General features: G+C 49.9%; 2 protein-coding genes, 2 long non-coding RNA genes and 1 pseudogene across 5 annotated transcripts in view; 3 read left to right on the top strand and 2 right to left on the bottom strand.

The window, feature by feature from the left end:
• The first annotated feature begins 368,509 nt into the window (after positions 1-368,509).
• On the top strand, positions 368,510-369,532 carry LOC146783067 (uncharacterized). Its single transcript, XR_014972331.1, has 3 exons — positions 368,510-368,641; positions 368,843-368,921; positions 369,219-369,532. It is a non-coding gene; the product is annotated as an uncharacterized LOC146783067 (long non-coding RNA).
• Positions 369,533-584,661: 215,129 nt separating this feature from the next.
• LOC146783064 (uncharacterized) lies at positions 584,662-1,071,095 on the bottom strand. The gene is made up of 3 exons (XR_014972388.1): positions 1,070,579-1,071,095; positions 669,307-669,428; positions 584,662-584,970 (listed from the first exon to the last, which is right to left on the bottom strand). It is a non-coding gene; the product is annotated as an uncharacterized LOC146783064 (long non-coding RNA).
• On the top strand, positions 822,331-1,044,710 carry CLDN15 (claudin 15). Of its 2 annotated transcripts, XM_085639813.1 has the most exons (6): positions 822,331-823,189; positions 823,265-823,512; positions 1,006,840-1,007,004; positions 1,014,446-1,014,527; positions 1,041,206-1,041,316; positions 1,043,500-1,044,710. In XM_085639813.1, exons 2-6 carry the CDS (start codon positions 823,296-823,298, stop codon positions 1,043,621-1,043,623), a joined length of 699 nt encoding a protein of 232 aa, XP_085495939.1. In that variant the 5' UTR covers positions 822,331-823,189; positions 823,265-823,295; the 3' UTR covers positions 1,043,624-1,044,710. The 2 variants fall into 2 exon arrangements, with proteins under 2 accessions (XP_085495939.1, XP_085495938.1); XM_085639812.1 differs by having other exon boundaries at positions 822,331-823,512.
• Positions 977,472-978,983, bottom strand: LOC146783066 (uncharacterized; annotated as a pseudogene).
• A 68,458-nt stretch (positions 1,071,096-1,139,553) lies between the features above and the next one.
• LOC146783063 (dnaJ homolog subfamily C member 3-like) overlaps positions 1,139,554-1,153,433 on the top strand; it is a 206,076-nt gene continuing 192,196 nt past the window's right edge. Inside the window, exon 1 of the mRNA XM_085639056.1 lies at positions 1,139,554-1,139,726. Within this exon, the coding sequence (XP_085495182.1) occupies positions 1,139,558-1,139,726 (169 nt within the window). The 5' untranslated portion in view covers positions 1,139,554-1,139,557. The remainder of the gene's footprint in view (positions 1,139,727-1,153,433) is intronic.

Genomic DNA, 1,153,433 nt, shown 5'->3' with positions numbered 1-1,153,433 from the left:
AGAGAGTGTCATAGCATACGCACTAGCTGGTGGAATACAACACAGAGGTGTGAGGCAATCAGCGGGCACTGGTGGGTGTAACACAGCATTGGGCTCAGCCAGGAGCACGCTGTGACTCTCAAGTGAGGTTTGTCTCCTTTCCAGAGAGTAAAAAAAAAGTATTACACATCCGGCGGTGGATGTGTTTTTTATTAACCGTGAGGGGGGTTTCTTGCATAGTTTGGTCGAATTTTTGTCGAATCCCCTTTGAATGGCTTGGTGTGCGTGTATATTAAATGTGCCCGTCAATAGCTACCCATGTTTGTATAAATAAACGACAAGGGTGTCTACTTGGAGAGTACCCACCGGCGGGGGCGCCGGGTTAGGCACGGTAGGGCGTCAGACACGTCAGAGCTTCACTAGCGGTGTGAATACATTCCATGTGGATTCATTCTATGCATAGTCGCCTTTTAATGAATATCACGCAAATCGTCATGGTGATAGGTACATACGGTTTGTCCAGCATGTCCTAGGTGTTTCTATAAATATATATATTTTTAAAATAATAAAAAACAAAGGCCGGCCCCGGGGGATGGGGTCCCCGGAGCCATAAGTGGCCTGAGGAGGGGGGCAACGCAGCCCCCTCCTAAAGAATTTAAATAAAAAAAAGGCCATGACCCAGGGGTTGGGGTCCCCGGGGCCGATTAAGGCCTTGGGAGGGCCAAATGTATTTTTTTCAACAAAAAAAATGAGGGTGCAGGCCCTGGGGGATGGGGTCCCCAGGGCCAGTAAATTAGAAAAAGAAGGGGGGGCACACAGCCCTCCTTCTTAAAAAAATAAAATAAATAAAAGACCGGCATCGCGCTGGAGGCCACACCCCCTCCTTGCAGCACTCTGCAAATGCGCCCCCTGGCCAGTTGTAAGTTGGGGAATTAATTCCCCTTCAATACTGAGGGTCCCTGAGGGCCAACTAGCCCAACAGGTATCTCCAGTGTGCGCCAGGAAGCTGCGTTGCAGACAGGTGTTCTGAGGCCACGCCCCTTTTTACACCTCTATGCAACGCAGCTCTGTGGCACTTACTGGAGGTACCTAGTGGGCTAGTTTGACCCTAGGGACCCTTAGGATTCAAGGGGACTTAATCTCTCAACCTAGAACGGCCACAGGGCGCGTTTACACAGTGGTGAAGGGAGGGGACGGGGCCTGAGGTGACGTGTGCAAACACGCCCTGTGGCGCATTTTAAGTTGGGGAAATAATTCCCTTTCAATCCTGAGGGACCCTGGGGGCCAACTAGCCCACCAGGTGCTTCCAGTAAGTGCCACTGCTCTGCGTTGCAGAGAGGGGGTGCAGGCCGTGCCCCTTTTTACACCTCTCTGCAATGGCGCTTACTGGACGTACCTAGTGGGCTATTTTGCCCCTAGGGATCCTCAGGATTCAAGGGGACTTAATCTCCCAACTTAAAAAACGGCCACAGGGCATGTTTACACAGTGGGGAAGGAAGGGGACGGGGCCTGAGGTGACGTGTGCAAACACGCCCTATGGCGCGTTTTAAGTTGGGGAAATAATTCCCCTTCAATCCTGAGGGCCTCTGGGGGCTAACTAGCCCATCAGGTGCTTCCAGTAAGCGCCACTGAGCTGCGTTGCAGAGAGGTGGTCCAGGCCGTGCCACTTTTTACACCTCTCTGCAACGCAGCTCTGTGGCGCATACTGGAGGTACCTAGTGGGCTAGTTGGACCCTAGGGACCCTCAGGATTCAAATTAACTTAATCTGCCAACTAAAAACGGCCACAGGGCGTGTTTACACAGTGGCGAAGGGAGGGGACGGGGTCTGAGTTAACGTGTGCAAACAAGCCCTGTGGCGCATTTTAAGTTGGGGAAATAATTCCCCTTCAATCCTGAGGGCCCCTTGGGGCTAACTAGCCCACCAGGTGCTTCCAGTAAGCGCCACTGAGCTGCGTTGCAGAGAGGTGGTCCAGGCCGTGCCACTTTTTACACCTCTCTGCAACGCAGCTCTGTGGCGCATACTGGAGGTACCTAGTGGGCTAGTTGGACCCTAGGGACCCTCAGGATTCAAATGAACTTAATCTCCCAACTAAAAACGGCCACAGTGCGTGTTTACACAGTGGTGAAGGGAGGGGACGGGGCCCGAGATAACGTGTGCAAACAAGCCCTGTGGCGCGTTTTATGTTGGGGAAATAATTCCCCTTCAATCCTGAGGGACCCTGGGGGCCAACTAGCCCACCAGGTGCTTCCAGTAAGCACCACTCCGCTGCGTTGCAGAGAGGTGGTCTAGGCCGTGCCCCTTTTTACATCTCTCTGCAACGCAGCTCTGTGGCGCTTACTGGAGGTACCTAGTGATCTAGTTGGACCCTAGGGACCCTCAGGATTCAAGGGGACTTAATCTCCCAACTTAAAACGGCCACAGGGCGTGTTTACACAGTGGGGAAGTGAGGGGACGGGGCCTGAGGTGACGTGTGCAAACACGCCCTGTGGCACGTTTTAAGAGGTAGTTTTAATCCCCTGCCCTATTATACACTAGGGGCTTACAGAGGAGGTCATGCTGATCACATGGAGGACCCCAACGCATAGTGTTACCTAGTGTATGTAGGTGTTTTCACTGTATTCTGAGTGTCTTTTAACATAGCACTGGCTCTAGGACTGGTTAGTCAGACTCAGTTACCACCAGTATCCGTCTGAAAAAGTTGAGGGTACAGGATGATTTTGCAACAAGGCTTCTTTCTGCTCTTCTGTTTGTTCTTTCTGCACGTTATCCTTCTTCCTGCACTTTTCTTCGTCTTTGAGGACTTCTGTTGCTTCTTTCTGCATTTCTTTTTTTTTTTTCTGTGCGGTTTTTCTTCTTTCTTCACATGTCCTATCTCTGTAGGCATAGTTAGAAATTAGCATTTAAAAAACCTTTGAAATTCACTGAAAAAACCATAGGTTTCAGGCACGTTATAGTTAGGAATTAGCATTTAAAAAACCTTAGAAATTCACTGAAAAAACCATAGGTTTCAGGGGCGTTATAGTTAGCTGGACTTTTCACTCGTACAAAACCAATGAAATTCCCCCGTTATAGTTAGTTCAGCTAACTATAACTCGCGCGCCCGCAATGCACTGCTGATGACGTCACATATTACATCACTCATGACATGGTCAGTGACATCACTCATGACATCACTGTGCTGGATGCGTGTGCGGTGAGTGTAAACCAGCCCTCAGGGAATGGTTGCTGCTAGCATCAACTACAACAGTAATCATTGGATCACACACAGAGATTCAATAATAAAAGGGTCAATAGTTTGTGCTGCAGTAAGGTAGGGACAGTAGATGTCAAATAATACAGAAAATATTCTATTGTAAAAAAACCATAACTTGTGGTATACCGAGATACAGGCAGTAGATCTGAAATAATACACAAAAAGATTGTATCGTAAAGGGTCCAGCAGTTCTAGTGCACTCAGAAAGCCACATCAAAAGCATTCAGCATGTGCACAGCCAGCGATGAAGCGTGCTGCGAGCGGGCCGTACTAGCAGCAATGTCTGTTGCCATCAAGACTGCATCATCTGCAATAGCGACTCGATCTCAATTGTGAACACTGCTCTCTGCAGTGTAGGCCAGACAGAGCGGTCAACAAAGACCCACAGCTACGTAAGGTGGACTTGAGCTACACAGTTTGTCGTACGCGAAGCAACAAAAAGCACGTGCGGAGCCTGCGATAATGCGTATGCATGGTGCGGACAGAGCGCACTGCAGCAATGTCTTTTCTTACAGGACTGCGTCATCTAAAATACCGACTTGATATGAATTGTGAACACTGCTGTCTGCAGTGTAAATTGAAGGCATTCATCACACAGACATCCATTAATACTTTTTCTCACTTCCTCTTCCCAAAATTCAACAACATAAATTACAGAAAACTCTGCAATAAATAAATCAAAACAATTCGAATTGCGATTTCTACTATCCACAGTGTAAATATTCAGTGTTCCTTTGAACTTGCAAGATGAATTTCACCATTGTACTAAACATATAACTCTTCAATCAAATATACTAAAAGAATATTCTGTATATTTCAAAACGTTGTAGTTAGTTGCCTACTGAATTCTGTAATTAAACAATCACAACTCGATCTGAATTGTGAGCCATGCTGACCGCAGTGTAAGCCAGAGGCAGTGGTCATTAACGTCTCACAGCCACGTGCCGTTGGATTCGGATGCACCTGGTCGGAGGGGGTACACAGAAATCATCAATCATATAATCAAGACCCCGTTTCACTGTTCGGACCTTCTGTACTGCGGTGTAGTCCTCCGACTACAGTCAACATTGCCTATCCCAAATGTCGCCTCACTACGTTTTGGGCCCTTGCCTGCCGCGGGTACTTGGGCCTCCCACACAAGTGAGGCACCATTTTTACCGGGAGACCTGGGGGAACGCTGGGTGGTGGTAAATTTGTGTGAGCCCGGTGATGCCACAACTTTCCCACCCCAAAATATGTGTAAAAAAGTGATTTTTTTCAGCTAAAATTGAGGTTTGCAGGGGATTCTGGGTAAGGAAACGTTGGGGGAACCACGCAAGCCATACCTCCCTGGAAGCCGCCGGGTGTCTAGTTTTCAGAAATGTGTGGGTTTGGTAGGTTTCCCTAGATGGCCGCCGAGCACCGGGTCAAAAACCAAAGTGACCCCCCTTGCAAAACCAGGTGGTTTTGCGATAGGCCATTTTGATGTCACCTCACTACGTTTTGGGCCCATGCCTGCCGCGGGTACTTGGGCCTCCCACACAATTGAGGCACCATTTTTACCGGGAGACCTGGGGGAACGCTGGGTGGTGGTAAATTTGTGTGAGCCCGGTGATGCCACAACTTTCCCACCCCAAAATGTGTGAAAAAAGTGATTTTTTCAGCTAAAATTGAGGTTTGCAGGGGATTTTGGGTAAGGAAACGTTGGGGGATCCACGCAAGCCATACCTCCCTGGAAGCCGCCGGGTGTCTGGTTTTCAGAAATGTGTGGGTTTGGTAGGTTTCCCTAGATGGCCGCCGAGCACCGGGTCAAAAACCAAAGTGACCCCCCCTTGCAAAACCAGGTGGTTTTGCGATAGGCCATTTTGATGTCACCTCACTACGTTTTGGGCCCTTGCCTGCCGCGGGTACTTGGGCCTCCCACCCAAGTGAGGCACCATTTTTACCGGGAGACCTGGGGGAACGCTGGGTGGTGGTAAATTTGTGTGAGCCCGGTGATGCCACAACTTTCCCACCCCAAAATGTGTGAAAAAAGTGATTTTTTCAGCTAAAATTGAGGTTTGCAGGGGATTTTGGGTAAGGAAACGTTGGGGGATCCACGCAAGCCATACCTCCCTGGAAGCCGCCGGGTGTCTAGTTTTCAGAAATGTGTGGGTTTGGTAGGTTTCCCTAGATGGCCGCCGAGCACCGGGTCAAAAACCAAAGTGACCCCCTTGCAAAACCAGATTAACTATTGTTCCTACAGCGTGAGAATTTTGGAGTAAAATTGCAAAGAAAATGTGGCAGACATTTTGGGGTTTGCAGGACATTGGGGATAAAAAATTTTTTTGAATTCACAAGAGAGACATCACCATGAACTCCCATGGGTTTTCAACAATATCTACAGTTGGTGGGTTATTCTTGCATGGAAAGTGTACCTTGGCAGAGAAACTAAAGACAAACATTGCTGCACAACCATCTATTCCTCAAACACACACACATACTGGTTGGATTTGGCACGAGGGCGAGTCATGGTTCAGTGTATTAAATTTTATTAACTAGAGATTTCACAAAAATGAAATGCACTGTCAATAATTAAATTCACAAAAAACCAAACCAATGACTCGCAGCTCGTGAGCTGTAAAGCCACGTCAAGGCACCAACCACTTTACAGGCCATTCACACACCTTTCATACGTGATACAAACAAGACCATTCGCACCACCAGGTACAAAAGCAACACAGTACAAAATTCACCAAAAAGGGACAAGGTACACCCTGCTTCAGAAAGACAAATATTACTGCACTGCCATCTAATCCGCAAGCACACACACATACTGGTTGGATTTGGCACGAGGGTGAGTGATGGTTCAGTAGATAGAATTGTATTAGCAAGTGATTTCACAAAACATGAAATGCACTGGTAATAATTGAAAGGGCGAGAAACTGAACCATTGACTCACAGCTCGTGAGCTGTAAAGCCACGACAAGGCACCAACCTCTTTACAGGCCATTCATACACCTTTCATACGTGTGAGACATACAAAACCATTCACACCGCCAGCCGCGGGCCCATCACATAACAAAACTCACACCAGCACACAGCGCCATTCAAGGGCCCATCACTTTCACACGCCCACAATCCAGACACAGCAACTACACATGCTGATGGATTGCGTGGAGTGGCACTCAGCTAGAAGTGTGTGTAGTGACCAGCAGAAAGTCACTACTCACACACAGCCAGCCGAGCTCCAGTCCACACACACCGCTAGCAGAGCGCCAGTCCACACACACCGCTAGCAGAGCGCCAGTCCACGCACACCGCTAGCCAAGCGCCAGTCCAGGCACACCGCCAGCCAAGCGCCAGTCCAGGCACACCGCCAGCCAATCGCCAGTCCACGCACACCGCCTGCCAAGCTCCAGTCCACGCACACCACCAGCCAAGCTCCAGTCCAAGGACACCACCAGCCAAGCACCAGTCCGCACACACCACCAGCCAAGCACCAGTCCGCACACACCACCAGTCCACGCACACCACCAGCCAAGTACCAGTCCACGCACACCGCCAGCCAAGCACCATTCCACGCACACCGCCAGCCAAGCTCCAGTCCACGCACACCACCAGCCACGCACCAGTCCACGCACACCGCCAATCCATGCACACCGCCAGTCCACGCTCACCGCCAGCCAAGCACCATTCCACGCACACCACCAACCAAGTGCCAGTCCACACACACCAACAGCCAAGCGCAAGCCTACACACACCGCCATCACATTTAGGATTTTTTTAGAAAAAAATAAAAACACAAACAAATCGCAAATAGATACAAATCTTCTAACAGAAAATCAGCAACTAAATACATTGCACTAACGCCAACCTTGAAACAGAATCAAATTATCCAAAGAATACAGACCAGGCAGTTCCCTTTACCACTCATGAATGCTCCCAATAATTCTTTCGCGTGTGGTACGCTCTAAAACAAGCAGGAAGACACAGTGCAGGATGAGAAGGACAGTCGGGGCAGTACATACGACTCTCCTTCCGCGTACCTCTTCGCCAACAGACTCTACATCTCCTACTGGGAAAATCTTTTGAGGGTGTGGGAGGAATGTGATCTGGAAAGTGGCGATCTTTCAATCTAGCAACATCCTCCACCACTCCAACTCTAGGAACACTTGCCTATTCCACTACAACAAGGCTGCCTATTACAGACTCCTGAAACTTAGCAAAAGTCATCTTTGACTCAGGGCAAGAATCCTGGAACACAACAAAAGCATTAAACATTGCCAAGTGGAAAAGATGGATAGCCAACTTCTTGTACCAAATGTAAGCCTTACGAAGAGCAGTGTAAGGTTCCAACCTCTGATCTACCAGGGCCAGTAAATTAGAAAAAGAAGGGGGGGGCACACAGCCCTCCTTCTTAAAAAAATAAAATAAATAAAAGACCGGCATCGCGCTGGAGGCCACACCCCCTCCTTGCAGCACTCTGCAAACGCGCCCCCTGGCCAGTTGTAAGTTGGGGAATTAATTCCCCTTCAATACTGAGGGTCCCTGAGGGCCAACTAGCCCAACAGGTATCTCCAGTGTGCGCCAGGAAGCTGCGTTGCAGACAGGTGTTCTGAGGCCACGCCCCTTTTTACACCTCTATGCAACGCAGCTCTGTGGCGCTTACTGGAGGTACCTAGTGGGCTAGTTTGACCCTAGGGACCCTTAGGATTCAAGGGGACTTAATCTCTCAACCTAGAACGGCCACAGGGCGCGTTTACACAGTGGTGAAGGGAGGGGACGGGGCCTGAGGTGACGTGTGCAAACACGCCCTGTGGCGCATTTTAAGTTGGGGAAATAATTCCCTTTCAATCCTGAGGGACCCTGGGGGCCAACTAGCCCACCAGGTGCTTCCAGTAAGTGCCACTGCTCTGCGTTGCAGAGAGGGGGTGCAGGCCGTGCCCCTTTTTACACCTCTCTGCAATGGCGCTTACTGGACGTACCTAGTGGGCTATTTTGCCCCTAGGGATCCTCAGGATTCAAGGGGACTTAATCTCCCAACTTAAAAAACGGCCACAGGGCATGTTTACACAGTGGGGAAGGAAGGGGACGGGGCCTGAGGTGACGTGTGCAAACACGCCCTATGGCGCGTTTTAAGTTGGGGAAATAATTCCCCTTCAATCCTGAGGGCCTCTGGGGGCTAACTAGCCCATCAGGTGCTTCCAGTAAGCGCCACTGAGCTGCGTTGCAGAGAGGTGGTCCAGGCCGTGCCACTTTTTACACCTCTCTGCAACGCAGCTCTGTGGCGCATACTGGAGGTACCTAGTGGGCTAGTTGGACCCTAGGGACCCTCAGGATTCAAATGAACTTAATCTCCCAACTAAAAACGGCCACAGTGCGTGTTTACACAGTGGTGAAGGGAGGGGACGGGGCCCGAGATAACGTGTGCAAACAAGCCCTGTGGCGCGTTTTATGTTGGGGAAATAATTCCCCTTCAATCCTGAGGGACCCTGGGGGCCAACTAGCCCACCAGGTGCTTCCAGTAAGCACCACTCCGCTGCGTTGCAGAGAGGTGGTCTAGGCCGTGCCCCTTTTTACATCTCTCTGCAACGCAGCTCTGTGGCGCTTACTGGAGGTACCTAGTGGTCTAGTTGGACCCTAGGGACCCTCAGGATTCAAGGGGACTTAATCTCCCAACTTAAAACGGCCACAGGGCGTGTTTACACAGTGGGGAAGTGAGGGGACGGGGCCTGAGGTGACGTGTGCAAACACGCCATGTGGCACGTTTTAAGAGGTAGTTTTAATCCCCTGCCCTATTATACACTAGGGGCTTACAGAGGAGGTCATGCTGATCACATGGAGGACCCCAACGCATAGTGTTACCTAGTGTATGTAGGTGTTTTCACTGTATTCTGAGTGTCTTTTAACATAGCACTGGCTCTAGGACTGGTTAGTCAGACTCAGTTACCACCAGTATCCGTCTGAAAAAGTTGAGGGTACAGGATGATTTTGCAACAAGGCTTCTTTCTGCTCTTCTGTTTGTTCTTTCTGCACGTTATCCTTCTTCCTGCACTTTTCTTCGTCTTTGAGGACTTCTGTTGCTTCTTTCTGCATTTCTTTTTTTTTTTTCTGTGCGTTTTTTCTTCTTTCTTCACATGTCCTATCTCTGTAGGCATAGTTAGAAATTAGCATTTAAAAAACCTTTGAAATTCACTGAAAAAACCATAGGTTTCAGGCACGTTATAGTTAGGAATTAGCATTTAAAAAACCTTAGAAATTCACTGAAAAAACCATAGGTTTCAGGGGCGTTATAGTTAGCTGGACTTTTCACTCGTACAAAACCAATGAAATTCCCCCGTTATAGTTAGTTCAGCTAACTATAACTCGCGCGCCCGCAATGCACTGCTGATGACGTCACATATTACATCACTCATGACATGGTCAGTGACATCACTCATGACATCACTGTGCTGGATGCGTGTGCGGTGAGTGTAAACCAGCCCTCAGGGAATGGTTGCTGCTAGCATCAACTACAACAGTAATCATTGGATCACACACAGAGATTCAATAATAAAAGGGTCAATAGTTTGTGCTGCAGTAAGGTAGGGACAGTAGATGTCAAATAATACAGAAAATATTCTATTGTAAAAAAACCATAACTTGTGGTATACCGAGATACAGGCAGTAGATCTGAAATAATACACAAAAAGATTGTATCGTAAAGGGTCCAGCAGTTCTAGTGCACTCAGAAAGCCACATCAAAAGCATTCAGCATGTGCACAGCCAGCGATGAAGCGTGCTGCGAGCGGGCCGTACTAGCAGCAATGTCTGTTGCCATCAAGACTGCATCATCTGCAATAGCGACTCGATCTCAATTGTGAACACTGCTCTCTGCAGTGTAGGCCAGACAGAGCGGTCAACAAAGACCCACAGCTACGTAAGGTGGACTTGAGCTACACAGTTTGTCGTACGCGAAGCAACAAAAAGCACGTGCGGAGCCTGCGATAATGCGTATGCATGGTGCGGACAGAGCGCACTGCAGCAATGTCTTTTCTTACAGGACTGCGTCATCTAAAATACCGACTTGATATGAATTGTGAACACTGCTGTCTGCAGTGTAAATTGAAGGCATTCATCACACAGACATCCATTAATACTTTTTCTCACTTCCTCTTCCCAAAATTCAACAACATAAATTACAGAAAACTCTGCAATAAATAAATCAAAACAATTCGAATTGCGATTTCTACTATCCACAGTGTAAATATTCAGTGTTCCTTTGAACTTGCAAGATGAATTTCACCATTGTACTAAACATATAACTCTTCAATCAAATATACTAAAAGAATATTCTGTATATTTCAAAACGTTGTAGTTAGTTGCCTACTGAATTCTGTAATTAAACAATCACAACTCGATCTGAATTGTGAACCATGCTGACCGCAGTGTAAGCCAGAGGCAGTGGTCATTAACGTCTCACAGCCACGTGCCGTTGGATTCGGATGCACCTGGTCGGAGGGGGTACACAGAAATCATCAATCATATAATCAAGACCCCGTTTCACTGTTCGGACCTTCTGTACTGCGGTGTAGTCCTCCGACTACAGTCAACATTGCCTATCCCAAATGTCGCCTCACTACGTTTTGGGCCCTTGCCTGCCGCGGGTACTTGGGCCTCCCACACAAGTGAGGCACCATTTTTACCGGGAGACCTGGGGGAATGCTGGGTGGTGGTAAATTTGTGTGAGCCCGGTGATGCCACAACTTTCCCACCCCAAAATGTGTGAAAAAAGTGATTTTTTCAGGTAAAATTGAGGTTTGCAGGGGATTCTGGGTAAGGAAACGTTGGGGGATCCATGCAAGCCATACCTCCCTGGAAGCCGCCGGGTGTCTAGTTTTCAGAAATGTGTGGGTTTGGTAGGTTTCCCTAGATGGCCGCCGAGCACCGGGTCAAAAACCAAAGTGACCCCCCTTGCAAAAACCAGGTGGTTTTGCGATAGGCCATTTTGATGTCACCTCACTACGTTTTGGGCCCTTGCCTGCCGCGGGTACTTGGGCCTCCCACACAATTGAGGCACCATTTTTACCGGGAGACCTGGGGGAACGCTGGGTGGTGGTAAATTTGTGTGAGCCCGTTGATGCCACAACGTTCCCACCCCAAAATGTGTGAAAAAAGTGATTTTTTCAGCTAAAATTGAGGTTTGCAGGGGATTCTGGGTAAGGAAACGTTGGGGGATCCACGCAAGTCATACCTCCCTGGAAGCCGCCGGGTGTCTAGTTTTCAGAAATGTGTGGGTTTGGTAGTTTTCCCTAGATGGCCGCCGAGCACCGGGTCAAAAACCAAAGTGACCCCCCTTGCAAAACCAGGTGGTTTTGCGATAGGCCATTTTGATGTCACCTCACTACGTTTTGAGCCCTTGCCTGCCGCGGGTACTTGGGCCTCCCACACAATTGAGGCACCATTTTTACCGGGAGACCTGGGGGAACGCTGGGTGGTGGTAAATTTGTGTGAGCCCGTTGATGCCACAACGTTCCCACCCTAAAATGTGTGAAAAAAGTGATTTTTTCAGCTAAAATTGAGGTTTGCAGGGGATTCTGGGTAAGGAAACGTTGGGTGATCCACGCAAGTCATACCTCCCTGGAAGCCGCCGGGTGTCTAGTTTTCAGAAATGTGTGGGTTTGGTAGGTTTCCCTAGATGGCCGCCGAGCACCGGGTCAAAAACCAAAGTGACCCCCCCTTGCAAAACCAGGTGGTTTTGCGATAGGCCATTTTGATGTCACCTCACTACGTTTTGGGCCCTTGCCTGCCGCGGGTACTTGGGCCTCCCACACAATTGAGGCACCATTTTTACCGGGAGACCTGGGGGAACGCTGGGTGGTGGTAAATTTGTGGGAGCCCGGTGATGCCACAACTTTCCCACCCCAAAATGTGTGAAAAAAGTGATTTTTTCAGCTAAAATTGAGGTTTGCAGGGGATTCTGGGTAAGGAAACGTTGGGGGATCCACGCAAGCCATACCTCCCTGGAAGCCGCCGGGTGTCTAGTTATCAGAAATGTGTGGGTTTGGTAGGTTTCCCTAGATGGCCGCCGAGCACCGGGTCAAAAACCAAAGTGACCCCCCCTTGCAAAACCAGGTGGTTTTGCGATAGGCCATTTTGATGTCACCTCACTACGTTTTGGGCCCTTGCCTGCCGCGGGTACTTGGGCCTCCCACACAAGTGAGGCACCATTTTTACCGGGAGACCTGGGGGAACGCTGGGTGGTGGTAAATTTGTGTGAGCCCGGTGATGCCACAACTTTCCCACCCCAAAATGTGTGAAAAAAGTGATTTTTTCAGCTAAAATTGAGGTTTGCAGGGGATTTTGGGTAAGGAAACGTTGGGGGATCCACGCAAGCCATACCTCCCTGGAAGCCGCCGGGTGTCTAGTTTTCAGAAATGTGTGGGTTTGGTAGGTTTCCCTAGATGGCCGCCGAGCACCGGGTCAAAAACCAAAGTGACCCCCCTTGCAAAACCAGATTAACTATTGTTCCTACAGCGTGAGAATTTTGGAGTAAAATTGCAAAGAAAATGTGGCAGACATTTTGGGGTTTGCAGGACATTGGGGATAAAAAAAATGTTTTGAAATCACAAGAGAGACATCACCATGAACTCCCATGGGTTTTCAACAATATCTACAGTTGGTGGGTTATTCTTACATGGAAAGTGTACCTTGGCAGAGAAACTAAAGACAAACATTGCTGCACAACCATCTATTCCTCAAACACACACACATACTGGTTGGATTTGGCACGAGGGCGAGTCATGGTTCAGTGTATTAAATTTTATTAACTAGAGATTTCACAAAAATGAAATGCACTGTCAATAATTAAATTCACAAAAAACCAAACCAATGACTCGCAGCTCGTGAGCTGTAAAGCCACGTCAAGGCACCAACCACTTTACAGGCCATTCACACACCTTTCATACGTGATACAAACAAGACCATTCGCACCACCAGGTACAAAAGCAACACAGTACAAAATTCACCAAAATGGGACAAGGTACACCCTGCTTCAGAAAGACAAATATTACTGCACAGCCATCTAATCCGCAAGCACACACACATACTGGTTGGATTTGGCACGAGGGTGAGTGATGGTTCAGTAGATACAATTGTATTAGCAAGTGATTTCACAAAACATGAAATGCACTGGTAATAATTGAAAGGGCGAGAAACTGAACCATTGACTCACAGCTCGTGAGCTGTAAAGCCACGACAAGGCACCAACCTCTTTACAGGCCATTCATACACCTTTCATATGTGTGAGACATACAAAACCATTCACACCGCCAGCCGCGTGCCCATCACATAACAAAACTCACACCAGCACACAGCGCCATTCAAGGACCCATCACTTTCACACGCCCACAATCCAGACACAGCAACTACACATGCTGATGGATTGCGTGGAGTGGCACTCAGCTAGCAGTGTGTGTAGTGACCAGCAGAAAGTCACTACTCACACACAGCCAGCCGAGCTCCAGTCCACACACACCGCTAGCAGAGCGCCAGTCCACGCACACCGCTAGCCAAGCGCCAGTCCAGGCACACCGCCAGCCAAGCGCCAGTCCAGGCACACCGCCAGCCAATCGCCAGTCCACGCACACCGCCTGCCAAGCTCCAGTCCACGCACACCACCAGCCAAGCTCCAGTCCAAGGACACCACCAGCCAAGCACCAGTCCGCACACACCACCAGCCAAGCACCAGTCCGCACACACCACCAGTCCAGGCACACCGCCAGCTAATCGCCAGTCCACGCACACCGCCAGCCAAGCACCATTCCACGCACACCGCCAGCCACGCTCCAGTCCACGCACACCACCAGCCACGAACCAGTCCACGCACACCGCCAGTCCATGCACACCGCCAGTCTACGCTCACCGCCAGCCAAGCACCATTCCACGCACACCACCAACCAAGTGCCAGTCCACACACACCAACAGCCAAGCGCAAGCCTACACACACCGCCATCACATTTAGTTTTTTTAGAAAAAAATAAAAACACTAACAAATCGCAAATAGATACAAATCTTCTAACAGAAAATCAGGAACTAAATATATTGCACTAACGCCAACCTTGAAACAGAATCAAATTATCCAAAGAATACAGACCAGGCAGTTCACTTTACCACTCATGAATGCTCCCAATAATTCTTTCGCGTGTGGTACGCTCTAAAACAAGCAGGAAGACACAGTGCAGGATGAGAAGGACAGTCGGGGCAGTACATACGACTCTCCTTCCACGTACCTCTTCGCCAACAGACTCTACATCTCCTACTGGGAAAATCTTTTGAGGGTGTGGGAGGAATGTGATCTGGAAAGTGGCGATCTTTCAATCTAGCAACATCCTCCACCACTCCAACTCTAGGAACACTTGCCTGTTCCACTACAACAAGGCTGCCTATTACAGACTCCTGAAACTTAGCAAAAGTCATCTTTGACTCAGGGCAAGAATCCTGGAACACAACAAAAGCATTAAACATTGCCAAGTGGAAAAGATGGATAGCCAACTTCTTGTACCAAATGTAAGGCTTACGAAGAGCAGTGTAAGGTTCCAACCTCTGATCTACTCTGTCAACACCACCCATGTGCCTATTATAGTCTAAAATGCACACAGGTTTGCACGCTTCAGCGACCTGACCCCAAACAGTCACAGGTGCAGTGCTTTCATCATGGATGGTAGTCAGCATGTAGACATCTCTCCTGTCTGAAAACTTCACAGCAAGAAGCTCCTGGCAACGCAACGCACTGCAATGTCCCCGCACAAGCTTTTGACAAACAAGTTCTTTCAGGAAACCTTTACGGTTAGAGCGGATTGTGCCACAAGCAAAAGTGTCCACTTTGGCCAATTCCCTGAACAACCGCACACCAGTGTAGAAGTTATCTACATATAAATGGTGGCCTTTGTTGAAAAATCCTCTACCAAGTTCCCAAACAAGTTTCTCAGTCACTCCAAAAGTGGACGGACAACCAGGGAGGTTAATCCTAGATTCCTTACCGGTGTACACCCTGAAATTAGACACATATCCAGTCCTACTGTCACACAGCATATACAGCTTTATTCCATAGTGTTAGAAATGGCGATTTCTGGTTGGCTAAGGATTGCGCCAAAGTCAGGCAGAAACCACCACTCTAGTCAGGGCAAGGAAGTTACACGCCAAAGATAACCCCTGCTCACCCCCTTGGTAGCTTGGCACGAGCAGTCAGGCTTATCTCTGAGGCGATGTGTAAAGCGTTTGCGCACGCACCCAGCAACAACACCCAAGGCCCACCACAAAGGAAACTCCACACAAGGTATTCTATAAAAAATAACCTTTGTATTACCAAAACACATTAGATAAAAACACACACTTTACAATGTGCCAACAGGCACGGGCAGAATTTACAAGGGATTATATGTACAGGGGACAGGGCCACATGGACCACTGTCAGGAATTAGCACTTTTTAGAAATAGCACTTAGAAGGTAGGAATAATACTGTAGTACATAGCACATGTAGCACACAACCAGTAACTACTGGTATCTGGTAAGTACCACCTACGCAACCCTAACCACCTTAGGAAAATCTCGCGCAGGGAACTAGGACCTCACTAGCACCACCTGTACTAGGAGAAAACAAACAACCACCTAAGTATCACAATAGCTGTAGGGGTCTAAGCACATAAACACATGATGCATAACATTCAGAGGTGTAGGGAAGGAAAACACATGATGCATAAAATACATTCAGCGGTGTAAAACAAAGCACATGACGCATAAAAACACATTCAGCGGTGCAGGTTAGGAAGAATAGCGCCCAACTCACATTAGCCACCACCTGTGGCAGTCCCTAGGCCAACTGGCCTTGTAGGGGCAAGGACGCCCTATGTCCAGCAGAGTCAGGGCGCGCCTGCGCAGGCTGCGCAAACCAGGGCGCACAAAGCACAACCTACACGTAGCAGTTGCCCACTAAGTGCTGGGCAACTGGAGAACTGCTGGGGCACCACTGTGCCTTCTTAAACAAATATGGCAGGGGTTGGAGCCTCTCCTGGACTCTAAATACGCAACACTTGTGGCCCCCTGAGCCCCTCTGGGCTCCACAACACGAAATGCCCCCTAGAGCCTGTCAGGGCTCTATGCAAGTATTGCCCCCGTGGTTGGAGCGCGCAATGCGCTCTAAACCAATATGCGCTCCTTCGTTGGAGCCTCACGGGGCTCGTGGAATAAATAATGCCCCCGAGCACGTTGCAGAGCCGAGCGCGGCTCTGAACTAACCAAGGCACCCCGTCGTTGGAGCCTCGTGGGCTCTGTTAAACATGGCCCCCAAGGTTGGAGTCCTTCTCATGGACTAAAAAAGAATAATGCCCCCAGACGTCGGAGTCCCACACGGGGGACACTTTCACACTGCTGCCCCCGTCCAACGAGGCGCCCCGTACTTGGAGCGTCAGGCGCTCTGTCCCCACTCGGCCCCCACTCACCGGGACTGCTGCTCCGGTCTCGGCGGCGCTGCTCTCATTCGCTTTGTCTGCATGCGGGGCTTCCCTGTCCTCACGGGAGCCCCGCACTGCCAACGGCGGCCTCGGCCGCAGCAACTCTTCACCCAGGGACTTTGGTTTTCTCGGCGGCCACCGCGGGGCTCTCCCCTGCACCTGGGAGCCCCGCGTCGCCATCGCTGCCGGCATTTCGCGGGGCTTGCCTTCACTCTTGGAAGCCCCGCCCACAGGGACGCCGTCTCTCCTGCCTTCCGGGTCGCGCTGGGCAGCGGCCCAGAAGAGATTTCATTGCGGCTCCAGCCGCGGCGGTGACTTTGACAACGGGCACATCGCGGGGTGGGCACCCGCAACGTAAAAGAAATAAATGTGGTGGGCACCCGCAATAATCCAGAAGGCAAACACCAGCGGGGTGGGCACCCGCGCATATAACAGATGCGGCGATGCCGGGTGGGCTCCGGCCTCGCAAAACAGCATCGATGCGGTGGCCATTGCGGGGTGGGCACCCGCCAGAACCCCACAACAAGGGGGAATCCCCACGCCAGGGATTCCCTCCACACGGGACAGAAGCGCTCCTCCTCAGCTGCAGGGAGCACCGCGCCATGAAAAGCGCTCCCAGAGAAAAAGTAGAACGCTCACAGGCGCCCAAGGCAGAACACAAAGTTCTCAGGGACAAAGAAGATAAGCACAAGGTCCCAATGGTTCCCCAGGCATCCAGGGGCAATGCAGGGCCCAGGGGCCAGCACACAGGGCCCTCCAGCAGGGAGGTAGCCCCCATGGCGGTCCCTCCTGGGCCCCACCAGCAGCAAGCCCCCCTCAGGCAGGATCCAAAGCAGAACATTTTGTAAGGGGACACAGCCCCTTTTTATACACATAATACCTTTGTCTCAAGGTGCAGGGAAGGGGCGAACCAGATGCAACTGGTTCTTGAGCACTTTGTTTTGCTCAGCCCCTCTCCCTATTCAGAGTGCAGGCCAGGGTCATCAGTCGCACCACAGGGGGCGGAGCCAGCATTGTGTGGGGGAAAACCCAGCCCTATTCAGGACCAAGGTGTACTCCTCCCCCCATCTAGCTGCTGATCTCCCCATTCACCACTGGGTGACTCCTCCTGACTCTGGGGACTCCCTAGCCCGTCACATGACCTCAGCCAGCAAATCACGCGACAAGGCACTCATTTCACACTGCACACAGAAGTGCCCACTTCTAGAAGTGGCACTTCCACACTAGATACATGCACGCCGCACACATCATCGCGCAGCATTTTATCACACGGGTCCGTACATACCAAACTCGCACCTGCACTCCCCACGCATCAGGAACTACCAGGGACACATACATTCCTCCATGCATTCTTATGGGAGGGCAGGCCAACCTCACTACACGCACGCACTTTACCCTGGGACACAGTGGTAAAGTGCGCAGAAACCAAAAATCACTAACACAAGTCACAGTTAAAAAGCAAAAAAGTTTCAGGGGTGAACCTGCCAGAAGGGCCAAGTCCAACACATAGCGTGCCCTCTTACTAGGAATGTATTGCCTAAAAACCAAGCGGCCCTTGAACAACACCAAAGACTCATCCACTGCAATTTCTTTCCCAGGGGCATAAATCTCAGAAAATCGATCCACAAAGTGATCAAGGACAGGCCTAATCTTAAAAAGACGGTCACAATCAGGGTGATCTCGTGGCAACGCTAAACCATTATCAACAAAATGCATCATCCGAAGCAGAAGCAAATACCTGTCACGACTCATGACTGCCGGAAAAATAGACGTTGCCATCAAGAGACTGCTAGACCAATATGAAGACATTGATGGCTTCCTTAGCAAGCCCATCAAAAAAGTTAAACCCAAGAACTTCTTCATCTCTTCAACATTTGTGGGAGTCCACCGGGTAGCTCTAGAGTAGGGCCTAAGTCTGGCACTGTTGTCCCTCAAAAACTGTTCGGCATACAAATTAGTCTGCTCAACAATCTCTGCCAAAAACACATCGTCCATAAACAACTGAAAAAAATTTACCGGCAAAAAGTTTTCAGTATTCACTCTAGACCCTGGAACACCAGTAAACTCTGGCAATGCCGGCTGCACCATGCCAAGGGCAACCCAGAGGTCATCACTTTCAAAGGGAAGCCTTGCAGCCCCAGCCTGCAGCCCAGATGCCTCTTGCCGCACTACACCAACGGGAAGCCTTGCAGCCCCAGGCTGCAGCCCAGATGCCTCTTGCCGCACTATCGGCACATCAGTCTCCTCCTCTAACACAGGCACTTCATCCGCACTAAGAGTATCTTCATCATCAGATGACCCCATACGGAGAGAAAACTCACTGCCAGAATCGTCCCCTGCCTCCTCTCCCTCAGATGCAGAGTCAGTCTCTGAACCAATATCAGAGGAAGACTCAAACAGCAAACCAACAACCTGCTGAGCAGTAATCCTGCGGCTAGCCATTATACTTACTAAGATTGAAGACTGCACAAACAAGTCAACAACAACCAACAATGTGCAAACCAAGTAAGTAAAGAAATGTGTACCTTTATCACAATGATCAATATACTCAAAAACAATAGAATTCAATTACAAGAGACAGCTACACTCACCAGAACCTACTCTGCAGTGACACAGCAAAAACCAACGATATCAAACTAGAAAGAAGAAAAAAAAAAAAAATTACTCACAATACAACAAAATACACATCGAGCACCAATGCAAACAGTTTTTGCCAAGGGGTCACTTCCTCATGCAGAAAAATACATCCCTGGTGTCTAGTGGGCTTTTCTGCCCCCCCTGGGAGCAGAAACGGACAGAAAGACGACCGATATGCCCCCAGGGGGGACAGAAAAGTCTTCCCATTATTTATGCCCCAAAGGAAGCGACCCTTGCCCAAGGGGTCGCTTCCTAAATTAGGAAAAAGACATCCCTGGTGTCTAGTGGGCTTTTCTGCCACCCTGGGGCAGAAAGACGACCGATCTGCCCCCAGGGGGGGCAGAAAAGTCTTCAAATTAATTTGGCAGCCAAGGAAGCGACCCTTGCCCAAGGGGTCGCTTCCTAAATTAGGAAAAAGACATCCCTGGTGTCTAGTGGGCTTTTCTGCCCCCCCTGGGGGCAGAAACATGCAGAAAAACGACCGATCTGCCCCCAGGGGGGGCAGAAAAGTCTTCGAAATAATTTGGCAGCCAAGGAAGCGACCCTTGCCCAAGGGGTCGCTTCCTAAATTATGAAAAAGACATCCCTGGTGTCTAGTGGGCTTTTCTGCCCCCCCTGGGGGCAGAAACGGGCAGAAAGACGACCGATCTGCCTCCAGGGGGGGCAGACAAGTCATCGAAATATTTTGCCAGCCAAGGAAGCGACCCTTGCCCAAGGGGTCGCTTCCTAAATTGTGAAAAACACATCCCTGGTGTCTAGTGGGCTTTTCTGCCCCCCCCCCTGGGGGCAGAAACAGGTAGAAAGACGACCGATCTGCCCCCAGGGGGGGCAGACAAGTCTTTGAAATATTTTGCCAGCCAAGGAAGCGACCCTTGCCCAAGGGGTCGCTTCCTAAATTATGAAAAACACATCCCGGGTGTCTAGTGGGCTTTTCTGCCCCCCCTGGGGGCAGAAACGGGCAGAAAGACGACCGATCTGCCCCCAGGGGGGGCAGACAAGTCTTCGAAATAGTTTGCCACCCAAGGAAGCGACCCTTGCCCAAGGGGTCGCTTCCTAAATTATGAAAAACACATCCCTGGTGTCTAGTGGGCTTTTCTGCCCCCCCTGGGGGCAGAAACGGGCAGAAAGACGACCGATCTGCCCCCAGGGGGGGCAGAAAAGTCTTCAAAAAAATGTGGCCGCCTAGGAAGCAACCCTTGCCCAAGGGGTCGCTTCCCAAATAAAGAAAAGAACATCCCTGGTGTCTAGGGGGGCATCCCTGCTCTACGATCGCGACGCTGTGCGCGATCGTGGAGCAGGAATGCCCAGCATTGAGACATCAGGGGAGAGGAAATACTCTTTCCTCTCCCCCGATGCCTCAAGGTCTCGCAATTCCGCCCCCCGCCAAACACCTACCTGATCCGTTGGACGCGCTGGAAGAAATGAATTCCAGCGCGTCCAACACTTCCTGATTACGTCGGCGCGCGCTGTGCGCGCTGACGTCATCAGGAAGCGTGGGGGGGGCTCGGGGGTGGCAGCGGAAGCTCTTCCGCTGCCACCCCCCTCTGTAGGGGCACGATCGATGTCCCAGGGGGGAGCGCCAGCGCTTCCCCCGGGGCTGTGCTCATGACGGAACCGTTCCGTCATGAGCACAGCCCAACCGATGCTCATGACGGAACCGTTCCGTCATAAGCATCGAAGGGGTTAAAGAAATGCCTTTGTTGTGTGTGCCTGGTGTGTTGGTGTGCACCCTGCAGACCTTGTTTTGCCCTGTGGATTTTCGTTTTTGCATTTTATTGCATTAAAAAGGCAATGCAGTGTGGTTTAGCATGCATCTTTTGCCTGGCTTCTTTTATAGGCCTTTTGTCAGTTCATTGTTTCCCAGGCCTCCTGCTTATTGCTTGTGATTTGTGAGTGTCCATGTGGCTGTTGGCCTTTTCTGCTGGGAGTTATTAGTGTGCTGCTTTTGCCATATATAGGCCTGCATGGTATTCCTTTGTGGCCTAGGCTTCTTGTTGTGGGCCTGGCCATGAGGCTGGCGGCCATTTTGAAGGCAGGCAGTGTGCTTTTTGCAATAGGCCTGCATTGTTTGTCTTCTGTTTCTTGTAGTTGGGTGGGCCTGGCCATGTGGCTGGTGGCCATTTTGAAGCCTAGGCCTGCAAGCTTGTGTGGCGTTGTCTGCTCACGGGCCTTCTTTCATCCAGTAGGCTCAAAGCAGGTAGCCACAGGTGTATTAAACAAGTGTTTCTGTGTGTTCTGTTGAATTTAGACATCATTTAGGGCATGGATGGCATTGGATTGAGTTGGAAAATGTGGATTTTTGGGGTTATTTCTGTTTTTGGGTGTGTGTTAAATAAATGCCTTTGTTGTGTGTGGTGTGTTGTTGTGTACCTCGCAGACCTTGTTTAGCCCTGTGGATTTTCGTTTTTGCATTTTATTGCATTAAAAAGGCAAAGCAGTGTGGTTTAGCATGCATCTTTTGCCTGGCTTCTTTTATAGGCCTTTTCTCAGTACATTGTTTTCCATGCCTCCTGCTTGTTGCTTGTGATTTGTGAGTGTCCATGTGGCTGTGGGCCTTTTCTGGTGGGAGTTATTAGTGTGCTGCTTTTGCCATATGGGTCTGCATGGTTTTCCTAGTGGCTTACTGCTTCCATCCATCCCCTTTGTCAGCAGCAGCTCCCTTCCATTACATTTGTATTTTGGTTGTTGTTCTTATTCTTTTCTATCCTTCCTGAGAGTGTAGTGTGTGTACACTGTACACAGTAAGTAGTGTACCATAGCCCTTGTTGCCAAAGTCTCACAAATGGCTACACTATATCTTTTATTTGTTTGTTTGTACAAGTAGTAATTGAACCACAACAACAAATGCAACATTTCACTGATGTTCTTCTCCTGGCTTATTTGCTTTTAGGTGCAATAAAAGACAGAGGAGGAGGTAACTATCAACATCATCCGTTGAACTGCCAGACAGAAGTCCTGCTGCGCACCACATCATGTCCACGTGTGACCATAGACATCTCTGCAACTTGTGCACCTTGTGCACTTGTCTGACATCTGAAGAAGATGCCCCCAAAGAAAGGTACCAGGTCCTCCAGTACCAAGAAAGTTGCCGGTGAGAAGAAGAAGGAACAGAAAAAGGAAGAAGTACTAACCACGACTGGTGTGCCAGCAAATGTGTTTTTGGGACCAAAAACATTACACCTGCAGCAGCGTTGTCTGGGGACCAAGCTGGGAGCAGCACCTCTGCACCAGCGGGCCAACCCCACCATCCTAGGCCCAAGCCCATGAGTGTCGCAGAGGTAGCCAGTCTACTAACGAGCAGCAATGTTGAAATGTCATAATCACAAAGTAGTACACAATCAACGCAGGCGGAAACTCAGCAGATACGTGTGCAGTAGCAGGCGCAGCCACATGAACAGCAGCAGCCGCAAGAACAGCAGCAGCTGCAAGAACAGCAGCCACCACAAGAACAGCAGCAGCCACAACAACAGCCCACAATATTAGTTGTTCCTCCTGAAGTAGGGGCATTTCAGGAAATCGAGCTTCCTGCAGAGAAAGTGGAGCAAACCACTGTTTCAGAAGATCCATTGTCTTCCACACCCCCAGCAAGGAAAAGGAGGGTTAGTCCATCATCTTCATCTTCAAGCCCCGCTTCTGATGATCTTGATGCCACTTGGAGGCCACCAGCTCAGTCTGAGAGTGATGCACGCCACAAGACAAGGCTAGTGAAAAGGAAGGTTCCAGAAAGCCTTAGAGTTATGGAGGTAGATGTACAAGAGGGGGATGATGATGAGGACGAGCCAGTCATCACGGACATCACTTGTGGCCCGAAGGAGATGGTGACCAACATTATTAACCTATCCATAATGGCTGCAAGGGATGTAGCACAGATACCACCAACACAGGTAACACCACCACGACCTTCAGCTTCCATATTTTCATTTGCAAAGGAAAGGCAGGGACCTACATCCAGCTCAACCACCACCTCAGTAGGTAGTGGTAGAAGTTGCAGTGTAGCTGCTCAGAGTCACATTCCAAGCACACCCTCCAGTTCATCTGGTATTGAAAGTGGCACATCCAGCAGCACCAGAAAGTTCTCCTCCCCAGTTTGGGACTTCTTTTCGGTTAGCAATAAGGAGGAAAACATAGCTATATGCTCAGTTTGTCGACATGCTGTTAAGCGGGGTAAGCTTGGTCCAAACTATGGTACCGGAGGCCAAACAAGTCATCTCAAAATACACCACACTATCGTGTGGGAGGCTCACCTACTTCGCTTAGAACAAAGTAAGACTCAACCCATTGTTGTTGGGCATGAAGAATCAGGGGACGATATTATCCCGGTGGAAGGTGAACAAGAGGGAGACATTTCTAGCCCTGTCCCCAGTAGTGTAGTAGTACCGCCCACATCCTCAGCAACATCTCAGTGGCACTGCAGTAAGAGTCAGAGTCAGGCTGAGACATCAAGACGACTGAGTAGTACTGCAATGAAACAAAGTGCGTCGTTGAGCCTAACTGGGTTAAAGAAAACAACTGCACCACAAAGGAAAATAATCAGGCCTACCATTGACAGCATGCTTAGGTTGGAGGGGCAGTACCAACGCAACCACCCAACGGCACGGTTGTACAATGCGAAGCTGGCTAAAACGTTAGCGCTGGACCTTCTCCTTTTTTCATTTGTGGAAGGGGTGGGTTTCCTTGAATTTGTGTCAACCATCTGCCCTAAATGGAAGGTTCCCAGCTGGTCCTATTTCGCAAGAGTTGCTGTTCCAGCACTACATCATGATGTGCTGGAATTGGTTGGACAAGCTTTGCAGCAGAGTGCTGTTCACAATATCCACCTGACAACAGATATGTGGACCAGTTGCCAAGCCACTGATTACATGTGCATCACTGCACACTGGGTCTCTTTTGTGGGGGTTAGAGATAAGCTATCTGACGTAGGTGCTGTTGACACAGCTGAGATTTTTAAAGCTACTCGGAAACATGCAACTGTATCCATGTTTGCCCTGGAGAAATCTCATACTGCTGTAAACATTTTGGAAGAGTTTCACAGCAAGGTTTTTGAATGGCTGCGCCCAAGAGGGTTTAAGATTAGTTTTGTTTCCACAGATAATGGCAGTAATGTACTTAAGGCCATGGAGCTTGGTTCCTATTTCAGGGTTCCGTGTTTGGCGCACTGCATTAACATTATAGTTCAAGACTTTCTGAAAAAAGAAGCCATAGTCAGCAACTTACTGACCACCTGCCGAAGAATATGCACTAATTTCAGCCATTCTTTTAAAGCTCGGAAGCAGCTGAGGATCATTCAACGTGACTATAGAATGCCAGTCAAAGCACTCATCCAGGAGGTGGCAACACGTTAGAACTCAACTTAAATACATGCTTGACTGTCTGTTTGAGCAGTACAGGCCAATCAATGAATATGTCATGCGAAGAGGGGATGCTACTGTGAAAGGCATGACCCTTCAGATGGACCAATGGTGCCTAGTTAAATGCCTGTCTGAGATGCTGCTTCCGTTCGAGGTCTTCACACATGAAGTCAGCAAGGAGGACTGTACTATGGGCCAAGCTATCCCATTGTTGCAAATGCTAGAGCATCAGCTGAAAGAGGTGTCTGAAGCATACAAAGATTTAGAGGGAAAAAAAGAAGCCTATGAGTTGGTGGAGAGCTGAGCCCGTCGCTTAGCTGACAATACAAGGGTGCAAAATAAGATTTTGTCACAAAAACATTACATTTGTGCCACAATTCTGGATCCACGGACAAAATGGGCATTGAAGACATTAATTCCTTTTTCAGAAATGGATGTTGCCCGGTACAAAACTTGGTTAGCTGAGTCAGCGAGTAAGTTGGAAAATGAACGGCTGCTAATTAAAAGCCCGCTAGATAAACCCACAACAAGTACTGCAGCAGGGCATCCGGCGTCAAGTTCAACTTCGGAGCCTGAGGGCAGTGCGTTTGGCTCAGAACACTCACCAACACTATCGACAACAGCAAGTACTGGATCATTAGGCCAAGTAAAATCGTTAAACGATTGGTATTTACAGCAAGGCATTGGTAAGTCCAGTGCTGATGCAATGAGAAAAGAGCCCGAAAAAAGTTTAGCACCCCTGAACATTGAGCGGATGGTCCAGGCCTATCTGGACGACCCAACAGAGGTGTACATTGATCAAAACCCATTGCGGTATTGGTATGGGAAAAGGGGCCAATGGCCACGCTCAGCAGGCTGGTGATAAACTATCTGGCTTGCCCTGTTGCAGGTGTCTCTTCTAAATGTGTTTTCAGTGCTGCTGGTTCCATTGTAACAGTGAGAAGGACCAGTCTCTCACCCAAAAACGTGGAGAGGTTAACAATTATCAAAATGAATCAGCACTTTATACCACCAAATTACACAATACATGAATCAAGGGAGGAAGATGAGGACAGCGGCTCAGGTGACGGAAGTGGTGTGTTAGATGATGATTAACTACTTCTGGTTGAACCCCCAGAGTTTGAGGACGAGCTATACTTCCCTGACAATTAGGCTTGCACTTCTTACTGTCTTCCTCTCTTATTTTCTTTTATTTGTGTGTCTGTCTTTCTGGTTAGAAACTTTGAATCACAACAAATCCATCACTACCGTCTTCTACTCGTTTTATTGCCATATACAAGTTTCAGCTGTCTGCATTTCACAGTACACTCCTCCGAATCCTGCTCCTCCATCCTCCTGAATCTCCATAAATCCATTGCCCTCAAGAAGACAGATGATGATTGGATGATGCAAAATAGAAGAAAAAAGAAAATCTTTCCTAGTCCCTCCAAAAGAAGTGGAACATGATTGATGATGACTACTATAGCTATCCTCCTTTGTGATCCGAGAGAGACTGCCCATTAACTGAAGATGAGAAGGAACAGGTAATGAATGATGCCATGCATTGGACGCTGACTGGGTTATTTTGTTGTTGTTTGTTGTGCATGAAGTTACTTCATTGTGTACTATCTGTAATAATCTACACACTAAAAGTAACTCAAGGCATTTTTTCCTTTCTTGTATTTTTAATAACAAATTTGTACTTCTACTGCAGGCCGATACATTACATTTTGAATATAGGAAGAGGAATCAATCTGTACACTGCACACTGAGTAGGACAACACCATCATGATGATGGCGAGAGAGATGGCCCCTTCACTTAAGATGAGAAGGAACAGGTAATGAATGGCATGCATTGGACACCGACTCTGAGTGATTGGTGTTTGTGTTTTTGTTGTTTGTTGTGCATGAAGTGAAGTCAAAGTGTACTAGTATTTACTCCACACACTAACAGTGACTCAAGTCAATATTTCCACTCTTGTTGTTTAATAACAAAATTGTAATTCTACTGCAGGCCGATCCAATGCATTTTTGAATATGGAATCTGGACTCACTCGGTACACTGCAGACTGAGTTGGACAACACCATCATGATGACCACAGTGACATTGTATCTTCACAGTCACTCAGTACAAGGATCGGAGATAATTGATGGAATAAGTCAGGGCATTTCATGAGTGGCATAAAAGGTAAACAAGTAAACAACAACCACAGCAGACCTAAATGTCTGTGTAGCGGTGGAGTCGAGTGTAGCGGTGGAATGACTGCGGTGCATTGATTTAGTCACTTAAATTGTAAAATGCTATGTTGCTGGATATGTGCTTTGTCCAACTCTTTCAAAAAATGTACACTAAATGGAGGATGTGCAAAGGGTGCCATCACCGTGGGCCTGCTCTGTCCTGTTGGTGTTGTAGGTTAATGCTGGAAACAGACTAGAGTAGAGATGATGCATCCATGCCGCCTCGGAATGTGTTCTTGTTGCACTACACCATAACTTGTGCATTTTTTTCAACTTGGTTTCTCAATATCCCTTTTGATTTTCCATCTACAATTACAGGCCGGGCCTTACCCTGTGCTATACTTGGGAAAACAATGCACACTTACCTTTACAATGAATCTACATCTGCCAGGCAGGCAGTGGCATCACCCAAGATTGATGGGCGGAGCATCCATGGAAGGAAGGACCAAGAGGAATGCCGAGATTCAACTCCCCATTTGACCAGGATATCACAGGAGCAATATCAACTTTCATCATCTTTTAAATAATTCGATTCATTTTTTTGTCTACAATCATTACAACGGTGTGTTCATGTTGTTATTATTATCATTAGGTTCGCTACCTGTTTATAATTCATCCCTACAGATATTTAAAAAATGTCATTGCTATCTGTAAAAGTAAGCCCAGTAACACTGAACACAAACTGTAATCCAGGTCTCCTGATCATCATCGTGCATGCATTTCATTTTTCATGATATGGATATGGTAGTCTACAAAGATTCTGTTGTTTGCTGTTGGTCCATGCGTACTGTTTTTCTTTCTCAAACCTTTCCCCAAACCCCCCTTCCCAACCATTCAACAAACCCTAGCTGTGTGACTTATTGAGGTGTGACTAAATTAAATGTACACCAATAATTTATCACACGCTTGCTGGGGCGGATGTGGTAAAAGCAACAGTACTTCTGCTTGCCCACCCATGAGCAGTTTATTTGTGAGGTAATTTTTTTCCCAAAGGAACCTAATAGTATACATCAGCATAATTAATAATGGACATGTTTTTATTAATTCAATTTCACACACCCCTTTGAGTCCAGTTGCAGAATGCATAGAGTAGAAGAGACTGACAGTACTAGTAGGACAAGTCACTCAGTGAGGGGTGCCGCATCTATCTGTTTGTGTCTTACAAAGTCAGCCAATTATTTAAATCAAACACTGGCTGTGGCGGCCCTGCACCAGCAAGGAAACAGTGTGATGTAAAACAGTAACTCCACCCAGAAAACATTAACAACATCGTAAATATATTATTTAATCCCCTAACAAAAATAAACTATGTAAAAAAATCCCACATCACCTGACCCACCTTTCTCCCTAACCCCAGCCAATGTCCGTAAAGAAAAAGTCCAACATAATGTCCAATTGTCCAATGAAAAGAGAAAACCCAACGCCCGATTCCCACCCACCAAAAGAATAAATAAAAATGGGGCAATGAACAGGGTCTTATGTTCGGCGGGCTCGACTCTGGAGGACACGTACTTGCTCCTCTAGGCGGGCAACACGAAGCTTCAATGCCCAGCAGTTGCATCAATAGGGGGGGGCAGCAGTGATGTTAAAGGAGTGGCGGTGGCGGGCGGCTGCCAGCCGGTGGTGCTGTACCACTGGAGGGCGGTGGCTGGGGCCCGGGGCATTGGAGGAGGCTACAGCTGCTGCCGCCTCCTCCTCCTCCTCTTCCAGAACCACCAGCCGACGGTATTCATGCCTTATGGCCTCCAGCTTCCGGCGCCGGGCCTTGGCTGCCAACTCCTTCCTGTCAGGTTTCCCCTTGGAAGGAGTAGCTATATATCAAGAAGAAAAAACAAGACTATTGTAAAATATACTCTTAGGTAAGCAGTAAGACAAATTAATTCTACACATAGTGGCACGGTAGCACTAGCAAGCACAGTACATAACATTTGTGGTATGTATCTATCCTCCCACTTTCTTGGACTTTAACATTTGTGGGAGTTTCAGGCATTCAATCAACCATGCATCTGATTCCTATCAGCCACCTATGCATGCATGCATCCCACGTATCCTTCTCTGCCAGTCATAAATATTAAATTTCGCCCGTCCTTCTTCCTTCCACTCTTCTTTCCCTTTTCGTTCAACCCATCCATCAAGGTCATCTGATCTGACTTTTAGTCTTCTCCATAAAACTTTCACAGCTGAGTTGAAATCAGATAGAAGAGGCCATTGGTTACTCAACACTCCCGCTGCTAATGCTTTTACTAAAGCTAGGTAAAGGGTGTCTTCAACCGTTCACAACAACTTCTTACTTAGTAAGTCCCAACTGTACAGTATACAGTACACCCTTGCAGTGAGTGTAATGTCAATAAGTAAGGATTAGGAATCTAACTTACCACCGCCCGCCACTGCTGCTGGCTCACCCCCTGCAGCTCTTCCTGCAACTGCTGCATCCTCTCCTCCATCAGCAGCCGCGTCGCCTTCGCCGCTGGCCCCGGCACTGGAGGTTGGTAGTACGCCTAGAAAAAACATTACACATTATTTAGTCGTCATATACACCTCCCCCTATTTTTCACTAGCAAGATTGAAAAATGAGTTAATAGTAATACATACATATACAACATACATCACTAGTACAAATCAGGTAGTAGTAGCGTAGACACTAGTAGTTATATGGTCCCTAGGGTCATTCTAGTCTTTGCTTAGTTAGCCCGAGCCATGCAACCATTTTACCTTTGTGTCTTTTATTTTTGCACACGCGTCGTTACCTCGCAGCTTGTTGTATAAAGACGCCTTTGAGCCCACATGAGCTCATACTGCTACTGTCTAAGCGCTGCGTACAAGGTCAATCAAAACAAGCCACTTTGTTATGGAGTTCTGGTGTTAGTCCATATTGCTTATCCATAAAAATGCTACACTTTTTGGCACGACTGAGAAATGCTTGCAATATACTAGCGCGCACCATTTTTCTCATAACAGACGGAAGATTCCCTTCTACGAACCAGAGCTTTGCGGAGCTTATGATGTAACCAGTACTAGGTTCTTCTAAGGTGTGGGGTCCACAGAATTCGCTCAGAGATCTTCATTTATAATTTTATATGAACTATATTCCTACCAAGGGGATGGTGGTGCTTCCACCACTGTTCAGTTATCATGATTTCCCCCCAAAAATTCTTGGTTCTATGGACTTGTAGTTGTTGTAAGTGTAACTAGGTGTAGCAATGTTTATAATTTTAATCTTATGCATTTTGCTGTTGGTGCTGCATTATAGAACAATGTACAGAGCTTGTCAGTTGCAAATAAAACTTTTGAGCTTACATAGACTCATGGTATTTGGTGTGGATGGACTTACACGAGTGAGCGAGTGAAAGGAAGGGTGTGCATGTACATTGCTTCCATGACTGAGAGGTTGGGAGTGTTATGTTCTGGGTTGTCTCCTCATTGGGTATCTTGGGAGGGTGGTTTGGAGAGATAATAGTAATGAAACACTACTATAACTAGTCGGGCAGGGGATTGTGGTGGGTTCTGTTCTGATTGAGGTGTAAGGAAGGTCCAACCTCCCATCACCAACATCCTATTTTCTTGTGCAAAGTTCTGTATGTGCAAAATCCCTACAGCAGTAGTAGTATGTCCTAGTAAAATCTGGTTGGCTATTTTGTTGATGGGAATTGTCGAAAAACATCAAGATTAATAAAGCCTCAAGATTAAGAAGACTAGAAGGAGTACAAGAGGACAACCCAAAGGACTGGACTCAATGGCTAGAGCTACTGGTGAATCTGAGTTTTATTTAAAACCTTTTAAATAAAGAGTGGCCAACTGGGCAAGCATAGCTACAGACAGACTAATAGTAGTAGTACAGAGAGTCATAGCAGAGGCAGTTAGAGGCAGGGATAACAAGAATTTAGAAACAGATAGTCTAGATCAAAGGATAATTGTTGGTAGAAAATAGCATTAGGAAACGGAAACAATAGTTCGGAAAACATACGGTGCAGTAAAAGATAGTGAATAAGAATTATTAATGTTAAAAACAGGAAGACTTACTGGGGCCAGCAGAAGAGCCCTCGTTCTGGTCCTCCTGTCCTTGGTGTTGAACTGCTTCTGTCGACTCTGACCCCGTCTTCTTGCCCCTGGGTGCTGATCATGAAAGATATAAGAAAGAAAGAGACAAACATTGATGATTGGTGTGAAACAAATAAAATATTTTTAAAACACGGTCAAAAAACATTAATGTAATCAACAATTGCAATAAAATTGACCTATCTAATCTGGTCGACAAGTAGTATCGGGGGATTCACGGACCGACTAGTTATTATTTATCAACACTAATCCAGTGTTCCATTCTGATTCCAGAATACTAACTAAGCCTAAGTAGTACGTACCACCTGACCTAGCCCACCTATTCCAGGCGTGCCAATTGTACATTAAGTAAGCATTTACACTTCTTTTAGTCCTCAAAAATGCATAAATGGAGGACACATGCCTACATTTTTGTATACACAAAATTGTTGGTTGGTTGATGCTGATGTTCTGCTAGTGCTAGGCCTATTACCACTCACTGAACAAACTACAAAAGGTTCTACTAAGGACTGGGGTAAGCACTAGCAGCACGTGACGTAACAGAGGGGGTGTCACGCAGACCACTAAAAAATTACAAACTCATAATAAGTAACTAAACCTATGTATCAATCCACCCCTATCTCTTAGTGACAAGACAAAGGAAGGACTAGAGTCACTCTAGCATTACCTAACTTAAGTTCTCTGAAATAAACTCTCACATAATCACGCAAAACGAGCGCAAATGCAAAGTTGCAAATAACAAGATTAGTAGCGCAGAGCACCAGTGTCATAACAAGCACAGAAGACTTTTAAACGCAATTTACCTGTAATGTAAGCAGCAGCATTCTAGCTGGTCAGAAAAAAAATAGATTCGCAATATATAACACAGAGCAGAAGAACAGACACAAAGTAGTAATAATTAAATAGCTACTCACCAAGACCCGGTACCTCCACTCCAAGCAGGTCCAGCAGGTCCTGCTCATCGGTCCAGGATATTGGACCACCAGTGCGTAAACTGGTTCTGGCGGCGCCGGACACCAGAGCAGCGGAACACTGCCCGGCGCACCTTTCCACACCGCTGCCGACGCTCCCGGAGCCCGTACCCAGACCCAGGCCTGCCGCCTGCTGCCAGGGTTAAGGGGAGGTGGCGCTGTACAAAAAAAACCAGTGCGCTGAACTCCACCTCCCCAAATAAGGCCCGTGCCTGCACCCCTTGTGGACGCCGCCTTCCGCAAGGAAGACGGTCGCGGCTCTGGTTGCGATGATGAGCCCTGCTGTGGCCCTTTGCCATGGTTCTGGGGGGCGGAAAAGAAAAGGTAAAAATTAAAAAAGTAAGTAAAAGAAATGAAAAAAGCACGTAATAAAAAAAGAGTGAAAAAGTAGTTGAAAAACACACAAAAAGTAGACAAAAACAAAAAATATAGAATCAGGAAAATAGAGAGAGGGATAATAAATAAAAAAGATCCCAAAAAAGTTTTCAGAAATAAAGGATTGAAAAGATAGAGGGAGGATTGAAAAGCAGGCCCCAGAACTATAGCAATAGAGTGAAAAACAAGATGGCCGCGCCCATTGCGACCGCATGGGCAAGTTGGCGACACATTTCCAACGCGATCACGCAAAAAACATCGCGGTCAGGAGGGAAAAGCGCTGCCGTGCCTTCGTGATATTTCCGCGCGTTTGCGGAGATTTTTGACGTTTTTGCGAAGATTTGCGTAACGCGATTTCGCAAATTCCGCCCACCCCTAATCAATACCCCGTTTCACTGTTCGGACCTGCTGTTCCGCGGTGTACGCCAGCCAGTACAGTCAGCCAAGCCAAATAATCATGTGCAGCAATTGGTGAAAAGTTCTAAGTGACCCAACTTCTCTAAAGTAACAATAACATATTTAAACCAGGGTATCTTCATGCATTTCTCTCTTCCTAGACAGTCGCTCAATATTAGTCTGCTTAACTTAGCTTCTGTGTTTAACCAAATATTGAGCCACGCCAGGATCGGTCTGAGCGTGTCAAGCTCAGACCGATCCTGGCGTGGCTCAATATTTGGTTAAACACAGAAGCTAAGTTAAGCAGACTAATAGTGAGCGACTGTCTAGGAAGAGAGAAATGCATGAAGATACCCTGATTTAAATATGTTATGGTTACTTTAGAGAAGTTGGGTCACTTAGAACTTTTCACCAATCCATCAGTGATTAGAGCCCAGGACAAATTAATGGTAAAAAGTCTGTTTGCGGCCCAAAGGAACACAACCAGAATGATGGAAGAAGGGTCCAAGAGGTCAGTGAATTTGCACAGTCAGATCAAGAGCACAGTGGGAATGGAACCCTATCTCTGTTTATTGTATAATGCACAGGATAGATTTTTAATATCCCGTTTTAGGCTCAATCTTTTACCTTATTTATTGGCGGACCCACAAGGGTACACGGTACCGATTGAGCAGAAGGGTGCCTGCGGCTGTGACAATCGGTCTCCGCAGGACACCCTTCATTTTGTACTTTTCTGTTCTTATTACTCCACACCCAGGCGAAGTTTTTAGGTCTCGGGACCATCCGGTCGGCAGACCGGAAGTCCGGAGATTTAATGTCATTGAGAAGAGGGGCTTGCACCCGCCCCTCTTCGCTCCTGTTCTTCATTGGCTGGCCTCTTAAATGCTGGCCAGCCACTGGAGAAGAGGTCCAGTCACTCCGTTGAAGCCCCGTCTTTTTCGGATCGGGGGGCGTGTTTTTTGCGAGAAGTCTCAGGGAGGAGACAACAGCAAAACACGCCCCCAGATCCGAAAATGAGGCTCCCTTTCTCCGAGGCATTTTCGCTGTGCCTTGGCGAAAGGCGGTGGTGTGCATTTTGCTCTGCCTTGGTTTTTGAAGGTCTCTGGAGCAATGGTGCACCGTTAGTAGGCTCAGACTCGGGCTCGGGTGTAGATGTGTTTTGTCTGGCGGGCAGCTTGTGTTGTAGGCTCGCACTTTTGGGGTTGACCTGGAGATGGGAACTGGACAGCTGGACTACTCTCGTTGGTTTCGAGGTACACAAACCTCTAGGGCGCGGATTGATCAGCATTTTCTGCGACAGGGCTGCCTCATTTCCCCACGTCCTGCAGCAGACCACTGCCAGAACCAGCTAACACACAGCTGCCAGTAACATTAAAGGAATCAAGTACGTTGGTGAGCAGAAGCAGACCCGTCAGCCACAGGACAGACACACAAGACGTGATACTGGTCCAGAGGCACTCTACAACAGAGACCCGCTGCTGCAGCCGGCGCACTGCTTACGGCGTGGCTGGCTCTGGGCGACGGGAGAAACACAGGGGAAATACAGAGGTGCTGGTGGTGTCCCTGTTGGTTGTTCGTTGGCGGGGCTGAGCCGGGTGGGCTCCGGAATGCGCAAGAAGATCTGAAGTCAAGCGGGCACCATTACTCGACCTCCAACGCTCCCTCGGATTTTGGAATGGACTCGGGAGGTTTCCCTCATCCCTTCGATGTGAGTTTTGATACCACCGTTCAGTTTAGGATAATTTGGGCCTTTTTTTTATTTATTGTTTTCGATCGAAGCTGCCATTTGTGACATAGCACAGTGCCCCTCCCCCAGCAGAGCTGTTTAGCCTTTCCGCTCCAACCTACATCCCTGTTGCTGTTACCAGGAGGTCCAGAGAGACTACATCGCCCAGCCTGCCTTGCCCGGACACGGTGTCATCCGAAAGCGCTAGGAGGCGCTATAAATCCAGCAGTGGGCTCCCGCAGCGCGGGTCCCGCTTCAATCTACATCCCTGCTGCTGTTACCGGGGGGTCCAGGGGGACTACATTGCCCAGCCTGCTTTGCCCGGCCACCGTGTCACCCGAAATCCAGCACGGGTCCCGCTTCAACCTACACCCCTACTGTTGTTGCTGTTACCGGGAGGTCCAGGGGGACTACATCGCCCAGCCTGCCTTGTCCGGCCACCACGACATCCATGTCATCCGAAAGCACCAGGAGGCGCTTTAAATTTGGCTGCGGGTCGTGCGCGGGCCCGTCTGCGCCTGTCTGAGACAGGGCAGGGCGACCCCTCTGTGACTCGCTTTTCATTTGCAGTTCCGGACCACGACCCCAAATGTACTTTTTCTCCTTGCCATGGGCAACGGAACCATATCCTCAATCATTGTATATGTTAGTTTATGCATTCCTTTGGCTGGTGGTCAATGCTTTAAGTAGTCTTAACCCTATTGCGAGGCAAGTTCTGGTTTACAACTTACTGTCTTTGTCTTTGCCACTGCATTTTACTTAATTTCTTCCTTCTAACAATACAGTGTTGCCTGTCTCTAATTAACAATTCTGGAATAACCTAATGGGGAAGAGGAAAGCTCTGGATAGTGTGGGGGGGGGGGTGCTTGTGAAGAAAGGCAAAAAAGCAAAAAAAACATCGAAACAATCGTTCTGTAAAACCCATGCTGTCATGGATTGCATTGTTAACCTCGTTGGTGATTGTGAGGAGATTTTACTTGCCCCATCCGGACCGTGCAGTTTTTCCAACGTGGCCAGTGCACCCCCCTTTCTTTAGCCACAATCTCCAAAAAAGCTACTCCGGCAATTTCTGATATGTTTAAAAAATCCTCTTCAAAGGGCCAACAAGCCTCTATTCACGAACATACTTTGCTTGAAGAGAGTAATAACTCCTCTCTGCCAAGCTCATACACTCCCTTAACATGCACCACTGAGTCTGACATTATATGTTCAAATAGATTTTTACCCCTACTGGAAATCCCCGAGGAACACAGAGTTCCAAGAGGCCAGAAGGTGAAAGTATCAGTTGTGATGATACAACTAATAGGGTTTTGTGTTCTTGTACAGCTATGTTTAGAAACCAGATAACTGATTTAAAGGCCCAGACTAAGCAACTTATGGAGGAAGTTAATGAACTAAACGGTATGATCAACACACTCTCCATAGCACTAAAAACATGAGCTAGTAAAGATTATTCAGCCGTGGAAGCTCTGCCCCAGATTCAAGTTTGTAGAACATCTAACATCACCAAAGGAAAATCATGCAGTCCAATTATCAAAAACAAAGCCAACGGACAACTAGCAAAGTTCAACAAACAACCGACTTATGGCCCAAATATCATGCAGAATCCTGCCACCCTCGTAGAGCCAGTGAATAGATCCTACAGTTTGCCCAATGCACAAACTAGAAGAACAAGCATTTACAATGCAATGGTCTCGGCATTGGTAAAGTTAGAGCTATTGGCATTGCTCATGACATTATTTTTGTTTATGTTTTTGTTTTTAAAACATTTAAAGAAACGGCATTGTCATGAGCATTGCCAATAGCTCTAACTTTAACAATGCCGAGACCGTTGCATTGTAAATGCTTGTTTAATTGATATTCTGAAAAAGGGCTAAAATGACTCAGGCATACTCAGCATTATTGTTTTTACAAAGGGCAGCTGACCCACTGACTCTGTGTTGTATACTGAACTTTATCAAAGTAGCACTGAGACTAAGATTAACTAAAGATCAGGTTTAAACTGCGTCCGTTTAGAAGTGGTGTATCTGCTAGGTGATATGACTTTTTTATTCTGTTTTATCTTCATCAAATGTTCTTCTTGATTGATTTAATTGCTTTTTAAAAAAAAAAAAAAATGAATGAGATTCTGTATTGTGTACATGTGCTTTTATGGTGTTTTTAACATCCGAATAAAGAACTATTGATTGATTGATTGATGTGCAGCAATAGCTACGGAAGCACAGAGTTTGATGCACTTCAACGGAGGGAGTTCTCTGAAAACCCAGCAGCAGGTAATATCGGACATTGTCCATTCTGGGATCAAGACACCGTTCCACTGTTGGGACCTAGAGTTGCTTGCACCTTGTCGAAGGGAGTACCCTCATCTCCACTCTCAGATCCAGTTCTAACATCGTCCATTGTGGGATCAAGACACCGTTCCACTGTTGGGACCTAGAGTTGGTAACACCTGGTCAAAGGGAGGACCTTCATCTGCACTCTGAGATGCAGTTCTAACATCGTCCATTGTGGGATCAAGACACCGTTCCACCGTTGGGACCTAGAGTTGGTAGCACCTGCTCGAAGGGAGTACCTTCTTCTCCACTCTCAGATCCAGTTCTAACATCGTCCATTGTGGGATCAAGACACCGTTCCACTGTTGGGACCTAGAGTTGGTTGCACCTGGTGGAAGGGAGTACCTTTATCTGCACTCTGAGATGCAGTTCTAACATAGTCCATTGTGGGATCAAGACACCGTTCCACTGTTGGGACCTAGAGTTGATAGCACCTGCTCGAAGGGAGTACCTTTATCTCCACTCTCAGATGCAGTTCTAACATCGTCCATTGTGGGATCAAGACCCCGTTTCACTGTTCGGACCTGCTATAGTGCGGTGTACTCCAGCCACTGCAGTCAGCCAATCCCAATAATCATGTGCAGCAATTACCTACGGAAGCACAGAGTCTGATGCACGCGAACAGAAGGAGTTCTGTGAAAACCCACTAGCAAGTAATATCGGACATCGTCCATTCTGGAATCAATACACCGTTCCACTATTATGACCTGGAGTTGGTTGCACCTGCTCCAAGAGAGTACCTTCATCTCCACTCTCAGATGCAGTTCTAACATCGCCCATTGTGGGATCAAGACACCGTTCCACTATTGGTACCTGTTCAACTACTGTGTTAGTAGTATACAGAGCACTCCACGCTGCTGGGCCTCAAACTGAATGCTGTGTGCCTGTGTTGCGGTAGCCAGCGTTGATCTGAGGACCCTTCCGACCTCGCAGACCTCGCCCCAGGAGCTTCCGCCGGCACGTGGTGGGCCCCCTTTCACATAATGCGGTAGCGAAAGATGAACTGTGGGGCATATGTGCATCGCAGCGGCCACGACGGTTTCTGACTACCAGCAGGCTGAGAGCATCATTCACGCAGCCACCTTCACTCACAACGTCAACCTTGTGGCGGTGTAAGCTGCGCAGACCTGGCAGACACGTTCGCCATTCCGGAAGAGAACCACACCCAGAGAAACGTGCCTTTTATTCACACCCCTACACTAGCCTTGCGTACGCCGAGCCAGCCCACTACACTAAAGATTTGGGGGGGGGGGGGGGAATGGGCACGTACGCACTATGTTTTCGAAATCTTCCCTACTGACTGTACTATTATGGTTCTGCCCACTATCTACTTCACTCAATAGACTATAAGTGTATGTTCACATGTACATGTGTGTGCTCTGCATACTCAAGTCTGTCCGGCACATCCCCTCAACACTTTGCATTGTATACTTTTATAATCGAGAATCACTTGCCACCTTCACACATACTTTGCTCCCATCTCTCCCCATTTTCTGCATTATGTAGCAGAGGTGCCATGCCATGTTTGGTTTGTGTACATGGCTATCCACGGTTCCCACAGTATGTAGTGTCGTTGTGTCTGCTAGGTGTACATACATATTGTTTGTCATGTTGTATGCGATTATATAAGGTAGCGCGTTTATTCACGAGCAGTGGTTTCTCCCATTTACATATCGCTGTCTTAAAAAGCATACAGAAGTTTTTCTCACAGGTGCAAACTGTGACCACAATGGCAGTCATTCATTACTATGCAAGAATTTCCAACTGCACAACACTTCTAAGCTTACAGCCCCCAATCTTGCCTGCTTTCTTGAAAGCACACCAACTCTCACAATCACATCAACATTCACACAGCTTTCTAACGGCAGTTATCTGCTTCTCAATAACATGCACTCCTACGGAATGTGAGGTGGCATACCGTATGTCCTTACTGTTTCAAACCGAGTAACTTCCTGTAGCAATGTCTATTCCCACCCACACAAACTAACTCCCAAACTTCAACTTGGCCTTGAATCCCTACTTTGCAAACAGATTTCATTAAACTAACGAAACTAAAGCGCTTTTCTTCACAGCCGAAGTGTCCCTCACTTCTGCAAAAGAAATTTATCGTCTGCAGATAGCACGAACTTCCAGTAAAATACAGTCCCTTTTAAATTCGAACCTCCCATTACACTTTGTGAATTGTTACTCAATTTTCAACACATCTCACACTCAAGATCTGACACACTTTTTTAATATGGTCTCCTCCGGGCTTCTCACAGCCTTTCAAACTGTGTTTGTATAATACCGCACTTCATTCATTCGATCATCTCTGGAATAACAGGAACAGTGCCCAAAATTCTCGCTCTCTTTGCGGCCATCCTACTACTATTTTTGCTTGTAAAAAATGACTGCTCTCCCTTTGGCAACAAGCATCTCCAACAGAATACGCCTCTACGCGAAGCTACATCAATACCGTGAAAAAATGGAACAACTTTTCGGCTGCCTGCCTCTATCTATTATCATGACCAGCTACAACATGACATTTATTTACACATATACAATCTGCGTGCAACCATCTTTCTATTGCAAAACTTGCCCATTCGACTGGCAAATGGATGTATGCTTTGCCAACATCCCAACAATCGCTCCCGATATTCAGCAGGTAATGGAGTATCTTGAAATCCATGAACTCGATTGTTCAGGCAGTAGAGCAATGGCGGATGCAACGCAAAAAAGTATCGTGGCGGAATGGGATTTCTGCGCAGTCGCGAAGGATCTACTGCAATGTACGACCTTTGACAACATCGCAGATTGCATGCCAATTCAAATTGCCGCTCCAACATTAGAGGAACATTACTGTCCCTTCAAAGATATGAATTGGATCGCTTCCCTTTTCTCACACGATGGCAACAATGACCTCTTGGAACATTACGCATCTCAAGCTGCCGAAGAACTTCCGTACTGCAATCTCCAAGACTTGTAAGAAATTCACGTTCTTCTTAGATTGATTTTTACCAACTTTTTTGAGTTTTTACTTTCAATTTTTTTAATACACTTCAATTGAACTATTTTCATATAATAACTTTCTAAGTATGCTCAGGCATTTGAACTCTGTTTTCATTATTGCCCCTTACGTCTCCAGTCTAACCAGGGATGGGTGATGCATGGCCTATCCAAATACGCTATTTACTTCCTAAATTAGCCTAAGCCCGACATCCATTTTGAAACCATATCTATTCTTTGTACACACGTCTCTCTGCCTGCCTGTTATCCACAAAGCCCTTTCACACAAATTAGCTCATCCTCAGCCTCTGCTCACGAACTGGCGATCAAGATAAAAAAACACGGCATTGTTTAGGAACTGGTTGGCACAGTGTGGTAATCGTATCCTACCTTTATTTTCATTCTACAATTTACAGTCATTCATGTCTTATAGGTATTGTTTATGTCACATGGAACTGTTACATGTAATGTGGAATTCACTGATGCAGCAGCTTAGGTTTGAATACAGCAGAATCGGTTGGAGATTGCCTCAGCTCGGTGCCTTAGCTCTTTGCACAAGAATTTTTTTTTGAAAGAGCTGAAGACAATAATGTATGGTTTGACGAGAAGGGTACCTAATGTGCTTCTCAGAAGCACAATTTTGTGTTCCTCCTCAAAGTTCCGATGTGACTAGAACTATTACCAATTCTGACACGCACCAGATTGAATCCACCATACAATAGATGCTGACTGTTCTACTGTTGATAATTTTGTGTTACAACAAAGGAGTACCAGGGTACCGAAGAAGTTTGATGATTACACTTTGCAATGTTTTTTTTTGTTTCTTTTCTTAAAGGATACATGTGCTAATCGTATCCTACCTTTATTTTCATTATAGAATTTACAGTCATTCATGTCTTATAGGTATTGTTTATGTCACACGGAACTGTAACATGTAATGTGGAATTCACTAATGCAGGAGCTTACGTTTGAATACAGCAGAAGCGGTTGGAATTTGCCTCAACTGAATGCCTTACCTCTTGAACCAGTGGATCCATTTATGGCACTTAAATAAAGACACTCTTTATATGACTTTCAAACTCCATCGCTTTCTTACACACAGCCACTTTCTTAGACACACCTGATTTCACCATTTCTCTTCTGCGGCATTGCAACATTCTGCATTATATTCTTCACGATTATTTATTTATTCCTCCATCCTATTACACACACCCACTTTCTTAGACACACTTGATTACACCATTGCTCTTCAGTGGCATTGCAACATTCTGCGTTATATTCTTCATGATTATTTCTTTATTCCTGCTTCCTAAAATACTGCATTCGAGTCTTCAGAAAGTAGAGGTGAGTAGTTTGCTTCCCACTCCCTGTATCGTATAAACGTATACTAACACTACTTACACAGATATGCTAAAGCGGCCAGTATCCTACAACGCCCACACACATCACTTTACAGCAATCAGCTCATGGCTTACACTCACGGTTTCATCCTGAGTCTTCAGACCAGAACCAGTGAGTAAAAATCCGATTGGCCGCACTCTGCTCGTCCTACCAGCATGTTGCCCCAAGGAACTGTGGTCCATGTCGTAGCGACGGCGATTACGCCTGTGCCAAAGTGTTCGATGAAAGTATGTGTCGCATTAGCCATCCCTGGACACGTGTTTCGAGGTAGTTGCCTCTCGTCAGCAGGGAGTAGGTGAGTGTGTGGGGTTGCCGCGTAGACTGCCAAAAAAGTATTATCAGGTAAAGTACCACTCATGGCGCGCAGGTGCTGGTCCAGGGCTCGTCAGCCCAACGGCTCAAGGGAGCCTTAATACCAAAAATCCGATTGGCTGCACTCTGCTCATCCTACCAGCATGTTGCCCCAAGGAACTGTGGTCCATGTAGTAGCGACGGCGATTACGCCTGTGTCAAAGTGTTCGATGAAAGTATGTGTCGCATTAGCCATCCCTGGACACGTGTTTCGAGGTAGTTGCCTCTCGTCAGCAGGGAGTAGGTGAGTGTGTGGGGTTGCCGCGTAGACTGCCAAAAAAGTATTATCAGGTAAAGTACCACTCATGGCGCGCAGGTGCTGGTCCAGGGCTCGTCAGCCCAATGGCTCAAGGGAGCCTTAATACCAAAAATCCGATTGGCCGCACTCTGCTCGTCCTACCAGCATGTTGCCCCAAAGAACTGTGGTCCATGTAGTAGCGACGGCGATTACGTCTGTGCCAAAGTGTTCGATGAACGTATGTGTCGCATTAGCCATCCCTGGACGCGTGTTTCGAGGTAGTTGCCTCTCGTCAGCAGGGAGTAGGTGAGTGTGTGGGGTTGCCGCGTAGAGTGCCAAAAAAGTATTATCAGGTAAAGTACCACTCATGGCGCGCAGGTGCTGGTCCAGGGCTCGTCAGCCCAACGGCTCAAGGGAGCCTTAATACCAAAAATCCGATTGGCCGCACTCTGCTCGTCCTACCAGCATGTTGCCCCAAGGAACTGTGGTCCATGTAGTAGCGATGGCTATTACGCCTGTGCCAAAGTGTTCGATTAAAGTATGTGTCGCATTAGCCATCCCTGGAAAAGTGTTTCGAGGTAGTTGCCTCTCGTCAGCAGGGAGTAGGTGAGTGTGTGGGGTTGCCGCGTAGACTGCCAAAAAAGTATTATCAGGTAAAGTACCACTCATGGCGCGCAGGTGCTGGTCCAGGGCTCGTCAGCCTAATGGCTCAAGGGAGCCTTAACCTCTTCAGTGCCCCGCCCTTTCCACGCCCTGTGCCGGGCGTTTCATTAGCGGGCGGGGTTCATGACGAGATAGTCTCGTCATGGGCACAGCGCAACCGCGCTCCATGACGAGACTATCTCGTCATGGGCACTGAAGGGGTTAATACCAAAAATCCGATTGGCCGCACTCTGCTCGTCCTACCAGCATGTTGCCCCAAGGAACTGTGGTCCATGTAGTAGCGACGGCAATTACGCCTGTGCCAAAGTGTTCAATGAAAGTATGTGTCGCATTAGCCATCCCTGGACACGTGTTTCGAGGTAGTTGCCTCTCGTCAGCAGGGAGTAGGTGAGTGTGTGGGATTGCCGCATAGACTGCCAAAACAGTATTATCAGGTAAAGTACCACTCATGGCGCGCAGGTGCTGGTCCAGGGCTCGTCAGCCCAACGGCTCAAGGGAGCCTTAATACCAAAAATCCGATTGGCCGCACTCTGCTCGTCCTACCAGCATGTTGCCCCAAGGAACTGTGGTCCATGTAGTAGCTACGGCGATTACGCCTGTGCCAAAGTGTTCGATGAAAGTATGTGTCGCATTAGCCATCCCTGGACGCGTGTTTCGAGGTAGTTGCCTCTCGTCAGCAGGGAGTAGGTGAGTGTGTGAGGTTGCCGCGTAGACTGCCAAAAAAGTATTACCAGGTAAAGTACCACTCATGGCGCCCAGGTGCTGGTCCAGGGCTCGTCAGCCCAACGGCTCAAGGGAGCCTTAATACCAAAGATCCGATTGGCCGCACTCTGCTCGTCCTACCAGCATGTTGCCCCAAGGAACTAAGGTCCATGTAGTAGCGACGGCGATTACGCCTGTGCCAAAGTGTTCGATGAAAGTATGTGTCGCATTAGCCATCCCTGGACACGTGTTTCGAGGTAGTTGCCTCTCGTCAGCAGGGAGTAGGTGAGTGTGTGGGGTTGCCGCGTAGACTGCCAAAAAAGTATTATCAGGTAAAGTACCACTCATGGCGCGCAGGTGCTGGTCCAGGGCTCGTCAGCCCAACGGCTCAAGGGAGCCTTATTACCAAAAATCCGATTGACCGCACTCTGCTCGTCCTACCAGCATGTTGCCCCAAGGAACTGTGGTCCATGTAGTAGCGACGGCGATTACGCCTGTGCCAAAGTGTTCTATGAAAGTATGTGTCGCATTAGCCATCCCTGGACACGTGTTTCGAGGTAGTTGCCTCTCGTCAGCAGGGAGTAGGTGAGTGTGAGGGATTGCCGTGTAGACTGCCAAAAAAGTATTATCAGGTAAAGTACCACTCATGGCGCGCAGGTGCTGGTCCAGGGCTCGTCAGCCCAACGGCTCAAGGGAGCCTTAATACCAAAAATCCGATTGGCCGCACTCTGCTCGTCCTACCAGCATGTTGCCCCAAGGAACTGTGGTCCATGTAGTAGCGACGGCGATTATGCCTGTGCCAAAGTGTTCGATGAAAGTATGTGTCGCATTAGCCATCCCTGGACACGTGTTTTGAGGTAGTTGCCTCTCGTCAGCAGGGAGTATGTGAGTGTGTGGGGTTGCCGCATAGACTGCCAAAAAAGTATTATAAGGTAAAGTACCACTCATGGTGCGCAGGTGCTGGTCCATTAGCCATCCCTGGACACGTGTTTCGAGGTAGTTGCCTCTCGTCAGCAGGGAGTAGGTAAGTGTGTGGTCCATTTAGTAGCTTACACTTACTTTCACTTAAAACTTTGGCACAGGCGTATTCGCCGTCGCTACTTCATGGACCACAATTCCTTGGGGTAACACGCTGGTAGGACGAGCAGAGTGCGGCCATTCGGACTTTTGTTTGTATTCAGGCTCCCTTGAGCCGGTTGGGCTGACGAGCCCATGGATCAGCACCTGCGTGCCATGAGTGGTACTTTACCTGAGAATACTTTTTTGGCAGTCTATGCGGCAACCCCACACATATACCTACTCCCTGCTGACGAGAGGCAACTACCTCGAAACACGTGTCCAGGGATGGCTAACGCGACACTTACTTTCACTTAAAACTTTGGCACAGGCGTATTCGCCGTCGCTACTTCATGGACCACAATTCCTTGGGGTAACACGCTGGTAGGACGAGCAGAGTGCGGCCATTCAGACTTTTGTTTGTAGTCAGGCTCCCTTGAGCCGGTGGGGCTGACGAGCCCATGGACCAGCACCTGCGCGCCATGAGTGGTACTTTACCTGAGAATACTTTTTTGGCAGTCTACGCGGCAACCCCACACATATACCTACTCCCTGCTGACGAGAGGCAACTACCTCGAAAACGTGTCCAGGGATGGCTAACGCGACACTTACATTCACTTAAAACTTTGGCACAGGCGTATTCGCCGTTGCTACTTCATGGACCACAATTCCTTGGGGTAACACGCTGGTAGGACGAGCAGAGTGCGGCCAATCGGACTTTTGTTTGTATTCAGGCTCCCTTGAGCCGGTGGGGCTGACGAGCCCATGGATCAGCACCTGCGCACGATGAGTGGTACTTTACCTGAGAATACTTTTTTGGCAGTCTACGCGGCAACCCCACACATATACCTACTCCCTGCTGACGAGAGGCAACTACCTCGAAACACGTGTCCAGGGATGGCTAACGCGACACTTACTTTCACTTAAAACTTTGGCACAGGCGTATTCGCCGTCGCTACTTCATCTCAGCACCATCTCACTGCGTAAAACAGCACTTTCACACCAGTAGGGATAAATACTTCAGCACATCAGTTTACAGCACTCAGCTCACGGTTTAGGTGAACGCTTTCATCCCTGAGTGTACCGGCACCTCGCCTCAGCACCCTCTCACTCTCAGCAAAACAGCACTTTCACACCGGTAGAACTAAATACTTCGCTTCACACTCGCTGTATAGCACACCCTAAACACCCCACAGACGTTACAGTGCTCCTACCCTCCTCTTTCCTACTTTTTTTGCCCTTTTTCCCCCTTACTCGCTTCAACAGAATCAGAATGGCGGTCAACACTTCCTAGTTGCAACCGCTCGCACCGCTCACAGCCAATAAGCAGCAAGCTCGTGCTCGTAACGCCTCAGCCAATCAGATGGCAAAATTCCCAAATATCAATATCTGTAAAAAAAAAAATGTAATAACAAAATGTATTTGGTCATATTCCGATACACAGGGCAACGGCCCCTCAATCGTACAGTGAAGCAGTTGAATAATGTGCGCATCGATAACCATTTCTATGAAAAAAACAAAACCTTGCAGAACGTGCAGGGAAAATAAAAATCTAAACATTGTGCAGACAATGAACCAGTGTCTAAATAAAAATACATGATTCAGCAGATTCACAGCAGACAACCCAGTAAAATATTAAAGCAGGCCATCGTTACCACCCTAAGGGACGCATGACGAAGAGCGGGGAGAGCAAATCAGGGGTCGTCCTCAGGGACAGGGGGCAAATCAATTCCGCGGTAAGCTGCCCATCGCGCCTATACTTTGCGATGTTTCCATGGGCAGCCCCTAGCCTCAAATACAGCCATCTCAGCACCCATACACTTATCCAATTCAGACTTCCATTTGCCTATAGTCGGGGGAGAGGATGCCTTCCATCCCTGCGCTATGTCCCGCTTGGCTATATTAAGGGCGAGGAACAGCAGGTGCTGTTTGTATCTGTTCCCCCCTATATCGTCAGTGGAATGTAACAAGAACAGCCGTGGGTCCAGTGGAAGCATCCACCCCAGCACCTCATTAAGACACATCCTGACTCTGTTCCAGAAGGGCTGTAGGGCTGTGCAAGTCCAAACCGTATGGAAGATGGATCCCTCCTCTCTGCCACACCGCAGGCACTCAGGGGACTGAATGACCCCCATTCGCCACAATCGCACCCTCGTGTAGTAGACTCTGTGTAAGTATTTGAATTGGATGAGTCTGAACCGGGTGGAAACGGCTGTGCCCCGCGGACTTGCGATCGCCTCCGCCCAATCGTCATCCGCCAATTCGGGAATGTCTGCAGTCCAGGCTAGCCGGGTATTGGCTAGGGTGGTGGGGGTGTGTGTCGTCAACGTTTGGTATATTTGCCTGATTTTGTGCAATCCGAGGTCCCCCATCAACAGGCGACCCTCAAGGGGTGAAAACTCAGGGAGGGCCTCCATATTGCGGATCTGGGGTGTGAGTGTGTGTCGGAGCAGTAAAAATTAATAAAATTGCAACTTGTGGAGGCTAAAGTCGGTCTGTAGTTGCTGGAATGATTTTAAGGTCGAGCCCTTCATAACATAGCCCAGGGTAGAGATCCCCACCAGGTCCCAACCCCGGAACCCTCTCAACGTGTCAGCAGATCTCAGGTACGTACCCTGCCACAAGGAAGTCTGTCTAGTAAGACGCCCCCTCCAACCCATTTGTCTGGTCTTGGCCCTCCATAGCTGGACGGCTTGTTTACTAGCAGGCGGTAAATGATCTAGCCTTCTGTAGCTGTAGAGCAAATGGAGCAGGGGGACCCGCTCCATTGCGGCCTGCCCGATACCATAGGCCGGATCAGTGGGAGAATTATACCAAAGTTCGTTGATTACAAGGATGTGAGATGCGACGTAGTATGAGTAAATGTCTGCAGCCGCAATCCCCCCGCAATACGTAGACTGAACGCAAGTGCGAAGTAGGATCCGAGGCAGAGAGACCATTTTAAAAATGGCTGAGCACCCATATAGGGATAATGGAAGAGCGGACCATACTCTCGTTTCATTTTTAAGGCTAACCAACAGAGGGGTGATGTTATGAGCCCATGAAATCTTGGGGCACGGGGAGATAAAAATCCCTAAGTATTTAAAACCCTCTGAGGCCCGGGATAATTGTACTGCCCACGATTCGCAGCCTTGGTGTCCACATACTGGGAACAGGATAGATTTAGCTGGATTGGCGTGGAGGCCGGTGGTGCCACCAAATACCCTGAGGATCTCCAATATACGAGGGCCCAAAAACCACGGTTCCGTCATGAAGAAAAGAACGTCGTCAGCATACAACGCAATCCGATCTGATCGTGAGCGGGACCACTCGAATCTCCTGAGCACTGGGTCACTCCTGACCCATGCCGCCAGGGGCTCGACTTCCAGAGCGAACAGCAGAGGAGACAGTGGGCATCCCTGACGTGTACCCCTCTGTATGGGGAATGGGCGAGAGCGGTGTCCCGCGATTCGATCCGATGCCGTCAGGTCAGTGTATAGTAGGTGTACATATGACAGGAACCGAGGTCCAAAGTTGATAGCTTTGAGCAGCTGGAAAAGGTAAACCCAGCTCAGTGAATCGAATGCTTTATCAATATCGGCTAGCAATAGGGCAGCTGGACGGCCTAATGTGGGGGCAGCCGCGATAGCATTATGAACTCTTCTGATGTTATGCCTAGTGGCTCTCCGCGGCATGGAGCCCGACTGGTCGGGGTGTATCAAATCGGTAATACACCCCGAAGGCGGTCTGCCAAAACTTTCCCTAGCAGTTTAGGTTCGAAATTGATCAGCGATATGGGCCGATATGAAGAAGGGTCTTCGGGGGGCGGCCTGGTTTGAGAAAAAGCCCGATTTCCGTGTGACGCCAGTCTCTAGGAAGCCTTGCCCGACGCGTCACCAATGGTCGCCAGCAGATGCCGTCCCAAGAGAGGCATATGGGATCTAAGAAATTCCATGGGGAACCCGTTGGGACCCGTGGCTCGGCCTGGATGGATCGCGCTAAGGGCGCCAGTTAATTCCTCTAATGTAATAGGAAGCTCCAGGCGCTCCCGGACAGAGTCCGAGAGCTTACGAGGGGGGATACCCACATGGAACTCCGCTATGAGTTCCGCAGAAATCTGCTCCTTCCGGGCGTAGAGTGATGTAAAGTGATTTGAAAATTCTTCTGCTACACCCACCGGCGATGTATGCAGGGACCCGTCCAGGCCTCGGATAACCGGCGTGACGGCCGGGGCACTGTTCGCCCGGCACAATCTTGGCAGCATTGTACTGGACTTATCCCCCCACTGGTATATCTGATGTTGCGAAGCCTCACATATCTCTTTGGCTTCGCTAAGCAAATACTGGCGAGTACTAAATTGCGTCGAATAATGGGGCAGGGATTGGCACTGAGTTGGGAAGCCAAGTCCGCCTGGCGCATTTCAAGGGCGTCGAGCTGCACACGACGTGTACGTTTCTCCTGCGTGCAATAGCTAATTTCGTATCCACGGACAGTGGGCTTGAGCGCCTCCCAGAGGTCAATATTCGAGGGAGCTGAGGGGCTGTTTTCTGCTAAGTAAGTAGTAATCGCTGTATGGAGCATATCACGATAAGCCGGAGTGCAGAGGTGCCTCGGGGACATCCTCCAGCAGAACGGGGGCCTGCGGGAGGCCGTGTGGAATTGCATTGTGACCGGAGAATGATCGGACAGACCCCGGGGTTGATGCCGTACCTGAGAGAATCTACGAAGATAAAGCCGGGGGACGAAAAAATAATCCAAATGGGACAGGGACCCATGGACCGTCGACAAATATGTGTATTCACGCTCCGAAGGGTGGAATTCGCGCCATATGTGCCCAGTTCATTGTGGATGTCAGGGTATATAGTTTGGTCGGACCCGATGATTTAGGGGCGTCACCGACCCGCTTGCGGTCCAGCGGCCCCATTGTATCGTTCCAATCCCTATCCAGCAGTGTCAACCCAGTCGGAAGGGAGCCCCATACCCCAAGTAACTTTTCGATAAAGGTGGCTCCTAGTGGGGGAGGGGCATAAACGCTACCAATCGTAATCTGTTCGCCACAGAACGTGCCCGTGACAAAGAGAAATCTGCCTCCAGGGTCCACCCTATGTGCCAGGTACGCAAATGGAACTCTACGATGTACGAGCATCGCCACCCCCCTAGAGCCTCATGTGAACCCTGCGTGGTAAACGTGACAAAACCCAAAGCGAGCTAGGCACGGGGCCTTCGTACCCATTAAATGAGTTTCTTGTAAAAGCAGGACATCTGCCCCATACCTCTTCGCCTGTCGCAGTATGGCTCCTCGTTTCACCTTGTTCAATAGCCCCCGGACGTTCCATGATACCACCATAAGGTCCCCGAGGAAGCTGTCAGCACCGGGTGTCATGGGAGTTGCAATATCAGCTGAGTAGAGCTAGCAGAGCTGCTGAAAAGACACACCATCGCCTGCATATAGAACAAACCAAAAGAAACAAAAAACACCAACAACACATCATCACGGATATCCCCCCACCTGCCACTACCAGAAACAAGGAGCATCTGTCGAGGTGTAAACAGTGGCAGACCCCCAACGGGTAGCCCACAGAATTTACACCAAGGGATCCCCCCCACCCCATGAACCTATGAGAACAAGAACTGTACGGCGTCCGTGGCCTGACAGCCCGTGGTCAAACCCCACGCCCGCCCTGAGAACGGCATTACCAATATAACATTTGCCCAATGCAGTGTCATTTAAATCGCCTCATGAGGTACGAAGCAGTCCGGAGACTTCACGGCTGTCGCTCGGGGCTCGGTAACACTCTATCCGAGCCAGGACCCCGACGCTTCTGGGACTTGTTGCGACGTGGCCTCTGAGTGCGAGAGCTGCGGGAGGAGTCCGAGTCTACAACTGGTGGACAGTCTGCACGGAGCTGAGGGCGCTCGTCTGACCATGCGAAGACCGCCTCGGGGGTATCGAAAAACTATGACTTGGAGTTATAAATTACTCGCATCCGAGCTGGATATAGTAACATGTATTTAACATTTAGTTCCCTAAATCTGCGCTTCGCGGCCATGAAGGATTGTTGTTGTTGCTGGACCAGGTGTGTGTAGACCAGAAATATTAAAATGGAGCGGGAATCGTGTATATAGCAGTCTTTGTGCGTCCTGGCGAATCGCAAAAGAGCATCTCGGTCAGCATAATTCATGATCTTGGCGATGACAGGCTTTGGGGCCTCACCTGGGGGGGGCGCCTCCACGTCAGGGCCCTCTGTGCCCTTTCAACAACAAAGGCGGAGGATAAGAGATCTTTAGGCAGGATGTCTTTGAGCCACGTGGTGATAAAGTTTGTCATAGACGCCCCTTCACAACCCTCGGCCAGGCCCACGAAGCGCAGGTTGTTCCGTTGTGCGCGCCCCTCTGCATCCTCCACCCTAGAAGCCAGTTCCTGCGTGACTACGGATAGCTTGTTTACTTTCTTTTGAAGGGAGGTCACCGAATTTTCAACTGTGGACACTCTTGTTTCGGCCTCAGTTATCCGGTCCACTGCTTTGCGGAGGTCCTGTCGCAGAAAAGAGACTTCCGAACCCACCGCACCAATCTTGGCGTCCAAAATGTCCCGGGCACTGTTGATCTCTGCCAAGAGGGCTGCATTGTCAGGGGCCGTGCTGCTCACACTACCGCCGGGCGCACCACCCGGCGCCGTGGCGTACTGGTACATGGTGCCCTGTTTGGGGCCGGCCCCACTCGGCCCACCCTTGCCCATGAGGATGAAAGTCAGTCTTAACAGTGAGGGAGTAAGGGGGGGGCGATGGTCCTCACCCCCCGGGCAAGCGATCGTCTCACCAGGTGGACCACAGATGGCGGAGGCCTGGATGATAAAGTCACAGCGGGAGCACCAGGCGTGCAGGAAGGATCCGGCCGCACCACCTAATCACCCCGTAGATTTTGTGAGCCCAGGGACGATCACCCAGAGGGGCACCGGAAAGGGGGCGGCGGCAACGGCTGCTCTCGGCACCCCGTCGCTCTGACATGTCCCCCGCCGCCTCCCCAGGGCAGCGCGCCAGCGACCCCAGGCGGCGTAGGCCAAGAGTAAAGGCCCAGGTGGACCCGCCCCCAGCTGCACGAGAATATCTGTAAATTTTGATACTTCTTCAAAACTACTGAACGGATTTACACCAAATAGACAAAAGTGGGCTTTCTAGACCAAGACCCTTCTTCCTGCCAAATTTGGGGCAATTCCGTTCACCCGTTCGACCTGTATCCTTGTCTAAAGGTTCCTATGGAAATTAACATGGAGAAAACACGTTTTGGGACCCCACTTTTTTCTCGGCCCCCCCCTTGACGAATCACCCCCAAACTTCTCACATAGGAGCTGATATGAACAAAGAATTAGTTTGGAAAAGTTCATGAAGATTCATCAAACGACGCCAAAGTTATAAGCAAAACAAAAAATGCTCTTCCTATGGAAACTTGGTCCTAACTATAACTACCTACTGGCGATATATATATCCAAAACAATTGTTATCCAAACATCCAAGAAACGATGTCACGTCCACAAACAATCCTTCACAGCGTGATTTTGAATCTTCAAGCCAAGTCACTCTAGTGACTTGGCTTAAATAATAAAAATCACGCTGTTAAGGATTGTTTGTGGCCGTGACATCGTTTCTTGGATGTTTGGATAACAATTGTTTTGGATGTTCAGGGTTTGCTACCTCGTCATGGCCCGCCATTAAAAGTGGCTCGGGTTTCTGCCCAAACTAATTGAAGTGGATATATATATATATATATTCACTGAAAAAACAAAGGTTACAGAGACGTTGTAGTTAGTATCACATTTCACTTGTACAACACCAATGAAATTCAGACATTATAGTTACCTGAACTAACTATAGCTTACGCCCCAGCAATGCAATGCTTATGACCACACATATTGCATCACTCATGTCAGTTACATCACTGATGATATCACTAATGGCATCATCCAATGAGTGTGTGTTTTCTCAAAGTTTATGAGTGTTAAACATATATCCCAAGGTACTACATGTGAGGTCATAAGCAGTGCATTACGGGGGTGTAATTTATAGTTACCTCAAGTAACTATAACTGCTGAATTTCACTGGCTTCACCGGGGCCTGGCCATAATTAAATGGCGAGGGGGCTGTTCAGTCCCCCGCCCTGGACTGATTTCGACCCCGGGGACCCCATCCCACAGTACCCAGGCACAATAGAATGGGGAGAGGGGCCGCCCAGTCTTCCACCCCGGGCCAATTTCAGCCCCAGCGAGTCCATCCCCCGGGGCCTGGATATTATACCATGGGGGGGGGGGCAGGGCTGATTTCAGCCATGGGATCGCATCCCCCAGGGACCGGCATTTTATTATATTAATAGGGGATGGGAGCCGCGTGGCCAACCGCCCCAGCCAGTTTTGTCCCCGGTGACCCCTTACCTGGGGCTTGCCAATTAATAAATGAGGAAGTAGGGCTGCACAGCCCCCCTCGCTGGGATGATTTCGGCCCCAGGGACCCCATTCCCCAGGGCCTGGCCTTATATTTATTAATTTTTTTATTAGAGGAAAAGGACTGTGAGGCACCACTATCCCGGCTGATTTTGGCCCCCGAGATGCAATATGAAATGGGGCAGGGGACCGCATGGCCTCCTTCCCCGTGGTATGCAAACAGAATATCGAGTTTAAAATATCGAGTTGCACAAATGTCGAATCAGAAATATCGTGGTTCAGAAATATCGACAGCAAGAATATCGTGGTCAAGAATATCGACTTAAGGTAAGTAGTTTAGATTTTAAAAATATTGAAGTGTTTAATATTATTTGCAAAACTATAGTTGTTAAAAATATCGACTTTTGAATTCGTATTATGTATTTTAGTGCGTTTTAAGTGTATTTGATGTATATTTTTTGTTTAAGAATTGGTTTGTTTTTTTAATATATGTGCTAAATTTTTAGTAGTTATAAAATTTTTGTTTTATTTGAATGTTGCGTTTTTAGTTCCGTAGTGGGTTGTGGGTTTATAGGGGAATAGGATGGGAAGTGACTTAATTATATTAAATGTATTGATTATTTTTTATTTATTAGTATTTGTTTAATGTAGATGTTATAGTGTTAAATCTGTAAAGTAATTTATTATTAATTCATTAATAATTTGTTGATCGTCAATAATAATTATTTAATTTGTAATTGATTATGGTAATTGTGTAATTAATGTTAGGTGTGTGTTTTGGTGTTTATAGGTGTAAAGGGTGGGAAGTAATTTATTTTTAATTGATGAATTAATAATTTGTTGGTAATTAAGTTAATTAATAAATTGGTAATTAATTATAGTAGTTGTGTAATAAATTTTAGGTGTGTGTTTTGGTGTTAATAGGTGTCAAGTTTGGGATGTAATTTCTTTTTAATTGATTAATTTTCAGTCAGTCAGTCAGTAAATGCTTTATTCGACTTTAAAAATAATAAAATCATAAAAGCACAAAATAGAATAACAACAAATCCTTTGAGATTTACAATAAAAATACCTTAGTAAATACAGCTAATCCAATTATACATAATTTTACGGCACGAGAGTTAACAGGTTAAACTTCTTCATTTCCTCAAGATACTTTTCAAGAGCCCCGTCATTTCTCCAATACCGTACACATTATCCAATAGTTTAAAAAAAAGAAATGCCGGGCGACATTGCTGCCAACCTCCCTGCTTTAAAATAGGCTTAATCCATCTAGCTCTTTCTTTAACATAAAATTTGCAAAAAAGAACAACGTGCATTGTAGTTTGTGATGCAACGTTGTCACAAGGACAGTGGCAGAGATTCCTGGACCATTCATTTATAGCAGGAAAAGAAACCAAGCGATGGAAACAATCAAATCTAAGCCTTGGCAGTATATATCTATCAAATTCCTGTAAGCAGCACACTAAATAGAGCTGAATAGAATTACTAGACAGACTCAGTTGATGCTGAATCACAGAATTTTTACTTATCTCTGCCTCTAATCTAAGGGATTCAAAATGATTTAAGCATAAGGATTTAAGCTCCTTTCTCGATAAAGTGCTCATAGTGTCTGGATTAGAGTAAAAATCAGGTCTACATAAATCATGCGATAAATTACTTATATAGTTTAAACAGGGGATTTTTTTTGGGCCTGATCTAATCCCATAGAATCTTTTATAATCTCACGATTAAGGCCTAAACTAGGAGAGGTCCAAACTCTGTGCCAAAGTAAAATTGGTTGGATTCTAATCAAATCTGAGATATGGGAAATTCCCAGTTCGTTATGACAATTAAAAATGGAAGAACTCCGGGGAACGGCTAAAATGAACCTTAAAAAAGCGTTTTCAACCACTTGGATTGACGAAACGTAGTGAAAACCCCAGATCCCCGCCCCATATATGGCAATGCTAATGCATTTTGCTTGGTAAATTTTCATTAATATTCCCGGGGGCCTTTTCCCCATTTTTCTTGAAAAAAGCATCAATGCCCCGGTTGACCTTTTAAACAAAAACGTCCTTCTCTTAACCGCTGATCCCCAGGAACCCAAATCCTCCAGTAAAATTCCAAGATAAGAAAACTTTTAGTTGATTCAATTCTGCCGTCCCCCGTAGCTAGGCTTCTACACTAATTCTTCCCCTTCCCACAGGACATCACAAAAGTCTTTGTAACATTTATTTTTAGACCCCTGTTATCCATAAAATCAATATAAGTTAACAGGGCCCTCTGAAGGCCAAGCTGGGTTCTGGCCATTATTTGTTAATTGATTAATTATTAGTTGGTTGTTAATTATTATAATTAATTAATTGTCAATTAATTATGGTAATTGTGTACTTAATATTAGGTGTGTGTTTTGGGGTTTATATGGGTAAAGGGTGTTAAGTAGTTTATTTATTTTTTATCAATAAGTATTTGTTAATTAATAATAATTAAATTAATGATAAATGTATTATGGCAATTGTGAAATTAATTTTAGGTGTGTGTTGTGGTGTTTATAAGGGTTATGGATGGGAAGTAATTTGAGTTTAATTAATTAATATATAGCTGTTAATTAATGTTAATTATTTGATATTTATTTTGGGTAATTGTTTTTAAAGGGTGGGTATTAAATACATATTCTTACTTTATAATTAGTTGTTAATAGTAATAGTTTTTATTTTAAATATACATTTGAATTGTGTTTTAATATTTTATAGTTAAATTTAGGTGTGTGCTGTAGACATTATAGTGTTGAAGTGTGTGTAGTAAACTAATGTTTATTCGTTTTTTTAAATAAATTTTTTTTATTGATTAATAATTATGTTAATTATGGAAGTACATTTAATTGAAAAAGTTGAAGTCTGTTGTTGGTGTGGTCTTATAGGGTAGGAAATAAAATAAATACATGTATGTATTTATTAATGTTTTTACAAAGACTTGCGGAGGGGGGAGAAGGTGTTGGACTTAAAATCCAACACCTTCCCTACTGTCCGCACAGACTGGAGTTGGAATAGTAAATTTTACTATTCAAACATCCAGTGCCCCCCTCCGCAAATCGTTGTAACGACTTGCGGGGTAATGGTATGCGTTGTCACAACGCGGTCGTTGTTACGACCGCGTTGTGACAGCATGCGGGATAATGGTATGCGGAGTGAAGAGGCATATTCTAGTACAGTGGTTCCCAAACTTTTGACTCCTGAGAACCCCAATTGAGTCACCACTGGAAGCCGGGGACCCCCAAGCAATTTGTCGAATTTAAATTTCAAACATTAAAACAGTAATTCGAAAAAAATAAACACATGGGTGCACACAAAACAAATACTCGAATTACTAAGGATTTTAGGGGCATATTTACAAGTCCCTATCGCCATGGGAATGTTACTTTTTGCGATGTTCCTGTGGCGACAGGGGCTTCGCCTTATTTACAAGGCAGCGTTAAGCCACTTATTGTGGCTAAACGCTGCCTTGTAAATAAGGCCCCCTTTCACGAAATGCTTAGCGTGAAAGAGGTGGGCAGTGGGAGTTGCAGTGGGCACCCCAACACCCATTGATTTTGATGCTGCCCCATATTTACAAGGGCAGCTTAAATAGGAGACAGCACCTAACTTAAGACCATGAAAAACCTGGTCTTAACTTGGCGAAACGAGGGGAAATGCCTTATTTCTCCTCGTTTTTGCTTTTTCCCACGGAAAAAGCAAGACACTTTGGATTGTTTATGTTCAGGAAGCTGACCCTTCCTGCACATAAATAATCTTTAATAAAAATTACGGTTTGTAAATTCCATGTGTGCTGCATTAGGCAGCACACATAGAGGTGACAAAACGGCATTTCAAAACTGTTCATGTGCAGGAAGTGGGAACTTCCTGCACATAAACAATCTTCCCCTGCACGCAGACACTCTTGCACTATGGTGCAAGGGTGCCTGCGTTGGCGCTACACTGCTAAGTGTAGTGCCAGCGCAGGGGGAAACACAAGGCTGCACCATATTCTTGTAAATATGGTGCAGCCCTGCATTTCTGAAGTGGCGGAGTGTGTTGTTAAGCCAAGGAGACTAATGACACGCTCCGCCAATTCTGTTGTAAATATCCCCCTTCGTATTTTATATTGAAAGAATTTGCAAAGAAACGGAAACTTTCAATGGGACGGTTGGTGCTGCATCTCCGTGACTAACTTTTAAATGTTTGGTTTTATTTCGCAGTACGAGGCTCCTGCTCCTGCCAGGGCCTGACTGGAAACCCAAAGCAGCCCTGACAAATGTTTTCAGACCAGTCCCTATACGGTGCACACAAAGTGCAGTGAATGAGCCTCACCACTACAAAGAGGGCTTTGCGAGGCTCTCCCCCCAAAACAATTTAGGAAACAATGGTGCTGTCTACAACACAATAATCATTATATAATGAATTGTATTAGCTTTTAAAGAATTGTAAATAAAGACCTTACTATGCACCACGATACGACAATCTTTGTTGGGGTTCTTCAATGATTCTCTTATTATCACCCTCCAATGGTGCCTCTCATCTCTCCATATCCCCGCTGTCACATGTATTTAATTTATTTTAGCATCTCTCATACCATTGTAGGATGTCAGAGCACTTTACATCACACACATATAGAGATAAAGAATCATACGTGTAAATCAGTGTATAGAAAATGTTACATAAGGCAAAGGGGACTACAAGGTGTAGGATTCACATGTCATTCATACTGGTAGGCATTTTTAAAGAGTGCTTGGTCTGGAGAAGCACAAACTCAGGATTCAGAACATAACACAGTGGTTAGCATTGACTTTAACAAGAAAAATGTATTTCCACCCTAATAAACCTTTTTAGCAGCATCAGGATAATGATAGACTGGGAATAAACATATGTTACTAATTTTTACCATGCAGTTTGCAAGCAGCTCTTTGATGACAGTTTAAAGGTCACTGTGCTAGATTACGATTGTCACTTATGAACTTCATAGTAACAAAAGAATCTCTCTGACAAAATCAGTAACCCACTGACCTATGCACATAAAATCTGTTTTTTAAAATGCATTGTACACATTCTGTGCAGTAGGTATATTAACCCTCTGTGTCACATTAGATAAGTCAAAGCTGCCACTGGACAAAACTCTCATCTCTCTCCAGCAGGTACATTAATCACTGGCATTTTCTTGACACTTTTATAGTTGCTGGAAAACTGTTAATTTTACAATGAACTTTGCAGTGCTTTTAAAACTGCTGCCTGCGGACCCCCTGAGAATGTGCCACGGACCCCTGGGGGTCCTCGGACCCCAGTTTGGGAAACACTGTTCTAGTACTTTGCATAAAAAAACAGAAATTCACTGAAAAAGTCAAAGTTTAAAGTAACATTATAGGTAGGTGGGATAAAAAGATATGTTTGTTTTTTAAAAATCTTTGGAATTTACTGAAAAAAACAAAGGTTAAAGTAACATTTTAGTTACATGAATATGTCAGTGACAACAGAAGGAAAACCCCGGCACTCCTAAAGTTTCACGTAAAGGCTCGTGTCTTCCTTCCTATTCAATTCCGAGATAATAAATTCGTCCTCCAGACGAGTTTTAGAGACATGTTCACAGTAACTTCAAAGATTCCTTGTCGCGTAGTCAAACAGTATTCATTTCGAAATAGTAGTCAGTAGTTAAAACATAAAGGTTCATTCCTTCCTTTCCTATTCCATTCTCAATCAAGAGATTCATCCTCCAAGGAAAAAGTTCTAAAGATGTATAGACTGTAACATCACTGATCCCTTGTAGCGTGGTCAGACACTATTCAAATGATTAGGGCACTGTGATAAGACCCTTAAAAAGCATCTCTGAGACTGTGCACGTGTCTCTAGAACTCGTCTGGAGGACGAATTTCTTATCTCGGAATTGAATAGGAAGGAGGACACAAGCCTTCAATTTTGAACTACTGAGGATCCGTCTTTGTGACTATCGAGCCGCTGACATTTCCAGCATCTATTCGACCAACTAAGAAGCCTTGAGAAAGTTACGGTGGTGACAAAACGCGCGTTGGCTGTGATCGGTTTCCTTCACGACAAAGACTGGACCATTATGCATTCCACACAAAATTCTGTTGTATAATGTATTGTTTAATATCCATGTGCCAGTCCCTTGTTTCCCTTCTATGTTATCGTAAATAAATCTATTAATGAATGATCTATGGAATAATTTTCGTGGTTTCCTGAAATAGTAGGAATCTTTCTTCATCCTGGTGTTTTTTGGTGTAAAACAATGTACTACATTTGAATTTACGTGAAACTTTAGGAGTGACCGGGTTTTCCCTCTGTTAATTACGCTATACAAGTCACTTTTGTTTCTTGTATCACTGATACCTTGGGTAGTGGGGTATCTTACCCTGAGAGGCACCAAATGTACACTTTGATATAAAGATAAATCGTGCATACTAGCCCAGTTTTCTGTGAGGCTTTGCAGTGCATCCACCACTACCTCGTTTTCTCCTTTCGCATATTATGTCAGTGACAACATTAATGTTTTGAACACAGAAATTCACCAGTTATAGTTAGCAGAGCTAAGTATAACTTGCGCCCCCGCCATGCACTGCTCATGACTTCACATATTATATCACTCATGACATGTTCTATGCCATCGTTTATGGCATCACTGATGACATCTCAAACGACAACATTCACAACAGTCTGTAGATTCCGATTTCATGCTACAGGGAAGATCATAGGTTGAAAGGTGTGTATTGTTTGGCCCTGTGAGGTTGCAGCTTGTGTGGAGTGGCCTGACAGGCTTCCCACAGTCCTCCAGAAGTCTGGAAGTCAAAATACAAGTCCTGGCTTCACGTGGTTGGTAGGAGAAGTCCAGGTTGACACATTGATGGGTACCAGGACCCCACAAGTAGTAGTGTGAATCAGGGAGCAATCGAGCAGAGCCCTCCAGCAGTGAAAACATCCTGGCCACTTGTTAGTGTGGTAAAAGTGCCCTTGTAGCTTCTTCTATGGTTTGGACACAGAGGAGGCCACACAACTGACTCTTCACATCCACTCCCGTTGCCTGCTTACAACACTCCTAAAATGGATCCGTTCATGTGTCCGCTGTGGTCAAAGAGGGCTGGTTCTGAATTGTGCATTTCTTCCTCAGGTTCCACAAGCAGGGAAGTTGCTGCTGATTAAACATTCATGCCTGCCACTAGTGAATGTGTGGCTGCTTTTCCTGGGCCGAACATAAATCAGGTGACAAAACTTCCCAGACTATTCCCTGAACACTTTTGCTGCAGGTCCTGTGTGTTATAAAACAAACAATCTCTCGGCTGCTTTCGACTGTGTCTCCCACTCGAAGTTAGGGTCACTCATGGAAGACATGGGTATAGATAAATCCATTATTGTTTTATTCGACAGATGTATTCTCAGGCCACTGCCTGTGACCGATATGGGAAGAATGGAGAGTGGGTCAGTCCCTTCGAGGTTTGCCGAGGAGTTACACAGGGCCGCGTCCTGGCCCCCTTTCTATTCTCATTATATACCAAGGGGGTGGAGGCAGCGCTTACAAGGGTACCTGAAGATGTGCCATGCCTCAGCTCTGTTCCACTACCTATAATTCTCTATGCGAAAGCAGCGCTTATAGCTAGAACCCAGGGGGCACTGCAGGCGCTGATAGAGAAGTACACCAGATGTATGCTTAGCTTGGACCTACGGGTCAATGAGTAAAAATCCTATGTCATGGAGGAAGGGAACTACCCAAAGAAGCTTCCAAACTTTCGGATACACTTCAGTAGCATGAAGGTTGTGGACTCATTCTCCTACTTGGGGATCCCATTTGATAGTAAACCTGCTTGGAAAAATATGGTAATCAATAGAGCTCTCCATTGAGAGAACAGTATGGCGGCCATTTCCACTTTGGCTTAGAAGCTTGGTTCTAAACCTATCCCTGAATTATTGAAAGTGTGCATGGCCAAAGCACTTTCGGTAGCCACATACGGCACTTTGTAGAGACTGGTTCCTTGCAGTGCAAGGAAGATGGATTCTTCAAAAAGCTGTTATTCTTGCCGCCCATATGTTCAATTTACAAATGCCTTTAGAGTTCGATGCACCTGGCCATATATATGGATGCAGGGCGCCCTGCAGCCATCTTATTGTGGCACTCAGCACACAGAGCTGCGGACTTTTGTTGTGTTCCTCTCGCATCAGAGCTGCGGACTCTTTTTGTGTTCCTCTCACATCAGAGCTGCGGACTCTTGTTGTGTTCCTCTCACATTAGAGCTGCGCACTCTTTTTGTGTTCCTCTCACATTAGAGCTGCAGACTCTTTTTGTGTTCCTCTCACATCAGAGCTGCGGACTCTTGTTGTGTTCCTCTCGCATCAGAGCTGCAGACTCTTTTTGTGTTCCTCTCACATCAGAGCTGCGGACTCTTGTTGTGTTCCTCTCACATTAGAGCTGCGGACTCTTTTTGTGTACCTCTCACATCTGAGCTGCGGACTCTTTTTGTGTTCCTCTCACATCAGAGCTGCGGACTCTTTTTGTGTTCCTCTCACATCAGAGCTGCGGACTCTTTTTGTGTTGCTCTCACATTAGAGCTGCAGACTCTTTTTGTGTTCCTTTCGCATCAGAGCTGCGGGCTCTTTTTGTGTTCCTCTCGCATCAGAGCTGCGGAGTCTTCTTGCGTTCCTTTCGCATTAGAGCTGCGGAGTCTTCTTGTGTTCCTTTCACATCAAAGCTGCGGACTCTTTTTGTGTTCCTCTCACATTAGAGCTGCGGACTCTTTTTGTGTTCCTTTCACATCAGAGCTGCGGAGTCTTTTTGTGTTCCTCTCACATCAGAGCTGCGGAGTCTTTTTGTGTTCCTCTCACATTAGAGCTGAGGGCTCTTTTGTGTTCCTTTCACATCAGAGCTGCGGAGTCTTTTTGTGTTCCTCTCACATCAGAGCTGCGGACTCTTTTTGTGTTCCTCTCACATTAGAGCTGCGGACTCTTTTTGTGTTCCTCTTACATCAGAGCTGCAGACTCTTGTTGTGTTCCTCTCGCATCCGAGCTGCGGACTCTTTTTGTGTTCCTCTTGCATCAGAGCTGCGGACTCTTTTTGTGTTCCTCTCGCATCAGAGCTGCAGACTCTTTTTGTGTTCCTCTCGCATCAGAGCTGCGGGCTCTTTTTGTGTTCCTCTCGCATCAGAGCTGCGGACTCTTGTTGTGTTCCTCTCGCATCAGAGCTGCAGACTCTTTTTGTGTTCCTTTCGCATCAGAGCTGCGTGCTCTTTTTGTGTTCCTTTCGCATCAGAGCTGCGGGCTCTTTTTGTGTTCCTCTCGCATCAGAGCTGCGAAGTCTTCTTGTGTTCCTTTCGCATTAGAGCTGCAGAGTCTTCTTGTGTTCCTTTCACATCAGAGCTGCAGACTCTTTTTGTGTTCCTCTCACATCAGAGCTGCGGACTCTTTTTGTGTTCCTCTCACATTAGATCTGCGGACTCTTTTTGTGTTCCTCTCACATCAGAGCTGCAGACTCTTCTTGTGTTCCTTTCACATTAGAGCTGCAGAGTCTTCTTGTGTTCCTTTCACATCAGAGCTGCAGACTCTTTTTGTGTTCCTCTCACATCAGAGCTGCGGACTCTTTTTGTGTTCCTCTCACATTAGATCTGCGGACTCTTTTTGTGTTCCTCTCACATCAGAGCTGCGGACTCTTGTTGTGTTCCTCTCACATTAGAGATGCGCACTCTTTTTGTGTTCCTCTCACATTAGAGCTGCAGACTCTTTTTGTGTTCCTCTCACATCAGAGCTGCGGACTCTTGTTGTGTTCCTCTCGCATCAGAGCTGCAGACTCTTTTTGTGTTCCTCTCACATCAGAGCTGCGGACTCTTGTTGTGTTCCTCTCACATTAGAGCTGCGGACTCTTTTTGTGTTCCTCTCACATCTGAGCTGCGGACTCTTTTTGTGTTCCTCTCACATCAGAGCTGCGGACTCTTTTTGTGTTCCTCTCACATCAGAGCTGCGGACTCTTTTTGTGTTGCTCTCACATTAGAGCTGCGGACTCTTTTTGTGTTCCTTTCGCATCAGAGCTGCGGGCTCTTTTTGTGTTCCTCTCGCATCAGAGCTGCGGAGCCTTCTTGGGTTCCTTTCGCATTAGAGCTGCGGAGTCTTCTTGTGTTCCTTTCACATCAAAGCTGCGGACTCTTTTTGTGTTCCTCTCACATTAGAGCTGCGGACTCTTTTTGTGTTCCTTTCACATCAGAGCTGCGGAGTCTTTTTGTGTTCCTCTCACATCAGAGCTGCGGAGTCTTTTTGTGTTCCTCTCACATTAGAGCTGAGGGCTCTTTTGTGTTCCTTTCACATCAGAGCTGCGGAGTCTTTTTGTGTTCCTCTCACATCAGAGCTGCGGACTCTTTTTGTGTTCCTCTCACATTAGAGCTGCGGACTCTTTTTGTGTTCCTCTTACATCAGAGCTGCAGACTCTTGTTGTGTTCCTCTCGCATCCGAGCTGCGGACTCTTTTTGTGTTCCTCTTGCATCAGAGCTGCGGACTCTTTTTGTGTTCCTCTCGCATCAGAGCTGCGGACTCTTTTTGTGTTCCTTTCGCATCAGAGCTGCGGGCTCTTTTTGTGTTCCTCTCGCATCAGAGCTGCGGACTCTTGTTGTGTTCCTCTCGCATCAGAGCTGCAGACTCTTTTTGTGTTCCTTTCGCATCAGAGCTGCGGGCTCTTTTTGTGTTCCTTTCGCATCAGAGCTGCGGGCTCTTTTTGTGTTCCTCTCGCATCAGAGCTGCGAAGTCTTCTTGTGTTCCTTTCGCATTAGAGCTGCAGAGTCTTCTTGTGTTCCTTTCACATCAGAGCTGCAGACTCTTTTTGTGTTCCTCTCACATCAGAGCTGCGGACTCTTTTTGTGTTCCTCTCACATTAGATCTGCAGACTCTTTTTGTGTTCCTCTCACATCAGAGCTGCGGACTCTTGTTGTGTGTTAGACCTGGCATCATTGGCATGAGTCTCTCCTCCATTTTTTTCTGTTGGCCTCCTCTGTTTACGATGTTTTGCTGGAATATTGCTTTGGGCACTGTGCCACTGCTGATCAGTGCCACAGTGCAAGTGCTCCATATGTTCAATTGATACATTGATTGGTGTTACCATGATTGGCTTGGTTGACTTACTGTTCAGACCCTAGTCTAGTGCACTGCGTGTGCCAAGGGCATGTAAGTTAACTGCTGCTGGTGGGCTTGCAGCACCGGTTGTGCCACCCACAGAAGCAGCTTGTAAAATGTGTCCCAGGCCTGCTTTCGCAGAGCCTGTGTGCAGTCCCTGACTGCCATGTCGACACGGCAAGGAAACCTACTAGCCAGTCTCTAAAACCCTCACTTTGCCACATTTCAGACACCTCTATGGTAGGCCCTAGGGCTGGGTGCATTGTTGGTAAAAGGTAGGTCATGCCCTGATGTGTGTGGCATGACCTAATAGTGAATTACAGCCATTTTCGTGTTTCACTATTGAAGGGCTACCTGCCTTCCATAGGCCAGAATGGGCAGACTGATTATTACCTCCATTATAATCTTATCAGACTCAGGGAGCATGGTAGCGGTTCGAGTTTAGTATCCCTGAACTCAGAATTTAATAACACATGCTTTAGGATGGATGGTTTTTAAATTCTGTGTTTGAAAATAGCCCTTTTAGAAAGTGGCTATTTTCTTGTCCAACTATCCACCGGTCTCTGCTGGTTTGGTGTGTGTGTCAGGGGCTGGGTGGCTCCAGAGGTCTGAATGAGTCAGTGTGGGGTGAATGAGGCATTTAACTTTAGAGTGGGGGAAGAGTAGTCCCTGGTAGCCTGCCCTGCCTGACACAATGCTGGCTCCACCTTCTGCCGGGCGATTGATGGCTCTGCCCCTGCCAGTGACAATACTGGCTCCGCCTCCTGCTGGGCGGCTGATGACCCTGCCCTGATCAGTGAATAGGCCAGGTGCCTCGGCCTGGCAACACCCACAACAAACCTGGGATGGGGGGAATTTCCCTGCTTGGGCAAAGGGAACAAAGCAGAAAAGGGGTATAAAAGAAGGACCCCTGAACCAAAGAACTTAGATCACTTCTGACAAGGAAACCTCTACCAAGGACAAGAAGCCTGCTGATCCTAGGACTTGCCTCCCCCTTCTGCCAGTGTGCTGTTTGCTGGGGGGAACCCGAAGCTGCTCCTTTATTTTTGCCAAGCGACAAGGAGAGAGGAACTTAGTGTGTACTCTCAAGCTTGCAAGAAAATCTCCAAGGGCTGGAAGAGTGCCAGCCTCCTGTTGAAGTCCCAGGGCTAAAGGACTTCACCCTCTGCTGAATTGCTTGTTGCTGGAACGTGGTGTTTCCAGTGCACAGGGGAAATCTGCAATCTCGACGTCGCCGGACGACGCCGAATCCAGTCCGACATCGTGAGTACGGCTCCAGTGTTCCGAGCCTTCGACGCCGGCCGCCGGGCCCGATCGACGCCAGTGAGTAGTGAGTTCGGCTCCAACTCCAAGTGGCCCCGTCTCGACGCCGCTGCTGATCGCATTGACGCGACGCCGTGAGCGCTGCTCCGGCCCGACACCTCTCGACGCCGCTGCGGATCGCCCCGACTCCGAGGCACGATCGACGCTGACCTCTCGACGCCGACCTCTCGACGCCGACCTCTCGACGCCATGGATCATTGTGTTGCTTCATTCTAAAGGTACTGTGTTTGTGGGGTCTGTTGCGACTCCAGGCTCGACGTAGCGCTCCTCGCGGTCGACGCCGAACCTTGGGAATATCGTAACCTCGACGTCGTGTGACTCCTGTGGGGGTCACATTGTTGCCAAGAACTGTGTTTTAAGAAGAATACTTACTTTTGTTGCTAAAGGACTATTACCTAAAAAGAAACTTTACCTGAACTATTATTTTTCCTTCCAAAGAGTATTTATTAAGATTGTGGTATATTTTTATCTTTATTTGGTCTTGTGCTAAGCCTTATATAAAAATACTTATTTTTTATAATAACTCCTGTGTTGTGTCCGTTTGTAGTGTATTCACTTTATTACTGTATCTGGTCATAAATGCTTAACACACTGCCTCTGAGATAAGCCAGTCTGCTCTGCCAAGCTACCAAGGGGGTGAGCAGGGGTTATCTGAGTGTTTAATCCCCTTGCCCTGACTAGAGGAGGTGGGTCCCTATTTGTCAGAAGTGTATACCTCTGCCAACTAGAGACCGCCGGTTCTAACATTGTGTTCCTCTCGCATCAGAGCTGCGGACTCTTTTTGTGTTCCTCTCGCATCAGAGTTGTGGACTCTTTTTGTGTTCCTCTCACATTAGAGCTGCGGACTCTTTTAGTGTTCCTCTCACAACAGAGCTGCGGACTCTTTTTGTGTTCCTCTCACATTAGAGCTGCGGACTCTTTTTGTGTTCCTCTCGCATCAGAGCTGCGGACTCTTGTTGTGTTCCTCTCGCATCAGAGCTGCGGACTCTTTTTGTGTTCCTCTCGCATCACAGCTGTGGACTCTTTTTGTGTTTCTTTCACATCAGAGCTGCGGGCTCTTTTTGTGTTCCTCTCGCATCAGAGCTGCGGACTCTTTTTGTGTTCCTTTTGCATCAGAGTTGCGGACTCTTTTTGTGTTCCTTTCACATCAGAGCTGCGGACTCTTTTTGTGTTCCTCTCGCACCAGTGCTGCGGACTCTTTTTGTGTTCCTTTCGCATCAGAGCTGTGGGCTCTTTTTGTGTTCCTCTGGCATCAGAGCTGCGGAGTCTTCTTGTGTTCCTTTCACATCAGAGCTGCGGGCTCTTTTTGTGTTCCTTTCACATCAGAGCTGCGGACTCTTTTGTGTTCCTCTCACATTAGAGCTGCGGACTCTTTTTGTGTTCCTTTCACATCAGAGCTGCAGAGTCTTTTTGTGTTCCTCTCACATCAGAGCTGCGGAGTCTTTTTGCGTTCCTCTCACATTAGAGCTGAGGGCTCTTTTGTGTTCCTTTCACATCAAGGCTGCGGACTCTTTTTGTGTTCCTCTCACATCAGAGCTGCGGACTCTTTTTGTGTTCCTCTCACATTAGAGCTGCGGACTCTTTTTGTGTTCCTTTCACATCAGAGCTGCGGACTCTTGTTGTGTTCCTCTCGCATCAGAGCTGCGGACTCTTTTTGTGTTCCTCTCGCATCAGAGCTGTGGACTCTTTTTGTGTTCCTTTCGCATCAGAGCTGCAGGCTCTTTTTGTGTTCCTCTCGCATCAGAGCTGCAGACTCTTTTTGTGTTCCTTTCGCATCAGAGTTGCGGACTCTTTTTGTGTTCCTTTCACATCAGAGCTGCGGACTCTTTTTGTGTTCCTCTCGCACCAGAGCTGCGGACACTTTTTGTGTTCCTTTCGCATCAGAGCTGCGGGCTCTTTTTTTGTTCCTCTCGCATCAGAGCTGCGGAGTCTTCTTGTGTTCCTTTCGCATTAGAGCTGCGGAGTCTTCTTGTGTTCCTTTCACATCAGAGCTGCGGACTCTTTTTGTGTTCCTTTCACATCAAAGCTGCGGACTCTTTTTGTGTTCCTCTCACATTAGAGCTGCGGACTCTTTTTGTGTTCCTTTCACATCAGAGCTGCGGACTCTTTTTGTGTTCCTCTCACATCAGAGCTGCGGACTCTTTTTGTGTTCCTCTCACATTAGAGCTGCGGACTCTTTTTGTGTTCCTCTTACATCAGAGCTTCGGACTCTTGTTGTGTTCCTCTCGCATCCGAGCTGCGGACTCTTTTTGTGTTCCTCTTGCATCAGAGCTGCGGACTCTTTTTGTGTTCCTCTCGCATCAGAGCTGCGGACTCTTTTTGTGTTCCTTTCGCATCAGAGCTGCGGGCTCTTTTTGTGTTCCTCTCGCATCAGAGCTGCGGACTCTTGTTGTGTTCCTCTCGCATCAGAGCTGCAGACTCTTTTTGTGTTCCTTTCGCATCAGAGCTGCGGGCTCTTTTTGTGTTCCTTTTGCATCAGAGCTGCGGGCTCTTTTTGTGTTCCTCTCGCATCAGAGCTGCGAAGTCTTCTTGTGTTCCTTTCGCATTAGAGCTGCAGAGTCTTCTTGTGTTCCTTTCACAGCAGAGCTGCAGACTCTTTTTGTGTTCCTCTCACATCAGAGCTGCGGAGTCTTTTTGTGTTCCTCTCAAATTAGAGCTGAGGGCTCTTTTGTGTTCCTTTCACATCAGAGCTGCGGACTCTTTTTGTGTTCCTCTCACATTAGAGCTGCGGACTCTTTTTGTGTTCCTCTTGCATCAGAGCTGCGGACTCTTGTTGTGTTCCTCTCACAACAGAGCTGCGGACTCTTTTTGTGTTCCTCCCGCATCAGAGCTGCGGACTCTTTTTGTGTTCCTTTCGCATCGACGCTGCGGGCTCTTTTTGTGTTCCTCTCGCATCCGAGCTGCGGACTCTTTTTGTGTTCCTTTCGCATCAGAGTTGCGGACTCTTTTTGTGTTCCTTTCACATCAGAGCTGCGGACTCTTTTTGTGTTCCTCTCGCATCAGAGCTGCGGACTCTTTTTGTGTTCCTTTCGCATCAGAGCTGCGGGCTCTCTTTGTGTTCCTCTCGCATCAGAGCTGCAGAGTCTTCTTGTGTTCCTTTCGCATTAGAGCTGCAGAGTCTTCTTGTGTTCCTTTCACATCGGAGCTGCGGACTCTTTTTGTGTTCCTCTCACATCAGAGCTGCGGACTCTTTTTGTGTTCCTCTCACATTAGAGCTGCGGACACTTTTTGTGTTCCTTTCACATCAGAGCTGCGGAGTCTTTTTGTGTTCCTCTCACATCAGAGCTGCGGAGTCTTTTTGTGTTCCTCTACATTAGAGCTGCGGACTCTTTTTGTGTTCCTCTCACATTAGAGCTGCGGAGTCTTTTTGTGATCCTCACATTAGAGCTGAGGGCTCTTTTGTGTTCCTCTCACATCAGAGCTGCGGAGTCTTTTTGTGTTCCTCTCACATTAGAGCTGCAGACTCGTTTTGTGTTCCTTTCACATTAGAGCTGCGGAGTCTTTTTGTGATCCTCTCACATTAGAGCTGAGGGCTCTTTTGTGTTCCTCTCACATCAGAGCTGCGGACTCTTTTTGTGTTCCTCTCACATCAGAGCTGCGGACTCTTCTTGTGTTCCTTTCACATCAGAGCTGCGGACTCTTTTTGTGTTCCTTTTGCATCGCTCAAAGGGAAGTCTTATAATTCACATTTGAAAAAATATAATTTCAGTCGCTGTGCACCAGCCCTTCATTCGTTCCAAAGGCTGGCCGACCCCTTTGGGATGTTTCTCATGCCATAAAGAATAGACGATTAGTTACTTCATGACATTGATCACAAAGGCTGCCTCGCGCTCCCAAGAGCCGATGTTTACATGATTTTAATGATATGGTAATCTGTAATGTTATAACTTTTTAACTTATATAAAACGTTTTATGAATTCCCAATAGCTCCATTTATGAACTGTGTTGTGTAATATTGTTTTAAATACTTTTGTCAATTTACAATATAATCTTTGTATTTGCACTTTATATGCTACGAAATATAGCGAAGTAAAGACTATTGACTGACTGACCCTTCACATCCACTCCCTTTGCCTGCTCGCAACACTCCTAGAATTGATTCTTTCATGTGTCCTCTGTGGTCCAAGAGAGCTGCTCCTGACTTGAATGTTTTTTCTTCAGGTGTCTTAAGTGCCGGAGGGGAGTTGCTGCTGATCAAACAGTCATGCCTGCCACTAGTCAATGTGTGGCTACTTCCCCTGGATTAAATGTAAAGCAGGTGACAAAACTTCCCAGACTATTCCCTAAACACTTTTGCTGCAGGTCTTGTGTGTCATAAAACAAACAACCATACATTTCCCTCACTCTCAAAACCGACCATGGGAAAAGCATTTTCCACTTGCGATAAGCCTGTGCAGCCTCTTTGCAAAGGTACGCGTGGAGTTGAGACTAAGCCGCCCTTCCGGTGTGTTCAGTAGACACCAGTTCTAGGGACAGATATTCTGACAATGGAATTGTTGTCTGCATCACTGTGCACACACAATGGCCAGGTTCAAATATCATCTGACGTGCTTGAGACATGGGAGGTCCCTTTTTAAGAGAGGGGGGGCCATCTTCATGGCAGGGTAGTTAGTCTGGTCACCCATGTCTAGTGTTCAGAGGGGGTCCCTCCCCACTCGGGGCATTTACCTCCATAAACTACCGCCCCAGCTTTCTTTGGGGACCTGGTGCACCTTCACAGCACTTCATAGGCCACTAGCAGCTCATGATCGTCATCTCCCACCTGGTAATCTTGGACCATGTCCTTTGGGATTTGACCTCGATCCTCGCTGTTAGACACTGCGGGGCGTTGCCACCATTACTGTGGTTGGACCACCTTGCAGGGCTATAAGGTCCAACTCTCTGAGGCTCAGCTCTTGGGGCATCGTTTTCTCTTCCAAGGCTAGCCTTTCCTCAGCCGAAGATTGCCCTTTGTCTGGTTTGCCAAGGGCTAGTTCCTGCTTCTTGTCCTGCCTGGCAAGTTCTTACTTCAATTTCCTTTCTTCTCTCCTGTCCTCTAGCTCCTTGGAGAACAAGCTCCAAGGGGACATGCTGTGCCGGTTCTAGAGCAGTTCCCCAGGTCTGGGATAAGAGTGTACTCCGCCTCTATAAGTTGTACATCAGGACCAGGCACTAACTCTTCCTCACCCTCCACTGGTCACCTCTCCCTCGGGGTGGGCCCCTGCCCAGGAGTTCCAGACCTCCTGCAACCCTGCCTTCCTGGCTTTACCCTTGCAGGCTACCCCCCTTGCCTGGTAGGCCTCCTTGAGCTATCCCACCTTACAGGTTTCCAACTCAGCCCCTGAAACTCTACCTAAGGTCGGCTCTCAGGCTCAGACATGTTGGTGAGATCAACAACGACATAGGTGCTCACCATCGGCAACTCCTCTGTCCCATCTAGGGACTCCTTCGGAAACAAAGGAACACTTTTTCCCTGGTGAAGTCATGGTGTGCAGTCAGTCAGTCAGTCAGTCAGTCAACAATAGCTTTATTCGGTTAATAATTAAAACCATCAAAGCATACACAAAATTTCATTTGCAAATAGTTACACTTGAGAATAATTTACAAAGTAATTTAAAAAAATACACAATTTACAATTATACATAAAACATGTTTGGCGAACATTGACATTAAAAAGTAAGACAAGCCAGAAATTATAAAACTATTTTATAGTTTCAAAAAAGAAAGAAAAAAAGGCCCAGTCTCAGACTATCAAACGTACTAAAAATGGGGGTAAGATATATTAAACTACATTCGGTTTCTACTTCTAATAGCCCCAGTAAGGTAGCTGGCAACTCCAAAACAGACAAAAGGAGAACCCAGCATTTGCAAGTATACCAACGCAGGCCTCACTTGCTCAAAGTGACAGTTCTTAAAAATGGGGCAAATACATTTTTTACGTTGCAAAATATAAAATTTACAGAAAAAAATCATATGCAGCGTATTTTGTTCAGAGGCATTATCACAAGGACAAAGGCCCAAGGTGCCCTCTTTAAAAAAGCCCTTCGGGTGTGCTAGGAGCCAAGGTAACATGCCATGTTTAAACCTAATCAATAAAAACAAGTGAAATGGATTATTTATATAGGTCAAGTATGGCTGAATCACATTGCCCATACTTAACATGACAAATCTCCTAACAGATGGTTTGCACACTTCCTCGCCTTCTCTCAACAACTTTGCCCTGCACATGTACTGAGACTTAAAATCTTTTATTTCTGATTTAGACAACTCGCATGGTCTATCAAATAATTCTAAATAGCCAAGAGTCTCCAGTTTAGATTTAATATAACGCAGCCAAGGAATACACAAGGTTTTGTCAAGAACCAGACAATCTTGTATAATGAGCTGGTTTAGGCTTGGAGGGTGCTGCGCCCAAACCCTTAACCAACCCATTAATGGGGCAACAGAAATCTGATCCATTAAGTACTTAGCCCCCAAGTCTTCATGGATATTAAAGGTTGAAGTAGAAACGGGTAATGACAATAGTTTCCGATAAAAGGCATTCTCAATTAATTGAATCTGAACTGGCGACGTATAGCCCCAGACCTCACTGCCATACAGGGCCATAGGCACGCACTTAGCATTATATATCTTCAAAATCGCAGGCAAGGGTTTGCAGCCCAACCGTTTTGCAAAACCCAACAAGGCTCCGGTTGCCCTAGCGAGAATGTTCTGTTTCTGAGCACGTTGCGTGACCCATGATCCTCTGTCATCAAAGGTGACCCCCAAATATGGAAAGGTCTGCACTTTGGTAAGCTCCTGCGCGTTGCAGAAGAATTTGACCTTTTTTGCAGCTCCATCTCCTATTGTCATTGAATGTGATTTTTTAAAATTTATTACTAAGTCCAAGGAGACCATAAAATCGTTAAAACCATTTAAAAGGGCTTGAAGGCCTCTCGCAGTTCTTGCCAATAAGACCGTGTCATCCGCATACAACAAAGCGGGAATCAACTTAGTACCTGCTCTTGGTATGTCTTTACTAGATGAGGACAAAACTTCCCCCAGGTTGTTAATATAAAGCGAGAAAAGCAGGGGCGCAAGAATGCACCCCTGTCTTACCCCACGCTTCACCTGCCAGGCTTCAGATAGATTCCCGTCCTTATTATAACGGACCGCCGCAGTAGTATCTTCGTGTATGAGTGCTAAAAAGGAAATCAGCACAGGGTCAAGACCCATAAGTGCCAGGGAAGCCCATAATTTTTGTCGATTAACCAAATCAAAAGCAGTAGACAGGTCCATAAATGCTAAGTGTAAGACCCCCTGCTTCGCAATCGTGTACTTCCCAATAATAAGATGCAAATTAAGGCATTGACCCACCGTGCTCCTTCCCTTTCTGAACCCATATTGGAGGTCCGAAATAATGGAGTTGTCCTCCAACCAAGTTGTTAACCTTGCTAGGACAACTTTGCCCATTATTTTCATGGCAGAATCTAGAAGAGAAATAGGCCGATAGCAAACCGGATCCTCTCTAGCACCCTTTTTAAATATTGGTACTATCACGGCCTTACCCCAAGAACGGGGAACACCCTCCTTTGCTGCCGCATTAAAAACTGAGGTTAAAAGTTTCGCCCAGTACTTTGAATCTGCCTTGTACAAATCTGCGGGAACGCCATCGGGGCCAGGTGCTTTGCCCTTTGCCATTGACTCGATGGCGTCCCGAACTTCAGCCTCATTGAAATTAATTTTCGATGACTGATTAATATCCCCAAAATTTACTGTATTCTGTTCTGGAATTTCAGAATAAAGCCCACTAAAATGAGACACCCATTTGTCTGGGGAAATAAGACAATCATTAATAGTATTTTCCAATTCATTAAAAAGTGGGCTATTAATTACTTTCCAGAATTGGGAACTACTTTTTAAGACACTAGCGTCTGACAATTCTTCCCACGCCATTGTTTTTAGACAAATTTTCCTTGCCTTTAGTGTTTTTTTGAAGGATCTTCTTGCCTCCGCAATCCTGCTGGTATCTTTCGCACCATCTTTTAAGGCCAGTAAAAGAGCGGAGTGCGCACTACTACATGCCTGATCAAACCAATTTTTATGCTTCTTAGGTCTTGGTTTCCCGATGAGGGTTAGATTATCCATAATATGGCTGGTTATTCTCTCAAAGGCACCAAGAATATCCCCTGGTTTAGATTCTGTTGCTATGCAGATATTAAAATCCTCCAAATTACTGTGATATAATTTATCTAGAAAATCAATCGGAGTGATAACATCCCATCTCAGGCGTGTTCCCTGTTTAATAGGGACTATGTTTGAATTAGAAATTATAGTCCTATAATTAGGCCTAATCACCACATTAATATTTAATTCCAAAGATAGGGGATTGTGATCACTTAGGGCATTTGGAATGACACAAAAAGGACCTATCCGATCCTTCAAAGTACAGGAAATTAATATATGATCAATAATACTGTTGTGGCCCTGACCAGTAAATGTGGGAACAGGAAATAATAAATTCTGCATTGGCACAAGTAAATTGAAGGCAGATACAATACTGTCTAGAAACGTCCCCCCCTTTGAATGATCAAAATGGGCTTCCTCCTGCGGGCAATAGACCTGATTAAAATTTCCAGTACAATTAGATTGGCTTATGTGAATATTAAAATCGCCAAACAATAACAAATAATAAGGTGTAACATTGTTTGCATCAAAATCATCCAAAAAGGAGGATAAGGCCTTTAAATGCTCCAATTCATCCGTCCTCGTATATGAGTTATAAAAATTCACAACCAATATTGACGGAAGATTATCACCTGCAACTTTAACCGCCAATATATTGGGTGAACTAGTCTCTACAAGTTCAGTGCTATACATCAACTTAAGACTGAATAACAACAAGAGACCACCCCTAGGTCTCCCCGAGGATGAGGACACAGCATATTTAATAAATGACTCAAACCCGTCCAAATAAAAAGAATCTCTAGCCTCCCACGTCTCTTGCAGTGAAATTATGTGAAAGGTAGAGAGAAATGACTTCCAACATATATCCTCTCTTTTTGCTCTCAACCCAGCTATATTCCATGACAAAGTTGTGACCTTATTTACTGATAAGTTTGCCCCCTCAAGACCATTAACTTGTACCACACTATTTCCCAAGGACAATGGTTGGGAAAAGGGGTCCACTACCTCCTCGCTGACAAGGGGCCCAACAGGCACATGATTGAATATGCCAGCGGGAACCTTGGCCTGATCATCTTGAGTGAACTTAATTATCGGCCGGATAGTACCGTTATCCCGATAAGTTTTTCGGGTAGCGGGACAATCACCAGAACCGTAAAGAACGGTATTATAATTAACCGGCATCACGTTTCCCTCTTCTTCCATACACGACCAACTGGATTCAATATCCAGAGACTGGGTATGAACTACATAGAGTCAGTCATTTATATCCAGAGAGCTAAGGGCCTTGTATCTGTTACTAAGGGCCAAAGTCGCAGGTTGAACAATAGAACCACTATTCCCACTCCATCTCTGTGCGCGGTGGTGATGGGAGCGGACTTCCGCCTCCAAGGCTTCTGGGTAGTGTAGTCCTGCACACAGCGGCCGCGGGAGAACGTGGCTGCGGCGGCGGCAGGAAACGTGGAGGACTAATCTCAGCACCGGGGTCAGGTAGAGAAAAACACACTGTCCGTGACACTCAGCCCAGGGTTGTTAGACTCGCCCGCTCTGCCGGGACTCTGTTCGAATTTATGCGCGTCCGTGCGCGGTGGTGATGGGAGCGGACTTCCGCCTCCAAGGCTTCTGGGTAGTGTAGTTCTGCACACAGCGGCCGCGGTTGAACGTGGCTGCGGCGGCGGCAGGAAACGTGGAGGACTAATCTCAGCACTGGGGTCAGGTAGAGAAAAACACACTGTCCGTGACACTCAGCCCAGGGTTGTTAGACTCGCCCGCTCTGCCGGGACTCTGTTTGAATTTATGCGCGTCCGTGCGCGGTGGTGATGGGAGCGGACTTCCGCCTCCAAGGCTTCTGGGTAGTGTAGTCCTGCACACAGCGGCTGCGGGAGAACGTGGCTGCAGCGGCGGCAGGAAACGTGGAGGACTAATCTCAGCACCGAGGTCAGGTAGAGAAAAACACACTGTCCGTGACACTCAGCCCAGGGTTGTTAGACTCGCCCGCTCTGCCGGGACTCTGTTTGAATTTATGCGCGTCCGTGCGCGGTGGTGATGGGAGCGGACTTCCGCCTCCAAGGCTTCTGGGTAGTGTAGTCCTGCACACAGCGGCCGCGGGAGAACGTGGCTGCAGCGGCGGCAGGAAACGTGGAGGACTAATCTCAGCACCGAGGTCAGGTAGAGAAAAACACACTGTCCGTGACACTCAGCCCAGGGTTGTTAGACTCGCCCATTCACTGCGTACTGCTGTGAAAATGCAAGTCCTATCCCACCACTTGACCACCAAATGTTGGAACCAACACTTCCTGGTTGGCTGAAGGGAGGCCCCCGGCCAGGCAGAACCTACCACTCCCATCAAGGGCAGGTGATTACACTCGCTGTATAACCTGTGCTCACCCTTGGGTAGCTTGGCACTGAGCAGTCAGGCTTATATCAGAGGCAATGTGTAAAGCAAAGGCACAGCAGTCACTCACGATAAATCCACTGAGCGTCACAAGCGAGACTTCACACAGGACGTATGTAAATAACGTCTGTATTCAGCACACATATTCAATCATTATAACATGAACATCATATAATTTTGGGCATAAAAACATTTGGAAATATTACTAGCAGTTCTAGGCCCACTCATATTGTTATGATATCAAAAGTATGTACAATGTGGAGGATTCCTAATCTAACCCTCCCACCCCATATGGAGAGAGAGAGAGAGAGAGAGAGAGAGAGAGAGAGAGAGAGCACCCTAATGTGGGACGACACGCTGTCCACTCCAGGCCCACCCTCATAATCCTGATAATACAGTCCCACGCAGTTAAAGGGTACACCCAGGGTCGCAATGATATCAAAAATATGTACATACAAGTAACTAGAACACTTTTCAGCAGCACCGTGGGCTGGAGTCACGTGGGCAAACCCAATGTCAAATGTATTGTGTTTTTGGCATGAAATCAATGCATAAAGCAGCACTGCTGGCCAGTGTCGTGAATCACAGGCGGTTCGACAAGTTTCAACCCAGTCCGTACGGAGTGCTCTTGCACACATACGCACTCAGCACCTACTGTTTCCCAGCAGGTCAATGGATAACACTCTGCAGGATCCGTTGCCCCAGACTTCGTTCACTCTCTAGTTCACCCCGATGGCCCTACATCTCCTGGATGGAAGATAACTACCTCCTCCTTCTGGGTACTAGGCTGCACAAGGTCAAAGTCACATTTAGTCTGGGTCCTCAGGATGCAGGTGGGAATATGTAGCAAGTTTTTATTAGGAGGTATACTGTCTGGGACACCGTAACCCTGACTATGCTGAGGAGGATGCCGGAATACCTTACAGCCCCATGCCTTTGTTTTCCTTTCAGCCCTCGAGCCCTTCTTCCTCTTCCGTTTTGTATGCCGGGGATGACTGACAGAAACCTCTCTACGGGACCTTTAAGACTTGGAGGCCAGGCGAATCCGAAGAGACTGGAACCACCCCCTGGTGGGAGGAGCTGGCGGACCCAGAATGCGAAAGCGACGCGGAGGAAGGAGAGAGGCGTTCGGCTTCAGCGTGGAGGACCAAAGATGGCACTCGGAGGACCGCGGAAACCAGAAACTCCAATGTGGCGGAGACTGAGGACCGGGACGAGAGACCCAAGGAGATGAACTCCCCGGAGGAGTCGGCGAGGGAGCCAGGAGGCCAACGAACCCACAAGGTGCCGTGAACGCTCCCAGGGGACCGTGGCTCGCCCAGGTGCATGCTCTATTCCGGGTGCAACGGTGGTGGGTAGGAGAATATACTACCTGCTACCTCACACGACCTACCTAGGCCCCATGCCCTATCTACTCACTGGTGGCAGTGCTTTCTACACCACCCTGCATGACGGGTGAAACCAGCCAAAAAGACCAAGGAGGAGATTATGGATTTAATCTACCTAGAACAGTATCTTGAAGCCTTGCCCTACTCCACCTAGAGATGGCTTAGGCAGCATTCCCGTCTCACCGTAGAGCAAGCGGTTGAGATGGCCACTTCTTTCTCTCGGGCTCCCCCGAATGTTCCCCTGGGAGCAAGAGAAGATGAAAAACAGTCCGACTCCCAAGAAAAGCCTACGTCCTCCCCCTCCCTACGGAAACACAAAAAACCCGCGTACATAAAACCAAGCTCCCCCCTATTGGAGCCCGCAATGCTTCGACTGTGACGAGTGGGGCCACATTGCCCGGGCCTGTCCCCACAAAAAGACAGGAGAAGAACCCATGGATGTGAGCTGCATTCCTCGACCCCTTCTGTACACTGAGGAACTGGGAACATGCTTTTATGGGAGTGTTTTTGTTAATGGGACCCAAGTGACCACTCTGTTAGATTCGGGCTGCCGTCAATCGGTGGTTCAGACAGACCTAGTGGGGACAAAGCAGGTACTCCAGGGGAGGAGGTTACGAATCCGCTGCACGGGGATGTAAAAACCTACCCAGTAGCACGTATACCCATACAAACACCGGATGGGCCTCAAACCACGGTAACCGTCGGGCTTCTCCCATCCCGTCCAGAAGATCTCATCATAGGGACTGACAACCCTGTTTTTTAGCTTTGGTATGGAAAACCATGCTAGGACTGTTCCCCAACAGACCCCCACACCTAGAGTGCCTAATACCCTTATGACTCAAGAACCCTGGCAAAGCGATAATAATTTTTGGCTAGCACAAGTGGTCTTTCCTTCCAACATGCCTGGCAGGAGCCCAGGAAGAGAGACCCGACAAACACCCATCTATATCCGTATTTCTTTGAGAAGAATGGACTTTTAAACTGAAAAGGAGGGACCAGTGATCCTCCCCAGCTTCGTGTACCAAGGGTCTTCCAGGACCAAATCATGTTTTTCGCCCACTCTCATTTGCTAGCAGGCCATTCAGGGGCCCTTAAAACCACTCAAAAAATCCTTTGGCACTTTTATTGGTCAGGCATTTATGCCCAAATAAAGAAATACTGCTGAGAATGTCCCATTTGCCAACGGAAAAACCCATACAGGCCAATACCAGTACCACTCGAAAGGGTTGGTATGGATTTGATAGGACCCCTCCATAAAGCATCAAAAGGGTACCAGCATGTATTAGTGTGGGTCGACTATAGCACGAGATTTCCCGAAGCCTTTCCTTTACGGACCCCGAATACGACCAACATTGCTGATAAGCTGGTCAAGTACTTCTCCCGGGTGGGCTTCCCTCGTCAGATGTTGACGGACCAAGGTACACCTTTTGCTTATAAGCTCATGTCACAAGCATGTAAAACACTCGACCTAACTCATATAAGAAGTTCAGTATATTACCCCCAAACCGATGGGTTGGTTGAAAGATATAACGGAACATTTGACTGAAAAAATGTTAACAGGTGAAGGGAGAAACTGGGATGAACTCCTTCCCCTCGCTTTGTTCATCATCAGAGGACAGGTCTGGAACAGCCTAGGTTGCTCCTCATTCGAGTTATTATACGGAAGACAACCCCGTTCATTGCTTGAGATGACGAAGGAGGTGTGGGAAAAGGGGGAGGACGACACCAGTGAACTCCGAGATTACACAAAAAAACTAAAGACCAGAATCGGGAATTTAAGGGAACTAGCCCACTCCAATTTAAAAAACAAATCAAATGAGGCAACAGCTTTTCTATAATTGTGTACGCACAAGACTTACAACGTAGTTTTTTTGTATGAAGGACGTCGTCCAGGACATGAGAGGAGCAGGAAGGAGAGCGGCCTAGCAGGAGAGGCGGCAGAAATACAAGTAAGTGCCTTCTTTATATATTTTTAAGGCAATAGGGAGGGGGGAGGGAGTTTGTAACTCCGCCCCGCCACTGAGGCGGAGTTTTTGCCTACTCCGCCTTCGCCACGGAGCACGGAGTAGGCAAATCTCCGCAAACTCCACTGGCGGAGCGTAGTTACGCGCTCAGGGTCAGTTTAAAGACTATTGGAGTGAAACGGCTAATAAAAAGAAAAGAACAAAACGTTTAACATCAGCCCCGCCTCACTGTATCTGTTTGCCCCGCGACAGAGACGTAAACTAAGGAAGTTTAGCACCCACTCTGAAGCTCATCCACAGGTCTCAAAACACAATAGAGTCACGCAGTCTCTTGACCTGCTTCCGACTTTCTCAGAAGCACTCCTTCAACCCAGTCAATCTCTCACTCACTGCTAGCTGGTGCCAAGATGTCTTCAGGCGGGGCCATGAGTGGAGAGGGCTGTTGGTCTGCCGCGATGAGGGTCAAAGGGAAACAACCAATGAATGGGGAATAACACAGGGGAATAACACAGGGGAGCCTCTCGATTTGACGAGGCACCCCGACGGATACACGTCGATCAGGGTCATGCCCAGGAAATCCAGGCATAGCGTCTGGTGTGTGTTGGTATGGGTCACCTCAGACACTTCTGGTCTCAAACACAAAGGGGCAGATTTATGTTGCACTTGCGTCACTTTTGCGCCACCGTTGCGTCACTTTTGTGACGCAGCAGCGGCGCAAATCCTGTGCCATGGTGCGGGGCATTTACAAACGTGACGCATCTCCCAGATGCGTCACGTTGTAAAGCCCTGCGCCACATGTAGGCGTTCCAGGGCAGGTGGGGGCCTACAAGATTTCACTCAGTCACTTTTAGGCCCATGCTGCGTCAAAACCCTGCGCCTGCTTGAAGCAGGCGTAAGGATTGACGCAGCATTGTACAGATAGGGCCCCCCAGATCATTGCTGGAGCTGCGTCGCGCTTGCGACGAAACTCCAGCAATGCGCCACTTTTCGGCACAGATGCGTCACGCATCTGTGCCGTTTTTGCCCCATGGTGCGCCTCATTATAAATGCGGCGCATCCATGGTGGCGCAGCTGTGGCGCATAATAACTGGCGCATCCCTGCTGGTATGCAGGGATGCGCCAGTCGTCATAAATCTGCCCCATAGAGTTGCAAATTCCATACCTCCATGGAAATGAGTCACAATTACTGGTGCACATTGAGATGGGTTGCACCAGACAATCCCTTTCACACACAGTAAAGAGTTACAAACTCTGTACCTCCCTGGAAATGAAGCACAATGTCCAGTGCACAATGATACAGGCTGCACCAGACCAGTCTGGTTAGACACACAGGCACAAGATCAGCAGAGCCACATAAGGTAGAAGGAGGTGCTAACACAGGTACAGCCCCACCTCCAAGGGTTGCATCCCTGAATCGGACACCGCAAGCAATGAGCATGCAGTCGGCATGTCGCACAAGAGAGATACAGCAGGATCAATGAAATGGGCCACGCGGTGTCCTGCAACTGGTGAATCCACTCACCACCAACAAGACGCTTATGAATGTCAGGGTCCTTGCGGTACAGGAACCACACACTTGAGATGCAGGCAAGATTCCTGGGGCTCTGCACTAGACAATCCGTTCTCCAGCCACAAGTCTTATTTCCACGCTCATACCTTGCAACTAGTTGGGTATCAGTTGCCGATGTGGGCACCTAAGAGGGCATACAGGCAGATGGTGTAGCTTCCTCACTGGATATCCTTGATGTCCCTAAGATCTCCGGGAGAACAGGAGGCCTGCCGACGGGCCATTGGAGAGCACACTTAAGGTCCCCACACTTCAGCAGGCCTTCAGCCCACCCCAGCCACTATTGAGAAAGGGCAGTTATCCTTCACGTGCACATCCAAGGCCTCTGGCAATGTGCACCACGCAGTACAGGTTCTCTGGTCCCACGTCCCTACAAGCGTATCTCATCCCTTACTGAAGTATGGCACCACTAGTTATACTGTTGTGTCTTTGAAGTTAAGGGTGGTTTAGAGGTTCAACTTAACCACAGATGTCACCCCTAAATTGTAGGCCTGTCTGTCATGGGGCCATAGAATGTAGATCTTAATCTTTAGTGGGGCCATGATCCGGCCCATTGAGGCTAAGTGACAACTTAATTCTCTCCAATCCATCCCATCCGTCCCTCAAATGGTAGAGGTCTGTCGTTCTAGTGGTATGCCCATGGTTTATGCCTGCCGCTGGGGAATGCACAGATGTGCTCTCCCGACCCCTGGTGTTCACCAAAGCCAGGCATCACGGCACACAAGACTTTTAGAGCACAGAAATGACCATATTCTTTAAGTGACATTTCTACGCGAGTTATGGTAAAACCCCCTTTAACACTGGAAAGGGTGTGGCATGGCGAATTCATTGATAAGAAACATCATGAGGCTGGTCCACTGCAATCCACTATTGCAGCCCGAAGTAATGTCAGCCATGTCCCCCTGTTAACCTATGGGAAAAGCAAGCCTCATAGGTAGTGAAGACACACACAGGTATTTCTCACTACCTGCGGGACGTGTGCTACTGCGCACACAGACCTGCGATGGCAGGTTGGACACATAGTACCCAGCACCAGGGGTGCAAGTGCACCTGCTAGAGTCTGCAATGGCAGACTGGACACTGGTTTAACTAAACAGGTGTCAGGGTGCATACACCCGCTTGTGATGGCAGGCTGCATACGCAATCACAGGCACCATAGGTGTGGATGCGCACATACACGGCCTGCTATGGCAGGCTGTCCATGAGCTTACTCATGATAGATGCCAGTGTGCACACAGCAGTCTGCGATGGCAAGTTTCAGAACATTGAGTCACTGCTACTTCCCAACATGGGTAGGAAGGGCACGCACGCTTTCACACTGTATTTATAGTGGGAAAGTGCCCAGAGCCAGGAGGCCACACAAGAGAATCAGCAAAACCCATGTGGAAAAAGGCCTAGGTCCAGATTACATTTCTGGGCTGCTTCTTTGAAGTTAGTTCTGTCAAGGGGGTGACAGTGGTGTCATATCCCTTTATGAAACTTCCGTAGTACCCGGCGAGGCCCAAAAAGGTTCTGATGCCCGTTTGGGTTGTGGGGGCTCTCAGATCAGGATGACTTCCACCTTGGCCTGGAGGGGTTCCAACTTGCCCCGACTCACCCGGTGTCCCAAGTACACTATTGATCCTTGCCCTGGCACTAACTGGCCTTTATAGTCAGGCCTCCTTGTTACAGGGCCTGAAGTAGTGACTGGAGGTGAAAGGGATAATCCTCCCAACTGTTACTGAAGACTGCGCTGTTGTCCAAATATGCAGCTCAGAAGGTCTCCATCCCAGCAAGGATCTAGTTCCTCAGCCTCTGGAAGGTGGCAGGAGCATTTTGGAGCACAAAGAGCATGACTTGGAATTGGTAATGCCCTTTCGGAGTGTAGAAGGCAGTTTTTTCCTTGGCTCCCTTGATGAGGGCAATCTGCCAGTACCTGGAGGTGATGTTGAAGGTACTTAGATACCTGGCCGCGCCCAACCTATCAGTCAACTCATCAGCCCACGGGATTGGATGGGCATCCATCCAGGTCACAGATTTCAGCCCCCTATAGATCTCACAGAACCTTAATTCCGGTGGGGTGCCCACCGGAGCAGCCTTTGGGACCAGAATCACCGGACTGGGCCAAGGGCTGCTCGAGGGCTCCATGACCCCCAATTCTAGCATCTTCGCCTTGATGCCAGCCCTCACCTTATCTGACAACCTATAAGATATGCTCTTGACAGGGAGGTTGTCGGCTGTGTCCACGTGATGGGTGCACCGGTCGGTTGTCCCCGGGATACTGGAGATCAGAGTGGGAAACTGTGACAGTCTCTCTGCTGGTCAGGAATTAGGGTGGTGGATAGAATTACTCCTTCCACTGCCCATCCATCTCCTTGGAGTCCAGGAGGTTGGGGAGAGGCTCACTCTCCTCCTCCTTCTTCCCACTCATCAGCATTAGCATGGTGACCTCAAACCTCTCAAAGTGTGGCTGGAGGCAATTGATGTGCAGTACCCGAAGGGGCTGCCTTTCGGTCTGGAGATCCACAAGGTAGGTGGTCTCACCCTTCCTCATCACCCCATAGGGTCCTGCCCATTCGTCCTGAAGAGCTCCCGGCTCTACAGCCTCCATCACCCACACATGTTATCCCTGTGTCAATTTCACAGGTGTGGTGTTCTTGTTGTACCACTCCTTCATGTCATCCTGGCTGGCTCCTAAGTTGTGCTTCCGCAACCAGGCCATTTGGCTCCCGAAGGCATGTAGCTTAATACATACTGGGGAGTTCGCTTGGAAGACTGCTCCCAGCTCTCCTTGACCAAACTTAAAGGTCTCCTGATCGGGTGCCCAAACAGGAGATCAAAGGGGCTGAGCCCCACTCCCTTCTGAAGGTCCTCCCGGTAGGCGATCAACGTGCATGGCTAGAGGACATCCCACTTTTTCCTCAGAGCCGTTGGTAGACCTGGATCATGCATTTAGAGTCTTGTTGGATCTTTCCTCAAGTCTGTTAGTTTGAGGATGGCACAGGGTGCAGAACTTATATGTCACTCCACACTCCCTCCTCATAGCTTGCATGTAAGCAGACATGAAGTGTGTGTCCCTGTCAGACAGCTCTTCCTTGTGGAAACCAACTCATGTAAAAATCTCCATCGGGGCCTTTGCCCCCGCACATGTGGTTGTGATCCTCAGGGAGATTGCTTTTGGGTACCGTGTGGCATGATCCATCAGCACCAGGATGTAATTGTACCCTGCTGCTGTTGATGGGTCCATAGGCTCTATTATGTCAATGCCCACCCGTTCAAATGGTGTGTCAATGATGGGCAACGGGTTAAAGGGAGCTTTAAGTTTCTGCCCCGTCTTGCCACTGGCCTGGCATGTCATGTAGGTCCTGCAGAATGCATCAAAAGATGCCCTGAGTCTGGGCCCAAAAAATTAGGAGAAAGCTGGGCAAATGTCTTGGCTCAAATGTCCTGCCAGGGGGATGTCATGGGCCAATTTCAATAGGAAGAGCTGATAATACTAGGAGACAACCTAGGCCCTGCGAGACTCCTGGTCGGGAGCCTTAGACTCAGTGTACAGAAGGCTGTTCTCCCACTACAGGTGATGAGTCATGGATTCATCACCGGCTGCTTGGGCCTTAGCTTGTTGCCGTAGGCCCTCGAGGGTGGTGCACTCTCCATGTGCCCTACAAAACTCCTCCCTGGTGGGGCCTCCTCCCAATTGCCAACCAGCTTGCTTGGCTAGGGCACCAAGGAAAGTAATGCTCTCTTCAGTGGACTCCGGGGTGTCTCAGCCAGTTCCCCATTCATCTCACTGCAGGTACATTCCGAGGCAGGCCTCCTCTGTCCCTGTCTGGGCCTTTGTTCCAGACTGCAGCCCCTTCTGGCTCTCCGTCTCGGGATGCAATGGACCGTAGCACAGATCTAGTCAGGTAACCCCAACATCTCCACATGAGCCCAGAGCTCCACTTCCTTCCAGATACTGCGCTCCAGGTCATTACCCAACAGACAAGACAGTGGCATGGCGGGGCTTAAGGGGACCTTCAACAGGCCCAACAGCCTCCCATCAAAAAGGCACCTGGTCCACTGGGAAACAGCACTCTCTGTTGTCAGCCACCACCACCTGGTGGGTGGCCTGGGGGATCACCTGCTCTGAGAAGACCAGTGGACTCCTTACCATAGTCATACTGGCCCTGTATCCATCAAAGCATCTACCCCCTGCCTATTGATGGTGATCTGCTACCTATTCAGCCTAAGTTGGCAGGGCATGCCCAGAATTGGGTCCCTTGCTCACTTTGCCACTGGATTCAAGCTAGCCTGGCTGATGAGGGGTGTTACCCTGAAACTAGTCCCAGTATGATTTTTCCAGCTGATTTTACTGTGCGGAACAAATACCCGGCGCTAAAAATCAGTGCGAATGGCGCGAGGTAACCCTCTCTGCCACTCGCGGAGCTCCTTGTAGCTTGGCGGACTTTTTCGTTACCCGGACTTACTAAAATGCAGTATCTCTGCCAAAATTAGAAGACAAATGCATGGCAAAAATACTGTTAGCGTGGGTAATAAACTGCATACCATAAAAAGTTATGTCATGTTGTAGAACAGAGTAGCCTAAACTGCCTGCCCCTTCTACTGAAGCTAAATAATTATATATTAAAGATCTCTGGGACTAGTGGCGGATCATGTACCTTAGCATACAGAGATGGACGTTCTACATCTCAGCTGACATAGCAATCTTGTCTCAGAACCCTCGCTCAGTGTGTTTGTGTTAAAATGAAGACAAAGAGCAGGTAAGCATGGAATTCTTCTTTATTAGTCTTCTCACCACCACAGTTTCCAGTCAGCTGGAGTGCGCTGTGGAATGTTGGCACACAGAGGACAGGACTGTACCAACTGGGACAGCGAGGCGAAGGGGGTCCGGAATGTACCATGAAGAAGAGATTCCAACACACCTCCTTGCATAGGGAGAAAAGGAAAGACGAGCAGGAGGGGAAAGGTGGAGGAGAGAGAGAGACAGTAAAATGGTAGGGAGAGAACCAGAAAGTACAGAGATATTCATACATTTTCACTTTACACTATAATCCTTGACCCACACAGGAGCAGACTTGGTTCTCAAGGATCTCCTGGGTATGGGCGAAACTGATACTCTCCCCGGGTCAGTGCTGAGGTCAGCGTCACCCCCTTGATTGTGGTGAATGATTCTGTCCATGCTCCAGATTTGTCCATTTTCCAGTTGGACCACATTTTTCCCTACTTTGGATATTCTGTAAGGCTCTGAGAGTTTGCTTTAACTCTTGTGCTCAGTTATAGACAAGACATGCTGGATCATAAACAGCAGCTGCATTCTCGTGTTGTGTCGAGGTGCTAGTTTCTGACCAAAGAGAATAACAAGGGGAATTGTTGTTTGACATTGTCTGTGGTATTCATACTAAATCCCAGGAAAAGAACAGAACACAAAAACATATGCAGGTTCCGTGTGAAAGTACAATGTGGCACAAAACCAAGCGTGTTTATATAGTAACGTGCAAAATAAAATGCGACCCAACAATGTACAATTAGGCTAACACAGGGAAAGCTACAATGGGCCATGCAAGAAACACACAACACCTTCTACGGAGACCTTAGGAAACAAAGGAATACTTGCCTTTGTGAAGTCATCAATTCAGTGTGCGCAGCTGTGCAAATGCAAGTCTTCTCCCACAGTTTGACTGCCAAATGCTGGAAATGACACTTTCCGGCTGGCTGAAGAGATGCCCCCGGCAAGGCAGAAGCTACAACTCCCAACAAGGGCGGGTTATTACACCTGTGGTATAACCTGTGATCACCCTTGTGTAGCTTGGCACTGAGCAGTCAGGCTTATCTCAGAGGCATTGTGAAAAGCAAACGCGCAGCTTTCACTCATGATAAATGCACTGATAGTCACAAAAGGGACGTCACACAGTATGTATATAAATAATGTTTGTATTAAACACACATATTCAATCATTATAACATGAACATTAACTACTTTTGGGCATAAAACACATTTGGAAATATTACAAGCAGTACTGGGCCCACTCATATTGTCATGATATCAACAGTAATCAATAGTATGCACACTGTGGACAGTTCCTAATCTAACCCCCCCCCACAGAAAGAGTGCACCCTAATGCGGTGCGAAACACTGTCTACCCCAGGCCCACCTTTGCAATCCTGATAATACAGTCCCACACAGTTATTGGGTACACCCAGGGTCATGAGGATATCATAAGTAAGTACATATAAGAAACTAGAACACTTTTAGCAGCACCGCAGGCCGAAACCATGCGGGTAAACCGAATGTCAAATGTACTGTGCTGTTGGCATGATATCAACGCATAAAGCGGCACCACTGACCAGTGTCGTGAATCACAGGCGGTCCACTGACTATCATTCCCTCCTACACACTCACTCTGCACCACTACATGGTGCTACAGATTTCAGAAAAAAACCAAACAGGGGAGTGTAGAGGTTCTGCTTACAGGAGCAACAGAGGTGGATACGTCCTCCTCAAGTTAATAGATACAAAACATAGAGATCCGCCCTCAGATATATGTAGAGCGACAAATGCGCATGCGCGGGTGCCCGCGCTTGTGCATTTGTGAGGAAGAAGTCGGCGAGAGAAAAGGAAGAGGGAGCCCCGGGACGCCGCAGTTCAGGTAGGTTATTTAAATTACTTTAAACTTGTTTTTTTTAAGTTTTGGAACATTCTCACTGCATTTTAAAAGCGGGTGGGAGGGAGGCGGGTGGTGCATAGTGGGGCTACGCGGAGTGTGCGGGTGTGCGTAGATTTGCCCCCACTCCGTGATGCTCCGCGTAGCCCCACTACGTCCAGGGTTACTCCTGACCCTTCCTCTCACAGTCCTACACAACACATAGTCTTGTTTTTCCAAAAACAGTGCTCCCACGTAGTCGTAGGTCACAGCACGCCCCGTCCCGCAGCGGGGCGGGAAGACCCCTATTATGAAGCATGACACCAAGGGCCCTTTTCGTGTGTGAGGGGTATTTAAACAAAACTGTGTGTTTTCCACCACTGTAGGAAACACGCATAGTCTGGGAGGACACGGCTCTACATCTATCTGCGGGTTGATCTCTATGTTTTGTAGCTACAGGTTTCAGCCCAGTCTGTACGGATACTTTTGCACACATACGCACTCAGCACCCTAATGCGGTGTTACTGGTACCCGGCAGAGTATTGGAAAACACTCTTCCGACTCAGTGGCCCTGGCCTCGCTCCATCCTCTACCCCTCTACCCCTGGATGGAAGATAACCAGCCCCCCTCCCGGATACTGGGCCGAATGCGGCCAAAGTCACCCTTAGTCTGGGTCCTCAGGAGGCAGGTGGGGAAATGTACCAAGTTTTTATTAGGAGGTAGACGTAAACAAGGGAAGTTTAGCAACCACTTGGGAAGTTCACCCACAGGTCTCAAAACACAAAGGAGTCACGCAGTCTCTAGACCCGCTTCCAACTGTCTCTGAGGCATTCCTGCAACCCCGTCAATCTCTCTTTTGCTTCTACCCCCGTCAATCTCTCTTTTGCTTCTACCTGGGGCCAGGTGTGAAGAGAGCAGTTGCTCCGCCATGCTGTGGGTCAAAGGGGAACAACCGATGAATGGGGAGTAACACAGCAGAGCCCCTCGATGGGAGGAGGCACCCCAACAAGTACATGTTGATCAGGGTCAAGCCCAGGCAATCTGGGCAAAGCGTCTGGTGTGCGTTGGTATGGGTTGCTCCAGATACTTCAGGTCTCAAACCCGAAGAGTTGCAAATCCTTTACCTCACTGGAGATGAGGCACAATGACTGGTGCACATTTAGATGGGTTGCACCAGGCAATTCTGGTCACACACAGTGAAGAGTTGCAAATTCTGTACCTCCCTGGAAATGAGGCACAACATCCAGTGCACAATGATACAGGCTGCCCCAGGCCAGTCTGGTCAACACACGGGTGCACATTCAGCAGAGCCACATAAGGTAGAATGAGACACTACTACGGGTGCATCGGCACCTCCGAGGGTCGCACCCCGTGAATCGGACACGGCATGCAATGAGCATGCAGTTGGCGTATCGCACAAGAGAGATGCAGCATGATCAACTAAATAAGCCACGCGGGGCCACGTACCCAGTGAATCTGTTCACCACCAACATGATGCTTATGAGTGTCAGAGTCCCTGTGGTGCAGGAACCATACACTAGAGATACAAACAAGAATCTGGGGCTCCACACTAGACAATCTGGTGTCCAGGCACAAGTCTTATTTCCATGCTCACACCGCGCTACCATTTGGGATTCAGTAGCCGATGTGGACACTCAAGAGGGCACCGCTCTCCAGATGACACAGGTAGATTGTGTAGGTCCCTCGCAGGAGATCATTAATGTCCCTGAGATCTCGGGAAAACAGGAGGCCCGCAGTAGGGCCCTTGAAGAGCACACTACAGGGTGCCATACTTCAGCAGGTCTTTGGCCGAGACCAGCCACTATTCAGAAGGGGCACACAGTCTACATAACAGCCAGTAATCCTGCAAGTGCACAACAGATTCCACTGGCAGTATGCACCACGCAGTCCGGGCTCTCCTCCCCACAGTCGTATCTCACCCTTTGCTGCAGGATAGCACCAGTAGTCATACTGTTGTGTCTCTTTGAAGGTAGGGGTCGTTTAAGGTGCTTCCCTTTGAACAACAGATGTCTCTCTTAAATTGCAGGCCTATATGCCATAGGGCTGTGGAATGTAGATCTTAATCTTTAGTGGGGCCATGATCCAGCCCCTAGAGTCTAAGTGTCAAAACATCTCTCTCCAATCTATCCCATGTGTCCCTCAAATGGCAGAGGTCCATCATTCTAGTGGTATGCCCATGGTTTATAACCGTCACTGGAGAATGCAAAGATGTGCTCCCCCAACCCTTGGTGTCCACCCGAGACAGGCACCATGGCACACAAAATTCTTAGAACATAGAAATGTCCATTTTCTGTAAGTGGCATTTCCAGGTGAGCTATGCCAACACCCCCTTTACCACTTGAAATGGTTTGGCATGGTGAACTAATTTATAGGAAACATCACAAGACTGCTCCACTGCAATCCACTATTGCAGCCAGAAGTAATGTCAACCACTTCCCCCTGTTAACCTATGTGAGTAGGAGTGGGTGTATGAGAGGGTCTATGGGTGTATGAGTGGCTGTGTGAGTGGTTCTGTGGATGATGTCATCAGTGATGTAATTAGAGATGTTATCAGTGATATCATCAGTAATTTCACTGACCATGTCATGAGTGATGTAATATGTGAGGTCATCACCCGTGCATTGCAGGGGGCATAAATTATAGTTAGCTCAGGTCCATATAACTACTGAAATTCTATGGTTTTGTATAAGTGAAATCTGAGCCTAACTATAACATACCTGTAATCTTTGATTTTTTCAGTGAATATCTAAGGTTTTTAAAATTGTATTTCCTAACTGTAACCAGTATCCTTTCACAGTGAGTGTGTGAGTGAGTTCATGAGTGTCTCAGTAAGTCTAAGAATGGATGTGAGAGTGTCTGAGTGGGTCTGTCAGTGGGTGTGTGAGTGTCTGAGTGGGCCTGGGAGAGGATGCATAAGTGTCTCACTGGGTGTGTGAGGGGATGCATGAGTGTCTGAGTGGGTCTGTGAGTGGGTGTATGAGTAGGTGCATGAGTGTCTGAGTGGGTTTTTGAGTGGGTATCAGAGTGTCTGAGTGGGTGTGCGAGTGCCTCTAAAAGTATGTGCATCAGTCTGTGAGTGAGTACAGGAGTGGGTCTGTAAATGGGTGTGGGAGTCTTTGAGTGAGTCTGTGATTGGGTGTGTGAGGCTGTGGGTGGGTCTGTGAGTGAATACATGAGTCTCTGAGTGGGTCTGTGAGTGAGTGCATCAGTCTCTGAGTCGGTCTGTGAGCAAGTGTATGAGTCTCTGAGTGGGTCTGTGAGTGAGTGTGTGAGTCTCTGACTGGGTTTGCGAGTGGGTGTCTGAGTGGATCTGTGTTGGAAAGTGGATTATTAGTAGTGGTAAATATTGATCTACCACTGTAAATAAGACCACTAACACAGCCTAGGTCTGAAAATAGGTCTCAGAAAATCATTCCCATTCTCAACCCTTGGTAGCTTGGCTGCGAGCAGGTAGGTTAGACTTTAGAGGCAGGTATGTATTTAAAAAGCCCAATTCAGTAAATAATTAAGACACAACACATAATAAAAATCCATCACGAATTTATAAAAATAGGAAATATATTTATCTTTAAAATGACAACAAAACAAATCCAATGTAAGGAACCTGACATATGCTTTTTTAAAGAATAAACACTTTCTAACACTTATGGAGTTCTTTTCCCAAAGTTGCTCAAACTTTCTGAACTTCTTCCTGAATTTCCTCTTGAGGGTCCAAATGGTCCAAAACACAACCCAAGGGTCTGGAAGTTCCAAGATGGTCCTGGAAAGTTTGGGACCAGAATTCCCACAACACACCTGGCCAAAACCCTTAACCCGTTGAGTGCTCATGACGAGCTCAGCTTGTCATGAATCACAGTGGAGCTGTGCTCATGACGAGCTGAGCTCGTCAAAACTGCCACGGCCCGCCCACGCGCGATTAATTCCCCGCCTGTGTGGGAGAATCAATCAGTGGGCGGGGTCGTGACGAGCTGAGCTCGTCATGAGCACAGCTCCACTGTGAGTCATGACGAGCTGAGCTCGTCACAAGCACAGCGGCGCCGCCCCCCCCCCCCCCACACCGCGGGGGAATTACCCCCATAGGGAAGGGGTTAAAAGTCCCCTGGACGCACTCCAGTCAGGGGACTCTTGGTGGAGTTGATGCAGGTCAGCTCTGTTAACCTATAGCTTGCAGGGAGCCCATTCTTTATTCCTCTTGGAGCAAGGTATATCCAAAGGGCTGTAGTTCCAGATAATGCAGCAGGCACAGTCAGTCAGAATGCAGTGCCATATGGCGCAAATCAAGTTTCCAGATTGGCAAATTTTCTTCTAAGTTTCAAGCATCAGAGCTGAGAGGCTCTGCCCCTCTCAGATACTTATTCAGTGTTCTCTGCAGGCAAGCAGGAGGGCAATCATATCCAATGAGGTGCAGGGCAACACCCCATAATATGACCATTTCCTCCAAAGTGTGGCACTATGGTCTACCAGAAAGCACTATTCTTCCAAAATTCAATATGGCTGAAGTCGTCTCAGCAGAGAGGCAAGAACTAGCTAAACCAACCTCCAGGATGGCCCATCTCCAATTTCTCCCTCCCCCTGGTATCGTATCTGCACATTCCTTTCTCAAGCCTGCCACTGTCTGGGTTCAAAGACTACAGGTGTAAATGAAACTTGCTTCTTCTGCCTGTCCTCCTCTTACTTTGAAGGTCATGGTTTAATACCCCTCCCCCTTGCTCTGCAATTCCTGGGCAGCAGGACTCTCTCCTCCAAGGATGGTTCCTTGGACAGGGTGCCCTCTATCACTTATCATAGCAGCCTGGCTAGTCCACTTAACTCTGACCAATCGGAGCAGACCAATAGAAGGTTACATTTTGCCTTACAGACTAGAAAGTCTCAAAACTTATTTTCTGTATATTTTATGATAAATTTAACAATGCCATGTTGTTGAATTTATCAATACATACTACTCAGTCTTTGAATGATATTTTGCTGCAGTCCCTGGTATTAGTTATTGATTAATAACATATTGCCATGTTAACCTATGTGACTGGGGATTTGCAATGGGGAAAGTGTACTAGGCAGTTTCTCCAACACCAGGGCTTATAAAATGTCTTTTATGAGGACCCTGCGTATATCTACTGGACTCCCCACCCCGGGAACACCTAGGGGAGACTTTAAGGGTACTGAATATGAAAAGATATTGTAGATCCTCACTTCACAGTGCTCCTAGCACAAACGTCGATTTTGGGAAGCACTTTACTAAAATGTGGGAAGTGAAATGTGCAATTTCTCTATCCAGAAGGAATATAAAACTTCTTTAATAAGGGTCCTCCTTATACATACCTGACCCCCCCCCCCCCCATCCCACCCCAGGGACACATAGGGGAGACCCTGGAGGTCTCTAATATACCAAACTATTGTAGTTTATCAATTCTTAAGCACCAAAAACACTAAAGTAGAGTTGGGCACAATTTACATTTTAAAATCAGTCCTGCAACACAGGGCTGCTTTTAAACTGGCCTGGGGCTTTCAGATTACACACATGCAAGTGCAAAAAGGCTGCTGCCCTCTAAACTGCATTGCCTTATTATATACTATGGACCTAAAGGTAGTTTTATACCCTCTGCCCTATTATCTACTAGGGCCTTATAGTCGAAGCCATGGCAATCATATGGGTACCCTAACCCATAGTGTACCCTAGTGTATGTACGTGTTTTCACTATATTATAAGTGTGTTTTCAGCATAGCACTTGCCCTGGGTCTGGTTAGGCAGAGCCCAGGGACAGTCAGAGTCAGTTACCACCAGTACCAGTCGGTAAAAAATGGGGTGCCCAGGGCACTGAATGACTTTGTGACAGTCTGGGAGTGAGCGCGTGAATGTTAAGAGGGTCAGGGAGTGGGTGCGTGAGTGTCTGAGTGGGTCTGTGAGTGAGTGCATTAGTCTCAGGTTGGTTTGTGAGTGGGTGCATGAGTTTCTCAGTGGATCGGTGAGTGGGTGCAGGAGTTTGAGTGGGTCTGTGAGCGGGTGTGTTAATGTCTGAGGGTTCTCTGTTTTGTCCTATTCTGCTCGGTTTTGCCTTTTCTGCTTGTTTTTCTGTACTCTGTTTTGTCTTTCCTACGCGTCTTTCCCCGAGACATAGTAGAATCTGGCCTTGTGGCTTGGCAGTCCATAGGGCCATTAATGACTGCAAGAGGGGGCTTGTGCGGTCCCCCTCCTGTTTCCACGGGCAAGCCCCCGGGAAGTGTTGGTACCCGGGGCTGTATGTGGCCTGGGAGGAGGGCCACAAGACCCCCTCCCACATATTATCATAGCTGGCGATGGGAAGGGGTGGTCCCTAGGGTGTGGGGGGTATGCCCAGCCCTCATTAAGTAATACACTAAAGCCCTGGCATGTGATGTTCCCTGAGACTCAAAAGAGCCCATAAAGAGGGGGGTCAGCACACACCCTCCTTTTTGTAAATAAAACCCTAGGAACATGATGGTCCCCAGGGCTCAAAGAACCTCAGGAGAGAGGCCTAGTGATCCCCCTTCCTTTTTTGTTTTTAATGCCCTCATGTTCCCAGGACCTGACCCACCCGGGGGCTATAATGTAAACATGCACCGGAGACCGTGCTTGTTTTTTATAGTTTTTGCCACAGATTTGTGAATCCTTTGCAATTTTGCCACAATAGTTTTTTTTAAGGAGAGTACTTTTTTTGCCCTGGCGGCGTCCCTTTGGGACACCAGGAATAGAGCTAAGGGGTCAGGGTATTCCTACTTTGCCCCCTTTTCTACTTTTTTGGTGCACTCGGAATGGCTGCCAACACTTCCTGGTTGAAGTGTTGGCAGCCAATCAGATATCAGCATGAAGTCTGTCGGATCCGCTGAGGATCTGTAGATCAAGACATCCAAATTTGGATTTCCTTTAATTTTTCCAAAACTACTGAATGAATTTACACCAAATAATCAAAAGCCTGATCTGGGGAACAAAATAGACCTTTCTGCCAAACTTGGTGTAATTCTGTTTAGCAGTTTGGGCTGTAGTTGTGTTCAAAACTCCTATGGGAATTAACATGGGACCCACATTTTTTTTTGACCCCCCCTCCCCCTTTTTCTCAGCTCCCACTTGATGGATCACCCCAAAATTGTCCATTCACAAATAGAATCACAGGCACAGTTTATATGGGAAAATGTAAGGATGATTCGTCAAACAACCCCAAAGATATAGGCAAGTCAAAAAACGCTTTTTCTATGGAAACATGGTACTAACTATAACTACCTACTTGCGACTGCCAGTAGATAATATGATGTAGTGACCCCCACTGTGTGAGATATATACATCATATTACCCACTGGCGGTTGCAAGTAGGTAGTTATAGATAGGACCCAGTGGTGACCCCCACTGTGTGAGACAGATATATATATCTATCTCACACAGGGGTAGTTATAGTTAGGTGAGGGTTTTTTGGGTGATGTTAATAAGTTTGGCCCGTTTGATGAATTTCCAAGAAACTTTCCTAAAATGTGCTACTTTTTCTCTTAGAAAACCTGCAAGCGGTGCTTAAACATGGACTTTGTACTTAAAGTCCTTGCTTACGTGAAGCAAGACTGGCAGTAAAAGAGGTGCAGTTACTGCCAGCCTTGCTTCTTGTAAGCAACAACTATCAGTACTAAGTGCATGTTTTTGCACCGCTTGCAGGTTTTCAAAACACATAAGTAAAAGGAATTGTCATTTGTAATGTCCATAGTTCAAACTTTCGTAAATGCAAGAACTATTGCATTGCAAATGCTTGTTAATTTAAGTGCATCCCTGAGCAAATAAAAAATGTTCTTCCTGTCACAGATAACAACCCGCTTCTACACACCCACCCCTTTGTTGTGGCTGCAGAAGGAGTTTTCCTCAGGCCATTAAGTTAGTCCCTTCACAGGTATTTTGCATGAATGGTAATTAAAATTAGCCTCAAGAGACTTCAAACACAACACGTAGAAAGTGGTAATGGGGTTACAACATATATTTTTTATTGTAAGGAACAGTTTAAAGGAAACAAGCACTGCCTTATCTTAACCGCAAAGCATTCCACTGTGATGCAAGGCTGCTTTATTGGGCACACGACCGACAAAGGTATGGCAGCTCAGGGTGAGATGAATAATGGCCCATATCTTATTCATTGATTCATTTCAAAGTTCACACTTTTACATAAGATCGTGAAACAACCTTTGTGAAGCGTTGCCTTGCAGAAAAAAAATGTTGAATATGTGCACAAATATCACCGTGCCCACAACATCACAATGATTACAGTTAGCTTTTCATAGTAGTATCTAACTCCTTTCTATACACAGTGGCGACCCAGATCCTGAACTATTGGAACAATAAGCTAAAGCTCTGACTGCAATGGTGATGCACCCAAGTAGCATGGAACTGGAAATACGCCTGTTGGGGAGTCTTAGGGAGGACCCTGTTGGGACAATGTAGCTGGCAGCAATGAGGTGGTGGCAGAGGCATGTACCCACGAAATGCCTGAGAGACCTAGCTTACTGAAACAAACAGCTAGCGGTGTATACACAAGTCCTTCCTCCCACATCCTTCCCTTAGTATAGTGACAGAGTGGAAAGTTGTATAGTTAGGAGATTAAAGATGAGGTGCCTTACTAACAGTGGCAGCTCCTCTGCTAAGGCGGAGGAGCGTCGTCCCACTGCTTTATGCAGTGTAAAAAAAGGAATCATAAAATGATAATAACTTAAGGTTATTATCATTGAATTTTTTCCCATTGCGGAGTCTTTGTGGGGCAGGGATGCTCTCAGACCAGGGGCAGGAGTGGTTTGCACTCCCTATGTGAGCATGAGTAATTGGCCGGCCAAACAGTCATGCACACATACCATGTTCTTCATGCAGGCTGCATTACAGCCTGCATGAAGAATATGCCCAGTCCTCCAGCCCTGGCTGAGTGCTGTGTCATGGCACTCAAACCAGTCACAACGCTGTATTGCAACGTTGTGATTGGCTGCAGGGAGCATGGGAGCCCTGGTGCTTCCTGCTTCCCCCAAGAAGCCAGGAAGAGGGCGCAGGAGAGGCGGTGCCAGCCAGCCAGCCGACCAGTAAGTGATTATTTTTCTTTAACCCGTACCCCCGCCCCTTCAACCCCACCCTGCCCCACTGCTGCTTCTAGGCAGCAGCCGCCACTGCTTACTAATGCGATGATGTTTGTGTTTTAGCCCCTGCCTTACATGACTACGAAGTGGCAAAATATACTTCTCTTGTTTTGTTACCTCAGAAATCAAAATCTCATACACCATCCTGTTTCTGCTACCCTCCAGAACAGCGCCTCCTTCTTGGAAAAGACCCACCCCGGTTTTAGATTTTCCCGACCTTGCCATGGTGAAAGTGCAGAACTGTTGCATGATATTTGCATCCTTTTTAAAGGCAACAGTGATGCAAATGCCTCTTGAGCGATGAACACTGCCTTGCAGCAATCAAGTCTGATTTACGGCACGTAAGAATGAGTTGCATTACGGTAAGCTGCAACATGTAGGTTTGAGTCATAGTGCGGCATTTTGAAAACACTCTGCATCCATGAGGCAAAAATGTTATGTAACACAGCGTAACTTTTTCTGATGCAACGCAACATTGCATGAGTTTTAGTAAATCCGGGCCCTGGTCTCTGACCCAAGTCATGTCTGGTTAGCATCGGAGCCTCCCTTTCATACAGTCGAAGGTGTGGTTCAGGCATGTTGTGATGTTATCCTGGTTTGCTGGACAGTTCTTTTAATAGGCATTAGATTTGAATGTCATTGGCATTGTCAGAACCCCTTTCAGAGGGCCGGGGCGCGCGCTGGGGCAAATGGGTCCATCTGTGGTATTTGAGGCCTTTTACTCCCGATGTCCCGGGGCCCGACCTACTATGGATCTTGAGCAAGTGGGTCAAGAACCACTTCTGCACTGGACTCTCAGTGATCAAGTGGGTCAAGCTCTCCAAGGCAACCTTGGAGGGAGGTCATTACGGGGTGAACACTGGCTCACATCTCAAACTACGCACAGCAGCAGCAATAAATGATTGTCCAGTCAAATATTTGCTTTTATGAAAAAATAAGTATTCATTTTACTGCTATACAAAGTAAAATTAGACATTCGCAAAGAACTTGCACAGTTCCCGGGGGGCAGGGCTCCGGTGTTTCTTAGGCAGTTCCCTGAGTTTAACTCCCTCCTCGTTCTAGTGGTAGTGGGTTTTCCCAATTCACTAGAAGCAACATTCAGGTGAAGCCCCAAAAGTACTCCTGAGCCCCACTCCAACTCTGCATTTAAGTCAAAGTGTTACCGAGCTGAAGCAAGTTCCTCCGAGTACGACTGGCCTGAAATCCATACTATCCACACCTGCAGGATCAGATCAACTGTGGTTCCTGAGCACGCCCATCCACTGGTGCTAGAGTTGCAGCAGCTGTCTCCTGTAACTTTGTTGCACGCAGCCCAGGCAGGCTGCGCTTGGCGGGCCTCAAGTTCTCACACATGCTCGTGCAGTCACAAAGACCAGAGGTTCTTCGTGGTGACTCCAAGGTGAGTACTTTCTTTGGTCCTTCCCTCGGTGGTTGGGGAGAGGATGTGAAAGTCCTGATGCTAATCGTCAGTTATGTTGCAGGCCCTTAGGGGTCACCACGGCGGCCTCTCTCCTCCATTGTTCATCCTGATGAGGACACACTTATTTCTTGGTCCCAACTGGCCCTCCTTGGCATACCTATAACCCCGGACAGAGCTGGCGTAGTGCCACTACACGGAGTTCCACGAAGTTGGGAAAAAACTCTGTGGAACTCCGCTCTGCTCCCCAACTCCACCCCCTAAAAAAATATTTAAAATTATTTTAAAAGAAATAAACACACTTACCTGTACTGCAGCGACCCCAGGCTGCCCTCCTCCTTGCCGTTTCTCTCCTGCATGCAGAGAGCCTATTTTAGCAGTGGGGGCTGGCTAACTCAGCTCCACTGCAGAGTCGGAGTTTTGCTTAAACTCCACGTTCTCAGCGGAGCACGGAGTAGGCAAATTCACACACACTCCGCTGGCGGAGCAGAGTTCTCTGCCCGCCCTTTCATACGTAGTCCCCACCTCCCTACTGCACATGGGCTCTAACCCGGTCAGCAAAGCAGGTTTCTTCACTGCAGCTTCTTCGGGCATACAGGGTCACTGGATCTCCACCCCACCTGGGCTATGGCCCATGCCATGAAGCAATCTCCTCACGGAGGCCCTTTCTAGCATAAAGCATAGCTGGTTTCTCACTACACATAGACGATGACCGTTCAGCATCTCAACAATGATGGCTCACTTCACTGCGGCCCTCCTCTGGCAATCGAGGGTCACCAACTTTCCCTGCACACGGGCAACAACCTGATTGGCACCTTGCTAAATGTGTCCATTACTAGGATTCCCCACTGAACCTCGCTTCCTCCAATGCTCTCCTGTTCCTCACAGGGCACACTGATCTTGGCAAGCAGGCAGGTGCTGGTGCTCCAGGGTCTAGGGCAAGTAGTCTTGGATTCCCTTAGTTATGTCACCTTACACAGCTGGGCGGCTAGCAGGCCTCAGCCCCCAGTCCTGATCACAGGCAGAAGTCTTACAGAGCTTCTCCTCCTCCTCACAGACCCGGACTGTCTGCTTGACAGTGGGGTTTCAAGCCTCTTCTCATAATACGTTTCAGGCGTTTATGTTTAGGATCTGGGTTTTTTTCAGTGCCTTCTCATCTACCCTGCCCTTCTTCCAGACAGCAGTTTGTCACAGCAGGGGCGATTCCAAAGCTGATGTCATGGGAGTGACTAGAGGTTCACACCTGGATGTCAGCCACAGTGATATGTGTATGAAAAGGTTAATCCTGTCTCCAGGCTCTACTCATTATGATTCTCTCATCAGCCCATCACCTCCTGAGATGTGTCCAGGCTCCTTCTGAGTGACCTCTCTCTGAATCAAAGAGCACCCTTTGAAGTGCAGTTGGGGAGCCTGGCTCTCTCTTCAGTGTGTCCCACTCAGCGTGCAAGAATGCAGCAACACACAAATCTGTCTGGTGAATGTAGGAGAGTAGGATCTGCTTCACATGTTCACCCCCACTTTTTGCTGGTGTGTCACTGTTTTTCGACTTTAGTCTGGCTGGGACCCTGCTATTCAGGACCCCAGCCTAGCTGCGTTCTCTCTAAATTGATTCCAAGTACTTTAAGTACATTACAGATTGGATCTGAGGTGCCCTTATAAGTCCCTAGTATATGGTATACTATGTACCCAGGGCATAGGTACCCAGAGGCTTACCAGGGGCTAAAGCATGTATTATCCCACCCCTGGAAAACCACCCAAAATTACACCACAGGTCTGCTACTGCAGCCTAGGTAAGGTGGTGCATGCACCCCTTACTGTGATATAGGTTACCTATATTACTATATATATATATATATATATATATATATATATATATATATATATATATATATATTATCTACTGGCGGTCGCCAGTAGATAGTTATAGTTAGGACCGTGTTTCCATAGGAAATCCGCAACATTCTATTTGTAATAACTTTGGCGCCGGTTGACGAATCCTCGCGAATTTTTCAAAACTAATGGGGCGCTATGCTCCGCTCCTACCCTGAAAGTCTCGGGGGGATTCGTCAAGCGGGGGCTGAGAAAAAAGGGGGGTCCCAAAACACGTTTTCCCCATGCATTTTTCCATAGGACCTTTAGTCCGAGCTACAGCCCGAACGGCTGAACAGAATTACTTGTAATTTGGCAGAGAGGTAGTCCGCAGGTCAAGGATGTGCCTTTTGTAGGTCTGGTGTAAATCTGTTCAGTAGTTCCTGAGAAAATAGCATTTAAATCAATATATATCTGTAAGCGCGCTCCGTGCGCTTACGGTAAGCTTACCGTACGCGTACGGTGCAGTGCGTGAGCTCAAATCTGATTGGTTGTCACATGACTGTAAACATTCGAATCGGACGAAATCAGGAAGTGTCAGCCGCCATTTCGTGTGTTTCACACAGAAAAAAAAAGGGAGATAACGTGAAAAGGGGGCAAGGAAGAGAGTTACAGACCCCCTAACATTTGAAAGGGGGTCAAAGAAGGACACAAAAGTACAAAAAATAAATTTTTTAATTTAAAAAAAAAATCGCGGAGTACGCGTACGGTAAGCTTACCGTACGCGTACGGTAAAAAAAAAATAAAAAAAGAAATAAAATTCAGATTTAAGTGTTTAGATATTAGGGGGCTCTAAAAAGAGCCGTTGTGTTTATGAAGTGATTTTTTAGTGGTACCTACAAGTAAGTACCAATGCAGAGTCTAAGGTTCAAGAGGAAGACTCTGTTCCCTTCATCAGTGAAGTGCACACCATCTCCTCTATAAATGTCTTGCATGTTGTAACGCAAGTTGTTGTGGTAAATGGAACCCATACCATAGTCTCGGAGGAAAGCAGAAACAGATTTGTTGACGTGCTTTCTTGCTTTGTCAATCTGTGGACAAAATTGATTGGACCAGTTCCATTTTTGCCTTTGGCATATGTTAGAATATACAAAGGCAGATTGAGGAAAAAGCGACATCAATTGCACAAAGGTGTCCTTCATAAGCATTTCCAGACCTACCCCAGTCAAAGTGCCTAGGTCATTGCCACCACAGTGCACAATTATGAGGTCAGGGTGTTGGATTTGCATGAAGGATTTCACCAATGGCATCAATTGGTGCCACTTTAACCCTCTCTGACCAATCCATTTAATGTCTACATTTGGCAAAGCAAGGTCTCTCACCATACCTGTTTTCTCTGCATACTTTTCACTCCAGAAGACATAGCTGTGCCCTACAATCCACACTGTGAACATCTTTCAAGGAGATCTGGATGCACTCAGGAGGTGTATTTCAGTAGAATGGGAAAAAGAAATGAAAGACAGTTTGGAAATGGAGGCATACATATTTTTTTAAATTAAAAAGAACTCATTGGCTGTTTCATACCATTCTACACTAAAAACTAGGCTGTATGTGTAAATTTATAGAAGCATGTTTTGTATTGGTACAGAAAAATGTGTTACCAAAGAACATTACTATGGATTTGCTGTTAGGTTAGAAAAGTCAAGCACTCTTGCTGTTTGGAAATGAAACATTGTGTGGTGAACTTCTGACCTGACTCCACACAGCAGTGTTCCATGAGCTGTTGCTATGGTAGCAGGCAGAAGTCAAGTTGGGGGAAGGGTACTTTTGGAAAAGTGTTGGGAAAAAGAAATGAAAGACAGTTTGGAAATGGAGGAATACATATTTTTTTAAATTAAAAAGAACACATTGGCTGTTTCATACCATTCTACACTAAAAACTAGGCTGTATGTGTAAATTTATAGAAGCATGTTTTGTATTGGTACAGAAAAATGTGTTACCAAAGAACATTACTATGGATTTGTTGTTAGGCTAGAAAAGTGAAGCACTCTTGCTGTTTGGAAATGAAACATTGTGTGGTGAACTTCTGACCTGACTCCACACAGCAGTGTTCCATGAGCTGTTGCTATGGTAGCAGGCAGAAGTCAAGTTGGGGGAAGGGTACTTTTGGAAAAGGGTTGGTTTTCAACCAATAGAAATGTGTGATTACATTTGAAAAAAAGGGGGAAGCACTGAGATTTGAAATTAACATGTATATGTGTGGAAAAAGAGAGGGAAACATTGCCATTATCTGGTTCTGCTGAGAGGAGAGAGGTGTACAGCTCTGAGATCCTGGCTCTGCTAATCTGCTGTTTGAGTGCCACATTTCTTTCACAACTAACTAATTTTAAAAGTGAGTTATGAGTTTGAGAGGGGGTGTTTGTGGTTAATTTAGATATAAAAAAAAGAATTGTGATTATTTGTTTAAAGTTGTGATTTACATTTTCTGTTTTGGGAGATATTTAACTGTTTTGAATATGTAAAATATTATGGTGTATGTTTTCACCATAAGTTAATGTGTACTGGTAACAATGAGGAATACTGTTTTGTGCCTACCATCAAACCATGAGTCTGTGTGCAGAGAAGAATTGTTGACAGAGATTTAATTTGTGTTGCTATTGAAAAGTAAGACTTGCAGTTGAAAGAAAAGGACAGCTTCTTATTAATTGTGATGGTTAGCATTTAGCAGAAATCACTTTGAAAGAAAAGAGAGGAAAATGGCAGCACATTTGAAAAAAGCATTAGTTCTGTAAGAATTGATAACCCAGGAAAGGGGCAGCCTGTGTTTTGTGCCTACCAACACATGAGTCTGTGTGCACACAGGAATTGTGGGCAGAGATTTAATTTGTGAAGATGTTGTTCAGTAAGAAATGCAGTCCCAGGAAAGGGGCAGCCTGTGTTATGTGCCTAAAATGATGGCAGGACCTTGTAATGTGGTAATTGTTTTTTAGTGTTTTTTTTTCAACAAAAAAAAAAATACGCTTACCGTACGCGTACGGTAAAAAAAAAAAAAAGTTTTAAAGAAAAAATTAAAAAAAGTTGAAAGGTAAGGTTGGCTCTTAAAAGAGCCGTTGTGTTCATGCAGGGACAGAGGAAAGAAAGAATGGGTATATTAGCTGGTAGGACAAATGTGCTGGTCTATTCTGTTGTTAATTAGGGGAACACTGGTCTCCCCTCGAACAATTAGACCATGGCAATTTGAGCACCGCATTGTAACCCTCGCAAATCGATGGTTAGTTTCCAGAGGACCAGAAAAAGGTGAATCTCCCCCCACAGATGAAGGGCTCAGCTGAGCTGCCGAAGATGGACTCGGCTGAGCTGCTGTGGATGTGCTCGGTCGACTTACTGAAGGGTTTCCTCTAGTATGTCGAGCATTTGTCCTAGGGTGTACATCCTCAAGGTGTCTTAACATAGTGTGATTCCCGAAGGAATACTTCTTGTTAGGATTACCTCTAGAAAGTACACGCTGGCAAAGCTTGCAAGTCACTAAAGCAGCATTTACTTTTTTCTGGCCCTCAGGAAATGTAAAATACTCCCATATAAAAGAGCTCTTCTGTTTCCTCCTTCTCTGCCTGATGGTGGTGCTGCTAGCCTCACTCTCAGGAGAGGAGTGCTGGTCTGCCATCGTATCCCAAAGACAACTCAGCTCCTTCTCCTAAGGGATCACAAGCAGAAATGAGGGGAATGGGTGTGGTGTAGGAGAGTTCTAGAACTGAAAGTACTTTAAACCAATCAAAAGTGTTGTTTCTTGATCACATGACCCACCGTGCGCGTACATTACGCTTACGGAGCGCTTATGGAGCGCTTACGGTAAAAGTACTCATGCGCGTATAAAAGACACGCGCACGCGCGCATGCGCATAACAGGCACGCCCCAACACTTCCGCGTAACGTGCGCGCGTAACGTATGCGATTACGCGCCGTGTACGCAGTACGCACGTCTACATAAATTGCGTAACCATACGCAAAAAGAGTAGAAATATTACGTACATTATGCAAAACGTACGCTTACCGTAAGCTTACCGTACGCGCACGTAAAAAAAAAAAAAAAAAAAAAAATAATAATAATTTGGAAAAAAAGAATCACTATGTTATACTAATATATCTTACCTGTTTGGTAAAAAAAAAATGTGAAAAAATAATATATTGCAGAATTTTTTAAATTTAAGCATAGTGTTTAAATAGAATATAAAGTAAAAATAAAAAGATGTTAAAAACCTTGCAAAAAAAAAAAAATTACACGTTTAATATAAGAATTTGTATTTAAAAAACCATACAAAATCACTGAAAAAACCATGGGTTTCACACACGTTATAGGTAAGAATTAGCATTTAAAAAACCATACAAATTCACTGAAAAAACCATGGGTTTCACACACGTTATAGTTAGGAATTAGCATTTAAAAAACCTTGCAAATTCAGTGAAAAAACCATGGGTTTCACACACGTTATAGTTAGGAATTAGCATTTAAAAAACCTTGCAAATTCAGTGAAAAAAACATGGGTTTCACACACATTATAGTTAGGAATTAGCATTTAAAAAACCTTGCAAATTCAGTGAAAAAACCATGGGTTTCACACACGTTATAGTTAGGAATTAGCATTTAAAAAACCTTGCAAATTCAGTGAAAAAACCATAGGTTTCACACACGTTATAGTTAGCTGGATATTTCACTCGTAAAAAAACCAATGAAATTCCCCCGTTATAGTTAGTTAAGCTAACTATAACTCGCGCACCCGCAATCCACTGCTGATGACGTCACATATTACATCACTCATGACATGGTCAGTGACATCACTCATGACATCACTGATGACATCTCAAATGACATCACTGATGACATCATCCTTGTGACAGAGTGGCAGACCTCCTCTCACCCTAATATAACCTTTGATACACACATTCAAAAATAGAGACTAAAATTTTCAAAACAATGGACATACCAATATCAGTTACAACAACCTATTCAGTAATTCTAAGATCCACATACAGATCCACTCATTCACCAACAGTCCTATACAGTCACTCATACATGTACTCACTCATCATATGTACTCAAACACCTATACATCCTGCTACACAATGCCACTCATCCACAGAGTTACTGACACACATACTCACTCATGAAAATAAAGAAAGAAACATACATTTACTTGCATATACATTAATACACACACCACCACACTTACTTCTACGAAAACTTACACATACTTAGTCTTTTAAACAATCACTTATAGAAACACATACTTATTCATACAGGAACTCTTTCAAACTCTCACTCTCACATATACTCAGTTATATACACCAATAGTCACATATACTAGTTTAAAACATATGTAGTTACTCATAGAGACACTATTGAGACAGTCATTCACTCACTAACACACCCATGCACACACTCATCCACCCATACAGTCCTGCACACATGCTGTCTTCAACACATAAAAAAAGTGAGTCACTCATTCATGTACCTATGCAGTACGTAATACCCCCCACCGAACCATGCAGACACTCACACTGATACTAAAAAACCACCTAATAACCTATATAAACACCCATGTAGCTACTCACCAACCCATGCAGCCACTTATACACAAAGTGAGAGACTGATACAGATATTTACATATTTAAACATTACTCACTAAGCCATGTATTCACTAAGATACACTTAATCAGTCAGTTATACAATCAATTTTTCAAAAACAAATCATCCATTTAGACACTTATATACCCATTTATTCTTCCATCGTCCGTGAGATATACATATATAAAACATATTTAATTTTCAGAAAAATACACATTCACTGGATGATGTCATCAGTGATGTCATTTGAGATGTCATCAGTGATGTCATGAGTGATGTCACTGACCATGTCATGAGTGATGTAATATGTGACGTCATCAGCAGTGGATTGCGGGTGCGCGAGTTATAGTTAGCTTAACTAACTATAACGGGGGAATTTCATTGGTTTTTTACGAGTGAAATATCCAGCTAACTATAACGTGTGTGAAACCTATGGTTTTTTCACTGAATTTGCAAGGTTTTTTAAATGCTAATTCCTAACTATAACGTGTGTGAAACCCATGGTTTTTTCACTGAATATATATATATATATATATATATACACACACACATATAAACCTATAAGTCACTCTTATGGCAGGCTTTATCAATCTTGAAGGCAGAGTGCTTGGTTCTTATGTGAGAGGGTGCCCCTGCATGAGCAGAGCCCCTCTGCAGCGTTCAGAGATCCTTCTCTGATGCTGTTTGTAGTGCAGCCTGACCATATACTCTTAAGTGCATTATAACCAAACGGTAAATGCTAACTTTGGACTGACTGCATGGAAACATGTTGTGTTTGGTGTCAAACACCTTGGAATCATACCCCCACACCAGTAACTGGTGTGGTGTGGGAGTATGATCCCACCCTTCTAGAGGGAGAGACATGGCAGCACTGGTATACCCAGTAGAAACTTAATAGAGCCCTGGCATCACAAAATGGATGCTGCAGACACAGACACAAGTCTGGCCTCCTACTGCTGACCGAAACTCCGGCAGGGGAGGCCTGGACAATAGGTTTCCTGTCACAGGGAGGTGTAACCACCTCCCAGACAGAATTATGTGTATTGGGGCTGGGTGGGAGCACTCTCTGAGTGCTTCGATGTCCTGTACTGGGGGGCACATTTGGTGTCCCTGTGCATAGTTCAGCTCAAACTGGTTCAGGGGCTACCAGCCCCTGCTCTGGCGTGAAACTGGACAAAGGAAATGGGTGTAGCTACCCCTCTTTCCAAACACTCCCATAGGTGGGTCCCCAGAGCTAGTCCAACCCCTTCCTTAGGTATAAGTAAGGAACCGCTGTAAACAGAACTTTAGATTACCCTGGACGAAACTCTGAAGCTGAATCCTGGACCTTCGACGCTCTGCTAAAGACCAGAGGACTGAAGAAATCTCCCTTGGGGTAAAGGAGTGACTCCCCTGCTTGGCAGGCACCAACAAAGCAATTTGCCGATCTGCATTTCCGAAGCTCCCGCCGGACTCCGATGTATTTGCAGCCTAGGAAGAGGATTTCCAGACATCTCAGAGGCCAACCCGAGTCCCCAGCAAAGCTGAGACCCACAGCCCTCGTGAGTAGTGTGGAACTGGAACTCCTGCTCACTGTGCACTTTTGCAAGTGCATTGACTTCTCGGCGTTTCCTCAAGTCGTTCTTGGACTGACTTATAGCCCCCACCTTGAGCACTGAATCCACCGAAGATTGTTGGCCTGGTCATTCCGAGTGACCCGTGGTCCACCATTTTGTGCTTCATCTCAAGATCCCTTCGCGATCCCTGGTCCGTTGACTGATGGGTCCCTGAGGGGGTAACTTTGAATTTCCTTGGGCTTCCCTGCTCCAGATGTGCCCTGACTCCCTACCAAGTGGTGAGTCCCACAGACCTTGCTGGTCTGCACCAAAGCATCTTTCTTGTTTCTGCATGGGTTGCTGTTGCCAAGGCTTGTTGTGTCCAATCTGGGCACCGATGCTGCAGCACTCGACATCCTTCATGAGACAGCTCGAATCCAGCTACTGGTTGTCTTCGATGCCTCCTGGTCCTTGTGGCTGAAGAGTCAAGCTTCACCTCTTCCACCTGATATCACCCAACATCGGTGGGCATCTGTCCATCGCCTTCCTGGTCACTGGCTAGTGATCCAGACCCTGTCCCCTCTGCTTTCAGGTACTTCTCATCTTCGTTCGAGGCTTGGATCTCTTCGGACACTTCGCATCTTCACGGCAGCAGCAGTTCTTCGCCAGTTCCCATTGAAATCGACGACACGACCCGACACCAAAAGACACCGATGCACCTGGCTTCCCTGGGTGAGGTAACACAAGTACTCTGGTGCTCCCGTGGGTGTTAGCCCTAGAACTTCCTAAGCCCAAAATGGTTTGATCCTGACTCATTTCTAATTGTCCCTAATCTTTAAAAATCTGACCTCGACTTTCCCCATAGAAGCTAACGGGAGCTTGCGGCTGTGTTCTCACACTGCACACGGCCCCCGTGGGTCCCCTGTGTCACTACCTTGGGTTGTTCCTTGTGGTCCCAGTGATTCTACGGGCTCTAGGCCTTGTGTCTAGTTAAGTCGTGGTTCTTATACCACTATTTTAGTATATGGTTTGGCTCGCCCCTAGGGCCTGACGTGTATTTGTGCTATTTTACTGTGATTATTGAAGTGTAACTTATGTGTTTTGACCTCTAGTCTCATAAAGAGACTAGGACGGTGCGTTTAGTAAAAAAAACATATTTTATATATATATATATATATATATTCACTGAAAAAACCATAGGTTTCACACATGTTATAGTTAGCTGTACATTTCACTCGTAAAAAACCAATGAAATTCCCCCGTTATAGTTAGTGCAGGCAACTATAACTCACGCGACCGCAATCTTCTGCTGATGCTAATACTGTATTTAGACACTTATTTGCCCATGTCTTCTTCCATTAAATTTTAGCTATACATATATTACAAATATTTTTTTTTCATAAAGACACATATGTCATCAGCAGAAGATTGCGGTCGCGTGAGTTATAGTTGCCTGCACTAACTATAACGGGGGAATTTCATTGGTTTTTTACGAGTGAAATGTACAGCTAACTATAACATGTGTGAAACCTATGGTTTTTTCAGTGAATTTGCAAGGTTTTTTAAATGCTAATTCCTAACTATAACGTGTGTGAAACCTATGGTTTTTTCAGTGAATTTGTACGTTTTTTTAAATGCTAAGTTACTTTACGCCATTCGTGGTGTGCGCGCCCAGTTAACGCAGTTCGTTCCGTGCGTTTTGGGACCCCCCCTTTTATCTCAGCCCCCGCTTGACGAATCCCCCCGAGACTTTCAGGGTAGGAGCAGAGCGTAGCGCCCCACCTATTTTGAAAAATTCGCGAGGATTCGTCGACTGGCGCCAAAGTTATTCAAAGTAGAATGTTGCGGATTTCCTATGGAAACTTGGTCCTAACTATAACTACCTACTGGCGACCGCCAGTAGGTAATATATATATATATATATATATATATATATATATATATATATATATTTTTTTTTTTTATACCAAGGACCCAGGAGGTTTGAAGGCGCACTCGCCAGTACTTGCGAAGCCGTGAGGCTTGTAAACATGGAAAGTCGGCATTTTCAGGCAAGGTTAAAAGTTCTTGTCCGACGCGTTTCAAGGCAGCAGCCTCTTCCTCATGGACAGGTAGAAGTTCTGCACAGATGACTCCAATCGCTTTTAAAGATGCATGCTAAGATCCGCAGTGGATCGTGGTAAGTGCATTAGTTTAGTACATTGCATGCTGGGATCGGAGGGAATTAATGACCTTAGTAGGTTCCGTGTAGTCTTCATTAAAAACCATTTATTTGCATTTCAGTATGCCCCCATCTGTCATGCTGGCTGATTAACTTGCAAATTCTGTGCTGGTCACGGTAGCGGCATAGTTCCTATCCCGCGCAGCCTTTCCTGACATTGACGGAAATGGTGCAGCCTTCCACGGCCGGGCAGCCGTGTTGTCATATTTTATACCAAGGACCCAGGAGGTTTGAAGGCGCACTCGACAGTACTTGCGAAGCCGTGAGGCTTGTAAACATGGAAAGTCGGCATTTTCAGGCGAGGTTAAAAGTTCTTGTCCGACGCGTTTCAAGGCAGCAGCCTCTTCCTCATGGACAGGTAGAAGTTCTGCACAGATGACTCCAATCGCTTTTAAAGATGCATGCTAAGATCCGCAGTGGATCGTGGTAAGTGCATTAGTTTAGTACAGTGCAATGCTGGGATCGGAGGGAATTAATGACCTTAGTAGGTTCCGTGTAGTCTTCATTAAAAACCATTTATTTGCATTTCAGTATGCCCCCATCTGTCATGCTGGCTGATTAATTTGCAAATTCTGTGCTGGTCGCGGTAGCGGCATAGTTCCTATCCCGCGCAGCCTTTCCTGACATTGACGGAAATGGTGCAGCCTTCCACGGCCGGGCAGCCGTGTTGTCATATTTTATACCAAGGACCCAGGAGGTTTGAAGGCGCACTCGACAGTACTTGCGAAGCCGTGAGGCTTGTAAACATGGAAAGTCGGCATTTTCAGGTGAGGTTAAAAGTTCTTGTCCGACGCGTTTCAAGGCAGCAGCCTCTTCCTCATGGACAGGTAGAAGTTCTGCACAGATGACTCCAATCGCATTTAAAGATGCATGCTAAGATCCGGAGTGGATCGTGGTAAGTGCATTAGTTTAGTACAGTGCATGCTGGGATCGGAGGGAATTAATGACCTTAGTAGGTTCCGTGTAGTCTTCATTAAAAAACATTTATTTGCATTTCAGTATGCCCCCATCTGTCATGCTGGCTGATTAACTTGCAAATTCTGTGCTGGTCGCAGTAGCAATGCAGCGGCCCATGTAGGGCTATATATGACACATAGAGACTGGTGATTGGTTGCGTCTGCCAGCCGATTTTGCCCGTGATCAAGGAGCATTGAGGCTCCGAAACGCGTTGGGCCAGTACTCATGAAATACGAGGATTGTGTAGCAGCCTGCCTAATAAAGAATTCTCTCCTGCTGGAGGGGTTTGCCAGCCCTTGTGTGCCGCTTCGTCTGTGGACGGATTTGAATGAATTTTTACCGGCCGGTCCAGGTCGGGAAGCGAGCACCACCACTGGGATTAGTTATGTGGACTGTAGGTCTTGGATTCTTGAGACCGCTATGCAGGAAGGCTGGTTTGTGCATTAATGAGGCCGTTCACGATTCCAGAGGTTCTATGGAGAACCGTGAAAATAATGAAGGCGAAGGCGGAACACGTTCAGTGTAATATTTTGGCATCCAACCACAAGTCCCAGAAGGCAATGCAGTGGCCCATGTAGGGCTATAAATGACGCATAGAGACTGGTGATTGGTTGCGTCTGCCAGCCGATTTTGCCCGTGATCAAGGAGCATTGAGGCTCCGAAACGCGTTGGGCCAGTACTCATGAAATACGAGGATTGTGTAGCAGCCTGCCTAATAAAGAATTCTCTCCTGCTGGAGGGGTTTGCCAGCCCTTGTGTGCCGCTTCGTCTGTGGACGGATTTGAATGAATTTTTACCGGCCGGTCCAGGTCGGGAAGCGAGCACCACCACTGGGATTAGTTATGTGGACTGTAGGTCTTGGATTCTTGAGACCGCTATGCAGGAAGGCTGGTTTGTGCATTAATGAGGCCGTTCACGATTTCCGAGGTTCTATGGAGAACCGTGAAAATAATGAAGGCGAAGGCGGAACACATTCAGTGTAATATTTTGGCATCCAACCACAAGTCCCAGAAGGCAATGCAGCGGCCCATGTAGGGCTATAAATGACGCATAGAGACTGGTGATTGGTTGCGTCTGCCAGCCGATTTTGCCCGTGATCAAGGAGCATTGAGGCTTCGAAACGCGTTGGGCCAGTACTCATGAAATACGAGGATTGTGTAGCAGCCTGCCTAATAAAGAATTCTCTCCTGCTGGAGGGGTTTGCCAGCGTGAAATAAGAGAGAGGGGCTCTATGCCACAAAAAGGGGGTAGAGAACCAAATGACAGTAGTCAAAAGAAATATGCCCCTTTTCGGCACACGTACAAATAACCTCACAAACACATACAAGTATCAGACTGAATCAATCACCGAACAAGACACTAAATTCTGAACCTTAGTCACACATTGTTGTATGTACAAAATACTCTATTTTATTAAAAACATCACATAATAAAAATTGTAAGACAGTTACAAACCAATAAAATCAGTGTTTGACATTGAGCTTGTTGTGCAATAAGCAGACAGTACAAATTACAGTAAAAAACAATTGAAAACAAAGGGAGAACACAGGTAAGAAAAAAATATTTTCTAATCCCAAATATAAAGGAAGACAAAAGACCCAAATCAACTATTCTCCACAGTATAGATACTGTTAATTATTTTTATCGAGAACAGATGTCACTCCAGTCTACAGTCTGCCTTTTGAACTTGCGTCGACGCGTTTCGGTGGAGGGCTAGAGATATAGGACCACCTTCTTCAGGACAATGTTATTCTAATCTCCCACGGTACAGACAATATACGTAAATAATAAAACATTATTTAACATTAGAGCCATTTAAAATGCACGCATTCTATATACATGTAATGACTTTGAGTATCATTATTTACAACTGCTCACAGTAATCTTAGGTAAAAGAACAAATGTTATCTAAGGCAATTGGTTCAACCCGAGAAATAGTCGAATTCCCCCAAAGAGCCACTTAGACAAATAAACAGTGTAGTTCTTCTGGTGATTGAGCATTCATAACATCCCAGCGCAGCCATTCTTTAAAACACAACGTCGAATCATACCCTCCTCACATACTTCTTCTCTCAGATATCTTTAGAGGATAAAGGTTATTATTACCTTATAAGTTGGCTAATACATCCAAGAGGTAGGTATTAGTTGACTTCTTTCTTTATAATTATCAATCGGAATGCGCTGAATGTAGCGGAGGCATGAGGACTTTTATTCTGAGGGGATAAAAGTATTTGTAGAATTTAGAGCCTTTCCTTACCTGCTATAGTTTATATCATGTATAGATCTCTATGTTTTCATTTACCTGCCTTACTGCCTTCTACTGTATGATATCATTTGGGTTCCGAAGGTATATAGGCAGGTTTATATACTATAAGGGAAAGTATACACATGAGTTGCATGTAGACATACTCATAATCGAGTCAAAAGAAAATGTGTTTTAACACTTACTTTAAGCTAAGTGTCGTTACCTATATTGCTCATCTGTAGGATATGACTGATGCTGTACTTGTTAAAAAAAAACCTTCATGAGGAGCCGTTACATAGATCCCCGATGAATTAGGAAGCTCTCGATCACGCTTCGATTTTAGAGATTCTACGATTTCTATAGAAAATGAAAAGACAAGACTAAATAAAGTTAGGAGAGGGAATCGGTTACCCTCTACCCGTACCCAAGGTTGTTCTTCTTTCCAACACTGTTATGTAACTCATGGTTCCCGGATACCCACTGACTGTCATAAAAATAGAACACGAAAACAAAACCTCCCTTAGCGGAAAACCATAACACTCTTAGTCAAAATCTAACACCGCATCGCCCCTAAAATGTAGCCACGTAATGTGTGTGTTGGAAAAGAGACATCAACATACACAGTCAGTCCGCTGGTCAGTAAACAATTCTAAAGACCAGGACCCCACGAATTAACGCCCGAGACTCGACCAACTGATATAGAGGGATACTCTTACCTGGTTCCAAGAACGTGGATACCTTTACCTCATCTTGGGAGCGACGTATGTCAACTAAAGATGCCAAACTCCTTGCCTTATATCTGCTCCTAAACGCGGGAGAGGCACCAAACGGGCCACAGCTGTGGAGAATCTGAAAACAGGTCAAATGGATGAGCCAAAGAGGCGGCCATCTTAACCTTCCCAAAGGACAGTAAAGACACTAGGGACTCTGTCACATAAAAGGTTAACACAGCTTCATACCCTGCCCGGGCCAAGAAATAGGGAGTATGTTACAACTAGTGTCCTGTTGAACACTAAAATATACAGCCAAGCCGGCACCGCTGTCATCCCGGCCCTCAAAGAAACCATCAGGGGAATGGCAGCGTAAGGCACACGCGGCGGCCATATTAGAATGGGGCATCTAAGACCAAATCGTGAAGGAGCAAAAAAGAGGTGGCCATCTTACACTTCCCACAAAGAGGAGCCGAAGGTACCTAAGCATACAAAGCTTGTAAACCTTAAGGATGTACCTAAACCAACACAATGGGGGTGTCAGAGAACTAATACACTCTTGATCATCCGAGGACTGGCAGAGTGAGGCACACACGGCGGTCATATTGGAATGGGGCAACTGAGATCAAGTCGTAAGGGAGCAAGAAAGAGGCGGCCATCTTGAACTACCCAAAAAGAGGCCGAAGGTTCTTAGGCGCACAGACCTAATAAAACTTAAATCTACCCCAACACAACAGAATGAGAGTGTAGTACAACTAATACACTCCTGACCCCAAAAATGTGGGCCACAGCAGGCACCGGTAACACTGTCATCAAAAATCTCGAAGATTCCCACCGAGAAGAGGCAAAGTGGATTAACCGCAACGGCCATTTTTGAACGACCATACGGTATGATACACATAGCTGTGGGGCAAAGGGTTGTTGAACCACATCTCACTAATGTTGAATGACTATGATGAAAAGAAATCATGTTATTTGATCATACGGTCCCATTCCTCCCTGGAGTTGAGCCCATTTCTAACTGTATTAAAGAGCGAGATGTACCATTGCTCTCTAAGTTTCCTTTTTTATTCCATGTTTCCACCACGGGGCCCTATCCAAACCTTTTCTAATATAAACCACTCTATGTCTGACTCATTGTGGCCCATTTCACTGTAGTGGGTTACTAGGGGGGCATTGGCTTTCCTAGTTCTGATGGCAGACCGATGTTCTTGGAGTCTTATTCTGAGCTCGCTGCCGGTTTCACCAACATAGCCCTTCCCACATGGGCAACGGAGAAAGTATACCACGTTTTTGCTCCTACAGTTGTTCAAAGATCTAGAGGAGATCTTGTGTCCATTGTGTTCCAGCATGTCTGATTCAACACAAAAAGAACAGACATTACACGTACCACATTTCACATTTCCCAACGTGGGTGTTCTGTCTAGATGTGTTGTACTTTGCCCCCACTGACTCTATAAGTATGGACTAGCTCGTTTCTCAGACTCTTATTTCTTTTGAAAGCAAAGATAGGTCTCTCAAGTTTTCTTTCTTCCTCATTGTTAATGATATGCCAGTTACTATTAATTACATTTTTAATACGATTACTAATGTGTGAGAAGTTACTGACAAAGACCACTTTCTCAGACGCCTTGTTCTTTTTAGCTGTCTTGTGGAGCATAGCTTCTCTGTTGTAGAATCTAGCACGTTTAAAGGAGTGGGTAATGAGTTTTTTAGGGTAACCTCTTTCCTTAAATTTCGTTTTCATGGTCTCCGCATGTCTATAGAAGTCATTAAGATCAGAACAATTTCTCCGCAAACGGAGAAACTGACTAAAAGGTATATTGCCACGCTGCGATTTAGGGTGGAAGCTGGAATAATGTAAAAGAGTATTTTTGGCCATTGGTTTTGTGAAAAGTTCAACCGCCAGAAAACCGTCAACATCCTTAATAGAAATGTCTAGAAAATCGACCCTAGATCTACTGGATTGAGATGTGAATTTCAGATTAGGATCCCCCAGATTGATCCAAAGCAAAAAGGCATCCAAGAGATCAAGTGCCCCATCCCAGATAAAAAAGATATTGTCTATATAGCGGTACCAACCCACCACATTTTCAAAGAACGGAGCCAGTTCGTTAAAAATGTGTTTGTTCTCGAATTCACCGACATAAAGACAGGCCAGGCTCGGCGCACAGGTAGCCCCCATGCTCGTACCTTTCTTTTGTTTAAAAAGCTGGTCTTTAAATAGAAAGATGTTATTCATAAGTACCATCCTGACACAATCAACCACAAAATTCTTCTCTACTCCTTCCAGGTCAATCCCCTCAATCGCTCTGCGAACCACCTCGACGGTTTCATGTTGAGGGATGTTTGTGTACAAAGACTCAATGTCCAGGGTGACTAGACATTGAGTCTCCCCACAGAAGGGCTTTCCCTCTAAGAGGGAAATCATATGTGAAGAATCCCTCACATATGATTGAAGATTAGTCACAATTGGTCGCAGAAAATGATCTACGTACTTGCTGAGAGGCTCTGTTATAGAGTTAATGCTGCTGACAATAGGCCTCATAGGAGGATTTGCCCGATGTTTGTGAATCTTGGGGAGACCATACAAGGCGGGAATTACAGGTTCTTCATTATTTAGGAATTTAAACTCTTCTTCGCAGGTCCATTGGTTTTCCTTAGCTTCCATCAAAAGTTGACGACAGTCACTAGTCAGCTTCGCTAGTTTGTTTCTAGAGATAGGTTCATAGTGTTGTGTCACAGCTAGCATTTCTAGCATCTTCTGTTCATAATCGGTGGTGTTAAACACCACAACACCACCCCCTTTGTCTGCAGGTTTTATTGTGAGCCTAAGATCATCTTTCAAAGATTTCAACGATAGTTTTTCCTCTCTGGTCATGTTAAAGTCCAATTGTCTTGGGTTCTGAGCTAAAATCACTTGTATGCCACTTTCAACAGCTTTTTCGAAAATCTCATGATTCTTGCTCACCATGGCTAATGTGGGCGTGAAAGACGACCTAGGTTTAAGGCCAGACACATTACTACTAGCCCTAGCTGGACGATCCTCAAAGAATCTTTTAAGTCTAATTTTCCTAAAGAAAGCTCTTAAGTCTCTCTCCAGTTGATATTTATTGATACCTGTAGTTGGAACAAAACTGAACCCTTTACTCAACACCTTCATCTCTATTTCAGTGAGGATTCTGTTAGACAAATTTATTACTGGTGTTCCGTCTGACGCCAGTAGCGTTGGTTTCTCGTTCTCAAATATTCTTGTTGAGGAGGAGGAGGGCCTCGAAATTGTTGACCCCTCCCCTGATTTGGATTGAATCTCTGTCCCCGCCTTGGTCATTGATCTAAAAAAGACGGTGGACCTGATTCCACAAAGTTATTCCTATTGCTGTTGTCTTCTTTGTGGGTGGTCTCATCCTCGCTACTGGACCCAGAGGTATCGGAAAAGGTCACCTGTTTTCTACCTTCTCTCCTGTATATGGGTCTATTGTAAGGTCTATCCCATCCTTGCTCCTGTTTCTGTTGGTAATATTTCTCATTAAGGAATGGGTAGACTCCCTCTGCACTGAATCTTTCTATATCTTTTTTAAGTTTGTTGTTTTTTTTATTAATAAGGTAGTCTCTATAGCCTTCAATATCTCTATTAATCTCTTCCAGTTTCCGTTTAGCATCTTCTACTCCTGTGCTATCTCTCAACTCCAACTCCAACTTTTCTATGGATTCTTTGTCAATAATAATGAGCTCCTGCGCTGTCTCTATAATGAGGAGCATCCAGTCCCTACTACATCTATTGGAGATCTGTGTCCATACTTCTAAGAATCTCTTATTCTCTATAAATAGACCAGGTTCATTCCTCACCTGTAGGCCAATAGGGATTGTCCCAGACTTCACATATTCTATTATGAAATCAGCATGTGCTTCTGTGCGAATCAGTTTCTTTTTTAGACTAACCAATTTGCCCCAATTTTCCCCTTTCCCGGACATAACTGTGATTTTATTGCCGTTCTTAGTATTAATAATCTTATTAAATTGGTCGTCACTAAAACCAAATGTCTTAAAATGGTCCATGGCCTTTAAGCTCCGGACAAGCACACCTCCAAAAGGAGACTCTCCGGCCAAAGGCCGTGCTGTGGTAGCGTGAAATAAGAGAGAGGGGCTCTATGCCACAAAAAGGGGGTAGAGAACCAAATGACAGTAGTCAAAAGAAATATGCCCCTTTTCGGCACACGTACAAATAACCTCACAAACACATACAAGTATCAGACCGAATCAATCACCAGAACAAGACACTAAATTCTGAACCTTAGTCACACATTGTTGTATGTACAAAATACTCTATTTTATTAAAAACATCACATAATAAAAATTGTAAGACAGTTACAAACCAATAAAATCAGTGTTTGACATTGAGCTTGTTGTGCAATAAGCAGACAGTACAAATTACAGTAAAAAACAATTGAAAACAAAGGGAGAACACAGGTAAGAAAAAAATATTTTCTAATCCCAAATATAAAGGAAGACAAAAGACCCAAATCAACTATTCTCCACAGTATAGATACTGTTAATTATTTTTAGCGAGAACAGATGTCACTCCAGTCTACAGTCTGCCTTTTGAACTTGCGTCGACGCGTTTCGGTGGAGGGCTAGAGATATAGGACCACCTTCTTCAGGACAATGTTATTCTAATCTCCCACGGTACAGACAATCTACGTAAATAATAAAACATTATTTAACATTAGAGCCATTTAAAATGCACGCATTCTATATACATGTAATGACTTTGAGTATCATTATTTACAACTGCTCACAGTAATCTTAGGTAAAAGAACAAATGTTATCTAAGGCAATTGGTTCAACCCGAGAAATAGTCGAATTCCCCCAAAGAGCCACTTAGACAAATAAACAGTGTAGTTCTTCTGGTGATTGAGCATTCATAACATCCCTGCGCAGCCATTCTTTAAAACACAACGTCGAATCATACCCTCCTCACATACTTCTTCTCTCAGATATCTTTAGAGGATAAAGGTTATTATTACCTTATAAGTTGACTAATACATCCAAGAGGTAGGTATTAGTTGACTTCTTTCTTTATAATTATCAAGCGGAATGCGCTGAATGTAGCGGAGGCATGAGGACTTTTATTCTGAGGGGATAAAAGTATTTGTAGAATTTAGAGCCTTTCCTTACCTGCTATAGTTTATATTGTGTATAGATCTCTATGTTTTCATTTACCTGCCTTACTGCCTTCTACTGTATGATATCATTTGGGTTCCGAGGGTATATAGGCAGGTTTATATACTATAAGGAAAAGTATACACATGAGTTGCATGTAGACATACTCATAATCGAGTCAAAAGAAAATGTGTTTTAACACTTACTTTAAGCTAAATGTCGTTACCTATATTGCTCATCTGTAGGATACGACTGATGCTCTACTTGTTAAAAAAAAACCTTCATGAGGAGCCGTTACATAGATCCCCGATGAATTTGGAAGCTCTCGATGACGCTTCGATTTTAGAGATTCTACGATTTCTATAGAAAATGAAAAGACAAGACTAAATAAAGTTAGGAGAGGGAATCGGTTACCCTCTATCCGTACCCAAGGTTGTTCTTCTTTCCAACACTGTTATGTAACTCATGGTTTCCGGATACCCACTGACTGTCATAAAAATAGAACACGAAAATAAAACCTCCCTTAGCGGAAAACCATAACACTCTTAGTCAAAATCTAACACCGCATCGCCCCTAAAATGTAGCCACGTAATGTGTGTGTTGGAAAAGAGACATCAACATACACAGTCAGTCCGCTGGTCAGTAAACAATTCTAAAGACCAGGACCCCACGAATTAACGCCTGAGACTCGACCAACCGATATAGAGGGATACTCTTACCTGGTTCCAAGAACGTGGATACCTTTACCTCATCTTGGGAGCGACGTATGTCAACTAAAGATGCCAAACTCCTTGCCTTATATCTGCTCCTAAACGCGGGAGAGGCACCAAACGGGCCACAGCTGTGGAGAATCTGAAAACAGGTCAAATGGATGAGCCAAAGAGGCGGCCATCTTAACCTTCCCAAAGGACAGTAAAGACACTAGGGACTCTGTCACATAAAAGGATAACACAGCTTCATACCCTGCCCGGGCCAGGAAATAGGGAGTATGTTACAACTAGTGTCCTGTTGAACACTAAAATATATAGCCAAGCCGGCACCGCTGTAATCTCGGCCCTCAAAGAAACCATCATGGGGAATGTGGTTGGATGCCAAAATATTACACTGAATGTGTTCCGCGGAATTGTGTAGCAGCCTGCCTAATAAAGAATTCTCTCCTGCTGGAGGGGTTTGCCAGCCCTTGTGTGCCGCTTCGTCTGTGGACGGATTTGAATGAATTTTTACCGGCCGGTCCAGGTCGGGAAGCGAGCACCACCACTGGGATTAGTTATGTGGACTGTAGGTCTTGGATTCTTGAGACCACTATGCAGGAAGGTTGGTTTGTGCATTAATGAGGCCGTTCACGATTCCCGAGGTTCTATGGAGAACCGTGAAAATAATGAAGGCAAAGGCGGAACACATTCAGTGTAATATTTTGGCATCCAACCACAAGTCCCAGAAGGCAATGCAGCGGCCCATGTAGGGCTATATATGACGCATAGAGACTGGTGATTGGTTGCGTCTGCCAGCCGATTTTGCCCGTGATCAAGGAGCATTGAGGCTCCGAAACGCGTTGGGCCAGTACTCATGAAATACGAGGATTGTGTAGCAGCCTGCCTAATAAAGAATTCTCTCCTGCTGGAGGGGTTTGCCAGCCCTTGTGTGCCGCTTCGTCTGTGAATGGATTTGAATGAATTTTTACCGGCCGGTCCAGGTCGGGAAGCGAGCACCACCACTGGGATTAGTTATGTGGACTGTAGGTCTTGGATTCTTGAGACCGCTATGCAGGAAGGCTGGTTTGTGCATTAATGAGGCCGTTCACGATTCCCGAGGTTCTATGGAGAACCGTGAAAATAATGAAGGTGAAGGCGGAACACATTCAGTGTAATATTTTGGCATCCAACCACAAGTCCCAGAAGGCAATGCAGCGGCCCATGTAGGGCTATATATGACGCATAGAGACTGGTGATTGGCTGCGTCTGCCAGCCGATTTTGCCCGTGATCAAGGAGCATTGAGGCTCCGAAACGCGTTGGGCCAGTACTCATGAAATACGAGGATTGTGTAGCAGCCTGCCTAATAAAGAATTCTCTCCTGCTGGAGGGGTTTGCCAGCCCTTGTGTGCCGCTTCGCCTGTGGACGGATTTGAATGAAAATATATATATCAATGCTCAGGCTTGGGTCCAAAAGGCTTGAGGTGCACTCGAACATCAACTCGGGGCTCCAAGCACTAGCCCCCTTTATCGGTGCAGATGGCGCCAACCAGCTCCCTTTCACAGTCAAACACCACTCTCGCCGACGCGTTTCGAAAATATCTTTTCTTCTTCCAGGGCTCGTGGTGAGGGAATAGGCACGTGCCAGCAGCTGTCTCTCTTTATGCAAAATAAGCGCGCCCTCTGATGGGCTGCTCTGAATGAGTCCGCGCTAGGCATCCTGGAGGTTGCAGTGCCAGATGCATTTCAATCCGTGCGTGCATTATATGTGGGTAAAAAAGAACGCTGAATGAGTTCTCAGCTGGCAAGCATCACCTCAATCCAACATTGATGCTCCACATGCAGAGGCTGTAGTATACTGGCCCCCGTGGCCCCCATGGGTTACTGAGGTGGTGCACACTCGGCGGTTATGGCCACCGCCAAATATCAATGCTCAGGCTTGGGTCCAAAAGGCTTGAGGTGCACTCGAACATCAACTCGGGGCTCCAAGCACTAGCCCCCTTTATCGGTGCAGATGGCGCCAACCAGCTCCCTTTCACAGTCAAACACCACTCTCGCCGACGCGTTTCGAAAATATCTTTTCTTCTTCCAGGGCTCGTGGTGAGGGAATAGGCACGTACCAGCAGCTGTCTCTCTTTATGCAAAATAAGCGCGCCCTCTGATGGGCTGCTCTGAATGAGTCCGCGCTAGGCATCCTGGAGGTTGCAGTGCCAGATGCATTTCAATCCGTGCGTGCATTATCTGTGGGTAAAAAAGAACGCTGAATGAGTTCTCAGCTGGCAAGCGTCACCTCAATCCAACATTGATGCTCCACATGCAGAGGCTGTAGTATACTGGCCCCCGTGGCCCCCATGGGTTACTGAGGTGGTGCACACTCGGCAGTTATGGCCACCGCCAAATATCAATGCTCAGGCTTGGGTCCAAAAGGCTTGAGATGCACTCGAACATCAACTCGGGGCTCCAAGCACTAGCCCCCTTTATCGGTGCAGATGGCGCCAACCAGCTCCCTTTCACAGTCAAACACCACTCTCGCCGACGCGTTTCGAAAATATCTTTTCTTCTTCCAGGGCTCGTGGTGAGGGAATAGGCACGTACCAGCAGCTGTCTCTCTTTATGCAAAATAAGCGCGCCCTCTGATGGGCTGCTCTGAATGAGTCCGCGCTAGGCATCCTGGAGGTTGCAGTGCCAGATGCATTTCAATCCGTGCGTGCATTATCTGTGGGTAAAAAAGAACGCTGAATGAGTTCTCAGCTGGCAAGCGTCACCTCAATGCAACATTGATGCTCCACATGCAGAGGCTGTAGTAAACTGGCCCCCGTGGCCCCCATGGGTTACTGAGGTGGTGCACACTCGGCGGTTATGGCCACCGCCAAATATCAATGCTCAGGCTTGGGTCCAAAAGGCTTGAGGTGCACTCGAACATCAACTCGGGGCTCCAAGCACTAGCCCCCTTTATCGGTGCAGATGGCGCCAACCAGCTCCCTTTCACAGTCAAACACCACTCTCGCCGACGCGTTTCGAAAATATCTTTTCTTCTTCCAGGGCTCGTGGTGAGGGAATAGGCACGTACCAGCAGCTGTCTCTCTTTATGCAAAATAAGCACGCCCTCTGATGGGCTGCTCTGAATGAGTCCGCGCTAGGCATCCTGGAGGTTGCAGTGCCAGATGCATTTCAATCCGTGCGTGCATTATCTGTGGGTAAAAAAGAACGCTGAATGAGTTCTCAGCTGTCAAGCGTCACCTCAATCCAACATTGATGCTCCACATGCAGAGGCTGTAGTATACTGGCCCCCGTGGCCCCCATGGGTTACTGAGGTGGTGCACACTTGGCGGTTATGGCCACCGCCAAATATCAATGCTCAGGCTTGGGTCCAAAAGGCTTGAGGTGCACTCGAACATCAATTCGGGGCTCCAAGCACTAGCCCCCTTTATCGGTGCAGATGGCGCCAACCAGCTCCCTTTCACAGTCAAACACCACTCTCGTCGACGCGTTTCGAAAATATATTTTCTTCTTCCAGGGCTCGTGGTGAGGGAATAGGCACGTACCAGCAGCTGTCTCTCTTTATGCAAAATAAGCTCGCCATCTGATGGGCTGCTCTGAATGAGTCCGCGCTAGGCATCCTGGAGGTTGCAGTGCCAGATGCATTTCAATCCGTGCGTGCATTATCTGTGGGTAAAAAAGAACGCTCAATGAGTTCTCAGCTGGCAAGCGTCACCTCAATCCAACATTGATGCTCCACATGCAGAGGCTGTAGTATACTGGCCCCTGTAGCCCCCATGGGTTACTGAGGTGGTGCACACTCGGCGGTTATGGCCACCGCCAAATATCAATGCTCAGGCTTGGGTCCAAAAGGCTTGAGGTGCACTCGAACATCAACTCGGGGCTCCAAGCACTAGCCCCCTTTATCGGTGCAGATGGCGCCAACCAGCTCCCTTTCACAGTCAAACACCACTCTCGCCGACGCGTTTCGAAAATATCTTTTCTTCTTCCAGGGCTCGTGGTGAGGGAATAGGCACGTACCAGCAGCTGTCTCTCTTTATGCAAAATAAGCGCGCCCTCTGATGGGCTGCTCTGAATGAGTCCGCGCTAGGCATCCTGGAGGTTGCAGTGCCAGATGCATTTCAATCCGTGCGTGCATTATCTGTGGGTAAAAAAGAACGCTGAATGAGTTCTCAGCTGGCAAGCGTCACCTCAATGCAACATTGATGCTCCACATGCAGAGGCTGTAGTATACTGGCCCCCGTGGCCCCCATGGGTTACTGAGGTGGTGCACACTCGGCGGTTATGGCCACCGCCAAATATCAATGCTCAGGCTTGGGTCCAAAAGGCTTGAGGTGCACTCGAACATCAACTCGGGGCTCCAAGCACTAGCCCCCTTTATCGGTGCAGATGGCGCCAACCAGCTCCCTTTCACAGTCAAACACCACTCTCTCCGACGCGTTTCGAAAATATCTTTTCTTCTTCCAGGGCTCGTGGTGAGGGAATAGGCACGTACCAGCAGCTGTCTCTCTTTATGCAAAATAAGCGCGCCCTCTGATGGGCTGCTCTGAATGAGTCCGCGCTAGGCATCCTGGAGGTTGCAGTGCCAGATGCATTTCAATCCGTGCGTGCATTATCTGTGGGTAAAAAAGAACGCTGAATGAGTTCTCAGCTGGCAAGCGTCACCTCAATCCAACATTGATGCTCCACATGCAGAGGCTGTAGTATACTTGCCCCCGTTGCCCCCATGGGTTACTGAGGTGGTGCACACTCGGCGGTTATGGCCACCGCCAAATATCAATGCTCAGGCTTGGGTCCAAAAGGCTTGAGGTGCACTCGAACATCAACTCGGGGCTCCAAGCACTAGCCCCCTTTATCGGTGCAGATGGCGCCAAATTTACAAATGTATAATGTGCTGTATCTATAGAAATTGAATCTGATGTGCACCCGTAAAGAGGAGTATTTGAATCTTACAATTTGTGTCTGTCTCCACATTATGCTGGTCATAATTGTGCTACATAGTTTTATGTGATTGAAATTGAACTGTTATGTATTTTATGAGGTTTTTAACAATTTGATGTACTATGAAATGTTAAATGAATTTGTATGATCTATAATGATAAATATGTTTTTTTAAATAAAGAAAAATTTCCCATAGAGAACTCCCTTTCTGACATAATATGTTATGCTCTCTTAATCGTTGGATCAAGGGAACATTCTCTTCTATCCATTTTGTGATGCCAGGGCTCAGGAAAGTCCTACCGGGTTTAGCCAGTGTGAACATGTCTCTCCCTCTAGAAGGGTGGAATGCTACCCCCGCCGCCGGAACTCGCGGGGGGGGGGGTAGTATTCCAAAGTGTTTGACACCAAACACGACATGTTTTGATGCAGCCATCCAAAAGTTAGCATTTTACCGCGAGGTTATAATGCACTTAGGAGTATATGGCATGGTTGTATCACAGAACAGCCATAAGGAAGTATTTCTGAAAGCTGCAGAGGGGCTCAGGTCATGCTTGGACACACTCTCACACAAAACCAAGCACTCTGCCTTCAGGATTTTCAAGGCGTGCCATAGGAGTGGCTTATAGGTTTATATGTGTCTGTATATATGTGTGGATATAGGTAGCCTATACCACTTTAAGGGGTGCAAGCACACCCTTACCCAGGCTGCAGTAGCAGACCTGTGGTGCCATTTTGGAGTGCTTCCCAGGGGTGGCATAATACATGTTGCAGCCCCTGGTAGGCCTCTGAGGTACCTATGCCCTAGGTACATAGTATACCATATACTAGGGGCTTATAAGGCACTCCAGAATCCAATTAGATATGTACCTAATGTACATGCAAACCATTTTAGAGAGGAAGAAGATAGGCTGTGGTCCTGATTAGCAGGGCCACAGCCAGACTAAGGTCGAAAAACAGTGAAACACCAGCAAAAAGTGGGGGTACCCATGTGAAGCAGATCCTACTCTCCTACAGTGGTTTCATGCTGGTACACATGCGTTTGTGGGATCATGCTGGTACACATTCAGTTGTGGCTTTATGTTGGTACACATATGGTTGTGAGTTCATGTTGGTACTCATGACATTGTGAGTTCATGTTGGTACACATGTGGTTGAGGGTTCATGCTGGTATACATGAGGTTGTGTGTTCATGCTTGTACACATGTGGTTGTGGGTTCATGCTGGCAAACATGCAGTTGTGGGTTCATGTTGGTGCTCATGACGTTGTGGGTTCATGCTGGTACAGACGTGGTTGTGGGTTCATGCTTGTACATATGGCGTTGTGGGTTCATGCTGGAACACATGATGTTGTATGTTCATGCTGGTACACATGCAGTTGTGGGTTCATGCTGGTACTCATGAAGTTGTGGGTTATGCTGGTACACATGTGGTTGAGTGTTCACGCTGGTACACATGCAGTTGTGTGTTCATGCTGGTACACATGACGTTGTGGGTTCATGCTGGTACACATGCGGTTGTGGGTTCATGCTGGTACACATGACGTTGTGGGTTCCTGCTGGTGCACATTCGTTTGTGAGATCATGCTGGTACACATGAAGTTGTGGGTTCATGTTGGTACTCATGACATTGTGAGTCCATGTTGGTACACATGTGGTTGAGAGTTCATGCTGTTACACTTGCCATTGTGGGTTCATGCTGGTACACATGACATTGTGGGTTCCTGCTGGTACACACATACTTGTGGGTTAATGCTTGTACACATATGGTTGTGGGTTCATGCTCGTACACATGTGGTTGAGGGTTCATGGTGGTACACTTGAGGTTGTGAGTGCACACTGGTGCACATTGTGTTGAGGGTTGATGCTGGTGTATACATGGTTGTGGGTTCATGCTGGTACAAATGACATTGTGGGTTCCTGCTGGTACACATGAGGTTGTGGGTTCATGCTGGTACACATGTGGTTGTGGGTTCATTCATGCTGGTACACATGTGGTTGTGGGTTCATGCTGGTACACATGACGTTGTAGGTTCCTGCTGGTACACATGAGGTTGTGGGTTCATGCTGGTACACATGTGGTTGTGGGTTCATTCATGCTGGTACACATGTGGTTGTGGGTTCATGCTGGTACACATGAGGTTGTAGGTTCCTGCTGGTACACATGAGGTTGTGAGTTCATGCTGGTACACATGACGTTGTGGGTTCACGCTGGTACACATGTGGTTGTGGGTTCATACTGGTACACATGTGGTTGTGAGTTCATGCTGGTACACATGATGTTGTGGGTTCGCGCTGGTACAAATGCGGTTGTGGGTTCATGCTGGTACACATGTGGTTGTGAGTTCATGCTGGTACACATGACGTTGTGGGTTCACGCTGGTACACATGCGGTTGTGGGTTCATGCTGGTACACATGTGGTTGTGAGTTCATGCTGGTACACATGACGTTGTGGGTTCACGCTGGTACACATGCGGTTGTGGGTTCATGCTGGTACACATGTGGTTGTGAGTTCATGCTGGTACACATGACGTTGTGGGTTCACGCTGGTACACATGTGGTTGTGGGTTCATGCTGGTACACATGTGGTTGTGAGTTCATGCTGGTACACATGACGTTGTGGGTTCATGCTGGTGCACATGTGGTTGTGGGTTCATGCTGGTGCACATGTGGTTGTGGGTTCATGCTGGTGGACATGTGGTTGTGGGTTCATGCTGGTACACATGTGGTTGTGGGTTCATGCTGGTACACATGTGGTTGTGAGTTCATGCTGGCACACATTACGTTGTGGGTTCATGCTGGTACACATGTGGTTGTGGGTTCATGCTGGTACACATTGTCTGTCGAACACTTGCTCCCAGAATCTTCTTGACCATTTCTTTCACTACATTATTCTTGCAATATTTGCTAAGCTATATATCTGTGTCTCTGCTTCAGGGAGGTGTATGTAGTTCTTGGGGAATTGTGTAATGTGTGGAGTGTATATGTTTAAGTGTATACGTTTCAGCTACTTCTGAGCACCTGATGAAGGTTCCAAAAGTCCACAATAAGCAGAATAGAGCAGCAAAGGGGGGAAGCGTCTGATCAGAATTATGTTCTGAGATAACGGTCCTGGCACTCCACAAGGCCCTTTACACAATAAGCTTGTATAAGTCCTTCTTCAGGAGTGTCCTCAAATGAATAAAATAACATGTGTGAGTAAAGAGCAATATTCACCCCTTGCGAGGTCTCTTGGAGCTATAGACAGATAACAGCTTTTCTTGCTTCAAGTACTTCAACAAACTTTGCTGAATCAGATTTTCTGTGGAGGTTTACCCAGTGAGACGTAAGTGCTTAAAGGGCACGCTCGGTGTGACATCACTGCTTTAAGGATAACTCAAATGGTGATTTCACTGCTGTGAGGACAGCTCCTCCGAGTGTGACATCCCTGCTTGAATGAAATGCTCCCAGAGTGACATCACTGTTGAATGAACAGCAGTCAGTGTGACATTACTGCTGTTGGTACAGCTCCCACTGTGACGTCACATTACTGGTGTATGGACAGCTCCCAGTGAAGTCATTGCTGTATGGACAGCTGCAAGTGTGACATCACTGCTGAATGCCCATCTCTCAGTGTGACATCACTGCTGAATGCCCATCTCTCAGTGTGACATCACTGCTGAATGCTCATCTCTCAGTGTGACATCACTGCTGAATACACATCTCTCAGCACCACTTGTACCGCCTTAACACGAGAAATCTGTAGGAGGCGCAGCTTTCTCAGTACAAGCCGCCAAGCTCTGGCGCTCACTGCCAGCCAGCACTGGAAGCATCCAGAAGCATCTACACTTCCAAAGACAGCTTATAACATGGTTGTTCCTTGGATAACTGCACCGTCTACTCCCTGGTAACAGAGCCCAGCACACAGTCGCATCCGCTTGGAAGCCACAGATGGGAAATAACCCAACCAGCAAACTACTTTGATATGCAAGATAGCCGAGAAGAGCTGACCTCTACATAGATATACATTTGCATAGATAAGAGTCATGGCTGACAATAATACTAAAACCATAATATGCAGCGGTTAGCAGCAAACTCTCACTTGCACCTCTTACATTCACGAAAGACATACCTGCTACAAGGGTTGTCAATCCCCAGCATTGTGCAGCCAAAAATCAAACATTCCCAAACTGAGATCTATCGCACATCACTGGACAATTTGGAGGACTTTACAATAGTCCATTCACTGCAGCTACACTCTGATCGCTTCTTTACATCTCACAATGACACTCAGAAATGGCATGATAATAAAATGTATAAGAGATCTTGTGAGACCGGCCTCACGGCGTATGCCCTCCCGAACATCCAGCCCACCTGCAACCACCACCAAGACACGGCATCTCCGACTCCGGCCGCCCCAGCCACACAGACCCGAGGGCCGGCCAGAGTCCCCGACAGACTCGACACCCTACCACGCATGTCCAACCGAGGGAGCGGGAACCCCCGAGCCAGACCAAGAGGCGCCAGCCCAGTCACACCTCGGATCGCCTTCCCCCGGGAGGACTCGATCGGCCACCAGGCCCCTGGGGAGCAGGCGCCTCGCCTGCCGAGCGTCTGGGGACCCTCCCAGACCCACCTGAAAAGACTAAGGAAACGAGCGGCAGGAAATCCCGCCGAACCCCCTCAGTCACCAAAGGCCCCTCTCTGCGAGGACTCCGGACTTCAAAGGGCAGGGGGAGTATAATAGGGGGTGCCGGAGGAACGAATGGCAGAGAAGACCTGGAACCATCGAAGCCTGCTGACGCTGTTGCGGTTCCCGAATACCGAACCACCTGGGCCTGCTGAGTGACTCGCGGCCCCCAGCCATTGAACCATCTGAGCCCTGCTGACGAGATCGCGGCTCCCAAACTCTGAACCACCTGGGCCTGCTGAGTGACTCGCGGCCCCCAGCCATTGAACCATCTGAGCCCTGCTGACGAGATCGCGGCTCCCGAATTCCGACTACCTGTGCCTGCTGAGTGACTCACGGCGCTCCCCTCGAGGATGAATTGGCAAGAGATCGCCCAGAGAAACAACACCCTCCAGCTCGAGGATTGTGAGCTATCCGCAGGGTACTTTGCAGAGACACTACCTTCAAAGACTGTCCCGCTACCCCCATTCCCTTACCACCGATTTGTAGTATCTTGTGCCGCTGATGTACTACTTGCACCTTGGATCATAAAGATCCCTTGAAACCTTCGATAAAAGAACCTATCGTCCTACAAAGAATACGTGTGGTGTCACTCTGTTCGTAGTGTAAGCTCAGGGTGTGCGCGCCTGGTTCGGCCTACTTGGGAGAGGTGGGTGAAAGGGGTGGGCAAGACGTGTATCGAACCCCCCTCCGGCGAACGCCTTTCCAACATTTGGTGGCAGACGACGGGATCCGAGCCGACACCGAAAGAGAGCGTGCAGTGAACGACTGACGCACTACCAAACAGAGATGGAAGGAGAAACCTCCCTGGGTGCCGCAGGTACCGAAATGAGCTCACCGTTCCGAGAGGATCAATTGGACTATTATACGCATAGAGAATTAAAACAATTTTGCAAAGACCTTGGAATCGCTACCACCGGATTAAGCACAAAGGAAGACTTCCAGAAAGTATTGAAGACCTGGGTCGAGACGGGGGCGCCCCCGACCCAAACGGAAGGAGACTCCGCCCATGAACCACAAAGCATCCCGGTGAGAAACAACGGGCCAGAGGGGAACCTGTCCCCCGAGGAACTAGCAGACCGAGAGAGAAGCCGCAACCACGAACTTGAACTGGCCAAGCTGAAAATCGAGGGAGAAATAAAACTGGCCGAGAAAAAGTTAGCCGTCGAGCAGTTACGGCTACAAGGGGAACTCGAGGAAAAGAGACGCCAAAGAGAGCACGACGAAAAGAAACTCCAGCTGGAACATGAACGCAGCCTGAAAGAGATCGAATTGAGGGCTAAAAGCGAAAAGTCACAACCTTCCGGGAATCTATCATCCGCTCCCACCGTGGAAGCCAAAGTCCACATCCCCAAGGATGTGGTAAAGGAGTATTACAAAAACGACGATATCCAGCAGTGGTTTAAGGCCTACGATGTCGCCATGACCTCTCACCGAGTCCCGCAGAAGGACTGGGGGGCTGGCCTATGGGGCCGGTTCTTAAGCGAAGGAAGAGATACCCTGCTGGATCTGCCCTCCACGGTCATGAACTCCTACAGCCACATGAAAGAAGCCCTTGTGGGCCGGTATGGACTCACCCCCGAGATGTACCGGCAACGGTTCCGAGATTGCAAAAAGATACCGGGCACCACATGGGTAGAATACGTGAACTTTTACAGCCGGGCCTTGGACGGGTGGATCAAGGGCAGCAAGGTCTCCACCTTCGAAGAGCTGTTTGATCTGATCGCCTGGGAACATTTAGCGGCCAATTGCTTTGTAGAACTGCGCCAACATCTCTTGGACAGTAAACTCACCGACCCTCGAAAGCTGGCCGCCGAGGCTGACCATTGGGTGAACACCCGGGACGCCCGAGGCCCCGTGGGAGACTACGGTTGCCACAGTCAAGGACCCCCCCGCCAGAGGGGCGGAGGAAACCACAGCCGACCGAGAGACTTCCCAGGGGGGCCCCCGCACAGCCCTCCCAGCAGCCCACCAGCGGCAGGTCCAGCCCCGTCCCCGGCCAGCACCGGAGCCCCGGGGCGGCTAGGGCCTCGAACCAGGATCACCTGCTTCCGCTGCCAACAGCCCGGACACTACGCCAATGACCCCCAGTGTCCCCAGTATCAACGAACCGCAACGACCAACCCCCCGGCCCGGCAGATGGCCTCCGTGGCCCTAGGGGAAGAGATAGAAGACTCCGAAGAGTGGGAACCAGCTGCCATGGCCCTGGTCTCCCTTGGTGATCGAGAAATGGTCCCTGGGACACCCTTGCCCGCCAACACAAAGAAGTACCGACAGCAGGTGACCATCAACGGCCACCGAGTCGAGGGCCTCCGCGATACCGGGGCAAGTGTCACCGCGGTCCACCGCAACCTAATCTCTGAAGACCAGATCCTACCCGGTGCCCTCTGTCCGGTCATATCTTCCGACAATTCCGAGAGCCTCTGCCAGATGGCTCTGGTGCCTTTCGAGTGGGGAGGAGTCTCCGGAGAATTGAAGGTAGCCGTCCGAACATCACAGCCCGTAGACTGCCTCCTGGGCAACGACCTTGAGAGTTCCCCGTGGGGGCAAGTGGAACGAAGAGCCCATCTCGGGATGATGGTCCTACCCGAATGGGTCTGCGCCACCACGCGCTCCATGACCGCGCGATTGCCTCTCTCCGAGGGCGGTGAGGCCCTCCCACCGAACACTGTCCCCGAGAACCGGGACACCCTACCAGAAACGGACAACCCTCCTTCGGAGGGAGAAGAAGACACTAACCCGGGAGAAGGGCCGGAACCTTCCGCCCCTGAGGCACTGACTGAGCTCGGAGAACTGCCCGAGATGGCCCAGTGGCGCTGTGAGGGAGGGTCCTCCCGTGAAGAGTTCTGCCAGGAACAGGCCACCTGCCCTTCCCTCATGGGACTCCGACAACAAGCCGAAGCCCAGACCGCCGGTGACCGGACCGGAACCCACTGGGTCTATTGGGACAATGGCCTCCTATACAGCGAACAAAAGTCAGCCGAGCTAGGCGCAGCCCGAGTACTGGTGGTACTCCTGCGCTTCCGAAGCCTCCTCCTGGGCCTGGCCCACGATGTACCCTTGGCAGGACACTTAGGCCAAGACAAGACATATCAGCGATTAGTTACCCACTTCTATTGGCCCAAGATGCGAGCGAATGTAGAAGTCCACTGTAAATCCTGCCTCACGTGCCAGGGCAGTGGGAAAAGTGGCGGAAAGCGCAAGGCCCCATTACAACCCTTTCCCGTTGTGAGTACCCCGTTTGAGCGGGTCGGCATCGACATCGTGGGACCCCTGGATCCGAAGACCGCCCAGGGCCACAGATTCATCCTCGTCCTGGTGGACCATGCCACCCGCTACCCCGAGGCTGTTCCCCTCCGCACCGTGATGGCTCCCGTGGTGGGCCGGGCTCTCATGGGGATCTTCTCCCGTGTCGGATTCCCTCGCGAGGTTGTGAGTGATCGCGGCACTAACTTCATATCCCGCTACATGAAGTCCCTGTGGCAGCAGTGCGGAGTAACATATAAGTTCACGACCCCCTACCACCCCCAGGGCAACGGCCTGGTGGAACGCTTCAACCGAACCCTGAAGGGGATGATCCTGGGCCTCGAGGAGCCCCTGCGCCGAAGATGGGACGTCCTCCTCCCTTGCCTCCTGTTCGCGTACCGGGAAGTTCCCCAAAAGTCCCTGGGGTTCAGCCCATTCGAACTACTATACGGACACCCCGTCCGGGGGCCCCTGAGCCTGGTCAAAGAGGGCTGGGAGACAAGCCCCCGGGGGACCCCCCCTGATGTGTTCCGCTACATCCTGGCGCTCCGCAACCAGACCCGGAAGTTCAGAGAACTCGCGGAGGCTAACCTCGAGGCCAGCCAAGAAGAAATGAAGCGTTGGTATGACCAGAACGCAACTCTGGTCGAGTTCCAGCCGGGCCAGCAGGTTTGGGTCATGGCCCCGGTGAAACCCTGCGCCCTACAGGACAAATGGACTGGCCCCTTCAAGGTGATCGAGAGGAAGAGTCAGGTCACGTACCTGATCGATGTACAGTCCCCACGGAACCCCCTCCGGGTTCTCCACGTGAACCGTCTCAAGCCCCACTTTGTGAGAACGGAGTTGAGTTTGCTACTGGCCACCGATGATGGGGCGGAAGAAGACACTGAACACCTGCCCGACCCCCTGTGCGCTAAAGACCTGGATGGTTCCGTGGAGGGAGTGAAACTGTCGACCACCCTCACTCCCCAACAGTCCGACGACTGTCGCCAGCTGCTCAGACAATTCGCAGACCTCTTCTCCCTCATCCCAAGGGTCACCGACTGGTGTGTCCACGACGTGGACACCGGCGACAGCCCACCTGTGAGACACCGAGCCTACCGGGTGCCTGACCGGGTCCGCACCTGCATCAAGACCGAGGTACAGAAGATGTTAACCCTTGGAGTGATCGAACCCTCCGATAGCCCCTGGGCCTTCCTGGGCCTCACAGGATACTACCGGTGGTTCATTAAAAACTATGGTAGCCTCGCAGGGCCTCTCACGGAGTTGACCTCCAAAAAGCTCCCGAAGAAGGTGCAGTGGACCCCCCCGTGCCAACAGGCGTTCGACGCCTTGAAAACCGCCATGTGCACCGCCCCAGTACTCAAGGCCCCCGACTACTCCCAAGAGTTTGTGGTCCAGACCGACGCATCCGAACACGGCATCGGAGCCGTCCTCTCGCAGTTCAACGACAAGGGCATAGATCAGCCCATAGCCTTCATCAGCCGAAGGCTGCTGCCTCGAGAACAGCGTTGGAGTACCATAGAACGAGAGACCTTCGCCGTAGTCTGGGCCCTCAAGAAACTACGGGCCTACTTGTTCGGAACCCACTTCCGAGTACAGACGGACCACCGGCCCTTGCGGTGGCTGATGCAGATGAGGGGAGAGAACCCCAAGCTATTACGATGGTCAATCTCCCTCCAAGGGATGGACTTCACTGTCGAGCATCGCCCCGGGGCGGATCATGCCAACGCCGACGGCCTGTCCCGGTTCTTCCGCTTCAGCGAGGAGAACCCCCCAGTGGATGGGTAGTTCTCCACGCCTTTCAGCTGGGGGGGACGCGTGTGAGACCGGCCTCACGGCGTATGCCCTCCCGAACATCCAGCCCACCTGCAACCACCACCAAGACACGGCATCTCCGACTCCGGCCGCCCCAGCCACACAGACCCGAGGGCCGGCCAGAGTCCCCGACAGACTCGACACCCTACCACGCATGTCCAACCGAGGGAGCGGGAACCCCCGAGCCAGACCAAGAGGCGCCAGCCCAGTCACACCTCGGATCGCCTTCCCCCGGGAGGACTCGATCGGCCACCAGGCCCCTGGGGAGCAGGCGCCTCGCCTGCCGAGCGTCTGGGGACCCTCCCAGACCCACCTGAAAAGACTAAGGAAACGAGCGGCAGGAAATCCCGCCGAACCCCCTCAGTCACCAAAGGCCCCTCTCTGCGAGGACTCCGGACTTCAAAGGGCAGGGGGAGTATAATAGGGGGTGCCGGAGGAACGAATGGCAGAGAAGACCTGGAACCATCGAAGCCTGCTGACGCTGTCGCGGCTCCCGAATACCGAACCACCTGGGCCTGCTGAGTGACTCGCGGCCCCCAGCCATTGAACCATCTGAGCCCTGCTGACGAGATCGCGGCTCCCGAACTCTGAACCACCTGGGCCTGCTGAGTGACTCGCGGCCCCCAGCCATTGAACCATCTGAGCCCTGCTGACGAGATCGCGGCTCCCGAACTCCGACTACCTGTGCCTGCTGAGTGACTCGCGGCGCTCCCCTCGAGGACGAATTGGCAAGAGATCGCCCAGAGAAACAACACCCTCCAGCTCGAGGATTGTGAGCTATCCGCAGGGTACTTTGCAGAGACACTACCTTCAAAGACTGTCCCGCTACCCCCATTCCCTTACCACCGATTTGTAGTATCTTATGCCGCTGATGTACTACTTGCACCTTGGATCATAAAGATCCCTTGAAACCTTCGATAAAAGAACCTATCGTCCTACAAAGAATACGTATGGTGTCACTCTGTTCGTAGTGTAAGCTCAGGGTGTGCGCGCCTGGTTCGGCCTACTTGGGAGAGGTGGGTGAAAGGGGTGGGCAAGACGTGTATCGAACCCCCCTCCGGCGAACGCCTTTCCAACAGATCTCTCTACTCCTCTCCCTCCGACAAGCCAGCTCAGGACCACACCTGCACACAAAATCTCAGATGAGACAGCCTGGTGCTTGAATCAGCTAAGCAGACTATAATCATAACAAATGCCACAAAGCGGCCGCAGATCTGTTCACAGCTACCAGGGCTGAAAACCACAAAAACTCATGTTTGTCTCGCACACTTCATCCTCCAGCACCCCGCTAAGTGCTGCCCCCATCACACGATAACTGCACCTCAGTGGTAATCAGAGCACCACATGGAAACACTTCCCACATAGGATCAAAACAAAGACAACAACCGTCCATCCACACACCCTACAAGGTGTGGCGTGCTATTCATGTAGGCAAGCGCTTCAACACACCACATGGAGATAGTAAGCACTTTAAAAATGCTGCCCTACAGTATAATACAATACAATAAAAAGCCTGCAGCCAGCTAAATATTGTTACCAGGCATTGCCTGTTCTGTGAGATATCAGTGAATGGTCTTTGAATGTGAGAGCGTCAGATGAGATGTGATTCTCTCAGGTGGATGGTGCAAACCTTTCTGGTGAGCTGGTGCCTGGAGCTGTGATTCTCTCAGGTGGAAGGTGCAAGCGCTTCAGGTGAGCTGGAGCTCTGAGCAGAGATTCTCTCAGGTGGGTGGTTCCAGCGCTTCTGGTGAGCTGGTGCGTGGAGCTGTGATTCTCTCAGGTGGATGGTGCAAGCGCTTCTGGTGAGCTGGTGCACGGAGCTGTGATTCTCTCAGGTGGGTGGTACAAGCGCTTCTGGTGAGCTGGTGCCTGGAGCTGTGATTCTCTCAGGTGGATGGTGCAAGCGCTTCTGGTGAGCTGGTGCCTGGAGCCGTGATTCTCTCAGGGGGATGGTGCAAGTGCTTCTGGTGAGCTGGTGCGTGGAGCTGTGATTCTCTCAGGTGGATGGTGCAAGCGCTTCTGGTGAGCTGGTGCGTGGAGCTATGATTCTCTCAGGGGGATGGTGCAAGCGCTTCTGGTGAGCTGGTGCCTGGAGCTGTGATTCTCTCAGGGGGATGGTGCAAGCGCTTCTGGTGAGCTGGGGCCTGGAACTGTGATTCTTTCAGGTGGATGGTGCAAGCGCTTCTGGTGAGCTGGTGCCTGGAGCTGTGATTCTCTCAGGTGGATGGTGCAAGCGCTTCTGGTGAGCTGGTGCCTGGAGCTGTGATTCTCTCAGGTGGGTGGTGCAAGCGCTTCTGGTGAGCTGGTGCCTGGAGCTGTGATTCTCTCAGGTGGATGGTGCAAGTGCTTCTGGTGAGCTGGTGCCTGGAGCTGTGATTCTCTCAGGTGGATGGTGCAAGCGCTTCTGGTGAGCTGGTGCCTGGAGCTGGGATTCTCTCAGGTGGGTGGTGCAAGTGCTTCTGGTGAGCTGGTGCCTGGAGCTGTGATTCTCTCAGGTGGATGGTGTAGGTGCTTCTGGTGAGCTGGTGCCTGGAGCTGTGATTCTCTCAGGTGGATGGTGCAAACGCTTCTGGTGAGCTGATGCCTGAAGCTGTGATTCTCTCAGGTGGATGGTACAAGCGCTTCTGGTGAGCTGGTGCGTGGAGCTGTGATTCTCTCAGGTGGGTGGTGCAAGCGCTTCTGGTGAGCTGGAGCTCTGAGCAGAGATTCTCTCAGGTGGATGGTGCAAGCGCTTCTGGTGAGCTGGTGCGTGGAGCTGTGATTCTCTCAGGTGGATGGTGCAAGCGCTTCTGGTGAACTGGTGCCTGGAGCTGTGATTCTCTCAGGTGGATGGTGCAAGCGCTTCTGGTGAGCTGGAGTTCTGAGTAGAGATTCTCTCAGGTGGGTGGTTCCAGCGCTTCTGGTGAGCTGGTGCATGGAACTGTGATTTTCTCAGGTGGATGGTGCAAACCTTTCTGGTGAGCTGCTGCCTGGAGCTGTGATTCTCTCAGGTGGAAGGTGCAAGCGCTTCAGGTGAGCTGGTGCCTGGAGCTGTGATTCTCTCAGGTGGATGATGCAAGCCAACGCTTCTGGTGAACATGTGTGTTGAGCTGTGATTCTCTCAGATGCATGGTGCAAGCGCTACTGGTGAGCTGGTGCCTTGAGCTGTGATTCTCTCAGCTGGATGGTGCAAGCGCTTCTGGTGAACATGTGTGTTGAGCTGTGATTCTCTCAGATGCATGGTGTAAGCACTACTGGTGAGCTGGTGCCCTGAGCAGAGATTCTCTCAGGTGAATGGTGCAAGCGCTTCTGGTGAACATGTGTGTTGAGCTGTGATTCTATCAGGTGGATGGTGCAAGCGCTTCTGGTGAGCTGGTGCCTGGAGCTGTGATTCTCTCAGGTGGATGGTGCAAGCGCTTCTGGTGAGCTGGTGCCTGGAGCTGTGATTCTCTCAGGTGGATGGTGCAAGCGCTTCTGGTGAGCTGGTGCCTGGAGCTGTGATTCTCTCAGGTGGGTGGTACAAGCGCTTCTGGTGAGCTGGTGCCTGGAGCTGTGATTCTCTCAGGTGGATGGTGCAAGCGCTTCTGGTGACCTGGTGCCTGGAGCCATGATTCTCTCAGGGGGATGGTGCAAGCGCTTCTGGTGAGCTGGTGCGTGGAGCTTTGATTCTCTCAGGTGGATGGTGCAAGCGCTTCTGGTGAGCTGGTGCGTGGAGCTGTGATTCTCTCAGGGGGATGGTGCAAGCGCTTCGGGTGAGCTGGTGCGTGGAGGTAGGATTCTCTCAGGGGGATGGTGCAAGCGCTTCTGGTGAGCTGGTGCCTGGAGCTGTGATTCTCTCAGGGGGATGGTGCAAGCGCTTCTGGGGAGCTGGGGCCTGGAACTGTGATTCTTTCAGGTGGATGGTGCAAGCGCTTCTGGTGAGCTGGTGCCTGGAGCTGTGATTCTCTCAGGTGGATGGTGCAAGCGCTTCTTGTGAGCTGGTGCCTGGAGCTGTGATTCTCTCAGGTGGGTGGTGCAAGCGCTTCTGGTGAGCTGGTGCCTGGAGCTGTGATTCTCTCAGGTGGATGGTGCAAGCGCTTCTGGTGAGCTGGTGCCTGAAGCTGTGATTCTCTCAGGTGGATGGTGCAAGCACTTCTGGTGATCTGGTGCCTGGAGCTGTGATTCTCTCAGGTGTATGGTACAAGCACTTCTGGTGAGCTGGTGCCTGGAGCTGTGATTCTCTCAGGTGGATGGTGCAAGCGCTTCTGGTGAGCTGGTGCCTTGAGCTGTGATTCTCTCAGGTGGATGGTGCAAGCGCTTCTGGTGAGCTGGTGCGTGGAGCTGTGATTCTCTCAGGGGGATGGTGCAAGCGCTTCTGTTGAGCTGGTGCCTGGAGCTGTGATTCTCTCAGGTGGGTGGTTCAAGTGCTTCTGGTGAGCTGGTGCCTGGAGCTGTGATTCTCTCAGGTGGATGGTGTAGGTGCTTCTGGTGAGCTGGTGCGTGGAGCTGTGATTCTCTCAGGTGGATGGTGCAAGCGCTTCTGGTGAGCTGATGCCTGAAGCTGTGATTCTCTCAGGTGGATGGTACAAGTGCTTCTGGTGAGCTGGTGCGTGGAGCTGTGATTCTCTCAGGTGGGTAGTGCAAGCGCTTCTGGTGAGCTGGAGCTCTGAGCGGAGATTCTCTCAGGTGGATGGTGCAAGCACTTCTGGTGAGCTGGTGCGTGGAGCTGTGATTCTCTCAGGTGGATGGTGCAAGCGCTTCTGGTGAACTGGTGCCTGGAGCTGTGATTCTCTCAGGTGGATGGTGCAAGCGCTTCTGGTGAGCTGGAGCTCTGAGCAGAGATTCTCTCAGGTGGGTGGTTCCAGCGCTTCTGGTGAGCTGGTGCATGGAACTGTGATTCTCTCAGGTGGATGGTGCAAACCTTTCTGGTGAGCTGGTGCCTGGAGCTGTGATTCTCTCAGGTGGAAGGTGCAAGCGCATCAGGTGAGCTGGTGCCTGGAGCTGTGATTCTCTCAGGTGGATGATGCAAGCCAGCGCTTCTGGTGAACATGTGTGTTGAGCTGTGATTCTCTCAGATGCACGGTGCAAGCGCTACTGGTGAGCTGGTGCCTTGAGCTGTGATTCTCTCAGCTGGATGGTGCAAGCGCTTCTGGTGAACATGTGTGATGAGCTGTGATTCTCTCAGATGCATGGTGTAAGCCCTACTGGTGAGCTGGTGCCCTGAGCAGAGATTCTCTCGGGTGAATGGTGCAAGCGCTTCTGGTGAGCTGGTGCCTTGAGCTGTGATTCTCTCAGGTGGGTGGTGCAAGCACTTCAGGTGAGATGGTGCCTGGAGTTGTGATTCTCCCAGGTGGATGGTGCAAGCGCTTCTGGTGAGTTGGTGCCCTGAGCAGAGATTCTCTCAGGTGAATGGTGCAAGCGCTTCTGGTGAACATGTGTGTTGAGCTGTGATTCTCTCAGGTGGATGGTGCAAGCGCTTCTGGTGAGCTGGTGCCTTGAGCTGTGATTCTCTCAGGTGGATGGTGCAAGCGCTTCTGGTGAGCTGGTGCCTGGAGCTGTGATTCTCTCAGGTGGATGGTGCAAGCGCTTCTGGTGAGCTGGTGCCTTCAGCTGTGATTCTCTCAGGTGGATGGTGCAAGCGCTTCAGGTGAGCTGGTGCCCTGAGAAGAGATTCTCAGGAGGATGGTGCAAGCGCTTCTGGTGAGCTGGTGCCTGGAGCTGTGATTCTCTCAGGTGGATGGTACAAGCGCTTCTGGTGAGCTGATGCCTGAAGCTGTGATTCTCTCAGGTGGATGTTACAAGCGCTTCTGGTGAGCTGGTGCGTGGAGCTGTGATTCTCTCAGGTGGGTGGTGCAAGCGCTTCTGGTGAGCTGGAGCTCTGAGCAGAGATTCTCTCAGGTGGATGGTGCAAGCGCTTCTGGTGAGTTGGTGCGTGGAGCTGTGATTCTCCCAGGTGGATGGTGCAAGCGCTTCTGGTGAGCTGGTGCCCTGAGCAGAGATTCTCAGGTGGATGATGCAAGCGCTTCTGGTGAGCTGGTGCCTGGAGCTGTGATTCTCTCAGGTGGATGGTGTAGGTGCTTCTGGTGAGCTGGTGCCTGGAGCTGTGATTATCTCAGGTGGATGGTGCATGCGCTTCTGGTGAGCTGATGCCTGAAGCTGTGATTCTCCCAGGTGGATGGTGCAAGCGCTTCTGGTGAGCTGGTGCCTTGAGCTGTGATTCTCTCAGGTGGATGGAGCAAGCGCTTCTGGTGAGCTGGTGCCTGGAGCTGTGATTCTCTCAGGTGGATGTTGCAAGCTCCTCTGGTGAGCTGGTGCCTGGAGCTGTGATTCTCTCAGGTGGATGGTGCAAGCGCTTCTGGTGAGCTGGTGCCTGGAGCTGTGATTCTCTCAGGTGGATGGTGCAAGCGCTTCTGGTGAGCTGGTGCGTGGAGCTGTGATTCTCTCAGGTGGATGGTGCAAGCGCTTCTGGTGAGCTGGTGCCTGGAGCTGTGATTCTCTCAGGTGGATGGTGTAGGTGTTTCTGGTGAGCTGGTGCGTGGAGCTGTGATTCTCTCAGGTGGATGGTGCAAGCGCTTCTGGTGAGCTGATGCCTGAAGCTGTGATTCTCTCAGGTGGATGGTACAAGCACTTCTGGTGAGCTGGTGCGTGGAGCTGTGATTCTCTCAGGTGGGTGGTGCAAGCGCTTCTGGTGAGCTGGAGCTCTGAGCGGAGATTCTCTCAGGTGGATGGTGCAAGCGCTTCTGGTGAGCTGGTGCGTGGAGCTGTGATTCTCTCAGGTGGATGGTGCAAGCGCTTCTGGTGAGCTGGTGCCTGGAGCTGTGATTCTCTCGGGTGGATGTTGCAAGCTCCTCTGGTGAGCTGGTGCCTGGAGCTGTGATTCTCTCAGGTGGATGGTGCAAGCGCTTCTGGTGAGCTGGTGCCTGGAGTTGTGATTCTCTCAGGTGGATGGTGCAAGCGCTTCTGGTGAGCTGGTGCCCTGAGCAGAGATTCTCTCAGGGGAATGGTGCAAGCGCTTCTGGTGAACATGTGTGTTGAGCTGTGATTCTCTCAGGTGGATGGTGCAAGCGCTTCTGGTGAGCTGGTGCCTGGAGCTGTGATTCTCTCAGGTGGGTGGTGCAAGCGCTTCTGGTGAGCTGGTGCCTGGAGCTGTGATTCTCTCAGGTGGATGGTGCAAGTGCTTCTGGTGAGCTGGTGCGTGGAACTGTGATTCTCTCAGGTGGATGGTGCAAGCGCTTCTGGTGAGCTGATGCCTGAAGCTGTGATTCTATCAGGTGGATGGTACAAGCGCTTCTGGTGAGCTGGTGCGTGGAGCTGTGATTCTCTCAGGTGGGTGGTGCAAGCGCTTCTGGTGAGCTGGAGCTCTGAGCAGAGATTCTCTCAGGTGGATGGTGCAAGCGCTTCTGGTGAGCTGGTGCGTGGAGCTGTGATTCTCTCAGGTGGATGGTGCAAGCGCTTCTGGTGAACTGGTGCCTGGAGCTGTGATTCTCTCAGGTGGATGGTGCAAGCGCTTCTGGTGAGCTGGAGTTCTGAGCAGAGATTCTCTCAGGTGGGTGGTTCCAGCGCTTCTGGTGAGCTGGTGCATGGAACTGTGATTTTCTCAGGTGGATGGCGCAAACCTTTCTGGTGAGCTGGTGCCTGGAGCTGTGATTCTCTCAGGTGGAAGGTGCAAGCGCTTCAGGTGAGCTGGTGCCTGGAGCTGTGATTCTCTCAGGTGGATGATGCAAGCCAGCGCTTCTGGTGAACATGTGTGTTGAGCTGTGATTCTCTCAGATGCATGGTGCAAGCGCTACTGGTGAGCTGGTGCCTTGAGCTGTGATTCTCTCAGCTGGATGGTGCAAGCGCTTCTGGTGAACATGTGTGTTGAGCTGTGATTCTCTCAGATGCATGGTGTAAGCACTACTGGTGAGCTGGTGCCCTGAGCAGATATTCTCTCAGGTGAATGGTGCAAGCGCTTCTGGTGAACATGTGTGTTGAGCTGTGATTCTCTCAGGTGGATGGTGCAAGCGCTTCTGGTGAGCTGGTGCCTGGAGCTGTGATTCTATCAGGTGGATGGTGCAAGCACTTCTGGTGAGCTGGTGCCTGGAGCTGTGATTCTCTCAGGTGGATGGTGCAAGCGCTTCTGGTGAGCTGGTGCCTGGAGCTGTGATTCTCTCAGGTGGGTGGTACAAGCGCTTCTGGTGAGCTGGTGCCTGGAGCTGTGATTCTCTCAGGTGGATGGTGCAAGCGCTTCTGGTGAGCTGGTGCCTGGAGCCATGATTCTCTCAGGGGGATGGTGCAAGCGCTTCTGGTGAGCTGGTGCGTGGAGCTGTGATTCTCTCAGGTGGATGGTGCAAGCGCTTCTGGTGAGCTGGTGCGTGGAGCTGTGATTCTCTCAGGGGGATGGTGCAAGCGCTTCTGGGGAGCTGGGGCCTGGAACTGTGATTCTTTCAGGTGGATGGTGCAAGCGCTTCTGGTGAGCTGGTGCCTGGAGCTGTGATTCTCTCAGGTGGATGGTGCAAGCGCTTCTTGTGAGCTGGTGCCTGGAGCTGTGATTCTCTCAGGTGGGTGGTGCAAGCGCTTCTGGTGAGCTGGTGCCTGGAGCTGTGATTCTCTCAGGTGGATGGTGCAAGCGCTTCTGGTGAGCTGGGCCCTGAAGCTGTGATTCTCTCAGGTGAATGGTGCAAGCACTTCTGGTGAGCTGGTGCCTGGAGCTGTGATTCTCTCAGGTGTATGGTACAAGCACTTCTGGTGAGCTGGTGCCTGGAGCTGTGATTCTCTCAGGTGGATGGTGCAAGCGCTTCTGGTGAGCTGGTGCCTTGAGCTGTGATTCTCTCAGGTGGATGGTGCAAGCGCTTCTGGTGAGCTGGTGCGTGGAGCTGTGATTATCTCAGGGGGATGGTGCAAGCGCTTCTGGTGAGCTGGTGCCTGGAGCTGTGATTCTCTCAGGTGGGTGGTGCAAGTGCTTCTGGTGAGCTGGTGCCTGGAGCTGTGATTCTCTCAGGTGGATGGTGTAGGTGCTTCTGGTGAGCTGGTGCGTGGAGCTGTGATTCTCTCAGGTGGATGGTGCAAGCGCTTTTGGTGAGCTGGTGCCTGCAGCTGTGATTCTCTCAGGTGGATGGTACAAGCGCTTCTGGTGAGCTGGTGCGTGGAGCTGTGATTCTCTCAGGTGGGTGGTGCAAGCGCTTCTGGTGAGATGGTGCCTGGAGCTGTGATTCTCCCAGGTGGATGGTACAAGCACTTCTGGTGAGCTGGTGCGTGGAGCTGTGATTCTCTCAGGTGGATGGTGCAAGCGCTTCTGGTGAGCTGGTGCGTGGAACTGTGATTCTCTCAGGTGGATGGTGCAAGTGCTTCTGGTGAGCTGGAGCTCTGAGCAGAGATTCTCTCAGGTGGATGGTGCAAGCGCTTCTGGTGAGTTGGTGCGTGGAGCTGTGATTCTCCCAGGTGGATGGTGCAAGCGCTTCTGGTGAGCTGGTGCCCTGAGCAGATATTCTCAGGTGGATGATGCAAGCGCTTCTGGTGAGCTGGTGCCTGGAGCTGTGATTCTCTCAGGTGGATGGTGTAGGTGCTTCTGGTGAGCTGGTGCCTGGAGCTGTGATTCTCTCAGGTGGATGGTGCATGCGCTTCTGGTGAGCTGATGCCTGAAGCTGTGATTCTCCCAGGTGGATGGTGCAAGCGCTTCTGGTGAGCTGGTGCCTGGAGCTGTGATTCTCTCAGGTGGATGGAGCAAGCGCTGCTGGTGAGCTGGTGCCTGGAGCTGTGATTCTCTCGGGTGGATGTTGCAAGCTCCTCTGGTGAGCTGGTGCCTGGAGCTGTGATTCTCTCAGGTGGATGGTGCAAGCGCTTCTGGTGAGCTGGTGCCTGGAGCTGTGATTCTCTCAGGTGGATGGTGCAAGCGCTTCTGGTGAGCTGGTGCCTGGAGCTGTGATTCTCTCAGGTGGATGGTGCAAGCGCTTCTGGTGAGCTGGTGCCTGGAGCTGTGATTCTCTCAGGTGGATGGTGCAAGCGCTTCTGGTGAGCTGGTGCGTGGAGCTGTGATTCTCTCAGGTGGATGGTGCAAGCGCTTCTGGTGAGCTGGTGCCTGGAGCTGTGATTCTCTCAGGTGGATGGTGTAGGTGTTTCTGGTGAGCTGGTGCGTGGAGCTGTGATTCTCTCAGGTGGATGGTGCAAGCGCTTCTGGTGAGCTGATGCCTGAAGCTGTGATTCTCTCAGGTGGATGGTACAAGCGCTTCTGGTGAGCTGGTGCGTGGAGCTGTGATTCTCTCAGGTGGGTGGTGCAAGCGCTTCTGGTGAGCTGGAGCTCTGAGCGGAGATTCTCTCAGGTGGATGGTGCAAGCGCTTCTGGTGAGCTGGTGCGTGGAGCTGTGATTCTCTCAGGTGGATGGTGCAAGCGCTTCTGGTGAGCTGGTGCCTGGAGCTGTGATTCTCTCGGGTGGATGTTGCAAGCTCCTCTGGTGAGCTGGTGCCTGGAGCTGTGATTCTCTCAGGTGGATGGTGCAAGCGCTTCTGGTGAGCTGGTGCCTGGAGTTGTGATTCTCTCAGGTGGATGGTGCAAGCGCTTCTGGTGAGCTGGTGCCCTGAGCAGAGATTCTCTCAGGGGAATGGTGCAAGCGCTTCTGGTGAACATGTGTGTTGAGCTGTGATTCTCTCAGGTGGATGGTGCAAGCGCTTCTGGTGAGCTGGTGCCTGGAGCTGTGATTCTCTCAGGTGGGTGGTGCAAGCGCTTCTGGTGAGCTGGTGCCTGGAGCTGTGATTCTCTCAGGTGGATGGTGCAAGCGCTTCTGGTGAGCTGGTGCGTGGAACTGTGATTCTCTCAGGTGGATGGTGCAAGCGCTTCTGGTGAGCTGATGCCTGAAGCTGTGATTCTATCAGGTGGATGGTACAAGCGCTTCTGGTGAGCTGGTGCGTGGAGCTGTGATTCTCTCAGGTGGGTGGTGCAAGCGCTTCTGGTGAGCTGGAGCTCTGAGCAGAGATTCTCTCAGGTGGATGGTGCAAGCGCTTCTGGTGAGCTGGAGATCTGAGCAGAGATTCTCTCAGGTGGGTGGTTCCAGCGCTTCTGGTGAGCTGGTGCATGGAACTGTGATTTTCTCAGGTGGATGGCGCAAACCTTTCTGGTGAGCTGGTGCCTGGAGCTGTGATTCTCTCAGGGGGATGGTGCAAGCGCTTCTGCTGAGCTGGTGCGTGGAGCTGTGATTCTCTCAGGTGGATGGTGCAAGCGCTTCTGGTGAGCTGGTGCGAGGAGCTGTGATTCTCTCAGGGGGATGGTGCAAGCGCTTCTGGGGAGCTGGGGCCTGGAACTGTGATTCTTTCAGGTGGATGGTGCAAGCGCTTCTGGTGAGCTGGTGCCTGGAGCTGTGATTCTCTCAGGTGGATGGTGCAAGCGCTTCTTGTGAGCTGGTGCCTGGAGCTGTGATTCTCTCAGGTGGGTGGTGCAAGCGCTTCTGGTGAGCTGGTGCCTGGAGCTGTGATTCTCTCAGGTGGATGGTGCAAGCGCTTCTGGAGAGCTGGGCCCTGAAGCTGTGATTCTCTCAGGTGAATGGTGCAAGCACTTCTGGTGAGCTGGTGCCTGGAGCTGTGATTCTCTCAGGTGTATGGTACAAGCACTTCTGGTGAGCTGGTGCCTGGAGCTGTGATTCTCTCAGGTGGATGGTGCAAGCGCTTCTGGTGAGCTGGTGCCTTGAGCTGTGATTCTCTCAGGTGGATGGTGCAAGCGCTTCTGGTGAGCTGGTGCGTGGAGCTGTGATTCTCTCAGGGGGATGGTGCAAGCGCTTCTGGTGAGCTGGTGCCTGGAGCTGTGATTCTCTCAGGTGGGTGGTGCAAGTGCTTCTGGTGAGCTGGTCGTGGAGCTGTGATTCTCTCAGGTGGATGGTGTAGGTGCTTCTGGTGAGCTGGTGCGTGGAGCTGTGATTCTCTCAGGTGGATGGTGCAAGCGCTTTTGGTGAGCTGATGCCTGCAGCTGTGATTCTCTCAGGTGGATGGTACAAGCGCTTCTGGTGAGCTGGTGCGTGGAGCTGTGATTCTCTCAGGTGGGTGGTGCAAGCGCTTCTGGTGAGCTGGAGCTCTGAGCGGAGATTCTCTCAGGTGGATGGTGCAAGCACTTCTGGTGAGCTGGTGCGTGGAGCTGTGATTCTCTCAGGTGGATGGTGCAAGCGCTTCTGGTGAACTGGTGCCTGGAGCTGTGATTCTCTCAGGTGGATGGTGCAAGCGCTTCTGGTGAGCTGGAGCTCTGAGCAGAGATTCTCTCAGGTGGGTGGTTCCAGCGCTTCTGGTGAGCTGGTGCATGGAACTGTGATTCTCTCAGGTGGATGGTGCAAACCTTTCTGGTGAGCTGGTGCCTGGAGCTGTGATTCTCTCAGGTGGAAGGTGCAAGTGCTTCAGGTGAGCTGGTGCCTGGAGCTGTGATTCTCTCAGGTGGATGATGCAAGCCAGCGCTTCTGGTGAACATGTGTGTTGAGCTGTGATTCTCTCAGATGCACGGTGCAAGCGCTACTGGTGAGCTGGTGCCTTGAGCTGTGATTCTCTCAGCTGGATGGTGCAAGCGCTTCTGGTGAACATGTGTGATGAGCTGTGATTCTCTCAGATGCATGGTGTAAGCCCTACTGGTGAGCTAGTGCCCTGAGCAGAGATTCTCTCAGGTGAATGGTGCAAGCGCTTCTGGTGAGCTGGTGCCTTGAGCTGTGATTCTCTCAGGTGGATGGTGCAAGCACTTCAGGTGAGATGGTGCCTGGAGTTGTGATTCTCTCAGGTGGATGGTGCAAGCGCTTCTGGTGAGCTGGTGCCCTGAGCAGAGATTCTCTCAGGTGAATGGTGCAAGCGCTTCTGGTGAGCTGGTGCCTTGAGCTGTGATTCTCTCAGGTGGATGGTGCAAGCGCTTCTGGTGAGCTGGTGCCTGGAGCTGTGATTCTCTCAGGTGGATGGTGCAAGCGCTTCTGGTGAGCTGGTGCCTGGAGCCATGATTCTCTCAGGGGGATGGTGCAAGCGCTTCTGGTGAGCTGGTGCGTGGAGCTGTGATTCTCTCAGGGGGATGGTGCAAGCGCTTCTGGGGAGCAGGGGCCTGGAACTGTGATTCTTTCAGGTGGATGGTGCAAGCGCTTCTGGTGAGCTGGTTCCTGGAGCTGTGATTCTCTCAGGTGGATGGTGGAAGCGCTTCTTGTGAGCTGGTGCCTGGAGCTGTGATTCTCTCAGGTGGGTGGTGCAAGCGCTTCTGGTGAGCTGGTGCCTGGAGCTGTGATTCTCTCAGGTGGATGGTGCAAGCGCTTCTGGTGAGCTGGGCCCTGAAGCTGTGATTCTCTCAGGTGAATGGTGCAAGCACTTCTGGTGAGCTGGTGCCTGGAGCTGTGATTCTCTCAGGTGTATGGTACAAGCACTTCTGGTGAGCTGGTGCCTGGAGCTGTGATTCTCTCAGGTGGATGGTGCAAGCGCTTCTGGTGAGCTGGTGTCAAGACTTTGGCCACTACTACAGCCAAAGCGAGAGGCAACTCATGGACAAAACAAATTAAGCATCCATGTAGGAAACGAAAGTGTGTGACGCCCAAAATCCTGTTGAGACAATGCTTAACTATGATAAGAAACTCAGGTGAGGAAAATGGCCGCGCAAATGGGTACAGATCCAAAGCAGGTCAGCGGTCTAGTGTTTCCCCTCATGCGACAATTAGGGAGCTCAAGGTGCGCGTGCCACAGAAGAACTGCGCACTTCAACTGTAGTTTTCTGGAAGAGAGTAGCGTCACTGTGAGGCGCAGAACTTGTTTGGTATTTACCTCAGGAAATAACGTAAACACAATTCTTTGGTTCTACAACGTGGGATTCGACTATCCTGACAAGAATTTATCGAAGGAAGAGAATTTCAAGCAACGCTTCAGCCTACATGTTCCAGTTGCGGTATTTGTTCCAACCTTCCTAGCATTTCTAAGGTAACACCTTTGTAACGCTTATGTTCCCGAGGACAGAGTGGTAATTTCAACCTAAAAGAACTAAAGTGCTTATTTGACATTATAAAAGCTTTCTTGCCTGAAGCACATGAAACCGAGACTTTAAAAAGACTTGGGGTTTCCAGTTACTGGTGTATTAGAGGGAACCTCAGGGAGTTATAACTTCTTCCAGAATTAATTACGGACAGATAAACTAAAGAGCTACTACTCGTAGCTAAGGTGAATAGTAGACTAAGAGTACACATTCAGAGTGTTTAGTTCTTTGGGAAAACAAAAACGATTTACAAGTGCTGTCTTCTTCCTTTACATTCAGATGCAGAAAATTAACCCAATTATAAAACATCACAGAGAGAAGCAATAGCCTGGGGTCGACAGGGTAAAATTAGTGTTGTAGTGTTACATCTAGCATTAAACATGTTTAGGCAGTTTTTACATGTATGTCTTTAAATCCAGGTGCAGTAAGAAGATCCACCCAGATGACCGAGTGAAGTACCACCAACTTACCAGGCAGTCTCTCTTGTTTCTCATCCACTTCCCCTTTCCCCCCTGCTTTAGTCGCTACCTCGAGTTAATCTTGGGTGGTGCCTGAGGTGGCGGGGCGTTGGGACCATCATCGGCTCCTGTGGAGATTTGGTACTTTGACAGATTGAAGTGCCCGCTAATCCACCTGAGTCGATATGGCTGAGGGTTTCGATTTAAAGGCTTTGGCTGGAGTGCTTGAAGGTTTACAAAACCAATTGACTCAATCAGCTGATGAAAATCGAAATCTTAGGGATGAGATTAGGAGGTCTCAACAGGAGACTCATCAAATTAAATTGAAAATGGAAGAGTTCCTTGCTGGAACCACTCCATTGGAGACAACCCGTGGGTCAGCGGCAGAGGTAGCTACACAAGTTATTCATTCAGTTGCCCCAATAGTACCTTTAGCTAATCCTGAAAGATTCAATGGGGATCCTCACAAGGCACAGATATTTCTAACACAGTGTTCCTTACACTTTTTGTGTAGATCAGTAGTGTTTAAGGAAGAGCAGGTTAAGGTTGCATTCGTGCTGTCCTACTTGAGTGGTGATGCTGCCGCCTGGTCAATGCCTTTGATCTCTCGGAATGACCCAGCCCTGTACGACTATGAGCTTTTTAAGAAGGAATTTCTGAGAATTTTTGATCGGAGAACCGCCAACCAAGCCACAGACAATGAACTGCTGGATCTGAAACAAGGGAGTCGTGATTTGGTAGCGTATATCGCACAGTTTAACAAACTGATTGTGGAGACCAACTGGCCAGAGGATAAACGTTCAGCCTTATTCTATCGAGGTCTAAAGGACGACTTAAAAGACGCTCTAGCCCAAATTCCCAAGAGACCTCAAGAAATTTCAGAGTTGATTGACCTAGTCCTTCAAATCGATCATCGATTATATGAAAGACGTTCGGAGAAGAAGAAAGAGTTCCGGTCTTTTGTTCCCCGTTGGGACCGTGTCAAGACAGACAGTAGCAAAACAGATGCAGTTAGTGGAGAAGAACCTATGCAGATAGGATCCATTAGAGGGCCTCTTACCAAAGAAGAGCGAGAGAAAAGACGAACAAAAAATCTATGCATGTATTGTGGAGATTCTGGACATTTTGTCAAAGACTGTCTCAAAAAACCCAAGACCAACTCGGGGTTAAAAGACAGATCCCATCAGTAGAGGGAGTTGCCCTGGTGGGAAACAAGGATCAGTCGACTCCAGAACACCAACAATTGGTTAATACACTACAATCGTCAGCTCCGCATTTGATTGTGTCATTTACAATTAAGTTTGGGCACAAGGAGGTTGCAGGGGTGTCAGTCATGATCGATTCTGGAGCCACAGGGAATTTTTGTGACCTGAGCTACGCAAAAGAAATAGGAGTAAGAGCAATCAGAAAGAAGAATCTAGAAGTGGTCAAGTCAGTAGATGGCTCAAACCTCACGTCAGGGCCCATTACAGATGAAACTGAGACTTTAGAGCTAGTTGGATTACAGAGTCACCGAGAGTACATAAGATTCAATCTCATTGATGCTCCACAGTTTCAACTGATTCTTGGTTTACCCTGGTTGACGGAGCACAACCCCACAATTGACTGGGAAAGAAGAACAGTCAAAATGAACTCTGCGCATTGTATCCAGAATTGTTTCGCAGGAACAAAAACCAGGTCAGAAGGAACTCCAGCTACAGAATTGGCTCAACTCACCAATTGCATATGTACTTTAAGAACACAAGAAATTCCAGTGGAATATCAAGATTTGGCAAGCGTATTCGACAAAAGAAATGCGGAGAGACTTCCGCCACATCGAGAATACGACTGCAAGATCGAGTTAGAACCCGGAGCCACCTTGCCGTGTAGTCGTATCTACGCCTTGACTGAAGCTGAAAATGTCTATCTCAAGGAATACATAGATGAATACTTGAAGATTGGCTTCATTCGACCTTCCCAATCGCCAGTGTCATCGCCGCTATTTTTTCGACCCAAAAAGGACAGAACTCTTCGCACCTGTATTGATTACAGAGCATTGAATCAGGTAACTGTGAAGAACCGATACCCGTTACCTCTTATTTCACCTCTATTGGATCAGGTCAAAAGAGCTAAAGTTTTTACTAAACTTGATTTACGTGGCGCTTATCATTTGGTGAGAGTGGCTGAAGGTGATGAGTGGAAAACAGCCTTCAGGACAAAATATGGCCTTTTCGAGTATCAGGTGATGCCATATGGATTAAGCAATGCTCCTGCGGCATTCCAGCATCTTGTAAATGATGTTCTTCGGGAATATCTGGATCGAGTAGCCGTGGTTTATATCGATGACATTCTAATTTTTTCGAACAGCCTGGAAGACCATGTGAAACATGTGAGAGCAATCTTACAAACATTATTAAAAAACCATCTATTCGTCAAATTGGAAAAGTGCTCTTTTCATGTGGAGCGTGTGGAGTTCCTCGGTTTCATAATTTCCGCTGAAGGAGTTGCTATGGATCCCGCAAAAGTGCAAGTCATTCAAGACTGGTCTTCACCGAAAAATGTGAAGGAAATACAAAGTTTTCTTGGCTTTGCCAATTTTTATCGAAGATTTATTCCAGATTTTTCGGCCAAGGTGTCCCCTATTACCCAACTCCTGAAGAAAGGGAAAAAATTTGAGTGGTCCAACGAAGCTGAAGAAGCATTTCAATTCCTTAAGAAAACCTTCATTACAGCCCCAATCTTGATGCACCCAGACCCAGAGCAGGCCTTCTTTGTGGAAACCGATGCGTCAGACTTCGCTACAGGAGGGATTCTGTCACAAAGGGACAAACTGACGGGGCAGCTTCATCCAGTGGCATTTAGATCAAGAAAATTATCAGAACCGGAAATTAACTATTCAATTGCAGACAAAGAACTGTTGGCGGTAAAAGAAGCCTTCCAGGATTGGCGACACTATTTATTGGGAGCCAAGCATTGCGTGACAGTATTCACAGATCATCGTAACTTGCAGTTTCTGAAATCAGCTAAAACACTCACTCCACGGCAATTAAGATGGTCTTTGTACTTTTCAGACTTTAACTTCGTGATCACCTATAAACCTGGAATAAAAAACGGAAAAGCGGATGCCCTGTCCAGAATGAATGCACCAGAAGAATTGAGAGTCCCTAAGGTGGAACCAATCATTCCGTTGGATAAAATTGTAGGAGCTGTCCATCTGGAAGAACTTACTCAGGAAATCCGAGAAAACTGCTCAGACCGAGTTTGGGAAGAATGGGTCGGAGAGGACAACAAGAAAACTATATCAGAAGGTCTTCCATACTATGATGGGAAATTGTATCTACCCACTGAAGACTTGCAGATCAAGGCTCTGAAAGGTTGTCATGATGATCGTTTGGCGGGCCACAAAGGCGTAAAGAAAACTTTGGAGTTGATTGAAAGGAATTTTTGGTGGCCGGGCATGGCAGCTCAGGTGGGACAGTACGTTTCAACGTGTGAGACTTGCATAAAAGGAAAGCCCAGTAGACAGGCTCCACAGGGGCTATTGCAGCCCCTGCCTAATGCACCATACCCATGGCACACTGTGTCTTTAGACTTGATAGTAGATCTACCAGATAGTCAGGGTCATACAGTCATAGTGGTGTTAGTGGATTCATTTTCCAAAATGAGCCATTTCATTCCGTTAAAGAGATTACCAACTGCCCCCCAACTAGTTCAGATATTCAATCAACACATAGTTCGAGCACATGGAATTCCACAAATAATCATTTCTGACAGAGGAACTCAATTCATTTCCAGATTTTGGAAAACTTTCATGCACAGTTTAGGGATTGACACACGATATTCTACCAGTTATCATCCTGAAACCGATGGTCAGACTGAGAGAGTCAATCAGGAGCTGGAGCAATATCTGAGACTTTATTTGTTGGAGCAGGATGGAAACTGGTCGGATCTTTTGTGGACTGCGGAGTTTGCTTACAACAACGCAGTGCATAGTTCAACTGGGTATTCCCCGTTCTATCTGAACTCTGGAAGACACCCAGATTTAATGATGGGAAAATTAAACGAAACAGTGCCAGCAGTCACAGTAATGGTGAGGGAGTTGAAGAACTCATACAAAAGGGCACAAGCAAACTTACTCAAGGCAAAAGAGTCCTACAAAAGACAGGCTGATAAGAAGAGACGGGTGGGCACCCAGTTCGTGGTGGGAGATCAAGTCTGGTTGTCCACCAAACATCTGCGACTAAAAGGGAATAGGAAGTTTCAGCCGAGATTCCTCGGTCCTTTCAAGGTCCTTAAGATCATTAATCCAGTAGTAGTGAGGTTACAACTGCCTAAACAGTTAAAGATCCATCCAGCTTTTCACATATCACTGCTAAAAAAGAGTCCTCCTAATGCAAGGCTGAAACCAGACCCCCCCGCAGTTAGAGTGGAGTCCGGAGATGAATTCGAAGTGAGCAGAATTTTAGACTCAAAAATCTCCAGAAATACATTGCATTACTTGGTTGATTGGAAAGGGTTTGGGCCTGAGGAAAGATCGTGGGAGCCTCATTCTAATGTGCATGCACCCAAGTTAATTAGAGAATTCCATAAGATCAATCCCATGAAACCAAAATTGGGGGAGCCCCTTTTGGAGGGAGGTACTGTCAAGACTTTGGCCACTACTACAGCCAAAGCGAGAGGCAACTCATGGACAAAACAAATTAAGCATCCATGTAGGAAACGAAAGTGTGTGACGCCCAAAATCCTGTTGAGACAATGCTTAACTATGATAAGAAACTCAGGTGAGGAAAATGGCCGCGCAAATGGGTACAGATCCAAAGCAGGTCAGCGGTCTAGTGTTTCCCCTCACGCGACAATTAGGGAGCTCAAGGTGCGCGTTCCACAGAAGAACTGCGCACTTCAACTGTAGTTTTCTGGAAGAGAGTAGCGTCACTGTGAGGCGCAGAACTTGTTTGGTATTTACCTCAGGAAATAACGTAAACACAATTCTTTGGTTCTATAACGCATGCGCAACGTGGGATTCGACTATCCTGACAAGAATTTATCGAAGGAAGAGAAGTTCAAGCAACGCTTCAGCCTACATGTTCCAGTTGCGGTATTTGTTCCAACCTTCCTAGCATTTCTAAGGTAACACCTTTGTAACGCTTATGTTCCCGAGGACAGAGTGGTAATTTCAACCTAAAAGAACTAAAGTGCTTATTTGACATTATAAAAGCTTTCTTGCCTGAAGCACATGAAACCGAGACTTTAAAAAGACTTGGGGTTTCCAGTTACTGGTGTATTAGAGGGAACCTCAGGGAGTTATAACTTCTTCCAGAATTAATTACGGACAGATAAACTAAAGAGCTACTACTCGTAGCTAAGGTGAATAGTAGACTAAGAGTACACATTCAGAGTGTTTAGTTCTTTGGGAAAACAAAAACGATTTACAAGTGCTGTCTTCTTCCTTTACATTCAGATGCAGAAAATTAACCCAATTATAAAATATCACAGAGAGAAGCAATAGCCTGGGGTCGACAGGGTAAAATTAGTGTTGTAGTGTTACATCTAGCATTAAACATGTTTAGGCAGTTTTTACATGTATGTCTTTAAATCCAGGTGCAGTAAGAAGATCCACCCAGATGACCGAGTGAAGTACCACCAACTTACCAGGCAGTCTCTCTTGTTTCTCATCCACTTCCCCTTTCCCCCCTGCTTTAGTCGCTACCTCGAGTTAATCTTGGGTGGTGCCTGAGGTGGCGGGGCGTTGGGACCATCATCGGCTCCTGTGGAGATTTGGTACTTTGACAGCTGGTGCCTTGAGCTGTGATTCTCTCAGGTGGATGGTGCAAGCGCTTCTGGTGAGCTGGTGCGTGGAGCTGTGATTCTCTCAGGGGGATGGTGCAAGCGCTTCTGGTGAGCTGGTGCCTGGAGCTGTGATTCTCTCAGGTGGGTGGTGCAAGTGCTTCTGGTGAGCTAGTGCCTGGAGCTGTGATTCTCTCAGGTGGATGGTGTAGGTGCTTCTGGTGAGCTGGTGCGTGGAGCTGTGATTCTCTCAGGTGGATGGTGCAAGCGCTTTTGGTGAGCTGATGCCTGCAGCTGTGATTCTCTCAGGTGGATGGTACAAGCGCTTCTGGTGAGCTGGTGCGTGGAGCTGTGATTCTCTCAGGTGGGTGGTGCAAGCGCTTCTGGTGAGCTGGAGCTCTGAGCGGAGATTCTCTCAGGTGGATGGTGCAAGCACTTCTGGTGAGCTGGTGCGTGGAGCTGTGATTCTCTCAGGTGGATGGTGCAAGCGCTTCTGGTGAACTGGTGCCTGGAGCTGTGATTCTCTCAGGTGGATGGTGCAAGCGCTTCTGGTGAGCTGGAGCTCTGAGCAGAGATTCTCTCAGGTGGGTGGTTCCAGCGCTTCTGGTGAGCTGGTGCATGGAACTGTGATTCTCTCAGGTGGATGGTGCAAACCTTTCTGGTGAGCTGGTGCCTGGAGCTGTGATTCTCTCAGGTGGAAGGTGCAAGCGCTTCAGGTGAGCTGGTGCCTGGAGCTGTGATTCTCTCAGGTGGATGATGCAAGCCAGCGCTTCTGGTGAACATGTGTGTTGAGCTGTGATTCTCTCAGATGCACGGTGCAAGCGCTACTGGTGAGCTGGTGCCTTGAGCTGTGATTCTCTCAGCTGGATGGTGCAAGCGCTTCTGGTGAACATGTGTGATGAGCTGTGATTCTCTCAGATGCATGGTGTAAGCCCTACTGGTGAGCTGGTGCCCTGAGCGGAGATTCTCTCAGGTGAATGATGCAAGCGCTTCTGGTGAGCTGGTGCCTTGAGCTGTGATTCTCTCAGGTGGATGGTGCAAGCACTTCAGGTGAGATGGTGCCTGGAGTTGTGATTCTCTCAGGTGGATGGTGCAAGCGCTTCTGGTGAGCTGGTGCCCTGAGCAGAGATTCTCTCAGGTGAATGGTGCAAGAGCTTCTGGTGAACATGTGTGTTGAGCTGTGATTCTCTCAGGTGCATGGTGCAAGCGCTTCTGGTGAGCTGGTGCCTTGAGCTGTGATTCTCTCAGGTGGATGGTGCAAGCGCTTCTGGTGAGCTGGTGCCTGGAGCTGTGATTCTCTCAGGTGGATGGTGCAAGCGCTTCTGGTGAGCTGGTGCCTGGAGCTGTGATTATCTCAGGTGGATGGTGCAAGCCCTTCAGGTGAGCTGGTGCCCTGGGAAGAGATTCTCAGGAGGATGGTGCAAGCGCTTCTGGTGAGCTGGTGCCTGGAGCTGTGATTCTCTCAGGTGGATGGTACAAGCGCTTCTGGTGAGCTGATGCCTGAAGCTGTGATTCTCTCAGGTGGATGGTACAAGCGCTTCTGGTGAGCTGGTGCGTGGAGCTGTGATTCTCTCAGGTGGGTGGTGCAAGCGCTTCTGGTGAGCTGGAGCTCTGAGCAGAGATTCTCTCAGGTGGATGGTGCAAGCGCTTCTGGTGAGCTGGTGCCCTGAGAAGAGATTCTCAGGAGGATGGTGCAAGCGCTTCTGGTGAGCTGGTGCCTGGAGCTGTGATTCTCTCAGGTGGATGGTACAAGCGCTTCTGGTGAGCTGATGCCTGAAGCTGTGATTCTCTCAGGTGGATGGTACAAGCGCTTCTGGTGAGCTGGTGCGTGGAGCTGTGATTCTCTCAGGTGGGTGGTGCAAGCGCTTCTGGTGAGCTGGAGCTCTGAGCAGAGATTCTCTCAGGTGGATGGTGCAAGCGTTTCTGGTGAGTTGGTGCGTGGAGCTGTGATTCTCCCAGGTGGATGGTGGAAGCGCTTCTGGTGAGCTGGTGCCCTGAGCAGAGATTCTCAGGTGGATGAAGCAAGCGCTTCTGGTGAGCTGGTGCCTGGAGCTGTGATTCTCTCAGGTGGATGGTGTAGGTGCTTCTGGTGAGCTGGTACCTGGAGCTGTGATTCTGTCAGGTGGATGGTGCATGCGCTTCTGGTGAGCTGATGCCTGAAGCTGTGATTCTCCCAGGTGGATGGTGCAAGCGCTTCTGGTGAGCTGGTGCCTTGAGCTGTGATTCTCTCAGGTGGATGGAGCAAGCGCTTCTGGTGAGCTGGTGCCTGGAGCTGTGATTCTCTCGGGTGGATGTTGCAAGCTCCTCTGGTAAGCTGGTGCCTGGAGCTGTGATTCTCTCAGGTGGATGGTGCAAGCGCTTCTGGTGAGCTGGTGCCTGGAGCTGTGATTCTCTCAGGTGGATGGTGCAAGCGCTTCTGGTGAGCTAGTGCCTGGAGCTGTGATTCTCTCAGGTGGATGATGCAAGCGCTTCTGGTGAGCTGGTGCCTGGAGCTGTGATTCTCTCAGGTGGATGGTGCAAGTGCTTCTGGTGAGCTGGTGCGTGGAGCTGTGATTCTCTCAGGTGGATGGTGCAAGCGCTTCTGGTGAGCTGGTGCCTGGAGCTGTCTTTCTCTCAGGTGGATGGTGTAGGTGCTTCTGGTGAGCTGGTGCGTGGAGCTGTGATTCTCTCAGGTGGATGGTGCAAGCGCTTCTGGTGAGCTGAAGCCTGAAGCTGTGATTCTCTCAGGTGGATGGTACAAGCGCTTCTGGTGAGCTGGTGCGTGGAGCTGTGATTCTCTCAGGTGGGTGGTGCAAGCGCTTCTGGTGAGCTTGAGCTCTGAGCGGAGATTCTCTCAGGTGGATGGTGCAAGCGCTTCTGGTGAGCTGGTGCGTGGAGCTGTGATTTTCTCAGGTGGATGGTGCAAGCGCTTCTGGTGAACTGGTGCCTGGAGCTGTGATTCTCTCAGGTGGATGGTGCAAGCGCTTCTGGTGAGCTGGAGCTCTGAGCAGAGATTCTCTCAGGTGGGTGGTTCCAGCGCTTCTGATGAGCTGGTGCATGGAACTGTGATTCTCTCAGGTGGATGGTGCAAACCTTTCTGGTGAGCTGGTGCCTGGAGCTGTGATTCTCTCAGGTGGAAGGTGCAAGCGCTTCAGGTGAGCTGGTGCGTGGAGCTGTGATTCTCTCAGGTGGATGATGCAAGCCAGCACTTCTGGTGAACATGTGTGTTGAGCTGTGATTCTCTCAGATGCATGGTGCAAGCGCTACTGGTGAGTTGGTGCCTTGAGCTGTGATTCTCTCAGCTGGATGGTGCAAGCGCTTCTGATGAACATGTGTGTTGTGCTGTGATTCTCTCAGATGCATGGTGTAAGCCCTACTGGTGAGCTGGTGCCCTGAGCAGAGATTCTCTCAGGTGAATGGTGCAAGCGCTTCTGGTGAACATGTGTGTTGAGCCTTGATTCTCTCAGGTGGATGGTGCAAGCGCTTCTGGTGAGCTGGTGCCTTGAGCTGTGATTCTCTCAGGTGGATGGTGCAAGCACTTCAGGTGAGATGGTGCTTGGAGTTGTGATTCTCTCAGGTGGATGGTGCAAGCGCTTCTGGTGAGCTGGTGCCCTGAGCAGAGATTCTCTCAGGTGAATGGTGCAAGCGCTTCTGGTGGACATGTGTGTTGAGCTGTGATTCTCTCACGTGGATGGTGCAAGCGCTTCTGGTGAGCTGGTGCGTTGAGCTGTGATTCTCTCAGGTGGATGGTGCAAGCGCTTCTGGTGAGCTGGTGCCTGGAGCTGTGATTCTCTCAGGTGGATGGTGCAAGCGCTTCTGGTGAGCTAGTGCCTGGAGCTGTGATTCTCTCAGGTGGATGGTGCAAGCGCTTCTGGTGAGCTGGTGCCTGGAGCTGTGATTCTCTCAGGTGGATGGTGCAAGCGCTTCTGGTGAGCTGGTGCGTGGAGCTGTGATTCTCTCAGGTGGATGGTGCAAGCGCTTCTGGTGAGCTGGTGCCTGGAGCTGTCTTTCTCTCAGGTGGATGGTGTAGGTGCTTCTGGTGAGCTGGTGCGTGGAGCTGTGATTCTCTCAGGTGGATGGTGCAAGCGCTTCTGGTGAGCTGATGCCTGAAGCTGTGATTCTCTCAGGTGGATGGTACAAGCGCTTCTGGTGAGCTGGTGCGTGGAGCTGTGATTCTCTCAGGTGGGTTGTGCAAGCGCTTCTGGTGAGCTTGAGCTCTGAGCGGAGATTCTCTCAGGTGGATGGTGCAAGCGCTTCTGGTGAGCTGGTGCGTGGAGCTGTGATTTTCTCAGGTGGATGGTGCAAGCGCTTCTGGTGAACTGGTGCCTGGAGCTGTGATTCTCTCAGGTGGATGGTGCAAGCACTTCTGGTGAGCTGGAGCTCTGAGCAGAGATTCTCTCAGGTGGGTGGTTCCAGCGCTTCTGGTGAGCTGGTGCATGGAACTGTGATTCTCTCAGGTGGATGGTGCAAACCTTTCTGGTGAGCTGGTGCCTGGAGCTGTGATTCTCTCAGGTGGAAGGTGCAATCGCTTCAGGTGAGCTGGTGCGTGGAGCTGTGATTCTCTCAGGTGGATGATGCAAGCCAGCGCTTCTGGTGAACATGTGTGTTGAGCTGTGATTCTCTCAGATGCATGGTGCAAGCGCTACTGGTGAGTTGGTGCCTTGAGCTGTGATTCTCTCAGCTGGATGGTGCAAGCGCTTCTGATGAACATGTGTGTTGAGCTGTGATTCTCTCAGATGCATGGTGTAAGCCCTACTGGTGAGCTGGTGCCCTGAGCAGAGATTCTCTCAGGTGAATGGTGCAAGCGCTTCTGGTGAACATGTGTGTTGAGCCTTGATTCTCTCAGGTGGATGGTGCAAGCGCTTCTGGTGAGCTGGTGCCTTGAGCTGTGATTCTCTCAGGTGGATGGTGCAAGCACTTCAGGTGAGATGGTGCTTGGAGTTGTGATTCTCTCAGGTGGATGGTGCAAGCGCTTCTGGTGAGCTGGTGCCCTGAGCAGAGATTCTCTCAGGTGAATGGTGCAAGCGCTTCTGGTGGACATGTGTGTTGAGCTGTGATTCTCTCACGTGGATGGTGCAAGCGCTTCTGGTGAGCTGGTGCGTTGAGCTGTGATTCTCTCAGGTGGATGGTGCAAGCGCTTCTGGTGAGCTGGTGCCTGGAGCTGTGATTCTCTCAGGTGGATGGTGCAAGCGCTTCTGGTGAGCTGGTGCCTGGAGCTGTGATTCTCTCAGGTGGATGGTACAAGCGCTTCTGGTGAGCTGATGTCTGAAGCTGTGATTCTCCCAGGTGGATGGTGCAAGCGCTTCTGGTGAGCTGGTGCCTTGAGCTGTGATTCTCTCAGGTGGATGGAGCAAGCGCTTCTGGTGAGCTGGTGCCTGGAGCTGTGATTCTCTCGGGTGGATGTTACAAGCTCCTCTGGTGAGCTGGTGCCTGGAGCTGTGATTCTCGCAGGTGGATGGTGCAAGCGCTTCTGGTGAGCTGGTGCCTGGAGCTGTGATTCTCTCAGGTGGATGGTGCAAGCGCTTCTGGTGAGCTAGTGCCTGGAGCTGTGATTCTCTCAGGTGGATGGTGCAAGCGCTTCTGGTGAGCTGGTGCCTGGAGCTGTGATTCTCTCAGGTGGATGGTGCAAGCGCTTCTGGTGAGCTGGTGCGTGGAGCTGTGATTCTCTCAGGTGGATGGTGCAAGCGCTTCTGGTGAGCTGGTGCCTGGAGCTGTGGTTCTCTCAGGTGGATGGTGTAGGTGCTTCTGGTGAGCTGGTGCGTGGAGCTGTGATTCTCTCAGGTGGATGGTGCAAGCGCTTCTGGTGAGCTGATGCCTGAAGCTGTGATTCTCTCAGGTGGATGGTACAAGCGCTTCTGGTGAGCTGGTGCGTGGAGCTGTGATTCTCTCAGGTGGGTGGTGCAAGCGCTTCTGGTGAGCTGGAGCTCTGAGCGGAGATTCTCTCAGGTGGATGGTGCAAGCGCTTCTGGTGAGCTGGTGCGTGGAGCTGTGATTTTCTCAGGTGGATGGTGCAAGCGCTTCTGGTGAACTGGTGCCTGGAGCTGTGATTCTCTCAGGTGGATGGTGCAAGCGCTTCTGGTGAGCTGGAGCTCTGAGCAGAGATTCTCTCAGGTGGGTGGTTCCAGCGCTTCTGGTGAGCTGGTGCATGGAACTGTGATTCTCTCAGGTGGATGGTGCAAACCTTTCTGGTGAGCTGGTGCCTGGAGCTGTGATTCTCTCAGGTGGAAGGTGCAAGCGCTTCAGGTGAGCTGGTGCGTGGAGCTGTGATTCTCTCAGGTGGATGATGCAAGCCAGCGCTTTTGGTGAACATGTGTGTGTTGGACAGGCCACACAGAGGGCTTGCTCCCTCCCCGCACGACAGGGCCCGAGCTCCGGCCCACCAGGCATACCCCCGCGACAAGCACCTGTACCCCGTCTCCCGACGGATCTCCTGCCCTCGGACCACTACTCATCACGGGGTCCAGCCCCACCGGCTTCCCCGGCCGGGTCAAGCCTCCATCTTGGGCCCTGCACCACGCGGCCGCGTGGCCTCACCCCGACCCCAACCCCGGGCCTGGCCGGCCCCGACATCCCGGCACCACCATCCACCCAGGAGGTGAGCGGACCACTTGGCAGGTCAATGGGAGGACGAGGTGTCAAAGGCTCTCCCCCGCCAGGTGCCGATCGCCCCCAGCTCCCCCAGGCACTGGCTCCACCCCCTGCTGGGTGTCTGGACACCTTCATCCCGGACCCTCCGACCTCCAAGTGCGAGGGTCCGGACATCAAAGGGCACCAGCCCTATAACTGGGGCAGCTCCGGAGCAGGAAGGCAGTTGTATCCTGGAGTCGAGAGACACCGAGTGAACTCAGCCTTGACGGTCTACTGGCGCTGCCGTAGCCCGTTCTTGTGACCCATCGTTCTGCCTGCTGGCGCTGCCGCGGCCTTCTGCAATCTCCAGCCTCACCGGGACCTGCTGGCGCTGCCGCGGACCGTACATCGACCATCTTCCTGGGACCTGCTGGCGCTGCCCCGGCCCGTTGTACCAACCATCTTCACCGGGACCTGCTGGCGCTGCCGCGGACCGTACATCGACCATCTTCCTGGGACCTGCTGGCGCTGCCGCGGCCCGTTGTACCAACCATCTTCACCGGGACCTGCTGGCGCTGCCGCGGACCGTACATCGACCATCTTCCTGGGACCTGCTGGCGCTGCCGCGGCCCGTTGTAACGACCATCATCACCGGGACCTGCTGGCGCTGCCGCGGCCCGTACCACCTAACCACCAAGCTCGAGGATTGTGAGCTCATCATCTCATCCGAACTACCTGACTGGTAAACAGACTGTCCCGCTACCCCCTTTCCTACCTTGCGAGACTCGAATCGAGGGGACCCCTGAGTCCAGACCTCCTTGTACCATTCAACCGTACCTTAAGAAGTGCTTATAAAGAACACTGAACCTTATCCGTGTGTGGTATCTGTCTGTGGGGGGGAAGTTACTTGTCTGTACGATCGCTGGAGACGGTTCTCCCCGGAGACCTCTCCTCCTGACCCCGGCCGACCCTCCCGGTCCGTCTACCTTTTCTAACATTGGTGGCCAGCGGCGCGATCCGAATCAACGCGTAATCGTACAGAGAGTAGCTCACCCCACGACAAAAACACGATGTCGACCAAAGATAGCAGCCCCACCGAGAAATTCCAAATGGAGAAATTAGAAGAATACAACCACCGCGAACTAAGACAATTTTGCATAGAACTTGGCATTGCTACCACCGGCCTAAGTACCAAGGATGATCTAAAGCGCGCCCTTGAGTCATGGACAGAAACTGGGGTCGCAGGACCCTCCGACCAAAGCAGCGTCACACCAGACCAAAACAGCATCACACCAGAGGGGAACGCCACGGCTCCCGAGGAGCGGGGAACGGGCCTCTCACAAGAGGAGATCCGAGAAAGAGACAGAATCAGATTACACGAGTTGGAGATGGCACGACTCAAGATGGATGGGGAACTCAAGTTAGCTGAACAGAAACTCAACCTCGAGCACATGCGGCTCCGAGATGAACGAGAAGAGAAGCAGAGACAGAGAGAGCTGGAGGAGAAAAAAATAACGCTCGAGCACGAGCGCCGACTAGCGGAGATAGAACTGCGAAAACAGAATAAGGAACTGGGGGTGCCTGAGCGACCACACACCCCGGGGCCAATTGAGAAAAAAGTCCATATCCCCAAGGATGTTGTCCGCGAGTATGTCCGAGAAGACGACATACAGCAATGGTTTAAAGCCTATGAGATCGCCATGACCTCCCACCGGATCGACCGGAGTGATTGGGGAGCCGGACTTTGGGGGAGGTTTATCAACGAGGGTCGCGATGCCCTACTGCAGCTCCCAGATCACCAAATGTCGTCCTACGACCACATGAAGGCTGCCCTCCTCACCCGCTACGGCCTCACACCCGAGATGTACCGCCAGAGGTTCAGAGATTGCACCCGGATCCCAGGTACAACTTGGGTAGAATACGTGAACTATTTCAGCCGTGCCTTCGAGGGTTGGATCAAGGGGAGTCAGGTCACCACCTACGAACAACTCTTCAACCTTATGGTATGGGAGCACCTGTCAAACAACTGTTTCGTCGAGCTCAGGCAGCACCTCCTCGACAGTAAGCTGACTGACCCCCGGCAGCTCGCCGCCGAAGCTGACCGATGGGAAAGCACCCGAGTGGGCCGGAAGGGGCCACACGACCAGAACAGAAGCAGCCAAGGCCAGCACCGTCCTCGGGGAGGAGGAGGGGGCCAGGGTCGAGGGAGAGACGCCTTGCCAGCAACCCCCGTGGCCAGCACCCCGCCTCCGGCCGGCCGGGGCAACCCCCCGTTGCGGCCCGGGTTTCGAGCCAACGTCACGTGCCACCGGTGCCAGCGACTAGGCCACTACGCCAATGACCCGAGCTGCCCGCTAAACCAAACACCCAAGCCCCGCCAGGTAGCGGCCGCCGCCCTGGGGGAAGAGCGATTATCGGAGGAACCCGAAGAGTATGAGCCGGCCCAGCAAGGGTGGGAACCGGCCGCCATGGTCCTGGCGTGCTTAGGGGGAAGAGACATGGTCCCGCGGGCTCCCCTACCCGCCAACACCAGGAAATACGGTCAGTGGGTGACCATTAATGGACAGAGGGCCGAGGCCCTGCGTGACACCGGCGCCAGTGTGACGGCCGTCCGCTGTCACCTGGTGAAGCCCGAGCAGATCCTGCCGAACATTCTCTGCCCCGTCCGCTCGGCAGATAACTCTGAGAGTATGTGTAAAATGGCCTGCGTCCCATTCGAATGGGGAGGGGTCTCCGGCCTGCTGAAAGTGACGGTCCGGGACGATGCCCCCGTGGACTGCCTCCTGGGGAATGATCTCGAGAGTTCCCCGTGGGCCACCGTCGAGAGAAGAGAGCACCTGGGGATGCTGGGCCTCCCGGACTGGGCCTGCATAACCACCCGGTCCATGGCCGCCCGTGCCGCCCCTCGATCAGAAGAACCCGAATGGCCAGCACCTCCGCCCCCGGTCGCCCCAGTAGAGGGCAACGGCGAGGCCGGCCTCCCGGACCCGACGACCGAAGAGGACGCGCAACCCCAGGACCTTCCGGATCTGGCTCAGTGGCGTCAAGAAGGGGGGCCCACCCAAGAACAGTTCCGCCAGGAACAAAAGACCTGTCCCTCCCTCGAGGGACTCCGCCAACAAGCCAGCGCCCAAAACGCAGGGGACGCCACCGGAACTCACTGGGTCTACTGGGATAACGACCTGCTCTACAGCGAGCAAAGAATCGCCGAGCTGGGGGCCGGTCGAGTTCTGGTGGTACCTCTCCGCTTCAGAGACTTTCTGCTCAACTTAGCCCACGATGTCCCCCTGGCTGGACACCTGGGCCAGGACAAAACGTACAGTCGCCTAGTGACCCACTTTTTCTGGCCAAAAATGAGGAATGACGTCCTGAACCACTGCCGATCTTGCCCCACATGCCAAGCCAGCGGGAAGAGTGGTCGGAAGCTGAAAGCCCCTCTGCAACCCTTCCCTGTGGTCACCACCCCGTTCGAGAGGGTGGGGATAGACATTGTGGGGCCTCTGGACCCCCGCACGGCACAAGGACACAGGTTCATCTTAGTGCTAGTGGACCATGCCACCCGCTATCCCGAGGCGGTGCCCCTACGGACCGTGACAGCTCCGGTGGTTGGCCGGGCCCTAATGGGGATCTTCTCCCGGGTAGGCTTCCCCCGAGAAGTCGTCAGCGACCGAGGCACAAATTTCATATCCAAATACATGAAGTCCCTCTGGCAACAATGCGGGGTCACCTACAGATTCACGACCCCCTATCACCCCCAAGGGAACGGACTAGTGGAGCGTTTTAACCGCACTCTCAAGGGGATGATTGGGGGATTGGAAGAGCCCCTCCGTCGCCAGTGGGATGTACTACTCCCGTGCCTCCTCTTCGCCTACCGGGAAGTTCCCCAGAAGTCCCTCGGTTTTAGCCCTTTCGAACTCCTGTACGGGCACCCTGTGCGAGGGCCCCTCAGCCTAGTCAAGGAAGGTTGGGAGATGGCCCCCCTAACAACCCCTCCAGACGTCTTCAAATACATCCTGGCCCTACGAAACCAGACCCGGCACTTCAGGGAGATGGCCAAGGCGAACCTCGAGGCCAGCCAGGAGGACATGAAGAGGTGGTATGATCACAATGCCTCCTCCGTTGAATTCGAGCCTGGTCAGCAGGTATGGGTGATGTCCCCCACCGAACCATGTGCCTTGCAAGATAAGTGGACGGGGCCCTTCAAAGTGGTCGAGCGCAAAAGCCCCGTCACTTACCTCATCGACATGGGGACCTCCCAGAACCCCCTTCGGGTCCTCCACACCAACCGACTCAAACCACACTTTGTGCGCTCAGAACTCAGCCTCCTGATGGCTACGGACAGTGGGGCAGAGGAAGACTCCGAACCCCTCCCGGATCTTCTGAAGACTCAGGAGAATGACGGCTCCGTGGACGGGGTCCGGCTCTCTGACGCCCTCACTTCGGAGCAACGCCAGGACTGCCGGAACCTCCTGCTGCAGTTCGCTGCCCTGTTCTCCCTCACCCCCGGGGTCACCCCTTGGTGTTTGCACGACGTAGACACCGGGGACAGTCCCCCTGTCCGACACCGGGCCTACCGCGTACCAGATCGGGTACGGGCCTGCATACAAGAGGAAGTGGCCAAGATGCTCACGATCGGGGTCATCGAGCCCTCGGACAGTCCCTGGGCCAGTCCGGTTGTATTGGTTCCCAAAGCCGCTGCCCCCGGCACCGCACCTGAACTGAGATTCTGCGTCGACTACCGGGGCTTGAACGCTGTCACCCGGACCGACGCTCATCCCATCCCCCGAGCAGACGAGCTGATCGACCGGCTGGGGGCTGCCCGCTACCTTAGTATCTTCGACCTAACAGCGGGCTACTGGCAGATCGGCCTCACACCCAGGGCTCAGGAACGGTCAGCCTTCTCTACCCCCGATGGCCACTATCAATTCAAGGTCATGCCCTTTGGCATGAAGAATGCCCCCGCCACGTTTCAACGCCTTGTGAACCAGGTCTTGGCGGGGCTCGAAGAGTTCAGCGCTGCCTACCTGGACGATATCGCTGTATACAGCCGCCACTGGTCCGACCACCTCCGTCACCTCCAAGAGGTCCTACAAGCCCTCCAGCGGGCCGGCCTCACCATTAAGGCCGGCAAGTGCCAAATTGGCCAAGGGTCTGTGACCTACCTTGGGCACCAAGTGGGGAGCGGGCTGGTGGCCCCCCTACAACTTAAGATTGCGGCCATCCAGTCCTGGCAGCCCCCCGTCACCCAGACCGAGGTCCGAGCCTTCTTGGGGCTCACCGGCTACTACCGGCGGTTCGTGAAGGACTACGGCAGCATCGTGGGGCCCCTCACGGGTCTCACGTCCAAGAACCAACCGAAGCGGATTAACTGGACTCCTGATTGTCAAGCGGCCTTCGAGAAGCTGAAGGCCGCCCTGTGCACCGCCCCTGTGCTCCAGGCCCCCGATTACAGTCGGGAATTTGTGGTGCAGACCGACGCCTCCGACCACGGCATCGGGGCCGTCCTCTCTCAGTTGAACCCCGAAGGTCATGACCAGCCGGTGGCCTTCATCAGTCGACGTCTCCTGGCCCGAGAACAGTGTTGGAGCACCATCGAGAGGGAGGCATTTGCAGTAGTGTGGGCCCTCAAAAAGCTCCGACCCTATCTCTTCGGTACCCACTTCCGGGTACAAACCGACCATCGACCCCTGCAATGGCTGATGCAGATGCGGGGGGAGAACCCAAAACTCTTGCGCTGGTCCATTTCCCTGCAGGGAATGGACTTCACCGTGGAGCACCGACCAGGCCAAGACCACGCCAACGCGGATGGCCTGTCCCGCTTTTTCCGCCTCGACGAAGAGAGTCCCCAAGGAGATGGGTGACTCTCCCCGCCTTCAGCTGGGGGGGACGCATGTTGGACAGGCCACACAGAGGGCTTGCTCCCTCCCCGCACGACAGGGCCCGAGCTCCGGCCCACCAGGCATACCCCCGCGACACGCACCTGTACCCCGTCTCCCGACGGATCTCCTGCCCTCGGACCACTACTCATCACGGGGTCCAGCCCCACCGGCTTCCCCGGCCGGGTCAAGCCTCCATCTTGGGCCCTGCACCACGCGGCCGCGTGGCCTCACCCCGACCCCAACCCCGGGCCTGGCCGGCCCCGACATCCCGGCACCACCATCCACCCAGGAGGTGAGCGGACCACTTGGCAGGTCAATGGGAGGACGAGGTGTCAAAGGCTCTCCCCCGCCAGGTGCCGATCGCCCCCAGCTCCCCCAGGCACTGGCTCCACCCCCTGCTGGGTGTCTGGACACCTTCATCCCGGACCCTCCGACCTCCAAGTGCGAGGGTCCGGACATCAAAGGGCACCAGCCCTATAACTGGGGCAGCTCCGGAGCAGGAAGGCAGTTGTATCCTGGAGTCGAGAGACACCGAGTGAACTCAGCCTTGACGGTCTACTGGCGCTGCCGTAGCCCGTTCTTGTGACCCATCGTTCTGCCTGCTGGCGCTGCCGCGGCCTTCTGCAATCTCCATCCTCACCGGGACCTGCTGGCGCTGCCGCGGACCGTACATCGACCATCTTCCTGGGACCTGCTGGCGCTGCCGCGGCCCGTTGTACCAACCATCTTCACCGGGACCTGCTGGCGCTGCCGCGGACCGTACATCGACCATCTTCCTGGGACCTGCTGGCGCTGCCGCGGCCCGTTGTACCAACCATCTTCACCGGGACCTGCTGGCGCTGCCGCGGACCGTACATCGACCATCTTCCTGGGACCTGCTGGCGCTGCCGCGGCCCGTTGTAACGACCATCATCACCGGGACCTGCTGGCGCTGCCGCGGCCCGTACCACCTAACCACCAAGCTCGAGGATTGTGAGCTCATCATCTCATCCGAACTACCTGACTGGTAAACAGACTGTCCCGCTACCCCCTTTCCTACCTTGCGAGACTCGAATCGAGGGGACCCCTGAGTCCAGACCTCCTTGTACCATTCAACCGTACCTTAAGAAGTGCTTATAAAGAACACTGAACCTTATCCGTGTGTGGTATCTGTCTGTGGGGGGGAAGTTACTTGTCTGTACGATCGCTGGAGACGCTTCTCCCCGGAGACCTCTCCTCCTGACCCCGGCCGACCCTCCCGGTCCGTCTACCTTTTCTAACAGTGTGTTGAGCTGTGATTCTCTCAGATGCATGGTGCAAGCGCTACTGGTGAGTTGGTGCCTTGAGCTGTGATTCTCTCAGCTGGATGGTGCAAGCGCTTCTGGTGAACATGTGTGTTGAGGTGTGATTCTCTCAGATGCATGGTGTAAGCCCTACTGGTGAGCTGGTGCCCTGAGCAGAGATTCTCTCAGGTGAATGGTGCAAGCGCTTCTGGTGAACATGTGTGTTGAGCCTTGATTCTCTCAGGTGGATGGTGCAAGCACTTCTGGTGAGCTGGTGCCTTGAGCTGTGATTCTCTCAGGTGGATGGTGCAAGCACTTCAGGTGAGATGGTGCCTGGAGTTGTGATTCTCTCAGGTGGATGGTGCAAGCGCTTTTGGTGAGCTGGTGCCCTGAGCAGAGATTCTCTCAGGTGAATGGTCCAAGCGCTTCTGGTGGACATGTGTGTTGAGCTGTGATTCTCTCAGGTGGATGGTGCAAGCGCTTCTGGTGAGCTGGTGCGTTGAGCTGTGATTCTGTCAGGTGGATGGTGCAAGCGCTTCTGGTGAGCTGGTGCCTGGAGCTGTGATTGTCTCAGGTGGATGGTGCAAGCGCTTCTGGTGAGCTGGTGCCTGGAGCTGTGATTCTCTCAGGTGGATGGTACAAGCGCTTCTGGTGAGCTGATGCCTGAAGCTGTGATTCTCTCAGGTGGATGGTACAAGCGCTTCTGGTGAGCTGGTGCGTGGAGCTGTGATTTTCTCAGGTGGGTGGTGCAAGCGCTTCTGGTGAGCTGGAGATCTGAGCAGAGATTCTCTCAGGTGGATGGTGCAAGCGCTTCTGGTGAGCTGGTGCGTGGAGCTGTGATTCTCTCAGGTGGATGGTGCAAGCGCTTCTGGTGAGCTGGTGCCCTGAGCAGAGATTCTCAGGTGGATGATGCAAGCGCTTCTGGTGAGCTGGTGCCTGGAGCTGTGATTCTCTCAGGTGGATGGTGTAGGTGCTTCTGGTGAGCTGGTGCCTGGAGCTGTGATTCTCTCAGGTGGATGGTGCAAGCGCTTCTGGTGAGCTGGTGCCTGGAGCTGTGATTCTCTCAGGTGGATGGTGCAAGCGCTTCTGGTGAGCTGGTGCCTGGAGCTGTGATTCTCTCAGGTGGATGGTGCAAGCGCTTCTGGTGAGCTGGTGCCTGGAGCTGTGATTCTCTCAGGTGTATGGTGCAAGCGCTTCTGGTGAGCTGGTGCGTGGAGCTGTGATTCTCTCAGGTGGATGGTGCAAGCGCTTCTGGTGAGCTGGTGCCTGGAGCTGTGATTCTCTCAGGTGGATGGTGCAAGCGCTTCTGTAGAGCTGATGCCTGAAGCTGTGATTCTCTCAGGTGGATGGTACAAGCGCTTCTGGTGAGCTGGTGCGTGGAGCTGTGATTCTCTCAGGTGGGTGGTGCAAGCGCTTCTGGTGAGCTGAAGCTCTGAGTGGAGATTCTCTCAGGTGGATGGTGTAGGTGCTTCTGGTGAGCTGGTGCGTGGAGCTGTGATTCTCTCAGGTGGATGGTGCAAGCGCTTCTGGTGAGCTGATGCCTGAAGCTGTGATTCTCTCAGGTGGATGGTACAAGCGCTTCTGGTGAGCTGGTGCGTGGAGCTGTGATTCTCTCAGGTGGGTGGTGCAAGCGCTTCTGGTGAGCTGGAGCTCTGAGCGGAGATTCTCTCAGGTGGATGGTGCAAGCGCTTCTGGTGAGCTGGTGCCTGGAGCTGTGATTCTCTCAGGTGGATGGTGTAGGTGCTTCTGGTGAGCTGGTGCGTGGAGCTGTGATTCTCTCAGGTGGATGGTGCAAGCGCTTCTGGTGAGCTGATGCCTGAAGCTGTGATTCTCTCAGGTGGATGGTACAAGCGCTTCTGGTGAGCTGGTGCGTGGAGCTGTGATTCTCTCAGGTGGGTGGTGCAAGCGCTTCTGGTGAGCTGGAGCTCTGAGCGGAGATTCTCTCAGGTGGATGGTGCAAGCGCTTCTGGTGAGCTGGTGCGTGGAGCTGTGATTCTCTCAGGTGGATTGTGCAAGCGCTTCTGGTGAACTGGTGCCTGGAGCTGTGATTCTCTCAGGTGGATGGTGCAAGCGCTTCTGGTGAGCTGGAGCTCTGAGCAGAGATTTTCTCAGGTGGGTGGTTCCAGCGCTTCTGGTGAGCTGGTGCATGGAACTGTGATTCTCTCAGGTGGATGGTGCAAACCTTTCTGGTGAGCTGGTGCCTGGAGCTGTGATTCTCTCAGGTGGAAGGTGCAAGCGCTTCAGGTGAGCTGGTGCGTGGAGCTGTGATTCTCTCAGGTGGATGATGCAAGCCAGCGCTTCTGGTGAACATGTGTGTTGAGCTGTGATTCTCTCAGATGCATGGTGCAAGCGCTACTGGTGAGCTGGTGCCTTGAGCTGTGATTCTCTCAGCTGGATGGTGCAAGCGCTTCTGGTGAACATGTGTGTTGAGCTGTGATTCTCTCAGATGCATGGTGTAAGCCCTACTGGTGAGCTGGTGCCCTGAGCAGAGATTCTCTCAGGTGAATGGTGCAAGCGCTTCTGGTGAACATGTGTGTTGAGCCTTGATTCTCTCAGGTGGATGGTGCAAGCGCTTCTGGTGAGCTGGTGCCTTGAGCTGTGATTCTCTCAGGTGGATGGTGCAAGCACTTCAGGTGAGATGGTGCCTGGAGTTGTGATTCTCTCAGGTGGATGGTGCAAGCGCTTCTGGTGAGCTGGTGCCCTGAGCAGAGATTCTCTCAGGTGAATGGTGCAAGCGCTTCTGGTGGACATGTGTGTTGAGCTGTGATTCTCTCAGCTGGATGGTGCAAGCGCTTCTGGTGAGCTGGTGCCTGGAGCAGTGATTCTCTCAGGTGGATGGTACAAGCGCTTCTGGTGAGCTGATGCCTGAAGCTGTGATTCTCTCAGGTGGATGGTACAAGCGCTTCTGGTGAGCTGATGCGTGGAGCTGTGATTTTCTCAGGTGGGTGGTGCAAGCGCTTCTGGTGAGCTGGAGCTCTGAGCAGAGATTCTCTCAGGTGGATGGTGCAAGCGCTTCTGGTGAACTGGTGCGTGGAGCTGTGATTCTCTCAGGTGGATGATGCAAGCGCTTCTGGTGAGCTGGTGCCCTGAGCAGAGATTCTCAGGTGGATGATGCAAGCGCTTCTGGTGAGCTGGTGCCTGGAGCTGTGATTCTCTCAGGTGGATGGTGTAGGTGCTTCTGGTGAGCTGGTGCCTGAAGCTGTGATTCTCCCAGGTGGATGGTGCAAGCGCTTCTGGTGAGCTGGTGCCTTGAGCTGTGATTCTCTCAGGTGGATGGAGCAAGCGCTTCTGGTGAGCTGGTGCCTGGAGCTGTGATTCTCTCGGGTGTATGTTGCAAGCTCCTCTGGTGAGCTGGTGCCTGGAGCTGTGATTCTCTCAGGTGGATGGTGCAAGCGCTTCTGGTGAGCTGGTGCCTGGAGCTGTGATTCTCTCAGGTGGATGGTGCAAGCGCTTCTGGTGAGCTGGTGCGTGGAACTGTGATTCTCTCAGGTGGATGGTGCAAGCGCTTCTGGTGAGCTGGTGCCTGGAGCTGTGATTCTCTGAGGTGGATGGTGCAAGCGCTTCTGGTGAGCTGGTGCGTCGAGCTGTGATTCTCTCAGGTGGATGGTGCAAGCGCTTCTGGTGAGCTGGAGCTCTGAGCAGAGATTCTCTCAGGTGGATGGTGCAAGCACTTCTGGTGAGCTGGTGCCTGGAGTTGTGATTCTCTCAGGTGGATGGTGCAAGCGCTTCTGGTGAGCTGGTGCCTGAAGCTGTGATTCTCTCAGGTGGATGGTGCAAGCGCTTCTGGTGAGCTGGTGCCTGGAGCTGTGATTCTCCCAGGTGGATGGTGCAAGCGATTCTGGTGAGCTGGTGCGTGGAGCTGTGATTTTCTCAGGTGGATGGTGCAAGCGCTTCTGGTGAGCTGGTGCCTGGAGCTGTGATTCTCTCAGGTGGATGGTGCAAGCGCTTCTGGTGAGCTGGTGCGTGGAGCTGTTATTCTCTCAGGTGGGTGGTGCAAGCGCTTCTGGTGAGCTGGTGCCTGGAGCTGTGATTCTCTCAGGTGGATGGTGCAAGCGATTCTGGTGAGCTGGTGTGTGGAGCTGTGATTCTCTCAGGTGGATGGTGCAAGCGCTTCTGGTGAGCTGGTGCCTTGAGCTGTGATTCTCTCAGGTGGATGGTGCAAGCGCTTCTGGTGAGTTGGTGCCTTGAGCTGTGATTCTCAGGTGGATGGTGCAAGTGATTCTGTTGAGCTGATACCTGGAGCCATGATTCTCTCATGGGGATGGTGCAAGCGCTTCTGGTGAGCTGATGCCTGAAGCTGTGATTCTCTCAGGTGGATGGTGCAAGCGCCTCTGGCGAGCTTGTGCCCTGAGTAGAGATTCTCAGGTGGATGATGCAAACCAGCGCTTCTGGTGAGCTGGTGCCTGGAGTTGTGATTCTCTCAGGTGGATGGTGCAAGCGCTTCTGGTGAACATGTGTGTTGAGCTGTGATTTTCTCAGATGCATGGTGTAAGCGCTTCTGGTGAGCTGGTGCCTGGAGCTGTGATTCTCTCAGGTGGATGGTGCAAGCGCTTCTGGTGAGCTGGTGCCTTGAGCTGTGATTCTCAGCTGGATGATGCAAGCGCTTCTGGTGAGCTGGTGCCTGGAGCTGTGATTCTCTCAGGTGGATGGTGCAAGCGCTTCTGGTGAGCTGGTGCCTTGAGCTGTGATTCTCAGGTGGATGATGCAAGCGCTTCTGGTGAGCTGGTGCCTTGAGCTCTGATTCTCAGGTGGATGATGCAAGCGCTTCTGGTGAGCTGGTGCCTGGAGCTGTGATTCTCTCAGGTGGATGGTACAAGCGCTTCTGGTGAGCTGGTGCGTGGAGCTGTGATTCTCTCAGGTGGGTGGTGCAAGCGCTTCTGGTGAGCTGGAGCTCTGAGCGGAGATTCTCTCAGGTGGATGGTGCAAGCGCTTCTGGTGAGCTGGTGCGTGGAGCTGTGATTTTCTCAGGTGGATGGTGCAAGCGCTTCTGGTGAACTGGTGCCTGGAGCTGTGATTCTCTCAGGTGGATGGTGCAAGTGCTTCTGGTGAGCTGGAGCTCTGAGCAGAGATTCTCTCAGGTGGGTGGTTCCAGCGCTTCTGGTGAGCTGGTGCATGGAACTGTGATTCTCTCAGGTGGATGGTGCAAACCTTTCTGGTGAGCTGGTGCCTGGAGCTGTGATTCTCTCAGGTGGAAGGTGCAAGCGCTTCAGGTGAGCTGGTGCGTGGAGCTGTGATTCTCTCAGGTGGATGATGCAAGCCAGCGCTTCTGGTGAACATGTGTGTTGAGCTGTGATTCTCTCAGATGCATGGTGCAAGCGCTACTGGTGAGTTGGTGCCTTGAGCTGTGATTCTCTCAGCTGGATGGTGCAAGCGCTTCTGGTGAACATGTGTGTTGAGCTGTGATTCTCTCAGATGCATGGTGTAAGCCCTACTGGTGAGCTGGTGCCCTGAGCAGAGATTCTCTCAGGTGAATGGTGCAAGCGCTTCTGGTGAACATGTGTGTTGAGCCTTGATTCTCTCAGGTGAATGGTGCAAGCGCTTCTGGTGAGCTGGTGCCTTGAGCTGTGATTCTCTCAGGTGGATGGTGCAAGCACTTCAGGTAAGATGGTGCCTGGAGTTGTGATTCTCTCAGGTGGATGGTGCAAGCGCTTCTGGTGAGCTGGTGCCCTGAGCAGAGATTCTCTCAGGTGAATGGTGCAAGCGCTTCTGGTGGACATGTGTGTTGAGCTGTGATTCTCTCAGGTGGATGGTGCAAGCGCTTCTGGTGAGCTGGTGCGTTGAGCTGTGATTCTCTCAGGTGGATGGTGCAAGCGCTTCTGGTGAGCTGGTGCCTGGAGCTGTGATTCTCTCAGGTGGATGGTGCAAGCGCTTCTGGTGAGCTGGTGCCTGGAGCTGTGATTCTCTCAGGTGGATGGTACAAGCGCTTCTGGTGAGCTGATGCCTGAAGCTGTGATTCTCTCAGGTGGATGGTACAAGCGCTTCTGGTGAGCTGGTGCGTGGAGCTGTGATTTTCTCAGGTGGGTGGTGCAAGCGCTTCTGGTGAGCTGGAAGTCTGAGCAGAGATTCTCTCAGGTGGATGGTGCAAGCGCTTCTGGTGAGCTGGTGCGTGGAGCTGTGATTCTCTCAGGTGGATGGTGCAAGCGCTTCTGGTGAGCTGGTGCCCTGAGCAGAGATTCTCAGGTGGATGATGCAAGCGCTTCTGGTGAGCTGGTGCCTGGAGCTGTGATTCTCTCAGGTGGATGGTGTAGGTGCTTCTGGTGAGCTGGTGCCTGGAGCTGTGATTCTCTCAGGTGGATGGTGCAAGCGCTTCTGGTGAGCTGGTGCCTGGAGCTGTGATTCTCTCAGGTGGATGGTGCAAGCGCTTCTGGTGAGCTGGTGCGTGGAACTGTGATTCTCTCAGGTGGATGGTGCAAGCGCTTCTGGTGAGCTGGTGCCTGGAGCTGTGATTCTCTCAGGTGGATGGTGTAGGTGTTTCTGGTGAGCTGGTGCGTGGAGCTGTGATTCTCTCAGGTGGATGGTGCAAGCGCTTCTGGTGAGCTGATGCCTGAAGCTGTGATTCTCTCAGGTGGATGGTGCAAGCGCTTCTGGTGAACTGGTGCCTGGAGCTGTGATTCTCTCAGGTGGATGGTGCAAGCGCTTCTGGTGAGCTGGAGCTCTGAGCAGAGATTTTCTCAGGTGGGTGGTTCCAGCGCTTCTGGTGAGCTGGTGCATGGAACTGTGATTCTCTCAGGTGGATGGTGCAAACCTTTCTGGTGAGCTGGTGCCTGGAGCTGTGATTCTCTCAGGTGGAAGGTGCAAGCGCTTCAGGTGAGCTGGTGCGTGGAGCTGTGATTCTCTCAGGTGGATGATGCAAGCCAGCGCTTCTGGTGAACATGTGTGTTGAGCTGTGATTCTCTCAGATGCATGGTGCAAGCGCTACTGGTGAGCTGGTGCCTTGAGCTGTGATTCTCTCAGCTGGATGGTGCAAGCGCTTCTGGTGAACATGTGTGTTGAGCTGTGATTCTCTCAGATGCATGGTGTAAGCCCTACTGGTGAGCTGGTGCCCTGAGCAGAGATTCTCTCAGGTGAATGGTGCAAGCGCTTCTGGTGAACATGTGTGTTGAGCCTTGATTCTCTCAGGTGGATGGTGCAAGCGCTTCTGGTGAGCTGGTGCGTGGAGCTGTGATTCTCTCAGGTGGATGGTGCAAGCGCTTCTGGTGAGCTGGAGCTCTGAGCAGAGCTTCTCTCAGGTGGATGGTGCAAGCACTTCTGGTGAGCTGGTGCCTGGAGCTGTGATTCTCTCAGGTGGGCGGTGCAAGCTCTTCTGGTGAGCTGGTGCCTGGAGTTGTGATTCTCTCAGGTGGATGGTGCAAGCGCTTCTGGTGAGCTGGTGCCTGAAGCTGTGATTCTCTCAGGTGGATGGTGCAAGCGCTTCTGGTGAGCTGGTGCCTGGAGCTGTGATTCTCCCAGGTGGATGGTGCAAGCGCTTCTGGTGAGCTGGTGCGTGGAGCTGTGATTCTCTCAGGTGGATGGTGCAAGCGCTTCTGGTGAGCTGGTGCCTGGAGCTGTGATTCTCTCAGGTGGATGGTGCAATCGCTTCTGGTGAGCTGGTGCGTGGAGCTGTTATTCTCTCAGGTGGGTGGTGCAAGCGCTTCTGGTGAGCTGGTGCCTGGAGCTGTGATTCTCTCAGGTGGATGGTGCAAGCGATTCTGGTGAGCTGGTGTGTGGAGCTGTGATTCTCTCAGGTGGATGGTGCAAGCGCTTCTGGTGAGCTGGTGCCTTGAGCTGTGATTCTCTCAGGTGGATGGTGCAAGCGCTTCTGGTGAGTTGGTGCCTTGAGCTGTGATTCTCAGGTGGATGGTGCAAGTGATTCTGTTGAGCTGATACCTGGAGCCATGATTCTCTCATGGGGATGGTGCAAGCGCTTCTGGTGAGCTGATGCCTGAAGCTGTGATTCTCTCAGGTGGATGGTGCAAGCGCGTCTGGCGAGCTTGTGCCCTGAGTAGAGATTCTCAGGTGGATGATGCAAACCAGCGCTTCTGGTGAGCTGGTGCCTGGAGTTGTGATTCTCTCAGGTGGATGGTGCAAGCGCTTCTGGTGAACATGTGTGTTGAGCTGTGATTTTCTCAGATGCATGGTGTAAGCGCTTCTGGTGAGCTGGTGCCTGGAGCTGTGATTCTCTCAGGTGGATGGTGCAAGCGCTTCTGGTGAGCTGGTGCCTTGAGCTGTGATTCTCAGGTGGATGATGCAAGCGCTTCTGGTGAGCTGGTGCCTTGAGCTCTGATTCTCAGGTGGATGATGCAAGCGCTTCTGGGGAGCTGGTGCCTGGAGCTGTGATTCTCTCAGGTGGATGGTACAAGCGCTTCTGGTGAGCTGGTGCGTGGAGCTGTGATTCTCTCAGGTGGATGGTGCAAACCTTTCTGGTGAGCTGGTGCCTGGAGCTGTGATTCTCTCAGGTGGAAGGTGCAAGCGCTTCAGGTGAGCTGGTGCGTGGAGCTGTGATTCTCTCAGGTGGATGATGCAAGCCAGCGCTTCTGGTGAACATGTGTGTTGAGCTGTGATTCTCTCAGATGCATGGTGCAAGCGCTACTGGTGAGTTGGTGCCTTGAGCTGTGATTCTCTCAGCTGGATGGTGCAAGCGCTTCTGGTGAACATGTGTGTTGAGCTGTGATTCTCTCAGATGCATGGTGTAAGCCCTACTGGTGAGCTGGTGCCCTGAGCAGAGATTCTCTCAGGTGAATGGTGCAAGCGCTTCTGGTGAACATGTGTGTTGAGCCTTGATTCTCTCAGGTGAATGGTGCAAGCGCTTCTGGTGAGCTGGTGCCTTGAGCTGTGATTCTCTCAGGTGGATGGTGCAAGCACTTCAGGTAAGATGGTGCCTGGAGTTGTGATTCTCTCAGGTGGATGGTGCAAGCGCTTCTGGTGAGCTGGTGCCCTGAGCAGAGATTCTCTCAGGTGAATGGTGCAAGCGCTTCTGGTGGACATGTGTGTTGAGCTGTGATTCTCTCAGGTGGATGGTGCAAGCGCTTCTGGTGAGCTGGTGCGTTGAGCTGTGATTCTCTCAGGTGGATGGTGCAAGCGCTTCTGGTGAGCTGGTGCCTGGAGCTGTGATTCTCTCAGGTGGATGGTGCAAGCGCTTCTGGTGAGCTGGTGCCTGGAGCTGTGATTCTCTCAGGTGGATGGTACAAGCGCTTCTGGTGAGCTGATGCCTGAAGCTGTGATTCTCTCAGGTGGATGGTACAAGCGCTTCTGGTGAGCTGGTGCGTGGAGCTGTGATTTTCTCAGGTGGGTGGTGCAAGCGCTTCTGGTGAGCTGGAAGTCTGAGCAGAGATTCTCTCAGGTGGATGGTGCAAGCGCTTCTGGTGAGCTGGTGCGTGGAGCTGTGATTCTCTCAGGTGGATGGTGCAAGCGCTTCTGGTGAGCTGGTGCCCTGAGCAGAGATTCTCAGGTGGATGATGCAAGCGCTTCTGGTGAGCTGGTGCCTGGAGCTGTGATTCTCTCAGGTGGATGGTGTAGGTGCTTCTGGTGAGCTGGTGCCTGGAGCTGTGATTCTCTCAGGTGGATGGTGCAAGCGCTTCTGGTGAGCTGGTGCCTGGAGCTGTGATTCTCTCAGGTGGATGGTGCAAGCGCTTCTGGTGAGCTGGTGCGTGGAACTGTGATTCTCTCAGGTGGATGGTGCAAGCGCTTCTGGTGAGCTGGTGCCTGGAGCTGTGATTCTCTCAGGTGGATGGTGTAGGTGTTTCTGGTGAGCTGGTGCGTGGAGCTGTGATTCTCTCAGGTGGATGGTGCAAGCGCTTCTGGTGAGCTGATGCCTGAAGCTGTGATTCTCTCAGGTGGATGGTGCAAGCGCTTCTGGTGAACTGGTGCCTGGAGCTGTGATTCTCTCAGGTGGATGGTGCAAGCGCTTCTGGTGAGCTGGAGCTCTGAGCAGAGATTTTCTCAGGTGGGTGGTTCCAGCGCTTCTGGTGAGCTGGTGCATGGAACTGTGATTCTCTCAGGTGGATGGTGCAAACCTTTCTGGTGAGCTGGTGCCTGGAGCTGTGATTCTCTCAGGTGGAAGGTGCAAGCGCTTCAGGTGAGCTGGTGCGTGGAGCTGTGATTCTCTCAGGTGGATGATGCAAGCCAGCGCTTCTGGTGAACATGTGTGTTGAGCTGTGATTCTCTCAGATGCATGGTGCAAGCGCTACTGGTGAGCTGGTGCCTTGAGCTGTGATTCTCTCAGCTGGATGGTGCAAGCGCTTCTGGTGAACATGTGTGTTGAGCTGTGATTCTCTCAGATGCATGGTGTAAGCCCTACTGGTGAGCTGGTGCCCTGAGCAGAGATTCTCTCAGGTGAATGGTGCAAGCGCTTCTGGTGAACATGTGTGTTGAGCCTTGATTCTCTCAGGTGGATGGTGCAAGCGCTTCTGGTGAGCTGGTGCGTGGAGCTGTGATTCTCTCAGGTGGATGGTGCAAGCGCTTCTGGTGAGCTGGAGCTCTGAGCAGAGCTTCTCTCAGGTGGATGGTGCAAGCACTTCTGGTGAGCTGGTGCCTGGAGCTGTGATTCTCTCAGGTGGGCGGTGCAAGCTCTTCTGGTGAGCTGGTGCCTGGAGTTGTGATTCTCTCAGGTGGATGGTGCAAGCGCTTCTGGTGAGCTGGTGCCTGAAGCTGTGATTCTCTCAGGTGGATGGTGCAAGCGCTTCTGGTGAGCTGGTGCCTGGAGCTGTGATTCTCCCAGGTGGATGGTGCAAGCGCTTCTGGTGAGCTGGTGCGTGGAGCTGTGATTCTCTCAGGTGGATGGTGCAAGCGCTTCTGGTGAGCTGGTGCCTGGAGCTGTGATTCTCTCAGGTGGATGGTGCAATCGCTTCTGGTGAGCTGGTGCGTGGAGCTGTTATTCTCTCAGGTGGGTGGTGCAAGCGCTTCTGGTGAGCTGGTGCCTGGAGCTGTGATTCTCTCAGGTGGATGGTGCAAGCGATTCTGGTGAGCTGGTGTGTGGAGCTGTGATTCTCTCAGGTGGATGGTGCAAGCGCTTCTGGTGAGCTGGTGCCTTGAGCTGTGATTCTCTCAGGTGGATGGTGCAAGCGCTTCTGGTGAGTTGGTGCCTTGAGCTGTGATTCTCAGGTGGATGGTGCAAGTGATTCTGTTGAGCTGATACCTGGAGCCATGATTCTCTCATGGGGATGGTGCAAGCGCTTCTGGTGAGCTGATGCCTGAAGCTGTGATTCTCTCAGGTGGATGGTGCAAGCGCGTCTGGCGAGCTTGTGCCCTGAGTAGAGATTCTCAGGTGGATGATGCAAACCAGCGCTTCTGGTGAGCTGGTGCCTGGAGTTGTGATTCTCTCAGGTGGATGGTGCAAGCGCTTCTGGTGAACATGTGTGTTGAGCTGTGATTTTCTCAGATGCATGGTGTAAGCGCTTCTGGTGAGCTGGTGCCTGGAGCTGTGATTCTCTCAGGTGGATGGTGCAAGCGCTTCTGGTGAGCTGGTGCCTTGAGCTGTGATTCTCAGGTGGATGATGCAAGCGCTTCTGGTGAGCTGGTGCCTTGAGCTCTGATTCTCAGGTGGATGATGCAAGCGCTTCTGGGGAGCTGGTGCCTGGAGCTGTGATTCTCTCAGGTGGATGGTACAAGCGCTTCTGGTGAGCTGGTGCGTGGAGCTGTGATTCTCTCAGGTGGGTGGTGCAAGCGCTTCTGGTGAGCTGGAGCTCTGAGCGGAGATTCTCTCAGGTGGATGGTGCAAGTGCTTCTGGTGAGCTGGTGCGTGGAGCTGTGATTTTCTCAGGTGGATGGTGCAAGCGCTTCTGGTGAACTGGTGCCTGGAGCTGTGATTCTCTCAGGTGGATGGTGCAAGCGCTTCTGGTGAGCTGGAGCTCTGAGCAGAGATTCTCTCAGGTGGGTGGTTCCAGCGCTTCTGGTGAGCTGGTGCATGGAACTGTGATTCTCTCAGGTGGATGGTGCAAACCTTTCTGGTGAGCTGGTGCCTGGAGCTGTGATTCTCTCAGGTGGAAGGTGCAAGCGCTTCTGGTGAGCTGGTGCCCTGAGCAGAGATTCTCAGGTGGATGATGCAAGCGCTTCTGGTGAGCTGGTGCCTGGAGCTATGATTCTCTCAGGTGGATGGTGTAGGTGCTTCTGGTGAGCTGGTGCCTGGAGCTGTGATTCTCTCAGGTGGATGGTGCAAGCGCTTCTGGTGAGCTGGTGCCTGGAGCTGTGATTCTCTCAGGTGGATGGTGCAAGCGCTTCTGGTGAGCTGGTGCCTGGAGCTGTGATTCTCTCAGGTGGATGGTGCAAGCGCTTCTGGTGAGCTGGTGCCTGGAGCTGTGATTCTCTCAGGTGTATGGTGCAAGCGCTTCTGGTGAGCTGGTGCGTGGAGCTGTGATTCTCTCAGGTGGATGGTGCAAGCGCTTCTGGTGAGCTGGTGCCTGGAGCTGTGATTCTCTCAGGTGGATGGTGTAGGTGCTTCTGGTGAGCTGGTGCGTGGAGCTGTGATTCTCTCAGGTGGATGGTGCAAGCGCTTCTGGTGAGCTGATGCCTGAAGCTGTGATTCTCTCAGGTGGATGGTACAAGCGCTTCTGGTGAGCTGGTGCGTGGAGCTGTGATTCTCTCAGGTGGGTGGTGCAAGCGCTTCTGGTGAGCTGGAGCTCTGAGCGGAGATTCTCTCAGGTGGATGGTGCAAGCGCTTCTGGTGAGCTGGTGCGTGGAGCTGTGATTCTCTCAGGTGGATTGTGCAAGCGCTTCTGGTGAACTGGTGCCTGGAGCTGTGATTCTCTCAGGTGGATGGTGCAAGCGCTTCTGGTGAGCTGGAGCTCTGAGCAGAGATTTTCTCAGGTGGGTGGTTCCAGCGCTTCTGGTGAGCTGGTGCATGGAACTGTGATTCTCTCAGGTGGATGGTGCAAACCTTTCTGGTGAGCTGGTGCCTGGAGCTGTGATTCTCTCAGGTGGAAGGTGCAAGCGCTTCAGGTGAGCTGGTGCGTGGAGCTGTGATTCTCTCAGGTGGATGATGCAAGCCAGCGCTTCTGGTGAACATGTGTGTTGAGCTGTGATTCTCTCAGATGCATGGTGCAAGCGCTACTGGTGAGCTGGTGCCTTGAGCTGTGATTCTCTCAGCTGGATGGTGCAAGCGCTTCTGGTGAACATGTGTGTTGAGCTGTGATTCTCTCAGATGCATGGTGTAAGCCCTACTGGTGAGCTGGTGCCCTGAGCAGAGATTCTCTCAGGTGAATGGTGCAAGCGCTTCTGGTGAACATGTGTGTTGAGCCTTGATTCTCTCAGGTGGATGGTGCAAGCGCTTCTGGTGAGCTGGTGCCTTGAGCTGTGATTCTCTCAGGTGGATGGTGCAAGCACTTCAGGTGAGATGGTGCCTGGAGTTGTGATTCTCTCAGGTGGATGGTGCAAGCGCTTCTGGTGAGCTGGTGCCCTGAGCAGAGATTCTCTCAGGTGAATGGTGCAAGCGCTTCTGGTGGACATGTGTGTTGAGCTGTGATTCTCTCAGGTGGATGGTGCAAGCGCTTCTGGTGAGCTGGTGCCTGGAGCTGTGATTCTCTCAGGTGGATGGTACAAGCGCTTCTGGTGAGCTGATGCCTGAAGCTGTGATTCTCTCAGGTGGATGGTACAAGCGCTTCTGGTGAGCTGGTGCGTGGAGCTGTGATTTTCTCAGGTGGGTGGTGCAAGCGGTTCTGGTGAGCTGGAGCTCTGAGCAGAGATTCTCTCAGGTGGATGGTGCAAGCGCTTCTGGTGAGCTGGTGCCTGAAGCTGTGATTCTCTCAGGTGGATGGTGTAGGTGCTTCTGGTGAGCTGGTGCCTGGAGCTGTGATTCTCTCAGGTGGATGGTGCATGCGCTTCTGGTGAGCTGATGCCTGAAGCTGTGATTCTCCCAGGTGGATGGTGCAAGCGCTTCTGGTGAGCTGGTGCCTTGAGCTGTGATTCTCTCAGGTGGATGGAGCAAGCGCTTCTGGTGAGCTGGTGCCTGGAGCTGTGATTCTCTCGGGTGTATGTTGCAAGCTCCTCTGGTGAGCTGGTGCCTGGAGCTGTGATTCTCTCAGGTGGATGGTGCAAACCTTTCTGGTGAGCTGGTGCCTGGAGCTGTGATTCTCTCAGGTGGAAGGTGCAAGCGCTTCAGGTGAGCTGGTGCGTGGAGCTGTGATTCTCTCAGGTGGATGATGCAAGCCAGCGCTTCTGGTGAACATGTGTGTTGAGCTGTGATTCTCTCAGATGCATGGTGCAAGCGCTACTGGTGAGTTGGTGCCTTGAGCTGTGATTTTCTCAGCTGGATGGTGCAAGCGCTTCTGGTGAACATGTGTGTTGAGCTGTGATTCTCTCAGATGCATGGTGTAAGCCCTACTCGTGAGCTGGTGCCCTGAGCAGAGATTCTCTCAGGTGAATGGTGCAAGCGCTTCTGGTGAACATGTGTGTTGAGCCTTGATTCTCTCAGGTGGATGGTGCAAGCGCTTCTGGTGAGCTGGTGCCTTGAGCTGTGATTCTCTCAGGTGGATGGTGCAAGCACTTCAGGTGAGATGGTGCCTGGAGTTGTGATTCTCTTAGGTGGATGGTGCAAGCGCTTCTGGTGAGCTGGTGCCCTGAGCAGAGATTCTCTCAGGTGAATGGTGCAAGCGCTTCTGGTGGACATGTGTGTTGAGCTGTGATTCTCTCAGGTGGATGGTGCAAGCGCTTCTGGTGAGCTGGTGCGTTGAGCTGTGATTCTCTCAGGTGGATGGTGCAAGTGCTTCTGGTGAGCTGGTGCCTGGAGCTGTGATTCTCTCAGGTGGATGGTGCAAGCGCTTCTGGTGAGCTGGTGCCTGGAGCTGTGATTCTCTCAGGTGGATGGTACAAGCGCTTCTGGTGAGCTGATGCCTGAAGCTGTGATTCTCTCAGGTGGATGGTACAAGCGCTTCTGGTGAGCTGGTGCGTGGAGCTGTGATTTTCTCAGGTGGGTGGTGCAAGCGCTTCTGGTGAGCTGGAGCTCTGAGCAGAGATTCTCTCAGGTGGATGGTGCAAGCGCTTCTGGTGAGCTGGTGCGTGGAGCTGTGATTCTCTCAGGTGGATGGTGCAAGCGCTTCTGGTGAGCTGGTGCCCTGAGCAGAGATTCTCAGGTGGATGATGCAAGCGCTTCTGGTGAGCTGGTGCCTGGAGCTATGATTCTCTCAGGTGGATGGTGTAGGTGCTTCTGGTGAGCTGGTGCCTGGAGCTGTGATTCTCTCAGGTGGATGGTGCAAGCGCTTCTGGTGAGCTGGTGCCTGGAGCTGTGATTCTCTCAGGTGGATGGTGCAAGCGCTTCTGGTGAGCTGGTGCCTGGAGCTGTGATTCTCTCAGGTGGATGGTGCAAGCGCTTCTGGTGAGCTGGTGCCTGGAGCTGTGATTCTCTCAGGTGTATGGTGCAAGCGCTTCTGGTGAGCTGGTGCGTGGAGCTGTGATTCTCTCAGGTGGATGGTGCAAGCGCTTCTGGTGAGCTGGTGCCTGGAGCTGTGATTCTCTCAGGTGGATGGTGTAGGTGCTTCTGGTGAGCTGGTGCGTGGAGCTGTGATTCTCTCAGGTGGATGGTGCAAGCGCTTCTGGTGAGCTGATGCCTGAAGCTGTGATTCTCTCAGGTGGATGGTACAAGCGCTTCTGGTGAGCTGGTGCGTGGAGCTGTGATTCTCTCAGGTGGGTGGTGCAAGCGCTTCTGGTGAGCTGGAGCTCTGAGCGGAGAATCTCTCAGGTGGATGGTGCAAGCGCTTCTGGTGAGCTGGTGCGTGGAGCTGTGATTCTCTCAGGTGGATTGTGCAAGCGCTTCTGGTGAACTGGTGCCTGGAGCTGTGATTCTCTCAGGTGGATGGTGCAAGCGCTTCTGGTGAGCTGGAGCTCTGAGCAGAGATTTTCTCAGGTGGGTGGTTCCAGCGCTTCTGGTGAGCTGGTGCATGGAACTGTGATTCTCTCAGGTGGATGGTGCAAACCTTTCTGGTGAGCTGGTGCCTGGAGCTGTGATTCTCTCAGGTGGAAGGTGCAAGCGCTTCAGGTGAGCTGGTGCGTGGAGCTGTGATTCTCTCAGGTGGATGATGCAAGCCAGCGCTTCTGGTGAACATGTGTGTTGAGCTGTGATTCTCTCAGATGCATGGTGCAAGCGCTACTGGTGAGCTGGTGCCTTGAGCTGTGATTCTCTCAGCTGGATGGTGCAAGCGCTTCTGGTGAACATGTGTGTTGAGCTGTGATTCTCTCAGATGCATGGTGTAAGCCCTACTGGTGAGCTGGTGCCCTGAGCAGAGATTCTCTCAGGTGAATGGTGCAAGCGCTTCTGGTGAACATGTGTGTTGAGCCTTGATTCTCTCAGGTGGATGGTGCAAGCGCTTCTGGTGAGCTGGTGCCTTGAGCTGTGATTCTCTCAGGTGGATGGTGCAAGCACTTCAGGTGAGATGGTGCCTGGAGTTGTGATTCTCTCAGGTGGATGGTGCAAGCGCTTCTGGTGAGCTGGTGCCCTGAGCAGAGATTCTCTCAGGTGAATGGTGCAAGCGCTTCTGGTGGACATGTGTGTTGAGCTGTGATTCTCTCAGGTGGATGGTGCAAGCGCTTCTGGTGAGCTGGTGCCTGGAGCTGTGATTCTCTCAGGTGGATGGTACAAGCGCTTCTGGTGAGCTGATGCCTGAAGCTGTGATTCTCTCAGGTGGATGGTACAAGCGCTTCTGGTGAGCTGGTGCATGGAGCTGTGATTTTCTCAGGTGGGTGGTGCAAGCGCTTCTGGTGAGCTGGAGCTCTGAGCAGAGATTCTCTCAGGTGGATGGTGCAAGCGCTTCTGGTGAGCTGGTGCCTGGAGCTGTGATTCTCTCAGGTGGATGGTGTAGGTGCTTCTGGTGAGCTGGTGCCTGGAGCTGTGATTCTCTCAGGTGGATGGTGCATGCGCTTCTGGTGAGCTGATGCCTGAAGCTGTGATTCTCCCAGGTGGATGGTGCAAGCGCTTCTGGTGAGCTGGTGCCTTGAGCTGTGATTCTCTCAGGTGGATGGAGCAAGCGCTTCTGGTGAGCTGGTGCCTGGAGCTGTGATTCTCTCGGGTGTATGTTGCAAGCTCCTCTGGTGAGCTGGTGCCTGGAGCTGTGATTCTCTCAGGTGGATGGTGCAAGCGCTTCTGGTGAGCTGGTGCCTGGAGCTGTGATTCTCTCAGGTGGATGGTGCAAGCGCTTCTGGTGAGCTGGTGCGTGGAACTGTGATTCTCTCAGGTGGATGGTGCAAGCGCTTCTGGTGAGCTGGTGCCTGGAGCTGTGATTCTCTCAGGTGGATGGTGCAAGCGCTTCCGGTGAGCTGGTGCGTGGAGCTGTGATTCTCTCAGGTGGATGGTGCAAGCGCTTCTGGTGAGCTGGTGCGTGGAACTGTGATTCTCTCAGGTGGATGGTGCAAGCGCTTCTGGTGAGCTGGTGCCTGGAGCTGTGATTCTCTCAGGTGGATGGTGCAAGCGCTTCCGGTGAGCTGGTGCCTGGAGCTGTGATTCTCTCAGGTGGATGGTGCAAGCACTTCTGGTGAGCTGGTGCCTGGAGCTGTGATTCTCTCAGGTGGGCGGTGCAAGCTCTTCTGGTGAGCTGGTGCCTGGAGTTGTGATTCTCTCAGGTGGATGGTGCAAGCGCTTCTGGTGAGCTGTTGCCTGAAGCTGTGATTCTCTCAGGTGGATGGTGCAAGCGCTTCTGGTGAGCTGGTGCCTGGAGCTGTGATTCTCCCAGGTGGATGGTGCAAGCGCTTCTGGTGAGCTGGTGCGTGGAGCTGTGATTCTCTCAGGTGGATGGTGCAAGCGCTTCTGGTGAGCTGGTGCCTGGAGCTGTGATTCTCTCAGGTGCATGGTGCAAGCGCTTCTGGTGAGCTGGTGCGTGGAGCTGTTATTCTCTCAGGTGGGTGGTGCAAGCGCTTCTGGTGAGCTGGTGCCTGGAGCTGTGATTCTCTCAGGTGGATGGTGCAAGCGATTCTGGTGAGCTGGTGTGTGGAGCTGTGATTCTCTCAGGTGGATGGTGCAAGCGCTTCTGGTGAGCTGGTGCCTTGAGCTGTGATTCTCTCAGGTGGATGGTGCAAGCGCTTCTGGTGAGTTGGTGCCTTGAGCTGTGATTCTCAGGTGGATGGTGCAAGTGATTCTGTTGAGCTGATACCTGGAGCCATGATTCTCTTATGGGGATGGTGCAAGCGCTTCTGGTGAGCTGATGCCTGAAGCTGTGATTCTCTCAGGTGGATGGTGCAAGCGCTTCTGGTGAACATGTGTGTTGAGGTGTGATTTTCTCAGATGCATGGTGTAAGCGCTTCTGGTGAGCTGGTGCCTGGAGCTGTGATTCTCTCAGGTGGATGGTGCAAGCGCTTCTGGTGAGCTGGTGCCTTGAGCTTTGATTCTCAGGTGGATGATGCAAGCGCTTCTGGTGAGCTGGTGCCTGGAGCTGTGATTCTCTCAGGTGGATGGTGCAAGCGCTTCTGGTGAGCTGGTGCCTTGAGCTGTGATTCTCAGGTGGATGATGCAAGCGCTTCTGGTGAGCTGGTGCCTTGAGCTCCGATTCTCAGGTGGATGATGCAAGCGCTTCTGGTGAGCTGGTGCCTGGAGCTGTGATTCTCTCAGGTGGATGGTGCAAGCGCTTCTGGTGAGCTGGTGCCTGGAGCTGTCATTCTCTCAGGTGGATGGTGCAAGCGCTTCTGGTGAGCTGGTGCATGGAGCTGTGATTCTCTCAGGTGGATGGTGCAAGCGCTTCTGGTGAGCTGGTGCATGGAGCTGTGATTCTCTCAGTTGGATGGTGCAAGCGCTTCTGGTGAGCTGGTGCCTGGAGCTGTGATTCTCTCAGGTGGATGGTGCAAGCACTTCTGGTGAGCTGGTGCGTGGAGCTGTGATTCTCTCAGATGCAAGGTGTAAGCGCTAATGGTGAGCTGATGCCTGAAGCTGTGATTCTCTGAGGTGGATGGTGCAAGCGCTTCTGGTGAGCTGGTGCGTGGAGGTGTGATTCTCTCAGGTGGATGGTGCAAGCGCTTCTGGTGAGCTGGTGCCTGGAACTGTGATTCTCTCAGGTGGGTGGTTCCAGCACTTTTGGTGAGCTGGTGCCAGGAGCTGTGATTCTCTCAGGTGGATGGTGCAAGCGCTTCTGGTGAGCTGGAGCTCTGAGCAGAGATTCTCTCAGGTGGATGGTGCAAGCACTTCTGGTGAGCTGGTGCCAGGAGCTGTGATTCTCTCAGGTGGATGGTGCAAGCGCTTCTTGTGAGCTGGAGCTCTGAGCAGAGATTCTCTCAGGTGGATGGTGGAAACGCTTCTGGTGAGCTGGTGCCTTGAGCTGTGATTCTCCCAGGTGGATAGTGTAGGTGCTTCTGGTGAGCTGGGCCTGGAGCTGTGATTCTCTCAGGTGGATGGTGTGTTAGAGACGGGGATCTCCGGTTGGCGCAAGGTTGCCCTTCTGTCAAGCAGGAACCCTCTCCTCTACGTCAGGGCGCAGGATAACCCCTTGTGAATGACCCTTGCTCACCCTCTAGGTGCGTGGTGTGAGCAGCCAAGGCGATTCCTCAGGCGTTGTTGGTTAAGCACTTACAATCACACACACAGTAAATACATCAATCCCCCCAGAAACGGACACCAGCCTTGGATATGTAGAAAAATACGCTTCTTTATGTAAAAATAGGTATATATATCTCAGCAGACTTATCACAAGACCAATAACGTTTTCGCTATGCCACCAGGTTATAAAGCAGGCAAATGTTCTTTGTTCGTAGCTTCAAATGGATACTGTGTAGTCTCTTGCAAATGTTACTTGTGGTTCCAGTACTTACAGAGATCGACTCCGGCGAACGGGGAAATAAGGCGTTGCGGGCCCCGAGCCCGATACTGGAACTTCTTCAGTGATGGGGAGAGTCGGCACAGGTCGGTGCGATTCTCAGCTTGGGAAGTGGTCTTGGGTCCTCGATCAGCGGGTGTGGGCAGGTAGGCAGGCGTGGCCAGCGACCCTCAGCACGGCGGTGCAGGGGGGGTCTCCACAGCGGGGGCGGCGCGGCCTGAGATGTCCGGGGATAGCGAAGCGGGGTCACAGGGCACGGTCAGTGCAGCTGGATGACCCGGCGTAGATCACAGTCGTCGGACGATTTCGGCGGGAGGGGTGATAGTGCGTTCAGCGCGCTCCAGTGGCAGGCGGTGACAGGGGCGCAGGCGGCCTAGCCCGGGGACAGAGAGCGGCTCCGGACGGAGCGGGGCTCTCACGGGGTTGCGGCAGGCGAGCTCCTGAGTGTCACGGCCCTAGGAGGGGCGTTGAGGGGCGCAGTCTCTTTCCAGCGGGATGCACACACGGCTCGAATCGGAGGACGAGCAAAAGCACAGAGAACCCACTGGTCCTGGGGTTCAGTTCAGGGGGCAAGCTCAGATCAAGCCCTTGGAGAATGTTTCAAGCACAAAGCAGCAAAGTCTTCTCAGTAGTCTCTTCCTCTCCTTTCTCAGCAAGGCAAGCAGCAGGCCAGCTCCTCCAGCGTCTCCTTCTCCTTCTAGTCGGGCAGAGGTTCTTTGTGGTAAAACAGGATTCTGATTTCTTAGGAGCCAGGCTCCTACTTTTATACCATGATTCTTTTGTTCTTTAGCGCCAGGGGGCCTGGGCCTGGCTCAGTCCAGTTCTGGAGCACTTTGTTATGGTGACTCTGCTCTTTCCTTTCAGCAGCAGGGCAGAGACATCAGCCGCTCCACAGGGGGCGGCGCCGGCTTTGTGGTGGCAGAGCACAGGTCTATTCAAGAGTCAAGGTGTACTCCTCCCAGCCATCCTGGTGCCATCTCTCTACCCACCACCTGGCAGCCAACCTGTCTCTGGGGATTCCCCAACCCTGCTCCTTACTGTTGCTAGGCAGAACACACACACACAGCAGAGGCGGACTGAAATGGCCAGGTCAGTAAATACTAACTTTCTAAAAGTAGTATTTACAAACCCAGGATATTAAAATAAACTTGACTACAAGAAGTATTTTATTATTCTGAGTTCAGGCATACTAAACTTGACATTCTACCATGCTCTCTGAGTCCACTGGGGTCACAACGTGTAGTGACTCCAGCAGCCCATTCTGGCCTATGGAGAGCAGGTAGCCTTCAATAGTGAAAAACGAAAATGGCTGTAATTCACTACTAAGACATGCCACACACATCAGGGCATGTCCTACCTTATGCCTACAATGCACCCTGCCCTTGGGCCTACCAGAGGGGTGGCTAATATGTAGGTAAGGGAAGGTTTAGGGACTGGCAAGTGGGGGCACTTGCGCAGTCAGCGCGACGGTCCCAGACTGCACGCAGGGTCTGCAGTGGCAGACCCTAGACACATTTTACAAGGCCGCTTCTGTGGATGGCGCAACCAGCGCTGCAGGCCCACCAGCAGCATTCGCATTTGCAAGCCCTGGCACTCCTGGTGCACTTTACTAGGGGCTGATAGTAAACCGAATAAGCCAAACATGGACACCAATCAATGTATACATTTTACCATAGGGAGAGCATATGCACCTTAGCACTGGTCAACAGTGGTAAGGTGCCCAGAGTCATAAAACAGCCAACAACAGGTCAGAACAAATACAGGAGGAAGGCAAAAAGTTTAGGGAGGACCCTGCAAAAAGGGCCAAGTCCAACACGGTGCAAGCGATTCTGGTGAGCTGATGCCTGAAGCTGTGATTCTCTCAGGTGGATGGTGCAATCGCTTCTGGCGAGCTTGTGCCCTGAGTAGAGATTCTCAGGTGGATGATGCAAGCCAGCGCTTCTGGTGAGCTGGTGCCTGGAGTTGTGATTCTCTCAGGTGGATAGTGCAAGCGCTTCTGGTGAGCTGATGCCTGAAGTTGTGATTCTCTCAGGTGGATGGTGCAAGCGCTTCTGGTGAGCTGGTGCCTGGAGCTGTGATTCTCTCAGGTGGATGGCGCAAGCGCTTCTGGTGAGCTGGTGCGTGGAGCTGTGATTCTCTCAGGTGGATGGTGCAAGCGCTTCTGGTGAGCTGGAGCTCTGAGCAGAGATTCTCTCAGGTGGATGGTGCAAGCACTTCTGGTGAGCTGGTGCCTGGAGCTGTGATTCTCTCAGGTGGGCGGTGCAAGCTCTTCTGGTGAGCTGGTGCCTGGAGTTGTGATTCTCTCAGGTGGATGGTGCAAGCACTTCTGGTGAGCTGGTGCCTGAAGCTGTGATTCTCTCAGGTGGATGGTGCAAGCGCTTCTGGTGAGCTGGTGCGTGGAGCTGTTATTCTCTCAGGTGGATGGTGCAAGCGCTTCTGGTGAGCTGGTGCCTGGAGCTGTGATTCTCTCAGGTGGATGGTGCAAGCGATTCTGGTGAGCTGGTGTGTGGAGCTGTGATTCTCTCAGGTGGATGGTGCAAGCGCTTCTGGTGAGCTGGTGCCTTGAGCTGTGATTCTCTCAGGTGGATGGTGCAAGCGCTTCTGGTGAGTTGGTGCCTTGAGCTGTGATTCTCAGGTGGATGGTGCAAGTGATTCTGTTGAGCTGATACCTGGAGCCATGATTCTCTCATGGGGATGGTGCAAGCGCTTCTGGTGAGCTGATGCCTGAAGCTGTGATTCTCTCAGGTGGATGGTGCAAGCGCGTCTGGCGAGCTTGTGCCCTGAGTAGAGATTCTCAGGTGGATGATGCAAACCAGCGCTTCTGGTGAGCTGGTGCCTGGAGTTGTGATTCTCTCAGGTGGATGGTACAAGCGCTTCTGGTGAACATGTGTGTTGAGCTGTGATTTTCTCAGATGCATGGTGTAAGCGCTTCTGGTGAGCTGGTGCCTGGAGCTGTGATTCTCTCAGGTGGATGGTGCAAGCGCTTCTGGTGAGCTGGTGCCTTGAGCTGTGATTCTCAGGTGGATGATGCAAGCGCTTCTGGTGAGCTGGTGCCTGGAGCTGTGATTCTCTCAGGTGGATGGTGCAAGCGCTTCTGGTGAGCTGGTGCCTTGAGCTGTGATTCTCAGGTGGATGATGCAAGCGCTTCTGGTGAGCTGGTGCCTTGAGCTCTGATTCTCAGGTGGATGATGCAAGCGCTTCTGGTGAGCTGGTGCCTGGAGCTGTGATTCTCTCAGGTGGATGGTACAAGCGCTTCTGGTGAGCTGGTGCGTGGAGCTGTGATTCTCTCAGGTGGATGGTGCAAGCGCTTCTGGTGAGCTGGAGCTCTGAGCAGAGATTCTCTCAGGTGGGTGGTTCCAGCGCTTCTGGTGAGCTGGTGCATGGAACTGTGATTCTCTCAGGTGGATGGTGCAAACCTTTCTGGTGAGCTGGTGCCTGGAGCTGTGATTCTCTCAGGTGGAAGGTGCAAGCGCTTCAGGTGAGCTGGTGCGTGGAGCTGTGATTCTGTCAGGTGGATGATGCAAGCCAGCGCTTCTGGTGAACATGTGTGTTGAGCTGTGATTCTCTCAGATGCATGGTGCAAGCGCTACTGGTGAGTTGGTGCCTTGAGCTGTGATTCTCTCAGCTGGATGGTGCAAGCGCTTCTGGTGAACATGTGTGTTGAGCTGTGATTCTCTCAGATGCATGGTGTAAGCCCTACTGGTGAGCTGGTGCCCTGAGCAGAGATTCTCTCAGGTGAATGGTGCAAGCGCTTCTGGTGAACATGTGTGTTGAGCCTTGATTCTCTCAGGTGGATGGTGCAAGCGCTTCTGGTGAGCTGGTGCCTTGAGCTGTGATTCTCTCAGGTGGATGGTGCAAGCACTTCAGGTAAGATGGTGCCTGGAGTTGTGATTCTCTCAGGTGGATGGTGCAAGAGCTTCTGGTGAGCTGGTGCCCTGAGCAGAGATTCTCTCAGGTGAATGGTGCAAGCGCTTCTGGTGGACATGTGTGTTGAGCTGTGATTCTCTCAGGTGGATGGTGCAAGCGCTTCTGGTGAGCTGGTGCGTTGAGCTGTGATTCTCTCAGGTGGATGGTGCAAGCGCTTCTGGTGAGCTGGTGCCTGGAGCTGTGATTCTCTCAGGTGGATGGTGCAAGCGCTTCTGGTGAGCTGGTGCCTGGAGCTGTGATTCTCTCAGGTGGATGGTACAAGCGCTTCTGGTGAGCTGATGCCTGAAACTGTGATTCTCTCAGGTGGATGGTAAAAGCGCTTCTGGTGAGCTGGTGCGTGGAGCTGTGATTTTCTCAGGTGGGTGGTGCAAGCGCTTCTGGTGAGCTGGAAGTCTGAGCAGAGATTCTCTCAGGTGGATGGTGCAAGCGCTTCTGGTGAGCTGGTGCGTGGAGCTGTGATTCTCTCAGGTGGATGGTGCAAGCGCTTCTGGTGAGCTGGTGCCCTGAGCAGAGATTCTCAGGTGGATGATGCAAGCGCTTCTGGTGAGCTGGTGCCTGGAGCTGTGATTCTCTCAGGTGGATGGTGTAGGTGCTTCTGGTGAGCTGGTGCCTGGAGCTGTGAATCTCTCAGGTGGATGGTGCAAGCGCTTCTGGTGAGCTGGTGCCTGGAGCTGTGATTCTCTCAGGTGGATGGTGCAAGCGCTTCTGGTGAGCTGGTGCGTGGAACTGTGATTCTCTCAGATGGATGGTGCAAGCGCTTCTGGTGAGCTGGTGCCTGGAGCTGTGATTCTCTCAGGTGGATGGTGCAAGCGCTTCTGGTGAGCTGGTGCGTGGAGCTGTGATTCTCTCAGGTGGATGGTGCAAGCGCTTCTGGTGAGCTGGAGCTCTGAGCAGAGATTCTCTCAGGTGGATGGTGCAAGCACTTCTGGTGAGCTGGTGCCTGGAGCTGTGATTCTCTCAGGTGGGCGGTGCAAGCTCTTCTGGTGAGCTGGTGCCTGGAGTTGTGATTCTCTCAGGTGGATGGTGCAAGCGCTTCTGGTGAGCTGGTGCCTGAAGCTGTGATTCTCTCAGGTGGATGGTGCAAGCGCTTCTGGTGAGCTGGTGCCTGGAGCTGTGATTCTCCCAGGTGGATGGTGCAAGCGCTTCTGGTGAGCTGGTGCGTGGAGCTGTGATTCTCTCAGGTGGATGGTGCAAGCGCTTCTGGTGAGCTGGTGCCTGGAGCTGTGATTCTCTCAGGTGGATGGTGCAAACGCTTCTGGTGAGCTGGTGCGTGGAGCTGTTATTCTCTCAGGTGGGTGGTGCAAGCGCTTCTGGTGAGCTGGTGCCTGGAGCTGTGATTCTCTCAGGTGGATGGTGCAAGCGATTCTGGTGAGCTGGTGTGTGGAGCTGTGATTCTCTCAGGTGGATGGTGCAAGCGCTTCTGGTGAGCTGGTGCCTTGAGCTGTGATTCTCTCAGGTGGATGGTGCAAGCGCTTCTGGTGAGTTGGTGCCTTGAGCTGTGATTCTCAGGTGGATGGTGCAAGTGATTCTGTTGAGCTGATACCTGGAGCCATGATTCTCTCATGGGGATGGTGCAAGCACTTCTGGTGAGCTGATGCCTGAAGCTGTGATTCTCTCAGGTGGATGGTGCAAGCGCGTCTGGCGAGCTTGTGCCCTGAGTAGAGATTCTCAGGTGGATGATGCAAACCAGCGCTTCTGGTGAGCTGGTGCCTGGAGTTGTGATTCTCTCAGGTGGATGGTGCAAGCGCTTCTGGTGAACATGTGTGTTGAGCTGTGATTTTCTCAGATGCATGGTGTAAGCGCTTCTGGTGAGCTGGTGCCTGGAGCTGTGATTCTCTCAGGTGGATGGTGCAAGCGCTTCTGGTGAGCTGGTGCCTTGAGCTGTGATTCTCAGGTGGATGATGCAAGCGCTTCTGGTGAGCTGGTGCCTTGAGCTCTGATTCTCAGGTGGATGATGCAAGCGCTTCTGGTGAGCTGGTGCCTGGAGCTGTGATTCTCTCAGGTGGATGGTACAAGCGCTTCTGGTGAGCTGGTGCGTGGAGCTGTGATTCTCTCAGGTGGGTGGTGCAAGCGCTTCTGGTGAGCTGGAGCTCTGAGCGGAGATTCTCTCAGGTGGATGGTGCAAGTGCTTCTGGTGAGCTGGTGCGTGGAGCTGTGATTTTCTCAGGTGGATGGTGCAAGCGCTTCTGGTGAACTGGTGCCTGGAGCTGTGATTCTCTCAGGTGGATTGTGCAAGCGCTTCTGGTGAGCTGGAGCTCTGAGCAGAGATTCTCTCAGGTGGGTGGTTCCAGCGCTTCTGGTGAGCTGGTGCATGGAACTGTGATTCTCTCAGGTGGATGGTGCAAACCTTTCTGGTGAGCTGGTGCCTGGAGCTGTGATTCTCTCAGGTGGAAGGTGCAAGCGCTTCAGGTGAGCTGGTGCGTGGAGCTGTGATTCTCTCAGGTGGATGATGCAAGCCAGCGCTTCTGGTGAACATGTGTGTTGAGCTGTGATTCTCTCAGATGCATGGTGCAAGCGCTACTGGTGAGTTGGTGCCTTGAGCTGTGATTCTCTCAGCTGGATGGTGCAAGCGCTTCTGGTGAACATGTGTGTTGAGCTGTGATTCTCTCAGATGCATGTTGTAAGCCCTACTGGTGAGCTGGTGCCCTGAGCAGAGATTCTCTCAGGTGAATGGTGCAAGCGCTTCTGGTGAACATGTGTGTTGAGCCTTGATTCTCTCAGGTGGATGGTGCAAGCGCTTCTGGTGAGCTGGTGCCTTGAGCTGTGATTCTCTCAGGTGGATGGTGCAAGCACTTCAGGTGAGATGGTGCCTGGAGTTGTGATTCTCTCAGGTGGATGGTGCAAGCGCTTCTGGTGAGCTGGTGCCCTGAGCAGAGATTCTCTCAGGTGAATGGTGCAAGCGCTTCTGGTGGACATGTGTGTTGAGCTGTGATTCTCTCAGGTGGATGGTGCAAGCGCTTCTGGTGAGCTGGTGCGTTGAGCTGTGATTCTCTCAGGTGGATGGTGCAAGCGCTTCTGGTGAGCTGGTGCCTGGAGCTGTGATTCTCTCAGGTGGATGGTGCAAGCGCTTCTGGTGAGCTGGTGCCTGGAGCTGTGATTCTCTCAGGTGGATGGTACAAGCGCTTCTGGTGAGCTGATGCCTGAAGCTGTGATTCTCTCAGGTGGATGCTACAAGCGCTTCTGGTGAGCTGGTGCGTGGAGCTGTGATTTTCTCAGGTGGGTGGTGCAAGCGCTTCTGGTGAGCTGGAGCTCTGAGCAGAGATTCTCTCAGGTGGATGGTGCAAGCGCTTCTGGTGAGCTGGTGCGTGGAGCTGTGATTCTCTCAGGTGGATGGTGCAAGCGCTTCTGGTGAGCTGGTGCCCTGAGCAGAGATTCTCAGGTGGATGATGCAAGCGCTTCCGGTGAGCTGGTGCCTGGAGCTGTGATTCTCTCAGGTGGATGGTGTAGGTGCTTCTGGTGAGCTGGTGCCTGGAGCTGTGATTCTCTCAGGTGGATGGTGCAAGCGCTTCTGGTGAGCTGGTGCCTGGAGCTGTGATTCTCTCAGGTGGATGGTGCAAGCGCTTCTGGTGAGCTGGTGCCTGGAGCTGTGATTCTCTCAGGTGGATGGTGCAAGCGCTTCTGGTGAGCTGGTGCCTGGAGCTGTGATTCTCTCAGGTGTATGGTGCAAGCGCTTCTGGTGAGCTGGTGCGTGGAGCTGTGATTCTCTCAGGTGGATGGTGCAAGCGCTTCTGGTGAGCTGGTGCCTGGAGCTGTGATTCTCTCAGGTGGATGGTGTAGGTGCTTCTGGTGAGCTGGTGCGTGGAGCTGTGATTCTCTCAGGTGGATGGTGCAAGCGCTTCTGGTGAGCTGATGCCTGAAGCTGTGATTCTCTCAGGTGGATGGTACAAGCGCTTCTGGTGAGCTGGTGCGTGGAGCTGTGATTCTCTCAGGTGGGTGGTGCAAGCGCTTCTGGTGAGCTGGAGCTCTGAGCGGAGATTCTCTCAGGTGGATGGTGCAAGCGCTTCTGGTGAGCTGGTGCGTGGAGCTGTGATTCTCTCAGGTGGATTGTGCAAGCGCTTCTGGTGAACTGGTGCCTGGAGCTGTGATTCTCTCAGGTGGATGGTGCAAGCGCTTCTGGTGAGCTGGAGCTCTGAGCAGAGATTTTCTCAGGTGGGTGGTTCCAGCGCTTCTGGTGAGCTGGTGCATGGAACTGTGATTCTCTCAGGTGGATGGTGCAAACCTTTCTGGTGAGCTGGTGCCTGGAGCTGTGATTCTCTCAGGTGGAAGGTGCAAGCGCTTCAGGTGAGCTGGTGCGTGGAGCTGTGATTCTCTCAGGTGGATGATGCAAGCCAGCGCTTCTGGTGAACATGTGTGTTGAGCTGTGATTCTCTCAGATGCATGGTGCAAGCGCTACTGGTGAGCTGGTGCCTTGAGCTGTGATTCTCTCAGCTGGATGGTGCAAGCGCTTCTGGTGAACATGTGTGTTGAGCTGTGATTCTCTCAGATGCATGGTGTAAGCCCTACTGGTGAGCTGGTGCCCTGAGCAGAGATTCTCTCAGGTGAATGGTGCAAGCGCTTCTGGTGAACATGTGTGTTGAGCCTTGATTCTCTCAGGTAGATGGTGCAAGCGCTTCTGGTGAGCTGGTGCCTTGAGCTGTGATTCTCTCAGGTGGATGGTGCAAGCACTTCAGGTGAGATGGTGCCTGGAGTTGTGATTCTCTCAGGTGGATGGTGCAAGCGCTTCTGGTGAGCTGGTGCCCTGAGCAGAGATTCTCTCAGGTGAATGGTGCAAGCGCTTCTGGTGGACATGTGTGTTGAGCTGTGATTCTCTCAGGTGGATGGTGCAAGCGCTTCTGGTGAGCTGGTGCCTGGAGCTGTGATTCTCTCAGGTGGATGGTACAAGCGCTTCTGGTGAGCTGATGCCTGAAGCTGTGATTCTCTCAGGTGGATGGTACAAGCGCTTCTGGTGAGCTGGTGCGTGGAGCTGTGATTTTCTCAGGTGGGTGGTGCAAGCGCTTCTGGTGAGCTGGAGCTCTGAGCAGAGATTCTCTCAGGTGGATGGTGCAAGCGCTTCTGGTGAGCTGGTGCCTGGAGCTGTGATTCTCTCAGGTGGATGGTGTAGGTGCTTCTGGTGAGCTGGTGCCTGGAGCTGTGATTCTCTCAGGTGGATGGTGCATGCGCTTCTGGTGAGCTGATGCCTGAAGCTGTGATTCTCCCAGGTGGATGGTGCAAGCGCTTCTGGTGAGCTGGTGCCTTGAGCTGTGATTCTCTCAGGTGGATGGAGCAAGCGCTTCTGGTGAGCTGGTGCCTGGAGCTGTGATTCTCTCGGGTGTATGTTGCAAGCTCCTCTGGTGAGCTGGTGCCTGGAGCTGTGATTCTCTCAGGTGGATGGTGCAAGCGCTTCTGGTGAGCTGGTGCCTGGAGCTGTGATTCTCTCAGGTGGATGGTGCAAGCGCTTCTGGTGAGCTGGTGCGTGGAACTGTGATTCTCTCAGGTGGATGGTGCAAGCGCTTCTGGTGAGCTGGTGCCTGGAGCTGTGATTCTCTCAGGTGGATGGTGCAAGCGCTTCCGGTGAGCTGGTGCGTGGAGCTGTGATTCTCTCAGGTGGATGGTGCAAGCGCTTCTGGTGAGCTGGTGCGTGGAACTGTGATTCTCTCAGGTGGATGGTGCAAGCGCTTCTGGTGAGCTGGTGCCTGGAGCTGTGATTCTCTCAGGTGGATGGTGCAAGCGCTTCCGGTGAGCTGGTGCCTGGAGCTGTGATTCTCTCAGGTGGATGGTGCAAGCACTTCTGGTGAGCTGGTGCCTGGAGCTGTGATTCTCTCAGGTGGGCGGTGCAAGCTCTTCTGGTGAGCTGGTGCCTGGAGTTGTGATTCTCTCAGGTGGATGGTGCAAGCGCTTCTGGTGAGCTGGTGCCTTGAGCTGTGATTCTCTCAGGTGGATGGTGCAAGCGCTTCTGGTGAGTTGGTGCCTTGAGCTGTGATTCTCAGGTGGATGGTGCAAGTGATTCTGTTGAGCTGATACCTGGAGCCATGATTCTCTCATGGGGATGGTGCAAGCGCTTCTGGTGAGCTGATGCCTGAAGCTGTGATTCTCTCAGGTGGATGGTGCAAGCGCGTCTGGCGAGCTTGTGCCCTGAGTAGAGATTCTCAGGTGGATGATGCAAACCAGCGCTTCTGGTGAGCTGGTGCCTGGAGTTGTGATTCTCTCAGGTGGATGGTACAAGCGCTTCTGGTGAACATGTGTGTTGAGCTGTGATTTTCTCAGATGCATGGTGTAAGCGCTTCTGGTGAGCTGGTGCCTGGAGCTGTGATTCTCTCAGGTGGATGGTGCAAGCGCTTCTGGTGAGCTGGTGCCTTGAGCTGTGATTCTCAGGTGGATGATGCAAGCGCTTCTGGTGAGCTGGTGCCTGGAGCTGTGATTCTCTCAGGTGGATGGTGCAAGCGCTTCTGGTGAGCTGGTGCCTTGAGCTGTGATTCTCAGGTGGATGATGCAAGCGCTTCTGGTGAGCTGGTGCCTTGAGCTCTGATTCTCAGGTGGATGATGCAAGCGCTTCTGGTGAGCTGGTGCCTGGAGCTGTGATTCTCTCAGGTGGATGGTACAAGCGCTTCTGGTGAGCTGGTGCGTGGAGCTGTGATTCTCTCAGGTGGATGGTGCAAGCGCTTCTGGTGAGCTGGAGCTCTGAGCAGAGATTCTCTCAGGTGGGTGGTTCCAGCGCTTCTGGTGAGCTGGTGCATGGAACTGTGATTCTCTCAGGTGGATGGTGCAAACCTTTCTGGTGAGCTGGTGCCTGGAGCTGTGATTCTCTCAGGTGGAAGGTGCAAGCGCTTCAGGTGAGCTGGTGCGTGGAGCTGTGATTCTGTCAGGTGGATGATGCAAGCCAGCGCTTCTGGTGAACATGTGTGTTGAGCTGTGATTCTCTCAGATGCATGGTGCAAGCGCTACTGGTGAGTTGGTGCCTTGAGCTGTGATTCTCTCAGCTGGATGGTGCAAGCGCTTCTGGTGAACATGTGTGTTGAGCTGTGATTCTCTCAGATGCATGGTGTAAGCCCTACTGGTGAGCTGGTGCCCTGAGCAGAGATTCTCTCAGGTGAATGGTGCAAGCGCTTCTGGTGAACATGTGTGTTGAGCCTTGATTCTCTCAGGTGGATGGTGCAAGCGCTTCTGGTGAGCTGGTGCCTTGAGCTGTGATTCTCTCAGGTGGATGGTGCAAGCACTTCAGGTAAGATGGTGCCTGGAGTTGTGATTCTCTCAGGTGGATGGTGCAAGAGCTTCTGGTGAGCTGGTGCCCTGAGCAGAGATTCTCTCAGGTGAATGGTGCAAGCGCTTCTGGTGGACATGTGTGTTGAGCTGTGATTCTCTCAGGTGGATGGTGCAAGCGCTTCTGGTGAGCTGGTGCGTTGAGCTGTGATTCTCTCAGGTGGATGGTGCAAGCGCTTCTGGTGAGCTGGTGCCTGGAGCTGTGATTCTCTCAGGTGGATGGTGCAAGCGCTTCTGGTGAGCTGGTGCCTGGAGCTGTGATTCTCTCAGGTGGATGGTACAAGCGCTTCTGGTGAGCTGATGCCTGAAACTGTGATTCTCTCAGGTGGATGGTAAAAGCGCTTCTGGTGAGCTGGTGCGTGGAGCTGTGATTTTCTCAGGTGGGTGGTGCAAGCGCTTCTGGTGAGCTGGAAGTCTGAGCAGAGATTCTCTCAGGTGGATGGTGCAAGCGCTTCTGGTGAGCTGGTGCGTGGAGCTGTGATTCTCTCAGGTGGATGGTGCAAGCGCTTCTGGTGAGCTGGTGCCCTGAGCAGAGATTCTCAGGTGGATGATGCAAGCGCTTCTGGTGAGCTGGTGCCTGGAGCTGTGATTCTCTCAGGTGGATGGTGTAGGTGCTTCTGGTGAGCTGGTGCCTGGAGCTGTGATTCTCTCAGGTGGATGGTGCAAGCGCTTCTGGTGAGCTGGTGCCTGGAGCTGTGATTCTCTCAGGTGGATGGTGCAAGCGCTTCTGGTGAGCTGGTGCGTGGAACTGTGATTCTCTCAGGTGGATGGTGCAAGCGCTTCTGGTGAGCTGGTGCCTGGAGCTGTGATTCTCTCAGGTGGATGGTGCAAGCGCTTCTGGTGAGCTGGTGCGTGGAGCTGTGATTCTCTCAGGTGGATGGTGCAAGCGCTTCTGGTGAGCTGGAGCTCTGAGCAGAGATTCTCTCAGGTGGATGGTGCAAGCACTTCTGGTGAGCTGGTGCCTGGAGCTGTGATTCTCTCAGGTGGGCGGTGCAAGCTCTTCTGGTGAGCTGGTGCCTGGAGTTGTGATTCTCTCAGGTGGATGGTGCAAGCGCTTCTGGTGAGCTGGTGCCTGAAGCTGTGATTCTCTCAGGTGGATGGTGCAAGCGCTTCTGGTGAGCTGGTGCCTGGAGCTGTGATTCTCCCAGGTGGATGGTGCAAGCGCTTCTGGTGAGCTGGTGCGTGGAGCTGTGATTCTCTCAGGTGGATGGTGCAAGCGCTTCTGGTGAGCTGGTGCCTGGAGCTGTGATTCTCTCAGGTGGATGGTGCAAACGCTTCTGGTGAGCTGGTGCGTGGAGCTGTTATTCTCTCAGGTGGGTGGTGCAAGCGCTTCTGGTGAGCTGGTGCCTGGAGCTGTGATTCTCTCAGGTGGATGGTGCAAGCGATTCTGGTGAGCTGGTGTGTGGAGCTGTGATTCTCTCAGGTGGATGGTGCAAGCGCTTCTGGTGAGCTGGTGCCTTGAGCTGTGATTCTCTCAGGTGGATGGTGCAAGCGCTTCTGGTGAGTTGGTGCCTTGAGCTGTGATTCTCAGGTGGATGGTGCAAGTGATTCTGTTGAGCTGATACCTGGAGCCATGATTCTCTCATGGGGATGGTGCAAGCACTTCTGGTGAGCTGATGCCTGAAGCTGTGATTCTCTCAGGTGGATGGTGCAAGCGCGTCTGGCGAGCTTGTGCCCTGAGTAGAGATTCTCAGGTGGATGATGCAAACCAGCGCTTCTGGTGAGCTGGTGCCTGGAGTTGTGATTCTCTCAGGTGGATGGTGCAAGCGCTTCTGGTGAACATGTGTGTTGAGCTGTGATTTTCTCAGATGCATGGTGTAAGCGCTTCTGGTGAGCTGGTGCCTGGAGCTGTGATTCTCTCAGGTGGATGGTGCAAGCGCTTCTGGTGAGCTGGTGCCTTGAGCTGTGATTCTCAGGTGGATGATGCAAGCGCTTCTGGTGAGCTGGTGCCTTGAGCTCTGATTCTCAGGTGGATGATGCAAGCGCTTCTGGTGAGCTGGTGCCTGGAGCTGTGATTCTCTCAGGTGGATGGTACAAGCGCTTCTGGTGAGCTGGTGCGTGGAGCTGTGATTCTCTCAGGTGGGTGGTGCAAGCGCTTCTGGTGAGCTGGAGCTCTGAGCGGAGATTCTCTCAGGTGGATGGTGCAAGTGCTTCTGGTGAGCTGGTGCGTGGAGCTGTGATTTTCTCAGGTGGATGGTGCAAGCGCTTCTGGTGAACTGGTGCCTGGAGCTGTGATTCTCTCAGGTGGATTGTGCAAGCGCTTCTGGTGAGCTGGAGCTCTGAGCAGAGATTCTCTCAGGTGGGTGGTTCCAGCGCTTCTGGTGAGCTGGTGCATGGAACTGTGATTCTCTCAGGTGGATGGTGCAAACCTTTCTGGTGAGCTGGTGCCTGGAGCTGTGATTCTCTCAGGTGGAAGGTGCAAGCGCTTCAGGTGAGCTGGTGCGTGGAGCTGTGATTCTCTCAGGTGGATGATGCAAGCCAGCGCTTCTGGTGAACATGTGTGTTGAGCTGTGATTCTCTCAGATGCATGGTGCAAGCGCTACTGGTGAGTTGGTGCCTTGAGCTGTGATTCTCTCAGCTGGATGGTGCAAGCGCTTCTGGTGAACATGTGTGTTGAGCTGTGATTCTCTCAGATGCATGTTGTAAGCCCTACTGGTGAGCTGGTGCCCTGAGCAGAGATTCTCTCAGGTGAATGGTGCAAGCGCTTCTGGTGAACATGTGTGTTGAGCCTTGATTCTCTCAGGTGGATGGTGCAAGCGCTTCTGGTGAGCTGGTGCCTTGAGCTGTGATTCTCTCAGGTGGATGGTGCAAGCACTTCAGGTGAGATGGTGCCTGGAGTTGTGATTCTCTCAGGTGGATGGTGCAAGCGCTTCTGGTGAGCTGGTGCCCTGAGCAGAGATTCTCTCAGGTGAATGGTGCAAGCGCTTCTGGTGGACATGTGTGTTGAGCTGTGATTCTCTCAGGTGGATGGTGCAAGCGCTTCTGGTGAGCTGGTGCGTTGAGCTGTGATTCTCTCAGGTGGATGGTGCAAGCGCTTCTGGTGAGCTGGTGCCTGGAGCTGTGATTCTCTCAGGTGGATGGTGCAAGCGCTTCTGGTGAGCTGGTGCCTGGAGCTGTGATTCTCTCAGGTGGATGGTACAAGCGCTTCTGGTGAGCTGATGCCTGAAGCTGTGATTCTCTCAGGTGGATGCTACAAGCGCTTCTGGTGAGCTGGTGCGTGGAGCTGTGATTTTCTCAGGTGGGTGGTGCAAGCGCTTCTGGTGAGCTGGAGCTCTGAGCAGAGATTCTCTCAGGTGGATGGTGCAAGCGCTTCTGGTGAGCTGGTGCGTGGAGCTGTGATTCTCTCAGGTGGATGGTGCAAGCGCTTCTGGTGAGCTGGTGCCCTGAGCAGAGATTCTCAGGTGGATGATGCAAGCGCTTCCGGTGAGCTGGTGCCTGGAGCTGTGATTCTCTCAGGTGGATGGTGTAGGTGCTTCTGGTGAGCTGGTGCCTGGAGCTGTGATTCTCTCAGGTGGATGGTGCAAGCGCTTCTGGTGAGCTGGTGCCTGGAGCTGTGATTCTCTCAGGTGGATGGTGCAAGCGCTTCTGGTGAGCTGGTGCCTGGAGCTGTGATTCTCTCAGGTGGATGGTGCAAGCGCTTCTGGTGAGCTGGTGCCTGGAGCTGTGATTCTCTCAGGTGTATGGTGCAAGCGCTTCTGGTGAGCTGGTGCGTGGAGCTGTGATTCTCTCAGGTGGATGGTGCAAGCGCTTCTGGTGAGCTGGTGCCTGGAGCTGTGATTCTCTCAGGTGGATGGTGTAGGTGCTTCTGGTGAGCTGGTGCGTGGAGCTGTGATTCTCTCAGGTGGATGGTGCAAGCGCTTCTGGTGAGCTGATGCCTGAAGCTGTGATTCTCTCAGGTGGATGGTACAAGCGCTTCTGGTGAGCTGGTGCGTGGAGCTGTGATTCTCTCAGGTGGGTGGTGCAAGCGCTTCTGGTGAGCTGGAGCTCTGAGCGGAGATTCTCTCAGGTGGATGGTGCAAGCGCTTCTGGTGAGCTGGTGCGTGGAGCTGTGATTCTCTCAGGTGGATTGTGCAAGCGCTTCTGGTGAACTGGTGCCTGGAGCTGTGATTCTCTCAGGTGGATGGTGCAAGCGCTTCTGGTGAGCTGGAGCTCTGAGCAGAGATTTTCTCAGGTGGGTGGTTCCAGCGCTTCTGGTGAGCTGGTGCATGGAACTGTGATTCTCTCAGGTGGATGGTGCAAACCTTTCTGGTGAGCTGGTGCCTGGAGCTGTGATTCTCTCAGGTGGAAGGTGCAAGCGCTTCAGGTGAGCTGGTGCGTGGAGCTGTGATTCTCTCAGGTGGATGATGCAAGCCAGCGCTTCTGGTGAACATGTGTGTTGAGCTGTGATTCTCTCAGATGCATGGTGCAAGCGCTACTGGTGAGCTGGTGCCTTGAGCTGTGATTCTCTCAGCTGGATGGTGCAAGCGCTTCTGGTGAACATGTGTGTTGAGCTGTGATTCTCTCAGATGCATGGTGTAAGCCCTACTGGTGAGCTGGTGCCCTGAGCAGAGATTCTCTCAGGTGAATGGTGCAAGCGCTTCTGGTGAACATGTGTGTTGAGCCTTGATTCTCTCAGGTAGATGGTGCAAGCGCTTCTGGTGAGCTGGTGCCTTGAGCTGTGATTCTCTCAGGTGGATGGTGCAAGCACTTCAGGTGAGATGGTGCCTGGAGTTGTGATTCTCTCAGGTGGATGGTGCAAGCGCTTCTGGTGAGCTGGTGCCCTGAGCAGAGATTCTCTCAGGTGAATGGTGCAAGCGCTTCTGGTGGACATGTGTGTTGAGCTGTGATTCTCTCAGGTGGATGGTGCAAGCGCTTCTGGTGAGCTGGTGCCTGGAGCTGTGATTCTCTCAGGTGGATGGTACAAGCGCTTCTGGTGAGCTGATGCCTGAAGCTGTGATTCTCTCAGGTGGATGGTACAAGCGCTTCTGGTGAGCTGGTGCGTGGAGCTGTGATTTTCTCAGGTGGGTGGTGCAAGCGCTTCTGGTGAGCTGGAGCTCTGAGCAGAGATTCTCTCAGGTGGATGGTGCAAGCGCTTCTGGTGAGCTGGTGCCTGGAGCTGTGATTCTCTCAGGTGGATGGTGTAGGTGCTTCTGGTGAGCTGGTGCCTGGAGCTGTGATTCTCTCAGGTGGATGGTGCATGCGCTTCTGGTGAGCTGATGCCTGAAGCTGTGATTCTCCCAGGTGGATGGTGCAAGCGCTTCTGGTGAGCTGGTGCCTTGAGCTGTGATTCTCTCAGGTGGATGGAGCAAGCGCTTCTGGTGAGCTGGTGCCTGGAGCTGTGATTCTCTCGGGTGTATGTTGCAAGCTCCTCTGGTGAGCTGGTGCCTGGAGCTGTGATTCTCTCAGGTGGATGGTGCAAGCGCTTCTGGTGAGCTGGTGCCTGGAGCTGTGATTCTCTCAGGTGGATGGTGCAAGCGCTTCTGGTGAGCTGGTGCGTGGAACTGTGATTCTCTCAGGTGGATGGTGCAAGCGCTTCTGGTGAGCTGGTGCCTGGAGCTGTGATTCTCTCAGGTGGATGGTGCAAGCGCTTCCGGTGAGCTGGTGCGTGGAGCTGTGATTCTCTCAGGTGGATGGTGCAAGCGCTTCTGGTGAGCTGGTGCGTGGAACTGTGATTCTCTCAGGTGGATGGTGCAAGCGCTTCTGGTGAGCTGGTGCCTGGAGCTGTGATTCTCTCAGGTGGATGGTGCAAGCGCTTCCGGTGAGCTGGTGCCTGGAGCTGTGATTCTCTCAGGTGGATGGTGCAAGCACTTCTGGTGAGCTGGTGCCTGGAGCTGTGATTCTCTCAGGTGGGCGGTGCAAGCTCTTCTGGTGAGCTGGTGCCTGGAGTTGTGATTCTCTCAGGTGGATGGTGCAAGCGCTTCTGGTGAGCTGGTGCCTGAAGCTGTGATTCTCTCAGGTGGATGGTGCAAGCGCTTCTGGTGAGCTGGTGCCTGGAGCTGTGATTCTCCCAGGTGGATGGTGCAAGCGCTTCTGGTGAGCTGGTGCGTGGAGCTGTGATTCTCTCAGGTGGATGGTGCAAGCGCTTCTGGTGAGCTGGTGCCTGGAGCTGTGATTCTCTCAGGTGGATGGTGCAAGCGCTTCTGGTGAGCTGGTGCGTGGAGCTGTTATTCTCTCAGGTGGGTGGTGCAAGCGCTTCTGGTGAGCTGGTGCCTGGAGCTGTGATTCTCTCAGGTGGATGGTGCAAGCGATTCTGGTGAGCTGGTGTGTGGAGCTGTGATTCTCTCAGGTGGATGGTGCAAGCGCTTCTGGTGAGCTGGTGCCTTGAGCTGTGATTCTCTCAGGTGGATGGTGCAAGCGCTTCTGGTGAGTTGGTGCCTTGAGCTGTGATTCTAAAGTGGATGGTGCAAGTGATTCTGTTGAGCTGATACCTGGAGCCATGATTCTCTTATGGGGATGGTGCAAGCGCTTCTGGTGAGCTGATGCCTGAAGCTGTGATTCTCTCAGGTGGATGGTGCAAGCGCTTCTGGTGAACATGTGTGTTGAGCTGTGATTTTCTCAGATGCATGGTGTAAGCGCTTCTGGTGAGCTGGTGCCTGGAGCTGTGATTCTCTCAGGTGGATGGTGCAAGCGCTTCTGGTGAGCTGGTGCCTTGAGCTTTGATTCTCAGGTGGATGATGCAAGCGCTTCTGGTGAGCTGGTGCCTGGAGCTGTGATTCTCTCAGGTGGATGGTGCAAGCGCTTCTGGTGAGCTGGTGCCTTGAGCTGTGATTCTCAGGTGGATGATGCAAGCGCTTCTGGTGAGCTGGTGCCTGGAGCTGTGATTCTCTCAGGTGGATGGTGCAAGCGCTTCTGGTGAGCTGGTGCCTGGAGCTGTCATTCTCTCAGGTGGATGGTGCAAGCGCTTCTGGTGAGCTGGTGCATGGAGCTGTGATTCTCTCAGGTGGATGGTGCAAGCGCTTCTGGTGAGCTGGTGCATGGAGCTGTGATTCTCTCAGTTGGATGGTGCAAGCGCTTCTGGTGAGCTGGTGCCTGGAGCTGTGATTCTCTCAGGTGGATGGTGCAAGCACTTCTGGTGAGCTGGTGCGTGGAGCTGTGATTCTCTCAGATGCAAGGTGTAAGCGCTAATGGTGAGCTGATGCCTGAAGCTGTGATTCTCTGAGGTGGATGCTGCAAGCGCTTCTGGTGAGCTGGTGCGTGGAGGTGTGATTCTCTCAGGTGGATGGTGCAAGCGCTTCTGGTGAGCTGGTGCCTGGAACTGTGATTCTCTCAGGTGGGTGGTTCCAGCACTTTTGGTGAGCTGGTGCCAGGGGCTGTGATTCTCTCAGGTGGATGGTGCAAGCGCTTCTGGTGAGCTGGAGCTCTGAGCAGAGATTCTCTCAGGTGGATGGTGCAAGCACTTCTGGTGAGCTGGTGCCAGGAGCTGTGATTCTCTCAGGTGGATGGTGCAAGCGCTTCTTGTGAGCTGGAGCTCTGAGCAGAGATTCTCTCAGGTGGATGGTGGAAACGCTTCTGGTGAGCTGGTGCCTTGAGCTGTGATTCTCCCAGGTGGATAGTGTAGGTGCTTCTGGTGAGCTGGTGCCTGGAGCTGTGATTCTCTCAGGTGGATGGTGTGTTAGAGACGGGGATCTCCGGTTGGCGCAAGGTTGCCCTTGTGTCAAGCAGGAACCCTCTCCTCTACGTCAGGGCGCAGGATAACCCCTTGTGAATGACCCTTGCTCACCCTCTAGGTGCGTGGTGTGAGCAGCCAAGGCGATTCCTCAGGCGTTGTTGGTTAAGCACTTACAATCACACACACAGTAAATACATCAATCCCCCCAGAAACGGACACCAGCCTTGGATATGTAGAAAAATACGCTTCTTTATGTAAAAATAGGTATATATATCTCAGCAGACTTATCACAAGACCAATAACGTTTTCGCTATGCCACCAGGTTATAAAGCAGGCAAATGTTCTTTGTTCGTAGCTTCAAATGGATACTGTGTAGTCTCTTGCAAATGTTACTTGTGGTTCCAGTACTTACAGAGATCGACTCCGGCGAACGGGGAAATAAGGCGTTGCGGGCCCCGAGCCCGATACTGGAACTTCTTCAGTGATGGGGAGAGTCGGCACAGGTCGGTGCGACTCTCAGCTTGGGAAGTGGTCTTGGGTCCTCGATCAGCGGGTGTGGGCAGGTAGGCAGGCGTGGCCAGCGACCCTCAGCACGGCGGTGCAGGGGGGGTCTCCACAGCGGGGGCGGCGCGGCCTGAGATGTCCGGGGATAGCGAAGGGGGGTCACAGGGCACGGTCAGTGCAGCTGGATGACCCGGCGTAGATCACAGTCGTCGGACGATTTCGGCGGGAGGGGTGATAGCGCGTTCAGCGCGCTCCAGTGGCAGGCGGTGACAGGGGCGCAGGCGGCCTAGCCCGGGGACAGAGAGCGGCTCCGGACGGAGCGGGGCTCTCACGGGGTTGCGGCAGGCGAGCTCCTGAGTGTCACGGCCCTAGGAGGGGCGTTGAGGGGCGCAGTCTCTTTCCAGCGGGATGCACACACGGCTCGAATCGGAGGACGAGCAAAAGCACAGAGAACCCACTGGTCCTGGGGTTCAGTTCAGGGGGCAAGCTCAGATCAAGCCCTTGGAGAATGTTTCAAGCACAAAGCAGCAAAGTCTTCTCAGTAGTCTCTTCCTCTCCTTTCTCAGCAAGGCAAGCAGCAGGCCAGCTCCTCCAGCGTCTCCTTCTCCTTCTAGTCGGGCAGAGGTTCTTTGTGGTAAAACAGGATTCTGATTTCTTAGGAGCCAGGCTCCTACTTTTATACCATGATTCTTTTGTTCTTTAGCGCCAGGGGGCCTGGGCCTGGCTCAGTCCAGTTCTGGAGCACTTTGTTATGGTGACTCTGCTCTTTCCTTTCAGCAGCAGGGCAGAGACATCAGCCGCTCCACAGGGGGCGGCGCCGGCTTTGTGGTGGCAGAGCACAGGTCTATTCAAGAGTCAAGGTGTACTCCTCCCAGCCATCCTGGTGCCATCTCTCTACCCACCACCAGGCAGCCAACCTGTCTCTGGGGATTCCCCAACCCTGCTCCTTACTGTTGCTGGGCAGAACGCACACACACAGCAGAGGCGGACTGAAATGGCCAGGTCAGTAAATACTAACTTTCTTAAAGTAGTATTTACAAACCCAGGATATTAAAATAAACTTGACTACAAGAAGTATTTTATTATTCTGAGTTCAGGCATACTAAACTTGACATTCTACCATGCTCTCTGAGTCCACTGGGGTCACAACGTGTAGTGACTCCAGCAGCCCATTCTGGCCTATGGAGAGCAGGTAGCCTTCAATAGTGAAAAACGAAAATGGCTGTAATTCACTACTAAGACATGCCACACACATCAGGGCATGTCCTACCTTATGCCTACAATGCACCCTGCCCTTGGGCCTACCAGAGGGGTGGCTAATATGTAGGTAAGGGAAGGTTTAGGGACTGGCAAGTGGGGGCACTTGCGCAGTCAGCGCGACGGTCCCAGACTGCACGCAGGGTCTGCAGTGGCAGACCCTAGACACATTTTACAAGGCCGCTTCTGTGGATGGCGCAACCAGCGCTGCAGGCCCACCAGCAGCATTCGCATTTGCAAGCCCTGGCACTCCTGGTGCACTTTACTAGGGGCTGATAGTAAACCGAATAAGCCAAACATGGACACCAATCAATGTATACATTTTACCATAGGGAGAGCATATGCACCTTAGCACTGGTCAGCAGTGGTAAGGTGCCCAGAGTCATAAAACAGCCAACAACAGGTCAGAACAAATACAGGAGGAAGGCAAAAAGTTTAGGGAGGACCCTGCAAAAAGGGCCAAGTCCAACACGGTGCAAGCGATTCTGGTGAGCTGATGCCTGAAGCTGTGATTCTCTCAGGTGGATGGTGCAATCGCTTCTGGCGAGCTTGTGCCCTGAGTAGAGATTCTCAGGTGGATGATGCAAGCCAGCGCTTCTGGTGAGCTGGTGCCTGGAGTTGTGATTCTCTCAGGTGGATAGTGCAAGCGCTTCTGGTGAGCTGATGCCTGAAGCTGTGATTCTCTCAGGTGGATGGTGCAAGCGCTTCTGGTGAGCTGGTGCCTGGAGCTGTGATTCTCTCAGGTGGATGGCGCAAGCGCTTCTGGTGAGCTGGTGCGTGGAGCTGTGATTCTCTCAGGTGGATGGTGCAAGCGCTTCTGGTGAGCTGGAGCTCTGAGCAGAGATTCTCTCAGGTGGATGGTGCAAGCACTTCTGGTGAGCTGGTGCCTGGAGCTGTGATTCTCTCAGGTGGGCGGTGCAAGCTCTTCTGGTGAGCTGGTGCCTGGAGTTGTGATTCTCTCAGGTGGATGGTGCAAGCACTTCTGGTGAGCTGGTGCCTGAAGCTGTGATTCTCTCAGGTGGATGGTGCAAGCGCTTCTGGTGAGCTGGTGCCTGGAGCTGTGATTCTCCCAGGTGGATGGTGCAAGCGCTTCTGGTGAGCTGGTGCGTGGAGCTGTGGATCTCTCAGGTGGGTGGTGCAAGCACTTCTGGTGAGCTGGTGCCTGGAGCTGTTATTTTCTCAGGTGGATGGTGCAAGCGCTTCTGGTGAGCTGGTGCGTGGAGCTGTTATTCTCTCAGGTGGGTGGTGCAAGCGCTTCTGGTGAGCTGGTGCCTGGAGCTGTGATTCTCTCAGGTGGATGGTGCAAGCGCTTCTGGTGAGCTGGTGTGTGGAGCTGTGATTCTCTCAGGTGGATGGTGCAAGCGCTTCTGGTGAGCTGGTGCCTTGAGCTGTGATTCTCTCAGGTGGATGGTGCAAGCGCTTCTGGTGAGCTGGTGCCTTGAGCTGTGATTCTCAGGTGGATGGTGCAAGTGATTCTGTTGAGCTGATACCTGGAGCCATGATTCTCGCAGGGGGATGGTGCAAGCGCTTCTGGTGAGCTGATGCCTGAAGCTGTGATTCTCTCAGGTGGATGGTGCAAGCGCTTCTGGCGAGCTTGTGCCCTGAGTAGAGATTCTCAGGTGGATGATGCAAGCCAGGGCTTCTGGTGAGCTGGTGCCTGGAGTTGTGATTCTCTCAGGTGGATGGTGCAAGCGCTTCTGGTGAACATGTGTGTTGAGCTGTGATTTTCTCAGATGCATGGTGTAAGCGCTTCTGGTGAGCTGGTGCCTGGAGCTGTGATTCTCTCAGGTGGATGGTGCAAGCGCTTCTGGTGAGCTGGTGCCTTGAGCTGTGATTCTCAGGTGGATGATGCAAGCGCTTCTGGTGAGCTGGTGCCTTGAGCTCTGATTCTCAGGTGGATGATGCAAGCGCTTCTGGTGAGCTGGTGCGTGGAGCTGTGATTCTCTCAGATGCAAGGTGTAAGCGCTAATGGTGAGCTGATGCCTGAAGCTGTGATTCTCTGAGGTGGGTGGTGCAAGCGCTTCTGGTGAGCTGGTGCGTGGAGGTGTGATTCGCTCAGGTGGATGGTGCAAGCGCTTCTGGTGAGCTGTTGCCTGGAACTGTGATTCTCTCAGGTGGGTGGGTCCAGCACTTTTGGTGAGCTGGTGCCAGGAGCTGTGATTCTCTCAGGTGGATGGTGCAAGCGCTTCTGGTGAGCTGGAGCTCTGAGCAGAGATTCTCTCAGGTGGATGGTGGAAACGCTTCTGGTGAGCTGGTGCCTTGAGCTGTGATTCTCCCAGGTGGATGGTGTAGGTGCTTCTGGTGAGCTGGTGCCTGGAGCTGTGATTCTCTCAGGTGGATGGTGCAAGCGCTTCTGGTGAGCTGATGCCTGAAGCTGTTATTCTCTCAGGTGGATTGTGCAAGCGCTTCTGGCGAGCTTGTGCCCTGAGTAGAGATTCTCAGGTGGATGATGCAAGCCAGCGCTTCTGGTGAGCTGGTGCCTGGAGTTGTGATTCTCTCAGGTGGAAGGTGCAAGCGCATCAGGTGAGCTGGTGCCTGGAGCTGTGATTCTCTCAGGTGGATGATGCAAGCCAGCGCTTCTGGTGAACATGTGTGTTGAGCTGTGATTCTCTCAGATGCATGGTGCAAGCGCTTCTGGTGAGCTGATGCCTGAAGCTGTGATTCTCTCAGGTGGATGGTGCAAGCGCTTCTGGTGAGCTGGTGCCTTGAGCTGTGATTCTCTCAGGTGGATGGTGCAGGCACTTCTGGTGAGCTGGTGCCTGGAGCTGTGATTCTCTCAGGTGGGTGGTACAAGCGCTTCTGGTGAGCTGGTGCCTGGAGCTGTGATTCTCTCAGGTGGATGGTGCAAGCTCTTCTGGTGAGCTGGTGCCTGGAGCTGTGATTCTCTCAGGTGGATGGTGCAAGCGCTTCTGGTGAGCCGGTGCCTTGAGCTGTGATTCTCAGGTGGGTGATGCAAGCGCTTCTGGTGAGCTGGTGCCTGGAGCTGTGATTCTCTCAGGTGGAGGGTGCAAGCGCTTCTGGTGAGCTGGTGCCTTGAGCTGTGATTCTCAGGTGGATGATGCAAGCGCTTCTGGTGAGCTGCTGCCTGGAGTTGTGATTCTCTCAGGTGGATGGTGCAAGCGCTTCTGGTGAGCTAGTGCCTGGAGCTGTGATTCTCTCAGGTGGATGGTGGAAGCGCTTCTGGTGAGCTGGTGCCTGGAGCTGTGATTCTCTCAGGTGGATGGTGCAAGCGCTTCTGGTGAGCTGATGCCTGAAGCTGTGATTCTCTGAGGTGGATGGTGCAAGCGCTTCTGGTGAGCTGGTGCGTGGAGGTGTGATTCTCTCAGGTGGATGGTGCAAGCGCTTCTGGTGAGCTGGTGCGTGGAGGTGTGATTCTCAGGTGGATGGTGTAGGTGCTTCTGGTGAGCTGGTGCCTGGAGCTGTGATTCTCTCAGGTGGATGGTGCAAGCGTTTCTGGTGAGCTGGTGCTGGGAGCTGTGATTCTCTCAGGTGGATTGTGCAAGCGCTTCTGGTGAGGTGGTGCCTGGAGGTGTGATTCTCTCAGGTGGATGGTGCAAGCGCTTCTGGTGAGCTGGTGCCTGGAGCCGTGATTCTCTCAGGTGGATGGTGTAGGTGCTTCTGGTGAGCTGGTGCTGGGAGCTGTGATTCTCTCAGGTGGATGGTGCAAGCGCTTCTGGTGAGCTGGTACGTGGAGGTGTGATTCTCTCAGGTGGATGGTGCAAGCGCTTCTGGTGAGCTGGTGCCTGGAGCCGTGATTCTCTCAGGTGGATGGTGTAGGTGCTTCTGGTGAGCTGGTGCTGGGAGCTGTGATTCTCTCAGGTGGATGGTGCAAGCGCTTCTGGTGAGCTGGTGCCTGGAGCTGTGATTCTCTCAGGGGGATGGTGCAAGCGTTTCTGGTGAGCTGGTGCCGCCTGGAGCTGTGATTCTCTCAGGTGGATGGTGCAAGCGCTTCTGGTGAGCTGGTGCCTGGAGCTGTGATTCTCTCAGGGGGATGGTGCAAGCGTTTCTGGTGAGCTGGTGCCGCCTGGAGCTGTGATTCTCTCAGGTGGATGGTGCAAGCGCTTCTGGTGAGCTGGTGCATGGAGCTGTGATTCTCTCAGGTGGATGATGCAAGCGCTTCTGGTGAGCTGGTGCCTGGAGCTGTGATTCTCTCAGGTGGGTGGTGCAAGCGCTTCTGGTGAGCTGGTGCCTGAAGCTGTGATTCTCTCAGGTGGGTGGTGCAAGCGCTTCTGGTGAGCTGGAGCTCTGAGCGGAGATTCTCTCAGGTGGGTGGTGCAAGCGCTTCTGGTGAGGTGGTGCCTGGAGCTGTGATTCTCTCAGGTGGGTGGTGCAAGCGCTTCTGGTGAGCTGGTGCGTGGAGCTGTGATTCTCTCAGGTGGGTGGTGCAAGCGCTTCTGGTGAGCTGGTGCGTGGAGCTGTGATTCTCTCAGGTGGATGGTGCAAGCGCTTCTGGTGAGCTGGTGCATGGAGCTGTGATTCTCTCAGGTGGGTGGTGCAAGCGCTTCTGGTGAGCTGGTGCATGGAGCTGTGATTCTCTCAGGTGGGTGGTGCAAGCGCTTCTGGTGAGCTGGTGCATGGAGCTGTGATTCTCTCAGGTGGGTGGTGCAAGCGCTTCTGGTGAGCTGGTGCCTGGAGCTGTGATTCTCTCAGGTGGGTGGTTCCAGCGCTTCTGGTGAGCTGGAAAACTGAGCAGAGATTCTCAGGTGGGTGGTGCAAGCGCTTCTGGTGAGCTGGTGCCTGGAGCTGTGATTCTCTCAGGTGGGTGGTTCCAGCGCTTCTGGTGAGCTGGAGCTCTGAGCAGAGATTCTCAGGTGGATGGTGCAAGCGCTTCTGGTGAGCTGGAGCTCTGAGCAGAGATTCTCAGGTGGATGGTGCAAGCGCTTCTGGTGAGCTGGAGCTCTGAGCAGAGATTCTCAGGTGGATGGTGCAAGCGCTTCTGGTGAGCTGGAGCTCTGAGCAGAGATTCTCAGGTGGATGGTGGAATCGCTTCTGGTGAGCTGGTGCCTTGAGCTGTGATTCTCTCAGGTGGATGGTGCAAGCGCTTATGGTGAGCTGGTGCCTGGAGCTGTGATTCTCTCAGGAGGATGGTGCAAGCGCTTCTGGTGAGCTGGTGCCTGGAGCTGTGATTCTCTCAGGTGGGTGGTGCAAGTGCTTCTGGTGAGCTGGTGCCTGGAGCTGTGATTCTCTCAGGAGGATGGTGCAAGCACTTCTGGTGAGCTGGAGCCTGGAGCTGTGATTCTCTCAGGGGGATGGTGGAAGCACTTCTGGTGAGCTGGTGCGTGGAGCTGTGATTCTCTCAGGTGGATGGTTCCAGCGCTTCTGGTGAGCTGGTTCCTGGAGCTGTGATTCTCTCAGGTGGATGGTGCAAGCGCTTCTGGTGAGCTGGTGTCGTGGAGCTGTGATTCTCTCAGGTGGATGGTGCAAGCGCTTCTGGTGAGCTGGTGTCGTGGAGCTGTGATTCTCTCAGGGGGATGGTGCAAGCGCTTCTGGTGAGCTGGTGCCCTGAGTAGAGATTCTCAGGTGGACGATGCAAGCCTGCGCTTCTGGTGAGCTGGTGCCCTGAGTAGAGATTCTCAGGTGGATGATGCAAGCCCGCGCTTCTGGTGAGCTCGAGTGTGGAGCTGGAGAAGGCTTGCTTTTGGGGAGCAGTCAAAGGTAGCTCCTTGAGAGCTTTCATTTGTGAGCGCCTTAGTCTTAGAAGCCCTGTCTCGAGGAGGTCCTGGCTGTGATACACCTCCGGAGGTGTGTCTGCTCTTGTCCGATGACGTCTGGAGCTCTTGTGATCACTGGGGGGCCGCGGATGGGAGTCCGAGCAGGCACCACGTTGACCTGTAGACACTAGCCATCTTCCTCAACACGCTCTTCGGTCCATGGCGTAGTTCTGTGGCCCTTCTTTGGCTCTTGAGATGTTCTTGGGTCAGTACCTGGTGCCCACGGTGCCCTCTGTGAGGATGCGCATGGTAAACCCTGCCTCTAGTCACTCTGAATGACCCCGGCCAGCAGGCGCGCAACACCCATTGGGCTCACCGGGCATCAGGCCCCCCCCCCCCCCCCCCCTCAAGTGTGTCAGCCCGGCTGAGACAGCCTTGCGGGCTGGCGTCCGTTTAATTGCAGCCGCATCCGAGTACTTCACAGGTCTTTAAAAGACCATTTATTCGTTAATGAGGCTTTTGTTGTGTTTTTACCCCTTTTTACCGGCACTCTGCCTATGGCTAGAAGACTTAGCCCCCCCGAAATCTTTTTCAGCCCCCCCCCCCCCCCCCCCCCCGAAATTTGGCTCTAGTTGCCCGCCTGCCGGCCAGTTTACTAGAGATGCGGAGGACACGGCATGATGAGGGTTAGCGATCATACGTCTGGGTCTAGCCCATCATTCACCTCTATCAGTGGGGTGCTTCTCACCAGGCGCGCAACACCCGTTGGACTCAAAGGGCTTCAGCCCCCCCCCCCCCCCCCCTCGTGTGTGGCAGCCCGGCTGAGACAGCTTCCCGGCGCACAGACAGCCGCACCCGAGCACTTCACAGCTCTTTAAAAGACCATTTGCATGTTAATGATGCCTCGCTGTTGTTTCACCCCTTCTAAGAGCCCCTGCAGCTCCACTCTGCCTATTGCTTTGAGATTCAGCCGATTTTTTTTCTTAGCCCCCCCCCCCCTCCCCCCGAAATTTGCCTCTAGTTGCGCCTCTGCTTCTCACCCAGGAGGGTATCCAGGCGCTAGATAGGAGGTGACTGTGCTGTCGGGTGTGTTCCCGAGATAAAGGTCTTTACCTTGTGGAAGTCAAGGAGGGAGGAGGGGGCTCTGATGTGGGGGGTCGGGGGGCTGTTCCAGCCTCTGGGAGCAGGTACAGGGGGGGGGGGGGGGGGGCCTTCCATGCTCACAGTGAGGCTGTTGCTCCTGGGGCGCATTAACACTACAGAAGGAAGCTTCTTTCATAAGAAGAAAAACCTGTTCGTCCCGCGCCGCGCGTCGCTCCTCAGCTGCGCTCAGCGGATTAAAATGTAAGGCCAGAGCTCAGGAGCGCCGATTGCCCAATCCGACCCGAAGTATTTAATTAACAGAAGAAGAAAGGGCCATGGAATATGTGGAGACCTCAGGGTGTCTCCATATATTGACGTCACGGACTGATGCCCCATGCCCCATGCCCATGGTGTCCTGGAGCGGAGCCATTGGCTGCCCTTGGTTGGCGCTGTGAGGGAGGCGGACCCAGCACGAGGCGCTGCGGGGCCCCTGGCTGTCAGGGAAATCAGGGCGCTTTACGGAGGGAAGCTGGCGGGAGAACAAAGGCGCTTTTCAGTCTGTCCTTTGCCTCAGGTGCAGAGCAGCGGATGTATTTCATTTAGAAACACAAACAAGTGTTCAATTAAGAGCTGAGTGCAGGGAGGCCCAGGGTTCAGGGAGGTGGTCATTGCATGGGCTGGCTCTGTGTGTCCAGCAGGGGGTCCTTGTGGTCAGACCCTGGCCTAGGCTGGCTCTTTGTGTCCAGCGTGGGGTCCTTGTGGTCAGCCCATGGCCTGGGCTGGCTCTGTGTGTCCAGCGTGGGGTCCTTGTGATCGGACTATGCTCTATGTTGGCTCTGTGTGTCCAGCGTGGGGTCCTTGTGGTCAGACCATGGCCTGGGCTCGCTCTGTGTGTCCAGCGTGGGGTCCTTGTGGTCAGACCATGGCCTGGGCTCTGTGTGTGGCCAGCGTGGGGTCCTTGTGATCGGACTATGCCCTATGTTGGCTCTGTGTGTCCAGTGTGGGGTCCTTGTGGTCAGACCATGGCCTTGGCTCTGTGTGTGGCCAGCGTGGGGTCCTTGTGAATGGATTATGCCCTATGTTGGCTCTGTGTGGCCAGCGTGGGGTCCTTGTGATCGGACTATGCCCTATGTTGGCTTTGTGTGTCCAGCGTGGGGTCCTTGTGATCGGACTATGCCCTATGTGGGCTCTGTGTGTGGCCAGCATGGGGTCCTTGTGATCGGACTATGCCCTATGTGGGCTCTGTGTGTCCACCACGGGGTCCTTGTGAACGGACTATGCCCTATGTTGGCTCTGTGTGTCCAGCGTGGGGTCCTTGTGGTCAGACCATGGCCTGGGCTCTGTGTGTGTCCAGCGTGGGGTCCTTGTGATCGGACTATGCCCTATGTGGGCTCTGTGTGTCCAGCGTGGGGTCCTTGTGATCGGACTATGCCCTATGTTGGCTTTGTGTGTCCAGCGTGGGGTCCTTGTGATTGGACTATGCCCTATGTTGGCTCTGTGTGTCCAGCGTGGGGTCCTTGTGATCGGACTATGCCCTATGTTGGCTCTGTGTGTCCAGCGTGGGGTCCTTGTGATTGGACTATGCCCTATGTTGGCTCTGTGTGTCCAGCGTGGGGTCCTTGTGATCGGACTATGCCCTATGTGGGTTCTGTGTGTCCAGTGTGGGGTCCTTGTGATTGGACTATGCCCTATGTTGGCTCTGTGTGTCCAGCGTGGGGTTCTTGTGATCGGACTATGCCCTATGTTGGCTCTGTGTGTCCAGCGTGGGGTCCTTGTGATCGGACTATGCCCTATGTTGGCTCTGTGTGTCCAGCGTGGGGTCCTTGTGATCGGACTATGCCCTATGTTGGCTCTGTGTGTCCAGTGTGGGGTCCTTGTGGTCAGACCATGGCCTGGGCTCTCTGTGTGTCCAGCGTGGGGTCCTTGTGATCGGACTATGCCTATGTGGGCTCTGTGTGTCCAGCGTGGGGTCCTTGTGATCGGACTATGCCCTATGTTGGCTCTGTGTGTCCAGCGTGGGGTCCTTGTGATCGGACTATGCCCTATGTTGGCTCTGTGTGTCCAGCGTGGGGTCCTTGTGATCAGGCCATGGTCAAAGCTGGCTCTTTGTGTCCAGCACGGGGTCCTTGTGGTCAGACCATGGCCTGGGCTCGCACTGTGTGTCCAGCGTGGGGTCCTTGTGGTCAGCCCATGGCCTGGGCTGGCTCTGTGGGTCCAGCATGGAGTCATTGTGGTCAGACCATGGCCTGGGCTGGCACTGTGTGTCCAGCGTGGGGTCCTTGTGGTCAGACCATGGCCTGGGCTCGCTCTGTGTGTCCAGCGTGGGGTCCTTGTGGTCAGACCATGGATCTGTCATGTTTGTGATGGAGTGACCTGTCCGCATCCTTCATGTTTGTGATGGAGTTACCTGTTTGTATCCATCATGTTTGTGATGGAGTGACCTGTCCGCATCCTTCATGTTTGTGATGGAGTGACCTGTCTGTAACCGTCATGTTTGTGATGGAGTGACCTGTCCATATCCGTCATGTGTGTGATGGAGTGACCTGTCCATATCCGTCATGTGTGTGATGGAGTGACCTGTCTGTAACCGTCATGTTTGTGATGGAGTGACCTGTCCATATCCGTCATGTGTGTGATGGAGTGACCTGTCCATCAGACCCCAAGTCTCTTCACACTCTCCTCGTGTGCCTCCAGACTGCCTGTGCCTCTTTCATACAGTGATCAACACCTCTGTAGTCCGTCATATCTTCCTTACATGGATGAAACGTGGATGACGCTTGTAGGCGCTGTGAGAGCTCTTCTGAAAGAGTCCTCTGCAGCTGGGTCCCCCTTCCTACCACAGTATCCCGGAACCCCATTTCCACCCTCATGGTGTGGTGACCGCACACATTTCAGTCACTGAGCCCGACATGCTGGTCATGGTGACACAGAAGCGGCCTCCATAGAGTCAGGGCACAGCTATCATTAGTGCAGCAGGTGCAGTGGCACCGGAGCCCAGGGGCAGGAAGGACCCACCAGAGGTATTTTCCCAGCTTGCAGCGTGGCCCAGGGCACCCTTGCTACGCACTCCTTATTGTGTGTTATTGTGTAACCACAAGGCAGGCGGTGCAGGAAGCTGACTGAATGAAAGCCGGGCTTTCTCCTGGCACGAGTCTTTGCCCACCACACCCGGACTCTGCCAGTTGTGAAACCCCTGTCTAATGCCACTTCCGGAATTCTTGCTCTTTGTGGTGACAGCACTTTCCCTCGCCCCCGGGGCGTGGACTGTTGTGGAGTTGTGATCCCATTCAGGTGTCCTCTGGGCGGCCCCACTTCCTCGTTGCCTCACTCCCTCAAAGGGGGTGCTTTGTGCTGGAGCTGCCACGCGCCCCTCCCTCAGCAGCCCCCACCAGGAAGCCACGGACTGGGTGGTGCCTGGCCCTCCCCATGAGGGGCCAGTGACGCAGGAGGACGCCCTTGTGGGGTGGGGGAGACACGGGGCAGCACCCTCTGCCCAGGTTCACACGGCTCAGACGTCAGAGCCGACACCTTGGCTGCAGTACTCAGCCATGTGTCATCATTAAGGTGAGCATGGCGACTCCCTCCCCATTACAGCGGATGAAGTGTCTCCAGTGACTGACGCACGTGAGGGGCCCACCCTACAAGGAAACCTTTACAATCCCTGTTTAATGTATGCAGAGCACACAGGCCAACATTTGACAGCAGGCAACGGAGATTAAAAAAAATAATAAAGAGAATGGATTTTCCCCATTGACTTATAATGAAATAGAAGGCAGTCGCCTGCAGTGGGTCTATTGGCATTTCAACTCTCGTCATCACACTAGAATCAGCTATAAACCTATCCTGCATCCATCACAGGGGCATAAACACATTATGCAATTTCTCATAAATCTACCGCGTTAGACCTACCTCCTAAGTATAATTACACTAGGGGCGTACATCGCACAGGGAAGTATTATCTCCCTAACATCAACCTAAACAGGTAAAACAACCTCCTAGGCAGAAAGCCTATCTAGAGGTACAAAACACAGGGTGCGCAAAACATGCTATACACAGTACATTTCCTAATACCCAACGCCTTAGTTTATAAAGCTCGATAACACCTAAATCACATTAGGGTCCAGGTTGCGCCAGAACCTAAACGTAGCAGGTGCCCACTACTTGCTGGGCAGCTGGGGACAAGAACAGGGCCTAAACGCTGCAGCTGGCACTAAGTGCTGCGCAGCTGGGGAAGTAAAATGAGGCTTGGGCTCTCAATGGCCCCTGAAACACTATCCAAAACGTTGGAGCCACCTAGGCTCTACACACACCATGTCCCCCAGTACTGTGGAGCGCACTGGCGCTTTTAGAAGGAAAAGATGCCCCCAAAATGTTGCAGCTGACCCCTGCGAAGTGGGGCAGCTGGAGAACACTGGCCAGTATGGGGCAACGCGGGCCCTTGGGACCCCCCCCCGGGGCCCTTTAAACCAAGATGGCCCACGTTGGAGCGCAGTAGCGCTCAAAACAAACATGCCCTCATAGCGTTGGAGCCATCTGTGGCTCGAGAAACAATAATGCCCGTTGTTGGAGCGGCCCACTGCACACACGGGGCCACTCTGACTCGGTGCCTCGCGCCGAACACCAAACCTGCTCCCTCGGTGGAGCGTGAGGGATGTGCAGCCCTGTCCCCTGCCCAGCCCTTACTCACCAGGCTCCGGCGCAGGGGACTCCTCTTCTGGAGGTGGCAGCGGGTGGGGCTCTCTCTCCAACACAGGAGCCCTGCCCAGGCATCGGCGGCCATTGCCGCCACTTCTTACTTCACCCGGGCCCCCTCCTGGGACCCGGGGCTTAGTCACGGAGCCGCCGAGGCTCCGGGCCGCACTCCCTCTCCTTTGCGTTCTCTGGTGGGCGGGACTTCCGCGTCGCCTTCTTCCGGCCGGGAAAGGCGGAAATAACATCGGCGAGGTCCCGCCCAGAGTCAGGCGGACGCGCCGGACTTCCTTCCGCGATCGGGCCAGCGGCGGTGATAATTTCTTCGTAAGAGGGGAAGGCTCCCTCTAAATTCAAGATATAAGGCGGGGTGGGCACCCGCCGAACACGGCAAATCGCGGGGTGGGCACCCGCTCTTTTTTAAAGGATGCATAACGCGGGGTAGGCTCCCGCGCCGGACAGGCTAAATGCGGGGTGGGCACCCGCCATTAAAAATAGCGATATAACGGGGTGGGCACCCGCAAAAGCTCACAAGGAGGGGGGAATCCCTACGAGGGGGATTCCGTCAGCCAGGGCTGCAGCGCAGCGCTGCTCGGCCCCCAGCTCTCCCTCTCCTAGGAAAATGCTCCAGACAAAGCGCTCCCAGGGCGCTGGAAGGCTGTATCAAGCCTTGGCAAAGTCCAAGAACACGTAAAGGGTCCAAGAAGTCCCTGGAGGCATCAGGGGGGCAAGGTAGGGCCCAGGGGCCAGCACACAGTGCCCTCCAGCAGGGAGGTAGCCCCCATGGCGGTCCCTCCTGGGTCCCACCAGCAGCAAGCCCCCCTCTGTCAGGATCCAAAAGAGAACATTTTACATGGGGTCACAGCCCCTTTTTATACACAGGTTACCTTTGTTTCAAGGTGCAGGGAAGGGGCGAACCAGATGCAACTGGTTCTTGAGCACTTTGTTTCGCTCAGCCCCTCTCCCTATTCACAGGACAGGCCAGGGTCATCAGACGCACCACAGGGGGTGGAGCCAGCATTGTGTGGGGAAAGCCCAGCCCTATTCAGGTCCCAGGTGTACTCCTCCCTGCCATCAACATGCAGATCCCTCCACCCACCACCGGGGCAGACCCATCCTGACTCTTGGAGACAGACACACCAGCCAATCACAAGCCAGATAGTCACTGCACATTTATGCCAGCGTCTAGAAGTGGCACTTCTACACTAGCCCTAGTAACGCCGCACACATCATCGCGCAGCATTCACTCTCACGAGTTCGCACATACCAAACTCGGCCCTGCACTCCCCACGCATCAGGAACTAACATGGTCACTCAGATCCCCCATGCATTCCTATGGGAGGGCAGGTCAGTCTCACTCAATGTAACACAGAGCGCACACACTTTACACTGGGACACAGTGTTAAAGCGCCTAGAGGCCTAAATCCACTAATACACCATAGGGAAAAGGCTAGGATAAATGCAAAAAGTTCTAGGGGTGAACTTGCCAGAAGGGCCAAGTCCAACAGTTGGCATGTGTGATAGAGTTGGCATGTGTGACAGAGAGCATTGGCATGTTTGACAGACAGCGTTGGCATGTGTGACAGACAGTGCAAACTCAGCTCTTGTAACAGTGCAGCAGCAGTGTTGGCCTCCACCCCCCACTCCCCAGGGGGCGGTCAGATGTAATTGCCAGGGCTGGTTTGTGATCCCAGTCCGGCCCTGCAGACTCGTACTTTCCCTTTTCCAGCGTTCCTAGCCCCGCATCTTCACCTCGGCCTAGCACAGGCTTAAGTGAAATCCAGTTCCAGCAGTGACGTACCGAAACTTGAGGGGCCCCCTGCAAGGCACATGGAGGGGGCCCCCTGCAAGGCACACCCCTGCAAGGCACATGGAGGGGGCTCCTGCAAGGCAAATGGCGAGGGGCCCCTGCAAGGCACATGGAGGGTGGCCCCTCCAGACTCAATCAGGAACTCTCAGGCCGGGGTACTGTGCCGAGGGGCCCCCTGGAGCTTGCCACCCCCCCGCACTGCAGGTGTAGCAGGGACCTATGTTACACCATAGGATTCCAGGGCAGTGAGGGAAAGGGGTCCTTGCCAAGTTTGGGGGTGTGCAGGGGAAGGGGTTTCCTCATGAGAAAATGTACTTTCAAAAAGAAATAAAACCCCCCTCCACAGGACTTTCCACAGAGGAGACCCTCCCTTGCTGCACGCGGATTGGCTGAGACAAGAGCCTCCATGGCGCGAATCCCTCCACCGCCCTCACTTGTTTTCACCTTCATTAGAGCTCCGCCTTCTTTCATAGACTGAATGACAGAGACTGAGGGACATATTATCAAGGGCAGTATCGCCGCTTCAGCGGCACTTTTTGCCACTAAAGCGGCGATATTCTCATCGCCCTATTAACAAGGCGGCGCTAACATGCATCAGCGCATGTTAGAAGCAGATTTTCGAACGCTACGCATCTTAGCGATATACATTGCTAATGAGATGCAAAGTAGGCGTTCCTTACAATAACTTCATTGAAAAACGTTGCAAACACAACTTCACTGTATTATCAACGCTGCCCCGGACCCGCGGAGCGATCTGAAAAGGCACGCTAAGCCCCCATTATCGCATGATCCTAATGCCTGATTAAAACCTGACTTAGCATTGTTGCCTATGGGAGGTGGATTGTAGGGTTAAGTACACACTGCCCTATTACCAAGCTGTTCATTAGCGCTGTGAAAAATCATCGCTGGATTTCACACGCTAATGAGGAGTATCGCAGTCTATCGCTGGATTGTACTTCGCCTGTTAGCAATGTGTTGCTAATACGCTGCTAACATTCAGCAATAGAGGGTAATACTGAAAAACGCGCTAAACACGTTTTGTGATATTTTGCAGTTTGTAGATAATATGCCCCTGAGATCTTTGCAGGTGAGCGGCAGCAGGTGCTGCTGTTGTGAGTGGGTGAGAGCTGCGTCTTGTACTTGGGCTGGTTGTGAAAGAGGAGAATGCACTGATCGTGGAAAGGCTTTGTGGGGTCCTGTAAATCTACACAAGAGATAAGTGTACTTAACCTCCTCATCCGTCTTCCTCGCCACAGTAATTACCGGTGAGCATTTTGCTCCTGCAGAAACTCCAAGTAAAAAGTTACATACTAGTCTCCTTATCCCTCCAATATGGCCCCCAGTGGCAACAACCAATCACATAAAAGAACACAAAAGTCAGAGCACTACCTGTTTTTTGTTTCTGCACTGCTCCGAGTGCTGTTCCAGTTCCTGTTTGACCAGGTAAGTTGGGGGCAGCGGTCCCACTATAGTGGACTCATGGGCCCTGTTAAGGGGGGGTGGGGGTTGATGTTCGGTGTCTCCCCCTTCATTTGGCACTTCTGAGCCTTCCTCTCAGTCCTGCTCTAGCGGACGCTGTGAGTTGCCGTGCCTATGTCTTATTCATTGAGCTGCCAAGTCCTGCCTCACGGTGGGGTTGGAGGAACACCTAAGTCTTGACATGGCTCCCTCCTCCCCTGTGGCTTACCGGCTTCCGCGGGACATTGGCTTGGTTCTCTGGATGCCGGACATTGGCCTGGAAGGGGGCTTTGCTTCATGCCAAGATCGGCAGGGGCATTGCATGTGTGTTCCTCAGGTGTGGATACCCACATGTGTGTTGAACTGTGCATACTGTAGTTCTAGATGCCTGTGTGTGGGTGTGTGTGGTGTGTGTGCATGGACAGCTATGCATTTGTTTTTCTCTGGTGTGGATGCCCACGTGTGTGTTGAACTGTGCATACTATATTCCTAGATGTTTGTGTGTGTGTATGCATGTGTTTTACTCAGGTGAGGATACCCACATGTGTGTTGACCTGTGCATACTGTAATGCTAGACGTCTGTATGTGTGCTGCTGTCACATGCCCAATAGGGACATTGTCGACATCACTAAGTTAGCATGAGCCCAGCAATCATGATGCAGCTTTTGCGCACGTTACTACATGGCTTTGTTTTTGCAATACTCTGTTTATGCCTTTCACATGTGAACCGCCTGCTGTGTTCATACTCTGCCTTTTCCTGGAGTTTAGTCTGAACACGATGTGCAAGGTCGATAAACAATGCACCTTGTTATTCTCTTCTGGTCAGTCCCTAGCAGCTAGACAAAGCATACTAACACAGCTGCTGCTGGAGACTCGTATTTCAATATTATGGGGATGCATGCTTCGGTAAAACACACTTGGAGAGGGGTCTTTCCAGGGAGTAGACCATGCGGTTCCTACGATTTAGATATACCATTTAGGCACTAAGGAATGGGGTCTGCTCACAAAGCCCGGATGTTAGAAATGGGGGTCTCTAGTTGGAAATGGCTGGCCACTGTCCAAGTAGGGACCCTTCTTCCTAAGTCAGAGTAAGGGGGCTACACCCTTTGATAACCCCTGCTCAACCCTTTGGTAACGTAGCATGAGCAGCTAGGCTTATCTCAGAGGCAGTGTGTGAAGCATTTATGACCATACACAGTAACACAGTGAGGAACACTACAAAGGGACACCACACAAGTAGTTATAAAAAATAAGTATCTTTATATATAGACTTAACACAAGACCAATAATGGTAAAAAGTCACAATACTGGAAAATAGGGTTATTCTTGAAATGCTGCAAAAATAGTTCAAAGTGTGCAAAGAGGAGTTCAGTTCAAAGCAGTGGTCTCTGCGACCCTTTTACTTACAAAGTACCTGGATTTCATAGCAAAACCAACAAAATGTCGCAAAGAAGCTTTAGCGATGATTTTCTGCACATGAGACCTGCGATGCGATGAATCCTTGCCGTGAGGGAGGAGACGATGCACCGATCTGCTGATGCGTGCAGGGACCAGGCGACAAACTTCTGCACGCTAGGCCGTTGATGCGATGGCGACGATCCTGTTGCGTGTGCGATCGGGTTGCGATGCATAGAAATGGCGCTCCACGAGGGAGCGACGATCCTGATGCGATGCGATGAAAATGGCGGACGCCCGGCATCTGCACTGCGATGTCATGATGCGATGATCTCGATGCAATGATCTTTGGTTAGCGAGCACTTGGCAGCCTGCAAACGTGCGATGCGATGATCTTTAGGTTTAGCGAGCACTTGGCAGCCCGCAAACGTGCAATGCGATGATCTTCCATAGCAAGCATTTTCCATGCGCTTTCAGCTGCGGCGACTCGCAAACGGCTGTTAACGACGATTTCAGCACTCTCTTCTCTGTAGTAGAACTAGGGGCCCTGGAACTCACAGGAGCCTCACCTGCAGATCGAAATCCTCGCTGGGAGGAAACAGGAGGCTGGTGGTGAAGTCTGATGTGCCTGAGACTTCAGCAGGAGGCTAGCTGTCTCCTAGCCCTTTGGTGATTGCTTTAGCAAGATTAATAAAAGTTCTCTCAAAGTCCTTTTCCCTCTTCTTCCAAGTCCAGTAGTAACCACTGCAGGCCAATGCAAGAAACAGCACACAAGCACAAGGACAGTCCTCTCCTGCAGATTCCTACAGTTACACGGACAGAGGTTCTTCTTGTTGTCCAGGAGCAATAGAAATTGTAGGGGTTTCAGCACAGATATTTATACCCCAAAAGTTTTTGTTCTCAGAAGCTACAAGTCACTGAACCCAGCCAGAACCAGTTCTGCCCAGCCCTGGAGCACTTTGTTTACCAGGCTGCATCCTTCCTTTCAGAAAGAGGGGGTCTGTCATCAGACGCACAGTGGGAGGTGGAGCCAGCATTCACCTTGCCAGGCACAGCTCTATTCAGGTCCAGGAGCTACCCCTCCCCATACTCCAATGCAGATCTCTCTATTCAACCCAGGTCTGACTCAGCCTGCCCTGTCCCTCCAAAACCAGACAGCCAATACACATAACAGCAGAGCACACTGGAAGGCTTAGGCAAGAAAATACCTACTTTCTAAAAGTGGTATTTTCAAACACAGAATATAAAAATAAACTTCACTAAAATATGTATTTTAATATTCTGAGCTCAGGCATACTAAATTCGTTTTTCTACCATGTTCTTTGGGTCAGTTAGGACTATAGAATGTAATAGTCAAACTGCCCATTCTGGCCTATGGAGAACAGGTAGCCTTACAGTAGTGAAAAACGAAATTGGATGTAATTTACTACCAGGTCATGCTACACACAGCAAGGCATGTCCTACCTTACACATACAATGCACCCTACAATAGGGGTGACTCACATGATGCCAAGGGAAGGTTCAGGGGCTGGGAAGTGGGTGCACTTCACAGCCAAGATGTCAGTCCTGGACTGCACACAGACTCTGCAGTGGCAGGTCTGCAACATGCTTTACAAGCTGCTTCTGTGGGTGGCGCAAACTAGTGCTGCAGGCCCACCAGCAGCATTTGGTTTACCAACCCTGGGCACACACAGGCCACGCTACTAGGGACTAAGAGGTAAACCAAATAAGCCAATGATGGATATACCAATTCACATGTCATGTTTACACAGGGAGCATTCGCGCTGTGGCACTGGACTGCAGTGGCACAGCACCCAGAGCATCTAATACCAGCAAGAGGAGACAACAGCAAAAAATGGAAGGGAGACCCACGCCAATGGTGCCAGGTCTAACACCGGAGATCTTCTATTATGTAATAATACTTCTTCTTGCGAAAGGGAGGGTGGTTTGGCTTTATAGTCCTTTCTTCACTGTCTTTATACGACATCTCCCTTTATGATATACAGCCTAGCTGCAGTGCCAACTGTGTTGATTTTATGCATTCTTCTGCTGGTTGTGGCTTGTATACTGCGTTTTATAGCACAATAGTTAAAATAAACATTTTAAACTATATTTGTGTATCGGTCAGCTCTTATTGTGGAGAGGTACAAGAGTGTGAGCGAAAAGGTGTGTCTTGTTACAGTGATTCCTGAGAGATTCCGGAGGGTTGTGTTCTGGGGTGTCTAATCATTAGCTTCTTCATGGGCATGTAGGAGAGCGAGTGAGACACTATAGCTAGTCGGTCCTGGGTTCATGGGCACTAAGGTGGTGGGAAGGCTTAGCCCCTATACACCGAGGTTCTGTGTATGTTCAGAATCCCCGCAATTATCGCCTTTTGACAGAACCTCTGCTCCTAGTAACGATTCAGTGGAATCTTGCAACTTGATAGCAGATTATTTTGCTGATAAGTTAGAGAAGATTTACTCAACCTTCCCGGAGGAGGCGCGTAACAGGCGGTCAGATAAGACGGGAGTGCGTAACCTGTAGGAGGCTCTCTGCCTCTCCAGCTTTAACCTTCCCTCCTTGGACGACCTCAAAACCACAGCTTTGAACATTAAGTCAGGCTCTCCGAGAGACCCTATGAAACCTAGAAATAGAGCTTTGTGCTTTGATTTTAGCTCTCGAATTCGCCGATCCTAATGTGAACACTCTTGTGTGCGATTCATGCTACTGTGTGCAAGCTTTCAATGACAATTTGTTCATCTGGTTTCAGAATGATTATCGGGACTCTAAAGGTAGTGCAATAAAGCATAAAATGCTTTGGGTCTGAGTGGCAGAACTTAAGGAACGTCTGCGGCTCACACAGTTTATTCATACTCTTGGCCATCAGCATGTGGGAACACATGATGTTGGTAATTCTTTGGCTGATGAGGCAGCCAAATCTGCAGTAGCCACATGTTTAGTAACAGCAGTTACTAGGTACATGACTAAGATTGATAGTGATATTCTTGTGGCGATGGCTGCTGCGAAGGTTGAAGCAGGCTTGCCACAATTTTCCCCTTCTAAGTATTCTTATCATTTATCGCCTGAGCAAGTCCCATTTGCTACGATACCGTCTGTTGGGCATTAGCTGATTCCCAATGAGGACCACAGACTTCCTTTGATCATAGCTGCACATGAAGGCATGGCATCTGCACATGCCAGAGCTTCTGCAACTGTTTCTATTTTACAGCAATGTTATTGGTGGCGTGGTAACAAACCCATAATTTTGTACTATCTTGTGATATTTGTCAACAGATTTAAACCATATACAGTTGCAAGTCCACCACATACACAGCTATACATTTCAAATCAATTGTTTGGTTGAATTTATCTTGATCACTGCAGTTCTTTGACTTCTGACACTGCATATAAACATATTTTAGTTGCAGTTGATTCGTGCACTCGATTCCTTTGGGTTTGGCCACAATGCAGTGCTGATGCTCGAAATGTCATTAAAGATTTGCGTGTCTTTGTCGGGACTTTTGCCTGTGGCACCTTCCATTATGACCCAGGTCCTGCGCTTGCCTCTAAGGCATAGAAGGATGCAATGAGGTCTTTGGGGATGTTGGTGCAGTTTTCTTCTCCATACAGGCCTGATCGCAATTCTATAGTGAAGCAAATTAACCGCGGTTTAAAGCAATCTTTCACAGCTAGAGTCTTAGGCACTGGCAGGGGTTGGCTGACTCATTTGTATGGGGTTCAACGTGCACTTAATAATCTCCCAAGTAGATCTGTGGGTGGGAAGACCCCATACAAAATGCTCTTTGGCATTACAATGTTTGTGGCAGACCTTGATGTTCTAGACGTTGTGGGGGTTGCCGCAAGATTTGATGTAGATAACCATCCTATTATGTTGCAGGAACTACAAAATACCCGTGACAGACTGGCTAATGATCATTTACCCTCGTCCACTGCAGCGTTGGTGCTGATTCCTGTAACTGTCTGGCTTCCTAAAGTTGGTGATCTGGTACGAGTAAAGCAGGAGAACAAAAAATAATTTGGTCCCTCTTATCGTGCACCTGTCCCAGTTACTCGTAAAGTAATTTTACCTCCGTTGCGTGGATGCAAGGATAACAGATTTATTTCAATTGACAATGTCAAGCTACACCATATGGCCATTACTGAATAGTATGATTCCCAGTATTCCAAGCCAAGCTGTTTCACTGAATCCAATGGCTTCAGCTTCTTCGACTACTCTCCGCGTTATGGAAGGGGAGTTGAAAACTTCTATTGATTTCTTGCCTGTTGTACCTTCATCTTCCCCTAAAGCAGACGTTGAGTATGATTCTCCTCCTGTTGAGGTCCTCATTGACGTTCCAGTTAGTACAATACATCATCTATCTGATGCTGTACAGCCTCCATTGTTGCGTTTGGGAGCAAGCGGTTATTACATGGATCGCACATGTTTCTCCTAGATTCATCTTCTTCGTCCATATCAGTGACAACTCCATCCACACTTACCAGTCTTTTCATTACCTGGTTCAAAAAGACTTACCTGGTCCCACCCTGGACATACATCTGGATGGTGCTCACACTTATCTTCCTTTTCATGTGGATTGGGTTTGTGACTGTATTCTTCTTGCTAATCAATGGTCATTTTTTGCCGGGAAGCTCTGCTGTGAAATTGGTTGCTGGAGTTCTAGCTCCCCATGATCCCCATATCATGAAACATGATCAAGCCCTCGGGAACAATTCAGCCTTCCCTATTGCAGATGGCTTCGTTTGGGATGAAGTCGCATTCGATATCCGTGATCCGACGGAGGTCCAGAACATCCCATACGCTGTTCCACGTTTCACTAGGAGATTATTATTTATTTATTTTTGATATTTCTAAAGGGCAGCAGTTACCCAGAGGTGTCCTGGGGCTAGCTACTGTCCTCTGAGCGATAAGCGTTTGTAGACAAATTACATATCAAAGAGCCGGGTCTTTAATCCCTTCCTGAATGCCAGGAGGTCAGGGGCATTCCTCAGATGGAAAGGAAGGTCATTCCAGGCCTTTGCAGCACAAACAATAAAAGCTTCTCCCTCTGTACGTTGCTTTTTTAGTGGGTGGAACTGTCACCAATTTGGCTACAAGAGACCAGAGAGTTCTTTTGCGCAGATACCATTAAAACTGTCACTTCAGATGGTATGGTCCTGTTCCTTGAAGGGCCTTGTTAACGGTGCAGAGGGATTTAAAAATGCACCTGATTCCTGACAGGTAACCAGTGCAGACTTTTAATTTCCATGGAAATTGATGCAAATTTAGAGGTGCCGGTAATAAGTCTAGCGGCCGCATTTTGCAACATTTGGAGTTTGTTCAGAAAACGTTCTTCAATATTCAAATAAATACTGTTGCAGAAGTCCAGCCTTGACAGGATAAGTTCTGTGATCACTGTCCGCCGACTGTTGGCTGGCAAAAAGGGCAATAATTTCTTGATTGTTCTAAGAACGTACGAGGTGGCAGATGTCACTGCATTAACTTGGTCACCAAAGTTGAGCTTGTCCACTATAATTCCCAAAATTTTATTTTCCTGGTGGGAGTAGGAAGAGTGCCTAGTGTATCTGGCCACCAATTTGGGGTCCAGAAACTGGGATCGTTTCCTTATAGGTTGACCTCACATTAAAAAGTGTAGGGCTCAGGGATGACCCCTGCGGAACTCCACAGGGCAGGGCGAACGGTTTGGAGTAGAATTCGCCCAATGACACAATTTGTAGTCTGTGAGTTAGGAAGGACTTTGAGAGCTTCCAAGCTTTATCCTGGACCCCTCATGCCATCAAACGATCCATCAACATGTCATGGTGGACTATGTCAAAGGCCGCGGAAAGGTCCAGCATAATCAGAGCGGACTTGCCTCCCCGATCCAAGGCTACCCTAATGTTTGCGGTACATTTTATGAGAGCGGACTCTGTGCTGTGTCCCTCCCTGAAACCGTATCGAGTGGGGTCCAGTGCCTGAGTTTCACGTAGAAAGGCAGTGAGTTGCACATTCATTGTTTTCTCCACAAGTGTTGCTGGGAGCAGAAGGCATGAGATTGGTCGAAAATTGTTAGGATCCTTGGGATCCAAGCTGGGCTTCTTTAGCAATGGCAATATCTAGGCTCTCTTCCAAAGTTTAGGGAAGTGCCCTGCTTCAAACATTGCATTGTATAGGGAGGTGAGAGGGCAACAGGTCCTGGGGCCAGCTTGACCAGAGAGACTGGACAGGGATCGTAGGGAGAGCTTGATCTTGCTGACATGAGGAGCCTCTGAGTGTCTATAATGGATAACGGAGCAAACTTGTCAAAAATAGGGAGAGAGTTGGATTCTGGCTTGTACATCTCCGTTGGGACAGCCGTCCCTACTGTATTTGGACAGTTAAGCGCCGAGAAGATGACCTCTACTTTATTCAGAAAGAAACTGGCGATTTTCTCACATAAATCCTGGCTCGTCTGAATTTTAGCTGAGCAGGGGGATGCCAAGCTAGATACAGTTTTGAAGAGCTCTTTAGCAGAATTTTTTGCTCAGTTAATTCGATTTGCAAAGAACACTTGCTTTGCACTGAATAAGAGTGTTTATAGATCACGAAGTTCTGTTTGTATATTTGCTTCTCTGCTTCCTTGTATTCTTTCCTCCAATTCCGCTCTAAACGTTTGCATATGAGGAGATGTGGTATCGCAGGACAGGCATTCAGACAACTGGGATGTTCAGGCAGTTCATTCATTGTTTTCTGATTTAAAATATTATGCTGCGTTTGATGCTGAGGATTTGTATTTGAATTCAGCCAATTATGCAGATTTATTCTGTTACCAACATTATGGCCATCATTTCTTGCATTAAAAAAACACATTAAGACCGATTTTTAATTTTACCCAGTCGGAACATTGTCTGCCTCCTTTACAGGGGAGTTCTAATATTCTCCGGAGTAAGTTCACACTCTTTATAGATTACAATCCAGTCCAGAGTCCTATTTCTGTAAGTTAAAATTGCCATTTCAATCTAAATTCATGTTGACTCACACAACATTGATTTATTCTAATTCATTTAGAACTGATTTGGCTTTACTTGGTTACGAACGCTGGAAAGATACCATTGATTTGAAATCCATTTGGGGCACTAAAGATTGGCATAGCCAAGGTGTTGAGGCTCTGCATCGTGTGTGCTGATTCCAACTCTAACCTTGTTTTTAAATGACACGGTGCAGCAGACTACTTCTTCTGGTTTGGCCACAGCCAAAAATGTGAATATTCCTTCCATTCCTTCATTGGCTGAGTACGATACATGGCGTAAACTCACCAATCATACGATTGATATACTGCTTGCCCTGTTCAGAATTGGTAGTATAAATATTTCTGACGTCGACACTTTGGGATGGTTGTTGGGGCCAACAAGTTCCAATGCATGTCAACTGTGCCTTCTTAATGCAACAAAAGGTTTCACACAAACTAGACCTGATCCACATTTACAACATTCTCATTCAGTCACCACGTATTCAGTGGGGAAATTGTGTCAGCATTGGTTGGAACACTCCACGTTGTCATCTGTGAAACACCATCTGTCCCTTTTGTCGAGTAACATCAATTTGGCTGATTTTATTTTAGGACTAAAATCACCTAGATCAAAACGATTTATTTTTAAGCATATAACGAATTGTGGAAACTATCGCAGATGGAAGCTGCGGTACGTCCAAATTGACCAAGCTAATTTGGAAAACGTTCTGGCAGTGATCGATAACAGCATTAATACATTATCTTCCTGTATTTATACCTTGGATAATATTGTTTCCTCTGTTATTGATATTGTACAGAATGATGTATATGTGTTATATCATGGTCAAAATCAATTGCGCTCTGTAATGCAATTTGCATGGATGTTACAAAAACTCAAAATGGGAAAGGTTCTGTGGGATTATTTGAATGCTTCTGCACTGTTTTTGCCATTTAATTTGACTGATAAACAGAAATTTATGTCCATGAAAGATGCAAACTTACACACTGTTACATATTGAAAAATTAGAACAGCTATCTTTTTCTGTGGCTGAGACAGATTCAGTCTGCGGTTACTACATGGGGCTATTTCACTGCCCATCTCACTATTTCAGTTCACATTGTGCACGGAACACTTCCTGGTTGGCCGCTTTGAGCCCCCAGGAAGTGCTTATATCCATGAATTGTGGTCCTTGCCTTTCACCTACAGATGTCAGTGCGCGGATAAGGAAGTTTTCCTAACAGGGGAGGATTGGGATTCCACAGTAGGTCATTCCCTAGTTTGTAAACAAGTTAAATTGCTCGGCGCCTGTAACGTATCCATTAAAGATAATGGGGTAACCCAGTAACCCTCAGAACCTGGGCATTTGTGATAAAGGCAAAAATGGTTCTGTTGGGAATTGGTAAGCTTAGTTAAATATGCAATAAATGCTAATTCTCATTAAGTAAATTTTCATTCACAGAGCGAGAAAAGTGTACACACATGAACAAAAGGATTCAGAAATTAATTTTTACTCTATATTTAGTGTCCGGAAATTTTTCTCTCAAAAAGGTGTGTATTTACAGGTCTGACCAACCCAAATACAAATACAACATAGAACATTCAGTGCTTACATAAACGCATTGACATAAAATCACATTTACCATATATACAAATAACAAGAATAACAAAAATAAAGTAATACAGACAAAGTCCAAAAATCAAGAGCATTAACCACAATTGGACATGATTTCCTAATTCTGATTGTGGAAGTGCGTGGACAATTTGGACAAAGCACGTCGACGTTTCGACCCTATATAGTAGTGCTGGGTTGTGTGCATCTAGAGCGGGTCTTCCTCAGGACAAAAGGTAGGGCTGGCTGCCTGGAGTCAGATTAGTATAGGATTTTAATTTCCTTATCTCTCATTAGAGATGTCAGCCGACATCTGAATTAATCAGGAGTTCCTTACAGTGAATTATTCAACTGGATAATAGTGGTGCCGTCAAAACGATCGCCACTTAATAGTTTTCTCCGCACAGACGTCTGTGTCCGTCTCACGCTCTGCAGCTAATGGCCTGTAACGTATCAGCACCTAATCTGGCTTGTTTTTTTAAAGGAACGCCAGCCCAGTTATTATTCCCACGCTCACGTTGCTTTCAAATGGCAGTTATCTTATTTTAAATAACCACAACTGCTGTGGTTTACGGGCTGGTATTCCGTTTGTAGTAATGGTTTCGCAATGTTTTACTTGTTGCAGCAATGTCCTTTTTCCACGCCGCATGGGATTGTAGCTAGTTCGCTTTGGCCTTCCATTCCAACTCTGAAAACAGATTTCAATAAACTAAGCAGACTCAAAGCGCTATTGTTTCAAGAAGAAGTGGCTGTCACAACTGCGCGAGAGAACTTCGTATTGCAGGTGGCAAGACCCGCAAGTGAGAGACACTCACTACTAAACACCCATCTCCCACTCCATTTTGGAGACTTAATACACCTAATATGTAATGCGTCTGATACTGAAGGCTTTGCTCATTTTTTTAAACTGTGGGATCCGGCCTTGTTTCCTCTTGTCAGGCGATTTTTGGAGTAACACCAGCCTTTATTCATTCTATTTTTTCCAGCGCGTTTGGAGGGATTCCATTGATCCTCTTGCTGGCGTGTGGCGTGCTGGTACTTCTGCTCCTGTTACACAGTGGCTGCCCATCTTGTGGTACTGCACAGATCCGACCAATTGCAACTGTACTGTGACTGAATGCAACAACTGTTTGGATGTTTGCCTTAGGCGACGCTTGAAGTGAGTTATGTAGTTACTTTTAGCTTTGCCTACTTCACTTGTGTGCAACCTGTGTTCTATTGCTGATGGTGCCCTTCCTATTGGGCCTCGAATATATGCCGCTCCAATGCGTCCGGCACTGGCCTAGATTATGATCTGTTGATGGGTCCATTACTGGCCCATGACCAGGCCTGTTCTGGGGACGGCTGCTTGATGCATGAGGCTGGAATACCTGTGAGGCTGCACAACGCCTCTTACAACGAGATTTCATCGAGTATCACGCAAGTTGCCCAGATATGCTTCTGGAAGCTGAGGAAATATGAATTTTGTGATCAGTTATGTCCCCTATCGTAGACCCCAACGGCTCCATGTGCATGCTATAAGTACATGTATGTTCCCTCCTGCTCCAGTTTTGAAGACGCAAATATATGTGCGTCCACCGTCAACCTGTCCTTTTTCAGATCCGCCATGAATGGGTCAGATATTCCATTCCTAAGTATGAAAGGCCACCGACTTTATGTGGTTCACTTTCCACATTTTACAGATTCAGGCGAGTAGGCCCGAATTCTGTCATCAAGCCTTTTCCTGCCTTCTGCCTCTGAAAGCTCCAGTCTGAGCCTGCATCTGTATCCATGAACTTTGTCCTACTCCCTGCGCGGCTAACGGTGCCTGATCCAGCCTGTCGCCTGCCAAAAACTGTATTTCACCTTCAAGATTATCTACTCCGCTCCTTATCCGATGCATTCCTGTCTAGTAGTTTAGGTAAACATTCCTCCAGCTACCGTGCAAAGGGCCAGGCCTCGCTGTCCTCATGCAAGTAATTCATAGCCCCGTTACCATGGAATATTCCTACCCCCTCGCATCTAGTGTAGACACTTAGACGCTTGTACACGCACTAACAGTCAGTATAGAATAGATTCTATCCTAGAGACCTCTCCTTTTGGATAACACAGTTCTTTAAACATAGGATATTAGATATGATTTGGGATTAGGTTGACATAACCCCAGACTTCTGTCTCCACATGTAGAGCTAAATGTCAAGTCCCCTTCACCCTCTAGTTGCACGTCAATCACACGTCATGCGGCTGCGCGCGCATCTTTGCCAAATATTTCTGCTGACATTGCAGGATTCTCTTATGGATCCACCCACTTGTGACATCATGTATGATGACGTTTATTAAATTACGCCCCTATGACCGCCTCTATTAGTTACGTATGCACCTTTTATCTATACTATCAGCTGTTACGCCTCTTGCATCTGTTTCACTGTAATGTATTTTCTATAAAACTGCCTATCTGTCAATAATGTATGCCCTTCCTTCCTGAACTTTCGTGGTGATGGAATAGAATGCCTACAATTCGAATTGTATTCCTTTGTATAGGAATAAAGCCTTTTAAACCCTCTAATACCACGGATTCTGCCTCTTATATTTACTGAGTTATTCTTAATAGACTTTACCGCATAAAAAATAGTACCGGTAATGAAATATTTACCACATAAATTGGCGCCCGAATAGGGACACTTTCTCATCTCACGCGCCGGCGGTGCGTTGCAGGCCCGGTCTCCTGCCACAGCTGAACGGACAAAAACGCGTACCTGCAGGATTTCCTGTATCTCCCTCCGGCCAAGCGGGGACGACTGAGGCTGCGATCAACACCCAGACGAGGCGGTGAGAAGTGCGAAGTATCCCGACCAGAGCCTAGCTGAGAGAGCAAGATCCGAGGTATACAGAGGCCCACCAGGTTCCGAAGTTCCGAGTCTAGTCGAGTCGAGTCCAGTCCGGTCCAGTTTCAGTTCCGTTCCGAGGCCTTCCGTTCCGAGCTACCCGGTGAGTACCATTACCGGGGAGGCATTTAACGTGCACATAGTCTGTGCCGGTCAAGACGGGTTTGGGTACACAAATCCGGTCTGCACTGTTTTAGCGGTGTATCTGTACTGTTTAGCAGTATATATAGTATGTCTTGCATATAAATAAGTACTATCTAGTGTCAGTATTATGTCAGTAACTAGTTTTCTATTAGTTATCATTGTTCGTAAAACTGTTAAGTGTTAAATGTTTTAAAATACGTTCTATATACTGTGGTGCGAATGACTGTTCATTATTGTGTTTTCTTGTATAAAGTGTGTTCTAGTAATAAGGTCTAAAAATGCCGCTCTTTTCGAAACTAAGACAGATCAAAACTAGAAAAGGTGTACTCGAAGAAGCTGTTCCCATCCCACCTAGGGACACTCCAGGGTACTTTATGTATCATAAGCATGGCCTAGATGCCGTATTATTCCTTGATTTATGGGTGGACTACACCAAAGAATTACCAGAGAGTCAGAGATGGCCCGCAGCGGGGACCTGGGATGCAGATTGCATCATGAGAGTAGAAGAAGAATTATGGAAAAAGAAAGCCAGACAGTCACAGAAAGATGCCATTGAATTATGGCGTAAAGAATCATATAGACGTACAGAAAAAGCACTCAGACAGGAGGAGAAAGGTAGAGAGAATTCAAATAAAACGCGAGAAAATCTACTACTTGAGGAAGGTACCCGAGTAAAATCAGAACAAGTAGATAGACAAAGAAACACTCTTATGAATGGTATGTATCCTCTTCTGGCCGAAGGGTTACCTAAGGCTACCCCGGAAATACCAAAAGACTTAACTCCTCCATTGCTCCCGATAAAAGCACATCCCAAAACACATCCCAAAACAGCAAAGGACGTTTTCCTTTCTTCCTATTTAGATGACGTAGCTCCCGAGTATGCTAATGCCATACCACCCACGCCGCTTGCCGATGGTGTTCTGTTCAACACCAAGAGCATTCGTCTGTATCCCCGCAACTACAAACTCCTACGCAAGTTCCAACAGGCCCGTCCGTTTCTACAGTTTTTCCCGCATCTACAATCTCTATCCTACGCCCAACGAATCCTTTCGTGCCTAGCACCTCAGATGGTGCTACAGGAGGTACGACAGGCATGTTTGCCACCCCGCCGCGAAATAAACAGACCCTTAGAGATTTAGCACTCCAACGTACACCCCAACTAGCGACATCCGACATGTTTAAAGAACAGCTTGTGGATTGTAGATACGACCCAGTACCGGGTAGACAGGATAAATTGCTCATATCATCACTACGTATAAGACGAGCTACATTATATTTAATGACGATACCAGGAATGGGTGAAGACCTAGACGAAATATATCGCTTTGTCCACACAGGGCGAGGTCCAGAAAGTATTAACGAAGCTATGGAATACCAGAAAGTGGATGTCCAAAGACAACTACTACGTTTTTTCATAAATTGTGTAATTAGGAATCAAGACAGGCCTGGGGCAGATCACGATACCATGCAAAGACTTGCCAAATGGGGTCAGAACATATCAGAAGAGAAACATGATAGACAGGCGTGTATAATCGCCATGTGTCGAAAGATCCGCAAGGAAGTAGAACGAATACATAAAGAAAGACGAGAAACAGACAGAGTAGAATCAGAAGAAGAGGAGGAGCAAGAATCAGAGCAATTAGAAACGATAGCTTATGTAGGTAGAGGAAGACCCCATAATAATACCAGAGGTTTTAACGACCCGATACGTCCAATATGTCCAGAATATAATAGACATTTTCCAAACCCTATGTTAAATACAAAATCCCCTGAACACCTATTCCAAGCCGCTGATAAATTACTCCGAGATCGAAGGGGGTACCACATGCTTGATTCCATGGACGAACAAGAATTAGCCAGGTCAGCAGTACAATGGGCTGACAGTCCCGGCGAATACAATGATGATGTACTTGCACACACGTTTCTGAATCTTGACCCATACGAACAGCGTTTAGCTAGTATATACATGATTCAACACCTCCTTATATTATATAAAAGCCAACACTCCGATCCAGGACCCTTACCTGACATATTGACAGAACTACTCACGAATATATGGAGAGGGTCAGGTACTGATTTGATTAAAGAAATTCTAGAATCCCGAAACCAATATTTAAATTTCGTATGCCCAGAACACGTTCCAGTTCCCATAATGGGAAGAAGAATGTATCACATAGATAGACAGAACCCGTTACGCGAAGTGCACCCAATAAGAGGTGACGGTGATAATTTTACACGCGTATTTGTGTACACGCCTATAACTAAATTGGAATTATTAGAAATGAAGAAAGTAGTACCCAGCCATGACAAGGACCCAGCAGGTTTCCACCGTGAAATAAAGGACATGTTACTCATGGGAGAGTATACCTACCCCGGCATTATGAAAATATTAAAAGTCCTATTACCAGCCGGTGTTTATGAGAAACTCAAAGAAAAGGAATAGGAGGTGGGAGACCAAAAGATAGATTGGACAGCATTAGAAGACGAAGAAAAGGCCCGAGCTGCAGGAGCAGGGCTTGGGGAAAAGACTACAGCACTAGCAGGATTACTAATACAGGTACTGCCACGTTTATTAACTACGAAAAAGGAAGACTGGGGTGCAATCTCAGCCTGTAAACAAAAGCCAGATGAAGACACTAGTGATTTCTATTCCCGATTTGAAAAATGTTTTGGTATAAATAGTGGCATAAAAGCCAGTAGTGAGTCATATCCACATCTGTTTGTGACACAATTAGTTGAGAATTCTCTGCTGCAAGTCAAGAATAGAGTATTGAAGTTCGAAAGTACCTGGCAAGGTAATACCCCATCACAGATGTTACAGATGTTACAATATCACCACAATAGAATTAGAGAAGAACAAGAACACGAACAAAGACGTATGAAAGATACAAAAATGAAAATGCTTGTTGCACAGTCAGTTCCAGCCGATAGTCATCAAAAGGGTGATTCCGCAGGTCCTGCGAAAGGGACATGCAACTATTGTAAACAGCAAGGTCATTATATACACGATTGTCCAGTCCTGAAACATAATATTGCCACAGGTAGAACGCAGGAAAGACCACGTCCACCTAGACAGGATCAGAATCAACAACAAATCCCTCAGCATGCACAACCTAGGTTAGCTCCGCAACAACTAGCTCCACAACAGGCAGCTCCACAACAGATCGTAGCACCACCACAAGCGCAGCCTATTGCTGCAACACAAGCAACGACACAACAGATGTATCAGTATGCACAAACAGATTATCCCGATTATCAGCGATACTCATGAGATAGCCTAGAGAGGGAAGTTGGCTTACCCCTTATTGAGGTTCCTGTAGACCAAGAGGGACCTTATGTACATAGTGAACTATTAGGGGAAGACAGAAAGTGTTTACTTGATACAGGGGCAAGCAGAACAACTATAAGACGCAGTGAAGTTCCAGGGGCACCCCTCTCAGGCTCACAGAATATTTCCCTTGGATTCTCAGGAAAACCTGTAATAAATGACGTAACACAACCTCTTCCACTTACGGTCGGTCCATTGACACGTACTACAGATTTATTGCTTACTAAATCATGTCCAGAAAACTTGTTAGGTATAAAAACATTGAAAGCTCTAGGAGCCATAATATGTTGTTCTCCGGAAGGAGTACGACTATTTTTACGTGACTTTAAAGGTCACTACGTGTCCAGAGACATGGATCACCGACTGCAGAACTTACCTACACATTTATGGGCACAAGGCCCCACTGATGTTGGTTGCATGAACATTACACCATATCGAGTTACACTGAAAACAGGAATAGTACTACCACGAATGCGACAATACAAGTTACCACCAGATGCTGTAGTGGCTTTACTGCAAATCATTGACGAGCTCATTACACAAGGAGTGGTTGTCGAAACCGACTCCAATGTATGCAATTCCCCGATAATTCCGATTCTTAAAAGAACGGATCCAAAAGCACCACCAGTATATCGATTAGTTATTGATCTGCGCGAATTAAACAAATGTATTGTACCACAATACCCTGTGGTCCCAGATATCTCTTCATTACTCACAGCTATTGATTCAGAAGCAACGTTCTTCACTGTAATTGATCTCAAGAATGCTTTCTTTAGTGTCCCAATCGATCCGGAAAGTCAATATCTGTTCGGATTTAGTTTAAATGGACGAAGTTTTAAATTCACACGCGCACCTCAAGGGTTTACAGAAAGCCCCAGCATCTATAGCCAAGCACTGAAACGAGAACTTGACAGTATCCACATGCCAGTTAACACTGCCTTGCTTCAATATGTCGATGATCTGCTGATCACCGCCCGAAGCGAACTTGAATGTGAAAAAGCGTCACTGACGGTTTTGAAATTTCTGGCCGACAAGGGGCACAAGGTGTCCCCTTCTAAGCTGCAATTCTGTGTCCAGCGAGTTGTTTACCTTGGGCACTCACTGTCCAAGGAGGGAAGGCAGCTTACACCCGACCGCATCCAGTTAATTGCTAACATGCCACCACCCAAGACACAAAAGGAGGTGCGGGCTTTTATAGGCCTCACTTCATACTGTAGGCAGTGGATCCCTCAATATGCATTTCTAGCAAAACCACTCATCCAGTTGACAACACAGGAGGCAGCCACGTCGACTGTCCTCCCTTGGACTCAAGAACATACACATGCCTTTGAAAGCTTAAAGAAAGCTTTATGCCAAGCACCTGTCCTAGCAACACCATGTTACAGTAAACAGTTTACACTCTTTGTTACAGAACGCGAAGGTACTGCCTTGTCAGTACTCACTCAGGAACAAGCAGGATCACACAAACCATGTGCTTATTTCTCTAGTACATTAGATCCAGTAGCTCAGGCTCTTCCTGCGTGCCTGAAATCGGTGGCAGCAACAGCTTTAGCAATCAGACAAAGCGATGCCATAGTGTTAGGACACCAATTGACAGTACAAGTACCACACGCAGTAGAGGTTCTCTTGAACCGCACACAAACACAACACTTGACTATAGCGAGACTCACCGGTTACGAATTAACATTGTTTCAGCCACATATAGAAATCAGACGTTGTAATACGTTAAATCCTGCCACACTGTTACCAGTAGGCGGAACAGATCCATTGGCACATGATTGTGTCGAAGTCATTACTATCACGACGAAACCCAGACAACACTTGACAGATATCCCTTTGTCAGATCCAGACTTGACATTATATGTAGATGGGTCATGTATGAGAACAAGTACAGGAGAGTTAGTGGCCGCTTACGCAGTCACAACAGACACTGAAGTCATTGAAACAAATTGTATTAACACTTTGTCAGCTCAAGCAGCAGAGCTCATCGCTCTAACACAAGCCTGTATTCAAGCCAAAAATAAGAAAGTCAATATATACACAGATTCACGTTATGCATTCGGAGTCGTCCATGACTTCGGCGTACTGTGGCGAGAGAGAGGTTACTTAACTTCTCACGGTGCCCACATCCAACACGGACCCCTCATTCAAGCCCTATTAGACGCGATTCATCTACCTACTGCAATATCGATTATGAAATGCAAAGCGCACACAAAGGTTACCGATATCATTTCTCAGGGTAATGACCTAGCTGACAGAACAGCTAAACAGACTGCTCAGAATCAGACTCACACAAATGACATGACAAAGACAATAGTTCCGACACCAACACATTGCATGACAGTTAAGGATCCCGCCCTTGATGTAATTGACATACAGACACATGCTACACCAGAAGAAATAAAGAAATGGACTGAATTAGGAGGGATCCAAACGGATCAAGGATGGATGACGAAGGAAAAATCTATATGGTTTCTTCCCGACTCAATGGTTCAAGTCATCATTAACACTATACATAGTCCAGCGCACCTAGGAGAAAAAGCTATGCTAGACAGCATTCAGCACATTTGGTTCAACAAACATTTACGAGCCGCAGCTAAACAAAAAGTTCGTACCTGTATGATATGTTGTCAGTTTAATCCAGGTAAAAGCATCTCCGTAGAGCAGGGTGGATTCCAAACTCCCGATCATGCTTTTGAAGTCCTCCAGATGGATTATATCCAGATGGAACGATGTCGAGGATTCAAATATGTTCTCGTAGTTGTCTGTGCTCTTTCCCGTTGGACAGAAGCCTACCCGGTTTCAGATTACACTGCCCCGACTACTGCCAAACAGTTAGTTCGAGAATTCTTCCCACGGTACGGTTTACCACGTGTTGTCTATTCAGATAACGGCCAGCCGTTCTCATCCGAACTAATGAAACACGTTTCCCTTCTGTTAGGCTGCCAATGGAAATTCCACTGTGTCCGACATCCCGAGGCAGCAGGTCTCGTGGAACGCCATAATCAAACTCTGAAAATTAGATTGTCCAAAATATGTAGAGAAAAAGGAGTCGATTGGATAGTAGCCTTACCAGTTGCGCTCTTTTACATGAGAATGGTAGCACATTCTCGAACAGGGCTATCCCCGTACGAGGTGATCTTCGGTAGACCACCAAATATGTGGGGGACGCCTATACCTCGCAAAATCACTGATGTTGACTGTAATATGCTGACAGATTACCTGGCTTCCTTGATGTCTGCACTACAATCTTGTCGTTCACAGGTAACCGCAGCTTTTCCCGATAATACTGAGGTGAAGCCCCATGACATGGTCCCTGGTGACCTGGTTCTGGTCAGGAATTTTGACCGGAAGACCCAACTGGATCCTAGGTGGAAGTCACCGAAGTTGGTTCTACTGACTACAAGGACAGCCGTGAAGATCGAGGGACGGAAAGGGTGGTTGCACTCGAGTCATATCAAGAAATTTTATGGACTACCATCCAGTGTGAATACTCAACCCTGTATTCCCTCACAGACAGACTCAAAGCTCCCCTTGGTTGAGCCGTCAAAACCAGAACTTTACAAACTAAAATTAAGGTCTAGTAAGTCAGACAATTTGATTGTTTAAGTCCTCTCCAAGGTGAATCGGTTGAATTTGTCTCTGACATGTATCCTCTAGACCGGAATAGAGAAAGAAATCATCAGATGCAGCTTAAGAAGCATGCGTATTGTAAATCATTTCGTAGTCACTGCACAGTAACATTATTAATTTTGTTTTTTCTAAGTCTTCTGATCATCATTGTCAGCATACTATTGCACATGTATTACCCTATTCTTAAGCGTGCTTACAATGTAACTGCAGAACATTCTTGTAGCGAATTACCTCCGCATGAGTTGTCCTATAGATTTGCGCTGCGCAACAACACATTCATTAGTATGCTACATCATTCCCATCAAACCAGCAATGCCACGAATTGTTGGATATGTGGCCGACTCCCTCCCTATCAGAACTATAAGGGAGTTTTGCCCCTCTTTCCCTATCCGTTCACACACAATGGCTCCTGTGGAGCATGGTTTAGTTTGATTAATTCCCTAGATTCAAATTCCGCAGTTTATCAAGACAACTGGGTATAGGGAAACCTGAACTTAGTTTTGCTTAAAGTCTGCTACCCTAACAAGGAGGGACTTCCCAGAAGAACAGGAACTGATCTAGAAAATGAAGTATATGGATTAGGTAATTTTACACTTAACCTTATGATCCTGAACGTTGAATCTGAAGCTACACCAATCTTGCCCGCCATGTCAGTATTCCCAGTAAAAGGGGAATTATGTGTAAGAAAGAATGGTTCCATACACATGGGCCATAGTAAATGCACCACTGTAATAAAATTCAGTGATCAAGGCAAGTCTACATTTAGAGCTTCTCGCCATTCCTACTTTATATGTGGCCAGACCGCATATATACGTCTACCTCTAGATTGGGATGGTACCTGTTACATAGCATTCCTTCTGCCACCTGTTTTCCTAGCTCCTCCTGATTATCATAGAAATACCCATTTAGTACACAATAGACAGCAGAGAGATCTCCCAATTGTCGATTACACTGAAACTGCATGGGAAAAATACACAGATTTCAATAAAGGTTTCTTTCCCTATATAGGTACAGTCACTAATAGTAAGCTGATACGTAGATTAACCAGAACCCTTGAAGCAGTAGTGAACGAAACTATTTCCGCCTTAGGCAATTTAACAGAAGAGCAGTCTGCTATGCGGATTGTTGTGCTTCAAAATCGTCTTGTCCTTGACGTCATTCTGGCCGATAGGGGCGGAGCTTGTAGGGTCATCGGATCAAGTTGTTGCATTTTCATACCAGAAAATTCGCCGTCAGTATATAAAGCCATAACTCGCCTTCATAAGATTGTAAGCCAGATACACCAGAGTCCAGGCACCTGGACTTGGTCCGGTTGGTTCTGGGGCGTGTTGTCAGCCTGGGGATGGAGAATCCTATCCTTCCTAGGTATTGGCTTTCTCATACTATTCAGTTGCTGCTTATGTCTACAATGTGGGCCAGCGATTTGTGGTCTGTGTGCCACATCGTGTATCCCACATCCAAGTTTTCGTTCGAGATCCCGGAAGAAGAAAGAAGAACAAATGATGCTATATGAACAGATCGATGGATTGATGAAGATCGATATCTCCTGAGGGTCCGTAGGGGACAAGGAGGGAATGAGGAAATATGAATTTTGTGATCAGTTATGTCCCCTATCGTAGACCCCAACGGCTCCATGTGCATGCTATAAGTACATGTATGTTCCCTCCTGCTCCAGTTTTGAAGACGCAAATATATGTGCGTCCACCGTCAACCTTTCCTCTTTCAGATCCGCCATGAATGGGTCAGATATTCCATTCCTAAGTATGAAAGGCCACCGACTTTATGTGGTTCACTTTCCACATTTTACAGATTCAGGCGAGTAGGCCTGAATTCTGTCATCAAGCCTTTTCCTGCCTTCTGCCTCTGAAAGCTCCAGTCTGAGCCTGCATCTGTATCCATGAACTTTGTCCTACTCCCTGCGCGGCTAACGGTGCCTGATCCAGCCTGTCGCCTGCCAAAAACTGTATTTCACCTTCAAGATTATCTACTCCGCTCCTTATCCGATGCATTCCTGTCTAGTAGTTTAGGTAAACATTCCTCCAGCTACCGTGCAAAGGGCCAGGCCTCGCTGTCCTCATGCAAGTAATTCATAGCCCCGTTACCATGGAATATTCCTACCCCCTCGCATCTAGTGTAGACACTTAGACGCTTGTACACGCACTAACAGTCAGTATAGAATAGATTCTATCCTAGAGACCTCTCCTTTTGGATAACACAGTTCTTTAAACATAGGATATTAGATATGATTTGGGATTAGGTTGACATAACCCCAGACTTCTGTCTCCACATGTAGAGCTAAATGTCAAGTCCCCTTCACCCTCTAGTTGCACGTCAATCACACGTCATGCGGCTGCGCGCGCATCTTTGCCAAATATTTCTGCTGACATTGCAGGATTCTCTTATGGATCCACCCACTTGTGACATCATGTATGATGACGTTTATTAAATTACGCCCCTATGACCGCCTCTATTAGTTACGTATGCACCTTTTATCTATACTATCAGCTGTTACGCCTCTTGCATCTGTTTCACTGTAATGTATTTTCTATAAAACTGCCTATCTGTCAATAATGTATGCCCTTCCTTCCTGAACTTTCGTGGTGATGGAATAGAATGCCTACAATTCGAATTGTATTCCTTTGTATAGGAATAAAGCCTTTTAAACCCTCTAATACCACGGATTCTGCCTCTTATATTTACTGAGTTATTCTTAATAGACTTTACCGCATAAAAAATAGTACCGGTAATGAAATATTTACCACAAAGCCTGCGATTATGAGGAGCATGAGTGTTCGTTCGAACTGCTCAACTGGATGGCATCCCTCTTTGCTATAAACGACAGGGATGACCTTTTGGAAGAGCTTGCATTCCTCAGTTCATGTAATTTGATGTCTTTTGCAGACTCGCCTTAAAAACATTTTATTATAGAATTTTGCCATTTTCCAATTTGGCCTTTTTCCTCACATTTTTTATTCTGCCTACAGTTGCATTCAGTTTTTTCTATGGGCTAAGACCTGGCCAAGAAGAGGGTGTCACATGGCCGATAGGGACACTGTCGACATCGCTAAGTTAGCATGAGCCCAGCAATCATGCTGCTGCTTTTGCGCATGTTACTACATGGCTTTGTTTTTGCAGGATGCTGTTTATGCCGTTCACATGAGAAGCGTCTGCTTTGTTTGTTCTCTGCCTGGAGTTTAGTCTGAACACCGTGAGCAGGGTCGATAAACAATGCCCCTTGTTATTCTGTTCTGGTCGGTCCCTAGCACCTACACAAAGCATGCTAACACAGCTGCTGCTGGAGACTCGTCTTTCAATATTATGGGGATGCATGCTTAGGTAAAACACACTTGGAGAGGGATCTTTCCAGGGAGAAGAGTCATGCGGGTCCTACGATTTAGATATACCATCTAGGCACTAAGGTATGGGGTCTGCCGACAAAGCCCAGAGATCTTCTATTATATAATAATAATTCTTCTTGCCAAGGCGAGTGTGGATAGGCCTTATAGTCCTTTCTCCACTGTCTTTATATGACGACATCTCCCTTTATGATATATGGCCGAGCTGCAATGCTACCTGTGTTGATTGTATGCATTTTTCTGCCGGTTGTGGCTTGTATTCTGCGTTTAGAGCACAATGGTTATAATAAACATTTTAAACAATATTCATGTATTGGTCAGTTCTTATTGCGGAGAGGAACAAAAGTGTCAACGAAAAGGTATGTCTTGTTACCGTGATTCCTGAGAGATCGGGAGCGTTGTGTTCTGGGGTGTCTATTCATTTGCTTCTTTATGGGTGTTTAGATGAGCAAGTGAGACACTATAGCTATTCGGTGCTGGGTTTGTGGGCACTAAGGTGGTGGGATGTCTTAGACCCTATACACCGAGGACCCATTTTCCTGCACATAGTTCTGTGTATGTGCAGAATCCCTGCAACACTGCGTGTGCATGGGTAGCTGTGCATGTGTTCTCCTCAGGCAACAGGCAGTTGCTAGTCAAGTGGGGCTACTGCCACTTCAAGTTTTCCTGCTTTCTGTTCCGGTTTTACTATTTTCATATTGAGTCTTAATGTGATATTTTTTAATATTTGAGAACAGCTGCCTCTTCCTAGCCTAGAGATTCCCCTCATACACTGTTCTTACCTGTGCCTTCTTTGCCTCATCTGTGTGCTTGTGTGTTTTTTTTAGCTCCCTGGTCCGCTGCGGCTTCCCATTGAGCGGAGGGAGCTGAAACGTCAATTTTGATTTGTTAGCTGGATCGTTACGGCCGCCATTTTGCACGGCTGCGCTCCAGCTGATTTCCATTAGCGTTGGCCCCCTATTTATTTGGAATATGACTCGTTACTACGCGAGTCATTACATCGCGTGGCATTATAACGCAGTCATTACAACGACCGCGTTGTTACCACGCAGTGCCATTACTACGCAAGTCATTACATTGACTTGCAGTAGATGGCGCGCTGACATTAGAAATGTATAATTTACTATTCCAACTCCAGCCTACGCAGCAGTAGGGAAGGGGTTGAAATAGTAAACTATACTATTCATAATGTTAGCGCGCCATCTACTGCAAGTCCATGTAATGACTTGCGTAGTAATGGCATTGCATGGTAACAACACGATCGTGGTAATGACTGCGTTGTAATGGCATCGCGGTGTAATCACCACAATGTAAAGATCGTTTCCCATTTAGTTGCAGTCTGGTGCCGCCGCGCAGCGTATGCGCACAGTGGCTGCGCCTTCTGCACCTTGACGGCGCCAGGGGCACAGTTGCAAGTCCCCTCACAATTGACCTAGAAACCCCAAGGCGGCATGTTCAGTTAAACTTAATTTGTTGGATAGTGCATTAGGGCATTGTCAGATATGCATGTTTTATCCTAATTGTATGTCCTAGTCTACGTGAGGCTTTTAGCTGCACCCTCAATCCTGTGGCCAAGAGGAGGACAGGTGAACCCTCTGGAGGCAGCCCTATTCAGGCTCAAACTCTCAGCCACATACACTTTTTCAGGTCTCCTGGTATACCTTCTGCCTGGCCCATGAGGCAACTTCACCGAGGCTTGGTGCCAGACCTTGGAACCACATTTGATGCCCTCTCCATTCACCATTCCAGGGGATTTCAATTTCCGTTTCGATGACTCTCCTTGTAAAGACTCTGCCCCTTGAGCTTTATGTCCAATTTTGGATTTGAACAGATGGTGCTATCTCCTACTCACACAGCGGGCCATACCTCAAACGGGGATATTCACTAACCGCAATAATTTGGTTATTGAGGAAGTCCAACCCCTTAGCTGGGCACATCACCGGGTGATCCAGTTTAAATTCTTTCTCCCGCGCCTTACAATCGGAATGGTCTTTACCGTTTCTAAGCAAATACTTTGTAGGAACCTAAATAAGATTACTGTTGACTGTTGGGAACAGGCCCTTGAACCCTCGCCAGCAGCCAAGGACGGCTCTTGTCTACGGAAGGCTTCCAAGATCGGGTAAACACAGCTCTGGATATTGTTGCTCCCTTTAAACCTAAGGTTGCAGCTAGAAGCAAGCCTTCGACACCTTGGTTTTCAACAGAACTTATGGCCCTCAGGCAGGAATGCCGCAGACAAGAGCGGAAATGAAGGGCAAGAACATGTCTTAGTGAGAAAAAGAAACATAAAGTACTTCTCCTGGACTTTGTACAGGCCATAGTACCGGCTAACGCATCCTTCTTTACAGAGAAAATCAGGTCCTCGAATAATACTTCTCAGCAGCTGTTTGAGGCAGTGAAGGAGCTTTCGGAAACTCCTACTCAGCCAGCGCTTAATCCTTCTCAAGAGTTTTGCGACAAAGTATAAGCATATTTTCAAGGTAAAGTTATTAACATCTTCTTGAGTTTTAATTTGCCTGTTGCAGATGAAACATTCTTTAATCAATCTGCATTTTGCCCTTCTGACAATCTTTACTCCGCTATCTCAGTCCAGCAAACCAAGGACTTATTGTTGAGTCTAATGTCAGGGTCGTCGTGTGATCCTTGCATGCCCAAAACATTACAACATGCACGGGATCCTATTGCTTACAGTTTTCAGAAGGTTTTTAATTGCAAGCTTCAATCGGGTATTTTTCCTGCTATCTGGAAGGAAGCTGTTGTCACTCCGCTCCTTAAGAAAGCCAGTGCTGAACCTGAAGATATGAAAAATCTTCGTCCCATCTCGTTGTTGCCAGCTCCTGCTAAGATCCTAGAAAAATGTATCAATCAGGAGCTGATGAAATTCATTTATACCAAGGGGATCTTTGAACCTTCTCAAAATGGGTTTTCGTGCCGGCCATAGTATAGCATCAGTGGCTAGGTCGATCAGGGCGGGCGGATATCTTGGTAATGCTTGGCCTGCCGGTAGCTTTCGATACTGTCTCGCCTGCACGGGTGGTTCAGGGCCTGCTGCAAGCTGGGGTTAGTGGGTCCGCCTTGCAGCTTTTCTGCTCTTTTTTATCGAACAGGGTGCATATTGTCAGCTGTGGGGGGGTTTAGCCTCTCCTGTGGGTTGCCTCAGAGCTCCTCCTTGAGCCCAACACTCTGTATCCTCTGTGGGGGCCCTCTGGATGACCTGCTGCGCTCATTTGGGTTTCAAGAGCTGTCGTATGCAGATCATACTCAAATTATTGTATCCATTTCCTGCGACCTGTCTTTGGTGGAGAGGAGGTTCAATCAGTGTCTGTTCAGCATTATCTGCTGGATGGACGACAACTCCCGAAGATGAATGCAGGCTCAAGTGCTTGTGTTTGGCTCTCAAAACTCCAGTTGGGCAAACACCTGGCGTCCAGATGCCCGAGGACCTCTCCGCACCCCTGTCAAGTCAGTTAAAACCCTCAGAGTCATTTTCGATAATACTCTGTGAGTTTTGATGCACAGGTTAAACGCATTATCAGAACTTGTTTTACATCATTAGGACCCTGAGAAAGATCATTCCTTACATTTCCTCGGAATTGCAGCAGACAGTCACTGTGGCCATTGCCACCTCACAGCTGGACTCCTGTAATGCACTTTACCTTAACATCGATAGTTCCTCCCTGAACAAACGTCAGGTTGTACAGACAGCTGCTGCCCGCCTTATTCTGAACATACCCAAACAGCAGCCGGTTAGAGACAGGGGGGCATATCAGCAACAACCGGCGATAATTATCGCTAAGCGCACTTAGCGCTAGGATAATTATCGCCAAATTTTATCGCTGAGATAGCGTGCTATTAGCAATGCTTATCTGAAAAGCGATAAAATTCCAGGCACACGCTGCCAATTGTGCTATTATCGCTGGAAATACAGCGATAATCGCACAACGTTTGGCGATAGCTTGCTGATAGGGCAGGGCAGACTCAGCCATGATATCCACCTTCCATTGGATATCATGGCTAAGTCAAACTAAAAGCAGGTGTAAGGTAAGTAGCGATAACCAGGTTTAGCGCTACTTTTCTTTTCGCTATGCTTGTTAGCGTGCCCATTGATAATTGGAGAAATGTCGGTTAGCGACATTTCTCACGTTATTTTGGGAAGGAATGCCCACTTTGCATCTCATTAGAGATGCAAAAGTGGGCATTACGGGAAAGGGCGCTAAGGCAAGGATTCACACGATAGCGTGTCTTTGCTGATATAGCGATAAAATTATCGCCGCTTTTTGGTGATACCCGTGTGTGTGTTAATATGCCCCAGGATTCGTTCCCTTCATTGGCTCCCTGTCAGGAGGCGCGTTTCCTTCAAGGCTTTGTGCTTAGGGTATAAGGCTCTTCATCGGAGGGGGCCCAGCCGCATGACTGCTCCTTCCCATTGGTGCACTCCTGGCGGACCACTTCGATCCTCCGGCTGTGAAAAACTCCGGGTCCCCAGACTCAGGAAGACTGGAAGGGGCGGGAGCTCCTTCTCGGTGGCCGCCGCCACACTCCGGAACACTCTGACGGCCACATCTCAGGAGCAGATTCCTTCATGTCCTTTCAACGTCATCTGAAAGCCTGGCTGGCTCTTTTCGAGTCCTCGATTCTCGGCTGCGCTCCTCTTCCTGATTCATCTGTCCTGCTATAGCGCTTGCCACCTTCAGGTTTCAGTGCGCTCTATACATGTTATCCTATCCTATCCCAGGTGTGGATACCCGTGTGTGTGTTGAAATGTGCATACTGTAATCCTACATATGTGTGTGTGTGCGTGTGTGTGGTTGTGCATGTGTGTGTGCGTATGTGTGCGTACAGCTGGGCATGTGTTTTCCTCATGTGTGGATACCCACATATGTGTTGAGCTGTGCATACTATAATCTTGGGTGTCTGTGAGTGTGTGTTGTCTATGCATGTGTGGATACCCACATGCGTGTTGAGCTGTGCATACTGTAATCCTAGATATGTGTGTGTGTGTGTGCGTGTGGGTGTACATATGTGTGTGTGTGTAGCTGGACATGTGTTTTCCTCATGTGTGGATACCCACATGTGTGTTGAGCTGTGCATACTGTAATCCTAGATATTTGCATGTGTGCTGTGTGTGCATGGGCATCTGTGTGCGTGTTTTCTGAGGGTGTGAACACCCACTGTGTCTTGAACTGGGTATACTCGAATCCTGCAGATGTGTTCTCTGTGTCCACATATGTGTGCATGTGCATTTCTACTGCATACCTCAGTACACACACTATACAAAAGCCAGCCTTTCCCCTGTGCCCTCCTCTGCCCATCTGATCAGTGGTTCTCTCTGCACCAAGGGCACATTTCCAGCTCTGAGAGGCAGACACATCAATCTGTGGCATGTGTTGTGGTGGGAAGGGTTCATTCCTCGAAACGCACCTGGAATTTGGGAATTCAGCTGCCCCTCTCAGAGTGCGGGGCAGGGCAGACAGATGTTTTCAGTGAGTGATTGGAAGCACACAACCCCACACACCAGGAGCAGGGTGGCTCAGGCCTCCTCATTAGCGGGTTTATCTGGGGGCACCCTTGTGCAAGAGGTATTCGCAGGTCACCCCAAGCGCCCTCAGGCGGCTGCCAGGGCTGAAGGAGAAGGAACGGAATTTCCACTGTAATTGGCACTCTCAGGCCAAGATGCCTGGTGCATTTTCGCCTCCATTAGATCCCAGTTGTCCTGGCAGCTCCACTTCCCACCCTTGGCATAGCAGAAAGGACTGAAAAGGGGGCATTTAAAACAAGCATTGGCAGTGCTAACAGGTCAGGTTTCCATATGCTCCACTCTGCACTCACTTGGGCTCCCTTCTCATGGGGAGTCCTCCCACCCGGCAATCACACAGGTTCACCTCTCACGGGGTGTCATCGCACCCTGTACTCACACAAGTTCCTCTCTCATGGGGTGTCCTCGCACCCTGTACTCACACAAGCTCCTCTCTCACGGGGTGTCATCGCACGCTGTACTCACACAAGCTCCTCTCTCACGGGGTGTCCTCTCACCCGGCAATCACACAGGTTCACCTCTCACAGGTGTCATTGCATGCTGCATTCACATGGGCTCCCCCCTTACACTGTGTCCTCCCACCCTGCACTCTCATGGGTTCACCTCTCATGGGGTGTCATCGCACTCTGCACTCGCTCAAGCTCCTCTCTCACACGAAGTCATCGCAGCCTGCACTCACATGGGCTCCACTCATCCTGCACTCACATTGACTCCCCCCTTACACTGCGTCCTCCCACCCTGCACTCGCATGTGTTTACCTCTCATGGGGTGTCATCGCACCCTGCACTCACATGGGCTCTACTCTCACCCTGCACTCACATGGGCTCCACTCACCCTGCACTCACATTGGCCCCCCCCTTACACTGTGTCCTCCCACCCTGCACTCGCATGTGTTTACCTCTCATGGGGTGTCATCGCACCCTGCACTCACATGGGCTCTACTCTCACCCTACACTCACATAGGCTCTACTCTCACCCTGCACTCACATTGGCTCCCCCCTTACACTGTGTCCTCCCACCCTGCACTCGCTTGTGTTTACCTCTCACGGGGTGTCATCGCACCCTGAACTCACATGGGCTCCTCTCTCACGGGTTGTCCGTTCACCCTACTGTCACATGGGCTCCCCTCTCAAGGGGTGTCATCGCACCCTGAACTCACAAGGGCTCCTATCTCACGGGTTGTCCGTTCACCCTACTGTCACATGGGCTCCCCTCTCAAGGGGTGTCATCACACCCTGCACTCACATGGGGTCCACTCTCACCCTACACTCACATGGGCTCCCCTCTCACGGGGTGTCATCACACCCTACACTCACACGAGCTCAACTCTCACGCGTGTCTGTTCACCCTGCACTCACATAGGCTCCCCTCTCACAGGGTGTCCGTTCGCCCTGGACTCACATAGGCTCCCCTCTCACAGGGTGTCCCTTCACCCTGCACTCACATGGCTCCACTTTCATAGGGTGTCCGTTCACCCTGCACTCACATGGGCTCCCCTCTCACAGGGTGTCCATTCATCCTGCACTCACATGGGCTCCCATCTCACAGGGTGTACTCTCACCCTACACTCACATGCGCTCCACTCTTACCCTGCACTCACATGGGCTCCCCTCTCACGGGGTGTCCTCTCACCCTACACTCACATGCGCTCCACTCACCCTGCACTCACGTGGACTTCCCTATCACAGGATGTCCTTTCACACTGCACTCACAGGGGCTCCCCGCTCACCCTGCACTCATGTGGGCTCCCCTCTCACGGGGTGTCCTTTCATCCTGCACTCACATGCACTCCACTCTCACCCTGCACTCACTGGGGCTCCCATCTCATGGGGTGTCATTGCACGCTGCATTCACATGGGCTCCCCCTTACACTGTGTCCTCCCACCCTGCACTCGCATGGGTTCACTTCTCACGGGGTGTCATCGCACTCTGCACCCACTCTACCTCCTCTTTTACGGGGTTTCATTGCACGCTGCATTAACATGGGCAACTTTCACCCTGCACTCATATGGGCTCCACTCTCACGGCGTGTCCGTTCACCCTACACTCACAGGTTGTCCTCTCACCCTGCACTCACATGGGCTCCACTCTCATGGGGTGTCCTCTCACCATGCACTCATACAAGCTCCCCTCTCACAGGGTGTACTCTCACCCTGCACTCATACAAGCTCCCCTCTCACAGGGTGTGCTTGCTGGAGCAGGGTTTTCTGTTGAAAATTTATCGGGTTTTAAGCTCCAGTTTTGTCTATAAGTAGAGACTAAAATTACTAATCTGTAATCGATAATTATTGGTTTTGTGTGAAAACATTTACTAACCAACATAGTTAACTGGAGAAACTACACGTGGGAATGCATATATGTTGCTTAATAATAATGTGCGGGCTTAATTAAATGAATGTTGCAAAGTGCTGTTTGTTTAAAAGTACAAAATGCTTCTGAAATAACGTGTACTAATGCATTATTGTGTTGCAAAAGGCTAGATAATTACATACACATAAGGGTATTAGTGGGGTTAACACTGTTCAATCACTATGCTGTGGTAACGTTGTTTTTGTCTCTTTTAATTAAGATGGTCCGTTTTGGCCTGTAACAAAATGGCTGACTTTTACAGCCTGCACTCGAGTGACCGAATTTTGATGAGAGGGCCTTGCTGAACATGGTTGACAGTCACCTGACCATGGCTTCTGCTGGAAGTTTTGAAAGTTTCCGTGATGACAGCGACTCCAGGCAAGCGTCCAAATAACCTTGCTAGCATGGCAGAAGGATTATATCCTATGAGGGCGATTGAAGAGAAGGAAGAAAGAAAGGAAAAAAGAGGGGTACCTGAAGCAGAAGTGAAAAGGTATAGAGTTAATGATTATGAGGATGAGGTCTTGGATGACATGATTTACAAGAGACCCCCTCCATATAGACCAGAACCAGAAGAGAGCACACCGGTTGCTACTCCAATAAGAGATGGATGTATGACGTTACAACGCACACTTTTACAACGCATGCACTTACAACGCATTTTTTACAACGCATAATCCATTACAACGCATGACATTACAACGCATGACACTACAACGCATTTTTAAAAACTACCTTTACAACGCATTTCCATTACAACGCATACTACCTTTACAACGCATACCATTACAACGCATAATGTTAAATTGCATTTAAGGTAAGTATTAGATAGTATAGGGGTAAAAGTTACTTTTCTAACTCCAGGGGGTGCAACAGTAGGGTAAGTGTTGGATAGTATAGGGGTAAAAATTACTATTCTAACTCCAGGGGGTGCAACAGTGGGGTAAGTGTTGGATAGTATAGGGGTAAAAATTACTATTCTAACTCCAGGGGGTGCATCAGTAGGGTAAGTGTTGGATAGTATAGGGGTAAAAATTACTATTCTAACTCCAGGGGGTGCAACAGTAGGGTAAGTGTTGGATAGTATAGGGGTAAAAATTACTATTCTAACTCCAGGGGGTGCAACAGTAGGGTAAGTGTTGGATAGTATAGGGGTAAAAATTACTATTCTAACTCCAGGGGGTGCAACAGTAGGGTAAGTGTTGGATAGAATAGGGGTAAAAATTACTATTCTAACTCCAGGGGGTGCAACAGTAGGGTAAGTGTTGGATAGTGTAGTGTAATATTATGCGTTGTAATGGTATGCGTTGTAATGGTAGTATGCGTTGTAATGGAATGCGTTGTAAAGGTAGTTTTTAAAAATGCGTTGTAGTGTCATGCGTTGTAATGTCATGCGTTGTAATGGATTATGCGTTGTAAAAAATGCGTTGTAAAGGTAGTGCGTTGTAAAAGTTGCGTTGTAAAGGTTGTTCCCCATAAGAGATACTTTGCGTATCATTGAGACAGAAGTTGTGACACCTGATTTAAAAAGTGGTAGCTCTTTCAGAGAAAAAGCGAGAGAGAGTCAATGTGGTGATGAGAATACGAGAGAATTAGCCAGAACTACATCTGAACTGACTGAAAAGATTAGAGAGCTGACGAAGAATTTGGAAGCTGTTACGGTGCCTGTAACCATAGGTCCGGTTATGCCTATTTTTGATAAGCAGAGGACGGGTGAGAAGGGTTTGATGGTTCCATATGTTGGGAATAAATTAACAAATTTGGCTGGTCCTTCAGGAGAGTCAGGAATAAGGATAGAAAATAATGATTTGAGACAATCAAGACGTGACACATGTAGTGGAGGAATAGAGGTGCAGTCTAATTCGAGAATGGATACTAGTGATACTAGTAGTTCAGGGATGCCGATTTTGGAACCGCAAAGGATGCCAGAGAAAGTGGGTACAGTGAAAAAGTCTACAGAAATAACAGCTGAGGATTTGAATGATTGGATGAGAGTTCTTCAAAAGAGAGATAAAGATTCACAGGCAATTGATGTGGCCAGGTTGCGCATTGAATTGGAGGAGCTTGTTGCAGGGACAATTTCTACAGACATACTCAAAAACCATCATGATGGAGAACTGTTAATCATGTGCAAAAGCATCACTTGGAGGGTTAAAGAATACACATGAAAGGTTAAGAACAATAGCGAGTGAACAGGGAGTTGACATGGATAAGGTGAAAGTTTTGCAGAAACCTTACAGGGTGGATTACACGGATAAGGATATTGAAAATCTAAATGGTGCTGGCAGAACAGGACAGATTAAAGAGATGATTGCACTGTTGCGAAAATGGGGTGATGTAGAAAGATGGAAGGATAGGTGGTACAAGAAAAGGGAAGAATCAGTGGATAGGACTTATTCAGCATTTCCTGTGAGAGAAAAAGAGAAAACAGTGGATGCTTATCCAATGAGAGAAATACCTGGAGGAGGATATGTACATGTTCCATGGACCAGACAGGATATTTTATCATTTACAAATGATTTCCCTCGACTGAGAGAAAAGCCCGTCGAGTGGTATAGGCAGGTAGATAGATTTGTGAAATTGTCAAAAGTGCTGTGGATTGATCTGAATAGTCTGTTTGATATAATTGTTCACGCAGACTTGTGGGCTGAGTGTAAAATAGTTGTGAGTTGGCCTACTGAGGAATATCCAAGAGATCAGAAAACAGGAGCACCAGATCCAGAAGTAATGAAAAAATACGATCAGGTAATTGTATTCCTGAAAAATAAAGTACCTCCAAAAGAGACAGACTGGGTTAAGATAGATCGAACACATCAGGAAGCAAAAGAATCAGTTCATGCTTTTTATGAGAGGCTGATACTGGCTTTCAAACAATTCAGTGGGGATGAACACCTGGGTGACAAGGATTTGAGTCATTTTGTATACAGATTTGTATATGGTCTGAGACCTGAGATTAGTGAGAGAATTCGTGAGCATACAGTGGACTGGCAGAGTAAGAAAATAGATGAGATCCTGAGACATGCGAAATACTTCAGTGATGAAATTGAAGCAAAGCAAAGAAAGCTGAAAGAAAAGGCAATGTGGGCACAGGTGAAAGTTGCGGAAAGACAAGAAGCACAGTTGGTGGAACAGGCAAATAATCCAGGGAATAGGCCCAGATATGTGGGGAAAGGAAAGGGAAATTTAGATGAGGCAAAGAAAAAGTTTCCTTGCCACAACTGTGGTCAGCTGGGACATTGGAGATCCGAGTGTACCAATCCATCATTAGTGAATAATGAAAGTAAACCCTTAAATCAACAGGTGCAGACTGAGGGGTGTAATCAACAGCAGCAACAGCAGAAGGTTGTTAAACAGCAGAGTCAGGAGCCAAGACCGCCCTTGCCGCAGAATAGAGGGTCACAAAAGTACAATCAGGATTCGGGATTCTACAATGATGAGCAGGTAAACAAAGCAAGGCGTTCTAACCCGGTACAACAGTATTTGTTAAAGAATGAAGGGAGTGAGTCCGAAGGTGAATATTGACGGTGCCGAAGAGAGGAGGAAGAGTGCATACTTGGTGCAACTCTAGAAATAGACCAGGCAGGACCATTTGTAGATGGGAAAGTAAATGAAGAAGGTGTTACTTTTTTAGTAGACACAGGAGCGACGAGATCAACTGTCAGGTCAGCAGATATTAGAAATCTTCCTCTCTCGGATGAAGCAATCCAAGTAGTTGGTGTAGCAAATACACAAATCAAGACACGTCTTACCGAACCAGTAAGGGTACAAATAGGGAAATTTTCAGACATGCACAGATTTGTGGTCTGTGACACTAGTCCAGTGAACTTGTTAGGCAGGGACCTGCTGTGCAAGATGAATTGTACAATTTTCTGTACACCGGATGGAATAGCTTTTGAAACACCAGATGAGGATGTTTTGTACCGAATGACTCTAGATAATAGAGAGAGTGAGATGGTTGGTACATATGCTGTGTTTAATCCGGAGGATTTGCCTCAAGAGCTGAGAGACACAGTGAAAAGAGCAGTTTGGGATTTTACAGGAGAAGACGTGGGATTGATGAATAATGTAGATCCTGTGAAAATATCAGTGAAAAAGGGAATTACTTATCCTAATATCCCTCAGTACAAAATGACACCAGAAATAATTGAGGGAATAACTCCTATTATTGAGAAAATGATTCAGCAGGGAGTTTTGAGAGAACTATTGAGTAGCCCGTGTAACTCACCGATCATGGGGCTAAAGAAGCCGAATGGGAAGTTCAGGATTGTACAAGATTTGAGAAAGATTAACAAAATTGTGGTGGCATGTTGTCCCATTGTGCCAAATCCGTCAGTGATTTTGTATCAGATTCCACATGATGCTGAGTGGTACACAGTGATTGATTTGTGTCATGCTTTCTTTTCAATTCCATTGCATCATGACAGCCAGCCGATTTTTGCATTCCGGTTTGGCCAGCGTATTTTAGCATGGTGTCGTATCTCACAGGGGTATACGGAGAGTCCTTCGATATTCAATCAGTTGTTGAAAAAGTCGTTGGAGAGTTTGATCATGCCTGAGAGCTCAGTGCTAGTGCAGTATATTGATGACTTACTTGTGGCATCAAAGACACGTGAAGCTTGTGAAGTAGATACCATAGCTTTACTGAATCATCTGGCAGATGGAGGGTTAAAGGTATCTCCAGCCAAACTGCAATTTTGCAAGAAAGAGGTGCATTATCTTGGACACAATATGGAAAAAGGTCTGAGGAAAGTGACAGATGACAGGATCAAAATTATCAGGGGAATGAGAGCCCCAAGGACCCAGCGAGAAGTGAGAATGTTTCTGGGGATGGTGGGTTATTGTCGTCAGTGGATTAGTAACTTCTCCCTGATAGCAAAGCCATTGATTAAGCTGACAAAAAGTGAGGTGAAAGATCCATTAGAACTGGATGGAGAACAAAGGGCAGCATTTGAGGAGTCGAAGAGCAGAATGTGTGAAGCCCCTGCTTTGGGAATGCCAGACTATGAAAAAGAGTTTGAGTTGTACTGTAGTGAGAGAAATGGATGTGCACTTTCGGTGTTAATCCAGAAGCACGGACAACTGAGGAGGCCTATTGCGTACTTCTCATCGACACTTGACCCTGTAGCTGTGGGTTTGCCAGGTTGTCTGAAATCAGTAGCTGCTACATGCAGAAGCTTGGAACAGAGTGAGGGTATAATAATGGGATATCCTGTAAGGGTATTTGTACCTCACAATGTGGCAATCCTTTTGACGAGAAGCAGAACTCAATATATGTCACATAGTCGACTGACTAAATATGAGAAAGTCATTCTGAGAGCATCAAATGTGACTCTTGAGAGATGTGTGAATGTGAATCCAGCAACATTGTTGCCAGATACTGAAAACGAGGGTGTAAAGAACGAAGATGATCATAATTGTTTGGATGTGCTTGATTTCTGTACAAAGCCGAGACCAGACATAAGAGATCTTCCATTGCCTGAAAGTGACCATGTGCTGTTTGTGGATGGATCATGTCTGAGAAATGATGATGGTGTACTGTGTGCAGCATATGCAGTGTGTAAGGTTTCAGAAGTTATGGAAGCTTCGTCTTTGAAAGGAGTGAAGTCTGCTCAAGTTGCTGAATTGGTGGCATTGACGAAAGCTTGCAAGATTGGAAAGAATCTGAGAGTGACTGTAATGACTGATAGTCAGTACGGATTTGGAGTTGTGCATGATTTTGGCCAGCTTTGGCTACAGAGAGGTTTCTTGACGTCGAGTGGGACTCCAATAAAGAATGCTGAAGTGATTGGGAAATTACTTGAGGCGATACAGCTGCCTAAAGAATTAGCAGTTGTAAAATGTGCTGCTCATGGACAAGGAGATGATTTTGTTACACTTGGAAATCGTTTCGCAAACGACATTGCACAGTATTGTGCTAAAAATAATCACTCGATTAACAGGGAACGAGAAAGGGAAATGTCTTTGTGTTCTGTGATGTTTACTAATGTCCTAGAGACGTGGGATGAAGTGAAACAGTTGCAGGATGAGGCAGGAAAAGAAGAAAAGAAAGATTGGATCAAGGCAGGTTGTGCCCCAAAAGAAGCAGATCATGTCTGGATCTATAAAGATGGTAGACCAGTCATGCCCAACTCTATGCTGTCGACAATGGCAAGAATGTATCATGGCCAGGGACACTTGGGAAGGGATGCGATGATCAGGTCTTTTAAGCAGACTTGGTATAATGCAAAGTTCAGGATGATTGCAGAAAGCACCTGCCAAAGATGTTTGATTTGCCAGCAATTTAACACTGGGAAAAAGACAGTGGTGAGTCTGGGAACGATAGGCAGAGAAGGTGGTCCTTTTACGAGAATGCAGATTGATTTCATTGAAATGCCCCAAGTGAACAGACTGAGGTATGTTCTAGTGGTAGTCTGTTTGTTCTCGAGATGGGTGGAGGCCTATCCAACTAGGAGAAATGATGGAATAACAGTTGCAAAGTTACTGTTAAGAGAGTTGATTCCTAGGTACGGGTTTCCAGTAACGATTGAGTCTGATAGAGGTGGACACTTCTATAATGAGCTCATGAGTTTAATTTGTGAAGCATTGAGCATACAGCAGAAGCTACATTGTGCATACAGACCAGAGGCTTCTGGCGTGGTGGAGCAGATGAATGGCACAATCAAAAACAGGATTGGTAAGATGTGTTTAGCCACTGGAATGAAATGGCCTGATGTCTTGCCTCTAGTGCTAATGACTATTAGATCTACTCCAGATAGAACTACTGGTTTGAGTCCACATGAGATTTTGATGGGACGCGCAATGCGACATGCATTTGTGCCTGTCAATAAGTTGATGACAATAACTGATGACATGATTTTGGATTACTGTAAAGGCCTGGCTGACGCAGTTCATTCTGTGTTTCACCAGGTTGGAGAAGACGCTACCACACTTGAGAAGAAGCAAGCCCATGATCTGAGTCCAGGAGACTGGGTGAGGATTAAGGTACACAGAAGAAGAAATTGCTTGGTGCCAAGGTGGGGAAGACCAAGACAAGTCATTCTAACTACGACGACTGCAGTAAAGTGTGCCGGTGTGAAAAACTGGGTGCATGCAAGTCATACTCTGAGAGTTCCTAATCCAAAGGATGGGACTGGTAAGGAGTATTTTGAAGAGTCAGATTCCAGCGATGATGAGGAAGCTGAGTCGGTGAGAAGAAATCGAAATTCAGGAAGAGAATCAGAGGAGGCTTCAAGAGAACAATTGAGAGTCTCAGAAGGGAGATCAGATTCTGTAAGAGTGCCTGAAGTTCCAACGAGCAGTGGAGAAAACAGAAGAGAAAAGAACAACTCCACAGAGACTACTCCTGAATCAGATGAAGAAGTTGAGAATCCACTTGAGATTACACCTGAAGAAGCAGGGTCAGTAGAAGTTAGAGAGGGACAATTTGCGGAAGACCCCCGAGGAGGTGTAGGGAACATTCCTGATAAGTTAGGTGAAGGGACAAGTAGGCAGCAGGAAGATTGCGTGTCGGAGACCCGAGGAGGGAAAGAGTTAGGGAAATCTCAATCGGTGGTGGGAAAAACTGTGGTGCTAAGGAAAACTGCTGAAGAACAAGAGGCAAATGAGACAGAATCAGATGAAAGTGAGAATGAGAAATCAGAGGGTCGAGTTCTGAGAAAGAGAACTTGGATTGGAGAGAGGAATAATAAAGAAGTAAGACCGAAAAAGGTTGTGAGAGGAGATCTTTGGCCTAACAACAGGATAAAGAGGCTGAGATACAGACTGACACGAGCAAATACATCAAAAGCTGAACAAGTGAACGAGGTGTCGAGTCAGAATCAAGCAAAAGGTGAAAAACAAAAGGTTTCAAAAGAACTAGAGGAGATCAAAAGAATCAGAAAACCTAACCAGAAGTATAGGTCGCCGGAATGGACGTACGTGGCACTGTCTGAAGGTGAAGAGGCAGATAGTCGAGGAAATCCAGAGGAGACCGTACAAGAAGTGGTTGAGGAAGATACAGGTGAAATCCTGAAAGTAATCTTGACTGACATTGAAGAAAAGTCAGATACTGAGGATGTTGTTGATGATCTAATACAATTTGATGTCGAAGAAGTTGAAGTGAAGAGTGATGAATATCCAAATTGAGTGAACCTAAGGAGTCACTTGGAGCAAAGTGAAGAAAGGAAAGTCTGAAATTAAGCTGTTTTGAAGTAATCCAAAGTTCTAGAAGTGCAAGTAGTGTAATAATAGAGGCTAAGTCAAAAGACACGGTCAAAGTAGTAAAATGGCTAACATGGAGAATAAGCAAAGTAGATGTGCCTTCTTAAAAAGATGGTGTAGAATGTGCTGCTGCTGTACTGGATTATTAATGCTGTTATGGGGTGTTTTAGCTTTATTAGTTACCTTTAGGGTTACATTAGACGCTTTAGGAATACACACTGAGAATGTGACTAATGCAGAGAAGAGTTCGCATAAAGTAATTCCAACTAGAATTAGTAATACTTACATACATAAAGATAGGTCGATTAATGATTTTTCTAGTAATGTTTTTTCAAAGTTGTTGTATGAATATGTGAAGACGATGGAAGTTAGGGATTGCTACGTATGTATGCAATTACCTGCATCCGTTTCAGAGGGTGTTACTTATCACCATTTACCAGCTACGTATGGAATTTCTTGTAGTGTGCTGAGTAGTGTTTTTTATTTGCTAGGGAAAATAGATTATGAGATGTCTAACAAAGATAACATTTTTGGGCAATTGCCTATGAACAAAAGGCTGAATCCAGCTAAAGATGCTAACATTTTTGGTGAGATTTTTGTTGAAAAAGAAGAATTAACATTAGATTACATTTTTAAGAACAATTTAACTTGCAGTTTGAAAGAAGAGGAGAAGGCTTTCCTAAATATGGTGGAGGAAAGGAGAATGAGCATGCATGAAAAGGCAGGGAAATATAGAGTAAGTGAGACAATTTGGGACATTGAGATGGGAAAGGAGTTGAAGAATGGGGCCAGTCCGACTTTGGCTCTGGATGCACCACAGAAAGGTAAACTATGCATTACTAGAAAGAAATCCCAATATGATACATATTTTGTTGGGACTAGTGAATGTCATGATACATACTTCATTGCAACAGGATGGGGTTTCAAGGGAGGAGAGGATCCAGTTTTCCCAGGAGTGTATTATGTTTGTGGGAACAAGGCTTATTACAGGTTGCCTGACCATTGGTATGGCACGTGTTATGTGGGCCTGGTCTTTCCAAAGATCTTTCATATAGATAAGATAGAAGATGTAGAACATATTAATTTACTAACACGTTTTAAGAGAGAAACTTGGTCAGAAATTGTAGGTGATATTTTTGGAGCTTTAATTCCAGCAGTGGGAATTTCTTTAAATGCATATGGGATTCGGAAACTGTCAACAGTGGTGGATCGCTTATCGACAAGTACTGCTGGAGGGTTTCTTTTGGTGAATACGGAGATGATTGCCGTACGTGCCATGTCTATGCAAAATCGACTTGCCCTTGATATTCTATTGGCCAAGGAGGGTGGGGTCTGTGGAATGCTGAAAGTTCAACATTGTTGCACTTACATTCCCGACGAAAGCAAAGACCTGAGGGTCTATATCAAAAATATTACTGATTTGCATGAAGAATTAGTACCACTGGAAGCTGAAAGTATCTGGACTAAATTAGCTAAAAAAGTGATAGCTGTTAAGAGTTTTATTGCTAAGAAAGGTAGTACTATTATAGGTAAGATATTGTTTCCTTTGACATGTGTAATTGTTGCTTTGTTGATACTAAGATTGGTGTGTTTGTGTTGTAAAAACAGGGGAGGGAAAAAGAGAATAATTAGAAGTAATGCTGAAAAGAAACAAAAGAGGTCAAGGAGAGATCCACAAGAGATAGAATTAGAAGAATTGAGGGAGAGTGTGTACTTGGAGACGAAGAGGGATGATGAAAGGGAGTCTGGTGTGTAGTGTTGTGGAGAAGAAAAAAGACATTTCCAATTTCTCCTAAAATGGGACTAAATTTTTTTTTTGGGTTGTTTATTTGGTGATGATATCACCAAAGGGGGGATTGCTGGAGCAGGGTTTTCTGTTGAAAATTTATCGGGTTTTAAGCTCCAGTTTTGTCTATAAATCGAGACTAAAATTACTAATCTGTAATCGATAATTATTGGTTTTGTGTGAAAACATTTACTAACCAACATAGTTAACTGGAGAAACTACACGTGGGAATGCATATATGTTGCTTAATAATAATGTGCGGGTTTAATTAAATGAATGTTGCAAAGTGCTGTTTGTTTAAAAGTACAAAATGCTTCTGAAATAACGTGTACTAATGCATTATTGTGTTGCAAAAGGCTAGATAATTACATACACATAAGGGTATTAGTGGGGTTAACACTGTTCAATCACTATGCTGTGGTAACGTTGTTTTTGTCTCTTTTAATTAAGATGGTCCGTTTTGGCCTGTAACAAAATGGCTGATTTTTACAGCCTGCACTCGAGTGACCGAATTTTGATGAGAGAGCCTTGCTGAACATGGTTGACAGTCACCTGACCATGGCTTCTGCTGGAAGTTTTGAAAGTTTCCGTGATGACAGCGACTCCAGGCAAGCGTCCAAATAACCTTGGAGGAAAGAAAGCCACAATGAACTTTGTGATTACAGCGGTGGTTTCGCTATGGTTCCGAGGAAATGCGTTGGCGAAAGTATCTTTTGCAAAACTCGAGTTTCCTTCTTCCGTCTTTTTATTTTTGTGATTTTTCTGAGCGGAGATTTTCCAAATGTAGCGATGCTACATCCTTTCCTGCTCGCTCTGCTCAGTGGTTTAACGGATATTCAGAACATTTTATGTTGCTCTATTTTGTAAGTTTTGTTATAAATATTGTTAGACTAGGGAGGGTCTAAGGCCACTTCTTCCCAAACCTGCGTTGGTGAGGATCGATGCAGTGAGGACGGCGACTCGGGAGACTTTACTGAGAGACCTGTCCTGACCCTTTATGACATTTAGCTAGACTAGGTAACTATGAGAATAATGATTTTGCTAATGATTGACTTTCATTTGAACTAATTTTAGATAAAATATCATTTATGAATTACAGTGTTGGTGGTTATTTCTTGTCGATTATTGAGAACTCAAATGTGATTATTGTTGTTTAAATCATGACTCAGGACGGTATCAAACTGATCACATTGACCTTACTGTAGATACAGGGTGTTTAGGAGTTTTCTCTTTCCAGGTTCAGAGCTGATAGAGTAATCGAGCGTATGTTAGTGAAATGGGCCCAAGCGTGTGATGAGTGTGTGTGCGTGTGACTGTGAAATTACTCTATCCGTGGAAGTAGGGAGAATTTGTATGCCCTGATCTGCAGCATGCTCTCACCCTGCACTCACATGGGCTGCACTCTCACTCTACACTCACATGGGCTGCACTCTACACTCACACGTGCCCCCTTCTCACCGCGTGTCGGCTCACCCTGCACTCACATGGGCTCCACTCTCACCCTGCACTCACATGGGCTCCTGTTGGACTTGGCCCTTCTGGCCAGTTCACCCCTAGAACTTTTTGCATTAGCCTAGCCTTTGTCCTGTGTTGTACTAGTGGTTTTAGGCCTCTAGGCGCTTTTACACTGTGTCCCAGTGGAAAGCGCGTGCGCTCTGTGTATGTTTTAGTGAGACTGACCTGCCCTCCCATAGGAATGCATGGGGGATCTGAGTGACCGTGTTAAGTCCTGATGTGAAAGGAGTGCAGGGTCGAGTTTGGTATGTGCGAACTTGTGAGAGTGAATGCTGCGTATTGATGCGTGCTGTGTTACGGTGTCTCCTGTAGAAGTGCCACTTCTAGAAGCTGGCCTGTCTGTATAATAAATGTACAGTGACTGTCTGGCTTGCGATTGGCTGGTGTGTCTGGCTCCAGGAGTCAGGATGGGTCTGCCCGGTGGTGAATGGAGAGAGCTGCATGTTGATGGCAGGGAGGAGTACACCTGGGACCTGAATAGGGCTGGGCTTTCCCCACACAATGCTGGCTCCACCTCCTGTGGTGCGTCTAATGTCCCTGGCCTGTGAATAGGGAGAGGGGCTGAGCAAAACAAAGTGCTCAGGAACCAGTTGCATCTGGTTCGCACCTTCCCTGCATCTTTGGAGACAAAGGATTCTGTGTATAAAAGAGGGGCTGTGACCCCATGAAAAGGTTCTTGTTCTTGGACTCGAATCTGCCAGGGGCGTGCTGCTGCTGGGGCCCAGGGGAAGGCTTGCCTCCCTGGGCCCTGCCCAGCCCCTGGATGCCTGATGGACGTTTGGGACCTTTTTTCCTTGATCTATGAAGGACTTTGTGCTGTACTTCTAGCGCCTGGTGAGCGCTTTCTTGCTCCTTCTTGCTTCTGCACACTGGGAGCGCTCGACATGGATTCCCCTGGGGCGCTGAAGCTCCGCTGCCCCGGGGGAATCCCCAGCGTAGAGATTACCCCATTGTGCCTTTAATAGTGGGTGCCCACCCCACATGGCCGCCTAGTTTTATATTTTCATAGCAGGAGCCCACCCTGCTTTTATATCGTAATTCGGAGGAAGCCTACCCCTCATTGCCGCATTTGTGATTTCTAATTGAAGCGGGAGCCCACCCCGCGTTTCACCGCCATGGCCCGATCGCTGGGAGGAAGTCAGGCAACGTGGTGCCTGATGGCGGGCGCGACTTCCGGTTTGACGGAGAAGCCACGCGCACGCCCATGCTGCAGGAGGAAGCGGCCGGAGCAAGCAGCGCCTGTACCCGTTTTCCCCTGCGGGGCTCCCGTCATGAAGAGGGAGCCCCGCGTACCACCACAGATTTCCATATTCCTAGCGGGGCTCTCCTTGATGGAGAGAGCCCCGCGTGTGCAGCCTTGGTGAAGTCCCGGTCCCAGAAGAGGGACCGGGTGAAGAGGAGACCGATTTCCCCCCCCCCGACGAAGAGAGGAGCAGCCGGAGAAGCCAGGAATCCCCAAGGCAGCCTGTGAGTGGGGGCTCGCTTTGGACACCGTGTGGGGGGCAAGAGAGGTCCCGCCGTTGCGGGCCGCTCCCATGTGGGCACGATTGTTTCTCGAGCCCCAGCTGGCTCCAACGGGGGCATGTTTATTTTAAGAGCCCCAGCTGGCTCCAACGGGGGCATGTTTATTTTAAGAGCCCCGTGGCTCCAACGGGGGCGTTGCTGCATTTCTGAGCCTGCATGGCTCCAAAGGGGCATTCCTGTATTTCTGAGCCTGCGTGGCTCCAAAGGGGCATTCCTGCATTTCTGAGCCAGCGTGGCTCCAAAGTGGCATTATTATTCTAGAGCCCCAGTTGGCTCCAACGCTGGGGGCAAGTTCTCTTTCTGTTTGGCCCAATGATTTCAGGAGCCAGTGCGCTCCACAGTACTGGGGGACATATCGTTTTTAGAGCCTAGGTGGCTCCAACGTTTTGGACATTATTTCAAGGGCCATTGAGAGCCCATGCCTCATTTGACTTCCCCAGCTGCGCAGCACTTAGTGCCAGCTGCAGCGTTTAGGCCCTGTTCTTGTCCCCAGCTGCCCAGCAAGTAGTGGGCAGCTGCTACGTTTAGGTTCTGGCGCAACCTGGACCCTAATGTGATTGAAGTACTATTGGGTTTTAATGCTTATGGTGTTAGGAAATGAACTGTGTGTAGTATGTTTTGCGCACCCTGTGTTGATGCTTATGGTGTTAGGGAATGTACCGTGTGTAGTATGTTTTGCGCACCCTGGGTTAATGCTTATGGTGTTAGGAAATGTACTGTGTTGGACTTGGCCCTTTTTCCCTGAATTTTGTCGTTTTTGTAGTGTTAAGGTGCAGGTGCTCCCTTCACCCAAGATGGCTGCCACAGGCCCCTGCTACTGCAGAGTGGCCTGTTCTAGTAGCACCCTAGCTGCCAGGAGCTGGCTGGAACCCCACAACAATGTTGCGACTCCAGCCTGCCTTTTTGTCCCATAGGTAGAGTGGGGAAGCTCCTGGAATGTGCTGGAACCTTCTAGAAGGGAGGTGTGGTTTTTCTTTTGCCACCTTGGCTAGAGGTCACCTGACCTAGGGCTACTTAAGAGAGGGAGGGAAACTTTTGTGGTGAGTTGGCCATTGGGGTGAAGCAGAGCTGGAAGAATCCACCAGGAGTGTAGGCGGTAGGGCCTAGCCAGGGACTTATGCCTCTGAGAGTCACAGGATCTAGGTGCTGCCTCTTAAGTGAGTGAGGGACCCTGTGAAACACACTGATCTTGCCCAGTAGTAGGAGGACCCAGAGAACCTCTGCCCAGCCTGACTAGGAAGGACCTAGTCGCCTTCTCCATCCCTACCCCCCTGCAACAGAACCCCTAAGGGCGCCAGATACATCTGCGCCAACAAGACCTTATCTGACATCTAAGAACCGAAACTTACAAGCCAAGCACTGAGACTGCGTGTCCAGACTGAACTTCAACCTTACAAGCCAAGTACTGAGACTGCGTGTCCAGACTGAACTTTAAACTTACAAGCCAAAGCACTGAGACTGCGTGTCCAGACTGACCCCTGAACTCTGATGTGAAGCTGATTGGAGAACCACCGGGGATCGACCAGGTATTAGCGCTGTGACCCGTGCGCTCCCTGCCCTGGTCTGGGACCCCCGGCAGCGGGCTCCGCTGAACACAGTACCCCATCCTTAACTTTAGCACCCCCCGTGTTGTGCAAGCCAGCGCACTCACCGCCGCGACCATGAGGCCGGAAGAAGTACCCTGCCGTGTCGTGAGGCCCGTGGAGAAGCCCAGGGCCCCGTCGCTGCCGTCGCAGCTGTGAGGAGAAGTGCACGAGGTCGAGAACGAGTGCCCCCATCATCGCGGGAACGGACGCCTTCCAGCGCGGAGATGGAGGTAAGCCCGAAGGCTGGGATCGCCCCTGGTGCGCCCCCTGCTGGTTGGGAGCCACACCGCACCCTGGGCCCGGGTTCCCTCTCCGTGGGAGTTCCCCCTGTCATCGCGACGGAGAGACCCCGCCGAGGGATCCCTTCCTGGTACCCCCCGTGTCTGCCCTGAAGCGCGGTGCCCACGAACTGCACCGGAGCAAGAGACTCGCTCCGCAAGTCCCGTGTGCTCCCTGTGGACAGCCCCGTGTTAAACACTGACTGCACCCGAGCCCGAGTAGCGCTCTGTGATTCATATGCCATATTGAAGTGTTAGGTGCTATTGATTCCGAGTAGCGCTCTGTGATTCAAATGCCCTATTGAAGTGTTAGGTGCTATTGATTCCGAGTAGCGCTCCGTGATTCATATGCCATATTGAAGTGTTACGTGATATTGATTCCGAGTAGCGCTCCGTGATTCATATGCCATATTGAAGTGTTACGTGATATTGATTCCGAGTAGCGCTCTGTGATTCATATGCCATATTGAAGTGTTAGGTGCTATTGATTCCGAGTAGCGCTCTGTGATTCAAATGCCCTATTGAAGTGAAAGGTGCTATTGATTCCGAGTAGCGCTCCGTGATTCATATGCCATATTGAAGTGTTACGTACTACTGATTCCGAGTAGCGCTCCGTGATTCATATGCCATATTGAAGTGTTAGGTGCTATTGATTCCGAGTAGCGCTTTGTGATTCTTATGCCATATTGAAATGTTAAGTGCTATTGATTCCGAGTAGCGCTCTGTTGTTCATATGCCATATTGAAGTGTTACGTGATATTGATTCCGAGTAGCGCTCTGTTGTTCATCTGCCATATTGAAGTGTTACGTGATATTGATTCCGAATAGCGCTCTGTTGTTCATCTGCCATATTGAAGTGTTACGTGATATTGATTCCGAGTAGCGCTCTGTGATTCATATGCCATATTGAAGTGTTACGTGATATTGATTCCGAGTAGCGCTCTGTTGTTCATATGCCATATTGAAGTGTTAGGTGCTATTGAGTACGAGTAGCGCTCTATTATCCATATGCCCTACTGAAATGTTACGCGCTATTGATTACGAGTAGCGCTCTGTTATTCATGTTTCCTACTGCAGTGCTAAGTGCCAGAAGTTACGAGTAGCGCTCTGCTGCTCCTGGTCTACCTTGAAGTGCTAAATATCCTTAGTTGCGAGTAGCTCTCCATGCTAGATGCCCCGTTCTGAGGTCGTCACCAGTTAGCGCGCACAACGCAACAGGAAGGTGAAGAGCACGTGTACAGCTACGTGTTTGGTAGTTGTGCCCCAGGCAGTACTGTTATCTCATGAAATGCATAGGTAGTATGAACAGCCTTTATAGCTCCTGATTGATGTGTACATCGCTAGCTATTGCATTATCAGCATATGAAATGTACTGCTACCTCATGAACTGCATCTAACGTGATCTACTTTGATAAACTTGAGTATTTACATAACTCCAACAGTGTGGCGTCACTTATTGTGGGTGTTCCTCGTCGCATGTGAGGTGCGTGTTGTATGGTTGCTTTACACACAGACCTTTGGTGGCCCGACCGCTCGTGTCACGTTACCGCCCCATAGGGCCTGGAGACCCCAGGTCCTACATTGGTGGCGAGCGGTGGGATCCTTAGGACCTGTGACCATACAGCACCCTTCCGTGAGGCGGAGGGCGCCACAATTAAACGCCTATTTGTTCCAGAGCTTGAAAACCATTGATTGCTGCATTATTATTTCCACTGTCCAGGTTGAGAGTGCAAGGAGCCTGGTTAGCTGATAACTGTTGTCTATACCCTAGGAATTTTTCTCCTTAGTGTCTAGGTCCCCACCTGCCAGAATGGAATTCCGGTTAGCTGACCTCGAGGGGTACTCAGTGAAGCAACTAAGGGAGTTCGGGCAGGGGATGGGGGTGCCTGGGGTACGGAGGGCCAAAGGACCGGAACTCCGCACCGCCATTAGGGCATGGGTAGAAGCCCACCCAGACGGGAGAGGGGATGAGGGACAGGAGGCGCCAGATGCACCTCAGGAGGAGAGCGCCCAGGAAGTGATCGACATACTAAATGTAGATGTATCTGAAAATGTGCCCCCAGGGAGACGTTCTGGGGCCAGTAGTAGGACAGGGTCGAGGAGGAGCGCGTCTCCAGAGGAGTACGAGGACAGGAGGGAAGAGAGGCAGTTAAGGTGGGAGCTGGCCAAGTTAGAACAAGAGAAAGAAAGGGAATTGGCCCGATTGGAACAAGAAAGGGAAAACAGGAGATGGGCAATGGAGGAAATGAAGATGGCGCACGAGCTTCGGCTAAAAGAGCTGGAGTTGCGTGCCCTCCAGATGAATGTGTCCAGTGAGGACACTGGTGGCAGCATACCGAAAGCTCCACAGGAGCTGGAATTTTATTTACCCCAGGATGACATCACCAGGGTGTCGGAGGAGGCATTGGTGGGTGACCCTGAAGGGGGTGGTGCAGGGCTCTTCCAACCCAGCGAGGTGGGAGAGGTGGCAGATAGCCCAGCTAGCTCCCAGGGAGAGAGGGTTGTAGGGCCTCACGACCTATCCATAGGAAGGAGTGAGACGGGGAGGTGTCCCGAGGTGCCCCAACCGCAGTCTCAGGGCCTGGAGAGTTCCGCAAGGGAGCCCCAGGTTGGGAGCCTAGGCTGTCCCGATGTGCCGCCCGAGGAAAGGGAGCCCCTAGTGTCAGGAGGACCCAGGGCGACTGTAACCAGCGCGCCTGAGGTTCTGGGGTTGGCCCAGTCGCAGGGTTTAGATCCTGTGCTGGGATGCCAGGCTCAGGGGTTGCCTGACCTGGCGGGTGGGGCCTCTGTTAACAGGGTCCCCCTGAAATTTACTTCCAGGGGTACTTTTCCCGTTAGGAGGGTGCTGAAATCTGGAAGGGGGTGCAGAGGGAGGAAGGTCTCGCCTCGGGCACCGGCTCAGCCTAAGGGTTTAGACCCTAGGTTGAGGAATCAGTTGAAGGGTCAAGGCCCTGTACTGAGGAGACAGTGGTGGTCTGAGGGTGCCTCGCAGGGTAGGGTGAGGAACCCCAGAAGGAGAGTTAGGGGGAGGAGAGCCTCGCCCCTGAAGGCTGGTCAGCCTAAGGGTGTGGACCCCAGGTGGAAGGACCAGAGGCAGTTTAGGACGAGACCTAAAAACATAGAAATTCAACAGTTAGAGTTAGCAGAGCTAACTATACCTTGCACCCCCGTCAAGCACTGCGTATGACCGCACATATTACATAACTCATAACATGTTCCATGACATCATTTATGACATCTCAAATGACATCATTGATGACATCACTGGTGAGACTATCCAAGCTTCTTTTGCACACATTGCTCTACAAACGGGTATAGCATTAGAACTACAAAAGTGCAAAATAGCTCAGAATAATATGAAGCACCCTTACTGCTATCATGCATACAATCTCCATAGGTAAAGCAAACTTTACTGAACACATTCACCTGACCTCCAAGGAGTCAGCTGAAGGCCATTGCTCTGTTTTATATAGCCACAGTAATCCACTAGCCTCAGCTTGTCTAAAATAAAAGAAACAGAGGCTTCAGGCAAGAAAATCAATTCCGCCACATACTTTGTTCATCATATACCAGTCTGATACGAAATATCTCCTGAGATTTCTTAAATCCACACCCATCCTCACATCACTATTTCATTTTCAGGCCACAACCATTGGGGAGAGTCATCACGACAGGATCACTCCATAAAGTTACATTGTTCACTTTCTTTGTTTGTTGTCTTCCCACTTTGGACTCTCCCATCTACCACTAAGAAGCATCCATACTTTGTACTCTAGCAGCTAGTCCTGTCTCCAGGGCTCATTCTGCAAGGTTGATATCAGAGAATTGCCAAAGCCAAGCTAAGTGGTATTAAACCCATTTATTTCTCAAGCACTGGCTCTGATCTGCCTCACTGGATGAAGTGGCAACAGATGGACCCAGGAGTCCCTGGTGGCAAGGACACCAGATGCTGAAAGACGTTGGACCAAAGCATGGAGATCAGTGCTCTGGCTTAGCCTCCCATGATGACAAAGTCTTTCTTTGGGGTGCATCTAAGCACGTGACTCCATCCTGGCGCTTCTCCCATCATTCCTCCTCTTGCAGACTGTACTTTGGTTCATGCCTCTGTTCTTTGCTCAGGAGTCGCCATATTAGTCCTAGAATGGTGTTGTCTACCCTAGTCCAGAGCTCTACGTTCAGCTTTCTTCTCTGAAGTCGGTAAATCTCCAACTGTTGTTGTTCAGCGTATTAGCCACCTTTTCATAGGCAAGGGGATCTGGTTCCTGGTAATGTCCCATCTCTCTTTCTAGTCCAGGACCTCACCATGCACGTGGATGAGACCACACACAGAACCGGAGCCTCTGAAGGTGTAAAAGGCCACTTTAACAGGACAGGTTTGTCTACCAGAAATCCAGCATGACAAATTAACACCCCACCTTACTAATACCTTAAATTACCTAACGCCCCCTCCCATACGCACCACATGCCGAACATCAAAGGTACCCAAGCCAGCCAGGGTAACTTGTGTCGAGTGGCACCGCCAGTGGGTCGCGGGCCCTGGGGAAAGGAAGGACACGGACTCCCTGACTGTTGTTTGACTGTGAAGTACAGCAATAATCAGTGTCTGCCTCTGGGCCCCGGTGCCACTCCACCTGCTGCACTAATGGAACCAACGCCCCTCTTTGTCAATACCCTCCCTGTCCCCTCTTACCCCTCCCTCCCAGCTGAATCCACGTCTTTTTTGTATTTAATTGCGTTTTTAGAATGAGGTGAGGTGCACGCCAACGGTGCATCCCATGCTGGTGTGTGGGAGAATGTGGCACGGACGCTCCGGAGAGTGAAGGGGATTCAAAGTGCAGCCGCGGGGCGAGGACGAGGCTCACACGAGGCGTCTGAGAGGAGCCGGCTCCGTTACAAGCAGAGCTCCTTGGCGCGGCCTGCGACCCGCAGCGCTGGTTTCGGTGGGAGAAGCTGGCGCTGTCAGCTGCAGGTGAGAGGCCGATAGCTCGTACCAGGTTTCACGTCTGGCAAAGCCGGGGCTGAAACTGCTGATAAAACACACAGATTATGGACATAACTGTGTCTGGCAGCGCCATGAAGCGAGGGATTACCCAATCATCCGGATCATTCGATCTGATGTAAAAACATCTCTGGATCCCTCAAGCGCCTCTGCGTGGGGGCGGCTCGTAGGAGCTTTACTGCCCCTCCCCCCAGCCGCCCACCTGAAAGGAGTGTTAGACAGGACCTTCCTTACCTGATTAGTTTGTCCTAACAGATTCATGTCCGAGAAGCACTCACCTGAGCAGAGCGGTGTATTGTGCACACCAGAGCAGAGCGGTGTATAGTACACACCAGAGCAGAGCGGTGTATTTACACACCTGAGCAGAGTGGTGTATAGTACACACCAGAGCAGAGCGGTGTATAGTACACACCAGAGAGGAGCGCTGTATTGTACACACCTGAACAGAGCGGAGTATAGTACACACCAGAGCAGAGCGGTGTTTGTACACACCTGAGCAGATCAATGTATTGTACACACCTGAGCAAAGTGGTGTATTGTACGCACCAGAGCAGATCAGTGTATAGTAAACACCAGAGCACATCGGTGTATTGTACGCACCTGAGCAGAGCAATGTATAGTACACACCTGAACAGAGCAGTGTATAGTAAACACCAGAGCAGAGCGGAGTACACTACGCACCAGAGCAGAGCAGTGTATTCACCACACCTGAGCAGAGCGGTGTATTGTACACACCTGAACAGAGCAGAGTATAGTACACACCAGAGCAGAGCGGTGTATTCAACACACCTGAACAGAACGGTGTATTGTACACACCTGAGCAGAGCGGTGTATTGTACACACCTGAGCAGAGCGGTGTGTTCACCACACCTGAGCAGAGCGGTGTATTGTACACACCTGAGCAGAGCAGAGTATAGTACACACCAGAGCAGAGCGGTGTATTCAACACACCTGAACAGAGCGGTGTATTGTACACACCTGAGCAGAGCAGTGTATAGTACACACCTGAGCAGAGCGGTGTATTCAACACACCTGAGCAGAGTGGTGTATTGTACACACCTGAGCAGAGCGGTGTATAGTACACACCTGAGCAGAGCAGAGAAGAGTATAGTACACACCTGAGTAGAGCAGTGTATTGTACACAGCAGAGCGGTGTATAGTACACACTAGAGCAGAGCGGTGTATAGTACACACCTGAGCAGAGCAGTGTATAGTACACACCTGAGCAGAGCAGTGTATTGTACACACCTGAGCAGAGCGGTGTATTGTAAGCACCTGAGCAGAGCGGTGTATAGTACACACCAGAGCAGAGCGGTGTATAGTACACACCTGAGCAGAGCGGTGTATAGTACACACCTGTGCAGAGCGGTGTATTGTACACACCTGAGCAGAGCGGTGTATAGTACACACCTGAGCAGAGCAGTGTATTCAACACACCTGAGCAGAGCGGTGTATTGTACACACCTGAGCAGAGCGGTGTATAGTACACACCTGAGCAGAGCAGAGCAGAGTATAGTACACACCTGAGTAGAGCAGTGTATTGTACACAGCAGAGCGGTGTATAGTACACACTAGAGCAGAGCGGTGTATAGTACACACTAGAGCAGAGCGGTGTATAGTACACACCTGAGCAGAGCGGTGTATAGTACACACCTGAGCAGAGCAGTGTATTGTACACACCTGAGCAGAGCGGTGTATTGTACGCACCTGAGCAGAGCGGTGTATAGTACACCCCAGAGCAGAGCGGTGTATAGTACACACCTGAGCAGAGCGGTGTATCGTACACACCTGTGCAGAGCGGTGTATAGTACACACCAGAGCAGAGCGGAGTATAGTACACACCTGAGCAGAGCGGTGTATAGTACACCCCAGAGCAGAGCGGTGTATAGTACACACCTGAGCAGAGCGGTGTATAGTACACACCTGTGCTGAGCAGTGTATTGTACAGACCTGAGCGGAGTATAGTACACACCTGAACAGAGCGGTGTATTGTACACACCAGAGCAGGGTGGTGTATTGTACGCACCTGAGCAGAGCGGAGTATAGTACACACCTGAGCAGAGCAGTGTATTGTACACACCAGAGCAGAGCGGTGTATTGTACGCACCTGAGCAGAGCGGTGTATTGTACACACCTCAGCAGAGCGGTGTATAGTACACACCAGAGCAGAGCTGTGTATTGTACACACCTGAGCAGAGCGGTGTATAGTACACACCTGAGCAGAGCGGTGTATTATACACAACAGAGCAGAGCGGTGTATTGTACGCACCTGAGCAGAGCAGTGTATTGTACACACCTGAGCAGAGCGGTGTATAGTACACACATGAGCAGAGCGGTGTATTGTACACACCTGAGCAGAGCGGTGTATAGTGCACACCTGAGCAGAGCGGTGTATTGTACACACCTGAGCGGAGCAGTGTATTGCACACACCTGAGCATAGCGGTGTATTGGACACACCTGAGCAGAGCGGTGTACTGCACACACCTGAGTAGAGAGGTGTATTGTACACAACTGAGCAGAGCAGTGTATTGTACACACCTGAGCGGAGTGGTGTATTTTACCCACTGAGCAGAGAAGAGTTTTGTACACACCTGAGCAGACTTTGGGCTCTTTGCACTCTGTGCCCTGCAAGCTGTTACTTTGTGAAACTGCTAGAGGTCCCTCGTTACTCCTGTGCCTTTGGCCTGTGGGTCCACTTGAGGGACAGCACTGCTTTTCTTAGGCTTCCCTGATTGCTCCTGGCCTGTCTTGACTACCCTTGCTGTGATGAGTCCCATAGTCCTTACTGGGCCAGACCGTAACCTTCTCTGACCTTCTTCGTGGGTTGCCACTGCCGAGGCTTGTTGGTGCTCCCGCCGGACACCGACCCCTCAGCACTCGACATCCTTCGTGGGACAGCTCGTATCCGGCTCCTGGTCGTCCTTGGCGTCTCCTGGTCCCTGCAGCTGTAGAGTCAAGGTCTCCATCTTCACACCTGAAGCACCCAACATCGGTGGCCATCGTCTATCGAGCCCCATGGTCACTCCTGAGTGACCCAGACTCTGTCCCCTTTGCTCTCAGATTCCTTCCATCAAGAATCTACCTGTGGCATTTCCTTGAAGACTCCCATTGAGAACGACTGCAGTTTCCGACGCCACTTCGGCCCTATGCACCTGGCTTCCCTGGGATGGGTAACTCTGGTACTTCAGTATCCACAGGTGAGGTGGCTCTCCAAACTTCTAAGTTCCAAAGGGTTTCTTCGTAATCCACTGGGAAGGATCCTTAAACTGTAAAACTACAACTGCGACTCTCCCATTGAATTGTAAGTAGCACCTGGTTGTGTTCTCAAACTGCACCCGTCCTCCATGGGGTTCCTACTTACTCACCTTAGGTGGTTTCTTGGGGTCCCAGCGATTCTACATCATCTAGACACTGTCTTGACTTGAGTTGTGGATCTTATACTACTATTTTCGTAAATGGTTTGGTCTCCCCCGGGAGCCCACTGTGTATCAGTTCTAGTTTCGATTGTTTCTGTGCTACAGTATTGTGTCCTTTGCGTTTATCTGCATGTAGCAGATACCGTGAGGTATTTAAGGTGCGTTATAATAATACATATTTTTATAACTACTGTGTTGTTCTCCTTTCATTTAACCAATACAATAAGGTTGCATTCGTGTGAAACAAGCTGCTTAACATTCCTCCAGGACTACGCCTGAAGGCTGCTCCCCACAGCTACCACTTGGATAGCTTTCTAAGGTTATCTCTGACCTCTTAAATCACCATAAGGGTTGTTTGGACTGGTGCAAGGTGCCCACTTTAATTAGTGGACAGCATATACCAGGTCTACTTCCCACACCTTATATCTTGTTTTTATACTTCAGATCATGGAGACCAAGTCCCGAAGTCCTGTAATGGACCACAAAATGTTTTCTTAGCAGCAGCCAGCCAATCAGATCTCTTAGTACCACTGGAGAGGTACCAGCCCCACCATACCAAAAAGGTCAATGGGATAAAATGTTTCCTCGGCCAGAGGGCCCTATTTTTAAAATGTTCATTACTGTGGGACTCCCGCAGGGCCAGGCGCGCAACACCCATTGGACTCACGGGGCTTCAGCCCCCCCGTCGTGTGTGGCAGCCCGGGATGAGACACCTTCCCGGGCAAAAAAGAAGCCGCACCCGAGCACTTCACAGGTCTTTAAAAGACCATTTGCATGTTAATGAGGCCTCGCTGTTGTTTCAGCCCTTCTAAGAGCCCCTGCAGCTCCACTCTGCCTATTGCTATAAGTTCAGCCCCCCCCGAAATTTTTGCTCAGCCCCCCCCGAAATTTTTGCTCAGCCCCCCCCGAAATTTGGCTCTAGTTGCGCCTCTGCGCAGGGCCAACCATCCATACGAAAAGAGCTGAACGGATTTACACCACAAAATGAAAAGCACATTTACTGAGCAGAATTCAAAATGTCTACCAAATTTGGTGCAATTTCATTCAGTCGTTCTTTCTCTATCACTTTCCAAAATTCCTCATGGGGTTAACATGGGAAATCAACATTTTGGGGATGCCCTTTCTTCTCAGCCCCCACTTCCCAAAAAACCCTGAAACTTTTCAGAAAGAAGATGAGGCGCATGAGCTTTTTTGTGAAAGATTTTTGAAGATTCATCAAACTGCACCAAAGTTATCAACAAAAGTAAAACGCTCTTTCTTTGGAAACTATAACCTAACTGTAAGTACATAGTGGCGACGGCCTCTGTGTAATATATATGTATAAATAGTGGGGGCGCGCTTTGGGTTAGTCCTCTTCATCCATTGGTGCATTTAACTGCCACTCACACTTTGCTCCCGCCCACCACAGCACACAGCAAGGGGCCCGAGTCATCCATTGGCTCTCTTGCTCTGTGAGTGAAAGCTTTAGCTTTATGACGTCACATCCACCTCTAAAGAAGGCCACTTCAGTGGCAGGGCAGGCGGTCAAATACTTTACTTTGCCAACAATTATCTATTTCTACTCTTTACCTTTTTTTATTTTTTTTTGTTATTCTTGTGTGCCTTATTCTGTGTCTCCAGGTCACAATAATTCAACGCCTTTTCCTTGAACAAATAATAATCCTATTTTTCTGTGATGTGCATTAAAACAAAATGGGTTTTGAAATGTTTTCCAGGTACTCCTACTTCCTTAGAAGAAATGATTTTTTCACCTACCTTTTCCGCCTTTGCTTGTGTCCTCCACGGTCGAGCTCGCATCTGACGAGGGAAGGGTTTTAAAGTTTCTCCAGGCATAGTATTTTGTAGTACAAAATCTTTCCTAAACATCGTGCACACACCTTTGCACTACGGAGGAAAGGTATTTGGTGCCTGTGGGCCTGATTGTGCACCAGCGCTGATTGTGCACCAGCGCTGATTGTGTGCCAGCGCTGACTGTGGGCCTGATTGTGCACCAGCGCTGATTGTGTGCCAGCGCTGACTGTGGGACTGATTGTGCACCAGCGCTGATTGTGTGCCAGCGCTGACTGTGGGCCTGAGTGTGCACCAGTGCTGATTGTGTGGCAGCGCAGACTGTGAGCCTGATTGTGCACTAGCGCTTATTGTGTGCCAGCACTGATTGTGGGCCTGATAGTGCACCTGCAATGATTGTGTGCCTACGCTGACTGTGGACCTGATTGTGCACCAGCGCTGATTTTGCACCAGCGCTGGCTGTGGACCTGATTGTGCACCAGCACTGATTGTGCACCTGATTGTGTGCCAGCGCTGATTGTGCAACAGCGCTGATTGTGCACCAGTGCTGATTGTGCACCTGATTGTGCGCCAGTGCTGATTGTGTACTTGAGTGCACACCAGCTCTGATTGTGGGCCGGATTGTGAGCTAGCGGTGACTGTGGTCCTGATTTCGAGCCATTTCTGATTGTGGGCCTATTTGCACGCCAGCGCTGATTGTGGGCCTGATTTCGTGCCATTTCTGATTGTGGGCCTATTTGCACGCCAGCACTGATTGTGAGACTGATTGCGCCAGCACTGATTGTAGGCCTGATTGTGTGCCAGCACTGATTGTGGGCCTGACTGTGTACCAACCCTGATTGTGTGCCTGATTGCACGCCAGCGCTGATTGTGAGACTGATTGTGCGCCAGCGCTGATTGTGGGCCTGATTGCGTGCCAGCTCTGATTGTGTGCTTGACAGCATGCCAAAACTGATTGTGCGCATGATTGCCTGCCAGCGCTGATTGTGCGCCTGATTGCGTGCCAGCTCTGATTGTGGGCCTGATTGCACACCAGTGCTGATTGTGAGCCTGATTGTGCACCAGAGCTGATTGTGGGCCTGATTGTGCACCAGCGCTGATTGTGAGCCTGACTGCATGCCAGCACTGATTTTGGGCCTGACTGTGCGCCAGCGCTGATTGTGGGCCTGATTGTGCGCCAGCGCTGATTGTGGGTCTGATTGCACACCAGAGCTTATTGTGTGCATGATTCCCCCCAGCGCTGATTGTGCGCCTGATTGTGCACCAGCCCTGATTGTGGTCCTGACTGTGCGCTAGTGCTGATTGTGAGCCTAATTGCATGCCAGGGCTGATTTTGCACCTGATTGCGTGCCAGCTCTGATTGTGGACCTGATTGTGTGCCAGCACTGATTGTGGGCCTGAATGTGCACCAGCGCTGATTGTGTGCCAGCGCTGACTGTGGGCCTGATTGTGCACCAGCGCTGATTGTGTGCCAGCACTGACTGTGGGCCTGATTGTGCACCAGCGCTGATTGTGTGCCAACGCTGACTGTGGGTCTGAGTGTGCACCAGTGCTGATTGTGTGCCAGTGCTGACTGTGAGCCTGATTGTCAACCAGTGCTGATTGTGTGCCAGCGCTGATTGTGGACCTGATTGTGCACCAGCGCTGATTTTGCACCAGCGCTGATAGCGGGCCTGATTGTGCACCAGCTCTGATTGTGTACCTGATGTGTGCCAGCGCTGATTGTGCACCAGCACGGATTGTGCGCCAGTGCTGATTGTGTACCTGATTGTGCACCAGCGCTGATTGTGTACTTGATTGCGCGCCAGCTCTGATTGTGGGCCTGATTGTGCGCCATTTCTGAATGTGGGCCTGTTAGACCTGTCAGCCCTAGGGTGGTCTCCCCCTCTATTTTTGATCGTGCCTCTATTTTTTCCACCCTCATTTTTATGTTGGACTTAGGTCTCCGGGCGCCTTTTCATTGCCAATTAATGTTAAGGTGCAAGTGCTCCCTTCTCCCAAGATGGCTGCCACAGGCCCCTGCTACTGCACAGTGGCCTTTCTAGTAGCACCCTAGCTGCCAGGAGCTGGCTGGAACCCCACAACAATGTTGCGACTCCAGCCCGCATTTTTTGTCCCATAGGTAGAATGGGGAAGCTCCTGGAATGTGCTGGAACCTTCTAGAAGGGAGGTGGGGTTTTTACTTTTGCCGCCTTGGATAGTGGTCACCTGACCTAGGGCTACTTAACAGAGGGAGGGAACTTCTTCTAGTCAGTTGGCCAGTTGGGGTAAAGCAGACCTGGAGGATCCACGCAGGAGTTGTAGGCGGTAGGGCCTAGCCAGGGACTTATGCCTCTGAAAGTGACAGGACTTAGGTACTGCCTTTTAAGTGAGTGAGGGACCCTGTACAGCCCACTGATCTAGCCCAGCGATAGGAGAATCCAGGGGCCATCTGCCAAGCTTGACTAGGAGGGAACTAGTCACCAACTCAATCCCTATCCCCAAGGAACAGAACCCCCAAGGGCGCCAGAGACATCTGCGCCATTAAGACTGCTAAACTTGCAAGCTGAAACTGAAGGCTGAAACTTCATGCTAAAACGGAATGCTAAAACGGAATGCTGAAATCGAATGCTGAGCCTTCAAGCTGAAACTGAACGCTGAAATGGAATACTGAAACCCAAGCTGACAGTGACTGCTGGACTGCTGGGGATCAACCAGGTACTAGCGCTGTGACCCCTGCGCTCCCCGACCTTGCCTGGGATATCCTGAGCCAGTCCCCCGTTGAGCGCTGAGCGCTCCGTCATCCCGCTCAATTTGTCACCCCCCCTGGTGCGGGGACCAGACGCCTGCCCCCATCGATCCGGGGCCCGCGGAGAAGCCCGGGGCCCCGTTGCTGCCGTCGCAGCTGCTGCAGGAGTCGTGAGAGGCTGTGAAGCCCCCCCTCCCCCCCGGCACCCACGTGACGAGGGCGGACTGCGCGTCGCCGACCCCGCCGCTGAGCGCACTGACTGCGGGACCCGAAGAGGTGAAGAATCTCCGAGCGACTGCCCGACCCCAAGGACGCCGAGATCAAGGTAACCCCCGGGGGCTGGGAGGTAGCGTGGCCGTGCGGAGGCCTGGGACTCACCCCCCTGGTCCCCGGGAGGCTGGTGGAGGACCCGGTGCGTCCCCTGTCGATCGGGAGCGGCACCGCACTCTGAGACTCTGGTTCCCCTCCGTGGGATTACCCCCTTGCATCGGAGACTCTGATTCCCCTCCGTGGGATTGCCCCCTTGCCTTGAGACTGCCGCGTATAAGGGGACCGCTTGCTGAGGGCCTGTTGATTACGAGTAGCGCTGTGTTTTCAAGTTCTGCTCAGAAGTGTTTAATGCTTTATGATTACGAGTGGCGCTGTGTTCTCACGTTCTGCTCAGAAGTGTTTAATGCTTTATGATTACGAGTAGCGCTGTATTCTAACGTTCTGCTCAGAAGTGTTTAATGCTTTATGATTATGAGTAGCGCTATGTTCTCAAGATCTGCTCAGAAGTGATTAATGCTTTATGGTTACGAGTGGCGCTGTGTTCTCCAGTTCTGCTCTGAAGTGTGGAATGCCTTATGGCTACGAGTAGCGCTGTGTTCGCAGGTTCTGCTCCGAAGCGCTAGTAATGCCCAGGGTAACGATATGATTGCAAGCCCTACCTTGAAGCGCTATTAGTTGTCTGAGGTGGCGCTACGTTCCCAGCCCTAATTCGCCGCGCTGATCATTGCTGGATACCGCACGTGGTACCCACGGCAGAGTGAAACGCTAGTGCTGGGAGGGGCGCAGCGCTCTGGTTAACCGCTGTGTTTACCGCTCCCCCAGATTCGCCAGGTATTGCCACTGGAGCTGTGGTGAAGCGCTTTTGAATCTAACGCTAAGGTATACAGGAGTGGCCTACTGCATAATAATGAAGTACTGGTGGATCTGACGCTAAGGTATTCAGGTGCTACCTATGTGACCATAATGAAATGCTGGTGAATTCACTGCTAATGTGTTCAAGTGATGCCCATTGCCATCTAAGGAACTGTGCTGGCCTATCATTTGAGTAGATAAAACTTGATTGATTTGCATTGATCCTACTGTGTGGCGTCCCTTATTGTGTGTGTTTCCTGCTTCAGGGGATGTGAGTGTTGTATGGTCGCTTTACACATAAGCCTTCGGGTGCCCAGCCGCTCGAGTCACGTTACCCCCTTAGGGCCCGGTGACCCCAGGTCTTACATTGTTGGCGAGCGGTGGGATTAGGACCTGTGACCATACAGCACCCTTCCGGGAAGCGGAGGGCGCCACAATTAAACGCCTATTGTATTTAAGCTCCGCAACTGTTTATTGCTGCATTTGTCACATTCCACTGTCCAGACTGAGGGTGTAAAATCCTGGTTAGCTGGCAACTGTCACCCGTTTCCTAGAATTTTTTCTTCCTTGGTATCTAGGTCCCCACCTGTCACGATGGAGTTCCGGTTAGCCGACCTCGAGGGGTACACTGTAAGGCAGCTGAGAGAATTCGGGCAGGGGATGGGGGTGCCTGGGGTGCGGAGGGCCAAAGGACCGGAACTCTGTACCACCTTAACGGCATGGGTAGAGGCCCACCCAGAGGGGAGAGAGGATGAGGGATAGGAGGCGCCAGATGCACCTCAGGAGGAGAGCGCCCAGGAAGTACTAGACCAGAGGTCTCCAACAAGTAGCTCGGGAGCTACTGGTAGCTCGCCAGTACCTTCAAAGTAGCTCTCTGAGGTGAAGTCAAGCCCAGTATCAATTTCAAAGTAGGTGTCTATTAAAGAAGGCAGCACTGATCATCTCAAGACCCTAAGAGTGACAGCCAGCCAAACTTATCACAGTGACTCATACTAACACTCAAACACACACTGTGCCAGCTGATAGGACCTACTACATGACAGTATGTATGCAATCTCAATATAATTAAGACACAAGGAGATTGACCATGTTGCAGTCCCTCCTTTATCAGTCACAACATGTGTGTGAACAGTGAACCATCAAAAAAGTATGGCAGCAGTAGCCTGAGCTGTAATCAGTGCTTACTCACCAAGGTGCGGGACTGCAGGAGTCAGAGTGAAAATGTGTCTGTTAGATGCATGATCAGCTCAAAACCTGAGGAGAACAGGGTATGATCCAGACCAGAGAAAATTAAGAGATTCATCAACATTTATGTGTGTGCCCATAATAAACACTATTGCTTTCTGAAACTATGCCTGGTGCCAAGAACCACCAAATATATATGCTAGCCCCATCATAAGAGTGTTATATTTGGCATAATTGTGTCGATTCCTGACATAATAGTGCCAATGGCATAATTATGGTCATCCTTGACTATTTTAGTATTTTTGGTCTAGTTGTGGTATGCTGGCAGCCATCATAGACCTACTCTGAGCATGATTGGCCTATATGTACCTATTCCTGGCATATTAATGGTCATGACTGATATGTGGTCTTATCCCTGATCCTTCTGGTTTCCAGCCTTGGCACAACTGCGGCCCTAGTATAATGGTGGACATTACTGGCATAATCCAGGCATCCGTGGTGCTATGGTGAGCACCCATTATGATATAATGGGGTAACCCACAATTGTCCACGGACCTGGGTAACAATTGGTATAGGAAACAACGGTCCTAGACTTCTTTAAAGCTACAATTCAGTTATGAAAAACATTCATTAGTCAAAGGGCATCTGGTACATATAGAATTAGCATTGTATCATTAATGTACCACCATTTTCTTTACAATGCAAATAAGTATATCCTCAAAGACACAAAGGCACAAAATATCGCTTCAATAGTGACTGTTTATTATTTAGTTACTTTTATAACGGATCACCATATTCAATGCTCCAAATAGAGAAAGAGGTTGCTCCAAGGGGAGTGTGAAAAAGGAAAGTGCTCGTGAAGTAGGACAGATCTAAAGGAGGGGAATCCAAAAGGCAAATTCAATAACCAATTAATTACACATTCTGGTATCCTTAGTAAAACTGGTCATGGTTCATAGTGGCACCAGTTTTACAGATAGGCCAGTCCCTTAGGGATTTACAAATATTCATTTCATGATTTTCTGATGATGCACAGAGAACATTCATCTGTGAAAAGGCAGGCTGGGATGATATCAGGTACCCCGTTGAGCGCTGAGCGCTCCGTCATCCCGCTTAATTTGTCACCCCCCCCTGGTGCGGGGACCAGAAGCCTGCCCCCATCGATCCGGGGCCCGCGGAGAAGCCCGGGGCCCCGTCGCTGCCGTTGCAGCAGCTGCAGGAGTCGTGAGAGGCCGTGAAGCCGCCCCCCCCCCCCCCCCGGCACCCACGTGACGAGGGCGGACTGCGCGTCGCCGCCCCCGCCGCTGAGCACACTGACTGCGGGACCCAAAGAGGTGAAGAATCCCCGGGGCTGGGAGGTAGCGTGGCCGTGCGGAGGCCTGGGACTCACCCCCCTGGTCCCCGGGAGGCTGGTGGAGGACCCGGTGCGTCCCCTGTCGATCGGGAGCGGCACCGCACTCTGAGACTCTGGTTCCCCTCCGTGGGATTCCCCCCTTGCATCGGAGACTCTGATTCCCCTCCGTGGGATTGCCCCCTTGCCTTGAGACTGTCGCGTATAAGGGGACCGCTTACTGAGGGCTTGTTGATTACGAGTAGCGCTGTATTCTCAAGTTCTGCTCAGAAGTGTTTAATGCTTTATGATTACGAGTGGCGCTGTGTTCTCACATTCTGCTCAGAAGTGTTTAATGCTTTATGGCTACGAGTAGCGCTGTGTTCGCAGGTTCTGCTCCGAAGCGCTAGTAATGCCCTGGGTAACGATATGATTGCAAGCCCTACCTTGAAGCGCTATTAGTTGTCTGAGGTGGCGCTACGTTCCCAGCCCTAGTTCGCCGCGCTGATCATTGCTGGATACCGCGCGTGGTACCCACGGCAGAGTGAAACGCTAGTGCTGGGAGGGGCGCAGCGCTCTGGTTAACCGCTGTGTTTACCGCTCCCCCAGATTCGCCAGGTATTGCCACTGGAGCTGTGGTGAAGCGCTTTTGAATCTAACGCTAAGGTATACAGGAGTGGCCTACTGCATAGTAATGAAGTACTGGTGGATCTGACGCTAAGGTATTCAGGTGCTGCCTATGTGACCATAATGAAATGCTGGTGAATTCACTGCTAATGTGTTCAAGTGATGCCCATTGCCATCTAAGGAACTGTGCTTGCCTATCATTTGAGTAGATAAAACTTGATTGATTTGCATTGATCCTACTGTGTGGCGTCCCTTATTGTGTGTGTTTCCTGCTTCAGGGGATGTGTGTGTTGTATGGTCGCTTTACACATAAGCCTTCGGGTGCCCAGCCGCTCGAGTCACGTTACCCCCTTAGGGCCCGGTGACCCCAGGTCTTACAGGGCCTATTTGCATGCCAGCGCTGATTGTGGGCCTGATTTCGCGCCATTTCTGATTGTGGGCGTATTTGCACGCCAGCACTGATTGTGAGACTGATTGTGCGCCAGCACTGATTGTGGGCCTGCTTGTGTGCCAGCTCTGATTGTGGACCTGATTGTGCACCAGCGTTGATTGTGGGTATGATTGTGTGCCAGCGCTGATTGTGGGCCTTGTGAGAAGTTGGCCTGGTATATGCTGTCCACTAATTATAGTGGGCACCTTGTACCAGTCCAAACAACCCCTTATGGTGAGTAGGTTAAAGTCAACCTTTATTGAAAGCTATCCTAGTGGTAGCTATGGAGAGCAGCCTTCAGGCTAAGTCTTGAAGGAATGTAAAGCAGCTTTTTTTACCAGTCTATAATCTCTTGAATGACCAAATGAAAGGACAACCACACCAGGTATATATTTAAAATATATGTATTTAAGATAAAACACACCCCTCTAGTCTCTTTATGAGACTGGAGTTCGAAGTACTTAATTTACAAGTTAGCAATCAACAGTAATAGCACAAATACACGTTTGGGTCCTAGGGGCGTACCAAACCATATACCAATAAAGTGGCATAAGAACCACGACTGAACTAGACACAAGGCCTAGAGCCTGTAGAATCGCTGGGACCCCAAGGAACCACCCAAGGTAGTGACACAGGGGACCCACGGGGGCCGTGTGCAGTGTGTGAACACAGCCGCGGGTTCCCGTTAGCTTCTATGGGCAATGTCGCGGTTTGGAAATTTAAAGATTAGGGACATTTAGAATCGAGTCAGGACCAAACCCTTTTGGACTTAGGAAGTTCTAGGGCTATCGCCCACGGGATCACTGGAGTACTCGTGTTACCTCACCCAGGGAAGCCGGGTGCATAGGTGTCTTTTTGTGTCAGGTCGCGTCGTCGATTTCAGTGGAAGCTGGCGAAGAAGTGCTGCTGCCGTGAAGAGAAGAAGTGTCTGAAGCAATCCAAGCCTGGATCTAGGATGGAAGGAACCTGAAAGCAGAGGGGACAGAGTCTGGGTCACTTACCAGTGACCAAGGGCACTATAGACCAATGCCCACAGATGTCGGGTGCTTCAGGTGAGTTGATGGGTGTCTTGACTCTTCAGCCACGAGGTCCAGGAGGCGCCAATAACAACCAGGAGCTGGATTCAAGCTGACGCACAAAGTCTGTCGAGTGCTGCAGTGTCACGACCTGATTGGACCCAACAAGCCTTGGCAACGGCAAGTTACTGGAAAGCAGAGAAAGGACATCGGTGAAGACCAGCAAGGTCTAAGGGAACTCAATCAGTGAGGGGAAGTTGGGACACATCTGGAGCAACCAGGAAAGCCCAATCAGAAGAGGAGTTGCCTTCGTGGGGACCTACTAGCCAACGGGCTAGCGATCGCGAAGGAGCCTTGAGCGGTCGCACTGGAAACTGGCCCACGGTGCACTCGTGAAGTGGAGGCCAGAAATCTTTGGTGCAGGAGATGCTCAAGGCTGGGGATACTCGGAGCCCAAAGCACAACTTCGAGGAAGACAAGGAAGATGATGCTGCTGCAAAAGTTCATGGTGTCCAGGGGTCACGGTTCCAAGTCACCAACGATAGCCACAGGCCTCAGCTTTGCTGTGGACTCAGGGTCGCCTCTGAGAAGTCTGGAAATCCAGCTCTGGTGATGCAAAGACTTCGGCGTCCGGCGGAGCTTCAGTGATGCAGACCGGTCAGTTGCTTCTTTGGTGCCTGCCATCAGGGGAGCCACTCCTTGACCCCAAGGGAGATTTCTTCAGTCTTCTAAGCAGAGTAGAACGTCGAAGGTCCAGGATATATATTGGAGAGTTTCGTCCAGGGTAATCTAAAGTCGCAAGGGCTGGGTTCCCATACTATGCAGGTAGCCCCTGCAACCAGCTTGAACTGGACTATGCACAGGGGCATCAAGTGTGCCCCCAGTGCAAGACTTCAAAGCACCAGAGAGTGCTCCTGCTCAGCCCCAATACAGGTCTGCCTGTCTGGGGAGGTGGTTACACCTCCCTGGGACAGGAAACCTATTGTCCAGGCCTCCCCTGCCAGAGTTTCCCGTGTCTGTGGCAGAGGCATCCATTTTGTGATGCCAGGGCTGTAGGAAGTCCTACCGGGTTAGACCAGTGTGAACATGTTTCTCCCTCTAGAAGGGTGGAATGCTACCCCCGCCACCAGAACTGGCGGGGGGTAGTATTCCAAAGCGTTTGACACCAAACACGACATGTTTCCTTGCAGCCATCCCAAAGTTAGCATCTACCATGAGGTACAATGCACTTGAGTATACGGTCAGGCTGCACCACAAACAGCATCAGAGGAGGTACTCCGAACGCTGCAGAGGGGCTCTGCTCATGCAGGGGCACCCTCTCACATAAAAACCAAGCACTCTGCCTTCAGGATTGTTAAGGCCTGCCATAGGAGTGACTTATAGGTTTTATGTGTGTGCAATGGTAGTGATATAGGTAGCTTATACCACAGTAACGGGTGCAAGCACCACCTTACCCAGGCTGCAGTAGCAGACCTGTGGTGCCATTTTGGACTGCTACCCAGGGGTGGCATAATAATGCTTCAGCCCCTGGTAGGCCTCTGAGGTACCTATGCCCTAGGTACATAGTATACCATATACTAGGGGCTTATAAGGCACTCCAGGATCCAATTAGATCTGTACCTAATGTACATGGAAACCATTTTAGAGAGGAAGCAGCTAGGCTGGGGTCCTGATTAGCAGGGCCACAGCCAGACTAACGTCGAAAAACAGTGAAACACCAGCAAAAAGTGGGGGTACCCTTGTGAAGCAGATCCTACTCTCCTACAGGCCTGATTGTGCACCAGCTCTGATTGTGGGCCTGATTGCATGCCAGCACTGATTGTGGGCCTGATTGTGCGCCAGTTCTGATTGTGGGCCTGATTGCGCGCCAGCACTGATTGTGGGCCTGATTGTGCGCCAGCACTGATTGTGGGTATGATTGTTCGCCAGCGCTGATTGTGGGCCTGATTGCACGCCAGCACTGATTGTGGGCCTGATTGCGCGCCAGTTCTGATTGTGGGCCTGATTGCACGCCAGCACTGATTGTGGGCCTGATTGTGTGCTAGCGCTGATTGTGGACCTGATTGTGTGCCAGCACTGATTGTGGTCCTGATTGCGCTCCAGCGCTGATTGTGAGCCTGATTGTGCACCAGCGCTGATTGTGGGCCTGATTGTGTGCCAGCGCAGATTGTGGGCCTGATTGTGCCCCTGAGCTGATTGTGGGCCTGATTGTGTGCCAGAGCTGATTGTGTGCTTGATTGTGCGCCAGCTCTGATTGTAGGGCTGATTGCGCACCAGCTTTGATTGTGGGCCTGATTGCACGCCAGAGCTGATTGTGAGCCTGATTGTGCGCCAGCGCTGATTGTGGGCCTGACTGTGCACCGGCGCTGATTGTGGGCCTGATTGCACACCAGCGCTGATTGTTAGCCTGATTGTGCGCCAGTGCTGATTGTGGGCCTGATTGCGTGCCAGCTCTGATTCGGTGCTCTATTGCACACCAGAGCTGATTGTGCGCATGATTGCGCACCAGCTCTGACTGTAGGCCTGATTGCACACCAGCACTGATTGTGAGCCTGATTGTGCACCAGTGCTGATTGTGGGCCTGACTGTGCACCGGTGCTGATTGTGAGCCTGATTACATGCCAGTACTGATTGTGGGCCTGACTGTGTGCCAGCGCTGATTGTGTGCCTGATTGTGTGCCAGCGCTGATTTTGCACCTGATTGCACGCCAGCGCTGATTTTGATCCTGATTGTGCTTCATGGCTTATTGTGGGCATGATTGCGCACTAGGGCTGACTGTGGGCCTGATTGTGCACCAGCGTTGATTGTGTGCCTGATTGTGCAGCAGTGCTGATTTGCGCCAGTGCTGATTGTACGCCTGATTGTGCGCCAGCACTGACTGTGAGCATGATTGCGTGCCAGCGCTGATTGTGTGCCTGATTGCATGCCAGTGCTGATTGTGCACATGATTGTGCTCCAGTGCTGATTGTGGGCCTGATTGTATGCAAGATTGCGCGCCAGCACTGATTATGCACCTGATTGCACACCAGCGCTGATTGTGTGCCTGATTCCGTGCAAGCGCTGATTGTGCCCCTGATTAAGCACCAGTGTTGATTGTGGGCCTGATTGTATGCATGATTGCATGCCAGCACTGATTTTGGCCCTGATTGCGTGCCAGAGCTGACTGTGCACATGATTGCACTCCAGCGCTGATTGTGTGCCTGATTGTGCGCCAGAGCTGATTGTGAGCATGATTGCGCACCAACACTGATTGTGGGCCTGATTGCGCACCAGAGCTGATTGTGTGCATGATTGCGCACCAGCACTGATTGTGGGCCTGATTGTGTGCCAGAGCTGATTGTGCACATGATTGTGCTACAGCGCTGATTGTGGGCCTGATTGTGCTCCAGTGCTGATTCTGGGCCTGATTGTGCTCCAGTGCTGACTGTGCGTCAGCGCTGATTGTGCGTCTGATTGTGCGCCAGCACTGATTATGTGCTTGATTGTGCTCCAGCTCTGATTGAGGGCCTGATTGTGTGCCAATGCTGATTGTGGGCCTGATTTTGTGCCAGCGCTGATTGTGAGCATGATTGCGCACCAGTGCTGATTGTGGGCCTGATTGTGCGTCAGCACTGATTATGTGCCTGATTGTGCTCCAGCTCTGATTGTGGGCCTGATTGTGTGCCAGCGCTGATTGTGAGCCTGATTGTGCACCAGCGCTGATTGTGCACCTGAATGTGTGCCAGTGCTGATTGTGCGCCAGTGCTGATTGTGTGCCTGATTGTACACCAGCATTGATTGTGTGCTTGATTGCGCGCTATCTCTGATTGTGGGCCTGATTGTGTGCCAGCGCTGATTGTGGGCCTGATTGTGCGCTAGCTCTCATTGTGGGTCTGATTTCGTGCCACTTCTGATTGTGAGCCTGATTGCATGCCAGCCCGGATTGTGGGCCTGACTGTATGTCAGCGCTGACTGTGAGACTGATTGTGCGCCAACGCTGATTGTGGGCCGGATTGTCTGCCAGCGCTGATTGTAGACATGATTGTGCACCAGCGCTGATTGTGGGTATTGTTAGACCTGTCAGCCCTAGGGTGGTCTTTCCCTGTGTTTTTGCCCTTGCCTTATTTTTTCCACCCTCTTTTTCGTTGGCCTTAGGTCTCCGAGCGCCTTTCCATTGCTAATCAGTGTTAAGGTGCAGGTGCTCTCTTCCCCCAATATGGCTGCCACAGGCCCCTGCTACTGCGGAGTGGCCTTTTTAGTAGCACCCTAGTTGCCAGGAGCTGGCTGGGACCCTACAACATTGTTGCGACACCAGCCCGCCTTTTTGTCCTATAGCTAGAGTGGGGAAGCTCCTGGAACTTGCTGGAACCTTCTAGAAGAAGGGTGGGGTTTACTTTTGCTGCCTTAGAGGGTGGTCACCTGACCTAGGGATACTTAAGGAAAGGAGGGAACATTTTTTAGTCAGTTGGGGGGACGCAGACCTGGGGGAACTTACGCAGGAGTTTTAGGCGGTAGGGCCTAGTCAGGGACCTATGCCACTGAAAGTGACAGGACTTAGGTGCTGCCTTTTAAGTTGAGTGAGGGATCCTGAACTAGCCCACTGATCTGGCCCAGCGGGAGGGGAGCCCAGGGACAACCTACCAAGCCTGACTGGGAACTCCCTTCAGTCACCAACTCAATCTACCCCCCCCCCCCAAGGAACAAAACTGCTAAGGGCGCCAGATCCAACAAGCGCCAAAAGGACAACAGAAACTTACCACAGAAACTTCCCACAGAAACTCACCACAGAAACTTACCACAGAAACTTACCACCGAAACTTACCACAGAACTACTGGGGGATCGACCAGGTACCTGCGCCGTGCAACTCCTGCGCTCCCTGACTTAACCTGGGCCCCCTTCCTAGCTTGTTCTGCCACTGGCGTGTGGCCTGCCACCTCCCAGCCTACCTACCCTGACCTAGGGCGTCATTGTGGGAGTAAGGGGGCACTAGGCACCGAATAAATCGCCACCCCCAGGCTACAGGCCAACCCTTAATTTCGGCCACCCCCGCCGGGGATACCAAGAAGGAACAGCTCACCGCTGCGGCCCTGGGCCGAGTAGATTAGCCCCTGACCTCCACGGGGCCCGCGGGGAAGAATGGAGCCCCGCCGCAACCAAAGACGTCCGCGCGGCGCCGCCCGTAACGGGGAGAGGGCCGCCGTAGGGTAAAGAAGGCCGCGCTAGGCCTGGAAGCCAGGCTCCAGCATCACGTGACGGGGCGGGCTGCCCGGCGCCACCCCCGCCGACTCCTGAGGCAGTAGAGGCCGCGCCCCCGCAGGCCGCGCTGCCAACGGCGGCTGCGGGCGCGCCTCGACCCCTAACCACCTCGCTGGTCCATCGCTGCTAGGGAGGCCCTCGACCCGGCATCGCCGGGAGGCCGGAGATCCCGCCGCGAGGTCCCCGCCGGCCCCGGACAGGGCCGGGTAGAGTGTGGACTGGCGGGAGGCTCGTGAGGAGGAGGGATCCCCTCCCGACGGAGAAACCGGTGCAAGGGCCTAGAGACGGCCGAAGATACAGGTAATCCCCGGGGAGGAGGACGGTAGGTCCACAAGGCCCGGAGCACGCCCCTCCCCCGGGGAGATCTATTGTGGAGCCGCTGAGCCCTCACTGCCACGGGGCGGGAAGAAACGGGGCCACGGCCCCCGTGACTATGCGCCTGGTTTGAGGGACAGGATATCTTGGGAGACACTCGTTCACTCATACTCCAGCCTGACGGCGAAGTGCTCCAAGTAACGGCCAGAACTGAAGCGCTATTGAGTTGCCTCGTGCAGCGCTATGTTCGAATGTCATGACCTGCAGTGCTATTGATTGGTTATGTGCAGCGCTATGTTGGGATGCCAGTCTTGAAGTGCTATTGTTCTGCTGTGTGCAGCGCTTTCCTTAGACTCCTGTTCTGAAGCGCTAGTGATTGGCTATGTGCAGCGCTGTGCGTAATCGCTGTGATTGACGCTGCCCAGGATCACCAGGTGTCGCGCTTTGATTCAATGCCAGGTTTTGATGTATTAATGAACTGCCAATCTATTCCTAATGAAATGCTTTTGATCCTAATGTTGATTTAGATAAACCTGATTGGTTTTATTCAACCTACTGTGTGGTGTCAATTATTGCGTGTGTTTCCTGTCTCAGTGGATGTGTGTGCTGTATGGTCACTTTACACGTAAGCCTTTGGGTGCCTACCTGCTCGCGCCACGTTACCCCCCTAGGGCCTGGTGACCCCCGGTCCTACATTGTTGGCGAGCGGTGGGATAAGGACCTGTGACTATACAGCACCCTCCAGTGAGACGGAGGGCGCCGCAATTAGATGCCTATTGTGTATTGTATTTCTGCTTCAATTGACCCCCACTGTCTAGACTGAGTGTGTGGAGTCCTGGTTAGCCCAACACTGTTACTCACATCCTAGTATTTTTCTTTGCCTTGATGTCTGGGGCCCCACCTGTCACAATGGAGTTCCAGTTAGCCAACCTTGAGGGGTATACAGTAAGCCAGCTGAGAGAATTCGGGCAGGGGATGGGGGTGCCTGGGGTGCGGAGAGCCAAAGGACCAGAACTCCGTGCAGCCTTGAGGGCATGGGTAGAGGCCCACCCAGAGGGTAGAGGGGATGGGGGACAGGAGGGGCAGGGTGCACCTCAGGAGGAGAGCGCGCAGGAGGAGCTAAACCTGCTCAATGTTGATGTTTCTGAAAACTTGCCACCAGGGAGACGTTCCGGGGCAAGCAGTAGGACAGGGTCTAGGAGGAGTGCGTCGCCAGAGGAGTATGTGGACAGGAGGGAGGAGAGGCAGTTGAAGTGGGAGCTTGCCAAGCTAGAACACGAAAGGGAAAATAAAAGATTAGCGATGGAAGAGAAGAAGCTGGCGCATGAGCTTCAGCTTAAGGAGTTGGAGCTGCGAGCTCTACAGTTGAATGCGTCAGGTAATGATAATGGTGGCAGCGTACCAAAGGCTCAACAGGAGTCAAAATTTTATCTACCCAAGGATGTGATTGCCAGTTACACGGTGGGAGATGACATCGCCAAGTGGCTGGAGGCGTATGAGGTGGCCTTGACAGCCCATGGGGTGCCTGAAAGCAACTGGCGGGGTGGCCTGTATCGTTACATACCTCCCAATGTCAGGGACACCCTTTTGTACCTAGCCAAGGCGGATCAAGTCAGGTATGTCCCCATGAAAGAGGCGCTACTTAAAATGTTTGGCCTCAACCCTGAAAGGTATCGGCAGAAGTTCCGTGGCAGCCATAAGCTGTCCACGCAAAATTGGGTGGATTTTTTTGATTATGCCCGTAAGGCTCTAGATGGTTGGGTGCGTGGCAGCGAGGTGCATGATTACGAGGGCTTGTACAATCTGTTTTTGAGAGAGCACCTCTTGGATAAGTGTTTTCCGGAGCTGCGCCAACATCTGGTGGACCGCAAGTTGACTGATCCCCGTGAGCTTGCGTAGGAGGCGGACATTTGGGTTAGCACCCGGGTGTCTCACAGGGGCCCCGGGGGAGATGGCCCGAAAGGCGGACAGGGTTTCCCCCAGAAGAAAGAGGGGGGAGATAAAAAGGTGGAGTTCTCGCGAGGCCCACAAACTAGACAGTTGGGGAAAGGAGTAGGGACCCCACCTCAGTCCAATTCCCCAAAGCCCACCTACCCTGACAAGAGTCAGCAATCAAGGATTGTGAGGTGCTATGAATGTGGGGAGATTGGACACTACAAGGGCGATCCTAAGTGCCTCAAGAGACCCCCAGCCCCAACGGGCGGGAAGAGCCCCGGGGTGGCTAGTGTAGCGCTTGGGGTGGAGCTGCCCCTAGATAGGGAAGGGGAGTGGACAGGCCTGACCCTGGTTTCACTCGGGGATAGAGAGATGGTCCCAGTGGTGTCCCTACCCCCGAACACTGCTAAGTACCAGCAGAGGGTGAGAGTTAACGGGGAGGAGGTGGAGGCTCTGAGGGACACAGGTGCCAGCATGACCACCGTAGTGAGGCGGCTGGTGTCCCCAGAGCAGGTAGTCCCCGATGAGTTCCATCCGGCCGTGTTGGCTGACGGCAGTGTGAGTCACTATCCAGTGGCTCAAGTTCCCTTTGAGTGGGGAGGAGTCAAAGGCCTATTGAGAGTTGCGGTGAGTCCTGCCTTTCCTGTGGGGTGCTTACTAGGGAACGGTCTAGAGCACACCGACTGGAAAGATGTGGAATTTCAAGCCCATACTGAGATGCTGGGGTTACCAGGATGGACTTGCGTAGTCACGCGGTCCATGACTGCCCGGCATGGAACTCAACCCGGGTTGGAGCTTGGGATAATGGCCCAACCCAACGCCGATTTTGGAGAGGAGAATGTGGTGGAGGACACGCCCCGTGTGATGGATGGGGAGCCCGCAGAGGTGCCCCCGGAGTCCGCGGAGGTGGATGTCGTTCCCGTGGGGGACTTGCCGACCCTTGCCGACTGGCATGTGGAAGGAGGGCCTACCCGGGAGGAATTTTGTCAGGCGCAGAGGGAATGCCCCACGCTTGATGGCATGCGGCGGCAGGTTGAAGCCCAAGCGGCCAATCAGGAGACTGGCGGTTATCACGTGTATTGGGAGGATGGCCTCCTTTACAGTGAGCCTAAGGTTCCGGTGCATGGATCTTTGAGGGCCTTAGTGGTCCCCCAATGCTACCGTGCCTTCCTGTTGGAATTGGCGCATGAAATACTCTTAGCCGGACACCTGGGCCAGGACAAAACCTTTGCGTGGTTGGTCCCACATTTTTATTGGCCCAGGATGAGAGTTGCCTCTGACACCTATTGTAAGACCTGCAAGTCTTGCCAGGCGAGTGGCAAGACTGGGACTAAACTGAAGGTCCCTTTGGAACCGCTCCCGGTGGTCGGGACCCCTTTTGAGCGGGTCGGAATCGACATTGTTGGGCCATTGGACCCTCCGACCTCTGCGGGACACCGGTTCATTTTGGTATTAGTGGACCACGCCACTCGGTACCCGGAGGCTATTCCTCTGAGGACCATCACTGCACCGGTGGTGGCGCGGGCCCTGTTGGGGATTTTTACCCGAGTAGGATTCCCCAAGGTCGTGGTGTCAGACAGGGGCACGAATTTCATGTCGGCCTATATGCAGGCCATGTGGAAGCAGTGTGGAGTGACCTATCGGCTCTCCACTCCTTACCACCCCCAGACTAACAGGCTCGTAGAGCGCTTTAACAAAACCCTAAAAGGGATGATCCGGAGCCTGCCAGAGGACTTGAGGCGTAAGTGGGACGTCCTCCTCCCTTGCCTGCTGTTCTCCTACCGTGAGGTACCGCAGAAGGGAGTTGGGTTCAGCCCTTTTGAGTTGCTCTATGGCCACCCCGTTAGGGGGCCCCTCAGCCTAGTGAAGGAGGGGTGGGAGGAGACTTCGAAGAACCTTCCCTGTGTGTTGTCAGCTACATGCTGGCATTCCGCAGCCAGATGGCCAAGCTGTGGAAGGCAGCCTCAGAGAATCTGGAGGCTAGCCAAGCCGTCATGAAGGAGTGGTATGACCCCAACGCTCGGAAGGTAGAGTTGGACGCTGGACAGAAGGTCATGGAGCCTGGGCAGCTTAGTGCCCTCCAGGACCGGTGGACTGGTCCGTACGAAATTGTGGAGCGACGAGGCCAGACTACCTATGTCGTTGACTTGAAGACCCCCTGTCAGCCCCATCGGGTGCTCCACGTCAACCGCCTGAAGCCGCACCATGAGCGATTTGAGCTTGCTCTCCTCATGGTGACGGATGGGAGCGAGGAGGAAGAGAGTGAGACTCTTCCTGACCTTCTGGCGGCCCAGGAGAAGGATGGATCGGTGGAGGGTGTGATCCTCTCCCCATCCTTGACCCCAGAGCAACAGAGGGACTGCTGCCAGGTGCTGGGGCAGTACGCCTCGTTGTTCTCCCTCACGCCTGGAATCACTCATTTGTGTACCCATGATGTGGACACAGGAGACAGCCCACCGGTAAAGAACAAGTCTTACCGGCTATCTGATGGAGTGAAGAACAGCATCCAGAGTGAGGTGGCGAAAATGCTGGAGCTGGGGGTGATCGAACCTTCCAGCAGCCCGTGGGCTAGTCCGGTGGTGTTGGTGCCGAAAGCGGCCCCGCCGGGCACCACACCAGAACTGCGGTTATGTGTGGGATTGAACTCTGTCACGAAGACAGACACTCACCCGATCCCACGAGCAGACAAGCTGGTGGACTGGCTGGGAGCAGCCCGGCACCTCAGCACCATTGATTTGACGTCAGGGTACTGGCAAATTGCCATGGCCAATGGAGCGAGGGAGAAAACAGCGTTCTCCACCCCCGAGGGCCACTTCCAATTCAGAGTGATGCCCTTCGGGCTCAAGAATGCTCCGGCCACTTTCCAGCGGTTGGTGAACCAGGTGCTATCTGGCCTGGAGTCCTTTTCAGCGGCATATCTGGATGACATAGCTGTCTTCAGTGGCACCTGGGAGGACCATCTGCAGCACCTCCAGGACGTACTGCAGGCTCTGCAACGTGCTGGTCTAACTATCAAGGCCAGCAAGTGCCAGATTGGACAGAGATCTGTCGTTTACCTGGGACACCTGGTGGGCGGGGGTAAGGTGCAACCCCTCCAGGCCAAAATTGAAACCATCCTGGCCTGGGAGCCCCCCAAGACCCAAACTGAGGTCCGAGCTTTCCTCGGCCTCACTGGTATTACCGCCAGTTTGTCAAGGGATATGGTACCATCGTAGCCCCCTTGACAGAATTGACGTCCAAGAAGCAGCCACGAAAAGTAATCTGGACGGCTGCTTGCCAAGAGGCATTCGAGACTCTGAAGCCCGCGATGTGCACCACCCCGTTGCTTGCAACACCTGACTTCGCAAAAGAATTCATAGTACAGACAGACGCCTCTGAGCACGGCATAGGTGCGGTGCTCTCGCAACTCAACAACGATGGCCAAGACCAACTTGTGGCCTTTATCTCCAGAAGACTCCTCCCTCGAGAACAACGGTGGAGCACCATCGAGCGAGAAGCCTTCGCGGTGGTCTGGGCTCTGAAGAAGTTGAGGCCATACCTCTTTGGCTCTCACTTCCTGTTTCAGACGGACCACCGACCCCTTCGCTGGCTCATGCAGATGAGAGGCGAAAATCCCAAGTTGCTAAGGTGGTCCATTTCCCTACAGGGGATGGACTTTCGGGTGGAACATCGGCCCGGAGTTGACCACGCCAATGCCGACGGTCTCTCCCGGTTTTTCCGCCTTAGTGACGAGAACTTCCTAGAGGTTGGGCAGCTCTCCCCTCTTTCGGCTGGGGGGGACGCGTGTTAGACCTGTCAGCCCTAGGGTGGTCTTTCCCTGTGTTTTTGCCCTTGCCTCATTTTTTCCACCCTCTTTTTCGTTGGCCTTAGGTCTCCGAGCGCCTTTCCATTGCTAATCAGTGTTAGGGTGCAGGTGCTCTCTTCCCCCAATATGGCTGCCACAGGCCCCTGCTACTGCGGAGTGGCCTTTTTAGTAGCACCCTAGTTGCCAGGAGCTGGCTGGGACCCTACAACATTGTTGCGACACCCGCCCGCCTTTTTGTCCTATAGCTAGAGTGGGGAAGCTCCTGGAACTTGCTGGAACCTTCTAGAAGAAGGGTGGGGTTTACTTTTGCCGCCTTAGAGGGTGGTCACCTGACGTAGGGATACTTAAGGAAAGGAGGGAACATTTTTTAGTCAGTTGGGGCGACGCAGACCTGGGGGAACCTACGCAGGAGTTTTAGGCGGTAGGGCCTAGTCAGGGACCTATGCCACTGAAAGTGAGTGAGTGAGGGATCCTGAACTAGCCCACTGATCTGGCCCAGCGGGAGGGGAACCCAGGGACAACCTACCAAGCCTGCCTGGGAACTCCCTTCAGTCACCAACTCAATCTCCTCCCCCCCCCCAAGGAACAAAACTGCTAAGGGCGCCAGATCCAACAAGCGCCAAAAGGACAACATAAACTTACCACCAAAACTTCCCACAGAAACTCACCACAGAAACTTACCACAGAACCACTGGGGGATCGACCAGGTACCTGCGCTGTGCCACTCTTGCGCTCCCTGACTTAACCTGGGCACCCTTCCTAGCTTGTTCTGCCACTGGCGTGTGGCCTGCCACCTCCCAGCCTACCTACCCTGACCTAGGGCATCATTGTGGGAGTAAGGGGGTGCTCGGCGCCGAATAAATCGCCACCCCCCAGGCTACAGGCCAACCCTTAATTTCGGCCACCCCCGCCGGGTATACCAAGAAGGAACAGCTCACCGCTGCGGCCCTGGGCTGAGTAGATTATCCCCTGACCACCACGGGGCCCGCGGGGAAGACCGGGTCCTCGCCGCAACCAAAGACGTCAGCGCGGCGCCACCCGTAACGGGGAGAGGGCCGCCGTAGGGTAAAGAAGGCCGCGCTAGGCCTGGAAGCCAGCCTCCAGCATCACGTGACGGGGGCGAGCTGCCTGACGCCGCCCCGCCGACTCCTGAGGCAGTAGAGGCCGTGCCCCCACAGGCCGCGCTGCCAACGGCGGCCAAGGGCGCGCTTCAACCCCCAACCACCTTGCTGGTCCATCGCTGCTGGGGAGTCCCTCGACCCGGACATCTCCGGGAGGCCGGAGATCCCGCCACGAGGTACCCGCCGGCACCCCGGACAGCGCCGGGTAGAGTGTGGACTGGCAGGAGGCTCGGGAGGAGGAGGGATCCCCTCCCGACGGAGAAACCGGCGCAAGGGCCTAGAGACGGCCGAAGATACAGGTAATCCCCGGGGAGGAGGGCGGTAGGCCCACAAGGCCCGGAGCACGCCCCGCCCCGCCCCGGGGAGATCTATTGTGGAGCTGCTGAGCCCCCACTGCCACGGGGCGGGAAGAAACGGGGCCACGGCCCCTGTGACTATGCGCCTGATTTGAGGGACAGGATATCTTGGGAGACACTGGTTCACTCATACTCCGGCCTGACGGCGAAGTGCTCCAAGTAACGGCCAGAACTGAAGCGCTATTGAGTTGCCTCGTGCAGCGCTATGTTCGAATGTCATGACCTGCAGCGCTATTGATTGGTTATGTGCAGCGCTATGTTGGGATGCCAGTCTTGAAGCGCTATTGTTCTGCTGTGTGCAGCGCTTTCCTTAGACGCCTGTTTTGAAGCGCTATTGATGTGCTAGGGGCAGTGCTTTGCTTGGATGCATGTTCTGAAGCGCTAGTGATTGGCTATGTGCAGCGCTGTGCTTAATCGCTGTGATTGACGCTCCCCAGGATCACCAGGTGTCGCGCTTTGATTCAATGCCAGGTTTTGATGTATTAATGAACTGCCAATCTTTTCCTAATGAAATGCTGATTGTGTGCCAGCTCTGATTGTCGGTCTGATTGTGCGCCAGCGCTGATTGTGTGCTTGATTGTGTGCCAGCACTGATTTTGGGCCTGATTGTGTACCAGCACTGATTGTGTACCTGATTGTGCGCCAGGTCTGATTGTGGGCCTGTTAGAAATGGGATTTCTGGTTGGCTAGGGCTTGCGCCAAAGCCAGGCAGAAACCACCACTCTAAGTCAGGGCTGGGGAGTTACACGCCAAAGATAACCCCTGCTCACCCCCTTGGTAGCTTGGCACGAGCATTCAGGCTTATCCCGGAGGCAATGTGTAAAGCGTTTGCGCGCGCACCCAGCAACAACACCCAAGGCCCACCACACAAGAAACTCCACACAAGGTTATATATAAAAATAGCCTTTGTATTATAATAAACACATTAGATAATATTCACACAATTTACACTGTGCCACTGGCACTGGGCGGAATTTACATGGGACTATTTACACAAGACAGGGCCACATGGACCACTGTCAGAATCATCACTAATCACCAATTGTAAATGTAGAAATGTAGAACAAATAATAAATGTAGCGCACAACCAGTAACCACTGGTAACAGGTAAGTACCCCCTACGCACTCCTAAACACCTTAGGCATACATCACGCAGGGAACCATGAACACACTAGCATAACCTATACTAGGAAAACAGTCTCCTACGCATGGACACAGTTTAGGAATAAAATAAGCATAAAGGCAATGCACATTGCGCAAAAGTACCCATGTAGGAATAATCATGTACCCTAGGTGAGGGCACAACTCAGAAAACTGCCCCCAGGCCAACTTGGCCTCTCAGGGGCTCACACGCCCTGTGTCCACAATGTCAGGGCTGGGCTGCGCACGCAGCAGAAACAGCAGGGCAAAAGATCAGAGCTAAACGTGGCAGCTGCCCACTACTTGCTGGGCAGCTGTTGAAATGATCGCGGGCACCAGCTTGCCCCCTGACCCTCTCTCTCTGGGACTCTAAATGCAAATGCCCCCAAGGAAAAGAATGGGGCTTCTAGATCAATGGGGCAAAACGTTGCAGCTGCCCTCTGCCAGACGGGGCAGCTGGGGAAATAAGCCCTGGCACTCCTGTGCCCTGATTCTTCCTTGAAATTGCCCCAAGTCCATAATATGCAAGTCCCACTCCGGGACTTCCAAATATCAGCTTGCCCCCATGGTGCACTTCATGTGCAGCGAACGGACTGCGGGGAGAATAGCTGGTGTCACGAAGGGGCTGGGGAGCCTCTGCTTCCCGGGGCTCCCCTCTTAAGAAAAATGCCCCCAACAACGAAGGTGGCGCTGGCAATGTGCCCAACGGCAGGCATGACTTCCTGGTACGAATGAGCCCCACGGGGCTCTGTCACCAACTGCAGTCCCGCCCAACTCCACTCACCGGACTGTGGGTCTCGGGTGTTCCTGCACCAGGGCCGTCTCCTCTCTTCCTGGTGTCGGCTTCCCCCGTGGCCGGGCAGCAGCGTCGCGCTGCTTCTCTCTCCCCACCGGTGGCTTTTGGGCAGACACCGGGCTTCCTTCACCGACAGAGGCGGGGTAGGCTCCCGTCCTCCATCTGGACTCCTTGTCTCCTCTTCTCTTCCTGCTACAGGAGCGCGGGGTAGGCTCCCGTCCGCTTCCTGCTCACGCCCCGCCCACGTCCGCACACTGGTTACCTTGCTTCCTGCCCGGACCGGGCTGCAGCGGTGATTTTTCCTCTTCCTTTCACCGAAGCGCGGGGTGGGCTCCCGCCTTCGTTTTAAAGTTAGATACGATGAAATAAGCGGGGTGGTCACCCACCAACGAGCACCACAATGCGGGGTGGGCACCCGCTATAAAACACGGGCAAAAAGCGGGGGAATCCCTACGTCGGGTTCCCTCGTAAATGATCGCAGCTCAGCGCTGCTGGTCACCACGGAGGCGCTCCTTAGTCCAAACCACAGCGCTCCTCCAGATAAGGCCAGGTTTAGGAACAAAGGCGTTCAGGAGGCAGGGGGGCAAAGGCTGGGCCCAGGGGCCAGCTCACAGGGCCCTCCAGGCAGGGAGGCAGACCCCAGTGGCGGTCTCTCCTGGCGCCCAGCAGCAGTGGCAGGCCCACCCTCCAATTAGGATCAGTAGAAGAACATTTTACATGGGGTCACAGCCCCTTTTTATACACAGGTTTCCTTTGTCTCAAGGTGCAGGGAAGGGGCGAACCAGATGCAACTGGATCTTGAGCACTTTGTTTTGCTCAGCCCCTCTCCCTATTCACAGAACAGGCCAGGGTCATCAGTCGCACCACAGGGGGCGGAACCAGCATTGTGTGGGGAAAGCCCAGCCCTATTCAGGTCCCAGGTGTACTCCTCCCACCTATCTGGATGTAAATCTCCCTATCCACCACTGGGGCAGACCCATCCTGACTCCAGGAGCCAGGCTCACCAGCCAATCACAAGCCAGACAGTCACTTCACATTCAGGCCAGCGTCTAGAAGTGGCACTTCTATACTAGACACAGCAACGCCGCACACATCATCGCGCAGCATTCAATCTCATGAGTTCGCACATCTCAAACTCGACCCTGCACTCCCCACGCATCAGGAACTACCAGGGACACACACATTCCCCATGCATTCCTATAGGAGGGCAGGTCAGTCTCATTCAATGTAACACAGAGCGCACGCACTTTACACGGGGACACCGTGTTAAAGTGCCTAGGGGTCTAAAACCGCTAACACTCCATAGGGAAAAAGCTAGGATAATTGCAAAAAGTTTTGGGGGTGAACCCGCCAGAAGGGCCAAGTCCAACAGGGCCTGATTGCATGCTAGCGCTGACTGTGGGCCTGATTGTGTGCCAGAGCTGATTGTGTGCTTGATTGTGCGCCAGCACTGATTGTAGGCCTGATTGTGTGCCAGCTCTGATTGTGGGCCTGATTGCACGCCAGCGCTGATTGTGAGCCTGATTGTGCACAAGCGCTGATTGTGGGCCTGACTGTGCACCAGCGCTGATTGTGGGCCTGATTGCACGCCAGCGCTGATTGTGAGCCTGATTGTGCACCAGCACTGATTGTGGGCCTGATTGCGTTCCAGCTCTGATTGTGTGCTTCATTGCGTGCCAGCGCTGATTGTGGGCCTGATTGTGTGCCAGGTCTGATTGTGCGCCTGATTGTGTGCCAGAGCTGATTGTGTGCTTGATTGCGTGCCAGCTCTGATTGTGGGCCTGATTGTGCACCAGAGCTGATTGTGTGCTTAAATGTGTGCCAGCGCTGATTGTGGGCCGGATTGTGCACCAGCGCTGATTGTGGGCCTGATTGTGCACCAGAGCTGATTCTGGGCCTGAGCGCTAGCGCTGACTGTGGGCCTGATTGTGCACCAGCACTGGTTGTGGGGCAGATTGCATGCCAGTGCTGATTGTGGGCCTGATTGTGTGCCAGCTCTGATTGTAGGCTTGATTGCATGCCAGCGCTGGTTGTGGGCCTGATTGTGCGCCAGAGCTGATTTTGTGCTTGATTGCGCGCCAGCGCTGACTGTGGGCCTGATTGTGCGCCATCACTGATTGTGGGCCTGATTGTGTGCCAGCGCTGATTGTTGGCCTGATTGCGTGCCAGCACTGATTGTGGGCCTGATTGTGCGCCAGCACTGATTGTGGACCTGATTGCGTGCCAGCACTGACTGTGGGCCTGATTGTGAGCCAGCACTGATTGTGTGTCTGATTGTGCGCCAGCTCTGATTGTGGGCCTAATTGTGCGCCAGCACTGATTGTGTGCTTGATTGTGTGCCAGCACTGACTGCGGACCTGATTGTATGCCAGCACTGATTGTGTGCTTGATTGTGTGCCAGCGCTGATTGTGGGCCTGATTGTGCACCAGCATTGATTGTGGGCCTGATTGCACGCTAGCACTGACTGTGGGCCTAATTGTGCGCCAGCGCTGATTGTGTGCTTGATTGCACGCCAGCGCTGATTGTGGGCCTGATTGTGCGCCAGTGCTGATTGTGGGCCTGATTGTACGCCAGCGCTGATTGTGGGCCTGATTGTACGCCAGCGCTGATTGTGTGCTTGATTGTGTGCCAGCACTGATTGTGTGCTTGATTGCGCGCCAGTGCTGATTGTGGGCCTGAATGTGCGCCAGCTCTGATTGTGCGCCTCATTGTACGCCAGTGCTGATTGTGTGCTTGATTGTGTGCCAGCACTGATTGTGGGCCTGATTGTACGCCAGCGCTGATTGTGGGCCTGATTGTGTGCCAGCACTGATTATGGGCCTGATTGTACGCCAGCGCTGATTGTGTGCTTGATTGTGTGCCAGCACTGATTGTGGGCCTGATTGTATGCCAGCAGGGATTGTGTGCTTGATTGTGTGCCAGCACTGATTGTAGGCCGGATTGTGCACCAGCGCTGATTGTGGGCCTGATTGTGCACCAGAGCTGATTCTGGGCCTGAGCGCTAGCGCTGACTGTGGGCCTGATTGTGCACCAGCACTGATTGTGGGGCTGATTACGTGCCAGCTCTGATTGTGGGCCTGATTGTGCGCCAGTGCTGATTGTGGGCCTGATTGTGCGCCAGCTCTGATTGTAGGCCTGATTGCATGCCAGCGCAGATTGTGGGACTGATTGTGCGCCAGAGCTGATTTTGTGCTTGATTGCACGCCAGCGCTGATTGTGGGCCTGATTGTGCGCCATCGCTGATTGGGGGCCTGATTGTGCACCAGCGCTGATTGTTGGCCTGATTGTGTGCCAGCACTGATTGTGGGCCTGATTGTGCACCAGCCCTGATTGTGGACCTGATTGCGCGCCAGCACTGATTGTGGGCCTGATTGTGTGCCAGCGCTGATTGTGTGTCTGATTGTGCGTCAGCTCTGATTGTGGGCCTGATTGTGCGCCAGCGCTGATTGTGTGCTTGATTGTGTACCAGCGCTGATTGTGGGTCTGATTTTGCGCCAGTATTGATTGTGGGCCTGATTGCACACTACCACTGACTGTGGGCCTGATTGTGCCCCAGCGCTGATTGTGTACTTGATTGCACGCCAGCGTTGATTGTGGGCCTGATTGTGCGCCAGCACTGATTGTGTGCTTGATTGTGTGCCAGCACTGATTGTGCTCCTGATTGTACGCCAGCGCTGATTGTGTGCTTGATTGTGTGCCAGTACTGAATGTGGGCCTGATTGTACACCAGCGCTGATTGTGTACTTGATTGTGTGCCAGTCCTGATTGTGCGCCAGCACTGATTGTGGTCCTGATTGTGCGCCAGCGCTGATTGTGTGCCAGTGCTGATTGTGGGCCTGATTGTGTGCCAGTGCTGATTGTGGACCTGATTGTGCACCAGCGCTGATTGTGGTCCTGATTGTGTGCCAGTGCTGATTGTGGGCCTGATTGTGTGCCTGTGCTGATTGTGGACCTGATTGTGCAGCAGCGCTGATTGTCAGCCTGACTGTGCACCAGCGCTGATTGTTGGCCTGATTGCACGCCAGTGCTGATTGTGAGCCTGATTGTGCACCAGCGCTGATTGTGGGCCTGATTGTGCACCAGCTCTGATTGTGGGCCTGATTGTGCGCCAGAGTTGATTGTGTGCTTGATTGCATGCCAGCTCTGATTGTGGGCCTGATTGTGCGGCAGAGCTGATTGTGTGCTTGATTGCATGCCAGTGCTGATTGTGGGCCTGATTGTGCGCCAGCGTTGATTGTGGGCTTGATTGAGCACCAGAGCTGATTGTGGGACTGATTGCACGCTAGCGTGGACTGTGGGCCTGATTGTGCGCCAGTGCTGATTGTGGGGCTGATTGTGTGCCAGCTCTGATTGTGGGCCTGATTGTGTGCCTGCACTGATTGTGGGCCTGATTGCGCACCAGAGCTGATTGTCTGATTGATTGTGCACCAGCGCTGATTGTGGGCCTGATTGTGCACCAGCGCTGATTGTGCGCAAGATTGTGCGCCTGATTGTCTGCCTGCGCTGATCGTGCGCCTGATTGCGTGCCAGAGCTGATTGTGTGCTTGATTGTGTGCCAGTGCTGATTTTGGGCCTGATTGTGTGCCAGCGCTGATTGTGTGTGAGCACTGATTGTGCGTCAGCGCTGGGGGGTGGGCAGATCAGGGCCATATCTCAGTAGAGGTGGTGCTTTCCTGCTGTCTCCCACATGCAGCGCACCACAGCAGCTGTGGTCGCTGCGTTGCATTGCGCGACATCTTTCTAAATCTGGGCCGCAGTCCTGATCAGTCTTCCACAATGTATATCTCTTTCGCACAGACGAAGGCTGATCTTGCAGCTGACATAAACCACTTCATATATTGCGTCATTCAAGCGTTCTTAAAACTGGCTATACCCTGGAGCATCCGTGCAATGTAAGTGGGACAGCCCTCCGCGTTTCATATTTCTAGATTTTTTGGGGGCTGTCCTGTTTCAGTGACCTGATGAGGTCCATGGAACTTGTCCAGTTCCATGCTTGAGCCAGCTTCTCGCGCCACCTCTACATTGTATATGGGGGGGAGGGGGCGAGGGTTCCCCAAGATCTGTCACTAGAATCTGAGGAAGTATAGTCATTTTCATTGGCCAAGAAAAAGAAGTTGCAGTGTGTCAATACTAAAGTGTCCATCTGATTTTACTTCACCTCAGGGGCCCCTCACATAGGACATGGTTCACTTCACCTCAGGGGCCCCTCACTTGGAGCAAGGGACCCACCTCCACTGGGACATAGTTCACTTCACCTCAGCGGCCCCTCACTTGGGGCAAGGGGCCCCGCTCCACTGGGACATGGTTCACTTCACCTCAGGGGCCCCTCACTTGGAGCAAGGGACCCACCTCCACTGGGACATGGTTCACTTCACCTCAGGGGCCCCTCACTTGGAGCAAGGCACCCACCTCCACTGGGACATAGTTCACTTCACCTCAAGGGCCCCTCACTTGGGGCAAGGGGCCCCGCTCCACTGGGACATGGTTCACTTCACCTCAGGGGCCCCTCACTTGGAGTAAGGCCCCCCCCTCCACTGGGACATGATTCACTCCACCTCAGGGGCCCCTCACTTGGAGCAAGGGAGCCCCCTCCACATGAGACATAGTTCACTTCACCTCAGTAGCCCCTCACTTGGAGCAAGGGTCCCCCCTCCACTGGGACATCCCTCCCACCATTGCAAGTCAAGGCAGTAAGCAAGCATGAAACATGCCCTGGGTAATCCATTTTTAATCCGTTAATACTTTATGTTATACCGGTGAGAAATATACAGATATGGTTTTGTAATCTCAGACTATTGATAAAGATCGCTTCCTTGATCTGTCCGCCAGCCTGTGGCTTCCTCAGCCAGGAGTGTCGGCCTCTGTCCAAACCTGACACCACAACAACATCCATCAAGGAACCTGGAGGGACGCCATCCTCAAAGGAGCAGAGACGGCACCCTGTCCAAAGAGGCGCATTCGGATGACATCCTAGTAGCATCATGATACCAGGAGGCAAAGATGAACCGCGTTCAACCGCGGAAATGTGAACAATCCTTAAAATGAAGACATCATGAAAACACCAGGACATCAAGAGCAGTTTAAAGCTCGGAGCAAGGGGCTCCCCTCCACAGGGGACATGGTTCACTTCACCTCAGGGGCCCCTCACTGGGAGCAAGGGAGCCCCCTCCACAGGGGACATGGTTCACTTCACCTCAGGGGCCCCTCCCTTGGAGCAAGGGAGCCCCCTCCACAGGGGACATGGTTCACTTCATCTCAGGAGCCCCTCACTTGGAGCAAGAGAGCCCCCTCCAAAGGGGACATGGTTCACTTCACCTCAGTGGCCCCTCACTTGGAGCAAGGTAGACCCCTCCAAAGGGGACATGGTTCACTTCACCTCAGGGTCCTCTCACTTGGAGCAAAGGGGCCCCCTCCACAGGGGACATGGTTCACTTCACCTCAGGGGCCCCTCACTTGGAGCAAGAGAGCCCCCTCCAAAGGGGACATGGTTCACTTCACCTCAGTGGCCCCTCACTTGGAGCAAGGTAGCCCCCTCCAAAGGGGACATGGTTCACTTCACCTCAGGGTCCTCTCACTTGGAGCAAAGGGGCCCCCTCCACAGGGGACATGGTTCACTTCACCTCAGGGGCCCCTCACTTGGAGCAAGGGAGCCCCCTCCACATGGGGACATGGTTCATTTCACCTCAGGGGCCCCTCACTTGGAGCAAGGGGGCCCCCTCCACAGGGGACAATGTTCACTTCACCTAAGTGGCCCCTCACTTGGAGCAAGAGAGCCCCCTCCACAGGGGACATGATTCACTTCACCTCAGTGGCCCCTCACTTGGAGCAAGGGGGCCCCCTCCACATGGGACATAGTTCACCTCACCTCAGTGGCCCCTCACTTGGAGCAAGAGAGCCCCCTCCACAGGGGACATGGTTCACTTCACCTCAGGGGCCCCTCACTTGGAGCAAGGGAGCCCCCTCCACAGGGGACATGGTTCACTTCATCTCAGGAGCCCCTCACTTGGAGCAAGAGAGCCCCCTCCAAAGGGGACATGGTTCACTTCACCTCAGTGGCCCCTCACTTGGAGCAAGGTAGCCCCCTCCAAAGGGGACATGGTTCACTTCACCTCAGGGTCCTCTCACTTAGAGCAAAGGGGCCCCCTCCACAGGGGACATGGTTCACTTCACCTCAGTGGCCCCTCACTTGGAGCAAGGGGGCCCCCTCCACAGGGGACATGTTTCATTTCACCTCAGGGGCCCCTCACTTGGAGCAAGGGGGCCCCCTCCACAGGGGACAATGTTCACGTCACCTAAGTGGCCCCTCACTTGGAGCAAGGGGGGCCCCTCCACAGGGGACATGATTCACTTCACCTCAGTGGCCCCTCACTTGGAGCAAGGTGATCCACAGGGGACATGGTTCTCTTCACCTCAGTGGCCCCTCACTTGGAACAAGGGGCCCCCTCCACAGGGGACATGGTTCACTTCACCTCAGTGGCCCCTCACTTGGAACAAGGGAGACCCCTCCACATGGGGCATGATTCACTTCATCTCAGGGGCCCCTCACTTGGAGCAAGAGAGCCCCCTCCACATGGGACATAGTTCACTTCACCTCAGTGGCCCCTCGTTTGGAGCAAGAGAGTCGCCTCCACATGGTACATGGTTCACTTAACCTCAGTGGCCCCTCGCTTGGAGCAAGGGGCCCCCCTCCACAGGGGACATGGTCACTTCACCTCAGTGGCCCCTCACTTGGAACAAGGGCGACCCCTCCACACGGGGCATGATTCACTTCCTCTCAGGGGCCCCTCACTTGGAGCAAGAGAGCCTCCTCCACATGGTACATGGTTCACTTCACCTCAGTGGCCCCTCGCTTGGAGCAAAGTCCTTTGTGTACAAACTATGGGATAAACTTCTGTTGCCCTCATTTACCAGATGATAGTGAAGGAAGTGGCCCTCAAGGGTAACTTGGGTTTTCTTACAAACACCTGCTATGCCTTCCCAAGAATGAAGAGTTGGTCAGACAGTAGCGAATACAAACTTACATTTTATTAGCAATACTCTGCAGAGGAGTCCGATCATACCTGCACCCTAAGATGTCTTCCGAGGGACTGACCCCCCAACAGTCAACAGTGAGTAGTAAGTCTTACGAAGAAGCCTCCAACCATGCCCACCATGGAAATTTACCGGCCTGGGCGGAACATGAACAAAGAAGGCACAGGGAGATGGTCTACCACCTGCCAGATGGGTACATGTTATCTGAAAGTCGAGGTCACCGCGCTGAGTCTCAGCGTCTCCTCACGTGGGAGCAGAACTACACACTCAGATAAGTATGCGAAGGCAAAATGGCCAATTCATTAGTAAGTCGAAAAACAGCCTTGAACAGAGGAGAAAATAATAACGAAATTCAGTGTTCGGCTGAGGCAAGCAATACGAATGATGAGGCCTAGTTCAGACGTAGCCTAGGCAGCTTAACAGGGATTATGAAATGCAAAATGGAGTCACACTTGCTAACTAAAGCTTGCACGTTGCAGGGATAACTCAGTGGGTTGCATAACGTGAATACAAATGGCATCTATTTAGCCACACACTGCTAACCTAATATAGCATGAAACAAGTGCATTGTGGAAATGGGATTTTCAAACCTAACAGACCATCCTTTTAGCATGGGTGGCTAAATGCTTTATTGGGCTATCTGGTAGGGTCTTTACAATTCTAAATGGGAAGAAAGGAATTGCATATTCACTCAAGTCAAGAAGGAGAACAAAGCAACACAGGAGCATCAGAATCACTCAATATTCAAAGATGCCCTCATCTATGAGCATGTTACCCTGGATGCCCTGCATCATCATAGTGGAGACCTTGTTATCTCGTCTTGGCAATTTAGGGGTAGGGGTGAGTTTACCAACACAATAGGTGCAACATGCTGGAAGACAATTAATACATAGGCAACACGTAAAGATGGTACCTGTGATCGCCATAATGACAAGTAATATCTTCCAACTCCATGAAGTCAGTAGACCCAAGAACCACCCTGTCCAGGACCATGACCCATTTTCTTGGTGGATGTCAGAGGCAAGCTTGTGAAGCTTCTGTATAGCAGAATAGACAGTGGGGGCATGGTCAGGGAAGTAGACACAACAACTGCTACCGATGACGCGACAAGCTCCACCCCTATCTGCAAGAATGATGTCTAAAACCATCCGGTTTTGAAGAGCAACGAGTCTCGTAGCCTGAAGCTCTACCGTAATGTTGGTCAATATTCCTGACGTCATATTGATAACCACCTCTACGTCATCTAATATTGAGGCTATTGGTCATAGGGCCCCAGAAGGGTAGGATGCCTTTCATTGCATCAGCAAACTGTTGCAAGGTCATGTCAGTCTGGTCTATGTCGTCTGTACTAATCATCCTCTTAAACCGGGAGGCTAGGACACCTCTACGCTGTAGGCGATGAGTTTTGTGGTAGTCGGGAGGGGCTATATAAACTGAGATAGGAAAGATAGCACCGCCTGGACCATACTTTGGGGAGCCACACATAACCATGTGCACCACAGACAAAATAAATGTTAGAAGCCGGATTCCCTGGGTGGCACAGGTGAGTACCTGGGACAAGCAGGGGGTCCTTCTTCCAGTCAGGGTAAGGGGTTACACTCTAACAAAAACCCTGCTCACCCTCTAGGTAGCTTGGTGCGAGCAGACAAGGCGTTATCTTAGGCGTAATGGTTAAGCATTTGTGATCACATACAACAATCCAATGTCACCCCCACAAATGGACTCCACACTGGGTGTATCAAATATAGACTTCGTTTATAGATTTCAGATTTATCACAAGACCCAATAACGTGTAAAACGGGCCCACAATATTACTTGGCAAAAGAGTTCTTAGTTCAGCGTAGTGTTACAAGGTCTGTGCAATTCGTTCCCGGCTTTGTTGGGGAACGGGTCTCACTCGCTCTGCGGGTGCTCCAAGGGGGAGCGTGCACCTCACGGTGCGATCGGGCACAGTACCTTTATCTTGTGGAAGTCGGCACGAAGGCTGCGCGGGCATCCAGTGCGATCTCTGATGCGGTGTCGTCCTGGCGTTGCGTACTACGGTACTTGGAGACCTTGGGCGTGCAGGCTCAGGGGACGGGCATACGGGCAGCACTTTCCAGCGGGTTGCGGCGTTCGCGCCTGTGAGGGGTAAACTGAAGGTCACGCTGCGGGGCACAAACACTCGTACGCTTTCCCCAAAAGCAGAGAGAAGGCGCGTCCATAAGCAATGTGGTTCATAGGGGGGGTAAAGCAAGTACGGTCACAGTCCTTCCGTTACGGCGCGAGTTGCGACTCGTAGGGGCCAATAGTCACGTTGCTCAGGCTGGATGAGACCTTCCTTTGCGGTGCGAGCTACGGCTCGTAGAGGGGCCACAGTCACTTTGTTCGGGCCAGACAGCGGGTGCAAGCTTCAGGGAAAGTACGCTTCATTCGGGAAGCACACGCAGCAGTTCTCTTCCAGATTACAGAGAAAACGGTCCGTTTTTCTGCGCTCTATCATGGCGGTGAAGTCCACTGGTCCTGGGACTTCGTTCAGGGGGCAAGCTCAGCACAAGCCCTTGGAGATCTTAAACAGCACAAGTTGAAGCAAAGTTTATCAGCAATCTTTCTCCTCTCCTTCAGTAGCAGGGCAACCACTGCAGGCCAATCCCCCAGGTCAGGGACTGTACTCCTCCCACAGCTTTCCCGGTTCCTTCTCCTCAGGCAGAGGTTCGTCTTGTAGCAGGATCTGATTTCTTAGGAGCAGGGCTCCTACATTTATACTACATTTCTTTTGTTCCCCCAGGCCAGGGGGGCTCTTGCCTAGTTCAGTCCAGTTTTGGAGCACTTTGTTTACGCGATGCTGGCTTCTTCATTCAGGGTGCAGGGCAGAGTCATCAGACGCTCCACAGGGGGCGGAGCTGGCATTGTGGTGGCAGAGCACAGTCCTATTCAGAGTCCAGGTGCACTCCTCCCACCCATCTACCTGTCAATCGTCCTATTCACCACCAGGCTACCTAGCCCTGCCCATCTGGATTTCCCCAGGCCTGTCACTCGCGCAAGCCAGACAGCAGATACACATCACGCAGAGGCGGGCTGAAATGGTCAGGCAAGCAAATGCCAGCTTTCTAAAAGCGGCATTTGCAAACGCAGAATATTAAAGTAAACCTTACTAAAAGATGTACCTTATTATTCTGAGTTCAGGCATACTAAACTCGATCTTCTACCATGTTCCCTGGGCTGTTAGGATCATAGGATGTAACAATCTTAACAGCCCATTCTGGCCTATGAGAACAGGGTAGCCTTACAATAGTGAAAACGAAAATGGCTGTAATTCAATACTAGGACATGCCACGCACATCAGGGCTTGTCCTACCTTATTCTTACAATGCACCCTGCCCTTGGGTCTACCATAGGGGTGACTAATATGAAGTTAAGGAAAGGTTTATGGACTGGCAAGTGTGTGCACTTGCCCAGTCAGCATGTCAGAACCAGACTGCACGCAGGTTCTGCAATGGCAGACCTTAGATAGATTTTACCAGGCCGCTTCTGTGGGTGGCACAACCAGTGCTGCGAGCCCACCAGCGGCATTTGTATTTACACGCCCCGGCACTCCTGGTGCACTTTACTGGGGTCTGATAGTAAACCAAATAAGCCAATCATGGAATCCAACCAACATATACATTTTACATAGGGAGCACTGTGGCACTGGTTGGCAGTGGCACAGTGCTCTGAGCGGCCAACACCATAAAAACACATGAGGCACAGCGACAAAAAGTGGACGGGAGACTCACGCCAAGGTGCCAGGTCTAACACGTGTCCCCTTCAGCTGAAAAGTGGGGAGAACTACCCTACCCCAGGGAGTTCCTCATCACTAAGGCGGAAAAATCTGGACAGACCACCAGCATTGGCCTGATCTGTACCAGGGCGATGTTCCAGCGTGAAATCCATACCCTGTAGGGAAATGGACCACCTCAACAGCTTTGGATTCTCACCCCTCATCTGCATCAACCATCTGAGGGGCCTGTGGTCTGTCTGAACCCGGAAGTGAGACCCAAACAGGTATGGTCTTAGCTTCTTCAGTGCCCAGACCACAGCAAATGCCTCTCGCTCAATAGCACTCCACCTCTGTTCCCGTGGAAGTAACCTCCTGCTAAGGAAGGCTACAGGTTGGTCTAGGCCCTCCTCATTAATCTGCAAAAGAACAGCCCCCACACCATGCTCTAAAGCGTCTGTCTGAACGATAAACTCTTTTGAGAAGTTGGGAGCCAAGAGCACGGGCGCCGTGCACATAGCAGCTTTCAGGGCCTCAAAAGCTTTCTGACAGGTGTCAGTCCAAATCACTTTCCTGGGCTGTTTTCTAGAAGTCAGCGCTGTCAAGGGGGCAACAATGTTGCCATACCCCTTGACAAACCTCCTGTAGTACCCGGTGAGACCTAGGAAGGCTCTCACCTCTGTTTGGGTTTTGGGCAACTCCCAATTCAGGATGGTTTCTATCTTGGGTTGAAGGGGCGCTGTTAGAAATGGGATTTCTGGTTGGCTAAGGCTTGCACCAAAGCCAGGCAGAGACCACCACTCAAAGTCAGGGCTGGGCAGTTACACGCCAAAGATAACCCCTGCTCACCCCCTTGGTAGCTTGGCACGAGCAGTCATGCTTATCCCGGAGGCCATGTGTAAAGCGTTGGCGCGCGCACACAGCAACACCCTGGGCCCACCACAAAGGTCGCTGCACTATTGAAGTTTATGTTAATGACACTATTCACTTGTCAGGTGCGGTAATATAGCCTTCACCCTCTTCGCATTTGTTAAAAATTTGTTCTGGGCTACCAGCACTGTCATTTGAGGTTAAAAACATTTCTGAAAAATTCTGTTTTGAATTAGTTAGATCATGGATTATGATGACAAGAGAGAAGAATTGTTAGGTGATCTCTTTAACGATAAGACTCAATGTAATGCAGTACATTCACTTCCAAGTTTGAATAAGAATGAGGGCCTTAAAAGCAAATTCATGCGCCTAGAGAAACTGAAAAAATCTGAACTAAGCAAATGGTGGGATGGAGCAACCCTTAGAAAATATATTGAGAATAGACGCATCCCAAGAGGACTTAGGATCCTCATCTTCCCAATCTTTGAGGATTTAGATCCAGACCTTCTTAAGGAATGGGAGGATGGCTTATACGAAGCATCCTATAAAATGATGGGCAGACTCATCAATAACTCAGAAAGAAAGGTATCGAAAATCAAAGAAGAGATTAAACTGTTGGAAACAGAGATTAATGAGAGCAGCCTAAAGGATGTAATATTAAAAAATATGGAAATTTTGAAAAAAGAGCTGAATAGCTACCAACTGTATCTTAAGGAGAAGAAACAGAACAAAATACTAAGAGATGAGGGTGACTACAGAAGAGGACGCATTTTCACATTTGCGCGGAAATACGATGATTTAGTTACAAAACCCCAAGAAAAAGAAAAGGTATGTGAGAAACCAGCTAGTCTTAGCTCCAGCAACACCTCAATTTCCTCTTTGGAGAGTGATCCAGGGGAGGGCACTAGTAGTGCCACAAATATCAACTCACTGTTGGAAGGCAGACCCCGAGGAGTCGGTGAGACCACTCAGGGGGGCCCCCACACTGTATGAAGTAGCCGAGCGCTGCAGAGAAGCCTCCTGAGAGATCCTTCTCCTATTAGGTACTAGCACAGTAACACCACCCCACCGGACTCAAGGAGGTTGCCTCAAGATGAGCAATTCTTTATCAGCACGTTAAAAGGTTACGGGTTCAATATTTACACAAAAAGGGGATCGAGGGATCCGCAAAAGTCTCAGTGTCTCTTTTAGAAGGGAAGGGGTAGCGGGACAGTCTTTGGCCGGGGCTGGGTACGAGGGTACCTGGGGCCCAGTTCTTATACTCAAGCTGGAGGACCTCCGGATCTCGGAGGGGTCGAGCCGCGACGGCGTCAGCAGGGCTCTGGCGTTCAGTTCGCGGAGAGCCGCGATCAGGTCAGCAGGGCTCTCAAGATGGTGTCTACTCAGCTCGAGCCGCGACGTCGTCAGCAGGGCTCCGAGGGAGGTTTCAGTGAGGTTGGGCCGCGACAGCGTCAGCAGGGCCCCGATGTTCCGGGGGGGGGGCTTCAAGGTTTCAGCAAGAAGGAGCCACGACGCAGTCTGCAGGGCTCGTGGTGGTTTCAAGCAAGAGTTCTTCTCCGTGGGGTCGGCCGCGATTCAATCAGCAGGGCTCTCGACTCCGGGATACAACTGCCGGTCTGTGGCGGGGTCGCCCCAGATATAGGTCTGGAGCCCTTTGATGTCCGGACCCTTGCGCCCGGGGGGCGGAGAGGCCGGGTTGGAAGCGGCCAGATGCCCAGCAGGGGAGGCGCCCGGCCCAGGAGAGATGGAGGCCGATCGCACCTCGGTGTGTGGGAACGGTTGGGGGTACCATCGATACCGCCCTCCGCCAGGGCGATGAGGTGTTCACGTGACACCCCCTGGCCAGTTCTTGGTGCCTCAATGTCTGGGCCTTGCTGGGGCCGAGGCCGGGTTGAGCGGAGTCAGGAGGACTGGTGTGCAGGGTCACGTGGCAGGCAACAAAATGGTGGAGCCCCGAGGTGTATGTGACCTCGTGCGGCCCGAACGGGTAGCTCATAGAGGCTAGGGCGGGGAACGGGCCCAACCCCCGGGAAGTCAGGACCACGCCACGAGGCCGGGTCCAACAGGCGTCCCCCCCAGCCGAAGGCGGAGAGAGTCACCCATCTTCTTGGGGATTCTCCTCGTCAAGGCGGAAGAAGCGGGACAGGCCGTCCGCGTTGGCGTGGTCATTGCCGGGTCGGTGCTCCACCGAAAAGTCCATCCCTTGCAGGGCAATGGACCATCGCAGCAGCTTGGGATTCTCGCCTCTCATTTGCATTAACCACCGCAAGGGCCGGTGGTCGGTCTGGACCCGAAAGTGGGTACCGAAGAGATAGGGCCGGAGCTTCTTAAGGGCTCACACTACGGCGAAGGCCTCGCGCTCTATGGTGCTCCATCGTTGCTCCCGGGGCAGCAGCTGTCGGCTGATGAAGGCCACCGGGCGGTCGAGTCCCTTCTCATCAACCTGAGACAGGACGGCCCCGATCCCATATTCGGAGGCGTCTGTCTGTACGATGAACTCTTTACTGTAGTCAGGGGCCTGGAGTACAGGGGCAGTGCACATCGCTGCCTTGAGAGTCTCGAAAGCGGACTGGCAGCGGGGAGTCCAGTGCACCTTCTTGGGTTGTTTCTTCGAGGTGAGCTCTGTGAGAGGCCCAACAATGCTCCCATAGTCCCGGATGAACCGCCGGTAGTATCCAGTGAGGCCCAGGAAGGCCCGCACAGCGGTCTGGGTAGTGGGGGGCTCCCATGCCTGGATGGCATCAATTTTTGGCTGGAGAGGGGCCACCTGACCGCTCCCCACCTGATGGCCCAGGTAGGTCACTGATCCTTGGCCGATCTGGCATTTGCTGGCCTTGATCGTGAGCCCGGCCCTTTGGAGGGCGAACAGGACGGCTTTGAGGTGAATTAGGTGCTCAGCCCAGTGGTTGCTGTACACGGCAATGTCATCCAAATAGGCCGCGCTGAAAGCCTCGAGCCCGGCCAGAACCTTGTTTTCAAGTCTCTGAAAAGTGGCCGGGGCGTTCTTCATGCCGAAGGGCATCACCCGAAAGTGGTAATGCCCATCCGGGGTAGAAAAGGCGGATCTTTCTCGGGCGCCGGGGGTGAGCTGGATCTGCCAGTACCCGGTGGTGAGGTCCAGCGTGCTCAGGTAGCGGGCGGACCCCAAGCGGTCGATGAGTTCGTCGGCCCGGGGTATAGGATGGGCGTCCGTCTTGGTCACAGCATTCAGGGCCCGGTAGTCTACGCAAAATCGTAACTCCGGGGGATGGCCGGGGGCTGCGGCCTTTGGTACCAGGACAACAGGGCTGGCCCACGGGCTGTCGGAGGGCTCGATGACCCCCAGGGCCAACATTTTCGCTACTTCGGCCTGGATGCATGCCTTTACTCGGTCGGGTACCCTGTAGGCTCGGTGTCGCACGGGGGGGCTGTCCCCGGTGTCGACGTCGTGGACGCACCAGTGGGTCACCCCCGGGGTGAGGGAGAAGAGGGCTGCGTAGTCCTGCAGCAGTTGTTGACAGTCGATACGCTGTTCCGGGGTCAGGGAAGCGGCGAGTTGGACACCTTTGATGGATCCGTCGTGGACGTTGTTCTGCAAGAGGTCGGGTAGGGGCTCGGAGTCGTCCTCGCCCCCCTCGTCGGTCGCCAGCAGCAGGCTCAGTTCGGTCCGGGCAAAGTGGGGCTTGAGCCTGTTAGCATGTAGAACCCGGAGGGGGTTCCGGGGGGACTCTAGGTCGACTAGGTAGGTGACGGGGCTTTTCTTCTCCACCACCTTGAAGGGCCCGGTCCACTTGTCCTGGAGGGCGCAGGGCTCAACAGGGGCCATGACCCAGACTCTCTGGCCTGGCTCGAACTCTGATGGTAGAGGTGTTCCGATCGTACCACCGCTTCATGTCCTCCTGGCTGGCCTCGAGGTTGGCTTCGGCCATGGCTCGGAACTTGCGGGTCTGGTTTCGTAGGGTCAGGAGGTATCGGTAGACGTCAGGAGGGGCGCCTTGGAGCTTCGTCTCCCAGCCCTCCTTGACCAGGCTGAGCGGTCCGCGGACCGGATGTCCGTACAATAGTTCAAACGGGCTGAACCCCAGGGACTTCTGCGGGACCTCCCGATAGGCGAACAGGAGGCATGGTAGTAGGACATCCCATCTCCGCCGGAGGGGCTCTTCCAAGCCCTGAATCATCCCCTTCAGGGTTCTGTTAAAGCGCTCGACCAGCCCGTTCCCCTGAGGGTGATAGGGGGTTGTGAATTTGTACGTGACCCCGCACTGCTGCCACAGGGACCGCATGTACTTGGAGATGAAGTTTGTGCCCCTGTCGCTCACCACTTCGCGGGGAAATCCCACTCGGGAGAAGATCCCCATCAAGGCCCGGCCTACCACGGGGGCCGTTACAGTTCTTAGCGGGACCGCCTCCGGGTACCTGGTGGCGTGGTCCACGAGGACCAGGATGAAGCGGTGGCCCAGGGCAGTCCGGGGGTCCAGGGGCCCCACAATGTCGATCCCGACCCGTTCGAATGGGGTGCTGATGGCTGGAAAGGGCTGGAGGGGGGCCTTGACCCGACCCCCCGTCTTCCCGCTGGCTTGGCAGGTCTGGCAGGACCAGCAGTGGTTGTCCACGTCTCTCCGCATCCGGGGCCAGTAGAAGTGGGTCACCAGACGGCTGTAAGTTTTGTCTTGCCCTAGGTGTCCGGCGAGGGGCACGTCATGTGCCAGGTTGAGAAGGAACTCCCGGAAGCGGAGGGGGACCACCAACACGCGGCTGGCCCCGAGTTCTGCCACTTTCTGTTCACTGTACAACAGGCCCTCGGCCCAGTAGACCCAGTGGGTGCCGGTCTGGTCCCCGTTAGCTTGTGCGGATGCTTGTTGTCGGACCCCTTCGAGAGAGGGACAGGACTGCTGTTCTTGCTGGAACTGCTCACGGGTGGGGCCCCCTTCGTGGCGCCATTGTGCAAGTTCTGGTAGGTCGCCGAGGGAAGCAATCTCTTCGGAGGAGGGTTCAGTAGGCCCAGTGTCGGTGTCCGCCTCCCCCTCGCTGCCGGCGGGGGGTGGTGCGAGCCCCTCGGGCGGGGCGGCACCGGGGGCCAAGGACGAGCGGGGGGCCTGGGCGGTCATGGACCGGGTGATGGCGCAGGCCCATTCGGATAGTCCCAGCATTCGGAGGTGCTCTCGTCGCTCCACTTGAGCCCAGGGGGAACTCTCCAGGTCGTTCCCCAGGAGGCAGTCTACTGGTGCGTCGTCGCGGACAGTCACTTTTAGTAGGCCTGTCACCCCTCCCCACTCGAAGGGGACCAGGGCCATCTGGCACAGGCTTTCGCTGTTGTCGGCCGTCCGGACGGGGCACAGCACATTGGGTAGGATCTGTTCGGGGGTCACCAGGTGGCAGCGGACAGCAGTGACACTGGCGCCGGTGTCACGAAGGGCTTCGGCCCGTTGTCCATTGACGGTGACCTGCTGCCGGTACTTCTGGGTGTTGCTTGGGATGGGGGTGCGGGGCACCATTTCTCGGCTGCCCAGGCAGACCAGGGACATGGCCGCCGGTTCCCATTCGGTGGTACCTCGGTCGGGGGTTTCTTCTTCTTCTTCTCCTTCCCCCAGGGCGGCGGCCGCCAGCTGTCGGGGCGGGGGCCCGCCGGCCCCGCTTCTTCGGTTCAGGGGGCAGACCGGATCGCTGGCATAGTGTCCGGTTTGTTGGCAGCCGTAGCATGTTACTGGGGGCCGTGGTCCGGTTCTGGCTGGGGTCGCCCCTCTTCGGGCTAGGCTCGGGGAGAGGGGTTGCTGCGGTGGCCCTCGAGGTGGGCTCCTGGGGGCCCCGGCGGGGGGGTCCCGGTTCCTGTTCGGCCCTCCCCCTCCACCGCGTTGGCGGGGAGGTCCGGTGGGGTTCCTCTGGTACTCCCCCATCGAGTTCCGGGGGACTCGGTTGTTGACCCATCGATCGGCCTCGACGGCGAGTTTTCGTGGGTCAGTCATCTTGCTGTCGAGGAGGTGTTGCCTTAGCTCCACAAAGCAATTGTTGGAGAGGTGTTCCCAAACAATGAGGTCGACCAGCTGCCTGTAGGTGGTGACTTTGCTACCCTTGATCCATCCTTCTAGGGCCCGGCTGAAAAAGTCCACATATTCCACCCAGGTGGTACCCGGGATCTTCTTGCAGTCTCTGAACCGCTGGCGGTACATTTCCGCGGTTAGCCCGTAGCGGGTGAGCAGGGCCTCCTTCATGTGGTCATAGGAGGTCATCACCTCCTCTGGCAGCTGGAGCAGGGTGTCTCGACCTTCACTCAGGAACCGACCCCACAGGCCGGCGCCCCAGTCCTTTCGGGGCACCCGATGGGAGGTCATGGCCACCTCGTATGCCTTGAACCATTGTTGGATGTCGTCATTCTTATAGTACTCCTTGACGACATCTTTCGGGATATGTACCTTGTCCTCGGCAGGCGGTAGGGTGTCTCTATTGCTGGGGGTGTCGGTCCCCCCGTTCTTTGCCTTGATTTCGAGCTCTTTGAGACTTCGCTCGTGCTCAAGGGTCATTTTTTTTTCCTCCAACTCTCGGTGCCGTCTCTTCTCTTCTATCTCCTCTTGTAGCCGTAGCTGCTCTAGGGCCAGTTTCTTTTCCGCCAGCTGGAGTTCGCCGTCCAGCCGCAGTCGTGCGAGCTCTAGTTCGTGGTTCCGGACCTTCTCCCGCTCTTGTATCTCCTCTTCGGAGAGGCCGGTTTCTAGGCTCTTTCCTCCTCCGGTTGCCGGAGTCGGTGCGGTTGATGTGGCCACAGTCAGGGGCGGGGGACCTTCTTCCTGGGAGTGGCCTGCCTCGCCCTCCAGCCAGGTCCTCAGGGCTTTCTGCATCTCCTCTTTGGTACCTAGGCTGGTGGTTGCAATGCCTTTGTCCTTGCAGAACTGTTTCAATTCTTTGTGCGTATATTCCTCCAACCGTTCGGGCTGGAACTCCGTGGTCGCGTTATTTTCTTGGTTGCTCATGACTTCTGTTTGTCTGGATGGGTATCTAGTGGGTTACTGGCTGGTACGTACTGCGTTCGGCTCGGATCCCGTCGCTGGCCACCAAATGTTGGAAGGCGGACCCCGAGGAGTCGGTGAGACCACTCAGGGGGGCCCCCACACTGTATGAAGTAGCCGAGCGCTGCAGAGAAGCCTCCTGAGAGATCCTTCTCCTATTAGGTACTAGCACAGTAACACCACCCCACCGGACTCAAGGAGGTTGCCTCAAGATGAGCAATTCTTTATCAGCACGTTAAAAGGTTACGGGTTCAATATTTACACAAAAAGGGGATCGAGGGATCCGCAAAAGTCTCAGTGTCTCTTTTAGAAGGCAAGGGGTAGCGGGACAGTCTTTGGCCGGGGCTGGGTACGAGGGTACCTGGGGCCCAGTTCTTATCCTCAAGCTGGAGGACCTCCGGATCTCGGAGGGGTCGAGCCGCGACGGCGTCAGCAGGACTCTGGCGTTCAGTTCGTGGAGAGCCGCGATCAGGTCAGCAGGGCTCTCAAGATGGTGTCTACTCAGCTCGAGCCGCGACGTCGTCAGCAGGGCTCCGAGGGAGGTTTCAGCGAGGTTGGGCCGCGACAGCGTCAGCAGGGCCCCGATGTTCCGGGGGGGGGGGGGGCTTCAAGGTTTCAGCAAGAAGGAGCCGCGACGCAGTCTGCAGGGCTCGTGGTGGTTTCAAGCAAGAGTTCTTCTCCGTGGGGTCGGCCGCGATTCAATCAGCAGGGCTCTCGACTCCGGGATACAACTGCCGGTCTGTGGCGGGGTCGCCCCAGATATAGGTCTGGAGCCCGTTGATGTCCGGACCCTTGCGCCCGGGGGGCGGAGAGGCCGGGTTGGAAGCGGCCAGACGCCCAGCAGGGGAGGCGCCCGGCCCAGGAGAGATGGAGGCCGATCGCACCTCGGTGTGTGGGAACGGTTGGGGGTACCATCGATACCGCCCTCCGCCAGGGCGATGAGGTGTTCACGTGACACCCCCTGGCCAGTTCTTGGTGCCTCAATGTCTGGGCCTTGCTGGGGCCGAGGCCGGGTTGAGCGGAGTCAGGAGGACTGGTGTGCAGGGTCACGTGGCAGGCAACAAAATGGTGGAGCCCCGAGGTGTATGTGACCTCGTGCGGCCCGAACGGGTAGCTCGTGGAGGCTAGGGCGGGGAACGGGCCCAACCCCCGGGAAGTCAGGACCACGCCACGAGGCCGGGTCCAACACTCACCTTCCGTTTTTTTACAAGAAGTACGGAGATACCGGTTGGGGAATCGAACAAAAACTTACAATGGAGACGTAGGCGGAGGGGTGGCAAGAAACACAAGATCAGGAATAAAAGCAAGGGAACAGAATGTTGTCAACAAGAATTAAATTTGCTTGTGCTGAATTCAAATGAATGCTCTGACACCTCTTCTGTAAATAATGCACTTACCATTGTCAATTTATCTTCTAAATGTCTCTCCTCACAAGAAGAATCTGTTCTTAGTAAGGGTCTTAACTATTGTCCCACTGGTAAATGTGACTTTGTCAATGTACATACAGACCTATTCAAATTTGTTCGAAAATTGAAAATAAAGAAATTTTTTGAAGACCATCCTGTTGCCCAATGTGTTCCCATGTTCAACATGAATGACAACCTTGAACTTTCTATTGCTGATGTATATAACACACATCTCCTTGCATCATTGCATGACGAGGAAGAAGTCGGCAATGTCATGCAGGTAGCTAACGATTTGGGTATCTCCCAAGACCATACTATAGATAGTGGCTTACGTCCCAATTCTAAATTTATACCTCCACAGATTAGGGAATCAGCCATTGACACTTTCTATAAAAAAGTTACTAGTGATCTTCATGAATTAGAGGATTTACATCGTAAGAGAAGAGTTTGTATGCACAAAAGCAATCTTAGTGCTGGGGATCACAAACTCTTACAGACTCTCAGAGATGACAAAAATCTGGTCATCAGAGAGGCTGATAAGGGCGGGAACATTGTCCTTATGAATACCAATGATTATCTGAAAGAGATAGACAGACAGTTGAATGATACGTCTTGTTATAAGAGACTAATGAGCAATCCAACCATCCAGATTGAAAATAATGTTAACTCCAAGTTGTGGGATTGGCATGAATCATGTTTGCTATCCACCCATGAATACAAATTTCTACAAGCCCATCATTCCAGACTACCATGCATTTATATGCTACCTAAAATTCATAAGGGTGGCCCCTTTCCACCAGGGAGGCCCATCATTTCTGGTAATGGTGGGCCTACGGAACATATTGCCCAATATGTGGATGGTTTCCTTCAACCTATTGTAAAAAATCTACCATCTTACTTGAGGGACAGTTCAGATCTCCTTTGTAAATTAGAGGACTTCTCATGGGACTTGGATAATTTACTTTTTGTAACCATGGACGTAGAAAGTCTATATACCTGCATTCAAATGCAGGAAGGGATGAGAGCTCTTAAACATTTCTTGTTCAAACGGGGTGCTCAGCACCTGGAGCATACTCATATGCTGCTTGAAATGACAGAGATGATCCTGACACACAATGCTTTTTTGCATAATGACAAGTGGTTTCTTCAGGTACAGGGCACCGCCATGGGCTCCAGGTTTGCTCCATCTTATGCTAACCTTTTCATGGGGTTGTATGAGGTGGAGCATGTCTGGAGCCCAGGGGCCCATGGATGGAGCGACAGCATAATTTTTTATGGACGGTACATTGACGACATTATTATGATCTGGCATGGAACAGTTGAGAGTCTGAACATGTACCATGACTATTTGAACAGGAATAATTTCAATGTCAGATTAACTATTCAATACTCTGACGTTAGTATAGAGTTTCTTGACTTAAAACTGTTCATAAGTGACACTAAGATTCATAGTGACATGTACAAGAAAAAAACATCTTGCAATAGCTATTTGCATGCCACAAGCGCTCATCCTCAATCTACCATCAAAGCCATACCCTATGGTGAGATGGTACGTGCAAGACGAAACTGTAGTGTGGATAAAGACTTTACCGACAATATTGTTCAAATTAAAAATAATTTTTCTAAGAGAGGGTATGATCATTCATGTTTGAACAATGCAGAAAAACGAGCTCTGTCCTTGAACAGAAAGGAGATGCTAATGATTAGTAATAAAAGTAGACAATGTGTCAAAAAACAACCTTCTGAGGTTTTATTTATTACTAAATATAACAACTTCAGCAATCACATTTATAACATCCTAAGAAAAAATTGGAATTTGCTGAAGGTTGAAGAAAATTTTGCAGCTAATACAGTATCAAATAAACCCAGAGTAGTGTATCGTAGGAATAGAACTTTCAAAGATATACTCAGCCCCAGTTATGTCAAAGGTGCACAAAACACTAATCTCACATGGTTACCAGAAAAACCGATTGGTTTTTATACATGTGAAAGTTGTTCCATATGTAAATATGGTCTAAACAAACTTAAAAAATTTGGGAGTGGAAAATAGAGGGAATTTGTAATCAACTGTTTTATCAACTGTAATACGACGTTCACGGTATATATGATAAGATGCTCCTGTGATAAGATATACGTTGGTAGCAGCATTCGTAGTTTGAAGCTGCGAATTCAGGAACACGTACGAGCAATAAGAAACTGTGACTCCAAATATCCTATTGCTTTACATATATATCATGACCATCCTAATAACAAGACCATTACCTTTTGTGGCATTGATCATGTCAGAATGCCAGAGAGAGGAGGCAATAGAGAATTGCTACTCAGACAGCGTGAGGCATCCTGGTTTTGCCGTCTCAGGTCAAACAAGTTTGGTCTTAACATTAATGATGAATTACACAATTTCCTGTGATGAAACTAGGTCATCAATATGGTGTTGATGTCACACCATTGGAATAACATATAGACTGTACCACATTTTGTGAGCCTGCATGGACACTCAATATTGGATATATTCAATGCTGATCAAGAATATATAAAGTACTTTGGTCTATTTAATCTTGTTATTACCATCTTGAAATATTATTTACACTGATTTCCTTTGATGATTAGTTTGATGTTGGTTATTCTTATTTCCCTCTTTTTCATATAATCTGTGCTTACGAAACAATCTTCGCACACATTGTCTATTATGAGAGGTCACGTTTTTACAAATTTAACCTAAATTGAGGAACCACGTAATGAGTTGACAACATGATTTGTTGCACTTCAAATTATGTTTGAAGGTTTTATTGGTATATCTATGCTTAAGATGCTTCAGACGGATGTAGGGTGTCCATTGCCCTGGTGCCCTGACATACTAGGCTGACATTTTTTGAGTCACTTTTTTTGTTTATCTTGATGTGGAATTTAAGATGCTTTTGGACTGACATTGTGAACCATTATTTCTTCTACATAATAGGCCAATAGGCTTTTCAATGCCTTATTCATTCAGGGACTCTAACCATCTTGTGAACCTCTGACACATAGAGGCCATATACATTTTTCTCTAGATGATAATTTCTTCATTCATATTGGATCCATATTAAGTACCACTTGATTATTTTTTCAATCTATTAGCAGGTCTCTCGCAGCGCACGTCGTCTTAAGATGGCCGCCATGTCTTTGTGTCCTCTGCCCACTTGGCCGTCATTTTTTCGTCCATTAAGCGCTGTTTTTTGTGGATTATTGTGGTCTTATATATGCAAACGGTTTAATTTCTTAAATGTTTACTGGTACTTTTATACGGAATACGTGAAACGTTATGATTTAGTTTTTTCTTCCTCCTCTTTCTTTACTTGTAGAAATAAAAGTTTTATTAATGCACATAGAATTTACACATTCTTTAGTTTTATCTGCCTTAGGCGTTTTGTTTTGTGTTTTAATATGCACAATAGCGTTAAGATAAAAATATATATATATTGTTGTTTCAAGATGGCCGCGACGTTAACTAGCGCTTTTTGTGCTTGCGGACGCCATCCATTTCTACTATTTGTCAGGTGTTACTTATCAAGGAACCGGATAGGTTTAAATACGCTCGAACGCTTGCTTCCTTTTAATCACTCGAGACTTTAGAAACACGGATACGGGCTACCATGCCGTTTAGGTAAGGACACGTAGATTTAACGTTTTGTGATGCAAATATGAGTGTTTATTATGTAGGAGGTTTTTTTTTATGTACGTGCTAATGCTGAGACACAATTTTATCGTAAGGCTTATGAATTCTGAAGCTTACACGCTATCAGTATTTTTGCCTTGTGTGCTTGCTCAGATTATAGCGATATATTTTATCATGTTATGGTATTGTTATAGTCATTCATTTGATAATAGCTAATGTTCTGTCATCACAAGATGGCCGCTTTATTTAACGCTTTGTGCCGGGAATGGAGTGCTTACCATGCATGGGATTTTATTACACGCCACGTGCTAATATTGAGACGTGGTTTTATCATAAGGTCCACGAACTCTGAAGCTTACATGCTACTAGTATTTTGCCCTGTGTGTTTGCTCAGATTTTAGCAATAGACTTTTTCATTAAACGATATCATTATAGTTATCTACTGGATAATGTCTTTGTTTTTGTCATTATAAGATGGGCGCTTGATTTTTTGCTTCGTTGCTTTTTATTTATATCCTTCTCCAGGTATTGAATACCGTGGAGCGGGAGATTTAACGAAGTTTTCGCACGAGTATTCTATTTATCCATGAGTGCCACCAGAAAATAGCTAGAGATACCATATCTTTTTCGGGTGAGTTGATTTAGGACACATCAATTGTTATTTCTCTAATTTGACATGTTGTTGTTTTCTGCTATTGTAGACAATGGTCTTGTGGTTTACTCACCTTTGATATAAACTTTTAAGAGTGTTGATATATAGTATTTGATTTCATAAGCATTATTCTGGACAGTGTGTAACAAACTTTGGATTGCTTAGATTTGTCTTGTGCTCTACCTTCTTTGATATAATAAATATACTCGAGAACATTTGTTCCTCATACCTGAATATTCAATTGTTATATTAAAACATTTGCTTTTACATATTTCTCATTAGGTATTAACCGATACTGATTGAAGGTCTACACATGCCCCCATCTACACTAATACTTTTTCCTTAACTGAAGAATTTCTATGAAATAGGTCTTTTGTTTGGTAAGTTGTATATGGTATCTGTTTATCTTATGAGCCATTTATCGGGCAAATACTGACGGGAGCGTTATTCCTTGCATCTTATTTTTCATTATGTTGGTCCATGTGTTCTGTTTTCCTCTTTTTTTTAAATAATTTCCTTATACATTCCATGTGCTCTGCTCTCTTCTTTTTTTATAAAATAAACTCCTTATATATCTTTGGTATTACGATTCATGTGGCGAGGACCACATGTTCATAAACTGACATCAGTTTTGACAGGAATGATCAATGGGATAACATGTCCATATTATGAGCTCATTTTTAACATTGTATTATCTATATACATGGTAACTCTATTTTAGCGATAGGCACTTAAACCCTTTTTTTTCTGTCTTACTATATAGGCCCTTCTTCTTTTAGTGTGAACATTACATTGTCATTTTATGACTACACATGTTGTATAGTTAAAAATATTGTTTGTATAAATTTGTTTATGTAGAATGTCTTTGTATTTTGATGTACACATATATGTTGGTGCTTTGGGTATTAAAATATACTTTGTATATGTTTTTCTATAGCCCTGAAGAAGTCTCCTTGCAGGAGACGAAACGCGTCGGCTATGGCTTTCTTATGCTATTAAGGCTGTGATATTCTATGCCTGTGAAAAGATCAAATAAAGAAAAGAATTCGTTTGAAAATCATTTTGACGTCTTGGACATTCCTTTCAATACAACGGACTCTTTTTAAATAGTGCTGAACCCCTTTGCATGTATACAAAGGAAACTCCACACAAGGTTATATATAAAAAATAGCCTTTGTATTATAATAAACACATTAGATGATAATCACATAATTTACACTGTGCCAACTGGCACTGGGCAGAATTTTACAGGGGACTTTTTACACAAGACAGGGCCACATGGATCACTGTCAGAATTAGCACAAATCCCCAATTGTAAATGTAGAACATATACCAACTGTAACACAAATTATAACTGTAGAGCACAACCAGTAACTACTGGCGCAATAATGACCTCAGCATTATCACAATGGAATCAGGTATAAAACCTATCCTGTATACATCACAGGGACATAAACACATTATGCAATTTCTCACAAGTCTAACGCATTAGACCTTACCTCCTAAGTATAATTACACTAGGGACGTATATCACACAGGGAAGTATAATCTCCCTAACATAAACCTGAATAGGTAAAACAACCTCCTATGCAGAAATCATATCTAGAGGTATAAAACACAGGGTGTGCAAAACATACTACACACGGTACATTTCCTAACACCCAACGCATTAATATATAAAAAACACAGGGTGCGCAAAACATACTACACACGGTACATTTCCTAACACCCAACGCATTAATATATAAAAAACACAGGGTGCGCAAAACATACTACACACAGTACATTTCCTAAAACCATAAGCATTACCACAGGGTGCGCAAAACATACTACACACTGTACATTTCCTAACACCATAAGCATTACCACAGGGTGCGCAAAACATACTACACACGGTACATTTCCTAACACCATAAGCATTACCACAGGGTGCGCAAAACATACTACACACTGTAAATTTCCTAACACCCAAAGCATTAGTATATAAATCACAATAGCACCCAAAATACATTAGGACCTGGCACCCTACAATCCCAACAGTCCCCCTGGCCAACCGCCATCTCAAAGGAGGGGCTCAAATGCCCTGTGTCCCAACAGTCAGGGCGCGCTGCAAAGGCAGCGAAGGTCAAGGTGCGCACTTCAGCGCGGACCTAAACGTTGCAACTGGCACTAAGTGTTGCGCAGTTGTGCAAAACTATAGGTAGGGGCACTCCGTGCCCAGAGTTCTCCACTGGGACTCTAAAACTCAACTGCGCCCAAAAATGGTAGCTGCCCTCACGTAAGAGCCACACCGGCTCTGCAACCAGAAGATGCTCCTCTCGTTGGAGCGCACTGGCTCTTGAAAACAATTACGCCTCACAAAGAACTGTGGCCCTCCGTGGCTCACTTAGTCATATAATACTGGCCCCAAGCATTGCAGTTGCCCACTGTCCAGCGGGGCAACTGTGAATATAGGAACTGGCCTGGGCACCCCTGGACCCTTCTTGGGGACCCTAAAACAAGCCACGTTGGAGCGGCCCTCTAGCAAGCGGGGCCGCTCAAGAGACCAAAGCACCGGCACGTGCTCAGGGGGCGGGCACCGACAATGTGCCCCGACATCACCCCCCAAACCACCATAAGACTCAGCCCTCACTTACCGGGCTGCTTCGAGGACTCCTGACTTCTCTCACGGCACGGGACCTGCAGCACTTCTGCTGGTCTCCTTGTGGCTGCTGGTGCGAGCGGGGCTCTCCCTCACTCACGGGAGCCCCGCGCAGGCAGGCACCATGATCAGGAACGCCTCCTGGGACCCGGGACTCATATCTCAAGGCGTGCGGGGCTCTCGGCGCGTCTTCTCTCCGTGCTCCTCTCCCTGCACAGTCCAGCGCGGGGTGGGCTCCCGCCTGGATTCTCTGTGTACTCTGCCTCCTCACGGCTGGCCTGGTCGTGGGGCTTCCCTCGCTCATGGGAGCCCCACGATGCTCTAGGCGGCCTCTTCTCTCCAGCGGGGGCGTGCGCGGGACTTTCCTTGACAAACTGGAAGTCCCGCCCACTGCAGGCACCACGTTGCCTGACTTCCTCCCGGCCGCAGCGGTGATTTTTCTCTCGGTCAATGCGGGGTGGGCACCCGTATAACTACATCAACAGTGGGGTGGGCATCCACAGAAGATAACTAAAGGCAGCGAACAGCAGGGTGGGCTCCCGCTGTGATTTATGCATTAGTGCGGAAAGAGGGGTAGGCTCCCTTGCAATTTAAAAATGTACAGCGGGGTGGGCACCCGCAATACATCGGGATTCCCTCGGTGGCGATCGCAGCCCAGCGCTGCAGGTCCTAAACAGGAGCGCTCCTCAGGGTCACCAAGGCGTTCCTGTAAATATAAAACAAGGCGCTCACAGGGCACCAGGGCAATCAAAAGTAAGGCACCCAGCGCTCCCAAGTCGCTAGATGCAGCAAAAACTCCTCCAAGGTCCTGGAGGATCCCAAGCAAGGCAAAAAGGGTCCCAAACAGTCCTCCAGGCATTCAGGGGCAGGGCAGGGCCCAGGGAGGCAAGCCTTCCCCTGAGCCCCAGCAGCAGCACGCCCCTGGTAGATTCAAGTCCAGAACAAGAACATTTTCATGGGGTCACAGCCCCTCTTTTATACACAGAATCCTTTGTCTCCAAAGGTGCAGGGAAGGGGCGAACCAGATGCAACTGGTTCCTGAGCACTTTGTTTTGCTCAGCCCCTCTCCCTATTCACAGGACAGGCCCTGGACATCAGACGCACCACAGGGGGCGGAGCCAGCATTGTGTAGGGAAAGCCCAGCCCTATTCAGGTTCCAGGTGTACTCCTCCCTGCCATCAACATGCAGATCTCTCCACTCACCACCGGGGCAGACCCATCCTAACTTGATTCCTGGAGACAGACACACCAGCCAATCGCAAGCCAGACAGTCACTGCACATTTAGTACACAGACAGGCCAGCTTCTAGAAGTGGCATTTCTACACAAGACACCGTAACGCCGCACACATCATTGCGCAGCATTCACTCTCACGAGTTTGCACATACCAAACTCGACCCTGCACTCCTCTCACATCAGGACTTAACACGGTCACTTAGATCCCCCATGCATTCCTATGGGAGGGCAGGTCAGTCTCACTAAAACATACACAGAGCGCACGCACTTTCTCTGGGACACAGTGTGAAAGCGCCTAGAGGCCTAAAACCACTAGTACAACATAGGAAAAAGGCTAGGATAATGCAAGAAGTTCTAGGGGTGAACTTGCCAGAAGGGCCAAGTCCAACAGGTGCCACCTGGCCACTCCCAACCTGGTGCCCCAAGTACACCACGGAACCCTGCCCAATCTGGCACTTACTCGCCATGATCGCGAGGCCTACCTTGCGCAGTGCCATCAACACTTCCCAGAGGTGGCGCAAGTGTTCTTCCCATGTGGAGCTGAACACCGCGATGTCATCCAGGTAGGCTGCACTGAACGAATCCAGGCCAGCCAACACCTGGTTGACCAACCTCTGGAAGGTGGCAGGGGCATTCTTCATTCCAAAGGGCATAACCCGGAACTGGTATTGCCCATCTGGGGTGGAAAATGCTGACCTCTCTTTGGCCCCATCGGTCAAGGCGATCTGCCAGTACCCAGACGTTAAATCAAACGTGCTGAGGTAGTTGGCAGCCCCTAGCCGATCTATGAGCTCATAAGCTCTGGGGATGGGGTGGGCGTCAGTCCTGGTGACTGAATTGATTCCTCTGTAGTCCACACAGAACCGGAGTTCAGGTGTGGCTCCCGGCGCTGCAGCCTTTGGGACCAAGACCACTGGGCTGGACCAAGGACTGCTTGAGGACTCAATTACCCCGAGTGCAAACATCTTGGAGACCTCCTCCTTGATGCATGCCCTCACCCTGTCAGTCACCCGGTAGGCCTTGTGCCTCACAGGTGTACTATCCCCAGTGTCCACATCATGGACGCACCAATCAGTGACACCGGGAACCAGGGAAAACGATCAGAAAATTGCCCCAGCAATTGGCGACAATCCTTCTGTTGCTCAGGGGTCAGGGCGGAAGAGAGGAAGAGGATGACACCATCCACTGACCCATCTTGCTCCTGGGCTGACAGGAGGTCAGGAAGAGGCTCGGTCTCCTCTTCCATCCCAGCATCTGTTGCCAAGAGCATGCTCACTTGGGACCTCTCCAAGTGGGGCTTAAGGCGGTTGACATGAAGGACCCTTAAGGGGTTCCTTGGAGACCGCAAGTCCACCAAATAGGTAGCACCTCTACTTGCTGCCATGGACCGTGTGGTGACACACGCCCAATCCGGCATACCCAACATCTCCAGGTGAGCACTCCGCTCCACCTTAGCCCAAGGTGAGCTCTCAAAATCGCTCCCTAACTGACAGTCTACAGGCATGGCGGGCCTCACAGCTACCTGAAGAGTACCAGAGACCCCCCCCCCCCACTCAAAGGGAACCTTGGACACCCATCTCCGCCCCCAAGGCTACACTAGTCACCTGCCGGGGTGGAGCACCAGTGGGTGCTGGTTTACCATACAAAGGACACTTTACATCAGAGGCAAAATGCCCCAGGTTACCACACTTGTAACATTTTAGGGGCCCCTTCTGAACAGGAGGACCTGTCGGGCCCCGGTCGGTCTCGGGGTGGGGGAGGCTGAGAACCTTTCCCTTGGTTCCCTTGGGGATTACTTTGGGGCCTTTTAGGGAACTCCCTCTGGTTACCCCTGTCCCCCCCCACTCTTCTGCTGGGGACCCTGCCCACCTTTGGCGGAATCTCCCACATGACCCTTGTGGACCCTGGTACTGACCCAGCGGTCCGCCTCCTCAGCAAGCTTCCTAGGGTTAGTCAGCTTACTATCAATCAGGTGTTGGCGTAGCTCAGGAAAACAATTAATGGACAAGTGCTCCCATGCCATTAAATCAAGAAGCCCTTGAAAATCATCAACCTTGCTACCCTTCACCCAACCATCCAGTGCTCTGCAAAAAAAGTTACATACTCCACATACGTACTGTTAGGAATCTTAGTACAACCCCTGAACCTTTGCCTATACAACTCAGGGGTCAACCCATACCTAGTCATCAATGCTGCCTTCATATGGGGATAAGAATTATAAACATCTGAGGGTAAGTCTAGCAGTGTGTCCCGCCCCTCACTAAGGAACCGTCCCCACAACCCCGCTCCCCAATCTTTCTCAGGGACCCAGTGGGAAGACATGGCAACCTCATAGGCCTTGAACCACTGCCCTATGTCATCATTCTTAAAAAATTCCTTAACCACATCCTTGGGTATTGTTAGACCTTGCATCATTGGCATGAGTCTCTCCTCCATTTCTTTCCTGTTGGCCTCCTCTGTTTATGATGTTTTGCTGGAATATTGCTTTGGGCACTGTGCCACTGCTGATCAGTGCCACAGTGCAAGTGCTCCCTATGTTAAATTGATACATTGATTGGTGTTACCATGATTGGCTGGGTTGACTTACTGTTCAGACCCTAGTCTAGTGCACTGCTTGTGCCAAGGGCATGTAAGTTAACTGCTGCTGGTGGGCTTGCAGCACTGGTTGTGCCACCCACAGAAGCAGCTTGTAAAATGTGTCCAAGGCCTGCCATCGCAGAGCCTGTGTGCCGTCCCTGACTGCCATGTCGACTTGGCAAGGAAACCTACTTGCCAGTCTCTAAAACCTTCCCTTTGCCACATTTCAGACACCTCTATGGTAGGCCCTAGGGCTGGGTGCATTGTTGATAAAAGGTAGGTCATGCCCTGATGTGTGTGGCATGACCTAATAGTGAATTACAGCCATTTTCGTTTTTCACTATTGAAGGGCTACCTGCCTTCCATAGGCCAGAATGGGCAGACTGATTATTAACTCCATTATAATCTTATCTGACTCAGGGAGCATGGAAGCGGTTCGAGTTTAGTATCCCTGAACTCAGAATTTAATAACACATCCTTTAGGATGGATGGTTTTTAAATTCTGTGTTTGAAAATAACCCTTTTAGAAAGTGACTATTTTCTTGTCTGACTATCCACCGGTCTCTGCTGGTTTGGTGTGTGTGTCAGGGGCTGGGTGGCTCCAGAGGTCTGAATGAGTCAGTGTGGGGTGAATGAGACATTTAACTTTAGAGTGGGGGAAGAGTAGTCCCTGGTAGCCTGCCCTGCCTGACACAATGCTGGCTCCACCTCCTGCCGGGCGACTGATGGCCCTGCCCCTGCCAGTGACAATACTGGCTCCGCCTCCTGCTGGGCGGCTGATGACCCTGCCCTGCTCAGTGAATAGGCCAGGTGCCTCGGCCTGGCAACACCCACAACAAACCTGGGATGGGGGGAATTTCCCTGCTTGGACAAAGGGAACAAAGCAGAAAAGGGGTATAAAAGAAGGACCCCTGAACCAAAGAACTCAGATCACTTCTGACAAGGAAACCTCTACCAAGGACAAGAAGCCTGCTGATCCAAGGACTTGCCTCCCCCTTCTGCCAGTGTGCTGTTTGCTGGGGGGAACCTGAAGCTGCTTCTTTATTTTTGCCAAGGGACAAGGAGAGAGGAACTTAGTGTGTACTCTCAAGCTTGCAAGAAAATCTCCAAGGGCTGGAAGAGTGCCAGCCTCCTGTTGAAGTCACAGGGCTAAAGGACTTCACCCTCTGCTGAATTGCTTGTTGCTGGAACGTGGTGTTTCCAGAGCACAGGAGAAATCTGCAATCTCGACGTCCACGGACGCCGCCGAATCCAGCTCGACATCGTGAGTACGGCTCCAGTGTTCCGACCCTTCGACGCCGGCCGCCGGGCCCGATCGATGCCAGTAGCGACGCCAGTGAGTAGTGAGTTCGGCTCCAGCTCCAAGTGATCCCGTCTCGACGCCGCTGCTGATCGCATCGAAGCTGCGCCCTTCTCAACGCTGTGAGCGCTGCTCCGGCCCAACACCTCTCGACGCCGCTGCGGATCGCCCCGACTCCGAAGCTCGAGCGACGACGACCTCTCGACGCCGTGGATCATCGTTTTTCTTCATTCTAAAGGTACTGTGTTTGTGGGGTCTGTTGCAACTCCAGGCTCGACGTAGCGCTCCTCGCGGTCGACGCCAAACCGTGGGAATATCGTAAACTCGACGTCGTGTGAATCCTGTGGGGGTCACATTGTTGCCAAGAACTCTGTTTTTTTATGAAGAATACTTACTTTTGTTGCTAAAGAACTATTTCCTAAAAAGAAACTTTACCTGAACTATTATTTTTCCTTCCAAAGAGTATTTATTAAGATTGTGGTATATTTTTATCGTTATTTGGTCTTGTGCTAAGCCTTATATAAAAATACTTATTTTTTATAATAACTCCTGTGTTGTGTCCGTTTGTAGTGTATTCACTTTATTACTGTATGTGGTCATAAATGCTTAACACACTGCCTCTGAGATAAGCCTGTCTGCTCTGCCAAGCTACCAAGCGGGTGAGCAGGGGTTATCTGAGTGTGTAATCCCCTTGCCCTGACTAGAGGAGGTGGGTCCCTATTTGTCAGAAGTGTATACCTCTGCCAACTAGAGACCGCCGGTTCTAACAGGTATGTACACCCTTGATTCTGCCTGCACTGACGGTGTGCTGCCACCAGAGGGAGTAGACTCTAAACTTTTAGGGCCCGATTCACAGAACTAACTTAAGACAAAATCCTAAACTTACTACCATTTTGGTATTCACAGAAGGCACTTACTCATTTTGGTATTCACAGAAGGCACTTACTCATTTCGGTATTCACAGAAGTTAGGAGTCCTAACTTTAGGACTCCTAAATGCCTTCTGTGAATACCGAAAGTCTTAAAATTAGGATTTTTCTCAGTTTAGGAGTCCTAAAGTTAGGACTCCTAATTTTACTACTACTAAACTGAGAAAAATCCTAATTTTTAGGCTTTCGGTATTCACAGAAGGCATTTAGGAGTCCTAAAGTTAGGAGTCCTAACTATACTACTACTAAACTGAGAAAAATCCTAATTTTAAGGCTTTCAGTATTCACAGAAGGCATTTAGGAGTCCTAAAGTTAGGAGTCCTAACTTTACTACTACTAAATTGAGAAAAATCCAAATTTTAAGACTTTCGGTATTCATAGACGGCATTTAGGAGTCCTAAAGTTAGGAGTCCTAACTATACTACTACTAAACTGAGAAAAATTCTAATTTTCAGACTTTCGGTATTCACAGAAGGCATTTAGGAGTCCCAAAGTTAGGACTCCTAACTTCTGTGAATACCGAAATGAGTAAGTGCCTTCTGTGAATACGAAAATGAGTAAGTGCCTTCTGTGAATACCAAAATGGTAGTAAATTTAGGATTTTGTCTTAAGTTAGTTCTGTGAATCGGGCCCTGAGCTTTCAGATCCAATTCCCTCAACTTCATTTCATGCTCCATTTGGATTCTTCTCTCTTCCAGAGCCAGCTTTTTGCTTTCTAGCTCCAGTTGCCCACTCAATTTAAGTTTTGCCATCTCCATTTCATGCATCCTGGTTTCTTTCCTGTCTGCCAATTCTCCTGGCGACAGGCCTCTTCCAAAACTCCGGACGCTTTCTGCTGGTTCAACAACTACCACATCTCCAGGTGCCCTCGACTCAATCCAGGCCCTCAGCGCCTTGAGTAGATCTGCCTTGAGCTTACATCCAACAGTGGGGACTTTGAACTTTTTACAGAAACCCTTCAGCTGGGCCTTGGTGTAGCTCTCTAGTCTCTCCTCTTCCCAGTCAACATCCTTAATTTCAGAGACAACAGATGCTGCTCTCTCCACAATGACTGAATCAGGCATGGTTTCTTCCAACAATGGCGATTTCCAGCAAAACGAAAATTAAAAAAAGTATGTGGCTACGTTATGGGTCTGAACTCACTATGTGGTGTTTCACAAAAAATTGCTGTACATAAATCACAAATGCAAATTCAGAATCCTCACCGCTGACCACCAATGTTAGAAGCCGGATTCCCTGGGTGGCACAGGTGAGTACCTGGGACAAGCAGGGGGTCGGTCCTTCTTCCAGTCAGGGTAAGGGGTTACACTCTAACAATAACCCCCGCTCACCCTCTAGGTAGCTTGGCACCCCCATTTCTTACCCTCCTATCACTGCATACCCCACATGTTCCTTTTCCTTTTCCCCGCCCTCTTTTCACTCGTATTGCTTTCTTTTCTATATACTTTCTCTTATTCCCCTCTTTTACACACACCCTCCGTCTTCTCCTTTCCCCTTCTTTCTTTATCTCTGTCCCTTACCTTGTTTCATTGTTCCATGTCTCTCTGCCCCGTGGTTGTCATCTCTCCACCAGCCTGAAAAGGGCACCATCCCTCCTTCCACCAGGTTTTAGAGCCATCTTGATTGGTGCAGTGGTTACCTATTTTCTAGGTCACACTAATGTTCTATATTGGCACTTTGTTAGGAAGAGCCTCAAATCCCAAAAAGTCAACAGGCAGCAGTCTGCTGTGTCTATGGCTCAGCTAAAACAGACCCGTTAGACAAGCTCTTCTCTGGCTCCCTGCAGGCACTAGAATTCATTTAAAGCGCTAGTGCGTGCTCTCTAAAAAGGTAAGAGGGAACCCATCCTCTTCATTGAATGAAAATTTGGGTGTACCTTCCTAGCAGAGTGCTGCTTTCAGTTGGCAGCAATTTCCTATGCCAGAAGGGTTTTTAACTTTTACTGTCAAAGGGCATAGACTAGGAAGTTTGGGGATTTGGTGGTGGAAAGTCCTGTTAGATAAGCTCTTACCGGAAAAGTTTTATATCTTCAAGACAAGTCGTAAAGCTAACCTGTTCTAACTCTGGTCCTCACAGGCTACATTATCAGTGTGAGAGCCTAGAAATAACTTTGTGTATAGTGTGCAATATCTATCTATCTATCTATCTATCTATCTATCTATCTATCTATCTATCTATCTATCTATCCTCTAGTCATTCTGCCGCTCAGTCCCTCTCCTCAACTCCCGATGTCACTCTCCATCTCTTTGTATCCCTTTTCCCTCTGTCCTCCTCCCTCATTTTATAGTCTCATCCAACTTTCGCCCACTCTCTCCTATCAATTTTATTGCCTTCTATTATTTCCTTTTCATACTCCTCATCACTTATTTTCCTTCACTGCTTTGTTTTACATTTCTACCATTTTCCCCATATTTTCATTAGCTCTTCCACACTTTCATTACTATTCCATTTCCCTTCCCACTTTTCTCTTTTACTCTCCCCTTGCCTTATTTCACTTTTCAGTTCCCAACTCCCTCTTGCAATATCTTGAATGCTGCTAGTTTGCAACCTGTTTAGTAGTTTGTTAAATAAAAAACATCTGTGAGGTACTCAGCAATGCATTGTATCTCAAAGTCTGTTATGAAGCTCTGTGGTTATACTGAATAAGCAGCTACCTATGTTATATGACATCTCTTTATTAATGTAATAACAGCACTTTCACAGTTGCTTTATTAACCTTCCTGCTTTCTTAAATTTGCTTGAAAATGCACCATTTGTCCACTCTTTTTTCACCCTTAGATTGTTCAGGCTCACTCACTTCGCTCGCTCGCTGCGGTGCAGTATGACAATAATTTTACGCAACACCACTTTCAAATGTCACCAGCCGCCACTGAAGGCTTCTGGTAATCAGGAGTACCAAGCTCAGGAGCGGAGCAAAGCGCAACCTTTAATTGCTCAAAAGCTTGCTGGCATGCAGATGTCCAAGGCAAGGGTTCATGCACATCTGTGGTGGTCAGGTAAATAAGGGGTTTTGTTAGCAAGGAGTAAATAGGGATCCAGTGCAGACAATACAAAGCTATACCAATAAATGCGCGTACCTCGCGTTGAGTCTTAGGAACAGACATATTAGTAATAGCAGCTATGCGTTCATGTGTTAGTCTGCGACCCTCCTTCGGCAGTAGGTTACCTAAATAGGTGACCTCCTGTCGACAATATTGACATTTTGAAAGTGACACCTTATGTCCATGGTGTGCCAGATGTAACAATAATTTACCTGTGGCCTCCCTGCAGCCATCCTCAGTGTCCGAAGCCACAAGTAGGTCGTCAACGTACTGCAACAGCCCATTACCAGGGGGAAGCTCCAAGGAATCCAATTGAGCTTTCAAAGCCTGACTAGAGATTCTTGGGCTTTCTGTATAGCCTTGTGGAGCACGGCAGAATCTAAGGCTCCTACCGGCTATTGAGAATCCAAAAAGATGTCTACTATCTGTATGGATCGGGATGCTGAAGAAAGCATTTTTTAGATCAATCACAGAAAACTATTTTGCTGATGAAGGAATCATTGCCAAGATCGTGGTAATATCTGAGACCACAGGGTACTGGGGAACCACTATTTTGTTCACCGCTTTAAGGTCGATTACAAAGTTGTAAACATCAGGGTGGGCATCAGAAGAATCCAAAGGTGCCTTTTTAAGGATAGGAACAGTAGGGCTATTACACACATTCGCCACAATCTCCTCAACCACACCAGATGTACTCAAATCCTGTATTATTTGCAATAGGGCCTTTTCTCCTGCCTGGGATATCTTGTACTGGGAAATACGTGGCAATTTAGCATTGTCTTTGATCTGTATAGAGACTGGTGGGATCTGGAGTAACCCCACATCTGTGCCTCCTGCAGCCCATAAAGTGCTTGGCACATCTTTGAACTCAGCGGGAAGGGGGGCATCCTTTGCGAAACACTGTTTTGCACAAGCCACCTGCAGTCCAACAGTCATGTAAACTCCGTGTGGAGAACAAAAAATTGACGCATGCAACCTTTTTAACAAATTCAGTACTAACAGATTTCCCCCACAATTTGACATCAGTAACAATGGTGAATCGATTTGCAAATGGAGCTAACAACCAGCATGCCTGAGAACCCAACCGAAACATTGTTTTGGCCAGACAGAGCTGCACCCGGGACCAGTGAATGGCAAACAGAGCTATTCATAGCCCCTGTATCAACTAAAAACAAAATGTGGTCATACCCTGTAAATCAGCAGTGACATAAGGTCCGCGCTGATCCGTAGGCACCTGAACTGGTCCCTCACCCTGTCCCTGACTGTCCTAGCTGTGAGACAACCCTGTCACTTCAACTATGTCATAGTGGTTATGATAGTACTGTCTCCCTCAGGTGTCGTCAAAATAGTTCCCGCTCTGCCTATTGTGTGATATATCCTCTGACTGCGTCCCCCCTCGGCCTCCACCTCCTCGTCTGCGTCCTCGAAACCCTCAACCTCTCGGGGTCTCACCTTTCTGCACCAACTCCGGACACTCAGTCTGCCTATGTCCCTCATGCTTACAATACGCACATTGAGTAGGCCCCAGGGGCACTCTTAAAGCACCACCCCTGTTGGACCGGATTAGCTGTGGGACTGTGCGTGACCCTCTTCCTCTGCCACTTCCCCTCGCAATTTGCTGCATCAACACCGTCGTCCTCAAATCCTTTGACTTTTTCTCTACCCTTTCCTTGTCCTCATTCTCTCCATGTTCGTAGTACTGTACCATACTCAATATCACTGACGGGGATGAGGTAGTCCAAGTGCTTTCCAAGCCTACAACCTGGTCGCAATCTTGGGAAGCAAGTTAGTGACAAATCTGTTAACACACAAACGCGAACACCACCCTCCTGTGACAGGTCCTGACCACTAAAATCTAAAAACACCCCTTCAAATCTGGTAAAGAAATCCAACACACTTTCGTCCTTCTTCTGACGAAATGCAGTCAACTTATCCCACTCCACTGGCTTCGGTGGGATAAGGGAGTGCATGTATGTTATGATACGCCCCGGCAAAGCAAGGAGCTCCGCGTTCGGCTTGTCGCCAGGCTTACGTTCCTTAGGCCATGCCCTGATCTCATCCCATGTGCCAGCCAGCTCTAGTGCATGATCTTGCGTATGAGCCTGCCTCCATATATCCACCGATACCAACAGACCAAAAAACAACTCTATGTCAGCTGGCGTCATCACTGTGGAGGAGGCCGCCTCTGTCAATTCTTTACAATATGCAGTAGGGTCTTTCCGGCGGTGTGCCAGCAGGCTCTTTAGGGATAGGATCTCACTCCTCTTCCAAGGAGTATATATCCACTGTTCCTGAAACCGAGCGTCGACTCGTGGTCTAATCACAGTATCTGTAGAATCGAGCAGTTCTGGGATTTCAGGGTGGTATATGGGATGGACATCCCTCATGGGATGCTGCGTCTCTATCATCGGAACCTTCTGGAGCAATCTTCCTAAATTAACCCACCTGTGTCGCTACATTGCTAAAAACCTCATTGGGAGCCATACTTGTAGCATATACCCTGTCCCGTATGTCATAGATGATTTGCGGTGCCACACCTTGAAAACACTGTTCCCACAACCCTATCAGCGTGGCCGACATGTGCATAAGGGCGTGCTGCTGTATAGATGGCTCGTAATCTTTCATCACACTCCACACATCCTCCACACTATAGATTGGGTTTCGAGCCCAATGAGCTGCTTGATTCACCACATCTGCTTTTCCTCATCACCCACCGCAAAACGCACCAACACTTTCTCCATTTGGTCTAGCGCTGCTGCCCAATTCGCTTCATGTATCCCACAAGCAGGAGTTTTGACATTCAACAGTGCTTGGGGTGTCACACTCACGGGGAAAAGATCAGACGCAGAAACAGGTACCATCATGTAGGAGACAGGGCTGTAGGGGTGAAAGGGGGAGTAGCAGTCGACTGCCTGCTGTTTTTAGCGAACAATTTGTCCTGCAAGAAATTCAATTTCTGTTCTTCAAATGAGCCAGTAAGCGGCCACTGTCCCTCATATATTTATGTCACAATGTGCTAAACATAATAGGGCCAATACCATGTTTTAAGTATACGTCAAAATTTGGAGAACCCTCCGGAGGCGCATGCTGGCTCTCTTCCAATGGAGCGTCAGTAGAACAACGTGAACATCCAATACACCCCAATTTGCTTAAACAATGCATCTTAATATAAGACACATGCACTGTCCCTAATGGACAAGTATAACACCAGCAACAGTAAATAAAGAAAAGATAAAATAACAAATATTATTCAAGAACCAAACCTAACAGTCCAGAGACTACTCCCTACAGTCCGGGGACTGTACCAAGTTCAAGAAGACAGGCTCCAGCCCCAGACCTTTTCAAGCATTAGCCAAATTATCTGTTGGTCTGGCAGATTGTTCGCGAACAGTTCCGGACCTTTTCAAGCGCGGGCCAAATTTCCAGGCGGTTAGGTAGACTGCTCGCAACCACTCTGTGCCTTTTCAAGGGTCCGCAAACCCACCAAGTTCGAGACAAGACAGTCCGGAGACCATACTAAGACACAGCCCGTCGACTCGTGTCGTTCAAGCAAGGCAGTTCAAAAACTGTAGACAAGACAGTCCAGAGACTGTATCAAGACACAGCCCGTAGGCTTGAGCCATCCAAGAATGGCGCCATTTTTCCAAAACTCAAATCACTCACCTGATGCACACAGGTCGAGTCAAGTTATTCTTCACTGCCAACTCTTCGGACCAAACGGTCGACACCAAGGTTTTGCCTTCTCAGGACCCCAGCCGGTGACCACTAGACAAGGGGACGTCTGATCAGCCGGGCAGGGCAGCTGTGAGAACCAAGGTCGGTCTTGAGTGGGGTACCCCGATCCGCCTGGCTGACAAAACGAACCCCCTACCCTGCAACCCGATTACGGGTGAGTCGGATCGCCTTGCGGGGTCCCTGTTCGGGCACCAACTGAAGGAAGTGGCTAAGATGTCGGCAGAGGGACTGACCCCCCCCAACAGTCCACAGTGAGTAATAATTCTTCAGAAGAAGTCACCAACCACACCCAGCATGGAAATTTACTGGCCTGGGCCGAACATGAACAAAGAAGGCACAGGGAGATGGGCTACCACCTGCCTGATGGGTACATGTTATCTGAAAGTCAAGGTCACTACGCTGAGTCTCAGTGTCTCCTAATGTGGGAGCAGAACTACACACTCAGATAGGTATGCGAAGGCAAAATGGCCAATTCATTAGTAAGTCGAAAAACATCCTTGAACAGGGTAGAAAATAATAACGAAATACAGTGTTCTGCTGAGGCAAGCAATCCGAATGATGAGGCCTAGTTCAGACGCAGCCTAAGCAGCTTAATGGGGATTACGAAATGCAAAATGGAGTCACACTTGCAAACTGAAGCTTGCACATTGCAGGGATAACTCAGTGGGTTGCATAACATGAATGCAAATGGCATCTATTTAGCCACACACTGCTAACCTAATATAGCATGAAACAAGTGCATTGTGGGAATGGGATTTTCAAACCTAACAATAGCGCCAGCTCCCACATTGTTATTCTGTAAACACAGGTGAACTTTCTCAAAACCTACCATCCTAGGTCCTCATAGCACTCTTTATAACATGAGGATGAGTCCATATCCGGAACAAGGGGACCGTACTGCCCCTTTAAGTGTAGCAGACATGGTAAGCCCCTTCCATGAATATAGGTAAAGTGATGATATCGGCAACCACTTAGCAGTAATTGGTTGTACTGCAAAAATAATCAGGCCACACAAATTTGGTTGGAAAACAGTTTGCTGCAGGGTTATTTCATGCAAGAAGTATGCCAACGTGGTGGGTTAACTTACGGGCGATCCCAGGGCAGGCAGCGGTGAGTAACATAAGCTACCCACCCGCCTGATGAGCCAAACTACACCATGGCCAACCCAATCGGTGCTTTCATTTATGTGGGGATTATCCCCCTTAAATACCAGTCCATGACTTTACTCATGCCTTTTTAGAGCAAGCGTTGCAAGGCAAGCCTCTGGTTGCTCAGGCTTTCATCCGCCCGAATGACTAGCGGGGCGCCAACGTTTTCATCCAGGATTCTGCCGTAAAGACTCACAGGGTTTAGCATAGGGCACCCCTATTGTCCTCCTGAAGAGGGTACCCCTATGTACCATCAGCCTCTGGATTGCCCTGTAACTCTGCCTGCAACACAAATTGATACATTAATATGTCCAATCTTTGCCCACCAGCCAGTTTGCACGCAGGGTAAGCGGTTGGAAGGGTGACAGCGTGTTGTCAAGGTACCTGAATTCTCCACAGGAGCAGAAGAGATGTTATCTCCCAATGCCCTCCCGCTGGCAGTTCCCACTAGGTATAGTGTGGTCTTACCAATGAAGGGGGAAAGGGGAATGGGAATGAGAAGAGACTACTACTGGCTTTGCTTTTGGATCTTCTCCCAATCAATAAATCAACGCCGCTCTCTGACTGGAGTCCACTAGCAAGGGTCGCGTTGTGGAGAGGCGCTGCCTTAGCAACTATGTGAGCAACCATGGAAGTTGCGCAGGAGAGAAACGCTGCTCTCTGACTGGAGTCACCTCAAGGGTCGCGCTGAGACGCCACTCTCCCAAAAATGAAAGCAACCTCGGAAGTTGCGCAGAAGAGAAACGCTGCTCTCTTTCTGTGACAAGTTACTCGGAAGAGAGACTGGATAAGTCACTGAGCTAAATACTGCTGCCAACTACTTTGAAGACACTGCAATATCCTGAAGGATGAAGTAAGCCCTAGACAGGACTAACAAACTCCACCAAGACTAAATAGGAGGAGCAGTTCACAAAAAGACTGATTCCCACAACGGTTCTAATTGAAGTGCGTTCCCATGGAAGGTGGATATCATGGCTAAGTATGTGAGGCCCTATCAACAAGCTAACGCCACATTTCGGGAGATTATCGCTGGGTTTCCAGCGATAATCTCACGTTAGGCAGTTAGCGCTAGGATTTTTATCGCTTTTGAGATAAGCGTTGCTAATAGCACGCTATCTCAGCAATAAAAATCCACACTAGTCGGCGATAATTATCCTAGCGCTAACTGCGCTTAGCGATAATTATCGCCGGTTGTTTCTAATATGCCCCTTGGTTTTCTCCTTTGGACTTAAGATGGCGACGGAGGCCTGAGAGCTGGAGAAGGGCAGAAAAACATAATGGTTAAAGAGAGAATGAACAACGGTGTTGCTGCAGGCACGAAGAGAAGACAAAGAATGCCCAACATCGAGAAGGGGTTTGAGGTGGTGTTCCTTGTTTGGAAATAATATTGTCCCATGTTCACTAAGGTTTGCGCGATGGGTCACGCAGCGGTGCTCAAATTTGGCACTACATTAACTGGCTTGTTAAATGGCAACCAAAAACATGCACAGCTTTGCATCGCTTCACTTTGCGGAAAACGTTGACAAATAACTCCCATGGCGTGCTAAATAGAACTTTTTTTCGGACTCATGGGTACTATGCTTGTTCGGTGTCTGAGTGTAGCTTGCTGAGGTTCAACATCGCAGATATTTGTGCACTTTATACAGCGTCAATCTGCTAGTGGTGTGCTTCAGCAAAGAGAGCCAAATGCCATAGAGCTGTTGGGGGAACAGCCAAACACAGTAGCGCCACTTTACAGGCGATACTTTCGACGGGCGCAGTAAAATCTCCGCGAGCATGCAAAATGTCGCGTTTTCGCAGAGATTTCTTGCCGTTTCGTGGAAATTTGCAAAAGGCAACTTCGCAAATTCAGCCCACCCCTACATTTATTGTGGTGTTAATGATTCCTTACTTTACAGGAACTGGTTTGCGCCTGATGTAGTTACCCAGGCTGCTGGGGCAACATTGTTTTCTCAGCCTGTCCAAACCTTATTTCCCTTCTCCTGCACACCCAACTTCTGCATTACACAGAGGGCTGAGAGCATCAAGAACATGATAGACTGTTGGCTATCCAATGCAGGCCTCTGGTCATAACAGATTGACAGGCCACAATGGATGTGTTAGAAGATCCATTTGCCAAACACGAGCAGCAGAAGGCATACACACATTCATGAGCCTACTGCAGACTCTGCCCGTTGTTTCATATCCATGTCGCTATCTTTGCCTAAAGGACCATTTCATATGTCTGATTTAGGGGATTCTGGAGCCTCTGATATCTTTATGGACATCAAGTTGGGTCAGACTTATCAAGTGGCCTACTCCTTGGAGAAGACAGCAGAGTATGTCTGGGTGGTGGATGGTCCTACTCTATCATCGGGGTATGTTACAAAAGGGACCCGTGTACATTTGAAACCTTCTCTGGCCATGTGTAATCATTGGTTAGTAATATCATCACACTCCTTCTTTTTCACTCAATTTGGGCACCTCATAGCTCCATGTCATAATCCCTAGATGGGCTGAGTGAGCAATCTGTTGTATTTACATCTCCTCACTGCCAAACTACATCCTTTCTCATCCATGCCATGAAGAACGCTACTGCATTGGCTAGTGTTACGCCATCAAGCGATTATCTGATTATAGTTTAAAAAAGGGGCAAATACCATATCACAACACAGGCCTTGTAATTGATTCCGGAAGCTCACATTCCTCACAGTTTAATACATGCCCTCACCACACTTGGACAAGAACTGAAGAAGTGAATCGAAGAGTCTTCGACACTCTACGCCCCCAACTCGTGCACCTATCTTCTTCATCCCTACATTACATGGTGAATTAAGACCTTGTATGGACTATCCTAAAATTAATGCCATCATCATTCACATTCAATATCAATATGCTTCATATTTGTGTCTTATCAAATCAATTGTGACAAGCAAAATGGTTCACAAAGATGGATCTTCGGAATGAATACAATTTGGTACAGTGAAAGGAGGTGGAAGAATGGTAACATGGCCGCTATGTATACCTCATAATGCCATTGGGTTTAGCCAATGCTATAGCACCATTTCAGCATCCAATCAATAATGATCAGCAACACATTCTTGACCTATTTGTGTATGCGAAGTTGGAGAAATGTGCGTTTGAAGCACAATCAGTAACAACTCTAGGATGTGTCACCTCCTGTGCTGGCACTGTAATGGATCTAGACAAAGTACAAAGAACAAGTGGGACACCAAAATCTTGTTACCACCATCAAATTAACCTAATGATTCCGGGGCTTCGCTAACTTTTACTGTCTTCTTATTTAGGGTGTGCCACCGCTAGCATAACTTACTTGATAAAGCATCCCCTTTGCATGGGGTCCAGTACAACAAAAAAGCCTTGTGCCACCTGTAGTATACCTTACTCGATAAGGCATCCACTTTGTGTGGGGTCCAATACAACAAGAAGACTTGTGCCACCTGAAGGATGACTTTCTCGATAATGCATCCCCTCTGTGTGGGGTCCAATACAACAAGAAGACTTCTGCCACCTGTAGGATGACTTACTCGATAACGGATCCCCTCTGTGTGGGGTCCAATACAACAAGAAGACTTGTGCTACCTGTAGGATGACCTACTCGATAACGCAACCTCTTTGCATGGGGTCCAGTACAACAAAAAAGCCTTGTGCCACCTGTAGTATACCTTACTCGATAAGGCATCCCCTTTGTGTGGGAACTAATACAACAAGAAGACTTGTGCCACCTGTAGGATGACTTACTCGATAACGCATCCCCTCTGTGTGGGCTCCAGTATAAAAATAAGCCTTGTGCCAGCCCTAGCATGACTTCCTCAATAACGCCTCCCCTTTGTGTGGGGACCAGTACAACAAGAAGCCTTACGCTACCTGTAGTATGACTTGTCTGATAACTCATCCCCTTTGTGCGGAGTCCTGCACAACAAGAAGCCTTGTGCCACCTCTAGTATGACTTACTCTATATAGCACCCCTTTGTGTGGGGTCCAAAACAACAAGAAGCCTTGCGCCCCCAATAATATAACTTAGCTTATATCACATGCCCTTTGTGCGGGGTCCAATACAATAAGAAGCCTTTTGTCACCTCTAGTATTACTTACTCGAAAGCACATCCCCTTTGAGCGGGTTCCAATACATCAATTAATCTTGTGCCTCCTCTTGTAATGACACACTCGATAACGCATTCTCTTTGTGAGGGGTCCAATACAACAAGAAGCCTTGTGCCACCTCTAGTATGACTTACTCGATAACGCATCGACTTTGCATGGGTTACAATACATCAAGAAGCATTGCGCCACCTCTAGTATGACTTACTCGATAACTCATCCCCTTTGTGTGGGGTCCAATAGTACAAGAAGCCTTGTGCCACTTGTAGTATAACTTACTCATAACACATCCCCTTTGTGCGGGTTCCAATTCAACAAGAAGCCTTGTGCCATCTGTAGTATGACTTACTTGATAACGCATCCCCTTTGTGCGGGTTCCAATATATCAAGAAGCATTGCGCCACCTCTAGTATGACTTACTCGATAATGCATCGACTTTGCGTAGGTTCCAATACAACAAGAAGCCTTGTGCCACCTGTAGTATGAATTACTCGATAACACATCCCCTTTGTGCAGGTTCCAATACAACAAGAAGAGTTGTGCCACCTGTAGTATGACTTATTCGATAACGCATCCCCTTCGTGTGGGGTCCAATACAACAAGAAGCCTTGTACTACCTCTAGTGTCAATTGCTCGATAACTCATCCCCTTTGTGCGGGTTCCAATACAACAAGAAGCGCTGTGCCACTTGTAGTATAACTTATTCGATAACGCATTCCCTTTGTGTGGGTCCAATGCAACAAGAAGCCTTGTGCTACTTCTAGTATGATGTACTCTATAACACATCCCCTTTCTGCGGGGTCAATACAAAAAGAAGCCTTTTGTCACCTCTAGTATTACTTACTCGAAAACACATCCCCTTTGTGCGGGTTCCAATACATCAATTATTCTTGTGTCTCTTCTTGTAATGACACACTCGATAACGCATTCTCTTTGTGAGGGGTCCAATACAACAAGAAGCCTTGTGCCACTTGTAGTATGACTTACTCAATAACGCATCGACTTTGTGTGGGTTCCAATACATCAAGAAGCGTTGCGCCACCTCTAGTATGACTTACTCGATAATGCTTTTTCTTTGTGTGGGGTCCAATAGAACAAGAAGCCTTGTTCCACTTGTAGTATAACTTACTCGATGACACATCCCCTTTGTGCGGGTTCCAATTCAACAAGAAGCATTGCGCCACCTCTAGTATGACTTACTCGATAACGCATCGACTTTGCGTGGGTTCCAATACAACAAGAAGCCCTGTGCCACCTGTAGTATGAATTACTCGATAACACATCCCCTTTGTGCGGGTTCCAATACAACAAGAAGCCTTGTGCCACCTCTAGTATGACTTACTCGATAACGCATCCCCTTTGTGTGGGGTCCAACAGAACAAGAAACCTTGTGCCACTTGCAGTATAACTTACTAGATAACACATCCCCTTTGTGCGGGTTCCAATACATCAAGAAGCATTGCGCCACCTCTAGTATGACTTACTCGATAACGCATCGACTTTGCGTGTGTTCCAATACAACAAGAAGCCTTGTGCCACCTGTAGTATGAATTACTCGATAACACATCCCCTTTGTGCAGGTTCCAATACAACAAGAAGCGTTGTGCCACCTGTAGTATGACTTATTCGATAACGCATCCCCTTCGTGTGGGGTCCAATACAACAAGAAGCCTTGTGCTACCTCTATTGTAAATTGCTCGATAACGCATCCCCTTTGTGTGGTTTCCAATACAACAAGAAGCGCTGTGCCACTTGTAGTATAACTTATTCGATAATGCATTCCCTTTGTGTGGGTCCAATACAACAAGAAGCCTTGTGCTACTTTTAGTATGACGTACTCTATAACACATCCCCTTTCTGCGGGGTCAATACAAAAAGAAGCCTTTTGTCACCTCTAGTATTACTTACTCGAAAACACACCTACTTTGTGCGGGTTCCAATACATCAATTAGCCTTGTGCCTCTTCTTGTATTGACACACTCGATAACGAATCCCCTTTGTGTGGGGTCCAATACAACAAGAAGCCTTGTGCCACTTGTAGTATAACTTACTCGATAACACATCCCCTTTATGCGGGTTCCAATACATCAATTAGCCTTGTGCCTCTTCTTGTAATGACACACTCGATAACGCATTCCCTTTGTGTGGGGTCCAATACAACAAGAAGCCTTGTGCCACTTGTAGTATGACTTACTCGATAACGCATCGACTTTGTGTGGGTTCCAATACATCAAGAAGCGTTGCGCCACCTCTAGTATGACTTACTTGATAACGCATCCCCTTTGTGTGGGGTCCAATACAACAAGAAGCCTTTGACGTGCTGAAAGCTGCCTTACATCAGCCCCAATCCAGATCTCTCTTTGTTGTTCATTGTTGATACAGATGCCTCTGCTGGAGCCATCAGAGCAGGACTATAACAATAAGATGTTCATTTCCAGAAGTTACCTTCCATTGTTTTTCATTCAAAAACTTTATCCATAACCAAACAACAATATGCGATCTTTGACGAGGAACTGCTCGCCACTGAAGACTCAACCATGCCCCAAGAAGGGGCTCCGGGAGTGACGGCTATGTGGATTTAACACAAGTATTTAGGATTCTTTCAATCCATGACATAAGAGTCACTGTCATGCACACTACATGCTTTGCTTTTCAAGCTTCATCCTTTCCATTTATTGCTGCTCTGGACATTGATATGAAAAGACTGAGGCCTTACCTCATACTGAAGAAACTCCAGGAGTAGAGCATCCAGTCCTCTCCTTAATGCCACAGTTTCCAGGTCTGCCCCTGCACTAACAGAAACCTTTCCAGCGTCAGTCAAAGCAAAACAACAAAAGACCAGCGGTGATACATGGATTGAAGAGCAGCCAAACAAAAGGCTATGAATTCAAGATTAACTGCTCAATTAAATGAATTAGTTATTTACCTGCCAAACCCTTACACAATTACTTTACATTTGTGTCACGGGCTCCTATGGCAGGTCATCCTGGAAGCGCATGGATCAGAGATCTGAGTGCCTATTGTTCATGGTGCTGTCCATGGTGCCAGGATGTCAATCAACACGTACTCGTCTGTGCCGTGCATTTACAAGCCAGGCCCGTTTATGTAGGAAGCTGGCCCTGTATACACGATACCAACGTAAGCTATACTGTGCTCAGAGTCCACTGTACTGTGCTCAGAGTCCACTGAATCACGAGACGCTTTACAGAGGCTAGAGTAGATAATACCAGAAGCTCTCTTTGTGGTAGTGTGGTTGAGCAGTCAGGCTTACCAGAGGGCAGTGTTAAGCATCTGTTGAAGACTGAATCCAAGACCTATTGTTTTGTATAGAAAGTCATTACTTTGTTGTTTTGTTTAAGAACCAAGAGAAACTCAGTTGCAGGTAAGTATCCGTTTCAAGAATAGCCGTGACACTTTTCAATATGCAGTAGGAATTGTTTTGCAAAGCAGTAGAAATGCTTTACAGTAATAGAACTACTTTTGAAGTGTCAATCGGAAACATTAGAACTTAGCACTTGTAAAAGATAGACAGTTTAAATGAATTGGAGAAACGCAACGCAATCCTACGGAAGGAAAACAGTGATATGCATTAACAGGTAAGTACACAACTTACTCTTCCAGTCTTGGGGAGTTTAGACCAACACTAGGCAAGGCTCAGTTCAAGGTAGGCACTGCACCGCCAGCGGCACTGGAGCTGCACTGGGGCGACACTGGGGCGGCACTGGGGCGGCACCGGGGCGGCCGGGTGCAGGGGTCACTGGGCCGCATGTTACTTAATGGAGACTGGGGGCACCCACAAGAGTTGCTGGTTGCAGGTAGCTACCCGCAGTTTCCGGGTGCAGGCCCTGAGGGTTGTGGTGAGCATGGGGGAGGAGGCACAAGGCAGCACCAAATCTACACCACTAGCGTCACAGGGGTGGCCGGGTGCAAATCAGCATTTGGCGCCCAATGCAAATGAACGGAGGACCTCAGTCGCACCAAGAGGCTGCAGGCTCGGGCCAGGGGGCTGGATAAAGGTGACCACCAGCTGGACAAGTATGTTGGGATGTAGGGCAAGGCCTCTGAACCATTGGATGGGCTCCCCAAGGCTGGGGGGCTGAGGGTGCTGGGGTACCTTTTGGTGTCAGATTTTTGTTACCGGACCCGGTCATGGTTAGGAGGACCCTTTATGTTGAGGCTGCAGGTGACTTTGTGGGGTCCAGGAAAGCTCAGCCACCAATTGAGTTGAGGTCAGGATTGCTGGGGAGACATCACTGGACTGGTAAGCCACTCAGACTCGGGCCATGGCCGTCGGGTGCAGAGTGGACAGAGGTCGCAGATCGGCCTGGATCCGGAGTCCTTGGAGTTAGAGTTTTCTGGACAGGGCTGCTGTCCTTGGGAGATCTGGTCTTTGGTGAAGAGTGGCAGTCTTCCTGTGGTTCTTGGAAGTCACTGGCCACAGGACAGGTGTTGTCTTCTGCGCAGGGTCTTGGACACGGAGACAGGATGGTAGGGCTTGGGCCAAATCAGTAGTCATCTTCCAGGCTCGGCTGCACGGCATCTTCTTCGTCCTTTTCTTATTAGGTCACTGAAATCTGAGGATTAAGGTTCAGGGGTGCCGTAAATACTGAATTTAGGGGTGATACAGGTACTGGCAGGTAGTAGCGAATGGGCTACTTTGCCTAGAGGGTGACTATACCCTTTGTATGTTACCTCCTTTTTCAGTACGAAGCATCCCCTAACATGATTGGATAAAGTCCTTTCATTCAAGATGGAGGGTTTCCTAAAGAGGGGTTCACTTCAGCTCTGGACACCTTAGGGGTGATCCTGGCAGAAAGGGGGCACACCTCTCCTGACTACTAATTTTCACGCTGACTGGTCATGGGGTGGGCATCTCAACTAGCTGGAGAGGCCCTGGCTAGCATTACATTGGGCAGGAAGCCTTTGAGGCTCACCGCCCTGAACGCTGTTCCTGCTTGGGTTAGATGTGAAGCACCTCCACCCAGAGCAGCCTTTGTTCCTGATCCACAAGAGCACAAAGGCTCGCACCTCAGGGGTTCCGAAACATGGCTGAGTGTGGCAGGCTGGTGCAGACCAGTCAGCTGCACACTAGGGTGTTGGTCATTTTTCAGGGGGCATCTCTAAGATGCCCTCTAAGTGCATTTTACATAAAATCCAACACAGGCATCTGTGTGGATTTATTGTGCTGAAAGGTTTGGTATCAAACTTCCCAGCTTTCAGTAAAACCATCATGGAGCAGTAGAGTTTGTAACGACAAACTCCCTGCCCATGTACTCAATATGGCTTCACTGCACTTACAATGTCTAAGAGACATTGTAGAGGCATATTGCACCCTGCCTTTGGGCTGTGTGGGCTGCAAGGAGGGTGACTTACCTATGCCACAGGCAGTGTTTGTGGGCCTGGCACACATGGATTTGTGTCATGTTAGGTGAGGGGTGTCTGCGGGTGGCACAATACATGCTGCAGCCCTTAGAGACGCTCTATGACCACAAGGACTTTTGCACCACTGGTACCTTTTTACAAGGGATTTACATGTGGGCCAGAGTTGTGCCAATTGTGGAAACTAAGATACAGTTATGGGAAAGAACACAGGGCCTGGGTACCTGATTGGCAGGGACCCAGGGCACATTCAGTCAAAGTGCATCAGAAATCTGGCAAAAAGTGGGTGGGGGGTGTTACCGCAACAGAAACCCACTTTCCTACAGTTAACAGCACAAGACACCTTCAAGTATTGTTACAGACAGAGGATTCCAATTCACTTCTGAATTTTCGTCTAAGCTTCTTTCCAGCCTTGGGGTTAGGAGTAACAAGTCCACCTGTTAGATTTGAGACGCTCAATCATGCACTGGAACAATCCCCTCGCTGTTTTTAACCCAAGATCCTCATGACTGGGGGATCATGGCTCCCAGTCCAAGAATTCATCTACATCAATTCGCTGCACAGCGCCCTCTGCTCATCTCCCTTGTAATGCTTTTATAGTTTTCATCCATGGACTCTTTCTACAGACATTTCAGATTCCTCTCCACCATTTCTCTATTCCCCTCAGGCTATATATAAAGATCTGGGGACATATTTATCAAAACATTTCTCAGCGCACGATGTGCTTTCTAGCACCGATGCATACACCCTTGCACCATGGTGCAAGGCTGCCCGCGTTGTAAGCAGGATTGTTTTTGTGCAGGAAGGGACACATTCATGCACAGAAGCAATTCTCTGAGGCATTTTCCTCTTTCTATGTGTGCTGCAAAAAGAGAAAGTAAGGGGAGAAATAAAGATATTTGTCCTCTTTATGCCTCACCTGCGGAGGCGTAGCATGTTGACGCATTACAGGTCTACTCGTACGCAGGGATTTGTGCTGTGTTCCTCAATGTCTATCAAGCCAGTCAAGGTGGCCTTGCGTGGCTTGATAAATCTAACTTATGAGTTGTGTCACTCTTGCACCCTATTGCGTGGCGCCAGGGCAACACAACTCTTTAATAAATGTGCCCCCTGGTTTCACACCTCATGCAAGCCAAAGCTACATACAAACTATCTGCAGACAATCGTCTCATTCCCGGCCTTTCTACAATCTAAGATGGCCGTCGTTGTCTTCTGGATTGAGGGTCCTTTACTTTGGGGTCAACGGGGTTCCACCATGTTTAGGCCGACATTGTCTGCTCGTGTAAGCCTGGCAATGTCTGGAGTTGGTGGGGTTTTCAGCTGCCAGAGTTTGCTATTCCAGCCAATTTGCTCTGTGTGCGCCTTTTTGTGGTTTTAGGTTCCAGGTCGGGTTCTTGTGTGGTTGCTACTACTTTGATTATTCTTGCAGCCATACCAGTAGGAGTCAGTCTCGAGCTCCCACCTGGTGCAAGTTGCCCTCAGGGTAATGGTGGTAGGTGTGTCTGCTTTTAGCTACCGTGGCTACTATAGAATGTCTACTCTGGGATTCACGAATTCCTCACTTGACAGGAACTGGATTGCTCTTGAGTCACCGGAGCTGCTCTACCAGCGCTGATATCTCTACCTACGCTAATGCTATTTCCCTGTTTCCCCTTATTCTTCATCTCCAAATTCTACAGTACCAAAAGGGTGAAGGGATGAGGGAATTGGTAGGATCTTGGATCATCTCCAGAGCCGCCGACCCCGGTCATGGCGCATTGTGTCATGGAATTGACTCTACAGAAGTGACCCTCCTGGTGCCTGAAAAGTGACATCGCCTGTGGTCAACACACATGCGCGCTTTCTCTATTTGTCTTTATAGTAAATATTGATCTCATTGGATGCCTCAACCAGTAAACGGCTTCCTTTTCCAATCCATACCCCCCCATCCCCCACCCCCTCCAGTGCCGAGACCTCTTTTGAAATTTTGGGGCACTTAAAGCTTCAGCCTTTATAACTTTTTGTTAACAAAAGGAGCACAGACCAAATCTTGTCCTTGTTGCTGGCATGCTGGTGATTCTAGTGGTGCCTCGGGTGGGTTTGTGGATTATCCTGGGGGGAACCAAGAAAACACACAACATTTAGCAACATTTGTTTTTGGGAATTATACGAAAAAAGTACTTTGCAAGAAAGTATCTGCTTTCTATGTCTATGTCTATGTACCGTTTCTTATTGAGCGCATATATCACCCAAGGGTCTCATAGCGCTTTGCCAAGACTCAGCAACAGACAGAAGAAGATGTTTTGGAGTTGGACAGATTAAAATAGCCAGGTTTTAAGGGACTTACGAAACTTTTTATGGTCTGTCTCGGTTCGTAGGGGCAATGGCAGGGAATTCCAGACAGTAGGGGCTAATCTTGAAAAAGATTTGCTGCCGTACTTGACTGTTCGAACCTTCTGGATTATTAGTAGGTATTTATTTGCAGAACTAAGTGTTTTTGATGGCTGATATTTCTTCAATTTATTTGCAAAGTACTTGGGGCCCTGTCCATTTAGGGTTTTATGAACAAGACAGCAGATTTTAAAATCTATTCGCTTCTTGGTTGGCAGCCAATGGAGATTTCTGAAGCTAGGAGCAGAAGGAGAGGAGGCAGGGAGTTTCAGGACCAGTTGGGCTGCTGTATTCTGCAAACCCTGGAGCTTATCAAGCAGTTCTACATTTATGGACCCAATAGAGAATTCCCATAGTCCATGCGACTGACGATCAGACCCTGGATCAATGGCAGACGGGAAGGCAGTGGCACCCATTTGAAAATTTTACGAAGGGCGTGCATTAGCCCATTTCAAGTACGTGTTACTAGATTGACATGATCATGCATGGAGAGTTGATTGTCAATCATTCTGCGAGATTTCGGGCTGTTACTTGCGGAAGAGGACAGGTACCCAATGTAGGGGGCCACCAATCGTTTGTCGACAACATCTGTGCATTACCGAAGAGAACAACTTCCGCTTTATTTGCGTTTAACTGGAGGCTGTTTGTTAACATCCAGTTGTTTATATCCAGCATGCTTTGCCCATTTCTGAGTTTAGTATTAGTGACATCAGGTCCAAGTGTGATTAACAGCTGCGTATCATCGGCATACGACAGTGTGTCGAAGCCGTGATCCTTGATCATTTCAGCCAGGGAAGATATATATAAATTAAAGAGCGTAGGGCTCAGAATGGATCCCTGGGGGATGCCTCTGTTAATGGGTTGACTCTTCTAACTACAGCATCAATAAATGGTTTGCGATGCTAAGTTTACCTTCTCCCAGCTTTCAGTAACATGCAGCATTGTACCCAAAAACACTTTTCCAACAGTTTTTTCTTTTCTTGTTTCCAAATAGTAGTCGATTTTTCCTGTCGATTTTTCCTATTTTTGTGGTGTCTATCTACTTGCAGCTTCTTGTGGGAACAGACTTGAAACCCATGTTGAACCTGGAAAGTTACACATTTTGAAAAAGTAAACAAAATTCAGATTCAGCAAAGATTCATTTGTGTAGATTGTTTGCGTTTTCTCAGAGAAACTAATCATCTAAATACAAAATAATTAAAATACCTAACGAATATAGAAATAGCTGACAACTTTTCCATCTGTAATATTTTGCCCGGCTGCTGGTTTACAAAACCAACATCCCGTCATGTCTGGCCGACTCAATGATATGTCATGTTTGTTCGTTGTCCAAGAACATGCGATGCCCCGAGCCGACCCCGGAGCTGCAGCTTATAAGGATTGCGTCACCGCCATGCAGCAAGTCATAAGGTAAAACCTAAAGAATGTAAAATGGGTGTGAAGGGCAACCGTGTACTTTTCAAAAGTCCACATGATACTGAATTCATGGAAACTGGTTATCTGCACAGCTCTGAATTTGAGGTTACCCGTACTATCATGTGAATTAGAGGGCGTTTTACAAATGTGTGGTTTCTGGCCCACGGGCTCACAAAAGGAGGTCAAAAATGGAGAGAAATGCAGTTGATAAAATGTTCTACTATTCCGTATTTCCACACTTCTCCCGATTAGAACTGAACCCTACTTATGTGACTGGGCTTTCACCTGTGAGAGGGAAGACCCCAAAATTCAACACGGAGAAGTCATAGTTTACTTCAACGCGGAGAAGTCATAGTTTACTTCAAAGCGGAGAAGTCATAGTTTACTTCAACACGGAGAAATCATAGTTTACTTCAACACGGAGAAGTCATAGTTTACTTCAACATGGAGAAGTCATAGTTTACATCAACGCGGAGAAGTCATAGTTTAATTCAACACTGAGAAGTCATAGTTTACTTCAACGCGGAGAAGTCATAGTTTACTTCAACATGGAGAAGTCATAGTTTACTTCAACGCGGAGAAGTCATAGTTTACTTCAACGCGGAGAAGTCATAGTTTACTTCAACATGGAGAAGTCATAGTTTACATCAACGCGGAGAAGTCATAGTTTAATTCAACACTGAGAAGTCATAGTTTACTTCAACGCGGAGAAGTCATAGTTTACTTCAACATGGAGAAGTCATAGTTTACATCAACGCGGAGAAGTCATAGTTTAATTCAACACTGAGAAGTCATAGTTTACTTCAACGCGGAGAAGTCATAGTTTACTTCAACATGGAGAAGTAATAGTTTAATTCAACACGGAGATGTCATGGTTTAATTCAACGCGGAGAAGTCATAGTTTAATTCAACACGGAGAAGTCATAGTTTAATTCAACGCGGAGAAGTCATAGTTTAATTCAACACTGAGAAGTCATAGTTTAATTCAACGCGGAGAAGTCATAGTTTACTTCAACATGGAGAAGTAATAGTTTAATTCAACACGGAGACGTCATGGTTTAATTCAACGCGGAGAAGTCATAGTTTAATTCAACACTGAGAAGTCATAGTTTAATTCAACGCAGAGAAGTCATAGTTTACTTCAACATGGAGAAGTAATAGTTTAATTCAACACGGAGACGTCATAGTTTTGTCTTGCAAAGTGACGCCCTCTGGCAATGTCGGTAGATGTGATATTTTGGCCCTGGGTTTGGCTGCCATCCAAAGCAACTTACGAAACCCAGACACTCATGAAACAACCAGGGCAGTCCAGGGTGGTGTGACTTGCATGGATACCACTACCTTTTATTTCCTAGAATCCCCTGCAAACATGCAAGTTTGCAAATATTGTAGATTTTCCTCATATTTCTAAGAGGGAAAATTGTCGAATCTGTAAAAAAAAATATATATATATATATAAAAGTCCTTAAATCTGTGCGGATCCACAAAATTTCTACAACCTGGTTATCTCAAACCCCATACAAATTGTACCCAACGTTTGTGGCTGGGACTATTCCCTGCGACTGCAACCGGTCAGAACTTGGACAGTGTGAAGTCAATGTGGTGTCAGTGACATAGGGAACCCCCCATTCCAGCAGCTTACGTGGGGGCTGCCTCTTGGCTGGATGGGCTGGTGAACTGTGTCCCACCAGAACATAAACTTGTTATTTATGGGCGTCTTATGTCTGTAGGCAAAACTCTTATAAGCATCAGTTAGGAAAACCTGCGACAGAGGGCGTGGCCCAGGGGCGGCTGCACAGCAAAGGACACTGAAAAAGAGGAATAATGAAAATAGGGGAAAACAGAGATGGGGACGAATAGAAAAGGTAAGCAAGAGAGACAAAGGTAGGAGAGGAAAAAGTATGCATGAGAACATAAGATGGGTAGAGGTGGAGAACTTGGGACAGTAAAGAAAGTAGAAAGGAAGGACACTTGGAAGGAAAGAAGGAAGAAAAGCAAAAAGTTACAAATGAAGGGTGTGCGGAGGGGTAAGTGCAACGGTGAAAAGAACGGAATTGGTGAAAAGATGGATGTACGGGTGAAATGGTTGCTAGGCGAAAGGGTGAATGAACGCAAGGATTAGCAGGAGTGAAACGACGACGAAGGGACAATGAAAGGATGAATGGAAGGATGAATAACCAATATATTAATGGGTGGACCATTCCAGTGAAGGAGGTATATATGAAAGGGAGAACGGATGGGTGGATGGAAGAAAGGCTGGTTGGATAGGTGGATGAAAAGGTGGAGAGATGGACAGATAGATGAATGAAGAGATGGAAGGAAGGACTGATGAACAGAAGGGCGAAGGGAGCACTTCCGAGACGCGTTGAGTTTGCCCATTGGCGCCCCGTGTGGTGAGATGCATGCTTGCTGCTTCGTGGCCTTTCCTGGCTGCTCCTGTGTGTGGTGTCAGTGAGCGGGTCACATTGCCATAGTGTTGGTCTGATCCCGAGAAGCGTCAGCTCCACCCACACCAGGGAGCAGAGTTTTCATCAGGAGAAGTTTAGGAATGCAGGGTGCTAGAGGTTTTGCCATTTGTTGGAATTGTCTCAGTTTTTGTCACATAAATATGACAAAATATGGTATATTTTGTGTAAGAAATTCAGTGGGGATTCATGGAGTTCACCCCACCCGGGATTCCCGGAGTCGCTCGGTTTCAGACATGCCCAGGGTCATTAGGGTTCCCTGGTCCTTGGGTGACCCGGATCTGACCCACAGCTCAAATGCCGCCGCTGTTCCCCGTGGCAAGCGAGAGGACTTCTGAGGGCGCAGTTTGACGTGCGGCTGTCAGACGGGGGTGGACCCTCCAATGTGCCTCCCTCTGGTGGTCCGGCTCCTGGCCGCATTCCTTTTCTCATTGGTTTCCTCTGGTGGGTTTCCCCCCTCCCTGGGTGGGAAGATTGGGGTTTTTACCACCTATCTGCCCTTCCCAGGGGGGTCAGAAAGCTCACCTGACCATCAGGTAAAAAGTGAGAAACAGAATGACCCTGCCCAGTCTGGCACTGCACCCCTCACCCTGGGCACCAGACAGTCTTTTTGCCATCTGGGTGGGGTCCTTTGGGTCTTAACCCCTTCTCTCGGTATAATAATCCCATATTCTTCTTGCTTGTCATCGGAATGGGGGTGATCCAGGTCCGGTGCTGGGGGTGGGGGGTCAGAAAGATGATTGATATTTTCGGGGTGGAAGGCTTGACAATGCCTGTGGATGAGATGCGCCCCCAAGCGCCGATCAAACCAAGAGCAGCCGCACGACCGCGTTCCCTGTCAAGCGTGTGCTGATCACCATGCTGCTGACAAACCTCAGCCCAGACATGAAGGAGGCTCCGACCTTGGGACCCGAGAATGTTTTGTGTAAAAGGAGACGCACTTTCTCTGTGTGAGATTAACAGATATCTTCTTTTAGGGTCCCTCTGGAGCTTGAGTTTATTGAGTGTAATTACTTGAGTCACGTGGTATCTGAGTTTAAACCTCCCATCACCTTCCTAGAGTAAGCCATAGCTGCTCCAAACACCGCCAGTACCTTTGCTATCCACTGGAGGGCGGCAGTGTGTGGGCACTGCGGATAGAAATGTAAACAATAGTGTCTCAGCTGCTGCAGCCCAGTAACTACTGACTGCCCCGTATCCACTGACTAACCAGTTACCACTAACTGCCCAGTAACTACTGACTGCCCCGTATCCACTGACTAACCAGTTACCACTAACTACCCGGTAATTATTGACTACCCGGTATCCACTGACTAACCTGTTACCACTAAATGCCCGGTAACCACTGACAGCCCGGCATCCACTGACTAAGCAGTTACCACTAACTGCCCAATAACTACTGACTGCCCCGTATCCACTGACTAGCCAGTTACCACTAACTGCCCGGTAACTATTGACTACCCGGTATCCACTGACTAACCTGTTACCATTGACTGCCAAGGGACCACTGACTGCCCGGTATCCACTGACTAAGCAGTTACCACTAACTGCCCAGTAACTAATGACTGCCCCATATCCACTGACTAACCAGTTACCACTGACTGCCAAGGGACCACTGACTGCCCGGTATCCACTGACTAACCAGTTACCACTAAATGCCAAGGGACCACTGACTGCCCGGTATCCACTGACTAACCAGTTGACACTGAATGCCCAGTAACCACTGACTGCCCAGTATCCACTGACTAAGCAGTTACCACTGACTGCCCAGGAACCATTGACGGCCAGTATCCACTGACTAACCGGTTAACACTGACTGCCCAGTAACTACTGACTGCCCGGGAACTACTGACTAACCAGTTACCGCTGACTTCCCAGTAACCACTGACTACACAGTATCCACTGACTAACCAGTTACCACTAACTTCCCAGTAACCACTGACTGCCCAGTATCCACTGACTAAGCAGTTACCACTGACTGCCCAGGAACCACTGATGGCCAGCATTCCACTGACTAACCAGTTACCACTGACTGCCCAGTAACTACTGACTGCCCAGGAGCAACTGACTAACCAGTTACCGCTGACTTCCCAGTATCCACTGACTAACCAGTTACCACTAACTGTCCGGTGACCACTGACTGCCTAGTATCCACTGACTGCCCAGTAACCCCTGACTGCCCAGTAACCACTGACTGCCCAGCATCCCAAACTAACCATTTACCACTGACTGTGCAGTAACAACTGACTGCCCAGGAGCCACTGACTGTCCAGTATCCACAAACTAACCATTTACCACTGAATGTGCAGTAACCACTGACTGGCCAGAATCCACTGACTGCCCAGTAACCACATACTACCCAGTAACCACTGACTGCCCAGTATCCACTAACTAACCAGTTACCACTGACTGGCCAGAATCCACTGACTGCCCAGTAACCATTGGCTGCTGAGAATCCCCTAACTGCACAGTATCCACTGACTAACCAGTTACCACTGACTACCCAGTATCCACTAACTAACCAGTTACCACTGACTGTCCAGTAACCACTGATTTGCCAGAATCCACTGACTGCCCCGTAACCACTTACTGCCCAGTAACCACTGACTGCCCAGTATCCACTAACTTACCAGTTACCACTGACTGTCCAGTAACCACTGACTGGCCGGAATCCACTGACTGGCCAGTAACCACTGACTGCTGAGTATCCCCTGACTGCTCAGTATCCACTGACTAACTACTTACAACTGACTGCCCAGTATCCACTGACTGCCCAGTAGCCACTGACTGCACACTATCCACTGACTGCCCAGTAACCAATAACTGCCCAGAATCTACCGACTGCCCAGTAAGCACTGACTGCCCAGTATCTACTGACAATACAGTTACCACTGACTGCCCAGTAACCACTTACTGCTCATTATCTACTGACGATCCAGTAACAACTGACTGCCCAGTATCCACTGATTGCCCAGTAACTACTGACTGCCGAGTAACTACTGACTGCAACTGTCCGCGGCCGCCGCAGGGGGCCAATACAGAAGGGAGGCCCTTTAGTGCCATTTTGGGCACCACTCACCCGCTCTAGTGGTTGGGGGCTCCTGCAGGAGTCCACTCGCCAAGTCGCAACAGTGGCATCGGTTTCGGTGCGCCAGGTGGGGGGAGGGCATATAAGCCTCCCCCGCCCCTCCTGGCGGCCTCTGTTCACCAGCCACGCCGTCTAGAAGGGTCGTTCGTCGTCGTCGTTCGTACAGGCCCAGTCGTGCGATGCGCGCTCTTACGCGACATCAGTCACGGTGAGTGCACCTAACCCCCTCCCCGTCAGACAGTCAAGGTGGGGAGTGGTGAGCTTCGTGAGCACGGCGGGTGCAACAGGGGGTATGCCTCCTGGGAGTGCGTGAGGGTTGGTTAGTGTCCCTCGTTGTGCAGACACGCCCTCGAGTTGCTTGTGGGAATTGGGGGTCGCTGCCCAAGTTTAGTAACGGAGGTGAGTGAGTCTCACTCAGACCCCCCCCTGTAAACCCTCCCCCCACGGGTCCCCACTATGCAGGACATGGTCCGTGAGGGACCCCGCCCCTTCGTACTATCCCTGGTCTAGCCCTGCAGGAAGCCCAGCTGGCCGGCATTTGAGAGTGGGGTCGTGTCGGGGGACGGGGGCAGGGAAGGGGGGGGTCTGTCGAACGGCTGCTTGCTGCACTGGCTTGCCTGGTCAGCCACAGCTGAGGAGGGCTTCTGGTTCCTCCCGGTGTCCGCCAGGCATGCCCCCAGTTTCCCATCGGCGGGGCAGCCCACAGCTCGGCGAGCACGACCGCGTGGGGAGACCCGGAACATGGGGTCGGCCGCAAGCAGTAGGTGGGCCCTCCCCTGCATAGGATTCAGCACGGCAGAACAGCTGCTTGTCCTGGGGGCCTGGCGGTGAGGCTCGCCCCCCCCTTCCCCGCCCGGGAACCGTGCAGATAGGGTACACGGGCATGTGAGGATGCGATAGCGATTTTATAGAGTACATCAATTTGTTTCAAGTCGTTTTATTCCAGGATGCAGGCATTAGGTGAGCTAACGCCGCGGCCACAGCTTTAATAGAAAGCGCGGGGTTATGGAACGGGTGTGCGCTTTGAAGCCTACCTGGGGTGCCAGTTGGGGGGCCGCAGCTCGGATGCTTAAAGCCCGGACCCCTTTCAACCTTCCCGGGTGGCGGACTGCGCTCCTCGCAGGGCTGGGAGCCCGATTGGGATGCAGATTGTTTTGAGGCTAATTTGTAATTTGAATAGCAACGTGCACATGTTCCACATTGCCACGAACTGTTAATTTATTTATGCGATGTTCACGCCCTGCTATTGTCCGCATATCAAGCGCGATGTGTTGACGCCGTCATGGGCGCCGATTTATTACAGGTTTGCGAATGTAAATAACGGTGCATTGTAGGGGGATTAGCATTGTGCAAATGTTGACATATTGCCACAGAGCGATGGTGTCTTATCTAAGTTTTAGCACGCGGCTATTGTGCATATGGCAGCGTGATGTGTGCGTCTGTTACTTGAGCATCTTTGTTACAGGGTCCATAGTTAGCAAATAGAATTGGTGGAGTAGGCCAAAGTATTTCCCCTATAGAAGTAAGGGAATGGGCAAATACACGTTTAGGAGGAACAGAGGTGAGACCTGACTTTGCACCGCCAGGGGCACGGCCAATGCTGGTTCAGCAATAGAGGATGAGCCTGCACACCAAATTGAGAGTGAATAATCAAGCTGTATAGTTAAGTTATTGAGTAGTAAGATGACTGTGAAGCGTGCAGTCATGTACTGGAGTTTTAGCCCTAACCCCTTTGTGAACAATGATCAAGTGAAGAGGATTGGGGTGACCCAAACCTGCATGACGCACTGCTGGGGACTATAAAAGTCTCAAACGTAACTTAATATTCATCTGAATTGTTTGAGCACAAAAGTACATAGCATGTTAACTTATCCTGTTATCAAAAATAGATACCAATATAACAATTGGTTAAACAAAAACAAATAGAATTGAGATTTTACAAAAACATTCTCTCCTTAAAGTCCTGTTAATGCACAAGCGACATGTGTGAAACTGAACAATATGATCTTCATTGCAAAGAAAAGTCCCAATGCATTTCGGGTTTTTAAACTCTTCTTCAGGGGTTACACATGATCGGAGGGAAGTCAATTTCCAAAAGGTCCACCGTAATGAAAGCTACAACAGAACAGAAAATCACATTGTATTCGTGTGTTTGTTACATTAAAAGATTCTAAATAGGATTTGCGCTCTGAGATGAAGTTCAGTGAGTAGGTGAATAGAAGACAGACTAGGGGAATGCTGAAAATGAGATACATGCTCTCGCTAACGTGATCGTCGAGTGCAGTGCATAGCGTTATGCGTGTGAAGTGATTAGACAAGGAGATGAGGAGTAAATGCCCCGATAATGTGTGAATACTAAAGGAAACGTGCTAATTAGTCGGTGCTCAGCGGTACCAAGTGAGAAGTGGGGAAAATAGCAAGGAGACTCGTGACGTAAGAGAAAGTAAACACAAGCAGCAAAGCGAAAAATGGACATGTAAACAAAGTTATACTCACAACGGAGTTTATCGCAATGCTTAGAATAGCGAAAAAAGATCAGGATTTCCGCAAGCGAATGGCCATATGCCCGGAGGTAGGGTGGGATCAAAAAGAGATCCAGCTCTGGGTTCAACACATGTGTAAATTCACTGCTGAACACAAGGACGGGGCTTCCAAGCACCAGTAGGAGTGGGACAATCAGAAAGGGACTAAGCAGACTGGTAAACGCACCTTCAAACAGCCTTTTCGAGGGAGCCAGGGAGGGGGACGGAAGCAAGGGAGCCGGAAATTCAACTCCGCCACCTGCAGGCTGTACAATGCTGGGTCCTGCTCTTGGGGCAAGGTCTGCAAGTTTGCACACAACTTCAGCAAGTGCAGGGCTACACACCCGGCCGTGTCATGCACTGTCAAGCGAGAGGGTCCACCACCTCGCAAGGGCAGACAAGATAGCTAGAAACATAAAGGAGATAGAACCACCCGCTGCCTCCCACTCCACCCCACCCTTGCCCATCCCCCAATGCTGGCGAGCGCCATCCTGCCAACCTCCAACCTCAAGGGGCCCTCCCCCATCATCATACAGAACCTCCTCCCCCTGCTCAGGTCCTATCCCAATTCCAAAGACAGATTGCTCTTAGCCAACGGCTTCGTCAAAGGGTTTAAGATTCCATACCAGGGCCCCCTGGGCTGCAGGGATGCAGAGAACCTGAAGTCAGCCAGGGGCTTGACAGGGGTAGTAAGGGAGAAAGTCCGGATGGAAGTGGCTCTGGGCAGGGTAGCAGGTCCCTTCAATCACCCCCCCGGAGCACTTTCTAATCTCCCCGCTGGGTGTGGGCCCCAAGAAGGAGCCTGGGGCTTACCGATTGATCCACCATCTGTCCTACCCTGAGGGCGACTCGGTGAACCACTGGTTAGAAGGGTCATACTCAGTCTCTTACTGCTCCCTAGACATGGCAGTGGGCATGGTTAGGAGGGCAGGTAAGGGGGCATGGCTGGCCAAGGCGGATATTGAGTCTGCCTTCCGCCTGTTCCCGGTTCACCCCGACAGCCAGCACCTCCTGGGGTTCGAATGGCAGGGCGAAGTGTTCTTTGACCGTTGCAGGCCCATGGGCTGCGCAGTATCCTGCGCGTACTTCGAGGCCTTCAGCTCTTTCCTCCAGTGGGCGCTCTCCTGGGCTTACGGCATCGAGGGAGTGACACACTACCTGGATGACTTCCTGTTCATAGGGGGCTTAGGGACCCAGGAGTGTAGTGAGGGATTGCAGTGTTTCCAAGATTTGGCGGGGCATCTGGGGGTCGCCCTGGCACCGGGTAAAACCGAGGGTCTAGCCCAGGTTCTCACGTTTTTGGGTATCTAGCTGGACACCATCAAGGGTGAGTCCAGGCTCCCTGCCGAGAAGGTGGAGGATCTGCGGCAGGATATCTAGGCGCTACTGGGCAAGGACAAGGCCACCCTGGACGCGGTCCAGAGTCTCCTGGGTAAACTGAATTTCGCAGAGAGAGTTATCCCAGCTGGGAGAGTATTTTCCAGAAGGCTAGCTGGGGCTACAGCCAAGGTACATAAGAAACATCACCTGGTGAGGCTAGGCAGTGGACTGAAGGAGGACTTATCAATGTGGTTTGAGTTCCTACTCAACATCAATGGGACAGTCATATGGAGAGCCCCCTGGGCAGGCAGCCCGGAACTGTGCCTCTTCAAAGACACTTCAAGGAGAGAGGGTTTTGGTGCCATAATGGGGGAGGAATGATGTGCCCAGAAGTCGCCTAATGCATGGCGGCAGCGTAAGATAACCTAGAACATAACGGTACTCTAGCTGTTCCCCATTGTGCTTGCCCTGCATTTGTGGCCCAAAGCGTTGCCAGACAGGAAGGTAATTTTCTGGCCGGCAACATGGCGGTGGTGCAGGCAATCAATGTCCAGACAGCGAGGTGCCCCCTGGTGCTGTGCTTATTGGGAGAATTGGTCAGGGCCGGCTTGCGCAACAACATTGACTTTAGGGCTAGGCAGCTGACGCTCTCTCTCGTTTTCAGTGGCTCCGTTTCCGGGAGGCCTGGCCGCGAGCGAGAGCGGAGATGACACCCTTCCCAGCACACCTATGGCGCATCCTGCATTAGAGCAGCGGCTGAGATCATTGGGGGAACGCTCCTTGGCACCGGGGACCAGGAAGAAGTACAAGGCCCATCTTAACACATTTCTAAGCATTACAGAGCGTCTGAGCGCAGGCTCGCTTGCCTTGGACCAGCAGGTTAAAGCGTTTGTTTTATGGGCCAAAGATCAGGGGAAGAGCCACTCGTGGGTCTGTGGCCACCAGGCGACAGTGAGCCACGACACCAAGCTGAAGGGGGGGCAGGACCCAACCAAGTCCTTCTTGATCAGAGCGGCCCTCAAGGAATGGGCCAGAGATGAGGTTAGGACCCCAGACTCTAGGGGCCCCATTGACTTTCACACCCTACAGGGGATGCTAGATGTAGTACCCCAGGTCACCCACTCGCAATTTGAGGCCAAGCTATTCTCGGCAGCCTTGTGTCTAGCATTCTTTGGGGCGTTCAGGATAGGCGAATTGGTGGCCAGGTCAAAAACAGGCACGTCTGGTGTCGCCTTGAGCAACCAGGATGTCAAACTAACAAGCAAGCTAGTGATATGTATCAGGAGGTCCAAAACAGATCAGGCAGGGCGTGGGGCGGATGTGGTTCTGGAACCGCTAGGAGACCCAAGGTATTGCCCAGTGGCCAGAGTTAGGGATTACATGTCCGTGTGCCCGACGGCACAAGAGTACTTCCTGATACATGCAGACTTGGGTCCCCTGACTAAATTCCAGATCGACTGGATCATGGGCGCCTATCTGGCTCGCACGGGCCTTGCCTGCCCCGACAAAAAGTATTCCAGCCACTCCTTTAGAATTGGGGCGGCTACAGCGGCATTCAAGGCGGGCATGGAGCCGGAGGGCATAAAGAGGGTTGGACGCTGGCAATCGCGTTGCTTTGAGCGTTGCATTCGCCCATGAAGTCTCAGCATGTAAATATGATATTGAGTGCAGTGGTTTGTAGTGATCTTGATAAAGTGTGATTCAATAGATATAAATAAGTTTGTAAAAGATGGAGTCCGTTTATTCACCAGGTTCCAGAGTGTGGGTGATCGGCCATTCATTCGTTGCCAGGATGGCTCAGTGGGCGGTACGTAGGAAGTGGTTGCGGGGATTTACGCAAACGCAGTTTGTCTGGATGGGCTTCCCTGGAATGAGATGGAACCGCATCACCAACAGACTAGAGCAACAACTGGCTCTAGGGGGCGCCCTCCCCAGTATCTTGGTGATCCATCTGGGGGGCAACTACCTTATTCCGAAGGAGGGCACTATTACAAACCATGAAGTCTGACTTGGGGGAAATCAGCAAACGCAGGGGACAATGCGAACTCTGGTGGTCGGAAATCATCCCTCGCAGAAACTGTCACGGGGCCAGGTCCAGCGAGGCGGTGGAACATTCTCAAAAGAGGGTCAATGGTGCCACGCATAAGTTCACAGACCAGAGGGGTCTGGGTTTCATCAGGCCCGAGCTGATTCAGTCCAGAGTCGAGGGATACTTTGAGTAGGATGGGGTCCACTTATCTCCACATACGTATATTTTTTGTGTGCTCGTGTATTTATTTCAGTATCCCTTTTTTTTACTGAATCTTTTGTTTTGTTTTATTTTTGTTTTTTTAGTATCTGTTATCGCTTCCATTGCTTTGAAAACGATCCTCTGAATCTTTAGCCCTTAAATGCCATCCGAGTGACACGCTGGAATCTACTCTGATGCTATTGTTTTTCACTGATTGGTTATATTGCTGTCTTTAAACGCGTATTTGCCTCTGAGTGCTGTAGTGTCCTTTATCAGAGCATATGTAACGGCTTGCACAATAGTACTCTCTTATTCGGTGTGCTTATTTTAGGCACCAGGGATTTTTCGTTGAAATAATCTCTCATTGAAAAATAAGAAAAAGGAAAAGAGAGAAAAAGAAGCTAACATCGGGGAAGATCCAGCTGCTGTTAATTAGGTCTGCAGATTTGATCCCCCGCGATTCCTAGGTAATTTCCTTTTTCCTTATTGCCTTGAAGCAGGATTCTTCTTTTTGGTAAATATAGCAGTTATTGCTACGGTGATGCTTTGTTGTATATTCTTTTTGTTTTGGGTGTTCTTTTCTGCTATTGGTTTATCTCCATCGCTGTTTCTTTGAGATGCATATCTGTCTGTTATTCTTTAGTTTTAATATTTGTTTATTTTTTGAGTTTTGAAGTGGTTCCTCTGTTCCGGTGGAATCTCATCTAGAAAATATTTGCGTTGAACAGTTTCTTCTTATCAACGCAGGTAAGCCTTTCTCTGTTTTCTTTTGTGATCCCCTTTGCTCCTTTGTGTGTAGTCATCGCATAATGGGCTCTATATTTCTTGAGGTTCTTCCTTTGTTTTGTCGTCCTTAGTCCCAGATTTGGCTCTTGGTGCCTGTGTATCTACATTTAAACTAAAGGGAATAGTATTTTCATCAAATTCACCTTGACACTCGGTTTGGATTGTATATAAGAATTGGTCGTGCTTTGTTGTTACATATATATTTTTTCTATATATATAGACACCTAATTCTTTTTCTTTATCTAATTTTCTTGACAGGTCCCGTCTTTTTTGGTACTCTTTGTAACGCCCTGAAGAAGGTGGTACTCCCCATTAGGGGTTGTCTCACCGAAACGCGCGTCGGCGTTGTTGATCTGGGCCCCTCTATTCCCTTTAATTGATTGGATCTGTGTATTTGCTTTGACCAACCAATTAGAATCTCTTTGGATTCTGTATTCCATTGTTTTTTGGGGTGGGGCCTATGAGTGCTTTTTGGTTCGCTCTTGAATGAATTATGTGTTTGCGTGATTTTGTATGAATGTATGTTTTTGGACTTGGATGAATGTATGTCTGATTAAATTTTCCTTTTTTGACTGGGAACCTGTTTTTGTCTTTTTCCTTAATTTTGTTGTGTATTATATTTGTATTTCCTTTTGTACAATCATTCATACCATTTTTGATATATATTTTGTGTGTTCTGAATACAAAAAATTCGATTTATATACACTGTGATCATTTTGGTTAACTTTTTATATATAAAAAAAGTATAATTACATTAAAAAAAATTATATAAAAAAAAGAGAATTTTTTGTGTGTAATATTTGTTGTTTCTTTCTGTCTTTTTATAAATTTTTGGGTGTCTATATGTATGTATTGTCTTATGATCTTGATCCAGCCAGAGTGTCATTGTGCTTGCACTTAAATCTATGATATATTGTACATATTTCAATAACAAGGGTAGAGTATAGCGTTTCTATGTTCTCCTGTGGGGATGGACCTGTTCCTCCTTGGCTTGCAAGAGGCACTGGAAATATCAGGTTGCAAGTGACATTATAGCTTGTGTGTGAGGGGGCTCTGGCGGTGACGGGGGCCACCTCCAGAGCTGTGGCGGAGTTACAGGGCGATCTGGAAGCAGACCGGTACAGTAAGGGCACCTCTGCGGCAGACCGGTACAGTAAGGGTCCCTCTGCGCGGCACAGTAGGGGTGCCAGAGCCAAAGACCAGGAGCCTCAAGGCAGGTTCGTGGAAAACCGCGATGGCGCCCCGTTAGTCCTTCGGGCGGTTGGGGGCCTGACCAACCGGGGGTTTGCCCTGCTACGGTCTGCCCTGAAAAGGACGTGAGTAGAAAAGACCAACGTGTCACGTGATCCAGAAGAGGATCATCAAAGGTAGCACTGACTGGGAGACCCACAGTGCTGGCTCACCAGGCGGGCGGGGGCAGCATAGGTTGGTACAGCTGCACACCCTTGGATCACCAGTAAGATAACCCACATATTGCATACTCTTGTATGGAATAAACCTGCAGCACTATTTTGCCAGAACAAAAGTTGTCTTGTGTATTTATTCATTCTTGCATGCTCAGACCGGGGGTGGCGGAAGTTGCTGATAATGGCACTATGTGGCTGTCCGCAGCCCCCGCAGGGGGCCAATACAGAAGGGCAGCCCTTTAGTGCCATTTTGGGCACCACTCACCCACTCTAGTGGTTGGGGGCTCCTGCAGGAGTCCACTCGCCAAGTCGCCACAGTGGCTTCAGTTTCGGTGCGCCAGGTGGGGGGAGGGCATATAAGCCTCCCCCGCCCCTCCTGGCAGCCTCTGTTCACCAGCCATGCCGTCTCCCACCCCACTGCTTACCTGGCGTCCTGGCTGGTGGACAGGGTACTCAGAATGTTTTAATGTTTTCTTTTGTGTTGCAGGCGGAGTTACAGGGCGATCTGGAAGCAGACTGGTACAGTAAGGGTACCTCTGCGGCAGACAGGTGCAGTAAGTGTACCTCTGCGCGGCACAGTAGGGGTGCCAGAGCCAAAGACTAGGAGCCTCAGGGCAGGTTCCTGGAAAACCGTGATGGTGCCCAGTTAGTCCTTCGGGTGGTTGGGGGCCTGACCAACCGGGGGTTTGCCCTGCTACGCTCTGCTCTGAAAAGGACGTGAGTAGAAGAGACCAACGTGTCACGTGATCCGGAAGAGGATCATCAAAGGTTGCACTGACTGGGAGTCCCACAGTGTGGGACCAGAGGGAGGGGCAGTGATGCACCAAGGCTTCATGACTAGAAGAAGTTGGCCTGCCTCGCACTTTTCACGCGCTCGGTGGGGTGCTGACTTTCATAAGAGAGGGAGTGTGGTTATAGAAACAATAATACACCCTGCAGGCGCTATAGGCGCAGAGTGAAGTGCCCTGACTCTTGACGTCAGAAGGGGCTCATCAAAGGCAAACTCCATTTCCCTGAACGCTGAACTGGGGTCACGGTTTGCACCGGAGGCAATGGCTGCTTTGAAGCCGGAATAACAATGCGTGTGACTCATGGGTAGGTGAGAACCAGGCCGCATTTCTTCCTCATTCTGCCAGCTTGGGGCCTCGGGAGTCAAAAGTCAGGCTCTGCACGGAGAGAAGCAAGGCGACGTCACCCCACCTCCCCCCTGCTCTTGGTTCCCATCCCCGTCCGCTCCACTGATCATTAAAGAGGTTATTTTTCAGGGACAGCATCACCTAGTTACAAAACTAGGGTTGGAATTTCTTTGCTGTTTTTTAATCTGGTGCTTTCTCGGGGGCTGATGTTATGAAGGACGTGGCTTAAAAACACCTAAGCTAAAAAACCTGTGCTTAGCATATTGTGCCGCCGACTTGTATTTTGCTGCTTCTGTCATAGTGCCAATATCAGCAACACTCCCCATCCCGCATACAGCAATCTCCTGAAGAAATAAACAGACAAAGCACCCTTTTTTCGTGGAGAAAATTGCTGCAGGTTTTTTGCATACCAAATATGCCAACATGGTGGGTTATCTTACAGGCGATCCTAGGGCAGGCAACCCCTCCACCGCCTGCCCGCCTGATGAGCCAAATTACACCGTGGCCTTAGCCAATCGGTGCTTACCAATTTTGGGGGAGGGGGTAACCCCTTCCACCGGTGGACCACCAGTCCACCCCATTACTCACGCCCCCGAAGGGGGAGGAGCGTTCCAGGCAACCCCGGGTTGCTCAGGTCCACAACCGCCCGTAGGACTAACGGGGCACCGTCGCTCCTCCAGGGTCCAATGCGGGGACTTCCCTGGGGATATTTGCCTTTGCAACCTTGTTGTGCTCCTGAAGAGGGTACCCCTGAGTACCTTTCTGCCTCTGGATCGCCCTGTAACTCTGCCACAGCTCTGGGTGTGGCCACCGTCACAACCAGGGCCCCCACCAAGGTAGGCATTCTTACCTACATCCTGCTGATTCCTGGACCTCTCCCAGGTCCAGCAAAACAAGTCCATGCCCACTCTTGATAGGTGAACCCCTCTTCTTCTGGTGCATCACAGGGGTGCCCTTGGTATACTCAAAATTTGCCTGTCCATAATACACTTAAACTGTCTTCCGGCCACTCCCCTGGGTGGCTCGGAGGGAAGTACCTTTTAAAACATTGGGATTCCCATCGTCCCATCTGCATGATGCGCTCCGCTGACAAGCCCGCCCAGAGCTTACTGCCCCTGCAAAAGAGTGACTGCAAAAGCGCCTGCCAGGACCCGCATTGCCTGACATATTTAATCATGCCTTCATTACGGCGTCAAGGGTAGTGGGAAAGAGGACGCCAGGTGGGCGGGAGAGGTACTTATACCTCACTCCCGCCCACTCCTGCCCAGATATGACACGGGCGCTCGGACCCCTAGGGGGTCCCCCCAACACTGGGCTGTCTCGTGTGCCCTCATGTGGCACTAAGGCGGTTGCCCTCTTAGGAGGGTCCCCTTCGTGGACCCGCGGCAGCCAACATTGCATCCAGATATATAATGCAACAAGTAACATCACACCTACAACAAGCCAGGACTGTTGGCTTTGTCAATGGTTGTTAGTTGCATAAGATACATAAGCAGCAACTATGTCTTGTAAATAATATGAACATGCTTCCGTCCTGACATGATGAGACTCTGAAAGAACTCTAACAAGTCTCTGTGAAGTGACCTCACAGGCAGTGAAGGGGGCGCTGCAGCAGAGGTAAGAATTATTTCTTTTCACCCTGAGGGTGGGGGCAAAAATGGAGAGCCCGATAGGGACCCGTCTCAGCACCTGCTTTTAAGAACTGCTGGCGCTGAGCACCAGTAAGACCCGGCCCACATAAAGCCCTGCCACTGCCTACTGCCCTAGGGAAATGCAGCGCAAAGCGCTTCAGCACCTCATCAGAGGCAGTAAGCGCTATCTCAATGCAAATACAATACAGAGTAATCTGTGTAATGTGCATACCTCTCAGGGGCGTGGAAGTCCGGTGCGGGGGTCCGCAGCTCGGATCTCGGAGCCTCATAACCTTCATTTAAGAAGACCCTGGAAAAGAAGCCCAAGCTAACACAAGAGCGTGCACAGAGCAGGCTGGGAGGTGATAGGGTGTTTAAAAACATAAATGAATGTATTCCGAAAGATAAAGTTATAACGGAGGTGTGCAGGAGATACAGGCTGGATGGATTATCTGTTTGAATTAAAGTACTAGGGGTGCCAGGGGTCCACCATTAATGGATGTTGGAAGGAAATAAGATAGCTTCCTTAGTGCCAATATCGGCACAATCCCCAGCCCTCCCACAGCAAAACATGTAAGAACTCAAACACACACATTTTTGGTGGAGAAACTTTCTGCAAGTTTATTAACATAACAATATGTCAACATGGTGGGTTAACTTACAGGCGATCCCAGGCCAGGCAGCCCCTTGCCGCCTGCCCACCTGATGAGCCATAAAACCAGGTGGCCACGACCAACCGGTGTCTGTCCTTTTGGGGAAGGTGATAGCCCCTCCCTCCGGCGGACCGCCAGTCCGCCCCTTACTCACGCCCCTCCCAGCTAAGGGGGGCGGAGCGTTGCAGGCAACCCCCGGTTGCTAAGGTGCACAACCGCCCGTAGGACTAGCGGGGCGCCGTTGCTCCTTCAGGATCCCACGCGAGGACCTCCCTGGGGATAATTGGCTTTAGCACCCTTACTGTGCTCCTGTAGAAGGTACCCTTCTGTACCTTACAGCCTTTGGATCGCCCTGTAACTGCGCCTGCAACACAAAATAAAAGGGTTTCGTTGAAACACCCCCCCTGCCCGTGCGCCGGGAAAGCGGTGGGGAGGGAAAACGGCATCCAGGCAGGCAGGAGGGTCACCGTCGATCAGCCAAAGAGGTCGATCGGACGGCGGGAAAGGTTTAAATACCTTTACCCTGCCCCCCCCCCCCTACCGGAAGTGACGCTGCACCGAGGGGACCCACCAGGGTCCCCTGACCACTATACTGCTGGCGACAGTGCCATCCTCTGGCACTAAGGCTGGCCGCCCTCTTAGGAGGGCCCCCTGCGTGGGCCCGGGGCAGCCTGGCATAGTGCCAATATCGGCACAATCCCCAGCCCTCCCACAGCAAAACTTGCAATAACTCAGACACACCCATTTTTGGTGGAGAAACTTGCTGCAGGTTTATTAACATAACAATATGTCAACATGGTGGGTTAACTTACGGGCGATCCCAGGGCAGGCGGCCCCTCGCCGCCTGCCCACCAGATGAGTCATAAAACCCGGTGGCCGCTGTAGGAGAGTAGGATCTGCACTTATGTTGCCCCCACTTTTTTTCTGATGTATACACTGGCTTCTGGCTATAGTCTGGCTGGGTCCCTGCTAATCAGGGCCCCAGTCTCACTGATCTCTCTAAACAACTTGGTGTGCATATTAGATGCACTAGTGATTGGATATTGTGGTGCCTTATGAGCCCCTAGTATATGGTACCTTAGGTACCTAGGGCATTGGTACTTCACAGGCCTACCAGGGGCTGCAGCGTGTATTATGCCACCCCTGGGAAGCAGACTAAATCTGACACCACAGGCCTGCTACTGCAGCCTGGGTGAGGTAGTGTTAGCACTCACTGAGGTATAGGTTCCTATATCTCACCATACACACACATATAAACCTATCAGCCACCCCTCTTGCAGGCCCTATCGATCCTGAGGGCAGGGACGCCCACTGTAATGTACTCCTTTCATCGTAAGTCCTCCATCTAGCCTGCTTCATACAACTGTTAGGCCTGCCAAAATGTTAATTAACTGGCGTAATTTCGCATAATTTGGGGATTTTCTACTTACGCTTATTATGCAAAAATCCTGATACTACACTCTTGCTCCACTTTGAATAATTCCTGTGGAATGCACCATTCACTGTAAACATGTACAGTGAATGCACACGAGGAGCAGCGGCAATCGACTGGTGTTCGTGGAGGTGTGTTTGAATCCATCCTCATGCCAAAAATGTACGTGAGGAGGCATTTCATGATAAATATAGCATGAGACGACAGATATGCATTTCACGGAATTACACATAATTTGCAATCATTTATCTGAAACTTGGCGTACTTATGCGAAAGCAAGTTACTCACATTTTGCACACCCCTATGTGCCGGACAAACCCCCTGGTTCATGCCATTGCCAATGCTTGTTTCACTTGTCTCCACAGCTGTGCCATCTGAAAGCATTCAGCCAGTGAAGGCTGTAGGATCAGTGTAGGTAGGGCACGCCTGCTCTCTGTGGCGAGGCACACATGCCAGCTGTGATGGACTCCGCCCCAGCTCCGCCCGCTGCACACTGATAGAGCGCTCTGAAGTTCATAAACTGACGATAGCGCTATCTGCTTTACTCATTAACATGCATTGATTAGGGTTAATTATTTACATAAATTCAAAGGAAACAGCTGAGACGAATTCGTGCTCCGAGGAGGCTATAAGAGGAGAGTTCACAGTCTGGTCCAAGAGAGGGGGAAGTTCACGGCCAGACCAGCAGATCTGTGAGAGGAGAGCTCAAGGCCTGGCTCAGCAGGTCTGTGAGAGGGGAGTTCACTGCCAGATCAGCAGATCTGTGAGAGGAGAGCTCAAGGCCTGGCTCAGCAGGTCTGTGAGAGGGGAGTTCACTGCCAGACCAGCAGGTCTGTGAGAGGGGAGTTCATGGCCTGACCAGCAGGTCTGTGAGAGGGGAGTTCAAGGCCTGGCTCAGCAGGTCTGTGAGAGGGGAGTTCACTGCCAGACCAGCAGGTCTGTGAGAGGGTAGTTCATGGCCTGACCAGCAGGTCTGTGAGAGGGGAGTTCATAGCATGGTCCAGCAGGTCTCTGAGAGGGGAGTTCACTGCCAGACCAGCAGGTCTGTGAGAGGGGAGTTCAAGGCCTGGCTCAGCAGGTCTCTGAGAGGGGAGGTCACTGCCAGACCAGCAGGTCTGTTAGAGGAGAGTTCAATGCCTGGCTCAGCAGGTCTCTGTGAGAGGGGAGTTCACTGCCAGACCAGCAGGTCTGTGAGAGGAGAGTTCAAGGCCTGGCTCAGCAGGTCTGTGAGTGGGGAGTTCACGGCCTGACCAGCAGGTCTGTGAGGGGGGAGTTCACGGCCAGGCCCAGCAGGTCTGTGAGTGAGTTCTGCTCCCAGCAAGGTCTGTGAGAGGGGAGTTCTCTGACCAGCAGGTCTGTGAGAGATGGGCGATGAGAGGAGAGTTCACGGGCTGGTGTGTGAGAGAGGTAGGTGGAGTCACGTCCAGGGGCCCCCTGTGACAGGTATCTTTTCAGTCCATCAGCGAGGGTGCTGCACCGATGTCGGCGGAGTGCCCCCCCCCCCCACCCGACCCTCCAGTTAGTTACAGGTCGGGGTGAGGGCTGATGCGACACAGATCTCACACCTCACACCAGTGCCTGCTCGCACAGCCCATCTGTCTCCCTGAACCCTCGGGGGTGTACAAGAGGTCCGACTTCGGGAGACACCACCTGGTGGGTGGGGCGGGCACTGGCAAGGACGCGTACCCTGAGCCGTAAACATTGCACCACAGACCCCCCACAGCTTCTGCCATCGCGCCAGCGCCTCAGAGCAGCAAAAGGGGGCAGGAAGGGCGACCCCACAATCTGTTGGTGACTGAGCAGGGCAGCATTCAACCTGTGGGTGACTGAGGGGCGACCCTTCAGTCTGAGGGTGACTAAGATCTGTGGATGACTTTGGGAGGCGGCCATCAATCTGTGGGTGACTGAGGGGGGGCCTTAAATCCGTGGGTGCCCCTCACTCACTGCACACTGGTGCCTCTCTTCCCATGCACACTGGTGCCCCTCTTCCCATGCACACTGGTGCCTCTCTTCCCATGCACACTGGTGCCCCTCTTCCCATGCACACTGGTGCCCCTCTTCCGATGCACACTGGTTCCCCTCTTCCCATGCACACTGGTGCCTCTCTTCCCATGCACACTGGTGCCACTCTTCCCATGCACACTGGTGCCACTCTTCCCATGCACACTGGTGCCACTCTTCCCATGCACACTGGTGCCACTCTTCCCATGCACACTGGTGCCACTCTTCCCATGCACACTGGTGCCACTCTTCCCATGCACACTGGTGCCACTCTTCCCATGCACACTGGTGCCACTCTTCCCATGCACACTGGTTCCCCTCTTCCCATGCACACTGGTGCCTCTCTTCCCATGCACACTGGTGCCTCTCTTCCCATGCACACTGGTGCCACTCTTCCCATGCACACTGGTTCCCCTCTTCCCATGCACACTGGTGCCTCTCTTCCCATGCACACTGGTGCCTCTCTTCCCATGCACACTGGTGCCTCTCTTCCCATGCACACTGGTTCCCCTCTTCCCATGCACACTGGTGCCTCTCTTCCCATGCACACTGGTGCCTCTCTTCCCATGCACACTGGTTCCCCTCTTCCCATGCACACTGGTTCCCCTCTTCCCATGCACACTGGTTCCCCTCTTCCCATGCACACTGGTGCCCCTCTTCCCATGCACACTGGTGCCCCTCTTCCCATGCACACTGGTGCCCCTCTTCCGATGCACACTGGTGCCTCTCTTCCCATGCACACTGGTGCCCCTCTTCCCATGCACACTGGTGCCCCTCTTCCGATGCACACTGGTGCCCCTCTTCCGATGCACACTGGTGCCACTCTTCCATTGCCAACGGTATCCCTCTCTCACTGGACCTGTGCACTGCCAGCACCCAATGCACAATGGTGCCCCTTTTTCACTGCACACTGATTCCCCTCTCCCCTTGCACACTGGTGCCCTTCTTCCACTGCACACTGTTGCTCCCTCTCACTGGACGTGTGCACTGCCAGCATCCACTGTACACTGGTGCCCCTCTCTCACTGGACCTGTGCGCTTTCAGCGCCCATGGCACACTGGTGCTCCTCTCTCACTGAACCAGTGCACTGCCAGCACCCATGGCACACTGGTACCCCTCTCTTGCTGTGCACTGATGCCCCTCTCTCCCTGGACCTGTGCACTGCCAACACCCACTGCACACTGGTGCTTCTCTCTCACTGTGCACTGCTGCCCCTCCCTCACTGGACTTGTACACTGCCAGCATCCACTGCACACTGGTGCCCCTCTCTCACTGCACACTGATGCCCCTCTCTCACTGCACACTAGTGCCTCTCTCTCACTGTGCACTGCTGCCCCTCTCTCACTGGACCTGTGTACTGCCAGCACCCAATTGTGAGAAGTTGGCCTGGTATATGGTGTCCACTAGTTATAGTGGGCACCTTGCAGCAGTCCAAACGACCCTTATTGATGATTAGGTTTAAGACAACCTTAATTGAAAGCTATCCTAGTGGTAGCTGTGGAGAGCAGCCTTCAGGCTAAGTCTCGAAGGAATGTAAAGCAGCTTGGTTTACCAGTCTATAATCTCCTGAATGACCAAATGAAAGGAGAACCACACAAGGAATATATTAAATATATGTATTTATTACTAAACACTCTCTACTAACCTCTTTATGAGATTAGAGAAGAAGATACGCAATATTAAAGCACTAGAACGACAGTAAATAGCACAATACACAGTGGGCCGCAGGGGGAGACCAAACCATATACTAAGAAAGTGGTATAACAACCACGACTTGACAAGACACAGTGCCTAGAGCACGTAGAATTGCTGGGACCCCAAGGAACCACCCAAGGTAGTGACACAGGGGACCCACGGGGGGCGCGTGCAGTGTGAGAACGCAGCCGCGAGCTCCGTGCAATCCTATGGGAAAGTCACGGTTGGAATTTTAAAGCTTAAGGACACTTAGGGGAGGACTTGGAGCAAACCCTTTGGAACATAGATGGTTCTAAGGCCAGCACCCACATGAGCACCGGAGTATTCGTGTTACCTAACCCAGGGAAGCCGGGTGCATAGGGGTCAAATGGTGTCGGGAATCTTCGTCATTTTCAATGGCGTGATGCTGCAAAGTGCTGCTGCCGTAAAGAGGAAAAGTGTCCGGTGTGATCCAAGCCTGGGTCAGAGCTGAGAAGAACCTGAAAACAGAGGGGACAGAGCCTGGGTCACTTGCCTATGACCAGGGGCTCAGTAGACGAATGCCCACCGATGTCGGTTGCTTCAGGTGTGAAGAGGTGAAGCTTGACTCTGCAGCCACGGGGACCAGGAGACGTCGATGGCAACCAAAGTCCACAGGCGAGCTCTCCCATGAAGGATGTCGAGTGCTGAGGAGTCAGTGTCCGGATTGGAGACCAACAAGCGTTGGCAACTGCAACCCACACAGTCAGAGAAAAGATGCTTCGGTGTGGACCGGCAAGGTCCTGTGGACTCCCCAAGTGATAGAGAGTCAGGGCATGTCTGGAGCAACCAGGAAAGCCCATTGAAAGTTAAAGTACCCTTCTCAGGGACCCACAGGTCGACGGACCAGGGATCACGAAGGGACCTCGAGGGGAATCACAAAATACCTGCCCACGGAACACTCGTGGAGTGTAGGCCAGTAATCTTCGGTGGAATCACTACTCGGGGTCTGGACTACAAGTAGCCCAAAGCACAGCCTCAGGGATCGACAAAAAGCATATGCTGCTGCAAATGTGCACAGTGTCCAGAGGTTCTGGTTGCACGGTCCCCGCGAGGGCTGCGGGTCTCAGGTTTGCTGAGAGCACTGGTCGGCCACGGTGAAGCTTAAGAACCCACCTCCTGTGTTGCAAAATCTTCGGAGTCTGTCAGGAGCTGCGTGGATGCAAACCGGTCAGATGCGTCTTTGGTGCCTGCCTTGCAGGGGAGTAACTCCTTTACTCCAAGGGAGATTCTTCAGCCATCCAACGTAGTGTAGATAGTTAAAGTACTTGGTTTCTGTAGCAGAGTTTCATCCAGGTAAATCCAAAGTCCTGTAGCCAGGGCTTCCTACTTTATACCCAAGGAAGGGGTGGGACAAACTCTGGGGACCCACCTATGGGAGGGTCAGGACAGAGGGGTGGCTACACCCACGTCCTTTGTCAAATTTCGCACCAGAGCAGGGGCTGACAGCCCCTGCAACCAGTTTGAGCTGGACTATGCACAGGGACACCAAATGTGCCCCCAGTGCAGACATCAAAGCACTCTCAGAGTGCACCCACCCAGCCCCAATACACTAAAGCCTGTCCCTCTCTCACTGAACCTGTGCGCTGCCAGCACCCACTGCACACTGGTGCCCTTCTCTCACTGCACACTGGTGCCTCTCTCTCACTGGACACTGGTGCCCCTCTCTAACTATGCACTGCTGCCCCTCTCTCACTGGACCTGTGCCCTGCCAGCACCAATAGCACACTGGTGCCTCTCTCTCACTGCACACTGGTGCCTCTCTCTCACTGCACACTGGTGTCCCTTTCTAGCTGAACCTGTGCACTGTCTGCACACATGGCACACTGGTGCCTCTCTCTCACTGCACACTGGTGCCTCTCTCTCTCACTGGACACTGGTGCCCCTCTCTCACTGCACAGTGGTGCCCCTCTCTCACTGGACCTGTGCACTGCCAGCACCCACTGCACACTGGTGCCTCTCTCTCACTGCACACTGGTGCCTCTCTCTCACTGCACACTGGTGCCTCTCTCTCACTGCACACGGCTGTCCCTTTCTCGCTGAACCTGTGCACTGCCTGCACACATGGCACACTGGTGCCTCTCTCTCTCACTGGACACTGGTGCCCCTCTCTCACTGCACAGTGGTGCCCCTCTCTCACTGGACCTGTGCACTGCCAGCACCCACTGCACACTGGCGCCTCTCTCTCACTGCACGCTGGTGCCTCTCTCTTAATGGACACTGGTGCTTTCTCTCACTGTGCACTGCTGTCCCTCTCTCACTGGACCTGTGCCCTGCCAGCACCAATAGCACACTGGTGCCTCTCTCTCACTGCAAACTGGTGTCCCTCTCTCACTGAACCTGTGCACTGCCTGCACCCATGGCACACTGGTGCCTATCTCTCACTGCACCTTGGTGTCCCTCTCTCACTGAACCTGTGCACTGCCTGCACCCATGGCACACTGGTGCCTATCTCTCACTGCACACTGGTGTCCCTCTCTCACTGAACCTGTGCACTGCCTGCACCCATGGCACACTGGTGCCTATCTCTCACTGCACCTTGGTGTCCCTCTCTCACTGAACCTGTGCACTGCCTGCACCCATGGCACACTGGTGCCTATCTCTCACTGCACACTGGTGTCCCTCTCTCACTGAACCTGTGCACTGCCTGCACCCATGGCACACTGGTGCCTATCTCTCACTGCACCTTGGTGTCCCTCTCTCACTGAACCTGTGCACTACCTGCACCCATGGCACACTGGTGCCTATCTCTCACTGCACCTTGGTGTCCCTCTCTCACTGAACCTGTGCACTGCCTGCACACATGGCACACTGGTGCACTTCTCTCACTGCACACAGGTGCCTCTCTCTCACTGCACACTGGTGCTTCTCTCCTCTCTCACTGCACACTGGTGCCTCTCTCTCACTGTGCACTGATGCCTCTCTCTCACTGCACACTGGTGCCTGTCTCTCACTGCACACTGGTGCCTCTCTCTCACTGCACACTGGTGCCTCTCTCTCACTGTGCACTGGTGCCTCTCTCTCCCTGCACACTGGTGCATGTCTCTCACTGCACACTGGTGCCTCTCTCTCACTGCACACTGGTGCTCTCTCTGACTGCGCACTGGTGCCTCTCTCTCACTGCACACTGGTGCCCCTCTCTCACCGCACACTGGTGCCTCCCTCTCACCGCACACTGGTACCTCTCTCTCTCTGCGCACTGGTTCCTCTCTCTCACTGCGCACTGGTGCCTCTCTCAAACTGCACACTGGTGCCTCTCTCGCACTGCACACTGGTGCCTCTCTCGCACTGCACACTGGTGCTTCTCTCTCACTGCACACTGGTGCCTGTCTCTCACTTCACACTGGTGCCCCTCTCTCACTGTACATGTGCACTGCAAACACCCAATGCACACTCGTGCCTCTCGCTCACTGCACACTGGTGCCCCTCTCTCTGCTAGTCTCAAGAAGGAGCCTGCCAGCCTTGTGCCCCAGCACAGCCCACGAAGGAGGCTCTGCCCAGAGGTGCGGGCCCTGGGGCTGGGGCTCTTTAGCCCCCTCTTCAAGCCCTCGTTGTATTAACTGCTGAGAGAGGCCTTGTCTCTGCGGTAGACGGGGGTCTGTGGTGAGTGGTGACGAGCAGTGAGGTGACCACGCTGAACCAGGAAACAAGGTCTGGCTTTAGCCTGTCATTACAGGACTCATGTGGGGACTGTGGTGAGTGTCTGTGAGGCAGGAGATAGTCTGTGGTGAGAGTGTCTGTGAGGTAGACGGGGGTATGTGGTGACGTGCAGTGAGGTGACCCTACTGAACCAAGACACCAGGTATGGCTTTAGCCTGCTCTTACAGGACTCATGTAAGGGGTTTGGTGAGTGTCTGTGAGGCAGGAGATGGTCTGTGGTGACGTGCAGTGAGGTGACCCCACTGACCCAGGAGACCAGGTCTTGCTTTCGGCTGCTCTTAAATGACATGGACGTGGTTTCATGGTTGCCCCCCCCCCCCCCCCCCCCGCTTTGAATCGCTCCACGCACCCCGTTTGTGGCAACGCGTCGGGCCCTACTGGGGAGCCCCTCCCCCCCCCGGCCTCCTCGTGTGTGGGGTGAGGTGGGCCCAGCAGGGGGTCCTTCATGGCAGCTGGTGGACATTATGGACAGGGCTTTGTACACCCCTGGCTGCTGTCACTGAAGTGAGTGTTCACTCGGTGCCCTGCTGATAGACCCGCTGATCTCACTCCACACTGGATCCTGCCGATCCCCGGGGCCCTGGTGATCCAGGACCTCGTGCCCTCACCCTGAGGCCTCTGTGATGAGGGATGCGTGTGACCAGCCAATGGGGTGCCCGGGGCAGACGTCACGGCCAAGGTCAGCATCGCCTTCTTCCATCTATAATTCCACAAGAGCTGATCTGCAGGCCGGCTGTTAACGGGAGATAAGGCCCGGGGGGGGGGGGGCAGGCTTGGGGCTTGAGGAGTTTGACCCTAATGATGTCTGGCATCAGAGGGCTGTACCACCGGTGGACTGTGTGAGAAGGTGGCCTGGTATTTGCTGTCCACTAGTTCTAGTGGGCACATTGTATCAGTCCAAAGAACCTCTTATGGTGATAGGTTAAGGACAACCTTTATTGAAAGCTATCTGTTAGAAAGGGTAGACGGACCGGGAGGGTCGGCCGGGGTCAGGAGGAGAGGTCTCCGGGGAGAGCCGTCTCCAGCGATCGTACAGACAAGTAACTTCCCCCCCACAGACAGATACCACACACGGATAAGGTTCAGTGTCCTTTATAAGCACTTCTTAAGGTACGGTTGAATGGTACAAGGAGGTCTGGACTCAGGGGTCCCCTCGATTCAAGTCTCTCAAAGTAGGGTAGGGGGTAGCGGGACAGTCTGTTTACCAGTCAGGTAGTTCGGATGAGATGATGACTAGCTCACAATCCTCGAGCTTGGTGGTTTAGTTGGTACGGGCCGCGGCAGCGCCAGCAGGTCCCGGTCGAGATGGTCGGTACACGGTCCGCGGCAGCGCCAGCAGGTCCCGGAAAGATGGTCGATGTACGGTCCGCGGCAGCGCCAGCAGGTCCCGGTGAGGATGGTCGTTACAACGGGCCGCGGCAGCGCCAGCAGGTCCCGACGAGGATGGATGTTGCAGAAGGCCGCGGCAGCGCCAGCAGGTCCCGGTGAGGATGGTCGTTACAACGGGCCGCGGCAGTGCCAGCAGGTCCCGACGAGGATGGATGTTGCAGAAGGCCGCGGCAGCGCCAGCAGGCAGGACGATGGTTCACAAGAGCGGGCTACGGCAGCGCCAGTAGTCCGTCAAGGCTGAGTTCTCTCGGTGTCTCTCGACTCCAGGATACAACTGCCTTCCTGCTCCGGAGTTGCCCCAGTTATAGGGCAGGCGCCCTTTGATGTCCGGACCCTCGCACTTGGAGGTCGGAGGGCCCGGGATGAAGGTGTCCAGACACCCAGCAGGGGGTGGAGCCAGCGCCTGGGGGAGCTGGAGGCGATCGGCACCTGGCGGGGGAAGAGCTCTTGACACTTCGTTCTCCCATTGACCTGCCAAGTGGTCCGCTCACCTCCTGGGTGGAGGGTGGTGCCGGGATGTCGGGGCCGGCCAGGCCCGGGGTTAGGGTCGGGCCGAGGCCACGCGGCCTCGTGGTGCAGGGCCCAAGATGGCGGCTTGAACCGGCCGGGGGAGCCGGTGGGGCTGGGCCCCGTGATGAGTAGAGGTCCGAGGCCAGAAGATCCGTCGGGAGACGGGGTACAGGTGTTTTTCGTGGGTTATGCCTGGTGGGCCGGAGCTCGGGCCCTGTCGTGCGGGGAGGGAGCAAGCCCTTCGTGTGGCCTGTCCAACATGCGTCCCCCCCAGCTGAAGGCGGGGAGAGTCACCCATCTCCTTGGGGACTCTCCTCGTCGAGGCGGAAAAAGCGGGACAGGCCATCCGCGTTGGCGTGGTCTTGGCCTGGTCGGTGCTCCACAGTGAAGTCCATTCCCTGCAGGGAAATGGACCAGCGCAAGAGTTTTGGGTTCTCCCCCCGCATCTGCATCAGCCACTGCAGGGGTCGATGGTCGGTTTGTACCCGGAAGTGGGTACCGAAGAGATAGGGCCGGAGCTTTTTGAGGGCCCACACCACTGCGAAGGCCTCCCTCTCGATGGTGCTCCAGCGCTGTTCTCGGGCCAGGAGACGTCGACTGATGAAGGCCACCGGCTGGTCATGACCTTCGGGGTTTAACTGAGAAAGGACGGCTCCGATGCCGTGGTCGGAGGCGTCGGTCTGTACCACGAATTCCCGACTGTAATCGGGGGCCTGGAGCACAGGGGCGGTGCACAGGGCGGCCTTCAGCTTCTCGAAGGCCGCTTGACAATCGGGGGCCCAGTTAATCCGCTTCGGCTGGTTCTTGGACGTGAGACCCGTGAGGGGCCCCACGATGCTGCCGTAGTCCTTCACGAACCGCCTGTAGTAGCCGGTGAGCCCCAAGAAGGCTCGGACCTCGGTCTGGGTGACGGGGGGCTGCCAGGACTGGATGGCAGCAATCTTAAGTTGTAGCGGGGCCACCAGCCCGCTGCCCACTTGGTGCCCAAGGTAAGTCACAGACCCTTGGCCAATTTGGCACTTGCCGGCCTTAATTGTGAGGCCGGCCCGCCGGAGGGCCTGTAGGACCTCTTGGAGGTGACGGAGGTGGTCAGGCCAGTGGCGGCTGTATACAGCGATATCGTCCAGGTAGGCAGCGCTGAACTCTTCGAGCCCCGCCAAGACCTGGTTCACGAGGCGTTGAAACGTGGCGGGGGCATTCTTCATGCCGAAGGGCATGACCTTGAATTGGTAGTGGCCATCGGGGGTAGAGAAGGCTGACCGTTCCTGAGCCCTGGGTGTGAGGCCGATCTGCCAGTAGCCCGCTGTTAGGTCGAAGATACTAAGGTAGCGGGCGGCCCCCAGCCGGTCGATCAGCTCGTCTGCTCGGGGGATCGGATGAGCGTCGGTCCGGGTGACAGCGTTCAAGCCCCGGTAGTCGACGCAGAATCTCAGTTCAGGTGCGGTGCCGGGGGCAGCGGCTTTGGGAACCAATACAACCGGACTGGCCCAGGGACTGTCCGAGGGCTCGATGACCCCGATGGTGAGCATCTTGGCCACTTCCTCCTGTATGCAGGCCCGTACCCGATCTGGTACGCGGTAGGCCCGGTGTCGGACAGGGGGACTGTCCCCGGTGTCCACGTCGTGCAAACACCAAGGGGTGACCCCGGGGGTGAGGGAGAACAGGGTAGCGAACTGCAGCAGGAGGTTCCGGCAGCCCTGGCGTTGCTCCAAAGTGAGGGCGTCAGAGAGCCGGACCCCGTCCACGGAGCCGTCATTCTCCTGAGTCTTCAGAAGATCCGGGAGGGGTTCGGAGTCTTCCTCTACCCCACTGTCCGTAGCCATCAGGAGGCTGAGTTCTGAGCGCACAAAGTGTGGTTTGAGTCGGTTGGTGTGGAGGACCCGAAGGGGGTTCCGGGAGGTCCCCAGGTCGATGAGGTAAGTGACGGGGCTTTTGCGCTCGACCACTTTGAAGGGCCCCGTCCACTTATCTTGCAAGGCACATGGTTCGGTGGGGGACATCACCCATACTTGTTGTCCAGGCTCGAACTCAACGGAGGAGGCATTGTGATCATACCACCTCTTCATGTCCTCCTGGCTGGCCTCGAGGTTCGCCTTGGCCATCTCACTGAAGCGCCGGGTCTGATTGCGTAGGGCCAGGATGTATTTGAAGACGTCTGGTGGGGTCTTTAGGGGGGCCATCTCCCAACCTTCTTTTACTAGGCTGAGGGGCCCTCGCACAGGGTGCCCGTACAGGAGTTCGAAAGGGCTAAAACCGAGGGACTTCTGGGGAACTTCTCGGTAGGCGAAGAGGAGGCACGGGAGTAGTACATCCCACTGGCGACGGAGGGGCTCTTCCAATCCCCCAATCATCCCCTTGAGAGTGCGGTTAAAACGCTCCACTAGTCCGTTCCCTTGGGGGTGGTAGGGGGTCGTGAATCTGTAGGTGACCCCGCATTGTTGCCAGAGGGACTTCATGTATTTGGATATAAAGTTCGTGCCTCGGTCGCTGACGACTTCTCGGGGGAAGCCTACCCGGGAGAAGATCCCCATTAGGGCCCGGCCAACCACCGGAGCTGTCACGGTCCGTAGGGGCACCGCCTCGGGGTAGCGGGTGGCATGGTCCACCAGTACTAAGATGAACCTGTGTCCTTGTGCCGTGCGGGAGTCCAGAGGCCCCACAATGTCTATCCCCACCCTCTCGAACGGGGTGGTGACCACAGGGAAGGGTTTCAGAGGGGCTTTCAGCTTCCGACCACTCTTCCCGCTGGCTTGGCATGTGGGGCAAGATCGGCAGTGGTTCAGGACGTCGTTCCTCATTTTCGGCCAGAAAAAGTGGGTCACTAGGCGGCTGTACGTTTTTTCCTGGCCCAGGTGTCCAGCCAGGGGGACATCGTGGGCCAGGTTGAGCAGAAAGTCTCTGAAGCGGAGAGGTACCACCAGTACTCGACCGGCCCCCAGCTCGGCGATTCTTTGCTCGCTGTATAGCAGGTCGTTATCCCAGTAGACCCAGTGAGTTCCGGTGGAGTCCCCTGCGTTCTGGGCGCTGGCTTGTTGGCGGAGTCCCTCGAGGGAGGGACAGGTCTTTTGTTCCTGGCGGAACTGTTCTTGGGTGGGCCCCCCTTCTTGACGCCACTGAGCCAGGTCAGGAAGGTCCTGGGGTGGCGCGTCCCCTTCGGTCGTCGGGTCTGGGAGGCTGGCCTCGTCGTTGTCTTCTACTGGGGCGACCGGGGGCGGAGGTGCTGGCCATTCCGGTTCTTCTGATCGGGGGACGGCATGGGCGGCCATGGACCGGGTGGTTATGCAGGCCCAGTCCGGGAGGCCCAGCATCCCCAGGTGCTCTCTTCTCTCAACGGTGGCCCACGGGGAACTCTCGAGGTCATTCCCCAGGAGGCAGTCCACGGGGGCATCGTCCCGGACCGTCACCTTCAACAGGCCGGAGACCCCTCCCCATTCGAATGGGACGCAGGCCATTTGACACATACTCTCAGAGTTGTCGGCCGAGCGGACGGGGCAGAGAATGTTCGGCAGGATCTGCTCGGGCTTCACCAGGTGACAGCGGACGGCCGTCACACTGGCGCCTGTGTCACGCAAGGTCTCGGCTCGCTGTCCATTAATGGTCACCCACTGACCGTATTTCCTGGTGTTAGCGGGTAGGGGAGCCCGCGGGACCATGTCTCTTCCCCCTAAGCACGCCAGGACCATGGCGGCCGGTTCCCACTCTTGCTGGGCCGGCTCATACTCTTCAGGTTCCTCCGATAATCGCTCTTCCCCCAGGGCGGCGGCAGCTACCTGGCGGGGCTTGGGTGTTTGGTTCTGCGGGCAGCTCGGGTCATTGGCGTAGTGGCCGACTCGCTGACATCGGTGGCACGTGACGTTGGCTCGGACCCCAGGACGCCACGGGGGGTTGCCCCGGCCGGCCGGAGGCGGGGTGCTGGCCACGGGTGTTGCTGGCAAGGCGTCTCTCCCTCGCCCCTGGCCCCCTCCTCCTCCCCGAGGACGGTGCTGGCCTTGGTTGCTTCTGTTCTGTTCGTGTGGCCCCCTCCGGCCCACTCGGGTGCTTTCCCATCGGTCAGCTTCGGCGGCGAGCTGCCGGGGGTCAGTCAGCTTACTGTCGAGGAGGTGCTGCCTGAGCTCGACGAAACAGTTGTTCGACAGGTGCTCCCATACCATAAGGTTAAAGAGTTGTTCGTAGGTGGTGACATGGCTCCCCTTGATCCAACCCTCGAAGGCACGGCTGAAATAGTTCACGTATTCTACCCAAGTTGTACCGGGGATCCGGGTGCAATCTCTGAACCTCTGGCGGTACATCTCGGGTGTGAGGCCGTAGCGGGTGAGGAGGGCAGCCTTCATGTGGTCGTAGGACGACATTTGGTGATCTGGGAGCTGCAGTAGGGCATCGCGACCCTCGTTGATAAACCTCCCCCAAAGTCCGGCTCCCCAATCACTCCGGTCGATCCGGTGGGAGGTCATGGCGATCTCGTAGGCTTTAAACCATTGTTGTATGTCGTCTTCTCGGACATACTCGCGGACAACATCCTTGGGGATGTGGACTTTTTTCTCGATTGGCCCCGGGGTGTGTGGTCGCTCAGGCACCCCCAGTTCTTTATTCTGTTTCCGAAGTTCTATCTCCGCTAGTTGGCGCTCGTGCTCGAGCGTTATTTTCTTCTCCTCCAGCTCTCTCTGTCTCTGCTTCTCTTCTCGTTCTTCTCGGAGCCGCATATGCTCGAGGTTGAGTTTCTGTTCAGCTAACTTGAGTTCCCCATCCATCTTGAGTCGTGCCATCTCCAACTCGTGCAATCTGGTTCTTTCTCTTTCTCGGATCTCCTCCTGCGAGAGGCCCGTTCCCCGCTCCTCGGGAGCCGTGGCGTTCCCCTCTGGTGTGATGCTGCTTTGGTCGGAGGGTCCGGCGACCCCAGTTTCTGTCCACGACTCTAGGGCGTGCTTTAGATCATCCTTGGTACTCAGGCCGGTGGTAGCAATGCCAAGTTCTATGCAGAATTGTCTCAGTTCGCGGTGGTTGTATTCTTCTAACTTATCCATTTGGAATTTCTCGGTGGAGCTGCTATCTTTGGCTGACATCGTGTTTTTGTCGTGGGGTGAGCTACCCTCTGTACGATTACGCGTTGATTCGGATCGCGCCGCTGGCCACCAATGTTAGAAAGGGTAGACGGACCGGGAGGGTCGGCCGGGGTCAGGAGGAGAGGTCTCCGGGGAGAGCCGTCTCCAGCGATCGTACAGACAAGTAACTTCTGTGGAAATATGGATTTTTCTGATCAGTTATGTCCCCTATCTTGGACCCCAACGGTTTCATGTATGAATCACAAGTACATGTATGTTCCCTCCAGTTCCAGTTATGAAGACGCAAACACATGTGCGTCCACCGTCAACATGTCCTCTTTCAGATCCGCCATGAATAGGCCGGATATTCCACTCCTAAGTACGAAAGGCCACCGGCTTTATATGGTTCACTTATGCCATTTTTACAGTCCAGGCAAGTAGGCCCTGATTCTGTCATCAAGCTCTTCTTGCCTTCTGCCTCTGAAAGCTCCAGTCTGAGCCTGCATCTGTGACCATGAACTTTGTCTCATTCCCTGCGCGGCTCACGAAGTCTGACATCAGCCTGTTGCCTGCCAAAAACTGTATTTCACCTTCGAAATTATCTGCTTCGCTCCCTGCCCAATGCATTCCTGTCTAGTAGTTTAAGTAAACATTCTTCCAGCTACCGAGCAAAGGCCCGGCTTCTCTGTCTTTATGCAAGTAATTCATAGCCCTATTACTATGGAAGATTTCCGCCCTCGCATCTAGTGTAGACACTTAGACGCTTGTACACGCACTAACAGTCAGTATAGTCAGTATAGAATAAAATTCTACTCTAAGAGACCTCTCTTTTGGATAACATAGTTCTTTAAACATAGGATGTTAGATATGATTTGGGATTAGGTTGACTTGACCCTCCAGACTTCTGTCGCCACATGTAGAGCTAAATGTCAAGTCCCCTTCACCCCCTAGTTGCACGTCAATCACACGTCATGCTGCTGCGCGCGCATTTCTGCCAAGTATTTCTGCTGACATTGCGAAATTCTTTCATGGAACCACCCTATTATGACATCACACCTGATGACGTTCTTTAATCACACCCAGTTACGCCTATTTTTTGCTACGTATGTATCTCTTATCTACACTATCAATTGTTACGCCTCTTGCATTTGCTTCACTGTAATGCCTATTGTATAAAAGTGATTAATTATCAATAAAGTATGTACTTCACTTCCTGAACCTTCGTGGTGATGGAACTTGGAGCAACCGATTCGAATCGTCCATTGGAATAAAGCCCATTCCGAACCTCTAATACCACGGATTCTGCCTCTTATTTACTGAGCTATTTTTATTATGTTTCTGTATCAAATTAAGTCCCGGTAATTAAATTATTTACCACATGAATGGCGCCCGAACAGGGACACTTTCTCATCTCACGCGCCGGCGGTGCGTTGCAGGCCCGGTCTCCTGCCACAGCTGGACGGACAACAACGCGTACCAGCAGGATTTCCTGTATCTCCCTCCGGTCAAGCGGGGGCGACTGAGGCTGCGATCAACACCCAGACGAGGCGGTGAGAAGTGCGAAGTATCCCGACCAGAGCCTAGCTGAGAGAGCAAGATCCGAGGTATACAGAGGCCCGCCAGGTGTCCAGAGTGTCCGAAGTTTTCGAGTCGAGTCCAGTCCGGTCCAGTTCAGTTCCGTTCCGAGGCCTTCCGTTCCGAGCTACCCGGTGAGTACCATTATTGGGGAGGCGTTCTGACGTGCACATAGGTTGTGCCGGTCAAGACGGGTTTGGGTACACAAATCCGGTCTGCACTGTTTCAGCAGTGTATCTGTACTGTTTAGCAGTATATCTAGTATATCAAGTATATAAACTCAGAATAATTCAGTTAATGTCGAGTATTATGTTTAATGATTACGTTTTCCTTAGATGGTCATCATCATTGTTGCTCAGTTAAATGTTACATGTTAAATGTTTTAAATACGTTCTGCATATTGTGGTATGAATGACTGTTCATTATTGTGTTTATTTGTATTAAGTTTGTTCAAGATCAAGTATCAGATCAGTTCTCAATATGCCGCTCTTTTCGAAATTAAGACAGATCACAACTAGAAAAGGGGTACTCGAAGAAGCCGTTCCTATTCCTCCTAGGGACACTCCAGGGTACTTCATGTATCATAAACATGGCTTAGACGCTATATTATTTCTTGATTTATGGGTAGACTACACCAAGGAATTACCAGAAAGTCAGAGGTGGCCCGCAGCTGGGACCTGGGATGCAGAGTGCATCATGAAAGTAGAGGAAGAGTTATGGAAAAGGAAAGTTAGACAGTCACAGAAAGACGCCGTTGAGTTATGGCGTAAAGAATCTCATAGACGTACAGAGAAAGCACTCTGACAGGAAGAGAAAAATAAAGAGAATTCAAATAAAGTCCGAGAAAATCTATTAATTGAAGAAGGTACACGAGTGAAATCAGAACAAATAGACAGACAAAGAAATGCCCTTATGAATGGTATGTATCCCCTCCTGGCCGAGGGATTACCTAAGGCTACTCCGGAAATACCAAAAGACTTGCCAACCCCATTATTTCCAATAAAAATACATCCTAAGGGGCATCCTAGAACCGCAGAAGATGTTTTTCTTTCCTCATATTTAGATGACGCAGCTCCCGAGTACGCTAATCCCGCCCCACATAGACCGCCTGCCAGGGAGGTTCAACGCCAAGATCCAGTATCTGTATCTCTACAGCAACAAATCCTGACACAAGTTCCGGCAAGCACATCTGTTTCTACATCTGTTCCTACAGCTACTTCTATAGCTGTGTCCACACCTATAGTTGCTGTATCGCGTTCAACGAATCCTTTCACGCCCGATACCCCAGATGGGGCTACGGGAGGTGCTACCAACATTTTTTCTACGCCACCCAGAGTAAATAAACTTACCTTTCAAGAATCAGCACATTCACGTACCCCCAAACTCATAAATGCCCGCACGCTTAAGGAACTTCTTATAGATTGTAGATATGACCCTGTGCCCGGCAAAGAGGACGAAATGATCATGGCATCATTACGTATCAGACGAGCCGCGGTGTATTTAGGGAAGATACCAGGAATGACTGTGCATCTAGATAATATATATCATTTTGTCCAAACAGGGCGAGATTCTGAATGTATTAACAGAGCTATGGAATACCAGAAAGTGGAGATACAGGGGGAACTGTTACGTTTCCTCATAAATTGTGTGATCAGAAATCAAGACCGACCGGGGGTAGACCCGGAAGCAATGCAAACTCTTACCAGATGGAGCCAGAATATATCAGAAGGGAGACATGATAAGCAAAATTGTATAATAGCCATGTGCCGAAAGATCCGTAAAGAAATAGAACGCCTACACGAAGAGAGATTAGCGGTAGACCAGTTCGAACAAAGCGAGGAGGAAGGATCAGGACTGCCCACAAGACAGTCAGACACCATAGCCTATGTAGGTAGAGGAAGATCTTGTAATAGTACTAGATGTTTTATTGACCCGATACGTCCGATATGTCCAGATAATAACAGGAATTTCCAAACACCTATAATAAATATAAGGTCCCCCGAGCATTCGTTCCAAGCCGCTGACAAATTACTCCGAGAACGAAGGGGTTATCATTTTCTCGATTCTATGGATGAACAAGAATTAGCCAGGTCAGCCGTTCATTGGGTTGACAGTCCCGGAAAGTATGGTGATGATACAGTAGCACACACATTTTTGAATCTCACCCCAGATGAACAGCGTTTAGCTGGGATTTATATGATTCAACAACTCCTTATACTATATCAGAGTCAGCATTCAGATCCTGGTCCCTTACCTGATATATTGACTGAATTACTCACGAATAGATGGAGAGGTTCAGGTACTAAGTTAATTAAAGAAATACTAGAATCAAGAAAGCAGTACATTCTTTTTGTATGCCCAGAACATGTCTCATTGCCCATCAAGGAAAGAACTACGTATTACATGGACAGACAGAATCCTTTACGAGAGGTACACCCAATAAAAGGCGAGGACAATGAGTTTAAACGTGTATTTGTATATACGCCCATATCGAAAATAGAATTGTTACAAATGAAGAAAGTGGTACCCAGTCATGACAAAGACCCAGCGGGTTTCCACCGAGAAATTAAAGACATGTTACTCATGGGAGAGTATACCTATCCCGACATTATGACGATATTAAAGGTATTGATGCCTGCTGGCATTTATGAAAAACTCAAGGAAAAAGAGTGGGAGGTGGGAGACCAAAAGATAGAATGGTCAGCATTAGAAGCAGAAGAAAAGGCCCGAACTGCAGGAGCAGGGCTTGGGGATAAAACTAAAGCACTACCAGGTTTACTAGTACAGGTACTGCCACGTTTATTAACTACGAAAAAGGAAGACTGGGGTACAATTTCAGCCTGTAAACAAAAGCAAGATGAAGACACTAGTGATTTCTATGCCCGATTTGAAAAATGTTTTGGTATAAATAGTGGCATAAAAGCAAGTAGCGAATCATACCCACATCTGTTTGTGACAAAATTAGTTGAAAACTCCTTACCCCAAGTGAAGAATAGAGTATTAAAATTCGAGAGTACCTGGCAAGGTAACACCCCATCACAAATGTTACAAATGTTACAGTACCATCACAATAGAATTAGAGAGGAACAAGAACATGAACAAAGACGCATGAAAGACACGAAAATGAAAATGCTAGTCTCCCAGACAGTTCCAGCTGAAGGACATAAAAAGGGTACGACACATTCCGGTGATTCAACAGGACCTGTAAAAGGGACATGCAACTATTGTAAACAACCAGGTCATTATATACACGATTGCCCAGTCCTAAAGCGTAATATCGCCACAGGTATTACAAAAGAAAGACCACGGCCACTTAGACAGGATCAGAATGAACAAGGAGCCCCGCAGCATGCACAGTCCATGCCAGCTCCACCACAGTCTATACAGTTTGTGCCAGCTGCACCAGCGCTGCCTGTTGCTGCCACACAAACCACGACACGACAGCTGTACCAGACCGCACAGTACGACTATCCTGATTATCAACGATACGCATGAACCAGCCTAGAGAGGGAAGTTGACTTACCCCTTATTGAGGTCCCTGTAGACCAAGAAGGACCTTATGTACATAGTGAATTATTAGGCCAAGATAGAAAATTTTTACTTGATACAGGGGCAAGTCGAACAACCATAAAACATAGTGAAGTTCCAGGGGCACCCCTCTCAGGCTCACAGAATATTTCCCTTGGTTTTTCAGGAAAACCTATTGTTAATGAAGTATCACAGCCTCTTCCACTTACGATAGGACCTTTGACCCGAACTACAGATTTATTGCTTACTAAATCATGTCCAGAAAACTTGTTAGGTATAAAAACACTGAAAGCTCTAGGAGCTATAATATGTTGTTCTCCGGAAGGAGTAAGATTGTTTTTACGTGATTTTAAAGGTCACTATGTGTCTAGAGACATGGATCCCCGACTGCAGACTTTACCTACACATCTATGGGCACAAGGCCCTACTGATGTTGGTTGCATGAATATTACACCATATCGAGTTACACTAAAGGCAGGAGTGGTACTACCACGAATGCGACAATACAAGTTACCACCAGATGCTGTAGTGGCTTTACTGCAAATCATTGACGAGCTCATTGCCCAAGGAGTGGTTGTGGAAACAGACTCCAATGTATGTAATTCCCCGATAATTCCGATTCTTAAACGAACAGATCCGAAGGCCCCGCCAGTATATCGATTGGTTATTGATCTGCGCGAATTAAACAAATGCATTGTGCCACAATTCCCTGTGGTCCCAGATATCTCGTCATTACTGACAGCTATTGATTCCGAAGCAACATTTTTTACTGTAATTGATCTCAAAAATGCCTTTTTCAGCGTCCCAATAGATCCGGAAAGCCAATACTTGTTCGGATTTAATTTAAATGGACGTAGCTTTAAATTCACACGCGCACCTCAAGGATTTACAGAAAGCCCCAGCATCTATAGCCAAGCACTGAAACGAGAACTCGACAGTATCCACATGCCAGTTAACACTGCCTTGCTTCAATATGTCGATGATCTGCTGATCACCGCGAGAAGCGAACCAGAATGTGAGAAAGCATCACTGACAGTTTTACAATTTCTAGCCGCAAAGGGGCACAAGGTGTCCCCTTCTAAGCTGCAATTCTGTGTCCAGCGAGTTGTTTACCTTGGACACTCGCTGTCCAAGGAGGGAAGGCAGCTTACACCCGACCGCATTCAGTTAATAGCTAACATGCCAATACCCAAGACACAAAAGGAGGTGCGGGCTTTCATAGGCCTCACTTCATATTGTAGACAGTGGATCCCTCAGTATGCATTTCTAGCAAAACCACTCATTCAATTGACAACACAGGAGGCAGCCACATCGACTGTTCTCCCTTGGACTCAGGAACATACACAAGCTTTTGAAAGCCTAAAGAAAGCTTTATGCCAAGCACCTGTTTTAGCAACACCATGTTACAATAAACAGTTTACACTCTTTGTTACAGAACGCGAAGGTACTGCCTTGTCAGTACTCACACAGGAACAAGCAGGATCACACAAACCATGTGCTTATTTTTCTAGTACATTAGACCCCGTAGCTCAGGCTTTGCCTGCATGCCTAAAATCAGTGGCAGCAACAGCTTTAGCAATCAGACAAAGCGATGCCATAGTGTTAGGACATCCATTGACAGTTCAAGTACCACATGCAGTAGAGGTTCTCGTGAATCGAACGCAAACACAACACTTAACTATAGCGCGACTTACAGGGTATGAATTAACATTGTTTCAGCCACATATAGAAATCAGACGTTGTAACACATTGAATCCTGCCACACTTTTACCTGTAATCGGAACAGACCCACTAGCTCATGATTGTATTGAAGTTATCACTATCACGACGAAACCCAGACAAGACTTGACAGATGTCCCATTGTCAGACCCAGACCTGACGTTGTATGTAGATGGTTCATGTATGAGAACAAGTACAGGAGAGTTAGTGGCCGCTTACGCAGTCACAACAGACACTGAAATCATCGAAACAAATTGCATAAATACCTTGTCAGCTCAAGCCGCAGAGCTCATCGCTCTGACACAAGCCTGTATTTAAGCCACAAATAAAAAAGTCAACATATATACTGATTCACGTTATGCATTCGGAGTTGTACATGACTTCGGCGTGCTGTGGCGAGAGAGAGGTTATTTAACTTCTCACGGTGCCCACATTCAGCACGAACCCCTCATCCATGCCTTATTAGAGGCAATACATCTACCCACTGCAATATCAATTATGAAATGTAAAGCTCATACGAAAGTTACTGATATCATTTCCCAAGGCAATGATCTAGCTGACAGAACAGCTAAACAGACTGCTCAAACTCAAACATCCGACATGACAAAGACAATAGTCCTGACGCCAACACATTGTATGACGATTAAAGATCCTACTCTTGACGTAATTGACATACAGACACATGCTACACCAGATGAAATAAGGAAATGGACTGAATTAGGAGGGATCCAAACGGATCAAGGATGGATGACGAAGGAAAAATCTGTGTGGTTCCTTCCTGATTCAATGGTCCAAGTTATAATTAACACTATACATAGTCCAGCGCATCTAGGAGAAAAAGCTATGCTAGATAGCATTCAACACATTTGGTTCAATAAACATTTACGAGCAGCGGCTAAACAAAAAGTTCGTACCTGTATGATCTGTTGTCAGTTCAACCCAGGAAAAAGCGTTCCCGTAGAACAGGGTGGATTTCAGCCTCCTGATCACCCTTTTGAAGTCCTCCAGATGGATTATATCCAGATGGAACGATGTCGAGGATTCAAATATGTTCTCGTAGTTGTCTGTGCTCTTTCCCGTTGGACAGAGGCATACCCGGTTTCAGATTACACTGCCCCGACTACTGCCAAACAGTTGGTTCGAGAATTCTTCCCACAATACGGTTTACCACGTGTTGTCTACTCAGATAACGGCCAGCCGTTCTCATCCGAACTAATGAAACACGTTTCACTTTTGTTAGGCTATCAGTGGAAATTCCACTGTGTCCGACACCCCGAGGCAGCAGGTCTCGTAGAAAGACATAATCAGATCCTGAAAATTAGATTGTCCAAAATATGCAGAGAGAAAGGTGTCGACTGGGTAGTAGCGTTACCAGTTGCACTCTTTTACATGAGAATGGTAGCACACTCTCGAACAGGGCTATCCCCGTATGAGGTGATCTTTGGCAGACCACCAAATATGTGGGGGACGCCCATACCACGCAAAATAACTGATATTGACTGTAATATGCTGACAGATTACTTGGCTTCCTTGATGTCTGCACTACAATCTTGTCGTTCACAGGTAGCTGCAGCTTTTCCCGACAACACTGAGGTGAAACCCCATGACGTAATTTCGGGGGACCTGGTCCTGGTGAGGAACTTTGATCGAAAGACTCAGCTGGATCCTAGGTGGAAGTCGCCGCAGCTGGTCTTGCTCACCACAAGGACAGCCGTGAAGATCGAGGGCAGAAAAGGCTGGGTTCATTCAAGTCATATCAAGAAATTTCATGGACTACCATCGGACGTAAATACCACACCTCGTGTGTCTTCACCTATTGACTCAAAACTTCCTTTGGTTGAAACGAGTAATCACGAACATTATAAACTAAAACTCAGGTCTAATCAGTCAAGCAATTTGATTGTTTAAGTCCTCTCCAAGGTGAAGCGGTTGAATTGTCTCTGACATGTATCCCTTAGACCTGAATAGAGAACACACCCGAAAAATGTTGAAACGACAGGCGTACTGTAAATCACTGCGTAGTCATTGCACAGTGACGTTATTAATTTTGTTCTTCTTAAGTCTTTTAATAATTACTGCAAGTATATTGTTGCACATATATTATCCTATTTTTAGACATGTTTATAATATTACTGCTGAACATTCTTTTAGTGAATTACCTCCGCTTGAGTTGTCTTATAGATTTGCGCTGCGCAATAACACGTTTATTAGTATGTTACATCATTCCCATCAGGTTAGCAATGCTACAAATTGTTGGATATGTGGCCGACTCCCTCCCTATCAGAATTATAAAGGAATTCTACCTCTCTTTCCATACCCGTTCACACACAACGGCTCCTGTGGAGCATGGTTTAGTTTAATTAATTCCCTAGATTCGAATTCTGCAGTTTATCAAGACAACTGGGTATGGGGAAATTTGAACTTAGTTTTACTTAAAGTCTGCTATCCTAACAAGGAGGGACTTCCCCAGAGAACAGGAACTGATCTAGAAAATGAAGTGTACGGATTAGGTAATTTTACGCTTAATCTTATGATCCTAAATGTCGAATCCGAAGCTACTCCAATCTTGCCCGCTATGTCAATATTTCCAGTAAAAGGTGAATTATGTGTAAGAAAGAATGGTTCCATACATATGGGCCATAGTAGATGCACCACTGTAGTAGAATTTAGTGATCAAGGCAAGTCTACATTTAGAGCTTCCCGCCATTCCTATTTCATATGTGGTCAGACGGCATATGTACGTTTGCCTCTAGATTGGGATGGTACCTGCTACATTGGATTTCTTTTGCCACCCGTTTTCCTAGCTCCTCCTGATTATCACAGAAATTCTCATTTAGTACACAATAGAGAAAGGAGAGATCTCCCAATAGTCGATTACACTGAAACAGCATGGGAAAAATACACAGATTTCAATAAAGGTCTCTTTCCCTATATAGGTACAGTTGATACGTAGATTAACTAGAACCCTTGAAGCAGTAGTGAACGAAACTATTTCCGCCTTAGGCAATTTAACAGAAGAGCAGTCTGCTATGCGGATTGTTGTGCTTCAAAATCGTCTTGTCCTTGACGTCATCCTGGCCGATAGGGGCGGAGCCTGTAGGGTCATCGGATCAAGCTGTTGCATTTTCATACCAGAAAATTCGCCATCTGTATATAAAGCCATAACTCGCCTTCATAAGATTGTAAGCCAGATACATCAGAACCCAGGCACCTGGACTTGGTCCGGTTGGTTTTGGAGTGTATTATCTACCTTTGGATGGAAGGTCCTATCCTTCCTAGGTATTGGCCTTCTCATACTATTCAGTTGCTGTCTATGTCTACAATGTGGACCAGCGATCTGTGGTCTGTGTTGTGCCACATCGTGTATTCCACCACCAAGATTTCATTCATCCCAGAAGAAAAAAGAAGAACAAATGATGCTATATGAACAGATCAATGGATTGATGAAGATTGATATCTCTTGATGGGCAAGTAGGGGACAAGGAGGGAATGTGGAAATATGGATTTTTCTGATCAGTTATGTCCCCTATCTTGGACCCCAACGGTTTCATGTATGAATCACAAGTACATGTATGTTCCCTCCAGTTCCAGTTATGAAGACGCAAACACATGTGCGTCCACCGTCAACATGTCCTCTTTCAGATCCGCCATGAATAGGCCGGATATTCCACTCCTAAGTACGAAAGGCCACCGGCTTTATATGGTTCACTTATGCCATTTTTACAGTCCAGGCAAGTAGGCCCTGATTCTGTCATCAAGCTCTTCTTGCCTTCTGCCTCTGAAAGCTCCAGTCTGAGCCTGCATCTGTGACCATGAACTTTGTCTCATTCCCTGCGCGGCTCACGAAGTCTGACATCAGCCTGTTGCCTGCCAAAAACTGTATTTCACCTTCGAAATTATCTGCTTCGCTCCCTGCCCAATGCATTCCTGTCTAGTAGTTTAAGTAAACATTCTTCCAGCTACCGAGCAAAGGCCCGGCTTCTCTGTCTTTATGCAAGTAATTCATAGCCCTATTACTATGGAAGATTTCCGCCCTCGCATCTAGTGTAGACACTTAGACGCTTGTACACGCACTAACAGTCAGTATAGTCAGTATAGAATAAAATTCTACTCTAAGAGACCTCTCTTTTGGATAACATAGTTCTTTAAACATAGGATGTTAGATATGATTTGGGATTAGGTTGACTTGACCCTCCAGACTTCTGTCGCCACATGTAGAGCTAAATGTCAAGTCCCCTTCACCCCCTAGTTGCACGTCAATCACACGTCATGCTGCTGCGCGCGCATTTCTGCCAAGTTTTTCTGCTGACATTGCGAAATTCTTTCATGGAACCACCCTATTATGACATCACACCTGATGACGTTCTTTAATCACACCCAGTTACGCCTATTTTTTGCTACGTATGTATCTCTTATCTACACTATCAATTGTTACGCCTCTTGCATTTGCTTCACTGTAATGCCTATTGTATAAAAGTGATTAATTATCAATAAAGTATGTACTTCACTTCCTGAACCTTCGTGGTGATGGAACTTGGAGCAACCGATTCGAATCGTCCATTGGAATAAAGCCCATTCCGAACCTCTAATACCACGGATTCTGCCTCTTATTTACTGAGCTATTTTTATTATGTTTCTGTATCAAATTAAGTCCCGGTAATTAAATTATTTACCACACTTCCCCCCCACAGACAGATACCACACACGGATAAGGTTCAGTGTCCTTTATAAGCACTTCTTAAGGTACGGTTGAATGGTACAAGGAGGTCTGGACTCAGGGGTCCCCTCGATTCAAGTCTCTCAAAGTAGGGTAGGGGGTAGCGGGACAGTCTGTTTACCAGTCAGGTAGTTCGGATGAGATGATGACTAGCTCACAATCCTCGAGCTTGGTGGTTTAGTTGGTACGGGCCGCGGCAGCGCCAGCAGGTCGCGGTCGAGATGGTCGGTACACGGTCCGCGGCAGCGCCAGCAGGTCCCGGAAAGATGGTCGATGTACGGTCCGCGGCAGCGCCAGCAGGTCCCGGTGAGGATGGTCGTTACAACGGGCCGCGGCAGCGCCAGCAGGTCCCGACGAGGATGGATGTTGCAGAAGGCCGCGGCAGCGCCAGCAGGTCCCGGTGAGGATGGTCGTTACAACGGGCCGCGGCAGCGCCAGCAGGTCCCGGCGAGGATGGATGTTGCAGAAGGCCGCGGCAGCGCCAGCAGGCAGGACGATGGTTCACAAGAGCGGGCTACGGCAGCGCCAGTAGTCCGTCAAGGCTGAGTTCTCTCGGTGTCTCTCGACTCCAGGATACAACTGCCTTCCTGCTCCGGAGTTGCCCCAGTTATAGGGCAGGCGCCCTTTGATGTCCGGACCCTCGCACTTGGAGGTCGGAGGGCCCGGGATGAAGGTGTCCAGACACCCAGCAGGGGGTGGAGCCAGCGCCTGGGGGAGCTGGAGGCGATCGGCACCTGGCGGGGGAAGAGCTCTTGACACTTCGTTCTCCCATTGACCTGCCAAGTGGTCCGCTCACCTCCTGGGTGGAGGGTGGTGCCGGGATGTCGGGGCCGGCCAGGCCCGGGGTTAGGGTCGGGCCGAGGCCACGCGGCCTCGTGGTGCAGGGCCCAAGATGGCGGCTTGAACCGGCCGGGGGAGCCGGTGGGGCTGGGCCCCGTGATGAGTAGAGGTCCGAGGCCAGAAGATCCGTCGGGAGACGGGGTACAGGTGTTTTTCGTGGGTTATGCCTGGTGGGCCGGAGCTCGGGCCCTGTCGTGCGGGGAGGGAGCAAGCCCTTCGTGTGGCCTGTCCAACACTATCCTAGTGGTAGCTATAGAGAGCAGCCTTCAGGCTAAGTCTTGAAGGAATGTAAAGCAGCTTGTTTTACCAGATTATAACCTCCTGAATGACCAAATGAAACGACAGCCACACCAGGTATATATTCAAAATATATGTATTTAAGATAAAACACACCCCTCTAGTCTCTTTATGAGACTGGAGCTCGAAGGACTTAGTTTACAAGTGAGCAAGCATCAGTAATAGCACAAATACACGTTTGGGCCCTAGGGGCGTACCAAACCATATACCAAAAAAATGGTATTAGAACCACGACTGGAATAGGCACTAGGCCTATTGCCTCTAGAATCGCTGGGACCCCAAGGAACCACCCAAGGTAGTGACACAGGGGACCCACGGGGACTGTATGCAGTGTGTAAACAGAGCCGCGGGTTCCCGCTATCTTCTATGGTGAATGTCGCGGTTGGAAATTTAAAGATTAGGGACACTTAGAATCGAGTCAGGACCAAACCCTTTTGGACTTAAGAAGTTCTAGGGCTAGCACCCGCGGGAGCACCGGAGTACTCGAGTTACCTCACCCAGGGAAGCCGGGTGCATAGGTGTCTTTTGGTGTCGGGTCGCGTCGTCGATTTCAATGGAAGTCTGCAAAGAACTTCTGCTGCCGTGAAGAGGAGAAGTGTCCGAAGAGATCCAAGCCTAGATCTAGGATGTAAGGAATCTGAAAGCAGAGGGGACAGAGTCTGGGTCACTTGCCAGTGACCGAGGGCAGGATGGACCAATGCCCACAGATGTTGGGTGCTTCAGGTGAGTTGATGGGTGTCTTGACTCTTCAGCCATGAGGTCCAGGAGGTGTTGACGAAGTCCACGAGCCGGATTCAAGCTGTCCCATGAAGTCTGTCGAGTGCTGCGGTGTCGGCGACCAGAATGGACCCAACAAACCTTGGCAACGGCAAGTCACTGGAATTTAGAGAAAGGACTGCGGTGCAGACCAGCAAGGTCTGAGGGACTCACCCAGCAAGGGTAGGTCAGGGCACGTCTTGTGCAACCAGGAAATCCCAAGCAGAAAAGGAGTTGCCTTTGTGGGCACCTGCTAGCCAACAGGCTAGTGATCGCGAAGGAGCCTCAAGCGGTCGCACTTGAAGCTGGCCCTAGGATCACTCGTGGAGTGGAGGCCAACAATCTTCGGTGCAGAAGGTGCTCAAGGCTGGGGCTACTCAGCGTCCAAAGCACAACTTCAAGGAGGACCAGGAAGATAGTATTGCTGCAAAAGTTCAGGGTGTCCAGGGGTCATGGTTCCATATCACCCACGATAGCCACAGGCCTCAGCTTTGCTGTGGACTCAGGGTAGCCTCGGGGAAGTCTGGAAATCTACCTCTGGTGATGCAAAGACTTCGGCGTCCGGCGGGAGCTTCAGCGATGCAGACCGGTCAGTTGCTTGTGCCTGCCAAGCAGGGGAGTCCCTCCTTGACCCCAAGGGAGATTTCTTCAGTCTTCTAGTCAGGATAGAACGTCGAAGGTCCAGGATATATGTTGCAGAGTTTCATCCAGGGTAATCTAAAGTCCTAGGGACTGGATTTCTATACTTATAGTAAGTTTAGGGGATGGACTAACTCTAAGGCCCCACCTATGGGTGGGCTTGGAAAGAGGGGTGGTTACACCCATTTCCTTTGTCCAGTTTCACGCCAGAGCAGGGGCAGGTAGCCCCCTGCAACCGGTTTGAACTGGGCTATGCACAGGGACAGCAAACGTGCCCCCAGTGCAGGACTTCAAAGCACCAGAGAGTGCTCCCGCCCAGCCCCAATACACATCTGCCTGTCTGGGGAGGTGGTTACACCTCCCTTCGACAGGAAACCTATTGTCCAGGCCTCCCCTGCTGGAGTTTCGGTCAGCAGCAGGAGGCCAGACCCGTGTCTGTGGCAGAGGCATCCATTTTGTGATGACAAAAGACAGATCCTAACTGTAGAGTAACCACCAGTATAATGCAGGAGAGTGATCTCCTTGTTGGAAAAAGACCCTCACACACCTGACAAGAAGGTGTCTTGCTTCATCATCGGGTCTGCTCCTACTCGGGCCGGCGCTGCAATGCCCGATCAGGCGCCCGTGATGGGGCCTACTTAACGGAGATCTTTATTCCGAAGCCGACAGGTGAAGTGCAAGTAAGGGTCTCAGTGTAGGTGAACGTGAAAGTGTATAGTGAGATCACTCTCCTGCATTATACTGGTGGTTACTCTACAGTTAGGATCTGTCTTTTGTCTTTTTTCTTTCTGTTAGGAACTGCATACTCATTGTCTATACATAGTCTCTTGGGTACGTATGCTGGACCTTATTATAAAAACCCTCATCTCTGTTTCCCCTCGACTTTTGTCTCCATCCATTTTGTGATGCCAGGGCTCAGGAAAGTCCTACCGGGTTGGACCAGTGCGAACATGTCTCTCCCTCTAGAGGGGTGAAATGCTACCCCCGCCGCCAGAACTGGTGGAGGGGTGGGGGGGGGGGTAGGTTTCCAAAGCGTTTGACACCAAACACGACATGTTTGGATGCAGCCATTCCAAAGTTAGCATTTACCGCGACGGGTTATAATGCACTTAAGAGTATATGGTATGGCTGTTATCTCCTAGCATGTATCACGGAACAACCATATGGAAGTATTTCCGAAAGCTGCAGAGGGGCTCAGCTCATGCTTGGGCACCCTCTCACATAAAACCAAGCACTCTGCCTTCAGGATTGTCAAGGCCTGCCATAGGATTATATGTGTCTGTATATATGTGTGGATATAGGTAGCCTATACCACTGTAAGGGGTGCAAGCACACCCTTACCCAGGCTGCAGTAGCAGACCTGCGGTGGCATTTTGGAGTGCTTCCCAGGGGTGGCATAATATATGCTGCAGCCCCTGGTAGGCCTCTGAGGAACCTATGCCCTAGGTACATAGTATACCATATACTAGGGGCTTATAAGGCACTCCAGAATCCAATTAGATATGTACCTAATGTACATGCAAACCATTTTAGAGAGGAAGCAGCTAGGCTGTGGGCCTGATTAGCAGGGCCACAGCCAGACTAAGGTCGAAAAACAGTGAAACACCAGCAAAAAGTGGGGGTACCCATGTGAAGCAGATCCTACTCTCCTACAGACTGTCCCAGGTGGAGTGTACCACTGGTGAATTGTTCCAGGTGGACTGTACCACTGGTAGGCTGTACCACTGGTGGACTGTACCAGGTGGAGTGTACCACTGGTGGGTGTACTACTGACGACTGGTGGACTGTACCAGGTGGAGTGTACCACTGGTGGATTGTACCACTGGTGAATTGTACCAGGTGCACTGTACCACTGGTGGGTGTACCACTGCCGGACTGTACCACTGGTGGGCTGTATCACTGGAGGACTGTACCAGGTGGAGTGTACCACTGGTGGATTTTACCACTGGTGAATTGTGCCAGGTGGACTGTACCACTGGTGGGTGTAACACTGCTGGACTGTTCCACTGGTGGACTGTACCAGGTGGAGGGTACCACCGGTGGGTGTACCACTGATGACTGGTGGACTGTACCAGGTGGAGTGTACCACTGGTGGACTGTATCTGGCGGACTGTAACACTGGTAGACTGTATCAGATGGATTGTACCACTGGTGGGTGTACCCCTGCTGGACTGAACCTCTGGTGGGCTGTACCACTAGTGGACTGTACCACTGGTGGACTTTACCATTGGTGGGTGTACCTCTGGTGGGCTGTACCAAGTGGACTGTACCACTGGTGGGTATACCACTGCTGGGCTGTAGCACTGCTGGACTGTACAAATGGTGGACTGTACCACTGGTGGTCTGTACCAGGTGGGCTGTACCACTGGTGGAGGTACCTCTGCTAGACTGTTCCAGGTGGACTGTACCACTTGTGGACTGTACCACTGGTGGACTGTACCACTGGTTTACTGTACCAGGTGGACTGCCCCACTGGTGGGTGTACCACTGATGGGCTGAACCAGGTGGACTGTACCACTGGAGGGTGTACCACTGGTGGGCTTTACCACTGGTGGGCTGTACCACTGGTGGAGTGTACCATAGATGGGCTTTATCACTGGTGTACTGTACCAGGTGGACTGTAACACTGGTGGGTGTATCACTGGTGGACTGTACCACTGGTGGGCTGTACCAGGGGGACTGTACCACTGGTGGGTGTACAACTGGTGGGCTTTACCACTAGTGGGCTGTACCACTGGTGGAGTGTATCACTGATGGTGCACCATTTGTGGTCTGTACCACTGGTGGGCTGATCAGGTATTTATTTCTGTTTCGGCTGAAGGGAGAGTTATGGTTTTCACGTCATTGTTTTAAAAGTGCTTTACTTTATCACATGGACGTGTTGAACGTTTATTTGTTAGTAGTAAATAATGAATACATTATCCATGAGAGGAGACATTTTTATAGATGTACAAGTTGCTTCCACTCAGTAAGTGGACACCAGCAGAGCCCGTGCCCTGGTCTCCTTCGATGCCAGTCTGGCTCCAGGGGTGGTGAGACCCACTGGTTGTGGAGGAACGGAAGCTCTGTCGCCCACAAGTAGGCGCGATGACCACCTGAGCATGGCCGCCTCTGCAAAAGCTGCGAGGAGGGCCTCATTTTATGGGCACCTACCTCTGCGGCCCACGGGTAGTCGTGATGCCACCTGAGCATGGCCTCCTCTGCTAGAGGTGGCTGGACCTCATCTTGTGGCAACCGGCCTCTGCGGCCCACGGGTAGACGCGATGCCACCTGAGCATGGCCGCCTCTGCTAGAAGTGTCTAGAAGGACCTCATCTTGTGTGCACCAGCCTCTGCGGCCCACGGGTAGGCGCGATGCCACCTGAGCATGGCCACCTCTGCTAGATGCGGCTAGAAGGACCTCATCTTGTGGGCACCTACATTTGTGGCCCACAGGTAGGCGCGGGGGCCACCTGAGCATAGCTGCCTCTGCTAGAAGCGGAGAGGAGGACCTCATCCTGTGGGCACCTACCTCTGCCGCCTGTGGCTGTGGGTTATATTCTGTGCAGGTTCCTTTAACCATCTGTGTTTGTAGTTAATCTGGTCTCATGCCAGCTTAGTGTCCATGAAAGTTCTGTTTTGGAATTGTTTAACAGAGTAGTTTGTACTGCCTGGTTTCAGGCTGGTACTGTGCTGTCCTTATTTCAATGTGCAATTTGGAGGTAATATCTTTAAATTCAACGCTGGCGCTGGGCGAGAAGAGGTACTTGCTACCATTTCACTGCACATGGGTGGTACATCTGGTTCAGGACATTTTGGACCCGGCTGTAACTCACTACGAACATTAGTGAGGTGTGTCTGTTCATATTTTACAGAAGGATCTTCCAAGTGGGCCTCCTGTGCCGATCATCACGGATTCAAGGTACTTTACTTCATTTGTTTGGCTGACCAAATCTCAAGGCATTTGGCTTAAATTCACTCCAACGTTAGATTGAGGCCTGGTGTGGGAGCCGGCCTCGTGGCGTGGTCCTGTTTCCCCGCGCTAAGCCGCACGAGGTCCCATGCACCTCGGGGCTCCTCCATTTTGGATTCTACGTCACTCCACGTGACCGCCTGCGTGACCCCGCTTCACCCGGCCTCTGTTCCAGTGAGGCCCGACATCAAGGCGCCAACTCCTGGCCCGGGGGATACTCCAGGGACCCTTCCCACTCCCCTCGGAGGGCAGTATCGATGGGACCCCCAACCGTCCTTCCACACCTAGGTGCGATCGCCCCACAGCTCTCTGGGCGTCTGGCCGCGCCCTACTCGGCCTCTCCGCCCCCTCCGGGCGCAAGGGTCCGGACATCAAAGGGCTCCAGTCCTATATCTGGGGCGACCCGACAACAGGACAGTAGTTGTATCCTGGAGTCAAGAGCCCTGCTGATCGGATCGCGGCTGACCCTACGGAAGAAGACTCACCTTGAACCCACCCTCTGAGCCCTGCTGACGACGTCGCGGCTCCACCGTGCTTAAAGACCTTCACGAACCTTTGGAGCCCTGCTGACGCTGTCGCGGCCCGACCTTGTTGAAGATTACCATCAGAGCCCAGCTGACCTCGTCGCGGCTCGATCGGAGCGAACCTACCACCGGAGCCCTGCTGACTGTGTCGCGGCTCAGCCTAAGTGCAACTGACCACCCGAGCCCTGCAGACGCCGTCGCGGCTCCCCATGTCCGAGCCGCTCGGAGGCCCGCACTCAAGGACTGGCACTGGGCCCTCCCGTACCTGGCTGGTACTAAGACTGTCCCGCTACCCTATCCCCTAATAGACATTGAGACTCTTATAGGATCCCTCGATCCCACTGTAAATATTGAACGTATTACTGCTGATAAAGAACCCAGTCACGCAAACTGATATTGAGTCCTGTGCGGTGGTGTTACTGGGCCTAGTACGATCCTAGGAGAAAGACCTCCCCGAGGGGGCTTCTCAGCGGCGCTCGGCTACAACTTTGCGGTAGGAAGGTGCCCCGGACTAGTCCCTCCGACTACCCGGTGGTCCTCCCTCCAACATTTGGTGGCCAGCGGCGGGATCCGAGCCAGACGCAATCGTACAGGCAAGTAACGCACCCACTACCTGACCAGACGGAAAAAGAAAAAGGGAACCATGGACGGCCAAGAAGCAACCGTGGCCACAACCTTTCAGTTGGAGAAACTGGAAGAATACACCCACAAAGAACTCAAACAATTCTGCAAGGATAAAGGGATCCCAACCACAGGATTGGGCACCAAGGAGGAAATGCAGAAAGCCCTGAAAGCCTGGGCAGAACCCGAGACCACTCCACCCCGAGCCGAAGGGACCTCGGCCCGGGACGGAAACCTGCCGTCTCCAACCCCGACAAATGAGGAGCGAACTGTCCCAGAAACCAGCCTTTCCCACGAAGAAATACGAGAACGGGAAAGGGTCCGGACACACGAAATGGACCTCGCCTGACTCCGGCTGGACGGTGAGCTCCTACTGGCGGAGAAGAAGATAGCCTTGGAGCAACTACGGCTGCAAGAGGAGATCGAGGAAAAGAAACGGCATCGGGAACTAGAGGAGAGACGGCTGACCCTCGAGCACGAGAGGAGCCTTAAGGAACTTGAACTAAAAGCTAAAACCGGGGAGACCAGCAACCCCGGAGCCCAGGACGCTCTACCCCTGACCGAGCCAAAGGTTCACATCCCCAAGGATGTCGTCAAGGAGTACTATAAAAATGACGACATCCAGCAATGGTTCCGAGCGTACGAAGTGGCAATGACCTCCCATCGGGTACCCCGGAAGGATTGGGGTGCCGGCCTATGGGGGAGGTTCCTCAGCGAGGGCCGGGATACCCTGCTGCAACTCCCCGACGCAGTAATGACCTCATACGACCACATGAAAGAAGCCCTACTCACACGCTACGGACTATCAGCCGAGATGTACCGGCAACGCTTCCGGGACTGCAAGAAGCTCCCCGGTACCACATGGGTCGAATACGTGGACTTCTTCAGCCGAGCGTTGGAAGGATGGATCAAAGGAAGCAAGGTCACCTCATATAATGAACTGTTCGACCTCATTGTCTGGGAGCACCTCGCCAACAACTGCTTTGTTGAACTAAGGCAACACCTCCTGGACAGTAAACTGACCGAGCCCCGGAAGCTCGCCGCCGAAGCGGACCGATGGGTCAACACCCGGGTCCCCCGGAACCCCGTGGGGGACTACACACGGAGTACCACGGGACCTCCCCGCCAGCGAGGCGGCGGAGGGGGGTCCCACCGCAGTCGAGAATTCCCGGCCGGGCCGCCCAGAAGCCCACCACGGGGTCAAGCCACCAACCACACTTCCACGACCCAGGGCCGAAGGGGGACCCCTATCGCACGGCCTGGACCACGACCGACAGTGACCTGCTTCGGCTGTCAGCAGACCGGCCACTATGCGAGTGACCCGGCCTGCCCCGTGAACCGACGGAACGGGACCACTGGGCCCCCTCCCCGACAAATAGCTGCCGCAGCCCTGGGGGAGGGAGAAGACGAGGAGGAAAACCACGACGACGGGGCCCCCGAGTGGGAACCAGCTGCCATGTCGCTTGTATGCCTGGGCTCCCGAGAAATGGTGCCCCGAGCCGCCATCCCAAGCAACACCCAGAAGTACCAACAGTGGGTCACCATCAATGGGCGACGGGCCGAGGCCCTCCGGGACACTGGGGCCAGTGTGACCGCGGTCCGCTGCCACCTGGTGACCCCCGAACAAATCCTGCCGCATGTCCTATGCCCTGTCCAGACCGCGGACAACACCGAGAGCATGTGCCGGATGGCCAGGATCCCCTTCGAGTGGGGAGGAGTGTCCGGCACCCTAAAAGTAACTGTCCGCGACGACGCCCCGGTGGACTGCCTCCTGGGGAACGACCTAGAGAGCTCACCCTGGGCACAGGTGGAACGCCGAGAGCATCTGGGGATGCTAGGACTACCCGAGTGGGCCTGCGCCACCACTCGGTCCATGACCGCCCAACCAGCCGCTGCCACGGCCCCCGACCAACCGACGGGCCCCGAACTATCGCCCTCCTCCGGCATGGAGGAACCTGACGAGGAGGCCGGGCCATCCGAACTTTCTCCCAACGGGGCCGCCCCCCTCAGCGAGATCTCCGAGCTGGCCCAGTGGCGCCACGACGGGGGCCCCACCCGCGAACAATTCCAGGAAGAGCAGAAGGCCTGCCCGTCCCTCGAGGGGGCCTGGCAGCAAGCGGCCGCCCAGGCTGCGGGGGACCCCACGGGAACCCACTGGGTCTATTGGGACAATGACTTATTGTATAGCGAGCAGAAAGTCACCGAACTAGGGGCCGGCCGGGTGCTGGTGGTCCCCCTCCGATTTCGAGAGTTCCTCCTGAACCTGGCACAGGAAGTGCCCCTCGCCGGACACCTCGGGCGGGACAAGACTTACAGCCGCCTGGTGACCCATTTCTATTGGCCCCGAATGAGAAGAGACGTGGACCAGCACTGCCGGTCCTGCCCGACCTGCCAAGCTAGCGGGAAGACTGGGGGACGAGTGAAGGCCCCTCTCCAACCATTTCCAGCCGTCCGCACCCCGTTCGAACGGGTGGGAATCGACATCGTGGGGCCCCTCGACCCCCGAACCGCCCTGGGGCACCGCTTCATCCTGGTACTGGTCGACCACGCCACCCGGTACCCAGAGGCCGTCCCCCTCCGAACTGTGACATCCCCAGTGGTGGGCCGGGCTCTGATGGGCATCTTCTCCAGGGTGGGGGTCCCCCGGGAAGTGGTGAGCGACAGGGGTACGAACTTTATTTCGAAGTACATGCGATCCCTCTGGCAACAATGTGGGGTCACCTATAAATTCACCACCCCTTACCACCCCCAGGGGAACGGACTGGTCGAGCGGTTCAACAGAACCCTGAAGGGGATGATCAAGGGCCTGGAAGAACCCCTGAGGAGGAGATGGGATGTCCTACTGCCCTGCCTCCTGTTCGCCTATCGGGAGGTCCCACAGAAATCCCTGGGCTTCAGCCCCTTCGAACTGTTGTATGGGCACCCCGTCCGAGGGCCCCTCAGCCTGGTCAAGGAGGGCTGGGAGGCGAACGTCCAAGATGCCCCCCCAACGTCTACCGGTACCTCCTGACCCTGCGGAACCAGACTCGGAAGTTCCGGGCCCTGGCAGAAGCCTACCTCGAAGCCAGCCAAGAAGATATGAAACGCTGGTATGACGAAAATGCCTCAGCTATCGAGTTCGAGCCGGGCCAGCAAGTCTGGGTCATGGCGCCCGTGGACCCCTGCGCCCTGCAGGACAAGTGGACCGGGCCCTTCAAGGTAGTTGAGAGGAAGAGCCCCGTCACCTACCTGGTCGACATGGAGTCCCCGAGGAACCCCCTCCGGGTCCTGCACGCCAACCGGCTCAAGCCCCACTTTGCCAGAACTGAACTAAGCCTACTGCTGGCTACCGACGATGGGGGCGAAAGTGACTCCGAGCCCCTACCAGACCTCCTGGGATCCTCGGGCCAAGACGGCTCCTAGGAAGGCGTCCGCCTCTCCACCACCCTGACCCCAGAACAGCGCCATGATTGCCGGAAGCTGCTGCAACCTTTCGCTGCCCTCTTCTCTCTCACGCCCGGGGTGACCCCCTGGTGCGTCCACGACGTGGACACGGGGGACAGCCCCCCTGTACGACACCGCGCCTATAGAGTACCGGACCGAGTCCGAGCCTGCATACAGACCGAGGTCGCCAAGATGCTCGCCCTCGGAGTCATCGAGCCTTCCGACAGCTCATGGGCCAGCCCGGTAGTCTTGGTGCCGAAGGCCGCCGCCCCCGGCACGGCCCCAGAACTTAGATTTTGTGTCGACTACCGGGGCCTGAACGCCGTCACCAAGACCGATGCCCACCCCTTGCCACGAGCAGACGAACTGATCGATCGCTTAGGGGCCGCCCGCTACCTAAGCACATTTGATCTCACCGCTGGGTACTGGCAGATCAAGCTCACTCCTGGCGCCCAAGAACGATCAGCCTTTTCCACCCCCGATGGGCACTACCACTTTCGGGTAATGCCCTTCGGTATGAAGAACGCCCCAGCGACCTTTCAGAGACTAGTAAACAAGGTCCTGGCCGGACTAGAAGCCTTCAGCGCGGCCTACCTCGACGACATTGCTGTCTTCAGCGACCACTGGGCCGCGCACCTAGGGCACCTTGGGGAAGTCCTGGCCGCTCTCCAAAGGGCCGGGCTCACCATTAAGGCCAGTAAATGCCAGATCGGTCAAGGATCTGTGACCTATCTGGGCCACCAGGTGGGGAGTGGCCAGGTGGCGCCCCTCCAGTTAAAAGTCGACGCCATCCAGGCGTGGGAGCCCCCCGCAACCCAAACCGCTGTCCGGGCCTTCCTAGGCCTCACAGGCTACTACCGACGATTCATCAAGGATTATGGCAGCATTGTGGCCCCCCTTACGGAACTCACTTCAAAGAAACAGCCCAAGGCGGTGCACTGGACGCCCCGCTGTCAGACCGCATTTGATGCTCTCAAGGCGGCCATGTGCGCTGCCCCTGTGCTACAGGCCCCCGACTACAGCAAGGAATTTGTAGTCCAGACCGATGCCTCGGAGTACGGGGTCGGGGCGGTCCTCTCCCAGCTGGACGCCAAGGGCCTCGACCGACCGGTGGCCTTTATCAGCCGCCGACTGCTGCCGCGAGAACAGAGGTGGAGCACCATCGAGCGGGAGGCCTTCGCTGTGGTATGGGCTCTCAAGAAGCTCCGGCCCTACCTTTTCAGCACCCACTTCAGGGTCCAGACTGACCACCGGCCCTTGCGGTGGCTCATGCAAATGCGGGGCGAGAACCCCAAGCTGTTGCGCTGGTCCATCTCACTGCAAGGGATGGACTTCACTGTGGAACACCGGCCCGGCAACAACCACGCCAATGCTGACGGCCTGTCCCGATTCTTCCGCCTCGGCGAGGAGAACCCCCAAGGAGATGGGTGACTCTCCCTGCCTTCAGCTGGGGGGGACGCGTGTGGGAGCCGGCCTCGTGGCGTGGTCCTGTTTCCCTGCGCTAAGCCGCACGAGGTCCCATGCACCTCGGGGCTCCTCCATTTTGGATTCTACGTCACTCCACGTGACCGCCTGCGTGACCCCGCTTCACCCGGCCTCTGTTCCAGCGAGGCCCGACATCAAGGCGCCAACCCCTGGCCCGGGGGATACTCCGGGGACCCTTCCCACTCCCGGCGGAGGGCAGTATCGATGGGACCCCCAACCGTCCTTCCACACCTAGGTGCGATCGACCCACAGCTCTCTGGGGCCTGGCGCCTCTCCTGCTGGGTGTCTGGCCGCGCCCTACTCGGCCTCTCCGCCCCCTCCGGGCGCAAGGGTCCGGACATCAAAGGGCTCCAGTCCTTTATCTGGGGCGACCCGACAACAGGACAGTAGTTGTATCCTGGAGTCAAGAGCCCTGCTGATCGGATCGCGGCTGACCCTACGGAAGAAGACTCACCTTGAACCCACCCTCTGAGCCCTGCTGACGACGTCACGGCTCCACCGTGCTTAAAGACCTTCACGAACCTTTGGAGCCCTGCTGACGCTGTCGCGGCCCGACCTTGTTGAAGATTACCATCAGAGCCCAGCTGACCTCGTCGCGGCTCGATCGGAGCGAACCTACCACCGGAGCCCTGCTGACTGTGTCGCGGCTCAGCCTAAGTGCAACTGACCACCCGAGCCCTGCAGACGCCATCGCAGCTCCCCACGTCCGAGCCGCTCGGAGGCCCGCACTCAAGGACTGGCACTGGGCCCTCCCGTACCTGGCTGGTACTAAGACTGTCCCGCTACCCTATCCCCTAATAGACATTGAGACTCTTATAGGATCCCTCGATCCCACTGTAAATATTGAACGTATTACTGCTGATAAAGAACCCAGTCACGCAAACTGATATTGAGTCCTGTGTGGTGGTGTTACTGGGCCTAGTACGATCCTAGGAGAAAGACCTCCCCGAGGGGGCTTCTCAGCGGCGCTCGGCTACAACTTTGCGGTAGGAAGGTGCCCCGGAGTAGGCCCTCCGACTACCCGGTGGTCCTCCCTCCAACACCTGGCGACCTCATGCTTAAGAGCGAGGCAGGAGCGAGACACCGCGCTTCACGTGGAGCGAGGATATCGCGTGACTTGGAGCCAGGGGGCTTGCGAAGCGAGGGTCTTCACGGACGCGAGGCTTTTGAGACATCAGAAAAGGCTGATGCCTCACGCACTGCATGTGAGTGCAGCCCTAATAGCACAGCTGCCATCTTGGGTCAGGCACAGTGGCCTCATTCACAAAGGCAAACTGAGACGAAAGTCTAACTTTACTACTCGTAAAAGCCCTTTGTGAATACCGAAAGTCGTAACGTTAGACTTTCGTCTGTTTACTTTTGTGACTAGGGCCCATCGTGTTTTCAGATTGGAGGTTGAAGGAGATATGCTGTTCAAAGAAGAAAAGTGTGTACCTCCTGTCAGTCTGAGGGATCATATATTATTTGGGGAGAGGATGTGGCGTAAGGGCCAGAGTTGCCGACTTTGGAACTGGGGAACCAGGTACATATCTTGGCGTCGGCTCAACATCCTATGATTCTGGGCAAATGACTTAATCTCCCTGTGCCTACAAAGAAAAAAAATGCATGTGTCCTTGTGTAATATAACTGGTGCTCTTGTAAAGCGCTCCAATACTTCCGGGTCGATCTACAAACTGCAAAACATTTTTTATAAATCTGTAGCCCAGGAAGGACATTTAGGAATGTCATCCATGAAAAGATTGGTAAGTGCTCTGGTGGGCGGGCCTTGACAGGGGAGTGGACAGAGTTGTCAGGGAGCGTGATGTGTGCACCAATAGTGAAGCAATGTTAGAAGTGTCTCCTGCACCGTTGAGTCCGGTTGATTGGCCGGATTTTCGGTGGCATTAAGTTGGGTTTGATGTATCAGGGCCTTTACATTTCTTGCCTCAAGATTATAGGTTTGCCATGGTTCTGGTTGAACACCACTCAAAGTGGGCTGAGGTAAAGTTTGTGCCTCATGTCACCACCGATGTCGTGATTGAATTTCTCAAAGAGCTGTTTGCCAGAAAAGGGCATCCTGAGGTCGTTATCATGGATAAGGAGGTACAGTTGAAGTCCGCTGAGATGGAGAGTTTTCGTAGATACTGTAATATCCATCAAGTCACCAATGCTTTGTACGAGCCTCAAGCTAATGGTCAAGTGGAAAGGTTTAACTGCGTGTTGAAAGAAGATATCTTGTGGGCACGTGGTTTTGGGGCGAGTGGAAGAACAGTGTAAGGGAGGAATGATGGTTGTATCTCCTTACTCCACACACCGCCACGGAGATTACTCCATTCAGACTGCTTAAAGGGAGGGATCCTGCTTCTATAGGATGTCCATGGCGGTGTGAGAGGAGGCAAGGGGAAAGGATGAGGGGAGAAGCAGTGATGAAGTGGCCTTGCATTGAAGCTCATAAAATTAGAGACGGTGGGGGCACCTGATTGAAACCTTTTCATGTAAACAAAGACTGCGTTATTACGGTGGATGCAAGCCTGTACGGGGTGAGGAGGGCTTTGTTGCAGCATAGGGGAAAAGAGGAGGGGAGGCTAGTATTTTCGCTCGCACCCTTAGTGATACTGAAAGGCGATACGCTGTGATAGAGAAAGAACTGTTAGCATGTGTGTGGGCCGTGGAACACTTTTGCAATTATACGTGGGGAACTCGCTTCACTTTGAGAACCGACCACAAGCCTCTTGTAAGAAGTTTGCTTCCTGAAGGGGGTGAAATGCTACAGCACGCATTGCACGTTAATGTCCAGACTCCAGGGGTACACTAAAGTGGAAAATGTACCTGGAGAGAAAAATGTCACAGCGGAGTGTTTGTCCAGACCACCTTGTGCCGTGAATAAGGAGATAAGCAAAGCAGATGAGACGGAAGTGATAGCTAACATACCTGATGTGATGTCTGGAAAATTTGGAGGCGTGACTGAAGAAATGTGGAAGGTTGCTATGGATGGTAACTTATTGTTAAAAAGTGAAATGGAACATATTGAAGACGTGTGGCCGGTACAAAAAGTGATTTTGGCTGAATTGTTCCATACTGGAAGGTTTAGGGACAGTTGGAGGTTGAAGGAGGTATGCTGTTCAAAGAAGGAAAGCGAATACCTTATTTCGATTTGAGGGATCATATATTATCTGTAGCCCATGAAGGACATTTAGGAACTGTGTGCCGGTGGCCGGGCCTTGACAGGGTAGTGAACACAGTTGTCAGGGGGTGTGATGTGTGCGCCAATAGTGATTTTTTTAAAGTTGCTCCTGTGACTGTAACGTCTGGATGTTTGGCCGAATTGTCCTTGGCAGAAAGTTGGGTTGTCACGTGGCTGATAGGGACATTGTCGACATCGCTAAGTTAGCATGAGCCCAGCAGACTTGATGCTTCTTTTGCGTGTGTTACTACATGGCTTTATTTGTGCAATACTCTCTTTATAACGTTCAGATAAGAACCGTCTGCTTAGTTCGTTCTCTGCCTGTTCCTGGAGTTTTGTCTGAACACCGTGAGCAAGGTCGATAAACAATGCCCCTCGTTATTCTGTTCTGGTCAGCCCCTAGCACCTACACAAAGCATGCTAACACAGCTGCTGCTGGAAACACGTGCCTTCATATTATGAGAATGCATGTTTAGGTAACACACACTTGGAGAGGGAGCTTTCCAGGGGGAAGAGTCATGCGGTTCCTGTGATGTAGATTTGCCATCTAGGCACTAAGGTATGGGGTCTGCTGACAAAGCCCAGAGATCTTCTAGTGTATAATAATGCTTCTTTCCAAGGAGAGGGTGGATAGGCCTTCTAGTCCTTTCTCCACCGTCTTTATATGATAACATCTCCCTTTATGATCTATGGCCGAGCTGCAATGCTAACAGTGTTAGGTTTGTGCATTTTGCGGCTGGTTGTGGCTCGTATACTGCGTTTAAGAGCACAATAGTTAAATTACAAATGTTGAACTATATTCGTGTTTCGGTCAGTTCTTATTGTGGACATGTACGAGAGTGTGAGCGAAAAGGTGTGTCTTGTTACCACGATTCCTGAGAGATCAGGAGTGATGTGTTCTGGATTGTCTAATCATTTAAATTTTCATGAGTGTGTAGGAGAGCGAGTGAGACACTATAGCTAGTCGGTCCTGAGTTCGTGGGCAGTAAGGTGGTAGAAAGGCTTAGCCCCTATACACCGAGGTCCCATCTTCCTACTCATATTTCTGTGTATGTGCAGAATCCCTGCAACAGGGTTTAATATATCAGGATTTATCCATTTTTCCCCTCAAGATTGTATGTTTGCCATGGTTGTGGTTGAGTACCACTCAAACTGGCCTGAAGTAAGTGTGTATGTATGTATCAAAGTATGTATGATTGTACGTATGTATACAAGTATGTATGTACATACAAATGTATATATTTAAGAAATTATCAGGCACATGCATCAAAGGAAAAACCGGTCGCAAACGGGCAGATTCTCAGAATCTGCCCCTTTGTGACCGGTATTTTTGCATTTGGGATGCATCATCCCAAATGCAAAAATCGCAATTTAAGGAATCTCTAAATTGCGATTACTTAAATTGCGATTGCATTTAAGGAATCCCAAGTTGAGATTCCTTAAATGCAATGCATTAAAGTAAAAAAAATTGCGATTTCGCTAATAAGGGGAGCAAATTACCATGAAGTTGGACTTCATGGTAATTTGCAAAAACTTTGAAAAATGCACTTTTGTGCATTTTTCAAAGTTTCATGTTGCGCACACACATGCCCTTAGGGCATGTGTGTGTGCAACATATGTGCACAGATCAATTTCAGGGGTGCAATAGGGTGTCATTTTGACACCCTTGCACCCTTGAAATTGCATGAGCAATTTGCGACTACCTACTGGTACTCGCAAATTGCTCATGCAATCTCCAATTCATTCCTATGGGCCTAGAGGCCCATAGGAATGAATGGGACGGCATTCCTTAATTGCGACTCACAATTTGCGAGTCGCAATTAAGGAATGTGTAGGAATCGCTATTTCTTTATCGATTCCTACATGCATAGGATTTTGCAATTCCTTAATTGCGATTCCTTAATAATCGCAATTAAGGAATCGCAAAAGCCTACGTTGATGCATGTGCCAGTATGTATGTATATATTTATGAAACCATGTGTGTATGAATTTATGAAAGTATGTATGTATGTACATATGTATATAAGTATGTATGCACATACAAATGTGTGTATTCAAGAAATTATGCATGTATGTATTTATAAAAGTATGTGTGTATGAATTTATGAAAGTATGTATGTATGTACATATGTATGCAAGTATGTATGTATGTGCATACAAATGTATGTATTCAAGAAATTATGTATGTATTTATGAAAGTATGTACATATGTATGCATGTATTTATGAAAGTATGTATGTAAGTATGTATGTATTTTAAAGTATGTATATATGTACATATGTGTATACATATATAGGTATGTATGTGTGTATGTATTTATAACAATATGAATGTATGTACATATGTATGTATGTACATATGTATGTATGTATTTATGAAAGTATGTATGTACGAATGTGTGTATGTAAGTATGTATGTGGTTTAAAGTATGTATATACATACATATGTGTGTATATATATACATATATATATAAGTATGTATGTACGTATGTATTTATGGAAGTATGTATGTACATACATATATATGTATGTACATATGTATGTATTTAACACATTATGTGTGTATGTACATATGTATGTATGTAATTATGTATGTACATATGTATGTATGTATTTATGAAAGTATGTATATATGTCTGTATGTATGTATGAATGTATGTACCTACGTATGTATGCATGTAAGTGTAGGAAGCTGTCTCTGTATATACTATACCACAGTAAGGTACAGTGTGCACAGACCCCAGTGAATACTCACTGGCTTTACAGAGGCTAACGTAGATAGCACCTCACTCTCTTTTGTGGTAGTGTGGGCGAGCAGTCAGGCTTATCAGAGGGCAGTGCTAGCATTTGTTGTAGATGATCAGACAAGAAATGATTACAAACACTCAAAGACTGAATACAGGATCAATTGTATTTGCATAATAATATTACTTTGTTACTTTTATTTCAGAACCAAGGGAAACTTAGTTGCAGGTAAGTACCAATTTAAAATAGCAATGCTTTTCAAGGACAGAAAGAATGTGCTTCCAGAACCAATAGGAATACTTTACAGCGATACTGAAAATACTTTGGGGTGTCAATCAACAGTAGCAGTAACTTAGAAGTGTAAAAGATAGACACTTCAAGAAATGGAATGCAATCCTATGGGAGGAAAACAGTTATGTACATGTACAGGTAAGTACTCGACGTACACATCCAGTCTTCAGGTGTTTAGACCAACACGGGGCTAGGGTTAGATCAAGGTAGGTACCGAACCACAAGCCGCACTGGGGCGGCCAAGTGCAAAGGTCACTATACCCAATGTTAGCCATTGGAGACTGGGGCCATCCACAAGAGGTGCGGGTTGCAGGTAAGTACCCGTGGTTTCAGGGAACAGGCCCGAGGGTTTAAGCAAGCATAGGGTGAGCCACAAGGCAGCACCAAAGCTACACCATCGGCGGCACAGGGGCGGGCGGATTCGGGGTGCAAACGCAGCACCGGGTGAAAAAATGAAATCCTATGGAGATTCCTATTTTTGGAAAAAGGCTGCAGGTGATGAACAGGAGGGTGCAGGCAGAAAACCACCAACGCCACAGGTAAGTTGGGATGTTGTGGGTCACAGGGGCACCGCTGGTCAAGCTCCCCAAAGCCCAGGGGCTACAAGTGCAGGGGTACAGTTAGACATCAGATTTCTTCTGTCCTTGCCGATCGCGGTTAGGTTGTCCCTATGGATTCGCACTGCAGGTGTCATTATGAAGGTCAGAAGAGGTCAGCCAATGCTGGATTTGAGGTCATGATCGCTGGGGGACCTATACTGGACCAGTGGGCCACCTGGACTCGGGCCGGGGCATCGGGTGCAGAGGGGTCTGGACTCGTGGTTGCAGTTGGCACAGGAGTCCTTGGAGTTGATTTCTTCTGGACAGGTCTGATTCCTACAGGAGATTTGAGTCTTTTCCGAAGGCAGCAGTCCTTCTAGGGTTTTCAGAGGTCGCTGGATGCCAGACAGGTCGCCTTTTTGTTGCAAGCCGATAGGGCTGAGGCCAAAGCAGTCATCATCTTCAGGCTTCTCTGCAGGGTTGGCTTTAGGAATGTCTTCTTTCTTCTTAGGTCAGCGCAGATATGAATTTCATGGTTCAGAGATGCCCCTAAACTACTAAACTTTAGGGGCGTTACCGGGAGTTACAGGTAGTAGCAAATTGGCTACTTACCTTTAGGGTGACTACACCCTCTATGTGTTTACTCCCTTTGGGGGGTGAACACATCCCCAACCATATTGGTTAAAATCCTTCCATTCAATATGGAGGATTTTCAAAGGAGGGGGTCACTTCAGCTCAGGACACCTTATGGTGGGGGGGGAGTCCTGCCTGGGAGGGCACACATCTTTGTTGACTACTAATTTTCCTGCCAACCTTGCCACCAAAAGTAAGGCTTGATCAGGGGCGCGGACATCTCCACTAGCTGGAGAGGCCGTGACTAGCATAATAAGGGGTAGGAAGCCTTTGAGGCTCACAAACCTGTTTGCTGTTCCTGCTTGGGGATAGGTGAGAAGCACCTCCACCCAGAGCATGCTTTGTATCTGTCCCACAAGAGCGCACGGCTCCCACCTCAGGGGGTCAGCAACATGTCTGCAAGTGGGAGGCTGGTGCAGAACAGTCAGCTGAGCATGAGGGAGTTGGTTGTTTTTCAAAAGCTATCTTTAAGATGCCCTCTGAGTGCATTTTATACAATAAATCCAACACTGGCATCAGTATGGTTTTATGATTAGTGTGCTATACAAATGATTGATTGATTGATTGATTGATTGATTGATTGATTATCCTGAGAAGTTTGATATCAAACGTCCTAGCCTTCTATAAATCCATCATGGAGCTGTGGAGTTTGTAACAACAAACTCCCAGCCCATGTACTCAATCTGGCTTCACTGCACTTACAATGTCTAAGAGTGGACTTCGACACTGTAGGGGTACATTGCTCACACAGCTATGCCCTCACATGCGGTATAGGGCACCCTTCCTCAGGGCTGTGAGGCCTGCGAGAGGGGTGACTTACCTATACCACAGGAAGTGGTTTGTAGGCATGGCACACAGGGATGTGTGACATGTCGACTCTTAAATACACATATGCAGCAGCAGTGTGTATGTGTTAGACGAGGGGTCTCTGAGGGTAGCATAATACATGCTGCAGACATTAGAGACCCTCTGTGGACACAATACCCTTGGTACCACTGGTATCTTTTACAAGGGACTTATATATGAGCCAGAGGTGTGCCAATTGTGGAAACAATTGTACAGTTTAGGAAAACACAGGGATTGGGGCCTAGTTAGCAGGGACCCAGTACACAGTCAAAGTTGCATCAGATACCAGTCAACAAGTGTGTGGTGGGGGTACAGCAACAGAACCCCATTTTTCTACAGTTAGTATGTATGTATTTATGAAAGTAAATATGCACATACATATGTATCTATATATGTATATTGTACGTATTATGTATTTATGAGAGTATGTATGCATGTGCGTATGTATGTATGTATTTATGAACGTTTGTATGTACATACATATGCATGTATGTAAATACATATGCATGTATGTATCTATGTACATACTTATCTATGTATGTATGTATTTATGTATGTATGTACATATGTATGTGTTATATATGCATGTATGTATGATATACATATGTATGAATGCATGTATGTATGTATGTATGTGTCTATGTATTTACTTGGTGTTTATATAGTCATACCCTAGTTTGTTAACAGCTATAATCATTAATAAACCTGAATTAGCTGCAAAATCCATATTTAGGGCAGACGTCTGTGCTTTTAATATAGAAAAGACCTTGGAAGTCACCCAGGGGACAGTCCAGGAGAACCGGCTACAAGTCCCAGGGAGCAGAAGTAACTGGACTGTCTGACGGGTACTAGATTTTCTCTCACTTGATGGTGTCATGCCATTAAATGCAGCCGCTACTGGTGGAAGGTTCTGGAAGCTCAAGCTACATCATTACCTCTGTCCACTCCCTTGTCCGTCCTTACGATAGGAGGCCTTAAAACCTCCTATAGCCAAGCTTTTAACAAGCTGAGCCCAGCGAACAAAAAATTATGTGCCAGCAAATCCCACTTATCTATCACAGGAATTTAACAGATACCCCGGTAGTATCGCAGGAATATAACAGATACCCTTGGTTCTATCGCAGGAATATAACAGATACGCCCGGTTCTATCACAGGGGTATGATAAAAACACCCGGTTCTATGGCAGGAATATAACAAATGTGCCTGGTTCTATTGCAGGAATATAACAGATACACCTGATTCTGTCACAGGAATATAACAGATACGCCTGGTTCTATCACAGGAATATGATAGATACGCCCGGTTCTGTCGCAGGAATATAACAGATATGCCTGGTTCTATCACAGGAATATGATGGATACACCCTGTTCTGTCGCAGGAATATAACACATACTCCGTGTTAGAATGGGGAACCTCTGGTTGGCACAGGTGGTTACTTGTGACAAGCAGTGGTCCCTTCTTCCAGTCAGGGCAAGAGAATTATCCCTTCAGAACAACCCCTGCTCACCCTATAGGTAGTGTGGCGCGAGCAGTCAGGGCTAAACTTCTGGGCGCTAAGTCAGTTAAGCATTTATGATGACACACAGTAAATCACAACGATCCCCCACAAATGGACGCCAGGCGTAAGTTGTATCAAATATACGTATACTTTATATAAAAGTTTCTTTGCTATGCAGGCTTAGTACAAGACCATAAATAACGGTTGCGGAAGGGGAGCCACAAGATGGAAATTAGGCACTGTTCTCTTCTTTGGTAGGTTTCTTCTGTTACTGGCGCTTCGTAGCGCTCCTTCGAGTTTGTCCAGTCACGGTGATGCGCAGCGCACCCGAGGTACAGTGATGCGGGGAAATCAGAGCGTTGCGGACCCCGAGTCCGAGAGAGAGTTCACTGTACCTGGGAGCGTGCGGTGTGTTGGACGAGTCTTCGGTGGGGGGTGCAGGTTCTGCACCTCGAGGGACTCCGGATCTAGAACCAGCGGGCGGGGATGTATGACGTTACAACGCACACTTTTACAACGCATGCACTTACAATGCATTTTTTACAACGCATAATCCATTACAACGCACTACACTTACAACGCATGACACTACAACGCATTTTTAAAAACTACCTTTACAACGCATACCATTACAACGCATAATATTAAATTGCATTTAAGGTAAGTATTAGATAGTATAGGGGTAAAAACTACTTTTCTAACTCCAGGGGGTGCAACAGTAGGGTAAATGTTGGATAGTATAGGGGTAAAAATTACTATTCTAACTCCAGGGGGTGCAACAATAGGGTAAGTGTTGGATAGTATAGGGGTAAAAATTACTATTCTAACTCCAGGGGGTGCAACAATAGGGAAAGTGTTGGATAGTATAGGGGTAAAAATTACTATTCTAACTCCAGGGGGTGCAACAGTAGGGTAAGTGTTGGATAGTATAGGGGTAAAAAATGCTATTCTAACTCCAGGGGGTGCAACAGTAGGGTAAGTGTTGGATAGTATAGGGGTAAAAATTGCTATTCTAACTCCAGGGGGTGCAACAGTAGGGTAAGTGTTGGATAGTATAGGGGTAAAAATTACTATTCTAACTCCAGGGGGTGCAACAGTAGGGTAAGTGTTGGATAGTATAGGGGTAAAAATTACTATTCTAACTCCAGGGGGTGCAACAGTAGGGTAAGTGTTGGATAGTATAGGGGTAAAAATTACTATTCTAACTCCAGGGGGTGCAACAGTAGGGTAAGTGTTGGATAGTATAGGGGTAAAAATTACTATTCTAACTCCAGGGGGTGCAACAGTAGGGTAAGTGTTGGATAGTATAGGGGTAAAAATTACTATTCTAACTCCAGGGGGTGCAACAGTAGGGTAAGTGTTGGATAGTATAGGGGTAAAAATTACTATTCTAACTCCAGGGGGTGCAACAGTAGGGTAAGTGTTGGATAGTATAGGGGTAAAAATGACTATTCTAACTCCAGGGGGTGCAACAGTAGGGTAAGTGTTGGATAGTATAGGGGTAAAAATTACTATTCTAACTCCAGGGGGTGCAACAGTAGAGTAAGTGTTGGATAGTGTAGTGTAATATTATGTGTTGTAATGGTACGCGTTGTATTGGAATGCGTTGTAAAGGTAGTTTTTAAAAATGCGTTGTAGTGTCATGCGTGTAAGTGTAGTGCGTTGTAATGGATTTTGCGTTGTAAAAAATGCGTTGTAAGTGTAGTACGTTGTAACAGTTGCGTTGTAAAGGTTGTTCCCCAGCGGGCGGCTTTCGGTGGACAGGCGCGGCCCAGGGCCTCTGACATGGACGGTGCGAGAGGTCACTTCAGGGGGCGGCGCGGTCTGACTCTTTCGTGGAGGCGAAGCGGGGCGGCCGGATACGTTGCGACGTACGGGTGGCCGTCTGGGGCTTGAACTTGCGTTCCAAGTAGAAATCCGGCGGGAGGGCGAGGGGGCACCAAGCACGCTCCAGTAGCAGGCAGGCGACAGGGAAGCGGGGCGGCCAAACCCGATGGGTCAAGAGCGACTCAGGTAGAGCGGGGCTCTCGGCGAGTGGAGGCGGCCAGGCTTCTGGGTGTCACGGCCCTTGGAGGGGGTGAAGGTGCGCAGAGCACTCCGGCGGGAGAAAGCACACGGCTCGATCAGACGAGCGGAGACATGGTGAACCCACTGGTCCTGGGGTTCAATTCAGGGGGCAAGCTCGGTCAAGCCCTTGGAGATTGCTGTGAGCACAAGTCTTTGAGTTAATAAATAAAGCAAGTCTTTTGCAGGTTTCTTCTCTCCCTTGGCAGCGAGGCAACCACTGCAGGCAAGTCCTCCAGACTTAGGGACAGCTTCCCTCCTTCAGCTTCAGGTTCCTCCTCCTCAGGCAGAGCGTTCTTCTTGGTCACAAGCAGGATCTGATTTCTTACGAGCAGGGCTCCTACATTTATACCAAGTTTCTTTTGTCTTTACAGGCCAGGGGGGCCTTTGCATAATCCCATTCCAGTTCTTTTCAGTGAGGAGCACTTTGTTGTTGGGACTCTGGCTTCTTCTTTCAGCAGGCAGGGCAGAGACATCAGACGCTCCCCAGGGGGTGGAGCCAGCATTGTGGTGGCAGAGCACTGCCCTATTCAGAGTCAAGGTGCACTCCTCCCACCCATCTGGTGTAATCTTCCTATTCACCACCTGGCAGCCCCAGCCTGTCTCCTGGAACTTCCCAGCCCTGTCACTCAAGCTACACACAAAGAAGATAGCCCTCCCCTCCAGAGGCGGACTGAAATGGTTAGGCACGCAAATGTTAACTTTCTAAAAGTAGCATTTGCAAACCCAGGATATTAAAATAACCTTTACTAAAAGATGTATTTTATTATTCTGAGTTCAGGCATACTAAACACGAATTTCTACCATGCTTCCTGAGTCTGCTAGGATTATAGAGTGTTATAATCTAGCAGCCCATTCTGGCCTATGGAGAGCAGGTAGCCTTCAATAGTGAAAAACGAAAATGGCTGTAATTCACTATTAGGACATGCCACACACCTCAGGGCATGTCCTACCTTATTCTTACAATGCACCCTGCCCTAGGGCCTACCATAGGGGTGACTAATATGAAGGTAAGGGAAGGTTTAGGGACTGGCAAGTGGGTGCACTTGCCCAGTCAGCATGACAGTACCAGACTGCATGCAGGTTCTGCAATGGCAGACCCTAGACACATTTTACTAGGCCGCTACTGTGGATGGCACAACCAGTGCTGCGAGCCCACCAGCGGCATTTGCATTTACAAGCCCTGGCACTCCTGGTGCACTTTACTAGGGGCTGATAGTAAACCAAATAAGCCAAACATGGACACCAATCAATGTATACATTTTACCATAGGGAGAGCATATGCACCTTAGCACTGGTCAGCTGTGGTAAGGTGCCCAGAGTCATAAAACAGCCAACACCAGGTCAGAAAAAATACAGGAGGAAGGCAAAAAGTTTAGGGATGACCCTGCAAAAAGGGCCAAGTCCAACACTCCGGGTTCTATCACAGGACTATAACAGATACGCCTTGTTCTATCACAGGAATATGATAGAAACACCAGATTCTATGGCAGGAATATAACAGTTGTGCCTGGTTCTATTGCAGGAATATAACAGATACGCCCGGTTCTATCACACGAATATGATAGATATACCCTGTTATGTCGCAGGAATATAGCACATACTCCGGGTTCTATCACAGGACTATAACAGATACGCCTGGTCCTATCAAAGGAATATAACAGATATGCCCGGTTCTGTCTCAGGTATATAACACATACTCTGGGTTCTCTCACAGGACTATAACAGATACACCTGGTACTATCACAGGAATATGATATAAACACCTGGTTCTATGGCAGGAATATAACAAATGTGCCTGGTTCTATTGCAGGAATATAACAGATACACCCGGTTCTGTTGCAGGAATATAACACACTCTCCGGGTTCTATCACAGACTATAACAGATATGCCTTGTTCTAGCACAGGAATGTAACAGATACACCTGGTTCTATTACAGGAATATGATCAAAATGCCCTGTTCTATGGCAGGAATATAACAGTTGTGAATGGTTTCATTGCAGGAATATAACAGATACGCCTGGTTCTGTCACAGGAATATGGTAGAAACACTCTGTTCTGTTGCAGGACTATAACACATACTTCCGGTTCTATCACAGGACTATAACAGATACGTCCGGTTCGGTCACAGGAATATAACAGTTGTGCCTGGTTCTGTCGCAGGAATATAACACATACTCCTGGTTCTATCACAGGACTATAACAGATACCTCAGTACTATTGCTGGAGCAGGGTTTTCTGTTGAAAATTATTTTGGGTTTTAAGCTCCAGTTTTGTCTATGTGTCATAGTTAAAAATTATTAATTTTTAATTACTAATTATCGTTTTCCGTGATTGATTCTGACTAAGCAACATACTATGACTAAGCAACATACTAACAAGAGAAACTACACGTGGGAATGCATATATGTTGCTTAATAATATGTGCGTTTAAATAAATAACGAGAGTGCTATTTGTATTATATTCATGCTTTTTAACAAACGTGTACTAATGCTTAAATATGTCGCAGTTGGCTAGATAATTACATACACATAAGGGTATTAGTGGGAATTAACACTGTTTAATCATTGCGATGATGTAATAACGTTGTTTGTGTTTCTTTCAATTAAGATTGTCAGTTTTGGCCTAAAAGAAAATGGCTGCCATTTACAGCCTGCGTTCGAGTGAATGAGATGTGACGGAGGGCCTTGCTGAACATGGTTGAAAGTCACCTGATCACAGCCTCTGTACAATTTGAAAAAGCTTCTATGATGACAGCGATTCCAGGCGTGCTGCCAATCTGCTGAGTTGTCCTTGGTTGAGAATGAGGCCACAATGAACTATTCACAATTGTAATGGCTTTGCCATGATTCCGAGGAAGAGCTTCTATTAATGCAACATTTGCTAGATTGAGTTTCCTTCTTCCGTCTTTTTATTTTTGTGATTTTTCTGAGCGGAGGTTTTCCAAATGTAGCGATGCTACATCCTTTCCTGCTCGCTCTGCTCAGCGGTTCAACGGATATTCAGAACTTATTTGTTGCTATCATTTTGCAAGTTTCATTATAAATATACTAGACTAGAGAGGGTCCGTGTCATTGCATTCGGGATTTTTGAGGCCACTTCTTTCTGAACCCATGCTGGTGAGGATCGATGCTGTGAGGACGGCGACTCGAGAGACTTTACTGAGAGACCTGTCCTGACCCATTTATGACATTTAGCTAGAATAGGTAAATATGAGAATAATGATTTTGCTATTGATTGACTTTCATTTGAACTAATTTTAGATAAAATTACCTTATGTTTGAATTACAGTGTCGGGTGGTTATTTCTTTGTCAGTTATTGAATTCCTTATTGTGACTATCATGATTCTAGGCAATATCAATTTGATCGCATTTACCTTACTGTAGATGCAGGGTGTTTAAGGAGTTTCTCTCAGGTTCAGTGCGGATAGAGTAATAGAGCGTATGTTGGTGAAATGGGCCCAAGCGTATGATGAGTGTATGTGCGTGTATCTGTGAAATTACTCTATCTGTGGAAGTAGGGAGAATTTATATGCTCTGATCTGCAGCAATTTCCTGGTAGCAGGGTGATGGTTTTGATTAATGTCTTAATTTGATAGGTTGCTTGTACATAGGCTTTCGGTTTCATCGATTATTGATGTTGATATATGTACTAATATTATATGTTGAAGTCGTCATGTTGAGTTTTATGTAGTGCTTCTGGAACTTGGGAGCTGGTGACGGTTCCGTAGTAGGGCAGAGGGAAGTGTGTGCTGCTCTCGGGAAAGACGGGATTGTTGGAATTACCTGTACGTATGCAGGAAAAACGTGTGACAATTGAAGTTGCGCGTCACATTGTCTGGGTTCGGAATTAGTGACATCGTCGAGTGTTACTACTAGAGATATTTCTGTGTATAAGAGGAGTGTGTATGGTAGCAAAGGTAATCTGTGAAACTTTGGTCTTAAGTCCCAGGGATCCGTAAGGTTTGCCGTTAAAGCTTACCACTGGAGAAGTAATAGGTATACTCTGAGCTTGCTAGAAGGATTGGGCAGAGGTAAATGCTGCTTGGTCAACGTGTGTTATAATTCTGTAGCGGGACAGATTGTTCGCTGTTCTGGGGAAAGGCAGGATTCTGTATGCATGTGCTATATTTTCTTGTGTGAAAGTGCGTAAATGTATGAGCATTTAGTTAATTGTGAAAGCTCCTAGGAACAGTCCGGGAGGAAGCAGTTACTGGATGTGTGTTAGAAGGGCAGAGTAGAGGGATGTGCTACTGTGTCAACGAGAGTATTAATTCCCTAGTAGAGCAGAGGTAAGCGCTGTTCTAGAGAGAAGCGGGATTCTTGTAAGTAAGATTTTCTTTACTATTCTGTGGTTAGCGAAGCAGACAATGGAGATGTTTATATGTTGTAACTAATGAATTTTGTAGAATTGTGAGACAAGGCCAACAGAGACGGTTTTGTAAAGGAGGGGTAGTAGAGTGACAAGAGACAGGAGTCAAAGCGGCTGCAGCGACTACTGACGTCAGAAAGACCGCGCTCTGATTGGATAGTGAATCAGAACAGTGCTCGCACTGGGATTGGTGCGTTAGTGTGAGCCGCGCAGGGATTGGAAGAAGTACAGAGTGACGTAGACGCTCCAGGATTGGTGCGTTGGTGTGAGTCGCGCTGTAATTGGACAAAAGATCAGCAACTGTACGAAAGGGACTAGAGAGTTTTGGTAAACGCTGAAATGTATTACCAAGAGGGGAAAAAGAAGAAAACTTTGTTCGGTAAAATAAAGAAATGGTTTGACAAGGATAAGGACATTAAAACAAGAGAGGGTGAATTGCTACCTCCGACGAAAACACCTGCATCCTTCATGGTTGCGAAATATGGGTATCATACTTGTATATGGTTGGACAATTGGGTAAGGTATACTAAGGAAGATGGTGTTTTAGCTTTCCCAGAACATGGTTCATTTAATTTGGCTGTGTTGAGAAATTTACGGGAAAAGATGTTGTGTCTTGAGCCGAGACCAAGGCCGACGCAGTTTGAGGCATTGGTAGAATGGGAAGATGAGGTGCATGAGCGAGAGAAACCGAGAAGTGGGAGCCAATATAGGCATATGTTTGGGAGGAGATATGATCGTGAAACTCATCATGATCGAATGAGGAGATGGCGAGATGCGAGTATGACAGAGGGATTATATCCTATGAGGACAGTTGATGGAAAGGAGGACAGGAAGGAAGCAGGGAGGGTACCTGATGCAGAAGTGAAAAGGTTTGGAGCTAATGATTATGAGGATGAGGTTCTGGATGACATGATTTACAAGAGACCACCTCCATATAGACCAGAATCAGAAGAGAACACGCCAGTGGCTACTCCAATAAGAGATACTTTGCATATCATTGAGACAGAAGTTGTGTCTCCTGATTTGAAAGGTGGTAGCGCTTTCATGGAAAGTGAAAGAGAGAAAGAGCGAGAGAGAAAAGATCGAATTAGTGATGAAAAAACAAGAGAATTAGCTAGAACAACATCTGAGCTGACTGAAAAGATCAGAGAGCTGACGAAGAATCTAGAAGCTGTTACGGTACCTGTAACCATAGGTCCAGTTATGCCTGTTTTTGATAAGCAGAGGACGGGTGAAAGTGGTTTAACGGTTCCATATATAGGGAATGGATTGGCTGGTTCTTCGGGAGAGTCAGGAATGAGAATGAGAGAAAATCAGTTGAGGCATACCCTAGGTGGTGATGAGTTAAATGTACAGTCAAGTTCAGGATTGAATACCAGTAGTGTAGGAATGCCAATATTGGAACCACAGAGGATGACAGAACCAGTGAGCCCAGTAAAAAGATCTACGGAAATAACAGCTGAGGATTTGAATGATTGGTTGAAAGTTCTTCAAAAGAAGGAGAAAAAATCTCAGGCAATTGATGTAGCCAGGTTGCGCATAGAATTGGAGGAGCTTATTGCAGGAACAGTTTCTATGGAAATACTGAGAGATCATCATGATGGTGAATTGTTATACATGTGCAAGAGTATCACCTGGAGGGCTAAAAGTACACATGATAGGTTAAGAGGAATAGCAAGTGAATTGGGAGTTGACATGGATAAAGTGAAGGCTTTGCAGAAACCTTATCGAGTGGATTTTTCTGAAAAGGATATAGAAAATTTGAATAATGTTGGCAGAACAGGGCAAATTAAGGAAATGATTTCCTCGTTGCGGAAATGGGGTGATGTAGAAAGATGGAAGGACAGGTGGTACAAGGAAAGGCAAGAATCAGTGGACAGGACTTATTCAGCATTTCCCGTGAGGGAAAAGGAGAAAACAGTGGATACTTATCCTATTAGAGAAATACCTGGAGGAGGATATGTACATGTTCCATGGACGAGACAGGATATTTTATCATTTAATAATGATTTCCCTCGACTGAGAGAAAAGCCCGTCGAGTGGTATAGGCAGGTAGACAGGTTTGTGAAATTGTCAAAAGTGCTGTGGATTGACCTGAATAGTCTGTTTGATATAATTGTTCCGGCAGACTTGTGGGCTGAATGTAAGATAGTCATAGATTGCCCTAATAAGGAATACCCAAGAGATCCAAAGACAGGAGCTCCAGATCCAGAAGTTATGAGGAAATACGATCAGGTTATTGTGTTTCTGAAAAGCAAGGTACCTCCAAAAGAGACAGACTGGGTTAAAATAGATCGAACACATCAGGAAGCAAAAGAATCAGTTCATGCTTTCTATGAAAGGCTGATACTAGCTTTTAAACAGTTCAGTGGAGATGAACACCTGGGAGACAAAGATTTCAGTCATTTTGTATACAGATTTGTATATGGCCTGAGACCTGAGATTAGTGAAAGAATTCGTGAGCATACAGTTGATTGGCAGAGTAAGAAAATTGATGAAATCCTGAGACATGCTAAGTATTTCAGTGATGAAATTGAGGCAAAACAAACAAAGTTGAAAGAAAAGGCAATGTGGGCACAGGTGAAAGTTGCAGAGAGACAAGAAGCACAGTTGGTGGAACAGGCAAATAATCCAGGAAATAGGCCCAGATATGCAGGAAAAGGAAAGGGAAACTTGGAGGAGGCCAAGAAAAAGTTCCCTTGCCACAATTGTGGTCAACTGGGACATTGGAGATCCGAATGTACAAATCCACCATTAGTAAGTAATGAGAATAAACCTTTGAATCAACAGGTGCAGAACGAGGGGTGTAATAATCAGCAGCAACAGCAGAAGGGTGTTAAGCAGCAGAGTCAAGAGCCAAAACCGCCCTTGCCGCAGAATAGAGGGTCCCAAAAGTACAGCCAGGATTCGGGATTCTACAATGATGAGCAGGTAAACAAACAGAGACGTTCGACTCTGGTACAGCAGTACTGGGTAAAGAATGAAGGGAGTGAGTCTGAGGGTGATTATTGACGGTGCCGAGGAGAGGAGGAAGAATGCATACTTGGTGCAACTCTAGAAATAGACCAGGCAGGATCATTTGTGGATGGGAAAATAAATGAAGAAAGTGTTACTTTTTTAGTAGACACAGGTGCAACGAGATCAACTGTCAGGTCAGCAGATGTGAGAAATCTTCCTCTCTTGGACGAAGCAATCCAAGTAGTAGGTGTAACCAACACACAGATTAAGACTCGTCTTACTGAACCAGTAAGGGTAAAAATAGGGAAATTTTCAGACATGCACAGATTTGTGGCCTGTGACACCAGTCCAGTGAACTTGTTAGGTAGGGATTTATTGTGCAAGATGAATTGTACAATTTTCTGTACTCCAGATGGAATAGCATTTGAGACACCGGATGAGGATGTCTTGTACAGAATGACTCTAGATAATAGAGAGAGTGAAATTGTGAGTACATATGCTGTCTTTAATCCAGATGACTTGCCTAAAGAGTTAAGAGACACAGTGAAAATAGCAGTTTGGGATTTTACTGGAGAAGATGTGGGATGGATGAATAATGTAGATCCAGTGAAAATTTCAGTGAAAGAGGGAATTACTTATCCTAATATTCCTCAGTACAAAATGACACCAGAAATAATTGAGGGAATAACGCCCATAATTGAGAAAATGATCCAGCAAGGAGTTTTGAGAGAATTACTGAGTAGTCCGTGTAACTCACCGATAATGGGGCTAAAAAAGCCTAATGGGAAGTTCAGGATTGTACAGGATTTGAGAAAGGTTAACAAAATTGTGGTGGCATGTTGTCCCATTGTGCCAAATCCGTCAGTGATTTTGTATCAGATTCCACATGATGCTGAATGGTACACAGTGATTGATTTGTGTCATGCTTTCTTTTCAATTCCATTGCATCATGACAGTCAGCCTATTTTTGCATTTAGGTTTGGCCAGCGTATTTTAGCATGGTGTCGTATCCCACAGGGGTATACAGAGAGTCCTTCGATATTCAATCAGCTATTGAAAAAATCATTGGAGAGTTTGATCATGCCTGAAAGCTCAGTGCTAGTGCAGTATATCGATGACTTACTTGTGGCATCGAAGACACGTGAAGCTTGTGAAGTAGATACCATAGCTTTACTGAATCATCTGGCAGATGGAGGGTTAAAGGTATCTCCAGCCAAATTGCAATTTTGCAAAAAAGAGGTGCATTATCTTGGACACAATATTGAAAAGGGTCTGAGAAAAGTGACTAATGACAGAATCAAAATCATCAGAGGGATGAGAGCCCCGAGGACCCAAAGAGAAGTGAGGATGTTTCTGGGAATGGTGGGTTATTGTCGTCAGTGGATAAGTAATTTTTCCCTGATAGCAAGGCCATTGATTAAATTGACCAAAAGTGAGGTGAGAGATCCATTGGAGCTAGATGGAGAACAAATGGCAGCATTTGAAGAGTTAAAAAGCAGAATGTGTGAAGCCCCTGCTTTGGGAATGCCTGACTATGAGAAAGAATTCGAGTTGTACTGCAGTGAGAGAAATGGATGTGCACTTTCAGTGTTAATCCAAAAACATGGACAACTGAGAAGGCCTATTGCGTACTTCTCATCGACACTTGACCCAGTAGCTGTGGGTTTGCCAGGTTGCTTGAAATCAGTAGCTGCTACATGCAGAAGTTTGGAACAGAGTGAGGGTATTATCTTGGGATATCCTGTAAGGGTGTTCGTACCTCATAATGTGGCGATTCTTTTGACAAGAAGCAGAACTCAATATATGTCACATAGTCGGCTGACTAAATATGAGAAAATCATTCTGGGAGCATCAAATGTGACTCTTGAAAGATGTGTGAATGTGAATCCAGCGACATTGTTGCCAGATGCTGAAAATGTGGGTGTGAAGGATGAAGTTGATCATGATTGTTTGGATGTACTTGACTATTGTACGAAACCAAGACCAGATATTAGAGATCTTCCTCTACATGTGAGTGATCATGTGTTGTTTGTGGATGGATCTTGTCTGAGGACTGATGATGGGGTGCTGAGTGCAGCATATGCAGTATGTAAAGTTTCAGAAGTGATGGAGGCATCTTCTTTGAAAGGAGTAAGATCTGCTCAGGTTGCTGAATTGGTGGCGTTGACGAGAGCTTGCAAGATTGGAAAGAATCTGAGAGTGACTGTGATGACTGATAGTCAGTATGGCTTTGGAGTTGTGCATGATTTTGGCCAATTGTGGCTACAGAGAGGTTTCTTGACGTCGAGTGGAACTCCAATAAAGAATGCTGAAGTGATTGGGAAGTTGCTTGAGGCGATACAGCTGCCTAAAGAACTAGCAGTTGTAAAATGTGCTGCTCATGGACAAGGAGATGATTTTGTAACCCTTGGTAACAGATTCGCAAATGACATAGCACAATATTGTGCAAAGAATAACCAATCGATTAATCGGGAACGAGAAAAGGAAATGTCTTTTTGTTCTGTGATGTTTACTAATGTCCTAGAAACGTGGGATGAGGTGAAACTGTTGCAGGATGAGGCAGGAAAGGAAGAGAAGAAAGATTGGATCAAGGCAGGTTGTGCTCCGAGAGAAGCAGATCATGTTTGGGTCTGTAAAGATGGAAGACCAGTCATGCCAAATAGCATGTTGTCGACAATGGCAAGAATGTATCATGGCCAGGGACACCTGGGGAGGGATGCCATGATTAGGTCTTTTAAACAGACCTGGTATAATGCAAAGTTCAGGTTGATTGCAGAAAGTATCTGTCAAAGATGTTTGATTTGTCAGCAATTCAACACTGGGAAAAAGACAGTGGTGAGCCTAGGAACAATAGGCAGAGAAGGAGGTCCTTTTACCAGAATGCAAATAGATTTCATTGAAATGCCCCAAGTGAACAGATTGAGGTATGTTCTAGTGGTAGTCTGTTTGTTCTCGAGATGGGTGGAAGCTTATCCAACTAGGAGAAATGATGGAATAACAGTGGCAAAGTTGCTGTTAAGAGAACTGATTCCTAGATATGGGTTTCCAGTAACGATTGAGTCTGATAGAGGTGGACACTTCTATAATGAGCTCATGAGTTTAATTTGTGAAGCACTAAGCATACAGCAGAAGTTACATTGTGCATACAGACCAGAGGCTTCTGGGGTGGTTGAACAGATAAATGGCACAATCAAGAACAGAATTGGTAAGATGTGTTTAGCTACTGGAATGAAATGGCCTGATGTCTTGCCTCTAGTGTTGATGACTATTAGGTCTACTCCAGATAGAACTACTGGTTTGAGTCCGCATGAAATCCTGATGGGACGTGCAATGCGACATGCATTTGTGCCTGTCAACAAGTTGATGACAATAACTGATGACATGATTTTGGATTACTGTAAAGGCCTGGCTGACGCAGTTCATTCTGTGTTTCACCAGGTTGGAGGAGACGCTACTACACTTGAAAAGAAGCAAGCCCATGATCTGAGTCCAGGGGACTGGGTGAGGATAAAAGTGCACAGGAGAAGAAATTGCTTGGTTCCAAGGTGGGGAAGACCAAGGCAAGTTATTCTGACTACGACGACTGCTGTAAAGTGTGACGGTGTGAAGAATTGGGTGCATGCAAGTCATACTCTGAGAGTTCCAAATCCAAGAGAAGGGACTGGTAAAGAGTATTTTGAAGAGTCAGACTCGAGTGATGATGAAGAAACTGAGCCAGTGAGAAGGGAAAGGAATCCTGAAAGAGCTGAAGGAGAAAGAGAATCAGGTGATTCTTTCCTTCCAGAAGAGGATTCAAGGGAAACATTGAGAGTTTCAGAAGAGAGATCAGATTCTGTAAGAGAGCCTGAAGTTCCAACGAGCAGTGGGAAAAAAGGGAGAGAAAAGAGCAATTCCACAGGGAATACACCTGAATCAGATGAGGAGGTTGAAATCCCACTTGAGATTACACCTGAAGAAGCAGGGTCAGAAGAAGATAGAGAGGGACAGATTGCGGAAGACCCCCGAGGAGGTCTAGGGAACATTTCTGATGAGCTAGGTGAAGGGACAAGTAGACAGCAAGAAGATTGCGTGTTGGAGACTCGAGGAGGGACAGGAATAGAGAAATCTCGAGTGGTGGAAAAGAAGTCTGTGGAGAAAGAAAGAGTTGCTGAGGGACAAAAGGCAGATGAAACAGAATCGGATGAAAGTGAGAATGAGAAACCTGAAGGTCGAGTTCTGAGGAAAAGGACTTGGATTGGAGAAAGAAACAATAAAGAAGTAAGACCGAAAAAGGTTGTACGAGGAGATATTTGGCCTAACAAGATAAAGAGGCTGAGGTACAGACTGACACGAGTGGATTTGTCAAAAGCTGAACAGGTGAACGAAGTGTCGAGTCAAAACAGAACAAAAGGTGAGAAACAAGAAGGATCGAAGGAACAAGGAAGAATAAAGAGAATTAGACAACCCAACCAAAAGTACAGATCACCGGAATGGTCTTATGTGGCACTGTCTGAAGGAGAAGAAGAGGCAGAGAGTCAAGGCAATCCGGAGGGGATCTTGAGAAAAGTGGTTGAGGGGGAGGAAAAGTCTATTGGAATCTTAAAAGTTATCATGACTGACATTGGAGAAGAGTCGGATGCACAGGATGTTGTTGAAGATCTGATACAATTCGATGTTGCTGAAGAAGAAGTGAAAAACGATGAAAATCCAAATTGAGTGAACTGAAGGAGTCACTTGGAGAAAGTGAAAAGAAGAAACTTTGAAAATTAGCAGTTCTGAGATAATTTAGAGTTCTAAACTCAGTAGTGGAGTAGAAGAGGCTAAGTCAAAAGACACTGCCAGAGTAGTAAAATGGCTAACACGGAGAATAACCAAAGTAGATGTGCCTTTTTGAAAAGATGGTGTAGAATGTGCTGCTGCTGTACTGGTTTATTAGTGCTATTATGGTGTGTACTTGCTTTATTAGTTACCTTTAGGGTTACAATAGACACTTTTGGAATACATACTGAGAATATGACTAATGTAGGGAAAAATTCACAGAAAATAATTCTGACTAGGGTTAGTAACATTAACACACATAAAGATAGGTCAATTAATGATTTTCCTAGCAATGTTTTTTCAAAGTTGTTGTATGAATACGTAAAGACAATGGAAGTTAGGGATTGCTATGTATGTATGCAATTACCTGCATCCGTTTCAGAAGGTGTTACTTATCACCATTTACCAGCTACGTATGGAATTTCCTGTAGTGTGTTGAGTAGTGTTTTTTATTTGTTAGGGAAAATAGATTATGAGATGTCTAACAAAGATAACATTTTTGGGCAATTGCCTATGAACAAAAAGCTAAATCCAGCTAAAGAAGCTAACATTTTTGGTGAGATTTTTATTGAGAAAGAAGAATTAACATTAGATTACATTTTTAAGAACAATTTAACTTGTAGTTTGAAAGAAGAAGAGAAAGCTTTCCTAAACATGGTAGAGGAAAGGAGAATGAGCATGCATGAAAAGGCAGGGAAATATAAAATGAGTGAGACGATTTGGGACATTGAAATGGGAAGAGAATTGAAGAATGGGGCCAGTCCAACTTTGGCTTTAGATGCACCACAGAAGGGTAAATTATGTATTACCAGGAGGAAATCCCAATATGATAATTATTTTGTTGGGACTAGTGAGTGTCATGATACATACTTTATTGCAACGGGATGGGGATTCAGAGGAGGAGAAGATCTAGTTTTCCCGGGAGTGTATTATATTTGTGGGAACAGGGCTTATTACAGGTTGCCTGACCATTGGTATGGCACATGTTATGTTGGTCTGGTCTTCCCAAAGATTTTTCATATAGATAAGATAGAAGATGTAGAACACATTAACTTACTAACACGTTTTAAGAGAGAGACTTGGTCAGAAATAGTAGGAGATATTTTTGGAGCTTTAATTCCAGCAGTGGGAATTTCTTTAAATGCATATGGAATTCGGAAACTGTCAACAGTGGTAGATCGCTTATCGACAAGTACCGCTGGAGGGTTTCTTTTGGTGAATACGGAAATGGTTGCCTTACGTGCCATGTCTATGCAAAATCGACTTGCCCTTGATATTTTATTGGCCAAGGAGGGTGGAGTCTGTGGAATGCTGAAAGTTCAACATTGTTGCACTTACATTCCTGATGAAAGTAAAGACCTGAAGGTCTATATCAAAAATATTACTGATTTGCATGAGGAATTAGTACCACTGGAAGCTGAAAGTATCTGGACCAAATTAGCTAATAAGATGATAGCTGTTAAGAGTTTTATTGCTAAAATAGGTAGTACTATTATAGGTAAGGTGTTGTTTCCTTTGACATGTGTGTTTGTTGCCTTATGGATATTAAGATTGGTGTGTTTGTGTTGTAAAAACAGGGGAGGGGAAAAGGAAAGAATTAGAGCTAATATTGAACAGAAACAAAAGAGGTCAAAAAGAGACTCACAAGAAATAGAATTTGAAGAATTGAGAGAGGGTGTTTATTTGGAGACAAAAAGGGATGATGAAAGGGAGTCTGGTGTGTAAAAGAAAGAGACATTTCAATTTCTCCTAAAATTTGGACAAAAAACATTTTTTGGGGGGGGGTTTTGATTTGGTGATAATATCACCAAAGGGGGGATTGCTGGAGCAGGGTTTTCTGTTGAAAATTATTTTGGGTTTTAAGCTCCAGTTTTGTCTATGTGTCATAGTTAAAAATTATTAATTTTTAATTACTAATTATCGTTTTCCGTGATTGATTCTGACTAAGCAACATACTAACAAGAGAAATTACACGTGGGAATGCATATATGTTGCTTAATAATATGTGCGTTTAAATAAATAACGAGAGTGCTATTTGTATTATATTCATGCTTTTTAACAAACGTGTACTAATGCTTAAATATGTCGCAGTTGGCTAGATAATTACATACACATAAGGGTATTAGTGGGAATTAACACTGTTTAAACATTGCGATGATGTAGTAACGTTGTTTGTGTTTCTTTCAATTAAGATTGTCAGTTTTGGCCTAAAAGAAAATGGCTGCCATTTACAGCCTGCGTTCGAGTGAATGAGATGTGACGGAGGGCCTTGCTGAACATGGTTGAAAGTCACCTGATCACAGCCTCTGCACAATTTGAAAAAGCTTCTATGATGACAGCGATTCCAGGCGTACTGCCAATCTGCTGAGTTGTCCTTGGTTGAGAATGAGGCCACAATGAACTATTCACAATTGTAATGGCTTTGCCATGATTCCGAGGAAGAGCTTCTATTAATGCAACATTTTCAAGATTGAGTTTCCTTCTTCCGTCTTTTTATTTTTGTGATTTTTCTGAGCGGAGGTTTTCCAAATGTAGCGATGCTACATCCTTTCCTGCTCGCTCTGCTCAGCGGTTCAACGGATATTCAGAACTTATTTGTTGCTATCATTTTGTAAGTTTTATTATAAATATATTAGACTAGAGAGGGTCCGTGTCATTGCATTCGGGATTTTTGAGGCCACTTCTTTCTGAACCCATGCTGGTGAGGATCGATGCTGTGAGGACGGCGACTCGAGAGACTTTACTGAGAGGCCTGTCCTGACCCATTTATGACATTTAGCTAGAATAGGTAAATATGAGAATAATGATTTTGCTATTGATTGACTTTCATTTGAACTAATTTTAGATAAAATTACCTTATGTTTGAATTACAGTGTCGGGTGGTTAATTCTTTGTCAGTTATTGAATTCCTTATTGTGACTATCATGATTCTAGGCAATATCAATTTGATCGCATTGACCTTACTGTAGATGCAGGGTGTTTAAGGAGTTTCTCTCAGGTTCAGTGCGGATAGAGTAATAGAGCGTATGTTGGTGAAATGGGCCCAAGCGTATGATGAGTGTATGTGCGTGTATCTGTGAAATTACTCTATCTGTGGAAGTAGGGAGAATTTTTATGCTCTGATCTGCAGCACTATTGCAGGAATATAACTGATACCCTTGGTTCTATCGCAGGAATATAACAGATACCCTTGGTTCTATCGCAGGAATATAACAGATACCCTTGGTTTTATCGCAGGAATATAACAGATACCCTTGGTTCTATCGCAGGAATATAACAGATACCCTTGGTTTTATCGCAGGAATATAACAGATACCCTTGGTTCTATCGCAGGAATATACGAGGATACCCTAACAGGCTTGTTAGGGATGCCCTCAAGAGAGCCAGATATTTTAATCGGGATACCTTGTTTACACCCAAGAAGGAAGAAAACAAGATGGAAAAACTGGTTTGTGTCATCAAACACTCTTCCATAAACCATAAAATACGACAAATCATCAATTCGCAGTGGCACCTCCTAAACTTGGACAATGAAGCAGAGAAGATACCCAAGCCTTTATTTGCATTCCGGAGGAACAAAAACCTAAAAAACCTATTGGTCAGAGCCAAACCACAAGAGCGGAATACTTTGACACAGAGATCCCTTTTTGGCAATACCCCGGTTCTTGGACACCACCAATGTGGAGGATGTCAAGCATGCCCCAACGCTATTGTCAACGACACCCTTGTAATCAATAATAAAACCATCAATCTCAATGAAATGACCAACTGTAAAACTACTAACTGTATCTATGTTATTTTATGCCCATGCAAAATCCCCTATGTAGGAGAGACTGGCAGAGAATGCAAAATACGCATAGGGGAACACAAATCTAACATCAGGCGAAATAACCTTTCAGCACCATTGGTCAAACATTGGATGGAGTCCAACCACACTGAGAAGGACCTACGTTGGACAATCTTAGAAAGGGTCCGCATGCAAAAAGGCACTGACAGCACCCGGATACGCAAAAAGCGAGAAGTCTTTTGGATCTACTTCCTGGACTCCAAGACTAGGGGGCTTAATGAGGAATTGCCCTGGGAGAATGCTATTATTTAAGCATTATATTAGAGCTATGTGTCCCTTTGAAAGAGACCAAAAAACGATTTGGATCCCTATTAATCTCTGTCATGAACTAACACAATAGATCCTCCATTGGTTCTCTTCGCTAAATCCTTTGGACACATACACAATATTATTAAGGCGCTCTTTAACTTATCTACCTGAGCCCTTATCACGAATTCCCTGTTGTCGACTGCACTGCAGAATGTCAGGGATTACTGTATCTGGGAAGGTGCCGCATCACAAACAGCGATCATACTGGTGACCATAAAACACCCCGATCCGAATCCTCCTCAGAATCCACAGCCACCTCTTTGATATTACCCTAGGACGTGATGTCAGCCCCTGTTAGTATATAAGCAGCTGCTCCTAATCACACTGGTCGTTGCTCGCTTCGCAGTAAGCAGAGGACCAGCAGCGCAGCAGCATCTACTTTGATCTACGTGCCTGGAACAAAACGAAGAACTGAAAGCATCAGAAAGCTTCCTCTCGGTAAGCGCGTATAAAATAGGCATTTAGGCTAAGACATCAGCTCCCTCACTCGCTCTATCTGCACAGTTGCGTTAACTTTTTATTATCTTGTTATTTCGCCCACTAGATACGGCGGAGGAATTCTATTCTTTTTTTCCCCCCGGTCACACTCCTTGAACTGAAACGGCGATTAATTAACGTGTGGAGTCACTCGCGTAATATGCGGAGCAGCGCCCACATTGATCTGCACACCTGGTCGTAGGCGAAGGCCTGAACGTTTTAAAAAACCGGTAAGCGCTCAGATAATAGACTGAATGACTACGACTTCAGTTTCTCCGCTCTGTTATGTGACGCTGGATTGCTAACTCTATTTATTTTGTTAGTTGACCCTCCAGATACTGCGGAGGAATCCTATTCTTCTTTTTTCATCCAGCCACACGATAAACAGGAACAACGATACGCCCTAAAAGGTGATTAATCACATCTTTGAGGTTTTCACGTTTCATACGGGGCAATGATTAGTAATTAGCTTAACCCCATAATTAGCCTATAGCTAACTCTAATCACTTTGTCTGACTCACCATAGGCTGTGGCAGAATTCATTTTCCTTTTCCTCACCAACCGTGGAAGCGTGAGGATAGGTGCACATCTAGCTGGAATTACGGGGTGGTCTCCCTAAAACTTAACAGGTGATGATTTACATCTTCAAGTTTCTCACTTATGACTTAGCTCTAGGATTCATATATATAAAGAATAGACCTTCACTAGCCCAGTTTGTTTTAACTGGTGTTCCTGACCCATTGACTCTTATTCGTTGCCTAAATAGTGAGAACAGAGAACACCTATAAATCGTTGATTTCATAAACATCACAAATCTAACAAACTATGCTTTATGTTAGAAATGTTAATCTTTCCTGATCTACTTTCTTCCTTAGATCTCGCATGCCTATAAGTTGAAAAGTTCCTCTACATTGCTATATATGTGTACCACTAGAAGTACTGAGGTTGCATCACTTAAGGAGAAAGAGAGATAATTATTCTCATCTTCCCATCTGATCCCTTGGTGAGCATGTCTCTTATCTTCCTTTTCCTAACCATCAGCTTCATGCAGATATAGCACCCCTACTTTTTATTACTGTCCTCGAAACTCACCCATCCCTTAGTTGATATCATTCTCTTGATGATATATGAATCCCCAAATGATATCTTTTATTTACTGAGTTTATCTAAATGCTGTTTACCAGATTTTATGCAACGGTATCCAGTCCTAGCTATATATTCAGGATTCCTTTTGATCAATTGCCAATATGACCAAACCATTTGTTGCATGTGTATTCTTTCATAAACTTCTCTCAAATTTGATTTTCTGTTCGTTATTTTCCATTATGTGTGCAACGTTCATAATATAATCAATATGTTTAATGCTCAACCACTCATTTATCTGGACCAGTGTCTATCTTAGATGTATTTTGTATGTTGTAATTTTATAAATAATCAGTGTCATCTAATAGATATGTTTAGAATTAACAGTTTTGTGTTCACTAATTGTTATTTATCACTTGATAGGTCCCATGGAACTCATGTCTGAATAATTTCTTGCCCTGAAGAAGGTGTTGCCCCGGTTATAAGGGGGCGTCACACCGAAACGCGCGTCGGCATATTGAACTGGATTGTTCACTACACAGATTTATTAAGATACTACAAGAACATTTTTCTTGTTACCCCATTCTGTTCACCATATGCCATTCTTCTTTTGTACCCCTTGGTTTATGTTTAACACTTAAGAAGACTCGCTTACCATTATCTTGGGCCTGCATTTTGTTCTAATTTTAGTAGTTAGGGTCATGTGTCTTTTGTTATAATGTATGAATGCGTCTGAGTATGAATGAGTATGTGTGAATAATTTTATTCCACAGATTGTCCATGGGCACCAATGTATTGTAGGACAAATAGGTCCTGGGTTTTGTTTGTATGAAAATGGTGGTATAATGTTTAAATCTCACGTATTCATTGAATAAGTATTTTTCTAACAAGGTCAAAACTTAAAATATGGATTAATACCTCATTTTTATGTGTTTTGTAATCCTTACACAGTCCAGTAAGAGTGGTTCTTCTCTGTCTTAAGAAACGACTTAGATGCGTTTATAAAATAACTATAGGTACAGCAGATATTTTTTGTATCTATCGCAGGAATATAACAGATACCCTTGGTTCTATCGCAGGAATATAACAGATACCCCTGTTTCTTTCACAGGAATATGATAGAAACGTCCTGTTCTATGGCAGGAATATAACAATTGTGCCTGGTACTATCTCAGGAATATAACAGACATGGCCAGTTTTATCGCAGGAATTTTACTGAAATGACCAGTTCTATGTCAGGAACATAACAGATATGCCCGGTTCTATCTAAAACAACTGACAGATATGCCTGGTTCTACAAGAGGTAGTAGTTGTTGTCACTTTATTTGATCAACTAATGATCATTCACTTAAAAACACAACTTCCATAAAAATTTGGCAAGTAACATATAAATAGACACCGTAAAAACATCCTGATTACATTGTTAGCGGACAACATCTTAATCCGTACCCACCAGGCATATAGCAAATATCTCGTTAATATAAACACCAGCCATTGGGCGATGTCAAATCTAAACACACATAGAGCTTCGGCTGGTCGTGTAAATGACTACATTCGACACGTTTATTGGAAGGTTTAAAAGTGACCTTATGAAATTATTTCCCACCGCCTCTAGGCTCTTCGTCTGTTCCAAACCCCACAACTCAGCAGCGTCCAACCCTCTGGCCCGATGAATTCCAAATACAGGAGAAATTAGACGGAAGACAGATCGATTTAGTTTCTTAACAATGACATTGCCCACATGCAGGAGTGCAAGCCTGCTCTTATATATCCTGGCCAGGCCTTGTCAGATTACTGGGTAATCTAACTCCCAGATAATCAAAGACTTTGACCTTATCTAAAATATTCCAGCCCAGCCTCAGCTTCCCTTTAAAACATTTATGAAGATTAAAAGCCATAAACTTCGTCTTAGAGCAATTAATGTGAAGGCCAAATCAATTCAGGCTGTTGCAAACCTATTTAAAACATTCTGCATTCCCATTGCGGTTTTCGAAATTAGCAGCGTATCGTCTGCAAAGAGGAGAGAAGGAATTAATCTACCTGCTAATTTAGGGGGCTCCCCCCACAATCGAACAATGCATTGATTAGCCCATCCATATATAAAGAAAACAGAGTTGGAGCCAAAACACAACCTTGACGGACTCCTTTTGAAACACTTATACTTTTTTGTTAGATCTCCACCTGACTTGGGCATAGTTGTCTTGGTGAAGTTGAACTATAAGTTGTAACAAGCCACTGGGAAACCCAAGGTCCCTCAAGGCCCCCCATAGATTGGTGCGATTGATGGAGTCAAAGGCTGACTTGGGATCCTCAGACACAGCCCACAGGCGTCCTTCCTTCCATATGAGCGCGAGGCGGCGGAACGCCTGATCCAGGGTGCGTGCGGATGCCCTGAAGCCAGCTTGCAGGTGAGACAGGTGATATTTTCCTCAATCCAAGAGTTTGGGTTGGTCAAGATCAGTTTGCGAGAGACTTTCTGTGCTTTGTCTGTGAGGCTGATTGGCTGGAAGCATCCCCTTTATCCCCTTTCTAAAATATAAGGATCATTTCAGCTTCCTTCCAAGTCCGCGGGATGTCTCCGTCACAAGCAATGGCATTAAAGCATATATATGGCTCAGATCGATAAAGATCTCCAGGTATTCTAGCCCAGGTGCTTTCCTGGATTGCAAGGTACTGATTGCAGCCACAGTCTCTTCCCAGGTAAAGCTGACTGGAACCCCTACTTCTGTCTCAAATAAATAACGCATCCCAGCCTTGGTATTCTCTTTATCCAACTCCCTACCTTCCCTGGTATGTAGTTTCCAGACATAATCTTCCCAAACCTGTGGTTGAATGAAGAAGTCCTCTTCCTTAACCATATGGATTGCTCCTTTAGAGAGTAGATGCCAGAATGACGGTCAGTCTTCCATTCTGGACGCCTCAATGCATGCAATTACAAGGCATGTCACTACAATGCAGGTCATTACAACACATACTATTCCAAGGGAGGCTATTACAATGCATTATAAGGTAAGTAATGGAGATTTTTTAGTTTTGGGGTAGGGGTGGGTTTTGGGAAAGATGGGAATAGTAATTTTTACCCCTACACTATCCAACACTTGCCCTAAAAGTATTATGCATTGTAACGGTATACGTTGTAATTGTATGTGTTGTAATGGAATGCATTGTAATGAAATGCGCTGTAATGGTAGTTTTTAAAAATGCATTGTAATGGCATGCACTGTAAAATCATGTGATGTAATGGTAGTTATGATGTAAAAACTGCGTTGTAAAAGCATATGTTGTAATTGTTTGCGTTGTAACGTGATATATTCCTCTTAAGAGGTAGTATCTCCAACTTTTGAAAGCCCCTTGCTATCTCTTCCTCCTGAACAAGATTCTACACAAAACTACTGGTTCATATGTAACATTAAGGTCCCCCGCAACTATAAGGTAATGCTGCATGCCTGCCAGAACCCTGCCAGTGTAACTTAGCACCACGTTTAATCAACACAATCCCCACAGGTATGTTTGCGAGAGGATCCAACCCCGCCCTCTCTTCTAACAAATAAAATGTCTTGATAGCTAGAATTTGTGAAATCCTTGTTACGTGATAACCAGTGACAGACTTTATTTTTCAGTCGACCCGTTGACTCATTACTGTTGTCCGAAAGGCGGGGACATTTGTTACAATTGTCATGTAAGGGCAACACTCGGGGGGGAGATCCAGTCTCGCCTGTTTTAAGGTGGCTCGTCTTCCACCATCTACTGGATAAGATCTCCCTGGGTTAGATCTGTTCTTGCCCTTTTTGAGGGGAGGGGGCGATACTCCCTGCCCCTGGGTCCGTTTCTGTTACGTTCTCCTACTTTAGGTAAACTACCTCCCATCAAACCTCAATTTTGAGCCAATCCCAACCCGGTGCCATGGCCACTATTACAGGCGGCAGCTGGGCGGGTGGGCTGGGAAGCAATGCTAGGCTGGTTTCGGATCTGTGTGTTTGGTCTTAGAGCCTCCCGCTCACCTCTGGATATGCTACTATTCCGTAATACAGGCCTCTCCAGGCCATCTTGTATTCTAATGAGTCTATCCAATAAGGGTGAGAGGCTGGTTGTCAATACACAGTCAAAGCTGCTTATTTTACTATCCAAGTCCAAATGTAACCACAGAGGCGTGCCTGAGGTGGAAGTCAAAGTCCTGGATATGTTAGTAAACAAGGGTATGTTGGACATAGCCCCCCATTCTGTTGTACATCTAAGTTAGTACTTGTCACTTGTATTGGGGCCGCATGTTTGGACCTCTTCTTCCATTTCGTTGGAGGTCCACCAGCAGTTGTTGATAGGGGGTGGGGTGAGGTTTGGGTAATGAACGGGACCTCAGAATCAGTTTAAACCCTTTGAGTGGTTTCATTTTGCATAATTTAAGGTTTGTTAGTCAAATCCAAATCTATGAGTGGTAAATTAACGTTCTCCATATCCAACGATAAGCGACGCTTCGCCAATATAACTTCATTATCAAGAACCCTTGCGACACTCACCAAAAAAGAGTCAACAGTAGCATCTTGATGTCTCTTGGGAGAACCCTCATCATTCAGGATTTTCCTTTTTACCATTTTATATAAACAGTAATGACCAGTAAATAAACAATCAGCACCTGAGGAGGGTCAAACACACTTTGGGAGGGGTAAATCTCACTTTGCAAGGACATAAGGAGCAGAAACCAAGAGGGGTGGTCCAGCCCAGCCTTGTCCGGCCGCTGACATGCGAAGATGGGCCCAGGCATGTGCCCGGGCACGTCCCGCGCAGCGGGAGCCCATCGGGACTAACTAGGCGTCTCCGGGCGCTGTCGGCGACGTTGGCTGCTTCCTGCCACACGGACAGCTGGGGCTTGAGGCCATGCCCCCACCACCGGCAACAAACTTCAGGTATATAACATACACGCCAGGTTCTATCACAGAATTATAACAGCTATGCCCGGTTCTATCTCAAAAATGTAACAGATACACCTGGTTCTATGGCAGGAATATAACAGAAACGCCCAGTTCTATCACAGAAATATTGCAAATATGCCCAGTTCTATCACAGGAATATAACAGATACGGTTGGTCCTATCTCAAAGATGTAATAGATATGCCTGGTTCTATCACACGGATATAACAAATACACCCAGTTCTATCACAGGAATATAACAGATGCGCCCGCCATGAACTTATCTTCTCGTAAAAAGAAGTAGAAATCGCTCTTTCTGCCCTAATCGACCTGGAACCCACACTTAGGTCGAAAGGGAGGTTTGTAATGATGCGAAGAGGGAAGACTGGACTCAGAGTAATGGAATTACCAGTAGGTAATTAAAACAAAATCTTGTGCAGGGCGATTTTATAGGGTTCTAGCGCTCCCTTGACAGACCCACACAATTACTGACTTGTACCTATCTTAATTGCGGTGCTTTAAAAGGTAGAAAGATTCACCCAACTCCCTAAAACGTTTGTATGATCAAAAATCACGAACCATTATATGACACTCCAACCTCAAGTACACGCATAGATTTAAGTGTCAGAGTGCACACATGTAAGTTTGAAACAATATTGCAATTTTGATGGTTTTATCTATTTCTAGGCCCGCTGGCTTCCTGTTTGTTTTTAGCCTTAGAAGCATCACGTGTTTCGTTGTTTTGGGACGTACCCCACGACTTCTTCAGGGCTGTATGGTTTAATGTAAACAGTTTTCTGTAACTCACCCTTAGTCCCGGGTGTAATTCCATCCCGGATAAAATCAATAAAATCTTCACAAGTTTCAGCACTCTCCTCGCCCTGGAATCCTTTTTTTCTCTCTGGGTATATTGCAGTATTCTTTAATATCCAAAGTCACAAAATCACCGCTTTTATCCACAGGATTCCCCCTGCACGGGACTGCCTGTCCCTTCTCCCTATTCCCGAGCGACTGCGCTCTGTGTTCGGCTTTGCGACCGAGCCGGCCCGCGGGGGGAATCCTTTGGATAGGAGGTCACTTCATGATCCTGGATATTAAAGGAAACTGACATATAAAGATAGAAAAAAAGGGATTTGAGGGCGAGGATAGTGGTGATACTTGTGAAGACTTTATTGATTTTATCCGTGTTGGTTCTAGGGCTAAAAACAAAGAGGCCAAGAAATAAAAAAAGACCATCAAAATTGCAATATTGTTCAAACTTACCTTTGTTCTCTCTGACACTTAAATCTATGCGTGTCCTGGAGGTTGGAATGTCAAGTAGTTAAAACAAAACGTATCAGATTTTTTAGAAAGTTGCATAAAGCAGGGAGATGCCAACAGTCGCCTGGGTCAATCAGTGAAAATACATTTAAGAACCCGACGGATGCCCCAGGGGGGCAAGCTAACCCCGAAGGAGAAGCAAAGATTGAATGACAGACAGAGCCAGAGTATCTTCTTACAAGCTCGTCAGCGTTGGAATTCGTCCTCTTAAAACTAAACTGGAGTGACGGGGGGGGGGTAGATGTCATCAGTAAAAAGAGCCTTAAAACGGACACTGATTGGCCCGCCCCTTCGTGGGATGTGGGTTAGAAGGGTCTCTGAAAGGGCATCTGCGTGCCTGGCTCAAGCGATAGCGACCGTTCAACCAACACATCCTTTTGTTGTCCCTGGTGTGTGTCCTGAAGAAGACTCCTTATTATCCAGGGAGCTGAAACCACTAGGAGTTATTCACTTCTGCCGCCCTGAGGGCGCTTTCCAAACCTGCGCACTGTGTCCAGCGTTCTTGGCACATGAGAGCCAGGTCATTATAATAATACATCGATAAATTAGAAGGCGAGAAGCTATCCGTTATACAAACGTAACAGGGAATCTGGATTGCGCGTCCTCAGAATGTACAATTCAATCCTAATTAGGGAATTAGACTTTGGTATACTCAGTGAGGGCGGGGACCAAGGGGCATGGGACAGAGGCTCTCATTAGAATGCATATATTGAACTCAGAAGGGAAAGGTGATCCGCGAGGTCGGTCAAGAGAGGGACGGGCACAGGGACATGTGGTTGATGATGCACTCAGTGTCCGAGACTCTGGCTACTCCTGCCTCCCGATTCTTCTCGACCTGTCAGCAGCTTCCGATACAGTCAACCATTCTATGCTCGCAATGGGCATTGATGGCCCTGTCCTGAAATGGACAGGCAGGTCGCAGACAGTAACAACTGACAGTTGCTTCTCAAGAATATGTGACGTTACAATGCATGTCATTACATCGCATGCCGTTCGCAAATCTTTACCCCGACTTTCTGCCGGGGGATCGCTGGAACTCCAGTGTGTGCAACAGTCGGGAAGGTGTTGGAGTTAAATCCAAAACTGCTGCACACCTTTTGCGTTGCAAGGGCATGCGATGCTATGAGAAGGCTGCTTCCCGTTTCTCCACACTGATGGCAAGAGAACAAGGAGTGTTCACGGATCCGTTCTGGCTCCAATCGAATGCATCCTTTGTATTGAGCCCCTTGTAGTCGTACTCAGAACATCTGAGATCCTCTACCATCAAGATGCAGATGACACTCCCCTATACCTAAAGCTCTCCTCTCCCAATGACATCTCACATCTCGCAAACACCTTAACTATCGTTTGAGACTGGATGACTTCACACCCCTTAAAGCTAAACCCTTCTAGAACAGAATCCCTCCTCGTTGCTTCATCACAACCAGCACCCCCAGGGCAGTCCTGGAGGGACACTCTCAACATCCTAAACAGTCGGCCCACCATTGCTGACAGTCCACAACCCTTAGCAGTCAACCGAGATAAAATATGAAACCTGCAATTGTAAATCAACGCCGTGGACAAAATGCATAATATCAACTGCGCCTTCTCTGGGGAATCCACAGCTTCCCCCCAGAGCAAGAGCTGAAAGCTCTGCTCCATTCCTTGGTATTGTCCATACTTGACTACAGTACCATTCTCTTGACTGGCCAACCCAAGGCCCATCTCTCTCCCGTTACATCTATTATGGATTCAGCAGGACACTCCGTTAATGGGGCCACAAGAGATGATCGCATCACACTGATGCTGCGGACGCCACTGGTTGCATATTGAAGCCAGGGGCTTGTACAAGGCAACTTGTATCACACACAACAAGGCCCAACATACGTGCACTCCTCGCCACCTGGCTGACACACTGAACATCTCCAGGGGCACCAGACCATTGTGAAATGCAGAAATACTGCTACTTGAACCCCAACCTCTAAAAAGGAACAACTCTTGTTGACACAATCATTTCCGGGAAGCACGACCAGAATGTGGAACTCCTCACCTCCGTACCCTCGCACCACCACACCGAGAGCTGTCTTCAAATCAGCATTGAGAGCCTCCTCCTTCAAAGACCTTTAGTGTGGCGTCACCAATGACCCGTGTCATGGCTTTAACTACTCCTCTCGATCCGGGCATTCCTAGGGAAGCTGCTCCCTCCAGTGATGTGCATATATCTCATGAATATCTAATCTGTGCCTTTTGTCTGGCTTGCATTCTTATGTCTTTGCACTCATGTATCTTTGTAACCAACCTTGTTCATGGTAAAGTGCTCTAGCACCATTAGGTAATATCCGTGCTGTATACAAATGCATAGTAAAAGCATAAATAAACAGGGGGTTTTATAGGTTCCCCTCAAATGTTGCCCATCTTCCCCAGAGGTACCGAGTTAAAATGTGGTTTTCCAGGAGGGTGCGAGGGTCTTCCTTCCTGCTTCTCTCAAGAGCCAGGTGTGCCTCGAGGATGTGAAGCCTGTATCCTATCAATAGCTGTACAAAGAAGCCCACATTCTGGGGCTCAGTAGCCATAACAAGGGGTGCCCACACCAGGCTTCCCGTTTACTGGCACAGAGAAGCCGCTAGATCTGGACTTGAAGCCGCGTCCTCGGCCTCCTCTGCAGCTCTGAGCCTTGTGAGGACGGCAGGGACCAGGCGAGCTGAGGGGAAGCTGCTCTCCCGTCCTCCACACTAGACAGGAACTCAGCTGGACACCACTTGGGCCTGGTTTAGATCTTGGCGGACGAGTTTGATGGATATCTGTAAGATGCGTCTTCATTAAGTTACAGGAGGCAGAAGTGGCCGTGATAGTCTCTTTATTAAGATCAAGGCATCAGAGACCCCGTCCAACGCGTCTGACTAGATGCTCAGCTCTCCAGAGCAACACAGGAGTTCCACATTCCACACCATATTGAAGAACAATACATGCACCTGTAAGTTCATGTAAGACACTACATTATCTCCCCCCTTATATAACAACATAATACCCCAACAACTTATAAAGTAACAAGAAAACATATAGTCCAACACAAGGATAACCCAAAATTTTGCTGCGACCTACAAGAATATCTGACTGTAAGATTATGCATAATCTTGCAGCCTAGAAGGACGTCTGACATGCCTATGAGGTCTCACTTTCGCATCCACAATAGGCATAGATGAAGTAGAAGTAGCGGATGGAAGTGAGGTTGATACCTCCATGGAAAGACATTTAGACACCCTATTGAGAGTCCACACTCTGTGATCATGGGTCTTAACAGCATTCTTAAAGAGCTTGATGACCTTAAGTGGTTTGCTAAATTTAGAACACCCTGTATCGAGACGGGGCGACTTGATTTTTATCCAATCACCCACAGACACCATTGTTTCCTTTGCAGCTTTGCGACCATCAAACCAAACTTTACGCTTCTCTTGCACAATCTGCTCCTTCTCCTTCCACCCTTCGATACAGCCAACATTCCCATCAACCAAGGTTCTTTTTGCCAAGACCCATGAAGGATAAATTTCAACATTAGGCACTCTTCCCTTGAAAAGTCTAAAGGGCGACACACCTGTTGAGGAATGTGGTGTAAACCTATATTCCCTTACCTTCTTTCTCATGGCCTGTTCCCAGTTGTTGCCTGACACAATGGCTTGCTGTAAGCATTCTTTCAAGACTTTTACAAACCCCTCGACCAAACCATTACATTCAGGATGATAGAGGGCTGCCCTTTTGTGTCTAATACCTCTTGAGGAAAGAAATTCCTCAAAAACCTTTGAAGTGAATTGAACTCCATTGTCCGACAGCAATGAAGAGGGAAAGCCTTCCCTCTCAAACAACTCATCCAGAAACTCAATTACCACCTTAGATTCCACTGAGTTAACAATTTTAATTTCAGGCCAACGTGAGTGCATATCCATACACACCAGGACATACCGATCACAAGTATTCCTTCTCAGCGGGCCTAGAATGTCAATAGAGATATCACTAACCCTGGGCGTAGTTCGCAAAGTAGCACTTCGCGAAGCTACGCAAAGTGCAGTTCGCACTACGCGAGCTACGCGTAGCACTTCGCGAACTGCGTAGTACCTTGTTCGCACTGTGCCAGATGTTGTTTTCAATGATTGCACAGTGCGGACAAGCAACCGGCACTGTGAAATCATTGAAAATGGCATCTTGCACAGTGCGAGCTGTAGTTTTCTGCTGCTCGAGTAGATTTTTACTCGAGCGGCAGCTTTCTCAACGCGAACTGGTAGTTTCTCATCGCGAGCGGTCGCGAGCATACGCGACCACTCGCAATGAGAAACCTGACCTCCTCGCGTTGGGAATCTCGCCGGGAGGTTTATTTTCCATGCTCGCGATCGCCAACTTGATGTTGCTGATCGCGAACAAGGAAAAAGTCTTGCCAGGATGTCATTTTGCTTGCTCGCGGTCGCCAACTTGACGTTGAGGACCGCGAGTAAGCAAGAAATGACCGCAGCACTACGCAACACTACGCTACGCATGTTCGCACTGTGCTACGTGCAGTTCGCGTAGTGCGAAGTAGCGCAAACTTCGCAAACTTTGCGAGCGTAGCGTAGTGCTTTGCCCATGCTTAGATATCACACCTTGGTCCTTCAGAGCGTTCCCTTTTTACCATAGGCTGCGTCTTGCATTTCAAGATCTTATCACTGCTGGCACACTCCAGGCAGTTTCTAACAACCCTTTCCACATGGGCATCAATGCCAGGCCACCAATAAGCTTGTCTTATTCTCTCCTTCGTCTTAACGATCCCCATGTGGCTAGAATGAGCACGTTCAAGTAAACAATTCCAAAGTTCCCGAGGAGGAACCAATTTGCTACCTCTCACAAGAATGCCATCTACCACAGCCGATTCATCTTTGACCTGCCAGAACCCTTTGACTTCGTCACTGCAGTCTTTTTTATTACACCAACGACTCAAGACCATGGAAATAACTTTCTGCAACACTTCGTCATTGGTCAATGACTCCTTCCAGTCCTTCTCAAAAATTATACCCTCACTAACGAGACAGACATTAACTTTTTCATTAAGTTCATCACCATCAAACCAATCACCTCCACCTTGAACAGTAGCAGCAGCCACATCATCACATGCATTTCCTAATCTGGATAAGCAATCTGCTAACGTATTGCTGGCTCCCGGAAGATAGTTAACAACAAAGTTAAACTTCTGCAGCGCCACCACCCATTTTCTAATTCGGTGAGACACCAAATCAAAACTTTTTTTTGAAAAAACGTCCTTCAACGGGTTATGGTCACTTAACACAGAAAACTGACAGCCCCACAGAAACTAGCGTAACTGATGTATGGCCCACAATATCGCCAGTGCATCCCTCTCAATGACTGAATAATTGAACTCAGCATCTCTCAAAGGTCTTGACAAAAACAAAATAGTCTTGTCCTCACCTTCCCCTTTTTGCAAAAGTACCGCTCAAAGACCTTTTGAGCTAGCATCAGTCATCAAGTAGGATGTCTTCTTGGGATCAAAGCTACCTAACTCTGGAGCTTTGTTCAGTAGACCTTTTATGTTCTGAAACTCTTCATCATATGCCTCACACCAGACAAACTCACAACCCTTTTTTAACAGGTTTCTCAAATGTTCTGTGACACTTGCAAAGTTAGGAATGAACTTATGGTAAAATTCAGTCATCCCTAAGAACTTCACAGGTTCATCCCTATCTTGGGTTGTTCTTAGATTGGAAATAGTGTTAATCAGGTCCGGTTTAGGGTTAATACCTTTGGATGACAAAAGATGCCCCAGATATTCAATTTCTGCCACATCGAAGCAACACTTGTCTGCTCTCAGAGTGAGACCTCCATCACACAACCTTCTTAAGACTGCCCTCAATCTATTATCATGCTCAATTGTTTCCGTTCCAAACACCAGTACGTCATCTTGGTAAATTCTCACTCCCTCTAGGCCCTTCAAAATGCTCTCTGATCCAACGCTCGGGACTGGCAACTGTCTTCTGACTAGATGCGCAGCTCTAGAGTTCCACATTCCACACCATATTGAAGAACAATACATACACCTGTAAGTTCATGTAAGACACTACAATATCCCGTCCGCCGAAATATAAATCCCATTCTATCCTATAGGATTTATATTTCAGCAGACAGGATATCCGTCACCGATGTGTGATGGAGTAACCAGTCCAGCAAGATATCAATCAGGACCTTTGTTCCTCTCTTGTCCACATTTGCACCTTAGGAGCCTCATCTGAGAACAAGGGTGGCTGTGGAGAACCAGCACCTCAAAGGCTCTCACCAACACTTGGATCTCCTCGATCCTGTGCACTTTTGCTACGCTTAGGTCTCCTCAATTCTGTGCACATTTGTTACACTTGGATCTCCTCGGCCATGTGCACATTTGATACACTTGGCTCTCCTCAGGCCATGTGCACATTTGTTACGCTTGCGTCTCCTCGGAGCCTGTGCACATTTGTTATGCTTGGGTCTCCTCGGAGCTTGTGCACATTTGTTACGCTTGCGTCTCCTCGGAGCCTGTGCACATTTGTTACACTTGGGTCTCCTCAGGCCATGAGCACCTTTGTTACGCTTGGGTATTCTCGATCCTGTGTACATTTGTTACACCTGGGTCTCCTCGGCCCTGTGCACATTTGTTACGCTTGGATCTCCTCGGCCCTGTGCACATTTGTTACACTTGGGTCTCCTCGGCCCTGTGCACATTTGTTACAGCTGGGTCTCCTTGGCCCTGTGCACATTTGTTACACTTGGGTCTCCTCGGCCCTGTGCACATTTGTTACACTTGGGTCTCCTCAGGCCATGTGCACATTTGTTACGCTTGGGTCTCATCGGCCCTGTGCACATTTGTTACACTTGGGTCTCCTCGGCCCTGTGCACATTTGTTACGCTTGGATCTCCTCGGCCCTGTGCACATTTGTTACACTTGGGTCTCCTCGGCCCTGTGCACATTTGTTACGCTTGGATCTCCTCGGCCCTGTGCACATTTGTTACACTTAGGTCTCCTCGATCCTGTGCACATTTGTTACGCTTGGATCTCCTCGGCCCTGTGCACATTTGTTACACTTGGGTCTCCTCGATCCTGTGCACATTTGTTACACTTGGATCTCCTCTGCCCTGTGCACATTTGTTACACTTGGATCTCCTCGGCCCTGTGCACATTTGTTACACTTGGATCTCAACGGCCCTGTGCACATTTGTTACGCTTGGATCTCCTCGATCCTGTGCACATTTGTTACACTTGGGTCTCCTCGGCCCTGTGCACATTTGTTACGCTTGGGTCTCCTCTGCCCTGTGCACATTTGTTACACTTGGGTCTCCGAAGGTCCTTAGCACCTCTGTGCTTTGTGTACCTGGAACAAAAGTGACTCTGTGGATTGAGCTCTTCAGTTGGTCACACCATAAGGCGCAGTAGCTCGGCACAACTCTTGACAGTCGATCTTCAGGGTCCCGGGCACTTCTGTGCCTGGTGAACACGGAACAGGAACAAGGGTGACTCCGGGAATCACCCTGCTGGTGTCTCAGAACGACTCTTGAGGTCTGCCAGTCAGCGCTTCCATCTCCAGGGTCCCATGCACTTCGATGTATGTGAACACGGAACAGGCTATTCCAGAGATTAAAGTCTTCTGAAGCGAAACAGCTATCCCCGCCGCCCCCCCCGCCCCATTTGAGTCTTTTGAATCTGGGGCAGGTGACCATCAGGGAGCCTTCAGATCTTGAACCCCTGCTGGGTACACATCATGCCAGAGGTTCTTTGAGATGGTTGGGCCAGAGTTGTGGAGAGCTTTGTCGGTAAGGTAAAGTGCCTTGGATTTAATTCGATTGGTCACTGAAAGCCATGGAGTCCTTTGAAGGCTAAAGAAACTGACTGGGATTTTAGAAGATCAAGAAGAAGTCTAGCAGGCGCGTTCTGGACACTGTGCAGTTTGTCCAGATATGGCTTTTGGAGATATAAGTATAATCCGTAACAGTGGTCCGACTTGGAGAGGATTAACAGTCTAAAGGCCGTTTCCCTCAAATGAGGGGGAGTGAAAGGAAGTATTTTCCTGATGATTCTGAGGGTGTTGAAGCTTCAGGAAGTGACTGAGTTGATGTGCTTGCTGAAATTTAAGTTATCGTCTATTAGCACTCCTAGATTTTTTATCTTTTGGACGTGTGAAGGGAGTGCTCCCAGTTCAGTGGTCCAACAGGTACTGCTCCAGAATTGTGGTCTAATACCAAAAAGCATGCCCTCAGTTTTGTCCGAGTTTAATTTAAGGCAGTGTTTGCCCGTCCAGTTATTTACAGCTCTCATACAGTTGTGAAGCTGGTGGTAAGTGTGAATGACATTGTCAGAAGCTGAGACAATGATTTGTTTATCGTCAGCGTACGATGTGGGTGAAAGACCAAAATATCTAATAAGAGATGCTAATTCTGTTACATAGATTTTGAAAACAAAGGGGCTGAGTGAGGACCCAACAAGGGAGAGAGAATGGCTTGGAAGAATGGTTGTCCAGCATCACTGAATGTTCTGTGCCCATCAGGAAGGACCGTAGCAGAGCAAGAGCTTTGTTGTTAATGCTGAGGTGTCTAAGGTGGAAGATCAGAGTGGAATGGTCCACCGTATCAAAGGCCACCGATAAGTCAAGAAAAATAAGGCTGCCGCACCTCCTCTATCCAGGATGATTCTTCACTCGTCGGTGGTTTTGATTAATGCAGTCTCTGTGCTATGTTCAGCCCTAAAACCAAATTCTGTGGGGTTCAGTAAATGATTGAATTGAATAATTTGCGTCAGTTGTGTATTTAATATTTCTTCTACTATTTTAGCTGGGAAGGGTGAACTGGAGATAGGACAGTAGTTAGCAGGGTTATCGGAGTCATATTAGGAGTGGAAGCATAGAAGCCTTTTTCCACATGCTGGAAAAGATCCCTGTTGCAAACTTCCCATTAAAGATGTTGCTCAGGCAAGAGGCGATGGGTTCGGAGATCTGTTTAAGAATGGAGGGGGGGCATGGGTCATAGAGCGATCCAGATTTGGTGGATAGGACAATCTTGAGGACTTCTAGCAAGGTGATGGGGCGAAGGAACTGAGCTTATTTAGGGAGCTGCTGATTGAGGTATTAGAGTCTTCGCTAAGATGGTGGGCTGTTGGGGGGATGGTACTAGAATCGACAATGCTTGAAGAGGTCAACTGGTTGTATATTTGACCTACTTTGTCGCAGAAATGGTGGGCTATCTTCTCGCAGAAAGATTGTGAGAAGTTGGCCTGGTATATGATGCTCACTAGTTAAAGTGACCACCTTGTACCATGCCAAGCAACCCTTATGGTGTGGTTGTAAGTCAACCTTTTCGGACTAGCTGCCCTAGTGGTAGCGTAGGCTAAGCAGTCTTTGAGGCTAAACTCGTGAAGCGTGTTAAGCCAGCTGTTTTACCAAATGTAACCCCCCTTTATACCAATGAAAGGACACCACACAGATATATATTCAAAATATATATGTATTTATTTCTCAAAGTAACCCCTAGTCTCTTTATGAGCACAGGAGCACAAATCGTCCAACAAGATTACAGTAGAATACCCAGAAGTTGCACTTTATATGGATAGGCCCTGGTGGCCACTCGAACCATATACTAAAATAGTGATATAAGTACCACGAACAGAAAAGGGAAAAGGCCTAGGGCCTCTAGAATCGCTGGGCCTACAAGGAGCTAACGTCAGTTAGTGACCAGGAGGTCCACGGGTGGCGTGTGCAGAGCAAATAGTCACACGCGTGCTCCCATAGGTTTCAATGGGTGCGTAAAAAGTACAAAGTTACTGCAAAGAGGATCTTCCGGATGGACTAGGAACTCAAGATTTGGAACACAGGCACTAGAGATGTAATACTACACTTGGGCACAGGTGTGCCAGCTTTACCTCACCCACAGGAAGCGGGTGCATAGGCCTCGAAGTGCGTCGGGTTTCTTCTATCTGTTCCATGGAGCTTGAAGACAAAGATGCTGCAGGCGGTCGGTCCGGGAGAGATGCAGTGGATCCAAGAGTGGATCGGAGATGTTGAAGACCTGTAAGCAGAGGGGACAGTGTTCACAGTCACTAGCCAGTGACCAGCGTGGCACCAGGTGGGTACCAGGCAATGTCGGGTGCAAACAGGAAGAAAGGTGTAGCTTGTCTCTGCAGCCACGTGGTCCCTGGAGGTCGACGACGTCCAGGAGTCGGTTCACAAGCTGTCCCACGCAGGCTCTCGCTGTCGGCGGTGTCGGCGACTTGATCGAAGCAAACAAGCCTTGGCAAAAGCAATTGTTGTAGGAGATGAAATAAGCTGATGGTTCTGACCAGCAAGGTCAGAAGAACTGCTCCTTTGGAGGGGAGCAAGGGCCAGTCTGGAGCAACCAGACCAGTGGTGTATTTTGTAAAGTTCGTCGCCAAGATGGCTACTAGCCAGCGGGCCAGCAACCGGTTAGGCGCGTCGAGTGGCAAAATGCAGAAGGGCCCCACGCAGATCGTGGAGATACTGGAGGGCTCACCTTTGGTGCAGATGCTGCTCGAGGGTTGGGCTTCTCAGATCCCAAAGCACAACTTGGAGGGAGCCTCGGTTGTTGCACTTGTCAGCTTGTCGTGGTCGTTTCAAGATGGCTGGCTCCACGTGTCTCGGTGCCTCCACGGGTCTCCTCTTTTCAGGGACTGTGGATCGGGCGGTGAGAGGTCTGGAGGTCCAGGTCTTGTCAGTCTCTGGGCTCGGGCTCCGGCGGGAGGTGGCGGCAAAGCAGACGTTGATTCGCTAGATGGTGCTTGCGTTAGCAAGGTGGTCACTCCCTGACCACAGGGGAGATTTCCTTCAGTCTTCTGTGCAGCAGAACGTCGAAGTTCCCGTCTTCTTCTTAGTTTCAAGTTGATTCCAGGATGTCTGAAGTCTTAGGACACAGCTCCTACCTTTAAGCGGATTCTAGGGGCCGGACTACCTGCTAGGTCCCTCCCTATGGGTGGGACCAGGAAGGGGGGTGGTTACACCCCCAATCCTTTGTCCAGCTCGCCCCAGGCCCGGGACTGGTGTGCCCCAGGACCGGTTTGAACTGGCATATGCACCGAGGCTCCTTGTGAGCCACAGGCATGTCTGGTTTCTTTCAAGCCCTACCTGACCAATACACAAAATCCTGTCTGGGGTGGTGCATGCACCTCCCCTGGCAGGAAACCCTTTGTCCACACCTCCCAAGCTGGAAGGACTCCCAGCAGCAGGAGGGCAGACTTGTGTCTGTGGTGGCAGCATCCATTTTGTGGAGCTGAGGCTATGTCTGATTTTACCCGGGTTTCAGGTACTGTACATGTCGTGTCCCTCTAGAAGGGTGGAATGCTAACCCCGTCACCAGAATTGGCGAGGGGTTAGTATTCCAATTCGTATGACACCTTACTCGACATGTTTTGATAAAGCCAAACCAAAGATAGCATTTAACCGCGAGGTTCATAATGCACTTAAGAGTATATGGTATGACGATATCTGGAAACAGTAGAAGGAAGTTGTTCCGACCACTGCAGACAGGCTCAGCTCATTCCAGAGCACCATCTCACATGGAACCAAGCACTCTGACTTCAGGATTGTTAAGGCCTGCCATAGGAGTGACTTATAGGTTACCAGGTGTCCCATTTAAGGTTAGGTATAGATATACTACACCTAAGTAAGAGGTGATTACACCAACTTACCCCAGCTGAGTGATCAGCCAGTTGTGTCAAATTGTTAGGCCAAGCCTGGGGTGGCATAATACATGCTTCAGCCCCTGGTAGGCCTTGGGTACACCAATGCCCTGGGTACCTAGGGTACACTGGTACAGGGGCTGACAGGGTGATCCACTTCCAATTGGTTATGCACCTAGGGTGCATAGTTTTAATTTAGTAGAGAGAACAGCAGGCTGGGGGTCTGATTGGCAGGCCCACAGCCTCAATATGTCAAAAACCAGTGAAGCAAAAAGCAAAAATTTGGGGTGACCATAGGATAGCAGACCCTACTCTCCTACAAAGATTGACGGTTATTTGGTCCTTTTAGCTCTGGCGCTTTGCTTAGCTTGCCTATGACCTGAAATAACTCCCTTGCAGAGTGCTTAGAGGATTCTATTTGCTGCGTAAAAAAAGGTGGTCTTTTCCTTGATGATAAGGGTCTTGTGTTTGGCAAGAGAAATTTTATAGATTTCTTTATCATGAGAGTCATATTTGGTTCTCCATTTCCTCTCATACATTCTGCAGTTTTGCTTTTCGAGGTGGAGGGCTTCGGTGAACCAAGGGGCAGATGCATTAGTTCTACCTGAGTTGGAATTCTTGAGGGGGACTGACTTAGAGATGGCAGAGCTTAGCCATTCTGAATATTCAACTGCGGCCTGCTTCGGGTCAGGTAACAGTGTGGGCTCGACCTGGGAGAGATGTTGTCACAGCTTATTATAGTCAGCCTTACTTCAGACTCGATGAGAAGTGGAATAATAGTCATTTTTTTCTCTATTTTGGGTGGAAGAGGGGAATTTTAGTTCTAAAGTGATAACACTGTGGTCATTGTAAACATGGAACAGGACCTAGGGTAACTCCAGGAATCACCCTGCTGGTGGCTCAGTACTACTCTTGTGCTCTGCCTCCCAGCACATCGATCTCCAGGGTCCCATGCACTTCGATGCCTTGTGAACACGGAACAGGCCTAAGGGGACTCCAGGAATAACTCCGCTGGAGGCCTTGACCTACTCTTCAGCTCTGCCCGCCAGCACGTCGATGTTCAGGGTCCCATGCACTTCGATGCCTTGTGAACACGGAACAGGACCTAGGGGGACTCCAGGAATCACTCTGCTGGAGGCCTTGACCTACTCTTGAGCTCTGCCTGCCAGCACGTAAATGCTCCAGGGTCCTGTGCACTCTGATGCCTGGTGAACATGGAACAGGACCTAGTGTGACTCCAGGAATCACTCTACTGCTGGCTCAGCACTACTCTGGAGCTCTGCCCGCCAGGACGTTGATCTCCAGGGTCCTCCGCACTTCGATGCCTTATGAACATGGAACAGGACCCAGGGGAACTCCAGGGATGTTTGTTCTGCTGTGATTGCCATATGTGAGAGCTTATGCTCAGTGCAGCAGGCCTTTGCTTCTTATGGCGGCAAGCCAATTATGAGAAGTTGGCCTGGCATATGCTGTCCACTGGTTATAGTGGACACCTTGCACCAGTCCAAACAACCCTTATTGATGATAGGTTTAAAGACAACCTTTATTGAAAGCTATCCTAGTGGTAGCTATGGAGAGCAGCCTTTAGGCTAAGTCTTGAAGGAGTGTAAAGCAACTTGGTTTACCAGATTATAACCTCCTGAATCACTAAATGAAAGGAGAACCACACAAGGTATATATAAAATATATGTATTTATTTCTAAACACTCTCTACTAATCCCTTTATGAGATTAGAGAGCCAGGCACACAATAATACAGTTCTAAAACGACAGCAAATAGCACAATATACAATGGACCCCAGGGGGAGACGAAACCATATATTAAGAAAGTGGTATAAGAACCACAACTTGACTAGACACAGTGCCTAGAGCACGTAGAATCGCTGGGACCCCAAGGAACCACCCAAGGTAGTGACACAGGAGACCCACGGGGGACGTGTGCAGTGTGAGAGAACACAGCCACGAGACCCGTACTCTTCTATGGGAAAGTCGCGGTGTCATCACAAATTGATAATGCCCACTAGGGGTAGAAAATGCTGTCTTTGGCTTTGCATCATCAGCTAGTCTGATCTGCCAGTAGCCAGCTGTCAAGTCAAATGTGCTCAGAAACTTGGCTGAGGCCAAAGTATCTATGAGCTCATCTGCTACACCATCTACTGAACCATCATCAGGGTTCTGAGAGAGCAGGTCAGGGAGTGGGTAACTCTCTTCCTCCTGTCCCTCATCAGTTGCCATGAGCAAGCCCATGTCAGCCCTGTCGACATATGGCTTGAGCCTGTTGACATGGAGCACCCTATTGGGCTTCTAGGAGTTCCTATGTCCACCAGGAAGGTAACCTCTCCCTTCTGCTCAAGCATGGTATGGGGGTCACTCCACTGGTCTTGGAGGGCAGCTGGGGCCACAGGCTCCACCACCCATACTTTCTGCCCTGGCTGGTAAACAGTCAGCACAGCCTTTTGGTCATGCCAGGCCTTTCTTAATTCCTGGCTAGCCTCAAGGTTTTTAGTTGCCTTCTTCATGTACTCAGACATCCTGGAGCGGAGACCAAGTACATAGTCCACAATATCCTATTTAGGGGGTTTGAGAGGTAACCACCATCCCTCCTTCACCATACACAATGGACCCCTAACTAGATGTCCAAACAGAAGCTCAAATGGGCTTTAACCAACCCCCTTCTGTGGAACTTCCCTGTAGGCAAATAGAAGGCAGGGCAAAAGCATGTCCCGTCTACGCCTAAGCTTTTCTTGAAGACCTTTAATCATGCCCTTTAGGGTTTTGTTGAACCTTTCAACTAACCCATTGCATTGTGGGTGATAAGGGATGGTAGATGTGTAATTTACTCCACACTCCTTCCACAATGCTGTTAAGTAACTAGACTTGACGTTTGCTTCCCTGTTTGATACTACCTCCTTAGGGAAACCCACTCCGGAAATAATTTGGAGGAGGGCCCTTGCCACCACAGGAGCTGTTGTGATCCTAAGGGGAATGGATTCTGGGTACCTAGTGGCATGATCCACCACCACCAGTATAAATCTGTGCCCAGATGCTGTCTGAGGATCCATGGGACCAACTATGTCAATCCCAACCCTCTCAAAGGGAACCCCCACCAGAGGTAGTGGTATCAGGGGGGCCTTTGTTGTACCACCTGCCTTCCCACTGGCTTGACAGATGACACAGGAGCGACAAAACTTCTTGGTGTCTTCAGACATATGGGGCCAATGAAAGTGAGGGACAATTCTGTCCCAAGACTTGTTTTGCCCAGGTGCCCTGCTAAGGGAATATCATGGGCTAGTGTCAATAGGAAGCCCCTGAATTTCAGAGGTATAACCAACCTCTGGGAAGCACCAGGTTTGGGGTCTCTACTCTCTGAGTACAGGAGTCCATCATCCCAATATATCTTATGGGTTCCACTAGCATTCCCAGCAGTCTCATCAGCAGCTTGCTTTCTGAGGGGTTCAAGAGAAGGGTAGCTCAGCTGCTCCTGGCTCAGATCTGCCCTGGAAGGGCCCCTGTCCCCAAGAACTCAACCTGGTCAGGTTCAAGCTCCTCTGGGACAGTTCCTTCTTCAGGCTTGAGATCATCTCCCTCAAGAGACTGATCTGCCTCCTGAGCCAGGGGGGAAGACACTGCCTTACCCCTGCTGCTCCTTTTCTTGGGAGGCGCCTGGTCCATTCTTCCAGGATCCAGGGCCTGTTCAGCTTTAGACATTTTTGACTGTGACCTGCTCACAGCAAACACATGTGCAGGGATTCCTAACATTTCTGCATGAGTCCTGAGCCCAACTAAAGCCCAAGCTGAAGTTTCCAAATTGTTGCCAAGCAAGCATTCAACAGGGAGGTCTGCACTTACCACAACTTTCTTAAGGCCAGTTACCCCTCCCCAGGAGAAATTAACAACTGCCAAGGAATGGCCTGTCCTGACATTGCTCGCATTGGTCACTTGGTACATTTCACCAAGTATGATCTGCTCAGGAGTCACAAGATCTTTTGTCACCATTGTGACACTTGCTCCTGTGTCCCTGAATGCTAAGGCCTCTTTTACATTGATTAAAGGCTGCTGTCTCTATTTGCCCAGATTACTGGGACTCACAAAGGAGGCCATATCCATGCCTCCATCACAGATCAGTACAGCCTGAGTTGGAACTCTGACTAGGCCAGAGTCCACCTCAGAACCCAGGGTTAGCCCTATTACACCCTTATTCTGAGTGCCACCACTTGGAGCTGAACTAGGGGGAACAGGTGCCTTAGTGGCAATGGTGGCTGGAGTTGAGTCTGTGGACTTGGTACAATCACTTGCCCAATGGGTTTTCTGATTACAGATTTTACACCATGGTTTCTTTTGGCCTTTCCCTTAATTAGATTGGGACTCCCCACCAGATGCAGATTTTTGGGGCCCTTGAGAAGACTTCCGGTCTTTACTCTTGTCCCCACCCTTATCAGAGTTCTTGGAATCCTGCTTCTTGGAGTCACCACCTTGGTTCTGAACCTTCTGCCTCACCCTGGTTCTGACCCATTTGTCTGCCTTCTGCCCCAATTCTTGGGGAGAGGTCTGATCAGAGTCCACCAGGTACTGATGCAACAGCTGATTTTGACAATTATTAAGGATCTGCTCCCTCATAATCAAATTGTATAATCCTTTAAAATCACACACTTTACTGCCAAGTAACCAGCCCTCCAGAGCCTTAGTAGCACAATCTACAAAGTCAACCCAGTCTTGAGTCTGTGCCTTTTGGGTATCTCTGAACTTCAACCTGTACTGTTCAGTGGTTTGGCCAAACCCATCTATCAGTGCACTCTTCAAGACTGTGTAATTATCAGCATCCTCTTCTCTAACAGCGAGGAGCTTATCTCTACCTTTGTCTGCAAAGGAGAGCCACAAGATTGCTGCCCACTGCTCCTGAGGGACCCTCTGTACTTTACAGGCCCTTTCCAGTGCAGTTATCCATTTGTGGATGTCATCCCCACTCTGGTAGAGAGTGACAATCTTGTTCAGGTTCCTATGGACATGAGTATGATCTCTATCTCTAGGGACACTGTTGCTGCCACCACTGGCCTCTAGCCCCCATCTATGTGAAGCTCTCTGGAGCACCAGGGATTCCCTGTCCAATGCTAACTGTTCCCTCTTTATCCTAAGCTTAGCTTCTTCAAATTGGATCAGTCGGAATTCTGGGGGAAATGGTCCTATGAGAGACAGAGGTCCCTCCAGATGTACCAGAATGATTAAACTCCAGAGAAGGAGCTCTTGATCTTCTTGGCACACCACCAACCCTTCCAGGTGGGGTATAGAGAGGGCCACTGAGGTCTTCTTCCTCACCTTCAGGATGGATTGAATTTTCCAGGTTAGAATCATCTTGATCTTCCTGCTCAGCGTCAGAGTCCTGGTCATAGGTGTGGTCACCTCTTGGCCTTTCCTCTTCGGCTGCCCCACCCACTCTGCTTATCTCATCAGACCCTGGGGTCTTTCTGAGGTCATCTGCTAGCAACATCTTCATGAGATGTTATGTGGTTTGGCTTTTCCCTGTCTTCAATTTCCTTGAGGCACACATAGACCTCAATTTTTGATATGTAGCATTGTCATATTTAGTTAGGAGAGGCCCACTGGATTCTGCCCTTGAAGACATGACTAGTGTGGTGTGGTATATGCACCTACCTACTGTAGTGGGGCCTAGTAAACTCTCTTGAGTTGTAGAAAGGGTGTGCTAAGCATTTGACACACAACTCTAAGTTCAGTAGAACTTACTGTATTCTAAACTTGATTTATATGTACCTATGTACCTATAGTGGTTTTCCGTTAGTCACTCAAAGAGATTATCTGGTAAAGCAATAGCAAGCTTGAATCCAACCGCTGCACACCAATGTGAGAAGTTGGCTGTACACTGGTTATAGTGGGCACCTTGCACCAGTCCAAACCACCCTTATTGATGATAGGTTTAAAGACAATATTTATTGAAAGCTAACCTGGTGGTAGCTATGGAGAGCAGCCTTCAGGATAAGTCTTGAAGGAGTGTAAAGCAGCTTGGTGTACCAGATTATAACCTCTTGAATTACCAAATGAAAGGAGAACCACACCAGGTATATGTATATATAAATATATATGTATTTATTTCTAAACAATCTCTACTAATCCCTTTATGAGATTAGAGAGCCAGGCACACAATAATACAGTTCCAAAACGACAGTAAATAGCACAATATACAATGGGCCCTAGGGGCGGACCAAACCATATATTAAGAAAGTGGTATAAGAACCACAACTTGACTAAACACAGTGCCTAGAGAATGTAGAATCGCTGGGACCCCAAGAAACCACCCAAGGTAGTGACACAGGAGACCCACGGGGTACGTGTGCAGTGTGAGAACACAGCCGCGAGCCCCATACTCTTCAATGGGAAAGTCGCGGTTGGAATTTTAGAAGTTAAGGACACTTAGGACAGGACTTTGAGCAAACCCCTTTAGACTTAGGGGGTTCTAGGGCCAGCGCACACGGGAGCACTGTAGTACTCGAGTTACCTCACCCAGGGAAGCCGGGTGCATAGGTGTCGAATGGTTTTGGGAATCGTCGTTGATTTCAATGGTGATCTGCTGCAAAGTGCTGCTGCCGGTAAGGAGAGAAGTGTCCGGTGTGATGCAAGCCTGGATCGAAGATCAGAAAAACCCGAAAGCAGAGGGGCCAGAGTCTGGGTCACTTGCCAGTGGCCAGGGGCACAATAGACAAATGCCCACTGATGTTGGGTGTTTCAGGTGCGAAGAGGTGAAGCTTGACTCTGCAGCCACGAGGACCAGGAGGTGTTGAAAACAACAAGGAGCTGGATTCGAGCTGTCCCACAAAGGATGTCGAGTGCTGCAGTGTCGGTGCCCGAATTAGACCCAACAAGCCTTGGCAACAGCAACCCATGCAGGAAGAGAAAAGATGCTTTGGTGCGGACCAGCAGGGTTCTGGGGACTCCCCAAGCAATGGAGAGTCAGGGCATGTCTGGAGCAATGAGGTAAGCCCAATTAAAGTTGAAGTTACCTTCACAGGGACCCACCAGTCGACATACCAGGGATCACGAAGGGACCTTGACAGAAAACACAAAGGGCCAGCTCACGGAACACTCGTGGAGTGGAGTTGGGCAATCTTCAGTGCAAATGCTGCTCGGGGTCAGGGCTACAAGTAACCCAAAGTTCAGCTGTAGGAGTCGTTGGAAAGCTGATGCTTCTGCAAATGGTCGCGGTATCCAGGGGTTCAGGTTACATGGTCTTCCTCAAGGGATACAGGCCTTAGAATTGCTGAGTGCACAGATCGACCTCAGAGACCACGGAAACCCACCTCCTGTGTTGCAAACTTCTTCGGTTGTCGGCAGGAGATTCGGAGATGCAAACCGGACCGATGCGTCTTTGGTGCCTGCAAGCAGAGGAGTAACTCCTTTACTCCAAGTGAGATTCTTCAGTCATCTAGTTCAATGTAGATCATTGAAGTTCCAGGATTCAGTATCAGAGTTTCATCCAGGTGTAATCTAAAGTCCTGTAGCCAGGAGTTCCCTTCTTATACCCAAGGAAGGGGTTGGACAAACTCTAGGGACCCACCTATGGGAGGGTCAGGTAAGAGGTTTGTGGTTACACCCATTTCCTTTGTCCGGTTTCATGCCAGAGCAGGGACTGGGAGCCTCTGCAACCGGTTTGAGCTGGACTATGCACAGGGATACCAAATGTGCCCCCGGTGCTGAACTTCAAAGCACTGGAGTTTACCCACCCAGCCCCAATACACTGAAGCCTGTCTGGAAGGTGGTGACACTTCCCTGTGACAGGAAACCTATTGTCCAGGCCTCCCCTGCCGGAGTTTTGTCCAGCAGCAGGAGGGCAGACTCGTGTCTGTGGCTGGCAGCATCTATTTTGTGATGCCAGGGCTCCGTTAGCTGGTACCGGATATACCGGTGCTGTCCTGTCTCTCACTCTAGAATGGTGGGATCATACTCCCACACCAGTTACTGGTGTCAGGGTATGATTCCAAGGTGTTTGACACCAAACGGCATGTTTTTGTGCAGCAATCCCAAAGTTAGCATTTACCGTTTGATTATAATGCACTTAAGAGTATATGGTTTGGCTGCATCACAAATAACCCCGGAATAAAGGTTCCGAAGGCTGCAGAAGGGCTCTGCTCATGCATGGGCACCCTCTCACATACAACCCAGCACCCTGCCTTCAGGATTAGTTAGGCCTGCCATAGGGGTGACTGATAGGTTTATATGTGCAGTGATATGGAGAGATATAGTGAACCTATAACCTAGTAAGGGGGGCATGCACCACCTTACCCAGGTTGCAGAAGCAGTCCTGTGGTGTCATTTTGGAAGGCTTCCCAGGGGTGGCATAATACATGCTGCAGCCCCTGGTAGGCGTCTGGGGTACCTATGCCCTGGGTACATAGTATACCATATACTAGGGACGTATACGGGTACCCCAGTATCCAATCTGGAGTGTACATAAAATACCGGCCGGGGTCCTGATTAGAGGGGCCCCAGCCAGACTAAAGTCGAAAAGCAGTGAAACATCAGCGAAAATTGGGGGTAACTATAAGAAGCAGATCCTACTCTCCTACACCAATGACCAGAGTTATACCTAGATCTTATTATTAGGAACCTTATGATAAAGCTGCTTATAAATGCTCCTCCTTGGATTGGATAGATCTTACATGCTTTATTTGTTAAGTGTATTGGTGTTTTTCTTGTCATCTCTCCGCCAACACTTCTGCGAGTAAGCCGCTTGTCTCAGTCCAGGGAACCAAGCATGAGGTAGGATACTTTACGAAGTCTCTGGTTTGTGTCTGAAGGATACCTTTAACCAGTGCAAGTGGATTCTGGGCTCAGCCATGATTTCCTTGGCCCCTGCTCATCAACCATCCAGGCAGGCTTCTAACATTCTGTTCTAAGGGGGTTGAGGGTTGACCATCCATGCTTGTAAAGACCCAGAGTACTGCATCTCCCTGGTGAAGGATCTGAATCACAGGGAACCAATGTAAGTCACACCCCACCTGCTTCCCATGGACCCAGCAAGTGATGTGGATTCACCCCACCTGCTTCCCATGGACCCAGCAAGTGACGTGGATTCATCCCACCTGCTTCCCATGGACCCAGCAAGTGATGTGGATTCACCCTACCTGCTTCTTATGGATCCAGGAAGTGAAGTGGATTCACCCCACCTGCTTCCCATGGACCCAGCAAGTGACGTGGATTCACCCCACCTGCTTCCCATGGATCCAGGAAGTGAAGTGGATTCACCCCACCTGCTTCCTATGGATCCAGGAAGGGAAGTGGATTCACCCCACCTGTTTCCCATGGATCCAGGAAGTGACGTGGATTCACCCCACCTGTTTACCATGGACCCAGGAACAGGCTCAGAAATGCTGTGGGCTCAGCCCTTACCGAGCCTGGGTGGAAAAGGCTCAGAGATGCTGTGGGCTCAGCCCTTACTGAGCCTGCGTTGAAAAGGCTCAGAGATGCTGCGGGCACAGCCCTTACTGAGCCTGGGTGGAACAGGCTCAGAGATGCTGTGGGCTCTACCCTTACCGAGCCTGGGTAGAAAAGGCTCAGAGATGCTGTGGGCACAGCCCTTACTGAGCCTGGGCGGAAAATGATCAGAGATGCTGTGGGACCAGCCCTTACTGAGCCTGGGTAGAAAAGGCTGAGAGATGCTGTGGACTCAGCCCTTACTTAGCCTGGGCGAAAAAGGCTCAAAGATGCTCGAGGCACAGCCCTTACTAATCCTGGATGGAAAAGGCTCAGAGATGCTGTGGGCACAGCCCTTACTGAGCCTGGGAGGAACAGGCTCCGAGATGCTGTGAGCTCAGCCCTTACTGAGCCTGGGTGGAAAAGTGGAAAAGGCTCAGAGTTGCTGTGGGCTCAGCCCTTACTGAGCCTGGGTGGAACAGGCTCAGAGATGCTGTGGGCTCAGCCCTTACTGAGCCTGCGTTGAAAAGGCTCAGAGATGCTGCGGGCACAGCCCTTACTGAGCCTGCGTGGAACAGGCTCAGAGATGCTGCGGGCTCTGCCCTTACCGAGCCTGGGTAGAAAAGGCTCAGAGATGCTGTGGGTACAGCTCTTACTGAGCCTGGGTGGAAAAGGCTCAGAGATGCTGTGGGCTTTGCCCTTACTGAGTCTGCGTGGAAAAGCCTCAGAGATAAAAATAAAAACATTGCTTGGAAGTCCAATCCATACAAATAGGGCTGACATGTTTCACCACACACGTAAGATCACTCAGAGGCACTTAAACCACTTAACTCCAACACTTTTTCAGATCCAAGAGGTGTGAAGTGTCTCTCTGTCCTTTGTGCTTGTTTCTAAAGAAGTCGTGGAAGACACACCCCACCGCCTGCTGACCTGTGGTGCTGTTGGCACCTTAGAGTGTGTTTGTTTGCCTCCTTGGTAACCCCTTCCTTGTGTGGTGCCAGCTCAGAGCACCCGCTGATCTCCTCACTGTTTCCATAACTTGTTACTTGTTTGTTTGCTTTCTTGAATCTCTTTGGCGGCCATGACAGGATGAGGCTTTGTGGAGAGACTTTACACAATAAGAAATGAACTGGTCTACTGGGCTGTGTACACACACAAACACTTCACCACCCTCGCATAAAGCTCGTTCCAAGGCTCTTACTCACACCACAGTCTGCTCATTCTGTTTCATATAGCAGCTGCTCAAGGGGGAGGGTCCGGGCTTGGTGTAAATCTGAATTTATACCTGCAGTGGGTTTCTGCTGGGCCTGTGGTACCTGGAGAAGTGGTCTCTGCTTGGCAGGCACTGCACCAGATCTCCATAGTGTGCTCACTCGTGCTGTGGGGGCGGGATCAACCACCCTTACAGACTGCGCGGTCCTCTCTCCCCCCACAGTGGCAACAGACTCAAGTTATTGCTTTAGGACGTAGCAAATTTACTTCACATGAAACAAGGTGATAACAACCACTGCAACCAATGGCATTACACAGAAAATATAGCAAAATACACAGCAAACCTGAACACAAAATTGCACATGCCCTATGAACATCCCCATTTGGGGGCAGCATAGTCCACAAAGACCAGGCCAGATAAAGGGCCACCTCAAACATTTCTGACAGCTCCAGAGACTGCATAGCGCATTGGAGCCTGTGGGGGCGTCCCATGACTCTAGGTCACACCCACATAATCTCTGGGGTACCCTAAGTAGGGCTAGAAGTGTAGAGCCACCAGCTGGTCAGCCTCCCCTGCCAGCCAGCCTCACCTCTGAAAGGCTTCCACCGAAGGAAGCGGCCAACTGGGCAACCAGTGCCCTCAAGAACCAGTGCTTTATTTGGTAACAATGAGCCCAATGGGCTCTAATGTAGCCATGTTAGGGTGTGTGGGTGGCGAAATATGGTCAGCGACCTCTGTGTCCCAGCACTTCAGGGAACAAAGAGGTGGCCACCAGATGCCAGCCCATATATAAAGGGGACTTCCTCCGCCCCTTCCCCTAATTCAGTGATTAATTTGAGCAGGTGCTTTCTGGTCCTCAGCACCAGCACTTAATTGGCTTCCGGTGCTCGGCACCGGCACCTAATTGTCATCAACACCATACTTAGAACAGTCCACCACTTGGTGGCGCTGCTCATCATATTTAGAGATGAGCAGAACAACGGTTGTTTAGGAATAAACAATATACTTTACAATTGCTCATACCTGCCTCCACAGCCATAGTGACCACACCGTCATCCGCTCCACTCAACACGCATGCACAGACGTCACCCATAGATTACACTGACACTTTCATTGTGGGTGAAGAACTGCTGCAGGTTTATTTCATACAACATAAGTATGACGATAAGTGGGTTATCTTACGGGCGATCCAGGGCAAGCAGCCCCTCGCTGCTCCGCCCGCCCGTCGAGCCAGCACGCACGGTGGGTCGATGCCCTGCAGTGCGGCACATATTTTCAGATCATCCTTTGGATCACGTGATCTGTCCCATACTCCCACCCCTTTTGACGGGGGAGGAGCGTTTTGTGGCACTCCCCCGGTTGGTCAGGCCCCCCAACCGCCCGAAGGACTAACGGGGCACCGTCGCGGTCTTCGCAGAACCTCCTTTGGCTCCCGGACCTTGGCTCGGGCACCCTTACTGTGCCGGACAGGGGTACCCTTACTGTACCGCCTGTCGCAGAGGTACCCTTACTGTACCCTTCTGCCTCCAGATCGCCCTGTAACTCCGCCTGCAACGCAAGAAAAACATTAAAACATTCCAATAGCGCGCTACCTCCGCTGCGCAGGGTAAGAGGAAAGGGTGGGAAAGTGCGTGGCCGGGAGGAGCGGCACAGGAAGCAGAGGAAGATCAGAGGGGGTGAGGTGCCTAAAAATGGGGGGGCTAGCCTCGCCCACCCTGGTGGCACGCCTCCCCCAGCCAGTCCCATTGGGTGCCTCCCCTCCCCGAGGTGCGGCCTCAAGTGAGGCGGAGCAAAAGTGGGGGGGGGCTCCGACGGGCGGCCACTAGAAGGCTGCCCTGCTGATGTCCCCCTGCGCGGGACGCGGGCAGCGACATTCCTTTAGCTTTGGGGACCTGGAGTCATCTGAACCGTCGCACTTACATGCGAGAGAGATGGTTAGTAGCTGTTTTGGCAACGACGACTCACTATTTTACAAAGTAAGCACTGCCCTAACCACATACCCCATGACTACTTCCGGTCATACCCCACTTCCTCAGGCCCCCACCCCTTCATGGTGGAGCAAGTAATGATGCCGACCCGCAAGTGGCGATGGGCTCTTAGCCATTACATCAAGTGAAGGCAGACCTGCTCCTCTGCCATCCTTTCCCCCTCAGTAAAGATAAAACCCCAAGTCAGTCAGACATCCTCCCTGCTGGAGCCACACACCCCACTGCAGCACCAAAGGGCCAACACAAGCAACACGAGCTTCACAGCTGCTCGTATGCATGCACACACCAACACGCACACAACTCACGCTTACCAGGCACACAACACCACCAGTGGCATCGAACTTCAAATCCAGCTGACGTCACGGCTGCTCCCTCACACCACGGGCTTTTGATGTGCAGCAACGCACTTTCAAACCTCCTACAGCACTGAGGCACTGCACAGGCCTGCCTGTCGTGGCGTGTCTGCACCCTGCTTCCGACATGTTTCTTGCTCATGTTAACATTTCTACAGTATGTGCCTTTCTCTGGCAACGAAGCAGGGCTGTGTTTTGACACTTGTGATGCGAAGTTGTGAATTGGGTTGCTCAGAGGAAAACTGTTGCTATTTTTGGACCTCTTGAAGGATACTTCCTGGTTCCCGCTGAGGTGAGGAACTTCAAGTTGTGTTGTTTCTTGTTATCAAAGTGTGGCTATCGGTAACACTTCATGGCAGGACCAGAAACCACTTCACAAGCCGTGGAATTACAGCTTTGTCTGCCCCAAGCATTCTGTCCATCAATTATTATTTTTGCATTTGTCACCCCGAGTGGGACGGGTATGCCCAGATGTGGGTCCCGTGCTCTCCATGCCACTGGAAACAAGCTATCCTGGCTGATGAGGGGTGAAACCCCGAAATCGGTCCTAGGATGCTTGTTTCGAGTCCAGGGAGGACCTAGCTTGGCAGTTCGGGCTGGACTGTTCCCATTGGGCGCAGGGTCAAGACTGATTTGCATATGGCTGGGTCCAAACTGGAATGGCATGATGAGCAAAAAACCGATGGATTTAGGCCCAGATCTCTGTACTGGGGTGAATGTATGACATTGTTCTGCATTCTGTCCATCAATTGCTCTTTTTGCATTTGTTACCCCGAGTGGGACGGGTATGCTCAGACGTGGGTCCTGGAGTCAAGCTATCTTGGCTGATAAGGGCTGAAAGCCCGAAACCGGTCCTAAGATGCTTGTTTCCAGTCCAGGGAGGACCTGGCCTGGCAGTTCGGGCTGGACTGTACCCATGGGGCACAGGGTCAAGACTGATTTGCATATGGCTGGGTCCAAACTGGAATGACATGAGCAAAAAAACGATGGATTTAGACCCAGATCTGTGTACTGGGGTGAATGTATGACATTGTTTTGCAGTCTGTCCATCAATTGTTCTTTTTGCATTTGTCTCTGGCAACGAAGCAGGGCTGTGTTTTTACACTTGCGATGCTGAGTTGTGAATTGGGTTGCTCAGAGGAAAACTGTTGCTATTTTTGGACCTCTTGAAGGATACTTCCTGGTTCCCGCTGAGGTAAGGAACTTCAAGTTGTGTTGTTTCTTGTTATCAAACAGTGGCTATCGGTAACACTTCATGGCAGGACCAGAAACCACTTCACAAGCCGTGTAATTACAGCTTTGCCTGCCCCAAGTATTCTGTCCATCAATTATTATTTTTGCATTTGTCACCCCGAGGGGGCAAGCACGCCTCATGTGTATCACACTCCCTTACCCTGCATGTGTCATCGCCCTGGCGAGGTCTCTTCTTTCAAAACAAGCATTGGCAAAGGCAATAGGTCTCGCTTATGAGTGCTATTGGCCTTGTTAAGGCTTTTAGCCATGTTATCGTCACAGCTGCTGTGCACCAGGATGAAAAAAATTAAATAATGACACAGTTGTTGCATGATTTCGTAAGCACATGCATGCATTCAACACACATGCACGCACTTACAAAAGGCATTGTGTTGTTTTTCCGATGGATTTGCACATTTTAAAAAAGCAGTGCAAAAGGGCTATTTTAAAATAGAGCTTAAAGTACTTTAAAAAAATGATGAATGAGCTGGTTGCATGAATGGGGAGGTGAAGCTACACCGTGGTTGGGCAAAGCAACAAGTGGGAGGAAACATGGGTGAAGGAGAGCAGCGTGGAGTGTAGGGGCAGAAGCACCTGGTGAAAGACAGCAGCATAGAGTGTAGGAGGCAGAAGCACCTGGTGAAAGAGTGCTACGTGGAGTGTGGGGGTAGAAGCACCAGGTGTAAGAGTGCAACATGGAGTGTGAGGGCAGAAGCACCTGGTGTAAGAGTGCAACGTGGATTGTGGGGACAGAAGCACCCGGTGAAAGAGTGCAACGTGGAATGTGGGGGCAGAAGCACCTGGTGTAAGAGTGCAACGTGGAATGTGGGGGCAGAAGCACCTGGTGAAAGAGTGCAACATGCAGTGTGGGGGCAGAAGCGCCTGGTGAAAGAGTGCAACGTCGATTGTGGGGACAAAAGCACCTGGTGAAAGAGTCCAACATGCAGTGTGGGGGCAGAAGCGCCTGGTGAAAGAGTGCAACGTGGAATGTGGGGGCAGAAGCACCTGGTGTAAGAGTGCAACGTGGATTGTGGGGACAGAAGCACCCGGTGAAAGAGTGCAACGTGGAATGTGGGGGCAGAAGCACCTGGTGAAAGAGTGCAACATGCAGTGTGGGGGCAGAAGCGCCTGGTGAAAGAGTGCAACGTCGATTGTGGGGACAAAAGCACCTGGTGAAAGAGTCCAACATGCAGTGTGGGGGCAGAAGCACCTGGTGAAAGAGTGCAATGTGGATTGTGGGGACAAAAGCACCTGGTGAAAGAGTGCAACGTGGAGTGTAGGGGGCAGAAGCACCTGGTGAAAGAGTGCTACATGGAGTGTGGGGGCAGAAGCACCTGGTGAAAGAGTGCAACGTGGAGTGTGGGGGCAGAAGCATCTGGTGAAAGAGTGCAAGGTGGAGTGTGGGGTGGCCCTGCAGCTAACCCCACACCATGCACGGTCGAAGGCTTTTGACCTTGTGCGGCATAGGGTTGGCTGCATGCCAGGGAGTTGGCTAGGCCCTGAGGCCAACCCCCTGTTGTGCATGGCCAGAGGCTGTACAGAGCACATGATGCTGGCTGCCTGCAAGGTGCTGGGCACAGGGGCTGGCCACGAGCTACGCCCAGCGGGCGTGTGCAGCAGATAATAAAATATTACCTTTTTTAAAAATAATCTAGAAATTCCTTTAAAAAGAAACAAAGGTTGTGGTAACGTTATAGTTAAGTGACAATTTGAGTGACAACGTAACGTTTTCAAAGTATAAAACCACTGAAATTCACCAGTTACAGTTATCTCTGGTGACTACAACTCATACCCTTAGGTAACTATAACTTGCATCCTCGCCATGAACTGCTAATTACCCCACATATTTTTACTTTGTTATAGTGTTATTATAAGAACCCTAACTAGAAGTACAGAGTGGCTACCACTGCCCTAATGGCAGTAGGCACTCTGTAGTAATAGTTAGGGTTGCCAGACATAGGAATTCCTCTGATTTTTGCTTGCTAATAACTTTTCCCCCCGTTTCACGAATCTCCACTAATCTTTGCCGACCTATTTCTTCTTCCACATTGGCAGAGGATGCACATTTTGGAGGTGATTTGTTAAGGGGATGTAAAGAAAAAGTGAGGGGTGAGATCCCAAAACAGGTTTTGGCACCCATGCATTTGGCCATAGACTATGTACTCATACGTAGCGCACAAATGGCTGAACGGATTTTAATGAAATTTGGCGAGAACCTAGATTAGGGAGAGTAGATTATCCTTTTGGGTTTTCTAAGTGAATTGGTTCAGTACTCCTTGAGTTGTAAGGCAGAAAACCTTAGTGATATCTGTTGTTGCGATATACCACGGTAGTACAACGGTACTACAGCAGTACATGGTGATGACTAAATACAATATGATTTGTCAATTGAAGTTATTCCAAAATGAAAAAAAGGCTTCTTAATTACAGCTTAGTTTCCTGTTTTGTGTTTACATATGAAATAGAAGTGAATACTTACGTATGTGAAACACCCATTTCTGGTCACATGAAAATGAAAACCAATACAAATACATAGGAAATACAATTAAAAAAAATAAAGCTTTATCGGATAGGTTCTTGGCACAAAGTAGTCTATAAATACAGCTTATTACTACTAAATACATATTTTCACCACATGACAATGAAAACAAATAGAAACTGATATAACCCATACTATGAAGAAGTTAAGATAAATATCATTATCTAATATAATTTCTAGTGATGCCTTCTATTGGGATGCTTTCCAGACACTGCCTGCAGTACACCCATAAAGGCTGGTGGCCATTTACGCTACATGGTGTGCGCCGCTGGTGGCCATTTACACTGCCTGCAGTATGTGCCTGGTAGCCATGCACACTGCCTGGTGTACACCCCTGGTGGCCATGCACACTGCATGCTGTACGCCCAGGGTGACCATGCACACTGCCTGGTGTACACCCCTGGTGGCCATGCACACTGCATGTTACCTATCCCAGGGACGCCGGGTGCATAGAGCGGAAGTGGCATCGGAAACCGCTGTTGAACTGAATGGAGGACTTCGAAGAAGAGCCACTGCTGGAAGGAAAAAAAGTGTCCATTGTAATCCAAAGGTGGATTCTTGTTGAAGTGTATCCGAAAGCAGAGGGGACAGAGTCTGGGTCACTCAGGAGTGACCAGGGGCTCAGTAGACGCATGCCCACCGATGTCGGGTGCTTCAGGTGCGTCGAGGGGGTTCTTGACTCTGCAGCAACTGGGACCAGGAGACGTTGAGGGCAACCAGGAGCCAGATACGAGCTGTCCCATGAAGGATGTCGAGTACTGAGGGGTCGGCGTTCGGCTGGAGCACCAACAAGCCTTGGTAACGGCAACCCACACACAAGGTCAAAGAAGGTTACGGTTGGGACCAGCAGTGTCCAGGAGACTCACCAAACACAGGGGAGTCAGAGCAAACTTGGCAAAACCAGTGGAGGCCAAGAAAAGCAAAGTTGACCCTCAAGGGGACCCACAGGCCAGAGGCACAGGAGTCACGAGGGGACCTTGAGCAGCCCACGGAGCACTCAGTGCGAGGAGGCCGGAGTTCTTTGTAGGAAATGGTGCCAGAGGTTGGGGCTACTTGGAGCCCAGTGCACTTGTTCTGGAAATGCCAACAAGCAAATGCACTTGCAAATGAATGCGGTGCACAGGGGTACGGGTATTGGAGTCCCCATGAGGGATTCTGACCTCAAACTTGTTGAGAGGGCAGCTCGGACCTCGAGGGACTTGGAAACCCACCTCCTGTGTTGCTGGAGTCTTCAGAGTCCATATGGGCTCAGGAGCAGCGACCGGCCATTCATGATGTGGTGCCTGCTGTTGCAGGGGAGGTGCTCCTTCACTCCAAGGTAGATATCTTCAGTTGTCCTTGATGCTCCACAGGTCCTGCATGGACCCTGTATGGTGCATGGCGTAGATGATGCTTCAGACTGAGAGAGAAACAAAGTCAGGCCCAAACGCAGTCTAGCAAAGTCCAGGGTGTCCAGATGGTCGAAGTTCAGTGGTTTCTGGTTCAGAATTTCATCCATATCGAATCTAGGGTCATACAGCCAGGTAAGCCCTTTTGTACCCACGGGAGAGGGTTGAAAAGATTCAGAGGACCCTCCAGTGGGTTGGACCATGGGGAGGTTACTCCCATGTCCTTTGTTCAATTTTGCTCCAGAGCGGGAACCAATGGCTTACAGGACTGGTTTGAACTGGACTATGCACAGGGACACAAAATGTGCCCCTCATGCAGACTTTCTGTCACTGTTGAGAGGGCAGCTCGGACCTCAAGGGACTTGGAAACCCACCTCCTGTGTTGCTGAAGTCTTTGGAGTCTGTAGGAAGTCAGGAGCAGTAGAGCGGTCAGTCGTGATGTGGTGGCTACGGTTGCTTGGGAGCGACTCCTTTACTCCAAGGGAGATATCTTCAGTTGTCCTTAATGCTCCACAGGTCCTGCACGGAGACTGTATGGTGCACTGGCACACACGATCCTTCAGACTGAGATGGAGACAAAGTCGGGCCCAAATGAAGTCCAGCGAAGACTAGGGTGACCAGACGGTCGCAGTTACGTGGTTTCTTGCTCAAAATCTTGTCCAAGTCGAATCTAGGGTCCTAAAGCCAGGTAAGACCTTTTCTGCCCACGGGAAAGGGTTGGGCAGATTCAGAGGACCATCCCAGGGGAGGGTTTGGACAGTGGGAGGTTACTCCCATGTCCTTTGTCCAGAGCCGCGCCAGAGAGGGAGCCAACGGCTCACAGGACTGGTTTGAACTGGACTATGCACAGGGACACCAAATGTGCCCTTCATGAAGACATTCGGTCACTGGCAAGCGCACCCTCCCAGGCCTAATACACTAAATCCTGGGAGGTGGTCACCCCTCCCTGTGACAGGATGCCTATTGTTCTGCCTTCCCCTGCTCGAACTTAGCTCAGCAGAAGGAGGGCAGAAATGTGTCTCTGGTCGGCAGCAACCATTTTGGGCTGGCTGGGACTAGAAGGCTGGTACCTGGAACACCAGGGACCTCACAAAGCTCGTTTCTGAGGGGTGTAATCATACATCCCACAGTATGATTCCACAATGCTTGACACCAAACACGATAAGGTTACTTTCAGCAGTTTTAGAGTTGGTCATCACGCAGTGGCATAATTCCACTCAATATGCTGTAAATGGCTGCAGTACTAACAACCCGGGAGAATGGACTCTGTAGGCTGCAGGTGTGTCCTGCTCATGCAGAGGAACCCTCTCACTATGAACCAAGCACCCTGCCTTCAGGATTGTTAAGGATTGCTATGGGGGCTGCAATAGCAGGCCTGTAGTTCCATTTTGCATGGCCTCTAATGGGGGGACATAATACATGCTTCAGCCCATGGGAGGCCTCTGGGGTACCTATGCCCTGGGAACATAGGAACCATATACTAGGGACTGACAAGGGTACCCAGTATGCAATCTGGAATGTACCTAAGTACATGACATAACAGTTTAAGGTGAAAGCAGATAGACTGGGGTCCTGATTAGCAGAATCCCAGTCAGACTAGAAACAAACAGTATTACATGAAGCAAAAAAGTGGGAGCTAACCATAAGAAGCAGTTCCTACTTTCCTACACAGCAGTACACCCCTGGTGACCATGCACACTGCCTGTGGCGCACCCCGGTGACCATGCACACTGCCTGCAGTCTACCCGTGGAGGCCATGCACACTGCCTGGTATACACCCCTGTTGGCCATGCGCACTGCCTGGTGTACGCCCCTGGTGGCCATGCACACTCCATGCGGTGCACCCCGGTGACCATGCACACTGCCTGCAGTAAACCAGTGGAGGCCATGCACACTGCATGCTGTAGGCCCTAGGTGACCATGTACACTGCCTGCGATACGCCCCTGGTGACCATGCACACTGCCTGCGGTGTGCCTCGGTGACCATGCACACTACCTGCAGTACACCCGTGGAGGCCATGCGCACTGCCTGTGGTGCGCCCCTGGTGGCCATGCACAATGCCTGGTGTACACCCCTGTTGGCCATGCGCACTGCCTGGTGTACGCCCCTGATGGCCATGCACACTGCCTGCTGTGCCCCCGGTGACCATGCACACTGCCTGCAGTACACCCATGGAGGCCATACACACTGCCTGCGGTGCGCCCATAGGAAACCATGTGCACTGCCTGCTGTAAGCCCCTGGTGGTCATGCACACTGCCTACGGTACACCCGTGGAGGCCATGCACACTGCCTGCTGTACTGAAGGAAGTGGCCCTTAGGGGCCACTTGGGTTATCCACAACCACCTAATCGCCTTCCAAACAAATGGACTCGGGCAGACAATAGAGAATACAAACAGACAGTTTATTAACAATACTTTGCCGAGGAGTCCAATCTGACCTGCACCCTAAGATGTCCGCAGAGGGACTGGCCCCCCAACAGTCTGTAACGCATAATCATTCCTCCAAGAACCCCCAACCATGCCCACAGTGGAAAGTTACTGGCTCAGGCCAAACATGAACAAAGGAGGCACAGAAGGATGGGCTACCACCTGCTAGATGGGTACATGTTATCATTCTTCATTGGTTGACGTGCTAGGGCTCGGCGTCTCCTAACGTGGGAGCAGAGCTACACACAGGGATAGGTATGAGAATGGCCTATTCATTAGGAAGACAGGATCCAACCTTGAGCAACTAAGGAAAATAATCACTGGACACGGGGTTCTGCTGAGGCAAGCAATAGGAGTCATGAGGCCTAGTTCAGACACAGCCTAATAGGGATTACGAAATACAAAATGGAGTCACACTTGTTCTACTGAAGCTTGCACATTACATAAATAACTCAGTGGGTTGCACGCAGTGAATATTATTATTTTCTATTTAGCCGCACACTGCTAACCTAATACTGCACATAACGGGTGCATAACGATAATGGGTTTTGCAAACCTAACAGACCCTCCTTTTAGCAGTGGAGGCTAAATGCTTTATTGACGCTATCCGGTACAGTGTTTACAATTCTAAGCAATGGGAAAATAAATGTATAATCACTCAAAACGCAAAAAGAAACAAAGCACATATACATCAGAATATCTTTAGTATTCGAAAATACCCTCATCTATTAGCATAATATCCTGTATGTCCTGCATCATTGTAGTGGAATCTTTATTAGTTCGTCCTGTCAATTTAGGGGTAGGGGTGAAATTGCCCACATAATAGTTACCGCATGCTGGGAGGCAGTTGACACATAGGCAGCATGTGAAGATGACACCTGCGATAGCTACTAGGAAAAGAAGTATCTTCCAACCCCAGGATGATATCAGGCCCGAAAGCCACCCTGTCAAGGACCAGGAACCATTGTCTTGATGAATATCGGATGCAAGCCTATGTAACTTCTGGATAGCGGAATAAACATTAGGGGCGTGATCTGGGATGAAGACGCAGCAACTGCTGCCAATGACGCGGCAAGCTCCACCCCTATCTGCAAGGATGACCTCTAAAACCATCCAATTTTGAAGAGCAACGAGCCTGGTAGCCTGGAGCTCAGCTGCAATGTTAGTGAGTATACCTGCTGTAGTATTAATTACCCCTTCTACAACCCTGGTGAGGTGGCAAATGCTAAGACTGTTATACATAGGTCACCAAAAGGGCAATATACCCTTCATGGCATCCGTGAAATGATGCAAAGTGGTATCTGTCTGGTCAATATCTGCAGTGTCAATAACTCTCCTTACTCGGGACAGGTATACACTTCTCCACTTTAGTCTGTCGTCCTTGTGGTAGATGGTGGAATATAAACAGGAGGTAAAAGAAAGGAGACTTAACACCGGCCAGACCATCCTCTAGGGAGCCATGTATAAGCATGCGCTAGACAGACAAAGTATGCATTAGGAGGCGTGAGTAAAGGCGGGCTGCTAGTAGTGTTTAATCGATATGTATAATTACAGCGTCTCTGTCCCATCAGAATATTCCCAAAACCTTCGACACAGAAACTAGCTGCAGTATCGATCACAGGTACGAGCATGACTGTGTCTCTAGTGATATTTCGTGCATGGAAACAGCTAAAGTATTCAGAGACATTGAATCCCTGAAAACCCAACATTTCATCTTTCAACCATGTGACATTTTTGTTATTGTCATATACATTCATGCAAGCATTGAGATGTAAGGTACCCTCCTTTCCATCTGTTCCCGGAGTGTAACCCTGGTGTACTACTATATATTCCAGAACTGTCTCATAATCAGACTCCGTTATGTTCATAACGTCAGCATGATAATGAATATACACCATGGAAAGCAACTGGAACCACGCCTCACAGCTACCTAAGTATGACAGGGGTAAGGACCCTAGTACATCATTCTTGTGCAGGACAGAGGGGAGTAAACCACACACCCAGCAATTTGTTGTATTAGTCGTATTGTGAACCCGATGAATCATCTGTACAAAGGCATTTTCAACATATGTATGTCTGTGTCTTTCCTTATGCGGGGCCAATGTGACAAACAGGTGCTCCGGTGGAACCGGGGTAGTCCCTATCAGAGTGTGGACTGGATGCTGTTCTTCTAAATACCACACCACTCCAAACAGTATGATCATTACAGTGAGAAGGAAAATCACCACTACTATCTTACTCCTAGTAGACCAGCTAGACCAACCAGGACCGTTCTGCTCTAGTGGTGGGGCCACTAAGGGCTGTTCCTCCCTCATGACTGCACGGCCAAATGGGTACATAGAAAAAGCCTTAGGAATTGCAGCCAAAAAAATACAACTGACCAGAGAGGCACAAGTCACCCAGCGTCCGTCTAGAGCCTCGCTGGTAGGCTCCTATTGTTTATCCACGACTGTGCTGCGCAGCACTCCCACGTGGGGCTTCGCGATTGCAACCCTTGCTGGAAACAAATCCTTCTTCTTTCAGGATAGAGCACCCTCCCTCCTGGGCAAGTACCCACAATGATCCTTCCCAGTGTCCAGGGCAGTGCACCTGTTCAGCTCACCCTATTCTATCACAGGCACCTGAGACACGGTACCCACAACCTGGTCTCAAGTCCTTCCCTAACTGCTAGACTGTCCCTCTGGTGCACTGACCTTCTTCCGGGGGCGTAGATTATACCTGGTGACTCCAGGCACTGTCTCGTCAACAAACAGGGGGTGAAACTCAGAATCAGATGGGCACTGAGATTCAGACTCTTGTGGATCAGAACTGAGGAAAACTGAGGCAGCCCATATCTGCGGGTGGACCGCCTCAAGCAGGGCAGCATCACTCTCCTTGTCCGTCTGCACCCTCCTCAACCGGGCACCAGAGAAGGGAATGAAGCGGGGCACCTGTTTCCCTTCCTGGTCAGCAATGCCTTCAAGCACCCACTTGTCAGAGGGAAGTGGGAGAGAGACCTTCCTACAGTGGGTCCAATGCACCCAGTGCTTCCGGCCATCGAGTTTCATTGCAGTGCGAGTGGCAAGGAGGAACAACAGTGGCCCTTTCCAGCGAGGCTCCAAGCAGCTCTTTCTCTGGAAGTTTTTCACCAAAACATAGTCGGCGGGCTGTAGCTGATGCCTGGGCCTCTCTGGTACCGGTCGCAGTGTCTCCTGGATCTGTTGATGAAGAGAACAAAGATCTTTAGTTAATTCATACAAATAGTCCACCAGTAAAGGGTACTCTATCTCGGAGAAGCGCTTGGGATGCCCCAGATATTAGCAGGGCGGCCAAAGACCACTTCATGCTGTGACAACCCTGTCCTAGAGTGTGCGGTCACCCTGGTATATAACAAGACCAGAGGTAACGCATCTGGCCATCGCAATCCTGTTCTTTCTTGTACCTTTGCTAACTTCAGTTTGAGAGTATCATTGTACTTCTCAACCAGACCTGCTGACTGGGGGTGGTTGGTTGCATGAAACTTCTGTTAAAAATGCAGGCCTTTGCACACCAATTCTATGACTTTTGAATTGTAGTGACTTCCTTTGTCACTCCATATCAAACGTGGCAATCCGAAGCGCGGGAAGAACTCTTTTAAGAGTGCCTTCGCCGTCACCATCACTGTATTCTCCTTAGTGGGGTAAGCCTCAATCCATTGACTGAATTCACGAACCACTACCAGCACAATTGTTAACTAGTTCCATTTCGATGAAGTCCATCTGGAGAACCTCAAAAGGAAAGGAAGGTGGCGCAAAGTTACCTGAGGGTGTAGGAGCACCTTTCCTAGGATTATGTATCATGCAAATTATACATTGCTTCACTAGATGAGTGGCTACTTTGGAAATGTTGTCATTCTGCCACACTGGGTCCAACACTTTGTATATTCCTTTGGCACTAATGTGAGCTGGGCCATGGGCCATGTTAACCACAGGGAGTACATAAGCATTGGGTAGCATCCAACGCTGTTTCTCGGACTTATCAGTCCAACACCTATCTTCATCCAGATCCCCTGTACTATCCTGTAAGGGTGGACGACAATTTCCATTCCGCTCGCGGAAATTGCGAAATTTCGACATTTTCGCTACCCGCGCGGAACGCGAAAATGTCGAAACTTCCGCGATCCGCGGCGGAATGGAAATATGCAGGGCAGGATTCATTCTGGCACGATGCTCCTGCCACAAGAATTAAACCTCAACAGCAAGCACTTACAGATATAAATAAAGCAGGTGCCCGAGTTGAAGGTCAAATTCAGTAACGCATTAATCAGCACAAAAGATTTGTGAGCACGGTGGAGGCTAGGCAGGTGTGCTTTCTCCCCATATCTACCGTCAACAATTTGCTGTAATCCTTGATGGAGGTCTGTGCATCCATGAGTTTCTCGAGCGCAATCCCCGTGTAGTTCCTGACACCAGGAGGTTCTGTCTCCTCATCTGCTGCTCTGGTCAGTCTCTGACCCTTTATAAACAAGAGGCATGTGAACTGCATAGAAGCCCCGCCGTTTGGCCCCAGCCCACACACCAGCGGTGTGCAACATCTTCCCGCCCTTTCCCCACTATGATGGACAGCTCACTCAAGGGACCCCGGCGCCCATCGGCGCGGTGACAAAAGTTACAGACACACATGGTTGCTGGAGACAACTCTTCTGGCCCTTTACGCAGCTGTAGTGTAGGAAAAGTACTATACATTTAACCATCGAGGTAGCACTTACTGATTAGCCAGTAGAAAGTACTCCAGTTGAGTCAAGGTATTGCACAAAACGGTGGCATCTTCTTGGATAAATATGCAGGGCAGGATTCCTTCTGGCACGATGCTCCTGTCACAAAAATTAAACCTCAACAGGAAGCACTTACAGATATAAATAAAGCAGGTGTCCGAGTTGAAGGTCAAATTCAGTTACGCATTAATCATCCCAAACTCTCCGCCAGCACACGAAATTTTGCGTGCTCGCGGAGATTTTTTGCCGTTTCGCCAAATTTTGCGAAAGGCAAATTCGCAAATTTCGCCCACCCTTACTCTCTTGCCATATTGCCAATTTGTCTAGGGTTGCATCAATTTGTATCTCTTGAATGTTTTCTAACGTGTCTTAAAACATTCCATTGTCTGGGCCCCACCTAGCAGGACCTGCCACAAACATCTTTTTCATCTTTGACCTAGCTGTCTCTTTAGCTGTTTGGTCTGCAAATACATTTCCTCTTCCAACATCATCTGTTATTGCCTTGTGTGCACTACATTTTATTATTGCTAACTTATCAGGGAGTGTTAGAGCTGACAAAAGTCTATGTATCAAAGTGCCATTCTGTATGTGCAGTCCATGATATGTCAAAAACCCTCTCTCTGCCCAGAGGCGCCCGAAATTATGGGCGACCCCAAAGGCATACTGGCTGTCAGTGTAGATATTGACAGTCAGTCCCTCTCTCAACTCACAAGCCCAAAGAAGGGCAACTAACTATGCAGCTTGGGCTGATTGGTAAGGGACATGGGATGTCTCAACTACAGTGTGCAACATTGTAATTGCATATGCTGCAATGGTGGTGCCATCTGATAATTTGAAACAAGAGCCATCGACATATAGTTCCCCTTGGGGGTCAGATAGGGGAACATCAGTCAGGTCTACCTATCCCTTTGTCTCCTCTTCTGTTCTGTACACACAATCATGTGCATCTGTGTCATTACTCGTCGAAGGGAGGGGTGGTAACGTGGCTGGGTTCAGAGTGGCACATCCTTTGATGGTAATGTGCGGAGCGAACAAAGTGAGCTCATATCCAGTCAGAAGACTGTCTTGTTCAAAAGCGTATCCACCGCATGAAGTACCATTACTGTGAGATCAGTATCAAGGACGAGCCAGGCCGATTGTCTGATAGAAACTGCCACTGCCACGGCAGCTCTCAGGCAGCTCGGGAGGGCTCTGGTGACGTTATCAAGAATGGCAGAAAAATAAGCACAGGGCCTTTGCTTACCACCAAAACCCTGCAAAGCAAGGGGTTTAGAAATGGGGGTAACAACCGGCATGCCTGAAAAACCTACCGAAAGATTATTTTGGCCAGACAGGACTGCCCCTGGAAACAGCAAACGAAAAACAGAGCTATTCATTGCACCTGTGTCAATCAAAAATGTCTTGCCCGTGCCTTGCAAATCCGCAGTGACATATGGTCTGCGCTGATCTACAGGCTCCGTAACTGGTCCCTCACCCTGTCCCTGGCTGTCCTAGCTGTGGGACAACCCCGTCACTTAGTCCATATCATAGTCGTCATGATAGCACTGTATGTCTTGAGGGTCGTCAAAATAGTTCTTGTTCTGATGGGAATACGAGGAATTTTCTGACTGCACCACCCCTCGGCATTCTCCTCCTCTACCACTTCCTCTAAAACCCGGACCTCTTGGGTCATCAACTTTCTGTAACAACTCCGGACACTCACTTCGCCAAAACCCCTCCTTTTTACAATACGCACACTGGTTGGGCCCAACGGGCACACCCGGAGTACTGTTAGCCCGGGGGAACCACTGGCCCGAACCTCTACCTCTTCCATTTTCCCGTGTTACTTGCTGCAGCAACACCCTCGTCTTCAACTCCTTCGACTTTTTCTCCGCCTTCTCCTTCTTCTCATTCTATCTATGCTCATAGTACTGCGCCATACTCAATATTACTGAAGGGGATGAGGTGGTCCAGGTACTTTCCGCAACCTGCAACCGAGTTGCAATTTCTGAAAGCAAATTAGTAACAAACCTGTTGACAAACAGACGGACACCACCCTCCAATTACAGATCTTTGCCACTGAAATCTAAGAACACCCCTTCAAACCTGGTAAAGAAATCAGACACACTCTCATCCTTCTTTTGACGACACGCAGTCAACTTGTCCCAGTCCACTCGTCTCGGCGGGATGAGGGAATGCATATAAGTGATAATACACCCCGGCAAGGCTAAGAACTCCGCCTTCAGCTTCTCGACGGGCTTGCGTTCCTTATCCCATGCATGGATCTCGTATCATGTTCCACCTAGCTCTACCACATGATCCTGTGTATGTACCTGTCTCCATATATCTACCGGTACCAACAGTCCGAAAAACAACTCAATATCAGCTAATGTCATCACTGTGGAGGAGGCCGCCTCCTTCAACTCTTTATAGTATGCAGTTGGATTTTTCTGAGGGTCCGGCAACTGACCCTTTAGGGATAATACCTCACTCTTTTTCCATGGAGTGTAGATCCAATGTTCCTGAAAACGGGCTGCCACTCGTGGGCGAATAACAATGTCATGGTCATCTTGCAACTCTGGTATTTCGGGGTGGTAAATGGGATGAACTTCCCTCATGGGAAACTGCGTTACTGTCGTCGGGACCTTCTGGAGCAATCTACCCCGATACCCACTAATGTCATCACATTACTGAAAACCTCATTAGGGGCCATATCTGTCATATATACCCTGTCCTGAATGTCATAGATGATCTGCGGTGCAATACCCTTGAAACACTGTTCCCGCAATCCTATCAGAGTAGCCGATATATGCTTAAGAGCATGTTGCTGTATAATCTTTCATCACGCTCCACACAATAGATCGGATTCTGAGCCCACTGTGCAGCCTGATCCGCCACCATTATCTTTTCCTCATCACCCACAGCAAAGCACACCAACACTTTCTCCAAGTGGTCACCTGCTGCTGCCCAATTCGCTTCATGCATTCCACGCAAAGGCTTCTCTGCATTTTGCAGAGTCTGCGGTAACATGCTTGGAGGGGAAAGAGCAGAGGAAAAAACAGGTACCATCGAAAACAGCTACTGTGTTGCAGGAGTAAGAGAAGGTGTAACCACGGATACAGAGCTGGGAGAAGAAAAGGGAGAAGTAACGGCTCCCAGCGCTTTCCCTGACTAAAGTATAGAAGAAGCAGACGATGTCGGGGCCGACGCAATAGGGCTAGAAACAATATGACTAGGAATGGTGGATCCAGAGGCTGGAGATGGAGATGACTGAGATGTTGGAACTATAGGATATATCCGTTCGGGGGCATAAGGGGGTGGGGGTCGAGAGTCAAATAACTCCTCAATGAGATCATCACTTTCCTCTCTAGCAACATAACATTTATCACTCTGCAATCGAAACTTCCTATCTGCACACTCTATACCTTTCTCAATCTGTTCTCTATCATAAGCCATTGATTTCTGAGTTATTGTTTGCGTCTGTCCCCTCCTAGCTTGCTTCTCTGCCCTCATTCATCGCTGCTTGGCTTCCATCTGCCATACCCTCAGAGAATCGAACATTGACTGCCTGCTCCTTTTCGCAAATAATTTGTCCTGCAAGAAATTCACCTTTTGCTCATCAAATGTGCCAGTAAGTGGCCACAGTAAATTAGCATTGTCCCTCGTATATTTATTCCACAACGTGCTAAACCTAATAGGGCCAATGCCATGCTTCACGTATACATCAATATTTGGGGTACCCTCTGGAGGCGTAGGCTGCCTCTCTTCTAATTGAGCTTCAGTAGAACAACACCAACATGCAAAACACCTCAACTTACTTACACAAGGCATCTTAACATAAAACACATGCACTGTCCCCAACGGACAACTATAACGCCAGTCTGCAAAAACGAGCCAAACCCAAACCAAAACAGTCAGAGAACCGCACCCTCCAGTCCAGGAACTGCACCAAGACAAGAAGACAGGCTCCAGTCAAATTTCCAGTTGGCCTGACATATTGTTTACAAACACTCTGTGTCTTTCTTTAAGGGTCCGCAAACCCACCAAGTTCAAACCAAGATCAGACAGTCCGGAGACTGTACCAAGACACAGCCCGTACAAGCAAGATTATTCTCCACTGACGACTCTTTGGACCAAACGGTCAAAGCCAAGAGTTCGCCTTCTCAGGACCCCAGCCAGTGACCACTAGACGAGGAGTCTCTCGGTCAGACGGGCGGGGCAGCTGAAAAGATCCGGGCTCTTATCGTGTGGGGATCCCCAAGCTGCCCGCCCGGATGCAACCCTGACTCCGCAACTCGATTAGGGGCGAGTTGGGCCACCTTGTGGGGTCCCTGTTCGGGTGCCAACTGAAGGAAGTGGCCCTTAGAGGCCACTCGGGTTATCTACAACCACCTAATCACCTTCCAAACAAATGAAGAGTCTGGCAGACAGTAGAGAATACAAACAGACAGTTCATTATAAATACTCTGCAGAGGAGTCCAATCTGACCTGCACCCTAAGATGTCTGTCGAGGGACTGGCCCCCCAACAGTTTGCAATGCATAATCATTCTTCCAAGAACCCCCAACCACGCCCACAGTGGAAAGTTACCGACCCAGGCCGAACATGAAAAAAGGAGGCACAGAAGAATGGGCTACCACCTGCTAGATGGGTACATGTTATCATTCTTTCAAGGTTGCCATGCTAGGGCTCGGCGTCTCCTAACATGGGAGCAGAGGTACACACAGGGATAGGTATGCGAGGGCAGAATGGCCTATTCATTAGTAAGACAGGATCCAACCTTGAGCAACTAAGGAAAATAATCACTGGACACTGGGTTCTGCTGAGGGAAGCAATACGAGTCATGAGGCCTAGTTCAGTCACAGGCTAATAGGGATTACGAAATACAAAATGGAGTCACACTTGTTCTACTGAAGCTTACACATTACATGGATAACTCAGTGGGTTGCACGCAGTGAATATGAATGGTTTCTATTTAGCCACACACTGCTAACCTAATACAGCACTTAACGGGTGCATAACGAAAAGGGGTTTTGCAAACCTAACAGTATGCCCCTGGTGGCCATCCACACTGCCTGGTGTACACCCCTGTTGGCCAAGCGCACTGCCTGGTGTACGCCCCTGATGGATTACAGTGTATTGAATCACAATGACGATGTTGACATTGATTAATTTGTATTGTAGATGCCCCTGACGAAGGGATACGTCCCGAAATGCATTGGGTAACATGAATAAATACGTGACATGTGGAAATCATCTTGTCTCCTGTGTGTTGGTGATATATCTCCTATTGGATTTAAATGAGTACAATGAATTGAAGATAATGACAGTAAAACGGCAGAGAAAAGCATTGGATTAACTGAAGAGTACATAAAAGATTTGAAAAAAGAATATTTAATTGATTGGATTCATTGAACGGATTGGCTGTGCGGCCGGTATATGGAACTGTAACAGGGTCCACGGTTTGTTCAGTACGCCCCTGATGGCCATGCACATTGTCTGCGGTGCGCCCCAGTGACAATGCACACTTCCTGCGGTACATCCCTAGTGACCATGTTCACTGCCTGCAGTAAACCTGTGGAGGCCATGCACACTGCATGCTGTACATCCCGGCGGACCATGCACACTGCCTGCGGTACATACCTAGTGACCATTCTCACTGACTGCGGTGAGCCCCGGCGACCATGCACACTGCCTGCAGTAAACCCGTGGAGGCCACGCACACACACTGCATGCTGTACGCCACTGGGAACCATGCACACTGCCTGCGGTGTGCCTCGGTGACCATGCGCACTGCCTGCAGTAAACCTGTGGAGGCCATGCACACTGCATGCTGTACGTCCCTGGGGACCATGCACAGTGCCTGCGGTACATCCCTGGTGACCTTGCTCACTGACTGCGGTGAGCCCCGGTGACCATGAACACTTTCTGCAGTAAACCCATGGAGGCCATGCACACTGCATTCTGTACGCCCCTGGGGACCATGCACACTGCCTGCGGTGTGCCTCAGTGACCATGCACACTACCTGCTGTACTCCCGTGGAGGCCATGCACACTGCCTGCAGTACTCCCATGGAGGCCATGCACACTGCCTGCTGTGCGCCCCTGGTGGCCATGGACACTGCCTGCGGTATATACCTAGTGACCATTCTCACTGACTGCGGTGAGCCCCGGCGACCATGCACACTGCCTGCAGTAAACCCGTGGAGGCCACGCACACACACACTGCATGCTGTACGCCACTGGGAACCATGCACACTGCCTGCGGTGTGCCTCGGTGACCATACGCACTGCCTGCAGTAAACCTGTGGAGGCCATGCACACTGCATTCTGTACGCCCCTGGGGACCATGCACACTGCCTGCGGTGTGCCTCGGTGACCATGCACACTACCTGCTGTACTCCCGTGGAGGCCATGCACACTGCCTGCAGTACTCCCATGGAGGCCATGCACACTGCCTGCTGTGCGCCCCTGGTGGCCATGGACACTGCCTGCGGTACATACCTAGTGACCATTCTCACTGACTGCGGTGAGCCCCGGCGACCATGCACACTGCCTGCAGTAAACCCGTGGAGGCCACGCACACACACACTGCATGCTGTACGCCACTGGGAACCATGCACACTGCCTGCGGTGTGCCTCGGTGACCTTGCGCACTGCCTGCAGTAAACCTGTGGAGGCCATGCACACTGCATGCTGTACGTCCCTGGGGACCATGCACAGTGCCTGCGGTACATCCCTGGTGACCATGCTCAATGACTGCGGTGAGCCCCGGTGACCATGAACACTTTCTGCAGTAAACCCATGGAGGCCATGCACACTGCATTCTGTACGCCCCTGGGGACCATGCACACTGCCTGCAGTGCGCCCCGGTGACCATGCACACTACCTGCAGTACGCCCCTGAAGGCCATGCACACTGCCTGCGGTAAGCCCCTGGTGGAGATGCACACTGCCTGCGGTGCACCCGTGGAGGCCAAGCACACTGCCTGCTCTACGCCCCTGTTGACCTTGCACACTGCCTGCAGTACACCCAGGGCTTTAAGTGGGCCGGGACTCACAGGTGCTGAGCACTGGCAGTTTTTTAAATGAGAGCCTCGAAACGGGTCTCTATCAGGCTCTGTTTTATGCCCTGGCACAGGAGGGTCGTGTTTCTTTAAGGACTCCAGTGACAGCAGGCACATGGATGTGCGCTGCTCACACTGCTCACTTCTCACTAGTGTGCGCTGCTCACACTGCTCACTTTTCACTAGTGGAGAAGTTACTGCATGACGTCAAGCCAGGGGAGTGTTTTAGGGGAAGGGAAATCCTTTAAAGAGAGTCATTTTCTCTCTGGATTTCCCTTCTCTTTTTGAAACTCAGGAGCAGCAACATTGTCGTGGGGTCACCAGGGATTTAAGTGGAAACTTTTCCAATATTATATACAAGCCACAGCTGCTGCTTATTTATCTTATGCAACTAACAAATATTGACAAAGCCAATAGTCCTGACTTGTTGTAGGTATGATGTTACTTGTTGTATCATATATCGGGATGCAATGACAGAAGCAGCGAAATACAAGTCGGCAGCACACTATGCTAAGCACAGATTTTTAGCTTATGTGTTTATAAGCCACGCCCTTAATTACATCGGACACACCTCTTTGAGAGACCACCCATTTTTTTCATCCCACTTAAAGCCCTGGGCACACCCGTGGAGGCCATGCACACTGCCCGGGGTTCGCCCCTGGTGGAGAGGCACACTGCGTGCTCTAAGCCACAGGGGGCCTTGCACACTGCCTGCAATACTCCGCTGGCGGCCATGCACACTGCCTGCTCAGAAGGTTGGCCTGTATGTGTCCCCAGCCAGAGAGGGAGGCGGTGCAGACGTGGTGCCAGTGCACCCCACCCGCCCTGTCCGCCCTTCTGGGGTGCTGGTTAAAATAAATGTGTCTTCGTCACCTGTTGCCCAACCTGGAAAGTTTCCTGGTGAAGTAACTGGGGTCAGGTCTGCGTGGCGTGGTGACGTCATCCATCCTTCAATGTCAGCCTCAACAATGGGGTGCTGTTCAAAGGTGCCTTCCCAGCAGCCCCCCCTTCTCCGACACCCCCGTTTCCTGGCAGGTGAGCCATGGCTCTGACCGGTGCCGGCAAGGGGCCAGCTCCCTGCAGGGAAGTCAGGTGATGCTGACCGGACAGGTGGGTACTGGTGGAATGCAAGTAGGGCGGGGTGGAGTCAGGCACGTACTGTCCGGGCCGAGCCTTCCCCAGGCACCAGGACACCTTCTTTCCAGTCTGGACTTTGGAGTTACCTACGCTGGTAACCAGGGTGATAATACACTTGCAAGAATTGAGGACAATCATGACTACAGCCCCCAGAATGCATCCTGCCCTGGACTGTAAGTGTGATAAGTTCTGCTGACATGGAATGCGGGGAAGCCTCGGACAGCCTCAGTTTCGCTTACACTTACATTTCCATACCTTCATCACAGAAGCCCTGTCTGTCTGTGCCAGGAGAGTGAGCTCTGTGGTATTTACTGTTCATGGCCTGATGCTGTCATTCTGTAGGTGACACTGAGCCAACCGTGGCCAGCCACAGACTCCACAGCTCTCAGTCCAGTCACAGACTCCACAGCTCTCAATCCAGCCACAGACTCCACTGTTGTGTCCAAATAATTATTCCAAGGGCCACACTTACCATTGGCCCGCAATATTATACAAGAAGGAGCAGTTGGCAACGTGGAAGGTTCAAACGTTTATTAGCCACCACAGAACTCTATATAGAGGAGCCTCGTCGATCCTCACCCATCAGGTGCGCCGAGGAAGACTGCTGGCTCCTTGACAGTAACACACTTTTATACATTATCAGTACAGCATACAAAACCTTATATGTGGAAAAGTACCAGTTAGTCCTGGCGCCCCTAATGAGCTCATGCCTATTTCTAGTTTCGGCTACACATACAAAGGGTTACTATCTTTAAAGAGAAGGTCGATAGGGTGACTCCCTTCACGTCCCAGGTCTAGAGGAATTTGCCTGATACTCCCTTTTAGCAGATGTGACCTTGCTTCTCAGCAACTCAGCCTGTCTCCTAATTAAATGCAAGGAAAGGGGAAAGCAGAGGGTGTGCGGAAAAGACCACGTGACTCCCAAATGAGAGAAAGAGCCGCAATTCAAGATGGAGGCGGTTCGGTTTCTCGGCCCTTTTTGTCGTACTAAACATAATCGGGGATTTCGAACCGTTTAATACACCATAACGAGGCAAACTATCATTAGATATACTGCGCTAATAATATCGTAATATCTTGAATACCTCAGAACGGCCCTTTTAGCGCAGCATAGCTAATAACGGGGTCAGTCTTCGAAAATACCCTCATCAATCTGCATTAAGTCGTGCGTCTCCTTCTGAGCCCGCTGAGTATCTATTCTGGTTTGGACGGGCTCGGGTCTAGGGATGGATCGGCGAACTTGAGCGGCACAGTATGCACAGCAAGCAGGCCCGCACTGTAGACAAAGACAGCAGGTGAAAATGAACCCCACTATTCCTAAAAGAATCATAAATAACTTCCATCCCCAGGTGGTCACCAAATCCCAAAACCACCCGGACAAAGACCAAGTACCAGTCTCGGTGTGAATTTCTGAAGCTAGCCGATGCAGTTTCTGAATGGCTAAATGGACAGAAGGGGCGGAGTCAGGTATATATACACAACAGGAGCTGCCGATGACTCCACAAGCTCCTCCGCGATCAGCCAGGATAACATCCAAAACAAGACGATTTTGGAGGGTCACGAGCCTGGTCGCCTGGAGCTCCACAGTGATATTAGTTAATATTCCTGCAGTAGTATTAACCACCCTGTTAGACGGACCGGGAGGGTCGGCCGAGGACAAGGGGAGAGGTCTCCGGGGAGAGCCGTCTCCAGCGATCGTACAGACGAATAACTTCCCCCCCCACAGATGTACACCACACAAGGATAAGGTTTAACGTTCTTTATAAGCGATCTCTTAGGTACGATGGAATGGTACAAGGAGGTCTGGACTCAGGGGTCCCCTCGATTCTAGTCTCTTGGTTGGGAAAGGGGGTAGCGGGACAGTCTGGTTACCAATCTGGTAGATGCGATGGTGGATAGCTCACAATCCTCGAGCTCGGTGTTCTAGCCGGACGGGCCGCGGCAGTGCCAGCAGGTCCCGGTGAAGGTGGTCGTTACACGGTCCGCGGCAGCGCCGGCAGGTCCCGACAAAGGTGGTGGTTCCAACGGGCCGCGGCAGCGCCAGCAGGTCCCGACAAGGTAGTAGGTGCAACGGTCCGCGGCAGCGCCAGCAGGTCCCGACAAAGGTGGTGGTTGCAACGGTCCGCGGCAGCGCCAGCAGGTCCCGACGAGGATGGAGGATGTAGAAGGCCGCAGCAGCGCCAGCAGGCAGGACGGTAGTTCACAAGGCAGGGCTACGGCAACGCCAGTAGTCCGTCAAGGATGAGTTCTTCTCGGTGTCTCTCGACTCCAGGATACAACTGCCTTCCTGCTCTGGAGCTGTCCTAGTTATAGGTCTGGCGCCCTTTGATGTCCGGACCCTCGCACTTGGAGGTCGGGAGGTCCGGGATGAGGGAGTCCAGACACCCAGCAGGGGGGTGGAGCCAGTGCCCGGGGGAGCTGGAGGGCTATCGGCACTTGGCGGGGGAGAGCCATCGACACTTCTTTCTCCCATCGACCTGCCAAGTGGTCCGTTCACCTCCTGGGTGGATGGTGGTGCCGGGATGTCGGGGCCTGGCCAGGCCCAGGGTTAGGGTCGAGCTGAGGCCACGCGGCCTCGTGGTGCAGTGTCCAAGATGGCGGCCGGTCCGGCCGAGGGAGCCGGTAGTGGTTCGGCCCCATGATACAGGGATGTCCGGGGGCAGGAGTTCCGTCTGGAGACGGGGTGCGGGTTGTTTATGTGGGTAACACCTGGAGGGCCGGGGCTTGGGCCCTGTCATGCGGGGAGGGAGAAAGCCCTTCATGTGGCCTGTCCAACATGCGTCCCCCCCAGCTGAAGGCGGGGAGAGTCACCCATCCTCTTGGGGACTCTCCTCGTCGAGGCGGAAAAAGCGTGACAGGCCATCTGCGTTGGCGTGGTCTTGGCCCGGTCGATGTTCCACAGTGAAGTCCATCCCCTGCAGGGAGATGGACCAGCGCAATAGTTTGGGGTTTTCCCCCCGCATCTGCATTAGCCATTGCAGGGGTCGATGATCTGTTTGCACCCGGAAGTGGGTACCGAAGAGATAGGGCCGGAGCTTTTTGAGGGCCCATACCACTGCGAAGGCCTCCCTCTCGATGGTGCTCCAGCGCCGTTCTCGGGCCAGGAGGCGTCTGCTGATAAAGGCCACCGGTTGGTCAAGTCCCTCGGAGTTCAGCTGGGAGAGGACCGCCCCGATGCCATGGTCAGAGGCATCTGTTTGCACAATGAATTCCCGACTGTAGTCGGGGGCCTGGAGCACAGGGGCAGTGCACATGGCGGCTTTCAGCTTCTCGAAGGCCGCTTGACAGTCTGGGGTCCAGTTGATCTTCTTCGGGTGGTTCTTGGAGGTGAGTCCCGTGAGGGGCCCCACAATGCTGCCATAGTCCCTCACGAACCGCCGGTAGTAGCCGGTGAGCCCCAAGAAGGCTCGGACCTCGGTCTGCGTGACTGGGGGCTGCCAGGACTGGATGGCAGCGATTTTGAGTTGCAGAGGGGCCACCCGGCCGCTTCCCACCTGGTGTCCGAGGTAGGTCACGGAGCCCTGACCGATTTGGCACTTGCCGGCCTTGATTGTGAGGCCGGCCCGCTGGAGGGCCTGCAGGACCTCTCGGAGGTGGTGGAGGTGGTCGGACCAGTGGCGACTGTACACAGCGATATCGTCCAGGTAGGCGGCGCTGAACTCCTCGAGCCCCGCCAAGACCTGGTTCACTAGACGCTGAAAAGTAGCTGGGGCATTCTTCATGCCGAAGGGCATGACTTTGAAGTGGTAGTGGCCATCGGGGGTAGAAAAGGCGGACCGTTCTTGGGCCCGGGGTGTGAGACCGATCTGCCAGTAGCCCGCTGTCAGGTCGAAGATGCTGAGGTAGCGGGCAGCCCCCATGCGGTCGATCAATTCATCCGCTCGGGGGATGGGATGAGCGTCGGGTCTGGTGACAGCATTCAAGCCCCGATAGTCGACGCAGAATCGGAGCTCAGGAGTGGTGCCGGGGGCAGCAGCTTTGGGGACCAGCACAACCGGGCTGGCCCAGGGGCTGTCCGAGGGCTCGATGACCCCGAGCGTGAGCATCTTGGATACTTCCTCTTGGATGCAGGCCCGCACCCGATCTGGTACGCGGTATGCCCGGTGTCTGATAGGGGGACTGTCCACAGTGTCCACGTCGTGCAAGCACCAGGGAGTGACCCCTGGGGTGAGGGAAAACAAGGTAGCAAACTGCAGCAGGAGGTCCCGGCAGCCTTGGCGCTGTTCCGGGGTGAGGGCATCGGAGAGCCGGACCCCGTCCACGGAACCATCTTTCTCCCGAGTCTTCAGGAGATCAGGGAGAGGCTCGGAGTCTTCTTCCGCTCCACTGTCTGTAGCCATCAGGAGGCTGAGCTCCGAGCGCACAAAGTGGGGTTTGAGTCTGTTGGTGTGGAGGACCCGGAGGGGGTTCCGGGGAGATTCCATATCGATGAGATAGGTGACGGGGCTCTTGCGTTCGACCACTTTGAAGGGCCCCGTCCACTTGTCCTGCAAGGCACATGGTTCGGTGGGGGACATCACCCACACTTGTTGGCCAGGTTCGAATTCGATGGAGGAGGCATTTTGATCGTACCATTTTTTCATGTCCTCCTGACTGGCCTTAAGATTCGCTTTTGCCACTTCTCGGAATTGCCGGGTCTGGTTGCGTAGGGCCAGGAGGTACTTGAAGACGTCTGGAGGGGTCTTTAGGGGGGCCATCTCCCAACCTTCTTTGACTAGGCTGAGGGGCCCTCGCACCGGGTGCCCGTACAAGAGTTCGAAAGGGCTAAAGCCGAGGGACTTCTGGGGAACTTCTCGATAGGCGAAGAGGAGGCACGGAAGTAGTACATCCCACTGGCGACGGAGGGGCTCTTCCAATCCCCCAATCATTCCCTTGAGCGTGCGGTTGAATCGCTCGACTAGTCCGTTTCCTTGAGGGTGATAGGGGGTCGTGAATCGGTAGGTGACCCCGCACTGTTGCCAGAGGGACTTCATATACTTCGAAATAAAGTTTGTGCCTCTGTCGCTAACGACTTCGCGGGGGAAGCCCACCCGGGAGAAGATCCCCATTAAGGCCCGGCCGACCACCGGGGCTGTTACCGTTCGCAGGGGCACAGCCTCGGGGTAGCGGGTGGCGTGGTCCACCAGTACCAGGATGAACCGATGTCCTTGTGCTGTACGGGGGTCCAGGGGTCCCACAATGTCTATTCCCACCCTCTCGAACGGGGTGGTGACAACTGGGAAGGGTTGCAGAGGTGCTTTGAGTTTGTGGCCGCTCTTCCCGCTGGCCTGGCACGTGGGGCAGGACCGGCAGTGGTTGAGGACGTCGTTCCTCATCTTTGGCCAGAAAAAGTGGGTCACCAGGCGACTGTAGGTTTTGTCCTGGCCCAGGTGTCCAGCCAGAGGGACATCGTGGGCCAAATTTAACAGGAAGTCTCTAAAACGGAGGGGCACCACCAGCACTCGACTGGCCCCTAACTCCGCGATTCTCTGTTCGCTGTACAATAGGTCGTTGTCCCAATAGATCCAATGGGCTCCGGTGGTGTCCCCTGCGCTTTGGGCGAGGGCTTGCTGGCGGAGTCCCTCGAGGGAGGGACAGGTCTTCTGTTCTTGACGGAACTGTTCCTGGGTGGGCCCACCTTCTTGACGCCACTGAGCCAGGTCGGGAAGGTCCTGGGGCTGAGCGACCCCTTCGGGGGTTTCCTCTGGGGAGTCGGTATAGTCGGTGTCCTCTACTGGAGCGATCGGGGGAGGAGGTGCAGGCCATTCTGGTTCTTCTGGTCGGGGGATGGCACGGGCGGCCATGGACCGGGTGGTTACGCACGCCCAGTCCGGGAGGCCCAACATCCCCAGGTGTTCTCTTCTTTCTACGGCGGCCCACGGGGAACTCTCAAGATCATTCCCCAGGAGACAGTCCACGGGGGCATCATCCCGGACCGTCACCTTCAACATGCCGGAGACTCCTCCCCATTCGAAGGGGACGCAGGCCATCCGACATAGACTCTCTGAATTGTCGGCTGAGCGGACGGGGCAGAGAATGTTCGGTAGGATCTGCTCTGGTTTTACCAGGTGACAGCGGACGGCCGTCACACTGGCCCCCGTGTCCCGTAGTGCTTCGGCCCGGCGCACATTAATGTTCACCCACTGGCTATATTTTCTGGTGTTGGCGGGTAGGGGGGCCCGCGGGACCATGTCTCTTCCCCCTAGGCACGCTAGAACCATGGCGGCCGGTTCCCACTCTTGTTGCGCCTGTTCGTATTCTTCCTGTTCCTCGGAGATTTGTTCTCCCCCCAGGGCGGCGGCAGCTACCTGGCGGGGTCTCGGAGTTTGGTTCTGTGGACAGTTCGGGTCATTGGCGTAGTGGCCGACTCGCTGGCATCGGTGACACGTGACGTTGGCTCGGAACCCCGGGCGCATCGGGGGGTTGCCCCGGCTGGCCGGGGGCGGGGTGCTGGCAGCGGGAGCGACCGGCCCGGTGTCTCTTCCTCGTCCCTGGCCTCCTCCACCTCCTCGGGGGCGGTGCTGACCTTGGTTGTTCCGGTTCTGTTCGTGTGGCCCTCTCCGGCCCACTCGGGTGCTTTCCCACCGGTCAGCTTCGACGGCGAGTTGCCGTGGGTCAGTCAATTTACTGTCGAGGAGGTGCTGCCTGAGCTCGATGAAGCAGTTGTTAGAGAGGTGCTCCCACACCATGAGATTAAAAAGTTGCTCGTAGGTCGTTACGTGGCTTCCCTTGATCCAACCCTCGAAGGCTCGGCTGAAATAGTTGACATATTCCACCCAAGTTGTACCCGGGATCCGGGTGCAGTCTCGAAACCTCTGGCGGTACATTTCGGGTGTGAGCCCATAACGGGTGAAGAGGGCAGCCTTCATGTGGTCATAGGATGACATCTGATGGTCTGGGAGCTGTAGCAGGGCATCGCGTCCTTCGTTGACGAACCTCCCCCATAGACCGGCTCCCCAGTCACTTCGATCGATCCGGTGGGAGGTCATGGCGATCTCGTAGGCCTTAAACCACTGTTGTATGTCGTCCTCTCGGACATACTCTCGAACGACATCCTTGGGGATGTGGACTTTCTTTTCTGTCGCTCCCGGGGTGCGCGGTCGCTCGGGCACCTCTGGTTCTTTGTTCCGCTTCCGTAGGTCTATTTCTGCCAGTTTGCGCTCGTGTTCGTATGCTAATTTCTTTTCTTCGAGCTCTCTTTGCTTCTGTTTTTCTTCCCGTTCTTCTCGGAGCCGCATATGTTCTAGGTTCAGTTTTTGCTCGGCTAATTTTAGTTCACCGTCCATTTTGAGCCGTGCCATTTCTAACTCATGTAGTCTGTTTTTTTCTCTCTCTTGGATCTCTTCCTGCGAGAGGCCCGTTCCTCGCTCCTCGGGAGCCGTGGCGTTCCTCTCTGATGCTGCAATGTTTTGGTCCGGGGATCTGGCGGTCCCGGTTTCTGCCCACGACTCAATGGCGTGCTTGAAATCGTCTTTGGTACTCAGGCCGGTGGTAGCAATGCCTAGTTCCATGCAGAATTGTTTCAATTCACGATGGCTGTACTCTTCCAATTTCTCCATCTGGAATTTCTCGGTGGATCCGCTCTCTTTGGTTGACATTGTGGTTTTGTCGTGGGGTGAGCTACTCTCTGTACGATTCTGCGTTGATTCGGATCGCGCCGCTGGCCACCAATGTTAGACGGACCGGGAGGGTCGGCCGAGGACAAGGGGAGAGGTCTCCGGGGAGAGCCGTCTCCAGCGATCGTACAGACGAATAACTTCCCCCCCCCACAGATGTACACCACACAAGGATAAGGTTTAACGTTCTTTATAAGCGATCTCTTAGGTACGATGGAATAGTACAAGGAGGTCTGGACTCAGGGGTCCCCTCGATTCTAGTCTCTTGGTTGGGAAAGGGGGTAGCGGGACAGTCTGGTTACCAATCTGGTAGATGCGATGGTGGATAGCTCACAATCCTCGAGCTCGGTGTTCTAGCCGGACGGGCCGCGGCAGTGCCAGCAGGTCCCGGTGAAGGTGGTCGTTACACGGTCCGCGGCAGCGCCGGCAGGTCCCGACAAAGGTGGTGGTTCCAACGGGCCGCGGCAGCGCCAGCAGGTCCCGACAAGGTAGTAGGTGCAACGGTCCGCGGCAGCGCCAGCAGGTCCCGACAAAGGTGGTGGTTGCAACGGTCCGCGGCAGCGCCAGCAGGACCCGACGAGGATGGAGGATGTAGAAGGCCGCGGCAGCGCCAGCAGGCAGGACGGTAGTTCACAAGGCAGGGATACGGCAACGCCAGTAGTCCGTCAAGGATGAGTTCTTCTCGGTGTCTCTCGACTCCAGGATACAACTGCCTTCCTGCTCTGGAGCTGTCCTAGTTATAGGTCTGGCGCCCTTTGATGTCCGGACCCTCGCACTTGGAGGTCGGGAGGTCCGGGATGAGGGAGTCCAGACACCCAGCAGGGGGGTGGAGCCAGTGCCCGGGGGAGCTGGAGGGCGATCGGCACTTGGCGGGGGAGAGCCATCGACACTTCTTTCTCCCATCGACCTGCCAAGTGGTCCGTTCACCTCCTGGGTGGATGGTGGTGCCGGGATGTCGGGGCCTGGCCAGGCCCAGGGTTAGGGTCGAGCTGAGGCCACGCGGCCTCGTGGTGCAGTGTCCAAGATGGCGGCCGGTCCGGCCGAGGGAGCCGGTAGTGGTTCGGCCCCATGATACAGGGATGTCCGGGGGCAGGAGTTCCGTCTGGAGACGGGGTGCGGGTTGTTTCTGTGGGTAACACCTGGAGGGCCGGGGCTTGGGCCCTGTCATGCGGGGAGGGAGCAAGCCCTTCATGTGGCCTGTCCAACACACCCCTTCTACCACTCTAGATAGCCTCCTAACTTCTTTACTATTGAGGATGGGTCCCCATGTGGGCATCGCCCCTTTTATGATGTCAACGAAGTGTTGGGCTGGAGTATCAGTCTGGTCAGTGGCATCATTACTGGCAGCTTCGGCCTTTAGGCTCCGCCGATTTAAGGAATGAGACTTATGATAATCAGAAGGAGCTATGTAGACCGGTGGGTAAAGAAAAGATAAGTAACATCGACCTGCCCATCCTCTGGGTAGCCAAGTGTATGCATTTTCACCGCACACGAAATAAACATTGGGAGGGGTGAGTGTTGGGGGACTACTGAAAGTCTGTAGTTTATAAGTGTAATTACATCTACTATATCCTACGGATAAATGTCCAGTACCCTGCACGCAGAAGGAGGAAGACGTATTCAATACCGGGACCGGAATGATCTTCTCATCTGAGACATTTCGCTCCTGGAAATACTTGAAATACTCAGTAAAGTTAAAAGTCATGAAATCCAACACTTCATCCCTCAACCAGGTATCATTCTCATGATCAGTGTATACGTTCATACAGGCGGTAGGATCAAGGGTACCATCCGTCCCCTCAGCATTAGGAGTAAAACCTTGGTGTGTCTCTATATAGGCTAAAATCAAGGCATAATCCTTCTCTGAGAATCGACGTTCATCTATAGCGTAGTGTTCATATAGCATGGATAACATTTTGAACCAGGCTTCGCAACTACCTAAATAAGACAAGGGCATTGATATGAACAAATCTTGCTTATGCATCACTGACGGGAGAAGACCACAGACCCAACAATCAGTAACATTTGTGGAACTATGAGTCTGGTCTAACATCTCAATTAAGGCATTATGTACATATGTCTGTCGGTGTCTCTCCTTATGGGGGGCAAAAGTCTGGAAATGATGTTCCTTAGGAGCAGGGGTAGACACTATCAAGGTGTGCACAGGATGGCGAAACTCTAGATATATAAACAAACCTAAGCATAGTACAAATGATACAATCAATATAGAAATGAAAACAGTTTTAACATGCAAGCTCCATGAGGAGAACATTGGCAAATGCGGGGGAATGGTACGGGGTACTATGGGCCGCCCTTCTTCAGGGACAAAACGAGCAAAAGGGTACATTTTCTCACTAAAAGTCCAATATAATCTCGGGAAAAGGATTACGAGCAGTCCGACCTGCCGGAGGGTGCTTCTTTCCTGTGTCCGTATAGAGCCTCACAGGCAGACTCCTATTGTTCAGAAAAAACAAAAGGGAAAAGATAAAAACTTCTCGCGTTGGGGTTGCACTTGACGCAACCCTTGTTGAAAGGAAACTCCACCTGGGCCCCCACCAACCGACCAATGTCTCTACCTTCGTTCTGAACAGCACTTTACTGAAAGTTCCATGCTCTCAACGAGTTCAGTCCAGTGTTCTACCAATCCTCAGGTCTTTGCCGAGGCCTCCAACTTCACTCGCCAAGGCTAGACCTGGGATTCCCTATTTCCGGGGCCGCAGGTGATATCGATCCCGACCAGGGGTTTCAGGATTCACAAACAAAACAGGCACAGTGGGATCAGACGAGGAGCTGGGCTCCCGACCAGACGCCTCGCTTTGAGCAATTGAGTGGCCGCAAAAAGGGTCTTTCAGGCTCACAGCACTCTCCCCTCGCCCGTCAACCTCTCTGCGGGTGTCCAGGGAAAGTCGTTCTCTAGTGCTGGGTTCGCCCTGAGTTGGCAGGCCTTCCTCCTGGTCAACCTGCTCCCTTGGCAATGGGAGAGGAACTCGCTTAAGATGGGAGATATGGATCCAGCGCTGCTTACCCTCGACTTTCACCGCCGTTCGCGTTGTCAGGAGCACCTGGTACGGTCGGGACCAGCGCGGATCCAAACTCGATTTTCGTTGGTAGTTTCGAACCAAGACCCACTGTCCAGGTTCCACGCTGTGTCCAGGTCCCTCCGGCAGGGGCTGCAGTACGGCAGATATCTGTTGATGAATGGAATGGAGATCTTTAGTCAAAGCATACAAATAATCAGTCAACATAGGATGGTCGATGTCCCTGAAGGATTTGGGCCGGGGTACTCCCCACACGTTGGCAGGTCTGCCAAAAATTACTTCATAAGGGGAGATACCACTCCGGGAATGGGGAGTAGTTCTTACAGACAACAGGGCCAGGGGCAGGAGATCAGGCCATTTTAATCCTGTCGTGTCCTGAAGTTTAGCCAGTTTCAATTTCAGAATCCCATTATATTTCTCAACCAGACCCGCTGACTGAGGATGTCAGGCTGCGTGAAACTTCTGCTGAATGGACAGACCCTTGCATACATATTTAACTAAGTCAGCATTAAAATGTGTCCCGTTGTCACTCCAAATCACCCGTGGCAACCCATATCGAGGGAAAAACTCCTTTACCAGAGCTTTCGCGGTTGCCAGGGCAGTATTTTCCTTTGTGGGATACGCCTCCACCCATTTACTAAAAGTACAAATCACCACCAGCACGTATTTCAGATTGTTAACTCGTTCTAGCTGTATGTAATCCATTTGAAGTACTTCAAAAGGCAGGGTGGGCGGCGCAAAACTACCCGCCGAGACGGGAATGCTAACCCCAGGATTATGCTGGAGACAAATCATGCAATGCTGAACCAGGTTCCTAGCTGTCTTATGGATATTAACATTATACCAGACAGGATCCAATGTGGCACAGATGCCCTGAACCCCTACATGTGAAGGTCCGTGCGCCATAGTTACTACTGCATTTACAAATGCGTTTGGCAGTAACCATCTACACTTCTCTGACAAGTCAGTCCAACATCCATTCTCATCAAGCCTCCCCACCTGTTCTTGCCAGTATGTCAGTTCTTCCGGGGTCACCTCCTTTTGTAGCTCTTTCACACTGTCTATGGTGTTGTTAAAAACCCCTGCCTCTATCATTCTTGTCACTACAAACATGGAAGTGGTGTCAGACTGGGCTGTTTCTTTGGCAATTCTATCCGCAAAGGAATTTCCCCTCCCCACATCATTCACTACAACCTTGTGTGCACTGCATTTCACTATGGCCAGGGTTTTAGGCAATGTTAATGCAGCCAGTAATCGGTCAACTAATGGTCCATTCTTTATCTTTTCGCCATGAGATGTCAAGAATCCTCTTTCCGCCCATAACCTCCCGAAGCTATGTGCTACACCGAACGCATACTGGCTATCGGTGTAGACATTTAGCCTCAAACCTTTCCCCAACTCGCAGGCCCTGAATAATGCAACCAATTTGGCCGCCTGGGCCGACCGGTATGGTATCTTGGCTGCCTCGACTACCGTTTGCAGGGTAGTGATCGCATAAGCCGCAGCTGTCGTACCATCCGGTAATCTAAAACAAGACCCATCAACATACAATTCTCCTTGGGCATCAGATAGTGGGGTGTCAGTTAGATCTATCCGGCCCTTGGTTTCTTCTTCAGTTCGAAAAATACAATCATGTATGTCTTGTCCACCATCCCCCGAAGGGAGGGGCAACAACGTGGCAGGGTTCAAGTTAACACATCGTTTGATCGTTATATGAGGTGCAAACAGGGTCAATTCGTACCCTGTAAGACGCGCACTAGTTAAGTGCTGCGTCTGTGTCCTGTTTAATAATACGTCCACAGCATGAGGCACCATCACTGTCAGATCCGTATTCAGGACTAGCCCTTCCGATTGTCTGATCGCTACAGCCACTGCCGCTGCAGCCCTCAGACAACTGGGAAGTGCTCTGGCGACGTTGTCCAAAACCGCCGAGAAATATGCACAAGGCCTTTGCTTACCACCAAAGTCTTGTGTCAACACTGAAAGAGAACAACCGTCCACATCATGCACGTAGAGCACAAAAGGTTTCCGGTAGTCAGGGGTGCCAAGCACAGGAGCAGAGCAAAGAGCAGTTTTCAAAGCAGAAAAGGCAGTCTGGCATTCATCGGTCCAAGGTAAAGGTTCATGCACATCCTTCGTAGTTAGATACAAGAAAGGTTTAGTCAAGAGAGAATAGTTAGCAATCCATTGGCGACAGTAGGAGGTTATACCAAGCAAAGCGCGGACATCACGTTGTGTGCGAGGAACAGGCATGTTAGTTATGGTTGCGATGCGCTCAGAAGTCAACCGTCTTCCCTCCTTCGACAGGAGATGACCGAGATGGGTCACCTCCGGTCGACAATATTGAAATTTAGAGAGCGATACCTTGTTACCATGAGTGGCCAAATGCCGTAGCAAAGTAACCGTGCATCGCGGCAACCATGTTCTGTATCAGAGGCCACAAGAAGGTCGTCAACATACTGCAATAGAACATTTCCTGGTGGCAATTGTAAAGAATCCAATACTCTTTTTAGGGCTTGGCTGTAGATACTAGGGCTTTCTGTATACCCCTGGGGGGCGCGACAGAATCTAAAGCTGCGGCCCCCCAATGAAGAAACCGAACAAATGTCTGCTATCCGGATGTATGGGAATACTAAAGAAGGCATTCTTCAAATCAATCACCGAGAAAAATGTTGCAGTGGGAGGAATCATGGTCAAAATGGAATTAATGTCTGGTACCACCGGATATTGGGGTACCACAATCTTGTTAATCTCTCGTAAATCAATCACAAATCGGTAGGTATCAGCATAATCAGGGGACTGGGGTACGGGGGCTCGTTTAAGAATCGGAAGAATGGGACTGTTACAGACATTGGAAGCCGTTTCCTCCACCACCCCGGTTCTAATCAAGTCAGAAATAATGGCCAGTAAAGCGCGTTCCCCTGCGGGGGCTATTTTGTACTGTGGGATCCTCGGCAATTTGGCATTCTGTTTCAGGGTGATGGACACCGGGGGAAATTGTAGGAATCCTACGTCAGTGTCCCCCAGGGCCCAAAGATCCCTCGGGAGTTGTGTAAGCTCAGGAGGTAGTGAGTCAGTTTTCGAAAAACATTGAACGGAGGGGATAGAGGTATTCCGAATGGTCAGATAAACTCCATCGGGGGAGCAATAGATGCGGGCATGCAGTCTTTTTAATATATCCATACCCAGGAGATTTTCCCCACACTGGGAGGTGAGGAGGAAAGGTGATTCTATCGTAACCGGTCCCAGAGTAAGGGAAAGTGGCTTAGAAATGGGGCTCACCACCGGAGTTCCAGAGAACCCCACGGACACATTAGTCTGGCCAGACAGAGCGGCCCCCGGGACCAGGGCACGTGAAACCGAACTGTTCATAGCCCCTGTGTCAACCAAAAACTTACCTGATGCATCCAACAATCGTGCATGGACATAAGGTCCAGCTTGATCTATCGGGATTGACACATGCCCCTTACTCTGCCCTTGGCTGTCCTATGCTTGAGTATACCCGGTGTCTTCGTCCGTTACACGTCCATCATTGTAGTACTGTTTACCCTGGCTTTGGTCGAAATAATTCTGACTGTTCTCACCTCGGGCTGCCTGTTCTTGTCTCGTGTATCCACCTCGATGCCCACTCATCCTTCCCCGTCCACGACCCCTTGGAGCAGTATTCTGCTCATACAACAACGGGCACTGTGCTCTCCAATGCCCCTCCTCTTTACAAAAAGCACATTGATTTATGCCCAGATCTGTTCGCCCAGCTGTTTGCATCGGTCCCGCCCCTCTTGGAGCGAAATTCTGCAACCCTCGTCCCCTTCCTCTACCCCTCTCCACTTGCTGCAGTAACACTCGTGTTTTCAACTCTTTCGATTTTCTTTCTGTCTTATCCTTGCTCTCATTCTCCCGATGCTCATAATACTGAGCCATGCTCAGTATCGTGGAGGGCGTGGTGGTCGTCCAGGTACTCTCAGCTGCCTGTAACCGGGCCGATACCTCAGGTAGCAAATTGGTTACAAATCTATTAACAAATAAACGTACACCCCCCTCCGTTGCCAAGTCCTGTCCGCTGAAGTCAATAAGCACTCCCTCAAACCTTGTGAAAAAATCAGAGACACTCTCGTCCTTCTTTTGCTTACAGGCCGTCAGCTTGTCCCAATCCACTTTCCTGGGTGGGATCAACGAATGCATATAAGTTATTATTCTCTCAGGCAAAATCAGTATCTCAGGCCGGGGCTTGTTCCCTGGTTTACGATCTCTATCCCAGTTTCTCAGTTGGTCCCATGTCCCACCAAATTCCGTAACATGGTCCTGGTCATGTACCTGGCGCCAAATGTCCACCGGTACCAATAAGGCAAAGAATAATTCAATATCTGCCAACGTCATTACTGCTGACGAGGCGGCCTCGGTCAGTTCCTTGTAATATGCGGTGGGGTTCTTTCTAGGATCTGGCAACTGGCTTTTTAGGGATAGTACCTCACTCCGCTTCCAGGGGGTATAGACCCATTGTTCCTGGAACCGGGCGTCTACCCCCGGACGGGTAACGACGCCGTGGGCATCCACTACTGCAGCAACTTCTGGATGGAAGATAGGGTGCACTTCTCGCATAGGGAACTGGGAGAATCCGGCGGGAGTGGCAGACTGCAAACGAGTTCTATAAGAGACCAAAGTCTGTACCTTCCCATACACCTCCTCCGGTGTCAACTGAGACTTATGGACCTGATCGAGAATATCATATAATATAGCCGGAGCCTTCCCTTCCTGGTGTACCTGTTCCCACACAGAAATAAGACGGTTGGCCATATGCTCAAGAGCATGCTGTTGCATCACCGGTTCATAGTCTCTCATAGTACTCCAAATATCGGCAAGCGTATAAATGGGATGTCGCATCCACTGGGATGCTTGTGTAGCAATAGTTTCCCTTTCTTCCGTTCCCAAGGCCGAACGAGTGAACAACTTCCTACACTCAGTTAGACTGGCCGGACGTATCGGAGTAGTTACAGCTGTTACTGGCGTGGTACTGGCGGAGGAGGAGGGCAGAACAGAAGGGGAAGGCATTGACCCCGGCGACAGCTGAGGGGTCCCGGCTGCAGCTGTCGTCAATAAATTAGGCAGTATGGCCATAACTTCAGACACAGATGTCGGTAACCGGGAGAGGTTCGGCAGGGAGGGAGGGGTAGTAGTGGCCGGGGGAGCCGAAGCCGAGGCCCCCAGGGACATATTTGGAGCCGGGGCCGAGGCCCCTGATACCTCCGGATATATCCTCTGCGGTACATAAGGGGGTGGTGGCCTGGTGTCCAATAAATCCTCTATCTCATCTTCTGCATTCGGGCGGGTCACATAGCTCTTATCCACTTTTAATCGAAATTCGCGATTCATGCAATCCAATCCCCTTTCTACTCTGTCTCGGTCATAGGCCATAGCTTTCTGAGTAACATTCTGTCCTGCCTTGGCTCTGGCTACTTTCTCTTCCCTCATTCGCCGTTGTTTGGCCTCTTTCTGCCATGCAATTAGAGCGTCGAACATGGCCTGCCTACTTCGCCTAGAAAACAGCTGTTCCTGTAGGAACGCAATTTTCTTCTCATCAAATGAGCCCGTTTTGGGCCAGCGTAACTCCTCATTGCCCTTGGTATACTTATGCCACAGAGTGCAAAACAACAACGGAGAGATCCCATGTTTGACATACATAAAATGGCTAGGACTGCCCTCCGGCGGGGCAGGTTGGCTCTCAGCTAGTCTGGAGTCACTTGTTCGACAGCAGCAGCCAAAACAATTCAATTTACTAAAACAAGACATTTTTGTTAGTTTTCAGACATGTATACACAAACAACAATCAACACGAATCATACACAACATACAATCAGTATCAGAGAACCAAGCCCGTCGACTCTGGTTCACAGTCCAAACACCAAACTGCACGCGGGATTCCGGCCACCCTCCTGGCTCACCACTAAGACCAGCCCCAAACGAGGACTCGCCCCGTCAGGAGTATGCCCTGTGGCTACCCAGTCTAGGTCGCGGGCCCTTCCACGCACAATCTGTTTTATAATCCTTCGGCGCGCCGTTTTTACTCAAATCAAATACAACCTGTACGTACTTCGAGTCAAACCACGGTAATGCTAACCTCGATCAAGCAAGACACCACCCTCCGGTGCGTGCCTTCAAATCAATGCACCGCTGTCCAGCGCGAGCTTCAAACAAATGCAATCCGTGTTCAAAATCAAAAATGCATCGTTCTCAACGAATGCTCTCAAATCAATCAAATAGCACACCGTCTTCAACGCGTGCCTTAACCAATAATGCACCGTTTACAACACGTGTGTCAAAATCAAATCAATACTCACCGGGTGCACCCAGATACGAATGTTTGTTCTCCGCTGCCAACTCCTCCCGACCAAATCGATCCAGTTTCTGGGTTAAGCCCGTAGGACCCCGGTGAAGGGTAACTAGCAGCAGGGGACGTACCGAAAAGTCGTGCAGGGTGGGAGAAATCCTCAGGCTCCTCTCCCGCCAACCGGTCAGGACGCCCCCAACCCCACCACCCGAATACGGGGGGGGGGAGACTCTTTCACGGGGTCCCTTCGTGGTCGCCAACTGTTGTGTCCAAATAATTATTCCAAGGGCCACACTTACCATTGGCCCGCAATATTATACAAGAAGGAGCAGTTGGCAACGTGGAAGGTTCAAACGTTTATTAGCCACCACAGAACTCTATATAGGGGAGCCTCGTCGATCCTCACCCATCAGCTGCGCCGAGGAAGACTGCTGGCTCCTTGACAGTAACACACTTTTATACATTATCAGTACAGCATACAAAACCTTATATGTGGAAAAGTACCAGTTAGTCCTGGCGCCCCTAATGAGCTCATGCCTATTTCTAGTTTCGGCTACACATACAAAGGGTTACTATCTTTACAGAGAAGGTCGATAGGGTGACTCCCTTCACGTCCCAGGTCTAGAGGAATTTGCCTGATACTCCCTTTTAGCAGATGTGACCTTGCTTCTCAGCAACTCAGCCTGTCTCCTAATTAAATGCAAGGAAAGGGGAAAGCAGAGGGTGTGCGGAAAAGACCACGTGACTCCCAAGTGAGAGAAAGAGCCGCAATCCAAGATGGAGGCGGTTCGGTTTCTCGGCCCTTTTTGTCGTACTAAACATAATCGGGGATTTCGAACCGTTTAATACACCATAACGAGGCAAACTATCATTAGATATACTGCGCTAATCATATCGTAATATCTTGAATACCTCACCACAGCTCTCAGTCCAGCCACAGACTCCACAGCTCTCAGTCACAGACTCCACAGCTCTCAGACAGGCCACAGACTCCACAGCTCTCAGTCACAGACTCCACAGCTCTCAGTCACAGACTCCACAGCTCTCAGTCAAGTCACAGACTCCACAGCTCTCAGTCAGGCCACAGACTCCACAGCTCTCAGTCCAACCACAGACTCCACAGCTCCTAGTCACAGACTCCACAGCTCTTAGTCCAGTCACAGACTCTACAGCTCTCAGCCACAGACTCCACAGCTCTTTGTCAAGTCACAGACTCCACAGCTCTCAGTCCAGCCACAGACTCCACAGCTCTCAGCCACAGACTCCACAGCTCTCAGTCAAGTCACAGACTCCACAGCTCTCAGTCCAGCCACAGACTCCACAGCTCTCAGTCCAGCCACAGACTCCACAGCACTCAGTCCAGCCACAGACTCCACAGTTCTCAGTCCAGCCACAGACTCCACAGCTCTCAGTCCAGTCGCAGACCCCACAGCTCTCAGTCCAGTCCCAGACTCCACAGCTCTCAGTCCAGCCACAGACTCCACAGCTCTCAGACACAGACTCCACAGCTCTTAGTCCAGTCACAGACTCCACAGCTCTCAGTCCAACCACAGACTCCACAGCTCTCAGTAACAGACTCCACAGCTCTCAGTCCAGTCACAGACTCCACAGGTCTCAGTCCAGTCACAGATTCCACAGCTCTCAGTCCAGCCACAGACTCCACAGCACTCATTCCAGCCACAGACTTCACAGCTCTCAGTCCAGCCACAGACTCCACAGCTCTCAGTCCAGTCGCAGACCCCACAGCTCTCAGTCCAGTCCCAGACTCCACAGCTCTCAGTCCAGCCACAGACTCCACAGCTCTCAGTCACAGACTCCAAATCTCTCAGTCCAGTCACAGATTCCACAGGTCTCAGTCTAGTCACAGATTCCACAGCTCTCAGTCCAGCCGCAGACTCCACAGCACTCAGTCCAGCCACAGACTCCACATCTCTTATTCCAACCACTTACTCCACAGCTCTCAGTCCAGCCACAGACAGCACGGCTCTAACTCCGGCCACAGACTTCACAGCTGTCAGTCTAGCCACAGACCCCACTACTCTAACTCCGGCCACAGACTCCACAGCTCTTAGGCCAAACACAGACTCCACAACTCTTAGTTCAGCCACAGGCTCCACAGCTCTTAGTCCAACCACATAATCCACAGCTCTCAGTCCAGACACAGACACCACATCGGTTATTCAAGCCACAGATTCCACAGCTCTCAGTCCAGCCGCAGCCTCCACAGCTCTAACGCCGGCCACAGACTCCACAGCTGTCAGCCCAGCCACAGACTACACAACTCTTAGTTCAGCCACAGGCTCCACAGTTCTTAGTCCATCCACAGACTCCACAGCTCTCAGTCCTGCCACAGACACCACATCTATTATTCCAGCCACAGACTCCACAGCTCGTAGTCTCGCTGCTGCTCTCCTTCTATGGTTGGAACTGAACCCACCCCTGGGCTGTCACATACTCTACAGCTCTCAGTCCTGCCACAGGCTCTACATCTCTCAGCCAAGCAGCTGCTCCCCCTCTGTCGGTAATACTGAACCAATATATGGCCCGCCACAGACTACACAGCTCTCAGTCCAACCACAGACTCCACAGCTCTAAGTCCAGCCACAGACTCCACACCTCTCAGTACAGCGACAGACTCCATCACTCTCAGTATAGCCACAGACTCCACCGCTCTCAGTATAGCCACAGACTCCACTGCTCTCAGTCCAGCCACAGACTCCACTGCTCTCAGTCCAGCCACAGACTCCACAGCTCTAAGTCCAGCCACAGACTCCACACCTCTCAGTACAGCGACAGACTCCATCACTCTCAGTTTGTGTTTCTCCAAACTTAATTGCCAACCTGCCTGTGCACTGATGAGCCTGCCGCCCCTATGGTGGTGTGTAATGTCCAAGCCTGCCTGTGCACTGATGAGCCTAGCGCCCCTACGGTGGTGTGTAATGTCCAAGCCTGCCTGTTCACTGATGAGCCTGCCGCCCCTAAGGTGGTGTGTAATGTCCAAGCCTGCCTGTTCCCTAATGAGCCTGCTGCCCTACGGTGGTGTGTAATGTCCAAGCCTGTCTGTTCACTGATGAGCCTGCCGCCCTACGGTGGTGTGTAATGTCCAAGCCTGCCTGTTCACTGATAAGCCTGCCACCCCTACGGTGGTGTGTAATGTCCAAGCCTGCCTGTTCACTGATGAGCCTGCCCCCCTATGGTGGTGTGTAATGTCCAAGCCTGCCTGTTCACTGATGAGCCTGCCGCCCCTACGGTGGTGTGTAATGTCCAAGCCTGCCTGTTCACTGATGAGCCTGCAACCCCACGGTGGTGTGTAATGTCCAAGCTCTCAGACAGGCCACAGACTCCACAGCTCTCAGTCACAGACTCCACAGCTCTCAGTCACAGACTCCACAGCTCTCAGTCAAGTCACAGACTCCACAGCTCTCAGTCAGGCCACAGACTCCACAGCTCTCAGTCCAACCACAGACTCCACAGCTCCTAGTCACAGACTCCACAGCTCTTAGTCCAGTCACAGACTCTACAGCTCTCAGCCACAGACTCCACAGCTCTTTGTCAAGTCACAGACTCCACAGCTCTCAGTCCAGCCACAGACTCCACAGCTCTCAGCCACAGACTCCACAGCTCTCAGTCAAGTCACAGACTCCACAGCTCTCAGTCCAGCCACAGACTCCACAGCTCTCAGTCCAGCCACAGACTCCACAGCTCTCAGTCCAGCCACAGACTCCACAGCACTCAGTCCAGCCACAGACTCCACAGTTCTCAGTCCAGCCACAGACTCCACAGCTCTCAGTCCAGTCGCAGACCCCACAGCTCTCAGTCCAGTCCCAGACTCCACAGCTCTCAGTCCAGCCACAGACTCCACAGCTCTCAGACACAGACTCCACAGCTCTTAGTCCAGTCACAGACTCCACAGCTCTCAGTCCAACCACAGACTCCACAGCTCTCAGTAACAGACTCCACAGCTCTCAGTCCAGTCACAGACTCCACAGGTCTCAGTCCAGTCACAGATTCCACAGCTCTCAGTCCAGCCACAGACTCCACAGCACTCATTCCAGCCACAGACTTCACAGCTCTCAGTCCAGCCACAGACTCCACAGCTCTCAGTCCAGTCGCAGACCCCACAGCTCTCAGTCCAGTCCCAGACTCCACAGCTCTCAGTCCAGCCACAGACTCCACAGCTCTCAGTCACAGACTCCAAATCTCTCAGTCCAGTCACAGATTCCACAGGTCTCAGTCTAGTCACAGATTCCACAGCTCTCAGTCCAGCCGCAGACTCCACAGCACTCAGTCCAGCCACAGACTCCACATCTCTTATTCCAACCACTTACTCCACAGCTCTCAGTCCAGCCACAGACAGCACGGCTCTAACTCCGGCCACAGACTTCACAGCTGTCAGTCTAGCCACAGACCCCACTACTCTAACTCCGGCCACAGACTCCACAGCTCTTAGGCCAAACACAGACTCCACAACTCTTAGTTCAGCCACAGGCTCCACAGCTCTTAGTCCAACCACATAATCCACAGCTCTCAGTCCAGACACAGACACCACATCGGTTATTCAAGCCACAGATTCCACAGCTCTCAGTCCAGCCGCAGCCTCCACAGCTCTAACGCCGGCCACAGACTCCACAGCTGTCAGCCCAGCCACAGACTACACAACTCTTAGTTCAGCCACAGGCTCCACAGTTCTTAGTCCATCCACAGACTCCACAGCTCTCAGTCCTGCCACAGACACCACATCTATTATTCCAGCCACAGACTCCACAGCTCGTAGTCTCGCTGCTGCTCTCCTTCTATGGTTGGAACTGAACCCACCCCTGGGCTGTCACATACTCTACAGCTCTCAGTCCTGCCACAGGCTCTACATCTCTCAGCCAAGCAGCTGCTCCCCCTCTGTCGGTAATACTGAACCAATATATGGCCCGCCACAGACTACACAGCTCTCAGTCCAACCACAGACTCCACAGCTCTAAGTCCAGCCACAGACTCCACACCTCTCAGTACAGCGACAGACTCCATCACTCTCAGTATAGCCACAGACTCCACCGCTCTCAGTATAGCCACAGACTCCACTGCTCTCAGTCCAGCCACAGACTCCACTGCTCTCAGTCCAGCCACAGACTCCACAGCTCTAAGTCCAGCCACAGACTCCACACCTCTCAGTACAGCGACAGACTCCATCACTCTCAGTATAGCCACAGACTCCACCGCTCTCAGTATAGCCACAGACTCCACTGCTCTCAGTCCAGCCACAGACTCCACAGCTCTCAGTCACAGACTCCACAGCTCTTAGTCCAGTCACAGACTCCACAGCTCTCAGTAACAGACTCTACAGCTCTCAGTCCAGTCACAGACTCCACAGGTCTCAGTCCAGTCACAGATTCCACAGCTCTCAGTCCAGCCACAGACTTCCCAGCTCTCAGTCCAGCCACAGACTCCACAGCTCTCAGTCCAGTCGCAGACCCCACAGCTCTCAGTCCAGTCCCAGACTCCTCAGCTCTCAGTCCAGCCACAGACTCCACAGCTCTCAGTCACAGACTCCAAATCTCTCAGTCCAGTCACAGATTCCACAGGTCTCAGTCTAGTCACAGATTCCACAGCTCTCAGTCCAGCCGCAGACTCCACAGCACTCAGTCCAGCCACAGACTCCACATCTCTTATTCCAACCACTTACTCCACAGCTCTCAGTCCAGCCACAGACAGCACGGCTCTAACTCCGGCCACAGACTTCACAGCTGTCAGTCTAGCCACAGACCCCACTGCTCTAACTCCGGCCACAGACTCCACAGCTCTTAGGCCAAACACAGACTCCACAACTCTTAGTTCAGCCACAGGCTCCACAGCTCTTAGTCCAACCACATAATCCACAGCTCTCAGTCCAGACACAAACACCACATTGGTTATTCAAGCCACAGATTCCACAGCTCTCAGTCCAGCCGCAGCCTCCACAGCTCTAACGCCGGCCACAGACTCCACAGCTGTCAGCCCAGCCACAGACTACACAACTCTTAGTTCAGCCACAGGCTCCACAGTTCTTAGTCCATCCACAGACTCCACAGCTCTCAGTCCTGCCACAGACACCACATCTATTATTCCAGCCACAGACTCCACAGCTCGTAGTCTCGCTGCTGCTCTCCTTCTATGGTTGGAACTGAACCCACCCCTGGGCTGTCACATACTCTACAGCTCTCAGTCCTGCCACAGGCTCTACATCTCTCCGCCAAGCAGCTGCTCCCCCTCTGTCGGTAATACTGAACCAATATATGGCCCGCCACAGACTACACAGCTCTCAGTCCAACCACAGACTCCACAGCTCTAAGTCCAGCCACAGACTCCACACCTCTCAGTACAGCGACAGACTCCATCACTCTCAGTATAGCCACAGACTCCACCGCTCTCAGTATAGCCACAGACTCCACTGCTCTCAGTCCAGCCACAGACTCCACCGCTCTCAGTATAGCCACAGACTCCACTGCTCTCAGTCCCGCCACAGACTCCTCTGCTCTCAGTAAAGCCACAGACTCCACTGCTCTCAGTATAGCCACAGACTCCACTGCTCTCAGTATAGCCACAGACTCCAGTCCAGCCACAGACTCCACTGCTCTCAGTATAGCCACAGACTCCACTGCTCTCAGTATAGCCACAGACTCCACTGCTCTCAGTCCAGCCACAGACTCCAGTCCAGCCACAGACTCCACTGCTCTCAGTATAGCCACAGACTCCACTGCTCTCAGTATAGCCACAGACTCCACTGCTCTCAGTCCAGCCACAGACTCCAGTCCAGCCACAGACTCCACTGCTCTCAGTATAGCCACAGACTCCACTGCTCTCAGTATAGCCACAGACTCCACTGCTCTCAGTCCAGCCACAGACTCCAGTCCAGCCACAGACTCCACTGCTCTCAGTATAGCCACAGACTCCACTGCTCTCAGTATAGCCACAGACTCCAGTCCAGCCACAGACTCCACTGCTCTCAGTATAGCCACAGACTCCACTGCTCTCAGTATAGCCACAGACTCCACTGCTCTCAGTCCAGCCACAGACTCCACCACTCTCAGTCTAGTTGCTGCCTTCCTTATATAGGTGGCACTCAACCAACCCCTATGTAGGAAGGTGGAATCTGACTGCATGGTTGCCCCCACTTTTTTCCTGGTGTTTTGATGGTTTTTGACTTAGTTTGGCTGGGAATCTGCTATTCAGGTCCCCAGACTATCTGCTTTCTCTTATAAATTGATTCCATGTACTTTAGGTACACTCCAGATTGGATTCTGGGGTACCCTTGTGAGTCCCTAGTATATAATAATAATAATAATAATACAGAGTTTTATAGAGCGCGAACAGTTACCTCACGAGGAGGTGTCCCTTGTACCCAGGGCATAGGTAACCCAGAGGCCTACCAGGGACTGAAGCATGTATTGTGCCACCCTTGGAAAGCCCTCCAAAATGACAGCACAGTTCTGCTACTGCAGCCTGGGTAAGGTGGTGCATGCACCTCTTACTGAGGTATAGGTTCACTATACCTCACCTATCACTGCACATAGAAACCTATCAGTCACCCCTATGGCAGACCTTATCAATCCTGAAGGCAGGGTGCTTGGTTATATGTGAGAGGGTGCCCAGGCATGAGCTGAGCCCCTCTGCAGCCTTCGGAATCTCTTCTCCGGGGTTGTCAGTGGTGCAGCCTGACCAACATACTCTTAAGTGCATTATATCTAAGACGGTTTATGCTAACTTTGGACCGGCTGCACGGAAACATGTCGTGTTTGGTGTCAAATGCCTTGGAATCATACCCCCACATCAGTTCTTGATGTGAGGATATGATCCCACCCTTCTAGAGGGAGAGACATGGCAGTACTGGTATACCCGATAGAAATCTAATAGAGCCCTGGCATCACAAAATGGGTGCTGCAGCCACAGACACGGGTCTGGCCTCCTGCTGCTGACCGAAACTCCGGCAGGGGAGGCCTGGACAATAGGTTTCCTATCACAGGGAGGTGTAACCACCTCCCAGACAGGCTTATGTGTATTGGGCTAGGTGGGAGCACTCTCAGAGTGCATTGAAGTCCTGCACAGAGGGCACATTTGGTGTCCCTGTGCATTGTCCAGCTCAAACCGGCTCCGGGGTTTCCAGCCCCTGCTTTGGCGCAAAACTGGACACAGGAAATGGGTGTAATTATCCACGTTTGTAAAGCTCGAACAATCACCTGTAAGGGTTTCTAGGTGCTGGGGGCTGTCGGGAAGATTAAGCAAGCTATTGTCCAGAGTCACATGGTGCTGGGCTAATCTGCCACCGGCGCCGGGGATCGAAGCGTTATCCCCAGATTATGGAGTCAGTCGCCCTGGTCGGGGCGCCACAGCTCTTTCCAAACCCTCCCATAGGTGGGTCCCTAGAGCTAGTCCAACCCCTTCCTTGGGTATAAGTAAGGAACGCCTGTAACCAGAATTTTAGATATCCTTGGACAAAACTCTGAAGCTGAATCCTGGATCTTCGACGCTCTACTAAAGACTAGAGGACTGAAGAAATCTCCCTTGGGGTCAAGGAGTGACTCCCCTGCTTGGCAGGCACCAACGAAGCATTTTGCCGATCTGCATCTCTGGAGCTCCTGCCGGACTCCGAAGTATTTGCAGCCCAGGAAGAGGATTTCCAGACATCTCAGAGGCCGACCGAGTCCCCAGTAAAGCTGAGACCCGCAGCCCTCGTGTGTAGCATGGGACCGGAACTCCTGGTCACTGTGCACTTTTGCAAGTGCATTGACTTCTTGACGTCTCTTGAAATTGTGCTTGGGGTTACTTGTAGCCCCCACCTCGAGCAGAGAATCCTCTGAAGATTGTCATCCTAGTCACCCAGAGTGACCCGTGGGTCGCCATTTTGTGTTTCCTCGTGAGGTCCCTTTGCGATCCCTGGTCCGTCGACTGGTGGGTCCCTGAGGGGGTAATTTTGATTTTCTTTGAGCTTCCCTGGTTGCTCCAGACGTGTCCTGACTCCCAAACAAGTGGTGAGTCCCTCAGACCTTGCAGGTCTGCACCGAAGCCTTTCTTCTCTTTCTGCGTGGGTTGCTGTTGCCAAAGCTTGTTGTGTCCAATCCGGGTACCAATGCTGCAGCACTCGGCATCCTTCGTGGGACAGCTCGAATCCAGCTCCTGGTCATCCTCGACACCTCCTGGTCCTCGTGGCTGAAGAGTCATGCTTCACCTTCTTCACCTGAAATCACCCGAAATTCGGTGGGCATCTGCCTATCGCCTTCCTGGTCACTGGCTAGCGACCCAGACTCTGTCCCCTCTGCTTTCAGGTTCTTCTTGACTTCGATCCAGGCTTGGATCTCTTCGGACACTTTGCATCTTCCCGGCATCAGTACTTCTTTGCCAGCTCCCATTGAAATCGGCGCCGCGACCCGACACCATTGGACACCTATGCACCCGGCTTCCCTGGGTGAGGTAACATGAGTACTCCAGTGCTCCCATGGGTGTTAGCCCTAGAACTTCCTAAGTACCAAAGGGTTTGGTCCTGACTCATTTCTAAGTGTCCCTAATCTTTCAAAATCTAACCGCGACTTTCCCCATAGAAGCTAACGGGAGCTCGCGGCTGTGTTCTCTCACTGCACATGTCCCCCGTGGGTCCCCTGTGTCACTACCTTGGGTGGTTCCTTGGGGTCCCAGCGATTCTACAGGCTCTAGGCCATGTGTCTAGTTAAGTTGTGCTTCTTATACAACTATTTTAGTATATGGTTTGACTCGCCCCTAGGGCCTGACGTGTATTTGTGCTATTTTACTGTAATATTTGAAGTGTAACTTATGTGTTTTGACCTCTAGCCTCATAAAGAGACTAGGAGGGTGTGTTTAGTAATAAATACATATATTTGATATATATATACCTGGTGTGGATATCTTTCATTAAGTGACTCAAGAGATTATAGACTGGTAAAACAAGCTACTTTACATTCCTTCAAGTCTTAGCCTGAAGGCTGCTGTCCATAGCTACCACTAGGATAGCTTTCAATAAAGGTTGTCTTTAACTTATCACCATAAGGGGTTGTTTGGACTGGTGCAAGGTGCCCACTTTAAGTAGTGGACAGCATATACCAGGCCAACTTCTCACACCCTGGCCTGCCACAGACTCCACATCTCTCAGTTCAGCCACAGACACCACATCTGTTATTCCAGCCACAGACTCCACAGCTGTCAGTTCAGCCATTGATAGACTCAACAGCTCTTGGTCCAGCTGTTGCCCCTTTTTAAAGGGGGTCAAATACCGCTGACCACTGTACCATGCACAGGGGCTCGCAGGAAGGGGGGGGGGCAGATTGACAAAAGGGCGCATGTTTGAGCAAACTGCAATGGAGTTCCAACGCAGCACAACAACAGAGCACAATATCACACCAACAGTGCACATCACCATAGTAGACTAAGACAACACTGCAATAACATAAGAGTAAATCACAACAGCATAATAACAATAATAAGACGACACCCCACAAAATCAGTAAATCACAACATAATAAAAGTAATAAAACTCAGGAAAACATGAACACAACCTCACACAAAACAGCAAGAAAACAGTGCCTGCTAAACATGTAGCAGAGCAATGCGACAATAAAAAGTAAGAACTCCAGAGTACATGGACCCAATCATACTTTTGTATTGGGTATTGTGTTTTGTTGTTGTTGTTGTGTTGTGTTTAGTGTTCTGTGTATTGCGATTTGTTGTTGCGTTCTTGAATTGTTTTGATGTTGCGTTGTTTTTAGGTGTTGTTGTGGTATTAATATGTTATTTTGTGACTTTTTAAAACAACTTTTGCGATCTGCTATGATGTTTTTTATGTTACTGCTATGTTTTTATCGAGTTGTTTATGTCATTTAGTTGCTGTATGCTTTTTTCTGTGTTGTTGTGTTGTGTACTTCCTTTACAAATGTCAACAAATAAGACCATATATTCAGCCAAAAGCATGGCAAGTCACTCGAGTTCTAGTGAAAAACAACCATTTATCACTGCAAAGGTGGTAACATAGCGCCACTCCAGCTCTTCGTGGCACCCCCGCCTCTCCCATCATGCATCACTTGGCATCCCACGTCCCCAGAGACGAGCTTGGGTTCACATGGGCAGTGTGGCAGTCCTGCTTGGCCTCATCCCACTATGAGTCTGCAGACTCTGTGCCACGCATGCCCCTGCCAGCTTCTCAAGATGGCACAAGTCATACCATGGGCAGGAGGGGCTTGAAGGGGAATCCTGCTTGTTTCTGGTGAACAAATTGTCCTGCTGCCACTGGAGAAGTGCGTGAAGCCTATGCAACCTGTCACGTGACACAGCCACTGATCATTCCTTATGTGTCACTGTAACCTAAGAGCAGTGCTAAGTGCAGTCCACGCCTCCCTGCTTGTGATGAAGGCCATGCTGATTGTTTGTGTTTCTCCAAACTTAATTGCCAACCTGCCTGTGCACTGATGAGCCTGCCGCCCCTACGGTGGTGTGTAATGTCCAAGCCTGCCTGTGCACTGATGAGCCTAGCGCCCCTACGGTGGTGTGTAATGTCCAAGCCTGCCTGTTCACTGATGAGCCTGCCGCCCCTAAGGTGGTGTGTAATGTCCAAGCCTGCCTGTTCCCTAATGAGCCTGCTGCCCTACGGTGGTGTGTAATTTCCAAGCCTGTCTGTTCACTGATGAGCCTGCCGCCCTACGGTGGTGTGTAATGTCCAAGCCTGCCTGTTCACTGATGAGCCTGCCGCCCTAGGGTGGTGTATAATGTCCAAGCCTGCCTGTTCACTGATGAGCCTGCCGTCCCTACGGTGGTGTGTAATGTCCAAGCCTGCCTGTTCACTGATGAGCCTAGTGCCCCTACGGTGGTGTGTAATGTCCAAGCCTGCCTGTTCACTGATGAGCCTAGTGCCCCTACGGTGGTGTGTAATGTCCAAGCCTGCCTGTTCACTGATGAGCCTGCCCCCCTATGGTGGTGTGTAATGTCCAAGCCTGCCTGTTCACTGATGAGCCTGCCCCCCTATGGTGGTGTGTAATGTCCAAGCCTGTCTGTTCACTGATGAGCCTGCCGCCCCTACGGTGGTGTGTAATGTCCAAGCCTGCCTGTTCACTGATGAGCCTGCCGCCCCTACGGTGGTGTGTAATGTCCAAGCCTGCCTGTTCACTGATGAGCCTGCCCCCCTATGGTGGTGTGTAATGTCCAAGCCTGCCTGTTCACTGATGAGCCTGCCGCCCCTACCGTGGTGTGTAATGTCCAAGCCTGCCTGTTCACTGATGAGCCTGCCGCCCCTACGGTGGTGTGTAATGTCCAAGCCTGCCTGTTCACTGATGAGCCTGCCGCCCCTACGGTGGTGTGTAATGTCCAAGCCTGCCTGTGCACTGATGAGCCTAGTGCCCCTACGGTGGTGTATAATGTCCAAGCCTGCCTGTGCACTGATGAGCCTAGTGCCCCTACGGTGGTGTGTAATGTCCAAGCCTTCCTCTTCACTGATGAGCCTAGCGCCCCTACGGTGGTGTGTAATGTCCAAGCCTGCCTGTTCACTGATGAGCCTGCCGCCCTAGGGTGGTGTGTAATGTCCAAGCCTGCCTGTTCACTGATGAGCCTGCCCCCCTATGGTGGTGTGTAATGTCCAAGTCTGCCTGTTCACTGATGAGCCTGCCACCCCTACGGTGGTGTGTAATGTCCAAGCCTGCCTGTTCACTGATGAGCCTGCCGCCCCTACGGTGGTGTGTAATGTCCAAGCCTGCCTGTTCACTGATGAGCCTAGTGCCCCTACGGTGGTGTATAATGTCCAAGCCTGCCTGTGCACTGATGAGCCTAGTGCCCCTACGGTGGTGTGTAATGTCCAAGCCTTCCTCTTCACTGATGAGCCTAGCGCCCCTACGGTGGTGTGTAATGTCCAAGCCTGCCTGTTCACTGATGAGCCTGCCGCCCTAGGGTGGTGTGTAATGTCCAAGCCTGCCTGTTCACTGATGAGCCTGCCCCCCTATGGTGGTGTGTAATGTCCAAGTCTGCCTGTTCACTGATGAGCCTGCCGCCCTACGGTGGTGTGTAATGTCCAAGCCTGCCTGCTCACTGATGAGCCTGCCGCCCTACGGTGGTGTGTAATGTCCAAGCCTGCCTGTTCACTGATGAGCCTGCCGCCCCTACGGTGGTGTGTAATGTCCAAGCCTGCCTGTTCACTGATGAGCCTGCCGCCCTACGGTGGTGTGTAATGTCCAAGCCTGCCTGTTCACTGATGAGCCTGCCGCCCTACGGTGGTGTGTAATGTCCAAGCCTGCCTGTTCACTAATGAGCCTGCTGCCCTACATGGTGTGTAATGTCCAAGCCTGCCTGTTCACTGATGAGCCTGCCGCCCCTACGGTGGTGTGTAATGTCCAAGCCTGTCTGTTCACTGATGAGCCTGCCGCCCTACGGTGGTGTGTAATGTCCAAGCCTGCCTGTTCACTGATGAGCCTGCCGCCCTACGGTGGTGTGTAATGTCCAAGCCTGCCTGTGCACTGATGAGCCTAGCGCCCCTACGGTGGTGTGTAATGTCCAAGCCTGCCTGTTCACTGATGAGCCTACCGCCCTAGGGTGGTGTGTAATGTCCAAGCCTGCCTGTTCACTGATGAGCCTGCCGCCCTACGGTGGTGTGTAATGTCCAAGCCTGCCTGTTCACTGATGAGCCTGCCGCCCTACGGTGGTGTGTAATGTCCAAGCCTGCCTGTTCACTGATGAACCTAGCGCCCCTACGGTGGTGTGTAATGTCCAAGCCTGCCTGTTCACTGATGAGCCTGCCGCCCTACGGTGGTGTGTAATGTCCAAGCCTGCCTGTTCACTGATGAGCCTGCCGCCCTACGGTGGTGTGTAATGTCCAAACCTGCGTGTTTACTGATGAGCCTGCTGCCCCCAAGTCAGTGTGTGATGTCCAAACAGGCATGTTTACTGATGAGCCTGCTACCCCTATGTCGGTGTGTCATGTCGAAACCTGCCTGTTTACTGACGAGCCTGTTGCCCCCATGATGGTGTGCAATGTCCTAGCCTGCTTCTATACTGATGAGCCTGCTGCCTCTATGTCGGTGTGTAATGTCCAAACCTGCTTCTTTACGGACAGGCCTGCTGTCTCTATGTCAGTGTGTAATGTCCAAACCTGCTTCTTTACGGACAGGCCTGCTGTCTCTATGTCAGTGTGTAATGTCCAAACCTGCTTCTTTACGGACAGGCCTGCTGTCTCTATGTCAGTGTGTAATGTCCAAGTCTGCTTGTTTACTGACGAGCTTGCTGAACCTGTGATCTCCACCATAAAGTGCCTGTCTGCCTAGTTCTTGATGGAGGTAGAGCTTGCTGTGCTGTTATTAAATGTTAGCATCAAGCCCACTCTCATAGCAGTGCGACATAGTAACATCAGCCCCTCTGGGGTCAAAGCTCAGCTTCCCCAGTGGGCCTCCATCCTAGGAGTGAATCGCCACAAAGTGTGACACCCTTTTCTGTTTCTTCTCAATTCTGCGCTGTCGCAGGTCCAGACAGGCACAGGGCTCCCTCAGCTGGGGTGTGATTACTCTGAATCATTTTTAAGGAGCTATTAAATGTGCCTATATTTTCTCAGAAGTTATAACCTTTGGATTCATATATTGGACTTTGACAAATGGTTCCACTGTCCCTTTCTGTCAGTATTAATCAAACATTGTTAGTGAATACCAAGCCATAACTCTGCATGCGTTATAGGATCTTAGAGAGACAAGAATGTACCCAGAACTACAGGCAGGAGCCCAAGAACTAGTACCTCCAACACCTTCAGTTTGGGCAAATGTTTCCTAGAGCCCTCCAAGCTAAGAAGTAAGTATTACACCCAGGTTGTGAGGTCTCCAGGACTCGGCCAGAGCAGCTGACTTTCCTCTCCATGCCTCCTCGTAATGAGTCCCTTCCATCAGCTGGCCAGGAGGTGACCAAATGAAGGACACTCATCACAGGAAAGAAGGGCCTGGAGATGGGGAGGAAGGGTTTGGGGCACCCTTTGTCTGAGGTATTAGACTGCACCAAGGTGCCTGGCCCTGCTGACTTTGGGAAGGACAGATTGAAGATCTGGGGTGTGATGGAGCAAGGACTCGTATAAAAGAGACTTGCTCGAATGCAATCTTCTCAGATAACTCGTAATACCGTAATAACTTTGTTTATAAATACTAATAATACGTCAAAAATTAATACATTTAAGCTTAAGGGAAGCTTGCCTATGTGTCGCACTAACAAGTAACCCGAGAGTGATTAAAAATGTCTGCTAATGCGGGAATCTTGACTGCGCATGCGCCAACTCCATCTACGTAGTAATGACGTGCTTATGCTTTGGAGGGAAATCTTTGCAGCTGTGCAATCGCTTTCAAAATGGCTGCTTGGAACTCACATGTTAATGCGCATGGTTAAACTGAAACTAAACCCTGCAAATTTAATAAAATGCTAATGCAAAAGATTTATATAAGTAAAGGGGGTTAGAGTAGAGATAGGTGGTATACAGTGAAATCATTTTATTTTAAATGTAATATGTCTCTTTCTGACTTTTTTATTGGTTCGTATTTTGGGCCTCAAAGGATGACAGATGTCCATACCCCACGTGTCCTCCGCACATGCATACTTGTAACCCGCCAGGCACCATGACGAATGAATTGAAACTCATCCAAGGAAGCGACCTCTATTTGTCCTGGGAACAGAATCATCTTCCTGACCAATGAATGAAGAAGTTATTAAATTGTACAATTTTGATCGATAAAAATGTGAACTCGGGTGGGAAATAAAGCATGGGAAAGTAAATTAAGGGGCGGGAACACAGAACAATGGGCTTAAATAAAAATATTAAACTTAGCATGGTGTGATGATCATCTCCCCTTTTCCTGTCCAATCAGAGTTAGAAGTTTCATAAATTTGAATCATTTAGGGGTGGTACATGCCATTAGAAAGGTATAATTGAGGTAGTCTAGTTAGTCACACAACACAGCGAGATGGAGAATGCTGAGAGACCGAGATGCTGTCCGATAATGAAGAGAGTACTAAAGAAGATCCATTTCCAGACTTAGAACTTTTGAGCCAATTAATTAGAAGAACCTCGCTGAAGAATCGAGGAGGCACATAATAGAAGAAGATCACAGAAGAATCGAGGAGGAAGATAGCGTCAGAGAGGGGTGTGACGCAGGCGTCGTATCTAGAAGAGGTCATCTATCCTGTCCCTGAATCCTGTCCTGACTGAGCCTTTGTCACCAGATCTGTCCCAGGGGACCCTGTCCAATTCCTTGGCCAAGGGGTTGGTTTTCACACCATTCTAGGTAACTATAATTCTGTGTAGTATGTCATTGTACTGCTCTCTCTGTTTCCTCCCTATTCAGGTTCTGTCAATGTAATAACTTTGTTTAATGATTATTCTAATTACATTTTATTCCCTTCCTCTCCTTGGAGAAGATGGTGTTCTAACTGTATTTTGGTTCTTGGCTCACATTAATTTACTAGATAAACATTTAAAACTCTCCAGAGTCTGTGGTCATTTAAATAAGGTTTATTATATGTAATTTTTACCTAGTCAGTTAACTAAAATGTTCATTGACCAGAGGAAAGTAAATTGGATCAGAAAGGTTTGGTAAGAAATTATTAGATAAATTCATCTTACAGGTATTATTACAATAAATTGACCCCAGTGGTATCTACTAGCCTATGTGAATGAGTGTGTGTTTATGGGCCCAGGTGAGTATATGGTAGTTGAGTACCTGAGGTTGGTAACCCGCTGGATCAGGTTTTCTGGTAGCAGAGCTATGGTTTATTTTATTAACTAGTTAGGTGAAAATGTTTGAATTTGAATTATTGATTATGTATTAACAACCCCGTTTTGTATTTTGTTTTATGTTGTCTGGAAATTCCCGGGAATATTGAATAGTGGGTGGTGAATGGAAATCACACTGCAGTGAGGTTACTCGTTTGCTAAAGAAAGCACGGTAGGGCTATGCAAGGTTGACAGTGCTCCTTTAGGGATTATTTTGTATAAAAGTGAGTGTGATTGATAGCAAAGAATTTGCTGGTGAAACTTTGCTCTTATATCACCTAGAAAGGGTAATTACGAAGGAGTAGCAGGTTCGTTGGCGCTTGAGTCAAGAGTAAGCAGAAGAGTTTTACTCGTAGTGTGTGAAGATTAAGCGGAAAGGTTTACTCGCAGTAAAAGTAAATTGACTTTCTGAGTTTAGCGGAGCAAACAGAGTAGCGAATGTTTCTATGTTGTCAATTAATGAATTTTGTATGTAAATTGAAAGAAAAAGAAGTTATTCGTTTTACCTTGTAAAGGAGGGGTCAGCTGCGGGTGCTGCACTGACGTCACAGAGGGCCACGCTGGGATTGGTTGGAACAGTGGGCGTGTAGGAAGGAGTGATACTGACCTCACAGAAAGGCTGTGCCAGTATTGGCTAAGCGCATAGCGTGGAACAGAATTTGATTGGTCGGAGGAATAGAAGCCGCGCTGATATTGGTCAAGTATTAGAGTAAAAACTAACCTTTGATTGGCTAGAAAATAGAAGCTACAATAATAATTGACAGTGGGCTTTGCATGTGGAGACACAATCCAACATTAATAGGGAATCGCCCAGACAGAAGGTATGTCAGGGCCAGTGTTTTTCCTCTATCAGAACTGCACAGGAGCAGAACGACGTTAGTTCCAATGCCCTTCTCAGAACCTTCCCTGCTAGGCCTTTAACATTCCGTCGCAGGTAAGTTCTAAGGGGGAAAGGGGTTGGGGACAGAGAAGAGGCAGCTTCCTGCGCTCAGCCTGTTCTGCAAAGTCTTTTTGTCCACTTACTTCTTGCAGGCCTGTATACAATACACCTTTAGCATATACTCTACACTTACTTGTGACTCACTTCTCTTTTTACATTAGGTAACTTATCTTACCAGGAGAACTTGGGAAGCCTACTGCTCTTCTTACTTCTCATGTAGTTTGTACAGTTGGTATGAGAAGATTTCACTTAGCTGGTTTGTTTTCTTTTTTCTGTTTCAGGAACGTCCTGCCGCAGGTCCTGGTTTGTGACTATGATGCAAGAAAGATTGTGGTAAGTATTTGCTTATTAATTTATTTAGGGTATGTTGTTTTATTCAGTCCTTCATCTAACTATACTCACTGTGGTTGGACTTCCTTTTTGATCTTTTCTGTTTCATTCTGGATGTGCTGCATTAAACCTTCTTTTCCACTGAATTAGCAATGAAGCTCTACACTGAGTATAATATTGGGAAAATGAAAGGATTCTCCTGAACTCTAGTTCTATATTTTTATGGTGTTACTCGGTGACGAAACCAGTTTTATTTTGCCCTGCTAGTTTATGCCGTTACCTCTTTTGAGTCATTGGGCTTGTAATTTCTTTTACCAACGAATTCCAAACTACGCGGCATGTTGACAGGTCGCGCCCGCGTTAGTTGGCTTCTTTCACTCTGCTGACAGAAAACAGATGAGTCAAGTCTCTATAACACGCGCTAAGAGCATTCGCGGTGAAAAAGAACATAACCCGGTTAATCTTCAATTAATCATGCGTTATGAGCTTCCCTGACAATAGTGCAACCAAGAGTTTCAAATGCACTCGGGTTCTTTGAGGAGCGCTAATTATCTTAACCTTCGTTTTCTAAGTGACATACATTTGATTTATTTATACACTGACCTTGTCTCACGATGTAAGTGTATTCCGACAAACTAAAACCCGATTTTAAACTCTACTACCCTAACTGACTTTCGCGACGCCTCAGAAACAGGTGTTCATTCAGGAATTTCTTCAGTGAAGTGCGCTGTGGAATGTTGAAGCGAACTTCACCTGGCTTTAATTTTTTCAAAAGACTAGACTGCTAAACAGCGATATGCTGTCGCAGTGTTATAATATTGGCAGCCATGTTGGGATTTCTGCAGTGCCAACTAGCGCTCCAGCTAAGGGGACAAACTGTCTTCATCTGAGTCTGTGAGGGGGAAATAGTAGCCAGAGTGAGATTGGCAGGAGGAAACCTACTGTGAACCCTGACAAGGTATTAAGGGTTTGCCAGAGAACAATATATAAAAGGATCCACATCAAAAATGTACCGAGAAAAAAGAAAGATGACATTTGTGCAGAAAATTGAAAATTATTTTAAGAAGGTTAAACCCGTTAAGACTAGAGAGGGAATTCTTATCCCTCTCCAGAAAACGCCCGCAGCATACATGATGTTGGAGAGAGGCTATCATACTTGTGTATGGTTGGAAAATTGGATAGAATATGCAAAAAGTGATGGAGTGCTAGCTTTTCCAGAACATGGTACGTTTAATGGGAGAATTCTACATAACCTGAGATTAAGAATGAATGAATTAGAGCCCCGACCAAGATTAACACAATATGAAGCTTTTGAGGAATGGGAGACTGAAGCATTTGAGCGTGATAGATCCAGAAGTAGCAGAAGCTTTAGAGGGTTTTATCCTAGGATACCCCGTGAATCACGAGATAATCAGATGAGACAATGGAGACAAGCAATGGTGACTGAGGGATTATATCCTGTACTAATGGCTGAGGAACAGTCAGGAGGCAAGTGCACAGAGAAGACCAAACATTTAACGATGACAGGTAGTGGAGAATCGGCAGATGATTTTTTGGAGGACATTTTCATGAAAAACCCTCCACCTTACCAAGAGGGACTGAGTATAACTACTCCTAGTGCTCCGGTTTTGGGACCACCATTAGTTCCCCAAGTTATACATGACCCAACAAATGGAAGGGTACTTCAGGAAAAAGAAAGCGAGGCAATAAATAAGAGTAGAGAGGAATTGATACAGAAAATAACCCAATTGAGTACCCACCCTGAAGCATTGACTATACCAGTGACTAATGGTTCCATTATATGGAGATAAGACAATCGCTCACAAACCACCAGTCATGTCCACACCTACAATTGAACCCAGAAAAGAAAATATATTAATTGATGATCAAGGCAGTGAATGTGATTCGGTGATATCATTAATGGATTTACACATAAGAGGACAGATAAGTGAAACCCTGAGAAGAGTTACACCATTTTTGTTCAAAGGAAGTACTAATAGAAACATCTACAGGAATCAAGAGTGCCACAATAGTATCCCCAGAAGAAATAGAAAGATGGGCACAGGGAATAAACAAGCCAAAACAGCCACTAAAAAATTCTAGATATCTACAAATTGAAAGTGGAATTGGAAGACATGATAGCTGGAAACGTGGGACTAGACAGGCTAAATACTTACAGTGAAGAAGAGTTACTGTTCATTTTCAGAAGTATCACTAGAAATACAGAAATATTCCATGAGAAAATGACAGACCTAACTTCTGAAATGGGAGTTGAAATAGGGAAATCCAAGGTATTACAGAAACCATACAGAGCAGAATTCAGTGATAAGGACCTGGAAAATATGAATGTGTCCGGAAGAAAATTACAGGTTAAAGAATGAATGACCATTTTACAAAAATGAGGTGACCTAGACAAATGGAAAGCTAGATGGATGAGAAAAAAAGAAGAAGCACATGGAGTCGAGGCAAGATGGCGGCCGGTCCTTTGGCCGAGTGAGCTGGACTCTGCACTCCCCGCGGTGATTCCCCTCATTGACACTGCCACGAAGATGATTTCGCCTAGGTTTTAAACGCATAAGATATGACACCCCATCCTGCGAGAGAAGAGAAAAGCGGTGCCCGTGTTTGCAGCTGAAATCGCCTCCGGCGATGAATATACTTACTGCGGCGTCCGCTGTGATCTGTGTGCGTGGAGGAGTCTGGCGCTTTTGTCCTTCGCGCCGGAGGAGCTGGTGCTCGTTCATTGCTCTGGCTCTGGCGGCTGGCAGGCCCCTTCAGACCACTACAGGAATGCCGCCGAAAACAGCTCCTAAGCTTCCGACAAAGAATTCAAAGTCCCGCGCCGGCAAGTCAGCTGTGAACGTGGACTCTGCAGCTGGGGGTCAGGCAAAGGTAACGGCTGCGGGTATCGGGCTGAATGATGGCTCCGATTCTAGCTTGCTCCCCCGTGCTAAGACCCCTACGGGCAAAATCTGTTCTTCCTCTGCCACTTCACCCGCTGTTAACCAGACGGCTCCTCTGTTCGTCAAGCGAGCAACTAAAACCTCGACACAGCTCCTGAACAGATCGGCAGATAGTGGGATACAACAGACTTTGGACGCTGTCCCCCACACCACCTTGGAGGGAAATAATTTGGCGGACATGAGGGGTGCAACACCGGTGAGTCACAGTAGTCAATCAGTGATAGGAAGCGCTTTGGACTTGGAGGTCGAGACTTCAAATGTATTGGCTGGCTTATCAGGATGCATGCTGGGACCTGTAGTTCTCCCTTCTAAGCCTACTTACTGTCTTTCCAAAAACTGCGGTAACTCAAGATGGGCTAGGTACTGACCAGGCCGGGTCTAATCCAGATAATGACTTATTAGATAACTTTTTTTCTTTATCAGATGGGTCTACCACATCTGATGATGATGTGACCAGCAGGGATTGGGCAGAGTATGAGCAGGGAGAAATTGATGGGTGCATAACGGGTGGATATATGAATATGGCCCCTGGCGGCACAGTTCGGAAAAACAACAAAACCTTGAGTGGAGAGGAGAAGGATTTAGGGGGCAATTTACCTGATAACACCCCTAATGCCCTAGGGGAGAACTTGGCATGGGATTATTCATTCTCCACTGTAAAGCCTCCCACTTCAGGCCATGAAGCGGACCCAGGGAATCCTGCTATGTTTAATTCATCCGACTCTCCTAAACCTATCACGCTGGAAATGATCTATGAGACGATGATTTCACATAGAGCGGAGACTAGGCTAGAGAATGCCAGAACACAGGGTGCCTGTCGCAAACTACAAAATGCTATCAGACGCATTAATAAGTCAAGCGCTGAGATTGGTATTAGAGTTAATGAAACTGAAAACCGCATCTCAGCGCTGGAGGATGAACTATCAACGCAGAAAGATACGGTGACTGCACTAAAAAAACAAAAAGATGATGCCACCTGGAAATTATCTGAGCTTGAAAACCAGATGCGACGGAACAATTTACGAGTGTTGGGTATTCCGGAGGGGGCAGAGCGAGATGATCCGAGACAGTTTATTATTCAACTGTTTACAGAGGCTTTTCCGGAGCTTTCCCAGTGGGATTGGGGGATAGAGATTCAGAGAGCCCATCGATTCCCTATCCATAGAAAACAACAAGCTACCCACTCAGGATCAGAACCTGTATATTCTCGTGCCATCTTGATCTCAATTAATAATTTTCTAGCTAGAGAAGCTGTTTACGATTTGGCGCGTCCAAACCGTAAGAGATTGGCCAAAGGGATACATTTTTTGTTAGGCCAGATTTTTCGCATGAAACAGTGTCTCGCAGATGGCACCTTCACCAGCTAATACCTATGTTTCAAGCGAAAGGTGCGCAGGTGTTCTTAATGAACCCCGAAAAGTTAAAGGTAGTGGTTCAGGGTCAAAACAGGTTTTTTTTTTCAGAGGTATTGGCTAAGGAATATTTGCAACAGTTGGCGCCTGTGAACTGAGCTGCAGATAATAACGAGGCTAAGGTGGCAAGTGTGCTTTAGTTATATTTATGTTTTTTTTTTCTGGGTATGGGGTACCACGGGTGAGTGTTTCCAGCTCCCCATCACTAGGACTCTGGTCCTAATTCCTCATTATTGGGAGGGTGCGGTGGGAGGGGGGAAGGTCGATGGTGGGGTGGGTGGGTTCGGTAGGGTGGAGGGAAGGCATGGGCCGAGGTGTGGGATGGGAGGGATAAAAGTAAAAAATATGTTCCACAACTGTTTGACTCTTTTCAGTGTTTTTTTGTTTGAAGCATTTATGATTATATTTACTAAAGGGCTCCTAAACTTTGAATTTAATGGCTAATTTGAATTTAAAAATCGTAACTTATAATGTTTGTGGCCTTAATAATTATGAGAAACGAAGGAAGATGCAAATGGAATTGAAACTCATTAACCCCGATATTGTGTGTATTCAGGAAACACATATTTCGTGGTCTGTACGCCAGAAGTTAGATGATTTGGGGTATGTTACTCTGGTCGCCTCGAAACAATCGGATACAATGAGGGGGGTGGCTATTCTTGCTCGCCCCTCTTTAGTTAAAACTGAGCGCTTCTTGGCAGATATACATGGCCGATGGGTTATTCTTGACTGTTTAGTCGGAGATACACGGTTTACCCTTTGTACTATATATGGATCTAATCTCGACGAAGCTAATGTTTTTGACTTCTTAAACGGTGAGCTTGCTCTATGGCCCTCACCAGTTGTGTGTTGTGGAGATCTCAATATCCATTTGGATAGCGATTGGGCAAGCTCTTCTCCCTGGCTATACAGGGGTCGTAAACCTAAGGTTTTTCAAGCCTTAAAGAATCTGATGGCTGATCATGGTTTGGTTGATGGGTGGAATTTTTTATATCCACAAACACCTGGCTATACTTTTTTCTCTCCACCCCACACTAAGCTATTTCGGCTGGATTATTTTAATATTCCTGTTGCCTGGGCCTCCTGTAGCCAAATTCAAGTCTATCTTAGACTCTTATCCGATCATGCTCCTGTGGCTATCTCCTTTTCTAATGTGGCTACTACAAGATATAGTAAGACTTTCACTTTTGATAGGAAGTTGCTGCTTGATAGTTCTTTTGTGAACTATATGAAAAGGTGGATCCCAGACTTTTTCCATCTTAACCGTGGTTCAGCTGAACCCGCGGTAGTCTGGGATTCCTTCAAGGCTTGTTTTAGAGGTGAGGTCCTCAGCTTTGCCCTACATGCTCAAAGATTGCGCAAACAAAATTTGATGCAGCTGTTTACTCATTTACGGAATGCTGAAGTAGATCTTATAGCTCAACTACAGTCAGCTGATGATCCTAAGGACTGCCTTGATAGACTAGCTCGCTGTAAAGCTAAGATTAATCTTGTATGGGCCCAAGAGATTTCGCTTAAATATCACCTTTATAGGAAACAGTTGTATGAGTTTGGGGAATCTGCAGGGAAATGCTTAGCTCAAAGGATTCGGGCAAAAAAACAAATATCTAAAATTAATTCTATCTATAACGACCAACAGGTATTAGTTTATGAACCTCTGGCTATTATGAAAGTTTTTCATCAATTTTATTCGGAGTTGTATAGCCAGCCGGATGTTGGCGATTCTCCACCCGATTTCGGGCTACCAGTGCTAGAATGGAATAGGCTTGATCCTGCTGTGGCAGAAAGATTGGATCTGCCATTTTCTGCCGAAGAAATCGAGCGCGCACTGTTTAAATTGCCCTTGGGCAAGGCGGCCGGTCCGGACTCTCTTCCATCAGAGATCTATAAGACCTTTTTCCAAGAACTCCGTGAGGATCTTCTGAATACTTTCCAAGCGGCAATGTTGGGATTTCCTCCCCAGTCATGGGATGCTGCCCATGTAGTTGTATTTCCAAAGAAGGGGAAACCTCTCGATCAACCAGGGTCATATCGCCCGATATCGTTGGTTAACTGCGATGATAAATTATATGCTAAACTGTTAGCAAATCGTATGGCTCCGCTTGTTGCAGGTTTGGTATCACCACAGCAGCATGGCTTTGTGCCAGGACGGGGGACGGTTGATCACATTAATAGGGTCATTGCACTTCTCGACGTCGCGCAGGTTGACTCCAGATCTCTGGGTCTTGTCCTGCTCGACGCCGAGAAGGCCTTTGACCGCGTGTCATGGAGTTTAATCGGAGGAGGTTCAGATCAGTAGAGGGACCCGGCAAGGCTGTCCTTGTTCCCCTATTCTTTTTGCTTTTTATATTAATCCCTTCATTAGAATGCTCGATTTTAACTCACAAATCCCCCCCTTTATAGCTCAAGGCACGAAGTACAGTGTTCTCGCTTACGCGGATGATATAGCTGTCATTACGGCTGATTTAGCTACTGCTCTACCCTCTATAGAACAACTAGCGGAATGTTTTGGCAGATAATCTGGGTATAAACTCAATAAAGCTAAGACACAATGCTTGTGTACGGATCAAACGCTAGCTTTTGATAGCAGGATTGTGGAAGAAGTGGTATACTTGGGTATCAAGATCAGGCCTAAGTTGGAGGATTTGGTTAGTGTTAATTGGATCGATATAATGGATAAAACCAAACATGCACTGGAGTTGTGGCAGAGTCTTCACCTAACCCTGGTTGGCAGAGCTAAACTTCTCAAAATGATTATATTACCTAGAGTACTGTACTTTTTTCGTGCTGTTCCCCTTTTGATTCCCGGATATCAGATTCGCCAATTACAATCGGTCTGTGAGAAATATCTTTGGGCTCCAGGAAGAATTTGCAGAGCTTCACATTTTATGACGCTGCCACCTGCCCGTGGTGGATGGGGAGTCCCGGATTTTGCCCTTTATCAGATTTCATGTTTACTTTTAAGGATGCGTATTCTCTTGACTGGACAGGAAATGCCTAATGTGGCCGAAACACCTTCAATCTATCAAATTACGCTTGGCTCGATAGCAAAGAAATGTTTGATCTCCAATATTGATGGTAGCTATTACAAGCGCACCCGGTTTAAGACTATTATCTCTGCTTTCAATGTATGGAAATCTGTTAGGAAAATCTGCAATATACCCAAATTTATGATATACACTCCACTTAGGGCACCTTATCAATTACCTTCTATTTTTGGCGCTGTCTTCAATCCGTATTATTGATGTTATTAGATCACAATCACCTATCGGTACTATTTATAAGGAGCTTATTGCACAGCGCATAGATGATATTGATAAAACTAATGAGAAATGGTCTTGTCGGCTGTTATCTACATCTATTAACATTCAAGAATCTATTAAAATGGCCCATATGGTTCTCTACTCTGCGTCACTAAAAACTCAATTATACAAAACTATCTTTAATTTATATCGCACACCTGCGGTGATGATGAAATGGGGTAGCTCTTCCCTATATTCAAATTCGGGTGAATACTTTCTCTGTAAAGCATGTAAAGCTGATATAGTAAATGTGTTTTATACTTGTCCTTCCTTAACGCCATTTTTTTAATCAAATTTCAAACTTTTTGGGCTATGTACTTGGTAAATCTGTTTCATTGTCATCAAATTTTATTTTACTGGGTATTGGGGAGGAAACCACCCAAGGGCATCCTCTTTTTGAGTTTCGTTTTTTTCTTTTTATTATAGCAGCTGTGATACGTTTGTCAATAGCGACAGCATGGTTGCAACCACAAGCACCGAGTTTTGATATGTGGCGCTCTAAGCTATTTAATTTGTATAACCTTGAAACCAGTATGTATATGCTGAAAAAATCACGCAAGAGACGATTTGGCCTTACTATTTGGCACCCGTTAAAAGATTATTTTGATGAGTAAATATTTATGATTAGCTCTGTCATATATGAAAGTTATGTGTAACTATTTGTGGCCTTTATGTTTGTTTGTCAACTGTAATTGTATGGCTGGTGGAACATTAATAAAAGAAATAAAAAATAAAAAAAAAGAAGAAGCACATGCCAATCGAACAACTTCTGAATTTTTGTTGAAAGAAACAGGAAAGGCAGAAAGATTATGTCCAATGAGAGAGGTGCCTGGAGGAGGAAGATATGTACATGTTCCATGGACCAGACAGGATATTTTATCATTACAAATGATTTCCCGAAGTTAAGAGAAAAGCCAGTTGAATGGTACTGGCAAGTTGAAAGATATGTGAAGGCTTCTAAAGTATTGTTAAAGGATTTGGATGGTTTAATTGACATAGTGGTACCTGCTGATTTGTGGACAGAATGTAAAATTACTCTTGATTGGCCTAGTGATGAATACCCGAGAGATGCGAAAACAGGAGCCCCTTCAGAAGAGGTAATGAAGAAATATCACCAGGTGATCACTTTCTTGAAAGGGAAAATTCCTCCAAAAGAAACAGATTGGGTAAAGATATATAGAACGACCCAGGATAGAAATGAGTCAGTACATACCTACTATGAACGCTTACTGCAGGTATTTAAACAGTATAGTGGTTTTGAGAACATTGGAGATAAAGATATGGGACATTTTGTGTATCGATTTGTGACAGGATTGAAACCAGAAATTGGAGACATAATTTGTTAGCACATGTTGTGTTGGCAAGCGAGACCCATAGACAATATTCTCAAATACGCAAAGTATTGCAGAGATGAGATTGACAATAAACGAAAGAAATTTGAAGAAAAGGTGATGTGGGCCCAAGTAAAATTAGCGGAACAGCAGGAACTCCAACTAAATAGTCAGCCAGGAAATCAAGGAAAGGGGAAAAGCCAAAATGAAAATAATGGGGGGAAACAAAAAGGACGAATGAGTAGAGAGGAAGCAAAGAAGAAATGTCCTTGTCATGAGTGCGGAAAATTGTCGCATTTGAAAAACAAGTGTAAAAATATTCAGAATAATAATGGCCCAAATCAGAACTTAAATCCACATACACAGAATGAGGTGATAATGAGTCAACCGCAGCAGGTTGTAAATCTACAGAGTCAGTTTCCACCTGCCCCTATGCCAAATTTTGTGAACCAGGCCAAGTACTGTGCGGACACCGGATTTCAAGGAGGAAGTTGTAAGAAAAATTCTGTAACATGCCAATTTCTTTTCCAGGACCCTTATTTCAGTGACAGCGACCAATGAAGGTGCCTGAGGGGGGAGGAAAAGGAGTGCGTACTTGGCGCATCCTTACCGGTAGATCAATCAGGTCCATATGTTGATGGTAAAGTAGAAGGAAAAGATTTTACCTTTTTGTTGGACACTGGTGCTACCCGTTCTACTGTGAGAACAACAGACATCCCAAACCTACCCCTCTCGGGAGAAGCGATCCAACTAGTGGGCGTGCCCAATAAATAGATTAGAACCCCTATTACAGAACCCATGGAGGTATGCATTGGCAATTTCAGGGAAATGCACAAATTCATGGTGTGTGACTCCAGTCCTGTAAATTTATTAGGTAGAGATTTACTATGCAAACTGAATTGCACAATATTTTGCACACCGGATGGTGTTGCAATTCAAACCCCAGATGAAGACGGAGTCTACAAAATCATGTTAGCTAAACAAGGCACAGAGGTAGATGAGATAATGTATTTCATGATGACAAAAGATGATTTACCAGATGAGGTCAAATTGACAGTGAATCCAAATGTGTGGGATTTTACAGGAAAAGAAGTAGGGTTAATGGCAAATGTAGACCCAGTAAAAGTAACTGTGATGGAAGGTGCAGTTTATCCAAATACTGGACAATACAAAATGAGTCCCGAAGTTAAAGCTGGTGTTGCAGCAGAAATTGATCGAATGATTGAACAAGGCATTCTAAAGGAAATAATGAGCAGTCCCTGTAATTCACCTATTATTGGCATTAAGAAACCTAGCGGGAAATATAGAATAGTTCAAGAACTAAGAAACATTAACAAAATGGTTGTACCTTGTTGCCCCGTAGTGCCCAACCCAGCAGTGATTCTGTACCAGATACCATGGAAGGCAGGATGGTTTACTGTAATCGAGCTATGCCATGCCTTTTTCTCTATTCCATTGCACCCCGACAGCCAATATCTTTTCTCATTTAAGTTTGAGGACCGTATTTTAGTCTGGAATCGCGTTCCTCAAGGGTACACTGAAAGTCCTTCAATTTTCAATCAGATATTGAAAAAGTGCCTAGAAACCTTAGTGTTATCCAGTAAGTCAGTATTAGTACAGTATATTGACGACTTGTTAGTCGCATCTAAGACAAGAGATGACTGTGTTACTGATTCAATTGCCTTGTCAAATAATTTGGCTGATGGTGGACATAAAGTGTCCCCATAAAAATTACAGTTTTGCAGATCCGGAGTCAAATATCTAGGGCACCAAATTGAACGCAGAGTAAGGAAAGTGACCCCAGAAAGAATAGAAATAATAAGACAAATGAAATTACCGCAAACTCAGAGAGAAATAAGAATGTTCCTTGGAGTTGTAGGATACTGTAGGCAGTGGATTGTAGGGTTTTCCCTGCTGGCCAAACCCCTAATACAAATGACCAAGAAGCGAGCAAATGATCTTATAGAATGGGATGACGAATGCATGGGAGCCTTTGTGAAATTACGGAAGTGTTTGTGTGAAGCCCCAGCTTTAGGAATGCCAGATTACTCGAAAGAATTCACACTGTTTTGTTGGGACAGAAATAGTTGTGCACTTTCAGTCTTAACCCAGAGACATGGTTTGATGTGACGTCCAGTGGCATACTTCTCTGCTACTTTGGACCCTGTAGCCTCAGCTTTACAGGGCTGTTTAAAAGCAGTAGCTGTAACCTGCATGAGTCTGGAACAGAGCGAATCAATTGTGATGGGACATCCAGTAAAGGTACATGGACCACATTCAGTTGAGATTCATTTAACAAGAACTCGAACTCAGTATCTCACTCCTAATCGGATGACTAAGTATGAAAGAATCATATTAGGAGCTGAAAACGTGACAATAGTCAGGTGTACTGTGCTTAACCCTGCCACCTTTTTACCAGATGTATATAGAGAAGAGGTGAGGGATGAAGTCGAGCACGACTGTTTGGATGTGACTGAACATTGCACCAAACCCTGTCCAGACATACAGGAAGAACCTTTGAAGAATGCTGAACATGAGCGGTTTGCAGCCGGCTCGTGTATGCGCCATGAGGAGGGGGGACTAAGTGCTGCTTACGCTTTATGTACATTAGCTGTGATAGTCGAAGCATCCTATTTACCAGGAGTCAAATCTGCACAAGTAGCGAATTGATAGCTTTGATTAAAGCTTGCAAAATTGGGAAAAACTGGAAAGTAAACATTTTCACTGATAGCCAGTATGGTTTCGGGGTTGTGCATGATTTTGGCCAGCTCTGGAGGCAGAGGGATTTCAGGACTTCTTCAGGATCCCCAATAAAAATGGAACTTTTGTAAAAGAACTGCTTGAAGCAAAACCATTGCCAAAAGAAGTGGCAGTGGTGAAGTGTGCCGCACATCAGTCAGGAGATGACTATGTGTCAGCCGGTAATAGGTACGCTGACCAGGTTGCCAAATACTGTGCCAGAAATAAAATGGCGGTGAACAAGAAAATCTAAACAAGTGGAATTAGCTGCCAACTTATGCTAATCTCAAGATTGGAAACATGGGAAGAAGTAAGACAACTGCAAGATGAGGTAGAAATGAGAGAAAAGGAAGAATGGGTGAAAGTAGGATGCCAAAAGAGGTCATAAGACGATGTATGGATTCACCTAGATGGCAGGCCAGTAATGCCAGACTGTATGCTTTCACAATTGGCTAGGATGTATCACGGAGACACCCATATAGGCAGGGATGCCATGATCAGACTCTTTAGGCAGGATTTGTTTAATCCAAAGTTCAGAAATGTAGCAGAGAGTCTATGCCAGAGATGCTTAACCTGTCAACAAATGAATCCAGGCAGGAGAACAGTGGTCAGTATGGGAAGAATTGTAAAGGCAGAAGGCCCATTTATAAGGCTACAAATAGATTTTATCCAATTACCGCATTTATGAGGTTTGAAGTACACATTATAGTTTGTTTGTTCTCACGGTGGGTGGAGGCATACCCTACTAGATGAAATGACAGTATTACAGTTGCGAAACTATTGTTGAGAGAACTGATTCCACGGTTTGGTTTTCCAGTAACTTTGGAATCAGATAGAGGGTCTCATTTTAATAATGAAATAATTCTACTAATCTGTGAAGCTTTCAAAATTGAACAAAAACTGCACTGTGCATATCGCCCAGAGGCTTCTGGAGTCGTAGAACAAATAAATGGCACTATAAAAAAACAAGACTGGCAAAGGTGTTTGGATCCACCTCACTGAAGTGGCCTGATGCTTTACCTCTTGTTCCGATGGGACTCAGAAGCATTCTTGATAAGAACACAGGATTGAGTCCCCATGAAATACTCATGGGAAGAACAATGAGGCAAGCATGTATACTAGGACACAAACTGTTGAATATAACTGATGATTTGGTATTACACTATTGCAAAGAACTGGCTGACCTAGTGCGTTCTATCTCTTACCAGGTTGGAGAGGACGCAGTTGCCAGGCAGCCGGATCAAGCACATGATCTAAATCCCGGTGACTGGGTGTTGGTGAAGAATCACACTCGAGAGTCGCGCCTAGCACCAAGGTGGGAAAAACCACATCAGGTTATATTGGTTACAAGAACAGCAGTGAAGTGTGCAGGCCTGCCTAATTGGATTCATGCAAGCCATACTAAGAGAGTACCAGCACCTGACGAGGAAGGACCCCAACTGACTCAAGCAGTTGAGGATGCAGAAGGTTGTGCAGCTGAAGGATCTAGAGTAACAGATCCTGAAGTAGCGGACCAAGAACAACCGAGCATAAGTCAGGATGACTGGATACCCGTGGTTAACATACCTGAAGTACATGTGAGAACAAGAAGACAAATCCGGTTAGAAAGACAGGAGAATAGTAAGGACCAGTCAGGTATAGAAGAACAGGCTCAGGAAAGTGAAAATACAATTGTCGGAGTACCTGAGCAGGAACAGACAAGGAGAGAGAAATCTACTCAGACAGAAGTGAATGAAACCATTCATGAGTCTGAAGAGGGACAGATAGGTCTAGAAGAACACGTTCAGGCTGCAGAAAACCAAAGTGCAGTAGGACCTGAGCAGGACTAGTTAGGAGAAGAAGAACAGGTTCAGGTAAAAGAAGAAGATAAAACCTGAACAGGGTCAGACCAGGGAAGAAGAACGCATCCAGGCCGAAAAGGACGTTACAGGAATAAGCCCTTGACAGGGTCAGACAGAGAGGGATTCTGAAAACGAAGATAACCAGATTGTGCCACAACTTAATGAAAATAAAATAGCTCTCGAAGACAGTGACAGTGCTGTACAAGCAGAAAGGGTCAGAAGAGGTGATAACTGGCCAGGTGGTGTGAAAATGTTAAAGTATAATTTCAATACAATTAATGAAGAACCTGACCAGGTAAACGAAATTTCTAGCCAGTCTGGGACATCTACTGATAAGCCTAAACAAAGTCAAAGATTAAAATTACTGAACAATAAGTTAAATGGCCCTGAATGGACCTAAATAATTCTTGAAGAATTTGAGAATCAAGATTTAAATGAAGAAAGTGATGAAGAAATAAATGCAGGACAGATTGTCGAAGAAGTGAGACCAACCTGAAATTCCCCAAGAATGTTATATTTCACCAATAATTCGAAAGGAAAGAAGAGAAATCTTCTTAGCCCATAATGGCTGATGATAGGGCTGCTGGAAAACCAAACCGAAATTGTGTACAAAGATGTTGTAGAATATGTATATGTAGTACATTTTTAGTACTTATAATTTGGTTAGTACTAACAATAGCCATCCCTTATTTGATGGTTACAAAAGAAAAGAATAACACAAGCACGTATGAAAAGGCAGCTAACATTAAAGGAGATAGAATAGTATTATGTTATGTTATTGTGATTTATATAGCGCGCGATTACCAAATAGGTGTCCTGGCGTATTAGAAGCACCAGATGAGTCTAAGACCAAAAGAGACAGAGTAGATTTAGGACACCAGATGAGTTGGATGTACACCACACTGGGACAAATAATGACACTGCTTTAAATGTATTTACAAAGTTATTAGTGCAATATGTGGACACTATGGAAGTTAGTGATTGTAATGTGTGTATGAAATTACCTGCATCAGTAGCAGAAGGTGTAACATATCACCATATTCCATTAACCTATGGTATTTCTTGTAGTATTTTAGCAAGTTTGTTTAAGAGAACAGGAAAGTTACAATATTATTATTCTAATGAAGAAGTGATTTTTTCTGAAGTTCCTATACGAAAGGCTCTCAGTAGTGAAGATGGGTTGGCCCTCTCTCTCTCCAGTTTACCAGCCCAGCATCATCATCTTTGTTGTAGCACAATCTGATGACCAAGTTATAGATAGAGCTACACAACAATAGGTGGAGCTATTACATGTTCTGGTACGTTATTTATGTTTCTATAAAGCATTCTATGGAAAATATGGCCCACGGCCCAAATGCCATGTCTGTGCTTAGTTAGATGTAAGCAAAATGTTTTATTTAATGTGTTGTGTTGGAAGTTTGTGTGTGATCCATGCTATTGAAAAGTGCTCTTCGGGGCCACATTGCAGCCAGCTGAATAGTATATCTGCGCTATGTGGGGTGTATGCAAGGTCTGTCCAGAGCGTTCTGTTCGATGCTTGCGTGTGTTCTTACAATGCTCTTGGGAGCTGCGTGCCATCCATCTATATGGTATTTCTGAGCTATGTGCTATATAAGCTCTACCCAGTGAGCGCTATTACGTGTCAGCGTGTGATGTACATTATTGAAAAGTGGTGTTGGGTGCTACCGTACACCACAACAGTCAACTTTATGCCATATCTGAGGTGCACAGTCAACATACCTTGGTGAACTGGTTACCAAGGCTTAGTTTTTTCCTGGTTCCAGTACCCCCTGGCCCCCCACTCTGCTTATTCCTTGCAATTTAAATTTACATTTACTGCGGTAGTGTGAGAATGCATTTCATGAAATGGAATATAGAGTAGGGTCACCAAAGGAAAAATGCCAGCCATGTGTTTAAAGAGAATGTAAAGACCTTGTCTTGGCACTAAATAGTGTTATAAATAAAAAAGTATTTATTCATTTGTAATGTGACTTTTCTGTCTTTGTTTCCTTTAATTATCAGTCATGGATCTCATCATTCGGGCAGCCCTAGAACACAATTAAAGTGCATTCTATTTATACTTGCTTTTCAAAGTATGCACAGATAAGTGCTGAAAATACAGCTTTAGGTGACTGCTTATTTTTGTCGGTGGGGCAAAGTGGTAGGTGGTGGGCTGGGCCACTGGGGGGTCCCCTCATTGTGCTTTGCAGGGGGGCCCCCTCAAGTTGCGTTAAGCCACTGGCCACATATTATGCCACCCCTGGGAAGCCCTCCAAAATGACACCACAGGTCTGCTACTGCAGCCTGAGTAAGATGGTGCCTGCACCCCTTACTGAGATATAGGTTCACTATATCTCACCCTATTACTGCACATATAAACCTATCAGTCACCCCTATGGCAGGCCTTATCAATCCTGGCAGTGTGCTTGGTTTTATGTGAGAGGGTGCCCATGCATGAGCAGAGCCACTCTGCAGCCTTCGGAATCTATTCTCCTTGGTTTTTTGTGATGCAGCCTGACAATATACTCTTAAGTGCATTATAACCTCACGAAAAATGCTAACTTTGGGGTGGCTGCACGGAAGCATGTTGTGTTTGGTGTCAAACACCTTGGAATCATACCCCCACACCAGTAACTACAGTGGGAGTATGATCCCACCCTTCTAGATGGAGAGACATGACAGCACCGGTATACCCGGTACCAGCTAACAGAGCCCTGACATCACAAAATGGATGCTGCCAGCCACAGACACGGGGCCCCCTCCGGACTTTATCAGGAGCTCCCTGGCTGAAGTGCAGTGCTGAGGGGGCCCCCTGGAGCTTGGGCCCCCCCCACACTGCGGGGGATGAGGGGGCCTGTGTTACGCCTCTGAGGCCTTAGTGGATTAGGGCTGGGTGGGTGCACTCCAGGAGTGCTTTGAAATCTGCACTGGGTGCTCATTTGATGTCCCTGTGCATAGTCCAGCTCAGACCGGTTGCAGGGGCTACCAGCCCCTGCTCTGGCGTGAAACTAGACAAAGGAAATAGGTGTAGCCACACCTCTTTCCTGACCCTCCCATAGGTGGGTCCCCAAAGTATGTCCAACCCCTTCCTTGGGTATAAGAAAGGAACCCCTGGCTACAGGAGATTAGATTACACCTGGACGAAACTCTGCTACAGAAATCCCGGAACTTCGATGATCTACACGACTAGATGACTGAAGAATCTCCCTTGGAGTAAAGGAGTTACTCCCCTGCTTGCCTGCACCAAAGACGCATCTGCCTGGTGTGCATCTCTGAAGCTCCCGCTGGACTCCGAAGTATTTGCAACACAGGATGTGGGTTCCCAGACTTCCCAGAGGCTGACCCGAGTCCCCAGCAAAGCTGAGACCAGTAGCCCTCGTGGGTACCGTGGAACCGGAATCCCTGGACACCATGCACATTTGCAAATGCGTCAGCTTCTCGACGTCCTTTGAGGCTGTGCATTGAGTTACTTGTAGCCCAGACCCCGAGCATTTTTTGCACCGAAGATTGCTGGCCTACACTCCACGAGTGTTCTGTGAGCCTGCCCTTTGTGTTTTCGCTCGAGGTACCTTCGCGATCCCTGGTCCTTTGACTGGTGGGTCCTTGTGAAGGCAACTCTTACTTTAATTGGGCTTCCCTGGTTGCTCCAGATGTGCCCTGACTCTCCATTGCTTGGGGAGTCCCCAGGACCTTTCTGGTCCGCACTGAAGCATCTTTCATCTTTCTGCATGGGTTGCTCTTGCCAAGGCTTGTTGTGTCCAATCCGGGCACCGATGCAGCAGCACTTGACATCTTTTGTGGGACAGCTCGAATCCAGCTCCTGGTTGTCCTCGACACCTCCTGGTCCTCGTGGCTGAAGAGTCAAGCTTCCCCTCTTCGCACCTAAAGCGCCCGACATCGGTGGGCATTCGTCTATCGTGCCCCTGGTCACTGGCAAGTGACCCAGACTCTGTCCCCTCTGCTTTCAGGTTCTTCACTTCTTCGATCCAGGCTTTAGCACTTTTCAGTCTCCTGCCATTGAAAATGATAATGCGACCCGACATCATTTGACACCTATGCACCCGGCTTCCCTGGGTGAGGTAACACGAGTACTCCAGTGCTCTCGTGGGTGTTGGCCCTAGAAACATCTAAGTCCAAAAGGATTTGTTCCTAGTCCACCTCTAAGTGTCCTTAAACTTTAAATTTCTAACCGCGACTTTCCCCATAGAAGCTAACGGGAGCTCGCGGCAGGGTACTCACACTGCACACGGCCCCCGTGGGTCCTCTGTGTCACTACCTTGGGTGGTTCCTTGGGGTCCCAGCGATTCTACAGGCTCTAGGCCTTGTTTCTAGTCAAGTCATGGTTCTTATACCACTTTCTTAATATATGGTTTGGCTCGCCCCTAGGGCCTATCGTATATTGTGCTAACTTACAGTGATATTTGAAGTGTAACGTATGTACTTTGATCTCTAACCTCATAAAGAGACTAGGAAAGTGTGCATAGAAATAAATACATATATTTTATATATATACTTGGTGTGGTTCTCTTTCATTTAGCCATTCAAGAGATTATAGACTGGTAAAACAAGCTGCTTTACATTCCTTCAAGACTTAGCCTGAAGGCTGCTCTCCACAGCTACCACTAGGATAGTTTTTAAATAAGGTTGTCTTTAACCTATCATCAATAAGGGGTTGTTTGGACTGGTGCAAGGTGCCCACTATAACTAGTGGACAGCATATACCAGGCCAACTTCTCACATCGGTTGGGATTCAAGCTTGCCATTGTTTTACCAGATAATCTCAAGTGATTAACTAACTGAAACCCGCTAAAGGTACCTGAGGTACATATAATACAAGCTTAAACTACAGTAAGTTCTACTGAACTTAGAGTTGTGTGTCAAGGGCTTGGCACACCCTTTCTACAACTCAAGAGAGTTTTGTAGGCCACACTAGAGTAGGTAGTGCACACACCACACCTCACTAGTGATGTCTTCAAGGCCAGGAACCAGTGGGTCCTTGCCAGAAGCCAGTGGGCTTCTAGCCTCCAAGTATGACAAACTCCCTTTCTTGGAATTGAGAGCATTGTGTAGTACTAGGAAGTTGAAGACAGGAAAAAGTGCAAACACTGAACACCTCATAGAGGTGCTGCTGTTGGATGATCTCAGAAAGCATCAGGGTCTGAAGGGGTAGGTAGAGTGGGTGGGGCAGCAGAAGAGGAAGGGCCCAAGGGTACATACACCCCTGACCTGACCTCTGGAGCTGGCCAGGAAGATGACAATGATCTTGACCTGGACAATGCAGCTCCTCCTGAAGATGAGGAAGATGGCCATGATGGCCCTCTCTTTACTGCACCAGGAAGAGTTGGGAGTGTGCCTAGAAGGCCACGATCTCCTTCTCAGGAGTCTAACCATTCGGACACCTCCATAGGGCCCTCTGTTTCCTCTCATAGGAGGAAAACCTCTCAGGAGAGGAGGGAGAGACTGCTCAAGTACGAGGAAGCTCAGCTTAGGATCAGAAGAGAGCAGATAGCCTTAGAAAGGGAGTCCCTAGAGCTTCAGAAAGCTAGAAGAAAATTGGGACTAGAGTCCTATGGTGGCAGCAACTTCCCTATTGTTAGGGAGATGTCTCATGACAATAGAAACCTAAAAAAGATTGCCCCTCCCTACCAGAGTGGGGATGACATCCACAAATGGATTACTGCACTGGAAAGGGCCTGTAAAGTACAGAGGGTCCCCCAGGAGCAGTGGGCAGCAATCTTGTGGCTCTCCTTTGCAGACATTGGCAGAGATACGCTCCTCACTGCTAGAGAAGAGGATGCTGATGATTACCTAAGCTTGAAGAGTGCACTGATTGAAGGGTTTGGCCGAACCACTGAACAGTACAGGTTAAAGTTCAGAGATACCCAAAAGGCACAGAATCAAGACTGGGTGGACTTTGTAGATTGTGCTACTAAGGCTCTGGAGTCATTAAGATAAAGGGTAAACCCAAAATCACTGGGACCTGGGTGTAAGACAGTATAATAAAGGGTGGTCCCAGTATTTATGTACATCCCAATGTGTTAAAGAAACATATATTGTCATATAAAACACTCAAAAGAAAATATACTTGCAACAGTGTTATTTAATCACACTGAACACAGATTCTAGTCAGAAGGTCATTTTTACAAAATATTCGAGTGCCCGACTGGGGGTAAAGCAAGGAGTAGGGGGAAGTGGGTGACTTCAGTGACAATGGTGAGGTAAGTGAGGTTAAAAAATAGTGTGTAGTACAATTTTGCTATTCAGATGGCATGACATTTAACAACCAAAAACAAGAGCAAACAAATTACAATGATTCATACAATGTATTCCAAAGCCATGCATAACAAGAAATCACAGTAGAGCAGGTACTGTTGATAATACTGGGCCCCCTTCCTTTCACGTCCACATCAGTCCTGAGGAAGACCCCGTTAGTAAGGCTAACAAGGACCTACAGACACCCAGGGGTCGACATTACTTTAATGCCAGTATTATCAACAGAAGATTTGAAACCACTGGAAGTTGATAGTGTATGGAAAAAATTAACAAATAGTATTACCACAATAGGGAGCTGGTTTTCTAACATAGGTAAGAGCCTTATAGGTCAAATAACATTGCCAATATTTGGAATAACACTATTAGTTTTAGCAATAATGATATGGTTCAAATGTTGTAAGAAAAGAAAAAGGTATGAAGTGGATGAAATTGAAAAGAAAAGAAAGTATGAGGAAATACAACTTGAAGAAATGAAAGGAAATCTATATAAAAGGATAAAGGGTTTACAGTACAGAAATGAAAAGGAAGGAAATGAAAAAGTTGCAGAGGGAATTGAGATGTGCTAAAGTTGGCATCTGATTTAGGTGATGGAAAATTAGTGATGGCATAAAATGCCATCAGAGAGGGGATTGATGGAGCAAGGACTCGTATAAAAGAGACTTGCTTGAATGCAATCTTCTCAGATAACTCATAATACCGTAATAACTGTGTTTGTAAATACTAATAATACATCGAAAATTCATACATTTAAGCTTAAGGGAAGCTTGCCTATGTGTCGTACTAACAAGTCACCCGAGAGTGACTAAAAATGGCTGCTAACGTGGGAATCTTTACTATATCTACGTAGTGATGACATACCTATGCTTTGGAGGGAAATCTTTGCAGCTGCGCAATCACTTTCAGAATGGCCGCTTGGAACTCACATGTTAATGCGCATGCTTAAGTAGAAACTAAACCCCGCAAATTTAATAAAACGCTAATGCGAAACATTTATATAAGTAAAGGGGGTTAGAGTAGAGATAGGTGGTATACAGTGAATTCATTTTATTTTGAATTTAATATGTCTCTTTCTGACTTCTTTATTAGTTCGTATTTTGGGCCTCAAAGGAAGACAGATGTCCGTACCCTACATGTCCTCCGCACATGCGTACCTGTAACCCGCCAGGGACCATGACGAATGAATTGAAACTCATTCAAGGCCACGACCTCTATTTGTCCTGGGAACAGAATCATCTTCCTGACCAATGAATGAAGAAGTGATTAAATTTTACAATTTTGATTGATAAAACTGTGAACTCGGGTGGGAAATAAAGCATGGGAAAGTAAAGTAAGGGGCGGGAACACAGAACAATGGGCTTAAAGAAAAATATGAAACTTAGCATGGTGTGATGAACATCTCCCCTTTTCCTGTCCAATCAGAGTTAGAAGTTTCATAAATTTGAATCATTTAGGGGTGGTACATGCCATTTGAAAGGTATAATTGAGGTAGTCTAGTTAGTCACACAACACAGCGAGATGGAGAATGCTGAGAGACCGAGATGCTGTCCGAGAATGAAGAGAATACCAAAGAAGATCCATTTCCAGACTTAGAACTTTTGAGCTAATTAATTAGAAGAACCTCGCTGAAGAATCGAGGAGGCACATAATAGAAGAAGATCACAGAAGAATCGAGGAGGAAGATAGCGTCAGAGAGGGGTGTGACGCAGGCGTCGTATCTAGAAGAGGTCATCTATCCTGTCCCTGAATCCTGTCCTGACTGAGCCTTTGTCACCAGATCTGTCCCAGGGGACCCTGTCCAATTCCTTGGCCAAGGGGTTGGTTTTCACACCATTCTAGGTAACTATAATTCTGTGTAGTATGTCATTGTACTGCTCTCTCTGTTTCCTCCCTATTCAGGTTCTGTCATTGTAATAACTTTGTTTAACGATTATTCTAATTACATTTTATTTCCTTCCTCTCCTTGGAGAAGATGGTGTTCTAACTGTATTTTGGTTCTTGGCTCACATTAATTTACTAGATAAACATTTAAAACTCTCCAGAGTCTGTGGTCATTTAAATAAGGTTTATTCTATGTAATTTTTACCTAGTCAGTTAACTAAAAGGTTCATTGACCAGAGGAAAGTAAATTGGATCAGAAAGGTTTGGTAAGAAATTATTAGATAAATTCATCTTACAGGTATTATTACAATAAATTGACCCCAGTGGTATCTACTAGCCTATGTGAATGAGTGTGTGTTTATGGGCCCAGGTGAGTATATGGTAGTTGAGTACCTGAGGTTGGTAACCCGCTGGATCAGATGCACTGGGTGCCCACTTGCCACAGGTGAGCCTTTGTGTTGTAGTTGCAGTGGACTTTGCATGGTGGTAAAACATCCCATAGTGCCCTCTTAGGAGTTAAGAACCAGGGTTTGATTGTCATTGGTTCTCTTCTGCAGCGGTTTCCAGTTTCAGGATAATGAGCACGGTTGTTGCAAGACATGCTGAAGGTATTCATGTTGTCCAGAAGAGGGCGGAAGTAGGCATTGAAAAGTAGAGTTGTGTAAAAGTGCCTGGATATTAAGGGCCACATTTATCAAGGTTTTGTGGCACTCTTGTGTCACGCGAGGGGACGCAAGGGCGACGCCAAACCTAAATGAGATTGATCAAGCAACACAAGGCCACCTTGCATGGCGCTGAGTGCCTTGATAAATCTAGAGTAACGCAAGGCACCGCAAATCGAGGATTGCGTCACTCTGCCCCAAGGAGGCATCCCATAGGTGGAGTGTGGGTGTTTCCTCACATCCACCCATGCTTTCTGATACATTCCCTGTGTTGGACCCGGCCTCGTGGCGTGGTCCTTAACCCCCCTGGACTGTGGCCGTTCCCCGCCCCGGCCTTCACGGGCCACCCGTCTGAACTGCTCCAAGGCCCTTCACCTGGAACTGCACGTGGTCGCATGCTCCTCAGGGCTCCGCCATCTTGTTGGCATCTACGTCACCCCGTACACCAGCCGGCGCGACCCCGCTCAACCCGGCCTCGACCCCAGCGAAGCCCCGACATCGAGGCACCACGGACTGGCCAGGGGGTGCCGCAGGAACCATTCATCGCCCCCGGCGGAGGACGGTCTCGTTGGGACCCCCAACTGTCCTCCCCTCTCGAGGTGTGATCGCCCTGCAAACTCCCATGGGCCTGGCGCCTCTCCTGCTGGGCGTCTGGCCACCTCCACCCGGCCACTCCGCCCCCTCGGGCGCAAGGGTCCGGACATCAAAGGGCTCCAGACCTATATCTGGGGCGACCCCACCACAGCTCGGCAGTTGTATCCCGGAGTCGAGAGCCCTGCTGATCGAATCGCGGCTGACCCTACGGAGAAGAACTCTTGTCGGAACCATCACGAGCCCTGCTGACTGCGTCGCGGCTCCCTCTTGTGAACCTTTCCTGAACCACCTGGAACATCGGAGCCCTGCAGACGCCGTCGCGGCCCCACCTCGCTGAGACCTTCCTCGGAGCCCTGCTGACGACGTCGCGGCTCGAGCTGAGCAGAAACCATCTTGAGAGCCCTGCTGATTGAATCGCGGCTCTCCACGAACTGTACGCCAGAGCCCTGCTGACGCCGTCGCGGCTCGACCCCTCCGAGATCGGAGGTCCTCCAGCTTGAGGATACGAACTGGGCCCCAGGAACCCCCGTACCACCTTCCTGCCAAAGACTGTCCCGCTACCCCTACCCTTCTAAAGAGACATTGAGACTTTTGGTGGATCCCTCGATCCCTTCGTGTAAATATTGAACTCGTAACCTTTTATTGATGATAAAGAATTGCTTGTCTTGAGACAACCTCCTTGAGTCCGGTGTGGTGGTGTTACTGTGCTAGTACGTGATAGGAGAAGGATCTCTCAGGAGACTTCTCGGCAGCGCTCGGCTACTTCGTGCAGTGCGAGGGCCCCCCTTGGTGGTCTCACCGACTCCTCGGGGTCCGCCTTCCAACATTTGGTGGCCAGCGACGGGATCCGAGCCGAACGCAGTACGTACCAGCCAGTACCCACTAGCTACCCATCCAAACGAATAACATCATGAGCAGCCAGGAAAACAACGCGACAATGGAGTTCCAGCCCGAACGGCTGGAAGAATATACGCACAAAGAATTAAAACAGTTCTGCAGAGACAAAGGCATTGCAACCACCAGCCTCGGTACCAAGGAAGAGATGCAGAAAGCTCTGAGGACATGGCTGGAGGCCGGGGCAGGCCCCTCCCAGGAAGAAGGGCCCTTGCCCCTGACGGAGACCACAGCAACCGCACTGACCCCGGCAACCGGAGGACGAAAGAGCCTAGAAACCGGCCTCTCCGAAGAAGAAATACGAGAGCGGGAAAAGGTCCGGAGCCACGAGCTAGAGCTCGCCCGACTGCGACTGGACGGCGAACTCCAGCTGGCAGAAAAGAAACTGGCCCTCGAGCAGCTACGCCTTCAAGAAGAGATAGAGGAGAAGAGACGACACCGGGAGTTGGAGGAAAAGAAGCTCACCCTTGAGCACGAGCGCAGCCTCAAGGAGCTCGAGATCAAGGCCAAGAACGGAGGGACCAACACCCCCAGTACGAGAGACACTCTACCGCCTGCCGAGGCCAAAGTACATATCCCGAAGGAGGTCGTCAAGGAGTATTACAAGAATGACGATATCCAACAATGGTTCAAGGCCTATGAGGTGGCCATGACCTCCCATCGAGTGCCCCAAAAAGACTGGGGCGCAGGCCTGTGGGGGCGATTCCTGAGTGAAGGGCGGGACACGCTGCTCCAGCTACCGGAGGAAGTGATGACCTCCTACGATCACATGAAGGAGGCCCTGCTCACCCGCTACGGGCTAACAGCGGAGATGTACCGCCAGCGGTTCCGAGACTGCAAGAAAATCCCGGGTACCACATGGGTGGAATATGTGGACTTTTTTAGTCGGGCCCTAGAAGGGTGGATCAAAGGCAGCAAAGTAACCACCTACGGGCAGCTGGTCGACCTCATCGTGTGGGAACATCTTTCCAACAATTGCTTCGTGGAGCTGAGACAGCACCTCCTCGACAGCAAAATGACCGACCCACGGAAACTGGCCGTCGAGGCCGATCGATGGGTCAACTCCCGGGTCCCCCGGAGCTCAATGGGGGAGTACCAGAGGAACCCCAACGGACCCCCACGCCAGCGCGGTGGGGGGGGAGGGCCGAACAGGAACCGAGACCCTCCCGCTGGGGCCCCCAGGAGCCCCCCTCGAGGGCCACCGCAGCCACATCTCTCCCCGAGCCTAGCACGAAGGGTGGGCCCGGCCCGACCCGGACCACGGCCACCAGTGACCTGCTATGGCTGCCAACAAACCGGACACTTTGCCAGCGACCCGGCCTGCCCTCTGAACCGAAGAAACGGGGCCGGCGGGCCCCCGCCCCGGCAGCTGACAGCCGCCGCCTTGGGGGGAGGAGAAGAGGAAGAAGAGGCCCTCGACCAAGAAAACACTGAGTGGGAGCCGGCAGCCATGTCCCTGGTCTGCCTGGGTAGCCGGGAGATGGTACCCTGCACCCCCATCCCAACCAACACCCAGAAGTACCGGCAGCAGGTCACGGTCAACGGACAACGGGCCGAAGCCCTTCGCGACACCGGCGCCAGTATCACCGCTGTCCGCTGCCACCTGGTGACCCCTGAACAGATTCTACCGAATGTGCTGTGCCCTGTCCGGACGGCCGACAACAGTGAAAGCCTATGCCAGATGGCCCTGGTCCCCTTCGAGTGGGGAGGGGTGACGGGCCTGCTGAAGGTGACAGTGCGCGACGACGCCCCGGTCGACTGCCTCCTGGGGAACGACTTGGAGAGTTCCCCCTGGGCTCAAGTAGAACGACGAGAGCACCTCCGAATGTTGGGACTGGCTGATTGGGCCTGCGCCATCACCCGGTCCATGACCGCCCAGGCCCCCCGCTCATCCTCGACCTCCGGGACCGCCCGACCCGAGGGGCTCACACCCCCTCCCGCCAGCAGCGAGGAGGAGGCGGACACCGACCCTGGGTCCAGCGAATCCTCCCCCGAAGAGATGACTTCTCCGAGCGCCCTACCAGGGCTGACGCAATGGCAACACGAAGGGGGCCCCACCCGAGAGCAGTTCCAGCAAGAGCAACAGTCCTGTCCCTCTCTCGAAGGGGTCCGGCAGCAGGCGACCGCGCAAGCCAACGGTGACCAGACCGGCACCCACTGGATCTACTGGGCCGAGGGCCTGTTGTACAGCGAACAGAAAGTAGCAGAACTCGGGGCCAGCCGCGTGTTGGTGGTCCCCCTCCGCTTCCGGGAGTTTCTTCTCAACCTGGCCCATGATGTGCCCCTCGCCGGACACTTGGGGCAAGACAAAACGTACAGTCGTCTGGTGACCCACTTCTACTGGCCCCGGATGCGGAGAGATGTGGACACCCACTGCCGGTCCTGCCAGACCTGCCAAGCCAGCGGAAAGACGGGGGGTCGGGTCAAGGCCCCCCTCCAGCCCTTTCCCGCCGTCAGCACCCCGTTTGAACGGGTCGGAATCGACATTGTGGGACCCCTGGACCCCCAAACCGCCCTGGGCCACCGCTTCATCCTGGTCCTCGTGGACCACGCCACCAGGTACCCGGAGGCGGTCCCGCTCAGAACCATAACGGCCCCTGTGGTAGGCCGGGCCTTGATGGGGATCTTCTCCCGAGTGGGATTCCCCAGCGAAGTGGTGAGCGACCGCGGCACGAACTTTATCTCCAGGTACATGCGGTCCCTGTGGCAACAGTGCGGGGTCACATACAAGTTCACGACCCCATACCACCCTCAGGGGAACGGACTGGTTGAGCGGTTCAACCGAACATTGAAAGGGATGATCCAGGGCCTGGAAGAACCACTCAGGAGGAAATGGGATGTCCTGCTGCCCTGCCTCCTGTTCGCCTATCGGGAGGTCCCGCAGAAGTCCCTGGGGTTCAGCCCGTTTGAACTATTGTATGGACACCCGGTCCGCGGACCGCTCAGTCTGGTCAAGGAGGGCTGGGAGATGAAGCCCCGAGGCGCCCCTCCTGACGTCTACCGATACCTCCTGACCCTCCGAAACCAGACCCGCAAGTTCCGAGCCCTCGCCGAAGCCAACCTCGAGGCCAGCCAGGAGGACATGAAGCGGTGGTACGATCGCAACACTTCTACTGTAGAATTCGAGCCAGGTCAGAAAGTATGGGTCATGGCCCCGGTCGAACCCGGCGCCCTCCAGGACAAGTGGACCGGGCCCTTCAAGGTGGTGGAGAAGAAAAGTCCCGTCACCTACTTGGTCGATCTGGAGTCCCCCCGGAACCCCCTCCGGGTCCTACATGCTAACAGGCTAAAACCCCACTTCGCCCGGACCGAACTGAGCCTGCTGCTGGCGACCGACGAGGGGGGCGAGGACGACTCCGAGCCCCTGCCCGACCTCTTGCAATCCGACATTCACGATGGATCGATCGAAGGGGTCCAACTCGCCTCGTCCCTGACCCCGGAACAGCGCAACGACTGCCAGCGATTACTGCGGGACTACGCAGCCCTCTTCTCTCTCACCCCGGGGGTGACCCACTGGTGCGTCCACGACGTCGACACCGGGGAGAACCCCCCCATACGACACAGAGCCTACCGGGTGCCTGACCGAGTGCGGGCCTGCATCCAGGCCGAAGTAGCGAAGATGCTGGCCCTGGGGGTCATCGAGCCTTCCGACAGCCCGTGGGCCAGCCCTGTCGTCCTGGTGCCCAAGGCCGCAGCTCCCGGCCACCCCCCGGAGTTGCGATTCTGCGTAGACTACCGAGCCCTGAATGTAGTAACCAAGACAGACGCACACCCGATACCCCGGGCCGACGAACTCATCGACCGCCTAGGGGCCGCTCGCTACCTGAGCACGCTGGACCTCACCGCCGGGTACTGGCAAATCCAGCTCACCCCCGGCGCCCAAGAAAGATCCGCCTTTTCGACTCCGGATGGGCATTACCACTTTCGGGTGATGCCCTTCGGAATGAAGAACGCCCCGGCCACCTTCCAGCGACTGGTGAACAAAGTTTTGGCCGGGCTTGAGGCCTTCAGCGCGGCCTACTTAGATGACATTGCCGTGTACAGCAACCACTGGGCCGAGCACCTCCTCCACCTAAAGGCCGTCCTGGCCGCCCTCCAGCGGGCCGGGCTCACAATCAAGGCCAGCAAATGCCAAATCGGCCACGGATCCGTGACCTACCTGGGCCATCAAGTGGGGAGCGGGCAGGTGGCCCCCCTCCAAGCAAAGATAGATGCCATCCAGACCTGGGAACCCCCCACTACCCAGACCGCTGTCCGGGCCTTCCTGGGCCTCACCGGATACTACCGACGGTTTATCCGGGACTATGGGAGCATTGTCGGCCCCCTCACAGAGTTAACGTCCAAAAAGCAGCCCAAGAAGGTACACTGGACACCCCGCTGCCAAACAGCCTTCGACACCCTCAAAACAGCCATGTGTACTGCTCCGGTGCTGCAGGCCCCGGACTACCAGAAGGAGTTCGTGGTACAGACGGACGCCTCCGAGTATGGGATCGGGGCCGTTCTCTCCCAAACTGACGAAAAGGGGCTCGACCGACCAGTGGCCTTCATCAGCCGGCGACTACTGCCCCGGGAGCAACGCTGGAGCACTATTGAGCGCGAGGCCTTCGCTGTGGTGTGGGCCCTCAAGAAGCTCCGGCCCTACCTCTTTGGCGCCCACTTCCGGGTCCAGACCGACCACCGGCCCTTGCAATGGTTAATGCGAATGCGGGGCGAGAACCCCAAACTGCTGCGATGGTCCATCTCGCTACAAGGGATGGACTTTGACGTCGAACACCGGCCCGGCAATGACCACGCCAACGCCGACGGCCTGTCCCGCTTCTTCCGCCTTGACGAGGAGAATCCCCAAGGAGATGGGTGACTCTCCATGCCTTCGGCTGGGGGGGACGCCTGTTGGACCCGGCCTCGTGGCGTGGTCCTTAACCCCCCTGGACTGTGGCCGTTCCCCGCCCCGGCCTTCACGGGCCACCCGTCTGAACTGCTCCAAGGCCCTTCACCTGGAACTGCACGTGGTCGCATGCTCCTCAGGGCTCCGCCATCTTGTTGGCATCTACGTCACCCCGTACACCAGCCGGCGCGACCCCGCTCAACCCGGCCTCGACCCCAGCGAAGCCCCGACATCGAGGCACCACGGACTGGCCAGGGGGTGCCGCAGGAACCATTCATCGCCCCCGGCGGAGGACGGTCTCGTTGGGACCCCCAACTGTCCTCCCCTCTCGAGGTGTGATCGCCCTGCAAACTCCCATGGGCCTGGCGCCTCTCCTGCTGGGCGTCTGGCCACCTCCACCCGGCCACTCCGCCCCCTCGGGCGCAAGGGTCCGGACATCAAAGGGCTCCAGACCTATATCTGGGGCGACCCCACCACAGCTCGGCAGTTGTATCCCGGAGTCGAGAGCCCTGCTGATCGAATCGCGGCTGACCCTACGGAGAAGAACTCTTGTCGGAACCATCACGAGCCCTGCTGACTGCGTCGCGGCTCCCTCTTGTGAACCTTTCCTGAACCACCTGGAACATCGGAGCCCTGCAGACGCCGTCGCGGCCCCACCTCGCTGAGACCTTCCTCGGAGCCCTGCTGACGACGTCGCGGCTCGAGCTGAGCAGAAACCATCTTGAGAGCCCTGCTGATTGAATCGCGGCTCTCCACGAACTGTACGCCAGAGCCCTGCTGACGCCGTCGCGGCTCGACCCCTCCGAGATCGGAGGTCCTCCAGCTTGAGGATACGAACTGGGCCCCAGGTACCCCCGTACCACCTTCCTGCCAAAGACTGTCCCGCTACCCCTACCCTTCTAAAGAGACATTGAGACTTTTGGTGGATCCCTCGATCCCTTCATGTAAATATTGAACTCGTAACCTTTTATTGATGATAAAGAATTGCTTGTCTTGAGACAACCTCCTTGAGTCCGGTGTGGTGGTGTTACTGTGCTAGTACGTGATAGGAGAAGGATCTCTCAGGAGACTTCTCGGCAGCGCTCGGCTACTTCGTGCAGTGCGAGGGCCCCCCTTGGTGGTCTCACCGACTCCTCGGGGTCCGCCTTCCAACACCCTGATTTAGGACATTGTTAGACCTGGGAATGCATCCGAATTGTGCGCCTCCCCACAAGAGGTGCAACGAGGAGAAATATCTTAATTTCTCCTTATTGTTTCCTCTTTGTAAGGGGCTTATTTACAAGTCCTTGCACCGCTGGTGCGTCACTTTTTACCATATAAAATGTGAAGCACCAGCGGCGCAAGGGGCTTGTAAATAAGCCCCTAAGCGTGCAGCATTCTGCAGCACACATAGAAAACGGAAAATGCCTCTGAGGGTCGTTTTTTTGAAGGAAGGTGCTCCTTTCTGCACAAAAACAATCGTGCTTACAACGCAGTCACCCTAGCACCGTGATGCAAGAGTGCAAATGTTGGCGCTAGGCAGCACATTGTGTGACAGTGCAGAGCGAGAGCATGACTGTGCAGTACAATGTTAAATACAGCGCATTCCTGCCTTTACCCTATTACGCAGCCGAGAAAGGTGACTTGCATTGCGTGAAATATTGATAAATATGGGCCCGATTTCTTTTTTAAAAGCAGCGTATAGAAACAATGGCATCGTAGGGGCTCTCTTGTGGAGAAAACATTCAAACCTGAGCCGTGGCGCAGACGATGGCACTAGCTCAATGCTGCCCTCATGGAGGAGCTACATAACCCCTTTCCTGATTAGCCTGTTCAGACTACCCGGCCAGTCAGGGTCCCTTGATTTTGTACCTGTCAGCCCCTGTTTCGTAGGGGGGGGCTCCATCTAATGCCCTCCCCTTTGACATCCCGCGGATGTGATGCCGGGCCCTCAGCTGGGCTAGAGATGGGTCCTCCAGGTCCCACTGAGATGTTCTCTGGGGCGCAGCCCACTCCCACTCCCCTGCGGATATTATTTTTAAAGCTTATATAACGCAACAGCTTCTGGCGCAGGGGTTCACTGCTCCCACAGGCTGTCGCTGGGAAGGGAGGCAGACACAAAATGTTACATACAGGGGGGAGGGGAGTTGGGAAGGGGTATTACTAGTGGCTGTGCAGGCTTTGTGCCCACCGCAGGGAGGTGGTGGGTGTCGTGTGCGCCACGGGTACCCCACTGTGGCACAGTGATCCACATTCCTGGATGGGGCTTCCATGTTGAATGCTGAAGACTGTGAAAGTATGCAGAACCCAGAGCAACATGGCCCCTTGGGATCCATCTTCATCCAGCCTGCGTGGTGCGCCCCAGGCCGGGCTCTGCCGGGAGGTCGGGTACAGTGCGTGCTTCCACCCTGGCCAGGGAGGCTCCCGGTGCAGCATGGCCCCTTGGGGTCCATCTTAATCCAGCCTGTGTGGTGCGCTCCAGGCCAGGCTCTGTCGGAAGGTCGGGTACAGTGTGTGCTTCCACCATGGCCAGGGAGGCTCCCGGCGCAGCATGGCCCCTTGGGGTCCATCTTAATCCAGCCTGTGTAGAGCGCTCCAGGCCGGGCTCTGTCGGGAGGTCGGGTACAGTGCGTGCTTCCACCCTGGCCAGGGAGGCTCCCGGTGCAGCATTGCCCTTTGGGGTCCATCTTAATCCAGCCTGTGTGGAGCGCTCCAGGCCGGGCTCTGTCGGGAGGTCGGGTGCAGTGCGTGCTTCCACCCTGGCCAGGGAGGCTCCCGGCGCAGCATGGCCCCTTGGGGTCCATCTTAATCCAGCCTGTGTGGAGCGCTCCAGGCCGGGCTCTGTCGGGAGGTCGGGTGCAGTGCGTGCTTCCACCCTGGCCAGAGAGGCTCCCGGTGCAGCATGGCCCCTTGGGATCCATCTTCATCCAGCCTGTGTGGAGAGCTCCAGGCTGGGCTCTGCCAGGAGGTCGGGTATAGTGCGTGCTTCCACCCTGGCCAAGGAGGCTCCCGGTGCAGCATGGCCCCTTGGGGTCCATCTTAATCCAGCCTGTGTGGTGCTCCCCAGGCCGGGCTCTACCGGGAGGTCGGGCACAGTGCGTGCTTCCACTCTGGCCAGGAAGGCTCCCGGTGCAGCATGGCCCCTAGGGGTCCATCTTCATCCAGCCTGTGTGGAGCGCTCCAGGCCGGGCTCTGTCGGGAGGTCGGGTACAGTGCGTGCTGCCACTCTGGCCAGGGAGGCTCCCGGTGCAGCATGGCCCCTTGGGATCCATCTTAATCCAGCCTGTGTAGAGCGCTCCAGGCCGGGCTCTGTCGGGAGGTCGGGTACAGTGCGTGCTTCCACCCTGGCAAGGGAGGCTCCCGGTGCAGCATGGCCCCTTGGGATCCATCTTCATCCAGCCTGTGTGGAGCGCTCCAGGCCGGGCTCTGCCAGGAGGTCGGGTATAGTGCGTGCTTCCACCCTGGCCAAGGAGGCTCCCGGTGCAGCATGGCCCCTTGGGGTCCATCTTAATCCAGCCTGTGTGGTGCGCTCCAGGCCAGGCTCTTCCGGGAGGTCGGGTACAGTGCGTGCTTCCACCCTGGCCAGGGGGGCTCCCGGTGCAGCATGGCCCCTTGGGGTCCATCTTAATCCAGCCTGTGTAGAGCGCTCCAGGCTGGGCTCTGTCGGGAGGTCGGGTACAGTGCGTGCTTCCACCCTGGCCAGGGAGGCTCCCGGTGCAGCATGGCCCCTTGGGGTCCATCTTAATCCAGCCTGTGTGGAGCGCTCCAGGCCGGGCTCTGCCGGGAGGTCGGGTACAGTGCGTGCTTCCACCCTTGCCAGCGAGGTTCCCGGTGCAGCATGGCCCCTTGGGGTCCATCTTAATCCAGCCTGTGTGGTGCGCTCCAGGCCGGGCTCTACCGGGAGGTCGGGTACAGTGCGTGCTTCCACCCTGGCCAGGGAGGCTCCCGGCGCAGCATGGCCCCTTGGGGTCCATCTTCATCCAGCCTGTGTGGTGCGCTCCAGGCCGGGCTCTGCCGGGAGGTCGGGTACAGTGCATGCTTCCACCCTGGCCAGGGAGGCTCCCGGTGCAGCATGGCCCCTTGGGGTCCATCTTAATCCAGCCTGTGTGGAGCGCTCCAGGCCGGGCTCTGCCAGGAGGTCGGGTACAGTGCATGCTTCCACCCTGGCCAGGGAGGCTCCCGGTGCAGCATGGCCCCTTGGGGTCCATCTTCATCCAGCCTGTGTGGTGTGCTCCAGTCCGTACTCTGTCGGGAGGTCGGGTGCAGTGCGTGCTTCCACCCTGTCCAGGGAGGCTCCCGGTGCAGCATGGCCCCTTGAGGTCCATCTTAATCCAGCCTGTGTGGTGCGCTCCAGGCCAGGCTCTGTTGGAAGGTCGGGTACAGTGTGTGCTTCCACCCTGGCCAGGGAGGCTCCCGGTGCAGCATGGCCCCTTGGGGTCCATCTTAATCCAGCCCGTGTAGAGCGCTCCAGGCCGTACTCTGTCGGGAGGTCGGGTGCAGTGCGTGCTTCCACCCTGGCCAGGGAGGCTCCCGGTGCAGCATGGCCCCTTGGGGTCCATCTTAATCCAGCCTGTGTGGTGCGCTCCAGGCCAGGCTCTGTCGGAAGGTCGGGTACAGTGTGTGCTTCCACCCTGGCCAGGGAGGCTCCCGGTGCAGCATGGCCCCTTGGGGTCCATCTTAATCCAGCCCGTGTAGAGCGCTCCAGGCCGTACTCTGTCGGGAGGTCGGGTGCAGTGCGTGCTTCCACCCTGGCCAGGGAGGCTCCCGGTGCAGCATGGCCCCTTGGGGTCCATCTTCATCCAGCCTGTGTGGTGTGCTCCAGGCCGGGCTCTGTCGGGAGGTCAGGTACAGTGCGTGCTTCCACCCTGGCCAGGAAGGCTCCCGGTGCAGCATGGCCCCTTGGGATCCATCTTAATCCAGCCTGTGTGGAGCGCTCCAGGCTGGGCTCTGCCGGGAGGTCGGGTACAGTGCGTGCTTCCACCCTGGCCAGGGAGACTCTCTGTGCAGCATGGACCCTTGGGGTCCATCTTAAGCCAGTCGGTGTGGAGCGCTCCAGGCCGGGCTCTGCCGGGAGGTCGGGTACAGTGCGTGCTTCCACCCTGGCCAGGGAGGCTCCTGGTGCAGCATCAGCGCAGATCACAATTAGTCAAGGTCCGGTCTACTGGTGAGACCAGTTCGTTAATCTAGTACTATTTTCATTGAAGAATAAAGATATTTTTTTTAACTTGACTCTCTCCATCACTGAACACGTTCAGCGTCCATTGGCACCTGGTGTAGAATTAGCCAGGTGAAAGGCTTGCGCCCGGGTTTCCTCAGAAGTAGCTTGAGGTGCAGTGCTTTGAAGCCCTTCACGAAGGAGCTAGAATGCAGAGAGTCATTGAGGCTAGTCCTGTCTGGTGCACCAAGGGCTGCTTGAGACAAGCTCCCCAGGGGGGCTCCTTTTGGGTGTGGTGGTTTGGGCCTCATCTGAGCTCCTTCACAGCTCCCTTCACTGCTGGGGACTCTCTCCCCATAGGCTAAACCCTCATGAACTGCAGGTGTTATAAGAAGGGCAAAGGGAAGCAGTAATTAGAGGGTATTAGGGCGGAGGCGTGCAAGAGGATGTTAGGAACCGTGAGCACTTCCTGGTGAAGGTTTTGGGGATGAGAGGTGGGGTGTGTTGCTGAAACATGTACATAGTACATGTTTCAGGGGTGCATGTTGAGTAGTATGTGAGGAGGTGATAAAGATGGCGGCTGCCTAGGATGGGTCAGCGGAGCTCTCTTAGCTCCTTCTCCCTGGTGGTGCTTCTGAAACTCTTCCAGGGAATGTGAACGGAGAGTTTGATGGCGTCTCCTCCGGCGATGCTCGTCCCTGCTGCCCATCTCTGTTGGGGCTAAGGGTCTTTGCTGGCCCCAAGTTGCATTGACTGATTCATAATGTTGCAGTTCCATCGCTCCACCTATGGGGGGAGCACTGAGCATGGAACAACTGCAGCCTGGAAATCACCATCAGGACTCTTGTAAAGTCCTGACATGACTGCTGCCTCCATGCCATTTCAAGCCCTAAATAGTGACAACCCTTCATTTACCTGCAAGGACCACAGATCTGATGTAGTAATGTTCTACCATGTATCCGCTCAGCACCCACCGTGCAATGCTTTCAACGGGACTACACTGGATTCTCCCCTCCAGGGCTTGAGAGATGTGAATTCCACACACCTTTGACTATCTTGTGCAGCAGAGTCATGTGGCGTCCCCCTTGGGCTTGCTGCTGCCTGGAACTACTTAGAAGCTGCTGTTGCCTGAAGCTCCTTGTCCGTCTGTCGGCATTTGAGCCTCTGTCTGCCGGGTCTCTGTTCTCCTGTCCAATTCTTGCCTTGATTCAGCCAGAGGCTGCACCCTCCTCCAGTGCAGCTTCCTACAGATTGTCTCCCAGCCCTACCTTGTATGTGGCTTTACTCCCTTTTCAGCTTCTGTCTGCAGTAAGGTGCAGCCACTGGGCTGCTCCCTTTTTAATTTGTTTATAATTGTTCTTTCTGTTCCTGCTACCATTTTCCTTTTTTTATTCCTTTTCTTTCTATCCCAGCTCTTGTATCTGCTCCCCAATCTTGTTTTTGCACTTTGTTTTAGGTGTCCTTTCTCCGTGTTTCTCCCTTTTGCAGTCTCTAGTTTGCTTGCCGTTCCAGTCTCTTGTTTGCTACAGTTCCTAGAATCTTTGTGTTTATCCTGCCTTGTTTGTTCTCCAGTTTCTCTTTGATTCCGTGCTCTAGTATCGCCCTTTTGTCTTGTTAGTCGTCTGCTTGCTGTTTCCTCTGCCTGTCGGTGCTTGTTTGCGTACAGCACTTTGCTCTCTGCTGCTCACCAAGTGCTCCTCTTGGGCTCTTTGCATTTGGTGTGTGTATTATTCTCTGCTCACCTGTGCGTAGCATGTTCCGTTTTGCACAGGAGGTGCCTCCTAGATTCCAGAAGACAATTCACAGCCCCTCTCTTTGACTTCTGGTAAATGTAGTCTTAAACCAATCAATCAATCGGGGTTTGTAAAGCGCAGCTACTCACCAAGACGCCCCTGGGCATTTGTGCGCTTTACAAATGCACTAATCAAATCAATCAAATCTAGGTCTCAAAGTGCTGGGGGGAGGGGCAGGGTGTACTGCTGATTCTTCTGAGCGCTGTGGATTCAGTCGGAGAGCCAGGTCTTGAGATCCTTCCTGCATTGGGTCAGCAGAGGGGATTGTCTGAGGTGGAGGGGCAGGGTGTTCCAGGTCTCGGTGGCGAGGTAGGAGAAGGATCTTCCTCCGGTTCTGGTCTTGTGGATCCGAGGGACGGAGTCAAGGCTCTGCTGGGCCAAGCGGAGGAGTCTGGTGGGTACGTGGAGTGAGAGGCGGTGGTTCAGGTCTTAGGTGCCTTAATTGTGTCAGTGTGACACTTCACAGGAATCTCCACTGTGCCTCCGGCTGGACCCGTGGGAGCTTGTCTCATGTGTTTAAGTATAATCCTTCTTTGTGCCCTTGGGTCCAGATACTGAACCGCTTGTGCTGCCTCCTTTCCATGGGGTTCAGAGGATGCATATCTGTAAGAGCAATCTGCACACACACTGATCGACCTTCCCTATTTCTGCTGTAAGAGTCACCTGTGTGCAACCCTCGTGGGAACTCAATATGTGTGACCATTGCAGGTTCCTTTCACTGTTTGTACATAGCAGGGAGTCCTTGCCTCCTCTGTCCTACTTCTGTTTCTTATCCAGCTCCCCTTGTTTTTTCCTGGTTCATGTCATTGCTTGCTACTCTGCATCGCACACCAACTTTGTAGCCAGATATCCTTGATTTTCAGGCTGCCCCGTAACAGAACCCTGAGCCCCCCTACAAATGAAGCTTCTAAGAGTGATGACGGGGCAATCAAACTCCCTCCTTTGACCCCTCCCCAACACCAGGTGCTCCGATTATTGATGTCCTCAGAAGGCCATAACAGAGTTTTTTTGTGGTCCTCTTAAGTCCAGCTGTTGGACATGGCCTTCTTAGGAAAAATCACCCCAAAACTGTTCACTTTTCCTCCTGGTCTTTGCTGACTCTCTCAGTATAACCTTAGGAAACTGGGCAACATCCCCCTGTGTGGCAGAAAGAAGGTGCACGCGCCCGCCTTGCCTGATGGGGTTTTGGTGCCGTACCTCCATGTGCCCTGTAAACAGGTACACCACATACCTTGGGCGAGTATGGCATTGGCTAAGTAGTGGGACATAGCACTGAGTGTGCCACCCACTTGACTTTGGTCAAGAAAGGAAGAGGAAACGACCGAAAAACAAGCACGCGGAAAAGGACTACCAAAATAAAACACTTCTAACACAAGCACCCAGGAGGGATATTGCGCTCCATTGTGCGAACCAGATATGCTACCTAATGTCCTACACGTCAAAAGCTCCGCCCTGATGAAGATCTTCACATAAAATATTCTGCTTGGTGCATCCTTTGGAAGGTCGAAACGCGTTGGCTCTCTCTACGGAGATGTTCAGAGAAACCAAGCTAAATTAGTTTGCCCAATTATAGGTGCACTAGAGCCGACTTATTGCTGCTCTTGGCACGAGTGAGTAAACAACTCTGACCTCTCAAGGGCCTGCCCAGTATAGCCAATTGAGGGCTTAGTAGATATGAGAGTCCCAATGACGAGTACAAATCAGTAGGATGTTTTCTGAAACAGGAATGATCCCGATGAAAGACCATTACAAATAGACTGCTGTTGTCGATGCATGTAGTAATGTTTTAAGGTCTTAAGTCACTTTTATGTATGTTTTTGTGAATCATGTATATGTTTTTTGTTTAGACTAGTTGTGTCAAAAAATATATTTATGTATGTTTTCACAAAAAAACAATAAGAGAGGTGGATGTCATAAATGCGTAATGTGATGGGAACCTCCTTTTTGCCAATGAAAAAATGAAGAATGAATCCAAAAATAAATGGAAGCAGTGGTCATTAAAAACCATTGTGTGATGAGTAATAATTAACACATGGTGTCAAAGGTATTCTGTTTTGTTGAGCCACTGGATAGCCGGCACCCCTATTTCGGGTCTGCCATTGCAGGCCTGTGGGGCACCATTTAGACCTGCTTAATTTAGCATCACTTACACATCGGAGAACCCAGAGTGGGTCGTCGCCTATTCTGAGGGCATCCCTAAGGAAGGGGGGTTGGTAGGCTGAAGGCTGGGCGGGCTCATTTCGATGTTTCCGTTCCCAGGTAATGAGGGACCCGCCAATGGGGCTCCCCCTGCCTTTATGGATGTCTCTGCCCATGGGTACTCCTGGAGGGGTTACCAAGTCTCTGGCGTGGCCTCAGGGCCCTCCGCATCTCTTCACCGTCGGAGATGTGTGGAAGTGCGTGCACCTTCCTGCGCAGGTGAGGAAGAGACGCTGACGCGCTGTTCTGGAGCATGGACTGGTCTGCCGAAGCAGACCGAGGGGTGCGCACCGGCGCTGATGCTGTTTCGGATGCGTGCCCCTCCTGCTGGGACAGGTTGGAGGATACGCCCCCGCACCTATGGCAGGATGCAGAGGTGCCAGGCCTGCCATCGTGGGCTGTGCTGTCCTCCGGGTCAGGTCGTCCGGTGCAGACCTGCGTCTGTGCGCTTGCATCCATGGTGCCTGCGGCAAGGTGCCTGTGCGCAGCCATACCCGTGAGGGTCCACTCATGTCCGTCTTGGCCGCGTACGGTGGTGGGTGCGCACTGGTGTGCCAAGATTTAATCAAAATGTCAGGCTTCTGGCATGAGGGGGGTCATTGCTGACATCGCCCCCTCCTGGGGCGTGGTTTATTCCTGAAGGATATGTGGCTTTTTCCCAGGAGATCTTTCTTATATTTTCATTTTTTACAAACATCAGCTGAACACGAGTTATGTCATCATTAAATTCAGCAGATCCTAAAATTGTAACTTTGCCACAGTAACTATGGGGGGCATCCCATAATGTCACAGACTCGGATCTCTGCGGAGCATGACAGACTTGTAGCTGCAACCAGGGACCAGAGTGCGCCAGGAGTCCAGTCCCGCGCTGCATTGCGATCAGTTTCCGCACCAGGTGGGCACAGCCACTGGGAAAGGCATCGCCCTAAAAGCTCCAAGTGGAAAACCCAACAAGAGTAACTAGAAAGGGTATGGTCCAGGGTATTGCCTCCCCCTCCTCCCACGTGCCAGCTCCACCATCTTGGTCCCTCATCCTCCAGCCACGCGCGCCCTCCTCGTCACCGGCTGGAGCATTGGATGTGGCTTCTAATTGTTTCAAATCCCTGGCCCACTTTTGATATTGTGTATCGTCACCGCTTGCCCCCTGGGGTCTAAACAGAGTCTACGGTTCTGCAACTATCCATTGAACTGGGTGTGTTCAAGCATGGAGTTTTGGGAAATCAACTTTACACTTCTCAGGCATTTCACCAAACGTCCTGCTGGCAATCTGTGCCCGGACGTTGTTCCCTCTACTCCTTCAAAGGTCCCAACTTTACCCCTAAATGCTGCACTAGTGCAGAGTACGGGCGAGCCCTTGCTCTCCTGTGCACACCATGCCAAGAGTGTCTGCAACAGCTTGAAGTGCCAGGGGCCCATGGCCAGTGCCTCATCTCTCTGATCCTTGCGCCAACGCCTTATGTCTTAGAAACCGGCCTGGGCCTATGCCATAGGTGTGTCACAGATTCTCAAGCGACCACAGTGGCCCCTCCACGAGCATGTCACTCCAGACCCGAATGCCCGCCTCCCACCAGGGGCGCATACTAGGAGCCGCTGCCAAACGTGCACACCCTGGAGGAGACCTGGAAGGCAGCTTGGGCACATCCCGGGCGAGCCATACTTCGACTATATATATGTCTTCCAGCATCTTCGCGTCACTCTTAACCAGGGGTGATTCCGCCGCTAAGGTGGAGGAGCGTCGCCCCGCTGCTCTCAGAGCAGGAAAAATACAATGATGATAACAGAGTTATTATCATTTTGTAGGATTCTGGGCTGGGATAGGGCGGGGCGGGTCGGGGCTGGTGGCACAGGGGGAGGAGTGGTTTGTGCACACTAAGTGCACACGAACGTTTGGCCAGCTGTCTGGGGCCGGCCAAACAGTCATGTGCCCTTAGCATGTTCCCACCAGGCTGCATTACACAGCCTGGTGGGCAACATGCCCAGGTTCCCTGTCCCCGTCGCAGAGCCGAATCACTGCGCCCCGACCAATCACAACGCTGCATTGTAGCATTATGATTGGCAATAGGGAGCCTGGGAGCCCGGGGGCTTTCTGCTCTTTCCTGCTGCTTCCTGGTTCCGGGTCGAAGCAAGGAGGGGTGACGGCAGCCGGCGACTGCGAGGACAGAGGTTCCCCCCTCCCCCGCCACCCCTGTTCCCTGCCAGCCACTATTGCTCTTAACAGGATATTTCACCACCACCCTAAAGACATCCCATTCTTTCCCTGTACCTCATGCAGTGTCTGCATTATCAGTACAAATATTGCTCCGCGTGTTCTGCTGCTGTGGAGAGGAATACAGGATCACGCAGCACCTCAGTTGTAAGTCACATGTATGGAGAAGACCGGCGCCAAGTACATATGAGTTTAAGTGGACTATGATCTGAGAGTGTGCGCCCCAAGTATTCGATGTCAGAAACCCTCCATGCAGCCTCCGCATTACAATAGAATAAATCTATGCTGGTGTATAGCGCATGCAACCCTGAGTAGAAAGAACAATATCTTCTGTGTGCGTCAATTACCATGCATCAGTCACAAGGATGTCCCTTGGCCATTGCATTCGTCATTTTGTGGCTACCAATTACTGGGCCCGCAGCACAAGCAGAGGTGAACGATCCATATCTGTGTCTGCCATGCCATTATAGTTGCCCCCCCATATGAAGGACGCCTGTGTATCAGAAAGTAGGGGCGGATAAAGAATACTGCCACAGCTAATATACTCTCGAAGACCAAATAAATGCCCTTCTAAGCCACTTTGGTGTGTTTCAGTAGAATGTAACACCCGGGCCACCCGGATAAGCACTCCTCTTGCGTACTTCTGTACCTTGCCACAGTTTCTGCAGTTTGGTCAGCCCAGAGGCAGTCAAATGTGTGTCCTGTAAACATGCAAACTGCTTGTTGCGATGTTTGAGGTAAGTATGTGGAGCTGCGTCGCGCTTGCGACGCAACTCCAGCAATGCGCCACTTTTACGGCACAGATGCGCATTGTAAATGCGGCGCATCCATGGTGGCGGAGCTGTGGCGCACAATAACTGATATGCAGGGATGCGCCAGTTATTCTAAATATGCCCCTATTTGCCTTCAAGAAATTATTCCCACTGCTGCTGCGCCTCTTTTGTGCGGTCTGCAAACGTATTGAATGTGCTATTTTCCACTCTCAAAGGACCCTTACTTTGTGCTGTTTGTAAAATGTGGCCTCTATCCTGGAAATGAAAAAAACCTTCCACCACCAATCTAGAGAGAGCACCAGGATTGACAACTGGCATGGGACCGTGTGTTCTCACTCCACCAATAAAAGTTGACTTTTTACAATCAAATACTGTATAAAAGAGCCATTTTTCAACACATAGTTCCATGCGAGGGGCTTCTATTCATTCTGTCAAACCAGTGATGCACAGGTTGTTTCGCTGTGCTCACCCTTTGGCATCATTATTTTCAGGGATCTTACCTCTCCCCGCAGTCCTTTATGCTGCCTCAGCACATCGTTCACTAAAGGACACATCGTACATTGCACACAAACATGCTGAAATCCCACCCCCAAGCTATGTGTCTAGTTCAACAATGCAGGCAAAGCCGCCCTTGTATCCATGCAGACAGGATCTCTGGACGCTGTCTCTGCAGACCTCTCATATGTTGTTACCTTGCCACACCACTATTCCATTCGCCAAAGTCCAACCCATATCATTCTACATGAATTTATGCACCTCAGGAACAATGTTCCCTCTAATTTTTTTCCTCTGTGTGGAGGGTCTCTGTGCGCTGCAACCTTGGCTATGTGCGCCAGGAACCAGACCGCATGCGTGTGCAGCACCAAATGTCACTCCAAACGTTTACTTTAAAAAGTGAAAAGATGATGCATTTTTACACATACAGCACCACGTTAAGGGTCTTAAGGTCGGTTTGCAAATTGGATAAACACTCCCTGACATTAATTGGTTACACAGGCAAGTACACTTCAGGTTTAGAAAAGTACAAGACTCCAAGGGGCATATTATCAAGAACAGCGTTAAAATTATCGCCGCTTTAGCGGCAGGAAACTGCCGCTAAAGCGGCGATAATGGGCTTGATAATATGCCCTTGAGAATTCCAATAGAAGCCCATGTTCTGGTGTGAACCTGGGCTTCTATTGGAATGCTCAAGGGCATAATATCAAGCCCATTATCGCCGCTTTAGCGGCAGTTTCCTGCTACTAAAGCGGCGATCATTTTAACACCATTCTTGATAATATGGCCCCAACGGTGGTACCATCATAAGATTTTACTAAAGATTCTTAACTGGAGCACTGTTCATTGGGTGGGGAAATGTTGCCCCTTTTGTTACTTGCAGTTTAGAAGTTTGAATCCTAATATAGAACAGTAAGCTATTAACTATCAAAGAGCTGCATTTCCATTCATTGCAATGGCAGAAAACCTGCGACAGACCACCCGAGCGTAGGAGTAATATAGCTTTTGATTGTAAGAACGTAAGGGTATTTTTGAACAGTAAATAGAAAAATTCAGCCTTAACTTTAAAAATCAGCATCAAGAGGAATAACCTTCAATCATGTTTTACTTGAAGATAAGTTTAAACAAAACACAGAACAAGGCACAGTAGGGCAGCCGATTCAAGGGAGTTCCTCAAATACTAAAATAGATGCCTAAATAACAGCCAACCTCTGTACGTCTCAAACCACACAGTGACTAGCTAGAATTCAAGCTCTGCGTTTTCGACCCCATACCTCCTGCTATGCTGTAGGTACCGCAAGGGAGAGGGGCTGCAGCTTGCAAAGAGAAGAGCAACTCTAAAAACACAGCGTGTACTTTCTGAAAGTACACGCTGGGTTTTTAAACTTACTCTACTCTTTTGTTTGTAAAGCGCTATGTGGGGAACAGGCCGGGCTCCAGGAATTTTTATTTGTGTGGACCAAGGGCGCATTTGGGTGGGCCACTGCGGGCTTGAATTGTCGCATATATGTCTAGGCAGGCCTGCTTCCGGCCCCTCCTTAGTCTTACAAGGCCCAGTAAAACGCACTATTTTCCAAATCTCTTTCTAGATATTATCACTCTCAAAAAGTGCTTTTTCCATGTAATGTTCCTTTATTGGGAAGAGGAGGTTTCTGAGGTGAGAGTATCAGGCAAATGACACTTCTCGGGCTCCCTCTGTGCGAACCTTCAGGGAGAATCCCTCTTCATTACTACCTCCGCCTGACCCCGGACTCTGCAACGCACTCACTTACAGGCTTGATTATCCACTACTCCTCTCCAGTGCACCTTATCTCACAGCTGACCTTGGGCCCCAGCCCCATATCAGGCACCATAGGACTCCACTTTCATTTTTCCCGGTAAAAACATTAGTAAAATCGCCTACAAACTTAAAACATTGAATATAGCAGTAAATATAATTAGCACACACTTTAAAGTATGTTCCACAGTAGCCCTTATGACCCGACTGCTAATTAAATAAACAAAAACAGAAAGGCCATGAGAGGGCCGGCTTCAGCGCTGATACGAAAGTATTTTTTGGTGCCACGCCAATAACCTCTTTCTCCGTAAATACCTTTACTACCACCTTCCAACAGTGCCCCTGACCTCCTCCTCGGATTCCCTCACTGCCACACGCCACAAGTGCCCCTCATTTCCCCATAGCCCCTCCCCCTCATTACCTCCTCCTCAGATTCCCTCACTGCCACCCTTCAACAGTGCCCCTCATCTTTACGTAGCCCCTCTCTCATATGCATTTCATTTGTTGTATTGCGCTACTCATATCAGTGTAGTGTGTGTCAGTACTTTACACCACGCACACATTATACAGAGACAATGAATCCTACAAGTATATAAATCAGCCTACAGGGAATGTCACATAAGCCAATGAGGATTACAAGGTGTAGGAATCACATGTCATCTGTTGTAATCCAAATGAAGGTCCGGACTTCTAGCGTAGATTAGTTAAGTTCTTTTATTAAGTTGTTACATGTATAAATGAGGAAACAAGGGAAACCCCACCAGGAGCAGCTGTCCTGCTACTCAGCCCCATACCCAACTGACACTCACAGACATCCAACATTCCATCCATCCAACATTCCACGCCACACTCATTCTGGCTGAACAGCAGATAAACGTAAGTTACAACATATCTCCCTTCTTTACGGGGAATAAATGCATTGTGAAATAGATGAGATAAAACAATTAAAATAATGACAATATGGCAAATAACCTATAGTCAAGAAATTGAATACAAAGCGCTAATAATAAAAAATGCAATACAATATAAACATCTCACATCACAACCTGTCACACCATACCACATCTCATCAAACTGACATAAAAGAAACATCCTATCACAGCATACTACATCTCACCAAACTCACATAAAAGAAACATCCTATCACACCATACTACATCTCATCTCCCTATCACACCATACAACATCTCATCTCGCACACAGTGAATAATTAAAAAAAACATTCTTTCACACCATACTACATCAGAACTTGCAGGGAAACTATACTAGAGATTTTACACCACATTAAATTCAGACCAAATTATCATGTCACTTCCTGAATTAAACCACCATCCTACATCATACACCAAAACCCATATGCCACAGATCACACCAGTTGGCCAGACCGGTACGACGAGCAACATACAGGGACAAACCTTAAGACAATATATATGTATCAGGAAACAACGTGCGCACCGCAGGTCAGTAAACAAACACCCTCATAATACTTCTACACACGCTTCCAATAAAACTACTACTCTCACTTACCACAAAACTCAAACACTAAGATAATGGGTGTCTCAAACACTAAGATAATGGGTGTCTCATTCACGCACCATTATACAACAAATAGTACCTTGTAATGAGTGACTAAACAGAACACAGCCATCTCATACACAACTCAAACCAATGAGTGGCCTAACACCTCAACGCCAACTCATACACAACAATCTTCCACTTCTGGCGACCTTGTCCCCGTTTAGAGCTAACTGTTGTGGTTAAATTTCTGGGACCTTTGTCCCCAACATGGGCTCCTTGTCCCTGTTTTTGGGCTCTCAGTCGTGGTTCAAGTTCTGGGACCTTTGTCCCCTCCAAACTTTAACTCAATGACCAACTTCTGGGATCACTATCCCTGTTCCAGGCTCACTCTCGACTCTAACTTCTAGAATCAGTGTCCCGGTTCTGGGCTCTCTGCCACTTATCACTCATCTTTTTTTTTTTCTTTTACACTCTCTGTCTTGGTTTTGTTTCTGGGACATTTCTCCCCATTATGGACTCACTGACCCACTGCTTCCAGTTCTGGGACCTTGTCCCTATTTTATGCTGTCTGACTCACTCTTGAACTTGATGTCCCACTTCTAAGGTGAGTATTAACTCTGGTTTCTGTTCTGGACTGGTTTTCTTTCTTATCCTCTCACTTTTTTTAGTCATTCTGAATTAAAGAACCCACTGTCGATATTCTCACAGCAATTTACAAGGTTATCTTTAGCACTTACTAAATGGTATATCACACATCAGCAAAGGCAGGAAGGCTTGCTCTTTTCCTCTCACTTGTGTTTTGTTATAGTCATTCTGAGTTGAAGAACACGCTGTCGATTTTCTCATGACCATTTACACAGTAATCTTCAGCTCTTAATAAAAAAAACGATATATCACACATCAGCAAGGCAGGAAGGCTAACTGTTAAAAATATAGCCACATAGCTCTCTGACCCACTGCCGATCTCCGCGCAGCAAAGTTCCTGGTAATCTGAAACGCTCAATTGACATTGTTGTCAATACCTGATCCTGTAAACTGTGTGCGCCTGGGCTATTCACATAAAATGGAGGCACGCAAATCAACGTAGAACCGGGTGGTTCTCGGCACGAACATGCACCCATAATCGCCACACAGGAGTACTGACGCGGATGGAGTGAGGAGTCGGCACAAAAGAGATGGTGACAAGATGACGCTGAAGGTCTCCATGAGGAGGTAACTTGGCACGCGTGTTGTCCATCTTGTGTAGGATTTTTTAGTTTAAACTGTAACAGTTAATCCGTTACTGAGGACAGAACCGCGCATACACGGCACACCCTGACAAAGCAGTGAAAACCATTGAATAAAGTTGTAATTCAGTTGACATCAGCACATCTCTACTCCTGAAAATGTTTGCTGCCAAATAATATAAGCGTTGTTCGATGAGTTGTCAACATCAGAGTTTTCTGTTAATCATTGCCCTCACTCGACACTTCCAAAGAATCGATGTAATTCATTCCTGCCAAACAGCATCAGACTACAACGGGGCCCGATCCTTGCCCCTGATCAACATATTTATGGTGAAAGTCGACAGACCGCTTAACAGCTTCTCACAGGGGGCCCGGTCTTTCCCCCGAGTAAAATATTTCTATAATAAACACCCGGGCTCGATCTTTGCCCTCACTTGACATTTCATCACTGCTAAACACCAACAGAAAACTCCAGGGCCCGATCTTTGCCCTCGATAAGATGTTTCAATTTAAACAAATAATAGTACTTTGCCCTTGATAAGTACAGCTGGATCTGGCACGCTTGGGTTTTAGGGTGACCGATGGCAGGGTCACTGGTGGGGTTTGGGTGCCAGACAGCATTACATACATACTTTTAATTTCCGTAAAAAGTCTTTTACCTTGTGGTTTCCATGGCTTATATTTTCTGGGCCTGTTAGGTTTCAGTTTTCCAACAAGCTTGGACATCTCTTTTCTGTTTCAGTCAAGTTTCACTTTTTTTTTTAAGTTCCTTTAGGTGGCACACGTGGAGTCTTCTTCTAAATCGTCGCATGGTCAGTCCTCAATCTATTATTCCTTGATAAGATCTGTAATAGTCCAAAGCCAGACAACACATACCTCAATACATAGTACTGAACCATTTAATCAAATCAAAATCTAGTGTGCTTGTCCCCCATTTGGAGTTAGCCTGAAGATACCTCAAAATGTCACATAATATAGAAGTTTTTACTAGTAAAAAAATGTTTTTGTTTGTTTAACCTCGTATCATATGACCATGAATAAACATTTACTTCGAAGATCTATCTAGCTGTGAAATAACCATACATGAATTATTAAGGTGAGAATTTAGCTTTAATATTAAAAGTGATTACTTGTAATAAACAAAGCAATTAGGTAAAATAAATATATATTGTTTTAGGAACCTATATCTAGAAAACGGAGATCCTACTAATTCATGGAGAACTTTTTCTAAATTACAAGGCAAGACGTGAGATTAGCTACTAAATTGACGTAAAGAAATGCTCCAGCCATTATAAGAATTGGGAGGATAATTTTAAGTATGATAAACTAATATGGATCAATAGAACGGGTATACTTAACAAAGGAATTTTGTACCTTAATATGGCAACCCGGGTCTGTATGTGCACGATTGATTGATTGAACAATCGGTTCTAATTCAGATAATATTTTTGAATTTACAAATTAATAGTTATCTTCTATGTTGAAAAATGTTCTGATTCTAAACAGGTGTTAATTTGTATAATAATGTATCAGGAATGTGCTTTATAGTAAGTTGTTTTTCTCTTCTGTTTTAAAAAAATATATATCTATTTTGTTTGTATGACAGCCCTGAAGAAGCGCAGTGTGCGCGAAACACGTGTTGGCTTTACTGTGATACCTATATGTAAATCTGACTACAAAGAAAATAAGAAGGCATTACTGTGATTCCTATATGTAAATTTCTACAATGAAAATAAGAATAAACATCAGAAGATGAACGAATAAGAAGACTTATATATTTTCTTTGCTTAAAATATGAAATTTTGAATATCTCAGATTTGTTTGTGTTGAATATAAAAATTGCACTGGTGGGGACCAGTGTATGAGATTGGTGGCGCCGGGCAATTAACCTGTAACCCAATTTGTATTAGAATATAAATATATATCTCTATATACATTTGCATTTGGCATTGGGAAAGCATTTCTGTTAGAGAGCATTACATAAATAAAACCCTAAGCCTTAATCATAAAAGAGAGTCTTTGCATTTTGTAAAGTAAAACCCTTTTCTAGGCATTGGTGTGTTTTATGTCTCCTCCTCCACCGTGTTTGAGCCACCGTGTGGAAGTGGAATTTGTAGAATTCTGTATTATCTGAAAGGTGGATCAAGACATTTGGTGTCACTTGTAGGATTGGAAAAATGCAATTTGAAAAGGGGAATATGCTCTCAAAAATGCCCGCGTTTTCAGTTGCAGATTCCCAGATGCCAACTGAGTTATTTGAGTGGGAGATTGCCTCTGATGCATGTTTAGCAGATGAGAGGCAAACACAGATATTTATATGTGTACATGAATTTTCTCTTAAAGAGGAAAAACAACTTGATATTTCAGACAGAAACAGTGGTGTCATTTTAAATGCATTGCTTAGCATGTACCAAAAATGTGAACAGTTGGAAAAAAGAGCATAATGAGTTACAAAGAGAGTTAGCTGACGCTCAGTTTGAAAATAAATCTTTGAAAAAAGAGCTGAACACGTACCAAGCTCCGAAGCCGTTTATTTTGTCAGGCTGTTCAGATAGCCAGAGTGATTCATTCGTGAAAAATGTGAATGCAGAGGAGCTGCAGGTTAATTTAATTAATTCTTTTGAGTACATTCCTCAGCCAGAAATGAATGTTATATTGGTTGAATTTGAAGCTTCCAAAGTAAAGTTGAACCGAGAAAATGTAAACGTGCAGGAAGATTAAAAAAAGCCTGTTAGAATTAGCGATTGTTGGTTGCAGTTATAAATCAGAAAAGTCAGTGAGTGACAAACCTTGCTTTACATGGAGAGATGCTATTTTGAAAAAAGAAATGACAGAAGATGTGATTTATAAAATTGACTCTAAGTTTGATTTTGAAGAGGAACATAAATATGCTTTTGAATCTGCAAAAGAGATTGTGAAATGTGCTTTTAACGTGTGGTCAATACAATAAGGAGACATTGCATTACATGTGACAGTTCATGGTCAGTGTGTCACTTTGAGTATGTGCGAAAAAAAAAAGGAAAGAAGAGTGTGCTTTTACACTTTTGGAAGGAAACATTTTCAAATGCTGGAGAATGTTTTGCTTTCACTGTGGCAGATAAAGGGCAAACACAGCTGAATTGTATTTGTGCTGTGATAGATACAGGACAGACGCTGTTGATTTTGAGTTGTGTTCTGACAGACACTATGAAGACACAATTATCTGTGTGTCTTTGTGCTGTGACAGATATAGGACAGATACAGATGCTTTTTTGCTTTTGCATGCTGACAGACACTGGGCAGATGACAATAAGACATAATGTGATTTTGACTTTTGAATTTCTGAAATGCAATGGCAAGAAGCAAAAATGATCAAATGTTACACACAGACAGAAACTGCGGTTATGCATGAACAGTTGGTGCAGGTCCCAATAGAAAGTCCAGGGGTGGTGTTTGAAGTGCCTGAGACACAGGATTCCCCAGTGAAGCGACAGAACCTAATTCCCTTACAGATAAAAAGGCTAAATTCTTGGAGACAGAGGTGGTGACACACGATTCTGATTTGGTGTGCATGACGAAGTGCGAGCACCCAGGAAAGAAAGACCATACAAACAGGTGGGCAGAAAATAAACGGATGCATATCCCCCTAGACTTACTGAGAACTGTGATTCCTATGTGTCAGTATGCACAGAGCAGACCAGTCCCACAGAAAGTGGAGGGCCAGTTGAAGAAAGGAAAATTACCAGGGCAGATAGGGCAGATGAATTGCCTTGGGCTCATGCCAAATGATAAAGGGAGCACATATTCAGCAGTGTGTGCAGAAATAGTCAGCAAGGAGACTGCCCCAGCCCTTCCTACTGTGCAGGGAGAAGGGGGGTTTCACTCCAATACCAAGAATTCAGCAGAGAACTGTGTAGACAGAAATGATAACATTGAACCATCAGACCCAAACCAGAAAAAGGAAAACATGCTATATTTGAAAATAATTTTTTGCAAGAAGAGTGATGCTTGTTTCTTTTCCAGATCATACTGCGACGTGTTGGTGTACCTGATGTCCCTGTCCTGCAAGTGGGTGCCTTCATCTGAGTGGGCTCGCAAGGGTGTGGGACCCCTACCCCCAACCCTGGAGTGATCACCAGATGATGCAAACCAACACCGTTGCTAACATCCTGTGGCTGAACAAACCAGACAAACTTACCAAGCCAGTGATAATAGACTGATTGTGTGAACATGAAGTAAAATGTTTAATAATTTCAAACAAAGAAAAAAAGTGTTGACTTTTCAAACAGAAGGATATTTTCATTCAATCTCCGGAAATGCTGTTCAGTTTTTTTTGTAAACTAAAGAAGTTCAGTTTGAAGATCATGATGTTGCCTTTATTTTTAAGCAAAACATATCTAGGTGTTGCTGCTTCAATAGTAGAAGTTCCAGAATTAGCCATTTGTGACATAAGGAGCATTAATGAGTTCATATGCTTGATTATGCATGAACTATTTTACATGCTTCAAAATGATTGTTGCATGCTTTTATAATGTCACTATTTTAACATATGTTTCATTTATATGTGTGCTTTCAGTTCAGCACATGAGTCTATAATGTCACTGTTCTAACATGTGCTTCATTCATAGTTGTGCTTTCAGTTCACAAGTTCAGTTTTTTCTATATATGTATGTAATGATAGTCAAAGGTCATGGGGTGGAATGTAGTGCTAGAGCCACTCTTGTGCCCTGACACCCTGTGATGACCTTTGACTACCATTATTTTAATTGACTTTGGTGTGTTATTTTACCCTAGCCTGAATGTACGACGTCCTGCATATGCCTTGCTTCTCTTAGGGGTTTCTTTCTTGTAATGTTGCAGTCTTTCAGTGGGAGCTGTTACGGAGTAGAACAGCCTTGCCAAGAACAGAACATGTGGGATGTGTATTTGAAACCATGAGCGAGAGATAGGTGTGGAATGTACTGTTTGGTCTCGAAGTGCAGTGTTATGAGCAGTGGTGCACAAATGTGCACTGTGTTGTACATTGAGAGATAAAGTATGTGGTGCTAAAAGCAGTGGTGCACAAATGTGCACTGTGTTGTACATTGAGAGATAAAGTATGTGATGCTAAAAGCAGTGGTGCACAAATGTATTATGTTTTACATTGAGAAGAATTATGAAGTTCTTACTAATGGCTTTGACATAGCCTTAATGTCATCCTGAATTCTGGCTCTGCCTTGCTTGAGCTTTTTCTGCGTGCACAGACCGACTTGCAAGTTGTTTGGGTTAATCAAGTTCAAGGATTGTTTTGAGAGAGATTGTTTAATGCACCCTGGAAGGCTTTCATGAGTTTTGTCAAGATAAAGACTGTAACATGCGAGAATGTAGAGGGAACGTGGGAACTCTTTCCTATCGTGGAATGCTTGCCTGGAAGCTGGCCAGTTGCAGTAAGTTTCCTTGGCACAGAGGGGAAGACTCTCGAACCTTCTAGTGTGTGTTTTGAGACTATAAAGCGGAGGGTTGTTGACAGCTAAGGTTGGGAGCTCACTTACAGAGTAGATGTACTGCTGTACGACAAAGGAGCCTGAGTCCCGGTCGAGAGTCCAAGCCCAGCTGTGAACTGGCCCCCAGCTTGAGTTGTCAAGGATATTGAGTGAACAATTGGGTGAGGGGATTCATTTCTGACTAGTGCCATTGTGATGCGTGCTTCCAGTGGCTGTGGTCATTTGAGGTGTTTGAGTTTCGATTATTGCCATTGTGATGTGTGGCAATTGGTTTTGATCATTTGAGGTGTTTTCTTTGCGATGTGTAAATGAGTCAGAGTGCACATCTAAAGTAATCATTTCGAAGAATTCAGTGTATGTATCTTTCTTATCTCTTGCAGGATGTCCAGTATATTTTCTTGAGTGTTATCTCATATTATTTGCTGCTTGTTTATTCATTAGTATTATTCATGCATTTAACTGTTACATTTACCAAGTGTGTTATTATTACTTGCATATAAATAAATATCTCTATATACATTTGCATTTGGCATCCGGGAAAGCCTTTCTGTTAGAGAGCATTGCATAAATAAAACCCCACGCCTTATTCTAAAGAAAGTCTTTGCATTTTGTAAAGTAAACCCCTTTTCTAGGCATTGTTGTGTTTTACGTTTTGCTCCACCGTGTTTGAGCCACCGTGTGGGAGATTCTGTATTATTTGAAAGGCGGAGCAAGACAGGAATTAAACAAAATTTTCACTCCATTATTTACCCAGTTGCATGGTTATGCACAACCAACGGTTCCTTTAACTAGTAAGTATCTGAAATCCCTGGTCTTGGCCTATGTTGGCATATAAGTGGACATTCCCTGGGTTAACCATACACTTTGTTTTCGGCATTAGGGGTGTGAATATCGTGAGGCGCTGAGATAGCACACAGCTCTTACAGTTGGATGGGTGAAATAGAAGCACCACATTACTTATTCCATTTTGATTTTAGGTGGTTATTTTATATATACATTCCGTGTTGTTTAATCCCTAGAAACGGGCTCTAATCTCTGGCTCATACTCTATCTTGGCACGTCGGCCGCTTTCATTTTATCCTTTCCCCTTTACACCTATGATACACGATTGTGATCTGAAAGTGTTAATATCCACTGCATACTTATACATGGACGGCTCGGTTACTAGGGGTACTAACTATTACTACCCTTTCGGGATACCTACACTTTTTAGACTTTTTTTAAATCATGCTCCCTGCTATTTTGACCTGAATTGTTTTAACTTTTGGAGTCCTTCACACTCTGGTGACATCAGACTCTACAGCGAGTTCTGGGCCTTGAATGGCGCGCCTTTATTAATGCTTTTATGTGATAGTGTTGTTTGTAACTTTGCACGCTCGCACTTTCACGTTCTAAAAGGGTTTTTGAAGTCTGCACACTGCAAAACCCTATGCTTCGATTTCACGCACACGCACTTTTTTTCCATCACGCACACGAAGACTTCACACAGCATCGTATGAGTTTTATTTATTGTTTGATAGTTTGTACAGATTCACTTTATCGAACATTCGTCAGAGCTGCCTTTTAATCTCCTTTTACACTAAACTGCACCATACATTTGAGGAGCGAAAACCAAGCTGAATGCACATCTGTTTACCTGCGGTTTTAACACCTGTATTCTACGATTGATCAATATTGTTTTGTAAGGATTTTAATTAATGTGGCTTTAAAATAATGTATTCTGATGGTCATGGGCGCTGACAGACATTCCAGTGGTCGCCTGGGCACTGAAGAGCTGTGAACCCCGGGTTTCTACGTACGACATTCCATGGTTGCTGATTAGAGCAGAGTGGGTCGGGTTGGGGCTGGGGGGTTGTGAGTTGGGGTGGGATCTTAGATATTTCAAGTTGTTTCATTTATGACCAGAACAGGGCGGCTGCACCCGCTGGGCTTCCATACTGCTGCCCGCTTGTTCACTCTGGGGCGCGCTTTGCATGATGTGAGCTTTAATATAGACGCATCACTGGAGCATGTATGTATGTAGAGGATACACTGACCATCGAATGAACTTCTGCTGTTCAAAAATGGAAGCAGAGTCTTAACCTCACTTCTGAGCAGACCAGGCCCTCATCTACCCAACTGAGGTGGAAGCCGCCCCGCAGCCCGGCCGCTCCTTGGGGCATTCTCAGCGCTGACCTAGGATTCCTCTCCGCCCAGCCACATTTCCTCACTTTCTGGTCACTGACTTTATTTGTTTGAGCCCACCTGGCTCGAGTTTCTCCCTCCCATGGAGAATAGCATGTTTACCATCTCTCTGATTGGCTGTTCCTGTGCTTCAACAGCGTCTGATTTTCGGGACACTTTTAAGGTCGAGTCTAGTGGCAGCGCGCATGCGCTGCTCGCTCTGTGAGGCCTGCTGTATTAGGGTATGCACTGGCAGCCCCACCCACTCTCCGCCCATATTTGTCATTGGCGTTGTGTCATTGTCCTTCTTTAATGGTGGCTTCTGATTCGTAAATGGGCTTGTTAGTCCTGCCTTGGTACGGCCTTGTCTCCATTTGTTACGGCCCATATCGACTGGACCTTTTACTTGGCTGGTTACAGGGCCTGCTTCATCTAGGGGGTGAGCACTATTTGTGTTATTGGCACTCATGGGGACAATGGCGGCTACATTTTTGGAATTTACTTAATGAGCTGAGCGTGGCGCCCGCTTTAGGGATACCGCGGTCATTCTCAATTATTTTTTTTATCCTTCATGTTGAGCGAGGTGTCCACTTCTGAGACAACGCGCTCTGTTGAATTTTTTTAGTAAAAACTTTTATAGTGTGCGCGGTGCCCGCTACAGGGACACCGCGCTCTGTTTGTTTATTTATTTTTTAACTTTAACACTGAAGGCAGCGCCTGCTTCAAGGACACAGCACTCAGTGATAAAGTAAAAAAAAAAAAAACCAAGAGCGGTATCCTTGAAGCAGCACCGTGCTCAGATTTAAAGTTAAACAAGCATTTGCAATGTAATAGGTCTTGCGTTTACGCAAGTTTAAGCTATTGGCATTGTCATTTACAATGCCAATAGCTTAAACTTGCGTAAATGCGAGAACTATTGCATTTGCAAATGCTTGTTTTACTATTGTGTGAAGCACTCCATGACAGTGCATCTATTTTCCACCCGTTGTCTCTGTTGTGTGCTTCTCCAACGGCTATCTACTTTCTTCTGTCTCCCATGATCTTTGGTTTGCCCTCCTGCCTTCCCAGCTTTCATCTCTGTCCTCTCTCCCACCCTGCTTTCATGACCTCCCAGCCCGCGCAACCCGTTCCCATTTTAATTTTTTTTTCAACTCCATCAGCTTTGGTAATTGGTCTCACAGACAAGACCTATTTTCTTTGATAATGCTTGTAATAGTTTCTAGAGTTGCTGCTCAGAGGCCAGTACATTCTCCAGCAGAGAATAAAGTTTACTTAAAAAACAAGGAATCTGCAATCTTGTCCATGTGAAAGGCATGTCTCCTCACCCTGCTTCCAGGCTGTGCGGTTTAGAGCCCAGTATCAAGTGATTTCCTTGATAAGGTGGAGTCACTTAGAGGTTGAGAGCCCTTTCGCATATCTGTGTTTCTTTCCTGAACTCCCAGGAGAAAAATAGTTCCAGCTAGCACGTCAAGAATTTTCAATTCTATTAAGGACACAGAGGTGAGGAGTATTGCTTCTCTTTTTTATGACTAAAAAAAACACAGCAGCCAATCAAACATTAAGAAGAAATAAAACTACATTTCCCATGAGTCTCTTGACCTTCGTCCATACTGCTCCACCAATCATGATCCATCAGACTATATAAAACTTCTTGTGACCTCAGTCCTTCCTTTTTCTTCGTGAAGTCATAACAACTTCAACTGTGCATGAACAACCCAACTCCAATGTGGAAATCCAGAACCAGCTGCAAGCCATCGATCAACTGAAGAGCCTGAACTCAGCCGCCAGGAAACAGAGACTTCAGCTCCTGTTCGTCACTGCCGAATCCGTAACGGACCGCGCCCAGACATTGTCCACACCCGTTTGTTATCCATGGCTGTGAACAAGAAAAAACGTAGTGGTAAAATCTCATCTCTATCAGAGACAATATCAAACACAGGGTGGGTTAAGAAATCAGAACAATATCAGATTCATAATAAGCGTGGTATTCAACACCAAAAATAAACATTATGACATACATAATCAAAACTCCACCTCACTTCCGTGTCCTTCATAGAATTAAAAATTCTTGATGAGCTTGCTAGAAAGTTTTTTATTCTATGTCCAGACCAGCAGCTGCCATAATATTCCCCAACCTAGACCCCGCAGAAAAGGCTTTAGAGGCCACGGAGCCTCAAACCAAGTGCACTGCAACGTTCCCTCTGCAGCCAACAGCCACTTGACCCTATGGGCCAACATCGCCGAAGACACTGGACTAAATGGTTTTCTGTGAGAGATAAGCAACTGTCCCGATTTATCTCTGCAAAATTTGCAGGTGCAATCTTCATAAACTTTAAGTCATTTCACCACACACAATCTCTAGCCGTCAGGAAATGCCGGATACATTTACACAACGTGAATTAGTGTTAGTACACCTGGATATATGAAAAGCTAACAGAGGGAGTACATATGCTACCTGCTATATCCAAAGCCTTCACATCGGAAACCTGTCTACAAGGAATCAGGCACAGGAGAAGAGTTAGCTTAGCTGACTTCTGTTTCCGCCTGAGATCCTAATTCGCCGGCCATGCTCGTAACAACTGAAGAACTACATCAAGGTCCCACAAGACCAAATCCTTCGGGTTGGGAGGAGGAAACCACCTGGATACCTCTACGGAGCTTGCATACTAACAGATGTTCCCCCACAAGTTTACCTCCTAAATGAGGATGTCCCGCTGAGATAGCAGAATGAAAATTATTGATCGTCCTATAGGCTAAAGCTTGAGCTGCCAATTGTGATAAACATCTGCACATTTGCCCCCAAGGGAGCCACACTCCTCACACTACTCCAATGAACCCATATTTGCCAAGCTGCAGCATATCTCATGTGAGTACTGGGGCCCAAGACTGGGATGGAAGAGCATGGCTTGCTTTGAAATGTCAGGCACTTGCTATTGTCTCCTGAAATCCTCCAAACCATGAGCGAGAACCGTCTCTTGACAACCAATGGGCCAGGGAGCCCCATCAGATCTGAAAGAAGGTCCTGGAAGGTCTGAACTCAGACCGGAAGAGCACAAGATAGTGCCAGCGCCACTGGAAACCGTGACAGCGCCTTCCAACAAGGGGTCACCAAAAACACGTCCGCTGTCTGATGGTGTATCTGAGAGAGATCTTTCTAAATCATTGAGAAAGGAGGAAATTCATATAGCAAGTTCCCCATCCACGAAAAGCAAGAGGGTGCGGCCTCAAACTGTAAAAGATCGTAAGATGAGTACTCACACACAATGCAAAAAGATCTACAACACAGGGACCCCATAAGCATTCTAAAGCACTGAAAATGCAAGGGTAAATCTCCAGCCACGGTGGTCATGAAGTAACCAGGAGTTCCAGTCTGCCACAATATTCGTTTGAACCGGTATATATATTCAGCTGTCACCACTATCTGATGGTCCAGGCAGTTTTTCGACATACCTCACTGCCGAAATATTGTCTATCCGAAGAAGAATGCAACATTTCACCTTGTGAGGAGTCAGAGTTCGTATCACAAAAGCTCTGGCTAGGAGCTTGAGACAATTAATATGAAGATGAAGCTCCTCCGGAGACAATCTGCTCTCAATCTTCACCAGGCCGAATCGCATTCCCCAGCTCCAGCTGCTGACATCCGATTGTATGATCACTTCCAGAACAGAGGCAAAGATGGCCATGCCGTTCCAGGAATCCATATGGTCTAGCCACCAGGAGATTTCCATTCTGGTTTCCTCTGACAAAATTATGTTTTCCGAATAGGACAACCCTTTCGGGAGATGAAAGATTTTGAGTCTCTGTAGAGCCCTATAATGTAGGGACCTGGCCAGAGAGCCTGTAGGGCAGACGCTGGAAGGCCCACCAGTCTGGCTAAAATCCTCAAGGATGTTTGAAAGGCAAGGATTCTCCTCAATTCCCTCTTGATATATATCATCTTTGGAAGAGGGAGTTTGAGTAGAGCTAAAATGGAGACCACCTGAAACCCTAAGAGCTCTGGATTCTGTGACGGGGTCAGGAGAGACCTCTCACTTTTGGTGATGAAGCCCAAATCTTGGAGGAGTTGAATCGCCAAAGAGATGGAGAAGGAGGATCTTGAGCTGTTGATCCATGAGGAGAATGTCATCCAGGTAGACGATCGTTTGCACTCGTCTCTCCCTGAGATATTGCACCACCAGCCACAGGAGCTGAAACACCAAGGGGCTGAGGAGAGACCAAATGGAAGAGCGATAAATCCATGCCACCGTTGACGTAAATGAAATTGAAGAAATATCCGGTGTGGAGAAAAAAGGGCATAGTTCAGATCGAGGAGAACCATCCAATCCCCTCCTGCAAGAAGTCTTGAAGAAGATGGATGCCCTCCATCTTGAAATGGTAATAGACCACGTAAGAATTGAACTAGCTGAAATTCAGCACTAGGCGGGAGCCAAAGTCTTTTTTCTGCACGAGGGAAATCGTGCTGACAAAACCCTCGGGATGAGCCCGTTTGGGAATTATTGCTTCTTTCCGGAGCATCCCCTGTATCTCGGCAGCTATAAAAAGGCTTTCTGGCTGGGAAAAAAGGAGAGGATGTGGGGGAACCTCCTGAGATGGGGTGTCATGGAATTTCCGCTTGAATCCCTGCACTGTCTCTAACACCCAGGAGTCCTGAGTAATCTTTCTACAAGTGTGTAGGAAAAATCTGATTCTGCCCGAGTCTGGTGTCGCGTTTTCTCCCCGATAGCCACCCTTGTTGGAGCGACCTCTGCCCCCTTGAGCACTGGAGGGATGGAAGTTGTTTGAAACAGTAGATTTATGTTCCTCTTCTTTTGTGGGATTACCCTTTATGAGAGGCCTGTGTGAAACCACGGGCCGGCACCTGGCCTCTTGCAGAAAGGCCACTGTTGATGCCTTTCTTAATCGAAGCCTGGGCCTTATCGAATGCTGAGAACGTGGCAACATATTTGCCCAGGTCTTTCACAAATTTAGCGCCGAACAGAACAGAAGATCATCCGCTAGTGGACCAGCTACGGCAGTTGCTAATTCAACTAATTTAGGAACGATTCGCATTAAATATATGTGTCGTTCTGTGCAATGGGCACAGTTGGCATTGCCTAGGAGTCATAGTGCATGCTGGTACAATTCCAACAGGACATCAGGGTCTCTGTGAGAGCTTGTGTCCTTGACCTGAACAGCTAGCTCCAAAATGTTTTTGATTGGTCCAGAGAGGTCCAGTAGTTTATCCTGGCAATCGCGCCAGGAGCGGTCAATCCCTTTGTTGTGATCTTTGCCAAACTTTTTCAAGAATGTTGCCATGTTAGGATCTATGTCGGGGGTGTCAGTGATCTTACCAGGGAAGGATGGATGTGGGCATTCAGAGTGCAAAGTTCCCTTTCAAAGCCTTTGCACAAGTTAGTTTGGATGTAGTCTGCTACCTCAAGACCGGGAACCCAATCTGTCAAAAGCGGGTGAATGATGTCATCCAGATTGAAGAGCAGATATTTGTTGCGGAGCCCAGCTCGTCTTTCAGAGGAATGATGTTATTTACATTCCCGATTGGAAGCAGGTTGGGACTCATCCTGGGACTGTTGTGAAGCGGAGGATTGAGAGGACGAGTCCTCCATGCCCTGAGCTTTTTCGTGAGAGAGCCTCAAAAGGGCCCAGCATCGCTGTAGCACTGTATTCATTGTACAAAAAAACCTAGTTGGCATCTGCTCCAAAGCCTCAGCATGAGGACATCCAGCCGTGCCCTTTCGGAGAGAGCTAGGGTATTTGAACTTAACCTCTAGTGGTGGGGGTTCCCCGATTTACCCGCACCCAGGTTTATCCCCTTGTAGCATGTTCGGAGGTTAGTAAAGGGACGGAGTGCCCAAATCAAGACCCTGTTCACGGAGTCTTGAACATGGTTGTCCACTGTCTTCGCCAACTTTTACTCCTCTTGATGTTCATAAGGCATGTCAGAAAACTCCCCAGAGGAATCATTCTCAGTCAGGATCACTGACAGAATATCGAGCTGCCAGAATATCGATGAGAAAATATTGAGTGACAGAATATCGAATTCCTGTCTACAAACAGGTAAGTACAAAAATATTGAATCCTAAATATCGTTGTAAATAATATAGTTTGATAAAATATCGACTTTTTTAAATGTCTTAAAAGTAATATAAAACTAATTAAATAATAAATATAATTACGTAAAACATACTTAAAAATAATTTAAAAAAGAAAGAGGAAAGACTGAGATCACATGATGTTTAAATGTTCTGATGGATCATGATTGCTCCATATTATCTACAGAAATAGGTCATTTAGGGGAGGAATAGAGTAAAGAAATTAGGTTAAAAATATTTGGACCAAAACCGAACCACTTTAGTGATTCAAAGATAAATTGCCAACTCATCTTTTTTGGCATCTAAAGTAATGAGAGATAATTAATGAGGAAATTTAGAGGCCTTATCGAGTACATTAAAAAGACATCTAGTATTATATGAAGAAAAATGGCCCTTTATAAATCCAGCTTCTTCTGGGCTAATGATATGGAGGAGTAAAGGATCCAACAGAAGTGCTAATATGTTGGCAAAAATGTTATAATCGACAATAACTGGCAATATGGGGCATTCACTTTTGCATGATTGTGAATCTCTGTTTTCTTTGGGAGTGGACAAATAAGAGTTTCCTGAAAAGTGCCGGATGCGGTTTGAGAGTGAGCAAAACAACTACACAGTCTAAGGAGCCTGGGGAAGAGAATGGCTGTAAAGTGGAGATAAAATTCAGATGTGAATCCATCTGGTCCTGGAGATTAATTGGGTTTCAGTTTTTTAACAGCTACCGCAAAATCTCGAAGGGTAATGCCAGATTCCAAGTGGGAAAAATCAACATCATTAAAAGTAGCTCTAGGAATGGAGTTTAAGTAAGTAGTTATATGTGAAAGAGAGGAGGTAGATTCTGGAGTACATAAGGATTTTAGAAGGTAGAAAATTCCATCAGCATATCTTTATCATTAATTGATTATTTTAGTTTTTAATATAATCTATTTTTTACGTTCTTGTTTGGCCTTCAAGTAATTAGCTAAGAGCTTGCCTGTCTTGTTCTGACCCCAATAACATCTAGCATTTTATCTGAGAATAATTGAGGAAGCCTGTTCCGTACATAGTTTGTTAAATTGAAATTTGGCTTCTATAAGATCATAGAGAGAGTCAGGAGATTTAGATTGATAAAATGTGGGTTCTAGTTTTTTTATTTCTTTTAGTAAAGATTTAGAAGCGTTGATAGCTAGTTTCATTTTACATTACACAAAGTGAAAAATGAAACCTCTAGCAGAGGCCTTAAAAGAGCCCCCTAATGTGTGGAATGGGGTCACTAGAAGGGCATTAAATGTAAATAACTCATTAATTAATGTTGTGAATTGTGTGGTAAACACATGGTCTAAAAGGAGTGTGTTGTTTAATCTCCATCATTTTGGATGATGTTAAATTGGTAATAAATTAAAATCAACAATAGCGGGAGCATGGTTAAAAATCAAGATGGAACCAATTTCTGCATGGATGAGATGTTGAGCTAGCGATTTGGAGGTGAAGATAAAGGCAATTCTGGAATGAGTGTCATGAACTGGTGAGAAGAAGATATGTTATCTTGTAGTAGAGTTAGCAATTATCCATGGATCAAACTGTGATTGTTGTTAACAAAAGGATGTGTTTTTGAGAGGGAATTAAATTAACTTTAGATAATCTATCCAAAATTGGCTCAACAGTTTGATTACAGTTACCTACCATAATGAAATATTCCCCAGTAGTATTCAAAATTAGGGGTGGGCGGTAAACTCCACTCCATCAGCAGAGTTTGCAGAGTTTTGCCACTCCTTGATTCGCTTGGAATGCGGAGTTGGGCAAAAACTCCACCAACTGCTGGCGAAGCAGGGTTTACCTGCACGCTCACCCCTATACTTCATCCCCCAACCAGTAGTGCACCCGGAGGTGTGTTTGCAGAGTGGTTGAGAATGGGGGTACTGGGCGCCGATGAGTACAGAGCAATCCTGCTATGGGGGACTTACTTGTGGCAACAATAGGGGGTCATGGCACTCAACAACCTCCAAGAATGGACTGGACACAGCAGCTCTGAAGGTTTAAGATAAACTAGAGAGATGGGGGCTGGAGCTGTGACAGTCACTGTTGTGTGCTGTAGAGTGGAGTCTGGGAGCAGGCCATCTCTGCCCCAATGGGCTGGCAGGGTGGGGCCGCTTTCACTGCTGGTGGGGGCTGATTGTATTGCTGGGCACCAGTACTTTAAATGGGCCCATACTGCCCGGTACGGAGTACCAGAACTTTTTTATTTTGAGAGGGAAAGTACCAGCACTTCTCAAGAGAAATGCAATACCTTTAATTGGAGAGTACAGGCACTTCTCAGAAACAAGCAGGTACTCTAGTACAGAGTACCTGCAATTCTATTTTTCCATTTCAAGCACTGCTGGGCACCGGCCGGGCATGTGCCTGTCTGCAGGTTCCTGTCTGCAGGTGACAGGAATCACCCAAATGCAAAAAGCAATAATTTTAAAGCAAGCTATACAGCCAAATTGTTTTCTATTGTATATTTACTGAGCGCTGAAAGTGGGAGCACGACCAGTCGGTTCCCAGCAACAAAACCAGCCCCCATAAGCAGTGAAACTGGCTCCCACCCGGCCAGCACACCGATAAAACGCCCAGTACCTGGTTTTGCCAGTCCGACCCTGGTTCTGGTCTTTACTTACACCCACTAACCTAATAAAACTAACATTCTCATTTTAAAAATAACATTTGCAGGAGAAATGCCCAGGACTAGAAACTATGGGGCATATGTACAAGCCCCAATCGCCACCACAACGTCACTTTTACCGAGGTTGTGGTGGGTGAGGGGCTGCGCCTTAAGTACAAGGCAGCAGTAAGCCATTTAATGTGGCTTAACGCTGCCTTGTACATAAGTCCCCCTTTTACGCTATGGTTAGTATGAAAGGGGGGGGGCAGTGGGTTTTGTGGTGGGCGTTCCACTGCACCACCCATTGTATTTGACGCTGCCCCCTATGTACAAGGGTGGCGTACATAGGAGGCAGCGCCAAAATTAAGACCAGGAAAACCCTGGTCTTAAGTTGTCAAAACGAGGAGAAATGCAGAATTGCTCCTCGTTTTTGCTTTTTCCATGTGTGCTGCTTTCTGCAGCACACATGGGAAATGCTAAATGCCACGGTTTGTTTATGTACAGGAAGGTGTCCCTTCTGTACATAAACAAACCTTTTAAAAAAAAGCCATTCTGTCACTTTCATGTGTGCCCCATAAAGCAGCACACATGAAAGTGACAGAATGGCATTTTAGGATTGTTTATGTGCAGGCATAAACAATCCTCCCCTGCACACAGACACCCTTGCACTCTGGTGCAAGGGTATCTGCGTTGGCGCTAAGTTGCTAAACTTAGCACCGTCGCAGGGGGAAGCGCAAAGCTGCAAACACATTCTTGTAAATATGGTGCAGCCATGTGCTTCAGAAGTGGTGGAGCGTATCGTTAAGCCAAGGAGGCTAACGACACGCTCTGCCACTTCCTTGTACACATCGCCCTATGTCTGTAATGACATGGAGTGAGGAAATATTCCTGACACTCACAGATTCCTTGCAGTGCTCAGACCCTCGTACAAAAGCTGTTTCACATGACTGAAGTCACAAACTAGCAAGACCCACTCTCCCACCCACATACTAGCACTCGCACACACAAGACCCACTCTCCCACCCGCATACTAGCACTCGCACACACAAGACCCACTCTCCCATCCGCAGACTAACACTCGCACACACAAGACCCACTCTCCCATCCGCAGACTAACACTCGCACACACAAGACCCACTCTCCCATCCGCAGACTAACACTCGCACACACAAGACCCACTCTCCCATCCGCAGACTAACACTCGCACACACAAGACCCACTCTCCCACCCACATACTAGCACTCGCACACACAAGACCCACTCTCCCATCCGCAGACTAACACTCGCACACACAAGACCCACTCTCCCACCCACATACTAGCACTCGCACACACAAGACCCACTCTCCCATCCGCAGACTAACACTCGCACACACAAGACCCACTCTCCATCCGCAGACTAACACTAACACACACAAGACCCACTCTCCCACCCACATACTAGCACTCGCACACTCAAGACCCACTCTCCCACCCACATACTAGCACTCGCACACACAAGACCCACTCTCCCATCCGCAGACTAACACTCGCACACACAAGACCCACTCTCCCACCCACATACTAGCACTCGCACACACAAGACCCACTCTCCCATCCGCAGACTAACACTCGCACACACAAGACCCACTCTCCCACCCACATACTAGCACTCGCACACACAAGACCCACTCTCCCATCCGCAGACTAACACTCGCACACACAAGACCCACTCTCCATCCGCAGACTAACACTAACACACACAAGACCCACTCTCCCACCCACATACTAGCACTCGCACACTCAAGACCCACTCTCCCACCCACATACTAGCACTCGCACACACAAGACCCACTCTCCCACCCACATACTAGCACTCGCACACACAAGACCCACTCTCCCATCCGCAGACTAACACTCGCACACACAAGACCCACACTCCCATCCGCAGTCTAACACTAACACACACAAGACCCACTCTCCCACCCACATACTAGCACTCGCACACGCAAGACCCACTCTCCCATCCACAGACTAACACTCGCACACACAAGACCCACACTCCCATCTGCAGACTAACACTCGCACACACAAGACCCACTCTTCACCCACATACTAGCACTCGCACACACAAGACCCACTCTCCCATCCGCAGACTATTACTCGCACACACAAGACCCACTCTCCCACCCACATACTAGCACTCGCACACACAAGACCCTCTCTGCCATCCGCAGACTAACACTAACACAAACAAGACCTACTCTCCCACCAACAGAATAGCATTCACACACACAAGACCCACTCTCCCAACAAATGGTTAGCACTCGCACACACATCCCCACTCTCTCACCTACAGACTAGCACTCAGACACACAAGCCCACTCTCCAACTCACAGGCTAGCACACGGACACACAAGACCCACTCTCCCATCCGCAGACTAGCACTCGCACACAGAAGACCTACTCTCCCACCCACAGAATAGCATTCACACACAGAAGACCCACTCTCCCAACAAATGGTTAGCACTCGCACACACATCCCCACTCTCTCACCCACAGACTAGCACTCAGACACACAAGCCCACTCTCCCAGTCACAGGCTAGCACACGGACACACAAGCCCACTCTCCCACTCACAGGCTAGCACACGGACACACAAGCCCACTCTCCCACTCACAGGCTAGCACTTCTCACACAGAAGACCCAATCTCCCACCCACATACTAGCACTCGCACACACAAGACCCACTCTCCCACCCACATACTAGCACTCGCACACACAAGACCCACTCTCCCATCCGCAGACTAACACTAACACACACAAGACCCACTCTCCCACCCACATACTAGCACTCGCACACACAAGACCCACTCTCCCATCCGCAGACTAACACTCGCACACACAAGACCCACACTCCCATCCGCAGACTAACACTAACACACACAAGACCCACTCTCCCACCCACATACTAGCACTCGCACACAAAAGACCCACTCTCCCATCCACAGACTAACACTCGCACACACAAGACCCACACTCCCATCCGCAGACTAACACTCGCACACACAAGACCCACTCTCCCATCCGCAGACTAGCACTCGCACACACAAGACCCACTCTCCCATCCGCAGACTAACACTAACACACACAAGACCCACTCTCCCACCCACATACTAGCACTCGCACACACAAGATCCACTCTCCCATCCGCAGACTAACACTAACACAAACAAGACCCACTCTCCCATCTGCAGACTAAGACTCGCACACAGAAGACCTACTCTCCCACCCACAGAATAGCATTCACACACACAAGACCCACTCTCCCAACAAATGGTTAGCACTCGCACACACATCCCCACTCTCTCACCCACAGACTAGCACTCAGACACACAATCCCACTCTCCCAGTCACAGGCTAGCACACGGACACACAAGCCCACTCTCCCACTCACAGGCTAGCACACGGACACACAAGCCCACTCTCCCACCCACATACTAGCACTCGCACACACAAGACCCACTCTCCCATCCGCAGACTAAGACTCGCACACACAAGACCCACTCTCCCACCCACATACTAGCACTCGCACACACACACACAAGACCCACTCTCCCATCCGCAGACTAACACTCGCACACACAAGACCCACTCTCCCACCCACATACTAGCACTCGCACACACAAGACCCACTCTCCCATCCCCAGACTAACACTAACACAAACAAGACCTACTCTCCCACCCACAGAATAGCACTCGCACACACATCCCCACTCTCTCACCCACAGACTATCACTCAAATATACAAGCCCACTCTCCCACTCACAGGCTAGCACTCAGACACACAGGCCCGCTCTCCCACTCACAGGCTAGCACTTCTCACACACAAGCCCACTCTCCCACTCACAGGCTAGCACACAGACACACAAGCCCACTCTCCCACTCACAGGCTAGCACACAGACACACAAGCCCACTCTCCCACTCACAGGCTAGCACACAGACACACAAGCCCACTCTCCCACTCACAGGCTAGCACACGGACACACAAGCCCACTCTCCCACTCACAGGTTAGCACTTCTCACACACAAACCCACTCTCCCACTCCTAACCAACTAACAGCCACAATCTATCACCAGTACTTTCAACGTGATACTGAGTAGCAGATGCATGGAATCCGGGCTGGCTTTAACACTGATGGCGCCCTGTGCGATGTTTGTTGGCGCCACCCCAATGCCCACCTCTGCCACAGATTCCCTCAGTAGTACCTTTTAACAGCGCCCCTCAAGTCTCCATAACCACTGTCTCTCAGATTAATTTAGTTTTAGAGCGCCACTCATACCAGTGTAAGGTGTCAGAGCACTTTACCTCACACACACATTGCACGGAGACAATCATGTGTGTGTAAATCAGCGTTTAGGAAATGTTACATCAGACAAGACAACAAGGTGTAATGTAGGAGTCACGTGTCATTGATTCTGGAAAAGCACTCACTCAAGATTTAAAAGGTAACACCATTGCTAGAGGTTCTCTTTAATCAGACTAATTGTTTTCTACCCAAATGAACCCTTTTGGGATGATTAGGATAATGAACCCCTGGGCAAAAAAACATATATCTCTAACATGTGCCTTGCAGTTTGCAGCAGCTTTTTGATGACAGTTGATAGCTCAATGTTCTATATCAGGATTTTGACTCATAAACGACAAGTAACAAAAGGAGCTCTCCTACAGAAGCAGGAACCCACGGACCTATTTAGATTACATGCACTTTGTGACATGCATGGTACACGTTCTTAGCAGCAGGCATCTTAACCTTCTGTGCTACCTTCAAATGAGTCAAAACCTCCACTAGACAAACCTCCGGTCTCTTTCCAGGTAGAGGATACATCACCAGAGTTATCTTGACATTTTAATTGTTGCCTGAAAATTGCTGGAGGGCAGAAATGCGGCAGCAGGTGCTTTTGAAATGATAATATACTTGCAAAAATGACGCCCCCACCCCAAGTCAGCCCCCGGAGCACTGGCACCGATCGCACCGCAATAGAGCCGGCCCTGCATGGATTTGACAGCTCTCTCACTACTTGAATCTTGCTAAAAACCATCTGCAACGCTAGCCAGCAAGCCCCGAGGCGAGACCTATCGGCTTTGTCAATGCTTGTTTGTCCTTATAACCATGACAATCTGGCATTGGCTCTATGGCCATTTCAACAGAAGTCAACATGGCGCCCGGATGGAAAGCCGGAAATACAAATCGGGGTTCTGTTCTCTACAAGGGAACGAACAACCTGTGGTAAATCCTTGAAACTAGTGTTTGTATATCAGGGGGGGGGGGGGGGGGGGAGTTGTGTTTCAAGTGTAAGCATCACTTCTTCACACCTGTAGGCAAGGGGTGTAAGGAGTGCACCCCACGTTGTAAGGATATTTATGGCACTCATATGAGCCTGGATGGAGGGTCAAATGACCAACAAGCTCACTGTGAAGCCATGGGAGGCAAAGCGCCTCGCTCACACGAGGGGCGGCGGCAGGTTACAACGACCAACCACCCGCCCTTTGCCACAGGGTGGCCATCTGCCATGAGGGCAAACTCAGGACGGAACTAAAAACAATCAGGACAAAGGGTCAACATTCAGGCCCAAAGCAGGAGCCGAGTGCCCCACGGGGTCATCGGTGCATTTATTTACTATTATTTTATCCGCATCACTTATTCGCTCTGCCGGGTATGAGATTGTCTCCAGATGTGCCACATTCAGATGGCACGTTCTGTCCTTCGTCGCTGGTACATTGATGCCCCGGAGCACCGCGTCAAGGGCGTCGCCCCGCCCAATCTCCCCAATCTTTCTTGGAGAGGAAGCGACAGCAACATTTTGATTTTGTTTCTTAACATTTCAACACCCGGCAAACTGTTTGGGAAACATTAAGATAACAGGCTTTTTCACCTTCTGCTAGTTTAGACAAGTTGAACAAAAACATCTGCCTCACCTGACCCTCCACTAGACGTCAAACACTAAAAGGGCTTATTGAAGCCGGGCAGAGGGTGTGGGGGACCGCCTCACGGCTAATGTCAGGGTGCGGGGTACCCACACCTTGTCTGTAGTCTCACCAGAGGCGCAACTAGAGCCAAATTTCGGGGGGGGGGGGGGGGGGGGCTGAGCAAAAATTTCGGGGGGGGGCTGAACTTTAAGCAATAGGCAGAGTGGAGCTGCAGGGGCTCTTAGAAGGGGTGAAACAACAGCGAGGCCTCATTAACATGCAAATGGTCTTTTAAAGACCTGTGAAGTGCTCGGGTGCGGCTGTGTGTGCGCCGGGAAGGTGTCTCAGCCCGGGCTGCCACACACGAGGGGGGGGGGCTGAAGCCCTGTGAGTCCAATGGGTGTTGCGCGCCTGAGTCTCACCGCACCAAGAAGCCCGGCTGCTGCATTAGAGTGCATCGGGCACTATGTTTATCTCAGACCTGGGAGCCCGGCCACCAGAGAAAGGGAGTAAAGAGCCGGGTGAAGTCTGGATCAGATGGGAGAGACCACCGCAAATGAGTCAAAATCAGACATGTTGGGCCCTCCGCGAGGGTCGGAAAGTATTGCGTTCCTGGATAGCAGTCTCAGCAGAGGGGCCAGAGACAGAAGAGGCCCTGTCAAGTGGTTGAACAAGCAGCACCCCCCACCGTGGCACACTCAGCTGGCATGCCGGTCCTTTGCTCGTGCCCATGGAGGGCGGGCAGGGGCCGCGCCCCTCGGACTGCTGGACCGTGGGCAATAGCCCACTCTGTCCAGCTCTCAAAAAGGCTCCGCGGTTGAACCAAGGATGACTAGTGGTCTGGCCCATCTTTAAGAGCCAAAGAACACACAGAACCTTTAAAATACTTGGGATGTAAATTACACGTCAAACAACACATAAGGACATGATAAAGACTTTAAAATGTGGAAAGTGTTTCTTTGACGCATGGACGTGTTTCAGTTTCGTACATTGGATCATAACATTGCGTTGACAATTATTTGAATTGGAAATTTCTGAACATGAACTTTAAAACATGTATTGACCCTCCCTCCTGACAACGCCATGAGTGAACAAAGGGAACCAATTGTCTGGTGTCCCTTCCTTTATTGCTCTGGATGGTGGAACATTCCAGGCCCTTACAGCGCACTCAAGCGAGGGTTTTGTGCAGGATCCATTTTGAACCGATTTACTTGGAAATGATCTCAAATGTTACAATCAAGTAAACTAGACACATGAAGTAACTTGATTTGACTTAAATCACACAATTTAGTCATGCAGGTGAGCTGTGATTGAACCCAGGTTTCCTGGGCACATATAGTTCAATTAAGCAACGGACTGGATTACATTCTTTTTCTCAATCCCCTTTAGCACCAGAGAACAGTGTCTTTGTATAGTTCTGTCAGACGAACAGTGCACTGTCGTAAGAAAATACAGATCATAGGTTAATTTGACCCAATGTCTAAAAAAAAGGCACATAGTGAAGGCGAGGGACCGCTGGAAAACACGTGCTAACATGACTGGCTTAGTTGTCGAAGGGTATTTAAAAAGTATGGATACCGTTAACCTGAGTGCAGTCATGTTATGTTATAGACATTTCTAAAGCGCTAGGACTGTCCTCTGAGCAGTGAGCGCTGTAGACAAGTTTACATATCAAAGAGCCAGGTTTTTAATCCTTTCCAGAATACCAGGAGGTCGGTGTAGTATTCACAGTCGGGGGCATGCCTCAGATGGAAAGGAAGATCATTCCAGAACTTTGCAGGTCAGGCAACAAAGCTCCTCCCACCCCACGTTGCTTTTTTAGTGGGTGGTACTGTCCCCAATTTAGCTCCGAGCGAGCGAAGAGTTCTTTGGGGCACATACCACTGAAACTTTCTCTTCGGTTGTTCAGGTCCTGTTCCGTGTAGGGCCTTGTAAATGGTGCAGAGGGATTTAAAACGCACCCGATTCCTAACCGATAGCCAGTGCAGTCTTCTGATTTCCATGGAAATTGGTGCACATTTGGAAGTGCCAGTAAGCAGTCTGGCACCCGCATTTTGCAACAGTTGAAGTTTGTTCAGAAAACGTTCTTGAAAATTCAAGTAGAGACTGTTACAATAGTCCAGGCTTGACAGGGTAAGTGCTGTAACCACTGTCCTCCAACTGTCGGCTATCGAAAAAGGCAGCATTTTCTTAATCATTCTGAGGGCGTACGAAGTGGCAGATGCCACTGCATTAACTTGGTTGCCAAAGTTGAGACTATCATCTATTATAAGTCCTAGGTTTTTTATTTTCCTGGTGGGTGTAGGAAGAGTGCCCAGAGTATCTGGCCACCAATTTGGGGTCCAGAAGTTGGCATAGTTTCCAAAAATGATGACCTCCGTTTTGCCCGAATTGAGGTTCAGGCAATTTTGCGACATCCACCTCCCAACCGCTTCTATTCAGTCATGGAACCATTTGCCTATTCCCAATTCTCGTCCTGGCAGCAGAAATACAACCATTTATGTGTCATCTGCCTAGGAGGTAAGGCAAAAGCCAAAGGACTTGATCAGGGAGGCCAGAGACGCTACATACACATTAAAAAGTGTGCGGCTCAAAGACGACCCCTGCGGAACTCCAAAAGGCACGGAAAAAGGTTTGGAGTAGAATTCGCCCAATGACACGATTTGTGATCTGTCAGATAAGAAGGATTTAAAAAACGTCCACACTTTATCCTTGACACGGTATGCCCATAAACGGTCCATCAACAGATCATGATGGACCGTGTCAAAGGCCGCAGACAGATCCAGCATAATTAGAGCGGCCTTGCGTCCCCGATCCAAGGCTTCCCTAATCCCTTCGGTGGATTTTATGAGAGCGGACTCTGTACTGTGTCCTTCTCCAAAACCATTTTGAGTGGGGTCCAGAGCTTGAGTTTCACGTAGAAAAGCACTGACTTGCACATTCATCGTTTTCTCAACCAATTTTGCAGGGACTGGAAGACGTGAGATTGGTCGAACATTGTTCAGATCCTTGGGGTCCAAACTGGGTTTCTTTAGGAGTGGCAGAATCGAGGCTACCTTCCAAAGTTTAGGGAAGTGCCCTGTTTAAAACATTACATTGCATTGACTAGGGAGGTGAGTGAAAGGGCAACAGGTCCTAAGGCAAGTTTGACCACAGAAACTGGACAGGGATCCAATGGAGAGCCAGATCTTGCTGACATGAGGATCCTTTGAGTGTCAGTTGTAGATAACGGCGCAAACTTGTCAAAGGTAGGGAGGTGGCCAATTGCTGGATTGCGTCTCTCCGTTAGGCTGACTGTCCCCACTGTGCTTGGACAGTTAAATGCCGAGAAGATGACTTCCACTTTATTCAGAAAGAACCTGGCCATATCCTCGCATAGTTCCTGGCTCGTCAGAATTTTAGCTGGGCACGGGGACGCCAAGCTAGATACAGCTTAGAAGGGCTCTTTGGCAGAATTTTTTGCTAGATTAATTCGATTAGCAAAGAACATTTGCTTTGCACTGAATAAGAGTTGTTTGTAAACCAAGAGGCTCTGTTTGTATATATTTTCCTCTGTTTTCTTGTATTCTTTCATCCAATTCTGCTCAAGACGTTTACATATAAGTTTTTGATTTCTAAGTTCCCCCGTATACCATGGGGCGGAGGGTTGTGATCTTTTTGGAAACAGAATTTTTACTGGGACTAGTTTTGTATAGGCTGACTCCATCCAATCAGTGTATCGGATTGCAGCCTCCTCCACTCCTGAAGGCATATGGCCAGCCGTTGTGATAAGCCTTTCTTCTAAGTCTGTGCCATCAATTTTGATCCAGGTTCTAATTTCCATCTGCCTCTTAGGGCCCCCTCCAATAGTGCGATGGTCTGGAAGGGCCAGCTCAAATTGTACAGCTGCATGGTCTGTCCCGATGAGAGGCAGCTGACCAGTAAACAAGAGATGCGGGTGGTTAGAAAAAATATCATCCAGAGTGTTCCCTTGCACATGCGTAGGGCCTGTTACGTGCGGCATAAAGGTGGCACTGTTCATCATATCTATAAGGGTGGCTGTATCTGGTTCCATAAGTGCTTCCAGATAGTAATTAAAATCTCCCATAACAGTGAATGAGTCGGTGCAGAGCCCTTCTTCCAACAGATTCCCAATTGAAGCCATAAAGGTGCTCCTGGGTCCCGGTGGTCTATATAGTAGGATGCCCTTAAAAGTGTAGTAATGGGACAGACTGGGGCTTAAAGACAAAGCCTCACAGCCTAGATTCGAGGCTGTGTGAAAGACTGCTTTCATCGAGTTGTGGTAAATTACTGCTAACCCCCCCATTCCTAATTGGCCTGTTTAGAGTGTGGCATCGGAGCCCAGGTGGATTGGCTTTAACTAGATCTGGGCCTGAGGCTTCGTCCGTCCAGGCTTCTGTAATAAATGCCAGCTTTATATCCCCTCACTCTATTAGTGTCGCACACTCAGTACTGTCCTTCCCCAGGGATCTGGCATTAAGCAGTATGCATTTAAACATAGGTTTTTCATTCTCAACTTTTATTGTTGTATCATTTTTGATGGGCTTGATTGTCTGGTACAAGAGATTGGGCAAGGTAATGTTGCAGTTGGGGCAGGAGACTAAAGGCAATGAAGGCCTTTTATTGAAGGTGAGACACATGCAACCAATAGCCATGCCAGTCGTGTTCAGCCCCAGAAGTTGAGTTATGGAGTATTTTAAAATGGTAGTCTTACCTGGATTCAAATGGGCAGGCATGCTGGCGCTGAGTGCGGGCCGAGCGCAGACGGGCGCAGATGGGCTTGCCTTTGGCACGCCTACGGCCTGCCAGCGGCGCATTCACACCAGCCTATCTAGTTATAGAGTCAGGGAAAAATATCTAGCCCGCTGACCACAATACCCCAAAAATGGCGGCCCGCTCTGATTAGTGCGGTCTCCCGGCGTTTGCTTGCTTTTAGATTAGGAATCAGCTAAACAAAGTCATGGCTACAGCAGAAAGATGTTTAAGTGGGAGTGTGGAGGCGGTACCAAAAGTGTGAATAAAAAGAAAAAAATATTCTGTGACTGTTTTTTGATCTTTCACCATCAGGTAACTACATATTAAATAATGCACATCTTAAATGAACAATAATGCAAGTTAAACTAATCAGCAGGAAATGTACTATTTTATGATATAAAACCTCTGTCGGTTAATGTGATTGCTGCAGATGTATATGTGTGCAACGAGACACCAGTAGAATTTAATCCTGTTTAGTTTGCAGGGAATAGTGATTTGTGTATTTTTAGTGCATGCCGTCACAGAAAGCACTGTGAATATGTAAGTCATTGTTTTAACTTTACATTACACACAGTATAAGATATGCTGTCACAAAATGTGGTCATAAATTTAGGTTAAGGATAAAAAAGGGTTTGCAAAGTGTAGATTTAGTCATCTGGAGATTGAATCTAGTGCAAACAGTTTTACAACTGTCCATTAAAAGCACACACTCCACAGCTCAGGATTAGGGGTGGGCGGAACTCGAGGACGGACAGCAGAGTTACATAAAAACTCTGCGAGATTACGCTGAGTTCCGCGCACGGGTGGAATTCAGCATGCAGCACGGCTTGCACTGATGTTTAGCACCAGGAGCTTGTTCCGCACTGTAAAATCAGCGTGAACGGCATCATGCGGAGCACCAGAGGGGCTTCTTATTTCTGCCACTCGAGTAGATTTTCTACTCACTCGAGCGACAGCTTTCTCAACGTGACTGATCACAACCTGCCGCAACTTCCCGCATTGAGAAATCTTGCCAGGAGGCGTTCAAGCATCTGGAAGTTAGCGGTAGGGGAGGAAAATGTTGGCTTGTGCTGCCAACTTAATGGTGGGCCATGTGTAAAAAAAAAACTCCACCGCTTGGCGGAGTTTTGCTGGAGCGCCGCACTCCAAGCAGAACGAGGAGTAGACAAAACTCTGCGAACTCCACAAGCGGAGCAGAATTATTCGCCCACCCCTACAATACCTATGGAACGATAGTAAAAACATACATAATGTTGAAATAAATGTGAATTTGTTGTAACAAATATTTTATTTGTATTTTGAATGAAACAACATCTTTTGCTTTATTTCTCATTGCCGCTCGAGGATGCAGCAATGGTAGAGCGCCCTCTTGTGGTAGGGAGACACCGATGCTGGCACATCAGCAGACCCCTGCAGGTCAGAGAAGAAGGTATTTTGTGAGGTGTGTCATTACTGCCTACTTTTGTTGCTGATAGAACAGGCCTGGTTGTAGGTTGGAACAAGCATTGCCAAAGCCAGTAGGTCTTGGCAATGCATGAACTATTGGCATTGTCAATGCGAATATCTTTTAATTATGTTGTAAAGTAGCACATCTGCTGTTCAGCATAGCTGAAAAACACAGAAAATGTGTTATGATGCAGCCAGCGTCGGCCACTTCCTAGCGCATTTGTGTCTGGAAGGAAGATCGAGACAATGAACTCAACACTGGGGCTAAGCGACAAAGCATGCACTGTGTCGCCGAAGCCTAAAACCGAATGCGTCGAGGGGGAGGGGAGAGTGGCCAAGATGGCAGCAGCATAGTGCCAATATCGGCCACACTCACCAGCCCTCATGCAGCAACATACAGGTAGCATAAATAAGCAGACAAGACAATTTTTGGTGGAGAAAATTGCTGCAGGTTTATTAGCATACCAAATATGCCAACATGGTGGGTTATCTTACAGGCGATCCAAAGGTAAGCCGCCCCTCCCGGCCTACCACCTGATGGGCCAACTTGCATCGTGGTCTTAGCCAATCGGTGCTTAGCGGTTGTGGTGAGGGGATAGCCCCTCCCCCTTCCGGTGAAATATTTGTCCACCATATAACTCACACCCCCCCCTACGAGGGGCGGAGCGTTCAAGCGACCCCCGGTTGTACAGGTTTCCAACCGCCCGTAGGACAGATGGGGCGCCGTCGCACCCCAGGGTCCACCGCACGGACTTCCTGGGGATATTCGGACTCAGAACCCTTTGTGCTTCTGAAGAGGGTACCCCCGAGTACCTTTCCGCCTCTGGATTGCCATGTAACTCCGCCACAGCCCTGGGTGTGGCGACCGTCGCAGCCAGGGCCCCCCACCAAGGCCTGCGCTCCTATTTCCATCCCGCTGTTTCAAGGGCCTCCCCTAAATCAAGGAGGAACAAGTCCATGCCTATTCTGGAGAGATTTTCCCCATCCTCCTCGAAACACCCTATGGATTTAGTGTGAAGCAAACCGTGCCTTATGAATCCGAACCCCATTTGTTCGGTGAATTTACGCATCGTGCAATTGACTCTCCTGCGCGCAGCCTCCATTGCTTCCCCAGATCGTGCTCCCTGCCACAGGAGCCGTGGAGTGATCTCCGACCACCACAGTTCGCATGTCCCTAACTTATTGCTTAATTTGCAAAGAGTGGCTTTCATGTTTTGAAGCAATGTTCTCTTGCCAAGTGCCATGAGGTCGTTGCCCCCCAGGTGAATGACCAGCACGTTTGGGGGACTCGTCACTCCCCCCAGTCTCTGCTGCAGTTTGTCCAACAACCCATTCCATCAAATACCCTGGTACCCCAGCCAAGTTATCTCGGTGTTTGAAAAGCCATGCCTCCACTTCCTGCTCGCAGCCCACTGTGCCAATCTGCTGACACCAGAATGGCCAATCACCCAGACCTTTGTTCCTGGTAAATAAAGAAATGTGATGTTGCAAAACGTTTATTACCAACACAGCACGCCATAATGAAACATTTATATTACACTAACACCACACTCCCTTCAGTACCCGGAAAACCGGTTCCTGCGGGCAAACCAAACAACGTGGCTCATGGCCATACACAATTGTAAACAGTAACTTAAAACACAAAGACCCCCATCACACGCCATGACCGGGCTGCAGAAAAGGCCCTTAAAGTTCCTGGGCTCAAGGACGTATGTATCTTTTGAAACAGTGGGATTGCCTGCGCCCCACTTGTTTGATGCCCTCTGCTGGCAAGCCTTCCTTAAATGCTGTAGTTGCTGCCCCTATGCGGAAGCAGTGGCTGCAGAAACGCTTGCTAGGGTCCTTGTTACCAGATAGCACCAGACACGCATGCATGATGTGTTCCACCTGGTACTTAGTAAGGGGCGAGCTGTCTGCATGTATGAAAAGATAAGCGTCTGCTGCCGGACGCAGGGCCGCGTAGGCGGAGAGCAGCCTAACTGGGCAATGCCTCCCGTCCCCCAAACTGTGCAGCCAGAAAACACTGCCCTTGCCGCTCTGATCTGTCTTTGACCTTCGTAGTGTTACTTTGAGGGATTCCCCAGCGAGAATCACATCCTGCCAGTTCAGAGCCACCCCAGACTTATCGTTCCTCGCTCTGGCCACCAACTCACTAATTCGAAGTGCCCCAAAGAAAGCCAGGCTGAACGCGGCAGCAAACAATGCTTCCTCAAACTCCGAGTGAGTGGTCTTGTGCATCAAATCTAGCATCCCCTGGAGTGTCTCAAAGTCTATAGGGGACCTGCTGTCCGGTGCCTTAGGTCCGCTCCTGGCCCACCTTTTTAATGCCGCTCTGATTACAAAAGAACTCGTTGGGTCTGAGTCCCCCTTGAGTCTAGCGTGGTGGCTGATTGCTGCAAGGTGGCCCAATATCCAGGAATGGCTCTTCCCATTGTCTTTAGCCCACAAAATGAGGGACTGCACTCTGGTTGCTAAAGATAGATCGCCTCCATCCCATGGGCCCGTCACTGAGCAGAATTTATTCACACAGGATTTATATCTCTTGTTAGTCCCCGGCGCTAGGGATAACTCACCCAGGCCCCTCATACGTTTCGCCACTTCAACAGGAACCACAGGTGCGCTGGGAAAGGTGTCCCCTCCTCTCTCGCTCTCGGCCATGCCTCCCGGAACCGGTGCCACTGAAAATGAGAGAGAGCATCAGCCGCTGTGTTCTGCACACCCTGAATGTGTCGCGCCCTGCATTCAACATTGTTGTAAAGACAAGCCCGCACCAACTCCCTCAAGAGGCACAGAACCAGGGGACAACTCGCTGACTGGGAATTGATGGCCTGCACTACCGCTAGATTTTGACAGACCAGAAAAGGACCCTCTTGGCCGCCAGTACTGTGGGCCACAAATGGAAAGCCACCACAATGGAGAATAACTCAAGCACTGTGATGTTGGTCGTGATCCTTTTCTTGTGCCAGGCACTGGGCCATTTCTCGGCACACCATTCCCTGTCTAGAATGGTGTTCTGCTTGGGTTGTCGGATCAGATAGAACCCGCTCAACAGAGCCTCTCTAACCCAGCCAGAACGTTACCCCCTCCCTAGGGCCTATTCACAATAAGTAACCACATATATATATATATATACCACCTAAGGACAGGGAATTCCTACTATATATATACCAAGACCTACAAGTGGCGGCCTCGCGGTCCCAAGTGGACCCAGGACTTCCTACCCAGACGGCAGCCTCAGCCTCGCGGTCCTAGATGGACCCAGGACTTCCTACCCAGACGGCAGCCTCAGCCTCGCGGTCCTAGATGGACCCAGGACTTCCTACCCAGACGGCAGCCTCAGCCTCGCGGTCCTAGATGGACCCAGGACTTCCTACCCAGACGGCAGCCTCAGCCTCGCGGTCCTAAATGGACCCAGGACTTCCTACCCAGACGGCAGCCTCAGCCTCGCGGTCCTAACTGGACCCAGGACTTCCTACCCAGACGGCAGCCTCAGCCTCGCGGTTCTAAATGGACCCAGGACTTCCTACCCAGACGGCAGCCTCAGCCTCGCGGTCCTAAATGGACCCAGGACTTCCTACCCAGACGGCAGCCTCAGCACGAGTTCATCCTATAATCACCATAACATACAACAAGGGAATCAGTGTTACTATTTATCAGATCACACAAGAACTGCCAGTTTGAGCACAACCTGTTCTCTGGTTCGAGGGGCTCCTCTCTCCCTTATTCAGTTACCACTTACCTGATCAGGGTTAACATCTGTTCATGTCAAGTCACAGCTGACTAGAAGAATAGGCTACCCTCTTATACAAGAACACGCAGCACATGTCAATTCACTACAAACTGACTTTATTATATATATATATATATATCATATACGCAAGCACATAACAGTACAGTGTGACACATAACCTGTAAAGAAAAGTGAAAGATTAGGTTGTACACTCTAATAAGAAAGGGGTCGACATCACCTTGGTTGTATGTAGCCTGCACTCAATGGTCATCTAGGTTCCCTTCTCGTCTGTGCCTCGGCTTCGCCTGGAAGTCACACCTCCGCAGTTACGGATCTACTCCCTTCTCCTTCTCCGAGTCACTGGGACCTCTTCCTCATCGGCTACTCTCTTCTCTTTGGCTATTCTGTTAGAAGAATATCTATCTCTCGGTTTTTTTCTCCACCTTCAAGTTTGTCATCTGTCTTCCCTGGAATAAGTAGTAGCTTTACTGCTGACGGCCAGGTGCCGCCTACGAACTAAAAGCGAGTGCCAGTATCTGCCTCAAACTTTCACTAATATAGAGGTGCATTTTCTCATGGAAAATTCCAGCCCGTAACCTGCCGCCCACCAAATTCTTGTACCTCCCCGTGCCAAGGACACGTTCCCAGCCGGCCGGCCTGATGTAGTGTCTTCGGCATGAAGAAAAATACAATCCTTCGATAAGGGCCGGCCTGAACCGGTTCTCTCCAAGCGAATAACACCTCCTAACTAAAACACTGCCTATGACCTAGAAGCATCCCAAGCTGCCGGAGCAGGAAGAAAGATGGAGTCTCTCCCGTTTGAGGCCTACCAGGCCTGAATTCAGCACGGCTCCATGAAATACCCTCACTACAGAATAAATTACCCCTAATACTAACGAATCTATCCCCTAGGATATGTGTGCAAACCCTGATCTATGGGGAAGAACACAGGATCATGTCGAAGTGCCTAATAAATAGGCTCTATACACTACTCTAACCCTTAGACTTGGATGGAAAGAGACTGAAGTCACATTAGTTCCCCTTTAACACAGAAAGGCCGGGAAAAATCGAGCAGTACAAATGGCTCCGAATCCTTCCCTGCCTGATGCATCTGTGTGTAAGGCTAGGTCCGGGCTGCCTGCCCAGGGAGCCCTCCAAATTACTGAACCGTTAAAGTTGGCCAAGAAATCCGCCCACATGGCCAGGTCCAGTCTCATGCCTTTGCTTAGCCTGACCATGTGGTACATTTTTAAGACCCTGGCTGTGGCCCTGGCCAGCCTTCTGCCAAATACTCTTCTAGCTGGAATGACCCTCGCTGCAAAGTTCAGTTTCCCTAAGAGCCCTTGAATGCATTCTAGAGTGGACTTGCCCTGCGCAACCACAGACTGAATGTGTTGTGCGAGGTCGCGTACCTTGTCTGTGGGTAATCTGGATTCCCCCGAGATGGTGTCTAGCTCTATCCCTAGAAAGGTTAAGACCTGTGCTGGACCCACCGTTTTACCTGGAGCAAGGGGGACCCCCAAGTGCCTGGCCAGCTGTTCAAAATCCTCAAGGGCTTGCTTACAGTCCTGCGTGCCCTCACTCCCAATGAACAGGAAGTCATCTAGATAATGGGTCACCCCTGCCACCCCGTAGGTATCCTGGAGGGCCCATTGCAGGAAGCAACTGAGCGCCTCAAAATAGGCACATGACACCGCGCAGCCCATGGGCATGCATCTGTCAAAAAAGTACCTGCCGTCTAGCCTGAAACCCAGCAGGTGATGGCTGCTCGGGTGGACTGATAGCAAGCGAAACGCAGATTCAATGTCCGCCTTTGCTAACCAGGCCCCTCTGCCTGCCCTCCTGACTAGGTCCAATGCCACGTCCAGAGTACAATAAGACACAGAGCAGGTGCCCTCCTGTAGCCCATGGTTAACTGATGCACCTTCTGGGTAAGAGAGGTGGTGAATCAGTCTAAAAGCCCCTGGGTCCTTCTTGGGCACCACCCCCAGGGGAGAGACTACAAAGTTGTCGAGCGGGGGTTGCAGAAATGGACCCGCCACCCTGCCCAAAACCCTCTCCTTCTCTACCTTTGCCCTAACTACCTCCGGATGCTCTCTCGCAGACCTGAGGTTGTCGGCCTGTCACCTGCCCAGGGGGCCCACGTAGGGGATTTTAAAACCTTCATTGAACCCCAAAAGCAGTGTGCGGCTATCTGTTGTGTTGGGGTATCGTCTAAGGAGGGGCATGATGTTAGCCAGGCTGACAGGGGAAGGGCCTTTCGAGAAGAGCCCGTGGGAAGTTGGACTGACTGCGGGGAGAAGACAAGTGGGGAGGGCTTAGAGATGTTGGGCTCGGTTCCTGCCTCAACTTTGTTGCCCGCCTTTGTCGGCTGGCTGCTTATCCCGCTTGGTATGGCAGGAAACCGCTGAGTGGGGCCCGCCACATGTGCTACATGCATGCTGGCCCCTGAACATGTATTGACTGTCATAGTACTCGGGCTGGCCACTATGGGGGGGAGCGGGACGGGAGTTGGCGCTGTGGTAAGCACCCCAGAAGTAGGTGTAGGAGGAATGCCCACTGCTGGAGTAGGTCTAACCTGCCCCCCTGGCTCCCCCACACCTCCTGCCCATACACTTGTTGCTGCTATTGTGGCTCTTTCCTTAGTGCCCCCACTGGGGCACAAATGTGCGGGGCTGGTGGACACAGAACCTGCTTGAAGCTGAGACATGAAACTGTTCATAGTGTCCAAGAGTTTTGCAAGCACATCCCTAGTGGCGTAGTTACCTTGGGCCGCGGTACTGTCCAACGGGGTAAGTGGCCCCGGGGGCGTGGGCGCACCCAGCGCTGTAACGACCTCCTTGGGGGCCTGAACTGCTCTGCTCCTGGGTGGTGGCAGCGGATCTGCCGGGAAATCCCTGGACGTGGGTTTGCGGACCCGCTTGGGCCTAGATGGGCCTGCCTCTGCACCGGGCTGTTGTTCAGTAGGAGGAGAATCGCCGGCGATCCCAGAGTCCTCCTGATCGGGGGCGTTCAGGATCCCATTGGCCCATGCCAGGCCTTTAATCTTGGCCATCTCAAAGAATTGGCCCACTATGCGTCTTGCGAATTGCCCGGCATCGTGTCGTCCACCTGGGATCTCTCCGGAAAGAGGGGGGGTGAGCCCTGGCTATCCATGGCGACCTTCGACTCCACACGGGCCCCTGATCTGAGGAGATAAATGTAGGGATCAAAACATGATAATGCTTGGTTGTTTATTGTGGACGCCTCAAGCCCCCTGCTTCCCCAGACGTTCCTTGCCCCCCAAATCCCCTATACTTACTTATTGAGAATAGCGGGAGTGGACCTGGGGCGTGACGCGCCCGAAGGATGCTCAAAGATAACCCTGCGTGTGCTGATGAAGTGGGAGTGCTGGGGGGAGAAAAGGAAACGTTAGCCGGGGACCCTGGTGCGCGAAAGAGACCCTAAACGCACACCCCTATAGGTCCTGGTGGGACCCGGACCCGTCTCTCCTGTTTCCACCCGAAGGTGTGATCCCTGACCAATACCTTATTTCTCAAGCTGTACACCTCAAAACCAGAGGCTGCGGAGCCCGCCACAGATCAGCCCCAATGTGAGGCACACCTGGATCTGAAAGAGTACACCTCAAAACCAGAGGCCGCGGAGCCCACCCACAGATCAGCCTTAATGTGAGGCACAACAGGATCTGAAAGAGTACACCTCAAAACCAGAGGGTGCGGTGCCCCGCCACAGATCAGCCCCAATGTGAGGCACAACAGGATCTAAAAGAGTACACCTCAAAACCAGAGGCCGCGCAGCCCGCCCATAGATCAGCCTTAATGTGAGGCACAACAGGATCTGAAAGAGTACACCTCAAAACCAGAGGCCGTGGAGCCCGCCACAGATCAGCCCCAATGTGAGGCACAACAGGATTTGAAAGAGTACACCTCAAAACCAGAGGCTGCGGAGCCCCGCCACAGATCAGCACCAATGTGAGGCAGAACAGGATTTGAAAGAGTACACCTCAAAACCAGAGGCCGCGGAGCCCTTCCACAGATCAGCCCCAATGTGAGGCACAACAGGATCTGAAAGAGTACACCTCAAAACCAGAGGCTGTGGAGCCCACCACAGATCAGCCCCAATGTGAGGCACAACAGGATTTGAAAGAGTACACCTCAAAACCAGAGGCTGCGGAGCCCCGCCACAGATCAGCACCAATGTGAGGCAGAACAGGATTTGAAAGAGTACACCTCAAAACCAGAGGCAGCGGAGCCCTTCCACAGATCAGCCCCAATGTGAGGCACAACAGGATCTGAAAGAGTACACCTCAAAACCAGAGGCTGTGGAGCCCACCACAGATCAGCCTTAATGTGAGGCACAACAGGATTTGAAAGAGTACACCTCAAAACCAGAGGCTGCGGAGCCCTGCCACCGGTCAGCCCCAATGTGAGGCACAACAGGATTTGAAAGAGTACACCTCAAAACTAGAGGCTGCGGAGCCCGCCACAGATCAGCCCCAATGTGAGGCACAACAGGATTTGAAAGAGTACACCTCAAAACCAGAGGCCGCGGAGCCCACCACAGATCAGCCCCAATGTGAGGCACAACAGGATCTGAAAGAGTACACCTCAAAACCAGAGGGTGCGGTGCCCCGCCACAGATCAGCCCCAATGTGAGGCACAACAGGATCTAAAAGAGTACACCTCAAAACCAGAGGCCGCGGAGCCCGCCACAGATCAGCCCCAATGTGAGGCACAACAGGATTTGAAAGAGTACATCTCAAAACCAGAGGCTGCGGAGCCCCGCCACAGATCAGCCCCAATGTGAGGCACAACAGGATTTGAAAGAGTACACCTCAAAACCAGAGGCCGCGTTGCCCTCCCACAGATCAGCCCCAATGTGAGGCACAACAGGATCTGAAAGAGAACACCTCAAAACCAGACGGTGCGGTGCCCCGCCACAGATCAGCCCCAATGTGAGGCACAACAGGATCTAAAAGAGTACACCTCAAAACCATAGGCCGCGGAGCCCGCCCACAGATCAGCCTTAATGTGAGGCACAACAGGATCTGAAAGAGTACACCTCAAAACAAGAGGCCGCGCAGCCCGCCCATAGATCAGCCTTAATGTGAGGCACAACAGGATCTGAAAGAGTACACCTCAAAACCAGAGGCCGTGGAGCCCGCCACAGATCAGCCCCAATGTGAGGCACAACAGGATTTGAAAGAGTACACCTCAAAACCAGAGGCTGCGGAGCCCCGCCACAGATCAGCACCAATGTGAGGCAGAACAGGATTTGAAAGAGTACACCTCAAAACCAGAGGCCGCGGAGCCCTTCCACAGATCAGCCCCAATGTGAGGCACAACAGGATCTGAAAGAGTACACCTCAAAACCAGAGGCTGTGGAGCCCACCACAGATCAACCCCAATCTGAGGCACAACAGGATCTGAAAGAGTACACCTCAAAACCAGAGGCTGTGGAGCCCACCACAGATCAGCCTTAATGTGAGGCACAACAGGATTTGAAAGAGTACACCTCAAAACCAGAGGCTGCGGAGCCCTGCCACCGGTCAGCCCCAATGTGAGGCACAACAGGATTTGAAAGAGTACACCTCAAAACTAGAGGCTGCGGAGCCCGCCACAGATCAGCCCCAATGTGAGGCACAACAGGATTTGAAAGAGTACACCTCAAAACCAGAGGCCGCGGAGCCCACCACAGATCAGCCCCAATGTGAGGCACAACAGGATCTGAAAGAGTACACCTCAAAACCAGAGGGTGCGGTGCCCCGCCACAGATCAGCCCCAATGTGAGGCACAACAGGATCTAAAAGAGTACACCTCAAAACCAGAGGCCGCGGAGCCCGCCACAGATCAGCCCCAATGTGAGGCACAACAGGATTTGAAAGAGTACATCTCAAAACCAGAGGCTGCGGAGCCCCGCCACAGATCAGCCCCAATGTGAGGCACAACAGGATTTGAAAGAGTACACCTCAAAACCAGAGGCCGCGTTGCCCTCCCACAGATCAGCCCCAATGTGAGGCACAACAGGATCTTAAAGAGTACACCTCAAAACCAGACGGCGCGGTGCCCCGCCACAGATCAGCCCCAATGTGAGGCACAACAGGATCTAAAAGAGTACACCTCAAAACCACAGGCCGCGGAGCCCGCCCACAGATCAGCCTTAATGTGAGGCACAACAGGATGTGAAAGAGTACACCTCAAAACCAGAGGCCGCGGTGCCCCGCCACAGATCAGCCCCAATGTGAGGCACAACAGGATCTGAAAGAGTACACCTCAAAACCAGAGGCTGCGAAGCCCGCCACAGATGAACCCCAATGTGAGGCACACCTGGATCTAAAAGAGTACACCTCAAAACCAGAGGCCGCGGAGCCCGCCACAGATCAGCCCCAATGTGAGGCACAACAGGATTTGAAAGAGTACATCTCAAAACCAGAGGCTGCGGAGCCCCGCCACAGATCACCCCCAATGTGAGGCACAACAGGATTTGAAAGAGTACACCTCAAAACCAGAGGCCGCAGAGCCCACCCACAGATCAGCCTTAATGTGAGGCACAACAGGATCTGAAAGAGTACACCTCAAAACAAGAGGCCGCGGAGCCCCGCCACAGATCAGCCCCAATGAGAGGTACAACAGGATCTGAAAGAGTACACCTCAAAACAAGAGGCCGCGGAGCCCCGCCACAGATCAGCCCCAATGTGAGGCACAACAGGATTTGAAAGAGTACACCTCAAAACCAGAGGCTGCGGAGCCCGCCACAGATCAGCCCCAATGTGAAGCACACCTGGATATGAAAGAGTACACCTCAACACCAGAGGCCGCGGAGCCCTCCCACAGATGAACCCCAATGTGAGGCACACCTGGATCTGAAAGAGTACACCTCAAAACCAGAGGCTGTGGAGCCCGCCACAGATCAGCCCCAATGTGAGGCACAACAAGATTTGAAAGAGTACACCTCAAAACCAGAGGCCGCGGTGCCCCGCCACAGATCAGCCCCAATGTGAGGCACAACAGGATGTAAAAGAGTACACCTCAACACCAGAGGCCGCAGAGCCCTCCCACAGATCAGCCCCAATGTGAGGCACACCTGGATCTGAAAGAGTACACCTCAAAACCAGAGGCTGCGAAGCCCGCCACAGATGAACCCCAATGTGAGGCACACCTGGATCTAAAAGAGTACACCTCAAAACCAGAGGCCGCGGAGCCCGCCATAGATCAGCCCCAATGTGAGGTACAACAGGATTTGAAAGAGTACACCTCAAAACCAGAGGCTGCGGTGCCCCACCACAGATCATCCTTAATGTGAGGCACAACAGGATCTGAAAGAGTACACCTCAAAACCAGAGGCGGCGGAGCCCCGCCAAAAATCAGCCCCAATGTGAGGCACAACAGGATTTGAAAGAGTACACCTTAAAACCAGAGGCCGCGGAGTCCGCCCACAGATCAGCCTTAATGTGAGGCACAACAGGATCTAAAAGAGTACACCTCAAAACAAGATGCTGCGGTGCCCGCCCACAGATCAGCCTTAATGTGAGGCACAACAGGATCTGAAAGAGTACACCTCAAAACCAGAGCCCGCGGAGCCCGCCACAGATCAGCCCCAATGTGAGGCACAACAGGATCTGAAAGAGTACACCTCAAAACCAGAGCCCGTGGAGCCCGCCACAGATCAGCCCCAATGTGAGGCACAACAGGATTTGAAAGAGTACACCTCAAAACCAGAGGCCGCGGTGCCCCGCCACAGATCAGCCCCAATGTGAGGCACAACAGGATTTGAAAGAGTACACCTCAAAACCAGAGGCCGCGGTGCCCCGCCACAGATCAGCCCCAATGTGAGGCACAACAGGATGTAAAAGAGTACACCTCAACACCAGAGGCCGCAGAGCCCTCCCACAGATCAGCCCCAATGTGAGGCACAACAGGATCTGAAAGAGTATACCTCAAAACCAGAGACCGCGGAGCCCCGCCACAGATCAGCCCCAATGTGAGGCACAACAAGATCTGAAAGAGTACACTTTAAAACCAGAGGCTGCGGAGCCCCTCCACAGATCAACCCCAATGTGAGGCACAACAGGATTTGAAAGAGTACACCTCAAAACCAGAGGCTGCGGTGCCCCACCACAGATCATCCTTAATGTGAGGCACAACAGGATCTGAAAGAGTACACCTCAAAACCAGAGGCAGCGGAGCCCCGCCAAAAATCAGCCCCAATGTGAGGGACAACAGGATTTGAAAGATTACACCTTAAAACCAGAGGCCGCGGAGCCCGCCCACAGATCAGCCTTAATGTGAGGCACAACAGGATTTGAAAGAGTACACCTCAAAACCAGAGGCTGCGGTGCCCCACCACAGATCATCCTTAATGTGAGGCACAACAGGATCTGAAAGAGTACACCTCAAAACCAGAGGCGGCGGAGCCCCGCCAAAAATCAGCCCCAATGTGAGGCACAACAGGATTTGAAAGAGTACACCTTAAAACCAGAGGCCGCGGAGTCCGCCCACAGATCAGCCTTAATGTGAGGCACAACAGGATCTAAAAGAGTACACCTCAAAACCAGAGGCCGCGGAGCCCTCCCACAGATCAGCCCCAATGTGAGGCACAACAGGATCTAAAAGAGTACACCTCAAAACCAGAGCCCGCGGAGCCCGCCACAGATCAGCCCCAATGTGAGGCACACCTGGATCTGAAAGAGTACACCTCAAAACCAGAGGCTGTGGAGCCCGCCACAGCTCAGCCCCAATGTGAGGCACAACAAGATGTGAAAGAGTACACCTCAAAACCAGAGGCCGCGGTGCCCCGCCACAGATCAGCCCCAATGTGAGGCACAACAGGATGTAAAAGAGTACACCTCAACACCAGAGGCTGCGAAGCCCGCCACAGATCAGCCCCAATGTGAGGCACACCTGGATCTGAAAGAGTACACCTCAAAATCAGAGGCTGCGGAGCCCGCCACAGATCAGCCCCAATGTAAGGCACACCTGGATCTGAAAGAGTACACCTCAAAACCAGAGGATGCGAAGCCCGCCACAGATGAACCCCAATGTGAGGCACACCTGGATCTAAAAGAGTACACCTCAAAACCAGAGGCCGCGGAGCCCGCCACAGATCAGCCCCAATGTGAGGCACAACAGGATTTGAAAGAGTACATCTCAAAACCAGAGGCTGCGGAGCCCGCCACAGATCAGCCCCAATGTGAGGCACAACAGGATCTGAAAGAGTACACCTCAAAACCAGACGGTGCGGTGCCCCGCCACAGATCAGCCCCAATGTGAGGCACAACAGGATCTAAAAGAGTACACCTCAAAACCACAGGCCGCGGAGCCCGCCCACAGATCAGCCTTAATGTGAGGCACAACAGGATCTGAAAGAGTACACCTCAAAACAAGAGGCCGCGGAGCCCTCCCACAGATCAGCCCCAATGTGAGGCACAACAGGATTTGAAAGAGTACACCTCAAAACCAGAGGCTGCGGAGCCCCGCCACAGATCAGCCCCAATGTGAGGCACAACAGGATTTGAAAGAGTACACCTCAAAACCAGAGGCCGCGGAGCCCTCCCACAGATCAGCCCCAATGTGAGGCACAACAGGATCTGAAAGAGTACACCTCAAAACCAGACGGTGCGGTGCCCCGCCACAGATCAGCCCCAATGTGACGCACAACAGGATCTAAAAGAGTACACCTCAAAACCACAGGCCGTGGAGCCCACCCACAGATCAGCCTTAATGTGAGGCACAACAGGATCTGAAAGAGTACACCTCAAAACAAGAGGCCGCGGAGCCCCGCCACAGATCAGCCCCAATGAGAGGTACAACAGGATCTGAAAGAGTACACCTCAAAACAAGAGGCCGCGGAGCCCCGCCACAGATCAGCCCCAATGTGAGGCACAACAGGATTTGAAAGAGTACACCTCAAAACCAGAGCCCGCGGAGCCCGCCACAGATCAGCCCCAATGTGAGGCACAACAGGATCTGAAAGAGTACACCTCAAAACCAGAGCCCGCGGAGCCCGCCACAGATCAGCCCCAATGTGAGGCACAACAGGATTTGAAAGAGTACACCTCAAAACCAGAGGCTGCGAAGCCCGCCACAGATCAGCCCCAATGTGAGGCACACCTGGATCTGAAAGAGTACACCTCAACACCAGAGGCCGCGGAGCCCTCCCACAGATGAACCCCAATGTGAGGCACACCTGGATCTAAAAGAGTACACCTCAAAACCAGAGGCTGTGGAGCCCGCCACAGATCAGCCCCAATGTGAGGCACAACAAGATTTGAAAGAGTACACCTCAAAACCAGAGGCCGCGGTGCCCCGCCACAGATCAGCCCCAATGTGAGGCACAACAGGATGTAAAAGAGTACACCTCAACACCAGAGGCCGCAGAGCCCTCCCACAGATCAGCCCCAATGTGAGGCACAACAGGATCTGAAAGAGTATACCTCAAAACCAGAGACCGCGGAGCCCCGCCACAGATCAGTCCCAATGTGAGGCACAACAGGATGTAAAAGAGTACACCTCAACACCAGAGGCTGCGAAGCCCGCCACAGATCAGCACCAATGTAAGGCACACCTGGATCTGAAAGAGTACACCTCAAAACCAGAGGCTGCGGAGCCCGCCACAGATCAGCCCCAATGTAAGGCACACCTGGATCTGAAAGAGTACACCTCAAAACCAGAGGCCGCGGAGCCCGCCACAGATCAGCCCCAATGTGAGGCACAACAGGATTTGAAAGAGTACACCTCAAAACCAGAGGCTGCGGTGCCCCACCACAGATCATCCTTAATGTGAGGCACAACAGGATCTGAAAGAGTACACCTCAAAACCAGAGGCGGCGGAGCCCCGCCAAAAATCAGCCCCAATGTGAGGCACAACAGGATTTGAAAGAGTACACCTCAACACCAGAGGCTGCGAAGCCCGCCACAGATCAGCCCCAATGTGAGGCACACCTGGATCTGAAAGAGTACACCTCAAAACCAGAGGCCGCGGAGTCCGCCCACAGATCAGCCTTAATGTGAGGCACAACAGGATCTAAAAGAGTACACCTCAAAACCAGAGCCCGCGGAGCCCGCCACAGATCAGCCCCAATGTGAGGCACAACAGGTTCTGAAAGAGTACACCTCAAAACCAGAGCCCGCGGAGCCCGCCACAGATCAGCCCCAATGTGAGGCACAACAGGATTTGAAAGAGTACACCTCAAAACCAGAGGCCGCGGTGCCCCGCCACAGATCAGCCCCAATGTGAGGCACAACAGGATTTGAAAGAGTACACCTCAAAACCAGAGGCCGCGGTGCCCCGCCACAGATCAGCCCCAATGTGAGGCACAACAGGATGTAAAAGAGTACACCTCAACACCAGAGGCCGCAGAGCCCTCACACAGATCAGCCCCAATGTGAGGCACAACAGGATCTGAAAGAGTATACCTCAAAACCAGAGACCGCGGAGCCCCGCCACAGATCAGCCCCAATGTGAGGCACAACAAGATCTGAAAGAGTACACTTTAAAACCAGAGGCTGCGGAGCCCCGCCACAGATCAACCCCAATGTGAGGCACAACAGGATTTGAAAGAGTACACCTCAAAACCAGAGGCTGCGGTGCCCCACCACAGATCATCCTTAATGTGAGGCACAACAGGATCTGAAAGAGTACACCTCAAAACCAGAGGCAGCGGAGCCCCGCCAAAAATCAGCCCCAATGTGAGGGACAACAGGATTTGAAAGAGTACACCTTAAAACCAGAGGCCGCGGAGCCCGCCCACAGATCAGCCTTAATGTGAGGCACAACAGGATCTGAAAGAGTACACCTCAAAACCAGAGGGTGCGGTGCCCCGCCACAGATCTGCCCCAATGTGAGGCACAACAGGATCTAAAAGAGTACACCTCAAAACAAGATGCTGCGGTGCCCGCCCACAGATCAGCCTTAATGTGAGGCACAAAAGGATCTGAAAGAGTACACCTCAAAACCAGAGCCCGCGGAGCCCGCCACAGATCAGCCCCAATGTGAGGCACAACAGGATTTGAAAGAGTACACCTCAAAACCAGAGGCTGCGGAGCCCCGCCACAGATCAGCACCAATGTGAGGCAGAATAGGATTTGAAAGAGTACACCTCAAAACCAGAGGCGGTGGAGCCCTCCCACAGATCAGCCCCAATGTGAGGCACAACGGGATCTGAAAGACTACACCTCAAAACCAGAGGCTGTGGAGCCCCGCCACAGATCAGCCCCAATGTGAGGCACAACAGGATCTGAAAGACTACACCTCAAAACCAGAGGCTGTGGAGCACTGCCACCGTTCAGCCCCAATGTGAGGCACAACAGGATTTGAAAGAGTACACCTCAAAACCAGAGGCTGCGGAGCCCCGCCGCAGATCAGCCCCAATGTGAGGCACAACAGAATTTGAAAGAGTACACCTCAAAACTAGAGGCTGCGGAGCCCGCCACAGATCAGCCCCAATGTGAGGCACAACAGGATTTGAAAGAGTACACCTCAAAACCAGAGGCCGCGGAGCCCGCCCACAGATCAGCCTTAATGTGAGGCACAACAGGATCTGAAAGAGTACACCTCAAAACCAGAGGCCGCAGAGCCCTCCCACAGATCAGCCCCAATGTGAGGCACAACAGGATCTGAAAGAGTATACCTCAAAACCAGAGACCGCGGAGCCCTGCCACAGATCAGCCCCAATGTGAGGCACAACAGGATCTGAAAGAGTACACTTTAAAACCAGAGGCTGCGGAGCCCCGCCACAGATCAACCCCAATGTGAGGCACAACAGGATTTGAAAGAGTACACCTCAAAACCAGAGGCTGTGGTGCCCCACCACAGATCAGCCTTAATGTGAGGCACAACAGGATCTGAAAGAGTACACCTCAAAACCAGAGGCCGCGGAGCCCCACCAAAGATCAGCCCCAATGTGAGGCACAACAGGATCTGAAAGAGTACACCTCAAAACCAGAGGCTGTGGAGCCCACCACAGATCAGCCTTAATGTGAGGCACAACAGGATTTGAAAGAGTACACCTCAAAACCAGAGGCTGCGGAGCCCTGCCACCGGTCAGCCCCAATGTGAGGCACAACAGGATTTGAAAGAGTACACCTCAAAACTAGAGGCTGCGGAGCCCGCCACAGATCAGCCCCAATGTGAGGCACAACAGGATTTGAAAGAGTACACCTCAAAACCAGAGGCCGCGGAGCCCACCACAGATCAGCCCCAATGTGAGGCACAACAGGATCTGAAAGAGTACACCTCAAAACCAGAGGGTGCGGTGCCCCGCCACAGATCAGCCCCAATGTGAGGCACAACAGGATCTAAAAGAGTACACCTCAAAACCAGAGGCCGCGGAGCCCGCCACAGATCAGCCCCAATGTGAGGCACAACAGGATTTGAAAGAGTACATCTCAAAACCAGAGGCTGCGGAGCCCCGCCACAGATCAGCCCCAATGTGAGGCACAACAGGATTTGAAAGAGTACACCTCAAAACCAGAGGCCGCGTTGCCCTCCCACAGATCAGCCCCAATGTGAGGCACAACAGGATCTGAAAGAGAACACCTCAAAACCAGACGGTGCGGTGCCCCGCCACAGATCAGCCCCAATGTGAGGCACAACAGGATCTAAAAGAGTACACCTCAAAACCATAGGCCGCGGAGCCCGCCCACAGATCAGCCTTAATGTGAGGCACAACAGGATCTGAAAGAGTACACCTCAAAACAAGAGGCCGCGCAGCCCGCCCATAGATCAGCCTTAATGTGAGGCACAACAGGATCTGAAAGAGTACACCTCAAAACCAGAGGCCGTGGAGCCCGCCACAGATCAGCCCCAATGTGAGGCACAACAGGATTTGAAAGAGTACACCTCAAAACCAGAGGCTGCGGAGCCCCGCCACAGATCAGCACCAATGTGAGGCAGAACAGGATTTGAAAGAGTACACCTCAAAACCAGAGGCCGCGGAGCCCTTCCACAGATCAGCCCCAATGTGAGGCACAACAGGATCTGAAAGAGTACACCTCAAAACCAGAGGCTGTGGAGCCCACCACAGATCAACCCCAATCTGAGGCACAACAGGATCTGAAAGAGTACACCTCAAAACCAGAGGCTGTGGAGCCCACCACAGATCAGCCTTAATGTGAGGCACAACAGGATTTGAAAGAGTACACCTCAAAACCAGAGGCTGCGGAGCCCTGCCACCGGTCAGCCCCAATGTGAGGCACAACAGGATTTGAAAGAGTACACCTCAAAACTAGAGGCTGCGGAGCCCGCCACAGATCAGCCCCAATGTGAGGCACAACAGGATTTGAAAGAGTACACCTCAAAACCAGAGGCCGCGGAGCCCACCACAGATCAGCCCCAATGTGAGGCACAACAGGATCTGAAAGAGTACACCTCAAAACCAGAGGGTGCGGTGCCCCGCCACAGATCAGCCCCAATGTGAGGCACAACAGGATCTAAAAGAGTACACCTCAAAACCAGAGGCCGCGGAGCCCGCCACAGATCAGCCCCAATGTGAGGCACAACAGGATTTGAAAGAGTACACCTCAAAACCAGAGGCCGCGTTGCCCTCCCACAGATCAGCCCCAATGTGAGGCACAACAGGATCTTAAAGAGTACACCTCAAAACCAGACGGTGCGGTGCCCCGCCACAGATCAGCCCCAATGTGAGGCACAACAGGATCTAAAAGAGTACACCTCAAAACCACAGGCCGCGGAGCCCGCCCACAGATCAGCCTTAATGTGAGGCACAACAGGATGTGAAAGAGTACACCTCAAAACCAGAGGCCGCGGTGCCCCGCCACAGATCAGCCCCAATGTGAGGCACAACAGGATCTGAAAGAGTACACCTCAAAACCAGAGGCTGCGAAGCCCGCCACAGATGAACCCCAATGTGAGGCACACCTGGATCTAAAAGAGTACACCTCAAAACCAGAGGCCGCGGAGCCCGCCACAGATCAGCCCCAATGTGAGGCACAACAGGATTTGAAAGAGTACATCTCAAAACCAGAGGCTGCGGAGCCCCGCCACAGATCAGCCCCAATGTGAGGCACAACAGGATTTGAAAGAGTACACCTCAAAACCAGAGGCCGCGGAGCCCTCCCACAGATCAGCCCCAATGTGAGGCACAACAGGATCTGAAAGAGTACACCTCAAAACCAGACGGTGCGGTGCCCCGCCACAGATCAGCCCCAATGTGACGCACAACAGGATCTAAAAGAGTACACCTCAAAACCACAGGCCGCGGAGCCCACCCACAGATCAGCCTTAATGTGAGGCACAACAGGATCTGAAAGAGTACACCTCAAAACAAGAGGCCGCGGAGCCCCGCCACAGATCAGCCCCAATGAGAGGTACAACAGGATCTGAAAGAGTACACCTCAAAACAAGAGGCCGCGGAGCCCCGCCACAGATCAGCCCCAATGTGAGGCACAACAGGATTTGAAAGAGTACACCTCAAAACCAGAGGCTGCGGAGCCCGCCACAGATCAGCCCCAATGTGAAGCACACCTGGATCTGAAAGAGTACACCTCAAAACCAGAGGCTGTGGAGCCCGCCACAGATCAGCCCCAATGTGAGGCACAACAAGATTTGAAAGAGTACACCTCAAAACCAGAGGCCGCGGTGCCCCGCCACAGATCAGCCCCAATGTGAGGCACAACAGGATGTAAAAGAGTACACCTCAACACCAGAGGCCGCAGAGCCCTCCCACAGATCAACCCCAATGTGAGGCACACCTGGATCTGAAAGAGTACACCTCAAAACCAGAGGCTGCGAAGCCCGCCACAGATGAACCCCAATGTGAGGCACACCTGGATCTAAAAGAGTACACCTCAAAACCAGAGGCCGCGGAGCCCGCCACAGATCAGCCCCAATGTGAGGCACAACAGGATTTGAAAGAGTACACCTCAAAACCAGAGGCTGCGGTGCCCCACCACAGATCATCCTTAATGTGAGGCACAACAGGATCTGAAAGAGTACACCTCAAAACCAGAGGCGGCGGAGCCCCGCCAAAAATCAGCCCCAATGTGAGGCACAACAGGATTTGAAAGAGTACACCTTAAAACCAGAGGCCGCGGAGTCCGCTCACAGATCAGCCTTAATGTGAGGCACAACAGGATCTAAAAGAGTACACCTCAAAACAAGATGCTGCGGTGCCCGCCCACAGATCAGCCTTAATGTGAGGCACAACAGGATCTGAAAGAGTACACCTCAAAACCAGAGCCCGCGGAGCCCGCCACAGATCAGCCCCAATGTGAGGCACAACAGGATCTGAAAGAGTACACCTCAAAACCAGAGCCCGTGGAGCCCGCCACAGATCAGCCCCAATGTGAGGCACAACAGGATTTGAAAGAGTACACCTCAAAACCAGAGGCCGCGGTGCCCCGCCACAGATCAGCCCCAATGTGAGGCACAACAGGATTTGAAAGAGTACACCTCAAAACCAGAGGCCGCGGTGCCCCGCCACAGATCAGCCCCAATGTGAGGCACAACAGGATGTAAAAGAGTACACCTCAACACCAGAGGCCGCAGAGCCCTCCCACAGATCAGCCCCAATGTGAGGCACAACAGGATCTGAAAGAGTATACCTCAAAACCAGAGACCGCGGAGCCCCGCCACAGATCAGCCCCAATGTGAGGCACAACAAGATCTGAAAGAGTACACTTTAAAACCAGAGGCTGCGGAGCCCCGCCACAGATCAACCCCAATGTGAGGCACAACAGGATTTGAAAGAGTACACCTCAAAACCAGAGGCTGCGGTGCCCCACCACAGATCATCCTTAATGTGAGGCACAACAGGATCTGAAAGAGTACACCTCAAAACCAGAGGCAGCGGAGCCCCGCCAAAAATCAGCCCCAATGTGAGGGACAACAGGATTTGAAAGATTACACCTTAAAACCAGAGGCCGCGGAGCCCGCCCACAGATCAGCCTTAATGTGAGGCACAACAGGATTTGAAAGAGTACACCTCAAAACCAGAGGCTGCGGTGCCCCACCACAGATCATCCTTAATGTGAGGCACAACAGGATCTGAAAGAGTACACCTCAAAACCAGAGGCGGCGGAGCCCCGCCAAAAATCAGCCCCAATGTGAGGCACAACAGGATTTGAAAGAGTACACCTTAAAACCAGAGGCCGCGGAGTCCGCCCACAGATCAGCCTTAATGTGAGGCACAACAGGATCTAAAAGAGTACACCTCAAAACCAGAGGCCGCGGAGCCCTCCCACAGATCAGCCCCAATGTGAGGCACAACAGGATCTAAAAGAGTACACCTCAAAACCAGAGCCCGCGGAGCCCGCCACAGATCAGCCCCAATGTGAGGCACACCTGGATCTGAAAGAGTACACCTCAAAACCAGAGGCTGCGAAGCCCCGCCACAGCTCAGCCCCAATGTGAGGCACAACAAGATGTGAAAGAGTACACCTCAAAACCAGAGGCCGCGGTGCCCCGCCACAGATCAGCCCCAATGTGAGGCACAACAGGATGTAAAAGAGTACACCTCAACACCAGAGGCTGCGAAGCCCGCCACAGATCAGCCCCAATGTGAGGCACACCTGGATCTAAAAGAGTACACCTCAAAACCAGAGGCCGCGGAGCCCGCCACAGATCAGCCCCAATGTGAGGCACAACAGGATTTGAAAGAGTACATCTCAAAACCAGAGGCTGCGGAGCCCGCCACAGATCAGCCCCAATGTGAGGCACAACAGGATCTGAAAGAGTACACCTCAAAACCAGACGGTGCGGTGCCCCGCCACAGATCAGCCCCAATGTGAGGCACAACAGGATCTAAAAGAGTACACCTCAAAACCACAGGCCGCGGAGCCCGCCCACAGATCAGCCTTAATGTGAGGCACAACAGGATCTGAAAGAGTACACCTCAAAACAAGAGGCCGCGGAGCCCTCCCACAGATCAGCCCCAATGTGAGGCACAACAGGATTTGAAAGAGTACACCTCAAAACCAGAGGCTGCGGAGCCCCGCCACAGATCAGCCCCAATGTGAGGCACAACAGGATTTGAAAGAGTACACCTCAAAACCAGATGCCGCAGAGCCCTCTCACAGATCAGCCCCAATGTGAGGCACAACAGGATCTGAAAGAGTACACCTCAAAACCAGACGGTGCGGTGCCCCGCCACAGATCAGCCCCAATGTGACGCACAACAGGATCTAAAAGAGTACACCTCAAAACCACAGGCCGCGGAGCCCACCCACAGATCAGCCTTAATGTGAGGCACAACAGGATCTGAAAGAGTACACCTCAAAACAAGAGGCCGCGGAGCCCCGCCACAGATCAGCCCCAATGAGAGGTACAACAGGATCTGAAAGAGTACACCTCAAAACAAGAGGCCGCGGAGCCCCGCCACAGATCAGCCCCAATGTGAGGCACAACAGGATTTGAAAGAGTACACCTCAAAACCAGAGCCCGCGGAGCCCGCCACAGATCAGCCCCAATGTGAGGCACAACAGGATCTGAAAGAGTACACCTCAAAACCAGAGCCCGCGGAGCCCGCCACAGATCAGCCCCAATGTGAGGCACAACAGGATTTGAAAGAGTACACCTCAAAACCAGAGGCTGCGAAGCCCGCCACAGATCAGCCCCAATGTGAGGCACACCTGGATCTGAAAGAGTACACCTCAACACCAGAGGCCGCGGAGCCCTCCCACAGATGAACCCCAATGTGAGGCACACCTGGATCTAAAAGAGTACACCTCAAAACCAGAGGCTGTGGAGCCCGCCACAGATCAGCCCCAATGTGAGGCACAACAAGATTTGAAAGAGTACACCTCAAAACCAGAGGCCGCGGTGCCCCGCCACAGATCAGCCCCAATGTGAGGCACAACAGGATGTAAAAGAGTACACCTCAACACCAGAGGCCGCAGAGCCCTCCCACAGATCAGCCCCAATGTGAGGCACAACAGGATCTGAAAGAGTATACCTCAAAACCAGAGACCGCGGAGCCCCGCCACAGATCAGTCCCAATGTGAGGCACAACAGGATGTAAAAGAGTACACCTCAACACCAGAGGCTGCGAAGCCCGCCACAGATCAGCACCAATGTAAGGCACACCTGGATCTGAAAGAGTACACCTCAAAACCAGAGGCTGCGGAGCCCGCCACAGATCAGCCCCAATGTAAGGCACACCTGGATCTGAAAGAGTACACCTCAAAACCAGAGGCCGCGGAGCCCGCCACAGATCAGCCCCAATGTGAGGCACAACAGGATTTGAAAGAGTACACCTCAAAACCAGAGGCTGCGGTGCCCCACCACAGATCATCCTTAATGTGAGGCACAACAGGATCTGAAAGAGTACACCTCAAAACCAGAGGCGGCGGAGCCCCGCCAAAAATCAGCCCCAATGTGAGGCACAACAGGATTTGAAAGAGTACACCTCAACACCAGAGGCTGCGAAGCCCGCCACAGATCAGCCCCAATGTGAGGCACACCTGGATCTGAAAGAGTACACCTCAAAACCAGAGGCCGCGGAGTCCGCCCACAGATCAGCCTTAATGTGAGGCACAACAGGATCTAAAAGAGTACACCTCAAAACCAGAGCCCGCGGAGCCCGCCACAGATCAGCCCCAATGTGAGGCACAACAGGTTCTGAAAGAGTACACCTCAAAACCAGAGCCGGCGGAGCCCGCCACAGATCAGCCCCAATGTGAGGCACAACAGGATTTGAAAGAGTACACCTCAAAACCAGAGGCCGCGGTGCCCCGCCACAGATCAGCCCCAATGTGAGGCACAACAGGATTTGAAAGAGTACACCTCAAAACCAGAGGCCGCGGTGCCCCGCCACAGATCAGCCCCAATGTGAGGCACAACAGGATGTAAAAGAGTACACCTCAACACCAGAGGCCGCAGAGCCCTCACACAGATCAGCCCCAATGTGAGGCACAACAGGATCTGAAAGAGTATACCTCAAAACCAGAGACCGCGGAGCCCCGCCACAGATCAGCCCCAATGTGAGGCACAACAAGATCTGAAAGAGTACACTTTAAAACCAGAGGCTGCGGAGCCCCGCCACAGATCAACCCCAATGTGAGGCACAACAGGATTTGAAAGAGTACACCTCAAAACCAGAGGCTGCGGTGCCCCACCACAGATCATCCTTAATGTGAGGCACAACAGGATCTGAAAGAGTACACCTCAAAACCAGAGGCAGCGGAGCCCCGCCAAAAATCAGCCCCAATGTGAGGGACAACAGGATTTGAAAGAGTACACCTTAAAACCAGAGGCCGCGGAGCCCGCCCACAGATCAGCCTTAATGTGAGGCACAACAGGATCTGAAAGAGTACACCTCAAAACCAGAGGGTGCGGTGCCCCGCCACAGATCTGCCCCAATGTGAGGCACAACAGGATCTAAAAGAGTACACCTCAAAACAAGATGCTGCGGTGCCCGCCCACAGATCAGCCTTAATGTGAGGCACAACAGGATCTGAAAGAGTACACCTCAAAACCAGAGCCCGCGGAGCCCGCCACAGATCAGCCCCAATGTGAGGCACAACAGGATTTGAAAGAGTACACCTCAAAACCAGAGGCTGCGGAGCCCCGCCACAGATCAGCACCAATGTGAGGCAGAATAGGATTTGAAAGAGTACACCTCAAAACCAGAGGCGGTGGAGCCCTCCCACAGATCAGCCCCAATGTGAGGCACAACGGGATCTGAAAGACTACACCTCAAAACCAGAGGCTGTGGAGCCCCGCCACAGATCAGCCCCAATGTGAGGCACAACAGGATCTGAAAGACTACACCTCAAAACCAGAGGCTGTGGAGCACTGCCACCGTTCAGCCCCAATGTGCGGCACAACAGGATTTGAAAGAGTACACCTCAAAACCAGAGGCTGCGGAGCCCCGCCGCAGATCAGCCCCAATGTGAGGCACAACAGAATTTGAAAGAGTACACCTCAAAACTAGAGGCTGCGGAGCCCGCCACAGATCAGCCCCAATGTGAGGCACAACAGGATTTGAAAGAGTACACCTCAAAACCAGAGGCCGCGGAGCCCGCCCACAGATCAGCCTTAATGTGAGGCACAACAGGATCTGAAAGAGTACACCTCAAAACCAGAGGCCGCAGAGCCCTCCCACAGATCAGCCCCAATGTGAGGCACAACAGGATCTGAAAGAGTATACCTCAAATCCAGAGACCGCGGAGCCCTGCCACAGATCAGCCCCAATGTGAGGCACAACAGGATCTGAAAGAGTACACTTTAAAACCAGAGGCTGCGGAGCCCCGCCACAGATCAACCCCAATGTGAGGCACAACAGGATTTGAAAGAGTACACCTCAAAACCAGAGGCTGCGGTGCCCCACCACAGATCAGCCTTAATGTGAGGCACAACAGGATCTGAAAGAGTACACCTCAAAACCAGAGGCCGCGGAGCCCCACCAAAGATCAGCCCCAATGTGAGGCACAACAGGATCTGAAAGAGTATACCTCAGAACCAGAGACCGCGGAGCCCCGCCAAAGATCAGCCCCAATGTGAGGCACAACAGGATCTGAAAGAGTACACCTCAAAACCAGAGGCTGCGGAGCCCCGCCACCGATCAGCCCCAATGTGAGGCACAACAGGATTTGAAAGAGTACACCTCAAAACCAGAGGCTGCGGAGCCCCGCCACAGATCAACCCCAATGTGAGGCACAACAGGATCTGAAAGAGTACACCTCAAAACCAGAGGCTGCGGAGCCCCACCACCGATCAGCCCCAATGTGAGTCACAACAGGATTTGAAAGAGTACACCTCAAAACCAGAGGCTGCGGAGCCCCGCCACAGATCCGCCCCAATGTGAGGCACAACAGGATTTGAAAGAGTACACCTCAAAACCAGAGGCCGCGGAGCCCGCCCACAGATCAGCCTCAATGTGAGGCACAACAGGATCTGGAAGAGTATACCTCAAAACCAGAGACCGCGGAGCCCCGCCAAAGATCAACCCCAATGTGAGGCACAACAGGATCTGAAAGAGTACACTTTAAAACCAGAGGCTGCGGAGCCCCGCCACAGATCAACCCCAATGTGAGGCACAACAGGATTTGAAAGATTACACCCCAAAACCAGAGGCTGCGGTGCCCCACCACAGATCAGCCTTAATGTGAGGCACAACAGGATCTGAAAGAGTACACCTCAAAACCAGAGGCCGCGGAGCCCCGGCAAAGATCAGCCCCAATGTGAGGCACAACAGGATTTGAAAGAGTGCACCTCAAAACCAGAGGCCGCGGAGCCCGCCCACAGATCAGCCTTAATGTGAGGCACAACAGGATCTGAAAGAGTACACCTCAAAACCAGAGGGTGCGGTGTCCCGCCACAGATCAGCACCAATGTGAGGCAGAACAGGATTTCAAAGAGTACACCTCAAAACCAGAGGCCGCGGATCCCTTCCACAGATCAGCCCCAATGTGAGGCACAATAGGGTCTGAAAGAGTACACCTCAAAACCAGAGGCTGTGGAGCCCACCACAGATCAGCCTTAATGTGAGGCACAACAGGATTTGAAAGAGTACACCTCAAAACCAGAGGCCGCGGAGCCCGCCCACAGATCAGCCTTAATGTGAGGCACAACAGGATCTGAAAGAGTACACCTCAAAACCAGAGGGTGCGGTGCCCCACCACAGATCAGCCCCAATGTGAGGCACAACAGGATCTAAAAGAGTACACCTCAAAACCAGAGGCCGCGCAGCCCGCCCATAGATCAGCCTTAATGTGAGGCACAACAGGATCTGAAAGAGTACACCTTAAAACCAGAGGCCGTGGAGCCCGCCACAGATCAGCCCCAATGTGAGGCACCACAGGATTTGAAAGAGTACACCTCAAAACCAGAGGATGCGGAGCCCCGCCACAGATCAGCCCCAATGTGAGGCACAACAGGATTTGAAAGAGTACACCTCAATACTGGAGGCTGCGGAGCCCGCCACAGATCAGCCCCAATGTGAGGCGCAACAAGATTTGAAAGAGTACACCTCAAAACCAGAGGCTGCGGAGCCCACCACAGATCAGCCCCAATGTGAGGCAGAACAGGATTTGAAAGAGTACACCTCAAAACCAGAGGCTGCGGTGCCCCACCACAGATCATCCTTAATGTGAGGCACAACAGGATCTGAAAGAGTACACCTCAAAACCAGAGGCAGCGGAGCCCCGCCAAAAATCAGCCCCAATGTGAGGGACAACAGGATTTGAAAGAGTACACCTTAAAACCAGAGGCCGCGGAGCCCGCCCACAGATCAGCCTTAATGTGAGGCACAACAGGATCTGAAAGAGTACACCTCAAAACCAGAGGGTGCGGTGCCCCGCCACAGATCTGCCCCAATGTGAGGCACAACAGGATCTAAAAGAGTACACCTCAAAACAAGATGCTGCGGTGCCCGCCCACAGATCAGCCTTAATGTGAGGCACAACAGGATCTGAAAGAGTACACCTCAAAACCAGAGCCCGCGGAGCCCGCCACAGATCAGCCCCAATGTGAGGCACAACAGGATTTGAAAGAGTACACCTCAAAACCAGAGGCTGCGGAGCCCCGCCACAGATCAGCACCAATGTGAGGCAGAATAGGATTTGAAAGAGTACACCTCAAAACCAGAGGCGGTGGAGCCCTCCCACAGATCAGCCCCAATGTGAGGCACAACGGGATCTGAAAGACTACACCTCAAAACCAGAGGCTGTGGAGCCCCGCCACAGATCAGCCCCAATGTGAGGCACAACAGGATCTGAAAGACTACACCTCAAAACCAGAGGCTGTGGAGCACTGCCACCGTTCAGCCCCAATGTGAGGCACAACAGGATTTGAAAGAGTACACCTCAAAACCAGAGGCTGCGGAGCCCCGCCGCAGATCAGCCCCAATGTGAGGCACAACAGAATTTGAAAGAGTACACCTCAAAACTAGAGGCTGCGGAGCCCGCCACAGATCAGCCCCAATGTGAGGCACAACAGGATTTGAAAGAGTACACCTCAAAACCAGAGGCCGCGGAGCCCGCCCACAGATCAGCCTTAATGTGAGGCACAACAGGATCTGAAAGAGTACACCTCAAAACCAGAGGCCGCAGAGCCCTCCCACAGATCAGCCCCAATGTGAGGCACAACAGGATCTGAAAGAGTATACCTCAAAACCAGAGACCGCGGAGCCCTGCCACAGATCAGCCCCAATGTGAGGCACAACAGGATCTGAAAGAGTACACCTTAAAACCAGAGGCCGCGGAGCCCGCCCACAGATCAGCCTTAATGTGAGGCACAACAGGATCTGAAAGAGTACACCTCAAAACCAGAGGGTGCGGTGCCCCGCCACAGATCTGCCCCAATGTGAGGCACAACAGGATCTAAAAGAGTACACCTCAAAACAAGATGCTGCGGTGCCCGCCCACAGATCAGCCTTAATGTGAGGCACAACAGGATCTGAAAGAGTACACCTCAAAACCAGAGCCCGCGGAGCCCGCCACAGATCAGCCCCAATGTGAGGCACAACAGGATTTGAAAGAGTACACCTCAAAACCAGAGGCTGCGGAGCCCCGCCACAGATCAGCACCAATGTGAGGCAGAATAGGATTTGAAAGAGTACACCTCAAAACCAGAGGCGGTGGAGCCCTCCCACAGATCAGCCCCAATGTGAGGCACAACGGGATCTGAAAGACTACACCTCAAAACCAGAGGCTGTGGAGCCCCGCCACAGATCAGCCCCAATGTGAGGCACAACAGGATCTGAAAGACTACACCTCAAAACCAGAGGCTGTGGAGCACTGCCACCGTTCAGCCCCAATGTGAGGCACAACAGGATTTGAAAGAGTACACCTCAAAACCAGAGGCTGCGGAGCCCCGCCGCAGATCAGCCCCAATGTGAGGCACAACAGAATTTGAAAGAGTACACCTCAAAACTAGAGGCTGCGGAGCCCGCCACAGATCAGCCCCAATGTGAGGCACAACAGGATTTGAAAGAGTACACCTCAAAACCAGAGGCCGCGGAGCCCGCCCACAGATCAGCCTTAATGTGAGGCACAACAGGATCTGAAAGAGTACACCTCAAAACCAGAGGCCGCAGAGCCCTCCCACAGATCAGCCCCAATGTGAGGCACAACAGGATCTGAAAGAGTATACCTCAAAACCAGAGACCGCGGAGCCCTGCCACAGATCAGCCCCAATGTGAGGCACAACAGGATCTGAAAGAGTACACTTTAAAACCAGAGGCTGCGGAGCCCCGCCACAGATCAACCCCAATGTGAGGCACAACAGGATTTGAAAGAGTACACCTCAAAACCAGAGGCTGCGGTGCCCCACCACAGATCAGCCTTAATGTGAGGCACAACAGGATCTGAAAGAGTACACCTCAAAACCAGAGGCCGCGGAGCCCCACCAAAGATCAGCCCCAATGTGAGGCACAACAGGATCTGAAAGAGTATACCTCAGAACCAGAGACCGCGGAGCCCCGCCAAAGATCAGCCCCAATGTGAGGCACAACAGGATCTGAAAGAGTACACCTCAAAACCAGAGGCTGCGGAGCCCCGCCACCGATCAGCCCCAATGTGAGGCACAACAGGATTTGAAAGAGTACACCTCAAAACCAGAGGCTGCGGAGCCCCGCCACAGATCAACCCCAATGTGAGGCACAACAGGATCTGAAAGAGTACACCTCAAAACCAGAGGCTGCGGAGCCCCGCCACCGATCAGCCCCAATGTGAGTCACAACAGGATTTGAAAGAGTACACCTCAAAACCAGAGGCTGCGGAGCCCCGCCACAGATCAGCCCCAATGTGAGGCACAACAGGATTTGAAAGAGTACACCTCAAAACCAGAGGCCGCGGAGCCCGCCCACAGATCAGCCTTAATGTGAGGCACAACAGGATCTGGAAGAGTATACCTCAAAACCAGAGACCGCGGAGCCCCGCCAAAGATCAACCCCAATGTGAGGCACAACAGGATCTGAAAGAGTACACTTTAAAACCAGAGGCTGCGGAGCCCCGCCACAGATCAACCCCAATGTGAGGCACAACAGGATTTGAAAGATTACACCCCAAAACCAGAGGCTGCGGTGCCCCACCACAGATCAGCCTTAATGTGAGGCACAACAGGATCTGAAAGAGTACACCTCAAAACCAGAGGCCGCGGAGCCCCGGCAAAGATCAGCCCCAATGTGAGGCACAACAGGATTTGAAAGAGTGCACCTCAAAACCAGAGGCCGCGGAGCCCGCCCACAGATCAGCCTTAATGTGAGGCACAACAGGATCTGAAAGAGTACACCTCAAAACCAGAGGGTGCGGTGTCCCGCCACAGATCAGCACCAATGTGAGGCAGAACAGGATTTCAAAGAGTACACCTCAAAACCAGAGGCCGCGGATCCCTTCCACAGATCAGCCCCAATGTGAGGCACAATAGGGTCTGAAAGAGTACACCTCAAAACCAGAGGCTGTGGAGCCCACCACAGATCAGCCTTAATGTGAGGCACAACAGGATTTGAAAGAGTACACCTCAAAACCAGAGGCCGCGGAGCCCGCCCACAGATCAGCCTTAATGTGAGGCACAACAGGATCTGAAAGAGTACACCTCAAAACCAGAGGGTGCGGTGCCCCGCCACAGATCAGCCCCAATGTGAGGCACAACAGGATCTAAAAGAGTACACCTCAAAACCAGAGGCCGCGCAGCCCGCCCATAGATCAGCCTTAATGTGAGGCACAACAGGATCTGAAAGAGTACACCTTAAAACCAGAGGCCGTGGAGCCCGCCACAGATCAGCCCCAATGTGAGGCACCACAGGATTTGAAAGAGTACACCTCAAAACCAGAGGATGCGGAGCCCCGCCACAGATCAGCCCCAATGTGAGGCACAACAGGATTTGAAAGAGTACACCTCAATACTGGAGGCTGCGGAGCCCGCCACAGATCAGCCCCAATGTGAGGCGCAACAAGATTTGAAAGAGTACACCTCCAAACCAGAGGCTGCGGAGCCCACCACAGATCAGCCCCAATGTGAGGCAGAACAGGATTTGAAAGAGTACACCTCAAAACTAGAGGCTGCGGAGCCCACCACAGATCAGCCCCAATGTGAGGCACAACAAGATTTGAAAGAGTACACCTCAAAACCAGAGGCCGCGGTGCCCCGCCACAGTTCAGCCCCAATGTGAGGCACAACAGGATCTAAAAGAGTACACCTCAAAACCAGAGGCCGCGGAGCACTCCCACAGATCAGCCCCAATGTGAGGCACAACAGGATCTTAAAGAGTACACCTCAAAACCAGAGGCTGTGGAGCCCTCCACAGATCAACCTTAATGTGAGGCACAGCAGGATCTGAAAGAGTACACCTCAAAACCAGAGGCCGCGGAGCACGCCACACATCAGCCCCAATGTGAGGCACAACAAGATTGGAAAGAGTACACCTCAAAACCAGAGGCCGTGGAGCCCTCCCACAGATCAGCCCCAATGTGAGGCACAACAAGATTTGAAAGAGTACACCTCAAAACCAGAGGCCGCGGAGCCCTCCCACAGATCAGCCCCAATGTGAGGCACAAAAGGATCTAAAAGAGTACACCTCAAAACCAGAGGCCGCGGAGCATGCCACAGATCAGCCCCAATGTGAGGCACACCAGGATTTGAAAGAGTACACCTCGAAACCAGAGGCCGTGGAGCCCTGCCACAGATCATCCCCAATGTAAGGCACAACAGGATCTGAAAGAGTACACCTCAAAACCAGAGGACACGAAGCCCTCCCCCAGATCAGCCCTGTTGGACTTGGCCCTTTTTCCCGAAATTTTTCGCTTTTCGGGGAAACTAAATGATATATGAATGCTGTATGAATGTGTGCAGACTGAGTTTCCCCATTTTAAAAATATATCTTAAAATGGATGCCAAAGCTGTGTGGTTGCGCCGGTTGACTGAGCTGGGTTGACAGTCTAGGCGTTATTTCCCAGCAGCCCCAGCTTTTGGAGGGAAGCCTGGCACCCAGGGTGCTCTACCCCTCCCCCTAGGCCAGTTAGAGCCAGTTTCCCCAGATGCTTCTAGAAGCTTCTGGCACTGTCTGGAAGGTGGGGTGAGGGGCGTCTAAAGGGAGGAGCTGGGTTGCCATGCAGTCAGTCAGAGGGTGGACCTGGGAGAGAGGGGACCTGCTGCCAGGGGTTACCGCCACATAGGCCTGTGTGCTGGGCCCTGAGCCTACCTACCCCCCCCCCTAATGTCCACAGGGCGAGGGAAAGATATAGTGGTGGCAATTCAGACCTGGAGAAGCCCTCGCAGGAGTTTAGGCGGTAGGATTAGTCAGAGACCTATGCCTCTGGAAGTGACAGGGCTTAGGTGCTGCCTTTCAAGTGAGTGAGGGATCCTGAACTACCCACTGATCTGGCCCGGCGAGAGGAGACTCCAGGGACGACAAGCAGAGACTAATTAGTCCGCCTTCAGCCACCAACGCAATTTCCCCCCCTCAAGGAACCCTCAAGAAAGGGGCAGGAACCAGAGAGCGCTATTTCCAAGCTGCCCCTGGAAGGAGAGCGCTATTTACAAAGGAGAGCGCTATTTCCAAGCTGCCCCTGGAAGGAGAGCGCTATTTACAAAGGAGAACGCTGTTTCCAAGCTGCCCCTGGAAGGAGAGCGCTATTTACAAAGGAGAGCGCTATTTCCAAGCTGCCCCTGGAAGGAGAGCGCTATTTACAAAGGAGAGCGCTATTTCCAAGCTGCCCCTGGAAGGAGAGCGCTATTTACAAAGGAGAGCGCTATTTCCAAGCTGCCCCTGGAAGGAGAGCGCTATTTACAAAGGAGAGCGCTATTTACAAGCTGCCCCTGGAAGGAGAGCGCTATTTACAAAGGAGAGCGCTATTTCCAAGCTGCCCCTGGAAGGAGAGCGCTGGATTTGGTGAGCGCTATCTTTGAAGTGGCTGTGCCTGCGGCCGGAGAGAGTGACAGCCTGCTGCTGGGAGGCCGCCGAGACGCCTGCAGCCGAGAGCCCGGTGAGTGGGGCATTGGGGAAACCAGTGGCGTGGAGGGGGCAACGGGGCACATTATCGGTGCCCGCCCCGGGGACCCTTCACATTTTTGGAACCTTGTGGGGGCGCACTTGGAGGGTGTGTCGGGGCACATTGTCGGTGCCCGCCCCCGGCGTCGTGTGGGACTGGTAGTGGAGGAGGGGGGGCAACGGGGTACATTGCCGGTGCCCGCCCCTGGTGCCAGGAGCCTGCACAGCTGCCCCACAGGACAGTGGGCAGCTGCAACGGCCTAGAGGGATGCTGGAGGGGGTGGACACCTCGGAGGGCCCACGGACCTGCCCGGACTAAATGCAATGCCTAGCGCTGCAGTGGCTGGCCATGGTTGATGCTCCCAGAGCTTGCCAAGTCTACTGCCCCAAGAGCTTGCTATGCTGAATGCTCCCAGTGAGGGCCCTATCTGAAGCGCCATCGATCTGCCAGGTGTAGCACTATGCTATAATGCCATATTTAAAGCGCTATGGTCAATGCTAGTTGTGCAGCGCTATATTCAAATGTCATGCTCTTAAGCGCTATGTCAATGGTTATGTTTTGAAGCGCTTTCGCCGTGATATGTGCGGCGCTATATTCAAATGTCATGCTCTTAAGCGCTATGTCAATGGCTATGTTTTGAAGCGCTTTCGCCGTGATATGTGCAGCGCTATATTCAAATGTCATGCTCTTAAGCGCTATGTCAATGGCTATGTTTTGAAGCGCTTTCGCCGTGATATGTGCAGCGCTATATTCAAATGTCATGCTCTTAAGCGCTATGTCAATGGCTATGTTTTGAAGCGCTTTCGCCGTGATATGTGCAGCGCTATATTCAAATGTCATGCTCTTAAGCGCTATGTCAATGGCAATTTTTTGAAGCGCTTTCGCCGTGATATGTGCAGCGCTATATTCAAATGTCATGCTCTTAAGCGCTATGTCAATGGCTATGTTTTGAAGCGCTTTCGCCATGATATGTGCGGCGCTATATTCAAATGTCATGCTCTTAAGCGCTATGTCAATGGCTATGATTTAAAGTGCTAGTCATGTGTTGTATGCAGCGCTATGTCTAGATGCCAGGTTTTAAGGTGAATGAACTGCCTATTTTGATTCCTGCCTCAGGGGACCTCCAGGTCGTTAAGGGATATGGTCAGGTCATGATGTGTTTTATTACAGGTGGTCCGGACTAACGCCTAAGGTTATGCCCTGAGTTGACTTTATTGCAGGTTGCAGCTAATGGACTTACTTTTACTATCTTCTAAATCGCAATGATTCCGGCAGGGGCCCGATTGGCCCTGCCCTGTACATAATTCCCCCCCTGTAAATGTTAACCGAGCGCCAGTTGGCGCAGTACAGAGATTGCCTATTGACACCTTGTGGTTTTGGACAATACAAAAGTTATTTTTACCTCAACTGGTGTAGTGTCTCTTTTTGTAGTGTGCCTTGTGTCTCGCCTGTGTGTACTGCGTGGATGCTTTGCACATTTCCTCCGGAGTTTGGCCCGCCCGCTCTGCACCACGCTACCCGTTTCCAACAAGCCCCAATGTGAGGCACAACAGGATCTGAAAGACTACACCTCAAAACCAGAGGCCGCGGAGCACGCCACATATCAGCCCCAATGTGAGGCACAACAAGATTGGAAAGAGTACACCTCAAAACCAGAGGCCGTGGAGCCCTCCCACAGATCAGCCCCAATGTGAGGCACAACAAGATTTGAAAGATTACACCTCAAAACCAGAGGCCGCGGAGCCCTCCCACAGATCAGCCCCAATGTGAGGCACAAAAGGATCTGAAAGAGTACACCTCAAAACCAGAGGCCGCGGAGCATGCCACAGATCAGCCCCAATGTGAGGCACAACAGGATCTGAAAGAGTACACCTCAAAACCAGAGGCCGCAGAGCGAGGCCGCGGAGCCCTCCCACAGATCAGCCCCAATGTGAGGCACAACAGGATCTGAAAGAGTACACCTCAAAACCAGAGGCCGCAGAGCGAGGCCGCGGAGCCCTCCCACAGATCAGCCTTAATGTGCGGCACAACAGGATCTGAAAAAGGACACCTCACCCCAGGATAACGCCGAAGAAAATGTCATAGACGATAGGAAAGAGTCAACCCCAAGACCGCATGGGAGTGAACGTCAGTGGGAGTCCAAAAAATCCAGGAAATACCATGGGCATCGTCATCCCTCCAAACCTCAGCCAGGACGTCCTGGAGAATGCCACGCAGAGGGCAACAACACCCAAACAAGGTGGAGCAAATCGCAGCACCACCACAATATACGCAGAAATGGGCCAATAGGTGAATTTAAAAAAGCATCTTTATTCCTATACCGCTTGGCGGTCTGAGTCTCATTGAAGCAACTTGAAGCGCATTAAAAGCAGATCGACATTCGCCCATGCTTGCGTGGCTTTCATGTAGAAGCAGCTCAACCAGGGGCAAGCGCAAAACCACCAGCAAGGTCCCAGAGGAGCAACCCAGACAGCCGGCCGGCCTTCCAAGCCGAAAGCGAGCTGTGCAAAAAGTACAACTGCAGAAGGTACACCTGAATGGAAGTGATGAAGCCCAATCAATCAATCAATCAATCACGTGTTTGTAGAGCACGACTACTCACCCGTAAAGGTCTCAAGGCGCTGGGGAGGAGGGGAGGTGCAGGTGCCAGTCCATCAAGGAGGGGGCCTGTTGAAGAGCCAAGTTTTGGGGTTTCTCGTGAAGATGGGGAGTGATGTGGTCAGTCTGAGGTGGTGCCCTAGAAATGAGACTCTGAAAACCATCAAATATCAGTCTGCCACCATTCCGCAACCGTGTATACAGAAGACACAGCCCCGGGGACCAAATACTTCTCAGCACATGACCCCCCCCCCAACTGCAGGCAACGCTCCCTTCCCCAGCCAAGCACATGCACTGGGTGCGCAGTTGCAGGGGATGCAGAGAGCACACAAAACACATACCCTCTGTAAGTGTAATCCGGCAATGAAACGAAACAAGACTGTTAAAAACATACAATCACATCTAGGATAGAACACAAAACGAGCGCGTTCTCTTCTTACCTGTCTTTGGACAGGAAAAAAGCAGGCATGGAATCTCGTGGGGCGGGCCTTTATTCAATGAAATTAAAAAAAATATTGGTGTGTTAGAGTGCTTTTTGGGAGGCGGTACCACCTCATATTGTAATGACTGGGATGAGGAGGTGCTATGAAGGGGTAATGCCTTCGGGCTTGTGAGGAGAAAGAAGCAACAGGGATGTGAGTAGGTGGAAGGGGCAAATAAGCAACACAAATAGAGGGCAGGTGGAAGGTCGAGTGAAAACGTAAGCGCTCATACTAATGCTTAAACACAAATAAAAAAGTAGCTCCAAAAACGGTAGCAGTGGATGGACTCAAGTACTTGGTCCATGCTCTAGGGAAAGGCTAAACACATAAAGAGGCATGATGCATGCATGCCGTGACAAACAGGAATGAAGGATATGGGAGCGACGTTGAAGTAAACAAATGGTATGCCTATTGGCGGGCTGTAACCCACTGATTGTAAATAACATGTCTCAAAGAAACAGCGCATGCGCCGTCTAGGTGAGACCTAAACAAGGGCTGGTGGTCCGCCGATTAGCTTTAGTTAAAGCGGCCTACGCATTGTGCTCCCTGGTGAGGTCACTGTAAGGGGTTGAGGCAAGAGAATTTGTGAAGAATGCACAGAGAGTAAGGACACAATGATGATCAGAGTACATGAACTGTAGTAATGTAATGGAAGAAGTTGAGTAAAACAATGTCAGAGCTGCCTCCACATCTACAAGGAAAGGGCAGTCTGGGCTCCAAAGTATGGTACTCCCTTCTATCCTGTTGAGAACCCACTTGTCCGTTGGTTTGAGCGCTAATAATCGAGAAACGATGCTGATGACAGATGATTAAGAAAGCTTCTATATTGTCACAGACAGCAGGATGCCGACATACTGCCACAGATACTTTAGTATAGAGGGGTTGCTGGCAAAGTGCACAGGCTGCCTGGTACAATACGGTCGTAGTATTCAGTCGCAAATGGCATGGTCTTCAATATTCATTGTTACACTGTAGGATGCAGTACGGCTGCCGGCATACAGCCGCGGAGAATATGGTCTTCTATATACTGTTGTACACATGATGCAGAACAGCTACCAGTAAACAGATGGAATGGTCTTGGATATTCTATTGTACAGCCCATGATGCAGTACGGCTGCGGGTGCACAGCCGCAGACGGTATGGGCATCTGCGCGATGCAGTATGGCTGCCGGTGCACAGCCACAGACGGTATGGGCATCTGCACGATGCAGTATGGCTGCCGGTGCACAGCCACAGACATAGCATGCACAGCAATAAATAACCCCGTGAGACTTGTTTGTGGGAAAACATTTTTCTGCAGGTTTATTTCATACAAGAATTATGCCAACGTGGTGAGTTAACTTTCGGGCGATCCAAATGCAGGCAGCGGTGACTAACCTAAGCTGCCCTGCCCGCCTGATGAGCCAACCGTGGCCAATCGAATCGGTGCTACCATTTACTGGGGATAATCCCCCTTAAATACCATGGATCACCAGTCCATCCCTTTACTCAAGCTTTTTTAGTGTCGGAGCGTGTTCAGGCAAGCCCCTGGTTGCTCAGGCGTACAACCGCCTGAAGGACTAGTGGGGCACCTTCGTTTTCCTCCAGGGTCCTGCCTTAAAGACTCCTGGGGTTGTTTGGCATATTCACCCCTATTGTGCTCCTGAAGAGGGTACCCCTATGTACCATTCAGCCTCCGGATCACCCTGCAACTCCACCACAGCACTGGATATGGCAACCGTCACATCCAGAACCCCCCCACCAAGGCAGGCAACCTTTTTCCTTACGACCCGCTGTCTCTAAGGCTTCACAGAGGTCCAACAGGAACAGGTCCATGCCTACCTGGGACAGGTGGACACCATCATCATCCAACGGCCGCAGGGGACGCCCAAACACGGCAGCGCTCCCGACCACTGCCCCGCCCCTACCTTCCAACATCTCGCGGGGAGCCGAGTAGGCCCACAGCCCCTCGACCCACGGGCAGGCCCTCCCCTTAGTGCTGGCATCCAAATGGACAGTGTCGTAGGGACAATGCAGGCCTTACCCGGGAGAGGGTTCATGCTGTCCTGCAAGAGTATCTGGGGGGGCCGAACTCACTGCACTGTAGCCCGTAGCGTAGCCCCGATACGACCGACAAGTCCAGACGGCGTGTCGTGATGATCAATAAGGCATTCCAGGTGGGAGGGGCAGGTACAAGTGCCTTGCCCCCCCCCTGCACAAGCACTGAATATGATGCATGTACCGCATCGGACTTTGGTGACCCCAGGGGGGTCCGAAACACTAGATCTGGGGCCATGCCTCATGTGCACTAAGGTGGCCGCCCTCCTAAGTAGGCACCCTGCATGTGCCGCGGGCAGCCTCAGATCTTCGATGTGCTGTTCTGCACAGCATGATGCCGTACGACTGCCAGTGCACAGCCGCAGATGATGTGGACTTTGATACACTGCCCTGCACAGCATGATGCAGTACGGCTGCCAGTGCGCAGCCGCAGATGGTGTAGACTTTGATACACTGTTCTGCCAGTGCGCAGTCTCAAACAGTATGGTTTTTAGGTCTCGCTGAGTCAGCGCACATGCGTTGCTCGGAGAGACTTTAGTAGGTGAGTTTTCAAAGTGCTGCTGGCTGGCGACAAGCTTGCGTTCACGCAAGTTTGCACGCGCGAACTGTCAGCCTTCAGCAGACCTTTGAAAGCTCACCTACTAAAGTCTCTCCGAGCAGCGAATGCGCGCTGACTCAGCGAGACCTAAAACACAGCTACAATCCCAGACGACAGTGAAGACCTTGCAGTTCCACACTTAAATATATCGGAGACCAAACAAAATTGCTATTCTATCCCCTAGTAAGACAGACAACGCAGAATCCTACCTAACATTAAATAAACATCTAACTCAGAAATACAATAAAAACGTTACGGATTTAGTCAACAGGAATTTGTGCTTCATTATAGCACCACGTACACCTGCATGATACACGTAAATGTGAGCTAGTTAGCACGATCTGTAAATTACAAATAAAAATTACACAGAAATCAGTAGCAAAGCTACTTTCTGAAAGCTCAAACAAGCATGTGTATTGCCGCTTGAGTTTGTCATGGTCTTCCAGAAAACAGATGTAGGAGCCTCGGTGGGAGACAGAGATTCATGATGGCTACCATTCCTGTAATCGAACATGGTTTTTCGGCGTCTGTCTAGTTGTTGTTTTTTCAGTGTGCGTGCTCTGTGGGGTACGTCTGCTTGTGTAGCTTCCAGCTCTTCCGGGGACAGCATATGCCTGAATCCAGCACGGAATATGTCACGTGACGGGGTCGGTGGGCTGTACTGAACAAGAAAACTAGTCTGAACTGGTTCTCGCGCATTGTTGCTGGGGGCTTCGCAGGCAGCAAGAGTGGAAGTTGGAGAGTGGAGCTGGAGCGACGTGCGGCATGGAATGCGTGAGTGCTGGACAGGGAGCCATCGTCTGCCCCGGCTCTGTTTACACCCGTGCGCTCACTCATATGTTTTATTTTTTTTGTGCCGAGAACTGTGCATAATAGGGTGCTTTCGTAGACAACTGCAAAAAGAACAATTGGATGAACAGAATGCAGAACAATGTCATACATTCTCCCCAGTACAGAGATCCGGGCTGTTAGCAATGGGATCTCTGGTTGGCTAAGGCGTGCGCCAAAGCCAGGCAGAAACCACCACTCTAGTCAGGGCAAGGAAGTTACACGCCAAAGATAACCCCTGCTCAGCCCCTTGGTAGCTTGGCACGAGCAGTCAGGCTTATCCCGGAGGTAATGTGTAAAGCATTTGCGCACGCACACAGCAACAACATCCCAGGCACACCACAAAAGGAACTCCACACAAGGTTATATATAACAATAGCCTTTGTATTATCATAACACATTAGAATAGTAAGCACATATTATACACTATGCCAACTGGCACTGGGCAATATTTACAAGGGATTATTTACACCTGACAGGGCCCACTGGACCACTGTCAGTACCATCACAAAGTGAACTTAGTAAATGTAGAATTTAGCATAAACATAGAACACAACCAGTGCTACTGGTAATCACTGTACTTACCATCAGCCTGTAACATCAAGTACATTAGGCTCAGTCTCACATCAGGGGCACATTACATTCTGCGCCAACTTCACCATCATAAACACATGAGGCCATCATCTCACCAGTCTAAACTCCTAAGTATAACTACATTAGGGAATAACTCTCACTAGCATAAACCATAATATGCGAACCAACCTCATAATCATGAAACACATTTAGAGGCATCAACACAGGTGCGTAAATCATTCTACAGGAATCACATTTCCTAGCATCCAGAATCACAGTGGGACCTGGCGCCCTATAATCCTAACAATCCAAACAGCACCCCCTGGCCAGCTGGCCATCTCAAAAAGGGCTCAAATGCCCGGTGTCCCAAAAGTCAGGGCGCGCTGCCAAGCAGATGAATCCCATGGCGCCATTTCGCAAACCTAAACGGTGCAGCTGGCACTAAGTGCTGCGCAGCTATTAATGTCAGGGGTAAAGGAGTGCATCTCACTCCTAACTTAACCATTTCCCCTAAAAGAAAACAAGACCTAAACAGTGCAGCTGCCCACTACTTGCTGGGCAGCTGGAAGAAGGGAAAAGGCGGCCTGGGCTCTCAGTGGCCCCTTGAACAAATGCGCCAAACGTTGGAGCCATGCACGGGCTCTAAAAATACACATGTCCCATGGAGCGCACTGGCTCCTGAAATAATCCTGCCATAATAAAGTGAAAGAACTTGCCCCCTCGGTGGAGCCAACAGGCTCTAAGATACTGAGGCCAATCGTTGGAGCCACCTAGGCTCTAAGAATAAACATGCCCACAAGCGTTGGGGCCATCTAGGCCCTTGAAATGACTATGCCCACGATGGAGCGGCCCACTGACATATGGGGCTGCTCTGACTCGGGGCCCCGCACTGGCACCGAAGACAATACATTCTCCCTCGCAGCGTGGGAGCAAACTATGGCCACATCCCCCTCCTCAGCCCTCACTCACCGGGCTCTGGGGATTCGCGGGACTCCTCTTCACCCGGTCCCTCTTCTGGGACCGGGCCTCTCACTGCGGGGTGGGCTCCCTCCTGCAGCACTCTTCCTCAGCACATGCGGGGCTTCCGTCCTCTCACGGGAGCCCCGCTTGGCTTCTGCTACCTTCCGCCTCCGTGCGGCACTCCTCTCTTCACCCGGCCCCCCCCTGGGACCCGGGACTCCTCTCTACTTTGGCTGCTACCGCGGGGCTCCCTCGAGCATCGGTGCCCCGCGTCACTACCTCGCGCCAGCCTCTTCCGGCTCGGATGCAGGCCCCGCCCATGTCACGGCGGGCCTGCCTGACTTCCATCTCCTTCTTCAACGGCCATGAGGAGTGGGCTCCCTCAGATAAAAATAACAGTAGAAGCGGGGTGGGCACCCGCGTTGGAGGTCCAATCAGCGGGGTGGGCACCCGTATTACAAATAAAGAGATAAGCGGGTGGGCACCCGCAACGGCCCACAATGCGGGGGAATCCCTACGTCGGGATTCCCTCGACGATGATCGCAGCCCAGCGCTGCACAGCCCACGCTCCTGGCAGACAAGGGTCAGGGGCTTCTGAAAAAGTAAACTAAAGCTCTCCCAGAATAAACTAAGCGCTCTCCATCAGCTGGGCATCCTCAAGGCAAAATAAAGCGCTCCCAGGCGCTAGATGCAAAACCCCAGCAGAAAATACCTGTAGAGACCCCAAGGGCAAGGCAGGGCGAGAATAAAACGCTCCCAGGGGGAAATAAAGCGCAGAAAGAGCCAGGGCATTAAAAAATAAAGCCAGCACTCACAAGGTGCTGGGGCAGCCCCCAAAGTCTTTTCAGGGTCCCGGGGAGGCTCAAGCAAAGCAGGGGGGTCCCAAGAAGTCCTCCAGGCATCCAGGGGCAGGGCAGGGCCCAGGGAGGCAAGCCTTCCCCTGAACACCAGCATCAGCACGCCCCTGGTAGGTTCAAGTCCAGAACAAGAACATCTTCATGGGGTCACAGCCCCTCTATATATCAGCAAATCCTTTGTTTTAAGACTGTAGGGCAAGGGGAGAACCAGATACAACTGGTTCAGGAGCACTTTGTTTTGCCCAGATCCCCTCTCTATTCACAGGACAGGCCAGGGACATCAGACGCACCACAGGAGGTGGAGCCAGCATTGTGAAGGGAAGGCCCAGCCCTATTCAGGTCCCAGGTGCAACTCCTCCCTCCCATCTACATGCAGATCTCTCCATTCACCACCGGGCAGACTCACCCTGGCTCCTGGAATTCCCCAGCCCTCTCAGCGCCTGTCAATCACAAGCCAGACAGGCAATTCACATCTCAGAGCACACAGAAATGCCAACTTCTAGAAGTGGCACTTCTCCACCAGTCACCATAAATCTGCGCACACCATTGCGCAGCATTTATTCTCACGAGTTCGCACATACCAAACTCGCCCCTGCACTCCTCTCACATCAGGAACTACCATGGACACACATATCCCCCATGCATTCCTATGGGAGGGCAGGCCAGTCTCACTAAAGGTAACACAGAGCGCACGCACTTTACACTGGGACACAGTGCTAAAGTGCCTATAGGCCTAAAACTACTAACGCTACATAGGGATAAAGGCCAGGATAAATGCAAAAGGTTTAGGGGTGAACCTACCAAAAGGGCCAGGTCCAACAGTTTAAACCCAGCCATATGCAAATCAGTTTTGACCCTGTGCCCAATGGGAACAGTCCAGTCCTCCCTGGACTGGAAACAAGCATCCTATGTCCGGTGCATAATAGCGCACTTTCAGGAATTTCCCATAACCGAAATTTCACCTTGCCCTGGTGGTGACACTTTGATTTACAACCGTTATGAACTAACTTCTGGAAATGGTGTTGAACACAAGTTGGACATGCTGCGTGTTTAGTGGGGGGCACTATCTAATCCTGTACTATCCTGTGGCGTGAACATAGACTGAGTGGTTCATGCATCCAATCATGAAGCATCGTTTTGTCTTAAAAATGTCTGCAGGTTAATGTTACAGTGTGTAGCGGTTGAGTCTCTTGGTAATACCGTAACCAAGATAGGTGCGTTTTTGCTTCCGTATCTTCAGGGCACCTCTGTATCTTGGTTACTAGATTGGGAAATGATGGGCGCTACTATTGGGTTCTGCTAGTGGAAGTCCGCCTTCTATAACCCAGACGCCTGCGGACCTCCATTCCCGCCCCATCTTAAGCCCGCCGCCCTGTTGCCTAGGCCCAGTGCATATGAATGTAGGTGTCTACCAGTAAAGTGACAACAGCATGAAGTTCCGGGTCGGCACAGCAAGCTTGAAGCTTACTTTCAGAAGAGACCTCGTAAACCCATACGTGCTTTAACCCTTCATTCAACAGCAGTGTGCCTCCTTATGAATCAAACTGTAGCTGCGCAAAGGCTGTATGGACAAGCCTTCCTTGCTATCAACTCTGATCTTCCCAAAAGGCACATAATGTGGATGTCTGATCCTACAGGGCCTGCTGGACATAGTCTATGTGCCCAAATGCCAGTTTCCCTTTAAAATGCTCTTTTGAGATAAAACAGAGCAGCGGTCCAATTCAAAAGCCGATGCCTCTGTACAATAAGCATTTGCAATGCAATAGGTCTCGCATTTACGCGAGTTTAAGCTATTGGCATTGTAATGACAATGCCTTTTATTTATTGTTGGACAGGCCACATGAAGGGCTTGCTCCCTCACCGCATGACAAGGCCCAAGCCCCGGACTCCCAGGTGTTACCCACAAGGGCAACCCGCACCCCGTCTCCCAACGGAACTCCTGCCCCCGGACATCCAGGTATCATGGGGCCGAACCACTACCGGCTCCCCCGGCCGGATCAGCCGCCATCTTGGACACTGCGCCACGAGGCCGCGTGGCCTCAGCTCGACCCTAACCCTGGGCCTGGCCCGGCCCCGACATCCCGGCACCACCCTCCACCCAGGAGGTGAACGGACCACTTGGCAGGTCAATGGGAGAAAGAAGTGTCGATGGCTCTCCCCCGCCAGGTGCCGATCGCCCTCCAGCTCCCCCAGGCGCTGGCTCCACCCCCTGCTGGGTGTCTGGACTCCCTCATCCCGGACCCCCCCGACCTCCAAGTGCGAGGGTCCGGACATCAAACGGCGCCAGACCTATAACTAGGGCAGCTCCAGAGCAGGAAGGCAGTTGTATCCTGGAGTCGAGAGACACCGAGAAGAACTCAGCCTTGACGGACTAATGGCGCTGCCGTAGCTCTGCCTTGTGAATTATCGTCCTGCCTGCTGGCGCTGCCACGGCCTTCTGCATCATCCATCCTCATCGGGACCTGCTGGCGCTGCCGCGGACCGTTGTAACGACCACCTTCATCGGGACCTGCTGGCGCTGCCGCGGACCGTGTAACGACCACCTTCATCGGGACCTGCTGGCGCTGCCGCGGACCGTGTAACGACCACCTTCACCGGGACCTGCTGGCGCTGCCGCGGCCCGTCCAAGCTAGAACACCGAGCTCGAGGATTGTGAGCTATCCACCATACCATCTCAGCTACCAGATTGGTAACCAGACTGTCCCGCTACCCCCTTTTCCCAAACCAAGAGACTAGAATCGAGGGGACCCCTGAGTCCAGACCTCCTTGTACCATTTCATCGTACCTTAAGAAATCACCTATAAAGAACGTTAAATCCTATCCTTGTGTGGTGTATATCCGTGGGGGGGAAGTTACTCATCTGTACGATCGCTGGAGACGGCTCTCCCCGGAGACCTCTCCCCTTGTCCTCGGCCGACCCCCCCGGTCCGTCTAACATTGGTGGCCAGCGGCGCGATCCGAATCAACGCGTAATCGTACAGAGAGTAGCTCACCCCACGACAAAACCACGATGTCAACCAAAGAGAGCGGATCCACCGAGAAATTCCAGATGGATAAATTGGAAGAGTATAGCCATCGTGAACTGAAACAATTCTGCATGGAACTAGGCATTGCTACCACCGGCCTGAGTACCAAAGACGATTTTAAGCACGCCATTGAGTCGTGGGCAGAAACCGGGGTCGCCGGATCCCCAGACCAAAACGGTGCAGCATCGGAGAGGAACGCCACGGCTCCCGAGGAGCGAGGAACGGGCCACTCGCAGGAAGAGATCCAAGAAAGAGAAAAAAACAGATTACATGAGTTGGAAATGGCACGACTCAAAATGGACGGTGAACTAAAATTAGCCGAGCAAAAACTGAACCTAGAACATCTGCGGCTCCGAGAAGAACGGGAAGAAAAACAGAGGCAGAGAGAGCTCGAAGAAAAAAGACTAACATTCGAACACGAGCGCAAACTGGCAGAAATAGAACTACGGAAGCAGAACAAAGAACCGGAGGTGCCCGAGCGACCGCGCACCCCGGGAGCAACCGAAAAGAAAGTCCACATCCCCAAGGATGTTGTCCGAGAGTATGTCCGAGAGGACGACATACAACAGTGGTTCAAAGCCTACGAGATCGCCATGACCTCCCACCGGATCGATCGGAGTGACTGGGGAGCCGGCCTATGGGGGAGGTTCGTCAACGAAGGCCGCGATGCCCTACTGCAGCTCCCAGACCATCAGATGTCATCCTATGACCACATGAAGGCTGCCCTCCTCACCCGATATGGGCTCACACCCGAAATGTACCGCCAGAGGTTTCGGGACTGCACCCGGATCCCGGGTACAACGTGGGTGGAATATGTCAACTATTTCAGCCGAGCCTTCGAGGGTTGGATCAAGGGAAGCCACGTAACGACCTACGAGCAACTTTTTAATCTCATGGTGTGGGAGCACCTGTCTAACAACTGCTTCGTCGAGCTCAGGCAGCACCTCCTCGACAGTAAATTGACTGACCCACGGCAACTTGCCGCCGAAGCTGACCGGTGGGAAAGCACCCGAGTGGGCCGGAGAGGGCCACACGAGCAAAACCGGAACAACCAAGGTCAGCACCGTCCCCGAGGAGGAGGAGGAGGCCAGGGGCGAGGGAGAGACACCGTCCCGGCCACTCCCGCGGCCAGCACCCCGCCCCCGGCCGGCCGGGGCAACCCCCCGATGCGCCCGGGGTTCCGAGCCAACGTCACGTGTCACCGATGCCAGCGTGTCGGCCACTACGCCAATGACCCGAACTGCCCGCAGAACCAAACGCAAAAACCCCGCCAGGTAGCTGCCGCCGCCCTGGGGGGAGAACAAATCTCCGAGGAACAAGAAGAATATGAGCAGGCACAACAAGAGTGGGAACCGGCCGCCATGGTTCTAGCGTGCCTAGGGGGAAAAGACATGGTTCCGCGGGCTCCCCTACCCGCCAACACCAGAAAATATAGCCAGTGGGTGAACATTAATGGGCGCCGGGCCGAAGCCCTACGTGACACAGGGGCCAGTGTGACGGCCGTCCGCTGTCACCTGGTAAAGCCAGAGCAGATCCTGCCGAACATTCTCTGCCCCGTCCGCTCAGCCGACAATTCCGAGAGTCTATGTCGGATGGCCTGCGTCCCCTTCGAATGGGGAGGGGTCTCCGGCATGTTGAAGGTGACGGTCCGGGATGATGCCCCCGTGGACTGTCTCCTGGGGAATGATCTTGAGAGTTCCCAGTGGGCCGCCGTCGAAAGAAGAGAGCACCTGGGGATGCTGGGCCTCCCGGACTGGGCGTGCGTAACCACCCGATCCATGGCCGCCCGTGACATCCCCCGACCAGAAGAACCAGAATGGCCTGCACCTCCTCCCCCGATCGCTCCAGTAGAGGACACCGACTATACCGACCCCCCAGAGCCAACCCCCGAAGGGGTCGCCCAGCCCCAGGACCTTCCCGGCCTGGCTCAGTGGCGTCAAGAAGGGGGGCCCACCCAGGAACAGTTCCGCCAGGAGCAGAAGACCTGTCCCTCCCTCGAGGGACTCCGCCAGCAAGCCATCGCCCAGAGCGCAGGGGACTCCACCGGAGCCCATGGGGTCTATTGGGATAACGACCTGTTATACAGTGAACAGAGAATCGCGGAGTTAGGGGCCAGTCGAGTGCTGGTGGTGCCCCTCCGTTTCAGAGACTTCCTGCTAAATTTGGCCCACGATGTCCCCCTGGCTGGACACCTGGGCCAGGACAAAACCTACAGTCGCTTGGTGACCCACTTTTTCTGGCCGAGGATGCGAAACGACGTCCTCAACCACTGCCGGTCCTGCCCCACGTGCCAGGCCAGCGGGAAGAGCGGCCGCAAGCTCAAAGCACCTCTGCAACCCTTCCCAGTGGTCACCACCCCGTTCGAGAGGGTAGGAATAGACATTGTGGGGCCCCTGGACCCCCGCAGAGCACAAGGACATCGGTTCATCCTGGTACTGGTGGACCACGCCACCCGCTACCCCGAGGCTGTGCCCCTGCGAACTGTAACAGCTCCGGTGGTCGGCCGGGCCTTAATGGGGATCTTCTCCCGGGTGGGCTTCCCCCGAGAAGTCGTCAGCGACCGAGGCACAAACTTTATCTCGAAATATATGAAATCCCTCTGGCAACAGTGCGGGGTCACCTACCGATTCACGACCCCCTATCATCCTCAAGGGAACGGACTAGTTGAGCGATTCAACCGCACACTCAAGGGAATGATTGGGGGATTGGAAGAGCCCCTCCGTCGCCAGTGGGATGTACTACTTTCGTGCCTCCTCTTCGCCTATCGAGAAGTTCCCCAGAAGTCCCTCGGTTTTAGCCCTTTCGAACTCCTGTACGGGCACCCTGTGCGAGGGCCCCTCAGCCTAGTCAAAGAAGGTTGGGAGATGGCCCCCCTAAAGACCCCTCCAGATGTCTTCAAGTACCTCCTGGCACTACGCAATCAGACCCGGCGATTCAGGGAAATGGCAAAAGCGAATCTTGAGGCCAGTCAGGAGGACATGAAAAAATGGTACGATCAGAATGCCTCCTCCGTCGAATTCGAACCTGGTCAACAAGTGTGGGTGATGTCCCCCACCGAACCATGTGCCTTGCAAGACAAGTGGACGGGACCCTTCAAAGTGGTCGAACGCAAGAGCCCCGTCACCTATCTCATCGATATGGAGTCTCCCCGGCACCCCCTCCGGGTCCTCCACACCAACAGACTCAAACCCCACTTTGTGCGCTCGGAACTCAGCCTCCTGATGGCTACAGACAGTGGGGCAGAAGAAGACTCCGAGCCTCTCCCTGATCTCCTGAAGACTCAGGAGAAAGACGGTTCCGTGGACGGGGTCCGGCTCTCCGATGCCCTCACCCCAGAGCAACGCCAAGGCTGCCGGGACCTCCTGCTGCAGTTTGCTACTCTGTTTTCCCTCACCCCAGGGGTCACCCCCTGGTGCTTGCACGACGTGGACACTGGGGACAGTCCCCCTATCCGACACCGGGCCTACCGCGTACCAGATCGGGTGCGGGCCTGCATCCAAGAGGAAGTGTCCAAGATGCTCACGCTCGGGGTCATCGAGCCCTCGGACAGCCCCTGGGCCAGCCCGGTCGTGCTGGTCCCCAAAGCCGCTGCCCCCGGCACCACTCCTGAACTCCGATTCTGCGTCGACTATCGGGGCTTGAACGCTGTCACCAGGACCGACGCTCATCCCATCCCCCGAGCGGATGAATTGATCGACCGCATGGGGGCTGCCCGCTACCTCAGCATCTTCGACCTGACAGCGGGCTACTGGCAGATCGGTCTCACACCCCGGGCCCAAGAACGGTCCGCCTTTTCTACCCCCGATGGCCACTACCACTTCAAGGTCATGCCCTTCGGCATGAAGAATGCCCCAGCTACTTTTCAGCGACTAGTGAACCAGGTCTTGGCGGGGCTCGAAGAGTTCAGCGCCGCCTACCTGGACGACATCGCTGTATACAGCCGCCACTGGTCCGACCACCTCCACCACCTCCGAGAGGTCCTGCAAGCCCTCCAGCGGGCCGGCCTCACAATCAAGGCCGGCAAGTGCCAAATTGGTCAGGGGTCCGTGACCTACCTCGGACACCAGGTGGGAAGCGGTCTGGTGGCCCCTCTGCAACTCAAAATCGCTGCCATCCAGTCCTGGCAACCCCCAGTCACGCAGACCGAGGTCCGAGCCTTCTTGGGACTCACCGGCTACTACCGGCGGTTCGTGAGGGACTATGGCAGCATTGTGGGGCCCCTCACGGGTCTCACGTCCAAAAACCACCCGAAGAAGATTAACTGGACCCCCGACTGTCAAGCGGCCTTCGAGAAGCTGAAAGCCGCCCTGTGCACCGCCCCTGTGCTCCAGGCCCCAGATTACAGTCGGGAATTCATTGTGCAAACGGACGCCTCCGACCACGGCATCGGGGCGGTTCTCTCCCAGCTGAACCCCGAGGGTCTTGACCAGCCGGTGGCCTTCATCAGCAGACGCCTCCTGGCCCGAGAACAGCGCTGGAGCACAATCGAGAGGGAGGCCTTCGCAGTAGTGTGGGCCCTCAAAAAGCTCCGGCCCTATCTCTTCGGTACCCACTTCCGGGTGCAAACCGATCATCGACCCCTGCAGTGGCTAATGCAGATGCGGGGGGAAAACCCAAAACTATTGCGCTGGTCCATCTCCCTGCAGGGGATGAACTTCACTGTGGAACATCGACCGGGCCAAGACCACGCCAACGCAGATGGCCTGTCACGCTTTTTCCGCCTCGACGAGGAGAGTCCCCAAGAGGATGGGTGACTCTCCCCGCCTTCAGCTGGGGGGGACGCATGTTGGACAGGCCACATGAAGGGCTTGCTCCCTCCCCGCATGACAAGGCCCAAGCCCCGGACTCCCAGGTGTTACCCACAAGGGCAACCCGCACCCCGTCTCCCAACGGAACTCCTGCCCCCGGACATCCAGGTATCATGGGGCCGAACCACTACCGGCTCCCCCGGCCGGATCAGCCGCCATCTTGGACACTGCGCCACGAGGCCGCGTGCCCTCAGCTCGACCCTAACCCTGGGCCTGGCCCGGCCCCGACATCCCGGCACCACCCTCCACCCAGGAGGTGAACGGACCACTTGGCAGGTCAATGGGAGAAAGAAGTGTCGATGGCTCTCCCCCGCCAGGTGCCGATCGCCCTCCAGCTCCCCCAGGCGCTGGCTCCACCCCTGCTGGGTGTCTGGACTCCCTCATCCCGGACCCCCCCGACCTCCAAGTGCGAGGGTCCAGACATCAAAGGGCGCCAGACCTATAACTAGGGCAGCTCCAGAGCAGGAAGGCAGTTGTATCCTGGAGTCGAGAGACACCGAGAAGAACTCAGCCTTGACGGACTACTGGCGCTGCCGTAGCTCTGCCTTGTGAATTATCGTCCTGCCTGCTGGCGCTGCCACGGCCTTCTGCATCATCCATCCTCATCGGGACCTGCTGGCGCTGCCGCGGACCGTTGTAACGACCACCTTCATCGGGACCTGCTGGCGCTGCCGCGGACCGTGTAATGACCACCTTCATCGGGACCTGCTGGCGCTGCCGCGGACCGTGTAACGACCACCTTCACCGGGACCTGCTGGCGCTGCCGCGGCCCGTCCAAGCTAGAACACCGAGCTCGAGGATTGTGAGCTATCCACCATACCATCTCAGCTACCAGATTGGTAACCAGACTGTCCCGCTACTCCCTTTTCCCAAACCAAGAGACTAGAATCGAGGGGACCCCTGAGTCCAGACCTCCTTGTACCATTTCATCGTACCTTAAGAAATCACCTATAAAGAACGTTAAATCTTATCCTTGTGTGGTGTGTATCTGTGGGGGGGGAAGTTACTCATCTGTACGATCGCTGTAGACGGCTCTCCCCGGAGACCTCTCCCCTTGTCCTCGGCCGACCCCCCCGGTCCGTCTAACATTTATGTTTTAAAAACGAAAACAAAAATAAAAGGCATTGTCATTTGCAATGTCAATAGCTCAAACTCGCGTAAATGCGAGACCTATTGCATTGCAAATGCTTGTTAACTCATGGTGTACAGTGTTGTACACAGCATGACACACTGGTGCTACCAGCATACAGTTACAGACAGTTTGCTCATCCACATGCTGTAGGACATATATATTGACATGTATGTATGTATGTATTTATATCATGCTAACATAGGTACAAAGTATCGAACCGCTGTAAATAGGTCTGAGTCAATCTGATAAGAACAGCAGAGGAGGATGAGGTGGCGGCAGACACACATGACAGCACCGGATGGCCATCGGCATGCCGCTGCAGACGTCATCGTACAGTAGGGTTACACATAGGATTTGTAAACGCAAACGGAGCTACTAGCTGCAGAGCGCACCATGAAGATATAAGTGCCCGGCGGAGCAGTCAGACACAGGATCTCTTGGTCATATCCCCATGAGAGGAGGGTCCCTGCCTGCGTGTATTGATCAGTCAGCTGGATTACTTATTGTTACTCTTCATTACTCCGGATCCGGGTCTTCCAGGTCACTGCCAGTGCCTTCCATGGGGAAGACGTCCTTTCACTTGAAGTCTTTTTTCTATTTCTCTGATATTGATTCCACGAACTCTTTCTGTCACAGGTGGAAGCTGGAACGCCCCAGGCCTGTGATACAAACTTGAAAGTATTTAATGGGTGGGCATGATGGGCTCTCAGACTGTGCGAAGGAGGCCCGGGTTCAAGAACAGTAAGGTGAGTGATCCAGCCGTTGGCTCCTAAAGAAACAAATAATAGATTAAGTTCGTTTAGAAATCCAGACACATTCAGAAGCTTTCCAGATCCAGTGAGATCCAGCCCGGGAAGTGAAGAAACGCGTTGGGTGGAGGCCACAGGGCAGGTCCTCAGGTTTCTGCTAAGGTAACCTCTATAAATTCTGCCCAGATGGTGGATACCCCCCGTTGAGCGACCGTCAGCACTTGATGGATCAAGGCCCCCTGGGGCTCAATATGCTGAAATAAGGGCTCATTTCACTCATTCAAGGTTGCTGTCGCTGTCTCCCCTCTTCCCCCACATGAGTGAGAAGCTCAAAAGTCTAGGGTTTCAGAAGAACAACCCTGCAGAGCTCTGCCTGCATCTCAAGTCCTCAAGGAGATGTCTTCTTGATGGCAAGGGGCTTGGAAGAAACTTGCTAATATGATTTCCTACTCTCAGAGGAACTTTGAGCTGAATTTGGGGATACAGTATGCACCTGATTTTAAATATCTTTATTAGGGAAGAGTTTGGAAGAAGATTCATCCATTAGCTGCGCCCCCATTTCTCCCAAACTCCTGGTAGATGTCATTGCTGGCAGAAAGGTGAGTTTTGCTGTTATATACTGACAATGTACCTGCTCTCACAGCTCGAAAGAGCATGTCTGGGGTACATGTAAACCTAAAAGAAGGTGCCATGAAGGTAATAGAGAAACTATTGCTGCCCGCTTTAACGCAAAACCGCAGAACAAGCAGCAAGGGGGTTCAAGAATTGCAACGCTCTCTGATGGCGCCAATGGTGGCCCACTGGCTTCTTATTGTAGAATTAGCAGAATTGTATTGAAGCCATCACAGTAAAACCCAGTACTGGAAAAGGGGCAGATAATATGGGAGTGATGTTTTGAGATTGGCACCAGTTGAGAAAACACTCCCAATGTCTGGCATAAGACGCTCTCGCGTTGTGAGGTCCGCTCTTTGGGATGTCAGCCAGTTCTGTATCTGAACAGCACATTTGGAAAGGCTACCCTCTCAATTGCCAAGCCACCAGTCTTTATCTGAGCAGAGCTTGATGCCAGGGTCCAGAATGTATCAGAGGGTCACTGAATTCTGCAGCTCTATTGTGGGCTACCGACCAACCTCTATTGTGGGCTACTGACCGTCTGCCAATAGTGGGCACCGTGTTCTTCTGAGTCTAAAAGCGGTGATTCGAGGTACCCGCCCTTTCTCCCTCTGAGGAGGGCAGTGGAAGAGAGCCCTCGCAGGAGCCCGTCAGCCATCTGATTGGCAGTGCCTCTTTCACACCCTGTCCTCCTGAACACAGGGCTGTAACCTGAGCATCCGTTGGACAGGACCGAATCCAGCCGTGGGAACCCCAGCCATTGGGTGATAAAACTGGAGGCTTTGGGGTGGTGGTGAACGTCTGCTCCTCCTCAGCTGATCAGCTGTTGCATTCAGGGGTGTAACTACCATTGGTGCAGTAGGTGCAGTGGCACCGGGGCCCAGAGGCCTGAGAGGACCATTGACTCTGACATTTGTTGCATTTTGCGAGAGGGGCCCTTCCCTTGTCTGCACCAGGGCCCCTGGCATCCAAGCCATGCCGCTGTTACACTCACCTCCCCCAGAAGGTAGGTTGCTGTTTCGAAGGTTGGATATCCCTCTGCTCAAACCCTCATGGAAGAAGCCCACCCAGCTTGTCCCCCGTGGCGATGCACGTGTTTTGCATTGGCTTTTGTTACCTATTTGTCTGTCCTTTAGGAAAACTTCTTGTATGTTTTGAGTGAAACCTTTCCTGAGAAGATTGCCTTTCCCTCTCCCCGATTCGATGACTGGAGACCACCTGCCTGCACCTGCCACCCCCGGCGCCCCCCACCCATGTGACTGGCATCTGTTGTTATTACTGGATGTATTGTAGGTAGCATTCACACTCCCTTCAGTGAAGGGGCATCTACCAACCTCAAACCCCTGTCCTGTCTAGGAGCATCTGTCACCGGGGTCAGCTGAGTCATCTCCTGGTGGCTGCTTTCAATGACTCAGCAGATGCGGGATTGGAGGCCTCAGTATCGGAGGATGGTACCACACGGGTGGGTCCTGAACCAGGGCCCTGTACGGTCAGGAGGTGTCCTGCGGGAAACCCCTGTCCTGTCTAGGAGCATCTGTCACTGGGATCAGCTGAGTCACCTCCTGGTGGCTGCTTCTCAATGACTCAGAAGATGTGGGAATAGAGGCCTCAGTATCAGAGGCCGGTACCAGACGGGTGGGTCCTGAACCAGGGTCCTGTACGGTCAGGAGGTGTCCTGCGGGAAACCCCTGTCCTGTCGAGGAGCATCTGTCACCGGGGTCAGCTGAGTCATCTCCTGGTGGCTGCTTCTCAATGACTCAGCAGATGTGGAAATAGAGGCCTCAGTATCAGAGGCGGGTACCAGACGGGTGGGTCCTGAACCAGGGCCCTGTACGGTCAGGAGGTGTCCTGCAGGAAACCCCTGTCCTGTCTCGGAGCATCTGTCACTGGGATCAGCTGAGTCATCTCCTGGTGGCTGATTCTCAATGACTCAGCAGATGCGGGAGTAGAGGCCTCAGTATCGGAGGCGGGTACCACACAGGTGGGTCCTGAACCAGGGCCCTTTACGGGCAGGAGGTTTCCTGCAGGAAACCCCTGTCCTGTCTAGGAGCATCTGTCACTGGGATCAGCTGAGTCACCTTCTGGTGGCTGCTTCACAATGACTCAGCAGATGCGGGATTGGAGGCCTCAGTATCAGAGGCGGGTACCACACGGGTGGGTCCTGAACCAGGGCCCTGTACGGTCAGGAGGTGTCCTGCGGGAAACCCCTGTCCTGTCTAGGAGCATCTGTCACCGGGGTCAGCTGAGTCATCTCCTGGTGGCTGCTTTCAATGACTCAGCAGATGCGGGATTGGAGGCCTCAGTATCGGAGGAGGGTACCACATGGGTGGATCCTGAACCAGGGCCCTGTACGGTCAGGAGGTGTCCTGCGGGAAACCCCTGTCCTGTCTAGGAGCATCTGTCACTGGAATCAGCTGAGTCATCTCCTGGTGGCTGCTTTCAATGACTCACCAGATGCGGGATTGGAGGCCTCAGTATTGGAGGAGGGTACCACATGGGTGGGTCCTGAACCAGGGCCCTGTACGGTCAGGAGGTGTCCTGCGGGAAACCCCTGTCCTGTCGAGGAGCATCTGTCACTGGGGTCAGCCGAGTCATCTCCTGGTGGCTGCTTCTCAATGACTCAGCAGATGCGGGAATAGAGGCCTCAGTATCAGAGGGGCTACCAGACGGGTGGGTTCTGAACCAGGGCCCTGTACGGTCAGGAGGTGTCCTGCGGGAAACCCCTGTCCTGTCTAGGAGCATCTGTCACTGGGATCAGCTGAGTCATCTCCTGGTGGCTGATTCTCAATGACTCAGCAGATGCGGGAGTAGAGGCCTCAGTATCAGAGGCGGATACCACACGGGTGGGTCCTGAACCAGAGCCCTGTACGGTCAGGAGGTGTCCTGCGGGAAACCCCTGTCCTGTCTAGGAGCATCTGTCACTGGGATCAGCTGAGTCATCTCCTGGTGGCTGCTTCACAATGACTCAGCAGATGCGGGATTGGAGGCCTCAGTATCAGAGGCGGGTACCACACGGGTGGGTCCTGAACCAGGGCCCTGTACGGTCAGGAGGTGTCCTGCGGGAAATCCCAGTCCTGTCTAGGAGCATCTGTCACCGGGGTCAGCTGAGTCATCTCCTGGTGGCTGCTTTCAATGACTCAGCAGATGCGGGATTGGAGGCCTCAGTATCGGAGGAGGGTACCATATGGGTGGGTTCTGAACCAGGGCCCTGTACGGTCAGGAGGTGTCCTGCGTGAAACCCCTGTCCTGTCTAGGAGCATCTGTCACTGGGATCAGCTGAGTCATCTCCTGGTGGCTGCTTTCAATGACTCACCAGATGCAGGATTGGAGGCCTCAGTATCGGAGGAGGGTACCACACGGGTGGGTCCTGAACCAGGGCCCTGTACGGTCAGGAGGTGTCCTGCGGGAAACCCCTGTCCTGTCGAGGAGCATCTGTCACCGGGGTCAGCTGAGTCATCTCCTGGTGGCTGCTTCACAATGACTCAGCAGATGCGGGATTGGAGGCCTCAGTATCAGAGGTGGGTACAACACGGGTGGGTCCTGAACCAGGGCCCTGTACGGTCAGGAGGTGTCCTGCGGGAAACCCCTGTCCTGTCTAGGAGCATCTGTCACTGGGATCAGATGAGTCATCTCCTGGTGGCTGCTTCACAATGACTCAGCAGATGCGGGATTGGAGGCCTCAGTATCAGAGGCGGTACCACACAGGTGGGTCCTGAACCAGGGCCCTGTACGGCCAGGAGGTGTCCTGCGGGAAACCCCTGTCCTGTCGAGGAGCATCTGTCACCGGGGTCAGCTGAGTCATCTCCTGGTGGCTGCTTTCAATGACTCAGCAGATGCGGGATTGGAGGCCTAAGTATCGGAGGAGGGTACCACAGGGGTGGGTCCTGAACCAGGGCCCTGTACGGTCAGGAGGTGTCCTGCGGGAAACCACTGTCCTGTCGAGGAGCATCTGTCACTGGGATCAGCTGAGTCATCTCCTGGTGGCTGCTTCACAATGACTCAGCAGATGCGGGATTGGAGGCCTCAGTATCAGAGGTGGGTACAACACGGGTGGGTCCTGAACCAGGGCCCTGTGCGGTCAGGAGGTGTCCTGCGGGAAACCCCTGTCCTGTCTAGGAGCATCTGTCACCGGGGTCAGCTGAGACATCTCCTGGTGGCTGCTTTCAATGACTCAGCAGATGCGGGATTGGAGGCCTCAGTATCGGAGGATGGTACCACACGGGTGGGTCCTGAACCAGGGCCCTGTACGGTCAGGAGGTGTCCTGCGGGAAACCCCTGTCCTGTCTAGGAGCATCTGTCACTGGGATCAGCTGAGTCACTTCCTGGTGGCTGCTTCTCAATGACTCAGAAGATGTGGGAATAGAGGCCTCAGTATCAGAGGCCGGTACCAGACGGGTGGGTCCTGAACCAGGGCCCTGTACGGTCAGGAGGTGTCCTGCGGGAAACCCCTGTCCTGTCGAGGAGCATCTGTCACCGGGGTCAGCTGAGTCATCTCCTGGTGGCTGCTTCTCAATGACTCAGCAGATGTGGAAATAGAGGCCTCAGTATCAGAGGCGGGTACCAGACGGGTGGGTCCTGAACCAGGGCCCTGTACGGTCAGGAGGTGTCCTGCAGGAAACCCCTGTCCTGTCTCGGAGCATCTGTCACTGGGATCAGCTGAGTCATCTCCTGGTGGCTGATTCTCAATGACTCAGCAGATGCGGGAGTAGAGGCCTCAGTATCGGAGGCGGGTACCACACGGGTGGGTCTTGAACCAGGGCCCTTTACGGGCAGGAGGTTTCCTGCAGGAAACCCCTGTCCTGTCTAGGAGTATCTGTCACTGGGATCAGCTGAGTCACCTTCTGGTGGCTGCTTCACAATGACTCAGCAGATGCGGGATTGGAGGCCTCAGTATCAGAGGCGGGTACCACACGGGTGGGTCCTGAACCAGGGCCCTGTACGGTCAGGAGGTGTCCTGCGGGAAACCCCTGTCCTGTCTAGGAGCATCTGTCACCGGGGTCAGCTGAGTCATCTCCTGGTGGCTGCTTTCAATGACTCAGCAGATGCGGGATTGGAGGCCTCAGTATCGGAGGAGGGTACCACATGGGTGGGTCCTGAACCAGGGCCCTGTACGGTCAGGAGGTGTCCTGCGGGAAACCCCTGTCCTGTCTAGGAGCATCTGTCACTGGAATCAGCTGAGTCATCTCCTGGTGGCTGCTTTCAATGACTCACCAGATGCGGGATTGGAGGCCTCAGTATTGGAGGAGGGTACCACATGGGTGGGTCCTGAACCAGGGCCCTGTACGGTCAGGAGGTGTCCTGCGGGAAACCCCTGTCCTGTCGAGGAGCATCTGTCACTGGGGTCAGCCGAGTCATCTCCTGGTGGCTGCTTCTCAATGACTCAGCAGATGCGGGAATAGAGGCCTCAGTATCAGAGGGGCTACCAGACGGGTGGGTCCTGAACCAGGGCCCTGTACGGTCAGGAGGTGTCCTGCGGGAAACCCCTGTCCTGTCTAGTAGCATCTGTCACTGGGATCAGCTGAGTCATCTCCTGGTGGCTGATTCTCAATGACTCAGCAGATGCGGGAGTAGAGGCCTCAGTATCAGAGGCGGATACCACACGGGTGGGTCCTGAACCAGGGCCCTGTACGGTCAGGAGGTGTCCTGCGGGAAACCCCTGTCCTGTCTAGGAGCATCTGTCACTGGGATCAGCTGAGTCATCTCCTGGTGGCTGCTTCACAATGACTCAGCAGATGCGGGATTGGAGGCCTTAGTATCAGAGGCGGGTACCACACGGGTGGGTCCTGAACCAGGGCCCTGTACGGTCAGGAGGTGTCCTGCGGGAAATCCCAGTCCTGTCTAGGAGCATCTGTCACCGGGGTCAGCTGAGTCATCTCCTGGTGGCTGCTTTCAATGACTCAGCAGATGCGGGATTGGAGGCCTCAGTATCGGAGGAGGGTACCACATGGGTGGGTTCTGAACCAGGGCCCTGTACGGTCAGGAGGTGTCCTGCGTGAAACCCCTGTCCTGTCTAGGAGCATCTGTCACTGGGATCAGCTGAGTCATCTCCTGGTGGCTGCTTTCAATGACTCACCAGATGCAGGATTGGAGGCCTCAGTATCGGAGGAGGGTACCACACGGGTGGGTCCTGAACCAGGGCCCTGTACGGTCAGGAGGTGTCCTGCGGGAGACCCCTGTCCTGTCGAGGAGCATCTGTCACCGGGGTCAGCTGAGTCATCTCCTGGTGGCTGCTTCACAATGACTCAGCAGATGCGGGATTGCAGGCCTCAGTATCAGAGGTGGGTACAACACGGGTGGGTCCTGAACCAGGGCCCTGTACGGTCAGGAGGTGTCCTGCGGGAAACCCCCTCCTGTCTAGGAGCATCTGTCACTGGGATCAGATGAGTCATCTCCTGGTGGCTGCTTCACAATGACTCAGCAGATGCAGGATTGGAGGCCTCAGTATCAGAGGCGGTACCACACGGGTGGGTCCTGAACCAGGGCCCTGTACGGCCAGGAGGTGTCCTGCGGGAAACCCCTGTCCTGTCGAGGAGCATCTGTCACCGGGGTCAGCTGAGTCATCTCCTGGTGGCTGCTTTCAATGACTCACCAGATGCGGGATTGGAGGCCTCAGTATTGGAGGAGGGTACCACATGGGTGGGTCCTGAACCAGGGCCCTGTACGGTCAGGAGGTGTCCTGCGGGAAACCCCTGTCCTGTCGAGGAGCATCTGTCACTGGGGTCAGCCGAGTCATCTCCTGGTGGCTGCTTCTCAATGACTCAGCAGATGCGGGAATAGAGGCCTCAGTATCAGAGGGGCTACCAGACGGGTGGGTCCTGAACCAGGGCCCTGTACGGTCAGGAGGTGTCCTGCAGGAAACCCCTGTCCTGTCTAGGAGCATCTGTCACTGGGATCAGCTGAGTCATCTCCTGGTGGCTGATTCTCAATGACTCAGCAGATGCGGGAGTAGAGGCCTCAGTATCAGAGGCGGATACCACACGGGTGGGTCCTGAACCAGGGCCCTGTACGGTCAGGAGGTGTCCTGCGGGAAACCCCTGTCCTGTCTAGGAGCATCTGTCACTGGGATCAGCTGAGTCATCTCCTGGTGGCTGCTTCACAATGACTCAGCAGATGCGGGATTGGAGGCCTCAGTATCAGAGGCGGGTACCACACGGGTGGGTTCTGAACCAGGGCCCTGTACGGTCAGGAGGTGTCCTGCGTGAAACCCCTGTCCTGTCTAGGAGCATCTGTCACTGGGATCAGCTGAGTCATCTCCTGGTTGCTGCTTTCAATGACTCACCAGATGCAGGATTGGAGGCCTCAGTATCGGAGGAGGGTACCACACGGGTGGGTCCTGAACCAGGGCCCTGTACGGTCAGGAGGTGTCCTGCGGGAAACCCCTGTCCTGTCGAGGAGCATCTGTCACCGGGGTCAGCTGAGTCATCTCCTGGTGGCTGCTTTCAATGACTCAGCAGATGCGGGATTGGAGGCCTAAGTATCGGAGGAGGGTACCACAGGGGTGGGTCCTGAACCAGGCAGGGCCCTGTACGGTCAGGAGGTGTCCTGCGGGAAACCCCTGTCCTGTCGAGGAGCATCTGTCACTGGGATCAGCTGAGTCATCTCCTGGTGGCTGCTTCACAATGACTCAGCAGATGCAGGATTGGAGGCCTCAGTATCAGAGGCGGTACCACACGGGTGGGTCCTGAACCAGGGCCCTGTACGGCCAGGAGGTGTCCTGCGGGAAATCCCAGTCCTGTCTAGGAGCATCTGTCACCGGGGTCAGCTGAGTCATCTCCTGGTGGCTGCTTTCAATGACTCAGCAGATGCGGGATTGGAGGCCTCAGTATCGGAGGAGGGTACCACATGGGTGGGTTCTGAACCAGGGCCCTGTACGGTCAGGAGGTGTCCTGCGTGAAACCCCTGTCCTGTCTAGGAGCATCTGTCACTGGGATCAGCTGAGTCATCTCCTGGTGGCTGCTTTCAATGACTCACCAGATGCAGGATTGGAGGCCTCAGTATCGGAGGAGGGTACCACACGGGTGGGTCCTGAACCAGGGCCCTGTACGGTCAGGAGGTGTCCTGCGGGAAACCCCTGTCCTGTCGAGGAGCATCTGTCACCGGGGTCAGCTGAGTCATCTCCTGGTGGCTGCTTTCAATGACTCAGCAGATGCGGGATTGGAGGCCTCAGTATCAGAGGTGGGTACAACACGGGTGGGTCCTGAACCAGGGCCCTGTACGGTCAGGAGGTGTCCTGCGGGAAACCCCCTCCTGTCTAGGAGCATCTGTCACTGGGATCAGATGAGTCATCTCCTGGTGGCTGCTTCACAATGACTCAGCAGATGCAGGATTGGAGGCCTCAGTATCAGAGGCGGTACCACACGGGTGGGTCCTGAACCAGGGCCCTGTACGGCCAGGAGGTGTCCTGCGGGAAACCCCTGTCCTGTCGAGGAGCATCTGTCACCGGGGTCAGCTGAGTCATCTCCTGGTGGCTGCTTTCAATGACTCAGCAGATGCGGGATTGGAGGCCTAAGTATCGGAGGAGGGTACCACAGGGGTGGGTCCTGAACCAGGCAGGGCCCTGTACGGTCAGGAGGTGTCCTGCGGGAAACCCCTGTCCTGTCGAGGAGCATCTGTCACTGGGATCAGCTGAGTCATCTCCTGGTGGCTGCTTCACAATGACTCAGCAGATGCGGGATTGGAGGCCTCAGTATCAGAGGTGGGTACAACACGGGTGGGTCCTGAACCAGGGCCCTGTGCGGTCAGGAGGTGTCCTGCGGGAAACCCCTGTCCTGTCTAGGAGCATCTGTCACTGGGATCAGCTGAGTCATCTCCTGGTGGCTGCTTTCAATGACTCAGCAGATGCGGGAATAGAGGCCTCAGTATCAGAGGCGGTACCACACGGGTGGGTCCTGAACCAGGGCCCTGTACGGCCAGGAGGTGTCCTGCAGGAAACCCCTGTCCTGTCGAGGAGCATCTGTCACCGGGGTCAGCTGAGTTATCTCCTGGTCGCTGCTTTCAATGACTCAGCAGATGCGGGATTGAAGGCCTCAGTATCGGAGGAGGGTACCACACGGGTGGGTCCTGAACCAGGGCCCTGTATGGCCAGGAGGTGTCCTGCGGGAAACCCCTGTCCTGTCGAGGAGCATCTGTCACCGGGGTCAGCTGAGTCATCTCCTGGTGGCTGCTTTCAATGACTCAGCAGATGCAGGATTGGAGGCCTCAGTATCGGAGGAGGGTACCACACTGATCCAGGGCCCTGTACGGCCAGGAGGTGTCCTGCGGGTGCTTCTCATCAGTTTCAGTAATAGAAACGCCTGACTAGTTATCACTTAAATCTTTCTAAGTATTTCAGGGATCATTTTATATCTGGCCATGGCCAAGACCTTTTGATTTGTTCTTTTTCTAAATATATGCACAATATGCTTATTTTAAGGGGCTTTCAGCAAGCTCTCTTCATCCATTGGTCTGTCGTTGTGCCATTCACATTGTGCTTCCGCCCACTACAGCATAAAGCATGGGGTGGGTGTCAGCCCACTTCAGCCACTGGTCAGCTTCACTTTCAGGGACTGCATTCTGTTCTTTCACAAGGAGTCATCTAAATAAAAGCTAGCTCCCATCTGCGCCAATGTTTTTTATTTTATCTATTTCTTTGATGTTGCATTTGTGTTTAGAGTCTGGTGTGACAGCAGGATGTTTTACACCAGATATGAGGATAGACCGCATTCCACGCTTTATCACTTCCTATCTACTGTCAATGCTGTTGTAAATTCCTTTTGCCTTCTGTGCCCCCTTCCCCTCGTATTGCCTCTGTGTCCTTTCCCCGTGTCCCTCTGCTCCTCCTCTCCCGACGCTGCATGCCTGCGGCCCCGCCCCCTGCTGTTCCCATTCGCCGCCCTGCTCCCGCCTCCCAGCTGCTACTCCCTCCCACAGCCCTTCATATGGAGGCCGCGCAGTGGTGAAGGGAGCGACCTTTGACCCTGTCTTCAGGCAGGTGGCCCCCCCAGCCGCCACACGGTCCTCCTGTGTCGCCACCCCCGCCTGTGCTGTCGCCTTGCTCCTGCCGCTGATTGCTGTTACGTGAGTCCCCTCTGCCCCTGTGACTGTCCCTCGTTCACTTGTTGCCTCTCTGCATTCTGTTTTGCTGATTTTGTACTCCCCTTGGCCTTCTGTGCCCCCTTGTTGCCTTGTTGCATTCTGTTTTGGTGTATTTTGTACTCCCTTTTGCCTTCTGTGCCCCCTTCCCCCCGTATTGCCTCCGTGTCCTTTCCACGTGTCCCTCTGCTCCTCCTCTCCCGCCGCTGTGTCCCTGCGGCCCCGCCCCCGCTGTTCCCATTCGCCGCCCCGCTCCCGCCTCCCAGCTGCTCCTCCCTCCCACAGCCCTTCATATGGAGGCCACGCAGCGGCCGCGCAGCGGACGCTCGCAGCGGGTGCGCCAAAGGTAAGCCCGTCTGCGCCCGTCCGCGCCTGGACCGTGCCCAGCGCCAGAACCCCTGGCCCCCGCCGGAGCCAGGGAACTCGACTGAGATACGACTCCTCCGACCTCAACGCACTCAACACCGGACGACAACCCGCCTGCTACAGAGCGACCCCGAAGCTAACCCAGGGACCCTTCACCTGCCAAGCCTGCAAATTCACCTGCCTCCAAACCTGCAGACCACCCACCGGACCTAACATCAGCAACAACCACCTCAAGTGCATCCTCCTCAACACATGCTCCGTCCACAAGCACGCCGTCGAACTCTGGGACCTCCTCGACACAACAGCACCAGACATCGCCTTCCTCACAGAGACATGGATGAACGCTTCCTCGGCACCCGACATCACCTTAGCCATCCCGGACGGCTACAAGATCACCCAGAAGGACCGCATTAACCAAACCGGAGGAGGAATCGCCATCATCTACAGGGACACCATCAACATCAACATCAACATCATGACCAACGCCGAAGACACACTCTCCACTGCCGAACACCTACACTTCCAGATTCACACCGACCCCAAGACCACCCTCAGAGGAATGCTCATCTACAGACCCCCGGGCCCGCGCACACAATTCAGTGAAACCATCGCCGACTTCATCAGCCCACACGCCCTGGCCTCACCAGAATACATCCTCCTAGGGGACCTGAACTTCCACCTGGAGAAAAACAACAACAACACCACCACCCTGCTCGACAACCTCACCAACCTCGGACTCAAACAACTGGTGAACACCCCCACCCACCTCGCTAGCCACATGCTGGACCCCATCTTCTCCGCCAGCAACCATGTTTCCTTCAGCCACTCCACCGGACTACACTGGACCGACCACAGATGCATCCACTTCATGTTCAAAAAGAATACATCACACCACCGCATGCAACTAATCCCCCGTAGATGCTGGAGCAAAATCACCACAGACCAGCTCCTCTCATCACTAAGCCAGAACCCGCCAGCCGACACCGCTGACACCAACGACACAGCCCACAACCTCGCACAGTGGATCACCAACTGCGCCAATGACCTCGCTCCACTGACGAACCCCCCAGGCAAGACCGGCAACAGGAAAACCTCATGGTTCACAGACGCCCTCAAAGACTCGAAGAAATCCTACCGAACCCTCGAAAAAACCTGGCGCCACGTACGGACAACAGAAAACCTGACTTCCCTCAAGAACGCCACTCGCGAACACCACCAGCTGATCCGCACCACCAAAAGGGCATCGTTCAAAGAGCGGCTAGACAACAACACCCACAACAGCAAGGCACTCTTCAGCATCGTCAAAGAGCTCTCCAACCCCAGTGCCAGCAACAACGACATCACACCATCGCAAGACCTCTGCAACTCCCTCGCCACGTTCTTCCACTGCAAGATCGCAGATATACACGACAGCTTCGGACCCCAGACTCCTTTCTTTCTTTCTTTCTTTCTTTCTTTCTTTCTTTCTTTCTTTCTTTCTTTCTTTCTTTCTTACCTTTCTTTCGTACCTTTCTTTCGTTCTTCCATTCCTTCATTCCTTCTTTCTTTCTTTCATTTTTTTTATTCCTTTCCTTCTTTCTTTCTTTCTTTCTTTCTTTCATTTTTCTTTTACTCCTTTCTCCTTTTTTGCTTCTCTTTTTTCTTTCATTCTTTCTTTCCCGCTTGTATTTTTTCTTTCATTCCGACTTTCTTTTTTCTTTTAAACCTTCGTTACTTTTTCCTTCTTTCTTTCTATCTTTTTTAAATCTCTTCTTTTCTTCTTTTTGTATTTCATTATTTCTTTTCTTCTTTTTGCTTTTTTTTCATATTTTCATGACTACTTTTCCTCTTTCTTTGTTTCTTTTCTTTTTTATTCCATCTTTCCTTCCTTCTTGTTTTTTTCCCTGTTGCCTACTTTCTTAACCTCCTTCCTTCTTTCTTGCTATCATTCCTTCTTTGTTACTTTTGTCCCTTCCTTCCTTCTTTCTTGCGTTCATTCTCTCCTATTATTTTCTTACTCTCATTCCTTCTTGCTTTCATTCATTCTTTCCTTTTTTCCTTCTTTCCTTCTTCCCTTCTTCCTTTCTTTCTTTCTTTCTTTCTTTCTTTCTCTCTTTCTTTCTCTCTTTCTTTCTCTCTTTCTTTCTTTCTTTCTCTCTTTCTTTCTTTCCTTCTTTCTTTCTCAAAGGCAAGAGATTGGCAAAAAGTGGCATAACAATTAGCATGTGTAGGTCTGTCTAAGCCAGAACCTTTCAAATTTACTAACATTCTGTGTATGACATAGTTACTTAGAGGGATTTTCAGCCCCACTTTATTCATTTGTTTGTGTTTGAGTCATTCACATTCAAGCATGCATCAAAGGGCAACGTGTCAGCCCACTTCAGCCATTGCCTGACTTCAGTATGAGTTACGGCATGCTGCACTTACACAGGGATAACATCCACACACAAAGTAGTTTCCTTAAGTGCCAGCCAGTACTCTGGGAATGGTTGCTTTTTTGAGCCTAATGTTTTTTGCAATTTCCCATTTTTTTTACATTGACAATTGCCTGGCAGCTTCCCAAACAAAAAGGTTTAGCAAAAGCCAGGACGTGGCAAGTATTGCCAAAAAGCTGGGGACGACGCCAGACCTATTGCCTTTACTAAGGCTTGTTGGTATTTGTATTCAAGTTTGTTTTATATTTATGGTGGTATTCCACTCATACCCAAGTCAGTTCTGGGCAGAAGAACATGTTCTACTGTACCTGTAGCGGGCTCTGCCCCATCTGGAACCCTGGCCACCCTGGCGAGAACAGCCCTGTGTCAATTGATTTGTAAGTCTGTGGCACAGCCTGAGTGACCCTTCCACTGCAACTGAGACCCCACCGCTTGCCTTTAGTTCAGACATATATGTATTTTTATTTATCCAATTTTGTGTATCGTGCAGAACCGAGGTAGGCAGTGGCACCACCCTGTACAAGCGGCGGGCATTATTCATCCGGCAGATATATCTATGTGCCACAATGTCTTGTGTCAACCTGTGCAGCAGAGAAGCACTAGAAACGAAAAGCATGCGGCCTACCTTCTCTTTAGACCTGGCAGGCAGCCCCTGAGTACACTCAACACCCGAGGGTGAACTCTGACCCCCTGCAGGTCCTGCACCTGAGAGCCAGCCACCAAACACCTGGATTCTGTGCCAACTGCCTGAGGCATAGAAAACATGTACAAATGCATTAATTTCATGTGTGCTAGATGTGAGCCCCTCGAGGCGCATTAGTAGTAGTAGTAATTTATTTGTTAATTAATTAAAATCTTTACAATCATGTGCACACACACAAAAATAAAATAAAAACACCTTTGAAAAGAACCACTACTTGTAAATTAATAATTAAACATTTTTCGACCTAACGTTAAAACCTTTACATAAAACAGTAATTAAAAAGCTTTATAATCAGTAGAGAACATTATACTTCCAATAATTTCCATTTAAAATGCAACAAAATAAAACAGCATATATTAGCAGCAGTTTTTGTAATTTGCAAATATCTCACTATTATCGTTTCATATTAAATGAAAAAAAGAAAAAAGCATTATGCTTACCATAATACCTTTTACTAACCGCAAAAAAAAAAAAAATTATTTTAGCAACATCTTTCTAAGGTAACATATATTAGCAGCAGATATTACAGTTGAGATCCTTTTACTATTATCCATTCATAAACTACTATAAAGTGCATTGTGCTTACTAAGGTGCTTTATGTTAGCAGCTAAATTATTTTAACTACATCTAATTAGAGTAACATGTTTTAACATCAGATAATTTAGCAGTAACACAGTTGATATAATATGACCTGTGAGCGACAGTAACTTCTAATGATAAAACATTTCATAATTTCAATAAGTAGACATTAAGAGATCATACCAACTAAAAAAAGAATGTTATCTCTAATAATTGTCTACAAACTCCTAAATTATATTAAGTTGCTGGTACTCTATAGTCGTATGATATTATTCTTCAAACAGCTATTTTTTGCAATTTCTTTTCCACAATAGTGATGAATTTAATAAAGAGATGGATACATTTAATATCATCACCACTTAAACAGGCAATAACTGCATTCCTACATGTTCTAACTCCCGATTCGTTAAAAATCGGTTTAAGGATAGACTTTCGAGCATCAGTTAACCCTGGGCATATTGTTACAATATGCATTAAGGTTTCTTCCGTTAACCCACAGAGCCTGCAGACATTAGATGACCATTTACTTTCCCATTTTGGTATTCCATCCTTTGTTGGATATCTACCCAACCTTAAATGAATAAATTTGTTCTTAATCAAAGGTCTCAAATGGTATGACAAATAAAGTTGAGGGGACAACCTACCAAAAGAGTTAGCTATAGTCCAAAAATGAGTTTTTTTTCTTAGGTCATCCTTGTCCATTATAGTGCTAAGCAAAGCAGCCATTTGATTAATTTCTTTCTTAAATACAGTTTTACTCCTCACTTCGTCTTCTAATTTTAAGCATTTATAATTGCTTAAATAATCATTTAAATATGACTGCCAACTTCTTGAGTATTCACCTTCTGAAATTTCGAGCCAACACAACTTCGCTAAAGATCCTTCCTCTGATCGGACTAATGATAATAAAGATTTTAAAAATACAGATTGGCGTGTCAATAATTGGTTCTTCAAACCAAATTCTAATCTTATATTGGCACGACTAATATATTTAGGTATCTTAAAAACAGATTTGTATGTCCTAATTTCTATATCATCAAGCAATTTTGCGTCTTTGCCCCTAAAGATGATAGAACAATAATCTAAAGATGGAATCAATTTAGCTCTCATCACCCTCATTAAATGATCATAATTAGGACAGACCAATTTGTCTCTCAATTTTCTAAAAGCAAAAGCGAGGGATAAACCCCTGGCTTCAAGTTTATTAAAATGCTGCCTAAATATCAGTCCGTCATCAAAAATAATACCCAAGTATTTATATGTTTTAACATTTTCAATCACCAGGCCGTTAATATTCCATTCTTTTATTCTCGGTTTACCCTTTCCCATAGTCATTATTTTTGTCTTTTTTATATTAATAGTTAGTCCATTTTGTACGACATAGGAGTTAAAGGAATCAATTAACCTTTTAAGGCCTATAGCGGTTTGGCTCATTAAGATGGTATCATCAGCATATTGCAAATATTTAATTTCATTACCGTATATCGAGGGTGAATGCGAATTAATAGTATTAAAATGGGCTGGGAGATCGGCCATAAAAAGATTAAAAAGGCAAGGAGCCAAAACACAACCTTGTTTTAGTCCTACGTTAGTCGTCAAACGACGAGTCGTATGTTTACCATCGCCAATCTTAATCTGAACCCAGGTGTCGGAATAAAGTAATGTAATCATTTTTAATAAATTTTCCGATATTCCCCAGTTCCTTAACTTCGACCAAAGAATATTTCGCGGGACAGAGTCAAACGCAGCTTTTAAGTCAATGAAGCACACATACAGTGTTTGCTTCCTCATTTTAGCTTTTTCACCTAATAATGTTAATAAAATCAGATTTGTATGAGTTGATTCACCCTTTCTAAACCCAGTTTGAAAGTTGGGAATCAACTTCTCCTTTAAAGCCCATACCTCTAAATCATCCAACAGACAACTAGCAAAAATGTTTGCATCTACATCTGTAAGTGTAATTAATTGATAATTAGCCGGATTATCCTGGGGGCCACATTTATAGATTGGTTGTATGATACTTCCATGCCATGTTAACGGAATAAGGCCTGTTTTAAGTATTTCATTAAACAGGAGCATTAATAGCTCCGGCCAATTCCTTAATTTAGCTTTAAATATGGCATTCGGAATACCATTTGGACCTGGAGCTCCCTTGGATTTAATCTTATTTATCGCTTTTTCAACTTTTTCAAGCGACCAAGGTTTGATTTCTACACTATACTGATGATGATTAGGACTCTCCTGTCTAATTCCATTTTTTATTTTAGACCTACAGGTAGGACTATTGCTAATACACTTATCATGCAATTGGCCTTGAGTATCCACTTTCGAATTAAAAAAATTCACCCAACTTATTTCATCTACATTAGCACTACTGCTTCTATTATTTCCATTTTCAAGGTTATTGATTATGCTCCAGAATAACCGCAGATCTTTTGATTTACAAGCATAATGCATCTTAGCCCATATTGATTCATAATGCATTTGCTTTGCTCTCCAAATTTCCTTCTTGTAGCCCCGTTTTAAATCTCTAATTTTAAGTGATATATCAAAAAATGATACATTGCTTTTATTTCTGTACAGCAATCTAATTGCTTTATTGAGTCTTCTTTTTTGTTGTAATAGGTGGAACGAATACCACTTAGGCGCATTAGTTTACAGTCAAAGTTTAGACCACTCTGTTAGAAAGATAAAATAAATAACCCTCAAGACCTGTCTACCTTCCCTCCTCCCCGTCAACTCGTTTTGTAAGAGGTTTTTGTAAAAATGTCACTGCACAAAAAAAGATTGCAAAATCTCTGACAATCTGTAGACAAAAGATGACATTGAAGTATGTCAGCTGTCACTCTTCCCCGTACATCAATGAAAACTGAAACTGATGAAAAGTTGTAAAGTTCTTGTCGATCGTGTAGGGTAACCTATCCTACTGCTGATGATCCCACGCACACCCCCCACGTGGACCTTACCAACATGTGGGGCCCATGTACAACATCTATCATAGTGTCTATGATCTCCAAGCTCCCAAACATGACTGCGGTGTTTGGATACAATATCGAGTCAAAAATATCCAATGGACCAAATATTGTGCGAAGAACTACGAGAGCAAAATTATCGTGAAGTTAAGTTTCTATGGGTAAGCAAAGATTTACTCTACTTAATTCCACATGTGTGTACTAAGGGTGGGCGATAAACTCCGCTCCTCCAGCAGAGTTCGCACAGTTTTGCCCACTCCACGCTCCGCTTGGAGCGGGTTCCGTTAAAGCTCCACCAACAGCCACATAGCGGAGTTTTTCCCCACATGCCGCTCACCAGTGTTAAGTTGGCGATCGCAACCAAGAAAATTGAGCACTAGAACAACTCCCAGCAAGATTTCTCAACGCAGGCGGTCGCGGTAGGTTGCTATCGCTCGTGAGGAGAAAGCTGCAGCTCAAGTAGAAAATCTACTCGAGCAGCAGAAGGAAGCAGCACCCTGTGGCGCACCATGTGGTGCCATTTGCACTGATTTTACAGCGTGGGCCAAGCCTTCAGCCCTAATAATCAGCGTGAGCAGTGAGACGTGCCGAATTCCAACACTCGCAGAACTCCATGGAATCTCACTGAGTTTTTAGGTAACTCAGCAGAATTGCACAAATTGAAACCCAGTGAGTTCTGCCCACTGCTAATAGGTACCTTGATGATATATGCATATAGCTTCATGGTACGCACATGTGGACCTGAGTAGATTGAATCCATATTTACCTATTTGCACTTCCTTTCTCGCTATTTTGGTCGTGGATATTTTTGACTCGACCTGTATGGGTTAAGGCTCGATGCATGTCTGTGCAAGGGCCACTACATGCGCATTCTCACTTCCACTTTATTCTGAGGGCTTTCTTTCACTTTGTGTCAAGTCTCACTTCTGCCCTGTATGTGGAAGGACTGTACCAACCTGTGTCAAGTCTCACGTCTGCCCTGTATGTGGAAGGACTGTACCAACCAGTCTCACTTCTGCCCTGTATGTGGAAGGACTGTACCAACCTGTGTCAAGTCTCACTTCTGCCCTGTATGTGGAAGGACTGTATAAACCTGTGTCAAGTATCACTTCTGCCCTGTATGTGGAAGGACTGTACCAACCTGTGTCAAGTCTCACTTCTGCCCTGTATGTGTAAGGACTGTATAAACATGTGTCAAGTCTCACTTCTGCCATGTATGTGTAAGGGCTGTACCAAACTATGTAAGGTCTTACTTCTACTCTAGGCAAGGGATTTACAGATCTCTGTAAAGTCTCACTTCCATGCTGTGTAAAGTCTCACTCCTGTTCACTGTAAGAGCTCTCTTCACTCTGTGTAATGTCTCACTTAGACTTTGTGTAATGTCTCAATTTCACTCTGTGTAAGGGTTCTCCACCCCACTGGGTAAAGTCTCACTTCCACTCCGTGTAAAGTCTCAATTCTGCTCACTCTGGGGGGTCTCTTCCACTCTGTCTAAAGTCTCTTTTCCGCTCTGTGTAAGGGTTCTCTTCCACTCTGTGTAAAGTCTCACTTCCACTCCGTGTAAAGTCTCAATTCTGCTCACTCTGGGGGTCTCTTCCACTCTGTCTAAAGTCTCTTTTCCGCTTTGTGTAAGGGTTCTCTTCCACTCTGTGTAAAGTCTCACTTCCACTCCGTGTAAAGTCTCACTTCTGCTCACTCTGACGCCTCTATTCCACTCTGTGTAAACTTTCTCTTCCACTCTGTCAAGTCTCACTTCTGCTCACTACAAGGGCTTTCTTCGACTCTGTCCGAAGTCTCACTTCCACTCTGTGTAAGGGCTCCCCTCCCACTCTGTCTAAAGTCTCACTCCCGCTCTGTGTAAGGGCTCTCTTCCACTCTGTCTAAAGTCTCACTCCTGCTTTGTGTAAGGGCTCTCTCCCACTGTGTCTAAAGTCTCTCTTCCGCTCTGTGTAAGGGCTCTCTTCCACTCTGTCTAATGTCTCACTTCAGCTCTGTGTAAGGGCTCTCTTCCACTCTATGTTAATTCTCACTCCTCTCACTGTAAGGGATCTCTTCCACTGTGTCTAAAGTCTCACTGTCGCTCTGTGTAAGGGCTCTCTGCTACTCTGTCTAATTTCTCACTGTCGCTCTGTGTAAGGGATCTCTTCCACTGTGTCTAATGTCTCACTGTCGCTCTGTGTAAGGGCTCTCTTCCACTCTGTCTAAAGTCTCACTTCCACTCTCTATAAGGGCTCACTTCTGCTCTGTGTAAGGGCTCACTTCCGCTCTGTGTAAGGGCTCTCTTCCACTGTATCTAAAGTCTCACTTCCGCTCTGTGTACGGGTTCGCTTCCACTGTGTAGGAGAGTAGGATCTGCTTCACATGGGTACCCCCACTTTTTGCTGGTGTTTCACTGTTTTTCGACCTTAGTCTGGCTGTGGCCCTGCTAATCAGGACCCCAGCCTAGATGCTTCATCTCTAAAATGGTTTGCATGTACATTAGGTACATATCTAATTGGGTTCTGGAGTGCCTTATAAGCCCCTAGTATATGGTATACTATGTACCTAGGGCCTAGGTACCTCAGAGGCCTACCAGGGGCTGAAGCATGTATTATGCCACCCATGGGAAGCACTCCAAAATGGCACCACAGGTCTGCTACTGCAGCCTGGGTAAGGGTGTGCTTGCACCCCTTACTGTGGTATAGGCTACCTATATCACTACCATTGCACACACAGATAAACCTATAAGTCACTCCTATGGCAGGCCTTAACAATCCTGAAAGCAGAGTGCTTGGTTTTTATGTGAGAGGGTGCCCCTGCATGAGAAGAGCCCCTCTGCAGCGTTCGGAGTACCTCCTCTGATGCTGTTTGTGGTGCAGCCTGACCATATACTCTTAAGTGCATTATGACCTCGCGGTAAATGCTAACTTTGGGATGGCTGCACGGAAACATGTCGTGTTTGGTGTCAAACGCTTTGGAATACTACCCCCCCCCCCCTCCGCCAGTTCTGGCGGCGGGAGTTAGATTCCACCTTTCTAGAGGGAGAGACGTACACACTGGTCTAACCCAGTAGGATTTTGCTGAGCCCTGGCATCACAAAATGGATGCCTCTGCCACAGACACGGGTCTGGCCTCCTGCTGCTGCCCGAAACTCCGACAGGGGAGGCCTGGACAATAGGTTTCCTGTCCCAGGGAGGTGTAACCACATACTCAGACAGGCAGATGTGTATTGGGGCTGGGCGGGAGCACTCTCTGGTGCTTTGAAGTCCTGCACTGGGGGCACACTTGGTGTCCCTGTGCATAGTCCAGTTCAAACCGGTTGCAGGGGCTACCTGCCCCTGCTCTGGCGTGAAACTGGACAAAAGAAATGGGTGTACCACCCTTCTTTCCAAACCCTCCCACAGGTGGGTCCCTAGAGTATGTCCAACCCCCAAACTTAGTAGAAGTATGGGAACCCAGTCCGTGCGACTTTAGATTACCCTGGACGAAACTCTGCAACATATATCCTGGACCTTCGATGTTCTATCCTGACTAGAAGACTGAAGAAATCTCCCTTGGGGTCAAGGAGTGACTCACCTGCTTGGCAGGCACCAAAGAAGCACCTGACCGGTCTGCATCGCTGAAGCTCCTGCCGGACGCCAAAGTCTTTGCATCACCACAGGTGGATTTCCAGACTTCCCCGAGGCTACCATGAGCCCACAGCAAAGCTGAGGCCTGTGGCTATCGTGGGTGATGTGGAACCGTGACCCCTGGACATCGTGAACTTTTGAAGCAACACTATCTTCTGGGACTTCCTCTAAGTTGTGCTTTGGGCTCCGAGTAGCCACAGCCTTGACCACCTCCTGCACTGAAGATTGCTGGCCTCCACTCCACGAGTGACCCGTGGGCCAGTTTCAAGTGCAACTGCTTGAGGCTCCTTCGGGATCACTAGCCAGTTGGGTAGTAGGTCCCCACGAAGGCAACTCCTCTTCTACTTGGGCTTTCCTGGTTTCTCCAGACGTGCCCTGACTTACCCTTGCTGGGTGAGTGCCTCAGACCTTGCTGGTCTGCACCGCAGTCCTTTCTCTGATTTCCAGTGACTTGCCGTTGCCAAGGCTTGTTGGGTCTATTCTGGTCGCCTATACCGCAGTACTCGACAAACTTTGTGGGACAGCTCAAATCCGGCTCATGGACTTTGTCGACGCCTCCTGGACCTCGTGGCTGAAGACTCAAGACACCCAGCAACTCACCTGAAGCACCCAACATCTGTGGGCATTTCTCCATCCTGCCCTCGTTCACTGGCTAGTGACCCAGACTCTGTCCCCTCTGCTTTCAGATTCCTTCCATCCTAGATCCAGGCTTGGATCACTTCGGACACTTCTCCTCTTCACGGCAGCAGCACTTCTTCGCCAGCTTCCATTGCAATCGACGACGCCACGACCCGACACCAAAAGACACCTATGCACCCGGCTTCCCTGGGTGAGGTAACTCGAGTACTCCGGTGCTCCCGTGGGTGCTAGCCCTAGAACTTCTTAAGTCCAAAAGGGTTTGCTTCTGACTCGATTCTAAGTGTCCCTAATCTTTAAATTTCCAACCGCGACATTGCCATTAGAAGCTAACGGAAACCCACGGTTGTGTTTACACACTGCACACAGCCCCCGTGGGTCCCCTGTGTCACTACCTTGGGTGGTTCCTTGGGGTCCCAGCGATTGTACAGGCTCTAGGCCTTGTGTCTAGTTCAGTCGTGGTTCTTATGCCACTTTATTGGTATATGGTTTGGTACGCCCCTAGGGCCCAAACGTGTATTTGTGCTATTACTGTTGATTGCTAACTTGTAAATTAGGTACTTCGAACTCCAGTCTCATAAAGAGACTAGAGGGGTGTGTTTTATCCTAAATACATGTATTTTGAATATATACCTGGTGTGGTTGTCCTTTCATTTGATCATTCAAGAGATTATAGACTGGTAAAACAAGCTGCTTTACATTCCTTCAAGACTTAGCCTGAAGGCTGCTCTCCATAGCTACCACTAGGATAGCTTTCAATAAAGGTTGTCTTTAACCAATTCACCATAAGAGGTTGTTTGGACCGATACAAGGTGCCCACTAGAACTAGTGGACAGCATATATCAGGCCATCTCCTCACACACTGTGTCTAATGTCTCTCTTCCGCTCTGTGCAAGGGCTCGCTTCCACTGTGTCTAAAGTCTCACTCCCGCTCTCTGTAAGGGCTCTCTTCCACTGTGTCTAACGTCTCACTTCTGCTCTGTGTAAGGGCTCTCTTCCACTGTGTCTAACGTCTCACTTCCGCACTGTGTAAGGGCTCTCTTCCACTCTGTCTAAAGTCTCACTTCTGCTCTGTGTAAGGGCTCTCTTTCACTCTGTCTAAAGTATCACATCCGCTCTGTGTAAGGGCTCTCTTCCACTCTGTCTAAAGTCTCACTTCCGCTCTCTGTACAGGCTCTCTTCAACTGTGTATAAAGTCTCACTTCCGCTCTCTGTAAGGGCTCTCTTCCACTGTGTCTAATGTCTCTCTTCCGCTCTGTGTAAGGGCTCGCTTCCACTGTGTCTAAAGTCTCACTCCTGCTCTCTGTAAGGGCTCTCTTCCACTCTGTCTAAAGTCTCACTTACGCTCTCTGTACAGGCTCTCTTCCACAGTGTCTAATTTCTCACTGTCGCTGTGTGTAAGGGCTCTCTTCAACCGTGTCTAAAGTCTTACTTCCGCTCTGTTTAAGGGCTCTTTTCCACTGTGTCTAATGTCTCACTGTTGCTCTGTGTAAGGGCTCTCCTCCACTTTATGTAAAGTCTCGCCCCGCTATGTATAAGGGCTCTCTTCCACTGTGTCTAATGTCTCACTGTCGCTCTGTGTAAGGGCTCTCTACAACTGTGTATAAAGTCTCACTTCCGCTCTGGTTAAGGGCTCTCTGCCACTCCGTCTAATGTCTCACTTCCGCTCTGGTTAAGGGCTCTCTGCCACTCAGTCTAATGTCTCACTTCCGCTCTGTGTAAGGGCTCTCTTCCACTCTGTAGTAAGGTGAAATCTGACTGCATGGTTACCCTCACCTTTTTCCTGGTGTTTTGCTGGTCTATCTGCTTTCACCCTAAATTGGTTGTTCATGTACTTTGGGTACACTCCAGATTGGATTCTGGGGTACGCTTACCAGTCCCTAGTATATGGTATTCTATGTACCCAAGGCATAGGTACCCCAGAGGCCTCTCAGGGGCTGCAACATGTATTATCCCACCCCTTAGAGGGCATTCAAAATGACACAACAGGTCTGCTACAGCAGCCTGTGTAAGGTGGTGCATACACCCCTTACTTAGATATAGGATCACTATATCTATCCTATATCACAGCACATATAAACCTATCTGTCACCCCTATGGCAGGCCTTATCAATCCTGAAGGCATGGTGCTACGTTTTATGTGAGAGGGTGCCCATGCATGAGCAGAGCCCCTCTGCTGCTTTTGGAACCTATATTCCGGGGTTGTTTGTGATGCAGCCAACCATCTATACTTAAGTGCATTACAACCTCGCGGTAAATGCTAACTTTAAAACGGCTGCTTAGAAACATGTTGTGTTTGGTGTCAAACACCTTGGAATCATACCTCCACACCAGTAACTGGTGTGGGAGGTTTGATTCCACCCTACTAGAGGGAGAAATATGACAGCACTGGTACACCCGGTACCAGCTTTGCAAGCCCTGGCATTACAAAATGGATGCTGCCAGCCACAGACACGAGTCTGCCCTCCTGTTGCTGGATAAAGCTCTGGCAGGGAAAGGCTGGACAATAAGTTTCCTGTCACAGGAAAGTGTGACCACCTTCCAGACAGGCTTTAGTGTTTTGGGGCTGGGTGGGTGCACTCTGAGAGTGCTTTGATGTCTGTACTGGGGGCACATTTGGTGTCCCTGTGCATAGTCCAGCTCAAACCGGTTGCAGGGCTATCAGCCCCTGCTCTGGCACGAAACTAGACAAAGGACATCGGTGTAGCAACCCCTCTGTTCTGACCCTCCCATAGGTGGGTCCCCAGAGTTTGCCCCACCCCTTCCTTGAGTATAAAGTAGGAACCCCTGGCTACAGGACTTTAGATTTACCTGGACGAAACTCTGCTACAGAAACCAAGTACTTTTACTATCTACACTACGCTGGATGACTGAAGAATCTTCCTTGGAGTAAAGGAGTTACTCCCCTGCAAGGCAGACACCTGAAATGCATCTGACCGGTTTGCATCTATGCAGCTCCTGACGGACTTTTTGCAAAACAGGAGGTGGGTTTCCAAGCATTCCTGAGGTCGCGTAGTGCTCTCAGCAAACCTGAGACCCACAGCCCTAATGGGGACCGTGCAAACTGTACCCCTGGACACTGTGCACATTTGCAGCAGCATATGCTTTTTGGTAATCCCTGAGGCTGTGCTTTGAGCTACTTGTAGTCCTGACCCCGAGCAGTGTTTCCACTGAAGATTACCGGCCTACACTCCACGAGTGTTCCGTGGGCTGGTATCTTGTGATTCCTCTCAAGGTCCCTTTGCGATCCCTGGTCCATCGACCTGTGGGTCCCTGTGAAGGCAACTTTAACTTTCAGTGGGCTTTCCTGGTTGCTCCAGACATGCCCTGACTCTCCATTGCTTGGGGAGTCCCCAGGACCTTGCTGGTCCACACCGAAACATCTTTTCTCTGACCACTTGGGTTGCAGTTGCCAAGGCTTGTTGATCTCTAATCCGGACACTGACCCGCAGCACTCGACAACCTTAGTGGGGCAGCTCACCTGCGGACTTTGGTTGTCATCGACATCTCCTGGTCCCCGTTGATGCAGAGTCAAGCTTCATCTCATCTCACCTGAAACACCCGACATCTGTGGGCATTCGTCTATCGTGCCCCTGGTCATTGTGAAGTGACCCAGACTCTGTCCCCTCTGCTTTCAGGTTCTTCTCACTCCGGATCCAGGCTTGGATCACACCAAACACTTCTCATCTTTCCGGCAGCAGCACTTCTTCGCATCACGCCATTGAAATCAACGAGCGTTTCCGACACCGCTTGACCCCTATGCACCCGGCTCTCCTGGGATAGGTAACACGGGTACCTCGGTACTCTCAAGGGTGCTGGCCTTAGAACCTTCTATGTTCCAAAGGGTTTGTTTGAAGTCCACTCCTAAGTGTCCTTAATCTTTAAAATTCCAACCATGACTTCCCCATAGGATTGTACGGGGCTCTCGCTTGTGTTCTCCCACTGCACGCATCCCCCGCGGGTCCCCTGTGTCACTACCTTGGGTGGTTCCTTGGGGTCCCAGCGATTCTACGTGCTCTAGGCACTGTGTCTAGTCAAGTTGTGGTTGTTATACCACTTTCTTAATATATGGTTTGGTCTCCCACTGGGCCCACTGTGTATTGTGCTATTTACTGTCGTCCTAGTGCTTTAATATTGTGTATCTTGGACTCTAATCTCATAAAGAGGTTAGTAGAGAATGTTTAGTAATAAATACGTATATTTTATGTATACCTTGTGTGATTCTCCTTTCATTTGGTCATTCATTAGGTTATATTCTGGTGAACCAAGCTGCTTTACATTCCTTCGAGACTTAGCCTGAAGGCTGCTCTCCATAGCTACCACTAGGATAGCTTTCAATAAAGGTTGTCTTAAACCTAATCATCAATAAGGGTTGTTTGGACTGGCGCAAGGTGCCCACTATAACTAGTGGACAGCATATGCCAGGCCAACTTCTCACACACTCAACCTAAAGTCTCAATTCCGCTATGTATAAGGGCTCTCTCCCACTCCGTCTAATGTCTCACGTCCGCTTTGTGTAAGGGCTCTCTTCTACTCTGTCTAAAGTCTCTCTTCCGCTCTGGGTAAGGGCTCTCTTCCACTCCTTCTAATGACTCACTTCCGGTCTGTGTAAGGGCTCTTATCCACTCTGTCTAAAGTCGCACTTCCGCTCTGTGTAAGGGCTCTCCTACCACTGTGTCTAATGTCTCACTTCTGCTCTGTGTAAAGGCTCTCTTCCGCTCTCTGTAAAGTCTCACTTCCGCTCTGTGTAAGGGCTCTTTCCCACTGTGTCTAAAGTCTCTCTTCCGCTCTGTGTAAGGGCTCTTTCCCACTGTGTCTAAAGTCTCTCTTCCGCTCTGGGTAAGGGCTCTCTTCCACTCCGTCTAATGTCTCACTCTTGCTCTCTGTAAGGGCTCTCTTCCACTGTGTCTAATGGCTCACTGTCACTCTGTGTAAGGTCTCTTTTTCACTGTGTTTAATGTCTCACTTTCGCTCTGTATAAGGGCTCTCTTCCGCTCTGTCTAATGTCTCACTTCTGCTCTGTGTAAGGGCCCTCTTCTACTCTGTCTAAAGTCTCTCTTCCACTCCGTCTAATGTCTCACTTCCGCTCTGTGTAAGGGCTCTCTTCCACTCTGTCTAAAGTCTCACTTCCGCTCTGTGTAAGGGCTCTCTTCAACTGTGTCTAATGTCTCACTGTCGCTCTGTGTAAGGGCTCTCTTCAACTGTGTATAAAGTCTCACTTCCGCTCTTTGTAAAGTCTCACTTCTGCTCTGTGTAAGGGCTCTCTCCCACTGTGTCTAAAGTCTCTCTTCCGCTCTGGGTAAGGGCTCTTTTCCACTCTGTCTAATGTCTCACTTCCGCTCTGTGTAAGGGCTCTCTTCCGCTCTGTGTAAAGTCTCTCTTCCGCTCTGGGTAAGGGCTCTCTTCCACTCCGTCTAATGTCTCACTCTCGCTCTGTGTAAGGGCTCTCTTCCACTGTGTCTAATGTCTCACTCTCGCTCTGTGTAAGGGCTCTCTTCCACTGTGTCTAATGTCTCACTCTCGCTCTGTGTAAGGGCTGTCTTCCACTGTGTCTAATGTCTCACTTCCGCTCTGTGCAAAGGATCTCTTCCACTCTGTGTAAAGTTGCACTCTCGCTCTGTGTAAGGGCTCTCTCCCACTGTGTCTAAAGTCTCTCTTCCACTCTGGGTAAGGGCTCTCTTCCGCTCTGTCTCAAGTCTCACTCCTGCTCTCTGTAAGGGCTCTCTTCCACTCTGTCTAAAGTTTCACTCTCGCTCTGTGTAAGGGCTCTCTCCCACTGTGTCTAAAGTCTCTCTTCCGCTCAATGTAAGGGCTCTCTTCCACTCTGTGTAAAGTCTCACTGTCGCTTTGTGTAAGGGCTCTCTTTCACTGTGTCTAAAGTCTCTCTTCCGCTCTGGGTAAGGGCTCTCTTCCACTCTGTCTAAAGTCTCACTTCCGCTCTGTGTAAGGGCTCTCTTCCACTGTGTCTAATGTCTCTCTTCCGCTCTCTGTAAAGTCTCACTTCCGCTCAGTGTAAGGGCTCTCTTCCACTGTGTCTAATGTCTCACTCTCGCTCTGTGTAAGGGCTCTCTTCCACTGTGTCTAATGTCTCACTTCCGCTCTGTGCAAAGGATCTCTTCCACTCTGTGTAAAGTCTCACTCTCGCTCTGTGTAAGGGCTCTCTCCCATTGTGTCTAAAGTCTCTCTTCCGCTCTCTGTAAAGTCTCACTTTCGCTCAGTGTAAGGGCTCTCTTCCACTGTGTCTAATGTCTCACTCTCGCTCTGTGTAAGGGCTCTCTTCCACTGTGTCTAATGTCTCACTTCCGCTCTGTGCAAAGGATCTCTTCCACTCTGTGTAAAGTCTCACTCTCGCTCTGTGTAAGGGCTCTCTCCCATTGTGTCTAAAGTCTCTCTTCCGCTCTCTGTAAGGGCTCTCGTCCACTGCATACAAAGTCTCACTTCCGCTCTGCTTAAGGGCTCTCTCCCACTCAGTCTAAAGTCTCACTTTCTCTCTGTGTAAAGGCTCTCTCCCCACTGTGTCTAAAGTGTCACTTCCATGCTGTGTAAAGTCTCACTCCTGCTCACTGTAAGGGCTCTCTTCCACGGTGTCTAATGTCTCACTGTCGCTCTGTGTAAAGGCTCTCTTCCACTGTGTCTAATGTCTCACTTCCGCTCTGTGTAAAGTCTCACTTCCGCTCTCTGTACAGGCTCTCTTCCACTCTCTCTAAAGTCTCACTTCCGCTCTGTATAAGGGCTCTCTTCCACTCTCTCTAAAGTCTCACCTCTTCTCTGTGTAAGGGTTCTCTTCCATGCAGTGTAAAGTCTCACTCTTGTCGTCTGTAAAGGCTCTCTTCCACGGTGTCTAAAGTCTCGCTCCTACTCTCTGTAGAGGCTCTCTTCCACTGTGTCTAAAGTCTCACTCCTGCTCAGTCTAAAATCTCACTTCCGCTCTGTTTAAGGGCTCACTTCTGCTCTGTGTAAGGGCTCTCTTCCACTGTATCTAAAGTGTCACTTCCGCTCTCTGTAAGGGCTCTCTTCCACTCCATCTAAAGTCTCACTTCCGCTCTGTTTATGTTCTTTCTTCCACTCAGTCTAAAGTCTCGCTTTCTCTCGATGTAAAGTCTCACTCGGACCCTCTTCTGTCCATACAAGTTTGCTGTTTTCCCAGAACTGACCGGTTCGGATGCCCTTTACTATGTCCTCCCCAGTAACCCTGGGCGTAGGACTACGCTACGCTCGCGTACTTTGTGTAGTTTGCGCAGTGCAAAAACGCGCACCGTAGCGGGCCTTTTTTGCTTGCTCGCGGCCCTCAACGTCAAGTTGGCGACCGTGAACGAGCAAAATAACATCCAGGCGAGACTTGACTCGTTCTCGATCAGCAACATCAAGTTGCTGATCGCGAGCGTGGAAAATAAACCTCCTGGCGAGATTCTCAACGCGGGGAGGTCAGGTTTCTCATTGCGAGTGGTCGCGCATGCTCGCGACCGCTCGCGATGAGAACATACCAGTCCGCGTTAAGAAAGCTGCCGCTCGAGTACAAATCTACTCGAGCGGCAGAAAACGACCACTTGCACTGTGCAAGATGCCGTTTGCAATGATTGCACAGTGCGGACAAGCATCCGGCCCTGTGCAATCAGTGCGAACAGCATTTTGCACAGTGCACTACGCAGTTCGCGTAGCTATGCGTAGCTTGTGTAATGCGAAGTGCACTTTGCGTAGCTACGCGTAGCACTACTACGCGAACTACGCCCAGGGTTACTCCCCAGGCCCTTGGGGCTGTGGGGGGCATGGGCTGAGATGTTTCCGGGCAGGGGCAAAATAGGAAATTGCCCAGGACCCCACCTGCCAAGGGACCCTTGAGAAAGTAACTGTTTCTTTCGCTCCCATCTGTCCGTTCCCCCATCTCTATCTATTCATAAAGTTTGTTTGACGTCATGGGGCTGGAATTAGAAGATGGGTAATAAAATAGAAAGTTGTTTCGAACAGGCTCCCTAAAGTATTGCTCTCCCAGGACCCCCAAACTCCTTAAGATGACACTGAGCAAGTGCAATTTTGAAGATGAGGGCACCCCCAGAACTGACCGGTTCGGATGCCCTTTACTATGTCCTCCCCAGTAACCCTGGGCGTAGGACTACGCTACGCTCGCGTACTTTGTGTCGTTTGCGCAGTGCAAAAACGCGCACCGTAGCGGGCCTTTTTTGCTTGCTCGCGGCCCTCAACGTCAAGTTGGCGACCGCGAACGAGCAAAATAACATCCAGGCGAGACTTGACTCGTTCTCGATCAGCAACATCAAGTTGCTGATCGCGAGCGTGGAAAATAAACCTCCTGGCGAGATTCTCAACGCGGGGAGGTCAGGTTTCTCATTGCGAGTGGTCGCGCATGCTCGCGACCGCTCGCGATGAGAACATACCAGTCCGCGTTAAGAAAGCTGCCGCTCGAGTACAAATCTACTCGAGCGGCAGAAAACGACCACTTGCACTGTGCAAGATGCCGTTTGCAATGATTGCACAGTGCGGACAAGCATCCGGCCCTGTGCAATCAGTGCGAACAGCATTTTGCACAGTGCACTACGCAGTTCGCGTAGCTATGCGTAGCTTGTGTAATGCGAAGTGCACTTTGCGTAGCTACGCGTAGCACTACTACGCGAACTACGCCCAGGGTTACTCCCCAGGCCCTTGGGGCTGTGGGGGGCATGGGCTGAGATGTTTCCGGGCAGGGGCAAAATAGGAAATTGCCCAGGACCCCACCTGCCAAGGGACCCTTGAGAAAGTAACTGTTTCTTTCGCTCCCATCTGTCCGTTCCCCCATCTCTATCTATTCATAAAGTTTGTTTGACGTCATGGGGCTGGAATTAGAAGATGGGTAATAAAATAGAAAGTTGTTTCGAACAGGCTCCCTAAAGTATTGCTCTCCCAGGACCCCCAAACTCCTTAAGATGACACTGAGCAAGTGCAATTTTGAAGATGAGGGCACCCCCAGACATGGATACCTCGCCCAGTGTGACCCAGACGGGGCACCCACAGGCACGGGCACCTCGCCCAGTGTGCACCATGCAGAGAACCCCCAGACACAGGCACCTCGCCCAGTGTGACCCATGCAGGGCACCCCGCACACGGCATCTCGTACTCTCTGCCCCAGACAGTGCAGATACAGATGTGGGTACCTCTCCCGGTGTGCCCCAGACAGGATACCCCCATACATGGACTCCTTGCCCAGCGTACTCCATGCAGGGCACCCCCAGACACGGCACCTCGCCCTTTCTGCCCAACACAGGGCACCCCCAGACATGGGCTCCCCCCTCCCACCAGTGTGCCCCATGCAAAGCACCCCCAGACACGGACACTTCGTCCTCTCTGCCACATGCAGGGCACCCGGAAGACATGGGCACCTCGCCCTCTCTACCCCGAGGAGAGCACCCCAGACATGTGCACCTCGCCCAGTGTGCACCATGCAGGGCACCCCCAAACACGGTCACCTCGCCCAGGGTGCCGCCGGCAGGGCACCCCCAGACACGGGCACCTCGCCCTCTCTGCCCCATGCAGGGCACCCTCACACACGGGCACCTCGCCCTCTCTGCCCCATGCAGGGCACCCCCAGACACGGGCACACAGAGACAGCTAGTGGCTACGATGCCCAGTGGGGTAGAAACATGTCGGGGGCTCGGTGCCCCTCCTTCCACAGCAGGGTCCAGCTGATCGTCTCAGGTGACGTCACATCAGGGTCCCGGCTGATCGTCTCATGTGACGACACAGGATGGTCCAGGCTGATCGTCTCATGTAACGTCACAAGAGGGTCTGGCTGATTGTCTCATGTCACGTCACAAGAGGGTCTGGCTGATCGTCTCAGGTGACGTCACATCAGGGTCCCGGCTGATCGTCTCATGTGACGACACAGGATGGTCCAGGCTGATCGTCTCATGTAACGTCACAAGAGGGTCTGGCTGATCGTCTCATGTGACATCACAGGAGGGTCCCGGCTGGTCGTCTCATGTGATGTCACGTGATGGTTCCGGCTGATTGTCTCATGTCACGTCACAAGAGGGTCTGGCTGATCGTCTTATGTGACATCACAGGAGGGTCGCGGCTGGTCTTCTCATGTAACGTCACAGCAGGGTCCGGCTGACCGTCTCATTTGATGTCACGGGAGGGTCCCGGCTGATCGTCTCTTGTGACGTCACAGCAGGGTCCGGCTGATCGTCTCGTGTGACGTCAGAGGAGGGTCCCGCTTGCAGGGGGGGTCGACACCACCTGCAGGCGGGAGAAATTAAAGAAAAGTACAGCCTGTCAACCCACGCCGCGGGAACACTGGGTCCCTGTTCCACATTGTGGACGCACGTGACCCCATTAAATCCAAATTTGTCGAAACATCTGCTGGTGTTGTGAACGGTGAACTAATGATTAAGGTACTAAAACTTAACTCCCAAATTAATGATTGTCTGTCCCTGTAATGGGCCATGAATCTGCCATTACAGCGTGGACTATCTGCGCTGCAAAAACACCTGAAAACCGGTCACTCTCGGCTCTTTTGCAAGCCATTAGGGCGAGAAACCCAGTGTCTAATGCACGGCTGGCCGGACATGGAAACTCTGGCCAGGTGGCCAGGGCTTGTCTGACCAGTGACCCCAAGCCTGCTGCGACCCTGAAACCAACCCTTGGACAAGCTGACATCTCACACTGGACATTGGCACACACTGCTCCTGGCCGCGCAGAAGCTGACCACTTTCACCAAACCTCTAAAACAGAGCGAGGGTGGTTCTCTTCAGCCGAAGGCACCATCAGCAGGTCCTGACGGAGACCTCCAGGTGTGTCCACTGACCCCTTCCAACAAACCCCCACAACAGAGCTAGGATAGGTCTCCTTCCGCTGAAGGCACCATCAGCAGGTCTTGACGGAGACCTCCAGGTGTGTCCACTCCCCCTTCCACCTTGAAACCACCAGAACAGAGCGAAGATAGGTCTCCTTCCACCGAAGGCACAATCAGCAGGTACTGACGGAGACCTCCAGGTGTGTCCACTCCCCCCTTCCACCTTGAAACCCCCAGAACAGAGCGAAGATAGGTCTCCTTCCACCGAAGGCACAATCAGCAGGTACTGACGGAGACCTACAGGTGTGTCCACTCCCCTCTTCCACCAAACCCCCAGAACAGAGCGAGGATAGGTCTCTTCTGCCGAAGAAACCATCAGCAGGTCCAGACGGAGACCTCCAGGCGTGTCCACTGACCCCTTTCAACTTGAAATCTCCAGAACAGAGCGAGGGTATGTCTCTTCAGCCGAAGGCACCATCAGTAGGTCCAGATGGAGACCTCCAGGTGTGCCCACTCTCCACTTCCCCCTTGAAACCCCCAGAACAGAGCGAGGATAGGTCTCCTTCCGCCGAAGGCACAATCAGTAGGTCCAGATGGAGACCTCCAAGTGTGTCCACTGACCCCTTCCACCTTGAAACCTCCAGAACAGAGCGAGGATAGGTCTCCATCCACTGAAGGCACCATCAGCAGGTCCAGACAGAGACCTCCAGGTGTGTCCACTGACCCCTTGCAACAAACCTCCAGAACAGAGCGAGGGTAGGTCTCCTTCCACTGAAGGCACCATCAGTAGGTCCACATTGAGACCTCTAGGTGTGTCCACCTCCCTGTGTCTTCCACAGACCCCTTGACCCTCAGCAGATAGGTAACTTTGAGAAGTTCAGTCAGCTCCACAGCAGCACTTCAGCAGCTTCCAAGCACCGCCTGATATATTTCATCCTGGAGAGACGTCCCCTGGACCTCTGCCTGACCAGAGCTCAGGGAAAGGTGACAAAGAAGGCCCTGAAACTTACCCCTCAGAGTAAGGGGTCCTCGCGGAGATTAGCAGCATCGACCCCAAGTATCCTGCCTCTTTCAAATTCTCCATGGAACGATTTACCATCAATTCACCCACCCTCCGCCTTGCGCAACACCCAGAGCTGTTGTTTGTATCCTGGAGGAAAAACACTGGACATTGCATTGTGTGCATATCAACTAGTCCATGTGATTGGCAGTGCCAGGCTCTTCACCCCAGGTCTACAAATTATAGTCACTGCAAGGGGCATCTGCTGCCCGGACTTAAAATATGTCCTGGGGAGGCCCGGGTCCCACCACACGAAGACCCCGATCCTGCCACACCATGCTCCATCGCCTACACCAGCGGCTCCACTTACATGACCATCCGACTACTCCGACTCCACCGGGCCCCCCAGAGTCTGAGCTGCCTCCAGAATGGCACACCTTCCCCAAACTAATCCTCCAACAAGTTATAAAGCAGCCAAAGAGCTGCCCAGACCCCTAGGAATGGTGCCCAAGAGATGCAGGTCACTCTTTCGAGTGACACGTCTGATCTTCAAAAACCACAAGGGAATATCTGGGTTACCCCACCTCTCATACAAGTAAAGACGAAGCCAGTGCTGGGGAAGTCACTGCCTCCTGAGGCCATGGACTGCTTTCTGATGGTGGGACGATCGTATGATGTCTTGCATCCAATAGGCACGCTTGAATTGGACAAGTCAAACTGTAGTATGTTTGTGGTAAAATAAAGCACTTATTCAGCCATTTGGCGCAAGCACGCAGGGCTGTGTTAACCCCGCCCCCTCCAAAGACAGCAGAGCAGATTTATGCAGAGAATACTTAGAATCCCAAAATCGAGCTCAACTTTTGGAATCCATCAGGGACAGTCACTGCTCTGCCTCCATTTGTATGTTTTACAGATTTGCAATGGCAGTTGCCTTGGAACGGGGGTGGTGGGTGGGCGTAGGATGGATAAAAAAACGTACCCTCTCTGCCGCGCCGCCTCTCCCGCCGTTGCACGTCTCTCCTCCGTTGTGCAAGGAAGGTCTGCTGGAAGCACTGGAAGCAACCAGGCTTTCGGGCTCTCTCAGCCAATCACAACCATTCAGGAGCAGCCTCGTGGTTGGTCTGAGTGGCCTGTTTGGCTGTTTAGGCAGTACCTGGGCATTTTCTCTACTGGGCTGTGCAACCCAGCCGAATGGCGAACATGCCAAGTGCGCATGATGGTTTAGTCGGCCCGAGAGGGCCAGCCAAACCGTCATGTGCACTTAGAGGAGTGCAAACCACTCCTCCCCTACGCTGGCGTCAGAGCCCTTCCCGCTCTGACTCCAGCACAGAAAAAAAAAATGATAATAACGCCCTGTTTGTAGGAGAGTAGGATCTGCTTCTTATAGTTACCCCCACTTTTTGCTGCTGTATCACTGTTTTCGACGTAGTCTGACTGGGATCCTGCTATTCAGGATCCCAGACTATCTGCTTTCTCCTCTAAATTGATTGCATGTAATTTAGGTACACTTCAGATTGTATACTGGGGTACCCTTATCAGTCCCTGGTATATGGTACACCATGTACCCTGGGCATACTTACCCCAGAGCTCTCCCAGGCGCTGAAGCATGTATTGTGCCACCTCTGAGAGGCCATTCAAATTGACACCACAGGTCTGCTACTGCAGCCTGTGTGAGGTGGTGCATGCACCCCTTACTCATATAGGTTACCTATATCTATTCTAAATCACTGGGAATTTAAACCTATCAGTCACCCCTATGGCAGGCCATATCAATCCTGAAGGCAGGGTGCTGGGTTTTATGTGAGAGGGTGCCCCTGCATGAGCAGACCCCCTCTGCAGCCTTCGGAACCTATTTTACGGGGTTGTCTGTGATGCAGCCAACCATATATATTTAAGTGTATTATAACCTCGCGGTAAATGCTAACTTTAAAACGGATGCTTAGAAACATGTTGTGATTGGTGTCAAACACCTTGGAATCATAACTCCCCGCCCGTAACTGGCAGGGGAGGTATGATTCCACCCTTCTAGAGGGACTTATGTGAAACACCGGTACACTAGGTACCAGCTTTCCCGACCTGGGCATCACAAAATGGATGCTGCCAGACACGACTCTGCCCTCCTGCTGCTGAGCCAAACTCGAGCAGGGGAAGGCCTGACAATAGGTTTCCTGTCACAGGGAGGTGTGACCACCTCCCAGACAGGTTTTAGTGTATTGGGGCTGGGTGGGTGCACTCTAAGAGTGCCAGAAAGTCTGCACTGGGGGCACATTTGGTGTCCCTGTGCATAGTCCAGCTCAAACCAGTTGCAGGAGCCAATTGCTCCTGCTCTGGCGCGAAACTTGGCAAAGGACATAGGTGTAGCCACGCCTCTGTCCTCACCCTCCCCTAGGTGGGTCCCGAGAGTTAGTCCAACCCCTTCCTTGGGTATAAAGTAGGCATCCTAACTACAGGACTTTAGATTTTACCTGGACTAAACTCTGCAAGCAAAAACCAAGTACGGGGTGCCGCTCGTGGGCGTCGACTCAACACTTACCGGAATAGGAGTTCTACTTTGCCCGAGCCAGTCCTGTGGGAAGGTTGCTGTTGCTGTGGCGCTGGACGCTGTGGGGGTTTGATCGCCGGGACTGCGAGGACCAGGGTGCTGTCGGCGGAAATCATCTAGCACACCTGGTAGCTCTTCTCGGCCCCGCCTCCTCATTGACATAATTGTTGCTATATATATATCCGCCCACACGCGCTAGCGGGACGCGCACGGGTCGCTTCCCGGGGCGAAGACCGGGCAAAGAGCGGGCCGTTTGAGGCCGTTCGAGACTGTACGAGGCTGGGCTGGCCTTCCCCCCTGGCTGAGAATCTTTGTAAGGCAAATACAATGGCCACTGGATTGTTGCGGACGGGCACTAAGGGGTGCAATGTTATGGGGACATTGGATAACTTTATAACTCGTGCGAGTAACGTTCTGGCTTATGAGATCGCTGCCACAGAACGTAGATTATCCCTCGATCCATCGCTAGGGAAAAGATCCTCACTGGGAGCTATTGCGCTTGCTCCCTATCCCGATAACTCTGAGCACCCCCCAACAAGTGGTCACATAGATGAGGCACTGATAAGGGACTCACCCCCCCCCCCGTTGGTTCTACCTCAGCAAATTTGTTTCTTTCTGGGCTGACCCAGGGTGATAATCATGCCCCCGCACCTATTGTTAACTGTCCCAAAACAAAGTCCATGGTCGACCGATCTGTGAGAAGGAAAACTATTGTGATAAATCCCCCAGTTACAAAGGGTAAGAAACGAGAGGGCGCTATAATGACACATCCCTCCAAAAAAACCCAAAAAATACTACCTCCCAATCCTGCTCACAATACCCCTATGCTAAGCATAGATTCACAAAACATATCGACCCAGGACCCCGAAACACTTACTATCCCTACAACTACAAGTGAGGAAGCTTTGGGGGTGTCGCTTCCCAGTGACTTTTGGGACAAAATGGCTGATGTAATTGATGGAAGGCTGTCTCCTCTAGTCAGGCGCCTTTCTGCCCTAGAAGCGAAATTAGCATCACTAGTTGAAAAGACTCAACCTAACACTGCATTTGCAGTATATCCAGCCGCGAAAACATCTAGCCACTATTCAACTACATTGCCCTCTAACATTCCTAGCAAAGGGATTACATCTAGCACCTCTCGCTGTAATCTAGCTGAGAATATAGGGGAATTAGCTCCCACCGAGAATGGCAGACCTTTCCCTCCTGCTCTTTCACACCAGACTATTGCTCCCACCATAGTTGGCAGCCTTGTAGATCCTCTAACTCAGCCTCCCTCCCCTCCTCTGATTAATCTTAGACCTAACACTCTTCCCAATATCAAGATTCTCCCGAGACTTGATCTTCCGCCAGATTGTAGTCCATATGTTGTTGTCCTAACAGGTGTACCCGAACTCCCGAAAGATAGAGCCGAACCCTATCTATCACTGAAGTTTAAGGCAATACATTGGATGAATACACATAGACCTTTGCCATCCAACTTGAATGGGGAAATTCTGATGGTTCGAAGAGTTTCCTGGGTGGGTCGGGGCCCGAAGACTATAAGGGGAGACTGCATAGTTGTAACCTTTAGAGACCCAAGGGTGCCAAAACATGTGTTTGAGGGGAGATGGGCTAACTTTGCTAATGGAATTTATACCTCTCCCCTTTCACACTTTTATCCCCTAGGATCACTTACCCATAAGAGGGACATAGCTAATGCGCAACTGGGTAGAGAGAGACTGGGCTTTGGCCAAATTGGAAATCAAGAGGCTGACACATATCCAATACAGTCCAATATACCCTGCTATAATAGGTTTAGTCCTTTGGACTGTATAGATTGACTGAAGCCTAACTTTGACCAATGGCCTTCCGTGCCACCATCGATGGAGTTAACCTCGAGTTTGGTCATTTCCCCATATTTTTCACCACTGGGCTATGATAATAGGAAATCCCGGGATGTTGGTCATGACCTAAGTTTGGGGGGAAAATCCCTAAGACCCCCTTTGCTAACTTTGGATTATCAAAGATTAGGGGAACCTAGGCCTATTCTGGGAAAGGTTGCTGGCCAGGGTATTTCTTCCAACTTGACCCCGACCCTGTACAAGGATGGACACTTTGTAAAAGGGCCAAATAACCGAGTAACGGGGAGGTCAATGGATTTAATATCTCCTAAGCCAGCTGCGCCCTGCTCCCCCACCCATCTTATCAATACGCCCTACCCTCTTCTTCCCACAGATTTGGGACAAAGAGATATTATTAGGGACAGTTTAGCTATCCCCTTGGGTACTACTCCAACCTCCTGTATGATTCACTCTGGTAACCTCACTACCAATCAGGCTGTGGGGTTAAATATTTTATCCTGGAATGTGGCAGGTCTGACACGCCTGTTAGATCTTCCCGACTGGGGCGAATTCATTGATGGCTATGATATCTGCCTACTACAGGAGACTTGGGCATTGAGGCCTTACCACCGTGTAGGGTTCGCTACCTTTTGGGAACCCGCGGTAAGGTCAAAAAAGGGCAGACCGTCGGGAGGGATGCTTATCTGGGTTCGAACTCATCTGGGATATGATTTTAAAAAAATATATACTGGCTCCCCGGATATTATGTGCCTAGCTATGTCCTCTCAGGATAGCCAGGTGCTGAACCTGATAAATATATACTCCCGCCCAGTGAATTATGGCCAATTGTCTCCCACTCTGGCTAGCCTAGAGGCCTTTCTGAGTACAATTACTAATCTTGAGCATCTTATAATCGGTGGAGACTTCAATTGCCACCACGAACCACTGAACGGGCTATCCACGCCTGTATCCCAGGAGGAGGACCAAGTATGGGATATACCACCCCCCAATACTTACCCCACAAAGGCCTGGACCCCATTGGTCCTACAACTCACACAAATCACACTCACCTTCTCGGTGAGAGCATGTAACGGCAGGTTCCCCCTTGTAGCCCAGGTAACTCAACTTTCGAAAGAAATGGGCAATCCTCCATTATTGATTATATTATGATTAGTATGGGATTGTGGCCAAGGATCCTGAATTTTGAAGTTATTAAACGCCATGAAAGCGACCACAACCCCATAGCTGTAACTATGGAGGGCTTTATTACCTCTCTTACCACCGCCAATGATTCACCTACTGTAGTACCTCTGATTATTACTGGTGGAGCACGGAGAATTAGATGGGAGAAGATTGCTCAATCTGAAAGGGATCTTAGTGCAATGCACTCCGAGATTTATCCTCTCCTAGAGAAAACAATGGGAGAATCTACCATACTAGAGGGCCACGCAAATTCTGAGCTATTTGGAACTACCCATACAGAACTTTGCGCCATTCTTGGGACCCATTTTAGCCGAGCTATTAGGAATAGGTTAGCACCCGCGAAGGGGAAGTCTACTTGGTTTAATAAACCATGTAGGGAAGCAAAGTCATTGCTCCTGACAACCCTCAAGAATGGCAATATGCTAGAAATTAAGGAAGCAAGGGCTTCCTTCAAGAAAATCTCCCATGAAGCAAAAAAAGAATGGGAAACTACTAGATGGGAGGAGATCTCATTTGCACTCAAGAATAGGGACCTAAGATCCTTCTGGAATCTAGTTAAGACAGGATCATCAGCCTCTAACCAAGCACTCCAACCCAACCTCGGGGAAGAAATCTGGTGCAGTTATTTTAAAGATCTGTATGCCTCTAACGCACCAGTAGTGATTAAAACCCCCCCTTGCTCCCATGCCCGCCTACCCACCATTCTGGGGCCGGCTCAGATGTGCACTCTCAGCGAGGTTAGAGTGGGTCTTAGTAAAGTACTGCCTAATAAAGCCCCCGGCTTAGATAAGATCCCAGGTGATCTCTTCAAAAGCGAACCTGATATCTGGGTCCCATATCTCTATGGCCTTTTTAATGCAATCCTAGGCGGAATGCCGTTACCACCTACATGGGCCGGAGCCGAGATAATACCAATCCATAAAAAGGGCTCCCCACTCGATCCGGCTAATTATAGGCCTATTAGCCTAATCGATGTAGCCCAGAAGATTTTCGCTCGCATCCTCTTAGGGAGACTCCAGACTTGGATGGAGGATTCTAACATTTTGACACCCCTACAAGTGGGCTTTAGAGCCAAGATGTCAACCGTGGATCAATTGTTTAGGTTGCAAATGATCCACTGGAAAACTATTATTCTAGAAGGGGGCAGTCTTTATCTCACGTTCGTTGACTTAAAGTCTGCCTTCGATATGGTGGATCGTAGCCAGCTTTGGGAGCTGTTAAAGGAGATGGGAGTACCTCTTTATCTATGCGACCTATTAGAGTGACTCCATAAAGACACCTTTGCTAGGGTTAGGTTTGGATTAAAGGGAGAACTCACGCACCCATTTGGGGTTGAAAAGGGAGTAAGGCAGGGGTGTGTCCTAGCCCCAACCCTTTTTGCCCTATTTTTAAACGGGCTTGTTGAGGATATTTTGGCCCTAAGAGATATAGATGCCCCCAAGTTGGCAGGTAGGAAAATTCCTGCACTAATGTTTGCAGACGACACCTTGCTTCTCTCCAGGACTCCCATGGGGATGGGAAGAGTCCTGGACGGTTTTGCATCTTTTTGCAGGAAAAGGAATTTAGTCATTAATGTAAGCAAGACTAAATATATGGTGTTCCATGCAGATACCACCAATCATCCTACCCCTAAATTGGATGGTCAGCCGCTAGAACGGGTCAATACGTTTGACTATCTGGGCTTGACCCTCAATAATAAAATGGCTTGGGGCCCCCAGATCTCTAAAGTAAATATAAAACTCGTTCAATTAACCGGGGGCATCTCTAAGATGCTCAAAAATACCCACCTAAAATTGATCAGCCCGCTTGTCGAGATCTATAAAACCCAGGACAGGGGTGTTGCTGCTTATGGTGCAGAATTATGGGGCCACACCCCCTCCCAGATCTTAGTTAAGTCAGAAAACAATTTTTTTAGAAATTTATTTGCACTTCCAATGAGTACTCCTATGCAGCCACTTAGGATGGACTTAGGCATCCAATCGATCACGGATATGGTCTCCTCTAGACCAGTCATGTATTGGCGCCGCCTATGGAGTACTCCTGAATTGATAAACTTCCAGGAGGAATTGAAGTCTATTTTGTTGATTCCAATGGCAGGTGCTATCCCTTGGCTAGCTTACATAAAGAAATCTCTAAGGGAGATAGGGAGAGAAGACCTCTGGCTCTCTCCTGAGCATGCATGCCTTTCTTTATCAAAGAGATCTTTGGCAAAAACACTGGAGGAACGAAACCTGACCCACCTCATTCAATCTGCTACTACAGCAAACTTGACCTCTGCTTTTCTTGAGGTCAAAATTAATTATAAATTTGAGTCTGTAATAGACTTGATACATCCAGTTATGGCCAAGAAACTCTTTCTACAATTTAGGCATGGCTCCCTCCCGCTCTTTTCATGAACAAATAAGTGGCCTGGTTCAGTTTGGCAACCCTGCCCTGGCTGTGGTGCTTCTGAAGAAACTGAGGCACATGTTATCTTCTTTTGCCCGGCATATATAACACCTCGCAGAATATGGATAATCCAACTAGCTAAGAATATAGGGGCAAGACACTGTCTAGAACTTCATAGGTTGCTAAAGTATGATACTTCTCCCATATATGTTACTGTGATTGCCAAATTCCTCTTCTCAATGTGGCTAATTAGAAGAAAATTGTTACCCCACTAAGGTAACTTTGGTGTTATTATTCTTATCTTATTAACCGTTCATATCCTATGTAATGATGAATGTGTTTTATTAGACTTATGTTTTACTAATTTTAATAACTGTTGATATTATATCATGTCTTTTTATGCACTTTTATGGCTAACAGCCGAAATAAAGTTTTCTGACTGACTGACAAGTACTTCGATGGTCTACACTTCGTTGGACGACAGAAGAATCTCCCTTCAAGTAAAGGAATTACTCCCCTGCAGCAGCAGGCACCTTAACGCATCTGACCGGAGATTTCTGCAACACAGGAGGAGGGTTCCTGAGCGTCTCTGAGAACAAGCTGCTCTCTCAGCAATTCTGAGACCAGTATCACTCGTGGGGACCGTGCAACCCGAACCCCTGTGCACCATGTACTTTTGCAGCTGCAGATGCTTTTCGGCAATCCCTGAGGATGTGAATTGGGCTCCGAGTAGTCCTTACCCCGAGCAGTATTTCCACCGAAGATTTCCGGCCTCCACTTCACGAGTGCTCCGTTGGCTGGTACTTCGTGATTCAGCTCGAGGTCCCTTAACGATCCCTGGTCCGTTGGCCTGTGGGTCCTAGCGAGGGCCAGTTTGATTTTCCTTGGGCTTCCCTTGTTGCTCCAGATGTGCCTTGACTCCCCATAGCTTGGAGAGTCCCCAGGACCTTGCTGGTCCTCACCGTAACTTATTTCCTCTGCCCACATGGGTTGCCTTTGCCAAGGCTTGTTGGTGTTCAATCCGAACACTGACCACTCAGCACTCAACATCCTTCATGGGACAGCTCACCTCTGGACTTTGGTCGGCGTCGACGTCTCCTGGTCCCCGTGGTTGCAGAGTCAAGCATCCTATCTTCACACCAGAAGCACCCAACATCGGAGGACATTCGTCTATCATGCCCCTGGCCACCCTGAAGTGACCCAGACTCTGTCCCCTCTCCTTTCAGGTTCTTCTCACCTCAGATCCAGGCTTGGATTCCACTGGACACTTTTCATCTTCCCGGCAGTAGCACTTCTTCGCATCAAGCCATTGAAAACAACGAGGTTTTCCGACACCACTTGACCCCTATGCACCCGGCTCCTCTGGGATAGGTAACAGGGGTACCTTGGTACTCTCAAGGGTGCTGGCCTTAGAACCTTCTACGTTCCAAAGGGTTTGCTTGAAGTTCTTTCCGAAGTGTCCTTAAACTGTAATTTTCCAACCGTGACTTTCCCATAGAGTTGTACGGAGCTCGCATCTGTGTTCCCACACTGCACCCGTATCCCGTGGGCTCCCTGTGTCACTCCTTTGGGTGGTTCATTGGGTTCCAGTGATTCTACGTGCTCTAGGCACTGTGTCTAGTGAAGTCGTTGTTGTTATACCATTTTTTTAGTATATGGTTCGGTCTCACCCTGGAGCCCGCTGTGTATTGTGCCATTTACTGTCGCTCTATTGATTAAGTATTGTGTGCCTTGTGCTCTAATCTCATAAAGAGGTTATTAGAGAGTGTTTAGTAATAAATACATATATTTTATAAATAAACTTTGTGTGGTTCTCCTTTCATTTGATCATTCAGGAGGTTCTGATCTGGTAAAACAAGCTGCTTTACATTCCTTCGAGACTTAGCCTGAAGGCTGCTCTCCACAGCTACCACTAGGATAGCTTTCATAAAGATTATTTTTAACCTAATCACCATAAGGGTCGTTTGGACTGGTACAGGGTGCCCACTTTAATTAGTGGACAATATATACCAGGCCAACTTCTCACACCCGAGAGCCAAGGAGCTCAGAGGCACCTACACTCCCCTGAGAGCAAAAGAACTCAGAGGGTCTGAGAAAGAGCCAAAGTCCAGTGGGAGGCTCCAGGCCTCTGGCACGGCAGATACCTGCCGGGACGCATTTCCCAGAATAGGTTCTTGAATCCAGATTGCAGCCGGTACATAGAGTATTATAAACTACCGGGGCAAGGGTCATCGTGGAAACACCCAGGAGCAGGAGGAAAACAGGGCGAAGTCAGTCGGTCTGGCTGCATCTTGTGTCATGCCCAGCCCATCATTGGCACGGATATACTCGTTTATTCATTTATTAACCGATTATTTATAATGTGAGCTATCAGCAATGGACAGTGGCATGGCACCAGGACTGCTACAAAAAGGACAAAACAGTAGACATGAAAGAGTAGGGTGATCCCTCTAGACTCCTTCCTGGTCACCCCAGCCCCGGGTCAGTGTCCGGGCCAAGGAAGAGCACACAGGGCGCGTGTGACTATAGTCAGACCAGCAGCCTCCGATGACAAACATACTACATCCACCGCTCATCTGCCGCTACTTTGCATGGTAAGTATTCTATCATGTGGCTGGATGTAGCCATCATAGGCCCCTGCACAATCTTTATGTGCCCAGACGGGAAACATCCATTACAACGCAGTCATTACATCGCACTGCTTTTACAACGCAACTGTCACAACGCAACTGCCTTTACATCGCATGCCATTACAATGCATGCCATTACAACGCATGTCACTACAACGCATGCCATTACAACTCATACCATTACAACGCATGCTATTACAACGCATTATAAGGTAAGTAATGGAGATTTTTTTGTTTTTTGGTGGGTATGGGTTTTGGGGTAGATGGTGTAGATGGCAATTGTAATTTTGACCCCAACGCTATCCAACACTCTCCCTACTGTTGCACTCACTGGAGTGGGAATAGTAATTTTACCCCTACACTATCCAACACTTACCCTACTGTTGCCCTAAAAGTATTATGTGTTGTAATGGTATGCATTGTAAAGGTATGTGGTGTAATGGAAGGCGTTGTAATGGTAGTTTTTACAAACGCATTGTGATGGCATGCGTTGTAAAATCATGCGATGTAATGGTAGTTGCGATGCAAAAAACACGTTGTAAAAGCATGCATTGGAATTGTTTGCATTGTAACATCATATATCCTGCCGAGATGCAGCCATCGTGTACCCAGACACAACCATCATAGGCCCAGACGCAACCATCATGTGCCCAGAAAGAGCCATCATCTGCCCAGACACAGCTGTCATCTGCCCAGACGCAACCTTCATATGCCCAGATGCAGCCATCATGTGCTCAGACTCAGCCATCATCTGCCCAGACGCAGCCATCATGTGCCCAGGTGCAGCCATTGTGTGCCCAGACACAACCATCATAGACCCAGACGCAACCTCATGGGCCCAGAAAGAGCCATCTTCTGCCCATAGGCAACCATCTTCTGCCGATACGCAGCCATCGTACACCCATGCACAATTTTCATGTGCCCTGATACAGTCATTATATGCCCAGCTGCAGCCATCATATGCCCCTGCACAATTTTCATGTGCCCAGATGCCTCCATAATATGCCCAGAAGCATCCATCATCTGCCAAGATGCAGCCTTCATCTGCCTAGACACTGCAATCATTTGCCCAGACACAGCCATCATGTGCCCAGATGCAACCATCATCTGCCCAGACACAGCCATCATACGCCCCTGCACAATTTTCATGTGCCCAGATGCAGCCATCATGTGCCCAGAAGCAGCCATCATGTGCCCAGACGCAACCATCATCTGCCCAGGAACAACCATCTTCTGCCCATACGCAGCCATCATACACCCCTGCACAATTCTCATGTGCCCAGATGCAGCCGTTATATGCCCAGAAGCAGCCATCATCTGTCCAGATGCAGCCATCATCTGCCCAGACACTGCAATCATCTGCCCAGATACAACCATCATGTGCCCAGATGCAGCAGCCATCATCTGCCCAGAAACAGCCATCATACGCCTCTGCACAATTTTCATGTGCCCAGGCTCAGTCACCAGTAGCAGCCATCATGTGCCCAGACGCAGCCATCATCTGCCCAGACACAGCCATCATATGCCCTTACACAGTTTTCATGTGCCCAGGCTCAGCCACCAGTCGCGGCAATCATGTGCCCAGACGCAGCCATCATCTGCCCAGAAGATGCAATCATCGGCCCAGACACAGCCATCATGTGCCCAGACGCAATCATCATCTGCCCAGGCACAACCATTATCTGCCCAGGTGCAGCCATGATAGGCCCATGCATAATCTTCTTGTGCCCAGACGCACCCACTTTGTGACCAGACACAGCCATCATGTGCCCAGATGCAACCATCATCTGCTCAGACACAGCCATCATACGCCCCTGAACAATTTTCATGTGCCTAGATGCAGCCATCTTGTGCCCAGAAGCAGCCATCATGTGCCCAGGCACAACCATATTCTGCCCATACACATCCATTATACGCCCCTGCACAATTCTCATGTGCCCAGGTGCAGCCGGCATATGCCCAGAAGCAGCCATCATCTGTCCAGATGCAGCCATCATCTGCCCAGACACTGCAATCATCTGTTCAGATACAGCCATCATGTGCCCAGACGCAGCCATCATCTGCCCAGACACAGCCATCATACACCCCTGCACAATTTTCATGTGCCCAGGCTCAGCCACCAGTTGCGGCAATCATGTGCCCAGACGCAGCCATCATCTGCCCAGACGCTGCAATCATCTGCCCAGACGCCGCCATCATGTGCCCAGACGTAATCATCATCTGCCCAGGCACAACCATAATCTTCCCAGGTGCAGCCATGATAGCCCCATACATAATCTTAATGTGCTCAGACGCAGCCATCTTGTGCCAAGACACAGCCATCATGTGCTCAAATGCAGCCTTCATGTGCCCAGATCCACCAATCATCTGCCCATCCACAGCCATCAGAGGCCCCTGCACAATCTTCATGTGCCCAGAGCCGAGGTAACCAACATCTGCCCAAACACAGCCATCATGCCCCAGACACAATATCATCTGCCCAGGTACAGCCATGATAGGTCCCTGCACAATCTTAATTTCCCCAGACACAGCTATCATGTGCCCAGGCTCAATCATCATCTGCCCAGTCACAGCCATCAGAGGAGCCTGCACAATCTTCATGTGCCCAGAGGCAGCCATCATGTGCCCAAGTGCAGCTATGATAAGCCCCTGCACAATCTTCATGTGCCCAGGCAGAGCTATCATGTGCCCAGTCACAGCCATCATATGCCCCTTGTTAGACCCGGCCCTCGTAACATAGTCAGACCTGACCCCTGCACCTCACACCAGCCCCGAGCCCCTGGCCTGGCCGATCCTTCCCACCAGAACACACACACCCGACCCGGACTTCCCCCGTCCGTAGGCCTTCCCCCCTTCGGCCACCCCGGGCCCGCGTGCCCACTTCATGCACCAAGATGGCCGCCCGGCCCCAGCACGACCCTAGCCTACAGGCGCCACTCCGGCTGGAGGACATCGCGCTCCCCTTGGGATGAGAAAGGGAGGAGCAGTTTCCATCACACCTCTGCGCTTCCCTGGGAAGGTGGGTTTCGATCGACCCGCCGGCCTCCCCGAGGGCTGGCTCCACGCCTGCTGGGTGTCTGGGGCTCCTCCCGACCCGGCCCTGAAAGGATCAAAGGACAATGGCAGGAAACCCCCAACAAGCGACCCCCAGGTGACAAGACCCCTGCCTGCACAGACTCCGGACATCAAAGGGGAGTCGCCCTATAACAAGGGGTGCCCTGGGACTGTCCGGCAGATTCGCCTTGGAACCACCTGAGCCCTGCTGAGTGACTCGCGGCTCCCTGAAGATCGTAAAACCTCCGAACCTGTGCTTGAGCCCTGCTGAGTGACTCGCGGCTCCCTGAAGATCGTAAGACCTCCGAACCTGTGCTTGAGCCCTGCTGAGTGACTTGCGGCTCCCTGAAGATCGTAAGACCTCCGAACCTGTGCTTGAGCCCTGCTGAGTGACTAGCGGCTCCCTGAAGATCGTAAGACCTCCGAACTTGTACTCGAGCCTGCTGAGTATCTCGCAGCGCCCCCAGACCCCCTTGGTCCCGCCGGACCCCACGACGACAAGCGCATCCCCCAGCTCGAGGAGTGTGAGCTGTGCGCCGGATGCGCTCCTGCATTTGATCCATTCCCCCAAAGACTGTCCCGCTACCTCCTAACCCCCCTCCAAGACTTTGTGAGCCCGCGCTCTACTTGTATATATATTGCCTTGCTGATCATAAAGATCTTACCACTCCGACTTGATAAAGATTTGTTCTGAAGAACTCTCGGTGTGGTGTCTCTTTGTCGTGTGGTGCCGAGTGTACGATCCTAGATACGAGATTCCTCCCCTGAGGAGTCTCCCGCCAGTGCCCGGCAACGATACCTCGAGGGTTGGTCTCAGGACAGTCAGGGCCCCCCTCCGGGCCCCTCTGAGGTCGCCTTCTAACACCTCTGCACAATCATCATGTGCCCAGGCACAGCCATCATTTGCCAAGACGCAGCCACCACAAGACCCCTGATAGATGCTCTGTATATTTCTGTCAGTTGTTCACAAGCAGAGTGCTAGGATTTACTAGGTGATAGGAGTACACCAAAAGAGGTACTCCTTTTCTCAGGGGTGGGAACTGCTCCATTGCCATGCCATGCTGTAATATGACTTGTAGTTGGTGTTAGCTGATTCATCCATGTGGTGTGCGGGTCTTAACCCGTACACACCACGGAGGCGCTTGCCTACCAGCCCAGTGACATACCCTAATCAGAAGAAAGAGACAAGCAACAAACCCTCATCAGAAGAAAGAGGCCAGCGAAAACCCTCATCAGAAGAAAGAGACAAGCGACAAACCCTCATTGGAAGAAAGAGGCCAGCGAAAACCCTAATCAGAAGAAAGAGACAAGCGACAAACCCTCATCAGAAGAAAGAGGCCAGCGAAAACCCTCATCAGAAGAAAGAGACAAGCGACAAACCCTCATTGGAAGAAAGAGGCCAGCGAAAACCCTCATCAGAAGAAAGAGACAAGCGACAAATCCTCATCAGAAGAAAGAGGCCAGCGAAAATCCTAATCAGAAGAAAGAGACAAGCGACAAACCCTCATCAGAAGAGTCTAGCTACAAACCATCAAAAGAAAAAAGGCCAGTGACAAACCCCCATCAGAAGAAAGAGTCCAGAGACTAACCCTCATCAGAAGAAAAAGACCAGAGACTAACCCTCATCAGAAGAAAAAGACCAGAGACTAACCCTCATCAGAAGAAAGAGACCAGTAACAAACCCTTATCAGACAAAAGAGACAAGTGACAAACCCTCATCAGAAGAAAGAGACAAGCGACAAACCCTCATCAGAAGAGACCAGCAACAAACCCTCATCAGAAGAGACCAGTGACAAACCCTCATCAGAAGAAAGAGGCAAGCGACAAACCCCCATAAGAAGAAAAAGATCAGCAACAATCCCTCCTCTGAAGAAAGAGATCAGAGGCAAATACTCATAAGAAGAAAGAGACAAGCAACAAACCTTCATCAGAAGAGACCAGCGACAAACCCTCATCAGAAGGAAGAGACAGGCGACAAACCCTCATCAGAAGAGAGAGACCAGCGACAAACCCTCATTAGAAGAGAGAGACCAGCGACAAACCCTCATCAGAAGAAAGAGACAAGCAACAAACCCTCCTCAGAAGAGAGAGACCAGCGACAAACCCTCATCAGAAGGAAGAGACAGGCGACAAACCCTCATCAGAAGAGACCAGTGACAAACCCTCATCAGAAGAAAGAGACAAGTGACAAACCCTCATCAGAAGAGAGAGACCAGCGACAAACCCTCATAAGAAGAGACCAGTGACAAACCCTCATCAGAGGAAAGAGACAAGCGACAAACCCTCATCAGAACAGACCAGGGACAAACCCCCATCAGAAGAAAGAGACAAGTGACAAACCCTCATCTGAAGAAAAAGTCCAGCGACAAACCCTCATCAGAAGAGAGAGACCAGCGACAAACCCTCATTAGAAGAGAGAGACCAGCGACAAACCCTCATCAGAAGGAAGAGACAGGCGACAAACCCTCATCAGAAGAGACCAGTGACAAACCCTCATCAGAAGAAAGAGACAAGCGACAAACCCTCATCAGAAGAAAGAGACAAGCGACAAACCCTCATCAGAAGAAAGAGACCAGTGATAAACCCTCATCAGAAGAGAGAGATAAGCGACAAACCTTTAAAAGAAGAAAGAAACCTGTGACAAGCCCTCACAGGCTCCTCATCAGAAGTTAAAAAAAAGCGACAAACCCTCATCAGAAGAGTAGAGCTGGAAACCATCAGCAGAAGAAAGACCAGTAACAAACCCTCATCAGAAGAAAGAGAGAAATCCTCATCAGAAGAAAGAGGCCAGCGAAAACCCTCATCAGAAGAAAGAGACAAGCGACAAACCCTCACCCGGTGGTGGTTGTCCGGCTCCCAATCCACCGGGAGAGACACTTTGATTTGATTTGAGCAGAAGCGCTTCAAATGCCCGTAGGCGTCAAGGACTGCGCCCCCTGGTGGCTGGCTGGCCTGCAGATCCGGCTCAGTGGAGAGAAGCCCTGTGTTCAGTGAGTTGCTTCTTCCAGTAGGTGTGCAGCCAGCTTTGAATCTGAGTTCCCCTGAGCCCAGGGGCCTGTATTTGGGATGCAAGCAGCCTGGAACTATCTGCTGCTCACTCACTACAAGGAGGAGCTCTGGATGTCTGTGCAGAGACAGGCTGGGACAAGAGGCAGACACTTTGGGTGTCTGTCAAGGAGGAGCTCTGGATGTCTGTGCAGAGACAGGCTGGGACAAGAGGCAGACACTTTGGGTGTCTGTCAAGGAGGAGCTCTGGATGTCTGTGCAGAGACAGGCTGGGACAAGAGGCAGACACTTTGGGTGTCTGTCAAGGAGGTGCTCTGGATGTCTGTGCAGAGACAGGCTGGGACAAGAGGCAGACACTTTGGGTGTCTGTCAAGGAGGAGCTCTGGATGTCTGTGCAGAGACAGGCTGGGACAAGAGGCAGACACTTTGGGTGTCTGTCAAGGAGGTGCTCTGGATGTCTGTGCAGAGACAGGCTGGGACAAGAGGCAGACACTTTGGGTGTCTGTCAAGGAGGAGCTCTGGATGTCTGTGCAGAGACAGGCTGGGACAAGAGGCAGACACTTTGGGTGTCTGTCAAGGAGGAGCTCTGGATGTCTGTGCAGAGACAGGCTGGGACAAGAGGCAGACACAGAGCTGAAACTTTGTTTACATTGTCGGTGTTTGATCTCCTTCATCCTGTGTTCATAGGTTTTTGATTATGGAATAATCTTGGACAAATAAGACTATTGGCAAGGGGATGATTCTGGGCGTTATAAATGAGTTCTACCACAAGAAACAAGTACGACAGGCAGAATGATATATGAATGATGGATGCATGGGAAAGAATGGAACAAGGCCTGAAACAGCAGGTATATCAGAACACAAGCGCAACGCATACGTCCATGTGAGCTGGGTAATAGCTGATCCGCTTAAGCACAACCGTCCACAAGGGAGTCATTTCAAACAAAAACATTTGTTGTAACTTTTGCAAAAATAGGGCTTTATGCAACGACTTTGTCAAGCCTGACAAAAAAGTAATCCGAACAATACGTGTAAATTAATTTACACATTGTAGTGTTTCTTTAGCCCCAGTGATAAATCATTAACACTCACTTCAGCCAAAGTGGGTGATATTTATTTGTAGATACAAATATCTTAATAAAAGCACAGACTCTCATAACACTGAGCATCGACTCAGGAGATACCCGACTGAGGTCTCAACCACGTCGGTTCTGAGGATCCGATCCGGAACTGGAGGGCAGGCTGCCGGATCCCCGGGGAGCATCATTACTGCCGTCTCACTGGGCCCTGCACTCACTAAAGTGATATCCGTCTGCACTCAGGACCGCGTCAGTTCGCATTGAAGCGATCCATAGAAGTGATGTTTCAGTCAATGCTGTATATTCCACCAATCATCCTGGAGACATATCGTCCTCCTGGAGGGTATGACCCGTACCCCTACCATTCCACCCGAACCCAATGAATGAAGGGTTAGCACCATTGGTGGTTAAAGAGACCAGTGAATTGGCCCTTGTGACTTGAGCGTAAGTACCTCTATCCCCAGAATTCCTTGACCTGAAGCGACTCCGACATCCAGATAGGAGTCGAAACGTGTCGGCAACCAATAAAGGATAGTCCTGAGACACCAGAACATACTCTAGTTCTGGACCTAAAAAGATTGAATAAGAATTCCTAATGGACATCCTTTGGATTCCAAACACCTGCCTTTTAATACAGTCACTTTTTGCTTTATTACATGTTGGTTATGGTCACTTCACGGGTGTCACATAAAGTCACTTTCCTCTACTTCTGTCATAAGCAGGTAAACAGAATCAATATCTGTTGTGTTCTGTGAGTCTGTGCTTTGTTTAAGAATTATGTATTTGAAATAAATATCCTCCCTTCGGCTGAAGTGAGTGTTAATGATGTATCCCTGGGGTACTTGTCTCTAGTTAAAGGACTGAATAAACCCTACAAGATGTCAAAAAAATGTAGACATATTATTCGGATTACTTTTCTGTGAGGCTTGTCAAAGTTGTTGCAAAAAGTCATATTTTTGCAAAAGTTAAAAAAATTATTTTGTTTGAAATTAGTTCCTTGTGGAGGATTGTGCTGAAGCAGCAGGTAGACACGAGGGGCCTTACTCTCAGAGGTAAAGTTAGACCAGAACTCCATCCTCGACCAAAAGTCCATCTTACCTTTGTAAATATTGAAAAGTAGCAAAGTTAGACTTGATGTAGCGCTTAAAAGTTTGAAAATTGTAGGGGTGCGTTATATTCATTGTTAGTCGGCACCCGCATATAATCAAATGTGTACTCAGGTATTTTGTGTGCAATGTATTAAGAACTGTATAACCTATGTCGATTTCAATAGAAGTGTTAGCTATGTACAAGCATCTTATGTATATATTGAAGCAATGCATAGAGCTTAGTCCTTTTGAACAATGTGATGTTAAAACGTGTAGATTAGAATTCGTGTCTGTAGACTGTTTAGTTTGACCACACATGAAAGAAAGACGTAAATGTCAATACTGTGATTTAAACCTGCTTGTGTAACCGAAGTAGTGGCCAGAATTCGCATATATCGTTGAGGCGAAAGGCCTGGTATTTTCTTATGTTAGCCAAGGGCAATAGGCCAAAAAGGATTTATTCCAGTAGAGGTTTTAGGCTGTAGTAAATTGCAAGTTAAAAGATGTGAAGTATGTCTGCCTTGCATGATCTCACCCCAGGTGCAAGGACAGTTGCTCGTTAGTAGAGAAGCTCTTTGTTCACAAATTGACTTATGTAGTAAAAGCCAGACATGGGAGTGCATTGGAATGTGCCAATCGTAACTCCTAGTGCGGATGGCGTCTGGGACTCAAGGCCAAGCGATGGACGATGGAACTGGACAGCGCTCTGTGGAAATTTACTGAAAGACGACCCCGCAGAAGAGGAGGCGCAAAGGGCGTGTTCTGGGATTTGGGGTTCTGTATTAGGGACAGCGCCCCGAGGGTGGAGGCAGATCAGAGCAGCCCAGGGCAGAGGAAGGCTAGGCGAAGGGATAGAGGGGGCAACTTAGACCAAGCTCTCTAAGTGAAGACTTCTTAGGAAGTTTCACTCTGACACCTTTGATTCGATTGAGGGTCTCATGGGATTGCTAAGTAGGGATGTCATCTAGAGCAGAGTAGGGACAGAGATGGTATGGTTCAGTGTCCCTAGTATCGACATTTGCTTGGTGGTTTTCTACCTCATGCTTTTAGAGATTGTGCTTTTAGTTATTTTTAGCCGTATGCGGATTCTTCGTAGAGTAGCATTTGTGTTAGTGCCTATGTACTTGTTGTGCCTCGTCCTGAGGACTCTGTATCTCCAAATCTTTATGCTGATAATAAAAACCAGAGAGCCAAGAGATTAAGTCTCGAGTCCTTGATTAAGGCAATTTGTGGACAGTAATTTTGATAATTGTGTTTTTCCCTCCGCGCTATTGGGCAAGTAAAAAGTTCCATACGACCAGAGTGGGTTCTAGTAGATAATTGCGAGATACTAGAATGGGCCGGAGCAGTTGGTAGCAAACGAGGATGGTTTCTTTCCGATAGCGAGGGAAGATTAGATAAGGATAAGTGATCCTCGAGGCCCAAAAGACGATAAGTGATGCTGAATCATCAGATGGCGAGCAGCAGACGGCAGCAGATGAGCATCGACGGCGAGTAGCAGCACGGCCGAAAGCAGCAGTTCCAGGAGTGAGTATGAAAATGAGAGGTTGTAGATTGCGGTGTTGATTTGTTGTGTGATGTCTTGCGGAGTTGATGTGTATGTCGTGTGATTGTGAGATCAGGCTGTGAGCGCGCGCAGCCCGGGAATTGTGGTGTAGAAGACACCTGAGATAGATTTTGTTGACCACCCAAAGGAGATCGTGAGGTACCATCGATCACCTGGACCGAGATAGGGGGAGCGAATGTGTGTGTGTATGGCAACTTAACGCTGGTCGTGGGTTGTTGTGTGCGGATCGGAGTGTTAGTAACCTATCAGTGGCGAGCTGTCTGGCCGGACGGGGACAGACGGGCGCCAAGCGAGGTCAACAAGGTCGAGAGACTGTGGACGAACAGTCAGAGGCTGTGGACGGACAGCCAGGGAAGTAACTTAATCGGTTATTTCAGTGTATGAATGGAACGAGAGTAAGCGTGAAACGTGTTTGGAGAAGGGAACTGCTGCGAACGGAGGAAGGTGACGTCAGAGGGTGTCGCGCTGTGATAGGCCGGTTGGTGTGAATCGCGCTGTTATTGGAGGATTTGAGAACAAGAAGTAAATAGAGCGCGAGAGCGAATCCGCTCATCATGAAGTGTCTTAGGGCTTTGCGAGAGTTGTGTAGAGGTGATAAGCATGTGGTTGTTCGTGGGGGAGAAGAAGCCCCTCCCGAGGATACCCCAGCACATTACATGGCAAAGAATGTGGGGTTACATACTATAGTTTGGATTGAGAATTGGCACAAGATTACACAAGGGGAAGGGGAATTAGCTTTCCCGAGGTATGGCTCATTTAGACTAGCAGTGCTGTACCAACTGAAGACGGTGATGGGGTCCTTAAGACCCTTGCCTAGACCGGCGCAGTTCGAAGCATTACATGCGTGGATTAGAGCAGCGCATGATAAGGAAAAGGGAAGAAGTCAGGAGAGGATGAGGAAGTCGATTAGGGCATTTCAGGATGCCAAGTGGGACGCAGCGGAGAAAAGATGGAGAGTGCAGACAATTGAGGAAGAGAAACTGTATCCCTTGCTGATAGACTCGACGGGGATAAGGCATGTGAAAGCACAGGAAGAGGAGAGTGACTCCGATGATGGGGTATTGCAAAGACTGTTAGACGAGAGACCACCTCCTTATAATCCAGATGAAGTGGATGATAGGTGGGGTGAGAGGGGAGAAACTAGAAGGGTAACGATCCAACCTGAGACCCGAGTAGAAGGGTTGGTTTCGTTTGAAACAGCGAGTTCACAGGGTCAGTCTGAGGCTAGTGGGAGGATTGAAAGAGAGATGAGGTTACCGGATGCATTGAGGGTACCGGTCACCATTGGACCGATTGTGTCGATATACAGTCCGGAATCAGAGGAAAGAGAGAGGTCAGAACGAGTGGCAGAAAGGACGAGGAGAGAAAGCGGGGAAAGTGGGTTGGAAGGGGCAACGGCCCGACCTCCAAGCCCTGTACAATGGAGTACACCGTTGGCAGCAGTGTCAGACACATCGAGGGGAGAGGAAGACCAGAGATCGGAGAGACCGAGGACTCTGATGGAGTCAAGATCAGATTTAAGGTCATGGGTACCGCCAAAGAGGCAAATGAGCTGGAATATGGGCCAAGCGGGGAAAGCTCCAGATGGCTTTAAGAGTCATTCTGCTCCCATAGAGACACCAGAAGAGAGGAGAGAGAAAGAACCGGAATGCGAGTATGATGAGGGACGTGGAGCAAGTTGTCAGGTGTTGAAAGGAGCCTTGAAGGCAGGGATGATAGACATAGTAAGGCTCAAGGCAGAGGCGGATGAAATTATATATGGAAGTCTACCTCTTGAGAGGATAGTGTCTTACAATCCGGATGAGCTGTTTTTCGTGGTGAAAGATGTGACGCGGAAAGCACGAATGGCACACGAGAAATTGAGGGGATTGGCGAAAGAGTATGAGGTGGATTTATCCAAGACTAGGGTGTTGCAAGGAAGTCATAGGATGCATTATACTGAGCGGGAGCTGGAGGAGAAGAGGGTTGTTGGACTGATGTCACATACTAGAGAACTGATTCTAGCCATGCGGCCATGGTTGACGCTTGATAAGTGGGAAGAGAAATGGTCAAAGAAAAAGACCTCAAGGGGAGCGGAAGGAGGAACTCCGGCAGAGGGATTGCTATTAGCAAAGACCTTTCCCCTTAGGGAAGTGGCGAATGGAGGATATGTGCATGTACCATGGAGCAGGGGGGATTTGGCATCATTTACGAATGATTTTCCCCGGCTCAGGGAGAAGCCTGCCGAGTGGTACAAGCAAGTCGAGCGTTTTGTTAAGATTTCAAAGGTGTTGTGGATAGACCTAAATACCTTATTTGATATCGTGGTTCCGGGAGATCTGTGGAACGCATGTAAAATCGCTGTTGATTGGCCGGACTATGAGCCTGATAGGAACCTGATTACAAATGGTCCGTCGCCAGTAGTGATGAGGCTGTATGAGAAGGTAATTACCTGGTTGAAATCGAAGGTTTCACCCCAAGATATTGATTGGGTGAAAATAGACAGGACGGTGCAGGAGCCAAAGGAGACAGTACAAGAGTTTTATGAGAGACTTTTGAAAGCTTTTAAGCAGTACAGTGGCCTAGACGAGCTGGAGACGAAGGACATGGGACAGTTTGTGTCTAAGTTCGTGCTGGGTTTGAAGCCCGAGGTTAGTCTCATGATACAGCAGCATTTGATCTGTTGGCAGAATAAGCCCGTAGATGAAATCTTGCGGTACGCTAGGTACTGCACGGATGAGATTGAGTCAAAGCACAAGAAGATGAAGGATAACCTATTGCTCATACAGATGCAAGCTGCTCAGGGACCGCCGAATGGGGGTCCAGTGGTGCGGAGACAGGGAAATTATCAGACAGGGAATCAGAATGTGCAGGGTCAGGGAAGGCCGAGGCCCGTAGACCCTAGGACAGGCATAGATGTAGCAATATTGAAAAAGACGACAGCTTGTCACCAGTGTCATCAGGTGGGGCACTGGAGGCGCGAGTGTCCCTTGAACCCCTATAATCAGCCGCAGATGGAGGGAGGAATGGGTCAGGTCCCTGGGGCGGAACAGGTACAGACGGTGACTGTACCGAGAATGATGCAAGGGGGGACCGGCATCTCGCAAGTGCAGGTTCCCCAGCCACCCAGAATACAGAACATACAGCAGGGAGCTTGGACTTATTTGCAGATGCCCATGTTCGAAGTAGGAGAGGAGAGTGATGCAGATTTGCTAGCCCAGTTAAGTTTAGGCCAGGATGATGATTGCCTACTTAGAGCCATTTTAGAAGTGGATCAGAGAGGACCTTTTGTGGAAGCGGAACTCGATGGACACCCTACTACCTTTTTGGTAGATACGGGGGCTACCAGGTCAACGATAAGATCAGCGGTAGTTCCGGGGGTAGCCCTTTCTGGAGAAAGCATACAAGTGGTTGGAGTAGCGAACAAAAGGCTAGTTAGCCCTTTGACAGAACCGATTCCAGTTAGGATAGGAAACTTTAGGGATCGACATCAGTTCGTGGTGTGCGATTCTAGTCCTGTTTGTTTGTTGGGGAGAGACTTATTGTGCAAGCTTAATTGCACAATTTACTGTACCCCGAAAGGAGTAGAGGTGCAGACAAGAGATGAGGATGCGACCTTTAAGGTTGCAAATCAGCGGGTGTGTGTGGAAGTGTACCCAGCTTTGACAGTGGAGGAGCTTCCACAGGATTTGAGGGAGTCAGTGTCGTCTGACGTGTGGGACCTAAGTGGAGAGGAGATTGGCTTAGTCAGGGGAGTGGAACCAGTGAAGATACAGGTTAAGCCAAACGTGGAATTCCCGAGAACACCTCAGTACAAATTATCCCCTGAAACGATTGCAGGGATTAAACCTGTGATCGAGTCCATGATTAGACAGGGAAAACTGGTGGAGATCATGGGTAGTCCATGTAACTCGCCCATTATGGGACTGCAGAAACCAAGTGGAAAGTTCAGAATAGTACAGGACCTGCGAAAAATAAACGACATAGTTGTTCCATGTTGTCCAGTGGTACCGAATCCATCTGTGATACTGTTTCAGATCCCATGTGAAGCTGGATGGTTCACAGTGATTGACTTGTGTCAGGCATTCTTTTCGATTCCCCTACATGAAGAGAGCAGATTTCTTTTTGCATTTAGACTAGAAAATCGTGTATTAACGTGGTGTCGTATCCCACAGGGGTATACGGAGAGCCCATCGATTTTCAATCAACTCTTGAAGAAAAACTTAGAGAGTCTTGTGTTGCAACAAAACTCCGTTTTGGTGCAATACATTGACGACCTGCTTGTTGCGTCAGAAACAGAAGACGCTTGCAGGACTGATACAATTGCGTTGCTGAATTTCTTGGGAGAGAATGGTCACAAGGTGTCTCCAAGCAAGTTGCAATACTGTTTACCTGAGGTGCAGTATTTGGGGCACAGGATTGAGAAGGGTAAAAGGAAGGTGTCTCCAGATCGCATTGATGCGATTTTGAGAATGCCGGTTCCCTCGACGCAGAGGGAAGTTAGAATGTTTTTGGGAATGGTGGGCTATTGCCGCCAGTGGATCCCAAACTTTTCCTTTGAAGCGAAGCCTTTACAGCGGCTGACGCGAAAGGATGTAAGTGATCCGGTACCATGGGACGACGACTGTTTGAAATCATTTCTGAGGCTGAGAGAAGCCTTATGTAGCGCTCCTGCGTTGGGAATGCCGGATTACAACAAGGCATTTGCATTGTTCTGCTGCGAAAGCATTAGCAGAGTTAACTCAGAATCATGGAGGTGTCCGTAGACCAGTTGCCTATTTCTCAGCTACTTTAGATCCAGTAGCTTCTGCGTTGCCCGGATGTCTCAGATCCGTTGCGGCAACAAGTGTCAGCATCGAGAGATGTGAGAGCATTGTGATGGGTCATCCTCTTACTGTACATGTGCCACATTCTGTTGAATTGTTGATGACTAGGACTAAAACACAGCACCTCACGAATAATAGGCTGACTCGTTATGAGCAAGTTATCCTTGCAGCCGATAATGTGATATTGAAGAGGTGTGCTGTTTTAAATCCTGCCACATTGTTACCTATTCCAAATATAGATGATAAGGAAGATTGTGAGGACCATGATTGTCTCGATGTGACTGAACTATGCACCAAACCGAGACCAGACATTGTTGATGAACCGCTCCCAGTGTCAGATGAGATTTTCTTTGTGGACGGTTCATGTTTAAGAGACGGTGTTGGTCGACTGAGAGCAGCGTTTGCTGTATGTACCATCACGGGGGTGGTTGAAGCCGCTTGTTTAGAAGGAGTACACTCCGCGCAGGTGGCTGAGCTCATTGCTCTGACTCGTGCCTGTTTGGCAGCGGAAAAGATCCGTGTAACTATTTACACGGACAGCCAGTATGGGTTTGGTGTGGTTCATGACTTCGGACAGCTATGGTCCCAGAGAGGGTTCATGACGTCTTCAGGTTCTCCCATAAGAAATGGTGATCATGTACGGAAATTGCTAAAAGCATTGCAAGGTCCTGATGAAATTGCTGTTGTTAAATGTGCTGCACACACAAAGGGAAATGATTTTGTTTCATTGGGTAACAACTATGCTGATGAGGTAGCCCGATTTTGTGCAGAGCAGGGATGCAACTTCACGGAGACCCACATTGAGGGAACTGGGGAGGAGGTGGTGTACGGTCAGATGTTAGCAATGGCTGACTCATGGGAGGAACTGAAACAGCTTCAGGAAGGGGTCTCGGATCAGGAACGAGACAGCTGGATACGAGCTGGATGTGAGAAGGGAGATGTGGATATATGGGTTTCGAATGATGGACGAGCAGTGTTGCCGGAAAGTTTGTTGAATCCCATGGCGAGGTTGATACATGGTGCTGTACATCTTGGTAGGGATGCAATGATGAGAGTGTTTCGTCAGACTTGGTATAACCCGAAGTTTCGGGCAGTGGCTGAAACCGTGTGCCAGAGGTGTGTCACCTGTCAACAGATGAATGTAGGGAAGAGAACTGCTGTGACGTTGAGTCACATAGGGAGGTCAGGTGGACCTTTCAATAGGATGCAGCTCGATTTTGTTGAAATGCCGAAGTGTAATGGGTTGAGGTACATATTAGTGATAGTATGTGTCTTTTCCAGGTGGGTGGAGGCATACCCTACACGCAGATGTGACACACTCACAGTAGCAAAACTATTATTGAGGGAACTCATTCCAAGGTACGGGTTCCCGACGTCCTTTGAATCGGACAGAGGAACTCATTTCCACAGCGAAGTCATGAAGTTGCTTTGTGCAGCTTTGAATATAGATCAGAAGTTACACTGTAGCTATAGACCGGAAGCTTCAGGGATAGTGGAGCAGGTGAATGGAACTCTGAAGGCTCGAATGGCGAAAGTGTGTTCGTCTACGTCTTTGAAATGGCCTGACGCATTACCCTTGGTCCTTATGAGCCTTCGAAGTGTGCCAGATAGAAGGACTGGGTTGTCACCCCATGAAATCCTCATGGGAAGAGCGATGCGTTTGCCTGCCATACCTGCTACTGCTTTGATAAATATCACTGATGATATGATCCTGGACTATTGTAAAGGCCTTGCTGACGTGGTCCGTTCTGTGTCTCAGCAGGTGCAGACAGCAACGGTTCCAGCTGCGAGTGACCGGTGCCACGACTTGGACCCAGGCGATTGGGTCCTAGTCCGCAAGCACGTGAGGAAGAGTTGTTTGGATGCTAGGTGGCGCGGCCCCTTTCAGGTGATCCTTGTCACGAACACAGCCGTCAAGTGTGGAGGTTTACCGAACTGGGTGCATGCTTCCCATACCTGCCGAGTCCCAGCACCCTTAGAAGATACAGCCCCTCTCGAGAACGAAAGTCCAGCTGAGCCGATAGAAACATCTGAGAGGGCCAGTCAAGCTGTAAGGGTTGCTGAAGCGGCTGATGGCGCACTGAATCGAGTTGGAGGAGGACGTGAAAGAAGTACTGACCCAGAAACAGGCGAAGGAGCAAGAGGTGCAGTGGGTAGTACAGAATCGAGTTCTGCCGAAGAGGAGGAGATCAGTGCACAGGGTATCGAAGGGAAGACCGGAGGTGCCACCGAAGCAGAAAGGGTTTGGCCCGCAAGACAAAATCGGGTAAACCTAAGGTCGGTACCGGACACAGATCTTGCACCAGTTTCGGAGGAACCAGAAGAAGAATCAGGCGACGAGGAGAATCCTCAAGGTGTGAGAAGATCAAAGAGAACAAGAGTGCCAAGTCGGAAGTACGCCTCACCAGAGTGGGCATACCCAGTGACTGATGCCCGGGTTACCGAGCACGGGAAGATTGAGGTCGATGACATTGGTCAACAGTGTCCCGCTCCAGAGAGTGGAAGTGTTGCTGAAAGTTCCGGGATTGGAGATCGAAGGAATATTGACGATTCATATTCCGAGTCCGCCATTCCTGAGTGTCATTCGAGGTATGATCTTGGACAATTTGGAGTTCCCGACGTTCACGACTGTGCCAGACCCACAGGAACTGATCATTCTTAAGCTCGAAATATTGCAGGGAGTCCTGGAGCTGTTGGGACCAGCGCTCATGTTAGATTGATTTGAGAAGGTTGCAAGCAGAAAAGAAGATAACCTAGACCCGAGCGGAAGAAGAACAAAATTAGGGATTTTTCCGTTATAGAACGAAGCAAAGTTAGGGAGGGTTGCCTAAGTTCACGAAAGAGACATTAATGAGAAAGAGACTTACCCTTTCAGAGACTGTATTGGACATTGAGCATATTCCGAAGATGGCAGATCCTGCAAACCCACATCGTAGGGCTAAATTGATAATAGGCACATTGATAGGAGTTGTGATAGTCACCATATTTGCAGTAGTGATAAGTTTGTACATGGTGGCTCACAGGCAAGAGGGAAAGGTTCAGGGAGCACCCACACCTATTACCCCCGAACAGAGAGGTGTCAGTATCAGAGAGCAGGAAATATCAAAGTTGAGGGATGATCGCAGACTCCACATGGATTTGTCGAGGGGTGATTTTAAGCTTAACGCGTATGCAAAGTTGCTGTATGAGTATGTTGATGCGATGGATGTGAAGGATTGTTACGTGTGCATGCAGTTGCCTGCTTCAGTGGATGAGGGTATCAAGTATCATCATCTCCCATTGACATATGGGATTTCTTGTAGTTTATTACTCAGTTTATTTTACGACAGGAGACAGTTCGAGTATTTCTTTTCAAATTTTGATACGGTACTTCCTGAAGTTCCAGCAATTAAACATCTGAATAAGTATGATTATTATAAGAAAGAGGACAGACTCCTGAAGTATTTTAGACCAACTGTGAAGTTGGATACGGCGCATGCTCACAGGAATAACCTGACATGTGCGTTGTCTGAGACGGAGAAGAAATTCATTGATCAAGTAGAAGACAGGTATAGGAAATTGACCCAGACACGAGACACCGGAGATAGCCCAGTAGATTGGACTGCGGAGGAGAGAGCTCATAAGTCTAAGGGAAGTTATGGACCAATAGCGTTAGATGAGGTACAGAGAGGGAATTTGTGTATTGGTCGGCCGCAATCCGATACGGATAAGGTCGCAGTGGGACATATCACTTGTTCTCAGACCTTCACTTTGGAAGCCTCTGTTAAGAACTTTATGCAAGGGGTGGTACAAGTAATTCCGACAGTGTATTATGTATGTGGAAAGAATGCGTATGTCAGACTGCCTGCAAATTGGTATGGCATATGCTATTTGGCTATCATATTCCCGAAGATTTATCACACAGAGGACTTGGAGTTGTTAGAGACGAAGCGACAGTCTAGAAGACGTAGGGCTACAAATGCAGGTGCAGTGATTGGGGACATATACGGAGCAATGATACCTAGTATGGGTGTGGTGTTGAATGATGTGAAGATCAGGAGGTTGGCGACTGTAGTTGATGAGTTGTCTATGAATACGGCGAGGTCCTTGTTGTTGGTGGCTGGAGAGATGTTGTCGATACGGAATATGGTTATGCAGAATCGCCTTGCTTTAGACGTGTTATTAGCCAAAGAAGGCGGAGTCTGCAAATTATCAAAGGTTCAGGAATGCTGCACATATATTCCAGACAACACGAAGGAGATAGGGAAGTACATAGATAACATCACGACTATTCACAAGGAGATTATGGATTTGACGGAGGAGAATGTGTGGGAGAAGATTGGACAAGGATTTGGAAGAGTGGGAACTTGGTTTGCGAATCTGGGAAGAGGATTTCTGGGATCAGTGTTGAAGCCAATTATCATTGCTGTGGTTTGTGTGATTTGTTTGTGGGGATGCGTGAAAGCATGGAAGTGGTATCAAGGAGGCAAAGTCGAAAGAGCTCTTAGAGCAAACGAGAAAAGAATGGCGAAGTTTCAGGAGCAGCAATACGAGAGTCTTAAGAGAATGGAGGGAGTTCGACATGGCAAAGTTATGACTAGCGCGGTTTGAATCAGTTCTAAAGACGAGAAATGTAATGGTGTGATGACGGATGTCATCAAAGGGGGGAACTGATGTAGCGCTTAAAAGTTTGAAAATTGTAGGGGTGCGTTATATTCATTGTTAGTCGGCACCCGCATATAATCAAATGTGTACTCAGGTATTTTGTGTACAATGTATTAAGAACTGTATAACCTATGTCGATTTCAATAGAAGTGTTAGCTATGTACAAGCATCTTATGTATATATTGAAGCAATGCATAGAGCTTAGTCCTTTTGAACAATGTGATGTTAAAACGTGTAGATTAGAATTCGTGTCTGTAGACTGTTTAGTTTGACCACACATGAAAGAAAGACGTAAATGTCAATACTGTGATTTAAACCTGCTTGTGTAACCGAAGTAGTGGCCAGAATTCGCATATATCGTTGAGGCGAAAGGCCTGGTATTTTCTTATGTTAGCCAAGGGCAATAGGCCAAAAAGGATTTATTCCAGTAGAGGTTTTAGGCTGTAGTAAATTGCAAGTTAAAAGATGTGAAGTATGTCTGCCTTGCATGATCTCACCCCAGGTGCAAGGACAGTTGCTCGTTAGTAGAGAAGCTCTTTGTTCACAAATTGACTTATGTAGTAAAAGCCAGACATGGGAGTGCATTGGAATGTGCCAATCGTAACTCCTAGTGCGGATGGCGTCTGGGACTCAAGGCCAAGCGATGGACGATGGAACTGGACAGCGCTCTGTGGAAATTTACTGAAAGACGACCCCGCAGAAGAGGAGGCGCAAAGGGCGTGTTCTGGGATTTGGGGTTCTGTATTAGGGACAGCGCCCCGAGGGTGGAGGCAGATCAGAGCAGCCCAGGGCAGAGGAAGGCTAGGCGAAGGGATAGAGGGGGCAACTTAGACCAAGCTCTCTAAGTGAAGACTTCTTAGGAAGTTTCACTCTGACACCTTTGATTCGATTGAGGGTCTCATGGGATTGCTAAGTAGGGATGTCATCTAGAGCAGAGTAGGGACAGAGATGGTATGGTTCAGTGTCCCTAGTATCGACATTTGCTTGGTGGTTTTCTACCTCATGCTTTTAGAGATTGTGCTTTTAGTTATTTTTAGCCGTATGCGGATTCTTCGTAGAGTAGCATTTGTGTTAGTGCCTATGTACTTGTTGTGCCTCGTCCTGAGGACTCTGTATCTCCAAATCTTTATGCTGATAATAAAAACCAGAGAGCCAAGAGATTAAGTCTCGAGTCCTTGATTAAGGCAATTTGTGGACAGTAATTTTGATAATTGTGTTTTTCCCTCCACGCTATTGGGCAAGTAAAAAGTTCCATACGACCAGAGTGGGTTCTAGTAGATAATTGCGAGATACTAGAATGGGCCGGAGCAGACTCTTGGTCTTACTTTACCTTTGTGAATCAGGCCAAATTGTTTTTTAATCAGAAAAGTATTTTTGTAAAATGTGTATAAAGAGAATACACGAATGAGAAAGGCTAAGAATAACTAGCTACCGTTTGCAGTCCGGGGAATTGAGAAAAGTTCATAAACATACAAGAAATAATTGTGACGTCTCATTTTAAGGACCTCGCATGCAAAACAACTCTAAAAAAGAGGAAAACAGCCTTTAAATGTATCAGATTCAGAGGTTTAATAGAGTCGTTTGGAATCTCCTACCAGCTTTGTTTAGAGAATGTGAATAGGGTCTCCATATTCTCGGTGAACTTTGCCCCGAGAGCTTTGCAGCTTTGCACCTCCCTCCCACTGGGCAGGGTGCATGGACAGTCAGTCCCTGCTGCTGGGGGTCTCCACCCGCCTTGGGCCCCATGGCGGAGGGTCAACGCTCCACCCACTGCACCCTGACATCTGGGGGCCCTGGGCCTTCAGAGCCACAGACTCAGCTTGGACCCAAGGCCAGTGGGGGTGAATGTGAGCCCTGGGGCTAGAGCAGAGGCCCTCAAACTGTGGGGCGGCCCCCTGCTGGGGGGGGGGGCAGGCTAGAGATGAGACAGCGTCTTGGCGATGGCGGTAAGAACTGCAGCGGTTAAAAACAGAGAACAGAGGAAAGAGTTTGAACCACAACTAGTCAGGATGAGAAAAGGGCGGGCTCTGGCCGGAAGCAGTATTTATTATTCCCCCGGGAAAAGAGACAGCACCAGGCTGGAAACAGCGCTGTGTTTTCATGAAACAAGAGAGGGGCAGTGCGCAGGTCTGTATGGGCCACAGTGACATCTTTGGGGGTGGCTGGGAGTGGGTGTCAGAGATGAGGGCGCGAGTTCTCGAAGTGACCCGGCGAGGCTGACGAAAACGAATGGAAGTGCTGAGGAGGCGCTGTTCCCTTGACGAAAGCCTGACTACAGGGAAGTGACCTTTCCCTCTGACCCCATGAACCCTGATTAGGGACCGCATACGGATCACAAGAACAGGTAGGACAGCCGCACGCCTCCTTACCTTCGAGGCTCCCTTAGGGTGAGGGGTTTACAGGCAGGGAGCAGTGGCGGCTAGCATTAATAAATTGTGGTAAGTGCGATGGCTCACACCATGAATATGTAGCGGAAGCACTTCCGGTGCAGCACTTCTCTGCCGGGACCCTGATTGTCACGAGCAGGAGAGGGAGGGACTTCCTCAGCTGTGAGCAGCTCCAGGATTGGTTGGAGCAGGCTACCCCAGTGCTCATTTTGAGGCTGGGGGCCTGTGCCAGCATTCGTCAGGCTTTTTCACAGCCCTTGGACTGCTGGGTCTACAGTGCGCATGTCAGGCTGGCCTTTGCAAGACAGACGGCCAGTGGTGGCTGGAACGGTACAGGGTTGGCGCGGGTGGGGTGGCGGGGAGGGGAAAGGGGGAGAGGTGGGGGTGGAGGTTTAAAAAAAATAGAAATTCACTTACCTGATCGCCACGACTCACCTCCATCTCTCGCACGTCGTCTCTCCACTTCAGCTGGAAGAAGGAAGCACTCAGCCTCCCCTAAGCCAATCACAGCTCTGCAATACAGCGTTGTGATTGGTCTGAGCAGCGCGGTTGGGCGCTCAGACGAGGAATGGGAACCTGGGCATGTTTCCACCCCGACTGTAATGCAGCCTGGGTGCAGAACACGCAAAGTGTGCATTGTGGTTTGGACACTTTAAAGTACAGCAGTCCCTCCCCCTTCCTCGTCAGAGGAGCCCGTCCCACCCCACCTGAACCTGGCGGATACTAAACATAAAACGATAATAACTTATGTTATCATCAGTTTCTTTTTAGGTCTCGCCTGAGACAGCGCTTTAGCGCTGCTCTGGCGAGACTTATAGTAAGCGAGTTTTGGAAGTGCAAACAGTGGCTTTTCAGGCCTCCAAATACAGTGCATGTGCGTCGGCCGGGCGCGCGCACCATTTGGAGGCCTGAAAGCACTCGTTTGCTTTCACTTTCGCGGGCCACACGGTGATCGCGATTGCGATCACTTTCACACAGTGCATGCGGCGCGCGCACCATTTGGCAGCCTGCGGCGGGGCAGAATCTCCTCATTTCCCAGTAGGCTTCTAAAGCCCTGCACAGGATCCCTGTGCTAAAAGGAAAATGATTCTGAACTTCAGTAATGTAACTAGTGCTCATGTGAAGCGGTCCAATACCTTCAGGCTGAGTTTTGCGCTGTATAAAACTGCAGCAAAATGGCCTGTGAATGTCTAATAAGTGGGATATGTACATGGGGCATAGCTAATTAGAAGGGAGGGGCCTTGTATATCTATCGAATGGATTTAACTTGTGATACTTGTCGATATATAGCTTAACATTCTACATTTGAATATTGATTCTTTTAAAATTACAGACAAAACTATTGTTGGATTTTATTATAGTGCACTTTACAAATGCATGATCTCGCTGCGGTTCACAATGTTATGCAATTTGTTATTATTCAGAATATAACGAGCATGATAGCTCCTAGACGTAGTCCCTCGCCACAGAGGTATGAGGCGCTCTGCTGTTCATGAGTATGAATCCAAGGAAGACTGATTAAACCATCCTCCTTCCCAGGTACGTAAACTGACTACCATCAGACTGAGTGCCTTTCATTTGGGTAACATTAGTATCTGCTATTTACAGCGTTTCGAAACCACATGAATGCGGTATCAAACGCTGTGTGAAAAACAATATCATTTTTATCTTATTAATATCACTGCCACCCCTGCCCGACCCCTCACCTGACCAATCTTCGCATCGCACGTGTAGTTGGGTACAGCGCATTTAAGGGTTGGAAAAGTCATGTTCGCACCCACCCTCCCACCAACTCCGTCTCCCTAACAGTCAGTCTCCCGCCTCGCATCGCTGGCCTGTCTCAGAATAGAGTCTGTGAACGCCCAGTTTCTGCCTGTTGGGAACAACAGGGGCGCTGCAAGTGTGGAAAACATAAACAAGGCAAGCTGTGGGGGCCTCAGAACACATTGGGAACTAAACGAGCAGCCTTTTGGAGCCCGCGGGGGTGCTACGCGTGTGGAAAACATAAACAAGAGAGAGCGTGGGTCCTCAGAACAGAGCTGGGAAATAAATATACGAGCTGTCCCTTTAAGCAGCTGGGGTGGTTGGTGCACGTGTTTAGACCAGCGCGGAGGTCTCAGAATATATTTAGAACAAGGACGCTAAGCTTAGTCTCACCCAGGAAGCTAAAGCGCCTCTTTTCAAAAACAAGACAGAAACGAAAACAACCAAACGAAAAGGTCTGCCTTTTTCTGTGCAGGTTTTTAGGTCTCGCCTGAGACAGCGCTTTAGCGCTGCTCTGGCGAGACTTATAGTAAGCACTTTTGGAAGTGCAAACGAGTGCTTTCAGGCCGCCAACTACTGTGCATGTGTGCCGGGCGCGCGCACCATTTGGCAGCCTGAAAGCACTCGTCTTTCACTTTCGCCTGTCACACAGCCGATCACTTACATTTCGAGGGCGCTTTGATGTTTTCAGTGAGCCGCGCGGCCACTGAGGACATCAAAGCGCCCGTGAACACCATTTGCCACCCCCACCTCTTCAGCCAACTTACTCGCCATGTCTGCTCTGGATTCTTGTGCCTCTTTTTGTAACTCAGGAGCAGTAACATTGTCGTGGTGTCACTAGGGCTTCAAGTGGATGCTTTTTCAATATTATATACAAGCCACAGTTACTGCTAATTTATCTTATGCAACTAACAACGATTGACAAAGCCAATAGTCCTAACTTGTTGTAGGTATCATGTTACTTGTTGTGTGTAGCTGTAAACACGTAGCTACAGCCGCCCACCTAGTGCTTAATTTGTAACAAATAAGTGCTGGTGTTTTAATGAGGCAGAAGCTTTACACTTTATACTTTTTTTTAATTTTGCGTAACACAGAGGACATCAACTGAAATTTAATAGTGGCTTGGCTACAGCCACTTTCCCAGTGCTTAATTTGTAACAGAAGAGGTGCCGGGGCTCTGATTAGGTGGCAACTTTACACAGCATGTTGTTTTGTTTAGCCTGCCTAACACAGAGCACACAAACCGGAAAAATGGGGAGGGGATGTTCTTTAAAGGCCACTACTGCTAACTTACGAGTTTTGAAACCAGGTTTTAATGTCTGAATATGCTTAATAGCCTGTGATTGTGGACAAATTAGTTGATATTTCTATAGACACAAACATAAATATGACCTAAAGTGGAGCTACGTTATTATTTTATTTGTGTGTAGCTGCAAACACGTAGCTACAGCCACCCTCCTAGTGCTTAATTTGTAACAAAGGAAGTGCCGGTGTTTTGATGAGGCAGCAGCTTTACACTGTATATGTCTTTATTTAGTTTGCGTAACACAGAGCATATAAACTAAAATTCAATAGTGTCTTGGCTACAGCCACTTTCCTAGTGCTTAATTTGTAACCAAAGAGGTGCCGGGGCTTTTATCATGTTGAAGCTTTACAGAGCATGTTTGAATGGTTAGCCTGCCTAACACAGAGCACAGAAACCCTACAAATGGGGAGGACATGTTGTTTAAAGGCCAAAACTGCTACATGCCACACACTGATGCACGCCACACACTGCTGCACGCCACACACTGTTGCATGCCGCTGCACACCACACACTGCTGCACGCCACACACTGCTGCACGCGTAACACTGCTACACGCCACACACTGCTGCACGACACACACTGCTGCACGCCACACACTACTGCATGCCACACACTGCTGCACGCCACACACTGCTGCACGCCACACACTGCTGCACGCCACACACTGCTGCATGCCGCCACACACTGCTGCACGCCACACACTGCTGCACGCCACACACTGCTGCACGCCGCACACTGCTGCAACCGTGACACTGCTACATGCCACACACTGCTGCACGCCACACACTGCTGCACGCCACACACTGCTGCACGCCACACACTGCTGCACGCCACAAACTACTGCATGCCACACACTGCTGCACGCCACACACTGCTGCACGCCACACACTGCTGCACGCCACACACTGCTGCATGCCGCCACACACTGCTGCACGCCACACACTGCTGCACGCCACACACTGCTGCACACAGCACACTGCTGCAACCGTGACACTGCTACATGCCACACACTGATGCACGCCACACACTGCTGCACGCCATACTTTTTTTTTATTGTGCGTAACACAGAGGACATAAACTGTAATTTAATAGTGGCTTGGCTACAGCCACTTTCCCAGTGCTTAATTTGTAACAGAGGAGGTGCCGGGCTCTGATTAGGTGGCAACTTTACACAGCATGTTGTTTTGTTTAGCCTGCCTTACACAGAGCACACAAACCGGAAAAATGGGGAGGGGATGTTCTTTAAAGGCCACTACTGCTAACCTACGAGTTTTGAAACCAGGTTTTAATGTCTGAATATGCTTAATAGCCTGTGATTGTGGACAAATTAGTTGATATTTCTATAGACACAAACATAAATATGACCTAAAGTGGAGCTACGTTATTATTTTTATTTGTGTGTAGCTGCAAACACGTAGCTACAGCCACCCTCCTAGTGCTTAATTTGTAACAAAGGAAGTGCCGGTGTTTTGATGAGGCAGCAGCTTTACACTGTATATGTCTTTATTTAGTTTGCGTAACACAGAGCATATAAACTAAAATTCAATAGTGTCTTGGCTACAGCCACTTTCCTAGTGCTTAATTTGTAACCAAAGAGGTGCCGGGGCTTTTATCATGTTGAAGCTTTACAGAGCAGGTTTGAATGGTTAGCCTGCCTAACACAGAGCACAGAAACCCTACAAATGGGGAGGACATGTTGTTTAAAGGCCAAAACTGCTACATGCCACACACTGATGCACGCCACACACTGCTGCATGCCGCTGCACACCACACACTGCTGCACGCCACACACTGATGCACGCGTAACACTGCTACACGCCACACACTGCTGCACGCCACACACTGCTGCACGCCACACACTGCTGCACGCCACACACTGCTGCACGCCACACACTGCTGCACGCCACACACTGCTGCATGCCACACACTGCTGCATGCCGCCACACACTGCTGCATGCCACACACTGCTGCATGCCGCCACACACTGCTGCATGCCGCCACACACTGCTGCATGCCGCCACACACTGCTGCATGCCACCACACACTGCTGCACGCCACACACTGCTGCACGCCACACACTGCTGCACGCCACACACTGCTGCATGCCACATACTGCTGCACGCCGCACACTGCTGCAACCGTGACACTGCTACATGCCACACACTGATGCACGCCACACACTGCTGCATGCCACACACTGCTGCACGCCACACACTGCTGCATGCCGCTGCACGCCACACACTGCTGCACGCCACACACTGCTGCACGCCACACACTGCTGCACGCCACACACTGCTGCACGCCACACACTGATGCACGCCATACACTTCTGCACGCCACACACTGCTGCATGCCGCTGCACGCCACACACTGCTGCACGCCACACACTGCTGCACGCCGCACACTGCTGCATGCCGCACAATGCTGCACACCGCACACTGCTACACGAAACACTGCTGCAGGCCACACACTGCAGCACGCCACACACTGCTGCACGCCACACACTGCTGCATGCCGCTGCACGTCTCACACTGCTGCACGTCTCACACTGCTGCACGCCGCACACTGCTGCACGCCGCACACTGCTGCACGCCGCACACTACTGCACGCCGCACACTGCTGCACGCCACACACTGCAGCACGCCACACACTGCAGCACGCCACACACTGCTGCAAGCCACACACTGCTGCATGACGCTGCACGCCACACACTGCTGCCCGCCGCACACTGCTGCCCGCCGCACACTGCTGCCCGCCGCACACTGCTGCACGCCGCACACTGCCCACATCTGCTGCACGCCGCACAATGCTGCACGCCGCACACTGCTGCACTCCCCACACTGCTTTTATGCGAGTTTATGCTACTGACATTGTAAATGACAATGCCTTTTGTTTGTTTTAAGACCAAAACATAAATAAAAGGAATTGTAATTTTACAATGCCAATAGCTCAAACTCTTATAATTGCGAGACCTATTGCATTGCAAATGCTTGTTTGTAATAGCAGGTCCGCCAGGCACACAGAGCGTAAACAGGGCAGGCACTTGTATCAAGTGCCTGGGAAAGCATCACACGGGGGTAAAACTGGAAATTCGGGCTCCGGGCTTCGAGGCCAATGAAAACGGGCGCCCTGGGAAGGAGTCTGCTGACATTGGGACGCCTCAGTCGTTATATAGTATGCATATGGAAGCTGCAGAGCTTGGTCAGCTTTGATCCAGTGCTTAATTTGAGTAGGTGGTTTCTTTTGTTTAGCGCCAGCACTTAATTGTCAGCACAGGCTGTAATGATAGTCCACCACATGGCAGAGTCAGTCAAACGTCAGGAAACAAATAAAAGATGCGCTCCTTTTATTCCACAAAACATTGTAAGGCCTTCAAGACAGGCATACTATATAGAATGTAAAGGGGTCTTCATCTGTATAGTCGAGGAGATTACAGGACATTCTCCTAATGCAAAACAGATGTTTGTGCCTGGCGCGAATCTGCATCATGGTGAGGGATAAGCTCACAAGAGCTATGTGAATGTGTATGGCGTCATCATTAAACACAAGATAATATTTTTGAATTATTTAACAGAACTAAAATGATTCACGTTATTATCTTTTGGTTGACAATGATCCAACTTCGATGACAGGATATATGTTAATCTTACGAGACTTTTGTTTAGTTATCCTTAACTATTTATTTATTTTCCTTTTACCCCTTACTTCAGCAGTGACCTACAGTTTGTTTTACAAGCTTAGTATCCTGCTGTGTGCTGATTTGCATCGCACAGATGCTGCAGAACAAAAGATTACGATCTTTACTACAAGGCTTATTGGAACTGAATTAGCTTGTCCTGGTTTTCTTTCGCAAGTGGCGAAACGTGCTAATGTTTCACACTATAGCAGACTTGCAGTCTCCTTTTTTTCCTAAACAAATGCCAGTACATTACAATATATGAATACACTTACGAAACCAACGTGTAAGCAAATATATTTTAAAAGAAAGTTTAAAGCGTATTACAAAGAAAACCATTATTGATTTTTAACGGTGCAACTTTTATTTGTGTGTAGCTTTAAGCACGTAGCTACAGTTGCTTTTTAAGTGGGTAATTTGTAAGAAAAAACAATTGCCTGTGTTTTCATCATTTAGCAACTTTACACAATAAATGCAGCTTTACACACAAGTGGTCAAGATGCACTGTCATGGCGCTTCCCTTCTTTTGTTTACACTTTTGGGCGTATTCCTGGGCACAAAAAACAAAATGCCCACCGGATGCGTTCTTGTCTTGCATCACCTGTGCTGTTTTTATCAATTTCGAAGGCAGTCTAGCAGCTAGGGCAACCGCCGTTACAAAACAGGTTTCTATATGAGACTTGTGTACATTATAATAATGTACCCGAAATCGTGAGCATGTAAGACGAAAAATGTTTATAGAATCATTACACTTCCCAGCCTAGGTGCAACACTATCAAACGATATTCAAATTCCTAGTGCTGCTAAATGGGCAGGCGCCTTTCCATCCATCTCCTGCAGCCCATATGGTCTTTGGGGTCCCCAAATCAATTCCGTAGATAAACCATTAATATCACTTAGTGTCTACACAGTGGGCAAGTAGAAGAACAAGCATTTGCAATGCAATAGGTCGCGCAGTTACGCGGGTTTAAGCTGTTGCATTGTAAATGACAATGCCTTTTATTTATGTTTTAATAAGCAAAACAAAAAAAGGCATTGTCATTTACAGTGCCAATAGCTCAAACTCGCGTAATTGCGAGACCTATTGCATTGCAAATGCTTGTTTCTTTTACACTGCTCCGCGAGCAGTAGGGCAACGCTCCTCTGCCTTAACAGAGTAGCCGCCACTGCAGCCGGCCAATCCGACATGCGCACTATAGACCACCGTGGTCATCCTGCATTTGCAGGATTCAGCCCCGCCCCCATCGGCACTGTTCATGCCATTTTTAGGTCTCGCCTGAGCCAGCGCATGCGCTGCTCTGGCGAGACATTTAGTAGCTGCTTTAAAAGTGCTACCTTGCCAGCCACCAGCTTGCTATTATGCACACAAGCGCGCGCGACGTGCACAGCACTTTTTTTTAATTTCATTTTTGCGCGCGCACAACTCCCGGTCGCGGCCAATGTTTGCACTTTTTCCCACGTGCTGAGCACAGAGTGCGTCATCGCGATCACTTTCGCTTTCACAGTGATCGCGATTGCGATGACTTTCGCGGCCGTGCGGCGTTAGTTTTACGGCCGCGTGGCCAATGCTTGTTTTTTTAGACGAATGGAGGGTGGGATGAGACCGGAGCTGCTGTGTTGCTGTCTTTTCCTTTTGGCTGCCGTGATAAAGCATGGACTGGGAACGGGAAGCAGCCGTTATGAGAATTTCTGTGCTTTCATGGTTTGTGTTTAATGCTGTAGCTGCAAGCCCAGAGACCCAAGTAAATGGACAGCAGCAATTGCTGAACAGTACAGCTGTTGTCATCTTAGTTTTATGTTTGTATTTAATTTAATTGCCTGTCATGGAAAATTGTAATGTGTTGTAGTTTTGCGGTGTGTGTGTGTGTTTTTTTTTTTTTAACAGAGGTGCGCTTATTGCTGGTGGTACGTACCCCTCAAGCCGTCGGGGCATTGTATAGATTACTGGGGGCCTTTGAGGGATTTACCGCTGCAAGACGTACGTGGCCCTGCATACTGGAGATGTGTGTGTGCATATATCCACAACTCTGTCACAAAATATTATTTTCCATATGTTCCTTATAGTTTCAGCTTAATGCTAAGTGTGGCTTGTCTTTGGTGCTTGTTCTATCTTGAATAAACTGTTGCTGACCTCCTATCCTTTATGTATTGTGCTATGTGTGGTCGCTAAATTATTGTAGAAATACATCTAAGGTACAATGTATTGAAAACCTTCAGTGCTTCTAAGCCATAATATCATAACAGACCAAGGCAGACCTAAACCAGCCCTCTGCCTTCAATAAACGCGCAGACATTGCTTAGACCCCGATTCAAAGTTGGATTTTAAATTACTATTGGGCAAATGTATGTTTGCACATGGTCGAAATTCTGAGTTGTGCACCCGTTACCTCACACTGCAGTTTTTTTCGCCTGACATTAACCCAGAAAAAGGCTGAAGAAATCTGTCTGGATAAAATGCAAGACATACATGCAGATCAGGCCGCATTGACCGCTTTATGTATCCAACAACTATGCATAATATTGTGACTACTGTAATATGTATCTCACTAAATCCATATCTGTGTCAAAAAAAAAAAAAAAAGGACATAAATGCAAATGATGCAGTAATCGATGCCCACAATATTGATTCCTTTTGTTGTGTATTGTGAGGTGGGGCACCCTGGAGAGGTTGTGTCACCCATGAAGCACCCCATGCCGGGGTAATTAATGATCACACAAAGGGAAGCCATAACCTTGGTCTCCACATGTCCTTTTGTGCTAGTAACATGCCGATATCCGTACAGGTGCGTAGCGCCAGATGTTACTCTCATTTCGGGTTCACCAAGCCCTCCCAGTTGGCCCATTTTACAATATACCAGCCTTTACTAACTCCGTACCACCTCGGATTTTGCCCTTACAATCATTTACGTATTATAAATAGGGCTCCCGGTTTAATGGTATTTATTTTTTAACATTTCCGTCTGTATTTATCCATATTTATTTTGTGATCGTTCTATTTGTATTTCTCTACATTGTATTTTGTCGTAAGCGCTGTAGTTAGTATTGATTCACATTGATTTAAAAAGGCGATGCGCGCTTGGTGGGTGGAGGTTCAGATACATTTATGCAGATGGGTTACTGCTTTAAACAGAGGGGAAAGAACTGTTTTTTGACTGGATAAAAACCGTCTTCACCATTGGAATGCAAGGCTCTTTTTGAACCTTTGGACTGATAAATCACATTTGCGAATTTCACTGCATCCTAAGTTTGAGTAACAGTGAAGACACTGTTTCTGGGCACAAAGATAGGCAGGGGACCTCTCTGCAGTAAATCCAGCGCTGTGCAGGGCTCCTCGTGGAATTCTCGCTGCTCCTGCCATCACCAGGCACAGTCTGAAAGAGGACTGTGGTAAATATTTCGTTACCGGTACTATTTTTTATGCGGTAAAGTCTATTAAGAATAACTCAGTAAAAATGAGAGGCAGAATCCGTGGTATTAGAGGTTTAAAAAGGCTTTATTCCTATACAAAGGAATACAATTCGAATTGTTGGCGTTCTATTCCATCACCACGAAAGTTCAGGAAGGAAGGGCATATATTATTGACAGGTAATCATTTTTATAGAAAAGGCATTACAGTAAAACAGATGCAGTAGGCGTATCAACTGATAAGACAAAATAAACTATGCATGCGTAACTAGAATAGGCGTAACTAGACAACGTCATTATATATGATGTCACAAGTGGGTGGATCCATAAGAGAATCCTGCAATGTTAGCAGAAATATTTGGCAGAGATGCGTGCGCAGCCGCATGACGTGTGATTGACGTGCAACTAGAGGGAGAAAGGGACTTGACATTTAGCTCTACATGTGGAGACAGAAGTCTGGGGTTATGTCAACCTAATCCCAAATCATATCTAATATCCTATGTTTAAAGAACTACGTTATCCAAAAAGAGAGGTCTCTTAGGATAGAATCTTATTCTATACTGACTATACTGACTGTTAGTGCGTGTACAAGCGTCTAAGTGTCTACACTAGATGCGAGGGGGTAGGAATATTCCATGGTAACAGGGCTATGAATTACTTGCATGAGGACAGCGAGGCCTGGCCCTTTGCACGGTAGCTGGAGGAATGTTTACCTAAACTGCTAGACAGGAATGCATCGGATGAGGGGCGGAGGAGATAATCTTGAAGGTGAAATACAGTTTTTGGCAGGCGACGGGCTGGATCAGGCACCGTTAGCCGCGCAGGGAGTGAGACAAAGTTCATGGTCACAGATGCAGGCTCAGACTGGAGCTTTCAGAGGCAGAAGGCAGGAAAAGGCTTGATGACAGAATTCGGGCCTACTCGCCTGAATCTGTAAAATGTGGAAAGTGAACCACATAAAGTCGGTGGCCTTTCATACTTAGGAAAGGAATATCTGACCCATTCATGGTGGATCTGAAAGAGGACATGTTGACGGTGGACGCACATATATTTGCGTCTTCAAAACTGGAGCAGGAGGGAACATACATGTACTTATAGCATGTACATGGAGCCGTTGGGGTCTACGATAGGGGACATAACTGATCACAAAATTCATATTTCCTCATTCCCTCCTTGTCCCCTTCGGACCCTTAGGAGATATCGATCTTCATCAATCCATCGATCTGTTCATATAGCATCATTTGCTCTTCTTTCTTCTTCCGGGATCTCGAACGAAAACTTGGATGTGGGATACACGAGGTGGCACACAGACCACAAATCGCTGGCCCACATTGTAAACATAAGCAGCAACTGAATAGTATGAGAAAGCCAATACCTAGGAAGGAGAGCATTCTCCATCCCCAGGCTGACAACACGCCCCAGAACCAACCGGACCAAGTCCAGGTGCCTGGACTCTGGTGTATCTGGCTTACAATCTTATAAAGGCGGGTTATGGCTTTATATACTGACGGCGAATTTTCTGGTATGAAAATGCAACAACTTGATCCGATGACCCTACAAGCTCCGCCCCTATCGGCCAGGATGACGTCAAGGACAAGACGATTTTGAAGCACAACAATCCGCATAGCAGACTGCTCTTCTGTTAAATTGCCTAAGGCGGAAATAGTTTCGTTCACTACTGCTTCAAGGGTTCTGGTTAATCTACGTATCAGCTTACTATTAGTAACTGTACCTATATAGGGAAAGAAACCTTTATTGAAATCTGTGTATTTTTCCCATGCTGTTTCAGTGTAATCAACAATTGGGAGATCTCTCTGCTGTCTATTGTGTACTAAATGGGTATTTCTGTGATAATCAGGAGGAGCTAGGAAAACAGGTGGTAGAAGGAATGCTATGTAACAGGTACCATCCCAATCTAAAGGTAGGCGTATATATGCAGTCTGGCCACATATGAAGTAGGAATGACGAGAAGCTCTAAATGTAGACTTGCCTTGATCACTGAATTTTATTACAGTGGTGCATTTACTATGGCCCATGTGTATGGAGCCATTCTTTCTTATACATAGTTCCCCTTTTACTGGGAATACGGACATGGCGGGCAAGATTGGTGTAGCTTCAGATTCAACGTTCAGGATCATGAGGTTAAGTGTAAAATTACCTAATCCATATACTTCATTTTCTAGATCAGTTCCTGTTCTTTTGGGAAGTCCCTCCTTGTTAGGGTAGCAGACTTTAAGCAAAACTAAGTTCAGGTTTCCCCATACCCAGTTGTCTTGATAAACTGCGGAATTCGAATCTAGGGAATTAATCAAACTAAACCATGCTCCACAGGAGCCATTGTGTGTGAACGGATAGGGAAAGAGGGGCAAAACTCCCTTATAGTTCTGATAGGGAGGGAGTCGGCCACATATCCAACAATTTGTGGCATTGCTGGTTTGATGGGAATGATGTAGCATACTAATGAAAGTGTTATTGCGCAGCGCAAATCTATAAGACAATTCATGTGGAGGTAATTCACTAAAAGAATGTTCTGCAGTTATATTATAAGCACGCTTAGGAATAGGGTAATACATGTGCAATAGGATGCTGACAATGATGATCAAAAGACTTAGAAAAAACAAAATTAATAATGTTACTGTACAATGACTACGAAATGATTTACAATACGCATGCTTCTTGAGCAGCATTTGATTATTTCTTTCTCTATTCCGGTCCAGAGGATACATGTCAGAGACAAATTCAACCGATTCACCTTGGAGAGGACTTAAACAATCAAATTGTCTGACTTACTGGACCTCAATTTTAGTTTATACAGTTCTGGTTTCGTTAATTCAGCCAAAGGAAGCTTTGAGTCTGTCTGTGAGGGAATGCAGGGTTGAGTCTCTACGCTGGATGGTAGTCCATAAAATTTCTTGATATGACTCGAGTGCAACCACCCTTTCCTTCCCTCGATTTTCACAGCTGTCCTTGTGGTAAGTAGAACCAACTTCGGTGACTTCCACCTAGGATCCAGTTGGGTCTTCCGGTCGAAATTCCTGACCAAAACCAGGTCACCAGGAACCACGTCATGGGGCTTCACCTCAGTATTGTCGGGAAAAGCTGCGGATACCTGTGAACGACAAGATTGTAGTGCAGACATCAAGGAAGCCAGGTAATCTGTCAGCATATTACAGTCAACGTCAGTTATTTTACGAGGTATAGGCGTCCCCCACATATTTGGTGGTCTACCGAAGATCACCTCATACGGGGATAGCCCGGTTCGAGAATGTGCTACCATTCTCATGTAAAAGAGCGCAACTGGTAAGGCTACTATCCAATCGACTCCTTTCTCTCTACATATTTTGGACAATCTAATTTTCAGAGTTTGATTATGGCGTTCCACGAGACCTGCCGCCTCGGGATGTCGGACACAGTGGAATTTCCATTGGTATCCTAATAGAAGGGAAACGTGTTTCATTAGTTCGGATGAGAACGGCTGGCCGTTATCTGAGTAGACAACACGTGGTAAACCGTACCGTGGGAAGAATTCTCGAACTAACTGTTTGGCAGTAGTCGGGGCAGTGTAATCTGAAACCGGGTATGCTTCTGTCCAACGGGAAAGAGCACAGACAACTACGAGAACATATTTGAATCCTCGACATCGTTCCATCTGGATATAATCCATCTGGAGGACTTCAAAAGCATGATCGGGAGTTTGGAATCCACCCTGTTCTACGGGGATGCTTTTACCTGGATTAAACTGACAACATATCATACAGGTACGAACTTTTTGTTTCGCTGCGGCTCGCAAGTGTTTGTTGAACCAAATGTGTTGAATGCTGTCTAGCATAGCTTTTTCTCCTAGGTGCGCTGGACTATGTATAGTGTTAATGATGACTTGGACCATTGAGTCGGGAAGAAACCATATAGATTTTTCCTTCGTCATCCATCCTTGATCTGTTTGGATCCCTCCTAATTCAGTCCATTTCTTTATTTCTTCTGGTGTAGCATGTGTCTGTATGTCAATTACATCAAGGGCGGGATCCTTAACTGTCATGCAATGCGTTGGTGTCAGGACTATTGTCTTTGTCATGTCAGTTGTGTGAGTCTGATTCTGAGCAGTCTGTTTAGCTGTTCTGTCAGCTAGGTCATTACCTTGAGAAATGATATCGGTAACTTTTGTGTGGGCTTTGCATTTCATAATCGATATTGCAGTAGGTAGATGAATCGCGTCTAATAGGGCTTGAATGAGGGGTCCGTGTTGTATGTGGGCACCGTGAGAAGTTAAATAACCTCTCTCTCGCCACAGTACGCCGAAGTCATGGACGACTCCGAATGCATAACGTGAATCTGTGTATATGTTGACTTTTTTATTTGTGGCTTGAATACAGGCTTGTGTCAGAGCGATGAGCTCTGCTGCTTGAGCTGACAAAGTGTTAATACAATTTGTTTCAATGACTTCAGTGTCTGTTGTGACTGCGTAAGCGGCCACTAACTCTCCTGTACTTGTTCTCATACATGACCCATCTACATATAATGTCAAGTCTGGATCTGACAAAGGGATGTCTGTCAAGTCTTGTCTGGGTTTCGTTGTGATAGTAATGACTTCGACACAATCATGTGCCAATGGATCTATTCCGCCTACTGGTAACAATGTGGCAGGATTTAACGTATTACAACGTCTGATTTCTATGTGTGGCTGAAACAATGTTAATTCGTAACCGGTGAGTCTTGCTATAGTCAAGTGTTGTGTTTGTGTGCGGTTCAAGAGAACCTCTACTGCGTGTGGTACTTGTACTGTCAATTGGTGTCCTAACACTATGGCATCGCTTTGTCTGATTGCTAAAGCTGTTGCTGCCACTGATTTCAGGCACGCTGGAAGAGCCTGAGCTACTGGATCTAATGTACTAGAGAAATAAGCACATGGTTTGTGTGATCCTGCTTGTTCCTGAGTGAGTACTGACAAAGCAGTACCTTCGCGTTCTGTAACAAAGAGTGTAAACTGTTTACTGTAACATGGTGTTGCTAGGACAGGTGCTTGGCATAAAGCTTTCTTTAAGCTTTCAAAGGCATGTGTATGTTCTTGAGTCCAAGGGAGGACAGTCGACGTGGCTGCCTCCTGTGTTGTCAACTGGATGAGTGGTTTTGCTAGAAATGCATAATGAGGGATCCACTGCCTACAGTATGAAGTGAGGCCTATAAAAGCCCGCACCTCCTTTTGTGTCTTGGGTGGTGGCATGTTAGCAATTAACTGGATGCGGTCGGGTGTAAGCTGCCTTCCCTCCTTGGACAGCGAGTGCCCAAGATAAACAACTCGCGGGACACAGAATTGCAGCTTAGAAGGGGACACCTTGTGCCCCTTGTCAGCCAGAAATTTCAAAACCGTCAGTGACGCTTTTTCACATTCATGTTCGCTTCGGGCGGTGATCAGCAGATCATCGACATATTGAAGCAAGGCAGTGTTAACTGGCATGTGGATACTGTCAAGTTCTCGTTTCAGTGCTTGGCTATAGATGCTGGGGCTTTCTGTAAATCCTTGAGGTGCGCGTGTGAATTTAAAACTTCGTCCATTTAAACTAAAACCGAATAAATATTGACTTTCTGGATCAATTGGGACACTAAAGAAAGCATTCTTGAGATCAATTACAGTGAAAAATGTTGCTTCTGAGTCAATAGCTGTGAGTAATGAAGAGATATCTGGGACCACAGGGTATTGTGGTACAATACATTTATTTAATTCGCGCAGATCAATAACTAATCGATATACTGGTGGTGCTTTTGGATCCGTTCTTTTAAGAATCGGAATTATCGGGGAATTACATACATTGGAGTCGGTCTCGACAACCACTCCTTGGGCAATAAGCTCGTCAATGATTTGCAGTAAAGCCACTACAGCATCTGGTGGTAACTTGTATTGTCGCATTCGTGGTAGTACTACTCCTGTCTTTAGTGTGACTCGATATGGTGTAATGTTCATGCAACCAACATCAGTGGGGCCTTGTGCCCATAAATGTGTAGGTAAATTCTGCAGTCGGTGATCCATGTCTCTGGATACGTAGTGACCTTTAAAGTCACGTAAAAATAGTCGTACTCCTTCCGGAGAGCAACATATTATGGCTCCTAGAGCTTTCAATGTCTTTATACCTAACAAGTTTTCTGGACATGATTTAGTAAGCAATAAATCTGTAGTACGTGTTAATGGACCGACTGTAAGTGGAAGAGGTTGTGTTACGTCATTTATTATCGGTTTTCCTGAGAATCCAAGGGAAATATTTTGTGAGCCTGAGAGGGGTGCCCCTGGAACTTCACTGCGTCTTATAGTTGTTCTGCTTGCCCCTGTATCAAGTAAAAACTTTCTGTCTTCCCCTAATAGTTCACTATGTACATAAGGTCCCTCTTGGTCTACAGGAACCTCAATAAGGGGTAAGCCAACTTCCCTCTCTAGGCTATCTCATGAGTATCGCTGATAATCGGGATAATCTGTTTGTGCGTACTGATACATCTGTTGTGTTGTTGCTTGAGTTGCAGCGACAGGCTGCGCTTGTGGTGGTGCTACGATCTGTTGTGGAGCTGCCTGTTGCGGAGCTAATTGTTGCGGAGCTAACCTAGGTTGTGCATACTGAGGGATTTGTTGTTGATTCTGATCCTGTCTAGGTGGACGTGGTCTCTCATGTGTTCTACCTGTGGCAATATTATGTTTCAGGACTGGACAATCGTGTATATAATGACCTGGTTGTTTACAGTAGTTGCATGTCCCTTTCGCAGTACTTGCGGAATCACCCTTTTGATGATTATCGGCTGGAGCTGATTGTGCAACAAGCATTTTCATTTTCGTATCTTTCATACGTCTTTGTTCGTGTTCTTGTTCTTCTCTAATTCTATTGTGGTGATATTGTAACATCTGTAGCATCTGTGATGGGGTATTACCTTGCCAGGTACTTTCGAATTTCAATACTCTATTCTTGACTTGTAGCAGAGAATTTTCAACTAATTTTGTCACAAACAGATGTGGATATGACTCACTACTGGCTTTTATGCCACTATTTATACTAAAACATTTTTCAAATCGGGAATAGAAATCACTAGTGTCTTCATCTGGTTTTTGTTTACAGGCTGAGATTGCACCCCAGTCTTCCTTTTTCGTAGTTAATAAACGTGGCAGTACCTGAATTAGTAATCCTGCTAGTGCTGTAGTCTTTTCCCCAAGCCCTGCTCCTGCAGCTCGGGCTTTTTCTTCGTTTTCTAATGCTGTCCAATCTATCTTTTGGTCTCCCACCTCCCATTCTTTTTCTTTGAGTTTCTCATAAACACCGGCGGGTAATAGGACTTTTAATATTTTCATAATATCGGGGTAGGTATACTCTCCCATGAGTAACATGTCTTTTATCTCACGGTGGAAACCTGCTGGGTCCTTGTCATGGCTGGGTACTACTTTCTTCATTTCTAATAATTCCAGTTTAGTTATAGGCGTGTACACAAACACGCGTGTAAAATTATCACCGGCACCTCTGATTGGGTGCACTTCGCGTAACGGATTCTGTCTATCTATGTGATACATTTTTCTTCCCATGATGGGAACTGGAACGTGTTCTGGGCATATGAAATTTAAATATTGGTTTCGGGATTCTAGAATTTCCTTAATCAAATCAGTACCTGACCCTCTCCATATATTCGTGAGTAGTTCTGTCAATATGTCAGGTAAGGGTCCTGGATCGGAGTGTTGGCCTTTATATAATATAAGGAGGTGTTGAATCATGTATATACTAGCTAAACGCTGTTCATATGGGTCTAGATTCAGAAACGTGTGTGCAAGTGCATCGTCATTGTATTCGCCGGGACTGTCAGCCCATTGTACTGCTGACCTGGCTAATTCTTGTTCGTCCATGGAATCAAGCACGTGGTACCCCCTTCGATCTCGGAGTAATTTATCAGCGGCTTGGAATAGGTGTTCTGTGGAAATATGGATTTTTATGATCAGTTATGTCCCCTATCTTGGACCCCAACGGTTTCATGTATAAATCACAAGTACATGTATGTTCCCTCCAGTTCCAGTTTTGAAGACGCAAACACATGTGCGTCCACCGTCAACATGTCCTCTTTCAGATCCGCCATGAATGGGCCGGATATCCTATTCCTAAGTATGAAAGGCCACCGGCTTTATATGGTTCATTTATCCCATTTTTACAGTCCAGGCGAGTAGGCCCTGATTCTGCCATCAAGCCTTTTCCTGCCTTCTGCCTCTGAAAGCTCCAGTCTGAGCTCGCATCTGTATCCATGAACTTTGTCCTACTCCCTGCGCGGCTAACGGTGCCTAACTCGGCCTGTCTGCCTGCCAAAAACTGTATTTCACCTTCAAGATTATCTGCTCTGCTCCGCTCCTCATCCAATGCATTCCTGTCTAGCAGTTTAAGTAAACATTCCTCCAGCTACCGTGCAAAGAGGCCAGGCCTCGCTGTCCTCATGCAAGTAATTCATAGCCCTGTTACCATGGAATATTCCTACCCCCTCGCATCTAGTGTAGACACTTAGACGCTTGTACACGCACTAACAGTCAGTATAGTCAGTATAGAATGAGATTCTATCCTAAGAGACCTCTCTTTTTGGATAACACAGTTCTTTAAACATAGGATGTAAGATATGATTTAGGATTAGGTTGACATAACCCCAGACTTCTGTCTCCACATGTAGAGCTAAATGTCAAGTCCCATTCTCCCCCTAGTTGCACGTCAATCACACGTCATGCTGCTGCGCGCGCATCTCTGCCAAGTATTTTTGCTGACATTGCGAAATTCTTTCATGGAACCACCCATTTGTGACATCATACCTAATGACGTTCTTTAGTTACGCCTAGTTACACCCATTTTAGCTACGCATGTATGTTTTTATCTCTGTTATCAACTGTTACGCCTCCTGCATCTGTTTCACTGTAATGCCTCTTCTATAAAAATGATTACTTGTCAATAAAGTATTGTCCTTCACTTCCTGAACCTTCGTGGTGATGGAATATGAAGCCCACAAATTCGAATTGTGTTCTGGAATAAAGCCCGTTCCGAACCTCTAATACCACGGATTCTGCCTCTTATTTTATCGAGCTATTCTTATTAATTTTCCGCATCAAATTAAGTACCGGTAATTAAATTATTTACCACATATATGGCGCCCGAACAGGGACACTTTCTCATCTCACGCGCCGGAGGTGCGTTGCAGGCCCGGTCTCCTGCCACAGCTGGACGGACAACAACGCGTACCCACAGGATTTCCTGTATCTCCCTCCTGCCGAGCGGGGGTAACTGAGGCTGCGATCAACACCCAGACGAGGCGGTGAGAAGTGCGAAGTATCCCGACCAGAGCCTAGCTGAGAGAGCAAGATCCGAGGTATACAGAGGCCCACCAGGTTCCGAAGTTCCGAAGTTTCGAGTCGAGTCCAGTCCGGTCCAAGTCCAGTTCAGTTCAGTTCCGAGGCCTTCCGTTCCGAGCTACCCGGTGAGTACCATTGCCGGGGAGGCGTTCTGACGTGCACATAGGTTGTGCCGGTCAAGACGGGTTTGGGTACACAAATCCGGTCTGCACTGTTTCAGCAGTGTATCTGTACTGTTTAGCAGTATATCAAGTATGTCTAGTATATAATTCAGAATTACCTAGTTAGTGCCGAGTATTATGCTTAGTGACTAGTTCCCTAAATGGCCATCATTGTTGTTCATTAAATATTAAATGTCAAAATGTTTTAAATACGTTCTGCATATTGTGGTGTGAATGACTGTTCATTATTGTGTTTTGTTGTATTAACGTGTTCAAAATTAGGTATCAGATCAGTTCTCAATATGCCGTTCTTCTCGAAATTAAGACAGATCAAAACTAGAAAAGGGGTACTCGAAGAAGCTGTTCCCATTCCTCCTAGGGACACTCCAGGGTACTTCATGTATCATAAACATGGCCTAGACGCCATATTATTTCTTGATTTATGGGTAGACTACACCAAGGAATTACCAGAAAGTCAGAGGTGGCCCGCAGCTGGGACCTGGGATGCAGATTGCATCATGAAAATAGAGGAAGAATTATGGAAAAAGAAAGCTAGACAATCACAGAAAGATGCCATTGAATTATGGCGTAAAGAATCATATAGACGTACAGAAAAAGCACTCAGACAGGAAGAGAAAAGTAAGGAGAATTCAAATAAAGTCAGAGAAAATCTATTAATTGAAGAAGGTACCCGAGCAAAATCAGAACAAGCAGACAGACAAAGAAATGCCCTTGTGAATGGTATGTTTCCTCTTCTGGCCGAAGGGTTACCTAAGGCTACTCCGGAGATACCAAAAGACTTGCCACCTCCATTGTTTCCGATAAAAGCACATCCCAAAGGGCATCCCAGAACCGCAGAAGATGTTTTCCTTTCCTCTTATTTAGACGACGCAGCTCCCGAGTATGCTAATACTGCACCACATAGACCGCCTGCCGAGGAGGTTCAACGCCAAGACCCTCCGTCTGTACCTCCGCAACAACAAACTCCGACACAAGTTCCGGCAAGCACATCTGTTTCTACAGCTGTACCCACACCTATGGTTGCTATATCACGTTCAACGAATCCTTTCACGTCCAGCACCCCAGGTGGTGCTACAGGAGGTACAGCAAACATTTTTTCCACGCCACCCAGAGTAAATAAACTTTCCTTTCAAGAATTAGCCCACCAACGTACGCCCAAACTAGTAACTCCCGACATGCTTAAGGAACTTCTAGTAGATTGTAGATATGACCCTGTGCCCGGCAAAGAGGACGAAATGCTGCTGGCATCATTACGTATCCGACGAACTGCAATATATTTAGGGAGGCTACCAGGAATGACTACACATTTAGAAAACATATATCACTTTGTCCAGTCAGGACGAGATTCTGGGAGTATTAATAGAGCCATGGAGTACCAGAAAGTGGAGATACAAGGGGAACTGTTACGTTTCCTCATAAATTGTGTGATCAGAAATCAAGACCGACCAGGGGTAAATCCGGAAGAAATGCAAATTCTTACCACATGGAGTCGGAATATATCAGAGGGGAGACATAATAAACTATTAAGTATAGTAGCTATGTGCCGAAAGATCCGCAAAGAAGTAGAACGAATACACGAAGAAAGATTAGCGGTAGACCAGCCTGAACAAAACGAGGAGGAGGAGGAAGAATTAGAACTGCCCACAGGACAGTTAGAAACGATGGCCTATGTAGGTAGAGGAAGATCTTGTAATAATACTAGATGCTTTGCTGATCCGATACGTCCGATACGTCCAGATAATAACAGAAATTTCCAAACACCTATAATAAATATAAGGTCCCCCGAACATTCGTTCCAAGCCGCTGACAAATTACTCCGAGAACGAAGGGGTTATCATATACTCGATTCTATGGACGAACAAGAATTAGCCAGGTCAGCCGTTCACTGGGTTGACAGTCCCGGAAAATATAGTGATGATACACTAGCACATACGTTTTTGAACCTCACCCCAGATGAACAGCGTTTAGCTGGTATCTATATGATTCAACAACTCCTTATATTATATAAAAGCCAACACTCCGATCCTGGTCCCCTACCTGATATATTGACTGAATTACTCACGAATAAATGGAGAGGTTCAGGTACTGAGTTAATTAGAGAAATACTAGAATCCAGAAAGCAGTACATTCTTTTTGTATGCCCCGAACATGTCTCACTGCCCATCAAGGAAAGAACGGCGTATTATATGGATAGACAGAATCCCTTACGCGAAGTGCACCCGATAAAAGGTGATGACAATCAGTTTAAACGTGTGTTTGTATACACACCCATATCTAAAATGGAACTATTAGAAATGAAGAAAGTGGTACCCAGTCATGACAAAGACCCAGCGGGTTTCCACCGTGAAATTAAAGACATGTTGCTCATGGGAGAGTATACCTATCCCGACATTATGAAAATATTAAAGGTATTAATGCCTGCGGGCATTTACGAAAAACTCAAAGAAAAGGATTGGGAGGTGGGAGACCAAAAGATAGATTGGACAGCATTAGAAAACGAAGAAACAGCTCGAGGTCCAGGTTTAGGGCTCGGGGAAAAGACCAGAATACTACCAGGTTTATTAGTACAGGTATTGCCACGTTTATTAACTACGAAAAAGGAAGACTGGGGTGCAATCTCAGCCTGTAAACAAAAGCAAGATGAAGACACTAGTGATTTCTATGCCCGATTCGAAAAATGTTTTGGTATAAATAGTGGAATAAAAGCAAGTAGCGAATCGTATCCACATCTGTTTGTGACAAAATTAGTTGAAAATGCCTTGCCCCAAGTTAAGAATAGAGTATTGAAATTCGAGAGTACCTGGCAAGGTAACACTCCGTCACAAATGTTACAAATGCTACAGTACCATCACAATAGAATTAGAGAGGAACAAGAACATGAACAAAGACGCATGAAAGACACGAAAATGAAAATGCTAGTTTCCCAGACAGTTCCAGCCGACGGTCATAAAAAGGGTATGACACAGTCCAGTGTTTCAGCAGGTTCTGTAAAAGGGACATGCAACTATTGTAAACAGCCAGGTCATTATGTACACGATTGTCCAGTTTTAAAACATAATATCGCCATAGGTAATACAAAAGAAAGACCAAGGCCACTTAGACAGGATCAGAACCAACAAGGAGCCCCGCAGCATGCACAGTCCATGCCGGCTCCGCAACAGTCTATGCCAGCTCCACCACCGCAGCCTATTGCTGCCACACAAACAACTACACAACAGATGTACCAGACCGCACAGTATGATTATCCTGATTATCAACGATACTCATGAAACAGCCTAGAGAGGGAAGTCGGCTTACCCCTTATCGAGGTCCCTGTAGATCAAGAAGGACCTTATGTACACAGTGAACTATTAGGCCAAGATAGAAAATTTTTACTTGATACAGGGGCAAGCCGAACAACCATAAAACGTAGTGAAGTTCCAGGGGCACCCCTCTTAGGCTCACAGAATATTTCCCTTGGCTTTTCGGGAAAACCTATCATTAACGAAGTATCACAGCCTCTTCCCCTTACGATTGGTCCCTTGACACGAACTACAGATTTATTGCTTACTAAATCATGTCCAGAAAATCTGTTAGGTATAAAAACATTGAAAGCTCTAGGAGCTATAATATGTTGTTCTCCGGAAGGAGTAAGATTGTTTTTACGCGATTTCAAAGGGCACTATGTGTCCCAAGACATGGATAACCGACTGCAGACTTTACCCACACATTTATGGGCACAAGGCCCTACAGATGTTGGTTGCATGAACATTACACCATATCGAGTCACACTAAAGACAGGAGTGGTACTACCACGAATGCGACAATACAAGTTACCCCCAGATGCTATAGTGGCTTTACTGCAAATCATTGACGAGCTTATTACCCAAGGAGTGGTTGTGGAAACCGACTCCAATGTATGTAATTCCCCGATAATTCCGATTCTTAAACGAACTGATCCAAAAGCCCCGCCAGTATATCGATTGGTTATTGATCTGCGCGAATTAAATAAATGTATTGTACCACAATACCCCGTAGTCCCAGATATTTCTTCATTACTGACAGCCATTGATTCCGAAGCAACATTCTTTACTGTAATTGATCTCAAGAATGCCTTTTTCAGCGTCCCAATAGATCCGGAAAGCCAATACTTGTTCGGATTTAGTTTAAATGGACGAAGCTTTAAATTCACACGCGCACCTCAAGGATTCACAGAAAGCCCCAGCATCTATAGCCAAGCACTGAAACGAGAACTTGACAGTATCCACATGCCAGTCAACACTGCCCTGCTTCAATATGTCGATGATCTGCTGATCACCGCTAGAAGCGAACCTGAATGTGAAAAAGCCTCACTGACGGTTTTACAATTTTTGGCCGAAAAGGGGCACAAGGTGTCCCCTTCTAAGCTGCAATTCTGTGTCCAGCGAGTTGTTTACCTTGGGCACTCGCTGTCCAAGGAGGGAAGGCAGCTTACGTCAGATCGCATCCAGTTAATTGCTAACATGCCAATACCCAAGACACAAAAGGAGGTGCGGGCTTTTATAGGCCTCACTTCATATTGTAGGCAGTGGATCCCTCAGTATGCATTTCTAGCAAAACCACTCATTCAGTTGACAACACAGGAGGCAGCCACATCGACTGTCCTCCCTTGGACTCAGGAACATACACAAGCTTTTGAAAGCCTAAAGAAAGCTTTATGTCAAGCACCTGTTTTAGCAACACCATGTTACAATAAACATTTTACACTCTTTGTTACAGAACGCGAAGGTACTGCCTTGTCAGTACTCACTCAGGAACAAGCAGGATCACACAAACCATGTGCTTATTTTTCTAGTACATTAGATCCCGTAGCTCAGGCTCTGCCTGCGTGCCTGAAATCAGTGGCAGCGACAGCTTTAGCAATCAGACAAAGCGATGCCATAGTGTTAGGACATCCATTGACAGTACAAGTACCACACGCAGTAGAGGTTCTCTTGAACCGAACGCAAACACAACACTTGACTATAGCAAGACTCACCGGTTACGAATTAACATTGTTTCAGCCACACATAGAAATCAGACGTTGTAGTACATTGAATCCTGCCACACTTTTGCCAGTAAACGGAACAGACCCACTAGCACATGATTGTATTGAAGTTATTACTATCACGACGAAACCTAGACAAGACTTGACAGACGTCCCATTGTCAGACCCAGACCTGACGTTGTATGTAGATGGTTCATGTATGAGAACAAGTACAGGAGAGCTAGTGGCCGCGTATGCAGTCACAACAGACACTGAAGTCATTGAAACAAATTGCATAAATACCTTGTCAGCTCAAGCAGCAGAGCTCATCGCTCTGACACAAGCCTGTATTCAAGCTACGAATAAGAAAGTCAACATATACACTGATTCACGTTATGCATTCGGAGTGGTACATGACTTCGGCGTGCTGTGGCGAGAGAGAGGTTATTTAACTTCTCACGGTGCCCACATTCAGCACGGACCCCTCATTCATGCCTTATTAGATGCAATACATCTACCCACTGCAATATCAATTATGAAATGTAAAGCTCATACGAAAGTTACTGATATCATTTCCCAAGGCAATGATCTAGCTGACAGAACAGCTAAACAGACTGCTCAAACTCACACATCTGACATGACAAAGACAATAGTTCCGACACCAACACATTGCATGATGGTTAAGGATCCCGCTCTTGACGTAATTGACATACAGACACATGCTACACCAGATGAAATAAAGAAATGGACTGAATCAGGAGGGATCCAAACGGATCAAGGATGGATGACGAAGGAAAAATCTGTATGGTTCCTTCCTGATTCTATGGTTCAAGTTATCATTAATACAATACATAGTCCAGCACACTTAGGGGAAAAAGCTATGCTAGACAGCATTCAACACATTTGGTTCAACAAACATTTACGAGCAGCAGCTAAACAAAAAGTTCGTACCTGTATGATCTGTTGTCAGTTCAACCCAGGTAAAAGCATTCCCTTAGAACAGGGTGGATTTCAGCCTCCTGAGCACCCTTTTGAAGTCCTCCAGATGGATTATATCCAGATGGAACGATGTCGAGGATTCAAATATGTTCTTGTAGTTGTCTGTGCTCTTTCCCGTTGGACAGAAGCATACCCGGTTTCAGATTACACTGCCCCGACTACTGCCAAACAGTTGGTTCGAGAATTCTTCCCACGGTACGGTTTACCACGTGTTGTCTACTCAGATAACGGCCAGCCGTTCTCATCCGAACTAATGAAACACGTTTCACTTTTGTTAGGCTATCAATGGAGATTTCACTGTGTCCGACACCCCGAGGCAGCAGGTCTCGTGGAACGACATAATCAAACTCTGAAAATTAGATTGTCCAAAATATGTAGAGAGAAAGGCGTCGATTGGGTAGTAGCCTTACCAGTTGCACTCTTTTACATGAGAATGGTAGCACACTCTCGAACAGGGCTATCCCCTTATGAGGTGATCTTTGGCAGACCACCAAATATGTGGGGGACGCCTATACCACGCAAAATAACTGATGTTGACTGTAATATGCTGACAGATTACCTGGCTTCCTTGATGTCTGCACTACAATCTTGTCGTTCACAGGTAGCTGCAGCCTTTCCCGACAACACCGAGGTGAAACCCCATGACGTAGTTCCCGGGGACCTGGTGTTAGTGCGAAATTTTGATCGAAAGACTCAGCTGGATCCTAGGTGGAAATCGCCTCAACTTGTACTGCTCACCACGAGGACAGCCGTGAAGATCGAAGGTCGCAAAGGTTGGATACATTCAAGTCATATCAAGAAATTTCATGGACTACCGTCCGATGTAAACGACACACCTCGCGTGTCTTCACCGATTGACTCAAAGCTTCCTTTGGTTGAACAGAGTGATAAGGAACTATATAAACTAAAACTACGGTCTAATAGGTCAGACAATTTGATTGTTTAAGTCCTCTCCAAGGTGAATCGGTCGAATTTGTCTCTGACATGTATCCCCTAGACCTGAATAGAGAAAGAAACCGAAAGATGCAGTTGAAACAACATGCGTACTGTAAATCACTGCGTAGTCATTGCACAGTGACGTTATTAATTTTGTTTTTCTTAAGTCTTTTAATAATAGTTGCTAGTATATTGTTGCACATATATTATCCTATTTCTAAACATGTTTACAATGTTACTGCTGAACATTCTTTTAGTGAATTACCCCCGCATGAGTTGTCCTATAGATTTGCGCTGCGCAATAACACTTTTATTAGTATGTTACATCATTCCCATCAGACTAGCAATGCTACAAATTGTTGGATATGTGGCCGACTCCCTCCCTATCAGAACTATAAGGGAATTCTGCCTCTCTTTCCATATCCGTTCACACACAATGGCTCCTGTGGAGCATGGTTTAGTTTAATTAATTCCCTAGATTCAAATTCCGCAGTTTATCAAGACAACTGGGTATGGGGAAACCTGAACTTAGTTTTGCTTAAAGTCTGCTACCCTAACAAGGAGGGACTTCCCAAAAGAACAGGAACTGATCTAGAAAATGAAGTATACGGTTTAGGGAATTTCACGCTTAATCTCATGATCCTGAATGTTGAATCCGAAGCTGCACCAATTTTTCCCGCTATGTCAGTATTTCCAGTTAAAGGTGAATTGTGTGTAAGAAAGAATGGTTCCATACATATGGGCCATAGTAAGTGCACCACTGTAATAGAATTCAGTGATCAAGGCAAGTCTACATTTAGAGCTTCTCGCCATTCCTACTTCGTATGTGGTCAGACTGCATATACACGTTTGCCTCTAGATTGGGATGGTACCTGTTACATCGGATTCCTTTTGCCACCTGTTTTCCTAGCTCCTCCTGATTATCACAGAAATACTCATTTAGTACACAATAGACAGCAGAGAGATCTCCCAATCGTCGATTACACTGAAACAGCATGGGAAAAATACACAGATTTCAATAAAGGTTTCTTCCCCTATATAGGAACAGTTACCAATAGTAAGTTGATACGTAGATTAACCAGAACCCTTGAAGCAGTAGTGAACGAAACTATTTCCGCCTTAGGCAATTTAACAGAAGAACAGTCTGCTATGCGGATTGTTGTGCTTCAAAATCGTCTTGTCCTTGACGTCATCCTGGCCGATAGGGGCGGAGCTTGTAGGGTCATCGGATCAAGTTGTTGCATTTTCATACCAGAAAATTCGCCGTCTGTATATAAAGCCATAACTCGCCTTCATAAGATTGTAAGCCAGATACACCAGAATCCAGGCACCTGGACTTGGTCCGGTTGGTTTTGGAGTGTATTGTCAGCCTGGGGATGGAGGGTCCTATCCTTCCTAGGTATTGGCTTTCTCATATTATTCAGTTGCTGCTTATGCCTACAATGTGGACCAGCGATTTGTGGTCTGTGTGCCACATCGTGTATTCCACCACCAAGTTTTCATTCATCCCGGAAGAAGAAAGAAGAACAAATGATGTTATATGAACAGATCAACGGATTGATGAAGATTGATATCTCTTAAGGGCAAGTAGGGGACAAGGAGGGAATGTGGAAATATGGATTTTTATGATCAGTTATGTCCCCTATCTTGGACCCCAACGGTTTCATGTATAAATCACAAGTACATGTATGTTCCCTCCAGTTCCAGTTTTGAAGACGCAAACACATGTGCGTCCACCGTCAACATGTCCTCTTTCAGATCCGCCATGAATGGGCCGGATATCCTATTCCTAAGTATGAAAGGCCACCGGCTTTATATGGTTCATTTATCCCATTTTTACAGTCCAGGCGAGTAGGCCCTGATTCTGCCATCAAGCCTTTTCCTGCCTTCTGCCTCTGAAAGCTCCAGTCTGAGCTCGCATCTGTATCCATGAACTTTGTCCTACTCCCTGCGCGGCTAACGGTGCCTAACTCGGCCTGTCTGCCTGCCAAAAACTGTATTTCACCTTCAAGATTATCTGCTCTGCTCCGCTCCTCATCCAATGCATTCCTGTCTAGCAGTTTAAGTAAACATTCCTCCAGCTACCGTGCAAAGAGGCCAGGCCTCGCTGTCCTCATGCAAGTAATTCATAGCCCTGTTACCATGGAATATTCCTACCCCCTCGCATCTAGTGTAGACACTTAGACGCTTGTACACGCACTAACAGTCAGTATAGTCAGTATAGAATGAGATTCTATCCTAAGAGACCTCTCTTTTTGGATAACACAGTTCTTTAAACATAGGATGTAAGATATGATTTAGGATTAGGTTGACATAACCCCAGACTTCTGTCTCCACATGTAGAGCTAAATGTCAAGTCCCATTCTCCCCCTAGTTGCACGTCAATCACACGTCATGCTGCTGCGCGCGCATCTCTGCCAAGTATTTTTGCTGCCATTGCGAAATTCTTTCATGGAACCACCCATTTGTGACATCATACCTAATGACGTTCTTTAGTTACGCCTAGTTACACCCATTTTAGCTACGCATGTATGTTTTTATCTCTGTTATCAACTGTTACGCCTCCTGCATCTGTTTCACTGTAATGCCTCTTCTATAAAAATGATTACTTGTCAATAAAGTATTGTCCTTCACTTCCTGAACCTTCGTGGTGATGGAATATGAAGCCCACAAATTCGAATTGTGTTCTGGAATAAAGCCCGTTCCGAACCTCTAATACCACGGATTCTGCCTCTTATTTTATCGAGCTATTCTTATTAATTTTCCGCATCAAATTAAGTACCGGTAATTAAATTATTTACCACAGTTCGGGGGATTTTGTATTTAGCATCGGATTTGGAAGATGTCTATTACATTCTGGACGTATTGGACGTATTGGGTCGTTAAAACCTCTGGTGTTATTATGGGGTCTTCCTCTACCTACATAAGCTATTGTATCTAATTGGTCTGATTCTTGCTCCTCCTCCTCTCTGTTTAGGTCAGCGGCGTCTATCTCTAATCTTTCTTCGTGTATTCGTTCTACTTCTTTGCGGATCTTTCGGTACATAGCTACTATACATAACTGTTTATCATGTCTCCCTTCTGATATATTCTGGCCCCAAGTGACAAGTTTTTGCATTTCTTCCGGATTTACCCCAGGCCGGTCTTGATTTCTGATTACACAGTTTATAAGGAAACGTAACAGTTGTCCCTGTACCTCCGCTTTCTGGTACTCCATGGCTCTGCTAATACTTTCAGGACCTCGTCCTGACTGGACAAAGTGATATATATTTTCTAAATGTGTAGCCATTCCTGGTAGCTTCGTTAAATATATTGCGGCTCGTCGAATACGTAATGACGACAGCAGCATTTCGTCCCGTTTACCGGGTACAGGATCATATCTACAATCTACTAGAAGTTCCTTGAGCATGTCGGGAGTTGCTAGTTTGGGCGTACGTTGGTGTGCTAATTCTCTAAGGGAAAATTTATTCCCTCTGGGTGGCGTAGAAAAAATGTCTGTCGTACCTCCTGTAGCACCGTCTGGGGTGCTGGACGTGAAAGGATTTGTTGAAGGTGAGACAGCAACCGTCGTTGCGGGAAAAGCTGTAGAAACAGATGTGCTTGTCGGAATGTGTGTCGAAGCTTGTTGTTGTGGAGGTACAGACGGAGAGTCTTGGCGATGAGCATCATCGGCAAGCGGTCTATGTGGTGCGGTATTAGCATACTCGGGAGCTGCGTCATCTAAATAAGAGGAAAGGAAAACATCTTCTGCGGTTCTAGGATGCCCCTTGGGATGTGCTTTTATCGGGAACAATGGAGGTGGCAAGTCTTTTGGTATTTCCGGAGAAGCCTTAGGTAACCCTTCGGCCAGAAGTGGATACATACCATTCATAAGGGCGTTTCTTTGTCTGTCTATTTGTTCTGATTTTACTCGGGTACCTTCCTCAAGTAATAGATTTTCGCGGACTTTATTTGAATTCTCCTTACCCTTATCTTCCTGTCTGAGTGCTTTTTCTGTACGTCTATATGATTCTTTACGCCATAATTCAATGGCATCTTTCTGTGACTGTCTGGCTTTCTTTTTCCATAATTCTTCTTCTACTCTCATGATGCAATCTGCATCCCAGGTCCCCGTTGCGGGCCATCTCTGACTCTCTGGTAATTCTTTGGTGTAGTCTACCCATAAATCAAGAAATAGTACGGCATCTAGGCCATGCTTATGATACATAAAGTACCCTGGAGTGTCCCTAGGTGGGATGGGAACAGCTTCTTCGAGTACACCTTTTCTAGTTTTGATCTGTCTTAGTTTCGAGAAGAGCGGCATTTTTAGACCTTATTACTAGAACACACTTTATAAAAACACAATAATGAACAGTCATTCACACAACAGTATATAGAACGTATTTCAAAACATTTAACACTTAACAGTTTTACGAACAATGATAACTAATAGAAAACTAGTTACTGACATAATACTGACACTAGATAATACTTATTTATATTTATTTATATGAAAAACATACTATATATACTGCTAAACAGTACAGATACACTGCTAAAACAGTGCAGACCGGATTTGTGTACCCAAACCCGTCTTGACCGGCACAGACTATGTGCACGTTAAATGCCTCCCCGGTAATGGTACTCACCGGGTAGCTCGGAACGGAAGGCCTCGGAACGGAACTGAAACTGGACTGGACCGGACTGGACTCGGAACTTCGGAACCTGGCGGGTCTCTGTATACCTCGGATCTTGCTCTCTCAGCTAGGCTCTGGTCGGGATACTTCGCACTTCTCACCGCCTCGTCTGGGTGTTGATCGCAGCCTCAGTCGTCCCCGCTTGGCCGGAGGGAGATACAGGAAACCCTGCAGATACGCGTTTTTGTCCGTTCAGCTGTGGCAGGAGACCGGGCCTGCAACGCACCGCCGGCGCGTGAGATGAGAAAGTGTCCCTATTCGGGCGCCAATTTATGTGGTAAATATTTCGTTACCGGTACTATTTTTTATGCGGTAAAGTCTATTAAGAATAACTCAGTAAAAATGAGAGGCAGAATCCGTGGTATTAGAGGTTTAAAAAGGCTTTATTCCTATACAAAGGAATACAATTCAAATTGTTGGCGTTCTATTCCATCACCACGAAAGTTCAGGAAGGAAGGGCATATATTATTGACAGGTAATCATTTTTATAGAAAAGGCATTACAGTAAAACAGATGCAGTAGGCGTATCAACTGATAAGACAAAATAAACTATGCATGCGTAACTAGAATAGGCGTAACTAGACAACGTCATTATATATGATGTCACAAGTGGGTGGATCCATAAGAGAATCCTGCAATGTTAGCAGAAATATTTGGCAGAGATGCGTGCGCAGCCGCATGACGTGTGATTGACGTGCAACTAGAGGGAGAAAGGGACTTGACATTTAGCTCTACATGTGGAGACAGAAGTCTGGGGCTATGTCAACCTAATCCCAAATCATATCTAATATCCTATGTTTAAAGAACTACGTTATCCAAAAAGAGAGGTCTCTTAGGATAGAATCTTATTCTATACTGACTATACTGACTGTTAGTGCGTGTACAAGCGTCTAAGTGTCTACACTAGATGCGAGGGGGTAGGAATATTCCATGGTAACAGGGCTATGAATTACTTGCATGAGGACAGCGAGGCCTGGCCCTTTGCACGGTAGCTGGAGGAATGTTTACCTAAACTGCTAGACAGGAATGCATCGGATGAGGGGCGGAGGAGATAATCTTGAAGGTGAAATACAGTTTTTGGCAGGCGACGGGCTGGATCAGGCACCGTTAGCCGCGCAGGGAGTGAGACAAAGTTCATGGTCACAGATGCAGGCTCAGACTGGAGCTTTCAGAGGCAGAAGGCAGGAAAAGGCTTGATGACAGAATTCGGGCCTACTCGCCTGAATCTGTAAAATGTGGAAAGTGAACCACATAAAGTCGGTGGCCTTTCATACTTAGGAAAGGAATATCTGACCCATTCATGGTGGATCTGAAAGAGGACATGTTGACGGTGGACGCACATATATTTGCGTCTTCAAAACTGGAGCAGGAGGGAACATACATGTACTTATAGCATGTACATGGAGCCGTTGGGGTCTACGATAGGGGACATAACTGATCACAAAATTCATATTTCCTCAGGACCCTAGCGACGCATCGAAATAAAGAAAATGTCACACATGGCAATCTGAAACCTTGGCAGCTATGCGCGCATTAACGTAAACAAAACTCTAGCCACAAAGAACCAGCATTGGCATAGCCAATAGGTCTCGCCTTTGGGACCTTATAAGTGTTTGGTTATCCAGCACAATATCCTTGGTGCAACAACATCAACTGTTGCATGGCTAAACACTTATAAGGTCCCAAAGGCGAGACCTATTGGATATGCCAATGCTTGTTATTTATTTGTGTTTGCCTGCTGAGCTCGCTGCAGGCGGGACGACGCTCCACCGCCCTTTAAGAGGGCATGTGGAGCGTCATGACCGACCCTGCCCCAGCCCTACCGAAGCAACGCCTGACCTATGACTGAAGGTCCTTTTAAAGTACAGAGTCCCCCTTGTCATACCCGGCCCTGCCCCAGCCCTTCCGACCTTACCGAAGCAAAGCCCGGAATGTGACTGCTCTGCCCCAGCCCTACCAGTTTTCCGAGGCAAAGCCTCACTGGTGGTCACGTCTGACCCTACAGCCTTTACAGAAGCAGACGTGGGACTGGCTCTGCCCCAGCCCTACCAACTTTAGAAAGACAAAGGGGCAGATTTACAAGCCCCTTGCGACACATTTGCGCCGCCGTTGCGTCACTTTTGTGACGCAGCGGCGGCGTAAACCATGCACCACGTTGCGACCTATTTACAACGTGACGCATCTAGGCAGATACGTCACGTTGTAAAGCCCTGCGCCACATGAAATCTGAGTCAGTTTTACGACGCCGCTGCGTCAAACCCTTAAGCCTGCTTGAAGCAGGCGTAAGGAGTGACGCACCACGTTAGTTATGGGCTCCTGTGCATTGCTGGAGTTGCATCGCGCTTGCGACGCGACCCCAGCAATGCGCCGCCCTTACGCCACAAGATGCGACACGCATCTGCCCATCCTTGCGCCACAGTGCGCCGCATTGTTAAATGCGATGCATCCGTGGTGGCGCAAGGGGGTAATTGCGTGTCGCATCTGTTCTGGCGCATCCCTGCTGATTTGCAGGGATGCGCCAGACATTGTGGGGCTGTCTGGCGTAGGGGAGGGTAAGGGGGTGGTAGTCGACAGACAACTTGCTCACCTTCGCTGCCCCCAAAAAGAGTGCTACCTGAGCTGGACCCCCTCCCCCAGCTACGCCACTAAATCAACATGACATACTGTCTGTGCCCCCGCGCTTTTGGACTTCGCTAGGAAAAGCCTGACATGATTGACCCGGCCCCAGCCCCATCTACATTTCAGAGACAAACATCTGGTTTGACACATTCTTCCCTAGCGCTACGGAACTTTCAAACCCTGGCTAGTCTCTGACTGGGAAACTATGGGGAATCCTCTGACAGGGGAAGCCATCTGCCCAAGAACACACAGAGAATCAGTGGAACCTGCCTCGTGAAAGTACAATCCAAGCACTTTGACCAGCAGACCATGCCACCCCCGCAGGGCTGTGCTTTGAACAAGGAACGTCTGAAATATCTGGAAGGAACTGTGTGTGCCAGGGCCAGGCTTACACCTACCCTGCAGCCACCTCACTGCTTGGCCTTGCAAGCAGCCCGAGTGGCTGCAGCTCACTGGGTTAACGCATGTGCTGCAGAGCTCTGTGTGCGGCCCCGGGCTGGATTGCTTGTGACTTCAACTCAGCCTTTGTAACGGTAAATGTTATTTATATAGCGCTTACTACCCCCAGACGAGCCATTGAAGCGCTTTGCGGCGAGCAGCACGCTACTCCGGAACTCGAGATTCGAGGTTATTGGCTAGAGCATTTATGATTTTTGTAACGCATTAGTCATGTTAGGTTTGTGCTCCAGCTTTCTGCTCAGTTCAGTAGACTTTAGGGATGGGATGGTAATGGATCTGAAAGGGGAAGCAGTAGGTTGTTTTTGTTGTTGTAAGTAGTGCTCGATCGAGTGTGTCTGCTGGTTGGGTGGCATGAGGAGGGGAAGGTTCCAGAAGGACGTCTGAGGGTTCATAGTGCCAATATCGGCAACAGTTATCACAAAGCACATAAGTACATAAGTACATAAATAAAACACACGACACTGTAATGTAAGTGGAGAAATATTGCTGCAGGTTTATTAGCATAACCAATATGCAAACAAGGTGGGTTATCTTACGGGCGATCCCAGGGCAGGCCAGCCCTATGCCGCCTGCCCGTCTGATAAGCCTAGAGTCACCATGGCAACGCCAACTGGTGTATACCAAATATTGGGAGGGTCCCCCCCTCCCATCCGTGGACCACCAGTCCACTTGCTTCACACGCCCCCCCCGTGATGGGTGGGCGGTGCATACATGGCAGCCCCCGGTTGCTCAGACCCACAACCGCCTTTCGGTTAACGGGGTGCCGTCGTTCTTCCAGGGGACACGCTAAAACATCCCTGGGTATCCTGGCTTAGCACCCCGCGGTGCTGCTGCATGCTGTACCCCTTGGTATGTGCAGACCCTGGATCGCCCTGTAACTCCTCCTGCAACACAAAGTAAAATTGTTAGAGAAACCTGCCCCCCCCCTTAGTCCCTCCGGACGCCGGGTAAGCGGAGGGGCGGGCAAGGCGAACGAGCGGACAAGAGGAAGAGGAGGGGGTGGAGACAGTATATGTACCCTTGTCTCCTCCCCCCCCCTCGCCGGAAACAGCTACCTGTTGGGGTCTCCCCCGGACTAGCCCAGGAACTCGACCTCCCACCCCTGTGCCTTCCTGTGGCACTAAGGCGGCCGCCCTCCAAGGGGCGGGCCGCTGCGCAACCCCCCCCCGGGCAGCCTTACATAGTGCCAATATCGGCAACAGTTATCACAAAGCACATAAGTACATAAGTACATAAATAAAACACACAACACTGTAATGTAAGTGGAGAAATATTGCTGCAGGTTTATTAGCATAACCAATATGCAAACAAGGTGGGTTATCTTACGGGCGATCCCAGGGCAGGCCAGCCCTATGCCGCCTGCCCGTCTGATAAGCCTAGAGTCACCATGGCAACGCCAACTGGTGTATACCAAATATTGGGAGGGTCCCCCCATCCCATCCGTGGACCACCAGTCCACTTGCTTCACACGCCCCCCCGTGATGGGTGGGCGGAGCATACATGGCAGCCCCCGGTTGCTCAGACCCACAACCGCCTTTCGGTTAACGGGGCGCCGTCGTTCTTCCAGGGGACACGCTAAAACATCCCTGGGTATCCTGGCTTAGCACCCCGCTGTGCTGCTGCATGCTGTACCCCTTGGTATGTGCAGACCCTGGATCGCCCTGTAACTCCTCCACAGCCTTGGGAGTGGCCACCGTCACTACCAGGGCCCCCCACCAAAGTCCCCTATTATTCGCAACCCGCAGCTGCCAGTGCTTCCCCTAGATCCAGTAAAAACAACTCCATGCCTAGATCCGAGAGGTGAACCCCATCGCTTTTCAGACATCCCGTTGATTTGGCGTGCAAAAGGCCATGCCTGATGAAGCCAAAGCCTCTTTGCTCAGTGAACTTGCGCATGGCGCTGTTAACTTTTCTTCTAGACACCTCGATGGCGTCGCCTGAGCGAGCTCCATGCCAAATCGCGCGTGGTGTCATCTCAGACCACCACAGTTCACACGGCCCCAACAACACGCTCAACTTGCAGAAAGTATCCCTCATGTCTTGGAGCAAAGCTCTCCTTCCTAGTGATGTGAGGTCATTACCCCCCAGGTGAACCACCAAGAGGTTGGGCGGGAGCCACCCTCCCCGGAGTCTCTGCTTCACTTTCCGTAACAGTTCGCACCAGCGCAAGCCTGGGAAACCCAACCACGTGATGTCTGTGGCGGCAAAGCCATTCTGCCACTCTCTTGCCTCCGCCCAATGTGCCAGTCTTGCAATAATTGAGTGACCAATTACCCACACCTTCTTACCTAATAAAGAGAAAATTGGTTTTGAGTATATGTTTATTAAACGGAAAACATCAGCAAAACATCAGCACATCTACAGTCAAGGTATACGTCAATCAGGAGCAAGAGAAAGGGGGGAGGCCTGGCAAGATTGTAGGTCCCGAAGAGGCAGTCCAACCAATTTGTCCCACCGCCCCCACGGCCACTCCTAGGGCTGAATGTATCGCTTGAAGCAATGCGATTGCCAGCGCCCCACCTTCATGATACCTTCTGCGGGCATTCCTGCCAGGAACGCTGTGGTGGCCGCACCTATGCGGAACGAATGGCTGCTGAATTTTTTGTCCCTAACCTCATGGCCAGACAGCCTTAGGCAGGCCTTTAGGATGTGGTCCACTTGAAATCTAGTGACCGGGAGGCCATCCGGATGCACCAGCAGGTAACCCGCCCCCCGTGGGCGAAGCGGCAGGTAAGTTCTGACCCATGCTACCGGGCAATATCTCTCATCCCCCAGGCTGTGTAGCACAAATAACCTCCCTCGCCCTAGCTGGTCAGTTTTGGACTGTCTCATGACAATTTTCAGGCAACCCGGCTCCAGTTCTACGTCTTTTACGTTCAAGGCCACCCCCGAGGAGTCAGATTTAGAGCGAGCCACCAGTTCCCCAATCCTGAAGGCACCAAAGAAGGCTAGGGAGAAACAGGCCGAGAACAGTGTAGCTTCGTACCCTGAGTGGGTGGCCCTGCCCATACAATCCAGCATCCCCTGTAATATTGAGAAACTGTTGGGGGACCTGGGATCAGGGGAGCGCGGAACCAACTTGGCCCACCCTCGCAAGGCTGCTTTGATGACAAAAGCCTTGGTGGGATCGGCCTGTCCCCTCAGTTTGGCGTGGTGGCTGATGGCAGCGAGGTGACCTGCTATCCAGGAATGCGTTTTGCCCTCCTCTCTGGCCCACAGAAGGAATTGTTGGACTCTAAGCTCCAGGGCCACCTGATCCTCCTCCCAGCCCCCTGTAATTGCACAGAAAAGAGTGACACAGCTCCCGTAGCGCTTCGCAGTTCTGGGGGCTAAGGACCGTTCTCCCAGTTCCCTCATCCGTGGTCCCACTTCAGCAGCCGCCACAAGTGTGGCGGGAAAGGAGTCCCCTCTTGACGTGCGCTCGGCCAGGCCTCCCGGAAGCGGTGCCACTGAAATCGAGACAAAGAGTCAGCGGCAACATTAGAAATCCCTTGAATGTGCCTGGCCCTGCACTCTACGTTGTTGAATAGGCAGGCCCTGACAAGCTCTCGCAGTAGACACAGGACCAGGGGGCAGCTGGCAGACTGGGAGTTGATGGCCTGCACCACCGCTAGATTGTCTGACCAGAAAAGCACTCGTTTTGCGGACAGGACCCTGGGCCAGAGATGAAATGCTACCACAATTGGGAAGAGTTCAAGGACAGTGATCTTGGACGTGACCTTTTTCTTGTGCCAGGCGTTAGGCCACCTCTCTGCACACCACTCCTTGTCCAAAATCACTCCGAACCCTTCCCGGCCAGACGCATCAGAAAAGAGGGCAAGCTCACCGGTTGCTAGCCCAGGGGTCGCGCCAGATGACTGTCCCATTGAAGTTGACTAGGAAGTCTGCCCACATAATAAGATCTTCACGCATCCCCTTGTTCAATTTAACCATGTGGTGCTTCCTACTCACAGAGGCCGTAGCTCTAGCTATCCTTCTCGCAAAGGCCCTGCCCGCTGGGATGACTCTGGCAGCAAAGTTTAGCTTCCCCAGGAGGCTCTGAATGGCTGCCAAGGAAACCTTCTCCTTCCCTACCACTTGGCTAATCTGATCTCTCAGGTCCCGCACCTTGTCGGCTGGCAGCCTGGCCTCCCCCGCCACTGTGTCCAACTCAATACCTAGGAAAGAGAGAACCTGAGCCGGACCCTCCGTTTTCTTAGGAGCTAAAGGGACGCCAAGGTGATGCATAAGAACCTGGAAATCTGCGAGGGCTGCCCTGCAATCCTGAGTGCCATCCCTCCCGATGAATAAGAAATCATCTAAATAATGGGAGACCCCAGAAACGCCGTAGGTGTGTTGGAAGGCCCATTGAAGGAAGGAGCTGAAGGCCTCGAAGAAGGCACAGGAAACCGCGCACCCCATGGGCATGCACTTATCAAAGTAGTACATGCCGTCTACCTTGAAACCCAGCAGGTGTTGGCTGCTCGGGTGCACTGGTAGTAGACGAAAGGTCGACTCAATGTCGTCCTTCGCTAACCATGCTCCTTTGCCAGCCCTCCTTACCAGATCAAGAGCGACATCCAATGTACAATAAGACACAGAGCATGAGCCCTCCTGAAGGCCGTGGTTTACTGAGCCCCCTTCTGGATAAGACAGGTGGTGGATCAGTCTGAAGGACCCAGGTTCTTTTTTAGGGACCAAGCCGAGGGGGGAGACTACAAAGTTATCTAACGGGGGCTCCCTGAAAGGGCCCGCCACCCGTCCCAGCTTCAATTCCTTCTGAACTTTTTCTTTTAAGACCTGTGGAAGGACCCTGGCAGATCGGAGGTTCTCCGCATCGCGACCGGACAGGGGACCTACATATGGTATGGTGAAGCCCACAGAGAAACCTTCTAGCAGGAGAGCACTGTCAGAGGTAAGGGGGTACAGTCTGAGTAGATCGAGCATGCGGTCAAGGCAGACAGGGGAGGGACCCTTGCTAGCCTGGGGCGTGGGTGCACAGGCGGCTGAAGAGGAGTGAGGGAGGGGGGGGGGAGAGGCCACCGCTAGGTGGGGGTGCGGAGGCGACTCAAGAAGACGGTTTGAAGGAGTCAGCAGGCTTCTTGTCTGTTTTGGCTTGGCAAGAGGAAGCGGGGTGACGCCCCCCGCACTTGCTGCATGAGTGCTGGAAACGGCACTTGACCCCCAAGAGCAAGCGCCGGCATTGAACAGATTGCAAGTCCCAGGCGAAACACGCTTGGCCCCTCCTCCCCTGCCACCTCCTCTGCGCCCCCCCCCCGAAAGGACTGCCTAGCGTGCTTAGAAGTGGGCTGGGAATTCCCTGGCTGGCCGCCCCCCCCCTCCTGACCCTTTGGGAAGAGAGGCGGGGCTCTGGGAACCCCGAGACCCCATGTGGTCCATCCACAGCTGTACCTCTTTCTGGTCCCATTCCAAAGCCTGGAATGTGACTGCTCTGCCCCAGCCCTACCAGTTTTCCGAGGCAAAGCCTCACTGGTGGTCACGTCTGACCCTACAGCCTTTACAGAAGCAGACGTGGGACTGGCTCTGCCCCAGCCCTACCAACTTTAGAAAGACAAAGGGGCAGATTTACAAGCCCCTTGCGACACATTTGCGCCGCCATTGCGTCACTTTTGCGACGCAGCGGCGGCGTAAACCATGCACCACGTTGCGACCTATTTACAACGTGACGCATCTAGGCAGATACGTCACGTTGTAAAGCCCTGCGCCACATGAAATCTGAGTCAGTTTTAAGACGCCGCTGCGTCAAACCCTTAAGCCTGCTTGAAGCAGGCGTAAGGAGTGACGCACCACGTTAGTTATGGGCTCCTGTGCATTGCTGGAGTTGCATCGCGCTTGCGACGCGACCCCAGCAATGCGCCGCCCTTACGCCACAAGATGCGACACGCATCTGCCCATCCTTGCGCCACAGTGCGCCGCATTGTTCAATGCGATGCATCCGTGGTGGCGCAAGGGGGTAATTGCGTGTCGCATCTGTTCTGGCGCATCCCTGCTGATTTGCAGGGATGCGCCAGACATTGTGGGGCTGTCTGGCGTAGGGGGAGGGTAAGGGGGTGGTAGTCGACAGACAACTTGCTCACCTTCGCTGCCCCCAAAAAGAGTGCTACCTGAGCTGGACCCCCTCCCCCAGCTACGCCACTAAATCAACATGACATACTGTCTGTGCCCCCGCGCTTTTGGACTTCGCTAGGAAAAGCCTGACATGATTGACCCGGCCCCAGCCCCATCTACATTTCAGAGACAAACATCTGGTTTGACACATTCTTCCCTAGCGCTACGGAACTTTCAAACCCTGGCTAGTCTCTGACTGGGAAACTATGGGGAATCCTCTGACAGGGGAAGCCATCTGCCCAAGAACACACAGAGAATCAGTGGAACCTGCCTCGTGAAAGTACAATCCAAGCACTTTGACCAGCAGACCATGCCACCCCCGCAGGGCTGTGCTTTGAACAAGGAACGTCTGAAATATCTGGAAGGAACTGTGTGTGCCAGGGCCAGGCTTACACCCACCCTGCAGCCACCTCACTGCTTGGCTTTGCAAGCAGCCCGAGTGGCTGCAGCTCACTGGGTTAACGCATGTGCTGCAGAGCTCTGTGTGCAGCCCCAGGCTGGATTGCTTGTGACTTCAACTCAGCCTTAGTAACGGTAAATGTTATTTATATAGCGCTTACTACCCCCAGACGAGCCATTGAAGCGCTTTGCGGCGAGCAGCACGCTACTCCGGAACTCGAGCTTCGAGGTTATTGGCTAGAGCATTTATGATTTTTGTAACGCATTAGTCATGTTAGGTTTGTGCTCCAGCTTTATGGTCGGTTCAGTAGACTTTAGGGATGGTAATGGATCTGAAAGGGGAAGCAGTAGGTTGTTTTTGTTGTTGTAAGTAGTGCTCGATCGAGTGTGTCTGCTGGTTGGGTGGCATGAGGAGGGGAAGGTTCCAGAAGGACGTCTGAGGGTTCATAGCAGTCAGAAAGGTTTGGGATTAGTTGTACTTCTGAAGTTGATGAAACAAGAATTTTGAACTGAAGTAATTGAACAGCTGGTGTTTAAAGTGCCTCGAAGCCTCAAAGCTGTGGATGGCTGCACTGTAGGGCACTATGAGGGACTGGTCTTTCCCAGCTCCAGAGGGCATTTCACGGGCCCTGCAGGGAATCCTTTCTCCTCCTCTGAGCTCTGCCTGGACACTGGGCCTGGTACCAGACCGCACCCTCCTGCCCTGTCAGAGGACAGTGATAAACAGCCCCAGATCCTGGCAAAGTATGTGCCAGGCGGGGCACTGAGGGGGGAGGGGAGGGAAGGGCATGGAAGGGGCGGGAGGCGAGAGGGTGAGAGCGAGCACAGGAGGGGGAGAGACAGAGAAGGACATCTGAACTCCCAGCAATGCCGCTGACCGCGGCCCCCGCAGGGGGCCACTCGGCGCCTTAGTGGCCCCGGGGCCCCGGTCACCCCACCCCACTCCCTCCTTCGGGGGGGGGGCAGGGACACAGACTGGTGCCCCCCTCCGTGTCAGGGCCGGAAGTGACGCGCAATGCGCGTCACTTCCGGGCCCAGGTGTGAGGGGGAGGCTATTTAGCCTTCCCCCACCCTCACTGGCGACCTCTTTTGTCGCCCACCTCGCCTTTTCCCTCCCTACCGCTTACCCGGCGTAGGCGTGGTTGGGGGGGGGTTTTCTGAGCGTTGTAATGTTTTCCTTTTCGTTGCAGGCGGAGTTACAGGGCGATCTGGAAGCAGGCCGGTACAAAGGGTACCTCTGCGCGGCACCACGTGGTGCCTGAGCCAAAACGAGGAGCCTCCAGAGAGGTCCCGGAAGCCGGTCGGCGCCCCGCTAGGCCTGCGGGCGGTTGTGGGCCTGAACAACCGGGGGCTTGCTATGCGACGCTCCGCCCCGAGAGGGGGGGTGTGAGTAGAATTTCAACGGCACGTGATCGTAAAAAAGAATCACTTGGGGGGCAGCACTTGCGGGTCGTTCCCGTGCTGCCCGGCTCATCAGGCGGGCAGGTGAAGTAGATGGCCGCCTGCCCTTGGATCGCCTGTAAGATAACCCACCTATTACATATACTGGAATTATGTAATAAACCTGCAGCATTTGTTACCCACTTACAACTGTTTCTTGTGTTTTCATTGGGTAACCTAATTTGGGGGAGGGGGGAAAGCGGGGTGCCCCTGGGGGTACTAAGCATTTGCCACACAAGTCACCAACAAAGGGGGAAGGGGGGGCGAAAGAGAGATAGAGTGGAAGGGAGAGACACACACACACACCCCTAACCTCCCTGAAAAACCCGTGCCAGTCAGGAAACGTACCGAGAGGGCAGGTGGAGCCTGCTATTCATTCTAAGTTGCTGCCCTGTTAATTGCCCACCGGGGGCACCCACTACAAGGCCGATAGTTGGCCTCCGCGAAGGGGGACTCCCAAGGCCCCAGTGCCCCTGCTGGCCCCCCAGTCAGCACCCATAGCGGGTGCCAGTTGAGCCGACCCACTGCTTTGGGAGCAGCGTGTCTCTGTGCTCCCCCGGGGCGGGAGCAAAGGTGCGGCCCCTGCCAGGGAGAGTAGGGGCAGGAAATTAAATCTGCGTTCCTTGCCCGCACTCTCCCGGGCAGGGAGCAGCGGTTTCCTGAGGGAAGGGTTCGCCAGGACAGTGCTTTGATCAGGGCTCGAGGGATGGGGTTCCCAGGGCAGGTCCACGGCTTAGGGAGGGGGCCCCCACACTCCCTCCCCCAAAAAACGAATTGTGCCGAACCTCCGGGCCCTGGCCCACCCCTCAAGGCTTATATTTGAAAACGTTGGGACTCCCCCTCCACCACCAGACTTATGTGTAGCAGGGAATCCCTACGCTGCCCTCTTTGGGGCAGATTTATGTTTCCTGGCGCATCCCTGCAAATCAGCAAGGATACGCCAGGAATGATGCGTCACGCAAGTTTACCCTTGCGCCACCGCAGATGCGCCGCATTTACAATGCGGCGCATCATGGCGCAGGAATAAACAGATGCGTGACGCATCCGATGGCGTAAGGTTGGCGCAGTGCTGAAGTTGCGTCGCAAGCGCGACGCAACTCCAGCACTGTTCCAACCTACCCTATCCCTAACATGGTGCGTCAAGCCTTACGCCTGCTTCAAGCAGGCGCAGGGCTTTGGCGCATCAGCGTTGGGAAAGTGATTCAGTCAAATCTTATAGATTTGACTGAGTCACTTTTCAGGGGCGTTCCTGTGACGGAACGCCCCCCCCCTCTGTCGACACGCCCACGTGAAACCTGACGCATGTTTTACGTGGCGCAGGGCTTTACATCGTGACGCATGTAAATATGGCGCAACGTGGCGCAGGGTTTACACCGCCGCTGCGTCACAAAAGTGACGCAACGGCGGCGTAAAAGTGGCGCATCTCCAATATAATCTGCCCCTATATGTTTTCTATTATTATTTTTGTAGAGCAGGGGACTGAGTCCCTGAGCCCTAAAATGGCTGCCGTCAGACCTTTGTTGATGTGGTGGAAGCCAATCAGATCTTATCTTTAGGTCTGTCGGGTCTGCGGATCTTCTACGGCGTGATCTATACATACAAGTATCAAAAACTACTTGATGGGTTTACATCAAATTACAACAAGCATTGGCATAGCCAATAGGTCTCGCTTTTGGGACCTTATAAGTATTTAGTCATGTAGCAGAATATCCTCGGTGCAACAACACCAACTGTTGCATGGCTAAACACTTATAAGGTCAAACTTTTTATTTTAACAAAGTTATTTTAGTGTTTATGGGTGGGTAGGGGTAATGGGGAGGTGAGAATGAATTGAGGTTTTGGTGGGGGAGAAGTAAAGGGAGATGACAGTGACCTGAGGAATCAGGGATGGGTAGAGATAAAGGGAGGCAAAGGTGGTGTGAGGACTCGGTGGGTAGAGGTAAAGAATGAGAGGGTGACTTGAGGGCTCAGGATGGGTAAAGGGAGGAGAGGGTGAATTGAGTGTTCAGAGGTGGATCTATTAAAGGCAAGTAAGAGTACTTGAGGGTATGGGGTGGACAGAGGTAAAAGGTGGTGAAAGTGACTTGATTGGATAGTATGGTACAATCAAGCAAGGGGAGCGGAGAGCCCAAGACAAAAGTAAAAGCAGAGTGGCATAAAAAAAGCTAACAAGCAATCGGTTCGCACCGTAATATTTTTAGTGCCATTTTTGTGTTAAAATTGTTTAGATTGGCTGGTGTTGGAAGTCATAAGGGTGTGTAGTGATTGGCTTTGTGGGCAAATATGTCTGGAAGATGTATGCAAGCTATGGATAATTTAGCTGTAGAACTGTGCTTTGCCATCGGATTTGTATTTATGCTGTATGATGGATTTTTCGAATTGTAATCTTTGTTTTACAGATGGATCACCTTAATTGTGTATTATGTTTTTTAACTTTGTGCTTTTATGATTCATTGTATGAATCGAATAAAGATTTTGAACCGAACCGTATGCAAGCTGTGAAGCTGTATCGGGGGCAAGTTTGAGATGGAAGTGTGTTCCTTGAAGAATCCCTACCCGGACTACGAGACCGCCTGCAGCCTGGACATGCCCTTCCACAAAGCTGGAAAGGAAAATAAAGCTCTTGGCAGAGGGCGTGGGGACCGAGGAACTACAGCAGAACAGGGAGACTGTAAAGAAGTGACCGAGTCCAGGAAAGACCAGGCGGCATGGAAAACTAAAACATGAGCAGATGTCGGTCAGAGTGAGGAATTAAAACAAGTTAAATACGGCGAGCCACCGTTATCAAAGTAAAAGCGCGCATGGTGTACTGCAAATAAAAACAATGGCCGGTACTGTAGCCTCAAACTATATTTATATATAGTTACAGTGAGTTTTGATGGCCAGGTTGCCTTCTCCGCACCTCTCTCTATGCCAACCGCCTAGTGTCGAAATGGCAGGTTCTTCTGCGAATGGATGTCGGGCAGTGTTTGTGTGTGAGATGGAGGGGGCGGGCGGGGCTGTTTGCTTACTGCTTATAGCATGTCTGCCGAGACCCCGCTAAAGTGTAAGAGACAAATCACGTGCGAACCTGCGCCTCGCGCCCCGGGGCGATGTGTCTTTGCCTATTCTATTGATGTCTCTAACTCAATTACCAGGGAAGCCCTCGTTTTGAAAACGAATAGAGGCAGAATTCCGGTGGAAGCGAGCGCCCTAAAATGCACGCTTCTGTGTGTGTGAGATATGCAAGAAGAGACCCCCAGAAGCAACCCGGCATCTCATGCCCCTGTGAAGCTGCGCCTGTCACTGACTCCTGAATCAATACCGATCTGATGCTGTGCGTTACATTACAACTGCGCTACACTCGGCAGATAATCTGATCGATAAATATTGGAAGCTGCAAGACCTGTCGAGAGGTCGTGTTTACTTCACAGCCTGGGATGCCAGGGGATTCTGGGCCATTCTAGCTCCTTGTAATAGTTACTGGAAAACAACTGTAACAATATAGTTTTAAAACTCGACAACAGGCTTGACTTTCCCCCCAAAAATGAATTCTCCAGAACTCTCAAAAGAATATGTATACATTGATTCAAGTTCCTCAAAAGGCTCTTATCTGAAAGCAGTTATACAATAAGCCTTAGCCGCGGGGCCAAAGCGAAAGGGATCGCGGGGGAAGCACGCGAGTGGAGCGCGCGCAGCAGTAATCACGCCATATGGCGCCTCTGCTCAAGTGCGCGCCCTCGCACATGCAAGCTGTGGCCAGCGGAAGCATTTTTCGAAGCCCTTACTTAAAGTCTCGCCAGGACAGCGCAAGCGCTGGGTCAGGCGAGACCTAAAAAGCACGCTTTCAGGACCAAAATCTAGCTTTATGCAAAATTCAGTTAAATTCCGCTCAGTCATTTTTGCTGTATTGCTGTTCAATGTTCCTATGGAAAATTGCATGAGGAAAGCATGTTTTGGGACCTCTTTTTTCCCAGCCCTCCCCCCCCCCCCATTTCACGGATCACCCCATACTTTCCAGGAAGAAGCTGGAGTGGATGGACTTTCTTTTGAGAAAGATTGATGAAGATTCGTCAAACGTTGTTAAAGGTGTGAGCAAAACAAAACACGATTTTCCAATGGAAATGCGGTCCCACCTATAACTAGCCAGCGGGGCCCAATGTACATACCTTCAAGGTGCAGAGAAGTCAAGAGCTGTAAACCGGTACTTACCTACTCTTAGACAATATTTGGGCAGCCGGTATTTTGGCCCCTATACTGGTGTAGAATGACGTAAACGTGCGCTATGTCCCAGCATAGACCAGCAAAGAGCTGTTCACGTGCCGGGGCTCCGGTGCCACTGCACCTGCTGCGCTGCTTATTGCTCTCTCCCTGTTACACAGGCAGGCCTGCTCCTGGGAGTGCCTGCACCAGGGGGAAACCAACACCCGAAGGATAGAAAGGTGCAGGGAGAGAGAAGGGGTGCAGGGCAGGCATCAGGGATGCAGGGTTCACCCCCCCCCCCGCTCCCCCAAACACACACAGAACAGGACGCACAGGCATCACCCGAGCAGGCAGCCTTCTAACACCAGGTACCGCATGTGCGTGTGCGTGTGTGTCTCTGTGTGTAAATTAGCACACACAGGTGCCAGACTACTTGTTGTCTGACTGCATCTGCTTGTGTGCTATCTCTGTGTGCAGATTGACACAGCTAGCTCTGTGTACAGGTATGTGTGCATGTGTTTCTGTGATTGCACTACAGACAACAAGCCTATTGCCTTTGTCAATGTATTTTACGGCTGGGCAGTGGAAAATAACAAGATTAGAGGTGTGTATAGTGATTTTGTGACAGCCCCCTTGGCCTGGGGCAACTAACCTATGACTTACTCGCCCCCCAGTGCCCGTCCGAGATGCACCTGGCAGTGACTGCCCCCCCCCCCCCCCCCAGCTCTCTCTTCTTGCCAAAAGTGTCATGATGTGTGATTGCTGTCGCCAAAGTACCTTGTCAGCGGGGTTCCAGTTTATTCCCAGCCAAGGTGGCCTTTCCTATGTCCACCTGGTATGTGACTGCTGCTCCTACCACCCTACCTGTGTTTCAGAGATGTGTGTGACGTGTGAGTGACTCTGTCCCAACCTCATTGGCCATTCAGGGGTGTGTTAGACATGTGAGTGACTCTGTCCCAATCTCACTGTCCTTTCAGAGGCATGTCTGACATGTCAGTGACTCTGTCTCAACCTTACTGGGCATTCAGGGCTGAGTGAGTGTCTCAGTCCCAACCTCACCGTCCTTTCAGAGGTATGTCTGGCACGTGAGTGACTCTGCCTCAAACTTAATAACCATTCAGGGTGTGTGATTGACTCAGCCCCAACCTTACTGGCCATTCAGGGGCGTGTCTGACATGTGAGTGACTGTCTCAACCTTACTGGGCATTCAGGGGTGAGTGAGTGTCTCAGTCCCAACCTCACCGTCCTTTCAGAGGTATGTCTGGCACGTGAGTGACTCTGCCTCAAACTTAATAGCCATTCAGGGTGTGTGATTGACTCAGCCCCAACCTTACTGGCCATTCAGGGGCGTGTCTGACATGTGAGTGACTGTCTCAACCTTACTGGGCATTCAGGGGTGAGTGAGTGTCTCAGTCCCAACCTCACCGTCCTTTCAGAGGTATGTCTGGCACGTGAGTGACTCTGCCTCAAACTTAATAGCCATTCAGGGTGTGTGATTGACTCAGCCCCAACCTTACTGGCCATTCAGGGGCGTGTCTGACATGTGAGTGACTCTGTCCCAACCTCATTGGCCATTCAGGGGTGTGGCTCACGTGTGGGTGACTCTGTCCAACCTCACTGTCCTTTTTAGAAGTATCTCTGGCACTCTGTCTCAAACTTACTGGCCGTTCAGGATGTGTGAGTGACTGTCCCAACCTCATTGTCCTTTCACAGGCATGCCTGACATGCGAGTGACTGTGTCTCAAACTTAATAGCCATTCAGGGTGTGTGATTGACTCAGCCCCAACCTTACTGGGCATTCAGGGGCGTGTCTGACATGTGAGTGACTCTGTTCCAACCTTACTGGGCATTCAGGGGTGTGTCTGACATGTGAGTGACTCTGTTCCAGCCTTACTGGCCATTCAGGGGTGTGTCTGACATGTGAATGACTCTGTCCCAACCTCACTGTCCTTTCAGAGATGTGTCTTACCTGTCTAATTCGGTCCCAGTCATGAGACTTGTAAGAGGTCTGTGTGCCTGGCATGCAGCTGCATCGGCCCCAGCCCCACCGGTCTGCCAGGGATGTGACTAACATGATTCACTCATCCTAAGCCCTACCCGCCTGTTAAAGCCACAACTGACTCTTTCAGGTTCCGTATGCCTTTCAGAGGCTTGCCTGGCATGTTATTTCCCCAGCCCTCCCGGCCTCGGAAACATGCAACCAGTATGTGATTCCCTCTGCTCTAGCCTGCTCTGTCCAAGGAGTGACTCACGTGACTGACACTGCTCTACGGGGATGCATCATGTCAGGTAACTGACTCTGCCCAAACCGACTGGCTTTTCAAAGGCCCTTCTGGCATGCTCCCGAGGCCCCGCCGTCCATCCATCCCTGGAGCCTCGAGACCTCCGTGGCACATATAGTGTTAACACCAAGGCCGGTCACGATTCTGATGGGGCGGGGCCTAGCATGAATTTAAATAAATCCGAATGGATGACTTTAGCAGGACACTGTGTCACCCTATCAAAGAAAACACTGTAGGATTTTAAAAAGGTTTCCAGCCCAGCCAACAAAAACAGCTCCAAAGCGCCCAGCGGAAGCTGCTCCCGAGGGCAGGGGAACCTTTCTCTTTGCAGCACTAATGAAAAACCAACAAGCCTCAGGCAAACCAACCCAGCAAGAGCCAAACTCCACATTCATGAATCACAGTCACGACCGACCAGAGGCTGCTGAATGGAGTGAAGGCCTCTGAACATCAAAGAGCGATTGAGCTCAGACAACCAGGCCTCCAGGATACCGGTGGCATCAGCAAGAGACACAGAGCTGTGCCTGCACCCACCTCAGCTCCAGAGGAACCACCAACCACAGGATACCACCAGCAACAGCAGACACAGAGCTGTGCCTGCACCCACCACAGCTCCAGAGGAACCACCAACCACAGGATACCACCAGCAACAGCAGACACAGAGCTGTGCCTGCACCCACCACAGCTCCAGAGGTACCACCAACCACAGGATACTACCAGCAACAGGAGACACAAGGCTGTGCCTGCATCCACCACAGCTCCAGAGGTATCAACAACCACAGGATACCTACAGCAACAGGAGACACAGAGCTGTGCCTGCACCCACCACAGCTCCAGATGTACCACCAACCACAGGATACCACCAGCAACAGGAGACAGAGAGCTGGGCCTGGCACCCACCTCAGCTCCAGAGGTATCAACAACCACAGGATACCACCAGCAACAGGAGACAGAGAGCTGTGCCTGCACCCACAACAGCTCCAGAGGCACCACCAACCACAGGATACCACTGGTATCAACAACAGACACAGAGCTATGCCTGCACCCACCACAGCTCCAAAGGTACCACCAACCACAAGATACCACCAGCAACAGGACACACAGAGCTGTGACTGCACCTTACCACAGCTCCAGAGGTATCAACAACCACAGGATACCACGAGCAACAGGAGACAGAGAGCTGTGCCTGCACCCACCACAGCTCCAGAGGTACCACCAACCACAGGATACCACCAGCAACAGGAGACAGGGAGCTGTGCCTGCACCCACCACAGCTCCAAAGGTACCACCAACCACAAGATACCACCAGCAACAGGACACACAGAGCTGTGACTGCACCTTACCACAGCTCCAGAGGTATCAACAACCACAGGATACCACGAGCAACAGGAGACAGAGAGCTGTGCCTGCACCCACCACAGCTCCAGAGGTACCACCAACCACAGGATACCACCAGCAACAGGAGACAGGGAGCTGTGCCTGCACCCACCACAGCTCCAGAGGTACCACCAACCACAGGATACCACTGGTATCAACAACAGACAGACACAGAGCTGTGCCTGAACCCACCACAGCTCCAGAGGTACCACCAACCACAGGATACCACTGGTATCAACAACAGACACAGAGCTGTGCCTGCACCCACCACAGCTCCAGAGGTACCACCAACCACAGGATACCACTGGTATCAACAACAGACACAGAGCTGTGCCTGCACCCACCACAGCTCCAGAGGTATCAACAACCACAGGATACCACTGGTATCAACAACAGACACAGAGCTGTGCCTGCACCCACCACAGCTCCAGAGGCACCACCAACCTCAGGATACCACCAGCAACAGGAGACAGAGAGCTGTGCCTGCATCCACCATAGCTCTAGAGGTATCAACAACCACAGGATACCACCAGCAACAGGAGACAGAGAGCTGTGCCTGCACCCACCACAGCTCCAGAGGTACCACCAACCACAGGATACCACCAGCAACAGGAGACAGAGAGCTGGGCCTGGCACCCACCTCAGCTCCAGAGGTATCAACAACCACAGGATACCACCAGCAACAGGAGACAGAGAGCTGTGCCTGCACCCACCACAGCTCCAAAGGTACCACCAACCACAAGATACCACCAGCAACAGGACACACAGAGCTGTGCCTGCACCCACTACAGCTCCAGAGGTACCACCAACCACAGGATACCACTGGTATCAACAACAGACACAGAGCTGTGCCTGCACCCACCACAGCTCCAGAGGAACCACCAACCACAGGATACCACCAGCAACAGCAGACACAGAGCTGTGCCTGCACCCACCACAGCTCCAGAGGTACCCCCAACCCCAGGATACCTACAGCAACAGGAGTCACAGGGCTGTGCCTGCACCCACCACAGCTCCAGAGGTACCCCCAACCACAGGATACCTACAGCAACAGGAGACAGAGAGCTGTGCCTGCACCCACCATAGCCTCAGAGGTATCAACAACCACAGGATACCACCAGCAACAGGAGACAGAGAGCTGTGCCTGCACCCACCACAGCTCCAGAGGTACCCCCAACCATAGGATACCACCAGCAACAGGAGACAGAGAGCTGTGCCTGCACCCACCACAGCTCCAGAGGTACCCCCAACCATAGGATACCACCAGCAACAGGAGACAGAGAGCTGTGCCTGCACCCACCACAGCTCCAGAGGTATCAACAACCACAGGATACCACCAGCAACAAGAGACACAGAGCTGTGCCTGCACCCACCACAGCTCCAGAGGTATCAACAACCACAGGATACCACCAGCAACAGGAGACAGAGAGCTGTGCCTGCACCCACCACAGCCCCAGAGGTATAAACAACCACAGGATACCACCAGCAACAGGAGACAGAGAGCTGTGCCTGCACCCACCACAGCTCCAGAGGCACCACCAACCACAAGATACCACAAGCAACAGGAGACAGAGAGCTGTGCCTGCACCCACCACAGCTCCAGAGGTATCAACAACCACAGGATACCACCAGCAACAGGAGACACAGAGCTGTGCCTGCACCCACCACAGCTCCAGAGGTATCAACAACCACAGGATACCTACAGCAACAGGAGACAGAGCGCTGTGCCTGGCACACACCACAGCTCCAGAGGTACCACCAACCACAGGATACCTACAGCAACAGGAGACACAGAGCTGTGCCTGCACCCACCACAGCTCCAGAGGTACCACCAACCACAGGATACCACCAGCAACAGGAGACAGAGAGCTGTGCCTGCACCCACCACAGCTCCAGAGGTACCCCCAACCACAAGATACCACCAGCAACAGGAGACACAGAGATGTGACTGCACCCACCACAGCTCCAGAGGTATCAACAACCACAGGATACCACCAGCAACAGGAGACAGAGAGCTGTGCCTGCACCCACCACAGCTCCAGAGGTACCACCAACCACAGGATACCACCAGCAACAGGAGACAGAGAGCTGGGCCTGGCACCCACCACAGCTCCAGAGGTATCAACAACCACAGGATACCACCAGCAACAGGAGACAGAGAGCTGTGCCTGCACCCGCCACAGCTCCAGAGGTATAAAAAACCACAAGATACCACAAGCAACAGGAGACAGAGAGCTGTGCCTGCACCGACCACAGCTCCAGAGGTATCAACAACCACAGGATACCACCAGCAACAGGAGACAGAGAGCTGTACCTGCACCCACCACAGCTCCAGAGGTATAACAACCACAGGATACCAACAGCAACCGGAGACAGAGAGCTGTGCCTGCACCCACCACAGCTCCACATGTACCACCAACCACAGGATACCACTGGTATCAGCAACAGACACAGAGCTGTGCCTGCACCCACCACAGCTCCAGAGGTACCACCAACCACAAGATACCACCAGCAACAGGAGACACAGAGCTGTGCCTGCACCCACCACAGCTCTAGAGGTACCACCAACCACAGTATACCACTGGTATCAACAACAGACACAGAGCTGTGCCTGCACCCACCACAGCTCCAGAGGTACCACCAACCACAAGATACCACCAGCAACAGGAGACACAGAGCTGTGCCTGCAACCACCACAGCTCCAGAGGTACCACCAACCACAGGATACCACCAGCAACAGGAGACAGAGGGCTGTGCCTGCACCCACCACAGCTCCAGAGGTATCAACAACCACAGGATACCACTGGTATCAAAAACAGACACAGAGCTGTGCCTGCACCCACCACAGCTCCAGAGGTACCACCAACCACAGGATACCACCAGCAACAGGAGACAGAGAGCTGTGCCTGCTCCCACCACAGCCCCAGAGGTATCAACAACCACAGGATACCATCAGCAACAGTAGACAGAGAGCTGTGCCTGCACCCACCACAGCTCCAGAGGTATCAACAACCACAGGATACCACCAGCAACAGGAGACACAGAGCTGTGCCTGCACCCACCACAGCTCCAGAGGTACCCTCAACCACAGGATACCACCAGCAACAGGAGACACAGAGCTGTAACTGCACCCACCACAGCCCCAGAGGTATCAACAACCACAGGATACCACCAGCAACAGGAGACAGAGAGCTGTGCCTGCGCCCACCACAGCTCCAGAGGTACCACCAACCACAGGATACCACTGGTATCAACAACAGACACAGAGCTGTGCCTGCACCCACCACAGCTCCAGAGGTACTACCAACCACAGGATACCACCAGCAACAGGAGACACAGGGCTGTGACTTCACCCACCACAGCTCCAGAGGTACCCCCAACCACAGTATACCACCACCAACAGGAGACAGAGAGCTGTGCCTGCAGCCACCACAGCTCCAGAGGTACCAACAACCACAGGATACCACTGGTATCAACAACAGACACAGAGATGTGCCTGCACCCACCACAGCTCCAGAGGTACCACCAACCACAGGATACCACCAGCAACAGTAGACAGAGAGCTGTGCCTGCACCAACCACAGCTCCAGAGGTATCAACAACCACAGGATACCACCAGCAACAGGAGACAGAGAGCTGTGCCTGCACCCACCACAGCTCCAGAGGTGTCAACAACCACAGGATACCACCAGCAACAGGAGACAGAGAGCTGTGCCTGCACCCACCACAGCTCAGGAGGTATCAACAACCACAGGATACCACCAGCAACAGGAGACACAGAGCTGTGACTGCACCCACCACAGCTCCAGAGGTATCAACAACCACAGAATACCACCAGCAACAGGAGACACAGAGCTGTGCCTGCACCCACCACAGCTCCAGAGGTACCACCAACCACAGGATACCACTGGTATCAACAACAGACACAGAGCTGTGCCTGCACCCACCACAGCTCCAGAGGTACCACCAACCACAGGATACCACCAGCAACAGGAGACAGAGAGCTGTGCCAGCACCCACCACAGCTCCAGAGGTACCACCAACCACAGGATACCACTGGTATCAACAACAGACACAGAGCTGTGCCTGAACCCACCACAGCTCCAGAGGTACCACCAACCACAGGATACCACTGGTATCAACAACAGACACAGAGCAGTGCCTGCACCCACCACAGCTCCAGAGGTACCACCAACCACAGGATACCACTGGTATCAACAACAGACACAGAGCTGTGCCTGCACCCACCACAGCTCCAGAGGTACCACCAACCAGAGGATACCACTGGTATCAACAACAGACACAGAGCTGTCACTGCACCTTACCACAGCTCCAGAGGTATCAACAACCACAGGATACCACGAGCAACAGGAGACAGAGAGCTGTGCCTGCACCCACCACAGCTCCAGAGGTACCACCAACCACAGGATACCACCAGCAACAGGAGACAGGGAGCTGTGCCTGCACCCACCACAGCTCCAGAGGTACCACCAACCACAGGATACCACTGGTATCAACAACAGACAGACACAGAGCTGTGCCTGAACCCACCACAGCTCCAGAGGTACCACCAACCACAGGATACCACTGGTATCAACAACAGACACAGAGCTGTGCCTGCACCCACCACAGCTCCAGAGGTACCACCAACCACAGGATACCCCTGGTATCAACAACAGACACAGAGCTGTGCCTGCAGCCACCACAGCTCCAGAGGTATCAACAACCACAGGATACCACTGGTATCAACAACAGACACACAGCTGTGCCTGCACCCACCACAGCTCCAGAGGCACCACCAACCACAGGATACCACCAGCAACAGGAGACAGAGAGCTGTGCCTGCATCCACCATAGCTCCAGAGGTATCAACAACCACAGGATACCACCAGCAACAGGAGACAGAGAGCTGTGCCTGCACCCACCACAGCTCCAGGGGTACCACCAACCACAGGATACCACTGGTATCAACAACAGACACAGAGCTGTGCCTGCACCCACCACAGCTCCAGAGGTACCACCAACCACAGGATACCACTGGTATCAACAACAGACACAGAGCTGTGCCTGCACCCACCACAGCTCCAGAGGTATCAACAACCACAGGATACCACTGGTATCAACAACAGATACAGAGCTGTGCCTGCACCCACCACAGCTCCAGAGGTATCAACAACCACAGGATACCACCAACAAGAGGAGACACAGAGCTGTGCCTGCACCCACCACAGCTCCAGAGGTACGAACAACCACAGGATACCACCGGCAACAGGAGACAGAGAGCTGTGCCTGCACACACCACAGCTCCAGAGGTACCACCAACCACAAGATACCACCAGCAACAGGAGACACAGAGATGTGACTGCACCCATCACAGCTCCAGAGGTACCACCAACCACAAGAAACCACCAGCAACAGGAGACAGAGAGCTGTGCCTGCACCCACCACAGCTCCAGAGGTATCATCAACCACAGGATACCACCAGCAACAGGAAAAGAGAGCTGTGCCTGCACCCGCCACAGCTACAGAGGTATCAACAACCACAGGATACCCCTGGTATCAACAACAGACACAGAGCTGTGCCTGCACCCACCACAGCTCCAGAGGTATCAACAACCACAGGATATCACCAGCAACAGGAGACACAGAGCTGTGCCTGGCACCCACCACAGCTCCAGAGGTACCCCCAACCACAGTATACCACCACCAACAGGAGACACAGAGCTGTAACTGCACCCACCACAGCTCCAGAGGTACCACCAACCACAGGATACCACCAGCAACAGGAGAAACAGAGCTGTGCCTGCACCCACCACAGTTCTAGAGGTACCCTCAACCACAGGATACCACCAGCAACAGGAGACACGAAGCTGTAACTGCACCCACCACAGCTCCAGAGGTACCACCAACCACAGGATACCACCAGCAACAGGAGACAGAGAGCTGTGCCTGCAGCCACCACAGCTCCAGAGGTACCAACAACCACAGGAGGCCACTGGTATCAACAACAGACACAGAGATGTGCCTGCACCCACCCAGCTCCAGAGGGATCAACAACCACAGGATACCACCTGCAACAGGAGACACAGAGCTGTGCCTGCACCCACCACAGCTCCAGAGGTACCCCCAACCACAAGATACCGCCAGCAACAGGAGACACAGAGCTGTGCTTGCACCCACCACAGCTCCAGAGGTACCACCAACCACAGGATACCACTGGTATCAACAACAGACACAGAGCTGTGCCTGCACCCACCACAGCTCCAGAGGAACCACCAACCACAGGATACCACCAGCAACAGCAGACACAGAGCTGTGCCTGCACCCACCACAGCTCCAGAGGTACCACCAACCACATAATACCACCAGCAACAGGAGACACAGAGCTGTGACTGCACCCACCACAGCTCCAGAGGTATCAACAACCACAGCATACCACCAGCAACAGGAGACACAGAGCTGTGCCTGCACCCACCACAGCTCCAGAGGTACCACCAACCACAGGATACCACTGGTATCAACAACAGACACAGAGCTGTGCCTGCACCCACCACAGCTCCAGAGGTATCAACAACCACAGGATACCACCAGCAACAGGAGACACAGAGCTGTGCCTGGCACCCACCACAGCTCCAGAGGTACCACCAACCACAGGATACCACTGGTATCAACGACAGACACAGAGCCGTGCCTGCACCCACCACAGCTCCAGAGGTACCACCAACCACAGGATACCACCAGCAACAGGAGACAGAGAGCAGTGCCTGCACCCACCACAGCTCCAGAGGTACCACAAACCACAGGATACCACTGGTATCAACGACAGACACAGAGCTGTGCCTGCACCCACCACAGCTCCAGAGGTACCACCAACCACAGGATACCACCAGCAACAGGAGACAGAGAGCTGTGCCAGCACCCACCACAGCTCCAGAGGTACCACCAACCACAGGATACCACTGGTATCAACAACAGACACAGAGCTGTGCCTGAACCCACCACAGCTCCAGAGGTACCACCAACCACAGGATACCACAAGCAACAGGAGACAGAGAGCTGTGCCTGCACCCACCACAGCTCCAGAGATATCAACAACTACAGGATACCACCAGCAACAGGAGACAGAGAGCTGTGCCTGAACCCACCACAGCTCCAGAGGTACCACCAACCACAGGATACCACTGGTATCAACAACAGACACAGAGCTGTGCCTGCATCCACCACAGCTCCAGAGGTATCAACAACCACAGGATACCACTGGTATCAACAACATACACAGAGCTGTGCCTGCACCCACCACAGCTCCAGAGGTATCAACAACCACAGGATACCACCAACAAGAGGAGACACAGAGCTGTGCCTGCACCCACCACAGCTCCAGAGGTACCAACAACCACAGGATACCACCAGCAACAGGAGACAGAGAGCTGTGCCTGCACCCACCACAGCTCCAGAGGTACCACCAACCACAAGATACCACCAGCAACAGGAGACACAGAGATGTGACTGCACCCACCACAGCTCAAGAGGCACCACCAACCACAAGATACCACCAGCAACAGGAGACAGAGAGCTATGCCTGCACCCACCACAGCTCCAGAGGTATCAACAACCACAGGATACCACCAGCAACAGGAGACAATGAGCTGTGCCTGCACCCGCCACTGCTCCAGAGGTATCAACAACTACAGGATACCACTGGTATCAACAACAGACACAGAGCTGTGCCTGCACCCACCACAGCTCCTGAGGTATGAACAACCACAGGATACCACCAGCAACAGGAGACAGAGAGCTGTGCCTGCACCCACCACAGCTCCAGAGGTATGAACAACCACAGGGTACCACCAGCAACAGGAGACAGAGAGCTGTGCCTGCACCCACCACAGCTCCAGAGGTACCGACAACCACAGGATACTACCAACAAGAGGAGACACAGAGCTGTGCCTGCACCCACCACAGCTCCAGAGGTACCACCAACCACAAGATACCACCAGCAACAGGAGACAGAGAGCTGTGCCTGCACCCACCACAGCCCAAGAGGTATCAACAACCACAGGATACCACCAACAAGAGGAGACACAGAGCTGTGCCTGCACTCACCACAGCTCCAGAGGTATCAGCAACCACAAGATACCACTGGTATCAACAACAGACACAGAGCTGTGAATGCACCCACCACAGCCCCAGAGGTATCAACAACCACAGGATACCACCAACAAGAGGAGACACAGAGCTGTGCCTGCACCCACCACAGCTCCAGAGGTAACAACAACCACAGGATACCACTGGTATTAACAACAGACACAGAGCTGTGCCTGCACCCACCACAGCCCCAGAGGTACCAACAACCACAGGATACCACCAACAAGAGACACAGAGCTGTGCCTGCACCCACCACAGCTCCAGAGGTAACAACAACCACAGGATACCACTGGTATTAACAACAGACACAGAGCTGTGCCTGCACCCACCACAGCTCCAGAGGTGCTAACAACCACAGGATACCACCAGCAACAGGAGACACAGAGCTGTATCTGCCAGCGCTTAGATCACCACTGCTCCAGCGGTATCAACAGCCACAGATTACCACTGGGTTAGCAGCAACACGAGAAAGAAAGCTGTGTCCGGCACTGCTGAGACCAACACAGCTCCTGTGGTAACAACCACAGGCTATCAGTGGGTGAGCAGAAACAGGAGTCGCAGAGCTGTGCTTGCCATCGCCTAGGCTTCCACAGCTCCAGAGGTGTCCCTGTAAACGGTAATCTGGGAAGAGTGCTCACTTCCAACCCAAGCAGATGAATCCAGGCACACATCAAACACAAACAGACGCCACAGAGGAGGAAAATAGGTTTCCTCGCCAACCCCAAGACAAGCAACCACACAGAAAGATTACACGCCCTAATAAACAAACACAAGGGGAGTACACAAAAGACAAATGCCTGCATGCTTTGTAGATTTAAAAAAGTAATTTGGCTCCTTGTGGCACACCTGCCTGTTACTAAAACTCCTCGAAAGCGGATATGATGTAATCCAAGCGCCACACTCACAAACACAAGTGCAGTGAATAGAAGCAGCTCACACTTGGACATCTTCAGCCAGGACCTGGGTCTGAGGCAGTGGTGCTGCCTCAACCAAACTCTGATGACATGGACGTCAGCAACCAGCAGCCACCCTGGAGGAAGCAGCAACCTAGGCTTACTGCTGGAAGACACCAAGGATAGCTACCTGCTGTGCGGGGTGAGCTGCCCCAGACAACCCGAAGCAGGGACTAAAACAGGGCCTTAATCCACCCGCCCCCCCAAACCAATGCAACTTCAGGTGCCTGGAAATAAACAAAATATAAAAAGGCTTGACCTTCTAGAACAAACCCAAAGTGTGACAAAACTAACACCTGCTGATGATAATTAGGGAAAATATCGAAAACACAATCAAATGCACCTCTGGAAATATCACAAAGCAGATGGGGCAACATCACCCAAGTGATGGCACAGACCGAGGGAGTGTTCTGCTTAGCACGCGCCAAGCCCCATGGGACACAGCCCCCCTGTGGGTGAAGCTACGATGGAGACGTCAACCCACTACACTAGGTTTGGGCGGAGTTTGCGAAGTTACGCTTTGCAGAACTCTGCAAAGTGACCAAAAAACTCCACCACGCTACACGGAGTTCCGCGCTCGAAAATCAGCGCAAACGGCACCATGCGCAGTGCAAGAGGGTGCTGCTTCTTTCTGACGCTCGAGTAGATTTTCTACTAGAGGGGCAGCTTCCTCAACGTGAACTGATGTTTTCACAATGTGAGTAGTCACACCCATGCGCGAGCGATCGCAACCACCTGTGTTAGGAAATCTCTGGGAGGTGGTCTAGCATTAGATTTTCCTCGCTTGCGCGCGCTTGCCGACATAGGGGCCTATTAGCATGGCGGGCGGATTGCCACCGCCCAACCGGCGGTGGCAATCTGCCTGCCAAAACACCCCGGTGGACAGCCATTCACCCCCTGCCACATTAGCATAGCGGACTGTTACCGCGGCGGACGGAAAGACCGTCTGCAGCTTTTCCGCCGGTAGGCAATCATCACGATTGCCTGTCGGGTGGAAAAGGCCCATAATATGGTGGCGGTGCCTTGCAGGCACCACCATCCATATTATGATGTGTGCGGTGGAATGGCTTACCATGGCGGAGACTCCGCCATGGAAAGGCATGCGGAGTTTACTTTGGGGGCCCGTTGCGGGCTTCCGGGGGGAGGGGGCTGCACTTGGGAGCTACCCATGGTACCCCCCTAATTGGTACCCCCCTACATTGGCATTCACAAGATAGCAGGCACGGCGCGGTGCCTGTCACGTTCTGCATGCCAATGCACAACATGCATTTTCAAGATTGTGGCGGGTACTGCTTACAGCACCGCCCGCCACAATGTTAAATATGCGGGATGCGACCCCCAGGGTCGCAGTCGCATCCTGTTTGGCAGTGCAGGACCGCCGCACCACTGGCGACTGGTCCCAGCACCGCTAGGCAGGCGGGTGGACTGAAGTCCGCCTACCATTCTAATGGGGCCTTAATGTTGGTGAGCACAAGCGAGGAAAAAACTCCACTCCACTTGGCAGAGTGGAGTTTTTCATAACTCCGCGTACTCCGCGGATTGTGGAAAACTCCACACACAGAGCAGAGTTCATTGCCCAGGCCTACAGTACACCCCCACAACTGTGAAGGCTGCGGCACTGCAAATGACAAAGATCACACCCAAAGCGTCTCCAACCAAAGAGAACATACAACTGCTCTTCTGCAAGCAAGTGCAGAAGGTGTACTTGAATAGTCTAGGGGTGAGCAGAATTTCTATAAAACAGTTTTGTGTTATTACATGAAATTTCAAAGTAATTGTGCAAGGGTTGAGGGGTGGTTTTGTGAAACCCCAGACAAGCAGCAACCACAATTCTTGTCAGGGTGAAACACAAGCGAAACCCCAAATTAACCTGTGCGCAACTCTCTGGTAGCCTGGCACAGAGCAGTCCGGCTTAATTTAGAGACAATATGTAAAATATTTACGCAGCAGTACAAACAGTAATAAAGTGAAAAGTTAACACAAAAAAAATCCCACACCAATTTAGAAACGTACAGTAAAATGTAATAAATTATTATTTTAGACCAAATTAACAAAAATCCAATTAGTAGACCTGGAGATATGAAATTTTAAAGATTTAGGTACACATAGTGCCTAGAAGCACAAAGTACCACCTGTGGTTATGTGGCCGTGCCGAACCCAGACAAAGTCACAAGTTCAGGCCGTCTGCAATGTAACTCAGCTCGAATACAAGAACCAAGTTAGGCCCACTAATCAAAGATCCTCAAATTCAGGTTGCGGAGCGTTGCTGGATCCTGTGTGAAGTATGGATCACGCAGCAGCGTTTCCGATGGGCTGCATGCTGTTATGCAAGGTCCTGCTTCGAGAATACGTCCCATAGTGGCAGTTCTGAGTGACTGCAGGACTGTGATTTGAGCTCCTGCATTGAGGATGCATGGCACAGTGGCAGTTCTGAGTGACTGCAGGACTGTGATTGAGCTCCCGCATTGAGGATGCATGGCACAGTGGCGGTTCTGAGTGACTGCAGGGCTGTGATTTGAGCTCCCGCATTGAGGATGCATGGCACAGTGGCAGTTCTGAGTGACTGCAGGACTGTGATTTGAGCTCCTGCATTGAGGATGCATGCCACAGTGATGGTTCTGAGTGACTGCAGGGCTGTGATTGAGCTCCTGCATTGAGGATGCATGGCACAGCGGTGGTTCTGAGTGACTGCAGGGCTGTGATTTGAGCTCCCGCAGTGAGGATGCATGGCACAGTGGCGGTTCTGAGTGACTGCAGGGCTGTGATTTGAGCTCCCGCATTGAGGATGCATGGCACAGCGGCGGTTCTGAGTGACTGCAGGGCTGTGATTGAGCTCTCGCATTGAGGATGCATGGCACAGTGGCAGTTCTGAGTGACTGCAGGGCTGTGATTTGAGCTCCCGCATTGAGGATGCATGGCACAGTGGCGGTTCTGAGTGACTGCAGGGCTGTGATTTGAGCTCCCGCATTGAGGATGCATGGCACAGAGGCGGTTCTGAGTGACTGCAGGGCTGTGATTGAGCTCCTGCATTGAGGATGCATGGCACAGTGGCGGTGCTGAGTGACTGCAGGGCTTTGATTTGAGCTCCTGCATTGAGGATGCATGGCACAGCGGCGGTTCTGAGTGACTGCAGGGCTGTGATTTAAGCTCCCGCATTGAGGATGCATGGCACAGTGGTGGCTCTGAGTGACTGCAGGGCTGTGATTTGAGCTCCTGTGTTGAGGATGCATGGCACAGTGGCGGTTCTGAGTGACTGCAGGGAGGTGATTGAGCTCCCGCATTGAGGATGCATGGCACAGTGGCGGTTCTGAGTGACGGCAGGGCTGTTATTTGAGCTCCTGAGTTGAGGATGCATGGCACAGCGGCGGTTCTGAGTGACTGCAGGGCTGTGATTGAGATCCCGCATTGAGGATGCATAGCACAGTGGCGGTTCTGAGTGACTGCAGGGCTGTAATTTGAGCTCCCGCATTGAGGATGCATGGCACAGCGGCGGTTCTGAGTGACTGCAGGGCTGTGATTTGAGCTCCCGCATTGAGGATGCATGGCACAGCGGCGGTTCTGAGTGACTGCAGGGCTGTGATTTGAGCTCCCGCATTGAGGATGCATGGCACAGCGGCGGTTCTGAGTGACTGCAGGGCTGTGATTTGAGCTCCCGCATTCAGGATGCATGGCACAGCGGCGGTTCTGAGTGACTGCAGGGCTGTGATTTGAGCTCCCGCATTGAGGATGCATGGCACAGCGGCAGTTCTGAGTGACTGCAGGGCTGTGATTTGAGCTCCCGCATTGAGTATGCATGGCACAGTGGCGGTTCTGAGTGACTGCAGGGCTGTGATTTGAGCTCCAGCATTCAGGATGCATGGCACAGCGGCGGTTCTGAGTGACTGCAGGGCTGTGATTTGAGCTCCCGCATTGAGGATGCATGGCACAGTGGCAGTTCTGAGTGACTGCAGGGCTGTGATTTGAGCTCCCGCATTGAGGATGCATGACACAGTGGCGGTTCTGAGTGAGTGCAGGGCTGCGATTTGAGCTCCCGCATTGAGGATGCATGGCACAGTGGCAGTTCTGAGTGATTGCAGTGCTGCGATTTGAGCTCCTTCATTGAGGATGCATGGCACAGTGGCGGTTCTGAGTGATTGCAGTGCTGCGATTTGAGCTCCTTCATTGAGGATGCATGGCACAGTGGCGGTTCTGAGAAGTTGAGGGCTGCAATGTTAGGTCTTGCATCCAGGAAGCATTGCACAGTTGTGGTTCCAAAGAGCTGTGGGGTCCTGCGTCGGGGATGCGTTGCACTGCGGCAGTTCCTATGCAGAGCTACATGGTTATGCGTAGACCACCAATGGGCCGGGAGAGCACCTTTAGGCCCACTTCCAAGGGTCTAGAAATGGGATGGCACCACTTGCGGGTCAAGACTCCCAGCCATACATGCCAATATTTTTGAAGAGGAGTGTGGGAGATTAAAAAAAGAATTCGGGAGAATATAATTCTCTCCTTGACTTCTATAAATCAGGTCTATGGCATGTATAGGACTTTCAAGTGCTCTGCTGCAGGATTGGATATCAGAACTGCAAATATACGTTTTTTCCTTTCCTGTCAGGAGCACGGAGAAGGCGCTATGAGAAGCAGAGAGAGTGTGATAAAAATGTTGTGCACTGGCCCGCAGGAGCAGGTTATTGGCAATCCAAGTCACACAAGGCCAGTCCCTGTCAACTGAAGCCTGACAAGGAAACAGGATTTTGCATTTAGGAGTCGGGAGGTGGGAGATGATGGAGCAGGTAAAACAAAACTTTGTATACCTCCTCTAAATTGCATGAAATTAATTACGTAATCATTCTAAATTTAATTTGCAATAACCTTTTTGCAGTGAAAATTTACTAATCAACTTTTGCACCTTGATAAACACGAGATACATGTGGGACTAAAATGCTAATTGCTTGGCAGAATAGTTAATTAATTAATTATGTTACGCAAACTAACCTTAGATTGTGGTGAAATAGAAAATTGCATGATTTATGTTGCTTTGTGATTGTTTGTGCTTTCAAAATTATCAAACGGTGAGTGTTATCGATTTAAATGTTGCTACAGCTAGGGAAATGCTAATATACATTGGGATTAGTGTGGTTTTAAACATTAGAATCTTCATTTCTATATTTTAATTACTGTTATGTCTGTTTTTGCTTAAGTTGGCATTCAGGCCTACTAGGCCGCAGTACCCAAGATGGAGTTCTCTGAAGTGGACGCCACCATGTGAGCGCAATGATTTCTGCGCATGTGCGGATGGCTCTGGAGATCTCCTAATGACCCAAATCTATGACACCGTGTTCCCTGTCAAGGATAGGGACTTGTTTGCCTGCCAACAGACGACGGTGTGGTAACAGCGGAAAGGACAATACAGAACCTGTGGAGAGATGACTTGTTTTCCTCGAACTGTTACATTCGCTGCTCTCGCCTGGGAGCTAAATGAACCTTATAAAATGTGCGCCTTAATATGCCAAATCTTCATGAAGAACCAGTTTGCCCTGGGAAACTTTTAGAAACTTACAGATAACCCCGAACTGTTCAATCAGAACATTTTCTCTACCCCTAAAATGTTGCATGTTATTATGAAGTAAGAGGGAAAAAGGGGTATATAAAGCTCTCATCCGCCATTGGGGGGTGGTCATCGGGTTTGATCTTTCATGGCGTTGGGTCTGCATTAAGCTGGTGGTGATTTAATGGTTTGCCTTGGGTTTATTTGGCTCTTGGGAGAGAAGTTTGCAGTGCATCCTATATTTCGTCTGACGGTTTGATCCTTTGCTGTGGGTCAGACAGCCTATCCTGGGAATTGTACCAGAGAATGCGGATAACTCTCTGTTTAATCAGAAAGTTGTCGACGCTTGCTAATTGGTAATTAATTAACAGTTTTTTTCTAAATTCATGTTTATTTACCAAATGTTTGATTTCTCTTTAAATAAAACTAATTGTATATTATGAGCTGTAGTAAATAAATGCAAATGCTAAGAAATTTATTATTAGATAAACAAAATTTGAAATAATAAGAAATGAGTTTGTGGTTCTTTAATTAATTGCAGAAAAATATCAAATGTTTCCTAGGCTTTAATTGTGTTTTAGCTGGTTCTAATTCACCAGCAACCAGTCTAACTAATTGGTCTATCGACCAAGTGGTGGAGTGCCTTGATATAAAGGTCAGGATTCTGTAGGTGTATATGAATAAAATGTATATAATGTAAAGAAAATTAATCCTGATAGGTAATTAGGTACCCACATGTCCAGCGCTTTTCTCCTGTGAAACATATTGAATGGCGAGTGAGTGTTGGTGTTATGGGCCCCAACAATGAATGAGTGTATGAATGAATGTTGTGGTTAAGAATCTGTGACATAGGGAGAATATGTAAATTTCTGTATTCTGCATCAGAGACTAGCCTTGGAATCGTCAGTCTCCCGCTTGAATCGGGAGGGTTTGCATGTATGCACAGCAGGCAGAGTCCAGGTGCTGAACTCAAGGTGTTTGGAGCCTCTTTTTTATGTCCTTGAGGTCCTGATCAGGAGGCCAGACAACTAGACGTTGGAGTCACTGTGTTTTTACTGGGTTTAAGATGCGGATCCAGTCCAATTCACTAGGGCAGCAGAGTAGCAGGGCAGATTAGCAGTCCCTCTTGCTTTAGAGCAGCACAGCCATCCTTCTGAGTCTTCCACAGGTCCAAAGGGGCACTGAAGAGTTGGGTCTGAGGGTCCAATAGTTATACCTGGGGGCCGATTCCGATCCAGGTCGGAATGGCACCGAACGCGATCCGGACGGAAAAACTACGCTCCGTACGCGTGTTTTCCGCCCGACTCGTACAGCTGTACGAGCGAGCAAGTACGATGCGAGCTTCATGAAATTCACCGACCGACTCGTTTCCGGGTCCGAACCGCTCCGTACGTCTCGGTCGTAAGCTAACCGTGGCGTGCAATGGATGCGATTCACGACCGAGCCAGTACGATGCACACATCAGACAGCCTGTGTGAGCCGGAGTGTCCGTCTCGCAAATCGTCCGGGTTGTTGCCTTTGGGGGTACACGTCGGACCACCTGTCACCCGCAGCCCTACGACTCGGACACAGGGGGAGACCCATGGGTCTTCCCAACAAAGGCATGTATGGTGCGGATGGCACCGACGCGTACTCACTGTAGGGAGCGCACTTGTCCGCGACGTACCCATTCAGTCAATTGGAGCCCATGTACGCGTCGTACGACCGGCTCCCATTGACTTCTATGGGAGTCCGACCAAACCGAGTCCGACCGCATACGGCCGCATCGTACTCGCTCGGTCGGACTGCAGGACTCCGGCTCAGTCGGAAAACACTCCGGATCCGGCTCGGTCAGAGTGCTTTCCGACCCGGATTGGAATTGGCTCCTTTGTGTCAGCTTTGAAGTAGAAGAAGTTTCTGGAGGTTTCAATCCCCAAAGGTGCTTGGAATTTCCTACCTCCCGTCCCTGACCCTATCCTGTCTGGGGGCACAAAAGACTAGTGTCAAAATAGTATGTGTAACTAGTAATAACTTATAGTAACTTGCTGAGGTTTTGTGATGTACAAGTGTGGCAGGTGGTAGTACCGCCTCCTATCAATCAGAGATGGCTCATCCTGCCAACACCTATTACCCCTTTGTCTCACTATATGCAAACAATACAAAAAGACAAACTGTCAGCTACGTCCAGTAGTGACCCAGGATAAAGGCTGCAGGCACCAAATGGTTAGAATGAGAAAATGCCAACTTTCTAAAGGTGGCATTTTGAGAATTGTGACTTTAAAATCGGACATTACCATTAAAGATGGTTTTAAATTACAGTTCTTTTGAAACCAAACTCAATATGCTTATTTGCTCACAATTGAAAGTTATCACTTATTAAATGTAATAAGGTAACCCAATGTTATCCAATGGAAGAGGTAGGCCTTGCAGTACAGAAAAATAAATTCAAGAGGTTTTCCCTACCAATACATGTAAAACATAAAAGTACACACCCAACTTTTTAAATACACTGCACCCTGCCCTATGGGCTGTTTAGGGCCTACCAAAGGGAGGACTTATATATATTAAAAAGGAAAGGTCGGCCATGCAAAAGGTCCAACTAGCATAAAATGAAATTACCAAAATTCCACAAGATCACGCCCGTCTAATGGAAATTTCACGTGGGCCTAGAATACTCCTGACACTTTCTACAGGGCAGAAGTAGCAAAACACTTATTACTGCTTGCCATACAAAAACAGACCACAGCCTTGTTTGGATTCACCTAGGAAACAGCTGAAGAAAGTACGTCTTGAGCAAAGTCTTACAAATCCCTGAACACCCAAACAACTCAGAAGCATAGAGCCTGACTGGTTATTGAAGGTTTGCTAATAAAAATATGCGTCCTGATGCAGGGACCCGAACACATATATAGAAAACAATTACTAGCAAAGCCTTTAAGTCTGGCTTGCGCTGCTTCATGGATGGAAAGTTGGTAGATGGGAGAGTAAACAAATGACTGTGAGAATGCATCAACAGTTGAATGGATGAGTGAATGTATTCTGGAGTTTCAGAGTGCATGAATAATTAATGAATGAGTGAGTGTGCGGAAGAATAAGGGAATGGATGGCCAATTGGGTGAATGTATAGAGGAGTGATTGTAGACTAGGTCTCACACAGCAGAAGTGATGTTATAAAATGGCAAGACTTGCCACGATTATTCTAATGCAAGCATTATGCTGGTCATAGTTACTACATCATTTTATGGTATTCGGACAAAATATCGAGTACAAATATCGAGGCACAGAAATATTGAGTGATACACAAATATTGTATGACAGGGATATTATTGACAATATAAGTTAGGTAATATCGATGTCAAAAATATCTATGTTGGTAATATTGTTTAATAAATATTGCTGTAAAGAATATCGTTTTTAAATTATCTTTATATATTTTGATATATGTTTTAATTGAATATGCCTTAAATTGTTTGTACAATTATTGTTAATGTTTTCAAATATAGTTTGTAAATTTTTTGTGGTTTTAAATTTAATTAATTTGTTAATTGTAATTTTTTGTGTCATAACGGGTTGTGGGGTTTGTAGGGGTACAGGGTGGCAAGTAAATTAATTGTAATTAACTAATAATTATTTTTAATTAATATTAATGAATTTACAATTAATTGAGTAAATTATGTACTTAATTTATTTTTTAAAGGCACATTTTAGGTGCGGGGTTGTGGGATTTGTAGGGGTATCGGGTGGGAAGAGAATTATTTATAATAAATGAATTATTATTTTTAAATAATTTAAATAATTTGATTTATAATTATTGTGGACATTTTTTAGTTAATTTATTACTTAATGTACATTTTATGAGCAGGCTGTGGGGTTTGTAGAGGTAAAGGGTGAAAGGTAATTTATTATAATTAATTATTAATTATTGTAATTACAAATAATTATTTGATTGATTATGCAAACTGTAATTAAGATATTTTTAGGTTATATTTCAGGTGCATGTTATTAGGTTCATAGGGGTAATGGGTCGGAAGTTAGTTATTCATAATAATTCATTATTATTTATTTATTATTGATTGTTCATTTGATAATTAACAAAGTAAATTGTGTAATTATTATAATTGTAAAATATATTTGTGGTGTGGGTTCTTGAGTTTTTAGGGGTACAGGGTGGGAAGTTAATTAAGAAATAATCTATTGATAATCCATTATTAATTTGTGATGATTTATTTAAATAATAATTATGTAAACCGTAAAAGTAGAATATTTGTTCAGTTACATTTTAGGTGTGGGTTGTTTAGTTGGTAGAGGCGTTGGGTGGGAAGTTATTTAAGTAATAATACATTTAAAATGATCTATTAATTTATTAAAAATTTTGTTATTTATTGCATAATATGTTAACTGTGTTATGCTTTTTAATTTAAATTACATTATAATTGTTGGCTGTTATGATTGTGAGAATATAGTGTGGTATTTTAATTAAAGTAATATTATTTGTTTTAATTGATTACAATTATTAAAGATTATAATAATTATTTATTTTGTTTAATTTTTGTTAAAATGCAGACACATACTTTAAAATATTTATAATTTTGTTATTTAATAGAGTTGTTAAAGTATGTTATTTATTTGAGGGGAATTACTCTCTCTCTACTGTTACAGACTGGAATGGGAATGGTTAAATTTACCCCTCCGGAGTCCAACACTTTGTCTACTTTTGCACTAACTGGAGTGGGAATAGTATATTTTGCCCCTTCTCAGTCCAACGCTTTCCCTTCTGCTGCACAGATGGAGTGGGAATAGTACGTGTTACCCATCCTGAGTCCAACGTTTTCCCTTCTCTTGCACAGACTGGAGTGGGAGCAGTAAGTTGTTCCCCTCCTGAGTCCAATGCTTTCCTTACTGTTTCACCAACTGGGGGGGGGGGGGGGATAGTACATTTTACACCTCCTGAGTCCAACGCTTTCCCTACTGTTGTATAAATTGGAGTGGAATAGTATATTTATTATTTATAGTGTTTAAGACTTTTATTAATATTGTTTAAATATATATTATTGTCATGTGTTTGCATATTAAATTTTGTATTTTTGTATGTACAAATTCATTTTTCATTTGAAAGATTTTTTAGTAAAACTAATTTTTGTACATTGTTTACTTTTCATTTTTTTACGTGTATGTAAATTATTTTATATATAAATATATATATAAATATGTATATATATTATGTATATATTATATATATATAAATATATATATATATATATATGTATATTCGTTACCAACTTTTGTTGATCCAAAAGGAATCCAGGACACGCAGGAGTGAAATTAGCAAGATTTAATGGGCAAGGTCACGCCACATCAACGCGTTTCGCTTTACAGCTTTATCACGATGTAAAAACAAAGTTTCACTTCCTGTGTTTTCATGCTAAACAATTCATGGACATAAAGGAAAGACTTCAATGGTAAACCGTCATTTCTTAGTGCAAGCAACAGCGCCATCTTTACATGTTAAATAAAAGTCTAGCGACATTTGCCAAATACCAGAAACTGCATTAAACAGACATTTCATATTGAAATAATTGCAAGCATTTCCATTTGGTAAACATTCTTTTATCTTAAAGAATGAAACTTTAAATTTCCGTTGTCAACACTTAATTTAGCGCGCACACAGATAATTTCATGAATTGAAAATAACCACGGAACCCTCTCAAATGCTTCGATGACTTGGTGATTCAAGTACAAATCATCTAAAAAATACTGAAAAAGCCATTTCGCCCCAGTGGGCTCAAGTCTTCTTAAGCAATGTAACAATGTTGTACATAATTGAAATCAGTAAAAAGGGGGCATCACATAAACGATAAATAATCGAAATTGATATGCCATTAAGTTGAGCACAAGAGAATTGCGCCCCAGTGGGCTTAAAGTTACAATGAACATCATTGAACTGTCCGTGGAAAAAAGAGGGAGGAGGAAGAAACTTTTGTTTATGAATAATCTTGACTTGCACTGTTGTATGTAACAACTTATTATAACTTCAATAGAATCCTTCTTGATATATTCATGCAAAATAAAACAGATTCATTTTACAGGAAACCTCATAATATTTAAATTTCAAGATGTACAGCCATTTCTTCACTAGAATTGAGTCCTTCCGGTATCACTGTGTCAAAATCAATAATGTACCTCGATTCCAAACATCTTAGTTGGCGCTCTCTGTCACCACTTCTTTCTTGTCGCTCAATTGCATCTAGAACAACATAAGATAGCAATTTTTCATTTTGTTTGTGTACACTAAAAAAATGACGAGCTACAGGATATTGAATATCATGTTTTTTGATTGCACGTAAGTGCTCCAGAACTCGTTTCTTTGCTTGATGCACTGTGCTTCCTATATAAAATTTCCCACACGGGCAAATTAAACAGTACACACAATAATCTGTTTTGCAGTTAAAATTGCCTTTTATCATAAAATCTCTTTTTATTTTAGGCAAATTCAAAATCTTGCAATCTGTACTATGGGCACAGGCCTTACATCGTTTGCACGTCACAAAGCCTGAAGGGCATTTGGAGTGATTAAAGTCTTTGGTGGTTATGGCATTTTTACTTAAATCGTCTTTCAGAGATCTGCTTCTTCGGAACGTGATCTGCGGATTATCATTTAGATATCCACTGAGAACACGATCACTTTTAAGGATATGCCAGTTTTTTTCAAACAGTTTTCTTATTTTAAACGCACTTTTGAAAAAGTCGTTATAAATCTAACTGATTCACCAGTTTCAGATGGTTTTGGTTTCTGGCATAGCAGATCTGATCTATTTAGTGTTTCCGCTTTTGAAATAGCTTGTTTGATGATTTTTTCACTATACCCCCGTTGTTTAAATCTGTCACACATGATTCTTTTCTCATCTTCATACTCCTTAGATGTGCTGCAATTGCGCTTAGCTCTGATTAGTTCCCCATAGGGGATACTATGAATCAAACTGGACGGATGAGCACTTTGGGCATTTAAGAGACTATTGCCAGCAGTTTGTTTCCTGTGCAATTTGGTGATTACCCTGTTGTTCAGTATTGATGTTTCCACATCTAAAAACACAATATTGTCAGGACTGATCTGGGAGGTAAATTGAAGATTTTTATCATTGTTATTAAGGAGATCAATGAAAGATTTAACTGACTTTTTATCCCCTCTCCAGATCAGGAATATGTCATCTATAAACCTTGCCCAGGTGACAATACTGTCACCATGGGCTTCCTGACAATGGAACACCTGCTCCTCCCACCAGCCCATGTAAAGATTCGCATAGCTGGGGGCGAAGCAGGTGCCTATTGCTGTCTCTTGTGTTTGTTTATATATGTTTTGATTGAACAAAAAGTAGTTGTTTGTCAGGCAATATTTGTTTATCTCTAACAACATTTCAGTATGTGCCAGTAATGAAATTGGTCTAGCTCTTAAAAACTGCCGTGTAGCCTGGATCCCCAGGTCATGTGGTATACTGGTATAGAGGCTGGTTACATCCAATGTAACCAGCAAGAAATCTTTCTCCCATGACACACCATCAATCAATGTTAAAAAATGGGTGGTATCTTTGAGGTATGCAGGTAAAGCACTCACAAAAGGACGCAAATAATGGTCAATTAATTTAGATGTTCCCTCAAGTTGGGAACCCATGGAAGACACTATGGGTCTACCTGGGGGCTTTTGGCTGTGTTTGTGTAGTTTGGGGAGCAGATATAAAATTGGCAACCTAGGATGCTTACAATATAGGCTGCGAAACTCATCCCACTCTAATAAGCCTTGATCTTGCCAGTTTACCAACAATTGGTTATATTGGGAGTATGAAGCTAACACATCTGATTGGTTACTAGGTGTATAGCATGTGGTATCGCTAAGTTGTCTTAAACCTTCTTTCAGATAGTCAGTCTTACTCCATACCACCACATTGCCCCCCTTATCAGAACATCTAATTACAATGGAGTCATCCTTACGTAAACTTTCAATGGCTTTAAATTGTTTCTGATCTAGGTTGCATCTAGAATTACCATTAGAATTGAATCTCATTTTCTTAAGTTCTTTGGTAATACTCTTTTCAAACACCTCGTTCGCTTCACAATGCACGTTCGGTATGAATGTTGATTTGGACCTGAACCCACTTGACTCACTTACATCAGCTCTCAGGCCCCATTCATTCAAATCGCTCATGGGATCTTCTTGCTGCGTTATGTTATCATTGACCTGAGCCATAGTATGTCAAATTTCAATATCAGAAATACACAAGCGCTCAGGATTCACATTGGAAGTATTTTTTTGTTGTTGTTTTAAAGCAGCCTGGGTGTGGAACCATTTTTTTAGCTTGAGTTTCCTCAAGAAGCAGAATATGTCAATACGGGTCTGCACATAGTCTAAGCATCTAGTTGGACAAAACGACAATCCTAGAGAGAGTACATTATTTTCAGATGATGATAACTTACGCTCTGACAGGTTGACCACATTCATTTGGTTCCCCTCTTGGCACGTGTTGAAAATGAGAACTGTAGCATTTTCAACACGTGCCAAGAGGGGAACCAAATGAATGTGGTCAACCTGTCAGAGCGTAAGTTATCATCATCTGAAAATAATGTACTCTCTCTAGGATTGTCGTTTTGTCCAACTAGATGCTTAGACTATGTGCAGACCCGTATTGACATTTTCTGCTTCTTGAGGAAACTCAAGCTAAAAAAATGGTTCCACACCCAGGCTGCTTTAAAACAACAACAAAAAAATACTTCCAATGTGAATCCTGAGCGCTTGTGTATTTCTGATATTGAAATTTTACATACTATGGCTCAGGTCAATGATAACATAACGCAGCAAGAAGATCCCATGAGCGATTTGAATGAATGGGGCCTGAGAGCTGATGTAAGTGAGTCAAGTGGGTTCAGGTCCAAATCAACATTCATAGCGAACGTGCATTGTGAAGCGAACGAGGTGTTTGAAAAGAGTATTACCAAAGAACTTAAGAAAATGAGATTCAATTCTAATGGTAATTCTAGACGCAACCTAGATCAGAAACAATTTAAAGCCATTGAAAGTTTACGTAAGGATGACTCCATTGTAATTAGATGTTCTGATAAGGGGGGCAATGTGGTGGTATGGAGTAAGACTGACTATCTGAAAGAAGGTTTAAGACAACTTAGCGATACCACATGCTATACACCTAGTAACCAATCAGATGTGTTAGCTTCATACTCCCAATATAACCAATTGTTGGTAAACTGGCAAGATCAAAGCTTATTAGAGTGGGATGAGTTTCGCAGCCTATATTGTAAGCATCCTAGGTTGCCAATTTTATATCTGCTCCCCAAACTACACAAACACAGCCAAAAGCCCCCAGGTAGACCCATAGTGTCTTCCATGGGTTCCCAACTTGAGGTAACATCTAAATTCATTGACCATTATTTGCGTCCTTTTGTGAGTGCTTTACCTGCATACCTCAAGGATACCACCCATTTTTTAACATTGATTGATGGTGTGTCATGGGAGAACGATTTCTTGCTGGTTACATTGGATGTAACCAGCCTCTATACCAGTATACCACATGACCTGGGGATCCAGGCTACACGGCATTTTTTAAGAGCTAGACCAATTTCATTACTGGCACATACTGAAATGTTGTTAGAGATGAACAAATATTGCCTGACAAACAACTACTTTTTGTTCAATCAAAACATATATAAACAAACACAAGAGACAGCAATGGGCACCTGCTTCGCCCCCAGCTATGCGAATCTTTACATGGGCTGGTGGGAGGAGCAGGTGTTCCATTGTCAGGAAGCCCATGGTGACAGTATTGTCACCTGGGCAAGGTTTATAGATGACATATTCCTGATCTGGAGAGGGGATGAAAAGTCAGTTAAATCTTTCATTGATCTCCTTAATAACAACGATAAAAATCTTCAATTTACCTCCCAGATCAGTCCTGACAATATTGTGTTTTTAGATGTGGAAATATCAATACTGAACAACAGGGTAATCACCAAATTGCACAGGAAACAAACTGCTGGCAATAGTCTCTTAAATGCCCAAAGTGCTCATCCGTCCAGTTTGATTCATAGTATCCCCTATGGGGAACTAATCAGAGCTAAGCGCAATTGCAGCACATCTAAGGAGTATGAAGATGAGAAAAGAATCATGTGTGACAGATTTAAACAACGGGGGTATAGTGAAAAAATCATCAAACAAGCTATTTCAAAAGCGGAAACACTAAATAGATCAGATCTGCTATGCCAGAAACCAAAACCATCTGAAACTGGTGAATCAGTTAGATTTATAACGACTTTTTCAAAAAGTGCGTTTAAAATAAGAAAACTTTGAAAAAAACTGGCATATCCTTAAAAGTGATCGTGTTCTCAGTGGATATCTAAATGATAATCCGCAGATCACGTTCCGAAGAAGCAGATCTCTGAAAGACGATTTAAGTAAAAATGCCATAACCACCAAAGACTTTAATCACTCCAAATGCCCTTCAGGCTTTGTGACGTGCAAACGATGTGAGGCCTGTGCCCATAGTACAGATTGCAAGATTTTGAATTTGAATTTGCCTAAAATAAAAAGAGATTTTATGATAAAAGGCAATATTAACTGCAAAACAGATTATTGTGTGTACTGTTTAATTTGCCCGTGTGGGAAATTTTATATAGGAAGCACAGTGCATCAAGCAAAGAAACGAGTTCTGGAGCACTTACGTGCAATCAAAAAACATGATATTCAATATCCTGTAGCTCGTCATTTTTTTAGTGTACACAAACAAAATGAAAAATTGCTATCTTATGTTGTTCTAGATGCAATTGAGCGACAAGAAAGAGGTGGTGACAGAGAGCGCCAAGTAAGATGTTTGGAATCGAGGTACATTATTGATTTTGACACAGTGATGCCGGAAGGACTCAATTCTAGCGAAGAAATGGCTGTACATCTTGAAATTTAAATATTATGAGGTTTCCTGTAAAATGAATCTGTTTTATTTTGCATGAATATATCAAGAAGGATTCTATTGAAGTTATAATAAGTTGTTACATACAACAGTGCAAGTCAAGATTATTCATAAACAAAAGTTTCTTCCTCCTCCCTCTTTTTTCCACGGACAGTTCAATGATGTTCATTGTAACTTTAAGCCCACTGGGGCGCAATTCTCTTGTGCTCAACTTAATGGCATATCAATTTCGATTATTTATCGTTTATGTGATGCCCCCTTTTTACTGATTTCAATTATGTACAACATTGTTACATTGTTTAAGAAGACTTGAGCCCACTGGGGCGAAATGGTTTTTTCAGTATTTTTTAGATGATTTTTACTTGAATCACCAAGTCATCGAAGCATTTGAGAGGGTTCCGTGGTTATTTTCAATTCATAAAATTATCTGTGTGCGCGCTAAATTAAGTGTTGACAACGGAAATTTAAAGTTTCATTCTTTAAGATAAAAGAATGTTTACCAAATGGAAATGCTTGCAATTATTTCAATATGAAATGTCTGTTTAATGCAGTTTCTGGTATTTGGCAAATGTCGCTAGACTTTTATTTAACATGTAAAGATGGCGCTGTTGCTTGCACTAAGAAATGACGGTTTAGCATTGAAGTCTTTCCTTTATGCCCATGAATTGTTTAGCATGAAAACACAGGAAGTGAAACTTTGTTTTTACATCGTGATAAAGCTGTAAAGCGAAACGCGTTGATGTGGCGTGACCTTGCCCATTAAATCTTGCTAATTTCACTCCTGCGTGTCCTGGATTCCTTTTGGATCAACAAAAGTTGGTAACGAATTTCTGGTTTACGGAGCCCATCCAGGACCGCCGCGTTTGAAGCACCGGACTTCCGTAACCTACGTTTGTGGATATATATGTATATATATATATATATATATCCTCCAAAGGTGCCCTGCATTAAGGACGCACTCCATACAGCTGGTGATTTACACAAACCATTTATTCACAAGAAACAGCCATCGTAATCCGATCTTTAAAATCAGCAATACTAATCTGAGGCCCACTGGAGGGCTTACGAGCATGTCCTTGTAATTGATTGAATTTCACACAACCCACTGAAGGGAAGAAATGGCATAAACAAAACCACAAGTTCCAGTGTGCATCGCAAATGACATTCATTAAGAAAGGCACACCGGAGGCCTATAAATTGGAAAAGCGCGCAGGGAACTGTGGGAGCCGGAATAATGTGTGGTTTCAAATGCCTCTGAGGAAAGAGCACGAAGCTCTGAAACGCGTCAGGCAGAAGGATTTTAAAGATCAGATTACGATGGCTGTTTCTTGTGAATAAATGGTTTGTGTAAATCACCAGCTGTATGGAGTGCGTCCTTAATGCAGGGCACCTTTGGAGGATATATATATATATATATATATATATATGTATTTTTTGTTATTTTTTTTTACTCCAAAAGTTGCACCAGAAAATCAAGGCCGCACTCCTGCTGCAGGTAAGGTAACTCCCTTTATTTAAGAAAACAGGCAGCTTTCCCTCCTGTTTTGACGTCCTCTAAGCCTGACGCGTTTCAGAGATTTCTTTCTTCTTCCTCAGAGGCCCAATGTCAAACCGGAAAGTATTTGATGCCTAATTTTAACTACAGTTACCAGCGTGCACCGGAACAGCAACTATGATGAAAGGCACAGCTGAGGCCAATTTTGAGAACTTGAAAAGAGCGCGGGGTACTGTGGGTTTGCAAATACTTTCCGACTGACTCAACTTCTAGCCTGTCAAACTTTAAGGTGGTAGACGGAGGTTCCATGTGGAAATTTACAAGGGTGTTGTTTGGAATGGAGAACTGGGCTTCGTAAAACGAAGACCACATTTCTGGTGCCACATGATTGACTGGGATTTGTGGGGTTCCACAGCTTCCCCACTTGACTAGGTGCCAGAATTTTATCATATCTTTCCCCTTACTGGCGGCAAGCAAATCAAGCCAACGTCTGTCATCCCAGTCCTTCTTAACCGTTCGTTGGATGGCTTTGTAACTTGCCCTGGCCGATCTAACCTCTCCCATATTAGCGGATCTAATGCCTTTTGTTAATAACCAGTATGCCTCTCTACAAGATTTGTTATACTAGGTTGCTATAGTTTTCCCTGGTCTTTTCTTCCTTGGGTTTGGCTTCATAAAGAAGTATTTTAAATAAAAAATAAAAAATCACTGTGAACCTGTGTCACCGTGAGGTTAATATCCTCCTGAGTGTCGCAGTTGTTGAGTAGAGCTATCGATTGGGCGACCATGGCCCTCATCTGCTCGAGGTCCCCTTCATAATCTACTAGCCTGGCCCATCTAACTCTCCTTGTGTTGTTCGAGACCAAAACTTCTGGGAATGTATTCGCTCCTAGCTTGTTGGGGTTATCCTGTAGACCCGGGGCCTTTATTGACATGATTAATGGGTCGTGATCACTTTCGGTGCACTCCAATATGAACATATCTTGTAGGGACGGCCAAAACTCCACATTAAGAATGATGTTGTCTTTTCGACTTCTTCTATGCCCATTATTAAAAGTGTGTGACCCGTTCTGGTCTGAATGGGTCCTCCCATTTACTGCCCTCAATCCATTTTCCAGACACAGCCCTTTAAGTTGCAGTGCAGCCTCTATCCATTTCTTAATTGAGCTGAGGTCTAGATGTGGAATGTTCCACTGCGCGTCCTCATTGGGACTCAAATTGCAATCTTCTCTGTCAAGGGGTTCGAAGGTGCAATTGAAGTCTCCTGCAATAATCAGGTTGCACCCAGCTCTCTGGTTATCCCAAAAACTATCTAGGAGTGCAACTGTCTCCGAACGCCTCCCACCCGATAACCCTCTAGCATAGATGTTAATTAGCAGGAAATCGCCTGATTTACCCAGCCTAAACCGGAGGGCCATGATGTCTGGGCTATCGATGGATACTGCCGCAACGGTGTAGCCCGAGTGTTGTCTCACCCAACAAGGAAATCCGCCTGTAGGTCTACCCTTTCGACCCCCTTGTGCTAGCTTGGAGAAGTTTAGGTAGCCAGGGTAATAGACTCCATCCAAGAACCAAGTCTCTTGAAATGCCCAGATATCGTGCGGATTAAACAATGCGGCCCAGTCACTTGATTCTAATTTAAATGGGAACCCAGCTTAAGTTCCAAGAACCCACAGTGATGGTGGAATTAGTATGCATGTTTTGTGTGCTTGGCAGGCAAGTTAGGGGTGAGAATACATTCACTGGGCTCTGTAAAGTCATGCTGTCGGTGCTGTCTGACAGAGTGCAACAGACCTGAGGGGCTTTAGCTAGGCCTACCAACTTCACATTGTTTTTGCGTCCCCTGAGTTAACCAGATTGATGAATTTTGCGGCCCTAGCTGAAAAAGTGGCCCTATGTGTTGAAGGACCACCTGGGGCGCTATTTGGGATACCTTGACCAGGCCCACTGGGCCACCTGTCAAGGCCTACAACAGCTGGTAATGTTTGGGCATGGGGATCAAGTCAATCAATAGCATTGCACTCTGTAGTATTGTTGCATCGCCTAGTGTTGCCCTGCACTGCACGCTATTGTTTCACACCATTGCACTATGCACCACATAGTATTGATGTACAGTATAGCACTGCTGCATTGCACAGCTGTGCGGCACGGACCAGTGCTACATACTACTGCACTGTGCTCTTGAACAGATTTGCATTCTGTAGTATTGCTGCATTGCACAGTAGTCTCCTGCTACGATGCACTGCATTGACCTATATAGTATGTTAAATAAAGCATTGTTGCATTGCACAGTATTGCAGCAAGGCCCAATACGGAATGCTAATGCACTGTATTCTTTCACAGCATTGCATTCTATAGTATTGTATTGTATTGCCTAATATTGCATTGCACTACAGAGTATTGTTGCACAGCATTGCATTCTATAGTATCGCTGCACAGCCTTCTACTGCAGTGCACTGCATTGTTGCACAAGACACACAATTGATGGACGGAATGCAGAACAAATCAAAACATTCTCCCCCAGTCAAGAGATCTGGTTTAAATCCATCATTCTTTTGCTCACTCTGCCACCCCAGTTTAGACCTGGCCATATGCAAATCAGTCTTGACCCTGTGCCTCATGGGAACAGTCCAGCCCGAACTGCCAAGCCAGGTCCTCCCTGGACCGGAAACAAGCATCCTAGGACCGGTTTCGGGGTTTCACCCCTCTTCAGCCAGGATAGCTTGATTCCAGTGGCACAGTGAGCCCAGGACCCACGTCTGGGCATACCTGGTGCACTTAGGGCAAGAAAGCAAAAGACACACAATTGATGGACGGAATGCAGAACAAATCAAAACATTCACCCCCAGTCAAGAGATCTGGGTTAAATCCATCATTCTTTTGCTCACCATGGCACCCCAGTTTAGACCTGGCCATATGCAAATCAGTCTTGACCCTGTGCCTCATGGGAACAGTCCAGCCCGAACTGCTAAGCCAGGTCCTCCCTGGACCGGAAACAAGCATCCTAGGACCGGTTTCGGGGTTTCACCCCTCTTCAGCCAGGATAGCTTGATTCCAGTGGCACAGTGAGCCCAGGACCCACGTCTGGGCATTGTTGTACAGCATTGCATTCTATAGTATTGCTGCACTGCCTTGTATTGCACTGCACTGTGCTGTTTCACAGCATTAGATTCTACAGTATTGCTGCATTGGCTCGTATTGCATTGCACTGCATTGTTGCACAGCATTGCATTCTACAGTATTGTATAGCCCAGTATTGTATTGCACTGCAGAGTATTGGTGCACTGCATTGCATTCTATAATATTGTTGCATTTCCTCATATTGCCCTGCTTTGTATGATGCACAGCATTTCATTCTATAGTAATGTTGCATTTCGTCATACTGTCCTGCACTGCATTGTTGCACAGCATTGCATTCTATAGTATTATTGCATTACCCCCAGGTCCCTCCTGTCCTTGCCCCCTTCATACTGAACTAGTGAGATAACCTATCTCCTTGACAGAAAAAAGAAAAGTAGGAATGCTGATACACCCCTACCCCTCCCCACTGGGAGTACATAAGCGTACCCTACCCAGCATTCCTCCTGTACTTTTTTCTGTCTTCCGACAGTATGAAGTGGCCCAGGAGCCTGGAGGCTCCTGGGGCTTACCTGTTGCTGGGCTCCGGGTTTGTGCTGGTCTTCTTGGTCTCCCCCCTGCCGGGCTTGGGGGGAGCCATGTTGGCGGTTCCTGGCGGTTCCTCTGTTCCTGGGGACGTCTCTCTGGTGGTGTCCTGGCCGCGTCTTCCGTGTTGCTGGGCATGTCGGGGATGGGGCAGTTCCTGTGTCTTCTCCGGGAGTGCGGCAGCCTCCGTGTGGCTGGGGCGCTTCCTTCCAGGGATTGCCTGACTTCCTTTGTTTGGGGCAGGAAGTCAGGCGTTTCTTTGATGGCGGCTGGCGGCGGTGGCTTGGGGTGCTTGCCGGCCCTATCTGTAAGTACCACGTAGCGGTTTTTCACTATTTATGTTGCCCTTGTTGCTGGCTTTTCGCTGCATTTGTTTTTGGGCTGGTTGGTGTGCAGTGCTGCTGTGTTTTGGCCGGTTTCTGCTGTGCTTCCTGCTTTCTTCCTCGTTTGGGCTGCCTCCACTTGGGGTCTTCGTTTTTCCGGTGGTCCTGGACTGCAGGTGGGCTGCCTGGCTTTCTGTGCTTGGGTGGCCTGCGGTCCTGCTCCTGTGGCGGCTTGCTGTGCTTGGGTGGCCTGCGGTCCTGCTCCTGTGGCGGCTTGCTGTGCTTGGGTGGCCTGCAGTCCTGCTCCTGTGGTGGCTTGCTGTGCCTCGTTGGCCTGCGGTCCAGCACCCATGGGTAAACATGCCAAGAAGCATGTGGATGCTTCCTCCTCCTCTTTCTCTTCCTTGGCTTCATCTTCCTCTTCTCCTTCTCCTGCGCGATCCAGGCGTCGTTGCCGGGGTGGTGATGCCAGGATGAGGAGGCTCATTAAGGAGACTTTGTTGGAAATGGGGGGTGCTCCCCTGTCCAAGTCCTCCGGTCGAGCTCCGCCTCCTTCTTCTTCCTCTGAGTCTGAGGATGAATGGTTGGGGAGCGATGTACTGAAGGGCAAATATGTCGACAAGGACATGTTGCCTCACTTATTGGATCATGTAAAGGCTAAGATGGCGTTTCCTGCTGATGAGGCCCCTAGTACTTCTGGGAGTTCCCGGCTTCGCCAGTTCCAGTGCTCTGCTCCTGTGGTTATGCCGGTTCATCCATGTGTCAAGGAGGTGCTTGACCGAGAATGGAAGAATCCGGATCGCATTCAGCTCCCTCGCTTCATGGCTAAACTCTATCCTCTTCAGGATATGGCCAGGGACTTGCCGGACTCTGTTCCTGTGGATTCTTTCGTGACCAGTCTCGTTGGGCGCACTTCTTTGGCTGAGGATGCTGTTGTGCGGGATCCGGTGGACAAGAAGGTGGGCGCTTCCATGCGGAAGGTTTATTCTGGTTCACATCTGGCGCTCCGGGCTGGCATTTACGGGACTTATGTGGCTCAGTCTCTGCTTTCGGACTTGAAGTCTTTGTATGGGTCTATGGATGATGCCACTGACTGTTCGGGACTTTTGGCTCATGTGGAGCAGCAGGTTGAATTTCTGTCTGACATTTCCTTCGACGTGGTGCGTGCCTCGGCCCTCTCTGGGGGTGATTATGTGGCTGCTCGTCCTAACTTGGTTCTGAAAGACTGGAAGACGGATTTGGCCCAGAAGTCTGCTGCTCTGCGGTTGCCCTTTCAGGGTTGTTTGTTGAGGAATTGGAGGGCAAGTTACATTGGCTGTTAAAGGAGAAGAAGCATTCTTCCTCTTTCAAGTAGTCTTCCGCGGTGCCGGCTTCCTCTAAGCCTAAGCCATTCTTCCATCCTTCCTCTCGCATACAATTTACCAGGGGCAGGGGTCGTTTTCAGTCTGGGACGGGTCGTGACAAGAAGGCAAAGTCTCCACCTGCGAAGCCTCGTTCCTGACTATCTGGGAGCGGCCGGCGCCGGATCCTTGGTCAGAGGTCGGCTTCGGTTCTATCTTCCAGCCTGGATGTCCTCCTGTTCCGACTTGTGGGTGCTGGACGTTGTCCGGTTGGAGTACCTCTTGGAGTTTTCAGCCCCTCCTCTGGACTCGGGGGTCCATCCGACTCTCTGGCCATCTTGTCTGTCCAAGCAGGTGGAACTGTCTCTGGGGGTCAGGTCTCTGCTGGACAAGGGGGCGGTGCAGGTGGTTCCTCCCGGGGAGAGGGGTCAGGGATTTTATTCCATAATTTTTCTGGTTCCCAAGGTGACAGGCGGGTTTTGTCTTGTCTTGGATCTGAAAGCCCTGAACAAGTTTGTGCTATGGGTCCCGTTCAAGATGGAGACTCTTCAGCGGGTGATTCCCCTACTTCTCCGGGGTCATTGCATGTGCACTCTGGACCTTCAGGATGCCTATTATCACGTTCCGGTCCACCCCCTCTCTCGTAGTTTCCTGAGGTTTTGACTTCAGGGTGTCCATTATCAGTTCCAGGTCCTTCCTTTCGGGTTGAGGTCAGCCCCCAGGGTGTTTACCAAGGTGGTGACTCCCTTGGTGGCTTACTTTCATCTTCAGGGGGTGATGGTTTACCCTTATCTGGACGATTGGCTCCTTCATGCTCCCTCCGAGGTTCAGTTGTTGAGGGATCAGGGGTTGGTGTGTTCGGCCTTGGAGGCCCATGAGTTCCTGTTGAACCTCCCCAAGTGTCAGCTTCTGCCGTCTCAGGACCTGATTCTCATAGGGACTCGTTTCCGCACGGATCTGAATCTGGTCTTCCTGCCGGTTGCTCGTGCGGTGACCTTGTGTTCCCTGGCTCATCGGTTGCTGGTGGGTCAGTCCTTCCCGGTCTGTCTTTGGTTGCGCCTTCTGGGTCTGATGGCGGCTACGGTGTTCACTGTGCCTTGGGCGCGTTTCCCTCTTCGGCCTCTTTGGTCTTACCTGTTGGCTCGGTGGGATCCTTTGTCTGGGGATTTGTCTCTTTTGCTTCCGGTGTCTCTGTTGATCCTTCCTGCTCTGCGCTCGTGGACTTTGTCAGACAATCTGGCCAGGGGCTTACCTCTGCAGTCCCCTCCTCCGGTGGTCCTTATGATGGACACCAGTGCATTGGGTTGGGGGGCGACTTTGGGGTCGGAGTTCCTTCAGGGTCGTTGGTCACTGCTGGAGGGTCGGCGGTCTTCGAACTGGCGAGAGTTGTTTGCTGTGCCTCAGGCGGCCATGGGGTATCGGAGCCTGCTGTTGCACCGCCATGTGTTGATTCGGTCGGACAACACTGTGACCGTGGCCTACTTGAATCACCAGGGTGGTATCCGGTCCCAGTCCCTGAACACGGTGGTGTCTCCGTTGTTTTGCTGGGTGGAGTGCCATCTCTTGTCTCTGGCGGATGTGCATGTCCAGGGGGTGGATAATGGGGTGGCGGATGCCCTCAGCCGGTTTTTTCCAACCTCCCTTGAGTTGGCTTTGACTCCGGTGGCCTTTCGTCTGGTGTGCTTGAGGTTTGGTCTTCGCTTTCCGGACCTATTTGCTCAATGCTCTGCTTCCTCGCTTCTACTCCCGGGTTCCTCAGGAGGGGTCTTGGGGGTTGGATGCCCTGACCCTCCCTTGGCCTTCTCACCTGCTATATGCCTTTCCTCCCCTTGCTCTGATCTCTCGGTTTCTGTCTCGGCTGGTGATGGAGGATCGGGAGGTGGTGGTGGTGGTGCCGGTCGTGGTTTCCCACTCTGAAGTTGTTGGCGGTTCAGGGTCCTTGGTTCTTCCCCTTCCCTCCATCTCCCTTGCGTTCCTCTACGATTTTGTCCCTCAGGCATTGGGGGAACTTCGAGCGTTGGTGTCTCGGTCTGGCATTGTCTCCTTTGGATTGTCCTTTGCCTGATGTTCTTCAATTCCTTTGGACTGGGTTCGAGAAAGGTTTGTCTGTCTCGACTCTGCGGGCCCAGTGGGCTGCTATTCGGGCTTTCCGTGCCCCTTGGGGAACTCTGCCTGATGTGGATTACCTGGTTTCTCGTTTGTTGCGCAGTTTTACGATTTCGTGTCCTGTGGTTCGTCCTTCTTTTCCTCTTTGGGACCTCCCTTTGGTTTTACGGGCCTTGGTGGCTGCGCCTTTTGAGCCTTTGGAGGAGGTTGATTTGAAGTTTGTCACTTTAAAGGTTGTTTTTTTGGTGGCTATTACTTCTGCTCATCGCCTGGGGGAGCTGGGGGCTTTGATGGCTCGGGAGCCTTTTCTTTCTTTTCCTGCGGATGGGGTTGTTCTACATTTGGATTCCTCTTTTGTTCCTAAGGTTTCCTCCCAATTCCATCGCTCCCAGGAGCTGGTCTTGCCTGCTCTGTGTTCTGCTCAGGTGGATGAGGACGACCTTCCCTGGTCCTTGCTGGATGTTTGCCGTGCCTTGAGGGTCTATGTGGACCGTACTCATTCCTTTAGGCGTTCAGACTCCCTGTTTGTTTCCTTTGGGGTGGTCTCCAGGGGTTGCCGGGCTTCCACTTTCTCCATTGGTCGTTGGTTGAAGCAGGTTATTATGTTGGCCTATTCACTTTCGGGCTCCCCGCCTCTGGCTGGGGTTCGGGGGCGTTCTACGCGGGGGGTGGCTGCTTCCTGGGCGGAGGTTCGTGGTGTGTCCCTTTCTGAGATTTGTAGGGCCGCTACTTGGGCCTCTGCTAATCCCTTTGTTAGGCATTACCGGATTCAGAATGTTCTGGGGGATGACGCTAACTTTGGTTTGGGGGTGCTTCGGGCTGTATGCTCCTGATTCCCCTTTTTTTCTTTGGTGCTGTGCTGTTTTCAATAAATTACTGGGTTTGCTATGGTTCTGTGTCCTGGTGGTTTGTTGTGTGATGATGGCCGGTTGCTGCTTGGGTATTCTCACTAGTTCAGTATGACGGGGACGAGGACAGGAGGGACCTGGGGGTAATGTCCTATTACTTACCGGTAATCTTCATTACTCCGGGTCCCGTTGTCCTCGTCCCCTTCATACCATCCCTCCCTCCCTCCTGGGCTTTCCGGCCCTCATCTGGGGCTTGGTGGTTCAGGAGGAATGCTGGGTAGGGTACGCTTATGTACTCCCAGTGGGGAGGGGGAGGGGTGTACCAACATTCCTGCTTTTCTTTTTTCTATCAAGGAGATAGGTTATCTCACTAGTTCAGTATGAAGGGGACGAGGACAACGGGACCAGGAGTATTGAAGATTACCGGTAAGTAATAGGACATTGCCTAGTATTTCACTGCACTGCATTGCTACACAAGCATTGCATTCTATTGTATAGCTGCATGGCAGTGTATTGCACTGCACTGCATTGTTGCACAGCATTGCATTCTATAGTATTGTTGCATTGCCTTGTATTGCACAGCATTGTTGCACAGCATTGCAGTCTATAGTATTGTTTCATTGACTGGCTTTGCACTGCACTGCATTGCATTTTATAGTATTGTTGCTCTGCCTTGTATTGCACAGCATTGTTGCACAGCATTGCAGTCTATAGTATTGTTTCATTGACTGGCTTTGTACTGCACTGCATTGCATTTTATAGTATTGTTGCTCTGCCTTGTATTGCACTGCATTGTTGCAGAGCAGTGCTTTCTATAGTAGTGTTGCTCTGCCTGGTATTGCACTGCACTGCATTATTGCACAGCATTGCATTCTATAGTATGATTGCATTGCCTCCTATTTCCCTGCACTGCACTGCATCAGTAAACAGCAGCTGCATCTTACAGTGGTTGCGGGGAAGGCGCAGGCGGTGGTTGTCAGCAGCAGTCGACTCCCTGGGGGACAGGCAGAAGCCTCAAACCTTGCAGCAGACCAGAGAGGCTGAGCAGCAACTGATCCCTGCACTCCTCTGCGAGCAAGCGCGAGCAACGAAGTACACATCAGTGACGGGGGTTGTATAAGTGCACTAACAAGCAGTCACAGGGTGCTCCCGCACGAGTCACTACACAAAAGGCAACTGAAGTCGTTACAATAAACCTAAAGACAGTTTAGTTTTACAAACTATTTAGTGCATCAAAGATTAAGGGTCTGATGTCGATGTTGGTGGTCCCACAGTGGCGCCGCCAATGTGCCATCCGCTGTAGGGCCGCCAAAGCCGCTGTGCGCCCGCCTGCCAGGCAGTTTTCTTTTTTCTTTTCCACTTGACAAGACCTAGGCATAGTGTTGGTAGGAGATAGTTAGGGATCCCAGGCCCTGAAGAATGCTCTAGTCCCATTAGCGCTATGTAATGAGGGCAGAAACGTTGCCCAGCTACTTAGAGGGTGTGAGTCATTGTTCTCAAAAATCGTCCCACTCGTTTTTAATCTTACCTACAGTTACCATTTAACAAAGGTAATTCACCGAGGAAACATAAGGTATTTTTAACTCACTACTCTGGATCCCGCTCTTAGCCAATAGTTTTTATTTAAGAACTCTCTCCTGAACTGAGTCCAACAGGAGGTCGATTTCGGCCTGGTGGCACTACCTTACCAGGGTGGGGAGAGGTTGCCGATGATGAAGCATGACACAACTATGTGTGTGAGGCCTCCATTTCCATAAGGATGGCCTTCCCTTTCCTTCCCACTTGCACAGGACTTCTGTGATTGTCCTTCTTGGACCCCCATATATCTGTTTCAAGGTTGCAACACTGTGTGTTGTATTCTACCTACAGCTTGTGTTAGCTGGTACTGGAGACTGCCGGGAGGTGAAATACCGCTGCATTGTAAGGGGAGTCCTTTACCTTAGATCTTGCATCATCACTTGCCGTGGCTCCTATATTAGATGAGAGAATTCATGCTTTTAATCCAGGTTTGGTGACCAGCATCTTCCATTATTAGTGATATCTTTGTTTCCTGTGGAGCGCTGTGCATCATTAGTCGCAGCGCATCCACCCCTTGGTGCAGCGGCATGAGCCAGAGTACCACCTCGATCAAAGACATGAGGAGTAGGGGGATGCCTCACTCCGAAGACCCCTCACACAGCGCCGTCTCAGAAGGTAGGTGTTAGGATTCCCCATTAGCTAACACTGAGTCCTGAAGACGAGTTGTAACATTAAGACATGTTCCACTTCCTCATTCGTTCATGGGGGCACCTACTTGTGAGAGGATCCCTAGACCACTATGAAAGAACGCACTTTAGAGCCGTTCCCTGACTTCCTTAAAACGACGTCGCACCCACGAATCAGTGCTTGGCTTACTGATCCGTCTTTTGACTGGGGACCACGCCCCCTACTCTCAGCTCATCGCTGTGTGAATCCCCAAACTACAGAATTACTTCAGCCCTGTACAGGCCCCGTTCCTGCTTTGCATTGTTTTCAACCTTCTTCCTGAGACTCAATTCCTGGCGAAGATTAGTCCCATCTGTTTCGCTAGAGTTTGGCTACGCTGCGATTGTTTACTGCCGCGGCTGCCAACATTCCTTTGCCTCCCCCCCGGGAGCGATTGCTCCATTGCCTGCCGTTTCCCGACCGGAGCCGGTCAGTGTGGTGCACCCTCTTCACCGGTAAGCTCCGCTCTCGTTTTTTTTTTTCCCCTTCGGAGCCGGTCAGCGCAACGCGTTGCCTGGGAGGTGGGGAAATCTTAGCTGCTCCGCTCCCGTCCGGAAAGTTAGTGCAGTTCAGGTATTCGTGGTTGCTCCGCTCTTCTAACATTAGAAAAGAGCCGGTCAACACGACACCACCATTAATTGTACGGACAAGTCCTGGCTGCTCCGCTCTTTCTTGGCCCTTTGTAGAGCCGGCCAGCAGGACTTGTCTTTATTTTTTGTTTGCTAAGCGTGTGCCTAAGAATCCAACTTACCTCGTTATAGAGCAGATCTAAAAACCACGCTATTAAATAACCCTGAGGTCCTCAGGCCTTTCCGATTCCACTCTAGATTCCTTCGCCCTATCTCTGATCCAGGTGTGCATGCTGATGAATGTGAAAGAACCCCTCCTTTTCCTATATTTGGAACTTATCACATCAAACCCCCAAAGCGGCCTGGTGAAATCTAAAGACTAAATTGGCGATCTAGACTACCTTCTGAGGAAACTTCTGGCCTTGTACCTCGCTGAGACACACCATCAGTAAGTGGACTATATGGGGAGAGTGGACATGTATTAATGTTTGATGTCTTTCCAGTTGGCCATCTGAAATCTCACCTGTATTCCTTTTCAGGATTTCTATGATCAACTACCACCATTGCCTGCCACAAACCTTAGGGGAAGAGTGGTAGTCACTCATGGGTTATTCCCCTCACTTTTAGCGAACAATATCTCAAGAGGAGGTTATTCTGTCTTTCTCTGAGAGTTGTCTTCTGAAAATCTGTGGGACAGGGTCTTCGACTGTGGAAGTTCGGACTTGGGGTCCTTCGGGACAAGTGTGACAGAAAGCCAAGCCCACTAAATAGTTCCACCCGAGCGAAGATGAATCCAGAAGGGGCTGGGGCCCCTTTACATCCCTCTGTAGTCAATGACTTGCAGAGCCCATCTATAGACGACCTAGCCGTAGCATCGGTAGACCTACAATCAGAGGTGGGAAGGTTAAGGACTGAGAACCAGAGGTTACAGGCTGAAGTAATACAACTCAAGACACAACCCCCCCACAGAAAGTAGAGACCCAGGTGCATTTCCCAAAAGTGGAAGAAATTATATACAGCCGACTCATTTCTCTATCCCCTCCACAAGTGCTAGTTCCCCTACCAGAGGAGATGGTTCCGTCTCTCCGGTTCATCTGACTGTACATACAACTAATCCAGTACCCTTAGCTATGCCAGAGAAATTTAACGGAGACAGCTCCAAATATAGCATTTTTATGAATCAGTGCCAACTACAGTTTTCTTTGTAAAGCCTCAGCATTTCCTGATGATGCAGCTAAGGTAGCCTTTGTCATATCCTATTTAGTGGGCAATGCAGCAGACTGGGCTGTTCCATTAGTAGAGAACAACGATCCCTTGTTGTATGATTATTCCTTATTTCAAGACAAGATGTAAAGTCTTTTTTCTAAACACACTTTTATGCAAGCAAGTGACAATGCCTTCCTCAACCTTAAGCAAGGAAACAAAGATCTACTTTCGTACATTACCAATTTCAATAGATTAGTCGCGAAACGCACTGTCCTGAAGAAAAAAGAACTTCCCTATTCTATCGTGGGTTAGGGGATGAATTGAAGGATCTGCTCTCCCAGATAGTCAATCCCCCAGAGGATTGCACAGCGTTTATTGATCTAACAGTGAAATTGGATCACCGACTTCATGAAAGGAAAGGCGAAAAGTCACGTATAAATCCTCCAAGATACCTTATGGGAAAAACAGAAAAAAAGACATACCAGAACCCATGCAGGTAGGTGGAATAAGGAGTCCTCTCTCCCTGGAAGAGAAGGATAAATGATGAAAAAACAACCTCTGCCTCTACTGTGGGGAAGGAGGTCACTATGCCCGGGAATGTCCAGTCAGTCCTCGTATCCCTTCAAAGACTCTTGCAATTACTCAATCGCCTACTACGGAAGAGGGAAACTAGAAAGCTTGGAGAAGGTAGAGGCCGATTCTTCAAGCATGGGGTTTTTTAAGGTCTCCCCCTCCAAAAAGAATCCACCCTTGATACCTAAACATTTTACCATGTCTGTCACCCTGGTCCTATCACCACAATGCCGTAAAAATATGTATATTTTGTTAGACTCGGGAGCCTCTGGCAATTTCTTGGATATTCATGTAGCCAAAACCGTTGGTATTCCTTTTCTGCACAAACCCCAACCCGAACCTGTAAGAGCGGTAGATGGGTCCGAATTATCATCTGGGCTAATCACTTATCAAATGCCTCAGATGGATATGATTTGTAGTAATGGTCACAATACTAGGGGTTCCTTGGTTGCAGAAACACAATCCGCAAATAGATTGGAGATCCCGTACCGTGACGCTAAAATCCCATTATTGTGAGCTGAATTGCTACCAAGAAGCTAGAGAGTGGGATACTTCTCTATGCTGTGCTACAAGGGTAGAATCTCTAGTACCGAGTCTTCCTGCTATCTATGAAGAGTACAGCTCTGTTTTTGATGAAGCCAAAGCCACCGTTCTACCCCCTCACAGGTCTTATGACTGCCACATTGATTTGATTCCGGTAGCCGAGTTACCCATTAGTCGCATATATGCGTTGACGGCACCTGCAAGAGAATACTTACAAGAGTACATCCATGACATGTTAAAAAAGGGGTTCATTAGACATTCCACATCCCCGGTTTCTTCTCCTCTTTTTTTTATCCCGAAGCAAGAAGGGGGTTTAAGGGCATGCTTGGATTATCGCGCTCTTAATAAAGTAACCATCAAAAACAAGTACCCACTCCTGCTTATACCTGTCCTTTTAGACCAGGCAAGAGGAGCCAAAGTATTCACTAAAATAGATCTGCGAGGGGCCTACCATCTTATTCGAATTAAATCAAGAGATCAATGGAAAACAGCTTTTCGTACCAAATTCGGATTATTCGAGTATTGTGTAATGCCATTTGGCCTTTGCAATGCTCCTGCGGCTTTTCAGTTCTTTGTTAACGATATACTGCGGGAGTATCTAGATATTTTTGTGATTGTATATATCGATGACATCTTGATATACTCACAAAATGAGCAGGAGCATGTAATCCATGTGAAGAAGATCCTTCAGAAACTAACGGAGACCCAGTTATTTGCCAAACTCGATAAAAGTATGTTCCATACCACTCGTGTGGAATTCCTTGGATTTGTGATCTCTCCTGAAGGGGTGCATATGGATCCAAAGAAGGTAGTAGCCTTACTTAAATGGCCTAGCCCTAGTTCAGTAAAAGAAGTACAGTCTTTTATCGGTTTTGCCAACTTTTATCGGCGATTCTTACACCACTTTTCCGAATTAGTGAAACCCATAACACGACTCGTGTGGAAAGGAACACCCTTCAACTGGACAAAAGAAGCAGAACTCGCCTTCTCTCTCCTGAAAGAACGGTTCACCAAGGCACCCATTATTAAACATGCAGACAACACACAGCCATATTACGTGGAAGCAGATGCTTCACAAGTGGCAGTGGGGGGAGTTCTCTCACAACGCGACAAAACGACAGGGTGTTTACACCCCGTTGCCTATTTCTCCAAGACCCTCTTACCCGCAGAACAAAATTATACCATCGGGGAAAGAGAATTGTTGGGGATTAAACTAGCCTTCCAAGAATGGAGACACTATTTGTTAGGGTCCCCCCATGTGATTACCATTTATTCTGACCATAAGAACCTCCAATTTTTTAGAACAGCCAGAGCACTTACCCCTCGACAAATGCGCTGGGTGGCATTTTTTAGTGAGTATGATTTCGTGATCACGTACCGACCTGGTTCACAGCTGGGTAAGGCAGACGCTCTTTCTAGACTGGGTCAGGAGAAGAACCTTATACAAAACAAGATCTTCCCCTTCATTCCTAATGACAAGATCACAGGGGCGTAATATCAAGAGAACACTTGTTCCCAAGATTTTCTGGAGAGACTGAAAGAATTATATCTAGAAATCACACCGGAAGATTGGTATAAAGATCCTCTGAACCACATCCAAGAAGGACTTTATTATCACAACAATAAACTGTACTTGCCCACAACGTACGTACAACAACAATTGCTACAATGGTGTCACAATAGTGCTTTGGTTGGACATCCAGGTAGTGTTAAAACGCTCCACGCATGTCAGCGATGGTTCTGGTGGCAAGAAATCTCCAAAGATGTTATCACCTTTGTAAATTCCTGTTCTACCTGTGCACGACAAAAAGCTTCCCATTGTGCGCCCACCGGCCTTTTGAAGCCACTTACAATACCCCTGTCACCCTGGCATTCCATCAGTATGGATTTTATCACCGATTTACCTCAGAGTCAAGGCTTACTACTATCCTGGTGGTAGTAGATATGTTAACCAAAATGGCACATTTTATTCCCTTGAAGAAACTACCCACTTCCAAAGAACTAGTGCAGGTGTTTATAGCTAACATCCTTAGATTGCATGGATTACCCTCTGTGATAGTCTCAGACAGAGGGGCCCAGTTTGTATCAAAATTCTGGCAAGGCATGTGTGCGGCTCTGGGTATAGACCACCGATTATCCACTGCCTATCATCCCCAAACGGATGGACAAACAGAACGCACAAACCAAACCTTAGAACAATACTTAAGATGCCTTCTTTCCACAATCACAAGCAGTTGGGTTAATACACTCCCTTTGGCAGAATTTGCCTATAACAACGCCATACATGCCTCCATAGGAGTTACTCCATTCTATTTTACATCAGCTCATCACCCCAAATTCCTACCCATACCTTTCCCCAAGGAATTGGATAGTATCTCTTCACTTAAAGAACACCATAAAACCTTGTCATCTGTGTGGGAAAAAGCCATAACTGGATTACACAAAACCAAAGAAAATATGAAATAACAGGCAAATAAACACAGACGTCCAGAACCCGCCTATCAAAAAGGGGATGATATCTGGTTATCAACCAAAAACCTCCGATTAGCAGGACCCAGAAAACTGCAACCTCGATATGTAGGCCCCTATGTAATTGATAAAGTGATCAACCCGGTTACACTTAAACTACAGTTACCTGATGACATGCAGATACATCCCGTCTTTCATTGTTCCTTACTTAAGAGGTTTCTTCCTCCTCTGAGCCCTGAAAACCCCCCACCCCCCATAATAGTTAAAGGGGAAGAAGAATTTGAAGTGAACAACATTTTAGATTCCCGTAAACACAAGGGAAAACTCCAGTATCTTGTAGATTGGGCAGGTTATCAACCAGAGGACAGATCTTGGGAACCTGTGGAAAACATTCATGCCCCTGTCCTGATCCATAAATTTCATGCCCTCCATCCCTTTAAACCTCGCCCCGGGAGAGCGTCTTTGGGTGGTAGAACTGTTAGGATTCCCCGTTAGCTAACACTGAGTCCTGAAGACGAGTTGTAACATTAAGACATGTTCCACTTCCTCATTCGTTCATGGGGACACCTACTTGTGAGAGGATCTCTAGACCACCATGAAAGAAAGCACTTTAGAGACGTTCCCTGACTTCCTTAAAACGACGTTGCACCCACGAATCAGTGCTTGGCTTACTGATCCGTCTTTCGACTGGTGACCACATCCCCTACTCTCAGCTCGTCGCTGTGTGAATCCCTGAACTACAGAATTACTTCAGCCCTGTACAGCCCCGTTCCTGCTTCGCGTTGTTTTCGAACCTTCTTCCTGAGACTCAATTCCTGGCGTAGATTAGTTCCATCTGTTCCGCTAGAGTTTGGCTACGCTGCAACTGTTTACTGCCGCGGCAGCTGACATTCCTTTGCTACCCCCCGGGAGCGTTTGCTCCATTGCCTGCCGTTTCCCGACCGGAGCCGGTCAGTGTGGTGCACCCTCTTCACCAGTAAGCGTTTGTTGCTGCCCTGCTCTCGTGTTTTTATTTCCCCCTTCGGAGCCGGTCAGCGCAACGCATTGCCTGGGAGGTGGGGAAATCTTAGCTGCTCCGCTTCCGTCCGGAAAGTTAGTGCATTGCAGGTGTTCGTGGTTGCTCCGCTCTTCTAACATTAGAAAAGAGCTGGTCAACACGACACCACCATTAATTGTACGGACAAGTCCGAGCTGCTCCGCTCTTTCTTGGCCCTTTGTAGAGCCGGCCAGCAGGACTTGTCTTTATTTTTTGTTTGCTAAGCGTGTGCCTAAGAATCCAGCTTACCTCATTATAGAGCAGATCTAAAAACAACGCTATTAAATAACCCTGAGGTCCTCTCTAGAGTCCTTCGCCCTATCTCTGATCCAGGTGTGCATGCTGATGAATGTGAAAGAACCCTTCCTTTTCATATACTTGGAACTTATCACATCAAACCCCCAAAGCGGCCTGGTGAAATCTAAAGACTAAATTGGCGATCTAGACTACTTTCTGAGGAAACTTCTGGCCTTGTACCTCGCTGAGACACACCATCAGTAAGTGGACTATATGGGGAGAGTGGACATGTATTAATGTTTTATGTCTTTCCAGTTGGCCATCTGAAATCTCACCTGTATTCCTTTTCAGGATTTCTATAATCAACTACCACCATTGCCTGCCACAAACCTTAGGGGAAGAGTGGTGGTCACTCATGGGTTATTCCCCTCACTTTTAGCGAACAATATCTCAAGAGGAGGTTCTTCTGTCTTTCTCTGAGAGTTGTCTTCTGAAAGTCTGTGGGACAGGGCCTTCGCTCCTGTGGAAGTTCGGACTAGGGGTCCTTCGATACAAGTGTGACAGTAGGAACTGCTGCAGCTGTGGTGGTGGTGCTGCTGGTGGAGATGGTGGTGGTGGTGCTGGTGATGTTGGTGCTGTTGGTGGTGGTGCTGGTGATGGTGGTGGTGCTGGTGGCGGTGGTGCTGGTGGTGGTGCTGGTGGTGGTGGTGGTGGTGTTGGTGGTGCTGGTGGTGTTGGGGCTGGTGGTGGTGTTGGTGCTGGTGGTGGTGGTGTTGCTGGTGGTGTTGGTGGTGCTGGTGGTGGTGATGGTGGTGGTGGTGCTGGTGCTGGTGGTTTTGGTGGTGTTGGTGGTGGTGGTGGTGCTGGTGGTGTTGGTGGTGCTGGTGGTGGTAGTGCTGGTGATGGTGGTGCTGGTGTTGGTGATGGTGGTGTTGGTGGTGGTGGTGGTGATGGTGGTGGTGGTGCTGGTGGTGTTGGTGGTGCTGGTAGTGCTGGCGGTGGTGCTGGTGATGGTGGTGATAATGGTGGTGGTGGTGCTGGAGGTGTTGGTGGTGGTGCTGGTGGTGGTGGTGTTGGTGGTGCTGGTGCTGGTGGTGTTGGTGGTGGTGCTGGTGTTGGTGGTGGTGGTGCTGGTGATGGTGGTGGTGCTGGTGGTGCTGATGGTGTTGGTGGTGTTGGTGCTGGTGGTGATGGTGGTGGTGGTGGAGTTGGTGGTGGTGGTGGTGCTGGTGTTGGTGGTGGTGGTGCTGGTGGTGGTGGTGGTGTTGATGGTGGTGGTGGTTTTGGTGGTGTTGGTGGTGATGGTGGTGGTGGTGGAGTTGATGGTGGTGGTGGTGTTGGTGGTGTTGGTGGTGCTGGTGGTGTTGGTGGTGGGGATGGTGGTGGTGTTGGTGGTGGTGGTGTTGGTGGTGCGGGTGGTGCGGGTGGTGTTGGTGGTGCTGGTGGTGGTTGTGCTGGTGATGGTGGTTGTGGTGGTGATGGTGGTGGTGGTGTGTCATTAGTCATTTGTTGCAGTGCCCAACACAGACTACTTTGTGCACCAATGAGCAGTGTAAAATGTTGGTGGTGGTGGTGATGGTGGTGTTGGTGGTGGTGGTGATGGTGGTGGTGGTGGTGGTGTTGGTGGTGCTGGTGGTGTTGGTGCTGGTGGTGGTGTTGGTGCTGGTGGTGGTGGTGGTGGTGTTGCTGGTGGTGTTGGTGGTGGTGGTGGTGGTGGTGATGGTGGTGGTGGTGGTGGTGGTGCTGGTGGTTTTGGTGGTGTTGGTGGTGGTGGTGGTGCTGGTGGTGTTGGTGGTGCTGGTGGTGGTGGTGATGGTGGTGGTGGTGGTGCTGCTGGTGGTGTTGGTGGTGATGTTGGTGGTGTTGGTGGTGCTGGTGGTGCTGGTGGTGGTGCTGGTGATGGCGGTGATGATGGTGGTGGTGGTGCTGGAGGTGTTGGTGGTGGTGATGCTGGTGGTGGTGTTGTCGGTGGTGGTGGTGCTGGTGGTGTTGGTGGTGGTGCTGGTGGTGGTGCTGGTGGTGTTGGTGGTGTTGGTGGTGGTGGTGGTGGTGCTGGTGATGGTGGTGGTACTGGTGGTGCTGGTGGTGTTGGTGGTGTTGGTGTTGATGCTGGTGGTGATGCTGGGGGGGTGGTGCTGGTGGTGTTAGTGGTGGTGGTGGTGCTGGTGGTGATGGTGGTGGTGGTGGAGTTGGTGGTGGTGGTGGTGCTGGTGTTGGTGGTGGTGGTGCTGGTGTTGGTGGTGGTGGTGATGGTGGTGGTGGTGTTGGTGGTGGTGGTGATGGTGGTGGTGGTGGAGTTGGTGGTGGTGCTGGTGTTGGTGGTGGTGGTGGTGCTGGAGGTGTTGGTGTTGGTGTTGGTGCTGGTGGTGTTGCTGGTGGTGGTGGTGCTGGTGGTGTTAGTGGTGGTGGTGATGGTGGTGATGGTGGTGGTGGTGGAGTTGGTGGTGGTGCTGGTGTTGGTGGTGGTGGTGCTGGTGTCGGTGGTGGTGCTGGTGGTGTTGGTGTTGGTGGTGGTGGTAATGGTGGTGGTGGTGTTGGTGGTGTTGGTGGTGATGGTGGTGGTGGTGGAGTTGGTGGTGGTGCTGGTGTTGGTGGTGTTGGTGGTGCTGGTGGTGTTGGTGCTGGTGGTGGTGTTGGGGCTGGTGGTGGTGGTGTTGCTGGTGGTGGTGGTGGTGGTGTTGGTGGTGGTGCTGGTGCTGGTGGTGTTGGTGGTGCTGGTGGTGGTGATGGTGGTGATGGTGATGGTGGTGGTGGTGCTGGTGGTGTTGTTGGTGGTGGTGGTGGCGGTGTTGGTGGTGGTGGTGCTGGTGGTGCTGGTGGTGTTGGTGGTGCTGGTGGTGGTTTTGCTGGTGATGGTGGTTGTGGTGGTGATGGTGGTGGTGGTGTGTCATTAGTCATTTGTTGCAGTGCCCGACACAGACTACTTTGTGCACCAATGAGCAGTGTAAAATGTACGCACCCACAATGTACACCTCTGTAAACTGCCATGGGCCGCCTCCAAAGGGAAATTACGCTTTGAAGAAGCAACAGCTGTAGAAGGCTGCCCCTGGCTCCGAGGCCTAGCTTCTTAAGTTGCATTGCTTGCAGTCCGGAGACCTCAGCTGCCCGGCTCCATCCTCTGCTGCTTGCGTCATCTATAGAATCGCACTTTTTTTACACTGTCTTTTTCGCTGATCCAAAATGTAAACCTTGAGCAACACAAAGAAGTGAAAAAAGAGAGTTTGGCTGCAGAACCTCTCTTGGCAAACTGAAACACCTTCTAGCCAATCCCAGCTGCTGTAACCAGGCAAAGCAACTTTCGTCATTGACAGAAGCTTTCAGCAACAAATGGCTCTCCTGTGGGCAGGCCACAAAGAGACGGACACATTTCCCCATCCAATGGCTGAAGAGGGCTTCCCTAAAGCCCCTTTTGTGCACACATTTGTACAAATTCTGATATTATTTGTTGTGTTTGCAAAAGCTCGACAGGAAGAAGGACAAACTGCAAAACAGAAATCAAAGCTCATTGTGCACTGCAGCTCACTGGAATGCACACTGGTGTCCACTCAAAGGACAGACAGAGGTACAGTAATAACACACATGTGTGCATTTCATCTCACAGGGGAGCACACCCGTGCCCTCCTCCAAGGACAGTGACAGAGGGAGACCATGACACTCCTGTACATTCCAGATGTTATGCTATGTTATGCATGTTAGTATAGCGCTCCAATCACCCATGAGGGTATGCAGGCACTTCGCAGGTGGGTGGGTGGCTGTCTCCCAAGAAGAATTTATTTTACAAGCCATGTCCTCATCTTCTTCTGTAACTCAAGAGGCGATGAGACTCTGATGTGCTGTGGAACGTCGTTGCATACTTGGGGGGGAGATGTTGGAGAAGGCGCAACCTCTTGCTCTGTTTTTCTGTATGCCGAGAACATGTTCTTGTGAGAGTCCGGCAGGGCAGGGGTGCCTGGAAGGTTGGTGGAAATATATGCTGCTCTTGAGTTAGGCGGGCATAGGTTGTGCAGTGCTGTGTGTGTGCGAGTGCATGTATGCGTGCGGGCGTGCGTGCATGTGTTTGTGTGTGTAAGGAGTTTGAACTGAGTGCACTTGTGTATTGGAACCCAGTGAAGTTCCTTGAGGTGTGGAGTGATGTGGGTGAGGCGTGGTAGGTTGAGGACGAGTCTTGCTGCAGCGTTTTGGTTGGTTTGGAGCCTTTTCAAGAGCTGTTTGGTCATTCCTGCTTAGAGTGCATTGCCGTAGTCAAGCCTGCTGATGTCGGGTGCTGTGTGACTGTTTTACTGGTGTCCACTGGCAGCCACTTCAAGATTTTTCACAGCATCCGGAGGATGTGGAAACAGGTGGAGGTCACCACATTTATTTGGACTATTTCAAGTTTGTCAGCTAGGATGATTTCCAAGTTTCTGGCGTGGACAGCGGGGTTGGTGTAATGTAATGTAATGTAATGTAAGGCACACTTATATCGCGCAGCTGCTACCCCAAGGGTATCCTGGCGCTTAGATTACCAATCAGCCACTGCATGTAACTAAACTGAGATAGGCAAGGGTCTAATCTCTGGGAAACAATCTGGTTTTCAGTTCCTTCCTGAAACGTGACAAGGTGTTCAGGTGTCTAAACTCCAGGGGCAGAGCATTCCAAAGTCTGGATGCTGTAAAGCTAAAGGATCTGCCACCCATCCGAGCTTTATTGACATGGGGAACACAGACCAGATTAGCAGTTTTTTGCAGTATTCTTTGGTTGAATAGAGTTCCTCTGTGCACCAACTTGTCTGCTTCTGTGTTCTTTTTTGGTTGTTGTGGTTGCGAAGTGCCAAGGAGTCCGCACATTCTGTTATCCACTTACAAGTTGGTTCATGCACAGGGTGTAGGACCAGTTTGATTCCGAGATGCTTCTCCAGCTGCAGCTGGCCGGGCTTGTGGTGGCGGGTTTCATTTAGTGGGAGATGTTAATTCGTGGTCGCAGTAACTTTGATGCCATTGAAGGTGGCGAAGATGGGCTCGAGGGTGTGTCTGGCGTGTCGTGTCGGTACGAGGTTTCGTAGTCTTTCGAGGGGTGTGGTTGAGCTGTCTCGCTCCGGTCTTCCAGGTGGAAGTTGAGGTCTTCTAGAAGATGTAGGCTTTGGAGTCGATGGTGAGAGGTGGCGATGAAATCTGCCATGTTGTCGGCGAAGCTTGCTCGTGGTCCAGGTGGCTGGTAGACGAGAGTTCCGTTAACGGTGAAGGTTGCCGAAGCTCGCAGTTTGAAGGGTGGGTCCTCCATAAAGGGGCTGTGGTCCCTGTGGTTGTGGTGCAGCTGATGGTTTCTTAGAAAATCATAATGAGTCCTTCTCCTGGTTTGTGTTGACAGTTGTGTTGTGCAATTGTGTATCCTGCTGAGACGATGATGGTGATGTCGGGTGCCAACTTGGTGGCCAGCCATGTTTCCGTAAGGACGAGCAGGTCCAGGGCGTCATTGTCCAGAATGCCCCAGATTTCCGTGGCGTGTTTGAGGAGCGAGCGGCTGTTGAGGAGCATGCATGATAGTTGGTCGTGGAGTGTGTATTTGCTAGAGGGAGGTGTGCTGTGTGTACGTTGGGTGCATGTCGAGTGTGCGAGCTTGGTGGGTGAGTTGTTGCACACGAAACTGCAGTGGGTGCAAGGGAAGGCTCCTTCTGTGTGGTGCGGTGAGGCAGCGGGGGGGGGGGGCATTTCTGGGTTGAGTGACCAGGAAGGACACTGCAGAGCACTGTTGGGGAGCGGCTGGACCAGGGTTTGTGCCGCTTGGCATGGTCCAGACGCAGACGGGCTTGCCCAGTGGTGCCTCCATGCAGTGGCCACCATTAAGTAGCTCCTGAGAGGGGGTAAATTGCAGGATGTGGTGGGCGGGGCTTAGAAATAGCGCAGGAAGGTGCAGGAAGCACGGACAGGAACAGGTAAGGAGGTGAAAAAAGAAGCACACAAAGGAGGCATCGAAGAGATGGCAACAGGGCACAGGAAAAGAGAGCAAAAGAGAAGAGAGCAAAAAAGAGACATAAGGCAGAGAATGGCACAGAAGGCGAGAGAGCAGGAGGGGGAAGGGTGAGAAGAAAAGGAGCAAAAACGGAGAAACGAGCACAAGAAGCAGAGGAGCGCGAGGCGAAAAGAGCAAAGCAGAGAGAGAGACCGACAGAGAGCGATGTAAAGAGATGCCTTAAGAGAGAGGCAGAGGGATAACGGAGAGAAGCAAGGACAGACAGAAAGAGACAGGAAGAGGGAAGGAACAAGATGACGTGAGAGATGGACAGAGAGAGGGACAGAGAGAGATGCCTCGACAGGGGCAGACACAGAGAGAGGGCTGAGAGAGATGGCTTGAGAGGGACGGGGAGATGCCTTGAGGGAGAGAGAGACAGTGACCATGAGAGGGAGGCCTTGAGAGAGAGGCAGTGAAAGAAATAGGCATTGAGAGAGAGGCAGGGGTAGAGAGACAGAGACAGAGAGGGACGGAGAGATGCCTTGAAAGAGAGGCAGGGATAGAGAGGCAGAGACAGAGAGGGACGCAGAGAGATGCATTGAGGGAGAAACAGTGACAGAGAGAGCGAGGCCTTCGGAGAGAGACAGGACAGGGAGTGACGGCGAGAGAGGCCTTGGGAGAGAGCCAGAGACAGAGAGAGCGAGGCCTTGAGAGGGAGGCAGAGAGAGAGGCAGAGACAGAGAGAGCGGAACGGAGAGAGATGGCTTGAGGGAGAGGCCGGCGGGGAGGGGCTCCTGCTCCCCTCCCCGGTGCCTCCCCCGGGGTGGACTCCGTTACTTGGGGGCTGTCCTTCATAAGAGGTGTCTGCAGGTTCAATGCTGACGTCAGCCCGCACCTGTGCCTGCCCCCATCAGCCTCCACCGAGAGCGCCTCGCAGTCTGCGCGTCTCATCCTTGCGGAGTAGAAGGAGAGAGTCTGTGCCCCGGACGGTGCCCACGAGAGCCCAGCTCCGTGCCCTGCTAGTGCCACATCCCTGCTCCGGAGAAGTGCCCAGGGCAGAACCTTGCCCTGTTAATACCTCGCCACCTGCTCCGGAGAAGTGCTCACAGTGAACCCAGCTACTTGCCGCAAAGTGCCCAGGACAGATCCATGCCCCGCTAATACTCTCCACCTGCTCCAGAGAAGTTCCCAGGACAGATCAGTGCCCTGCTTATACCCTTCCACCTGTTCTGGAGCAGTGCCCATCGAGAGCCCAGCTACTTCGCCCGCTCGTGCCCACCTCCTAGCTAGATTCCCTGCTCCCGGGCGGGACCCCTGCCCCCAAAGAAGTGCCAGGACAGATCCTTGCGCGTTAATGCCCCCTCTCCTGAGGCGAGTCCTTGCTCCCGGCTGGTACCCCTGCTCCAAAAAAGTTCCCTGGCGCTGACAGTGCCCGTTCATTAGAGTTGCCCCTGCCCCCTCCAAGTGCACCTACCAGAACCCCTGCACCCTAGATGCCCCCCCAGCTGCCCCCTGCCAGTGCGCCCTAGAAGTGCCCCTGCACTAATAGGACCCGCTCCTCAGAGGTGCCCCTGCTTCTTGCCCTCTTAGTTCCCCATCTCCAAGCCAGTGCCCCTGCCTTCTGCCCCTGCTCCTGCCTCAGCACCCTTCTTCCCCTGCTCCTGCCGTGCCCCCTGCCTCAGCACCCTTCTGCCCCTGCCCTCTGCCCCTGCCTACCTCCTGCCCCTGTTCCTGCCTTCTGCCCCTGCCCCCAGCCTCAGCACCCTCCTCCCTGCCTCCTGCCCCTGGTCTGTACCTCAGCCCCTCCTGCCTTCTGCCCCTTCCCCCTCACTTCGGGAATCATGTCCGTCATGCTGGAGACCGCCGGATTCTTCTTCGGGGTGATCGGGTCCGGGCTCCTGGGCATCACCCTCTTCAATGCCAACTGGCGCGTGTCCACTGTGGAGGGAAACGTCATCACCACGTCCACCCTCTTCGAGAACCTGTGGCAGAACTGTGCCACCGACTCCACCGGCGTCTACAACTGCAGGGACTTCCCCTCTCTGCTGGCACTGTCAGGTAAGGACACTCCGGTAAGGGCACTGTCAGGTAAGGGCACTCCAGTAAGGGCGCTGTCAGGGACGGGCACTCCAGTAAGGGCACTGTCAGGTAAGGGTACTCCAGTAAGAGCACTGTCAGATAAGGGCACTTCAGTAGGGGTACTGTCAGGTAAGGGCACTTCAGTAAGGGCACTGTCAGGTAAGGGTACTCCAGTAAGGGCACTGTCAGGTACGGGCACTCCAGTAAGGGCACTGTCAGGTAAGGGTACTCCAGTAAAGGCACTGTCAGGTCAGGGCCCTACAGTGAGGGCACTGTCAGCTATGGGCACATAGGGGGCTACCCTTCATATTGGCCCTGTGAGGGCACTCCAGTAAGGGCACTATCAGGTAAGGGCACTCCAGTAAGGGCACTCCATGCTGGCACTGTCAGGTAAGGGCATCAAGAGTTCTGCCCTCCCTGCTGGCGCTGTTAGGTAAGGGCACTCCAGAAAGGGCACTGTCAGATATGGGCACATAGGGGGATGCCCTTCATATTGGCCCTGTGAGGGCACTCCAGTAAGGGCACTATCAGGTAAGGGCACTCCAGTAAGGGCACTCCATGCTGGCACTGTCAGGTAAGGGCACCAAGAGTTCTGCCCTCCCTGCTGGCGCTGTTAGGTAAGGGCACCCCAGTAAGGGCACTGTCAGGTAAGGGCACTCCATTAAGGGCACTGTCAGGTAAGGGCACTCGGTGCTGGCACTTGCGGGTAAGGGCACCAAGAGCTCTGCCTGCCACGCCGGTACTGTCAGGTAAGGGCCCTCCGTGCTGACACTGTCAGGTAAGGCGCCCTCCATGCTGGCACTGTCAGGTAAAGGCAGTCCGTGCTGGCACTGCCAGGTAAGGGCCCTCCGTACTGGTACTGTTAGGTAAGGGGACTCCATGGTGGCACTGTCAGGTAAAGGCACTCCAATAAGGGCTCTCCATTCTGGCACTGTCAGGTAAAGGCAGTCCGTGCTGGCATTGTCAGGTAAGGGCACTCCACTAAAGGCACTCCAGTAAGGGCACTCCATTTTGGCACTGTCAGGTAAGGGCACTCCAGTAAGGGCCCTCCATGCTGGCACTGTCAGGTAAGGGCACCAATGTCTCTACCCTTCATGTTGGTACTGTCAGAAAATGGCTCGGGAGCTGTGCCTTCGGTGCTGGCACTGCCGGGTATGGGCACAGAGGGTGCTGCCCTTCATGCTGGCAGTGTCAGGTATGGGCACCGAAGCCTCTATCCACCACAGTGGTATTGTTAAGTAAGGGCACTGGGGACTCTGCCCTACATAGGGGTACTGCTAGGCAAGGGCAGAAACCGAGCCCCCTCCCTTCCAAGCCAGCACTACCAGGAAAGGGCACCAAGTCATCTGCCCTCCATGCTAGTGCTGCTAGGTGAGGGCACTGGCAGGTCTCCCCCCACACAATGGCACTACAAGCTAAAGGCACTTGTGTTTTCCCCTCTCAGTGCACTGTAAGCAAAGGGCACAGCGTCCCTGTCTTCCTTGATGGTACTCGCTGAGGCTCTGTCCTCCATACTGGCACTGGCATCCAGGCTGGAAGTGGAAGGTAAGTGCACCAGTGCATCTACCCTCCATACTGGCACTGCTGCCCAGGCTGGAACTGGAAGGTAAGGGCACCGGTGCCTCTCTACCCTCCATACTGGCACTGTCATCCAGGCTGGAACTGGAAGGTAAGGGCACCAGTGCCTCTACCCTCCATACTGGCACTGCCACCAGACTAGAATTGTGCGGTAAGGGCACCTGTGCCTCGCTACCCTCCATACTGGCACAGCCACTGTTAGACGGACCGGGAGGGTCGGCCGAGGTCAGGGGGAGAGGTCTCCGGGGAGAGCCGTCTCCAGCGATCGTACAGACAAGTAACTTCCCCCCCACAGACAGACACCACACAAGGATAAGATTTAGTGTTCTTTATATGCACTTCTTAAGGTACGCTGAAATAGTACAAGGAGGTCTGGACTCAGGGGTCCCCTCGATTTAGGTCTCTTAGGTTAGGGAAGGGGTAGCGGGACAGTCTGTTTACCAGTCAGGTAGTTCGGATGAGATGATGGTTAGCTCACAATCCTCGAGCTTGGTGGTGTAGCTGGTACGGGCCGCGGCAGCGCCAGCAGGTCCCGGTAGAGATGGTCGATACACGGTCCGCGGCAGCGCCAGCAGGTCCCAGTGAAGATGGTCGATGTACGGTCCGCGGCAGCGCCAGCAGGTCCCGGTGAGGATGGTCGTTACAACGGGCCGCGGCAGCGCCAGCAGGTCCCGACGAGGATGGATGTTGCAGAAGGCCGCGGCAGCGCCAGCAGGCAGGACGATAGTTCGCAAGATAGGGCTACGGCAGCGCCAGTAGTCCGTCAAGGCTGAGTTCTCTCGGTGTCTCTCGACTCCAGGATACAACTGCCATCCTGTTCCGCAGCTGCTCCAGTTATAGGGCAGGCGCCCTTTGATGTCCGGGCCCTCGCACTTGGAGGTCGGAGGGTCCGGGATGAAGGTGTCCAGACACCCAGCAGGGGGTGGAGCCAGCGCCTGGGGGAGCTGGAGGCGATCGGCACCTGGCGGGGGGGAAGAGCTCTTGACGCTTCGTTCTCCCATTGACCTGCCAAGTGGTCCGCTCACCTCCTGGGTGGATGGTGGTGCCGGGATGTCGGGGCCGGCCAGGCCCAGGGTTAGGGTCGGGGGGAGGCCACGCGGCCTCGTGGTGCAGGGCCCAAGATGGCGGCTTGACCCGGCCGGGGAAGCCGGTGGGGCTGGGGTTCGTGATGCATGGAGGTCCGAGGGCAGAAGTTCCGTCGGGAGACGGGGTGCAGGTGCTTTTCGTGGGTCACGCCTGGCGGGCCGGAGCTTGGGCCCTATCGTGCGGGGAGGGAGCAAGCCCTTCGTGTGGCCTGTCCAACATGCGTCCCCCCCAGCTGAGGCGGGGAGAGTCACCCATCTTCTTGGGGACTCTCCTCGTCGAGGCGGAAAAATCGTGACAGGCCATCCGCGTTGGCGTGATCTTGGCCCGGTCGGTGCTCCACGGTGAAGTCCATTCCCTGCAGGGAAATGGACCAGCGCAATAGTTTTGGGTTCTCCCCCCGCATCTGCATCAGCCACTGCAGGGGTCGATGGTCGGTTTGTACCCGGAAGTGGGTACCGAAGAGATAAGGCCGGAGCTTTTTGAGGGCCCATACCACTGCGAAGGCCTCCCTCTCGATGGTGCTCCAGCGCTGTTCTCGGGCCAGGAGACGTCGACTGATGAAGGCCACCGGCTGGTCATGACCCTCGGGGTTTAATTGAGAAAGAACGGCCCCGATGCCGTGGTCGGAGGCGTCTGTCTGTACCACGAATTCCCGACTGTAATCGGGGGCCTGGAGCACAGGGGCGGTGCACAGGGCGGCCTTCAGCTTCTCGAAGGCCGCTTGACAATCGGGGGTCCAGTTAATCCGCTTTGGTTGGTTCTTGGACGTGAGACCCGTGAGGGGCCCCACGATGCTGCCGTAGTCCTTCACGAACCGCCGGTAGTAGCCGGTGAGCCCCAAGAAGGCTCGGACCTCGGTCTGGGTGACGGGGGGCTGCCAGGACTGGATGGCAGCAATCTTAAGTTGCAGCGGGGCCACCAGTCCGCTTCCCACTTGGTGCCCAAGGTAGGTCACGGACCCTTGGCCAATTTGGCATTTGCCGGCCTTAATTGTGAGGCCGGCCCGCTGGAGGGCCTGTAGGACCTCTTGGAGGTGGAGGAGGTGGTCGGACCAGTGGCGGCTGTATACAGCGATATCGTCCAGGTAGGCAGCGCTGAACTCTTCGAGCCCCGCCAAGACCTGGTTCACAAGGCGTTGAAACGTGGCGGGGGCATTCTTCATGCCGAAGGGCATGACCTTGAATTGGTAGTGGCCATCGGGGGTAGAGAAGGCTGACCGTTCCTGGGCCCGGGGTGTGAGACCGATCTGCCAGTAGCCCGCTGTTAGGTCGAAGATACTGAGGTAGCGGGCGGCCCCCAGCCGGTCGATCAGTTCGTCCGCTCGGGGGATCGGATGAGCGGCGGTCCGGGTGACAGCGTTCAAGCCCCGGTAGTCGACGCAGAATCTCAGTTCAGGTGTGGTGCCGGGGGCAGCGGCTTTGGGAACCAATACAACCGGGCTGGCCCAGGGACTGTCCGAGGGCTCGATGACCCCGATCATGAGCATTTTGGCCACTTCCTCCTGTATGCAGGCCCGTACCCGATCTGGTACGCGGTAGGCCCGGTGTCGAATAGGGGGACTGTCCCCGGTGTCCACGTCGTGCAAACACCACGGGGTGACCCCGGGGGTGAGGGAGAACAGTGCAGCGAACCGCAGCAGGAGGTTTCGGCAGCCCTGGCGTTGCTCCGGGGTGAGGGCGTCAGAGAGTCGGACCCCGTCCACGGAGCCGTCATTCTCCTGAGTCTTCAGGAGATCCGGGAGGGGTTCGGAGTCTTCCTCTGCCCCACTGTCCGTAGCCATCAGGAGGCTGAGTTCTGAGCGCACAAAGTGTGGTTTGAGTCGGTTGGTGTGGAGGACCCGAAGGGGGTTTCGGGAGGTCCCCATGTCGATGAGGTAAGTGACGGGGCTTTTGCGCTCGACCACTTTGAAGGGCCCCGTCCACTTATCTTGCAAGGCACATGGTTCGGTGGGGGACATCACCCACACTTGTTGACCAGGCTCGAACTCAACGGAGGAGGCATTGTGATCATACCATCTCTTCATGTCCTCCTGGCTGGCCTCGAGGTTCGCCTTGGCCATCTCTCTGAAGCGCCGGGTCTGATTGCGTAGGGCCAGGAGGTATTTGAAGACGTCTGGAGGGGTCTTTAGGGGGGCCATCTCCCAACCTTCCTTGACTAGGCTGAGGGGCCCTCGCACAGGGTGCCCGTACAGGAGTTCGAAAGGGCTAAAGCCGAGGGACTTCTGGGGGACTTCTCGGTAGGCGAAGAGGAGGCACGGGAGTAGTACATCCCACTGGCGACGGAGGGGCTCTTCCAATCCCCCAATCATCCCCTTGAGAGTGCGGTTAAAACGCTCCACTAGTCCGTTCCCTTGGGGGTGATAGGGGGTCGTGAATCTGTAGGTGACCCCGCATTGTTGCCAGAGGGACTTCATGTATTTGGAGATAAAGTTCGAGCCTCGGTCGCTGACGACTTCTCGGGGGAAGCCCACCCGGGAGAAGATCCCCATTAGGGCCCGGCCAACCACCGGAGCTGTCACGGTCCGTAGGGGCACCGCCTCGGGGTAGCGGGTGGCATGGTCCACCAGTACCAGGATGAACCTGTGTCCTTGTGCCGTGCGGGGGTCCAGAGGCCCCACAATGTCTATTCCTACCCTTTCGAACGGGGTGGTGACCACAGGGAAGGGTTGCAGAGGGGTTTTCAGCTTCCGACCACTCTTCCCGCTGGCTTGGCATGTGGGGCAGGACCGGCAGTGGTTCAGGACGTCGTTCCTCATTTTCGGCCAGAAAAAGAGGGTCACTAGGCGACTGTAAGTTTTGTCCTGGCCCAGGTGTCCAGCCAGGGGGACATCGTGGGCCAGGTTGAGTAGGAAGTCTCTGAAGCGGAGAGGTACCACCAGCACTCGACCGGCCCCTAGCTCTGCGATTCTTTGTTCGCTGTATAGCAGGTCGTTATCCCAGTAGACCCAGTGAGATCCGGTGGAGTCCCCTGCGTTCTGGGCGCTGGCTTGTTGGCGGAGTCCCTCGAGGGAGGGGCAGGTCTTTTGTTCCTGGCGGAACTGTTCTTGGGTGGGCCCTCCTTCTTGACGCCACTGAGCCAGGCCGGGAAAGTCCTGGGGTTGCGCGTCCCCTTCGGTCGTTGGCTCTGGGGGGCTGGCCTCGTCGTTGTCTTCTACTGGGGCGACCGGGGGCGGAGGTGCTGGCCATTCCGGTTCTTCTGATCGGGGGACGGCATGGGCGGCCATGGACCGGGTGGTTATGCAGGCCCAGTCCGGGAGGCCCAGCATCCCCAGGTGCTCTCTTCTCTCGACGGTGGCCCACGGGGAACTTTCGAGGTCATTCCCCAGGAGGCAGTCCACGGGGGCATCGTCCCGGACCGTCACTTTCAACAGGCCGGAGACCCCTCCCCATTCGAATGGGACGCAGGCCATTTGACACATACTTTCAGAATTGTCGGCTGAGCGGACGGGGCAGAGAATGTTCGGCAGGATCTGCTCGGGCTTCACCAGGTGACAGCGGACGGCTGTCACACTGGCGCCTGTGTCACGCAAGGCCTCGGCCCGATGTCCATTAATGGTCACCCACTGACCGTATTTCCTGGTGTTAGCGGGTAGGGGAGCCCGCGGGACCATGTCTCTTCCCCCTAGGCACGCCAGGACCATGGCGGCCGGTTCCCACTCTTGCTGGGCCGGCTCATACTCTTCCTGTTCCTCCGATAATCGCTCTTCCCCCAGGGCGGCGGCAGCTACCTGGCGGGGCTTGGGTGTTTGGTTCTGCGGGCAGCTCGGGTCATTGGCGTAGTGGCCGACTCGCTGGCATCGGTGGCACGTGACGTTGGCTCGGAACCCAGGACGCATCGGGGGGTTGCCCCGGCCGGCCGGAGGCGGGGTGCTGGCCACGGGTGTTGCCGGCAAGGCTTCTCTCCCTCGCCCCTGGCCTCCTCCTCCTCGAGGACGGTGCTGGCCTTGGTTGCTTCGGTTCTGCTCGTGTGGCCCTCTCCGGCCCACTCGGGTGCTTTCCCATCGGTCAGCTTCGGCGGCGAGCTGCCGGGGGTCAGTCAGCTTGCTGTCGAGGAGGTGCTGCCTGAGCTCGACGAAACAGTTGTTCGACAGGTGCTCCCATACCATAAGGTTAAAGAGTTGCTCGTAGGTCGTGACATGGCTCCCCTTGATCCAACCCTCGAAGGCACGGCTGAAATAGTTAACGTACTCCACCCAAGTTGTGCCCGGGATCCGAGTGCAATCTCTGAACCTCTGGCGGTACATCTCGGGTGTGAGGCCGTAGCGGGTGAGGAGGGCCGCCTTCATGTGGTCGTAGGACGACATTTGGTGATCTGGGAGCTGTAGCAGGGCATCGCGACCTTCGTTGACGAACCTCCCCCATAGTCCGGCTCCCCAATCACTCCGGTCGATCCGGTGGGAGGTCATGGCGATCTCGTAGGCTTTGAACCACTGTTGTATGTCGTCTTCTCGGACATATTCGCGGACAACATCCTTGGGGATGTGTACTTTTTTCTCGGTTGGCCCCGGGGTGTGCGGTCTCTCAGGCACCCCCGATTCTTTATTCTGTTTCCGAAGTTCTATTTCCGCCAGTTTGCGCTCGTGTTCGAGTGTTATTCTTTTTTCCTCAAGCTCTCTCTGTCTCTGCTTTTCTTCACGCTCCTCTCGGAGCCGCAGATGCTCTAGATTTAGTTTCTGCTCGGCTAACTTGAGTTCACCGTCCATCTTGAGCCGTGCCATTTCCAACTCGTGTAATCTGGTTCTTTCTCTTTCCTGGATCTCCTCCTGCGAGAGGCCCGTTCCCCGCTCCTCGGGAGCCGTGGCGTTCCCCTCTGGTGCGACACTGTTTCGGTCGGAGGGCCCGGCGATCCCAGTTTCTGTCCACGACTCAAGGGCGTGCTTCAAATCATCTTTGGTACTCAGGCCGGTGATAGCAATGCCTAGTTCCATGCAGAATTGTTTCAGTTCGCGGTGGCTGTATTCTTCTAACTTATCCATTTGGAATTTTTCAGTGGAACCGCTATCTTTGGCCGACATCGTGGTTTTGTCGTGGGGTGAGCTACTATCTGTACGATTACGCGTTGATTCGGATCGCGCCGCTGGCCACCAATGTTAGACGGACCGGGAGGGTCGGCCGAGGTCAGGGGGAGAGGTCTCCGGGGAGAGCCGTCTCCAGCGATCGTACAGACAAGTAACTTCCCCCCCACAGACAGACACCACACAAGGATAAGATTTAGTGTTCTTTATATGCACTTCTTAAGGTACACTGAAATAGTACAAGGAGGTCTGGACTCAGGGGTCCCCTCGATTTAGGTCTCTTAGGTTAGGGAAGGGGTAGCGGGACAGTCTGTTTACCAGTCAGGTAGTTCGGATGAGATGATGGTTAGCTCACAATCCTCGAGCTTGGTGGTGTAGCTGGTACGGGCCGCGGCAGCGCCAGCAGGTCCCGGTAGAGATGGTCGATACACGGTCCGCGGCAGCGCCAGCAGGTCCCAGTGAAGATGGTCGATGTACGGTCCGCGGCAGCGCCAGCAGGTCCCGGTGAGGATGGTCGTTACAACGGGCCGCGGCAGCGCCAGCAGGTCCCGACGAGGATGGATGTTGCAGAAGGCCGCGGCAGCGCCAGCAGGCAGGACGATAGTTCGCAAGATAGGGCTACGGCAGCGCCAGTAGTCCGTCAAGGCTGAGTTCTCTCGGTGTCTCTCGACTCCAGGATACAACTGCCATCCTGTTCCGGAGCTGCTCCAGTTATAGGGCAGGCGCCCTTTGATGTCCGGGCCCTCGCACTTGGAGGTCGGAGGGTCCGGGATGAAGGTGTCCAGACACCCAGCAGGGGGTGGAGCCAGCGCCTGGGGGAGCTGGAGGCGATCGGCACCTGGCGGGGGGGAAGAGCTCTTGACGCTTCGTTCTCCCATTGACCTGCCAAGTGGTCCGCTCACCTCCTGGGTGGATGGTGGTGCCGGGATGTCGGGGCCGGCCAGGCCCAGGGTTAGGGTCGGGGGGAGGCCACGCGGCCTCGTGGTGCAGGGCCCAAGATGGCGGCTTGACCCGGCCGGGGAAGCCGGTGGGGCTGGGGTTCGTGATGCATGGGGGTCCGAGGGCAGAAGTTCCGTCGGGAGACGGGGTGCAGGTGCTTTTCGTGGGTCACGCCTGGCGGGCCGGAGCTTGGGCCCTATCGTGCGGGGAGGGAGCAAGCCCTTCGTGTGGCCTGTCCAACAGCCACCCAGGCTAGAACTGGAAGGTAAAGGCACCAGCGCCTCTACCCTCCATACTGGTACTGCCACCCAGGCTGGCACTGTAAGGTAAGGGCACCAGTGCCTCTCTACCCTCCATACTGGCACTGCCACCAGACTAGAACTGTGAGGTAAGGGCACAAGTGCCTCTCTACCCTCCATACTGGCACTGCCACCCAGGCTGGAACTGGAAGCTAGGGGCACCAGCGCCTCTACCCTCCATACTGGCACTGCTGCCCAGGCTGGAATTGGAAGGTAAGGGCACCAGCTCCTCTCTACCCACCATACTGGCACTGCCACCCAGCCTGGAACTGGAAGGTAAGGGCACCAGCGCCTCTACCTTCCATACTGGCACTACCACCCAGGCTGGAACTGGAAGGTAAGGGCACCAGCGCCTCTGCCCTCCATACTGGCACTGCCACCCAGGCTGGAACTGGAAGGTAAGGGCATCAGCGCCTGTACCCTCCAAACTGGCACTGCCATCCAGGCTGGAACTCGAAGGTAAGGGCACCAGCGCCTCTACCCTTCATATTGGCACTGCCACAAGACTAGAACTGTGAGGTAAGGGCACCTGTGCCTCTCTACCCTCCATACTGGCACTGCCATCCAGGCTGGAACTGGAAGGTAACGGCACCAGTGCCTCTACCCTCCATACTGGCACTGCCACACAGGCTGGAACTGGAAGGTAAGGTCACAAGCGCCTCTACCCTCCATACTGGCACTGCCACCCAGGCTGGAACTGGAAGCTAAGGGCACCAGCGCCTATACCCTCCATACTGGCACTGCCACCCAGGCTGGAACTGGAAGGTAAGGGCACCAGTGCCTCTACCCTCCATACTGGACCTGAAAGGTAAGGGCACCAGTGCCTCTACCCTCCATACTGGCACTGCCACCCAGGCTGGACCTGGAAGGTAAGGGCACCAGTGCCTGTACACTCCATATTGGCACTGCCACCCAGACTGGAACTGGAAGGGAAGGGCACCAGCACCTCTCTACCCTCCATACTGGCACTGCCACCCAGGCTGGAACTGGAAGCTAAGGTCACCAATGCTTCTACCCTCCATACTGGCACTGCCACCCAGGCTGGAACTGGAAGGTAAGGTCACCAGTACCTCTACCCTCCATACTGCCACCCAGGCTGGAACTGGAAGGTAAGGGCACCAGTGTCTCTACCCTCCATATTGGCACTGCCAGCCAGACTGGAACTGGAAGGGAAGGGCACCAGCGCATCTACCCTCCATACTGGCACTGCCATCAATTCTGGAACTGGAAGGTTAGGTCACCGAAGCCTCTACCCTCCATACTGGCACTGCCACCCAGGCTAGAACTGGAAGGTAAGGGCACCAGTGCCTCTACTCTCCATACTGGCACTGCCACCGGATGGAACTGGAAGGTAAGGTCACCGATGCCTCTACCCTCCATGCTGGCACTGCCACCCAGGCTAGAACTGGAAGGTAAGGGCACCAGCACCTCTACCCTCCACACTGGCACTGACATCCAGGCTGAAACTGTGAGGTAAGGGCACCAGCGCCTCTACTCTCCATACTGGCACTGCCACCGGATGGAACTGGAAGGTAAGGTCACCGAAGCTTCTACCCTCCATATTGGCACTGCCACCCAGGCTGGAACTGGAAGGTAAGGACACCAGCGCCTCTACCCTCATACTGGCACTGCCATCCAGGCTGGAACTGGAAGGTAAGGGCACCAGCGCCTCTACCCTTCATACTGGAACTGCCACCCAGGCTGGAACTGGAAGGTAAGGCACCAGCGCCTCTACTCTCCATACTGACACTGCCATCCAGGCTGGAACTGGAAGGTAAGGACACCAGCGCCTCTACCCTTCATACTGGCACTGCCATCCAGGCGGGAATGGGAAGGTAAGGGCACCAGCGCCTCTACCCTTCAAACTGGAACTGCCACCCAGGCTGGAACTGGAAGGTAAGGGCACCAGCGCCTCTACCCTCCATACTGGCACTGCCATCCAGGCTGGAACTGGAAGGTAAGGACACCAGCGCCTCTACCCTTCATACTGGCACTGCCATCCAGGCTGGAACTGGAAGGTAAGGACACCAGCGCCTCTACCCTCCATACTGGCACTGCCATCCAGGCTGGAACTGGAAGGTAAGGGCTCCAGCACCTCTACCCTCCATACTGGCACTGCCACCTAGGCTGAAACTGGAAGGTAAGGGCACCAGCGCCTCTACCCTCCATACTGGCACTGCCATCCAGGCTGGAACTGGAAGGTAAGGACACCAGCGCATCTACCCTGCATACTGACACTGCCATCCAGGCTAGAACTGGAAGGTAAGGGCACCAGTGCCTCTACTCTCCATACTGGCATTGCCACCCAGTCTGAAACTGGAAGGGAAGGGCGCCAGCGCCTCTACCCTTCATAATGGCACTGCCATCCAGGCTGGAACTGGAAGGTAAGGACACCAGCGCCTCTACCCTTCATACTGGCACTGCCACCCAGGCTGGAACTGGAAGGTAAGGGCACCAGCGCCGCTACCCTTCAAACTGGAACTGCCACCAGACTAGAACTGGAAGGTAAGGTCACCGATGCCTCTACCCTCCATGCTGGCACTGCCATCCAGGCTGGAACTGGAAGGTAAGGGCACCAGCGCCTCTACCCTCCATACTGGCACTGCCATCCAGGCTGGAACTGGAAGGTAAGGGCACCAGCGCCTCTACTCTCCATACTGGCACTGCCACCGGACTAGAACTGGAAGGTAAGGTCACCGATGCCTCTACCCTCCATGCTGGCACTGCCACCCAGGCTAGAACTAGAAGGAAAGGGCACCAGCACCTCTACCCTCCACACTGGCACTGCCATCCAGGCTGGAACTGTAAGGTAAGGGCACCAGTGCCTCTACTCTCCAGACTGGTACTGCCACCCATACTGGAACTGGAAGGTAAGGTCACCGAAGCCTCTACCTTCCATATTGGCTCTGCCACCCAGGCTGGAACTGGAAGGTAAGGACACCAGCGCCTCTACCTTTCATACTGGCACTGCCATCCAGGCTGGAACTGGGAGGTAAGGGCACCAGCGCCTCTACCCTTCATACTGGCACTGCCATCCAGGCTGGAACTGGAAGGTAAGGGCACCAGCACCTGTACCCTCCAAACTGGCACTGCCATCCAGGCTGGAACTGGAAGGTAAGGACACCAGCGCCTTTACCCTTCATACTGGCACTGCCATCCAGGCTGGAACTGGAAGGTAAGGACACCAGCGCCTCTACCTTTCATACTGGCACTGCCATCCAGGCTGGAACTGGAAGGTAAGGGCACCAGTACCTTTACCCTCCATACTGGCTCTGCCACCCATGTTTGAACTGGAAGGTAAGGCCACCACAAGATGTGCCCCTCAATGCTGCCACCTCTCAAGGGCTTTGCACTCCATATTGGCAATGTTAGGCAAACGAATCGAGGGGCCCTCTCCCTGCTGGCATTGCCTTGGGCTCCCTCCGTACTGACATTATCAGTTAAGGGCGCCCCAGGGCTTCACCCTCCAGGCTGGCCCGTTCGTTTACTTTTTCACTACTCTAGGAGTGTATATTGGACGCTCCATTGGGTGGCAGCCTCAAGTACCCACAATCTGTGGGGTTCCATGGCGTGGGCACAGTCAGCTCAACATATCCTTTCAGCTATGGGCACCGTCAGGTACCCAGTCTGCCTGGCCTTGTCACAGTGAGGTACCCAACGACTCCTTGACATGGGCACAGTCAGGTACGGACAGCCTCTCTGGCCTGGGCACAGTCAGGTACCCACGTTCTCCCTTGCAGCGGCGCATTCAGGTACACATACCCCTCTAGCACGGACAAAGTCAGGCACCCATACCATCCTGTTTGGGCACATTCTGGTACCCACAGTCTCCTTGGCATGGGCGCAGTCAGATACCCACAGTCCCAGTGGCACGGGCACAGCCAGGTACCCACAGCCGCTCTGGCATGGGTGCTGACAGCTGCCCACAGCCCCTTTAGCATGGGCACAGTGAGGTACACAAAGCCACTCTGTCACGGACGCAGTGAAGTACCTACAGCTTCTTTGGCACGGCCAGGTACCCACAGCCCCCCTGGCATGGGCACAGTCAGATACCCACAGCCTCCCTGGTATGGACACATCCAGGTGCCTACATTCTCCTCTGAAAGGCAGAGTGAAGTACCCACAGCCTCTCTGGCATGGGTAAAGTCAGATACTAACAGCCCCTCTAGCATGGGCGCAGTGAGGTTCCCACGGGCATCTCTGGCACAGGCGCAGTGAGGTACTCACAGCCCCTCTGGCATGGGCACAGTGAGGTACTCACAGCCCCTCTGGCATGGGCGCAGTGAGGTACTCACAGCCCCTCTGGCACGGGCACAGTGAGTTGCCGGGTCTGGTGTCTCAGTGGACTAATGCATCCACTGCAAGGGCCTGTGTTCGACCTTATGGTCACAGATTAAAATCCCGGCGGGTCCACTCAGCCTTTCATCCATCTGAGGTCGATAAAATGAGTACCATTGAGTTGAATACCAATAAACATCTGTTATTCAGCGCCTTGAGACCCACGGGTGATAAGTGCGCTTTACAAATACACGTGTTATGTTATGTGTTATGTTACTCACAGCCCCTCTGGCACGGGTGCACTGAGCTAACCACACCCCCTCTGGCAGGACTCAGTTACGCACCCACAGCCCCTTTGGCATGGATGCAGTGAGGTACTCAAAGCCCCTCTGGCATGGGCCCAGTGAGGTGCCCACAGCTTCTCTTGCACGAGAACAGTGAGGTACTCACAGCCCCTCTGGCATGGGCTCGGTGAGGTACCTACAGCCCTTCAGGCATGGGCTCAGTGAGGTACTCACAGCCCCTCTGGCACGGGCACTGTGAGGTACTCACAGCCCCTCTGGCACGGGCACAGTGGGGTACTCACAGCCCCTCTGGCACGGGCGCAGTGAGGTAGTCACAGCCCCTCAGGCATGGGCACAGTGAGTTACCCACAGCCCCTCTGGGAGCCTCATCACTTTTGTGTTTCGCCACTGTGGCCTCAGTGTTTGCTACAGCTTCGAGGCGCTCTATTCTCCTGGGCTTCGGGGAAATAAAAATTAGCAGGAGGCGTGTACCATGTTGAGCACAGGTGAAGGGGAGTCTCCTACTGAGCAGCAGGGGGCGTGTATCGTGTTGAGAATAGGTGAAGGGGTGTCTCATACTGAGCAGCAGGGGGCGTGTACCATGTTGAGCACAGGTGAAGGGGTGTCTCCTACTGAGCAGCAGGGGACGTGTATCATGTCGAGAATAGGTGAGGGGGCGTCTCATACTGAGCAGCAGGGGGCGTGTACCATGTTGAGCACAGGTGAAGGGGTGTCTCATACTGAGCAGCAGGAGGCGTGTACCATGTTGAGCACAGGTGAAGGGGTGCCTCATACTGAGCAGCAGGGGGCGTGTACCATGTTGAGCACAGGTGAAAGGGTGTCTCATACTGAGCAGCAGGGGGCGTGCCGTGTACCATGTTGAGCACAGGTGAAGGGGTGTGTCTTACTGAGCAGCAGGGGGCGTGTACCATGTTGAGCTACGAAAGTGGCGCCTAGTGATTGGTGAAAGGTGCATTGTTTGCATGTCTTTATCCATACATTTCATCAACACTGAGACACAGGGGCCCGGATTGCCCAATGTTTGGCACAGGCGCTCACGAGACGCAAAGCAGCGCCACGTGGCCCCCCAGAGCAGCGTCTAGCAGCTTTAAGACACACAAGGATGTGTGTGCGAGAGATGGTGCGAGCGCAGAGCTGAATGGCCTTGTGTTGCATAGTGCCAATATCGGCAACCGTTATCATATCATACATCAGTACATAATCATAATAAAACACACGACACTGAATGTAAGTGGAGAAATATTGCTGCAGGTTTATTAGCATAATAAATATGCAAACACGGTGGGTTATCTTACGGGCGATCCCAGGGCAGGCCAGCCCCATGGCGCCTGCCCGTCTGATAAGCCTAGGGTCACCATGGCGGCGCCAATTGGTGACCACCAAATGTTGGGAGGGTCCACCCCTCCCATCCGTGAACCTCCAGTCCACATGCTTCACCACGCCCCCCCGTGATGGGTGGGCGGAGCATACATGGCAGCCCCCGGTTGCTCAGACCCACAACCGCCTGTCGGTAGCGGGGCGCCGTAGGTCTTCCAGTGGACACGCTAAAAGATCCCTGGGTATCCTGGCTTAGCACCACACGGTGCTGCTGCATGCTATACCCCTTGGTATGTGCAGACCCTGGATCGCCCTGTAACTCCTCCTGCAACACAAAAGTGAAAGTTGTTAGAAAAAACCTTCCCCCCCCTTCTTGTCCCTCCTGATGCCGGGTAAGCGGATGGGCGGGTAAGGCAAAACGAGCGGACAAGAGGGCGAGGAGGGGGCGGGGACCGAATATGTACCCCCCTCAAGGCTCCTCCCCGCCGGAAGCAGCTACCTGCTTGGGGTCTCCCTAGGTCAAGCCCAGGGACAAGACCTCCCACCCCTGTGCCTTCCTGTGGCACTAAGGCGGCCGCCCTCAAGGGGGCGGGCCGCTGCGCAACCCCCACCCCGGGCAGCCTTACATAGTGCCAATATCGGCAACCGTTATCATATCATACATCAGTACATAATCATAATAAAACACACGACACTGAATGTAAGTGGAGAAATATTGCTGCAGGTTTATTAGCATAATAAATATGCAAACACGGTGGGTTATCTTACGGGCGATCCCAGGGCAGGCCAGCCCCATGGCGCCTGCCCGTCTGATAAGCCTAGGGTCACCATGGCGGCGCCAATTGGTGACCACCAAATGTTGGGAGGGTCCACCCCTCCCATCCGTGAACCTCCAGTCCACATGCTTCACCACGCCCCCCCGTGATGGGTGGGCGGAGCATACATGGCAGCCCCCGGTTGCTCAGACCCACAACCGCCTGTCGGTAGCGGGGCGCCGTAGGTCTTCCAGTGGACACGCTAAAAGATCCCTGGGTATCCTGGCTTAGCACCACACGGTGCTGCTGCATGCTATACCCCTTGGTATGTGCAGACCCTGGATCGCCCTGTAACTCCTCCACAGCCTTGGGAGTGGCCACCGTCACTACCAGGGCCCCCCACCAAGGTAGACCTATTTCCTTACAACCTGTTGCAGCCAAAGCTTCCCCTAGGACCAGTAGGAAAAGAACCGTGCCTAAACTAGAGAGGTGCACCCCATCTCCCTCCCGGCACCCTGTGGACTTGGCGTGAGTAAGGCCATGCCTGATGAAGCCCAAAACCTCTTTGCTCTGCGCAACTGCGCATGGCTCCAGGTAGACCTTTTTACCTACAGCAACTGATACCGGGCTTCTCCCAGGTCCAGCCAAGACAATCTACGCCCAGCTGGACCGGCGGGCGGCCTGCCCCACAGGACAGGTGCCCTCATCCTTTCTAACTCCCCCGTGGATTTTGACTGAAATGACCGTAAACCTAAAACTAGGCGTTGGTCCAATGTAGCCTTTGAATGGTTGAAGAACAATCCCCTTGACAAGACACTCCTGCCTGACAGTGCCAATGCGGGAGGGGTAAGAGTTGACAAGCCCGCCTTACCTCCTCCTTCACGCAGTTGGAGTATGTACATCGCATTCCATCAGTCACCACCAAATGAGAAGCCTTCCCCTCCCAAACTTTTGCTAGTATACCAGGGAGAGACAGGACTGAGTGACCACAGAGGAGGACCAACGTGTAAAATTCTTCACTATCTTGGATACTGGGTGCGCCAATTGTTCTCCTGCTAATTGGTAGCCCAAAAGCATTACCCCGGGGTTTCCCTCAATCATGTGGACATATCGCCCCCGAGGAAGGCTACTTCCACAACCTGCCTAGCTGCCAGCCAGTGCTGGAGGGCAGGATACGTTACACGGTACCGATACTCGCATCCATGGTACCTGTTTCGTCGAACTCAAGGACGGGCTACTAAGTGAGCAACCGGGCTCCGCCCACTCCTGCCTGGCAGAGCCCATGCGGGAGGAGGTAAGGGTTGACAAGCCTACCTTCCTTCCTCTTCCACTCCGATGGAGTACGCCCATCGTAACCATCAGTCACCCCCCAATGTGAAGCCTGGCCCGCCCAAAATTCTGCTATTATACCAGGGAGAGACAGGACAGAGTGACCACAGAGGGAACAACGTGTAAAATGCTTCTCTATTTGAATACTGGGACAGCCAAATTGATTTTCTTGCAGATTGTAGCCCAAAGTGTTACCCTGGTGCTTCCCTTAATCATATGGGCCATGGCCCTGTTGGAAGGCCACCTGCATAGCTGCCCGCCAGTGCTGGAGGGGGGGGGAAGTTACCCGGTAGTGATGCTCGCATCACGGTACCTGTTTCGTCTAACTCAAGGGCGTGCTACTAAGTGAGCAACCAGGCTCCGCCCTAGAACCCCGAGGCCAAACCCAAGCCCCTCCAAGTTTAGCTGCCTCACCTGCCTGTTAACACGAATCCCAGGGCAGACCGCCGGCCTATAATCCATGCTTGGCCATGCCTGAGCTACAATACCTCTGAACAGCCTGACAACAAGCTAACCACCAGCATTGAGCTCTGAATGTTTCTGACGCTGCCAAGAAACATGCGCATAACTAAAGCAACTGGCACCATGCCATAAAAGTAACAATTCAACCTTCTATGAACAAACGTGCCCTTGTGGCTATCCGAGTAGTGCTCCCTCCAAGCCAGCAGCCCTACTCAGGCAACCCGCACCCTCTAGGCACTGACACACCCCCGCCCCAGCTGCCCTCGAGTGCCCGGTCGTGTGTAGCCACAACCTAGGTTTCATCACTGCGTCATACCGGGGTATGATGACCCATCTAACTCGACTGCTGAGTGCCTCTTGCACCATCGCAAGTATGCCTTTGCCTGCTCAGAGTCTGGCTGTAAAGTTGGAAGGCATTGACCCCCCAGCCCAGGGTGAAGATGATGTCAGCATTACAGTTCCTGGTGCTAAAGACGGTCCCTGACCCTGATGGGACAGAAAGCAAATCCCTTGCTCCTGTTGAGCACGAACCCAAAACCAATTGCTCACCATGGTTTAATACCTTCCTGCTGCTAATCATTCCTAGCTGAATGTTGACAAATCCATGTTCTGTAATGGCACTACATCGCAGCCTGCACCATTCTGCCAGTGCCGAAAGGACCTTTGTCATGCTGCCTGGCCTCATCAATCTTGCCCTGTTCTAGCCGCGCCCGCTTCAGCCGTGGGGCAAACAACTCGCCGGTACTCCCAAACTGGCCCTGATGCGAGACAAACCGGGCCAAGGCACAACAGAGAGTGTACTAACTAATAGCAGGTCTAACAGCGTCAACAGGCATCCTCAGCTTACAATAGGCGTGATGGAGTTCACCTGTCACTGCCTGGTCGACGTGACCTAGGTACATGGTCCCCTTGCATGGCGGCATGCCATTGAGGCCAACATCCAATAAGTTCCACTATCTGCCTACGCTACAATCCTGCCTGGCGTTCCTTCATGCCCAGATATACCATGTGATGGCTGCTCTCCTCCGTCCTTTGACCCAACCACACCTAGAAGAACAAACACAGCGAGATGAAGCGGCCTGTGACCTGCCCCAAGACTCTACGAAATCCTCCTACCGCATGATGTGAGAGCTCGCCACCAACCTCTGTCCAGGCCTGCCAAACCAACAAGTATTTGGACCCCTAGTGCTCCAAGAATTGGAGGAGGGGGGGAGGGGAAGTCCTGTCTGGAGATGTGTGTTATGGAGGACATGTGTCCTATAGTACCTATTGTTTGGGTGCAATATCAGTACCACGCGTACCTGATGTGTTTAATACTAAATAACAGTACTAACAACTCAATCAGCACAGGGCTATTTGCCCCCCGACTTACAACCGTGAGTGGCAAACAAGGGAGATTAAAGGAAGGCTAACCCCCGTCAGACACAGAAAGACCACCACGTGGCTGTGCCCAAAGACCACCATCCCAGATCAAACAGACCCGATGGAAAGACAACCAGAGCCTAACGCTCTACACCCGCGGATGACCCCGGAAAAACCAATCGTTTAACAATCGAGTAAATAACAACGGACATCCTTACAGCATCTGAAGGCCTAGTCATTTCAGAAGTAACCTGGGACCCCAATGCCAGGCTTCAGTGCAGGCCTCGGCACCTGTGGAGTGTGTGATATTTGCCCACTTCCATGCAAGCCAGGGCCCGCGATGCAAACTTTCTTCATGATCGCTAAACACACGTCAACCACCCTAGCTGTTCCAGTGTAAAATCCCTGTAACAATTAAATTCGTAAAGAATGTTTTTTTTTTTTTTTTTTTTTTTTTTTTTTTTTTTTTTTTTTTTTTGCTGCTACTGATTGCGGTAGTATGCAAGTCTGTCGCATGTAGTCTGGAGGTCCATGACTATTTGCTACTTTCCCAACTGTGATCTTACATTTAGTTAATTTCCCTGATGTAGGAATTTAAGTCAGGTGGACCCTAGTTATCACACACAAAAGGACCCAACCCACCAAGCATTTGCTGTAAATTTCAGACAAAATCAGAAAGCAGCAGCCATAATGGAGCCGGACTGGCGATGTGCCTCCAGCGCTGGCGAAGAGGCCGACCACCTTCTAGCCGGCTGCCGCTAAGAGACCCTTCGCAGCCTGGGCGACCCTGAAGCACCGGCTTCCTTACACCACAAGGATCCGGGCTAGCTGTGCGTTGCTGCGCTCATATATATATATTGCGCGAACTCAAACCGAAGCGCTATACAGCGCTAATAAAATTACACCTCATGCCCGGGGAAAATTAGTGCTGTGCCCAGCCTGACGGGATGTGTATGCAAGCTCGTAGCTCGAACCCTGGTTTCCTCCCCTAGAAGGGGCAGCGCCGCCCACGAACAACATCCTCTCCCAAATTTGGCCGCCTAATATTAGTCAAAACGGAGGAACACTCGAAGGCCTACGTAAAGACCCCAATGAGCCGCACTACCTCCCCGTGGCCTGGTTACCAAAGGCACAAGTCCAGTGCCGACCCACAGGAAAGGGAACAGAAGTAGTGTGTTCTTGAGCTGGCGGGCTACCCTGGAGAAGGAGGACAACTGCGCGAGCCTGCGCTCGGGACGCCAATTAATTAAATATATAGTAGCCTACCGGACTTACCACCGCCGAGCGCCGCGCGTACATAGGCAAACTGCAACGGGCAGTCAAAGTGCCTCACACCGTTGCCGAGTGCCTATGCCTCGGGCACTGCCACACCCAGCCACCGCACCAGGTCAATGTTGCCCGCGCATAGCGTCAGGCTCGTGTGAGAGCTCTAACCTGCCCTCTGCCAATGAGGACTGGACACCTGGAGGACCCCGTTCTCTCCCCCCAGCTGCCCGAAAACACCTGGCCAATACGTTGGCAAGCTCCAAAATTACGCCCAAGCACTTTCGCTAACAAAGCTACCGATGGGATGCCCCCTTCCCAGGGCCGGTGCCACTTCCAACTTCAGTTTTCGACCACAAACCAAACTCCGTTAGGCTAACCACTTTGGAAGGTGAGAAATGCTTCCCTGCCCTGGAGAAAGTTTGGATCCCTATACCCGTCTGACAATCGACAAGGTGACATTTGTTTCCTGAAAGCAATTCACTACTGGCGACGACGTTCACAACTCAAGTTTCATAGCAGGGAGACAATCTTAGACATAGTGGCATACAAGCAAACAGGAAAGTGCATGTTTGAAACCTATATAAGCAGCCCGGCCACCGCGGGAGGGAAAGCTGAGCACGCTCCTGCCCCCCATCCCCCGCGATCCAATCCCCCCTCCAACCAGGAGGACCGACACAGACAGCCTCTGGACATCATGCTGTGCAGCGACGAAGGCACTCTACCCCGCCCGCTTCCGGGATTTAGGGCCACCCTGTGAACAGCAAGGCTCAATAGGTGGAGCGGACACACCCGACCCTGGAGGCTCGCGAAGTGGCGCGACCAGCACCGATGCAAAAACACCCTTCTCATGTTGCATCTCGAAACACCGCGAATAAGCCCCGAATGTGAAAGAGCGCTGACTTGGTATGCTTCCACATCCATTCAATCCAAATGCGCACCTCTATGTGGATGCAGGCCACGCCCCAGCCAATGCAGAGCCTGAAACCAGGTCATGCCTGAGAAACTCAATACGCCACATGAGCAGGTGCCAACCTCCCTGCCCACGGAAACACAGCAGAGGGGCCCAGCCACCAGTTCACCGGCCCCTCGCACAAGCCCGGTCACCCCGTGTAGCACCCCCCAGCAGCAACCACTCTGAAAACCACAGCAGCGCGCCGACCCCCAACATACAACCCCCACAACTGTTCCCTTCCTCCCCGGCACCAACCACAAAAGGGGGGGGGGGGGGGTCCGTCCAGGCCCCACGTCGCCGCGCCGCTGTCCCCACTGACCGCCGCGCCAAGGCACAAAAGGAAGAAGCGCAGGACCTGCGCACTGCAGAACAGGAGCAGGACCCTGAGGGGCAGGCGAGACGCGCCGTCCCCGAGACAAGGAGGACGCGACCGCCACGACCGAAACCTGGATAGCAGCGCTGGCAAGTCCGGATCCACCATGGCGCGCCGGTGAACCGAGGGAATGGCACGCCCGTCAGGGCACCCAACCCCGCACACTCCGTCCCTTCAAGCACGGTACACCACAGGCAAAATGCACATGCCGTCAATAGGTGCATACAATATGCAGCGCGAGCGCGACCCGGAGGCATGGAACGTCTCATAGCACTAGGTTGCTGAACCCGAAGGTGTAGGAGCGCATGCCAGGGCCCCAAATACGCAGAGCACATACCGGCCGGGAGAATGACGGACGAGAGGAAAGAAGTGCCGCTACGAGTGATTATGTGGCGCGAAATGCCCCGATGATTGTAGCGCTAAAGAGCCTTAATACATAGCGCCTACAGGTAAGGGGAAAAGAGATACGATGCCCGGAGTGGCAGAGGTGGCCATGTACCCACGGATCACGTGCACGCAAAGCACGAGCTCAGCCACTGGGCTACAGCCCTACTTAAGTGACCTGATAGATAACCAGGATGCCCGGGGGAGGGGGGGGGGGGGGGGGGGGCGGGCCCCCATCCCGGGGACGAAGCGAGGGTCCGGGAGGGCACCGCGTGCACGCCCGTACGCCCAGGATGGGCAGCATGTCCGGCGGCGCACACCCAGGCCGCCCCGCCGACAACCGCAGCTCAGCGTGACCATTGCCAGCTTTGGGCACTACGAGTCATCCTGCTTACGGTAAAACCTAAGCCCTGGAAACAGAATGTGCGCTTCCCGAATCGGGCTTGAACCCGGACCCCAGCTCCCACGTGATCGCCCAGCTGTAAGGCCAGCACAACCCCGCCTGTAATTACCCCGCTCGAACCCAGGAATCCCTTGGTTGCCGTGAGAGGCTCTCTGATAAACCTCCTCTCGCCCCCGGGAGGGGCGACACCCGCACGGGCCCCGCATGCACGGGAGGCCCCCGCCGCTCACGCCGGAATTCCGCCCGCACCCATGTCTTCCCCGCCGACCCCAGCTCCCCCTCACAACAGCCCGTGGAGGAGGCAGGCCAGCGCGCGTTGTCCGTGGTCATGCGCGCAACCAAGTTGGCCATGGTAACAGCCTGAGGGTCACATGATACCCTAAGGTAATGTAGCACTTTGCAAGCACCGTAATTACATTGCACATACATACACGGGGAGTAAGGAGTAGGCAAAGAATCACAGACTGTGGACGCGACCCCGAGGCCCCTCCTCCCCAGTGCACCGCGACCCGCACCATAATTAAAACCTTACCCCAAATTCCGGCCAGATCCGCGGGAGGAGCAGGTATCTCTGGCTCCCGCTGCCACCAGCAAGGCTTGGCCGTGATGCTAGGAGCTCCGGACAGTGACCGTATGCTCTCTACTGGCGCGTTGCCCGCGACGGACCAAAGGGAATGGGAGGGCAGGGACTTTAACCGGCCAGAGGCCTAATATCAAAAGGTCACCATGCCTACCTCCCGAAACAGACCCGATGCCGATCGAACGATGGGGAAAACCACCAGCAACATAGTAAAGCACCCAAACCGTGTGAGACCGGGTCAAGTCTCCACCACGCAGGTCCCCTGCTGCCCCCATAACGCAGGACACAGCCAGCCCTCCGCGCACGGCCCTCCCCCCCGCCCGTGGTACACCGACCACAGGGCCCCGTTTCCTGGAGCTCCCCAGGGACAGGGCCGGGGCGAGAGGAAGGTAGCCGGCTGGACTCACCAGGAGATGAAGGAGGGAGCACGACTACGCGGATCCGCGACGACCGACTTCAAAGGCAAAACGAGCGGACAAGAGGGCGAGGAGGGGGCGGGGACCGAATATGTACCCCCCTCAAGGCTCCTCCCCGCCGGAAGCAGCTACCTGCTTGGGGTCTCCCTAGGTCAAGCCCAGGGACAAGACCTCCCACCCCTGTGCCTTCCTGTGGCACTAAGGCGGCCGCCCTCAAGGGGGCGGGCCGCTGCGCAACCCCCACCCCGGGCAGCCTTACATAACACCAACTCCCAGACAATTTATGCAACGTGGGCATGGGGGGAGGGAGGGGGCAGGGCGGCAAAAACCACAAGAATCCACATCAACAAAAGACACACCAAGCAGCGGTGTGACCCGGCTAGGCGTGAATCCGAGCCCCAAGGAAGGATTGCCATGGCCAAGAGAGAGGTGTCATTGCCTCTCAATGACACACATTACAGGATTAACACGTGGGCAATGGCGCGAGGGTTGCCAACGACACCAACACACGACATGGAATTACCAACGGCACTGCCCAACTCTTCCTACCAGGCGCCAGATGTCTGTTCGGCCTTGGTGGCCCGTGGCTCCTGCACCGACCTCCTGAAGTCCTCAGGGCTGTGAAGATCGTGTTGACTTTGTAACTTTTGCGTCTCCATCAGATGTGTACACGCCATGGGTTTTTTGATGTTCAATTTGTATCCAATTAATGTGTGTGTGTGTGTTTCTGTGTGTATGTATGTGTGCCTTTATGTGTCTGTGTGAGTGTGTCTGTGTGAGTGTGTCTGTGAGTGTGTGTCTCAGTGTGTGAGTGTCTGTGTGTTGGTGTTTCTTTGTGTGTATGCGTGTCTGTATGTGTCTGTGTGAGTGTGTCTGTGTGAGTGTGTCTGTGAGTGTGTGTCTGTGTGAGTGTGTGAGTGTCTGTGTGTTGGTGTTTCTTTGTGTGTATGTGTGTCTGTATGTGTCTGTGAGTGTGTGTCTGTGTGAGTGTGTGAGTGTCTGTGTGTTGGTGTTTCTTTGTGTGTATGTGTGTCTGTGTATGTGTGTCTGTTGCATACGTGTTGGTGTAAAGTGTACGAGCGGCTTGTCCTGCTACGATGTGTACATTATTGTGTATATCGGCCACACTCACCAGCCCTCCCGCAGCAACATACAGGTAGCATAAATAAGCAGACAAGACAACTTTTTGGTGACGAAACAGCTCTCGTCGAGTCCATGCGGGACATCAACGTTGAAGGGGGGAGAACACTAAAATGGTATCCGAGCCCCGCAAGCCGGAGGATGCTGCAGCTGCCCCCCCCCCCCCCCCCCCCCCAGGCGGCCCACAGCTATGGCCGGGCCTGGCCCCCGATGGTTAAAACCGGGGTGGGGGGGGTTGAGGAGGAACCATTAATTACACTCACCGGCGCAATGGCAGCAGCTCAAAGGAAACAGGACAGTCGGCGTCAGGGTGAGGAGACAAAGAGGCCGCCAGGGGGGCGGGGGAGGACTATATACCTCTCCCTGAACCCCACTCCAGCCAGAAGTGACGCGCGGGACCCCAACAGGGGTCTCTGGCCAAAACACTAGGCTGCCCAGTGTGCCATCTTGTGGCACTAAAGAGGCAGCCCTCTTATGAGGGTCCCCTGCGGGGACTTTGTCGGTCAGCCCGCATTCTGTTGAGTTTGTTTCCTACTCACGCCCTGCTCCCCAGTGTGCAGTGCCTTTTGGTGGTTGTGTGGTATGGCGGTGCCAACATTATCTGGCCCAGAATCACTAATTCCAGCCGATATTTCTACCCCTTCTCCCCGCAATTAAGAGTTGTGGTTCCCTGGATGGTGAATCATTTCTAAGACCCAACATTTGAGTTCCTTTTCTGCTTGGTTGGCTCTGCTTCTGGGGCAGTTCAGCTGACGTTTGCCACCTGTTGCTGAGGATGGGGGAGTCTGTGGCTGCTGGGGGAGTGTCGCATGCGGACGTTAACTGCACCAACAACAAGGTGATGGATGAATGCTTGAATTAATCTCGACCACTGGCAATCGCTGGAGACCGTATCCCAACCCATCTTGTGTTGCCCACCTTGCCGCCCCAGTTTGCACCCGCCAAATGCAAATCAGTCTTGACGCTTCTCCCATGGGAACAGTCCAGCCCGTCCTGCCAGGCCAGGTCCTCCCTGAACCTTTTTCTGTAGAGCCCGCCCCTGCCCAGACCACACGCGATTGTTCTGAATGCATCTCCACTCCCAGTGAAGTCATGCCCGATCTCTCCGTACAGGTTATTCTGTTGCGGAAACACTGGCCCTGCTGTGATTGGGTGGCGTGGTACCTCACCTGGCGATGCTGAGGTGACTGTGATTGGGTGGAGTGGTACCTCACCTGGCGATGCTGAGGTGACTGTGATTGGGTGGAGTGGTACCTCACCTGGCGATGCTGCGGTGACTGTGATTGGGTGGAGTGGTACCTCACCTGGCAATGCTGCGGTGACTTTGATTGGGTGGAGGGGTACCTCACCTGGCGATGCTGCGGTGACTGTGATTGGGTGGAGTGGTAACTCACCTGGTGATGCTGCGGTGACTGTGATTGGGTGGAGTGGTACCTCACCTGGTGATGCTGCGGTGACTGTGATTGGGTGGAGTGGTACTTCACCTGGCGATGCTGCGGTGACTGTGATTGGGTGGAGTGGTACCTCACCTGGCGATGCTGCGGTGACTGTGATTGGGTGGAGTGGTACCTCACCTGGCGATGCTGCGGTGACTGTGATTGGGTGGAGTGATTCCTCACCTGGTGATGCTGCGGTGACTGTGATTGGGTGGAGTCGTACCTCACTTGGCGATGCTGCGATGACTGTGATTGGGTGGAGTGATACCTCACCTGGCGATGCTGCGGTGACTGTGATTGGGTGGAGTGGTACCTCACCTGGCGATGCTGCGGTGACTGTGATTGGGTGGAGTGGTACCTCACCTGGTGATGCTGCGGTGACTGTGATTGGGTGGAGTGGTACTTCACCTGGCGATGCTGCAGTGACTGTGATTGGGTGGAGTGGTACCTCACCTGGCGATGCTGCGGAGACTGTGATTGGGTGGAGTCGTACCTCACCTGGCGATGCTGCGGTGACTGTGATTGGGTGGAGTGATTCCTCACCTGGCGATGCTGCGGTGACTGTGATTGGGTGGAGTCGTACCTCACCTGGCGATGCTGCGATGACTGTGATTGGGTGGAGTGATACCTCACCTGGCGATGCTGCGGTGACTGTGATTGGGTGGAGTGGTACCTCACCTGGCGATGCTGCGGTGACTGTGATTAGGTGGAGTGGTACCTCACCTGGCGATGCTGCAGTGACTGTGATTGGGTGGAGTGGTACCGCACCTGGCGATGCTGCGGTGACTGTGATTGGGTGGAGTGGTACCTCACCTGGCGATGCTGCGGTGACTGTGATTGGGTGGAGTGGTACCTCACCTGGCGATGCTGCGGTGACTGTGATTGGGTGGAGTGGTACCTCACCTGGCGATGCTGCGGTGACTGTGATTGGGTGGAGTGGTACCTCACCTGGCGATGCTGCGGTGACTGTGATTGGGTGGAGTGGTACCTCACCTGGCGATGCTGCGGTGACTGTGATTGGGTGTAGTGGTACCTCACCTGGCGATGCTGCGGTGACTGTGATTGGGTAGAGTGATACCTCACCTGGCGATGCTGCGGTGACTGTGATTGGGTGGAGTGGTACCTCACCTGGCGATGCTGCGGTGACTGTGATTGGGTGGAGTGATACCTCACCTGGCAATGCTGCGGTGACTGTGATTGGGTGGAGTGGTACCTCACCTGGCGATGCTGCGGTGACTGTGATTGGGTGGAGTGGTACCTCACCTGGCGATGCTGCGGTGACTGTGATTGGGTGGAGTGGTACCTCACCTGGCGATGCTGCGGTGACTGTGATTAGGTGGAGTGGTACCTCACCTGGCGATGCTGCGGTGACTGTGATTGGGTGGAGTGGTACCTCACCTGGTGATGCTGCGGTGACCTGTCTTTGGCCATTAGTCCTCGGTATTTGGCAGGTTTCCACACCTGGTGAAGTCGGGTCTGGACTTCCCATACCTGGTTATCCTGTACCTGAAACACCAGGCCGTTTGTGATTGGGCAGAATGGTATCCCAGCCGGTGATGCTCCGGTGACTTGAATTTGGCTAACAGTCCAAGATATTTTGCAGCTTTCAGTTTGCATTTGATGTGTTTGTGCATAACGATGCGCACAGAGCTGTGCAACGAATGACGCTGATCTAGCAGCTATGGGGCATACGTACTAGGGAATTGGCGGCGAGAGGCGTTAGCCTTCCTGGCTTAACGCCTCTCTCCGCCACTTCAGAAACGCACGGCTGCACTATATTTAACAGAATATGGTGCAGCCCTGCGTTTCCCCCTGCTCTTGCGCTACATTTAGAAGCCTGGCGCCAACACAGGCACCTTTGCAACATTGTGCAAGGGGGTCTGCATGCACGGGAAGATTCTTTGTGTGCAGGAAGGTCCCCCTTCCTGCACATAAACAATCTAGGAATGCCCTTTTGTAACTTCTATGTGTGCTGTTTAATGCAGCACACGCAGAAGTTGTAAAACTGCATTTTCAAAAAATGATTGTTTATGTGCAGGAAGGGGGACTTTCCTGTTGTTAGACGGCGACCTCAGGAGCCTGGAAGGGGTCCTGACTACCCTGAGACCCACCCTCGTAGTATCGTAGCCGGGCACTGGCGGGAGACTCCCCAGGGGGGGGAATCTCGCATCTAGGATCGTACTTCTGGCACCACACGACACAGAGTGACCACACCGGGTATTCTCAGAAAACAATCTTTATCAAGTAGGTTATCACTGCAAATATGTACAAGGTGAGCACGGGCTCAAGAGTCTCGGAAAGGGTAGGGGGTAGCGGGACAGTCTCTGGTAAAGGTTCAAAGCAGGGACGTATCCGGCGCACAGCTCACAATCCTCGAGCTGGGGGATACGTTGTTGTAGTCGGGGTCCGGCGGGACCGTGAGAGTCTGGGGGAGCCGCGAGTCACTCAGCGGGCTAAGGCACGGGTTCGGAGGTCTTACGATCTTCAAGGAGACGCGAGTCACTCAGCAGGCTCAGGTACAAGTTCGGAGGTTTTACGATCTTCAGGGAGCCGCGAGTCACTCAGCAGGCTTAGGCACAAGTTCGGAGGTGTTACGATCTTCAGGGAGCCGCGAGTCACTCAGCAGGCTCAGGTGGGCTCAAGTTCCAGGAGCCGCGACCACGTCGGCAGGCTCTCGTTGTTCCAGCGTCGAATCTGCCGGACAGACCCAGAGCACCCCTTGTTATAGGCCGACCCCTCTTTGATGTCCAGAGTCTGTGCAGGCAGGGGTCTTGTCACCTGGGGGTCGCTTGTCGGGATTTCCTGCTATTGTCTTTTGATCCTTTCAGGGCCGGGTCGGGAGGAGTCCCAGACACCCAGCAGGCACGGAGCCAGCCCGCAGGGAGGCCGGAGGGCCGATCGAAACCCATCGTCCCAGGGGAGTTCAGAGGTGCGACAGAAACTGCTCCTCCCTCTCTCATCCCCTGGAAGCGTGATGTCCTCCAGCCGGAGTGGCGCCTCTAGGCCCGGGTCGCTCTGGGGCCGGGCGGCCATCTTGGTGCATGAAGTGGGCACGCGGGCCCGGGGTGGCCGAAAGGAGAGAGGCCATGGACGGGGATGTCCTGGGTCGGTGCGGGTGTCCTGGTGGGGAGGGTCGGCTGGGCCGTGTGCTGGGGCTGCAGGTACCAGGTTTCGGTGGTGCGGGGGCACGGAGGGCCATTCTACGAGGCTGGGTCCAACACGCGTCCCCCCCAGCTGAAAGCCGGAGAGAACTGCCCATCATCTTGGGGGGTTCTCTTCGCTGAGGCGGAAGAACCGGGAGAGGCCGTCAGCGTTGGCGTGGTCCGTACCAGGGCGGTGTTCTACGGTGAAATCCATCCCCTGGAGGGAGATTGACCACCGCAGTAGCTTGGGGTTTTCTCCTCGCATCTGCATGAGCCATCGCAAGGGCCGATGGTCAGTTTGGACTCTGAAATGGGTGCCGAACAGGTAGGGTCGTAGTTTTTTGAGTGCCCAGACCACGGCAAAGGCTTCGCGCTCTATGGTGCTCCACCTCTGTTCTCGGGGCAACAGCCGCCGACTGAGGAAGGCGACGGGCTGGTCTAGGCCTTGGTCATTCACTTGGGACAGGACGGCCCCAATGCCATGCTCGGAGGCATCGGTCTGGACTATGAACTCCCTGGTGTAGTCGGGAGCCTGGAGGACGGGGGCAGTACACATGGCCTTTTTTAGGGCATCGAAAGCTTCCTGGCAGGCAGCCGTCCACTGCACTTTCTTTGGCTGTCTTTTAGACGTGAGTTCTGTGAGAGGGCCGACAAGGCTGCCATACCCCCGAATGAATCTTCGGTAGTAGCCCGTGAGTCCCAGAAAGGCTCGGACCTCCGTTTGGGTGATGGGTGGTTCCCAGGCCAGGATGGCGTCGATCTTTGGCTGTAGAGGGGCGACCTGGCCGCTCCCGAGCTGGTGCCCCAGGTAGACTACGGATCCTTGCCCGATCTGGCACTTGCTGGCTTTTACTGTGAGGCCTGCCTGGCGCAGGGCGGTTAGCACCCTCCGGAGGTGCTGGAGGTGCTCACTCCACTCTGAACTGAAGACAGCGATGTCGTCCAGATATGCCGCGCTGAACTGTTCTAACCCGGCCAGGACCCTATTCACCAGTCGCTGGAAAGTGGCCGGGGCATTTTTCATCCCGAAGGGCATTACGCGGAAGCGGTAGTGCCCATCGGGGGTGGAGAAAGCGGACCGCTCCTTGGCCCCTTCGGTGAGCGCAATCTGCCAGTATCCGCAGGTGAGGTCGAATGTGCTGAGGAACCGGGCTGCCCCTAGTCGGTCAATGAGTTCGTCGGCTCGTGGAATGGGGTGGGCATCGGCTCGGGTAACGTCATTGAGCCCCCGGTAGTCCACGCAGAATCGGAGCTCGGGGGCGACACCGGGGGCCGCTGCCTTCGGGACCAGGACCACGGGGCTGGCCCAGGGACTGTCAGAGGGCTCGATCACCCCCAGGGTCAACATCTTCGAGACTTCATCTTGAATGCAGGACCGGACCCGGTCAGGAACCCGGTAGGGTCGGTGTCTCACCGGCGGGCTGTCCCCGGTGTCCACGTCATGAACACACCAGTTGGTGACCCGCGGGGTCAGGGAGAAGAGGTCGGAAAATTGTCTTAGGAGCTGGCGGCAGTCCGCTTGTTGCTGGGCCGTGAGGGCTGGGGAGAGGTTCACTCCTTCCACGGAGCCATCCTGCTCCTTGACACACAGGAGGTCCGGGAGGGGATCTGACTCATCTTCGGCCCCGTCATCGGTGGCCAGCAGGAGGCTCAGTTCTGTCCGCACAAAGTGAGGCTTGAGGCAGTTCACGTATAGGACCCGGAGGGGATCCCGAGGCGACTGGACGTCCACCAAGTATGTGACTTGACTCTTCCGCTCAACCACTTTGTAAGGCCCAGTCCATCGGTCCTGGAGGGCACCAGGCTTCACGGGGGCCATGACCCACACCTGCTGGCCCGGCTGGAACTCGACCAGAGTGGCATTCTGGTCGTACCAGCGCTTCATTTCTTCTTGACTTGCCTCCAGGTTGGCCTCGGCCAGTTCTCGGAACTTCCTGGTCTGGTTCCGGAGGGCCAGGACGTATTGGAACACATCTCGGGGGGTGGTCTGGGGTGCTGCCTCCCACTCTTCCTTAACCAAACTGAGGGGACCTCGGACGGGGTGCCCATAGAGTAATTCAAACGGGCTGAACCCTAGGGACTTCTGGGGGACCTCCCGGTAAGCGAACAAGAGGCAGGGGAGCAGGACGTCCCACTTACGCCGGAGGGGCTCTTCTAGGCCAGCGATCATCCCTTTCAAAGTCCTATTAAACCTTTCTACTAGGCCGTTCCCTTGGGGATGGTACGGGGTGGTGAACTTATAGGACACCCCACATTGTTGCCACAGGGACGTCATATACTTCGAGATAAAATTAGTGCCGCGATCGCTCACGACCTTGCGGGGAAAACCCACCCTGGAAAAGATCCCCATCAGGGCCCGGCCTACCACGGGGGCCGTAATGGTGCGTAGGGGAATAGCCTCAGGATAGCGGGTGGCGTGGTCCACGAGGACCAAGATGAAAAGGTGGCCTTGGGAGGTGGGGGGGTCCAGTGGTCCCACGATGTCGATTCCGACTCGTTCAAAAGGGGTACTGACGACCGGGAAGGGTTGGAGGGGAGCCTTGCACTTCCCCCCACTCTTCCCACTAGCCTGGCACGTGGGGCAGGACTTGCAGTGGGCTTCTACCGCTGCTCTCATTCTAGGCCAATAAAAATGGGTCACGAGACGGCTGTAGGTCTTGTCCTGACCCAGGTGGCCGGCGAGGGGGACGTCGTGGGCTAAGCCCAGGAGGAAATCTCGGAAGTGGAGGGGTACCACCAGTACTCGTCCGGATCCCAGCTCCACCGACTTCTGCTCACTGTACAAGATGTTATTTTCCCAATAGATTCGGTGCGTCCCGGTCTGGTCACCTGCGGCTTGGCCCTCGGCCTGGCGCCGCAGCCCGACCAGGGAAGGACAAGTGGCTTGCTCCCGGCAAAATTCTTCCCGGGTGGGCCCGCCCTCGTGGCGCCAATGGGCCCTCGGGTAGATCCCCCAACTCGGGGACCGGGGCGGGGTCGGATAGTGCGGGTTCGTCGCGGGCGACGGACCCTTCTGCTGGGGGGACGGGAGGACCCTCGGCGGGGACTGTACTGGTCTCTTCGATCGGGGTGCTTTTGACTTCTCTCCGGGGAGTGAGTCGGGCTGACATAGATCGGGTGGTGGCGCACACCCACTCGGGGAGTCCCATCATTCCTAGGTGGGCCTTGCGCTCTACGTGCTTCCAGGGAGAACTCTCCAGGTCGTTCCCTAAGAGGCAGTCGACCGGCTGGGATGTTCTTACGGCCACCTTGAGTTTACCTATCACCCCTCCCCACTCAAATGGCACCAGGGCTACCTGACACATACTTTCTCTATTGTCTGCGGATATTACGGGGCAAAAGACGTTGGGGAGGATCTGCTCCTCGGGGACTAGGTGCCTGAGGACACCGGTGATACTGGCCCCGGTGTCCCGCAGGGCCTCTACTTGGTGGCCATTGATCTTGACGAGCTGCCCATATTTCTGTGTGTTGGAGGGTAGGAGGCTACCAGGGATCATCTCCCTATCTCCCAGGGATACTAGGGCCATCGCTGCGGGTTCCCACTCCTCGGCTTCCTCAACCTCCTCCCCCAGGGCTACGTTGGCTATCTGTCTCGCAGGGGAGACTTGGGTGGCCATGGGGCACTCTGGGTCATTGGCGTAGTGCCCGGGTTTCTGGCAACGGAAACATGTGACGGTCACCCGGTGTCCCCGTCTCCCAGGGGGCCCGGTCACTGGTGGGGGGGGCACCGGGAAAGGTGGAGGTTGTGTCTTCGGGGGGCTAGGCTGGGACTCTCTCGGCCCTCCCTGGTTCCCTCCCCCTCTCTGGCGGGGTGGTCCCTGACTGGCTCGGGGGTACTCTCCTACCATGCCCCGGGAGACCCGGGTGTTGGTCCAGCGGTCGGCCTCCACAGCCAGCTTCCGGGGATCTGTGAGCTTGCTGTCAAGCAGATGCTGACGTAGTTCTATGAAGCAGTTCGCAGCCAGATGTTCCCACAACATGAGGTCAGTGAGTTCGGCAAGGGTGGTGACTTTGCTGCCCTTGATCCATCCATCGAAGGCCCGACTGAAAAAGTTTACATACTCCACCCAGGTGGTGCCCGGGATCTTCCTGCAGTCCCGGAATCGCTGACGGTACATTTCTGGGGTGAGGCCGTATCTTGTGAGTAGAGCCTCTTTCATGTGGCTGTAGGAGGTCTGCAGGGAGAGGGGTAGGTCGAGCAGGGTGTCCCTTCCTTCGCTCAGAAACCGCCCCCACAACCCCGCCCCCCAGTCCTTCTGCGGGATCCGATGGGAGGTCATGGCGACCTCGTAGGCCCGGAACCATTGCTGAATGTCATCGTTTTTATAATATTCCTTGACCACATCCTTGGGGATGTGGACCTTCTGTTCCGCTGGGGAGGCCGTCTCTCGGTTTCCCGGGGGCCTCCCTTCCTCGTTTCTGGCCTTGAGCTCGAGCTCCTTTAAGCTGCGTTCGTGCTCCAGTTGGAGCTTCCTTCCTTCGTGCTCCCGTTGGAGCTTCTTTTCTTCTAGTTCGCCTTGTACACGCATTTGCTCTACTGCTAGCTTTTTTTCCGCTAACTTCAATTCGCCCTCGATTTTGAGTTTGGCTAACTCGAGTTCATGATTGCGGCTTCTCTCTCTGTCCGCGAGCTCTTCCGGGGATAGGCCCCCGTCTGGTACGATGCCTCGCACCTGATTGCTGCTGCTTTCACTTTGGGGGGGTTCGGCTTCGTCGGGGCGCTCCCCCGTGCCTTCCGGGCGGGAGGCCCCGGTCTCCACCCAAGTTTCAGTGCTTTCTGCAAATCTTCTTTAGTGTTGAGACCAGTGGTAGCGATTTTAAGTTCTTTGCAAAATTGCTTTAGCTCTTTGTGTGTGTATTCTTCTAGGTGCTCCACCTGGAACACCCTGTTGGCGTTGGTTTCTGCGGGGCTCATGGCGCTTCCTTCTGCCATCTTTGTCGGTAGTGCGTCCGTTGTTCACGGTACGATCTCTAGGTGATGGGCCCGAATCCCACCGCTGCCACCAATGTTAGACGGCGACCTCAGGAGCCTGGAAGGGGTCCTGACTACCCTGAGACCCACCCTCGTAGTATCGTAGCCGGGCACTGGCGGGAGACTCCCCAGGGGGAGGAATCTCGCATCTAGGATCGTACTTCTGGCACCACACGACACAGAGTGACCACACCGGGTATTCTCAGAAAACAATCTTTATCAAGTAGGTTATCACTGCAAATATGTACAAGGTGAGCACGGGCTCAAGAGTCTCGGAAAGGGTAGGGGGTAGCGGGACAGTCTCTGGTAAAGGTTCAAAGCAGGGACGTGTCCGGCGCACAGCTCACAATCCTCGAGCTGGGGGATACGTTGTTGTAGTCGGGGTCCGGCGTGACCGTGAGAGTCTGGGGGAGCCGCGAGTCACTCAACGGGCTCAGGCACGGGTTCGGAGGTCTTACGATCTTCAAGGAGCCGCGAGTCACTCAGCAGGCTCAGGTACAAGTTCGGAGGTTTTACGATCTTTAGGGAGCCGCGAGTCACTCAGCAGGCTTAGGCACAAGTTCGGAGGTGTTACGATCTTCAGGGAGCCGCGAGTCACTCAGCAGGCTCAGGTGGGTTCAAGTTCCAGGAGCCGCGACCACGTCGGCAGGCTCTCGTTGTTCCAGCGTCGAATCTGCCGGACAGACCCAGAGCACCCCTTGTTATAGGTCGACCCCTCTTTGATGTCCGGAGTCTGTGCAGGCAGGGGTCTTGTCACCTGGGGGTCGCTTGTCGGGATTTCCTGCTATTGTCTTTTGATCCTTTCAGGGCCGGGTCGGGAGGAGTCCCAGACACCCAGCAGGCACGGAGCCAGCCCGCAGGGAGGCCGGAGGGCCGATCGAAACCCATCGTCCCAGGGGAGTTCAGAGGTGCGACAGAAACTGCTCCTCCCTCTCTCATCCCCTGGAAGCGTGATGTCCTCCAGCCGGAGTGGCGCCTCTAGGCCCGGGTCGCGCTGGGGCCGGGCGGCCATCTTGGTGCATGAAGTGGGCACGCGGGCCCGGGGTGGCCGAAAGGAGAGAGGCCATGGACGGGGATGTCCTGGGTCGGTGCGGGTGTCCTGGTGGGGAGGGTCGGCTGGGCCGTGTGCTGGGGCTGCAGGTACCAGGTTTCGGTGGTGCGGGGGCACGGAGGGCCATTCTACGAGGCCGGGTCCAACACCTGTACATAAGCAATCAGTGGCCATTTGATGTTTCTTTGTGTGCTGCACAAGGCAGCACACATGAAAACAGCAACAACGAGAAGAAATTAAACATTTCTCCTCGTTTTGCCAGGTTAAGACCAGGTTTTTCCTGGTCTTGATTTTGGCGCTGCCTCCTATTTACGCCTCGCTTGTAAATAGGGGGCAGCGTCATAATCAATGGGTGTTGCGGCGGAACGCCCACCACAACACCTACTGCCCTACACTAAGTATAGCATGAAAGGGGGCCTCATTCACAAGCGGCGTTAAGCCACTTTAAGTGACTCAACGCTGCCTTGTAAATAAGGCAAAGCCCCTATCGCCACAGGAACGTCAAACAAAGTGACGGCCCCATGGCGATACAAATGCCCCTATGTGTCTTTCCAATGAGCACCATTTTTGGACAGAAACACATGTGTTGGATTTCCGTTTGCATCCAGTTGTGCTGTCTTCCTCTGATGTTCTGTTGATTCGTTTACATCATCGGGTGTGTGGTTCTCTAATGTCTACATTGGTTCTGAGTGTGCATCCTGTCGATAGATGGCCCTCCATTGCACAGCGCGGTGCATGAGTTGGCATTGAGACTGTATCTTGTCCCTCTGTGCCCCTCTTGTGCTCACAGTGCCCTGGGCGTTGGTGTCCAGCCTGCATTGAGACTGTATCTTGTCTCTCTGTGCCCCTCATGTGCTCACAGTGCCCTGGGCGTTGATGTCCAGCCTGCATTGAGACTGTATCTTGTCCCTCTGTGCCCCTCATGTGCTCACAGTGCCCTGGGCGTTGGTGTCCAGCCTGCATTGAGACTGTATCTTGTCCCTCTGTGCCCCTCTTGTGCTCACAGTGCCCTGGGCGTTGATGTCCAGCCTGCACTGAGACTGTATCTTGTCCCTCTGTGCCTCTCATGTGCTCACAGTGCCCTGGGCGTTGATGTCCAGCCTGCACTGAGACTGTATCTTGTCCCTCTGTGCCCCTCATGTGCTCACAGTGCCCTGGGTGTTGATGTCCAGCCTGCACTGAGACTGTATCTTGTCCCTCTGTGCCCCTCATGTGCTCACAGTGCCCTGGGCGTTGATGTCCAGCCTGCACTGAGACTGTATCTTGTCCCTCTGTGCCCCTCATGTGCTCAAAGTGCCCTGGACGTTGATGTCCAGCCTGCATTGAGATTGTATCTTGTCCCTCTGTGCCCCTCATGTGCTCACAGTGCCCTGGGCGTTGATGTCCAGCCTGCACTGAGACTGTATCTTGTCCCTCTGTGCCCCTCATGTGCTCACAGTGCCCTGGGCGTTGATGTCCAGCCTGCATTGAGACTGTATCTTGTCCCTCTGTGCCCCTCATGTGCTCACAGTGCCCTGGGCGTTGATGTCCAGCCTGCATTGAGACTGTATCTTGTCCCTCTGTGCCCCTCATGTGCTCACAGTGCCCTGGGCGTTGATGTCCTGCCTGCAGTGAGACTGTATCTTGTCTCTCTGTGCCCCTCATGTGCTCACAGTGCCCTGGGCGTTGATGTCCAGCCTGCATTGAGACTGTATCTTGTCCCTCTGTGCCCCTCATGTGCTCACAGTGCCCTGGGCGTTGGTGTCCAGCCTGCATGATTCCAGAGGGGTGTGGAATTGATGTTCTGTTGATTCGTTTACATCATCGGGTGTGTGGTTCTCTAATGTCTACATTGGTTCTGAGTGTGCATCCTGTCGATAGATGGCCCTCCATTGCACAGCGCGGTGCATGAGTTGGCATTGAGACTGTATCTTGTCCCTCTGTGCCCCTCATGTGCTCACAGTGCCCTGGGCGTTGATGTCCAGCCTGCATCGAGACTGTATCTTGTCCCTCTGTGCCTCTCATGTGCTCACAGTGCCCTGGACGTTGATGTCCAGCCTGCACTGAGACTGTATCTTGTCCCTCTGTGCCCCTCATGTGCTCACAGTGCCCTGGGCGTTGATGTCCAGCCTGCATTGAGACTATATCTTGTCCCTCTGTGCCCCTCATGTGCTCACAGTGCCCTGGGCGTTGATGTCCAGCCTGCATTGAGACTGTATCTTGTCCCTCTGTGCCCCTCATGTGCTCACAGTGCCCTGGGCGTTGATGTCCAGCCTGCACTGAGACTGTATCTTGTCCCTCTGTGCCCCTCATGTGCTCACAGTGCCCTGGGCGTTGATGTCCAGCCTGCATTGAGACTATATCTTGTCCCTCTGTGCCCCTCATGTGCTCACAGTGCCCTGGGCGTTGATGTCCAGCCTGCATTGAGACTGTATCTTGTCCCTCTGTGCCCCTCATGTGCTCACAGTGCCCTGGGCGTTGATGTCCAGCCTGCACTGAGACTGTATCTTGTCCCTCTGTGCCCCTCATGTGCTCACAGTGCCCTGGGCGTTGATGTCCAGCCTGCATCGAGACTGTATCTTGTCCCTCTGTGCCCCTCATGTGCTCACAGTGCCCTGGGCGTTGATGTCCAGCCTGCATCGAGACTGTATCTTGTCCCTCTGTGCCCCTCATGTGCTCACAGTGCCCTGGGCGTTGATGTCCAGCCTGCATTGAGACTGTATCTTGTCCCTCTGTGCCCCTCATGTGCTCACAGTGCCCTGGGCGTTGGTGTCCAGCCTGCATGATTCCAGAGGGGTGTGGAATTGTTGTCCAATAGCTTGTGTTCTGCTGATGCTTCCCTCTGATGTCCACTACTTGTATCCTGAATGTATCTTCAGCAATACCTCACCTGGTCCCTCTGGCAGTTCATCGTTTTCCCACCAAGCAGCTGAAGTGTCCAGATGAAAGACCCCCCGTCCACCCAGTTACCATGAATCTCGTAATCCCGATACATACATATATTCAAAAACTCACAGGAGTGCGGCCATTTTTAAATGTATTTTATCAGAGTCCACAATAGTGACTCTGTAGTCATGGTTAGGACAGAGTTTCCCATGAAAATAAATTTTTTGCCAACGGGCAGGCCCTGCCGCTAACCTTCAATGCGCAACCGTGCTAGGAGTAAAGTGATATGTAATCTCATCTGTAGGATTATTTACAGCGTTTCTAACTGCATCTCTCACATCAGCACAGCCTTTGGGAGTTTTCAGTGAAGTTCTGTTGTTTTGATCTTATGGTACACTCACCCTCTATGAGAGCACACGAAGGCCGCACGCAGTGGTTTTTAGCCGACAACAGATTTTGGACACTACAGCCTCCTCCCAGGGCACATGGTCTTTGTAGAATATTATAGAAGTTGGACACTGATACTAATACTAATAAAATAATCTACTAATAAAGCACATTGACACATTGATTATCACAGTGCAAAGGTTACATTTGAGTTTATTACCACAGCACAGTAAAACTGACACGAGAAACACTGTTTATTGCCTCACAGATTGCATGAAACAACCCCAGTAATACCCAGGAGGGCTCTTTGATGTGATTTGACCTTGCTGCACAAATTTTCCTCTTCCCCTACCCCCACACAGACAAGCGCACACACAAACACACACACACACATATATATATTACCTACTGGCAGTCTACAGTAGGTTGTTTTAGTTAGGACCTAGTTTCCATTGGAAGAGCGTTTTCTGTTTTGCTAATAACTTTAGCACCTTTTGAGGAATGTTCATGAAATTTTCAAAACTAGTTTACCAGTCACTTCAGCTGCTGTCTGGAAGGTTTCATGGTGGTAAGTCATGGGGAGGCGGGGAAGTCGAGAGAAGAGGAGGGACCCAAAACGCGTTTTCCTCATGCAATTTCCCATGGGGACTTTAGACAGGACCATAGCCCGAAACGCAGAACGGAATTATGCAGAATTTGGCAAAAAGCCAGTACTTTTTGTAATTTGGTGTAAATCTGTTCAGTAGTTTTGGAGTTATTAAAGTAAAAAGATTTATGTATATCTAGAGAAGTGGATCCTTTGTGGCGAATTCGCAGAGCCACGCTCCAACAGCAATGCAGCGATGGGCTGACTGCAACCAGAGACGATAGCTGCACCTGCCATTTTTTGCATCGGGATTCAGTTCCCAGGGGGAAATAAAATGTAAAAGTGATTGAAGGAGTCAGGGTAGAGGTACCCTGACCCCATGGGACTGATGGAGGGATCTGTAAGGGACCCCTCATAGGCAAGAAATTGTCCACAAATGTTTTTTAGCGCACAAGGCTCTGCGGATCCACTGCGATTCTCAGCACGACCCCATGGATCTAGACCCCAATTAAAAAACGTATACACCCACTCACAGACCAACACACCTACTCACAAACTCACTCACACACCCACTTATACACCCACACAACCACTCACACACCCTCTCACACATCCATACAACCACTCACACACTCACAAACCTACAAAACCACTCACACCCCCACTCGCAGATCCATGCAGCCACCCATACATGCACTCACGCACCCACCTACATACCACACAATGACTCACATACCCATACAGTCACTCACACACACACTCAAAGACCCACAAAATGATGTACACATCCAAACAGTTAATCACAGATGGACTAACACACCCACTCACACACCTGCTTGCACACCCACACAACCACGTACACACCCATTCACACACCCATGCTGCCATTCACAAACCCTCAAAACCACTCAAACGCCCACTAACAGACCCACACAGCCACTCAAACACCTACTCACACATCTACTCACACACACACCCACTTACACACCCACTCACACACACATACAGCCACTCACACACCCATACAGCCAGTCACAAACCCACTCACAAACCAACAAAACCACTTACACACATCTACAGCCACTCACACACCTATTCCCACAACACACAGCCACTCCCACACCCATTTACACACCCATTTACACATGAACAAAGTACCCACTCACACACCCATATAGCCACTCACATATCCACACAGTCATTCACACAGGCACTCACACACCCATGCACAGGCAGTAATACACTTATAGAAATTGTAATAGCATGTGTTTGTATTAATTGTGTTGTGGTTTTAGTATTGAATGTGTGCTTTTGGTTGGTAAGAGCTCCACGGATCTATAAAAAGAATTTAAAAAAAAGAAAAACTTGGTGTATTACATTTATATGAAAACTATATAAATTACCTTATGGGAATTTTTTCATATTTAGTTTTAAAATAGGTAATAAAAATGAATGTGTAAATGAAATACATTTATAAACTTTTGAAACTGTATATCAGTATATTGAATTATGGGTCAAATTATAGTTCAATTTATATTTAAAAAAGTGAAATTCACTATAAATTCCAAGCGTTATATTTTGGTGCATTAAAAAATGTAGAAATTCACTGGAAAAAATCGAAGATTACAGTGACGTTATATGTAGGTTCAGCTTTTACACCCACAAAACAAAAGAAATTCAGCAGTTATTGTTACCTGAGCTAACTATAATTTATGCACCTCGCAATGCACTGCTTATGACCTCACAGATTACATCACTCATGACATGATCAGTGACATCACTGATGACATCCCAAAAGACATCACTCATGACATCACTTAATCCAGGAAAGTAAACTTCAAAATACTTCATAAAATACCATTAACTTTTGTTTTTTTATTTAAAAGGAGACAGGTGAGAGACGTACAGCAAAGATATCACTGTAACCTTATCAACGGCTCCACTCTCTTATCACCAGCAGAGAGTTCCAAACCACTACTCTACCGTTCAGGCTAGTCTATTGCAAACCACAACAATACCATTTGTCAACCTGGAAAGAAGTTTTAATGCAGATGTCAGTTTTACACAAACCACTCCGACACACACCCAGTAGAAAGGTCTTAGAGGGCAAGTCACTGTGTCCCAAACCACTAGTAACATTATTCTTCATCCTGGGAAAAGGTGTCAGCAGAGATGTCAGTCTGTTGCAAACCACAACTACGCTAAGTCATCCCCCTAGAGAGGGCTTAGTGAACAGATGCATTTATTGCAAACTACTACTACACCCATTCATCATAGAGGAGACAGGTCTAAGCAAAAGGGTCATTATGTCAAAAAACAGAACTGTACTCAGCCATTACTGTGGAGTGAAGTCTCAATGAACCGCTTAGACTGTTGCAAAGCACAACCCTACGCAAATATCAGCGCGGGACGTGTGTCCGCGTAGAGGCTACTTCACTCATAAATAGTATACCCGCCTTAAAAATAAGATTATAGTTCAGATGATATATGTTAGAAACACTAACATTCATAAGTAGTCATGAAATGAATGAAATGAGAAATAACTTTATAAAGTGCATTAAACCTGGCGGTATCTAAGCGCTATACCAGAAACATGGCTCAACCACAGCAGGCCTGTGGAGAATTAAGATGAAAAAAGCCTGCATCTCAAGGATTTTTTAAACAGAGGAAAGGAATCCAGATTGGTAATATGGAGGGGCGGGGAATTCCAAATCCTGGCAGCCACACCGGAGGAGGACCGGCCGCCCCATTGACAGAGAGATGTTTAGACCCTTTATGAAGGAGCGCTTGGAAGACGAAACAGATAGCCTTATAGAAGATGCGCTTCCTAACAGGGGGCCACTGCAGCTCCTTGATGCCCTCTCTGACAGACGACGCTTAGGGACATCAAGAATAATGCGTGCAGCCGCGTTTTGAATCACTTGCAGCCAGTTCAATGAGGAGACCTTGATATTCAAATAAAGGGCTTTGCAGTAGTCAAGTCTTGATGAAATTGAAGCAATGGCCACCACGTGGCGCAGTTCAACAGGAATAAATGGGACGATCTTCTTGAGAATCTTAATAATACAGAAACAGGTGATAGTGGCCTGATTGACCTGCAGCTGGAAATTCAAAAGAGAATCAAAAAAGCACCACATGATTTTTAGCCGATTTAACTGTGGTGGGTAAGAGACCACATTCTTCTGGTCACCAGCTGCCAGACCAGGTGGATTCTTGACCCCCGAACACCAGCACCTCAGTTTTCTCCATATTTAATTTGAGAAAATGTTCCTTCATCCAGATGTTTATTCTGGTCATGCGGAGATTGAATCTGTTGGCCACTAGAGGCAGCTCATTCGAGGTAGATACTGTAATCTACGTGTCCTCACATAAGAAAGCGATACAGAAAGAACAGTAATTTAACTTATGCAGCAGCTCGGTATATATCTTTCTGTGTCAGAAACATTTACGAAACACTCACACTCACTGGATGATGTCATCAGCGTTTTCATTTGAGATGTCATCAGTGATGTCAATGACCATGTCATGAGTGATGTAATAAGTGAGGTCATAGGCAGTGCAGTGCGGGGCAGAGAGGTATAGTTAGCTCAGGTAACTATAATTGCTGAATTTCACTGGTTTTGTAGCAATGAAATCTGAGCCTAACTATAATGTCCCTGTAACCTTTGTTTGTTTCAGTGGATACATATATACATATGTATATATTTTTTTCTTTTCACTGAAAAATCCAAAGGTTAAAGTAACGTTATAGGTAGGGGAATTTGTCAGTGACAACATTAACGTTTGAACTAAGAAAATCACAGAAATTCACCAATTGAAGTAAGTAGAGGTAACTATATCTTGCGCCCCATGCACTGCTTATGGGATCACATATTACATCACTCATGACACGTTCTATGACATCATTTATAACACCACTGATGACATCACGGATGGCATCATCCAATGAGTGTGTTAGCTTGTTTTATGGTTCACATTGTGGTGAGTAATTGCCCTGTCACTTCTCTACCTAATTCTGTCCGGCCTGTGCCCAGCTGATTGGTCGTCTCAATGCATCGTAGGTGTGTAGAGATATTGAACGCATTATGAATCTTTACATTGAAGAGTAACTCTGTGTGCACGTGAGAGTTGACGACTTGTGTTCAGCATGTTCCACACAAGTATGTTGGTACTGCAGAAAAAGTTTCCCGAATGGTAAAGATTCTACGTAGTAGATAATAAGTATTATAACGAGCCCTGAGTTATTAGCCAGAGTTGTCTTAGAAAGACAATTTCTACTTAGTAAATGCTTGGTGCGCCAGTCAGTTCCCTGCGTACCTGTGCTCGTCTTGCTTCGGAAGACGGGCCGGCTGTAAGGTTTTCACCCCAGGATGCAGGGTGCCGCTGGTAGGATCTTTAGCGCCTTCAAACCGTGGGTATTTTAAGTGAACAGGGCCTTTTAGCCACATGCTGCATAGAGTGGACGCTCTTCTTAGTATATATTTTTTAATACTCTGTAGTGTATTTCGCACGAGCGTTTCACTGTCTGCAAACAGTGTGGTGCAGAGTAAACTCTCTCTATAGAGTAAACACCGTTTAGAGTGCCCACCTCTACTCATATCCACGTCACTTCTCAACGTAGGTTCGGTGACGGTGAGGGGTGTGATGCAGGTAAAAGATGTCTGTTGTAGGGCATTAATCTTGGAACAGACATTGAGTGTCTTGAGGCAGGGCCGGCGCTAGGCATGGGCAGCGTGGGCAGCTGCCTAGGGCGCCACGCCCAGCCGACCAACATGTGGCCCTGCACATCTAAGGCCCCCTGCCTTGGGACTCACACCTGCGAATTAGCATTTGTAGGTAGCTCTGGAAATGATACGTGAAGGGGCCGCTTTGCTGGGCCTTGCCGCACTGTGCCATGACTGCCAGGCACTTGGAAGGGGCGCCTCATCTCTGGCCTCGCAGCTCTACACCATAAGTGCGATGCTCAGGAACAAAGGGCCTCTCCCAGGCTACTCACGGCCTGTCACACCAAGGCACTGCAGGACACCCACTGTCCTGCACTTTTAACCCTTTCAACTCTCTCTCAGCCCTCGATGAGCTGTGAAAGAGATGCTCGTGGGCGGCAGACAGGGGCGCAGGGCCGCCCACGAGGTGTCCGGCACCCAGCAGCGTCAGTAGAGTCTTCAGCTACTGGGACACAAACAACCTTAAATGAATGAATGAAACCTACACTCAAGACCTGTGCGGAGAGTGTGCCCTGTAAGGTTATTTTAAAGCGCTGTCGCAATTGTAAATCACTAAACGAGGCACAGGGAGATTATTGATTAATTTAGTAGAGGCAAGAGTTTAACACACGTCTACTTGGTTCAAAGGCTATTCACAGGGCCACTGTAATTATGCAGAAGAGGACGGGCAAATTGTGTGGCAGAGTTCACTAGATTATGTGGTAAAAACAAATTATGCAGTGTAATGCAGTACATTTTGTAATAGTATTACTTCATTATTTTCTCTTTTTACACTTGGCCTTTCATTTTTAATTGCATGGCAACACGTGTTGCTGGGTCTTAGTATCTTTTGAACCGGTTGAGCAAGAAACATTTATTGGGTTAAAATCTGTAGATTATGTAGCAGATGTTGGATTATGTGGCAAATGCGGCAACTCCATAATTATGGGAAAACCACCATGGCCACACAATTGAATACTTTCAGTGGCCCTGCTATACATTTACCACTGTATTGCATTTAGGTGAATATACCATGTGACCGGGCACTTCTGTCCCAGGTAATATTAAGGGCCAGATTTTGACTTTGACGGTCCTCCCGTGAAGCACCACACCAGCCCTCCACGGTAGGACTGCCATAGCCGTCCTCACACCGCCTGCCATATCACAACTGTAATCCTTGGCAGGCGAATGTCCTGCAGCAGTCCCACTGCGGTGCCTTTCTAAGGCTCATAGGAGAGCCTTAGAAAGGCACCGCGGTGGGACCACCGCAATACGTTCCTGCACAGGAAGGTATGCACCACGTTATGCATTCCTTGCTGTGCAGGAACTAAGGGTGCAAAATACAGGGGGGCACATCATGTGCCCCTCCTGCATGCAACCCCATGCACAGAGGCCCCCTCTGTTGTCTCACCACCACCCTCTTCATGGCAGTCTCACCGCCATGTAAAGGATGGTGGTGAGGCAACTCTTAATATGCTTGGCGGTGCTGCAGCCTCTGAACGCTGCACAACCGGTGTGGGATCACGGATCCCCAGCAGTTGCAGCTGTCCTGTGGCAGTCCAACGACCAAAGTCGTAATAAGGCAGGTGGACCGCCACTCTGACTACTGCGTTCCAAAGGACCGCCGTGGTCGTAATCAAGCCCTTAGTCCATGTTGTAATCCTACGCTTTTAAGCAGTTTTTAAATCAAATCAAAATACTCCCAATCTTGTCAAAAAGGGAGCAAAGCAATACGTTCAGAAAAGTGATTGCCCAAGAGCACACAATGTGTCCAAATGGGAGCCTGCTGCAAAAAATAAAATGATATTAACAAGACATCATTATCATTTTATATTTTTATGCGGTTATCTGAGCTAGGTCGGGCGGGGCTGGGCTCACCAGAGCAGAGTGAGGAGTCGTTTGCACTCCCTAAGTGCGCACGACTGCTTGACCGGCCCTAAGGAAGTTGTGTATTTTGTATTTTTTATTTTGTACCTACTTTCAGGCCTCTAATGCCATACTAGTTTATAGAGTACTGTGTACAAAAGAAGCATGGATGATGCAATCAGTGATGTCATCAAGGATGTAATTTGAGATGTTGTGAGTGATGTCATAAATGATGTCACTGACCATGTCATGAGTGATGCAATATGAGAGGTCATACGCAGTGCATGGCGGGGGCACAAGTTATAGTAGCGCTACTAACTATAACTGTTGAGTATCTGAAGTTTTTTTTAGTTCAAAACGTTAATGTTATCACTGACATATTCACCTAACTATAATGTTACTATATCCTTTGTTTTTTCATTTAATTTTTAAGGGCTTTAAAAAAAATAAAAATAGCTCTTTTATCACACCTAACTATAACGTTACTTACACCTTTGTTTTTTTCCAGTGAGTATATATGTACATGTATTTATATGTATGTATTTGTGTTTATATATATATGCGGTGTGTTGTCTTTTCAATTGACCTGAGAGCACAGTTGGAACTCCGTTTTTTTGCAAAAAATTTTTACCGGGTTACTCCACCGGCACTGTGCCACCCCTCGAAGGGCTACGCTCTCCGACAGGAGTACATCTTCTTTTGGATATATATATATATATATATATAAATGTATATATATACATGTTATACTCTCGCCCATCTTTTTTCCTCACTTGTACATTCTTTGCAATTTAATAGGAGGCCGTGAAACTACTCGGACCAATTGTGCAGCACACAAGCTGCTTGAGTTGAATACATTTTTATGCCCTTTTCCTGATAAAGGATCGCTCCATATATCATTTTTAGCAAGTAGTATCAGCCACAGTACTGTAGATATACACACACAGACAAAACATTTTTTTCTCCGTCTCTGGGGCATATTATCAAGCACGGTGTTAAAATTATCGCAACTTTAGCGGACGAAAACTGCCGCTAAAGCAGTGATAATGGGCTTGATAATATGCCCTTGGGAATTCCAATAGAAGCCCATGTTGACACCAGAACATGGGCTTCTATGGGAATTCTTAAGGGCATATTATCAAGCCCATTATCGCCGCTTTAGCTGCAGTTTTCTGCCGCTAAAGCGGCGATAATTTTAATGCCGTTTCTTGATAATATGCCCCTCTGTTCTTTGTAGCGCTACTCCCGCAGTGCCTGGTTCCCGCAGTGCCTGGCTCCCGCAGTACCTGGTTCCCGCAGTGGGAGTGTTGAGGATGAAATGAACTTGGGGAGATGTTGGACTTCTAGCGAAGTCCTTTGTTTGTGTTGGTGCTTGTCACCGGTCCCGCTCCGAATGTTCGGAGCGATATATAAATGACGTCAGCGCGGCACCGTGACACAGGCTCTGTTCGCCGTGGTGGTTGCACGCACTGTCCTGCTGGTTCCGTGGGCCCTGTGTATTGACCAGTAATAAATTCCTTCAAAAGCATTTATGTGCTGGTAACGCTTGATTTACACAACAATGGCGACGAGGAACGGGATGCGAAAAACGGGGCTCACGGGCGAGTGATCCTGAAGAGAAAGAATTCGTGAAGGGAGAACTGTCTCACAGATAGCAGGCACTGCCAGCAAGAATAAAAGAACTGTAAAGCTGTGGTCATCGATCGACGGCAAATCGTAAGTGCGCACTGTGAAGCAATGGCAAACAGTGGATGTCTGTGAGGAAAGTGACAGGACAAGCGTGTTGAAGGTCGGTGTGACGTAGGGCCAGCTCTAGATTCTGATTGGAGCAGCACCGGGCACGTCACACCAACGCAGCGAGCGACCGCCATTTTGAGCAAACGAAGTCTGTGAGGAAATAACGCGTGTGTGCCGAGCAATGTAAGGATGGCAGCGCGATAGAAAAAAAAAAGAAGAAGGCGTCAACACGCCGAATAACTAGTGACTGTCATTTCCCTCTGCGTGGTGCCCCGCTGGAGAAAGATAAATCAGCACAGACCACAGCTAATGAGGCTGATGGAGAAATAAATTAAGGGGAGTGATAGACACGTTTATGAGGAGAACAGCAATGGTAAAGGAAGAAAAGAAATAAAGAAGTGAACTGCTTGTCCAGCAACCAGCAGTAAAGGATAAGTGCGGTTGATGTGGAAAAAAGCGTGGTGACTGACACCTAAAGGAAATAATATAAGTAAAACTTAAACATAACAAGAGAAAATAAATATGGCGCAAAGTAATAACATATGTGTACCCCCATTATTTTTGGAAGAACCCGGAAAACCAATAATGAAGTGGAAGAGCTGGCTAAGAGCGTTTGAAAATTACATAGTGTCAGTAGATGGGAAAAAATATGACGCTGAGAGGAAAAAAGCGCTTTTATTTGGACTCTTAGGCAAAACGAGACAAGACATTTTTGATAGCTTGCCGGAGTATGAAAGCCCGCCAGGGGTGTTCATACCATTAGATGAATACCAGGAAGCGATAAAGAGACTTGAAAAACAATTTTCGGAAGAGAGTAACATAATGGTGGGGAGGCACAAATTTGCGCTGAGGAAGCAAGAAGAGGGGGAGACTGTTGAGGAGTATATAGCGTGCTTGAGAGTACTGGCGAAAGATTGTGAATATGAAGACATGGTTGATGTCTATATAAGAGATCAGGTGGTATTTTATTGTTATTCAAAAAAGTACAAGAGAGGTTTTTAGCCTGCAGGAATCCGATGCTAGAGGAAGTGACAGATATTGCCAAGGGAATAGAAAGGTCGCTGGTATCAACTAAAGAGTTAGCAACTACCAGCAGTAACTCTAATGTATTTCATTTGCAGGACAAAAGGAAAGTAGAGCCAAGGGGTGTCGAGAAGAATTGGGGCAGTAAAAAAGTAGGAGTGAAAAATTGGAATTGCTTCAGATGTGGGTCACAAGACCATTTAGCAGACTGTAGGACATGTCCAGCGCTAGATAAAAAGTGCGTGAAATGTAAAAAAAAATGGGTCCCTATTCAGCACTGTGTAAAACAAAAAAACCAGGAGAAGGAATGAGGATAAGTGCATTAAGTGAGGCAGAACAGGAAATGTGTGCGAACATTGTACTGTCGATAGATAGCCTTGATGGAAGGAGAAGGGCCCGATAGGGAACGCACTTATTGGTGAGGTAGAATTGGCATTCACAGCGGATTCAGGGTCACCCATAACACTGATTTCAGACGAAGTGTTCGATGAAAAGTGGGAAAATGTAAAACTAGAAGTAACTGATGTTAACCCAAAGGCATTCGGGGAACAGGACATTGAGATGGTGGGTTATTTTGAGGACGTGCTCACATTCAAAAGCAGAAGTATCAGAACAAAGGTATATGTGGCAAAGCGTGGTAGGAACTTGGTAGAATGGAGGGACCTAGCTAAGCTAGGCGTAATACTAGTACCAGGTGCAGATGAACCCATAATGTTGAGGGAAGACATGTTGCATGTGATCAATGAAGTGCATGTAGACGATGATAAAAAAAGTTTAAACTGTATAATGAAAGAGTTTAGCGATATTTTGGAGGGTGGAATTGGGTGTGTGAAAGGATTTGTACATGAGATAAAGATGAAAGAAGGGGCAATACCTGTAAAACATAAAGTACGAACTGTACCACTCTCAGTGAGAAACGAATTGAAGGAAATGCTAACTAAACTTGTAAAAGAAGGTGTAATTGAGGAGGCAGACGCCTCAGAATGGGTTTCGGCAATTGTAGTTTCAAAACAAAAAACTACTGGAGACCTACGTCTATGTGTAGACCTTAGGTCATTAAACAAAAATATACTAGTGAACTGCCATCCTCTCCCAAAAATACAGGAGATACTCGCGTCCACTGCGGGGTCAAAGTATTTCTCGCTAATAGACTTGAAATTGGCGTACCACCAGGTTTGCTTAACGGAGGAGTCCAAAAAACTGACAACGTTCATCACTCCTTTTGGAGCCTATAGGTATGTACGTCTACCATTTGGTCTGGCCTCATCATCTGGAGTGTTCCAAAAGCTCATGGATTTACTGTTTGGTAACTTAACAGGGGTAGAAGCATTCCAGGACGATATACTCATACATACAAAGGAGAGGAAAGAACATCTACACTTAATAAGCACAGTAATGGGAATATTGAGAGACAAAGGTATGACAGTTTCTAAAGAGAAGTGTAGATTCATGGAGGAGAAAATTGAGTACCTGGGGCACACCCTGACCTCCCACGGAGTCACACCAAAGGATGACTTGGTAGAGGCGATCAGGGAAGCACCAGAACCAGGAAATAAAGACGCCTTGAAATCTTTTTTGGGCCTTAGTGAATACTATGCGAAATTCATAGAAGGATATGCAAGTATGGCAGAACCGTTGAGGCAGTTGTTGAGAAAAAATGTGAGATATCAATGGTCAAATGAACAAAGGAGTGCGTTTGAAAAAATAAAACACGACATACCCAACGCGCCGGCCTTGAAACCATACAATACAAAATTGAGGAACATCATCACGGTCGATGCAAGTGCTATAGGGATAGGGGCTGTATTCTGTCAGATGGAAGGCAACACTGAGAATACGGTCGCATTTATATCAAGAACTTTGAATGAGGCAGAAAAGAATTACAGCACAATAGAACGTGAGACACTCGCCTGTGTGTGGGCTGTACAGAAATTGAAGACTTATTTATGGGGCAAATCTTTTGAGATTGTGACGGATCAAAAACCGCTAACTTACATGTTGGATGGTACTGGACGAGGAAATGGCAATGCTAGCGCAAGACTAATCCGATTGTTGTCCAGGATGCAGGAGTACAACTTCAGCATAAGACACATAAAAGGTGGAAAGAACTGCAGGACTGACTGCTTGTCGAGGTTGCCAATGAACATGAAGGACGAAAGTTCGCTTGAGGATAAGGAGTGTGTGGTAGCGCTGGTGATGCGACAGCGATGTGTGACGGATCAATTACAGGAGACGAGTGGTTACAGAGTGTAAAAGAAGACAACCTGACGAGGAAGGTAATGGAGCATGTAATGTCGACATGGCCTCCTTTAAGAAACCTAGCAAATGAACTGAGAAGCTACCACCAAGTAAGTGATGAACTTTCAATAGAAAATGGGTTCTTGAAGAGATGTGACCTGTTTGTGCCACCCTCAGGATTACGTCAAAGGTTGATCAAATTAGCACACAAGGCGCACCCGGGTAGCACTGCGACAAGAAACATACTAATTACATTAGAATTACATTCGTGCAAAAATAGATACGTACAACACTACTCCAAATGAAACCACCCGATACACGCCATTCTTTCTGATGAGAGGAAGAGAGTGTACGTGCAAGATCACACCGAAGTACAACAAGTGGTTTGAAGGGACTGAGAGAGTGGAGGAAATAAATGACACAGTGACAAATGTCAGACAGAAAATGTCAGGCATGGTTCCGTGGGCCCTGTGTATTGACCAGTAATAAATTCCTTCAAAAGCATTTATGTGCTGGTAACGCTTGATTTACACAACAGGGAGCCTGGTTCCCGCAGCGCCCGGTTCCCTCAGCGCCTGGTTCCCGCAGCTCCCAGGTTCCCGCAGCGCCTACTTCCCGCAGTGCCCGGTTCCCGCAGTGCCTGGGAGTACACGCTGTGTATGGGTGAGGACTGCCAGCACTTCCACTCCCATCGTTGCAGGCGGCCCGCTGGGCATGGCATGATGGCACCTCATCACCTCGCGCCTGCACGCGGGGACAGAGTTCCATCCCACGCGGCACGAAGGCTCGGCGGCTCGGCCTCCTGGAGGCCTCTCAACCTCGGGGTCGGTCCCGGGCGGTGCAACATCTAGAGGGTTCGTTACACTACTGCGGGCGCAATAGAGGGGTCCTACATTTGACTGTACTGGGCACCCGTGGGTGGTAGACGCATTTTCTCCTGGGAGCATAACATTTCCTTTAGGGGTGTTTCTATCTCCCAGCGTGTGTCTGCAGGGTCCCGCCGCAGACCCCTCTGTGGTACCCTCTATAGTCCTGGTTAGGGTAAGAATACGACGAGCTGTAGGGTTGAAGTCACGCATTATTTTCACTACTCACAGAGGCCCGCAGTGCTTTACTGTGTGTGCCAAACATGTGTGAACATACGGGTATGAATACTTTATCACTGACACGAAAACGTCACGTCTTTTTGTTTCATTATTTCTCTGTCTGGTCTGTCTATGTCTCCAGTTATGTCTTCTTAACAATGATTTTCTGTGTCATAGATTTTGTTATTCTGCGGGACCCATAAAACATGCCATTCCAGCGTTTGCTGATTTGCAGGGATGCGCCAGGGAACATAAATCTGCCCCTTAGTTTTTAATCACCCCTTAGATCTACCCACATTCAAGGAGAATCCTTGGGGCGAGATGCAGGGGCTTCCAGAGTCTGTTTCCACATTTACCCTCATCCTCAAACGTTGCCCTCATCAGTGTGAGGATCCGTTCACCTGAGGAAGCGTCTTTGGTGACCGAGGTGTGGCTGATGATGAAGTATGACACCCGGGGTGCACGTGAGGCCACACCCATACATGTTTTAGATTTCTAGTGTCCTACACACGTCTGGAGATGTTGTATTATTGACCGTGCATTGAAGGGAAATCCCCACTAATTGAGCAGGCTGTTCTCAGTTTCATCCCTTCTTTGCCTTTGTTCAATGTTGGTCCGGAGGTTCCCATCCAGTAAGTGCCCTCTCCCTGTCATTCGCCAGGCCCTCTCCCTGTCATTCGCCAGGACCTCTCCCTGTCATTCGCCAGGACCTCTCCCTGTCATTCGCCAGGACCTCTCTCTCTCTGTCAATCGCCATGACCTCTCCCTGTCATTCGCCAGGACCTATCCCTGTCATTCGCCAGGACCTCTCCCTGTCATTCGCCAGGACCTCTCTCTCCCTGTCATTCGCCAGGACCTCTCCCTGTCATTCGCCAGGACCTCTCCCTGTCATTTGCCAGGACCTCTCCCTGTCATTCGCCAGGACCTCTCTCTCCCTGTCAATCGCCAGGACCTCTCCCTGTCATTCGCCAGGACCTCTCCCTGTCATTCGCCAGGACCTCTCTCTCCCTGTCAATCGCCATGACCTCTCCCTGTCATTCGCCAGGACCTCTCCCTGTCATTCGCCAGGACCTCTCCCTGTCATTTGCCAGGACCTCTCCCTGTCATTCGCCAGGACCTATCCCTGTCATTCACCAGGACCTCTCCCTGTCATTCGCCAGGACCTCTACCTGTCATTCGCCAGGACCTCTCCCTGTCATTCGCCAGGACCTCTCCCTGTCATTCGTCAGGCCCTCTCCCTGTCATTCGCCAGGACCTCTACCTGTCATTCGCCAGGACCTCTCTCTCTCTGTCAATCGCCATGACCTCTCCCTGTCATTCGCCAGGACCTATCCCTGTCATTTGCCAGGACCTCTCCCTGTCATTCGCCAGGACCTCTCTCTCCCTGTCATTCGCCAGGACCTCTCCCTGTCATTCGCCAGGACCTCTCCCTGTCATTTGCCAGGACCTCTCCCTGTCATTCGCCAGGACCTCTCTCTCCCTGTCAATCGCCAGGACCTCTCCCTGTCATTCGCCAGGACCTCTCTCTCCCTGTCAATCGCCATGACCTCTCCCTGTCATTCGCCAGGACCTCTCCCTGTCATTCGCCAGGACCTCTCCCTGTCATTCGCCAGGACCTCTACCTGTCATTCGCCAGGACCTCTCCCTGTCATTCGCCAGGACCTCTCCCTGTCATTCGCCAGGACCTCTCCCTGTCTTTCGCCAGGACCTTTTTCTTAATTGAGTTTTAAGTTTCCTCGAGTTCTGTGATCATCTGTGATACTACTAAACACATTGGTCCATAGACCCTTCCATCACTCTAAAAAAGAAAGTTCTTAGTAAAGGGCATAAGGCACATACAGTTACATGTGTGGGTGCCTAGAATGAACAAATGATGTGGCTGTGCAGGTTGAAAGATATATGGTGCGCAGTTTACAAGCCTGTAAAGGTCAGGGTGCAAGCAGCACTCCGTGTGAAATAAGGTAAAGGCTGAGCACACCTGATGACGTTTGCAGTGACATGTTTCAAAGTAGGTTCTGGCTTAAAGCCAACGCCTGTGGCAACAAATAGGAGATAAAAGCCAAAAGTTCTGTTGACAATATATTATCCACCGGTGGATCTCGGGCATTGTGCCCATGTCAAGTAGGTGCAGTACACCACCATAAACAAATTCTATGTTACAAAGACTTTATAAGGTGTGGGTATTTATTTCAGAAACGTCTGTGAAGATTCTGAGGCATTGCAGGTTGTTGAATGACGCAGAATGCAGGGGTTACCCACTTAGAGGCGATATAACTCACACCAGGGTTGTAAGGACGGCCCTAAGGCTGTATCTCGTTCTACTCATCTGAAAAAAGCACGTGGTGTATTTTACTAAACTATGGCGGGTTGTCCATAGGGCCTGTCAGAAAGTGTATTATCAGTGGCAAATGCACACCTGACAACCTCTTGATGTCAAACTGTGGGCCATGTGGAGGTTTTAAGAGGGCGATCCCAATAAAATGAAGAGTAAGAAGTCTTTTTTGTAGAGTGGTCAAGGCAGCGGATTCATTGTGTTTGTTATGTGCGTGAAAGCAGTAAACTGGTCATACCGAGTCACCAGTGCTGCTCACACTCAGCCACTACAGCTGGTCACTGATAGGGGCGAGCGCTGGTCACCACACTAGTGCGCTCTGCTCACTATGAACCTAGGGGCATATTCTCAAGGAGTTATTGCTGAGTCATCGGCGCTTTATCGCAGCCAAAGTCACGATAAATTGATCGCCCCATTCACAAGCTGATGCTAACAGCCAATATCACCAGTTTTCCGGTGATAGCATCCACAAAAAACATTGCCACAGATGACCCCGGCAACTATCGCTAATGAGATGCAGAGTAGGCGTTCCCGAGCAAAAAAACCGCGACAACACCACACCTCAACATTCTCAACGACCAGCCAGATCGGCGATAAGATCACAAAACATGTGATAAGGCGTGTTATTTAATTAACGAGATACAAGGTGGCATCACGGAGGATATCTACGATACACATTAGCACGAAGAAATTCCGAACTGGACCAGTAGGAACCAGAGAACCATTTTCCATAATATAGACGCTACCACACCAGATTCCTTGCGGTTTGGAATTATCACCGCATAATAAAATCAACTGACACACGACATATAGCCTTGAGAAAGTTGCGGGGCGATTTCCCCACATTGCGACGAAACACGTGTGGGCTGTAGTGAACTACTGGAAGATTTGCACTAAATAAAGAGAACAAGAAAGAAGAAGGAAGACCCTATATATATTTTCTTGCACATTAATTTGTCTATTATACTGTGCAAACACGCTACATACTTATGTAATATCACAAATGCTACGTGTGCTAAGGAATGTTATTTGATAAGGCGCGTTAGCAGGAGGAAATTAACACCTGCTCTGACCTGGTGCAAAGTCGGATGACAACCTGCACCAGAAAAGGGAGCCCAGCCCACAGCCACACCTGAAGACCAATAGATGCCATGGAGCCACTGATCATGCAGCTCGGACCCCACACAGGGCCACAACACCCACCGCCACCACACCCAGGACCGCCACCCCCCGTACCCCTACCCCACCCCCCGGACCACCACAGAGGCAGCCCAGACCAAGACAGCGGACCTTCAGAAAACACACCAACCTCACAGACCCAACACCATTGCCCACTACAGGCTCAAAAGGACAACCATCCTACGCATCCTGACCACCATTGCCCACAGGCTGACGATACCAACACAGCAGACAACCAACATCCCTCCGCAGACAAAGCTGCTGGCGGTGCTGCACCTGTTGGCCTCTGGGACCTTCCAACCAACAACCACCAGAGTCAGAGGAGTCTCACAGCCAGCCCTATCCAAGTTCCTCCAACCTGTCCTGGATGCCATCATCAGCTTTGTACCCCAGTACCTATACTCCCCCCACACTGCGCAGGAACAGCTGGAGACCAAGCAAGGCGTCTACGCCATAGCTGGCTTCCCGCACGTGTTAGGGGGCAATTGACTGCACACATGTCCTACCTGTGCCCCTGGTGACACTGCACACAACTACCTCAACAGAAGCACATGTGCAGGCAACAGTGGACCACCTGGGAATCGCCACCAACGTCGTCGCCAACTACCCAGGCAGTGTGCATGATTCCTCCTTCTACCGACAGTCCATCATCAACCAGCGCTAACAGGATGGCACCCATGGAAATGCTCTTTGGCAAGTACCAAATGAACACACCACACCCTCCAACTCCACAATCATGCAACTCACAACTCTGGAAATGCACACGTCACAGACTCACATTCAAACAACATGCCCGCCCACCAGACACAACAGCATAACTTACTGTGGCAGCCTGGGCTAGCCATATACATGCGCCATCAACGGCATGGCACCTCAGCCACACAATAGCGGAATGTGGGGAGAGGTGGGAACCAGGCATGTGTGACGGAGGCAAGTGACCCATGAATGAGAAGGTACACAATGACAAGTGTGGCGGAGATGTGCTGGACAGACTGCAGTATGCAGACCACAGACATATCCATGTCCACATGCACTGCTGGTGTATGGAGTGTAGTGGACAGTGGGCGCAACCATGTCACCCCAGCCAGTGGGGAAGATCCCTGAAATGTAGCTTGTGACGTCCCCTCCGTAAGCGTGAACGAAGTGGGCCGGCCCGGCGTACGCCAGGCCAGCGTATGGGTGTGAATAAAAAGCATGCAGCTCTGGGCGTGGTTCTCTTCCAGAATGCCCAACGTCTCTGCCAGGGCGGCGCCTCCCAGCCCACCATGAGGTCGACGCTGTCGCCGTGAGCGGTGTTGCCTGCGATCCTGTGCACCTGCTGCACCCCGGCCCACTTGTCCCCGAACCCGTCTTGCCCACACCTGCGCACCCAGACCTCACTGCTCACCTGCCGACACCGCCGTGTGTCAAGGAAGGCCCACCACGTACAGACGCAAGCCCCAAGCCCGAGGCCAGCGAGCTTAGCAGCCTCCTCAGACCATCACGGCCTCCGCGACACAGGCCCGCAGCACTCCTTTCTCGTTGACGTACTCCACCGGCCTACATAGCTGCCAAGTCGGTCACACATGTAGAACTGAGTCTTGATTATGCTATGGCAGAGTGCACACTTTATGGTAGATTTTATGTCACTGTACTCCCTTCGATGTGGTGCCACCAACTCCGTGCCTAGCATCCTAACGACACCTGTCTGTGGTCCCGTGCTGACTACTGCCTTCGGCCTACACTGCGGTCGAGTAGGTCACAGAGTTGGAACTGAGTCTTGATTTGTGTATGGCAGAGTTCATATCATTGAACGCATGGAGAGGAGTAAGAGGAAGACGTGGTGCAGTCCGGAGGAAAAAAGGATCCTCGTTACGGAGGCGATTGAACACTGCCAAAAACTGCTTTGGTGTCACTAACTCTGTGCATCGAGAGCCAACGACATGTGGCCGTGGGCCCCTGCTGACCGCTGCTTCGGGCCTACACTGCGGTCGAGTAGGTCACACATTGGGAACTCAGTCTTGAATTATTTCTGGCAGCTTTTAGATCCTTGTACTGGCCTCATCGCAGACTGCATACCTCTTCAGCTCCGGTGCCACTAAGTCTGTTCCCCGACAGCCATGGACACTTACTGGTTGAACTTTGGTGGCGACTGAGTCAATGGACTGGGGGTTTGTCTTCATCATCATGTTGGTGATACTGATTTTTTGGGCGAAAACGAGGCTGTAGCATTCCACTCCTCATTTTGGTGGTCTGTGGGGCTTGTGGGGTTCGAGTTGGCCACTGCACTCGGTCCGGGTGCATCCATGGTGCTACGCAGTTTCTATTATTCTCCATTTTTTTTGTTGCTTTTAAAGTGCATTTCCCTGCATGACGTGTGGGAATTGCAGGCCTGTCGCTGGTTTTCGCAGATTTTTGTATCGCGATTGGCCTCATCGCAGCATTTTTGGCGTTCGTATTTTGCATTTTTGCAGCGTCGTGGACATTTGACGCGTTATCGTGAGCCCATCACATGGTACCGCCGTCTTGAGAATACCACGTTACCACAGTGTTATTTTCCCATGATAGACTGCGATGTGCAAAGTTGCGTTAAGCTAATTTTGCGATGATTATCACACATTCTTGAGAATATCCCCATAGAGTGCTGGCCAAACGATACCACTGCTATGGATTTGTGCTCAGTGTCTGTGTGCGTGTGTTACACAGTGCTGCAGATTTGTGCTCATTGACTGTGTGTCTGTGTGTGTTATACAGTGCTGTGTATCTGTAGATTTTGAATCTCTGTCCTTTGCACTAGTATATTTATCCTATACAAAAAAGGGATTAGCCTTAATCAATAAAATAAAAATGAAGATTTATAAATCTGAATCTGATAATCCCGCGTCTATGCCTCAGTGCATTGAAAGTATGCATCTGTGTATAGGGCGTCTCTATAGTGAAAACCTAGCCAGAAGGCCATGGAGCACTGTGCCGGGTGAAAGACAAGCGTAAAGTCAAGCAGTGATTGGACCGGTAGCAGGGTTGTGGGTGGTTAATGCATTGTGAGCACGGGCTACGTCAGTGACCATCTGCATTTCAGTGACTCCTCCCTGTATGTGCTCGAGGAAGCCTCTTAGCTTGTGCAAGTGCGGCCCCGATTGGACAAATAGTCCGAACCACGGCGCTCACACCAATCATACTGCTGCATGGCTGCATTGTGATTGGCTCAGAGGAGCCTGTCTGCCTGGGTGCTTCCTGCTGCCATCCAATACTGGGCACAGGAAGATGAAGAGAAGGAGGATAGAGGCGTTCCAGGTAAGCCTTTTTCTTTTTTTGTATTCCCCTGCCTCCGCTCACCACCCTCCGTGCAGTAGCAGCCGCTACTATCCTTCAGTCACACGACCACTGAGCTACGAGGGTGAACAAAAGTGCAAAATACAGTCGTAGAGCCTGCCCTCCTGTTGAAAACAACTGGAGGCGTCATTTATTTGGGCGTGGTGGATGCTGAGTTGGGGATATTTTGGTTTTGGGGTTGTCCAGCAGGGGACCCTGGAGCTAGAGTGGCTGGAGATGGATATCATTGGGGCCAGCAGCAGAGGCCTGGTAGGAGACACCAAAGAAGGACAAGGTGTGGTGGGGGGGAAGGGAGGTTGTGGACATGGGGATTCATTTGGGGCTGAGTAGAGAGAGCCTTGGGAGATCCTCCTGCCTCTGGTGTGAGGGCGGGGCCAGCACCTGCAGGCCAAACTCCAGATCATCCAACCACATATGACTCTGCCTTTAAACTCAGTCGACACCATCACTGGCCAGATTATGTAAACTACATGTGTTATTGCTCACAAGCTGAACCTCAGTGAAAGAGGGTTCATCCTGCCCTTTTACTCAAAGAACTCACCCCACGGTTCAGGAGCAGGTCACTGGCAAGGCACCTGCCTTGGCACCCTGAGCCTGGCTTGCAAGACTGGAGGGGAACGACACTTTCAACACTGCCCTTATCCTCCCTGGTGACACAGCGACACGAATCCAAATAAAGCTTAGCTCTTCCATCGACACTGCCCTCACCGTTCACAAAGACTCTGGTGCCGGGCACAAGGAGCTGAGACAACGAAAGCCCTGGCGTGGCAAACTCACCCTCAATGACCTGACCCAACCGGGCCAGGCCCAGCAGGCCCACAGCGGTGCCCTGAAGAGTGAATGTCCACATCAGGTAGTGTGCTGGTGCACCCACTGTGCCAGGCACGCGGGCCTGAGACAACAGTAGCTCTGGCGCAGCAACTCACCCTCAATGACCTGACCCAACCAGGTTACTCTCTGCTAGGCCCACAGCGGTTCCCTGAATTGTGAACACCCACTCCAGGAAGTGTCTTGGTGCACCCACTGTGCCGGGCACGAGGACCTGAGACAACGGTAGCCCTGGCAGGGCAACTCACCCTCAATCATCTGACCCAACTGGGCCATGGTCTGCTAGGCCTACAACACTGCCCTGCAGCATGAACACCCACACCAGGAAGTGTCTCGGTGCACCCACTGTGCCAGGCATGAGAACCTGAGACAGTGGTAGCCCTGGCGCGGCTCCTCACCCTCGGTGACCTGATCCAACCGGGCCAGGCTCAGCTAGGCCCACAGCAGCACCCTGAGACTAAACTCCCACTCCAGTTGCTGCATCCACTGTGGTGGGCACGAGGACCTGAGACTCCAGTTGCTGCATCCACTGTGGTGGGCATGAGGAGCTGAGACAATGGTAGCCCTGGAGCCATGGGCGCCCTAAATCGGATTGACAGGAACAGAGCCCAGGGCGGAAAGCACATTTTATGTTTGTTGTGGAGGTAGGTGGTCATTGCGGTGTGACGGCAGGAGGTGTGAGGAAGATTAGGAGAAGTGAAAGGGGTTCATAGGGTGCTAAGAACTACCCTGAGGTACATTAAGGGCTGATTGCAAAGTCTTTAACTGGACCCGATTGAGACCAAGTGGGAGAGACAAGCTGCTGTTTGCATGACATTGAGTCAGGCAGCTCCCTGCTGCACCCCGTGGAGTATTGACGCCCTGGACCTGGCCCAGCTCGCCCATGTCCAAGGCCACCCTTGCCTGGCTCCTTTACCACAGTGACCTGGCCTTCGCCCATGTCCAAAGCCGGCCTTGCCTGGCTCCTTTACCACAGTGACCTGGCCCAGCTCGCCCATGTCCAAGGCCGGCCTTGCCTGGCTCCTTTACCACAGTGACCTGGCCCAGCTCGCCCCTGCCCAAGGCCGGCCTTGCCTGGCTCCTTTACCACAGTGACCTGGCCTTCGCCCATGTCCAAGGCCGGCCTTGCCTGGCTCCTTTACCACAGTGACCTGGCCCAGCTCGCCCCTGCCCAAGGCCGGCCTTGCCTGGCTCCTTTACCACAGTGACCAGGCCTTCGCCCATGTCCAAGGCCGGCCTTGCCTGGCTCCTTTACCACAGTGACCTGGCCTTCGCCCATGTCCAAAGCCGGCCTTGCCTGGCTCCTTTACCACAGTGACCTGGCCCAGCTCGCCCCTGCCCAAGGCCGGCCTTGACTGGCTCCTTTACCACAGTGACCTGGCCTTCACCCATGTCCAAGGCCGGCCTTGCCTGGCTCCTTTACCACAGTGACCTGGCCTTCGCCCATGTCCAAAGCCGGCCTTGCCTGGCTCCTTTACCACAGTGATCTGGCCTTCGCCCATGTCCAAAGCCGGCCTTGCCTGGCTCCTTTACCACAGTGACCTGGCCTAGAATAAGAAATGGTGTGGTTGTGCAGGTTGAAAGTTATATGGTGCGCAGTTTACAAACCAGTAAAGTTTCAGGGTGCAAGTAGCACTCCATGTGAATTATGGTAAAAACTAAGAGCACATGATTTGTTTCTATTGCCCTGTTCACACGCACTGTGTTTGTATTGCCATGCTCCCATGCACAGTGTTTGCAATGCCCTGCTCCCATGCACTGTATTTGTATTGCCCTGCTCCCATGCACTGTGTTTCTATTGCCCTGCTCCCATGCACAGTGTTTGCAATGCCCTGCTCCCATGCACTGTATTTGCATTGCCATGCTCCCATGCACTGTGTTTCTATTGCCCTGTTCACACGCACTGTGTTTGTATTGCCCTGCTCCCATGCACTGTGTTTCTATTGCCCTGTTCACACGCACTGTGTTTGTATTGCCCTGCTCCCATGCACTGTGTTTGTATTGCCCTGTTCCCACGCACTGTGTTTGCAATGCCCTGCTCCCATGCACTGTGTTTGTATTGCCCTGCTCCCATTCACTGTGTTTGTATTGCCATGCTCCCATGGACTGTGTTTCTATTGCCCTGTTCCCACGCACTGTGTTTGCAATGCCCTGCTCCCATGCACTGTGTTTGTATTGCCCTGCTCCCATTCACTGTGTTTGTATTGCCATGCTCCCATGCACTGTGTTTCTATTGCCCTGTTCCCACGCACTGTGTTTGCAATGCCCTGCTCCCACTCACAGTGTTTCTATTGCCCTGTTACCATGCACACTGTTTGTATTGCGCTGCTCCCATGCACTGTGTTTCTATTGCCCTGTTCCCACGCACTGTGTTTATATTGCCCTGCTCCCACTCACAGTGTTTCTATTGCCTGGTTACCATGCACACTGTTTGTATTGCCCTGTTACCATGCACAGTATTTCCATTGCCTGGCTCCCATACACAGTGTTTCTGTTGCCCTGTTGACATACACAGTGTTTGATTGCCCTGTTCCCATGCACTGTGTTTCTATTGCCCTGTTCCCACGCATTGTGTTTGTATTGCCCTGCTCCCATGCACAGTGTTTCTGTTGCCCTGTTCCCACGCACAGTGTTTCTGTTGCCCTGCCCCAACACACAGTCATTCTATTGCCCTGCTCCCACACAGGGCGTTTCTATTGCCCTGCCCCAACACACATTCATTCTATTGCCCTGCCCCAACACACATTCATTCTATTGCCCTGCTGCCACACACGGTGTTTCTGTTGCCCTGCCCCAACACACGGTCATTCTATTGCCCTGCTCCCACACACGGTGTTTCTATTGCCCTGTCCCAACACACATTCATTCTATTGCCCTGCTGCCACACACGGTGTTTCTGTTGCCCTGCCCCAACACACAGTCATTCTATTGCCCTGCTCCCACACAGGGTGTTTGCATTGTCCTGCTCCCATGCACTGTGTTTCTATTGCCCTGTTCCCACGCACTGTGTTTCTATTGCCCTGTTCCCATGCACTGTGTTTCTATTGCCCTGTTACCATGCACACTGTTTGTATTGCCCTGTTACCATGCACAGTGTTTCTGTTGCCCTGTTACCATGCACAGTGTTTCCATTGCCTGGCTCCCATACACAGTGTTTCTATTGCCCGGTTACCATGCACACTGTTTGTATTGCCCTGTTCCCACGCACTGTGTTTCTGTTGCCCTGTTCCCATGCACAGTATTTCTATTGCCCTGTTCCTATGCACAGTGTTTCTGTTGCCCTGCCCCAACACACAGTCATTCTATTGCCCTGCTCCCACACACGGTGTTTCTATTGCCCTGTTCCCACACACTGTGTTTGTATTACTCTGCTCCCATGCACTGTGTTTCTATTGCCCTGTTCCCACACACTGTGTTTGTATTGCCCTGCTCCCATGCACTGTGTTTCTATTGCCCTGTTCCCACGCACTGTGTTTCTATTGCCCTGCTCCCACTCACAGTGTTTCTATTGCCCTGTTACCATGCACACTGTTTGTATTGCCCTGTTACCATGCACAGTGTTTCTGTTGCCCTGTTACCATGCACAGTGTTTCCATTGCCTGGCTCCCATACACAGTGTTTCTATTGCCCTGTTACCATGCACACTGTTTGTATTGCCCTGTTACCATGCACAGTGTTTCTGTTGCCCTGTTACCATGCACAGTGTTTCCATTGCCTGGCTCCCATACACAGTGTTTCTATTGCCCTGTTACCATGCACACTGTTTGTATTGCCCTGTTACCATGCACAATGTTTGTATTGCCATGCTCCCATGCACTGTGTTTCTATTGCCCTGTTCCCACGCACTGTGTTAGTATTGCCATGCTCCCATGCACTGTGTTTCTATTGCCCTGTTCCCACGCACTGTGTTTGCAATGCCCTGCTCCCATGCTCTGTGTTTGTATTGCCCTGCTCCCATGCACTGTGTTTGTATTGCGCTGCTTCCATGCACTATGTTTCTATTGCCCTGTTCCCACGCACTGTGTTTGCAATGCCCTGCTCCCATGCACTCTATTTGTATTGCCCTGCTCCCATGCACTGTGTTTGTATTGCGCTGCTCCCATGCACTGTGTTTCTATTGCCCTGTCCCCACGCACTGTGTTTGTATTGCCCTGCTCCCACTCACAGTGTTTCTATTGCCCTGTTCCCACGCACTGTGTTTCTATTGCCCTGCTCCCACTCACAGTGTTTCTATTGCCCTGTTACCATGCACACTGTTTGTATTGCCCTGTTACCATGCACAGCGTTTCTGTTGCCCTGTTACCATGCACAGTGTTTCCATTGCCTGGCTCCCATACACAGTGTTTGATTGCCCTGTTCCCATGCACAGTATTTCTATTGCCCTCTTCCGTCGCACAGTGATTCTGTTGCCCTGCCCCAACACACAGTCATTCTATTGCCCTGCCCCAACACACAGTCATTCTATTGCCCTGCTCCCACACACAGTGTTTCTATTGCCCTGTTCCCACGCACTGTGTTTCTGTTGCCCTGTTCGCATGCACAGTATTTCTATTGCCCTGTTCCTACGCACAGTGTTTCTGTTGCCCTGCCCCAACACACAGTCATTCTATTGCCCTGCTCCCACACACGGTGTTTCTATTGCCCTGTTCCCACACACTGTGTTTGTATTGCCCTGCTCCCATGCACTGTGTTTCTATTGCCCTGTTCCCACACACAGTGTTTCTAGTGCCCTGTTCCCACGCATGCTGTTTTTATTACCCTGCCCCAACAGTCATTCCATTGCCCTGCTCCCACGCACTGCCATTCTATTGTCTGTTCTCATGCACAGAGTTTCTGTAGAAATATTGTTTTATGCTCAAAAGGTGCATAGATGTTCACCCTACAGAGACACCCTTCCAGCGAGAGCATACGCTAGCGCACGCATCTAACTTGCAAGACACTCTTGTATCCATAAAGGGGTCGCAACCCGCCCAATGCCTACCATTTGCTGGTTTGCATGGAACTCTTCTTTATAGCCTCGTAATTCGTCAAGGCAGGCCTAGCATTATTTCTGTTCCTCTCTGTGGAGTGGAGCAGGGACCAAGCACTGATTCATTTAACGTAATCAGTGCCCGTCGACTGCTACCAACGTGATTAAGGCACTATTTTGTTCTGTTGAGTGCCCTGCACACAGAAGGCATGTGACTGACAAAACATGCCCAGCAGGATAAACAAAACGTCAAAGATTTATTTTCTATAGTTAACTTTCTTTTATTTTGCCAAGTCTTTTTTTTCTCACTTTGCACTTATGTTTTCTTCTGTTTTGCTGGTGGGCACTCTTCTTAAAAGGTAAGGCCGTTTCACTCCAATACACCACAATCCACCCCCATCACCCCAGACCAATCCACCCCTCTCAAACCAAAACAACCTAGACCAATCCAATACATCCCACTCTCCCCAAACCAATTCACCACACTCCAATACTCCCAACCCACCCCACTCCAATCCAATGATATCTGCCCCACTCCAATCCAAAATAATCTGCCCCACTCCAATCAAAAACAAGTTTCCCACTCCAATCTGCCCCTCTCCAGTCTGCCCCACTCCAGTCTGTCCCACTCCAATCCAAAACAATCGTCTCCACTCCAAAACAAAAAAATCTGCCCCACTCCAATCCAAAGCAATCTGCCCCACTCCAATTCTAAACAATCAGCCCCATTCCAATCTTCCCCAATCTAAAACAAAACAATCTGCCCAGCTCCAATCTGCCCCACTCCAATCTAAAACAATCTACCCCACTCCAATCTGTCCCACTCCAATCTGCCTCACTCCAATCTAAAACAATCTGCCCCACTCCAATCTAAAACAATCGGCCCCACTCTAACCTGCCTCACTCCAATGTGCCCCACTTCAAATCGTCCGACTCGAAGCCAGTCTACCTCACCCCAATCCACCCACTCCATCCCAATTTGCCCCACTTCAAAAGAGTCAGCCTCACCCCACTCCAATCCAAAACAGTCTGCCCCACTCAAATTCCCCCCACTCCAATCCAAAACAGTCTGCCCCACTCAAATTCCCCCCACTCCCATCCAAAACAGTCTGCCCCACTCAAATTCCCCCCACTCAAATCCAAAACAGTCTGTCCCACTCAAATTCCCCCACTCCAATCCAAAACAGTCTGTCCCACTCAAATTCCCCCCACTCCAATCCAAAACAGTCTGTCCCACTCAAATTCCCCCCACTCCAATACAAAACAGTCTGCCCCACTCAAATTCCCCCACTCAAATCCAAAACAGTCTGTCCCACTCAAATTCCCCCCATTCCAATCCAAAACAGTCTGCCCCACTCAAATTCCCCCCACTCAAATCCAAAACAGTCTGTCCCACTCAAATTCCCCCCATTCCAATCCAAAACAGTCTGCCCCACTCAAATTCCCCCCACTCAAATCCAAAACAGTCTGTCCCACTCAAATTCCCCCCATTCCAATTCAAAACAGTCTGCCCCACTCAAATTCCCCCCACTCCAATCCAAAACAGTCTGTCCCACTCTAATCTACCCCACTCCAATCCACCCCACTCCAATCCAATCCACCTCACATCACCCCAATCCAATCCACGTTACCCCAGTCCAATCCTCCCACCCCTATCTGGCCAAATCCAATCTATCCCACTCCAATTCACCCCACCCCACTACAGTCACCTCCACCCCACTCCAATCCACCTCTGTCAAATTCAGCCCACCCCAATTCAGTTCATCCCACCCAATCCAATCCACCTCACTCCAATCCTATCCACCCTACTGCAATCCCATCTGCTCCACTGCAATCCACCTTACCCAGGGTTTTAAGTGGGCCGGGTCTCACCGGTGCTGAGCACCTACAGTTTTTTAAAGGGGTCCTCGAAACGGGTCTCTATCGGACTCTGTTTTGTGCCCTGGCACTTTTTTTCCGGACTGCAGTGACAGCAGGCTGCTGTCACTGCAGTCCGGAAGCAAATGGACCGCCTGTGCAGAGCCCGATAGAGACCCGTTTCGAGACAGCAAGCACATCATGTGTGCCTGCTCACACTGCTCACTTCTCACTAGTGGTGAAGTTACGGCATGACGTCAAGCCAGGGGAGTGTTGTAGGGGAAGGGAAATCCTTTAAAGAGAGTCATTTTCTCTCTGGATTGCCCTTCTCTTTTTGAAACTCAGGAGCAGCAACATTGTCGTGGGGTCACCTGGGCTTTAAGTGGAAGCTTTTCTATATTATATACAAGCCATAGTTGCTGCTTATTTATCTTATGCAACTAATAACCATTGATAAAGCCAATAGTCCTGACTTCTTGTAGGTCTGATGTTACTTGTTGCATCATATATCTGGATACAGTGGCAGAAACAGCTAAATACTAGTCGGGTCGCACACTATGCTAACCACAGATTTTTAATTTACTTGGTTTTAAGCCACGCCCTTCATTACATTGGCCACTCCCTTTTGAGAGACCGCCCAGTTTTTTCATCCCACTTAAAGCCCTGACCTTACCCCATACCCACCCAGCCGACTACACTCCACTGCAATCAAATCCACCCCACTCTACCTCAATCCAATCTACCCCACCCTAGTTCAGTCACTCCACTCAATCAATCCATTCAGCCCACCACACTGCAATCCACCGCACTCCAAACCAATCCATCCCACCCCAGTTCAGTCCACCCCACTCAATCAATCCATTCAGCCCACCACACTGCAATCCACCGCATTCCAAACCAATCCATCCCACCCCAGTTCAGTCCACCCCACTCAATCAATCCATACAGCCCACCACACTGCAATCCACCCCACTCCAAACCAATCCATCCCACCCCAGTTCAGTCCACCCCACTCAATCAATCCATTCAGCCCACCACACTGCAATCCACCCCACTCCAATCCAATCCATCCCACCCCAGTTCAGTCCACCCCACTCAATCAATCCATTCAGCTCACCACACTGCAATCCACCGCACTCCAAACCAATCCATCCCACCCCAGTTCAGTCCACCCCACTCAATCAATCCATTCAGCCCACCACACTGCAATCCACCCCACTCCAAACCAATCCATCCCACCCCAGTTCAGTCCACCCCACTCAATCAATCCATTCAGCCCACCACACTGCAATCCACCGCACTCCAAACCAATCCATCCCACCCCAGTTCAGTCCACCCCACTCAATCAATCCATTCAGCCCACCACACTGCAATCCACCCACTCCAAACCAATCTATCCCACCCCAGTTCAGTCCACCCCACTCAATCAATCCATTCAGCCCACCACACTGCAATCCACCCCACTCCAATCCAATCCACTCTACTCCAATCCACCCCCTCCGTTCCAGTCCAAACCAACCCCCTCCACCCAACTCTAATTCACCCCACTCCAAACTAATCCAATCCACTCTTCCCTAAAACAATCTAATCCACCCACTCCAATTCACCCTGATCCAATCCACCTCTCCCCATTCCAATCCAGTCCACTCCAATCCAATCCACTCTACTCCAATCCAGTCCACCCACTCCAATCCAATCCACCCCACTCTACTCTAGCCCAATTCACCCCACTCCAATCCAATCCACTCTACTCCAATCCACCCCCTCTGTTCCAGTCCTAACAAACCCCTCCACCCAACTCTAATTCACCCCACTCCAAATCACCCTACCCTAATCCAATCCACCCCACTCTACTCCAGCGCAATCCACCCCACTACCTCAATCCACTCCAACCACTCCACCCTATTCCACCCCACTCCACTCTACACCCCTCCACTCTATGACACTATCTGCCACTGAACCACTGACCTCTACTCCCTCACAACACTCTACTCCTTCTCCACTCTGTGACACTCTGCTCCAACAAATCTAGTCTACGACACTCTGCTTTCCCAACTCCACTCTGGGACACTCCACACCGCTACCGTTTAGCCATTCTGAACTGAAGCCACACCGGTGCACAACATGGCAAAAACTCATTGCCAAAGCCAATAGCTCTTGTATAGGCGAGACCTAATGGCTTTGCCAATGCTTGTTATGGCCTGGCTTCACAGAGCAGTTGTCCCAGAAAATGATGTGGGACTCACCAAGAGAGGGGCTTTGGCCCACATGTTGGGAGCCAGGAGGAGTTTTGATTGGACTGAAGGTGTGTGCTTATACAAAAAAGTGCGTGCCCTTCACACAGCTGTGATCATTTTGGTTATGTGCCGCTGCCTGAGCTTTGACTTTCAGGGGCACACACATGACATTGTAATACTATAAACGTGTCTTAGATAACTTATGGCATGTTTCTCTGACAGCAGCACAGATGGGTGGGGGCAGTCATTCACCTACATGGATTTAGGTCTGGTTTGACAGTGCATCTGTCACCTGACCTTTTAACATACACTAATATTATTCTACAGTTCTTTGCTTCCACACCAATACATATTCATTCCCAGGATTTTTACTTCTAATGCTTCACATTGACATGCAACATTCCTTTAAAGCCAGGCCCTTTGGCATTGCCAATGCTTGTTATCTTCCTGCTGTGCCTCCTGGCCCTTTTTAGGCGCGTGCACGCTTCTGGAGACAAGTTTAGCAGCTGGCTGTGATCGGGGTACCTGCAGGCGCCATCTTTGAAATGTCCATCTTCCAGTGTTACTGGCGCCCCCTGCAGTTCACTACACGTACCCACTCATACAAGCATGCAAGGTCAGGCCTCAGGGACGTGTGCGGATGTCCCCCACAGGGGTCACCCCTGCAGTTCTCTACATGTACCCACTCATACAAGCATGCAAGGTCAGGCCTCAGGCACGTGTGCGGATGTCCCCCACAGGGGTCACCCCTGCAGTTCTCTACATGTACGCACTCATACAAACATGCATGGCAAATACATGCCAGGCCTCAGGGATGTGTGCGGATGTCCCCCACAGGGGTCACCCCTGCAGTTCTCTACATGTACCCACTCATACAAACATGCAAGGTCAGGCCTCAGGCATGTGTGTGGATGTCCCCCACAGGGGTCACCCCTGCAGTTCTCTACATGTACCCACTCATACAAACATGCAAGGTCAGGCCTCAGGGACGTGTGCGGATGTCCCCCACAGGGGTCACCCCTGCAGTTCTCTACATGTACCCACTCATACAAGCATGCAAGGTCAGTCCTCAGGCACGTGTGCGGATGTCCCCCACAGGGGTCACCCCTGCAGTTCTCTACATGTACCCACTCATACAAACATGCAAGGTCAGGCCTCAGGGACGTGTGCAGATGTCCCCCACAGGGGTCACCCCTGCAGTTCTCTACATGTACCCACTCCTACAAGCATGCAAGGTCAGGCCTCAGGCACGTGTGCGGATGTCCCCCACAGGGGTCACCCCTACAGTTCTCTACATGTACCCACTCATACAAACATGCAAGGTCAGGCCTCAGGGACGTGTGCGTATGTCCCCCACAGGGGTCACCCCTGCAGTTCTCTACATGTACCCACTCATACAAGCATGCAAGGTCAGGCCTCAGGCACGTGTGCGGATGTCCCCTACAGGGGTCACCCCTGCAGTTCTCTACATGTACCCACTCATACAAACATGCAAGGTCAGGCCTCAGGCAGGTGTGCGGATGTCCCCCACAGGGGTCACCCCTGCAGTTCTCTACATGTACCCACTCATACAAACATGCAAGGTACATACATGCCAGGCCTCAGGCACGTGTTCGGATGTCACCCACAGGGGTCACCCCTGCAGTTCTCTACACGTACCCGCTCATACAAGCATGCAAGGTCAGGCCTCAGGGACGTGTGCAGATGTCCCCCACTGGGGTCACCCCTGCAGTTCTCTACATGTACCCACTCATACAAACATGCAAGGTCAGGCCTCAGGCACATGTGCGGATGTCCCCCACAGGGGTCACCCCTGCAGTTCTCTACATGTAACCACTCATACAAACATGCAAGGCACATACATGCCAGACCTCATGGTTGTGTGTGGATGTCCCCCACGGGGGTCACCCCTGCAGTTCTCTACACGTACCCACTCATACAAGCATACAAGGTCAGGCCTCAGGGACGTGTGCAGATGTCCCCCACTGGGGTCACCCCTGCAGTTCTCTACATGTACCCACTCATACAAACATGCAAGGTCAGGCCTCAGGCACGTGTGCGGATGTCCCCCACAGGGGTCACCCCTGCAGTTCTCTACATGTACCCACTCATACAAACATGCAAGGTCAGGCCTCAGGGACGTGTGCGGATGTCCCCAACCTGCAGTTCTCTACATGTACCCACTCATACAAGCATGCAAGGTCAGGCCTCAGGCACGTGTGCGGATGTCCCCCACAGGGGTCACCTCTGCTGTTCTCTACATGTACCCACTCATGCAAACATGCAAGGCACATACATGCCAGACCTCATGGTTGTGTGTGGATGTCCCCCACGGGGGTCACCCCTGCAGTTCTCTACACGTACCCACTCATACAAGCATACAAGGTCAGGCCTCAGGGACGTGTGCAGATGTCCCCCACTGGGGTCACCCCTGCAGTTCTCTACATGTACCCACTCATACAAACATGCAAGGTCAGGCCTCAGGCACGTGTGCGGATGTCCCCCACAGGGGTCACCCCTGCAGTTCTCTACATGTACCCACTCATACAAACATGCAAGGTCAGGCCTCAGGGACGTGTGCGGATGTCCCCAACCTGCAGTTCTCTACATGTACCCACTCATACAAGCATGCAAGGTCAGGCCTCAGGCACGTGTGCGGATGTCCCCCACAGGGGTCACCTCTGCTGTTCTCTACATGTACCCACTCATGCAAACATGCAAGGCACATACATGCCAGACCTCATGGTTGTGTGTGGATGTCCCCCACGGGGGTCCCCTCAGACACCCCCGTCCATCCCCCAGCGTGAGACACCTGATGGTAATCGTGAGCTGGTGAAGGGCTCAGCTCCAAGGGGCAGCAGAGTCCATCCGGGCACCAAACCTCATGGCCCACATACACACACCGCCCGTGACGTCACTTACCGCGTCCCAGAGGTGCACAGCAGAAGTGTGTCCTCTCTCTACCGCCGTTGTAGGTGAGGGCTGGAAGAGACAGCTAAGAAACATCTGTGAAACCTCCCTTGCCAATACCACGGAACAGCAGTATTAGGGATCTATTCTCAGCATTTGCACAGCGCCCATCTGCGTTTACAAAGGCCTTGTAGCGCTACATTGGGAGTCTTGTTCGCCTACTTTGCAGCTCTGCAACGCGGCTCCATGACTGATGATGTGGCCTTAGTGCGTCCGAGTTGTTGCCAATCTTGAACAAAGCGCCTGTCATCACCTCTAGGCGGTATTAACGATTGGGGCCGAGTGTGTCTAATCCAAACAAACAGACATGCACCGCTGAGGCTCGCGGGAAGTCACGGTGGCTGCAATAGGGACAGAGATGTTTACAGCTTGTGAGGATAGATGCTTGGGGTGGGGTGGAGTCAGTCTGAGGGCACAGCTGGAACCAAGGCCAGGGCACCCCGATGGTTGAGTTGGGCTGCAGAGAGTGAGGGGCGGCCCAGTCTGTACCTCTAAATGTGTGCAGGGAGAGCCAAGAGTCGCCTTGCCACTCTAATGAGCCAGGGGCTACGAGTTCAGCAGCTCTATGGACCATCGGTCTCCTTGCCACACTAGTGAGCCAAGGGGCTACCAGACCAGCAACTCTAGGGAACAGCAGTTGCCTCGCCACTCTAGTGAGCCAAGGGGCTACCAGTCCAGCAGCTCTAGGGACCAACTGTTGCCTCGCCACTCTAGTGAGCCAAGGGGCTACCAGTCCAGCAGCTCTAGGACCCGACCGTTGCCTCGCCACTCTAGTGAGCCAAGGGGCTACCAGTCTAGCAGTTCTAGGGACCAACAGTTGCCTCGCCACTCTAGTGAGCCAAGGGGCTACCAGTCCAGCAGCTCTAGCAACCGACAGTTGCCTCGCCACTCTAGTGAGCCAAGGGCTACCAGTCCAGCAACTCTAGGGAACAGCAGTCGCCTTGCCACTCTATTGAGCCAAGGGGCTACCAGTCCACCAGCTCTAGGGACCAGCAGTTGCCATGCCACTCTAGTGAGCAATGGGGCTACCAATCCAGCAGCTCTAGGGGCCAGGACTCGCCTTGCCACTCTAGTGAGCCAAGGGCTATGAGTCCAGCAGCTCAATGGGCTATCAGTGGTCCCACCACTCTAGTGAGGCAAGGCGCTACCAGTCTAGCAGCTCTAGGAACCAACAGTTGCCTCGCCACTCTAGTGAGTCAAGGGCTACCAGTCCAGCAGCTCTAGGAACCAATAGTTGCCTCGACACTCTAGTGAGCCAAGGGCTACCAGTCCAGCAGCTCTAGGGGCCATCAGTCGCTTTGCCACTCTAGTGAGCCAAGGGCTACCAGTCCAGCTGCTCTAGGGGCCATCAGTCGCCTTGCCACTCTAGTGAGCCAAGGGGCTACCAGTCCAGCATCTCTAGGGAACAACAGTTGCCTCGCCACTCTAGTGAGCCAAGGGGCTACCAGTCCACCAGCTCTAGGAACTGACAGTTGCCTCGCCACTCTAGTGAGCCAAGGGGCTACCAGTCCAGCAGCTCTAGGAACCAACAGTTGCCTCGCCACTCTAGTGAGCCATGGGCTACCAGTCCAGCAGCTCTAGGAACCAACAGTCACCTTGCCACTCTAGTGAGCCAAGGGGCTACCAGTCCAGCAGCTCTAGGGACATCAGTCGCATTGCCACTCTAGTGAGCCAAGGGGCTACCAGTCCAGCAGCTCTAGGGACCAACAGTTGCCTCACCACTCTATTGAGCCAAGGTGCTACCAATCCATCAGTTCTAGGAACCAGCAGTCACCTGGACACTCTAGTGAGCCGTGGGGCTACCAGTCCAGCTGCTCTAGAGGCCAAAAGTCGCCTTGCCACTCTATTTAGCCAAGGGGCTACCAGTCCAGCAGCTCTAGGGACCAGCAGTCGCCTTGCCACTGTACTGAACCAAGGGGCTACCAGTCCACCAGCTCTAGGGACCAACTGTTGCCATGCCACTCTAGTGAGCCAAGGGGCGACCAATCCAGCAGCTCTAGGGGCCAAGAGTCGCCTTGCCACTCTAGTGAGCCAAGGGGCGACCAATCCAGCAGCTCTAGGGGCCAAGAGTCGCCTTGCCACTCTAGTGAGCCAAGGGGCGACCAATCCAGCAGCTCTAGGGGCCAAGAGTCGCCTTGCCACTCTAGTGAGCCAAGGGGCTACTAGTCCAGCAGCTCTAGGAACCAACAGTTGCCTCGCCATTCTAGTGAGCCTTGGGGAAACCAGTGCAGCTGCTCTAGAGGCCAAGAGTCGCCTTGCCACTCTAGTGAACCAGGGGCTACCAGTCCAGCAGCTATAGGGACCATCAGTCGCCTTGCCACTGTACTGAACCAAGGGGCTACCAGTCCAGCAGCTCTAGGGACCAACAGTCACCATGCCACTCTTGTGAACCAAGGGGCTACCAGTCCAGCAGCTCTAGGGGCCATGAGTCGCCTTGCCACTCTAGTGAGCCAAGGGGCTACCAGTCCGGCGGCTCTAGGAACCAACAGTTGCCACGCCACTCTAGTGATCCAAGGGCTACCAGTCCAGCATCCTCGGGGACCAACAGTCACCATGCCACTCTAGTGAGCCAATGGGCTACCAGTCCAGCAGCTCTAGGGACCAACAGTCACCATGCCACTTTAGGGAGCCAAGGGGCTACCAATCCATCAGCTCTAGGGACCATCAGTCGCCTTGCCACTCTAGTGAGCCAAGGGGCTACCACTCCGGCAGCTATAGGAACTAACATTCGCCTTGCAACTCTAGTGAGCCAAGGGGCTACCAGTCCAGCAGCTCTAGGGACCAGCAGTCGCCTTGCCACTGTACTTAACCAAGTGACTACCAGTCCACCAGCTCTAGGGACCAACAGCTGCCATGCCACTCTAGTGAGCCATGGGGGTACCAATCCAGCAGCTCTAGGGGCCAAGAGTCGCCTTGCCACTCTAGTGAGCCAAGGGGCTACCAGTTCAGCAGCTCTAGGGACCAGCAGTCGCCTTGCCATTCTAGTGAGCCAAGGGCTTCCAGTCCAGCAGCTCTAGGGACCAACAGTGGTCCTACCACTCTAGTGAGGCAAGGGGCTACCAGTCCAGCAGCTCTAGGAACCAACAGTTTTCTCGCCACTCTAGTGAGCCAAGGGCTACCAGTCCAGCAGCTCTAGGGACCAGCAGTCGCTTTGCCATTCTGGTGAGCCATTGATCTACCAGTCCAGCAGCTCTAGGGACCAGCAGTTGCCTTGCCACTCTTGTGAATCAAGGGGCTACCAGTTCAGCAGCTCTTGAGGCCAAGAGTCGCCTTGCCTCTCTAGTGAGCCAAGGACTACCAGTCCAGTAGCTTTAAGGACCATCAGTCACCTTGCCACTCTAGTGAGCCAAGGACTACCAGTCCAGCAGCTCTAGGGACCAGCAGTCGCCTTGCCACTCTTGCGAGACGAGGGGCTACCAGCCCAGCAGCTCTAGGAATCAACAGTTGCTTCGGCACTCTAGTGAGACATGGGCTACCAGTCCAGCAGCTCTAGGGACCAATTGTCACCTTGCCACTCTAGTGAGCCAAGGGGCTACCTGTCCCGCAGCTCTAGGTACATCAGTCACATTGCCACTCTAGTGAGCCAAGGGGCTACCAGTCCAGCAGCTCTAGGAACCAACAGTTACCTCACCACTCTAGTGAGCCAAGGGCTACCAGTTCAGCAGCTCTAGGGACCAACAGTCACCATGCCACTCTAGTGAGCCAAGGGGCTACCAGTACAGCAGCTCTAGGGACCCTCAGTCGCCTTGCCACTCTAGTGAGCCAAGGGGCTACCCATCCAGCAGCTCTAGGAACCAACAGTTGTCTCGCCACTCTAGTGAGCCAATGCCTACCAGTCCAGCAGCTCTAGGGACCAACAGTCACCTTGCCACTCTAGTCAGCCAAGGGCTACCCATCCAGCAGCAATAAGGACCAGCAGTCACTTTGCCATTCTGGTGAGCCATTGGTCTACCAGTCCAGCAGCTCTAGGGGCAATCAGTCGCCTTGCCACTCTTGTGAACCAAGGGGCTACCAGTCCAGCAGCTCTAGGGGCCATCAGTCGCCTTGCCACTCTAGTGAGCCAAGGGGCAACCAGTCCAGCAGCTCTAGGAACCAACAGTTGCCTCGCCACTCTAGTGAGCCATGGGCTACCAGTCCAGGAGCTCTAGAATCCAACAGTCACCTTTCCACTCTTTTGAGCCAAGGGGCTACCAGTCCATCAGTTTTAGGAACCAGCAGTCACCTGAACACTCTAGTGAGCCATGGGGATACCAGTCCAGCTGCTCTAGAGGTCAAGAGCCACCTTGCCACTCTAATGAGCCAAGGGGCTACCAGTCCAAAAAGACAGTAGATACAGCATCACCAAGGCTGGTCCGTCTCCTGGCACCCTGCAGCCTGGTTGATGGATGCCACAGAAATGCCCACATACTGAGCATTGGGCCCTAGAAGGATGTAGGTGGAGGGTTTGGACAGACACCACCTGGGCTTCCTGTCCTCTATATGAGAAAGAGTCTGCTGTGCTAGGTACAGGGTCGCTGTTGAGCTAGGAGGGGCCAGCACAGGGGGCAGCACAGAGCGCCTGCTGGTCCTTCAGGCTTCTACAGGTCAGCATTGCCAGTGGAAGAACCAGCAGAGACGTAGACACAGGGTGGTAAAGGCAGCGGCCTGGGAGCACCTCACCCAGCTGCGGTCTGAAGGACCCCTCGAGGCACATGTGTCATTGGCAAGGCACTCAAAACATTATCACCAGCGAAGAAAGGGATGAAACCAAAATCTGAGCAAGGGGAGGAAATTTGTGATAAGTCCCCCAATCGTCTGTGCTAAAAGGTACCCATGGTGGGTGGGGGGGGGGATGGTCCCAGCCCCTCCAGTGGCACAGCAGTAGCCACCCTGCATGATGCTGCATGTGCCACGTGGCCAGTGTCATGTTCATGCAACACTCAAGGACACCAGGGGGCTGATGGGAGGGCGGAGGAGGGTTGCACACATTTACTCCAGAAACACTTTCTTTCTTCAGGTGCCGCTCTTCATTTCGTAGACCACCCTTCCTCTTAAGACTCATCCTATGTATGCGCCCGTCCGCGCCTGGACGTCGCCAGGAGCCAGGAACTATGCCCATTTGCCCACCCATAGGAATAACTACTCACGTGAGGCATTACACTCGGTGCGTAGAGCTATGTCCAAATGTGGGACCCATAATGGGTCTCTCTCCGAGGGTGCAGGGCACTGCACTGTGATTTCATGCCTCAACGACGCCTAGGCGCCTTGCCAGGCGATCTGCAGACCCCAGCTATTATCGGCAGCATTAACTGTCGTTCGTTAGTTATACACCGCGCAGACATAGAAGATTTACTGTCCGAGGATTCGGCCACTTTCTGGAAAATAGTAAGAACTCCCTTTTTGACTGATCAACAAGAGACCCCAAGGATCGAGGTAGCAGTGGGTGAGGCAGCATGGGTTGACCATTTCTCAAGGATCTTTGGTCTCTCGGATGATTCTATGCCAGAGCCCCCCCCCCAGATAGTGCAGGGATACGGCTCACCCAAAACTACAGTAGGTCTCCTCCCACCCCTAATTCTAACCTTCATTTTGGCCACGATGAGGTACTTATGGCATTGCAGGCCTCTAAATGTGGCAAAGCCCCAGGTCCTGATGGGGGTCCCTGTGGACCTATTCAAAAACAACTTAGAACTATGGTCCCCAATTCTCACCAGGGTCTTCGAAGCAGCCACTAAAATCGGCCCACCAGAGTCCTGGACAACTTCTATTCTTCTTCCTATCTTTAAGAAGGGCGACCGTAATAGTCCTGCCTGTTACCGACCCATTTCCCTCTTGGATTCTACCGGCAAGGTGATGGGTCGGCTGCTTCTTAAAAGACTCCAGGATTGGGCTGAAAGCAATCAAGTGGTTTCCGACCTACAGTACGGCTTTCGAGAGGGACTTGGGACAGTGGAGCAGGCACTAAACCTTTCCCTACTGATAGGTAAATACGTTGGGGCTAAAAAGGGGAGGTTGCATTTAGCATACGTCGACTTATCGGCGGCATTCGATTGCGTTTCCCATAGTAAGTTATGGAAACTCCTTTTGGCTATGGGGATAGATCCTCTTCTGGTGAATTTTATTCGGAATCTCTATTCAGGGGCCTCAGCTAAAGTACGGTACGGTCTGGGGGGGGAAGTCACAGCATCATTTCCAGTACTTAAGGGTGTCAGACAGGGATGCGTTTTGGCCCCCTTTCTTTTTAATCTATATACAAACGGTTTAGAAGCTGCGATGTTGGCAGGAAGCCAGGACTTACCAGCGATTGGTCACCGTTCAATACCCGCGTTGCTTTACGCGGATGACGCGGTGATCATGGCCAGGACCCCACGCCAACTCCAACTTCTCCTCGATAGATACTGTGACTTCATGGCAGCCCTCGACTTAAAAGTAAACGGTATAAAGATAGAATATCGACGGGAAAATATCGACTAGCATTAATATCGTGGTAAGAATATCGACTGTTAAAAATATCGTAATAGAAAATATCGTTGTAAAAAATATCGTTTCGGGAGAATGACAAAAATATCGTCATAAAAAAATATCGATGAACAGAATATCGTTGATCAAAATGTCGTTTTATATAATATCGACACAAAAATATAAGGTGTTATAAAATTTATAAAAAAATATGTATTATGTTTTTAAAAAACTTACAAAACTCCTACTAGTAATAATATGTGTTAAAAAATATTTTCTACAAAAGAATTGTTAAAATTTTAGTAGCGGGTTATTGGTATTATAGGGGATAAGGGTGGGTAGTAATTTAAAATTTGGTTTTTAAAAAATTTATAAAATATAAACAAATTAGAAAATAATTAAGAAATCGAAATTTTAATTTGAAATTTCGAATTGTTCACGAAATTAAATTTGTAATTAAATTTTAAAATTTCAAATAAAAATTTTAGTAGCGGGTTTTTGGTATTATAGGGGATTAGGGTGGGTAGTAATTTAAAAATGTAGTGTTAAAAAATTGTATAAAATATTAATAAATTAGAAATTTATCATGAAATCAAAATTTAACATCGAAATTTAAAATTGTACACGAAATTTATTTTTTAATATTAATAAAAAATATTAAATTAATATTGAAGAAGCGTTATTTTGGTATTATAGGGGAATAGGGTCTAAAAAATAATTTAGATAGAAAAATTTATATTGTTTACTAACCTGCACATTTCCTGACTTATGTTGGATTGGAGTTAGAATAGTAATTTATTATAGTTTACTATCCAGCACTTTCCCTGAGTTATGTTATGTTTGGAGTTAGAATAGTAATTTATTATGGTTTACTATCCAGCACTTTCCCTGACTTATGTTGGATTGGAGTTAGAATAGTAATTTATTATGGTTTACTATCCAGCACTTTCCCTGACTTATGTTGGTTTGGAGTTAGAATAGTAATTTATTATGGTTTACTATCCAGCACTTTCCCTGAGTTATGTTATGTTTGGAGTTAGAATAGTAATTTATTATGGTTTACTATCCAGCACTTTCCCTGACTTATGTTGGATTGGAGTTAGAATAGTAATTTTTTATGGTTTACTATCCAGCACTTTCCCTGAGTTATGTTATGTTTGGAGTTAGAATAGTAATTTATTATGGTTTACTATCCAGCACTTTCCATGACTTATGTTGGATTGGAGTTAGAATAGTAATTTATTATGGTTTACTATCCAGCACTCTCCCTGACTTATGTTATGTTTGGAGTTAGAATAGTAATTTATTATGGTTTACTATCCAGCACTTTCCCTGACTTATGTTGGATTGGAGTTAGAATAGTAATTTATTATGGTTTACTATCCAGCACTTTCCCTGAGTTATGTTATGTTTGGAGTTAGAATAGTAATTTATTATGGTTTACTATCCAGCACTTTCCATGACTTATGTTGGATTGGAGTTAGAATAGTAATTTATTATGGTTTACTATCCAGCACTTTCCCTGACTTATGTTATGTTTGGAGTTAGAATAGTTAATTATAATGGTTTACTATCCACCATTTACCCTGACTTACGTAGGATTGGAGTTAGAATAGTTAATTATTATGGTTTATTATCCAGCATTATCTATTTACTATTTTTAATAAGAATAATATATGTCATGTTGTAATATTCATTTCAACAATATAAATTAAAAAAAAATGTATAACATTTTTACATACATATGACAAGTTTCTAAATTAAGAAATAAAAATATATATTTTTTTTTTATTCATAGTTTAATTTGTTACTGCAAAGATTTTGAACATTTTATAAAACATTTAACATAATTTTTGCTAACAAATTATATTGCAGTTTTGTACATAAATACAGTTTCAATTATGCATAAATTAGTATATTAAATTTTAATATTTTTTATAAAAATTTAATATATTACATATTTTTTATGTCATTGATTTTATCACGATATGTACATAACATAAATTTACATTTTTAAAAATCTGAGAAAAAAATTTAACAATGAAAAACATTTTTTAATATACAATAAACAATTAATACATAATTCTATTGAACATATTAATGTCTATTTTACAATATTCATTTGTTTTTTAACAATAAAAAGTAAATTATTACTAAACATGGTAAATATTATGCTATTTAATACAATTTATTTTTGATCAAAAGGGTATTTAGTCCTCAGGAACGCGTAGACCCCCGGTTTGAGTCGTCACATACTGTAACTACATACTCTGTGGGAAAGTTATGTCAATCCTGGCTGCGACATTCCACCTTGGCATCTGTCAAAGTTCATTTATCGAAGTTACATGACAAAATAGATTTGAATGATTTTGTTAAAGGTCCTGTGGGTGGCAGAACCAAAAGGTGGGCGTATGCTATTTACAACGAAGTGTGGAAATTGTCGCAAATTGAGGCGGCTTCCAGATTGAGAGCTATTGACCAAGCAAACATGGAAAAGGTTTTAGCCATTATAGATAACAGCATTAGCACTCTCTCTTCCAGAATTTATACATTAGATAATATTGTTTCGTCAGTTGTTGATATTGTGCATGATGATATGTCTGTGTTACATCATGGTCAAAACCAGTTGCGTTCTGTTATGCAGTTTGCATGGACATTGCAGACGTTAAAGGCAGGGAGGGTCCCTTGGGACTATTTGAACACTACATTGTTATTCCTTCCCTTTAACCTTACTGATAAGCAGCGATTTATGTCCATGAAAGATGCTACATATTCATTATTACATATTGAAAAATTAGAACCGTTACCTTTCTCTGTGGCGGAAATCAATTCAGCCATGTGGCTTATACACGGGTTGATAACTCTCCCGTTCGCACTTTTTAAGTTTACGTCTTGTATGAAACATTATGCTCTGGGTAGATATGAACAGCTGGGCACCGCTTTCATACATGAGGTTTGGTCCCTCCCCTTTACGTATAGATGTACTAGGGACGGAACTGAGGTTTATCTGAAGGGTGAGGAATGTACCACGACACCAGATCATTTCTTGGTATGTAGGCACATTCAATTACACGGTGCATGCAATGTACAAGCCCCGAATTTGGCCTGCGTTCTACGAGGTGTCCCAGTGCCTGTGATTACGCCTTCTTTCACGCTGCTTGCAAACGGTAGTTATTTAATTTTGAATAATGAAGCTTGCTGCGGGATGTTAGTGGGAATCCCATATATAGTAACTGTATCGCAGAGGGTTGTCTGCTGCAATAATGTTCTCTTTCCACCCCCGCACGGGCGGCTGGATGTTTCCATCTGGCCTTCGATTACAACCTTGAAAGCAGAGTTCAACAAGTTGAGCAGAATAAGAGCTCTATTGTCCCAAAAAGAGGTGCCATTGACTTCCTCTCGTGAAACATTTGTCCTTCACGTTGCTAATATGCGCACTGAGGTACAGGCGCTTTTGAATACTGACCTCCCCCTACATTTCGGAGCTTTGATCCAAACTATTTTCAATGCCTCGTCCACGACCGGCCTGGCTCATTTTTTTAAACTTGTAGGCTCAGGCCTCGTGACCTCTTTCCAAACTATTTTTGGTGTGATTCCGGCATTTTTTCATTCGATTTTCTCGAGCATCTTTGGAGGTGTTCCGCTGCTTCTGGCGCTGGTGGCAGGTGTGCTGCTTTTACTTTTCATACTGCGGAATGGCTGCTCTTTCTGTGCCACACGAGCACCTGTCCCGTCTGCATCTTCTTCGTGATAGGATGCTTGACTTTTATGGTACTCTGCCATTGGCGACTTTAAGCCTGGCATATGGATTATCCTTCAGGTATTCCTACTTCACCTGCGTGCAACCTGTATTTCACTGCCTGGATTGTCCCTTTGAATGGCCTCTGGATTTGTGCTTGACCAACACGGTGTCTCCGGTGCCGGATTTCGATCGACTGATGAGGCCCTTAGTGTCTCACGAGTTGGCCTGTTCTGGTGTCCGGATTATGGCCTGTGGTGCGGCGCATGGTATCCTGGGTAATTGGGACATCTCAACGGCTGCCTACGACTTCTTGGCTATGAGCTATTTAGAGGAACATTCCGGTTGCCCTCTGATTGTGCTAGAGGCTCCGATGGTTGAAGAACACGTATGTTCCTTTTCTTTAATTAATTGGATGGCTGAGACTTTTATCGTCCTTTGCGCCTGTGCTACTGGACAGCAACCTAGCGCAGCATTTATTTATTTTTTCTAATCATTGTGTTACTTATAGTATTTGGATGATAGTAGTTGTTAACATATGAAGTAAATTGTACATTTACTTAGCAAGTTTAAATAATTTTTATCAGCTATCTAAGTAGACATGGATAAGGTAGTTTATAAATGTTTTTACATCTAAGTTTCTGGTCGTTGTTGATAAGTTCAACATGTTTTGTTTTCACTCTAAAGAAGAACAGTTTTTAAATTAGGGAGTTTATCTACTTTTTGCTAAGTTCGAATGAAAAAAGCAATGGGATTTTACTTACTTGAAGTGTAGTATGACGTTTTGTAGTTGTAGTCGTAGGTTTGTATTCTCTTCTCTCAGCAAGGTAACCGTTTTTCTCCAAGTTTGGGCCAAAAATGGTAAATTACGTTAAGTGTATAATTGTTTTTATATTAGTGAGTTAATTAATGGTAGCTTTTGATTGGTTCAATTAGTGAAATTTCAAAATCATTGGTCGAGAACGTTATTTTGAATTAGAAAACCGTTATTTTCGTAAGAGTTTGTTGCATCACTATTTGTTTGTTAAAGTACATAGTAAAAAGTTTTATATGTGCTTTTTTGTTTTATATGTAAATAGTTTATATGTAGAAAATAATGAAATGTGTTTCACATTTAGGCCATCGGAGTGTATGATAGTATCAGTAAATGTAATTTTTTTTAACCTATATTATATATTTTTATATCAATAAGTATTAGGAAAACTAAATAATTATATGTGTGAATAGTTTTGTAAAGTAAAATAGTAAAAAAAAGTGAGTAAAATAAAAGAATAGTGCATATCGAGTTGGTAATAAAAAGACGATATTTTTTGTATATTTCTATAAGCAGATAGGTCGTCGATGTTAGTGTAGTCGATATATATGTCTACGGTAATGTTATTTAAAATAAAGTCGATAATGTAGTAGTCGATATTTATGTTGTCGATATTAGTGTGAACGATATTAGGGTTGTCGATAAAAAAAAATCGATATTTGTGTGAATCCTTGTTTAAGTATAGGATGACGATATTAATGTAAGCGATATTTTAGTGACGATATTTATTTCTGACGATATTTATGTTAACGATATTCCATCATGGAACCAAAGTAAACATAAAGAAAACGTTTGCCATGCACATGGGGAAACGCCTTAGACATTCCGGCTGTATCCAGATAAACAATACCATCCTGGAGACTGTTACTGCGTACCCCTACTTAGGTATTCTGATAGACAATACCTCTAGTTGGGGTCCCACCCTCCAGGCCAGAAAGTTGGGGCTCCTCAGGACTACAACAGCTTTGGTCACATTCGCACAAAAACTAGGCCAGCGCCCTTCCCGGGAGTTGATTCAGATTTATGGGGCCAAGTGCCGTCCAGTGGCAATGTATGGGGCAGGGGTCTGGGGTTACATCGACACGGAACCTATCCAAAAAATAGAAAATGCTTTCTTGCGGTACCTTTTGGCCGCCCCCAAAAGTTCACCAATTTACGGTTGCCACATGGAGTTGGGGGAAGATTACATTTCGGATCTTATTGCAATCCAACCAATTCTTTTATGGCATCGTCTTTGGGTTACTCCAGAATGCAAACTGACTCGGCAGCTCATCTCTGACTGTCTCACCTTAGAAGGTTGGAAAAATATCTTGTGGCTGCTGTATGTTTATAAATTTCTGAAAGATGTAAACCTGGAATCTCTTTTCATACTTCCTGAGTCTTCAGCGCACATTTCACGCAAAAATCTGAAAACTGCGTGCTTATCTCATCTACGTGAGCTGCGCCTAACATCAGAGATCTCAAAGCCCACAAATCTCCATCTTGCCGCTGTACAAGTCTCATTAGGAATTCAGCCATATTTACTAACCAGTGCCACCCATTATGAAAAATATCTTTTAACACGATTCCGGTTTAACACTTTCTATCGGATGATTACCTTCCCGAAGACAAAAGATTGGTCCAGAAAATTAATTCCGTGTCCCTGTGATGGCCAATCTGAACAATCATTATTGCACGTAGTCCTATTTTGTAGTTATTATGATTTTCCACGTCATAAGTGGATTTTACCTTTACTAAAAGTCATAGGCTTACGCCAGTGTCGTCCGGCCCTTCTTGCATTACAACGTTTGGACACTAAGCATAGCATCTTTTTAATATCCAGTTTTCTAAAAGTTTGCGTTAAATATCGTGAAAACTATGACCTTTCTTAATTCGCTAGATTGTAATGAATTAAAAGTAATTATGTGTTATATACCTGTTGTATTTACAATCAATGCATATTAATTTTTTCATGATTTACTTGAACATTTTAAATCTCAAAACTTTGTTTTTAATTCTTGTATACTTTTATGGTTACAAATTTTGTATCCGAATAAAGTTTTAATTGATTGATTGATTGATACTGTCCGAGCGCTCTTTTGATACTCTGTTCTTGACAGAAACTTGTCTCTCTCTATCCCAGCCCTGGCCCTGCTAGCCCCGGGGTTTGTTGTGAAGAATGTGCACAGAGAGGCGGGGCGTGGTGGCGGCATTGCGGTGATATATAAAGACTGCCATGCTTGCAGCTTGAATCAGGCTTCCATTCAGGACTGTGAAAGTGCCATTTTTAAAGTGCCCTTAACAAACAATTTTACGCTCTCTGGGCTGCTGATGTGTCGCCCCCGGGCAAACATTTTAAAGAACGTCTTATAAACACGGTTAGTAGCCTCGCATTGCAATCGGCTCATTTTAATATTTTAGGCGATTTGAATTTACATTAGGAATCTGACAGTGACCTGGAAATATCCAACTTTGGTAATGACCTGGCAGTCTGTCAATTAAATCTATTGGTCTCTGGGCGTTGGCACGGGGCAGGGCACCTGCGTAGTCCAATGCTGTCTAACACCCTGCATGCGGACGCCCCAGTACCATCACCTATGACATGGACCGACCACTACCCAATATGTTTCTCGTTGGACCTAGCAGGCCCCAAATCTCAGGGACGGCACAATTCTATATATAAACGCCGCTGGCAGAACTTAGATCAGCCACCTTCCGAGATATTCTTGTCACCACGCCACCTACTCCCGCCTCAGACATCGAGGGAGCTAGCGATAGCTTCGGAAAATGGATCAATCAGGCACCTGATAAGTGCATCCCAGCCAAATGGATCCATCCCAAGAGAGTCATGTCCCATGAGTGGTTGGATGAGTCACTTGTCATTGCTTGGAAAAGCTGCAAATCTCTTGAACGCTGCTAGAGACACTCTTACTGCCCTACGGCAAAATCAGAAGATAAAGCCGCCAGAAAAATCTGCCATAAACAGATCCGGAAAACCCGAGCCACTTTTTTTCCGATAAGATTACAACTAGCAATAATCCCTCTAAAACCATCTTTTCCCTACTACAGGGAGACTACAGGTGAAATCACCGACGCCCAATGAAAGCTCTATCACCTCTAATGATCAATGTGAGGTGCTGGCCTCGTACTTCATCAAGAAAGTGGTGGACATCCATGATAGATTTCACGTGGCATGTGAAGCCGCAGATACGCTGAGGGGAGACCCCACAGGGAATGGGATCCACTCCCTGTCCTCTTCGCCTCCGATCACTATAGATGACCTTAAGGCGCTGGTCACCAAGATAAAATCAGGGTCCCCTGATGAAACCTCTTAAACCAGAAATATTTGTGAAACATCAGGATTGCCTTCTCCCCAGTCGTCTGGATCTTATCAACCTTTTCCTCTCCAATGCTGAGATCCCGCAAGCTTGGAAACAGGCTACGGTCATTCCCCTTTTGAAGAAGCCGTCTCTTGACGCTTCCCGTCCAAAGAACTATTGCCAAATTTCTCTGCTACCATTCCTGGCAAAACTTACCGAATCCTTTGTGAGCGGCCTTCTGACGCAGTGTCTGGAGTCCTACCCCTTACGGGACCCGTCTCAAAATGGCTTCCGTCCCAGGCATAGCACAGAGTCAGCCCTATTATCAGTAACGGAAGAACTAAGAGCGTCCATGGATGAAGGCAATACGACGGCATTCATCCTGCTTGATCTCCGCGCCACCTTTGACACGGTCTCACACAAAATCCTGATCCGTCGGCTGCAAGAGATCGGTATCAAGGGTGGTGCTCTTGATTGGTTTGTGTCCTTCCTGCGGAATAGGTCCTTTCAGGTTATCTCTCCTCCTTTCCACTCCCAGATCCATCATCTGTTCTGTGGGGGCCCCCATGGGTCAGCGCTGAGCCCGACCCTGTTTAATATTTATGTTCGGGCATTGGCCCTGCTGGCCAGAGCCCCCAACATATCTCTGGTATCATATGCGGATGATACGCAGCTCGTCTTTTCTTGCACTAAGCACCCCAGCCAGGATGCGGGCAAGTTCCAGGAGGACCTGTCCGCTCTAACAGGCTGGAACGAGTCAACATTTGAGATCCTCCTGTTAGGCAGAGACCCCCATTCACGGGGAAACAGGTGGTGGCCTCAAGAGTTGAGTCCACCTCCTGTGCCTAAAACCGCTGCAAAGAACCTCGGCACTCAGATGGACAGTGCTCTATCGTTTGAGGAGCACGCGGTCCTGATGGGTACGGGCATTGTTCCAGACTTTGGGTGCATAGATGAAACCCCCATACACACACATAAGGGCACACAACCCATCTGCCTAAAACACAACAGGCATTGGTAAAGCCAGTGGGTCAGGCTTTCATGTGGTAACACAGAACCAGGAATGCAAAAATGCCATTTGCACCGTTCCTCTGACCTATAGGCTTTTCGAATATTAGTTTGTTCAAAGTCAGAGGAAATTTACAAATTCACATTTCTAACATAACATGGGAAACGGGGAGGCGGCCAAGGTGTTCTGGGAAAAACAATCTGTGAAAGTTTATTAGAAAACTGAAGGAGGGAAAAGTAACTGTGTCTCTTTGTTCCGCCCACCCCCACTCTCAGTGCAGTTGGATGGGATTTCGGAGAAAAACAATTTGATGGGCGACCATTACTGAGAAACCATTTCAGCTAAACGACTTAAAGGAAATTTGCAGGATGAATGGCATTTGTCATTTCATACTAACCAATTCACACAAAGGTTTTTCCCCTCGAAATTGGCTTTTGCGGGAATATCTTTTCAAGGTGTAAATGCAATGATTGCAAATCTTACCTTCAGAAACACTTTTGTCATAAGTATTTATTTCTGTGCTTTACTTCAGGAGAAGTTATTTCTGATTTATATCTATTGTTAAGCAATTACTTTATATGCTTTTAATTCGCTGACCCCTCGCCACCTCCAAAGCACCCTCCATCGTTGATGCCTCACAACCCCTAAACACCATCAGACTCTCCCTTCCATCCCTCACCACGCCTAAACTCCACCCATCCCTGACCTCAAAAACCCTTTCTACCCCTAAACTAAACCCATCAGTGAACCCTAGAAATACCTCACCGTGCCTAAATTAAACTTATTGCTGACCCCTAAACTAAACCCATCGATGAACCCTAAAAATCCCTTACATGACTAAATTAAACATATCGCTGACCTTTAAACGGCACCTGTCCTTGAACTTTAAACACCCTTTATTCCCTAAACTCCACCTATTCCTGAACCCTCAAATCTCCTATGCTTAAATACTACCCTGAACTTTTAAATCCCCCCACCAAACCCTAAAAACCATAATCCATCCCAGACCCCTAAAACTCCTCACACCCGTACACAGCATCAATCCTGGACCGCTTAACATCTTTTACCACCCTACTCTCCACCCATTCCTGAACTATAAGACAGTTCATTTACCCTTGACCCCTAAACCCCCTAACCACTCCTAAACTACACACATTCCTGAAACCTAAAAATCCTTCACCACCCCAAACTCTATCCATCACTGAACCTCAAAAACACTCACAGCCCTAAACTCCAACCATCCATAAATCCTAAAAACAGCTAAGCTCCCCTATACTCCACCCATCCCTGAATGCTAAAAACCCCACATGATCTCTAAATTAGATTAATCCGTGAACCCTAAAAACCTCTCACCACTCCTAAACTCCACCCATTCCCGATCCCTAAAAAAACGTCACCACCTCTAAACTCCACCTGTCCCAGAACCATAAACACCATTTTTTACACCAAAACTCAACCATTTTTGACCCATAAACTTACCATCACCCCTAAACATGACCCATCCCATAAAAGAAAAATCCATCGCTATCCCTAAACTCCACCCAATTTTAATGTAATTTTGGATTTTTCCTTTAAATTATATCTCCTTTATAATGTGTCCTTTATTTTTTGATGTTCTTCTTTGTATTTCCTTAAGATTGTCTTTCGTTAACATTGGTTTTCTATGATTTGGTTTCCTTCAATGTGGATTCTCAGTTCTCGTTTTGCTATTAATTCACATACAGTAGTGCTATTAGCTTTTGGGGCTTGAAACAGGCAGGTGAGCAGTTGTGCAAAAGGTTCCTACCACTCATGGCGGGGAGCAGCACCCCCTACTTCGAGTGGTCAGGACTTGCTGTCCATTGCGCCCTGGACTCAGGCACACCGTGACCACCCATCACAGTAAAGCGAGAGCAGCACAACGTGAAGATCACTCGCTGCTCGGGGTGACCAGTTCTTGTGGCACCTGGTGACCAGCTCTGAAGGCCGTGGGCAACGGGATTTTGTAGGACAGGCTGACCAGCAGTCACTGCTCAGCATGGGTAGCAGTCGCAACTCCGGGTGACCAGCAGTCACTGCTCAGCATGGGTAGCAGTCACAGCTCACTGTGACCAGTAGTCACTGCTCAGCATGGGTAGCAGTCGCAGCTCCGGGTGACCAGCAGTCACTTCTCAGCATGGGTAGCAGTCGCAGCTCACTGTGACCAGCAGTCACTGCTCAGCATGGGTAGCAGTCGCAGCTCACTGTGACCAGCAGTCACTGCTCAGCATGGGTAGCAGTCGCAGTCGCAGCTCCGAGTGACCAGCAGTCACTGCTCAGCATGGGTAGCAGTCGCAGCTCACTGTGACCAGCAGTCACTGCTCGGCATGGGTAGCAGTCGCAGCTCTGGGTGACCAGCAGTCACTGCTCAGCATGGGCAGCAGTCACAGCTCCGGGTGACCAGCAGTCACTGCTCAGCATGGGCAGCAGTCGCAGCTCCGGGTGACCAGCAGTCACTGCTCAGCCGTTCAGTGTGTCCAGCGCTCACTCCTATCGGAGACCAAGTGTGGTGGCACAGTGTGAGCAGCTCTCCCTGTTCAGTGTCACCAGCTCGCGACACTGTTGCTATGCGATCCAGCCCTCACCTTTATTGGTGACCAGCTCTGATTGCACACTGTGCGCATCACTCATGGCACAGTGTGACCAGCACACTATATTCTGAGTGACCAGGGCTCACTAGTGCTGGTGACTAGTGCTCGCCCCTATCCGTTAGCAGCTCTGGTGGAACAGTATGAGCAGCACTCATGGCACAGTGTTATTAGCACTCCCTGTTCAGAGCAAACAGCTGTTGCTTCTGCCTGTGTCCGCCGCTCACACCCACTGTATGACCAGCACTCATAGCCCAGTGTGACCAGCACTCATAGCACAGTGTCACCAGCACTAATTTTTCAGAGTGACAGGAGTGCTTTAGGGCTTGTGCCTAGTACTTGCCTTGCCCCTATCGGTGACCAGCACTCATGGGACAGTGTGAGCAGCACTCAATGCATAGTGTGAGTAGCACTCGTGGCACAGTGTGAGCAGCAGTCGTGACACAGTGTGATCAGCACCCATTGCACAGTGTGAGCAGCAGCCGTGGCACAGTGTGATCAGCACTTGTGACATAGTGTGAGCATACCCATGGCACAGTGTGAGCAGCAACCGTGGCCCAGGGTTAGCGTGACACAGTGTGAGCAGTACTTGTGGCACAGTGTGAGAGGCACTTGTGACACAGTGTGAGCAGAGTGCATGGCCCAGTGTAAGCAGCACTCATGGCACAGTGTGAGCAGCACTCATGGCACAGTGTGAGCAGCACTTATGGCACAGTGTGAGCAGCAGTCATGGCACAGTGTGATCAGCACCCACTGCACAGTGTGAGCGGCCCAATGACACAGTGTGAGCAGCACCCGTGGCCCAGTGTTAGCGTGACACAGTGTGAGCAGTACTAGTGGCACAGTGTGAGAGGCACTTGTGACACAGTGTGAGCAGAGTGCATGGCCCAGTGTAAGCAGCACTCATGGCACAGTGTGAGCAGCACTCATGGCACAGTGTGAGCAGCAGTCATGGCACAGTGTGATCAGCACCCATTGCACAGTGTGAGCAGCAGCCGTGGCACAGTGTGATCAGCACTTGTGACACAGTTTGAGCAGCCCCATGGCACAGTGTGAGCAGCACCTGTGGCCCAGTGTTAGCGTAACACAGTGTGAGCAGCAGTCGTGGCACAGTGTGATCAGCACCCATTGCACAGTGTGAGCAGCAGTCGTGGCACAGTGTGAACAGCCCGATGGCACAGTGTGAGCAGCGCTCATGGCCCAGTGTTAGGATGACACAGTGTGAGCAGCACTTGGGGCACAGTGTGAGATACACTTGTGACACAGTATGAGCAGAGTGCATGGCCCAGTGTAAGCAGCACTCATGGCACAGTGTGAGCAGCACTCATGGCCCAGTGTAAGCAGCACTCATGGCCGAGTGTAACAAGCACTCATGGCACAGTGTGAGCAGCACTCATGGCAGTGTGAGCAGCACTCATGGCCCAGTGTGAGCAGCACTCATGGCACAGTGTGAGCAGCGCTCATGGCACAGTGCGAACAGCACTAATGGGATAGTGTGAGCAGCACTCATGGCCCAGTGTGAGCAGCACTCATGGTCCAGTGTAAGCGGCACTCATGGCCCAGTGTAAGCAGCACTCTTGGCCCAGTGTAAGCAGCACTCATGGGACAGTGTGAGCAGCACTCAAGGCTTTATGACTGCGCATCGGGCGCCCAGAAGTGATAATCCTTGACAAAGTAAAATGGAAGTAGTGCCAGAACACTGTAGGGCCTGATTCACAAAGGGCCTCCAGCCTTGTGACGGAGGTCCTGCAGTCTTGGGGTAGTCTCTGTACTTGTGGCAGAGGCCCTGCAGTCGTGGGGGAGTCTCTGTACTCGTGGCAGAGGCCCTGCAGTCGTGGGGGAGTCTCCGCACTCATGGTGAAGGCCCTGCAGTTGTGGGGAAGTGTCTGCCCTCGTGGCGGAGTCCCCGCAGTCATGGGGGAGTCTCCCACTCGTGGAGGAGGCTCTGCAGTCATGGGGAAGTCTCTGCACTCGTGGCGGAGGCCCCACAGTCGTGGGGGAGTCTCAGTACTCGTGGCAGAGGCCCCACAGTCATGGGGGAGTCTTTGCACTCGTGGCGGAGGCCCTGCAGTCATGGCGGTGTCTCCACACTCGTGGCAGAGGCCCCGCAGTCATGGGGGAGTCTCTGTACTCGTGGCGGAGGCCCCTGAGTTGTGGGGGAGTCTCTGCACTCATAGCGGACACTGTTCAGCCAAAGGGGAGTCTCTGCACTCATGGCAGACGCCCTGAAGTCGTGGGGAAGTCTCTGTACTCATAGCAGAGGCCCGGAAATCGTGGGGAAGTCTCTGTACTCATGGCGGAGGCCCCTCAGTTGTGGGGGAGACTCTACACTCGTGGCGGAGGCCCCGCAGTTGTGGGGGAGTCTCAGTACTCGTGGCAGAGGCCCCGCAGTCATGGGGGAGTCTATGCACTCGTGGCAGAGGCCCCGCAGTCATGGGGGAGTCTCCACACTCATAGCAGAGTCCCCGCAGTCGTGGGGGAGTGTCTGCACTCATGGTGGAAGCTCCACAGTCATGGAGAAGTCTCTGCACTCATGACGGAGCCCCGCAGTCATTGGGGAGTCTCTACACTCGTGGCGGAGGCCCCGCAGTTGTGGGGGAGTCTCAGTACTCGTGGCAGAGGCCCCGCAGTCATGGGGGAGTCTATGCACTCGTGGCAGAGGCCCCGCAGTCATGGGGGAGTCTCCACACTCATAGCAGAGTCCCCGCAGTTGTGGGGGAGTCTCCGTACTCATGGCAGAGGCCCCGCAGTCGTGGGGGAGTCTCTGCACTCATGGTGGAGGCCCTGCAGCTGTGAGGGAGTCTCTGCACTTGTGGCAGAGGCCCTGCAGTCGTGGGGGAGTCTCCGCACTCATGGTGAAGGCCCCGCAGTTGTGGGGAAGTGTCTGCACTCGTGGCGGAGGCCCCGCACTCATGGGGCAGTCTCCCACTCGTGGTGGAGGCTTCGCAGTCATGGGGAAGTCTCTGCACTCGTGGCGGAGGCCCCGCAGTCGTGAGGGAGTCTCAGTACTCGTGGCAGATGCCCAGCAGTCATGGGGTAGTCTCTGCACTCGTGGCGGAGGCCCCGCAGTCATGGGGGTGTCTCCGCACTCATGGTAGAGGCCCTGCAGTTATGGGGGAGTCCCCGCACTCGTGGCAGTGGCCCCGTAGTCATGGGGAAGTCTCTGCACTCGTGGCAGCAGCCCCGCAGTCATGGGGGAGTCTCCACACTCTTGGCGGACTCCCCACAGTTGTGGAGGACCCTCCGCACTTGTGGGGGAGGCCTCGCATTTGTGGGGGAGTCGCCACACTCGTGTCAGAGACTCCGCAGTCATGGGGGAGTCTCTGCACTTGTGGCAGAGGCTCCGCAGTAGTTGGGGAGTCTCCGCATTTAGGGCGGAGGCCCTGCAATTGTGGGGGAGTCTTCACACTCGTGGCAGAGGCCCCGCAGTCGTGGGGGAGTCTCAGTACTCGTGGTAGAGGCCCCGCAGTCATGGGGAGTCTCCGCACTCATGGCAGAGGCCCTGCAGTAGTGGGGGAGTCTCTGCACTCATGGTGGAGGCCCGCAGTAGTGAGGGAGTCTCTGCACTCGTGGCGGAGGCCCTGCAGTCGTGGGGGAGTTTCAGTACTCATGGCAGAGGCCCCGCAGTCATGGGGGAGTCTCTGCACTCGTGGCAGAGGCCCCGCAGTCATGGGGGAGTCTCCGCACTCATGGCAGAGGCCCCGCAGTCGTGGGGGAGTCTCTGCACTCGTGGTGGAGGCCCTGCAGTAGTTGAAGAGTCTCCGTACTCATGGCAGAGGCCCCGCAGTTGTGGGGGAGTCTCTGCACTCATGGTGGAGGCCCGCAGTCGTGAGGGAGTCTCTGCACTCGTGGCGGAGGCCCTGCAGTCGTGGGGGAGTTTCAGTACTCGTGGCAGAGGCCCCGCAGTCATCGGGGAGTCTCTGCACTCGTGGCAGAGGCCCCGCAGTCATGGGGGAGTCTCCGCACTCATGGCAGAGGCCCCGCAGTCGTGGGGGAGTCTCTGCACTCATGGTGGAGGCCCTGCAGTCGTGAGGGAGTCTCTGTACTCGTGGCGGAGGCCCTGCAGTCATGGGGGAGTCTCCGCACTCATGGTGAAGGCCCCGCAGTTGTGGGGAAGTGTCTGCATTCGTGGCGGAGGCCCCGCAGTCATTGGGGAGCCTCCCACTCGTGGTGGAGGCCCCACAGTCATGGGGAAGTCTCTGCACTCGTGGCGGAGTTCCCGCAGTCATGGGGGTGTCTCTGTTCTCATGGCAGAGGCCCTGCAGTTGTGGGGGAGTCCCTGCACTCGTGTCAGCGGCCCCGCAGTCATGGGGGAGTCTCTGCACTCGTGGCGGAGGCCCCGCAGTCATGGGGGAGTCTCTGCACTCATGGCAGACTCCCCACAGTTGTGGAGGACCCTCCGCACTTGTGAGGGAGGCCCCGCATGTGTGGGGGAGTCGCCGCACTCGTGGCATAGGCCCCGCAGTCATGGGGGAGTCTCTACACTCGTGGCAGAGGCCCCGCAGTCGTGGGGAGACTCCGCATTCAGGGTGGAGGCCCTGCAATTGTGGGGGAGTCTCAACACTCGTGGCAGAGGCCCCACAGTCGTGGGGGAGTCGCTGCACTCGTGGTAGAGGCCCGCAGTCATGGGGGAGTCTCTGCACTCGTGGTGGAGGCCCTGCAGTTGTTGAAGAGTCTCCATACTCATGGTAGAGGCCCTGCCGTTGTGGGGTAGTCTCTGCACTCATGGTGGAGGCCTGCAGTCGTGAGGGAGTCTCTGTACTCATGGCGGAGGCCCTGCAGGCGTGGGGGAGTCTCCGCACTTGTGGTGAAGGCCCTGCAGTTGTGGGGTAGTGTCTGCACTCTTGGCAGAGGCCCCACAGTCGTGGGAGAGTCTCCGCACTCGTGGTGGAGGCCCTGCAGTAATGGGGGAGTCTCTGCACTCATGACAGAGGCCCCGCAGTTGTAGGGGAGTCTCAGTACTCGTGGCAGAGGCCCCGCAGTCATGAGGGAGTCTCTACACTCGCGGCGTAGTCCCAGCAGTCGTGGGGGAGTTTCCGCACTCAGGGTGGAGGCCTTGCAGTTGTGGGGAAGTCTCTTCACTCGTGGGGGAGGCCCTGCAGTCAAGGGGGAGTCTCCGCACTCATGGCAGAGGCCCTGCAGTTGTGGGGGAGTCTCCGCACTCATGGAAGAGGCCCCGCAGTCATGGGGGAGTCTCCGCACTCATGGCGGAGGCCCCACAGTCATGGAGTAGTCTCTGCACTCATGGGGGAGGCCCTGCCGTTGTGGGGGTGTCTCTGCACTCGTGGCAGAGGCCCCGCAGTCATGAGGGAGTCTCTACACTCGTGGCGGAGGCCCAGCAGTCGTGGGGGAGTTTCTGCACTGTGGGTGGAAGCTCTGCAGTTGTGGGGGAGTCTCCACACTTGTGGCATTGGCCCTGCAGTCATGGGGGAGGCTCCACACTCACGGCAGAGGCCCTGCAATTGTAGGGGAGTCTCCACACTTGTGGCAGAGGCTGTGCAGCCGCGGGGGAGTCTCTGCACTCGTGGTGGAGGCCCCGCAGTCGTGGGGGAGTGTCTGTACCTGTGGCGGAGGCACCGCAGTCATAGGGGAGTCTCTGCCCTCATGGTGGAGGCCCCGCAGTTGTGAGGGAGTCTCTGTACTCATGGCGGAGGCCCTGCAGTCGTGGGGGAGTCTCCGCACTCATGGTGAAGGCCCCGCAGTTGTGGGGTTGTGTCTGCACTCTTAGCAGAGGCCCCACAGTCCTGGGGGAGTCTCTGCACTCGTGGTGGAGGCCCTGCAGTCATGGGGGAGTCTCTGCACTTGTGATGGAGGCCCTGCAGTTGTGGGGGAGTCTCAGTACTCGTGGCAGAGGCCTCGCAGTCATGGGGGTGTCTTCACTCGTGGGGGAGGCCCCACAGTCATGGAGGAGTCTCTGCACTCGTGGTGGAGGCCCCGCAGTCGTGGGGGAGTCTCTGTACCTGTGGCAGAGGCACTGCAGTCATAGGGGAGTCTCTGCACTCGTGGTGGAGGCCCGCAGTTGTAAGGAAGTCTCTGCACTCATGGCGGAGACCCTGCAGTCGTGGGTGAGTCTCCGCACTCGTGGTGAAGGCCCTGCAGTTGTGGGGTAGTGTCTGCACTCTTAGCGGAGGTCCCACAGTCCTGGGGGAGTCTCCGCACTCGTGGTGGAGGGCCGGCAGTCATGGGGGAGTCTCTGCACTTGTGATGGAGGCCCCGCAGTTGTGGGGGAGTCTCAGTACTCGTGGCAGAGGACCTGCAGTCATGGGGGAGTCTCTTCACTCGTGGAGGCCCCGCAGTCAAGGGGGAGTCTCTGCATTCATGGTAGAGGCCCTGCAGTTGTGGGGGAGTCTCCACACTCGTAGCAGAGGCCCCACAGTCATGGGGGAGTCTCCGCACACGTGGCAGAGGCACTCAGTCATGAGGGAGTCTCTACACTTGTGGCGGAGGCCCAGCAGTCGTGGGGAAGTCTCCGCACTCATGGCAGAGGCCCTGCAGTTGTGGGTGAGTCTCCGCACTCTTGGCAGAGACCCCGCAGTCATTGGGGAGTCTCCGCACTCATGGCGGAGGCCCCACAGTCATGGAGGAGTCTCTGCACTCGTGGTGGAGGCCCTGTTGTCGTGGGGGAGTCTCTGTACCCGTGGCGGAGGCCCCGCAGTTGTGGGGGAGTCTCTTTACTCAGGGTGGAGGCCCTGCAGTTGTGGGGGAGTCTCCACACTTGTGGCAGAGGCCCCGCAATCAGAGGGGAGGCTCCGCACTCACGGCAGAGGCCCTGCTGTTGTGGGGGAGTCTCTGTACTCATGGCAGGGGCCCCGTAACCTTGGGGGAGTCTACGCACTCAGGGGGAATCTCCATAGTGAGAATTCTCATTGTAGCGATTCCACCCGAGTGCAGAGACTCCCCAGCGACTGTGGGGCCTCCGCCACGAGTACAGAGACTCCCCCATGACTGCGGGGCCTCCGCCACGAGTACAGTGGCCCTTTGTGAATCAGGCCTTATGTTTTAAATAACACTAGTATCTATCAGAGGGCTGAAGAGAATTAATCGGCGACTCCCCTAGTAGCTCGCTCAGTGTCGTCTTCAAGGGCTGGTGGGCAGGGTCTCCACTCACAAATACTGTCAGTGACCCTTCCCCACTGCTCATTGTCACCTAATGGGCAGCCCTGGCCTTCCTTAAGGGGGCACCTCATTGGGAGATGGAGTCGCTGACTATCCAGCCGTCAATAATGTCCCCAGGGAGTCCATTAAACCTAGAATGATCCTTCCCAATGAGTACCCAGATTGGGTGCTCTCAACGCAAGTCTTCTGCATGACTCCACCCCCTTGTCTGTGTGAATACTATCATGTGCATAGTCAATAGGAGATTCACGGGAAGCACATCAAGTTCCTCTGTTCATTTGATCCATGAGGATAGACACACTCTAAACAGTCAATCCAGCAGGTCCCTCTATGAAGGAGTCTTCTCTCCAAGGCTCCAACACCTAAAACCTTGGTTCTGCCACACTTGATTCTGTTCCCAAACAAGGCTTGCCACTGACAACCTAAGATTTTTAAGGTGTATTTATCCTTACTCTCCTTAATCGCCACTGATTGGGTGGACTCACCCCATAAATGAGTCCACGTGGCTTTTAAATATTTATATAATGCCTGGTGAATTACAGAGTGTTTTGCAATTTTATTTGCAGTCCAGTGTGGATTAAATCTAGAGAGCCAGGTTCATAATTATTTTAGTTTTTTTGGTTCAAAATCATGGCTTCTTCATGCAGACCTCACTGGCGATTCTCAAAGCCTGCTTGCTCTGGGGAAGTGTTGTGTACATAAGCCGAACGTCCACAGTGGCACGTGACCCCAAGATAAGTACAACTTTATCAATGTTCACAAACATGTGCTGTGAATTTCTCACACATATTTATACTTCCAACGTGTACCCAAATGACCCTCGTGTACAGGGCCGGACTGGGAACAGAAGCCGGCCCTGGCAAACTGCTCGGCCGGCCCCCCTGGGAAGGGAGGGGGGGTGCAGCCGAGCTGTTTGTTAGGGCCGGATTCGGACGATTTTGTTACAGGGGGCCGAAATTGCCGACCACCGTAACAAAAAAGGCCACCCAGGGGTCGAAAACCGGCTCCAACCCTGGTGGCCCACCAGGGAAGCACCCAGTGCCCGCTATGGCCTGTCCGGCCCTGCTCGTGTACATGCTGCAGCTGCCTCTGAAAGTGCAATTCACATATTCTCAGGGCTTCTGCAGGGAGGAAAGATTGTTCATAGAAAACCATTTTCAGTGCAAAGGTATCAGGCGTTGGCAAAGCCAATATCCCTGGAACTGGCTGCACAAGGAGATGATGGACTGAGCGCTGCAACGTTTCAGACACTCACCCCCAGTCATAGATCTGGGTTGAATCCATTATCGTTCTTTAGCTCACTTCGCCACCTCGGTTTAGACCCAGCTATATGCAAATCAGCCTTGGCCCTGTGCCTCATGGAAACAGTCCAGCCCGAACTTGGCTTTGTCAATAATTGTTTTGTTATAGTTTTAGCAAAACATTATTGTTGGGGAAGCTGCCAGGTCCTCATCAATCAACAAAAATTGGATGAAAACTAAAATATATATTTTTTTACCTCAGAAACGACATATTGCCAAGGTAGCTCACGACACTGAAGGAAACTACATGTGTGTGAATGTGATCCTTGTGAAAGAGCTGAATGCTGTCACTCACAGTGAAGTTAGCCAATCGCTGAAGTGGGCTGACCCATTGCTGTAGTGGGTGGAAGAAAAATCGTGACTGACACAATCACAGAGGAATGGATGAAGAGGGCTGGACGAAGGTCTCTAATAGTACATTATACAATTAATTTTAGTAAAACCAAAATGTCTTGGCAAACAGCAGACCTAAAAAAAAATATGGTATAAGGTGCCCTTCATTCCTGACTATCTGCGTGCGTAAGTGCATCGACGCGGAGGCAGTGGCATGACATTAGCTCTTGCAGCCCCCGCTTTGCAGGGGCCACGAAGCTCCAGGGGGGTCCCTCTGGCACTTTGTACGTGTGGAAGCCCCCTGGCCTGGCCTGAGAGCTCCTGACTAGGCTGCGGAGGAGGGGGGCAACATGTACTTTTCAGGGGTGCCCTCAAGTTTCATTACACCACTGAGCAGAGGGTTAGGGAAAAGAGGCAGATGGTTGAGTATTACAGGAGGAGCATAGCGCATAGGTAACTGTATTCAGCAAATTATCTGAGTGGAACGCAGGATTCCTCCCCTAATTGTCCTTGGCAGGCATGCCTGTCCCAAAAATGGAAGGCGGCCTGTATACAGCTCAGAATCCGCCCCACCCATCTCTCTAAGGCAGGCATGCCTGACCCAAAGATGGAAGGCTTTGTTCAGCTCCGATTGCCCCCCACCCCATCTGTCCTTGGGACGCACGCCTGTCCCTAAGATGGAAGGCGGCCTGTGTTCATCTCAAATTCCCCCTCCCCCATTTGTCCATGGCAGGCATGCCTGTCCCAAAGATGGAAGCCGGCCTGAGTTCAGAATAGAACCCGCCCCCCCCCCCCTCCCCCATCTGTCTTTAGCAGGCATGCCTGTCCTAAAGATGGAAGTCAGCCTGTGTTCAGCTCCAAATTGAATGGTCTTTCTAAGTCTCCTGGGGAGTTTGCACAGCTACCCCACTCTGGTGCCGAAATGAACGCCGCTGAGAGTGCCTGTGCTCAGAAAGACTTTGGCAAGTATGGGCAATAACGGGCCTGGCACAGCAGCCGCAGATCTTAAGCCTAAAGGAACAGCTCCTGGCGCGTGCACACCACCGTGAACAATGATTTTCTCTGTAAATACTGCAGAACAAGGAAATAGGGAGAAACAAAGGCCTATTCCCTGTACAGGGGAAACCGGTTGAAGAGCAAACAAGGCTGCATGCATTGTCATCCTGAGCAAAGTAGAATCAATGCCTGCAGCTCCCCTGCCCCAAAGTACTCTGCGAACCCGGGGAGCTGTGTCAGGGGCAATAGATGCAGAGGTGTCCGAAGTGATGGGGGATTGGTTCTCCTGAGAAGGTGGGCGTCTGCACCATGGCTGCAGAGAGGCGGAGGCAGCAGGAAGAACTGCAGCCATGAGGGTTGAATGCCAAGGATGTGGCACCCACCCCCAGGCCGGTGCATGCCCACTAACGGCCTATCACCAGATGGCGGGTACCAGGGCATAAAGGAGGAAACCGAAATGTCCAGTTGGATGCAAAGAACCTTCTGAATCACAGAAACTAGAAGGGATGAGTAAAGAGTCCTTGAAAGACCACAGGCTCCTCAGCTCAGAGATGAGCAAAGAGCCCATGAAAGAACACATACCCCTCAGGGATGAGTAAAGAGCCCATGTAAGACCACAGACCCCTTAGGGATGAGTAAAGAGCCCATGAAAGACCACAGATTCCTCAGGGATGAGTAAAGAGTCTTTGAAAGACTACAGGCCCCTGAGCTCAGGGATGAGTAAAGAGCCCATGAAAGACCACAGATTCCTCAGGGATGAGTAAAGAGTCCTTGAAAGACTACAGGCCCCTGAGCTCAGGGATGAGTAAAGAGCCCATGAAAGACCACAGACCCCTCAGGGATGAGTAAAGAGCCCATGAAAGACCACTGACCCCTTAGGGATGAGTAAAGAGCCCATGAAAGAACACAGGCTCCTCAGGTATGAGTAAAGAGTCCTTGAAAGACCACAGACTCCACAGGGATGAGTAAAGAGCCCATGAAAGACCACAGACCCCTCAGGGATGAATAAAGAGCCCATGAAAGAACACAGACCCCTCAGGGATGAGTAAAGAGCCCATGAAAGAACACAGACCCCTCAGGGATGAATAAAGAGCCCATGAAAGAACACAGACCCCTCAGGGATGAGTAAAGAGCCCATGAAAGAACACAGGCTCCTCAGGGATGAGTAAAGAGTCCTTGAAAGACTACAGGTCCCCCAGCTCAGGGATGAGTAAAGAGCCCATGAAAGAACACAGACCCCTCAGGGATGTGTAAAGAGCCCATGAAAGACCACAGACCCCTCAGGGATGAGTAAAAAGCCCATGAAAGAACACAGACCCCTCAGGGATGAGTAAAAAGCCCATGAAAGAACACAGGCCCCTGAGCTCAGGGATGAGTAAAGAGCCCATGAAAGACCACAGATTCCTCAGGGATGAGTAAAGAGTCCTTGAAAGACTACAGGCCCCTGAGCTCAGGGATGAGTAAAGAGCCCATGAAAGACCACAGACCCCTCAGGGATGAGTAAAGAGCCCATGAAAGACCACTGACCCCTTAGGGATGAGTAAAGAGCCCATGAAAGAACACAGGCTCCTCAGGTATGAGTAAAGAGTCCTTGAAAGACCACAGACTCCACAGGGATGAGTAAAGAGCCCATGAAAGACCACAGACCCCTCAGGGATGAATAAAGAGCCCATGAAAGAACACAGACCCCTCAGGGATGAGTAAAGAGCCCATGAAAGAACACAGACCCCTCAGGGATGAATAAAGAGCCCATGAAAGAACACAGACCCCTCAGGGATGAGTAAAGAGCCCATGAAAGAACACAGGCTCCTCAGGGATGAGTAAAGAGTCCTTGAAAGACTACAGGTCCCCCAGCTCAGGGATGAGTAAAGAGCCCATGAAAGAACACAGACCCCTCAGGGATGTGTAAAGAGCCCATGAAAGACCACAGACCCCTCAGGGATGAGTAAAAAGCCCATGAAAGAACACAGACCCCTCAGGGATGAGTAAAAAGCCCATGAAAGAACACAGGCCCCTCAGGAATGAGCAAAGAGCCCATGAAAGAACACAGGCTCCTCAGGGATGAGTAAAGAGTCCTTGAAAGAACACAGACCCCTTAGGGATGAGTAACGAGCCCATGAAAGAACATAGACCCCTCAGGGATGAGTAAAGAGCCCATGAAAGACCACAGACCCCTCAGGGATGAATAAAGAGCCCATGAAAGAACACAGACCCCTCAGGGATGAGTAAAGAGCCCATGAAAGACCACGGACCCCTTAGGGATGAGTAAAGAGTCCTTGAAAGACTACAGGCCCCTGAGCTCAGGGATGAGTAAAGAGCCCATGAAAGAACACAGACCCCTCAGGGATGAATAAAGAGCCCATGAAAGAACACAGACCCCTCAGGGATGAGTAAAGAGCCCATGAAAGAACACAGACCCCTCAGGGATGAATAAAGAGCCCATGAAAGAACACAGACCCCTCAGGGATGAGTAAAGAGCCCATGAAAGACCACAGACCCCTCAAGGATGAGCAAAGAGCCCATGAAAGAACACAGACCCCTCAGGGATGAGTAAAGAGCCCATGAAAGAACACAGACCCCTCAGGGATGAGTAAAGAGCCCATGAAAGACCACAGACCCCTCGAGGATGAGCAAAGAGCCCATGAAAGAACACAGACCCCTCAGGGATGAGTAAAGAGTCCTTGAAAGACTACAGGTCCCCCAGCTCATGGATGAGTAAAGAGACAAAAGCTCTCCCTATGCAAGAGATGTTGCCTTTGCGAACATGTGGCCATGTTGTCTCCGATGCACTACCCTATATTTCACTCTATACCTCTCTCAATATATCCTCTACCTCCACTTCGAGACTCTTCCTTCTTCTATCCCCCAATATCCTCTTCAATCCAACTAACAGACTCCCATGCTCACCACTCAAATGAACTCAAATTTCACTATACTAATCCACCACTAATCCTTTTTGGGTTCCAGAGTAGCGTGCTACTCGCCGAAAAGCGCTTTGACGCCTCATATGGGGTAGTAAGTGCTATATAAATGCAATTTCAGTACAATTCAATACAATATGAGGCAAGGGGTCTGGTGCTGGTTACTTCTCTGACAAAGGCCCGGGGGTAGAAGGGCGTGTGCGCCGTGAGCATCCTTATGAGTCCCTCTTCAGAGGGGGGTGGTTGGTTGATTATTGTTTAGCCAAGTCTAATTTGGTGTTTCTAATTTTATGACTCTATACTTGATGGTTACCTGTAGAAAGGCGTATTCTTAATACAGCCGAACAGAGATATTTATGGTACTGGACCAATGAGAAAGGGTATAGGCCTAACTGGTTCATTAGGAAACGTTATGTCAGAGGCCACTGCTCTGATCTGTATAGTATGCAAAGTTAATTCAAAGGCAGTAGGCCTGACTTATTTATAGTAAAAATCATATGATAAAGTCTACAGGCCTTTCCGGGTGAATTGGTATTACACTGTGTTAATGCCTCTAACAGGATTTTTCTTACGTGACAGATTACTGCAGTAAGCAAGGATTTGGGTGTTGCGTACTTCCTTGGGCAAACTCTGGGGTAGAAGATGGTCCCTGTTATAATCCTTGCTAGACGGTATTGAAGAGCCGGGCAGGTGTGGTTGTCTGCTTGGAGCCGGTAATTAACCGAGCTCTGTATACATGTGAATAGGCACAGCTTCTTGTGGTCAGTCCTCTCCCGTTGGTTCAAGTGCCAATCACATTCTGCTTCTGTCTTGATGGCACACTGCACTGGGCAAGGGGTCAGCCCATTCCTGCCACTGGCTCTCCTGCCCTGTGACTGACAACAATTTGCCTGGTCACATGAGCACATCTGCCAACAAATCCGTGTGCTGGAGCATCTGGGCTGGTGATCAGTCTTTTTGATTTCATTTTTTTCCTTTTATCGGTCCCCTTTCATTTCTTTTCTTATTTTAAGAGCATCCTGTAGCTCTCCAGAACAGTCCAACCAGGACGCTTGCTTGCCGCTCATTTCATCTGCAGCGTGCTGCAACCCGAGTGGCCACTATTTCTACAGTCGATGGGCTTCTTGCAATGGTATTGATCCAGCGCAAAACCGGGAAACGGGGCAAATTTACAAATATCCTCCCTACGTCGCAGACCCGACATCACATTTGCTCATTCACACACACAGTCATTGGTGGGGCCCATAACACCAACACTCATACGTCTCTCTCACGAGTCTGCACACAGGAGGGATGAAACGATTCTTGCGCTGGACATGTGGGGGAACACCTTATAGGGAGAGAAGAGTTATTTTTACAAAATATACATTAACATTCGTCGCCTATAGATCCCTAATCCTAAACATCAAAGCATTCCACCCACTTGGTCAACGAACCAATTAGTTGGATTGGTTGATGGTGATTTAAGAATCAGAATCCTTATTTCTGTTAATGAAAAACCACAAACTCATATTTTCTTGTTAATCAATATTTGTTTATCTAAAATTTCATAATGATTTATATTTGCATTTGACTTGTCAAAGTTTAGAATTTCTAGATCAATTTAAGTAAATCGCAGAACATCATATTTACCTAATCTGGCTATTTGGGGTCCTCTAATTCATTGGCTCTGCATAACCGAGTTTTGTCGTAAATTGTCCAAATAAAGCAGGCCAAGGCTCAAAGTCCAAAGTCCTCTGCTCAGCACGTTACAGTCCCAAATTTTATCAAAGGACCAGAAATCGTGCAAGCATCTATCATAGCCCGTGGATTTGGAAAAAGTTCATCAAGCGGTCAGGCAGCATCTGGACCATCAAGAAAAAGGCGTTGCGCCCCTCCCTATTCTACCACCCTTTTTATAATAAATATCAGGTTAACATGATACATTTTTAAGCCAAGAACAGTGGTGATTGGCTGGTTGGGATAGTCCGATTCTTATTCCCGGATTCTCAGTTCAGTCCGAGTGGTGATGTCACTAGTCCGCGTTAGTGTCGGCTTGTTCCGGTCTGTTGTAGGCTTGATTGTTCCCTTATCTTGGCAGACCACCAAATTCTTATCCTTGACCTGGAACATGATGTGTAAAGGTTGCTAAGAAGTTCACGATACCGTCCGATCATGCGCAGTTGACTCTGCACTTCACAAGACGGTGGCCACTTCTGTATGCGGTGTCAGCCACCATTTTGGATTAGGCCCAGATGTCAACTTAAGCGAAACAAACACAAAAGAATAATTAATACATAGAAATGATGATTCTAATGTTAACCCCTTACTAATCCCTTTATGTATTAGTATTTATCGAGCGACATTTAAAGCAATTATATTCACCTTTTCGATCCTCCACGAAGATGCAAACATCATAAATCAATATATCATGCGATATACTATTACCACATATACTATTGTTAATATGCGTACAGATTTTAGATATATGAGTTATTTAGCCATGCAAATAGCAGTATCCCACGTGTAATTTGTGTTTTTATAATGTTGATTAATATACATGCAACACTCGTTTAATAATATTATAATTAATATATTATATAATTAGAATTTTCATGCAAAAATAGAGGAGGTATACAAAATTTTGCACTACCTGCTCCATCAGTATCCTTCACAACATCTCATTGTTTTACTGTGACAAGATGGCCACCATGCTTAGAAGCAAGTCTTCTTGCCACCCTTAGATCAGTAGAAGAGCAATACACTATACACTTTAGCGTTCAAAGATGATCGCCCAGTGCGATGTTTACTGAGAAGCCATCTTGGAGTGGTATAATGCGTAGAGTATCATTGTTTTTACTGCACCAAAATTGCCATAGGAATGCGGCGGAAGACGGACGCGGGTTTAGAGCGCCATTCAGTTGGTATTGATTTCCAATCCTATGTGGACCTATTCTAACCTTGGAGTACTTTGACTCATAGACGTTACTGGGCACTTAAATTCATTACAGCTTTAAGCTCCCCTGTTTCAAGATTACTGTGTTCAAGCACATCCATCAGCGTCCTTTGCCGCATTCACTAATGGGATCATGGACTTTTGCCCCTACCACTGATAGTAGACTACAGTTAATGTTGGGTTGCCCCACCCTGTCCTGATGAAGATCCGCATGGCCGAGGATCTAATCGCCCTCACGGCCACAAGACGGGTCGAAACATCGACGCCCATTTAATCAAGCCTGGACCCTGAACTTTACCCCCTACGTGCCACTCTAGAATGGATTTCTGGTTTAAACTAAAATTGCAACAATTTTGTGATTGATCTGTGGCCAGGCTACCTAAGGACCGTGATCAATAACCAGTTCCTGTTTTTGTTTTGACATATCAAACTCTTCTATACCATCTTTTGGAATACCCTTTTTCCTCACCACCTCACACTTGAGCACTTCTTTTCTTATGCACGTTCCCTCTGGAGCAACCCTCTTTGAATTGATAACGCATTGAATATTGGTTGTTTCTTCACCATTTGACTGAAATAAAATATATGGTGACCCAGATTATGGTTTGTTGCACTTTTATGTTGTAAATATAATTGTACTAAGTCATATGAGCTAATAGCTCATATAATCATTGGTTGATTTGTAAATGAAGGTTTAGGACCATTGTTTTTTGTATCGAAGTTTAGGTGGCAGCATGTTTCCTTCTTTCTACTTCCAATCTTTTCATTTATTTTTCATGTGCTTGTAGGATTTGTGTGTCTGCTTTATTGTGGACGGGTTAGTGAATTACTGCAGGAATGAGTTAGTGGTGAGATGAATGGATGCGGTAGGCCATTGATGAGTGAAAGAATGATCTTAGCTCCCAGGAGCGTGTAATCCGTGAGTGTGAGTGGATGTCCTGCTGTTGGTCCTACCAGGACACTTATGGCCAAATGCAGCGCGGGGGATTTTACACTACACTACAACACACCTCCTCCTCACAGCCTGGTGTGAGCAATTATGTCACAATTGGCTGTGTGCTTGTTAGAGGTTGGGTGTGCTTCCCTTGTGCTTGTCATGCGGTGGTGCATGCTTCCCTCTTGCATGTGAGGGGTGGGGTGTGCTTCCCTTCCGCTGGCTACACCATCACTGACACTCCCACCTCTGGAAGCCATCAGTTGAGCAAGTGTTCCCTCACTGAGGTACCTTGGCATTGTGCTGGGATGCCTGTGTCATGGAATGTGATGTGCTTTCGTTCCTTTCACACGCTCTGTGCCAGCACATTCTGTGATGCAACCATCCTGCACTTCACGCCAGCACTGACGTGTAGAGTACAGGGGTGGACTGGTGTCTGCTGCTCCATGGTAGCGCCTAGTGATTGGGAGGACTGCAGGAGCACGGCCCATCCTATCTTTAGGTACAAGGTCTGGACAGATCCGAGCGGAGGGTCTACACCCTCTGTAGGGGCGACGTCAGGAACAGACCCAAGGGGGCAGTCTATGCCCTCTGTAGGGCGGACCTGAGGGAGCCAGTCTACACCCTCTGTAGGTACAAGAGCAGAAATAGACCCTAGGGGGGTGGTCTACCCCCTCTGTAAGGACGGGGCAGGAACAGACCCGAGGGGGGCTGGCTACACCCTCTGTAGGGTCAAGGGTAAGAACAGACCCGAACAGACCCTAAGAGGGCAGTCTACACCCTCTGTAGGGATGAGGGCAGGAATAGACCCTGGGGGGGTCTACCCCCTCTGTAAGAACGGGGCAGGAACAGACCCGAGGGGGGCAGGCTACACCCTCTGTAGGGATGAGGGCAGGAATAGACCCTGGGGGGGGGGTCTACCCCCTCTGTAAGGATGGGGCAGGAACAGACCCAAAGGGGGCAGTCTACACCCTCTGTAGGGTCAAGGGTAAGAACAGACCCTAAGAGGGCAGTCTACACCCTCTGTAGGGATGAGGGCAGGAATAGACCCGACGGGGCAGTCTACACCCTCTGTATGAACAAGGGCAGTAACAGACCAGAGGGGGCAGTCTACACCCTCTGGAGGGACGACGGCAGGAATAGGCCCAAGGGGGCTCTTTGGAGGGATGAGGGAAGGAACAGAACTCGAGGGGTGACTGCATCTTCCTTAGTGATAGATGCAGAGTCATACCCCATGGGTCCGACCCATTCATGCCAACATTTTAGAAGAGGAAAGTGGGAGATTGTTAAAAACGAATTGGGAGAATGTATTTCCCCCATTGGTTATTGCTGAAACTGAGGTAATTTCAGGCAGGAGACAGGCAAAATGAAACTATTTTTGGCTTAAAAAATCAGGAGTCTCCTGCCTGAATCAGGTCTGTTGTGTATGTACTCCAAGTCACGAAAGACCAGTTCCTGCCGGCTGAAGCCTGCCGAGTAATCAGGTTTTTGCAAGCGGGAGGCATCAGAGTAGCCATGATAATGGTAGTCTCCCACTTGAATCAGGAGAGATGGCATATATGCCTCCCTACACTCTCTAGGGCAGGAATAGATCCCAGAGGCCCAGGCTACATCCTCTTTGTGGACCAATGCTGAGACAGACCCAATGGGCCTGGCTTTCACTCTCTTTAGGGACCTGTACTTGAGCAAACTCCCGGGTCCTGGCCTGCGCTCTCTTCACTGACCAGTAATGAGACAAACCCCACAGGCCGGGTCTCTTCTCTCTGTAGGGACCGGGGTTAGGGACCAGGGTAGGCACTAACCCAGGAGGCCCAGATTACGTTCTTTTTATGGACCAGTTCTGGATCAGTCAAAACAAATCTATTTAAAAAAAAAAATCCTACAGTTGGAGTGCATTTACTACAGGTTAGGGTTCTTTTTTGCTGAAGTAATTTTAGAATGGCAGTTTGTGCAATGGGCTTACTCTTTTGTGGGTGGATGTCTGTAACTCCCGACAACCCTCTTTATTCCCCCTTAAACCTTTCCCTTTAGCAGTAAGTATGCCCCTTTTTCCCCTTTCACTTCCCATGGCCCTTCCCACATTTTCTTCTAAGTAGTAAACGTACATGTGTGATGATCTCCCAATAGAAAAATAGGAGAGATAGATGTGTGGATTTACACTTGTAAGTTTGTGAGTTACATTTTGTACTCGTTAACTGTAAAAAGCAGGCATGGTAGCAGGACATCCCATCTCCTTCTGAGCTTTTCAGGGAGTTTACTAATCATACCTTTTAGGGTCTTGTTAAATCTTTCAATGAGCACATTTGTCTGTGGGTGGTATGGGGTAGTGAACTGATAAGTCACTCACACTGAGTCCACATGAGTTTTAGGTATGCAGACATGAAGTTTGTGCCTCTATCTGATACTACCTCCTTTAGAAACGCAACACTGGTAAAAATACCAAGTAGGGCCTTAGCCACTGCAGGAGCAGTGGTAGTCCTCAGGGGAATTGCCTCAGGATACCTGGTCGCATGATCCCCTACCACCAGTATAAATTGGTTTCCTGATGCTATCTGAGGGTCAAGGGGACCAACAATGTCAACCCCAACCCTCTCAAAGGGTACTCTGACCACTGGAAGTGGAATTAAGGGGGTCTGTAGGTAGCTACTTGCCTTGCCACTGGCTTGACAGGTGGAACATGACTTGCAAAACTCCTTCAAATTCTGGAACATTTTTGGCCTGTAGAAATGGTTCAGCAACCTACTCCAAGGTTTGGTCTAGCCAAGATGCCCAGTTACGGGAATGTCATAGGCCAATGTAAGTAGAACCTCACTAAACTGATGAGGCACTATTAATCTCCTGGTGGCACCAGGTTCAGGGTCTTTGGTCTGAGTGTAAAGGAGTCCCTCCTCCCAACAGGTCCTGTGAGAACTACTGGCACTTCTCTGGTCCTGATCAGCATCTTGCTGCCTCAGGCTTTCAAGAGTGGAAATAAGTTCTCTGCCCCTGGTGCATATCTTCCCTAGAGGGTCCCCCTGGACCCAAAAGCTCTGCAGCAGGTCTTCTGTTCTTGGGTCAGCAGCTGTTCTTTGTCCTTATCTGCTTTGTGTCAGTCAAACCCAAAGTTCAGGGTCCAGGGATGCCACCTAAATACAAACTATTGAGACGTTAAAGGGGTAACAGGTAGTAGCCAATGGGCTACCTCCCTTTAGGGTGTTTACACCCTCTAAGTTACCACTTCCTGTGGGAAGGGGCCCTACCCTGACCCTAATTGGCTAATTCTCTCCAACGAAGATGGAGGGATATGAAAAGTGGGCTGCACGTCACCTACCCCACCTTAGGGGTTGTGCTGGCTGAATGTGGACACACTTCCTAATTTAACAATTTTCCTGCCTTCTGTCCCGCCAAATGTGGAGCAGGACAGGGAGGTTGGCATCCTCCACTAGCTGTAGCTGCCTGGGATGCATTAAAAAGGCAGAGTCACCTCTGAAGCTACCCACCTTCGAAGGTCAGCCTGGCTTGGGGGAGGTGTGAAGCCCCTCCTCCCAGAGCAGGCTTAGATTCTGGCCTCTGAGAGCATGGAGCTCTGGAGGAGTGTGGCTCAATGGTTAGAGCGGCAGACCCTGAAGCAGAGTTCTGGCCAGGGACCAGGGTTTGATTCCTGCCTCAGCGGGGCTCGGGCTCAATTTCCTCGGACCTGTCTATTCTCGCCTCGGTGCCTATTCTAATCACGGGCCCCACGCTGCAACTCTGGGCAATAGCTTGCTTAGCCTCCACACCGGCCCCAACAGCGCTAAGGATGCCTGGCTTCACCCTGGGGGTGCCCAGGAGTGGACACTTCACAGGGAAAGCCAGGAGGGGTTCCACAGCGGTATGAGTATAAGCGCCAGAAAACCGCAAAGGCGACACCGCAAGGTGTCCGTCTGGTGACAGTGCGCTCTATAAGTACCTTGACATTTACATTTACATTTACATTGTCTCTCCCTCCATGAGGTCAGAAACATGTCTGGTGGTGGCAGGATTGCCAAGACTACTCAGAGACCACACCGGGGCTTGGTAGGTTTTCAGGGGACCCTCTAAGGTGTCTCCTATGTGCATTTATTAATAAATCCAACACTGGCATCAGTGAGGATTTATTAAGATGAAATGTTTGGTACCAAACACTTTAGGGTGCAGTGAAACAATCATGGAGCTAGGAAACTCGTGATGACCAGTACCCACTCCGTGTGCCCTCTATGGCTTCTGTGTGCACTTATAATATCCATGAATAGACTTGGGTATTATAGGGTCATATCTGCTGACGCATTTACTAGGGACTTACAGGGGTGGTTGAAGTTGTTCCAATATTGGTACAGATTTAGGAAAGAGTTCTGGCACTGGGAATTTAGTTATCAGGGACCCAGTGCACTGCCAATTCGAAACCACATCATGCACCAAGCAAAAAGTGGAGGCTAACCATGTAAAAATAGGCGCTTTACTACAGTTACAGTAACTAGTCCTACTGAAGGACTGCTTTATGTACATCAAAATGATGTTCGTGTATCAGACCCCTATTTTGCTGTTGCATGCTTAACATTCCTACATTCCACAACTCACAGTATTTGGAAGCCTCCACATTTCTGCAACTATTTTTAGGTCTGGCTTGATAGCATTGCTGTCAATCGACCTGTTGTCTCTAGTTCTTTAAAATATACAGAGAGCTGGCTCTGGCCGCACTTAGACGAGTATTGGCTTACCATGAACTGTGCTAATTGCAATGTATCAGGTACATCTCAAAAGAACACAGAATCATCCCACAGTTAATTATTTACCTCATAGATTTATTTTATACTAAAGCATTCCTTATTTGTATTTTTTAATACAGCCGCCGTCTTTAATGTCAGGACGCAAAAGATGTGCCTGGCCTATTGGCTTTGCCAGTGCTTGTTACTGGAGGGAGGGTGGCCATGCACATCTCTCACTGGTGCTCGACACAGCTGTTTATGCAAATGTGAATTTTCCAATATTTTTTTAATGCAATGCTGGTGGTAGAAGTTGTGCGGCGCAGCCCCTGCGATCTGCAATTCACCTCCTCTGAATATTTATCTGGAATCCAATGGGATTCGATTCTGTAAACACCTCTAAACAAGCACCCCTGGACCACCCCTCAGCCACTTACTTCTGCCTGTCTGATTGAGCCTGTTTGAGCGCCAAGAAGACTCAGGGTGATTTATACTTTATTGATGAGATTAACATGTAACAGAACATATCGTTTGTGATAAGGTTAGTGAAAAGTGTCCTGTATTACCTTTATCTTCATATTATAGACTTTCCAACTTCCTGAGAGGTAAAAGTGACCTATTCTCCAACTTGTTGATATCTCAGTTTGTTATAAATTTAGACCTTTATTTCGCAGTCACATATTTTTGTTTGACACTAAAGCAAGGGTGAAAGGACATTGAAACCTACCCGGGGTCAGATACAGCTCTAGCCGCTGGGATCCCGCCTTCCACAGACCAGCTCTGAAAGTCCCATGTCCTCATGACTGGACAAGCTATAGGGGCATTGTCCTGGTTCAGTATTTAGGTCTCATCTAGTCAGCGCTTGCGCTGTCTCTTCGAGACATGCTGTATTCAGGTTATGAGCATGAAGCTCCCCCCACTTTCCGCCCATCTTTTTAATTGGCTCCTGTCACTGTCCTTTGTAAATGGTGGCTTTTCATTGGTCACTAAGCTTAGTATTCCCAATTTAGTACCGCCTTTTCTCTTCTTGTAAACTCCCATGAGGACACCCCCTGTTATGTGTGTTGTTACTTGGTACGGTTTAATTACAGCCTCTCAGCACTATTTTGTTAAATGTCTTTCTGCTGCCTGTATTTTCAGGCAGGAAACGCTCTCTCACAAAGCTTTCTTTTTCATTTTTCGCAGCACGGCAGTCTCAGCTGATATAATAGTGCTCGGCGTCTTTGGTTTGTTATTTGTGGTGCAGAACACGGGCGCGATGTTTCTTTTTCTTCTATTTTTTAACTTGTGTTACAATAGCAGCACCAGCGCTTTAGCTTTACACATCTTAAGCTAACGTGAGGGTGCCGCAATTGCTTCAAAAGCAAAGAGACAGAATACAACGTTTGTTTCCATTGTTTTACTTTTGAAGCGATCGCGGCACCCGAGCTATAGCTTAAGAAGTGTAAAGCAAAAGCGCGAGTGCGGCGATTGCTTTGCAATGCAATAGCCCCCGCATTAGTACAAGTTTGAGCTATTGGGTTTGCATTATAATAACCAACGCCAATAGCTCAAACTTTCAGCGATGCGAGACCTGTTGCATTACAAATGCGTGTTTAGATGCAAGTGTTAGAGCCTGAGGTAAAGATGCCGACATGTTTACATGACAGCTACACTCTGTTTATTTTTAGTTGTTTCCACTGTGAACTGAGGGGGTGATATTTTAAAGGACTGGAACACGTGACCCTTCTTCGTTTTTTATTGATTTAAGTCTTATTTCACACATTTTTATTTCCCTTTTTAATGACTCTATACAGGGTTATTACGGCTAATTAAGGCAAACCAGCAGTTAGAACAAGAAAAGTTTCCTCAAAACTGGTAAATAAAATACTTTGGGGCATATCAGCAACACCCGGCGATAATTATCGCTAAGCGCACTTAGCGCTAGGATAATTATCGCCGGCTAACGTGGATTTTTATCGCTGAGATAGCGTGCTATTAACAACGCTTATCTCAAAAGCGATAAAAATCCTAGCGCACGGTTTCGGTGTGGAAGGACAACATGGATTGGTGTATGTTTCGGGAGAAGGTAGTGTATGTGGCGAGAGGTAAGCCTGGGAAATGGGTGAAGGTGTGGGGCCCCTGGAACTCCTATTGGAAACCCAGCGATAATCTCACGTTACCTTGTTGATAGGGACAGGCAAACTTAGCCATGATATCCTCCTTCCATAGGATATCATGGCTAAGTCTGAAAAATACCAGACGTAAAAATGCAGCGTTAACCGCGGTTAGCGCTGCTTTTTTTGTCTCTAACAGGGTTAGCGACATTCTTGATAATAGGAGAAATGTCGCTTAGCGACATTTCTCCTATTATTTTACTCTGGAACGCCCCCTTTGCATCTCATTAGAGATGCAAGGGGAAGCGTAGAGTAAAAGGGTGCTAACATGCAAATTTGCATGTTAGCACCCTGTTGTTGATAGGGCGCTAGTTTTATCTCTCCTTTTTTGGCTTTTAAAGCCAAAAAAGCAGAGATAAAGCCCTTGTTGATATGCCCCCAAGTTTCCTTATTGAAAGAAAATATTATGTTTTGAAATCACACCTGTGACTAAAATATAAGGGCCAAAGGTCTCTGTGTTTGGGTGGAAAACAATGTCTTCAGCCACCTAAGGGTTAAAAGGAGTCCTCTTGGTTTTCCTTGCAGTGTCCAAGCCGGCGAAACTCCCCTTTATGGATCGGTGTAAGGGCGCTGGACATTCAGTGTCTAATCACTCCCCCCTCACCCTCCCCAAACTCCCCGTCATTGGTCCTCGCCAGGCACCACTCCCGAGTGCAGGTCTCTCCCACAACATGGCCTCTCGTTCTAGGTCAGATCTCCCCCACCAACAGCCCCCTTTCACTATCAGGCCTCTCTCACAACCAGGCCTCCTTCTCCACCAGGCCTCTCTCACAACCAGGCCTCTCTCACAACCAGGCCTCCTTCTCCACCAGGTCTCTCTCACAACCAGGTCTCTCTCACAACCAGGCCTCTCTCACAACCAGGCCTCTCTCACAAACAGGCCTCCTTCTCCAGCAGGCCTCTCTCACAACCAAACCTCTCTCACAACCAGGCCTCTCTCACAAACAGGCCTCCTTCTCCAGCAGGCCTCTCTCACAACCAGGCCTCTCTCACAGCCAGGCCTCTCTCACAACCAGGCCTCTCTCACAACCAGGTCTCTTTCTTCACCAGGTCTCTCTCACCACCAGATCTCTCTCACCTCCAGATCTCTCTCACCGCCACATCTCTTTCTCCGCCAGGTCTCTCTCTTCACCAGGTGTCTTTCACCACAGTCTCTTTCACCACAAGGTCACTTTGTCCACCAGATATCTCACTACCAGTTCTCTTTCTCCGCCAGGTCTCTTTCTCCGCCATGTTTCTCTCTCACCAGGTCTCTCTCTCACATGTCGGTTCCTCTCACCACCTGGTCCCTTTCACCCTGATGATTGATTTTCTGCTTCTTAATTTTGCTGTCATAATGTTGAAGGTAGGGTTCTAATCTTTGATTTTAAAAGCATGCCAACGCAGTGTATGCCAGTGATAGGTGAGGTGGCACCGTGCCCATCTGTCTGCTGGAGTCACTGTCAGGGGCATGTTTGTCTCAGCGCCGTGAAACAAGCTTATCTCAGACCTTGCAACTGCTGAGCGTGGCACCAGCCCCTTTATGGCATGTTATGGTATGCGTATTTGCAAAGCGCCCTATCACCCGCGAGGGTACTCTGGCGCTGAGCAGCTGTGCGTGCCTAGCCCTGCCTAGGGTAGCATGGATATCTTATGTTCTGTGTATTTGCAAAGCGCCCTATCACCCGCGAGGGTACCCTGGCGCTGAGCAGCTGTGCGTGCCTAGCCCTGCCTAGGGTAGCATGGATATCTTATGTTCTGTGTATTTGTAAAGCGCACTATCACCCGCGAGGGTACACTGGCACTGAGCAGCTGTGCGTGCCTAGCCCCCCCTAGGGTAGCATGGATATCTTATGTTCTGTGTATTTGTAAAGCGCACTATCACCCGCGAGGGTACCCTGGCGCTGAGCAGCTGTGCGTGCCTAGCCCCCCCTAGGGTAGCATGGATATCTTATGTTCTGTGTATTTGTAAATCTCACTATCACCTGCGAGGGTACACTGGCTCTGAGCCGCTGTGCGTGCCGAGCCCTGCCTAGGGTAGCACGGATATGTTATGTTCTGTGTATTTGTAAAGCTCACTGTCACCCGCGAGGGTACCCTGGCGCTGAGCAGCTGTGCGTGCCTAGCCCTGCCTAGGGTAGCATGGATATCTTATGTTCTGTGTATTTGTAAAGCGCACTATTACCCGCGAGGGTACCCTGGCGCTGGGCAGCTGTGTGCGTGCCTAGCCCTGCCTAGGGTATCATGGATATCTTATGTTCTGTGTATTTGTAAAGCGCCCTATCACCCGCGAGGGTACCCTGGCGATGAGCAGCTGTGCGTGCCTAGCCCTGCCTAGGGTAGCATGGATATCTTATGTTCTGTGTATTTGTAAAGCGCACTATCACCCGCGAGGGTACACTGGCGCTGAGCAGCTGTGCGTGCCTAGCCCTGCCTAGGGTAGCATGGATATCTTATGTTCTGTGTATTTGTAAAGCGCCCTATCACCCGCGAGGGTACCCTGGCGCTGAGCAGCTGTGCGTGCCTAGCCCTGCCTAGGGTAGCATGGATATCTTATGTTCTGTGTATTTGGAAAGCGCCCTATCACCCGCGAGCGTACCCTGGCGATGAGCAGCTGTGCGGTCCTAGCCCTGCCTAGGGTAGCATGGATATCTTATGTTCTGTGTATTTGGAAAGCGCCCTATCACCCGCGAGCGTACCCTGGCGATGAGCAGCTGTGCGGTCCTAGCCCTGCCTAGGGTAGCATGGATATCTTATGTTCTGTGTATTTGTAAAGCGCCCTATCACCCGCGAGCGTACCCTGGCGATGAGCAGCTGTGCGGTCCTAGCCCTGCCTAGGGTAGCATGGATATCTTATGTTCTGTGTATTTGTAAAGCGCACTATCACCCGCGAGGGTACCCTGGCGCTGAGCAGCTGTGCGTGCCTAGCCCTGCCTAGGGTACGTTTGTTAATTGAAGATCCAGGTCTTCGGCTTCTTGTGGAGTTCAATAAGAGATGAGACGGCTCTCATGTGGAGTGAGAGGACGTTCCACGCTTTGGGAGCGATGTAAGAGAACGTCCTTCCTTCTGAGCGGGTTCTGTGTATGCGTGGGACGTGTGCGAGTGGAATCCTGCGGAGCGGAGGTGTCTGGGTGGTTGTTGCCAGGAGATGTCAATGTCCATCACCACCCCCTTTTTCCCAAATCGATTTCATCCACACTCAGTGTGGGAGGGTATGCTCAGACGTGAGTCCCTTGCTCATTGCACCATCAGGATTCAGGCAAGCCGGGCCGACGAAGGCTGTGATGCCAGAAACCGGTCCCCGGAAGCTTGTTTCCTTCCCAGTATAAGAATTGGCTTGGTAGTTTGGTTTGCCCTGTTCCCATCATGCACTGGGAAAGGTACAGACTAATTTGCATGTAGCCAGGTTCTGAGCTGGGATGGTGCAGTGAGCTAAAAAACGGCGATTTCAGAAACTCTGCCCATCACCACCCCCTTTTTCCCAAATCGATTTTATCCACACTCAGTGTGGGAGGGTATGCTCAGACGTGAGTCCCTTGCTCATTGCACCATCAGGATTCAGGCAAGCCGGGCCGACGAAGGCTGTGATGCCAGAAACCGGTCCCCGGAAGCTTGCTTCCTTCCCAGTATAAGAATTGGCTTGGTAGTTTGGTTTGCCCTGTTCCCATCATCCACTGGGACAGGTACAGACTAATTTGCATGTAGCCAGGTTCTGAGCTGGGATGGTGCAGTGAGCTAAAAAACGATGATGGATTAAAACCATGATCTCTTGACTTGGTAAGAGTATTCTGCATCATTCAGAAACTCTGTCCATCACCACCCCCTTTTTCCCAAATCGTTTTTAACCACACTCAGTGTGGGAGGGTATGCTCAGACGTGAGTCCCTTGCTCATTGCACCATCAGGATTCAGGCAAGCCGGGCCGACGAAGGCTGTGATGCCAGAAACCGGTCCCCGGAAGCTTGCTTCCTTCCCAGTATAAGAATTGGCTTGGTAGTTTGGTTTGCCCTGTTCCCATCATGCACTGGGACAGGTACGGACTAATTTGCATGTAGCCAGGTTCTGAGCTGGGATGGTGCAGTGAGCTAAAAAACGGTGATGGATTAAAACCATGATCTCTTGACTTGGTAAGAGTATTCTGCATCATTCAGAAACTCTGTCCATCACCACCCCCTTTTTCCCAAATCAATGTTCAGGTAGGCAAGGCCGGAGTTATGTAGTGCCTTGAGTGTGCGTGTGAGGAGTTTGAAATGAGACGTTCTGGGTATCAGAAGTCAGTGGAGCTCTTCGAGGCGTGGTGTGATGTGAGTCCTGTCTGGGAGGTTGAGGGTGAGTTTGGCTGCCGAGGTCTGGATGGTCTGTGAGTTGATTGGTGATTTCAGATTTAAACTGTTAAGTTAGTAGTTTGTCCAGCAAGTCTATTTCTGACTTTGTCAAGCACAGGATTCTATTTCACAGTATTAGGCCACACCTTAAGTTCCATAGACCACGCCTTTTGTGGATGTTTCTTAGATACATCTATATGACCATACTATAGGTCTTCTCTCACTTTAGGATCCTACGTATAGCACTGGCCTGGCACTGGTGGCTACTTCTCAGTACAAACTAGCCCAGCATATACGGTCAGTGCTTGGTCCGGAGTGGCACAGCGCATGCGGTCAGTGCTCGGTCCAGACGGACCCAGTGCACGTGGTCAGTGGTCACAGGCCCAGTGCATAGGGTGAGGGCTGAAAAGCCTCTCTTGCAGTATTCTTGTTTAAAGGTTGGAGGTTCGAGCAGGAGGGACTCAGCGTTTCTTGATCCTTATTGAGCTCCAGAGACTTCCAGTTCTCCGAGAAGGAAGTGGAGTTGTGGAGGGCGTTGTGATTAAAGCATGCACTCGTAAATTGGACTCCTGCTTCGATGGGGAGGCATTGCAGGGTGCGAAGAATTGGAGATATGTGGTTGGATTTCCTGTGCCATGTCACAAAGCGGGCAGCTGTGTGGAGCTTTGCTCTTAGACGAGCTGAATGTGCTTTAGGGGCACCAGAGAGACAAGAGTTACCCTCATCTAGTCAAGAAAGAGCCAGTGCCCGGACCACAGGTTCCAGATCTTGCTCAGGAATAAACTACTTGAGGCCCCAGAGCAGCTGGTGGTGTGCGCCTTTATTTTGGGAGTATAGGTTGGGAAAAACTATCCCTGAGTGATGGAGGGGATCCCTTCCAGTACCAATACATAAAAAGGCTCAAGATCCGCCCCTGAAAACTATCGAATGATTGGTCTCCTGGACCTAGATGGGACGTGCTACGCCAGTACGCTGCTACAAGAACTGAAGGCCTGAGCAAAAGTGCGTAAACTGATCCCCCACTCACAAACAGGCTTCCAAAAGGGATCACACATCGAAGACAACTTGATCTGCTTGTCCCACTTGATCGAGACAACACTTGCAAAAAAGGTAGGGCTCTGTATCTTGCATACATCGATTTCCAAACTGCCTTTGATAGTGTGTCCCGCCTGAGATTGTGGATGAAATTAATAAACTGGGGCATTGACAATACTCTTTTGAAAGCATTGGTTGCTCTACACTCGTAAACCTGAGTTAAGATTAGAGTCACTTCTGCCTGGTCTGCTACCAAAAATACAACCCAACAAAGGTCTGAAGCAAGGATGCTGATTGGCCCAATGCTGTTTAATCTGTACTTGGCTGACCTACCAGACTGGTTGGCCGAAGCCCGAGCTTTCCCCCTAAAACTAGCCGGGACTAAAATCCAATTGCTCCAATAAGCGGATGATACAAGACTGCTCGACCAAACTCCGATCCGATTACAGCGGCTACTAACTGCATCGTCCCTATCTTGCAGAGTAAATCATCTAAAAATAAACACGGCAAAAACAAAGGAAATGATCATTTCACAACAATTAAAGAGGAAAGGTTCCTGGTACATCGAAGGCAAACCTATCAAGATAGTCGCCGCTTCCAAGTATTTAGGAGTGAGGATTGATCCCAAAGGACAGCAGTCCGCTCACATCACCGCAATGCAAGGAACAGCACAATCTTTAGAGGGGGCTTTTTGTGGAGCAAGGAAAGCCGTAAACTCACTAGATTTCGCTCCCCTAATCCGAGTAATGGGGGCAAAACTTCTACTGTCAGTAGCCGTTGGTGCAATAGCCTTCAAAGATAAAATAATAATGTGGTTGGATAGAGCCCAGTCAGCCGGTTTCCGTAGAGTTTTAATGTTACCGACTTCTTCCTCCCATGCGCAAATACGTAGGGAATTCAACCTGTCATCACAAATGTGGATCCTAAAAGCCAGGTTCATGGCCTACTGTTTAAAAGCCGAACAAGCGTAGGACAACAGGCTAAAGAAAAACACCTGGACAATGATAAACAGCCGAGTTTCTACTTGGTGTGAATTTTTAGCACACTGTGTTGAATTATTGGAAGCTCAGGATATATGGTCCGTTCCTATACCAACATCAGCAGCAGCAAGACACGTAACAAAACAAGCGAAGATAATGTCAGCCGATAGTGATGCGCAAACTCTGAAAAACCTAAGTCATGGAAGCTGGGCGTCAAAACTCTGCAACAGTGGGGTCTTGCCACAGTACCTGTCGTCCCCCTTAAAACCAATAATGAACGGCCAACTAATGAAATTACGGTTCGGCCTGATCCCACTGTTGCCCTACAAGTATGGACGAGGGTACAAAGAGACCGTAGCCACTCTGTGCCGAGCATGTGACGGAGTAGATGAATCCCGAAGTCACATATTGTGCACTTGTGAGAAACTACGCACTTTGAGAATATACTGGCTTTGCCCCATCTGGCGCATTTTAAATATACGGACATGTCGAGCTGCCCTGGTCGAGTGCATGAAAGGCGAATCAGTGCGGCCGCCGGCACGCTTCATAAAATACCTGCCTGCTGTGAAAGCCGTCCCGGACTCTGACAATCATATAGAGGTATAATCCACAATGCTGTGCCGATTGTTTTAAATCCTCTTGTCTATAGTTGCCTAAATGGTGCTTAAACTTTTTTAATCTCCAGAACAGGGTGGCAAACCTTCACACATTTTTATATAACTTTGGAATTTAGGCACTTTACCATGTTTTGAAAATGTCTTGATTGCAATGATTTTAATTAATTGTGCAATAAACTATCTATCAATCTATCTTAGCTGGTGGTGTGCACTTTTGACCATGGCTGAGACGTCTAGACGGTCGTCAAGGATAAAGTCCAGTGGTCTGGCCGCCTCCACAATGGCCAGATTGCAGTTCAGGGCAGAGAAGGAGTCCAGCTACACTGTTTGGATGTTTTTGGGAGAAGTTAGCAGAAATTCAGTTTTAGTTGGATTGAGTTTTAAGAGGTGGCTGGGCATCCATTTCAGAACCTTGCTGAGGGTGGAGAAGAGAAGACAGATGTCTTTGGGGGTGGCATCTTCCGGTAGATCTAGGTATCATCCGCATACTGACGAGAAAGAATTCCCGATTTTCCCAAGACCTCACCAAGAGGTTCAGGATATACATCAAACGTGGCTGGGGAGAGGCGAAGCTCTTTCGGACCCCTTGTTTTAAGTTGGTTTTTCCCAAGACAGAGCTTTCTATTTGGAGATTTGTGACCGGTTAGACCAATAGAAGTCGAACCCTTTTAGGACTGCCCATCGATGCTCATCCATTCCTTCACTTGATCTTTGCATTCTGGGGCGTGTAGTCATACATTTATAGAGATAAAAACAGAACTACAAGTGTCAGAGAGCAAATTCTAAAATCAGGACAGGGTAAGCATTATTATGGGATTGTGAGGGAGACGAGGGGAAGTGGCAGAGAGATATCCAAGGCTACATACAAATAAATATCCGAATTTCCTATAATATGGAAAAAAAGACAGGTAAGGACACTTTTTTAAAGTTTAATATAACAATGAAATTCTGCCAATTTCTACTACAAATCAAACAACAAACATTGGCATAGCCAATAGGTCTCGCCTTTGGGACCTTATAAGTGTTTAGCCATACAACAGTTGCATAACTAAATACTTATAAGGTCCCAAAAGTGAGAGCTATTGGCTATGCCAAGCGGCCGTACGGCCGTGAAAGTGAAAGTAATCGTGGTCAAGTGCGGCGCGCGCCCGCGCACATGCACTGTAGCTCTAGGCTGGCCTGGTAGCACTTTTTGGAGCCCTCTCAATAAGTCTCGCCAGACCAGCGCATGCGCTGGGTCAGGCAAGACCTAAAAAGTGTGTTTTCCTTAGGTTATCCCTCTCGTTCCCACATGCTGTGATGCAGTGGACAGGAAGTCCATGGCCCTGAGGTCAGCTGAAGGTCCCCTCAGATGCTGGGGCCCCTCTGTACATCCTGCTGAAGGCAGGAGTGGTGATGCAGCTCAGACTGCTTCTGGCTCTGCTGTGATCAGATAGGGATGGCTAGGGGAGATGTGAGGGAGCATACATGTTTAAAGTTTAATGTGCACGCTCAAACATCTCTCTGTTCAGAACCAGGGCATGCGCTTACATTATAAAGTAACATTGGGACCGGAAGCACTTTGGTCCCCCCACTGTGATATCTCCCATAGGTGCCCCCAGGAGGTCACCCAAGCCAAGGGACCACCCACGAGTGTTAGAATCAACCAGTACAGTTGAAGGGCTTCCCAATTTATCACACAGAGGACCCCCACCCGCAAGCCACTTAGGGGTGCTCTGTGCCCTTCACCTGCACCTGAATGAGCTCACACTGTCCCAGCATGCACAGAACCCGTCAAGCTTCCATACAATACAATAATTTGATATCTCACACACACCATCCCAACAGGGATCTCTCTCGCACGGTCAACCAAAAACAATTAGTGTAGGATCTAGAAGAGTTCCGCTTTCTTGAAATTGCTGTAGTCAGGGCAAGTTCGGACAGAAAAAGGCAATTTATTCCAGAAGATGGGAGAAAAATTGGAGAAGGCTCCACCACCACATCTAGATGGGACCAATAGAAGCTCCTTATCACTGGAACGCACATTCCTAGCGGGAGGACAGTGGCCACGCTTCTGACAGAGGTACTGGGACCCTGTCCCCTGCAGAGCTTTATAGGATAAGCAGAATATTTTTAAAACCATTCTTGTCTTCGCTGGCAGCCGGTGTAAAGATTGTAGATGAGGGGTGGAGCGCGTTCTAGGAGCCTGGTTACAGATCCGCCGTGCGGCAGTGTTTTGCACTCCTTGAACTTTAGACAAAAGTGACTTGTTGAGAAGCCAGTAATGCGTTCCCGGAGTCCAGCCGGCTTACCACAAGAGATCCTGTAGTCCAGCCAGCTTACCACAAGAGATCCCGTAGTCCAGCCGGCTCCCGGAGTCCAGCTGGCTTACCACAAGAGATCCCGGAGTCCAGCCGGCTTACCACAAGAGATCCCGGAGTCCAGCCGGCTTACCACAAGAGATCCCGGAGTCCAGCCGGCTTACCACAAGAGATCCCGGAGTCCAGCTGGCTTACCACAAGAGATCCCGGAGTCCAGCCGGCTTACCACAAGAGATCCCGGAATCCAGCCGGCTTACCACAAGAGATCCCGGAGTCCAGCCGGCTTACCACAAGAGATCCCGGAGTCCAGCCGGCTTACCACAAGAGATCACGGAGTCCAGCCGGCTTACCACAAGAGATCCCGGAGTCCAGCCGGCTTACCACAAGAGATCCCAGAGTCAAGCCGGCTTACCACAAGAGATCCCAGAGTCCAGCCGGCTTACCACAAGAGATCCCGGAGTCCAGCCGGCTTACCACAAGAGATCCCGGAGTCCAGCCGGCTTACCACAAGAGATCCCGGTGACCAGCCGGCTTACCACAAGAGATCCTGGAGTCCAGCCGGTTTACCACAAGAGATCCCGGACTCCAGCCGGCTTACCACAAGAGATCACGGAGTCCAGCCGGCTTACCACAAGAGATCACGGAGTCCAGCCGGCTTACCACAAGAGATCACGGAGTCCAGCTGGATTACCACAAGAGATCCCGGAGTCCAGCCGACTTATCACGAGAGATCCCGGAGTCCAGGCGGCTTACCACAAGAGATCCTGGAGTCCAGCCGGCTTACCACAAGAGATCCTGGAGTCCAGCCGGCTTACCACAAGAGCCTGTACCAAGGTCTTTCTGGCTGTCGGAGGAACACACGGCCCGGCTTTCTTTAGTAGGCGTAACATGTGAAAGCAAGAACCTGTGGAAGAGAAAACCTGCTCCTTCATAGTGATTTCCTTGTCTATCGTCACTCCGAGGATGTTTACCACCTCACTGGAGGCGGGGGCCTTGCCTAGCTCCGGTGGCCACCAATCCAGACTCCGCAGATCTCGGGCTTTCCCAAAAAACGAAATCTCAGTTTCCCCTGGATTCAGCAGGAGACGTTGTCTAGCATCAAGCCTTGAAAAGCCTTCTGATGTAAAGAGAATAAAAGTCCTCTCCTTCCTATAGGCTCCGTGCAGGCTGCACCATGCACGCGTTGGGCATTATTGATTCGGATGCGCGATAATACCGCTCGGTAAACACCACATGTTGCTGTGGGATCGGCAATTACCGGTGCAGCGTTACTCCCACAAAACATGGGCACTGGGTAAAACCTGGGAGGGCTGAACCTGCTTAAACTGGTCGGAAAGAGGGGAAGTGCAGGTCCTGGGGACACAGAGTCTGACAGCGCAGATCATCTTTAATCCTAGCTCTACCTGACTTTCGAACCCGTCATGAGTGATCCTCGACACCTCAACATTGCCGACTTCTAGGAGCCCAAGAAGCTATTGGCATCTCCCTGCCTTCAGAGTACCTGGTCCCTGCTGGAGCACTGCCCCATTACCTCTCACTGCCCTTGGACACGGATACCTGTCCGGAGAGTCTCCGTGGAGCGATAAATTGGTCTTAGGTAGTGCTTTATACCACACTTCAGCCTTTATCACGCCCTGAAACTCACAATTGATAGTAGGCTCCTGGGAACCTTCCTCTAGGCTGCATAATAGGCTATATTTTCGGTAACTTCATGTTAAACTTGTTACGCAAAACTTCTGAAATTATATTATGCCACCTTGCTTAATTACACACCATTCCCAGCAAAAATGTAACATCAGCTCACAGGCAAATGCAAGAAAACATGAGAGGCTGCTGTTTCCATCACTTACGTTGTTGTGCTGTGTTTGCATTTTGCATCATTTTACAGCATTTTTATAAATGTTCACCTAATTTTGCAAAACAAATTACACAGATTTCTCACACTGCTAATAATTACCAACCTAAGAAGAATGAAAGGCTAGTTGGCCCTGCTAGTATTCAGGCTTCTTACTAGAGATCACAGAACACTTCAGTAGCAAGCATTTATTTCGCTGAGCCATCTTGAAGGCTAGAGATGCCCTAGGTGGAGGGGACTTGTGTAAACTGTGTTGAGCTGGATGTGTGGGTCTTGTGTATGCTGTGCTGAGCTGGATGTGTGGGTCTTGTGTATGCTGTGCTGAGCTGGATGTGTGGGACTTGTGTATACTGTGCTGAGCTGGATGCGTGGGACTTGTGTATGCTGTGCTGAGCTGGATGTGTGGGACTTGTGTATGCTGTGCTGAGCTGGATGCATGGGACTTGTGTATGCTGTGCTGAGCTGGATGTGTGGGACTTGTGTATACTGTGCTGAGCTGGATGTGTGGGACTTGTGTATACTGTGCTGAGCTGGATGTGTGGGACTTGTGTATACTGTGCTGAGCTGGATGTGTGGGACTTGTGTATGCTGTGCTGAGCTGGATGTGTGGGACTTGTGTATGCTGTGCTGAGCTGGATGTGTGGGACTTGTGTATGCTGTGCTGAGCTGGATGTGTGGGACTTGTGTATGCTGTGCTGAGCTGGATGTGTGGGACTTGTGTATACTGTGCTGAGCTGGATGTGTGGGACTTGTGTATACTGTGCTGAGCTGGATGTGTGGGACTTGTGTATACTGTGCTGAGCTGGATGTGTGGGACTTGTGTATGCTGTGCTGAGCTGGATGTGTGGGACTTGTGTATACTCTGCTGAGCTGGATGTGTGGGACTTGTGTGTACTCTGCTGAGCTGGATGTGTGGGACTTGTGTATACTGTGCTGAGCTGGATGTGTGGGACTTAGGTATACTGTGCTGAGCTGGATGTGTGGGACTTGTGTATGCTGTGCTGAGCTGGATGTGTGGGACTTGTGTATACTGTGCTGAGCTGGATGTGTGGGACTTGTGTATACTGTGCTGAGCTGGATGTGTGGGACTTGTGTATACTGTGCTGAGCTGGATGTGTGGGACTTGTGTATGCTGTGCTGCATGGTATGTGTGGGCAGGCTTTTTATGTATAGTGCACTGTGTTGGATGAGTGTGAGATGCTTTCTGTGTAAGTGATAATCGCCCTCAGAGGCTAGTCATGGCCTTCAGTGGTGGAGTGTGCATCTTGTCCTCCCCTGACACTTGGCAGATGTCGCTCAGATAGCGGTTAGCAGCTCAGAGTCCAAGCGCTAGCCGGTCAGGCACCTAAAGGCAGGGCAGTGGGATGGGGTGGAGTTAGTCGTATTTATGGGTCTGCACTGCTATCTTAATCACCAGTCATAACCATCTCCTGGGCTCCAGGTGTGCATGTGTTGTCTTGATGACATTGGTTTTATCTGCATTATTAGCTGATGTTGTCAATTCTTGGGCACCAAAGGCTGGCAAGGCCGAGGCCTACACTGTGTAAACATGGTGCACGTCGCCATCCTTGATCCCAGGAGCTCATCTCCGGCTTAGATTTTAGCACTTATTAACGAGTTACTGCACAGGAATACAGTGCCGCAAGGTCAAAGCGTGCATCATGAGCGCTACACATTTAGTTTCAGATTAAGGGCCCTATTACGATGTTGGGTTGAGTTTCCTCGTCTCAGTCAGGGGACCGACAAATAGTCGGTCGGCGGTCCCGATCGACTAATTAGAATGCGACCGAAGACTGCAACCAAAGACTGTTCGGTCGCACTCCCTCCTCTACTTTACAGTGGGAGCACATATTCTGACCGGAATGCATGCCCCCATTTTAAAAATGTGAGGTGCAGTTCATTCCAGCACCCCCTGGCAGTCATCTCAACGTGCCTGTCACAAGTTGCAGGGATCAACAGGGGGTCACCAGACGTGCCCCCTCGGCCTCCAACTGGAGGTCGTGCACCAAACAGGGCCCTACTGGGGGTTCCCAAAGTCGAGTTCTGGCAGCCTTTTTGTGTCAGAAAGGCCAGCACAGAAAGGTTGTCTCCAACAAGCACCATAATCCCTCGGGCAGAAAGAGCTGCCCTAGGGATTACTGAAAGCATCCCGACATTTGGACGGGCTCTCCTAGGCCGTTGGAATCCAGTCGGAATGACCGGTCGCATTCCTTTCTGACCGACTCCATCATAATGGGTGTAGGAGAGTAGGGTCTGCTATCCTATGGTCACCCCAAATTTTTGCTTTTTGCTTCACTGGTTTTTGACATATTGAGGCTGTGGGCCTGCCAATCAGACCCCCAGCCTGCTGTTCTCTCTACTAAATTTACACTATGCACCCTAGGTGCATAACCAATTGGAAGTGGATCACCCTGTCAGCCCCTGTACCAGTGTACACTAGGTACCCAGGGCATTGGTGTACCCAAGGCCTGCCAGGGGCTGAAGCATGTATTATGCCACCCCAGGCTTGGCCTAACAATTTGACACAACTGGCTGATCACTCAGCTGGGGTAAGTTGGTGTAATCACCTCTTACTTAGGTGTAGTATACCTATACCTAACCTTAAATGGGACACATGTTAACCTATAAGTCATTCCTATGGCAGGCCTTAACAATCCTGAAGGCAGAGTGCTTGGTTCCATGTGAGATGGTGCTCTGGCATGAGCTGAGCCTGTCTGGAGTGGTCGGAACCCCTTCCTTCTACTGTTTCCAGATATCGTCATACCATATACTCTTAAGTGCATTATGAACCTCGCGGTTAAATGCTATCTTTGGTTTGACTTTATCAAAACATGTCGAGTAAGGTGTCATACGAATTGGAATACTAACCCCTCGCCAATTCTGGCAACGGGGTTAGCATTCCACCCTTCTAGAGGGACACGACATGTACAGTACCTGAAACCCGGGTAAAAGCAGACATAGCCTCAGCTCCACAAAATGGATGCTGCCACCACAGACACAAGTCTGCCCTCCTGCTGCTGGGAGTCCTTCCAGCTTGGGAGGTGTGGACAAAGGGTTTCCTGCCAGGGGAGGTGCGTGCACCACCCCAGACAGGATTTTGTGTATTGGTCTGGTAGGGCTGAAAGAAACCAGACATGCCTGTGGCTCACAAGGAGCCTCGGTGCATATGCCAGTTCAATCCGGTCCTGGGGCACACCAGTCCCGGGCCTGGGGCGAGCTGGACAAAGAATTGGGGGTGTAACCACCCCCCTTCCTGGTCCCACCCTTAGGGAGGGACCTAGCAGGTAGTCCGGCCCCTAGAATCCGCTTAAAGGTAGGAGCTGTGTCCTAAGACTTCAGACATCCTGGAATCAACTTGAAACTAAGAAGAAGACGGGAACTTCGACATTCTGCTGCACAGAAGACTGAAGGAAATCTCCCCTGTGGTCAGGGAGTGACCACCTTGCTAAAGCAAGCACCATCCAGCGAATCAACGTCTGCTTTGCCGCCGCCTCCCGCCGGAGCCCGAGCCCAGAGACTGACAAGACCTGGGCCTCCAGACCTCTCACCGCCCGATCCACAGTCCCTGAAAAGAGGAGACCCGTGGAGGCACCGAGACACGTGGAGCCAGCCATCTTGGAACGACGACGACAAGCTGCAAGCGCAACAACCGAGGCTCCCTCCAAGTTGTGCTTTGGGATCTGAGAAGCCCAACCCTCGAGCAGCATCTGCACCAAAGGTGAGCCCTCCAGCATCTCCACAATCTGCGTGGGGCCCTTCTGCATTTTGCCACTCGATGCGCCTAACCGGTTGCTGGCCCGCTGGCTAGTAGCCATCTTGGCGACGAACTTCAAGAACTACAATGCTGGTCTGGTTGCTTCAGACTGGCCCTTGCTCCCCTCCAAAGGAGCAGTCCCTCTGACCTTGCTGGTCAGAACCATCAGCTTATCTTGTTCTCCACAACAATTGCTTTTGCCAAGGCTTGTTTGCTTCAATCAAGTCGCCGACACCGCCGACAGCGAGAGCCTGCGTGGGACAGCTCGTGAACCGACTCCTGGACGTCGTCGACCTCCAGGGACCACATGGCTGCAGAGACAATCTACACCTTTCTTCCTGTTTGCACCCGACATTGCCTGGTACCCACCTGGTGCCACGCCGGTCACTGGCTAGTGACTGTGAACACTGTCCCCTCTGCTTACAGGTCTTCTACAACACCGATCCACTCTTGGATACACCGCATCTCTCCCGGACCGACCGCCTGCAGCATCTTTGTCCACAGGCTCCATTGACCCGATAGAAGAAACCCGACGCACTTCGACACCTATGCACCCGCTTCCTGTGGGTGAGGTAAAGCTGGCACTCCGGTGCCCAAGTGTAGAGTAACATCTCTAGTGTCTGTGTTTCCAATCTTAAGGTCATAGTCCATCCGGAAGATCCTTTTTGCAGTAACTTTGTACTTTTTACGCACCCATTGAAACCTATGGGAGCACGCGTGTGACTATTTACTCTGCACCCGCCACCCGTGGACCTCCTGGTCACTAACTGAAGTTAGCTCCTTGTAGGCCCAGCGATTCTAGAGGCCCTAGGCCTTTTCCCTTTTCTGTTCGTGGTACTTATACCACTATTTTAGTATATGGTTTGAGCGGCCACCAGGGCCTATCCATATAAAGTGCAACTTCTGTGTATTCTACTGTAATCTTGTTTGACGATTTGTGCTCCTGTGCTCATAAAGAGACTAGGGGTTACTTTGAGAAATAAATACATATATATTTTGAATGTATATCTGTGTGGTGTCCTTTCATTGGTATAAAAGGGGGTTGCATTTGGTAAAACAGCTGGCTTAACACGCTTCACGAGTTTAGCCTCAAAGACTGCTTAGCCTACGCTACCACTAAGGCAGCTAGTCCGAAAAGGTTGACTTACAACCACACCATAAGGGTTGCTTGGCATGGTACAAGGTGATCACTTTAACTAGTGAGCATCATATACCAGGCCAACTTCTCACATTGGAGAGCAGTTGGATTTGAGCTTGCTGTGTTTTACCATTGTAATCTCTTGGTTACCAATTGAAAGATCACATAGGTACCTGTAGGTACATATAAAACAAGATTAGATATACATAAGTTCTACTGAACTTAGTTGTTGTAGAGCAAAGAGAGTAGCACACCCTGACTACAACTACTAGATAGGTTTAGTAGGTAAACCCAAGTGTAGGTAGATTGCAACACATCCACCCACACTTAAGAGCAATGGCTGGGGCAGAGGGGTCCAATGTACCTATCTCTGTTGAGAGTGACCCCAGAGGGCACCATCCATCTTTGCTACCCTTAACCAGAATGAGCTCAGGCATTTGGCAACTCTTAGAGGCCTTAAACAGCCCAAGAACCCTACCTCTGCTGAGCTCAGAGAACTCTTGCAAAATGATGAAAATCAGAGAGAGCTCAAGAAAGCTTCCCAGTTAGGCCCCTTAGGGACTGGAACAGGAGGCCCCCCTTCTGAAGATGCTACTGAAGTACCCCTTTCCAATAGCCATCCCTTAGATGAGAATCATACTACAGAGGAGGAAAGTGGTGAGGATACAGAAAGTAGTGAGGATGAAGGGAGAACTAGCCCAGTGCCAAGTGTTATACTTGGCCCAGCTAAACTAAGGCTATTGGGGACTGACAATGGGATCATCCCATTGGATCTCCCCAGTGGACTTAACCAGGGGCTCGGGAGGCAAAGGAATCGCTCAGGTGACTCTAATGCTTCTCATGCCTCTAGAGGCTCTCAAGGTCACTCCAGGAGAAGGATGACCACCCATCAGAGGAGGGAACATGAGGCCAGAATGAAGGAAGCTCAGCTGAGGATCAGGAAGCAGGAGCTAGAGGTAGCCCTGATGGAAGAGAAACTGAACAAGGCTAGGCAACCTAGAGAGAGTGGGTCTATACCCACTGGTGGCAGCATTGTCCCTAAGGACAAAGATAGGGTCTTTGATAATAGGAACCTGTCTAAGGTTGTGCCCCCCTACAAAAGTGGGGACGACATCCACAAATGGATGACTGCTCTTGAGAGAGCCTGCAAAGTACAGCAGGTTCCTGAAGACCAGTGGGCAGCAATCCTCTGTCTCTCCTTTGAAGGAAGAGGCAGAGACAGACTCCTCACTCACTGTTAGAGAAGAGGATGTCAGAAATTACAGAGTCCTGAAGAGTGTCCTAGTTGATGGGTTAGGCTTAACCACTGAACAGTACAGGTTAATGTTCAGAGACACCCAGAAGACACAGACTCAGGACTGGTCTGAATACATTGAATGTGCCACTAAGGCTTTGGAGGGTTGGTTGCTGGGAAGTAAGGTATCTGATTATACAGGATTGTACAATTTGATGATGAGAGAACAGATTTTAAATAACTGTCAAAACCAGCAACTGCATCAACACTTGGTTGACTCTGATCTGACCTCTCCCCAAGAATTGGGAAAGAAGGCAGACAAATGGGTCAGAACCAGGGTTAAGCAAAAGAACCAGAACCAGGGCCAAGGGGGTGATCAGAAGAAAACAGACCAAAAGGGTGGAGATCAGAAATCTAAAGACCAGAAGTCTTCAACAGGGCCCCAAACTAGTACTAACGAGGGTGGGTCCCAACAACCTAAAGGGAAGAAGAAAGAAGGTCCAAAGGAACCCTGGTGCAAATCTTGCAAGAATACAACTCACTGGACTAGTGATTGTAAGAAGGGTGGAGCCCCCAACACTGTTGCCCCTAAGGCACCTGCTCCCAGTACTACTGTTAGCAGTGTTGGTCCCCAGACAAAGGGTGTAGTGGGAATCACTATGGGAACTGAAGGAGATTCTGACTTAGACAGAACCCTGACACAGGCAGTCTTGATCTGTGATGGGGACATTGATTTGTCCCTGACTGTGAGCCCCAGTAACCTGGGCAAGTACAGACAGACTCCTTTAATTAATGAAAAAGTGGCTCAAGCCTACAGGGACACATGTGCCAGTGTCACTATGGTGACACCAGGCTTTGTGGACCCTGGACAGTACATACCAGGTGAGAATTACCTGGTGACCAATGCCAGCAATGCCACTACTTCACATAGTGTGGCAGTTGTTAACTTCTCATGGGGAGGGGTGACTGGCCTCAAAAGGGTTGTGGTTAGTGCAGACCTCCCAGTGGAATGTTTGTTGGGCAATGACCTAGAGAGTTCTCTATGGTCAGAAGTGGAGTACAGGACTCATGCAGAGATGTTAGGTATATCATCACATGTCCTTGCTGTGACCAGGTCACAGGCCAAAAAGTGCCTCACTGAACCTCAGGTCTTGGATCCTGGAACAATGGACCAAGCACCTACCAAGAAGAAGAACAGGAGGGTCAAGGCTGTGCCTTCCCCCCTGGCTCAGAGTGATGATCAGCCTTCCCAGGAAGCTGATCTAGAGGACCCTGAAGGAACTGTCCCTGAAGAGCTTGAACCTGATCAGGTTGAGTTTCTGGGGACAGGGGGACCTTCAAGGGCTGACTTGAGGCAGGCTCAGTTATCCTGTCCCTCTCTTGAACCCCTCAGACAGCTGGCTGCTGCTGAGGCTGCTGGGAATGCTCAAGGTACCCATAAAGTGTATTGGGATGAAGGGCTCCTTTATTCAGAGGCTAGAGACCCCAAGCCTGGTGCTACCAGGAGGTTGGTTATACCTCTGCAATTTAGGGGCTTCCTTCTTACCTTGGCCCATGATATTCCTTTAGCAGGACACTTAGGCCAGAACAAGACTTGGGACAGGCTTGTCCCTCACTTTCACTGGCCTCACATGAATGAAGATACAAAGGAGTTTTGTCGCTCCTGTGTGACCTGCCAAGCCAGTGGCAAATCAGGTGGCACAACAAAGGCCCCCCTAATACCACTACCTGTGGTGGGGGTCCCCTTTGAAAGAGTGGGAATAGACATAGTGGGTCCCATGGATCCTCCCACTGCATCTGGGCACAGATTTATACTGGTGGTAGTGGATCATGCCACCAGGTATCCAGAGGCAATTCCCCTTAGGACCACTACAGCACCTGTTGTGTCCAGGGCCCTGCTGGGAGTATTCTCCAGAGTGGGGTTTCCTAAGGAGGTAGTTTCTGACAGCGGTACCAACTTCATGTCAGGATACTTGACAGCTATGTGGAAGGAGTGTGGTGTCAACTACAAGTTCACCACCCCTTATCACCCACAATGCAATGGGCTTGTTGAGAGATTCAACAAGACCCTAAAGGGTATGATCAAAGGATTACCTGAAAAGCTCAGGCGAAGATGGGACATCCTTCTACCCTGCCTTCTGTTTGCTTACAGAGAGGTCCCACAAAAGGGGGTTGGCTACAGCCCCTTTGAATTGTTGTTTGGGCACCCTGTAAGAGGCCCACTGTTTTAGTGAAGGAAGGATGGGAGTTACCTCTCAAAAAGCCTAAGCAAGACATAGTGGACTATGTACTTGGTCTCCGCTCCAGGATGGCTGAGTATATGGAGAAGGCATCCAAAAACCTTGAGGCAAGCCAGGCCTTACAGAAAGCTTGGCATGACCAAAAGGCTGTCTTGGTTGAGTTTCAGGCAGGACAGAAGGTATGGGTGTTGGAGCCAGTGGCCCCAGCAGCACTCCAAGACAAATGGTCTGGACCCCATACAATCCTGGAAAAGAAGGGAGAGGTCACCTACTTGGTGGACCTAGGAACTCCCAGGAGTCCCCACAGGGTACTCCATGTTAACAGGTTAAAAGCATATGTTGACAGGGCAGACATGGGCTTGCTCATGGCTACAGATGAGGGACAGGAGGAAGAGAGTGACCCTCTCCCAGACCTGTTGTCTCAGAACCCTGAAGATGGCTCAGTTGAAGGAGTGACCCTTGGAGGCAACCTCACTGCCCATCAGCAGACTGAATGTAGACAAGTTCTACAATCATTTCAACATCTGTTTTCCCTAATACCTAGTCAAACTGACTGGTGTACCCATGTGGTGGACACTGGTGACAGTCTGCCTGTAAAGAACAAGCTCTACAGACAACCTGACCACGTCAGGGACTGTATAAAGGCTGAGGTACATAAAATGCTGGAATTAGGTGTCATTGAACCCGCAGAGAGCCCCTGGGCTAGCCCAGTGGTTCTGGTCCCCAAACCTCACACCAAAGATGGCAAGAGAGAGATGAGGTTCTGTGTGGACTACAGGGGTCTCAATGCTGTCACCAGGACAGATGCACACCCTATTCCAAGGGCAGATGAGCTCATAGACAAACTAGCTTCTGCAAAGTTTTTGAGCACATTTGACTTGACAGCTGGCTATTGGCAAATCAGATTAGCTGAGGAGTCTAAGGCCAAAACAGCATTCTCAACCCCAGGTGGGCACTACCAGTTTGTGGTGATGCCCTTTGGTCTGAAGAATGCACCTGCCACCTTCCAAAGGCTGGTGAACCAAGTCCTTACTGGGTTGGATGACTTTTGCGCAGCATATCTTGATGACATTGCTGTCTTTAGCTCCACCTGGGAGGATCACCTGAACCACCTGAAGAAGGCTCTTGAGGCTCTGCAAAGGGCAGGCCTCACTATCAAGGCTACTAAGTGCCAGATAGGGCAGAGTAAGGTTGTGTATTTGGGCCACCTTGTAGGTGGAGGCCAAGTTCAACCACTGGAGAGTAAGATACAATCCATCAAGGACTGGTCCCCTCCAACCACCCAGACTCAAGTTCGAGCTTTCTTGGGCTTGACTGGGTACTACAGGAAGTTTGTTAAGAACTATGGGTCCATTGTGACTCCTCTTAATGATCTGACATCCAAGAAGATGCCCAAAAAGGTTCAGTGGACAGTAAGCTGTCAAAAGGCATTTGATGACCTGAAGGAGGCCATGTGCTCTGCACCTATCCTGAAAAGTCCTGACTACTCCAAAGAGTTTATTGTCCAAACAGATGCTTCTGAGTTGGGTGTGGGAGCTGTGCTGTCACAACTTAATGTAGATGGTCAAGACCAACCCATTGCTTTTATTAGCAGAAGGTTGTTGACCCCCAGAGAGAAGAATTGGTCAGCTATTGAGAGGGAGGCCTTTGCTGTGGTGTGGGCCCTGAAGAAGCTGAGGCCATACTTGTTTGGCACTCACTTCAAGATTCAGACCGACCATAAGCCCCTCTAGTGGCTAAATCAGATGAAGGGTGAAAACCCCAAACTGCTTAGGTGTTCCATTTCCCTACAGGGGATGGACTTTACAGTGGAGCACCGGCCAGGTACTGACCATGGGAATGCAGATGGTCTCTCCAGGTACTTCCACTTAGGACATGAAGACGAGACTGGTCAAGGCAAGTTTAATGTCCCTGCGTTTGGGGGGGGGGGGTTGTGTAGGAGAGTAGGGTCTGCTATCCTATGGTCACCCCAAATTTTTGCTTTTTGCTTCACTGGTTTTTGACATATTGAGGCTGTGGGCCTGCCAATCAGACCCCCAGCCTGCTGTTCTCTCTACTAAATTTACACTATGCACCCTAGGTGCATAACCAATTGGAAGTGGATCACCCTGTCAGCCCCTGTACCAGTGTACACTAGGTACCCAGGGCATTGGTGTACCCAAGGCCTGCCAGGGGCTGAAGCATGTATTATGCCACCCCAGGCTTGGCCTAACAATTTGACACAACTGGCTGATCACTCAGCTGGGGTAAGTTGGTGTAATCACCTCTTACTTAGGTGTAGTATACCTATACCTAACCTTAAATGGGACACATGTTAACCTATAAGTCACTCCTATGGCAGGCCTTAACAATCCTGAAGGCAGAGTGCTTGGTTCCATGTGAGATGGTGCTCTGGCATGAGCTGAGCCTGTCTGCAGTGGTCGAACCCCTTCCTTCTACTGTTTCCAGATATCGTCATACCATATACTCTTAAGTGCATTATGAACCTCGCGATTAAATGCTATCTTTGGTTTGACTTTATCAAAACATGTCGAGTAAGGTTTCATACGAATTGGAATACTAACCCCTCGCCAATTCTGGCGACGGGGTTAGCATTCCACCCTTCTAGAGGGACACGACATGTACAGTACCTGAAACCCGGGTAAAATCAGACATAGCCTCAGCTCCACAAAATGGATGCTGCCACCACAGACACAAGTCTGCCCTCCTGCTGCTGGGAGTCCTTCCAGCTTGGGAGGTGTGGACAAAGGGTTTCCTGCCAGGGGAGGTGCGTGCACCACCCCAGACAGGATTTTGTGTATTGGTCAGGTAGGGCTGAAAGAAACCAGACATGCCTGTGGCTCACAAGGAGCCTCGGTGCATATGCCAGTTCAATCCGGTCCTGGGGCACACCAGTCCCGGGCCTGGGGCGAGCTGGACAAAGGATTGGGGGTGTAACCACCCCCCTTCCTGGTCCCACCCTTAGGGAGGGACCTAGCAGGTAGTCCGGCCCCTAGAATCCGCTTAAAGGTAGGAGCTGTGTCCTAAAACTTCAGACATCCTGGAATCAACTTGAAACTAAGAAGAAGACGGGAACTTCGACATTCTGCTGCACAGAAGACTGAAGGAAATCTCCCCTGTGGTCAGGGAGTGACCACCTTGCTAACGCAAGCACCATCCAGCGAATCAACGTCTGCTTTGCCGCCGCCTCCCGCCGGAGCCCGAGCCCAGAGACTGACAAGACCTGGACCTCCAGACCTCTCACCGCCCGATCCACAGTCCCTGAAAAGAGGAGACCCGTGGAGGCACCGAGACACGTGGAGCCAGCCATCTTGGAACGACGACGACAAGCTGCAAGCGCAACAACCGAGGCTTCCTCCAAGTTGTGCTTTGGGATCTGAGAAGCCCAACCCTCGAGCAGCATCTGCACCAAAGGTGAGCCCTCCAGCATCTCCACGATCTGCGTGGGGCCCTTCTGCATTTTGCCACTCGACGCGCCTAACCGGTTGCTGGCCCGCTGGCTAGTAGCCATCTTGGCGACGAACTTCAAGAACTACACCGCTGGTCTGGTTGCTCCAGACTGGCCCTTGCTCCCCTCCAAAGGAGCAGTCCCTCTGACCTTGCTGGTCAGAACCATCAGCTTATCTTGTTCTCCACAACAATTGCTTTTGCCAAGGCTTGTTTACTTCGATCAAGTCGCCGACACCGCCGACAGCGAGAGCCTGCGTGGGACAGCCCGTGAACCGACTCCTGGACGTCGTCGACCTCCAGGGACCACGTGGCTGCAGAGACAAGCTACACCTTTCTTCCTGTTTGCACCCGACATTGCCTGGTACCCACCTGGTGCCACGCCAGTCACTGGCTAGTGACTGTGAACACTCTCCCCTCTGCTTACAGGTCTTCTACAACACCGATCCACTCTTGGATCCACCGCATCTCTCCCGGACCGACCGCCTGCAGCATCTTTGTCCACAGGCTCCATTGACCCGATAGAAGAAACCCGACGCACTTCGACACCTATGCACCCGCTTCCTGTGGGTGAGGTAAAGCTGGCACTCCGGTGCCCAAGTGTAGAGTAACATCTCTAGTGTCTGTGTTTCCAATCTTAAGGTCATAGTCCATCCGGAAGATCCTTTTTGCAGTAACTTTGTACTTTTTACGCACCCATTGAAACCTATGGGAGCACGCGTGTGACTATTTACTCTGCACCCGCCACCCGTGGACCTCCTGGTCACTAACTGAAGTTAGCTCCTTGTAGGCCCAGCGATTCTAGAGGCCCTAGGCCTTTTACCTTTTCTGTTCGTGGTACTTATACCACTATTTTAGTATATGGTTTGAGCGGCCACCAGGGCCTATCCATATAAAGTGCAACTTCTGTGTATTCTACTGTAATCTTGTTTGACGATTTGTGCTCCTGTGCTCATAAAGAGACTAGGGGTTACTTTGAGAAATAAATACATATATATTTTGAATATATATCTGTGTGGTGTCCTTTCATTGGTATAAAAGGGGGTTGCATTTGGTAAAACAGCTGGCTTAACACGCTTCACGAGTTTAGCCTCAAAGACTGCTTAGCCTACGCTACCACTAGGGCAGCTAGTCCGAAAAGGTTGACTTACAACCACACCATAAGGGTTGCTTGGCATGGTACAAGGTGATCACTTTAACTAGTGAGCATCATATACCAGGCCAACTTCTCACAATGGGTCGGTCCGAAAGGAATCCGACCGGCTGATTACGATGCGGTCAGAACGGCTCAGACCAATCGTCAGAGCCCTTTCCAACCGCATCGTAATCAGCTCCTAAGTGTACCATCTCCTTGAGTGTCGACAATTGGTACCCGCTGTTGTCGCACATATCGCATTATGAGCTTTGTGATAAATGTTAGCTGGTCAAACTTGCCGACATCGATCGGGAGTAAAATACCCAGAATTGACTGGAACACGCAGATTTTGATGCCGCAAGCACCAGAATCCGCAAAACTTTCCTCAAAACTTGTACTTCTTATTTTAGGTCGTATTTACTGCACCTGATAAATTCTGACTCGGCGTCGTTGGACTTTATCAGGGGCCATTAGTATCACACTCCTCGTGATAAGCGTGACAGTAAAATAAAAAACACATTCCCCTTTGAATGTGAGCAGGTCCTACCTGTCTGAACTTAAAAGGAAAAAAGCCTGGTATTTACCGGGACATACAGATTTTTGTGCGGAAGCATCAAAATATGCATTTTATGGCCCAATTCCAAGGGCAAAACTGTGGATAAGCGATAATTACTGCTTCAAAACACCTCAGTGTTGGAATTTAAAACCAGGTCACTTGTAACGAGTGCCTGGATCAGCACCTCACAGCTAGACGGATTTAAAGGGGCGCCAACATGGTCACGGCTGCCTCAGACACACACTCTCCACCTACATGTGAAAAGTACATTTAAACGATTACATTATTTTTTCTATACTTATTAAATTAATTTAAATTTATTAAATGAAAATATTTTTTAAATAATCATCAAAAAATCCCACATAAAGTAAAATGTTTGTATTTACTTAATATGTACTAACAATTACACAAAGCTATGCATAGATTTAAGTGAAATTCATTTAACTGTTTCTTTAAAACTTAAAATAGAATTTATTTTTAAATTAAAGAGTTTGGGATTTTTTTTAACCATAACATTTTTTCTCATGTATGTATATTTTTTAACCTCCAATTTAATTTGTATAAAAAATAAATAGATTTAATGTAACATGTTTTCCTATGGGATGCAATTTTAAGTCCCTCCCTCCATTATGTTTTGTGGGAGGGAGCTTCAGTACCAGTGGATGGCCACGTGGGGCGCTGGACTTACTACAGATCTTTTCTTAATGTTGTAACTTTGCACTTCTACATTTGGCTGCTCCCTTGTTTGAGGGGGTGGAGACATGAAAGCCTGTAATACTGAGTAACGTTCACTTGTAAACGGTAATTAGCCCAAAGTAGTAATGTTACTCAAAAGTGTAAGAGTAAACGTGCAGGTGTAGGTTTACGCATATGTAAGTTTACGTTTGTGAATAGGGCCGAATGTGCGTATCTCATGTATCTTATATGTGTGCGTCTGTCTGTGTGTCTGTCTGTGTGTCTGCGTAAGTGAGAGCGAGACAGAGACGGTGCAATTAAAATGTGTGTATATGTGAGAGACTGACGAATTACAAAGTGTGTGTGTGTGTCTGTGTGTATGTGAGAAAAACTGAAGAATTACAAAATGTGTGTGTGTGTGTGAGAGAGACTGAAGAATTACAAAGAGTGTGTGTGTGTGTGTATGTGAGAGAGACTGAAGAATTACAAAGTGTGTGTGTGTGTGTGTGTCTGTGTGTATGTGAGAAAAACTGAAGAATTACAAAATGTGTGTGTGTGTGTGAGAGAGACTGAAGAATTACAAAGAGTGTGTGTGTGTGAGACAGAGACTAAAGAATTACAAAGTGTGTTTGTGCCTGTGTGTGTGAGAGTGGATTACAAGTGTGAGTTCATATGTGTGTGTGTGAGGCAGAGACTGAAGTACCACAAAGCGCGTGTGCTTCCAGGTGCACGACAGGCTTGTGCGGTGAGGCAGTGCTGGTGCGGTAGGTTCAAGAATCCTGCCAGAAATGATCCGCTGTGCAAGGTAAGTGAGCAGTGAGCCGTGCAGCTGACAGAGCTGGAACTCAGCTGTGCCACCACTTTACATGGCATTAGAACAAGTTCTGTTTCCAGTCATGGCCTTCCAAGGGTTGCACATCTGGGTACATCTGCTGTGCCTCAGTGTTTGGAATGCACGATGGCCGCCATGCGCTGCACTCTGCCGGGTGACTCAAGATCTACCCCTGGCAGGAGTGAGGCTGGATGTCTTTGTTGTGCTTTGGATTAAACGTTCAACTAATCTGCTCCGGGAACTGCATCACAGAGGCATCCAGCCCTACAGGAAGTAAGAGTCCAGCTGCCCCCGGCTCTCGGCTCTCCTGAGGACCGGTGAAGGCTGTGGGTACAGGCGGATCTGGAGATAGAGCTCTCCGCTTCCAGTAACACCCATTGACCTGCTGCTCTCCGTGATCTCATGATGGGTGAAACCTTGGCTCCTGCTCTTGGCTCTCCTGAGGACCAGTGACGGCTGTGGGTACAGGTGGACCTGGAGGTAGAACGCTTGGCTTCCAGTAACACCCATTGACCTGCTGCTCTCCGGGATCTCATGATGGGTGAAACCTTGGGTCCAGCTGCCCCCGGCTCTCGGCTCTCCTGAGGACCGGTGACGGCTGTGGGTACACGCGGAGCTGGAGGTAGACCTCTTGGCTTCCAGTAACACCCATTGACCTGCTGCTCTCCGGGATCTCATGATGGGTGAAACCTTGAGTCCAGCTGCCCCCGGCTCTCGGCTCTCCTGAGGACCGGTGACGGCTGTGGGTACACGCGGAGCTGGAGGTAGACCTCTTGGCTTCCAGTAACACCCATTGACCTGCTGCTCTCCGGGATCTCATGATGGGTGAAACCTTGAGTCCAGCTGCCCCCGGCTCTTGGTTCTCCTGAGGACCAGTGACGGCTGTGGGTACACGCGGAGCTGGAGGTAGACTTCTTGACTTCCAGTAACACCCATTGACCTGCTGCTCTCCGGGATCTCATGATGGGTGAAACCTTGGGTCCTGCTCTCGGCTCTCCTGAGGACCAGTGACGGCTGTGGGTACAGGTGGACCTGGAGGTAGACCTCTCCGCTGCTCTCAGGGTTGCCATGATGGGTGAAACCTTGTGTCCAGCTGCCCCCGGCTCTCGGCTCTCCGGAGGGCCAGTGACGGCTGTGGGTACAGGCAGACCTGGAGGTAGACCTCTCCGCTTCCATCTCACACCCATTGTCCGGCTGCTCTCCGGGATCTCATGATGGTGAAACCTTGGGTCCATTTAAGCTCTCATCTCCTGATTCAAAGCTGATTGTTCCTTCTAAATATGTGAACGGAGATGGCTGTCCCTGGCCCGGTTCCTGCCAGATGTATCGTGCCTGTTCTGTTCTTAGTTTCCTATAGTCCCAAAATCCACCAGTGGTCGCACATTAAGGAAGTGAGCCTCAGTTTCACCAGATGGTAACCAGGCAGAATGGTTTACAGCTTTTTTTCTACACAAATCTCTTAATTCTGTGGCGACCGCTCCTTGACGCAACTAGTCTCCATCGAGCTCACCCTTCTGATCTTCCTCCTCTATTCCTCCTTTGTTGCCCTTGTGCTCCATACCTCACACTGTGCCCCTGGTCTGCCCTATGCTGCAGTACTTCTTCCATCTCTGGACTTGTACAAGGGCATCATCTGTGTTGCTGGGGGTGTAAGGGGGAGACGGGCACACAATGCTTCTTGGATCAGAGTGTTGAAGAGGGCCTGGCCACTCTCCTCTCCTGGGCCTAGCAGCTTGGAGCGCGGCAAAGGTTCCTCTTCAGGGGGCTTCCGGTGAGTGGGCTATATTGGGATACCAATGGTTTTGGTAAATGTAGGCGAGAGGGAGTCTGGTCATTCGCAGCCGGTCCAGCATGGGAGGGTGTTAAGTGCCTGGCGATGGAAACACTTGTTCCACAGACAGGGAATACGATGGATGGGTCGGGGATGGGTGGTTCAACCAATAAGTCGCCTATTCAAAATACAAACATGTATTTGCTATAAAAGTGTGTACGTTTCCAGAAACCGACAGTGACGGCAATTCAATATCAATTCGGGAGACGTGTCATTTGTGTGGTGCCAGAGGGCACTTGCTGCTCCTAATGTTATTTAATGGCTTGTGGAGGAATGTCATTACCTTTATTGATTAGATATGTTAGGATATTATTTCTAAAGTCTGTGATCCTTTAGGGCTGGAAACAGTAGCTCCTCCACATGTACCTTTCAGATCTGACTACCTCTGCTGTAAAGGGTCCTGGATTAGATCTTCTGTATAACTTATGTTTTTCCACGCGCCCCTTCCAAATAGATGTCCTTTCATAAAGTAAGATTGAAAATCTACATGGAAGAGGCAAGATGAAAAAATGGAAGCAAGTGTAATATAGGAATGAAGGACGATACGGTACATTTTAAAAGCATCTGCAGGCCATGTGAAATTGCTTACTCAGCGTTTGAAATGGCTCAGGCCCATGGATTTCAGTTCCCTCATATTGAGACTGTGCTAAGAACGCAGGTCTGTCACAGTGCGTCACAGTTTTCTTGCGAAGGGTGACCCCTTAGCATCTCTGGAGGGGCGCAGGCATACCGCCACACAGGGAAGTACTGGACTGTTCATTGGGTTTTTTAGCCAGCGGCCTCATTTGAGAGTGGCTCTCAGATGGGTAATTAGTCCCATTTTAAGAAAACATTCCCAGGAAGCATAAAACCCCCTGGGGCGATCACAGGTTGCTCAACTGGCCTGTTTTGTCCAGTTCATACTGGTTCTTTACACTCACCGCTGCCAGGCTCACTGTTCACGCTGCTGTTTAAGTCACCCCCCGCATTAATAGTTCAACAGTTCTGACAAACCCTGGTGCCCTACGAGAAGCATGTCACCCCCAACCTCTCTAGCACTAAAGAGTGCTCCTGCCTCAGGTCTGTAATATTGATTGTTAATAGATCAACGATTATTGAAGTCTGACCAAGGCCACTGAGGAGAGCCTCAGACAGTAAGTGTTGTGTCAAATGTGGGTAACCTGGGGTGACTAACCTCTCAAAGGTCTCAGACAGTAAGTGGTGTGTCAAATGTGGGTAACCTGGGGTGACTAACCTCTCAAAGGTCTCAGACAGTAAGTGGTGTGTCAACTGTGGGTAACCTGGGGTGGCTCTAACCTCTCAAAGATCTCAGACAGTAAGGGGTGGGACAACTGTGGGTAACCTGGGGTGGCTCTCACCTCTCAAACATCTCAGACAGTAAGTGGTGTGTCAACTGTGGGTAACCTGGGTGGTTTTAACCTCTCAAAGATCTCAGACAGTAAGTGGTGTGTTAACTGTGGGTAACCTGGGGGGTGGTTTAACCTCTCAAAGGTCTCAGACAGTAAGTGGTGTGTCAACTGTGGGTAACCTGGGGTGACTCTAACCTCTCACAGATCTCAGGCAGTAAGTGGTGTGTCAACTGTGGGTAACCTGGGGTGACTCTAACCTCTCAAAGATCTCAGGCAGTAAGTGGTGTGTCAACTGTGGGTAACCTGGGGTGACTAACCTCTCAAAGATCTCAGACAGTAAGTGGTGTGTCAACTGTGGGTAACCTGGGGGGGGGGGTTAACCTCTCAAAGATCTCAGACAGTAAGTGGTGTGTTAACTGTGGGTAACATCGGGGGGGGTTAACCTCTCGAAGATCTCAGACAGTAAGTGGTGTGTCAACTGTGGGTAACCTGGGGTGGCTCCAACCTCTCAAAGATCTCAGACAGTAAGTGGTGTGTCATCTGTGGGTAACCTGGGGTGACTAACCTCTCAAAGATCTCAGACAGTAAGTGGTGTGTTAACTGTGGGTAACCTGGGGTGACTAACCTCTCAAAGATCTCAGACAGTAAGTGGTGTGTCAACTGTGGGTAACCTGGGGTGGCTCTAACCTCTCAAAGATCTCAGACAGTAAGTGGTGTGTCAACTGTGGGTAACCTGGGGTGGCTCTAACCTCTCAAAGATCTCAGACAGTAAGTGGTGTGTTGGAGCCGGCCTCGTGGCGTGGTCCTGTTCCCCCTCGCTAAGCCGCACGAGGTCCCATGCACCTCGGGGCTCCTCCATTTTGGATTATACGTCACTCCACGTGACCACCGACGTGACCCCGCTCCACCCGGCCTCGGTCCCAGCGAGGCCCGACATCGAGGCGCCAACCCCTGGCCCGGGGGATACCACGTGAACCCTTCCCACTCCCGGCGGAGGGCAGTATCGATGGGACCCCCAACCGTCCTTCCACACCTAGGTGCGATCGCCCCACAGCTCTCTGGGGCCTGGCGCCTCTCCTGCTGGGCGTCTGGCCGCTCCCTACCCGGCCTCTCCGCCCCCCCCCCGGGCGCAAGGGTCCGGACATCAAAGGGCTCCAGTCCTATATCTGGGGCGACCCGGCAACAAGACAACAGTTGTATCCCGGAGTCAAGAGCCCTGCTGATCGGATCGCGGCTGACCCTACGGAGAAAGACTCATCCTGAAACCACACCCTGAGCCCTGCTGACGACGTCGCGGCTCCACCGTGCTTAAAGACCTTCACGAACCTTTGGGGCCCTGCTGACGCTGTCGCGGCCCGACCTTGTTGAACTTGCCATCAGAGCCCAGCTGACCTCGTCGCGGCTCGACCACAACGGACCTACCACCGGAGCCCTGCTGACTGTGTCGCGGCTCGACCCAAGCGGAACTACCACCCGAGCCCTGCAGACGCCGTCGCGGCTCTCCCCGTCCGAGCTACTTCGAGACCAGCACGCAAGGTCTGGCGCAGAGCCTCCCCGTACCTGGCTGGTACTGAGACTGACCCGCTACCCTATTCCCCTAAAGACATTGAGACTCTTTTTGGATCACTCGATCCCACTGTAAATATTGAATGTGCTACCTTTGATAAAGAACCAAGATAAGCAACTGATACAGAGTCCTGTGTGGTGGTGTTACTGGGCCTAGTACGATCTCAGGAGAAGGACCTCTCCTAGGAGGCTTCTCAGCGGCGCTCGGCTATAACTTTGCGGAAGGGAGGTGGCTGGAGCAGTCCCCCCGACTCCCCGGTGGTCCTCCCTCCAACATTTGGTGGCCAGCGACGGGATCCGAGCCAGACGCAATCGTACAAGCAAGTAACGCAACCACTACCTAACCAGACGGAAAGAAGGGAACCATGAACGACCAAGAAGCAACCATCGCCGCAACCTTCCAACTGGAAAAGCTGGAAGAATACACCCACAAAGAACTGAAACAATTCTGCAAGGACAAAGGGATCCCAACCACAGGATTGGGCACCAAGGAAGAAATGCAGAAAGCCCTGAAAACCTGGGCAGAATCCGAGACCACTCCCCCCCCAGCCGAAGGAACCGCGGCCCGGGGCGGAAACCTGCCACCGACCATAACCCCGACAGATGGGGGACGAAGCATCCTGGAAGCCGGCCTGTCCCACGAGGAGATGCAAGAACGGGAGAGGGCCCGGACACACGAAATGGACCTCGCCCGACTCCGGCTGGACGGTGAACTCCTGCTGGCAGAGAAGAAACTAGCCTTGGAGCAACTCCGGCTGCAGGAGGAAATCGAAGAAAAGAAACGGCAGCGAGAACTAGAAGAGAAACGGCTAACCCTCGAGCACGAGAGGGGCCTCAAGGCACTGGAACTGAAATCCAAAACGGGGGAGACCGGCACCCCCGGGGCCCGGGACGCTCTGCCACTAACCGAGCCGAAGGTTCATATCCCCAAGGATGTCGTCAAGGAATACTACAAAAACGACGACATCCAGCAGTGGTTCCGAGCCTACGAGGTAGCCATGACCTCCCATCGGGTACCCCGGAAGGATTGGGGTGCCGGCCTATGGGGGAGGTTCCTCAGCGAGGGCCGGGATACCCTGCTGCAACTCCCCGACGCGGTGATGACCTCATACGACCACATGAAAGAAGCCCTACTCACACGCTACGGACTATCAGCCGAGATGTACCGGCAGCGCTTCCTGGACTGTAAGAAGCTCCCCGGCACCACATGGGTCGAATACGTGGACTTCTTCAGCCGGGCCTTTGAAGGATGGATAAAAGGGAGCAAGGTCACCTCGTACAACGAACTGTTCGACCTCATTGTCTGGGAGCACCTCGCCAACAACTGCTTTGTGGAACTAAGGCAACACCTCCTGGACAGTAAGCTGACCGAGCCCCGGAAGCTCGCCGCCGAAGCCGACCGATGGGTCAACACCCGGGTCCCCCAGAACCCCGTGGGGGACTACCAACGGAGTACCACGGGACCTCCTCACCAGCGGGGCGGAGGAGGGGGGTCCCACCGCAGTCGAGACTTCCCGACCGGGCCGCCCAGAAGCCCGCCACGAGGCCAAGCCGCTAACCACACGTCCCCGACCCTGGTCCGAAGGGGGACCCCCATCGCCAGGCCTGGACCCCGACCAACAGTGACCTGCTTCGGCTGCCAACAGACCGGCCACTATGCGAGCGACCCGGCCTGCCCTGTGAACCGGCGGAGCGGGACCGCTGGGCCCCCTCCCCGCCAAATAGCCGCCGCAGCCCTGGGGGAAGGAGAGGAAGAGGAGGAAAACCGCGAGGACGGGTCCCCCGAGTGGGAACCAGCTGCCATGTCACTCGTATGCCTGGGCCCCCGAGAAATGGTGCCCCGGGCTGCCATCCCAAGCAACACCCAGAAGTACCAGCAGTGGGTCACCATCAATGGACAACGGGCCGAAGCTCTCCGGGACACTGGGGCCAGCGTGACCGCTGTCCGCTGCCACCTGGTGACCCCCGAACAAATCCTGCCGCATGTCCTATGCCCTGTCCGGACCGCAGACAACACCGAAAGCATGTGCCGGATGGCCAGGATCCCCTTCGAGTGGGGAGGAGTGTCAGGCACCCTCAAAGTAACTGTCCGCGACGACGCCCCGGTGGACTGCCTCCTGGGGAATGACCTAGAGAGCTCCCCCTGGGCCCAGGTGGAGCGCCGAGAGCATCTGGGGATGCTAGGGCTGCCCGAGTGGGCCTGCGCCACCACCCGGTCCATGACCGCCCAACCTGCCGCTGCCGCGGCCCCCGACGAGCCTACGGGCCCAGAACTACCACCCTCCTCCGGCACGGAGGAACCTGACGATGAGGCCGGGCCATCCGAACTTCCTCCCGACGAGGCCGCCTCCCTCAGCGAGATCCCCGAGCTGGCCCAGTGGCGCCACGACGGGGGCCCCACCCGCGAACAATTCCAGCAAGAGCAAAAGGCCTGCCCGTCCCTCGAGGGGGCCCGACAGCAAGCGGCCGCCCAGGCCTCGGGGGACCCCACAGGAACCCACTGGATCTATTGGGACAATGACTTATTGTATAGCGAGCAGAAAGTCGCCGAACTGGGAGCCGGCCGGGTGTTGGTGGTTCCCCTCCGATTCCGAGAGTTCCTCCTGAACTTGGCGCATGACGTGCCCCTCGCCGGACACCTCGGGCGAGACAAAACTTACAGCCGCCTAGTGACCCATTTCTATTGGCCCCGAATGCGGAGGGACGTGGACCATCACTGCCGGTCCTGCCAGACCTGCCAGGCTAGCGGAAAGACTGGGGGTCGAGTTAAGGCCCCCCTCCAACCATTTCCAGCCGTCCACACCCCGTTCGAACGAGTAGGGATCGACATCGTGGGGCCCCTCGACCCCCGGACCGCCCTGGGACACCGCTTCATCCTGGTACTGGTCGACCACGCTACCCGATACCCCGAGGCCATCCCACTCCGCACCGTGACAGCTCCAGTGGTGGGCCGGGCCCTGATGGGCATCTTCTCCAGAGTGGGGTTCCCCGAGAAGTGGTGAGCGACAGGGGTACGAACTTTATTTCAAAATACATGAAATCCCTCTGGCAACAATGTGGGGTCACCTACAAATTCACCACCCCTTACCACCCCCAGGGGAATGGACTGGTCGAGCGGTTCAACAGAACACTGAAGGGAATGATCAAGGGTCTGGAAGAGCCCCTGAGGAGGAGATGGGACGTCCTGCTGCCCTGCCTCCTGTTCGCCTATCGAGAGGCACCACAGAAATCCCTGGGCTTCAGCCCCTTCGAACTATTGTATGGGCACCCCGTCCGAGGGCCCCTCAGCCTGGTCAAGGAGGGCTGGGGGGCGAACGTCCAAGATGCCCCCCCCGACGTCTACCGGTACCTCCTGACCCTGCGGAACCAGACTCGGAAGTTCCGGGCCCTGGCAGAAGCCAACCTCGAAGCCAGCCAAGAAGACATGAAACGCTGGTATGACGAAAATGCCTCGACCATCGAGTTCGAGCCGGGCCAGCAAGTCTGGGTCATGTCGCCCGTGGACCCCTGCGCCCTGCAGGACAAGTGGACCGGGCCCTACAAGGTGGTTGAGAGGAAGAGCCCCGTCACCTACCTGGTCGACATGGAGTCCCCGAGGAACCCCCTCCGGGTCCTACACGCCAACCGGCTCAAGCCCCACTTTGCCCGAACTGAACTAAGCTTGCTGCTGGCTACCGACGATGGGGGCGAAAGCGACTCCGAGCCCCTACCAGACCTCCTGGGGTCCTCGGGCCAAGACGGCTCCTTGGAAGGCGTCCACCTCTCCGCCACCCTGACCCCAGAACAGCGCCATGACTGCCGGAAGCTGCTGCAACCCTTCGCTGCCCTCTTCTCTCTCACGCCCGGGGTGACCCCCTGGTGCGTCCATGATGTGGACACCGGGGACAGCCCCCCGGTGCGGCACCGCGCCTACAGAGTACCCGACCGAGTCCGAGCCTGCATACAGACCGAGGTCTCCAAGATGCTCGCCCTCGGAGTCATTGAGCCATCAGACAGCCCGTGGGCCAGCCCAGTGGTCTTGGTGCCGAAGGCCGCTGCCCCCGGCACCTCCCCGGAACTCAGATTTTGTGTGGACTACCGGGGCCTGAACGCAGTCACCAAGACCGATGCCCACCCCCTGCCACGGGCAGACGAGCTGATCGATCACTTAGGGGCCGCTCGCTACCTAAGCACCTTTGATCTCACCACTGGGTACTGGCAGATCAAGCTCACTCCCGGCGCCCAGGAACGATCCGCCTTTTCCACCCCCGATGGGCACTACCACTTTCGGGTGATGCCCTTTGGTATGAAGAACGCCCCAGCAACCTTCCAGAGGCTGGTGAACAAGGTCCTGGCCGGGCTAGAAGCTTTCAGCGCGGCCTACCTCGACGACATTGCCGTCTTCAGCAACCACTGGGACGCGCACCTAGGACACCTCAGAGAAGTCCTGGCCGCTCTCCAAAGGGCCGGGCTCACAATTAAGGCCAGCAAATGCCAGATCGGTCAAGGATCTGTGACCTATCTGGGCCACCAGGTGGGGAGTGGCCAGGTGGCGCCCCTCCAGTTAAAGGTCAATGCCATCCAGGCGTGGGAGCCCCCCGCAACCCAAACCGCTGTCCGGGCCTTCTTAGGCCTCACAGGCTACTACTGGCGATTTATTAAAGATTATGGCAGCATTGTGGGGCCCCTTACGGAGCTCACTTCCAAGAAACAGCCCAAGGCGGTGCACTGGACGCCCCGCTGTCAGACCGCTTTTGAAGCCCTCAAGGCGGCCATGTGTGCTGCCCCTGTGCTACAGGCCCCTGACTACAGCAAGGAATTTGTGGTTCAGACCGATGCATCAGAGTACGGGGTCGGGGCGGTCCTCTCCCAGATGGACGCCGAGGGCCTCGACCGACCTGTGGCCTTTATCAGCCGCCGACTGCTGCCACGGGAACAGAGGTGGAGCACCATCGAGCGGGAAGCCTTCGCTGTGGTATGGGCCCTCAAGAAGCTCCGGCCCTACCTTTTCGGCACCCACTTCAGAGTCCAAACTGACCACCGGCCCTTGCGGCGGCTAATGCAAATGCGGGGCGAGAACCCCAAGCTGTTGCGATGGTCCATCTCGCTGCAAGGGATGGACTTCACCGTGGAGCACCGGTCCGGCAACGACCACGCCAATGCTGACGGCCTGTCCAGATTCTTCCACCTCGGCGAGGAGAACCCCCAAGGAGATGGGTGACTCTCCCTGCCTTCAGCTGGGGGGGACGCGTGTTGGAGCCGGCCTCGTGGCGTGGTCCTGTTCCCCCTCGCTAAGCCGCACGAGGTCCCATGCACCTCGGGGCTCCTCCATTTTGGATTATACGTCACTCCACGTGACCACCGACGTGACCCCGCTCCACCCGGCCTCGGTCCCAGCGAGGCCCGACATCGAGGCGCCAACCCCTGGCCCGGGGGATACCACGTGAACCCTTCCCACTCCCGGCGGAGGGCATTATCGATGGGACCCCCAACCGTCCTTCCACACCTAGGTGCGATCGCCCCACAGCTCTCTGGGGCCTGGCGCCTCTCCTGCTGGGCGTCTGGCCGCTCCCTACCCGGCCTCTCCGCCCCCCCCGGGCACAAGGGTCCGGACATCAAAGGGCTCCAGTCCTATATCTGGGGTGACCCGGCAACAAGACAACAGTTGTATCCCGGAGTCAAGAGCCCTGCTGATCGGATCGCGGCTGACCCTACGGAGAAAGACTCATCCTGAAACCACACCCTGAGCCCTGCTGACGACGTCGCGGCTCCACCGTGCTTAAAGACCTTCACGAACCTTTGGGGCCCTGCGGACGCTGTCGCGGCCCGACCTTGTTGAACTTGCCATCAGAGCCCAGCTGACCTCGTCGCGGCTCGACCACAACGGACCTACCACCGGAGCCCTGCTGACTGTGTCGCGGCTCGACCCAAGCGGAACTACCACCCGAGCCCTGCAGACGCCGTCGCGGCTCTCCCCGTCCGAGCTACTTCGAGACCAGCACGCAAGGTCTGGCGCAGAGCCTCCCCGTACCTGGCTGGTACTGAGACTGACCCGCTACCCTATCCCCCTAAAGACATTGAGACTCTTTTTGGATTACTCGATCCCACTGTAAATATTGAATGTGCTACCTTTGATAAAGAACCAAGATAAGCAACTGATACAGAGTCCTGTGTGGTGGTGTTACTGGGCCTAGTACGATCTCAGGAGAAGGACCTCTCCTAGGAGGCTTCTCAGCGGCGCTCGGGTATAACTTTGCGGAAGGGAGGTGGCTGGAGCAGTCCCCCCGACTCCCCGGTGGTCCTCCCTCCAACATGGTGTGTCAACTGTGGGTAACCTGGGGTGGCTCTAACCTCTCAAAGATCTCAGACAGTAAGTGGTTTGTTAACTGTGGGTAACCTGGGGTGACTAACCTCTCAAAGATCTCAGACAGTAAGTGGTGTGTCAACTGTGGGTAACCTGCGTTGGCTCTAACCTCTCAAAGAGATTTCCTTCAATTTAGCATATGTTTAAAACATGAGTGTGCAGTGATGAATGTGAAGATGAGAAGCCCCGGTGGTCCTCTCAAAGGTACTTCAGTGGTCTGGAGATCAGACAAAACTTGGAAAAGAATATTCAAGTTTAAAAATAGTAAATGGAAATAGTAAAACTTGGAGCTCGTACAGCTGGAAGCCAGACTACCTCAAGTGAAAGAACTTTAAAATGTTGGCTAACTGTGGCAACAGAAGGGTGGTCTACTGGGTAGAAAGGCAAGATGGCCATGGTTGGAGAAAGCTGAGGGGACCACGGGGGGAGGGGGCGGGCTTAATGTATCTCTAAAAAACACGAAACCACATCAGAGTAACAGTCCACTTCCACTTTCAGAGACTAACTACAAGCGGATCACTCTATGGAGGAACCGTGGGGGACTTCAGCGGGAGGGGGGACGGTCTCACAGTATCTGTAAAGAACACTACACCACAGTAACGGTCCACTTCCATCCTCAGAGCCCGGCTACCACCGGTCACTCTATGGAGAAAGCTGAGGGGACCACAGAGGGGTAAGCAGCCTCAAGGTGTCGGTAAAGAACCCTACACCATAGCACAGTAACGGTCCAGTGCCACTCTCGGAGACTAACTCCTGCCAGTCACTGTATTGAGGGATTTAAGCAGGGTGGGGACGTTCTCAAGGCATCTTGAAAGAACACTACATTGCGGGGCAGTAATAGTCCCTTTTCCGCTCTCAGAACCCAGATGAACCACCAATCACCGGTGGACGGCGCCTTTGCCTTTGACCCTGTACAGCGCTCCGCTACCATTCGGGTGTGTCCATGCCATACAAACACCACATGCATACACTGAAGGACATGGAAGAGGGAGGCTGAGGAGAGGGGATCAAAGTGGCGGGTGGTTGTATAGGGGGGACCACAAAATCCTGAGGAAAAGCACAGCCTTTAACAACATTCATTGGTTAGCAGTGCAGCACCTCAACACAAAGACATGAATACGAACACTGTTTCCAGCAGGAGACCATAGACTATTGACGGGTAATAACAAGGGGACTTAAATGGAACTGCAAACACTGAGTATCAGAGAACTGCAAATAATGGTGAGAATTGTATCTTAAAAAACAAAGAAGGAAGTGAGAATTATATCTTAGAAAACAAAGAAGGAAGTAAATGAAAAAAGCTTTAACAAAGCCAACACACACATCCACGGAGGCAGTGAAGGTTCTCTCACACTAACTGGCACAAAAGAGTCACTCACAGACAGAGTTAGTTCAACCCGACAGTAGCAGTGAAGCGGTACAAAAGGGGGTGGTGATGGACGGAGCATCAGAACCAATCAAACACTCACACCCAGTCAACAGATCTGGGTTTGATCCATCACCATTCTTTAGCCCACTCTGCCACCCCAGTTCAGACATGGCCATATGCAAATCAGTCTGACCCTGTGCCTCATGGGAACAGTCCAGCCCGAACTGCCAAGCCATGTCTTCCCTGGACCGGAATCAAGCATCCTAGGACCGGTTTCTGGCATTTCAGCCGTCTTCAGCCAGGCTTGCTTGAATCCAGTGGCAAAGTGAGCAAGGGACTCACGTCTGAGCATACCCTGCCAACTTATGGCGAACAAAGCGTACAAAAGGGGGTGGTGATGGATGGAGCATCAGAACCAATCAAACACTCACACCCAGTCAACAGATCTGGGTTTGATCCATCACCATTCTTTAGCCCACTCTGCCACCCCAGTTCAGACATGGCCATATGCAAATCAGTCTGACCCTGTGCCTCATGGGAACAGTCCAGCCCGAACTGCCAAGCCAGCAGTGAAGCTACCTTGGCACATGTAACTGGGCCTGGGCGAAACGTACATTGTGTTGGCATAATTTCTGAAATTTTGCATGATGCTTGTTACATAAAGCATTGCACCACTACACCACTACCAAGCCATTGAACCCTTTTGTGTTTTTAAATGCACACTTTGTTATACAAATTTAGCACAAACGCAAAGGAACAACAGAACGTGAGGGGCTGTTGTTCAAGGTACTTTTGTTTAAATGCATCCTTGTGCCAAAAATTTTAAATTTTTTGCACTAAAATATAGCATGAAATGGTGGACTTGCATTTAATATAATTACACGTAATTTCACGTACTTATGTGTGATTATGCAAAATTACATTATGCAAATTTTACAGACCCCAAACATAGAAGTGCTGTGCAGGCAGCATCGGTGAAAGATTCCATCACAGACGTCTGGCGGTCCAGCATAGACAGCAGCAGTGCAAGATCCCATCAAATACAACAACCAGCAGAGAACTGCTTTCCCTATGCGCAGAACAAGTCTAAGGCCTGCAGCGGCAGCGCCATCCTACACATAGACCTGGTACTGCACAAGCAGCAGCCCTGGCGATTCACTCACACTCCCAGTGCAGGTCCAGCACAGTGAGCAGCAAAGCAAAGCTCCATCTAACACAACACACCACATAGAGCAAAGAACAAGTGCAGCATCTGCAGCAGCGATGGAGGCTCCCTCACACACTGGCGCACTCACTGCTGCACAAGAGTTACTCGCAGAAAGAGCAAGTGCAGCACAAGCTGGCTCCAGTCCACACACAGAACAGGTGCAGCACAGAGAGCAGCAATGCAACGCCCCATCTAACACACAACAGACCACATAGAGCAAAGAACAAGTGCAGCATCTGCAGCAGCGATGGAGGCTCCCTCACACACTCGCACACTCACTGCTGCACCAGAGTCACTCACAGAAAGAGCAAGTGCAGCTCAAGCTGGCTCCACACACAGAACAGGTCCAGCAAACAGAGCAGCAATGCAACGCTCTAACACACACCACACCACATAGAGCAAAGAACAAGTGCAGCATCTGCAGCAGTGATGGAGGCTCCCTCACACACTCGCGCACTCACTGCTGCACCAGAGTCACTCACAGAAAGAGCAAGTGCAGCACAAGCTGGCTCCACACACAGAACAGGTGCAGCAAACAGAGCAGCAATGCAACGCTCTAACACACAACACACCACATAGAGCAAAGAACAAGTGCAGCATCTGCAGCAGTGATGGAGGCTCCCTCACACACTCGCGCACTCACTGCTGCACAAGAGTCACTCACAGAAAGAGCAAGTGCAGCACAAGCTGGCTCCACACACAGAACAGGTGCAGCACAGACAGCAGCAATGCAACGCCCCATCTAACACACAACACACCACATAGAGCAAAGAACAAGTGCAGCATCTGCAGCAGTGATGGAGGCTCCCTCACACACTCGCGCACTCACTGCTGCACCAGAGTCACTCACAGAAAGAGCAAGTGCAGCACAAGCTGGCTCCACACACAGAACAGGTGCAGCAAACAGAGCAGCAATGCAACGCTCTAACACACAACACACCACAGAGAGCAAAGAACAAGTGCAGCATCTGCAGCAGTGATGGAGGCTCCCTCACACACTCGCGCACTCACTGCTGCACCAGAGTCACTCACAGAAAGAGCAAGTGCAGCACAAGCTGGCTCCACACACAGAACAGGTGCAGCACACAGAGCAGCAATGCAACGCTCTAACACACAACACACCACAGAGAGCAAAGAACAAGTGCAGCATCTGCAGCAGCGATGGAGGCTCCCTCACACACTCGCGCACTCACTGCTGCACACGAGTCACTCACAGAAAGAGCAAGTGCAGCACAAGCTGGCTCCACACACAGAACAGGTGCAGCACAGACAGCAGCAATGCAACGCCCCATCTAACACACAACACACCACATAGAGCAAAGAACCGGTGCAGCATCTGCAGCAGCGATGGAGGCTCCCTCACACACTCGCACACTCACTGCTGCACAAGAGTCACTCACAGAAAGAGCAAGTGCAGCACAAGCTGGCTCCACACACAGAACAGGTGCAGCACAGACAGCAGCAATGCAACGCCCCATCTAACACACAACACACCACATAGAGCAAAGAACCGGTGCAGCATCTGCAGCAGCGATGGAGGCTTCCTCACACACTCGCGCACTCACTGCTGCACAAGAGTCACTCACAGAAAGAGCAAGTGCAGCACAAGCTGGCTCCACACACAGAACAGGTGCAGCACAGACAGCAGCAATGCAACGCCCCATCTAACACACAACACACCACATAGAGCAAAGAACCGGTGCAGCATCTGCAGCAGCGATGGAGGCTCCCTCACACACTCGCACACTCACTGCTGCACCAGAGTCACTCACAGAAAGAGCAAGTGCAGCACAGGCCGCAGCGGTGCAATCATTCGTAGCACAGAAAGAATACAGCATGAGTAGCATGATTGAATATTCCTTAGACACACGGGCCCGATTCACAAAGGGACTTATGACTTGGAAACTGCACTCGGGCGGAATCTCTGCACTCGGGGTAGAATCTCGGCACTCGGGCAGAATCTCTGCACTCAGGGTGCAATCTCTGCACTCGTGGTGGAATCTCTGCACTCGGGGTGGAATCTCTGCACTTGGGGTGGAATCCCTGCACTCGGGGCGGAATCTCTGCACTCGGGGTGGAATCTCTGCACTTGATGTGGAACCTCTGCACTCGGGTGGAATCTCTGCACTCAGGCGGAATCTCTGCACTCGGGGTGGAATCTCTGCACTTGGGGCGGAATCTCTGCACTCGGGGCAGAATACCTGCACTCGGGCAGAATCTCTGCACTTGGGGTGGAATCTCTGCACTCGGGGTGGAATCTCTGCACTCAGGGTGCAATGTCTGCACACAGGATGGAATTCCTGCACTCAGAGTGGAACCTCTGCACTCAGGCGGAATCTCTGCACTCAAACAGAATCTCTGCACTCGGGGTGAAATCTCGCCACTCAGGCGGAATCTCTGCACTCGGGGTGGAATCCCTGCACTCGTGGCAGAATCTCTGCACTCGGGTTGGAATCCCTGCAATCAGGGCGGAATCTCTGCACTTGGGGTGGAATCCCTGCACTCGGGGTGGAATCTCTGCACTCGGGGTGGAATCCCTGCACTTGGGGTGGGATCTTTGCACTTGGGGTGGAATCCCTGCACTCAGGGTGGTATCTCTGCACTTGGGCGGAATCTCCACACTGAGCACCACAGTGCAGAGATTTCGCCCGAGTGTGGAGATTCTGCCACTAGTGCGGAGACTCCCCACTCGTAACTTTATGAGTCCTAAGTCCCGTTGTGAATCCGGCCCACACTGAATATGTACAGCCGGGGATGGAGTCGAAGAATTTTAGGGTGTGATAGAATATATTTCAAGGTTCGGTAGATTATCTTTGAGTAATAGTGAAGATAATTCAAAGAAAGATCATGTCTAGATTGGCTCTGGTGTGGGGGGGTCTTTCCACGCTTTAGAAACGATCGAAGAGAACGCCGACCTCCTGATCTGCTTCTGAGCATGCGTGGGATGTTGGCAAGTTGGAGTCCTGCCTAGCAGATGTGATTGGATGGTTGGTGGAAGGCGATGTGACTGGTGGGGTCTGGTGAGGGCTGGCGGGCCTGAGTTGTGGTGTGCCTTGAATGTGTGTGCGAGGAGTTTGATTTGAGCGCATTTGTTTATCGGGGGCCAGCGGAGCCCCCTGAGGGGTGGTGTGCTCGAGCTCAGTGTGGGAGGTCGATGCCGAGTCCCGCTGCTGAGTTCCGGGCGGTGTGTAGTCTTCTAGTGAGTTGCTTGGTGATCCCGGCATAGAGGGAGATTCCAAAGTCCAATTTGCTGGTGGCTGGTGCATGAGTGACAGTTTTTCTGGCGTTGCTTGGGAGACATTTGAACATCTTCATGAGAGTCTTCAGCGTGTGAAGGCAGGAAACAGTGACAGCGTTGACCCGTACGGTCATGTCCAGTTTGCTGCTGATGACTCCGAGGTTCCTGGCGTCGGTTCTGGGTGTGGGACCACGTTCAGCCGCCACCACTTGGAGTCCCGGGATGTGGTGTTGTTGCCGAAGATCACCACTCCCGCCTTGTCAGTGTTGAGCTTGAGACACTTGCCTCTCGTTCAGTTTGCGGCTTCAGTCATGCAGACAGTGGTTTCTGGTGTTGGGGTCTTGCCCGAGAGGGACCGCATGAGTTGTGTGTCATCTGGTAGGAGAGGATGTTGATGCCCTGCACACGCATGACACTGGCCAGAGGGATCATGTATGTGCTGAAGAGGGTGGGGCTGACCAATGAACCTTGAGGCGATGACGCTTTCACAGATTTCTATCACAGCAGCCGATACATTGATTTTTCTCCTTTTGACCCTCGTCCCGAGTCTTTGAAGTCACTGCCCTCGACCAGTGTCAGTGATGGGGGGTCGCCTCGGTGACCTCATCTCTGGAAGATTCGAGACCCTCAGCACAGGGCAGAAACAGAGCCACACGTGACCATGCACATGACTCTAAGTGCTATACAAATAAACACAACTAAACCTCTCGAGGACTATGAAACACACGGTGGAGGCGACTGCAGTTCACACTCAACATTCACGATTTCTGATTTTTCTTCTACAATTTATGTTATTAAAATGCTTTATTGAGCGTAAACCTCAACACACGGAGGGCGAATTCTGATTCACGTTTAAGAAGGGCAGGATAGACCCAGGGTGAACAGGCGCGAGTGCCAAACTGCGAAACAAATGCCCACACAATCTGGAGTTAAGAGACCAATGAGCGCCTCGATGGACTGCAGCCCTATCAAGGCGCTCGTTATCAGTGTTGTGTTTATGGTTTCACTGGAATCTACTTGTGACCTCCGACCTCGCCTCTGTGCCAGTGCAGACGTGTGTTCCCAAAATAAGGAAGCGGGGAGATTTCTAAGTGCCAAGAAGCAGAAGGCAGCGTTTAAAGAGCACCGACTCAAGGCCTCTGGCACGGCGCTATCTCAGCTCCGCTGGCTCTGTAAACGGATAGGGGTGGGGGAGGGGGAGATCTACAGGACAGCTGGCGGGGCCTACAGGAGTAAAGGAATACAGTGCGGGGGGGGGGTCTACAGGACAGCTGGCGGGGCCTACAGGAGTAAAGGAATACAGTGCGGGGGGGGGGTCTACAGGACAGCTGGCGGGGCCTACAGGCAGGGGCGTAGGAGACACTAAAATTCTGGGGGGGACAGGGACAACCTTGTGCACTTTCCAGTGACCCTATACAAATCACCGCCCGTTAAACAAATACAATTGCATACTTTCGAAGTGAAATATTGAGAAAAGCAGGCATGTAGTCACAGTTTGCATGTATGCTTTATTGTTATTTACATTCATATAGTAATGAGACCAAATGTTTAAAAAAAACATATATATGAATCTTGCATCTTAATGCACAAAGCAAACAAAGGCCGCTGACTTAGGGTGGGGGCATCGTGTTTGCAAGTGCATTAGGGTTTGAAAAGTACCTGCTGCTGCATTCCTGGTCTCCAGCAATTTTCAGGCAACAATAAAAATGTGAAGATAACTTTGGTGATTAATGTTCTTTTTTTGAGAGAGATCGAAGGCTTGTCTAGTGAAAGTTTTAATTCAATAGGTCAGTGAGTTACTGCTTTTGTCTGAGATATTCTTTTGGTATTTGAAGTTTATAAGTTAAAATCCTAACATTGAACAGTGAGCTATTAACCGTCATCAAAGAGCTTCATAAAAACTTCAATGTATAGATTAGAACGTTCTGATTTTTCCCCAGTCTTTCCCTATCCTAATGTTGGAAAATGGGTTCATTAGGATAGAAATCAATTCTGATTATTGAAGAGAACCCCCCAACCATGGTGTTATGTTTTACATTCTGAGTTTGTGTTTCTCTAGTGTTGCAAAGCCGCCCTGGGCACTCCCCAACTTTTTGCTGACTGGTACTGGTGGTACCTGACTGACTGACCCTGGCCTCTGCCTAAACAGCCAGTGCTATTCTGAAAGAGGCACTTAAAAATACAGTGAAAACACCTACATACACAAGGGTGCACTAGATGCCCCCCAGGACCCATGTCTGAGGGCTAGGGGTAAAGGGGCCTGCTACGGGCCCCCAATGTCCCTTTCGCCAGCATTTCCATGGCAGGTGAACCGCCATTGATAAGCTGGCGGGTAACGGACATCGTAATCCCTGCTGCGGTGCATGGTAGGCACCACCAGCATTGTAGTAACCACGAGCCCCTCCACCACACCGGCGGGCTCAAGATGCCCTTCGGGTGCGTGGTGGTTGGTCTTTCCGACCGCCAGGTAACCACCCGCCATTGTAATATGGCGGGCTGTGATGCAGTCACCAATGGCGGTGGGACTGCCACCGACGGGGTGACGTGGCGGTCCAACTGCCATTATAATCACCCCCTAAGTTTGGTGTGCATGCAAATCCTACATTGCCAACCCCTGGCAAGTTGCACTGCTAGTGCTGGAAAAAGGCCAATGGAGGTACCAATGGGTGAGGTGGACTGGCCTCAAGGGTCTTGTGACCTCAGTGACAGATTCACTGTCGATCTAGGATGTGCTTCTTCATATGCCTGCCCGTAAGACTGGAAGTGAACTGCAGTATGGATTGTGGTGGACAGGTCCACCTGCGGGTGCTAAGACACCTGGGCTTCTAAGGTCTATCGGGCCTTCTAAGGTGTTGCATCGGAATAAGCTCTGTCAGGAGTGTGGTATGGTGAACTGGTCATGAAGGTCTGAACATGGTTCTCCAGTTCCAAATTCAGCAGCTCTGGCCAGAGTGCCACATTCTCTCCCACACTGAACACCATACTGCCCCACTGAGAGAAACTCGCACTGCCTTCAGCACAACTCAATTGTGCTGCGACTAAATTCAAATTATGCACTAGACAACAGTAAAATGCTGCCTGAAAAAAAATTAATAACACCCTGGAAAAAGCAAACACTCATAGGGAATGCAAGAATAAGCAAAGCATGTGATCTGTAATCAGAAAAAAACATGGTTACCTTAACGGTTTTAAACTCATCATTCAGAAATCAGTAAGTGATTTTGCCTGAAAAGTTCAAGACATGACTACAGGACCAGGAAGGGACCCCTTTCAATGTCCATTGCTTATATCCTTTCAAAATGTATGCAGTTTGGTTTAAAAAAGACCACATCCCCAAACACAGCGCCGCATTTTATAAGCTAAAATAATTAAAAAGTTGAAAACGATCATATTAAACGTTTCCACTCTACCCATCAACCAGGTATTGTAGTCCCTTTAGGAATGGCGCACTTCCCTGCCCTGGGAAAACAATGTTGTTCAAAGAAAGAAGATAAAAAGAAAGTAGCGCTTTCACTGGCAAACTCTGTAAAGTGGCGCTAATGTGTGTGGGTGTAAATAACAGTCTGGCCTGTCTGCTGGCCACTCTGTATTGCTTTATTTAGGTATTTAACTATTTTTTCTCTCCATTCCGAGGTTTTTCTTTTCAATAGAAAACGGTCAGAAAATGAGGACATTTACAGCCAAAGTGTTCAGCCTTTTTTGGATCAATTTCACAGGGGAACAAATAAAGAAAAGGAGAGGCAAGAGAGAGTACCTTAAGAGCTGCCTCTTGAAATCAGCACATAAGCAGGAGCGAGACAGAGACAGAAAGAGATGGAGGAATAAAGAGAGGAGGGCAGAAGGAAAAGAGACAGCGTTTATTTTTTCTCCGTTCTCTGCCCTTCCCAGAACGGCTGAGCCTTCCTGCAGCAGAACAAAAGGCAGAGGGCGGGTGGCCTCTGACTCCAGGCAGGTCAAGTGCAGGGCCATTAGGGAGCGCTTTCGCGTGCTAATGGCCCTGCGATAACAGAAGGGAGAGGGGAAATTCCTTTGTCCCCTCGTCCCCCCATCCTTGTCCCCCGTGTCCCCCCATTCCAAAATCTGGGGGGGATATATCCCCCGCGTCCCCCACACTTCCTACGCCCATGCCTACAGGAGTAAAGGAATACAGTGGGGGGGGGGTCTACAGGACAGCTGGTGGGGCCTACAGGAGTGAAGGAATACAGTGCGGGGGGTGGGTCTACAGGACACCTGGAAGGGACTACAGGAGTGATGGAATACAGGGTGGGGAAGGGTCTACAGGACACCCGGAGGGGACTACAGGACACCTGGCGGGGCCTACAGGAGTGAAGGAATACAGTGGGGGGGGGGGGTCTACAGGACACCTGGGGGGGACTACAGGAGTGATGGAGTACAGTGCAGGGGGGGATATCTACAGGACACCTGGCGGGGCCTACAGGAGTGAATGAATACAGTGCGGGGGGGGGGGATCTACAGGACACCTGGCGGGGCCTACAGGAGTGAAGGAATACAGTGCGGGGGGGGGATCTACAGGACAGCTGGCGGGCCCTACAGGAGTGAAGGAACACAGTGCGGGGGGGATCTACAGGACAGCTGGTGAGGCCTACAGGAGTGACGGAATACAGTGCGGGGGGGATCAACAGGACACCTGGCGGGGCCTACAGGAGTGAAAGAATACAGTGGGCGGGGGGGGGGGATCTACAGGACACCTGGCGGGGCCTATAGGAGTGATGGAGCGCAGTGAGGCGGTGGGGTGGCGTTCCACAGGCCTCCTAGTGGGGTCTACAGGAGTGATTGAATACAGTGTGGAGAAGGGTCTACAGGACACCTGGTGGGGCCTACAGGAGTGATGGGGTACAGCACGGGGGGTTCTACAGGACACCTGGTGGGGCCTATAGGAGTGATAGAGTACAGTGCGGGGTGTCTACAGGACACCTGGTGGGGCCTACAGGAGTGATAGAGTAGAGTGCGGGGGTTCTACAGGACACCTGGCGGGGCCTACAGGAATGATGGGGTACAGTGCGGGGTGTCTACAGGACAGCTGGTGGGGCCTACAGGAGTGATAGAGTACAGTGCGGGGAGTCTACAGGACAGCTGGTGGGACCTACAGGAGTGATAGAGTACAGTGCGGGGTGTCTACAGGACACCTGGCGGGGCCTACAGGAGTGATGGGGTACAGTGCGGGGTGTCTACAGGACACCTGGTGGGGCCTACAGGAGTGATAGAGTACAGTGCGGTGTGTCTACAGGACAGCTGGTGGGGCCTACAGGAGTGATAGAGTACAGTGTGGGGTGTCTACAGGACACCTGGCGGGGCCTACAGGAGTGATGGGGTACAGTGCGGGGTGTCTACAGGACACCTGGCGGGGCCTACAGGAGTGATGGGGTACAGCACGGGGGTTTCTACAGGACACCTGGTGGGGCCTACAGGAGTGATAGAGTACAGTGCAAGGGTGCTCTACAGGACAACTGGTCGGGCCTACAGGAGTGATGGGGTACAGCGCGGGGGGTTCTACAGGACACCTGGTGGGGCCTACAGGATACTTGGCGTGGCCTACAGGAGTAATGGAGTACAGTGTGGAGGGGGTGTCTACAGAACACCTGGCGGAGCCTACAGGAGTGATGAAGTGCATTGCGGGGGGATCTACAGGACACCTGGTGGGCCTACAGGAGAGAGGGAATACAGTGCGGGGCGGTCCACAGGTGTACATAGGTTAGTAACTGTTGCACACAGTCTTCTCTGTTACATAGAAATTGCCGTACTGGCACGATTCTCTTTAATAACTCAGGGCTGCTTACAATACTTAGGGCTCCATTAGGAGGCACAGACAGACGCTTCTAGGGTCCGATCATATTCCCTACAATAGGCATCTCCGTAGGGATTACAATGTCCCTTTCCGGGAGCCTCTCCATGGTGGATCCTGGCGCACGGACCATGGATGTTCCAAAGCTTCCCTTTTTCTGGACCGCAACACAATCCGCAATGGAAAAAACCAGGGTTGCAACTGTCTACAGGGCGGTCGCATCATAATTTGGTGGTTGGGACCGCCGACTACTTGTCGGTCAGTTCCAATCCCGCTGATATAGCGGTCAGAAGAGAGTCCAACCGCCATCGTAATCGGGCCCTTAGTATGTACTACATGGACTCTCTCGACCCTGCTGGAAACGTTTTATGCAGAACTAAAAAACTTGTGTGGAACACGCTGGACACAAGTCGTCAACTGTCACCGGCGCATAGAGCTCCTCTCCAATACAGTGATTTATATTGTGATCACCCCCTCCGCAGCTGTGGCGCATCAGAAGCACATGCGTTTTCAAAACACTTCCCCCCATTAGCTGGACACAGGTTGTAGAAAATTAGCTACAGAAGTAACACGTTAGCTACCCGTCACTGTGTAAACTGTAAAACAAACACACTCATTAGACGAGGTCATCAGTGATGCCATAAATGATGTCATAGAACGTCATTGAATCCGCCCTGTGTTGGCGTCGGAGGGCAGTGCGTCGGTTCCGAGTAGTGCAACGGCACCACAGTGTCGGAGGGACACCTCAGGCAAGGAAGGACTCACAGATGGAAGAGTCCAGCAGCTGAAGCAGAGTCTTTGATGGCCCAGAGACTTCCAGAACATGGGGCGAGCCAGCAAGCCCTTGGAGAAACGTGGGTTCAAGGATGCAGGAAGCAGGTCCAGGCCTTCTCACTCCCAGACAAGAAGCAGCCAATACTGTGTGGTTGTTTCTGTAGTGAAAGGAAGCGAAAACACACAGCTGAGAGCACGTTTTAAGAATCAACATACTTTGCTTTGTTAAAAAAACAAAATTGTCTAGGCGTCATAGATTTTAAAGCCCAGGCCTGCCAGGAACAGTTAGGACAGGCACACAGTTCCAAGTTTGTTTACCTTTCATGAACAGAGTGCTAATTCAACAGTGGGTCATGGTGAAGCTTGGCAGAGTGCTTTGGGCTGTCATTGTTTACAGGCTCAGGATCCCTCGGAGACCAATAATGTGAGGGGAAGGAAGTCAGACGATACAAGGCCTCCCACTGGACCAAATCCATGTTTTGCAAGGTCAATGCAATTTCTGCAAAAATGGCAAATATTTCCTGGGTTCTGTGAAACGTGGGTATTTATAACTCTATATTTTGTGCAGGAAAAGCAGCCAAAAATATCGAACCCTTTTTCATATTTTGTGAAAATGAGATGATAGTGCGAGCCCCTAAGTACCCTGCAGAGAGGTACTGCTGTCCCTTGTTTCATCCGAAGGGATCATGGGAAGCAGGCATTGTATAGTCAAGCAGATTCAATTATTAGCTGCACCTTACAGAAAAAAGCTTCGAAAATCACTTTTTCTTTCGGCAGAACAGGGTTTTTACAGTATTTTTCTAATATTCTACATTCTTAACTACATAATTAAGTATTTTTTCTTTTGTTAATTGAGACAACCAAAACAGTGTAATCGAGAAGTTTATTTTCTGTTTTCAATAAATGTTTCCCTGTTTGGGAAAAAAACCTCTTTTCAGATAGGTCCCCGAAATAAACATGTAATGTAAACATACGTCATCATAAAACATGGAATTGGAGCCTATATCCAGTCATAGGGCCCTGGTGCCTGTGACAAACCTCTCTGCCTCTGGCCTTGAAAGTTTCGATGTCACCAGAGCCCCCTGAGGGATCAGCACACAACGAAGATTACTTCTCGAAGCCCCATCCTGAGGCATATCGGTGTTTTATTCTATCAGACTCGAAGCATTTCTCTCTCTGACGGATTTCGACTATACGACCAGCCTTGTTCATAGGTCAATCAGTACATTTGTAGAGCGCACAACTCACCCGTGAGGGTCTCAAGGCGCTGGGGGGGGGGGGGGGGCGGAGGTGCTGCTACTGCTCGAACAGCCATGTCTTGAGGACTCTCCTGAAGGTTAGCAGGTCCTGGGTCTGTCGCATGCGGATGGGGAGGGTGTTCCTGGTCTTAGCAGCGAGGTGGGAGAACGATCTGCCGCCGGCGGTCGCTCGACGGATGCAGGGGACGGTGGCGAGGGCGAGGTCAGCGAAGCGAAGCTGGCGGCTCGGGGTGTACAAGGTGAGTCGTTCATTGAGGTATGCTGGTCCGGCGTTGTAGAGTGCTTTGTGAGCGTGGGTGAGGATCTTGAAGGTGATCCTCTTGTTGACGGGGAGCCAGTGTAGGTTTCTCAGGTGGGCTGTGATGTGGCTGTGGTGGGGGATGTCGAGGATGAGGCGTGCGGAGGCGGTCTGTATGCGTTGCAGTCGTTTCTGGAGTTTGGCTGAGGTTCCCGCGTAGAGAGCGCTGCCGTAGTCCAGTCTGCTGCTGACAAGGGCCTGGGTGATAGTCCTTCTGGTACCGGTGGGGATCCATCTGTAGATCTTGCGGAGCTATTAAGCAAAACAAAAAGTGATAGTGTACCCACACAGAATATATTTACGTTTCAGGTGCAATGTGGTAGGTTGTACTTTCTGAAAAGAAGGTCCTGTGTTTAATGGGATTTAAGGCCTACATCACTCTGCACTATTACTCGGCTCACTTGTGAACAAGGACGATCGTACAGCCGAAACATGTCAGAATGGAGCTTTGAGAAGTAATCATCATCGTGTGGTGATTTGAATGACAGGACACTCCTTACCTGTCTTGATGAAGCCGCCCTGCAGGGATGGGGCTCCCAGCAAAAGGAGATGCTTGCTTGTATGCAAAAATGTATAGTATACATTAATACATTACACATCCTTAGATGTGGGGTTGCAGACAGAGCATGCCCATTAACTTCTGGTTCGTGACACTATTTGATGCCTCAGCAGAGCAGCACACACGCCTTTGTACCTTGTTATTTACCATTTCATGAAAGTGCTAGGATTGCTGGCACGACTGGATTTCTTCCACGAATTAGAGGTTAAATCACCACTGTGAGGTGACAAGTGAGTTAGTGACGTCCTGGATGGAGATGCGGATATGCCCATGAGACTGCCAGGGCGGAAGTCAGATACCAGGAACTCGTGGGAGGCTGGGGCAGAGAGCGCTGGGCTTCATGGAGGAGGCAGACTCACACGGAGTCTGGTGATGATGTCATGGAAGCCTGGTGCGGAGTGAAGCTGGGCTTCATGGCGGAGACAGACTCGGACTTTGATGACGTCATGAGAGCCTGGAACTAGTCTTCTATATGAAGGACCACGCTGACCCAACTCAAGAGCACTCACTGGAGACCTTGGAAGCCTGGGTCTCACCCAACAAGTTAAGGATTCTACCCTCGTCGCTGGACACTTCCTGGACCCTACATTTACCAACTTTGGCAACATCCAAGTCAACGAGCCCACACCAGTTTCCGGACAGACGACACCCTTCAGTTTTTCTTTCCCGGTCAAATGTACACGCACCATCCCCAGACCAGCAGCCGAGACTGGAACAGCATCACTGACAAGGACTGGAACACCAAAAACCCACCAACCTGTACACAGAACTACCCTCCCCAAAGCCATCAAGAATTTTAACAAATTGACCTCAACTGTGCCAATTTGCAGGCCCCCCTCAAACACAACGATACCAGAAGATTCACACCACAGGCCAACTGGAGCGCAAATGGGCAATGAGTCAGAACAACACAGACAGGAGCACCTTCAAATCCACCCTGAGACGCTACCAGCAAATGATCCGGACCATCAACGTGCCGTGCTGGTAGCCCATATTGATGCCAGCACCAACAGAAGGAAAGAAATCTTCCGCATTGTGAGAGATTAACTCTCATCATCAGCAGCCTCCAACACAATTACTCCCTCGCAGGACCTCGACAGCAATCTATCTCAAAACCATCACCATTTACAGCAATTTTAGCCTGCAACATACCCAACAGATCTAGCCAAATGTCTTCCGATCTTATCCAGATAATCAATGCCAACCACATGGCCTGTCATCACCCCAGATGAAACCACCACCACCATGAAGTCTGGCCACTCAGGATCCCCATCAGACCCCTCCCCCCACCATGCCTACTGCAGCGGACTGCATCCTATCACCATCATGCTCTCACCCATTCTGAAGGCCTCCGCCTCTTCAGTGACGTTCCCAGATGCTTAGAATCATGCAACTGTCCTCCCATTGCTGAAGAAACCCTCTGAGGGCCCTTCAATGCGCCCCAACTACAGATCGATCTCTTTGCTACAATTCCCGGCCAAGGTCTTAGAGAAAGTCATCTATAGACATCACACCAAATACCTTAATGACTATGAAGCCTTGACACCACTCATTGTGGTTTCAGACCCATCCACAGCACGGAGACTACCCTCATTGCTGCCACGGATGACATCAGCATGACTCTGGACAGAGGAGACACGGCGTCACTCATCCTCCCAGACCTCTCTGCAGCATTTGATACAGTCTCCCACGCCATCCTCACCAAACACCTTCACAACATCAGACTCCGCGGACATGCACTCAGACTGATCTGCTCCTTCTTGACTGGAAGCGCCCTGTCCGTCAGGCTGGCATTGTACACATTCGACAGCCGCAATCTCATCTGCGGAGGTCCACAAGGATCCTCCCTGAGCCCGACCCTCTTCAATGCATACATGATCCCTCTAGCCAGCATCATCTGCTCTCACAATATCAACGTCCTTTCCTAAACCAACGATACGCAACGCATTACCTCCCTCACAGACAAGATGTGCCGTACCCGGATCAAGTTCAACGCCTGTGTGACTGAAATCGCCCCCTGGATGAAGACCAACAGCCAAACTCTCAACATCGATTCGACTGAAATTGTGATCTTCAGGAAGAGCACCTCACCGCGGGACACCACCAGGGACCGTATTACACAAGGTGCCCCGGGGCACAGCCGGCATTTGCACTCGCTTTGTGCGCCCGCAGGGCACTTAGGTATTACATAAGGGGCAGCAGACACTTGTGTGGCCCCTTCTGTAATACTGCCAGCGTAATATGGCCCATGGGGGCCAACAGACCTAGGACCGACACCCACCCCTACACAGAGAACTCCGGGATCATCATCAACAGCAAACTTGACAGGACCACCCAAATCAATGCCGTCACCGCCTCATGCTTCCATACCCTGAAGATGCAGAGGAAGAAGCAAACTTGACAGGACCACCCAAATCAATGCCGTCACCACTTCATGCTTCCATACCCTGAAGATGCAGAGGAAGAAGCAAGCTTGACAGGACCACCCAAATCAATGCCGTCACCGCCTCATGCTTCCATGCCCTGAAGATGCAGAGGAAGAAGCAAACTTGACAGGACCACCCAAATCAATGCCGTCACCGCTTCATGCTTCCATATCCTGAAGATGCAGAGGAAGAAGCAAGCTTGACAGGACCACCCAAATCAATGCCGTCACCGCTTCATGCTTCCATACCCTGAAGATGCAGAGGAAGAAGCAAACTTGACAGGACCACCCAAATCAATGCCGTCACCGCTTCATGCTTCCATACCCTGAAGATGCAGAGGAAGAAGCAAACTTGACAGGACCACCCAAATCAATGCCGTCACCGCTTCATGCTTCCATACCCTGAAGATGCAGAGGAAGAAGCAAACTTGACAGGACCACCCAAATCAATGCCGTCACCACTTCATGCTTCCATACCCTGAAGATGCAGAGGAAGAAGCAAACTTGACAGGACCACCCACATCAATGCCGTCACCGCCTCATGCTTCCATACCCTGAAGATGCAGAGGAAGAAGCAAACTTGACAGGACCACCCAAATCAACGCCGTCACCGCATCATGCTTCCATACCCTGAAGATGCAGAGGAAGAAGCAAACTTGACAGGACTACCCAAATCAACGCCGTCACCGCATCATGCTTCCATACCCTGAAGATGCAGAGGAAGAAGCAAACTTGACAGGACCACCCAAATCAATGCCGTCACCACTTCATGCTTCCATACCCTGAAGATGCAGAGGAAGAAGCAAACTTGACAGGACCACCCAAATCAATGCCGTCACCACTTCATGCTTCCATACCCTGAAGATGCAGAGGAAGAAGCAAACTTGACAGGACCACCCACATCAATGCCGTCACCGCCTCATGCTTCCATACCCTGAAGATGCAGAGGAAGAAGCAAACTTGACAGGACCACCCACATCAATGCCGTCACCGCCTCATGCTTCCATACCCTGAAGATGCAGAGGAAGAAGCAAACTTGACAGGACTACCCAAATCAACGCCGTCACCGCATCATGCTTCCATGCCCCGAAGATGCAGAGGAAGAAGCAAACTTGACAGGACCACCCAAATTAATGCCGTCACTGCTTCATGCTTCCATACCCTGAAGATGCAGAGGAAGAAGCAAACTTGACAGGACCACCCACATCAATGCCGTCACCGCCTCATGCTTCCATACCCTGAAGATGCAGAGGAAGAAGCAAACTTGACAGGACTACCCAAATCAACGCCGTCACCGCATCATGCTTCCATGCCCCGAAGATGCAGAGGAAGAAGCAAACTTGACAGGACCACCCAAATTAATGCCGTCACTGCTTCATGCTTCCATACCCTGAAGATGCAGAGGAAGAAGCAATCTTGACAGGACCACCCAAATCTATGCCGTCACTGCCTCATGCTTCCATGCCCTGAAGATGCAGAGGAAGAAGCAAACTTGACAGGACCACCCAAATCAATGCCGTCACCGCTTCATGCTTCCATACCCTGAAGATGCAGAGGAAGAAGCAAACTTGACAGGACCACCGAAATCAATGTCGTCACCGCCTCATGCTTCCATACCCTGAAGATGCAGAGGAAGAAGCAAACTTGACAGGACCACCCAAATCAATGCCGTCACCGCTTCATGCTTCCATACCCTGAAGATGCAGAGGAAGAAGCAAACTTGACAGGACCACCCAAATCAATGCCGTCACCGCTTCATGCTTCCATACCCTGAAGATGCAGAGGAAGAAGCAAACTTGACAGGACCACCCAAATCAATGCCGTCACCGCTTCATGCTTCCATACCCTGAAGATGCAGAGGAAGAAGCAAACTTGACAGGACCACCCAAATCAATGCCGTCACGTCTCATGCTTCCATGCCCTGAAGATGCAGAGGAAGAAGCAAACTTAACAGGACCACCCAAATTAATGCCGTCACCGCTTCATGCTTCCATACCCTGAAGATGCAGAGGAAGAAGCAAACGTGACAGGACCACCCAAATCAATGTCGTCACCGCCTCATGCTTCCATGCCCTGAAGATGCAGAGGAAGAAGCAAACTTGAGAGGACCACACAATTCAATGCCGTCACCGCTTCATGCTTCCATACCCTGAAGATGCAGAGGAAGAAGCAAACTTGACAGGACCACCCAAATCAATGCCGTCACCGCTTCATGCTTCCATACCCTGAAGATGCAGAGGAAGAAGCAAACTTGACAGGACTACCCAAATCAACGCCGTCACCGCATCATGCTTCCATGCCCTGAAGATGCAGAGGAAGAAGCAAACTTGACAGGACCACCCAAATCAATGCTGTCACCGCTTCATGCTTCCATACCCTGATGATGCAGAGGAAGAAGCAAACTTGACAGGACCACCCCCATCAATGCCGTCACCGCCTCATGCTTCCATGCCCTGAAGATGCAGAGGAAGAAGCAAACTTGACAGGACCACCCAAATCAATGCCGTCACCGCTTCATGCTTCCATACCCTGAAGATGCAGAGGAAGATTTTCAAATGGCCGCCAATCAACATCCGGAAAAACGTAACACACACCCTGGTCACATGCAAGCTGGACCATGGGAACACTCTTTATGTCAGGATCAACAAAAAACTCATCAAAAGGCTGCAGACCATTCAGAACTTGGCGGCCACAATCACCCTCCACCTCCCACGCTGCACTCACAGCACACCACACCTGAGGGAACTCCACTGGCGCCCTATACACAAAGGAGTGCCATTTAAGCTCCTCATCCACACTTTCAAGGCACTACATAACACTGGCCCAGCACACCTGAACAATCGCCTCTGCTTTCACAAAATTTCCAGACACCTCCGCTGGTCCAGACTCCTCCTTGCACAAATCCAACCCAGACAGAAAACCGGCTCCAGCAATCAAGACTTCTACTACATCGCTCCTAAAGCACGGAACAACCCGCTGCTACACATAAGAGCCTCCTCCTCACTTCTTGAATTCCCAAGAAGCTGATGACCTGGCTTTTCAAGTAGTCCCATTAGGCCCTAGGTGTGTCTAAACTCACTGCCATAATTCTCTTTCCATGACACATGAAAACATTTTATGATAATGTTGACTACTATTTTCAACTACACCGGAAATTCAAGTACACTTGGTTCAGACCTAAATGATTTATCACTCAAATAAAAAAAAAGAGAAACAAACGAACAAAGAGTGTTCTGTAGAATAACTATTTGTCGGGCAGTGCTGCAGATTTCTTTGCACTGGGAGAGGCTTTGTCTGCTCCAGTGGGTCCGGAAAGGTGTGGTCTTCCATGGTCGCCAGGCGTAGGGGTCCCTTGTAGCTGGTGGAACTTGTCCAGGTTTGACCTGAACAGTTTGCTTTGGGCTCGTGTGGTTGGGTTTGTGGGACCATCTTCACATGGGGCTGCACCAGAAAGCATTGCTTGTTCTCCCTGCCCATGCTGCGGCATGCCACAGAGTGCTTGTTTACAAGAACGCGCAGAGGGATAGACGAATAATCCCTCAATGTTTACCGTCGGATCCAACGCTAAGGCACAATATGCCACCTCGGCTATTACTGTGTAGACTTGTTCAGGAGGCGATAAAAGGCTGTAAGTCTCAAAGCAAACACTGGATCCTGTTTTCACTCCGCCTAAGAGGCTACAACCTCTCGTGATGTTTAACATTGTTTAGAAAGGACCTTTCTGATGTAGGGTGTGCAGTGTGCTCAAACATCTGACGTTGCATCATCTCCACTTCTAGATTTTAGCTCAGCCTGTTCTCTTAACACTTTAAGTGAAACTTAAACTTCACAAGTGGTCCCACACAGTAACTTGAAATGTAAATCTTTACTCAGGTTTGTGGTAAGAGTTTGTGGTAAGTGAGCATTCATCTATGAGACCCTCTGATGTCAGATCAAGAAGATCATGTTCTCAGTTACTCAGTCGGGTAACATGCTAACATTACTTCACATTAAACAGTGAGCGGTAAAGTGGACAGGTGCCCTGCCCCAGACATGCCTACTGATAAATGGTGGTCTTCACCCATCATTATAAGCCCAGGAGACAGAATGTCCCTGAATTTGTCCAGACACATCCCTCCCATCACTGATAAGAACCAGAGATAGGATCCCAATTCTAGAGATGCAATGAGTGAAGACTGAACTCCACCCCATTGGGAAATGAACTTGGAGTCCAACATCTTAATGAGCGAAGATCAAACTCCGTACCATTGCGTTATGAACCAGGGGGCATATTATCAAGAAACGGCTTTAAAATTATCGCCGCTTTAGCGGCAGAAAACTGCCGCTACAACGGCGATAATGGGCTTGATAATATGCCCTTGAGAATTCCCATAGAAGCCCATGTTCAGATGTCAACATGGGCTTCTATGGGAATTCTCTGCGGCATATTATCAATCCCATTATCGCCGCTTTAGCTGCAGTTTTCTGCCGCTAAAGCGGCTATAATTTTAATGCCATGCTTGAAAATATGCCCCTAAGAGCCCAACTCTAGACATCGTAATGAGTTAAGGACGAACTCTGCCCCACGACGTTATGAACTGAGAGTGCAACTCTAGACATCCAAATGAATGAAGATCAAACTCCACCCCGTGGTGTTATGAACTGAGAGTGCAACTCTAGACATACTAATGAATGAAGATCAAACTCCACCCCGTGGTGTTATTAACTGAGAGTGCAACTCTAGACATCCAAATGAATGAAGATCAAACTCCACCCCGTGGTGTTATGAACTGAGAGTGCAACTCTAGACATACTAATGAATGAAGATCAAACTCCACCCCGTGGTGTTATGAACTGAGAGTGCAACTCTAGACATCCTAATGAATGAAGATCAAACTCCACCCCATGGTGTTATGAACTGAGAGTGCAACTCTAGACATACTAATAAATGAAGATCAAACTCCACCCCGTGGTGTTATGAACTGAGAGTGCAACTCTAGACATACTAATAAATGAAGATCAAACTCCACCCCGTGGTGTTATGAACTGAGAGTGCAACTCTAGACATACTAATAAATGAAGATCAAACTCCACCCCGTGGTGTTATGAACTGAGAGTGCAACTCTAAACATCCAAATGAATGAAGATCAAACTCCACCCCGTGGTGTTATGAACTGAGAGTGCAACTCTAGACATACTAATAAATGAAGATCAAACTCCACCCGTGGTGTTATGAACTGAGAGTGCAACTCTAGACATACTAATAAATGAAGATCAAACTCCACCCCGTGGTGTTATGAACTGAGAGTGCAACTCTAGACATACTAATAAATGAAGATCAAACTCCACCCCGTGGTGTTATGAACTGAGAGTGCAACTCTAGACATCCTAATGAATGAAGATCAAACTCCACCCCGTGGTGTTATTAACTGAGAGTGCAACTCTAGACATACTAATAAATGAAGATCAAACTCCACCCCGTGGTGTTATGAACTGAGAGTGCAACTCTAGACATACTAATAAATGAAGATCAAACTCCACCCCGTGGTGTTATGAACTGAGAGTGCAACTCTAGACATACTAATAAATGAAGATCAAACTCCACCCCGTGGTGTTATGAACTGAGAGTGCAACTCTAGACATCCTAATGAATGAAGATCAAACTCCACCCCATGGTGTTATGAACTGAGAGTGCAACTCTAGACATACTAATAAATGAAGATCAAACTCCACCCCGTGGTGTTATGAACTGAGAGTGCAACTCTAGACATACTAATAAATGAAGATCAAACTCCACCCCGTGGTGTTATGAACTGAGAGTGCAACTCTAGACATACTAATAAATGAAGATCAAACTCCACCCCGTGGTGTTATGAACTGAGAGTGCAACTCTAGACATCCAAATGAATGAAGATCAAACTCCACCCCATGGTGTTATGAACTGAGAGTGCAACTCTAGACATACTAATGAATGAAGATCAAACTCCACCCCGTGGTGTTATGAACTGAGAGTGCAACTCTAGACATACTAATAAATGAAGATCAAACTCCACCCCGTGGTGTTATGAACTGAGAGTGCAACTCTAGACATACTAATAAATGAAGATCAAACTCCACCCCGTGGTGTTATGAACTGAGAGTGCAACTCTAGACATACTAATGAATGAAGATCAAACTCCACCCCGTGGTGTTATGAACTGAGAGTGCAACTCAAGACATACTAATGAATGAAGAGGATCTCCACCCCATCAGGGTATGAACTGAGAGCCCCACTCCAGGCATCCCAGTGAGTGAACTCCGCCCCATTGAGTTACGAACTGAGAGTGCAATTCTAGACATCCCAATGAACGATGATCAAACTCCACCCCATAAGGATACTAACTGAGTCATGGCTTTAGGTAAAAAGATAACCCCACCCCATCGGGATACAAGATAGGAGTCCAGCTCAAGATATGGCAATGAGTGAAGAGAGAATTACACTGCATCAGGATATGGACTGGGAATGCAACTCCAGACATCCCCAAAAAGTAAAGCGTAAACTCCATCGCATCAGAATATACACAGGGATCCCAATTCTGGGCATCTTAATGAGTGAAGATCAAACTCCGTACCATTGCGTTATGAACTGAGAGCCCAACTCTAGACATCCTGATGAATGAACTCCACTGCTTCAGGATATGAACTGGGAGCACAACTCTGGACATCCTGATGAATGAACTCCACTGCTTCAGGATATGAACTGGGAGCCCAACTCTGGACATCCTGATGAATGAACTCCACTGCTTCAGGATATGAACTGGGAGCCCAACTCTGGACATCCTGATGAATGAACTCCACTGCTTCAGGATATGAACTGGGAGCCCAACTCTGGACATCCTGATGAGTGAAGAGAGAACCCCCACCGCTTCAGGATATGAACTGGGAGCCCAACGCTAGACATCCCAATATGCGATGAGCAGACTCCACTCCATAGGGATACTAACTGAGTGTCTCACTTGAGACGTGGCTTTAGGTAAAGAGAAAACCCAACCTCATCGGGACATGTAATAGAAGCCCAGCGCAAGAGATGGAAATGGGTGAAGAGAGAATTCCACCGCATCAGCATATGAGCCGAGAGGCCAAATCTTGACATCCCAATGAGTGCAGACAGAACTCCACCTCAAGCTTCCTTCCCGTTTGATGTTACTAGGAACCCCTTGGTGGAAAACATTTGCGTTATTCACCACTGTTACCCATCTATAATTCTATAAGTTATCAGGATTGTCTCTATGTGCAGTGGTAGACCTGCAAGCCTTAGGGTGGCCTTTCCCCAACTTTTTGTCTCCCTCCCTCCACCTTTCCGTCCTCGTTTTTGCTGGTTTTAGGACTCTGCACACTTTACCACTGCTTGCCAGTGCTAAAGTGCATGTGCTCTCTCCCCTTAACATGTCATGATTGGTTTACACCTTTTTGGGATATTTAATGTATTTACAAGTCCCTTGTAAAGTGGCATACCATATACCCATGGCCTGTAAATTAAATGCTACTAATGGGCTTGCAGCACTGATTGTGCCTCTCACACAAGTAGCTTTTCAAACCTGTCTCAGGCCTTCCATCGCAGGGTCTTTTTGTGCAGTTTACTGCCACTTCAAATTGGCATTTGAAACTACTTGCCAAGCCTTACACTCCCCTTTTATTACATATGTCACCCCTAAGTTAGACCCTAGGTAGCCCTAAGGGCAGGGTGCAATGTAAGAAAAAGGTAGGACATGTACTGTTATGATTTGCATGCCCTGGTAGTGACAATCAGCCTATTTTTTTCACTACCGTGAGGCCTACTCCTCTCATAGGCTAGCATTGGCAAATCCTTAATACACTTTTAAGTTATAATTCCTAATCATAGCAGAGTAGGTTTTCCATGTTTCATATGTTTGGAATTGTGTTGATAAATCCTCTTTAGTGGTGAGGTTGGATTTAACATTACTGTTTTAGAAATGCCACTTTCAGAAAGTGGGTGTTGCTCCTCACAATAAACAAATGTACATTTGAAGCTCCATGTTTAATCCAAAGTGTGAACCAATTTTTTAACCAATTTTATCAATGGCTTGTACCAAATGTAATCCATGAATTCACTGTTACGACCATAGGCATTTGGTTGAGAAAAGGAGATGCTACGTGGAGGGTTTTCAGCATCGTATCCATTAAGGGTTTCTCACCCACTAAATGGAAGGGGTTTCAATTTTAGTTTGTCATAATTGACTAACAAATGTGTTGGGCTTCAGGATGTCATGATATGTTAATATAGCTTGCTATAGGGCTTAAATCACCTCAGAAGAAGTATCTTGGTGCTAAAGAATAAACACAGGCAAATCAGAACGCAGCATTAAAAAAGAGCTGTCTTTAGCAGTTTCCTGAATTTGAGATAATCAGCACAAGCCTGGATGCGATGAGGCAGGTTATTCCAATAAAATAGAGCCGGGAAAGTGAAGGACTGAAGGATCTCTGGTGCCCAAGGAGTGACCTGATGGCCACAGGGAGAAGGATCCACATTGTACGAGACGACACTCCACTGCGCGGCTAACCTGAGCATGGTGCCTTAGGGGGATCCAACTCCTGCAGAAATGTCATCAGTGAATCCTGAGGCTGAACAGGCCCTAGATGTGGCTTTGGCTGCTTGAACGTGCCGGGCATCAGGTGGCAGAGCGGGTCACCAGCCCTGGATCATGATTGGCAGTGCTCCACAGCTGTTTTAGCCCACATGTGTCTGTGTTTGTGACTTGTGTGCTCGAGATGTTGGGAAGTGGAGTGGCTGCCAGCAAAGCCTTCATTGGCCATTGAGGCAACATCCCCATGGGCGGAAGGGAAAGTCAGACATGTCCACTCTATGGAGTGCCGAAGCGACCACTCAACCACAGAGTATGGGATGTTATGAGCCATTTAGAAACCTCTTAATCAAAGACTCAATGATAGACCTGCCTTTTCTCAGAAAAGCGCATGCTGTTTCTGAGTTCCAGTCTGCATTTTTAAAGGAAGTCCCATGAAAATTCTGGATGAAAAATTATTTTCAGTGAAAGTGTTTCCGCTGTATTTGAGATGAGCCTGGCTCTAGACATGGCAATGAGCGAAGGAACTCCACCCTATCGGGGTAAGAAATGAGAGCCCGGCTCTAGACATGGCAATGAGCGAATGAACTCTACCCTATCAGGGTAAGAAATGAGAGCCCGGCTCTAGATATGGCAATGAGCGAAGGAACTCCACCCTATCGGGATAAGAAATGAGAGCCCGGCTCTAGATATGGTAATGAGCAAACGAACACCACCCTATCGGGATAAGAAATGAGAGCCCGGCTCTAGACATGGCAATGAGCGAAGGAACACCACCCTATCGGGATAAGAAATGAGAGCCCGGCTCTAGACATGGCAATGAGCGAACGAACTCCACCCTATCGGGGTAAGAAATGAGAGCCCGGCTCTAGATATGGTAATGAGGAAACGAACTCCACCCTATCAGGGTAAGAAATGAGAGCCTGGCTCTAGACATGGCAATGAGCGAACAAACTCCACCCTATCGGGATAAGAAAGGAGAGCCCGGCTCTAGATATGGCAATGAGCAAACAAACTCCACCCTATTGGAGCAAGAAATGAGAGCTCAACTCTAGACATGGCAATGAGCGAACGAACTCCACCCTATTGGATAAGAAATGAGATTCCGGGTCTAGACATGGCAATGAGCAAATGAACTCCACCCTATCGGATAAGAAATGAGAGCCCGGCTCTAGATCTGGCAATGAGCGAACGAACACCACCCTATCGGGATAAGAAATGAGAGCCCGGCTCTAGACATGGCAATGAGCGAACGAACACCACCCTATCGGGGTAAGAAATGAGAGCTCAACTCTAGACATGGCAGTGAGCGAACAAACTCCACCCTATCGGGGTAAGAAATGAGAGCCCGGCTCTAGACATGGAAATGAGCAAACAAACAATTGTACAAACAGGGACCCCCTGTGAACGGTACCATTTATGATGGCAGGGAAAATAATATTGTAATTAGAAGACCCCTGAGCAGCTATACCCAATTTAAAGTACATGATTACTGTATAGAGGGGCCAAAAAACAATTGAAAAAAACAATCTACAATATTGCCTTGATATCTTTTTCAAAAAATGAAGAGCCTGAGATACAAAATGAAAGATACCAATCACCTCTCCATGCAGTCGCACACGCACAACAACAAAACAACATCATAGCACGGCGCCTCTAAAGTTCACGAAGATCAATCAACAGTCCAAGCCACACATTCGTGATCATGTCATTTGTGACACCCAATTAATTTTGAAAGTTTTTGTTCATTTATGATCTTAGACTACAATCACCCTGATTTGAGAAATAGAAGACCAAGTCACTAAAGGCCCTGAGTAACCACGTGACACCACCGTTTGGAGTAAAGACCTTGTGCTCATCCTTAATGTTTTTGTGCGTGCTCAGTGTTGAGTCCAATACTGCCCAGGGGTCTTTTGTTTGAATAGTGCCCATTACATCATCAGTGCTCTACTGCCATCTTGTGGCCAGTGAACGTACTGTTTTCAATGCTTACCATTGGTTGACTTCATTGTTACTCTCATTGTTTGCTTCCTATTTGTCATCTTGTGTGGGCTTTACTTCCTCTTCCTGCTTTTGTACCTCCTCTGGAGTATTGCTGCATTACTTGAGTCTTTCACTGCTTACATTTCTTGTGCTCCTTTTTTGTTTTTGTTCAGACACTCCACAAGAGTACATGTGTTTTCAAGCGGTCTACCTCCTACACTTCCACCGTGTTCAGGTTGCTCCTTCTCTGCCCATGTTCTTCTCTTTGCCTCCCACCATGATGCACTTGCGTGCTTCTCCCTTCTGTCTGTTTCTCACCTGTGTGCTTCTCCCTTGTGTCTATTTCTCATCCCTCTGCTTCTTTCTTGTGTCTGTTTGTCACCCATGTGCTTCCCCCTTGTATCTGTTTCTCACCCGTGTGCTTCTCCCTTGTGTCTATTTCTCATCCCTGTGCTTCTTTCTTGTGTCTGTTTGTCACCCGTGTGCTTCTCCCTTGTATCTGTTTCTCACCCGTGTGCTTCTCCTCGCCTCCCACCATGATGCACTTGCGTGCTTCTCCCTTGTGTCTGTTTTTCACCCGTTTGATTATACCTTCTGTCTGATTCTCACCCCTGTGCTTCTACCTTCTGTCTGTTTCTCCCCTGTGTAATTCTCCCTTGAGTCTATTTCTCACCTGTGTGCTTCTCCTCGCCTCCCACCCTGATGTGCTCCTGTGCTTCTCCCTTGTGTCTGTTTCTCACCTGTGTGCTTCTCCCTTGTCTGTTTCTCACCTGTGTGCTTCTTCCTTGTGTCTGTTTCTCACCCCAGTGGTTCTCCCTTGTGTCTGTTTCTCACCTGTGTGCTTCTCCCTTGTGTCTGTTTCTCACCCATTTCCTTCTCCCTTGTGTCTGTTTCTCACCCGTGTGCTTCTCCCTTGTGTCTATTTCTCACCCATGTGCTTCTCCTTGCCTCCCACCCTGATGCGCTCTCGTGCTTCTTCCTTGTGTCTATTTCTCACCCTTGTGCTTCTCCCTTGTGTCTGTTTCTCACCCCTGGGATTCTCCCTTTTGTCTGTTTCTCATCCCTGTGATTCTCCCTTGTGTCTGTTTCTCACCCTGTGATTCTCCCTTTTGTTTGTTTCTCACCCCTCATCCGTTTGCTTTCCCATCCTGCTCCATGTTACTCTTTCCATCGGAGATGCTGTACAGAATGGATAAAACCACTGGCAAAGCCAATAGGTCCCAAAGGCGAGACCTATTGTCTTTGCCAACGCTTGTTTAAAAAAAGCAGTGAGAACAGTGTTTAATAGCGGTGTCCCAGTGATACCTCTCTGATTTGAGAGCTGGAAAGCAGGGCCTGCCATAGTTATGCTTTCATTTTTCACACTGTCGGAAAGATTTCGACAAAACAACTTATTTTCATAACCTTTTTTGTACTTGCCGAAAAATTATTTTCTTTATAGTGACGGTTTTCATTCATTCATGGAAGCTTTATTGCGGCTATTACAGCCAAAAAAGCACATTAAAAAACGTACAACATATAAAATTCATGATAAATATAGAATCTTAAAATAGATTAAAATATAAACATATTTGAATACAATACCAATGCAATGGATAAAAACCGTGAGACCATGAAAATCACTGACAGCGGAAGATTAATTAAAGTGGCAAGTGCAAAGAGGGAGAAGGGTCAAGGTTACTTGTGGGCTGATTGAGTTTTAGCAGGTTCCTACGTGTTGACCACATGGAAAATAAGAATTTCGAGATTGCAACCACAGGGACCGGGTCAGTGTCGGATTTTAAGATTCTAAAAAATTCACAATAGTTCCCGATGCCCAGATTTCTACAGAGCTGGATGATCCATGTCAGCCTAATCTGTTTATATGCCACGCGGAAGAGCATAACATGGACTGTTGTTTCTTCCTCCACCTGGCATCCAGGGCGTAGGCGACGGGACACTTGTGACAGGTTTTTGTTTATTTTTATTCATGCATTTTTTTCATTTTTCCACGGTTTTATGTGCCAGTGATTTACTGTTTTCTTAGTTGGTGTGAGTGTTTAGTAACTGGTGACGTTTTTTGTATGTTTTAAGCTTCACTTCCATTCACATGTGCCAGGTCTCTCAAATGTCTCTTTTGAGCCACTTCCTACAAACGTTTCGAGTTGTAGAGGTCTTGAGATTTTGTGGGCATCCCGTGCAGGCTCGTGCATACCTCTGGCATACTCTCTTCAACATCTACATGAGCCCCCTCGCTGACATCGCACGCCAGCACAACCTCAACATCATCTCCTACGCCGACGACACCCAGCTGATCCTCTCCCTCACCAACGACCCCGCCACCGCCAGAGCCAACCTTCACGAAGGGATGAAAGAGTTAGCCGAATGGATGAAGAACAGCCGCCTGAAACTGAACTCGGACAAGACGGAAGTCCTCATCCTGGGATCCTCACCCGCCGCTTGGGACGACTCTTGGTGGCCCCCCGCCCTAGGCAGCGCACCCAAACCAACAGACCACGTACGCAACCTGGGCTTCATCCTGGACTCCTCCCTCTCCATGACCAGACAAGTCAACGCTGTCTCCTCGTCGTGCTTCAACATCCTGCGTATGCTACGCAAGATCTTCCGGTGGATCCCCACCGAGACCAGGAAGACGGTCACCCAGGCCCTCGTCACCAGCCGTCTGGACTACGGCAACTCCCTCTACGCTGGAACCACCGCCAAACTCCAGAAGAGACTCCAGCGGATCCAGAACGCCTCAGCACCACTCATCCTGGACATCCCCCATCGCAGCCACATCTCCAGACACTTGAGAGACCTGCACTGGCTCCCGGTCAACAAGAGAATCACCTTCCGTCTCCTCACCCACGCACACAAAGCCCTACACAACCAAGGCCCAGGATACCTCAACAGCCGCCTCAACTTCTACGCTCCCAAACGCCAGCTTCGATCGACCAGCCACGCCCTCGCCACCGTCCCCCGCATCCGAAGAGCCACCACAGGGGGACGATCCTTCTCCTACCTCGCCGCCAAGACATGGAACTCCCTCCCCACCCACCTCCGCCAGACCCAGGACCACTTCGCCTTCAGGAAGCAACTCAAGACTTGGCTGTTCGAGCAGTAGCGGACCCCCCAGCGCCTTGAGACCCTCTGGGTGAGTAGTGCGCTATATAAATGCGATGATTGATTGATTGATTGGCATCACCAATTAATCAATCAGGGGTTGGTAAAGTGCAGCTGCTCACCCACGGGGTCTCAAGGCGTTGGCATCATAATGTTCAGATGGTTACTCAAGGCATACTATGGGCATCGACGGCATATTGTCGACATCCTCTGCATATTGTGAGCATTGTTGGCATATTGTGGGCTTTGCTGACATATTGTGGGCATTGGCATATTGTGGGCATTGGTGGCATATTGTGAGCATCGACGGCATATTGTGGGAATTGCTGGCATATTGTGGGCATTGCACACATATTGTGGGCATCTCTGGCATATTGTGGGCATTGCTGACATATTGTGAGCATTGTTGGCATATTGTGGGCATTGCTGGCATATTGTAAGCATTGCTGGCATATGGTGGGAATTGGTGGCCTATTGTGGGCATCTCTGGCATATTGTGGGCATCTCTGGCATATTGTGGGCATTGCTGGCATATTGTGGGCATCTCTGACATATTGTGGCCATTGCTGGCATATTGTGAGCATTGCTGGCATGTTGTGGACATTGGTGGCATATTGTGGGCATCTCTGGCATATTGTGGGCATCTCTTGCATATTGTGGGCATTGCTGGCATATTGTGGGCATCTCTGACATATTGTGGCCATTGCTGGCATATTGTGAGCATTGCTGGCATGTTGTGGGCATTGGTGGCATATTGTGGGCATCTCTGGCATATTGTGGGCATCTCTTGCATATTGTGGGCATTGCTGGCATATTGTGGGCATCTCTGACATATTGTGGCCATTGCTGGCATATTGTGAGCATTGCTGGCATGTTGTGGGCATTGGTGGCATATTGTGGGCATCTCTGGCATATTGGGGGCATCTCTTGCATATTGTGGGCATTGCTGGCATATTGTGGGCATTGGTGGCATATTGTGGGCATTGCTGGCATATTGTGGGCATTGTTGGCATATTGTTGGCAGCATCTGCATAATATGGGCATTGTTGGCGTTTTTTATTTATTGTCAGCATATTGTGGGCAGTATTGGCATTATACAGACCGATCCCAACGTAATGCCAGCCTTGACATAATGGTGGTCATTTTTGGGCCATCATTCGTGTCCTGTGCATGATGGCGCAAGCGCTTAGCAGTGTGCTGTGCATCGGTAGCACAGTGTGGGCCAACTTGGCATGATGGAGCCTTTCCAGGGCATGATGCTCATTTTCAGACATTGGACCCCTATCCATGTCTTCCATGTGTGGCAGTAATGCACATGTATTAAAGGAAAACAACAAGCGAGGCTTGGTAACAAAACATGCGTGAAAATGAATTGAAAGGCAAGGCCCGGAATTCCAGGATAAAAAGAATGTTTGACATGAAATTACAGGTTTGTGTTTGAAAGAACTGAGTTGTTCCTAAAGTGAAAAGCTTGACTTGATAGAAATGTGTCTGTATTCAGAAACTGGCAAGTTAATGCTTGGGGACAACAATATTGCATTTCAATATTCATTTTAAAGCTGATGTTTGAGTGGTAATGAGTGCTGTGTGTGGGGGCGTTGCCAGAGTTTCCTGGGCCAGTCATCGCCTCCTAGTGTGGGTGTTTGTGAAGGGATTGGAGCATCTATAGTGGTAAAGTGCTTTGTGTCCACATCACTAGTGCTGGCTTAAGCTAGGGCCTGTAAGGATGACATAATATGGCTCGTGTCTGTAAAGTGAGCGGTGAATGTATGACATTGTTCTGCATTCTGTCCATCAACTATTGTTTTTGCATTTGTCACCCCGAGAGGGACGGGTATGCTCAGACGTGAGTCCCGTCCTCTCCATGCCACTGGAGGCAAACTATCCTGGCTGATGAGGGCTGAAAGCCCAAAACTGTCCTAGGATGTTTGTTTCCATTCCAGGGAGGACCTGGCCTGTCAGTTTGGGCTGGACTGTTCCCATTGGGCACAGGGTCAAGACTGATTTGCATATGGCTGGGTTCAAACTGGAATGGCATGGGGAGCAAAAGAACGATGGATTTAGGCCCAGATCTCTGTACTGGGGTGAATGTATGACATTGTTCTGCATTCTGTCCATCAACTGTTGTTTTTGTAAAGTGAGCATATGTATAACTCTCTTCTACATGGCACGGGGTTGTGAGATCAGTGCAATCCTTCCCTCTCACACTGTCCCTTCAACATTATTACAAGAAATGAGTATGAAGTTCCTCAGTGGGTCACAGAACACAGTAAGAGAGTTTATGTGATATCACGTTGATAGGTTGTCCTCCAAGGAGGAGGGAATTCCTCCTTTCTGAACTAGGGTCCACACACACCCAGCAAGCTAGGTGTCATGCTTCATCGTATGGGCCCGCTCCTCGTCGGGTCGGCACCGCAATACCCGACGGGCACCCATAAAGGGGCTCTTTATCGGAGAGCTTTTGTTCCTTGCCGTTTAGGTGCCGTGGGTGTGAGGGGTCTAGTACATGTAGATGTAATGGTGGATGTGCAAGATAAAAATGGGGAGGGAATCCTCTAAATAAACTTTATTCTGGAAGGATCCCAGCCTGGTTAAAATAAGGATTAGGAGAGGCAACTATCTGGCTATAATGTGTCAAAAAAGCGCTCTACTCCTATATGGTCGACATGTTTCTCGCCTAGTAGTCAAGAATGATCTGTGGTGATTCCTCAGGACCAAATGGAAAGAAAACTATCTACACCTGATGGTGAGGTGAAAAACTACCTCGAAGCCGTGACCCGCTGTACCAAGTAATCGACAGGAGTAGACCTGTCACGGCAGTGAAAGAGTGATTTATGGCAACCATTAAAGAGACGTTATGGATGTGAGAATGATGCCTGGCAGGATTAGGGAGGGTATGGTCTTTAATATGCAATATTGATAAGATATGCACTATATAACCTGTTATGGACAGAATGTGTTACATAGTAATGCAATATAAGCAATGCCATCATGATGAGTTTGTACAAACTTATGATGTGAATAAAACTGTGGCCGTTCTAACACCACAAAAAGGTCTTGGTATCCATAATTGATGAGAAAGAAAGGAATGGCGGCTGGGCCCGTGAGATGCTCGCACAGCTGGGGGGCGGTGCCAATATCAGAACGGGTCTTGTGTCTGTGTTGTATACTTTAGGCATATACTTTAGTCGAGTGTTGTGACCCAGTCTCTTCCTCTTCTCTGCAGGCTACCTCCAGGCCTGCCGGGCCCTCATGATCACCTCACTGGTGTTGGGCTTCCTCGGCACTCTCTGCGGGATGGTGGGGCTGCAGTGCACCAAAGTGGCGGACGGTAACGCGGTGTTAAAGGGGAAGTTGGCGACGGCTGGCGGAGCGATCTTTGTATTTGGAGGTAAGAAGTCCTGTTTGCCTTCCTGTGACTGCATTTTGTGTGCACTCGACTGCCCTCTGATCAATATTAGGGTATGAGAAATACCCAGTGTATAGTTTACAGAGTAGCAATGGAACACAGCTAAAAGTCACATTTGCAACCATACCAAAGTTTGTGTTATTTCTCTTTATAATTATATGATTTTCCCCCATTCCCATGGAAGAAATCCCTGCCACAAAGATGCTAGCTTGTGTGTTCTCCAAAATGTCCCAGATAAAACACTCAATGGCTAAAACTATCGGTTGACTTTTTACACCGATCGAGCTGTAGGAAAGCGATTCACAGGCCAGTACCTCTGAAATGCTGGTAGGAGCTGCAGCACCCTTGATGTAAGGAAGCTCATCGCAGACTCATTGAGTGGCCCAGGGCCTTTGAAATCTGCGAGGTGGCCGGACTACATAAAATGTTAAGACTGCACCACATCTGCGTTTTGTCTTATTCCATAGATTGTGCCAACATTAATCACAAGTCGGCCTTAACAGGTAAGTGACTCTGTCCCAGGCCTAGGCCTTTCAGAGGCGCTGAATCAGTGTTTCTCCTCATTGGCAGGTAGGGATATGTTCCGCACAGTGAGCGAAGCCATCGCACCACAGAGCGGCATGTGACTATTGCCAGGTTTGCATAGTTTAGTAGTCACAAATGTAAGGAATATTGTATGTTTGAAGCCCCTGGATGGAGGCTGTGGCCACAAATGGTTCCAACACTTAGTGGTGTATGAGCGCAAGATCAAGGTGCACTTTCTGTTCCACCATCACTGCCGCCGGAGGGGTGCTGGCTATGTCTTTACCACCTGCCCTCTCCTTGAGCGTGAGGTTGGTGTCCAGGGTGAATCCAAGTGACTTGGCATTGGCTGAAAGTTGAGGTTCGAGACCATCAAGGTTCATGTCTTTGAGCCAGGTTTGTACTTTATCTTGTTTATTGTTCTTTGCAAATAACAGGAATTCTATCTTGGTGGGTTGAGCTTTAGGTTGGCGCTGCACGTGCACGTCAGGATGATGGGCAGGCAGTGTTTGAGGCATTGGATGTCTGAAGATGAAGAGTCTTTCAAGGAGAGTTGTGTCATCGGGATATCGGTGAATCCTGATGCTGTTATCTGCAAGCAGAGCCACAGGAGGCTTCATGTAACGGGGGAAGATGATAAGAGAAGGTGGATCCCCGGAGAACTCTGCACACGTAGGGATCACCTTGGCCTTGGAGGTGCTTGCGCTGGTTGGAAAGGTAGCAGGAGAACGAGTGAAGGCCATTGCCAGTGAACTCCATTCAAGATTCCATGGTGTGTATGAGGGTGGGATAGTCAAATGTGTTGAAGGCGGCTCAGAGGTCCAGCACTCCAGGGGCTCCTACTGAGGAAGTCCAAAATAAAGCTGGAAGACATGTTCATGCTAGGCCGAACACATGAACTGTCACACAGCAGCGCATAAAGAATGGGAAAGGCATTGTTACAAGTGGGTTTGATACCTTCTCACGAGCCGGAAATCCAGCTGAAGACCGAAATGATTGACGAAGTGCATTGAGCACAGCCATCCAATGCACCACAACTGTGGACCAAACCCATGGCGAATTGTGATTACTGCAGCACGGACCTGCATCCATCAGCACAAGGAAAGTTGTGTGCAAAACGTGGGAAGCAAAACCATTTGCACGAGTATTCTGCAGCAGTGCCAAAGGAAGGCAAGGAAGCACCCAAACATCAACCCATGGCCCAGTCCAAGAAATTGATGCAGAAATACCCAGCAGGGCCAGGCACCCACCGAATGACAACGACCTACAAAATGTCGGTGAGGAGGGCAAAGAGGAGGCCTACACAACAGACAAGACACTGCACAAAAGACTACAACCAATGTGCATGATCCACATAAATGAGAAGCTTGTCACTGCTCTAATTGACACAGGTGCATTGTCAATGTAACGGTGCTGGACATGTATCACTACCTGAGAGAAAAACCACCGCTAGCCAGAACCAAGACAAAAGTCTTTGGATATGGGAACAACAACCCCCACCCTCTAGCCGGAACTTTCGACAGCTTATCCACCACAAAGATCAATGGACAAAAGACAAGTTTTATGTCTCCATGAAGGCCGGCAACTCGTTGATCAGCTACAAGATAGCTGAAGAACAAGAATTATTAGCCTTTGCCGCACAGGCACACCATTACCAGCTAGAGCTCATCATACACGACTTTGAGCATGTATACACAGGACTAGGGTGTCTGAAAAAACACAGATTCAAACTGTACATTGATGAAATTATTAAACCAGGTACCCTGAGGGACCACTGTGTCCCATATCATCGCTGCCCACCGGTCGAGGAAGAGCTCACATGACTGGAAACACTAGCTGTAAAAGAAAAAGGGACAGGTCCAACCACATGGGTCTCACTAATGGTTATCGCTCCAAAGCCAAACAGGACTGAGGCTATCAGGATTTGCATAGACATGAGACTCCCATATCAAGTGATCAGGCGTTAACACCACATCATGCCCACGATGGCCGATATAATTGCTGACCTTACAGGAGCCAAATGGTTCTCCAAAATTTACCACGATTTGGGCTGCCAACAATTAGTCCTAGACCCAAAGATCTGATATAATACAACTTTTTCCACACTCCTTGGGCTGCAGTATTATAAGCATCTGAACTTTGGATCTCATCCACCACAAAAGTATTTAAAATTGCAATCAGAGAAATGCTCACTGGACTCCAAAGTGTCATCAACAACACTGATGAAATGTTTATATATTCCAAGACAAAAGAAGAACACTACCAGCACACCCATGCTGGATCCACAAATATCTACCCACTATAGAAGGCCAAATGCTCATTCTTCGAGCAAAGAGTTGAATTCTTCAGCTATGTTTTCTCGGTAGAAGGTATCAGTATAGACCCAAATAAATCCGATGACATCTGTAATGCCCCGGTCCGAACATCAGCTTCAGAAAAAACAAGTCTCCTGAGTATGGCAAACTACTGCAGCCAGTTTATCTCCAACTTGGCCACTCTCAAAAGCCTTTAATGAGTGCTAATGAATGCACACATCCGATGGGAGTGGGGTGAGACCCAGAAGATGGCGCTTCAAAAAATCTAAGACGCACTCCACCATGACGTAACAATAGCCTACTTTGACCCTAAACTGGAGACAGAACTAATTGTCACTGCTAGCGCCATGGCATATGGGGCAGTCCTAGCTCAATAACAACAAAAAAGACCAGTGGGCTCCAATAGCATTTGAAAGTCACGCACTATGTGATGTCGAAACACGATATGCCCATATCGAATGAGAGGCCCTAGTCATCAAATGGGACCACATCCATTTTCAGCTATACCTCACAGGACACCATTTCAAAGTCATCCCAGACCCCACACCTCTAACAAGTGCTTTGCAGGGCACATCCAACCATCCACCCCCACCACATAGAAAAATGGGCAGTTCAACTGTAGCATAATGGTTCACTGTCCACTATCGACCGGGAGCAGAGAATCCTGTAGGCGTTTTGCCCAGACACCAGAGACAAAGGGCCAACGGTGCTGATCTCCAGACGCAAGCCAAAGAAGACTACGGCAGCTTCCTTTCCCAAGCAGCCTGCCCTTGACCGCTACCACTGGATGAGCTCACCCATGCGCCATGACAGGACGTCTGCCTAGAACAAATGAGGAACGCAATGAGACACAACAAATAGGTAACATTCCTGGCGATCTTCGGGTCTCTAAACTGATAGTCAAGAGACACTCTTGAACAAATCTGGAGAGTACGAGCAGATCTTAGCATGCCCCATGAAGGCCGACTCCGACGGGGACTAAGAACACTAGTGCCTAGAACAATGCAGGACCTATTTGTAAAGCCCACTCACCACGGCCACCAGGGCATGACCGAGACCAAAGCATGGCTCAGACAGAAGATTTGGCCACCGCCATAGACGCGAAAGTGAAAGAACTTACAAGCCAATGAATGCCCTGCCAACTTAACAGCAACTCGGACCGTCCGGCTCCTGTCATCACTGTAAGACCCACCACAGCACCGTGGGCCCTAGTCAGCATCGACTTTGGGAGTTTCCCTGACAGAGGTTTGGCAATAGTGTTCATGTACACCTATTCTAACATCCCTGTAGTAGAGCTTGTTCAGTCCACAGTATTTGAACCTGTAAAGTCTTAAATGGAATAGAAGTTTGCAGTGTGCGGCCTACCGATGACCATAAGATCAGACGAGGGGACCCCTTTCCAAGGACATATCTAGAAAGTCTCAACATCAAACACAGTTGCATCACTCCCAGATGGCCCCCGGAAATGTGGATGTAGTGAGGTTCATGCGCACTATGACCAAAGCACTCAGGATTTGTAGAGATCCACAAGACGAACCAGAGCGGGCTCTAAACAATGTTTTAAGAGCATACTCCAACTCCCCTCAACTGTGTTACACGGTGCACACCGCCGTCCCCAATGTTCTGAAGAGGAGTGAGAGACGTACTCCCTTCCTCAACCAACTTTGCAGACAGCAAAGTTACATTTACCTCTCTCTGTCTATCCTGTGTATCCTTCTGACTCATCTCTCAATGTTACCCCACACCGCAGTGTCTCTCATACCCGTCTCCTACTCTCATTTCTCAGCGTTACCCCACACCGCAGCGTCTCTCATACCCATCTCCTACTCTCTTCTCTCAGCGTTATCCCACACCGCAGCGTCTCTCATACCTGTCTCCTACTCTCTTCTCTCAGCGTTAACCCACACCGCAGCATCTCTCATACCTGTCTCCTACTCTCTTCTCTCAGCGTTACCCCACACCGCAGCGTCTCTCATACCCGTCTCCTACTCTCTTCTCTCAGCGTTAACCCACACCGCAGCATCTCTCATACCCATCTCCTACTCTCTTCTCTCAGCGTTACCCCACACCGCAGCGTCTCTCATACCCGTCTCCTACTCTCTTCTCTCAGCGTTAACCCACACCGCAGCATCTCTCATACCCGTGTCCTACTCTCTTCTCTCAGCGTTACCCCACACCGCAGCGTCTCTCATATCCGTCTCCTACTCTCTTCTCTCAGCGTTACCCCACACCGCAGCGTCTCTCATACCCGTCTCCTACTCTCTTCTCTCAGCGTTAACCCACACCGCAGCATCTCTCATACCCATCTCCTACTCTCTTCTCTCAGCGTTACCCCACACCGCAGCGTCTCTCATATCCGTCTCCTACTCTCTTCTCTCAGCGTTACCCCACACCGCAGCGTCTCTCATACCCGTCTCCTACTCTCTTCTCTCAGCGTTAACCCACACCGCAGCATCTCTCATACCCATCTCCTACTCTCTTCTCTCAGTGTTACCCCACACCGCAGCGTCTCTCATATCCGTCTCCTACTCTCTTCTCTCAGCGTTACCCCACACCGCAGCGTCTCTCATACCCGTCTCCTACTCTCTTCTCTCAGCGTTAACCCACACCGCAGCGTCTCTCATACCCGTCTCCTACTCTCTTCTCTCAGCGTTACCCCACACCGCAGCGTCTCTCATACCCGTCTCCTACTCTCTTCTCTCAGCGTTACCCCACACCGCAGCGTCTCTCATACCCGTCTCCTACTCTCTTCTCTCAGCGTTACCCCACACCGCAGCGTCTCTCATACCCGTCTCCTACTCTCTTCTCTCAGCGTTACCCCACACCGCAGCGTCTCTCATACCCGTCTCCTATTCTCTTGTCTCAGCGTTATCCCACACCGCAGCGTCTCTCATCCCGTCTCCTACTCTCTTCTCTCAGCGTTACCCCACACCGCAGCGTCTCTCATACCCGTCTCCTACTCTCTTCTCTCAGCGTTATCCCACACCGCAGCGTCTCTCATCCCGTCTCCTACTCTCTTCTCTCAGCGTTACCCCACACCGCAGCGTCTCTCATACCCGTCTCCTACTCTCTTGTCTCAGCGTTATCCCACACCACAGCGTCTCTCATACCCGTCTCCTACTCTCTTCTCTCAGCGTTACCCCACACCGCAGCGTCTCTCATACCCATCTCCTACTCTCTTCTCTCAGCGTTACCCCACACCACAGCGTCTCTCATACCCGTCTCCTACTCTCTTCTCTCAGCGTTATCCCACACCACAGCGTCTCTCATACCCGTCTCCTACTCTCTTCTCTCAGTGTTACCCCACACCGCAGCGTCTCTCATACCCGTCTCCTACTCTCTTCTCTCAGCGTTACCCCACACCACAGCGTCTCTCATACCCGTCTCCCACTCTCTTCTCTCAGCGTTACCCCACACCGCAGCATCTCTCATACCCATCTCCTACTCTCTTCTTTCAGTGTTACCCCACACCGCAGCGTCTCTCATACCCGTCTCCTACTCTCTTCTCTCAGCGTTACGCCACACCGCAGCATCTCTCATACCCGTCTCCTACTCTCTTCTCTCAGCGTTACCCCACACCGCAGCGTCTCTCATACCCGTCTCCTACTCTCTTTTCGGGGGCGATGCGAACCCCTATTAACATCAATTATAATAAGGGGGGCAGGAAGAGAATTTTCAAGCAGGTCTTTGTCTTTCTTCTTATTAGTGTATTATGCTCCATTTCTTCAGACACATGTACTGTTTTAAAGCACCCTTTCCTTTTTTAGAGTGTCTTACACCTGTCCAGCTGCAGTTATTCTTGTTACTCATATTTCCTGGTTTTCAGTGACCCTTCCAAATTCTCTCCCTTTCTCGTCTCCATCCCCTCTCTCTTACTCACGGATATGCCTTATAAGTCCTGTCTTAAGTGGCCAGTACTGGTTCACATTTGGAGTCTGTGCCCTACCTGTAGCTCCCCTAGCGTTCTCTTTCTTGTGAGGAGATTATGGGGTTCGTCAGTTCCTCCCGATTCTCTGCCTTCCTTGAGGGGCGTCCATTCGGCCCCCCGGCTACTCATCCTGGACTAGTCATTTTGCTCTTATTTTCGTAGGTTTCTTGCAGGTCATTTTGCTTGTACTCAGGTGTTTGTATGGTGCAGCTTTCACCATTTCCTTTGGCACTCTGTGTTTGGAAGCCCAGCTGCCCTCCCACTGGCACGGCGTCACTTCCTTTGTGGCTGTCACGACTTGTGCTAACTATCTCACGGGGTGACTTGTGGCTTCCAACAGCTCCGACTAGTATAGTTTGTTGTGTCTACTTTTGCTTTGTCTTCTGTTTGTTTCCTTATTGGGGTGCCCTGAAGTAGAGCGCCTGTAAGAGCCTCGTCCCTGCATTAATAATTTCGAGGAGGACTTGCCATGATCTTCTCTGCTTCCTACAATGTTCCACTTGCCCCTGCTCATAGAAGAGTAACCCAGACCAGCTGGTCTTTCTCTGGAAAGTTTTCCATTTGAGTGTAAATGTGTGTGGTGTGCACCAATAGACACTCTCTCTTTAGCTTCCAGTCATGTGGTCATTGTGTCTCACCCACTGTTTTCCCTCCACAGGCCTGTGCGCAGGAGTCGCCGTCTCATGGTACGCCTTCAATATCACCAAAGAGTTCTTCGACCCGCTGTACCCTGGAACAAAGTAAGTTTCTGCCACTCAAGTGAGCGCAAGAACCTCTGGTTGGAAAAGGGAAGTAAACGTTGGCACAATCACCTCTCACGACTGCCCGGCTGCGTGAATGCGCCAGCCTACATCCCAGGCGCACACCATCAGAGTCTGAGGTTCCTCATCGCAAACCCTGATAGGCCAAGGTGAAGCCCTGACATTCTGTGTCACAAACACTGAGAAAAAATCGCTTTGGGAAAACAAATGCATTTTGAGATCATAAATACCTTAATGAAATATGTGCCACTCATAAAATCGCCCCTGCACAGGAATGGCAGCCATAAAATGCCACAAATGAAACAGTCATTGATCCTAACATCTCATTGCAACCAGCTCTCCAGCCAAAAAATATCCCCATTTAAATGGCATGAACTGGACCTCAGTCTTAAATCCTCAGATAAAACCAGTAATTATCATAAAATATGCCATGATTTTACCCATGGCCATAAAATAACCTCCAGAAATGAATATAAGCGTTAAAAATAACCTTCACAGAATCACAATCAGCCATAAAATACCCTCCACAAAATGACCATCAGCCGTAAAACAACCTCCACAAAATGACCATCAGCTGTAAAATAATCTCCACAAAATGACCATCAGCCATAAAACAACCTCCACAAAATGACCATCAGCCGTAAAACAACCTCCACAAAATGATCATCAGCCGTCAAACAACCTCCACAAAATGACCATCAGCTGTAAAATAACCTCCACAAAATGACCATCAGCCATAAAACAACCTCCACAAAATGATCATCAGCCGTCAAACAACCTCCACAAAATGACCATCAGCTGTAAAATAACCTCCACAAAATGACCATCAGCCATAAAACAACCTCCACAAAATGACCATCAGCTGTAAAATAACCTCCACAAAATGACCAGGCACCAGCTGTAAAATAACCTCCACAAATGACCATCAGCTGTAAAACAACCTCCACAAAATGACCATCAGCTGTAAAATAACCTCCACAAAATGACCATCAGCTGTAAAACAACCTCCACAAAATGACCATCAGCTGTAAAATAACCTCCACAAAATGATCATCAGCCGTAAAACAACCTCCACATCAGCTGTAAAATAACCTCCACAAAATGACCAGGCACCAGCTGTAAAATAACCTCCACAAATGACCATCTAAAATAACCTCCACAAAATGACCATCAGCTGTAAAACAACCTCCACAAAATGACCATCAGCTGTAAAACAACCTCCACAAAATGATCATCAGCCGTAAAACAACCTCCACAAAATGACCATCAGCTGTAAAATAACCTCCACAAAATGACCAGGCACCAGCTGTAAAATAACCTCCACAAATGACCATCAGCTGTAAAATAACCTCCACAAAATGACCAGGCACCAGCTGTAAAATAACCTCCACAAATGACCATCAGCTGTAAAATAACCTCCACAAAATGACCATCAGCTGTAAAACAACCTCCACAAAATGACCATCAGCTGTAAAATAACCTCCACAAAATGATCATCAGCCGTAAAACAACCTCCACAAAATGACCATTAGCTGTAAAATAACCTCTACAAAATGACCATCAGACATAAAACAACCTCCACAAAATGACCATCAGCTGTAAAATAGCCTCCACAAAATGACCAGGCACCAGCTGTAAAATAACCTCCACAAAATGACCATCAGCTGTAAAACAACCTCCACAAAATGACCATCAGCTGTAAAACAACCTCCACAAAATTACCATCAGCTGTAGAATAACCTCCACAAAATGATCATCAGCTGTAAAATAACCTCCACAAAATGACCATCAGCCATAAAACAACCTCCACAAAATGACCATCAGCTGTAAAATAGCCTCCACAAAACGACCAGGCACCAGCTGTAAAATAACCTCCACAAAATGACCATGAGCCATACAACAACCTCCACAAAATGACCATCAGCCGTAAAACAACCTCCACAAAATGATCATCAGCCGTCAAACAACCTCCACAAAATGACCATCAGCCATAAAACAACCTCCACAAAATGACCATCAGCTGTAAAATAGCCTCCACAAAACGACCAGGCACCAGCTGTAAAATAACCTCCACAAAATGACCATGAGCCATACAACAACCTCCACAAAATGACCATGAGTCATAAAATAACCTCTGAAGGAAGTGGCCCGATTAGGGTCCTCTGGGTAACTCACGACCACCTCTCAACCTTCCATACCAAATGAAGAGTCGGTCAGACAGTAGAGAATACAAACCAATATCTGTTTATCCAGGTACACTCGAGCAGAGCCCGGTCTGCCCAGTCGCGAGGAGTGCTGCAGAGAGACTGACATCAGCAAGCATAAAGATACATTATGTACATTTCAGAACCAATGAAGGCACGCCCACTGTGGAACTTTCCAAGCAGAGTCAGCAAAACAGTGAAGTACAAAGAATACGTTTTGATTTGGAGGCCGGGCACACACTGTCTACTACTCAAGGTCGCTCTGCCCGTGCCCGCCACTAGACGAGTGGGAGAAGGCCTTTATCTAGAGGGAAAGGTATGCGCTAATAAAAACAGCGCATTCATTAGCGAGGTGAATTCCGGCTTTGGGAAATGAAACCTCTTCTCAGAAATTACGAAGGATAAGTTTTGATTATAACCCAAAATTGTGCCGATATAGAAAATGGCGCCGCGAATGCTAACACACATACAACAATACTCAAACATGAATTTTTCTATTCTAACAGACCCTCCTTTTACCAAGAGCTAAGCATTTTCTAGTAATAGTAAAGAACATATAAATCAATAAAACAGAAAGACATAGGTAAACTACTTAGGAGCACTCCATACTGTAAGCATCAGGAAGGGAGACTGACCTCCTTTTGAACCATAATTGCAGCATTGGTGTCATGAATCGATATTTTCCTCTTGGGAGTGAGAAGACTGGTGCAATAAGAACAACAGAAGGGAGGGCATTGAACAAGGACACAGCAAGAGACCAAGATAACAATGAAATAAATCACCTTTTCAAGGATCCAACCCCAGCTGCCAAAAAGAGACCAATTCCCAGTTCCCGCTCTCCATTCCTTGAACATTTTCTAGGATGTCTAAAATGTGTTGGGTAATGTTCTTTTCCATATTTGTGATTCCAACTACACATTCGTCTCCTACTACCGCGCACACACCACCACTCTTAGCTAGGATGAAATCGACTGCATATCCAGTCTGCTTCGAATATATTTGCATACTTTCCAACTGGGTGGTGATGTCACGCACAGCTGCTACTGTGGAGTTAGACAATATCTGCAGCTTACATCCGAAATATTCTCGAGCTTTCTCAACCCTGGCCATAGCGGTACCACCAAAGGTTATTATGGAGGAAGGTATGTATCCAAAAGTAATACCAATACTATGATTATTGACTTTGAGATCTGTCACTCCTTCACAGAACTCTTTGGTCAATGTCCTTTTAACCCATCTTACTTTAGGCTTCCCATGTTTGTAAGGTACACCCAAAGGCAGTACCATCCCGAGTGCCACATTTTCCAAACCATTATGGACATTCAAATACGTCCCATTAGACAAAAAGAAAAACCCTGGGTGTGCATACACCGGTCTATCATAATCTACTGCAGAATACCAGAAATTCCTCCCATAGGTACTGTCGTCCTTTGTATTTACCAAAGAGTGCGTGCCCTTACGCAATACTATCCCTGAACAATTAACATACAACATAGTGTCAGTAAAATTGATAATTGGACAACAAGCAGGGTAATAACCAGCTTCTCAGGGAACTGTCAATTCCTTATACTGGTAACCAACCAGAGTCACATTCTGTTTTTCCATATAGAAGTTGTCGCAATAAGTGTTGTTGTTACACCCCGAATAACCCATTCCTTGTGGCTTTCTATGATATAGACGAAGACCTGAAAAGCCAAACGCAAATGCTCCTTGCACTTCTACGAAGTCCAGGGGCCGAGTATAGGTATAATTGACAATTGTTAGAAATGGGGGTCTCTAGTTGGCAGAGGTAGGTACCTTTGTCCAAATAGAGGCCCTTGCTTCTAGTCAGGGAAAGGGGGATACACTCCTGAATAACCCCTGCTCACCTCTTTGGTAGCTTGGCACGAGCAGACAGGCTTATCTCAGAGACAGTGTGCAAAGCATTTGTGAACACATACAATAATACAGGGAAAACACTACAAATGGACACCACACCAGTTTAGAACAAGCATTTACAATGCAATAGGTCTCGCAATGACATTGTTTTGAGCTATTGGCATGGAAAATGTTAGTGGGTTTTTTTCCCTTCATGAAGTAACGGCGTTGTAAATGACAATGTCTTTTACCCCCGTTCTCAATGTCCAATTGTACATCCAGTCAGACTACCTACCACTGACTTCAGTCTGGAGACCACTACATTTTACTAGCTAGCAACAGCCACACAGCTCCAAACCATATGAATTAAGTTTGAGTATTCAGAGGTGCTTCTGAGATGAGAATCTTGGCAGGATTAATAGATGTTCTGTATCCTAGTTATGGTAACTTATGTTCTGTGTGAATACTTCCATTGTACAAGCTTGACATGAGCATTACTTGAGATCCTCAGGCAATGTCTGTTCTTTCACGCTCGCTGTTGCCGTCTGTGGCCAGTGGGCATAAGAAGATGTCTGCATGAGAATCTGTGAAAAGTGCGCTCTCACGATTGCACCAGCTCCTCCCTCCTGCGGATTCTCTCCAAGCGGACAGCATGCCATTTAGAATCAAAGGAAATGTGTCTTCCGTATCCTTTCATTGTCCCTGTGTTTTTCTAATCCACGTGGATAAACTGCTCCTCCAACATCCGCGAAATGATCAGGAGTTTTGGGGTCACTTTCTCACCATTAACGCGCATTTCATCAAACAGTTGGACTGGGAAAGTGCAATAGAAAGGAATGTCCGCAAGTCCTTTGCTTGAGGCTGTTTCCAACATTCCCGATGCCAGTCCTCTCTGGTCCTTCCCTGGGGGCAGACATTGCCAACAGTCTGCGCTATTTTTTAGCGCGAAGTGTATCATCGCATCCATTAAAATCACGCAAAATGTAAAAATTTGTATTTGGCATAATTTCATGCAATGTGGCTTATTTTTCCATTGTTTGGAGTAAGTATGCAAAAGAAAGGTGCATTTTGCAGACCACTATATAATAATGCCAGACTATATGGTTTCGCAGCCTACACCTAATTGTATAGTATTATAATCGCATTTATATAGCGCTTACTACCGCTGACGAGGCGTTGAAAAGCTTTTTTCGGCGAGTGGAACCCATAAAGGATTAGTGGTGAATTAGTATAGTGAAATATGAAAGTGATTTGAGTGGTGGATATGTTAGTTATTTAGATTGAGCAGGATAGTGAAGAGATAGAAGGGCAAAAAAGGTTTGCATCTATATAGCACTAATGCAACTATCCGAAATGTTTCGGGAAGACAGCAGCTCTGGGCTTTCACTTTTGTGCATCTCAACCCATTCTGTTGTGTGCACTAACACCCCCTGGAGGTGTGCACATAAAACCATTACGGTGTACTTACTGCCCGGTGTGTTTGTGCAGTCGCTCACATTGCATGCAGCTTGTATTTTTGTGAACATACACCATGTGCACAAATAATAGTGTGAATGTAAAAACAGGTGTGCATATGTTGGCACGTGAACACGCTGCTGTTTGGGCTGCCCTAAATATGCCCACTCACCAGCGAGGAGCCAGGTGAGGTCAGGCAGAACAACCGCGCGGGAGAGGGGACAGGCATGTGGTGCTGAGGTACAGGCAGCGCTGGGGGTCATGAACTCAGGCAAGGCCTAGGTGGGCAGGTGATGGAGGGGGCAGGCCGTACCACGGAGACAGGCAGAGCGCAGGAAACCACAGACCTGGGGCATGAAGGGCTGTACTGACATCTAATCAGTACTACAGAACCAGCAGGGGGCGCTAAACAGCCAAGACCGAGAACAGGTGGTCTTGGTGGACAGGCAAGACTGGTGGAAAGACATAGCAGGAGACAGGCAGCTCTAGGTGGACAGCAGGTTTGAAAACACAGGCGGAGAAAGCAGTACTAGAGCCAGGCGAGCGGTGGGAGTGTGAGAGACAGGCAGGGCGGAGTGCTGGTGGGTTATGGGCAGGTGGGCTTGGGTGGACAGGGAGGGCTGAAGGAACAGGCCGGGCGGGCAGGGATGGAGACACAGGCACAGCTGAAGGCAGGGCAGGGTGGACGTGCAGGGCAGGCAGGGCTGGGGACAATCAGGCCTATATGGGCAGGTGGAGGTGAAGGCATAGACAGGGTTGAAGGCAGAGGCAGGACTGTGACGCATGCGGGGCAGGCAGGTCTGGGGCCAAGCAGGTCTAATTGGACCGGCGGGTGTGTGTGGACGGGCAGGGCTGTTGGCGCGGCCGAGCCGGGCGATGAAGGACTGGCTCTGAAATGGTTTTGCAGTGAGGGGTCTCTACAGGTTAATGAACTGACATCATGATTAAAGCTGACCATTTGTAATGTGTCTGGACCCCTGTGCACAGCCCGGAAAAGGTTAATGTGCTAAATACGACTGCCCCTGACTCCCACCCCTGCAGCTGCCCTCTCACGGGAGAGAGAAGAGCAAAGAGCGAGGCAAGAGGGAGAGAGCGAGGGAAGAGGGTGGAGAGGGAGAGGGCGAGGGAAGAATGAAGGGGCGAGACATGACTGGGAAGAAGCGGCGAGCAGGAGGAAAGGGAGAGAAAGGTTCGACAGGAAGAGAATGAAGCGGCGATGGGAGAAGAGTGCAGGAGGGCAAAGCGTCGAGGAGCGGGGGCAGGGAAGGAAATAAAAAGACAAAACAAAAACAGATGAGAAACAGAGCTAGGGAGGATGGGAGGGGAGACGCCGGTGTGGCAGTGACCACAACGGAGAGAAAGATTGAAACAGGGAGCGTAAGAGGCAGAAAGTGTACAGACAGGAACAGTAAAGAGACTGGATGACAGAGAGAAGGGGAAAGAAAGAGGGGCGAGAGGCTGTTAGACGGAAGGGTGTGTAAGGACAGTGTGAGGGGCGCATTCCAGTGTCTGCCGCACACTCACCCTGCCTCCAGGACTCTTCAATACCTGTTGCGTGTTGGAGGTCCCGTCACCCTGCTCCTGTTTACCTCCCAAGAATGGTATCCGCCGCCCGAATGGCCGTGCGGTACAGACTCGCTGCCGTGTGGGCATCAGCCATGGGTCACTACGAGGGCCTCTCCCCGCGCTCTGGGGGTAGCCAAGATCAATTACAGGCCTCACCTGGGGTCACCAGATGCACTGCTCTTCAGCCCGTGTCCCTAGCTTCACCCCCAGCCACCGTCAGTCGGCAGCACCCGTGCTGTGCAACTACCACAGCACCCCAGGGCCAAGAGCCCACCTTCGAGGTGGTGCCGCTGTAGGCCGTGCCGTTCTTCGGATGTTACATGGGTGGCCGCACATGTTTTAGCTCAGTGGAGCAGCCCCAAGGAACCTGTGAGTGGGCTAGTATTCGTCTGCCAGCCTCTGGATCCGTTGCTGGGACGATGCCGGTAGGATATTCAGCGGATTTTTGGAAGGGCTACGGGAGTTGTTCTATCTCGCGTCAACCATGTCTGACTGCTTGGCCACGCCCAAAAGGGCGTTAAGTTTGAGCTGGAAAAGATTAAAGTCCTTAGAAATCTAATCAAATCTTTGTGGCTTTCGAACATTCTGAGTTTGTCCTCTCTCCAATTAAAGCTTGTCAAAATGACTGCCTGCATGCATCAACGTTTGTCCCAAGAAGGCTTACAAGTCTCTTCAAGAACAAGTGCTCTCCAGTCAGCCGCTGTTTATTTTTGCATCGCGCTTTCACTTTAAAGTGAAAGCGTGATGCAAAAATAAACACGTGGTGCCCTGTCTCCTTTTGAGATGGCCCATCCGGACTGGATCACCGGGCTTGTTTACATAACACGCCTCTTGCGATAAGAAACTGCTTCACAACAGCCGTGAAGCAGGCGAGCCAGTCTGGATGGGCCGGACAAAAAAACGAAAATCAGGCACCCCAGAAAGCTTATTTCGAATGGCAGGCCACCATTCACCATAAACTGTGACGCAAGCCAATGGAAATAAGGGGCGGGGCTTCAAGCCCTTCTCTCAAAGTCCTCCTTGACAGTAAATCTCGCCGAGCGAGCTAAGCATGCACGATGCAACGCTAGGCGAGACCTAAAAATAAGTAATCTTTATCTAAACCAAAACAAGACCAAACGACAAAAATCCACCGGCAGTATCAAAATTATCCTCAAAAATAGGTTATTCACTTAAACAAAGCTTGTAGCAACAAATAACTCCACTTGGAGTTATAATGACGTTGTGACAGGTGAAAATTCTAAAGTACAGCATTGACCGTGAGGTGCGCGGCGTCGGGCCTTGTTAGAAGGCGACCTCAGAGGGGCCCGGAGGGGGCCCTGACTGCCCTGAGACCCACCCTCGAGGTATCGTAGCCGGGCACTGGCGGGAGACTCCTCAGGGGAGGAACCTCGTATCTAGGATCGTACACTCGGCACCGCACGACAGATAGACACCACACGAGGAGTTCTTAAGAGCAAATCTTTATCAGATCGGAGTGGTAAGATCTTTATGATCAGCAAGGCAAAATATATACAAGTAGAGCACGGCTCACAAAGTCTTGGAGGGGGTTTAGGGGGTAGCGGGACAGTCTTTTTTGGGGGTGTGGATCAAATGCAGGTGCGTATCCGGCGCACAGCTCACAATCCTCGAGCTGGGGGATACGCTTGTCGTCGTGGGGTCCGGCGGGACCAAGGGAGTCTGTGGGTGCTGCGAGATACTCAGCAGGCTCGGGTACAAGTTCGGAGGTCTTACGATCTTCGGGGAGCCGCGAGTCACTCAGCAGGGCTCAAGCACAAGTTCGGAGGTCTTACGATCTTCAGGGAGCCGCGAGTCACTCAGCAGGTCTCAAGCACAAGTTCGGAGGTCTTACGATCTTCAGGGAGCCGCGATTCACTCAGCAGGGCTCAAGCACAAGTTCGGGGTTTGACGATCTTCAGGGAGCCGCGAGTCACTCAGCAGGGTTCATGTGTTTCCAAGGCGAATCTGCCGGACAGTCCCAGAGCACCCCTTGTTATAGGGCGACTCCTCTTTGATGTCCGGAGTCGGTGCAGGCAGGGGTCTTGTCACATGGGGGTCGCTTGTTGGGGTTTTCCTGCCATTGTCCTTTGATCCTTTCAGGGCCGGGTCGGGAGGAGCCCCAGACACCCAGCAGGCGTGGAGCCAGCCCTCGGGGAGGCCGGCGGGTCGATCGAAATCCACCTTCTCAGGGAAGCGCAGAGGTGTGAGGGAGACTGCTCCTCCCTTTCTCATCCCAAGGGGAGCGCGATGTCCTCCAGCCGGAGTGGCGCCTGTAGGCTAGGGTCGCGCTGGGGCCGGGCGGCCATCTTGGTGCATGAAGTGGGCACGCGGACCCGGGGTGGCCGAAGGAGGAAGGCCACGGACGGGGGAAGTCCGGGTCGGGTGTGTGTGTTCTGGTGGGAAGGATCGGCTAGGCCAGGGGCTCGGGGCTGGTGTGAGGTGCAGGGGTCAGGTCTGACTATGTTACGAGGGCCGGGTCTAACAGGCCTACAAAGAACAATGCCTTGAAAACGATGAAAAGAAAGACAGTTCACGGTGTCAGGGAGACAATGCTTCGTTGGCGCCGCGCGGAGTTGGTTCCTTACGATCCAAGGGGAGGTGAAGCCTCTGTTCCTTACTGCAGCGTAGGTGAGGCGAGACGACTGTTCCTTACTGTGTCGAGGAGGTGACATCACGATGGCACTGAAGCCTCTGTTCCTTACGACGGTGCGCTGTCGATGATTCAGGAGTCACCCACCTCAAGGACCGGCTCCGCGATGATGACGTCGGCTTCAGAGTCGATGCGGCACGGCAGCAGGTTTCGGGCTTATGTCGTAAGTCAGAGGAGCGCTCACGCCTTCAGTGTAGATTACGGCGTTGCCCGCCGGCGTCGGTGTTGCAATTTCCTTCTGTAGCAACTGAAACAGCAGTTCCAGATGTACAGAGACAGAAGGGGTGAGGTCTTTGTGTTCTTGAGACTTCAGAACAGGAGGCAAGCTCAGTTTCAAGCCCTTTGAGATCTTTTCTTCAAGCAGGTGACAAAGCAAAACAGAAAAGTCCTTCTTCTCCTTTCCTTGGCAGCAAGCAGCCACTGCAGGCCAACCCCAGACAGCAAACAGCACAGGGGCAGTATTCCTCCTCAGCTTCTCTGGCTCTTTTCTCCTTGGCAAAGGTTTCTTCTTGATTTCCCAGAAGTGATCTAAAGTTCTGGGATCAGGGCCCCAATATTTATACCACAAAATCCTTGGTTCTCTGAAGGCAGAGAGTGTCCGCTCTGTCTTTACTGGTGCAGCTTCCTGGCAGGATGTGGAGACAGCATTGTGGAAAAGCAGACCAGGCCCATTCAGGTGAAAAGGAAATCTCCTCCCTCTACTATAAATGCGCCCCGGCCTATTCAGCCTATCCCGGACCCATCAGACTTCTGGAGCCACAGCCCTCTCCAGCCACCTGTCATTCAAAAGCTAGACATGCAATACGCAACCCTAGCAGAGGCACTCTGGATGGTTAGGCAAGAAAATACCTACTTTCTAAAAGTGGTATTTTTAAACACAGAACGGGAAAACCACCTTCACAGAAAGATGTGTTTTGTCATTCTGAGTTCAGGCATACTAAACTTTTTGTGTCTATCTTGTTCCCCGAGTCAGTTACATGTATAAGATGTTATAAACGAACTACCCGTCCTGGCCTATGGAAACAGATAGCCTTGCAATAGTGAAACACAAAATAGGCGGCATTTCACTATCAGGACACGCCACGTACATCAGGCATGTCCTACCTTTCACGTACAAAGCACCCGGCCTTAGGGGTGAATAACATGCCAACAAAAGGGAAGGTTTGGGGACTGGCAAGCGTGTGAACTTGCCACGTCAACACGGCAGTCCAGGACTGCACACAGGCTCTGCAATGGCAGGCCAGAGCCACGTTTTACAAGCTGCTTCCGTGGGTGGCACAACAAGTGCTGCAAACGCACCAGCAGCATTTGACTCATAATCCCCAGGCACGCGTACTGCACTGTACTAGGGTCTGACAAGTGAATCAAATAAACCAATCATGGAATCACTAATCCATAACAACAATTCTACAACGGAAGCACTTGCACTTTGGCACTGAACAGCAGTGGCAAAGTGCCCAAAGCATCTAGACAAGCAAAAACACAGGAGGCAACAGCACAAAAAATGGAAGGGAGACCTACGCCAATGGTGCCAAGTCGAACAACAATCGATATGCTGTCCATAGACGAGGTGACAGATTCAGTAGGGTAACAAGCAGTCCCCTCTCCAAAGAACCTCTTGTGTGTATCTAGAAACACATTACTATGTAAAGGTACACTTTGATCACTTTCCAAAACCCATGATACCCCACATGACATGATTAACAGCAAGATCACAAGGGCAATACATGTTAACTTTTGTTTACAGTCCATACTGCATTGTGCTAGGCAACAAGAATCACTGGCTGCTCCTTCTCAGCAACCATTCTACCAAAGGGATGCATAACGAATGATGAAATGGGGGCAATATACAAAGAAATATGCTGGTTCCCAGTGTCCGTCAGAGCCTCACTGGTACAGGCTCCTATTGTCCATCAATACGTTGGCGCTCTTGAGCACCGGCGGTGGAGCTTGCTCTTTCCTAAGCTCGTATCCCACGTCGACCGGGATAATATACCCACAAGGGATACTTTGATCTATCCTGTCCAATGTTCAAGCAGTGCACAAAACTCTCATCACCCTAAACTAACTCCTTTGGTACTATAGGAAAGTATGTCCTGACTTACACAGTCCATCCCTAACTAATATTTTTTCTCTTTTGGTGCACAGTCCCCCAGCCGAGGGCGCAAATTGTACCTAGTGGCTCCAGGCATAGAGGGGTCAACAAGCAGAGGATCCTGGATAGCTCGTATTTCCAGAGGAACTACTGCATTCAGCACATCATCATTTTCCTTATCTGTTCGCGTCCAGGTCAACTTGGCATCGCTAAAGGGGACAAACTGAGGCACTGTCTCGCACTCAGAGCCCCCTACTCCATCTTTCACCCACTGCTTGTAGGGCAGGGGCAAAGGAATCCTGCGACAATGAGGCACATGAATCCAGTTCTTATGGCCAGCGACTTTTACAGCGATGCGCGTTGCTAACAGGACCTGTTCCGGCCCCATTCAACACAGCTCCAAACTTTTCTTCCTCTGGAAGTTTTTAATCAAAATAAAATCTCCAGGCTGAATGTCATCCCCGGCCCCTCTGGTGCAGCTGGCATGGTATCCCGGACCTGTTGGTGAATAGAATGCAAACTTTCAGTTAACTGGACAAGATAGTCAAGTAACATAGGGTACCCAATATCAGAAAACCGTTGAGGTCGCGGGACGCCCCAGACATTTACCCGGTGTCCGAACACGACCTCATACAGGTACAATCCTGTCCTAGACTGTGCTGTCTTGATGACAAAAGAGCTAACGGTAAAGCATCTGGCCACTTTAACCCTGTTGTCTCCTGAATTTTTGCCTGTTTGAGCTTGGGAGTACCATTGTACTTCTCAACCAAACCTGCTGACTGTGGATGATTGGCAGCATGGAACTTTTGTTTTATGTGTAAACCATCACAAATCAATTGGATCACTTTTGCATTAAAGGACTTCCGTTATCACTCCAAATCAAACGGGGCAAGCCGAAACGAGGAAAGAACTCCTTCAGGAGTACCTTTGCAGTCGTAATGGCTATATTGTCTTCAGTGGGATACGCCTCAACCCATTTACTGAATGCACAGACAACCACCAAAACATACTTAAACTTATTGCAACTCTCTAATTCAATATAGTCCATTTGAAGGACTTCAAAAGTAATAGTGGGTGGCGCAACGTTACCAGAGGGCATAGGGGTACCCTTTCCAGGATGGTGCATCATGCACACCATACAGTACTTCATTAAATGTGCAGCTGTCTTAGAGATATTGTCATTCCGCCATACAGGGTCCAACTACTTGCAAATACCCTTAGCACTGATATGGGCTAGGCCAGGGCCATCGTAACTACAGGAAGCACATATGCATCAGGCAACATCCACCTCTGCTTTCCTGATTTATCAATCCAACATCCCTCATCGTTCAGTTGTGCTGTACTTTCCTGCCACACTGCTAACTCTTCCACTGTAACTTTGCTTTGTATCTCTTTTACATTCTCATGGGTGTCCTCGAACATGACAACCTCAGGCACCCACCTAGCTGGACCTGCTTCAAACATTCTTTTCATCCTTGTCTTAGCCATTTCCTTAGCTGTCTGATCTGCAAAAGCATTTTCCCTACCTACATCATTGGTGACCTTCCAGTGGACACTACACTTCACTATGGCCAATTTCTTGGGGAGTGTTAAAGCGGGCAAAAGCCTCAATATAAGGTGCCCATGCTGGATTCTGGTGCCATGGGAAGTAAAGAGCCCTCTCTCAGCCCAGAGTCGCCCAAAATTATGCACGATCCCAAAGGCATACTAGCTGTCAGTATAGATATTGACAACCAGTCCATCACTAAATTTGCAAGCTCAAATATGGGCAGCAAGCTCAGAAGCTTGAGCCGTCTGATAAGGGACTTGGGATGTCTCTACTACTGTACGCAGTATGGTAATAGCATAAGCCGCAGTTGTAGACCCATCTGCTAATTTGAAACAAGAGCCATCAACATATAGTTTCCCTTGTGGTCAGATAAGGGAACGTCAGTCACGTCTACCCATCCTTTCGTCTCTTTTTCTGTCCGGAAGATACAATCATGTTTGTCGAATTTATCACTCTCAGAAGGGAGGGGATAGTAACTTGGCTGGACTCAGAGTAGTACATCTTTTGATCATAATATGTTTAGCAAACAATGTCAATTCATAGCCAGTAAGACGTGCACTGGTAAGCTGCTGTGTCTTTGTTTAATTCAGAACCGTATCCACAGCATGGGATACCATGACTGTGAGGTCAGTATACAGTACAAGTCCAGCTGATTGTCCAATCGAAGTGGCCACGGCCGTGACCGCTCTTAGACAACTTGAGAGGGCTCTCGCGACTGGATGAAGGACAGCAGAGAAATAAGCACATGGCTGTTGCTTATCTCCAAATTTTTGTGTTAGAACAGAAAGCGCACAACCAGTCATCTCATGGACTTACAACACAAACGGTTTGCCGTAATTAGGGGTACCAAGTACTGGAGCCGAACAGAGCGCAGTTTTCAATTGCTCAAAAGACTGCTGACATTCAGGCGTCCAAGGCAAAGGCTCATGAACTTCTTTCGTTGTTAATGCAAGCAAGGGTTTGATTAGTAGCGAGTAGTTAGGTATCCACTGCTGACAGTAGGAAGTGATACCTATAAAAGCATGCACATCTTTCTGAGTCTGTGGAATAGGCATTTTAACAATGGCGCTGATGCGCTCAGGGGTCAACCTCCTACCCTCCTTCGACAGTAGGTGACCTCCTTTCGACAATACTGAAATTTAGAAAGAGAAACGTTATGTTCATGTTGAGCCAAATGCAACAATAATTTAACTGTACTATCTTTACAACCCTGCTCTGTATCAGAAGCAATAAGGAGGGCATCAACATACTGCACCAATACATTACCTGCAGGAAGCGTAAGGGAATCCAACTGACTCTTTAAAGCCTGACTGTAAATACTTGGACTCTCAGTATAGCCCTGAGGAGCTCGACAGAATCAAAAGCTTCTGCCAACTACTGTAAATCCAAACAAGTACCGACTATCTGAATGAATAGTAATACTAAAAAATAAGTTTTTCAAATCAATCACAGAAAAGAATTTGGCAGTGGAAGGAATCATCGTCAAAAGTGTGGTAATATCTTGAACCACTGGAAATTGAGGAATCACTATTTTATTAATTTCACACAAGGCAATCAAGTCATGTCAATCACAAAACGATAAACATCTTCTTCATCATCAGGAGAACCCAAGGGTGCCTGTTTGAGAATCATAAGAATGGGACTATTACAAATATTGGCAGACGTCTCTTCAACCACTCCTTTCTTGATTAAATCCTGAATAATTTGCAATAAGGCTCGCTGTCCTGCCTGTGGTATTTTATACTGAGGAATACGAGGCAAAACAGCACTGCCTTTGACCTATATCGAAACCAGTGGTATATGCAACAACCCTACATCTGTATCACCTGTCGCCCACAAAGTGGGTGGCACATCAGCAAATTCAACAGGAAGAGGCGCATCCTTGGACAAACACTGTTTAACACCTACTACATCTGGACCCATTGTCATATAGACACCTGTCGGGGAACAATAAATAATGGCATGCAATTTCTTCAACAAATCCAAACCCATCAAATTCTCACCACAATTAGATGTCAGCAAAAATTTAGAATCCACAGTGAAAGGACCATTAGTCAATGCAAGGGGTCTTGAAATGGGGCTGACAACCGGTACACCTGAAAACATACCAAAACATTATTATGGCCAGAGAGAGCCCCCCCCCATGGACCATATTTCGAGAAACAGAACTTTTTTCTCACGCCTGTGTCCACCACAAATTCCTTAGTCTGCAGTTACATAAGGACCACGCTGGTCTACAGGTATCGGAACTTGTCTCCCACTCTGTCTCTGGCTGTCCTAGCTGTAAGACATTCCTGTTGCCTCATCTATGTCATAATCATCATGATAGTACTGTCTATCGTGGGGGTCATCAAAATAATTATTTTCAGAACGACCCTATGAGGCTACCGCAGCCTGAGTCTGATTGGTCCCTCTCCCTCGCGGATTCGCCACCTTCTGCAGAAGCACAGGACATTCGCTACGCCAATGGCCCTCTTCCTTATAATATGCACACTGATTCGGCCCCAAAGGCGTCGTATTCAGCTGCCAACTAGTGCGTGGAAGCTGTCTAGCAAGACCACCCCGTCCTCTGCCATTCCCTCTAAATGGTTGCTGCAACAGCACCTTCGTCTTTAAATCCTTATTCCTTTTATCTGTATTTTCTTTCTCTTCCCGATCATGGTGCTCATAGTATTGAGCCATATTAAAAATAACAGCGGGGGAAGAAGTGGTCCAGGTACTCTCAGATGCCTTCAAATGAGTCGCAATTTCGGGAAGCAAAATAGAAACAAACCTGTCGACAAACAACCGAACACCTCCCTCACTAGACATATCCTGCCCACTGTAATCCAAGAACGTATCTTCAAATCGAGTAAAGAAATCTGAAACACTTTCATCTTTCTTCTGTCGGCAAGCCGTCAACTTATCCCAACTTACTTTCTTTGGGGGATAAGAGAGCGCATATATGTAATAATGCGGCCTGGCAAAGCAAGTATCTCTGCTCGGGGCTCATCGTCTGGCTTTCTTTCCTGATCTCATCCTTTAATCACATCCCATGTACCACCCAGCTCCGCAACATGGTCCTGAGTATGAACCTGTCTCGATATATCAACCGGAACAAGGAGACCAAAGATCAGTTCAATGTCAGCGAGGGTCATTACAGTGGAAGAGGCAACTTCAGTCAATGCTTTATCATAAACAGTTCGATTTTTTCCAGGATCAGGCAAATGAGCTTTAAGGGATAAAACCTCGCTACGTTTCCACGGAGTATAAACCCATTGCTCCTGGAAACAGGCCGCTATATCCGCTCCAGTAACATTACCAAGCCGATCCGTTAACTCTGGTATCTCTGGGTGATATATAGGGTGAGGCTCTCACATTGGAAACTGAGACACTGGCGTAGGACTCTTCTCATGCAACCTGCCTCTATAAGCAACCAATGTGGCCACATTCGCGAAAACCTGGCCAAGCTCCATACCACCAGCATGCACGCAATCTTTACTATCAAATCAAATTTGCGGTGCATCATCCCCAAAATGTTGCTGCCAGGGACTAATTAACGTAGCGGACATATGCTTAAGGGTGTGCTGCTGTACAAAAGGCTCATAATCTCTCATTACTTCCCAAATATCCTCCACACTATAGATGGGATTACGACCCCACTGCACAGCCTGATTAGCTACTACCTTCTTCTCTTCATCCCCCACCGCAGACCGTACAAAAGGGCCCTTACGCTCACTAAATTTTGTCAAATCTCTATCCTCAAATCCACATGTTGGTGTCTCAGCACTCAATAATGCTGGAAAATGAACCATCAAAAATGGAGAAGCAACAGAAGCACCGGGTAGGATCGTCGCAGATGGGTGCGCTGCAGGAGAAAGAACTGGAGACAGGGATGCCGAGACAATAGGTGTGATAGGTGCGCTAACAGTCACAGTTGCGACAGACGGCGAGGGCAAAGAAGGAGGAGGAAGAGCCGATGCCACAGCCATGGAGAGGACAGCAGTAGATACAGGGACAGTGGGAACAGCTGTAACAGGCAACTGTGATGGCACAGGGACAGTGGTATATATCATTTGCGAGGCATATAAGGGCAGGTGGCGGGTGCCTAACAATTCTTCCACCAAAGTATCAGTTTCCTCCTGGGCCACATATGATTTATCAACATGCAATCGAAATCTCCTATCTTCGCATTCAACTCCCTTCTCTTTTTTTCCTCTATCATATGCTGAAGCTTTCTGAGTCAGTGTCTGCATCTTCCTTTTCCATGCCTCTTTCTCCGCCTTCAGTCGTCTCTGCCTAGCTGCTTTCTGACACGTTCTGAGAGAATGGGGAGAGGCTGTAGCCTTACGGCTAGAGCGGTCGCCCTCGAAGATGGGGAACCGGGTTCGAGGCTCAGCAACTACGCTCAACATCCTGTGATTCTGGACAAATCACTTAATCTCCCCATGCCTTACAAAAATGAATGTGTCCTTCTGTAACAAAACTGGTGCTATGTAAAGCGCTCTGCTACCCAATGTCTCGGATTTAGTTCGCGCTATATAAAACTCTAAAAAAAAAAAATAAGAGTCAAACATAGACTGTCTACTTAGTCTCTTGAACAACTATTCCTGTAAATACCCAATCTTTTGTTCATCGAAATTGCCCGTCAACAACCACTGCAACTCGGCATTGTCCCTCGTATATTTGTGCCATAATGTACTACACATAATAGGGCCAAGACCATGTTTCATATACATCTCAAAATTAGGAGTGCCTTCTCGAGGCGCCCGCTGAGCTTCTTCTAATCGAGCATCTGCAGAACAACAGCGACAGCACAAAGAAAACAGTTTAATGATACCAGCCATTCTCAAAATAAAACAAGTTCCCTATTTATGCCTGGCAAAGCAATTGCAAATGCTTTTATCCCAAAGACGGTTCTCAGACTGTACCAAAGTCAAACCAAAATGGTACAATATCCACAAAGAACCAAAACAAACTCACCTGATATATGCAGGTCAAGCGAACTAATTCTCTACTGCCGACTCTTCAGACCAAATGGTCAGTTCTAAGGGTTTTGCCGTTTAGGACTCCAGTCGGGATGATCGCTGGGTGAGGCACCATCCGGCAGGATGGAAGGGGCAGCTGCAAGCAATCAGTGCTCCTTGTAAAGGGATCCCAGAACCGTCAGTCCGACCCATCGATGGCCTCGACCTCCCACCCGTCGCGAAAGGGGTTGGGTCATTCACCCGGAACAGTCCCTTTTCAGGCGCCGAGTGAAGGAAGTGGCACGATTAGGGTCACCTGGGTCACTCACGACCACCTCTCAGCCTTCCATACCAAATGAAGAGTCGGTCAGACAGTAGAGAATACAAACCAATATCTGTTTATTCAGGTACACTCAGTCTGCCCAGTCGCTTAGGAGTCCTAAAGAGGGACTCACATCAGCAAGCATAAAGATACATTATGTACATTTCAGAACCAATGAAGGCACGCCCACTGTGGAATTTTCCAAGCAGATGCAGCAAGACAGTAAAGTACAAAGAATAAGTTTCTATTCTAAGGCAGGGCACACACTTTCTACTACTCAAGGTCGCTCTGCCAGTGCCCGCCACTAGACAAGTGGGAGAAGGCCTCTATCTAGTGTAAAAGGTATGCGCTAATAAGAACAGCATATTCATTAGTGAGGTGAATCCCGGTCTCGGGGAAATGAGACCTAACTGAGGCCTCTTCTCAGAAATGACGAAGGATAAGTTTCGATTATAACCCAAAATGTCGCTGACATAGAAAATGGCGCCGCGAATGCTATCATACATAGAACAATATGCAAACATTAATTTTTCTATTCTAACACCTCAACAAAATGACCATCAATCATAAAATAATCTATACAAAGTAACCATGAGTCATAAAATAACCTCCACAAAAATTCCTATCAGCCATAAAATAATGTCCACAAAATGTTCATTGGTCATACAAAAACATCCACAAAATGACCATCGGCTATAACATAACTTCCACAAAATGACCACGAGTCATAAAATAACCTCCTCAAAATGATCATTTGTCATAAAATAACATCCACAAAATTACTATCGACCATAAAATAACCTCTGTAAAATGAAGTCCACAAAATCACAGTGAGTTCTAAAATAATCTACACAAAATGACCATTCATCATAAAACAACGTCCACAAAATGATCATCAAATATACAAGAACCTCCACAAAATGACCATGAGTTATAAAATAACCTCCACAAAATGACCATCAGCTGTAAAGTAATCTCCACAAGATTACTAAGAGTCATAAAATAACCTCCACAAAGTGAAATAAAGTAATCTCCACAAAATGGCCATGAGTCATAAAACAACGTCCACAAAATGACCATCGGCTAAAAAATAACCTCCACAAAAAGACCATCAGTCATAAAATGACCTCCACAAAGTGAAATAAAATAACCTCCACAAAATGAAATAAAATAACCTCAACAAAATGAAATAAAATAACCTCAACAAAATGATCATCATTCCTACAATAGCCTCCACAAAATGACCATGAGTTACAAAATACTTTCACAAATGCCCATTAGTTATAAAACAACTCCCTCACAACTACCATAAAATACCCATAAAATTGTCCAAATCAGTGAAATGCCCCCCAGGAAAGAGTCCTCAGACAGAAACAAGACCTTGACATGTTCAACAGCTGTGACGTGCTCCATACTAACCATCACTTATTTGCTGTTTGCAGGCTATCTCTTCCAGGCTTGTTCCCGACCTTTACTTACCACTGCTTGGACACTCCTCCTTTACTTGTCTGTATAAAGTCTTCACTCATTGGCTAGAGATAAACTATATTTAAATCACCAAGAAGGGAAGGCTGCTCTTGGCAGATCAAGTATTTGAAAACATTGGGGCTACGAGGGAGGGTCCAACCTGTTTCCACAATCAAGTCCTTTCAATCAGAACCAAAGAGTGCTCCCCCTCAATCATGTATTGAGGGGGAGCGGCCAGGCTGAGGGGCTGATCTAGAGTTTAGCAGACAAAGTACAGTCCATCAAGGTGGCGAAGGACATTATGTCTACCACACTGACAGTCTACAATCTGCCAAATGCAGAGGGCCCCTCCAGCCCAACTGTGAGCTCTACACCGTGACAGGCACTGCCATCATGGTGGTTCTTGTCAAGGCACAAAACGTTTGGTGGATGGCTGCCATCGGTTTTGACAGCTGTTCAACAAACTTTAACAAAGTTTTCGTTTTTAAAAATCAAACTCCCAAAGAAGTAAATACCTAATGACCTGCACACTCAGAGAGTTCTTTTCTATGCGTGCGGAGATCCCGCCATGACTGTAGAGCCTCTGCCATGAGTGCAGGGATCCAACCGTGATTGCGGAGCCTCTGCCATGAGTACAAAGATTCCACCATGACTGTGGAGTTTCCGCCACGAGTGCACAGATCCCACCGTGATTGCGGAGCCTCCCCCATGAGTGCAGAGATCACACCATGACTGCGGAGCCTCCGCCACCAGTGTGGAGATCCCGCCATTACTGTGGAGCCTCCTCCACGAGGGCAGAGATCCTCCCATGAGTGCGGAGATCTCGCCACCAGTGTGGAGATCATGTCATGACTGCGGAGATCCCATCATGACTGCAGAGCTTCTTCCACAAGTATGGAGATCCCGCAAAGACTGCGGAGCTTACGCCATGAGTGCGGAGATCCTGCCATGACTGCGGGAATCCCGCCATGGGTGTGAAGATCCACCATGACTGCAGAGCCACCACCACAAGTGCAGAGATACCCCATGAGTGTAGAGATCTCGCCACAAGTGTGGAGATCTCACCACAATTGCAGAGATCCCACCATGAGTGCGGAGATCCCCCATGAGTGCGGAGATCTCTCCACGAGTGCGGAGATCCCACCACGACTGCAGAGCCTCCAACATGAGTGCTGAGATCCCACCATGACTGTGCAGCATCCACCACAAGTGCAGAGATCCCCTGAGTAAAGAGATCTTGCTGGTTGACAGAAAACTGTCTCCAGCTTAATGCCACAAAAACAGAGGTGATGGTTGTTGGGAAGGGAGTAGAGCTTTGGGGTGATCAGTGGTGGCCTTCTGAGCTGGGCCCCTCTCCGACCCCTGTGTCGGAGGTAAAAAATCTGGGGGTCTGGTTGGACGCCGGCCTTTCCTTCGCAGGACATACTAAAAAAACAGCAGCTTGTTGTTTCGGCCTATTAAGAGGTCTCAGACCAGTATACTTTGATGCCCCTACCAGACAGCTTGTAGTCCAGGCTACTATCATCTCTCGCCTGGACTACGCTAGCTCTCTTCTGGTTGGGGCGAATCAGGCTAAGCTAACTCGCCTTCAGCGGGTTCAAAATGCTGCGGCTAGAGCCATTGTTGGCCTGCCCAGATTTTGCCCAATGGCGAATGTCCTTCGATCCTTGCATTGGCTCCCTGTAAGGAAGCGTATTCTTTTCAAGGTCCTCTGCTTGGCTTTTAAGATACTTAGAGGTATCGGCCCTGAAATTTTGTCCAATCTCCTTTCCTTTTATGTCCCCACTCGTAGCCTCCGTTCTCAGGGCCAGGCCCTTGCTGTGGTCCCTAGATTTCGACTCTGTCGGATGGGGGGTCGTTCCTTCAGCGTGAAAGCTGCACTAACTTGGAACACCCTCCCAGTTGAAATCCGACAGTTAGACGATCTGCTTTCCTTCCGTAGAGCGATAAAGACCTTCTTGTTTTAGCTGTTTATTTTGGGTGGCATTGTTTGCTGTGTTGTGTTCCTCCTTGTCTTTGCGCCGGGACGCTCCTTGGCTGGAGCAGCTGTGCGCATAATAAATCAACTTCCCATAACATAACATAACATAACGAGTGCGGAGAGCCCACGACCACTGTGTAGCCTCCACCATGAGTGCAGAGATCTTGCCATGAGTGCGGAGATCCCACCACCTCTGTTGAGCCCCCACCACGAGTGCAGAGATCCCCACATGAGTGCGGAGATCTTGCCATGAGTGCAGAGATCCCACCATGACTGAGAAGCCTCCACCATGAGTGTGGCGATCTCACCACGAGTGCAGAGACCGCGCCATGACTGCAGAGCCTCAACCACGTGTGCGGAGATCCCCACATGAGTGCGGAGATCTCACCATTAGTGCGGAGATCTCACCATGACTGCTAAGCCTTCACCATGAATGTGGAGATCTCGCCATGACTGCAGAGCCTCAACCACGAGTGCGGAGATCCTGCCATGGCTGCAGAGCCTCAACCACGAGTGCAGAGATCCTGCCATGACTGCGAAGCCTCTGCCACGAGTGCAGAGATCTCCCCATGAGTGCAGAGATCTTGCCATAAGTGCGGGGATCTCACCATCAATGTGGAGCCCCTACCATGAGTGCAGAGATCTTGCCATGAGTGCGGAGATCCCATCACAACTGTGGAGCCTCTGCCACAAGTGCGGAAGTCCCACCATGACTGCGGAGCCTCCACCACAAGCGCAGAGATCGCACCATGACTGTGGATCCTCTGCCATGAGTGCAGAGATCCTGCCATTACTGTGAAGCCTCCACCACGAGTGCAGAGATCCCACCATGAGTGTGGAGATCCCACCATGAGTGTGGAGATCCTGCCATGACTGCAGAGCCTCTGCCGCGAGGGCAGAGATCCTGCCATGTGTGTGGAGCCTCTGCCACAAGTGCAGAGATCCTGCCATGACTGCAGAGCCTCCACCACGAGTGCAGAGATCCCGCCATGACTGTGGAGCCTCTGCCACAAGTGTGGAGATCCCACCATGAGTGCAGAAATCCCCTCATGAGTGCAGAGATATCGCCAGGAGAGTGGAGCCTTCGCCACAAGTGCAGAGATCCCTCCCATGAGTGCGGAGATCCCACCACAACTGTGAAGCCTCTGCCATGAGTGCAGCAATCCCCCCATGAGTGCAGAGATCTCACCATGAGTGCAGACATCCCGCCATGACTGCAGATCCTCCGCCATAAGTGTGGAGATCCCACCATGACTGCAGAGCCTCCACCACAATTGTAGAGATCCCGCCATGAGTTTGGAGATCTCACCATGAGTGCCGGGATCCCATCACGACTGCAGAGCCTCCACCATGAGTGCAGAGATCCTGCCATGACTGCAGAGATCCCGCCACTAGTGTGGAGATCCTGCCATGACTGCAGAGCCTACACCATGAGTGCGGAGATCCTACCATGAGTGTAGAGATCTTGCCACAAGTGCAGCAATCCTACCATGACTGCAGAGCCACATCCACAAGTGCAGAGATCCCCTCTTGAGTGCAGAGATCACACCACGACAGTGGAGATCTCCCCATGAGTACAGAGATCTCTCCAAAAAGCGTGGAGATCCCATCACAACTGCAGAGCCTCTGCCGCAAGTGCGGAGATCCCACCATGACTGCGGAGCCTCTGTCACGAGTACGGAGATCCCACCATGACTGCACAGCCTCCCCCACGAGTGCGGAGATCCCACCACAAGTACGGAGATCCCACCATGAGTGCGGAGCTTACCCCCATGAGTGCAGAGATTCTGCCACGACTGCAGAGCATCCACCATGACTGCAAAGATCCCTCCATGAGTGGGAAGATGATCCTGCCATGACTGCGGAGGCTCTGTCACAAGTATAGAGATCCTGCCACAAGGGCGGAGATCCTGCCACGACTACAAAGCCTCTGCCACAAGTGCAGAGATCCTCCCATGAGTGTGAAGATCCCACCACAATTGCAGAGATCTCGCCATGAGTGTGGGGATCCCACCCCAAATGTGGAACCTTCACCACAAGTGCGGGGATCCCACCAATACTGCGGAGCCTCCACCATGAGTGCGGAGATCCTGCCATGGCTGCAAAGCCTCCGCCACGAGTGTGGAGCTCCCACCACAATTGCAGAGATCTCACCATGAGTGCAGAGATCTCGCCATGAATGCAGAGATCCCACCATGACTGTGGAGCCTCCACCACAATTGTAGAGATCCCGCCATGAGTGTGGATTTCTCACCATGAGTGCCGAGATCCCACCACGACTGCAGAGCCTCCACCATGAGTTTAGAGATCCTGCCATGACTGCGGAGATCCTACCACGAGTGTGGAGATCCTGCCATGACTACAGAGCCTCCACCCTGAGTGTGGTGATCCTCCCATGAGTGTGGAGATCTCACCACGAGTGCTCAGATCCCACCATGAGTATAGAGATCTTGCCACGAGTGCAAAGATCCCACCACCACTGTGGAGCTTCTGCCATAAGTGTGGGGATCCCCACATGAGTGCAGAGATCCCACCACGACTGTGGAGCCTCCACCTTGAGTGCAGAGATCCTGCCATGAGTGCAGAGATCTCGCCACAAGTGCAGCGATCCCACCACAACTGTGGAGCCTCTGCCACAAGTGCGGAGATCCCACCATGACTGCGGAGCCTCTGCCACAAGTGCGGAGATCCTGCCATGACGGCAGAGCCTCCACCATGAGTACAGAGATCCTGCCATGACTGCGGAGCCTCTGCCATGAGTGGGGAGATCCCACCACAACTATGGAGATCCCACCATGAGTGGGGAGATCACCCCCATGAGTGCAGAGATTCTGTCACGACTGCAGAGCATCCTCCACGACTGCTAAGATCCCTGCATGAGTGCGAAGATGATCCTGCCATGACTGCGGAGGCCCTGCCACAAGTATGGAGAACCTGCCACGAGTGCAGAAATCCTGCCATGACTGCAGAGCCGCTGCCTTGAGTGTGGAGATCCCACCACAACTACCGAGATCCCCCCACAAGTGCAGAGATCTCGACACAAGTGCAGAAATCCCACCACAACTGTGGAGCCTCTCCCACAAGTGCGGAAGTCCCGCCATGACTGAGGAGCCTCCACCACAAGCACAGAGATCCCACCACAACTACTGAGATCCCCCCACAAGTGCAGAGATCTCGACACAAGTGCAGAAATCCCACCACAACTGTGGAGCCTCTGCCACGAGTGCAGAGATCCCACCATGAGTGAAAATATCCTGTCGACTGCAGAGTCTCCGCCACAAGTGCAGAGATCCTGCCATGAGTGTGGAGCCTCTGCCACGAGTGCGGCGATCCTGCCATGACTGCAGAGCCTCCGCCATGAGTGCGGACATCCCACCACAATTGCAGATATTCCACCATGACTGCAGAGCCTTCACCATGAGTGCGGAGAACCTGCCATGACTGCGGAGCATCCACCATGAGCATAGAGATCCCCACATGAGTGTGGTGAGCTCGCTACAAGTGTGGAGATCCCGCCATGACTGCAGAGCCTCAACCACAAGTGCAGAGATCCCCACATGAGTGCTGAGATCTCACCACGAGTGCAGTGATCCCGCCATGACTGCGGAGCGTCCGCCATGGGTGCGAAGATCCTGCCATCACTGCAGAGCCTCCGCCACAAGTGTGAAGGTCCCACCATGGCTGCAGAGCCTTCACCACAAGGGCAGAGATCCCGCCATGAGTGTGGAGCCTCCGCCACAAGTGTGGAGATCCTGCCATAAGTGCCGAGCCTCCACCACGAGTGCAGAGATCTCCACATGAGTGCGGAGATCCCACCATGAGTGCGGAGAGCCCGCCATGTCTGCGGAGCCTCCACCAGGAGTGCAGAGATCCCCCATGAGTGCAGAGATCTCACCACGAATGCAGAGATCTCACCACGAGTGCGAAAATCCCACCATGACTGCAGATCCTCCACCATGAGTACAGAGATCCTGCCATGACTGTGATGGACTGACTCTGGGGTCACATGAGTGCAGAGATCCCATCATGAGTGCAGCGATCTCGCCACGAGTGCGAACATCCCACCATGAGTGCGAAAATCTCGCCACGAGTGCGCAATCCTGCCATATCTGCAGAGCCTCCACCACGAGTGTGGAGATCCCGCCATGACTGCAAAGCCTCTGCCACAGGCGCAGAGGCTCTTTGTGAATCGGCCCCTTTGTCTTAGGTGATGATCATGACAAGTTCCTGGACTGGCTATCTGCAGAAGAGTGCAGCTACAGATCAGAGCCTTTTACTGGCACACAGAACTTTCCATGTAAAGTTCCGTTCACACAGATTTTAACTATATTTTTTACGTTTATTCTTTTTATTTTGAAACAAAGAATGCTCTTATGTAGCAAAGCATTATTTATAAGATAAATAGCATGTATCTAATGCAAACTATTTCTTGGTTTCATAACCAGACATAAATCAGCCATAGAACCATAATCATAAAGATGGATATTGAAATATTTAGGCAAATTATAAACCAATTGACCGGTGCAGAAAGATGGGATTAACCGCATGTCCGGCTTCCTTCACAGGTATGAAATCGGACCCGCTCTGTACCTCGGCTGGTCTGGCGCTCTTCTGGACGTTGTAGGAGGCGGCTTCCTCTGCTGTTCGTACAAGACTCAGGTTTCGCAAGTCAAAAGGTAAGAGAACCAGAGAACTGGTTGCTGGTTCAAACAGCTCCTTGGTGTGAGACGCTTCCGTGCCCCGGTCTGTCTCTAATACCTGTCACTGGTTCCACCATCATCTTGGTGTGAGACACTTCCTTGCCCTGGTCTGTCTCTAGGGTCAGTTACTGGTCCCACCAGCACTTTGGTGTGAGACGCTTCCTTGCCCCTGTCTGTGTCTAGGGTCAGTTACTGGTTCCACCAGAGCCTTGGTGTGAGATGCTTCTGTGCCCCAGTCTGTCTTTAAGGCCTGTTACTAGTTCGACCACCACCTTGGTGTGAGATGCTTCCTTGCCTCTGTCTGTCTCTAGGACCTGTTACTGGTTCCACCACCACCTTGGTGTGAGACACTTCCTTGCCCTGGTCTGTGTTGGTGTGTGTCTAGGGTCAGTTACTGATTCCACAAGCGCCTTGGTGTGAGGCGCTTCCTTGCCCCGGTCATGTCTCGGGTCAGTTACTGGTCCCACCAGCGCCTTAGTGTGAGACACTTTCTTGCCCCGTCTGTCTCTAGGGTCAGTTACTGGTTCCATCAGCGCCTTGGTGTGAGAAAACTTCCTTGAAACAGTCTGTGTGTAGGGTCAGTTACTAGTTCCACCAGCACCTTGGTGTGAGACACTTCCTTGCCCCTGTCTGTGGCTAGGGTCAGTTACTGGTTCCGCCAGAGCCTTGGTGTGAGACGCTTTCTTGCCTCGATCTGACTTGAAGCCTGGGAGAGACCACAGTGTCTCCTTCCGTCAGACCCCAGAGTCAGTCCATCACAGTCTCAACAGGGCAGAATTTTGACTCGATGGAAGTCATGGTAGCTCTGTATGAGCACATGGTTTCTCTACCTAAATATGGTCACCACAATAATACAACAGACGAGGAAATTACAATTGTCTGAAACTGACCCCTAAAAGTGTAGATTACCGTAAGCATCTTTAAGAATCAAACTGGCGCAGATCTGTTTTGGCAGAAGGGGATGAGACGCAATGGATCCGTCCTTGACAACTTTCATAAAGCTGCGACAAATGCAGATCTGATAGCGAATGTGAAATATGACAATGATTGTTGTTTATGAGAGGGTAATCAAAGTCACCAAAACCAGTCTCTTTGGTGGTCTGAAATTGGTGCAGATAATGGCAGGGTCTCACAACACCCAATGTTATATTGTGTTTACACCTTATCCAGCATTGGCTTATGCCGCTTTCACAGTGTGCACAATTTGTTAGAATCTGTCCCTGTAATACTGCCTTAAACCAGATACAGGTTAGACCACTGGTCCTGTCGAGCGCCCTTAACACATGTCCAGAATCCACTACAGCTCTTGAACCCCCCTGGAAGTTGTTACTGAATTCTGTCCCGATATTAGTACTGTGATTGACCCACTGTGTTATCACTTGACTTAAGTTTCCAAAAAAAAGTATTGGGAAGATCTTTCAAAGTCCATTGTGTGATTATCTTTCAAGGGGACGTGCCACACAGACATTTACTGAACACTGAATGGCACATAATACATTTTTCAAAAAAGTTAAGTGTAGCCGCTCCATTTGCACTGATTCAGTTTAATGTATGTACATTGCAAGGGACTATCTTTAGGCCAGGACCAGAGTGGAAACCAAAATCAGCCATGTAAAACATGTTCAGAACAGCCCCACACTACAGGAGATAGCAGCTAGAGTGTGGCCATGGAGCATGGTGGGTTCATGGTAGCCCCTCCACCTCTGAAAACAGCCCCCAAGCCTTCAGCATACTTAGGGGATTACCAGATGGATGGAATGGTGAGTCCAGCCATGAGTGTGTGGGCTTCAGACCCCTTGGGGAATGCACTGCTGGGTAGTCGGTGTGGGGACTCAAAGTCGGGGTGGCGGCATCTGCCAGGTTCCCTGTGCTCAATTGCACTCAAAGCACAAGGGGGCTCCCCACAACTCCTTGAAGTGCTGCTTTTGAGCAGCCCCCTTCCCCTTGTGCACATACAAAGGGTCTTGCTGGTGGCTCCTAGGGCCACAGAGCAGGAGTAGCACCATTGTCCTCTGTTGGGTGACCCATAAACCTTAGCTTTTTCTGTGGAGCTGAAGAAACCTTTGATATTTAATATAAAAAGGTAGTAAAGGGGGGCACAAATCATGTCTTCAAAAATCATTAACTCAACCTAATACTCTCCTTTGTATTCTCCTTAGCTACAACTACCAGTACCAGGCCCCGAAGGCGTCAACATCCGCAAAGACAGCGCCGCAAATTGCTCTCCCGCGATACGACTCTAACACAAGCATCTGCAAATATGGGAAGAACGCTTATGTCTAACGTACTGAGGCTGGACGCTGAGCCAGAGCGCAGATGCTCCTGCACTAAGAGTGACAGCAAGGTGGACATGGCGGTCTGAAAATTTGGAGATTTTCCAACCAGCCTTATGGACAGGTTAACCCTATCCCTGCCATAAGCACCCTTCAGAGGCACTAATATCTCAAGAAAATCTGATTTCTTTCACACCAGCCTGCACCTGGCCACTCTCACCTAAGAATGTGTCCACGAAGACCCCAGGTGTACTTTGCTCGCAGAAAATTCCTTACCCGGAATATTTTCCGGGAGAGGATTGAACTCTGAAGCACTTGTTTGGAAGTCCTCTCACATGTTCTCTTTGTTTGACATCAACTGCTGGGTGATCACTTTCCAACAACCTTTCTATGTGCTGGATCACCCAGTGCCCGCCTCTTCCTCTGCACCCTGGATACAGTTGTATGATGACGACCAATAAGAAGCGGTGACTGGTCTCCAATGGACGAGCTCTTGAGGGATTCTTACTGATCTCTGAGAATCAATATTCCTGTAAAGACGTTACTGGGCTGCTATAATCACTGTCAGTATGTATGTAGAATCACTGTAGGTTGGAGATGCACTTACGGCATGCCAGCATTACCTGATTGGTCTGCGATAACACCTGGTTGTGCATCTGACCTGGTTGGTCGCCAAGCTTCAGATGTTCCCCAGAAGATTGAATCCACAGAGGCGCGTGCCGAAGTGATCTGTATTGTAAACCTTTTCTTCTCTGATGTCTAGATGTAAAGATATGTTTTGTGTGTAAATATTCAAGCCAATGGCAGACAGAACGTTGATTTGGTGTTCAGCCTATTGCACTATCTAGTCACATGTATATTTAATGTATAGACGAATGGAAATATAGGAAATCAATGGTAAAACGCCAGTCCTGGAGTATGATCGCTTGTCATGGAATCCATGAGGTCTGCTCATTTCATGATTTATTTGTGATTTTTGATAAACCTGCCGTCTGGACAGGCTCACTGTGCACAGCTTTCACTTATCTCATGACTGTGATTTCGACAAAGATTTTTCTGCAGAGAGAATACAAACATTTCTGTGTATTTTTTTCTAACTCGATTGGTTGTCTATTTATTTTGTTTCAGTGATATTTGTTTTTATAAAGTTCTTTTGACTGGGACCAGCAAGAGGTCCGGGGGCGTCTGCCAGGCTGCACTAACCTTGTGCGCAGAACCCTATGGAAGTGGAGTTCTTTTCCGTCGCTCTCCATTCCCACCAGTGACCACATCTAAAGAGATACCAAGGGCAGTGGTAGAGGCAGGGAAAGGTCATAGGTAGAGGTGGACGTCACTGCAGTGCCTTCCTGCATCTGAATTACGCAAAATTACAGCAAAATTACACAAGATTATGTGAAATTATGCGAGTAGCATAAACCTGCATTAACGTTTAGGATGCATTTTGTGCTATTAATATAGCATTAAATGCAACAGAACAGTCGCTCGCACTCTGGGGCATATTAACAAGCCAGGCGATAAAATTATCGCCGCTTTAGTGGTAGAAAACTGCCGCTAAAACGGCGATAATGGGCTTGATAATATGCTCTATGGAATGCCAATTGAAACCCATGTTAAATGTGAAGGACGTCTAACATGGGCTTCAATTGGAATTCCATTGAGCATATTATCAAGCCCATTATCGCCGTTTTAACTGCAGTTTTCTGCCGCTAAAACGGCGATAATTTTATCGCCTGGCTTGTTAATATGCCCCCAAGTTCCTGTGCTTCTGTGGTAGGCATTTTTACACCAAATCACTCTAAATTATGCAACCAGCGTAATCACATAATTTTTGGTAATTTCACATCCCAAGAGTTTGGCAAAATGACTCTGATTACTCCCACATGATTAATATTTCTCCCATGCATCATAATGGACAGCACTTAGGGGCATATCAACAACAACCGGCGATAATTATCGCTAAGCGCACTTAGCGCTAGGATAATTATCGCCGGCTAGCGTGGATTTTTATCGCTGAGATAGCGTGCTATTAGCAACGCTTATCTCAATAGCGATAAAAATCCTCAGGCTAACTGGCTAACGTGAGATTATCGCTGGAAACCCAGCGATAATCTCACGTTACCTTGTTGATAGGGACAGGCAAACTTAGCCATGATATCCTCCTTCCATAGGATATCATGGCTAAGTCAGAAAAATACCAGACGTAAAAAAGCAGCGTTAACCGCGGTTAGCGCTGCTTTTTTTGTCTCTAACAGGGTTAGCGATATTCTTGATAATAGGAGAAATGTCGCTTAGCGACATTTCTACTATTATTTTACTCTGGAACGCCGCCTTTGCATCTCATTAGAGATGCAAGGGGAAGCGTAGAGTTAAAGGGTGCTAACATGCCAATTTGCATGTTAGCACCCTGTTGTTGATAGGGCGCTAGTTTTATCTCTGCTTTTTTGGCTTTTAAACCTAAAAAAGCAGAGATAAAGCCCTTGTTGATATGCCCCCATATTTATAATAATGTAAGTGCCAGGGCTCAAGATACTTCTCAGGAGGTGTCAAGTGCCGGGTTGTAGGTCCAAAGGACGAGCAGACAATGAAGAAGTACAAATCCAAGGAAAGTTCATTAGATACAACAGCTTCACCGCGGGAGTGCGTCCGTCCTCAACGAAGCAGGGGCAGCCAATGTCTGTCCAACAACTGACATGCTTCGTTGAGGAGCGACATCACGAGCGATGCACTTTCAAACATGATCATGTACACGCCACGAGCAAAGAACGGGTGAGTATGTCATACAGAATGTGTCGCAGTAATGAAAAGCAAGAAGGGACTTCAACAATAAGTACATTACGTATGGAACAAGTACGTAATACAAACCTTTACAACATCTCCCTCCCATATAAAATGAACAACAAAGCCTGTGAAATAAAAGACAAGTAAACCATGACATAGAGAAGTCCTTAAACATAACAGGTATGGAGCAATTATGATGTGCTCTGTGAGAACCAGAAAAAGAAGATGTGGGTTGAGAGGAAGTAACATGACCAATTTCAGAATTTTCCTCAGCAAGGGTACACTTAGAGGTAAGAATTTTAGTAGCCTATTCGGGAGACAACTTGACCAAAACTCTCGTATGCCACCACCCTTTTTTGTCCGAAAAGAGTGCACCTTTGGATGTCTTGAGAACTTGAACAAGTAAAGAAAACTTAGAGGCACCTTTCTTAACTCTATTAGGATTCTTAACCAAAACCCAGTCTCCAATTTGAAAGTCACATAAGGCAACGGAACATGTAGACTCAAAATGTTTCTTTTGAACTTTTTGTTGAGCTACAACATTTTTCTGCATGTTGTGCTTGTCCTGGCAAGCCAAACAAAACTTGTCACTTCTCTTTAAAAGCTTATTCCAACCAGGACAAAAACTTCTGTTGGGGTCTCTTTTTTTAAGAAGTCTGAAGGTGAAATACCTGTGGTGGTATGAGGAGTAATAATATATGACCACATTTTCTTTCTAAGAAAAGGTTCAACGGGGAGATTGCAAGCCAGGGCGGATTGTATTCCTTGTTTAATAAACCTGTTTATCCTTTCTACGAGTCCATTGGATGAAGGGGAATATAATGCAACTTTAAGATGCTTTATTTCATGTGCAATTAATAAATCTTGCATTAAAGTAGAACAAAAATGTGTGACATTGTCAGTAACAATTTCTCTGGGAGAACCTTCGGATTGACACACTCCCCAAAAAAGTAATCACTGAGAAGGCATTAGGTGGGTCACAAAATTCAAACTCAACCCATTTTGAATAATAATTAATAAGGACAATAAGGTAAAGTGACATGCTTCATCATTGGGTTCCCTCTTGCACACTGTGACCGCAAGGCACACAGTGTGGGCTAAAATTCTCCCGCAGGAGAGGAGCGTGAGGTGTTTTTAGTCATCAATTGTAGGTCAGAGTGAGGGTCAGAGTGCAAAAAAAGTCAGAAGGTGGGTTAAAACTATCTCCTGGATAGACAAAGTCCATCCTTTATTAGTGTCACCAGTGGATACATCATAAAGAAAATACCATACTTTAACTGATTTGGCATTGATCAGTGGTACCAGGACTCTGAGTCTCCTGTCTCCTGCCGCAATCCATTGTGGCAGGACTCTCGGAGTCCTGTGACCTGTCACTAAAGGACTTTTCAAAGGGGGATGTTGACTAGTAGCCTCCAATTGAAGGTGGACCTGACTACAGCTGGTCTTTCGTGGGTTTTGATGATATGGAGTGGTACCGTGGATGGTTATAATTCCTTCTTATAGAACCCCAATAGTAAGATAATAAAATCTACAGAGACAGTCAGCTCTAATATTGTGTCCTCCAGGAATATGCTTTATGACAAAATTATACTCATGTAACCTTGACAGAATATGAACAAGTCTGGCGAAAGCCTTGCCAGTCCCATTTCCATTAAGCAGGTGTAAAAGGGGTTTATGATCACTGTAAAGATCAAACTGTGTGCCCCAGATAAATCTCCTGAACTTTTCAATGGCCTAAGAGCATGTACGAAGCGGTACAAAAGGGGGTGGTGATGGACGGAGCATCAGAACCAATCAAACACTCACACCCAGTCAACAGATCTGGGTTTGATCCATCACCGTTCTTTAGATTTTTAGAATATGTGGCACGTTGGATTGGGTTACACCAAGATATTACATAGGTGATGGAGGTTTTTGATAAAATTATCTTTCCTCTTCCCAGTCCTGAACAAAGTGAAGTGTGCCGTTGGTTGCCAGTTCTTTGTTGTTAAAATATTGATTGAGTGGAGGGTGTTCTGGCACGTTTTCCCTCTAGAGCTCCTTTTTGAATTACTTTCTGGGCACGTCTGGCCAATGAGGGGAGCCTCAGCGAGTTAGAACACCCAATGATTGCTGCCGCAGGCAGCGCGGTACCACTAGTCCCAGCGGAGCTTGAATGAAGTTGGCCAAGCAGGCCGCAATGTCCATTTTTGTCCCGACATAGGCGGGAAATCAAAGAAACTTTCCTTAAGTCCAAACGCTGCCGTAAAACGTTTAATATATATAGTATAAATAATGGGAGCTAGAAATAACTTTCACAAACTATTGCTGGTTTTATCCATTCAAGCAATTAAGGGTTTGTTACAACTTGCTTTTATCAACCCGGGTACTCGAACCCTGGTTGTCTGGTCACATTGATGATACTTTAATGTGCTGCGCTATTCCATCTCACTCGTGAAACACCTTGTGCTATGCTCCCTGTGGTGAACAGACAAAGTAAGCGAAAAACAAAGAGCGAATAGCGCATTAAGTAATAAAATCTAATCGATCTATGAGCGTAGAACAAAGCGCGAGTAGCGCATTTAGGTAATAAAATGGTGGCGCGGTACTCTGGGACCAGCAGGGAGTAAAGCGAAACTCGATCGGGCCGCCAGTGTCAACTAACTATCTTGCTCCGAGCAGGAGCGCACCACAGAGGAAACCGCTCCCAGCGGGAGCCCCTAAAGACGCCCGCAGGCCAGCGGGGAATGAAGCAACGCCCGATGGGGCCGCCCGCGGTAATCGCAATGCACTGTTTCTAGCGGGATCGCTTCACAGATCCCGCTGCTCCCAGCGGGAGCCTGTCAAGACGCCCGCAGGCTGATAACGATAGCGCCAGAGAGCGCTAAAGCGGGAAACATATGGTTATAGCGCAACCTGAAAAGGAAGATATAATTGCCCACAGCACCAAAACGTGCACATACTTAAACACAAATAGTCAACCTAGCGCGATATAAACGCAAACATAATTGCAACATCGTCAATAACAATTTAACAGTCAAAAGAGACATAAGGCACAACATAATGTTCTGAGCACTTAACTTCCTGAGTGAGCAGCAAAGAAAGAGGAGAAGAAACAGGATACGGTGGCTCTTATTGGGCTGTACAGGATGTGATGAATGGACAAGCATCATGGGAAATGTAGTTTTATTTGTATACAAAAAGATTTTCATTGGCTGCTGTGAGTAGCAAATAAAAGAAAGAGAAGCATAATCCGAAGCCTCCGGTCCTGTAATAGAATAGGAGGTCATCGGTGCAAGAAGGCTGGCAAGCAGAGAAAAGAGCCAAGTGCACAAAAATAGTAGAAAAGCTGCGGCAACTCGTCGCCAAATGTAAAGTGCCGGATTGTAGGTCCAAAGGATGAGTAGACAATGAAGAAATACAAATCCAAGGTAAGTTTATTAGATACAACAGCTTCACCTCGGGAGTGCGTCTGTCCTCAACGAAGCAGGGGCAGCCAATGTCTGTCCAACAACTGACATGCTTCATTGAAGATCAACATCACGAGCGATGCACTTTCAAACATGATCATGTACACGCCACGAGCAAAGAACAGGTGAGTTTGTCATACAGAATGTGTCACAGTAATGAAAAGCAAGAAGGAACTTCAACAATAAGTACATTACGTATGGAACAAGTACGTGATACAAACCTTTACAGGAGGCCACCATGATTGTCACTGCCAGGGTCCCTGAGGGCACTCCCAAACCATCGCACAAGACAAGCCTTGCATTTTGTAACTTCCTGGTCATTCAGCGCTCTAAATAATGTCTGTGCCCGTAGCTTTTATTCTTTTATAAAGTATATCGAACATGCTGTTGATGAGGTCTGCTCAAAAACAGGCAGACAGCGCCATCATGTGGTAGACTGTCACTATTAGTGCCAGTATTTACAAATATGTGCCGGTGCTAAGCACTGGCAAACACTGGCACAAATTAAGCACTGGATGGGATACAAACAAAAACAAAGACAGAGGACTCCGCAGCATCTGTCCCATCACTATGCTGGTCAGTGAGGTCTGCGGAACATAGTGACATTCTACAAGGCGAAAAGATATTTCAAGTGCCGTGACATTCAGTTGGCTAACGGTACCTGTAATTGTGATTGGATATCCCTCAGCGCTCTCTCTGTGCAGGCAAGGCTCTGAGCTTCAATACCTAAGGAGTTATTCCGGAAAATGACACATATAAAAAAAGAGCTATTAAAATGATCCAAAGTCTAATTTTGAAATAAAATGTAGATTTATTGTTAGTATGGCAAATACTTCCCCACAGGTTGAGCTCCAGGTGCAACTGGAGAAAACAGTGTGGAACACATACAGTCAGAAATCCATGCAGAATGAAAGTATACCAGGCGCACGCCAAGGAAGGCATGCAGCATGGGTGATGTAATAATAGTGCAGAGCTGAGTGTGAGGGAGGAATGTGTAGAAGATTAAGGTGAATGCAACAAGAGCATTTCAGGTACACTTGGGCATCACTGTCTGCCACCGTACACTAGTGCAGCGACTCAGCAACGTCGGAATCCAGGAGAAGGCACTGGAGTGGATCATCTCCTTCCTCGCCGGAAGGACACAGAGAGTCCGCCTCCCCCCGTTCAGATCTGAAGCCACCGAAGTCATCTGCGGCGTTCCTCAAGGCTCCTCGCTCAGTCCAACCCTCTTCAACGTCTACATGACCCCCTCGCAGACATCGCACGCCAGCACAACCTCAACATCATCTCCTACGCCGACGACACCCAGCTGATCCTCTCCCTCAGCAACGACCCCGCCACCGCCAGAGCCAACCTTCACGAAGGAATGAAAGAGGTAGCCGAATGGATGAAGAGCAGCCGCCTGAAACTGAACTCGGACAAGACGGAAGTCCTCATCCTGGGATCCTCACCCTCCGCCTGGGACGACTCCTGGTGGCCCCCCGCCCTAGGCAACGCACCCAAACCAACAGACCATGCACGCAACCTGGGCTTCATCTTGGACTCCTCCCTCTCCATGACCAGACAAGTCAACGCCGTCTCCTCGTCGTGCTTCAACATCCTGCGCATGCTACGTAAGATCTTCCGGTGGATCCCCACCGAGACCAGGAAGACGGTCACCCAGGCCCTCGTCACCAGCCGTCTGGACTACGGCAACTCCCTCTACGCCGGAACCACCGCCAAACTCCAGAAGAGACTCCAGCGGATCCAGAACGCCTCAGCACGACTCATCCTGGACATCCCCCGTCGCAGCCACATCTCCGGTCACCTGAGAGACCTGCACTGGCTCCCGGTCAACAAGAGAATCACCTTCCGACTCCTCACCCACGCACACAAAGCCCTACACAACCAAGGCCCAGGATACCTCAACAGCCGCCTCAACTTCTACGCCCCCAAACGCCAGCTTCGATCGACCGGCCACGCCCTCGCCGCCGTCCCCCGCATCCGAAGAGCCACCACAGGGGGACGGTCCTTCTCCTTCCTCGCCGCCAAGACATGGAACTCCCTCCCGACCCACCTCCGCCTGACCCAGGACCACCTCGCCTTCAGGAAGCAACTCAAGACCTGGCTGTTCGAGCAGTAGCGGACCCCCCTCCCCCAGCGCCTTGAGACCCTCTGGGTGAGTAGCGCGCTATATAAATGCTTTGATTGATTGATTGATTGATGCTGGTGGGCCGGATATTTTAAGAGGGTTTGGTCTGGAGAAGCACAAACTCAGGATTTAAAGAGTATTCCATGGGGGTCAGCTTTACTGATAAAAATGTATATCTGCCCAAATATACTCATTTTAGCAACATTAGAATAATGAACAACTGAGGAAGTTCTAACAATATCACAAAACAAATAAAGCGAAGTTGTAACTATACCATTCATGTTTGTTTGCAGCTCTTTGATGACAGTTCATTGGTCACTGTCCTATGTTAGGATTATAACTTCTGAACTGCAAGTAGCACAAGGATCTCTGTGACAAAGGCAGTAACCCACTGAGCTATCCACATAAAATACAGTTCATCTGCTTTTAAAAACTACTAATAGACAAATGATTGCTCTCCAGCGGGATCATTAATTACGAGCATTATCTGGGCATTTTGAATTGTCTTATTGTTGCTCTGTATCGGCCATGATAAGGATAAAAACTGTTTAAATGAAGCGCACACACGAAGTATGTGTCCTACTGGGTCTGTGCAGATTTTAAAAAGAAAAACAAATAGTGACACATTCTCCTACCTACTCCATTAGTCAAACTTTGTGTCACAGCCTGGCGTGATAAGCAGCTGCAGGGGTCAGGAAAGGTGAACAGGAATAAACAAACTTATTTTCTCTGCTGCATAGAAAAAGAAATATCCACGCAGCAGAACAGTGGGCAAAGGTTACCCCTGCCAAAGAAAGGATTTGTCGCCTTTCGCCATGTGGAGATGAAGGGGAGAAAAAATAAAGCCTCGTTAACATGTATATGGTCTTTTAAAGACCTGTGAAGTACGGGTGCGGCTGCGATAATCTAAAAGATCTCTAAAAGTGTGCTGGGGAAGCTGTCTCGGCCCGGGCTGACACACACGATGATGGCGGGGGGGGAGGTTTGTGGGTTTGAAGCACTTTGAGCCTTGTGGTGTTGTGCGCCTGCCTTCAAGCCCTCACTGCGAGGGCCAAGGCTCCTGTTTGGGTGGGCCAGCCTGATGTTTGGGAGGGCCTGGCCTACCCGGCCTACCCTCTTGAACCGGGCCTGACTACAACCAGTAGAAACTGATCACGTGGGAGCCTTGGTTCTTTTCGTTGACTCATCAAGTGTGAGGATGTGGCCTTACGGCTAGAGCAGTCGACCTTGAAGCTGGGGAACCGGGTTTGAGTCTCGGAAATGACGCTCAACATCCTGTGATTCTGGACAAATCACTTAACCTCCCTGTGGCTAACCAACAAAAAAAAAAAAATTTATGTGTCCATCTGTAACGAGACTGGTGCTCATGTAAAGCGCTCTGATACCCGATGTCTCGGGTCTTGTTCATGCTATATAAAACTCTAAAAAAATAAAGGGTTCCACCTCCCCCTTCGTTGCTTCCATCCACTACACCCTCCTTGTCATGTGTCCCAGTTAGCCCCATAAAGAGACACTGCCATCTTTTACCATGAACGTGTCTCTTAAGTTGCCTTCCCTTTAACACACAATAAACTTTTACACACATTTACGTGCGTGACAAGGGTGGACTTGTTTCTCTGGAACTGCTTCGCTTACAGATTCCACTTCGCGAGACCATTAACCATGTACATGACCCGGACTCACATTGTGCAAATGTCGTTCTATTTTTCATTCACGGGCGACATGGCTGCCTATAGACCATAAGGTGCCTGAGGACTCACAGGGATGCTTTCATTATAAATAAAGAAGCATTTCCTGGCTTAGGCAAAGGAGCTCATTGCTGTCATTGGCGAGGTCTCTACACGCTGATGCTTCGGCCCAGCAGCCGGCTGACATCTCTGCGATGGTGTCCAGCTCATAACCAAGACGGGGACCTACATCCTTTCCCTTCAGGTAACAGGGGTTGGATCATCCAGGATGGGGATTCTTGGCTGAACGTATACATGCACACGCCCTAGACACTTAGGTTAGGGGAGCACAGTAGGAGTACGCCAGATTTCTCTTTTTTTATATGCCTGCTAATGTACACTGTCTTAGCACAATGGTGGAACGTTTTACTCGGTTCACTGTTCTTCTAATCACTTTCATGTGCTTCTGTTTATTATTGCAGCAGAAATATTAGATACAAGAATCATGTTGGCTCAATCAACATTGAAAGCGTCCCTCTGTGCACTCTTTGTATATTTCTCTGAGAACAAGAGAGCGCGAGTGACTGAGCTAAAGGGTTCTAGATCTGTTACCACGATTCCTGGGAGGTCAGAGTTGTCATGTTCAGTGGTTACCAGAACCATTTACTACCCACCTAGGGTCAGGGAGGCTTATGGTGGCACTGTGAGCCGGCTGGCCTATAGCACGACATATCCTGAGGGGCTGCATGGAATGAGTCTGGCACCATCCCCGCGGTTATGCTGTCCACAAATGTGCAGTTCGTACTGTACTGTGTAAACTACACAACACCCTCTCCCCTATCCTACTCATCTATATTAGTACTGAAGGGTCAAATGCCTTTAGGCTGGTACCTCCCAGCGTAAAGACTCCCAGGGGCACCTGCCAGCGCAGTGACTCCCAGGGGCACCTCCAGGCATAGTGACTCCCAGGGGCACCTCCCAGGGTAGTGACTCCCAGGGGCACCTGCCAGCGCAGTGAATCCCAGGGGCACCTCCCAGCATAGTGACTCCCAGGGGCACCTCCAGGCATAGTGACTCCCAGGGGCACCTCCCAGGGTAGTGACTCCCAGGGGCACCTCCCAGCATGGTGAACCCTAGGGGCACCTCCCCGCGTGCTGATCATCAGGGGAATCTCCAGCATAGTGACTCCCAGGAGCACTGTTGTAAATGAAGTCTAGAGGCCGTAGTGTAGATTATAAGAAGGTTTATTAGATCTTAGTTTCAAGTAGATAGCTAAGCCCCACCAGGAGCAGCATCTGGCCGCTCAGCCCAGATCTCCATCTGGCCCACCAATCCCACAAACCGTCTCTACATTCAAGACAACGTCACACACTGGCTGAGCAGCAGGGACTTGGAACAATGAGGAGAATGCCTTAAGATATAACAGCCACCTCCCGGCGTAGTGTCTACCAGAGGCACCTCCCAGCGTAGTGACTCTCAGGGGCTCTTCCTACCATGGTGAGCCACAGGGGCACCTCACAGCGTGGTGATTCTAGGGTCTCCTCCCAGTGTGGGGAAACTAAGGGGTACCTCCCAGCATAGTGACTTCCAGGTGCGCCTCCCAGTGTGGTGACCGTCAGGGGCACCTCCCAGTGTAGTGACTTCCAGGTGCACCTCCCAGCATAGAGACTCCTAGGTGCGCCTCCCAGCGTGGTGACCGTCAGGGGCACCTCCCAGTGTAGTGACTCCCAGGTGCGCCTCCCAGTGTAGTGACCGTCAGGGGCACCTCCCTTTGTAGTGACTCCCAGGTGCACCTCCCAGCATAGAGACTCCTAGGTGCGCCTCCCAGTGTAGTGACTCCCTGGTGCGCCTCCCAGTGTAGTGACCGTCAGGGGCACCTCCCTTTGTAGTGACTCCCAGGTGCGCCTCCCAGTGTAGTGACCGTCAGGGGCACCTCCCAGTGTAGTGACCGTCAGGGGCACCTCCCAGTGTAGTGACTCCCAGGTGCGCCTCCCAGTGTAGTGACTCCCAGGTGCGCCTCCCAGCATTGGGACTCCTAGGTGCGCCTCCCAGCGTGGTGATTCTGAGGGGCACCTCCCATCAGAGTGACTCCCAGAGGCACCTGTCAATGTTGTGATCCTCAAGGGCTCCTCTCAGCAGGACTGGCTTTAGCGTGGTGTGACCGGTTCAGCTGCACCTGGCGCTGAGCTCTGTGGACGCTGTGTTTAGAAATAAGGTATGGGTTTAAAAGCGCTGCTACAGAGTTTGCTGGGTGTCCTGCAGTTTCCAGACAACAATCCAAATGTCAAAATTACTCTGGTGGTTAATGTCTCTGCTAGAGCAAAAGTTTTGCCTGGTGGCAGTTTTGACTCATCATAAAGTAGCATAGAGAGTTAACATTAGTGGTGTACCTTGGCGATAACAGGGCTGTATTTTATGTGGGTAGCTCAGTGGGTTACTGTTTGTGTCACAGAGATCCTTGTTACTTGTAGTTTTAAAGTTACAATCATAATGTCGCACAGTGACCTATGAACTGTCATCAAGGAGCTGCATGCAAAGTGCATGGCATAAGTTACAGAGTTACGTTTATTCCCATCTTTCATTTTCCTAATTTTTTTATTTATTTATAAAGTTTTGTATAGCGCTAACATGACCCCGAAGGGTATCAGAGCGCTTCACATTTTGGAAGGGAAGGACATAGTAAAGGGAAAATGGCACAGGGGGTACTAATGTTGGTAAAAACAGTTATTTTGGGTAGAAATACAATCTGAACCTCAACCACTGTGGTACGTTTTAAATCCAAACTTAGGGGCATATTATCAAGACAGGCGATAAAATTATCGCCGCTTTAGCGGCAGAGAACTGCCGCTAAAGTGGCGATAATGGGCTTGATAATATGCCGCAGAGAATTCCCATAGAAGCCCATGTTCTGGTGTCAACATGGGCTTCTATTGGAATTCTCTGCGGCATATTATCAAGCCCATTATCGCCTGCCGCTAGAGCGGCGATAATTTTAACGCCGTTTCTTGATAATATGCCCCTAAGTGCTTCTCCAGACCAAACGCTCTTAAGACGTGATTCCAACACCTTGTCGTGCTCATTATCTTGAGTGACGTTTCCTAAACACTGATTTACACCCATTTGATTCTTATTGCCTTTGTCTAATGTGTGTGAGATGTAAAGTGCTCTGACACCCCACAATGGTATGAGTAGTGCTATAAACAAACGGAATGTATGTGGGATGGGGCTATGGAGCGATGAGGGGCACTGCTGGGGGGTGTTAGTGAGGGAATGGAAAGGAGGCCCAGTGCCGGTGGCTTCCGGTGCTCGGCACCAGCAATTTATTGTCAGCCCTGGCAGTTATTAGAGTTGCCACATGGTGGCGCTAGTTGATTAATCTTGTGATTAGCACAACCATAGCTGTTTAAAAATTCAACACACATTTAAAATGAGTGAAAATGAATAATACCGCCCACCCAAAGCTATAACGATCGCGTGGGCAGCAGGTATCAAACATTTTTATGTATAAAGTCCGAATTGTCACAGTTGTAGGAGTGTGATGGTTCGTAGTTGTGTTGGTTCTGCCACTGACAGTGCACGCTGCAGAGGCCTCCTGACAAGGGTCTTGGCACTTATGTTTTTTTTTTTACAAATTAAGCACTGGAGGTTTATTGGGGGGCAAACAGATTGTCTCATGGACCCCACCAGCGCTAAAGCTGTCCCTGCCTTGCAGGTGTAGTGTTCTGCGTTCTAGTGCTTGTAAATATGGTGTTTCCACCAGCCACTCCTTGAGGGCCGGCTTCCACACTCACCCCACACCCATCCGTCACAGCTGTCACCGGTCAGGTGACCCTGCTAATACAAGGGGTCGGGGCACGTGCCTTGGGCCAGTTCCAGACCGAATCACTATGGGGTATATTAACAAGGTGCGGCCATAATATTATCGACTTTAGAGCCCGTTTTCGGGCGAAAAGCGGCGATAATATTATCACATTATCAACAAGGACACGCTGGCGCGTGTATCCTTGCATTAGCGCTGCTTGTCAGCACGCCTCCCATTGCATCGCTAATGAGATGCAAAGGAGGCGTGCCTGACCAGACTCTCTTGGGTAAATATCGCTAACCCAGCTTCGTCATATTAACAACGAGGGATAGCGATATTTAATATCACGTTAAGTATGCCTTTAAGCAGGAATTTAACGTCTGTTAAATTCCGGACTAAGGCTTACCTAACATGGGGGGTGGATTGTGTAGCTAAGACCACAGGCCCTATCATCTAGGATATCGCCGTTTTCCATGGAACATCGCTGGAAAACAAGCGATGTTCCATGGAAAACACCACTATCACTGGAATAATTATCGCCATTGCGCTATGCGTTGTTAATACAGCGCTAGCATGCCGATAATTATCTGCGATAGCCAGCAATAAAATTCCTCACGCTAAGGGCGGCCAGCGATAATTATTGCTGCCGCTTTTTGATATGTCCCTGTGTGTCTGTGTGGTTATTAGCGCTGCATGAGGGCCTCGGGCCCTAACCATTACAATGGCGACAAGCGGGTTGTACATGTGTGTGTGTGCAGTGTGCGTGTGCGTGCATGCGTGCGTGCGTGTGTGCGTGTGTTTGCAGCCCTGAAGTTTGGCAGGTGGACATGTAGACTGTTATGAAGGCATGCCAGCCAACAGGCTGCCCTCGGTGGGCAAGGAAGATGGTGCCCGCCTGCGCATGAGCCTGCAGCAGCTGCCTGTCATGGGCCAGTGCCAGTACGCCGAGTAGTGGGGTGTCCTCATGCATGGGGGGGGGCTTGCCTACAGTTCTGCTGCCTACACCTCAGTGAGGCTGTTGTGGACCTGGAGAAATGCCCCTGACATGAGTAGAGCCCACAGTAGGGTGAACAGACGTCCCGGATTTCCCCAGACAGTCCTGGTTTTAAAAGTCTTGTCCCGGTGTCCAGACACTTTTGTTAATTGTAGGTAAACGTCCTGGTTTTTGGGACAAAGGTGACGTTATTGTGCAAAGCAGATCGACCCTCCATTGGCAGGTGCCTCTGAAGACTGAGATGTTGGAGTCATTTCTCCAGGTGTCTTACTCACCCAGGCTGATGAGCTGGCCAGGGGTTCGGGGTCTGCAGGTGAGTGGAGCCCCCTGGTGTGAGCCTGACCCCAGGATAGGAGTGGCAGCCCCAGTAGGTGTGAGGCCGCAGCCACCCTGGGGCTCACCCCTCCTGCACTCGGGCCCACAGCGCCACGAGGGGGATACACCGCACCAGAGCCTGAGGGGGGCTGCTGCGGCCCCTCCAGTATTTGAAGCTGTGCGTCTGCACTGCACCCGACTGAGTACAAGAGTCACCAAGCACCCCCCAAGTGTGGCCCACACATGGAGGGGCCAAGCGAGTGGCACCCCCAGCTCCAGGAGTGACACAGGGAGAGCTTCTGTTTGCCTCGAGGCGCTAGCCCTGCGCCACCTGTGTGCGGTGTAGGTGCACTGCAGTCTGGGGGCGCACAGGTAAGACAGCCCCCCCTAACCCCCACCCCTGCATCTGATGACCAGGACATTGGGTGCCGCTGTGGACTCCAACTCTTTGACTGTAGCGCCACCGCCTGGCCGTTCACCGCACTGCACCGCCATCAAATAAAGGAAGAGCACAGGTCATAAAGAGACAACACCACGGGTGTCAGGAAGCCACTGTGGACAAGCAGAGCCGCCAGAAAGTAAGCACCAAACTGCGTGACACGCCAGGTATGGGAACACATGGAGAGAAATATTGACTTTCAGAGGGAAATGGTATAGTCCAAAGGCCTGTTTTTAATATAAAATCAGGGCCTTCGGTGGTCATATTAATGAAAATACAAGATTTAAAAAAAATATTATTGTCTACGGGTGCTCATGGAAAACAATTTCTATGGACTGGAATCTGAAGAATGCTAAAGTGATTCTGGTATTATACTGACCTTTGCTGGTCATTTTCTAGCAAGAAAGTTAAATAGAGGCAGTTGCCAGAAAACCTAAAAAAAGAAAGTCCCTCAGCAGAAAACAATTCTGGTATTTTGCTGACCTCTGGTGTTCATTTTCCATCAAGACAGTTAAATAGAGGCAGTGGAACAGAAAAAAAAGACCCTAAGCGGAAGCAGACGAGTCCTAGGGCTGATCTCCAGAGCACACAAAGTACATACATATCTAAGTATATACTAAAGTATATACTAGAGGTCGCGAATGCATAACCTAAAATAAGCAGTATAGAGGCACGAGTCTTGTAGCCACAGGCAGCGAGAGAAAGCTCAAGGTGCACTGCGCAGGGAGAAGAGGCCACATGCAAACAGAGACTGTGTACCAGACCCAGAAGTGAGAGAGCTCTCAGAGAAAGGAAACAAGAAGGGGAAAGAAAGAGGCCACGCCAGTCAGCCACCCCAGCACAGAATGGCCACCATTGGAACACTGTACGTGTCACACGGAGCGACCGACCTTGACATGCACACCCACGCTTGGGTAGGAAGAAGTCCTACAACGGTAGAGCCTCAAGGCACAAGCAGCGCGTCCTCGACTGAAGATGAGGCAAAGGAAGAAAGGTGACCGTCCAGCTAGGGAGAGGGGCACCAAGAACATCCCTGAGGGAATGTACAGGACTTGTGAGAGGTCCACGAGGAGAAAGAAGGCCTGTGAGAGGCCCACCCAGAAAAGAGGCATGTCCTACACACAGGACAAGAGTCTTATCTTACAGCGAGGACCGGACATGACCAGGGAGGACCCTGTTAAAAGAAGGTCACAGTGAGAGGCCTGGTCATGAGACAGAGGAGGCGAGAATCAGTCCTACGAGTAGGACGTGTCCAGGGGGGTCCATGTGAAATGCACATCACATCGAGAAGCCTGGTCAAAAGAAAGAAGAGTGTAACAAGATGCCACTAGACCATATCTTGAAGAGAAAGAGAAAACAGGAGAAGAAGAGAGTGGCACAATGGCACGTAGAGGCAGAATCAAGGTGAAGAGTGTGGCAAGATGTGACATTGTCGCACAGGCATGAAAAGGAGGAGAAGAGAGTGGCCACGGAACTACATCACAAAGAAGAACATGAAAGAAGAGGAGAGAAAAAGTGTAACAGACTCGCCACACGGAAGATCACTGACAGTCATCGGTAAGTGTCCTCATTATCAAGCGCATCACATGAGTCACCTAAGGGGCACCGCACATCCAGCGTGAAGCGTTATATCTGAGAAGCACCTGGAGATTAATAAGACGTTCCTGGCGCCGTGGGAGGCGGGCCACTCAGAAACCATCTGTTATACCCGGTGAACCTAAGGCCTGCAGAAGAGAGCATGCTCGACCATTAGGAACATCCACCTTTAGGATTGCATGAGAGACTTGGTCGTGGTCCTATTCTGAGTTCCTCAATGACCTCGGTCATGGGGCCTACAAGAGGCTCCGAACAATCCACACAGGCCCGTGGCAATCCAGGGGCAAAGGCCTGAGGTAATTCCAGTGAGAGGAGACTCCTGACATGACAGATATGTCTGCAGCAGCTCCACCACAGGCACCAAGAAGTACTTTGGTCACTCAAAGACTATCTGATGAATGCACGTGCACCAGAGTCCTGTCAGCCAGAGCCCACAGACCCTGAGACAACCACTCTTTGTGGCTGCACGAGTGACTTGGATGGTGTCCGTTTGCCATTCGCGCAGCCTACAAGAGGCCCCGCACAGTCCACACAGTCCTGTGGCCGCCCGGCCGAAAGGGCCTCAAGGAAGTTTCTGTGAGAGAGGGAAGTCTGAAGCTCATCCACCTGCGGGTCCCAGAAAGCACCACCGCCTTCAGACTCCCTTCTATCAATGTCGTCCCCGTCTTTGCAGGTTGGCCATCCATGGAGACAGGGCGTCTTCAAAGAGATCTCTGCAGGGGACTCCACCACTGCTCCTGATGCACTCTCACGTCGATCTGTGTAAATAGATTCCAGCGCCGTGACACCAGGCGGGACAGACCAGCAGTGCCAAGGGGGATTGTAGCCCCACTGACAGGTGATCGAGAGATCCACAATCGATCCGCACTGCATTTCATGCCCAGAGTCCCCTGGCTAAACTACGGGTGCGTTCCGTGAAGCCACGTGCTCCCAGCTGCACCTGTCCCCTCATCCTGTCCTACAGACTGACTGAATAGACTCGGTGGTGTTTTGTTTTGCTGTCTTTTTCTTTCCCACATGTTGGACTTTGTTTATTTCTTTGCAATAAAGTTTGGGAGTGGTGTAGTGTCCTGCAGGACATGTTCTAGTGTTTGTAAATAAGGTGTTTCCACCAGCCACTCCTTGAGGGCTGGCTTCCACTCTCCCTCCACACCCATCCATCACAGCTGTCACCAGTCCAGTTCCAGACAGAATCACTATGTGTCTGTGTGGTTATTAGCGTTGCACGAGGGCCTCGGGCCCTAACCATTACACCAGGGGTGTGATCCCCAGTGGCTTCCAATCCTCCCTGCATGCCGGACTTTGGTCATTCCATTTTCCAGGTTTCATCCACAGTGTTCTCAGCTCCACCCAGCGGGCTGACAGGACCACGGAAATTCACTCAACCCTGAAATGTGTTTGGATAGAGGAGGGTTGAGAAGGGCCTTGTGTGGTGGTCCAGAGGCGCCAACGCCCTTTCCTTACGCAGACCGGGCATCTTATGAAACATGTTCACCGTGAGAGGAGGAGGGTCTCAAAGGGGGTGTGTCTTAGTACCAGTTATAGCCCAAGGCACTTTATAGTTCAGTGCCTCCCCCTCCAACACCAAAAAACAAAGCCTTGGAGGCTACCGTTGATGCCCTGAGGAGGTTACACATCCTGTAATGGACATCGACTGCTCAAAGCATCCAAACAATCAACTGGAAACCTGCTCTCTGCAGGGGTTTCCATCAAATTGTTTGCACACCGTGTGATTTCGGCTCCTTACCTTGTGACTGGGTGTTAGGAGCCTGATGGAGCAAGGACTCGTTTATGTGAGACTTGCTCGAATTCAATTCACTCGTTTAACTTATTAACATGAATTATTAATTATGTTTCTTGATTAATCCTTGCACCTTTCAGGTACATAAATAACACAGAGAAGCTTGCCTATGTGTTTTCTAACCATTAATACGGATAGCGAACTAAAAGCACGGCTCTAACAGGGAAAACTTTACTGTGCATGCGTCAATTACATCTACATAATGTGACGTTTAACAAGCTTTGGAGGGATTTTCTCGCGCATGAGCAAAATGCACTAACATGGCGTCTTCAATACCCACTTGCATGGCATCTGCTTTGCTATTTAGAAAACGCTTTACTTACTAAGAGCTAATGCGGGGGAAGTATTAATGAATAAAGGGAATAGAATAGATGTCGGTGGTATACAGTGAAATCATTTATTTCTTGAATTAATATTTTCTCTCTTCACCTTTTATTAGTTCGTATTTTGGGCCTTCTTGCCACAGCCCGAGTGATTGAAAGAAAACCTTCTGCGCATGTGTGACCACTTTTTACCCTGGAAGAATGATCCCAAGATTGGGCCACATCCAAGGCCATCGACTGCTAAACCCTGGGAAACTCGGATGTTAGACCTGAAGTGGCTAAAGTCATATGTACATTATTGATAAGATTGTATCAACTGTGAATAAACTCAGGAGGGAATTAAAATAAAATGTATATTAATAAGGGGATGGGTTTGGGAACAAAGAAAGTGCTATGCCATCATGGTGTGATGACCAAAACGCCCCTTGCCTGTCCAATCAGAGTTCACATTTGTAACTTTAGGGGGTGGTACATGAATCCCAAAAGGTATAACTATGGTAGTTTAGTTAGTTTTGTGTGTGTGATCCTGAGAGAATGCTGAGAGGGGAGATGCTGTCGGAGTTATTGATGATGCCGATGCTGTGAGATGCTGAAGAAGATTCAATAGAAAATTACCGATCTCAAGCAATTGATTAGAAAGAAGATCGCGTAAGAATCTCGAGGAGGAAGAGAGTGTCAGAGAGGGGTGCGACGTGTTCGTCGGTTCTAGAGAGGTTCACTGTCCTGTCCTGATTCCTGTCCTGAAGTCTTTGACCCTGATTTTCCCAGGGGACCCTTACCAGCCCCGTGGCCACTATAAATTTCATATATTTCCTGATGTACTGCTGTCTCGATCCTCTCCTATCTGAGCAACGTCAGTCTATTGAAGCGTGAGAGTAATTGAATTGATTGATTCTTCCTCCCTAGTGATTGATGGTGTCCGTGGTGTATTTGAATGGTTCACTCACATTTAAACTTAGATAAAGGTTTTGAAAACCTCCTGGGTCTGTGTTTATTATGATAGATGAATTATTTGCAAGATAGGTTATGTGCATCGTCACCATCAACTAGTTCCAACTAATTTGGTTCATCGACCAAATGGAAAGAACTTATTGATCAGTGATAATAAATAGGGTGAAATACGAATTAATGCGGTACTGATCAATTCATGAAATAATAAACAAACAAAACCCCCCAGCGGCTAGCCAGATGAATTTGAGTGCAGGCGTGATTGATGGGGTCAGGTGATTATATCAAGTCAAGTCAAGAAGGCTTTATTTCGATATAAATATATCTTAAAAAGCAGCACAACAGCATTATACAATTAAAGAGATAAAAAGGAGTCAGTACATAGAAAAATAAACATACAATTCATACTACTACTGATACCAATAAATTAACTAAAAACAAGCATTTTTAAGAAACAAATTAAACAACATACAAAAGCCTAGATGACCTAATGCGCCAGGCCCAACCTAAGAACTTGGCTAAACCACACGCAAAGAGGGGCCTTGAGTCACTTTTTAATATGCGTAGGGCTTCTAAGTAATGTCTGGTACCAAGTTCTCTACAAAGCGGTTTTAACCACCTACTCCGGGGGGCTGCATAAGCAGGACATTCAAACAAAAAATGGGGGACAGACTCAGACCTCTTGTCACAAAATGGGCAAATGGAAGTTGTTTGAAATGGGACTTTCCATCTTGAGGTTAGCTCACCTACAGGGAGTAAGCCTATTCTAAATTGAAAGTATAGGGCCCTGTCTTTACGATTAGAAATAACATCCAAGTAGGGTTCGCAAAAGTAAATTTCTTTAACCAGAAGAAAATCCAGAGTGGACCTGCACAAATTAGCATTACTGCTTCTATTACCCGCCACCCAATTCCAGTAAATCTTTTTTAACTCGGACTTAGGGGGAGCAGTTCTATCAGACCAGGCCTCGCCAAGACCTAGGCAAACGAGGAGACGCTTAACCTCCCTCAGCCAAAAGATCTTGGGCCAGCCTGATAACCCCAACACCTCGTTAAGGCCATCCGCATAACTAGACAGTTCAGGTGTTCTCCATATACGCGCCCATAGGAGGAGAGGGCGGAGCCTAGCCTGATCACTGATTGGCCGGGTACCCATGTCCAAGAGCAATGGAAGAGTAGGGGTGCCATAAGGTAGCCCCATGAGGTCTTTATGGAATTTGTTTTCAGAGCGGGACAGATGGTCAACCTTGTGGACGCCCCAGAGTTCCGCCCCATACAGAGCTGCGCTAACCCCCCTTGCTCTATATATATCAAGAACGGGGGCAATGGGTTTCACTGGTGAAGCACGATGTTCCTTAAGCAAGGCACCCACCACCCTCTTGTGGGTCAGCAACATCTTTTGATGATGGCACTTCCAGCTCATGGAGTCGCAGAGGCGGATACCAAGATAATCAAATTCTGACACTCTTTCGAGGGTAACAGAGTCCAAGGATGGTGGTTTGGCCAGCCTTTTCGGGGGGTTAAGGACCAAATACTTGGTCTTCGCTGTATTAATAACTAACCCTCTCATGTCACAGAAGGACTTGAAGTTGGTTAATAGACTCTGCAAACCTACCGGGGTTTTCGAGATCAGGAGGGTGTCGTCCGCGAATAGAAGGGTTGGTATTTTCCTACCAGCCAGGGTTGGTGCATCTGCAGGATGTTGAAGCAGGTGCTCCACCACTCCGTTGACATACAATGAGAACAGAGTGGGGGCAAGAACACAACCCTGGCGTACCCCTCTATTAACAGGAATACGAGCTGTTTTCTGACCCTGGTCTCCCCACCTGATCTGGGCAAAATTATCCGAATGGAGATTTATCAGCAAGCTCAGCAAATAGGGTGGAATACCCTGTTCGCTGAGTACACTCCATAATTGGCTGCGGGGAACTAGGTCAAAGGCAGTCCGCAGGTCGATGAAGGCAAGATACAGACTGCCTTTGCCCAATAGAACCACCTTCCAGTATAACATCAGAAGGCGAAAAGATTGCTCTATTGTCCCTGTGCCTGTTCTGAAACCCGCCTGGAAATCCGAGAGAATGTCATTTTCCTCTACCCATTGTAATAACCTTGCCAGAACCACTTTTCCTGCCACTTTTTGTGAGGTGTCTAGCAGGCTGATTGGGCGATAATTAGCTGGGTCGTTACGACATCCTTTTTTGAAAATAGGAACGACCTCAGCGCCCTTCCAAGAGGTCGGCAGGGATGCCCCTTCAAGACTGGAATTCAATAGGGCGGAAATGAGTATTCCCCATTCCACAGGATTAATGCGTAGCAAATCACCTGGGATCCCGTCCGGCCCAGCAGCTTTATTGGGCATAAGGGAAGTGATTGCCTTAAACACTTCCTTGGGTGTAAACAAAATCTCATCGATAGGTAGAGAGTGAGCATGGGGATGGTAAAAACTCGAACTCTCAACCTGGGCCAGGGTCATAGAATAAAGCTGTGAGAAATGGGAGACCCACGCACTCTCGGATACATTACATGTGATCAGAGTATCCACAGGTCTCTCTCTATTTCTAAGAAGGTCCCAGAATCCCTTAGCATCCTTCCTAAGACTTGCGGCCTTCAGGTCACACCAAAACTGTTCTTCCCAATCTGATTTTGCCTTTGCTAAAACCCTCCGATAGTTACCCCTTGCGGCACGAATCAAGGCATTGATCTTAGATCTAACTGCCCTTAAGAGTTCCCGTTTGGCCAGGCGACAAGCAACTGAAAACCACCCGGCAGGACCCTTCCTGCTCCCTCTCTTGTGGGCCATTTTCCCATCCTTAGGGACTATGAATAGTTCGCCTATAGCCGTTATGGTTTGTTCAAAAATTGCAGGTGCCTCTTGCACAGTAAATGAGGGGGAATCTAGAGAAAGCATGATGTTAGCCATCACGGATTGTACCTCCAACATCTTAGCCTCATTATCAATAATATTTTTCCATTTCAGGCGCCTACCACAATTAGAGGGGCGCACTTCATGGGTTGTTTTCCAAACATGAGGGGTTTGAGGGAAAGACCCACCCCTCCAAAGTTGGGACAGAGACAGAATTAGAGGATTGTGGTCACTATCTATAGAGGGCCGAACCTCCATATCCACCAGGAAAGACCACAGCCGAAAATTCAGCATGATGTAGTCGATCCTAGAGGAATGCCCTATTCTATTAAACGTATGTGTCCCCATTTGGTCTGATTTGGATCTACCGTTTGTTGCTCTAAGACCATGCTCCAAGCAAAGGGCATTAAGGTCTATTGCATTTTGGGTCCATCTTCTGATTGGGGGGATAGACAATGGAGGGATGCCTCTCCTTGCATCATCCTCCCCAATGCCCAGCACATCTTCCAAAGCAAGTGGTTCGTATGTGCAATTAAAATCCCCAGCTAATAAAACAAGGGAATCTGGGCCACAACGCTTGAGTTCCTCGTCGATACCAGATGAGGCTAAAATAGATAGACCACCTCTAGTGCTTCTGACATAGATATTAAATATTTCGAGCACTCCACCACCAGACGGGCAACTTACAGTTAGTCTCAAAAGATCTGGGGAATTGGTGACTATGCTTTTACTAGAATACCGCAAGGAAGTGCTTACCCAAATTAACAAACCTCCGGAGGGGCGCCCTTTGCCTCCCTTCGGACGAACCGCTGGTACAAAATAAGTAGTGTAGCCAAGCTTATATTGTGGGTCCATGCACCAGGTTTCCTGGAACAAACAAATGGAAAAGGATTCGATAAATTTGTTCCAGTCTGGGATACCCATATTACGGGCTAAGCCGGCAATGTTCCAGCTTACGACCCTCAGGGGGTTGTTAGAAATCCCTCCGTGCCCCAAAACCAAGGCACCCGCAGAGTGAGAACAATCCGTGACAATATCCCCATGGCCAACAGGTAATACCACCTGAAGGGGAATTCGAGAATTTTCGCCAGGCATATCCCTCTGTAGATAGCCCCTAAGTATAGGGGAGGGAGGCGGAGAGGTAGAAATTGGAGAGATCACCTGCAACTCTCCAGGGGGTGAATTTTCCAATAAAGGTTCCCTTAATGATTCAGCTTGTGACTCACATATGGGTGGAATGACCTGTCAGTAACCATTCCTCAGATGACCCTGCAGATAACCAGGACCACTGTTAAATGAGCTGAGTATAGAATTACAGCCACCAAAATATCCACGGTCCCGACCAACCCTCAAATGGGTGCCGGACTCCCATGGCAAAGTTGAAGGATAAAAATAACTGAGGTCACACGTACCAATTGGGCCCAGGCTTCCTACTGGATTATATTCCTTAGCAGCATCACTACATATAAAACTGGGGATCCTTGGATCTTCAAAATTTACTATGATGCAATCGCCAGAAATAGCTTTATCCCTGGGGCCGATCCAGCCGACTCTGCGTACATGTAGAATCCTTCCTCCCCAGAACTCAGGCAACGGTCTGTTTTCTTTGAGCCAAAATAGGGTTTTGTTAAACAATTCGACATAGGACTCTTTCTTGCCTGAACTAAGGGCGGGAACCCCTGTCAAAACGACTACATAGGGCTTACACTCAGGGGGAAGATTAATAGTGGGGTGTCTCCCACCGAGAGGGACCTCACCTGGAAACAACCCATGGACTTTTGCATTCTCTGATGATTCCATGGTCGGGGATAAGATTTTACTAGTGGAAGTAATCTCACCCACGCTAGCCGATGCCGAGGGACAAACAGTTTTTTTTCCCAGAGTGTTAGCTGTAGCTTTGGGGGATTTAGGTTTCACAGCCGGCTTACTAGAGAACAGGCCGATGGAACTAAGAGTGCCAACGGCAGGCGCCGGAAAGATCGGGTTGTGATGAGTTGCCTCCAGAGCTATTGGTTTGTCAGCTGTGGGAACTAGAGAATGTCGGGCAGTAGGGGTCGCCTTTTTGTCAGACTCCCTACCCAAGCTATCATCCCTAGATTTTAAATGCATTTTCATAAAAGATTTTAATGAGAAAAAATTATCCAGGGTTGTCTGCTCCAGTTTGTCTAATCGCTCGGATATCCCGCTAATTTTATCTAATACTGGCAAGAGTAGAGATTTCATTATTGCCTCCATTTTTTTAGCCAGGGGTGAATCAGAGGGGGGAGGGCCTAAGCTATCACCAGTTTGAGTATTGGTGGCAAATATTACATTCCCCTCAGCAGAGCCATCATCTTTATCTTCCTGAAATTGACTAGATTCGCCTCCTGATGCCTTATTAAGGAAGCCCCTCCTAACAGCCACCCGCCTCTTGTGTTTGCAAATTTTAGAAAATCTAGTACTCTGTAAGGTGGACTGTTTTCTAGATTTTAGAGGGGCTGGGTGGACATCCGCCTGGACCAAGATAGACTTCGGGCTAGGTATAGTTAAGGGATTAATGGTGTCATCCAGATGGGCAAAAACAGTAGCTGGCTTGCTTCCTGCTGCAGCTGGGGCCACAATGCTTTGGGTATTAAGTGCCGAATCTGACAAATTTTCAAGCCCTTCTAGATTGGCTCTCAAAGCCGCTACACGAGGATGATCCGGAGGAGAGGGCCCAAGGGGGTGGGAAAGTGGAACCAAAACATGTTCCGGTGTAGATATCTGAGCTAGCGGACCGATCGAGGAACGTCTATCGCCAAAAGAGTTTCCTGATAGCCGCCGCTCAGCCATGGATATTTCTTTGTCAATGACATTGGCCACACGGGTAATAAACTGGTCCATGGATCCAGCCATACCCCCCCCGTTCCCCCTCAGGATTTTCCCAGAACGTGTTGACATTTGTAAATCAGGACCGAACCGTGAGACAAAACAACACAAACACTGCACACTACACAGGTGGACAATACACAACAAAAGTATATGTCCAGAGCCAACAGTTAGGTAAAATGGGGGAATCAGACACAAGAACACCTTACATATATGTGGCGGCAAAACGGGAAATAGTCAATAGGCACTACCCAGGCGGAGGGCGGCGTCAGTTTAGTAGCGCCTTCGGGCGCGAAAATGAGGCACTTCCGGGGTGCCAAGGATCATGGGAGATGTAGTTTCCCAAGCGTCTCCCCCCACACAGCGGTCGCGTTTGTCCGGCGACGGCGGGAGGGAGATTCAGGCGTCAGCAGGGAAGGCTGCCCCAAGGATCAGGATGCACAGCAGGTAAGTGCAACAGCACTCAGGGATTGATTCCACTTCGTAGCTCCGGGCCCAGTTACCAGAAATGTCACACAACACCATCGGCTTTTCTTTACATCAAGAAAAACGGTAATCACTCATAACAGTTTCACTACTCCAAAGAGCCTTGAGGGTTATTAGAGCATCCCAAAAATGAAATACGTTCTGATAGGGAGAGCAGATAGTCTCGAATGAGTAATAACGGTCAGCGTGAGTATTCCCCAGCTAAACAGTCACTGTGGATTCAACTGTTCCTTTCCCAAACTAAAAGGACTTAAATCAAAGAACTAAAGTTTCCCAGCTCCTGCTTCTGGAACATGTAGCAAACCCACTGGAATTGCAGTCGCATTTACAGTGCAAACGATTAGTCATGCAAGACTTGGAACGGCTCCTGAATACAAGCGCTTCTCCTGCCCAACCTAATATATCCAGCTCCTCCTTTGGAGCGTAATGAAATAAAACGGAAATATCCTGCTCCTCCTTTGGAGCGCAATGAAACAGAACAGAAATCACTCTCAACGCCGAGAGTCGATAAACTTTTAGCCTCCTACCTGAGAGCGTGCGGGAAGCCAGGCAAGGGTCTTAATGGTGCGGAACGCCCAGGAGAGAATCAGAACATCCGTCCCTCTTCACACGGTCCCCGCGGGTAAGGCCGGGAATACTGCAAAGGCTCTCCTTCCGTCTTGCCGCAGCCGGAAAGGAAACAACCAACGAGCTGTGATCGGAATCACCGGTGGAACCGCGGATGATTCAAGCCTCAAGAAAAGACGCGTCCGCGCGTTTTCATCTAAATCCAGGAAACGGGAATGCTCTGATGTGACAGGTTTGCATCCACAATTACGCACCTGTGATAGAGAACTTCCCCTTTCCGGACCGGCGGCAGGGGTAGGTGATCCTACCTCTGGAGTGACGTGCCGCCCCAGTGCCGGTCCTCGGCTTCTCGGGGAAGCTGTGTGAGGATCTTGGGCGGAGGAACCGTCTGCGCTTCAATGTCAACCTCGGGCAGGCGGGACTCAGTCCAGTGTCTGCCTCCGCCGAAAAGAGGTGATTATATGGAAGTGGAGCATCTGTTGTTGGTGCGCCGCTGGATCAAGCCGATATCAAGTGACACACGATGGGACCGTGTGAGTTGGACAGTCTGCTTACGAGAGGGGTCTTTGTCATCAGACTCTTCGGGCGCCACTTTGGCATCTGTCCGGCAGGGGTCCCCCGATGACAACAGAACTCATATGTTCTACAGCATCACTGAAAGCGCTGGTGGTCCAGCACTGGGTGGGCAGCTCAAAGACTCCTGTGGTGGGCTGAGCGCCCTGTGCCACAGGGACAGAGCATCTCTATGGGCAGTAAACAATATAACTCCTGTATTACAAGACTGAAAACCACCACAGGCGCTAGTCAAGTGAATACTGGTTCAACACACAGACTACCTGTAGGCTATCTCCAGCCACAGACGGCCATTTGTGTTAATCTTGTGACAGTGAGAGAATTATTAAAAAACAAAAACAGAGGCCACCGCCACACGTTAGAGTTATTAGACTTATGCAGGCCACCTAGGAAGAGCGGATAAAGAACCTCGGTAGGTCCACCTCACACTCGTGTCCCTGATGAAGAGCACCCAGGGAGGAAGCGTACCGCAACATGTCGGGTGACTGAGTCCTTCTAAGGTAGTACTGGAGGAGCACACCTGGTAAAAGGGTAAGATTCACCCCCAAGTCACAGAGGCACAGTAACACAGTACTGTGCCTATGAGTCACTACCATGCAGTGGTGTTTCTGTGGTGCAAACACTATAGGATTTACAATGTGCCCACCTGGGGTCAGGCCTGACAGGGCTGTAGGGCCTCACCCTACTGCACCTACAGTGCTTGTCAAACCCCTGGCACACCCAGATAACCCAGAGCTGGCACTACGGAGTCCACTGGTGAGCAGTGCCATGAGTCTGCCGAGATGGCCAAACACGAGGAAACTCCACTGTGCACCAGGAGTTATAGGGAAACGTTTTAGGGCAAAGCAGCTGGAAGCTGCAAGGGACGAGAGAGGCATCCGGGGGCACAGAACTCTCCTTCATCAAACCCCTTCTCAGGAGTAATAGGTCCTCTGCGTAGTGACGACCTGCACTTCTACACTTCCATGTAAACCACTGCCCGAGGACAGGACAGAACCCCTCAGCCAAGCTCCACCGTGCCCTGCGCGCCCCACCTCAACACTTGTGCCTGACAGACGGCCTGACATTGGGACAGACATGGCTGCCCGAACTTGAGAATTGAATTAGAGTCATAGCCTCAGGCTCCCAGCGGAAGCTGCAGTGCCCCCTGGCGGTCTAGCTGGAACTGGGTCTCGGTGTCTACAATGCGAGCTTCAAGGCTCGGTGAGCCTGTGGCTCCCCTTCAAGTGCAGCTCTTTTCATCTGTTTTACCTTCAGCCCGCTAGACTCCCCTCTCTGAGCTTCTTTCGAGTATATGTCTCTGTAAGGTCAGCCCCTGCCTGTCTCTGCTCCAGGCCTGACTCTAGGAGTTTTTCTTTGGGGGGCAGAGGGGGGGGGGGCGCAAAGAAGCACGAGGGGGCCATGAAGATGAATGGGTGCTGGCCAAAGACCAAATTATTTAATCAATATGACAGTTTAGGCATTGTCATCTGTCCGCTTTTGACATTTTAAACACAGTAGTCAGCCCCCAAAGAGCTCCACACTTTGCTTTCTTTGATGGGCTTCAGCTTTGGGGGAGGGGGGGCCCCTGCTTGTCAGAACTTTAAGATGCAGCACGCTCCAGGGCAGGTGCCGCAGCAGAAATGTTTCTGCTGCTATATCGAGCCACGGTACAGCTTTTCATGTTTTTAATAAACTTTAGCCGCCTAATACCTCGCGAAGCATTGAGACCAGAATCATAATTCCGTTTTCAGGATATCCACGCTGGTCATTCGTGCGTCATAGCAGCTAAACTCTGCTGACCGCTCACCTCTCCCCAGGCCTGAAAGGATCCTATGACAATAGTGTTAAAACATTAAAATAAACGTTAAGGGAGCCCACGGGGCTGCACGCCCCGTGAAACATTAAGGTGCAAAAAAACGTGTATTTCACTTCTGAACGGCCTTGAATGGGCCATGGTATTCCTAGGGTGGGCCTGGCCCCCCTGGCGCACCCTCTAGATCCGAGCCTGCTCTGCTCACCCGGCTGCTCTGCCATCCCCGTCCCCATCGCTCGCTGACCCCTGACCTCGGCCTCCATCGCCTCCTGACCAGCTGAGCTTCCCACCACATAATTTGGACTCCATGGATAAATGACCCCTTGTGCTTGTCTCCCGTGGGCAGCTCAGGTTCGTCCTGTGACGGCTAGTGCCCTGAAGCCCAGACGGGTGGAGTAAGTAAACTATTCATGCCCCCCCCCCCCCTTGGGTATGTACCCCCCCCCCCCTCCCCAACCCCCCCTCGGGTATGTACCCATCCTGGGCCTGTGTTAAAAGACTCTTGTGCGGCCTGCTAGGATGCTGTGTACTCTGGCGCCACCTGGTGGCTGTAAGGAGTGCAGCGCTGCTGCAACAACACAAGTACACCTGGAGCTGCTGCTTCTTGTGTCACAGATGCCTCTGAAGGGGGCGACGCCTCTAGGGGGGCTACTCAATCACTAAATCAATAAATCATAGCACTGATATAGCGCGCTACTCACCCGGAAGGGTCTCAAGGCGCTTTGGGGGAGGGGTCTGCTACTGCTCGAATAGCCAGGTCTTTAGTTGTCTCCTGAAGGCGAGGTGGTCCTGGGTCCGCCGAAGGTGGATGTTGAGGGAGTTCCATGTCTTGGCTGCCAGGTAGGAGAAGGATCTGCCTCCGGCGGTGGTTCTTCGGATGCGTGGTACGGTGGCAAGGGCGAGGCTGGTGGACCGTAGCTGGCAGGTGGGCGTGTAGAAGGTCAGGCAGTCGTTGAGGTACTTGGGGCCCAGGTCGTGGAGAGCCTTGTGTGCGTGGGTGAGGAGCCTGAAGGTGATCCTCTTGTTGACGGGGAGCCAGTGCAGGTCCCTCAGGTGGCCGGAGATGTGGCTGCGTCGGGGGATGTCCAGGATGATTCGGGCGGAGGCGTTCTGGATGCGTTGGAGTCTTTTCTGTAGTTTGGCTGTGGTTCCGGTGAAGAGGGTGTTACCGTAGTCCAGACGGCTGGTGACGAGGGCCTGGGTGACCGTCTTCCTGGTTTCGGTCGGGATCCAACGGAAGATCTTGCGAAGCATGCGGAGGGTGTGGAAGCAAGAGGAGGAGACGGCGTTGACTTGTCTGGTCATCGAGAGGGAGGAGTCCAGGATGAAGCCCAGGTTGCGTGCGTGGTCTGTTGGCTTGGGGGCGGTGCCCAGGGCTGGGGGCCACCAGGAGTCATCCCAGGCGGAGGGTGATGATCCCAGGATGAGGACTTCCGTCTTATCTGAGTTCAGTTTCAGGCGGCTGTTCTTCATCCACTCGGCGACGTCTTTCATCCCTTCGTGTAGGCTCGTTCTGGCGGTGGCGGGGTCTCTGGTGAGGGAGAGGATCAGTTGGGTGCCGTCGGCGTAGGAGATGATGTTGAGGTTGTGCTGGCGTGCGATGGCTGCAAGAGGTCTCATGTAGACGTTGAAGAGGGTGGGGCTGAGTGATGATCCTTGCGGGACGCAGCAGATGACTTCGGTGGCCTCGGATCGAAACGGGGGGAGGCGGACTCTCTGTGTTCTTCCGGCGAGGAACGAGGTGATCCACTTCAGTGCCTTCTCTTGGATGCCGGTGTTGCTGAGGCGTTGGACTAGGGTGCGGTGGCAGACAGTGTCGAATGCTGCGGAGAGGTCCAGGAGGATGAGTGCTGCTGTTTCCCCGTTGTTGAGCAGGGCTCGGATGTCGTCGGTGGCTGCGATGAGGGCGGTCTCGGTGCTGTGGTTGGCTCTGAAACCGGACTGCGAGGGGTCGAGGGAACCGTTCGTCTCGAGGAAGGCGGCAAGCTGACTGTTGGCGATCTTCTCGATGACTTTGGCAGGAAAAGGGAGGAGCGAGATGGGGCGAAAGTTTTTGAGGTCGGTGGGGTCCGCTGTTGGTTTCTTCAGTAGGGCGCTGAGCTCGGCATGCTTCCAGCTCTCTGGGAAGGTGGCAGTGTTGAAGGAGGTGTTGATGACGTTCCGGAGTTGGGGTGCGATGGTGGAGTCGGCCTTGTTGAAGACGTGGTGGGGGCAGGGGTCGGTTGGAGAGCCGGAGTGGATGGTGTTCATCGTGCGGGCTGTGTCTTCGTTGGTCACCGTGGTCCAGGTGCGGAGGGTGGCGGTGGGGTGCGTTTGTTCGGTGGTTGGGTGCGAGGATGGTGCGCCGAAACTGTTGTGGATGTCGGCAATCTTGCGGTGGAAGAACGAGGCGAGGGAGTCGCAGAGATCTTGAGACGGGGTGATGTCGTTGTTGCCGGTGCTGGGGTTGGAGAACTCCTTGACGATGCTGAAGAGTTCTTTGCTGTCATGGGCGTTGTTGTCCAGTCGCTCCTTCAGTGATTTCTTCTTGGTGGTGCGGATGAACTGGTGGTGCTTGCGGGTGGCGTGTTTGAGGGCGGTCATGTTGTCAGTGGTCTGGTGAGGAGCCAGGCTTTCTCAAGGGTGCGGCAGGTCTTCTTGGAGTCCTTGATTTCGTCGGTGAACCAGGGGGCCTTCTTGCTTCTGGGTCTGCTGGGAGGGTTCTTCAGTGGTGCGAGGTCGTCGGCGCAGGCGGTCAGCCACTGCGTGAAGTTGCGGGCTGCTTCGTTGGGGTCCGATGTGCTGGCAGGTGGGTTCTGGTTGAGGGCGGTGGTGAGCTGGTCGGCGGTGATCTTGCTCCAGCTCCTGTGAGGAACCTGATGCGGGTGGTGGTGGGTTGTGGTTTTTCTGAAGTCGAAGTGGACGCAGCTGTGGTCGGTCCAGTGGAGTCCGGTGGAGTGGCTGAAGGTGATGTGCTTGCTGGATGAGAAGACGGGATCAAGCGTGTGGCCGGCGTAGTGGGTGGGGGCGTTGACCAGTTGCTTGAGTCCAAGGTTGGCGAGGTTGTCCAGCAGGGTGGCGGTGTTGCGGTCCTTGTTGTTCTCCAGGTGGAAGTTGAGGTCCCCTAGGAGGATGTATTCAGCGGAGGGGAGGGCGTGTGGGCTGATGAAGTCCGTGATGTCTTCGCTGAATTGCGTGCGCGGTCCCGGGGGTCTGTAGATGAGGGTGCCTCTGAGGGTCGTCTTTGGGTCGGTGTGAATCTGGAAGTGGAGGTGTTCGGCAGTGGTGAAGTTGTCGTCGGCGTCGGTCGTGATGCGGATGGTGTTCTTGTGGACGATGGCGATGCCTCCTCCGGTCTGGTTGACGCGGTCCCTCCTGATGATCTTGTATCCATCCGGGATGGCGATGTCGGGGGCTGAGGAGGCGTTCATCTATGTTTCAGTGAGGAAGGCGATGTCTGGTGATGTTGTGTCGAGGAGGTTCCAGAGTTCCACGGCGTGTCTGTGGACTGAGCGGGTGTTGAGCAGGATGCACTTGAGGTCGCTGCTGGAGTTTGGCTTGGCGGGCGTGGTGCAGGGACGGAGGCAGGTGAATTTGCAGGTAGTGCAGGTGAACGGTCCGTGAACGCGTCTCGGGGCGGCCCGGCAGCAGGTGGGGTTCCGGCCGGCGTTGAGTGCGTTGAGGGCCGCTGCGTTGTAGGTCCGTCCGGTGGGTTTGCAGCGGCAGGGGCCAGGGGGTCTGGCGCTGGGCACGGTCCAGGCGCGGACGGGCGCAGACGGGCTTACCTTTGGCGCACCTTCGGCGCTCAATCGGTGCTCCTGCTGCGCGGTCGCTCTGGGGGCGTCATAAGTAAGGAGTGGGGAGGGAGGGTCAGCTGGGTGGCGGGAGCGGGGCGGCGAATGGGAGGATACGTGGGCGGGGCCGCAGGGTGGCAGCGGCGGGAAAGCAAGATCAGCTGGGCAGCGGCGAGTGGGGCAGAAAATGCAGGCAGGAGGCGGCGGAGTCAGCAGGGCAGCGAGCAGGCAATGGCAGCAGCAGGGAGTGGAGCGACAGAGCCCAGGAAGGCTGAGCGGTCACACTCTGTGGGCGACTGCGGTCCCCTTAAGTAAGGAGCCGGGAGGGAGGGTCAGCTGGGTGGCGGGAGCGGGGCAGCGAATGGGAGGACACGTGGGCGGGGCCGCAGGGAGGCAGCGGCGGGAAAAGCAAGATCAGCTGCGGGGCAGAAAATGCAGGCAGGAGGCGGCGGAGTCAGCAGGGTAGCGAGCAGGCAATGGCAGCAGCAGGGAGTGGAGCGACAGAGCCCAGGAAGGCTGAGCGGTCACTCAAGCTCGGCTTCCCTGTAAGGGTCACATAAACGATGGGTAACACTGCTAGCGCTTCTTCACCACCATGAAGTGCCCTGTGTCACATTCTTTTCAGAGTTTCTATTCAGGAGCGATTGAGCCGACGCCACTTGTAGGAACCCCAGGCTGAGGCGAGTCAGCCAGCGATGCCCCCCCCACTCCTGGTTTCACGGTCTGACCATCACACTGTTCCCTTCGTTTTGGAAGTGCAGCCCCTACCCCTTCAGATACAGGGCAGAAGGATTAGAGCAGACGTCTTCAAACTTTTTGATGCCGAGACCCCCCTGCAAAATCTTTTAGGCGTAAGGACCCCCTCCTGACACAAAATTCTAGAACGTGGTCCTCCTCATCATTGACAACTATCCACAACCAGGAAAGCCCCCAATTCCCACAGCAGATAATTTTTGCATTTGGGAAATAATATGGAACAGTGTTTATCAAAGGAAACATCAGTGAGCGTGGGGGCGTGGTCAAAAGTGTGGCCAAAAGAAAAGGCAGAACTTATGAGGAGTTGGCCCGGGCAGCGGCGCGAGTCTTGTTGCTGCGCTGCCCTACGCCAATGTGAAAGGGCAGGAATGCCCCGTATTTATAAAATACGCTGTATTCCCGTCCTTTCCGGCTGCGTTGGCGCTCAAATTGCTGCCTAGCGCCAATGTAGGCAGGATTGTTTTTGTTTTTGTGCAGGAAGGGGCACAGAGAGGGGTTTTCCTCTTTCTAGGTGAGCTGCAGAAAGAGGAAAAAATACAAGGAGACATGGAAACATTTCTCCTCGTTATGCCTGCTGTGGGGAGGCGTAAGGTTCTGGCGCTGCCCTGGGTTTACATGTTCTTGTAAATCTGGGGCAGTGTCAAAATCCATGGGTGTTGCGTGGAACACTCACCGCAACGCCCATGGAACTCCTACGTGACAGACTAAGGTAACAGTGACTTGCGCTGCTTGTCTTACTCCAAATGTTTGCGGCCACTCATAGCCACGTAGGGTGACTTTGCGTCACCTTATAGATACGATTGTGACGCTTGTGCCGCCGGAGCTTAAAATAATGATGCTCCGGCGGCACAAGCCTCTCAGGAATGTGTGAGAACAGCCCTGATGCCAGCTCCTTTCAAACCCGCATCTGTTCTGGGAGAGGTCCCAGAAGCTGCAAACATGCCTGTTGGCCAGGGGTGACTGTTCAGCACAGAGACATGCCGGCAGGTCCCCAAAGAGACCCAGTTTACAGGAAACAGATTACTAGACTCAGAAAGTGGAATAGCTCCAGACGTCATTTGCCATGTAGCTGTGGTTTGAAGGCTTCTAGGCACTCAAGTGTACTTTGTGTTCATTTATTCAATTATAGTTAGCATATGAAATTCAATATGTATGCTTATCACACCTTAACACAGGCCGACACTCTATCAGCCGCGGCCCGTGCAGGTGAGAGCGGTGGGGTGCGGTGGGGCCGGTTGGGGGGGGTACAACCAACAACGATGAGGGAAATTAATTATTTAATATCCCCTTGTCATCGTCCAACCAAATCCATCCCCCCGGCCCCTCCGCTCTTACCTGCAAGGCCCGCGGCTGCACCCTATACACATACGGACCTATAAACTGAGGAGTAATCTCTGGCGGGGGTCAGAGACCTTTCTTTGTGCCATATACCTCGTCTCATTGAGGTGTTGCGCCTCTCATAAAATTGCTAATTTTTTTAAGTCAGTGGAGACAGAACTGATATTTAGATAAAATAGCATTTCAGGCCTTCCCTTACTCTGCCGGCATCCCCGGCTGACAATCAGGAGAGACTTAGGGCTGACTTAGATCTCAGCGGACGGGTTACTCCGTCACAATGGTGACAGATACCCTGCCCGCCGAAATACCAATCCCATTATATCCTATGGGATTATGGGATTTATATTTCGGCAGACGGGATATCCGTCACCGTTGCGATGGAGTATCCGGTCCACCGAGATCTACATCGGGCCCTTAGTGGCTCCCTGACTGGTATTAAATAATGAATAAAACAAAGAGGTCTGGGAGCCCCAGCAGAGCTTGCTCCTTAGAATACAGCGCTTCAAGGAGACTTAGCCATGCGCGGCGCTGCTTCAGAGAGTCACCTTTGCGTCACTTTTCCCATGTTAAAAGTGACACAAAAGTGGCGCAAGGGGCTCATAAATCTGCCCCTCATTTTCCACTTCAAAGTCTGGGAGTATGTTGTCCCCTGCATCCCATCACTCCAGAAACTGGCGGTGGGGGCGGGATTAACTACCTACATCCTCATGATTCCTACACCAGGCTCTCAGAGGCAAACAGGAGTCTCTGGCACCTCATCCTCCTCAGAGTAGTTACATCCAGGCCACAAATCCGCAACAAGCATTTGCAATCCAATAGGTGTTGCATTATTGAAAGTTTGAGCTATTGACATTGTAAATGATAAAGTTTGATAGATTTTTTTTTGTGAATAAATATCCCAGCAGAAGCAGAAGGAATAAAAGAAAATCCACAAGCAAGGAGAGGGGGCAGTACCGCAGGCCCTTACTAGGTGTCCCTGTGGAGTTGTAAAGGGACCTCTATTAGGCTCATAAGATACTGCACCCTTAATGCAATCATTTTTTAAAAAAATTGCAGCTGCTGAGTATACGTTTGTTTTATTGGAAGTGAGATGCTAAATAAACAACAATGATGCATTTTAGAATGCAAGATAACAAAAATCTCACAGACACTCATTGGCCTGCGCTGAGGGGCCCCCGAGTCTTCCATATCACACCGACCCTCATTGGCCTGTGCTGAGGGGCCCGAGTCTTCCATATCTCACAGACACTCATTGCCTTGGCCTGTGCTGAGGGGCTCGAGTCTTCCATATCTCACAGACACTCCTTGACCTGTGCCGAGGGGCCCCCGAGTCTTCCATATCTCACAGACACTCATTGCCTTGGCCTGTGCTGAGGGGCCCCCGAGTCTTCCATATCTCACAGACACTCATTGGCCTGTGCTGAGGGGCCCCGAGTCTTCCATATCTCACAGACACTCATTGCCTTGGCCTGTGCTGAGGGGCCCGAGTCTTCCATATCTCACAGACACTCCTTGACCTGTGCCGAGGGCCCCCCGAGTCTTCCATATCTCACAGACACTCCTTGGCCTTGGCTTGTGCTGAGGGGCCCCCGACTCTTCCATATCTCACAGACACTCCTTAGCCTGTGCTGAGGGGCCTGAGTCTTCCATATCTCACAGACACTCATTGCCTTGGCCTGTGCTGAGGGGCCCCGAGTCTTCCATATCTCACAGACACTCCTTGGCCTTGGCCTGTGCTGAGGGGCCCCGAGTCTTCCATATCTCACAGACACTCCTTGGCTTGTGCTGAGGGCCCCCCGAGTCTTCCATATCTCACAGACACTCCTTGGCCTTGGCCTGTGCTGAGGGGCCCCGAGTCTTCCATATCTCACAGACACTCAGTGGCCTTGGCCTGATTTGGGCCCCGAGTCTTCCATATCTCACTGACACTCATTGGCCTTGGCTTGTGCTGAGGGGCCCCAAGTCTTCCATATCTCACTGACACTCATTGGCCTTGGCTTGTGCTGAGGGGCCCCGAGTCTTCCATATCTCACAGACACTCATCGGCCTTGGCCTGTGCTGAGGGGCCCGAGTCTTCCATATCTCACAGACACTCATCGGCCTTGGCCTGTGCTGAGGGGCCCCCGAGTCTTCCATATCTCACAGACACTCCTTGGCCTTGGCCTGTGCTGAGGGGCCCCGACTCTTCCATATCTCACAGACACTCATTGCCTTGGCCTGATTTGGGCCCCGAGTCTTCCATATCTCACAGACACTCATCGGCCTAGGCCTGTGCTGAGGGGCCCCGAGTCTTCCATATCTCACAGACACTCATCGGCCTTGGCCTGCGCTGAGGGGCCCGAGTCTTCCATATCTCCCAGACACTCCTTGGCCTTGGCCTGCGCTGAGGGGCCCCGAGTCTTCCATATCTCACAGACACTCCTTGGCCTTGGCCTGAGCTGAGGGGCCCGAGTCTTCCATATCACACTGACACTCATCGGCCTTGGCCTGTGCTGAGGGGCCCGAGTCTTCCATATCTCACAGACACTCATTGCCTTGGCCTGATTTGGGCCCGAGTCTTCCATATCTCACAGACACTCATCGGCCTTGGCCTGTGCTGAGGGGCCCCGAGTCTTCCATATCTCACAGACACTCATCGGCCTTGGCCTGCGCTGAGGGGCCCGAGTCTTCCATATCTCACAGACATTCATTGCCTTGGCCTGCGCTGAGGGGCCCGAGTCTTCCATATCTCACAGACACTCATCGGCCTTGGCCTGTGCTGAGGGGCCCCCGAGTCTTCCATAACTCCCAGACACTCCTTGGCCTTGGCCTGTGCTGAGGGGCCCCGACTCTTCCATATCTCACAGACACTCATTGCCTTGGCCTGAGCTGAGGGGCCCGAGTCTTCCATATCACACTGACACTCCTTGGCCTTGGCCTGAGCTGAGGGGCCCGAGTCTTCCATATCTCACAGACATTCATTGCCTTGGCCTGCGCTGAGGGGCCCCGAGTCTTCCATATCTCACAGACCCTCATTGGCCTTGGCCTGTGCTGAGGGGCCCGAGTCTTCCATATCACACCGACCCTCATTGGCCTTGGCCTGTGCTGAGGGGCCCGAGTCTTCCATATCTCACAGACACTCCTTGACCTGTGCTGAGGGGCCCAAGTCTTCCATATCTCACAGACACTCCTTGGCCTGTGCTGAGGGCCCCCCGAGTCTTCCATATCTCACAGACACTCATTGCCTTGGCCTGTGCTGAGGGCCCCCCGAGTCTTCCATATCTCACAGACACTCATCGGCCTTGGCCTGTGCTGAGGGGCCCGAGTCTTCCATATCTCACAGACACTCATTGCCTTGGCCTGTGCTGAGGGGTCCCTGAGTCTTCCATATCTGTGACGTGGTTGGCGCTTCCACCGGGCTCTATTATGTACTCACTTAACCGCCCTATCAATCGAGGTGGCGGCATTGCTTTCATTTTGAAGGAGCCCCTTTCTTGTAGTTTCAGGAAGGAGGAGATTCCCGAGTGTGAAAGCGCTTCCTTTAAAATTACTCTTAACCACAATTTTACGGTTTTGGGGCTGCTTATGTATCGGCCTCCAGGGCCATCAAAACAAGCATTGGCATAGCCAATAGGTCTCGCCTTTGGGACCTTATAAGTGTTTAGCCATGCAACAGTTGCATAACTAAATACTTATAAGGTCCCAAAAGCCAGACCTAATGGCTATGTAAAGCGGCCGCGAAAGTTAAAGTGATCGCGATCGCGATCAAACATCAAAGCGGACGTGCGGCCGCTAAAGTGAAAGTAATCGCGGTAAAGCGCAGCGCACGTGCCCGCGCACATGCGCTGTAGCTCCAGGCTAGCCTGGCAGCACTTTTTGGAGCCCTCTCAATAAGTCTCGCCAGACCAGCGCATGCGCTGGTTCAGGCGAGACCTAAAAATGGAGGGAAGCTCTGGTGAACAAAGTTACCCTACTCGCGAGTGGAGCGGCGAACTTCACTATTTTGGGCGATTTTAACCTCCATCTTGAAGAGGGTGACAAGCCAGAGATTGCTTGCTTTCTGGCTGATTTGGAAGCCTGTCAACTGGTACAATGTGTGATGGATAGTACTCACATTGCTGGGCATTTGTTGGAACCTATCTTTTCTAATCCGGGTGCTGTAATGGTGTCACCTTCGGTCCCTTTCACCTGGACTGATCATTATTTGATCCCTTTTTCCCTCCGGCTGCCTGGGAAATTGGTGCCATCTCGTCCACGGTCTGTGATGAAGCGCCCTTGGTATAAATGGGATACCAACCAACTCTCAGATTTGTTGTTAAAGTCCAAGCCACAGTTTCCCCCTAATATAGTGGCTTCGGGCTCTCTTTTTTAGGACGGGCTGATGCAAGCCCTAGATACTTGTATCCCTGAAAAATGCTGCTTAAGGAAAAAACTGGGACCTTCTAACCCATGGTTTAACGAGTCCCTAGTTGAGGCAAAGAAGGTTTGCAAGCAACTGGAACGATCATGGAGACGTGCATACGATATAGAAGCTAAAACCAAATATCGGAAGTCCATCAAATCCTATCACAGGCTGATTCGGAAAGCCAGAGCGGAATACATCGCCGCAAAAATTCTGGGAAGTAATAACCCGCCTAAAATGATTTTTTTCTCTTTTAAAAAATATGCTTCACTCTAATGAAAAGGTTGATTCCCCTATTTCTTCTAATACTCAATGCGGGGAATTGGCAGTTTCCTTTGTGCGCAAGGTAGAGACTATCTATAACAACCTGCCAACGGCCTGCTCCTCCCCGGCCAGTTTGAATATCAACCGAATAGACATGCCTGAGGACAGGTTAAACCTCTCTAATCTTACATTATGTTCTTTCCCGCCACTTTCGCTTTCCGAGATTGAATCTCTATGTTTTAAAATTAAAATCAGAATCTCCGATGGACCCTCTTAGACCAGATCAGCTCCGGCAAATTCTGGACTCAATCTCCCCAGTGATCAGGGACCTGTTTAATTTATCATTGTCTGCCGCAGAAATGTCGGCTACCTGGAAGCATGCAAAAGTGATACCCCTTTTAAAGAAGGCGTCCTTGGAGCCGTCGGACTTGAGCAACTTTCGTCCGATCTCCCAGCTCCCCTTCTTAGCTAAGGCTACAGAGTTATATGTTAACTCAGTCTTGACTGAATTTGTAGAGCATATGAAACTCTCGACCCCTCACAAAATGGCTTTTGTCCCCGTCACAGCATCGACTCGGCGCTGTGAGCAGTAACGGAGGACATTCGGTGCAGCCTAGATGTTGGGAATTCCGCAGCCTTGATTCTCTTAGATTTAAGTGTGGAGTTTGATACCGTTTCGCATGATATTCTTTTAGGCAGACTTCATGACATGGGGGTCCGGGGGCTGGCCTTGGCTTGGTTTCAATCTTTCTTGGAAGGTAGAACCTTTCAAGTGGTTGTGCCACCGTACCACTCTCAGACACATATGATCAAACATGGGGTCCCGCAGGGCTCTATATTGAGCCCTGCGGTTTTCAACATTTATGTCCAACCCTTAGCTCTGCTAGCAAAAAGTAGAGGGTTGTCACTGGTGTCCTATGCCGATGACACCCAACTAGTCATTGTCTTTTCAAAAAAATGCTGTGATAATCTTTTTAAATTTAAAGATGACCTGTTAGCCATTTCTGACTGGATGACAGCAAATTGTATACAACTAAATGCTGCCAAGTCAGAAATTCTCGTGATGGGGAGAGATAGTGCCCTCTGGTCTGAACAGTGGTGGCCTGACAGATTAAAACCTGCACCCCTGCCAAAAAAGGCAGTAAAAAATTTAGGGTTTTGGATTGACAGTGAGCTGTCATTCGATGCACAATCCATGGCCTTAGCGGGATCCTGTTTTGGTCTCCTTAGAGGGCTGAAACCTTTACTTGGCTATTTTGCACCCAAAGTCCGCCAAACTATTCTCCAGGCCACAATTCTATCGAGGCTGGACTACGGTAACTCTCTATATACTTCGGCGCCAATAAATCTTGTATTGTTCGCCTCCAAAGAATTCAGAATGCTGCAGCCCGTGCCCTGCTAGCACTTCACAAATCATGTTCGGTCGCCAACCTCCTGCCCAAGCTCCATTGGCTGCCGATAGCAAAATAATTCATTTTAAGTCTCTGTGTGCGGCCCATAAAATCTCGACACGAGAAGGACCGCCGATTCTAGCAGATTTGCTGGTTTATTATGTGCCAAATGGCCCCCTGCGTTCAGCTAGCTCTGGCTCGGTCTGTATCCTCCGTTTTCAGAGAGCTAGAGCTGGTGGTCGTTCTTTCAGGGTTCAGGCAGCGCACCTCTGGAACTCCCTTCCTACCTCAATTAGAGGACTTCGGAACCATTTGGCATTTCGAAAGGCATTAAAGACCTGGCTTTTCCCAGCGTAGGCTACTCTTTATGTCACTGAGTGGTCCATTAGCTTGTGCTTAGGTAGCGCTGGGACGCCCCGTCACTGGGGCAGCTATGCGCTGTATAAATCTGAATAATAATAGTAATAATAATATCTCACAGACACTCCTTGGCCTTGGCCTGTGCTGAGGGGCCCGAGTCTTCCATATCTCACAGACACTCACTGCCCTTGGCCTGTGCTGAGGGGCCCCGAGTGTTCTATATCTCACAGACACTCATTGCCTTGGCCTGTGCTGAGGGGCCTGAGTCTTCCATATCTCACAGACACTCCTTGGCCTGTGCTGAGGGGCCCCGAGTCTTCCATATCTCACAGACACTCCTTGACCTGTGCTGAGTGGCCCCCGAGTCTTCCATATCTCACAGACAGTTCTTGACCTGTGCTGAGGGGCCCGAGTCTTCCATATCTCACAGACACTCATCGGCCTTGGCCTGTGCTGAGGGGCCCGAGTCTTCCATATCTCACAGACTCTCATTGGCCTTGACCTGTGCTGAGGGGCCCGAGTCTTCCATATCTCACAGACCCTCATTGGCCTTGGCCTGTGCTGAGGGGCCCCGAGTCTTCCATATCTCACGGACCCTCATTGGCCTTGGCCTGTGCTGAGGGGCCCGAGTCTTCCATATCTCACAGACTCTCATTGGCCTTGACCTGTGCTGAGGGGCCCGAGTCTTCCATATCTCACAGACACTCATCGGCCTTGGCCTGTGCTGAGGGGCCCCCGAGTCTTCCATATCTCACGGACCCTCATTGGCCTTGGCCTGTGCTGAGGGGCCCGAGTCTTCCATATCTCACAGACTCTCATTGGCCTTGACCTGTGCTGAGGGGCCCGAGTCTTCCATATCTCACAGACCCTCATTGGCCTTGGCCTGTGCTGAGGGGCCCCCGAGTCTTCCATATCTCACAGACACTTCTTGACCTGTGCTGAGGGGCCCGAGTCTTCCATATCTCACAGACACTCCTTGGCCTGTGCTGAGGGGCCCGAGTCTTCCATATCTCACAGACACTACTTGACCTGTGCTGAGGGGCCCCCGAGTCTTCCATATCTCACAGACACTCCTTGGCCTGTGCTGAGGGGCCCGAGTCTTCCATATCTCACAGACACTCCTTGGCCTGTGCTGAGGGGCCCCGAGTCTTCCATATCTCACAGACACTCCTTGCCCATGGCCTGTGCTGATGGGCCCGAGTCTTCCATATCTCGCAGACACTCATCGGCCTTGGCCTGTGCTGAGGGGCCCCCGAGTCTTCCATATCTCACGGACACTCATCGGCCTTGGCCTGTGCTGAGGGGCCCCGAGTCTTCCATATCACACCGACCCTCATTGGCCTTGGCCTGTGCTGAGGGGCCTGAGTCTTTCATATCTCACAGACACTCAGTGGCTTTGGCCTGATTTGGGCCCCCGAGTCTTCCATATCTCACAGACCCTCCTTGGCCTTGGCCTGGCTTGAGGGGCCCCCGAGTCTTCCATATCTCACAGACCCTCATTGGCCTGTGCTGAGGGGCCCGAGTCTTCCATATCGCACAGACACTCCTTGGCCTGTGCTGAGGGGCCTGAGTCTTCCATATCTCACAGACCCTCATTGGCCTTGGCCTGTGCTGATGGGCTCGAGTCTTCCATATCTCACAGACACTCAGTGGCTTTGGCCTGATTTGGGCCCCGAGTCGTCCATATCTCATAGACACTCCTTGGCCTGTGCCGAGGGGCCCCCGAGTCTTCCATATCTCACAGACTCTCATTGGCCTTGAGCTGTGCTGAGGGGCCCGAGTCTTCCATATCTCACAGACACTCCTTGGCCTTGGCCTGGCTTGAGGGGCCCCGAGTCTTTCATATCTCACAGACCCTCCTTGGCCTTGGCCTGTGCCGAGGCTTCACACTTACACAGACTCTAGGTGCACGCAGAGTAGGAGTTTGCATAGTAGGAATAGTAGGAGTACGCCAGGTTACTGCCTTGTTCCTATGCCTGCATATATACACTGTTTTAGCACCATGGTAGAGCTGTACCTACTATTCAATCCTTTGGTGCTTGTAATCACATCCACCTGCTTCTGTCTACTGATTATCGCAGCACTTGTGCTCTATACAAGAATAACGCTGGTTCAATAAATATATTGAAAAAGCCCCAGTGTGTATTCTCTGTATATTTATCTGAGAACAAGCAAGCACGAGTGACTGAGTGAAATGTTCTGATCTGTTTCCACGATCCCTGAGGGGTCAGGGTTGTCATGTTCAGTGGTTGCCGGAAACCATTCACTTCCTGGTAAGGTTAGAGGGGCTTATGGTGGCACTGCGAGCTAGCTGGTCTCTAGGCCAGCATATCCTGCAGGGTGCTTGGAATCAGTCTAGGCACCTCGTCCAAAGTTTATGTTGTCCAAACAAATGCGCAGGTCCTGCGGATTAGTGAGAACTGCATGAGAGCCAAAATACAGATCACTTGGTGGCTGGACCATATGGATGCATTTGGTTGTCATTATGGAATCAGATGCCAGCAGATGGGGCTGGGGAATGAGAAGTGGTCCTGTTTCTATGGGAGGCCACAAGTCTCCGGAGGAATTACAACTGCATATCAACTTTCTGGAGCTATTGGCTGGGTCATTTGCATCAAGGCATAATCCCCTCACAAGACTCAATGCTGTATTCTCCTGTGGATGGACAACATCTCTGCAGTGAGATACATCAACAAATTGGGGGGTACCCGGTCCCGACTCGTAGCAGAGATTGCCAATGCTTTTTGGCACTTATGTCTCCAACACAGGATTTTGGTGATAGGAGAGAACATCCCAGGGAAGACGGATGTGGTAGCGGATTGGCATTCTTGTTACCTGAGATACTCGGGTGACTGGAGGTTGCAGACCAAAGTTTTCTGATGTCTCTACCAGCTGTGGGGCCCAGGTGTGGCAGATCTCTTTGCCTCCCTTCTGAACTTGCAGCTCCCAATCTTCTTCAGGTGTAGGCCGGATCCCCTGGCGGTGAATTCATATGCTTTCCTCCAGAACTGGCAGGGGCACATCCATTAGGGGTTTGCCCTCTTCATCATGATCCTGGGGGTCATTTCTCAGATGAGACCCCAAGTGATGGAGCTCGTTCTAGTGATGCCTTATTGGAGGGCTCAGGCCTGGCTCCCTTTGTTGTTGGAATGTCATGACAGACTATGATTCTGATTCCAATCTTCCTGGTCCTTCTCGACAACAATTCCTTGGGATTTCCTCATCATCTAATTCTGTCAAGCCGACTGGCACGGGTGGCTTGGCACGTTTCGTGAGATGCTGGCAAATGCCGGGTCTTTTGGATCAGGCTTCCTCTATCTCAAACAATCCTGGGCTTCCAGCACTCACACACAGTATGCTTCTGCATGGAAGAGATGGGTTGGTTGGTGCGACGCACGGGGTGTGGGTTCCCTGGGTGCAGTTTTGCATCTGATCATAATCTTCCTTTCTCAGCTTGCAGACCAAGGATTGGCTTATAGATCGGTCAATACTTTTCGCTCTGCTACTTCTGCAGGTCATCATCCTGTGGATGGTAAACTGTGGGGGAATATCCCTTAGTTTGTGAGTTCCTACCGGGCATTTATTTGATCAGCCTCTAAAACCTAAGTGTTCGATCTTGTGGGATGTAGATATAGTCCTTAGATTCTTGAGATCCTGCCCGGCTGATGCACATCCCTTCAGGAAGCAATTGTCAGTGAAGCTTGCTGCACTTTGGTGCCTCATTTCTTGCAGCAGTTTCAGATGTTCATGCCCTGGACTTAACAGGTAGAGTTTTTTCACCTTCTGGGATAGTTTTTTGGGTTTCTAATCATGCTAAGACACATTCACGTTGCATTCGTTATCTGGCTTTCCAGACAATCATAAGCTGAGCGTAGTGCGCTGCGTAAAGACCTATTAAAATTGCACCTTTCAGTCAGCGAGCTATTGCTTATTTCTTTGCAGAAGCCTTTTGGGCTGTGAAATCAGACACTCTGGCCAGATGGCTCAAGTGGTTGTTGTCAGAGGCAGGTATAGACACCTCCTTCTTTGGTGCACATTCAGTGAGAGGCGCTGCTGTTCATGAGTTACTACCCACCCTTATTCATATAGGAACAGATTGAGTGATATTACGGACTGTGTATGGACGGCAAACAAAGTTGAATGCCGGAGTTCAGGATGTTGTTTTGGTTGAGATGTTCCAGTCCATTCAGGAAGGTTCATCTTCCTGTCACAGAAGGCCCCAATCCTTGGAACTGTGGGAGGATGGGTGGTGGATGTTAGCAGGGTTATGGTTCTGCTTTTTGATAGGATTCTGGCAGTGGAAGAGGAAAGGGCAATGGTGACAGCAGGTCTTAAGGAGCTTCCCAGGCCCTGATTGGTGGAAAGGGTGCAGATGTCATAGGGCAGATCATGGGAAATGAAGTTTTGTTGTGCACTGAGTCCCTGTAATCTTTACTGTAACTTTATTGGCTGCTGAGTTTTTGCAGTAAAGTAAGAGAGGCATAAACCTTGCTTCCGTGTCCTTAATAAAACAGAAAATTCTTTCACGCGCTAGCTATAAAAGATAGACTTCACACATAATGAGTGGAACAAGGATAAGTACAACTGTGAGTAATGAACATCTCTGGTAAGCAATTGAGCCAATAGAAGACCACGATATGTGTCCTAGACATCCAGCACCTCAGTCCATTTCGCTCGTGCACACTTCTGTTAGTAAAGACCAAATCTCCTATTGGACAGTGAAGGTAATACGTTTCACCAGCCCTGCCAAGTACCACGCAACAAGCGTTGGACTAACACATTTCAGTGTGGAGGTACACATCACCCCACTGAAAGGCAAAGTTGCTAATTAGCGTCTCCTCAGTTGTCAAGCTGGAGTGCTCTATTTTTTTTAGGTCTCGCGCCTAGTGGTGCACTGCGAAACTGTGCTTGCGCAGGGCGAGACATTTTGTAAGGAAAAACGGGGAATCTGAGCTGACCTAGGAATTGCAAACGGTCATGCGTGTGCGTTTCATTTTCAGCTCCCCCATTGGCCTATGCGTGCGTCTTTTTCTAAACGACTGCACGCAATTGGCCCGAGGCGAGAGCATTGCTCCTCCCTTGACCTATTGGTCAAGGGAGTTTGGTGCGCGTAATAGACACCAATAGGCCGTGGGAGGAGCAATGAACGTGCCCAGACACAGGCGTGACGCACGTGCCACTTGTTTTTCTTTACTTTTGGTATAAGCGCGGCACCCGTGCTTTACTTTTGATGTTATAACTAAAGCGCGGGTGTCGCGATTATACCAAAGGTAAAGAAATAGATAAAAACATCTATTTCTTACTTTTGGTATAATCGCGGCACCCGCGCTTTACTTTTAACATTAAAAGTAAAGCGCGGGTGCCGCGATTATACCAAAGGTAAAGAAATAGATTTTTTTTTTCTATTTCTTTACTTTTGGTATAATCGCGGCACCCGCGCTTTACTTTTAATGTTAAAAGTAAAGCACGGGTGCCGCGATTATGCCAAAAGTAAAGGAATAGAAAAAAACATCTATTTCTTTACTTTTGGTATAATCGCGGTGTGAGAAGGTGGCCTAATATATGCTGTCCAGTAGTTCTAGTGGGCACCCTGTATCAGTCCAAACAACCCCTTATGGTGATAGGTTAAAGACAACCTTTATTGAAAGCTATCCTAGTGGTAGCTATGGAGAGCAGCCTTCAGGCTAAGTCTTGAAGGAATGTAAAACAGCTTGTTTTACCAGTCTATAATCTCTTGAATGATCAAATGAAAAGACAACTACACCAGGTATATATTCAAAATATATGTATTTAAGATAAAACACACCCCTCTAGTCTCTTTATGAGACTGGAGTTCGAAGTACTTAGTTTACAAGTGAGCAAGCATCAGTAATAGCACAAATACACGTTTGGGCCCTAGGGGCGTACCAAACCATATACCAAAAAAGTGGTATAAGAACCACGACTGGAATAGACACTAGGCCTAGAGCCTGTAGAATCGCATGGACCCCAAGGAACCACCCACGGTAGTGACACAGGGGACCTACGGGGACTGTATGCAGTGAGTAAACACAACCGATTAGGGACACTTCTAATTGAGTCTGGACCAAACCCTTTTGGACTTAAGAAGTTCTAGGGCTAGCACCCACGTGAGCACCGGAGTACTCAAGTTACCTCACCCAGGGAAGCAGGGTGCATAGGTGTCTTTTGGTGTCGGGTCGCGTCGTCGATTTCAATGGAAGCCTGCAAAGAACTGCTGCTGCCGTGAAGAGGAGAAGTGTCCGAGGAGATCCAAGCCTGGATCTAGGATGTAAGGAACCTGAAAGCAGAGGGGACAGAGTCTGGGTCACTTGCCAGTGACCGAGGGCAGGATGGACCAATGCCCACAGATGTCGGGTGCTTCAGGTGAGTTGATGGGTGTCCTGACTCTTCAGCCACGTGGTCCAAGAGGTGTCGACGAAGTCCACGAGCTGGATTCAAGCTGTCCCACTAAGTCTGTCGAGTGCTGCGGTGTCGGCGACCAGATTGGACCCGACAAGCCTTGGCAACGGCAAGTCACTGGAATTCAGAGAAAGGACTGCAGTGCAGACCAGCAAGGTCTGAGGGATTCACCCAGTGAGGGTAAGTCAGGGCACATCTGTAGCAACCAGGAAAGCCCAAGCAGAAGAGGAGTTGCCTTCGTGGGGACCTGCTAGCCAACGGGCTAGTGATCGCGAAGGAGCCTCGAGCGGTCGCACTTGAAACTGGTCCACAGGTCACTCGTGGAGTGGAGGACAGCAATCTTCAGTGCAGGAGGTGCTCAAGGCTGGGGCTACTCGGAGCCCAAAGCACCACTTTGAGGAGGACCAGGAAGATAGAGTTGGGGCAAAAGTTCACGGTGACCAGGGTTCATGGTTCTACATCACCCACATTAGCCACGGGCCTCAGCTTTTCTGTGGACTCAGGGTAGCCTCGGGGAAGTCTGGAAATCCACCTCTGGTGATGCAAAGACTTCGGCGTCAGGCATGAGCTTCAGCGATGCAGACCGGTCAGTTGCTTCTTTGGTGCCTGCCAAGCAGGGGAGTCACTCCTTGACCCCAAGGGAGATTTCTTCAGTCTTCTAGTCAGGATAGAACGTCGAAGGTCCAGGATGTACATTGCAGAGTTTCGTCCAGGGTAATCTAAAGTCCTAGGGACTGGATTCCTATACTTATAGTAAGTTTAGGGGATGGACCAACTCTAAGGCCTCACCTATGGGTGGGCCAGGAAAGAGGGGTGGTTACACCCATTTCCTTTGTCCAGTTTCGCGCCAGAGCAGGGGCAGGTAGCCCCTGCAACCGGTTTGAACTGGGCTATGCACAGGGACACCAAACGTGCTCCCAGTGCAGGACTTCAAAGCACCAGAGAGTGCTCCTGCCCAGCCCCAATACACCACTGCCTGTCTGGGGAGGTGGTTACACCTCCCTTCATCAGGAAACCTATTGTCCAGGCCTTCCCTGCTGGAGTTTCGGTCAGCAGCAGGAGGCCAGACCCATGTCTGTGTGTTGGACTTGGACCTTTTTCCTGAATTTTTTCGCTTTTATGGAAAACAACATGTAATGTGAATGCATGTTAAACGCAAATGTTAAATGCTGTGCAATGGTGTACGCACCTTTATCTCCCCCATGGTAGAGAAATGTATAGGCCATGTGTGGTGTGAGATGCCATAATGCATGCTGTGCAATGACGTGCGCAGACTGACTTACCCTATTTTAACATGCTACTTTTAAAATGGATGCCATGGCTGTGTGGTTGTGCCGCTTGACTGAGCTGGGTTACCAGTCTAGTTGTTATTTCCCAGCAACCCCAGCTTTTGGAGGGAAGCCTGGCACCCAGGGTGCTGGACACCGCCCCCTAGGCCAGTTAGAATCAGTTTCCCCAGACGCTTCTAGAAGCTTGTGGCACTGTCTGGTATGTGGGGTGAGGGGCATATAAAAAGCGGAGCTGGGCTGCCATGTGCTCAGTCAGAGCGTGGACCTCAGAGAGAGGGGACCTGCTGCCAGGGAGTACCACCACGTGGGCCTGTGTGCTGGGCCCTGAGCTTATCTGCACCCCTCTGCTTTCCTCAGGGCCAGGGAGAGCCATAGCTAGGGCACCACTGGACCAGGGGAACCTCTGCCGGAGTATAGGCGGTTGGAGCTAGGATGAGACTACACTACTGTGGCTGACTGAGCTGAGGCTCTGCTGTCCCCAAGATAGCTGTGTAATCCTGCCTGCCTGTCTGACCTTGCCCAGTGTGAGGGGAACCAGGGAGACCAACTCCCGAGTGCCTGCTGCTCTGCAGACTAGCGCCTGAGAAAGAAGAGCGGTATACTGGACTGGCCTGTGCTCCCTGCCTGCGTCCTAGTGCCTCGTGGGACCCTGACTGCGTGCCCTGCGTAAGGTGAGTGCCATATTTGGGTGGGCGCTGCGCTTGGAGTGACTGTATCCTGCCTGCTATCTAGCGCTTGGTGCGGGCGGCGCTATGTGCTGAGTGCCCAGGAGGAGAGGAGCACTACCTTTTGCCCCTGAAGCTGGTGGGGCTGCCTAGCGCCTGGTGAGCGCTGAACTTAATGACCCAGTAGCGCTGTGTGGCCAGGAAGAACTGTTTTGTACTTAAAAGTTTCGCGGGAGCCTACCCCGCATGATTGCTGCCCTGAGGTTTATTTTAATAGTGGGTGCCCACCCCGCGTTATTGCGCCATTGTCCTGTTTTGAGATACAGCGGGAGCCCACCCCCCGTGATGGCCGCATTGCTGCATATTTAAGAAGCGGGTGCCCACCCCGCGTGAGTGCCACCTCTGCACGTTTAAAAAATATGACGGGAGCCCACCCCGCGTAGTGCCGCACTTAACTGAAGGAAGCGGGTGCCCACCCCGCTTGGGATTGCAAGTTTGGAGGGAGCCTACCCCTCATGGCCGGCCGGGATCACCGCCGCCGCCCGGGCGCTGCTGTAGAGGAAGCGCTGGGCCTTTGCCGCGCGAGCACGAGTTGCCCAGCAACCGGGGCGCCTGCCGCTTCATTGGCCACGCCCCCTTGAAGCCAGGAAGCAGCCCGGAATACAGGGCGAGACCGGAGGAAGCCGGTCGGAGAAGTCCTGGGAGAGCGGGAGCCTACCCCGCCTCCCCCCGGCGAGGAAGTGCCGCAAGTGACTCGCAGGGCTCCCGTGTGGGAGACGGGGAGCCCCGCGCCTGTCACCCAGCATGCAGCGGAAAAGGGAAGAGCTGATTCCCCGAGAAGGAGCGGGATCGTTTTGAAGCTCCGGGTCCCAGGAGGGGGCCCAGGTGAAGACGGCGGCGCGCTGCAGGTGGCGGGGCTCTCATGCGCTGAGGAGAGCCCCGTGTGTGCAGCCTGAGAGGCAGGGGCCTGATTGAAGCCTCGCGGGCCCCCTTTCTGCCCACATGGATCCGGGGAGCAGAGTCCCTGCCCCAGGGGAAGTCCGGCGAGGCATTGCTGCCGCTGACGGGGCTCTCATGCACTGAGGAGAGCCCCGTGATCTCAGCAAGGTAGGAGACAGAGTCCGGAGCACAACAAGGAGAGACCCGGTGAGTGTGGGGCTCTAGCGGCAACGTGGGTGCCAAGGGGGCCCAGGCCTACTGTGGTGGGGGTGTGTCGGGGCACACTACTGGTGTCGCCCCCGGTGACTGTGCTGACTGTACTTTACTTCGTTGCCCCGCCAGACAGTGAGTTCTGCGACGGTGGGCAGACTTTGCTTCCGAGTCCCAGAGAGGGACTCCAACTTCACCAGTCCTCTGTGTGGGGCTCCTAATTGTACAGTGCCGCCGCATTTGGGGGCATTCTGTATGTCCACGCCCCAGAGGAGGGGGCACCAAGGTGAGCCAGTGCCCCTTCATTATTGCCACAAAGGGGGTAACTTGGATAATTAGAGTCCCAGAGTAGGGGGCACCCAGGCGCAGCAGCGCCAGAGGTTACTCTGCAAGTTTGGGACAATTATCTCAGGTGGGACTACGTGTGCACCCCTGGTTATGTGTTTATGCCTTATGGTTATATGTCTCATGCCTATTTTGATACCACGTGCCTATGCGGGGGCCCGATGAGAGCACGTAATATGATTATGCCAAGTTGTGCCTCTGACCCATGATAATGCCTCCATGCTCCCAGGTCACTGTATAATGCTTTTACCCTTATTGCAAGGTGGTGAAGGTTACGCATAATGTACTTAGGCCTCATGGACCTATGCTGTTGGTTTGGCCCACCCGCTCTGCACCACGCTACCCGTTTCCAATACTGTGGCAGAGACATCCATTTTGTGATGCCAGGGCTTAGGAAAGTCCTACCGGGTTTAGCCAGTGTGAACATGTCTCTCCCTCTAGAAGGGTGGAATGATACCCCTGCTGCAAGAATTGGCGGGGGTAGTATTCCAAAGTTTTTGACACCAAACACGACATGTTTTGATGCAGCCTTCCCAAAGTTAGCATTTACCGCGAGGTTCTAATGCACATAAGAGTATCTGGTATGGCTGTATCACATAACATCCATAAGGAAGTATTGCCGAAAGCTGCAGAGGGGCTTAGCTCATGCTTGGGCACCCTCTCACACAAAACCAAGCACTCTGCCTTCAGGATTGTCAAGGCCTGCCATAGGAGTGGCTTATAGGTTTATATGTGTCTGCATATATGTGGATATAGGTAGCCTATACCACTGTAAGGGGTGCAAGCACACCCTTACCCAGGCTGCAGTAGCAGACCTGTGGTGCCATTTTGGAGTTCTTCCCAGGGGTAGCATAACACATGCTTCAGCCCCTGGTAGGTCTCTGAGGTACCTATGCCCTAGGTACATAGTATACCATATACTAGGGGTTTATAAGGCACTCCAGAATCCAATTAGATATGTACCTAACATACATGGAAACCATTTTAGAGAGGAAGCAGCTAGGCTGTGGTCCTGATTAGCAGGGCCACAGCCAGACTAAGGTCGAAAAACAGTGAAACACCGGCAAAAAGTGGGGGTACCCATGTGAAGCAGATCCTACTCTCCCACACAACCCCCCCCCCCCAAACGCAGGGACATTAAACTAACCTTGACCAGTTGAGTCTTCATGTTCTAAGTGGAAATACCTAGAGAGTCCATCTGCATTGGCATGGTTACTCCCAGGTCTATGTTCCACTGTAAAGTCCATCCCCTGTAGGGAAATGGACCACCTAAGCAGTTTGGGGTTTTCACCCTTCATTTGTTTTAGCCATAAGAGGCGCTTATGGTCTGTCTGAAGAAGAAAGTGAGTTCCAAACAAGTATGGCCTCAACTTCTTCAGAGCCCAAACCACAGCAAAGGCCTCCCTCTTAATGGCTGACCAACGTTTCTCTCTAGGGGTCAGCCTTCTGCTCATGAAAGCTACTGGCTGATCCTGACCTTCTTCATTCAATTGTGACAGTACAGCCCCAACCCCCAATTCAGATGCATCAGTTTGAACAATTAACTTCTTGGAGTAGTCAGGACTCTGCAGAATGGGAGCAGTACACATGGCCTGCTCCAGGTCATCAAATGCCTTTTGACAGCTAGCTGTCCACTGAACCTTTTTGGACATTTTCTTAGAAGTTAAGTCAGTCAAGGGTGTCACTATTGATCCATACCCTTTGACAAATCTCCTATAGTACCCAGTCAGGCCTAAGAAGGCTCTCACCTGAGTCTGGGTAGTTGGAGCAACCCAGTCCATTATGGTCTGGATTTTGCTCTGCAGTGGTTGAACCTGGCCTCCACCTACAAGGTGGCCCAGGTACACAACCTGACTCTGCCCTATCTGGCACTTAGAAGCCTTGATAGTTAGGCCTGCTTTTTGCAGGGCCTCCAAAACATTCCTTAGGTGGACCAGGTGATCCTCCCAGGTGGAGCTAAAGACAGCAATATCATCTAGATATGCTGCACTAAAGGCTTCGAGGCCTGTGAGAACTGTAATCACCAACCTCTGGAAAGTGGCAGGTGCATTCTTTAAACCAAAGGGCATTACCACAAATTGATAGTGCCCACTAGGGGTTGAAAATGCTGTTTTTGGTTTTGCATCATCAGCTAATCTGATCTGCCAGTAGCCAGCTGTCAAGTCAAATGTGCTGAGGTACTTGGCTGAGGCCAAAGTATCTATAAGCTCATCTGCCCTTGGAATTGGATGGGCATCAGTCCTAGTGACTGCATTGAGACCCCTGTAGTCCACACAAAACATCATCTCTCTTTTTCCACCACTGGTGTGAGGTTTTGGCACAAGGACCACTGGACTAGCCCAAGGGCTATCTGAGGGTTTAATAACTCCCAAATCCAACATTTTCTGGACTTCTGTCCTGTTACAGTCCCTGACATGGTCAGGTTGCCTATAAATCTTATTTTTAATAGGCAGACTGTCCCCAGTGTCCACTTCATGAGTGCACCAGGTAGTCTGACTTGGAGTCTGTGAGAACATGTGTCTGAACTGATTGAGAACCAGTCTGCAGTCAGTTTGCTGCTGGGCAGTGAGGCTGCCTGCCAAGGCTACACCATCAACTGACCCATCATCAGGGTTCTGTGACAGGAGGTCAGGGAGTGGGTCACTCTCTTCCTCCTGTCCCTCATCAGTAGCCATAAGCAAGCCCATGTCAGCCCTGTCCACATATGGCTTCAGCCTGTTGACATGGAGAACCCTATGGGGACTCCTGGGAGTTCCTAGGTCCACTAAATAAGTAACCTCTCCCTTCTGTTCAACAACAGTGTGGGGTCCACTCCACTTGTCCTGGAGAGCTGCAAGGGCCACAGGCTCCAACACCCACACTTTCTGTCCTGGCTGTTAACAGCCAGTACAGCCATTTGGTCATGCCAGGCTTTTTGCAGTTCCTGGATAGCCTCAAGGTTTTTGTTTGCCTTTTTCATGTACTCAGCCATCCTGGAGCGGAGACCAAGTACATAGTCCACTATGTCTTGCTTTGGGGGCTTGAGAGGTAACTCCCATCCTTCCTTCACCAAACACAATGGACCACTGACAGGGTGACCAAACAGAAGTTCAAATGGGCTGTAGCCAACCCCCTTCTGAGGCACCTCCCTATATGCAAATAGAAGGCAGGGCAAGAGCAGGTCTAATTTTTGCCTAAGCTTCTCTGGGAGTCCTTTGATCATGCCCTTTAAGGTTTTGTTGAATCTCTCAACTAAACCATTGCATTGTGGGTGATAGGGTGTGGTGAATTTGTAATTCACTCCACACTCCTTCCACACAGTAGTTAAGTAACTTGACATAAAGTTTGCATCTCTGTCAGATACTACCCCCTTAGGAAAGCCTACTCTTGAGAACACACTCAAGAGAGTTCTTGCCACCACAGGTGCTGTAGTGGTCCTTAGGGGAATTGCCTCTGGGTACCTGGTAGCATGATCCACCACCACCAGTATAAATCTGTGCCCAGATGCTGTTTGGGGATCCATGGGACCAACAATGTCAATCCCAACCCTCTCAAAAGGAACCCCCACCACAGGTAGTGGTATCAGGGGGCCCTTTGTAGTGCCACCTGCTTTGCCACTGGCTTGGCAGGTTACAACAGGAATGACAAAACTCCTTTTTGTCTTCAGACATGTGGGGCCAGTGAAAGTGAAGAACAATTCTGTCCCAAGTCTTGTTCTGGCCTAAGTGTCCTGCTAGGGGAATATCATGGGCTAGTGTCAATAGGAAACCCCTAAACTTCAGAGGTATAACCAACCTCCTGGATGCACCAGGCTTGGGGTCTCTACTCTCTGACTATAGGAGTCCATCCTCCCAATAAAGATTATGGGTGCTACTAGCATTCCCAGCCGCCTCATCAGCAGCTTGCTGTCTGAGGGTTTCAAGAGAGGGGCAGTGTTGGAAAACGAGGCAGCATCTGTGAGGCCTGCACAAATAACATGACTACATTTGTCCTTCACTGGGAACCAAACACCCAATTGTAGCGCCTGACTCTCAGAGGGTAGCGTTGCAGAGCAGTCTGAGGCTTACTCAAGGGAGGTGGTGTGGGCTAGTAATCGCCATTTGCAGGTGCACAAAAATAACACTCAATAATTGATTGTCCAGTCTGTACTTTGCTTTATAAAAGTAAGAGTACATTTATTAAACACACACACCACTCAATACTATGCACCAATTTACAAATAAACATAAGCTGTTGGAATTACTTTGTGACATTGCATAACATCTCCACCCCTCCCACAGGGGGGGGGGGGGTCTAGTACCACCACTCCCATGTATGCACATCAACTTGCCCCCAATGCAGTTAGTTGAACATAACCTGGAGCGAGGGCCTTGCGCACTGGCACCATCCCAGTGGCGACCCACCCCATTACCTCAACAAGCATTAAAAAGGGGTAAACCTGCCTTGGTGACACATGACCCTGACTGAGCATCTCCTACTGACCATAAAGTATGCACCTCTATATCTTAAGGGCTAGCAGTCTGGGGTCTTCACCTAAGCGCAGCAGCAAGAATCCATGTTTATGCACACTTTAGAATGACAGTACTCATCACCTTGGTTGATCATTTGAATGCATTGCAATTACAGCCCCTAAGGGCATCACAGATGAAATCACAGGATTGCGCATATCCAGCCAGACACCCTAGCAGGACTGTCTGGCAACATAGCCCCACTTGGCTTATGACATCTCCTTACACATTTGACTTACAGTCCCTTCAAAAGAAGTACTCCTGGCAACTACACTTCTCCTGCAGTGCACCTCTTCACTATAAAAGGAATCCCAGGTAAAAGCATGAGTTTACGTAAATACAGCCAGACCCCCTAGCAGGAAGGTCCAGCAACATAACTCCATTTAGCTTAACATCACCTTACACAGGTACTTCACTTTACACATGTGACTTTCAGTCCACCTAAAAAGAAATAACCAATAGTAAATGCATTTCGGTGCAATTACACCACTTCACCTCCAGGGGATGCCCTTCTCCAGACATCCCCCAACTCAGTCCTTCAATCCGTGATGCACTTCATAGTACACCCTCAGCTGTAGAACATAAGTTCCAGCCTAGAAGGTGTTAAAGGCTGGCTGAGTCCTGAAGGGGTTATTCTTTCAGATGGCCCGTGAAACTTAGGGGTGGACTGTTCTTCTTTATGCTGGGGGAGACTGCGGTGCTCCTGCAGCCCCCCTGCACCCCTTTTCACACGTGAGGGTGACCCCCTCCTCTGGGCACCAAAATGGCAGACTTCTTCGTGCTGTGGGGGGGAAGACTGGGCCTCTCCAGCGGCTCCCCCAGCACCTTTTCACAAGTGAGGGTGACCCCTCTCCTCTGGGGGCCACAAAGCACCAAAACTGCAGATTTCCAAATGCCCGGCGAGGCACCATGGGGCGCTTCATGCTCCTCTCCACCAGCCCCCACCAGAGGGTACACTCTCTTCCGCCCTCAGGGTCTCTGACTCAGCAGGATGCTGTCTTCACTGGGTCCCTGCACCAGCCTCTCGCCAGGCTCTCCTTCTGGGACTTCTTCTCCCTGCGCAGAGACCTCTGCTTCTGTGCACCAGTCCTGGGCTCTTCTTCTGGTGCTGATAGGGTCCTGGGGGCAGTCAGGGGGTCTCTCCTTCCAACTGCCCATTGCGCCAGGCTCCAGCACCTTCACCCTCAGCAGACTACACCCCAGAGAGACCTTCTCATCCTGTGCAAGCACTTTTTAAAAGTTGAGTAGGGGGCTGGCAGGAATTCTCTGTTGGTCCTATCAAACAGCAACACATCACGTCCCTGCCCCTGCTTCCTCCTTCTTGTCCAGCCTCTGAGCTTGTTCAATAATGGCGTTGTCCAGGGTTTCTGGCCACATGTCTGAAGCCTCATCCCCCACGCTGACTTCCCTCCTTGTGCAGCCTGGTGCCTGGCACCCAGTGACAGCTGCTAATTGATGAACCTGTATCCCCTCCCATCTTCTCTTCATGGAGAGGAGGCCCTAGCTTGTGGAAGAAAGGTTATCAATCCATCCAGCTGAGGTCAGCCCTCAGCCTGGGTCTGGTCCTGGCTGGCTCACAGAAATATGACAGTTCTGGATGACCCAAAAGCAGTACAAATATGACTTTGGACTCTGCAGAATACGTCTTTTCACCTCCAAAACAATGGACTTTAGTACATGTCTGGAAACTGTAGGCCTTGTGGGAAGTGAAAACACAGTAAAACACACTGATTTTCCCTGGCATGTTTCTTTCCAGCGTATAAAGCCTATTCCATATCACCAACCAATACTGCATAAGTCCTGCCACACCATTCACTTTGTAGCTGCTCCTGGACTGCGCACGCTATGAATCTCCCCTGCGCAGCCCGTACACGTGTGCACACACATGTACACATGTGTCTGCATGTAACCAGCCCGGTGTCCCTTACTCCAGCTGCTGCGCAGTGGCCTGGTCAAGCCAGGGGAACACCAGTAAAATCCCCATGCAGTCTCTTACATCCTGAGTTCACTGTGGGTGAGTCCCAACTTATGAGGCTCCCCCACAGTAAAAGCTCAACAATTAGGTGCTCAAAAATCAAAAAATCCGGGCGGCCAATAGTGTCAGAACCACCTTCTAACACACGCCGCGCCCAGCTGATTCCTACTGGGAAGAAGTAGCCACTCTACATGGGTACACTTCCCGTAGTCAGCGATAACTAGTTATAAGGGGTTCTGACCAGACCCCCCTTACTGACCAGTTATCCGCTTAGACCACCTACTCCTCCCATCCATGAAATCTCCACCCATGACAGGGATCCCAGACTACCCTAAGAACCCTCCGGGCTCTAGGTTAGATACCTCTAGGTCACTCATGGTCTACATGGACTCAGCCTAACTATGCTCACCTTTGCCCTTGGGCATGCAACACTATGCCTACCACTTCTCCGGACAAGGGTCCAGTGCCTCAGCACCGATGCGGTCTTCTGGGATAGGTCTAAATCCCATCCCCTGGGTCACTAGCTGGTCTCCCTTCCAGAGTTTGTTCCAACCAGTACCCTCTCTCAGTTTGGTCCTTGCACCCCAAAGATGCAATCCCTCTGGACCCTCACCCTCAGCCTGCCGCTGAGGTCATTCTGCTGCCACCACCCTTTCGGGATGACTGTCTTCCCTAAAGAAAGCACAGCCACTTGTGCTTCCCCACACAGGAAAGCACCCTTTGGCCACTGGCCTGGCTCCCTGATAGGACCTCAGACCGGCCTCACCACCACACTGGCAGTGCCAGGGAGGAACACTGAGGGTGCCTCATCAGACATCCTACAGCTCATTCCCCCCGTCAGTAGCTCCACACGGAAACTACCCCGGGAACCTAGACCCCTTCCTTGTTCTCCGCTGCGAGAACAGGGCCTATGTACCCTTCCCTCCGAGAGGTGCGCTCTCCTCCCGGAGTTCCCTTAGAGAGTCTGTGGGTCCCAAGTTAGCTAGACCCAGGCCCACCTCTCATGGCTCTCCCCGGTCTCCCTGCAGCGCCTTGGGAGACCGCCCAGGGACCTACAGGGTCCCTGGATGGCCTGCACCACCCCTTATGAAGAGCAGGGTCCCTTCACTTAAGATAGGCCCCACCTGCCTTCAGGGTAGTACTACCACTCTCAGCCAGGGACCCTAAAGATCCCGGCTAGGCCTGCACCGCCCCTTCACGAAACACAGGGTCCCTTCACTTAAGATAGGCCCCACCTGGCTTCAGGGCGGTACTACCTCCATCAGCCAGGGACCCTAAAGATCCCGGCTAGGCCTGCACCACCCCTTTGGGGAAACACAGGGTCCCTTCACTTAAGCTGGGCCCCACCTGTGTCCAGGGTGGTACTACCTTGCAGAAGTCCACCTCCTGCCTCGAGCTAGGGAACACCCCCATGCTCCTGGTCCTTGGGTCCAAGTCCCACAGGACCTACCTGACTGGTTACCGGCTAGGCATCGCCCCAGCCACCACTTCAGGTTCCCTCCACCAGCTCCTGGTCCTGGAGTTCAAGTCCCACCGGACCTACCGGACTGGTCACCGGCCAACCGACCCTGACACCTCAGGGTCCACTGCTAACCCTTTCCCTGGAAACTAGGGAGCACATCGCCCCCACTCAGATCTCCACTGGGTCAGTTACCTAGCCCACCTAGGGTACCTAGGGGCTACCACACACCATCACTAAAGAACTACCCTCCTTGGGGGCCACCCACTACCAGCGGCCACCACTGGGTTGCTCACCTCTCCACCAGTTAACCTGGGGGACCTGCCGGACACTCAACTCTACCACACCCTCCTCCCACAGTGGGAAAAGTTTCTTGGGGTCCCCCACCATGGGAACCCCTGGGGCGGTCCTACCCGGGGTAAAGAAACCTCCTGCCCCACCCTTCCAGTGGTTTTGGCCTGCGCCATTAGCAAGAAACTTCCAGTGGGGGAAGGATATCTGGGGCCCCTCCTGTGGAAACCCTCCCTGCCCTTAAAAAGCGCGGGAACCTCCCAGGACCCCTACTTCTCCTGTCCCCCTTGAAGGTCAATCCCACCGCTGCCACCAATGTTGGAAAACGAGGCAGCATCTGTGAGGCCTGCACAAATAACATGACTACATTTATCCTTCACTGGGAACCAAACACCCAATTGTAGCGCCTGACTCTCAGAGGGTAGCGTTGCAGAGCAGTCTGAGGCTTACTCAAGGGAGGTGGTGTGGGCTAGTAATCACCATTTGCAGGTGCACAAAAATAACACTCAATAATTGATTGTCCAGTCTGTACTTTGCTTTATAAAAGTAAGAGTACATTTATTAAACACACACACCACTCAATACTATGCACCAATTTACATATATACATAAGCTGTTGGAATTACTTTGTGACATTGCATAACATCTCCACCCCACCCACAGGGGGGGTGGGGTCTAGTACCACCACTCCCATGTATGCACATCAACTTGCCCCCAATGCAGTTAGTTGAACATAACCTGGAGCGAGGGCCCTGCGCACTGGCACCATCCCAGTGGCGACCCACCCCATTACCTCAACAAGCATTAAAAAGGGGTAAACCTGCCTTGGTGACACATGACCCTGACTGAGCATCTCCTACTGACCATAAAGTATGCACCTCTATATCTTAAGGGCTAGCAGTCTGGGGTCTTCACCTAAGCGCAGCAGCAAGAATCCATGTTTATGCACACTTTAGAATGACAGTACTCATCACCTTGGTTGATCATTTGAATGCATTGCAATTACAGCCCCTAAGGGCATCACAGATGAAATCACAGGATTGCGCATATACAGCCAGACACCCTAGCAGGACTGTCTGGCAACATAACCCCACTTGGCTTATGACATCTCCTTACACATTTGACTTACAGTCCCTTCAAAAGAAGTACTCCTGGCAACTACACTTCTCCTGCAGTGTGCCTCTTCACTTTAAAAGGAATCCCAGGTAAAAGCATGAGTTTACGTAAATACAGCCAGACCCCCTAGCAGGAAGGTCCAGCAACATAACTCCATTTAGCTTAACATCACCTTACACAGGTACTTCACTTTACACATGTGACTTTTAGTCCACCTAAAAAGAAATAACCAATAGTAAATGCATTTTGGTGCAATTACACCACTTCACCTCCAGGGTATGCCCTTCTCCAGACATCCCCCAACTCAGCCCTTCACTCCGTGATGCACTTCATAGTACACCCTCAGCTGTAGAACATAAGTTCCAGCCTAGAAGGTGTTAAAGGCTGGCTGAGTCCTGAAGGGGTTATTCTTTCAGATGCCCCGTGAAACTTAGGGGTGGACTGTTCTTCTTTATGCTGGGGGAGACTGCGGTGCTCCTGCAGCCCCCCTGCACCCCTTTTCACACGTGAGGGTGACCCCCTCCTCTGGGCACCAAAATGGCAGACTTCTTCGTGCTGTGGGGGGGAAGACTGGGCCTCTCCAGCGGCTCCCCCAGCACCTTTTCACAAGTGAGGGTGACCCCTCTCCTCTGGGGGCCACAAAGCACCAAAACTGCAGATTTCCAAATGCCCGGCGAGGCACCATGGGGCGCTTCATGCTCCTCTCCACCAGTCCCCACCAGTGGGTACACTCTCCTCCGCCCTCAGGGTCTCTGACTCAGCAGGGTGCTGTCTTCACTGGGTCCCTGCGCCAGCCTCTCGCCAGGCTCTCCTTCTGGGACTTCTTCTCCCTGCGCAGAGACCTCTGCTTCTGTGCACCAGTCCTGGGCTCTTCTTCTGGTGCTGATAGGGTCCTGGGGGCAGTCAGGGGGTCTCTCCTTCCAACTGCCCATTGCGCCAGGCTCCAGCACCTTCACCCTCAGCAGACTACACCCCAGAGAGACCTTCTCATCCTGTGCAAGCACTTTTTAAAAGTTGAGTAGGGGGCTGGCAGGAATTCTCTGTTGGTCCTATCAAACAGCAACACATCACGTCCCTGCCCCTGCTCCCTCCTTCTTGTCCAGCCTCTGAGCTTGTTCAATAATGGCGTTGTCCAGGGTTTCTGGCCACATGTCTGAAGCGTCATCCCCCACGCTGCCTTCCCTCCTTGTGCAGCCTGGTGCCTGGCACCCAGTGACAGCTGCTAATTGATGAACCTGTATCCCCTCCCATCTTCTCTTCATGGAGAGGAGGCCCTAGCTTGTGGAAGAAAGGTTATCAATCCATCCAGCTGAGGTCAGCCCTCAGCCTGGATCTGGTCCTGGCTGGCTCACAGAAATATGACAGTTCTGGATGACCCAAAAGCAGTACAAATATGACTTTGGACTCTGCAGAATACGTCTTTTCACCTCCAAAACAATGGACTTTAGTACATGTCTGGAAACTGTAGGCCTTGTGGGAATTGAAAACACAGTAAAACACACTGACTTTCCCTGGCATGTTTCTTTCCAGCGTATAAAGCCTATTCCATATCACCAACCAATACTGCATAAGTCCTGGCACACCATTCACTTTGTAGCTGCTCCTGGACTGCGCACGCTATGAATCTCCCCTGCGCAGCCCGTACACGTGTGCACACGCATGTACACATGTGCCTGCATGTAACCAGCCCGGTGTCCCTTACTCCAGCTGCTGCGCAGTGGCCTGGTCAAGCCAGGGGAACACCAGTAAAATCCCCATGCAGTCTCTTACATCCTGAGTTCACTGTGGGTGAGTCCCAACTTATGAGGCTCCCCCACAGTAAAAGCTCAACAATTAGGTGCTCAAAAATCAAAAAATCCGGGCGGCCCATAGTGTCAGAACCACCTTCTAACACGCAGGTTTTCTGCTCCTGGCTCAGATCAGACCTGGAAGGGCCCCCTGTCCCCAAGAACTCAACCTGGTCAGGTTCAAGCTCCTCTGGGACAGTTCCTTCTTCAGGCTCAAGATCATCTCCCTGAGGAGACTGATCAGTATCCTGAGACAGGTGGGAAGGCTCTGCCTCAAGCCTACTGCTCCTCCTCTAGTGAGGCACCTGGTCCATTATTCCAGAATCCAGGGCCTGTCCAGTGTTAGATATTTTAGCCTGTGACCTAGTCACAGCAAAGACATGTGCAGGGATCCCTAACATTTCTGCATGTGTCCTGAGCTTCACTTCAGCCTAAGCTGAAGTTTCTAGATCATTGCCAAGCAAGCACAGTACTGGTAGGTCTGCACTTACCACAGCCTTCTTAAGGCCAGTTACCCCTCCCCAGGAGAAGTTAACAACTGCCAGAGAATGGTCTGTTCTGACATTGCTAGCATTGGTCACTTGGTACATTTCACCAAGTATAATCTGCCCAGGATCCACAAGATCTTTTGTCACCATTGTGACACTTGCTCCTGTATCCCTGAATGCCCAAGCTTCTACTCCATTAATTAAAGGCTGCTGTCTGTATTTGCCCAGGTTACTGGGGCTCACAAAGGGGGGCATATCCATGCCCCCATCACTGACAAGCACAGCCTGAGTTGGTACTCTGACTAGGCCAGAGTCCATATCAGAACCCAGGGTCAACCCTACTACACCCTTATTCTATGTATTCCCACCACCAATTGTAACTGCACTAGGGGAACAGGTGCCTTAGGGGCAATGGTGGGGGCAGGAGTAGATTCTTTGGACTTGGTGCAGTCACTAGTCCAGTGTGTTTTCTGTTTACAGATTTTGCACCAAGGTTTCTTTTGGCCTTTCCCTTTGTTAGCCTGTGAATCCCCACCTGAAGAAGATTTTTGGGGCCCTTGTGAAGACTTCTGGTCTTTACCCTTGTCCCCTCCCTTATCAGAGTTTTTGGAATCCTGCTTCTTGGAGTCACCACCTTGGTTCTGTACCTTCTGCCTCACCCTGGTTCTGACCCATTTGTCTGCCTTCTTTCCCAATTCTTGGGGAGAGGTCAGATCAGAGTCTACCAGGTACTGGTGCAACAGCTGATTTTGACAGTTATTACGAATCTGCTCCCTCATTATCAGATTGTACAATCCTTTGAAGCCACACACTTTACTGCCCAATAACCAACCTTCCAGAGCCTTAGCAGCTCAGTCAACAAAGTCAACCCAGTCCTGATTCTGTGCCTTTTGGGTGTCTCTAAACGTTAACCTGTATTGTTCAGTGGTTAGGCCACACCCATCTATCAGTGCACTTTTCAAGACTTTGCAGTCATCAGCATCCTCTTCTCTTACAGTGAGAAGCTTGTCTCTACCTTTGTATGCAAAGGAGAGCCATAAGATTGCTGCCCACTGACCTTGAGGGACCTTCTGTACTTTACAGGCCCTCTCCAAGGCAGTTATCCATTTGTGGATGTCATCCCCACTCTGGTAGGGAGGGACACTTACTTAGGCTTCTATGGTCGTAAGACCTCTCCCTATCTCTAGGGAAATTGCTGCCACCTAGGGACTCTAGTCCCTCCTTTTTACTAGCTCTGTAGAGCTCCAGGGCTTCCCTATCTAGGGCCATCTGCTGCTTTCTGAGGTTGAACTTGTCTTGCTCATACTTCAGCAGTCTCTCTGTTCTCTCCTGGGAGGTTTCCCTACCTCTGTGAGAAGAAACAGAGGTTCTTACAGAGGAGTTAGACTGGATAGATCCCATTGACAGAGATCTATCCCTTCTAGCCCTGTTGTCAGGCCTACCAGGAGGAATGAAGGAAGTGGCATTATTGTCATCCTCCTCATCCTCATCCTGGTGGTCTGTGTTCACCAGAGTCAGGTCATTGTCACCAGTCTGGTCAGCATCAGAGGCAGGGTCAGGGGAGTTTCCACCCCTCGGCCCACCCTCAGGTGCTGCCCCACCCACACTGTCTACATCATCAGGCCCACTAGGCCCTGTGATATCATCCAGTTTCAGTATCTTTATGAGATGCTGGGTGGATGGACCTTTGCCTGGCTTCAGCTTCCTAATGGAACATAAGGCCCTAAGCTGAGCAAAGGTGAGATCCTCATATTTATAGGGAAGGAGCTCACTGGTTCCTGGCTGGTTAGACATTACTAATGTGGTGTGGTGTATTGCACTACCTACACTAGTGTGGCCTACTAAACTCTCTTGAGTTGTAGAAAGGGTGTGCTATCCCTTAACACACAACTCTTAAGTTCAGTAGAACTTACTGTAGCTAAACTTGATATTATATGTACCTCAGGTACCTTTAGTGGTTTTCAGTTGATCAATTCAATTGAGATTATCTGGTAAAACAATAACAAGCTGGAATCCCACACGCTGCACACCAATGTGAGAAGGTGGCCTGATATATGCTGTCCACTAGTTCTAGTGGACACCTTGTATCAGTCCAAACAACCCCTTATGGTGATAGGTTAAAGACAACCTTTATTGAAAGCTATCCTAGTGGTAGCTATGGCGAGCAGCCTTCAGGCTAAGTCTTGAAGGAATGTAAAGCAGCTTGTTTTACCAGTCTATAATCTCTTGAATGATCAAATGAAAAGACAACCACACCAGGTATATATTCAAAATATATGTATTTAATATAAAACACACCCCTCTAGTCTCTTTATGAGACTGGAGTTTGAAGTACTTAGTTTACAAGTGAGCAAGCATCAGTAATAGCACAAATATATGTTTGGGCCCTAGGGGTGTACCAAACCATATACCAAAAAAGTGGTATTAGAAACACGACTGTAATAGGCACTAGGCCTTTAGCCTGTAGAATCGCTGGGACCCCAAGGAACCACCCAAGGTAGTGACACAGGGGACCCACGGGGAATGTGTGCAGTGTGTAAACACAACCGCGGGTTCCCGTTATCTTCTATGGGCAATGTCGCGGTTGGAAATTTAAAGATTAGGTACACTTCTAATCAAGTCTGGACCAAACCCTTTTGGACTTAAGAAGTTCTAGGGCTAGCACCCACGTGAGCACCGGAGTACTCGAGTTACCTCACCAAGGGAAGCCGTGTGCATAGGTGTCTTTTGGTGTCGGGTCGCGTCGTCGATTTCAATGGAAGCCTGCAAAGAACTGCTGCTGCCGTGAAGAGGAGAAGTGTCCGAAGAGATCCAAGCCTGGATCTAGGATGTAAGGAACCTGAAAGCAGAGGGGACAGAGTCTGGGTCACTTGCCAGTGACCGAGGGCGGGATGGACAAATGCCCACAGATGTTGGGTGCTTCAGGTGAGTTGATGGGTGTCTTGACTCTTCAGCCACGAGGTCCAGGAGGCGTCAACGAAGTCCATGAGCCGGATTCAAGCTGTCCCACAAAGTTTGTCGGATGCTGCGGTGTCGGCGACCAGATTGGACCCAACAAGCCTTGGCAACGGCAAGTCACTGGAATTCAGAGAAAGGACTGCGGTGCAGACCAGAAAGGTCTGAGGGACTCACCCAGCAAGGGCAAGTCAGAGCACATCTGGAGCAACCAGGAAAGCCCAAGTAGAAGAGGAGTTGTCTTCGTGGGGACCTGCTAGCCAACAGGCTAGTGATCGCAAAGGAGCCTTGAGCTGTCGCACTTGAAACTGGCCCACGGGTCACTCGTGGAGTAGAGGCCAACAATCTTCAGTGCAGGAGGTGCTCAAGGCTGGGGCTATTCAGAGCCCAAAGCACAACTTCAAGGAGGACCAGGAAGATAGTGTTGCGTCAAAAGTTCACGGTGTCCAGGGGTCACGGTTCCATGTCACCCACGATAGCCACGGGCCTCAGCTTTTCTGTGGACTCAGGGTAGCCTCGGGGAAGTCTGGAAATCCACCTCTGGTGATGCAAAGACTTTGGCGTCCGGCGGGAGCTTCAGCGATGCAGACCAGTTTGTTGCTTCTTTGGTGCCTGCCAAACAGGGGAGTCACTCCTTGACCCCAAGGGAGATTTCTTCAGTCTTCTAGTCAGGATAGAACGTCGAAGGTCCAGGATGTACATTGCAGAGTTTCGTCCAGGGTAATCTAAAGTCCTAGGGACTGAATTCCTATACTTATAGTAAGTTTAGGGGATGGACTAACTCTAGGGACCCACCTATGGGAGGGTTTGGAAAGAGGGGTGGTTACACCCATTTCCTTTGTCCAGTTTCGCGCCAGAGCAGGGGCAGGTAGCCCCTGCAACCGGTTTGAACTGGGATATGCACAGGGACACCAAACGTGCCCCCAGTGCAGGACTTCAAAGCACCAGAGGGTGCTCCCGCCCAGCCCCAATACACATCTGCCTGTCTGGGGAGGTGGTTACACCTCCCTTCGACAGGAACCCTATTGTCCAGGCCTCCCCTGCCGGAGTTTCGGTCAGCAGCAGTATGCCAGACCCATGTCTGTGGCAGAGGCATCCATTTTGTGATGCCAGGGCTTAGGAAAGTCCTACCGGGTTTAGCCAGTGTGAACATGTCTCTCCCTCTAAAAGGGTGGAATGCTATCCCCGCCGCCAGAATTGGCGGGGGGGGTAGTATTCCAAAGCGTTTGACACCAAACACAACATGTTTTGATGGAGCCATCCCAAAGTTAGCATTTACCGCGAGGTTATAATGCACTTAAGAGGATATGGTATGGCTATATCACAGAACAGGCGAGATGAGATAGGAACATTTCCGCATTCTAAGCCGAAGACATCGAGTATATAGGTGACGCATATTGAGGGAGTGATACTACAGACCCCCGTCACTTCGACGACAATACAAATTAAGATAACCGTCCTGGAAACAGTTAAGTGAGTTGTATAGAGGGAGAGACAGTACGGATCTCCGCCACCTCGACGAAATATAAATCAAGATAATTGACGAAAATAGAAATCAAGATAATCGTCCTGCAAATAGAGAAGTCCCAGTATAAATAATGAGGACTTAAAGCCTATAACTTGTCTTGACAAAGATGGATTTATAATACATACCATCGAAACGCGTCGACGCCTTGAATAACACAATCTTGGGAGAACCGTGGTTGATCTGGAGTAGATATAATTGTGCAATATATCACAAACTACGGAGATTTATTCATTACCTAATAGGATGTGTAACCTATGACAAAGTGCACTGTCTTTTATTGTTCTCTGTTATGCGGGCTCATAACAGGTGGTGAAATGTACTTGAATTAATGTTTGTTAAATTGTGTATGGTGTGAATTATTGTGTTTTTCAAGCTTTTATGCCAATGTCGAATTGATTTTATGAAATACATGTATATATGACCTACACAGGCTGCTCCCCTCACACACAGGGAGTCTGGCCGTACACTCCTCTGCTCTTGTGAGCTTCTAATTGTTTTTAAAAAAGCTTCGTTTTTATTTTCCACAACCTTAACTGTGTTCTTACTAGAATTTTAATTTTGGTAATTTGTTCTCTGCTCTTACTTGTGGGGGCTTGGGGGCATCTCAGAGCGGTTCTTTGGGCCTCTGTTGTCACGTCGGGCTGACCACTGGCTTTGCCGACTGCGGCCGCCATCTTGGGTAGGCTTTCAGACGGGTAGCGGTCTAGTGCGAGGGCGTCTCCTGCACCTCGCGCTATAAATCGGGCTCATTAGTCTGCCCGCGTTACCTACACAGGCTGCTCCCCTCACACACAGGGAGTCTGGCCATACACTCCTCTGCTCTTGTGAGCTTCTAATTGTTTTTAAAAAAGCTTCGTTTTTATTTTCCACAACCTTAACTGTGTTCTTACTAGAATTTTAATTTTGGTAATTTGTTCTCTGCTCTTACTTGTGGGGGCTTGGGGGCATCTCAGAGCGGTTCTTTGGGCCTCTGTTGTCACGTCGGGCTGACCACTGGCTTTGCCGACTGCGGCCGCCATCTTGGGTAGGCTTTCAGACGGGTAGCGGTCTAGTGCGAGGGCGTCTCCTGCACCTCGCGCTTCATAAATGGCGACCATTCGTCGCCCGCGCAGCGGGCGGGCGCAGCAGGCGCGCCGATGGCGCGCCGGAGGCGCGCCAGAGGCAAGCCCGTCTGTGCCCGTCCGGGCCAGGACGGACCTAGGGCCAGAGACCCTGCCCGTGTCTGAAGCCACTCCCATCATATACACGAAAGAGGAATTAGTCCTTTTAAAGCCATCAAACTCGCGTTATTGTCATCATGGATTAGGAGCTGATGCCCTTTTCATGCCATGTGTCTATTGTCCATTTAAGGACCAGGCTGGGGGAAACAAAGCTCCTACTAAAGACCCCCTTAGGTTAGGGCTTCTGAATTGTAGGTCCCTGCCTAAACACGCACTACAAATCCTACATTTGATTGAAGACACTAACTTAGACATCCTGTTTCTTACTGAAACATGGACGTCAGCTGACTCTGATTCTGATTTAGTCAGTGTCCTTCCATCTGGCTATCTCATTCAGTCCCTCCATAGACCATTGGGAAAGGGAGGTGGCTTAGCTATAATTCACAGGGAGAAGCTGTCTTGCAGAAAGGATAAAGGGCCCATCCAAGATGCAGAAAGCTGTTATTTTCGGATCCAGTCATCGCCGAATCATTCCCTTTCGGGCATTTTGGTTTATCGCCCCCCGGGGACAATAAAACAGTTTTCCTCCTCCATTCTGGACCACGTTCCCGTCTTAGCCGCATCCTCTCCCAATTTCATTCTACTGGGGGATCTGAATCTTCATTTTGACCTACAGGAGGATAAAATAGCATCTGACCTGAGATCGGAACTTATGACAGCTAACCTCAGGCTCCACAATCGAGAACCTACACATGTGAAGGGACACTTGTTAGACTGTGTGTTCTCCAATATCTCACATCTTCAGACGAGCCCTCCTCTCCCTATGCCCTGGTCGGATCACTTCCTGGTGCCGTTTGAATTGAACTTTATGAGGGACCCTCCTCCTCCCCCCGATCCTAGGGCACCCCGTACTTTTAAGAGAATTTGGTCACGACTATCAACTGAGAATCTCTCCCTTATTCTTGAACAATCAGTCCCCCCATCTGGATGCGATCCCCTGGTAGCCGATGTTGCTTTCCATGACTGGCTCCGCCAAGCATTAGATATTGAACTACCTCTCAAAGCCATCTCCAATAAAAGGAGCCGCCCCAAGTCCTCCTGGTACACCCCTGAACTGGGATGTATGAGAAAGAAATGTAAAAAGCTGGAGCGAGAATGGCGGAAGAACTGGGCGACCACCAAAAAAGATAACTATCGTGAAGCCATGAGAGCATACAAGGTGGCTTGCAATCTGACCAAAGCCGCCCATTTTGAGGAAAGAATCAGAATGGCAGGTAACTCTTCTAGAGAAACTTATCAGATCCTTAAAGAGCTTCTCACTGTCCCTACTCCCCCGGTAACCCATGAGGTAAATTCTGATAAATGCAATCACCTGGCCCAGTTTTTTGATGTCAAAATACAGAACATCTTAGCCAGCCTTCCTCTGAGTACAGGTAGGGTAGACAAAGCAGTTCCAGAGGCTGAAAAGGTGTTTGATAGCTTCCCCTCCATCTCAAAGGAGGCTTTTTGTGAGGAGCTTTCAGCCCTGAAGAGCGGCTCCCCTTCGGACCCCATGCCCATTCGGATCCTCAAGCAATTTACAAACATCATTGCAGGCCCAGCTATCGACCTGCTGAATGCCTCATTCACCCACGGCATTGTCCCACCTAGCTGGAAGCAAGCCATTGTCAAGGCCCTTCTGAAAAAGCCAGGCCTTGATCCGGCCGATTTGGCGAATTACCGTCCCATCTCGCTTCTGCCCGGGCTGAATAAGATTGCCGAGAAGTTTGCCAACCGCCACCTTTCGCATTTCCTGGAATCTAATGATCTACTGGGTCGTACTCAGACGGGCTTTCGGCCTGGCCAGGGAACCGATTCGGCCTTGATTTCAATGGTGGAGGAAGGCAGATGCATCTTGGATTCGGGAGGATCCGCTGCGGTGGTCCTCCTGGATCTAAGCGCTGCATTTGATACGGTTGATCATAATATCCTGATCAACCGTTTGGGGAAGATTGGAGTGAGAGGGTCGGCCCTCAAATGGCTCGCGTCGTACTTGAGTGGCCGGACTTATCAGGTCTGCGAAGGCAATCTTCGATCTCTGACTACCCCCCTTCAGTGTGGAGTACCGCAGGGCTCCTCACTGAGCCCTACGCTTTTTAACATCTACATGGCCCCACTGGAGGAGGTGGTTTCACCCTTCGGGGTGAAAATCGCAACCTACGCAGACGACACTCAATTGATCGTCTCGCTGTCCCTCTCGGAAAGCCAGGGGGAAAAGTTCGCATCATGTCTTGTTAACATCATGTCATGGATGTCGGAGTCCCGGCTCAAACTAAATGGGACGAAAACGGAGCTGATGCTTCTTGGCAATCTATGTTCAACACTCCCCAAATCCATGTGGCCGGACAGTCTAGGTGCCCCCCCCAGTTCCCAAAGAAGCAATAAAAAGTTTGGGGGTTTGGCTTGAACCTGAACTGTCAATGACCACTCAAGCTAAACGAGTGGCAGGGACCTGCTATGGACTGCTCAGGTCAGTACGGAAGATCCTCCCGCTACTCCCGGAAAACTCCCGGAAACTTCTGGTTCAAGGATTAGTCATGTCAAGGCTGGATTATAGCAATGCCTTATTCCTTGGCTCACCAGAATCCACCCTGAATGTGCTCCAAAGAGCTCAGAATGCGGCTGCAAGAATGCTCACTGGTACTGCCAAAAGATCATCAGCTAAGCCTGCTCTCAAGGCCTTGCATTGGCTTCCAATCCGAGCTCGCATAAAATTTAAATCCCTTTGCATCGTGTTCAAAGCTTTGCAAGGATCAGGCCCTCCAATCCTTAGAGACCTGGTGCGCCCTTACAAACCTACGCGAGCCCTTCGCTCGGATGATGGTAATTTTGTGGTGATACCCAGAGCCAAAAAGGTGAAGTCCGGCGGTCGCCGGTTCTCTATTAATGCAGGCCAACTATGGAATGCTCTGCCGACGGCCCTGCGGAAAGAACCCAATCTAGTGCGTTTCCGCAAGGCACTGAAAACTTATCTCTTCCCCCGTTAGGCTTTGCTTCAGTTGTGTTTGGGTGGTGGTCCTGTGTTTTGTTTCAGCGCTGGGACGCTCAAGGGCAGCCATGCGCTTTACAAATCTCTTTTCATTTCATTTTTTTTCATTAATTTCATTTCATTTCATTTCATTTCATTTCATTCATTTCATTTCATTTCAAATAATTTTTTTATATAATAAATGTGATTAACATTTGATGGCTTATTGAGTGGAATAGAATTGATTGTTGTGTGATGTTATATTAGCATTGTACCATCGTGTCCCAGCTGAGGGATTGCATTTTATTTGGTATATCACAGAACAGCCATAACTAAGTATTTCCGAAAGCTGCAGAGGGGCTCAGCTCATGCTTGGGCACCCTCTCACATAAAACCAAGCACCCTACCTTCAGGATTGTCAAGGCCTGCCATAGGAGTGGCGTATAGGTTTATATGTGTCTGTATATATGTGGATATCGGTAGCCTATACCAATGTAAGGGGTACAAGCACACCTTTACCCAGGCTGCAGTAGCAGACCTGTGGTGCCATTTTGGAGTGCTTCCCAGGGGTGGCAAAATACATGCTTCAGCCCCTGGTAGGCCTCTGAGGTACGTATGCCCTAGGTACATAGTATACCATATACTAGGGGCTTATAAGGCACTCCAGAATCCAATTAGATATGCACCTAATGTACATGGAAACCATTTTAGAGAGGAAGCAGCTAGGCTGTGGTCCTGATTAGCAGGGCCACAGCCAGACTAAGGTCGAAAAACAGTGAAACACCAGCACAAAGTGGGGGTACCCATGTGAAGCAGATCCTACTCTCCTGCACGCGGCACCCGCGCTTTACTTATAACATTAAAAGTAAAGCGCGGGTGTCACGATGATACCAAAGGTAAAGAAATAGATTTTTTTTTCTATTTCTTTACTTGTGGTATAATCTTTGCCCGTTGGATTGTGAAGTCTCCACCTGTCTTTAAGGTAATGTGCCCTGTGGAGGTTATTAGTTTATGGGATGTGTTTGGCCACAGAACTGTCACCTCTCATTATGATTCATAACCCTGTGTGAGCTGGGAAATGTTCGTGTTTGGTTGTACCGCGAAATCTGCGTGATCTGCTGTGGTGGATACATGCTGAGCTCGGAGCCATACTTCTGGGGCCTCAGCAGGGGCCATCTGCCCTCTGTATAATTTTATGTCCGAATCTTTATTGCTTTCCTCTTGGAGAGAAGTGTCACAGGCCCATTTTTGTCGATGCAGAAAAGCAAGCAAAATCATCCACCTATCTCTAATCTAATAGCTTCCCCTACATGAATTCCTGTCTCTTGTAGGCAAATCTGTGCCTCCTTTAGTTATGAGTGTAGACTCGGATCTTTGGGCGTTTCAGTGGATGGTTCATACATTTGATGGTGAGGGAGGGCAGTTTAATATTTGTCATGTGTGATTGGCTTAGCACTTTGTATATAGCATTGATGGGTGAGATCACATATGAAGTGAATTTGAAAAAATGACGCCCTTTTTCTATTCTTGCCTTGTAATATGAGGGTGAGTGAGTACATATATTGGCCATGTAACATTGGTGGATATCGCTGCCAAAGATAGTGATTGATCAGCTGGAAGGAGACCGAGGGAAGTGGTGTGGAGAAGTACAAGAACTAAGAGAGAGCGCAAATAAACAACAAGCATTGGCATAGCCAATAGGTCTCGCTTTTGGGACCTTATAAGTATTTAGTTATGCAGCACAAAATCTTTGGTGCAACAACATCAACTGTTGCATGACTAAACACTTATAAAGTCCCAAAGGCGAGACCTATTGGCTATGCCAATGCTTGGATGCAAGGCGGAGGGGAGAAGGGTGCAAGGTGGAGGGGAGAAGGGTTCAAGGCAGAGGGGAGAAGGGTGCAAGGCAATGGGGAGAAGGGTGCAAGGCAAAGGGGAGAAGGGTGCAAGGCAAAGGGTAGAAGGGTGCAAGGTAGAAAAGGGTGCAAGGCAAAGGGGAGAAGGGTGCAAGGCAAAGGGTAGAAGGGTGCAAGGTAGAAAAGGGTGCAAGGTGGAGGGGGAGAAGGGTGCAAGGGGGAGGGGGAGAAGGGTGCAAGGGGGAGGGGGAGAAGGGTGCAAGGGGGAGGGGGAGAAGGGTGAAAGGGGGAGGGGGAGAAGGGTGCACTGGGGAGGGCAAGAAGGGTGCACTGGGAAGGGAGAGAAGGGTGCTAGGGGGAGGGCGAGAAGGGTGCAAGGAAGAAGGTGAGAAGGGTGCAAGGCAGTGGGGAGAAGGATGCAAGGCAGAGGGGAGAAGGGTGCAAGTCGGAGGGGGAGAAGGGTGCAAGTCGGAGGGGGAGAAGGGTGCAAGGGGGAGGGGGAGAAGGGTGCAAGGCAGAGGGGAGAAGGGTGCACGGCAGAGGGGAGAAGGGTGCACGGCAGAGGGGAGAAGGGTGCACGGCAGAGGGGAGAAGGATGCAAAGCAGAGGGGAGAAGGATGCAAGGCAGAGGGGAGAAGGGTGCAAGGCAGAGGGGAGAATGGTGCAAGGCAGAGGGGAGAATGGTGCAAGGCAGAGGGGAGAATGGTGCAAGGTAGAGGGGAGAATGGTGCAAGGCAGAGGGGAGAATGGTGCAAGGTAGAAAAGGGTGCAAGGCGGAGGGGGAGAAGTGTGCAAGGGGGAGGGGGAGAAGGGTGCAAGGGGGAAGGGGAGAAGGGTGCAAGGCAGAGAAGGGTGCAAGGCAAAGGGGGATATGGGTTGAAGGTGGAGAAGGGTGCAAGGCGGAGGGGGAGAAGGGGGCAAGGTGGAGGGGGAGAAGGGGGCAAGGCAGAGGGGGAGAAGGGTGCAAGGCAGAGGGGGAGAAGGGTGCAAGGCAGAGGAGGAGAAGGGTGCAAGGCGGAGGTGGAGAAGGGTGCAAGGCGGAGGGGGAGAAGGGTGCAAGGTGGAAGGGGAGAAGGGTGCAAGGCAGAACATGAGGATCGTCTAGCAGCACCAGGCCTGTCATCAGTTTTTACGGACCCCCATACAACCAACTACTGCTTAGGCCTGATGTGTATTAAAAGAAAATACATTTTTAACAAAAAAGTATGGCGCATTCCTACTGAGCGGAATCTGTCCATGTTGCCTGTTCACCTTGCCAAGACCAGCATAAAGAAACTTCAGGAAGCACCGGCTGCTTAGGAGAAGGAGAAATCGTTGCGCTTTCGCGCTCCTTCTCAGTCTGACAATACAAATCGCGAACGACTCCTGTGTGTGGGATACGTCATCTTTTCACCTTTAGGTCGAACCGTTGCCTCCGATTAATTCGAGTTTGAGGTGACAGGATTTCTATGGCTCCCATCTGTTTCGTTCAACAATCAAGGCGACGTGACGCTTTTAGTGACACACAGCAAGTCGCCCATAACCGACATCGGTTTCATGTCAGTTCAGTAAATAAACCCACTCCTCCCCCCACCCAATCTCCGTTCAGTTTTTAAATTAATCTCCACCAAAGTTTCACACTCGCTTGTCATCACAGACTTGTACACGCCTTGAATTTCCTTTCATTCAGAAAGGGGGGGGAGGGGGGGTGGAAGCACGGCGAGACGAAGGGGAAGGAGGCTGGAGGGAGGGAGCGGCCCACTGGCTGGAGGTGGAGTGAGTGACCCCCGGCAGGCTCCTCAGTTGCTAGAGCATTCTGTACTGGAAATTAAAGATAGGCAGGCCGGCGAAAGGGGCGGAATGAAAGTTATGTGGGAGGTTTGGAAGTAAAGGTGAGCTTGCGAGGCCAATGGGGAGGGAGAGGAGAAAACCGAAAATAGGAAGTGGAGAATGGAAGGGCAGGTATGGAAGACAAGCGCGCACTGAAGTTGACGAGGAGGGAGTGGGAGGGGGGAGTGGGGGCGGGCACAGTGGTGCGGCCGCAGTTGTAAAAGGCAGGGAGAGGGTGAGATTGAGAAAGGGAAAGAGAGGGATCAAAGGAAACAATAACAAGCAGGAAGGGGTGGCAAATGGTGTGCACTTTGATGTCCTCAGTGGCCGTGCGGCTCACTGAGGACATCAAAGGGGCCGCGAAAGTGAAAGCAAACGAGTGCTTTCAGGCCTCCAAATGGTGCGCGCGCCCGGACGGCGCACATGCACTGTATTTGGAGGCCTGAAATGCCACTGTTTGCACTTCCAAAACTCGCTTACTATAAGTCTCGCCAGAGCAGCGCTAAAGCGCTGTCTCAGGCGAGACCTAAAAATGACCTAAAGAAAAGCCCTCCCTTCAATCCCTTCCCACTCCCAGCAGTACTCTGGATCGAGCAACTCATTGGAACCCATGAGTGACCATCACGCAGAGTGCAGAATGTCTTCCTCAACTCATGTCCTGCTGTGTGAAAAAACATCTTTCCCTCTCACATTTTTTTAACAACCCTGTATAGTCAGTGGCACCATTCTACCTCAACTGGAAATGTAATTTCTGTAAGACATGATTTTCTGTATAACCCTTGTATAGCTGTATACATTTCAAATTGAAATATTTACCAAGTGAGCGCAGCGCTTCGTGCCTGGTAAGTTCAAGCCTTCATAAAAGCACTGCGTCCTTTCAGCCCTAGGCAACGATTTAGATTTCTGGGTGAATCCGTGTAGTACTTGAGTGCATCTCTGCCTTCCTCACTGGCCCTGCACCAGCCAGCCTGGCAGGCGGCATTCACGCGGTGCTTTAGGAGGTGCAGTGCCCACCTTTCGTTGCCTGGCTTCAGTGCAGGAGGTGTCATTATTAATACTTGTGTACAGATGTTTTTTAATGACCCAGTCCACAGCGGGTAGATTGGTCAGTGCCATTTTTTTCCTAAGTAAACTGCATTAATGATGGTTGCCACGGTGATATTTAGGTACTTTTGTTTAGGTGCCCGATGGCAACAGATTTGATAAGCAGGCTGTTTCGCATTAGTCGTTATGAATTAAACACCCCGAGTAAAGTCAAGTGGACGCTGTCTTGGGGTCCTTTCAGGTGTTCGAGTGATGCAACTGGAGCAGGTGTGCTTTGGGCCTCTGTTTCACCGTCTCTGAGAACCGCAGGAGCGTTGTCTGAGGAGAGGGAGGTCTTGCAGCCAAAGTTAGAATAGCGCGACATACTCCCTCGGTAACGATGCATCTCCATTACGGCAAAGCGTACCCCTGCTGACATTAGGGCTCCTGGTTTTAGGGCATTTATTTTTTAGACATTTCTGTCTGTAATTCTCCATATTTATTTTTCGCTCTTTTTAGCTTCACTTTACAGATTTATTGTATGTTTTGTGCAAAATTAAGCTGTAACTTGTCTGTTCCACATTTATGTAACTCATAATGGGACACTTTTAATTGGCTGACTCGTGGATTTTGTGCCATATGAAGCCATATATAATATATCATCCAAATGCAATACGCTTATTGGCATTATCACTTAAGTACACATGAACATCGACCACCGTTTAAAGCTTCACTAGGAAAACCTGTCCCTTTATTTAATTCCTTTGTTTTCAATCTGCACTGCAACTGGCCGAGCAGCCATGATTAATATACAGCATCACAGATCGCTCAAAAGAAAACAGATTTTTTGTATTTTTTCATATTTAAAAAAAAAATACAGAGAGATAACACGGGTACTTCGGTACTCACTGGTGGGTTGACCTTAGAATCTCCTAAGTTCCAAAGGGTTTGCTCGAAATCTTCCTAGAAGTATCCTTAACTTGTAAATTTGCAACCGCGACTTTCCCATAGAGTTATATGGATCACGCGTCTGTGTTTCCTCACTACACCCGTCCTCCGTGGGCTCCCTGTGTCCCTCCTCTGGGTGGTTCCTTGGGGTCCCAGCGATTCTACGTGCTCTAGGCACTGTGTCTAGTTAAGTCGTTGTTGTTATACCATTTTTTTAGTATATGGTTCGGTCTCCCCCTGGAGCTTGCTGTGTATTTTGCTATTTACGAATGTTCTATTGATTCAGTATTGTGTGCTTTGTGCCCTAGTCTCATGTAGAGACTAGTAGAGAGTGTTATATTAATAAACACATATTTGTATATACACTGTGTGGTTCTCCTTTCATTTAGTCATTTAGGAGGTGATATTCTGGTAAAACAAGCTGCTTTACATTCTTTCAAGATTAAGTCTGAAGGCTGCTCTCCATAGCTACCACTCGGATAGCTTTCAATAAGGTTATCTTTGACCTTTGATGTCATAAGGGTGTGGACAGCACATACCAGGCCACCTTCTCACAAAGCTCACTACAAACTCTCGGTACTAGTCCAGGCTAGAGGTGCAGGCCTGGGTCGACCACTTACATCAGAGACAATTCAGCTGCCTGGATTGACAAGTACCCAGATGGACTTAGTTATCGAAAACTTCTTTGTAATCTTATGGCCAGCTCTGTGTCACAGCCTCTCTCAGGATGAGGGTGGGGACTGGTCTCTCGGCACGTCCATGCTGGAAGTGCACGTGATTGGTTGAGGGCTGGAATTTGTTATCCTGTTGCTACAGGGAGGGGAGGGGCCAGTTGTTCCAGTGAAACATTTGATATGGGCAGCCCATCACCTCAAACTGGCTGTGCCGCTCAGCCTTGTGTTTGTTATTAATAGAAGAAGAGAGGGCAGGGTGCTGGCGTTGGTTGTGGAAAGACACTTCAGGACACTGTTCAACTCACAGCTCAATCTGATCAGCTGTGTGAGGTGTAACGTATTTATGTGACAATCTCAGGCATTGCGGTAATGCTGGGCAATGTCGAAAATGTGTTATTCTAACGTGAGATGTGTTGCAATTGAGTCACTGTCAAGTCACTGGTTATTTTCTTTTGTGTGTGCAGCCAGCCAGTGTCAGCCTCTCAGTCACTCTGTCTCTGAGGCGGCTTGCCCAGTTCTTCGGCGGGCTGTGCATCTGCACTTCGGGGTCAGTCTGTGACAAAATTGTAATTTAATGTACTTTTTAGGTCTCGGCTGGCTCTCGGCATTCAAGAGCTTCTTGAAATCAATACGGTTCAGGAAGGGGACTTGAAGCCCCGTCCCCTCTTGCCATTGGCTAGCTTCATACTTTAGGCTAAACGCTAGCTTTCTATTGTAAAGGAGGCTTCCTAGTCCCTCCTAGTTACCACTCTGTCTACTTTTGGCCCTGCCCACCGGGACTGGATCGTTTACTGGCGGAGCTACACGTACCCCTTTATGACTCAGTAAGCACTATTTTATTTTCATTTTCAGCGCGGTGCTAATGACAGTGCACCGCGCTCTGTTTGTGTTAATTTGTTTTTTTTAACTTTCAAACTGAGCGCGCTGCTGCTTCACGGACACCGCGCTCAGATTATTTATATATTTCTTAACTTTAACACTGAGCGCAACGCCCACTTCAAGGACACCGAGCTCAGTGTTAAGTTAAGAAATATATATAAAGAAACCGAGCGCGGTGTCCGTGAAGCGGCGCCGCGCTCAGCTTTAGCCAACAAACCGGGAAAGAAATCGCGAAGAATGTGAGACTATCACAAATTATACTCTTCGCGCAGACAAGCGGGTAAGGTAAAAACAGCGTTCGACCTTTTGAAATGGAAAAAGAGCCATTGCGCTGCCTTTTCTCTCTGGTCAAGTTTCGCCTTTTGTGCCGCTGCGTGCTGATGCTGTTGAGATCCCCTGGGGCCGGGGAAGCTTACAGAAATGTCCCTCACAGGGTTCCCTCTTTGGGATTCTCGCCTTGAGGCATTATAGAGGAGGGAGAAAAAATGTGCTGCTTCTTAAGGAAGGCATCCACCTCCCCTGGGGCATCCATAAGAGAACACAAACAAAAAATACTCCAAGTCGATGGCCTGCGCCCACAGCCACTCACGCTGTAGGTAGCGTGTATGCGCTTTAAAGTGCCCTTTGGAGCATACATGGTCATGTGAGATCCTCTGAGCACTTTTCCTTCCCACGCTAAGACCAGTGTAGATTTAAAAATGGCCTGAATTCGCTTGCGAAATACCTTCAGTGCATTTCCAATAGAAGAATGGTGCCTTTTAGAGTACCTCTAATAAATCAACAGCTGCACGCGAAATCAAATGCTATGTGATATGCAGAGGGACATTGCAGGTTGTAGAGTCCGAAAATGTGACTTCTAATTTCAGATCACCACGTTGTGATCACAGACTAAGCGCTCTGTGTCCCTGTTCCTTCGGCATCCTTGTCTGAAGACATTATTAGCGCATTGAGGTGGCTACGGTGTTCAATGGAAAGCAACCGCTCACTTCTGAGAACAAATGTGTTGTTCACCCACATTCAGATGGGTCTGAAGTCCTGCCATGGTTTTTTGGATTTTGCGCTGAAGTGCTGCAAGATGCGCACGGGGCGAGTCTGTTCCAGTCTGACAGGACCGTCCGAGGAAGACCGCATTATTTCATCCGAGGCCCACAGTTAGAAATGGGGATCTCTAGTTGGCTGTGGCTGGCGCCAATGTCCAAATAGGGACCCTTCTTCCTAAGTCAGAGTAAGGGGGCTACACCCTTTGATAACCCCTGCTCAACCCTGTGGTAACGTAGCACGAGCAGACAGGCCTATCTCAGAGGCAGTGTGTGAAGCATTTATGACCATACACAATAACGCAGTGAAGACACTACAAAGGGACACCACACAAGTAGTTATAGAAAAATACGTATCTTTATAGGCTTAAAACACGGCTCAAAAGCGATCAAGAAACCACAATGCACGTAAATATGGATTCACTTAAAAAGCAATAAAAGCAATCAAAAGCGTGTGAAACTAACTTAGTTCGAGGCCGGGGTCCACGCGACCCGGGATGCACAATGTACCTGAATTTTAAAGGGGGAACGGCACACAGCTTCGTGAGGAAGCCGCGATGATGACAACCGGACTCGGAGCGGCCACAGCTCCCAGCTGCGGCGGTCCGTGGCATGCGCTCACGATGATCCTGAGACGGTGATTGAAGGCGGGCACTCAGCGGCACAGCTCCTCAGCTGCAGTGACCCACAGTTGTGTTAGCGATGATTCTTGTAGCACAGCAAATGCAGGCTCTCAGCGGCAACAGCTCCTCAGCTGCAGCGGCCCACAATAGCGATAGCGGTGATTCTTGTAGCACAGCAAATGCAGGCTCTCAGCGGCAACAGCTCCTCAGCTGCAGCGGCCCACAATAGCGATAGCGATGATTCTTGTAGCACAGCAAATGCAGGCTCTCAGCGGCAACAGCTCCTCAGCTGCAGCGGCCCACAATAGCGATAGCGGTGATTCTTGTAGCACAGCAAATGCAGGCTCTCAGCGGCAACAGCTCCTCAGCTGCAGCGGCCCACAATAGCGATAGCGATGATTCTTGTAGCACAGCAAATGCAGGCTCTCAGCGGCAACAGCTCCTCAGCTGCAGCGGCCCACAATAGCGATAGCGATGATTCTTGTAGCACAGCAAATGGGGGCTCTCAGCGGCAACAGCTCCTCAGCTGCAGTGGCCCACAATAGCGATAGCGATGATTCCCAGCCCGCGTTCCCCGCAGTAGACCCAGAGTCTCTGGAATTCTCGATAGAAGCCTCACCTGCGAGTAGGATCCCCCTCAATAGGAATTCAGAAGACAGATGGGTGAAGTCTAATGTCCCGGAGACTTCAGCAGGAGGCAAGCTCAAAGCAGGCCCTTGGGTAGTTGCTTTAGCAAGATGGATCGAAGTCCTTTCCCTCTAGTTACACGGACAGAGGTTCGTCTTGACATCCAGAAGTAACACACCTTATAGGGGTTTTACCACAGATATTTATACCCCAAAAGTCTTTGTTCTCAAAAATCACAAGTCACTGAACCCAGCCAGAACCAGTTTGGTGTCGTCCTGGAGCACTCTGTTTACAAGGCTGCATCCTGCCTTTCAAGAAGATGGGGTCTGCCATCAGACGCACAGTGGGAGGTGGAGCCATCATTCACCTTGCCAGGCACAGCCCTGCTCAGATCAAAGGGTCACCCCTCCCCATACCCCAACTGCAGATCTCTCTATTCAATCCAGGTCGGGCTCAGCCTGCCCTGTCCCTCCAAAACCAGACAGCCAATACACATAACAGCAGAGCACACGGGAAGACTTAGGCAAGAAAATACCCGCTTGCCAAAAGTGGCACTCCCAAACACAGAATGTAAAAATAATCCCCACCAAAAGACGCACTCTAATATTCTGAGCTCAGGCATACCAAATTTGACTCTCCAAACATATTCCCTGGGTCAGCTAGAGTTATAGGGAATACCAATTCATACAGTCACTTTACAATAGGGAGCATTCGCGCTGTGGCACTGTATGGCAGTGGCCCAGCACCCAGAGCATCTAATACCAGCAAAAACAGAGGAGACAAAAGCGAAAGATGGAAGGGAGACCCACGCCAATGGTACCAGGTCTAACAGCCACCTTGGTGCCTATCTCTTGATCTGATACCTACTGTAGGTAACCTCATTACCCATTCATTTGCTGTGACTCTCCAGGTCTTAATCTGATCAAAGCCCCCCTCCATCCTCTCCTACATATTTTATATCTCTGTATTTCGCACAAAGTTGACTAATACGTTCTAGTTTCTCCTCTCTTTCCCCGTGCCAAACTCGGATAAATGAAGGCATTACTTTCGCTGCAATAAAGTAATTGCCACCCATGCCACATTTTGATGGCTTATTTTCACGCACCTGGGCTAAAAGGGGCAATTGCCTGGACGTTCTGCGACACAACTCCACATGCTGCTGCTTTTTCGATGCCCCCAGAGCGCGCGTTTGGCTGAGGGTATTGTTATATTATTGTTAGTTTTTAGCAATTGATACTTTCCTCTGCTTTATACTACTTCCGCCACCTCCATACGACATTTAATGCTAGAACATCGCAGGCACCATAGTGATAACAATGACATTGCTTCGGTTTCTCCATGACTCGGCATCAATTATAAAATGCCTATTTACTTGAGCCTAACGATGTTTAGCTGCAGGGCCGGACTGGCCGTAGCGGGCACCGGGCAATCCCCCGGTGGGCCGGATGGGTGAGGGCTGGTTTTGGGCCCCTGGGGGCCGTGTTTGTTACAGGGCCGTTTTTGCAGCATTAGCTGCAAAATCGGCCCTGAAATAAAATCGGCCGAAAACCGGCCCTGGCAAAGAGCTCCGCGGCACCCCCAATCCCGGGGAGAGGGGGGGGGGGCTGCGGAGCACTTTGCCAGGGCCGGTTTTGGTTCCCAGTCCGGCCGTTCCATTAGAGGCATTTCATGCTCAGGGGTCATAACTGACCACAGCGGAAGCCGACTCAGCCTTTCAATGCGGATACATTGAGCATTGTGTGGGTGGTAAATCCGGACGTCTGCGGTTCAGAATGACAACGTCGTGACATGGCAACATGTGTGCGAGCAAGCAGTATATAAAACAGTTCTATATATAAGTCGTGAGCCTGGTGACCACTGTTAGTTACATTTCAGACGCTGTCCTGCCTGGAAGGATTCACGAGCATCTTACTCCTACCTACCATATCGCCCCTGGGTCCCTGACGCTGTGTGTCTCCCCTGCAGCCGCTGTTTAATATCGCGCGGCCATCGCAGGGGGAGACTACAGCTCCCAGAGGGCTGAGCGCTCCCCAGCTGAGGAGAATCTTCGCGCCCGGAGGCGCTTAAGAGAAGGCGGCTCCCTCGGTGGAGCGGGCTACATTTCAGACGCTGTCCTGCCTGGAAGGATTCACGAGCATCTCACTCCTACCTACCATATCGCCCCTGGGTCCCTGACGCTGTGTGTCTCCCCTGCAGCCGCTGTTTAATATCGCGCGGCCATCGCAGGGGGAGACTACAGCTCCCAGAGGGCTGAGCGCTCCCCAGCTGAGGAGAATCTTCGCGCCCGGAGGCGCTTAAGCGAAGGCGGCTCCCTCGGTGGAGTGGGCTACATTTCAGACGCTGTCCTGCCTGGAAGGATTCACGAGCATCTCACTCCTACCTACCATATCGCCCCTGGGTCCCTGACGCTGTGTGTCTCCCCTGCAGCCGCTGTTTGACATCGCGCGGCCATCGCAGGGGGAGACTACAGCTCCCAGAGGGCTGAGCGCTCCCCAGCTGAGGAGAATCTTCACGCCCGGAGGCGCTTAAGAGAAGGCGGCTCCCTCAGTGGAGCGGGCTACATTTCAGACGCTGTCCTGCCTGGAAGGATTCACGAGCATCTTACTCCTACCTACCATATCGCCCCTGGGTCCCTGACGCTGTGTGTCTCCCCTGCAGCCGCTGTTTAATATCGCGCGGCCATCGCAGGGGGAGACTACAGCTCCCAGAGGGCTGAGCGCTCCCCAGCTGAGGAGAATCTTCGCGCCCGGAGGCGCTTAAGAGAAGGCGGCTCCCTTGGTGGAGCGGGCTACATTTCAGACGCTGTCCTGCCTGGAAGGATTCACGAGCATCTCACTCCTACCTACCATATCGCCCCTGGGTCCCTGACGCTGTGTGTCTCCCCTGCAGCCGCTGTTTGACATCGCGCGGCCATCGCAGGGAGAGACTACAGCTCCCAGAGGGCTGAGCGCTTCCCAGCTGAGGAGAATCTTCGCGCCCGGAGGCGCTTAAGAGAAGGCGGCTCCCTCGGTGGAGCGGGCTACATTTCAGACGCTGTCCTGCCTGGAAGGATTCACGAGCATCTTACTCCTACCTACCATATCGCCCCTGGGTCCCTGACGCTGTGTGTCTCCCCTGCAGCCGCTGTTTGACATCGCGCGGCCATCGCAGGGGGAGACTACAGCTCCCAGAGGGCTGAGCGCTCCCCAGCTGAGGAGAATCTTCACGCCCGGAGGCGCTTAGGAGAAGGCGGCTCCCTCGGTGGAGCGGGCTACATTTCAGACGCTGTCCTGCCTGGAAGGATTCACGAGCATCTTACTCCTACCTACCATATCGCCCCTAGGTCCCTGACGCTGTGTGTCTCCCCTGCAGCCGCTGTTTGACATCGCACGGCCATCGCAGGGGGAGACTACAGCTCCCAGAGGGCTGAGCGCTCCCCAGCTGAGGAGAATCTTCGCGCCCGGAGGCGCTTAAGAGAAGGTGGCTCCCTCGGTGGAGCGGGCTACATTTCAGACGCTGTCCTGCCTGGAAGGATTCACGAGCATCTTACTCCTACCTACCATATCGCCCCTGGGTCCCTGACGCTGTGTGTCTCCCCTGCAGCCGCTGTTTAATATCGCGCGGCCATCGCAGGGAGAAACTACAGCTCCCAGAGGGCTGAGCGCTTCCCAGCTGAGGAGAATCTTCGCGCCCGGAGGCGCTTAAGAGAAGGCGGCTCCCTCGGTGGAGCGGGCTACATTTCAGACGCTGTCCTGCCTGGAAGGATTCACGAGCATCTTACTCCTACCTACCATATCGCCCCTGGGTCCCTGACGCTGTGTGTCTCCCCTGCAGCCGCTGTTTGACATCGCGCGGCCATCGCAGGGGGAGACTACAGCTCCCAGAGGGCTGAGCGCTCCCCAGCTGAGAAGAATCTTCACGCCCGGAGGCGCTTAAGAGAAGGCGGCTCCCTCGGTGGAGCGGGCTACATTTCAGACGCTGTCCTGCCTGGAAGGATTCACGAGCATCTTACTCCTACCTACCATATCGCCCCTGGGTCCCTGACGCTGTGTGTCTCCCCTGCAGCCGCTGTTTGACATCGCGCGGCCATCGCAGGGAGAGACTACAGCTCCCAGAGGGCTGAGCGTTCCCCAGCTGAGGAGAATCTTCGCGCCCGGAGGCGCTTAAAAGAAGGCGGCTCCCTCTGCGCCGCGGGACGCGCGCGGGCGGTGCCGGGCTAAGCCCGGGCAAAGGGCGGGCCGTCTGTGGCCGTCAGGGGCCGGAGGAGGCCGGGCTGGGCCAGCCCCCTGACATCCTGTGGGAACCGTGAGTATCATCTAAACTTAGTTCCCAATACTAATATCTGAATATCATGGCTGCCAGAAGGGGTGTGAAACTGACACCAATAGGGCTTGTAGCCGGGACTCTAGACCAATTCATTACGAGAGCATCATCGGTCTTGGAACGCGAAATTGTTATGACGCAACGCCGTCTGTCCCAAGATCCAGTCCTCTTAAGGAGATCCTCCCTGGGCCCCGCTGCACAGGCATGCTCACCAGACCCTCCCCTGTTAAACGCAGCTATTGAAGAGCTCCCTACTAACTCACATCTTACTGGAAACAATATAGGAGATCAGGTGGATGGGTTAACCCAACTACCATGTGGACAGTCTACAAACATATTATTTGCCCAAACCGAAGTGAGTACAAACAACCAGACTAAGACAAGACTTAAAGAGGGTGCGATCTTGAAGGAAGAAGGCTGGCACTCCATCTCGGGGTAGAAAACCCAAACAGTCTAAACCTAATAACCAATTGGAATCCCTGACCACGGACCAACCAGAGATCTGCCCTTCTGTGACTCTTATAGATAGTCCTGCTAAGAATGGTACAGACTCCGTAACCACATTCCCCCTCAATGTAGATCTACTGGTGGGGAAACTAAGTATGGTTTTATTTTCTCTCATCCAGCCTGTGGAGCAAAAATTGAAATACTTAGATGATAGATTAGAAAAAATGGAGGCACTGCTCGTGGAAAATATGGGTCTTAGAAATGATCTTCTTGCTACCAAAGCCCAAGTAAAGCCTTGGTTACACCAGTGAACTTTCCACAGTCACAGCACAAGTTAACACCTACTATTGCAAACGATCAACCTACATTGTCTACCATACAGGGGCCGATCCCGGGCTCTAGCACAACTGGCCCAAAAACCAATCCATCAGCCGCGAACAAGGCACAACCCTTGCAATTGGCAAACTCTGCAAATATCCAAACTTTAGGGAAGGAGTTTCCAAATCAGTCTGGGGAAAACGATGCCTCTCGAGACCTACCATGCATCAACTTACCCCCGGATTGCGCCCCATATGTGGTTATTCTAACCGGGGTCCCACAGTTGATGAATACGAAACATGAATCATATGAGGAACTCAAAAACAAGACAATGCATTGGTTGAACACCCATAGACCCCTGCCTAGATCCATCCAAAGCAAAATTTTGTTTATTAGAAGGGTGGGGTGGGTGGGTTCCAAACAAAAAAATGTGGGTGGGGACTGTGTAATTATTAATTTTGAGGATTACAGGGCAGTTGATTACGTATGCAGCAGGCAACAGATAAGTCCCAATACAATGATTAAATCTTTACGGTTAGACTATTTTTACCAAATAGATCATGCTCATTATCTTCCCGATCATAGGAGCTATGATTCATGGCGCCAGCAAGAGGACCCTTGGCATTATGTACACAGATCAAAAATCAATAGGAGAGTGGATCACTGGTCCTGGGAGAACCAGGGTATTGCACGGTCAGTACTAAGTACTGTTTTAAGAAACCCTCATTCACGTTTGGTAAAGGATCGATTTTAGCGGTATATCTTGATTCTCCGCTAGATTGTCATTAACGTGATCGCATAATTATTGGGTTAATCCAATGCTTCCTCCACCCGGAGGCTTTTACCACTGGTGGTCTCAGTAGTGATCGTGAATAGAAAAAGGGGTGAAGTGACTTGTGGTGAAAAGGGTGTTATTTTAAAAATCTCGTAAAGCCAGTAGATATATTTATTGGTACTGGATTCGGGATAGTTTGTAAAAATATTGTAAATGTGCACACGTCAGACTTATTATGGTCTAGTGCACTTTTAAAATTAGTGTCCAAATAAAGGTCGACATGTTTCAGCCCTCATCAGCCCGAGGGGTCAAGCGGGCTTTCTTCAGGACCTAGTGCAGAGTTGATTGACCTAATATTTAAGGTACCCTTGTGGAAGTGCGGGAAGATAGTTATTCCTCTCTTGTTCGCACATTCAGCTTAAAACTGTTGTTTCAGTGTTTGTGGGGGGAGGGGGGGGAAAAAGGGATAAAACAACACAGAGATCATTATAAATCAGTTGAACTGGTTGTGTATATGCAATTACAAAATGACAATACTCTTCAAGAGTGGATCTCACTGTTGTTTGAGAAACGCTCGGTATGGCAAAATTTGTCCCTCCTTTATGTAAGAAAAAGACCATTCTACAATCCATTTTGTCATATTCACACTCACGTTAAGAACAGGTCTACATACACCTCCTCATTGCCATAAATACTAGACACGTGTTTAGCACGCCTTAGTGAACGGTTCATAAGGGGATAATGTTTTGTATTCCAAATCGTGTACAGCTCCCGGTGACCATCGGAAGCATGCAGCGCCAAACTTGGTGCAGTGTCGAACTCGGCAACCCGCTTTTTGTGGCGTGTATGGTTTTTGTAGGGGAAGAGCCGTGTACAGGGCTCACATAATCGTAGGTTTTAGAGACTATTAGTATAATTACATTATTTCACAGTCATTCATATACAAGTACCAAAATCCATGAATTACCTCATATGGCGTATCTACGCTGATGAATAGTTAATGGGCGGGGTAATCATGAATAAATACAGCAGGTTTGTTGCGTGATAAGTGATGTTATTTCTACAACGTAACCAGTGATTAAACGCAGCTTGCTTATAAAGAGGAACGCTAGGTTTGTTTATCAAGCGAGTAGAAATGAGTCTCTACATACAGAAAGTGATGCGCGCTTAATATATTCTAGTGATGTTAGTTGGTAACTGGCTAAAGTGATGATCTTCATCTAATGTTAGCGTGAATACCTATCTGTGGAGAGAGGAAAGTTTCCGTGCTGAATAGTATGGGAAGTTTTGCGCGCTAAGAAATACCCGTAAGAGTCAAAGGCATTACCTAGTCTCCTTATTTGCAGGTCACCATGAGTACTCTAGGGGGGTCGCTTCAAGCTCTAGCAGTGATCAAAGAGAGAAAGAGTAGGGCTCAAAAAAATTTATTATTATCTGAGAGATACGTTACGGTTTTCCGGCGGTCCGTTCCTCCTTCTGTTACCTATTCGGCGTTGGTCAAGGACCTGTGCTGACTCTACCTCCTAGGACCCGGTGAAGACACGGGTTGCTATGTGGCTGGTTCTTTTAAGAGCATGGAGGTCATAGACATAGAGGAGAGCCTCCCAATGTGTAGCGTTGTCTTGAAAGATTCTTCCGATGTCTTGGTTTGGAGATGGTAAAGAAGAAGTGTGTTGTGGGTAAATGGCTGTTTGTTTGCCATGTATTCAAAAAGCAGAGTGTGCTCTTAGTTGTTGTCAATAAAGTTATTGTTCCAATGTTGATTATTTAAGGCCGAGAGAAATATGCTGTTGTAATCATGTTTCTTAGCTCGTAATAATCTTAATTTCCTCTCGGTGTGTGTTGCTGCAACCTCATATGGTCTTAACGGTTTTAAATTCCGTTTCTGCATTCTTCTGAATAGTATTGGTATTCCAGGACTGGAATAGGTGTGTTTCGAGGTTATATTTCGGGCATGATGCTTTGTAATTGTGTACCTAGGTGATTCATTATTCTGTTTGTTAATGGGGTCCTTCCAGTATATGGGTCATTTTTAGGAGAGATTAGTCCTAATTGTCAGAGTGGAAATAGCGTTCATGGTGCTCGTAGTACTTATTGCAGAGTGAGTAGTTGTCAGGCTCATGTGTTCTTAAAACTGAGCCACGGGATATTATCATTCAGACCTCGCTTATGTGTTTGGAGACGATATACCCATCTTTGTTCCTTTTCAAATAGTACTTTTTCGGCATTGAAGTTTTTAGAAAGTAAAGTCTCTAAAATGACCCATTGGAGATCGTCAACAGTATGTCCTTTCTCAAGAAAATGACAACCCATTTTTGTGGTCACTTTTTTGCACTTAATGTTGCTTCTGTGTTCACATAGTCTCAGTTTGGCTTTTCGACTCGTCATGCCAATGTATCGTAAATTGCAGGGGCATGTGATCATGTAGATTACATGAGTGGTGTTGCAGTTGGTGTGTGATCTGATTTTAGATCAGGCAGTAGTTGTAATGTCTTAGTCGCTGTTGTTAGGTGACAAACTGAACAGGTGCCACATGGGAAGTGTCCTGTTATAGGTGAGTTGTTCCATGGTCCTCGTGGGACTTTGTCAATGGGTTTCTCTGGAGGTCTTGTATGAACGAGTAGGTCTTACAGGTTCCTGGTCCTTCTATTTGAGAACCTTGGTTTTGGCCATTTCAGGGATCCGGAGGTGAGGATCTTCCAATTTTTGTTTATGATTTTCTTGATGTCATTGGACATCGTGCTGTAGGTACTCACACAGGTAACTAGGTTTGGTATTGGTTCTTTTGTGGAAGTTTCAAGAAGAGCTTCTCTTTGTTGGTTCCTAGCCCTCTTTTGGCATTATCTGATGGTCATGGTAGGGTGAATGAGGGTTTCTTAAAACAGTACTTAGTACTGACCGTGCAATACCCTGGTTCTCCCAGGACCAGTGATCCACTCTCCTATTGATTTTTGATATATTGAGATAAGGAAGCTGAGTGGACCTAAGCCTCTTCTTTCTCCCTCCCTTTGATTTTTGAGTGATTATGTACACAGAAGCAGGGGTGGACAAGTTAGGGGTGAAGTGTTGGGAGTTCCAACAAGCAATAGATACAGCTTGTTGGATCAAGTGGATTGACTCCCCATGCCCCCCAGCCCCCCATTGGTCCATCGAACAGATGTTAATAAAAGGGAAGGAAGTTCGAAGATTATCAGAAGGGATCTTATGGGGGCGGTAAACACCGCAATTAACTCTCTGTCCCCTACAGAAGTAAGAATGATGCCCAAGAAAAAGCCTTATGCAACCACAGGGGAGTTAGGGGATGGTCCATCTTCCCCTGTGATTGATAAATCTATTTTTGTCCCACATTTTCGGACCCCTCGCCTGCACACAGATCGGCATTCAGTCCGCCCTGGGGTGCACGGCCTTGCTGGATCCTGTCACGAGGGTAGTTTGGGAAATAAGCAGGCAATGACAAAAGGGACCTTAAAAATCTTATCTTGGAATATAGCGGGCCTCACATCTAACTTAGACATCCCGGATTGGTGTACATTCGTGGATTCTCATGGGATCTGTTTATTCCAGGAAACGTGGGCGGTAGGTCCTACCCATAGATTGGGCTATGTAACCTTTGCGGAATCTGCAATAAAAGGCTCGAGAAGCAGACCGTCAGGGGGGTTGTGTATATGGGTGGGTATCCATCTTGGATTCACGTTGAAAAGGCTAGATACAAGCAGTCCTGATCTCATGTGCATCCTGATGTCTCATAAAGAAACACCAAAATTGGCTCTGATCAACATATACTCACGGCCAGTGCGTTCGGGCGGAACATCCAAAACTTTGGATTCATTAACCACCCTATTGCACTCGCTTGGGGGTGATGTTGCCTTGTTGATCGGAGGAGACTTCAATTGTCATTTTGAACCATTACAAGGGGTCCCACCGATCACAATGGAAGAAGATGAAACTTGGTCAATTCTGCCCCCCAATGCTTATCCTGTTAAAAATTGGACAGCTTTAGTCCTTCAGTTGACTTCCCTTACCTATACGTTCTCTATTAGAGCCTGTAACGGTCGATTCCAGAGTGATACCCCTGCCCAGTATACTTATAGTGGCATGGGGCATACATCTGTGATAGATTATTTCTTGGCGAGTTTGGCTCTGTGGCCAAAAATTTTAGATTTTAGCGTTCCTCTTCGTATTGAAAGTGACCATAATCCCCTGATAATTGAGATGGATTTCCAATTAATCAGGGGGGATAGTGCTACAGTTAGTACCCTAAGTAGTGATCTAAGAATAGTGCAAGGTGGGAGAAGAATCCGATGGGCGGCCGCGAAATCATCTACCGAATCCAAGGCAAAATTATATCGAGACGTAACCCCCCTGCTCGAAAGGGCAAATCCCACCCTCACTAATTCTTTGGACATTGATATGGGTAAAATTATGGATATCCATAGTGAAATGGTCGCAATACTAAAGGACAATTTCTATAAGAAGGGTTCTGTTAAGCCTAAACCACGCAATGACGAGAATCCATGGTTTAACAGGTGTTGTAGGGACACGAAAGCTGCATTATTGTTCGCCCTAAGCCAAGGTAATAGATCTAGTGTCACAGAAGCCAGACAAGCATATAAGAAAATGCTAAAACATGCAAAATTAGAATGGGAGGCAGACCGTTGGGCTGCTATTACATCTGCACTCGTGGCAAAGGACCCAAGGACCTTTTGGAACCTTGTCCACACTGGAAAATCTGAAGGCAGGTCTACAATAACTCCAAATATATCTGAAGAAGCATGGTCTTCTTATTTTAAAGATCTTTACTCTCTTTCCCCTACATGTACAAGTGAAGCCCCCCCGAGCTTATTGGCCCCGGATCCTATGTGGCCAGTGCAACCATTTACATTGGTGGAAGTACAGTCGGCCATCTCAAGTATCCAGCCTAACAAAGCACCGGGACTTGATAGGATCCCAGGTGATTTATATAGAGAAGAACCGATAGTTTGGGGTCCATACCTATGGGTACTATTTAATGGGATATTGCAGGGGCTACCACTCCCAAGTACCTGGCTGGGGGCGGAGATAATTCCAATTCACAAGAAGGGCTCTCTGCTCCAACCTTCTAATTATAGGCCGATTAGCCTTATTGATGTGACCCAAAAAATCTACGCCAGGCTATTGTTACAACGATTACAGATTTGGTCCAGCGATAATAACATTCTGACGCCACTACAGGCGGGATTTAGGGCCAAAACATCAACAATTGACCAATTATTCCGGTTGCAAGTTCTTTACTGGAAGCGTGTGGTCTTGGAAGGGGGTAGCCTATATCTTACATTCGTCGACCTAAAGTCCGCATTTGATATGGTGGACCGGAACCAGTTATGGACCATCTTATTAACAATGGGGGTTCCGCCATACCTATGCTATCAGTTTAAGATCTTACATGGAGGCACGTTTGCGAGAGTTCGTTTTGGCAGACAAGGTCAGCTAACTGGACCATTCCCGAATGAGAAAGGCGTTAGGCAGGGCTGTGTGCTTGCCCCAACCTTGTTTTCTCTCTTTCTCAACGGGCTTATTGAAGATCTCTTAGCTATAAACGACATTGACTCCCCCAAATTGGGTGCCAGAAGATTTCCCGCTCTAATGTTTGCGGATGACACACTGCTGCTTTCAAAATCCCCAATGGGGATGCAGCGGGTGTTGAACCAGTTTTCCAAATTCTGCATTAAAAGGAACCTGGTGGTCAATATAAATAAGACTAAGTATATGGTTTTTAACGCCAATACTGTTAACTGCCCCCATCCAATGATGGAAGGCAGACCCCTTGAAAGGGTCCCAACATTCGAATACCTGGGTTTGACTTTGAATGATAAAATGGGGTGGGGTCCACAAGTGGCCAAGGCCAACCTAAAACTATCCCAAGCAGCTGGGGGCATCCTAAAAGTACAGAAGAATAGTACCCACAAAATAATAAGTGCCCCCCTTGAAATCTTTAAAGTTCAAGCAAGGGCATCATCCCTTTACGGGGCGGAACTTTGGGGACACACACCAGTAAGTAACCTATCAATAACTGAAAATAATTTTATAAGCCAATTATTAGACTTGCCAAAAAGTACTCCCTTGGCTCCGCTCAGATTAGATTTGAATGTCTGCCCAATTGCAGACGCTATTACTGTCCGGCCTTTACTTTATTGGAAGCGCCTGTGGAGCATTCCTGAGTTGGTCAATTACAAGGAGGAGCTCAAAGTAGTCATGGCTTCATTAGGATCTGGTAGGATCCCTTGGTTAACTTTTGTAAGACAGTTACTTACATCGAGCGGGCTTGAGGAACTCTGGTTAAATCCTGAGGCTTCCTGCCCAGCTATTTCCAAGAAAACCTTGACAAGTGTTGTAAAAGAATCTAATTTAAGGAATCTCTTTCGCTCAGTAAAAACTTCAAGCTTAACTGATATTTTTTGGGACGTTAAGTCCTTCTACAGCTTTGAGCCTGAGATTGATGCAATACAACCCACTCTAGCAAAGAAGCTCTATTTGCAATTTAGATATGGCACTTTGCCTTTTTATCATAGTATTGACAGGTGGAAAGGGGGTCCGGCACGTCCTTGCCCAGGTTGTCGAACTGAGGAAGAAACTCCCGTACATGTTATCCTTTTCTGTCCAGTATATGCTTGCATTAGGAAGAAATGGATAATTCAGCTGTGCAAAAACCTGGGTATAAAGCAATATTTGGCCTTTTTTAGGATATTAAAAACTGATACTAACACAGTGATTGTTTCTGCAGTAGCTAAATACTTGCATTCAATGTGGATAATTCGAAGGAACTTGATAAACAATGCTGCTATATATTAGCATTAAGTCTCACGGATATCGAGAGAAAAGATCGTATTTTGTTCCTTTTATAATGATCATTATTTAACAATTTTAAATTCTGGATAGTATTTAAATTTTTAAAATTTTAAGGATATGTTTAACAATCATCTATATAGTTGAGATTACATGTATGAATTGAATTGCTTGTCCTATTGTACTGTTGTCTTACTTTTATGTGCTTTTATGGTAAATCTAACCGCAATAAAGCTTGATTGACTGACTGACTGTTAGTTACAGCGCTAAGAAGCCGCCAGACAGCGTGAGCAAGTGCTACATTAAAATGTTAGTTGTATTAATAGTGCACTGATGTGTTTTAAAGTGGCTGGAAAACAACTTAAGTAATTGTGGGTGCGCTTTAAATCTATGTGACCGTCTTGGTGAATCATCGCCTTTTATCACTGCATCCTTTATTCTCCCTATAATGTTTAAATGCCTCAGTGGTGTCACGCACAGCACTCCTGGTGCGAGGGTCTCCACAGAAAGAAACACAGTACACAGATCTCAGTGGCACAAGTGCTGCACGTGTACCCGTGCTGTAGAGTGAGGGCTGCTGGTCCCGCTGCGCCCCCTAGCGCGGGGGTTAGGGAGCTGTCCAATAGGTCTATCAACAGTCACTATTTATGAACATGCTTGAGTCTGCAATTTTCAATAAAAGATGAATAAACAATTACAGTGGATGCCCTCGTAGTCAAGATGTGAGATGTAACTTCCTCAGAGCTCATCTTGAGTTTAAGGTGTGTATGTCTCCTACTACTCCTATGAGATAACCTAATAGTTATGATGCCATGACATTATTTCATGTACTTTGGTTTGATAATAATGTAGTACTGCTAGACATGTCTTTCAAATCAAATATGTATTTCAAATCTGTAGTTCCGAAGTCCCACAAAACTGTATGTGCGAGAAGGACTGATGCTTGTTCTAAGCACTGTACAACAAAAGCATTCTAGTTGCTTATCACTGTGAAGACTATTTCGGATGAAAACCATGACCTCAGAGCTTCTCCATTGAACTTGACATTTCCTTTCAAATAATTGCGTCAGTTTATAGTTCCAGTGACAGAATGAGAACTTACTTATGTGAATTACATTTTATGGGATGTTTTCAGAGCATGGTAAACAGTGGGCCCATGAAGTGTTTAACAAACACGGCAATAGCATGGTGCAGATATAGAGTGGATGAGGAGACCATGAGGTGTTAGGGGCATTATTGTAGACTTTCCAAAAAAAGAGCCTGGAAGCCTGAAACTGCACACAGTGCCTTGGTGCAAGCAAGGAAAAACAAGCATTGAAAATGCAATAGGTCTCGCCTTTTATTAAGTTAAAGCCATTTGCTTTGCTAATGGTATTGTATCGCACAGCAAATGGCTTTAAGTTAATAAAAGGCGAGACCTATTGCATGTTCAGTGCTTGTTTTGAATGTGCAGCCTGTCAGTCTCTTGGGGCTTCCGTGATGCTGCAGGTGCACCCCGAGTCTGGTGGCCGAGTCACTCTGTCAGCCCGTCATGATTAGTAATTCTCCTCATTTATTAAGAGGCTAAGCGTGCTGGGGCCTTTCTCACATCCTGTTTCAGTTACAGCCGGGTCCCACGTGGAGGGCCTGGACGGAGTCTCTGTGTGTGTCATGTCTGTTAGTGCCTTTCCATTTCTGGTGCTTTGAAGCAGTTTTAAGATCTTATTAGAAATGTTAGCAGCCCAAATGGGTGTAATTTCTGATATTTGTATGTTCTCCTCGTCTTCATTGCTTGCGCAAGAAAGGGTCACTCAGAGTCGTTGAATTTCACTCAGCATTACACTGAAATTATGAAAATGTCACACAGAAGCAATCTGAATTCCCCTAACATGGAAGCGGACATGTTTGCAGTGACGCTCTAGTGTCCCAACGAGGTTTGCGCGTGCGTAGTTTGTCAACACTGCTACGGAACGCTCATAGTAATCGTAGATCTTGTCCTTTATTTGTGTCGAAAGCCTCAACCAATCAGTGACCCACACGCGCTAAGAGGCCGGAAGTCGGCGAGCGGATGGGCGGGGCCGGTGCGCGGCTGCTGTCATTCTGGCGGAGTGAGCGCGCATGCGCCGGTCCCAGGGTGACGGGAAGAGGAGCCCGGATGGAGGGCGAGAGGCGGCGGCTGAGCGGGGTCCTGTCCTCCGTGTCCCTGCTCTGCGTGCTGCTGGACCTGCAGCTGGACGGTGAGTGGGGGAGGGGCGTGGCCTCAGCACAGGGGGGCTCCAAGGGGGATCCTTAGTACACAGGGGCATCCTATATATAGGTGCATGAAGGGGTGCCCTCTGTACAGGGGCATGCAGGAGTACCCTCAGTACGTGGACATCCTCTGTACTTGGGCATGCAGGTGTACCCTCAGTACGTGGACATCCTCTATATATGGGCATGCAGGAGTACCCTCAGTGCGTGAACATCCTCTATACATGGGCATGCAGGAGTACCCTCAGTGCGTGAACATCCTCTGTACATGGGCACCCTCATTACAGGGGCACCCTCAGTGCGTGGGCATGCAAGGGTACCCTCTATACAGGAACATGCAGGGTTACCATCATTACAGGGACATTCCGGGGTACCCTCATTACAGGGGGCATCCTCTTTACATGGGCATGCAGTGCTACCCTCTATACAGGAACATGAAGGGTTGCCATCGTCACAGGGACATGCAGTGGTACCCTCTATGCAGGGGCATCCTATTTACTGGGGCAGGCAGGGCTACCATCAATACAGGGGGCATTCAGGGCTACCCTCAGTACAGGGACATGCAGGGTTACCACCATTACAGAGACATGCAGGGTTACCACCATTACAGAGACATGCAGGGTTACCACCATTACAGAGACATGCAGGGTTACCACCATTACATGGACATGCCGGGTTACCACCATTACAGGGACATGCCGGGTTACCACCATTACAGGGACATGCCGGGTTACCACCATTACAGGGACATGCCGGGTTACCACCATTACAGGGACATGCAGGGTTACCACCTTTACAGGGACATGCAGGGTTACCACCTAGGGTGACCAACTGACATGGGTGCAAATTCAGGACAGTGAGTGTAAAAATTCAGGACAAGGGGTCAAAATTCAGGACAAAAATTCAGGACAAAAGGTACGTTTTACAGACACATCAGAGAAGGTTGCGCACTAGTATATAAGTAAGTAAATAGACAACTACTAAAGTACAAGTGAAAATAAGTTTATATTAGGTTGAGACAATTGGGTACTTCATGGTTTGTCAGTGTGCGCGCAGCTTTAAGCAAATGTGCAGGTCTTTTTGTGGTAACAAAACCGCCCCCACCTTTCCAGCTCCCAGAGAAAACACCTGATGCCCGGTCCGGCCAGTCCGGCCTTGATACCACCCTCCAATGGCGCCCCTCATCTTCACATAGAGCCTCTCTCATGTGTATTTAATTTCTTCGATAGTGCTACTCATCCCAAGTATGTGGGGCAGAGTGTTGGCGTGCGTTACAACACACACATATTATATAGAGACAATCACTCATATAAATGTGAAAGTCAATGAATAGGAAATGTTGCTTAAGATAATGGGGCTTACAATGTGTAATCATACTTTCATCCATCATTCAGTCTTTCACCATTCATTCTGTCCTTCCATCTGTGTGCCCATCCATGTCCATATTCAACCATTTACAAACCTATCCATCACGTATCCTTCCATCCATCATTTCACTCATCCATCCCTCAATCCACCCTTTTACTCATCCATCATCCACCCTTTCACCCTATCCATCCGTACACTCATCCATCCACTCTTCCACCCATCCATTCACTCATCCATCCATTTACCTATCCAGCCATCCTTTCACTTACTCATTCATCCATCTAGTCACTCATCCTTCTACCCATTCCCCCGTTCAGCCATCCATTTACCCATCCCCCTTTCACTTTCAATTCCCCTTTCACTTAGCCATCCATCCTTCCATCCACCCACCCATCCATCTACTCATCCACTCATGAATCCATCCATTGAACCTATCATTCATCCTTTCACTCATCCATTCATCTTTTCTCTCATCCATCCACCCTTTCACTCCTTCACTCATCTATCCATCCTTTTGTCCATCTACCCGCCCTTTCACTCACTCATCCAGCCTTACATCCACCCTTTCACTCATTCGTCCATTCATTCACCCTTTCACTTATCAATCCAGCAATCCACCCTTTCACTTATCAATTCATCAATCCATCCATCATTTCACTCATCCATCCACCCATTCTCTCACCCGTCATCCACCCTTTCACTCATCCATCAATCCATCATTTCACTCATCCATCAGTCCATCATTTCACTCATCTATCCAGCCATCCATCCATCCATCCCTTCACTTACTCACTCACCTTTTCACATTAATTATGAGACCCATCAAGAACTCCACCCTCGCTGTAGTTCCTAAAGCAAGGGGTGGGGTGGGGAGGGGCAGGGTTCACTATGCCCCTGCACTTAGGTAATCTGAAAAAGTGGAAGTCATGCATGATGCACAGTGCCTGGACGTGGGGCGACTGTGACATGGTGTTTCCAGAGCTTTAAGTGGGATGTAAAAACTAGGGGGTCTCTCCAAAAGGATATTTAATGTAATAAAATGCGTGGCTTAAAACACATAAGCTAAAAATCTGTGCTTAATATAATGTGCCGCCCGACTGGTATTTTTGTTGCTTGTGTCATTGCATCCAGATATATAATACAACAAGTAACGTTACACTTAGAACAAGCAACGTTACACCTACAACAAGCCAGAACTATTGGCTTTGTCAATGGTTGTTAGTTGCATAAAATAAAAAATCAGCAACCATGGCTGCTATACTATAACTATAATCCTTTCCTTTGAACTTCTTTCACTGCCTTCCTTCGATTAACTGGATTCTCCCGTAGCAGCAGCATGGGCGTTTTGCACTTCCATGTGACAGAATGCTCTGCCTGGACTGAGGCAGGAGGAGGCCACCACATGCTGTGCCAGCCCAGACTGACCCATTGTCATTCTGTATGTGGCAATCAGCCCCACACAGAATGACAATGGGCGGTGTGGGGCTGCTCTTGCACTCAGAGGAGTGCGAGGCGGCCCCATCAGGGGAGCTGAGGCCTCTCGCAGGAGAACAGATCTGTTCTCTGTAATGCCTAAAATTACGGACAAAAGGCGTCCGTAAAAAGGATCTTCACGGACAACGGACGTGAGGTCCAATTTACGGACTGTCCGTGAAATTTACGGACGGTTGGTCACCCTATTACCACCATTACAGGGGCATGCAGGGTTACCACCATTACAGGGACATGCCGGGTTACCATCATTACAGGAGGAAAGAGAGGTAGAGTGTAGCAGTGCCCACAATACAAGGGGAGGGCTGTGGGGCAGGTGGTCCTCCGCAGGGAGATTTGGAAGTGCTCCTAATGTGAATTGGTGTCCATATTACATGGGTGGGGAGGGGCAGCATGGTGGGCGAGAAAGGTCGGTGGTCCACAGCAATTCAAGAATGGCCATGGTGCTGAGAAGGGTTAACCCTTGTACCCAAGAAGGAGATGCTTTGATTATACAGAGAAGGAAGGAGAGTGTCCCTAGTGTGAGAGAGTGCTTGATGCACTAAAAAGTAAGGAGAGAACAGTATTCATGAGGCAGTGGCCTACAGTGGTGGTCAGCGCAGACAGTACTATGAGAAAGTAACCAACGGTTGGACATGGTTGAAACCCCTACTGTCGTGCTTGAGACCAACAAGTGATAGGTGGCCTTTGTGTGTTGTCTGAGTGAAGGTGCAAAATGTAGCAAAGTCTCCACCCTCAGTTAACAAGGTTCCAGGGTAAGGGGTAAGCAAACAGAATAGATTGGGGGGGGGATGCAGGAAGAAAGGTACACCAAGTCCTAGCGATACATAAAATGATCAAGTAATGAAGGGCAAAGCAACAATACGCATTTCTGCTGGAAATGCGTTTCTAGCAGTGGGGTATGAGGTAGACAGATAACGCTTCTAACAGTGTTGTGTGAGGTAAACAGAAAATACTCCTAGCAGTAGTGTATACGGTAAACGGAAAACTCTTCTAGCAGTGGGGTAGAAAGCACTTCTGGCAGTGGTGTAAGGTACACAGAAAACTCTTCTGTCAATGGAGTTTGAGGTAAACAGAAAACTGTTCTAGCAGTGGGGTATGAGGTAAACGGAAAATACTTCTAGCAGTGATGTATGAGGTAATTAGAAAACACTTCTAGCAGTGGTGTGTACGGTAAACAGAAAACTCTTCTAACAGTGGGGTATGAGGTAAATAGAAAACACTCCTAGCAGTGGTGTATGAGGTAAACAGAAAACACTTCAAACAGTGGTGTATGGGGTAAACAGAAAACCCTTCTAGCAGTGGTGTATGGGGTAAACAGGAAACACTTCTAGCAGTGGGGTAGGAGGTACACAGAAAACACTTCTAGCAGTGGTGTATGGGGTAAACAGAAAACACTTCTAGCAGTGGGGTAGGAGGTACACAGAAAACACTTCTAGCAGCGGTGTATGTGGTAAACAGAAAACACTTCTAGCAGCGGTGTATGTGGTAAACAGAAAACACTTCTAGCAGTGGTGTATGGGGTAAACAGAAAACACTTCTAGCAGTGGTGTATGGGGTAAACAGAAAACACTTCTAGCAGTCGTGTTGGAGGTACACAGAAAACACTTCTAGCAGTCGGGTTGGAGGTACACAGAAAACACTTCTAGCAGTCGGGTATGAGGAAAACACTCCTAGCTGTGGAGTATGGGGAAAACACTTCTCGCAGTGGGGTATGAGGAAAGCACTAGCAGGCAGCCACGCTGAAGGTTTGCGCTTAGAGATTTTAAGCTCTGAATGACATAGTTTTAAAGTTTGTTTGCTTTTTCACAGTCTACTTTTAAATGTTTTATTGCTATTTGCACAGACCATTGTTTTTAATTTCTTATGCGGTCTAACTGCAAGTTCTTATCTTACCTTTAATGCCTATCCTCAACACTTGCCATTGTTAGTCCCTGCACTGGTCCGCCGCGGCATTGGTGCCGATTGAGCGGAGGGCGGGACCATAATTTCGGCACTCACTTCAGCTTTGATCCGTTCAATCTTTCTTTCAAATATTTGAGACGACTCTTGGTATGTTGGATTTCAGTTAATGTATTTTATTCATTTTTATTTTTCTTGTTTATGGACTATTTTTTCCTATGCATTTCGGGTGTGAATACCCTTCGTCAGGGATTAGTCCTGCAGTAAGAATATAAGTATCATGAACAACTGTGCACGATAATATATTTTGCGTAAAGTATTCTGTAGGTTTTCTCACATTTAGCTGATATATTTGCTATGGTAATCAGATTTAGACTATTCCCATACTATCGTTTGTCAATTTATGAAAGAAGTTACATTGGAAGTAGCGACTGAAGTGTATTATAGAAATAATAAATTTCAACTGGGTTTTAAGTGCGATCGCCGCTTAGTGCAAGTTTTATTGAAAAGCGTGCTCAAATTATGGTGCGCGGTAAAGGGAGTGTCATGGCATTTTCGAAGCGTGTGATTAAAACGAGTGAACAGTGTTTAGCATCCACAAATATATTCCCATAGTATTTCGTTATGTTTAACGGTTTGAAAGCTGGTGACCGGTTCGTGATAAAAAACAAGTTACCGGTGATGGTTTAAGTGGCTGTTAGTTTTGTGCGTTATACTTTGAGGTAGAACGTGTTGCCGTTAAGCTGTTTGAAAATTATCGCGCCGTACCGTTCTGAAACCGAATCCGTGTGTTACGCGAGGTTAAATATTAATAAATAAAGTTCATGCCGTTACATGCCATTAATCCTATCAGTGCTCCGTTGTGGAGAATTTTCGTTACTGGTATGTGCAATACAATTCAAACAAGCATTGGCATAGCCAATAGGTCTCGCTTTTGGGACCTTGTAAGTATTTAGTTATGCAACTGTTGCATGGCTAAACACTTATAAGGTTCCAAAAGCGAGACCTATTGGCTATGCCAATGCTTGTTTTTAAGCTTATGAGCATGATGACAGATTTGCAAGTGGTGATGGGGGTGCGAGGGCAATTTAAGAGATGCGAGCGGGTTCCATTTAAGTGAAGTAGGGCCAGGTTGCCGTAATTGTGGTTGAAGTGTGGAGCAATAAAGGAGCTGGGTGAAGGGGGATTATGAATTATTTTTTAAAGCGAGTTGAGGTGCCTGCGATATCCCGGGAAAAACAGTGGACAGGACGGGGAGAGTCAGCCATTCAGTGGCACCAGCAAGGGATAGAACGTAGGGATGGTTTAAATACATTAATTTAAAAAACATGCCAAATGGGAAGGGGATTAGGTGGCAGAAGCAATTCGGACAGCAAGTGTAAGCGGAGAGCAACTCCCAAGAAAGAGAGTAAACAAGCGGCCGCGAAAGTGATCGCGATCACGATCAAACATCAAAGTGAAAGTAATCGCGGTAAAGTACGGCGCGCGCGCGCCCGCGCACTGTAGCTCTAGGCTGGCCTGGTAGCACTTTTTGGAGCCCTCTCAATAAGTCTCGCCAGACCAGCACATGTACTGGGTCAGGCGAGACCTAAAAACGTCTATTTGTTGGGATTCGTTTGTGTGAGTGACATAGTGAAAGGACTAAGTTATGACATTGGGAGCCATCTTGGAGTGTGTTAGTATAACTAATGTGTAATAACATTGGGGGCCATCATGGAGTGTATTCATATGCCATTGTGAACAATATGTGCAATGTTTAAAAAGAGATACAGGTGAATCAAAGCAAGTTTATAACGTTGAAAAACTTAAAAAAACAATATAAAACCGATTCAAAGATAACAAACAAATTCAATGCGTTCATTTATCCCATGTGGGTGTACGCTGTCCAATTTTTTCATCCAAAAGTTTTCTCGCTGCAATAAGAATTTTCTGTTGTCGCGTCCTTCTGTTTTTTGTACCACTTCGAGGATGAGAAATCGTAATTGGCTAATGTTGTGGTGGTTTTCATGCAAGTGTTGTGCCACAGTTGACTTGAGTTGTTTAGTACGTATGTTGGATTTGTGTTCATTGATTCTCGTCTTTATTTTTCTTTCTGTTTTTCCCACATAAATTTTGCCCCATGGGCATTTGATCAGATATACTACGTTATTGGTATTGCAGGTGGCTGTAACCTTGAGTTTTATTGGATTCACATTTCTTGGGTGAATTTATGATTGTGCCTGGTATGATATTATTACAGTTGTTACAGTTGTAGCATGCCATTGTTCCTTTGTAAGTGTTAAGGTCAACTTTATTGGTTTGCATGAGCGTTTCTCCCAGGTTTTTGCTTCTGGTGTATGCGAATGTTCAAACGACATTGTCCAATGTTAATCATGGAACCTGACTTCAAAAATTCATTCCAAGAACTACCCACATTCGCATACACCAGAAGCAAAAACCTGGGAGAAACGCTCAAGCAAACCAATAAAGTTGACCTTAACACTTTCAAAGGAACCATGGCATGCTACAACTGTAACAACTGTAATAATATCATACCAGGCACAACCATAACTCACCCAAGAAATGTGAATCCAATAAAACTCAAGGTTACAGCCACCTGCAATACCAATAACGTAGTATATCTGATCAAATGCCCATGTGGCAAAATTTATGTGGGAAAAACAGAAAGGAAAAATAAAGACGAGAATCAATGAACACAAATCCAACATACGTAGTAAACAACTCAAGTCAACTGTGGCACAACACTTCCATGAAAACCACCACAACATTAGCCAATTACGATTCCTAATCCTCGAAGTGGTACAAAAAACAGAAGGACGCGACAACAGAAAATTCTTATTGCAGCGAGAGCTTTTGGATGAAAAAATTGGACAGCGTACACCCACATGGGATAAATGAACGCATTGAATTTGTTTGTTATCTTTGAATCGGTTTTATATTGTGTTTTTTAAGTTTTTCAACGTTATAAACTTGCTTTGATTCACCTGTATCTCTTTTTAAACATTGCACATATTGTTCACAATGGCATATGAATACACTCCATGATGGCCCCCAATGTTATTACACATTAGTTATACTAACACACTCCAAGATGGCTCCCAATGTCATTATAACTTAGTCCTTTCACTATGTCACTCACACAAACGAATCCCAACAAATAGACGTTTTTTGAATTGTATTGCACATACCGGTAACGAAAATTCTCCACAACGGAGCACTGATAGGATTAATGGTATGTAACGGCATGAACTTTATTTTTTTATATTTAACCTCGCGTAACGCACGGATTCGGTTTCAGAACGGTACGGCCCGATAATTTTCAAACACCTTAGTTCTACCTCAAAGTATAACGCACGAAACTAACAGCCACTTAAACCATCACCGGTAACTTGTTTTTTTATCACGAACCGGTCACCAGCTTTCAAACCGTTAAACATAATGAAATACTTTGGGAATACATTTGTGGATGCTAAACACTGTTCACTCGTTTTAATCACACGCTTCGAACATGCCATGACACTCCCTTTACCGCGCACCATCATTTGAGCACGCTTTTCAATAAAACTTGCACTAAGCGGCGATCGCACTTAAACCCAGTTGAAATTTATCATTTCTATAATACACTTCAGTCGCTACTTCCAATGTAACTTCTTTCATAAATTGACAAACGATTGTATGGGAATATAGTCTAAATCTGATTACCATTGCAAATATATCAGCTAAATGTGAGAACCTACAGAATGCTTTACGCAAAATATATTATCGTGCACAGTTGTTCATGATACTTATATTCTTACTGCAGGACTAATCCCTGACGGAGGGTATTCACACCCGAAATGCATAGGAAAAAATAGTCCATAAATAAGAAAAATAAAGATTATTAATTCAGCATGGATATTCACAATGTATGAATAAAACACATGAACTGAAATCCAACCTACCAAGAGTCGTCTCAAATATTTGAAAGAAAGATTGAACGGATCAAAGCTGTGCTTAGGGGGACACATCTATGAACGAAGTGCAACAATTAATAGTACAGATGACGTTTTGAATGAAAACGCCGCCCCATGAGCACGCAACAAAAGGTATAAAAATATCAAACTAAAGGATCAACAAACAATCAACAAAGTATACCAGGTAGTAGCGCGTATTCAAATCTATCTACGGCACTCACTTCAGCCCACACTTCCGCCCATGGAAGTTGGTGGTCTAGCCTTTTAGCGGCCCTCGCCCTATTTGAGTTGCATGCTGCAGCGGATGCGCCAAAGGCAAGCCCGTCTGCGCACGGACCGCGCACAGCGCCAGCCACTATGCCAATCCAGATGACTCTGATATTTTTTTATGTCCGTATTCCAGGGAAGCCTTATTGCGTCTAAGACCCACAGGCAACCTTTGCCCGGCCGCTCCCTTTCATCCTCACTCGATCTTAGGAACAAAACCGCTGCCCCTACTGTACCACTGTGGCTTACAGTCTTCCCCTATCCCCAGCGAGACGCTGGAATGTCGAGCAAAGAATCCCAGATCAAAGACAGAATATAACTCGCTGCGTACTCCTTAACACTAGATCTCTTATTAAGAATGCCTTACCATTTCACGACCTCCTGGAGGAGCATGCAATTGATATAGCCTTCGTCACAGAAACCTAGGCTGACTCCTCCTCCGAACCAGACCTCCTAGGGGCTCTTCCTGAGGGCTTCAAGATTTACAGGAAAGACAGAGTTGGCCAAAGGGGAGGAGGCATAGCGCTTATACCCAGAAATGGTTTTAATATATGGTTTAAACCAATGTCAGATTACACACAGAGAGAGGTAGCTAGCTACCATTTTAAAATCGGGCTTGATAGCCAGAATACGTTCAATGGCACACTTATCTATCATCCACCAACAGCCAAATCCAACTTTTTAAATTCTATCGGACAGCTCCTGGAGCTTAAGGCAAAACAGTCCAACTTCACTATTTTAGGTGATTTCAACTTTCACCTTGAAAATACTGCTGACATAGACACCAAAGCCCTTATAGACCACATGGCTCGTACAGGACTCAATCAGCTGGTCAAGGAGGCCACACACTCGGCCGGGCATTGTTTGGACGGGATCTTCTCTGACCACCCTCATCTAGTATGGAACAGAGTTTTACCACTTATCTGGTCTGTCCATACGGCAATAATGTTTGAAATCACCTTGCTACCTAAAAGGCCCTCTAATGTATCCAAGAAACCTTTTAGCTTTCAACCTTGTACAAGGTTAAGGGAGAAGAGCTAAACAAGACGCTCACATGTTCTCGTCAGTCTAACCCTGCAGATTTGAACCTGAGCACTAGTCCAGTTCATCGCGCTAAAGCTGATAGCACCTCCACCACCACACTCTCTATCTTTCCGCCGATCACGCTTGACCGGACTACCAAACTAATTTCTTTAGTTAAACCTGGATCTCCTTTAGACCCATGCTCACCAAAAGTTCTTCACCTGGTCCCTCAGACCATTGCATCTGCATTTTGGCCCATTTTTAATCTCATGATTTCCTCTGGGTATTACCCCACAGATTGGAACAAAGCCTCAATTTTGCCACTCCTGAAGAAACACATTTCTGGATCCTGAGGACCCATCCAGCTACAGACCTATTTCTAGGCTGCCAATTCCAGCTAAGATCATAGAAAGATTTCTAAATGAAGAACTGTCTGCCTTTCTTTGGGAAGGTGACATCTTGGACCACTTGCAATATGGTTTCCAGGCCCACCACAGCACTGAATTGGCGCTAATCACGGCTACGTAAGAACTTAGGCAAACTCTCGACAGAAGGGCGAGCACTGCCCATATCCTGTTAGATCTCTCAGCAGCATTTGACCTGGTCAACCATGATGTGTTGGTTGAGCGCCTCGCTGGGAATCGGGAATAAAGCGCTCTTCCTACTTAGATCCTTTCTGTCCAAAAGGACACAATCAGTGGCACATGATGCGTGCGTTTCCTCTGCTTTCTCACTACCTTGTGGAGTCCCACAGTTTTCATTGTTGCGCCCCACCCTTTTTAACTTGTATGTTACCCCCCTGGCCAAGCTGATAAGCAGCTTCGGTTTTACGCTGGTGTCATATGCGAATGACACGCAGATAATTGTGTCCATTAACAGCTCTTCAGCAGGTACTGCATTTCGATTAAAGGCTGCATGAACCACATAGGGAAGTGGATGCAGGTTAACTGTTTAAAACTCAACACATCAAAAACGGAAGTTATGCTTTTTGGCAACACGCTAGTCTTCTGGTCAGACAGCTGAATCATATGGGTCCTCCCCCAACACCAGCTAGCAAGGTAAAGAACCTTGGAGTTCTCTTCGACACCAAGCATTCCTTTGAATCCCAGATTAATCACACAGTGGCTTGCTTTTTCATTCTTAAAATCCTGAAAAAAGTACTTCCGTTTATTCCATTTGAGCTAAGGAAAACAGTAGTCACAGCTTTAATTGGCTCTAGGCTGGACTATTGCAACGCCCTTCTCACTACTGCGAGCAAGTGTAGTATATATAAACTCCAGATGACTCAGAAAGCCGCAGCTAGAGTCCAGCTTGGGCTCACTCGCCTTGATTCGGTCTCCTAGGCTCTCGCAGAGGTACATTGTGTGAGACCGGCCTCGTGGCCTGGGCCCTCCCTACCAGCAAGCAACCCTGCAACCGCACCTGATCCCCCGATGTCAGACTTCGGGCCACCATGACCCAACAAACCCGATGGCCGGCCGGGGCCTCAGCCGAACCCACAACACTACCGCGCATGCCCGGCCGAGGGAGCGGGAAACCCCCAAGCAAGACCAGGAGACGCCGTCTCGGTCACACCTCTGATCTCCTCCCCAAGGAGGGTTTCGATGGGCCACCAGGCCCCCGGCGAGCGGGCGCCTCGCCTGCTGGGCGTCTGGAGTCCCTCCCAGACCCACCTGAACAGATCAAAGGGCCGAGCGACAGGAAATCCCCACACACCGCCCCAGGCACCAAGACCCCTCTCGGCGAGGACTCCGAACTTCAAAGAGGAGGGGGGGTATAACAAGGGGTGCTGAAGGGACGGGAGGCAGACAAGACCTGGACCTACGAGAGCCCTGCTGACCTGGTCGCGGCTCGATCGATCCCTGAACCGAAGAACGCTCCCCGAACTCTGAACCATCTGAGCCCTGCTGACACTGTCGCAGCTCCCCGAACTCTGATCCATCTGAGCTCTGCTGACGCTGTCGCGGCTCCCCGAACTCTGAACCATCTGAGCCCTGCTGTCGTGGCTCCCCGACTCCGAAACCACCTGTGCCTGCTGAGTGACTTGCGGCACTCCCCTCCAGGAGAATCGGCAGAGATTGCCGAGAGAAACAACATCCCCCAGCTCGAGGATTGGGCGCTGTGCGAAGGATACTCTGCAGAGACACTGAATTCAAAGACTGTCCCGCTACCCCAATACCCCCATCACGAGACCACCGCCGCTTGTGGCATTGATTAAATAACTGCATCTCGGATCATAAAGATCCCCTGAAACTATCGATAAAGTATACTGTCTTATGAAGAACTACTGTGTGGTGTCCCTCTGTCAGATAGTGCAAGCTCAGCGTGTGCGATCCTAGGAAAGAGACCCTTCCAGGAAGGGCCTCCCCGCCCTTGCTCGGCCTAACTCTGGGAGAGGTGGGTCAAAGGGTGGTCAGGAACGTATTCTGGAGCCCCCCCCCCCGGAGAACGCCCTTCCAACACATTGGTTGCCCATCAGCAAACTCATTCAGTTCAAAGCTTTATGTATTGCGTTCAAGGCTACACACGGTCCGGGTCCTTGGCAACTGCCACAATTTTTCAAACCCTATATCCCGGCCAGATCACTGAGATCATCCGACTGCGGCAACTGGACCATCCAGGTGGTACACAAAGTGAAATGGGTAGGAAAATGCTTTACCTACACCACTGCCAAACTCTGGAACTCCCTGCGTATTTCTCTCAAAAAAGAACCCAACTTGTTTCAATTCAGATAGCGTGTAAAACCCTGGCTCTACTAGCACACCTCCACAGTTCGACCTCTGCTTGCTTGTCTATTTAGTGTCTAGACACATCCGGGTATTTGTAGCGCTATATAAATTCCTGATTTCATTTCATTTTCTCGCAGTGGGGTATGTGGAAAACACTTCTCGCAGTGGGGTATGAGGAAAACACTTCTCGCAGTGGGGTATGAGGAAAACACTTCTCGCAGTGGGGTATGAGGAAAACACTTCTCGCAGTGGGGTATGAGGAAAACACTTCTCGCAGTGGGGTATGAGGAAAACACTTCTCGCAGTGGGGTATGAGGAAAACAAAACACTTAGAGCAGTGATGTAAGAGGTACAAAGAAACACTTCTTGCAGTGATGTAAGAGGTACACAGAAAACACTTCTAGCAGTGGTGTATGAGGTAAACAGAAAACACTTCTAGCAGTGGGGTATGAGTTACACGCTTCTAGCAGTGAGGTATGAGGAACACACTTCTAGCAGTGGGGTATGAGAAACACACTTCTCGCAGTGGGGTATGAGAAACACACTTCTAGCAGTGGGGTATGAGGAGCACACTTCTAGCAGTGGGGTATGAGGTAAACAAAACACTTCTGGCAGTGGGGTATGAGTTAAAAAGACCTGTCTAGCAGTAAAGTGTGACTGCTCAGGGTTATGCCCTCAGCATTGAATCCCGCAATAAACAGCCATGCTGGATTGCTCGCTGGCACATTTGGAGAGAGCACCCAGAAGTGTCCCTCTAGGGGGTGGTCTGCCTACAGTCCAGGCAGACTAGTCACTGACAGAGCCATTCGAAACATGTTGACGTGGCCAAGTATAATGTGAAGAGGAAAAGGATTGCTTCACTGCGTATGCCAGCAAGACCTGGGCTTTCACTGCACTGACATGTCACAGCTCTGGTACAAGAACGCAGTTGCAACCCAACTCTTTGAGCTAATATTTAGGC

This window comes from Triturus cristatus, chromosome 12, assembly GCF_964204655.1.
Source record: "Triturus cristatus chromosome 12, aTriCri1.1, whole genome shotgun sequence".
NCBI lineage: Eukaryota > Metazoa > Chordata > Amphibia > Caudata > Salamandridae > Triturus > Triturus cristatus.
The sequence above is the reverse complement of the archived record's forward strand: the minus strand, read 5'-3'. Positions and strand labels throughout refer to the sequence as shown.

Bases quoted from the DNA above. Each gene is read 5' to 3' on its own strand.
- CLDN15 (XM_085639813.1), top strand. From the start codon at position 823,296: ATGTCCGTCATGCTGGAGACCGCCGGATTCTTCTTCGGGGTGATCGGG. The intron at 1,007,005-1,014,445 runs GTAAGAAGTCCT...TTCCCTCCACAG, and splicing joins AGCGATCTTTGTATTTGGAG to GCCTGTGCGCAGGAGTCGCC. The intron at 1,014,528-1,041,205 runs GTAAGTTTCTGC...CTTCCTTCACAG, and splicing joins CCGCTGTACCCTGGAACAAA to GTATGAAATCGGACCCGCTC.